Genomic DNA, 935,578 nt, shown 5'->3' with positions numbered 1-935,578 from the left:
ACCGTACAGATCTGGGTGCAGATGTAAGGGAGTGGGCTTTATGGGGTGTAAATCTGTGAGGAGGGCCCATGTGGTGTATTCTAGGAACAGGGGCGGACACAGACAGCAGTGGGCCCCTGTGCAAAGAATGTGCCTGGGCCCCCTCCAAGCCAAGTTCTCAACATAACCAATTCCTTCCTAACATTACTTATAAAACATACAGTGTCACTGTGATTAGATCACAGAGAGGCACAGAGTATACTGCTCCGTGTCTCTGCTGTCCGGAGCGGGGCTTGGCTCTCTTTCACGCAGTGGATTACCCGCACAGGATCCGCTCGTGTGAAAGAGCCCTAAGCCCAATGCATGGTTACACTCACCCAGTCCTAATAAAATCTGGTCCTACCTCATCCAGGGTGTCTCTGGCGTCGGCGTGATGTCCGCTGGATCCAGAACAAGGTCCCTGTGGTGATAGAGAAAAAGAATAATCAGATAAGGAAGGGATGGTGACTGCCCCTGTCAAATCGCCAGCAGGGGGTGCTGTGCTAGCCTGTAAGACTGAGCCATGCCAATGTATAGCAGGGTAATCTAGTGCTACCCTACAGTACTAATGCCCACATTGTGGCCCATCACAGTAATTAAGCCGTCAAAATAGTTATGTCCTCCTTGTGGCCCCTCACAGCAGTTATGCCCAGATATGTGCCCCTCACAGTAGTTATGATCAGATATGTGCCAACCTCACAGTCATTATGTCAGATATGTGCCACTCACAGTTGTTATGCCCAGATATGTGCCCCTCACAGTTGTTATGCCCAGATATGTGCCTCCCTCACAGTAGTTATGCCCAGATATGTGCCTCCCTCACAGTAGTTATGCCTAGATATATGCCTCCCTCACAGTAATGCCCAGATATGTGCCTCCCTCACAGTCGTTATGCCCAGAAATGTGCCTCCCTAACAGTCGTTATGCCCAGAAATGTGCCTCCCTCACAGTCGTTATGCCCAGATATGTGCCCCCCTCACAGTCGTTATGCCCAGATATGTGCCCCCCTCACAGTCGTTATGCCCAGATATGTGCCCCTTTCACAGTCGTTATGCCCAGATATGTGCCTCCCTCACAGTCGTTATGCCCAGATATGTGCCCCTCTCACAGTCGTTATGCCCAGATATGTGCCCCTCTCACAGTCGTTATGCCCAGATATGTGCCCCCTTAACAGTAGTTATGGCCAGATATGTGCCTCCCTCACAGCAGTTATGCCAGATATCTGCCTTCCTCACACCAGTTATGCCATATCTGGCTATAACCACTGTGAGGGAGGCACATATCTGGGCATAACTACTGTGAGGGGCACATATCTGGCATAACGACTGTGAGGGCGGGGGGTACATATCTGGGCATAACGACTGTGAGGGAGGCACATATCTGGCTATAACCACTGTGAGGGAGGCACATATCTGGCCATAACTACTGTGAGGGGCACATATCTGGCATAATGACTGTGAGGGGGCACATATCTGGGCATAGCTACTGTGAGGGGCACATATCTGGCATAACGACTGTGAGGGAGGCACATATCTGGGCATGACGACTGTGAGGGAGGCACATATTTGGGCATAACGACTGTGAGGGAGGCACATATCTGGGCATAACGACTGTGAGAGGGGCACATATTTGGGCATAACGACTGTGAGAGGGGCACATATCTGGGCATAACGACTGTGAGGGAGGCACATATCTGGGCTTAACGACTGTGAGGGAGGCACATATCTGGGCATAACGACTGTGAGGGAGGCACATATCTGGGCATAACGACTGTGAGGGAGGCACATATCTGGGCATAACGACTGTGAGGGAGGCACATATCTGGGCATAACGACTGTGAGGGGCACATATCTGGGCATAACAACTGTGAGGGGGCACATATCTGGCATAATGACTGTGAGGTCAGCACATATGTGGCCATAACTACTGTGAGGGGCACATATCTGGGCATAACTGCTGTGAGGGGCCACAAGGAGGACATAACTATTTTGACGGATTGATTATTGTGAGGGGCCACAATGTGGGCATTAGTACTGTATGGTAGCACTAGATTACCCTGCTATACATTGGCATGGCTCAGTCTTACAGGCTAGCACAGCACCCCCTGCTGGCGATTTGACAGGGGCAGTCACCATCCCTTCTGTATCTGATTATTCTTTTTCTCTATCACCACAGGGACCTTGTTCTGGATCCAGCGGACATCACGCCGACGCCAGAGACACCCTGGATGAGGTAGGACCAGATTTTATTAGGACTGGGTGAGTGTAGTCATGCATTGGGCTTAGGGCTCTTTCACACGAGCGGATCCTGTGCGGGTAATCCACTGCGTGAAAGAGAGCCAAGCCCCGCTCCGGACAGCAGAGACACGGAGCAGTATACTCTGTGCCTCTCTGTGATCTTTTCACTACAAAATCACATTGACACTGTATGTTTTGTATTGCTATAAGTAATGTTAGGAAGGAATTGGTTAGGTTGAGAACTTGGCTTGGAGGGGAGGGGGCCCAGGCACATTCTTTGCACAGGGGCCCTCTGCTGTCTGTGTCCGCCCCTGCTAGGACCATAAGGGTGCAGATCTGTGTATGGGGTGTAAACCTGTGAGAAAGGAGAGACATCAGGGTGCATATATTTGGTGGGGGTCTTCATAGGAAGTAAAGTGTGACATCAGTGGTCACATGGCACGGTGGTCACGTGACTTCGTTTTATATTTAGCGGCCTGTGCACTCAGCTGAGAGACCTATGGGAGGCAGGCACAGATGGCAGCTTGTTCAAGGGGGGGGGCGGCAGAGATGGCGAACTGTGTGCTGGGATGGTGCAGAGATGGCAAACCTTGGGGGGTGGCAGAGATAGCAACCTCTATGCCGGGGGACATGGGCAGAGTGAGCCTTGGGTGGGGGGGGGGAGCAGAGATATCGACCTATGTGCTGGGTTGGGGGGCGGGCTTGGCAAAGATATCATCCTGGGGGTAGAGGGTGGTTTTAGGACAGAAACGTCGACCTGTGTGCCAGGGCAGAGATGGCAAGAGTACCTGGAGGAACAGTCTAGCTAGATGCATGGGCAGAGCTGTTCACCTATTTGCCGGGAGGGGGGGTGCTGGGCAGAGATAGCGACCTGGGGGGGCGAGGGTGGGGGTGGTTTTAGGAAAGAAATGTTGACCTGTGTGCCAGGGCAGAGATGACAACCTGGGGGGGTAGGGAGCAGAGATGGCAGCCTGTGTGCTGGGAGGGGGGACACAGAGATGGCAACCTGTGTGCTGGGGGGGGGGGGGGGGAGTACTGTCTGTACCTTCGGAACAGTTCGCTGGAGAGGCATGAGTAGCAGTCGGTGGGTTTGGAGTGCAGACAATGGTGTGCACATCTTTTGTCAGGTCTGTGTGAGAGAAAGGGCACATAGTGAGAACTGTGTGTTTTGTAGGACACCTGACCAGACAAGAGTACCTGGAGGAACAGTCTAGCTAGATGAGGTGACTTGGGGTACAATCCCTGGTCTTGTGGCATATGGGGTCAGCAGGGAGTATTGTGAGGGAGCCATTAAGATCAGACAAGGAGATCATGAGTACTAGAGTGAGGTCGCATGTGGAGGAGTCCAGACTCTGTGGGGGCAGTGTGTTTTTGTGGGAAAAGAGGTCAGTGGGGACTACTGTGTGTGGGACCCATGCAGATCAAACAAGGGGTACTCGTGCTGCTGTCTGTGGGAGAAGGGTGAAATGACGAGTGGCCCTGGCAATGTGGGGTATGTGTGGGTATATGGGACCCATGCAGGGGTACTTGTCCTGCTGTCTGCTAGGGTTGGGCATGAGGAGTGGTCCTAAGACTTTTTAGTATAGTCTGTAAAGTCAGGGGGACTGTAATATGTTTATGGGGTATGGGAACTATGTTGTCTGGAGTAGGGGATGTTGCTGTGAATTAGCTCAAAGCAGTTACAGGGAGTTGTACGGAATGTATATCTGGAATGTGGTGTCAGAATATTTATACTGCTCTGATTAACAGTCTATATTCTTTATGTAAATAAATTAGAATCTGTAAGGGAGGAGATTCTAACTTATCATTACAGGGAGTGCAGAATTATTAGGCAAATGAGTATTTTGACCACATCATCCTCTTTATGCATGTTGTCTTACTCCAAGCTGTATAGGCTCGAAAGCCTACTACCAATTAAGCATATTAGGTGATGTGCATCTCTGTAATGAGAAGGGGTGTGGTCTAATGACATCAACACCCTATATTAGGTGTGCATAATTATTAGGCAACTTCCTTTCCTTTGGCAAAATGGGTCAAAAGAAGGACTTGACAGGCTCAGAAAAGTCAAAAATAGTGAGATATCTTGCAGAGGGATGCAGCACTCTTAAAATTGCAAAGCTTCTGAAGCGTGATCATCGAACAATCAAGCGTTTCATTCAAAATAGTCAACAGGGTCGCAAGAAGCGTGTGGAAAAACCAAGGCGCAAAATAACTGCCCATGAACTGAGAAAAGTCAAGCGTGCAGCTGCCAAGATGCCACTTGCCACCAGTTTGGCCATATTTCAGAGCTGCAACATCACTGGAGTGCCCAAAAGCACAAGGTGTGCAATACTCAGAGACATGGCCAAGGTAAGAAAGGCTGAAAGACGACCACCACTGAACAAGACACACAAGCTGAAACGTCAAGACTGGGCCAAGAAATATCTCAAGACTGATTTTTCTAAGGTTTTATGGACTGATGAAATGAGAGTGAGTCTTGATGGGCCAGATGGATGGGCCCGTGGCTGGATTGGTAAAGGGCAGAGAGCTCCAGTCGACTCAGACGCCAGCAAGGTAGAGGTGGAGTACTGGTTTGGGCTGGTATCATCAAAGATGAGCTTGTGGGGCCTTTTCGGGTTGAGGATGGAGTCAAGCTCAACTCCCAGTCCTACTGCCAGTTTCTGGAAGACACCTTCTTCAAGCAGTGGTACAGGAAGAAGTCTGCATCCTTCAAGAAAAACATGATTTTCATGCAGGACAATGCTCCATCACACGCGTCCAAGTACTCCACAGTGTGGCTGGCAAGAAAGGGTATAAAAGAAGAAAATCTAATGACATGGCCTCCTTGTTCACCTGATCTGAACCCCATTGAGAACCTGTGGTCCATCATCAAATGTGAGATTTACAAGGAGGGAAAACAGTACACCTCTCTGAACAGTGTCTGGGAGGCTGTGGTTGCTGCTGCACGCAATGTTGATGGTGAACAGATCAAAACACTGACAGAATCCATGGATGGCAGGCTTTTGAGTGTCCTTGCAAAGAAAGGTGGCTATATTGGTCACTGATTTGTTTTTGTTTTGTTTTTGAATGTCAGAAATGTATATTTGTGAATGTTGAGATATTATATTGGTTTCACTGGTAAAAATAAATAATTGAAATGGGTATATATTTGTTTTTTGTTAAGATGCCTAATAATTATGCACAGTAATAGTCACCTGCACACACAGATATCCCCCTAAAATAGCTAAAACTAAAAACAAACTAAAAACTACTTCCAAAAATATTCAGCTTTGATATTAATGAGTTTTTTGGGTTCATTGAGAACATGGTTGTTGTTCAATAATAAAATTAATCCTCAAAAATACAACTTGCCTAATAATTCTGCACTCCCTGTAAGACCAAGCCAATAAGAGCTGATCTGCGCTAACTTTGACGACAAAAAGAAGGCAGGTAAATCAAAAGATATATTTATTAAAATAATAATACAGTGCAAATTAATCAAATATAAAATCTGTGACAATAAAATTATGAAATTTAATGATATGCATAGGATCACTTCACCGCATATAGGCAATCCCTCCTCATATTCAACTCCTCACTCGCTGATGCAAAACAGGCCTACTTCTCATCTCTCATATCTTCCCTGGCCCACAGCCTTAAACAACTTTTTAACACTTTTAACTCCCTTCTCCGTCCCCCAGCGCCCCCACCCTCTCCTCTCAGCTGAGGACTTTGCCAAATACTTCAAATAAAAGATAGTCCACATCCAGGGCTGGACTGGGGATAAAAACCAGCCCTGGAAAAAGTTGCATACCAGCCCCACAGCATTGCGTCATTATTTACTTGCTTATAAAAGGGGAAAGCATTCATTTTAAAACACGTGTGTAAACACGAATATGAACTTTGCCCCACAATAGCTCTTTTGTAGAACCCCCATTGTTCATATTATCACCGTAGACCAGCCTTTCCCTACCAGGACGCCACCTGCTGTTGCAAAACTACAACTCTCAGCATGCCCAGACAGCGTTTGACTGTCAGGGCATGTTGGGAAATGTAGTTTTGCAACAGCTGGAGGCATCCTGGTAGGGAAACACTACAGTAGACCATTATCCCATCCAATTGGGTCAGAACTAAGAATAATCAAAGAACTTTACTTTAGAGGTGGGACGAATCAAATTTTTTTCGAATTTGAATCCGAAAAGGTTCTCGAATCCTACGAATTCTGTACACAAGAATTGTGTGAACGGTGTAAGAAACAAAGTGATCCAAACTCAATATTCTTTTAATATGAAAAAATAAGTCCTTTTTTAGTATTCGGATTTGGATAAAAAAAAAAATGGAAATAGAGGGTAATACAGCACACATACCTCTTACATCCAGTGATGTCTCTTTGATGTAGATGTTCTCTGTCCTAATCTTCTCCTTTCAGACCTTCAGATCAGACCACCAGTTTTCAGCCATTTTCGTCTCTGCAGTTTGACAAAAAAAAAATCTTAGTTTACTACTTTTTCATCATCCTCCCATCTTCTGGACAAATCGTCCTACTACCCCCAATACTGTGCCGCTGTGCTGCCCAATATTATACTGCAGAAACAGATAAACCCCCTGATAATACTAGTACCACACAGAGCCCTCCAATATAAAATACCCCTTCTTTGTGGCCTCAGTAGATGCCCCCATAGTGCCCCCCAATAATGTGCCAGTAAAATGGGACCCCCAATAATGTGCCAGTAAGTGTCCCCATAGATGCCCCCATCATGTGCCAGTATCAAGTGCCTCTCTCCCCCCCCCACATGTCCCAGTATCATAGTGCCATCTCTCCCCCCAATGTGCCAGTATCATAGTGCCACCCCCCCAATGTGCCAGTATCAAGTGTCTCTCTCCTTCCCACCCACCCCCCATGTGCCAGTATCATAGTGTCAACCCCCCCATGTGCCAGTATCAATTGCCTCTCTCCTTCCCCCCATGTGCCAGCATCATAGTGCAAACCCCCCCCCCATGTGCCAGTATCAGGTGCCAACCCCCCCCCCCCCCCCCCACCCCCCACGTGCCAGTATCAAGTGCCTCCTGCTCCCTTCATGTGGCAGTAACAGTCGGGTATTTAAAAATAAAACACTTATACTTACCTCCATGTCAGCGATGCGATGCAGGCCTCTTCCGGCCTGTGTCCCGCGCTCTATGTCCATATATGGAGTCAGTGCTTGTGTATTCTAATTTAGCCTGTATTGCTGGGACTCGAACTCATGACCTTCTGTATCAGAGGCAAGGCACTTAACCACACAGCTATAAGATCTGCATAGCCACTGACTGAAAAACTTCTACTGTAGACTCGTTTATAGCTTTGAATAGCTAGTTTACATCTATACACATGACAGCTGCCCCAGCGCACTCTCAGCTCTGCTATATATCTCTATATATAATAGCTGCCCTAGCACACTGGTCCTCTTCTCCCAAAACCTGCTTCTCCACCATTACAGAAGAAAAACTCTCCACTCTACTCTCCAGATCACATCTCACCACCTGTGCACTTTGACCCAATCCATCGCACCTCATCCCTAACCTCACCACAGTGTTTATCCCAGCCCTAACTCATCTCTTCAACCTATCACTAACCTCTGGTGTCTTCCCCTCTGCTTTTAAACATGCTACCATTGCAGCCATCCTCAAAAAGCCTTCACTTGACCCATCTTCTTTGTCCAGTTATCGCCCCATATCACTTCTTCCGTATGCCTCAAAGCTACTTGAACATATCCATTCGGAACTGTCTTTTCACCTCTCCTCCTGCTCCCTCTTTGACCGCCTACAATTTGGCTTCCGACTCCACCACTCAACTGAGACTGCCCTTACCAAAGTCACCAATGACCTACTAACAGTCAAAACCAAAAAACATTACTCTGTCCTCCTTCTCCTTGACCTGTTCTCCTACTTTGACACTGTTGACCACTCTCTTCTGTTGCAAACTCTCTCATCTCTTTTCATCACTGACCTGGCCCTCTCCTGGATCACATCATACCTCACAGACCGGACGTTTAGCGTCTCCCACTCTTGCACCAGCTCCTCGTCTCATTCCCTCTCTGTTGGTGTCCCGCAAGGCTCTATCCTAGGACCCCTGGTCTTCTCTATCTACACTTTTGGCCTGGGACATCTCATAGAGTCCCATGGCTTTCAGTATCACTCTTATGCTAACGACACACAGATCTACCTTTCTGGTCGACATCACCACCTTACTATCCAGAATCCCACAATGTCTATCTTCTATATCATCCTTCTCCTTTCGCTTTCTAAAACTTAACATGGATAAAACAGAATTCATCATCTTGCTCAACCCCCCCAACAGACCACTCTATCACGATCAATGGCTGCACACTCTCCCCGGTCAACCAAGTCTGCTGCCTTGGAGTGACCTTGGATTCTGCCCTCTCCTTCCGACTGCACATCCAAGCACTCAAAAACATCTCCCACATCCGCGCTTTCCTTAACTTTGAATCTGCAAAAATGCTTCTACATGCCCTCATCATCTCCCGCCTAGACTCCTCTGTGGCCTTCCATCTAACACTCTTGCACCCCTCCAATCTATCCTCAACTCTGCTGTCCGACTAATCCACCTCCCACCCTGTTACTCTGCTTCTCCCCTCTGCCAATCCCTTCACTGGCTCCCCATTGCCCAGCAAATTCAGTTCAAAATACTAACAAATACATACAAGGCCGTCCACAACTTGCCCCCTCCCTACATCTCCGAGCTACTTTCCCGATAAATCCCCACACGCACTCTCCAATCCTCACAAGACCTCCTTCTCTCCTCTCCTATCACCTCTTCCCACAATCGCCTCCAAGATTTCTCTCGTGCATCCCCCCACTCTGGAACTCGCTACCCCAACATATCAGACTCTCACCTACAGTGGAATTCTTCAAAAGAAACCTGAAAACCCACCTCTTCAGACAAGCCTACAACCAGTGACCCTGCTGCCTCTATACCGCCATGACCAACTTCACCCGCACCTACTGTGTCCTTCTCCCATACCATGTAGATTGTAAGCCCTCACGGCAGGGCCCTCTCTCCTTCTGTACCAGTTTGTAACTCGTCGTGCTTATGATTAGTGCAATTGTCTGTATTATGTATGTATACCCCTTTTCATATGTACAGCGCTATGGGATAAATGGCGCTTTTATAATAAATAATAATATGCAACCTTTTTAAGAAAGCCCAAATAACCTATAGGATATACATATATTCCTTACAATTCCTTATTGTGATAATACCCTACAATATATTTTTAATTACTTTGATACATGATTTCTCTCAGCCGACAGATGTCTCAGATTAAACTCAAGTCAGATTTACCGTATTTTTCGCCCTATAAGATGCATTCTCCCCCCTCTAAAAGTGGGGGGGAAATGGCAGTGCGTCTTATGGGGTGAATGCTGCAGTTTACACTGATACACCGCCGACCGCATGCTGCACAGGGTGGTCGGCGGGTGTATCAGTGGGTAGGGAGGAGGGGCTGGGGGCCAGCATCTAGTTATGAATGGCAGCTGGGCCTGGTGCAGTCACTGTATTCTATTGCACCGGGCCCTGCTCACTGTAGTAATCCTATCTATAACTATAGGCATTGTTTAACTATAATCTTCAATACAATCCATTAATCTTCACTTACTAACGTCCGTATCAGGCGGGCGGGCTAGCGGTCACTGGCAGCATAACGCACTACGTCACGCGCCTGCTCCGCCCACTTTATGAATGAAGCGGGCACCCGCCCTCCTGCCTGATACGGACGTTAGTAAGTGAAGGTTAATGAATTGTATTGAAGATTATTATAGTTAAACAATGCCTACAGTTATAGATAGGATTACTACAGTGAGCGGAGCCCGGTGCAACAGAATACAGTGACTGCACCGGGCCCCGCTGCCATTTCAAAACTAGATGCCAGCCCCCACCCTCTGTATTGGGGGTCATTCACACTACACAGGGACACTGTTATGGGGGTGATCTGTGGATGACACATAGCATAAGATGCTATATGTGCCATCCACAGATGCCCCCATACCAGTGTAATCCACAGATGCCCCCATAACAGTGCCATCCACAGATGCCCCCATAACAGTGCCGTCCACAGATGACCCCTAATAGTGTCATCCACAGACCACCATTAGTTCAAAACCCACCAAAAGTACACCTTTTGGTCCTAACCCCCCCCCCCCCCTCCCCGTATCGGCGATCGCTGCAAATTCAGACCTGCGGTTTGCAGCGATTTCGGAAGTTTCTGATCCGCGGGGATCAGAAACTTCAAAATGACAGATCTTTTCATTTTTGATCCTGACCCCCCCCTGCAGCCCTCATTGTTATGTGCCGGCGGGCTGTGCGGGGAAGGGGGGTGCGGGCGGGCGGTTAGCAGAGTATCAGCACATTGCTGGCACAGATGTCAGCCGTTTAACCCCTTCCATGCCGCGGTCCGTAGGGACCGCTGTATGGAAGGGGTTAACAGGGAAGGAGCTCCCTCCCTCTCCCATCGGGGGCTGCTGTGCCGTTTCAGCCCCCGATTCTTGACAGGATCACAGAGGGAGGGGGCCCCCTTCCTTCCCCATCACCCGCTGCTCTGTTGTGGCAGCGGGTGATGGTTACCATGGCTTGCCATGGTAAGGCTAAGTCTGATCAGACTAAGTGTAAAGTGAAAATACAGTACCGCCATGCCATGCCAGGGACCGCCATGCCAGGGACCCTGTGACCCACACTAGTACAAGCAGCTCTGGGGCTCGTACTAGTTTTTCGGCCCACCAGATAAGTCCACCTGAGCCCCTTACCGGTGAACTTGTCTGGTGTACCCCAGAGCATTTTGAGCCTGTGAATCCTGATTTTGTTGGCCAAGCAGCAATCCAGGTTCCATAGTGGGCTTCACTGAATATGACTATTTTAGTATTTATTTCAGTAACCACTTTGTGAATCTGATGGTGGAGCAAACAAACCTGTACGCCCAACAGTTCATTGCTCAACAACCAGGCTCCTTTTTGGCTAGGGCCGGTGGCTGGACTCCTGTCAGTGCAGATGGGCCTAGTCAAAAAAAACATTGTCAGGCATTACTGGCGTGGGGACGTCCTCTACCAGACCCCACTTTACAGTACGGCCATGACACAAACCCGGTTTGAGGCCATCCGGAAATGCCTGCATTATGCAGATAATGCAGCATGTCCCCCCCAAGGGGATCCTGCCTATGACCGCCTGTACAAAATCAGGCCGGTCATCGATCACAAATTTTTGGAGGCCTATGTACCTGGAAGGGAGGTCGTGGTTGATGAGTCTCTCATTGCTTTCAAGGGGAGACTCATTTTCCGCCAGTATGTTCCCTCTAAGCAGGCGGGGTATGGCGTGAAGCTGTACAAACTTTGTAAGAGTACCTCAGGGTACACTTACAAGTTTTGTGTGTACGAGGGGCGAGATTCCCATATTCAACCCCCAGAATGTCCCCCCACTCTGGGTGTTAGCGGGAAACTTGTGTGGGACTTTATGCACCCACTGCTAGCTAAAGGTTACCACCTGTACGTGGATAACTTTTATACTAGTTTCCCCTTGTTCCAGTCCCTCGCCGCCAGATCCACGTCCGCTTGTGGGACCATGCGGAAAAATCAACGCGGCCTCCCTACCCACGCCCTCCAGGTACCTATCCCCAGGGGTGAGACCCATGCCCTTACCAGTGGAAACCTGTTGCTGGTCAGATATAAGGACAAGAGGGATGTCCTTGTACTGTCCACAATTCACGGTAACGGCATCACCCCTGTCCCTGTGCGAGGTACCGCGGCAACGGTCCTCAAGCCCGATTGTATCGTCGACTACAATCGGTATATGGGAGGAGTTGATCTCTCTGATCAAGTCCTCAAGCCATATAATGCCATGCGCAAAACCCAGGCATGGTACAAAAAAGTTGTGGTCTACTTGGTACAGGTTGCCTTGTACAACTCTTTTGTGCTGTCCCGGAGCGCTGGCAACACAGGGAAATTCCTGCAGTTCTATGAGGCAGTCCTCAAGGCCCTGATCTTTTCTGACCGGGAAAGAGCAGGCCGGAGTACCTCGGGAACTGGAGGCGCCCGGATCGTCCCTGGCCAACACCTTCCAGGTGTGGTCCCCCCATACTGGAAAGACCGGACGGTCCCAAAAAAAGTGCAGTGTGTGTAACAGGAGGGGGATACAGAAGGACACCACCACTCAGTGTGACATGTGCCCCGATCATCCGGGCCTCTGCATTGACGGTTGCTTCAGGGAGTACAACACTTCCATGGAGTACTAAATGTATAATCCCCTTCCCCAATTTTAATTCCATTTAGCCACTGACCATCGGAAAAAAAATATGGTTGTCTGACTTGAGACACTAAAACAAATGTTTTTTTTTCCCAAAAATATTATTTTGTAAAACTAAAATAAATAAAAAAAAGTAGACATATTAGGTATCGCCGCGTCCGTAAGAATCTGCTCTATAAAAATACCCCATGACCTAACCCCTCAGATGAACACGGTCAAAAAAATTAAATAAAAACGGTGCCAAAACAGCAATTTTTGGGCAAATTTTCCATTTTAAATTGTTTTTTCCAGTAACAAAGCAAGAATTAACAGCCAAACAAAACTCAATATTTATTACCCTGATTCTACAGTTTACAGAAACATCCCATATGTGGTTGTAAACTGCTGTATGACCAAACGGCAGGGCGCAGAAGGAAAGGAACGGCGTATGGTTTCTGGAAGGCAGATTTTGATGGCCTTTCTTTTTGGCACCATGTCCCATTTGAAGAACTTCTGATGCACCCCTAGAGTAGAAACTCCATAAAAGTGACCCCATCTAAGCAACTACACCCCTCAAGGTATTCAAAACTGATTTTACAAACTTTATTAACCCTTTAGGTCAGGGGTGGCCAACCTTACAGACACAAAGAGCCAGAAAAAATAATCGTATGACTGCCAAGAGCCACAAGCTATCCGTTTACACAAATATGCGTGCACACGACAGTATTACTGCAATTGAGTTATCAAACATTTAAAAGTGCATTTAAACCACCTTTCCTACCTGTAGTGTAGACAGCTTTAGTGAGACTTCTGGCAATCTTTGTTTTTCACAATGTGTTTCAAAATTTCTCAGATGACACCCCATGCTCAGATGACCGCCCCATGCTCAGATGACACCCCATGCTCAGATGACCGCCCTATGCTCAGATGACCGCCTTATTATCAGATGACGCCCCATACTCAGATGACCGCCTTATGCTCAGATGACACCCCATGCTCAGATGACACCCCATGCTCAGATGAAACCCCATGCTCAGATGACACCCGATGCTCAGATGACGCCCCATGCTCAGATGACCGCCTTATTATCAGATGACGCCCCATGCTCAGATGACGCCCCATGCTCAGATGACCGCCTTATGCTCAGATGACACCCCATGCTCAGATGACACCCCATGCTCAGATGAAACCCCATGCTCAGATGACACCCCATGCTCAGATGACCGCCTTATTATCAGATGACGCCCCATGCTCTGATGACGCCCCATGCTTAGATGACACCCCATGCTCAGATGACACCCCATGCTCAGATGACCACCTTATTATCAGATGACACCCCATGCTCAGATGAAACCCCATGCTCAGATGACACCCCATGCTCAGATGACGCCCCATGCTTAGATGACCACCTTATTATCAGATGACGCCCCATGCTCAGATGACGCCCCATGCTTAGATGACCACCTTATTATCAGATGACGCCCCATGCTCAGGTGACGCCCCATGCTCAGATGACCGCCTTATGCTCAGATTACACCCCATGCTCAGATGACACCCCATGCTCAGATGAAACCCCATGCTCAGATGAAACCCCATGCTCAGATGAAACCCCATGCTCAGATGACCGCCTTATTATCAGATGACGCCCCATGCTCAGATGACACCCCATGCTCAGATGACCGCCTTATTATCAGATGACACCCCATGCTCAGATGACCGCCTTATTATCAGATGACGCCCCATGCTCAGATGACACCCCATGCTCAGATGACACCCCATGCTCAGATGACCGCCTTATTATCAGATGACACCCCATGCTCAGATGACACCCCATGCTCAGATGACACCCCATGCTCAGATGACCGCCTTATTATCAGATGACCGCCTTATTATCAGATGACGCCCCATGCTCAGATGACACCCCATGCTCAGATGACACCCCATGCTCAGATGACACCCCATGCTCAGATGACGCCCCATGCTCAGATGACCGCCTTATTATCAGATGACACCCCATGCTCAGATGAAACCACATGCTCAGATGAAACCCCATGCTCAGATGACGCCCCATGCTCAGATGACCGCCTTATTATCAGATCACCGCCTTATTATCAGATGACCGCCTTATTATCAGATGACACCCCATGCTCAGATGACGCCCCATGCTTAGATGACCACCTTATTATAAGATGACGCCCCATGCTCAGATGACCGCCTTATGCTCAGATGACACCCCATGCTCAGATGACACCCCATGCTCAGATGAAACCCCATGCTCAGATGACCGCCTTATTATCAGATGACGCCCCATGCTCAGATGACCGCCTTATTATCAGATGACACCCCATGCTCAGATGAAACCCCATGCTCAGATGACACCCCATGCTCAGATGACCGTCTTATTATCAGATGACCGCCTTATTATCAGATGACGCCCCATGCTCAGATGACGCCCCATGCTCAGATGACGCCCCATGCTCAGATGACACCCCATGCTCAGATGACCGCCTTATTATCAGATGACACCCCATGCTCAGATGAAATCCCATGCTCAGATGACACCCCATGCTCAGATGACGCCCCATGCTCAGATGACGCCCCATGCTCAGATGACGCCCCATGCTCAGATGACGCCCCATGCTCAGATGACCGCCTTATTATCAGATGACCGCCTTATTATCAGATGACGCTCCATGCTCAGATAACGCCCCATGCTCAGATGACCACCTTATTATCAGATGACCGCCCAATGCTCAGATGCTCAGGGGTGATTTGACATAGGGGAGATGTGAGCATGGGGTGTCTGATTTTTAGTGTCTTATGTGAGCACTGGGGAGACTTATTTTGTGGGTCTGATGAGGATTTGGGGGTCTTATCTGAGCTCATACTACCCCCATGTCAGATAAGACCCCCAGATCAGTACTTTAATAAAATAAAACTGTGTAGGAGGCTTATCCTACCTCTGCTGCCGCTGCTCTGAAGACTGTGGCGACCTCTACAGGTCAGAGCGTGGGCCTCCATGTATTAAGGGGGGGGTGCACTGCGCCACCAATGACAACCTTTAATACAGATACAGGAGGCGGGTGCTGGCAGAATCACATAGCCGACACCTGGCCTCTATGCTTAGTTCCCCGGCACTTAACCCCTCAGGTGCGGGCTATATGAATCTGCAGCCAGAACCCGCCTCCTGTATTTGAGTAAATGAGTGAGTTAACATCATTGGTGGCAGTGGAAACAGCCCCTCCCCTCCTTCCCCTCGGCACTCTCATTGGTGGCAGCGGCAGCAGCACAGGGGGGAGGAGGGGACTGCTTTCTTCTTCCTTCTCCCCTGTGCTGCTAATATTTTGAAACCTGCGATATCCCTGGCCCGCTCCCCTCTGCGAGCCGCATATGTAGAGGAGACCGCGCTCCTCTGAGAGCCACAAGTGAAGGTCCGAGGAGCCGCATGCGGCTCGCGAGCCACGGGTTGGCCACCCCTGCTTTAGGTGTTCCTCAACAGTTTATGGCAAATGGAGATGAAATTTCAGAATTTCTATTTTTGGTAACCTTGCCTCACAGAAATATAATATAGAGCAACCAAAAATCATCTGTACCCTTAAAATAGTCCCAACAAAACTGCCACCTTATCCTGTAGTTTCCAAAATGGGGTCACTTTTGCCCTACCGTGTGCCCGTACAGTAGTTTACAGCCACATATGGGGTGTTTCTGCTAACTACAGAATCAGGGCAATAAATATTGAGTTTTGTTTGGCTGTTAACCCTTGCTTTGTTGCTGGAAAAAATGGATTAAAATGGAAAATTAGCAAAAAAAATTGAAATTCTGAAATGTAATCTCCATTTGCCAAAAACTCTTGTGGAACACCTAAAGGGTTAACAAAGTTTGTAAAATCAGTTTTGAATACCATGAGGTGTGTAGTTTCTTAGATGGGGTCACTACTACTCTAGATGTTCATCAGGGGGGCTTCAAATGGGACATGGTGTAAATAAACCAGTCCAGCAAAATCTGCCTTCTAAAAACCACACGGCGCACCTTTCCCTCTACGCCCTACGGTGTGCCCGTACAGTAGTTCACTGCAACATATGGGGTGTTTCTGCAAACTACAGAATCAGGGCAATAAATTATGAGTTTTGTTTGGCTGTTAACCCTTGCTTTGTTGCTGGAAAAAATGGATTAAAATGTAAAATTTGCCAAAAAATCTAAATGCTGAAATTTTATCTCCATTTGCCATTAACTCTTTGGAACACCTAAAGCAGGGGTGTCAAACTCAAATTCATCGGGGGCCGCATCAGCAGTTTGGTCATCCTCAAAGGGCCGGAAAACTTACAGTTACTTGGCTTGGCCCTTGGGGATCTCGGACGCCACTTCCACACTTTGGCCGGGGGCTCGGTGGAGCTGATGAGGTGTTTTATCCTAATGAGAAAGATTTCATAATAAGTATTTGGAGAAGGGGCAGAGGGATAGCAGAGCAGGGAGAGGCTGGTGCTGTTACTAGGGGGTCATACCATGGGGGAATAATAAAGCCCACCATAATGCCCCCCCCCCCAGTGCCAGTAATAATAGCCCCCTATGCCAGTAATAGCAGCCCCCAGTAATAACAGCCCCCGGTAATAAGAGCCCCTCTGTGCCAGTAATAACAGCCCCCAGTAATAAGAGCCCCTCTGTGCCAGTAATAACAGCCCCCAGTAATAAGAGCCCCTCTGTGCCAGTAATAACAGCCCCCAGTAATAAGAGCCCCTCTGTGTCAGTAATAACAGCCCCCAGTAATAACAGCCCCTCTGTGCCAGTAATAACAGCCCCTCTGTGCCAGTAATAACAGCCCCCAGTAATAAGAGCCCCTCTGTGCCAGTAATAAGAGCCCCTCTGTGCCAGTAATAACAGCCCCCAGTAATAAGAGCCCCTCTGTGTCAGTAATAACAGCCCCCAGTAATAAGAGCCCCTCTGTGTCAGTAATAACAGCCCCTCTGTGCCAGTAATAACAGCCCCCAGTAATAACAGCCCCTCTGTGCCAGTAATAACAGCCCCCAGTAATAACAGCCCCTCTGTGCCAGTAATAACAGCCCCCAGTAATAAGAGCCCCTCTGTGCCAGTAATAACAGCCCCCAGTAATAAGAGCCCCTCTGTGTCAGTAATAACAGCCCCCAGTAATAAGAGCCCCTCTGTGCCAGTAATAACAGCCCCTCTGTGCCAGTAATAACAGCCCCCAGTAATAAGAGCCCCTCTGTGCCAGTAATAACAGCCCCCAGTAATAAGAGCCCCTCTGTGTCAGTAATAACAGCCCCCAGTAATAACAGCCCCTCTGTGCCAGTAATAACAGCCCCCAGTAATAAGAGCCCCTCTGTGCCAGTAATAACAGCCCCCAGTAATAAGAGCCCCTCTGTGCCAGTAATAAGAGCCCCTCTGTGCCAGTAATAACAGCCCCCAGTAATAAGAGCCCCTCTGTGTCAGTAATAACAGCCCCCAGTAATAAGAGCCCCTCTGTGTCAGTAATAACAGCCCCTCTGTGCCAGTAATAACAGCCCCCAGTAATAACAGCCCCTCTGTGCCAGTAATAACAGCCCCCAGTAATAACAGCCCCTCTGTGCCAGTAATAACAGCCCCCAGTAATAAGAGCCCCTCTGTGCCAGTAATAACAGCCCCCAGTAATAAGAGCCCCTCTGTGTCAGTAATAACAGCCCCCAGTAATAAGAGCCCCTCTGTGCCAGTAATAACAGCCCCCAGTAATAAGAGCCCCTCTGTGTCAGTAATAACAGCCCCCAGTAATAAGAGCCCCTCTGTGCCAGTAATAACAGCCCCCAGTAATAAGAGCCCCTCTGTGCCAGTAATAACAGCCCCCAGTAATAAGAGCCCCTCTGTGTCAGTAATAATAGCCCCTCTGTGCCAGTAATAACAGCCCCCGCCAGTAATAAGAGCCCCTCTGTGCCAGTAATAACAGCCCCCAGTAATAAGAGCCCCTCTGTGCCAGTAATAACAGCCCCCAGTAATAAGAGCCCCTCTGTGTCAGTAATAACAGCCCCTCTGTGCCAGTAATAACAGCCCCCGCCAGTAATAACAGCTCCCGGTAATAAGAGCCCCTCTGTGCCAGTAATAACAGCCCCCAGTAATAAGAGCCCCTCTGTGTCAGTAATAACAGTCCCCAGTAATAAGAGCCCCTCTGTGCCAGTAATAACAGCCCCCAGTAATAAGAGCCCCTCTGTGTCAGTAATAACAGCCCCTCTGTGCCAGTAATAACAGCCCCCGCCAGTAATAACAGCCCCCCCTTTGCCAGTAATAACAGCCCCCGCCAGTATTAACAGCCCCCGCCAGTAATAACAGCCCCCCCTTTGCCAGTAATAACAAACAGCCCCCCCTTTGCCAGTAATAACAGCCCCCGCCAGTAAAAGTATTGTACATAATAAAAATAATTTAAAAAAACACATACTTACCTCCATGTCAGTGATGCGATGCAGGCCTCTTCTGGCCTGTGTCCCACGCTGTATGGCTCAGGCAGCGCGATTACATCATCGCGCCGCCTGCGCCGGCCTCTGATAGGCTGCAGGCACTAGGCCGGCAGCCTATCAGAGGAAGGGAAAGGGACACGCCTCTCCCTCCCCTACCGCAGCACAGGCAGTCATCTGTATCGCTGTCCTGAGGACGGCGATGCAGATGACTGGAGATGAGCGCTTCCACAATGGAAGCGCTCATCTCCCTGTGCCCAGCCGCCGCCGCCAGCTCGCTCGCTGCGCGGGCCACATGACGAGGACACCCGTGACCTAAAGGGTTAGCGACGTTTGTAAAATCAGTTTCCAGGACGTCCCTCCATGACAGCACCAACGGATGTTGTCCTATTGGTCTCTGTAGGGACAGGAAGCGAGAGAGATTAAAAGGCACCCTCCCACCCCACCCCACTCTCCAGTGTTCTTCCTGTCCCTACAGGGATAGGAGCAGAGAGGTTTTGTTCCCTGCTCTAGGGAAAAAGGATATAGGCCGAATCTGGTTGGGGGGTTCTGGTTCTCCTCTTCAGGTTCTAGTGGCTAGCACCTTTCTGGGTAGAGGTCCCTTTAGCTTGCCCCGATACCCCTGTACCTTTCTGCCGCTGTATCGGGGGAGGCCGCTTCTCCGGTTGGGAGCAATGGGCTCGGCTGCGGCTCCTGCGCTCCTCCTGTCGGCGTGCGGGCGGAAGACCATGTGACCGGAAGAAAGGATCACATGGTCGGAAGAAGATGGCGGCGCCCAGGTAACGCTGGAGACCGGGACGGCGGTCGTGTTCAGAGGGGGGTGGCTCTTCTTTGGAATGAGTCCCCCCAGAAAAAGGGGAGGCGGAGCTGCGCGGCGACAGGATGGACCAGGTAGGATATAAATGTGATGTCAGCTGGTGTCAGTCTGAGTCATGGAGGTCCAGATGTCGGCTATGCAGGAGGCTAGTACAGACATCCCTGTCCAGGGTCATGTAAGTTCCCGGGAGGGGGAGCTCGGATATCACCCTTATTCAGTGCAGTTAGAGCTAATGAGGCTCTCTCTCCTCTTCCTTGTAGGGAGAGAGAGACTCGACAGCTAAGTCTCTGGGAGACTCAAAAAGGAAAGCAAGAAGGTGTGCTATCTGTTCAAAGAAGATGCCAGAGTCCTATAAAAAAGCCTTATGTAGTGACTGGCGAAAATTCTCAGAGAAGAGCAATCATCTCTTTTATCAGATTTAAGAGTGATTGTGAAAGAGGAAATCCAGGCGGCAAGTTCCAGTCTGGTTCAGAAACCGTGCATCGGTTCCCCTCCCGCAAAAAGAGTACTGTAAATGAAAATTTAAAAGACTTAGTAATTGACGAGTGGGCGGATGCAGATAGAAAGCTATATGTACCACGTGAATTTAAAAACAGATTGCTATTCAACCCTGCGGATACAGAACTGTGGGATGTGGTCCCTAAAGTGTATATCCAGGTGTATATCCAGGCGAAAGTGGTTAAAAGAACCACAATACCATTTGAGGATTCGGCTCAATTAAAGGATCCGATGGATAGGAAGATTGATGGGTTACTCAAGAAAGCGTGGGAGGTATCCGCAAACACGATCAATACTAACATTGCAGCAACCTCGGTAGCTAGATCTATGTGTTTGTGGGTGAATCAGCTGGAGGATCATCTTAAACAGGACACCTCTAAGGAAGAGATCATGGGTTCTCTGCCTTTATTTAGGTTGGCCGCGTCCTTTATAGCAGACGCTTTAGCTGAATCCATAAGATTTGCAGCAAAGACAGATTCCTTGACCAATACAGCTAGGAGAGCGTTGTGGCTAAAATCCTGGTCAGGGGATATAGCCTCTAAAAATAAACTTTGCGCTATACCTCTTAAAGGGTCCCACCTCTTCGGCCCGGTATTAGATGAAATTCTGGAGAAGACGACAGATAAAAAAAAGGGATTCCCCGAGGAGAAAAGTAAGAAGCCATTGCCCTTTCGTAAACCGGTCAACAGTCTCCAAAACACTTCAAAGAGTAAAGGGAAAACGGAAAGATGGAGCTACCCGAAAGGGGGAAAAGGCAGAGGGTTTCTCTTTAATCCCAATTCCAAAACAGAAAGACAATGACGCCAGGCCAGTAGGGGGCAGACTTCAATTCTTTTGGGAAAAATTGATCCAGATAACCAAGAATCAGTGGATTCTGGAATCCATCTAGAAGGGGTTCAGAATAGAGTTTCGCTTCCCTCCACTGTAGTTGTTTCAGATCACAGATTTACAGTCAGTTTCGCTTCAGAATCAACTTTACGCGGATGTCCAAAAGCTATTGAAATTGGGGGCAATAGTGCAGGTCCCTCCTACACAGGAATTCAAGGGTCATTATTCAAAACTATTTTTCAAACCAAAACCAGATAGATCAATAAGGACCATCATCAACCTAAAATTCCTAAACAGATGGATAACACATTATCATTTCAAGATGGAGTCAATAAGATCTACGATTCCACTGATAAATCCAGGGGCCTTCCTGTGCACCTTGGATCTAAAGGATGCCTATTACCACATCCCCATTCACCATCAGTTTCAGCAGTACTTGAGATTTGCGATCAAGAAAGGAGGGAAGATAATACATTATCAATTTCAGTGCCTACCGTTTTGGGATGTCGTCAGCCCCCCCGTATCTTCACAAAGGTAGTGACAGAGATAGTGGCCTATCTAAGACAGAGGCGGGTGACTATAATACCATATCTAGACGACTTTCTACTTGTAGCAGATTTAGAGCAGGAGTTAGAGAATCACAAGAGAAAGACTCTGTCTTTGCTCACAGAACTGGGATGGAAGATAAACCACGAAAAATCGGATTTACAAACTGCAACAAAGAAAAATGTTCCTGGGAACTGTCTTAGACTCAGTAGTTCAACATTCTTTCCTTCCTCACGACAAACAGATCAATATAAGAGAAAAAATAAACGCCTTCAGATTAAAAGAAAAGCAGACCCTGAGAGAGGCCTTGCAGATTCTGGGCCTAATGATCTCGTGCATCGCGACAGTACCTTGGGCCCAATTCCATTCAAGAATACTCCAGGGAGAGGTCCTCTCTACCTGGGACAAGGATCACCGATCTCTAAACTCCAGGATAGCTCTCTGAGACAGAGCAGTAGACTCCCTCTCCTGGTGGTTGGTAGCAGAAAACCTGTCAAAAGGGGTCTCCTGGAATATGATGCCTCTCAAGATAATAGCCACAGACGCAAGAAGCCGGGGTTGGGGGGCTCATTTAAAGGACCAATTCTTTCAGGGCAGTTGGTCCAGTACAGACGCCCTAAGATCCTCAAACTACAAGGAGCTGAAAGCAGTTTAAGAGTCTTTGAAAGCCGCAGAACATCTCCTCATTAGAACGGTTCCCGGCGAACATAGCTTGTTCGCCGCGGCGGGCGAACATATGCGATGTTCGGTCCGCCCCCTATTCGTCATCATTGAGCAAACTTTGACCCTGTACCTCACAGTCAGCAGACACATTTCAGCCAACTGATTCGGAAGCTGCAGTCTTAGCGAGAGAAGGGACAGTGTAGCTGCTGCTGATTTAATAGGGAAATCGATAGCTAGGCCAGTGTATTCAGTGTCCACTCCAGTCCTGAAAGACTCATCTGATCTCTGCTGTAAGGACAGCGTCCTGACAGCACCCCAATAAGCTCTTTTTAGGGCTAGTACACCAGTCTGCTTTTTTTTTCCTCTGTAATCTAATTGCAGTTGCCTGCCAGCGTGTGTGTCAGGCTCACAGCGTATACTGGGCCCACTTGCCCAGTGCCACCACTCATATCTGGTGTCACAGTAGCTTGCATTTAAAAAATTAAAAATAAATTTGGGCTGTAATATAATTGCAGTTAGTTGCCTGCAAGCATGTGTGTCAGGCCTACAGCGTGTACTGTGCCAACTACTGCCAGTGCACAGTGCCACCAGTGCAACTCATATCTGGTGTCACAGTAGCTTGCATTTAAAAAAAAAAAAAACTTTTTTGACTGTAATATAATTGCAGTTAGTTGCCTGCAAGCGTGGGTGTCAGGCCTACAGCGTGTACTGTGCCAACTACTGCCAGTGCCACTCATATCTGGTGTCACAGTAGCTTGCATTTAAAAAAAAAACTAACTATTTTGACTGTAATATAATAGCAGTTAGTTGTCTGCAAGCGTGTGTCAGGCCTACAGCGTCTACTCTGCCAACTTCTGCCAGTGCCACCAGTGCCACTCATATCTGGAGTCACAGTAGCTTGCATTTAAAAAATATATATATAATTTTGACTGTAATATAATAGCAGTTAGTTGTCTGCAAGCATGTGTGTCAGGCCTACATCGTCTACTCTGCCAACTTCTGCCAGTGCCACCAGTGCCACTCATATCTGGTGTCACAGTAGCTTGCACTGTAAAAAAAATATATAATTTTGACTGTAATATAATAGCAGTTAGTTGTCTGCAAGCGTGTGTGTCAGGCCTACAGCGTCTACTCTGCCAACTTCTGCCAGTGCCACTCATATCTGGTGTCACAGTAGCTTGCATTAAAATAAAACAATTTTGACTGTAATATAATAGCAGTTGTCTGCAAGCGTGTGTGTCAGGCTTACAGCGTGTACTGTGCCAACTACTGTCAGTGCACAGTACCACCAGTGCCACTCATATCTGGTGTCACAGTAGCTTGCATTTTTTTAAAAACGAAACTTTTTTTACTGTAATATAATTGCAGTTAGTTGTCTGCAAGCGTGTGTTAGGCCTACAGCGTCTACTCTGCCAACTTCTGCCAGTGCCACCAGTGCCTCTCATATCTGGTGTCACAGTAGCTTGCATTTTAAAAAAACAACAATTTTGACTGTAATATAATAGCAGTTAGTTGTCTGCAAGCATGTGTGTCAGGCCTACAGCGTCTACTCTGCCAACTTCTGCCAGTGCCACTCATTTCTGGTGTCACAGTAGCTTGCATTGTAAAAAACATAATACATTTGGACTGTAATATAATAGCAGTTGTCTTCAAGCGTGTGTGTCAGGCCTACAGCGTGTACTGTGCCAACTACTGCCAGTGCATTGTACCACCAGTGCCACTCATATCTGGTGTCACAGTAGCTTGCATTTTAAAAAAACCAAAACAATTTTGACTGTAATATAATAGCAGTTAGTTGTCTGCAAGCGTGTGTGCCAGGCCTGCAGCGTCTACTCTGCCAACTTCTGCCAGTGCCACCAGTGCCACTCATATCTGGTGTCACAGTAGCTTGCATTTAAAAAAAAATAATAATAAATTTGACTGTAATATAATTGCAGTTAGCTGCCTGCAAGCGTGTGTGTCAGGCCTACAGCATGTACTGTGCCAACTACTGCCAGTGCACAGTGCCACCAGTGCCACTCATATCTGGTGTCACAGTAGCTTGCATTTTAAAAAAAACAAAACTTTTTTGACTGTAATATAATTGCAGTTAGTTGCCTGCAAGCGTGTGTGTCAGGCCTACAGCGTGTACTGTGCCAACTACTGCCAGTGCACAGTACCACCAGTGCCACTCATATCTGGTGTCACAGTAGCTTGCATTTAAAAAAAAAAAAACTTTTTTGACTGTAATATAATTGCAGTTAGTTGCCTGCAAGCGTGTGTGTCAGGCCTACAGCGTGTACTGTGCCAACTACTGCCAGTGCACAGTACCACCAGTGCCACTCATATCTGGTGTCACAGTAGCTTGCATTTAAAAAAAATAATAATAATTTTGACTGTAATATAATAGCAGTTGTCTGCAAGCGTGTGTGTCAGGCCTACAGTGTCTACTCTGCCAACTTCTACCAGTGCCACTCATATCTGGTGTCACAGTAGCATGCATTTAAAAAAATAAAAATAAAAATTGGACTGTAATATAATTGCAGTTAGCTGCCTGCAAGCGTGTGTGTCAGGCCTACAGCATGTACTGTGCCAACTACTGCCAGTGCACAGTGCCACCAGTGCCACTCATATCTGGTGTCACAGTAGCTTGCATTTTTAAAAAAACTAAACTTTTTTGACTGTAATATAATTGCAGTTAGTTGCCTGCAAGCGTGTGTGTCAGGCCTACAGCGTGTACTGTGCCAACTACTGCCAGTGCACAGTACCACCAGTGCCACTCATATCTGGTGTCACAGTAGCTTGCATTTAAAAAAATATATATAATTTTGACTGTAATATAATTGCAGTGAGTTGTCTGCAAGCGTGTGTGTCAGGCCTACAGCGTCTACTCGGCCAACTACTGCCAGTGCCACTCATATCTGGTGTCACAGTAGCTTGCATTAAAAAAATAAAACAATTTTGACTGTAATATAATAGCAGTTGTCTGCAAGCGTGTGTGTCAGGCCTACAGCGTGTACTGTGCCAACTACTGTCAGTGCACAGTACCACCAGTGCCACTCATATCTGGTGTCACAGTAGCTTGCATTTTTTTTAAAACTAAACTTTTTTTACTGTAATATAATTGCAGTTAGTTGTCTGCAAGCGTGTGTTAGGCCTACAGCGTCTACTCTGCCAACTTCTGCCAGTGCCACCAGTGCCTCTCATATCTGGTGTCACAGTAGCTTGCATTTTAAAAAAACAACAATTTTGACTGTAATATAATAGCAGTTAGTTGTCTGCAAGCATGTGTGTCAGGCCTACAGCGTCTACTCTGCCAACTTCTGCCAGTGCCACTCATATCTGGTGTCACAGTAGCTTGCATTGTAAAAAACATAATACATTTGGACTGTAATATAATAGCAGTTGTCTTCAAGCGTGTGTGTCAGGCCTACAGCGTGTACTGTGCCAACTACTGCCAGTGCATTGTACCACCAGTGCCACTCATATCTGGTGTCACAGTAGCTTGCATTTTAAAAAAACCAAAACAATTTTGACTGTAATATAATAGCAGTTAGTTGTCTGCAAGCGTGTGTGTCAGGCCTACAGCGTCTACTCTGCCAACTTCTGCCAGTGCCACCAGTGCCACTCATATCTGGTGTCACAGTAGCTTGCATTTAAAAAAAAATAATAATAAATTTGACTGTAATATAATTGCAGTTAGCTGCCTGCAAGCGTGTGTGTCAGGCCTACAGCATGTACTGTGCCAACTACTGCCAGTGCACAGTGCCACCAGTGCCACTCATATCTGGTGTCACAGTAGCTTGCATTTTAAAAAAAACAAAACTTTTTTGACTGTAATATAATTGCAGTTAGTTGCCTGCAAGCGTGTGTGTCAGGCCTACAGCGTGTACTGTGCCAACTACTGCCAGTGCACAGTACCACCAGTGCCACTCATATCTGGTGTCACAGTAGCTTGCATTTAAAAAAAAAAAACTTTTTTGACTGTAATATAATTGCAGTTAGTTGCCTGCAAGCGTGTGTGTCAGGCCTACAGCGTGTACTGTGCCAACTACTGCCAGTGCACAGTGCGACCAGTGCCACTCATATCTGGTGTCACAGTAGCTTGCATTTAAAAAAAATAATAATAATTTTGACTGTAATATAATAGCAGTTGTCTGCAAGCGTGTGTGTCAGGCCTACAGTGTCTACTCTGCCAACTTCTACCAGTGCCACTCATATCTGGTGTCACAGTAGCATGCATTTAAAAAAAAAATAAAAAAAATTGGACTGTAATATAATTGCAGTTAGCTGCCTGCAAGCGTGTGTGTAAGGCCTACAGCATGTACTGTGCCAACTACTGTCAGTGCACAGTGCCACCAGTGCCACTCATATCTGGTGTCACAGTAGCTTGCATTTTAAAAAAAACTAAACTTTTTTGACTGTAATATAATTGCAGTTAGTTGCCTGCAAGCGTGTGTGTCAGGCCTACAGCGTGTATTGTGCCAACTACTGCCAGTGCACAGTACCACCAGTGCCACTCATATCTGGTGTCACAGTAGCTTGCATTTAAAAAAATATATATAATTTTGACTGTAATATAATTGCAGTGAGTTGTCTGCAAGCGTGTGTGTCAGGCCTACAGCGTCTACTCTGCCAACTTCTGCCAGTGCCACTCATATCTGGTGTCACAGTAGCTTGCATTAAAAAATAAATAAATTTTTGACTGTAATATAATAGCAGTTGTCTGCAAGCGTGTGTGTCAGGCCTACAGCGTGTATTGTGCCAACTACTGTCAGTGCACAGTACCACCAGTGCCACTCATATCTGGTGTCACAGTAGCTTGCATTTTTTTAAAAACGAAACTTTTTTTACTGTAATATAATTGCAGTTAGTTGTCTGCAAGCGTGTGTTAGGCCTACAGCGTCTACTCTGCCAACTTCTGCCAGTGCCACCAGTGCCTCTCATATCTGGTGTCACAGTAGCTTGCATTTTAAAAAAAACAACAATTTTGACTGTAATATAATAGCAGTTAGTTGTCTGCAAGCATGTGTGTCAGGCCTACAGCGTCTACTCTGCCAACTTCTGCCAGTGCCACTCATATCTGGTGTCACAGTAGCTTGCATTGTAAAAAAAAATATACATTTGGACTGTAATATAATAGCAGTTGTCTTCAAGCGTGTGTGTCAGGCCTACAGCGTGTACTGTGCCAACTACTGCCAGTGCATTGTACCACCAGTGCCACTCATATCTGGTGTCACAGTAGCTTGCATTTTAAAAAAAACCAAAACAATTTTGACTGTAATATAATAGCAGTTAGTTGTCTGCAAGCGTGTGTGTCAGGCCTACAGCGTCTACTCTGCCAACTTCTGCCAGTGCCACCAGTGCCATTCATATCTGGTGTCACAGTAGCTTGCATTTAAAAAAAAATAATAAATTTGACTGTAATATAATTGCAGTTAGCTGCCTGCAAGCGTGTGTGTCAGGCCTACAGCATGTACTGTGCCAACTACTGCCAGTGCACAGTGCCACCAGTGCCACTCATATCTGGTGTCACAGTAGCTTGCATTTAAAAAAAAAAAAAAAACTTTTTTGACTGTAATATAATTGCAGTTAGTTGCCTGCAAGCGTGTGTGTCAGGCCTACAGCGTGTACTGTGCCAACTACTGCCAGTGCACAGTACCACCAGTGCCACTCATATCTGGTGTCACAGTAGCTTGCATTTAAAAAAAATAATAATAATTTTGACTGTAATATAATTGCAGTTAGTTGTCTGCAAGCGTGTGTGTCAGGCCTACAGCGTCTACTCTGCCAACTTCTGCCAGTGCCACTCATATCTGGTGTCACAGTAGCTTGCATTTAAAAAAAAAAATAATAATTTTGACTGTAATATAATAGCAGTTGTCTGCAAGCATGTGTGTCAGGCCTACAGCGTCTACTCTGCCAACTTCTGCCAGTGCCACTCATATCTGGTGTCACAGTAGCTTGCATTTAAAAGAAAAAACAACAATTTTGACTGTAATATAATAGCAGTTAGTTGTCTGCAAGCGTGTGTGTCAGGCCTACAGCGTCTACTCTGCCAACTTCTGCCAGTGCCACTCATATCTGGTGTCACAGTAGCTTGCATTGTAAAAAAACAACAACAATTTTGACTGTAATATAATAGCAGTTAGTTGTCTGCAAGCGTGTGTGTCAGGCCTACAGCGTCTACTCTGCCAACTTCTGCCAGTGCCACTCATATCTGGTGTCACAGTAGCTTGCATTGTAAAAAAACAACAACAATTTTGACTGTAATATAATAGCAGTTAGTTGTCTGCAAGCGTGTGTGTCAGGCCTACAGCGTCTACTCTGCCAACTACTGCCAGTGCACAGTGCCACTCATATCTGGTGTCACAGTAGCTTGCACGCATAGTACAACTAAACTAATCTAAAAAAAATGACAGGCAGAGGCAGGCCCTAGAATAATGCCCAGAGGACACGTACCCTGAACTCGAAACGTTCTGAGGACATAGTTGACTGGCCAATTACACCCATAAGATGGCCGCCTTCGCGGATGATTTGCTACTTTTGATGACTAATCCTGAAAAGGCTCTTCCGGAGGTTATGCAGATTTTTGATTCCTTCGGGGTTATATCAAATTTCAAGATTAACTTTGATAAGTCGGAGGCCCTGGGTATTTCCCTCTCGACCGCTTTGCGTAATAAAGTTAAAGCCCTCACACCATTCAAATGGCCTACTCAAGCAATAAAATATTTAGGTGTAATGATACCAATGGATCCCAAGCTGTTGTTCAGACTTAACTTTCCCCCACTGCTTGCCAAGGTCACCGCTGTTCTCACTAAGAGCAGCTCTCGTTTCCTGACCTGGCTAGGAAGGAAAAATGTCCTCACCACTTATATTCTGCCGTTGATTATGTACACCTTAAGAGCCCTTCCCATCTCAATACCAGCTAGCTTCATTAACAAATTGCAATCTACCATGAGCAAATACTTATGGGATAAGGCCCACCCCAGAATGTCCTTTCGCCTTCTTTCTCGTAGAAATAAAAATGGGGGTATCTCGTTGCCTGATCTACCGACTTATATACAGGCTATCAGTCTAGAGAGGTGGCTTAAATTGACCAGAAAAGAGACGAACTGCATGTATATTGATTTAGAGCTGGCCCTGTTGGGTAGGGAATCTTTTCATAGATTATGGACACCTGGGAGGACAGGAGAGGAGCCCAAGGTAGAGAGTGAGCTAACCAAGGGAATGCTCAATATATGTCATAAGAATATGGCTTTAGCCTCGGCTCAGGGTAAGATATCCCCACTAGCTCCCATCTCAGTTATCCCTACACTTATGTTCCCACAAATTAAGTCCCCATCAGATATATGGCTAGCACTTTCACATCATAGAATAGGAGACATGAAAAAGCTCCAAACCTCACCTAACTTGTACACTGCCCTCTCAGGTGACCCAGCCTCTGACAGGGACTTCATTCAGAGAAATGATTTTGAGAGTATTGGTAGACAGTTTCTGACCTCTAAGTTCATCCCAACCCCTGATCCGACGTGGCTGGAGAATTATGTTTTATTACCTAGCCTACCCCATAAATGTGTCACGCTCATTTATAGACAGATCCTATGTACAAGGGACTCCAATGTCCCACCTTGGGTAGCAGAGTGGGAAAAAGAGCTCCAACTTAAGTTTGATGAAGATGATATTAAGTGGATCCAAAAATCCTCGCATGGCTTCTCCAAGTGCATAAAAATTCAGGAGAACTCAGTTAAGACTGCACTGCGGTGGTATAGAACGCCTGAATACCTCTTTAAAATCAGGATACTTTCCACAGATCTTTGCTGGAGATGTTCTGCTGCCGCCGGTTCCCTGTCGCACATCTGGTGGTCCTGTCCAGCCATCAGACCCTACTGGGAAGGTATTGAGTCTGCTATTAATGAAATTTGCACAATAACCCTGAAACTCTCAGCCCAGCTGATTTTGCTTTGGTTACCTACTCCAGGCTTTCGCCCGGGGAAAAACAACTTAGCCACACAGCTGCTCATGGCCGCAAAACTTTTGATTCCAGTAAAATGGAGATCAACCGACTCACCATCACTGGGGATGTGGCGTGGAGGGGTCCACCAGATGTGCCAAATGGAGGAATTGATGGGTTGGACATATCACAGCAGATATAGATTTTTGCAGCTATGGCAACCTTGGTTAAAATATAGATCAAACCTCCTCAACTCCCAGCAATGGGAATCAGAATGAGATCTGTGATGACACACACCCAATACAGGGAGTGCAGAATTATTAGGCAAATGAGTATTTTGACCACATCATCCTCTTTATGCATGTTGTCTTACTCCAAGCTGTATAGGCTCGAAAGCCTACTACCAATTAAGCATATTAGGTGATGTGCATCTCTGTAATGAGAAGGGGTGTGGTCTAATGACATCAACACCCTATATTAGGTGTGCATAATTATTAGGCAACTTCCTTTCCTTTGGCAAAATGGGTCAAAAGAAGGACTTGACAGGCTCAGAAAAGTCAAAAATAGTGAGATATCTTGCAGAGGGATGCAGCACTCTTAAAATTGCAAAGCTTCTGAAGCGTGATCATCGAACAATCAAGCGTTTCATTCAAAATAGTCAACAGGGTCGCAAGAAGCGTGTGGAAAAACCAAGGCGCAAAATAACTGCCCATGAACTGAGAAAAGTCAAGCGTGCAGCTGCCAAGATGCCACTTGCCACCAGTTTGGCCATATTTCAGAGCTGCAACATCACTGGAGTGCCCAAAAGCACAAGGTGTGCAATACTCAGAGACATGGCCAAGGTAAGAAAGGCTGAAAGACGACCACCACTGAACAAGACACACAAGCTGAAACGTCAAGACTGGGCCAAGAAATATCTCAAGACTGATTTTTCTAAGGTTTTATGGACTGATGAAATGAGAGTGAGTCTTGATGGGCCAGATGGATGGGCCCGTGGCTGGATTGGTAAAGGGCAGAGAGCTCCAATCCGACTCAGACGCCAGCAAGGTGGAGGTGGAGTACTGGTTTGGGCTGGTATCATCAAAGATGAGCTTGTGGGGCCTTTTCGGGTTGAGGATGGAGTCAAGCTCAACTCCCAGTCCTACTGCCAGTTTCTGGAAGACACCTTCTTCAAGCAGTGGTACAGGAAGAAGTCTGCATCCTTCAAGAAAAACATGATTTTCATGCAGGACAATGCTCCATCACACGCGTCCAAGTACTCCACAGCGTGGCTGGCAAGAAAGGGTATAAAAGAAGAAAATCTAATGACATGGCCTCCTTGTTCACCTGATCTGAACCCCATTGAGAACCTGTGGTCCATCATCAAATGTGAGATTTACAAGGATGGAAAACAATACACCTCTCTGAACAGTGTCTGGGAGGGTGTGGTTGCTGCTGCACGCAATGTTGATGGTGAACAGATCAAAACACTGACAGAATCCATGGATGGCAGGCTTTTGAGTGTCCTTGCAAAGAAAGGTGGCTATATTGGTCACTGATTTGTTTTTGTTTTGTTTTTGAATGTCAGAAATGTATATTTGTGAATGTTGAGATGTTATATTGGTTTCACTGGTAAAAAGAAATAATTGAAATGGGTATATATTTGTTTTTTGTTAAGTTGCCTAATAATTATGCACAGTAATAGTCACCTGCACACACAGATATCCCCCTAAAATAGCTAAAACTAAAAACAAACTAAAAACTACTTCCAAAAATATTCAGCTTTGATATTAATGAGTTTTTTGGGTTCATTGAGAACATGGTTGTTGTTCAATAATAAAATTAATCCTCAAAAATACAACTTGCCTAATAATTCTGCACTCCCTGTATATGTTTATACCATAATATTATTTTAGATAATATGAACAGTCTTGCATCCATTACTGAAATGAGCGATATACTTGATACTTAGGAGTGACACAATGTTTGGGCCTTGTTCTTCCCCCTCCCATTATTGACATGTAACTGTTGTTATATTGTGTATATTTGCACTGTAAGATCGATCGCTTTAAGGGCCATTTAGCCCTAGAATAGCGGTGGTCACATCCTAGCTTGTATTGTTAGGCATTGCCTTTGATGCTTTCAAAATGTGAACGTGATGTGATACACGCTATAATATGCTTACATTATGTGACGGTCTTTGCTTGTTGAATCAATAAAAAGAGATTTCAAACAACATGACACCAGAGTGGCCTTTTTAATCAAAAAATGGTAAGGGTCCACAAGAAAATTCATTGGCTTAGTGTCAAAATACATATATGAAAGAATTGAATAAAAAGTTGTCAAATAGAAGGATCGAACAGGAGACAACAAACCTTCCTTAATTATCCAAGGAATGCAGTGAAGGCAAATCCTTCATTGAGCCCTTTGGGGCTAAGACTATCCAACCGATAGATCCATCTAGTTTCCTCTTTCAACAGAATGGCATCCAAGTCTCCCCTCCTAGCTCCCAGGGTTTTCCTACAGATTCCCCAAAATTTGAGTGACTTATAGTCACCACCATGATGGGCTCTAACGTGTCTGGAGAGCGAAGTGTCTGCCTTGGTATTAATACTGCTGATATGCTGACAAATCCTTCTCCTGAATTCTTGAGATGTCTTACCAACATAGATCTTGAAACAGGGACATTGGATGGCATATACAATGTCTTTGGTCTTACAATTAATGTATTGCCTTATCTGGTATTCTTTTTGATCAACAGGATTAACGAAGGATCGGCATTTATTAACAAGAGGGCAGAAGACACAGTTCCCACAGGGGTACTGTACCCACTACATTAGATTTAAGCCAGGTGGTTTTAGGCGGTGCTGGGCAAAAGAAACTATGGACCAACAGATCCTTCAAATTCCTACCTCGACGGTAAGTGATACTGGGGTTCTGCGTGATGACTGTCCTTAAATCGTTATCTGCCCACAGAACATGCCAGTGTTTCTTTAGTATATGGAAAACCTAGTTGTTTTGGGCATCATACGTGCCAATACACCTAACAGTATGTGTTTTAGGGTCCTTAGGTCCAGCCTTTAGCAGTTCCCTCCTATCCGTGTTCTTTGCCCTAGCAAAGGCATGGTGCAATATCTTCTTAGGGTATTCCCTAGCACGGAACCGATCGTATAGGGTATTGCACTCTTGGACGAAACTGGCCTCGTCAGAGCAATTCCTGCGGGCCCTAATGTATTGACCCACAGGAATAACCTTCTTAAGGGGTCTGGGAGGGTAGCTGCCCCACTGCAATAGATTATTCGTTGCAGTGGGTTTACGATGAATTTCAGACTGGATGTGGCCATCAGGGTACAGGGTGAGTTTTAAATCCAGAAAGGTGATGGTGCTGTCGTGTATCTCAGAAGTGAATACCATACCTATGGTGTTGTGATTGAGTGCTAAAACAAATTGATGAAACTTATCAGTGGGGCCTTCCCATAATATTAGTACATCATCAATGTACCTGCCCCAAAAAAGAATGTGCTGTGTAAACTCAAGAAAATCAGGTGTAAAAACAATAGAGTCCTCCCACCACCCTAAAAATAAATTTGCATAATTCGGTGCACACTTACTTCCCATTGCGGTACCAACCGATTTGTAAATAAAATTGGCCGTCAAAAAGAAAGTAATTGTGTGTGAGTAAGAAACTGAGGAGAGTCAAAAGAAACTCATTATGTGCACAAAACTGGATACTCTTAGTGGAAAGAAAGGAAGAAACTGCCTTAATCCGTAAGTCGTGTCTAATATTGGTGTATAGTGCCTCAACATCGAGGCTGGCTAGTTTAGTGTCTAAAGTGACTTGAATCTCCTGGAGCCTGATGACCACATCCTTAGTGTCTTTAATATAAGAGGGTAGGCTGGATACAAAGGGTGCTATAAACACGTCGACATATTGACTGATATTCTCAGTCAGACTGTTATTGCCAGATATTATGGGTCTGCCTGGTACTGGTCGTCTCTGTTTATGCACCTTGGGGATGGCGTAGATAGTGGCAATGGTGGGATGCATCTTAAAGAGGTACTTAAATTCCTCTTTTGAAATTAAATTATCCTCTTTCGCTGTGGAAAGTATTACCTTAAGTTCACCCAAGAACCTCTCTGTCGGATTGTGATCCAGTTTCTGATACGTATCAGTTTGTTTCACAAGATTGTTAACCATTTTCTTGTAATCGAGTTTGTCCATTAGGAGCTAGGAGGGGAGACTTGGATGCCATTCTGTTGAAAGAGGAAACTAGATGGATCTATCGGTTGGATAGTCTTAGCCCCAAAGGGCTCAATGAAGGATTTGCCTTCACTGCATTCCTTGGATAATTAAGGAAGGTTTGTTGTCTCCTGTTCGATCCTTCTATTTGACAACTTTTTATTCAATTCTTTCATATACAGTGGGATGCGAAAGTTTGGGCAACCTTGTTAATCGTCATGATTTTCCTGCATAAATCGTTGGTTGTTACGATAAAAAATGTCATTTAAATATATCATATAGGAGACACACACAGTGATATTTGAGAAGTGAAATGAAGTTTATTGGATTTACAGAAAGTGTGCTATAATTGTTTAAACAAAATTAGGCAGGTGCATAAATTTGGGCACCACAAAAAAGAAATGAAATCAATATTTAGTAGATCCTCCTTTTGCAGAAATGACAGCCTCTAAACGCTTCCTGTACGTTGCAATGAGAGTCTGGATTCTGGTTGAAGGTATTTTGGACCATTCCTCGTTACAAAACATCTTTAGTTCATTCAGGTTTGATGGCTTCCGAGCATGGACAGCTCTCTTTAAGTCACACCTCAGATTTTCAATTATATTCAGGTCTGGGGACTGAGATGGCCATTCCAGAACGTTGTACTTGTTCCTCTGCATAAATGCCTTAGTGGATTTTGAGCAGTGTTTAGGGTCGTTGTCTTGTTGAAAGATCCAGCCCCGGCGCAGCTTCAGCTTTGTCACTGATTCCTGGACATTGGTCTCCAGAATCTGCTGATACTGAGTGGAATCCATGCGTCCCTCAACTTTGACAAGATTCCCAGTCCCTGCACTGGCCACACAGCCCCACAGCATGATGGAACCACCACCATATTTTACTGTAGGTAGCAGGTGTTTTTCTTGGAATGCTGTGTTCTTTTTCCTCCATGCATAACGCCCCTTGTTTTGGCCAAATAACTCAATTTTAGTTTCATCAGTCCACAGCACCTTATTCCAAAATGAAGCTGGCTTGTCCAAATGTGCTTTAGCCCACCTCAAGCGGCACTTTTTGTGCTGTGGGTGGAGAAAAGGCTCCTCTGCATCACTCTCGCATACAGCATCTCCTTGTGTAAAGTGCGCCGAATGGTTGAACGATGCACAGTGACTCCATCTGCAGCAAGATGATGTTGTAGGTCTTTGGTGCTGGTCTGTGGGTTGACTCCGACTGTTCTCACCATTCGTCGTTTCTCTCTATCCGAGATTTTTCTTGGTCTGCCACTTCGAGCCTTAACTTGAACTGAGCCTGTGGTCTTCCATTTCCTCAATATGTTCCTAACTGTGGAAACAGACAGCTGAAATCTCTGAGACAGCTTTCTGTATCCTTCCCCTAAACCATGATGGTGAACAATCTTTGTCTTCAGGTCATTTGAGAGTTGTTTTGAGACCCCCATGTTGCTACTCTTCGGAGAAAATAAAAAGAGGAGGGAAACTTACAATTGACCCCCTTAAATACTGTTTCTCATAATTGGATTCACCTGTGTATGTAGGTCAGGGGTCACTGAGCTTACCAAGCCAATTTGACTTCCAATAATTAGTTCTAAAGGTTTTGGAATCAATAAAATGACAACAGTGCCCAAATTTATGCACCTGCCTAATTTTGTTTAAACAATGATAGCACACTTTCTGTAAATCCAATAAACTTCATTTCACTTCTCAAATATCACTGTGTGTGTCTCCTATATGATATATTTAACTGACATTTTTTATCGTAACAACCAACGATTTATACAGGAAAATCATGACAATTAACAAGGTTGCCCAAACTTTCGCATCCCACTGTATGTATTTTGACACTAAGCCAATGAATTTTCTTGTGGACCCCTACCATTTTTTGATTAAAAAGGCCACTCTGGTGTCATGTTGATAGCAACATATAAACATTGACACCTGCCCTGGACAAAACGTTCATTCACTGTTATCAGTGCACATGTCACTCAACCAATCACTCTCCTTTGACTCATCACAGGATGTTTCATCACATAGCAATACTATTTGCAGTTGGCAGATTTTTTGCTAGTATTATGAATGCGTCACAGCTATATACTGGCCAATTGGCTCTACACCGGCGATGTATGTTTTTTTTCTGCTCCTTAGTATGTACATCACAGCTACCAGCTGAGCAGATGAGCATCTTTGTTTTGCTTCACTTCCTTGTATATTAGTGGGCATATGCGTAGTAGCACCCAGTAAGGTGCTCTTCTATACTTTGCTGTGGTGTGAGGCCTGTGGTGGCTCCTACCTATAACACCCTTTAGTTCTAAGTCCTGGCGCATCATCCTTCTGCGCAGGTTCTTCTTTTCTCTCCCCCACATTCTCCTCTTTTTTGGTCCTAAGTCCGTGCGCATCCATGTATAGCGCAGCCCCACAGAATCAGCAGATGTACTCTAAGTGCACGCACAGGTACCTCTGGTGCAGCGCGTCCCTGGTGACGTGTTTGGTTAGCGACGGACGCATGCGCAGATTGTAGGTTCAGAGGACACAGTCTAAGTGTTCGCGCAGCTACTCTGGGCACAGCGTGTCACTGATGACGTGCATAGCGGGCGACGTAGTTTGATGTTCCAATCGGATTGTTATGTGGGAGTGTTTATTGTTTTGACTGGTTGGTTGCACTTTGTGCGCTGAGGTTGATAGGATGGCTAACCTGTCAATCAGTTTTCACACTATTTAAACTTCCAGGTGGCCGGGGTCACTCATGGCTGCCCATTCACCCCTGAAGAAGCCAGAATACTGGCGAAACATGTCGGGGGGCAGTGTTAGATTCTAATTGCTCTGCTCCACTCCACTGTGTATTAGCATCTAGCAGTCATCAGGCCGATGGTACTTGGCTCAGCCCAATCATCAAGCTACCTTGGGCAACCACTGCTTGGTACTGTGTTCCTTGTGCGGTCCCAATTGTTACAAATTCCAGTCTGAGACTATTTTAAGACGCGTAATGCGTCATATGTACAGTTGGTTGTCACTGACTGTCTTTCACCACTTCATAAGGTTGCCTTGACAACTACTCTCAGCTGGTAGAGGTACCGCGAACGCGGTCACAGCATTGTCTGTCCATCACAGTGACATTAGTAGGCGCAAGCCTATAGGTATATAGGGTGAGAGATAGTGCACATCTCTCTTCCCCTATAACTGTCCAGCTAATATTCCTACCAGTGTAGTGGTGCACTGTGCTTTTAACACATTTTTTGGTTTTGTCTAAAGTTAATTAAAGTGTGCAAGCTGCACCTACGTAGTATATCACATTATATTTTATATCTATCTCAATAAAAGTGAAGTATTAATTATACCTGGGTCAAGATAGGTTCTATTGCCTGGTTAGGCATTTGTAAATAAAGAAGCATGGAATGCGTGGCTCTGCAGAGGAGTTGGTGACACTGCCACGACTTGCAGGCAGGCCTGCTGCCACCTCCTCTACTCCTCCTACTCCGTCCTCTTCGCTAACCTCCTCGGCTGAGTCCTCTTCTGCTACTGCGTCTTGCTCCACATCAACTGCACCCCCCCAGCTCCCCTGGGGCTATTCCACATCCCGGATACAACAGTGTCACGCCTTCTTGGGGTTGACTTGCCTGAAAGCAGAGAGTCACACCGCCACCAACTAGGGTTCAAGCCGCAATGTTTTAGTGCACTTTCTGCTTGGAAAACATCAAGCACTTTCTGCTTGGAAAACAGCGGCTGCAACAATACCTGATTTTTCAGGCATATGTAATTTCTGGCCTCTGGTGCTGCACTGTGGCTGCAAAAAAACAAAACAAAAAAAAGGCACATGCATGTGTCAATTCCCCTTCGTGATCGTTACCTTGTTGTGGTGAAGGGGCTTGCGTATCACAATGAAGCGACCACCTCTATGAGTGTGTTGGCAATGGCAATGTTGGCACACCCCAGATGATAAGGTCGTTGCCTCATTGTGAACAGACCAAAAGCGATCGGCTGGATAATTTTGCATAGAAAAAACATACATTTTCTTTGTGATCATCTAAGGTGATCATTAAAGCCTACTAGGCCAACAATGGTCCCACACTGCAGAATCATTGTTTTCTGGGTCACTTAACTGTCACTGAACTACCTCAGCATGACCATAGGCTTTGAAAAACCCCCATCGCCTGCAATCTCCCAAACGTGCGCACGAGCACAGTCATCACTACACCAAGATTGACGCATAGAGGAGTACAATTTATGTCATGAGTGTGTCAACTATTGACAACTCTTTGCGGTTGTCTAAAATCTATTCCATACACGTCCCCTGATAGGGGATGTAACAGGGATTAAACTGATAGGAATAGTACTATTTAAACACACCACTCATATCTGGTGGCACAGTACATTGCACGGCGCACGCGCAGTGCCCCAAATTGGAAGTAGGAGGACCAACCAAGCATCTTTTTCCATCTCCCGGTTCCTAAAATCTATTCCATAGACCGGCCCCTGATAGGGGACGTAACAGGGATTAATCTGATAGGAATAGTACTACTGAACACACCACTCATATCTGGTGGCACAGTACATTGCAAGGCGTACGCGCAGTGCTCCAAATTGGAAGTAGCAGGACCAACCAAGCATCTTTTTCCATCTCCCGGTTCCTAAAATCTATTCCATACATGTCCCCTGATAGGGGACGTAACAGGGATTAAACTGATAGGAATAGTACTACTTAACATACCACTCATATTGGGATTGCACAGTACATTGCACGGCGCACGCGCAGTGCCCCAAATTGGAAATAAGAGGACCGACTAAGCATCTTTTTCCATCTCCCGGTTCCTAAAATCTATTCCATACATGTCCCCTGATAGCGGACGTAACAGGGATTAAACTGATAGGAATAGTACTACTTAAACACACCACTCATATCTGGTGGCACAGTACATTGCAAGCCGTACGCGCAGTGCCCCAAATTGGAAGTAAGAGGACCGACCAAGCATCTTTTTCCATCTCCCGGTTCCTAAAATCTATTCCATACACCGGCCCCTGATAGGGGACAAAACAGAGATTAAACTGTTAACTGTTTTTAACAGCCTCTGCGGAGCTGGGTATTTTTTGGCCGCGTTACTGAACGCTCATGCACAATGGCTGTAGGCTCATGCGTCCTTTTGTGGAGGTGACAAAACTGGTCAGTCAAACCCAAGGCAACATCATCGACCTCATCCCATATGCGTTTTTTCTGGAGCGTGCCCTGCGAAGAGTGCTGGATCAGGCCGTAGATGAGCATGAAGAGGAAGAGTTGTGGTCACCATCACCACCAGAAGCAGCCTTGTCGTCGTCGATTGCTGGACCTGCGGCAACGCAGAGAGAGAAGTCTGAAGAAGAGGAGTCAGAAAAGGAAGGTGGCTTTAAGGAGGTGGAAGACCAACCACAGCAGGCGTCCCAGGGGGCTTGATGTCACGTGGCTGGGTGGAGGAAGAGACCTTCAATGACGTCAGTGAGGACAAGGAACGGGACATGGCTAGCTTGGTATCCAACCTTGTGCAAATGGGGAGTTTGCGGTTGTGCAAATGGATTGTTTGCGGTTGTTTGCGGTGCGTTAAACGGGGAGTTTGGTCTGTCACTGTGAAGAGGGCGTAACCCTTGCACTACCTGATCGATACAACATCATACCCGATCGTATACACACACTGGATGTTTTAAAGCACGTTATTCCAAACAATTTAGGAATGTTAGGTGATTTATGCCCTTTATGGATTAAAACCCGACTCTGCGTCAACTACGTAATTTTCCATGGGAGTTTTGCCATGGATCCCCCTCCGGCATGCCACAGTCCAGGTGTTAGTCCCCTTGAAACAACTTTTCCATCACTATTGTGGCCAGAAAGAGTCCCTGTGGGTTTTAAAATTCGCCTGCCTATTGAAGTCTATGGTGGTTTGCCCGTTCACGAACACTTGCGAAAATTCGCGTTCGCGAACGGAAAATTTTATGTTCGCGACATTTCTACTCCTCATAGGTCATCATGTCAGAGTCTTGTCGGACAATATGATGACAGCGTGCTACATAAAACGGCAAGGAGGGACAAAGAACCCTCAACTTCAGAGTTTGGCGGATCTGATCTTCGAGTGGGCAGAAGAGAGGGTCTTATCCATCACAGCAACGCACCTGAAAGGGACCTTCAACTCCAGAGCAGACTTCCTCAGCCAGCACAGAGTCGAACCGGGGGAGTGGAAATTAAACAAGGAAGTGTTTCAGAAGATTTGTCAGGAATGGGGAAATCCACAGGTGGATTTATTTGCGTCAAGCCAAAATACTCAGCTGGACTGTTTCTTCTCGCTAGACCCAAGAGAGAGACCGATGGCGGTAGATTCTCTATCCCAAAAATGGGACATGAGTCTAGCTTATGCATTTCCTCCACTTCCCCTCATCCCGATAATTCTGAAGAAGTTGAGATCAAGTACAACTACGCTGATTTTGGTGGCACCAGCCTGGCCCAAAAGAGCCTGGTTTTCGGTTTTGAAGATAATGTCCATCAAGGAACCGATGCCCATTCCAAAAAGACAGGATCTCCTGTCGCAGGGGCCGCTTTTACATCCCAATCTGGACAGACTGAATTTAACATCCTGGATCCTGAGAGGCAGACCTTAAGAAACAGAGGTCTTTCGGATAAGGTAATCTCAACGCTACAAGGGTGCCGCAAACCTGTCACAAAAGCAATATATAATAAAATATGGAAGAAATTTTCTGCCTGGTTATCGCAAAATCAGGCGAATACCAGATCTCCTTCGGTGGGTTGCATATTAGAATTCCTTCAGGAGGGATTTGATGCAGGGCTAAAACCTAGCACGCTTAGAGTCCAGCTCTCGGCACTCAGCTGTATTTTAGATACACCCTTAGCGGGGCATAGGTGGATTAGGAGTTTCCTAAAGGCATCTAGGATGAGACCCACCTTGAGACAATCTAGTCTAAATATAGTCTTGTAAAGTTTATATGATCCCCCATTTGAGCCAATCAAGCATATATCTGAAAAATTTCTCTCTTTCAAGGCAGTATTCCTCTTGACTATAACCACAGCTCGCAGGATAGGATAAATTCAGGCTTTATCTAATAAAGAACCATACTTGAGGATTTTGGATGATCGCATAATCCCTGACCGCGGGGATCAGAAACTTTAATATGCCTAAAATATATATGTTTCACCCCCCCTGCACCCCCGAATGATTTTATGGGGGCGGTTTGAAGGCGGTCCGGGAGGCGGGCGGTGCGGCAGGCGGGATCGCGATCCCCGCCCGCCTCCCCTTGAATAATCGTTGGTGGCAAGTGGGTATACCAGGGTGTCAGCACATTGCTGACACCCTGGTATAAACGGCTGACATCTGTGATGCGATGTCAGCCGTTTAACCCTTTCCATACCGCGGTCCGTACGGACCGCTGTATGGAAAAGGTTAACAGTCAAGGGGGGCTCCCTCCCTCTCCCATCGGGGGGCTGCTGTGCTTTTGCAGCCCCCCGACAGGATGGGGTGACAAAGGGAGGGAGCCCCCACCCTTACCCTTTTTCCATCTGCGCAGTTGTGGCCACAACTGAGCAGACAGGGAAGGTTCCCATGGCAACAGGACGCCTTCTCAGGCATCCTGCTGTCCATGGTGCTGAACAGATCTGTGCTAAAGGCATAGATCTGTTCAGATAAAGTGTAAGTAAAATACAGTACAGTACACTATATATTGTACTGTACTGTATTATACAGACATCAGACCCACTGGATCTTCAAGAACCAAGTGGGTCTGGGTCAAAAAAAAAGTTAAAAAAAAGTGAAAAAAAAGTAAAAATCAAAAAACACATTTATCACTGATTAAAAATTTAAAAATAAAATTCCCTACACATGTTTGGTATCGCCGCGTCCGTAACGACCTGATATATAAAATGGTCATGTTACTTTACCCGAACGGTGAACGCCATAAAAATAAAAAATATAAAAACTATGATGAAATTAAAATTTTGCCCACCTTACTTCCCAAAAAGGTAATAAAAGTGATCAAAAAAGTTGCATGTACACCAAAATTGTAACAATCAAACCATCATCTCATCCTGAAAAAATCATACCCTACCCAAGATAATCGCCCAAAAACTGAAAAAAACTATGGCTCTTAGACTATGGAAACACTAAAACATGATTTTTTTTGTTTCAAAAATGAAATCATTGGGGGGGCGGAGCCGACTGAGCATGGTGGAGGAAGTGTGCATCTGAGCTCCTCGCCATAAGCCCGGTCTTTTAGCCTATTTCACAGCTACCCAACGAGATTATGGGGAAGATTGGCAGAGATAAGAGAGGGGAAGTGGAGAGCACCCCGAAACTGAAAAGCTCGCAAAGCGATGTGAACAAGTACCTCAGCAAAAAGACTTCTTCATCTCAGCCGGAGTGGGGGAAAGCAGCGTATCATACGCCAGCTGTGGAGACGCGGGAAGAAGACTCTGATGCCTGCTCTGAAATACAAGGTGAGCGGGACGCTTTACCAATCACCAGAGCATTCCTACAACAGTCGCTAGCTCAATCGCTAGACAAAGCTTTGTCGCCAGTCCTGAAAGAGCTGTCGGATATTAAGGCAGAGGTCCTGCATATGGGCCACAGAGTGGAGGCCTTGGAGGACTCACATTCCCTCATGACTCAGCACAGTGCAGGGATGCAGTCGCAACTGGCTTCGGTCTGTAAACAGGTGAATACTGCTTTCTTGCACCTGGAAGACCAAGAGAACAGGGGTCGACGCAAGAACATCCGCTTAAGAGGGATCCCTGAGTCGATCACTGCAGAGGAGTTGACACCCACAGTACGCCATTTATTTGAGACGCTTGTGGGCAAAGAGCGCGCAGACGCCATAATTATAGAACGCGCCCATAGAGCCCTGCGTCCGAAACCGCCGGCCACAGAACCTCCCAGGGATGTGGTATGTGCGCTTATGAACTACCTTGATACTGCGGCCTTGCTTAGAGCTGCGAGAGAGGCGGGTGATCTCTTACTGGAAGAGCATAAGATCCTATTGTTTCAGGACTTAGCGGCCAGCACGTTGGCGAAACGAAGAGCCTTTCGTCCACTAACTAATGCCTTAAGGGAGAAGAAGCTCCCGGTGAAGTGGCTCTTCCCTTTTGGTCTGACAACCACCATTGAGGGACGGCAATATACGGTGCGAGCACCAGAAGATTTGCCCAAGATGTGGGATGCATTACAGATGGAACCACTGGAAATCCCATCATGGCTACAGACGTCATTCCCACCAGATCTACCTCAGCTTCCGCAGAACCTGCAGTGGCAGACAGCGAGCAAAGGCCGCTCGCCGAGGAAGAAAGCTGCCTGAGAAACAGGACTTTGATCCCATAAGAGAAGTTTTTTCCTCTAGATTGTTTATTATTTCTGTGTTCATGGAGGTCACCTTATATGTGTTTAGGTTTTCCTCTGAGATAGCAGAGTTGGCTTCCCCAGTCAGGGGTTTAATGCTATCCTACATACTAACCTACAAGTTTTAACCCATTGTACTTACATGTTGTTAATTGATGTAATTACGGGTACTCTTTTTCTAGCTTGATAGGCCGGGTGGATGGAGATGGGTCCTGTGACTTCTCCACACATGTCACCCCCCACTGGCCTTGATTATTTGGCCAGCGTGTGCTTTACAGCGTCGCGAGACGCCATTGGGCTCTATAGTCCACTTTGTTTTGTTCATATTCACTTTTGAATGTTATTGTTTATGTCCTGTCTTGCTTGACATCCACTGTACTGCCGGTCTCTTAGATAGATGCTTATTTGGATATGGCTGAAGTGAAAGTATACTCCCTTAATGTTAATGGCGCTAATATCCCTCAAAAGAGGAGCCAGCTATATCACACCTTAAAGAAAGAGCGTGTTGATATCGCCTTTATACAGGAGACTCACCTCAGATATATGCATATACCTAATGTGATCAGCAAACAATTCCCCCAATGGTATCATGCGTCCCACTCGTCGGCCTCAAGGGGCGTCTCTATAGGTGTGGGGAAGAATGTCCCGTTCCAACTGTTAGCTAAAATGGCAGACCCGGAGGGCAGGTACCTGTTGGTTAAAGGGAAAATTCTTAACTTAACTGTTACTATGGTGAACCTGTATGTTCCCAACTGTAACCAGATTAGGTGAATTTTACGGACACTCGACATCCTGAAGCCTTTTGCGGAAGGTTTATTAATCATGGCAGGAGATTTGAACATGATCTTTGACCCCATGAAGGACACCACGTCTAGAGGTAGGAGCATGGCGGTTAAACAACTCCGCAAACCTCACCTTGCACTGTCGGATTTGGGGGTTTCGGACGTTTGGAGGCTGTTACATCCAGAAGATAAAGATTATACTTTCCACTCTAGCTTACATGATTCGTACCAGAGATTGGATTATATTTTCTTATCTAATCAAGCACTCCCGTTGGTCACGAGAGCCGCGATAGAAAATGCGGTTATTTCTAGTCATGCTCCCATAAGCGTAAGTGTGAAGTTTGCGGACTTGCCGCGTAGATCCTGGACCTGGTGTTTAAACACCACATTAATAGATGATGCAACCCATGCGCAGTCAATCACACAAAAATTGAGGGATTACTTTCTGAATAATGACTTAGATCAGATCTCGAGCCCCGTTCTGTGGGAAGCTCACAAAGAAGTGATCAGAGGAGAACTTATTAGTCTGGGCACTAGGTTAAAGAGATATAGAGTGAAAGAATTGAACTCTTTATTGCTGCAAATATCTACGCTTGAGTGTATACACAAAAAAATCGCAGTCAGGTGAGGTGTATAACTCCCTAGCTTCCCTACGTAGGCAGGTGAGAGATCTCCTCAATGTTAAAACAGCTAAAATACTGCAGGCCCTACGTTTTAAACATTACCTTCATGGTAACAAAAGCTCCAAACTAATGTCCGCTCTTTTAAAGCATCAGAGAGATAAGTCCTTCATTCAGGCGATAAAATCCTCAGACGGGAATAGACTAACAAACACGCCAGCCATAGCAAAGGAGTTCTGTAAGTTTTATGAATCCCTATATAACTTGAAAGATAGTGGTCCTCGTCCTGACTTATCCCTGCAGATTAAGAAATTTTTAAGCTCTATTAAGATTCCATCAGTTTCAGAGGCGAATAGCCTTGAGCTATTGAAGCCTTTCACTGCAGAGGAGGTGACACGAGTTCTAGATACCATCCCGTCCGGGAAATCTTCGGGTCCAGATGGGTTTCCCATTGCTTATTATAAAAAGTTTAGAGACATACTTGTTCCTCACTTTGTCAGCTTATGCAACTCTTTATTTAGAGGGGAGACTCTACCCCCGCAGGCTCAGGCAGCGCATATTACAGTGATTCATAAGGAGGGGAAAGACCAAGAAGTATGTGGAAGCTACAGGCCTATTTCCCTGCTCAACACTGATTTGAAGTGGTGGGCTAAACTGCTTAGTTCCAGGATCTCTAAGCTTCTGCCTGAGCTTGTGGGGGAGGAACAAGTGGGGTTTGTCCCAGGGCGAGAAGGGAGACACAATGTTAGTAGGGTGGTCCATGCTGTTTGTCATGCTAAGAAGAATCGGGTCCCAATGGTCCTACTGGGTACGGATGCGGAGAAGGCGTTTGACAGGGTCAGTTGGCTGTACATGCGCAGTGTATTGGAGGCATTTGGCTTTCCAGTACAGTTTACTAATGCCATATTCTCGCTATACTCGTCACCATCAGCACGCATCATGGTTAATGGGACTCTGTCGGACGCCTTCTTGATACGTAATGGCACGCGGCAGGGATCCCTCACACTCTTTATACTCACCTTAGAGACCTTACTTCTAAAATTTAGACAAAACCCTGCTATCCCGGGGCTGCGCTTAGGTACATACACTCACAAAATGGCAGAGTTCGCCGATGATTTACTCCTGATGTTAACGGACCCTGTAAATGCTATGAGCGAGGTTCTGAATATTTTCCAGCAGTTTGGAACACTGTCCAACTTTAAGATCAACCTGGACAAGTCTGAAGCATTAGGTATATCTTTATCCCCTGCACAACAAATTGAACTTAAGAAGATGACACCCTTCAAGTGGCCGCCTACTTCTATTAAGCACTTAGGAATTAATATTTCTAGTGATCCTGGCCTGCTGTTCAGACTAAACTTCCCTCCTCTGCTGAATAAGATTGAAACCTTCCTCACCAAAAGTTCTCTGCCATTCCTTTCCTGGCTAGGGAGGAAAAATGTGGTTACGGCTTACATACTACCTCAGCTGTTATATACCCTAAGATCTCTCCCATTGTATCTACCGGCCAATTACATATCTAAGATCAGGCGGATAATACGGAGGTACATCTGGGCAAACAAAAAGGCTAGACTCCCCTTTGGGTTGCTTACTAGGAGAAAGAAGCAGGGAGGCATATCACTCCCAGACGTGGAGCAGTATGTACAAGCTATACACCTGGAGAGATGGATTGCCTTAGTGAGGCTCACACCCCCATCATTGCATGTGGAGATGGAGCGTGCCCTAATGGGAAACTCAGCAGACTATATGCTGTGGTTCCCTTTCAAAAAAACAGATAAAGATTCCCTGATCAGTGTCATCACGAAAAGTACTGTTATTGCTTGTAGTAAAGCGGAGGCGCTTAGCATGGGGAAGGGGAAATTGTCGCCTCTAACACCACTTAAAATGCTGCCCAGATACTGAACAAATCATATGTCAAATCAGGCCCCATCTGGAACTCTCTACCGGGGATAGTATTGGGAGATCTTATGAGAATGCCACATCAGAATGACTATTATACCTCTTTCGCAGGGGAAAATGGTGCCAAGTGGGACTTCCTGCAAGTAAGGGATTTTGAGATCACATGTGCTAAGCTCAAAAAGTCCAAGTTTGTTCCTCTTGCAGATCCTACCTGGTTTGAAACATACACTTTGCTTCCCAAAATCCCCCCGAAATGCATCTCACTCATCTATACGCAATTGTTGAGGGATAGGAACAAATGTATACCCTCATACGTTAGCGCCTGGGAGAGAGAGCTGAACTGCACACTGGACGATAGAGAAAGGAGCTATATCCTGACTCATTCACATGGGTTTTCCAAATGTATTCAGACTCAGGAAAACTCCCTAAAAATTCTTACTAGGTGGTATAGAACACCTGAACTGTTATTCAAAATGGGTCTGGTGCCGGTTGATCTTTGTTGGAGATGTGGGAAGGATAAAGGATCTCTGTCACACATATGGTGGTCCTGTCCGAGTCTGAAGGCGTTCTGGGAAGCTATTGAAAAATTGATTAACCTGATTTGCTCTGTTGACCTGAAGCTCACCCCAGAATTAGTCCTGTTATGGTTACCTCTAGCTGGCTTCAGACAGAACAGAATGAACCTGCCTACACATATGATTGCAGCTGCCAAGTTGTTAGTCCCTGTAAAATGGAGAGATAAGGACCCGCCGTCCCTTAAGATGTGGCTTGAGAAAATGAGCAATATGTGCAGAATGGAAGAGTGAGTGGGGTGGACTTATAATACTAGAGATAGATATTTACAGGTCTGGGAACCATGGATAAAGTATGCTAAGAAGATATACACTGCTCAAAAAAATAAAGGGAACACTTAAACAACACAATGTAACTCCAAGTCAATCACACTTCTGTGAAATCAAACTGTCCACTTAGGAAGCAACACTGAGTGACAATCAATTTCACATGCTGTTGTGCAAATGGGATAGACAACAGGTGGAAATTATAGGCAATTAGCAAGACACCCCCAATAAAGGAGTGGTTCTGCAGGTGGTAACCACAGACCACTTCTCAGTTCCTATGCTTCCTGGCTGATGTTTTGGTCACTTTTGAATGCTGGCAGTGCTTTCACTCTAGTGGTAGCATGAGACGGAGTCTACAACCCACACAAGTGGCTCAGGTAGTGCAGCTTATCCAGGATGGCACATCAATGCGAGCTGTGGCAAGAAGGTTTGCTGTGTCTGTCAGCGTAGTGTCCAGAGCATGGAGGCGCTACCAGGAGACAGGCCAGTACATCAGGAGACATGGCGGAGGCCGAAGGAGGGCAACAACCCAGCAGCAGGACCGCTACCTCCGCCTTTGTGCAAGGAGGAACAGGAGGAGCACTGCCAGAGCCCTGCAAAATGACCTCCAGCAGGCCACAAATGTGCATGTGTCTGCTCAAACGGTCAGAAACAGACTCCATGAGGGTGATATGAGGGACCGACGTCCACAGGTGGGGGTTGAGCTTACAGCCCAACACCGTGCAGGACGTTTGGCATTTGCCAGAGAACACCAAGATTGGCAAATTCGCCACTGGCGCCCTGTGCTCTTTACAGATGAAAGCAGGTTCACACTGAGCACATGTGACAGACGTGACAGAGTCTGGAGACGCCGTGGAGAACGTTCTGCTGCCTGCAACATCCTCCAGCATGACCGGTTTGGCATTGGGTCAGTAATGGTGTGGGGTGGCATTTCTTTGGAGGGCCGCACAGCCCTCCATGTGCTCTCCAGAGGTAGCCTGACTGCCATTAGGGACCGAGATGAGATCCTCAGACCCCTTGTGAGACCATATGCTGGTGCGGTTGGCCCTGGGTTCCTCCTAATGCAAGACAATGCTAGACCTCATGTGGCTGGAGTGTGTCAGCAGTTCCTGCAAGACGAAGGCATTGATGCTATGGACTGGCCCGCCCGTTCCCCAGACCTGAATCCACTTGAGCACATCTGGGACATCATGTCTCCACCAACGTCACGTTGCACCACAGACTGTCCAGGAGTTGGCAGATGCTTTAGTCCAGGTCTGGGAGGAGATCCCTCAGGAGACTGTCCGCCACCTCATTAGGAGAATGCACAGGCATTGTAGGGAGGTCATACAGGCACGTGGAGGCCACACACACTACTGAGCCTCATTTTGACTTGTTTTAAGGACATTACATCAAAGTTGGATCAGCCTGTAGTGTGTTTTTCCACTTTAATTTTGAGTGTGACTCCAAATCCAGACCTCCATGGGTTGAAAAATTTGATTTCCATTTTTAAATTTTTGTGTGATTTTGTTGTCAGCACATTCAACTATGTAAAGAACAAAGTATTTCAGAAGAATATTTAATTAACTCAGATCTAGGATGTGTTATTTTTGTGTTCCCTTTATTTTTTTGAGCAGTGTATATGGAGGAGAATAACAAGGGTATGGTACTAGGAGAGTAAGCCTACACTATGATTCCACTACACACACTCCAGGTAGCTTGAACCTGATGAGGGAGAACATTTTGGCCATTGAGTCTGATCTTGACTGAACTTCTCAAATACGCCTTTAGATTTAGCCATTTGACCCAGTAGATGGATTGCCTTAGAGAACATTGGACAAAGTCATAGTTGACAGGACTATTATGTTTTTTGTGTCTTTATGTATGTCTTTTTGTTTCCTTATGTTTTTTCACCAGACATTTTTATACATACATTTAGGGGAATCAGAAATTATTCGGTACGATTGGGTGTCTTCACGTAACTGTATTGTCGGGCTATTGCCCTGGAAGCCTAATTAATACTCAACTGTGTTAACTGTGAAGCTCTACAATCTGCTTTTTGCACTGATGTAATTTGGTGAGACTGTGAGACTGTATGTACTATATGTGCTTTTATTTTTCAATAAAAACAGATTTGACTAAAAATGAAATCATTGTGTAAAACTTACATAAATAAAATATAGTATAAGTATACATATTAGGTATCGCCGCGTCCGTATCGACCGGCTCTATAAAAATATCACATGACCTAACCCCTCAGGTGACCACCGTAAAAAAAATAAAAACGGTGTAAAAAAGTGTAATAGCAAGCGATCTAAAAGTTATATGCACCCCAAAATAGTGCCAATCAAACCGTCATCTCATCCCTCAAAAAATGAGACCCTACTTAAGTTAATCGCCCAAAAACTGAAAAAACTATTGCTCTTAGACTATGGAGACACTAAAACATTTTTTTTGTTTTAAAAATAAAATCATTGTGTAAAACTTACATAAATAAAAAAAATTGGATACATATTAGGTATTGCCGCGTCCGTGACAACCTGCTCTATAAAATTACCACATGATCTAACCTGTCAGATGAATGTTGTAAATAACAAAAAAAAACGGTGCCAAAAAAGCTATTTCTTGTTACCTTGCCGCACAAAAAGTGTAATATAGAGCAACCAAAAATCATATGTACCCTAAACTAGTACCAACAAAACTGCTAACCTATCCCGTAGTTTCTAAAATGGGGTCACTTTTTTGGAGTTTCTACTCTAGGAGTGCATCAGGGGGGCTTCAAATGGGACATGGTGTCAAAAAAACCAGTCCAGCAAAATCTGCCTTCCAAAAACCGTATGGCATTCCTTTCCTTCTGCGCCCTGCCGTGTGCCCGTACAGCAGTTTATGACCACATATGGGGTGTTTCTGTAAACTACAGAATCAGGGCCATAAATAATGAGTTTTGTTTGGCTGTTAACCCTTGCTTTGTAACTGGAAAAAAAATATTAAAATGGAAAATCTGCCAAAAAAGTGAAATTTTGAAATTGTATCTCTATTTTCCATTAAATCTTGTGCAACACCTAAAGGGTTAACAAAGTTTGTAAAATCAGTTTTGAATACCTTGAGGGGTGTAGTTTCTTAGATGGGGTCACTTTTATGGAGTTTATACCATAGGGGTGCATCAGGGAGCCTTCAAATGGGACATGGTGTAAATAAATCAGTCCGGCAAAATCTGCCTTCCAAAAATCGAACGGCGCACCTTTCACTCTACGCCCCGCTGTGTGGCCGTACAGTAGTTTACGGCCACAAATGGGATGTTTCTGTAAACGGCAGAGTCAGGGCAATAAAGATACAGTCTTGTTTGGCTGTTAACCCTTGCTTTGCTAGTGGAAAAAATGGGTTAAAATGGAAAATTAGGCAAAAAAATGAAATTTTCAAATTTCATCCCCATTTGCCAATAACTCTTGTGCAACACCTAAAGGGTTAACGAAGTTTGTAAAATCAGTTTTGAATACCTTGAGGGGTGTAGTTTATAGAATGGGGTCATTTTTGAGTGGTTTCTATTATGTAAGCCTCGCAAAGTGACTTCAGACCTGTAGTGGTCCCTAAAAATTAGTTTTGCTTCAAAGCCTTGTAACATCCCCAAAAAATAAAATATCATTCCCAAAATAATTCAAACATGAAGTAGACATATGGGGAATGTAAAGTTATCACAATTTTTGGGGGTATTACTATGTATTACAGAAGTAGAGAAACTGAAACTTTGAAATTTGCAAATTTTTCAAAATTTTTGGTAAATTAGGTATTTTTTAATGCAAAAAAAAAAATTTTTTTTACTTCATTTTACCAGTGTCATGAAGTACAATATGTGACGAAAAAACATTCTCAGAACGGCCTGGATAAGTCAAAGCGTTTTAAAGTTATCAGCACTTAAAGTGACACTGGTCAGATTTGCAAAAAATGGCCTGGTCCTAAGGTGAAATAAGGCTGTGTCCTGAAGGGGTTAAAAAGTGGGTTTTTGAAAATTTCGGAAAAATTTCAAGATTTGCTTCTAAACTTCTAAGCCTTGTAATGTCCCCAAAAAATAAAATGTAATTCCCAAAATGATCCAAACATGAAGTAGACATATGGGGAATGTAAAGTAATAACTATTTTTGTAGGTAGTACTATGTATTATAGAAGTGGAGAAATTGAAACTTGGAAATTTGTTCATTTTAAAAAAATTTGGGTAAATTTGGTATTTTTTTTATAAATAAAAAATATATATTTTTTTTTTACTCCATTTTACCAGTGTCATGAAGTACAATATGTGATGAAAAAACAATCTCTGAATGGCCTGGATAAGTCAAAGCGTTTTAAAGTTATCACCACATAAAGTGACACTGGTCAGATTTGCAAAAAATGGCCTGGTCCTTAAGGTGAAAATGAGCCCGGTCCTTAAGGAGTTAAATTTTTTTTAAAAAGTATACATATTAGGTATCGCCACGTCCGTAAAAACCTGCTCTATAAAAATAACACATGACCTAACCCCTCAGGTGAACACAGCAAAAAAATAATATAAATACGGTGTCAAAAGCAATTTTTGTCACCTCTGGATCAACTTGCAGGATAACAGGCCGAACTGGATGGACAAATGTCTTTTTTCGGCCTTATGTACTATGTTACTATGTTACTATGTTACATCAAAAAAAGTGTAATAGCAAGCGACCAAAATGTCATATGCACCCCAAGATAGTGCCAATCAAACCGACATCTCATCCCGCAAAAAATGAGCCCCTACATAAGACAGTCGCCCTAAAAAAAAAAATGGCTTTCAGTATGTGGAGACATTAACAAATCATTTTTTTCAAAAATGCTTTATTATTTAAAACTGAAACAAAAACTTCCAAAAAGTTGTCATATTTGGTATTGTCACATCCGTAAAAACATGCTCTATAGAAATAGCACACGATCTAACCTGTCAGATCAACTATGTAAATAACAAAAAATAAAAACGGTCCCATAACAGCAATTGTTTTTTCAAATTTTCCATTTTAATACATTTTTCCAGTAACAAACCAAGGGTTAACAGCCAAACAAAACTCAATATTTATTGCCCTGATTCTTTAGTTTGCAGAAACACCCCATATGTGGTCGTAAACTGCTGTATGGCCAAACGGCAGGGCACAGAAGGAAGGGAACGCCATATGGTTTTTGGAAGGCAGATTTTGCTGGACTGGTTTTTTGACACCATGTCCCATTTGAAGCCCCTCTGATGTACCCCTAGAGTAGAAACTCCAAAAAAGTGACTCCATCTAAGAAACTACACCCCTCAAGGTATTCAAAACTGATTTTACAAACTTTGTTAACCCTTCAGGTGTTTCACGAGAGTTATTGGCAAATAGAGATGAAATTTCTTAATTTTTTTTTGTTACCTTGCCTCAAAAAAAGTGTAATATAGAGCAACCAAAAATCATATTTACCCTAAAATAGTACCAACAAAACTGCCACCTTATCCCGTAATTTCCATAATGGGGTCACTTTTTTGGAGTTTCTACTGTAGCGGTGTATCAGGGGGGCTTTAAATTGGAGATGGTGTAAATAAACCAGTCCAGCAAAATCTGCCTTCCAAAAACCATATGGGGTTCCCTTCCTTCTGTGCCCTGCCGTGTGCCCGTTGTCACAGCCACTATCTCTGGCTGTGACCTTCCGTCATTGCTTGTTCGGCGCTCCTCGCTGAAGTTCTGTTCCTGTGTCATTTGTGGTTCTTTATGGGTTAACTCCCCTGTATTCCTATTAGGAGTTAATTCTCTATCTGCTCCATGGGTGTGGTCTCTCTGCTGCACCCATGGAACCTGTATATAAGACTGAGCTTTCCTCAGTTCTGGGTCAGCTCTCCTGGTGTGTGTTGTCTGTCCTGTTCCTGGTTTGTACTCTCTCCCATGCTGCTGACCCATGGGATCTGTGTCTGTCTGTGCTCTGTGAGTTTCCCTACTTGTTCATTTGCGTCCTTTTTCCTGTCTTTCTGTTCTGCCAGTTATGTTTTAGTTACTTTGTGTTTATTCTGATGTCTGTGTTCAGCAAGCCTTTGCAGCAGAGTGGCATGACAAGGCCATGCAGTTTACTACTGGTGGAGCAAGTCCTTCTCTGCTCATTGCCACTCCTGCTCCCTTGCGTGAACTCCTGTTTGTATTATTAGTTGCCCTGTTTTGTATTCATATGTCTGTGTTCAGCAAGCCTTTGCAGCAGAGTGGCATGACAAGGCCATGCAGTTTACTACTGGTGGAGCAAGTCCTTCTCTGCTCATTGCCACTCCTGCTCCCTTGCATGAACTCCTGCTTGTGTTATTATTTGCCCTGTCTTGTATTTACCTGTCTGTTATGTTTGCCTATGTGCTGTCGGTACCTTCTGGTACCTGTTGTCCATTCGCTCCTGCTGTCACTGTCTAGGTCACGCTCCAGAGTGGACCCTGGCAACTTTCTGCGGCTAAGTCTAACCCTACCATCTAGGGCTCTAGTGAAAACCAGGAGTTGCTTAGTTACAACCCTCTGGAGTATTACTAGACAGTGGCGCAGTGGAGGTTTTCTCCCACTGTGCTGAAGGTACATAGAGCTCATGTTTTGTCTGTGCTGCCTTCCATGTATGTTTGTGCAATAAACTCTTATGTGTCTGTACCTGATTTCCGTTTATTGCTTGACGACGCGGTGGTCTCTCCTGGGACCTCCAACTCGTGACAGAATGAGCAAGTGAACTTTCAGAGTTTTTTTTGTTCTGTTTTCTGCTTATCTGTGGTGTGTGTGCATTCTGTATTTCTCTCTTTATGCTACCTGTAGGTATCGGATTTGGTTGCCTTGGTGTACTGGCTGCGGTGTTCTCCGTGTATGCTTGTTGCCAGGGGTGACGTCCGGTTTAACCTTTTGAGCTTGCAGTTCTGCCTACGGCCGTGTTTTCCTTTATCGGCGCAGGTATCTGCTTCTGGTCCTGGCCTCCGGAAGGGGGTGTCAGCATGTCTGACCAATTAGTTCTTGGCAGACATGCCATTCTCCGGAGGGAGAGTGGAGGGGGAGGTGTTAGCACACTGCAGTTCACCATGACTTTTGTGGCCGTGTAGGCTGGCTGCATTCCTCTTGGCGTACTGGCTGCGTTTACCGTGTAGGCTGGTTGCTAGGGGCTGCGTGCTGGCTGTGGTCGTCTTATGTGTTCTGCTTGTGTACCTCTGTACCCCTTTGATTCTGATTTTCCATTTCCTGTCTGGTTCCTGGTCCCAATCCTCCGGAAGGGGGTGTCTGCATGTCTGGCCAATCAGTTCTTGGCAGACATGTCATTCTCCGGAGGGAGAGTGGAGGGGGAGGTAACTTCTTGGTGCGGTTCATTTGACGTGTATGCCGTGTTGGCTGGCTATCTTCCCCTGGCGTACTGGCTGCGGACCTTCCGTGTAGGCTGGTTTTCAGGGGTTGGGCTGGTTGCGGTCGTCGTGTGTGTTCCTGCCCTTGTACCTCGTCACCCCTTTGATTTCTGTCCCCTTGCCTGGTTCTGTTTGGTTTGTTGCCCCACTTCCTCCCCTTTCTGTTTGGGAGGAGAAGGGGGGGGGGGCTTTGAGGGGTGGGAGTGTCACAGCCACTATCTCTGGCTGTGACCTTCCGTCATTGCTTGTTCGGCGCTCCTCGCTGAAGTTCTGTTCCTGTGTCATTTGTGGTTCTTTATGGGTTAACTCCCCTGTATTCCTATTAGGAGTTAATTCTCTGTCTGCTCCATGGGTGTGGTCTCTCTGCTGCACCCATGGAACCTGTATATAAGGCTGAGCTTTCCTCAGTTCTGGGTCAGCTCTCCTGGTGTGTGTTGTCTGTCCTGTTCCTGGTTTGTACTCTCTCCCATGCTGCTGACCCATGGGATCTGTGTCTGTCTGTGCTCTGAGTTTCCCTACTTGTTCATTTGCGTCCTTTTTCCTGTCTTTCTGTTCTGCCAGTTATGTTTTAGTTACTTTGTGTTTATTCTGATGTCTGTGTTCAGCAAGCCTTTGCAGCAGAGTGGCATGACAAGGCCATGCAGATTACTACTGGTGGAGCAAGTCCTTCTCTGCTCATTGCCACTCCTGCTCCCTTGCGTGAACTCCTGTTTGTATTATTAGTTGCCCTGTTTTGTATTCGTATGTCTGTGTTCAGCAAGCCTTTGCAGCAGAGTGGCATGACAAGGCCATGCAGTTTACTACTGGTGGAGCAAGTCCTTCTCTGCTCATTGCCACTCCTGCTCCCTTGCGTGAACTCCTGTTTGTATTATTAGTTGCCCTGTTTTGTATTCGTATGTCTGTGTTCAGCAAGCCTTTGCAGCAGAGTGGCATGACAAGGCCATGCAGTTTACTACTGGTGGAGCAAGTCCTTCTCTGCTCATTGCCAGTCCTGCTCCCTTGCATGAACTCCTGCTTGTGTTATTATTTGCCCTGTTTTGTATTTTCCTGTCTGTTATGTTTGCCTATGTGCCGTCGGTACCTTCTGGTACCTGTTGTCCATTCGCTCCTGCTGTCACTGTCTAGGTCACGCTCCAGAGTGGACCCTGGCAACTTTCTGCGGCTAAGTCTAACCCTACCATCTAGGGCTCTAGTGAAAACCAGGAGTTGCTTAGTTACGCCCCTCTGGAGTATTATTAGACAGTGGCGCAGTGGGGGTTTTCTCCCACTGTGCTGACGGTACATAGAGCTCATGTTTTGTCTGTGCTGCCTTCCATGTATGTTTGTGCAATAAACTCTTATGTGTCTGTACCTGATTTCCGTTTATTGCTTGACGACGCGGTGGTCTCTCCTGGGACCTCCAACTCGTGACACCCGTATAGCAGTTTACGACCACATATGGGGTGTTTCTGCAAACTACAGAATCAGGGCAATAAATATTGACTTTTGTTTGGCTGTTAACCCTAGCATTGTTACTGGAAAAAATGGTTTAAAAAGGAAAATTTGCCAAAAAATAGAAATTCAGAAATTTTATCTCCATTTGCCATTAACTCTTGTGGAACACCTAAAGGGTTAACAAAGTTTTTAAAATCAGTTTTGAATACCTTGAGGGGTGTAGTTTCTAGAATGGGGTCATTTTTGGGTGGTTTCTATTATGTAAGCCCCACAAAGTGACTTCAGACCTGAACTGGTCCTTAAAAAGTGGGTTTTGAAAAATTTCAAGATTTGCTTCTAAACTTCTAAGCCTTGTAACGTCCCCAAAAAATTTAATGGCATTCCCAAAATGATCCAAACATGAAGTAGACATATGGGGAATGTAAATTAATAACTATTTTTGGAGATATTACTATTTATTATAGAAGTAGAGAAATTGAAACTTGGAAATTTGCTAATTTTTCCAAATTTTTGGTAAATTTGGTATTTTTTTTATAAATAAAAATGATTCTTTTTTTATTCCATTTAACCGGTGTCATGTAGTACAGTATGTGACGAAAAAATAATCTCAGAATGGCCTGGATAAGTAAAAGCGTTTTAAAGTTATTCACACATAAAGTGACACTGGTCAGTTTTGCAAAAAATGGCCTAGTCCTTAAGGTGAAATGAGCCCGGTCCATAAACTCCCTGGCGGTATGATTATGTCAGGAATTTTGTACCAAAAGTGGTACAATGTTTTGCATGAAATTTGGTGTTATGTATTGTAGGCTTTCAATTCTTAGTAATTACTCACTTAAACCTGACCAAACAAGGCTTGGAAGAAAGACGAGACAGAGGGGATATGATAGAAACTTTTAAATACATAAAGGGAATCAACAAGGTAAAAGAGGAGAGAATATTTAAAAGAAGAAAAACTGCTACAAGAGGACATAGTTTTAAATTAGAGGGGCAAAGGTTTAAAAGTAATATCAGGAAGTATTACTTTACTGAGAGAGTAGTGGATGCATGGAATAGCCTTCCTGCAGAAGTGGTAGCTGCAAATACAGTGGAGGAGTTTAAGCATGCATGGGATAGGCATAAGGCCATCCTTCATATAAGATAAGGGCCAGGGGCTATCCATAGTATTTAGTATATTGGGCAGACTGGATGGGCCAAATGGTTCTTATCTGCCGACACATTCTATGTTTCTATGACTTTAGTAGACATCCCAGATGTGATAAAGGTTTCAAACACAAAATCATGAATTATAATCTAATAAATAATATAATTGTATTTAATAATATAATAAAAAATAAAGAAATTTGTCAAACAAAGAAATTCAATAAACATCCTGAGTGTGATAAATTTTGAAACATGGGACTGCACAAAGTCCGACGTCACAATCAGGACATTGGAACCTGGTTTCTTTTCAGACTTTCTTTCCATTGCCATCTCTCTTTGAGCAGCAAACCACGCACATCCTGGTAGGTGCTGCCTTTTTTTGCGGTTGGCGGGATGTAGTCCATAAAGTGACGACCAGTCAGGCATTCTGGGTTGACAACGTCAACAGCACGACGTCCAGGTCTGTTCAGAGCTAACGATGGCGTCTGGTGGTTGCCAAAAATCCGCTCAACCACCTTCCATATAAACTCAGAATGAACAAGAGGCTTGTCACTCTTTGCTCTGTGCAGGATATATGCATTCCAAAGGCATTGTTCCAGAAGATGCCTGAAGATCTTCTTATAATATTTTTTTTTTGCTGTTTGCGCATAGCCGGATAAAATGTCATTGCCTGATCGGTTCTGTCGACACCTCCCATGGTGTTATTATAGTGTATCACGACTTGCGGCTTCAGCACATCTTTCCCACCTTTTGTGTGGACCATTGCAGTAGAGGTATTGTGCACAGTACTCATGAGACACACGTCCTTCTTGTCCCACCATCGCATTGCCATCATCTTACCCTTCTGCCAGGCAACCATTTCTCCGGTTTTGAGTTTTTTCTTGGCAAACATAGATGGCATGTCACGTCGGTTAGGCCTAACGGTACCATATGCATCAGTCTTGTTTTGTAGAAAAACCTCATACAGTTCCGGAGACGTGTATAAATTGTCCGTGGTCACACAATATCCCTGGTTCAGCAATGGCTCCAGCAGTGTAAGGACAGATGATGTGGCCATCCCATAGCCGATGTAACTGGGGTTGAACTTCGTGCCTTTACCGGTGTAAATGACTGAATTCCAGATGTACCCAGTGGATGACTCGCAGAGCATGTAGGATTTGATGCCAAACTGCGCTCTTTTGGATGCAATGTACTGTATCCAGCTTAGGCGTCCCTTGTAGGCCATCAAACTTTCATCTACGCTGATGTCCCTTTCTGGCACGTAGGTCCGTTGGAAATTGGTCTCAATAATTTGCCATACCTCCCAGATTTTTTTTTGTTTGGGCGCAGGATGCGTGGCCTCATCAAATTCTTAATTGTTCGTGAAGTGGAAATACTTCATGATGAGGGAAAACCGGTATTCTGACATCACGGTGCCAAAATAAGGAGTAACTTATTGGTGGTCCAGTACCATTTCTGGAGCGGTTTCCCAGAAACTGCCACATGTCCTCTTTGGTCACCGGTTCCCACTTTCTGCTTCTGGAAAACGTGGCATGCAGCGTAGCGGATTGCTGCTCTTGGAAGCGATTTGTCTCCGTGACAATTTTTTCAATTACCTCCTTAGTGAGGAATAATTGCAGGTATGCCAGAGGGTTGTCACGCTTAACATCTACCTTCATCCCAGGTGATCCAGTGAACAGGAATCTTGGGGGGGCGCTAACTGGTCCGTATCACAGTCGATAGGGCAACAAGTGCGCACATGGCTGAGGTCAGGTGCAGGATCATTGCCGTTGTCACTTGCCAGATCAGTGTCAGTGTCAGACGACAAATCTCCCCACAACTCACTACCGCTCAGTTCTGCGAGCACCTCCGTGTCACTGTCGCTGTCACTCAACTGGTCCAAAAGCGCTTTTGTAGCAAAGTTGCGCTTTTTTGATGCCATGTTATAAATATTTTATGACAGGAAAATGGCAGGCAAGGGGCACTGTACAGTAATCAAATGTCAGATCTGAGGTTATACAGTGTAATCCTCTCAGATTACAATGTATAACCTATTTTATGTGTGTGTGTCACTTTTTATGTTTACATTTATTTGAATTTCCCGCCCAGTTCTGCTCCCATGCGCAGCTGCTGCTCGCAGAGAACGGAACCAGGAAGTCAGATGCGCTCTCGCCTGCGATCATAGCGGAGGACATTGCTGGATCGCCGGCAGAAGGTGAAGGGACTCTGCAATGTTACCCCGAGCGTGACTCGGGGTTACCGCTTCTGGCAGCGAAAATTAACCCCGAGTCACGCTCGGGAATACAGCCAAGGAGGTTAAGGGGTTAATTAAATATGTATATATACAAGACTATTTTATTCATTCACCTATGAAATAGAGGAAAGTTTATACTGTACCAGTGTATTGGCTAGTAGAAATCAGTTTCAAGATTCAGGACTAAATTTCAGTGAAGTCCTATCTCCTCTCTGGGTGTGGCAGTTGGCTAACAGGATTCTCAAAATGGATGTCTTCCTATGGAAGTGGGTACTCCCTCAGATAGGTCTCTCAAATGGATGGATAGGTGATTTTCTCTCTCTCTCCTTCCCTTTTTTTTTCTCCTTCTCCCTCTTCCCAGCTCATGCTACCTTTTTATCCCCTAAAAAAAAAATGGGATTGGTCAAGTTAATCTATAATCAGTGCTACCAACTTATCACTCCACCCACCTTTTTTACAATTCATGTCTTAATTTACTCTACCACTAGATGGCACTGGAAGTCTTTGAGTACATTTTGGAATTAATTGCATGATTTTCCTAACATATGACGTAGTCATGATTTTATTAAAGACACGGAGGCGAGTATTGCTTTCTCTTCCTTTACTGACCAACCAATAGCAGCAAAGAAAACAAAAAACAAGTAACCATGGTAACAAGGCCCTCCCACATAAGACCCATATAATAGTCCTGCTTTGCATAGATTCCTCCTCTTTCTTTGGCGGTGACTCTTCTGTAGACGCTGAAGGTCTATCCACTAAACTCCAACAAAGAACTGAACTCGAACAGCACATGAACTCTCCAACTGAAGAACGGAACTGGAGAATAACCAAAAACGACTGTAGGTGTCAGGCGTAGCTTGCCGGAAATATTCATCCTAAAGAAAAAAAAAAAGAAAAAAACGGTAATCGGAACTGCTCAGAACAATGGATCAAGTACCAAACCTGAAAAAATACACATACAAGCATCCGTAATTTGCAATATACAAATGAAGGCAACAATAGACCCCACACAAAACTAGGGAGGGAAGAAAAAACAAACGGGGAGGGGCAATACTCGCCTTCGCGTCTTTAAATAAAATCATGACTTTATGTCATATGTTAGGAAAATCATGCAATTTTATTACATGACACGGAGGCTCCTATTGCGAGTTTAAAGCTGACTTACCACCGAGGAAAAAACATGAACAGGAGGACGAAAATAAAATTCACGAAACGTAGACACCCGAGACCAATCTGCTAACTTCATGATGTCCTCTAACCTCGCACCCACAACTGCCATGGATGTCGCCGAAGCACCTCTCGTAGAATGTGCAGTAAACACCGGTGTCCACCCCTGCCAAGGACATAATCCACTTAACCCATCGAGCCAGAGTGATGCTAGTGACAGGAAGAAAAGGACGTTGGTATGACAGAAAAAGTTGAGGGTGCGTTGTCTCGCGGTGCGAGGCAGTGCGTGACTCATACTCCCTCAGACAGGCGACTGGACAAAGGGCTGGAGCATCCGGGAAGCTGGGATAGGACACGGATTTAATGTTGGTCTTGGTGCGGCGTGTAATATTGAACACTACCCCGATCGGAGTGAAGGAACGAGCGTCATGGTCCAAAGCTCGGACATCTGAGACTCTCTTACAAGAAATCAAACAGAATAAGGAGTCCAACTTGGCTGAAAGCTGACACAAAGAAAGTTCCCGCATTAGGAGGCCAAGAAGAGATCAAGGATAATACAGAAGCCACATCCCACGTGGCTGAGAAACGGGGTCTAGGAGGACGAGAAAGACTAGCGCCTTTAAGAAGGCGACACACCAAAGGATGTTGACCGGCTGGGCAACCGTTGAACCCCTGATGAGAGGAAGAAATGGCTGAGCGAAAAACATTGATGGTACGATATGCCTTACCATCCTCAAAAAGCGAAGTGAGAAATTGAAGGACACTGGATCAGGCATTCCATCATCTGAGGAAACCAAGACTGGGATGTCCAAAAAGGAACCACCAGGACAAGTTCGGCCTCCTGTTGAAGGACCTGGGCTAGCACTCGGTGAATCAGAGCAAATGGGGGGAAGGCATACATGAGGTTTCCGGACCAGTTCTGTAGAAAAGCGTCGGTGGCTTCCGCGTCCGGATCCGGGCGCCAGCTGAAGAATCTGGGAAGTTGGGTGTTCAAGCGGGATGCGAATAGATCTATACAGCAGGGACCCCATCGGGAGGATATGGATGAGAAGACCGTCTTGTCCAATCACTGGAATCGGAGAGAAAATGAGAGCTCCAGTCCGCGTGCGTATTGTGAAGGCTGGGAAGATACTCTGCAACAACGGTGATCTCCCTGGACAGAGAAAAAGTCCAGAAATCCCGAGCTAGATGGGACAATGCAGTCGAGTGCGTGCCGCCCATGGCGTTGACATATCGCATTGCAGAAATGTTGTCCATCCGTAATCTGATGCAGGCGCTGGTCAGTCCGTTCGCAAAACTGAATAGCGAAGAATCCTGCGAGAAGTTCCAAGGCATTGATATGGAGTCTGGACTCTTCCTCGGACCAGCGTCCCCCGGTGTTCACTCCGTCGCAATAAGCGCCCCATCCCAACAGGCTGGCGTCTGATTCCACTGTGAAGTCCGGACGCAGGCTGAAAATAGCTTTGCCATTCCAAACTTCCAAGTTCCGGATCCACCATGTCAGCTCGTCCCTGGACTCCTCGTCTAACGTGATAAGGTCTGCGTATGATGCACCCGTGCGAAGGTGAGATATCTTGAGGAGTTGCATGGCACAATAATGTAATGGTGCTGGAAAAACTGCCTGGATAGAGGACGAGAGGAGGCCTATGATGCGGGCCAGGTGACGTAAGGATACTTGTGGAAGGGATAACGTCTGGCGGAGTTCCTTGCAGATGGCCCGGACCTTGGATGACGGAAGGCTGAGGGTTTCCGTCGTTGAATTGATTTTGAAGCCTAAAAACTCCATGGATTGGGAAGGAGTAAGGCAGGATTTCTCCAGGTTGAGTATAAAGCCGAGGTGGGACAACAGGTCCATTGTCCAGGATAAGTGTGTGAGCAAGGTAGGACGGTCCTGGGCCATGAGGAGGATATCGTCTAGGTACACAATTAGATGAACTCTGCGACTGCGGAGGCAGGATACGGCCGGGCGCAGTAACTTGGTGAAGCACCAAGGAGCTGAGGAAAGCCCGAAAGGGAGGCAGGTGAACCGCCACATCTTCATGTTCCATTGGAAACAAAGCAGGTTCCTGGACGTCTCGGAAACTGGTACAGTTAAATAGGCATCCTTCAGGTCTAGTTTGACCAACCAATCTCAATGGAGGAGCATGTCTCTGAGGAGGTGGATGCCCTCCATCTTGAAGTGGCGATAACGGACAAATGCGTTCAGTGCCAAAAGGTTTGGCCACCAGAAACATGTTGCTGATAATGCAATTGGAGGGGTCTGGGGCCGGTTCTATCGCACCCTTCAGAAAAAGTCACTTCAACTCCCTGTGCAACAGAAGTTGCTTTTGGGCCGGGAGAAAAATGGGATGAGGGGGTGGAATGAAACTGGGAAGAACCACCAATTCTATGTGAAAACCCTGTACTATAGTGAGGATCCATGGGTCGGCCGTGATGGCTGACCAAGCGTGGGAAAAGAGACGGAGTCTGCCCCCTACCCAAACAGTCGAAGATACAGGGTTTGGTAGACTTACCGAATGGGCGTCTGAACAGCGAGAATCCTCTGGTACCGCGGGACCGCCAAGAAGCACCACGGGTGGGGAAGAAGGCGGAAGGCTGGCGGAATTCCTTGTTGGAGGATCTGAATGACACGGAGCCTCGACCCGAACCACGGGTCTGGAAAGATGACCGGCCGGACAAACGGCCCCTAGCACTGCCGGCCCTGGTGGAGACCCGTCCCTGGAAAACCCGTCTCATTGACGATTGGGCTTTATCCAGCGCCGTAAAAGGCACCAACAAAACGGGACAAATCTTTAATAAAAGAGTCTCCAAAGAGGAGACCCTGGGCATCTTTGCCCGCCTCAGTCAAGGCCAGATTGGAAAGCTTCGGTTCTATCTTGAACAGAATGGCCTTCCTTCTCTCAATGGAGAGAGAGGTATTAGCGTTGCCAGTGAGACACAGAGCACGCTGTGTCCATCCCCGGAGTTCCTCCGTATCTACCTGAGTATTCTGGGTTCTGGCGATTCCGCCAACTCAAAGATCTTAGTAAGGGGGCCTAGGACATCCAGTAATTTATCCTGGCAGGCCTTTAGAGCTGACTCAAGACCCTTACGGGGGTTCCACCCAGACTTGGCCAGAAATTGGATAATTTTTGGATCCACAACAGGTGTGTCACAGACCTTGTTAGGGACAATGGGCCTAGGGCACTTAGCCCTCAATTTGTTCCTAGCCTCCTTGCTAAGGGGCTGACGTACCCGTGACTCCAAATATTTGAAAATGTGGTCCAATGGGAGCCACTCAGAGGACCTCGGGTGATGGAGTGCATCCGGGTCGAATAGCAGCTCTCCAGAAGGGTCCAGAATAACCTCTAATGTATTAGAAGTGACCTTGGGGGGGTTGGAGAGGGGGGATTAGGAACTGACGATGGCCCAGGAGGGTCCACCTCCAATAGTTCCGGGTCCTCCTGCTCTGAACCAATGTCAGGATCTGACTGCGCCTCCTCTTCTGATCCGAGTTCGGACTCGGACTGTGTATCATATTGCGCTCTGGCGCATTTCCATGGCCTCGCCTTTTCTGCCTGGCGGGCATAGGCCCTTTTGCGCGAACTCAGTGCACTCTCTTGGGTGGCAAGCATCACACCAGTCTTAGTGGTTCTGGAGGCTGGAGGATCAGCATTAGCCGTCCCTGAAGTCAAGGGTCTAGGGCGGCTACTTGGACCGGAAGAAGATGAGTGTGCCATAAGGACGTCCGAAATAGACTGCGAAATAGCAGTGGACATTGAACCCATGGCGGCCTGGATAGCCACAGCCACAGAACGTTGGATTGCCATAGCCTGTGCCTGATCAGAATTGGAACCTGCTGCCTGGGCATGGGGGGTGACCTCCATGTCCTCAGGAATGCGGCTACTGGGGAGGCCGTCCTCTGACATGATAACTGTTAATATGGGGGTAAGCAGAAATACCTCTGACTACAATGACTATAATCTACTGTGGTCACAGAAGGGGGGAGGACCGGGTGGTAGAGTAATGTAGGCCAAGAGAGAAAGGGTTAATACCAGCAGGACGGAAGAGCTGACAGGAGCGACGGAGCGTCCGGCGTACACTAAGAGCGCGCACGAAATCCCGCGAGATTTTGCGCCGCTCTGGACAGAGAGAAGGGACTGAGCTGAGAGCTGCGCCCGAAGTCTCATGAGATTTCGGGCGGGACAAGCAGAGCTGAAGGCGATTTCGGCCGCCAATAAGAGCAGCTGGAGAAACGCTGGTGAGCGAGCAGGTAAAAGAACCGGAGGCAGGGGAAATAGATAACAGGTAGATAATAAGAGATAAGAATGATAACCAAATCAGGAAGCGACTCCTGAAAGACAAGTGGGGAAAAAGCAAAAACCGAAGGGCAAAACCAGAAATGAGGGGAGAAAACCCTGTACAGGATATAAATAGATACTAAATATATGACAGCTATATATACCAAATGAAATAGAATAGTATAATACTCTAATCACTACTGAATATCGTATATAGAAGACCACAATGAGTACTTATCTGAGTGGTCAGCAGCAAAGAAAGAGGAGGAATCTATGCAAAGCAGGACTATTATATGGGTCTTATGTGGGAGGGCCTTGTTACCATGGTTACTTGTTTTTTGTTTTCTTTGCTGCTATTGGTTGGTCAGTAAAGGAAGAGAAGGCAATAGGAGCCTCCATGTCATGTAATAAAAATTGTATTTTTACTCCTCAACTGATTTCCCAGACAGGACTTTGAATGATCTAAAGGGAGACCATGGAATGTTGTCTCTTACCAAGCAATTATGTATACACTTCGATTGACTTCCAATCCAGTCACACAATCTAAAATTCCACTCTATTCATGGTATTATTTGTGTCTGCTTTAGAACAAACATAAGTGTCGCTCAGTCATTGTCCCTTAAAGGGCACCTGTCACCATGTTCAGACATATAAAACCAAATGTACCTTAATGCTTGTTTAGTATTAGAGATTTTGTAATGAGATAAATTGTCACCAAAGTTTTTGTAGAAAGAGGCATTAGTGAAAAAAAGGTGACTTGTTAAAAATACCTTTAATAAATAATCAAGAGGGTATAGGTATAAATATACCAACTGTGAAGGGGCTACGTTGGCCGAGAGAACTCAGTAAGGGAGTAGCAATCCCTTGGACAAAAAAAACAAACATAAAGACACCGTAAGCACAGGGGTTATAGGGGTAAACAGAGAAAAAAGGATAAATAATTACTAATAGCCCGGAGATGCAGGGCTAAAAATAGGCACTAACTACCCCTAGAGTCCCTAGAGGTCTGCTGTGCCCAGGGCGACCCCCTAAGGGTGGAGGTTCCCTGTCCCCGTACCTAGTGCTAACAGGTCCCTGGAATTCCCTAGTTACAAAAGGTTCCAGGAAGGACTTTAAATACAAAGACGAATAAATGGTGCTCTATATAGATGGATGTCACCATTATTCTCAGGTGAGCAAAATCCGCTGGTCACTAAATTGTTCCCAACAGGAAGGTGGTCACCAATAAACCCCGACGCGTTTCGCCCAATGCTAATTAGGCTCATCAGGGGGTACGATGAAGTGTGGTACTTAGCTTTTGCAACCAGATGTTAAAGACCATGATACTTTATTCCGCTGCCGGTCCCCAGGAGGAGGAAAGTGACCCTCCTTCCGCTCGAAGGTGCAGGCGGTAGAGATGGGGATTCATCCAGGCAGAGGTCGAGCTATAAGGGTCCAAAGCTTGTTTACCCTGATAGTTCCCAGCGATCGATCCATAATCTTCTCAGGACTAACCTGTCCTATTTTATCGCCCTATAATGTTTTCCCGCCTTTTATGCTAATTAACAGAAGAGTCATATCTTACATGCTTGACCAAAGAAGAGTCATATTTTCTCTGAGTCAAGCTCCTCAGCTCCGCCTAAGAAACGCCCCTACAGATAAAATCTTTGTGTGAGCTTTCTTGCTTCGAGTCAAGGTAAGCACGCGAGACTTGTGCCATCCCGGTCACGCTGCAGGCTGTCAATCTAACAAAAGAGGGGATGGTTAGGGGGCGTGCTTACCTACACTCGAAGCAAGGAAGCCTCATTTGTATACAGCCTGCGGGGGAATAAAAGTTTTACAGCGATCATGCGCCTCAGACATCTTACACAATAACATCATTAGAAGCCGGATGTTAATAGCTTTAAGGTACTGCTGGCGGTTTATGATCCATTTTGGTGCTGACAGGTTCCCTTTAAGACAGGTCTGTTTAATGTGTTAAACCTATGTCTACACCTCAAGAGACGATTTTTTTAGAGCCATCCACTCATCAGTGTTTTACTCAAGACCATAAAAGCCAATAACCCATATTAACCTCACTTTATGCTAAAACCTTGGTAAACTTGATTATACTTTTCCTATAATTATATTTTCATCTTATTTCTAAACACAATCTTCTATAACTCCATATCTAATATTGTATCCCATTTCATTCTTTTTTTCAAAATCATTATTAACCCTTGGACCCCTTCTAGTTAAGTCCATATATACTTTGTACTCTGTGGGGTCTTCAAACACCACTTTATTACCCCTTTGTTTTGACCAAGGCTCGGATAATACCTTTTAAGCTCCCTTCTCTTAAGAGATATGCATCTGCAAACAGTCTTACAGAGATACATAACCAGAATTAAGAATTTAGTTCAAGAGACTTACATTCACCTTCTTCTTTTTCAAACCTGGACAAAATGGCTGACATTCAGCATAGATATCAAAACACAAAATTATATATATATACACTGTATATATATATATATATATATATATATATAAATCCGGAAAAAAGAGCGGCACTCCAAGAAATAAAAGCAAGTGAACCCTTTATTCACCCCAGTGGTGCAACGTTTCGGCTCTGGTCACGAGCCTTCCTCAAGCAAAGATACAACTCCAATGCCAGTGATTATATAGGAAATACAGATCATGTGATCACAACCCAATGGGTGTGTTTAACAATCATAACAATAATATACAGTGAATACATTTAGTATCATATAGTGCAAAAAATGCTGATCTTCATTGAAAAAACATAATAGTGCGTACTAAATACATGACATATATATGGATCAAGTACATAGACTTAATCAGATAATGTGTCCACATTTGTTATACATGAGTGTAAAGAGGGGGAGGAGCAACGAAGTGATATCGCAGAACATACCCATCAGCAAGGAGGCTCATTCAGCGCCATAGAGTCGGCGTTGTGGATGTCTCTCTGCGCAGGCGTGGCACCGCACCAATAGCGAGTATTTAGCAGACAGGAAGCGCTATGCGTCATCACAATGGGCCGACACACCCGCGTCACTTCGGGCGTCATTCCAATAGGACACAATGCGTTATCCCATGCGCATGCTCAGTAGAAAAATTAAGCTAAAGACGCCATCTTTGTGACTGGAGAGCTGCCCTTGAACAATTACTATGCATATCGCATCCAACCAAGGACAAAAAACGGGCATGGGGGGCTTGAGAAGGGCACAAGGCATCCCAATTTGCAGGGTACCTGTATGTCCCACCCCGGCAGAAAATCCACCGCAGCCACGATGACCGCAGTACCTGCAGGGATAACGCCGGGGATTCCAAGCTCCCATACAGCCCGAGAGGGATCTCCTCTAATTGGTACACAGATGCTGCAAGGTATATATAGTTCAGCTCCCAATCTCAAAGGGATAAATATATGATGAAGAAGGTTTTGTACAGTATCAACAAAGGTATAATATCATCACACGGTGCCTGCCATGCCTGGCAACTACAAAATTGAACAAAACATAGAATATAAAATGTAATAGAATGAACTCCTTCCGTGGTATGTTGCGTACACTCCAACCAAATGTTCCATACCCCAAAGTGCTGGGTGTAAGTGATCTAATGAGCCTCCTTGCTGATGGGTATGTTCTGCGATATCACTTCGTTGCTCCTCCCCCTCTTTACACTCATGTATAACAAATGTGGACACATTATCTGATTAAGTCTATGTACTTGATCCATATATATGTCATGTATTTAGTACGCACTATTATGTTTTTTCAATGAAGATCAGCATTTTTTGCACTATATGATACTAAATGTATTCACTGTATATTATTGTTATGATTGTTAAACACACCCATTGGGTTGTGATCACATGATCTGTATTTCCTATATAATCACTGGCATTGGAGTTGTATCTTTGCTTGAGGAAGGCTCGTGACCAGAGCCGAAACGTTGCACCACTGGGGTGAATAAAGGGTTCACTTGCTTTTATTTCTTGGAGTGCCGCTCTTTTTTCCGGATTTATTCATCGGGGATATCAGTCTATTCCCCTTGGGACGTGCACCCGCAATTTTTCTCTGTAGCCAGTGCCGCCATTTTTCTCTTTATATATTTTGGCTTATTGGCTGAGCACGGCGTATTTCATCATTTTTTCTGCATTTATTATTTTATATTGTTTTCCATGATGTCTACATCTGAACCCGCTTCCTCCAGTGGTTGTGTGTATACAACAGAAGATGCTGAACGTATCCTGCGAGGCATAGGGGGAGATACCACCTTCTTCAACACCCCATCTGCTAAAGAATTAAAGCGCAAGTATGAAAATCTCTCTAAACGTATAATTTCTCTGCGTCTTCATATGATGACTCTTGGCGAATATCACAGAACACAGAAGATTCCCAGAGGGATGCGGTCCAACATCCGACCTAACCTTTTTTTTTGATAATCCCTTGTTTTGCAAAAAGTTTGAATCTTTATCAAACCGTTATTCCCTCGATTTTATTTTGCTCAACATTGAATATCTGCAATATGAACTGTCCACTCTGCAGTGTGAAAAAGGTGACATTGAAGCCAGTCTGCAGTCTCTTTTATCTCCTGAAGATCTCATCAAATATATGGAAGATACGTCCTCCTATATGAAACATTTCCAAACAGATTCAGAGGAAAATAAAAGGGTGAAATGGTGTAGGGACGCAGACGACTACAGGAAAGGGAATATCTACAACTGGCAGACCGATAGACAAGTCAACATGCAACAGAGAGACAACAGGAGACGGAGAAAGACAGTCCAGACATCCTCTAATATGGAGCAGTCTTTTTTAGAGAAGGGTCCACAGATACCGGAGAGACACGGCGACGCATCAGGTGAGGTGGTCGTGGACACAGGAGGGCCAGGCGGAGTACGCAGCAGCAAGACCCGGTCAATGGCAACCAAGTCAACCTCAGGGAGGAAGAAGTGACTGTGGTCAATTTATCCTCTAAGGAACTGACTGCAACTCAAGTGAGTGTCCTGTCCAAGGGATTTTCATTTTGTCCCAGTGCACCAGTTAATTGGTTTGAAATAGAATCCAATCTATTTTCTTTTTTTCGACGTATCAAGTTGAAAATTTGGTTCCATAAGAAGAGTACGGTTGCGAGACCTCAGATGAGTGATTTCACCCTGGGCTCTCTCAACCTATTTTCAAAAAGCAATTTTGTACCAGTAATCAATGAGCCATCAGTGGATGCTTACATCAGTGCTATCAGACAGGGGATTTCTGAGCTCAGGTCTTCCTCTCAGGGAAACCGGGATTTCAGATACCCCAATCTGACTACCACTGAGATTGAAGCCTTGGAGTCCCTTAGATCCGACCCCACCCTCACTCTCAAACCGGCTGACAAGGGGGGTGCGGTCGTGGTAATGGACACCACCAAGTATGTACAGGAGATCATGCGACAACTGAGTGACCCACAGGTATATAGGATTTTGGATTCTGACCCCAAATTTATGATAGCGGATATCATCTGCCGATGTCTTAGGGAAGCTATGACCGCAGGCATTATCGATGGGGGTCTTAGTGATTTTCTTGAGGTAGCACATCCGGTGACTCCCGTGATTTATGTGCTGCCCAAGATTCACAAGACCCTCATCGATCCCCCGGGACGACCCATCGTCTCGGGTTCTGATTCTATCTTCAGCGGCATAGCTGTATTCTTGGACAAGGTTCTACGGGAATTTTCCATAGGGGGATCCTCCTACATACAAGATACATCAGATTTTTTGACCAAATTGCAAAGTGTTGATTTAGCACAGGTGTCATCAGTGTTACTTGCATCATTTGATGTGACTTCATTATACACGTCAATTGTACATGAAAGGGGCCTCAGGGCTGTGGAGAAAATGCTGAGGACATCAGCCTACACTCCTCATGCCTATGAATTTATCATTGATTTGCTGAGGATTGTGCTACAGTACAATTACTTTCTCTTCAGGGACGTATTTTATTTGCAAGAACGCGGTGTGGCCATGGGGTCTCACGTGGCCCCCACGTATGCAAATATTTTTATGCGGTGATATGAGGAAGATGTCGTCTATCTGTCCCACCACTTCAGCCATGTGCTGAGGTGGTGGAGATACATCGACGACATCTTCCTCATATGGACAGGCTCAGAGACCGACTTGGCCGATTTCCATGGCTTTTTAAACAGCCATGATCCTGATTTACAGTTTACCCTCGTTTATTCTCGAACTGAGATCCAGTTTTTAAATACACGAGTGATGTTCAATGAGGGTGTGTTGCACACCGAGCTGTACACAAAACCCACGGATACCAACACGTTTTTGTGTTATAACAGCTCGCACCCTTGCAGAATGATCCGGTTGTTGCCCTTCTCCCAATTTCTCCGTGTAAAACGTGTTGTCTCGAATGAGACCAAACTCGATGCGACCCTGAATTCCATGGCTGTTAAGTTTCGGGATAGAGGTTATCCCAAACGATTATTGAAAGAACACATGGACAGAGTGCGCACGTTGGACAGGACTGAGCTACTGACGAAACGGGGAGCTGTCCAGAATAAGGCCAGGGTTCCGTTCGTTTCAGTATACACTGAACTCAGTCCCTCAATAAATAAGATACTTAACAAGCATTGGGGTCTATTGGGTACATGCTTTAAGGATATCCCTGAGTTCTCACGTCCACCTTTGTCATCGTATCGTCGATCCCGGAACCTGCGTGATCAGTTAGTCAGGGCTGACATTGGCCCTAAGGGATCTTTGAAACAGACCAAATTAACTCAGTCTGGCTTAGGTTGTTTTCCTTGCCTGAACTGCGTTAATTGCAGATATATTCGTAAGGGAAGGTTCTTTGTACACCCCAATACCGGTGTGTCTTACAGCATTTCATTTCACTTAACCTGTGACTCTAACCATGTCATCTATGTGTTGTCTTGCCCATGTAATTTGCTTTATGTGGGCGAGACAACAACTGAATTGAAGACTCGCCTCAATAATCACCGCCTCAGCATACGTAAAAAACGGCTGGATTTGCCAGTGTCGAAACATTTTGCTGAGGCCACACACAAAGAAGGTGATTTGAGGTTCTGGATCCTGGACCATATACCCCAGCCTCGGCGAGGTGGGAGTGAGTATCCAGGATACTTAAACGCAGAGAGCTCAGCTGGATCCACAAGTTGGACAGCTTGAAACCAAAGGGTTTAAACGTTGACTATAATTTTGGGGATGTTCTGTGAGGATTGGTTTGCCCTCTGTGTCTTTTTTTTTTGTAAATCTTTATTTATGTCAATTTTTGGCATGAAAACAAACAAAGCTCAGTTGAATACATCAGATATTACAGCATATAAGAGCAAAATAGTTACACAGATCTGACCATCGGACACAGCGAAAATGGAATCAACCGCATGGGCGGCCCGTCTCCTGCCGCAATTGAAATAAGCAATAAGCCCTCTTTTAATGCTAGAGTCAACTAACTCTTCCAAACACGCTGTTATATTTTGAGGCCTAGATGAGGCATTGGCTAAGAGACCAACCTCCCCCAGTCGTCCCCTCCACCATGCTTAATGCAGTATGAAATGACAAACATGAAAGAACCATTAAACAAAAAGGATAAAAGGAGGAAAAATTAAATATGTCAGTCAGGATGTCTAGTGAATGGTTATCTGGTTGTAACCTCGAAACTTGCACCTCTTGAGGAATAGAATGTGAACTAGGAAAAAGTGGAGTATGTACCATCTAACGCAATGATATACAATATGAATGAGCTAACACTACCCCTGAGCATATTTCTCCTCCATATGCGTGAGCCAAGGTTGCCATATTTTAAGGAACAACTTCCTATTGTTGTTTTCCCATCCCGCCAATTCCTCCATTCTACATATTAGGTTCATTTTATCATACCACATAGTCAAAGTTGGGGGATCTACCTCCCTCCATTTAATAGGGATAAGGAGTTTTGCAGCTGTAACCATATGAGTGGCTAGTGAAGTTTTATTAGGTCTAAAGTTTTTCTCTGGACGCCACAGTAAGATCAATGGGCCCGTGAGGACAATTTGAGTGTTGCATACCTTATTGATTACAGTTTCAATTTCATGCCAGAAATGTCTCAGGGTTTGGCAGCCCCACCAAATGTGCGATATGTTACCTATTCCAGTGGAACATCTCCAACACACATTGGAAGGGATTAGGTTAATTTTATGAAGAAATTCCGGAGTTCGGTACCATCTAGTAAGTATCTTGACCGAGTTCTCTTGGACCTTCACGCACCTCGAGAATCCATGTGAGTTAGATAGTATAAATGCCTTATCCCGATCATCTAAAGTGATACTCAGTTCTCTCTCCTATTCCCTCAAATAGGCAGGAGTCTGTTTATCTCTCCCAATCAATAGTTGTCTATATATTAAAGAAAGGCATTTTGGGGGAATGGAGGGGAGAAGGACATAATTTTCCAACCAGGTAGGATCTGGAAGTGGCAAATGTGCAGACCTCGAAAACTTTGCGCATGTATTCTCAAAATCCCATTTCTGGATCATATTTATCACCTCACCTGTATTTTTAGTTAGAGCAGTGTAATAGTCAGAATTCGGGAGGATTCTATTTAGGTCCCCCAATCTAAGACCATGAACAAACCCCCAAACCTCTGGTTGTTTAATAGACGTGGCAGGAAGTACTTGTGGGAGTAGCTGAAGAGGCACCATGGGAGAAAGGCGGTTCCCACTCATGTTGAGGGCTGAGGTGGCATTGCAATGTGTAATAGTACACCTCGTGATATCACTCAAAACTACCCGTCTATTGAGAACCCTGCTACTATGTCTCCACAAAAGGTGCTCTTGATTCACCCCCAAGAGGGCCCTTTCTAAAGAAACATGCAGTGGGAAAGGTTGCGGCCTAGATAGAGCCAACCATCTTTCCAAGTGAATAGCTTGAATATACATTGATAGATCTGGGAGGGAAATGCCCCCTTGTTTTCTTCATCTAGTAAGAAGCTCATATGAAAGCCTAGCTCTCTTGTCCGCCCAGAGGAACCTACCCATGAGTGTTTTCAATTTATTCAGGAATGATTTTGGAACAGTAATTGGAAGAGACCTGAATGTGTACATAACCTGAGGTAGGACATAAGTCGTCAGAACATTTTTTCTCCCTAACCAAGAAAGATTGGGTAATGAAGGTTTAGAGAGGAACATTTTTATTTTATTTAGTAGGGGGATATAATTAAGCCTGAAGAGAAGGGCTGGGTTAGCCGGAACCATGATTCCTAGATATTTTATAGCTGTAGGCGGCCATTTAAAAGGGGTCAGAGCTTCTAACTGCTTCTTTCTGGCAGGGTCCAATGAGAATCCCAGGGCTTCAGATTTTTCCATATTTATTTTAAAATTAGAGACCCTCCCAAACTGCTCAAAGATTCCTAGGACATGTGGCATGGCTTCTACCGGGTTCGTAATCATCAATAGAAGATCGTCAGCAAATGCTGCCATCTTATGATGTACGCCTTCAATTCTCAATCCCATGATGTTAGGTGATTGTCTGAATTTTAGTAAGAGAGTCTCCAAGGTCAAAACAAACAGGGCCGGGGAAAGTGGGCATCCCTGCCTGGTTCCATTTTTAATCTGGAAGGCGTCCGACAGAGTTCCATTGACTAATACCTTGGCCGAGGGAGCAGAATATAGTGAAAAAATTGCATCTATGACCTGCAAGGGGAATCCAAATGCAACCAAGCAGGATTTCATGAAAAGCCAGTTAACTCTGTCGAACGCCTTCTCAGCATCTGTCCCTAAGAGCAGTAGCGGTTTTTTTTTCTTTCCTTAGCTACAAATATGGAATGCATGACCCTACTGATGTTGTGTCTACCCTCCCTCCCCGGCACAAAACCAACCTGTTCTTCTCCTATCAGATTTGGGAGCAATTTGGATATGCGCTGGCTCAAGAGCTTCGCCCACCACTTCAAATCTGTATTGAGCAGTGAAATGGGCCGGTAACTACCGCACTCTTCTGGATCTTTCCCCTCTTTATGTAAAATAGTTATATGCGCCAATTGAGCCTGGGGAGTGAAGGAAGAACCTGACATCAGAGAGTTGCATAAATTAGTGAAATGTGGCAGCAGTACCTCTTTAAATTTTTTATAATATGCAATAGGGAACCTGTCAGGACCCGGGCTTTTGCCAGACGGGATAGTGTGGAGTGTCTTTTCTACTTCCTGAATAGTGAAAGGTGTTAATAAGCTAACTTTCCCATCTTCAGAGAGGGTAGGTATTTTGATGGAATGAAGGAATGAGTCAATGTGGTCTTGCATATTAGGAGAAGTGTTCCTAGAAGCGTCCTCAAGATTGTAAAGTGAAGTGTAGAATTTACAAAATTCTTCAGCTATGGTAGGGGTCGTAATTAATCTATTGCCTGAAGTAGTCTTAACTGCACTAATAAAGGTTTTATTCCTCTGGGCTTTCAAGAGAGCTGACATCAATTTAGAACCCTTTTCTCCATGCGAATAATACTTAAATCTTAGCGTTTGTAGGGCCCTAGCTGATTTAACATTAAGCGTATCTTTTAATTGAGAACGTAGGAGATTTAAAGTATTTTGATCTTCTTCTGACAAACTAGATTTGTGCTTCTTCTCTAGTGCTGAGATATGAAGTAAAAGCTCTTCTACTTTTTTAGCTCTTTGTTTCTTTATCCTGGTACCCAAGCTAATCAATTCCCCCCTGACGACTGTTTTGTGGGCTTCCCATAATATGGTTTTTGAAGTTTCAGGTATATCATTCCCTTTAAAATACTCTTGCATTTTATCATTAATCATGTCCCTATTAGTTAAGTCCTCTATAAGTGTGGTATTAAGCCTCCACGACCAAGCTTTAGGTGGTATATCTTGGAGTCTGAAACCAAAACTAACAGGGGCATGATCTGATATAGTTATAGACCCAATTGAGGAGCTAGTTACAGATGTCAGGGCGTTATTAGACAAAAACAAGTAATCCAACCTTTGGTAAGTTCTATGGACTTGGGAGAAAAAGGTATAGTCCTTATCACTAGGGTGGAGTATCCTCCATACATCCGAGATTCCCAAACCCGCTAAGCTAATCTGAATCCTGCGTATCTGTTTCCTGGAAATTGAGGTATGTTTGGACGTGGAATCCTTTGAAGAATGTAAAGCCAGGTTAAGATCTCCCCCCACAATGAGAGTCCCTTCAGTAAACAACCTAAGCGCTTCCAAAGTCTGAACTACCCATGACACCTGCCTAATATTCGGGGCGTAAAAGGAGGCCAAAGTGACAATAGAGTTTAATATTTTACCCTTAATGAACAGAAATCTTCCTTCAGGATCTACTTTTTTATCTAGCACCACTAAAGGAATGTTGCTGTTCACCCCTATAGAGACACCTCTAGCTGCTGTCGAATAGGTAGCATGGTGCCAGCAGTTAAAATGTTTATTTACTATGTTGGGTACGTGTGAATGCCTAAAATGTGTTTCCTGCAGAAACACGATGTCTGCTTTTTCCTTCCTAAGCATATGGTATACTTGACTGCGTTTTTGAGGTGCATTCATCCCGTTCACATTCAGCGTCACTACCGTGACTTTAGCCATATGAAAAATGGATGAGGTACATGAAGCGCATTATTACCAATCTCTGACTGACAATGGGAGAAATAGAAACAAATAATGAACTAAAACTATAAATCGGCCCCTCATAAAAAACGAGGTAAGCCAAAAACCTACATTCGTAGATAACAAGAATGACATACATGTGGATGTATGTTGGGGGAGATGACTTATTGGTGAGAGCCACGATCTCCATCGGAACGCCACCACCGCGGCTAGGACATCGTGACAAACCTGCCCATTAATAAGGGAACCTATGAAGGGTATAATACCTTATATAGCTGTATTAGTAACCCTGAGTCTGGAATCCCAAACAATAACTAGGTCTACATAATCAGATTCTTGGTCGTCTCCATTAACCCTCTGTGTGAGACACTTAACAATAAACTGTGAGAACAACCATAACTTATAGCATAGTGACCCCTGACTCAGGTTGGCATTATATTAAACATCATCAACAACAAACCAGTATTAGGCACATGTGATGTTAAGTCCCTTCATTCGGTCCTGAAAAAATAAAGGGTTAGGCAGCATTATGAGAGTCTCACGTGAGGAACCTCAATCCGCAGGATCAGCTCTCTTCTTGGGGGATTTAAACTTCCCCGCTCGATTCCATGGAGAGGGAACGGTTAACTTGGGAAGTTCGTCGAAATCTGCCACTGGTAACCAGGGTGTTATTTCCATCGGTGCGATATCTAACGCCTCCCAAATCTTCTGTAGGTCGTTCGGGTGTTTTACCAGGATCTGCCGCCCGTTTATGGTGGTACTGAGACCAAATGGAAACAGCCACCTCAAGGGATGCTTCCTAGCTCTCAATTCCGTCGTCAGCGGTCGCAGGGCCTTGCGTTTAGCAAGAGTGCTCGCGGCTAAGTCCTGGAATAGCAGAACCTTGTTGTTATCAAGTAGGACCTCTTCCTTCTCCCTCGCTGCTTTCAGGACGTCTGCAGTGTCCAGATAATTAAGTAAGGCACAAATTATGTCCCGAGGGGGATCGCCTGCTGGAGGTTTCGGCCGCAAAGCTCTGTGGGCTCTTTCAATTGTAATGGCTGTCGCTCGGTCCGGTCCCAGTAACATAGCAAATACACGGCGGACCGTTTCCAGCAGATCATCCGGAGAGACCGTCTCTGGGATTCCTCTCAGTCTCACATTCTTCCGCCGACCCCGGTTTTCTTGGTCTTCAAGATAGAGGTAAGCATTATTGACCTGCGTGCGGAGCACTTGCATTTGTGATTGCACTCCTTTGCTGTGCTGGATGATCGCAACTTGTGACTCCTCCAAGGCCTCCACTCTGTGTCCCACGTGCGTCACTTCAGCTTTTATATCGGCCAGTTCCTTCATAACTGGTGAGAGGGCTTTTGCCAGCGTATGTTTAAGAAAGGATCTGGTGATAGGTATCGGGTCTTCCCGATCCGGAGGCTCAGAGTGGGCACAGGAGCTTGCCCCATCTGAATCATCTTCTTCATGTGCCGCGTCGCTGTAATCAGCCGGCGCCATTTTGCTGCGCTCGGCCGTTAGAGACAGCTTCTTTTGGAAGAATTTATTCATGTCTCCATGAGACTTCTTGACCCTCGGGGTAGCGTCCGCTTCCTTCCCTCTCTCTTTGCTGGTTTTACCCATGATTTGGCAGAGAATAAAGCTATTGTAGCTGATAAGCCGGGTGGTGTGGTGAGGAGCTCAAGGTTCAAGCGTCCTGCACCATGCTCCGTTGGCTCCGCCCCCCCTGCCCTCTGTGTCTTGCTGGATATTTTCTCGCTAAATTGTGTACATACTTAGAGAGTTATACAACTCAATATATTCCTATTCTAATCTTTTCTTTCTTTTTTTAGATCACTTACACCCAGCACTTTGGGGTATGGAACATTTGGTCGGAGTGTACGCAACATACCACGGAAGGAGTTCATTCTATTACATTTTATATTCTATGTTTTGTTCAATTTTGTAGTTGCCAGGCATGGCAGGCACCGTGTGATGATATTATACCTTTGTTGATACTGTACAAAACCTTCTTCATCATATATTTATCCCTTTGAGACTGGGAGCTGAACTATATATACCTTGCAGCATCTGTGTACCAATTAGAGGAGATCCCTCTCGGGCTGTATGGGAGCTTGGAATCCCCGGCGTTATCCCTGCAGGTACTGCGGTCATCGTGGCTGCGGTGGATTTTCTGCCGGGGTGGGACATACAGGTACCCTGCAAATTGGGATGCCTTGTGCCCTTCTCAAGCCCCCCATGCCCGTTTTTTGTCCTTGGTTGGATGCGATATGCATAGTAATTGTTCAAGGGCAGCTCTCCAGTCACAAAGATGGCGTCTTTAGCTTAATTTTTCTACTGAGCATGCGCATGGGATAACGCATTGTGTCCTATTGGAATGACGCCCGAAGTGACGCGGGTGTGTCGGCCCATTGTGATGACGCATAGCGCTTCCTGTCTGCTAAATACTCGCTATTGGTGCGGTGCCACGCCTGCGCAGAGAGACATCCACAACGCCGACTCTACGGCGCTGAATGAGCCTCCTTGCTGATGGGTATGTTCTGCGATATCACTTCGTTGCTCCTCCCCCTCTTTACACTCATGTATAACAAATGTGGACACATTATCTGATTAAGTCTATGTACTTGATCTATATATCTGTCATGTATTTAGTACGCACTATTATGTTTTTTCAATGAAGATCAGCATTTTTTGCACTATATGATACTAAATGTATTCACTGTATATTATTGTTATGATTGTTAAACACACCCATTGGGTTGTGATCACATGATCTGTATTTCGTATATAATCACTGGCATTGGAGTTGTATCTTTGCTTGAGGAAGGCTCGTGACCAGAGCCGAAACGTTGCACCACTGGGGTGAATAAAGGGTTCACTTGCTTTTATTTCTTGGAGTGCCGCTCTTTTTTCCGGATTTATTCATCGGGGATATCAGTCTATTCCCCTTGGGACGTGCACCCGCAATTTTTCTCTGTAGCCAGTGCCGCCATTTTTATCTTTATATATATATATATATATATATATATATATAATGGATTATTTTATTTTCAAAAGTTTTGACAGTGGGTCCTGGCTTTGGGCTTCATGTGGTGGGTCTGGGGTTTAATGCCTCATCTTAAATGTTCTACTTATGTAGCTGTGTGGTGACGTTTGTGTTTTTGCACCCCATAGATCTTATTCCAGGGAGCTGAATGGCACAAAAGAGCGTTGTCCAGTCACTAAAGCTAGGGGAGAGGAGCACTCCAGTGCTGGATCCTGTACAGATAGAGATGTGCACTCCAGCGCTGGAATCTACCTATACAGACGAAGAGGAGCACTCCAGTGGGTCTAAGGCAGGGGTTCACAACCCGTGAGCTGCATGCGGCCCCCAGAGCCAAGGCTTGTGGCCCCCATCCTACTGGATAGATACACAGCTGATAGTCCGATCAGCTGTGTTTCTGCCCGCAGTGCTGCATGATGGAGCATTATAGTTCCTGCTCCCGCACTGTAGCAGGAGTAGTTCTGTTCACAGCTGTCAGTGACAGCGGGGGAGCCGAGGAGAAGGCAGAAGCGCTTCTGCCTTCCCCTCAGATAGCTGATTGGCGCGCTCTGCAGGGTGGACCCAGCTTGGGGGCAGAGGAGCGCAGAGCTGCAGGGTCAGGAGACCCTGATCAGCTCTGCCTGTGTACAATGCCCTCACAGCAGGCTGGATTCCCCTGTAACTGGGGCTCCTTAGTAAGTAATAAAACAAATTAAAAATAAGTTAGATTCACTGACGGTGGAGGAACGCTATATTTAAAATTAACCTTTATTATTTATTTGTAAAAACTGTGTGTGACACACTAGGGGGAAGGATACACATAAAGCCTGAGTACCTACATACAAGCACCAGGATTGAATGCCTATAACTGAGATATCCAGAGGACTGTAAGCATATAAGTCTTGAATAATCATATCAGGTGCAAATATCCCAACTTGGGCAATTAGTTGGATACTCAAGGGGATATTGCAGCAGTCCAGGAGGCAAAAATCGTGACATCCTGATGTTCCATCCGAACATTCATAACCGGGTGTCACTGCCAGATCGCTGAATATCACCCTAACAGCAAGGTCTACAGGCTCACTGGTTGGGGGGCAACCAAAGCCCCAAGTAGCCTAATGTGAGCCAGTAACCTAGCAGAGCATGTGCGACATACATGCACCTTAAATGCCCAGGTGCAGTGCAGAACACCCTGAGCTGCCTATTAGGAACTAGTAACCTACATCTAAAGCATCATACTCGACGCGTTTCATTGGTGGCAAATCATCAGGAATACATAGAATGCCCTGATAGGTTAGGTAGCTAGTAGGTGCAGCTGCCACACACACTAAAGGTGTGTGACAGCCCTCCGGAGCTGGAATAGCCGTGGCTTAGATATATAGATGATGTGATCATATTCTGGAATGGCACCAAGGACGATTTCAGTAAGTTTGTGAAGGCCCTTAATGTTAACAGTTGTGGCCTGTTCTTTACTTCTGAGATCGATCCGATGCAGATCACATTTCTAGATCTGACCATCACGAAAGCAACTGACGGCAAAATTCACACCAGTCTCTTTTGTAAAAAGACTGCCACTAACAGTTTTTTTACATTGGGAGAGCTGCCATCCTCTTCCCCCTAAAGAGAGGCATCCCCAGGGGGCAATTTCTTCGTGTTCGTCGGAATTGCTCCTGTTTTTCAGATTTCAGGGAGAAAGCTACCGATTTGGAGTTAAAATTTCTCCGGTGTGGGTATCCCCAGTGGGTGGTGTTCCCGGCATACCAGCACTCCGTATCTTGTACGCTGGAATCCTTTCTCAATCCTAGGACGAGAGAGGAAGATGAAGGACAGATTCGCTTAATTGCGACGTTTGTTGCTGCCAGTGGCCCGGTGATGGACATCCTACGTAAACATTGGGACATTCTCCGGATGGACAGGGATGTGGAACACCTTGTCGGAGATGCCCCAGCTGTTACGTTTCGTAGAGGCCGCAATTTAAAGGACCGACTTGTCCATAGCTTTTTTCAAACCCCACGCTCAGGCAGCTGGCTTGAGGGCTCAATAGCAGGCACATTCCGTTGCGGCGGCTGTATTGCGTGTAACTCCATTAAAAAAGGGAAAGCGTTTGTCAGTTACGTCACACACAAGTCCTGCAGTATCAGATCATTTGTGAACTGTAGGTCGTCCGGACTGGTATATCTGGCCACCTGTAAATGTGGGTTGCAATATGTGGGTAAAACTATCCACGAATTCCGCTGCAGGATTGGGGAACACCTTAATGACATTAGAAAGGAGGAGGACACCCCAATCGCACATCATGTTAAGGCACTACATGCAGGTGATGTCCGTGTGGTCACCTTCCAGGGGGTAGAAATGGTCACACCATCCCCCAGAGGAGGTAATCCTGACCAGAGGGTTCTCCAGAAGGAGGCCCAATGGATGTTTAGGCTGGGCACAGTCCGACCAAAGGGTTTGAATGATCACATTTCATTTGCCAGCTTTTTTGAATAGCCATTATGCAACCCTCCCTTTGAATAGAGTTATTCACTTGGCTGAAGGGGTCTGGCTGGTCATTTTCATATAGCTATGTTGGACAGTGTTCTTTCCAATATTTGTCCCATTGGTACACTTTTTGTTAGCTTCTGTTTGCTCTTTACTGTTTGCAGCAGTTGACCCCTGGGATAAATTCCCTTGGGGTTGCTCCTGCTGTACAAGCATACACTCTGTTTGTTATTTCGATTAATTGTGCAGTGGTTTGCACTCTTTATATCATGTATGAGTGTTACTTTCTCTATTCTCATATTGATGTTGTCACATTGTTGCACTTGGCACCTGCAGGTTTTATACCGCTATTTGCCAGCTTTCCTGGTAGGTTCTGTTTTTAGCGCATACACAATGTCACTGTTCATATTTATTAGGGTCTTTGTCAACAGGGCCCCTTTGACTATAACCACAGGTTACCGGGTGGCTTTTTACTTATCCCCCACTTACTGGTCCCTTCTTATCTTGGCAGGTACCTGTATCAAAAAATAGCCATCCCTTTCTACTTCTATTAACATGGAGCTGATGACCGTTCTAGGCCTGGGGGCAGTGCTGCCGGGCGGGCTCTCTGCTGTTATGCTGCCTTCTGAGCAGCGCTGCTGGCTCGTGCGTCCTCGTTAGCCTCTCCCCTTTTTTGGGGTTGAAGCTTAGTCTCCTGAGTAGCGATGCCTGCTTGTGTGTCATTGTTAGCCCCTCCCCCTTTGGGGCAGAGCTTAGCCTTTAAAAACCGGCGCACTGAGTGGCCGCCTTATGGCCATTCCACTGCTGGAGGGCTGTCACACACCTTTAGTGTGGCAGCTGCACCTACTAGCTATCTAACCTACCAGCACATTCTATGTACTCCTGATGATTTGCCACCAATGAAACGCGTCGAGTATGATGCTTTAGATGTAAGTTACTAGTTCCTAATAGGCAGCTCAGGGTGTGTTTACTAGCGTTTGACTGTGCTGCACTGCACCTGGGCATTTAAGGTGCATGTATGCTGCACATGCTCTGCTAGGTTTCTGGCTCACATTAGGGTACTTGGGGCTTTGATTGTCCCCCAACCAGTGAGCTTGTACACCCTGCTCTTAGGGTGATATTCAGCGGTATGGCAGTGACACCAGGTTATGAATGTTCGGATGGAACATCCGGATGTCAAGTTTTTTGCCTTCTGGACTGCTGCAATATCGCCCTTAGTTTCCAACTAATTGCCCAAGTTGGGATATTTGCACCTGATCTGATTACACCACGCAAAAACTTTTCATCTGCTACTGGGCAAAAACCATTTGTCATATACTAAATTGAGTGTGCGGATTACAAATCCGAAGTCAGAATTGTTGAAACACCTCACAACATTTTGCTATGCATAAGTATGCCTTAATGAATTAAGCACTTGGAAAGCATTGAATAATTTTGAACAGAACAAGTTTTACTCCAACAATTACTTGATCTACATCAAAGTTTGCGTAGTAAACAGTGTATGAAAATGTAATGGAATAACAAAATTTTAACCCCTTAACCACCTCCGGACCGCCAAACGCAGCGACGCGAGATTTCCTGTGAACGCGCGCACACAGGCGCGCGCGTTCACAGGATCGGAAGGTAAGCGAGTGGATCTCCAGCCTGCCAGCGGCGATTGTTCGCTGGCAGGCTGAAGATGCAATTTTTTTAACCCCTAACAGGTATATTAGACGCTGTTTTGATAACAGCGTCTAATATACCTGCTACCTGGTCCTCTGGTGGTCCCTTTTGTTTGGATCGACCACCAGAGGACACAGGTAGCTCAGTAATATGTAGCACCAAGCACCACAATACACTACACCCCCCCTGTCACTTATTAACCCCTTATTAACCCCTGATCACCCCATATAGACTCCCTGATCACCCCCCTGTCATTGATCACCCCTTTGTAAGGCTCCATTTAGACATCCGTATGATTTTTACGGATCCACTGATACATGGATCGGATCCGCAAAACACATACGGACATCTGAATGGAGCCTTACAGGGGGGTGATCAATGACAGGGGGGTGATCACCCCATATAGACTCACTGATCACCCCCCTGTCATTGATCACCCCCCTGTAAGGCTCCATTCAGACGTCCGTATGATTTTTACGGATCCACTGATACATGGATCGGATCCGCAAAACACATACGGACATCTGAATGGAGCCTTACAGGGGGGTGATCAATGATGGGGGTGATCACCCCATATAGACTCCCTGATCACCCCCCTGTCATTGATCACCCCCCCTGTAAGGCTCCATTCAGACGTCCGTATGTTTTTTACGGATCCACGGATACATGGATCGGAACCGCAAAACACATACGGACATCTGAATGCAGCCTTACAGGGGGGTGATCAATGACAGGGGGGTGATCACCCCATATAGACTCCCTGATCACCCCCCTGTCATTGATCACCCCCCCTGTCATTGATCACCCCCCTGTCATTGCTCACCCCCCTGTAAGGCTGCATTCAGATGTCCGTATGTTTTTTACGGATCCACGGATACATGGATCGGATCCGCAAAACACATACGGACATCTGAATGCAGCCTTACAGGGGGTGATCAATGACAGGGGGGTGATCACCCCATATTAACTCCCTGATCACCCCCCTGTCATTGATCACCCCCCTGTCATTGATCACCCCCCTGTAAGGCTCCATTCAGACGTCCGTATGTTTTTTACGGATCCACGGATACATGGATCGGAACCGCAAAACACATACGGACATCTGAATGCAGCCTTACAGGGGGGTGATCAATGACAGGGGGGTGATCACCCCATATAGACTCCCTGATCACCCCCCTGTCATTGATCACCCCCCCTGTCATTGATCACCCCCCTGTCATTGCTCACCCCCCTGTAAGGCTGCATTCAGATGTCCGTATGTTTTTTACGGATCCACGGATACATGGATCGGATCCGCAAAACACATACGGACATCTGAATGCAGCCTTACAGGGGGGTGATCAATGACAGGGGGGTGATCACCCCATATTAACTCCCTGATCACCCCCCTGTCATTGATCACCCCCCTGTCATTGCTCACCCCCCTGAAAGGCTGCATTCAGATGTCCGTATGTTTTTTACGGATCCACGGATACATGGATCGGATCCGCAAAACACATACGGACATCTGAATGCAGCCTTACAGGGGGGTGATCAATGACAGGGGGGTGATCACCCCATATAGACTCCCTGATCACCCCCCTGTCATTGATCACCCCCCTGTCATTGATCACCCCCCTGTAAGGCTCCATTCAGACATCTTTTTGGCCCAAGTTAGCGGAAATATATATTTTTTTTCTTACAAAGTCTCATATTCCACTAACTTGTGTCAAAAAATAAAATCTCACTCTATGTTTTTTTTTTTTTTTTTTCTAACTCACCATACCCCTCACGGAATCCAAATGCGTAAAATTTTTTAGACATTTATATTCCAGACTTCTTCTCACGCTTTAGGGCCCCTAGAATGCCAGGGCAGTATAAATACCCCACATGTGACCCCATTTCGGAAAGAAGACACCCCAAGGTATTCCGTGAGGGGCATATTGAGTCCATGAAAGATTGAAATTTTTGTCCCAAGTTAGCGGAAAGGGAGACTTTGTGAGAAAAAAAAAAAATAATCAATTTCCGCTAACTTGTGCCAAAAAAAAAAAAATCTATGAACTCGCCATGCCCCTCATTGAATACCTTGGGGTGTCTTCTTTCCAAAATGGGGTCACATGTGGGGTATTTATACTACCCTGGCATTTTAGGGCCCCTAAAGCGTGAGAAGAAGTCTGGGATCCAAATGTCTAAAAATGCCCTCATAAAAGGAATGTGGGCCCCTTTGCGCATCTAGGCTGCAAAAAAGTGTCACACATCTGGTATCGCCGTACTCAGGAGAAGTTGGGCAATGTGTTTTGGGGTGTCATTTTACATATACCCATGCTGGGTGAGATAAATATCTTGGTCAAATGCCAACTTTGTATAAAAAATGGGAAAAGTTGTCTTTTGCCGAGATATTTCTCTCACCCAGCATGAGTATATGTGAAAAGACACCCCAAAACACATTGCCCAACTTCTCCTGAATACGGCGATACCACATGTGTGACACTTTTTTGCAGCCTAGGTGGGCAAAGGAGCCCACATTCCAAAGAGCACCTTTAGGATTTCACAGGTCATTTACCTACTTACCACACATTAGGGCCCCTAGAATGCCAGGGCAGTATAACTACCCCACAAGTGACCCCATTTTGGAAAGAAGACACCCCAAGGTATTCCATGAGGGGCATGGCGAGTTCCTAGAATTTTTTATTTTTTGTCACAAGTTAGCAGAATATAATGATTTATTTTTTTTTCTTACAAAGTCTCATATTCCACTAACTTGTCACAAAAAATAAAAACTTCCATGAACTCACTATGCCCATCACGAAATACTTTGGGGTGTCTTCTTTCCAAAATGGGGTCACTTGTCGGGTAGTTATACTGCCCTGGCATTTTAGGGGCCCGAATGCGTGAGAAGTGGTTTGAAATCAAAATCTGTAAAAAATGCCCGGTGAAATCCGAAAGGTGCTCTTTGGAATGTGGGCCCCTTTGCCCACCTAGGCTGCAAAAAAGTGTCACACATCTGGTATCACTGTACTCAAGAGAAGTTGGGCAATGTGTTTTGGGGTGTCTTTTTACATATACCCATGCTGGGTGAGAGAAATATCTTGGCAAAAGACAACTTTTCCCATTTTTTTTATACAAAGTTGGCATTTGACTGAGATATTTATCTCACCCAGCATGGGTATATGTAAAATGACACCCCAAAACACATTGACCAACTTCTCCTGAGTACGGTGATACCAGATGTGTGACACTTTTTTGCAGCCTAGGTGGGCAAAGGGGCCCACATTCCAAAGAGCACCTTTCGGATTTCACCGGCCATTTTTTACAGATTTTGATTTCAAACTACTTCTCACGCATTCGGGCCCCTAAAATGCCAGGGCAGTATAACTACCCCACAAGTGACCCCATTTTGGAAAGAAGACACCCCCAGGTATTTCGTGATGGGCATAGTGAGTTCATGGAAGTTTTTATTTTTTGTCACAAGTTAGTGGAATATGAGACTTTGTAAGGAAAAATAAAATAAAAAATAAATCGTCATTTTCCGCTAACTTGTGACAAAAAATAAAAAATTCTAGGAACTCGCCATGCCCCTCACGGAATACCTTGGGGTGTCTTCTTTCCAAAATGGGGTCACTTGTGGGGTAGTTATACTGCCCTGGCATTCTAGGGGCCCGAATGTGTGGTAAGTAGTTTGAAATCAAAATCTGTAAAAAATGACCTGTGAAATCCTAAAGGTGCTCTTTGGAATGTGGGCCCCTTTGCCCACCTAGGCTGCAAAAAAGTGTCACACATTTGGTATCGCCGTACTCAGGAGAAGTTGGGCAATGTGTTTTGGTGTGTCATTTTACATATACCCATGCTGGGTGAGATAAATATCTTGGTCAAATGCCAACTTTGTATAAAAAAATGGGAAAAGTTGTCTTTTGCCAAGACATTTCTCTCACACAGCATGGGTATATGTAAAATGACACCCCAAAACACATTGCCCAACTTCTCCTGAGTATGGCATTACCAGATGTGTGACACTTTTTTGCAGCCTAGGTGGGCAAAGGGGCCCACATTCCAAAGAGCACCTTTCGGATTTCACCGGCCATTTTTTACAGATTTTGATTTCAAACTACTTTGTTCGCATTTGGGCCCCTAAAATGCCAGGGCAGTATAACTACCCCACAAGTGACCCCATTTTGGAAAGAAGACACCCCAAGGTATTTCGTGATGGGCATAGTGAGTTCATGGAAGTTTTTATTTTTTGTCACAAATTAGTGGAATATGAGACTTTGTAAGAAAAATAAAATAAAAAAAATCATCATTTTCCGCTAACTTGTGACAAAAAATAAAAAGTTCTATGAACTCACTATGCCCATCAGCGAATACCTTAGGGTGTCTACTTTCCGAAATGGGGTCATTTGTGGGGTTTTTCTACTGTCTGGGCATTGTAGAACCTCAGGAAACATGACAGGTGCTCAGAAAGTCAGGACTGCTTCAAAAAGCGGAAATTCACATTTTTGTACCATAGTTTGTAAATGCTATAACTTTTACCCAAACCATTTTTTATTTTTACCCAAACATTTTTTTTTTATCAAAGACATGTAGAACAATAAATTTAGAGAAAAATGTATATATGGATGTTGTTTTTTTTGCAAAATTTTACAACTGAAAGTGAAAAATGTCATTTTTTTGCAAAAAAATCGTTAAATTTCGATTAATAACAAAAAAAGTAAAAATGTCAGCAGCAATGAAATACCACCAAATGAAAGCTCTATTAGTGAGAAGAAAAGGAGGTAAAATTAATTTGGGTGGTAAGTTGCATGACCGAGCAATAAATGATGAAAGTAGTGTAGGTCAGAAGTGTAAAAAGTGGCCTGGTCATTAAGGGTGTTTAAGCTAGGGGGGCTGAGGTGGTTAAGGACTGTTTTTTCGTCACATATTGTACTTCATGACACTGCTAAAATTGGGTCCAAAAAGTTAATTTTTTTGCATAAAAAATACCAAATTTACAAAATATGTGGAAAAATTTGCAAATTTCAAAGTTTCAGTTTCTCTACTTCTGTAATACATAGTAATACCCCCCAAAAATTGTGATGACTTTACATTCCCCATATGTCTACTTCATGTTTGTATCATTTTGGGAATGCCATTTTATTTTTGGTGATGTTACATAGCTTAGAAGTTTAGAAACAAATTTTGAAATTTTCCAGAAATTTTCCAAATCCCACTTTTTATGGACCAGTCCAGGTCTGAAGTCACTTTGTGAGGCTTACGTAATAGAAACCACCCAAAAATGACCCCATTTTAGAAACTACACCCCTCAAGGTATTCAAAACTGATTTTTACAAACTTTGTTAACCCTTTAGGTCTTCCACAAGAGTTAATGGCAAATGGAGATAACATTTCAGAATTTTAATTTTTTGGCAAATTTTCCATTTTAAACCATTTTTTCCAGTAACAATGCAAGGGTTAACAGCCAAACAAAACTCAATATTTATTGCCCTGATTCTGTAGTTTGCAGAAACACCCCATATGTGGTCGTAAACTGCTGTACCGGCACACGGCAGGGCACAGAAGGAAGGGAACGCCATATGGTTTTTGGAAGGCAGATTTTGCTGGACTGGTTTATTTACACCATCTCCAATTTAAAGCCCCCCTGATACACCGCTACAGTAGAAACTCCAAAAAAGTGACTCCATCTAAAAAAGTACACCCCTCAAGGTCTTCAAATCTGGGTTTACAAACTTTGTTAACCCTTTAGGTGTTCCACAAGAGTTAATGGCAGATGGAGAAACAATTTAGGAATTTCTATTTTTTGGAAAATTTTCTATTTTAATCCATTTTTTCCAGTAATAAAGTAAGGGTTAACTGCCAAACAAAACTCAATATGGGTTGCCCTGATTCTGTAGTTTGCAGAAACACCCCATACATGGTCCTAAACTACTGTTTGGCCAAACAGGAGGACATAGAAGGTGGGGAACGCCATATGGATTTTGGAAGGCAGATTTTGCAGGACTGGTTTTGTTTATACCATGTCCCATTTCAAGCCCCCCGTTGCACCCCTAAAATAGAAATTCCAAAAAAGTGACTCCATCTAAGAAAGTACACCCCTCAAGGTATTCAAAACTGGGTTTACAAACTTTGTTATCCCTTTAGGTGTTCCACAAGAGATAATGGGAGCTGGAGAAACAATTTTGGAATTTCTATTTTTTGGAAAATTTTCCATTTTAATCAATTTTTTCCAGTAATAAAGTAGGGTTAACTGCCAAACAAAACTCAATATGGGTTGCCCTAATTCTGTAGTTTGCAGAAACACCCCATATGTGGTCGTAAACTACTATTTGGCTAAACGGCAGGACATAGAAGAATGGGAACGCCATATGGTTTTTGGAAGGCAGATTTTGCTGTACTGGTTTATTTACACCATGTACCCTTTAAAGCCCCCTGTTGCACCCCTAGAGTAGAAACTCCATAAAAGTGACCCCATCTAGGAAACTATGGGATAAGGTGGTTGTTGTTTTGGGACTATTTTAGGGTAAATATGATTTTTGGTTGCTCTATATTACACTTTTTTAAAGCAAGGTAACAAAAAATTTAAATTCTAAAGTTGTTTCTACATTCGCCATTAAGTTTTGTGGAACGCCTAAAGGGTTAAAAAAGTTTGTAAAGTAACTTTTGAATACCTTGAGGGGTGTAGTTTCTTAGATGGGGTCACTTTTTTGGAGTTTCTAGTCTAGGCTACATCAGGGGGGCTTCTAATGGGACATGGTTTAAATAAACCAGTCCATCAAAATCTGCCTTCCAGAAACCATATGGCGTTCCTTTCGTTCTATGCCCTGCCTATATATAGCCATTTACGACCACATATGGGGTGTTTCTGCAAACTACAGAATCAGGGCAATAAATATTTAGTTTTGTTTGGCTGTTAACCCTTGCTTTATTACCGGAAAAAAAGGATTCAAATGGAAATTTTGCCCAAAAATGGGTGTTTTGGCACCGTTTTTATTTTAGCTTTTTAACGCTGTTCATCCGAGGGGTTTGGTCAAATGTTATTTTTATAGGGCATATTCTTACGGACGCGGCGATACCTAATATGTGTACATTTTTTGCGGGATGAGATGGCGGTTTTATTGGCACTAATTGGGGGTGCATATGACATTTTGATCGCTCGCTATTACACTTTTTGTGATGTTAGGTAACAAAAAATTGCTTTTTTTTACACTTTTTTATTTTTTTTAATACTGTTCATCCGGGGCGGTTGGGTTAAATGTTATTTTTATAGGGCATATTCTTACGGACGCGGAGATACCTAATATGTCTACTTTTTTAAATTTATTTTGATTTTACACTATATTATCATTTGAGGAACCCAAAAAATTATTTTAGTATCTCCATAGCCTGGGAGCTACAGTTTTTTTTTTTGTTGGGCGACTATCTAATGTAGGGGCTCATTTTTTGCGGGATGAGATGGCGATTTGATTGGCACTATTTGGGGGTGCATATGACTTTTTAATGGCTTGTTATTACACTTTTTGGGATCCAAGGTGACAATAAAAAAATTTATTACATAGTTTTTATTAGATTTTTTGGACGGCGTTTATCGAGGGGCTAGTTTATGGGGTATTTTTATAGAGAAGATTTTTACGGACGCGGCGATGCCCAATATGTATGGCTCTCAGACTTTGGAGACACTAAGCAGGCATCCTCAAACTGCGGCCCTCCAGATGTTGTAAAACTACAATTCCCACCATGCCTTGCTGATAGCTGTAGGTTGTCTGGGCATGCTGGGAGTTGTAGTTTTACAACATCTGGAGGGCCGCAGTTTGAGGATGCCTGCACTAAAACTAATATAATATAATATAATAAAAAATAGGCCTCACATTTATATTCAACCAAATCTGTACTGTTTTAGCTGGTCAAATTATTTGTAGTGACCGTAAAAGCACAGTTTTTGTTCTGGGTTGAAAAACTATTCCCAAATTTGCCATTCTCAAAATTAGTAGTTTCTGCTATATCAGGCCTACTTTAAATCTATCCCAAAAAGGATATCTTAGATTGAAGGTGCTGATAGTGTCATTCTGAAAAACTTAACACACACGCTACCGTGCAGATACAAGTCTAATTCTGTGATTAAAGGTATATTTGTCACACAGCGCGTAAAAAATAGGCCTCACATTACTATTCAACCAAATCTGTACTGTTTTAGCTGGTCAAATTATTTGTAGTGACCGTAAAAGCACAGTTTTTGTTCTGGGTTGAAAAAGTATTCCCAAATTTGCCATTTTCTAAATTGTGGTGAACGGGAACAATGAGGAAAACATCTAATAAGGGACGCAGACGTGGACATGGTCGTGGTGGTGTTAGTGGACCCTCTGGTGCTGGGAGAGGACGTGGCCGTTCTGCCACAGCCACACGTCCTAGTGTACCAACTACCTCAGGTCCCAGTAGCCGCCAGAATTTACAAAGATATTTGGTGGGGCCCAATGCCGTTCTAAGGATGGTAAGGCCTGAGCAGGTACAGGCATTAGTCAATTGGGTGGCCGACAGTGCATCCAGCACGTTCACATTATCTCCCACCCAGTCTTCTGCAGAAAGCGCACAGATGGCGCATGAAAACCAAGCCCATCAGTCTGTCACATCACCCCCATGCATATCAGGGAAACTGTCTGAGCCTCAAGTTATGCAGCAGTCTCTTATGCTGTTTGAAGACTCTGCTGCCAGGGTTTCCCAAGGGCATCCACCTAGCCCTTCCCCAGGGGTGGAAGAGATAGAATGCACTAACGCACAACCACTTATGTTTCCTGATGATGAGGACATGGGAATACCACCTCAGCACGTCTCTGATGATGACGAAACACAGGTGCCAACTGCTGCGTCTTTCTGCAGTGTGCAGACTGAACAGGAGGTCAGGGAGAAAGACTGGGTGGAAGACGATGCAGGGGACGATGAGGTCCTAGACCCCACATGGAATGAAGGTCGTGCCACTGACTTTCAGAATTCGGAGGAAGAGGCAGTGGTGAGACCGAGCCAACAGCGTAGCAAAAGACAAAGAGGGAGCAGTGGGCAAAATCAGAACACCCGCCGCCAAGAGACTCCGCCTGCTACTGACCGCCGCCATCTGGGACCGAGCACCCCAAAGGCAGCTTCAAGGAGTGCCCTGGCATGGCACTTCTTTAAACAATGTGCTGACGACAAGACCCGAGTGGTTTGCACGCTGTGCCATCAGAGCCTGAAGCGAGGCATTAACGTTCTGAACCTTAGCACAACCTGCATGACCAGGCACCTGCATGCAAAGCATGAACTGCAGTGGAGTAAACACCTTAAAAACAAAGAAGTCACTCAGGCTCCCCCTGCTACCTCTTCTGCTGCTGCCGCCTCGGCCTCTTCTGCTGCTGCCGCCGCCTCGGCCTCTTCCTCCGCCTCTGGAGGAACATTGGCACCTGCCGCCCAGCAAACATGGGATGTACCACTAACACCACCACCTGCGTCACCAAGCATCTCAACCATGTCACACGGCAGCGTTCAGCTCTCCATCTCACAAACATTTGAGAGAAAGCGTAAATTCCCACCTAGCCACCCTCGATCCCTGGCCCTGAATGCCAGCATTTCTAAACTACTGGCCTATGAAATGCTGTCATTTAGGCTGGTGGACACAGACAGCTTCAAACAGCTCATGTCGCTTGCTGTCCCACAGTATGTTGTTCCCAGCCGCCACTACTTCTCCAAGAGAGCCGTGCCTTCCCTGCACAACCAAGTGTCCGATAAAATCAAGTGTGCACTGCGCAACGCCATCTGTGGCAAGGTCCACCTAACCACAGATACGTGGACCAGTAAGCATGGCCAGGGACGCTATATCTCCCTAACTGCACACTGGGTAAATGTAGTGGCGGCTGGGCCCCAGGCGGAGAGCTGTTTGGCGCACGTCCTTCCGCCGCCAAGGATCGCAGGGCAACATTCTTTGCCTCCTGTCTCCTCCTCCTCCTACTCAGCTTCCTCCTCCTCTTCTTCCACCTGCTCATCCAGTCAGCCACACACCTTCACCACCAACTTCAGCACAGCCCGGGGTAAACGTCAGCAGGCCGTTCTGAAACTCATATGTTTGGGGGACAGGCCCCACACCGCACAGGAGTTGTGGCGGGGTATAGAACAACAGACCGACGAGTGGTTGCTGCCGGTGAGCCTCAAGCCCGGCCTGGTGGTGTGCGATAATGGGCGAAATCTCGTTGCAGCTCTGGGACTAGCCGGTTTGACGCACATCCCTTGCCTGGCGCATGTGCTGAATTTGGTGGTGCAGAAGTTCATTCACAACTACCCCGACATGTCAGAGCTGCTGCATAAAGTGCGGGCCGTCTGTACGCGCTTCCGGCGTTCACACCCTGCTGCTGCACGCCTGTCTGCGCTACAGCGTAACTTCGGCCTTCCCGCTCACCGCCTCATATGCGATGTGCCCACCAGGTGGAACTCCACCTTGCACATGCTGGACAGACTGTGCGAGCAGCAGCAGGCCATAGTGGAGTTTCAGCTGCAGCACGCACGGGTCAGTCGCACTGCGGAACAGCACCACTTCACCACCAATGACTGGGCCTCCATGCGAGACCTGTGTGCCCTGTTGCGCTGTTTCGAGTACTCCACCAACATGGCCAGTGGCGATGACGCCGTTATCAGCGTTACAATACCACTTCTATGTCTCCTTGAGAAAACACTTAGGGCGATGATGGAAGAGGAGGTGGCCCAGGAGGAAGAGGAGGAAGAGGGGTCATTTTTAGCACTTTCAGGCCAGTCTCTTCGAAGTGACTCAGAGGGAGGTTTTTTGCAACAGCAGAGGCCAGGTACAAATGTGGCCAGACAGGGCCCACTACTGGAGGACGAGGATGAGGAGGAGGTGGAGGAGGATGAGGATGAAGCATGTTCACAGCGGGGTGGCACCCAAAGCAGCTCGGGCCCATCACTGGTGCGTAGCTGGGGGGAAAGACAGGACGATGACGATACGCCTCCCACAGAGGACAGCTTGTCCTTACCTCTGGGCAGCCTGGCACACATGAGCGACTACATGCTGCAGTGCCTGCACAACGACAGCAGAGTTACCCACATTTTAACGTGTGCGGACTACTGGGTTGCCACCCTGCTGGATCCCCGGTACAAAGACAATGTGCCCACCTTACTTCCTACACTGGAGGGTGATAGGAAGATGCGCGAGTACAAGCGCATGTTGGTAGACGCGCTACTGAGAGCATTCCCAAATGTCACAGGGGAACCAGTGGAAGCCCAAGGCGAAGGCAGAGGAGGAGCAAGAGGTCGCCAACGCAGCTGTGTCACGGCCAGCTCCTCTGAGGGCAGGGTTAGCATGGCAGAGATGTGGAAAAGTTTTGTCACCACGCCACAGCTAACTGCACCACCACCTGATACGGAACGTGTTAGCAGGAGGCAACATTTCACTAACATGGTGGAACAGTACCTGTGCACACCCCTCCACGTACTGACTGATGGTTCGGCCCCATTCAAGTTCTGGGTCTCCAAATTGTCCACGTGGCCAGAGCTAGCCTTTTATGCCTTGGAGGTGCTGGCCTGCCCGGCGGCCAGCGTTTTGTCTGAACGTGTATTCAGCACGGCAGGGGGCGTCATTACAGACAAATGCAGCCGCCTGTCTACAGCCAATGTGGACAAGCTGACGTTCATAAAAATTAACCAGGCATGGATCCCACAGGACCTGTCCATCCCTTGTGCAGATTAGACATTAACTACCTCCCCTTAACAATATATTATTGTACTCCAGGGCACTTCCTCATTCAATCCTATTTTTATTTTCATTTTACCATTATATTGCGGGGCAACCCAAAGTTGAATGAACCTCTCCTCTGTCTGGGTGCCGGGGCCTAAATGTGTGACAGTGGCCTGTTCCAGTGGTGGGTGACGTGAAGCCTGATTCTCTGCTATGACATGAAGACTAATTCTGTGCTGACATGAAGCCAGATTCTCTGTTACGTGACCTCTCTCCTCTGCCTGGGTGCCTGGGCCTAAATATGTGACAGTGGCCTGTTCCAGTGGTGGGTGACGTGAAGCCTGATTCTCTGCTATGACATGAAGACTGATTCTGTCACGGCGGGCGTGCACTCAGTGTGACAGATAACGAACCAACCAGGCTCTGGGCGAGAGACAGGGAAGGGTCACCTCCTAGCTAATCCCTGACCTCTTTCTCTGCACTGCTCAGCCCATCTACAGATCTTGAAGGTAGATCTGAGATGTCCCCTTGCCTGGGCTGACAAAACCCTGAATTCCCTGAGATGGTGAAGTGGGAAATAGGAGCAGCCTGCTCGCACAGAACCTGGATGGGAAAGATGACACAAAACAACCAACTAGAAACAACACTTATCTTCCTGAGCTGGAGCAGACAGCCAACCTTCCTTCCTAGCTTCCAAGATCACAATAATGAATATAATCCGCTCAGGGCACTAAGCAGAGGAGCTATTTAAACTAATGACTCCACCCAGTGCACCTGATGAGGGGCGGATCCAGCACGACTCTAAAACAAACACTAAACTCATGCTGCAATCCTGGCCGACCTCCGCACATCGTCAGAGTGGGGCATGACAGTACCCCCCCTTCTACGGGTGACCTCCGGACACCCTGGACCAACCTTATCCGGATGGGACCTATGAAAGGCCCTCACCAGACGGCTGGCGTTGACATCTGACGCCGGAACCCACATCCTCTCCTCAGGACCGTATCCCCTCCAGTGAACCAGGTACTGGAGGGAACCCCGCAAAACTCTCGAGTCGAGAATCCTGGAGATCTCGAACTCCAAGTTTCCCTCGACCAGAACAGGAGGAGGAGGCAATGGCGATGGTACCACCGGTTTAACATATTTTTTTAGTAAAGACTTGTGGAAGACATCGTGGATCCTCCAAGTCTGCGGCAGATCAAGTCGAAATGCCACAGGATTGATCACAGCAGAAATCTTATATGGACCAACAAATCTTGGACCCAGTTTCCAAGATGGCATTCTCAACTTGATATTCCTAGTGGACAACCACACCAAATCACCCACACACAGGTCCGGACCAGTCACACGTCTCCTGTCAGCCATTCGTTTATACCTCTCACCCATCCTCTCCAAATTCCCTTGAATCCCCCGCCAGATAGAGGATAAGGCAGAAGAGAATCTCTCCTCCTCTGGCATCCCGGAGGAACCAGACCCAGAAAAGGTACCAAACTGAGGATGGAAACCGTATGCGCCAAAAAATGGCGACTTACCCGTGGACTCCTGCCTACGGTTATTCAATGCAAATTCTGCTAAGGGCAAGAACGAGGACCAGTCCTCCTGATTCTCAGCCACAAAGCACCTCAAGTAGGTCTCCAGGTTTTGATTGGTACGCTCCGTCTGACCATTCGACTGTGGATGAAAAGCCGACGAGAAAGAAAGTTGAATGCCAAGTCGAGAGCAGAACGCCCTCCAAAACCTGGAGACAAACTGCGTGCCCCTATCAGAGACAATATCCGAAGGAATACCGTGCAATTTAACAATATTATCCACAAAAAGTTAGGCAGACTTGTTAGTGGTATAAAGTGAGCCATTTTACAGAAACGATCGACTACCACCAAAATCACTGTTCTCCCGGAGGAACTCGGTAGGTCCGTAATAAAGTCCATGGACAAATGTGTCCAAGGACGAGATGGAATAGACAATGGAAGAAGTGAACCAGGCGGTCGAGTATGAGCAACCTTAGACCGAGCGCAGGTTTCACAAGCTGCCACGTAATTCTCAATACTCTTACGCAAACCTGGCCACCAGAACCTCCGGGACACCAGATCACAGGTGGACTTACCACCAGGATGTCCAGCGAGAACAGTATCGTGATGTTCCTTAAACACCTTGTATCGTAGGCCCTCAGGAACAAACAACCTTCCTGGGGGACACGAACCAGGAGCCCCCTCCTGAGCTCCCAACACCTCCATCTCCAATTCACGGTACAGAGCGGAGACCACCACTCCATCCACCAAAATCGGCGCTGGATCTTCTGAATCACCTCCCCCAGGGAAGCTGCGAGACAAGGCATCAGCCTTGACGTTCTTGACCCCTGGGCGAAAGGTAACCACGAAATTGAACCTGGTAAAAAAAAAGTGACCATCTGGCCTGCCTAGGGTTCAAACGCTTGGCAGATTGCAGGTAAGCCAAATTCTTATGGTCAGTATACACCGTAACGGGGTGAGACGCCCCCTCCAACCAGTGGCGCCATTCCTCAAAGGCCAACTTGATAGCCAACAACTCTCTATCTCCAACATCATAATTCCTCTCGGCAACCGAGAGCTTCTTGGAGAAGAAGGCACACGGGACCCACTTGCCAGGAGATGAACCCTGTGACAGCACCGCCCCAACCCCCACCTCTGATGCATCAACCTCCACTACGAATGGTTGAGACACATCCGGCTGCACCAGAATGGGAGCGGACGCAAAACGCTCCTTAACAGCCGAAAAGGCCTGCAACGCCTCATCCGACCAGACAGAGACATCGGCACCCTTCTTGGTCATATCAGTAAGAGGTTTTACTAGGGTAGAATAATTCGAAATAAATTTCCTATAGTAATTTGTAAACCCCAAGAACCGCATCAAAGCTTTCTGATTCTCTGGTCGGTCCCACTCCAGAACCGCCCGGACCTTTTCGGGGTCCATACGAAAACCGGAATCAGAAAGCATGTATCCCAAGAACGGAAGCTCTTGCACCGCAAACAAACATTTCTCCAATTTGGCATACAACTTATTCTCCCGAAGGATCATCAAAACCTGTCTCACATGATCCTGATGGGTCTTCAGATCAGGAGAATAAATTAAAATGTCATCCAGGTAAACTACTACGAACCTCCCTACCAAGTGATGAAAAATGTCATTGACGAATCGCTGAAATACTGCTGGCGCGTTCGTCAACCCAAAAGGCATCACCAGGTTTTCAAAATGACCCTCGTGCGTATTGAAGGCCGTTTTCCACTCATCCCCCTCCTTGATCCTGATCAGATTGTAGGCTCCTCTCAAATCCAACTTGGAGAACACCTTGGCTCCAACAATCTGATCAAAAAGATCAGAGATCAAGGGCAGGGGATGTGGATCCCGGACTGTAATACGGTTCAACTCCCGGAAATCCAAACACGGTCTCAGTGATCTATCTTTTTTCTTCACAAAGAACAAACCTACTGCCACTGGAGACTTAGATGGTCTAATATGACCCTTTGCCAAACTCTCGGCGACATACTTTCGCATGACCTCTCTTTCGGGTTGAGAGAGGTTGTAAAGCCGAGACTTTGGCAACTTGGCGCCAGGAATGAGATTAACTGGACAATCATAGTCCCGATGAGGGGGCAATTCCTGAGCCCCACCCTCCGAAAAAACATCCGCAAAATCCGAGAGATATGGAGGTAAAGCCGTAATGGACACTTCAGAAATAGATGTGACAAGACAATTGTCCGAACAAAACTCGCTCCAACCAATGATTTGTTTCGCTTGCCAGTCTATAATTGGGTTATGTCTAATCAACCATGGCAACCCCAAAACTATAGGAGCTGGCAAATCCTTCATGACAAAACAAGAAATAATTTCAGCATGTGAATCCCCCACCCTTAAATGAATACCATGAACAATGTGAGTGAGACTCCTTTGAGAAAGAGGGGAAGAATCAATTGCAAAAACACGAATCTCGTTCTCTAACGTGCAAGTACTTAGTCCCAGGCCTTGAAGAAAAAGAAAGTCAATTAGGTTTACCCCAGCACCACAATCAAGGAATACATCAACAAACACATTTTTTGACTCTAGCGCCACCATAGCTGAAAGGAGAAAACGGGAACTGCAGGGAGCTTGCATACCTGTCTGCTCCACCACACCATTCATACTACCAAGTGTGAGGGAGTTTTTTTTTTCTTTTTTCTTTTTCTCTTCCACCTGTGATTTAACATGAGGACAAGAAAAAATAAAATGACCCCTCTTTCCACAAAAGTAACATAGTTTGTGCAATTTCCTAAAGTCTCTACTATCAGAATGGCAAGAAATCTGACCCAATTGCATGGGTTCCTCCGCTACTCCAGAGTTATAAGCAATATCACCCTGGGCAGAAGAAGAAACAAAACCACACGCAGGAGGGATCCCCTGCACGGAGGGACCCTTACCCCTTTCTCGGATACGTCTATCCAACCGTATAGCCAAAGACATTGCATTCTCTAAAGTATCCGGATACTCATGAAAAGCCAGGGCATCCTTCAACCTTTCAGATAACCCCTGACAAAACTGACTACGTAACGCGGGGTCGTTCCACCCCGACTCAGTAGCCCACCTCCTAAACTCTGTACAGTAACCCTCTGCAGTATGTTCACCCTGCAGTAAGTTACGCAATTTCGATTCTGCCATCGAGACCTGATCTGGGTCATCGTAAATCAATCCCAGGGCTTGGAAAAATTCCTCCACTGACCGGAGAGCCAGAGAACCGGGCGGCAGAGAAAAAGCCCAGGATTGAGCGTCCCCTTTAAGCAGAGACATGATGATACCAACCCTCTGATCCTCATTACCTGACGAAAATGGACGCAGTCGAAAGTACAATTTGCATGACTCTTTAAAGCGGAAAAAATCATCCGTACTCCCTGTAAATCTGTCGGGAAGAGCGACTTTAGGCTCCCCACCAATTTGACCTGTATCTGATGCCAGAAACCTCTGACACTGTGTGACCGTACCAAGCAGATCCGCAACCTCTAGGGATAAACCCTGCATGCGGTCAACCAGTGCATCAATTGACGCCATCACAAAAGCGCTGAGTGATGGCAGTCACAGTATGGCGGATTATAATGTCACGGCGGGCGTGCACTCAGTGTGACAGATAACGAACCAACCAGGCTCTGGGCGAGAGACAGGGAAGGGTCACCGTCACCTCCTAGCTAATCCCTGACCTCTTTCTCTGCACTGCTCAGCCCATCTACAGATCTTGAAGGTAGATCTGAGATGTCCCCGTGCCTGGGCTGACAAAACCCTGAATTCCCTGAGATGGTGAAGTGGGAAATAGGAGCAGCCTGCTCGCACAGAACCTGGATGGGAAAAATGACACAAAACAACCAACTAGAAACAACACTTATCTTCCTGAGCTGGAGCAGACAGCCAACCTTCCTTCCTAGCTTCCAAGATCACAATAATGAATATAATCCGCTCAGGGCACTGGGCAGAGGAGCTATTTAAACTAATGACTCCACCCAGTGCACCTGATGAGGGGCGGATCCAGCACGACTCCAAAACAAACACTAAACTCGTGCTGCAATCCTGGCCGACCTCCGCACATCGTCAGAGTGGGGCATGACAGATTCTCTGCTGACATGAAGCCTGAATCTCTGTTATGGGACCTCTCTCCTCTGCCTGGGTGCCTGGGCCTAAATATGTGACAGTGGCCTGTTCCAGTGGTGGGTGACGTGAAGCCTGATTCTCTGCTATGACATGAAGACTGATTCTCTGCTGACATGAAGCCTGAATCTCTGTTATGGGACCTCTCTCCTCTGCCTGGGTGCCTGGGCCTAAATATGTGACAGTGGCCTGTTACAGTGGTGGGTGACGTGAAGCCAGATTCTCTGCTATGGCATGAAGACTGATTCTCTGCTGACGTGAAGCCAGATTCTCTGCTATGGGACCTCTCTCCAATTGATATTGGTTTATTTTAATATATTTTATTTTAATTTTAATTCATTTCCCTATCCACATTTGTTTGCAGGGGATTTACCTACATGTTGCTGCCTTTTGCAGCCCTCTAGCTCTTTCCTGGGCTGTTTTACAGCCTTTTTAGTGCCGAAAAGTTCGGGTCCCCATTGACTTCAATGGGGTTCGGGTTCGGGATGAAGTTCGGGTCGGGTTCCGATCCCGAACCCGAACATTTCCGGGAAGTTCGGCCGAGCTTCTCGAACCCGAACATCCAGGTGTTCGCTCAACTCTACCGGCCGTATCTTATACAGACGGTCATAGGCAGGATCACCTTGGGGGGGACATGCTGCATTATTTGCATAATGCAGGCATTTCCGGATTGGCCTCAATCCGGTGGTGTGTCATGGCCATACTGTAGAGTAGGGTCTGGTAGAGGACGTCCTCACTCCAGTATTGCCTGACACTTGGTTTTTGCACTAGACCCATGTGCAGCACGAGGCCACAAAACGTCCTCATCTCGGTCCAGCCACCGGGTCTAGCCAAAAAGGAGCCCGGGTGCTGAGCAACGAACTGTTGGGCGTACAGGTTTGTCTGCTCCACCATCAGACATACAAATGGGTCACTGAAAAAAAAAGAAAAAAAAGTCCATTTCAGTGAAGACCACTGTGGTAATCTGGATTCCTGGATTGCCAACAAAATCCGGAATCTCGGGCTCAAAATCCACTGGGGGACACCAGCTAAGTTCACCGGTAGGGGGCTCCGGTGGGCTTATTTGGTGGGTCGGGAAACGAGTACGAGCCCCAGGGCGGCTCGTACTGGTGTGGGCCACAGGGTCCCTAGCATGCGGGGCCCCTGGCTCCGCCTGGCGGCGTCTCCGCCGCCCTGGGGGCTCATCGCCATCAGATGATGATGAGGAGGATGTGGATGACAAGAGGAACGTGGGGTCATCCTCATCCTCACTGGGGCTCTCGGAGTCGGAGAGCATATGGGCATATGCCTCCTCCACCGAGAACATCCGGCGGGCCATGAGTATGTGTGTGTGCGTGTGTATGTGCGTGCGTTTAAAACTTTATTGTATGTGCGTGTGTGTGGGGGCACGGGTGTTCACGTACTAAAAAGCTAAAGTAAAAAAAAAAATGGACAAGTGTTAGAAAAAAAAAGTTCAAACTTGCTGATCAGCGGTGGGGCGGGCGATGCGCTAACAGTGGCCGGACGCTAAGAGTGCCGGCCACAGTCAGCGCACACAAAAAAAGTGGTGGGGGGGGCAAGTGGCAGCACTCCTGGGTGGGGCTAGGGTCTCACAGCTAAGTGCTGTGGACCCCAACCACCAGAAACACTAAATCAGTTAAAGTTCGTTTTTTTGTTTTTTTCCCCCTTAACTCTCCCTTCTATCCCTGCCTAATCGTGCCTCTCCCTCACTGACCCTAACCTACCTGGAGGGTGATGGGTGCTGATGGGGGGGGGGGTCACAGGAGCTGGTGCAGAACGGTCCTCACAGAGCAGGAGCAGCAGCACGAAGAGGAGGGGAGAGAGGAGCGCCAGGAGTTTGAATCTCCCGCCTCTCTTCCCGCACCAATCAGCACCAAGGACAGCACTGCCGCCCCCAAATCTTCGGACTGTGATTGGTGGTGTGTAATCACACCACCGATCACTGTCCTTTTCCGGTTCATTGGGTCACCGAATGGACCAGAAACGCAGCAAACTGCAGGTCTGAATCGCCGACCCCCCCCCCCCCCGACGTTGTGACAGGTAGCCCGCTGAATGATTTCAGCAGACATCCTGTTCCTATTAACCCCCGCCATGCCTCAATCTAGTTTTAAAGTTATGACGTACTGGTACGTCATGGGTCCTTAAGGACTCGGGAAACATGCCGTACAGGTACGTCATAAGTCCTTAAGGGGTTAAAAAGTCTTGTTTTTCAGTTTAAAAGTCTTACTTGAACAAGGCCCAGTACTGTTAAAAGTGCTTCAGGCATCTGCTTTTGCGTTTGTAAACGGTCATATTTTCCCATTGCAAAAAACAGCAGTAGACCCCATCATGTTGGGATTCCAGTGGCCTTGATACCTGTTCTCCATTGTAGAAATATCTTTATGGAACCGCTCTCCATGCTCGTCACTTACGTGTCCCAAATTGGGTGGGAAAAAGTCAATATAGGAATGTAAGAAATGCACTTTCAATGACATTCGGGCAGCCAAGTTGTTCATATGCTGTAAGCATGTTGTCTACTAATTCAGCATAGTTTGCAGCTCGTCTGTTCCCAAGGAAGTTCTGCACTACTAGCACGAATGCATCCCAAGCTGCAAGACGCACTCACTTTGTCAGATTCTTGCGCTGATCATAAGTAGTGTATTTGCCACATATGTAGCAGAAATTGTCTGGAACGTTAACACATTTGTGTTTATCCATCCTATGGGGATTTTGTCACCAGGTTTGGGGCTATAGAGATACGGACATGCACGGCTAGATCGCCGCTAGCATGTCCGCAATATATGTGTCCTATAGGGCTGTGTGGTTTTAATTTCTTTAAAAAGGGATTTTATAGATATGTAAATGTCACGGACCGGCAGGACAGGTAGTGAATCCTCTGGACCAGAGAGGCGATGGCGCGGGTAGTACTAGAGGACCGGTTCTAAGCAGTTACTGGTCTTCACCAGAGCCCGCCGCAAGGCGGGGTGGATTTGCCGCGGCGGTAACTACCAGGTCGTGTCCCCTAGTAACAACTCGACCTCTCTGGCAGCTGATAAGGCGTGGTACACAGGGAGAAGGTAAGAGCGTAGTCGGACGTAGCAGCGGTCAGGGCAGGCGGCAAAGGTTCAAAGGCGAGTGGACGGTAGCAACGGGTACAGCAACAGGTAAGGCAAACTAACATTGTAGGGAACGCTTTCTCTGAGGCACAAGGCACAAAGATCCGGCAGAAAGCTGTGGGAGGAGAAGGTATAAATGGGCAGTGCACAGGTGCAGCCTAATTAAGTCAGCACTGCCTCTCACAACCTTAACCCTTAATAACCCCTTTGGACCAGGCACCAATCACTGGTGCACTGGTCCTTTGAATCTAAGAGTCCTGGCGCGCGCGCGCCCTAGAGAGCGAGGACGCACACGCCGAGACGCTGGAGTGCTGCCTGGGGGCATACGCTGTGAGCGCTCCGAGGCCAGCAGGGGACCCGGAGCGCTCAGCGTAACAGTAAATGAGTGTTGAATGTGTCCAAGGGGCTGTACTAACCTTCCTTGTGCCCAGCCACGCCCGGGTGTGAAGGAGCCCAGCACCGCCTATGTCTCCTCCTTTCATCAACGATAGATAGCCGTAATCTCGCGATGCGCGAGCTCGCGCATGCGCAGTGCCGGTATAGTGTTTCTTCCCTGTGCTGGCATCAGCCTCAGGGAAATAACTGCGCATGCGCGAGCTCGCGCATCGCGAGATTACGGCTATCTATCGTTGATGAAAGGAGGAGACATAGGCGGTGCTGGGCTCCTTCACAGGCGGGCGTGGCTGGGCACGGCTGGGCACAAGGAAGGTTAGTACAGCCCCTTGGACATATTCAACACTCATTTACATATCTATAAAATCCTTTTTTAAAGAAATTAAAACCACACAGCCCTATAGGACACATATATTGCGGACATGCTAGCGGCGATCTAGCCGTGCATGTCCGTATCTCTATAGCCCCAAACCTGGTGACAGAATCCCTTTAAGTTTCAAAACTGATAGCACTATAACAGATCACTTTATCAAAATCTGTCCAGCTTGTCTTATATACTTACTGCTGACATCAGCCTGAGTGCGTTGATAAAGTCATCATGGGTTGTCGGGGCAGAGATATTAAAAAACTATTATTACAAAGGGAAACAAGATGGATCGTAATGTTGAAAACTGAGATCGCCTGGGGTCTAAATAAAGCAGTAAGTTACAGGTGTTTTCTTTAATTGCGCTTGTTCATTGTTGATTTGTGTATGTCTTTGTGTGGGGAGATTGCCTATCTGTTGGTTTTATTTAAATAATTCTTGACTGTAAATTGTCTAATTTTATGTTTATTCTTTTTTTGAATAGCACCTCTGAGGCCAGGATAATCTTCAAAGCCATGTTGTATTATCTTTTTGGAAGAGAGACTTCAAATGGAGAGGATATCCTCTATGTTGAGCATAAGACACCTTAGGTTTTATAACACTTTTTATTGGGTTTCTTTCCATGTAATCAAATAATCACGTATTTATGAATTGATATTTGTAACATCCTTATTTGAAAAGACAGTGTTTTGTGTATGTATTCTTCACATGTCACTTATTAGTATTGAAAAGATAGTGCTTTTTGCCTGTATTTTTCACACGTCACTTTACAGTGGGATGCGAAAGTTTGGGCAACCTTGTTAATCGTCATGATTTTCCTGTATAAATCGTTGGTTGTTACGATAAAAAAATGTCAGTTAAATATATCATATAGGAGACACACACTGATATTTGAGAAGTGAAATGAAGTTTATTGGATTTACAGAAAGTGTGCTATAATTGTTTAAACAAAATTAGGCAGGTGCATAAATTTGGGCACTGTTGTCATTTTATTGATTCCAAAACCTTTAGAACTAATTATTGGAACTCAAATTGGCTTGGTAAGCTCAGTGACCCCTGACCTACATACACAGGTGAATCCAATTATGAGAAAGAGTATTTAAGGGGGTCAATTGTAAGTTTCCCTCCTCTTTTAATTTTCTTTGAAGAGTAGCAACATGGTGGTCTCAAAACAACTCTCAAATGACCTGAAGACAAAGATTGTTCACCATCATGGTTTAGGGGAAGGATACAGAAAGCTGTCTCAGAGATTTCAGCTGTCTGTTTCCACAGTTAGGAACATATTGAGGAAATGGAAGACCACAGGTTCAGCTCAAGTTAAGGCTCGAAGTGGCAGACCAAGAAAAATCTCGGATAGACAGAAGCGACGAATGGTGAGAACAGTCAGAGTCAACCCACAGACCAGCACCAAAGACCTACAACATCATCTTGCTGCAGATGGAGTCACTGTGCATCGTTCAACCATTCGGCGCACTTTACACGAGGAGATGCTGTATGCGAGAGTGATGCAGAGGAAGCCTTTTCTCCGCCCACAGCACAAAAAGTGCCGCTTGAGGTGGGCTAAAGCACATTTGGACAAGCCAGCTTCATTTTGGAATAAGGTGCTGTGGACTGATGAAACTAAAATTGAGTTATTTGGCCATAACAAGGGGCGTTATGCATGGAGGAAAAAGAACACAGCATTCCAAGAAACCTACAGTAAAATATGGTGGTGGTTCCATCATGCTGTGGGGCTGTGTGGCCAGTGCAGGGACTGGGAATCTTGTCAAAGTTGAGGGACGCATGGATTCCACTCAGTATCAGCAGATTCTGGAGACCAATGTCCAGGAATCAGTGACAAAGCTGAAGCTGCGCCGGGGCTGGATCTTTCAACAAGACAACGACCCTAAACACTGCTCAAAATCCACTAAGGCATTTATGCAGAGGAACAAGTACAACGTTCTGGAATGGCCATCTCAGTCCCCAGACCTGAATATAATTGAAAATCTGTGGTGTGACTAAAAGAGAGCTGTCCATGCTCGGAAGCCATCAAACCTGAATGAAGTAAAGATGTTTTGTAAAGAGGAATGGTCCAAAATACCTTCAACCAGAATCCAGACTCTCATTGGAACCTACAGTAAGCGTTTAGAGGCTGTAATTTCTGCAAAATGAGGATCTACTAAATATTGATTTCATTTCTTTTTTGTGGTGCCCAAATTTATGCACCTGCCTAATTGTGTTTAAACAATTATAGCACACTTTCTGTAAATCCAATAAACTTCATTTCACTTCTCAAATATCACTGTGTGTGTCTCCTATATGATATATTTAACTGACATTTTTTATCATAACAACCAACGATTTATACAGGAAAATCATGACGATTAACAAGGTTGCCCAAACTTTCGCATCCCACTGTATCATTATTCATTGCACCTTATATTCTTAATTAATTATATGTTTTTTATGTATTTATTATTATTAATGTCATAGTGCTGGTTTTAATTGTGCTTTATTTATGTATATGACTATAAAATTATGATTCACAGTTTTTAGGGATTTGGTATAATCATGGTTGTTAAATGTACACAGACTATATTATTCTGTACACAATGTGTTTATAGTGCATAATAGGGGGTAAGTTCCATGCTCTAATACTGGTGTAGTCTCCGCAGTATTTCAGGCTTTTTACTTAAGGTTGGACGCTTCCCGCGCATGCGCTGGGCGGTCGCATCATGTGGTGCTCCGTGCGGCTCTTTCACTTGGTGACGGGCGTGGGCGTTTCCCCGCCCCACACCTCATCCACTTGCTGTCTGTACATGTGGTGGTGCGTGGGAGCACTCGTCGTCTGTTGCACAGTAACGAGCAGCGCACTTTCATGATGCGGGCCGTCTAATCATGCCGGTTAAGCGACCTTATTAACCTCAGGTGCGATTTAGATATTTATACCCCAACAAGTACGAGTGTACCGTAGCCTCCTGACGAAGCCAGTGGATTGGCGAAACACGCGTCGAGGTACCAGCAGTGCCGGGTCCTCGGTCTTTGTATCCACCATGGGTAATTGATTATTATTATTATTTGTTTTTTACTACTGCTACCCATTTGTGTGTCACTTGTTATCAGGGCTTAGCCTTGGCATTTGGCTCTATATTGTTTTGCATTGTACTATTTTCCCTTGAAGCTCTCAAGGTCTTTCCATCCTAACAGGATTTGATTTAAGCCTTTGGTGTATACAATTATACTGTGATCTATATCTGGCGGCAGTGGCGTAGCTATAGGGGTCGCAGCGGTCGCAATTGCGACCGGGCCCCTAAGTCAGGGGGGCCCACGGGGCCCCCTCAGCCAGGAGAACGCGGCCCCAAGCTGGTGAAATCAGATTCACATGGGGCGGAGGCGGAGCGGAGGCGAGGCCCTGCATGACGCGCACTGTGCAGGGCAGGGCAGGCTAAGTAGGAGGAGGGAGGGGGAGCGGCTTCAGTTGAGGTCAGAAGACGAAAGAGGAAGCTGTGTGCAGCCGCCGGTACTGACTGACTCCGCCTCCTCTCCTGGCTGAGAGCTCCCCTCCTCGGCTCCTCCTATCCTGAGCCTGCGAGTGCGGCTGCCTGCCAGACTGTCTGCTGTGCTGAGGTGAGCGTGGCTAGCTGGACCATCCGACTGGACCAGGGTCCTGGTGGTCCGGTCCAGACCAGTTAAAGTGTGTGTCTGTGAACTGTGATTGTCCCTGAGTGAGTGAGTCCGGTCCGGGGGCCCTAACCCGCCTGGTGGAAGCGCCGGTAGCGGTGACATAGTCAGTGATAACTAAGCCCAGCAGCCCCAGACCAGACCAGTCAATACCCGCTCCTTTAGGAAAAAACTAATCAGTACTCTCATCACTCAGATGTGACTGCAGGCAGCACAGCAGCAGGCCAGAAGTGATCGATCAGCCAGGATTAATGTGCACAGCCTGGGTGGGAGGCCCCCCTTACCCTGGCCTTAGGCAAGTGACAAACTGCCCCCCCCTCCTCAATCTGAGGCAAATGACAAACCCAGCTCTGCTACATCTACAATGAGCAACTACAACAAATGTAATGCCAAACTGCAGTTCCTCTATGTGATTGTGATGCCTTGGATAGCTTCCACTGGACCCACAGCCTGTGGGTCCAGTGGAAGCTATCCAAGGCATCACATAGAGGAACTGCAGTTTGGCATTACATTTGTTGTAGTTGCTCATTGTAGATGTAGCAGAGCTGAGTTTGTCACTTGCATAAGAATGAGGGGGGCAGTTTGTCACTTGCCTAAGGGAGGCCTCCCACTGTGCACATTAATCCTGGATGATCGATCGCTGCTGCTCTCACATCTGATGAGAGATTTCCTAAGGGGGTATTGACTGGCATTAGAGACGGGCTGGTGGATGAGGGCAGCCACTCAGTCCTGCCTATGGATCACCCAGTTTGCACTTAGCTATGCCCAGGCCCCATGCCAGGGGGTCCCTGATGTATTAACTGACCAATAACATGGAGATCCCAGTGCCAGCTGCCTTGCTGGTGGACGATTGGCATATACTTCTGCTGTGGGTCACAGCAGAAGTATATGCCAATCGTCCACCAGCAAGGCAGCTGGCACTGGGATCTCCATGTTATTGGTCAGTTAATACATCAGGGATGTATTAACTGGCGGCGTGATAAACTGGGTGTGGAGCACAATCCTGTTAGTTTAGCTTGAACATGGTGGGTGTGCAGGGGTCTGGTGGTGTTAGGAAACAGTATTGAGGGTAGGGGGGGCCCAAATTGAACTCTTGCACCAGGGCCCATGAGCCTATAGCTACGCCCCTGTCTGGCGGGTACCTTTTTTCTGGGAGCCTCCGGCCTGTCTTTGTACACAGGGGTTTGGGTGGGTTTGTCATCTTCCCCCATTGTTTGTTTTCACCTTAATATGTATTAATGTATGTTTAATAAACTTTTGTACTATATTTTATATATTATGTCTCATGTGTATTTGTATGGGGCTATTGGTTGGTTCGACTATTGGTGTTCTGGTTTTATTGACTAGACCCTCTGGGATGATATTTTATATGGTCTGAGGTATTGTTTTGTTCTAACTATATATCTCCAATATAATGCATTAATATTATAACTGAATAGGCTTTGCATGTACTTAAAATCTAGACGTGTCAGGCAAATTCCAAGTTCATAGTATAAATCACATGTTTTTCTCTCAGTAGCAAAATCATTGTTGCGCGGTGTTATTCAAGACTTATATGCTTACAGTCGTCTGGATAGCTCAGTTATAGGCATTCAATCCTGGTGCTTGTATGTACAGTGCTGCCCATAATTATTCATACCCCTGGCAAATTTTGACTTAAAGTTACTTTTATTCAACCAGCACGTAATTTTTTGATGGGAAATGACATACCGTAGGTGTCTCCCAAAAGATAATAAGACGATGTACAAGAGGCATTATTGTGGAAAAAAAACATTTCTCAGCTTTTATTTACATTTGAGCAAAAAGTGTCTAGTCCAAAATTATTCATACCCTTCTCAATAATCAATAGAAAATCATTTATTGGCTATTACAGCAATCAAACACTTCCTATAATTGCAGACCAGCTTTTTGCATGTCTCCACAGGTATTTTTACCCATTCATCTTTAGCAATGAGCTCCAAATCTTTCAGGTTGGAGGGTCTTCTTGCCATCACCCTGATCTTTAGCTCCCTCCACAGATTCTCAATTGGATTCAAGTCTGGATTCTGGCTGGGTCACTCCAAAACGTTAATGTTGTTGTCTGCTAACCATTTCTTCACCACTTTTGCTGTGTGTTTTGGGTCATTGTCATGCTGAATTGTCCACTGGTGCCCAAAGCCAAGTTTCTCTGCAGACTGCCTGATGTTGTCGTTGAGAATCCTCATGTATTGCTCTTTTTTCATGGTGCAGTTTACTGTGATTAGGTACCCTGGTCCATTGGCTGAAAAACACTCCCAAAGCATTAGGTTCCCACCACCATGTTTGACAGTGGGGGATGGTGTTCTTTGGGTTGAAGGCTTCTCCTTTTTTACGCCAAATGAAGGAAACATCATTGTGACCAAACAATTAAATTTTAGTTTCATCTGACCATAACACAGAAGACCAGAAGTCCAGATGACCTTTTGCAAAGGCTAAGCGAGCTTTTGTGTGCCTTATCTGGAGAAGTGGCGTCCTCCTTGGTCTGCATCCGTGGAACCCAGCAGTGTGCAGTGTCCGTTGGATTGTCTGCCTTGAGACATTGCCACCAGCAGAGCCCAGATTCACCAGGATGGCCTTGGTGGTGATCCCTGGATTCTTTTTCACCTCTCTAACTATCCTCCTGGCCAGCACACGTGTCACTTTTGGCTTCCGACCCCGTCCTCTGAGATTTTCCACAGTGCGGAACATCTTGTATTTTTTGCTTAAATATAAATAAAGGCTGAGAAATTTTATTTTTCCACAATAATGCCTCTTGTACATCGTCTTATTATCTTTTGGGAGACACCTATGTAATTTCCCGTCAAAAAATTACTTGCTGGTTGAATAAAAGTAACTTTAAGTCAAAATTTGCCAGGGGTATAACTAATTATGGGCAGCACTGTAGGTACTCAGGCGTTATGTGTATCATTCCCCCTAGTGTGTCACACACTGTTTTTACAAATAAATAATAAAGGTTAATTTTAAGTATAGCTTTCCTCCACCTTCAGTGAATCCATTTATGTAGGTACGCAAACACATATATATCTTCTTTAGCCCGTGACTCTTTAAAAAAAAATGACAGTAAAATATTAGTAAAATACAAATAAAAGGAAAAAGTGAAAAATTAACAAAGTGTCAGTGTCCCCCAAAGGTCTTTTTATGACCTTTTGAGGGATATGATTTGTGGCAGCAATATATTAAAAAAGATAAAAAATAATAAAATACATAAAAGAAAAAACACCCACACCAACCAAAACTGTCGTCCTTGTCGCCCCATTCACGTTAAACTATACGTATTATATACAAAACAACGGACACAAAAATTAGGGAACTAATTATAATAATTTATTTTGGTGGCAGTTTGCATATTTTAAGAATAAGCTATAGTTTTTTTTTTAAATATACTTTTTAAAAATGTTTTGTACAGTCTCCCCCATATAAAACGAAAAAATTCATTATAAGGCCCTATGTGTCAAGTGAAAAATTGTTGCAAAAATTAATTTTGGTATTCCCAACGTATAAAAAAACGTTCAAACCATCACGTGCGCTCAATCACAAAAAAAAGGGTCTGTTCGGGCCTGGTTATTAAAGTGTTTACCAATAAGCGCTTTCCCCACTAGTAAGGGAAAATGCTTACTGATTATTGCATAGCGCCTGTAACTGGCAGGAGGTGGTAATAACCAGGGAGCGCCATCCTCTTATTTGCGCCCCCTTGAAATAGAGCTATGTGACAATGTGGCCCTCAGACAAAAAAAAAAGGTTGTGCACCCGTGTTCTAAGGTAACCTTGTGCATTAGTGTTAGGGTCCTATTACGCTTGCAGGTAATTGTGAAAATCATCGCTAACAAGCGTTTGTATGCTCGTTAGCAATAATCTGGCATTAAAATACAGCTGCCGATTACCTGATGAACGAGCTAACGCTCATTCATCGAGTAATCAGAGTCTTTCAACAGGTTTATAAATAATTGTTTGCTGACGGCAGATTGTGCCATGTAATCAGCACTCTGCTGTCGGCAAACAATGATTCAGTAGAGGGACGAGCTATGGCATTAGCGATTACCCTTCCACATACTGAGGAGATCGCTGCATGTAATAGAAGCAGTCTCCTCCCCTAGCGAGCCAGGTGATTGCTGGGAAAGAACACTTCTGTATGGGGATGAGCAATGACATTAGTGATCACTGCTCCCCATACTGTGGAGAATCACTGCATGTAAGTGTCTCCACCACTGTGTAGAAGATCACTGCATGTAAGTGTCTCCTTGTCACGGATGAAGTTGCAAATAGCTGGAACTTATAAATAAACGACCGACTGGCTTGATCCCAGACTAAGGAGAATATAGGTGAGCCTTATAAAACCCTAAGAGCTCTCCCTGACTGCTATGCACATGCAAGGGTCTCAATGGTAGACTATTGCATGCCCACGTACCTAAGACTGTGTGACACCTGAAAACCCTATAATAGTGAGGGGACCCGACCACCGGCTCCCTGCACTTAATACGGACGGAGTCAGGGTCACCTAGAATCAAGCCAGCAAGGAAACACAATAAAGGAAAAGACTTATCTTGAGCAAACAGCAGCAGCAGCCTCCAGCAGTGAACACTTCATCCAGGAAGTAGTAGAAACCGCAAAGTGAGGCAGTATGGGAGGGAATATAAAGGAAGACGATTAGTCTAAATAAGTGACACCTGGCAGAAGGAAAGTAGATGACAAAGTGAAAACAAAACAAAGAACGTCATTCAAGAGGTAGAGAAGAACATCTGCCAGACCTTCTCACAGAACTGGCGGTGACAGTCCTCCACTGACAAGCAGACGATTGTCAGGATAGAACGCTTCTGTATGGAGACGAGTGATGGCGTTAGTGATCACTGCTCCCCATACAGTGGAGATCACTGCATGTAAATGTGTCTCATCCACTGACGAGCAGGCGATTCCTGGGAAGGAATGCTTCTGTATGGGGAAGAGCGATGGCATTAGTGATCACTGCTCCGTACACTGTGGAGGAGATCGCTGCATGGAAATGTGTCTCCTCCACTGACGAGCAGGCAATTGCTGGGAAGGAATGCTTCCCTCCCAACAATCGCCAGCAGAATCTCCAGATGTAATAGGACCTTTTGTGTGAAAATGGGATTTAGAGAGCAGTCTTTGACCAGCATCAGGTAAAGTTTAGTGCCTATGGGGTGCAGTTTATGAAGGGTGGGAGCACCCAGAGCAGCTGTCAGGCTGTGTGTAGTGGGTGCTTAAGGGATGTAGTCTGGTGTGGGGAGGAAAGCAGTTACTATGGTGTGTATTGCGCAGTCTGTGCTGGGGTAGGGAAGGTGCTAGGATGTGTTATAGGTTGGTCTGATGTCAGTTATCACATGGCTTCCTTTGTATAATAAGAGCGTTGTGAAAAATTGTAGGATCTAAACTAATAGCTGAAGGGTGGCTTTCAGGGAGTTGTAGGGGGAACAAAATCATGGTATGTACATGTGGTCTGAGATGTGGCTGTTGTTCATTCTTAAAGGGGTTGTCTCATCTCGCCGTTACAAAGGTGAGATCAGAACACAGTTCCAGAACGGCGTAAATTGCCAGTCTTAGTAAACGTGCCCCATTGGGACTTGTTTATAGAGGCAGTGTAAGGCTGGTTTCACACTTTTGTTGAGCTTCCAGCTCTTCTGAATCAGAAAAAAAACTGAGCCATTTTATTTTGAGCATCAATTTGTCATATTCATCAGGTTTCAGTTATTTTTCATAGGAGAAAAAGTACAGCGGGAAGAAGTTTTTCTTCATAAAAAATAACTGATCTGTAATGGATCTTGTACAAACTGATCACTGTCCATAATTGGAATTAAAATGGATTTGTTTTTTTTACCATTTTTTTGTTCATCTGATCAGCCTAAGGGTCTATTCACACGTCCGCAATTCTGTTCCACATTTTGCAGAACGGAATTGCGGAACCATTCATTTCTTTGGGGCTGCACGATGTGCAGCCCGGATCCGGAATTGCGGATCCGCACTTCCGTGTCCACAATTCCGTTCCCGGAAAAAATAGAACATGTCCTATTCTTGTCCGCAATTGCGTACAAGAATAAGCATTTTCTATTAAGTGCCGGTGTTCTGTGAAAATCTGCTGCCCATAAAAATCTGCTGCCCTCGTCACTTCCGGTAGTGACGTAGCAGCATAGGAAGGCTCAGAATGAGGTGTGTCGCTGACCTCGCCACCTCAGTGGCTGAAAAGAAGGTGTGTTTGCGCCAGCGCAGAACCAACTAGGGTAGCAAAATTTCACGGCCAGTGCATGTGAACGCGCCAAGGAGGAAGGGGGGCGCTAGGTTAGATTTATGGCCCACCCCGCATGCGCCGGGAGCCTCAGCAGCGTTACAGGGAAGGCAAAAATTATGGCGCAGTGCGCACGCGCGGCGGACAGGGAGATCTCTCATACTGAAAATGTTCTATTAAATCTCCCTACCTCTCACAGCGCACACGCGGGGTCTGATCATCTGGAGTATCCTGACTGTTCTATCAGGTCAGTCTCTCCCTGCTCCCAACACTCTCAGACATGTGGGGTCTGCGCAGTATATGGGGGGCTGCCTGCGCACAGTATATTTGGGGGGTCTGTGCATTATATGGGGTGCTGTCAGTGCAGTATATGGGGGGCTGCCTGCGCACAGTATATTGGGGGGTCTGTGCATTATATGGGGTGCTGTCAGCGCAGTATATTGGGGGTGTCTGCGCAGTATATGGGGGGCTGTCTGTGCAGCAAATTGAGGGGGGTCTGCGCAGTATTTTGGAGGGCAAATAACCTGACCCAAGAGGGAGTCAAAAGAGCCACCCCATAAATGCACATCCGACAATGAAAGAATATTAAAAATATATATAAAGTTTATTAGACACAACAACAGACACGCATTAAAAAATTGTATACAATAAAGAACAAAGTGCGGTATGCAATAAAATATATGTAACGACACACACAGGTCAACTGGGTTACCACAAATAGATGTATGCGTTATCAACCAGCATATAAAGAAATCCAATAAATCACATAGAGAAAATGTAAGGTAAGGTAAGACCACTAGAAATGAGGATAAAGACAGACCAACATAAGGTCAAATATCAAGAGCCAAACCTACATAGCCAGCTGGTGCAGTGGACCTGGAAACATGAGAAGCGCCCAACGCGTATCGCCGGAGCAATCCTGCTTCCTCAGGGGTAAAGAACTGTGTGTTGGGGTGTCACATAATATAGGGTACTAATCAAAGTATAATTGCATTCACCTGTACAGCAGAAATGGTATGGGCGGTGTGGAAGCATGTTGAATAGTCCAAACCGGAAACCGGAAGTGTAGGAGTCACATGATCGGCCGGTGGAACGCATATGCGTTCCACCCGTTCCACCAGCCAAATCACAGCCACATAACAGAAAGAAATGGGGGCAACAGTCCAATACATTAAGGTACATGAGTAGGGATTGTTTTAAGTAGTACAACCATATTGTAACGGTCGCGTACACACACTGTTATGCATTTTCATAAGTGTACAATGTATCTGATGATACTATATTCAATATGGATGATCATTGCCTTTAACAGCATGTGATCAGCATGAACCTGGAAAAAACCAAGATGGGTTCATAGCAAGTTCAATGTGTTAAAAGTGAATATATAGAGAAGACTATACTTTTATTATTGTTTAGAGACATGGATTTATCTACACTGGTTTCTCTAAACTTGTCTGTCTGAGGAACAATGGGTGTTTCATGGCTAAACCATGATCTGATAAGAGACGTCCATAAAACACATCTGGTGGAACAGATATCTATTCATATATTCACATATAGATATATATATATTCCTGTGTGCATTCATTTAGCGTTTGAACTTGTTAATGATTCATATATACTATGCAATATTGATGTATTATAACCAAATATTATTAATGTATCTTTATATGTCTGTATCTCACTGAGAGGATATATTCTAGTGGATATAGAGAATGTTTAAGTTGAAATTTTCTTAAATAGGGTCTATTTTAGAGGAGCTGATGTTATTTCAAACATCATTACTCAATCGCTGAGACAGTTAAGATACACAATCCAGGAAAAAACATTATACTCCTATCTGCCCCATAAATTCAGGGATTAGGAAAACTTCTGATACCGCCAGTCAGTCTGAGCAAAGTGTCAGAAAGAGTCCCTCCTAATTGATTTAAGGTGGAAAAGATCAGAGGTTAAGTGGTATAATAAAGCAATATAATATGTTAATTCTTAAAATATTTAAAATTGTTATATGATACAACAGTGCCATCAAGTGGTAGATGGGCAGAAGTTTCTAAGGAATGTCAATTAAATGACATCATTCCCATGTTTAACATACGTCACACCCACTTTATCTAATTGGGAATCCCTAATCCAAGAGGGGATGGGCATAGATAAGGATTGGAATATCTGATCCAGTTTTGGGAGATCAGGACACTTCACAAAAGACAACACTTCACAAACACTTCACAAAAGAAAACTTCACAAGGACTTCACAAAGGAATACTTCTCAGAGATTCATTCATCAGCATCACTTCACACGTCAGGAACGTACCACAGGACGGGACATATCTAAATCTTGGAAAGCTGGGTCCATTCTAAAAGCTCTTTATCCCAAAGCCAGGGGTAATGTATAATCTATTTCATTTGCAGTAATTATAAATCGCTCCAATTGGCATATAGTTGAGACCCCATTATTAGTGGGTCAATAGTGTTAAAACAATAATTTTATGGGAAATTTTAATGAACGTGCACATCATTAGAATTCCTGTAATATTGCTATCAGAGTGGAATCTCTGATCGGATTTTATTATCCGTAGTTAGGCCAACGGGCGTATTTATAAGGTGTCTCTTACTGCCATATTCTTTGATTGAGCATAAGGGATTTTCCACAGATTCATTTCTATTGTTTTTGTTGTTGTTGTTAAATTATGAATAATATTTTGATAATCAGTATACTAATTGGTAATAATTTGATAATAATTTGAATAACATAATATTGTACTTGGTGTACTAAATTAAGTGAGCCCGGCGTAAACGGTGGAGCATCATCTTGTGGTCAATTTTGATATTATCCTTGTATTCATTTGTATGCCATTTTTACTGCATGTATTTATTTGTAATAAATTATATTCTATATAATTAATTGCACCCTGTTTCATTATCCGCACAAATTAACTTTAGATCTCATCAATAAAAGAACTGGCGTTTATATGTCCGCCAATTAAATTTTAAATTTTAAATTTTTCATATTTCATAAAAATATGAAATCATAATTTTTATGATTTCATATCTTATATGAAATAAATACCCAACATATTTTGGAGGTCCCACCGAGATTGATTGAGATATTTCTATAACCAATTTGTGCAATTAGTGAAAATATTCCTTAATCCTTATTGGCAAGTCAAATTGTTGTTGTTATTGATTATTGATCAAAATCATGAGTGTAACAGGCAGCGACCCAGATAATGGCCAGGTTTTAGCAGATAGTTCATTTGACCCAGGAAAGATAATCCCTAAGGTTATCAAATATGTTTATTCCCGTTTGAAGTTAGATAAAAATATAGATGAATGGACTAATGAGCTACTGGAAAGAACCTATGAAGAACGTGGAGATATATGGAAGTTAGGTGGCATGGTTTATAGATACCCGACATATATGGATTTGGCAAATGATAATACCAAGAGGGACCAATACCTCTTAAGTGCATTGCCACCTGTTTTGTATGCATTGTTGGCGGTCAGTACCCTTTCCAAAGATAGGTATGAATCTATAATGGCTACAAAAAAAATGTATTCAAGATAGAATCAGAACTACAATCCGCAGAAGCGAAGATCAAAGACTTAGAGTACAACCTTAGTCACAGCCATGATGCATACCAAAAGGCAAAAAGTGATTTAGAGGATTTATATCTCCAGTATTCCAAAATTAAACAGACAGATGGATCAGCCCATAATATAGTCAATGCTGAAAGGGATCCATCTAACGCTGTGGGATATCCTGACCCTCCATGTCTTACTCCCTACTATCCAGACATGCCATCACATGCTCTTAAAGCAGACCTAATCCAAGATACTCAGCAACCTGAAAGTGTTGGCATGATTACACGGGAGGCATTCACCCAATTGAGTCGGGCATTCCAAACTGCAATCGCCTTACTAGATGCCAATAACATGGAAGCCCCTAGAAGTTCCTCTCCACATGTTCCCCTGAGAAGAGATGTTAGGGTTAAATCACCTGTGCCGTATAAGTCTCATGAAAGTTGTGGAAGTGCATGTGAGTTTGACAGTGGTGTGGGGAAGCATGTGACTTATTCCTTGCCACAGGATCACAGGCGACCAACATATGCTGAAGTGGTTTCTAGGAATAAAAATTCCCAATATTCAGATAAGGATCAGAGCTCCTCCAGCATAATTAAGTTTTTGAATACTACAGTATCCAAATTTTCCAAGAAAGGTTCTACTCAGATAGCCAATCATTTGGAACTGTATGAATCCACTATGGATTCTTTAAAATTATACTCTGATGCTGACAGGATCAGATTCCTTCCATGGGCATTTGATGATAAGTATCGTCATTACTTTACCTCATTTGGGGAGAGAGGCATTCAAGATTGGCCAAGTGTTTTGCATGAGGTTAAATTGGAATTCGGACCGTACCGAACCACCACTGCTGCAAAACGGGACATATATAGCCTTACGTGTAGACCCAATTCCTCTCTGTCCTCAAAAATGCCTATGGGTTGGCATATAGATCCCCAAAATGGGAATCTGAAGAATTCAAACAGTTATTCTATGACGCTATGCCAACCCAGATCAAATTTAACTTAGCCAGAGATCTGGATATTGATGCCCCCTTGGATTGGTTGGTGACGGCTGCCACCACGCTGTATAATATCAGTGAGTGCCATGCAACAGAGGAGAGAAGGTTTAAAAAATCCCCAGAGCAAAAGGTAGCTGAATTTAAGGTAAACCCTAGCTTGGGATTTGAAAGCCAGCCACAAAGGTTCCCTCAGTCTACAGGACCTGCTCAACAAGCCCAGCAACAGCAGGTAGGACCGACCAAACCCCAAAATACTAATGGATCAGAGGGGAATAATTCAGGTAATGGGAGGTCTAATTACCGTCCCTATTACAATAGGTGCCCCCATGGATACGGGCCCTATAACTATAGGAATTACCAGGGTTACAGGCGCTGGGATAATAGACCCAGACAACAGAGGGAAGATAGGCAGGAATCCTCAAATTCACCCAGGAATAGGTCACCTACCGATAACCAGGGTGCCCAGCAAAACCAAAATGTGCCCAGACCAAACAGGTTTGATCAGCTGGCAGAACAAGTGGCCCAGTTGAGTGACATTGTGAGAAAGTTGTCCCAGGTATCTCCAGGAAAACAGCCTGAGCCTTTTTTTAGGGGCAACTCCAGGTCCCAGCTCAACATCATAAAACAAATTGGGCCGGGTCAGAACCCAGGCCACTGTAAGGATATTAAGTTGATTGTGGTAGAATCTGATGTGATTCCTGATTCTATATTTCCTTGCAGTACCTCTGACCCTGAAATTAGGGCCAGGGGGGAAATGTCTAATATGTCATTTGTCTTGCAGTCTAATGATGTCAATTCATATGACCAGATGTCTGTTCCAGTGTGTAATCCCATCGTTCCAGCATCTAGCCGTGAGCCAGCTGTGACTTGTGGTGTCACACAGCTTGTCCCAAAGGGGGGGGGCTGACGCTGCTCCTCCAGCTTGTCCTGGGAGACTCAGGAATGCAGAGGTCACGGAGCTGCAAAGAGGTCAACCTCTCAGACAGCAGATGGGTAAACATCCTAACTTTCTCTGTGATTTGTTGCAGGTGGATGGCCGATACTTTGTGGAGATATATCTCCAAAATGAACTTATCGGACCAATCAAAGGATTAATAGACACTGGATCACAAGCCACCATTTTATCTATCAGTTATTTCCAAAAGATTTTGAATTTAACATCGAAGAAGCCACGATTAAGGTCATTTGATGGATCTTTGATAAGTGTAGGTGGAGATGCCTTACAGGTAAAAGGAACATCCTGGTTGACATTTAAGATTGGCAAGAAAACAATTAGACATCCCACATTGATTGTGGATCTTCCATATGATCGGATGATCATAGGAATCGATTTATTAAAAAGATTGAGTCCCATAATTGATTTCATTAATGAAGCAGTATGGACTCAGGTAAAGGCACCCATTGCCTATGAATACTCTTGCAACACACAAGCACAACGCAGTTGTCATGTGATTGAAGAGAAACCTAGCTCTATTGAAGTGCATTTCAGGAACAATGAAACACCGGAGGTCACAATCCTGAAGAATGGTAAGCCCGAGGAAGATGTTAATGGTGCCGCTCACATCATTACCATCCAGAGGGATAAAATCAAAAAGGTAACTCTGGATGATGATATATTAATCATTTCTCTTGAAAGGGGTAATCACAAAGTCGTGGACCTGACAAGGCACATTCAATCGATGGTACGGATTAAAAAGGTCAATGACAATTTATTGATTCCCGTACAGGTAAACAATATAGCCCGGGTGAAATTTGCCAAGTTGGATTTGAAATCCGAAGCAAGTTACATAAGCCTAGGACTCTTGAAACAGATCACCAATCCTAAAATGATTAAAAGTTTCATGATCTGGATGGAGATTCCCAATGTCATAATGTGGTTGCAAGATGCGTTTTGTCTATCTCCATAGGAAACAAAACTACGGAGCACGTTTTCATCGTGATAAATGAACCACGGTATCAAATGTATATAGGTAATGACCTTCTGCACCGATTTGCCGTACAGATTGACCTGGTGAATAACACCTTATGGTCCAGATTGCCGGGAAACCCAGAGGAATTCCAGGATGTAGAACAAGCCTTACGATGGGGACAACAGATGCCCTATGCCGTAAGTATCATGGTTGCTGAGAAAGTTGAAATTCCTGAAGGATGCAAACCATTTCTTCTACCCATTAAAATAAAGAAGGGACAGAAGCTGAAGAACACAGACGCGTTGATCTGTTTATCCAACAGAATACAGCAACTCGGCCTAAAGGTAAAGCCTACTCCCCTGATCAATATCCATCAGGATCCGTTACATATGGTAATTCATAACATGGTTTCCCATAGCATATCCCTACAAAAGGACACCGTAATTGGTTTCGCTATGGATTCGGAATACTACACATTTGGATTCCAAAATGATGTTATTGGAATAATTCCTGATGAATACCTGACGGAGGAACAAACAGTGGAACAACATTTTTCCTCAACCCCTGAGGGGTTATTTAACATCCACTCTGTTTATCCTTTCAGCTCTGAAGAAGGTACATGCCACATTAAAGAATCATCATTGGTTTTCAACCATGAGATCGATGAAAAAGAGTATGAATCGTACCAACCAGGAAAGGATAAGGTATGCTACACCCAGAACGATTTAACTAGTGAGCTTGAAGAAGCTTACGAGTTAAGTCAGCCTGAGATTTTTCCAGAATTTCAGGAGCGGGTGGAAGAACAAATCTCCATGGCTGACGCATGCTCCGACGAGTCGAAGCGTCAACGGCTAAAGGAGCTCTTCGCAGAGTTCCAGGAGATGTTCGCCAAGGATTCTTATGACTGTGGGGAAACAGACCTACACGTTACAAGAATCCAGACAGATCTCGATGCACCCCCTGTTTTTGTTAAACAATACCGACTTCCGCTGGCGGCTTACGAGTCACTATCGGAAATCGTCAAAAACTTGGAGAAGAAGGGTATCATCCGTCCAGTACACAGTTCATTCAATCATCCGATACTTGGAGTCCTCAAACCTAACGGTCAATTTCGTCTCTGCTCGGACCTAAGACAGTTAAACAAACGTGTTTACATGTCCGGATGGCCCGTGCCATACATTGACCAGTGTTTGGCACAAATACAAGGATGCAAAATCTTCACTGCCCTTGACTGTGCACAAGGATATTGGACAATTAAGGTAGATGAAAGGGATCAGTACAAACTGGCCTTTACCTTTGGCAAACGACAGTATGCGTGGACCCGACTGCCCTTCGGGTACATAAATACAGGCCATGAGTTTGAAGTGTTCATGCATAAGGCAATGCCTGATGCCACTGAACGAGGTACCTTATCCTATGTGGATGACATCCTGATAAAAAGTACAACTTTTGAGGAACATATTCAGGAGTTGAGGCATGTACTAACCAAGCTGAGGAAAGCAGGTGTAAAACTTTCTTTGCAAAAGGCTCAATGGTGCCGGACCAAGGTTAGTTTCCTAGGTCATGAAGTCACTGCGGATGGAATTAACCCACAGAAAAAGAAGGTGGAAGCAGTGACCAAGACAAAATCTCCTACAAATCTCAAAGAGTTGAGATCATTCCTGGGCATGATGAACTACTCACGTAAGTTCATAGATAATTATGCCGAAATTACAAAACCTACTTTTACAGTTGCTAAAGAAAGTAGTAAAATGGGAATGGAGTGAGCGTCATGAGCAAGCTGTAACTGAGCTCAAGGCCAAACTTATCCAGGCTCCATGCCTTGCTTATCCAGAAGGGGGAAAGCCTTTCTTTGTGGAAACAGGTTTCACTGATAAAAGCATAAGTGCAGTTCTTTTCCAAAAACAGGAAAACCGAAACAAGATCATCGCCTATGCCAGCAAGTCCTTGTCACCGGTTGAGGTAAAATTCAATGATTGTGAGAAAGCATTATTGTCAACTGTGTGGGCTTTGCAATATTTTAGGAGTTTTATCCAAGGCGAAAGGATCATTGTGGAGACCGCACATCAGCCACTACAATACTTGCAGAGTGATCGTATAAGAGATGGAAACTTGTCAAACAGCAGGATAACCGCCTGGACAATGTCCTTAATGGGATGGCCATTGGAAATCAGGTACAAACAAAATAATAAAAACCCAGTTGCTCAAGGATTAGCAGAACTCCATGACTGTACCCATACGGAACGTAAAAGTGAGTCAACGGAAAATGATTTCCTGGATGAACAATCATCATCACCATATAAATCTTATGAAGAGGAGTATTGCAAATCGTTACCATGTGTGTACGTAGACGGCTGTTCCTTCCATGCCGATGAAGGATCCGAACGTACATTGGTTGCAGGTATTGGAGTCGTATGGAATAATACATTCATGGATGTATCCGTTGAATACAAGATTGGTTCCAAAAGCAGCCAAGTTGCAGAACTTACTGCTGTGTACAAAGCCATACAAATGGCTATCGAATATGATGTTAAGGAGTTTGTAATCATCACAGATTCTGACTATATTCGTCACAGCTTTGTGGAGTACTTTCCCGGATGGAAAAGATCCGACATGATGAGAAGTAATAACAAGCCAGTAAAGCATGGTAAGATGTTTTGTAAAATTGATGAGATGGTTACCGCCCACAGTCTTACCATTTATTGGAAGAAGGTAAGAGGTCATTCAAAATATCCAGGCATGGATAAAGAGGGGAATGACCTAGCGGATTCCCTTGCCAAGCAAGCAACCATTGATGGAGAAGTCTTTGACGTTGATGACCTCATGGGAACTATCCAAGTGGATGCTATGACAAGGAGTCAGGCCCAAAAGGGAGCTGAAGCCAATGTGGCGCAGTGGAGCCAAAATCCCCCTAGTGAGGATCTCATTGCAAGCCAGAAGGGGGATCCAATTATTGGTCTCTTTTATCAGCACATTGAGGATCCACACAACTATCCCATAACCATGGAAGACTGTGTGGGTAAGGAGGAGTTACGAATTTTGATGAAAGGTAAGTCCCAAATCTCATTACAGGATGAACTGCTGATAAGAACCTCTAAGAATGGTATCACGCAATGGATAGTACCTGCAGCATACCGAGGTCTGATGTTACAACATGCACATGATGCCCCAACAGCCGGTCATCGAGGTGAGAAAATAACGTATGAGTTACTACGGGACTACGCTTACTGGCCACATATGCTGCAAGATGTGCGAACATATTGCCAGGGATGTCTAATCTGCCCTCAATTCCAGCCACAAGGACCCACTCATCGGGCACCATTGATGAAAAGGGGGATGTCCATGCCATGGTCAGACATCCAAATTGACTTCATTGGACCAGTAACAACCTCATCGAGAGGCAACAAGTATATGTTAACCGTAACTTGTCTGTTCACCAAATGGGTGGAATGTTTGCCGTGCAAAACATGCAGTTCAAGCGTATGTGCATCTCTGCTCATTAACCACATATTCTCCAGGTTTGGTCTTCCCCAGCGCATCGAATCCGATCGTGGAAGTCACTTCACCAGCGAGGTGATGACAAAGATGTGGGAAATCCTGGGGGTAAAGAGGAAGCTACATATAGCTTATCGACCAGCCTCTAGTGGTGGAGTAGAACGTTACAACCAGTCCATTGTGAACATCCTGAAAAAGTTTGTCAATGAATCTGGTAAGGACTGGGATGTCAAGTTGCCTTTGGTGCTTATGGCCATCAGAGCCACCCCAAGCGCAGCAACTAAGCTTTCTCCCTTCGAGATGATCACGGGAAGGAAGATGGTGTTACCCCAGCATTTACTTTACAGGACAACAGACCATAACTTGATCAATGCTACAACGTCGCATCAGTATGTGGAAAATTTACGCAAGCACCTTCAGCATGCTTTTGCGTTCGCCCAGAAGTATATAGAGAAAGCCGCAGTGAGTGCTAAGACGTATTATGATCTGAAGACTACACAGAAGGAGTATCAAATTTCCGATCAGGTGTATCTCTATAACTTCGCTCGGGATCAAGTGAAGGAGAGGAAATTCCTACCTTCCTGGAAAGGTCCCTATGTCATCACTGACAAATTATCTCCAGTGGTCTACAAGATCAAAATCCCTAAGGGGGATGAGTTTATTGAAAAATGGGTGCACATTAATCAGCTACGTGTTTGTCATCCTAGTGCACGACTTCGAGAGATTGAAGGAATTGGATGAAAAGAGGTGAAAAGACTTTATGGTTCCAGCTAAAGACGGAAATAAGGATTGGTATCGTATGAACGGAAAAGCATTATCTGTTATTCTACATCTTTAACGCATACTAACCCATCCTGATGTATGTTTCCTCTGTAACAAAATGTCTCCTAACTCACCTCTGAAACCAGAACTTACTCTGTCCAAGAAAAGAACTTATGCCAATCAGAGGTATATGGTATTAGTAACTCTTTTCTTGCAGGATAAAGTTAAAAAAAATTGTATATACTCATATGTGTCATACAATATTTTATAGACGTAAGATGCCATCAAAGATGATTGACATTATCTACGTCGTCCTGATCTTGGGGAAGGAGTTCCATGCTGAGCCGATTGCTGTGCTAGGTCCTTCGTCGGGGATCATGCTACAAGATACAGCGGGATTCATCTTGACGAACAAGAGGATATTATCCCAGAAGATCTACATCAGCCTGGATCCACGCGTTTTCGTCGAAAGGCAATTCAGCGTATCCAAAATCCAGTCATCGGAAATCCAATCCTGGTATCAGATGCATATCGGATATTCCCAAGGACGGGTTACGCAAATCCTGGAGCAAGCAAGGAAAACCTTAACCAGAGAACAGTTTTCTACAGACCAAAGCGATTCATGTTTTTGCAATAATAGCCGCCATAATCTTTGGTGTAGTGGGCACTGTTATTACTACCGGTGTGACAGTTGCCGATTCCATCTCTATCAAGATATTGGAACTTGAAGTTGGTTCATTGAAAAGGAACCTATTAAAAATTCATGTGGAGATGGAGAATCAAAACAAACCTTTATCGAACTTGTATCCTGTTTTGCAGGATCTATGGGATGGTTGAGTTTGTTGACCATCCAAGTCATGCGTTAGATAAGGTTCCCCAGAAGAACTTTAGCCAAGCTTTGATTGGAATATTATAAGCCAAGTCTACGCATCGAAGAAGATATATGAAAAGCCCTTTTAAACATTCCAAATATATTCACACTTTATGGAACATTTTTGGAATGAAGGGGTATTTGTTATGCATTTTCATAAGTGTACAATGTATCTGATGATACTATATTCAATATGGATGATCATTGCCTTTAACAGCATGTGATCAGCATGAACCTGGAAAAAAACCAAGATGGGTTCATAGCAAGTTCAATGTGTTAAAAGTGAATATATAGAGAAGACTATACTTTTATTATTGTTTAGAGACATGGATTTATCTACACTGGTTTCTCTAAACTTGTCTGTCTGAGGAACAATGGGTGTTTCATGGCTAAACCATGATCTGATAAGAGACGTCAATAAAACACATCTGGTGGAACAGATATCTATTCATATATTCACATATAGATATATATATATTCCTGTGTGCATTCATTTAGCGTTTGAACTTGTTAATGATTCATATATACTATGCAATATTGATGTATTATAACCAAATATTATTAATGTATCTTTATATGTCTGTATCTCACTGAGAGGATATATTCTAGTGGATATAGAGAATGTTTAAGTTGAAATTTTCTTAAATAGGGTATATTTTAGAGGAGCTGATGTTATTTCAAACATCATTACTCAATCGCTGAGACAGTTAAGATACACAATCCAGGAAAAAACATTATACTCCTATCTGCCCCATAAATTCAGGGATTAGGAAAACTTCTGATACCGCCAGTCAGTCTGAGCAAAGTGTCAGAAAGAGTCCCTCCTAATTGATTTAAGGTGGAAAAGATCAGAGGTTAAGTGGTATAATAAAGCAATATAATATGTTAATTCTTAAAATATTTAAAATTGTTATATGATACAACAGTGCCATCAAGTGGTAGATGGGCAGAAGTTTCTAAGGAATGTCAATTAAATGACATCATTCCCATGTTTAACATACGTCACACCCACTTTATCTAATTGGGAATCCCTAATCCAAGAGGGGATGGGCATAGATAAGGATTGGAATATCTGATCCAGTTTTTGGAGATCAGGACACTTCACAAAAGACAACACTTCACAAACACTTCACAAAAGAAAACTTCACAAGGACTTCACAAAGGAATACTTCTCAGAGATTCATTCATCAGCATCACTTCACACGTCAGGAACGTACCACAGGACGGGACATATCTAAATCTTGGAAAGCTGGGTCCATTCTAAAAGCTCTTTATCCCAAAGCCAGGGGTAATGTATAATCTATTTCATTTGCAGTAATTATAAATCGCTCCAATTGGCATATAGTTGAGACCCCATTATTAGTGGGTCAATAGTGTTAAAACAATAATTTTATGGGAAATTTTAATGAACGTGCACATCATTAGAATTCCTGTAATATTGCTATCAGAGTGGAATCTCTGATCGGATTTTATTATCCGTAGTTAGGCCAACAGGTGTATTTATAAGGTGTCTCTTACTGCCATATTCTTTGATTGAGCATTAGGGATTTTCCACAGATTCATTTCTATTGTTTTTGTTGTTGTTACATTATAATATTTTGATAATCAGTATACTAATTGGTAATAATTTGATAATAATTTGAATAACATAATATTGTACTTGGTGTACTAAATTAAGTGAGCCCGGCGTAAACGGCGGAGCATCATCTTGTGGTCAATTTTGATATTATCCTTGTATTCATTTGTATGCCATTTTTACTGCATGTATTTATTTGTAATAAATTATATTTTATATAATTAATTGCACCCTGTTTCATTATCTGCACAAATTAACTTTAGATCTCATCAATAAAAGAACTGGCGTTTATATGTCCGCAAATTAAATTTTTAATTTTTCATATTTCATAAAAATATGAAATCATAATTTTTATGATTTCATATCTTATATGAAATAAATACCCGACAACACACACAGGGGGGAGGGAAGTGACCACTGCGCTCCACCCTTACCCCTGGCCCTGCCTACTTGCCTCAAGAGTCCTAATGACAGGGGACAACATGACGGCAATCCCTAACTTGGAATAAGTGCAGGGATGACAGACAGACAAACAACAGGACGTGAACGGACCGAGTCAATACCAGGAAAGCTACAAAGTACAAATGGAGCAAGCAGAGAATTGTCAGGAGAAGCCGGGGTCATAAATACCAGGAGAGACGTGAAGTACCAAAGGAGTCAGCAGAGGATCGTCAGGAGGAGGCCGGGGTCAGAATATCAGGAGAGCAGCAAAGTACACAAGGAGCAGGCAGAGGATCGTCAGGAATTCAGCAGGAGGTAAGTACGCCAGGAAAGACCAAATCACAGGTGGAACCTAAATTAACAGGCAACCTGTGACCAGCAGGCTGCCTGTATTTATAGTGGGGAGTGAGGGTCATGTGACGTGGCCAGCGTCACATGACCGACAGACCAACCAGTCGAGCACCGAGTGATCAGCTCGGCGCTCAAGGCAGACTTAGGAGCAGGGAGCCACCCAGCTAGTAAAGCCGCCCTGGGAACGAGGTCAAACACAGATCCTCGTTCCCGAAGCTAAGCAGCAGGTCTGTGGCTAATGGGGGACGAAGTGCACCTTCGGAACCCCGTTACACATATGAGGCCACAGTGACAATACCAGACAAGCTGGTGAACAGTGGAAGCGATATTCATAAACCGTATGTGAGTAAACACATGACCGGATGTGAGATGCCACAGTGGAACGCATGGTGGAACGCATGGTGCGCTCCACAGTGAATGGTGGAGCGCACCATGCGCTCAGCACACGAGTGGAGGAGCCAGGGGCATAATGGCATGCTAGAGGGGATAAAGGGAAGCATACTTGAATAAGGGGGGACAATGTAATATCCATAGACATAATGTAGCTTAATATATCTGTTGTGCATACAGTTGGGGCAGAAGGTGTTAAACATGCATGGGCACAAATAATATAGTATAGTAGATAAACATCTATATGGGCACAGATGGACAAATAAACATGCGTATGCACAAAAAGTCATGCATTGGACACAAAGTATATGCTGGTTTATGTATACAATACATGAGGATAATCATAAATGGAGAATATATTCAATATGTAAAAATTTAAAAATATATACATATGCAGATAATCATGACATTGCCAATAGTCCTAATATAAATTCCTGCAAGGACATATGAGTCATAGAAAGTGAACAATAATGCGCATTATTGTTATGCAATGCATAATTGTGAGAGACCCTAATCTATGATCCAAAACCTATAATGGACCTAAAGAAAAAGGGAAAGAAAAAAGTGATTAAGTGATTGATGGTTAAAAACGTGGGAAAGACCACGGGTGTGGAAGTATAAAGAATGGTGGATAAGGGTGTGCCAAAACGTGTGTGAAGGAAAGTGAGTAAGAATGAAAAAGGTGAAGAGGACCTATGAGGAAAAAAATTGATAAATAAGTACATATGAAAAGTATAATAATTATAATAAAATACTAATAATGATGATCGACACAAGCCGTGTGGCCTTGCATGATTTTTGTCCAGTCTGCAACCCCTAGCTTGAGCCCCTATATGAACGAAGAATGACCAGTGCCTAATGCATGCCAATGTATGGCAAATGCCAGCCTCAACACTATGCCCAGTCCGCACACTGTGGATATATATATATATATGTGGAACAGAGACCCCCTAATTAGCCCCCAGTATTGGTGCCCTGGCGCCACAAGGCGAAATTGACCAATGTGGTGTAAACCCTGCTGCTCTTGGGGTGGCAGCGTACTTTTAGCGGTGAACCCCAGGTACAGGAATAAATGGATGGCCCCGCCACAGGGTTCAGAAGAGAGCCCCGTGTTCAGGTATTATAGAAGCCGGTGAACATAAGTTCCTCGTTTAGTCCATGAGGGGCCACTGTGTCCAGATTGAAAATCCATTTGGACTCAAGATGCAGCAACTGAGAAGTAGCCGATCCTCCCCTCAAATTCATGCGCGCCAAGTCAAGGCCCGCAATCCTAAGTCCGGAGGTTATGCACTGGTGACAGTCCAGAAAATGCGCGGCGACCGAGGTTAACGGTTTCTTGGCTTGAGTCCGATCCCGACGGGCCAAGGCAATATTTGATAGATGTTGTTGAATACGTTTCCGTACCTCCTGTCCGGTCTGGCCCACATATATTTTTCCACATTCACAAATAAGTGCGTAAACCACATTCCTTGTACGGCAGTTGATGTAGTGATCCAGAGATATTGCGGCCGGAAGCCTACAGGTAGAGAAGGAGTCAGCACAGATCATAAATTGACATATGTTGCAGTTCCCACATGGGTATGTCCCACGCATTCTGACACCCCTCCCCAACCCCTGTGTAGGCCTCTGGAAATGACTACGTACCAGTTTGTCCCGTAGGTTTGGGGCTCTACGTGGGATAATCTTCGGACTTGGATTGACAGGGCCGCTCAGTTTGGGATCCGCCAATAAAAGATGCCAGTGTGCATTTAGTATTGTATATAAATCACGTCATTGGTTGTTGTATTTGGTGATAAGATGGACCTGAGTGCTCCGGGGTTTGGGTTTGGGCTTCAACAATTCCAGGCGATCAGTCGCCTTTGCCATTTCGAATGCCCCTGATATTACTTTCTTAAGGTAGCCACGTGCTCGAAATCTGGTCGTCAAGTCACTGGAGGCCTCACTGAAGTTAGGAGTGGTGGTGCAATTACGACGTAGTCTCAAGAATTTACCCTTAGGGATCCCTCTTCGCAGGTGTGCCGGATGAAAGCTGTCAAAGTGTAACAGGCTGTTAGTTGCCGTTTCCTTGCGAAATAACGACGTGCGAATGCCCTGGTCATCAAATTTTAATCACAGATCAAGAAAGTCAGCAGTGGTATCCGAAATCTTGTAGGTAAGTGAAATGTTGAGTGAATTTTTATTCAACATGCTGACAAACTCAGTGCACTGTTCCACTGTACCCTGCCAAAAGATCAAAAGATCGTCAATATAACGATACCATGCGAGAACATGTTCGCCATACATGGCAGTGGGGTACACGTGTGTCTCCTCCCACCAACCTAAAAATAGGTTGACGTAGAAGGGCGCACATCGTGCCCCCATCGCAGTCCCCGACACTTGTCTATAAAAGACACGGTCAAACACAAAATAATTATGGTGGAGGACGAACTCCAAAAGGCTCACCAGGAATGTGTGATGTGCCTGATCTCCAGAGGGTGATTTTTGAAAGAAGTATTGAGTAGCTTGTAAACCATCGCTGTGCGAGATGTTCGAATAAAGAGACTCAACATCACATGTGAGTATCAGTGTGCCCGGTGGAAGTTGCATCTCCTGTAGATGTTGTACCAACTGCATGGAGTCTCTGAGATACGACTGAAGACCTAATACAAAGGGCTGTAAAAAGAAGTCAAGGTAAATGCAGGCCTGTTCACATAACCCCCCTATCCCCGCCACAATTGGACGGCCCGGAGGTACAGCCAAGTCCTTCTGTACCTTGGGGAGCATGTAGAAGGTGGAGACTGTGGGACATTTGACTTCCAAAAACTCCTTCTCTTTTTTGGTAATGATGTTGAATTGCCATGCAGAGGTAAGAAGTCTATCCAATTTCTTCATAAAAGTTACAGTGGGGTCTGTGGGCAATGGAGTATAGAAATGACGATTATTCAATTGTCTTCTAGCCTCTGCAATATATAGCCCAGTCTCCCACAACACAACATTACCTCCTTTGTCAGCCTCCTTGATGACAAAAGCCGCATTATTCTGTAGATTCCTGATCGCCAATAATTCTGCTTTGGACAGGTTTTTATTGTGGATTTTATTCACTTGTAATTTCCTAATTTCCGCTACCATGACCTGAAAGAACAATCGGATGTTAGGAAAAAGATTGAGTGTGGGAGTGATGATAGACGGTTTACGTGGCGTGAATTGCCGCCTACCTATCTCACACTCACTTTCCTTCAATAGATCCATGAAAACACTCCTTTCGTCCTCAGGTAGCTGTTGTACCAAAGATGGTTGAGCATATACAGGGAGTGCAGAATTATTAGGCAAGTTGTATTTTTGAGGATTAATTTTATTATTGAACAACAACCATGTTCTCAATGAACCCAAAAAACTCATTAATAGCAAAGCTGATTATTTTTGGAAGTAGTTTTTAGTTTGTTTTTAGTTTTAGCTATTTTAGGGGGATAGCTGTGTGTGCAGGTGACTATTACTGTGCATAATTATTAGGCAACTTAACAAAAAACTAATATATACCCATTTCAATTATTTATTTTTACCAGTGAAACCAATATAACATCTCAACATTCACAAATATACATTTCTGACATTCAAAAACAAATCAAAAACAAATCAGTGACCAATATAGCCACCTTTCTTTGCAAGGACACTCAAAAGCCTGCCATCCATGGATTCTGTCAGTGTTTTTATCTGTTCACCATCAACATTGCGTGCAGCAGCAACCACAGCCTCCCAGATACTGTTCAGAGAGGTGTACTGTTTTCCCTCCTTGTAAATCTCACATTTGATGATGGACCACAGGTTCTCAATGGGGTTCAGATCAGGTGAACAAGGAGGCCATGTCATTAGATTTTCTTCTTTTATACCCTTTCTTGCCAGCCACGCTGTGGAGTACTTGGATGCGTGTGATGGAGCATTGTCCTGCATGAAAATCATGTTTTTCTTGAAGGATGCAGACTTCTTCCTGTACCAATGCTTGAAGGTGTCTTCCAGAAACTGTCAGTAGGACTGGGAGTTGAGCTTGACTCCATCCTCAACCCGAAAAGGCCCCACAAGCTCATCTTTGATGATACCAGCCCAAACCAGTACTCCACCTCCACCTTGCTGGCGTCTGAGTCGGACTGGAGCTCTCTGCCCTTTACCAATCCAGCCACGGGCCCATCCATCTGGCCCATCAAGACTCACTCTCATTTCATCAGTCCATAAAACCTTAGAAAAATCAGTCTTGAGATATTTCTTGGCCCAGTCTTGACGTTTCAGCTTGTGTGTCTTGTTCAGTGGTGGTCGTCTTTCAGCCTTTCTTACCTTGGCCATGTCTCTTAGTATTGCACACCTTGTGCTTTTGGGCACTCCAGTGATGTTGCAGCTCTGAAATATGGCCAAACTGGTGGCAAGTGGCATCTTGGCAGCTGCACGCTTGACTTTTCTCAGTTCATGGGCAGTTATTTTGCGCCTTGGTTTTTCCACACGCTTCTTGCGACCCTGTTGACTATTTTGAATGAAACGCTTGATTGTTCGATGATCACGCTTCAGAAGCTTTGCAATTTTAAGAGTGCTGCATCCCTCTGCAAGATATCTCACTATTTTTGACTTTTCTGAGCCTGTCAAGTCCTTCTTTTGACCCATTTTGCCAAAGGAAAGGAAGTTGCCTAATAATTATGCACACCTAATATAGGGTGTTGATGTCATTAGACCACACCCCTTCTCATTACAGAGATGCACATCACCTAATATGCTTAATTGGTAGTAGGCTTTCGAGCATATACAGCTTGGAGTAAGACAACATGCATAAAGAGGATGATGTGGTCAAAATACTAATTTGCCTAATAATTCTGCACGCAGTGTAATGCTCTAAAACACAACTGTCTGCAGAATAAATAAATATCCTTAATGAATTCAAATTTATTCAACATGTTCATGGGGGAAAAAGAAAGGCCTCTTACCAGCACCGATCTCTCCATTTGTGTGAGTGGATGTGTTGAGAGGTTGATAATCCTTAAAGCGTCCTCATCGGTTGGGGTGTTCTGAATAGAAGCACCCATTAATGTTGGGGTCATCGTTTGCGGGTGGCAGGGTGATGATTGCTGCCCCTCTGCTGTGCAAATGTCCTCTTTCTGGGATTTACGTAATCCTCGCCTTGTGCGCCTTCGTCGCTTGTCTCGGATAAAAAAAACGGCACTGGAATTACTGTTAATACCAATGGAACTAGATGCCACATTGTCGCTGCGGTTGTTAGAGGTGTTATAATTCGCACGGCCCCGACCCATATTACGTGGGTTACCGATATGTTTCCATTTATACGCCTGTTTGCATTCAAAGTCAGATTTATCCCTCTTAAATTAATTTTTCTTCCCAGTCATGACTACCTTCTCATAACTCTCTAGATTGGCCAGCAACTTGACCTTAAACGCTGTAACCTTATCCTCATCCATTTTGGACAAACTATCTTCTAAGTTCCTGATTTTGTTTCTGACATCACTCAATAGGGCCTTATCATGGTCAATAAGCATACCCATCAAAATCTTGGAGCATTGTAAAAGGCCCAATTCCCAATTGGACTTAAATTCCGGAGTGACCTCCCAAGCTGGAAATTTCTGTACTCTGAGTCCCCTAGGGGCAATGGAGCATTTTAGATATTCCTCCAAACTACGGATGTTCCACCAAACCCTGGTAAAAAGCCTCTGTGCCTCCGTTAACTCTAGTCAATTGTCTAAAATCACTACTGTTATTACCTGCGTTCACGTCCATATCATGAAATACAGCTGTGACCTGCGAATTCCACATGGCTTCCTTAGCCTCCAATGAGGCCGCCATGACAATATAGCTACACACACACACCAAAAAAACAACACACTGCACAGGGGGGTGCCACTCCCTCAGAAAGGAGAGAATACAATTCTGCCCAAAACAATTAAGATGATTAAAGAGACAGGGGGCACACCAAATAATTCAGGGAGTGCCCTGAATGCTGTGATTTGGCTGGTGGAACGCATATGCGTTCCACCGGCCGATCATGTGACTCTTACACTTCCGGTTTGGAGTATTCAACATGCTTCCACACCGCCCATACCATTTCTGCTGTACAGGTGAATGCAATTATACTTTGATTAGTACCCTATATTATGTGACACCCCAACACACAGTTCTTTACCCCTGAGGAAGCCGGATTGCTCCGGCGATACGCGTTGGGCGCTTCTCATGTTTCTAGGTCCACTGCACCAGCTGGCTATGTAGGTTTGGCTCTTGATATTTGACCTTATGTTGGTCTGTCTTTATCCTCATTTCTAGTGGTCTTACCTTACCTTTGCTCTATATAATTTATTGGATTTCTTTATATGCTGGTTGATAACGCATACATCTATTTGTGGTAACCCAGTGGACCTGTGTGTGTCGGTTACATATATTTTATTGCATACCGCACTTTGTTCTTTATTGTATACAATTTTTTAATGCGTGTCTGTTGTTGTGTCTAATAAACTTTATATATATTTTTAATATTCTTTCATTGTCGGATGTGCATTTATGGGGTGGCTCTTTTGACTCTCTCTTGGGTCAGGTTACTTGTCATATGCAGCTGTACCACCCTTTGCACTCCCTGAATTATTTGGTGTGCCCCCTGTCTCTTTAATCATCTTAATTGTATATTGGAGGGGTCTGCGCAGTATATGGGGGGCTGTCTGCGCAATATATTGGGGGGTGTCTGCGCAATATATTGGGGTGTCTGCGCAATATATGGGGTACTGTCTGCGCAGTATATGGGGGTCTGTCTGCACAGTATATTTTGTGGGGGTCTACACAGTATATTGGGGGTGTCTGCACAGTATATTGGAGGGGTCTGCGCAGTTTATGGGGGGCTGTCTGCGCAATATATTGGGGGGTGTCTGCGCAGTATATTGGGGGGGTCTGCGCAGTATATTGGAGGGGTCTGCGCAGTTTATGGGGGGCTGTCTGCGCAATATATTGGGGGGTGTCTGCGCAGTATATTGGGGGGGTCTGCGCAGTATATGGGGGCTATCTGCGCAGTATATGGGGGGTGTCTGCGCAGTATATTGGAGGGGTCTGTGCAGTATATGGGGGCTGTCTGCGCAGTATATTGGAGGGGTCTGCTCAGTATATAGGGGGCTGTCTGCGCAATATATTGGTCAGTGTCTGCGCAGTATATTGGGGGGTCTGCGCAGTATATGGGGGCTTCTGCGCAGTATATGGGGGCTTCTGCGCAGTATATGGGGGCTATCTGCACAGTATATGGGGGGTGTCTGCGCAGTATATTGGAGGGGTCTGTGCAGTATATTGAGGGGGTGTCTGCGCTGTATATTGGAGGTGTCTATGCAGTATATTGGGGGTGTCTGCGCAGTATATGGGGGCTATCTGCGCAGTATATGGGGGGTTGTCTGTGCAGTATATTGGAGGGGGTCTGCGCAGTATATGGGGTGCTGTCTGCGCAGTATATTTTGGGGGGTCTACGCAGTATATTGGGGGGTGTCTGCATAGTATATGGGGTACTGTCTGTGCAGTATATGGGGGTCTGTCTGCATAGTGTATTTTGTGGGGGTCTACGCAGTATATTGGGGGGTATCTGTGCTATATATTGGGGTGGTCTTTGCAGTAGATTGGGGGGTCTGTGAAGTATATTGGGGTCGCCTGTGCGTTAGATGTTTAGGGGCACTGTATTAGATGGGGGGCTGTGCGTTACATGTGGGGGGGCAGTGTATTATATTTGGGGGAGCTGTGCAGCACGTGTGGCCTGTGTGTAAGCTGTGTACAAACCTAGTTTCACCCAAAAATATTTTTTTCCTAGATCTCATATGCCATGGCATGCTTTTTGCTATGAAACTGCAGCCATCTAGTCAGTCAGAGAAGGATGAGAAGCTGCCCCCCAGCCAGAGGGACTGCCCCACATCTGCCACCAAATCCGTCGCTCACTGGATTCTGTAATCTCCGTCTCCCACAATCTGTGTGTCTGTCTATGCTGTATATATGTGGACCATAAGTCTGCATGCACTGTGTCTGTACTGCCATTTACTCTAACCTGTTTTTATTTTTTCGGGGTTTTTTTTGTGTGTCACAACTCTGACAAGCATGTTCTCCTATGGAACACGAAGTACCTGAAGTGGAATGAAGAAGCCCATGTTTGAGGCCCGCACCCTGGCTGGAGCATGAATTTATAAGTATTGAAGGGGCATCTGACACGTGACAAGCTGCTCCTGTTTGCACAGCTACTTCAGCATTGTGTACTGTGATCACCGCTAGTTCAGAGGTAGGTAACCTTAGGCCGTCCAGATGCTGTGAATTAGATCTGCCATAATGCTTTGCCAGCATTATGGGAGGTGTAGTCCAAAACATCTGGAATACCAAATGCGTATGAATGAAAAGCATGGTGTGTGTGAATGGTCAGTAACAAGGGTTGAAGCCTTGACGTGGCGTTACTGCTCACATGTGTATCCATGTGCCAATTCAACCAATGACTGTAATACTGATGAGGTAACCATAAATACTGTGACGACGGAGAATTAAACAACCGTATCTCCTACACACTGCTTACACCGTGACCGTATCTCCTAAACACTGCTAATACTGTGACCGTATCTCCTACACACTGCTACTCTTTTTATTATAAAAGTACAAAACTTTACAAAATAAAACAATTTCAAATAAAACAATACTCATAAAACAATGTTCTTACTGGCCCAGCCTCATCCACACTCACACTCACATTCATGCCCCAACAACATATCAAACTTAACAACTAACCTTATAACTAGAGTTGAGCGAACACCTGGATGTTCGGGTTCGATGAGTTCGGCCGAACTTTCGAAAAATGTTCGGGTTCGGGATCCGAACTCGACCCGAACTTCATCCCGAACCCGAACCCCATAGAAGTCAATGGGGACCCGAACTTTTGGGCACTAAAAAGGCTGTAAAACACACCCGGAAAGGGCTAGAGGGCTGCAAAAGGCAGCAAAATGTAGTTAAATCCCCTGCAAACAAATGTAGATAGGGAAATGATGAGTTAACATAAAATAAATAAAAATTAAACAATATTAATTGGAGTGAGGTCCCATAGCACAGAATCAGGCTTCAAGTCACCCACCAATGGAGAAGGTCACTTACTATTATTTTGACCACAGCACCCAGACAAAGGAGAGAGGTCCCACAGCAGAGAACCAGGCATCATATCACCCACCACAGGAGTAGGCCACCATTTAGTTACTTTGACCCCTACACCCAGACGGAGGAGAGAGGTTACACAGCAGAGAATCAGGCATTTAGATCACCCACCACAGGAGTAGGCCACCATTGAATCAGACCCCGGCAACCATGTCAGATGGCACAAGCATAAGCTTTATATCAATCAGCACAGGAGAAGGCGACTTTGACAGACTTTGACCCCTACACCCGGACGGAGGAGAGAGGTTTCAAAGCAGAGAATCAGGCATTTAGATCACTAACCACAGGAGTAGGCCCCAATTTAATGGGACCCCGGCAACCATGTCAGATGGCACAACCATCAGCTTCATATCATTCAGCACAGGAGAAGGCGACTTTGAAAGACTTTGACCCCTACACCCAGACGGAGGAGAGAGGTTTCACAGCAGAGAATCAGGCATTTAGATCACCCACCACAGGAGTAGGCCCCCATTGAATCAGACCCTGGCAACCATGTCAGATGGCACAACCATCAGCTTTATATCAATCAGCACAGAAGAAGGCGACTTTGAAAGACTTTGACCCCTACACCCAGATGGAGGAGAGAGGTTTCACAGCAGAGAATCAGGCATCATATCAACCACCACAGGAGAAGCCACCATTTAGTTACTTTGACCCCTGCACCCAGGAAGAGGAGAGAGGCACCACAGCACATATTCTGGCATCATATCAGCCACCACAGGAGAAGCCACCATTGAGTTACTTTGACCCCCGCACCCAGGAAGAGGAGAGAGGCACCACAGCACATATTCTGGCATCATATCAGCCACCACAGGAGAAGCCACCATTGAGTTACTTTGACCCCCGCACCCAGGAAGAGAAGAGAGGCACCACAGCACATATTCTGGCATCATATCAGCCACCACAGGAGAAGCCACCATTTAGTTACTTTGACCCCTTCACCAAAACAGAGGAGAGAGGTTCCACATCAGAGAATCAGGCATCATATCAACCACCACAGGAGTAGGCCACAATTTAGTTTATTTGACCCCTGCACCCAGGAAGAGGAGAGAGGCCCCACAGCACATATTCTGGCATCATATCACACACCACAGGAGAAGGCCTCTTTCAGTGATTTAGGCCTTTGGACCCAGACAGAGGAGAGAGGTCAGAGATTAGCTTCATATCCCCCAGCACAGCAGAAGACCGCTTTATTTGACTTAGGCCTCAGCACCCAGACAGAAGACAGAGGTAGCATGGCAGAGGTTATGGCTTCATGTCACCCGTTAGTTTAACCGGCCACTTTCATCTGGTTAGGCCCCGGCGCCCAGACAGAGAAAAGTTTCATTCAACTGTGGGTTTCATAAAATTTGTATCAAATAAAGAAGTGGCCCGTAGCACAACAAGACATGTTTTAGGCAGTTAATAAGGACTACTCTGCACAAGGGAGGGACAGGTCCTGTGGGATCCATGCCTGGTTCATCTTTATGAAGGTCAGCTTGTCCACGTTGGCTGTGGACAGGCGGCTGCGCTTGTCAGTAATGACGCCCCCTGCCGTGCTGAATACGCGTTCAGATAAAACGCTGGCCGCCGGGCAGGAAAGCACCTCCAAGGCATAACATGCTAACTCTGGCCACGTGGACAATTTCGAAACCCAGTAGTTGAATGGGGCCGAACCATCCGTCAGGATGTGGAGGGGTGTGCAGACATACTGTTCAACCATGTTAGTGAAATGCTGCCTCCTGCTAACACGTTCCGTATCAGGTGTCGGTGCAGATAGCTGTGGCGTGGAGACAAAACTTTTCCACATTTCTGCCATGCTAACCCTGCCCTCAGATGAGCTGGCCGTGACACAGCTGCGTTGGCGACCTCTTGCCACTCCTCTGCCTTCACCTTCCACCTGTTCCCCTGTGACATGTGGGAATGCTCTCAAGAGCGCCTCTATCAGCGTGCGCTTGTACTCGCGCATCTTACGGTCGCGCTCCAGTTCAGGAATTAAAGTGGGCACATTGTCTTTATACCGGGGATCCAGCAGGGTGGCCACCCAGTAGTCTGCACACGTTAAAACGTGGGCAACTCTGCTGTCGTTGCGCAGGCATTGGAGCATATATTCGCTCATGTGGGCCAGGCTACCCATGGGTAAGGACAAGCTGTCCTCTGTGGGAGGCGTATCGTCATCGTCCACCGTATCCCCCTAGCCACGCACCAGTGATGGGCCTGGGCTGCCACCCCGCTGTGAACTTGCGTCATCCTCGTCCCCCTCCACCTCCTCATCCTCCTCGTCCTCCAGTACAGTGCCTTGGCTGGCGACTTGTGAACCTGTCCTCTGCTGCTTAAACAAACCTCCCTCTGAGCCACTTCGAACAGACTGGCCCGAAAGTGTTAGAAACGAGCCCTCATCCTCCTCCTCCTCCTCCACCTGGGCCACCTCCTCTAACATCATTGCCCTAAGTGTTTTCTCAAGGAGACATAGAAGTGGTATTGTAACGCTGATAACAGTGTCATCGCCACTGGCCATGTTGGTGGAGGACTCGAAACAGCGCAGCAGGGCACACAGGTCTCGCATGGAGGCCCAATCATTGGTGGTGAAGTGGTGCTGTTCGGCAGTACGACTGACGCGAGCATGCTGCAGCTGAAACTCCACTATGGCCTGCTGCTGCTCGCACAGTCTCTCCAGCATGTGCAAGGTGGAGTTCCACCGGGTGGGCACGTCGCATATGAGGCGGTGAGCGGGAAGGCCGAAGTTCCGCTGTAGCGCAGACAGGCGAGCAGCGGCAGGATGTGAACGGCGGAAGCGCGCACAGACGGCCCGCACTTTATGCAGCAGCTCTGACATGTTGGGGTAGTGGTGAATGAACCTCTGCACCACCAAGTTCAGCACATGCGCCAGGCAAGGGATGTGCGTCAAACCGGCTAGTCCCAGAGCTGCCACGAGATTTCGCCCATTATCGCATACCACCAGGCCTGGCTTGAGGCCCACCGGCAGAAACCACTCGTCGGTCTGTTGTTCAATACCCCGCCACAACTCCTTTGCGCTGTGGGGCCTGTCCCCCAAACATATGAGTTTCAGAATGGCCTGCTGACGTTTACCCCGGGCTGTGCTGAAGTTGGTGGTGAAGGTGTGTGGCTGACCGGATGAGCTGGTGGAAGCAGTGGAGGAGGAAGCCGAGTAGGAGGAGGAGGCTACAGGAGGCAGAGAATGATGCCCTGCGATCCTAGGGGGCGGAAGGACGTGCGCCAAGGAACTGTCCGCCGGGGGCCCAGCCGCCACTACATTCATCCAGTGTGCAGTTAGTGAGATATAGCGTCCCTGGCCGTGCTTACTGGTCCACGTATCTGTGGTTAGGTGGACCTTGCCACAAATGGCGTTGCGCAGTGCACACTTGATTTTATCGGACACTTGCATGTGCAGGGAAGGCACGGCTGTCTTGGAGAAGTAGTGGCGGCTGGGAACCACATACTGCGGGACAGCCATGGCCATCAGCTGTTTGAAGCTGTCTGTGTCCACCAGCCGGAATGACAGCATTTCAAAGGCCAGCAGTTTAGAAATGCTGGCGTTCAGGCCAAGGGCTCGAGGGTGACTCGGGGGGAATTTGCGCTTCCTCTCTAAGGTTTGAGATATTGAGAGCTGAACGCTGCTGTGTGATATAGTGGAGACGCTAGTTGACGGTGGCGGTGGTGGTGGTGTCGGTGGCACATCCTCTGTTTGCTGCTCGGCAGGTGGCAACATTCCTCTCGAGGCGGAAGCCGAGGCAGCAGCGGTAGAGGGAGCAGGGGGAGCCTCAGCGAGTGCCTGGTTTTTAAGGTGTGTACCCCACTGCAGTTCATGCTTTGCATGTAGATGCCTGGTCATGCAGGTTGTGCTGAGGTTCAGAACGTTAATGCCTCGCCTCAGGCTCTGATGGCAGAGCGTGCAAGTCACTCGGGTCTTGTCGGTAGGACATTGTTTAAAGAAGTGCCATGCCAGGGAACTCTTTGAAGCTGCCTTTGTGGGGCTGGGTCCCTGTTGGCGATGTCCAGTAGCAGGCGAACTCTGGGGGCGGCGGCTCGTCTGCTTTGGCCCCCTGCTCCCTCTTTGGCTTCGCTGTTGTCTCGGTCTCACCACTACCTCTTCCTCTGAACTGTGAAAGTCATCGCCACGACCTTCAGTCCATGTGGGGTCTAAGACCTCATCGTCCTCTGCATCGTCTTCCACCCAGTCTCCCTCCCTGACCTCCTCCTGTTCAGTCTGCACACTGCAAAAAGACGCGGCAGTGGGCACCTGTGTTTCGTCATCATCAGAGAGTCGGTGACTCTGCTGTGGTGGTATTCCCATGTCCTCTTCATCTGGAGACATAAGTGGTTGTGCGTCAGTGCATGGTATGTCTTCCTCCACTGGGGAAGGGCTAGGTGGACGCCCCTGGGAAACCCTGGAAGCAGAGTCTTCAAACAGAAGAAGAGACTGCTGCATAACTTGTGGCTCAGACCGTTTCCCTGATATGCTTGGGGGTGATGTGACAGACTGATGGGCTTGGTTTTCAGGTGCCACCTGTGCGCTTTCCGCAGAAGACTGGGTGGAAGACCATGTGGTGAACGTGCTGGAAGCACTGTCGGCCACCCAATCGATTAATGCCTGTACCTGCTCAGGCCTTACCATCCTAAGAGCGGCATTGGGCCCCACGAGATATTGCGGTACATTCTGCCGGCTAGTTGAGGGAGTTCGTTCCCTACTGTGTGCGCCTGGGGCCGAACGGCCACGTCCTCTACCAGCAACAGAGGCTCCACGGACACCACCACGACCGCGTCCTCGTCCCTTAATAGTATTTTTCTTCATTGTTGCGATTCAACTCGCACCACAATGAAATATATTATTTTTTATAAGCAAAATCCCCTCACTGGAATACTTTCAGTCTTTTGACTGTATGGATTACAGATGGAATGACTGTTATATGTGAGTACCGCTTTCTTTGACAGATTCTAGTATGGGTACATATATGTTTTCCCAACCCCAGCACATTAGTTTGCTAATTCCAGATGTATGAAACGCAGGCCTAACTGTATCTAGTATATTGAACGCCAGATAAACTAACTTGGCCTTTTTTAAATAAAAAAAAAATTCCCTCACTGGAATACTTTCAGTCTTTTGACTGTATGGATTACAGATGGAATGACTGTTATATGTGAGTACCGCTTTCTTTGACAGATTCTAGTATGGGTACATATATGTTTTCCCAACCCCAGCACATTAGTTTGATAATTCCAGATGTATGAAACGCAGGCCTAACTGTATCTAGTATATTGAACGCCAGATAAACTAACTTGGCCTTTTTTAAATAAAAAAAAAATTCCCTCACTGGAATACTTTCAGTCTTTTGACTGTATGGATTACAGATGGAATGACTGTTATATGTGAGTACCGCTTTCTTTGACAGATTCTAGTATGGGTACATATATGTTTTCCCAACCCCAGCACATTAGTTTGCTAATTCCAGATGTATGAAACGCAGGCCTAACTGTATCTAGTATATTGAACGCCAGATAAACTAACTTGGCCTTTTTTAAATAAAATAAAAATTCCCTCACTGGAATACTTTCAGTCTTTTGACTGTATGGATTACAGATGGAATGACTGTTATATGTGAGTACCGCTTTCTTTGACAGATTCTAGTAAGGGTACATATATGTTTTCCCAACCCCAGCACATTAGTTTGCTAATTCCAGATGTATGAAACGCAGGCCTAACTGTATCTAGTATATTGAACGCCAGATAAACTAACTTGGCCTTTTTTAAATAAAATAAAAATTCCCTCACTGGAATACTTTCAGTCTTTTGACTGTATGGATTACAGATGGAATGACTGTTATATGTGAGTACCGCTTTCTTTGACAGATTCTAGTATGGGTACATATATGTTTTCCCAACCCCAGCACATTAGTTTGCTAATTCCAGATGTATGAAACGCAGGCCTAACTGTATCTAGTATATTGAACGCCAGATAAACTAACTTGGCCTTTTTTAAATAAAAAAAATCCCCTCACTGGAATACTTTCAGTCTTTTGACTGTATGGATTACAGATGGAATGACTGTTATATGTGAGTACCGCTTTCTTTGACAGATTCTAGTATGGGTACATATATGTTTTCCCAACCCCAGCACATTAGTTTGCTAATTCCAGATGTATGAAACGCAGGCCTAACTGTATCTAGTATATTGAACGCCAGATAAACTCACTTGGCCTTTTTTAAATAAAAAAAATCCCCTCACTGGAATACTTTCAGTCTTTTGACTGTATGGATTACAGATGGAATGACTGTTATATGTGAGTACCGCTTTCTTTGACAGATTCTAGTATGGGTACATATATGTTTTCCCAACCCCAGCACATTAGTTTGCTAATTCCAGATGTATGAAACGCAGGCCTAACTGTATCTAGTATATTGAACGCCAGATAAACTAACTTGGCCTTTTTTAAATAAAAAAAATCCCCTCACTGGAATACTTTCAGTCTTTTGACTGTATGGATTACAGATGGAATGACTGTTATATGTGAGTACCGCTTTCTTTGACAGATTCTAGTATGGGTACATATATGTTTTCCCAACCCCAGCACATTAGTTTGCTAATTCCAGATGTATGAAACGCAGGCCTAACTGTATCTAGTATATTGAACGCCAGATAAACTAACTTGGCCTTTTTTAAATAAAAAAAATCCCCTCACTGGAATACTTTCAGTCTTTTGACTGTATGGATTACAGATGGAATGACTGTTATATGTGAGTACCGCTTTCTTTGACAGATTCTAGTATGGGTACATATATGTTTTCCCAACCCCAGCACATTAGTTTGCTAATTCCAGATGTATGAAACGCAGGCCTAACTGTATCTAGTATATTGAACGCCAGATAAACTAACTTGGCCTTTTTTAAATAAAAAAAATCCCCTCACTGGAATACTTTCAGTCTTTTGACTGTATGGATTACAGATGGAATGACTGTTATATGTGAGTACCGCTTTCTTTGACAGATTCTAGTATGGGTACATATATGTTTTCCCAACCCCAGCACATTAGTTTGCTAATTCCAGATGTATGAAACGCAGGCCTAACTGTATCTAGTATATTGAACGCCAGATAAACTAACTTGGCCTTTTTTAAATAAAAAAAATCCCCTCACTGGAATACTTTCAGTCTTTTGACTGTATGGATTACAGATGGAATGACTGTTATATGTGAGTACCGCTTTCTTTGACAGATTCTAGTATGGGTACATATATGTTTTCCCAACCCCAGCACATTAGTTTGCTAATTCCAGATGTATGAAACGCAGGCCTAACTGTATCTAGTATATTGAACGCCAGATAAACTAACTTGGCCTTTTTTAAATAAAATAAAAATTCCCTCACTGGAATACTTTCAGTCTTTTGACTGTATGGATTACAGATGGAATGACTGTTATATGTGAGTACCGCTTTCTTTGACAGATTCTAGTATGGGTACATATATGTTTTCCCAACCCCAGCACATTAGTTTGCTAATTCCAGATGTATGAAACGCAGGCCTAACTGTATCTAGTATATTGAACGCCAGATAAACTAACTTGGCCTTTTTTAAATAAAAAAAATCCCCTCACTGGAATACTTTCAGTCTTTTGACTGTATGGATTACAGATGGAATGACTGTTATATGTGAGTACCGCTTTCTTTGACAGATTCTAGTATGGGTACATATATGTTTTCCCAACCCCAGCACATTAGTTTGCTAATTCCAGATGTATGAAACGCAGGCCTAACTGTATCTAGTATATTGAACGCCAGATAAACTAACTTGGCCTTTTTTAAATAAAAAAAATCCCCTCACTGGAATACTTTCAGTCTTTTGACTGTATGGATTACAGATGGAATGACTGTTATATGTGAGTACCGCTTTCTTTGACAGATTCTAGTATGGGTACATATATGTTTTCCCAACCCCAGCACATTAGTTTGCTAATTCCAGATGTATGAAACGCAGGCCTAACTGTATCTAGTATATTGAACGCCAGATAAACTAACTTGGCCTTTTTTAAATAAAAAAAATCCCCTCACTGGAATACTTTCAGTCTTTTGACTGTATGGATTACAGATGGAATGACTGTTATATGTGAGTACCGCTTTCTTTGACAGATTCTAGTATGGGTACATATATGTTTTCCCAACCCCAGCACATTAGTTTGCTAATTCCAGATGTATGAAACGCAGGCCTAACTGTATCTAGTATATTGAACGCCAGATAAACTAACTTGGCCTTTTTTAAATAAAAAAAATTCCCTCACTGGAATACTTTCAGTCTTTTGACTGTATGGATTACAGATGGAATGACTGTTATATGTGAGTACCGCTTTCTTTGACAGATTCTAGTATGGGTACATATATGTTTTCCCAACCCCAGCACATTAGTTTGCTAATTCCAGATGTATGAAACGCAGGCCTAACTGTATCTAGTATATTGAACGCCAGATAAACTAACTTGGCCTTTTTTAAATAAAAAAAATTCTCTCACTGGAATACTTTCAGTCTTTTGACTGTATGGATTACAGATGGAATGACTGTTATATGTGAGTACCGCTTTCTTTGACAGATTCTAGTATGGGTACATATATGTTTTCCCAACCCCAGCACATTAGTTTGCTAATTCCAGATGTATGAAACGCAGGCCTAACTGTATCTAGTATATTGAACGCCAGATAAACTAACTTGGCCTTTTTTAAATAAAAAAAATTCCCTCACTGGAATACTTTCAGTCTTTTGACTGTATGGATTACAGATGGAATGACTGTTATATGTGAGTACCGCTTTCTTTGACAGATTCTAGTATGGGTACATATATGTTTTCCCAACCCCAGCACATTAGTTTGCTAATTCCAGATGTATGAAACGCAGGCCTAACTGTATCTAGTATATTGAACGCCAGATAAACTAACTTGGCCTTTTTTAAATAAAAAAAATTCCCTCACTGGAATACTTTCAGTCTTTTGACTGTATGGATTACAGATGGAATGACTGTTATATGTGAGTACCGCTTTCTTTGACAGATTCTAGTATGGGTACATATATGTTTTCCCAACCCCAGCACATTAGTTTGCTAATTCCAGATGTATGAAACGCAGGCCTAACTGTATCTAGTATATTGAACGCCAGATAAACTAACTTGGCCTTTTTTAAATAAAAAAAATTCTCTCACTGGAATACTTTCAGTCTTTTGACTGTATGGATTACAGATGGAATGACTGTTATATGTGAGTACCGCTTTCTTTGACAGATTCTAGTATGGGTACATATATGTTTTCCCAACCCCAGCACATTAGTTTGCTAATTCCAGATGTATGAAACGCAGGCCTAACTGTATCTAGTATATTGAACGCCAGATAAACTAACTTGGCCTTTTTTAAATAAAAAAAATTCCCTCACTGGAATACTTTCAGTCTTTTGACTGTATGGATTACAGATGGAATGACTGTTATATGTGAGTACCGCTTTCTTTGACAGATTCTAGTATGGGTACATATATGTTTTCCCAACCCCAGCACATTAGTTTGCTAATTCCAGATGTATGAAACGCAGGCCTAACTGTATCTAGTATATTGAACGCCAGATAAACTAACTTGGCCTTTTTTAAATAAAAAAAATTCCCTCACTGGAATACTTTCAGTCTTTTGACTGTATGGATTACAGATGGAATGACTGTTATATGTGAGTACCGCTTTCTTTGACAGATTCTAGTATGGGTACATATATGTTTTCCCAACCCCAGCACATTAGTTTGCTAATTCCAGATGTATGAAACGCAGGCCTAACTGTATCTAGTATATTGAACGCCAGATAAACTAACTTGGCCTTTTTTAAATAAAAAAAATTCCCTCACTGGAATACTTTCAGTCTTTTGACTGTATGGATTACAGATGGAATGACTGTTATATGTGAGTACCGCTTTCTTTGACAGATTCTAGTATGGGTACATATATGTTTTCCCAACCCCAGCACATTAGTTTGCTAATTCCAGATGTATGAAACGCAGGCCTAACTGTATCTAGTATATTGAACGCCAGATAAACTAACTTGGCCTTTTTTAAATAAAAAAAAAATTCCCTCACTGGAATACTTTATGGCTTTTCACTGTATGGATTACAGGTGGACTGGTATTAGTAGGGGTGACACAAGCACACCCAAGTCCCTGATGTAGGATTTCTATGGCACAGACCACTATTACAAGTGATTAATGGACGTTGGGAGAGATTGTGCTGCAGCACTAGTCCCAAGATGGCCGCCGCCTATCAGCCCAGTAACATGTGCCACAAAATGGTCTGCACAACCTTTAAAAAAAATAGCCTTGGACTGTGCTGCTAAATCGCTATTGGTCTGAATCCCAGGTGTAGATGTCTGACTTGTTTGGAGCTTTGGAATGCACACTGTGGCAGCTTCTGCTGCAGCACTACAAGTCGCAAAATGGCGGCCGGCGGTCAGCCCAGGTACATGTGGATGGAAAAATCACTCTGGCCACTCTAAAAATAGCCAATCCCTATCAAAAAAAGCAGCTCAGCTGCAGTTGTTCAGATGAATCACAGGTGGAGGAGAGAAATTTGCTTCCAGTTATTCAATTATCCCTGCCTATTCTCGCCCTAGCATCAGCTGCGTCTATCCCTGTTCTATTCACATCGGGAGTGAGCACGTCCCGACGTGCGCACAAGCTTATAAAGAGGCTGAGTCACATGCTGCACTTGGCCAATCACAGCCTTGCCAATAGTAGGCATGGCTGCGATGGCATCTTAGGGCAAGTAGTATGATGCATGTTGATTGGCTGCTTTGCAGCCTTTCAAAATGCGCCAAAATACATGCCGAACGACGAACCCGAACCCGAACTTTTACGAAAAAGTTCGGGTTCGGGTCCGTGTCACGAACACCCCAAAATTCGGTACGGACCCGAACTATGCTCGAACTGTTCGCTCAACACTACTTATAACCATAAAAACTTACCTGGCCATCCGGCCGTAAAGCCCAAACAAAAATAGGACTAATCGTCATAAACAGAAAAGTATATAATGAACAGAAAATAACAAACATAAACATAAATAAATCAATAAAGTGACTAAATAAAGGCGACCTTTGCAAAAAAAAACAACAACAAGGCGGCTTTGCCAAATATATACATAATTATTTATATATTATTTTATTTTTATTTTTTTCCTCCTGTCACCTGTTTATAGAAAAATCACCAACCTAACCTATTCGATCCCTACTCACACTTTCCTTTTACCCATCACCCGACACCCAGGGCTGACCTTCGCCTCATGTCTCTATCATGTCCGCATAGTCCAAGGCCAGCCCTTCCTTCACCACCCACATCTAGCCCCTCGCCCCATGTCCTCCCATGTCCGCATAGTCCAGGGCTAGATGCAAGCCTCCCCACTCAAAACATAAAAAGGACACATAAAATTATCCCCTCCTTCCTCACCCACCCAACCTAACTAATCCCAACTTTCCCTCCTCTAGCAAACATAACTCACATAACTACATAACAGCTTAACTGTCCAATCTCCTGAAGGCCCAAGTTCGGTCTTTGCAAGCCTTTTTCAAAACCTCAACTTACTACAAAACAAAAATCTAGTGTGGAAGTGTCAGCCCACCACCAGGAAAAGTACGACTAGACTTACGGTACATCAAAAGCAAAGCCTCTCCAGAGGAGAGAGGCCCTAGTGGTACCCAGTCTCTCATACTCAAAAGAACGCACCTTCACCAGGCCACCCAAGATGTTCCTACAAACCTCGTCCACCGGGAGGACTTTCTGCTGCATAGAAACTAAACACTGTGCGTTCCATGTGTAGAACCTAACTACTATGCTAACTAAAAAACTTGTGCATGGGTCCCTCCTTCCCAGGTCTCTGAACACTCCGTAGGCCCACTCCACATAGGAGAGCCTGGCTAGCCTGGGCCAGCCAATGGAAGCTCCCACCCGTTCATACACCTCTGTATTAAAAGGACAATGAAGCAGGAAATGCTCCATGCTTTCAAGTATGGAGCCGCACTCCTCCCGGGGACAACCCCTTTCCTCAGAGTTCCTGTACTTCAGGTTGTCCCTTACATACAGCCTCCCGTGAAAGCAGCACCAAGTCCCAAAACTTCAAGGGAAACCTTGCCGAATTTAGCAACTGTAACCCCTTGTCTAGATCCCGACTTGGGCAATCCTTGAGGGCCAGGGGCTTCTGAAAGTGGGACAACAAGACCCTCTCGTCAAGGGATCTCCTTGACAGAGTCCTGATCTCCCTCACCTCCAAACCCCACCGGCGGATCACCTTCAGAATCGAGGTGACATAAGCCGGAAAATATCCGTGAGGCGTACGCAAGTCCTTCACTCGCCCTCCTGTCTCCCATTCCTGGAAGAAAGGCCGAAACCACCCCCTGCAGGAGACTATCCACGGAGGAGCCCTCTCCATCCAGAGGTTTGCCAAATTGATCTTAACAAAGGTGTTCACGAGAAACACCACGGGGTTGACCATAGATAACCCCCCTAGTCTCCTCGTGCGATAAGTCACCTCTCTCTTGATCAGGTTCAGCCTATTCCCCCATAAAATATGGAAGAACAGGCTATAAACCCGAGTCCAGAGAGGCTCTGTCAAGATACACACGCTACCCAAATAGATAAGCAAAGGGAGAAGGTAAGTCTTGATCAGATTCACCCTTTCCCTGAGGGTCAAAGACCAACCCTTCCACTGGCCGACCTTCTGAGCGGCGATCTTGAGCCTGTCGTCCCAATTTTGGGTGGGATAATCCCCGTGGCTGAAATGGATGCCTAGAACTTTTGCTGACGACTGGGGCCCCGGAAGAGTGTCCGGGAGATCGAAAACTGGATCACCCCCTCCCAGCCAGAGACTCTCGCACTTATCCCGATTGATCATGGACCCGGATGCCTCCGAGTAGCTGTCCACCTTAGACATCACGTTCTCCGCCTCCCCTCTCGAGGACAAGAAAACAGTGACATCATCGGCGTACGCTACTGCCCTTCAGAGTGGCTTCCGGCGCTGCCGGATCCATCCCGACTCTCGCCAACAGACCACGATCGATCCTCTTGAGAAAGGGATCGATTACGAACACGTATAAAAGCGTGCTCAAAGGACAACCCTGACGAAGGCCAGACCCAACCTCGAAAGAGCAGCCAGACCAACCGTTCACAAGCGGGAAACTCTCCGCCCCCGCATACAAGATCTTTAACCAATCAACAAACCCCCCCCAGCAGGCCGTGCTTTAGAAGGACCGATCAAAGGTACTCGTGGTTCACCCGATCAAACGCCTTTGCCTGATCTAAGGACAGCATGTACCCATTCCAGTGACCCGCTCTACTCCGCTCCACTGCCTCTCGGACACCGAGCACAGCACTAAAAGTACTGCGGCCTGGAACCGAGCAATGCTGGGCCACCGAAAGGAGCTGGGGTGCAAATTTCACCAACCTATTGAACAGTATCTTGGCCAGAATCTTTCTGTCTGTATTGAGAAGTGCTATGGGATGCCAGTTCTCAATACGGCTCGGATCTTTACCCTTTGACAGAAGGATCAGGGCTGACCTCCTCATTGACATCGGCAGAGTGCCCGAGGATAGACACTCATTGAATACCTCAGTCAAGAGGGGACATAAAGAGTCCTTAAAGGCCTTATAAAAATCGGATGTTAAGCCATCCGGGCCTGGTGACTTCTTCAGAGCTAACCCTTCCACCGCCAGGATTACTTCCTCCTTCCTGATCTCTTCCACCAAAACGTCAAAAGAGAGGTGAGCTCCCGACTCAGGGGCGATGTTAGCCAGGAAAGCCGACATCTTGTCCCGATCCAGATCCTTTTTTCCCAAGAGGCACGAGTAGAAGGATCTGACGACTTCCAGGACCCCCGATCTGGACCTGTTCAGAGATCCCGTACTATCGACCAGTCCTGTCACCAACTTACTACTCACTGACATCTTGCAGTTTCTGTAAGGGTCAGGCGAGCGGTACTTCCCGAAGTCCCTCTCAAAAACCAAAGACGTGTGCCTATCGTACTGGCACCCCTTGAGCAAAGATTTCGCCCTGGAGATATCCTCGCGGCTACCTCCAGTCGAGACCAGACGCTCGAGTTTCCTCCTCAGACCCTGATACAGGCGGTACCTGTCCAGGGACCTGAGGCTTGAGAGCTGGCGGAAGAACTTTGCCGCCCGATCTTTGAATATCTCCCACCACTCTGACTTAGTATCACAGAGATCCAGCAAAGCTACCTGACTCTGAAGGAAGTCCTCAAAGGATGGTCTCACCTCCGATTCCTCCAGGACTCCCGAATTCAGCTTCCAGTAACCTCTTCCCATTTGGGGGGACTCTGAAATATTCAAAGAAAACATAATCAGACAGTGATCGGAGAATTCTACCTCTACGACCCTTAAGGGCGAGAAAATAGCCTCCTCCTTTAAATAAAACCTGTCTATTCTAGACCTAGTCTGACTTCCTCTATAATAAGTGAAACCCCCGTGGCCTGGGGTATGCCTGATGTGGACATCCACCAGGCGAGCCTCGCTAGCTACACTATTCAAAGAGATGCTATAGTAAGCAAGCCGGTCTCTGGCGCCTCCACTATCCTGGGACCTCGTGATCGTGTTGAAATCCCCTCCAAAGACCACTTGCCGACTCGTAAAAAGAAAAGGCTTGATCCTCATAAAGAGACTTTTCCTGTCCCGTTTGGTCTGGGGCCCATAGATGTTAATTAGGCACAGTTCTTGTCCCTTCATGAGGACATCCAGGATCAAACACCTCCCCATTTCCAATTCGATCGCTCGTCGGCTTTCTACCGGTGCGGTAAAAAGGACCGCCACTCTGCTATACGGCTCAGCCGCAAGAGACCAGTAGGAGGCCCCTGATCTCCACTCCCTCTTGGCTTTGTGAATCGCTGCCAAATCTGGCAGCCTGGTCTCTTGCAAAAACAAAATGTCAGCCCCATTTCGGCTGAGAAAATCAAAGGCCGCGAAACGAGCCGCATCTGACTTAATGCTGGCGACATTAATGGTCGCCAGTGTTAGCAGAGCGGGTGCCGCCATACAGAATAATCGAGTTAGACGGCCTTCTTCCCAACCATCCCTCTCCCGGGGGCTGTCTTCTAAGGCGGCACGACCCCTCTTGAGGGAGACGGTGGTGTCCATCTCATTTGTCACCACCGCCTCACCCTGCGCACCACCACTGGCTTCCTCGGTCTCAGGGCCCGGTTTTCCCACCCCTCCTGAGGACGTTATATCCCCACCAGAGGGGGGCGCGGGGCCTCCTGAAGGCCTTCCCTCCTTCGCCCCCGGTCTCCCACCTTCAACCTCCTCCCCATAAGAAGAGGAGGCAGAGGTCTCATACAAGGTGAGAAACCGGTTGGAGAGCTCCAGAGGGGAGCCGGTTAGGCCTTCCCTGGCTACTTTGGTCGAGCCAGGTCTTTTCTTAGTACGGCGCTTCCGTCTAATTATTTTGGACTCCGTCCCACTATCCTCTGTGGCGCTTTCATAGTGCGAGGACAGAGTCCCCTCGGCAAGCTCCAGTCTTTCGTTCTCCTCATTCAGCTCCCTGTTACCTAGGGTCTCCGATGCAGGAGGGGCAGCCGCTTGGGAAGGAGCAGGCATCACCCCAGGACGGGGTTCCTCCCGCTCCCTCTCCGCCTGGCGCCTCTCCCTCCGCCTCTGCCGGGACAGACCATCTTTGCTCTTCACCGACCCCTGAACTCTGCTGTCTCCGCCAGCACCCACCTCCCGGCCCGCTCCTGCGTGAGCTCGGGCCGCATTGACCTCAGAAAGATGACAACGACTGAAAGGGTGACCGAGTTCACCGCACAGGTTGCATCTAATCTCCCCACAAGATGCGGCTAGATGACCAGTCCCCCCACACAGCGCGCACTTCTGCACTTGGCAGCTGGCGCTGAAGTGTGAGGGGCTGCCGCACTTGTGACAGAGCTTAGGCTGCCCCCTGTAGAAAACCAAAATTCTGTCACGGCCGATAAAGGCAGATGATGGAATGTGGGAAACCGTACTCCCCAAACGCTTGAGTTTGATGTTAAACGTCCAGGCGCCCGACCAAATGCCAAACTCATCCAGGTTCTTGGATGGAACCCCCTGGATCTCTCCATACCTGCCCAGCCATGTCATGATGTCAACACAAGAGAGCGACTCGTTATGGGTCAAAACGGTCACTCTCTTTACCTCACTCTGACGGGTTATTGCTTTTTCAAGGAAACCGCGCCAGTCCGGCGTGTTCTTCGCCAACTCATACCCGGACCAGAAGAGCTCCAGCCCCTCCGGCCGGACAAAGCTGACGTCGAACTCCTTGGAGCCGTACGGATGGATCAAGGCAAAGATGTCGGTCGCCCTGAAACCCATCCCAAGTAGGAGCTCCGCCACCCTCTTTCTTGTAGGGCAAGCTTCATCGCTACTCCACTTGAGACAGACCACATTCCGTCTGACCCCAGGGCCGGTTGTAGGTGACGACAAGGCGGTCTCGCCCCCATTCTGCTCTCGGAAAGCCCTCACGCCATGTCTGTTGAACCAGAATGACAGATCAACCTTCTTTCCCTCTACAGTGATGGAGCTCTCCCCCTTTTTGAGGGCCTCCAGCAGTCGCCGCTGCAAGTCACCATCACCGGACTGTGAGAGCGAGGAAGCCAACGAGGACAGCCCCTCCCCCCCACGGCCGCAGCCACACTGGCATAACTTCTGCCAGGCGCCACGGACGCGGGAGGGGCAGCCGAGCCGCCCCCCCCCCACCATGTCTACCGCAGATACTGCACCCTGTCCCCCCGGAGGGGCCACACGGGGGCCCGCAGCCACTTTCTCAGCGGCCGATCGCCCCCCCCGCATTCACCCCACCACCAGAGACCGGGCCCGCAGCCCTAACACACTCCCCCACACAGGCCAGTTTAACAGGCGCACCAGTAGCTACTCCAGCCACCGGTGTCCCACCGAACCCCACCTCCATAGCCCCCCCAGCTCCAGCGGCCAGAGACACATCTCACGTTTGTCCGTGCGAACAAACCGCTGGGCCAGCAGACACTTCCATTATGGAATTCATTACAGCATTCGTTACAGTTTTCATATTCATATCTTTGTTATCGCTGCCGGCCTCCCTCAATACTTGGGCGCTGGTCACAATTACCTCCCCCTCTCCAGCGCTTGACTCAGCGCCGGAGGAGGAGGCAGAGGCCCCAGAATTAAGCCCGGTCTTTATATATTCGGTTTAGCACTGGGGGATATGAACCCCGCTTTTAATCTCTTAGCCTTTTTGGCCCTCTTAACATTCTTTATCTTTTTTACTGTATTTTTCGCCCCATAAGACACACTTTTCCCCCAAAAAATGGGGGGGAAATGCCCCTGCGTCTTATGGGGCGAATGCTGACAGTTTAACATTGCTGGATGCTATGTACGAGCGGGCGGGGGCGGGACTGGGAGGAGGAGCTGGGGGCCGGCGATTGCGACGGGGCGGTGCAGAAACTGTACTATAGCCCCGCCCCGCCGCTCCGGTATGCTAATATAAAATGTATTATTCAATTACTACGGTAGTTATTAAACATGCCCCCTTACATCCTAATAGCTTCTGTACAATGCTGGCAGGCAGGCCGGGCGGGCGGCAGCGTAACTCCCTGATGTCACATGCCTGCGCCGCCTACTTTATGAATGAAGCAGGCGGCGCAGGCAAGTGACATCAGTAAGTGACGCGCCTGCCTGCCGGCATTGTACAGAAGCTATTAGGATGTAAGGTACTATTAGGAGTGAGGGGGCATGTTTAATAACTACCGTAGTAATTGAATAAGACATGGAGATGGCACAGTTAAGGGGTGGGGGTCTGTGGATGGCACTGTTATGGGCTGGGGGGGGTCTGTGGATGGCACTGTTATGGGCTGGGGGGGAGTCTGTTGATGGCACTGTTATGGGCTGGGGGGGTCTGTGGATAGCACTGTTATGGGCTGGGGGGGTCTGTGAATGGCACTGTTATGGGGTGGGGGGTCTGTGGATGGCACATATATACGGTAACAGTGCCATCCACAGATCCCCCTGTAACAGTGCCAGCCACAGATCCCCCCCTGTAACAGTGCCAGCCACAGATCACCCCTGTAACATTGTCCGTCATCCACAGATCCCCCCTGTAACAGTGTCCGTCATCCACAGATCCCCCCATAACAGTGTCCGTCATCCACAGATCCCCCCCATAACAGTGTCCGTCATCCACAGATCCCCCCATAACAGTGTCCGTCATCCACAGATCCCCCCATAACAGTGTCCGTCATCCACAGATCCCCCCATAACAGTGTCCGTCATCCACAGATCCCCCCATAACAGTGTCCGTCATCCACAGATCCCCCCCATAACAGTGTCCGTCATCCACAGATCCCCAGTAATAGTACCATCCACAGACCACCATTAGTTCCAAACCCACCAAAAGCACACCTTTTGGTTAAAAAATTTTTTTTTCTTATTTTCCTCCCCAAAAACCTAGGTGCGTCTTATGGGCCGGTGCGTCTTATAGGGCGAAAAATACGGTACTTTAATGGGGGACTGGTGCGCTGTAGAATCACTGCTCCCAGCCACACCAGTCCCCGCTTCTCCTGCTGCCGCCACTCCCGCTGCCACTGTGCGCTGCCGCTTGGGCACGTCCCCGGACACACACCTAGCTCCGCTCCCAGACAAGGGAGCATCGCCGGGAGCATCCCCAGGCACGCCCCTAGCCGCGCTCACTACACCGCCTCCCGTCTCCATCTCCAGGACCTTTAGGCTCCGCCCATGTGTGGGAGGAGCAGCATCCCCGCCGTACCGCCTCAGCTCCACGCCACAAGCGCTCACCGAGGCAGCGGACGGGGACACTTTTTTTCATGGGAGCGGACCCCAGCGCCAATCCACTCCCCCCTCCCACAGGAGAGCAGCCAACAGCGCCAGGGGCTCCCAACTGGCCAGCACCGCAGCTAGCCCCGCCTCCTCTATTGCCGGCAAGACCGGCGTCCTGCGCCATCTTTCCTGCACTGACCCCGCCATGACAGCGGGACCCAGAGGACCAACCTGCGGCTCACCCTGCATGGACTATTCAGCCCGCACAGAGGGAGCCACAGGAACATATACATAGCGTATTTCAAATTTTGGGTCTTTGTTCTTTTTGATCTTTTTGTTTTTCTTCTTCCCTTCTCTGTCTTTAAATAATTAATCGCCAAAGGCAAAATCCTTGAACTCCATGGGGGATTCTAGCAGCCGGATCTGTTCCATCAGACCCCCACCGCTCTCGCTCTCTTCCTCGCTGAAGTCACTTGCATAGGAGGCGCTGTCGTCAGATGGAGGTTGTTAGGAAAATTTACTCTCTTTTACCTAACTTGTCCCTGTCTTCAGATTTCGGCGATCAGCTTGAATTAAGTCTAACCGGTACCGGGAGAATGAACATTCTGGTTTATTCACAGCTGGCAAACAGTTTTAATAGAGGGGGTTGAGCTTCCTTTACATCCAATCATATGTTAGCATTAGTATTTGACCAATAGTATGGTCACACATAAGCTCTGCATTAACATAATAGCTGACTCATAGTAACAGCATTTGACCAATGAGCTAGCAGACACTTGAGCCAGATGACCTTATATGGCTTGGACTGTTCATACTTTCAAACTAAGGCATGTATGGATTTCTTGAAACAGTTTAAGGAAGTGTCTCACATTCCATAGGGGGAAGGGAGGTTTTGTAGTGCACTAACCAAATGTAATACACGTGGCTAAATGAGACAAAATGGAGTCACATATATCAAATCCCCTCTTAGAACCTTATATATATATATATATACTATATGGTTCTTTCTCTGCTCTTCCTTGGTTTGCTTATAAGCCTTTAGGTATTCCATGTACCCTTCAGGAGTATAATCCTCAGGCTTTGTTGAGGTTGGGTTTACCTCTTCTACCTCTACCGGAGTATAGAGGGATGTTGAGTGTACCCCTCTTTCGGCCACCTTTTGACATATGGCTAGAAGGGAGGGCACACACTGCAGACAACAGCAGAGACCCACTATTGCAGCGACCACGGCAAATGCCACTCCTAAAACATATCTTATTTGACCAAATTCAGGTATTCATCCAAAAAGCCAGTCCCACCAACCTTGGTCAACATCCTGTTTTATATGTTTTCTCATCTCCTCTAATTGGCCTATTTTATCTTTTATTCCACGGGAGTGATCTAATAAATTGAAACAACACATCCCTGCGAACGCTGAGCATCCTACACCATGTTGGAACAATAAATAGTCAATAGTGGCCCTATTCTGCAAGATAGCCTTTTCATACGATTGTATATCCAGCAGCATATCTTGCAGAACTGCACTAGTGATATTTATCTGTTTTACCATAAAACAGGCAAGTTTTGATATTGTCCTGTGGTTATATATGGCCAACCCTGGTACTCCTATCAAAGATACCCCTAAACTCATATATTCTGATCTAGAGAGGAGATTCACATTATAATCACAATTTTCTGGTAACTGTAGGGAAGTGTCTCTCGTGTGTCGTGTCTGCATTGCTGGGAATAGTGGTATCATTGTTAATGTCAACCTAGCTATTGTACAGGGTCCCTCTGTAATATTGGCCGGTATGTATGTGTAACTAGTATTCCCACAGGCCAATACCCATCCTGTTGGTAGAGGTACATGTTTGTCTAGGGATGGTACTGTTTTTGTAATATTACATTGCATATTCTTTCCTGATATTATCTTTTTACAACTACCTAAATCTCTATCACAAATATTTGGCTTAGTCTTGTTCTGCATTTTTGCTTGTATGCAGGGGGGCAATAGTGTCTCATCACAGGTGAAGTTATAACATATTTCTGCTGCTGTGACAAGACCTGTAATTATTTCTATCATATTACTTTGCAGAGTCTCATATGTAGGACAGTCATAACAAGCATGATAAGGATTTACATATCCATATTTAACATCATGATCCTCCATATCTGCGTCATTCCATTGGGAACGTAGGAGCTCCGTCCATACATCTACTGGGGTGGGGACTGCTACCAGACATGTCTCCAAAATGTTAGATGCCGATAAAGTAGTTTGGAGACAAAAGTCAGTTAAGTTCAGAGTTTTGGCCAGGTACAGCCATAAGTTCTCCTTTGTCTTGCATAGACTGTCTTCCCCTCTGCATTCTGTTTCCAGGTATATCTGTCTGTTCCACAGCCATGGGACAGTAAGTAGGAGACACAAAATTACAATTATTAAGGCACTACATCTCAGCCATCTCGAGGAATTTCCCGACTGCGTCATCTTGTTGGGGGTCAAGGCTGTCTGCCTCCGTTAGTACCCCTTCTGTATCTTCTTCGAGGTCAAGGCTGTCTGCCTCCGTTAGTACCTCTGGGCCTCGTTGGAGGTCAGGGCTATCTGCCCCCGTTAGTACCTCTCTTTTCTTCACCAACTTAATCCTTGTGGCGTGGATCCACGTGGGCGATTGTTCAGTGAGGACTGCTGTTCTGGTGATCACGACTACCTCGGTGGGTTGTCCGTAGGTAAAACTTCCTGGTTCCTTTCCCTTCTTTAAGATCTTGATCATCACCTGGTCGCCTATCCGGAATGGACGGGTTGATTCCTGTGAAAGAGAAGGAGACTTACAAGCCACTTTTTCTTCAGTTTTACTGAGGACTTTGATCAGATTAGTACTTCTCTCTGATCAGGTCCAAGTCCCCTTCCTGCACCACCAGGGGGCGTCTTGCCCATGGTGTGGGGAAAGGCCTACCCATGAGTATCTCAATGCTGTTTATGTCCTACTCTGTGGAAATATGCTACTTAAGATGGAAGCACTGTATTGGGGGAATGCATAACTTCCCCTCTTTGCAGACTAATTCTAATCCTGTCTTAGGATTTTTCTGCAATACTGGATAACACCAGTCTTGCTGTTCCTGTTCAGTGGCATACCACTGAAGATCAGTAAGCATTTGCAACATCTCAGGGGTTGGAGGTGCCAAACATGGCATCTCCCAATGGTTATACAAACCTGTGAGGTTGCTTTTGGCCACTCATTTCGCCATCTTAACTGCCAGCGCATTGCCCTGTGAGACATGATCCTTACCATCTGCTGCCGTAAATCCTCTCCTCTGCCAGATCATACCATGGTCCCACACTACCCCATGTGTGTACCTACTCTAAGTATAAATGGTGACAGGTCTATCAGCATGTAGAATACATGTCCTAGTGAGTGCAATAAGCTCAGCTGCCTGCTGTGTTGAGTGCGGATGTCCTTGAGTAGGCCTACAACATCATGAGTGGTGTGCAAAATGGTGTAATGTTACATTGTGAAAGAATTTGTCAACTCTACCATCATAGCACAGGCTGCAAGAGAACACAGACATGCCGGCATCCCCTGGACAGAGGTGGGCATTACCTTTGAGAAAAACACACAAGGACGCAACTTGCCTCCGTTTTCTTGTGTCAGTACACCCGCCATGGTTTTACAATTTTGGCGTGCAAACATGTGGAAGGGCATATTATAGTCAGGGAGGCCCAGCCATGGGCTCGACATGAGTAAACATTTCAAATAATCAAATGCATTGTACATTTCAGAAAACCATTTAATCAAATCTGGATTTCCATCCAGAGTGGCTTGCCTCAAAACATTGTCAATAGTGGGAGCAATCAGTAATCCATTGTCTACCGTTTATCATACCAAGGAAAGATAACATTTCCTTCTTGGTGTGCGGGGCGACCAAACCCGCAATAGACTGGACTCTTTCTGCGCTGATTCTCCGTTCACCTTTTGTGAGGACAAAGCCCAAGTATTCAACCTGCATTTTACACCATTGCATTTTCTTAAGTGTCACTTAGTGACCACATCCTGACAATCATTATAACAGTGATAAACCATCATGAATGCTGGCCTCCACTGACATGCTACACAGTAATAAATCATCGACATATTGCAGCAGCACAGAACCTTGGGGGGATGTACCATGATTCCAACATCGCTTGGAGGACTATGCTGTACACTACAGGTGAATCAGCATATCCCTGGGGCATTTCTGCACCAGGTCAGTTGGCGTCTGTCAAAGGAAATAGCAAAAAGTAGTCTGGTTATCTTATCAACTGGGATAGAAAAGAATACATTTTTCAGATCTATCACACTGAAACAAACAGTGTCTGCTGGAATGGCAGATAATAATTAAGTGACATCAGGTACAATAGGGGCTATAGGCACAATGATGTTGTTGATGGCCCTTAAATCCTGTACAAAGCGGGTAGTACCATCTGCCTTTGTCACTGGATTCACGGGCGTGCTGTAGGGTGAAATCACCTCTGCCAGGATTCCCTTTTGTAGGAATTCCTTTATCATTGGCCTAAGCCCATCAAGTTTCTCTTTTTACAGCAGGTATTGTTTCTGGAACACTGAGATGACACCTGGTTTCACAGTAGCTGTGTAATGTGTGCAATCTATGAATCCTGTGTCATATTCATTTGAGGACCATAATGCAGGGTTAATGTTATTCTGGGTGGTCCTGTATGTTTGCAAGAATCAGTGGCACTGGTGTAGAGACTGGAATGAGACCTGAGTGTACTCTTATGTCCTGATTCTTTGCTGATACCTGCAAGTCAAGCTTAATGAACAAATCTCTCCCTAATAGGCTGACTGGGCAATCTAGTATAATGCTAAATACATGACATGATGTATTCCCTGTCCATGGTTTCTACTGGTAAGGAATCTGTTCTGTATGTCCTTGTCAGTACCCCATTTATTCCCATAGAGGGCTCACATTTCCTTCCTGACACTCTGAGTCACCTAAGTCCACCCCTTTTGGTGGACGCTTTGGTCTGTCCTCTGTTCTGCCATTAGTATCTTAGCTGTCCATACGAGCAGAGCTCTGATGTTAAGCACAACACTGAACATGTAACTGCAAACATTGAAACAAACAGATCTGACAATACAGACATGAACACACAAAGGGCCCATAAAAACTTTTCATTGAAATAAAAATGTACAGCTTGATCAATGCTGTTGGTACCAATAAAAAACCAAAAAACTTCCAAGAAAATAAAATAAAATTCTTAATGCGCATATTTAAAAACAAATACCGTATTCCATACGCATTCATATACATTTTCATGTACTCATCTTCACAAACCAGCTCATAACCACGCCCTTACACATAAAATATGAATTGCACACACAGCTCTGCTACGTACATACAACTCAGAGCCACACCCATTCACATTCCACTGAATCATGTATCTTTCACCCAATCACACAATCTCTTTGTTACATTCCAAAATTTGCAGCACAGACAAACACAGCTTTCCGGGAAGCAGATATTCATACCACACCCAGAATTGCTGATGGTCTGTCACTGTAAAACAATATACATGTTAATCATACAGTCATTTTGTTAAAATTAACAAATCATCTTATATGCCATGTAGTTTTTTTGTTTAGTGTTATTACACATCGCCCCTTATTCTATATAACTACGCCTTCTACTTCCTCTTGTCTTGCGTCTCTTATTTCAGGAGTGTTCAAACAGGGGAAGTAAAGCAATACATCAAGACGTTCAGCTGTACCACATGTTCCTCAAACTTTTACTCATATCTGAATAAGGACTTAGAATGGGTGCAACCTTAGATTGATACGAGTGGACACTTCCAATTAGCATCATCACTGCAGGCACATTTTAAACCATCGGAACATACAATTGGGAAAGATCTAATCCAATACTGGAGCCCTGTCCTGAATATCTTAGAAATAACACAGGTTAGTATCTTCACATTCTGCTGATGCATTTACCAATTAGCAGCCCCCCTCCCCCCCTCAACCCCCATATGAAATTCCTGAGCAGAGGAGGGGGGGTATGAGATGGGAGGGAGTTCTCTCTGAAAACACATCCCAGACAGAACAAGAAGAAGTTCTTGTAGGACTACAAGTGACATTTTGGAATGTGGTGGGGGGGAGGGATGCCTCATGGCAACCTTTGTTCTCTATAGGATTCAAAATCCTCCATCTTGAAATAAGAAATGCTGCTCATTTCATTTCTCTAACTTCAATTATCAATACACTTATGCATTAACTGTCCATCTTTTAGTGCTGTAATCTCTAATTCCAGGGCTATAAATCGTCACTATTTAAACACACACAGATCATTAGGGCAACAAAACTTAACCAGTTCATTTCTGAACGTTTAACACAAGCCCTTTCTAATTGCAAACACTGAAACACTTTTTCCCTTGCCATGAATTAACTTCCTGACTCTGCTGTGTCTTGTCACTCACCCTAGCCCAATTGTCTACTCATGTGTTAACTAGGAAATAATTTGTGGGACTAGACCGTGCAACAAAGTTTACATGTTGGCAGTGATAGAAACAGAATGATTTCAAAGCGGGATGCGACCGTAAACTTACCACCCGGCCAACATCTCACACAGACAGATAATCTTAATACTTCTAAAATACTTATACTATATATACATAAGAGTTAATTCAAGCTTGTATCCTTCTGTTCCCGGAACAGATATCCTTATATAGTGCACTATCTCTTAACGATATGGACTTACTAAGCCTCTTATAATCAACATTTTTATACCTAACGATATGGACTCAATGATATGAGCCGCTTACAATCAACATTTGCGTGTCCCAGACATCGCAGTCCACTGAAATCATAAATAGATGGTTCGACTTACTTGAATGGGATTTTGGTCATTGCTCCCAGGTCCAGGGGACAAAATTGATGTCTTTCACTGTAGACCTGAAGAGTTGACCCTCCCAATCCCGGAAACCAAGCCCCCAGAACTGTTAGGAAAATTTACTCTCTTTTACCTAACTTGTCCCTATCTTCAGATTTCGGCGATCAGCTTGAATTAAGTCTAACCGGTACCGGGAGAATGAACTAGATTGACCAGATGAACACATGTCTATTTCCAATCCATTCTGGTTTATTCACAGCTGGCAAACAGTTTTAATAGAGGGGGTTGAGCTTCCTTTACATCCAATCATATGTTAGCATTAGTATTTGACCAATAGTATGGTCACACATAAGCTCTGCATTAACATAATAGCTGACTCATAGTAACAGCATTTGACCAATCAGGTATATACACATGAGCTAGCAGACACTTGAGCCAGATGACCTTATATGGCTTGGACTGTTCATACTTTCAAACTAAGGCATGTATGGATTTCTTGAAACAGTTTAAGGAAGTGTCTCACATTCCATAGGGGGAAGGGAGGTTTTGTAGTGCACTAACCAAATGTAATACACGTGGCTAAATGAGACAAAATGGAGTCACATATATCCCATCAGAGGTAATCCAACTTGTTCAGCTGGGATCCCACTTCTGCACTCCAGGCTCTGCAATGGCTCCCGGAATTCAGGGGGTGCAGGGGCAGGCTCAGGCTGGGCTTTTACCCTGGACCCAGTTACTTCACCGGGTTTTGGGCTATCCACCTCACTATCACTGCCTTCACCACACTGCTCCCCTTTCCTCTTCATTTCCATAAAGCGGTCCTCGTTTGCCAGCTTTTCCCTGAAAGGGCCGCTTTTATTCAGCAGCCTCTCTTTTTCCACCTCGGCAGCTTTAATCACCACGTTTAGGTCCCTGATCCTCTCCGCTATAGGGAGTCTCTTTCTGCTAGAAGTATTATTTGCTTTAATCCTTTCTAGCTTTAGCTCATTTCGCAGAGCTTTGAGGTGTCGCCCCAGCTCCTTATACTTCTGTAGGTGGGCTGCTACCCGGGAGCTGTAGGTGGTGGTGGAATCTCCCTCCCACCGGGACCCCCAACCTACCTGGGACGACACCTCCATAGCCTCCGCAGGGACTTCACCTTTCCTTCTTGGGTCTTCAGGGGGGACCTGGTTGTTGTCACCAGTTTTTTTGACCCCAGTTCCACTCAGGGCCGGTTGCCTGGACCCCTGGACCCCCTGCTCCCCCCCGACCCTGACCGGAGAGCAGGGGTCCTCGTCTTGGATACCATGGTCCAAGACCCCACCAACTCCCTAGGGAGAGGCAAGGCCTGGACTGGGAGTAGATGTTAAAACTCCCTGGAAGACAGGTGGCTCTACAGGGGAAAAGTTGTTGAATCACCCTGGAGCACAGGATCGCCTCTGATTGGTAGGTGGGTGGGCGGCGGGAGGTTAAAATCATAGCAGCGCTCCTCTCCTCCTCCTTTTGTGTCTGGGAGCCGAGTACCGCTGCCGCTGCACGTGTCGGATCTCAGCCAGCACCCCCATCTGTCCACAGTGTCCAGGCATCACCCCATCTGTCATCTGTGCCCAGCACCCGATCTGTGCCCAAGCACCCCCTATCTGTTCAATCAGGTACATAGGGAAAGGCTAGGGAAAGGTTGGGTTAGGCAGGGATAATAAAGGGAAAGTTAGTGGAAGTAAAAAAAGAAAAAAAAAGTGTCCCCCCCAAGGTGATCCTGCCTATGACCGCCTGTACAAAATCAGGCCGGTCATCGATCACTTTGGAGCCAAATTTGTACAGGCCTATGTACCGGGAAGGGAGGTCGCGGTTGATGAGTTTCTCATTGCGTTCAAGGAGAGACTCATTTTCCGCCAGTATGTTCCCTCAAAGTGGGCGAGGTATGGTGTGAAGCTGTACAAACTTTGTGAGAGTACCTCAGGGTACACTTACAAGTTTTGTTTGTACGAGGGGCAAGATTCCCGTATTCAACCCCCAGAATGTCCCCCCCCCGCTCTGGGTGTTAGCAGGAAACTTGTGTGGGACCTTATGCACCCACTGCTTAATAAGGGTTACCACCTGTACATGGATAACTTTTATACTAGTATCCCCTTGTTCCAGTCCCTCGCTGCCAGATCCACGTCCACTTGTGGGACCGTGCGGAAAAATCAACGCGGCCTCCCTGCCCACCCCCTCCAGGTACTTATCCCCAGGGGTGAGACCCGTGCCCTTACCAGTGGAAACCTGTTGCTGGTCAGATATAAGGACAAGAGGGTTGTCCTTGTACTGTCCACAATTCATGGTAACGGCATCACCCCTGTCCCTGTGCGAGGTACCGCGGCAACGATCCTCAAGCCCGATTGTATCGTCGACTACAATCGGTATATGGGAGGAGTGGATCTCTCTGATCAAGTCCTCAAACCATATAACGCCATGCGCAAAACCCGGGCATGGTACAAAAAAGTTGCGGTCTACTTGGTGCAGGTGTCACGGATGGTGTACAGGAAACAAGACTATGCAATACAATATATGACTCACTGGATCCACAACTAAGGAACAAAAGGGAGACCCCTACATGAGACCTGCCACTCTCCCTAATTGCTCAGCCTATGCGAACACCCCAAAGGTGGATGGGCGCATATCCACGTACCTCGGCTATCTAATACCTGAAGACCCTACAATAGTGAGGGGACACGACCACCGGCTCCCTACACAAGACACGGAGGGAGTCAGGGTCACCTGAAAATCCAGCAGACAGAAAATCACAAATAAAGGAACAGCACTTATCTTGCAGAGGACTGAGGAATAGAAACAGCATGCACACACACTCCAGGAGGTTGTATAAGCCGCACACTACTGCATTCTGGGGAGGAACTTAAAGGGCAGCAATCAGTCCTACTGCATGACAGCTGAGATAGACTAACGAGATGAGGAACTCAACCAAAACAAAGAAATTCAAGGAGGAGGATCTGAAAGGCTCCTGTCAGAGCTTCTCAACTGTCTGGTTGTGACAGTACCCCTCCCTCTACGAGTGGACTCCGGACACTCAGGGCCCACCTTCTCAGGATGGGACCTATGGAAAGCCCTGATGAGATGAGTGGCCTTAATGTCCGTCACTGGGACCCACATCCTCTCCTCAGGACCATAACCCTCCCAATGAACGAGGTACTGGAGGGAACCGCGGACGAGAATCCACAATCCTAGAGACCTGAAATTCAAGATTTTCATCAACCATAATCAGAGGAGGAGGCAAAGGCGAGGGTACAATAGGTTGAACATAAGGTTTCAATAAGGACTTATGAAAAACATTATGGATCTTCCAAGTCTGAGGAAGATCAAGACGGTAGGCAACAGGATTGATGACAGACAGGATCTTGTAAGGCCCAATAAACCTAGGACCCAACTTCCAGGAGGGAACCTTCAATTTGATATTCTTGGTAGACAACCACACCAGATCACCAACATTCAGGTCCGGACCAGGCACACGTCTCTTATCTGCCACACGCTTATATCTCTCACTCATGCTCTTTAGATTATCCTGAATCTTTTGCCAAATAGATGACAAAGACGAGGAGAGTCTGTCCTCATCAGGTAAACCAGAAGACCCCTCTCCCGAGAAAGTCCCAAACTGCGGATGAAACCCATATGCACCAAAAAATGGTGACTTATCAGAGGACTCCTGACGACGGTTATTTAAAGCAAACTCAGCAAGGGACAAAAAAGAACACCAATCCTCCTGATTCTCCGCCACAAAACAGCGCAGATATGTCTCCAGATTCTGATTGACGCGCTCTGTCTGGCCATTCGACTGCGGGTGGAAAGCAGAAGAGAATGACAACCGAACCCCCAAGCGAAAACAGAAAGCCTTCCAGAATCTGGAAACAAACTGCGTGCCCCTATCAGAGACTATGTCTGAAGGAATACCATGCAATTTGACAATGTGGTCAATAAATGCCTGCGCCAGCGTCTTAGCATTGGGCAAACCAGGAAAAGGGATGAAATGCACCATTTTGCTAAAACGGTCCACCACCACCAGAATCACAGTCTTCCCCGAGGAACGAGGCAAGTCCGTTATGAAATCCATGGACAGATGTGTCCAAGGACAGGAAGGAATGGGTAAGGGAAGGAGAGGACCTGATGGCCGTGAATGAGGGACTTTGGCACGAGCGCAAGTCTCGCAAGCTGCCACAAAACCCTCAACCGACTTACGAAGCGCAGGCCACCAGAATCTCCGAGCGATGAGATCCAGTGTGGCTCTTGCCCCCGGGTGCCCAGCAAGGACCGTATCGTGGTGTTCCTTAAAAATCTTGTGTCTCAAAGCGAGAGGCACAAACAACCTCCCAGGAGGACAAAGATCAGGAGCCTCTGACTGGGCTGCCTGCACCTCTGCCTCCAATTCAGGAAAAAGAGCAGAGACCACCACACCTTCAGCCAAAATGGGACCCGGGTCTTCAAAATTCCCACCTCCCGGAAAACAACGTGACAAGGCATCTGCCTTCACATTCTTAGCCCCAGGGCGGAACGTGACAACAAAATTAAACCTTGAAAAGAACAAAGACCATCTGGCCTGTCTCGGGTTCAGACGCTTGGCTGACTCCAAGTAGGCCAGATTTTTATGGTCAGTAAACACGGTAATAGGGTGTCTGGCTCCCTCTAGCCAATGGCGCCATTCCTCAAAAGCCAACTTGATGGCCAACAATTCCCTATCTCCCACATCATAATTTCTCTCTGCGGAGGAGAGTTTCTTCGAGAAAAAGGCACATGGTTGCCATATGGCAGGAGAGGAACCCTGAGACAAGACCGCACCCACCCCTACCTCAGAAGCATCAACCTCAACTATGAAGGGTAACGAAATATCAGGTTGTACCAGGATGGGAGCGGAAGCAAAACTCTCCTTGATATTAGAAAAGGCCTTACGCGCCTCAACCGACCAGGAAGAAAAATCTACCCCCTTTGTGGTCATATCAGTGAGTGGTTTAACAACAGAGGAATAATTCAAAATAAATTTTCTGTAATAATTGGCAAAGCCCAAAAAACGCATCAGCGCCTTCTGATTCTCAGGAAGCTCCCACTCAAGCACAGCACGGACCTTCTCGGGGTCCATGCGAAAACCAGAAGCGGAGAGAAGAAACCCCAGAAATTGAATTTCTGGAACCGCAAACACACATTTCTCCAGTTTCGCGTATAATTTATTCTCCCGCAGGATGAGCAAGACCTGACGTAAGTGTTCCTTATGAGTCTTGAAATCAGGAGAAAAAATCAAAATGTCATCCAAATACAGGTCCGGGATCAGAGGAAGCGGATAAGGGTCACGAATAGTGATACTGTTCAGCTCCCTGAAATCCAGACAAGGTCTTAAAGAACTATCTTTTTTCTTAACAAAGAAAAAACCAGCGGCAACAGGTGACTTCGAGGGTCGTATGTGTCCTTTTCTCAGACTCTCAGAGATATAAGCACGCATAGCGACCCTTTCAGGTTGGGAAAGATTGTATAAACGAGATTTAGGCAGTTTGGCGCCTGGGATGAGATTAATAGGGCAATCGTACTCCCTGTGCGGGGGCAAATCTTGAACTCCACTCCCAGAGAAGACATCCGAAAATTCAGAGAGGAAAGGTGGTACAGTCTTAGTAGAAACCTCAGAAACAGATGTCATGAGGCAATTCTCTCTGCAAAAGTCACTCCAACCATTTATTTGCCTCGCTTGCCAATCAATGGTGGGGTTATGTTTAGTGAGCCAGGGTAGCCCCAACACTAGAGGAGTAGGCAAACCGCTAAGGACGAAAAATGACACATCCTCAACATGAGCATCACTCACAATTAAACGAATATTGGGAACCATGCCCTTTAATGATTTCTGAGAAAGTGGAGCAGAATCAATAGCAATAACAGGAATATCCTTTCCCAAAGTGCATACCTGGAAACCATGAGTTATTGCAAATTGATTATCAATGAGATTGACAGCTGCTCCACTATCCACAAAAATCTCACAAAAAATGCCCTTGCTCTCTAGCGCCACCCTAGCAGGCAGGACAAAACGGGAACTACAAGCAAACGGAAAACCTTCAATTTCCGCCTCAACCCTGCCAATAGTAACAGACGGAACATTTTTAAAAGATTTTTTCCTTTTTGTTTCTTTATTACTCCCAGAAGACTGCCTGAATCTCCTAGAGGGACAAACATTTGCCAAATGATTTATACCTCCACAACAAAAGCAAACCCTCCCATGCGGGCTGAATCTTCTATTGTCAGAGGCAATCAACCCCAGCTGCATGGGCTCCTGCTCAGAAGGGGCTGACAGCGACTGAGACCCCTGCGCACAGAAAGAGACCGCTGCACTGTCCCGGGACTGAGTATGACAGGAAGGAGAGATCTCTCCTCTCTCTCTAAGACGTCTGTCAATACGAACAGCCTGAGACATAGCAGAATCCAAGGAGGTAGGTCTCTCATGAAAGGCAAATGCATCTTTCAATCCCTCTGAAAGACCATGGCAAAATTGACTTCAGAGTGCAGCATCATTCCAACCAGTATCAACATGGACAACATCATGATGCTATGTACTCCCGTACGCACGATCAATATAGCCCGCTAACAAACACTATACATCTTTTAGTGCATATAGTCATGTACAAGAGTCCAAAAGGTGTGGTCCGTGATCAGAGCTGAAACCGGACCGATTTGGAATTTCTACAAGATAGCCCCCAAGAGATTAGCAATGGAGCATTTAAAAGCTAATGACAACACTGGGGATCTAAATACATGAAGTGGGGGGACACTTTGAGATGCTACTCAATCCAAAATGGATCGGCTAAACGGAGGCAAAAACAGAAAAGAATGTGACAAATGGATCCGCATTACAGACGTGACATTACGGATCCGTCTGAATGGCTTGCGTTCTTCTCCGTTTATTAATTTTATTGACGGATCCGTTTCAAATGTGTTTCAAACGGTACCGTGAAAAGCCAGTGTGAAAGTAGCCTTATGTGGTTACCACAGTCTGGCTTTGCATGCCAGGAATTTAGGTTACACTTTAATTTTTTAAATTGAGATATAAAGATTAACTTTGAAGAAATAAATTATATTGCAGACAACTTGACATGAAATTTGTGTTACTTTGTGTAAAAAATTTATAAAAAATAACAGCACTAGCTGTATCCCAATCTATGACATCACTGCAATTCTATAGTGGGTGTGATGTAATGGCCATATGAGATGGTGGATTTCAGAGTAGAAAAAATAAACCTCAGTTTCTCTTGGTGAGCACAGATCGGAGTGCCTTTTTGGTGTTCTAGATTTTTTGGGACCGTATATAAATATTGAAAGAGGGTAAAAACTACAGTGCTAGAAATATAAAACTGTATTTCTAACACTATAGTTTCCTCTGCACCCTTTTTGTCAGTTACCCGATTGCTGGGTAAGGCTCTGCCAACATCAGGTCCCTCCTGCGCTCACATTTGGGCCTCCCCATCGGAAAGCATTAACTCAATGCTTTTCTGTAAGGTTTTTAAAGAGCCTGGTTGTTGTCATGCAAAGCTTAAGGATGTCCAGTGTTATTTCACGTAGTTAGACTGCGTTAAGGACCCTGAAGCGACTCTAGTGACTGTCTGACAGCCACTAGAGGATGAGATGACCTTGCAAGGTAGCATTTAACATTGCAGTATTAGTGGGACATGGGCACTGCACCCAAACCCATTACACAAGATGAAGTGGTCTTGGTGCCTATAGTGTCCCTTTAAAGAGCAACTTGTTACTCTGCTTATTGCTATCTTTTGAAAGTCATCACAGTTATAAGCAAAACTTGTGCATAGGCGCAGTGACAAGAGGACCTATGTGCACCATAAATTATCACAGTTTGATACAAAGCCATATTTCCTAACAGTCCTGGATTGTTTGATAGAGTCCCAGTTTGGGGTTGCTCTCCATGGTCACACAATAATTAGTAGGTTAAACGTTAATTACAGATACATATTTCACTGGACATTTAAAAATTGTTTAGATTATTTTTATTTATTTTAAAGCACCAGTAAAAATAAAAATCTAACAATATTTGTTAATTTTTCATGTAAGAAAAAACTGAAAAAGTATGTTGTACATTAATTAAATATATAATATTTGCACATGTGGCCTAATATCAGATATTGTTAGCCGCTCTTTACTCTTAAGAGGCCTCATATACTCCTGACTAGGGCTTGAATAATGCTGTGATGAGATCTTCCTTTAGTACAGCCCTTCTGTATCCAATAGTCTATTATGCAGGGACTCCTCAAGGCGGTTTGCTCCTTCCCTCTGGATCTGTAAAAATCTAAAATGAAGTTAAAACTCACCAAAATGTAACCAGAAAGCATATTACAATCTACATATTTTCTATTATTGCAAAATACAATTTCCATGTTGAGGATTAGAGGCATAGAATAGAAAGAATGTCAAGTAAAAAATACCTACACCTGCCCTTCATGGCCACTGGAATACAAGTGGAACAGTGACCATCCGGGGTCTTTGCACAATATTCTGAATACATAAATAAAATATCATAAAAATATTAAGTGATTTAGGGTTTAGACATAATCTCAGAATTGGGTCTAATGCAACAGAGGGTTCCCTTTTATTAACCTGTTTAATTACTGAAGCTGTGTTTAGGAGATACCGTCACAGTATAAGCACTGTTTAGGAGATATGGTCACAGTGTAAGCGGTGTTTAGGAGATACGGTCACAGTGTAAGCGGTGTTTAGGAGATACGGTCACAGTGTAAGCGGTGTTTAGGAGATACAGTCACAGTATAAGCAGTGTTTAGGAGATACGGTCACAGTGTAAGCGATGTTTAGGAGATACGGTCACAGTGTAAGCGGTGTTTAGGAGATACGGTCACAGTGTAAGCGGTGTTAAGGAGATACGGTCACAGTGTAAGCGGTGTTTAGGAGATACGGTCACAGTATAAGCAGTGTTTAGGAGATACGGTCACAGTGTAAGCGATGTTTAGGAGATACGGTCACAGTGTAAGCGGTGTTTAGGAGATACGATCACAGTGTAAGCGATGTTTAGGAGATACGGTCACAGTGTAAGCGGTGTTAAGGAGATACGGTCACAGTGTAAGCGGTGTTTAGGAGATACGGTCACAGTATAAGCAGTGTTTAGGAGATACGGTCACAGTGTAAGCGGTGTTTAGGAGATACGGTCACAGTGTAAGCGGTGTTTAGGAGATACGGTCACAGTATAAGCAGTGTTTAGGAAATACGGTCACAGTGTAAGCGGTGTTTAGGAGATACGGTCACAGTGTAAGCAGTGTTTAGGAGATACGGTCACAGTGTAAGCAGTGTTTAGGAGATACGGTCACAGTGTAAGCAGTGTTTAGGAGATACGGTCACAGTGTAAGCGGTGTTTAGGATATACGGTCACAGTGTAAGCGGTGTTTAGGAGATACGGTCACAGTGTAAGCAGTGTTTAGGTGATATGGTCACAGTGTAAGCGGTGTTTAGGAGATACGGTCACAGTGTAAGCGGTGTTTAGGATATACGGTCACAGTGTAAGCAGTGTTTAGGAGATACGGTCACAGTGTAAGCAGTGTTTAGGAGATACGGTCACAGTGTAAGCAGTGTTTAGGAGATACGGTCACAGTGTAAGCAGTGTTTAGGTAATACGGTCACAATGTAAGCAGTGTTTCGGAGATACGGACACAGTGTAAGCAGTGTTTAGGAGATACGGACACAGTATAAGCAGTGTTTAGGAGTTGGTGGGGTCTTGGACCATGGTTTCCAAGACAAGGACCCCTGCTCTCCGGTCACGGTCGGGGGGGAGCAGGGGGTCCAGGCAACCGGCCCTGAGCGGAAGTGGGGTTAAAAAACCCGGTGACAACAGCCAGGTCCCCCCTGAAGACCCAAGAAGGAAAAGTGAAGTCCCTGCGGAGGCTATGGAGGTGTCGTCCCAGGTAGGTTGGGGGTCCGGTGGGAGGGAGAGTCCACCACCACCTACAGCTCCTGGGTAGCAGCCCACCTACAGAAATATAAGGAGCTGGGGCGACACCTCAAAGCTCTGCAAAATGAACTCAAGCAAGAAAGGATTAAAGCAAACAATACCTCTAGCAGAAAGAGACTCCCTATAGTGGAGAAAAGCTGGCAAACGAGGACCGCTTTATGGAAATGGAAAGGAAAGGGGGGCAGTGTGGTGAAGGCAGTGATAGTGAGGTGGATAACCCAAAACCCGGTGAAGTAACTGGGTCCAGGGTGAAAGCCCAGCCTGAGCCTGCCCCTGCACCCCCTGAATTCCGGGAGCCTGTCACGAGGGTGTCAAGAGCCACGCCTGACTCCGTTATACCCGGGGTCCGGAAGTCGCAGCGGGTGGCTGCGCGCTCTATGTCTAAAAACAGTGCTGTTTATTAATGGTAGCTTTCTGGGTTTGCCTTGCAATCCTTTTTGGCTCACTCAGGGATCCGTAGCTTCTCCTCCTCAGCTGTTTCTTGTCCAGCAATCCCAACCTCCTTATATTCCCATCTCCCACTTCTCTGGTTGCCAGATATAGAGCTTCCTGCCTGGACTTCTATACTGACCCACTGGAGCTGTGTAGCTGTGTTCCCTGGTTGTTGTTCCAGAACGTTACCCTCCAGATCCCTGTTGGGCCTTGGTGGTCTGCTGTTGTCGCCCACCTGGGATTATATGTTTGTCTGTATTGTCTGTCCTCTCCTTGGTGTTTTCCTCTTAGTGTCAGTGGTGCGGACTAGTGATCCCACCGCCCCGTTCACTACATAGGGCTCATCTTAGGGAAAGCCAGGGTTTAGGCATGTGATCGGCGTACGGGTGAGGAACCCGTCTAGGGACGTCAGGGCAGTCAGGTGCCAGCCGCAAGGTGAGTCAGGGGTCACCATCTTTCCCTCTCCCTTGGACAGGGCCTTCCCATTTCCCTCCTTTTGCGTGACGCCGGTCATTACAGAGCCATTGCAGAGCCTGGAGTGCAGAAGTGGGATCCCAGCTGAACAAGTTGGATTACCTCCATCTGACGACAGTGCCTCCTATGCAAGCGACTTCAGCGAGGAAGAGAGCGGTGGAGGTCTGATGGAACAGATCCGGCTGCTAGAATCCCCCATAGAGTTCAAGGATTTTGCCTTTTGCGATGAATTATTGAAAGACAGAGAAGGGAACAAAAAAAAAAAAAGAGCAAAGAGAACAAAGACCCAAAAATTGAAATACGCTATGTATATGTTCCTGTGGCTCCCTCTGTGCGGGCTGAAAAGTCTGTGCAGGGTGAGCCGCAGGTTGGTCCCCTGGGTCCCGCTGTCATGCCGTGGTCAGGTACAGGAAAGATGGCGCAGGACGAAGGTCTTGCCGGCAATAGAGGAGGCGGGGCTAGCTGCGGTGCTGGCCAGTTGGGAGCCCCTGGCGCTGTTGGCTGCTCTCCTGTGGGAGGGGGAAGTGGCTTGGCGCTGGGGTCTGCTCCCAAGGAAAAAGTGTCCCCATCCTCCGCCTCGGTGAGCGCTTGTGGCGTGGAGCTGAGGCGGTACGGCGGGGACGCTGCTCCTCCTACACATGGGCGGAGCCTAAGGGTCCTGGAGACGGAGACGGGAGGCGGTGTAGTGAGCGCGGCTGGGGGTGTGCCTGGGGATGCTCCCGGCGATGCTCCCTTGTCTGGGGGCAGAGCTGGGTGTGTGTCCAGGGACGCTCCCAAGCGGCAGCGCACAGTGGCGGTGGGAGTGGCGGCAGCAGGAGAAGCGGGGACTGGTGTGGCTGGGAGCAGTGGTTCTACAGCGCACCAGTTCCCCATTAAAGTAAAAAAGATAAAGAATGTTAAGAGGGCCAAAAAGGCTAAGATATTAAAAGCGGGGTTCGTATCCCCCAGTGCAGTAGCCGAATATATAAAGACCGGGCTTATTGCTGGGGCCTCTGTCTCCTCCTCCGGCGCTGAGTCAAGCGCTGGAGAGGCTGAGGTAATTGTGACCAGCGCTCAAGTATTGAGGGAAGCCGTCAGCGATAACAAAGATATGAATATGAATGCTGTAATGAGTTCCGTAATGGAAGTGTCTGCTGGCCCAGCGGCTTGTTCGCGGGAGGCGGCTCCTGGAAAAGGGGTTGCTCTTAGCGGACAAACGTGTGATGTGTCTCTGGCCGCTGGAGCTGGGGGGCTATGGAGGTGGGGATCGGTAGGACACCGGTGGCTGGAGTAGCTACTGGTGCGCCTGTTAAACCGGCCGGTGCCTCTGTGGCCTCTCGGGCTTCTGGGGTCAGTGGCCAAAAGAGTGTGGGGGAGTGTGTTAGGGCTGCAGGCCTGGTCTCTGGTAATGGGCTGTCCTCGTTGGCTTCCTCGCTCTCACAGTCTGGTGATGGTGACTTGCAGCGGCGACTGCTGGAGGCCCTCAAAAAGCGGGAAAGCTCCATCACTGTAGAGGGAAAGAAGGTTGATCTGTCATTCTGGTTCAACAGACATGGCGTGAGGGCTTTCCGAGAGCAGAATGGGGGCGAGACCGCCTGGTCGTCACCTACACCCGGCCCTGGGGTCAGACGGAATGTGGTCTGTCTCAAGTGGAGTAGCTATGAAGCTTGCCCTACAAGAAAGAGGGTGGCGGAGCTCCTGCTTGGGATGGGTTTCAGGGCGACATCTTTGCCTTGAACCATCCGTATGGCTCCAAGGAGTTCGACGTCAGCTTTGTCCGGCCGGAGGGGCTGGAGCTCTTCTGGTCCGGATACGAGCTGGCGAAGAACACGCCGGACTGGCGCGGTTTCCTTGCGAAAGCAATAACCCGTCAGAGTGAGGTCAAGAGAGTGACCGTTTTGACCCGTAACGAGCCGCTCTCTTGTGTTGACATCATGACCTGGCTGGGCAGGTATGGAGAGATCCAGAGGGTTCCATCCAAGAACCTGGATGAGTTTGGCATTTGGTCGGGCGCCTGGACGTTTAACATCAAACTCAAGCATCTGGGGAGTACGGTTTCCCACATTCCATCATCTGATGTATAGTCTTGTGTACACGCAGTCTTACCCTTCGGGCCTCGATGCGCTTCGCTGCGCTTCTGCCTTTATGCGCTTCTCGATGCGCTTCTGTCTTTATCGGCCGTGACAGGATTTTGGTTTTCTACAGGGGGCAGCCTAAGCTCTGTCACAAGTGCGGCAGCCCCTCACACTTCAGCGCCAGCTGGCAAGTGCAGAAGTGCGCGCTGTGTGGGGGGACTGGTCATCTAGCTGCATCTTGTGGGAGATTAGATGCAACCTGTGCGGCGAACTCGGTCACCCTTTCAGTCGTTGTCCTCTCTCTGAGGTCAATGCGGCCCGAGCTCACGCAGGAACCGGCCGGGAGGTCCCTTCGGCTGAGGCGGGTGCTGGCAGAGACAGCAGAGTTCAGGGGTCGGTGAAGAACAAAGATGGTCCGTCCCGGCAGAGGCGGAGGGAGAGGCGCCAGGCGGAGAGGGAGTGGGAGGAACCCCGTCCTCGGGTGATGGCTGCCCCTTCCAAGCGGCTGCCCCTCCTGCATCGGAGACCCTAGGGGACAGGGAGCTGAATGAGGAGGACGAAAGACTGGAGCGTGCCGAGGGGACTCTGTCCTCGCACTATGAAAGCGCCACAGAGGATAGTGGGACGGAGTAATAATTGGACGGAAATGCCGTACTAAGAAAAGACCTGGCTCGACCAAAGTAGCCAGGGAAGGCCTAACTGGCTCCCCCTCTGGAGCTCTCCAACCGGTTTCTCACCTTGGATGAGACCTCTGCCTCCTCTTCTGGGGAGGAGGTTGAAGGTGGGGGACCAGAGGCGAAGGAGGGAAGGCCTTCAGGAGGCCCCGCGCCCCCCTCTGGTGAGGATGTAAGGTCCTCAGGAGGGGTAGCAAAACCAGGCCCTGAGACCGAGGAAGCCAGGGGTGGTGCGCGGGGGGGAGGCGGTAGTGACAAATGAGATGGACACCACCGTTTCCCTCAAGAGAGGTCGTGCCGCCTTAGAAGACAGCCCCGGGAGAGGGATGGTTGGGAAGAAGGCCGTCTAACTCGACCACTATGTATGGCGGCACCCGCTCTGCTGTCACTGGCGACCATTAATGTCGCCAGCATTAAGTCAGATGCGGCTCGTTTCGCGGCCTTTGATTTTCTCAGCCGAATTGGTGCTGACATTTTGTTTTTGCAAGAGACCAGGCTGTCAGATTTGGCAGCGATTCATAAAGCCAAGAGGGAGTGGAGATCAGGGCCCTCCTACTGGTCTCTTGCGGCTGAGCCGTATAGCGGAGTGGCGGTCAAGTGGTCTTTGGAGGGGATTTCAATACGATCACGAGGTCCCAGGATAGGGGAGGCGCCAGAGACCGGCTGGCTTACGATAGCATCTCTTTGAATAGTGTAGCTAGCGAGGCTCGCCTGGTGGATGTCCACATCAGGCATACCCCAGGCCACGGGGGTTTCACTTATTAAAGAGGAAGTCAGACTAGGTCTACAATAGACAGGTTTTATTTAAAGGAGGAGGCTATTTTCTCGCCCTTAAGGGTCGTAGAGGTAGAATTCTCCGATCACTGTCTGATTATGTTTTCTTTGAATATTTCAGAGTTCCCCCAAATGGGAAGAGGTTACTGGAAGCTGAATTCGGGAGTCCTTGAGGAAGCGGAGGTGAGACAATCCTTTGAGGACTTCCTTCAGAGTCAGGTAGCTTTGCTGGATCTCTGTGATACTAAGTCAGAGTGGTGGGAGATATTCAAATATCGGGTGGCAAAGTTCTTCCGCCAGCTCTCGAGCCTCAGGTCGGTGGACAGGTATCTCCTGTATCAGGGTCTGCGGAGGAAACTCGAGCATCTGGTCTCGACTGGAGGTAGCCGCGAGGATATCTCCAGGGTGAAATCTTTGCTCAAGGGGTGCCAGTACGATAGGCACATGTCTTTGGTTTTTGAGAGGGACTTCGGGAAGTACCGCTCGCCTGACCCTTGCAGAAACTGCAAGATGTCAGTGAGTAGTAAGTTGGTGACAGGACTGGTCGATAGTACGGGATCTCTAAACAGGTCCAGATCGGGGATCCTGGAAGTCGTCAGATCCTTCTACTCGTGCCTCTTGGGAAAGAAGGATCTGGATCGGGACAAGATGTCGGCTTTCCTGGCTGACATCTCCCCTGAGTCGGGAGCTCACCTCTCTTTTGACGTTTTGGTGGAAGAGATCAGAAAGGAGGAAGTAATCCTGGCGGTGGAAGGGTTAGCTCTGAAGAAGTCGCCAGGCCCGGATGGCTTAACATCCGAGTTTTATAAGGCCTTTAAGGACTCTTTATGTCCCCTCTTGACTGAGGTATTCAATGAGTGTCTATCCTCGGGCACTCTGCCGAAGTCAATTAGGAGGTCAGCCCTGATCCTTCTGTCAAACGATAAAGATCCGAGCCGTATTGAGAACTGGCGGCCCATAGCACTTCTTAATGTGGACAGGAAGATTCTGGCCAAGATACTGTTCAACAGGCTGGTGAAGTTTGCACCACAACTCCTTTCGGCGGCCTAGCATTGCTCGGCTCCAGGCCGCAGTACTTTTAGTGCTGTGCTCAGTGTCCGAGAGGCAGTGGAGCAGAGTAGAGCGGGTCACTGGAAGGGGTACATGCTGTCCTTAGATCAGGCAAAGGCGTTTGATCGGGTGAACCACGAGTACCTCTGGTCGGTCCTTCTGAAGTATGGCCTGCCGGGGGGGTTTGTTGATTGGTTAAAGATCTTGTATGCGGGGGCGGAGAGTTTCCCGCTTGTGAACGGTTGGTCTGGCTGCTCTTTCGAGGTTGGGTCTGGCGTTCTTCAGGGTTGTCCTTTGAGCCCGCTTTTATATGTGTTCGCGATCGATCCCTTTCTTAAGAGGATCGATCGTGGTCCGTTGGCGGGAGTCGGGATGGATCCGGCAGCGCCGGAAGCCACTCTGAGGGCAGTAGCGTATACAGATGATGTCACCGTTTTCGTGTCCTCGAGAGGGGAGGCGGAGTACGTGATGTCTGAGGTGGACCGCTACTCGGAGGCATCCGGGTCCATGATCAATCGGGATAAGTGTGAGAGTCTCTGGCTGGCAGGGGGTGATCCAGTTTTCGATCTCCCGGACACCCTTCCGGGGCCCCAGTCGTCAGCAAAAGTTCTAGGCATCCATTTCGGCCACGGGGATTATCCCACCCAAAATTGGGACGACAGGCTCAAGATCCCAGCTCAGAAGGTCTGCCATTGGAAGGGTTGGTCTTTGACCCTCAGGGAAAGGGTGAATCTGATCAAGACTTACCTTCTCCCTTTGCTTATCTATTTGGGTAGCGTGTGTATCTTGCCAGAGCCTCTCTGGACTCGGGTTTATAGCCTGTTCTTCCAGCTTTTATGGGGGAATAGGCTGAACCTGATCAAGAGAGAGGTGACTTATCGCACGAGGAGACTAGGGGGGTTATCTATGGTCAACCCCGTGGTGTTTCTCGTGAACACCTTTGTTAAGATCAATTTGGCAAACCTCTGGATGGAGAGGACTTCTCCGTGGATAGTCTCCTGCAGGGGGTGGTTTCGGCCTTTCTTCCAGGAATGGGAGACAGGAGGGCGAGTGAAGGACTTGCGTACGCCTCACGGATATCTTCTGGCTTATGTCACCTCGATTCTGAAGGTGATCCGCCGGTGGGGTTTGGAGGTGAGGGAAATCAGGACTCTGTCAAGGAGATCCCTTGACGAGAGGGTCTTGTTGTCCCACTTTCAGAAGCCCCTGGCCCTCAAGGATTGCCCAAGCCGGGATCTAGACAAGGGGTCACAGTTGCTAAATTCGGCAAGGATCCCCTTGAAGTTTTGGGACTTGGCTTGGCGCTGCTTTCACGGGAGGCTGTATGTAAGGGACAACCTGAAGTACAGGAACTCTGAGGAAAGGGGTTGTCCCCCAGAGGAGTGCGGCTCCATACTGGAAAGTATGGAGCATTTCCTGCTTCATTGTCCTTTTAATACAGAGGTGTATGAACGGGTGGGAGCTTCCATTGGCTGGCCCAGGCTAGCCAGTCTCTCCTATGCGGAGTGGGCCTACGGAGTGTCCAGAGACCTGGGAAGTAGGGACCCGTGCACAAGTTTTTTAGTTAGCATAGTGGTTAGGTTCTACACATGGAACACACAGTGTTTAGTTTCTACGCAGCAGAAAGTCCTCCCGGTGGACGAGGTTTGTAGGAACATCTTGGGTGGCCTGGTGAAGGTGCGTTCTCTTGAGTATGAGAGGGCCTCTCTCCTCTGGAGAGGCTTTGCTTTTGATGTACCATAAGTCTAGTCGTACAGTTCCTGGTGGTGGGCTGACGCTTCCACACTAGATTTTTGTTTTGTAGTAAGTTGAGGTTTTGAAAAAGGCTTGCAAAGACCGAACTTGGGCCTTCGGGAGATTAGTACAGTTAAGCTGTTATGTAGTTATGTGAGTTATGTTTGCTAGAGGAGGGAAAGTTGGGATTAGTTAGGTTGGGTGGGTGAGGAAGGGGGGGATAATTTTATGTGTCCTTTTGTGTTTTGAGTGCGGGGGCCTGCATCTAGCCTTGGACTATGCGGACATGATAGTGACATGAGGCGAAGGTCAGCCCTGGGTGTCGGGTGATGGGTTAAAGGATAGTGTGAGTAGGGATAGAATAGGTTAGGTTGGTGATTTTTCTATAAACCGGTGATGGGAGAAAATAAAATAAAATTAAAAAAAATTAAAATAAAATTGGAAAAATAATATATAAATAATTCTGTATATATTTGGCAAAGTCGCCTTGTTGTTGTTTATTTTTTGGGCAAAGGTCGCCTTTATTTATTTAGTTACTTTATTGATTTATTTATGTTTATGTTTGTTATTTTCTGTTAATTATATACTTTTCTGTTTATGACGATTAGTCCTATTTTTGTTTGGGATTTACAGCCGGGTGGCCAGGTAAGTTTTTATAGTTATAAAGTTAGTTGTTAAGTTTGATATGTTGTTGGGGCATGAATGTGAGTGTGAGTGTGGATATATGTGGCTGGGCCAGTAATAACATTGTTTTATGAGTATTGTTTTATTTGAAATTGTTTTATTTTGTAAAGTTTTGTACTTTTATAATAAAAAGAGTAGCAGTGTTTAGGAGACACAGAGGCGGAGATTGCTGAGCTCAGTCTGTTGCTAGCAGCTGCAGTGATCAGACGTGCCTGGGTGGAGCTCCTGCATCCCAGCTTGTGCTCCAGGGAGATTCAACAACTTTTCCCCTGTAGAGCCACCTGTCTTCCAGGGAGTTTTAACATCTACTCCCAGTCCAGGCCCTGCCTCTCCCTAGGGAGTTGGTGGGGTCTTGGACCATGGTGTCCAAGACAAGGACCCCTGCTCTCCGGTCAGGGTCGAGGGGGAGCACGGGGTCCAGGCATCCGGCCCTGAGCGGAAGTGGGGTCAAAAAAACTGGTGACAACAGCCAGGTGCCCCCTGAAGACCCAAGAAGGAAAAGTGAGGTCCCTGCGGAGGCTATGGAGGTGTCGTCCCAGGTAGGTTGGGGGTCCCGGTGGGAGGGAGATTCCACCACCACCTACAGCTCCCGGGTAGCAGCCTACCTACAGAAGTATAAGGAGCTGGGGCGACACCTCAAAGCTCTGCAAAATGAACTCAAGCAAGAAAGGATTAAAGCAAACAATACCTCTAGCAGAAAGAGACTCCCTATAGCGGAGAAAATCAGGGACCTAAAGGTGGTGATTAAAGCTGCCGAGGTGGAAAAAGAGAAGCTGCTGAAGGAAAGCGGCCCTTTCAGAGAAAAGCTGTCAAACGAGGACCGCTTAATGGAAATGGAGAGGAAAGGGGAGCAGTGTGGAGAAGGCAGTGATAGTGAGGTGGATAAGCCAAAACCCGGTGAAGTAACTGGGTCCAGGGTGAAAACCCAGCCTGAGCCTGCCCCTGCACCCCTGAATTCCAGGAGCCATTGCAGAGCCTGTAGTGCAGAAGTGGGATCCCAGCTGAACAAGTTGGATTACCTCCATCTGACGACAGCGCCTCCGATGCAATCGACTTCAGCGAGGAAGAGAGCGGGAGCGGTGGGGGTCTGATGGAAAAGATCCGGCTGCTAGAATCCCCCATGGAGTGTAAGGATTTTGCCTTTGGCGATGAATTACTGAAAGTCCTCTGGGTCCCGCTGTCATGGCGGGGTCAGCTGCAGGAAAGATGGCGCAGGACGCGGGTCTTGCCGGCAATAGAGGAGGCAGGGCCAGCTGCGGTGCTGGCCAGTTGGGAGCCCCTGGCGCTGTTGGCTGCTCTCATGTGGGAGGGGGGAGTGGCTTGGCGCTGGGGTCTGCTCCCATGGAAAAAGTGTCACTGTCCACTGCCTCGGTGAGCGCTTGTGGCGTGGAACTGAGGCGGTACGGTGGGGATGCTGCTCCTCCCACACATGGGCGGAGCCTAAAGGTCCTGGAGATGGAGACGGGAGGCGGCTGGGGGCGTGCCTGGGGATGCTCCCGGCGATGCTCCCTTGTCTGGGGGCGGAGCTGGGTGTGTGTCCGGGGACGCGCACAAGCGGCAGCGCACAGTAGCGGTGGGAGTGGCGGCAGCAGGAGAAGCGGGGACTGGTGTGGCTGGGAGCAGTGGTTTTACAGCACACCAGTCCCCCATTAAAGTATAAAAGATAAAGAATGTTAAGAGGGCCAAAAAGGCTAAGAGATTAAAAGCGGGGTTCGTATCCCCCAGTGCAGTAGCCAAATATATAAAGACCGGGCTTATTGCTGGTGCCTCTGCCTCCTCCTCCGGCGCTGAGTCAAGCGCTGTAGAGGGGGAGGTAATTGTGACCAGCGCCCAAGTATTGAGAGAGGCCGGCAGCGATAACAAAGATATGAATATGAATGCTGTAATGAATTCCGTAATGGAAGTGTCTGCTAGTCCAGCGGTTTGTTCGCGGGAGGCGGCTCCTGGAAAAGGGGTTGCTCTTAGCGGACAAACGTGTGATGTGTCTCTGGCCGCTGGAGCTGGGGGGGCTATGGAGGTGGGGGTCGGTGGGACACCGGTGGCTGGAGTAGCTACTGGTGCGCCTGTTAAACTGTCCGGTGCCTCTGTGGCCTCTCAGGCTTCTGGGGTCAGTGGTCAAAAGAGTGTGGGGGAGTGTGTTAGGGCTGCGGGCCCGGTCTCTGGTGGTGGGGTGAAAGCGGGGGGGGGGGGGGGGCGATCGGCCGCTGAGAAAGTGGCTGCGGGCCCCCGTGTGGCTCCTCCGGGGGGATAGGGTGCAGTATCTGCGGTAAGCATGGTGGGGGGGAAGCTCGGCTGCCACTCCCGCATCCGTGGTGCCTGGCAGAAGTTATGCCAGTGTGGCTGCGGCCGTGGGGGGGCTGTCCTCGTTGGCTTCCTCGCTCTCACAGTCTGGAGATGATGACTTGCAGCGTCAACTGCTGGATGCCCTCAAAAAGGGGGAGAGCTGCATCACTGTATAGGAAAGAAGGTTGATCTGTCATTCTGGTTCAACAGACATGGCGTGAGGGCTTTCCGTGAGCAGAATGGGGGCGAGACCGCCTGGTCGTCACCTACAACCAGCCCTGGGGTCAGACGGAATGTGGTCTGTCTCAAGTGGAGTAGCGATGAAGCTTGCCCTACAAGAAAGATGATGGCGGAGCTCCTGCTTGGGATGGGTTTCAAGGCGACCGACATCTTTGCCTTGATCCATCCGTACGGCTGCAAGGAGTTCGACGTCAGCTTTGTCCGGCCGGAGGGGCTGGAGCTTTTCTGGTCCGGGTATGAGCTGGCGAAGAACACACCGGACTGGCGCGGTTTCCTTACGAAAGCAATAACCCGTCAGAGTGAGGTCAAGAGAGTGACCGTTTTGACCCGTAACGAGTCGCTCTCTTGTGTTGACATCATGACCTGGCTGGGTCAGGTACGGAGAGATCCAGGGGGTTCCATCCAAGAACCTGGATGAGTTTGGCATTTGGTCAGGCGCCTGGACGTTTAACATCAAACTCAAGCGTCTGGGGAGTACGGTTTCCCTTATTCCATCGTCTGCCTTTATCGGCCGTGACAGGATTTCGGTTTTCTACAGGGGGCAGCCTAAGCTCTGTCACAAGTGCGGCAGCCCCTCACACTTCAGCGCCAGCTGCCAAGTGCAGAAGTGCACGCTGTGTGGGGGGACTGGTCATCTAGCCGCATCTTGTGGGGAGATTAGATGAAACCTGTGCGGTGAACTCGGTCACCCTTTCAGTCGTTGTCCTCTCTCTGAGGTCAATGCGGCCCGAGCTCACGCAGGAGCGGGCCGGGAGGTCCCTTCGGCTGAGGCGGGTGCTGGCGGAGACAGCAGAGTTCAGGGGTCGGTGAAGAACAAAGATGGTCCTTCCCAGCAGAGGCGGAGGGAGAGGCGCCAGGCGGAGAAGGAGCGGGAGGAACCCCATCCTGGGGTGATGCCTGCCCCTTCCCAAGCGGCTGCCCCCCCTGCATCGGAGACCCTAGGGGACAGGGAGCTGAATGAGGAGAACGAAAGACTGGAGCGTGCCGAGGGGACTCTGTCCTCGCACTATGAAAGCGCCACAGAGGATAGTGGGACGGAGTCCAAAATAATTAGACGGAAACGCCGTACTAAGAAAAGACTTGGCTCGACCAAAGTAGCCAGAGAAGGCCTAACCGGCTCCCCTCTGGAGCTCTCCAACCGGTTTCTCACCTTGGATGAGACCTCCGCCTACTCTTCTTCTGGGGAGGAGGTTGAAGGTGGGAGACCGGGGGCGATGGAGGGAAGGCCTTCAGGAGGCCCCGCGCCCCCCTCTGTTGGGGATATAAGGTCCTCAGGAGTGGTGGCAAAACCGGGCCCTGAGACCAAGGAAGCCAGGGGTGGTGCGCAGGGTGAGGCGGTGGTGACAAATGAGATGGACACTACCGTCTCCCTCAAGAGGGGTCGTGCCGCCTTAGAAGACAGCCCCGGGAGAGGGAGGGTTGTGAAGAAGGCCGTCTAACTCGATCACTCTGTATGGCGGCACCCGCTCTGCTGACACTGGCGACCATTAATGTCGCCAGCATTAAGTCGGATGCGGCTCGTTTTGCGGCCTTTATTTTCTCAGCCGAATTGGGGCTGACATTTTGTTTTTGCAAGAGACCAGGCTGCCAGATTTGGCAGCGATTCACAAAGCCAAGAGGAAGTGAAGATCAGGGGCCTCCTACTGGTCTCTTGCGGCTTAGCCGTATAGCGGAGTGGCGGTCCTTTTTACCGCACCGGTAGAAAGCAGACGAGTGATCGAGTTGGAAATGGGGAGGTGTTTGATCCTGGATGTCCTCATGAAGGGACAAGAACTGCGCCTAATTAACATCTATGGGCCCCAGACCAAACGGGACAGGAAAAGTCTCTTTATGAGGATCAAGCCTTTTCTTTTTAAAAGTCGGCATGTGGTCTTTGGAGGGAATTTCAACATGATCACGAGGTCCCAGGATAGGAGAGGCGCCAGAGACTGGCTGGCTTACGATAGCATCTCTTTAAATAGTGTAGCTAGCGAGGCTCGCCTGGTGGATGTCCACATCAGGCATACCCCATGCCACGGGGGTTTTACTTATTATAGAGGAAGTCAGACTAGAGGTAGAATTCTCGTCGTAGATGTAGAATTCTCTGATCACTGTCTGATTATGTTTTCTTTGAATATTTCAGAGTCCCCCCAAATGGGAAGAGGTTACTGGAAGCTGAATTCTGGAGTCCTGGAGGAAGCGGAGGTGAGACAATCCTTTGAGGACTTCCTTCAGAGTCCAGGTAGCTTTGCTGGATCTCTGTGATACTAAGTCAGAGTGGTGGGAGATATTCAAAGATCGGGGCGGCAAAGTTCTTCCGCCAGCTCTCGAGCCTCAGGTCCCTGGACAGGTATCGCCTGTATCGGGGTCTGAGGAGGAAACTCGAGCATCTGGTCAAGACTGGGGGCAGGGGCATCGCTAGGTTAAAACATTCGGGGCCTGGGCCCCGGATGTTTTGTCCCATGCCCCGAATGTCCTGCCTGCTAGATACAACTGTATTGCTGTACACAGAACGGCAATACAATTGAATCAAACACACTGGGAAGAGGTGAAGGACCTGTGGTGACATCACAGGTCATGTGATCAGCAAAGCAGGCTGTGATATGATGACCTGGATGATGTCACCATCATGTGACCAGTGCAGGATTGGACCGGAGTGAAGAGGAGAAGGAGCCTAATGGTGATGTCTGTACATGAGGAGAGGTAAGTGAAGGGAGAGGCAGATGCTGGGATTTGTAGTTATTTAACTGGGATGTATGTTAGGGCTGAAGGGAGGGATGTTATTGACATGGAACTGTGTGCTTGAGGTGGATGGGGGAGGGAGTGATGTTATTTACATGGGACTGTATGTTAAAAGTGGATGGTGGGGGGAATGATGATTATGTACATGGGACTTAATGTTTAGGCTACGTTCACACTTGCGTTTGGGGATCTGCTTGTGAGATTCTGAATGGATGCGGATGCGTTTTGGAGGCGGACCCCAAAATGCTGCAAGCAGCGTTTTTGTGTCCGCATGGCCTTGCGGAGCCAAACGGATCCGTGCTGACTTACAATGTAATGGGGACAGATCCCTTTGCATTGACACAAAATGGTGCAATTGTAAACGGATCCGTCCCCCATTAACTTTCAATGTAAGTCAGGACGGATCCGTATTGAGACTTAGAAATTCAAATCTAATACAAACAAATAGGTCCTGAACGGATGCATTTGTTTGTATTATCGGTGCAGATCGTCCTGTACAAGTACAGGACAGATCTGCATGAATGCAAGTGTGAAAGTAGCCTTAGGGGGTGATGTTTACATGGGATTGTGCGTTGGAGGTGGCTGGGGAGGAGGTGATGTTATTTACATGGGACTGTATGGTGGAGGGAGAATTATAACTGCAGGGGGCACTGCAGATCCAGAGGACATTATAGGCAGTCTTATTACTACTGGGGGCTCTATAGCAGGGTCTTATAGATCCACCTTATTTCTACTAAGCGCACTATGGGGGCCTTATTACTAATGAGGGGTCTGTAGGGAGCTTTATTACCACTGGGGGAACAATAGGGGGCCTTATTTCTACTGGGGACTCTGTGAGGGTATTATTAATATGGGAGGGCTCTTCTAATAATGGGGGCATTGTTGAGGAGCATTATCACGGTTGGGGCAGTGTTACTAATGAGGGCATTCTAGAAGGGAATTACTATTGGTGGGACTATGAGGAGCACTATTACTATGGGGGGCAGTAATGTTTCTTCAGGATAGTATTTGGGGGTATTGGGGGGGGCAGGGGCATAACTAAAGGCTCATGGGCCTCGGTGGAAGAGTTCAGCTTGGGCCCCCCTTCCCTCAGTGCTTTGTGTGTCTTCTTATGCGGCACAAGTGTCTTTGGGCCCCTTCAGGCTCCTGGGCCCGGTAACGACTGCTACCTCTGCACCCCCTATAGTTACACCCCTGGGGGGGGGGGGGGGGGCACAGCAAGCAGCAGGATAACACTGTGGGGACTCCAGTTGAGGGATAATGATAGAATGTGAGGAAGCTAAGATGTCTGTGTGTCACACTCTGCAGAGACGAGGCGGCTGAGAGAAGTTGTCCAGACCGAGTGGAGAAGATCTACAAAGAAGATGACAGAGAGGAGACGTCACCTGTAGGCCCTGGATGTGACAGGTAAGTGCTGTTGTATAGCAAGTACAGCAAAGTGCGGGGGGGGGCAACATATTTATTGGGGCTTGTGCCCCGGATCTTTTGAGACCCTAGCAACGCCCCTGACTGGAGGTAGCCAGGAGGATATCTCCAGGGTGAAATCTTTGCTCAAGGGGTGCCAGTACGATAGGCACACGTCTTTGGTTTTTGAGAGGGACTTCGGGAAGTACCGCTCGCCCGGCCCTTACAGAAACTGCAAGATGTCAGTGAGTAGTAAGTTGGTGACAGGACTGGTCGATAGTACGGGATCTCTGAACAGGTCCAGATCGGGAATCCTGGAAGTCGTCAGATCCTTCTACTTGTGCCTCTTGGGAAAGAAGGATCTGGATCGGGACAAGATGTCGGCTTTCCTGGCTGACATCGTCCCTGATCCTTCTGTCAAAGGGTAAAGATCAGAGCCGTATTGAGAACTGGCGTCCCATAGCACTTCTCAATACGAACAGAAAGATTCTGGCCAAGATACTGTTCAATAGGTTGGTGAAATTTGCATCCCAGCTCCTTTCGGTGGCCTAGCATTGCTTGGTTCCGGGCTGCAGTACTTTTAGTGCTGTGCTCGGTGTCCGGGAGGCAGTGGAGCGGAGTAGAGCGGGTCACTGGAAGGGGTACATGCTGTCCTTAGATCAGGCAAAGGCGTTTGATCGGGTGAATACGAGTACCTCTGGTCGGTCCTTCTGAAGTTCGGCCTGCCGGGGGGGGGGGGGGGTTTGTTGATTGGTTAAAGATCTTGTATGCGGGGCGGAGAGTTTCCCGCTTGTGAACGGTTGGTCTGGCTGCTCTTTCGAGGTTGGGTCTGGCGTTCGTCAGGGTTGTCCTTTGAGCCCGCTTTTATACGTGTTCGCGATCGATCCCTTTCTTAAGAGGATCAATCGTGGTCCGTTGGCAGGAGTCGGGATGGATCCGGCAGCACTGGAAGCCACTCTGAGGGCAGTAGCGTACGCCGATGATGTCACCGTTTTTGTGTCCTCGAGAGGCGAGGCGGAGTACGTGATGTCTGAGGTGGGCCGCTACTCGGAGGCATCCGGGTCCATGATCAATCGGGATAAATGCGAGAGTCTCTGGCTGGGAGGGGGTGATCCAGTTTTTGATCTCCCGGACACCCTTCCGGGGCCCCAGTCGTCAGCAAAAGTTCTAGGCATCCATTTCGGCCATGGGGATTATCCCACCCAAAATTGGGATGACAGGCTCAAGATCGCCGCTCAGAAGGTTGGCCAGTGGAAGGGTTGGTCTTTGACCCTCAGGGAAAGGATGAATCTGATCAAGACTTACCTTCTCCCTTTGCTTATCTATTTGGGCAGCGTGTGTATCTTGCCAGAGCCTCTCTGGACTCGGGTTTATAGCCTGTTCTTCCAGCTTTTATGGGGGAATAGGCTGAACCTGATCAAGAGAGAGGTGATTATCGCACGAGGAGACTAGGGGGGTTATCTATGGTCAACCCCGTGGTGTTTCTCGTGAACACCTTTGTTAAGATAAATTTGGCAAACCTCTGGATGGGGAGGGCTCCTCCGTGGATAGTCTCCTGCAGGGGGTGGTTTTGGCCTTTCTTCCAGGAATGGGAGACAGGAGGGCGAGTGAAGGACTTGCGTACGCCTCACGGATATCTTCTGGCTTATGTCACCCTGATTCTGAAAATGATCCGCCGGTGGGGTTTGGAGGTGAGGGAAATCAGGACTCTGTCAAGGAGATCCCTTGACGAGAGGGTCTTGTTGTCCCACTTTCAGAAGCCCTTGGCCCTCAAGGATTGCCCAAGCCGGGATCTAGACAAGGGGTTACAGTTGCTAAATTCGGCAAGGATCCCCTTGAAGTTTTGGGACTTGGCTTGGCACTGCTTTCACGGGAGGCTGTATGTAAGTGACAACCTGAAGTACAGGAACTCTGAGGAAAAGGGTTGTCCCCGGGAGGAGTGCGTCTCTATACTGGAAAGTATGGAGCACTTCCTGCTTCATTGTCCTTTTAATACAGAGGTGTATGAACGGGTGGGAGCTTCCATTGGCTGGCCCAGGCTAGCCAGCCTCTCCTATGCGGAGTGGGCCTATGGAGTGTTCAGAGATCTGGGAAGGAGGGACCCGTGCACAAGTTTTTTAGTTAGCATAGTGGTTAGGTTCTACACATGGTATGAGACCAGTAGGGCCTCTCTCCTCTGGAGAGGCTTTGCTTTTGATGTACCATAAGTCTAGTCATACTGTTCCTGGTGGTGGGCTGACGCTTCCACACTAGATTTTTGTTTTATAGTAAGTTGAGGTTTTCAAAAAGTCTTGCAAAGACCGAACTTGGGCCTTCGGGAGATTGTACAGTTAAAGGGTTTCTACCACTTTGTTTTCACATAATTAGCTTTCAGACACTAGCGATCCGCTAGTGTCTGCTCTACCAAACAATCCTAATAAAATGCCGCCGCCCAGCGCGTCCCTCCAGCCCGCCCATCTCCTCCGGAATGCGATCCTCCCTGTGAGCCAGCGGACGAATTCTCGCGCATGCGTCGTGCGCGTCTGTATTCGGCGCAGGCGCAGTTAATGTCTGACCGCTTTCTGCACAGACATCTCCACTGCGCCTGTTCCTCGGAGCACTATGACGTCATCGGCGCAGGCGCAGTGGAGATGTCTGAGCAGGGAGCAGTCAGACATTCACTGCGCATGCGCCGAATACAAACGCGCATGGCGCATGCGTGAGAATTTGTCCGCTGGCTCACAGGGAGGATCGCATTCCGGAGGAGATGGGCGGGCTGGAGGGACACGCTGGGCGGCGGCATTTTGTGAAGGTAGACCGAGCTCATTAGAGGCTCATTAGCATATCAATATAAGTTAGTTTCTTTGCGAAACCGCTGCACAAAAAGCTATTATACTAGGATTGTTTGGTAGAGCAGACACTAGCGGATCGCTAGTGTCTGAAAGCTAATTATGTAAAAACAAAGTGGTAGAAACCCTTTAAGTCGTTATGTAGTTATGTGAGTTATGTTTGCTAGAGGAGGGAAAGTTGGGATTAGTTAGGTTGGGGGGGTGGGGGAGGGGGGGTATTTTTATGTGTCCTTTTGTGTTTTGAGTGGGGAGGCCTGCATCTAGCCCTGGACTATGCGGACATGGGAGGACATGGGGCGAGGGGCTAGATGTGGGTGGTGAAGGAAGGGCTGGCCTTGGACTATGCGGACATGATAGAGACATGAGGCGAAGGTCAGCCCTGGGTGTCGGCTGATGGGTAAAAGGATAGTGTAAGTAGGGATAGAATAGGTTAGATTGGTGATTTTTCTATAAACAGGTGACGGGAGAAAAAAAATTAATTAATAAATATAAAAAAATAATAATAATTTAAAAATAATATATTCATTATTATGTATATATTTGGCTAAGTCGCCTTGTTGTTTTTTTGGCAAAGGTCGCCTTTATTTATTTATTTATGTTTATGTTTGTTATTTTCTGTTTATTATATACTTTTCTGTTTATAACGATTAGTCCTATTTTTGTTTGGGTTTTACAGCCGGGCGGCCAGGTAAGTTTTATGGTTATAAGGTTAGTTGTTAAGCTTGATATGTTGTTGTGGCATGAATGTGAGTGTGGATGTGGCTGGGCCAGTAATAACACTGTTTTAGGAGTATTGTTTTATTTGAAATTGTTTTATTTTGTAAAGTTTTGTACTTTTATAATAAAAAGAGTAGCAGTGTGTAGGAGATACGGTCACGGTGTAAGCAGTGTGTAGGAGATACGGTTGTTTAATTCTCCATCATTGGTTGAATTGGCACATGGATACACATGTGAGCAGTAACGCCACGTCAAGGCTTCAACCCTTGTTACTGACCATTCACACACACCATGCTTTTCATTCATACGCATTTGATATTCCAGATGTTTTGGACTACACCTCCCATAATGCTGGCAAAGCATTATGGGAGATCTAATTCACAGCTTCTGGACGGCCTAAGGTTACCTACCTCTGAACTAGCGGTGATCACAGTACACAATGTTGAAGTAGCTGTGCAAACAGGAGCAGCTTGTCACGTGTCAGATGCCCCTTCAATACTTATAAATTCAAAGCTCCAGCCAGGGTGCGGGCCTCAAACATGGGCTTCTTCATTCCACTTCAGGTACTTCGTGTTCCATAGGAGAATATGCTTGTCAGAGTTGTGACACACAAAAAAAACCACAAAAAAAACAAAAACAGGTTAGAGTAAATGGCAGAACAGACACAGTGCATGCAGACTTACGGTCCACATATATACAGCATAGACAGACACACAGATTGTGGGAGACGGAGATTACAGAATCCAGTGAGCGACGGATTTGGTGCCAGATGTGGGGCAGTCCCTCTGGCTGGGGGGCAGCTTCTCATCCTTCTCTGACTGACTAGATGGCTGCAGTTTCATAGCAAAAAGCATGCCATGGCATATGAGATCTAGGAAAAAAATATTTTTGGGTGAAACTAAAGTTGTACACAGCTTACACACAGGCCACACGTGCTGCACAGCTCCCCCAAATATAATACACTGCCCCCCCACATGTAACGCACAGCCCCCATGTAATACACTGCCCCTCATCTAACGCACAGCCCCCCCATCTAATACACTGCCCCCAAACATCTAACGCACAGGCGACCCCAATATACTTCACAGACCCCCCAATCTACTGCAAAGACCACCCCAATATACTGCGAAGACCCCCACAAAATATACTGTGCAGACACCCCCCAATATACTGCGTAGACCCCCACAAAATATACTGCGCAGAAAGTACCCCATATATTGCGCAGACGCCCCCCAATATATTGCGCAGACGCCCCCCAATATATTGCGCAGACGCCCCCCAATATATTGCAGAGACAGCCCCCCATATACTGCGCAGACACCCCTAATATACTGCGCAGACACCCCCAATATACTGCTCTGACAGCACCCCATATAATGCACAGACCCCCCCAATATACTGTGCGCAGGCAGCCCCCCATATACTGCGCTGACAGCACCCCATATAATGCACAGACCCCCCAATATACTGTGCGCAGGCAGCCCCCATATACTGCGCAGACCCCACATGTCTGAGAGTGTTGGGAGCAGGGAGAGACTGACCTGATAGTACAGTCAGGATACTCCAGATGATCAGACCCCGCGCGTGCTCTGTGAGAGGTAGGGAGATTTAATAGAACATTTTCGGTATGAGATGTCTCCCTGTCGGCCGCGCGTGCGCACTGCCCCATAATTTTTGCCTTCCCTGTAACGCTGCTGAGGCTCCCGGCGCATGCGCGTGCACAAAGAAGGACATTTCATACCCACTTTCTTTGATTTAATAACAGTAGACTTGAAAAAAATCTCCCAAAAAAATGAAGAACAAAAAAGATCCTCTATTAGCGGAAACCTAACACACGGCGAAGTACGTGCTATGAAAAGTTTAAAAGATAACGAGAGCATAATAATACGTCCGGCAGACAAGGGAGGGGGTATAGTAATCCAAAATATAGAGGATTATGAAACAGAATCCCAAAACATTCTTAGCAACACTGAGTATTACCGTGTGACACCAGAAAACCCCTTCCCAGATATAAACAAGAGGTTAAAAAACCTAGTAAAACATGCATATGAACAACAATATATAAATAAAAAAGAAAAAAATTTACTCATTCCGAAAGCTCCCTCCAATCCATATTTTTACCACTTACCAAAAATACATAAAAACTCTGAAAAACCACCGGGAAGACCCATTGTGTCAAACACAAATTCAACCACAAGCAATATATCACACTATCTCGATCTGTTCCTCCAACCGTACGTCCGCAAGCTTCCAAGCTATTTACAGGATTCTAGACAGTTAATCCAGGAAATTGAGAAAATAACATGGAAAGACACATACGCTTTACTGACTATGGATGTAACGGCATTGTACTCAAATATTCAACATGAGCTGGGTATTAAATGTGTAGAGACCACCCTAAGAAATGACACCTCTTTAAAACCACCACAAATTCAATTCTTAGTAGAGAGTCTACATTTCGTCCTCAAAAATAATTTTTTCATTTACAATGACACCACATACCACCAATGCCGGGGGACCGCGATGGGTACGAAAGTGGCACCGGCCTTCGCGAACATCTTTATGGGCTGCTTTGAGGACACACATATCCACGGTAACGTAGAGACATCCAAACACATTGTGTATTATAAAAGATACATCGATGATCTCTTTATTATCTGGGAAGGGGACGAACAATCTGCATTAGGTTTCTGTGACGAACTAAATAGGACCAGCTGGGGAATCACCTTCACCCCCAATTACAACAGAAACGAAATAGACTTCCTAGACATCTCCATCACCATTAAAAACAATACCCTTATAACCAAAACATATTTTAAAAAAGTAGATACGAATAGTTATATTCATTACAAAAGTTTTCACCACAAAAAATGGCTTCAAAACATTCCCTATAGCACAGAAGACACCGACTTTGTAGAACAAGCAAAAATTATCCAGAAAAGATTTATCGAAAAAGGCTACCCAAAGGGAATAATAAAAAATGCATACCAAAAGAGCAAAAAAACAACGCAAAGGGAGTGCCTAACAAACACAAAAGGAGAAAAAGAGACAGGAACAGAAAAATACCCCAAACACCTAAACCTGATCACACAGTACAATACTTCAAAAAAAGTTATTCAAGACATTCTGACAAAACACTGGCATATTCTAAAAAGTGACCCCTACCTTGAAAAACATCTCCCAGAAAAACCCGCTGTCATCTACAGAAGAGCCCCAACTATAAAAAACACCCTAGCCCCCAGCAAAGGGAAAAGAAATTAAAAAAAACCTAAAGAAAATAAAAAAGAGCTAGCAGGCAGCTTTAGATGTGGCACAAAACGCTGCCTTTGCTGCAACATAATTGTGCACAATAGCAAAAATTTCAGTTCAACAAAAAACGGTGCCACGTTCTCAATAAAATACCACCTAAACTGCAAAAGCAGTTATGTAATATACCTCATAGAGTGTATATGCGGACTCCAATATGTGGGGCGGACCACCCAAGAGCTGCATTGTAGAGTCAATCAACACAGACACAACATACAAAAATTATGCCCAAAACACAGCATTTCACGACACTGCGCCATAACACCAGAAAAAAACAAACATACACTAAAAATCAATCCTATAGATTACATCCCAGACAACCCATACAATAGATTCAGTAGCCTCCAGAGAAGAGAGGTATACTGGATCTATCAACTAGACACCCTTACCCCACATGGGCTCAATGAGATTAGCGAGACTATCCTGTAACCTATAACAGAGGCTGTGAAAAAAGAATGGAGGATCCACACAATTTATTTATTTATTATCTATTTTTTATCTTTTTATCTAATTATTCATCTATTAATTACACATATATATGTTTATTCATCTAATATTTATATATATATACAACACCTTTTTAAACCAAAAGAGTTCTATTAAGATTTTTTAGAGATTTTTTAGCTTTTTATTAATTGTTCCACTGATCTCATCATCTATACCAAGCACCACCTACCATACAATATAACGCGGCAGGTTTTCTGTAGAACTATCGCATTAGTGCGATCCCTTCACTCAGCCCCGCCCCTCCAGTCCCGACCTGATATATGCGACGCAATATCCGAGTATGCCCAATCCAACAATAGTGGACCGGACACATCAGCATATATATAAAAAATGCTGCACGGCAGAAGTCTCTCTCCCACATAGGTGACAGACCGAGGAATACACTCACCGGGCTTGTTTACCTCTGATGACAGTCGGACACATAGGAGGAGGAGTGGACAACAGTCACCTGACAGGGGGGAAAAAGGAGAAATCATGTGACCACACTGCGTCATCACCAAACACACGCCCAGAATAATAAAAACCAATTAGGAGCAAGATCCTATCTCCGCCCCCAAAAAGCGTCATGCGGAAGCCTGCCCATGAAAGATAACACCAGGGACTGTTACGTCACTACAAGACCGGCCCACCGGCATCATTGAAGGGACGGCCCCTCCAGACCCCGCCCCACTGACGTCACCCCGATGCCGGATCAATTAGAAATACCTCCACCCAGGGTACGTCACTGGTAAGAGTAAAAAAACAGAAAGCAAAAGAATAGTACAGCCCATAAGATGAAACGATTGGCCACTTCAATCTAAGGGGAGTGTCAGTATCCTAGCGACCGCGCAAACTTTCACGCCCCCTACCTCCCCTCCACCCATGTGACTCGCACACATTGCGCTCAAACAGAGTGCTTATAACAACTGCAAGTAGCCTGTTTTAAATGTAATAATTTTTTATTGTCCTGAAGAAGGGGGATGTTCTACCCCCGAAACGCGTAGACTTACTTTACTAAAAGATTACCTTTAATGGTACTTCCTAGAGTGATGACCTTCTTTTCTGCATCAGCGCCACCAAGTATGGTCTGAACTTTTTTTTCACTTTCCTGGGCGCATGCGCGGTGGGACATAAATCTAACCTGCAGCCCCCCCCCCCCCCCTCGGCGCGTTCACATGCACTGGCTGTGAAATTTTGCTACCCTAGTTGGTTCTGCGCTGGCACAAACACACCTTCTTTTCAGCCACTGAGGTGGCGAGGTCAGCGACACACCTCCTTCTGAGCCTTCCTATGCTGCTACGTCACTACTGGAAGTGACGAGGGCAGCAGATTTTTATGGGCAGCAGATTTTCACAGAACACCGGCAATGTGTGTCCGTGGATCCGCAAAACACTTACAGACGTGTGAATGTACCCTTATAGCTACACTTATTACATCATCATTCAGAGCCCAGTACTCCAGGGAGCATGCTCAGTTTTCTTCCATGTACTAGACAGTACACTGACTCTAGCTGTGTTTTTCACCTCCTCCAGAGGTGTATTACAGTGATACACAGAGCACTATTCCAATCACAGACATTGTAATCATGTTTATGTTAGCAGATATTTCCTATTTTCACTAGTAAGGCTTTTGATCTCCAGCAATGCATAGTAATATGGAGTTATGAAGTAAACAATATATGCACATGTTATACAGACCATTTATGTGTGTGTATATACATTTTATATACCTTATTTTTGTGCAAATACATATTTAGCAGTGTGTCTGTATAATATGTGTGTCTATGGCTAGGGATTCTGTGTAAGGTATTGTCTGTTAGAACATATAGCTACACACTTCTCTTTGCACACTTTTTTTTGCTACAAATGGTTGCATACACACTCATCTCTGCTATCCCTCAGTGAGTCACAGTAATCAAAGTGGTCTGATGAGACTATGCTATCATATTGTATATCACTTTTTAATTAATATCACAAAAGTCAGATACACACTTGTCTTCGGTATAGCAGTGTTTCCCCGGCTATATGTCAGATACACACTTGTCTTCGGTATAGCAGTGTTTCCCCGGCTATATGTCAGATACACACTTGTCCCCGGTATAGCAGTGTTTCCCCAGCTATATGTCAGATACACACTTGTCTCCGGTATACCGTTGTTTCCCCGGCTATACAGTTGCAAGAAAAAGTATGTGAACCCTTTGGAATTATATGTATTTCTGCACAAATTGGTCATAAAATGTGATCTGATCTTTATCTAAGTCACAACAATAGACAATCACAGTCTGCTTAAACTAATAACACACAAAGAATTAAATGTTACCATGTTTTTATTAAACACACCATGTAAACATTCACAGTGCAGGTGGAAAAAGTATGTGAACACTTGGATTTAATAACTGGTTGAACCTCCTTTGGGAGCAATAACTTCAACCAAACGTTTCCTGTAGTTGCAGATTAGACGTGCACAACGGTCAGGAGTAATTCTTGACCATTCCTCTTTACAGAACTGTTTCAGTTCAGCAATATTCTTGGGATGTCTGGTGTGAATCGCTTTCTTGAGGTCATGCCACAGCATCTCAATCGGGTTGAGGTCAGGAATTTGACTGGGCCACTCCAGAAGGCGTATTTTCTTCTGTTTAAGACATTCTGTTGTTGATTTACTTCTATGCTTTGGGTTGTTGTCCTGTTGCAACACCCATCGTCTGTTGAGCTTCAGCTGGTGGACAGATGGCCTTAAGTTCTCCTGCAAAATGTCTTGATAAACTTGGGAATTCATTTTTCCTTCGTTGATAGCAATCCGACCAGGCCCTGATGCAGCAAAGCAGCCCCAAACCATGATGCCCCCACCACCATACTTCACAGTTGGGATGTTGGTGTGCTGTGTGTCTTTTTCTCCACACACAGTGTTGTGTGTTTCTTCCAAACAACTCAACTTTGGTTTCATCTCTCCACAGAATATTTTGCCAATACTGCTGTGGAACATCCAGCTGCTCTTGTGCAAACTGTAAACGTGCAGCAATGTTTTTTTTGGACAGCAATGGCTTCCTCTGTGGTTACCTCCCATGAAATCCATTCTTGTTTAGTGTTTTACGTATCGTAGACTCGCTAACAGGGATGTTAGCATATGCCAGAGACTTTTGTAAGTCTTTAGCTGACACTCTAGGATTCTTAAAACACCAAAAAATAAATACCGTAAATATCTCGCGTGAAGTTATTCGTATATCACCTATAGTGCTCAGAAAGCTAGCACACAAGTAAATATTGTCAATTAATCCTTTATTAAACATCCATATACAATACATTAATAATATGTTTAAAAATTACATAAAGCAGCAACCATGGAAACACAGAAGTGTATCAGAAAATTTAGTGAGTGAGCTCCAGACCATAAGGGACTAGTATACACACAATTAGCAGCATCAAACAGGTGGGGCTCATATAGCATAGTGCACACAAACTGTAATACACCGCACAGCATTGGTCCGTGCAGGGCGGTGTTATCCTTGTGCACCCCTACGATGTGAGGCTGCTAAAGGGAAAAATACATTAAGTCACATATGTTACTGACCCAGTCTGGAGCAGCCGCCCGTTGATCGTTTCGCTTCACGCTTCCTCTAGGATTCTTCTTCATCTCATTGAGCAGTCTGCGTTGTGCTCTTGCAGTCATCTTTACAGGACGGCCACTCCTAGGGAGAGTAGCTCCATTTCTCCATTTATAGACAATTTGTCTTACCATGGACTGATGAACAGCAAGACTTTTGGAGATACTTTTATAACCCTTTCCAGTTTTATGCAAGTCAACAATTCTTAATCGTAGGTCTTCTGAGAGCTCTTTTGTGCAAGGCATCATTCACATCAGGCAATGCTTCTTGTGAAAAGCAAACCCAGAACTGGCGTGTGTTTTTTATAGGGCAGGACAGCTGTAACCAACACCTCCCATCTCATCTCATTGATTGTAAGGTAACGGCCAAAGGGTGAGAAAGGCGCTCATAGGGTGTCACGGCTGAGGATGGGGGAAATCCTCAGCCGTGCGATGCCAGATGATGTTATGGCTGCTCGGCCAGGACAACAGGATTAGGGAGCAGGTCACCTCCTACAGCGTCCCTAACCTGACCCTAACTCCTATCTGCATGGGCCGACCTTAAAGGTAGGAGGACCCATGCGCAGGAACCTAGGAGCCCTGACTTACCCTCCGTCCGGTCCCTGGGCTAAGGAGCAGGGTAAGACAACCCACTCCTCCTAGGCACGGAGGAGCAGAAGTCTCAATGGCCAAGCTGCTGAAAAAGGGGGAACATAAACAGCTCTATGGATATGGCAGGTGAACAAGGAGTTCCACCTACCTGCCACAGCCTTGCTGACTGGATCCCTGTGCTGGCAGGGTGCAGATCACAACGCATCCCCACACAGGGACCCAGATCCATAGCTGCACAAAATCACAAGGAAACATCAAATAGACATCACACATAACTAGACATAAACTTAAATATGACATTATGGTTATGACCACAGGGGTGGCTCTCACTGGCAGGTAGTAAACACAGGAGGCTGCTTCAGCTAAGCATGGCTGAAGCAACCTGCAGACCTGGGAAAACCGTGAGGCTTTATAGGCCAAGAGGCCACACCCAACAATCAGACACACCCCGTGACTCAGACACACAGAAAGGGAGTTAACCCTTCCAATACCACAGAAGGGAAAACACAACTTAAAGGGGAAGTGTCAAAACGAAGGTCACACTGTGGCTGTTGCTGCAGGCAACGACATGGGTGGCTACCATGTCCTGGGAGTCAGCCCGAAGGCCGGGACACTGCCACCACATGTACACACTATACAAAACGTTGCTGCGAGCAGCCACAGTGAAGGGAAAGGTCCCAGTGCACACGTAACATAAAACCCCGTGCACACCATACATACATACACACACACCTAACAAAGCGGTAGCTAGGTGTAACCGCATGAAGATGCCGCAAGCTGCCTAGCACCAGCTCAGGCTGCTATCTGCGACAATCTCCAACCACATGTTGCCCGCGGCAACCACAAGTGAGGCAACACACAAGTAGCCCTCACCTGTGGTTGAACTACCAAAAACAAACCGCAGGCAACCGCATGCGGTTAAGGAGTCACGGTCATAGCCATGGCCGTGACATAGGGTAAGTAAATCGAGGTACAACAGCTTCTTTCAAAGAGCTGGTGGATGCGATAGACTCACCTGTTATGGTTGCACCGAAGTTAAGTGCAACTGTATTGCAGGTGAGCTGTTAAGTATAAAAGGTGCAGGTCGGTGCTGCCAGATGCATCAAGAAGCCCCTTGGGAGGAAGGCCAAGTCGCCACCCGGGTATATATTGGAAAACGTATCTTAGCTTGTCACTGTGGAGTGATCAAGCTGGTAGACGGTCATAAGGCGCATTACCACGACCCGGTACAGGATGCAATAAAGTTTATTTTGAGACAACGCGTTTCGGGGTCTCGACGGCCCCTTTATCAAGCTGTGTCACCCTAGTTTTTTGTGCAGCTGGGTGTGTACTGCCTGGTTTCTTCTAAAAAAGGCGCATGTCCGTACCTTAATTTTGTTCTTGTTACACTTTGAGTGAGTGTAGCGGTTCACCGCTACAGTCCTATGTGCGGCACGTGTAGAAAGGGCGCGCAGGCCTTTCTACACGTGCCGCACATAGGACTGTAGCGGTGAACCGCTACACTCACTCAAAGTGTAACAAGAACAAAATTAAGGTACGGACATGCGCCTTTTTTAAAAGAAACCAGGCAGTACACACCCAGCTGCACAAAAAACTAGGGTGACACAGACTCGAGACCCCGAAATGCGTTGTCTCAAAATAAACTTTATTGCATCCTGTACCGGGTCGTGGTAATGCGCCTTATGATCGTCTACCAGCTTGATCACTCCACAGTGACAAGCTAAGATACGTTTTCCAATCTCATTGATTGGACTCCAGTTGGCTGACACCTCACTCCAATTAGCTCTTAGAGATGTCATTAGTCTAGGGGTTCACATACTTTTTCCACCTGCACTGTGAATGTTTACATGGTGTGTTCAATAAAAATATGGTAACATTTAATTCTTTGTGTGTTATTAGTTTAAGCAGACTGTGATTGTCTAATGTTGTGACTTAGATGAAGATCAGATCACATTTTATGACCAATTTGTGCAGAAATCCATATCATTCCAAAGGGTTCACATACTTTTAGTTGCAACTGTATGTTGATTTTCATGCTGTCAGATACACCCTTGTCTCCGGTATAGCGGTGTTTCCCCAGCTATATGTCAGATACACCCTTGTTTCCGGTATAGCAGTGTTTCCCCAGCTATATGTTGATTTTCATACTGTCTAATACACACTTGGCGCTAGGCAACCAGACTGAAAGAGCGTGCACTTACTTTACCATAAGTGCTCATTTACACGACCGTATGGTCACCTTGCCCATGTTGCAGACAGCAAATAGTGGTCTTCAAAACATGGGCAGCAGCAATGTGAACTTCATATCGGGGTATGGACCCATTGATTTCATTGGATCCACCCACTATGCACAAAATATGGCAAAAGATAGGACATCATATCTTTTGCAGTGCAGAGATACACTGTGTACAGAATTATTAGGCAAATGAGTATTTTGACCACATCATCCTCTTTATGCATGTTGTCTTACTCCAAGCTGTATAGGCTCGAAAGCCTACTACCTATTAAGCATATTAGGTGATGTGCATCTCTGTAATGAGAAGGGGTGTGGTCTAATGACATCAACACCCTATATTAGGTGTGCATAATTATTAGGCAACTTCCTTTTCTTTGGCAAAATGGGTCAAAAGAAGGACTTGACAGGCTCAGAAAAGTCAAAAATAGTGAGATATCTTGCAGAGGGATGCAGCACTCTTAAAATTGCAAAGCTTCTGAAGCGTGATCATCGAACAATCAAGCGTTTCATTCAAAATAGTCAACAGGGTTGCAAGAAGCGTGTGGAAAAACCAAGGCGCAAAATAACTGCCCATGAACTGAGAAAAGTCAAGCGTGCAGCTGCCAAGATGCCACTTGCCACCAGTTTGGCCATATTTCAGAGCTGCAACATCATTGGAGTGCCCAAAAGCACAAGGTGTGCAATACTCAGAGACATGGCCAAGGTAAGAAAGGCTGAAAGACGACCACCACTGAACAAGACACACAAGCTGAAACGTCAAGACTGGGCCAAGAAATATCTCAAGACTGATTTTTCTAAGGTTTTATGGACTGATGAAATGAGAGTGAGTCTTGATGGGCCAGATGGATGGGCCCGTGGCTGGATTGGTAAAGGGCAGAGAGCTCCAGTCCGACTCAGACGCCAGCAAGGTGGAGGTGGAGTACTGGTTTGGGCTGGTATCATCAAAGATGAGCTTGTGGGGCCTTTTCGGGTTGAGGATGGAGTCAAGCTCAACTCCCAGTCCTACTGCCAGTTTCTGGAAGACACCTTCTTCAAGCAGTGGTACAGGAAGAAGTCTGCATCCTTCAAGAAAAACATGATTTTCATGCAGGACAATGCTCCATCACACGTGTCCAAGTACTCCACAGCGTGGCTGGCAAGAAAGGGTATAAAAGAAGAAAATCTAATGACATGGCCTCCTTGTTCACCTGATCTGAACCCCATTGAGAACCTGTGGTCCATCATCAAATGTGAGATTTACAAGGAGGGAAAACAGTACACCTCTCTGAACAGTGTCTGGGAGGCTGTGGTTGCTGCTGCACGCAATGTTGATGGTGAACAGATCAAAACACTGACAGAATCCATGGATGGCAGGCTTTTGAGTGTCCTTGCAAAGAAAGGTGGCTATATTGGTCACTGATTTGTTTTTGTTTTGTTTTTGAATGTCAGAAATGTATATTTGTGAATGTTGAGATGTTATATTGGTTTCACTGGTAAAAATAAATAATTGAAATGGGTATATATTTGTTTTTTGTTAAGTTGCCTAATAATTATGCACAGTAATAGTCACCTGCACACACAGATATCCCCCTAAAATAGCTAAAACTAAAAACAAACTAAAAACTACTTCCAAAAATATTCAGCTTTGATATTAATGAGTTTTTTGGGTTCATTGAGAACATGGTTGTTGTTCAATAATAAAATTAATCCTCAAAAATACAACTTGCCTAATAATTCTGCACTCCCTGTACAGACCCGAAAGCACACAGAAGTGCTTCTAGGTGTTTCTATGGGCCTGACAAACAACTGTCTCAAGATCTCATGGTGCTCCAGATAGCAGTGCATTCTTTTCACAGCTCACCAAGCACAGCACGGTACCTTGTATAATGGCTATATATGGTATTGCAGCCCCATTTACTTCTATGTGGGGGAGCTGCCCCTAGGTCATGTGACCAATAAACATGCCGTCACTGGCCCAGGCTAAGCTACAATCACACTTCTGAGAGGCGTGGTCTCAGGTGTTGGACCCTCTCCGATCAGATAGTGATGACTTTTAGGGGGCGTTCAAATCGCCGTTTCTGTTTCCATTCTTATGATCCGTCAGAAAAAAGGGTAGCCTGAAAAAAAAATATATATATAAAAAAGGGATCCTGTTGCATATGTTCTGCACATTAGGCATCCGTTTTAGCCATTTGTGTCTGAGATAAGTTTTTACAGACAGAACAAAAGTTCTGAAAAAAACTAATCTCAGACAGAAATGGCTAAAACAAATGCAAAAGGATCCATTTTTTACAGGATACTTTCTGACAAATCAGAAGAACGGAAAAAGAATCGGCGATGTAAACTCCCCCTTAGGCCTCATACACATTGGCGCTGGCTGTCCGTGCCCATATTGTGGGTTGCAAATGGCTGGTCCACATATATGGGGATGCTGATTCAGGGCTCATACACATGGCCGTAGTTGGCTGGGGCCCGTATTGCGGCCTGCAAACAGCAGGTCCGCAATATAGAAGAACCGGACCTTTTTGCACCACATCACAGATGCAGACCCATCCACTTGTTATATACTTTTTGCAGTGGGGACGGATTACAAACCCATTCAAGTTAAATGGGTCTGTGTCCGTTGGCAGCGGCCATACGGATGGTGCCCATGCATAGGCACAGAGTGGGCAGCAAGCTTGTGTGCATGAGCCATCATTTGAATGGGTCTGCATACCGCAGTATACGGAGAGTTGTAAAGTGAAGGCACATAGCAGAAAGCCATGGAAACACTATAAAGTACTTCCATGGCATTTCTGTCCATCCATCCGCAGCGCAAAAGAGTACCACATGCACTTTTTTTGCAGTGCAGATAGATCATGAAACCATACTAGTCATATAGGTCTGCATCTGAAAGTGCAGCCCACACAGACAGTGCATATGCATTGGGGACCGCAAATTCACAGCGGCATACATTTGTTTGCATGAGGCCGTATATGGACACCAGCTGTGTGCACTCCGTGTTACGGATGTGGACCTATTGACTTTAATAGGTCCTCAATCCTCAAGATATGTAGCGGAGTCATGGATCAAAAGCACGACGGAGCACTGGTAGTAAACTGATGTATTTGCGCACCGTAGGAAAGGAGCTCCATATGGTTTTTGGAGGGCAGCTTTTGCTGAGATGGTTTTTGGATGACATGTTACATTTTAAGAAACCCTGAGGTAGCCCTAGAAAGTAAACCCCCAAAAAGTGACTCCTTTTTGGAAACTACACCCCTCAAGGCATTCATTGAGGAGTGTGGGTAGTGTATTGACCTAACAAGTAGAGTTGAGCGAACACCTGGATGTTCGGGTTCGAGAAGTTCGGCCGAACTTCCCGGAAATGTTCGGGTTCGGGATCCGAACTCGACCCGAACTTCACCCTGAACCCGAACCCCATTATAGTCAATGGGGACCCGAACTTTTCGGCACTAAAAAGGCTGTAAAATAGCCCAGGAAAGGGCTAGAGGGCTGCAAAAGGCAGCAAAATGTAGGTAAATCCCCTGCAAACAAATGTGGATAGGGAAATGAATTAAAATAAAAATAAAATAAATTAAAATTAACCAATATCAATTGGAGAGAGGTCTCATGGCAGAGAATAAGGCTTCATGTCATAGCAGAGAATCAGGCTTCACGTCACACACCACTGGAACAGGCCATTGTTAGATATTTAGGCCCCGACACCCAGACAGAGGAGAGAGGTCCCATAGCAGAGAATCAGGCTTCATGTCATAGCAGAGAATCAGGCTTCATGTCACCCACCACTGGAACAGGCCATTGTCAGATATTTTTAGGCCCTGGCACCCAGACAGAGGAGAAAGGTCCCATAGCAGAGAATCAGGCTTCATAGCATAGCAGAGAATCAGGCTTCACGTCACCCACCACTGGAAGAGGCCACTGTCAGATATTTTTAGGCCCCGGCACCCAGACAGAGGAGAGAGGTCCCATAGCAGAGAATCAGGCTTCATGTCATAGCAGAGAATCAGGCTTCAAGTCATAGCAGAGAATCAGGCTTCATGTCATAGCAGAGAATCAGGCTTCACTTCACCCAACACTGGAACAGGCCATTGTCAGATATTTAGGCCCCGGCACCCAGACAGAGGAGAGAGGTCCCATAGCAGAGAATCAGGCTTCATGTCATAGCAGAGAATCAGGCTTCAAGTCATAGCAGAGAATCAGGCTTCATGTCATAGCAGAGAATCAGGCTTCACGTCACCCAACACTGGAACAGGCCATTGTCAGATATTTAGGCCCCGGCACCCAGACAGAGGAGAGAGGTCCCATAGCAGAGAATCAATCTTCATGTCATAGCAGAGAATCAGGCTTCATGTCACCCACCACTGGAACAGGCCATTGTCAGATATTTTTAGGCCCCGGCACCCAGACAGAGGAGAGAGGTCCCATAGCAGAGAATCAGGCTTCGTGTCATAGCAGAGAATCAGGCTTCAAGTCATAGCAGAGAATCAGGCTTCATGTTATAGCAGAGAATCAGGCTTCACATCACCCAACACTGGAACAGGCCATTGTCAGATATTTAGGCCCCGGCACCCAGACAGAGGAGAGAGGTCCCATAGCAGAGAATCAGGCTTCATGTCATAGCAGAGAATCAGGCTTCAAGTCATAGCAGAGAATCAGGCTTCATGTCATAGCAGAGAATCAGGCTTCACTTCACCCAACACTGGAACAGGCCATTGTCAGATATTTAGGCCCCGGCACCCAGACAGAGGAGAGAGGTCCCATAGCAGAGAATCAGGCTTCATGTCATAGCAGAGAATCAGGCTTCATGTCACCCAACACTGGAACAGGCCACTGTCAGATATTTTTAGGCCCCGGCACCCAGACAGAGGAGAGGTTCATTCAACTTTGGGTTGCCCCGCAATATGATGGTAAAATGAAAATAAAAAAAGGATTGAATGAGGAAGTGCCCTGGAGTACAATAATATATGGTTAAGGGGAGGTAGTTATAAATGTCTAATCTGCACAAGGGATGGACAGGTCCTGTGGGATCCATGCTTGGTTCATTTTTACGAACGTCAGCTTGTCCACATTGGCTGTAGACAGGCGGCTGCGTTTGTCTGTAATGACGCCCCCTGCCGTGCTGAATACACGTTCAGACAAAACGCTGGCCGCCGGGCAGGCCAGCACCTCCAAGGCATAAAAGGCTAGCTCTGGCCACGTGGACAATTTGGAGACCCAGAAGTTGAATGGGGCCGAACCATCAGTCAGTACGTGGAGGGGTGTGCACACGTACTGTTCCACCATGTTAGTGAAATGTTGCCTCCTGCTAACACGTTCCGTATCAGGTGGTGGTGCAGTTAGCTGTGGCGTGGTGACAAAACTTTTTCACATCTCTGCCATGCTAGCCCTGCCCTCAGAGGAGCTGGCCGTGACACATCTGCGTTGGCGACCTCTTGCTCCTCCTCTGCCTTCGCCTTGGGCTTCCACTTGTTCCCCTGTGAAATTTGGGAATGCTCTCAGTAGCGCGTCTACCAACGTGCGCTTGTACTCGCGCATCTTCCTATCTCGCTCCAGTGCAGGAAGTAAGGTGGGCACATTGTCTTTGTACGGGGGATCCAGCAGGGTGGCAACCCAGTAGTCCGCACACGTTAAAATGTGGGCACCTCTGCTGTCGTTGCGCAGGCACTGCAGCATGTAGTCGCTCATGTGTGCCAGGCTGCCCAGAGGTAAGGACAAGCTGTCCTCTGTGGGAGGCGTATCGTCATCGTCCTGCGTTTCCCCCCAGCCACGCACCAGTGATGGGCCCGAGCTGCTTTGGGTGCCACCCCGCTGTGAACATGCTTCATCCTCATCCTCCTCCACCTCCTCCTCATCCTCGTCCCCCAGTAGTGGGCCCTGTCTGGCCACATTTGTACCTGGCATCTGCTGTTGCAAAAAAACTCCCTCTGAGTCACTTCTAAGAGACTGGCCTGAAAGTGCTAAAAATGACCCCTCTTCCTCCTCCTCCTCCTCCTCCTCCTCCTGGGCCACCTCCTCTTCCATCATCGCCCTAAGTGTTTTCTCAAGGAGACATAGAAGTGGTATTGTAACGCTGATAACGGCGTCATCGCCACTGGCCATGTTGGTGGAGTACTCGAAACAGCGCAACAGGGCACACAGGTCTCGCATGGAGGCCCAGTCATTGGTGGTAAAGTGGTGCTGTTCCGCAGTGCGACTGACCCTTGCGTGCTGCAGCTGAAACTCCACTATGGCCTGCTGCTGCTCGCACAGTCTGTCCAGCATGTGCTAGGTGGAGTTCCACCTGGTGGGCACGTTGCATATGAGGCGGTGAGCGGGAAGGCCCAAGTTACGCTGTAGCGCAGACAGGCGAGCAGCGGCAGGATGTGAACGCCGGAAGCGCACACAGACGGCCCGCACTTTATGCAGCAGCTCTGACATGTCGGGGTAGTTGTGAATGAACTTCTGCACCACCAAATTCAGCACATGCGCCAGGCAAGGGATGTGCGTCAAACCGGCTAGTCCCAGAGCTGCAACGAGATTTCGCCCATTATCGCACACCACCAGGCCGGGCTTGAGGATCACCGGCAGCAACCACTCGTCGGTCTGTTGTTCTATACCCCGCCACAACTCCTGTGCGGTGTGGGGCCTGTCCCCCAAACATATGAGTTTCAGAATGGCCTGCTGACGTTTACCCCGGTCTGTGCTGAAGTTGGTGGTGAAAGTGTGTGGCTGACTGGATGAGCAGGTGGAAGAAGAGGAGGAGGAAGCCGAGTAGGAGGAGGAGGCAACAGGAGGCAAAGAATGTTGCCCTGCAATCCTTGGCGGCGGAAGGACGTGCGCCAAACAGCTCTTCGCCTGGGGCCCAGCCGCCACTACATTTACCCAGTGTGCAGTTAGGGAGATATAGCGTCCCTGGCCGTGCTTACTGGTCCACGTATCTGTGGTTAGGTGGACCTTGCCACAGATGGCGTTGCGCAGTGCACACTTGATTTTATCGGATACTTGGTTGTGCAGGGAAGGCACGGCTCTCTTGGAGAAGTAGTGGCGGCTGGGAACAACATACTGTGGGACAGCAAGCGACATGAGCTGTTTGAAGCACTCTGTGTCCACCAGCCTGAATGACAGCATTTCATATGCCAGTAGTTTAGAAATGCTGGCATTCAGGGCCAGGGATCGAGGGTGGCTAGGTGGGAATTTACGCTTTCTCTCAAATGTTTGTGAGATGGAGAGCTGAACGCTGCCGTGTGACATGGTTGAGATGCTTGGTGACGGAGGTGGTGGTGTTGGTGGTACATCCTCTGTTTGCTGGGCGGCAGGTGCCAACGTTCCTCCAGAGGCGGAGGAAGAGGCCGAGGCGGCGGCAGCAGCAGAAGAGGTAGCAGGGGAGCCTGAGTGAGTTCCTTGTTTTTAAGGTGTTTACTCCACTGCAGTTCATGCTTTGCATGCAGGTGCCTGGTCATGCAGATTGTGCTAAGGTTCAGAACGTTAATGCCTCGCTTCAGGCTCTGATGGCACAGCGTGCAAACCACTCGGGTCTTGTCGTCAGCACATTGTTTGAAGAACTGCCACGCCAGGGAACTCCTTGAAGCTGCCTTTGGGGTGCTCGGTCCCAGATGGCGGTGGCCAGTAGCAGACGGACTCTCTTGGCGGCGGGTGTTCTGCTTTTGCCCACTGCTCCCTCTTTTGCTATGCTGTTGGCTCGGTCTCACCACTGCCTCTTCCTCTGAAAGTCAGTGGCACGACCTTCATTCCATGTGGGGTCTAGGACCTCATCGTCCCCTGCATCGTCTTCCACCCAGTCTTCCTCCCTGACTTCCTGTTCAGTCTGCACACTGCAGAAAGACGCAGCAGTTGGCACCTGTGTTTCGTCATCATCAGAGACGTGCTGAGGTGGTATTCCCATGTCCTCATCAGGAAACATAAGTGGTTGTGCGTTAGTGCATTCTATCTCTTCCACCCCTGGGGAAGGGCTAGGTGGATGCCCTTGGGAAACCCTGGCAGCAGAGTCTTCAAACAGCATAAGAGACTGCTGCATAACTTGAGGCTCAGACAGTTTCCCTGATATGCATGGGGGTGATATGACAGACTGATGGGCTTGGTTTTCAGGCGCCATCTGTGCGCTTTCTGCAGAAGACTGGGTGGGAGATAATGTGAACTTGCTGGATCCACTGTCGGCCACCCAATTGACTAATGCCTGTACCTGCTCAGGCCTTACCATCCTTAGAACGGCATTGGGCCCCACCAAATATCGCTGTAAATTCTGGTGGCTACTGGGACCTGAGGTAGTTGGTTCACTAGTACGTGTGGCTGTGGCAGAACGGCCACGTCCTCTCCCAGCACCAGAGGGTCCACTAACACCACCACGACCATGTTCGCGTCCGCGTCCCTTACTAGATATTTTCCTCATTGTTACCGTTCACCACAATAAGAAAAAAATTATTTGGCCCAATGTATTGAATTCAAATTCAGGCCTTTTTTTATAGGCACCTAACACTATATGGCTATCTATTTAGGTACCGTATTACACTAATACAGGCACAGCAGTAACAACAGATTTAGCTGAATATAAATTGTAGGCCTAGTAATTAGGCGCTGGATGACAGGTATCCCTTTTACGGACAGAATTAGACTTGGAAATGCACGGTAGCGTGTGAAGTTATTGAGGATGACCCTATCCGCACCTTCAATCTAATATACCCTTTTATGGATAGATTTAACCTTGGCCTGATAGAGCAGAAACCACTAATTTAGGGAATTGCTAAGTTGGGAATTGTATTTCAACCCAGAACAAAAACTGTGCTTTGGCGGACACTAAATAAATTGACCAGTGTAAAGGGGGAATATTAATCACCAATATTTATGCAAATATCAATAATTAACATTCATAAATGGGAGGAGCCGTCTATTGATGACTCCGCCCATTTATACCTTTATATAACAATAATACAATACTTTGCCTTTACCTTTCGCTAATCACTATGCTAGCTGCAAGCGCCTTACTAAACTAACTATCGCTAATAACCACACATTACACAGATAGTTATATATAAAACACAGTATTTATTATTACCAACAATACATTAAGCACGCAATACACTAACAATACAGTACTATAAATACAGCACTAAACTACACTACACAGTTCCCAAGTTCCACCCACAAACTAACTATACAATACACATACACACACGTATTAGCAGCCCACCCCACCTGTCTCTATTTACTATCCCTATGGGGTACGACGAGGGTTAACGGTGGTCTTACAGGGGTGTAAGTAAATCACAAATAATGGGGTAAGGTACCGTGACAATGGAAGGGTAATCGGGGCAAGGGTATATCAGGGGCACAGGATCAGGGAAATCAGGGCAGGGGTTTGGGGGACCAGGGTGCCCAGTACCAGGGACACAAACAAGGCAAGGGTTAATCAGGGCCCAGGGTGCACATCAGAGAATCAGGGCCCAGGGTGCACATCAGGGACACAAACAAGGCAAGGGTTAATCAGGGGCAGAAAAGGGACCAGGGGTGATAGGGTTAATGCCTTGCAAGTATAAGGGGAACTAAAGGGTAGGGATCCAGCAATGCAAGGGTTAACAGGGATGCTCCTGTTAGGTGATTCAGCAATGCAGGGGGTTAATACCCTACAAGTGTACAGTGAGGCCCAGGGGTTATTCAGGGGAGTAGGGGTTTGGATAACCAGGGGGGGAAATAGGGGTTAACCAGGAGGGGGTCACTTACAACAATACAAGTCTAATTATAAGCTATATCTATATATATTTATAGATCAATCGTTATAAATATATATACATATAGACGCACACACCACAATACAAACCTCACTACACTAGACAATTCCCAATTCCACCCCACACTCTAGCCTTTGGCAGGGAAGGGGTGAATCAGGGCAAGTGTATTAGGGGTCTGGAGGGAAAGGGTTACTCAGCCATCCTCAGGGCCATGTGGCCTCTCTTCCTTCAGGGTGCAGCTCTCATGTGTCTCTCATTGCAGTCCAGGTATCCAAGAGACCGCACCTCTGCCCTGCTTGGGGCTTTATAGCCCAAAACCAGCCCCCCTCCTCCTTCCTCAGGGATGTGACATCATAGTGTCACTGTGACATTTGCCTGCCCTCAGAACAGCCAGTTGGCCCCCTGAGGCTAGCAGCACCACACGCCCAGCCATGTCCCAAACACAAGGTGGGGGAGAGCATAGTAACTAGGCTGATAAACTCAACAAAAGGCCTCAGATTTCTTAGCCTTTGAAGTCACCAGCCACCTGGAGACATATTCACCCCACTGCAGGAACTGGTTAAACGCTGTCCCTATGGGGGCATTTAAGTATATATATGTAAATAGATACTTGGGGCGCATCTATATACACATATATACTCATTATAAACCTGGGGCATACATGGGCAGTTATAGGCCTATATATATATATATATACCTGGGGGAGAGCCATGGCAGATACACATATATAGATGTATGCACTGCATACACACATCCCCATATATATATATATATATATATATATATATATATATATACATATATATCTACATGAGAGGGACAGGAAATATATACTAACTATAAGGGGACACATATAAGGGGGGCACAGATCAACCAGGGATCACATATTTCCCACAGGGCCCAACATGAGCCCCTGTGGGCCACTAAGGGCAGATGTGTGCAGATGCTGGGCACATCCGCGCACATCATCCTATGAAGTGACCATTAATGCATGTATATACACTCACCTAAAGAATTATTAGGAACACCTGTTCTATTTCTCATTAATGCAATTATCTAGTCAACCAATCACATGGCAGTTGCTTCAATGCATTTAGGGGGGTGGTCCTGGTCAAGACAATCTCCTGAACTCCAAACTGAATGTCAGAATGGGAAAGAAAGGTGATTTAAGCAATTTTGAGCGTGGCATGGTTGTTGGTGCCAGACGGGCCGGTCTGAGTATTTCACAATCTGCTCAGTTACTGGGATTTTCACGCACAACCATTTCTAGGGTTTACAAAGAATGGTGTGAAAAGGGAAAAACATCCAGTATGCGGCAGTCCTGTGGGCAAAAATGCCTTGTGGATGCTAGAGGTCAGAGGAGAATGGGCAGACTGATTCAAGCTGATAGAAGAGCAACGTTGACTGAAATAACCACTCGTTACAACCGAGGTATGCAGCAAAGCATTTGTGAAGCCACAACACGCACAACCTTGAGGCGGATGAGCTACAACAGCCGGGTACCACTCATCTCCACTACAAATAAGAAAAAGAGGCTACAATTTGCACGAGCTCACCAAAATTGGACTGTTAAAGACTGGAAAAATGTTGCCTGGTCTGATGAGTCTCGATTTCTGTTGAGACATTCAAATGGTAGAGTCCGAATTTGGCGTAAACAGAATGAGAACATGTATCCATCCTCTGATGGCTACTTCCAGCAGGATAATGCACCATGTCACAAAGCTCGAATCATTTCAAATTGGTTTCTTGAACATGACAATGAGTTCACTGTACTAAAATGGCCCCCACAGTCACCAGATCTCAACCCAATAGAGCATCTTTGGGATGTGGTGGAACGGGAGCTTCGTGCCCTGGATGTGCATCCCTCAAATCTCCATCAACTGCAAGATGCTATCCTATCAATATGGGCCAACATTTCTAAAGAATGCTATCAGCACCTTGTTGAATCAATGCCATGTAGAATTAAGGCAGTTCTGAAGGCAAAAGGGGGTCCAACACCGTATTAGTATGGTGTTCCTAATAATTCTTTAGGTGAGTGTATATCATACATGCATGCACGTGTTTGCATGCATATATGTATATATATGCATGCGTCTCAACCCTTCCTCAACAATCCCCCTGTTGTCGGAATTTCGACAATATCTTGGGGAAAAAGGGTTGAGATATATTTCCCCCCCCCCCCTCAACCCCATCCTTGGTGGAAGTTCAGGAAGAACTGTAGTGCTCACTGATCTTTAGGTACCTAGACATCCCTCAACCAGCTTCCTCTGACCTGCCCTTCACCGTAACCTACTCCTCCGTCCGCAGGATACACCGTCTCCTTCTCGCAGGAACTTTCTTGACATCTTTTGTAAGTTAAAGTCTTCCGGTGTCGGCCACCCCTGATTGGAGTGGCCACACCCCCACAATCTCTCGGAAATATTGCCGATCTTCAGGTATGGCCCGCCTCCACGGAATCTGGAGCAGGTTCACCCTCCCAACCTTTAACTGGCCTTTCCTCCAAGTAACAGTCTTTCAGTGTCGGCCACCCCCACTTTGCAGTGACCACACCCCCACAGTCTCTCGGTAGTTCTGCCGATCTTCAGGAATGGCCCGCCTCCACGGAATCTGGAGCAGGTTCACCCTCACAACCTCAGTCCCAACTTTCTTCAAACACGACTTTCTCTTGTTCCATCTTGATGGGTGCGGTTCTCCCGTGGACAGATTAATAGGTCTTTACAAGGCAGGTCAGATTTTTCATTGCGCGAGGTGATGTCATGGTACCTAAATTCTAACTGCGGAGAACACCTCCGCCACACTACACATCCAGCCCTTCCCTTAAGAACTTCACCGTTCCGGGTTTCAAGGTGGCAAATGGCAAAGGCCTGTCCCAATCGTGTCCTAATCTTATCCCCATTCACACAACATACAGGTCACATCCCTCCCATCACCACCAAATTCCATTATATGTGTGTACCCATAGAGACTCATGCAACCTGGCATATCTCTCTACCTCCAAAGACACAGGTAGGTCACAGACCCCCGTGTCAATGGGAAATGATTATAGGATGCAAATGTGTACAGCCAAATTATAACTCACCGCAATGCGTTTCCTTGGGTATAGGCTGTCACACATTTTTACCTAAAGTGTCTATGGGTACACAATCAACCAACAAACATAATCAATATATATACACTGCTCCAAAAAATAAAGGGAACACAAAAATAACACATCCTAGATCTGAATTAATTAAATATTCTTCTGAAATACTTTGTTCTTTACATAGTTGAATGTGCTGACAACAAAATCACACAAAAATAAAAAAATGGAAATCAAATTTTCAACCCATGGAGGTCTGGATTTGGAGTCACCCTCAAAATTAAAATGGAAAAACACACTACAGGCTGATCCAACTTTGATGTAATGTCCTTAAAACAAGTCAAAATGAGGCTCAGTAGTGTGTGTGGCCTCCACGTGCCTGTATGACCTCTCTACAATGCCTGTGCATGCTCATGATGAGGTGGCAGACGGTCTCCTGAGGGATCTCCTCCCAGACCTGGACTAAAGCATCTGCCAACTCCCGGACAGTCTGTGGTGCAACGTGACGTTGGTGGATAGAGCTAGACATGATGTCCCAGATGTGCTCAATTGGATTCAGGTCTGGGGAACGGGCGGGCCAGTCCATAGCATCAATGCCTTCATCTTGCAGGAACTGCTGACACACTCCAGCCACATGAGGTCTAGCATTGTCTTGCATTAGGAGGAACCCAGGGCCAACAGCACCAGCATATGGTCTCACAAGGGGTCTGAGGATCTCATCTCGGTACCTAATGGCAGTCAGGCTACCTCTGGCGAGCACATGGAGGGCTGTGCAGCCCGCCAAAGAAATGCCACCCCACGCCATTACTGACCCAATGCCAAACCGGTCATGCTAGAGGATGTTGCAGGCAGCAGAACGTTCTCCACGGCGTCTCAAGACTCTGTCACGTCTGTCACATGTGCTCAGTGTGAACCTGCTTTCATCTGTGAAGAGCACAGGGCGCCAGTGGCGAATTTGCCAATCTTGGTGTTCTCTGGCAAATGCCAAACGTCCTGCACGGTGTTGGGCTGTAAGCACAACCCCCACCTGTGGATGTCGGGCCCTCATATCACCCTCATGGAGTCTGTTTCTGACCGTTTGAGCAGACACATGCACATTTATGGCCTGCTGGAGGTCATTTTGCAGGGCTCTGGCAGTGCTCCTCCTGTTCCTCCTTGCACAAAGGCGGAGGTAGCGGTCCTGCTGCTGGGTTGTTGCCCTCCTACGGCCTCCTCCACGTCTCCTGATGTACTGGCCTGTCTCCTGGTAGCGCCTCCATGCTCTGGACACTACGCTGACAGACACAGCAAACCTTCTTGCCACAGCTCGCATTGATGTGCCATCCTGGATAAGCTGCACTACCTGAGCCACTTGTGTGGGTTGTAGACTCCGTCTCATGCTACCACTAGAGTGAAAGCACCTCCAGCATTCAAAAGTGACCAAAACATCAGCCAGGAAGCATAGGAAGTGGTCTGTGATCACCACCTGCAGAACCACTCCTTTATTGGGGGTGTCTTGCTAATTGCCTATAATTTCCACCTGTTGTCTATCCCATTTGCACAACAGCATGTGAAATTGATTGTCACTCAGTGTTGCTTCCTAAGTGGACAGTTTGATTTCACAGAAGTGTGATTGACTTGGAGTTACATTGTGTTGTTTAAGTGTTCCCTTTATTTTTTTGAGCAGTGTACAATACAATGTGCTATGGGGTTTCAGGGTAGTACATGTTATACGTCCCGAACCCTCATAGGAAACAAAGTGTCCATAAAATATTTGGCTACAGGACAAAGTTGGAGTTATGTCCTGAGCCTCCTCCTCCGGTTAGTTCGGTAAAGTTCTGTCTGGTTCTGGTGTATTTGGTCAATAAGTCCCTTGACCCTCCGATAATGTGATGACGATGACCAGAACCAGAAGAAGTTTCACTGGGTGAAACAAGTGAAAATAAGCCCTTCCACCCGAACGTCTCCAAGTCTTCCTCCAGAGCCTGAGATAATGCTCCTGCTGGATTGTGGCACAGTCTTCCATCTCTAGAACACCTCTAGACAGAGGTCGCTTGATTGCCAAAATCCAGTGGGATCCTCTAGAGCCTCACAAGAGTGTCAGGGGGAATAGCTGGTCTCTTCTGTGGCGTCATCTGGGTTTTTCCTCTGCTTCATATAAACACACCTATGGCAGAAGAAAATTCCAGGCGCTCCTCACGGTGCAATTAAATGGAAAAAAATCTGAGCACCAATACCTTTGACCCATGAGTAGAGAAAGGTATTGGGCTGCCCATTATCTCACAGGACCCCTTGTTATCCTAACACTGGTGTCTGAACACCCTACCTTCAGAGGATCGCGTCCTCTGCTGCACATCCCTCTGCACCAACAGATAAGGATGGCCGCCCTACTAGGTTAGGATAACTGAAGTGCTGTGGAAAAAGCACCATCTTGTTATTGATGGCACCGTATCCCCGTCCACTCATGTGTACCCAGGCCGATTTCCCCCTGTGATCCCGTCTTGTGGAGGCCCGCAGAATCAATGGCATAGTCATGCCCTGGCTCCCCAGGACCCCACAACACAAGACCACAGTCCACACTCTGCTGCCAAACACTCTGCGTCCAATCTCTATCAGAGCTGTGCTACCTGCTCGGACTAGAATTAAGTGCGCAGCACAACATTACACCAATGTTGTCTGTCCGCCCCAGTCCCCAGCGCAACACAGACCTACCGAAAACCTTGAGCACAACAGTTTTATCTGTATCGATCTGAGACCCTGGCTGCCCAGAATAAAATCACATCATCCTTTGTGCAGGATTTCCCGTGTGAAATTATCTGCTCGCGAACCTATACGTTCTCGATCCACAGTATAACACTGTTCCACTCCAAGGGGACACAGAATGAAACACAAACAGCAGACGGGACTTACAACAAACTACATAAATCAGCATGGTGGAACACATTCGTAGACAAGGACTATCACCATCAACATCAAGAAAAACTTACAAACAGATAACAAAAACACACAACTTGGACATACACAGGGAACAAACGGTGTAACAAATAGTAGAGGGGTGTCAAATGTTGCCTAGCCTAGCTTGGCCATTCTGACCCCTCAACAGCTGGTGATGCTGCCGAGAGGTAACTCCTTTATGGCCAAGCTAACTAGACCCCACTGCATAATTTGTTACCTGGCTGATACTGTTGGACACATTGCAATTACTTGCACAAGGGTAATTCCTTGCAATGTGTCCTTTGTTCCCACACCTGAAACACGTGACTTGGTTTCCTGTCCTGTGTGTTATGTTCCTATCTGTTTTGCAGTGTCTCGCTATGTGACCTAGGCCACCACATGCAAAACATCTGTAGTTTGCTCTGCATGGCCCAGGTCCATCTACACTGCAGCCGTGCTCCCTTCTCCTGAATTGTTCCATCCTCAGGGACGCACTCTTCACAACAGTTCTTTTTCCCAAAGTCAGGGAAAAATCTCTGTTAGTCTGGACCGGCTTGACCTGATGATTAGACCGGTCACAGACTACTCTCCCCCCTTTTTGCCCTGCACAGGGCAAAGTTTTGGGAGATTGCGACCCTGGCTTTACGGAAAAAGAAAGGGCCGGCACCAACTTGGTGATAACCTGTATAACATTAGCTGGGACCTTACAGCAACCTCAGCCTTCAATTTGGCTACCGTCACGTCAGTAGAGGCAGTCCGCTCCTTGAAGGCCTTGACCTCAGTATAAGACTGAGTCAACTTAGCCTCAATTTCCTCCTTCTGCCTCTGCAGCTCTACTAACTGTGACTCTATCCTAGCCACCTGGGCATCTCGGTCAACAGTAGACTGCACATTCTCCGCCAGCTGTGCCCGCAATGCCGAAACCTGGTCCGAATTACTGGTACAGCACTGGCAGTGAATGGCCGGAGGAATTGTCTCCGTTGACTGAGACACCAGCACAACTCCTTTGGCTTACAGATGCTAGCCTCAAACGTATGAACGAGTTTGGCGAGCATCCGAAGCCGTTTGGTGGCCTTATTCAACACCGTCCGTTTGCGAACACAAAGCCTGTCATAACTACCAGCCTGGGCTAACAAATCGGACCACAGCATTTCTGCTGACTTGTATGTGGTGGGGAGGATGGGGTTAAATGTGCTGTGTCTGCTCAAGTGTTGCAGTGTGGGGAGGTCCATACTCACCGTTTGCTGAGCGTCCATCTTCTCATTGGGGCCGTACCTCTTCGTCCTAACAGCTGCTTGGAAGAAGTCCATTTTCTACCGGATCGCTTCTTCCCGACCAGCCGGACTTGTACGCTGCTCCAACGAAGATGGATCTCTTTCAGTGACGTGTCCTCTTCTCCCTCGCAATCACTTGAGCGATGCAGTGACCGTGTAAAGCAAATAGCAAAATATTAGTTCACAGATAGACAATAGATTCTCTGCTAAAGATTTTTGATCCGTGTTTGGTGCTGTGAGGTAGAGCCGCGTTACCTGTCCGAATTATCAGGTCTTAGACGCTCAGACCACTGACCGCGTCTCTCTTGCCTGATAATTGACAGTATAACCGACCTCTAGCCTCGAACACCATCAGGAAGAGTCGCGTTACCTGTCCGAATTATCAGGTCCTAGATGCTCAGACCACTGACCGCGTCTCTCTTGCCTGATAATTCACAGTATAACGGACCTCTAGCCTCAAAACCAAACACAGATTTCCAAATCTGAGCAGTGGGCCTGACTCGCCAATGTAAAGGGGGAATATTAATCACCAATATTTATGCAAATATCAATAATTAACATTCATAAATGGGAGGAGCCGTCTATTGATGACTCCGCCCATTTATACCTTTACAGGGAGTGCAGAATTATTAGGCAAGTTGTATTTTTGAGGATTAATTTTATTATTGAACAACAACCATGTTCTCAATGAACCCAAAAAACTCATTAATATCAAAGCTGAATATTTTTGGAAGTAGTTTTTAGTTTGTTTTTAGTTTTAGCTATTTTAGGGGGATATCTGTGTGTGCAGGTGACTATTACTGTGCATAATTATTAGGCAACTTAACAAAAAACAAATATATACCCATTTCAATTATTTATTTTTACCAGTGAAACCAATATAACATCTCAACATTCACAAATATACATTTCTGACATTCAAAAACAAAACAAAAACAAATCAGTGACCAATATAGCCACCTTTCTTTGCAAGGACACTCAAAAGCCTGCCATCCATGGATTCTGTCAGTGTTTTGATCTGTTCACCATCAACATTGCGTGCAGCAGCAACCACAGCCTCCCAGACACTGTTCAGAGAGGTGTACTGTTTTCCCTCCTTGTAAATCTCACATTTGATGATGGACCACAGGTTCTCAATGGGGTTCAGATCAGGTGAACAAGGAGGCCATGTCATTAGATTTTCTTCTTTTATACCCTTTCTTGCCAGCCACGCTGTGGAGTACTTGTGTGATGGAGCATTGTCCTGAATGAAAATCATGTTTTTCTTGAAGGATGCAGACTTCTTCCTGTATCACTGCTTGAAGAAGGTGTCTTCCAGAAACTGGCAGTAGGACTGGGAGTTGAGCTTGACTCCATCCTCAACCCGAAAAGGCCCCACAAGCTCATCTTTGATGATACCAGCCCAAACCAGTACTCCACCTCCACCTTGCTGGCGTCTGAGTCGGACTGGAGCTCTCTGCCCTTTACCAATCCAGCCACGGGCCCATCCATCTGGCCCATCAAGACTCACTCTCATTTCATCAGTCCATAAAACCTTAGAAAAATCAGTCTTGAGATATTTCTTGGCCCAGTCTTGACGTTTCAGCTTGTGTGTCTTGTTCAGTGGTGGTCGTCTTTCAGCCTTTCTTACCTTGGCCATGTCTCTGAGTATTGCACACCTTGTGCTTTTGGGCACTCCAGTGATGTTGCAGCTCTGAAATATGGCCAAACTGGTGGCAAGTGGCATCTTGGCAGCTGCACGCTTGACTTTTCTCAGTTCATGGGCAGTTATTTTGCGCCTTGTTTTTCCACACGCTTCTTGCGACCCTGTTGACTATTTTTAATGACACGCTTGATTGTTCGGTGATCATGCTTCAGAAGCTTTGCAATTTTAAGAGTGCTGCATCCCTCTGCAAGATATCTCACTATTTTTGACTTTTCTGAGCCTGTCAAGTCCTTCTTTTGACCCATTTTGCCAAAGGAAAGGAAGTTGCCTAATAATTATGCACACCTAATATAGGGTGTTGATGTCATTAGACCACACCCCTTCTCATTACAGAGATGCACATCACCTAATATGCTTAATTGGTAGTAGGCTTTCGAGCCTATACAGCTTGGAGTAAGACAACATGCATAAAGAGGATGATGTGGTCAAAATACTAATTTGCCTAATAATTCTGCACTCCCTGTATATAACAATAATACAATACTTTGCCTTTACCTTACGCTAATCACTATGCTAGCTGCAAGCGCCTTACTAAACTAACTATCGCTAATAACCACACATTACACAGGTAGTTATATATAAAACACAGTATTTATTATTACCAACAATACATTAAGCACGCAATACACTAACAATACAGTACTATAAATACAGCACTAAACTACACTACACAGTTCTCTAGTTCCACCCACAAACTAACCATACAATACACATACACACACGTATTAGCAGCCCACCCCACCTGTCTCTATTTACTATCCCTATGGGGTACGACGAGAGTTAACGGTGGTCTTACAGGGGTGTAAGTAAACCACAAATAATGGGGTAAGGTACCGTGACAATGGAAGGGTAATCGGGGCAAGGGTATATCAGGGAAATCAGGGCAAGGGTTTGGGGGACCAGGGTGCCCAGTACCAGGGACACAAACAAGGCAAGGGTTAATCAGGGCCCAGGGTGCACATCAGAGAATCAGGGCCCAGGGTGCACATCAGGGACACAAACAAGGCAAGGGTTAATCAGGGGCAGAAAAGGGACCAGGGGTGATAGGGTTAATGCCTTGCAAGTATAAGGGGAACTAAAGGGTAGGGATCCAGCAATGCAAGGGTTAACAGGGATGCTCCTGTTAGGTGATTCAGCAATGCAGGGGGTTAATACCCTACAAGTGTACAGTGAGGCCCAGGGGTTATTCAGGGGAGTAGGGGTTTGGATAACCAGGGGGGGAAATAGGGGTTAACCAGGGGGGGGGGGGTCACTTACAACAATACAAGTCTAATTATACGCTATATCTATATATATTTATAGATCAATCGTTATAAATATATATACATATAGACGCACACACCACAATACAAACCTCACTACACTAGACAATTCCCAATTCCACCCCACACTCTAGCTGTTGGCAGGGAAGGGGTGAATCAGGGCAAGTGTATTAGGGGTCTGGAGGGAAAGGGTTACTCAGCCATCCTCAGGGCCATGTGGCCTCTCTTCCGTCAGGGTGCAGCTCTCATGTGTCTCTCATTGCAGTCCAGGTATCCAAGAGAAAGCACCTCTGCCCTGCTTGGGGCTTTATAGCCCAAAACCAGCCCCCCTCCTCCTTCCTCAGGGATGTGACATCATAGTGTCACTGTGACGTATGCCTGCCCTCAGAACAGCCAGTTGGCCCCCTGAGGCTAGCAGCACCACACGCCCAGCCATGTCCCAAACACAAGGTGGGGGAGAGCATAGTAACTAGGCTGATAAACTCAACAAAAGGCCTCAGATTTCTTAGCCTTTGAAGTCACCAGCCACCTGGAGACATATCCACCCCACTGCAGGAACTGGTTAAACGCTGTCCCTATGGGGGGCATTTATGTATATATATGTAAATAGATACTTGGGGCGCATCTATATACACATATATACTCATTATAAACCTGGGGCATACATGGGCAGTTATAGGCCTATATATATATATATATATATATATATATACCTGGGGAGAGCCATGGCAGATACACATATATAGATGTATGCACTGCATACACACATCCCCATATATATATATATATATATATATATATATATATATATATACATATATATCTACATGAGAGGGACAGGAAATATATACTAACTATAAGGGGACACATATAAGGGGGACACAGATCAACCAGGGATCACATATTTCCCACAGGGCCCAACATGAGCCCCTGTGGGCCACTAAGGGCAGATGTGTGCAGATGCTGGGCACATCCGCGCACATCATCCTATGAAGTGACCATTAATGCATGTATATATATCATACATGCATGCACGTGTTTGCATGCATATATGTATATATATGCATGCGTCTCAACCCTTCCTCAACAACCAGCCACAGCAGTAACAACAGATTTAGCTGAATATAAATTGTAGGCCTATTATTTAGGCGCTGGATGACAGGTATACGTTAACGGACAGAATTAGACTTGGAAATGCACGGTAGCATGTGAAGTTATTGAGGATGACCCTATCCGCACCTTCAATCTAATATACCCTTTTATGGATAGATTTAACCTTGGCCTGATAGAGCAGAAACCACTAATTTAGGGAATTGCTAAGTTGGGAATTGTATTCAACCCAGAACAAAAACTGTGCTTCGGCAGACAGCAGACAGTATTACAATTGGCTAGCCACAGCTGAAACACCAGATTTAGGGTACTGCTATTTTGGCAATTATATTTTACCCCTCAATAAAATAGCAAGCACAGCCAAGCCCCTGATGTAGGATATAGCAAAAAAAAAACAACACACTATTGATGGTTAAAAATGGACTTGGTGGCAGCTTGTGCTGGCGCACCACAAGACACAAAATGGCCGCCGATCACCCCAGAAAAAAGTGACTGAAAAACGCTCTGGGCAGCCTTAAAACAGTGAGCAATTGAATAGCAGAGGTTGTATGATACACAGCTGTATATCGATCACTTCAGTAAATAAATCCCTCCCTAATCTCGCCCTAACAGCAGCAGCTGCATCCTATCCCTACACTGATCAGAGCAGAGTGACGTGCGGCGCTACGTGACTCCATCTTAATTAGAGGCTGGGTCACATGCTGCACTGGCCAATCACAGCCATGACAATAGTAGGCATGGCTGTGATGTCCTCTTGGGGCAAGTAGTATGACGCTTGTTGATTGGCTGCTTTGCAGCCTTTCAAAAAGCGCCAAGAAAGCGCCCAACACCGAACCCGAACCCAGACTTTTACGAAAATGTTCGGGTTCGGGTCCGTGTCACAGACACCCCAAAATTCGGTAAAATCCCCCCATAAGTGTCCGTCATCCACAGATCCCCCCATAAGTGTGTGTCCGATCCACATTTCTTTCTTTTTTTATTCTCTTATACGTTAATAAGGATACAGTGTTATGCAGAGGTGTACTTATAACAATTTTATAGACAAATGATACTATTTACAGTCGCGCGGGGGGCGCAAAATGTTTTCTTCTTCCTAGGGGGGGGCATGACAGAAAATAATTGAGAAGCACTGATCTAACTGAAGATTTTTCAAAATGTAAGAAAGAGAAAATAATAGGAACATTTAAAAGAATCCTCTCTTGCAGCGCAATCCTTTCTCCTATCACTTTATCTAACAGACTTTTACCCACATTGTCTTGGGATCTGCAGCGCTTGAGTGGACCTATTTCCTATACAGAGACTTTGTGCTTTTATTCTATTTACACAGTGAAAGCATAAAATCTTGTTTTTGTGTTGCCATGGTGATTATCTTAGGTAGGGTTCATTTTTTGCGGGATGAGATGACAGTTTGATTGGCACCATTTTGGGGGTACATACGACATTTGGATCACTTTTTGGGCCGTTTAGGCCCTCCTCACGGCCGGCCAGTTTTTAGGCATGTATTTTGCGCTGCTGGCAGTATTTTGTGATGGACTGTGGTATTTGGCTCTGTTGGGGTGCTATAATGTGCCACAATATGGTATTGCTGGCCCTGCCTTCCATCAATTTGGACCATACTACAAAACGGGGTCATTTATAGTATTTTTTCCAGGTCCACTTTAATAAGAGGAGAAGACTATAACTTATAAGGTTTCTCAGGCTCAGCAACTCTCCACTGCTGAACTCCGTCCCTGCCTGCACTGATCACATGATGGTGATATCATCACAGGTCCTTCACCACATCTTCCATCTTCACTGCTGAATTCTGTCCCCACCTACACTGATCACATTTGTCACAGTGGGGAGTGGGGGAAACCCCCCACCGTACAATGGTGAATGGTGGAATATGCCACTAGGCCTGGATACCAGGATAAGGGGTTCAGGTCACCTCCTAACGCCACCCTCATCCTATCCCTGACCTCCTAACTGTATGAGCCGGCCTCGATGGTAGGGTGGCTCATACTCCATAACCTCGGGCCCTACTAACCCTGAAGATCCCTGGAAATAATGTCAGTGCTAGGAGACGACCGGTTCATCCATGACACGGATGAATCAGAGTCTCCCACAGGCCTATCAACCAGTAGCAACAGGGAAAACAACAACACTACAATCATGTTCTAGAGCGGGTCCATCTGACCCCTAGAACATCACTACAACTGTAGGAATCCCCATTGAAACACATAAACAGAAAAGACTGTGAGAAACCAAGAGGGTCGGCAGGTAAGAACCTAGAGACAGGAATCCCACCTAGATAACAAGCTCTGGGACACAGAGCACTTACCTGCCGTAGCAACGGGAAGTAAGACGCTCATTGCCAAGACTTGTGGTTCATCCCTCCGGGAAACCATGGAGCCCACTTCCGCAGGCAGGTGGTCAACCGAGGAACACAGAAGCCCCCTCACCGGAGGCACAACACCTAGGGAAACGCCTTGCATACATGCTGGGACATAAAATGCCAACTGACCAGACATGAAACAACAAACAAGACATACACAATACCCTGAACGTTAACCCACACCAAAAAAAGGAACAAGAAAGGTGGGGAACATGGAGCATACAATGGGAAGACAAACATGTTCAACAAGGTGGCCCTCAAGCTGGGCAGATGGAAAGGTCCAGAATGGAAGCATTACTCCAGCTCCACCATAAGCTGAAGTCAACTCTGACCTCGGGCTCCAAACACCAGTACTAAAAGAGCCAAGAGGCCACACCCAGCTCCACTTTGCTCACACCTTAACCCCATACACACCAGAAATGGGAAGGGAACCAGACTTAAAGGGAATGTGTCAAAACATGCTACAAACTACACGTTGCCACCAGCAACAAGCATGCACAGCAAAAGTGTCACGGTCCACTACCACCAGAGCATGACACAACCGTGACAACATAATGGGGATGTCATTACAGGTCCTTCCCATTTCTCCTCTCCACTGCTGAGTTCCAGCCCCTCCTGCACTGATCACATAATGGGGATATCATTACAGGTCCTTCCCACTTCTGCTCTCCTGTGCTGAGCTCCGACCCCTCCTGTACTGATCATATGATAGTGATGTCATCAGAGGTCCTACAGCTCTTGCACTTATAGTGCCCGCCCTGTGGCACTCCCTGTCCCTTCCCCCTTGAATATCCCAGACATTTATAGTCACACTAAAGTTAAAGAATCTCCTGGAGAAGGCTATGGCACTTGTGGGGCACTGTGGCTGTCAATTATTGCACAACTATGAATATAGTGGAAATTTATAGAGAGCTTTTGCTGAGCCTTATAGGACATTTATCTGTTATGGAGTCCAGTTATGGAGGCTAGAGATTAGCGAATAAAAAAAAAATTCAATTCGGACGGTTCGACGAATTTTTCAAAAAGATTTGTTTCTATCCAAATTTATTTGTCATGAATCACGTGAAAAAAATCAGCTATTTTCAAGCTGCAGAGAGCCTGTATATTGGTGTATAACACTGTGCATTGCAGAAACATGCATAGGTAGTCCGCTGTGGTAGTGAAACAGTTACTTTGCATCTGTATGACAGGCAGTTGGGAGGCTGGTCACTCTTAGAATCACTTCACACGTCACTCATTTAGTCAGTTACAGGGCCAAAACTGACCAAATAAGTATGAACTTACCCTTATAGGTCAATTTTAGCATCTTGTATAAAGAACTGTGCAGTGACCGAAGATTCTACTATAGAGTGAAAGAGCGCAGTCCTTTTACACAGTCATCAGCTGATTCCACATAGATTTCTACAGAACCTGTTCTGTTACACGCTGATACAAGTAGTGGCCCCATGGCAGAGTGGAGAGGGTGTCAGCAGTACCTTGGTGTTAATGTCACTGTTTATTTTGCCCTTCTTCTGATCTGTCACAAAAACAACCCCCAAAAACAGATCTTGTTTTTTGAGCATCCACGTTCACATGGTCAGCATTTGGTCAGTAATCCATCAGTATTGCTAAGGCCCAAAAAAACAGAGTTGATCCAAAACAGAGATGACACGTGATTGGAATATTTGCCTATCTTTTGTGTTTTGTACCCACTTCTGTTTTTGGCATCCAAATCATGAGCATATCCTAATGCAAAATAAGGGACCGTGTGATACAGGCCTTACGCATGCTCCAAAGACAGGAACCGTTGTGTTTATAATTTTTCCGTCCTTCTGACAGATCAGAAGGGTAAAATAAATGGTCATGTCAACAAGGCCAAACAGAGACATTAGTGACCCCGTTGCAAAGTGGTGAGGTGGCAACCGCATGAGGATTTAACACAGTGGCAGAGTGTTGAGGTGGCAACCGCATAAGGAGTCAACACAGTGGCCCAGTTACAGTATGGGGAGGGTGGCAACTACATGGGGAGTCAACATAGTAGTCCGTTACAGAGTGGTGAGAGGCAACTGCATGAGTAGTCAACATAGTGGTCAGTCACAGAGTGATAAGGGTGGCAAAAACATGAGGAGTCAGCACAATGGCCCAGTCTCAGAGTGGTGAGTGTGGCAACTGCATGAGGAGTCAACACAGTGGATTCCACTAGCTCCATTAAGAGAACACCCCGAATCTATATGGGAAAAAACGGGTAACCAGGACCCCTAAACCAACGGCTGGACCTGTGGGGACCCCTGCTTAAGCCACCTTGGACAGCTACTTACATCACCACTCGGGGGGCCTTCTGAGCAAAATGGTGCCCGCAAGCTGTGACCACGCCAAAGCTGACACTCTCCCCGCATCCAATCCTGTGGCGGCTCCACCGCAGCTCAGCCTCACGATAGTGGGGACCTCCGGGCCTGTGGAGACAGATCCTCATGCAGACTTGGTAACTGATGACACTGCCCAGTCAGCTGTATACGCCACTAGTTCTCAGGCCTGGGTGACCATGTTCCTCAGTCCCCTCCAGTTGTGAGGATTGATCCCCCCACCTATGTTCAGCAGCCACCTCCACCCTGGGCCCTGTTGATACAGTGGACGTCGCACCCCTCCTCTTGTGCGACCCCTCCTTCATCCGCATCCTTCTTGGCTCCTACTTGGTCCTTATCACTGGACTCTCAGGCACTAGGGCTTCACTACTGCCACCTCAGCAAGTTTCCCACTGACCTACTCTGCCTGGCAGCTGCCTACTCTCCCACAGAGGCAACCTAAATTGCATGGGTATGACCACTACAGATCACAATCAGACCCAGAGGATCCACCCCCAGTATGCTTAGATGTACCTCCTCACCTTCTGCACACTCAATCTCCTTCCAGATGCTGGTCCACATCCTCTTCAGACTCTAATGGCTCTGACCTGCCTGCTGAACTCCCTCCTATTTGGTCACTAATTCATCAGCTACCTACGCAAAGGGATTTTCAAGCCCTCATCTCTGAAGTTAAAGACGGTGTGAAAGAATAAATTGCCACTGTTCGTTAAGAGGTTTAAATCATAGGGGTCCGCCTTAATCAACTAGAAGACCATAATATATTGTGTAAAGTGATCCGTGGCTTACAGACACAGACATCTTCTCACTCACTTCTGCTCCATGATCTGCAATCTCATGTAGAAGACCTGGACAATAGAGGCCGGCGCCTCAACATTATGGTCCGTGGGGTTACTGAAGCCTCAGGAGAGGAAGATATTTGCACAATCCTCCTTGCTATCTTTAAAGGGAACCTGTCACCCTTTTTATACATATCAAAATAAAGGTACCTCCAAACTTGTCATCGAATACTCTTTAAAGGGATGCTTCCATAATTTTATCAGCACCCCCCGTTCCGATTATTTGGCACCCAGAACGCTTTCCCGCCGTAACCCTAATTAGCATAATGCTTTCGATTTCATCCGAACGTCATAGCCTATTCCCCGCCCCCTATTCAGTACATCTCGTTCTTTCTCGCACATGCTCTATCCTCTCTTTTCTTTCCACCAATAAAATTTCTTCTTTTATGTCTCCTCCCCCTTACGCAATAACGTCCTAGAACATTCCGAACAATCTTGTCCCCCTGCCATACTAGATCCAGCGCCAGAGTTCCTACCTCACAGGATCCACTCACTACTATAGTCCACAATTTCACAGGTATTATCTATCTCTATTTAATCATGTCACGCATATTTTCAAACCTTTCCACAGCCGCAGCCTTCCGCCTGGGATATTTGTCACCCCTCTGTAAGCCGTATCGTCAGTCAAGAGCCGGTGGCTGCCGGTGTCTAAAGTTACCTCTGCGGCAGGCCTGGAGTAGACGCGGTACAATGTGTCTCCCTCTGGTATAACTCCTGTGGACTACAGGTCGGAGGAGGCAGCGGGGTTAGCGGAGACCGGAGACCTTTGATCGCTCATGGCAGGACGCAAGATCAGCCTGCAGCAGGAGGCTGTAGTCTGCAGGTCATCCAGGCAAAGCGCGTGGAGCAGCACGTCAGGCAGCAGCTGGCAAGGGCTGGTGGAGGTTCGGCTGTGCTGCCTGGGTCCCCGCAAACGTAACTGGCATGGTTGGCCAGTAGATCCTCACACAAGAGCGGCGGGAGAGGAGCGATGTGGAGCCTGCGGCCAGCCAGGGAGAGAGTGCTGGACGTGTGCCCGCCGGGGATGCACCACCATATACTGAGCACAAAATGATGAAAACACCCCCTCCCCTTCCCCGACAGGACGAAGGTAAGCGCAGGCTGTATTTGGTGGATCATTTTGCTGCAGCTGTACTACAGGACGCACTAGCAGCTGGATCAGTATGATATTTACTGCTCTCCAGGTGGCATGGCAATGTTCAAGTTATGCATGTCAAATGTGCTGCTCACACTGCAGCTAGGGGGGCCTATGTCAGACCATAGAAGTCAATGGGGGCTGTGTAATTGAAGGGGTTATCCTATGAAGTCCTTATCATATGGCCACAGGACATAGCCTCTGCCAGCCCACTAAAATACACCCCCCACCCTAGTATACTGGGCACACACTGCTGACTCCCCACCCAACCTTTATACTATGCACACACTGTAGACCTCCTCCTGTATACTGACAGTGTGCAGGGTATATACTGTACACACCGATGACTCCTTTATACGGACACCGTGCTGGATAGGCCCCATACAGTATAAACTTTCCTTGTGGCTGGCCCCCATACGGTATAACGTCTCCTTGGGGCGGCTGACCCCCATACGGTATAACGTCTCCATCTGTCTGCCCCATACAGTATAATAAATCTCCTGGCTGCCCTATACAGTATATAACATCTACTTACGGCTTCCCCTATACAGTATATAATGTTTCCTTGTGGCCGGCCCCCATACAGTATATAACATCTACTTACGGCTTCGCCCATACAGTATATAACATCTCCGTGTGCCTGACCCCCATACAGTATATTTTTTCTTGTGGCTGGCCCCCATACAGTATATAACGTTTCCTTGTGGCTGGCCCCCATACAGTATATAACGTCTCCTTGTGGCTGGCCCCCATACAGTATATAACGTCTCCTTGGGGCTGGCCCCCATACAGTATATAACGTCTCCTTGTGGCTGGCCCCCATACAGTATATAACGTTTCCTTGTGGCTGGCCCCCATACAGTATATAACGTCTCCTTGTGGCTGGCCCCCATACAGTATATAACGTCTCCTTGTGGCTGGCCCCCATACAGTATATAACGTCTCCTTGTGGCTGGCCCCCATACAGTATATAACGTCTCCTTGTGGCTGGCCCCCATACAGTATATAACGTCTCCTTGTGGCTGGCCCCCATACAGTATATAACGTCTCCTTGTGGCTGGCCCCCATACAGTATATAACGTCTCCTTGTGGCTGGCCCCCATACAGTATATAACGTCTCCTTGGGGCTGGCCCCCATACAGTATATAACGTCTCCTTGTGGCTGGCCCCCATACAGTATATAACGTCTCCTTGTGGCTGGCCCCCATACAGTATATAACGTCTCCTTGCGGATGGCCCCCATACAGTATATAACGTCTCCTTGCGGCTGACACCCGTACGGTATAATGTTTTTTTTTTAAACAATTTTATTAAAAATGGTTATTTATCACGTTAAATTTAGTAATATAGTTATTGGTTGAATATTTTTTCCTATCGTTCAACCATAGCCAGAGGGGGGCTGGTTCTGTCCACAGGCAGCGGGGGTGGAGATGAGCGCCTCCATTGTGGAAGCGCTCATCTCCATATTCATCTTTATCGCCGTCCTCAGGACAGCGATACAGATGAATGGTGCGGAGGAGCAGGAGAGAGGCGTCTGCCTTGCCCGTTCCTCTGTAAGGCTATATACTATGTTAATTGTTTAATATGTTATGTTTAATTATGTTTACAAAATCATAAAATTTATATTTATTTTGAACAGCTCCTAGCGGATTACCCAATAGGTTTGGATAATTTAGACCAATAAATGGTAAGTTTAAAAAATATATTTATATTTATTTTATAATAAAAATGTATATATGTTAATTTTTTACATTTTTAACAGCTCAACTGAGGATTAAAAAATTTGTTTGTATCATTTAGAACAAATACTGGTAAGTTTTAAACAAACTAAATATTTATATTATATTTATAAATATTTATAAAGATATATAAAAATATATATATATGAATTATGTATATAGAATAATTCAAATAATTTTTTTTTCTATTAACAGCTTATAGTGGATTACATAATTGGTTTGTATCATTTATACATAATTTTAGTAAGTATGAAACAAAATTATATATATACAATTTTTATAAAAAATATAACAAAATTTAATATATATATTTTTTTTTTAATAGAGATATATAATTAAATTAAAAAGTTTTTTATTTTTACTTTAACAGCTCCTAGTGGACAAAGTTATTGGTTTGTATCCATTAGACAGATAACTTGTAAGTAATAAAAAATATATATATATATATTTAAGTGTCATACACATCAATTATATAATTTTTCACTATGTGTTTTTTAATAAAATTATGCACATAGTTCCACTCTTGGTTATCTTGTTATTACATAAATTGTAAAAAAAAACATTCATATTTTGAGCATGTTAAATTATCAATATTAGCTAATGACATAACAATAATAATAATAATATTATTATAATATCTAATTTAAAGGGAACCCGTCACCGGGATTTTGTGTATAGAGCTGAGGACATGGTTTGCTAGATGGCCGCTAGCACATCCGCAATACCCAGTCCCCATAGCTCTGTTTGCTTTTATTGTGCACTCGGTCCCCCATTAGCCGCAGACCTGCTGCTTAGCTTCGGGAGCGAGGTTCTGTGTTTGACCTCGTTCCCAGGGCGTCTTTACTAGCTGGGTGGCTCCCTGCTCCTAAGTCTGCCTTGAGCGCCGAGCTGATCACTCGGTGCTCGACTGGCTGGTCTGTCGGTCATGTGACGCTGGCCACGTCATATGACCCTCACTCCCCACTATAAATGCAGGCAGCCTGCTGGCCACAGGTTGCCTGTTAATTTAGGTTCCACCTGTGGTTTTGTCTTTCCTGACGTACTTACCTCCTGCTGAATTCCTGACGAACAGTGTCCTCCGCAGGTCCCCCATAACAGTGTCCTCCGCAGGTCCCCCATAACTGTCCTCCGCAGGTCCCCCATAACTGTGTCCTCCGCAGGTCCCCCATAACAGCGTCCTCCGCAGGTCCCCCATAACAGCGTCCTCCGCAGGTCCCCCATAACAGCGTCCTTCGCAGGTCCCCCATAACAGTGTCCTCCGCAGGTCCCCCATAACTGTCCTCCGCAGGTCCCCCATAACTGTGTCCTCCGCAGGTCCCCCATAACAGCGTCCTCCGCAGGTCCCCCATAACAGCGTCCTTCGCAGGTCCCCCATAACAGCGTCCTTCGCAGGTCCCCCATAACAGCGTCCTTTGCAGGTCCCCCATAACAGCGTCATCCACAGATCTACACCTCCACAGATCCCCCACATAACAGCGTCATCCACAGATCCCACATAACTATGTCATATCCAGCCGCGTCAGCGGCTCATATGGGAAAATCTAAGCAAATAGACCTCTAGCACAATTCCCTTTAAATATTGCATCGCACATCGTTATCGCAATTTTTAGGGCCCTAATCGCAATCGCACAAAATTCCCATATCGTGCAGCCCTAATGCGAATTAACCTGATGAGTCAGAGCTTGAAAATAGGACTCTTCTCTGGTCATACAAGTAAGATATGACTATTTTATGTTAATTTGCATATGTATCAAATCTGTTTTTTTACACAATAAAAGCACACAGAGATACGGGGACTGGATATTGCGGAGTTGCTAGCAGGCATCTAGCAGCCCAGCTCTTTACCCAAAATCTGGAATATTTAATAGTATACTAATTTAAACTGAACCAATTTCATTTATAATAACAATTTACTGTTTTATTTATTTCAGGTCAAAAAAATGCGTTCGTGTGTTATAAAAAATTGTCTAAGCAAGACGGGAAAGAAAGATCAGGCTGAATCAATTCGTCTACATCCCTTTCCAGCAGATCCAAATAAAATAAAATTATGGCTACTACAAACTGGCCAAATATATGTCAACCTAGAACAAATTGTTAAAACCATTTCTGAAGATAATAAGTCTAAAAAATACAGAATGTGCTCATTACATTTCGGTGAGGAAAGTTACAGGGCGACAAAAGTTGGAAAAACTTTGAAAAAGGACGCTATACCTACGTTATTCTCAAGAGCGCAAGAAGGTCAAATTTTAATAGAAGAAGACTTGAAGAAAAAGAAGAGACAAAAAAGAAAAAGAAAAAATCTGACAACTTCAAATGATAAATCCAGCCCGCCAAACACAGAAGAAGTTCAAGATAGTTATATGGATAACTCGGTTGATGGAAAAGTATCTGTTTCTACTCAAACGGATTTCACCTTAGAAAACTCTCTAGTCATTACAAACCAAACTCACGACCACACTTATACAATTCAATTACCTGAAATTGCTTTTCGTTCACCAACAAAAAGTTACAATCTTCATTCCGGTAAGCAAATTACAAGTACACCGATACAGGCAGTTATATCCGATTTTGATTCACCGTTAAAGAAAAAACAAATGTTGGATAAAGACCATGAAGATTTATATTTTCCAGCCGAGGAGAACAATGATCCTTTGTCGCCGTTGACAAATGTGTTGCTTCCTGTAGAAGATTATTCGGAGATTTCATTGGATGAACCAACATTAGATGAAAATGATGAAGATTATCAACCTGAAGAACAAAGTTTTAACAATTCAGATTTTGATGGTTTTTCAGCGATAATGTACACCAAAGAACAACCAAAAAAGCCAATGATAGAATTAACAGAAGCAGAGATTGTGCAAGAAAGGAAATTTATTGTCTTTGAATCCTGCTTGGATAATCTTATTCGTAAAGTTAAATGTCAGGATTCGGAATGTAATTATCTTGTAAGTTCTTTTTCAAAATCTATTGAGGGATCTTCCGTAAGGATCAAAGCTAAGTGTTACCTAGGACATACATTTACAGTATTTGAATCGCAGCCCAGAATTTCTCGATACAGCTCTGGCAACATATTGTTAGCCTCCTCTATTTTATTCAGTGGATTAAATTTCCAAAAAGTAAAAGAATTTCTTGACATTTTTGGTATGGTAAGTATTTCTGAAAAATCTTACTACAGATATCAATCAAAATTTATTTTTCCAGCAATAGATCTGGCCTGGATTGAAGAACAATCACGAAACTTTGAAGATATAAAAAATAATCCCCTTTGCATTTCTGGAGATGGGCAATGTGACAGCCCAGGACACAACGCAAAATATTGTACCTACACTGTCATGGACAATATGACAGAGAAGATTATAGATTTTGAAGTTGCTCAGCGATCACAGTGTTCTTCCTCAGTAGCGATGGAGAAATATGCCTTTGAAATTACCATGGAAAGACTGCTTTCAAGGGGATACAAAATTCGTGTATTTGCCTCGGATAGACATGTCGGAATACGAAAAAAAATGCGACAGGATTACTCCAATATTAATCACCAATTTGACGTATGGCACTATGCCAAATCTCTAAGGAAAAAACTCACTGCAGCCAGCAAACAGAAGTTCTGTAAGGAAATTACACCTTGGATCGATAAGATTGTTTTACATTTCTGGTGGTCAATCCAAACTTGCGGGGACAACGTTGAAAATTTGAAAGAAAGATGGATATCTCTATTACACCATGTAACGGACATACATGAATGGGACAGTGATATATATAATCATTGTAGCCACGGTACATTGTCAACTGATAAAGAAGAAGAAAAAGTTCTCTGGTTAAATACCGAACATCAACCCTTTTTAAGCATTCAAAAAATTGTAAGTAACAAAACCCTTTTGGAAGATTTGAAACATCTTGTAAATAATTGTCATACTGGAAAATTAGAAAACTTTCACAGCTTGGTATTAAAATATAGGACGAAGAGGATTCACTTCATGATAGATACGATGGAGGCAAGAACAAAGTTGGCTGCCCTCACCCACAATTATAACATAGGAAGAGAACTGGCCACTGTGAAATTTCCAAAAAGAAATACAGAACCTAAGGGCACCGTCCGAACAAAGCTATTTCTTCCAAAAACCCAAAGCAGGTGGTCGGTAAAAAATGTTTATGAAAAAATGGATGTAAAGTATCTAGAAGACTTGACAATAAAAGTATTGAATTTAGTGAACCAGAAAATACAATCACTATGGACTTCACGAACACCAACTCTACCACCCAATATAGCAAATCTGGAGTGTCCAAACAAAGATGAAATTAAAAACAAACACATTATGCGATTCAGGAATTTGTCAAGAGCAGTTGACAATTGAGTGTAACTAGTACTAAAAGAAATTTAGATTCTTTTTCCTAGAGTTTCTCGTTCTTAGACTTTTAAAATTAATATTTTAATATGTTGGTCTTATATCATAAATTTGGTTGAACGTTTCTTAGATTTCAACATCTTAATGTTTTATTCCCAAACTGAAATAGGTTAAAAATTTTTTTTTGTATATTTCAGAGTTCAAACTTCCATGATTGTCAAGTATTTTGATTCAAGTTTATGAAAGGTAAGAAAAATTAATTCTAAATTTACAAAATTATTGTCCTCTTCTTCCGACATAGAGTTCCGTAGTCGGGGCTCTATGCCGGAAGAATCCTGATCAGTTTTATCTTAACGCATTTTGAATGGAGAGAAATCCGTTCACGATGTCTTCATTTCCGGAACGGAAAGTTTTTTGCCCGGAGAAAATACTGCAGCATGCTGCGCTTTTTGCTCCGGCCAAAAATCCTGAACTCTTGACGCAAAGCCGGATCCGGAATTAATGCCCATTGAAAGGCATTAATACGGATCCGGCCTTAAGCTAAACGTCGTTTCGGCGCATTGCCAGATCCGACGTTTAGCTTTTTCTGAATGGTTACCATGGCTGCCAAGACGCTAAAGTCCTGGCAGCCATGGTAAAGTGTAGTGGGGAGCGGGGGAGCAGTATACTTACCGTCCGTGCGGCTCCCCGGGCGCTCCAGAATGAGGTCAGGGCGCCCCACGCGTATGGATGACGTGATCACGTCATCCATGCGCATGGTGCGCTCTGACGTCATTCTGGAGCGCCCCGGGAGCCGCACGGACGGTAAGTATACTGCTCCCCCGCTCCCCACTAATACTATGGCAACCAGGACTTTAATAGCGTCCTGGGTGCCATAGTAACACTGAACGCATTTTGAAGACTGATCCATCTTCAAATGCTTTCAGTTCACTTGCGTTGTTCCGGATCCGGCGTGTAATTCCGGCAAATGGAGTGCACGCCGGAACCTGAGAACGCAAGTGTGAAAGAGCCCTTAGTGACTCCTATTTCTATGTTTTAAAAATAAATTAATTATTTAAATGATTATAGTTCTTAATATAAATGAGATCTTTAATGAAATTTTTAATTTATTTTGCAGATTAACAACAGATACCCGAAGAATATTTTTCAAAAAATGTATTCAAATTTATTCAAGTAGAAGACTTAAATACAAACAAGAATTAAATAACATTTAGAAATTTATTTTTATTTTTTTAGAGAAGAAATCTATCATTTATAAGTAAAAAGTAAGTGGTTGTCAAGAACAAAAACAAACATAACGATCATTGCAGACTGGGCCTGGAAAAGAGTCACCTGAGAAGAGTCATGGTTATTAAAAGTATTTCATGCTCTCCTGCCCACCTGCTGATGACTGACAGTCTTCTACCTAGTTTTCTCCCTTTCTCTCTAGGAGAGAAATGTCAATCATCAGCAGATGGGCGAGAGAGCAGGAGATTATGAATAACTATGACTCTTCTCAAGTGGCCCTGAATGTTTACAATGCCTGTGTAACAATGATTGTGAAGTTACAACGCTGAAATAAACATTTCGGTAACTAATTTAAACTGCCCTCAGTACGGTAATATAAACTTGAAGAAAGTTTCCTTTTAAATAAATTAATTCAAATTAGTTGTTGATACATTGTTCCTAGTTACAATAATAAAGTTGTAATTTTTTTTTTTTTGGTTAAATAAATTTGTTAACCAAATTTTACGTGTCTGTGATTATTCATTTGATAACTAATGTATCTAAAGTTGAAAAATTGTGTTCAATTGAAATGACACTATAATTTCACCTATTAGGCTTCTTTAACACCAGTGTTTTTGATTACGTCATTGAGACGTACAGAAATATTTTGTTTCAAGCGTTTAGATGTAGGTCTGACCAAAATGATCAAAACATATCTTTATGTAAATTATATGTCAGTAACTGGTTACGTTTCAATTTTCTCTGACACAATGTGGTGCATTGGGAAAATGATCATTACACATTTACTTACATAGTAATTTTAAACTGAAAAATGTTGAGATTGAAATTTTATTTAAAAGGTAATGCAAACTGATGCATTATGAACTGACAGCAACTATTGCATTATAGTTGCGGATATGTCTATGTAAATAGCTGACGGATAAGCACCGAACACAGTTGTTAAAGTAGCCTTAGACATCTTGAAAGTTACTTACTTGAAAGTTAGTACTGATTTGGGTACTTTGACACTATTTGCAGTGATATCTGAGTTGTGTCGGGATACATGAGTTGTGTCGGTGGAAAGCAACTCAGGGATACATGAGTTGTGTCGGTGGAAAGCAACTCAGGGATACATGAGTTGTGTCGGTGGAAAGCAACTCAGGGTTACATGAGTTGTGTCGGTGGAAAGCAACTCAGGGATACATGAGTTGTGTCGGTGGAAAGCAACTCAGGGATACATGAGTTGTGTCGGTGGAAAGCAACTCAGGGATACATCAGTTGTGTCGGTGGAAAGCAATGGGTATAGTTATATGGCCAAAAATTTGGAAGACAAAGGATAGCCAACTCACAAGAGAAAGCAGAAGGTTAAAATCAACATTCTTTTTAAAGGTGTCGTGCATGTTCATAACAGTACTAACAAAGCTACATTTTCATTCTTGCAAACACTCTAACAAGAGTATCAAAGCAGTTTATGAACGATGCTATGCTTTGCCCTGTGCAAGATCGCGCAGTATAAAGGCTATTTTGGCGTGAGCTTACACACAGCAGTGTGTAATGTGACGTCAACTACTCAGATGTTCGTTATAATGGGCTGCCCTCGCCTTTTTACTGGATCGGGTGCCACTAAAGGCCATGCATCAGTGCAGTTAACAAAAGCAGTGTTTCCGGCAGCTCCATTGAGAGCACTGTACGTGAACCTTACAAAAAAAATTCATTTTCCCTGCACAATGTAGCAACGTCCACAGGAGAGACTCAGAGCATAGACTGTTCCGATACTCTTGTCACGGTGGCTGCTTGTGTGAAAATGGAGGTGGAGTGCCATATTTGGGACCACCGACTATGATATTTATTCACTATCCTGAGTATAGAAAATCAACCAATAAAGTAAAGGATAGACCTTAAAATTACAGAACTTTTTATGCTGCCATCAAATTTTACAACAACAATGCAATACTGAACCAGGAATACAAGATCATTAATATTTAATTATTCAAAGGCCATAAATTCGGCAGGAGAATCTTTAGCTGGTAAATAACCCATGTATTCATGGGATGGGTCTGGGAATGCCGCTCGAACTTTGCGTACAGCACATGACGGAATTGGACGACGATTTCCCATTCCCAGATAGCCATGAACCCATGCTGTAAAAGCACGGTATGCTGTTTTTCTTAAATGCCTATAAAAAATAATAAAAATTAAGTTATTAAACCAAAAAAATTGGTAAAGATCAAAGAAAATTTTTCAAATAATATACACCACAGGACAAAGTCAACATATACATCTGTTCAGTCAACAGAACTATACCAGACTGTGATTGTAATCTATTGGATAACTTATTTAAAAATTATTCTGACAAGATGCACAACGTACAAAAATTAACTGTGTAGACTCTAATCTTGCTATCGGCGGTTGTCAGACTACTTGATCACGACAACATAACTCAACAAAGGTATATACTCAAGAAATGCCCTCAGTGTATATGTGGATTATTGAACATAATTAAGATGTGGACAATGGTATACATTATCCCACAACCATATGTAGTATCCAAGTAATTTACAACTTTGATCATACAAAATTTCCAAGCTTGAGTGGACATCCAGTCCGATAAGCCATTTTGAAAGTACCAATTAACTTACGTGTTGCTGATACATCCACATTGACCACAATGGGTAGAGGTGGTGGATACAAATAGGCACACAGTGGATAAGACAATTTTATGGAAATCTGTGGATGGCACTGTTATAGGCTGGGATCTGTGGCAGACTCACTATTATGGGGTACCTGTGAAGAACACTTATGGGGGGTGAATTTTTTTTTTTAACACTCTTATGGGGGTGGTCTGTGGATAATACACTAGTTTGATGGATGTGAGGATGACACACATATATAGCATATTATGTAATGGTGGTCAATATTCGCACAGGAATAATATACAGTGACATATATGATACAGTGAACATCATAAGATGATCTTAGGGTGGTCACAGTATCAGATGTGTCACAGTAAATTGACCTTTGTGAATAGTGACCCCCATTAAACCATTGTCCACCCACTTATAGCAGTATTTATACTCTATGCAAAATCTTCAACATTCACTCTTCTAAATTCAACTTTACACTCGGCTTTTTGTGTAATGGAGCAGTTTTCATGGGAGTAGGGGATGGAGGAAGGCAATCCTTTTTACAACTTACAATGAAAGTTGTAAAAAGGCAGAGCAGTAGCGCAAAAGAGTGAGCTTAGCGAGGTTACCCTGCCGGCTGCTTTCATAATAAGTTTTACAGAGAATACAAACACTGCTTGGACAGGAATACTGTACCATAACTTTACTTCTAAAAAATACTGTGTGCGTTGACCGATGTATTACAGTACAGTGATTGCATCGGGCACCTCAACTAATGTTGCAAGCCTCCATCCCCCCCCTCCCATCCCACTGATACATTGCATTGCAGCAGCATTATATCAGCGCCATCAGAATTAGAATTAAAAAACGCACATTCATTTTACACCAAAAAAAAAAATGGTCTAATACAAGGAAATCTACAGTGCATACTAAAACTATTTAACAAAAATCTAAAAAAGAAAAAATATATACATTTAAAATATATAAATATATATTATAAATATATATATTTTAATACGTTTGTGCTTTATTTCACCAGTTTTTTTCCTTAGATGAAGGGGGAGTTTTCACATCTCCAACTGTTCGCAGCGTAATAGCAACGGTGTCTTCTCGAGTACAGAATATTTTGAAAAACTCGTGTTGTGAAATACAAATATCATTATTTATGTAGGGTATAGCGTTCTCTATCTCTTTACAACAAATTGATTCTAAATTTGTTGGCATTATGACACACTGTCTACAGCAGCACCATTCCACATTGCCTTTTCTACCCTCATTGACAGGTGTATCAAACTCAATGTATTTGAGATTTTCTGATATGCTAGAATTATTATGAAAAGAATTCAAATTCTTCGAATGTGAGGAATATTTCTTGCGCAGATTTTGCAAAAGCATTTTCATCTAAAATAAAATAAAATTATGGTAAATAAATATTATATAATATTTAGATAGATAAAGATAGAGAGAGCAATAAAAAGAGAAAGAGAGCGAGAAAAAGATTTATAAAAAATATGCTTTTATTTTAATACATTGCAAAACAGAAAAAATAACAAAAATAAAAATATATATACCTCATCATCCTGATTGCTTGGTTCGTTAAAGACTATATCATGGATGTATTTAGATTCAAATAACGGTTTAGCCGCTGTATTAACTGACACAATAATTGGATCCTTGTTAGGCCTCCTGCACACGAACGTATTTTTTTGCGGTCCGCAAAAACGGGTCCCGTTTTTCCGTCATCCGTGACCGTTTTTTCGTCCGTGGGTCTTCCTTGATTTTTGGAGGATCCACAGACATGAAAAAAAAGTCGTTTTGGTGTCCGCCTGGCCGTGCGGAGCCAAACGGATCCGTCCTGAATTACAATGCAAGTCAATGGGGACGGATCCGTTTGACGTTGACACAATATGGTGCCATTTCAAACGGATCCGTCCCTATTGACTTTCAATGTAAAGTCTGGAGTCCCTTTTATACCATCGGATCGGAGTTTTCTCCAATCCGATGGTATATTTTAACTTGAAGCGTCCCCATCACCATGGGAACGCCTCTATGTTAGAATATACTGTCGGATATGAGTTAGATCGTGAAACCTCATTTCCGACAGTATATTCTAACACAGAGGCGTTCCCATGGTGATGGGGACGCTTCTAGTTAGAATATACTACAAACTGTGTACATGACTGCCCCCTGCTGCCTAGCAGCATCCGATCTCTTACAGGGGGCCGTGATCAGCACAATTAACCCCTTAGGTGCCGCACCTGAAGGGGTTAATTGTACTATCATATCCCCCTGTAAGAGATCAGGGCTGCCAGGCAGCAGGGGGCAGACCCCCCCCTCCCCAGTTTGAATATCATTGGTGGCCAGTGCGCCCCCCCCCCGCCCCCTTCCTCCGTCTATTGTAATAATTCGTTGGTGGCACAGTGTGCGCCCCCCCCCTTCCTCCCTCTATTGTAATAATTCGTTGGTGGCACAGTGTGCACCCCCCCCTTCCTCCCTCTATTGTAATAGTTCGTTGGTGGCACAGTGTACGCCCCCCCACCTTCCTCCCTCTATTGTACTAAATTGTTGGTGGCACAGTGTGCGCCCCCCATCGGCCCCCCCTCCCTCTATAGCATTAACAACATTGGTGGCCAGTGTGCGGCCTCCCATCTCCCCCCCCCGATCATTGGTGGCAGCGGGTTACTAGCAATAGTACAATAGTAAAAGATTCATACTTACCTGGGAGCTGCGATGTCTGTGTCCGGCCGGGAGCTCCTCCTACTGGTAAGTGACAGTTCATTTAGCAATGCGCCGCACAGACCTGTCACTTACCAGTAGGTGGAGCTCCCGGCCGGACACGAACATCGCAGCAGCCACCAGCAGGTAAGTATGAATCTTCTACTATTGTACTATTGCTAAGTAACCATGGCAACCAGGACTGTAGTAGCGTCCTGGTTGCCATGGTTACCGATCGGAGCCCCAGCGATTAAACTGGGACTCCGATCGGAACTCTGCTGCCACCAATGATGGGGGGGGGGGAGATGGGAGGCCGCACACTGGCCACCAATGTTGTTAATGCTATAGAGGGAGGGGGGGCCGATGTGGGGCGCACACTGTGCCACCAACTAATTATTACAATAGAGGGAGGGAGGGGGGGGCGCACACTGTGCCACCAATGAATAATTACAATAGAGGGAGGGGGGGGGCCGCACTGGCTACCAACCTATTATTACAATAGAGGGGGGGGGGCCGCAGCAGGGGGCAGTCTTGTACACAGTTTGTAGTGTATTCTAACTAGAAGCGTCCCCATCACCATGGGGACGCCTCTGTGTTAGAATATACTGTCGGTTCTGAGTTTTCACGAAGTGAAAACTCAGCTATGAAAAAGCTTTTATGCAGACGGATCTTCGGATCCGTCTGTATAAAAAGTAACCTACGGCCACGGATCACGGACACGGATGCCAATCTTGTGTGCATCCGTGTTCTTTCACGGACCCATTGACTTGAATGGGTCCGTGAACCGTTGGCCGTGAAAAAAATAGGACAGGTCATATTTTTGTCACGGCCAGGAAACACGGATCTCGGATGCGGCTGCAAAACGGTGCATGAAAGTCAATGGGTCCGCGAAAAAAAACGGAAAACGGCACAACGGCCACGGGTGCACACAACGGTCGTGTGCAGGAGGCCTTATCTGAAGATGTCGCTGCATCCTGTTATAAATTATTTAGATCAAATTAATGAAGATTACTTTGTAGAAGGATCGAAAATCCTATATATATATATATATTTTTTTTTTTTAAAAGGGAACGTATGGCAGCACCAATTCACAGAATCAACAACGGGTGCTATGTCCAGGGAATTCACAGCTTACCCTCAGATACAAACGGAAAAGGACAGCACATCCAGTAGTACAAAAAAATAATAAATTTTATTGGGCCACAGTGGCAGTGAGGCGACGTTTCGGCTCAAAATCCTGGCTCGGGATTTTGAGCTGAAACGTCTTGTACTACTGGATGTGCTGTCCTTTTCCGTATATATTATATATATATATACACTCACCTAAAGAATTATTAGGAACACCTGTTCTATTTCTCATTAATGCAATTATCTAGTCAACCAATCACATGGCAGTTGCTTCAATGCATTTAGGGGTGTGGTCCTGGTCAAGACAATCTCCTGAACTCCAAACTGAATGTCAAAATGTGAAAGAAAGGTGATTTAAGCAATTTTGAGAGTGGCATGGTTGTTGGTGCCAGACGGGCCGGTCTGAGTATTTCACAATCTGCTCAGTTACTGGGATTTTCACGCACAACCATTTCTAGGGTTTACAAAGAATGGTGTGAAAAGGGAAAAACATCCAGTATGCGGCAGTTCTGTGGGCAAAAATGCCTTGTGGATGCTAGAGGTCAGAGGAGAATGGGCCGACTGATTCAAGCTGATAGAAGAGCAACGTTGACTGAAATAACCACTCGTTACAACCGAGGTATGCAGCAAAGCATTTGTGAAGCCACAACACGCACAACCTTGAGGCGGATGGGCTACAATAGCAGAAGACCCCACCGGGTACCACTCATCTCCACTACAAATAGGAAAAAGAGGCTACAATTTGCACAAGATCACCAAAATTGGACTGTTGAAGACTGGAAAAATGTTGCCTGGTCTGATGAGTCTCCATTTCTGTTGAGACATTCAAATGGTAGAATCCGAATTTGGCGTAAACAGAATGAGAACATGTATCCATCCTCTAATGGCTACTTCCAGCAGGATAATGCACCATGTCACAAAGCTCGAATCATTTCGAATTGGTTTCTTGAACATGACAATGAGTTCACTGTACTAAAATGGCCCCCACAGTCACCAGATCTCAACCCAATAGAGCATCTTTGGGATGTGGTGGAACGGGAGCTTCGTGCCCTGGATGTGCATCCCTCAAATCTCCATCAACTGCAAGATGCTATCCTATCAATATGGGCCAACATTTCTAAAGAATGCTATCAGCACCTTGTTGAATCAATGCCACGTAGAATTAAGGCAGTTCTGAAGGCAAAAGGGGGTCCAACACCGTATTAGTATGGTGTTCCTAATAATTCTTTAGGTGAGTGTATATATATATATATATATATATATATTTTATAGATATGATGTGTAACTGTTTTCCTAAAGGATCAAAAACATAAAATATTTGAACATTGAGTTGGAGATTTTTTTTTTTTTTTTTTAGAGAACATCACGCATATTTGGTGAAATGATAAAGAAGAAATTGCATGGGTAATACAGACTCAATGATTTGCATCTTGGCCACTTTTGCTAATAATATAGTGCACATCAATTTCAAAAATATTGCGTATAATACTTTATAGGAATGTCTATTCAGATAAAGAAACAATATAGAGGAAGTACATGGGGTCAACTGTGTGCGTCTGTTACGCAACACATTCAACTACTTTCACACTAGCGTTCGGGTGTCCGCTCGTGAGCTCCGTTTGAAGGGGCTCACAAGCGGACCCGAACGCATCCGTCCAGCCCCAATGCATTCTGAGTGGATGCGGATCCGCTCAGAATGCATCAGTCTGGCAGCGTTCAGCCTCCGCTCCGCTCAGCAGGCGGACACCTGAACGCTGCTTGCAGTGTTCGGGTGTCCGACTGGCCGTGTGGAGGCAAACGGATCCGTCCAGACTTACATTGTAAGTCAATGGGGACGGATCCGTTTGAAGATGACACAATATGGCTCAATCTTCAAACGGATCCGTCCCCCATTGACTTTCAATGTAAAGTCTGGACGGATCCGTTCAGGCTACTTTCACACTTAGAATTTTTTCAAAGCTATAATGCAGACGGATCCGTTCGGAACGGATGCAAACGTCTGCATTATAGGAGCGGATCCTTCTGAGCAGACATCAGACGGACCCGCTCTGAACGGCAGTGTGAAAGTAACATATACCAACTATTGCAATGCGTGTTACAATTTTAATTTTTTTTTTAGACATTTTAATCTAAATGGATAGAATCACCTGGTTGGCTTGTTCAAATACAGACTCCAAACATAAGTCATCCATATTTTCTAATAAACCTGAGCTTGAAATGTCGGCTGTGTTTCTATTAACAGACGTTAATTTCGATATCTGTGAAGAGTTTTCAAAAATAATTTTTTTTGGAAAATTTGGTTAGAAGCTATGAACTTTAATCATGATCAAACAATATAATCATACTTAATCGGAATTCCTAAATTTATGTTGGCCAGTATAGCATTTTTGGACTTACATTGTATGAAATAGAAGTTTCCACTGTCGTATGCAAATTATTTTCAATTTCGCCTTTTTCTGCCATGGTGATCAATCAATGAAAAAAAAAGTAGCTTTAAAAAAAAAAAAAATAAAGAAAAATGTAATTGTGATATATAACTATTTTTAAAATAAAACAAATATGACCACGTTATATACTGTATGGGGGGCAGCCGCAAGGAGACGTTATATACTGTATGGGGGCCAGCCACAAGGAAACATTATATAATGTATGGGGGCCAGCCCCAAGGAGACGTTATATACTGTATGGGGGCCAGCCACAAGGAAACGTTATATACTGTATGGGGGCCAGCCACAAGGAGACGTTATATACTGTATGGGGGCCAGCCATAAGGAAACGTTATATACTGTATGGGGGCCAGCCACAAGGAGACGTTATATACTGTATGGGGGCCAGCCACAAGGAGACGTTATATACTGTATGGGGGCCAGCCCCAAGGAGACGTTATATACTGTATGGGGGCCAGCCACAAGGAGACATTATATACTGTATGGGGGCCATCCGCAAGGAGACTTTATATACTGTATGGGGGCCAGTCCCAAGGAGACGTTATATACTGTATGGGGGCCAGCCACAAGGAGACGTTATATACTGTATGGGGGCCAGCCACAAGGAGACGTTATATACTGTATGGGGGCCAGCCACAAGGAAACGTTATATACTGTATGGGGGCAGCCACAAGGAGACGTTATATACTGTATGGGGGCCAGCCACAAGGAGACGTTATATACTGTATGGGGGCCAGCCACAAGGAAACGTTATATACTGTATGGGGGCCAGCCACAAGGAGACGTTATATACTGTATGGGGGCCAGCCCCAAGGAGACGTTATATACTGTATGGGGGCCAGCCACAAGGAGACGTTATATACTGTATGGGGGCCAGCCACAAGGAAACGTTATATACTGTATGGGGGCCAGCCAGAAGAAAAAATATACTGTATGGGGGTCAGGCACACGGAGATGTTATATACTGTATGGGCGAAGTCGTAAGTAGATGTTATATACTGTATGGGGGCCGGCCACAAGGAAACATTATATACTGTATAGGGGAAGCAGTAAGTAGATGTTATATACTGTATAGGGCAGCCAGGAGATTTATTATACTGTATGGGGCAGACAGATGGAGACGTTATACCGTATGGGGGTCAGCCGCCCCAAGGAGACGTTATACCGTATGGGGGCCAGCCACAAGGAAAGTTTATACTGTATGGGGCCTATCCAGCACGGTGTCCGTATAAAGGAGTCATCGGTGTGTACAGTATATACCCTGCACACTGTCAGTATACAGGAGGAGGTCTACAGTGTGTGCATAGTATAAAGGTTGGGTGGGGAGTCAGCAGTGTGTGCCCAGTATACTAGGGTGGGGGGTGTATTTTAGTGGGCTGGCAGAGGCTATGTCCTGTGGCCATATGATAAGGACTTCATAGGATAACCCCTTCAATTACACAGCCCCCATTGACTTCTATGGTCTGACATAGGCCCCCCTAGCTGCAGTGTGAGCAGCACATTTGACATGCATAACTTGAACATTGCCATGCCACCTGGAGAGCAGTAAATATCATACTGATCCAGCTGCTAGTGCGTCCTGTAGTACAGCTGCAGCAAAATGATCCACCAAATACAGCCTGCGCTTACCTTCGTCCTGTCGGGGAAGGGGAGGGGGTGTTTTCATCATTTTGTGCTCAGTATATGGTGGTGCATCCCCGGCGGGCACACGTCCAGCACTCTCTCCCTGGCTGGCCGCAGGCTCCACATCGCTCCTCTCCCGCCGCTCTTGTGTGAGGATCTACTGGCCAACCATGCCAGTTACGTTTGCGGGGACCCAGGCAGCACAGCCGAACCTCCACCAGCCCTTGCCAGCTGCTGCCTGACGTGCCGCTCCACGCGCTTTGCCTGGATGACCTGCAGACTACAGCCTCCTGCTGCAGGCTGATCTTGCGTCCTGCCATGAGCGATCAAAGGGCTCCGGTCTCCGCTAACCCCGCTGCCTCCTCCGACCTGTAGTCCACAGGAGTTATACCGGAGGGAGACACATTGTACCGCGTCTACTCCAGGCCTGCCGCAGAGGTAACTTTAGACACCGGCAGCCACCGGCTCTTGACTGACGATACGGCTTACAGAGGGGTGACAAATATCCTAGGCGGAAGGCTGCGGCTGTAAAAAATGTTTTAATAACACCAAACAAATATATACTTACAGGCAGGCTTTGTGGCATGGGGAGTCCGGAAGGAATTTCAGACTGTGCCTTGACGTATATGACGTGGTTGCGCTCTAAAACAAGCCTAACCTCGTTTTCAGTATGCAGAGTAATGCGATTGCGCGGGATTACATGGATGTGGGCGTTTCTAAGGCGGAGATGAGGAAGATGACTCTGGAAAGATATGACTCCTTTTGTCCGTGAGAGGTAAAATATGACTCTTTTGGGCACATTAGCATATCTGGCGGGAAATTTAAAAAAGATGATTAGATGGTCAAAAAGGCTGCAGATTTGAGTAGGAGTAAGATATATATGACTGTGGAAACTGATTTATTAATCCTTAGGGCTGAGTTTAACCCCTTAGTGACCACCCATACGTGTTTTTACGGCGGTCACTAAGGGGCCTTAGGCTGGGCTGCCGCGTTTTTACGGCGGCCCAGTTTAAGCGCTGCACGGCTCCTCCATGCAGCGGGGAGCGCGGACCTGGCTCTCACATGAGAGCCGGGTCCCTGCTCTAACAGCCCGGAATCGGCAGGAGTGCCGATCCGGGCTGTTTAACCCTTTACATGCCGGGCGCAATGGCGCCCGCTGCATGTAAAGTGGTGACAGAGGGAGCGGACTCCCTCTGTCTCCCATCAGCACCCCGAAAATGTGATCGCGGGGTGCTGATGTGCTGGGAAGCTTACCTTGCTTCCGATCAGGGCCCCGAGCCTTTCTTCCGTTACTTCCAGCAGGCTGTGCCTCTCTGGCGCAGCCTGCTGGTCAATGTTCGAATAGCATTGCTATTGAAATGCAATGCATTATAGAGATAATGCATTACATTTTAAAAGCAATCAAAATACTGTATATTATATTCCCCGTGTGGGACTATTAAGTAGTAAAAAAAATAGAAAAAAAATACACATTTATTAATCAAAAAAAATTACATAAAATAAAAAAATATGTTTTTTTTCCATTGAAAATACGCTTTTCAATGAAAAAAATTGCAAAAAGAAAATATCCCCCATATGTTTGGTATTGCCGCGTCCGTAACGACCGGGACTACATAAATATTACATAAATTATCCCCTATAGTGAACGCCGTAAAAAATAAAAAATAAAAAAAAAGACAGAATTTCGAATTTATTCTTAGTTTCCACCGAAAAAAAACGTAATAACAAGCGATCAAAAAGCGGCATTTACTCCAAAATCATACCAATGAAAAATACAAGTCGTCTTTCAAAAATCAAGCCCTCACACAATTCCATATAAAAAAATAAAAAAAAGTTCTGGGTCTTGTGAAGTGGCAATGCAAAATTATTTTTTTGGTTAATAAAAGGTGTTTTATTGCAAAAAAAGTAGTAAAACGTAAACAAAATTATAAGTATTTAGTATCACTGTAATCGTACTGACCCAGAGAATAAAGATATTATGTTATTTGTACCGAAAAATGAACGCCAAAAAATGTATAATGTAAAAACGCAGTGGCAATATTGCTATTTTTCCCTATCTCCCTCCCAGAAAGAGTTAATAAAAGTTAATCAGAAAGTTATGTGTACCCCAAAATGGCGCCATTAAAAACTACAACTTGTCCCGTAAAAAACAAGCCCTCATAAAGCTATATAGATGAAAAAATAAAAAAGTTATAGCTCTTGGAACGAGACCATAAAAAAAGAAAGAAAAACGCTTGGTCATAAAGGCCCAAACAGGCTTGGTCACTAAGGGGTTAATAGGTCAATTAGAGGTGACAGGTTCCCTTTAATGCGCATCTTCCTGTCATGCTGAAGGTTATGCACAGGGAAAACTGCAGAGAATGAAACCTCCCGTATATCATTTCCAAGTGTGTGAAAGCACACAGGAAGAAGGATCTTTACCCTCTTTTGCTATAAGAAGCTGTGTACTGAATACATATAGGATAACATATAGCAGTGCAAAGGGACATAAAATGAATAAATAAATAAATAGACTTGTATAATTCATAAAAAAGGCGCGAGGGCGATAGACAAAATAATAATAAAATGAATGTAGAGAACATTGTCGAAATGCACAAGTTGATCTGATGCAACCTAACCGGGTATCCATATAGTAATTAGAATTCACTTTGCAATTATGGAAATAATATTAATGATGGACAGGGTACTAGGATGGGGAAAGCGCTCAATTGGGTATCTGGACGGGAGTCTGATGAGCGATGATAAGAATAGGTTTACTTGATTACATGATTGGAGAAAGAACATAAAATATTTTATTAAAGTGAAATGAAGATGTAAATCTAAAATACATGATTTTGTGGAATGAAGACAACAGAGAGGCGTTATTGTGTTATTGTTATTATTATTATTATTGTTATGATCCTGTTTGATATTGGGTCCTAACCTTGTTTAATCAGTGATACTATCAGTCTCATCATGATTCCCCTGCTACTCAAATTATGTCATCCCCCTTGATGTTTGGGTCTAATCTTGTATCACGGCCACCACTTTTAACATTATTTTAACATTATTATTACCATCATTATTATTATTTCCCTAATTGCGAAGTGAATTCTAATTAATACTGTATTTTTCGCCCCATAAGACGCACTTTCGCCCCTGTCAAAATTGGGGGGAAAATGCCCCTGCGTCTTATGGGGTGAATGCTGCCATTTTACACCACAGTCTGCGATGCTGCAACAATCAGCTGGAGGGGGGAGGGAGGAGGGGCCGGTGGCATGCAAATGCCCGCACCGGCCCTGCCGCATTTGCATGCCACCGGCCCCTCCCACAGGTTTAGCTCCGGTATTTTAGGGCATCTGTGGATGCCACTATTATGGGGTGGGGGATCTGTGGATGGCACTGTTATGGGGTGGGGGATCTGTGGGTGACACATATATAGCAGTGCCATCCACAGATCCACCCCACATAACAGTGCCATCCACAGATCCCCCTCCATAACAGTGCCATCCACAGATCACCTCCCCCATAACAGTGCCCCCCTCAGATCCCCCCATAACAGTGCCATCCATAGATCCGCCCATAACAGTGACATCCACAGATCCCCCCATAACAGTGCCACCCACAGATCCCCCCCCATAACAGTGCCATCCACAGATCCCCCATAGTAGTGTCATGCACAGACCACCATTAGTTCAAAACCCAATTTTCACGCCTTTTGGTTAAATTTTTTTATTTTATTATTATCCTCCTCAAAAACCTAGGTGCGTCTTATGGGCCGGTGCGTCTTATAGGGCAAAAAATACGGTATATGGATACCAGATAAACTTGTGCATTTCGACAATGTTCTCTACATTCATTTTATTATTATAATTGTCTATCATCCTCACACCTTTTTTTATGAATTATACAAGTCTATTTATTTATTTATTCATTTTATGTCCCTTTGCACTGCTATATGTTATACTATATGTATTTTTTTAGACTTGAAAAAGGAGTACTTTCACTCCGAAATGCGTTGTCACCTGATCAAAAATGAAAAACGTTTTATAAGATGTCATTCGCGGTTGTGGTTTTGCGTCAAGAGGTATCACTTTGAGTACGACCTCAGTACGCAGATTCTTATAGCATTCCATATCACTCCTTTCGGGAACTGGCAACTCCAAGGACTGAGAAGATACCGGCAGCACCAACCCCCGCCTTCGCGAGTGTTTTGCCGACGCATGTACAACACCAGAAGGTGAGCATAACAATTGACACAGCGTACACTCAAGATCTGGTACCCAAAACTTACTACCCTATGAACGCCTTGTTTCCCGTTTCTTTTGCCAAATTTGCTTTACACTCTTTTAGTATGATAGTAATTTGAGCTCTCAGCATGTGAGGATGTAGCATTTTCCCCTCCCAGGTAAAATTACATACAAGGAGTCTGGGAAGCAACAGGTCCCGAAAGGTGTCATAATATTTCATAGAGCGGCCGTCTGGGCCCGGGCTTTTATGTAAGGAGGCTTTAAGTGCCCGCTTAAGCTCTGCAAGTGTGAATAGTCCACATAAGGAATCTGTATGTTTTTTGTTAAGCTTAGGGAGATTGAAGGATTTGAGCCAATCTGTCATTCCCTGGATCCTTGTCCTCTTCTCTCGCTCGTCTACATGCGGTCTAATATTATAAAGTTGGGAGTAATATTCTGTGAATCTTTTGGCTATCTGATCTGTCTGTTGGAGTGTCTGAGCTGCAGCCGATTGAATGCTATGTATGTAAGAGTGGACCTTGCTCTTTTTCAGTTGGGAGAGCATGAATTTTGACGCCTTGTCCCCATGTGCGTAATAATGAAATATAGCTGAAAGGTATAGTTTTGCTGTTTTTTCGTTGAGTATAGTTTTAAGTTGAGATCTGAGGAGGTCTAACTAGTGTAATGTGTCAGGCGTGGAGTTCCTTTTATGCAACAACTCTAGTGACTGGATTTGTGTTTGTATACTTTGGACCTCCGCTTCTCTTTTCTTTTTGGTATATGCACCTAATGAAATAATGTGACCCCTCATCACTGCCTTCTAAGCCTCCAAGATCACACTCGGAGAAATGTCTTGGGACTCATTGAATGCGAAATACTCCTCAATTTTCCCCACAATATGTTTCAGATTGTCAGGATTATTTAGCTTCTCGTTCAGTCTCCAAATAATCTCCCTCTTAGGGGAGGTAGCAAGGGTGAACTGTAGGTAAACAGGGGCATGATCAGATAGCACGATTGATCCAATTGAGGCCTGTTTGCAGCATGATTGAAGTGGCGTAGATACCAGAACGTAGTCTAGCCTTTAGTATGTGACATGAGCTGGTGAGTAGTATGTAAAATATTTTTCTCCCGGGTGAAGCGCTCTCCAACTGTCTACTAAGCCTGCTTCAGCTATAGTACTACGAATGCGCTGTAATGCATATTACGGCTGGGAGGATGTACCATTTGATGTGTCTATTTCAGGAAACAGTGCAACATCCAAGTCACCTGCCAGAACTGCCAACCCCTCTGTAAAATTATTCAAAGCTTCCAATGTTTTTTTAAGTCATGGGGCTTGAGCTGTCTGTAAGCATGGAGCGCAGCGACCAAGGGAGTCGTCTGTGGAAATCAATGCTCACACCCTTTGAAGCAGAGTCAGGGGATGTGCTATGGTACCATTGGCTGTATATAGGGTGACCCAATCTTGGGACATGCTTAGTCCGGAATTGTGTTTCCCGTAATAACAGGACGTCCACCTTTTGCTTATTTAACATGTTGCAGATCTGACTCCTCTTAGTCGGTGCATTCATGCCCTGGACGTTGTAAGAGCAAACTTTAATTGGTGCCATACGTAAAGCTTTGTGGAACTAGTAGTAGCTTAAGTAAGTGCATAAAATAGGAGTTATAAAGGTACGTTAGTTTAACTCCCTCCAACTCCAATCAATTTCTCAGGCGCGTCATAAACTAGACTTGAAAGCAACTTCGTGGACAGGTACCACATTTCTGTTGCACTTGAGTAAAGCAAATACTGTTAGGGATCTTGCGGGTACATGTCTTATCACAAGTGTGCCAGTAAACAAAAAACAAACTGAGCACAACTTTAAGTTGGAGCTGTAACCATGTCTCATACATATAACTATGCTACGGGCGTAGACTGCCACCAAGAGGATTATATTGGGATGAACGGGCAGATTCAGTACATGGATAAAGCTTAAACATAAATCCTACAAAAAGGGATGGTTATGAGTAGAAGAGTAATAGAATATCTGACAGAATAAAATAAAGAAATGTTTGTTACTGGTAGTCCAACATATAAAATAGCGCCTTACCCATCCCTTTGGATTCTGAGGTAGGTATGGATTGAAAGTTCAAGGAGAATCTCAGTCCTTTTTCTGTTGCACTTTTCTGGTTGATCGGCGACCCATATTTCCTCTGTTGCCTAAAGCGTCTCCCTGATCCTGCTGGGGTCCAGGTTGAGATCATGGGTAGAACAGGTAACTCTGTTAGCTCTTGTACCTGGTTCCAATCGTGGATTTGCAGGTGTGCCACTTCAAGGAAGTCGTACAGTCTTTTAAGATCAGCATACACTCACACCATTTTCCTCCGTGGAGTGTTGACAAGCAGGCCAAACGGGAATAGCCACCTGTATGTAATTTTACGCCTTTGTAGCACATCTAATAGTGGTTTAAGCACCCTTCTCTTCTTCAGCGTCATCGGCGAGAGGTCTTGATAGATTGAGATAATCTCGTTTGAATACTTTAAAGGTGCCGCTTTCCTAGCAGCTTTAAGTATAATTTCTTTAGTTTGGAAGCTACTGAGCTTACATACAATGTCTCTCGACGGTTCCGTTGGGCTTGGCGGAGGCCTCAGGGCACGGTGCGCCCTTTCCATCTTTATTTCCTCTGCAATGTCTAGCGCCTAGCAGATCAGCAAAGAAGTCCCGCAGCACATGTAAGATGGAGTCCGCTGTTATACAGGGAGTGCAGAATTATTAGGCAAGTTGTATTTTTGAGGATTAATTTTATTATTGAACAACAACCATGTTCTCAATGAACACAAAAAACTCATTAATATCAAAGCTGAATATTTTTGGAAGTAGTTTTTAGTTTGAGCTATTTTAGGGGGATATCTGTGTGTGCAGGTGACTATTACTGTGCATAATTATTAGGCAACTTAACAAAAAACAAATATATACCCATTTCAATTATTTATTTTTACCAGTGAAACCAATATAACATCTCAACATTCACAAATATACATTTCTGACATTCAAAAACAAAACAAAAACAAATCAGTGACCAATATAGCCACCTTTCTTTGCAAGGACACTCAAAAGCCTGCCATCCATGGATTCTGTCAGTGTTTTGATCTGTTCACCATCAACATTGCGTGCAGCAGCAACCACAGCCTCCCAGACACTGTTCAGAGAGGTGTACTGTTTTCCCTCCTTGTAAATCTCACATTTGATGATGGACCACAGGTTCTCAATGGGGTTCAGATCAGGTGAACAAGGAGGCCATGTCATTAGATTTTCTTCTTTTATACCCTTTCTTGCCAGCCATGCTGTAGAGTACTTGGACGCGTGTGATGGAGCATTGTCCTGCATGAAAATCATGTTTTTCTTGAAGGATGCAGACTTCTTCCTGTACCACTGCTTGAAGAAGGTGTCTTCCAGAAACTGGCAGTAGGACTGGGAGTTGAGCTTGACTCCATCCTCAACCCGAAAAGGCCCCACAAGCTCATCTTTGATGATACCAGCCCAAACCAGTACTCCACCTCCACCTTGCTGGCGTCTGAGTCGGACTGGAGCTCTCTGCCCTTTACCAATCCAGCCACGGGCCCATCCATCTGGCCCATCAAGACTCACTCTCATTTCATCAGTCCATAAAACCTTAGAAAAATTAGTCTTGAGATATTTCTTGGCCCAGTCTTGACGTTTCAGCTTGTGTGTCTTGTTCAGTGGTGGTCGTCTTTCAGCCTTTCTTACCTTGGCCATGTCTCTGAGTATTGCACACCTTGTGCTTTTGGGCACTCCAGTGATGTTGCAGCTCTGAAATATGGCCAAACTGGTGGCAAGTGGCATCTTGGCAGCTGCACGCTTGACTTTTCTCAGTTCATGGGCAGTTATTTTGCGCCTTGGTTTTTCCACACGCTTCTTGCGACCCTGTTGACTATTTTGAATGAAACGCTTGATTGTTCGATAATCACGCTTCAGAAGCTTTGCAATTTTAAGAGTGCTGCATCCCTCTGCAAGATATCTCACTATTTTTGACTTTTCTGAGCCTGTCAAGTCCTTCTTTTGACCCATTTTGCCAAAGGAAAGGAAGTTGCCTAATAATTATGCACACCTAATATAGGGTGTTGATGTCATTAGACCACACCCCTTCTCATTACAGAGATGCACATCACCTAATACAGGGAGTGCAGAATTATTAGGCAAGTTGTATTTTTGAGGATTAATTTTATTATTGAACAACAACCATGTTCTCAATAAACCCAAAAAACTCATTAATATCAAAGCTGAATATTTTTGGAAGTAGTTTTTAGTTTTAGCTATTTTAGGGGGATATCTGTGTGTGCAGGTGACTATTACTGTGCATAATTATTAGGCAACTTAACAAAAAACAAATATATACCCATTTCAATTATTTATTTTTACCAGTGAAACCAATATAACATCTCAACATTCACAAATATACATTTCTGACATTCAAAAACAAAACAAAAACAAATCAGTGACCAATATAGCCACCTTTCTTTGCAAGGTAACTCAAAAGCCTGCCATCCATGGATTCTGTCAGTGTTTTGATCTGTTCACCATCAACATTGCGTGCAGCAGCAACCACAGCCTCCCAGACACTGTTCAGAGAGGTGTACTGTTTTCCCTCCTTGTAAATCTCACATTTGATGATGGACCACAGGTTCTCAATGGGGTTCAGATCAGGTGAACAAGGAGGCCATGTCATTAGATTTTCTTCTTTTATACCCTTTCTTGCCAGCCACGCTGTGAAGTACTTGGACGCGTGTGATGGAGCATTGTCCTGCATGAAAATCATGTTTTTCTTGAAGGATGCAGACTTCTTCCTGTACCACTGCTTGAAGAAGGTGTCTTCCAGAAACTGGCAGTAGGACTGGGAGTTGAGCTTGACTCCATCCTCAACCCGAAAAGGCCCCACAAGCTCATCTTTGATGATACCAGCCCAAACCAGTACTCCACCTCCACCTTGCTGGCGTCTGAGTTGGACTGAAGCTCTCTGCCCTTTACCAATCCAGCCACGGGCCCATCCATCTGGCCCATCAAGACTCACTCTCATTTCATCAGTCCATAAAACCTTAGAAAAATCAGTCTTGAGATATTTCTTGGCCCAGTCTTGACGTTTCAGCTTGTGTGTCTTGTTCAGTGGTGGTCGTCTTTCAGCCTTTCTTACCTTGGCCATGTCTCTGAGTATTGCACACCTTGTGCATTTGGGCACTCCAGTGATGTTACAGCTCTGAAATATGGCCAAACTGGTGGCAAGTGGCATCTTGGCAGCTGCACGCTTGACTTTTCTCAGTTCATGGGCAGTTATTTTGCGCCTTGGTTTTTCCACACGCTTCTTGCGACCCTGTTGACTATTTTGAATGAAACGCTTGATTGTTCGATGATCACGCTTCAGAAGCTTTGCAATTATAAGAGTGCTGCATCCCTCTGCAAGATATCTCACTATTTTTGACTTTTCTGAGCCTGTCAAGTCCTTCTTTTGACCCATTTTGCCAAAGGAAAGGAAGTTGCCTAATAATTATGCACACCTAATATAGGGTGTTGATGTCATTAGACCACACCCCTTCTCATTACAGAGATGCACATCACCTAATATGCTTAATTGGTAGTAGGCTTTCGAGCCTATACAGCTTGGAGTAAGACAACATGCATAAAGAGGATGATGTGGTCAAAATACTCATTTGCCTAATAATTCTGCACGCAGTGTATGCTTAATTGGTAGTAGGCTTTCGAGCCTATACAGCTTGGAGTAAGACAACATGCATAAAGAGGAGGATGTGGTCAAAATACTCATTTGCCTAATAATTCTGCACGCAGTGTAGATTCTGGGAACCCCTTCAGCCTTAAATTATTCCGCCTTCCTCGGTTGTCTTGGTCCTCCAACTGATTGTAGAGGTAGTTCAGGTGGGCTGGCATATAGTCCATATTGTGAGAGATCACTGTCTCAAACTCCACCATGGCCGCATGGGAGTTCTCCAGTGCATCCACTCTATCCCCCGGTTGCTTTATGTCCTGCTTGAAATCTTTAATCTCCTGCATGAGAGGGTCTAGTAGTGCATCTGCTAAAAGCTGGCACATAAATGCTCTTGAAATAGGTTGGTGTTCCTGTACAGCCACTGCCGCTACACTTCCCTCCTCATCTTCTGAATCAGTAGCTGCTGGAGGCTGGGTCTGCTCTGTGCGCAGCGCCATCTATGCATGGGTCCTTGCGGTAGGTGTACTTGCTTTTGTGACAAATCTGTCAAGGTCTCCTTGCCCAGATGTCCCTTTAATTGTGCCTGGAGTGTCCCTGGATCGCTCCTTGTTGATTTTACTCATGTTTATTGGGTTTTGAAAGCTTATTTTGCCCATTCCCCTGCGATGCTCACGGGAGCTCACACACAGGTATGGGGCTCGGCTGCTAGGCTCTGCCCCCGTAGAATATAGATATAGATGCCATTATAAGTTTATTTATTAATGTTATTATGTGGGATTGATTTTTACAGGGGTAATCAAATTAATAAAATTTTTATACAAATATCACAAGTAGCTTTTTGCATTCATCCATACAGTACTGGGTAGTGTGTGCCAGCATATTTATTTCCTATTTGATTATTTTGACTCTGGGTGTGTCTAGAGGTGTGCGCACCTGTTCCATGCCGGGGTGTAGTTAAGCCACTGTATACGTATCTTCGTATGTGGTATTTATGCAGCCAGTGCCCCTATATAGTATTTATACAGCCGGTGCCCCCTATAAAGTATATATTCAGCCAGGTGCCCCTATATAGTGTTTATACAGCCAGGTGCCCCCTATATAGTATTTATACAGCCAGTGCCCCTATATAGTATTTATACAGCCAGTGCCCCCTATATAGTATTTATACAGCCAGTGCCCCCTATATAACATGTATGCAGCCAGTGCCCCCCTATATAGTATTTATACAGCCAGTGCCCCCTATATAGTATGTATGCAGCCAGTGCCCCTATATAGTATTTATACAGCCAGTGCCCCTATATAGTATGTATGCAGCAATTGCCCCTATATAGTATGTATTCCGCCATTGCCCCTATATAGTATGTATGCAGCCATTGCCCCCTACATAGTATGTATGCAGCCATTGCCCCCTATATAGTATTTATACAGCCTGTTAAATTAAATATTAATTATTAATACTTTGTATTAAGATCAATAATTAATATTAATAAATAGGCATATCCAGCCATTGCTGACTATTTCCTAACTATTCCCAAGTTCTCTACCTTTCCGGAACTGCATGCACTGGACTATGGCGGCAGCAAAAGACTTTATGTACTATATTTCAACAATAAAATGTATTTATTAAAACAAATACAAGTCTTAGTCTATTCTTTATGACTATATACGAATATATATATATATATATATATATATATATATAAAAACAATAGCAGCACAGTTAGATAAAAGTAAATCGGGTCATCACCTTTCACCCTGATTTGGAGTGCTGCCTTATTTTTTATATTGTGGGGATTCGATCTGGTAGTTGGGATAAGCGGGTGCAGTACAGAGGCAAAGTAAAAGTTTGTAACTCAAATGTCCGTGTTAATTCACACATAAGGTCAAACAAAAACACTCTTTGCAAGGTTGGTGTTTGTTCACATCAAGTAGAAAGTTTGTGCATAACAAAACAACATCACCTTGTCGGGGGTTCTGCCTCCAGCAGTCAAAATGCAGGCTTTAGGTGGCCTGCTCTCCCAACTCACAGGTCTCCGCTTTTTAGCCCAGCACAGGGCTCAGTTCCCACACCAGCGATTGCCAGAACTCCTCCGTCAGAGAGAGGTAATCACTCCCAGCTGACACTGCTGGCTGGGTTTATTATAGGTCAGTCAAGACCTAGCCTGGAACGTGGGGAGTAGTCATCCACCCATCACTTTGACTACTCCCAGTAAGAGCCGTCCTGGATCAACTATAGAGCCATAGTAAAATAGCAAAGTGTCAATCAGCATTAGCTGCAGCTGACACCTGAAAATACCGGCTCTTACTTCACAGAGGCCAAAAACCTCGATGACACATACCTTCCGTCAATGACGGACCCTTGCGCATTCCTACAATACATACATAAGTACATGAGAAAGGTGAGAGTAGTCATGATCTACTGGATGCTGAAGAGGGATCAAAAAGATTTAAACAATCCATAGGCAACTGAATGGATTTATGAGTTGGGATACAGACGCAGCCAAGCTAAACTTGATGGTTACCACGTTAGGTAAAAATGGCACAAACTCTTTTAATGTATTTCAATGGCTTTTGTTACAAGATAGCATGAGATAACACTGTGACATATGGTATCAGAGTTATCAGAGTAAATTTTAGCTCGGCTACATCTGTATGTGTGGCAGGTATACTGCTTGACCTATCCAAAAACCAAATCCTGAATTAAATTTAAGTCACCTCCCAACACAAAATTAGATACATCCCAGCTAGAAAGAACTTCCAAAAGAGAGGAAAAAAGAGGGGTTAGGCATTTTGGGAGCATAAAAATTCACTAAAAAGTAAACCGTCCCCTCAATACACACTTAAGTCATTAGGTACCTGCCCGCAGTGTCTTCAAGGGTATCAATAATCTTGTGTCGAACTTGAGAATAAAAAAGAATGGCCACTGCCCTCTTTTTCTTGGAGGCAGATGCATCAACACATGTGGCAAATCTCCTACTACACAAAAAAGGGGGGTTATTCTTAAGCCAATGAGTCTCCTGTAAAAAGAAAACTATATGCGGGTTCAAGCAGTGTAAGTGGTTCAGAATTTTCCTGCGTTTGACTGGAGAATTCAACCCATTAACATTCCAAATACACCATTTCAAAGTAGAAATCATAGATGTGGTAGATACTGCATGGGTAGGCATTTATCCAATACCCATAGGCGAAGAAAAGCAGGTCCCCAAAAGAAAGGTAATAGCGGCCAGCACGCCTAGCATCAGTGGGACGCCACCTGACACTAGTCTGCTATATATTTCTTTATCCTCTAATTCATACCTACTATACTTCATATACCTCATTCCTATTTGCCAACCTGCACTTCAGTGATAGACTATCACCCAGAACTTGGTATCTATTTATTTATGTCCATCCATTATTGGATTTAATCACTGGCTGAATATATGACGGTATATGATATTGTACATTGAAGCTGAACTACTCAGCCAGAACACTGGTGACCCATTCGAGCCTGAAACTCTCTCAGACCTGAAACGCTCTTGGGTCTAAAACCTGGGATACGCATGTAATGTACTTTGCTGTTTGGTGAAATACCAGACAACTTGCATACTATCGGCACAGCAGTCGTACACGCCAACAATCTATTGGGCTGATTTGCACCATCCATACACTATCTGGATGCTGGAATCTAACTTCATATGTCCAGTTTCCAGCTTATGTATTATCCACCTGATAGCAACCAGGATCTACGATTTTAGACCACATCATCTGGAACCTGGACATCATTTCTGACTGGTGGCATGTACATTCTGGGACACATTTGTACCAATTTATCTTCTGTCTTATATCTTCTTTCATCTTGATATATTGCAACCTTTTATATGCAATACTTTTTATGTGATATTTTTAGAGTGCGCTACTACTTTATTGTGACATTTTCTTTTTACTTACCTACGAATAAATATCTGCTGTTTTTATATATAGAGTACCGGTCTACACCTCCGTTCTTATGATTTTTAATTAGTCTTGATAATTGAGGACTTTAAAGATGACTGCCTGTGGTCGTGCCATTTGGTCTCTACAGCTAGGAGCAATTTGATGAGCCCTTTCCACTGGAATCTTGTTGCCCAACTTTAAACTTGCGGTAACTATTCAGAAGTAAGCCCAGGAAGCATATTTGGTTGTACGGATTTTGGCTCTCCAATGAGGAGCAAATTATGGCATTGAGATCTCCACTATATTCTGTATTGTAACCAGTACAAGGTCATCCTCTAGATCAGAAATGCACTGTTAGCGTCTGTTAGCTTGGTCCAATGAAGATTGGAAGGCAGCGAAACGAGTGTCAATGCTCAGCTTGTGCAATAGCTTTGGGAGTATTAACAGTAGGCTCTACTGCCCCTTGTGGCGAAGATGGCATTATTTGACTGTGTCAAAGAATGAATATAGCAGTAGCTAAATTAAGTACTCCACACGTGTCAGTCTGCTCAATTATAGAAAAGCAAGCTGTAACTCAAAATAGTAGATTAATGTCCTGCTGTGGCGTAGGGGTGCTAATACCCCGCAATAGACAAATGAGCTAGGATGGGAAATGGCGCACTTAATAAACTAGTGCACACTGTCTTTCAATCAGATTGTCACTAAGCTGTAAGTCTTCCAGTGTCCAGGAGTATAATTGCTTTCTGTGGCCACAAAGCACTGAAGAATAGAGCTCTGACCTATGTGCTGCGAAGGAGGACAGCCCCAGGCGCTTGTGCGGCTGCAGCACAATGTTATGGCAGCGTCCTTCCATAGATGAAAGAGCTTGCCATGGGACTGCTGGGGTATCCAGTATAGGTGTAGAGTTGATCCTGATGCGCAGAACTCTTGTCCACCCCTTATCCCATCTTTTATGTCTGCTCACCCACCACAAGAGCAGGTAAGCAGCAAATACAAGCAGCTCACTGGCAGGAGCTCTTCTAAAACGTCGCCATAGCAGAGCACTACCTCCTGGAAGTCCACCCATAAACACTTATTTAAAGGGGTTGTCCAATGAAAAATATTCTACAGTTTTCAAACCAGCACCTAGATCTGAATACTTTTATAATCGCATGTAATTAAAAATTTTGTATAGCTACTGAGTTATTCAATAAAATGTATCTGTATAGTGCCACTTAATTTCTTATTTCTTTGACTGGCTCATTAATAAGGCCGCACATGCTCAATTTCATCTTTCAACTGCCTCCTGACCTGTGATAGGTGGAGCATGGACACACACCTTGAGCTGCAGCAGAAAAGACACTCCCTTGAGCTTTCAGCTTGATATAAATCTAGCAGAGCAATGAATGGGAAGATCTCTGGATCAATGCTTAGTACAGGACTGGTTCTAGCTTTGTTAGAAAGAGATTGTCATGTACTTTATGATATCTGATTTCTATTTTTTACATTATTCATGGGATAACCCCTTTAAGCCACATTCTTATCAGTAAGGTGAGAACAGAGCTATAATGCATATTTATAAGGTCAGAGATCAGCAGCCCAAGAGCTGAGCAGCCTGATGGAATATAGTGGAAATTTAGATCCTGCTACTAGAGAAACTCAAGGCTGCACAGAGACAGGGTTTAAACGATTTTGATAAAGACCAATTGAAAAAATTATATATACAGTTCCCACCTATGGTCAGACAAAGTGCTTTTCTATAATGTCAAAGGCACCAAATGCCATCTGTTAACAGGGTAATAAACAGTGAAATTTCATATAATCATTCAGATTAGAACAATTATTGACAGATGTAATAGTGTGCAAATCAAATCAAAGGACGAGTAAGAAATCATGCGATTGTGGTTGAACTGATCTTTTATACTGACATAAAATTATCATTAGTCGTTGCCATACCATCTTATGCAATCAGATATCTGCCAGTTTTTGGCAGACCAGAGATGAGGTCTGCAATAATGATCAAGCACATCAAACATCAAAAAGTTTAATGACTATTGTGCTGTGCAGTTGCAAGTCTTTAGAATGCAGACTTGCTAAATTGTTACTCCAAAAATATCTGCCATTCTACTTAGACCCAAAGACATGAATATATCTTCTTAAAAAGTGCATCTGCTTGCGAAATGATATAGTAGATAGTTAACAGAGTTTATTATATCAAATTCAAGTACATATACAGACACATAAATGATGGAAGAACAGATAGTAGATCACAAGTATGGTGACAATTTCCATCTTTAGTACCTACATCTTATTTACACAAACAGAAATGCAGTAACAGTTGTGAAATATGTTCATCAAAGCATGTGGAAGAAAAGACTTGTGTGGAAAACACAAATACATTGCTTGAGTTTATTATTGTTAAAAATCAATGAGGTGTTTATATATCTTGGCTTTTTATCATGGTTATCATATGAGGTGTTTATAAATGCGCCATGTGATGTTTTTTCTTTATTAGGACAGATTATTTTTTAAGTAGCTGTGCCTTGGCACGCTCAATCTTCTCAGTTGCAGAAGAATCAGTGACTGAGGAGCATTTTGACAGGACCATGTTCATTTCATTTTCATTTTTATGTTCAATTGCAGCTTCAGCAGCTTGATCTAAATCTCTAGAACAAAAAAATAAAAGTTATTATCCATCCTTTCTCTTTTCAGATGGCATATATAGTCATGTGAAAAAATTAGGACACCCTTTGAAAGCATGTGGTTTTTTGTAACATTTTTAATAAAAGGTTATTTCATCTCCGTTTCAACAATACAGAGAGATTAAAGTAATCCAACTAAACAAAGAAAACTGAAGAAAAGTCTTTTCAAGATCTTCTGTAAATGTCATTCTACAAAAATGCCTATTCTAACTGAGGAAAAAGATAGGACACCCTTGCCCCTAATAGCGAGTGTTACCTCCTTTGGCTGAAATAACTGCAGTGAGACGGTTCTTGTAGCCATCTACCAGTCTTCGACATCGGTCTGAGGAAATTTTACCCCACTCCTCAATGCAGAACTTTTTCAGCTGTGAGATGTTTGAGGGGTTTCTTGCACGTACAGCCCTTTTCAAGTCACCCCACAGCATCTCAATGGGATTCAAATCTGGACTTTGACTTGGCCATTCCAGGACTCTCCATTTCTTCTTTTTCAGCCAATCTTTGGTTGATTTACTAGTATGTTTTGGGTCATTGTCATGTTGCATGGTCCAGTTCCGCTTCAGCTTTAATTTTCTAACTGATGGTCTCACATGTTCTTCAAGCACCTTCTGATACACAGTAGAATTCATCGTGGATTCTATGATGGTGAGCTGACCAGGTCCTGCTGCAGCAAAGCAGCCCCAAACCATGACACTTCCACCTCCATGCTTCACAGTTGGTATGAGGTTCTTTTCTTGGAATGCTGTGTTTGGTTTACGCCAAACATGTCCTCTGCTGTTGTGTCCAAATAATTCAATTTTGGACTCATCTGTCCAAAGAACATTATTCCAGAAGTCCTGGTCTTTGTCAACTTTATCTCTGGCAAATGTCAGTCTGGCCTCGATGTTTCTCTTGGAAAGCAAAGGTTTCCTCCTTGCACACCTCCCATGCAAGTTAAACTTGTACAGTCTCTTTCTGATTGTAGAGGCATGTACTTCTACATCAACAGTAGCCAGAGCCTGCTGTAGTTCTCGAGATGACACTTTAGGGTTTTTGGAGACCTCTTTTAGCATCTTGCGGTCTGCTCTTGGGGTGAACTTGCTGGGGCGACCAGTCCTGGGCATGTTGGCAGTTGTTTTGAAAGCCCTCCACTTGTGGACTATCTTCCGGACAGTGGAATGGCTGATTTCAAAATCTTTTGAGATCTTTTTAAATCCCTTCCCAGACTCATAGGCTGCTACAATCTTTTTTCTGAAGTCCTCTGACAGCTCTTTTGCTCTCACCATGGTGCTCACTCTCACTTCAACAGTCAGGAGCACACCAAACTAAATGTCTGAGGTTTAAATAGGGCAAGCCTCATTCAACATGCAGAGTAACGATCTACTAATTATGTGCACCTGGTGTGATATACCTGTGTGAGATCTGAGCCAATTTAAGAGGGAATACATGTGAGGGTGTCCTATCTTTTTCCTCAGTTAGAATAGGCATTTTTGTAGAATGACATTTACAGAAGATCTTGAAAAGACTTTTCTTCAGTTTTCTTTGTTTAGTTGGATTACTTTAATCTCTCTGTATTGTTGAAACGGAGATGAAATAACCTTTTATTAAAAATGTTACAAAAAACCACATGCTTTCAAAGGGTGTCCTAATTTTTTCACATGACTGTACAGTGCTCCCTTAGGATACAATGGATTAAGGATACAATGTTTTCAACATACAATGGTCTTTTCTGACCCATAGTAAGTTGAAACTAGACTCAACATAAAATGCCTAAAACTCAGATCCAAGCAATGAAGGCAACTTCTCTGGTAAAACAACTGTATTAGTTCCTAATTAGCAGCTATTCATGGCAGTTATATGTAAAAACTTGTTTTATCTGTCTTAGTTATCTACTTATTTTTCTTAAATCTGCATGTTCACTTATTTTGGCTGACATTTGTGGACTTTGGAGCAGATTACTCAAGTTACAATGGTTTCAACATACATTGGTCTTCCTGGAACCAATTAATATTGTAACTTGAGGGACCACTGTGTTATAACTTTCCACTGGGGATAGTGACTTTTCTATACACTATTGCAAGAAATAGTAAACTCTTTCAAATTACCTGGATTTCTGCATTGATTACTAATAAAATGTAAGTCACAATTATATTTAATTGCATTGATTACTAATAAAATGTAAGTACCGAGTTGTACTGTCTGTGTGTTTTATAGAGTACACATCCACAGTGCTTGAGAAAAGGTAAGTGAACCTTTGACTTCGTGATGAGAGAATTGGTTGGAGAACCTTTCATTTTCCAAAGGAGCTGTCCGAAATAAAAGGTGGAATCTGATTGGTTGCTGTGGGCAAGTAAGCCAGTTCTACTTTACACCAGTTTGATAAATGACCCCCAATTATCTTTACTATGGCCAAGGAACTGTCTTTATTGCATTGTTAAAATGTATTCTTTCGAATGAGGCCAGATTAAGATGACCACCGGTCTTGCGAGAAAATCTTAATGTTGCGCATTGTAGCATGTCAGTAGCGGCATATGCACAAATATACTTCCATTACTAATCCGAACTCAGATTCGTTACGATTGTGGTGCACACCACAAAACTTGGCACATGGATAAAATTAAGATGTTCTTGCGAGACCACAGGCCAACTTGATCTGGTCTCATTGGAAAGGATACATTTTAACTGCCCAATAAAGAGAGTCCCTCGGCCACAGTAAAGATAATATTTTTATCTGTAGCGAGACAAACCTATTCGCTCATCAATACTTTGAATTTAATAACTAGTAGATCCCACCTCCATCAAAGTTTCCCATAGGTACAAATAAGATTTTCACAAATAATTTTGGACCATTCTTCCTTGCAAATTTGTTTTAGTTCATCAATATCTCTTGGGTTCCCTGCATTGACAGCCCTCTTTACGTCATACCACAGCATCTCAATAGGGTTAAGTTTAGTACTCTGTGACACAGTGAGAGGTTTTGTCTGTGAAAACAGGTATTTTCCTCCCAGCATATGCTGCTGGACTGATTTACAGCCAGGTGAGGTCAAATACCGGACTGGATTTTAAGTGCCAGTCTGGGTTTTGGCAGCACCTGGCTGTCCTTAAATAGGCAGCTGGGCTCAGAAGCCAGGTCTCTGTGTTGGGATCTGGGAGCCTTGTTTCTGGATGAAGGCTTGCTACCGGTTTGGCGTGAAAACAGGTTGGTGCTCCTATGGTCAAGGACTCTTTGAGGCAGAATTGCCGCATGGTGTGAATTACCACCAACACCGCAAGGTAACTTTTTGTTTGATTATGACTGCTTGTTTTGTCACTTGCCTAAAGTGTGAATAAAATATTGAACTGTTTGATCCAAAGAACTTGTTGTTGCCTCTATACTGCGACCGCTAATCTTGTCTACCAAAGCGAAACCCCTCAACTCCAAAACACAGATCTTTTTCAACCATGTGCTATGTGGCTGCCTCTTGCTAAGTGTCTGCATTAAAAACAGGAGCTAAAAGCAAGAGTTAAAGTCCCTGTAAGTACTCTACTTTAATACTACTGTTCACTGTTGTAACTGAGATGATGGCAGGATTGGAGGTTTTAGGTGCACACTTTTCCAAATGTATACATGACTGAAGCAGGAGTTCCAAGGTGAATACTGCTGTGACAGATGTTAACATGTTGCCCATCTGTAAGCTCTCATTAAACATCTGGAAGAGCAAAATGCAACACTGAGGCCAACTAACAATCTTGAAAGGAGCATGGTGCTCAATGAGCCGGCAGTTAGTGGAGTAGAAATGGAGGTTAGAGATAAGGGTCAGTAGGAACAGGTACATAGCTGGTTAATGTACTCACAGGGAGAAAAAGGGGTCAAAGAAAATGAAGGCCATTACTGTTACTGTGCTCCCAATTTGGGTGATGCAATGGTGTCAAGCTCAGAAATCTCTGCCTTAGCAGATACTCCTGTCTCCCCTAGCATTCAGCATGTGGTAGAATGGGTGGATAAATTATTGGGAGAGGCTAGTGTTGATCAAGTTGTCATGGTCCAACAACAGAATACATGGAAGGTGGAGGGTCCTTTTAAAATAATTTAAAATAACCAGGTTACAAGCTTAAAGGGGTTGTGTCACCAGCAAATAGCATTTAGTATGTAGAGAAAGTAAATACAAGGCATTTAGTAATGTATTGCTAGTATCCATATTGCCTTTGCTGGCTAGATTCTTTTTTCCATTATACACTGCTCGTTTCCACAGTTATGACCATCCTGCAATCCTGCGGATATGAAGGGTTAAAGCAACCCTCCCCCTTCAGCATGCCGTGATCTCAACCAGCCTGGAGGAGAAGGGGAAGGTGCAATGGAGATGCTGGCAGGTTGCAGGGAGGAGAGAAAAGAAAACATCCTCTGTCATGACTTAAGTGCATGTTACCTATCCTCCTCTGCTTCATCAATCAGACAGCATACTCATAGTTGCCAACTGTCCCGAATTTGCATGGACAGACCCTGGTTTTCAGAGACAGACCTGGTAAATTTAGGCCGTCTTGGGCTGAAAATGGGTGAGGCTAACAATAACCCTCGCCCATAAATTGGTGTTTCTGGGCAGAGTTGGGCATTCCCAGGGGTGAGATTTTTAATATCCCAATTTTTACCAACCTAAACATTGGTAAGTATGCATACTCCAGGAAAGGGATGAGAAGCTGAACGGTTGCCCATCTAATCACCCTTCTGTGCTAAATTAGACCATTTATTGAAGCCATGACCCAGATGTTTACCAGCAACCGATCACACAAACATCAATCAAGTCTCCATTTTACAGTGTCCCTCCTTTTCATATCCAATCCAAGATTGTGATACCCATTACAAGCTACAGTAATAGCAATATAAAAATAGCAAAATCACTACAGAGGAATCTAATATATTAACCCTCACATGGTTATGTGAACATGTGCTAATCCCCTATCAAGCCACATGGAAGGGGGGTCTCAGCAGGAATATCAGCATAGTTAGACACTCTCATGCCCATGTTCCATAAATGTGCACTGCAGTCAGTTTATGAAAAGGCAGAAGTTAAATTTCGGTAAGCGTTTGTTTTTCCCCAGAATAGCCTAAAAGTGTATTTTTTTTTAAACTTTCTTTATTTGGTTTTTCAACATACAAAAAAGACAGAGGGTGATCATCTGTTCACACTGTCCACTGAAAGGCTACAGAGCATACAAGTAAACTGCTCCCCCCCCCCGTTCCCACAAAAGCAACTCTTTAGATTCCTATGTCCACCATCATAACAAATCTAGAAAAGTATAACATATTTGACTCTTGATAAAAATTGTGAGGCCAACAGATATGGTAAGATTATCAAATTGGTATGCACAATCTGCCCTCCAGCTGTTCCTTCAGGAGCTATTCTGTATACTGGAAACAGTTGTGAAGTGCCCTTCTTGAGTCCATTGGCAAAGATTCAATCCATTCTATTCTGAATAGAAATTCTATCTTAGTCACTATTAAGGCTAACATTGGTGTATTATGTTGAGCCCAGACATGTAATATGCTCTTTCAAGTTGCAGCAGACCAAATGGCAAGCAGGCACTTCTCTGTATAAGTGAGATGGCGCTTATCCTCTGGGATAATACTGAAAATGGCCCATTCAGTGGTTAGAGATATATCAATTCCAAAGTTGTCTTTAAGATGTTTTTGTATTACTCACCAAACTTCTTTGATTTTGTTACAATCCCATAGGCAGTAGTATAGATCTGCTGCAAGTAGGGAGCACTTGGGGCAGAGATACTGCCCGGAAGGAGACATTTTAGACTTAATCCATGGCAGGATGTATGCTCTATGGAATATCAATAGGTAATATGGCATTTAGTTTGTGAGTGACATCCACATAAGGAAGATATCTACCCTGTCCATTTTCCTGGACCCGGCGAGGCATCAACCCATCCAATCTCAGGTGTAATGAGAGTCTATTTAGATATTTAATTTCCAAGAGGGTACTTCACAATTTCTCCGGGAGGCCTGCTAAAATTTAATCAATATACAAGACTTGTCGGACTTGGAGAAAACTGAATTCCTGTGTCTGTAGTAATGGAAACCTACGGGATGCCTCTTCAAACGTTACAAGTTGAGATTTTCATTAAGATCAGATATTATTTTATATCCTACACATCAATGTAGATCATTGGTGGTCTACCAGCTAAGAAATATGTATTCCCCAAAAATGGAAGAAAGACAGAGGTGTGGAAAGGTAAACCCATTAGTTTTCTGGAAATATTCCAAGCCCTTACTGTGGCCCATAAAAAAAGGATTATCATTGATAGTTTGCCTAAGTTCATGATTCTGAAGATGGAAACAAAGATGTGTAGAGGCACTGAATTCAGAATCAACAGAGGAGTTGGTAAAGTGAGTTCTATCGCCAAGCCAATCCATTACATATTTTAACACTGCAGCTACACTTTAACGCAAAATATAAAGAAGTTTTCGGCTCACCCACAGTTCTCCCTCACCATGCTCGGATCCTGGACCAGGAAATAGTAAAAAATAATCCAGCAACAGGCTCCGGATAAAATTCAACTTCTTTATTACTTTTTCATAAAATCCATGGGCTGACCAGACAAATACAGGTCTACGCGTTACGACTAACAGTCTTAATCATGACCATGACAAAAATACTATTATGGGCTTTGGTTTGATAAATAGCAATTATTCCGCTTAGGGCCATTCGTATATTTTGAGAGATGGATCTGCCATGTACAAAACCTATTTGAGAAGGGATTAAAATTAAAATAGGATAGATTGCAGGCGAGTAGCCAGTACGAACTTGGTGATAGAGGATCTTTCCCTGGCTTTAAAAGTAAAGAAAGACACACTGCATGAACATGGTCTGGGAGTCAACCAGTGTCTAATATGGAATTAAAGAGGTTTAACCAAACTAGAGATATGGAGGACTTTAAGAGCTTGTAAAATTCCCCCAAAGAGCCATCAGGTCCAGGCTCTTTGCCTAGTTTTAGGGTTTTAATAGCTGTTTCTACTTAGGATACAGTCCCTGGTTCTCCTAGAAGAGTTACCCGAGTTAAATTCAATTTCGTTGGTTGGGCTTTGGTTATTCATCCATCAGAACCAGGAATACTTGGTATTTTTTTTTACCATTGAGTAGTAGGGTTTTTGTCAGCCACGCCAATAACTTGCCAGATTTAGGTTGAGGTCTGAAGTCACTACGCGGGGCTTACTGAAACCACCCATAAATGGCCCCATTTTAAAAACTTCACCCCTCAAGGTATTCAAAACTGACTTTACAAACTTTGTTAACCCTTTAGGTGTTCCACAAGAATTAAAGGAAAATGTAGATGAAATTTCAGAATTTCACTTTTTTGGCAGATTTTCTATTTTAATCCTTTTTTTCCAGTAACAAAGCAAGGGTTAACAGCCAAACAAAACTCAATATTTATTACCCTGATTCTGTAGTTTACAGAAACACCCCATATGTGGTTGTAAACTGCTGTACGGGCACACGGCAGGGCGCAGAAGGAAAGGAACGCCATATTGTTTTTGGAAGGCAGATTTCACTGGGATAATTTTAAGTTGCCATGTCACATTTGAAGACCTTCTGATGCACCCCTAGAATAGAAACTCCAAAAAATTTACCCCATTTTGTTAACTACAGGATAAGGTGGCAGTATGTACTATTTTAAGGTACATATGATTTTTAGTTGCTATATATTACACTTTTTGTGAGGCAATGTGACAAAAAATAGCTGTTTTGGCACTTGTATTTTTTGCTTTTTACAATGTTCATCTGACAGGTTAGATCATGTCGTATTTTTATAGAGTAGACGCGACAATATAAAATATGACTATTTTTGGGGTTGTTTGTTTCAGTATTACATAATAAAGCATTTTTGAAAAAAAAAATTTTTTTGTGTCTCCATATTCTGAAAGCCATAGATTTTTTTATTGTTTGGGTGACTGTCTTATGTAGGGACAAACTTTTTTCGTTATGAGATGACGGTTTGATTGGTACTATTTTAGGGTGCATATGACTTTTTGATCACTTGGTATTACACTTTATGTGATGTAAGGTGACAAAAAAATTGCTTTTTTGACACAGTTGTTATTTTTTAATTTTTTTTTTACGAGGTTCACCTGAGGGGTTAGTTCATGTAATATTTTTATACAGCAGGTTCTTACGGACGCGGGGATACCTAATATGTCTACTTTTTTTTAACTTGTTTTCACTTTTAACACAGTAAAAGCATTTTTGAAACAAAAAAAATCATGTTTTAGTGTCTCCATATACGGAGAGCCATATGTTATTTTTATTTTTTTGTCCGATTGTTTTATGTAGGGGATCATTATTTGCGGGATGAGGCGATGGTACTATTTTGGGGGGCATACGCCTTTTTGATCGCTTGGAGTTGCACTTTTTGTGATGTAACATGACTTATTGTTTTAGCACAGTTTTTATTAATTTTTTTCAACGGCGTTCAGGTGAGGGCGTTGATCCTGTGATATTTTTGTAGAGTTGGTCATTACGGACGCAGCAATACCCAATATGTCTGGTTTTCTTTTTTTTTTGGACAATTATGTTTTATTTTGTGTTTTTTTTTTTTTTTACTTAAACTTTATTTTTTTATTATGAAAAACACTTTTTTTTTTATTGTCCCACTCTGGGACTTCAACTTCTGGGATCTAATCACCTTTGCAATGCATTACAATACAACCTGTATTGTAATGCATTGGCTGTCAGCTTTTATGCTGACAGCCTGCCTGTGAGACCCAGCCTAAGGGCTGGATCTCACAGGCTTCCATAGAAGGTAAGCTCCGATGCCTATGGAAGACATCCGGCTTGCCTTCTCTGAAATAGGGTCCCTGCCACTGCAACGCGGGGACCCGATAGGGAAGCTGAGGGCACCCGTACCCTCTGCATTCCACGGTCAGCTTTGACTGCGGCATACAAGAGGTTAACACTCCGGCATCTCTGTTTTCACTGATGCCGGCGTATGCAGCAGGGGCACGGCTGTCAGTGACTGCCGGGTCCGTGCCGTTGATCGGGCGCAGCTCCTGTCCGAACAGCCCATCATACATATACAGCGCTGGTCCTTAAGTCATGTCCACCAGCGCCATACATGTACGTCGAGGGTCCTTAAGGGGCTAATGTAATGGAGCATATTCGAAGAGGAGAGCCAATAGTCTAGTCTAGTATGCACCCCATGTACCTAAGAAAAGAAAGTGAAGGTCCTTAAAAATGATTTTAGGGAACTAGGAGAGAAGCTCAAGTCCAGGACCTCCAAGTTAGTGTCTTCAGAGATACTACCAGTGCCACGAGCATCACCAGAGAGACAACGGGAGCTTAGGGAGTTAAATAAGTGGCTCAGAAGCTGGTGCAGGAAGGAAGGGTTTGGGTTCATGGAGAACTGGGCCGACTTCTCTGTCAGTTACAGGCTCTACAGTAGGGACACCTTAGTGGGGAGGGTGCAACTGCCCTGGGGGGGGGGGGGGGGAATGGTTAGATGGCTGGAGGAGCTTTTAACCTAGGATCTGGGGGTTAGGTGGGGAGGTCATACTAATAAGGGGGTAGATAGTGTAGATAGAGAGTGAGATATAGAAGAAGACAGTGGGGCTGGGGTTAGTGAGGAAAGTAGGGAGAAGACTGGGCAAAACTATACCGAAGAAAAATAGAACTGCTGGTAACAAGAACCTGTTACATACAAACATCAACCAAGGTAACCCAAAAATCCCAGATATTCACTTCACAAGTAATAGTAACTTAAAATGTATTTTCACAAATGCCAGAAGTCTAGCTAGAAAAATGGGGGAGCTGAAGGCTATGGTACTAGAAGAATACATAGATGTAGTTGGTGTGGCTGAGACATGGTTGGATTCTTCGCATGACTGGGCTGTAAATATTGAGGGTTTTAAACTATTTGGGAAAGACAGGGTCAATAGGAAAGGTGGTGGCGTGTGCCTGTATGTGAGGAGTGATCTGAAGACAAGTGTGAAAGAGGCAATTGTGGGTGAGGATGGTGAGGATGTGGAAACCTTATGGGTGGAAAAAATAATACTTTGTGTAATCTATAGACCCCCTAACATCACAGAGGAGATAGAAACACAACTGTATAACCAAATAGAGCGGGCTGCACATGCTGTTACAGTGGTCATAATGGGAGATTTTAACTTCCCAGACATTGATTGGGGTCATGATTCTGCCTCAACCGCAAAGGGGTGAAAATTCTTCAACTTGCTGCAGGACTACTTTATGGGCCAGTTTGTAGAAGCTCCCACTAGGGGCAATGTTATGTTGGATCTGGTAATTTCTAATGATGCAGAGCTTGTTGGAAATGTTACAGTTCGAGAAACACTATAATTATATTCCCGCTAAACTATAAGAAGCAAACTCTGTCAGGCAGAGCAAAGACACTGAATTTTAAATACAGTAGGCTAATTTCCCTGGGTTGAGGGCAGCATTTCAGGGCATAGACTGGGATCAGCTATTGTCACATAATAATACGGAGGATAAATGGGAGAGATTTAAATCCACATTGAGTAACTGCACTAAAAAATGTATTCCTTTAGGTAACAAGTATAAACGGCTAAAATTAAACGCCCCATGGCTTACAGCTACTGTAAAAAGGGAAATAAAAGACAAAAAAAAGGGCATTTAAAAAATATAAATCTGAGGAGCTGTAGTGTTTGAAGATTACAAATAACAAAATCTGTAAAAAGGAGATTAAATTAGCAGAAATACAAAACAAACAGCAGGTGGTAAAAGAGAGCAAAACAAATCCCCCAAAATTTTTTAAATATATAAATGCCAAAAAAAACAAGGTCTGAGCAGTTAGGTCCCTAAATAATGGTAAAGGGGGGTAGTCACTGAAGACAAGGAAAAGGCAGAGTTACTAAATGTTTTTTTTAGCTCTGTATATACAAAAGAAGAGGAAGGAGCTGATATCTGTGGTGCTGGGGCTGTTAGTACATCCAGTAATATACTCAATTGGCTAACTGTAGATATGGTCCAAGATAAGTTAAATAAGGTAAATGTGAACAAGGCCACGGGTCCAGATGGATTACACCCAAGAGTGCTTAAAGAGCTCAGTTCAGTCATTGCTGTGCCCCTATTTATAATTTTTCAAGATTCTCTAGGTACTGGTACAGTGCCAAGGGACTGGCGCAAGGCAAATGTGGTGCCCATATTCAAAAAAGGATCTAGGTCCTTCACAGGTAATTATAGACCAGTTAGTTTAATTTCTGTTGTGGGAAAAATGTTTGAGGGACTATATACAGGAGTATGTGACTGTAAATAATATTATAAGTGATAACCAACATGGGTTTACCAAGGACAGAAGTTTTCAGACTAACCTGATTTGTTTTTATGAGGAGGTGAGTAGTAGCCTGGACAGAGGAGCAGCTGTGGATGTAGTGTTTCTGGCTTTTGCAAAGGCTTTTGGTACTGTCCCTCATATATGTTTAATAGGTAAAGTAAGGTCTATAGGCTTGGAAAGTATAGTTTGTAATTGGATTGAAAACTGGTTGAAGGACCGTGTCCAGAGAGTTGTGGTCAATGATTCCTATTCAGAAGTGTCCCGGGTTATAAGTGGTGTACCCCAAGGTTCAGTGCTGGGCCCTCTGTCCATATATTGTCTCAGTTGCATCCAGTCATGCAACCATGAATGGAGCTTGAAGAATATCAATGCAGATTAGATAGAACCATAATCTATGAGTCCAGTTATAGCCAGTTAGCATTATAAACGACTTAAGGTCTCACATGACGCTGGTAGGTAGAAATCAACTCATCTGCTTTGGTCAGTGTGTTAAAGAACAGAACACTCTCCAGCAGCTGGATGCTATAGAGTATGAAATCTGAAGCTGCCTTAGCTGCCACTTGATGCTGACAAACAATGCTCTTTGCTTCTGTAGATCAGCTGAGAATATGGAAAAATCAAAACAGAGGTATTCTCATAACTGATTTCGCCATGTCTACAGGCAGTTTGTGGGATGATGTTGCAGTCTCAACAATTCAGCAGGCAAGCCAAGAGTGGTTGTGGTGGTGCACTGGATATAGGGGGTTTTGAAGAAACATGATGGGCACACTCTGCTATGAAATTTCTGGAGAATGGCACACCTGGAAAGAGGTCCTATAACCACTTTTCAATAAGGTTCTCTGGTCTTTGACCTTCTGCTTTCTCTCCCATGCCAATGATGTGAAGGTTATTCTACCTGGAACGGTTCACTAAATCATATGCCTTTTGGCACCAAATTCATCTTTACGAGTTAGCTCTTATAACGTTCTAGAGAATTGAGACATGCAGTCATTAAAAGTAGAAATGTGTTCTTCAGTGTGTGCAACACAATCCCTCAAATTCTGGAGGTCTTGTCTCAGCAGGCTCACATCCACTTTAACTTCATCTGTTTTGCCTGTAAGGGAGGCGGTGGAAGATTTAATGGCTGTTAATAGTTGGTCTAAAACCTGCTTAAGAGTTAATTCTATTTCACCTGCATTGTTATTAGACGTATTTTTGCTGTGTGGCTTGCCAGAGACCTTAGTCTTTGATGTCAAAGCTTTGGCGCCATTTTGAGGATCTTCTCTGGTAAATTCCTTCAGGCTGGATTGCCTAGTGGGACTCATTGGTGCCAATAGCTTGCAGTCTTGCAATGTCTGGGTCAAGAGGGAATGTTTAAAAAGTGTGAGAGGTTCTGCAGTGTAAAGTAGCCTAAAAGTCCAGCAGCGTTAACTTGCAAAGTTCTCCCCTCTCCTCCACACGGGGTGTGCTAAAGATGTGCACAGAAAGCAGCTCCAATAATTCAGGAGTCATAAAAAAAGACTAGCAATGCAGATTGTGAGCAGAAAGTCCCTGGGCAGACAAGGGAGCAGTGAAGGGTACCCGCCTGAGATGGCATAATGCTGGAGAGCTAGGCCAAGATGATGGGAGGTTGGGCTGCTTTTATTTGTCTTTTACACATTTTATTTTTCTCCTTATAGTTTTTGAATGCTTCCTCGCTACCCTACTGTTTTAGTGATTTACATGCTTTCTTTTTGTAATTTATTGCTTCCTTTACATTTCTACTGTATTTATCCACATAGTTTTTTTCTTGTTGCTCACACTTTTATAAGAGTTTAGGATGCTTTTAACCCATTTGCTACCAGTGCCGTGCATGTACGGGGCTAGCGGTCTTCAACCATGGTGCAGCGTGTCATAGCAGACAGGTCTCTGCTGTTTCAAACAGCAGGGGCCCACGGCTATAAGGCTGATCACGGACATTACAGTGTGATCACTGCATCTAAAGGTTTAATATCGTGACCCTCGTGCGGGGATCGGGAATGCCGGTAAATAATTCTAATAGGCTGGGTCTCTCTGAAGAGACCCAGCATACTATAGCTGCAATTCCTATGTTGGCCTGCCAATCTATGCTTTTCTATATTCCCTGTGGGAGTATAGAAATATTCTATAAAAAACAAAGTAGGGGACAATAAAAATAAAATGTAAAATAATATAAAAAATATTAAAATTGTAATAGATATTTATATAAAATAATAAAAAATATAAACATCATGGGCATCATCACATCCAAAAATGCCCATACTATTAAAATATAGAAATATTTTTCCAATACAATCAATGGCGTAATGGAAAAAAGACACCTCAAAATGGTATCAAAAACTACAGATCATCAAAAAATGAGCCCCACACAGCTCAGTAAACATAATTATACAAAAGTTAAGGGGGTCAGAATGTGGTTATGTAAAAAAAAAATTGACATTTATTTTTTAAGTATTTAGACATATAAAACCTATACATATGTGGCATAGTTGTAATCGTACTGACCCAGAAAATGAAGGGCACAGGTCAGTTTTGCTGCAAAGGGAACGCTGTAGGGACAAAACCCGTAAAACTGTGGAGAAATTGTGTTTTTTTTCCAATCCCACCTCATTTGGAATTTTTTCCTCCCTTTCCATTACATGGTATGCAATATTAGATGGTGGCATTAGAAAGTACAACTTGCCCCCCACCCCCCAAAAAAAACAAGCCCTCATATGGATATGTGAACAGAAAAATAAAAAAAGTTATGACTCCAGGAAGGCAGGGAAGAAAAAGAGTTAAAAATATCCCATTTTGTGGCTACATTTTTATTTTTGAGGACATTGTCCCAGTTGGTGAAGCCAATGGCCTCTTTTAGCTGGTCAATTTTAGCTTTTTTTAAGTTCGGTATTTTTGTGCCTCCCTGAAGAAACACTCTTTTGAATGGAGGGTTATTATTTTATGGTCACTTTTTCCCAGGTGTCCTCCAACCTGCACCTCTGTTGTTCTATCAAGTCTAATGGTTAGTACTAAGTCCAGTATGGCCTTTCCTCTAGTGAGGTCCTGAACCAGTTGGGAAAGGCAGTTGTCTTTGGTTATTGCCAAGAACCTTTTTCTTTTATGAAATCTACAGCTTTCAGTTTCCCTGTCTATATACACTGCATGCAGAATTATTAGGCAAATGAGTATTTTGACCACATCATCCTCTTTATGCATGTTGTCTTACTCCAAGCTGTATAGGCTCGAAAGCCTACTACCAATTAAGCATATTAGGTGATGTGCATCTCTGTAATGAGAAGGGGTGTGGTCTAATGACATCAACACCCTATATTAGGTGTGCATAATTATTAGGCAACTTCCTTTCCTTTGGCAAAATGGGTCAAAAGAAGGACTTGACAGGCTCAGAAAAGTCAAAAATAGTGAGATATCTTGCAGAGGGATGCAGCACTCTTAAAATTGCAAAGCTTCTGAAGCGTGATCATCGAACAATCAAGCGTTTCATTCAAAATAGTCAACAGGGTCGCAAGAAGCGTGTGGAAAAACCAAGGCGCAAAATAACTGCCCATGAACTGAGAAAAGTCAAGCGTGCAGCTGCCAAGATGCCACTTGCCACCAGTTTGGCCATATTTCAGAGCTGCAACATCACTGGAGTGCCCAAAAGCACAAGGTGTGCAATACTCAGAGACATGACCAAGGTAAGAAAGGCTGAAAGACGACCACCACTGAACAAGACACACAAGCTGAAACGTCAAGACTGGGCCAAGAAATATCTCAAGACTGATTTTTCTAAGGTTTTATGGACTGATGAAATGAGAGTGAGTCTTGATGGGCCAGATGGATGGGCCCGTGGCTGGATTGGTAAAGGGCAGAGAGCTCCAGTCCGACTCAGACGCCAGCAAGGTGGAGGTGGAGTACTGGTTTGGGCTGGTATCATCAAAGATGAGCTTGTGGGGCCTTTTCGGGTTGAGGATGGAGTCAAGCTCAACTCCCAGTCCTACTGCCAGTTTCTGGAAGACACCTTCTTCAAGCAGTGGTACAGGAAGAAGTCTGCATCCTTCAAGAAAAACATGATTTTCATGCAGGACAATGCTCCATCACACCCGTCCAAGTACTCCACAGCGTGGCTGGCAAGAAAGGGTATAAAAGAAGAAAATCTAATGACATGGCCTCCTTGTTCACCTGATCTGAACCCCATTGAGAACCTGTGGTCCATCATCAAATGTGAGATTTACAAGGAGGGAAAACAGTACACCTCTCTGAACAGTGTCTGGGAGGCTGTGGTTGCTGCTGCACGCAATGTTGATGGTGAACAGATCAAAACACTGACAGAATCCATGGATGGCAGGCTTTTGAGTGTCCTTGCAAAGAAAGGTGGCTATATTGGTCACTGATTTGTTTTTGTTTTGTTTTTGAATGTCAGAAATGTATATTTGTGAATGTTGAGATGTTATATTGGTTTCACTGGTAAAAATAAATAATTGAAATGGGTATATATTTGTTTTTTGTTAAGTTGCCTAATAATTATGCACAGTAATAGTCACCTGCACACACAGATATCCCCCTAAAATAGCTAAAACTAAAAACAAACTAAAAACTACTTCCAAAAATATTCAGCTTTGATATTAATGAGTTTTTTGGGTTCATTGAGAACATGGTTGTTGTTCAATAATAAAATTAATCCTCAAAAATACAACTTGCCTAATAATTCTGCTCTCCCTGTATGTGTAGTTGAAGTCCCCCATAATAACGATCTCATTATGATTTCCTGCTTCATCTATCTCCTTAATAGTAGATTTTCTGTGGACTCTGGAATATTAAGTGGCTTATAACAAACTCCTATCAGTATTTCATCATTGTTTTTACCTCTACGTATTTCTACCGACTGTGACTCCTCATGTTCATTCCCCTCACTTAGACAGGACATTACAGAAAGGCAAACCTCTCCACTCTCCAGTTTAATGAACCTTCGTAAACAGACTGTAACCCTGTACGATAACTGCCCAGTCACAGCTATCATCCAGCCATGTTTCAGTTATTCCCACTATGTCATAGTTCTCCTCAAACATTACTACTTCCAGTTCACCAGTTTTATTAGGCTTCTGGCTTTAGTATACATACAATTAAGAGATTTTTGTATATTTTTAATGCTACATCTTTCGTTATGAACTGTTCTACTCCCTCCTTCCACTCATCCCCCACTTTCTTTACCTCGCCTCAGGTCTCTATCTGCACTATCTTCCCCTCCTATAATGTAATTACTCTCCCCTCGGTCCCTAGTTTAAACACTCCTCCAACCTTTTAGCCATCTTCTCTCCCCAAAAAGTTGCACCTTCCCCATTGAGGTGGAGCCCATCCCTACGATAGAGCCTGTAGCCGTCAGAGAAGTCGGACCAGTTCTCCTAGAACCCAAACCCCCTTTTCGTGCACCAGTTCTTGAGCCACTTGTTAACCTTCCTAATCTCCTGCTGCTTTTCTGGTATGGCTTGTGATACAGGTAGTATTTCGGAAAACATTACCTTTGAGGTCCTTGCCCTAAGCTTGTGACCTAAATCCCTAAAATAATTTTTAAGGATGCTCCACCTACCTCTAACTTTGTCAATGTTTCCTATATGGACTATGACCGCTGGATCTTCTCCAGCTCCTCCCAGTTATCTGTCAACCAATCAACGATTTATCGAACTCAATCGCTAGGAAGATAACACACCGTTCGACGATCCTGGTCTTTGTGACAGATCGCCCTATCTGTACCCCTAATAATTGAGTGTCCCACTACCAGCATCTGTCTGGCCTACCCTGCTCTCCTGGCCCCCTGCTGACTGGAGCTGACATTCCTCTGAATGGAAGAGGAAGTGTCTTGCTGCAGCAGTGCTATCTCTGAACTGACATCTCCCTCATTTGCTAACCTTGCAAACTTATTGGGGTATGTCAGATCCGGGCTAACCTCTCTGGCACGCTTTCCTCTACCCAGCTTTCTAACTGTTATCCAGCTACCTACCTCACTTTCCTGAGCCTCCATGCTACCACTCGCATCTACCCCATAGAGTTCCTGCTCAGTGAGCAGCAAACTATTTTCCAAATTGCAAATGCTACTCAGTGTCGAAACCCGCTTGTTTAGAGATACAATGTGCAATTCCAAACTGCAATTTGCTCACATTTTGAACAAAGAAATGCACCCTCAAATGGCTGTTCCAGGACTGCATACATTTGACAAGATGTGCACTGGACTGCGTTGTCAATAATAAAACACATACTAATGAGGAATACACAAGAAAAGAAAGAAAAAATACAATAAAACAGTGCAATGAGAAGCAATTGACTTACTATAGGCTGCTCCTAAAGTCCCTGAATCTCAAGTCACTTAATCTAAAATCACACACTTAATACAAACACACTAGAAATCAAACAAGCAGACACTCACAAACTTGCGTTGTTTTTCTGCTTGTATAGGCTCTGCTCCCAAACAACTTCCAACCAGACTGCAGTTTTTCCACTGGATTCTTAAAGACTGAGCTGGCCTCAAGACTTGCTATTTTGGTTTTCCTAATTAGACAGCCACACACTAATTACTCAACTGTGCAACACACTGGAGAAGGGAAACATTTTTTTAAAAACTAGTGCTCAAATACAGCTCACTTTCCCCACAAAGTTATGAACCTGAAGACAGATTAAGTAGCTACGGTGCGTCGGGAAGGTAACTGGTCAGGAAGACACAGAACATTCTGGTAGTGGGTGCAGGATGAGGCAAGGATAGCTGTATCAGCTCCAGAGTGCTCAGAACATGCAACTGGCCATGTCTAGTGCAGGCCACAGCCCCAGGTTTTTCAATTTTAATGCGACTATTGGGGTGTTAAAGCATAAATAAATGATATCTTGTGATTTATCCTGTGATTCACCTACTCAAGCTCAAGAAACTGGCCCAATACTTAAACACAACAAACTACCGTATTTTTGGACTATATGACGCACCTAGGATTTGAAGGAAAATAAAAATATTTTCCATAAGACTTCAGAGCAGTAACCAAATCACATCCCCATTCTTCATCAGACTTCAGATCAGATCGAACCCCCCAGCCCAATCAGCCTCAGACCCCCAATCAGACCCTATCAGCCTCACATTGCAGCCCCCAGTCCCACTCAGCCTCAGATCGGACCTCCAAGCCCCCATCAGCCTTAGATCGGACCCCGATCAGACCTCAGATCAAACATTACAAAAAAAAATAATAATTACCTCACTGCTACATCGCTTCTTCTGGCTCCTACTGTGACCTGACGGCGCACAGCATCAGGTCATAGGGCACGCCTACGTGCACTATGTTCTGCTGCTGTGCGCAGTCAGGAAACCACAGCAGGACCCAGAAGAATACCAGGGAATGTGAGTTCAGCTACCCCTCACCTTCTCATGCCTCCTGCATGCTAATGACCATTTTCATATAGTACCACTTTTCCCCTACTTTTTTGTGAAGAAAAGTGTGTATTATAATCTGAAAAATATGGTAATAACTGACTAAACAATAACACATTTTTACTCATATGGCTAGTTAAAAAAAAACACAAGAGGGACCTCTACTAATTTCAAGAAAAGACCACTGATTGGGAGTTCTGAAGAGCTATTATGATACATGTATTTTAATATCATACTGCATATAATATTGTAACACAGTTTCTAAAAAAGTACTGAAGGTGGTGTAGATCCAGGAAAGCTGAGTTGTTTCAGCAAAGTGTAGTCTGCTGAGACACTTTTCTTTAAAGCATTTTATGGGCTGGATTTTTAAGGAATGGCAGATAGGTGTTGGTAGTGGGACTTCCCATTCCTTCCCCACTCCAGAGCACCACTTTCCACTAGCCTGAGGCAAAACCAGCTATAGCTGCTGGGCTTATTACTGTTTCTATAAATATAGGGCTGAAATGCTCATTCAGTGTCAGTGTTTACAGGCTGCATGACCTGTGGGCTGGGCAAAGCCTGATCCCACTATTGTATTGAAGTACCTAGGTGAGGTGAACTTCAGTATAGTTAGTGCCCAAATGGGCAGGTGTTTTGTTTGATGTTTATGTTCCTGTGAACTTATTTCAAAGTGACTGCATAACTTTGGCTGCTGGTATACTGTCATGGACAAAATAGACTGTAATTTGGATTTTTTAACCATTGGAGTCTCTGAAGTCTGTCATGGGCGACCCCCAACCCCCATGACAAGATCGCAACAATAGGTCTCTTTTTTTTCAACTTCATACTTTTACGGTGCTTTTTATTTGATTGTAAAAGTGTATTAAAACATATTCTTTCATCAATAAAATATATGCAATATAAATTTAATACGATCTTACCCAACTAAAAGAAAAGCCTTTACTCTTTGCTCAGGGCTCACACGTGCAATGTACTTCTTCGCTTCAACTTTGTTTCGCTGCTTCATACATATTTCAACATATGGCTTTAAAAAAAAAAATATATATATATGAATTTGTTATAAATACACTGTATATTGATCCTGATACATTGAAAGTTAATAAAAGCTATAATTAAACCTCATAGTTTAAGAAATGAAAATCCAGTTAAGTTATTTTGCAGCAATGGGCTTAAACTTTAAGTTTCATCAGTGCAGTGTTAATGTAACACAGCAGAGCAGACCCGCTGACTGTGCCTACTGAACACCCTGGTTTTCACCCCTGTACAGGAATCTTAACCTTAGAGCAGGGGCTGCCAAGCTGCTACCTCTAGGAGTAGTCTCTGTTAAGAGGCTGATGACCCATGTGGGTCAATAGACACCAGTGCATGAATAGGCAAAAGCATGGTTAGTAAACAAGCCAAGATCAAGACAGGCAGAGTTTGTGCAATAAGGTAGTTGTCAATAGATCAGGGTAGGTGGCACATAACAATATGGTGATTTGGCAGTGTTTAGGACAGGAAGCAAAGGGTCAATCCTATAAAAAAAAATGCAGTGGGGGCAAGAGAGGTCAGAACAATGCAATAACATACACCTTTGCAGGATTAGACAAGTTAGGAACCTATAGCTCAGGCACTTTCTAATAGAGGAATGCACCCTATATACACAAAGGAATATTGCCTTTGGATGGACAGATTAGCCCATACACATACTGGCCCTTTAGGAGCAGAGGAGAGCATGCACATCCTAAGGCCTAGTTTACGCCTCAGTGATTTGGTCAGTGTATGGTCAGTGATTTCCATCAGTGACTGTCCGCCAAAACCAGGTGCAGGTAACAAAACACAAAACAGGTGAAAATCTTCTCATTATTATCTCTTATTATTATTATCTGTGTTGGTTTTGGCTCACAATCACTGATGGAAATCACTGACCAAATCAAAGTGTAAGAGTGCACGCATCAGAAAGCTGGCAGTAATTGCCTGCAATAGAGCACAGCATGGAGTTACATGAAGAGGAGTACTCTGGCCGCCGTGTGCCAGGAAAGGTGAGATGCCAGCGGTATCACAGTATCCCCCCTATGCCTTCTCTTTGTTCCAGACAGTAGATGGAATTCTATTATAAGGAATGGAGTGTTTTGTCAGGTTTCCCAAACTTCTTAATATCAAGGATACTCTTTACCTCAAACTCATCTTCAGGACCAAAAGGGAGTGTGAGCAGAGACTGAAGTCCTGGAATTGCTGTTGAGCACCTGTGGTTAAACAAGTGATATGGAAGGAGTTGGGAATATGCAGAGAAGGTGGAAGGTGTAACTTGCAGCAAATAGGGTTGATCTCCTCCACAATATAAAAAGGACCCAAGAATCAAAAAGGGCTCTGGTCCCCCCTTTTAGAAACAACCTTTTGACCACCAGTGGCGATCCCCCAATTTGTCTGCTCATCATTTACCCTCTTCAATTACTGAACACGACCCCCTTTTCTCATCTTCTCACTCCTCGGGACCCCCCCTGGCAGCATCCCGGCACTGGTCCACTGGATCTTCATGGGATAGCTCCCATCCACAGGCGCCCGAAAGGGCACGCCCTGGCCCCAGGAACATAACCGATCTCGCAGCCATACCTCCCCAGGCAGTGGCGTACCGCCAATAGAGGCAGGGTACGCCACTGCTATGGGGCCCGCGGCACCGGGGGGCCCGGAGCGCTCGGAAGGCCCCGCCCCCTGCAACTGCGCTCACTGCAGGGCCGGCTCAGAGGCGGTCTGCACACTTAGAATTGGCTCCGAGTCCCAGCGCCGCCGATAATACACGCCCCCCCCCCCCCCGACTTCTCATTGACTCACTGACACTGTGCGCTCCCTAGGACCCAGCTGCGCTCCCTCGGCTCGTGCGTCTGCTGCGCCTGCACTGCTTCACATACTGGGCCAATCAGCATTAGCAGTGTGTTAAGATCCTGCTGCTGATTGGCCCAGCCAGTGCAGGCAGCAGGCGCGCACCCAGCAGCATGGAATGGAAGAACTTTAGAGTGAGTTGTGCTGCCCGGCCGCGACAGACGCCAGTGCCTTTTCCATCATCTCACAGCCAGTCCGGACCTGTGCCACTGCCAGCCGTCGTCCACACAGTAGGACTATCTTTACAACCGGGATCATTAATGAAAAAAATGTCTGTAGTGTACTAATAACAGTCTCCTAGCACTGGCGTAACTAGAAATGACTGGGCAGTGGGCCCCACAGGAAATTTTTGAAGGGCCCCCCCCAGCTGTTTGGCACCTCTGACCGGCAGAGACACTTGACTTCTTCCCTAATACAGTCCAAATTCTAATTATCGTCCAAAAGACAAGTCATGGAAATATATGTATACTGTAGTGTGATATTTTGACAGTAAAGGTAAGAATAAAGGTCTTCTGGTTAGTACAGTATACTTTCTATATTTCCATGACTTGTCTATTGGACGATAATTGGACTGTATTAGGGAAGTCAAGTGTCTCGGCTGGTCAGAGGTGCCGGACAGCTGGGAGGGGGGCAATTCAAAAATTTCCTGTGGGGCCCGTTCAAAAATTTCCTGTGGGGCCCAGTCATTTCTAATTACGCTAGTGCTAATAGAGACTGTATAAAACGTTCCAGTTCCAGAACTTCATATATAGGACTTTCTGAGGGCAGCAGCAAGCAGAGTTCCTGTGGGGGTGGGCGGTACTGTAGGCTCATAGAGGACTCAGGAATGTGCCCTTCCCCTCGCCCCCCCATGAACTCTGCTTGCTGTTAAAGGGAACCTGTCACCTCAAAAACACAAATAAAACCGCCAGCATTAGTCGTCCCCAGTCTGTTCATAATTAGAGATGAGCAAATTTCATATTTTAAAATTCGTTCACGCTTCGTTTGGTGGTAAATAGTGAATTGCATTATGGATTCCGTTACCATGGACCATAATGCAATTCCATGACGGAATGCATAACGGAATGCCTTTATAGGCAGCTTTATAGGCATTCCATTATTCATTCTGTCATAATAGAAGTCTAGGGCCTGCATAACGGATCCGTCCGGTTTGCGTTATGCTGGAGTCCTCAGTAGGTCATGTATACGTTTCTTTATTGGCAAATGGGGGTGTGGCAGGGGAGGAGCCAGGGCAGGAGGTGGGATGGGCCAAGGTAGTGGGCGGGGTTAAGGGGCCCAATTCAGATTCTTGCTATGGGGCCCAATGATTTCTATGTACGCCCCTGTCCCCAGGGGTCTCCCTCCTTTAACGAGGACTCTAGACTGCCGACCATGGCAGATTTACGTACCCTCATCTGCTCTGTAACCTCTAAGGCAGACCTGTCCAGTTTTGCTACTAACATCATACGAGAACGAGAACAGGAATTCTCCCAGATCCGCTCTGAACTGGCAGCAACTGACACAAGAGTGACCTCTGTCACACAAGACCATACCGCAATGTCAAAGCTCTACAAAATAAAAGCCAAATCCATGACGCCCAACTCTATGTCCTACAACAACACTTGGATGATATACAGAACAGCAGTCGCCGCAGCAATATACGGATTAGCTGTCTCCCAGAGTCAGTAGCCATGGCTGACTTACTGCCCACGATTGTGGGAATATTCAACAACATCTTAGGACGCCCGCAAGGTACTCCCATCGTGCCCTCAGGCCTCCTAATCCAGATGGCGCTAGACCTAGAGATGTCATTTTTAGAATCCATTTCTACGCAATCAAAGAGCAGATGCTGAACAAAGCTCGACAATCATCTCCTTTGTCTCATGAAGGGACCCCCATCACGCTGCTGCAAGACATTTTTTGTCACACTTGGCCGCCCTACGTCCTCTACTAGTTCCTCAGGGACCGTGGAATCACTTATCGCTGGGGCTACCCATTTGCCATGAATACAAATGCGTGGCTTTCGCGGATGATCTCTTGATTCTTATTTAACTAACTCCTGCATTTCTCTACCATCTTTGCTCCGTGAGATCTCCCGTTTTGGTGATGAGAAAGAATGACCCGTCCTAAGGAGGTGGGAGGGGTTGATCTTCCGGACTGTCGCCTATACAATCATTCTACTGCCTACGCTAGGCTTTGAGACATGATGCGCACTGATACCTCCAAATCCTGGGTACACATAGCACGGGACTCCTCCTCTTGTTCTCTGACAGTACTCCCCTGGTTGGTGGGTGCTCCACGCTCTACCTCTCCCACATTGTCCTTCATAACCTACCACATTTTTGTGATACTAGTGTAGTACAGTCGATATGAACCACATGAAGTTTCACCAAATATCCAGTCTGCAGGTTTGCAATAGGGTCATACCAATATACAGGAGCTGCAGCAATGATCACTTGTTAAAGGGGTTATCCGAGTTATGGGAAAAAAAATAAAACCTAACAAAATTAATCAGGATATACATATACATTAGTCAAGCTTGATTTTTTGAAAAAAAAACGATCTTTACACCTTTTCTAGGTTCTGTTATTGCTGTGTTTACATGCAGCAGTAACAACAATGACTCATCTCTCCCTCATGAATATTTGTGGGAGGGGTTGATCATCATGATGGCACTGTTTAGGGGAGGGGGGATCTGTGGATGGCACTGTTTAGGGGGGAGATCTGTGTGGATGGCACTGTTTAGGGGAGGGGGGATCTGTGGATGGCACTGTAGGGGGATCTGTGGATAGCACTGCCTGCCATCCACAGACCACAGATCCACCTACAGTGCCATCCACAGATCCCCCTCCCCGACGCTCACAGCAGCAGTACTAATCATTCACTTCATTTTTCTATGCAGAGCTATTTTATTATTATTTTGAAATCTATGAGTCTCTGACTCTTACTTTGCTGAGCTCCGGTAACAACAGCAGGCAGTGCAGGCAGCGTTCATTCACTGACGTCACGCGCCTGCTCCGCCTAGTGGGAGGAGCAGGCGCGTGACGTCAGTGACAGTGAGTGAGCGCCGCCCCCCGAACTGCCTGCTCTGCTATTACCGAAGTACAGAGGCAAGAATGCAAGTAAAGAGCGCACTACAGCTCCCTGTATATTCTAATCCCCAGGCAAGCGTCCCTGTCACCATGGGAACGCTTGGGGGTTAGAATATACCATCGGATTTGAGTTTTTTACGATCTCACTGAGCTCGAAAAACTCAGATCCGATGGTATATTCTAACCAGGCAAGCGTCCCCGTCACCATGGGAACGCCTGGGGGTTAGAATATTTTATACCATTGGATGGATCTTCTGACTGTCACTATGCTTGGCCAGCTCGGGGCCCCAACCAGTTTGGGGCCCCAAGCTATTGCTGGTTTTGCCTGACCTATTAGCCGAAGGGAGGAACTTTGAGGTAGCCGCGGCACAAGTGAGGATCGCGCATGCGCGATCAACTCACAGCCGCACGGACTGTAATCCAGAGAGGTGGGGGCGTGGCCAAGGCTGATGACGTTCCGTTTACATGGCTTAGTCACTCCGACAAGCAGAGAGCTCCATGTAAACGGAACGTCACAGCTGATGACGTGGGCGGTCACATGACTCTTTAGTGTAGCAGAGAAACGGCACAAGATAGGTACAGCAAGTTATTTAGGAAAACTAATGTATAGGGGAAATAAAGCCATAGAGAGAAATTAAGTTAACTCGGATAACCCCTTTAAATATAGTTCCATATAGTTCCATATATTCATAAGCTGTTAGCAGAGAGTCAGGACATGCTAAATAAACCTCTTCAAATGTGCTATTAGATAACTGAGGAAAGTTTTAACAGACAGAGTCTTTACAGTGGACTCTTCCAGAAAGCCCCCTGTGTATTCTGCTACTTGGTTTGGTCTCCTCAGTGCAGACATTTACTGTGAAGGAGGTAGGATCTCTGTCTAAGTTCTCTAAAGCTAAAGTTCATTTATCTATTGTAAAAAGTTATAATATATACCCATAATAGTTCTGTAGAATGGAAAGAGGTGACTGTATGTTTTTTAGCAGCCTTGAAGCCCCGCAGCACATGCTAGGCTGAGTAGATGATGTACAGTTAGAGAGCCGTGTGCTCTTCCTAAAATGGCTGCAAGACATGCTGTATTCCAGGTCACCAAGCTGCAATATCTTTGTAAATGATTTTCTCTTGTTCATTTTTCTGTATGCTTTGTTATATCCTATAACATGTATGTGGGAATGTAATATAATGACTGCCTGTTATGATATAGGTGGGCTGGTGACCTGGCTGTATACCACATAGTGGCAGTGTTTCCCTGTTGTATTACAGGTATGTTGCTGTTATCTTCATATACTTGTTCAATGTAAAATCCACTATAAGATCACTGTTTTATAATATATTTAGAGTGCAGACATTTACTGTGAAGGAGGTGGGCTGGTGACCTGGCTGTATACCACATAGTGGCAGTGTTTCCCTGTTGTATTACAGGCTCCAGCCAAATGCACTCCACCTCAATAAAGCTTTAAACCACAGAAGAGCTGAGTGTCGGCCCGTAGAGTCCACTTAGAGTTTATGCCTGGAGGAGCTGGTGACCGAGTGAGTGTGAAAGCTGGAGGTGTCGCAGATGGTGCAAGGAAAAGAGGGTTACACTAGCGACCATTAGCCGTTACACCTCCCTCATTTACCCTAAAGGCTCCCTTGTCCAGATTGCTGATCACCCACGTTTCCCCCTAGGGCACTCCCCCTCATCTTTTCTCCATGGCACAAAAATACGCCCACTCAGGTTCTGTCATGTCCTTTCAGGACCCTCCCTGAAACCTTTGCCTCTACTGTTAGACACTAGCAACCAATTGGCATGAAACTCTTTTGAATACCTACAACTCCAGCATTTCTACTCTTCTATATGCATGACCCACACACTGACCCGGAACCTGTCGGCATTCGAACAATTATGCATGACACAGTCAGCGATACTTAGAAATATATCAGTCATATACAAGTTACTCTTACATCAATGCTCTGTCAGGCCTGGGAACGTGACCTGGGTATTCACCTCACCCCTTCTTAGTGGAACAGGAGCTTCCTTCTGTCTCATAAAGCACTGATCTCCACTAAGGCCCTGTAAATGAGTTATAAGATTGTCTCCCGATGGTATAGGGTGCCCTTGCTTCTCCATAAATGGTTCCCCACAGTATCGGACCGCTGTTGGAGATGTCACACATAGGAAGGTACGATGATTCACATCTGGTGGCACTGTGCTGTCCTACACCCCTTTTGGGACTCTGTACACAAGACAAGCCGAGAAGTGACGGGCATTCTTATTCCAAATTCCCCTGAATCTCTCCTATTGTTTGTGCTTGATCTTAACATCCCTGCCTATAAGGACTCACTTCTTAAGTATATGGTTCAGGCAGCAAAAGCAGTCATTCCACGACACTGGAAATCCCCCTCCCCACCCTTACTAGACGAATGGTTTGAGGAAGTCGCCCTATATCAGCAGATGGAAATCTAATTATCCTAACCCCCTCAGACTCGCGATTTTTGAGAACCTGGAGTCAGTGGGACATGTTCTGTTCCTCGGAGACGTTCCGGAACCTACAGCTGTGAGTCAAACACATTCTGCCTCCTACCCCTCTTTCCTTCCTCTCTCCCACTTTCTTTTTGTTTCCTTTCCTTTCTTTTTTCTTTCTAGTCACTCAAGCAGTTGTTATGCTTTATGTATGATTATTCGCCCTCATCCATGCTTGTTGCATGGTTTGGCATGTATGTGAAGCAATAGGACTTACACATTCAGAGATTCCATCCTGGCTCCAGATCACAGACTTGGCGGACCTTACCAAACTCCCAGAAATACTCCATGGAAAAAAGCTAAAGGTCATCAATCCCGAAGACGCACTCCGATTTCTGGGGACTGATGTGCACCCCTTAGAAGGTTATATGTCTGCAGCAGACTGCATAGCTGTTTTGTGTTTTCTTTGATACTTATTCAATGTTCACAAATTCTCTATTATAGTACCCATAGTCGTCCATAGTAGTCAACCAACTGTCACAGCCTTCTCATAAAAGCATAAATATGGGTCCATCTTTGAATGGTTAAATTTGGGAAATTGGCTATTCCACAGCTCCAATTTTAGCTCATGGAGGGCCACAGAAATGTCGGGTCTCTCAATGTAGCCACCCCCAGTTAGAGCTTTGGTGCTCATTGTAGCGATTAAGGGGGGAAAAATGCCTCTTACCCCGGTAGGGTATTAGCTAATAGCAATTTTTGTTGGTGCTACTCTGAATACGTTTATTGTATTTGGTTTACTTGCGTTCTTTTGCCTTTTTAGTTTTATATGGCTAATATCAACGTGGTAACGTGGAATGCGTGAGGAATAAGCTCCCCACAAAAAAGATACTGTATCATCCAACACGTACGCTCATGTCATCCACAACAATAAGGGAGGCACATAAAACAGTAATAAGGGGAGAGCTGATTGCCCTGGGAACATATCTCATTAAAAGGAGACAACAAGAGGTGGAGGAGATCCTGAAAGATATCTCAAAATTGGAACAACAACAGAAAAATATCCTCTAGCGCAGCAGGGGTTTGCCGAACTTACGATTCAGAGAGAAAAACGTAGTCAAATAATGAACCAGAAAGCTGCGAGGGCATATCTTTATGCCCTGCATAAGATATATATATACATGGTAATACATACATCGGCTCTAGATTAATAGCGCTTTTGGCGAAGCATAGACAGGCCCAAATGTTTATTAGAGAGATTAAGAACTCCGCAGGTGAATCAGTTAGTGACACAAAAGATATAGCGGAACAATTTGAAAAGTTTTTTGCGTCCCTGTATAACTTAAGAGCTGACGACACACTTCAATTCACTCTGACCCGTCAGGATAGGATAGAGCAGTTTTTACACTCCCTACAATTACCCTGCTTGACAGAGTCACAGAAACAACAATTGGCGATCCCCTTCTCCCTGCAGTTACTGCAGGTAGCTCTAAAAGAAACCCAAGATTTACAAGATGTTAAAACACCAGCCGGATTGTCAGGAGCCCACATATACACTCACCTAAAGAATTATTGGGAACACCATACTAATACGGTGTTGGACTCCCTTTTGCCTTCAGAACTGCCTTAATTCTACATGGCATTGATTCAACAAGGTGCTGATAGCATTCTTTAGAAATGTTGGCCCATATTGATAGGATAGCATCTTGCAGTTGATGGAGATTTGAGGGATGCACATCCAGGGCACGAAGCTCCCGTTCCACCACATCCCAAAGATGCTCTATTGGGTTGAGATCTGGTGACTGTGGGGGCAATTTTAGTACAGTGAACTCATTGTCATGTTCAAGAAACCAATTTGAAATGATTCGAGCTTTGTGACATGGTGCATTATCCTGCTGGAAGTAGCCATCAGAGGATGGATACATGTTCTCATTCTGTTCACGCCAAATTCGGACTCTACCATTTGAATGTCTCAACAGAAATCGAGACTCATCAGACCAGGCAACATTTTTCCAGTCTTCAACAGTCCAATTTTGGTGAGCTCGTGCAAATTGTAGTCTCTTTTTCCTATTTGTAGTGGAGATGAGTGGTACCCGGTGGGGTCTTCTGCTGTTGTAGCCCATCCGCCTCAAGGTTGTGCGTGTTGTAGCTTCACAAATGCTTTGCTGCATACCTCGGTTGTAACGAGTGGTTATTTCAGTCAACGTTGCTCTTCTATCAGCTTGAATCAGTCGGCCCATTCTCCTCTGACCTCTAGCATCCACAAGGCATTTTCGCCCACAGGACTGCCGCATACTGGATGTTTTTCCCTTTTTACACCATTCTTTGTAAACCCTAGAAATGGTTGTGCGTGAAAATCCCAGTAACTGAGCAGATTGTGAATCACCTTTCTTTCCCATTCTGACATTCAGTTTGGAGTTCAGGAGATTGTCTTGACCAGGACCACACCCCTAAATGCATTGAAGCAACTTCCATGTGATTGGTTGACTAGATAATTGCATTAATGAGAAATAGAACAGGTGTTCCTAATAATTCTTCAGGTGAGTGTATAGCTGCCTGGGAAAAAGAACTAAATGTCAAGCTCTCTACAGAAGAGAAATCTCTTGTATACAGAAACTCATGTGGCCCATGTAGATGTACCATCATGCAGGAATCCTCGTATAAGGTAGTCAGTAGATGGTATAAAGCCCCAGTGGTATTACTTGCGATGCATCCCCTTCTCCCTGCATCCTGTTGAAGGTGTCAATCTGAGATAGGTTCTTACCTACATTTGTGGTGGGACTGCACCTTGTTAACTCTCTTTTGGCGCCAGGTACAGACGGTACTAGAGAAGGTGTGCCCGGGATTCCCAGCTTTAACACCAAAGATAATATTTCTAAACCTAATACCATCCTTTTCAAATACCTCTAACCACAACTTATGGAGGCAGATGGTTCTAACAGCTAAAAGTATGATTCCACTCTACTGGAAACAAACAATAATGCCCTCCCTGTCCCATTGGATACGGAAGGTAAATCAAATAGCCAGATCAGAAGAGTTGGGGGCACAGACGGGGTTTGCGATGGCCAAATACACCAAGATCTCAGATGAGATTCGCCTGAAGTAATGATTCACATAAATTTGTGAATAATATTGGTGAGCTTTTCCCATTTTCTAGTTTGGGGAGGATTCCTCGCGCAGCTCACTCTCTTTATCCATGTCTTCAAGTAAATTCTTCATAAATCGTGCCTTCTGTGTTACTTCTTAAAGTACTATACGGTACGTTCAAGTTTGTAACTTCCCATCTAAAGTGAGAGATCCACGTGGATCTCTCTTTGTGTTGATACTGTACACCGTGTGTCATATTGTTAACTTAGGAAAAAGAAATAATTACAAAACAAAACACTTGAATAAGAAAAAGTGAGCTTATAGGAAGGAAGCCTCAAATTTATGTTTTTAAAGGAGAGCCAGACTCTGTCTACTGAAGAGAAATGCAGTGGTCACATGCATTTCCGGTCAGAAAATCTTTTCATGTGTACAACTGCGTGGACCAAGGAGACTTTAGTCTCCTGCCAGTTCTGGAGAAAGTCCTTGAGATCAGAATCAGCAGGTGGCACGTCAGAGAAAACTGGAAGTGGAATCCGCCAATGCTGCCCATATGCACTGTAGAATGGAGAATTACCAGTAGACTTGCCTGAGTAGTAGTTATAGGAAAATTTGGTGCAGGCAAGCAAAGGCACAAAATCATCCTGAGTTGAAATGTCACAGATAATTCTCCAATACTTGGTTAATGTGTTCAACCTGTCCAGTGGACTTAGGATAAAATGCTGATGAGAAATCCAACTTGACATTCAGCAATCTACATACAGTAATCCTCCAGAACCTGGATGTAAATTGAACTTCCTGATCAAAGATTATATCCTAGGGAAAGCCATGCAGTTGGAAAATGTGTTTGATGGATAGGTTGGCAAGATGAACAATAGGGGGGGAGAGCATTGAGAGAAGCAAAATAAGCAATTTTGGAGAAATGGCTCACAGCTACACAGATCACAGTACAAACAGAGAATGGAGGCACATACGTGAAAAAGTCCATAGCAATATGCTGCATGTTGCCACAGGGAGTCTGACACAGGTAAAAGAAGGAGAGGATCCACTGGTCTTTGATGAAGACTTGTTTTGTTCACATGTGGGACAGGAGAAAACATAATCATGGACTTCCTCTGATAGCATAGGTCACCATTAGTGTCGGGAAATTAAATTCAATGTCTGGGTGGCCCGAAATTTCTTTTTTTATGTCAGATAATTTTTATTAATAGTTTTTTATGAAAAACAAAAACAACCCCCCTCCCCTTTTCTTTGCAGGACTGCAACTTAGAGAAGGTCCATAGGGAAGTAACTGTTAATGGTTCTCTAATAAAATTCGGAATTGTACATTACCACTTGACTGTGATTCTTCTTTTGATACTTCTGTTGTTCTTCTGTGTCACATATATTCATACTCATCTCACATTCTCATGCACACTACTTTAGTAATGCCTCAGCTGATAGGCTAGCCCCCATCTAGCATATCCTCATGCCAGATGATAAACACCCCACATCTCTCCTCTTACAGCTTTATCATTATAATTATACACTCCTACTGTATTTTTAGTCTCCAAGCATCTTCAAATTTCTTGATATTAACTCTTTTCTGATATACAAATCTCTCCAATTGTATCAAGGTGTGAACTTTCTCTACCAATTCTTGTACTTTTGGAGGATTTGAAGCAATCCAATAATATGCAATTAATTTCCCTGTCTGATATAATATACGTAAAATAGCTATTCTCTTTTCTGGAGTTACAGACAATGTCTTAACATATCCCAATATACTGTACATACCAAGGCTGGGAGATGCTGCCGGTGGGTGTCCTAGTATAATAGCGCTTCTGCACGTTCCCACTTCCGTTCCCCTTCCTTTTTTACACCCTGTTTATTCATTCCCCACTTATCCGGGCACTCTTATGGGCCCTAATACAGTTTGTACATTTTGCTCCTCAACCTACTGGTCACTATCATCATCCTCCGCCACCCCCCCTCCCCCAGCTTCGATCCCCATATATACACATGTAATTGTCCCTAATGCTCCCGGGGGCAATCAATTTCCCCTGTATAATCTTCCCGCGTTATCATCACTTACTAATTACATTCATTCATATAACACAACCTATCTCCTAAATGCCGGCTGTAGCCCTGCCTCTCCACTAGTGCGACCCGGTCCTGCCTCCAACCCGCCCTGCTGTCTCTGCTCGTGTACTCTGTGCGCTCCCCACAACCACGCCCCCGTACGGACGCCCCGCCTATGAACCCAGGCAGGCCCTCCCATTCATCTCCTCTCTTGGACTCCGTGCGCTCCCCATAACCCGGCCCCCCACACGGACACTCCTCCTATGGACCCTGCCAGGCCCTCTCATCCACCCCCCCTTATCTGCAGCAGCGCGGGTACTGAAGAGCTTTCTACACGTGCCTCTGAACGAGCCGCGGCACTCATCCTGCTCATCTGGCTCAGGTAATACATACCGGTATCAAAGCGCTCCTTCAATAGTTAAAGGGGTTGGCCACTCTTTAAATACTCTCCACTACAGTGTGGCAGGCAGGGAAAAAATGAAGCTCCTAATATACTTCATTAAACACATCTGCCTGCTTTTCTTTCAGTTATAAGCCACTCCCCCTTAGTCCTGCTCTACCTTGCAGCTGAGTTCGTCCATGGCTGCACGCAACATGGAGGAGCTTGAGAGGAAGCTTGTCCATGCGCATGTGCAGTCTGCTCCTGTCAGTGGTCGGCTCCCTGCTGCCCGCTCCAACTCAGACGGGAATCAGCTGCTTGTTCCCTCTCTACAAACAGCTGATTCCTGTCAGAAGCTGGATGTAATAAAAACCTTCAGAGTCTCTACTGCAGAAGCTACTTAGTCAATCCCCATCCCCCCTGCATTATCACCACACAGCCGACCCTCTAAGCCATGCCCACCGGTTCCATTAGGCCATGCCCCCTGCAACCAACAGGGAAAGCAGGACATCTAACCAGGAATTATGATTTTGTGTGTGTCTGTATAAATATATATTTATATTGGAGTGCTGCCTGCTTTTTGGATTATATATATATTTATATATACAAAAATCGCGTCCACGTGGGTGAATAATCTTTTTTCTATTTTCATCTAATGAGAGTGCTGTTGTTTTGCTATATATATATATATATATATATATATATATATATATATATATATACATACAGTACAGACCAAAAGTTTGGACACACTTTCTCATACAAAGAGTTTTCTTTATTTTCATGACTATGAAAATTGTAGATTCACACTGAAGGCATCAAAACTATGAATTAACACATGTGGAATTATATACATAACAAACAAGTGTGAAACAACTGAAAATGTCATATTCTAGGTTCTTCAAAGTAGCCACCTTTTGCTTTGATTACTGCTTTGCATTCTCTTGATGAGCTTCAAGAGGTAGTCCCCTGAAATGGTTTTCACTTCACAGGTGTGCCCTGTCAGGTTTAATAAGTGGTATTTCTTGCCTTATAAATGGGGTTGGGACCATCAGTTGCGTTGAGGAGAAGTCAGGTGGATACACAGCTGATAGTCCTACTGAATAGACTGTTAGAATTTGTATTATGGCAAGAAAAAAGCAGCCAAGTAAAGAAAAACTAGTGGCCATCATTACTTTAAGAAATGAAGGTCAGTCAGTCAGCCGAAAAATTGGGAAAACTTTGAAAGTAAGGGCTATTTGACCATTAAGGAGAGTGATGGGGTGCTGCGCCAGATGACCTGGCCTCCACAGTCACCGGACCTGAACCCAATCGAGATGATTTGGGGCGAGCTGGACCGCAGAGTGAAGGCAAAAGGGCCAACAAGTGCTAAGCATCTCAGGGAACTCCTTCAAGACTGTTGGAAGACCATTTCAGGGGACTACCTCTTGAAGCTCATCAAGAGAATGCCAAGAGTGTGCAAAGCAGTAATCAAAGCAAAAGGTGGCTACTTTGAAGAACCTAGAATATGACATATTTTCAGTTGTTTCACACTTGTTTGCTATGTATATAATTCCACATGTGTTAATTCATATTTTTGATGCCTTCAGTCATGAAAATAAAGAAAAGTCTTTGAATGAGAAGGTGTGTCCAAACTTTTGGTCTGTACTGTATATATATATATATATATATATATATACACATACACACACGTCCAGTGTGGACCAGCACCTGGGTCCAGTAAAATGGAAAGGAAAAAAAGCCAGCAGCACTCCAGATGATGAAGAAAACGTGTGGTTTATTGACCCAAAAATGAAGCAACGTTTCAACAGCTCATTGCTGTCTTTATCAAGCCTACTGCACATGTGGTACAAGCATGTGATATATAGAGACATTGATCAACCAAAGATTAACATCAATTAGGAATATATAAGTAAAAAACATACATACAGTGATGTCTGTGAATATACAAATCCATGTAGAAAACCGTCATAAAGAGACAAAGATAATGCATATAAAAACGTAAATATAGGATACAACATTCTTGTATTACATAAAAAAGATCCTGATGAGTGCAGGTGAACCCAATACATAAGTGAAATTAAAAGAACTCACTGTCAGCTGTGTGACTGTATGCAATCTACATCGCATGTTCAGCGGCGTTCCCATTAACCCACCGCGCATCCGCGGGAGGAACAAATATCGCGATCCTGCCGGCGTCCAGATACTGAATGGAAACCACAACAAAGATGGCCGGAGTAGCCTCACACACAATGTGCGCATGTCCAGACCGCAATAGAAGCTGCAAATCAGTCGATACATACTCACAGTTATGTACATGGATACCAGATGGGTATACGGAGCGGAATGTTTATAGATACTAGTATCAAGAGGTAAATATATTCATGAATAGGGTCTAGGACACTGCCAAGCCGCAACCAACTTAATTTTACATGAATGGTCGCATAATTCAGCGCCTTATCAACCCAATGAAACAGGCTATAAGGAAGATATGTGAATGGTGAGGAAGGATGACAGCCAACAATGACGGATCATGTTAATGATCAGTCAATGTTAGAGATGGGGGAGAGAATGGCGTCGCCAGGACAACCTCTCAAACCACCTTCAATCCCCCATATTATTACAACACAACCTCACCAAAACAATAAATTCTCCAGGCCAAAACTAAGAAAAATAAATTATCATATTTCCTTACAAAAGTACAAAAAACCATGACTGTAACGACTGTATGGGCAGGCACCTAGTACAGTATAGAGTACACTCCACATTAATATTGCAACGGCGGTCCGGACATCATGTATGCGGGTGACAAATAAAGAATGTGGATAGCCGACTGGAACAGCGATAAACTTCATATCACACAGCAACACAATCATGACGGTGAGACTGTTGCAAATCTAAAAACAAAGAGAGAATTTTTTTTAGAGAAACTCTCATAAGAAATAACGCCTGGTTAAATGCTTAGTAATATACATGTGCATTCACCATACAGTTGGGAATACGGATACAGCAAATAACGGAGTGAGGCAGTACTAATCTACCCTGAAATCCACATTTAACCCATTGGGTCTTAAAGTTTTCAAAGTAAATATCCAATATAATTCACGTTTTTTGAGCAGAGCCTGTCTATCTCCGCCCTTTCTCCCTAGTTCAATCTGTTCCAAGATGCGGAATCTCAGGTCATTCTGTGTGTGTCCAGCCTCTTTAAAATGCTTGGACACAGGCAAATCCATTTTCTCCTTCCTGATGGAATAACGGTGCTGGTTAAGCCGTGTTTTTACATCCCACGTGGTCTCCCCAACGTACCACTTCCCGCATGGGCAGGCAAGCTGGTAGACCACGTAGGATGAGTCACAGGTCAGGAATTGTTTGATTTTGATCACTCCATTAGTGACCGGATTGTGAAACGTGTCCCCCTTGATCATGAGTTTGCAATTTATGCAATGATAACACGGATAGCATCCAGTGCGGGTGGAACCGCACATGGCCCTCACATTGGTTTTGGTACTACCCACATCCGCCCTAACTAATCTGTCTCCCAAATTTCGCCCTCTACGATAGGAAAACAAAGGGGGAGTGTGGAATTCTGAAATATGGGGGAAACTATTCCCTATCAAACTCCAATGTTTCCGAATAACAGTGGCAATGTGCACACTGTTAGTGGAAAAATGGGAGATGAATGGAATGCGAGGATTTTTCGGGGCAACCATCGGTCTAGCAGTGTTAAAAAGATTCTCAGCTTTGCTGATAGATTCCTGGACCAATTTTCTGGGGTACCCTCGAGTGGCAAATTTGTGACCCATTTCAGCGAATCTAATAGATCTCATTTTTTCATCCTTAACTATCCTCTGAACGCGGAGGAACTGGCTAAAAGGCAGGGACCGGATCATGGAACGAGGGTGATGGCTGTCATACCGCAACAGGGTATTCTTGTCAGTCGGTTTTACAAATAGATCTGTACTCAGACCTCGTCCCATGATCCGGACCTCGGTGTCAAGGAACTGTAGCCTCTCCGTGGAATGAACCACGGTGAATTTAACAGTCGGATCGACTTCATTGAGGTATGCGTGGAACGCGAGGAGGCCCAACGTGTCGCCCGTCCACACCAAGAAGATATCGTCGATATTGCGCCACCACCCCAGAACATGTCTGAAGTGGTGGCTGCCATAAATCGACGACTCTTCAAGGTGGGCCATATAGATGTTTGCATAAGTGGGCGCCACGTTGGACCCCATCGCGGTCCCACGCAACTGCACAAAGAAGTCGTCCTGGAACAGAAAGTAATTTTTGGTCAAAACAAATCTCAATAATGAAAGCAAAAATACCTGGCAAGCATGGGAATATTCAGATTTGGAAAGACAAGCCTCAACTGCCCGTAGACCCAGCTCATGGTCGATCGACGTATATAAGCTACATACGTCAAACGAAACAAGAATTGCGCCCACAGGGACCTCAAGATCATTGATCTTAGACAAAAAATCACCAGTATCTCTAATGAAAGATTTAGTAGAAATGGCGAAACAACGTAACATTTTGTCAAGAAAGATAGCAACATTGTAAAAAAGGGACTCTCTACCCGAAACAATCGGACGGCCAGGGGGAGGCATCACCCCCTTGAGGACTTTAGGCAACGTGTACAACATGGGCGTACTGGGTTTATCACGATACAAGTAATTATAAAGTTTTTCATCAATGAGATCAGCCTCTCGGGCTTGATTTAAAATATCTCGCAGTTCCCTTAATAAACCAAATTTAGGATCATGTAATACCCGTTTGTACACTTGTGAGTCCTCAAGTTGGCCATGGATCTCCCGGATGTACTCACTGGTGTCCATGACCACAACCCCACCACCCTTGTCAGCAGACTTGATGGTGAGGCTGTGGTCGGAGGCCAGAGAGCACACCGCGGAGATCTCTTCAGAAGTAATATTACCAAATCTGAGATCATTGTTCTCAGAAACACATTTTAGTACATCAAGGTCCCTCCGTACAGCTAAAGTAAATGCTTCAACTGCAGGATGATCAATTATTGGGTTGAAATTGCTCTTAACATATAGCCCTGTATTACACAATGATAACTCTGTAGGCCTATCAACATCATCTCTCGAGGCCTGACTTTGTGCAGAAAACCAAATCTTAAGCTTAACACTCCGAAAAAATCTATGAAGGTCCAGCTCCAAGTTAAACCAATCCGTTCTTGACACGGGACAAAAAGATAGGCCCTTGTCCAAAACGGATTGCTGTGCATCATTCAGAATAGTGGACGAGATATTTACCACTATGTCCTCTTTCTGTTCACAATTTTCTGACGTTGCGGTCTGAGATTTTTGTTTCTTTCCTTGCCATTTGTGGTGGCGCTTGCCACCCCTCCTGGTTCTATTGGATCCGTATCCAGTCCTAAAAAAGACTTTTGGATTGTTGCTTCTGTATTGGCCTCTCCTCGTTCCTGACTCTTACTATGAGATTGAGATCTAGTATATCTTCTATCGGATGGGTGAGTTTGTCTCCTATCACCCCCTCTGGAATTTTTCGGGTCACGTTGCCATACATAAATAAATCCGCGTGTATAATCCTCCATATCACGTGACCATTTTTGACGTTTCTTATCTTGCAATTCTGATCTTAATTTGTCAAAATGTGGTACACAGGATGCAATATATATATCAAAATCTTCCGCTGACATTAACCCTTTCAGTGACAGCGTCGTTCTCTTTAGAGCGTCCTGTATCAACATTATCTCTTTTTGTAAAAATTCAATGTTGAGCAAAATCATATCAAAAGCAAACTTGTTACAAATTTGTGAAAATCGAGTGCAAAATTCCACATTATTGGGAAACAGGTCAGGTCTCAGCTGTGACCGCATACCGCGTGGAATCCTGTGGTTCTGATGGTATTCACACAGAGTGAACATATGGAGTTCCAAGTTAGTCAAACGTTTAGAGTCATATTCATACTGTTTTTTAGTGTCCAGTAGTGAAGGGGTAAACAAAAAAGTAGTGTCTCTCTCAGTACCTTGTGAGGCTACTCCGGCCATCTTTGTTGTGGTTTCCACTCAGTATCTGGACGCCGGCAGGATCGCGATATTTGTTCCTCCCGCGCATGCGCGGTGGGTTAATGGGAACGCCGCTGAACATGCGATGTAGATTGCATACAGTCACACAGCTGACAGTGAGTTCTTTTAATTTCACTTATGTATTGGGTTCACCTGCACTCATCAGGATCTTTTTTATGTAATACAAGAATGTTGTATCCTATATTTACGTTTTTATATGCATTATCTTTGTCTCTTTATGACGGTTTTCTACATGGATTTGTATATTCATAGACATCACTGTATGTATGTTTTTTACTTATATATTCCTAATTGATGTTAATCTTTGGTTGATCAATGTCTCTATATATCACATGCTTGTACCACATGTGCAGTAGGCTTGATAAAGACAGCAATGAGCTGTTGAAACGTCGCTTCATTTTTGGGTCAATAAACCACACGTTTTCTTCATCATCTGGAGTGCTGCTGGCTTTTTTTCCTTTCCATTTTACTGGACCCAGGTGCTGGTCCACACTGGCCGGTCGTGCACCCTTCTATTTACAGTGTGCTGCTTCCTCATTTTCCAAAGTCTATTTTGGCACCAGAGGACGCCCTGCACCTAACATGGCTACTCCATTTGAAAATCGTGACCCAGATGTCTTCACCTATAGCAGGGAGGATGAACTGAGGATCCTGCAAGGTACTGAGAGAGACACTACTTTTTTGTTTACCCCTTCACTACTGGACACTAAAAAACATTATGCATATGACTCTAAACGTTTGATGAACTTGGAACTCCATATGTTCACTCTGTGTGAATACCATCAGAACCACAGGATTCCACACGGTATGCGGTCACAGCTGAGACCTGACCTGTTTCCCAATAATGTGGAATTTTGCACTCGATTTTCACAAATTTGTAACAAGTTTGCTTTTGATATGATTTTGCTCAACATTGAATTTTTACAAAAAGAGATAATGTTGATACAGGACGCTCTACAGAGAACGACGCTGTCACTGAAAGGGTTAATGTCAGCGGAAGATTTTGATATATATATTGCATCCTGTGTACCACATTTTGACAAATTAAGATCAGAATTGCAAGATAAGAAACGTCAAAAATGGTCACGTGATATGGAGGATTATACACGCAGATTTATTTATGTATGGCAACGTGACCCGAAAAATTCCAGAGGGGGTGATAGGAGACAAACTCACCCATCCGATAGAAGATATACTAGATCTCAATCTCATAGTAAGAGTCAGGAACGAGGAGAGGCCAATACAGAAGCAACAATCCAAAAGTCTTTTTTAGGACTGGATACGGATCCAATAGAACCAGGAGGGGTGGCAAGCGCCACCACAAATGGCGAGGAAAGAAACAAAAATCTCAGACCGCAACGTCAGAAAATTGTGAACAGAAAGAGGACATAGTGGTAAATATCTCGTCCACTATTCTGAATGATGCACAGCAATCCGTTTTGGACAAGGGCCTATCTTTTTGTCCCGTGTCAAGAACGGATTGGTTTAACTTGGAGCTGGACCTTCATAGATTTTTTCGGAGTGTTAAGCTTAAGATTTGGTTTTCTGCACAAAGTCAGGCCTCGAGAGATGATGTTGATAGGCCTACAGAGTTATCATTGTGTAATACAGGGCTATATGTTAAGAGCAATTTCAACCCAATAATTGATCATCCTGCAGTTGAAGCATTTACTTTAGCTGTACGGAGGGACCTTGATGTACTAAAATGTGTTTCTGAGAACAATGATCTCAGATTTGGTAATATTACTTCTGAAGAGATCTCCGCGGTGTGCTCTCTGGCCTCCGACCACAGCCTCACCATCAAGTCTGCTGACAAGGGTGGTGGGGTTGTGGTCATGGACACCAGTGAGTACATCCGGGAGATCCATGGCCAACTTGAGGACTCACAAGTGTACAAACGGGTATTACATGATCCTAAATTTGGTTTATTAAGGGAACTGCGAGATATTTTAAATCAAGCCCGAGAGGCTGATCTCATTGATGAAAAACTTTATAATTACTTGTATCGTGATAAACCCAGTACGCCCATGTTGTACACGTTGCCTAAAGTCCACAAGGGGGTGATGCCCCCCCCTGGCCGTCCGATTGTTTCGGGTAGAGAGTCCCTTTTTTACAATGTTGCTATCTTTCTTGACAAAATGTTACGTTGTTTCGCCATTTCTACTAAATCTTTCATTAGAGATACTGGTGATTTTTTGTCTAAGATCAATGATCTTGAGGTCCCTGTGGGCGCAATTCTTGTTTCGTTTAACGTATGTAGCTTATATACGTCGATCGACCATGAGCTGGGTCTACGGGCAGTTGAGGCTTGTCTTTCCAAATCTGAATATTCCCATGCTTGCCAGGTATTTTTGCTTTCATTATTGAGATTTGTTTTGACCAAAAATTACTTTCTGTTCCAGGACGACTTCTTTGTGCAGTTGCGTGGGACCGCGATAGGGTCCAACGTGGCGCCCACTTATGCAAACATCTATATGGCCCACCTTGAGGAGTCGTCGATTTATGGCAGCCACCACTTCAGACATGTTCTGGGGTGGTGGCGCAATATCGACGATATCTTCTTGGTGTGGACGGGCGACACGTTGGGCCTCCTCGCGTTCCACGCATACCTCAATGAAGTCGATCCGACTGTTAAATTCACCGTGGTTCATTCCACGGAGAGGCTACAGTTCCTTGACACCGAGGTCCGGATCATGGGACGAGGTCTGAGTACAGATCTATTTGTAAAACCGACTGACAAGAATACCCTGTTGCGGTATGACAGCCATCACCCTCGTTCCATGATCCGGTCCCTGCCTTTTAGCCAGTTCCTCCGCGTTCAGAGGATAGTTAAGGATGAAAAAATGAGATCTATTAGATTCGCTGAAATGGGTCACAAATTTGCCACTCGAGGGTACCCCAGAAAATTGGTCCAGGAATCTATCAGCAAAGCTGAGAATCTTTTTAACACTGCTAGACCGATGGTTGCCCCGAAAAATCCTCGCATTCCATTCATCTCCCATTTTTCCACTAACAGTGTGCACATTGCCACTGTTATTCGGAAACATTGGAGTTTGATAGGGAATAGTTTCCCCCATATTTCAGAATTCCACACTCCCCCTTTGTTTTCCTATCGTAGAGGGCGAAATTTGGGAGACAGATTAGTTAGGGCGGATGTGGGTAGTACCAAAACCAATGTGAGGGCCATGTGCGGTTCCACCCGCACTGGATGCTATCCGTGTTATCATTGCATAAATTGCAAACTCATGATCAAGGGGGACACGTTTCACAATCCGGTCACTAATGGAGTGATCAAAATCAAACAATTCCTGACCTGTGACTCATCCTACGTGGTCTACCAGCTTGCCTGCCCATGCGGGAAGTGGTACGTTGGGGAGACCACGTGGGATGTAAAAACACGGCTTAACCAGCACCGTTATTCCATCAGGAAGGAGAAAATGGATTTGCCTGTGTCCAAGCATTTTAAAGAGGCTGGACACACACAGAATGACCTGAGATTCCGCATCTTGGAACAGATTGAACTAGGGAGAAGGGGCGGAGATAGACAGGCTCTGCTCAAAAAACGTGAATTATATTGGATATTTACTTTGAAAACTTTAAGACCCAATGGGTTAAATGTGGATTTCAGGGTAGATTAGTACTGCCTCACTCCGTTATTTGCTGTATCCGTATTCCCAACTGTATGGTGAATGCACATGTATATTACTAAGCATTTAACCAGGCGTTATTTCTTATGAGAGTTTCTCTAAAAAAAATTCTCTCTTTGTTTTTAGATTTGCAACAGTCTCACCGTCATGATTGTGTTGCTGTGTGATATGAAGTTTATCGCTGTTCCAGTCGGCTATCCACATTCTGTATTTGTCACCCGCATACATGATGTCCGGACCGCCGTTGCAATATTAATGTGGAGTGTACTCTATACTGTACTAGGTGCCTGCCCATACAGTCGTTACAGTCATGGTTTTTTGTACTTTTGTAAGGAAATATGATAATTTATTTTTCTTAGTTTTGGCCTGGAGAATTTATTGTTTTGGTGAGGTTGTGTTGTAATAATATGGGGGATTGAAGGTGGTTTGAGAGGTTGTCCTGGCGACGCCATTCTCTCCCCCATCTCTAACATTGACTGATCATTAACATGATCCGTCATTGTTGGCTGTCATCCTTCCTCACCATTCACATATCCTCCTTATAGCCTGTTTCATTGGGTTGATAAGGCGCTGAATTATGCGACCATTCATGTAAAATTAAGTTGGTTGCGGCTTGGCAGTGTCCTAGACCCTATTCATGAATATATTTACCTCTTGATACTAGTTTCTATAAACATTCCGCTCCGTATACCCATCTGGTATCCATGTACATAACTGTGAGTATGTATCGACTGATTTGCAGCTTCTATTGCGGTCTGGACATGCGCACTATTGCGGCCATCTTTGTTGTGGTTTCCATTCAGTATCTGGACGCCGGCAGGATCGCGATATTTGTTCCTCCCGCGCATGCGCGGTGGGTTAATGGGAACGCCGCTGAACATGCGATGTAGATTGCATACAGTCACACAGCTGACAGTGAGTTCTTTTAATTTCACTTATGTATTGGGTTCACCTGCACTCATCAGGATCTTTTTTATGTAATACAAGAATGTTGTATCCTATATTTACGTTTTTATATGCATTATCTTTGTCTCTTTATGACGGTTTTCTACATGGATTTGTATATTCACAGCCATCACTGTATGTATGTTTTTTACTTATATATTCCTAATTGATGTTAATCTTTGGTTGATCAATGTCTCTATATATCACATGCTTGTACCACATGTGCAGTAGGCTTGATAAAGACAGCAATGAGCTGTTGAAACGTCGCTTCATTTTTGGGTCAATAAACCACACGTTTTCTTCATCATCGCGAGTGCTGCTGGCTTTTTTTCATTTCTATATATATATATATATATATATACACACACATACATATTTATTTATACACAAAATATAACACGCGTGTTTAATATATTTATATGTGTATATACATTACGGTCCGCAATGCATGGGCACTGACCGTATGTGTATATATATGTATGTATCTATATGTATGTGTGTGTGTACGTATTTATGTCTAAGGGTCCATTCACACATCCGTGTGTGTTTTGCGGATCCACGGATCCGCAAAACACGGACAGCGGCAATGTGTGTTCCGCATTTTGCGGACCGCACATTGCTGACACTAAGAGAATATGCCTATTCTTGTCCGCTATTGCGGACAAGAATAGGACATGTTCTATTTTTTTCAGGATCGGAATTGCGGACCCGGAAGTGCGGGTCCGCAATTCCGGATCGGGGCCGCACGTCGTGCTTCCAATAGAAATGTATGGGTCCGCAATTCCGTTCCGCAAAATGCGGAATGGAATAGCGGATGTGTGAATGGAGCCTAAGTATGTGTACATATAAATATATACACTCACCTAAAGAATTATTAGGAACACCTGTTCTATTTCTCATTAATGCAATTATCTAGTCAACCAATCACATGGCAGTTGCTTCAATGCATTTAGGGGTGTGGTCCTGGTCAAGACAATCTCCTGAACTCCAAACTGAATGTCAGAATGGGAAAGAAAGGTGATTTAAGCAATTTTGAGCGTGGCATGGTTGTTGGTGCCAGACGGGTCGGTCTGAGTATTTCGCAATCTGCTCAGTTACTGGGATTTTCACGCACAACCTTGTGGATGCCTTGTGGATGCTAGAGGTCAGAGGAGAATAGGCCGACTGACTCAAGCTGATAGAAGAGCAACGTTGACTGAAATAACCACTCGTTACAACCGAGGTATGCAGCAAAGCATTTGTGAAGCCACAACACGCACAACCTTGAGGCGGATGGGCTACAACAGCAGAAGACCCCACCGGGTACCACTCATCTCCACTACAAATAGGAAAAAGAGGCTACAATTTGCACGAGCTCACCAAAATTGGACTATTGAAGACTGGAAAAATGTTGCCTGGTCTGAGTCTCGATTTCTGTTGAGACATTCAAATGGTAGAGTCCGAATTTGGCGTAAACAGAATGAGAACATGTATCCATCCTCTGATGGCTACTTCCAGCAGGATAATGCACCATGTCACATAGCTCGAATCATTTCAAATTGGTTTCTTGAACATGACAATGAGTTCACTGTACTAAAATGGCCCCCACAGTCACCAGATCTCAACCCAATAGAGCATCTTTGGGATGTGGTGGAACGGGAGCTTCGTGCCCTGGATGTGCATCCCTCAAATCTCCATCAACTGCAAGATGCTATCCTATCAATATGGGCCAACATTTCTAAAGAATGCTATCAGCACCTTGTTGAATCAATGCCACGTAGAATTAAGGCAGTTCTGAAGGCAAAAGGGGGTCCAACACCGTATTAGTATGGTGTTCCTAATAATTCTTTAGGTGAGTGTATATATATATATGAATATACATACACATAAGTATATATACATATTTATATACATATATTTACACACATGTGTATGTGTGTGTGTATACATTGCAATGCATGGGCGCCGACAGTGTGTCCACTGTCTGCAGACATGAAACCATTCATTTAAATGGGGTCTGCAATCTGCATCCGACAGTACTTTTTCGCAGTGCGGAGGCATAGACAGAAAACCCATGGATGCACTCCATAGGTTTCCGATCTGTGCTTCCATTCCAGACCACACCGTATCTTTCGGATTTCAGACCCATCACTTGATACGGTGCGCACACGGCTGGTGCCTGTATATTGCAGACCCCCTGTTCGCTGGCCACAATACAGGCACAGGCAGGCTATGGTTATGTGCATGAGGCCTAAAGCCATACCTCCTTCCAGTATCCGGCAGGACAGTCCCGGATTTCAGTGGCCGTCCTGGTACGGGGGAGGTATGTCGAAAATGGATCAGTTTTGCCCTAATGCATTCTGAATGGAAAAGGATCCACTCAGAATGCATCAGTTTGCCTCCGATTAGTTACCATTCCACTTTGGAGGCGGACACCAAAACGCTGTCCGCCTGATGAAACTGAGCCAAAATTCTCTGGCACAATAGAAAACGGATCCGTCCCCCATTCACTTTCAATGGTGTTCAAGATGGATCCGTTATGGTTATAGAAGACCTAATACAAATGGATCCATTCATGACGGATGCATGCGGTTATATTATAGTAACAGAACTGTTTTTGCAGATCCATGACGGATCCGCAAAAAACACAAGTGTGAAAGTAGCCTTGAGCACGTAGTGTCCCTCTTCCTTCTATTCTAAAGTTGGGAGGCATGCTAAAGCACTGATGAAATGACACCTAATGTGCTGTTGTCACTATGGCATCACAAGTAGGCAGAGATGTCATGTGACCGCTCCCCTGGAGACGCTTTGCTGTGATGCATGCTGGGATTTTTACTTTCACTTTGCAGCTGCTCCGCCCACACAGCCTCTCATCAATGGGAGCATGCTATGCCGAATGCAGTAGAAAAATGATATATATACAGTATATCTGTCATGATACAAATTCCTCTTGGCTTTAGTTATTGACTGGGGCACTTTATTGTTTTTTATACTTATGGTGGCCAACCCCTTTAACCACCTCAGGACCGCCGTACGCAGGATTGCGTCCTGGCGGCGGCCCTGTTATTCCTCCTGGACGCGCCGGTGCGCGCACACAGGAGCGCGCGTTCACAGGAACCGGTGGTAAACGAGTACATCTACAGCCTGCCAGCGGCGATCATTCGCTGGCAGGCTGTAGATGCGATTTTTTTAACCCCAAAAAGGTATATTAGACGCTGCTTTGATAACATTGTCTAATATACCTGCTACCTGGTGCTCTGGTGGTCCCTTTTGCTTGGATCGACCACCAGAGGACACAGGCAGCTCTGTAAAGTAGCACCAAACACCACTACACTACACCCCCCATCACTTATTAACCCCTGATCACCCCATATAGACTCCCTGATCATCCCACTGTCATTGATCACCCCCCTGTAAGGCTCCATTCAGACGTCCGTATGTGTTTTGCGGATCCGCGGATCCACAAAACACATACGGATGTCTGAATGGAGCCTTACAGGGGGGTGATCAATGAAGGGGGTGATCAATGACGGGGGTGATCACCCCATATAGACTCCCTGATCACCCCCCTGTCACTGATCACCCCCCCCCCTGTAAGGCTCCATTCAGACGTCCGTATGTGTTTTGTGGATCCGCGGATCCGCAAAACACGGACACCGGCAATGTGCTTTCCGCATTTTGCGGATCCGCACATTGCCAGAACTATATAGAAAATGCCTTTTCATGTTCTATAGGCTCTACAAAAAACGCAGTGTTCGCCCGATCAGGCCTGATCTTGTGCGCACACTTGCGTTCAGTCCACCCCACCGCAGTGACAGAATTTTTTTTTCTGATCACTGCAAAAACACCGTAAAATCGCTGCGGCGCTATAAAGATCACTTTTGAGAAGCATGGCGAGTTCATAGAAGATTTTTTTTTTTGTCACAAGTTAGCGGAAATAGATTTATATATATATATTTTTTTTTTTTTTACAAAAGTCTCATATTCCACTAACTTGTGACAAAAAATAAAATCTCACATGAACTCACCATACCCCTCACGGAATCCAAATGCGTAAAATTTTTTAGACATTTATATTCCAGACTTCTTTTCACGCTTTAGGGCCCCTAAAATGCCAGGGCAGTGTAAATACCCCACATGTGACCCCATTTTGGAAAGAAGACACCCTAAGGTATTTTGTGAGGGGCATGGCGCGTTCATGTAAAAAAAATTTTTTGGTCACAAGTTAGTAGAATATGAGACTTTGTAAGAGAAAAAAAAAAAAAAAAACATTTTCCGCTAACTTGTGCCAAGAATAAAATATCCTAGGAACTCGCCATGCCCCTCACAGAATACCTTGGGGTGTCTTCTTTCCAAAATGGGGTCACTTGTGGAGTATTTATACTGCCCTGGCATTTTAGGGGACCTAAAGCGTGAGAAGTAATTTGGAATCCAAATGCGTAAAAAATGCCCTGTGAAATCGTAAAGATTCTCATTGGAATTTGGGCCCCTTTGCGCACCTAGGCTGCAAAAAAGTGTCACACATGTGGTATCGCCGTACTCAGGAGAAGTAGGGCAATGTGTTTTGAGGTGTATTTTTACATATACCCATACTGTGTGTGAGAAATATCTCTGTAAATGACAACTTTTTAAATTTTTTAATACAAAGTTGTCAATTTACAGAGATATTCCTCTCACGCAGCATGGGTATATGTAAAAATACACCCCAAAACACATTGCCCTACTTCTCCTGAGTACGGCGATACCACATGTGTGACAATTTTTTGCAGCCTAGGTGCGTAAAGGGGCCGAAAGTCCAACGAGTACCTTTAGGCTTTACAGGGTTGCTCACAATTTAGCCCCCCCAAAATGCCAGAACAGTAAACACACCCCACAAATTACCCCATTTCAGAAAGTAGACACCCCAAGGCATTCGCTGAGGGGCATATTGAGTTCATGAAAGATTGAACTTTTTGTCACAAGTTAACGGAAAGGGAGACTTTGTGAGAAAAAAAAAATAATAATAATTTCCGCTAACTTGTGCCCAAAAAAAAAAAAACTTCTATGAACTCGCCATGCCCCTCACGGAATACCTTGGGGTGTCTTCTTTCCAAAATGGGGTCATATGTGGGGTATTTATACTGCCCTGGCATTTTAGGGGCCCTAAAGCGTGAGAAGAAGTCTGGAATCCAAATGCCTAAAAATGCCCTCCTAAAAGGTAACCATTAAAATTTGGGCCCTTTTGCGCACCTAGGCTGCAAAAAAGTGTCACAAATGTGATATCGCCGTACTCAGGAGAAGTAGGGCAATGTGTTTTGTGGTGTATTTTTACATATACCCATGCTGGGTGAGAGAAATATCTCTCTAAAATGACAACTTTGTATAAAAAAATTGGAAAAGTTGACTTTTACAGAGATATTTTTCTCACCCAGCAAGGGTATATGTAAACATACACCCCAAAACACATTGCCCTACTTCTCCTGAGTACGGCGATACCACATGTGTGACACTTTTTTGCAGCCTAGGTGCGCAAAGGGGCCCAAATTCCAAAGAGTATCTTTACAATTTCACAGGGCATTTTTTACGCATTTGGATTCCAGACTTCTTCTCACGCTTTAGGGCCCCTAAAATGCCAGGGCAGTTCAAATACCCCACAAGTGACCCCATTTTGGAAAGAAGACACCCCAAGGTATTCCGTGAGGGGTATGGTGAGTTCATGTAAAATTTTATTTTTTGTCACAAGTTAGTGGAATACGAGACTTTGTAATAAAAAATAAAAATAAAAATAAACATTTTATGCTAACTTGTGCCAAAAAAATTAATTTCTAGGAACTCGCCATGCCCCTCACGGAATACCTTGGGGTGTCTTCTTTCCAAAATGGGGTCACTTGTGGGGTATTTATACTGCCCTGGCATTTTAGGGGACCTAAAGCGTGAGAAGTAATTTGGAATCCAAATGCGTAAAAAATGCCCTGTGAAATCCTAAAGGTGCTCTTTAGAATTTGGGCCCCTTTGCGCACCTAGGCTGCAAAAAAGTGTCACACATGTGGTATCGCCGTACTCAGGAGAAGTAGGGCAATGTGTTTTGGGGTGTCTTTTTACATATACCCATGCTGGGTGAGAGAAAAATCTCTCTAAAATGACAACTTTGTATAAAAAAAATGGGAAAAGTTTAATTTTAGAGAGATATTTCTCTCACCCAGCATGGGTATATGTAAAAATACACCCCAAAACACATTTCCCTACTTCTTCTGAGTACGGCGATACCACATGTGTGACACTTTTTTGCAGCCTAGGTGCCCAAAGGGGCCCAAATTCTAAAGAGCACCTTTAGGATTTCACAGGGCATTTTTTAGGCATTTGGATTCCAGACTTCTTCTCACGCTTTAGGTCCCCTAAAATGCCAGGGCAGTATAAATACCTCACAAGTGACCCCATTTTGGAAAGAAGACACCCCAAGGTATTTCGTGATGGGCATAGTGAGTTCATGGAAGTTTTTATTTTTTGTCACATGTTAGTGGAATATGAGACTTTGTAAGAAAAAAAAAAAGAAAAAGAAAATCATCATTTTCCGCTAACTTGTGACAAAAAATAAAAACTTCTATGAACTCACTATGCCCATCAGCGAATACCTTAGGGTGTCTACTTTACGAAATGGGGTCATTTGTGGGGTGTTTTTACTGTCTGGGCATTGTAGAACCTCAGGAAACATGACAGGTGCTCAGAAAGTCAGAGCTGCTTCAAAATGCGGAAATTCACATTTTTGTACCATAGTTTGTAAACGCTATAACTTTTGCGCAAACCAATAAATATACACTTATTGCATTTTTTTTATCAAAGACATGTAGAACAATAAATTTAGAGAAAAATTTATATAGAAATGTAGTTTTATTTGAAAAATTTTACAACTGAAAGTGAAAAATGTCATTTTTTTGCAAAAATTTTCGTCAATTTCGATTAATAACAAAAAAAGTAAAAATGTCAGCAGCAATGAAATACCACCAAATGAAAGCTCTATTAGTGAGAAGAAAAGGAGGTAAAATTTATTTGGGTGGTAAGTTGTATGACCGAGCAATAAACCGTGAAAGTAGTGTAGTGCAGAATTGTAAAAAGTGGTCTGGTCATTAAGGGTGTTTAAGCTAGGGGAGCTGAGGTGGTTAATGTAATAAATTTTCTTAATCCCACCAAGCATTCGTCTGGTAATGGCAGCTTTTGTTTGAGCTGCCAGGACACTAACACCTTCTGTTTGTTGCACTGAATAATATAATATATATCTATAGGTTTTAACCCCATTATGTATTTATTCAATAATCATAGCTCACTTGGATTCTCCAGGACATCAACACCCCCTGTTTGCTAGTGGACATGTTACATTATATCTGCTACAGCTTCTGTTCATATCCCAGAGTGCCTCTCTTCAACCTATGGAATTTATTAACTTTGCATCTCCCATGCCTTTTTACTATGGATTAGAAGCAATTAGCCCCCCCCCCCCTCTTTTTTTATATCATGAGCACAAGGTACATCAGGATTCTTTTAGCTGATTTTCATGTATACTTATCCGCATTAAAGAGCTACATCTGTATATGGTCCCTTTATCCTAGTGGTTTGCCTTGGTGGTATTATTATATTATTATATAATATACAGCTCAGTCTCACAGTAGAGATACTATTACAAAGTATCAGTATAGTGTATGGACATTTTTTGTTTTACCATCCATTTCATTTTATTTTATATAATGGTCTTTCTTGATATTACATATTTTACATGATATATATTGTGAGAAGGCACAAGGTGCCATAATAGATGATAGATACGTGTCACCGAGGTGCCTGGCCTCAGTGAAATGAACCGGTAATGTTTTGTCAGTAACCCTAGGTTACTGACAGTTGCTAGAGGTAGTTTAGCTGCTAGCTGCAGCTGATCCGGCCGGGTTTCATTGGAGTAGTCAAAGAGCAGGGTGGGATGACTAATCCCACGTATCTAGGCCAGGTGTAGGCTGGCCTATTTAACCCCTTAAGGACTCAGCCCTATTTCACCTTAAAGGGAACCTGTCATGTGGATATTTGATTATAATGTAACTAATTATATACAATCATTAACTACTAAAAAGTACCTTAGATGTATTCACTTACTGGTATGACAGATGGTTATCTCATAATATACACACAAAGATGCCGCATGCTAATGAGCTGATTTGAGTCCGGCGTGATGTCATTGAGTCCAGCGTATATTTAATTAACAGGTATAGCCACTCCCCTGCCCACCTGCTGCTGGTTCATATGGAAACAAACTGTCATTCAGCAGCAGGTGGGCGGGGAGAGTCAGGAGCTCATGAATATTCATGACTCATCATTATCAGCTGGAGCTTTTCAATACAAGATGTTGGCAGATTGACTGGGTCAATTAAAGAAAGTGACCCAGCATTGTACTAAGAGAATCAGTCACTTATTTATGTTGCCCTTAGTTAGGACACCATAAAACTGGTGACAGGTTCCCTTTAAGGATTTGGCCATTTTTTGCAAATCTGACCAGTGTCACTGATGTGCTGATAACTTTAAAACGCTTTGACTTAAAATATGTGCTGATAACTTTAAAACGCTTTGACTTATCCAGGCCATTCTGAGATTGTTTTTTCGTCACATATTGTACTTCATGACACTGGTAAAATGAAGTAAAAAAAAAAATCTTTTTTATTTATTAAAAAATACCAAATTTACCCAAAATTTGTAAAAAAATGCAAATTTCCAAGTTTCAATTTCTCTACTTCTATATTACATAGTAATACCTCAAAAAATAGTTATTACTTTACATTCCCCATATGTCTACTTCATGTTTGGATATTTTATTTTTTGGGGATGTTACAAGGCTTAGAAGTTTAGAAGCAAATCTTGACATTTTTCTGAAATTTTCAAAAACCCAATTTTTAGGGACCAGTTCAGGTCTGAAGTCACTTTGCGAGGCTTACATAATAGAAACCACCCAAAAATGACCCCATTCTAGAAACTACACCCCTCAAGGTATTCAAAACTGTTTTTACAAACTTTGTTAACCCTTTAGGTGTTCCACAAGAGTTAATGGCAAATGGTGTGCAAATTTTTGGCAAATTTTCCATTTTAATCCATTTTTTATTTTTATTTTTTTCAGTAACAAAGCAAGGGTTAACAGCCAAACAAAATGCTATATTTATTTCCCCGATTCTGTAGTTTGCAGAAACACCCCATATGTGGCCGTAAACTACTGTACGGGCACACAGTAGGGCGTAGAGGAAAAGGTGCGCCGTATGGTTTTTAGAAGGCAGATTTTACTGGACTGTTTTTTTTTACACCATGTCCCATTTGAAGCCCCCCTGATGCACCCTTAGAGTAAAAACTCCATAAAAGTGACCCCATCTAAGAAACTACACCCCTCAAGGTATTCAAAACTGATTTTACAAACTTTGTTAACCCTTTAGGTGTTGCACAAGATTTAATGGAAAATAGAGATACAATTTCAAAATTTCACTTTTTTGGCAGATTTTCCATTTTAATAATTTTTTTCCAGTTACAAAGCAAGAGTTAACAGCCAGACAAAACTCATTATTTATGGTCCTGATTCTGTAGTTTACAGAAACACCCCATATGTGGTCGTAAACTGCTGTACGGGCACACGGCAGGGCGCAGAAGGAAAGGAATGCCATACGGTTTTTGGAAGGCAGATTTTGCTGGACTGGTTTTTTTGACACCATGTCCCATTTGAAGCCCCCCTGATGCACCCCTAGAGTAGAAACTCCAAAAAAGTGACCCCATTTTAGAAACTACGGGATAGGGTGGCAGTTTTGTTGGTACTAGTTTAGGGTACATATGATTTTTGGTTGCTCTATATTACACTTTTTGTGAGGCAAGATAACAAGAAATAGCTATTTTGGCATCGTTTTCTTTTTTGTTATTTACAACAGGTTAGATGGTATTTTTATAGAGCAGGTTGTCACGGACGCGGCGATACCTAATATGTATAGAAAAAAATTATTTATTTAAGTTTTACACAATGATTTCATTTTTGAAAAATAACAATCATGTTTTAGTGTCTCCATAGTCTGAGAGCCATAGTTTTTTCAGTTTTTGGGCGATTACCTTAGGTAGGGTCTCATTTTTTATGGGATGAGATGACGGTTTGATTGGCACTATTTTGGGGTGCATATGACTTTTTGATCGTTTGCTATTACACTTTTTGTGACATAAGATGACAAAAAAAGCCTTTTTTTTTACACTGTTTTTATTTTTTTACGGTGGTCATCTGAGGGGTTAGGTCATGTGATATTTTTATAGAGCCGGTCGATACGGACGCGGCGATACCTAATATGTATACTTTATTTTTATTTATGTAAGTTTTACACAATGATTTCATTTTTGAAACAAAAAAAAAATCATGTTTTAGTGTTTCCATAGTCTAAGAGCCATAGTTTTTTTAGTTTTTGGGTGATTATCTTAGGTAGGGTATGATTTTTGCGGAATGAGATGACAGTTTGATTGGTACTATTTTGGTGTACATGTGACTTTTTTGATCACTTTTATTACCTTTTTTGGGAAGTAAGGTGGGCAAAATTTTAATTTTCTCATAGTTTTTTATTTTTATGGCGTTCACCGTGCGGGGAAAGTAACATGACCGTTTTATAGATCAGGTCGTTACGGACGTGGCGATACCTAATATGTGTAGTGTATTTTTATTTTTTTATTCAGTGATAAATGTGTTTTTTTTATCTTTACTTTTTTCACAATTTTTTTTTTTCTTTTTTTTGACCCATACCCACTTAGTTCTTGAAAATCCAGTGGGTCTGATGTCTGTATAATACAGTACAGTACACTATATAGTGTATTGTACTGTATTTTACTTACACTTTGTCTGAATAGATCTATGCCTTTAGCACAGATCTGTTCAGCATGGGAACCTTCACCATCTGCTCAGTTGTGGCCACAACTTCGCAGACGGGGAAGGGTAAGGAGGGGGGCTTCCTACCTCTGTCACCCCATCCTGTCTGAGGGCTGCAAAGGCACAGCAGCCCCCCGATGGGAGAGGGAGGGAGCTCCCTGACCGTTAACCTTTTCCATACAGCGGTCCGAACGGACCGCGGTATGGAAAGGGTTAAACGGCTGACATCTGCACAGATGTCAGCCGTTTATACCAGAGTGTCAACAATGTGCTGACACTCTGGTATAACCACTGAACCACTGAACCACCAACACCAATGATTATTCAAGAGGAGGCGGGCGGGGGATCGCGATCCCGCCTGCCGCACCGCCTGCAACACCCCCCCTGCACCACCCGCCACCATAAAATCATTCAGGGGTGTAGGGGGGGTGAAAAAAACTTTATATGGGGCATCTTGAAGTTTGATCCCCGCGGTCAGGGACCACGAGGATCAGAATCGGCACAAAGCGCAGCAAACCGCAGGTCTGAATTGACCTGCGGTTTGCGGCGATCGCTGATACGGGAGGGTCACATGACCCCCCCCGGCGTTGTGACAGGATGCCGGCTGAATGATTTTAATCTCCTGAACTCCAAACACGGACAGCGGCAATGTGTGTTCCGCATTTTGCGGACCGCACATTGCCGACACTAAGAGAATATGCCTATTCTTGTCCGCTATTGCGGACAAGAATAGGACATGTTCTATTTTTTTCAGGATCGGAATTGCGGACCCGGAAGTGCGGGTCCGCAATTCCGGATCGGGGCCGCACGTCGTGCTTCCAATAGAAATGTATGGGTCCGCAATTCCGTTCCGCAAAATGCGGAATGGAATAGCGGATGTGTGAATGGAGCCTAAGTATGTGTACATATAAATATATACACTCACCTAAAGAATTATTAGGAACACCTGTTCTATTTCTCATTAATGCAATTATCTAGTCAACCAATCACATGGCAGTTGCTTCAATGCATTTAGGGGTGTGGTCCTGGTCAAGACAATCTCCTGAACTCCAAACTGAATGTCAGAATGGGAAAGAAAGGTGATTTAAGCAATTTTGAGCGTGGCATGGTTGTTGGTGCCAGACGGGTCGGTCTGAGTATTTCGCAATCTGCTCAGTTACTGGGATTTTCACGCACAACCATTTCTAGGGTTTACAAAGAATGGTGTGAAAAGGGAAAAACATCCAGTATGCGGCAGTCCTGTGGGCAAAAATGCCTTGTGGATGCTAGAGGTCAGAGGAGAATAGGCCGACTGATTCAAGCTGATAGAAGAGCAACGTTGACTGAAATAACCACTCGTTACAACCGAGGTATGCAGCAAAGCATTTGTGAAGCCACAACACGCACAACCTTGAGGCGGATGGGCTACAACAGCAGAAGACCCCACCGGGTACCACTCATCTCCACTACAAATAGAAAAAAGAGGCTACAATTTGCACGAGCTCACCAAAATTGGACTGTTGAAGACTGGAAAAATGTTGCCTGGTCTGATGAGTCTCGATTTCTGTTGAGACATTCAAATGGTAGAGTCCGAATTTGGCGTAAACAGAATGAGAACATGTATCCATCATGCTTTGTTACCACTGTGCAGGCTGGTGGTGTAATGGTGTGGGGGATGTTTTCTGGGCATCTTAGGCCCCTTTGTGCCAATTGGGCATCGTTTAAATGCCACGGGCTACCTGAGCATTGTTTCTGACCATGTCCATCCCTTCATGACCACCATGTACCCATCCTCTGATGGCTACTTCCAGCAGGATAATGCACCATGTCACAAAGCTCGAATCATTTCAAATTGGTTTCTTGAACATGACAATGAGTTGACTGTACTAAAATGGCCCCCACAGTCACCAGATCTCAACCCAATAGAGCATCTTTGGGATGTGGTGGAACGGGAGCTTCGTGCCCTGGATGTGCATCCCTCAAATCTCCATCAACTGCAAGATGCTATCCTATCAATATGGGCCAACATTTCTAAAGACTGCTATCAGCACCTTGTTGAATCAATGCCACGTAGAATTAAGGCAGTTCTGAAGGCAAAAGGGGGTCCAACACCGTCTTAGTATGGTGTTCCTAATAATTCTTTAGGTGAGTGTATATATATATATATATATATTTTACATATGATATTTATTATTCTATACATAGGTATATATTTATCATTTTATCAATGTATGTTTCCATATACAGTACAGACCAAAAGTTTGGACACACCTTCTAATTCAAAGAGTTTTCTTTATTTTCATGACTATGAAGGCATCAAAACTATGAATTAACACATGTGGAATTATATACATAACAAACAAGTGTGAAACAACTGAAAATATGTCATATTCTAGGTTCTTCAAAGTAGCCACCTTTTGCTTTGATTACTGCTTTGCACACTCTTGGCATTCTCTTGATGAGCTTCAAGAGGTAGTCCCCTGAAATGGTCTTCCAACAGTCTTGAAGGAGTTCCCAGAGATGCTTAGCACTTGTTGGCTCTTTTGCCTTCACTCTGCGGTCCAGCTCACCCCAAACCATCTCGATTGGGTTCAGGTCCGGTGACTGTGGAGGCCAGGTCATCTGGCACAGCACCCCATCACTCTTCTTCATGGTCAAATAGCCCTTACTTTCAAAGTTTTCCAAATTTTTCAGCTGACTGACTGACCTTCATTTCTTAAAGTAATGATGGCCATTCGTTTTTCTTTACTTAGCTGCTTTTTTCTTGCCATAATACAAATTCTAACAGTCTATTCAGTAGGACTATCAGCTGTGTATCCACCTGACTTCTCCTCAACGCAACTGATGGTCCCAACCCCATTTATAAAGGCAAGAAATCCCACTTATTAAACCTGACAGGGCACACCTGTGAAGTGAAAACCATTTCAGGGGACTACCTCTTGAAGCTCATCAAGAGAATGCCAAGAGTGTGCAAAGCAGTAATCAAAGCAAAACGTGGCTACTTTGAAGAACCTAGAATATGACATATTTTCAGTTGTTTCACACTTGTTTGTTATGTATATAATTCCACATGTGTTAATTCATAGTTTTGATGCCTTCAGTGTGAATCTACAATTTTCATAGTCATGAAAATAAAGAAAACTCTTTGAATGAGAAGGTGTGTCTAAACTTTTGGTCTGTACTGTATGTATATATCCATATTTATATTTTCCATATTTATCATTATTTATTTGTTATATATATTTTTATAGATGAGCACATATTTTGTGTTTATCCCATATATGTTTCTTCTTTTTTACTAACCTTCATTTTAGACTTGATAAAGGGGACTCTAGCACCCCGAAACGCGTTGTCTCACGAATAAATGGAATACTGCTGAAACCGAAACATTGCCCATGACCGGTTGTTTTGTGCGCCCTCTGTGGTCCATACGCTCTACGTAAAGTTTAGCCATTTTTTTCTTCATACCGTTACCCGAGTGGCAGGGTGGCCCCTGCCCAAGGTGATCGGACGAATCTAGGCTGCACCAACCGTTACTCATCCATACTTGACCTTCATTGCAGTTGCGTCCAATTGATGCAACCGCAATAGGTGAGCAAACCATTTCTTTCAGTAGAAATTTGATTTGCTGAACTTACTCACCCTATGAGAACCTTTCTCTATCCCATTGGCCACTATTTGCTTAAGGTATTATCTTTGCCCGGTTTGGGGAGAACTTTAATGTATGCCATATTCATGTCCGAGGGTAGTGGTTGGCCTTGCAAGAAACTATTGAATAAGGTTGCCAGTATGGGTGCAATTTTAGGGCTCAATATTTTATAAAATTCGTTTGTATATCCATCTGGACCGGGTGCTTTACCATCTTTGGACTGGCTTATTACCTTTTGAACCTCCTCCTCAGTAATAGGTTTATTTAATGTTGTCAGATTCTCCTGCGATACTTTCGACAATTTCAAGCTATCTAACCATTTTCCCCCTATCTCTGTTTGTTGGAGTTCAGAAGAGTATAATTTATTATAGAAATCCCGCAGTATCTCTACTATTTCTTTTGGATGATGACAAATCTGTCCCTGATTGTTTTTTAAGGCCAATATTAGTGAAGTGGGAGTGCGCCCTTTGGCTAAGGACGCCAACAATTTGCCCGACTTATTTCCGTATTTGAACAGATGTGCCTCTCTCCTATTTCCCTTTAATTCTTCATTTAGTCGTTGTCATGTATCGTACTCAGTTTTCACTGCAATCCACTTCGCTTTGTGCTGTGATGAGGGGTATTGTTGAAATTGGGTGTAGGAGTTTCTCAGGGATTCCGTGAGTTCAATAATTTTTTTGAGAGTTTTGTTTTGTAACCTTTTGAGATATGTCATTATATTACCCCTAAGTACTGCCTTGCCAGCTCGCCACAGCAATAGCGGATTGTCCGAATTTGAATTGGTCTCCCAATATTCCCCCCACCAATGGTGTAGCATTTCTGCGAAGTTTCGTTATGTGCTAAGTCTGATGGAAATCGCCATATGTAGTCGGATCCTCGTGGAATGGAGTTTGTAATGTCTATACTTACTGGGGCATGATCTGATATGACTAAATCACCTATTTCAACTTGTGTAGTTTTTTGTAACAGGTATTCTGAACCAAAAATGTTGTCTAGGCGTGTCCAGGAATTATGTACCATCGAGAAATAAGTGAAATCTCTACCTTCAGGATGCATCTTGCGCCATGCGTCTTTTAAGCCCGTATCTACAACCATTCCCAATAAGTTTTTGTTCCGGGAGCTAGGGGTATTTGAGTCCTTTTTTTCAGACCTACGGTCTTCCTGTGGATTCATTACCGCATTCATGTCTCCAGCTACTATTAGCATGGGTGATGTATCACTTAGTATTGACTTCCTCAAATCTCCATAAAAGTTAGTATTGGTATCGTTTGGAGAATATACATTATAAATGCTCAAGGTTTCTGATGGTGAGTTAAGAACAATGTGTATGAGTCTACCTTCATGGTCGTGTGTGATGGAGGAAACCGTATGAATTAGTTTTTTGTGGAGCAGAATCAATACTCCTCCCTTGGCCCCTCTGGAGGGAGATCCCACCACCTTTCCCACCCACATCTTTTGCATGCGAATATAGTCCCCTTCTGTAAGGTGTGATTCCTGAATTAAAGCTATCTCCGCTTTTAACCTACTCAGATGTCTCAACACCATTGAACGCTTACACAGAGATCTCAGACCCTTTATGTTCCACGTGACTATTCTTGTCATTCTGAAAGACCTGAATGAGTATATGCGGTGTAGACAAATCGGTCATGCATTAAATCAAAATATGACCACTGAGATGAGCTAACTTCCCCCCCATAACCCCTCCAACTAAACTTCTGAACAATGTTGAACTTTATCAACATTATGTAATGGTTCCATCTGGAACAGTGAACTCTGACCTCTCTTCTTCCCAACATAAACATTCCTCCTCTTGCTACAGGTCCGCACCCGGAATTGCCCCCAGCCCTATATCCACAATAAACAATCATTTAGCTGAATGCATAGCCCAGGGCGAACTACATATATCCCAGTTTCCCTTTGTGTTGTAAATGTGTTTTTCCATTTAAAAAAAATAATAATTTGAGATTGAAATTGATTCCCAACCTTACACACATTAACCCCCTAATTTAGAGAGACCAAGCATTGTGCTCTCATATTATATACATTAAACATCACCCCCTTCACATAGAAAACATTCTAGATGAGTCTAAAGCACACTTGCCATAATCCACCAGATGTAGTATTCATCAGTTCAAGTAACCGCTTTAGTCATGGATCTTCCAGACATTAATTCCAGGTCACTTCTTTTTGCTGCGAATGGAGATTCATTTTCAATGTTGGATCTGCATCTTCTGCTATCTCTTGTCGATGGCTCCCTGAAACCCGTGGCTCCATCTTGTAGGAATCTCTTCGCCTCTAGCAAGTCGTGGCAAGTATGAAAAGATCCATCTTTGTTATAAATACATAAGCTAGCCGGGTAAAATAAAGCAAACTTGATCTTCTGTCTGTATAACTCAGAGCATAGATTTGAGAATGCTCTTCTCTTTTTTGTAACTTTGGCGGAATAATCCTCAAAGAGCAGTATTTTATAGCCCCGGATAATCAGGGGTGTTTTTCATCTTTTGTAGGCCCTCAATATGTTGTTTTTGTCCGAGAAGTCAAGGAATCTCGCTATTGTTTGTCTAGGCCTATGAGCTAATGCCGGGCCGGTGGTATCAGTCGGAGAGACCTGGCCTCGTGGTAAAGAAGAAAAAGATGGCGGGCCTACCCTATGTGCTCTCTCGACTTTGCAGATATTGGGTAGGTTGAGCGCTTCTGGTAGCTCCTTTTCACAGAGCCCAATTAGATCTTGTACTTTAATAGATTCAGGAAGTCCCACTAACCAAGTTATTTCGCCTTAAGCGGTTCTCCAGATCGTGTATCTTGTCTCCCAGCCTCTTGGTCATTGGGAGCGCACGGTCGTGAGCAGCCTGTAAGCGAGTATAAACACTTTCCAGTGAAGAGATTCGCTCCTCCGCCGCATTTAGTTGTTTGCTGTGCTCTGTAATGACCTGGTGTAGGTTAGATAGCGATTCTGACACCGTGGATGAGAGCGACTCTTGTAAGTCTGGGAGAATTCTTGCTGCCACTTCAAGTGCTAGCTTTTTGTAGTCAACTTATCTCCTCCTGTGGTGTTGCGCTGTCCATGTAGTCTTCCTCCGGTGGAAGCGGAGGTTTGTCATTCTGCGCATTAGAAGAGGCAGGATCCGCCATGTTGCTTGTGCTCGGGGCTGTTCTGCTTGCCCTGTTCTGGCTCTGTTGTCTCGTCTTGCCTCTCATCGAGATGATATACCGGTCCATATGGTCCGGCGCGGTAGATGTAATTCGATGATCCCAGCCTCAAGATGATTTCAGGGCTGGTAGGACCGGGAGGCAAGGTGATAATCGAGTTGTTCACTGCGGAGCTCTAAGCAGTGCAGCCGTTCATGTTGGCGCCAGAACCGGAATCCGACTTATCTATTTTTATGCAAAACACTGTGTTCAGTAGTTCAGTAACATCTGTCCAGTATCGTTTCAGTCGTGGACAATTCCACATAAGGTGGATTAGGTCTGCATTAGGCATCCCACATTTCGGGCATCGGTCATCCTCTTGATACCCCATTTTTTTCATTACACTCTATGGAGTAGATATAATTGAGAGACTCTATGCGCCTCACTCACTGCCACTTCAAAAAATTCCTGTAACACTTTATCCCACTGTTTCACTGTCAAGTCAGCAACATCCCGATGCCACCTTTTATGTAACTGCAAAGGATGTTTTATTTTTATTGTACTTCCATGAGACTCCTATAGTGGAGTGAAATTACTCCATTAGTATCTCCATGTGAGGTAGTAATATCTATAATGGGGTGTTTCGCAGCAGGCGTTACCACCCCCTGCTGCTCCTGGGACTATATGACATGTCTTATTGTCACGACCATGATCATGGTCGTGACTCCTTGTGCCGCATGCAGTTGCCCGCGGTCTTGTTGTCAACCACAGCTGAGGGCTGTTAGTATGATGCCTCACGTGTGGTTGCCGGTGGTAACATAAGTATGTTTGGCAGTGTAGCAGCCTGAGCTGGTTGCTAGGCGGCTCGCTGTCAAGGCATGCGGTTGCCCTTTGCAACGTATGTATGTATGTGCTCACTTTTTATGTTTGGTGTGCACGGGATTTAGTTGTATGTACACTTCCCCTTTAAGTTGCTACCTTACCTTGTCTGGTATTGGAAGGGTTAACTCCATTCCCAGTGTGTGTCTGTGTGGGTGTGGCTACTTGGGCTATTTAGCCTCTGCTGGATGCCTGTAGCTGAGGGGTACTTCAGCCATGCTTTATGCTGGAGTCATCCTCCTGGTCTTATACCATCTGTCCAGTGAGGGCCACCCTTGTGGTCATAAAAAATATGTGTAGATGTTAAGATTATGTTTGTGTGGTGTCTATCCTTATTGCAGCTATGGATCTGGTTTCCTGTGTGTTTAATGTGTGTGTGCTGTGTCCTTTTATGTTTGGTGTGGACATCAGCATTTGAGCACGGGTTCCAGTCAGTGTGTCTGTGGCAGGTATGTGTGGAAGTGGTTTCACTCACCTGCCATATCCATATGTTGTATATGTTTCCCTTTCTGTGCAGCTTGGCCAGTTTAGACTCCTGTTCGTCCGTGTCTAGGAGGAACAGGTCGTCTTACCCTGCTCCTACTCCAGGGATTCCCTGAGGGCTAGTAGGGACCCGAGGTTACGGTGTATGAGCCCTCCTACCATCTGGGTTGGCTCATACGGATAGGAGTCAGGGTCAGAGTTAAGGACGCTTTAGGAGGTGACCTGCTCCCTGAATCTGTTGTCCTGGCCTAGCAGCTACCCTTATACTTTTAACATCGCACGGTTGAGGGTTTCCCCCACTCTTAACCGTGACACTTATCTGCAGATAGAAATAAGAAAGAGTCTTGGGCAGCTTACATTCTTGTTGTAATATATATATATATATATATATATATATATATATATATATATATATATATATAAAAAATGTATACTCCTTAAGAGTACCAATATCAAATAATTGACAGATACGGCTAAGCCCATGTCTCTCCCAGGCTTGGGCATTTGAACCTTTATTTAATTTTCTATACATGTGATTAGGCCATATTGGTGTAAATTTTGTATACCCAGTGATTCCAGCTAACTTTCTAGCTTTCCACCACACTTCATGTATTGTACGTAGAAGCTGGTATTGATCCCCTTTTTTTTATAGAAGGTCCCATCTTCCAGGGCTGACATTAGGCATTTTTCATTAAGGAGGTACCGTACAATCCGCCCAACTGTGTTAATCCTATCCTCATCTCCCCAATCCCTGATTTGCTGTAATTGGGCTGCAAAATAATATACCCATGGGTCTGGGACATCAAGTCCTCCTTGAGTTTTTGGCCTGCATAATATAGTGAGCTTTATATGTGGGGTTTCCCTCTTCCAGATAAGATCTCTAAAGATCGCATTAACAGTGTAGAAAAACTGGAGTGGTATCCAAATTGGGGCATTATGTAATACATATAAGAGCTGGGGCATGAGAATCATTTTAAGTAAGTTAGTGCAGCCAATTATAGTAAGGGGCAGACGGGTCCAAGCCTGGACCTTCCGTCTGAATTTATCCAGCAACGGTACCAAAATCCTGGTTCCTGGCTGACACCTGAACGCCTAAGTATTTAAAGAATGTGACTACTTGTAATCCTATCATAAGATTGGCATCATTCCTTATGTTTTTAGACAATGGCTTCAACATCGACTTTGTCCAATTAATGACCAAACCGGACAGTTTACCAAAGCCATTTATTATTGACATGGCCTCTGGAAGAGAGGAATCCCATTCGTCTAGGAACAGTAGTAAGTCATCTGCATATAAAGCGACCTTTTCAGATAAAGACCCATACTGAAAGCCTCGTACTGTACCCGCCTTTCTAAGTGCCTCCGCCAGAGGCTCCACCGCGACAGCAAACAATAGAGACGATAAAGGGGCATCCCTGTCTATTCCCTCTGTGTAACATAAAGGAGTCAGAGTCTCCCATTCACCCTTATTTTGGCTGTGGGACAAGCATATAGTAATTGTATCCACTTAATAAACTCAGGCCCAAACCCCAACTTCTTGAGCACTAGCCACAGGTAACGCCATTCAACGCTGTCAAATGCTTTGGCCGCATCAAGAGACGCGACCACCGCATTCAAGGCGTGTACCTGGCTAGCCTGAATATTCAAATATAATCTCCTGATTTTCACCGCTGTTGACATGCTATGCATAAAACCAGCTTGGTCAGTATGAATGAGTGATGTGATCACTGAATTCAAACCGTTTGCCAGTACTTTTGCTAAAATTTTTACATCCACCTGCAGTACGGAGATAGGTCGTTTGGACTCCGCAGCTTCATTCATAGAAGTGGGCAATTTACCCTGTTTTTTGGCTTCTTTATAGACATCTAACAGGTGAGTTATTGTTTTGAGGCATAGCTTTTATGAATTTCCACTGGCAATCCATCTCCCGCCGGACCTTATTATTGGACATATCTCCCACCGCTTCTTCCATTTCTTTTACAGTGCTAGGGGCATATAATATATTTCTCTGTTCCATAGTTAGAGTATGAAGTCCTAGCGGGTCAAGAAACCCCTCAATCTCTGCCGCAGAAACACAGGTTTTAGATTCATACAAAGATGAGTAAAACAAGTGCATGATCTCTAATATCTGTTCCGGTGCTGTGCAGAGTTCCCCACTAGAAAGGCATAGAGTAGCTATATAAGGCTACTTTCACACTAACGTTCGGGTGTCCGCTTGTGAGCTCCGTTTGAAGGGTCTCACAAGCGGCCCTGAACGCATCCGTACTGCCCCAATGCATTCTGAGTGGATGCGGATCCGCTCAGAATGCATCAGTCTGGCAGTGTTCAGCCCCCGCTCCGCTCAGCAGGCGGACACCTGAACGCTGCTTGCAGCGTTCGGGTGTCCGCCTGACCGTGCGGAGGCAAGCGGATCCGTCCAGACTTACAATGTAAGTCAATGGGGACGGATCAGTTTGAATTTGACACTATATGGCTCAATTTTCAAACTGATCCGTCCCCTATTGACTTTCAATGTAAAGTCTGGACGGATCCGTCTGAAGCTACTTTCACACTTAGAATTTTTTCTACAATATAATGCAGACGGATCCGTTCTGAACGGATCCCAAGTCTGCATTATATGAGCGGATCCGTCTGGGCAGACCCCAGACGGATCTGCTCTGAACGCTAGTGTGAAAGTAGCCTAAGCTGATCGTTGTTGAGCCTTAGACACTAATGCCAATAATCTACCTGCTTTCTCCCCTTTCTCATAATACGATTTTGAAAGACATGTTTATTTTTTGCATTCAGTAGCAAGCGTTCATTCAGCTTCTGCTGCGCTCCCTTCCATTTTGTTTCATGATCTACAGATGGATGTGCAACATACCTAGCCTCTGCCACCTCTACATCTAATAGCATCCATTGCACTTTGGCTCTAGTTTAATTTTTTATTTATTTACCTCTGCTATTAGTATCCCCCTTAAAGGGAACCTGTCATGTGGATATTTGATTATAATCTAACTAATTATATCCAATCATTAACTACTAAAAAGTACCTTAGATGTATTCACTTACTGGTGTGACAGATGGTTACCTCATAATATACACAAAGATGCCACATGCCGCATGCTAATGAGCTGATTGGAGTCCAGCGTGATGTCAGTGAGTCCAGCGTATATTTAATTCAGAGCTATAGCCACTCCCCTGCCCACCTGCTGCTGATTCATATGTAAACAATATGAATTGGTCGGCATTTATAAAGGGCAGTCATATAACATATTGTATCCCCGCTGCATTCTATAATAATGCTTACGTCCTGAATATAATCAAGCTATCATATCAAACACTCTGTACGTTATCTAATATCTGCACAGGCAGATACCTTCACATACCTTCCGACTCATTGTGTGTAACCATGTTACTTGCGCTTGAGTGTGAGAGCTAATTATTAATCCTCCTGGTGCTTTTCCTTACGCAGCTGCCGTTCATGTCGATCCAGCCATCTCATTGCCTCTCTTGAATCTTCAAAAAAGCTGGTATCTCCCAAGGCGACCACTCTTAGTTTTGCTGGGTACATCATGGAATAAGTGACACTGAGCGCCCTCAGGCGTCACTTTTTGTGGAGGAATCTTGCTCTTCTTTTTTTTACCTTTAGGGAATAGTCAGGAAAGAACGACAACTTGTGTCCATTGACTGAAAGCTCAGTTAAATCTCTAGCTTTGCTGAGAATAATGTCCCGATCTCTATAATGGAGTATTTTCATGAACACAGGTCTTGGTGGTGCCCTCGGCGGTAATGGGCGAGTTGGGACCCTGTGGGGTCGTTCAATCGCAAATAATGTGATTAAAATCTCCACACCAAACTTTTCGTTCAGCCAAGCCTCAAAAAATTCTGTGGGGTTTGCCCCTTCCACCTTCTCTGGCACCCCTATCAGTTGCAAATTATTCCGGCATAGCCGGTTCTCTAGGTCATCTTGCTTGGCTGCTACTGAATCTAATCTTCGAGCATGTTCTATTACATCAATTTTAAGAGGTTGTATGGCGTCCTCCACATATCCCATGTGGTCTTCCAGAGTAGTTGTACGCTCAACCAGCTTTTTAAAGTCATGTCTGACTATAGTGATGTATTCTTTTATAGCTTCCACTTCCAATGAGAGAGTGTTCAGCAACCTGCCACATTTAGCTATAGCCTGCATAACATCTTTGAGAGTCGGCTCTTCTGAGTCGATTCCTGGACCCCTGACTCCATTTATGTGCCACGTGTCTGCAGAAAATCATATCTGTTAGGGCTAAATATATTTCCTACTTCAGCCCCTGCTCCTTCACCCTCTGAGTCTAGGTCATTATCATCTAGTGGAGGTGACGCTTTTCACGAATCTCTTTTGCATTTAATGTTGTGGCTGAGCAAGCATATTTTTCTAGCCTTGCCACAGCATCACGCTGTATCTCCACTGTGCGACGCCATCTTGATTAGCCTTGTCCGCTCCTCTCACCTCCTTTCTCTTGGTCATGGCTGAGAGATGACGCTTCTGCCAGACACCAGTGTGATTCTCGATGAGCCAGGAACAAGCTAAGTGCTTTTCCGGATAAACTGCCGGGTATGTGCAGGAGCTCAGCAGACACACAGCCGTTCACATGCCTGGCTAGCCACGCCCCAGGCCCGAAATTTCGGATTTATGTTCTCAAGCAAAGTTTTGTCTCCTGTTGGCTGCAGGAACAAATGTTTTTTTTTCTGAGGTTAGGTCTTTAACCATGACATGTACAACAAAAATAAATCAGGTTGGATCAATAATATGCTGATGCTCAACTACTTGGTCTGCTGAGTCATACAGAGTACATTTGCCTTGACATTGTGGTCTGCATATCAAAAGTGAAAACATAAATTACAGTATGCAAAGTATAGAGACCACCTAGCTTGACGAGGAATGAATGACTGAGCAGTGTGAAAAGGGTAATTGTTTTGTGGAATGTTACATAGCACCCTCCAGAAGATGTCTCTACTCCTCCAGAGCTAACTTGACGGACAGAATTTTGTGGTCTCCTTTAAGGTTTGGAATGAGGAGTAGGCTAGTCAAGAAGTGGAGACACCTTTTCGTGTCCATCTGTTGGCTGTGATCTGAGATTACATAACCAAGAAAAGCAAGTGATGATTTCTCAAAGAGGCACTTCTCAAATTGGCATAGAGCCTATTCTCTTTCAGGCGCTGTGAAACAGCATAAAAATGCTTCTGATGCAACATCAAGTCAAGTGAGTAAATCAGGTTGTATAGCAGATCAAGGAAGATGTTGTTGACAAAGTTCTGGAACACAGCCTGGGCCTTAACTGAGGCCAAACAGCAGGACGAGATATTCGTAATGGCCGTCACAGGTGTTAAATGCAGTTTTCCATTCATCACCAAATGTGGATCTGGTTATAGGCACTTCAAAGACACCCTTTTCATATAGATCCTGTCTAAACGTTTAGAAAGTGGCATGGGCTATTTGTTTTTGATAGTAATCTTGTTCAGAAAATAGAAGTCTATACAGGGATGGTGAGAAACATAGTTTTTCTTGACAAAAAGGAAACCAAGTCCAGTAGAGGAAGATATGTGAATTAAAGTGGTTTTCCAGGTGTTCAGGACACGAGGAGGAGAAAAAGCGTGGATTTCTTTTTTCCCCCCGATTAGACCCTCAGAAGTGTAAATCTATGAGAGTAGCAAGAGTGATTCACTTCTCCTTAAAAGCCAGTAACTCTCTACAAGCTTGTGTTTGATTGGGCCTGCCAGGGGATGCAACCAGAGCCTCATTATTCCAGAAAAACTCAGAGGACAGGGTGCAGAACGTAATGCACACTGACCCACAGTCCAATTGTTCTGGTGTAGATGTAAAAGGATGTTGCAGCTGAGGCAGTCCAACCTGGCTCTTCAAATGCCCTATAAATGGTAGTATGGAAATTGTGTAGGTTATCACCACGTTCCCAGAGAGGTGTGGTCCAAGCCACCATTTGATAGGGACAGATTAGGTGGTGAGCAGAAGATGGTAAAGGCCTGCAACAGAACACAGTCTGGAATAGCGGGGAAGATGTGTACTCCAGTGGCATGCCCGCCAGCATCTCCCATCTTCCCTTTGGATGATAGTCAAGAATTTGTGCAGGTTCATAGTCAGAGAAATCTCCATGTTCCCAGAGAGGAGTTGTCCAAGGCATCGTTTGATGGGGAGAGCTGCAGGCAGGGAAAGCCTACAACAGAGCACTGTGTTGATCAGTGGGGAGAGTGAGGTCCCTGGCGGTTGTAGGGCTGTGTTCACATGAGCAAAACCTGCCACTGATTTACCAACTAAAAACAGATGCTTTTCGCTGGGTTAATCCACTTTCAAAGTAACATCACAGCTTCCAATTTAATTCAATGTACAAATTCGGCCATATGTACATACACTGCGTGCAGAATTATTAGGCAAATGAGTATTTTGACCACATCATCCTCTTTATGCATGTTGTCTTACTCCAAGCTGTATAGGCTCGAAAGCCTACTACCAATTAAGCATATTAGGTGATGTGCATCTCTGTAATGAGAAGGGGTGTGGTCTAATGACATCAACACCCTATATTAGGTGTGCATAATTATTAGGCAACTTCCTTTCCTTTGGCAAAATGGGTCAAAAGAAGGACTTGACAGGCTCAGAAAAGTCAAAAATAGTGAGATATCTTGCAGAGGGATGCAGCACTCTTAAAATTGCAAAGCTTCTGAAGCGTGATCATCGAACAATCAAGCGTTTCATTCAAAATAGTCAACAGGTTCGCAAGAAGCGTGTGGAAAAACCAAGGCGCAAAATAACTGTCCATGAACTGAGAAAAGTCAAGCGTGCAGCTGCCAAGATGCCACTTGCCACCAGTTTGGCCATATTTCAGAGCTGCAACATCACTGGAGTGCCCAAAAGCACAAGGTGTGCAATACTCAGAGACATGGCCAAGGTAAGAAAGGCTGAAAGACGACCACCACTGAACAAGACACACAAGCTGAAACGTCAAGATTTTTCTAAGGTTTTATGGACTGATGTAATGAGAGTGAGTCTTGATGGGCCAGATGGATGGGCCCGTGGCTGGATTGGTAAAGGGCAGAGAGCTCCAGTCCGACTCAGACGCCAACAAGGTGGAGGTGGAGTACTGGTTTGGGCTGGTATCATCAAAGATGAGCTTGTGGGGCCTTTTCGGGTTGAGGATGGAGTCAAGCTCAACTCCCAGTCCTACTGCCAGTTTCTGGAAGACACCTTCTTCAAGCAGTGGTACAGGAAGTCTGCATCCTTCAAGAAAAACATGATTTTCATGCAGGACAATGCTCCATCACACGCGTCCAAGTACTCCACAGCGTGGCTGGCAAGAAAGGGTATAAAAGAAGAAAATCTAATGACATGGCCTCCTTGTTCACCTGATCTGAACCCCATTGAGAACCTGTGGTCCATCATCAAATGTGAGATTTACAAGGAGGGAAAACAGTACACCTCTCTGAACAGTGTCTGGGAGGCTGTGGTTGCTGCTGCACGCAATGTTGATGGTAAACAGATCAAAACACTGACAGAATCCATGGATGGCAGGCTTTTGAGTGTCCTTGCAAAGAAAGGTGGCTATATTGGTCACTGATTTGTTTTTGTTTTGTTTTTGAATGTCAGAAATGTATATTTGTGAATGTTGAGATGTTATATTGGTTTCACTGGTAAAAATAAATAATTGAAATGGGTATATATTTGTTTTTTGTTACCTAATAATTATGCACAGTAATAGTCACCTGCACACACAGATATCCCCCTAAAATAGCTAAAACTAAAAACAAACTAAAAACTACTTCCAAAAACATTCAGCTTTGATATTAATGAGTTTTTTGGGTTCATTGAGAACATGGTTGTTGTTCAATAATAAAATTAATCCTCAAAAATACAACTTGCCTAATAATTCTGCACTCCCTGTACAATCCAGGAGCTCATTTAAAAATGCTTGAGAAGTAGCATGTTTTTTCTTTGAAACAGATTTGATGGTGGTTTTCCCACAGATGTCAAAGTAAAATACATTGATGTGTAGGAGGCATGCATGTAGTTTTTTTGGCTGTGTTTCTGCCACCAAAAACGATCTGTTTTCAGCTGATGATTCTGTTAGTGATCTATCATTTATTTATTTGCTGTGGATTATGCCATATGAATGTAGCTTGGCAAAGTCAGTGGCAGAAAAAAAAAAAATCAGTAGTAGATAAGTAGTGGAATAAGCACCTAAAAACAGGTCATTTTTGGTTGTGGTTTTGTAATTTGGTGGCATCATTAGAGGAGTTTTAGTGTCTTAGGCCTCATGCACACAAAACGTATATTCTTTCCGTGATTTTTTTGCAGAATGTATACAGAACCATTCATTTCAATGGGTACACACAAAAAACGGAAGTTACTTAGTGTGCATTCCGTTTCAGTATGTCCGTATTTCCGTTCCGCAAAAAAATAGAACATGTCCTATTATTGTCCGCATTACGGAAAAGGATAGTTCTGTTCTATCAGGGGCCAGCTGTTCCGTTCCGCAAAATACGGAATGCACACAGACGTCATCCAAATTTTTTGCGGATCCGTTTTTGTGCACCGCAAAATACATATGGTCGTGTGCATGAGGCCTTAGAAGAATTTGTGTGAGTGAGGTTTTTCTGCTTTCCTATTCACTTCTATAGAAAACCACCATTAAATCTGCTTCAAAGAAGTATAATTGTAAAAGAAGTAAAATGTGTTTTTTAAATCAGCTGTTAAAAAAAAAACACATGGTCATGTGAAAGGTGTCAGTTTTGTGATCCACAAATCGCAGATCTGCAAAACACAGATCCCGCCTATGTGCATGCTGCCATTTTCTTTATTTCAATAGAAATGGCCTATCCTTGTCCGCAAAATGAACAAAAATAGGAAATGTTCTTTTTTGCAGGGCCGCAGATTGGATGTGCAGATGCAGACAGCACATGGAGTGTTGTCCGCATCTTTTGTGGCCCCACTGAAATGAATGGGTCCACATCTAATCCGCAAAAAATTACAAAACATATGGTTAGTTTTCCGCACTGAATCGGTGGTAGATTTTGCCCAAGTGAACACAGGGGTTAATCTATCATGAGGGGTAATATCTGAAATCAGTGTTCCATGAGTCTGCATTTGCGTACTTTGCAACAAATTTATCAAACTGAGCACATTCGTTGTTAAATTTGGTGCATATTTAACACTTTTGTCTAGAAATCCTACTGCAGTATTTGCGCGCCACACCAGACTACCATGTTGTAATGACTTTGCGACTTGATTTGCCACAAAAGTTGTATTGATAGATTCGTAATGAAACTTACATAACCGACCAATTTTCAAAACTGGAGTGAATGACATAAAAATGCAAGAAGCCATACATTTTTACACTAGTTTTTTAAACCAGAATTCTGGTTGTGATAATTCCCCCATAGAATCAGTTGTCTACTTCTCCAAGATTTCTTACCTCATTTGTTAGGAAGTAATCATGAGGAATTGTATAGCTAGGGCTTGCCCTAGGTTCACAATGGGCCCCTTAACTTCTTTCAACTACCCTTTATACTATTTCTCAATAAGGTTGCATTTGTGTGGCTTTTTTGTGAAAAATTACACATACAGTCCTGATCAAAAGTTTAAGACCACTTCAAAAATGGCAAAAAAATCATATTTTACATTGTTGGATCTTAACAAGGTTCCAAGTAGAGCTTCAACATGCAACAAGAAAAAATGAGAGTGAGACAAAAAATTTTTTGAGCATTCAATTAATTGAAAACAACGATTAAACTGAAACAGGCTGTTTTTCAGTTGATCCAAATTTTAGGACCACATGCCTTTAAAAGGCCAAATCTGTGCAAAGATGTGGATTCCTTGTAATTTTCTGTCAGGTAGTCACACGTTGTGATGGCAAAGGCAAAAAAACTCTCCCTTTTTGAACGTGGTCAGGTTGTTGAACTGCATAAGCAGGGTCTCTCACAGCGCGCCATCGCTGCTGAGGTGGGACGCAGTAAGACAGTCATTTGGAATTTCTTAAATGATCCTGAGGGTTATGGAACAAAAAAGTCAAGTGGAAGACCCAAAAAAAATTCACCAGCACTGAGCCAGAGGATCCAATTGGCTGTCCGTCAAGACACTGGACAATCCTCGACCCAAATTAAGGCCCATACTGGTGCCAACTGCAGCCCCATAACCATCAGACAGCATCTGAGACTGAAGGGCTTCAAAAACAAAAAACGTCTTCAAAGAACTCGTCTCCTTGAACGCACCAAACATGGGACATTCAAAGGTGGAAGAAAGTTTTATTCTTTGATGAGAAAAAATTTAACCTTTATGGTCCTGATGGTTTCCAACGTTACTGGCATGACAAGCAGATCCCACCTGAAATGTTTTCTACGCGCCACAGTGGAGGGGGCGCCATAATGGTCTGGGGTGCTTTTTCCTTCAGTGGAACAATGGAGCTTCAGGAAGTGCAGGGGCGTCAAACGGCCGCTGGCTAGGTCCAGATGTTGCAGAGAGCATTCCTCATGACTGAGGCCCCTCGTCTGTGTGGTAACGACTGGGTTTTTCAACAGGACAACGCTACAGTACACAATGCCCGCAGGACAAGGGACTTCTTCCAGGAGAATAACATCACTCTTTTGGCCCATCCTGCGTGTTCCCCCTGATCTAAATCCAATTAAGAACCTTTGGGGATGGATGGCAAGGGAAGTTTACTAAAATGGACAACAGTTCCAGACAGTAGATGGCCTTCGTGCGGCCGTCTTCACCACTTGGAGAAATGTTCCCACTCACCTCATGGAAACGCTTGCATGAATTTTTGAAGTGATAAACAATAACGGCGGAGCTACTCATTACCGAGTTCATGTTTGGAAGTTGGATTTCTGTTTTGGGGGGGGTTTCGATTTTTTTTTGGAGGTGTGGTCCTAAACTTTTGATCAGCTGAAAAACAGCCTGCTTCAGTTTATTCGTTGTTTTCATTAAATTGAATGCTCAAAAAATGTTTTGTCTCACTCCCATTTCTTCTTGTTGCATGTTGAAGCTCTACTTGGAACTTTGTTAAGATCCAGCCATGCTAAATATGATTTTTTGCCATTTTTCAAGTGGTCTTAAACTTTTGATCAGGACTGTATATTTTTCTGTTGACTTGGCTATTAAAGGGGTTATCCCACAAATTTAAAGGCATATTTTCATATTGTCAAGATATGCCATAAACATCCGAAAGGTGTGAGCCAATGGGACCAAGTTTAGGGATTGTCAGGTGTCTGAAGAAGGCAATATTACTGAATGATGAAAACTGCTTACACTTCTTTATATTTAGGTCTGCAAACAACAAATCCGCAAAATCCGGATCCCTTCCATGTGCATTCCGTGTTTTTTGCACCGAATAGCCCCATAGAAATGACAGGGGCAGTGTACTGTCCACAAAAAAATGCAGACAGGACATTGATGAATAAAAAATTAAATAAAAGATATAAAAACTTTGGATTAAAAAAACTTACTAGGTACCCTATTGGGGATTTTTTAGTTTTTGAAAAATTTTCCAACTCTTCCCAATCTTCCTTCTCTGCCAGTGCAGATATTTTCAGCCACCAGTACCTGTAGATAGAAAGAAATATAACATCAAATACAGTACCTTAGGAGAAAGATGAAAATTTCTCTTATCAGTAATTGGATTTTTGGCACCAGCTGGAGGCTATCCTGCCTTCCGGGGACAGGAAAAAACTTGGGAGACCAATTAAGTTTAAAAAGGCCCCTCCCCTTCTCCGGTCTCCGGTTAGTAGACTAGGATACAGAATTGATGCAGTACAACAAAAACTTATATATAAATATACAACTGAAACCAGAAGTTTACATACACTATATAAAAAGACACATATGCATGTTTTTCTCAATATCTGACATGAAATCAAAATAAACCTTTCCTGTTTTTGGTCAATTAGCATTACCATAATTATTATTATTTGCCAAATGCCAGAATAATGAGAGAGAGAATGTTTTAAGACATTTTTATTACCTTTTGCAAAGTCAAAAGTTTACATACATTTCATTAATATTTGGTACCATTGCCCTTAAACTGTATGACTTGGGTCAAACATTTTGGATATCCTTCCAAAATTTCACAATAGTTGGTCAGAATTTGGGCCCATTCCTCCTGACAAAACTGGTATAACTGAGCCATGTTTGTTGGTCGCCTTGCTCGCACCTGTCTTTTCAGCTTTGCCCATAAATTTTCAATAGGATTGAGACTAGGGCTTTGTGATGGCAACTCCAAAACATTGACTTTGTTATCCTTAAGCCACTTTTTAGCCAGTTTGGCAGTATGCTTGGGGTCATTGTCCATTTGGAAGACCCATTTCCGCCCAAGCTTTAACCTCCTGGCTGATGTCTTGAGATGTTGCTTCAGTATTTCCACATAATCTTCATTCCTCCTGATGCAATCTATTTTTTGTAGTGCACCAAACCCTCCAGCAGCAAAACAACCCCACAACATGATGCTGCCACCCCCGTGTTTCAGTTGGGATGGTGTTCTTAGGCTTCCAAGCTTCTCCCTTTTTCCTCCAAATGTAACGATGGTCATTATGGCCAAAAAGTTCCATTTTAGTTTTGTCAGACCACAGGACATGTCTACAAAAATGTAGGTGTTTGTTCCTGTGTGCATTTGCAAACATTAATCTGGCATTTTTATGTTTCTTTTGGAGTAATGGCTTCTTCCTGGGAGAGTGGCCTTTCAGCCCATGTTGATACAGTACTTGTTTCACTGTGGATATTGACACGATCTTACCAGCTTCCGCCATCATCTTCACGAGGTCTTTTACTTTTGTTCTTGCGTTGATATGCACATGTCGGACCAAAGCACGTTCATCTCTGGGGCACAGAACCCATCTCCTTCCTGAGCGGTAAGATGGCTGGACATTCCCATCTTGTTTGTACTTGAGTATAATTGTTTGTACAGATGAACGAGGCACCTTCAGGTATCTTAAAATTGGACCTAAAGTTGAGCCAGACTTGTGCAAGTCCACAATTCTCTTCCTGATATATTGGCTGATTTCTTTAGACTTTCACATGATGCTACACAAAGAAGCAGTGTGTTTCAGGTGTGCATTTAAATACATCCACAGGTGTGTCTCTAATTCACTCAGATGTTGCCAACAAACCTAACAGAAGTTTCCATAATACGATTATCAAAGACTGATGGGAATGTTAAAATACAAGATAATAAATGTTTATTGTTTATAATTATTTAAAAAATAGGGTGTGCAACCTCAACTCATTTGCACAAACAGGCTTAAAGAGGTGTTTACACTATATGGTTAGTAGTGTTATACCGAACACCATATAGCGAAAACAATGGATCGGTGGTGTGCTAATGTGAGAAATGCCCCCCCACTTATTTGTTCACGATCCAATTATACCTCCACTAACAGTGGTTACTGGTGGTCAGGCTCACTAGAGCCAATTATATACCAGCAGACAGAGCGTCACAGGACTGATTAGCATATATGCTGCCTATGCCTAACAAAACTGTGTCTGGTGGTAGGCTCACAAAGGCCAGTTGTATACCAGCAGACAATGTGTCACAGGACTGGTTAGCGTGTATGCTGCCTATGACTAATAGTGAGTCTCCTAGATACCCTCGCTCACGGCTACTGCCGCCCTTAATTATGTCAGTCTCTAGTATTTGGGAAACATATCATCCGTGTGACTCTGGCTCAACGCAATTCTGTGCCTAGGTATCGTCGGCATTTCATCAGGAGCCTAAAAGATGAGACGCTGCTACATATTGGTCAATGCCTGATGCGATCAGTGACACTTCGGTTAGAGTATCGGCACTAGGACGGCAGCGCGCAGCCAAAGAAACTCTGAGATTTAGAGGTCCAACACCCCACCCCCCCAATCGAATGGCAGACACGCTCCATACTACTCCGCTAGCTGAAACACCCGGAGAACCAGTCCAGGCCACAGGGGAAATGCCAATGGCATGAAGGTATAATGGGGGAACAATTGCGGCGGCTCAAGTAAGGGAACGTTTTAAATAGGTAATAACAGAGTGATATAAGGAAAAGCCCTCTGCAGTAACAGAACTAAATACTACTCTGTAATACAGGTGACATATGATTATCTGCAGGCTGCATGTAAACAGATAAAATGACCTGCCAATCATAACGTAATAGCGGGGACTATAAGGAACATATGTCGCTGACCAAAAACTTGTGATGCCTCTCACTCACACCATTGTTCACAAAACACATTGTTTTCGTTATCAGGGATCAATCAATTCAAAGCCATGGAGATACAGTGCGAGTCTGCATAACAAAAACAAAGCAGTTTGTCCCTTACCATGATCATGGGAAAGGAGATCACATCCATCATATATTGGTACAGGGGACATTCAGATAAAGGATGCAAACAAAATAGCATCATTGAGGCCAGTGGGCTTGGTTGTGTTAAGTCTGAATATCCACTGAGCCTCTTTTTGAAGTAACAGAAGATCCCAGTTACCACCTCTTGGTGATCTTTTAATCTGCTCGATACCCTGAAAGGTCACGGATTCTGCCCTTCCATCACAGCACTCACCCACATGGTGTGCTACAAGTGTGTCATTCAATTTGGCTATATCTGATATATGTTCGCCAATGCGCCGTCTCAGTTCACGCTTGGTTTTGCCGACATACTTTGCACCGCAACGGAAGTGAAAGGTACTTGTCCTTTACTTAGTAGCTTGTCCTTTTGTAGCTTGCCCCAGCAAGCAAAACTGGCCATCTTGACCCTTTTTCCCGTTACTCCATTCGATGTATTGGAAAAATATTTTTATATTTTGATAGTACAGGCGTTTTCAGTGATACCCATCATGTTTATATTTTGCCGGACATTTTGTCGGTGAAACACACTTGGACACCCAAGAGGGACATGGTAGGAAATAGGTTTAGACACCGAGAGGTGGGATCGCCATTTTTGGGCTGGGTGCTCTGCCTGTAAGCAGGGAGAGTATTAGGCATATTGGAGGGTTAGCTAGTGTCCATCACCCAAGGCAACATCATACTCAACGATTACTGCGCTATCTGCACCCGAGGTCAACCCCTTTCCTCTCGTATCATTGGAAGGTCATGAGTAAAAGTGGACCACACATGACACAGTGTGGTGGCCTCAAGTAATTTTAGGGGAATATCACTGATAGTTTCAATGAGATGATCTAATAATCCTGACAGAACCAGATTAAGATCCCAAGGTGGTATCATAGAGTAAAAAGATGGTCTTATTCTAGAAGCGCCTTTAATAAACCTTTTTTAAACCTAGGTCTACTTCTGCTATCTTAAACCCCAAGAAGGCTGTGAGGGCAGCTATCTGGACTTTTAGTCCCATATCCAGGCCTATTTGAAGGAAATCCAAAATAATCCTTAATTACGGGGCAATGGAAGGATCCCAGAAACCATCTGAAAATTAAAAACAGACCTTCCAAGTTCTGTTATAAATTTTAGATGTTAACAGCTTTCTACTCCTTAAAACAGTAGTAATAACTGGATCAGAAAGGCCTCTTTTCAGGATGGCTTGCTCAGAATCCAAGCAGAGAGCTTTAGATGTGGAATATTTGGATGTACTGCAGGACCTTGTAGTAATAGATCTGGTACTTGAGGGAGATGACAATAGTTTCCTTTCGACAATTGGAAAAGGAACTAAAACCAAGCTCTCTTGGGCCAGTAGAATCACATGACTTTTCTCCTCTGCTACTTTTGCTAATGTTCTTGGGATGAGAGATAGTGGAGGGAAAATGTACAAAGGGCCCTTTGGCCAAGGTGCTGAGAAGGCATCCACCATGAAAGGATTGTCCTGATGTGATAGAGAACAAAACAGATCTACTCTTTTGTTAGTTTTTGACGCAAAGAGATCCAACACTGGAATCCCCCATCCTATGCATATCTGATTGAATATACAGGGTGGGCCATTTATATGGATACACCTTAATAAAATGGGAATGGTTGGTGATATTAACTTCCTGTTTGTGGCACATTAGTATATGTGAGGGGGGACACTTTTCAAGATGGGTGGTGACCATGGCGGCCATTTTGAAGTCAGCCATTTTGAATCCAACTTTAGTTTTTTTCAATAGGAAGAGGGCCATGTGACACATCAAACTTATTGGGAATTTCACAAGAAATACAATGGTGTGCTTGGTTTTAACGTAACTTTATTCTTTCAAGTTTCTCTTTGTTTACAGCCATTGACATGTCGCCGAGGTTAACACGTGAGGAGCGGATAGAAATTGTATTGATGTCTGGTGAACGCAGTAACCGGGTCATTGCAGCATATTTCAATGCAAGACACCCTACGAGACCACCCATCTCCCATGCTACAGTTAGCAAACTGCTTGCTAAGTTTCGTGAAACTGGTTCAGTGTTGGATTTGCCAAAATGTGGACGCATGAAATCTGTCTCTAATGAAGAAACATCAGTGGCTGTCCTAGCTTCATTCAAGAGCCCACAGCGTAGCACTCGCCGCATGTCACTGGAGAGTGGCATTAGTCGAACATCCCTTCGGCGGATATTAGCTACTCACAAATGGCACCCTTACAAACTCCAGCTACTGCAGCATCTCAACGGGGATGACCCAGATCGGCGCACTGAATTTGCAGAATGGGCAAAACAAAAATTGGAACAGGACCCTCAGTTTACGCAGAAGATTTTGTTCAGTGATGAAGCAAACTTTTATGTGAATGGTGAAGTTAACAAACAAAACCACCGCTATTGGTCTGACACTAACCCACATTGGATAGATCCCTCCAAGACTGTTGGAACAAAAAAATTGATGGTATGGTGTGGTATATGGGATACAAAGATAGTGGGGCCATTCTTCATCAATTGAAACCTCAAGGCCACTGGATATGCGAAATTGCTACATGATGATGTGTTTCCCTCTTGCACTGAAGCTGGCATGTTCCCCGAGTTTTTCCAGCAAGATGGTGCACCACCACATTATGGGTGTCAGGTCCGAGCATTCCTAGATGAACAGTTTCCTGGAAAGTGGATTGGTCGTCGTGGGCCAGTTGAATGGCCCCCATGGTCTCCCGATCTGACCCCCTTAGACTTTTATCTTTGGGGTCATCTGAAGGCAATTGTCTATGCTGTGAAGATACGAGATGTGCAGCACCTGAAACTACGGATACTGGAAGCCTGTGCTAGCATTTCTCCTGCGGTGTTGCTATCAGTGTGTGAAGAGTGGGAGAAGAGGGTTGCATTGGCAATCCAACACAATGGGCAGCACATTGAACACATTTTATAAGTGGTCAGAAACTTGTAAATAACTCATTAAAGAATAAAGTTACGTTAAAACCAAGCACACCATTGTTTTTCTTGTGTGGCCCACCCTGTAGTTTTGTTTAGTGCCCATTCTCCTTCCTTGTGGATCTGTCTGTTCAAGAAGTCTGCTATTAATTCCTGTTCCCCTTTTAAGTGAACTGCTGAGATTGATAACAGATGAATTTCGGCCAACCTGCAGATCTGGGCTGCCACCAAGGACAGCATTTTGCTCCTTGTTCCTCCCTGCTTGTTGATATACGCAACTGTTGTTACATTGTCTGACAAGATTTTTACGTTTTTATTTCAAATTTTTCGAAGAAAACCTTTTAGAGCTTTCAGGACTGCAGTTAGTTCTTTTACGTTTGATGATTGAGCCATAGCCTGATTCCAGGAGCCCTGAATCATCTGATGTGCGCAATGGGCTCCCCAACCTGACCCGCTTGCATCTGTGGTTATGATCATCTGATTTGTTTGACGCCATAGAACTCACTGGCCTAAGTTCTTCTGTATCAGACAATACCACAGTGAGTATTTTACGGATTGAGGAAGGACCACCTTTTTGTCCAGAGAAAATTGACTCTTGTCCCACGATGACAGCAGAAAAGATTGAAGAGTTCTGACATGTGCCTGTGCCCACTTGACTGCTGGGATGGTCGCAGTTAGTAGACTGAGAACAGTCATTATGTCTCTTATAGAAACCCTTCTTGTCTCTATAAACATTTTTACCTTCTCCACCAGAGGTTGATTCTTTTCCTGAGGTAGATAAGATGTCATAATCTAGTATGATTCCTAAAAAGTTCTTCTGCCTGACTGGGTAGAGATCTGACTTTTCTACATTTATCAACCACCCCAAAGACTCCAAAAACTGTTTCACTCTGATTACCTGGTCACGAAGAATATGTTCTGATTGGACTGCTATTAGGAAATCGTCAAGGTAAGGGATGAATAATATTCGCTGCTGATGGAGATGACTCTGCAATGATCTTCGTAAAAATTCTTGGAGCCGAGGATTGGCTGAAGGAAAGGGCCTGAAACTGCAGATGATAAAGATGACCCTGCATGTAGATGGCTATTCTTAGATACTTCTGATGATCTTTGTGAATCAGAACGTGATAATAAGCATCCGCTAGATCTAATGTTACCATGAGGCAGTACCTTATAAGCAGACTTATCGTTGATCTGATCATTTCCATCTCGAACTTCTTGTAGTGTACAAATTTGTTCAAATGCTTTAAGATGATTATTGCCCTGTAGGCTCCATTCAACTTCTTCACCAGGAATACAAGGAAATAAAATCCCTTTCCCTCTTGTTGTACTGGAACCTGTATTAGAACATTTTTCTGTAAGAGGAGCAAAATCTGTGTTTCTAGAAGTTGCTGTTTTCCTTGTATTAAAGGATAACTGTCACATTTAGACCCTAATTTCAATTTTCATATATGTAGTTACTAATAACATGATATTCCAGAATCAGTTACTATTAGACTGACTTACCCCATATTTAATAAGATTCAGCTCTTAGCAACCAGTCTGCATAAAACTGCAATTTCACTATTCAGTTAAGATGGCTGCCACTGCCCTCACCCTGAGACTAATCCCGCCTGCCCTCACTAGCCAGTAACAATAGCCCCCCAAAAGTGTCAGTAACCAGAGCCCTCCCCCCTAAAGGGTTAATCTCCTGCAGCACAAAGGGGTCCTCTTACCACATGTTGCTTTCATTTATACACTGAGCAGATGGCAGATCTCCCTTCCCTGTTGTGCGCTGGTTCAACTCTGCATTCTCCAAGCCTGCTGAGTGAGGGAGCGTCTGCCAAGCGCAGGGACAGGGAGAAGTGCACACAGCCCAGGCACTGTTATCAGCTGCTGGGGAGGACCTGGCTTTAATAATTTACTTACAGTCCCTGACTGTCAGTAATATGACCTTGCAGGCAGCCTGCTTCTGCGTCCTCCGTCCTTCAACAGATAGACGGACCATGCCTAGCAACCCTATTTTAAAGCACAGGTAAAAATAGGCAATACAGGGAACAAAAATGTGGAATTAAGGGGTAATTAAATACACAGTGAAAAGTTGAAATAGGGCAACCAAGGTGATATTAATCACCACAATCCAATACTCCAAAAAAAAAAAATACGACTTTATACTTTAAGTTTTTGTTTATCATGAATGTCTCTGGTGGAAGGGCGTCAAATTCTATTTTGTATCAGGACCAAATTACTGCCAGAATCCAGGGGAAAGAAGATATTTTTTTCCTAGACAGTGATGTAATTTTTTAATCTTCTTCCCACCTGACATCTGGCATCATGAGTTAGGTTGTATGGCGGACTTGTCCTGGTTAAATAAGAAACCCTTTAGAATGTTGTCAACTCGAAGTGCCTTCTATTTTCTTTAGAATAACTTTGAAATCCCAGTACTTCTTTCAGGATCCTTCCATTAATTAATTATTTTTTTGTATACTCTCATGCACAGGGAAGACTCTTCTTAACCCCAAAACCACTGAATAACTGATCTTGATTTGAATGCGTCTCCTTAACTTCTTCAATGTTAATGGTAATTATGGCAAAAGAGAAAAGGGAGAGGCGCTCATAGGGTGATAAGCTATAATACGCAGATGACGTGATGAATAAAATGTGCTCACCTTTGGGTGTTGTGCAGATGTAAGCGCACAACAGGTTTAGGCACACAATAGGTTGGGAGGGTGAGGGAGGTCCGTGCTGCCGGTACCCGTTCAGTCCCTTTGGATGGAGTTGCCAAAAACCCCTAGGGATTGTTAGGGTTGAGAAGAGTGATTTGTGTCCGAAAACACACAATAGGGTACCTCTTTGGCGCACAGGAACGACCACAGTTTCAGGTTTTTGGGTAAAGATACTATTTATTGTTCAGTTGACAACGCGTTTCGGAGTTTATAACTCCTTTTTCAAGTCTTGGGGGCGCGAACAGCAAGGGGCAACAGGCAGAAGGTGGCCGGGTGGCTGGGAAATCCTTCCTGATGTGTGCTGCTGCTGTATCTGGCGTCGCTCCAGATACAGCAGCAGCACACATCAGGAAGGATTTCCCAGCCACCCGGCGCCCCCAAGACTTGAAAAAGGAGTTATAAACTCCGAAACGCGTTGTCAACTGAACAATAAATAGTATCTTTACCCAAAAACCTGAAACTGTGGTCGTTCCTGTGCGCCAAAGAGGTACCCTATTGTGTGTTTTCGGACACAAATCACTCTTCTCAATGTTAATGGTAGAACATATTGTTTTTAAAAGAGATGCAGTGTCTTCTATAGCACATAGAAGCTGTCCTGAGTCATCTTCAGAGGAAGCAGATTTAGAATCATATGATATTTCACCTAAGTCCTCATCTATTAAGATGTGAGGTTCCGTTTTTGAGGTAGACAGTTTTTATGACAAGCCAGGTAGTTTTGAGTCTATTGCTGAGCTTACTTCTTCCTTAATAAGGGATCTAAGGTTATCAATCATAGAGGGAGCTTCTTCTGAAACCACTTTGTGTACATTTAATGCATAACTGCTTTTTATAGGACGATGCCAATAGTTTTCTACAAAGAACACATTGTAGTGAAGGTTCTCCAGATTTGCAGGCAGCTTTGCCCTGAAAGACAAATACTTCCTAAGCACCTTCAATTTAGAGAAAAGCTGATAGCCTCCACCATGGATAGCAAAATAGAAAAAGAACTCCCACTGGCTGTCACCACTTTCACCCAGTGCTTAGGCCCAAGTAAAAAAGAAGAGGAGGAAAATGCTTAAAGGGGTTATCTGAGTTATGGGAAAAAAAAATTAAAACCTCATAAAATTCACCAGGACATACATATACATTGGTTAAGCATGATTTCTTAAAGGGTTTCTACCACTTCGTTTTCACATAATTAGCTTTCAGACACTAGCGATCCGCTAGTGTCTGCTCTCCCAAACAATCCTAATATAACTGTTTATTGTCCTGCCGTTTCGCTAAAAATCGAACTTCTATAGATATGCTAATGAGCCTCTAGGTGCTATGGGGGCGTCATTAGCACCTAGAGGCTTGGTCTACCTTCACAAAATGTCGCCGCCCAGCGCCTCCCTCCAGTCCGCCCATCTCCTCCGGAATGCGATCAAGCGGACGAATTCTCGCGCATGCGCCGTGGGCGTCTGTATTCGGCGCATGCGCAGTGAATGTCTGACCGCTTCCCTGCTCAGACATCTCCACTGCGCCTGCGCCGATGACGTCATAGTGCTCCGAGGAACAGGCGCAGTGGAGATGTCTGTGCAGGGAAGCGGTCAGACATTCACTGCGCATGCGCCCAATACAGACGCGCACGGCGCATGCGCGAGAATTCGTCCGCTTCATCGCATTCCGGAGGAGATGGGCGGGCTGGAGGGACGCGCTGGGCGGCGGCATTTTGTGAAGGTAGACGGAGCCTCTAGGTGCTAATGACGCCCCCATAGCACCTAGAGGCTCATTAGCATATCTATATAAGTTCGATTTTTAGCGAAACGGCAGGACAATAAACAGTTATATTAGGATTGTTTGGGAGAACAGACACTAGCGGATCGCTAGTGTCTGAAAGCTAATTATGTGAAAATGAAGTGGTAGAAACCCTTTAAGAGAGAAACCCATACGTACACCTTTACATGGTTCTGTTATTGCTGTGTTTACATGCTGTGGGGACGTATAACAACAATGCCTGAGCTCTCCCTCATGAATATTTGTGGGCGTGAACAATCTGACCTTCCCCTCACCCTGCTCTGCACAACCTAAGTTTGCATTTAAAAAAACAGTCACATGATCATCTCCTAGCTCACACAGGCAGATCTTCCTGTCACATTGCTGATACAGCTACGGCTCAGATACAGCTACGGCTCAGATACAGCTACGGCTACGGCTAGGATGCAGCTACGGCTCTATCTATAAGATGGACATATAGCTCTATCTAAGCTATTGCTGTATCTTAGCTATCACTGATTCTAAGCTACGGCTCTATCTAAGCCACCGCTGTATCTAAGCTATCGCTGTATCTAAGCTACCGCTGTATCTAAGCTACAGCTGTATCTAAGCTACCGCTGTATCTAAGCTACAGCTGTATCTAAGCTACCGCTGTATCTAAGCTACAGCTGTATCTAAGCTACCGCTGTATCTAAGCTACAGCTGTCTCTAAGCTACAGCTGTATCTAAGCTATCGCTGTATCTAAGCTACAGCTGTATCTAAGCTATCGCTGTATCTAAGCTATCGCTGTATCTAAGCTACCTCTGTATCTAAGCTACCTCTGTATCTAAGCTACAGCTGTATCTAAGCTATAGATTAGATAAAGATATATCTTGGATGCAGATATAGATATAGCTATAGCTATATCTAAGCTATATGATGGACAATTATTTCCTTTTTTTCACCTCGACTCTGGTAAGTATCGCACATGAGCGATCGCTTACCATCACCGAGGCTGTGTGAGGAGAGGGAGAGAGGGGCGGGCACCAAAGGCTCTGACGTCTCGTTTACAGAGCCGGGCCACTCCCTCAAGCAGGGAGAAGCTTGTAAACGAGACGTCAGTGCCTGAGCAGGGTTGATGACGTCGGGGGTCACATGACCCAAATGTGAACTGGCTAAACAGAGTAAAATAGCTAATGTAAGTGATTTACAAAATAGTTTAATATAATACTATAAGAGTTATTAGCATAAATGTATATTTAACTCGGATAACTCCTTTAACAGACTCTGCATCGGAGGGGAGAGACATGGCGACTGCTGACCCAGAACACAGACTTGCCAGGCCTTCTCATGTTCTCCTGCTATATGCCCGATTTGTACTCCGGGTATGGGGAGTCGCATGATTGCTCCATCGCACATCACACCGCACACCATGTGACGACAGGACGCGGTCAGTGGCGCACCTTAATGCTGCCAAGGAATGGGGAATTTCGGCCCCAGATTTCCCAAACCAAGAGATTTTTCCTGCCGAACTCTTCACCCAAGTGGCGGCTGAACCTGGGGCTGCCCATCTCCACAGGACTTATGCTGAAGCACCAAGTAGGAAACACATTGCTGCTCCTAGGCCTCCTGTACTCTGCAATAGCCCTTCTGAGCTAGGCTCAGGGCATACAAACCACCAGGCTGTGCGACTCTGAAACAAAAAAAACACAGGCGATTCCTCTGCTGCTGTTGGTCTCCAGATGTACAGGGAACAGGAAACAACTGGAGAAGGAAAAGGAGAGGGGACTTTTAAATTAAGTCTTCAAGTTGTTTCCTGTACTTGGAAGGTGGGATAACCTCCAGCTGGTGCCGTGTGGGAGGGGGGGGGGGGGGGGCATATGGAAAAACCCTTTAAAACAAGCATTTATATGTAAACCCAGTAGCATAGTGACAATTATTTTTGACATTACAATTATGCATTGATATCTGTGCACTTTCCAATGTGTAGCTAAAGGAAGTAGAAAAATTATATAATCATTACAATTTGCCTGTGCAGCAGTAAATGAGTATACTTAAAGGGGTTCTGAAGTTCTTTTTAAATGATGATGTAATCTTTTAATAGTTCGTTAGCATCTGATCGGAAGGGGTCCAACAACCGGGACCTCCGCCGATCAGCTGTTTGAGAAAGCAGTGGCACTCCAGGAGCACCACGGCCTTCTCTCGGTTTCCATCAGGCCCAGTGACGTCACAACTAGTATCACTGGCCTGGGCGCGGCTAAGCCAGTGATACTAGTCGTGATGTCACTGGGCCTGCGGTAAACAGAGAGAAGGCCGCGGCGCTCCTATAGCTCCGCTGCCTTCTCAAACAGCTGATCGTGAGGGTCACGAGTCTAGGACCCCTGCCGATGAGATGCTGATGATCTATCCAGAGAACTCCCATAAAAAAAAATATTCTCTGACCTGTTACAAAAGGTACATAATGTAAACTGTAGTGAAGGTATTGTTCTCACTGGTGAGTGTATTTGTGAGTTATAACCTCCCTTCTAATTCTCAGCTGTGTCATGTCACCAACACTTCTTAAGTGTGGGCAGGATGCCTGTTTCTCTCATGTATTCCAATGGGAGCCTCAATGTCAGTCTCATAGGAATAAACAGAGAACTGATTTTTTTGTCCTGTGCCAGTTGGAGAGGCAGAGTGTTAGTCCTATGACACAGCAAAGTATCAGAAGGGAGGTCATAACTGACAAATACAGTTACTGGTAAGAAAATACCTTCATTACAGTTTATGTAGTTTCTAATAAGTCTGAGAATAAAAAGTGTTGGGGGAGTGCTATTTCGAGACCCTGACAATAAAAATGGGGATAGCTAGGCATGATGGATGAATAAAAAAGACCCACTTACCTTGTCTTTTCATTCTGGCTCCTCCAGTGTGGCTCTGAAGTGTGAAGTGTCATCTCCCTGCAAGTTACCACTACTGGCCAATCAATGGCTCCAGTAGTGATGTAGGCAGGCAGGCAAGTGGCCACTAAACCAGGGAGCTGGCATGTTACACTTGCAGCTAAGGCAGGGAGGGAGACCAGACTAGATTAGTGATTTTTTTTTTTCAATTCACACACCAAGCACAACTATCCCCAATTTTTTTCAGGGTTTTAAACCCCTTTGCACACCTGGGCATACAGTGCTGCCCATAATTATTCATACCCCTGGCAAATTTTGACTTAAAGTTACTTTTATTCAACCAGGAAGTAATTTTTTGACGGGAAATGACATAGGTGTCTCCCAAAAGATAATAAGACGATGTACAAGAGGCATTATTGTGGGGAAAAAAAATAATTCTCAGCTTTTATTTACATTTGAGCAAAAAGTGTCCAGTCCAAAATTATTCATACCCTTCTCAATAATCAATAGAAAAGCCTTTATTGGCTATTACAGCAATCAAACGTTTCCTATAATTGCAGACCAGCTTTTTGCATGTCTCCACAGGTATTTTTGCCCATTCATCTTTAGCAATGAGCTCCAAATCTTTCAGGTTGGAGGGTCTTCTTGCCATCACCCTGATCTTTAGCTCCCTCCACAGATTCTCAATTAGATTCAAGTCTGGATTCTGGCTGAGCCACTCCAAAACGTTAATGTTGTTGTCTGCTAACCATTTCTTCACCACTTTTGCTGTGTGTTTTGGATCATTGTCATGCTGAAATGTCCACTGGTGCCCAAGGCCAAGTTTCTCTGCAGACTGCCTGATGTCGTTGAGAATCCTCATTTATTGCTCTTTTTTCATGGTGCCGTTTACTGTGATTAGGTTCCCTGGTCCATTGACTGAAAAACATCCCCAAAGCATTAGGTTCCCACCACCATGTTTGACAGTGGGGATGGTGGCTTCTCCTTTTTTACGCCAAATGAAGGAAACATCATTGTGACCAAACAATTCAATTTTTGTTTCATCTGACCATAACACAGAAGACCAGAAGTCTTCTTCTTTGTCCAGATGAGCTTTTGCAAAGGCCAAGAAAGCTTTTGTGTGCCTTATCTGGAAAAGTGGCGTCCTCCTTGGTCTGCATTGTGCAGTGTCCGTTGGATTGTCTGCCTTGAGACATTGCCACCAGCAGAGCCCAGATTCACCAGGATGGCCTTGGTGGTGATCCCTGGATTCTAATTCATCTCTCTAACTATCCTCCTGGCCAGCACAGGTGTCACTTTTGGCTTCCGACCACGTCCTCTGAGATTTTCCACAGTGCGGAACATCTTGTATTTTTTGCTCAAATGTAAATAAAAGCTGAGAAATGTTTTTTCCCCCCACAATAATGCCTCTTGTACATCGTCTTATTATCTTTTGGGAGACACCTATGTCATTTCCCGTCAAAAAATTACTTGCTGGTTGAATAAAAGTAACTTTAACTCAAAATTTGCCAGGAGTATGAATAATTATGGGCAAGACTGTAACTTTAAGCCTAAGGTACACAAGGTGTGTATAGAGTGTCCATACCATACACAGAAAGTCTCTGTGAATCAATTGGCCGAGAAATGTCACAGACTATTACAGTCTCCAGGAAGTGATGAAGTACAGAGCCCCAACTCAAGAGACCAAGGAGTGATACATGCAAAATATTATTTGTGTATTTAAGATCTAATGATAACTTTGTAAATTGAGATGACTCTTCTCATACAGTCCCTCTTAGGGTATGTTCACATGGAGCTTTTGTCATGCTTTTCCGGTGTCTGAATCAGCATGGAAATTGCCTCAATCTGCCTCCCACTGTTTTGCAACTTTACAGCACAGATTTTTTTTTTATGTGCACAAAAAAAAATTCTTATGTACTCCACTTACTGCACACATAACTTAGGGTGGGTTCACATCCCATTTTTGTCATATGTTTATGTTCTCTAGGAATGATTTTATATGGCCACCAGCTACGAGAGCAGGACTTGCTGCCACCACTTGCTGAGCTACATAGCGGACGGGGCCTCACTATACACTACATTCTGGCACTTGCAAATACTACACATTGGGAAGTGTTCCAGTCAGGCTGCTCTGCCATGTTGACATATAAAAGACAGTATAACATCATCACCATCTATTATAGAGCAGTTTAGTGTTTAGTGAGGCCTGGCCCCAGGCAGCTCTGCAAGAAAGAGCTCACATTCTAGGATAGGTTGCTGGCTTTTTAAATCATTCCCAGAGAACGCTTTGTAATTTACCTCACCAGAAAATCCATTTGAATTACAGTTTATAAAACATACTAAAATCGCAAGAGGAAAAAGCACATCATTATTTTACATTTCTCATTTTAATCAATTACCTTTTATCAGGGATTCTAAATTCTTTATAAAGTTGTTCAGCTTTTTTTTGCATACCATCAAGAATCAGATTATAGATAGTGTCATGTAATGAACAGTCTAGATAAGGTTTATCAATTTTTTCTTGTAGAGAACGCTGAATTCTTAGCAATTTGATTTGATCCTCTGTAACCTATAAACACATTTACAGCGTGGAATACAAATTAGTTTCATTCACATCCTTATAAAAATATCAAAGCACAAAAAGAAAATGTTGTCTGATCACACAGCTTATCAATATTATTGCCATTTTGTCTCTGCTTTGCTTAACAAGTAATTTGGACATGATTTTATAAGATGCTTAAAAGTTGGATCTCGCCCTCGCAAGATATGGTACATCTCACTTATACAGGAAGTCCTGCAGACTTTAAAACTTATGTTTTTACAGCGGTGCTGTTGGGCTGGCAATAAACTAAGTGACTATGGATGAGACCAGAAATACAGAAGTACCTTTATTTTTAGTTTATTGCCAGCCCATCAGCACCCCTTAACCTTTTAGGAGCAGATGTGCTGCAAGCTCTTAGGGTGGCTGTAATATTTAAAAAGGATGGCACAGTCTCTCATGATAGTTAAAGAACACTGTCTTATATCTGTGCTAACCTTATGAATAGAGAAATGGCTCCAGGATGTCCCTAGTAACCTGTGGGCGCGATATAAGACAGACATAGGTGTTCCACATTTGAAACGTATGCAGCCACCCATGATTAAGCAGTACCCACTGGCTCTGGCTCAGGAAGCAACAATTGCTGTCCAGGTGCATGACTGAAACTGCACTGAAACAAATTCCCTCTATCGCAAATACCGCTCTGTATCCAGTTAAGAAAAAGATAGCACCAGGTCAGCCCCCTGCCTACCGAATGGTACTTGACTTATGAGCTGTAAATGCAGTCACTGAATTGCTTACGCCAGTAGTCCCAAACCCTCGTACTCTGCTGATACAGATACCATACACCTCTTCAGTGTTTACTGTCGCTGATCTTGCTAATGTTTTCTTTTCTGTGTCTTTACATCCTGATTGTATCTCTTTGCATTTACTTTTGAAAGAAAGCAATGTTGTTGCCAGGTTCTACCACAAGGGGCACAGAACTCTCCTACCATGTACTCCACCGCTATTGACCCAGTACGGGAGACGTGGACGCCCCCACACTCTGATGTTGTGTTACTTCAGTATGTTCAGGACCTACTTTTGTGTTGTCCTTTCTGTTTGTGAAAGTTCCTCATTGTCTCTTTGTGTTTTCTGGCAGAGCAAGTCTGAAAAGTCTCCAAAGATAAATTGCAATTCGGTCAGCAGAAGGTTGTTTTCCTAGGTCATTGCATCTCCGAGGGTATGTGCCACCTCACGATGGAGAGAGTGTAAGCAGTGGCCACCATGCAGGTCCCACAGGCTGTCACCGCCCTGAGGGCGTTCCTAGGTCTTGTGTTTTACTGCCGCCCCTCAGTGTGGTTTGCTTCACTCCCGATGCAGCCCCTGTACGACTGTGTGTCTTTTAACAAACCTTTTTTTCGGACACGTGAAGTTTTCATCTCAGCCACTGCCCTCGGCACTCCCAATTACAGGAAACCATTTGCATTATATGTCACATAGATGCACGGCCATGCCACTTCAGTACTTACGCAGACTCATGGGCAACAACCCTGCCCTGTGGCTTATTAATCCACCCGTCTTGACTCCGCTGCTTGAGGCAGCCCCTCCTGTGCTAGGGCAGTGTCTCCTGTTCAGGAAACGCTGAACAAAGCATCAACGATTGTGCTCATGTATCCCCTAATCATCTACACTCCTCATGATATCTATGTTATTCTTTCACAGGTGTAAATAAAACATATTTTAATGGCAAGGTGGTTGTGCCTTCAATGTGTACTAATGCTTCCTCCAAACATCACTGTCAAACATTGTACCACTTTGAATCCAGCTACCCTTCTATCCCTGGATTCAAAAGGGGGGAGAGAAGCAGATGATGCACCCTTGAATTCACTTTTCCTTTTATTAAATTCTCAGCAGGAACAGGAACCACATGATTGCATCCAGCTAATGCAACAGGAAAAGGCTGGTTTTGCACATGTCAGTGATGAATCCCAATCCACAATTTGCGTCTAGGTATCAGAAGAATGGGAAGTTTTTCAGTGGGAATGCTGTAGTAACGTAACATGAGGTAATTAGAGCAGAACCACTGCTTCCCCACAAGTCAGCACAAGAGGTGGAGTTGAAGGCTTGGACAGTGGCTTGTACTGTGGCTGAAGGGTTTACTGCTAACATTTACACCGATTCCAGGTATGCAATTCTTAAAATTTTTACGAAAATTTCCCAAACCCACTTTATAAGGACCAGTTCAGTTATGAAGTCTCTTTGTGAGGCTTACATAGTAGAAACCACCCATAAATTACCTCATTTTAGAAACTACACCACTAAAGTTATTCAAAACTGATTTTACAAACTTTGTTAAGGAAAATAGAGATGAAATTTCAAAATTCCCTTTTTTTTGGCAGATTTCACATTTTATTCCATTTTTTATGTGACACATCAAGGGTTAACAGCTAAACAAAACTCATTATCTACAGTGCCTTGCAAAGTATTCACCCCCTTGACTTTTTTTGTGCTTTGGTGCCTCACAACCTGGAATTAACATGGGTTGTTTGAGGATTTGCATCATTTAATTTACAGAACATGGCCACAACTTTGAAGATGTTTTTTTTAATTTATTTTTTATTGTGAAGCAAACAATAAATAGGACAAAATAACAGAAAAAGTCAATGTGCATAACTGTTCACCCCCCTAAAGTCAATACTTTGTAGAGCCACCTTTTGCGGCAGTCACAGCTCCAAGTCGTTTTGGATAAGTCTCTATGAGCTTGCCACATCTTACCACTGGGATTTTTGCCCATTCCTCCTTGCAAAACTGCTCCAGCTCCTTCAAGTTAGTTGGTTTGCACTTGTGATCAGCATTCTTTAAGTCTGACTACAGATTTTCTATTGGATTGGGATCTGGGCTTTGACTAGGCCAGTGATGGAGAACCTTTTACTGACTGAGTGCCCAAACTGCAACCCAAAACCCACTTATTTATCGCAAAGTGCCAACACAGCAATTTAACCTGAATACTACAGTCCGATATATTATATCTTCTATGTACTTTATCATTTAGCTATAATAGTCTGCCTACATTCAATGCGCTGCCTGTGCCGTTCATAGTGCGCCCTGCGCTGATGAATGGCAGGAAACATCTAAGGCATATTGGTACAACATAGACTTTTTCCAGGGTGCGGGTGCCCACAGAAAGGGCTCTGAGTGCAGCCTCTGGCACCCGTGCTATAGGTTCGCCACCACTGGACTAGGCCATTCCAACACATTTACATGTTTCCCCTTAAACCACTCAAGTGTTGCTTTAGCAGTGTGTTTGGGGCCATTGTCCTGCTGGAAGGTGAACCTCCGTCCTAGCCTCAAATCACGCACAGAGTGGTACAGGTTTTTCTCAAGAATATCCCTGTATTTAGCACCATCCATCTTTTCCTCAACTCTGACCAGTTTCCCAGTCCTGGTGCTGAAAAACATCCTCACCATGCTGCCACCACCACCACCATGTTTTACTGTAGGGATGGTGTTCTTTGGGTGATGTGATGTGTTGGGTTTGCTCCAGACATAGCGTTTTCTTTGATGGCAGAAAAGTTCAATTTTAGTCTCATCAGACCAGAGCACCTTCCTCCATACATTTTGGGAGTCTCCCACATGCCTTTTTGCAAACTCACAACATGCCTTTTTGTTTTTTTTACTGAAAGTAATGTCTTTCTTCTGGCCACTCTGCCATAAAGCCCAACTATATGGAGCGTACGGCTTATTGTCGTCCTATGTACAGATACTCCAGTCTCTGCTGTGGAACTCTGCAGCTCCTCCAGGGTAACTTAGGTCTCTGTGCTGCCTCTCTGATTAATGCCCTCCTTGCCCGGTCGGTGAGCTTTGGTGGGCGGCTATCTCTTGGCAGGTTTGCGGTTGTGCCATGTTCTTTCCATTTGGTTATGATATATTTGATGGTGCTCCTGAGGATCATCAAAGATTTGGATATTTTTTAAACGTAATCCTGACTTGTACTTCTCAACAACATTGTCCCTTACTTGTTTGGAGAGTTCCTTGGTCTTCATGGCATTGTTTGGTTAGTGATGCCTCTTGCTTAGGTGTTGCAGCCTCTGGGGCCTTTCAAAAAAGGTGTGCATATGTAATAACAGATCATGTGATACTAAGGCCCCTTTCACACGAGCAAGTTTTCCGCGTGGGTGCAATGCGTGACGTGAACGCATAGCACCCGCACTGAATCCTGACCCATTCATTTCAATGGGTCTGTGTACATGAGCGTTGTTTTTCATGCATCAGTTCTGTGTTGCGTGAAAATTGCAGCATGTTTTATATTCTGCGTTTTTCACGCAGCCCTGGCCCCATAGAAGTGAATGGGGCTGCGTGAAAAACGCATTGCATCCGCAAGCAAGTGCGGGTGCGATGCGTTTTTCACTGATGGTTGCTAAGAGATGTGGTTTGTAAACCTTCAGTTTTTTATCACACGCGTGAAAACGCATCAAAACTCATTGCACCCGCGCGGAAAAAACTGAACAACTGAACGGAATCGCAGACAAAACTGACTGAACTTGCTTGCAAAATAGTGCGAGTTTCACTGAACGCACCCTGAATGCATCCGGACCTAATCCGTCACGCTCGTGTGAAAGGGGCCTTAGATTGCACACAGGACGACATAATTTCACTAATTATGTAACTTCTGAAGGTAATTGGTTGCACCAGAGTTTTTTATGGGCTTCCTAACAAAGGGGGTGAATACATACACACATGCCAATTCTCTGTTTTCTATTTCTAAACAATACTTTTATTTATATATTTTTCTAATTTCTTCACCAACTTAGACTATTGTGTTATGATCCATCACATAAAATTCAGATGAACAAAACATTGAACTTAAGGCTGTAATGTAACAACACACAAAAAAAAGTCAAGGGGGGGGGGTGAATACTTTTTTACAAGGCACTGTATTACCCTGATTCTGCAGTTTACAGAAACACCCCATATGTGGTCATAACCTCCCGTATGGGCAAATGGCACGGCGTAGAAGAAAAGAAAAGGAGCACCATATGGTTTTTGGGAGGCAGATTTTGTTGGACTGGTTTTTAGACACTATGTCTCATTTGAAGCCCCCCTAACGCACCCTACAGTAGAAACTCCCAAAAAGGGACCCCATTTTGGAAACTACGGGACAAGGATATTGAAACTATGTTGGGGTACATATGATTTTTGATAGGTCTATATGTGCTTTTTGCGAGGCAAGGTAACCAAAAAATGGCTGTTCTGGCACTGTTTTTATTTTTTGTTTCTTACAATGTTTATCTGACAGGTTAGCTCATGTGCTATTTTTATCAAGCACGTTACGTTACGAACACGACAATATCAAAGATGTCTACTTTTTTTGTTTCAGTTTTACATAATAAAGTATTTTTGTCTCCATTTTCTGAACACCATATTGTTTTTTATTTTTCTGCAGGGGCTCATTTATTGCAGGAAGAGTTGACATTTTTATTGGTACCATTTTTGGATACATAGGATTTTTTGCTCATTCAATATCACACTATGGGGCAAGGTGAAAAAAAATTGGTAATTTTGGCACAGTTTTTATGTATTTCATGTGGGGTAGATCATGTGATATTTTTTTATTTTTTGCAGGATGAGGTGACAGTTTGATTGGTATTATTTTGGGGTGCATATGACTTTTTGATCGCTTGGTATTACACTTTTCGTGATGAAAGGTGGAAAAAAAATGGCTTTATTGTTTTATTTAGAGGTTAGATCATTTTTATAGAGAAGGTCATTACAGACGTGCAATACCTACTTTAAATTTTAGTTTTACACAATAAAAACATTAACAAAAAAAAAATCATGTTTTAGTGTCTCCATATTCTGACATATTTATTTAATTTTTGGGGGGCAATTTTCTTATGTATGTGCTCATTTTTTGATGGATGAGGTGACGGTTTGATTGTTATTATTATGGGATGCGTAAGGGCTCTTTCACACCTGCGTTCTTGTCTTCCGGCATAGAGTTCCGTCGTCGGGGCTCTATGCCGGAAGAATCCTGATCAGGATTATCCTAATGCATTCTGAATGGAGAGAAATCCGTTCAGGATGCATCAGGATGTCTTCAGTTCCGGAACGGAACGTTTTTTGGCCGGAGAAAATACCGCAGCATGCTGCGCTTTTTGCTCCGGCCAAAAATCCGGAACACTTGCCGCAAGGCCGGATCCGGAATTAATGCCCATTGGAAGGCATTGATCCGGATCCGGCCTTAAGCTAAACGTCGTTTCGGCGCATTGCCGGAGCCGACATTTAGCTTTTTCAGAGTGGTTACCATGGCTGCCGGGATGCTAAAGTCCTGGCAGCCATGGTAAAGTGTAGCGGGGAGCGGGGGAGCAGTGTACTTACCGTCCGTGCGGCTCCCGAGTGACGTCAGGGCGCCCCAAGCGCATGGATCACGTGATCGCATGGATCACGTCATCCATGCGCATGGGGCGCTCTGACGTCATTCTGGAGCGCCCCGGGAGCCGCACGGACGGTAAGTATACTGCTCCCCCGCTCCCCGCTCCTACTATGGCAACCAGGACTTTAATAGCGTCCTGGCTGCCATAGTAACACTGAACGCATTTGGAAGACGGTTCCGTCTTCAAATGCTTTCAGTACACTTGCGTTTTTCCGGATCCGGCGGGCACCTCCGGCAACGGAAGTGCACGCCGGATCGCAACAACGCAAGTGTGAAAGAGGCCTAAGACTTTTTGATCGCTTGGTATTACACTTTTTGTGAAGCAAGTTGACCAAAAAGTGTTTTTTTTAGCAGTTTTTATTTTTTACAGCATTCACCTGAGGGGGTAGATCATGTGATATTTTTATAGAGCTGGTTGTTACTGATGTGCCGATACCTAATACAGATAAAAGCATTTTTTAAACAAAAAAAATAATAATCATGTTTTAGTGTCTATTTTCTGAAAGCCATTTTTTTGGGCTGAATGTCTAATTTTTTGCAGGATGAGCTGACAGTTTGATTGGTACTATTTTGGAGTACATATAACTTTTTGATTGCTTGTTATTGCACTGTATTTGTGATGTAATGTGACAAAAAAAACAACTTTTTGGGCACAGTTTTTAAGGTGTTTATCTGACGGGGTAAATTATGGACGCGGCAATACCTAATGTGTTTTTTTTTCTTTTTTCCCCAATTAATTTTTTTTTAAATCGGGAAGAGGGTTTGTTTTCTTATTCTACTTGAAACTTTTTTTTATTAAAAACACTTTTTTTTTTGGGGGGGGGGGGGGGGTCTGATCTCTAATACATCTGCATTGTAATGCATTGTCTGTAAGTGTAATACACTAACAGTTGCCAAGGAGACAGAGGGGCTGGATCTCCTAGGCTTCCGTAGAAGGCAGTCCCGAAGCCTCTGCAAGGCCTCGAGCTGCCTTCTCCCCCATCGGGTCCTCGAGCTGCCTTCTCCCCCATCGGGTCCTCATCACTGCAGCGCAGGGAACCGATGGGAACCTTCATCGCCGCAAACTCCTTATATGAGGAGGCTATCAGTGACTCTGGCTCTGGTGCCCGCCCGATCAGCATGACGTAGTAGTAAGTCAAATTGCATGAAGTCACTTCCCGTTATTAAGTACTATTAAGTCATTGGTCGGGAAGTGGTTAATACATGACAATTATCCCGCTAGCCTTAGAAGCACCTGATTGACATCGTATGCTGTTATTTAATCTTTGATTTACAAGGACACCCAAATCTTTCTCTACAGATGACTCTCTAAATGTTACTTGCCTTAGGACACATTATTTATTTAGATTACTACCAAGATGCATAACAACATATTATCTACTTAAACCTCATTTGTTAAGTTGACGCCGAAACACTCAGAGTGTCCAAATCAGCTTGTAGTTTATGGGCATCTTCCACAGTACTACATAGTTTAGTGCCATATGCAAAAATAGAGACAGACCTATTAGTCCTTGTCACGGATCAGCGGGTATGAACTAGGTATCGACCGATATTGATTTTTTTAGGACCGATACCGATAATTTGTGAACTTTCAGGCCGATAGCCGATAATTTATACCGATATTCTGGGAATTTTCATTTTTGAGAAAACAAATATGCTGAAAATTAATATCTTTATTGTTAATGTGTATTTTTTTATTTTTTTTATCTTTTTCATTTATACTTAATATTTTTGTGTTGTTTTTTTTTTACTAACTTTTAGCCCCCTTAGGGACTAGAATCCTTGTCCCATTCACCCTGATAGATCTCTATCAGGGTGAATAGGAGCTCACACTATCCCTGCTGCTCTGTGCTTTGTGCACACAGCAGCATGGAGCTTACCATGGCAGCCAGGGCTTCAATAGCGTCCTGGCTGCCATGGTAACCGATCGGAGCCCCAGGCTTACACTGCTAGGGGTCCGATCGGAGGAGCAGGGGAGAGGGGATCCTGTGGCCACTGCCACCAATGATTAATACTGGGGGGGGGGGGGGGGCGCACTGCGCCACCAATGTTTTTACTATTGGGATTGGGGTGGGGGGCGCACTGCGCCACCAATGATTAATACTGGGGGGCTTGGGGGGGGGCGCACTGCGCCACCAATGAAGATAAGTCTCTCAATCATTCATATACAGGAGGCGGGAGCTGGCTGCAGAATCACATAGCCGGCTCCCGACCTCTATGAGCGGTAGCTGCGATCCGCGGCACCTGAGGGGTTAACTACCGCGGACCGCAGCTACAGTTCATAGAGGTCGGGAGCCGGCTATGTGATTCTGCAGCCAGCTCCCGCCTCCTGTATATGAATTAATGAAAGGCTTATCTTCATTGGTGGAGCGGTGGCCACAGCCCCTCCCCTCCTCGTCTTCTCTCCTGTCATTGGCGGCAGCAGCAGCACAGGGGGAGGGAGACACTGCTTCCTTCTCCCCTGTGCTGCGGAGGGAACATAGAGAGCGCTGAGAGCAGCGCGATCTGTGTTCCCAATACGTTATCGGTATATCGGCAAAATAGATGCCGATACCGATAACGTTCAAAATCCTGAATATCGGCCGATAATATCGGCCAAACCGATAATCGGTCGATCCCTAGTATGAACCCACTGTGCCACTGACTGGCTATACTCTGGAGGGGTCTAAGCAACTACCTGGTTATTACTGGAGCCTCAGATGGTAAGGATAGACTTGAGCCGTTAGGGTAGCTGCCAGGAGCTACTCCAGAGCAATCCCGAGTCAGTGGCAGCTGGTCCAGGCAGACCAGGAGATACCTGAGTAGGTACCAGAAGTACACGCGTAGTCAAGCAGGTGGGGTCATTACCAGGAGCAACAGTGCAGTACCGAAGGATGAGGCAGAGGTGTAGTCAGACAGGCAAAAAGTCAGGGCAGGTGGCACATGTACAGGTGAGGAAATCCGGGGTCGGCAACAGGAGAGACAAGGCAAGCAGGCAGGGATCATACGAAAAGGAGAGTCCAGGAACGAAGTATGAATCAGGAACACATGAGAGTAACAGGAACCAGCAAACTCAAGGACCTTGACATTGAGGCATCTTGTAAGAGGACTGAGCCACTTAAATACCTGCAGGAGAGCCAGGGTTGGTCAGCGAGGTCACCTGACCTAATCCACACAGCCCAGGGAGTGACGCGCTCCGCCCTTAGAGCAGTGTAACACAAAACCGGCCAAGCTGTGTCCAGTGCCGAGTGTAAGCTGTGGGGCGGAATCCTCAAAAGCAATACCATCTACAGAAACAGAGCCCAGGACCGCAGCAGTGAAATGGGAAGCACCGACCACAGGTCACCGCTGAGCGTGGCGCCCGGGACCACGGCGATGAGCTGGGGAACAGAGGCGTACAGCAGCCACTGTTACAGTCCTATCCTCAATATCATTAATAAATAAATGAAATAATAGGGAACCCAGCATTGAACCTTGGGGTACACCACTTATAACCTGGGACCATTCAGAATAGGAATCATTGACCACAACTCTCTGGACACTGTCCTTCAACCAGTTTTCAATCTGTGACGGACTGAACAGTCACTGGGGCTGCTGGAGAGGCCTGAGGGCTAGCCTCCTTCCTACGGACTATGGACCCAGAACTATGAAGATCCCCCCCCCCCAGTCTCTTGGGGGTTACAAGGAACTATTAACCCTGATTTATGTGTGGAGTATTATGGGCCATATAATTCCTATTGCCCATTAAAGGTGCAGAGGTGAACCCAGCAACACAAAAAGGGTTAACTCTGCACTGACGCTCCCGAGGAATGTGTTAGTTCCTTTGTTCTATTGTGTTAGTGATGGGATTAAGTAGCCGACTTCGGTGTAGAGGAGAATATCACCCTCTGATACACTCAGGAGATAATCCCATCACATGTGTCTCCTCTCTCCATATTCTTTCATTAAGACACTGGGGAGGGGATGTCTGTTTGCATGCTGTTCATGTTTGATTAAGTTATGTTGTTAGACCTCTTGAACTGTATATGTATACTGAGTTAGTCCATTGTCTTAGTTAACTGCATCACAGGCAAAGGGGGTGTGCCACTGGCCTGTGGAATTGTATAAATTGTGAGTGCTGGCTGGCATTAAAGTGTCCTATTCTACCCTTCTTGAAGTTTGAGTACATGTTTGGGGGATTGGAGAACTACACTCTGGCGATTGCTATAATCACTATACTCTCCAGAAAATAATCCCTAGCTCTTGTAAAAGCTGTTCCTGTTTCACTCTCTAGACTAAGGAGAGGTTCACCCACTGGAAGCTGGAGCCCAGGGTGGGTGGAGAACGGAAAAACCCTAAACCAAGCTGCGGCGGTTCGTGGAGTTTGTGGTGGTTATGGTGTCGAGTGCAGTGCTGATGGTCCTTGGCGAGCACTAGGAGCATCGCTCAACGGAGGTACCCAGTCGGGGTGGCAGGCGATCCGTCACATTTGTGGCAGCAGTGGGATTGCTTCCTAGTGCGTTGAGCAGCACCTTAGAGACACCGGTAAAGTGTGGATTTATACTTAGGGCAACACTAGTACTCGTACAGCGCCCCTGGCTACAGCAGCATGGAATCAGCTAGTTCTTGGACAGCGTTCCATGATGAAGAGGAGGATCACCCGGATTACAGGGATGCAGTCCGGAAAGGTGCATGGCATGAGGCCCTGGAGGACGTGCAGCGTCGCCAGGGCGAGAGTCTCCCCAGTGAGGAGCAGAGGTTACGGATGCGATTGGAGCTGCGAATGCCTCTACTGGGAGAACAGCCCCTGAAGGCGTGGGTGTCGGAGCGCGAGACCCTGGTATGGCAGGAGACTTGGCTGGATGATGCATACCAGACACTATGGGAGGAACCACAGTCGGCAGGTGGACATGGGAACGAGTTCTCTCTAGCGGCCCTGCAGGGATGCTCGGCAGCCAGCTCAGATCCCCGGTGGCAGTGTGTTATAAAGGGAGAAAAGACAACCGGTCTCTCTCCCCAGCGGCAGCTCGTGTGACAGAGAGAGGAGAATGTCGGTCCCTCATCTCAGCAGCAAGCATTACTGGGAGTGGAGATGGTCACTATCACTACCCAGCAGCGTTCCAGGGAGAGGAGACAATCGGTCGATCTCCCAAGAGGCAGAGGGCATTCCAGGGAGAAGAGGTAGCTGACCTCTCTGCCCAGCGGCAGTGTGGTTACCCAGGAGATTATATGGGTGGCATCAGTCTCCTGCAGCAGAGTCAAATGGACCAGTTGGAAGAGGTTCTGGATTCATCTTTTCCGACTAACACAGGACCAGACCAGTTGGGGGTCTGGTACCTGGTTAGTCTACTGTTGGGAGGGGTGAAATGTGACTGACTGACCATCACTGGGGCTGCTGGAGAGGCCTGAGGGATATCCTCCTGCCTACTGGACCCAGAACTAGGGAGATCCCCCCCCCCCAGTCTCTTGGGGTTACAAGGAGCTATTAACCCTGCTTTATGTGTGGAGTATTATATATTATATTATCATTCCTATTGTCTATTAAAGGTGCAGGGGTGAACCCAGCAACACAAAAAGGGTTAACTCTGCACTGAGGTTCCCGAGGAATGTCTTAGTTCATTTGTCCCTTTGTTCTATTGTGTTAGTAATGGGATTAAGTAGCCAACTCCGGTGTAGAGGAGTAGATAACCCTTTGATACACAGGAAATAATCCCATCACATGTGTCTCCTCTCTCCCTATTATTTCATTAAGACACTGGGGAGGGGATGTTTGTTTGCATGCTGTTCATGTTTGATTAAGTTATGTTGTTAGACCTCTTGAACTGTATATGTATACTGAGTTAGTCCATTGTCTTAGTTAATAGTATCACAGGCAGAGGGGGTGTGCCTCTGGCCTGTGGAATTGTATAAATTGTGAGTGCTGGCATTAAAGTGTCCTGTTCTACCCTTTATGAAGTCTGGGCTCATGTTTGGGGGATTGGAGAACTACACTGGGGATTGCTATAATCATTATACTCTCCAGAGTATAATCCCTAGCTTTTGTAAGAGCTGTTTCTGTTTCGCTCTCTGGACTAAGGAGAGGTTCACCCACTGGAATCTGGAGCACTAAGGTCCTTGGGTCCAGGGTGGGTGGAGTACGGAGAAACCCCAAAGCAAGCTGCGGCGGTTCGTGGGGTTTGCGGTGGTTATGGTGTAGAGTGTGGTGCTGATGGTCCTTGGCGAGCACTAGGAGCATCGTTCGACGAGGCACCCAGTCGGGGTGGCAGGCTATCCATCACACAATCCAATTACAAACTATACTTTCTAGGCCTATAGACCTTTTAACCCCTTATGGACCCAGCCATTTTACACCTCAAGGACCAGGCCATTTTTAGCAAATCTGACATGTGTCAATTTATGTGGTAATAACTTTAAAACGCTTTTACTTATCCAGGCCATTCTGAGATAGTTTTCTCGTCAGATATTGTACTTCACGACAGTGGTAAAACTTAGTAAAAAAAAATAAAATCATTTTTATTTATAAAACAATACCAAATTTACCAAAAACTTGGAAAAATTTCCAAATTTCTATTTCTCTACTTTTATAATAGTAATAACTTCAAACATAATTATTACTTTCCATTACTCATATGTCTACTTCATGTTTGGATCATTTTGTGAATGCCATTTAATTTTTTGGGGACGCTAGAAGGCTTAGAAGTTTAGAAGCAAATCTTGAAATTTTTCAGAAAATTTCCAAAACCCACTTTTTAAGGACCAGTTGAGGTCTGAAGTTACTTTGTGAGGCTTACATAATAGAAACCATGCAAAAATGGCCCAATTTTAGAAACTACACCTCTCAAGGTATTCAAAACTGATTTTACAAACTTTGTTAACCCTTTAGCTGTTCCACAAGAATTAATGGAATATGGAGATGAAATTTCAGAATTTCACTTTTTTGGCAGATTTTCCATTTTAATCCATTGTTTTCCACTAACAAAGCAAGGGTTAACAGCCAAACAAAACTCAAAATGTATTACCCTGATACTGTAGTTTATAGAAACACCCCATATGTGGTCGTAAACTGCTGTACGGGCACACGGCATTGCGCAGAAGGAAAAGGAACGCCATATGGTTTTTTGAAAGCAGATTTCACTGGGATAATTTTAAGCTGCTGTGGCATTTTGCTCTGGTAGACAGGCTAGCGGACGCAGAATAGAGGCAATCACAAAGTCCTTAACTTAAACAGTTCAGTGTTTATTCACACATAAGGAAAAACAAACTGACCGTTCACAGTCTTGGTGTTTGTTCACACCATGCAATGTCCATAGAACAAAATCTTCACCTGGTTAGCAGTTTTCTATCCGCAGTCCACAGCAGGCTTTAGGGGCCTGTTTCCCGGCATGCAGCTCTCAGCCCTTTAGCACGGCACAAATTCACAGGTCCCAAAACACACACTCCCCAGCTTCTCTGTCAGATGGAGGAAAAACCACACCCAGCTGAGACTGCTGGGTAGGTTTTATAAAGGCCAAAAAAAAGACCCGACCTGGAGCGTGGGGAGCTGCCACCCACCCAGCACTTTGGCTACACCCAGTAAGAGCCGGCCCGGATGCTTTACAGCCATACTAACAAAACAGTGTCAGTCAGCACTAGCTACCGCTGACACTTAAAACTACCGGCTCTTACCTCACCGAGGCCAGGAATCTCGGTGACACATACCTTCCATCAATGACGGCCCGTTGCGCTTTCCTACACTGCCATGTCACATTTGAAGACTGATGCACCCCTAGAGTAGAAACTCCCCAAAAAAGACCCCATTTTGGAAACTACGGGATAAGGTGGCAGTTTTGTTGGTACTATTTTAGGGTACATATAATTTTTAGTTGTTCTATATCACACTTTTTGTGAGGCAAGGTTACAAAAAATAGCTGTTTTGGCGCCGTTTTTATTTTTTGTTATTTACAATGTTCATCTGACAGGTTAGATCATGTGGTATTTTTATAGAACAGGTTTTTTGGTTGTTTGTGTCAGTTTTACATAATAGAGCATCTTTCAAAAAAATTCTTTTTTAGTGTCTCCATAATCTAAACAACCATAGTTTTTTGTATTTTTGGGGTGACTATCTTATGTAGGGGCTCATTTTTTTCGGTATGAGATAATGTTTTGATTGGTACTAATTTAGGGTGCATATGACTTTTTGAACACTTGCTATTACACTTTTTGTGATGTAAGGTGAGAAAAAAATGGCTTTTTTTACACACTTTATTTTTATTTTTTTACGGTGTTCACCTGATGGGTTAGTTCATGTGATTTTTTTATACAGCAGGTTCTTACGGACGAAGTCTAATATGTATACTTTTATTTATTTAAGTTTTGCACAATAACAGCATTTTTTTTAACAAACAAATCATGTTTTAGTGTCTCCCTATTCTGAGAGCCATATTTTTTTTTTTTGGGGCAATTGTCTTGGTTCTTATTTGTTGTGGGATGAGATGACGGTTTGATTTTATGATTTTGTGGTGCGTATGACTTTTTGATCGCTTGGTATTACACTTTTTGTGATGTAAGGTGACCAAAAAATTGCTTTTTTGACACCTTTTTTTTTTTACGGTGTTCATCTGAGGGGTTAGGTTAATGTGATATTTTTATAGAGCAGGTCCTTACGGACGCGGTAATACCTAATATATATACTTTTTTTTATTTATTTAGGTTTTACACTATCATCTTTTTTAAACAAAAAAAAAATCATGTTTCAGTGTCTCCATAGTATGACAGCCATAGTTTTTTTTTATATTTTGCGCGATTGTCTTAGGTAGGGTATCATTTTTGCAGGATGAGATGACAGTTTGATTGGCACTATGGGGTGCATATGACCTTTTGATCGCTTGCTATTACACTTTTTGTGATGCAAGGTGACAAAAACGGCTTTTTTTTTACACCTTTTTATTTTGTTACAGTGTTGACCAGTCGGGTCAGCTCATGTGATATTTTTATATATCAGGTTGTTATGGACGCAGCGATACCTAATAGGTCTGTTTTTTTAAAATATATTTTGGTTTTAAAGGATAACTGTCACATTTATTTTTTTCAATATTGGATTTTGGTGATTAATATCACCTTGTTTGCCATGTTTTAACTTTTGGCTATGACTCATCATCCGTCTTCCAATTGTGCTCAGATGGAAGACAAAGGACGCACAAGGAGGCCGTCCTCCTGCGTGCGTGCGCGTTCATGTTGCTGGCCGGCCCGGGCTGCCGGCTGAGGATTAAAAAAAATAAAAAAAATTCAAGTGGCGCATAAGCAATGCACCGCACAGACCTGTGAGTTGCAAGAAGGAGCGCCCGGCGCCACAGCGCACGTAAGTATGCTGCAGAGTAACTGGCCATGGCAGACAGGACTCCAATGATTTTAATACGGGGGGGGGGGGGGGGAGAGGGCACACTGCCCACCAATGATTTTAATACTGGGGAAAAGCACACTGCCCACCAATAATTTTAATACCAGGGAAGGGGGGGAGGGTGCACTACCCACCAATGATTTTAATACCGAGGGGGGGGTGCACTGCCCACCAATGATTTTAATACCGGGGAGGGCGCACTGGGGGCTGATGGAGATGGTACTGGGGGCTGGTGAGAGGCACTGGGGGCTGATGGAGAGGGTACTGGGGGCTGGTGAGAGGCACTGGGGGCTGATTGAGAGGCTACTGGGGGCTGCTATGAGGCATGGGGCTCTTATCTGAGGTCTGATTGGTGGTCATTCATATTGGGGTCTGAGCTGAGGTGTGATCTGAGGTTTTATTGGGGTCTTATTAACATTGGGGATCTTATTGGGGCTGTCAGCTGAGGTCTGATTAACATTGGGGGTTTGATTGGTGGTCTGTCCTGAGGTGTAATGATTTTTTTTTTTTTCCGGAGCAGCTTGGAGAAAAAAGGCCCCGCAGTCTCCCACACTCCTTCTGCCCGGCTAAGCCTGTCAGCACCCCTTAGGCCAAGCCAGCCAGCACCCCTGAGGCCAAGCCAGCCAGCACCCCTGAGGCCAAGCCAGCCAGCACCCCTGAGGCCAAGCCTGCCAGCACCCCTGAGGCCAAGCCGGCCAGCACCCCTGAGTCTTCAGAACTGTAAGTAAATTATATATAAGGGGAGCTTATAATATGAAAGAGACGAATTATGTCAGAGCGGCTCTCTTCACCTACACACACGTGTATCAGCACTAGATATATACTCCTTACTCTCCCTAATACCGAAACTACACAAGATACAAATCTCTACTTCCTAAAGTGTATGTGATAGAAGGAGGAGGAGGGCGTGTTTAAGTGTGGAGAGCAACCATTGGTTGAGGTGCAGAAGCTAGTGCACGATGAGATCAATGCATTGTGGGTAGTGAGGGCAGGCGGGATTAGCCTCAGGGCTCTGGGCAGTGGCAGCTATCTTAACAGAATAGTGAAATTGCAGTTTTATGCAGACTGGTTGCTAAGAGCTGAATCTTCTGAAATATGGGGTAAGTCTAATACTTAGTGATTCTGGAATATCATGGTAATAGTAACTACATATATGAAAATTGAAATTAGGGCCCAAATGTGACAGTTATCCTTTAAACAAGAAAAGCATTTTTGAAACAAAAAATTATGTTTTTGTGTCCTTATTTGTTGAAACAAAATAACAATAACTTATACAAAGTCTTACTAAACCCTCATACTGATGTAAAATTGAGAGATTAGCCAACATATCCTACTGTGGAGGACATGTCTGAGCCCGAGCAACGCGCCAAGGTTTCTCAAGTAGCTCAGGACCTAATGCTAAACCTACCTGTGCCGTATGGCTAATCTCTCAATTTTACATCAGTATGAGGGTTTAGTAAGACCGCAGAGTGCACCTGTCTTTGTATAAGTTATTGTTATTTTGTTTGATTCTTTATCATATCCACACATTTGCTATCCTGTGTAGGATGTCTGTTGTGGTACTTGTGGTCTGCTGCGAGCATCCTCCATTGTATGCATTTTTGTTGGGGATTGCCATTAGCAGCGGACCACAAGTACAGGATCTGTCCCCACTCAAACACATATGCACCACTGCATATGTGGTTGAGCACTTCCTGCTTTTCATCACCATAACCAATTTGTAGTTTACTTATTTGTTGAAAGCCATATCTTTTTTATTTTTTGGGCAATTGTCTTAGGGTCTCTTTTTTGGGGGATGAGATGACTGTTTGATATTATTTTTGGGTACATATGACTTTTTGATTACTTGGTATTACACTTTTTATGATGAAAGGTGACAAAAAAAGACTTTTTTTAGCACAGTTTTTATTAATTTTTTTGACAAGATGGGGTGGATCATGTGATATTTTTATAGAGCCGGTTGTTATGCACGTTGTGATGCCTAATATGTCTATTTTTTTATTTAATTTTTTTTCTATTTTTTAAAATTTTATATGTCTCTTTTTATGGGAAGGGGGCTTTTTTTATTGAAACTTAATTTTTTTTTTATTGTTAAAAACACTTTTATTATTTTCTAATTTTGTCCCATTATGGGACTTCAACATTACAGGGTCTGATCCCTGTTTCAATGCAGCACAATACATCAGGCCTTGGAATGGTTTGGGGCTGCCAAGGCAACCATCGGGTCCGTCACAGCAGTGTGGGGACCCGATGGCTAAGGAGAGGGAGCGCAAACCTCCCATATGCCGCGGTCAGCGCTGACCGCGGCATATGAGGGGTTAATCCACTGGCATTGCGTTATCACTTATGGATGTAGCAGGGATCCGGCTGTCAGTAACAGCCGGATCCGTGCTGCAGATTGCAGCACCGCACATGGGGGGGGAAGGACCGCAGGACGAGAATGCTCGTCCTGGTGCACAAAGTACCGGCCTTTTAGGACGAGCATTCCCGTCCAAAGGTCCTGGAGGGGTTAAACATCTATGAGGCTCAGTATCAAAAGCCTTTGCAAAATCCAAGAACACTACATCCAGAGCCACCCCTCTTTCCAAACTACACTGGAGATCACAGCTTGAAATCAGCCATGACCCCATCTGTGCCCCCGATGCCTCCATGGTTTTGTGCCCCCATGTTCCTGATGCCCCATTCTCCTGGTGTCCCCAGTGCGCTCCCCATGTATGTGATGCAGTCACCTGCAGAGTGTCAGCTGTAACTTACCGATCTTGACCGTTTAACCTTATAGATGCCGTGGTCCGTAGACACCCGTGGTATCCATGGGGTTGAGAGCGAGGGAGCTACCTCTCTGCCATGCACCTAAGCCTGATTAGACCCCGATCTGGCCAGATGTCTCTTGGACATCGATCACTGGATGAGTGCCAATTATCTAAAGCTTAATGGCACCAAAACTGAATGTATTACATTCAGTGACCAGAAAATTACACCCTCAGCACCCCAATGGCCATTGTCTTTTGGATTTGTCCCTGAGACAGCCACCCAGGTCAGGGACTTGGGAGTGGTCTTGGACTCCAGATTAACCCTGGCCCCTCAGATAAATCAGGTGGTTAGTACCTGCCACTATCAGCTGAAACTTCTGGGGAGGATTTTAAAATACATTGAATACCCGCTCAGGAAAGCCTTGGTCGGAGCAGCGATCAGCAGTCGGTTGGACTATTGTAATGCCTTGTACATGGTACTCCCTAAGAAGAACTTGCATAGACTTCAACTTGTGTAGAATGCCGCAGCAAGGCTCCTAACGGGTGTTGCCCGCCGAGAGTATATCACTCCCTCTCTTAATGCCTTGCACTAGCTCCCCGTCCAACAACGGGTGATGTTCAAGATTGGATGCTTCATGCATAGGGTATTCCATGGTGTGGGGCCCTTGTACCTGCGACGTAAATTCACCAGGTACGCCCCGTTGAGGACATTGAGGTCTAGTAACTCTGCGAATTTTAACATCCCGCAAGTTAACAAGATCAGACGTGGAGGTAGATCCTTTTCGGCCAGATTTTGGAACCACCTACCTCTGGCCCTGAAAATGATTCCCAGTCTTCTCTCAGACGTGCACTGGAAACCTTACTTTTTAAACAGGCGTTTGATCTTTCTATATAACACTTATTTGGTTTATATAATTTTGGGGGTTTTCTTAAATCTTAGTCTATAAATTCACGGTTGGTAATGTTCTTTTATTTTAAAGATACTTTTCCCCCACGTTTATTAAATGTTTTTTTTCACATTCTCTATATCTCGTCTGAACCCTTTGAACCTTGAGATCCCCCTACCTTCCTCCCCTTTTTCTTGACTCTCCATTTGATAAGTGCTAGGAAATTGGTCTCTGGAATAGGTGCCTTATTCTCTAGGCCTTTGTGGCCCATGGCAAAGTGTCACGCCTTCTTTTTTTTCTCCCTGTTGAATTAGTCAGCTAAGCGCATCGAGGCCCGAAGGGTAAATCTGCGTGTACACAAGACTATACATCATTATCATGACTATTGCAAAGCACTGTATAGCCATCAGGCCCACTGTATCTTAAAGATCCAATTGAGTCTTGACAAAGAAAAAGGGTAAAAAAAGTAAAATAAAAATAAAGTTTAATTAAAATGAAATAAACATTGTATTTTCTCATATCCGTTCATCCATTAATAAATGAGAAAAAATAAAAAAAAGACACATAATTGGTATTGCCACATCCATAACGACCTGATCTATAAAAGTATCATGTTACTAATCCCTTGCGGTGAACGCTGTAAAAAAATAATGCAAAAAACAAATTGCTGTTTTTGTCACCTCCCCTTCACAAAAAATAAATAAGTGGTGGAAATTTATATGTAACCCAAAATGATACAAATAAAAACTACAGTCCTTTGTGCAAAAAACAAGCCCCCACACAGCTAAATTGTTAAAAAAATAAAAATGTTATGGACTTTAGTATATGATGATGCGAAATATAATTTATTTTTAACACAAAGGTGATTTTATGCTGAAAAAGTAGTAATACATTAAAAAAACTATATAAATTTGGTATTGCCATAACTGTATCAACCCACAGAAATGAATTATCATATCATATTTACTTCAAGAGGAACACCATAAAAAATAAAACATTGACAGAATTGCCATTTTTACCCACTTTACCGTCACAAAAAATTGGATAAAAATGTTCAAAAAGACATATGTACCCCAAAAGGATACCAATAAAAACTACAGCCCAGCCTGCAAAAAACAAGCACTCACTCAGCTACATTGGTGAAAGAATAAAAATGTTATGGCCCCTAAAAACTATTTCAGCAAATTTCGAATGCTGCTGTGCCCCCAAACAGCGGTTTACGACCACATATATGGTAAGCCCCACAAAGTGACTTCATAACTGAACTTGTCCTTAAAAGAGTGGGTTTTGCCAATTTTCTTTTGCTTCTAAAATTCTAAGCCTTCTAACTTCCTGAAAAAATAAAATTACATTTACAAAATTATGCAAACATAAAGTAGACATGTGGGGAATGTAAATTAATAACTATTTTATGAAGTATCACTATCCGTCTTAGGGGCCTTGCAAACGACTGTATGCCCTCCGAGACATATGGTCTGTGAGCGGGCCATATGTCCCGGAGCGGCATTGATTGTGCGCATGGGAGCACACAGCATCATAGATTACAATGATGCTGTGCACTTCGGGCCGCCCACGGTGCTATTGTCCCGCTCTCATAAAATCAAAAAACCCAAGCTGGTTATCACTTAGGGTATTATTAACAGTTACATACTCATGTATGTCTCTTAACCTCCCTGGCGGTAGGATTATGCCAGGAATTTTGTACCAAAAGCGGTACAATTTTTTGCATGAAATTTGGTGTTATATATTGTAGGCTTGCAATTCTTAGTAATTACTGACTTAAACTTACCAAACAAGACTTTAGTAGACATTCCAGATGTGATAAAGTTTCAAACACAAAATCATGAATTATAATCTAATAAATAATATAATTTTATTTAATAATGTAATAAAAAAATAATGAAATTTGTCAAACAAAGAAAATTCTATAAACATCCTATAGCTACATGCACATGACAAACTGCGGATCCGCAAAAAAAGCGTAAGCCACCCGTGTGCCTTGTGCAATTTGCGGAACGGAACGGACGGCCCATTGTAGACATGCCTATTCTTGTCAGCAAAACGGACAAGAATAGGATATGCTATATTTTTTTTGGAGGGGCCAGGGAACGGTGCAACGGATGCGGACAGCACACAGAGTCCAGGTCTGTTCACAACGTCAACAGCACGACGTCCAGGTCTGTTCACAGCTACTGATGGCGTCTAGTGGTTGACAAAAATCTGCTCAACCACCTTCCATATAAACTCAGAATGAACAAGAGGCTTGTCACTCTTTGCTCTGTGCAGGATATATGCATTCCATTTTTTTTGCTGTTTGCGCATAGCCGGATAAAATGTAATCGCCTGATAGGCTCTGTCGACACCTCCCATGGTAGTCTATCACGACTTGCGGCTTCAGCACATCTTTCCCACCTTTTGTATGGACTATGGCAGTAGAGGTATTGTGCACAGTACTCATGAGACACACGTCCTTCTTGTCCCGCCATCGCATTGCCATCATCTTACACTTCTGCCAGGTAACCATTTCTCCAGTTTTGAGTTTTTTCTTGGCAAACATAGATGGCATGTCACGTCGGTTAGGCCTAACGGTACCATATGCATCAGTCTTGTTTTGTAGAAAAACCTCATACAGTTCCGGAGACATGTAGAAATTGTCCGTGGTCACACAATATCCCTGGTTCAGCAATGGCTCCAGCAGTGTAAGGACAGATGATGTGGCCATCCCATAGCCGCTGTACCTGGGGTTGAACTTCGTGCCTTTACCGGTGTAAATGACCGAATTCCAGATGTACCCAGTGGATGACTCGCAGAGCATGTAGGATTTGATGCCAAACCGCGCTCTTTTGGATGCAGTGTACTGTATCCAGCTTAGGCGTCCCTTGTAGGCCATCAAACTTTCATCTACGCTGACGTCCCTTTTTGGCACGTAGGTCCGCTGGAAATTGGTCACAATAATTTGCCATACCTCACAGATTTTTTTTAGTTTGGGCGCAGGATGCGTGGCCTCATCAAATTCTTCATTGTTCGTGAAGTGGAAATACTTCATGATGAGGGAAAACCGGTATTCTGACATCACGGTGCCAAAAAATGGAGCGGCCAGTAACTTATTGGTTGTCCAGTACCATTTCTGGAGCGGTTTCCCCATCACCCCCTAAAGAATGATGAGTCCCAGAAACTGCCACATGTCCTCTTTGGTCACCGGTTCCCACTTTCTGCTTCTTGAAAATGTGGCATGCAGCGTAGCAGATTGCTGCTGTTGGTAGCGATTTGTCTCTGTGACAATTTTTTAAATTACCTCCTCAGTGAGAAATAATTGCAGGTATGCCAGAGGGTTGTCACGTTCAACATCTACCTTCATCCCAGGTGATCCAGTGAACAGGAATCTTGGGGGATCTACCTGGTCCGTATTGCAGTCAATAGGACACCAAGTGCGCACATGGCTGAGGTCAGGTGCTGGATCATCGCCGTTGTCACTTGCCAGATCAGTGTCAGACGACAAAGCTCCCCACAACTCACTATCACTCAGTTCTGCGACCACCTCCGTGTCACTGTCGCTGTCACTCAACTGGTCCAAAAGCGCTTTTGTAGTAAAGTTGCGCTTTTTTGATGCCATGTTATAAATATTTTATGGGCACAAATGACAGTAAAATGGCAGGTAAGGGGCACTGTTGTAACGCACCTAGTTGATCAGTTAGGATCTCAACTGCGGAAGCAATGGACATCCACTATTATCCCACCACCCTTGTTTTTGGCTGTGGGATTCGCGGTTACTCAGTATGTACCCCAGGCGTTTCTCTCAGTCTTGGGCGGAGAGTTTGGGGTAACAAAATCATTTACCGCTATCCATCTAATTAGTTACTGCTGGAAAGGAAGGTCCCCCAGTATTACAGGAGTCACAAGTTAGTATAAGCCTGTGCACAGTTCAGAGTTAGTATATAGTATGCCCTCAGTTTAGTATATAGTATGCCATAGGTTCAGGGTTAGTATATAGCATGTCCTCAGTTTAGTATGTAGTATGCAGTAGGTTCAGAGTTAGTATAGCATGTCCTCAGTTTTAGTATATAATATGCAGCAGGTTCAGAGTTAGTATAGCATGTCCTCAGTTTAGTATATAATATGCAGCAGGTTCAGAGTTAGTATAGCATGTTCTCAGTTTAGTATATAACATGCAGCAGGTTCAGAGTTAGTATAGCATGTCCTCAGTTTAGTATATAATATGCAGCAGGTTCAGAGTTAGTATAGCATGTCCTCAGTTTAGTATATAATATGCAGCAGGTTCAGAGTTAGTATAGCATGTCCTCAGTTTAGTATATAATATGCAGTAGGTTCAGAGTTAGTATAGCATGTCCTCAGTTTAGTATATAATATGCAGTAGGTTCAGAGTTTGTATAGCATGTCCTGAGTTCAGAGTTGGTTTGGGAATATCGCCTCACACCAGCAGGAACCACCCCACTCTGAGTTCCAGGACCTTAATCAGAGCAGGTAACAGGCATATACTTGCGGTTAGTTGGTCCTGGCTAGGAAGCCAGCAGTGGGGAAGCCAGTGGCAAGAAGGTAGGCAGTCCTTCACAATGTTGTTAGGGATCCAGGTCTGGATATGTGGACAGAGTCCTCAGATGCAATGGAGCTAGCAGGGTGCGCACTCCATTAGTGGAACACCCTGCTTAGCACCTGTCTTCTATTTAAGGCCCGGAGGTAAGTGGGCGGAGTCACAGGGAGCCGCTGCGATCCAGGCTGTACTGTTACAACTGTACAGTGATCAAATGTCAGATCTGAGGTTATACAGTGTAATCCTCTCAGATTACAATGTATAACCTCTTTTATGTGTGTGTGTCACTTTTTATGTTTATATTTATTTGAATTTCCCGCCCAGTTCCGCTCCCTTGCGCCGCTGCTGCTTGCAGGGAACGGAGCCAGGAAGTCAGATGCCGGCCGGGTGTTATGCATCTGGAGCTAGAGTCTTGTTCAAATTTACCTTAACTTGGCTTGGACCATATCTACAGGGGAGTGGTGAGTACAGAGCCAGCACGCGGAGCACTGTATTAAGCAGTTATTAGTATTTGCCCCATAAGATGCACTGCCATTTTCCCCCAACTTTTGGGGAGAAAAAATTTCTTATAGGATGAAAAATATGTTATACATTCAAAGAATTTTTTGGGGATTTGTTTTACTTTCTTTGGGCACCTGTTGTTCATTTTGTATTTTTGCATATTCTATCTCTTTTTATTACATATTTAATTAAGCCCTTTGTATATTTCAAAGGCTACAGCTGACCTCTCAAATTTGTATTTTTTAAATGCATTTTTGTCCTATATTGCCCTTTTTACAGTAGCTGTAAAGTCATGTGTTGTTTAACTTTAGCGGTTTGTTACCTACAGAAATAAATTTTTTCAGTATAATTACCCAATGTAGATTAAAGCTCTCCCATTCATCCTCTGTACTGTTATGTGACAATAGATACTCCCAGTCTATATCCCCTCATACTGTCCTCAACCCGAAGAAATTGTCCTTTTTAAAATTCGGTGGTTTTGACCTTCCAGACAGAGTCTTCTTTTTATAGTACAATTACACTGTAACATAGTAACATAGTTTGTACGGCTGAAACTCTACAGGTGAAACTCGAAAAATTTGAATATCGTGTAAAGTTCATTTATTTCAGTAATACAACTTAAAGGGTTTCTGTCACCCCACTAAAGTGATTTTTTTTTTTGGGCTAGTTAAATTAGTTATATAGCGATATATGAAAATATAATAGTGTTCCTTACTTTGATCCAGCAGTTTAGTCAAAAAACAAAGTTTTATCATATGCAAATTCCGTCTCTACCAGCAAGTAGGGCGTCTACTTGCTGGTAGCTGCTGCAGAAATCCGCCCCCTCCTCTTGTTAATTGACAGGGCCAGCCGGGATCTCCTCCTCCGGCCAGCCCTGTCGGCGTTTCAAAAATCGCACGCCCGTGTTGAATCTGCGCAGGCGCTCTGAGATGAGGAGGCTCGTCTCCTCAGAACTCCCTCAGTGCGCCTGCGCCTATGACGTCTTCTATTTCGATGATGTCATCGGCGCAGGCGCACTGAGGGAGCTCTGAGGAGACGAGCCTCCTCATCTCAGAGCGCCTGCGCAGATTCAACACGGGCGCGCGATTTTTGAAATGCCGACAGGGCTGGCCGGAGGAGGAGATCCCGGCTGGCCCTGTCAATCAACAAGAGGAGGGGGCGGATTTCTGCAGCAGCTACCAGCAAGTAGACGCCCTACTTGCTGGTAGAGACCGAATTTGCATCTGATAAAACTTCGTTTTTTGACTAAACTGCTGGATCAAAGTAAGGAACACTATTATATTTTAATATATCGCTATATAACTAATTTAACTAGCCCAAAAAAAAAAAATCACTTTAGTGGGGTGACAGAAGCCTTTTAAAAGGTGAAACTAACATATGAGATAGACTCATTACATGCAAAGCGAGATATTTCAAGCCTTCATTTGTTATAATTTGGATGATTATGGCTTATAGCTTATGAAACCCCAAAATCAAAATTTTGAAGTACCCTTTGCTCAGGGGATATGGATTAATTAGCTTACTAGAGTGTGACACTTTGAGCCTAGAATATTGAACCTTTTCACAAAATTCTAATTTTAAGCTGCATTAATGCAATTGTTTTTAATTTGCATTACTGAAATAAATGGACTTTTCACCTGTATTTCAGCCTGTTATCCTGCAAGTTGATCCAGAGGAAGGCAAAAAAAAAAACTAAGGTAGAAGCCATTTTTCCTGATTTTAGGGGGGAAAAATTCCTTCCCGACTTCAATCAGCCAATCAGAATAACTCCCTGGATCAACGACCTCTCCAGAAATCTAATAACTATAACTTGTAATATTATTACACTCCAGAAATATTCCAAACCAAAAACATCCAGGCCCCTCTTGAACTCTTTTAGTGAAGTTACCATCACCACCTCCTCAGGCATAGAGTTCCATAGTCTCACTGTTTTTACTGTAAAGAATCCTCTTCTATGTTTGTGTACAAACCTTCTTTCCTCTAGATGCAGAGGATGTCCCCTCGTTTTTTTTACTTTTTTTTTATTTTTTTAGCCATTGTTTGAGGCTACAACACTCACTACTTTTTCTCTTCTTCAATATTACCATGTTCGATACAGCAGTATCATAATATGTGAATTGCTCATTGCCACCTGAAGGCCAACATAAGAATTACAGTGTATTAAAGTCAATTGCCAGCATCCCCATTGGCCGCAGTGCACACTTCTGGGTTCTTGACTGTTTAGATGCCGTGATCACACTTGATCACGGCATCTAAAAGGCTGTAATGACAGCGATCAGAATTATTGCTGGTTACGGTCATTAGTCACGGGTCACTGCTATATGAAACAGTGGAGACCCGCCGGCCATGGGAGCGCTGCACGTGCAAGCAGGCGCCATGTTTACCCATCACTCTAGCGCCGTACATGTATGGCAATGGTAGAAAAAGGGTTAAACCTCATCTGCCACGTCTCTGCCCAAGCCTCCAACACAGCCAGATCCATCTGTAGCAGTATACTGCCCTCTTCAGTTTAGTGTCATCTGCAAACATTGATATTTTACAGTGCAAGCCTTCTACAAGATCATAAAGGCTCCATTCAGACGTCCGTTCATTTTCAATGCGGCCGGAAAAGATGCGGAAAGCACACAGTGTGCTGTCCGCATCCGCACTTCCGGTCTGCGGCTCTGCAGAAAAATAGAACATGCCATTTTCTATTATAGTGCCGGCTATGTGCACATGGCCGGTGTCAGTGTTTTGCGGATCCACAAAACACTTACGGGTGTGTGAATAGACCCTAATAAATATATTGAATAGAATAGGGCCGAATACGGACCCCTGTGGAACCGCATTAGTGATGGTAACCCAATCTAAGTGTGTACCGTTAATGACCACCCTCTGATAGAGATGAGCAAAAAATCAGCTATTTCCCGGCCTGCAGGGAGAGGGTATCTCAGTGTACATCACTGTGCGGCGCAGAAACATACATAGCCAGTCCATTGTGGTAGTGAAAGTGTTTGTCTGTGTGTCGGTGACAGGCGTCACTCTTAGGCCCCTTTCATACGGGCGAGTTTTCCGCGCGGGTGCAATGCGTGACGTGCACACATTGCACCCACACTGAATCCTGACCCATTCATTTCAATGGGGCTGTGTACATGAGCAATGTTTTTCACACATCACTTGTGCGTTGCTTGAAAATCGCAGCATGTTCTATATTCTGCGTTTTTCAAGCAACGCAGGCCCCATAGAAATGAATAGGGCTGCATGAAAATCGCATTGCATAAGCAAGCAAGTATGGATGCAATGAGATTTTCACGGATGGTTGCTAAGGAGATGATGTGAATAAATAGGGATGAGCCCCGGGACCCCATTAAAGTCCATTTACGTTATTATTTTCCATTATAACATGGTTATAATGGAAAATAATAGCATTCTTTAATACAGAATGCTAAGTAAAATATCCATTAAGGGTTAAAAAATAATAAACAATTACTTACCTCATCCACTTGATCACGCAGCCGTTATAGTCTTCTTTCTTCTTCTTGCCAAACCTGCAAAAGGACCTGCGCTGACGTCATCGCGCTCACCACCATGCTCTGCATAGATAGTATGCTTGAGGACCACTCTGAACTGTGCCTGGAATTGCTTATCTATGAAATCAGGTGCACACCACATAACCGGTTATATGACATTGTTTATTCACCCCAATATAAGAATCAAGGCCTAATGGAATTGCTTATCTATTAAACAAGGTGGGCACCGAAATAATGGTCAGATTAGTCAGCTCATCCACCCCAATTTGAGAATAAAGGCGTAATAGAATTGCTTATCTATTAAACAAGGTGGGCACCCAAATAACGGTTAGATTACACAGTTTATTCATCCCAATTTGAGAATAAAAGTGTAACAGAATTAATTATCCATTAAACAAGGTGAGCACCCAAATGACAGTTAGGATTACACAGCTTGGGCTACTTTCACACTTGTGTTGTTCTCCAGTATTGATATCCGGCAGAGGATCTCAATACCGGGAAAAAACATTTCCGTTTAGTCCCCAGGCATTCTGAATGGAAAGAGATCCATTCAGGATGCGTCAGGATGTCTTCCGTTCCATCAGCATTTTGTTTTATAGCGAAGAAGGACCTTGATGATATGAAGAGACGTTTATTCAAGGCATAATAGCATCATCAGTGACTAGTTTAGGCTCAAGCCTGAGCTTTTTGCAAACTGCATGCTTTTCCCTGTACTCTATCTCTGGAACTCCAATAGAAATGAATAGAGTCTCCATGCACATGTGCGACTGGCCGCTCTGGTCATTTCAGTGGAGCTGCAGCACGGTGACTCAGTGGTGCCTTGCGGCATTGGGGTCCTAGGTTCAAATCTGACCAAAGACAACATCTGCATGGAGCTTGTATGTTATCCGCATGTTTGCATGGGTTTCCTCCCACGCTCCAAAAACATACTGATAGGGAAATTAAATTGTGAGCCCTATTAGGGAAAGCTTGCTGCTAATGTCTGTAAAGTGCTGCAGAATATAGCAGCGCTATATAAGTGCATGAAATAAATAATAAATAGCTGCAGGGGAAAAGGGATCCCCGTTATTGTGATCATTTGGGGTCCCAGTGATCGTAAGGTTATAACCTATCCTGTCGATAGGGGATAACTTGTACCAAGAGGAATACCCTTTTAACTTTATGTAAGAAAAAGCCTATTTAAATACCATGTAATTTAATATTACAAAACAAAATGTCAGAAAGTCAAAAATGAGTACATTTTGTAACTCATAGGTACTGTAGATCATAAATAAATAAAAATACTCAAAATTGAAAATACATTTTTAATATTCTCTCACCTTAGTAGCCAAGTCATTTTTTGCTTTATTGTACTCATCTACTGCATTCTGCAGCTCTGCAACACGGCCTTCAACACTCTATGTAAATGGGTGAATATATAGTTTAAAGAAGGAAAACATACAAACATTATTATGTCAAATGCAGCACACATAAAGGGGTTTAGTCTACGAACAACATTTATCACCTATCCACAGGATAGTTGAAAAGTGTATGATAGCTGGAGGTCCTACAGCTTGGACAAACCAATCATTAGAATGGACAGCCCTCAGTCCCCTTTGGAGTGGCTGTGTATATATATGTATGATCACTGCTCCATTCGCTTAAGTGCTTGGCTATCTCCATCAGTTCCATAGAAGGTGGGTGTCAGTTGAAATATACAACTGACACTCTGTTGAAACAGCCAGGATCAGAGAGAATTTCAATCCTGATCTTCTAACCACTTAGGTGCTGTGGTTAGTAGCTTACACAGGACCTGGTCCTATGGTGCCCCACCTTGCGATTGTGCACCCAGGCAGCCGGGCAAAGGCCTCTAGACTTGCCATGTATGTAATCTTAAGAAGGGCTGGCTACTGGTATAACACTCATAATTATATATTACAGTGTCTAAGGACTGCAAGTTCAAGTCCCCAAACCCCCACATGCTCAATTTCATCCTTCAACTGACTCATGAGCTGTGATAGGGAGAGCATGCACATACCTTTTCTGTGTAATAGCTTGAACGAACATGAACGTTTCCAAGTTCTAGGTGATTGTCATCTTGATTGTATAGGTCTTTTAGAGTCTCAGGCTCCTGATGCTTGCAGAACTGTTAATAATTTTTTGAAGAATAATAGTTACCAGCATAATAAAGAGAACCTCTAAAGGGGCTATTAAGTTTTGGCCTATCCTTTGGGGTTGTCCTCACGATAGGTTATTAATATGAGATTGGCAGGGGTCTGACACTCTGCACCCCTTCCGATCAGCTGTCCCCCAGTAGCTCTGGTACCAAAATTACACAACTCTGTCCATTGTATAGTGGATACAGATGGTAAATAACTTGGAAAAGATTGGTCTTGGATTCAAATAGAGATCCTCTTTAAAAACTTCTTCTTTATTGGAACATGCAGGTTACAGCAGACATCACCACAAGGTACACGGAACAGTTGTTGACGCGTTTCGGGTATAGGACCCTTAGTCGTAACATTGTCACACAGTGAGACACTACAATTTAAATGAAACCAGTGCCCGTCCCTCCAGGTTGAAGGGGGAAGGGCAAAGTCCCCATTGGTTGTCTCACTATGTGTCACACCCATCTTCTGGATTTCTAATTACCAGGTAAATAGGCTTCACACTATGCTGGAACTCTCATTCAGATTAACCCTTTTGGGCACTATGGTCTCCTCATATAGGTTGGAGGAGATGAAAAAGAGAGAGAAACCGCACAGTGTGAATACCACACTTGCATATAAAAACATTTAGTTTAGTCTAGTATGATAATAAATGTTTTTATATGCAAGTGTCGTATTCACACTGTGCGGTTTCTCTCTCTTTTTCATCTCCTCCAACCTATATGAGGAGACCATAGTGCCCAAAAGGGTTAATCTGAATGAGAGTGAGACAACCAATGGGGACTTTGCCCTTCCCCCTTCAACCTGGAGGGACGGGCACTGGTTTCATTTAAATTGTAGTGTCTCACTGTGTGACAATGTTACGACTAAGGGTCCTATAACCGAAACGCGTCAACAACTGTTCCGTGTACCTTGTGGTGATGTCTGCTGTAACCTGCATGTTCCAATAAAGAAGTAGTTTTTAAAAAGGATCTCTATTTGAATCCAAGACCAATCTTTTCCAAGTTATTTGCAGTCTGCAACGGGGACACTCCCCCCAAGGTCTGGAGTCGGGAGTATATATCAACCAGGAAGGTGAGCTGGAATAAGAGTGTTTTGCTAACTGGATACAGATGGTCACTGCAGTGCTGATAACATCCACTACAAGAGGAGCAGGACTGTAGTAACCATATCAATCTTCTACACAATGGATAGAGCTGTGTAGTTCAGGCAACAGAGCTAATCGGGAACAGCTGCTCAGCAAAGGTGTGGGAAGCTGAACCCCTGCCCTTCTGATATTAATGGCCTAGACGTAGAATAGACCATCGATACACAAATACAGGAAAATCCCTTTAAGACAGCAAAAAAGTATATGTTATGAAGTGTACAGACTCCACTATAGATAGAAAAACATTTCTCAGTAACACTATTGACATCTATAGCAGGGCTGAACAAACATAGATTTTCCATTTGTTTTGGTGCCCACAAAGGAGAAGGGTACATTTTTCAGATTTCACAAACTTTTAGCTTTGCACATAAATTAATCACACATTTCTGCAAAGTGTGATTTAGGGGTTGCCTATAGTTTTCCCGTCATACTCCTGGTCAGCGAGTGGTTAAACTGTTAATAGTTAAACGGTTAAGAGCCATCTCTAGGATTCTAATGAAATGAATTGGTTCATTTTAAAGGGCTTCTGTCACCCCACTAAAGTGATATTTTTTTTTTGGGCTAGTTAAATTAGTTATATTGCGATATATGAAAATATAATGGTGTTACTTACTTTGATCCAGCAGTTTCTTCCAAAAACAAAGTTTTATAATATGTAAATTAGGTCTCTACCAGCAAGTAGGGCGGCTACTTGCTGGTAGCTGCTGCAGAAAACTGCCCCCTCGTCGTGTTGATTGACAGGGCCAGCCGGGATCTCCTCCTCCTTTTTGAAATGCCGACAGGGCCAGCCGGAGGAGGAGATCCCGGCTGGCCCTGTCAATCAACACGACGAGGGGGCAGTTTTCTGCAGCAGCTACCAGCAAGTAGCCGCCCTACTTGCTGGTAGAGACCTAATTTACATATTATAAAACTTTGTTTTTGGAAGAAACTGCTGGATCAAAGTAAGTAACACCATTATATTTTCATATATCGCAATATAACTAATTTAACTAGCCCAAAAAAAAAAAAATCACTTTAGTGGGGTGACAGAAGCCCTTTAATATGCATAACACATGAAAACCCTGACCCCACTGACTTAAATGGGGTCCTGCAGATATATGGCTGGAATTCGGTTGGACGAAAACCACTGTGTGCATAAGATCCAGCAATGCCGGATCCAGAGAGCTCCAGTAGGCGGTTCCCTGCCAGAACTAATAATGTAAGTGTAAAGCTAACATAACGCTGCTCATTTGTTTATATCAGTATGTAGTCTAAGCTATGGACATATATCCCTTATAATTTTCATCTTTAATTATTGTTTTCCACTATATCCTTAACAAAATGGTGGTTGACCATGATTTTAGTAAATTGTCCAGTAAAAGGAAAAAAACTGGATGGGAAGGCTGTAGCATAAATAATTTTAGTATTATATAGGTGTACCAGAAAATAAGGAAAAAAAATGGTGGATAACAAGGGGAAGAAACAAAGGAAAGAAAAAATAAAATAAAATAATGGGGGGGAATGCAAACATAAAACAAAAATATTCTGCAGTGCTGTACTTTATTGTGTACTACATAATATAACAAAGTACAAGTTTATAGCATTACCTGTCTATATAAACTGAGCGCAATTGGGTGGTTCTGTAAGGTCATGAAGAAATCTCCACGATTGAACTCGTGTTTCATATATGACACAACTGTGTAAACTAAAACAAATAAAATTGTCATGTTTTGTGCTCTTTAAAACATTGTAAAATTGGCATATGTGACAAAAGTATTTAGCATTCAGTTTTCTCTGTCAAAGAATCAAGACTTCAAGATAAGGGTGAATGAATTTCAACAAAAGCTAGATTATCTTGAATCACTAGGTACACTCAGTTTTTTTCTAAATTAAATTGTAAGGATTTCTAAATTTGTCACCTAGATAATCAATATTAAACCAAAAGTATGTCCTTACAGCACTTCATGCCTTCTTTCCGTATATTTTTCTTTTTCCTTGGAGCTCGCTTTATATCTTAGGCTACTTTCACACTGGCGTTTCTGGGTCCGCTTATGAGATCCGTTTCAAAATGCATCAGTTTGGCTCCGTTGCGCCTCCATTCCGCTCTGGAGGCGGACACCAAAACGCTGCAAGCGTCCTGACTTACAATGGATCAGTTTTCACTGACACAATATGGTGCAATTGAAAACGGATCGGTCCCCCATTGATCCGTTTTGACTTAGACTTTTTTTTAAAAGAATAATGCAAACGGATCCGTTCTGAACGGATACAAGCGTTTGCATTATCGGAACCGCACCGAACGCAGGTGTGAAAGTAGCCTTAATAAAATCCATATCCATATGCTAATGAGGCATTGAGGTGCCGAGTGCCACAGGATGGCATAAACACCGGAGAGAAGCTTTTTTTTTAATACTAACTCTGGCTGTAGCTCCTTTATACAGTAGTAAAGGAGTGAAGAGTGAGAACACCCCCATTTCGTTAGTCTGGAGATCAAGAAATATGCTTCTGATATTATGGGGTGTTGTTCTTCCGGGCATAAAACCTGCCTGATCGTCGTTTACCCACTTCTGAATTATACGTCTTAATCTGGTTGCCAATATCCCAGACAAGATTTATAATCCATGGTCAGAAGAGATATTGAACAGTACAAGACTACCTCCAATTTCTCTTTACCTTCTTTTAGAATTAAAATAATAAGGGCCTTAGTCATTGAATTAGGAAGTGTATCTGAGCACCAGGCATAATGAAATACTTTAGTTAATGTCTGGACTAATAGAGAACTAAATTTCTTATAAACTCCACCAAGAATACTGCTTTCTCTCTTTGCAAGGCTTCAATTGCTCCAATCACTTCACTTTCATGTATCTTACCACCTAACATCTCTCTATCGGATTCTAAAGCTGTGGGTAGTTTTATTTTATTTAAAAAATTTGACATCTTGGACATTTACTGTTCTTATATAATGCTTGATAAAATGCCACAAACTCCTCTTGGATCATACAAGGATCTGTTATAATCAGGGATGAGCGAATCGACTTTGGATGAAACATCCGAAGTCGATTCGCATAAAAATTCGGTCCAATACTGTATGGAGCGAGTGCTCCATACAGTAGTAGAATGTATTGGCTCAGATGAGCCGAAGTTATTACTTTGCGAAGTCTTGTGTGACTTCGCATAATAACTTCATAGATTAATTTTCCGAACTCTGGTTCGTTTCCAAGTGGTACCTTGTGGTACATTGTGGAGAGCTTTGTGGGTGAAAATGAGCAGTTTAAATTGAATACTGTACTGTATGTGCAACCAGTACACTGACTGACACAGGCTGCAGGCATCGGTGTAGCAGTTTGACAGATAGGATAGACTGGAGAGGTGAAGGTTTGGTGAGGGGCAGGCCAATTAATATGGCAAGCTACAAAGACGTTATTGTAGTGCCACACACTGAGATGGAGATATCAGGTTTAAGTACATTAGTAGATGGAGAAGACACAAGTGGGCCAGTTTTTAAAATATTCAGTTTCAGACAGAGAGAGGAAATAATGTTAAAGACAGCGAACAGGCAGTCACTGGTGAGGTCACAAGTTGAAGTGTATAGCTGGGTGTCATCAGCATAGAGATGGTACTGGAAACCAAATCTGCTGATAGTCTGTCCAATCATTGCATTAATCAATAGTACACTGTGTGTATATAACATGCATCTAGCATTTTTAGCAGTTTTCTTATCTAATTCAAAGAGCTTTAGTTTGAAGTTATCTTGTGGGTGGAGATTAACTCTTATCCATTGCACATAGTAAATAAGGGGGAACTTGCTTCCTAACTTTCTCTTACTCACTCAGAAGCAGCCCTAGGATGATGGAGTAAATTACTGAGAGGTATTGACCTGTACTGATGTAAAAAAAGCACTTAGACTGAGACAGAAACTGTGTGCAGTCTCTTTGTTTAAGGCTCTGAGTTCCTGTTCAATCCTACCTCTTCCCCTCTCCAAAGACTTATATTTACATGTGTAATCTGCTCTGTCCTGGACCTTTTCAGGAGACAATTCAAGGAGAAATACATTTAGAAAGTGTAGGGGAGGGGAAGAGGTAAACAGCTGATAAAAATAGATATTTCTCTCTGATAAAATATATTACAAACTTTATTATGGTCCCTTGTACTATTGATTTATTTAATGTGTGAAAAGTTAATGAACATTTAAAGCACATGTATTCTGTTAATATAGGAGACAAATAGGGCAGTCATAAGGGTTGTGAATATATTACAACAGCAGCTTTACTTTCCCTATTCACAGGGAAAGTATAGAGTCGATCACCACATGGGGGAGCCAATCCTTACCTGGAAGCATGTGCCTCCAGGTTTTTCGTCATTTAGATGCTGTGGTCGTGCTTGGTTAAATGCCTGCGATCTGCATTATTGCCAGTCTACTGTTTGAAATAGCTGAGAACTGCTGGCTATGGTGCCCGATGCACGCTCGAGACCATGCCATATACGTAAGGAGTTAGGAGCAAAAAAGGTTAAAGCGTCAATCTCATGATGACAACCCCTGCTCATGTGTCCTGTTAGGACATATAGAAATCATAAAGGTGGGTCTCCTGCTCAGGATCACACATTGTGTGTCAGAATGCAGAGACATTCTGAATAAGCGCCTCCTGTTACCAGACTATGGCTGATGAGACCACTTTAAAACCAGATAAATATCAATAAGATTATGTTTAGGGATGAACGAACCTGTGGATGTTTGGGTTTGATTAACTTAACACCAAATCCAATAGAAGTCAATGGGGACCCGAACTTTGGTGCTGTAAAATGGCTGTAAAATAATTGTAGTAAGGGCTAGAGGGCTCAAATGGGGTCAAGAAAGGGACAATTGCATTGCAAACAAATTCGGATAGAGAAATGACTTAAAAAAACATAGAATATAAAAAATAATGATCTTAAACCAGGAGGAGGAGGTCTAAGTGAAGTAAGAGGTTGAGGAGGCGGTAGACGTGGTGGTGTAGGTGGAAGAGGCAGAGGAGGAGCCAACACAGTTTTTTTTTTTGGGAAGGCCCCAAAACATTGGGAAATGGCAAACAGAACGAACAGACTGCACTGGAGTATAACAACGGCTAATCCGGTTCAGCTGGTATACTTCTTTACTCTGCCAATATAACAAATAATAATCTTGTACCAGGAGGTGGAGATCTGAGTGGAGGAGGAGGTGGAAGAGGTAGACAACAATGTTTTTGTGTTTTTTTCCTTACATTTTTTATTTTATTTGAGGGTAATGGCAAACAGAACAAAACAAACTGCCCTGGAATACACCAATGGATGGATGCAGCCGGTATACTTTGTTATACTTTGTTGCCCAAGGTACAGACAAGTCTTGTGGGATCCATGCCTGGTTCATTTTAATGAATGTGAGATTGTCCACGTTGGATGCGCCCGTCCATGATCACACCCCTTGCCGTACTAAACATACGTTTGGACAATACACTTGCGGCAGGGCAGGCCGGCACCTCGAAGACGTAAAGGGCAAGCTCAGGCCATGTGTCTAATTTAGAAACCCAGAAGTTAAATGGGACAGACCCATCAGTAAGTACTGTGATAATGTTTACAGTATAGTGCTGGAAGGGGTGTATATCCCACCCAGATACCTCAGCTGGTTGAGATAACTGAAATCCAGAAAGCTGCAGTGGTTTCAGCAAAGTGTGGTTTGCCGAGAAAGGTTTGTCTAGATTTTGTTCTGGGCTGGATTTTATTTTGACTGCTGGGTGGGTTTGCTAGTGGGACCTACCAGTCCACGCCCTTCAAATACATGTATTTCCTTTAGTTGTGGCTGAGGCCTGGTGAGATAATCACAGAGGGATAAAACAACCCTCTGTGTATGTCTGGGGGAGAGGAAGTGACCCTAGAGAGAGAGGACTTGGAAACAGAAGCCTGCAGAGACTCTGTGTGGTCTCAGCCAGGAGGACTGAGGGGTCACGTGGCTGTGTGAAAGCCTGAGTTTTGGGGGGTCCAGCGAAAGAGGATTGTATGGTCAGAGTCGAGAGGACTTCAGGACCATATCTCCCCAAAGGTACTGGTGTGGTCACAGCCAGGAAGCTGCTGGACCGTATGGCTGAGAAAAGCCGGATCGTACCCTGTGTGTGAACTGCGCTCTATAGGTGAGGTAGAGACGACCTATGTATTAGGTAGTGCCTAGATAGGCAGGTATTTATTTTGTGATGTTTATGTTTGTGCTGGTGCTGAAGTGCCAAAAAAAAGCACAATTTGGACTTGAAATCCGTTGTCTGAGGAGAAATCTGTCATCGCCGCACTGCTTTAGAGAGCGATCCTGTAACGGTCACGTACACACACACACAGGGGGGAGGATAGTGACCACTGCGTTCCACCCTCACCCCTGGCCCTGCCTACTTGCCTCACGAGTCCTGATGACAGGGGACAACTGGGCGGCAGTCCCTAACGTAGGATAGGACAGACAAGACAAATAACGGATAGTGAACGGACTGGGTCAAAACCAAGAGGACAACGCAGTACAGAGGGATAAGCAAAGAAAGGTCAGGAGAAGCCGGGGTCATAAATACCAGGAGAGTCGAGAAGTACCAAAGGAGTCTGCAAAGAATATTCAGGTGGAAGCCGAGGTCAATATACCAAGAAGGATGCGCAGTACAGGAGGAGCAGGCAAAGGATCGTCAGGGAACAGGATCAGGTAAGTACACAGGTATCCAACAACTGCCAGGAACCTAAATTAACAGGCAACCTGTGGCCAGCAGGCTGCCTGTATTTATAGTGTGGAGTGAGGGTCATGTGACGTGGCCAGCGTCACATGACCGACAGACCGACCAGTCAAGCACCGAGTGATCAGCTCGGCGCTCAAGGCAGACCTAGGAGCAGGGAGCCTCTCAGCTAGCAAAGCCGCCCTGGGAACGAGGTCAAACACAGATCCTCGCTCCCGAAGCTAAGCAGCAGGTCTGCGGCTGATGGGAGACAGAGTGCGCCTTCGGCACCCCGTTACAGTACCCCCCCCCTTTTACAAGGGGCCACCAGACCCAAGACTTCAGGCGATGGCCTTTCAGGGTGTTCTAAATGAAATTTTCGAACAAGTCTAGGAGCATGAACCTCCCTGGCAGGTACCCAAGATTTCTCTTCAGGTCCATACCCCTTCCAGTGAATCAGGTACTGCAAGGAATTACGCACCTTCCTGACATCCACTATTTTAGACACCACATACTCAACAGCATCATTAACAAGAACCGGCAGAGGCGAGGCTTTCGATGGTACTACCGGTTCAAAATATTTTTTAAGTAGAGATTTATGGAACACATTATGAATGTGGAATGACTCGGGCAGCTCCAACCTAAATGATACCGGGTTAATCCCCTCCGTGATCTTAGATGGTCCAATAAAACGAGAAGCAAACTTTTTAGAATCTACCTTAAGAGAGAGATTCTTGGAGGGCAACCATACCTTATCCCCAACCTGAAAATTCACCCCCCTTGAACGTCTCCTATCGGCCTTGAGATTCTGAGAACTTTGAGCCTTTTCTAAGTTTGATTGAACCCGGGCCCAAACTGTGCACAGTTCAGAGGAGAGCCTATCCGCCTCAGGGTTAGAGGAGGAGACGGATGACCCAGAATGAAAACTTGGATGGAAACCATGGTTACAAAAAAAAGGTGAAACCCCAGCAGAAGAATTGACACGGTTATTCAAAGCAAATTCAGCCAATGGAAGAAATTTCACCCATAATTGCTGGTCATCAGCAACATACAACCTCAAGATCTGTTCCACAGACTGATTAAGGCGTTCAGTCTGCCCATTACTCTCAGGGTGGTAGGCGGAGGAAAAAGACAATGAAATTTGACATTTTTGACAGAAGGCCCTCCAGAATTTGGACACAAACTGCACACCCCTGTCAGAAACAATATTTTCCGGGATACCATGCAATCAAACAATTTCTTTCACAAAAATAGACGCCAGGGTTTTGGCATTCGGGAGTTTAGACTTGCTAAACCTATCGACCACTACCCAAACTACAGTCTTGCCCTGGGTCTACTGGGAATGGTTAGGGGTTGTAGGTTACCAGCAGGGCAAGTCCTAGGTGTCTTGGACCTGGCAAAAAACCTCACAGGCTGACTTGACATCCCTAGTTAGAGTGGGCCACCAATAAGATCTAGAAACCAGATCCTTAGTGCCCTCAACACCCGGATGTCCACAAAAGGCAGAATTGTGACACTCACCCAACAGCTGGAGACAAAATTGTACGGGAACAAACAACTTATCTGTTGGGGTGGATACCGATGCCAGATGTTGTTCAGACCTAATGCGAGCCGAGATATCCTGCGTTAGAGCTGCTATAAAGATTTTTGCTGGTAGGATGGATTCAGGTGGTACCTCAGTAAGTTGAAAAGCATGGAAGCTCCGAGATAATGCGTCCGCCTTCACAATTTTACTTCCCGGCCTGAACGTAATGGAAAAATCAAAACGAGTAAAAAACAGAGCCCATCTGGCTTGACGGGGATTCAACCTCTTAGCCGACTTGAGAAACATAAGGTTTTTATGGTCAGTGACAACAGTTACACAATGCCTTGCCCCCTCCAGAAAATGCCTCCACTCCTCAAATGCCCATTTAATGGCCAGCAGCTACCTATTCCCTATGTCGTAGTTTCTTTCCGTGGGAGAGAATTTCCTGGAGAAGAAGGAACATGGTCTCAGGTTAGTGAGACTAGCAGCACCTTGTGAAAGGACTGCTTCTGCGCCGTCCTCGGACGCATCCACCTCCACAATAAAAGGTTTCTCCTGATCAGGCTGGATCAGAATGGGAGCGCTACTGAATGCCTTTTTTAATTTTTCAAATGAAGAAATGGCCTCAGTAGACCAATTCTCCAAATCTGCCCCTTTCTTAGTAAGGTCGGTCAACGGTTTAGCAATTACGGAAAAATTCATAATAAATTTACGATAGTAATTGGCAAAACCTAAGAACCGTTGTAAGGCCTTTAAGGATGAAGGTCTTACCCATTCCTTAATTGCTAGTACCTTACCAGGATCCATCTTGAAGGCGTTAGGAGTCAGAACATGCCCTAGAAACAGAATCTCCTGTACACCAAAGACACATTTCTCTTACTTAGCGGATAGCTGATTCTCCCTCAACACCTCTAATACTTGTTTAACATGAGACACATGGGATTCGAAGTCAGGAGAGAATATCAAAATGTCGTCAAGATAGACAATAACAAATTTACCTAAGAACTCCCTAAGAATGTCATTCATAAAGTTTTGGAACACAGCTGGGGCATTGCTGAGTCCAAAAGGCATCACCTGATATTCAAAGTGTCCTGCCGGAGTATTGAACGCCGTCTTCCATTCGTCTCCTTGATTCGGATTAGATTGTATGCCCCTTTCAGGTCAATCTTGGAAAACCAGGTTGCCCCCAGAACCTGGTTAAATAAATCCGGAATCAATGGGAGGGAGTATCTATTCTGGACAGTGATTTTAATTAATCTCCGGTAATCGATACATGGCTTAAGACCACCATCTTTTTTCTTAACGAAGAAAAACCCCGCCCCCATAGGAGAGACAGAAGGTCTAATATGCCCTTTACCAAGGCTCTCCTTAATATAATCTTCCATGGCCTTGCAATCGGGCTTAGAAAGATTATAAATTCGCCCCTTAGGAAACTTGGCCCCCTCTACTTGCTCTATAGTACAATCATAAGGTCTATGGGGGGGGGTAGAACCTCTGGGGTTGGTGATTAGAATACATCAGAATATTCCCTAACAACAGTGGGTAAAGTATCAGACTTTACCGAGACCCCAGCCTGTACCACGGACAAGCACAAGTCACACTTAGGCCCCCATCTCACCAACTCCCCCTTGGACCAATCTATAGTGGGGTTATGTAGTCGGAGCCAAGGCAACCCTAGTACCACCTCAGCCGGTAGGTTCTCCAGGACTAAAAGGGAACATCTCTCTGAGTGGCACACACCCACGGTTAGAGAAATCTCTGAGGTACATGAGCTCACCGTACCACCAATAAGAGGAGTAGCATCAATAGCCATGACATGGATAGGAGTTGGTAAAGCAAACATTGGAATACCCAATCTTACAGCGTACTCAGAGTCAATAAAGCTGGCCGCTGAGCCAGAATCAATAAAGGCCTTAGCCGGCGATTTATCTACCCCCAGAGAAATCGTAATGGGTACCAAAAGCTTACATTTAAAAAAATCTGGGTGTACCTGGTCTTTAGGTTGCCTTGCCTTAGGAGACTTGACAGAGAGGACCTTCTTAGGACACTGGTTGATCCAATGGTCAGGATCTCCACAGTAAAAGCATTCTCCACGTCTGCGGCGAAGATTCCCTCGGGTCATGCCAACCTGCATGGGTTCCTCGGTGGAGACCTCAGCATTGTCTCTGGGATAGGCCTCTGGCTGGGCCACCATCTGGGAAGAGAACTGTTGTTCCTGTCGTCTCTCTCTAACCCGTCGGTCAAGTCGGACAACAAGGGTCATCATCTCCTCTAAGGTCTCTGGAAGTTGATAATTTAAAGGATCTTCTGGTCAGTTATCAGACAGACCTGACCTGAACTGACTCTTCAGGGCTGGTTCATTCCATCCTGAGGGGACACACCACCTTCTGAATTGGGTGCAATAATCCTCCGCAGGTAGATTGCCCTGAACCAGTGCCTTTAGAGCCATCTCGGCGCCAGCAGGTAAAGGGAACGCCCAGTCCTGGGGATCACCCTGTAGTCGGGAAATGATAATGCCCAGGCGTTGACTCTCAGGGCCAGAGGACACGGGGCGCAAACGGAAGTAAAGTCTGCAACTCTCCTTAAAAGAGAGAAACTTCTTCCGGTCTCCAGAAAAGGGTTCTGGGAGCTTAATCTGGGGCTCAAAATGCAAACTGGAGGCCTGAGGAGTGGAAGAACCTTGCCCTAACTCAAAAGAACAGAGTTTTTCTCCTAGCTCCTGCACCATCTGCGTCAGATTAGAGACATGGTCAGTCAGGGTCACCAGAGGATTCATTATACAGTGGTTATTGGGCCTGTTAATCTGTAACGGTCACTTACACACACACACAGGGGGGAGGATAGTGACCACTGCGCTCCACCCTCACCCCTGGCCCTGCCTACTTGCCTCGCGAGTCCTGATGACAGGAAACAACTGGACGGCAGTCCCTAACTTAGGATACGCGCGGGAAGGACAGACAAGACAAATAACGGATAGTGAACGGACTGGGTCAAAACCAAGAGGACAACGCAGTACAGAGGGATAAGCAAAGAAAGATCAGGAGAAGCCGGGGTCATAAATACCAGGAGAGTCGAGAAGTACCAAAGGAGTCTGCGAAGAATAGTCAGGTGGAAGCCGAGGTCAATATACCAGGAAGGATGCGCAGTACAGGAGGAGCAGGCAAAGGATCGTCAGGGAACAGGATCAGGTAAGTACACAGGTATCCAACAACTGCCAGGAACCTAAATTAACAGGCAACCTGTGGCCAGCAGGCTGCCTGTATTTATAGTGGGGAGTGAGGGTCATGTGACGTGGCCAGCGTCACATGACCGACAGACCGACCAGTTGAGCACCGAGTGATCAGCTCGGCGCTCAAGGCAGACCTAGAAGCAGGGAGCCTCTCAGCTAGCAAAGCCGCCCTGGGAACGAGGTCAAACACAGATCCTCGCTCCCGAAGCTAAGCAGCAGGTATGCGGCTGATGGGAGACCGAGTGCGCCTTCGGCGCCCCGTTACAAATCCCTTACAGTACGTGCAGATGTGTGGACATGTACTCTTCCACCGTGTTGCTAAAATGCTGCCTCCTGCTAAGACGGTCCTTATCAGATGGTGGTGCTGGATGTTGTGGCGTGCTGACGAAGGTTTTGCACTTTTCGGCCATGTTAACCCGCAGGTTTTGCCGGTGCACCAGCTGTGATGGCGACTTCCTCCTCCTTGTGGTTCCACTGAGCCCCCGCTGTCAGATGGGAACGCCGTCAGCAGTGCGTCTAACAGCGCGTGCTTGTATTCTGATCACGCTCCAGTGATGTTAGCAAGGACGACACGTTGTCCTTGTGGCCGTGATCCAGCAGGTTGGCCACCTAGTTAATCAGCACTGGTAACAATCAGGGTAACTCGGCTTTCGTTGTGCAGGCACTGCAGCATGTACTCGCTCATGTGTGCCAGGCTGCCCAGAGGCAACGACAAGCTATCCTCAGTGGGAGGTGTATTGTCTGTGTCCTCTGTATCCCTCCAGCCATGCCTCATTAATTCCTGTGAGTTGCTTTGGGTGCCACCCTGCTGTGAACACGGTTCCTCCTCCTCATCATCATCCTCCAAAACTGTTCCCTGGCTGGACAATTGAGTACCTGGCCACTGTTGGTGCAGGAACCCACCCTCTGAGCCACCTGTGGACGACTGGCCTGATAACCGTGTGACTGATCCCTGTTGCTCCTCCTCTTCCTTCTGTGCCACCACCTTATTCCTCATCGCCTGAAGCGTTTTTTCAAGGAGGCACAGAAGTGGGATAGTAACACTGATGACAGCATCATCAGCCCTGGCCATCTTGGTGGAGTACTAGAAACAGCGCAACACGCCACACAGGTCCCACATACAGGCCCACTCGGTGGTGAAGTGGTGCTGTTCTGCAGAACAACTAACCCGTGTGTGCTGCAGCTGGAACTCCACTATCGCTTGCTGCTGCTCGCACGTCTTTCCAGCATGTGCAAGGTGGAATGCAGAACATTCTATCAAATATATATAAAATCAGTTCTCCATAACATTGCTTGTATGTAGCGCTGCAGGTCTCCAGGTGAAGTGGGTACGTTTCACGCATTAAGGCTCCATTCACACGTCCATAATAATGGGTCCGCATCTGTTCCGCAAATTGCGGAATGGGTGAGGGCCCATTCATTCTCTATGGGGATGGAATGAATGCGGACCGGAGCGCGCCGCCGATCTTCTGGTCCGCGGCTCCGGAAAAAAATCAAACATATCCTATTCTTGTCCGCAATTGCGGACAAGAATAGGCATTTCTATGGGGGTGCCGGCCGGGTGTATTGCGGATCCGCAATGCACTACGGACATGTAAATGGACCCTTAGTCAGCAAATTCAAAGAGGAAAGACCGCGCTGCTCAGGAAATCCACACGGTATCCAAATTATAATGGAGTCATGCACAGCGTTCAGATATAGACGAACATTGAAACGCCCAACAGAGATCCCTTTTGCTTCCAATTCGATCCTTCTATAGGAACCAATACATTGTGAAAATAGTGAAGAACCACCAACAAGGGTAAATTAGACTTTTTTTTTTTATTATATTCATAAATGTGATAAGATAAAAGGCATATCATAAAGCTGCATCAGCCCTCCTGTCTTAGCCCGAACGAGGTTTTGCTTTCACTTCGTCAGGGGCACATACTCCACCCTCATCTGGGCATCTAATTTATACAGATCCAGGGTGGAGGAATCTCCTCCCGATTGTATTCAATCATAGACAACAAAAAATCATTTTTTTCTCAAAATCAAATACTAAAATACTTATTTAAAACAAACATATTATTTCCTCATCACTTTAAACATTCTGCCCATATCATTATTATTCCACATTTTGCGCACCAAATCATTATTTAATGGCTTTTTGTCCTAGTTTTCCTGATCACATGATTGAATCTAGTGCAAACCAAAGAGTATTTTTCTTTCATTCATAGAATCTAATATAAATAAGCCAGTCATTGTCATCTCACATTCCTTCTTTTGGTCGCGTGGTTCTAGCGGACCAATCATCAAGTACTAGTAGTTACTTTCGAGACACAAAGAAGAACGGGAGTGTATCACTAACAAACTATGATGTCCTCCAGACTCAACTCCGCAACTAAAACTTGAAAGTATTTCGACTACATGCTTACATCCAATTAAACCAGAGGATACTCTTCTTTCATTCATAAAGTCTTCACATGATTAAGTCAGCCAGTCATAGTCAAATCCTCCCTCATTCATTCCTTTGGTCATAAGGTTCTATCGGAACAATCAGCGAGTACTAGTACCTACTTCCGTGACACAAAGAAGACCGGGAATATATCAGTGACAAACCATAATCCCGTCCAAACTCAGCTGCGCAACTAGAAAATAGAACTTACTAATTATACTAAACAGGGCTTTAGATCAAATTCAATATTTAATCCTTGCGGTTGTAATATACACAATCCATAGATCCACTCCGCTTCACAGCGACTGATCTTCGCCAGTGGCTCTCCTCCCCGCCACTTCTGGTTACCCCTTTCTATACCTGTAAATATTAACCCACTAGGATTTTTGCCATGTACTTTTTTTAAATGTAGAGGAACACTATTGTCCAGATTTATCATTACTCTGACAGCTCACTCCACTATCACATATGGCTAAAGTCAGTTTTAGCCAAGTCAGATGACGTACCGGTACCGCATGTTGTCCTGGTTCAACAATCACCGTTGAGCAGGCACCTTGGCTAAATGCGCAGGGAGAGGGGGGGTCCCATGATCATCATTAAGCAGGCACCTTGGCTAAATGTGCGCTGCCGTCCGGTGGCCCTGGATCTCACAGGCCGGAAGCTGTATGAGTAATACTCACTGTATTACTCATACAGCAAATGCATTCCAATACAGAAGTATTGGAATGCATTGTAAAGGATTAGACCCCCAAAAGTTCAAGTCCAAAGTGGGACAAAAAATAAAGTGAAAAAATAGTTGGAAAAATAAAGTTTTCCCCCCAAAAAATTAAAAGTTTCAAGTAAAAATAAACAAAAACGTCATTTTCCCCAAATAAAGTAAAAAAAAAAAAGGAAAAAAATTGGGAGAAAAAAAGAGTATACATATTAGGTATCGCCGCGTCCGTATCGACCGGCTGTATAAAAATATCACATGACCTAACCCCTCAGATGAACACCGTAAAAAATAAAAAATAAAAACTGTGCTAAATAAAAAAAAAATTGTCACCTACATCACAAAAAGTGTAATAGCAAGCGATCAAAAAGTCATATGCACTACAAAATACTGCCAAAGTCATCTCAACCCGCAAAAAATTAGACCCTACCTAAGATAATCGCCCAAAAACTGAAAAAACTATGGCTCTCAGAATATGGAGACACTAAAACATGATTTTTTTTTTGTTTCAAAAATGATATTATTCTGTAAAACTTACAAAAATAAAAAAAAGTATAGATATTAGGTATCGCCGCGTCCATATCGACCGGCTCTATAAAAATATCACATGACCTAACCCTTCAGATGAACACCGTAAAAAATTTAAAATAAAAACTGTGCTAAATAAACCATTTTTTGTCACCTTACATCTCAAAAAGCGTAATAGCAAGCGATCAAAAAGTCACATGCACCCCAAAATAGTGCCAATAAAACCATCATCTCATCCCGCAAAAATCATACCCTACCCAAGGTAATCGCGCAAAAACTGAAAACATTATGGCTCTCACACTATGGAAACACTAAAACATGATTTTTTTGTTTCAAAAATGAAATCATTGTGTAAAACTTACATAAATAAAAAATAGTATGCATATTAGGTATCACAGCGTCCGTAATAACTTGCTCTATAAAAATATCACATTACCTAACCCCTAAGGTGAATACCGTAAAAAAATAGGAATAAAAACTGTGTAAAAAAAGCCATTTTTTGTCACCTTACATCACAAAAAGTGTAATAGCAAGCGATCAAAAAGTCACACGCACCCCAAAATAGTGCCAATAAAACCGTCATCTCATCCCGCAAAAATCATACCCTACCCAAGGTACCGTATTTTTCGCCCCATAAGACGCACTTTTTCCTCCCCAAAAATGGGAGGAAAATGCCCCTGCGTCTTATGGGGCGAATGCTGACAGTTTAACATCGCTGAATGCGATGTACGGAGCGGGGGCCGGGGGAGGGACTGGGAGGAGGAGCTGGGGGCCGGCAATAGGGGCGGTGCGGTCACTGTACTATAGCCCCGCCCCACCGCTTCGGTATTCTAATATAAAATGTATTATTGAATTAAAAGTTATTAAACATGCCCCCCTCACTCCTAATAGTACCCTACATCTTAATAGCTTCTGTATAATGCCGGCAGGCAGGCCGGGCGGGCGGCAGCGTAACTCCCTGATGTCACGTGCCTGCGCCGCCTCCTTTATGAATGAAGCAGGCGGCGCAGGCAAGTGACGTCAGTGAGTGACGCGCCGGCCGCCCGGCCTGCCTGCCGGCATTATACAGAAGCAATTAGGATATACGGTACTATTAGGAGTGAGGGGGGCATGTTTAATAACTTTTAATTCAATAATACATTTTATATTTGTATACTGGGGGGGGGCGGCGGCGGGAGGGCACACGTAATCTGTGGATGGCACAGTTAAGGGGTGGGGGTCAGTGGATGGCACTGTTATGGGCTGGGGGGGGTCTGTGGATGGCACTGTTATGGGGTGGGGGTCTGTGGATGGCACATATATAACAGTGACATCCACAGATCCCCCCCCCCCTAACAGTGCCAGCCACAGATCCCCCCCCTGTAACAGTGTCCGTCATCCACAGATCCCCCCATAAGTGTCCGTCATCCACAGATCCCCCCATAAGTGTCCGTCATCCACAGATCCCCCCATAAGTGTCCGTCATCCACAGATCCCCCCATAAGTGTCCGTCATCCACAGATCCGCCCATAAGTGACCGTCATCCACAGATCCCCCCATAACAGTGTCCGTCATCCACAGATCCCCCCATAACAGTGTCCGTCATCCACAGATCCCCCCCATAACAGTGTCCGTGATCCACAGACCACCATTAGTTCCAAACCCACCAAAAGCACACCTTTTGGTTCAAATTTTTTTTAACTTATTTTCCTCCCCAAAAACCTAGGTGCGTCTTATGGGCCGGTGCGTCTTATAGGGTGAAAAATACGGTAATCGCCCAAAAACTGAAAAAATTATGGCTCTCAGACTATGGAAACACTAAAACATGATTTTATTTGTTTCAAAAAAGAAATCATTGTGTAAAACTTACATAAATAAATAAAAAGTATACATATTAGGTATCGCCGCATCCGTGACAACCTGGTCTATAAAAATATCACATGATCTAACCTGTCAGATGAATGTTGTAAATAACAAAAAATAAAAACGGTGCCAAAACAGCTATTTCTTGTTACCTTGCCTCACAAAAAGTGTAATATAGAGCAACCAAAAATCATATGTACCCTAAACTAGTACCAATAATACTGCCACCCTATCCCTTAGTTTCTAAAATGGGGGTTTCGACTCTAAGGGTGCATCAGGGGGGCTTCAAATGGGACATGGTGTCAAAAAAAAAACAGTCCAGCAAAATCTGCCTTCCAAAAACCGTATGGCATTCCTTTCCTTCTGTGCCCTGCCGTGTGCCCGTACAGCAGTTTACGACCACATATGGGGTGTTTCTGTAAACTACAGAATCAAAGTCATAAATATTGAGTTTGGTTTGGCTGTTAACCCTTGCTTTGTAAGTAGAAAAAAAAATATTAAAATGGAAAATCTGCCAAAAAAGTGACATTTTGAAATTATATCTCTATTTCCCATTAATTCTTGTGGAACACCTAAAGGGTTAACAAAGTTTGTAAAATCAGTTTTGAATACCTTGAGGGGTATAGTTTATAGAATGGGGTCATTTTTGGGTGGTTTCTATTATGTAAGCCTCGCAAAGTGACTTCAGACCTGAACTGGTACCTAAAAATTGGGTTTTTGAAAATTTCTGAAAAATTTCAAGATTTGCTTCTAAACTTCTAAGCCTTGTAACATCCCCAAAAAATAAAATATCATTACCAAAATGATCCAAACATATGGGGAATGTAAAGTAATAACTATTTTTGGAGGTATTACTATGTATTATAGAAGTAGAGAAATTTAAACTTGGAAATTTGCAATTTTTTTACAAATTTATGGTAAATTTGGTATTTTTTTTATAAACAAAAATTATTATTTTTTACTTCATTTTACCAGTGTCATGAAGTACAATATGTAAAATAGTAACATAGTACATAAAAAAAAGACATTTGTCCATCCAGTTTGGCCTGTTAACCTGCAAGTTGATCCAGAGGAAGGCAAAAAAAAAAAAACCCTGTGAGGTAGAAGCCAATTGTCCCCACTTTAGGGGAATAGAAAAATTCCTTCCCGACTCCGAACAGGCAATCAGAATAACTCCCTGGATCAGCGACCCCTCTCTAGTAGCTATAGCCTGTAATATTATTACACTCCAGAAATACATCCAGGCCCCTCTTGAATTCCTTTATTGTACTCACCATCACCACCTCCTCAGGCAGAGAGTTCCATAGTCTCACTGCTCTTACTGTAAAGAATCCTTTTCTATGTTTGTGTACAAACCTTCTTTCCTCCAGACGCAGAGGATGTCCCCTCGTCACAGTCACAGTCCTGGGGAAAAATAGATGATGGGATAGATCTCTGTGCTGACCCCTGATATATTTATACATATTAATTAGATCTCCCCTCAGTCGTCTTTTTTCTAAAGTGAATAACCCTAATTTTGATAATCTTTCAGGGTACTGTAGTTGCCCCATTCCAGTTATTACTTTAGTTGCCCTCCTCTGGACCTTCTCCAGCTCTGCTATGTCTGCCTTGTTTACAGGAGCCCAGAACTGTACACAGTACTCCATGTGTGGTCTGACTAGCGATTTGTAAAGTGGTAGGACTATGTTCTTATCACGGGCATCTATGCCCCTTCTGATGCAACCCATTATCTTATTGGCCTTGGCAGCAGCTGCCTGACACTGGTTTTTGCAGCTTAGTTTGCTGTTTATTAAAATTCCTAGATCCTTTTCCATGTCAGTGTTACCGAGTGTTTTATCATTTAGTTTGTACGGGTGACTTGCATTATTCCTTCCCGTTTGTGTGCAATACGCCTAAGTCAGCCAGTCATAGTCAAATCTTCCCTCATTTGGACAAGAGATGACCTGTTCCTTCCCAGCTGAAGGAAAAGGAGACTCTCTCAGGCCTAATACCAAAAGGTAGGGGAAAACCACAAACAAGAAATAGGGAAAAAGACATTTAACTCCGATGAGCAGGAACTCAGAGGAGAACTGTAACTCCGACGAGCAGGAAATCAGAGGAGAACCAGACACCAGCTCTTCACAACCTGAAAGGAGCTATCAACCGCATGATGGGTGAGGCCAGATTAAATAAAGGAGTTAGAATGACTAAGCTACACCTGAGACCAGAGGTGCGGTCATACCCAGCAACAACACAGAAAAGTCAAACCAGAGCGGCTGTCAGATCACATCACGTGCAGCCAGTCTCTTTGATCTTCTGACCCCTGTCACAGGAGGGACCGTGACATATATCCCTATGAAAGTTGGAGATAAAAATATGAGCAAGTTTACTTGGTGCGGGTTTCCCCTTCCGTGCAAAAAACGCAAAAGGGAAAATAGAAAAAAAGAGCACAAAAACTATTCAGATCACTAAAAATGGCTCTAGTTTTAAAATAAAAGGTTATTCACTTGTGATCATGCAGGGGTAATTTATCTACTGGAGTGGCCTTCAGTACGTTGCACGAACTATGAGAAAGCTTAAAACGAGAGTTCAAGAACACATTCGGAACATTAAAAAAGGTTTGGAAACTCATAGGGCCAGATTTATCATTAGCTCAAGTCAGAATAATGCAGATGGCAAGTCTACAGTGATCACATGGGGCACTTGGAGCCTGAAGATAGGGGAGCGCGCGCACGGGAGGGAGAGCAGACAGGAGAGCAGACAGGCAGGCATCGCGTACGGCGCATGAGGAGGACGGCGCATGCGCAGGATTCAGAAGCGCGGTCCCGGCGACTGAGCCGGCTGTCAATTACAGAGCATAGAGGCGGGGTTAGGGCAGGGGAGGTACAGCCAGAGGTGAGGGAAGGGATACCCCCTTGACTTGTTGCGTGACTGTTGGAGCAGGAAATGTGAACTTTATAAGACGATTTTTTCAAGAATAAACAGCGCAGGAAAGCGGCACTAACATGTATAAGAACACACTGAAGATAATCTATAAGGTACTGTTGCTAGTTTATAAAGTGAAAATGAGGTGAAAGGTTCGCTTTAAGGACCAGGCCATTTTTTGCAAATCTGACCAGTGTCACTTTAAGTGGTGATAACTTTAAAACGCTTTGACTTATCCAGGCCATTCTGAGATAGCTTTTTTGTCACATATCAGGGTCAGTATTGGGCCCTATTCTCTTCAATATATTTATTAATGATATTGTAGAAGGCTTGCATAGTAAAGTATCAATTTTCGCAGATGACACTAAACTGTGTAAAGTAATTTACACTGAAGAGGACAGTATACTACTACAGAGGGATCTAGATAGATTGGAGGCTTGGGCAGATAAGTGGCAGATGAGGTTTAACACTGACAAATCTAAAGTTATGCACATGGGAAGGAATAATGCAAGTCACCCGTACAAACTAAATGATAAAACACTCGGTAACACTGACATGGAAAAGGATCTAGGAATTTTAATAAACAGCAAACTAAGCTGCAAAAAACAGTGTCAGGCAACTGCTGCCAAGGCCAATAAGATAATGGGTTGCATCAGAAGGCAAGATAAATCAGTGAAGGGTAGGGAACAGGGGGTAGTCACCCACCCCGAGTATCACACCGGTCACTGTGAAAATATATGCGGTTGAGCGCCAAACTCCCAAAAGACAGAGTAAAAGTAAGTGATGGTGTTAGATAATCGTTGACGGTATCAAAAATCACCAAACTCAGGTGCTATAGACTGATAGGTAGAGCACAGTCGAGGGTAGGTAAAAGGTAACAGGAATAAGATGATACTTGTAATATTATTAGGTCAAATCGTACAGCACTAAAACTGAATAAGATATAGATGCATAAAACGAAGTAAATTCTTCAAGAATGTTAAAAATATAGAGACAATAATAAAAATAAAATCATTGATAAAAAATCCACTCACTTCACAGGGGAGTCGCCACCAGGATAAACTCAAGACACCTGTGGCAAGTCACCCCCCTAAGCCGGGATCGCGTATAAGTTGTTAGAGGTTGACGTCTACGACCTGGGTGTACAGCCTGGTTGGTAAAGCAACAGACAAATCCAAAGGTGCGTAATCAATCCTCTTTATTGGTATAATGTACGGCTCAACGCGTTTCAGGGGTCATAATACCCCATTCATCAGGAGCAGGATCTTGAAGAATTTAATTCGTTTTATGCATCTATATCTTATTCAGTTTTAGTGCTGCACGATTTGACCTAATAATATTACAAGTATCATCTTATTCCTGTTACCTTTTACCTACCCTCGACTGTGCTCTAATTATCAGTCTATAGCACCTGAGTTTGGGAATTTTTGATACCGTCAACGATTATCTAACACCATCACTTACTTTTACTCTGTCTTTTGGGAGTTTGGCGCTCAACCGCATATATTTTCACAGTGACCGGTGTGATACTCGGGGTGGGTGACTACCCCCTGTTCCCTACCCTTCACTGATTTATCTTGACTTCTCTGTGGTGTTTGGTTTTATCCCACACCAGAGCTGCCTCTCCATCCTACTGTTTCCTTTTTTCCAACCCCTCCATCGTACGGTCCTGGTGGCACCGCTTCTCTATCCTTCTCTTCAGGGACAAAGCACAGTCCCTTGTAGCTTTTGGATAACCTCCCTCTTTTTTCTTTTCTCCACTTCTGTTGCATCAGAAGGGGCATAGATGCCCGTGATAAGAACATAGTCCTACCACTTTACAAATCGCTAGTCAGACCACACATGGAGTACTGTGTACAGTTCTGGGCTCCTGTAAATAAGGCAGACATAGCAGAGCTGGAGAAGGTCCATAGGAGGGCAACTAAAGTAATAACTGGAATGGGGCAACTACAGTACCCTGAAAGATTATCAAAATTAGGGTTATTCACTTTAGAAAAAAGACAACTGAGGGGAGATCTAATTAATATGTATAAATATATCAAGGGTCAGTACATGGATCTATCCCATCATCTATTTATCCCCAGGACTGTGACGAGGGGACATCCTCTGCATCTGGAGGAAAGAAGGTTTGTACACAAACATAGAAAAGGATTCTTTTAGACGCGGCTGGAATCCAGTGGCCAGAAGGAACAAGCGAGGCGCAGACTTGAGGAGTAGATCGCAAGGTAGGGAATCCAGTGAAGAATCGGAACGGTCTGGAAAATACGGTTCTGAGGAGCAGAAGACTGGAACAAGTCACAATACTCAAGCAATGTTTGCATTGCCTCATGGGTATAAGTAGGCCCAAACAGGAAACAAGATGGCTCCCAATCAGTATCACAACGGCCATCTTAGTTAAGGGCAAATCCTCAGATAACACAGCAGCCTCCAATGGTGGAGGAGTGAAATTGCAACACAAGTTCAGAGTGGGTGAAACAGCGGCCACTAGTGGTAATTTAGAAGATTACATCAAATTCTGACAGGTTCCGTATACGGAACACAAAAAACGGAACGTAAACAGAAAAAAAAAACCTTAGTGTGCAAGAGGCCTTAATCATGTGAAGACTTTATGAATAAAAGAAAAGTATCCTCTGGTTTAATTAGATGTAAGCATGTGGTCGAAATACTTTTAAGTTTTAGTTGCGGAGTTCAGTCTGGACGACATTATGGTTTGTTAGTGATACACTCCCGTTCTTCTTTGTGTCTCGAAAGTAACTACTAGTACTTGATGATTGGTCCACTAGAACCACGCGACCAAAAGAAGGAATGTGAGAGGACTATAACTGGCTTATTTAATTATATGAAGATTCTATGAATGAAAGAAAAATACTCTTTGGTTTGTACTAGATTCAATCATGTGATCAGTAAAAATAGGACAAAAAGCCATTCGATAATGATTTGGTGCGCAAAATGTGAAATAATAAAAATATGGGCAGAATGTTTAACCCCTTAACGCCCAGCGCCGATGTGACTTAACGCCCAGCGCTGATCGGGCGGGTGCAGGAGCTGCGCCTGCCCGATCCGCGGCAGAGGTCCGGCAGTCACTGATAGCTGGACCCCTACTGTATGCGCCAGCATCGGTGAAATCACATTAACCCCTGCACAGCCGCGGTCAGCGCTGACTGCGGCACGTGCGATGTTCGTGCAGGGAGGAAACAGTCATCGGGTTCCCGCGCTGGTGTGACGGGGACCCGATGGAAAAAAAAAATATATAAAAAGGTCATTTTTAAAGTAAAAAAAAAAAAGATCCCCCCCCAAAATGAAGTAAAAAAAAAAGTAAAACACTAAGCAAACAAAAAGGCATATGCCCCCCAAAATAGTACCAATCTAACAGTCATCTTATCCTGCAAAAAACAAGCCCCTATCTAAGACAATCGCAAAAAAAACTAAAAACAACTATGGCTCTCAGACTATTAAGACACTAAAACATGATTTTTTTTTTGTTTCAAAAATAATAGCATTGTGTAAAACTTAAATAAAAAAAGTATACATATTAGGTATTGCCACGTCCGTAACGATCTGCTCTATAAAAATATCACATGACCTAACCCCTCAGATGAACACCTTAAAAATGTTTAAATAAAAACGGTGTAAAAAAAAGCAATTTTTTGACACCTTACATCACAAAAAGTGTAATACCAAGCGATCAAAAAGTCATACGCACCCCAAAATAGTACCAATCAAACTGTCATCTCATCAAGCAAAAAATGAGACCCTACAATCGCCCAAAAAATAAAAAAACTAGGGCTTTCAGAATATGGAGACACTGAAACATGATTTATTTTTATTCAAAAATTCTGTTATTGTGTAAAACATAAATAAATAAAAAAAGTATACATATTAGCTATCTCCGCGTCCTTAACAACCTGCTCTAAAAAAATTCCTCATGATCTAACCTGTCAGAGCAGGGCGGGCGGGCGGCCGTAACTTACTGTAGTCACGTACCTACGCCGCCTACTTTATGAATGAAGTAGGCGGCGCAGGCAAGTGACGTCAGTGAGTTACGGCCGGCCGCCCGCCCTGCTCTGCCTGCTAAAGGACATTTAGTAAGTAGTACAGATGCGGCTGGGGATCGGAACTTCAATGAAAGCTATTATTATAAAATGTTTAGGCATTAAGGAAGTGAGTGAGCGGCGGGGCCGGAGTACAGTGACCGCACCGCCCCGCCGCATTTGCATGACACCGGCCCCTCCTCCCTCCAGCTGATACATCGCAGACTGCAATGTAAAATGGCAGCATTCGCCCCATAAGACGCAGGGGCATTTCCCCCCCACTTTTGGGGGGGAAAGTGCGTCTTATGGGGCGAAAAATACGGTATGTAAGCCTCACAAAGTGACTTCAGACCTGAAAAAAAAAAATAAGAAAAATTTAAAGATTTGCTTCTAAACTTCTAAGCCTTCTAACGTCCCCAAAAAATAAAATGGCATTCACAAAATTATCCAAACATGAAGTAGACATATGGGAAATGTAAAGTAGTAACTATTTTTGGAGTTATTAGTATCTATTATAAAAGTAGAGAAATTGACATTTTTCTAAATTTTTGGTAAATCTGGTATTTCTTTTATAAATAAAAATGAAATATTTTGACTCAATTTTACCACTGTCATGAAGTACAATATGTGACGAGAAAACTATCTCAGAATGGCCTGGATAAGTAAAAGCGTTTTAAAGTTATTACCACATAAAGTGACACGTCAGATTTGCTAAAAATGGCCTGGGCAGAAAGGTGAAAAATGGCTTGGTCCTGAAAGGGTTAAAGTGATAAGAGGAAATAATATGTTGGTTTTAAATTAGTATTTTATTATCTATGATTGAATACAATCGGGAGGAGTTTCCTCCACCCTGGATCTGTATAAATTAGACGCCCAGATGAGGGTGGAGTATGTGCCCCTGACGAAGCGAAAGCAAAACCTAGGTCGGGCTAAGACACAAGGGCTGATGCAGCTTTATGATATGCCTTTTATCTTAGCACTTTTGTGAGTATAATTAAAAAAAAAAGTATATTTTACCCTTGTTGGTGGTTCTTCACTATTTGCATAATGTCTTGGTTCCTATAGAAGGATCGAATTGGAAGCAAAAGGGATCTCTGTTGGGCGTTTCAATGTTCGTCTATATCTGAACGCTGTGCATGACTCCATTATAATTTGGATACCGTGTGGATTTCCTGAGCAGCGGTCTTTCCTCTTTGAGTTTGCAGAACATCCTATCGCCTGCGTGCACCAGAGGAAAGTGTTTTACTTGGGCACGTAACTGGCACAAATCGACAACGTCCTCTCCCTGTAGCAGGAGCTCCACCACTCCCTACACCAGCAGCACCATGGATACGTGCTTATTTGATGCTCTCCTAATTTTTTTTGGTCAATCACAAAATTGACAGACAGATGAACAATTGCATTTCTATGTCACGGGCACCCAAAAACATGGCCATAGATGACCCACAAAATTAACTGACAGATTAACTATTGTATTTTCGTGTCACGGATGCAAAGGAGCTGTAGCTCACCATAAAAAATGAGTTTATGTCACCGAAAGAATTAACAGACAGATTAACTATTTTTTTTCCATGTCACGGATGCAAAAGAGGTATATTGCTCCCACAAAAAATGGCGTGTCCGGATTAGGTCCGGATGTGTCTCGGTGCATTGCGGCAAACCCGCGCGAGTAGGAACGCAATTGCAGTCAGTTTTGACTGCGATTGCGTTCCGATGTTCAGTTTTTATCGCGCGGGTGCAATGTGTTTTGCACGCGCGTGATAAAAAACGGACTGTGGTACCCAGACCCGAACTTCTTCACAGAAGTTCAGGTTTGGGTTCGGGGTTGTGTAGATGTTATTATTTTCCCTTATAACATGGTTATAAGGGAAAATAATAGCATTCTTAATACAGAATGCATAGTAGGTGGTCAATTGAGGGTTACAAAAAAAAAAAAAAAATTAACTCACCTTCTCCTCTTGATCGCGTAGCTGCCGATCTCTTCTTACTTCTTTAATGATGAGCTGCCGGCTAAAGGACCTGTGGTGACGTCAGATCACATGGTCCAATCACATGATCGATCACCACGGTGATGGACTATGTGATTGGACCATGTGATCTGACGTCACCACAGGTCATTTAGCCGGCAGATCATCATTAAAGAAGTAAGAAGAGACCGGCATCAAGAGGAGAAGGTGAGTTAATTTTTAAAAAAATTTTAACCCTCAATTGACCACTTACTATGCATTGTGTATTAAGAATTCTATTATTTTCCCTTATAACCATGTTATAAGGGAAAATAATACAGTGAATAGACTGTCACCTAGCAACCATGCGTGAAAATCGCACCGCATCCACACTTGCTTGCGGATGCTTGCGATTTTCACGCAGCCCCCTTCACTTCTATGGGGCCTGCGTTGCGTGATAAACGCACAATATAGAGCATGCTGCAATTTTCACGCAACGCTTAAGTGATGCGTGAAAATCACAGCTCATGTGCACAACCCCATAAAAATGAATGGGTCCAGATTCAGTGCGGGTGCAATGCGTTCACCTCCCGCATTAGACCCGCGCGGAAATCTCGCCCGTGTGAACTCAGCCTAACACTGTCCCTCACTGCAGCTACTTCCTGTCCCTACACTAGTTAGAGCAGAATTGCGGCGCCACACGTGATTCCGCATTTATACAGGTCGGGTCACAGCCATGCCAAGTGCCCACAGTTTAAAAGCTTGTTGATTGGCTGCGCTGCTGCCTTTCAACAAGCTTTATTCAGCATCCACAGACCGAACACAGACTTCCGCGGCAAAGTCTGTGCTTGGGTGCCCGAATCCGTGATGTTCAGTACGAACCTGAACTTTGCAGTTCGGGTTCACTGATCCCTAATTATGTTATCTGAGGTAAAGGTTATTGGAATTACAAACTTGAGAGAGAGGATTGAATATTTTTTATTTTCTTTGCCTGCTTTCTACACAATTACTTACCAAGGTCAGTATCTCCACTTTCAATAGCTTTACCAAGAGCGAGGTTGCTCCTCTTCATCTTCAAAAGCAAAGGTACTTGATCTTCAGATTTAGGTTCATATTCTAAGAGCTTAAATAACAAAATTAGGAAGTCAAAATTTTTAAATAACTTGCAATATGGATTATCTCCATCCTGACAGAACCTACATTTGCATGTCAATTTATGTACCTTTATTTATAAAATAAAAAAAATAAAAAATACAACATTTACAGATAGTGCTTTAAAGACGGAGTGACACCCCATAAAATAGTTATTACTTAAAAGTCACCATATGTCTATTTTTGTCCGCATCATTTTGAAAATTTTATTTAATTTTTTAGCATATTAAAAGACTTAAAAATTAGCAATAATACTTTTGAAATTTCACTATTTCTTCAATTTTTCATGTAACACAGCAAAGATTAACAGCAAAAAAAAAACAAACAAAAAAAACCATCAACATTTATTACCCCGATTCTGAAGTTTACAGAAACAAACTATACGTCTATTGTATGGGCTCACAGCAGGACTTAGAAGGGGCCATATGGATATTGGAAGGGAGATTTTGCTGGAATGATTTTTAACATAGTAACACAGTTTGTATGGCTGAAAAAAGACATCTGTTCATCCAGTTCAGCCTGCTATCCTGCAAGTTGACTCAGAGGGTGACAAAAAAAAAACATGAGGTAGAAGCCAATATTCCTCATTTTAGGGGAAAAAATTTCTACCTGATTCCAATCAGCAAGTCAAAATAACATCACCACCTCCTCAGACAGCGTTCCATAGTCTCACTGTCCTTTACAGTAAAGAAGTCCTTTCTATGTTTGTGTAGAAACCTTCTTTCCTCTAGTCGTAGTGGATATCCCTTTGTAATGGTCACAGTTCAGTGTATAAATAGATCATAGGAGAGATCTCTGTTCTAACTCCTGATATATTTATACATGGTTATTAGATCTCTCCACTGTCATCTTTTTTCTAACTAAACCCGAATTTTGACAATCTTTCTGGGGGTACTGTAGCCCACTATTTCCATTTATTACTTTAGTAGCCCTTATCTGAACCCTCTCTAGCTCTGCTATCTCTTTCTTGGTCACAGGACCCCAGAATTGTACACAATATTTTATGTATGGTCCGACTAATGATTGGAAAGTGGCAGGACTATGTTCTCATCACGTGCATCTATGCCTCTATTGATGCAACCCATAATCTTATTGGCCTTGGCGGTGGCTGCCTGACACTGGTTGCTACAGTTAAGTTTATTGTCAACTAAAATTCCTAATTCCTTTTCCATGTCAGAATAAACCAGTATTTTACCATTTAGTATGTGCTGGTGACGTGTATTTTTTCCTTCTCATGTGCTTAACCTTACATTTATCAGTTTTAAACCTCATTTGCCACTTACCAAGCCTGCAGTCTATTAAGATCCATCTTTAGCAGTATCCTGACCTATTTTGTGTTAATTAATTTACACATTTGAATATAGTCTGCAAAAATTTATATTTTACGGTGCAGCCCCTCTACAAGATCATTAATAAATACACTCACCTAAAGAATTATTAGGAACACCATACTAATACGGTGTTGGACACCCTTTTGCCTTCAGAACTGCCTTAATTCTACGTGGCATTGATTCAACAAGGTGCTGATAGCATTCTTTAGAAATGTTGGCCCATATTGATAGGATAGCATCTTGCAGTTGATGGAGATTTGAGGGATGCACATCCAGGGCACGAAGCTCCCGTTCCACCACATCCCAAAGATGCTCTATTGGGTTGAGATCTGGTGACTGTGGGGGCCATTTTAGTACAGTGAACTCATTGTCATGTTCAAGAAACCAATTTGAAATGATTCGAGCTTTGTGACATGGTGCATTATCCTGCTGGAAGTAGCCATCAGAGGATGGATACATGTTCTCATCCTGTTTACGCCAAATTCGGACTCTACCATTTGAATGTCTCAACAGAAATCGAGACTCATCAGACCAGGCAACATTTTTCCAGTCTTCAACAGTCCAATTCTGGTGAGCTCGTGCAAATTGTAGCCTCTTTTTCCTATTTGTATTGGAGATGAGTGGTACCCGGTGGGGTCTTCTGCTGTTGTAGCCCATCCGCCTCAAGGTTGTGCGTGTTGTGGCTTCACAAATGCTTTGCTGCATACCTCGGTTGTAACGAGTGGTTATTTCAGTCAACGTTGCTCTTCTATCAGCTTGAATCAGTCGGCCCATTCTCCTCTGACCTCTAGCATCCACAAGGCATTTTTGCCCACAGGACTGCCGCATACTGGATGTTTTTCCCTTTTCACACCATTCTTTGTAAACCCTAGAAATGGTTGTGCGTGAAAATCCCAGTAACTGAGCAGATTGTGAAATACTCAGACCGGCCCGACTGGCACCAACAACCATGCCACGCTCAAAATTGCTTAAATCACCTTTCTTTCCCATTCTGACATTCAGTTTGGAGTTCAGGAGATTGTCTTGACCAGGACCACACCCCTAAATGCATTGAAGCAACTGCCATGTGATTGGTTGACTATATAATTGCATTAATGAGAAATAGAACAGGTGTTCCTAATAATTCTTTAGGTGAGTGTATATTGAAGAGAACAGGGCACAATATGGACTCCTGAGGTACCCCCCATAGTGACGGTGACCCAATCTGAGTATGTACAGTTAATAACCACTCTCTGTTTTCTATGACTGAGCAAGTTACTTACCGACGTACACACATTTTCCGTCAGTCCAAGCATTCTCATTTTATATCCTAACCAAAAGGTTTGGAGAAGTCAAGATATATCCAATCCGGTCTAGAACTTACCTCCTTATAGAAACGGAATAAATTAAAGACCGATCCCTAATAAACCATTGCAGAAACAGCATCATACGCTTTCTTTCATTGAGATATTGTAGGATAGCATCTCTTAGAAAACTTTCAAACAGTTTACTCATGACAGATATTAAACTTACTGGCCTATAGTTTCCAGGCTCTGTTTTTGACCCATTTTTTTAAAAAATATTGGCACATTTGCTAAGCGCCAATCCTGTGGAATGTTCCTTGTCAATATAGAGTCCATAAATAGCAGAAATAAGTAATGTAATAGACAGACTCTTAATTATCTTAGAATGCGAGGATGTATGCCATCTGGACCCGGTGATTTGTGTATTTTATTCTTTTTAAGATGCCGCTGCACTTCTTCCTGGGTCAGACAGGTCACATTTAATGGGTAGTTTACTTTGACACTCTGCATTTCATCTGACAGCGAATACAGTGGAGAAAAATAATTTAATAAATTTGCTTTCTCCTGACCGCACTCTACAACTCCTCCCTCATTACTTCTTAAAGACTCAAAACTTTATACAAGAACACTTTAGGGTTAATTTAACTCTCTTGGCTACCTTTATCTGGCTTTTACATGTTCTATTTTTCTCGTAGGGTTTTAGCATTTCTTTGCAACATTTCTGTTTTAGTAATTTGTCATTAATTGTGCTATTTACATTTCTATTTATCCACATTGTGTTTTTTTTTTTTATTACTGATCCTTTTATTCCTATAAGGTATGTCTGGTCTGCCGTGCACTCCTGATCCCCTCCCTACTGGAGCTGACATTCCCCTGACTGGCAGAGGAAGTGTCTTGCTGCAGTAGTGCTATCCCTGAACTGATATCCCTCTCTTCTGCCAACTGTGCTGCCTTCCTTTCCTTCTCCACCATACTACCACCACCACCACCACACTCATCTACCCCATTAGGTGTCTACACATTGGAAAGCAAACTACTTTTCATATTGCAATTTGCTTATTTAGATACAGGATCTGGGCTTAAAAATTTGCAAATTGCTCATATTTTGCACAGCAATTTGCACCTTCAAATGGCTATTCCAGAACTGCATACAATGCATAAGATGCACACTGGATTGCATTGTCAATCATGGAGCACATACTTGCTAATGGGGATTACACCAGAAAAAAACAAGGTAAATTATACAATGCAATTCAACTCTTAAATGAATAGATGTAGTTCTCTCTGTTAGCCCAGTGGTCCGTGCCGGTGTTGCTGTCGGGCTCCCTCTTTCCCTGCCGCCATGCTGACAAGTGCGGGCAGCAGATTAACTATGCTTAACTATGGTATCTGTGTTCCATGCTGGAGACTTGTTTGAACTTGCATAGGTGTGTCTCTACCTATGATGCAGCTCATACACGCCCTCTGTCTCACCAGCCAATGGCTGGATTGCAGCAGGTATTTAAAGGCACTACCTACCACAGGAAGATGCCTGAGCAACCTCATGGTTTTATCTTGTCTATCTCCAAGTGCTAAGGTATCTCTCTTGTCTGCTTTGCTGTGTACCGGACCTTGCTTATGGAACTCCTGCACTTTACCTGTTTGCCGCCTGCCTCTGACCTCAGACTTCGTTTATGAACTTTGCCTGTTTGCCGTCTGCCCCTGACCTCGGATCTCGTTTATGGACTTTGTTTACTGCCTGTCTCTGACCTTGGACTTCGCTCACTGACTTTGATTGATTACCGCCTGTCCAGACTCGGAACCTCCTGGCCACGCAAGTCCCCTCAGTGCTTGCACCGAGTACTCTGACCCCCTGGTCAGTTGCCACTGACTCGGGGACTGCTCTGGAGTAGCCCCTGGCAACTACACTAACGGCCCAAGCCTATCCTCACCATCAGAGGCTCTACTGAAGACCAGGTAGTGGCTTAGTTACGCCCCTCCAGAGTATACCCAGTCAGTGGCACAGTGGGTCCACACCCGCTTGAATAACAGTTTGCTCAGGCCATGGATACCGCTGATCAGAACCCACCAAGCCTCACCAAACTTTGCCAGGAGTTGGCTCAGGAGAGAGAATGTCAGGTTCAGATTCTGTCCTATCTGCACAATGTGAACATGCGCCTTAATGACCTGTCGCCCACCAACCCTGCACCTCCAGCTCCCGCTGCAGCAGCTAACCCGGCACAAGCTCCGTCGACACCCTAAGTGCCATGTTCTAGTCCTCGTTTATCAGCTCTGCCACGTTTTGATTGAGACCCTAAACAGTGCAGGGGATTCATTAATCAGTGCACTCTGCACTTTGAGCTGATGCCGCATCAGTTTATTTTTGACCGAGCCAAGGTTGTCTTTTTAATGTCGCACCTTATAGGAGAAGCCCTGGCCTGGATCAACCCACTCTAGGAGAGGAGTGACCCAGTCATTATGAATCTGCAGGCCTTCCTAGAGGCTTTCTGTAGGGTGTTTGATGAGCTAGGAAGCACCACCTCAGCTGCATCTTCTATACTGCAGTTGCGCAAAGGAAGTCAGTCTGTGGGCCAGGATGCAGTCCAGTTCCGGACACTGGGCTCTGAATTGGGCTAGAATAATGAGGCTTTAGTGGCCGCCTTTTGGGAGGGTCTCTCCGGGAAAATTAAGGATGAACTGGCCGGTCGGGATGTTCCCTCTACCCTCGACAACCTTATTACCCTGGCCACCCGGATTGATCTGCGCTTCCAGGAGCATGCTAAAAAGGTAGCACGTGAGAGTAGACCATATCATCCAGCGTCTTCAGTTCCTCAGTCTTCAACATCTGCGGCTGCGCCACAACCCTTGCAGGGTGACCAAGTCAGGCTGACTGAGCAAGAATGTGGCCACCGTCGTACAAGGGGGTTTTGCTTTTATTGTGGCGGTGCTGGTCATCTTTTCTTTTCCTGTCCTCTGAAGCCAGGAAAACTCCCGAGCCTAGGGTCTGTTTGGGAGGCGACCCTAGGTGAAGACAATTCCTCTCCTCTTCTGACAGTAACCTTGTCATTAGACGATGTTCGATTTACAGAGACGGTGCTTCCGGAGCCTAGTGGATCGTCATCAGATACCTGTTCGACGCCTGCAGAGTCCTCCGACGGTATCGTCCGTCGATGGAAAGGCTCCATCTGAGTCCATACAGTTCATCACAGAACCTGTAAAATTACAGGTGGGAGCGCTTCATTCTGAAGAGACTTCTTTCCTTGTCTTCTCAAGTCTGTCTCATCCACTCCTCCTGGGACTTCTGTGGCTTCGTGTTTATGAACCTGTCCTTGACTGGAGGTCCGGAGAGGTGCTTCGTTGGGGACAGTCCTGCCTTGGGAAGTGTCTTTCTTCTGTTCAACCAGCTCAATCACCTCGGGTACCATCCAATCTCCATGGTCTGCCAGCAGCCTATCATGGTTATGTGGAAGTCTTTGACAAGAAGGAAGCTGAGACGCTACCTCCTCACAGGCCGTTTGACTGCCCTATTGACTTGGTTCCAGGCTCCTCTCCTCCTCGGGGACGCATCTATCTCTATCATCTATCCATGTCTGAGTATATCAGGGAGAACCTCGACAGAGGACTTATCCACAAATCTTCCTCTCTGGTTGGTGCAGTTTTCTCCTTTGTGAAGAAGAAAGATGGCTCACTACGTCTATGCATCGACTACAGAGGTCTTAACAAGATAACCATAAAAAATAAGTACCCTCTTCCCCCAATTCCTGAATTGTTTGATCGCCTCAGGGGAGCTAAAGTTTTCTCCAAAATAGACCTACGTGGGGCCTACAACCTGAACAGGATTCCCCAGGGGGATGAGTGGAAGACCGTCTTCAACACCCACGATGGTCACTATGAATACCTGGTATTGCCCCTTGGACTAAGCAATGCCCCTGCAGTGTTCCATGAATTTGTTAACGATATCTTCAGAGACTTGCTATATTCCTGTGTTGTGGTGTACCTAGATGATATCCTTGTTTTTTTCTCCAGATTTGGCTACTCATCGGAAGCAGGTTCGTCTGGTCCTTCAAAGGCTAAAAGAAAATAGTCTATACGCCAAGCTCGAGAAATGTTCCTTTGAGCAGTCCTTTCTGACATTCCTAGGATACATAATATCCGATACTGATCTGCAGATGGATGCTGAGAAGCTGTCAACGATTTTAGTGGTGTCGTCCTTCAGGTTTAAAAGCAATCCAGTGGTTCCTGGGATTCGCCAACTACTATCGCCAGTTCGTGCCTCACTTCTCGTCCTTGACTACTCCCATCTCTGCCTTGATCTTACGAGAAAATCCTAAGAATTGGACAGCTGAGGCTGAATTGGCCTTCCACGCCTTGAAGCAGGACTTTTCTGCAGCTCCGGTTCTCCATCGCCCTGATGCTAACAAGCAATTCTACCTGGAGGTGGATGCATCGTCTCTTGAATCTGGGGCGGTGCTTTCTCCGGTAAGATGGTAACCTGTGGTTTCTTCTCCAGGGCCTTTTCTGCTCCTGAGCACAACTTTTCGATTGGGGGCAGGGAGTTATTGGCCATCAAAATGGCACTGGAGGAATGGCTTTACCTTCTAGAGGGAGCATCTAATCTTGTGGTGATCTACACCGACCACAAAAATCTGACCTATTTACATTCTGCACAAAGACTGAATCCCTGTCAAGCTAGATGGTCCTTATTCTTTGCCCGTTTTGATTTCGTTCTTCACTTTCATGCTGCAGAGAAGAATATCAAAGCAGATGCTCTCTCGAGGTGCTTTGATGCTACTGATCGGGAAAAGGAGCCTCAACACATCATTGATCCTGCAAAAATTGCTGTTTGTCCTGTTAAGTTATGCGTTTTTGAGGGACCGCGCGTTTCCTATCCAGAAGGTTGCACCTCTTCAATCTCGAAGCATCCAATATTTAAGACACAAGCAAGTAAATCAGGTCCCACTGCCTGAACTCGAATTTGAAAAGGTATATGGCTGATCACTGCTAGCCAATCAGGAGAGGGAGGTGTGTGTTGTGGAAAGAAGGAAAGGCAATACTCACCAATTAGAATAGGGAGGTGTGTACTATGGGAGTTAGTAAGATTTTTCCTTTACTAGTTAGAAAAAAGGGTGGGTATTAGGGGAGTGATCACGAGCGTATTTATGAATGAATGAATCTGGAATCGAAAGAAAGTGGAAAGCGAGAAAATATACCCAGGATGTTACTCTAGGTACTGATGGGAAGTGTCATTTAACTGGTCATAAGTGTTTTATGTATTTTTATTGTATTTCTTTTTTGTGAAATTTTTATGGGGGAGAAGGGAGAGTATAAAACATGTGTGAGTAAGAGAATGGTGATGCCCCTGACGAAGCGTGGAGCGAAACCCGGGTCGGACAGAGTTTTAAAGACAGCCTTGACTGCTTGTTTTATCTGTTTTATGTTTGTGAGTATATCAAAAACTTTTATACGCCAATCTTGTTAGCGGTGCTTCACTATTGGAGTGATCCAATGTTCTAGTGGTGGTAAAGACGTTTGAAAAAAAGGAGAGTCGTTGAGCTTTATGATGTGCCTATATTTCAAGCTGTGCTTGTGAGTACTATTACACAAGGAATTTTTGGTGATCTGCAGTGCTTCACTATATGTATATTTTCTGACCAGGAGCCTTTAGTTTGGTGGCAGTGGGACCTGATTTACTTGCTTGTGTCTTAAATATTGGATGCTTCGAGATTGAAGAGGTGCAACCTTCTGGATAGGGAATGCGCGGTCCCTTAAAAACGCATGGTCTGAACTGTGATCTGTACCCACTTCACATTTGGGAATCGCTGCGACACACCATTGTCATACGTATTGGGACTCTTTTTTCTTCATATGTCCTGTCAAGTTGTCTGAGATTCCGCCCGGAAAGACTTTTGTTGCGCAGAACCTCAGGAAGCAAGTTCTAGTCTGGGATCATTCCTCAAAAATTGCAGGTCATGCCAGAAAATGAAAGATTTTCAAATTCATTGCGAAACAGTACTGGTGGCCAACCATGCGGCAAGACATCCAAGAGTTTGTCGCTTCCTGTCCGTCATGTGCGCAGTATAAAACCTCAAAGCAACGTCCAGCGGGTCTCTTACTTTCTCTTCCTGAGGCTTCCTGGCAACAGATAGCCATGGATTTTATTACTGATCTAACCTTATCCTCTGGGTGTTCTGTGATCTGGGTAGTGGTGGATCGTTTTTCCAAAATGGCGCACTTCGTCCCTCTACCTGGTCTTTCTTCTGCTCCTGAGCTGGCGAAAAAATTTATTGAACACATTTTTCGCCTACATGGTTTTCCCCACCGTATTGTGTCAGAGAGAAGTGTGCAGTTCACGTCTAAGTTCTGGAGAGCTCTTTGTAATCTTTTGAATGTGTCTCTGGATTTCTCTTCAGCTTATCATCCGCAATCTAATGGTCAAGTGGAATGTGTCAATCAAATTCTGACCAATTTTTTGCGACATTTCACCAACCTCCATCATGATGACTGGGTCCAGTTTTTACCTTGGGCTGAGATTTCGTATAATAACCATGTCAGTGAGTCTTCCAAGAAAACCGGAATTAGACTTACCGGTAATTCAGTTTCCATGAATCCACCATGATGGCACACATGAGAGAGATTGACCCCTGACCTCTGTAGGGGCAGGAACAGAGAAAGGTTAAATTGACCCCTCCCACCACCATACAGCAGTGAGTTCCAGATTACAGTGCTCCGACCCACTATAAGTGTAACATGCATTTATTTATTTTTTTGGTATTTCCTCATACCAGTATATATTTTCATTTTTAATATATATATATATATATATATATATATATATATATATATATTGGTATTTGATCATACCGATATATTTATTTATATATATATGAAACTGAATTACCGGTAAGTCTAATTCCGGTTTTCCATTTCACCACCATGACGGCAGGTAAAAACCCTGGATCAAGTTTGAGGGTTATCCTGTCTTCTTGTATAGTGAGGTATGGTTCCCGAATTGAAAGGGCCTGGATTTCGCTTAACCTCTTAGCTGATGATATGGCTATCATGAAAGCTGTTTTCTGTGAAAGGTTCATTAAAGACATGTCTTCTAGGTTCAAATGGAGCCCCTGGCAGTCCTTTAAGAACCGTATTTAAGTCCCAGGAAGGCACCCGGGGTCTGATTGAAGGTCTTAGTCTAGATGCGGATCTAATAAATCTCCTGATCCATCTATGACTGGCCAGTTCACTGTCAAAGAAGGCACTTAGGGCTGAGATCTGAACCTTCAGGGTAGAAGGTCTGAGGCCTAGTTCTAGACCCTTTTGAAGAAAGTCTAGGATCTTCTGAATTTTGGGCTCTGAATGGTTAGGTGTGTCCTCTCCACTCCAGATACAGAATTTTTTCCATATTTTGAGATAAATGGAACCAGGAACTTTTTTTCTACTTGCCTTGAGAGTAGATATTACCTTTTCAGAAAGACCTTTACGTCTTAGGCTACTTTCACACTAGCGTTCGGGGCTCCGCTTGTGAGCTCCGTTTGAAGGTTCTCACAAGCGGCCCCGAACGCATCCGTACTGCCCCAATGCATTCTGAGTGGATGCGGATCCGCTCAGAATGCATCAGTCTGGCAGCGTTCAGCCTCCGCTCCGCTCAGCAAGCGGACACCCGAACGCTGCTTGCAGCGTTCGGGTGTCCGCCTGGCCGTGCGGAGGCAAACGGATCCGTCCAGACTTACAATGTAAGTCAATGGGGACGGATCCGTTTGAAGTTGACACAATATGGCTCAATTTTCAAACGGATCCGTCCCCCATTGACTTTCAATGTAAAGTCTGGACGGATCCGTCTGAACAACTTTCACACTTAGAATTTTTTCTAAACTATAATGCAGACGGATCCGTTCTGAACGGATCCAAACGTCTGCATTATAGGAGCGGATCAGTCTGTGCAGACACCAGACGGACCCGCTCTGAACGCAAGTGTGAAAGTAGCCTTAGGATGTCGGATTCAGGATCCATGCTGTTAGTTTGAAGAGTTCCGGATGTGGATGTGAGATCGGGCCCTGGACCAAGGTATCTTTCCTGAGTGGAAGAGTTAAAGGTTCCTGTGGTATGAGAAAGCTCTGGGGATAGATGGTTTGCCGATGGAATTTTTTAAAAAGTATAGTAGTGTCTTAATGCCCCACTTAATGTCAGTCTTTAATGAATCCCTTCAAACAGGAAACCTTCCCGCTTCTATGAAAGAGGCTATTGTAGTGGTACTGCCCAAACCTGGTAAGGATCCCAAATCCCCTGACTCGTACAGACCAATTTCATTGTTAACCTCTGATATTAAGATTCTGGCGAAAGTTTTATCGAATCGTCTGCAGTCTGTCATTTCCACCATTATTCATAGTGATCAGGCGGCTTTCATGCCGGACAAATCTACTTCGGTGAATCTTAGACGCCTTTTTCTTAATACTCAGAGAAGAGGTGAGTCTGTCGGAGGGCGTGCCATCCTCTCACTGGATGCGGCTAAAGCCTTTGATAGTGTTGAATGGTGTTATCTATGGGAGGTGTTGCGAGTCATGGGGTTTGGGAAGACCTTTATCTCCTGGGTTCGATTGTTATATAATGGCCCCACTGCTAGGATACGGGCGAATGGGGGAACGTTGGATTCGTTCAGTCTGGGTAGAGGGACTCGTCAGGGGTGCCCATTGTCCCCCCTTCTGTTCGCTATCGCGATTGAGCCGCTTGCCTGCGTATTGCGCTCATCTGACAAGATTGTGGGATTTCCCTGCGGGACTTGGGAGGAGAGGGTGTCCCTTTACGCTGATGACATGTTAATATATTTGGGCAATGTGGAACAGTCATTAGGTCCTGTCATGGCACTTATACGGGAGTTTGGTGATAGGTCTGGTCTCCGTATCAATTGGGACAAATCTACTCTCCTACCGCTGGATGAATCTGCTGTAACTCTTGTCCCGAATTCTTGTCCATTGCAGATTGCGCATCAGGTCAAATATCTGGGGATAATGGTTACAGCACATCCTAACAGTTATATTAAACTGAATATTGAGCAGTTATTAATCACAATGTTGGATAAAATCAAGGCATGGTGCAAGCTACCGCTATCTGAAATTGGGAGGAGTAACCTTCTTAAAATGATTCTCATGCCCAAACTCATGTATATATTGCATAATTCCCCGGTATGGATTCCTCGCAGAATATTCATAAAGATTGATAGGTTGTTTAGGGATTTGATTTGGCGCCATAAAAAAGTGCGGATTGGACTGGACACTCTGCAGAGGGGAAAAGAGGAGGGAGGGCTAGCAGTACCGAATGCATGGTTGTATTACATCTCGGCCCAGTTGCAACAGTTGAGGGGATGGGGAAGAACTCCTGGAGATGTTGCCTCAGCCAGATTGGTGGCACATATTATTGGGCACAGTTCTCCGGTGGCTCTATTGGAAAATAGCGGAATTGTAGGCAAGCTGTCGGGGCACCCCACACTTTTTATGATGCATAAGGTTTGGCAAAAAAGCCGGGCGCTGTTATCAGTACAGGGGTTTACGCAGTTTTCCCCTATCTGGAGAAATCCGCACCTTCCAGAAATATTCCAGTTAGATGGCTTTTCACCCTGGGAGCGCAAAGGAGTGAGATATTTATGTCAATTTCAGAGTGCTGCTGTTTTCAAGTCCTTTGAACAGTTGAGAAATGAATTTGGTCTCCCGCACACTACCTTCTATCAATTTTTACAACTTCGTCATGCCTTTCAGACACAGGCTAAATCTGTGTCGTTGAAATGCACTGTGGTCCCGTTGTTTCAGCAACTCCTCACAAACAGCTCCTCGAGCGGTCTGATATCCTCTATCTACAGGAACTTGTATGTGAAGTCATTGAAGCAAGGGGTCTTAGCAGTCAAATCTAAATGGGAAAGGGAGGTCGGGCCGATCTCAGAAGAGCAGTGGAAATCGCTTTTGGCGCAGACTCCACAACTGTCAGTTTGCGAGGGGCAGCGTATGTCCCAGCTGTTTTTAATACACTGGGTGTATAGGACGCCAGAGTTTTTATGCCCGGATAGGTGTTCGGGAAGATGCGGATTGTCCTAGATGTGGCAGGAGTCCTGCATCCTTGTTACACATGTTCTGGGATTGTGCGGAGCTCCGGAACTTTTGGTCCGCGGTTTTAGCCCTAATAAAAGACGCATATAATATTGCAGTCCTGCCTGGTCCGAGAGCGTGTGTGGTCGGGATATTAGACATCAAAAATCGTCATCATCATTTGGGAGTACAGCGTCTACTATTTCAAGCTAGGAAACTCATAGCTAGATTTTGGCTTAGACCTCAGTCTCCGACTAGGGGAGAATTCCTCAATAGAATGTCAGATATATTACGCTTAGAGAAAAGTGTGTATGTTAAAAGAAACTGTGCTGGGAAGTATGACAAAATATGGGATAACTGGGAGAAATGCAGGCTACAGTGTCCGGTTTAGCCTTTCCTCGTAGTTGGACTATGGGGTAGGAAGAGGCGCAGTATTGGTTTATGTAGGCTCTCTATCTCCTCTATCCTATTTTACTCTGGATGTATGCTGTATGAAGGTGTGTAGTACTACGCAGGTCGGGTGTGCAGAGGTCTGATACACAGACAGGAGGTGTACACCAATGGATGTGTCTTTGACATGTTAATAAGATGTCCAACCTTGGAGTTTGGATCCGCTCCATCGCTCGGGTAGGGAGGAGGGGGGGGGGTACTGGGCTTTAGTTGGGTAGGGAGGGTTGGTTTCCTGTTGATAAATTATTGGATGGGAAATGTGGTTCTGTACCAGATATACTTTGTAACTAGAATACGTGATTTTATGTGCTTCTTGTACCATGGTTTATGTTACTTGTGATACTTATGTAAGTAACTATATGTCCGATCGTGTAATGCTATGGTATTTTTGTCATCAACTGTTGCATGTATGCTGTACAGACTGTCTTCCTTTGCTTTTTTGTGATTTTTTGAAAAACCAAATAAAAATTATCTGATTTAAAAAAAAGGTTCCTGTGGAGTTAGTTTCATTAGTATGGAGAACCAACTTCTCTTGGGCCAGAATGGAGTTATTAGGATTAGTTTTGCCGACTCCTGCATGGCTTTCTGTAGAACCCTGGGTATTAGCTGAAATGGGGAAAGGCATAAACGCATCTATTGCCCAAGGATTGTCCCTTGGGTTCAGGGAGCAAAACAATGGAACTATTGCGTTTAGTTTGGATGCAAAAAGGTCTATTGATGGGAAACCCCACTTTTCTACCACCAGGTCAAATATTTCGCTGTTTAAGGACCATTCTCCCTGATCTATGGTGGTCCTGCTCAGGAAATCTGCTATTAAGTTCTGTTCTCCTTTTAGGTGAATGGCCGAGATAGATTTTACTTTTCCCTCTGCCCAGGAGAATATTTTTGTGGATAGATTCTGAAGTTTTACTGATCTTGTACCCCCTGATGTTTTAAGTAGGATACTGGGTGACATTGTCTGAGAAGATTTTTATGTGATTGTTTAGTATTTCTGCCGTGGCTGCCTTCAAGGTCTCCCATACTGCTCTGAGTTCCTGATAGTTCGAGGATCGCATTGCTATCTCCGTAGACCAGATTCCCTGTTAGAGGTCTGTGTTGACTGTCGGTCTGGATAATTATTGCTGGTGTTTTCTGCCATTCTACTCCCTTCCTTAGCTTTTTTGAATAGAACCACCAGAGCGTGGATCTTTTTACGTGCCCTGGGATCCGAATCCTTTGGTCTAGTGATGACTGGTGCTTGTCCCACTTCTTCAGGAGCCAAGCCTGGAGGGTTCTGTAGTGGGCCTGACACCATGGAACTGCAACAATACAGGCTGTCATCTGCCCTAAGAGACTTATTGTCTTCCTGATGGAATAAAACTTCCTTTTTTAAAAATCCTCTGACTGTTTTTTGTATATTTCCTATCCTTTCTTCTGGAAGGAAGGAAGTCTGTTTTGTGGAGTCCAAAAGAACTCCCAGAAATTTTACCCTTGTTTTTGGTGATAGCCAGGACTTGTTTAAGTTTATTATCCATCCTAGATTTTTTAAAAGGTTGCAAAACCGGTCTCAATCTATTTTTATTTGTTGTTCTGAGTCTGATATGATTAGGAAGTCGTCTGAGTAGGGGATGATTGTGAGACCCTGAGTTCTCAAAAGGGTGACAATTTCTACGATTAATTTGATGAATATTCTGCGGGTAGATGATATTCCGAAAGGGAGGGCGACGAACTGAAAATGGGCTAGGTTCCCTATGTGATCTTTTATGGCGAACCTCAGGTATTTTTGAGACTCGGTACGTATCGGGACATGGTAGTACGCATCTTTCAGGTCAACTGTACACATCAGGGCGTTTCTTTTTATTAGAAGGATGGTGGAGCTCAGGGATTCCATCTTGAATTTCCTGTAGGTAACATGCTTGTTTAGGTCCCTTAAGTTTATTATCAATCGATAGGTGCCCCTGTTTGTTTTTTTTTACTAGGAATAGGTTTGAGTAATAGCCCTGCCCCTGTTGAGATGAGAGGGACTGGAATTACTACTCCCAATTTTTGGAGATCCTGAATTTTTTCCCAAATCAACGGTAACTGTGCTGGATGATGAGAGATTTTGAATCTTTCTGGGAAGGGGGGGGGGGGGGGGGGGGGAGAAAACTCTATCCTGTAACCGTCCTTTATTATGTTTAAAGCCCAAGGATTTGAAGTTACGGATTTTCACTGCGGGTAGAAGGTTTTTAGTCTTCCCCCTATCCTGGCGTCATTGTTTGTCGCTGGATTTGTTTTGGGGATTAAGAAGATATCCTCTTCTTAATTGTCATGGTCTTACCTTCTTGCTGTTCTCCTTCGTTTGACATGTGCTGGCGGCCATCTTGGTTTCTGGGTTTCTTGTAGCCTTCCACCCTGCGGCTCCTCCTTCCCACTGGGAGGAGCTGGATGCCTAGCTCATATATATAGGAGGTCTGTGGCTTCAGTTCCTTGCTTGGTCCTCCTGTGTTCTCATGCTTCTAAGACTGCTGCTGCTTCTGGTTCCTAATCCTGGCTTCGTCTGACTTCCCTGCTGGTTCCTGATCCTGGCTTCGTCTGACTACCCTGCTGGTTCCTGATCCTGGCTTCGTCTGACTACCCTTCTGGTTTCCTGACCTCTGGCTACGCAAAGACTCTGCTCCGGTTTCACCATCCGTTTGGACTTTTGCTTTATAGCTTGATTTTCAATAAAGCCTTCTTATTTTCACTTATCTCTTGTTGTACGTCTGGTTCATGGTTCCGTGACATTAATCCCCATATATTTTAAGGAAAACCTTTTTTCTTGTCGGTAGCTTTTTCTAGGATCGTGTCCAGGACGGGGCCAAAAACATACTCCCCAGAAAAAGGTATCGAGGATAACTTCATTTTGGATGCTATATCTCCCCCCCCAGGATTTCATCCAAAGAGCTCTTCTGGCGGCATTGGATAAAGACGCGTCTTTAGCTCAAAAACTAATAGTTTCTGCTGAAGAATCAGCTAGGAAGACTGTAGCTGATTTCAATAATGTAATTTAATCTAATATCTGTTCTCGTGATGTTTTATTAATTAGATGTCTCTCTAGTTCATTCAACCAGAGATACATCGACCTAGCCACTGAGGTTGCGGTGATATTCGTTTTGAGGCAATACATTGCCGCTTCCCAAGACTTTCTCAGGAGACTATCCGCTTTTCTTTCCATGGTATCTTTTAATTGGGAAGAATCTTCAAAAGGTAGGGAGTTTTTTTTATTTACCTTTCGTCAAATACCTTAGATTCAGTGGGATCAAGTAATAACCTGTTTTTGAATTCCATAGAAATGCCAAATTTTTTCTCAGGGGATGCCCACTCATCCAAAATCATTTCTTTAATATTTTCGTTTATAGGAAAAAATCTAAAACGTTTAGTTTTTAATCCCCGCAAAAATCTCCTCCTGAACTGAGTGAGGTTTTTGGACATCCTCTACTCCAGTGTTTCCCAACCAGTGTGCCTCCAGCTGCTGCAAAACTACAACTCCCAGCATGCCCTCACAGCCAAATGCAGTCCGAGCATGCTGGGAGTTGTAGTTTTGCAACAGCTGGAGGCACGCTGGTTGGGAAACACTGCTCTACTCCCATAGTGTCTTTAACTGCTTTTAAAAGGTCATTCATCTCCGCTATGGAGAATTTTTTTATTTTATTAATCTGTTATTTCCCCTTCAGATAAGGGATGCTTGTCTTCAGCTCTTTTAGGCTACTTTCACACGAGCGTTCGGGTGTCCGCTCGTGCGCTCCGTTTGAAGGGGCTCACGAGCGGCCCCGAACGCATCCGTCTGGCCCCAATGCATTCTCAGTGGAGGCGGATCCACTGAGAATGCATCCGCCTGCCAGCGCTCAGCCTCCGCTCCGCTCAGTGAGCGGACACCTGAACGCTGCTTGCAGCGTTCGGGTGTCCGCCTGGCCGTGCGGAGGCGAGCGGATCCGTCCAGACTTACAATGTAAGTCAATGGGGACGGATCCGCTTGAAGATGACACCATATGGCTCAATCTTCAAGCGGATCCGTTCCCCATTGACTTACAATGTAAAGTCTGAACGGATCCGCTCAGGCTACTTTCATACTTAGAAAATTTTCTAAGTTTTAATGCAGACGGATCCGTTCTGAACGGATGCGAACGTCTGCATTATCGGAGCGGATCCGTCTGATGAAACATCAGACGGATCCGCTCCGAACGCTAGTGTGAAAGTAGCCTTAGATGAGGAAGCCTCGTCCTCCAACGCGTCAGAGTCTGAGGAGGATATATCTATACATTTTTTGCGTTTTGGCGGAGGCGCTGCAAGGGCTTCTTCGCGAAAGGATGCCAATGAAGATCTAACATCCTCTTGGATCACAGACTTGAATTCCTGCATGATAGACGGCTGTTCACATCTCACAATTTTTGCAATACACTCCTTACAGAGCTTTTTAGTAAATTTATCAGGAAGTTTAGCACAGCATTGGATGCATCTCATAGTCTTCCTGGGTTTCTTCAAGGTTTGTTTAGAGACCTATGAGAGAGCAGCTGTATTAATGCAGGATTCAATGTATAGTACATCAACAGAAAGTGCAGTATACATTGAAATGTGAGGTACCAGCCCAAGTAGTTAAACTAAACCACCTCCTATAGTTGGAGTACCATTCCATAGTAGTTAAACTAAACCACCTCCTATAATCCCCACTATAGACCCTTTTCTTTGGTGGGTCTGCTACACAAAAGTGTACACTCAGTTTGTAGCGTTTGAGCGTCATGCTCTTTGGGCTGCTGTAACTGCTGGTCCGACATGATGCGGCTGTGTCGGCAAGGAACTGAGCTTTTTTTTAATCCCCCGCCTGAGATAAAGTCACTTCCGGGTGTATTCCTTGACCCGGAAGTGACGTCAGACACCCGCACACGTGCGACGTCTCGGCCAGCTGATCTCACTAGGAGATAGGAGGCCCGTGGCAGCCGCAGGGCAGGCTCCTGATTAACAGGGAGCGTGACCCTGCCGTCTCCCTGTCAGCTTCGGCATGCGCCTCTGGAGAGCAGGGGACGTACCCGGAACGAGATGTCCGCAAGGGAAGCGCCGAGCTCCCGATGTAGCTCCCAGGTACACTGAAAAAAAAAAATGAAAAAAAAGGGGTACACAATATGTTTCACCTCCCGGACTGGCAGAGAGGACTTTCTCCGCCCTGGCCACTGTAGGGGCAGGAACACACTGGTGTATGGTGGTGGGAGGGGTCAATTTAACCTTTCTCTGTTCCTGCCCCTACAGAGGTCAGGGGTCAATCTCTCTCATGTGTGCCATCATGGTGGTGAAATGGAAATCACCATTTTTTTTGTTGTTTACGGTCAACAACCTAACATCCCACTCCCGTTGTCTTCTACTTTGGTACCCCTGCAGCAGATGCAACTTTTAGAGAGTTCTCTAAAATCTGGGAGGAGACCAGGGCAGCTCTGAAAGAGGCTTTTGTGTGCATGAAGGAGGCTGCTGATAAAAGACGTAGAGATTCTCATAAGTTCCATCCTGGTGATAAAGTGTGGCTTGCCTCCAAATACATTAGGCTTAAAATGCCCTCTTAGGGTACTTTCACACTAGCATTTTTGTTTTCCGGTATTTAGTTCCGTCACAGGAGCTCAATACCGGGAAAAAACTGATCAGTTTTAGCCTAATGCATTCTGAATGGAGAGCATTCCGTTCAGGATGCATCAGTTCAGTCCCTCTTACGTTTTTTGGACAGAGAAAATACAGCAGAGAAAATACTGAACACTTGCCGGAATGCAGGATCCGGCATTAATTTACATTGAAGTGTATTAGTGCCGGATCCGGCATTAAGTGTTCCGGCAAAACTGATTCGGCACATGCGCACACCTTTAAAAAGGCAAAAAAAATGCATTGAAATACCGGAGAGAGACGGATCCGGTATTTCAATGCATTTGTGAGATGGATACGCATCTGGATCCATCTGACAAATGCCATCAGTTTGCGTCCGGATTGCCAGATCCGGCAGGCAGTTCCGGTGACGGAACTGCCTGCTGGAATCCTCTGCCGCAAGTGTAAAAGTACCCTTACAAATTGGGTCCACGCTTCATTGGTCCATTTGAGATCCTCAAGCAAATTAATGGTGTTTCCTACAAGCTTAAGCTGCCAGCCTCTCTTCGGGTACCGAATTTCTTCTATGTCTCCCTGCTGAAACCTGTCATCCTGAATAGTTTTGTCAAAAAAAACTGTCTCGAGGGGGCGTGGCTGACTGCCGATGTGAGCGCACGCACTTAGGAGCCGCTCCGTTCCCCGTATAATATCCTGACTTATCCTGCCAAGCTGTCTACTCCAAACTCTGAGTTGCAAGTACAAAGGAGAAGGAGGAAGCCCAGGAAGCCCGAGATGGGTCCTAGCAAGGCGCAATCTGCGGCTGATGAACTTAAAGAATATGCTCGGCAGGAGAATCAACATGGCGGCGAATCAACTCCTCGCGAGGCCAGGCCGCACAGCACGTGGAGCCCGAGGATGTCGGAGAGCCTGAACTCACTCTGAAGGCTGTTTCTGACCAGCTCCTGATGGCGATCTCTTCTTGCCAATCTTCTCTCACCTGCAAAATCGAAGAGGTACGGGTGGACCTGGGTCTCTTGAGGCAGGACGTGCAACAGCTCAGAGAGAGGGTGCCCCAGACCGAGGACCGAGTCTCGGCTCTGGAGGATCTTACCAGACCACTTAATATGAGACTGCAAGATGTGGAAAGGTCTGTCAGCTTGTGGCGTCAGAAGTGCGACGATCTTGAGAACCGGGCCCGGCGCAACAATGTGCAGATTCTAGGCATCCCTGAGAGAGCAGAAGGTCGAGACCCAGCTACCTTCTTAGAGCAGTGGTTTAAAGCGCAGTTCCCTGGAGCCACATTTTCTGCTGCTTATGCTGTTGAGCGGGCTCATTGGGCTCCCGCCAGACCACCTCCACCGGGAGCCCCGCCACGGCCTTTACTTGCCCGCTTGCTCAACTGGAAGGATCGCGACCTTATACTAAGCCAAGCAAGAAACAAGGGGGAGATAAAGCATGACAACGCGAATGTATCGCTTTTTCCTGACTTTTCCGCTGACCTTCAGAAGAGGGCTACTTTCACCTCGGTCAAGAGAAGCCTTCGAGAATTTAATCTGCAGTATTCGATGGCCTACCCTGCACGCCTCCGTGTTGTAGACGGCGATCGATCGGTCTTCTTCACTGACCATAAAGAAGCGGAGGACTGGATCTCTAGGCGCCCGAGACCTCGCTGATACTTCTTGCCGGACGGCACTGCAAGTATATTAACAGTCGCCGTGGTGCACCATTGCGGCACCATGTTGCTGATCATACGTATATCCTTTGAATATTTTGGGACACTTTGCTTCCCAGCCCTTGCGGCTCACCTGTTTAACAGTCTTGTTTAAGCCTTGTTACCTGGGGGGGCTTTTCTAAATGTGTTATGTTCATCTCTACTTAACAGCCCCTACAGCTCGATTTTATGTAAGTTTGGGAACGTTCGGCTACCTGCATGGGCTTAACATCTTATACACTATGCAGGTCCCCGAACATCTATCCTTGGTGCAGACTACAGTTGTGCTTGCACTATATGTATATTCCTGGTTGATAGTTGATTGTATGCAAAGTTATATGCTACTTTTTATGTTGAAGGCATGGATCATCAATAGTCACTACTCGGGTGAGAGGGAGTGGAAATTACCAGAGATGAAGGGAGGCATTTGTTCTTCCCGATGGGAGGTGTTGCTGTGTATGGATAGGGATTTCGCGTTTTATCCATGGGGTCCCTGACCGTGATGTCTTGGAACGTGAGAGGCTTGGGTGCACCGAACAAGAGGATTACTGTATTCTCACATATAAGGAGATATAGCCCACATATTTTAGGTCTGCAAGAAACTCATATGACACCGAGACTGGGAGGAGAATTATCATACCGTGGGTTCAGTGGTCATTGCAAGCGTATGGCACTTCACATTCTAGAGGCGTGGCCCTACTAGTCCACAGGAGCCTTAAGTGAGAAGTTCAGCAATCAGTGGTAGACTCAGAGGGACAGTACATATTTGTATATGGGTTTATTAATAATGCTCCCTATGTTGTAGTTAACCTGTACAACCCTCCCCCTGCTAATCTCTGGGTAATGCTGCAGTTTTCACTGATCTTGAAGACATTCAGTATGAACCACGGGGTCCATCGGACCACTCCCCTGTACTGGCGCGATTAAGGCTGTCAGGTGTTATTCCTAGGGGAGGCAAGTTCAGAATTCATCCCTTCTGGCTTTCTCTGATGACCCCAAATGACAGAGTCCCTGATCAGCTTCAAGTATTCTTAGAGGGTGAGGAGACGGATGATTTATTGCTTTGGGATACGCTAAAAGCCTACCTGAGAGGCTGCTTAAAATCCTCTATAACCTACGTTAAAAAGGAGTCTATGAGCAAGGAACTGAAGTTGCACGCAAAATGTAAGGAGGCTGAGGTGTCGTTTCGCTCTGACCCTTCAGAGGCGAACTGAAGCGAGTGGATGGCTAGAGGTAGATCATACTTCATGCATCTAAAAGAAAAAAGTGAGCGCAGGTTGTTCTTTTTGAAACAGCAGTCCTTCGAGTCTGTAGATCGGGCTGGAAGGCTTCTTGCCCACATAGCTAGAACCAACCATATGTCTCCCCCTGTCATACATATACAGAGCCCTGATTGCCCGATTGTAGACTCAGTGGATGGCATCCTGAACAGCTTTAAGGGCTTTTACCAGACTCTTTACAGCTCTGCAGCACAATATAACGCTCAGGAGCTGCGAGAGTACCTATCAGAGGTCCTCCACCCTCGGCCGAGTCCGGAGGACAGGAACCTGCTAGACGAAGATATAACGCTGGAGGAAATTCAGCTGGCTGTGAAGGAGCTGCCCGCTGGGAAAGCACCGGGACCTGACGGGATCCGTGTGGAGGTATACTCCAAATATAATGACATTCTAGGGCCCCAACTCCTTAAATTATACCTAGCGGCCCATCAGCGGCATCAACTCCCCGATTCCTTATATGACGCTACCATTGTTGTTATTCTGCAACCAGATAAAAATCCAATTGAATGCGGCTCCTACAGGCTGATTTAATTATTGAATCTGGATTACAAGATTCTAACTAGGCTTCTTGACACTCGTCTAAACAAGGTAATAACTTCCATTGTACACAAGGACCAGGCAGGCTTCATCCCGGGCAGAACAACCTCTGACAATGTCAGAAGGGCGCAGGTTGTGGCTCAAATAGGAGTGGCGGCGGAGAAGCGTTGGGCCTTGGCATCCCTTGACACGGCCAAGGCCTTCGATTCTGAAGAATGGCCCTTCCTGCTGGAGATTATGGGGTGCTTTGGGTTCAGTCCTAAGTTTAGAAGATGGATAGAAATCTTGTATCAGAAACCTACAGCTAATATCCTAGTTAATGGGACGCAGTCTGAGTCATTTAATCTTCACAGAGGAACCAGGCAGGGTTGCCCCTTGTCTCCACTGCTATTTGCGGTGGCGATAGAACATCTGGCCCTGAGGATAAGATAGGATAGGTCCTTTTTGGGAGTAACTATAGGTAGCAGAGAGGAAAGAATAGGCCTGTATGCTGATGATCTCCTCCTGTTTATGGGTGAGCCTGAAAGTACACTCCCAGGTGCAATAGATGTAATAGAGAAATTCGGCACTTACTCGGGCTTGAACATAAACTGGACGAAATCTGCCATCATGCCCCTATGGTCACATGACTGGCCGCCACGGCTCCATCCTCTGTCCTTACACCAATTACATATGTATTCAGCGTCGGATGACACTTGTTCGTCAGCAGCTCAATGAAACTCGGACTCTTGTGTTCCGAACTCTTTTTCTTTAATTAGCCTTGACATAGGCTCCGTTGTGGAATTTGCTAAAATATATGTACAAAGCAATCACCTTTTACTGTTATGGGATAAAGGTCGAATCTCCCCTGCGCGGGATACATCATTGTCATAATGTAATGTCCATGCCTCTTTATTAAACTTCAATAAAACGAGTAAATTAAAAAAAAAAAACTGTCTCAGCTCCTGTTGCGTTCAGTGACGGATCTGCAAAAAACGCTAGTGTGAAAGTGGCCTAAGACTTCGCTTTTATTTAATTCATATATTAAAACTAAATAGAAGAGCAAAGAAGAGGTTACAACTCTCAGTGGTGACACAGATCGTTGACTATATAGTTATACTGGGAATGCTACTGTTCCCATATTGTCAACTGTGTATACTAGCAGCTCCACTTTTTCAGCGTTGGCGGCGCGCCCTGCCACCAGCACTGCTTCTTTCTCTAATCTAATTGTCCCTTAAATATAAACATACAGCAGTGCCCCTAACTTTATTTTTAGGTTGGTGGGAGGATAGAATAGTATTCACAGAAAATCACAAAGATTTGGGGACGTTATATAGAAGATATATACATTTTTTGGGATGGCACAGAAAGATACTTTTTTGATTTTGATAAAGTTCTTAACAATAACATAATAGGCCTTAAATTCACGGAGATAAAAAAAAAAAGAAAAAAGCATGCATTTTTTAGATCTGACTATATTCCTTGAACCTGATGGCAGTGTACAGACAGAGAGGTATATATAAAACCTAAATCAACTAACAATTTTCTACATTGAAAAAGTTTCCACCCACCAGCCCTAAAGAAAAGGATTCCAGTAGGTCAATATCGAATTGTAAAACAAAACGTGGGGTTAATGCGAGTTACAGAATACAGGCCACTTATTATTAATGTGAGGCACATGGAATGATGGAAGTCAAAATTTATACGACTGTCTGCTGATAACATTAACAGCAAGTAACTTTTCATGTACCTCATGCATTAACCCCATGTTGCCCATTATGCAAGGAGATGGATATTTGATAAGGTTATTAGGAGGCACATGGGGGTTTTATCACTAGGAACGGTTGGACCTGTGCCTCACATTAACCCTATCATGTATCCCCTTGTGTACACCAGTTTAGTACCACAACACTTAGAGTGAGGCCACATGGTGTGGCAATTTGGGGCAGCAAACAAAGAACTGCTCCATCCAGGTTAGGGTACTTTCACACTAGCGGCAGGACGGATCCAACAGGCTGTTCACCCTGTCGGATCCGTCCTGCCGCTATTTCGCCGTGCCGCTGCTCCGTCCCCATTGACTATAATGGGGACGGGGGCGGAGCTCCGGCGCAGCACGGCAGTGCACGGCGAAAGGCCGCCGGACTAACAGTACTGCATGTCCGACTTTTTAGTCCAGCGGCCTCTCACCACGCACTGCCGTTCTGCGCTGGAGCTCCGCCCCCATCCCCATTATAGTCAATGGGGATGGAGCGGCAGTTCGGCGGAACAGCAAAATAGCAGCTGGACGAATTCGACAGGGTGAACAGCCTGTTGCATCCGTCCGGCCGCTAGTGTGAAAGTACCCTTAGTCCGTGTTCACACATCATCGTGTATATTAGACCCTTTTCATCCATCAGAAAAATAAAGGAAAAACGGATCCTGTAAATAGTACATTTTAAACATCAGTAAAGCACATTTGGCATCCATTTCAACCATTTCCATCTGAGATCCTTTTTTTAGACAAAAAAAAATCCCACATGCAGAAGTTTTCCCTCTAAAATAACAGATCACGGACAGAAATGGCTGAAACGGAGGCAAAATGTGCATAACTGATGTTTAAAATGCACTAATACAGGATCCGTTTTTCCCTTATTTTACTGATGGATAAAAAGGGACTAATATACACAGGCATTTTTTGTGTTTTATTTTATTTTTGCATGGTATCGAATGGAATCGAGTATCGCAATACTTTTTTATGGTATCGAAATCTAATCGAAATTTTGGTATCTTCACAACCCTAATGGGAACAGTAGCATTCCCAGTAAAATTAGATAATCAACGATCTGTGTCACCACAGAGTTTTAACCTCTTCTTTGCTTTTCTTTTTCTATATAATTTTAATATATGAATTAAATAAAAGTGAAATCTTAACTGTTTAGTGACACACACTGACTATGTGGATAATATAACACTGGTAAAAAAGCCAGCACTTGTGTCAAGGGTCTATTTAGTGATGAGCGAGCACCAAAGTGTTCGGGTGTTCTGTCCGAACACATCACGATATTCGTGCGCTCGGCCGAGCACCCGAGTATAATGGAAGTCAATAAGGGGCGACCAGGCACCCCCTGCTCGGATGAGGGGAGGGTGCCTGGACCATAGGAAAAGTTCTGAAAGTGATGGAAACACCTCTGAAATCGATCAGCAACAGCAGGGGGACCATGTCTGGGTGCATCTTGGACACCAATGTCGCAGCTGGGAACCATGTTGTCCAAGTTGTACGCCACTTTAACAGACTGAGAAAAAAACGGACATCATACACACCCCTAAAAAATTATCATTGATGGCCTGCTGGTGACCTTCAAAAACATTAGGAGCATTTCGCTCATTTATATGGAGAGGGAAAAAACCAAGATTGTCTTACGAACTCCTGTCTCGTCCTAAAAGTTTCGGAGGTATAGCCCTACCAGACCCAGAGTTATATGGGAAGGCAGTCCTATTGTCTAGAATAATAGAATGGCTTAGACCTAATAGCACAAAACCCTGGATAGCAATGGAGCAGGAATTAGTAAACAAACCATTTAGATCCCTACTATTAGGCAACAAAAGCACATGTAATTTACCCTCCTCACCGTATCCTATCATTCAAGCCACTATGAATGTGTGGAAATGGTTTCAATCTTCTCACTGCTCAATACCCTTCCCCTCTCCTCTTCTTTCCATTAGGGATATACTGGGAACAGCACTGCCCGAAGTAATAGATTGTACCCCAAGGGACTTGAGGGACTCAACACATCCAATTCTATCATTTTTTGATTCCAATGGTTCCTTAGTCCAATTCAAGGAGTTTCAAGCGATCTTAGATACTGATCGCAGACATATCTCCTCCACATCTTATATACATGCATTCATCTCTCAACACGTAACAGTGAGTGACATTTATCGACCTTTACTTTGGTCTGAGGCTTTAATCTCCAGCCCTATCCCCCCAAAGAAACTAATCTCACAACTCTTCAAAAGGCTAAACATTCCAGCGACTTCCACTAAACCAGCGTTTGTTCGCCACTGGGAAAGGGATTTGGGACAGGAAATCTCAAGCTCCATAATATTAGATGTATTGTCTTCACCACACTGCTCTTCCAGATGTGTACGCATACAGGAAATTGGATACAAGATCCTAACCAGGTGGTACAAAACCCCTGATATCACCTCGCTATACTCGGCTACAGCTTCCGACACATGCTGGAGGTGCGGTAATAGTAGAGGAACTTTTTTCCACATTTGGTGGGATTGCCCGATTATTAAGACTTGGTGGGAAGAAATATTCCAAATTAGCAACTCAATATGCAAGACTAAAATTCAAATGTCAGCAAGTAAAGCCCTACTTAACCTTGATTTGGATTTGGACAAGGCAGACCTCCCAATGCCTTTCCTCTTCAAACAGCTTCTGATGGCAGCTCGACTATTAATCCCAAAATGTTGGCTGTCATCTATCCCTCCCTCTATAGAGCAATGGAAACTGAAAGTGGATCAAATCTTTCGCTTTGAAGAACTTTCCTCATGGGAAGCTAGGAATCATCCAAAATTTCAACGCCACTGGCACCTATGGCAAAAATGCATAAAGTACAGCTCTACATTCCGCTAGATTGGAAATTCCTAATGATATGGGTCTAACTTTGGAAAAAAATAAATTACTTATAAACCACTTGTCAATCTCCCTATATTGCCCTCATCTGGTGCACCCCCCTATTGATGTTTTTGATATTATATCACTTGTGGCTAAACATTGAGGTTGTAGTAACTGTAAACTTGTGATAATGAGAATCTCAAACTTGTATTTCTGTGACTTTAACTTTTATTGCTGTATCTGATGTATGCCTTATGTAATATCATATGTAAAATTTTTGCTACACACCTTTGCAAGGTGTAAGGCACACATTGATGTACCTTGTTAATGTTATAAAAAATAAAAAATTTTAATAAAAAAAAAAAAACATTAGGAGCAAGGGCCTGCTGATCTGACCACCTAAGAAGTTAATTGACCCGGTCAGCACAGGCTACCAAGATAGAATGACCAATTTCTAATGTTAATGTTCCTTTGGGTTCCAGAGAACGTCACATAGAGTTAGCGCAGGGAATGGCGGTCAGCACAGGCTACCAAGAATGACCAATTTCTATTTGTAATGTTCCTTTGGGCTCCAGAGAACGTCACATAGCAGAGTTAGGCTGGGTTCACACCTGAGCGTATTCGATAAGCGCTGTTTACAGGCGTTTTTATTGGGCGCTTTTGTATTTTGGAAACGCGCGTCGTACGCGCGTTCTTGCTATTGACCACAGAGGCGTACAATAAAAAACAGAGGTGTTACGCGCGACAATACGCCCCAAAGAAGCTCCTGTACTTCTTGGGGCGTAGGGCGTTTTACAGCGTGTTCGTACACGAGTAAAACGCTCAGGTGGGAACCATGCCCATAGGGAAACATTGGTTTTTGCCTGTTGAGCGTTTTACAGCGCGTAGGAACGCTCTGTAAAACGCTCAGGTGTGAACCTAGCCTTAGCGCAGGGAATGGCGGTCAGCATTTGTTGCCTTTTTACATTATGGAACTGTACCACAATTACAAGCTGCTATCTGACTATCTTGGAATTCTAGTGTCTACCCCAAAGAAAGATCTAGGGAAAGTGTCACATACAATGAAAAAAAGGAATACAATTGTAATTCCTCCAGGCCCCAAATGCGAAAGGGTCTAATATCTCCTGAAAAGGCATCTGCAAAGGAGAAAGGAGAAAATGGAGTCAAGCCTGACATATTTTTTTTAAAAACATTGAAATATTTACCCCTGTCCCACTATATAAAAAACAGAATCCTGTAAAAAAACACATGCGTGAAAGATTCACCACTGAAGGAAACCAAATTATGTTTCCTTCCAAGTCTGAAACATAGAAAATAATATACCATGTCAGCTGACCCCCCACAAAACTGTAGGTGAGGGCCTGCAGGTGAGCTGACCCTCCCTGAAGAGGGACACGAGGATATCTTATTTACTGATCCCCAAACTCTTAAGCCTCCAAAGTCAGAAGAAGGTGACGGGGGGAATGGCAATTAGTGTTTCACTTGGTGGATGATGGGGAATGAGACACAGTGTCAATAAGTAGGGTCTTGTTAGGTCAACACAAATCAGGAGGATGACCAGAGTGAGGAAGTGGATTTGGAGATGGGGACGATGACATCACTGACCCAAGCTCTGATAATGTAACAGACTACCATACACCGTCTGCGGATGAAGTACAGTATATGTTAGTAATATGTATGAAATGCACACACAGTAGATGTGGCACAAATATTTTGCTTCTCACAAAAATAAACTGTTTTCACATGTGGTACTGTATTTGAAACAGAGAGCCATGCGCTATGGACACTAGATTTTGAACAGATTATTTGTTTTGTCGCTAGAAACACAAATTTTAAATTTGACTCAGAATATGCCCCAGTAATGAACAGAATATGGACACTAGATTATGCACAGATTATTTAGATTGGCGCAAAAGACAAATGTATCAAATGTGATAGAGTATTTGTCACATGAATCCACAGTACATGGACAGTATATTTGGCACAAAACAGTTAAATTTGTCCCAAATAGAAATAATTATCTGCGGAATTACTGTATATATGGTTGCGGACTAAATTCACACACACATGAGACCTAAAAAACTGAAATTTGTCCCAAATGGAAATAATTCTGTGCTGAACTACTGTATATATGTTTGTGGCCTAAACGCAGACACGGATGTGCCCAAAAGTATTGAAATTTGTCCCAAATAGAAATAATTCTCTGCTGAACTACTGTATATATGGTTGCGGAATAAATTCACGCACAGATGTGACCCATACTATGGAAATTTGTCCCAAATAGAAAGAATTCTGTGCTGAATTATTGTATATATGGTTGCGGCCTAAATTTACACACAGATGAAACCCACACTAGGGAATTTTGTCCCAAATAGAAAGAATTCTCTGCTTAATTACTGTATATATGGTTGCGGCCTAAATGCAGACACAGATGTGACCCAAACTAGTGAAATTTGTCCCAAATAGAAATGACTCTAGGCTGGAATACTGTATATAACGTTTGTGGATTGAGCACGCAAACAGATTTGGCACAAATTAGCTTAATTTCCCCAGAAAAATAAATTTCTATGATAGTATCTCACTAGCAGGCACACTCTAGTGAATAAGCCCCTTTTTAGAATTTCTGCTAAACATACTGCTTTCTGATGGTGTACTGCAGATCTCACTGATATGTAATATTTCTTTCTTTTGAAAGCTTTTTGGTACTGAACACAGCGATTTTCCAGCCCTGCACTATATGTTCCTTCCTGCAGACGCCAGGCCCTAATACTGCTGAATTTAACCCTTGTTAAAAAAAATAATAAAAAAATGCTGCACTGCTGTCAAACACACAATTTAGTCCTAAAGAGGACTGTTTTGTCTTTCAAGAGCTTTTTGGGAGTTCAATCGTTGTAATTTCAGCAAACCGCTATATGTCCCTGCCTACTGTCGGCTCTCCCTGACGCTGAATGATCCGAGTGCGGGACGTCGGATCCTATATAAACTAGTACCACGTGTACTGGCCAGCCAACCAGTGTAAGGCTTATAGCTAACATGGCTATGGCATTACACTGGAGGGAATTACTTACCTGAAAGCTGATTGGATGCTTCAGGAGGCGCCAAACGTGCGGGGCGGAGACTCGAGCAATGCGACAAGCACACGCGGTATTCGGCCGAGTACCGTCACAAACCGAGCATAGCGATGCTCGAGCAGAATCGGTACTTGGCCGAGCATGCTCGCTCATCACTAGTCTATTGACTTAATCTACACTTAAAGGGAACCTGTCATGTGGATATTTGATTATAATCTAACTAATTATATACAATCATTAACTACTAAAAAGTGCTTTAGATGTATTCACTTACTGGTGTGACAGATGGTTACCTCATAATATATACACAAAGATGCCGCATGCTAATGAGCTGATTTGAGTCCAGCGTGATGTCAGTGAGTCCAGCGTACATTTAATTCAGAGCTATAGCCACTCCCCTGCCCACCTGCTGCTGATTCATATGGAAAATAACTGTCATTCAGCAGCAGGTAGGCTGGGAGAGTGAGTCATGAATATTCATGACTCATCATTATCAGCTGGAGCTTTTCAATACAAGATGTTGGCAGATTGACTGGGCCAATTAAAGAAAGTGACCCAGCATTTTGAAGAGAATCAGTCACTTATTTATGTTGCCCTTAGTTAGGACACCATAAAACTGGTGACAGGTTCCCTTTAAGACAAAACACATACTTGGGACCGAAACACAACTGCACGTTTCGGGGTGCTAAAGTCCCCTTTATCAAGTCTAAAAGAAAGGTTAGGTAAAAAAGGAGAAACATATGTTTGGAAACATAGATTTTGTGCTTCCCTATGGTAATTCTGTATAACAAACGGAATAAATGAATGAATAAATAAATAAATAAATAGGTATGGATAGCTGTAAATATAGATACCAAAGTATATACTGATAAAATGGTAGGTCTCACAAAGTACACAAACGGAGAGGATTAAAAGTATATATAGAGAAATAAGTTAGTGATAATAATCATGAATGATAAGATAAATACAGAATTAAAACCATGTTTTATCTATGCTGCTGTATTTATAATAAAATCTCTGTTATAAAAACGGGCTTTATATTATATTAGCCAAAATACTGCAGGATATTAGTAACTAAAATCAAATCCGGGACCAGACTTTTAAATAAAGTTGCAGGTGACCTAAAAAAGCATATGGTTGAAAAAGCACTAACAGATGTGGTTAGCAGATGTGATGTGTCCACTGGCAGAATGTTGGGGGGTGTATGTATTATCTATTAGCCGACAGAGGATGTTAATACTGTAGCTTGCAAGAAAAGAAGGACATGTAGTCTTTCAGCCTTAGGGCATCTTACCTGAGTCGGGAGACTAGGAGAGTGTCACTGCTCGTCTGGAGAGGCGCGTGTGAGACGCTGACCTCTTCAGTGCCCGCGCTGCTGGAGAAAAAGGGGGAGTGGGTGGGAGGAGATGGCCGGGTCCATAGGGGTGGCCTCCATGGGGGGGTGTGGTTGGGAAATGCGAACGGAGCCTGGGGGGGCGGTGAGAAGGAGGACTTATCCGGGTGCACGGGCGGGGAGCTCGTATGGAGGCGTGGTAGAAGGGAGTGTCTGGAGAGTATCGGGGATAGTGAAAAGAAGTGGGGCGGAGCTGAATCGCATGGTGGAGGGGCGGAGCTGCCATCGGCTTGTGAGGGACGGAGCCAGGGAGAGGCGTGTCGGTCTGAGTTAGTGGGCGGCGAGTATATATGGGGGCGTGGTTAGGTGTAGCGCTTGGGGAAAGGACTGAGAACTATTAGAAGTGATGGAGACAGGATTGCATTGCACGGGGGAATTGAGGGGCTGCAGCCAACTTGTAGGAGAAGGATGGTAGACTAAATGTGTATAAAAGTATATATATGGAGATGTATATGACTCATGATAATGATGATTGGATGGGTGTAAATGGTGAATGAGTATTATTAACCTAAATTAATGTGCAAGGAAAGTGAATTGCCTTTGGGGGTATAGGGGACATCACTGGTGTGTATAAGGATATTGATGTTGGGGGGGGGGGGGAAACGGAAAATACACATAATGGGACCGGAATGTAGCTGTCTTTTGAATGAAGATGCCGAAAAGCGACAATTGGATGTAAAGAGTATACAGATGGATGGGAGCGGGAAAATTGGTTGTAGTGGGGAGGAGGGGGGTCAATACGATGAAGAACCTTGAGAAAAGAATGAAGAGGGTCTCACAAGTGGAGACGAATGTCCTGACTATACTTGCATGCCACAGCTCAATAAAGTGCGACGAGAGAGAAAAACAAAACAAAAAAAAAACAAAAAAAAACACATTTGTTTCTTTTCATTTCTGTTTCTCTGAATCTCCTTCCATCTAAATGCTTGGCAGAGAGCTGTTCAGAAACAATTGCTCTCCAAGGACTCATTGAGTCCATGGGGTTCAAGGGTTTGTAATTTAAAAATCCAAAACATCTCTCTCTTCTGTAAGGTCCTAAATCTATCCGACGTTGTTTCTGCAATGGTTTCGATGGGTGTAATTGTCAATCCGGATGGGTCTTTATTATGAGAGGTGAGGAAATGGCGGGACACACTGTGTTTAAGGTAGCCCCGTGAGATGTTCCAGCGATGTTTATTTAGTCTTTCTCTAAGCGACTGGATGGTGCGGCCTACATATTGTAAACCACACTCGCACTCCATCACATAGATAACATAGGAAGAGGAGCAATTCAGTAGGCTTTTAATTGGGTATTCCTCCCCCATCACATTGCTCTTAAATGACTGTCTCCGATTTGAGATGTTATTACAGCATTTGCATAGTTTATGATTACATTTGTAGGTGCCTGTGATTTTTAAATGGCCTGTTGCACCAGTTGAAATTATGTTAGTGCTCTTCTTCTTTTTCTTCAATTTGCTTGGTGCAAGCGTGTTCTTCAGGGATTTTGCTTTCCTGAAGATGATGCGCGGTTTTTTAGGTATGGTGTCTTTTAGATATGGATCACATTTGTATGTGCCAGTGCTTTGATAAAATCGTTCTTAGGATTTCATGGTTAGGGTTAAAAGTTGTAATAAAAGAGGTCTTGTAGTCCATGTTTTTTTGTGTTTTGGCTATTTCATTCTTCTCCCTTTCATTCAGGCATTCCTCTTGGCTCTGATTCTTTGCCCGCATGAACGCACCATCTACAATTCCCTTTGGGTATCTCTTCTTCATGAATCTGGAGCGCAGTATCTTGCTTTGAATGAGGAAGTCGTCATCTTCAGTACAGTTCCGTCTAATCCGTTTGAATTGACTGTACGGTATATTATCTTTCCACTTTTTGTGGTGAGCACTCCTATAGTCGAGGTAGCTGTTCCCATCGACTGTTTTGAAATGTGTTTTGGACTTAATGTTCTTATTCTCTGAATAGAGGAGTAGGTCTAGGTATTCGATGGTTGAGGTAGTTATATTGGATGTGAACGAGAGATTCCATGTGTTTTTATTGAGGTAGCTAACGAATGATTCGGCCTCCTCCTTGGGGCCATTCGAAATTACTATCAGGTCACCTATATAACGCTTGTAGAATATGATGTTTTTCTTCCAATAGTGGCTTGAATAGATAAAATCATCTTCAAAACAGCCCATATATAAATTGGCAAAACTTGGCGCGAAACGCGTACCCATTGCGGTCCCGTTTCGTTGCTTATAGATCTTGCCCTCAAAGGTAAAAACATTATGCGTTAAAATAAAGTGGATTGCATCCAATATAAAATCCCTATGTTTGACAGAAAGGCGATCGTCTGTTTCTAAAAGACGTTTTGTAGTTTCAATGCCTGCTGTATGTGGGATGTTGGAATAGAGCGCTGCAACATCCAATGTCAGCCAACAAAAATGCGGTTCCCATTCGAGATCTGTTAGTAAACTGATTAGTTGTGTGGAATCTCTCAGATAGGATCGGAGATTTCTGACATGATTTTGAAGGAATATATCAACGTAATGAGAAAGATTACTGGTGAGAGAGTTAATTCCCGAGATAATCGGTCTACCTGGTGGATTCAAAGAGTCTTTATGGATTTTTGGTAGGTGATAAAATAGTGCCATATTCGGGTGTTCGACCACTATGTACTCTCTTTCTTTGTGATGACATCGTCCTCTTCAGCCTGTTTCAACATAATGTTCAGTGTCTTTTGATCCTCTATAAGCGGATTGGATGTAAGTAGTTCATAGTAAAAGGCGTCATCCAGTATCCTGTTGGCTTCCATTATATAATCCTCCTTATTTTGTAAGATTATTCCACATCCCTTGTCCGCACTCCTAATGACAAGAAGGTCATTATTATTTAGTTCTGTTAGAGCAGTGCTTCTCAATTATTTTCCGTCATGCCCCCCCTAGGAAGAAGAAAACATTTCGCGCCCCCCCCGCGCGACTGTAAATAGTATCATTTGTCTATAAAATTGTTATAAGTACACCTCTGCATAACACTGTATCCTTATTAACGTATAAGAGAATAAAAAAAGAAAGAAATGTGGATCGGACACACACTTATGGGGGGATCTGTGGATGACGGACACTTATGGGGGGGATCTGTGGATGACGGACACTTATGGGGAGATCTGTGGATGACGGACACTTATGGGGGGGATCTGTGGCTGGCACTGTTACAGGGGGATCTGTGGCTGTTATATATGTGCCATCCACAGACCCCCCACCCCATAACAGTGCCATCCACAGTGCCCCCCCAGCCCATAACAGTGCCATCCACAGACCCCCACCCCTTAACTGTGCCATCCACAGATTCCGTGTGCCCGCCGCTGCCGTTTAAAGTTATTAAACATGCCCCCCTCACTCCTAATAGTACCGTATATACGAATTTCTTCTGTATAATGCCGGCAGGCGGGCCGGGCGGCCGGCGTGTCCCTCAGTGACGTCACTTGTCTGCGCCGCCTGCTTCGTTCATAAAGCAGGCGGCGCAGGCACGTGACATCACTGAGGGACGCGCCGGCCGCCCGGCCTGCCTGCCGGCATTATACAGAAGAAATTCGCACACCCCAAAGGCCGGCCCTGAACGAGCCCCCCTTTACGGAGCCTGGCGCCCCCCCTGGGGGGCACGCCCCACTATTTGAGAAGCACCGTGTTAGAGCATCTTTTTCTTCTTTTGATAGGTTGTTCTTGACCTTGATGGTTTTATTGATTTCTCTTGCTTCTTTGGATACTAAAGAATAAAAAGTGTTGATATGGTTTCCTCTATGATGTGTAGGATTAAATGTAGATTTTGGTTTCTAGTTAGTGTGGAGGGTACTTGTTTCTTCTTCCTTTTCTTCTTCCTTATTTGCCGTAGTTTCCTCCTCCTTGTTTTTCACAGGCAATTTAGACTTAATGGCAAAATGCCTTTGGAGTGTTATATTCCTGATGAACGTGTTTAGATCCACAAAAAGGTCCAATTCATTATATTTTTCTGCTGGACAGAACGACAAGCCTCTCTGGAGGACTGACGTCTGTGCCGCAGAGAGGTCAAACCTAGATAGATTAAATATTTTTACCATAGTGAGGTTTTGTTCCTCTTTGGGCTGTGGGGGTCCTGCTTTGTTTCTTCCATTTTTGTTGTTTTTTCTGATTCCAGGGTCTCGTATTCCTCCACTTCGTCCTCTCCTGTATTTTTTCTTTTTAGGCCCTTTGGGGGGAGATTAGTTTTGGGCTTGAAGAAATCCAGGATCAACTTCGCTCCGCCTGCTGGTCGTTTTAGGACATACGTTGCTTCCGGGGTCAGCGCCCCGGGTAGCGCTAAAAAAGAGACCGATCGGTTCACAGCATGATTGGGAAAGATCTGTGTGTCGTCTGAAGTGCTTGTATTATGTACAGTAATTAAAGAGTCCTCTAGTACAGAAGGTTCAGTCTCAGTGGGATCCAATGGTGAGGGTAATGAAGAAAAGAAGGTAGGAGGTAGATTGAGGGGGCAACCTTGCGAAGGGTCCAAGGGCAGACTTGAGGGGGGACGAAAGGTCGATAATGGTGGAATAGATGGTGGGGTAAACCATACTTGGAGATCGGACGAAGGCAGGGAGGGGGTGGGCTGAGTGGTCTTGGACGATGTTCCTAAATTTGTGGATGAAGGCGTTTGTGGGTGTCTGTATGTAGTTATGTGTGTCGGGACCCGTGCATGGTCGCTGGGAGGTCTGTGTTTTATTTTGGCGATGGTAGGTTTGAGGGGGTGGGGCCCCAGTTTTCGTTGGCTTATTGGGTGGAGGGTTTGTCGGTCTACTGCGATATCTGGTGTATGTTTGGGTATTGTAAATGGAGGGTTTTGAATGGGGTCTGAGGCTATTACTGTCCCCTAATCTTGATGCTTGTGATGGATTTATTCCATTTGTCTGAATGCTACTCGCACTGGTAATTATATTCCTATTGCTATGGGTATTTTTTGTGTTTACGGGGAGGGGTTTGTTTTTGGACCAGAAATGAATATTGCCGTTTAGAAAATCTGATCTGTCTCTACAGAGTTTGCCAGTTTTTTTGTGGACAGTTTCTCGCTCTAATTGGAGTAGTTGACCTGTGATGAGTCTATCAAATTTCGTGTATTCTGTATGCGTATTGTGGGTGGTTAGGTGACTAGTCTGCTGTTGTATCTGTTCTTTCAGGTGCTGACATAACAATTCACGTTTTTTACAGAGGAGTTCCATTAGGCCCCTGGCGCAGTTCAGCGTGTAATTGTCCCACTCCTGGGTAAAGGCGGAGTCATTTTTGAATGGGCTCTCTAGTTTCCATCGTAAGCCACGAGGGACTAGAGCCTCCTTCAGGTAGGCCCTGAGTAAAATCAAGTCCAAATGATGTTGGATCTCTTCTTGCAGGGATGATTCTAGTTTGAAGAATAAGGTCGCTAGTTCTTTCGTTCCGATGGTTTCTTTCGGCAACTTTTAACCCTAACCATGAAATCCTAAGAACGATTTTATCAAAGCACTGGCACATACTCAAATGTGATCCATATCTAAAAGACACCATACCTAAAAAAAACGCGCATCATCTTCAGGAAAGCAAAATCCCTGAAGAACACGCTTGCACCAAGCAAATTGAAGAAAAAGAGGAAGAGCACTAACATAATTTCAACTGGTGCAACAGGCCATTTAAAAATCACAGGCACCTACAAATGTAATCATAAACTATGCAAATGCTGTAATAACATCTCAAATCGGAGACAGTCATTTAAGAGCAATGTGACGGGGGAGGAATACCCAATTAAAAGCCTTCTGAATTGCTCCTCTTCCTATGTTATCTATGTGATGGAGTGCGAGTGTGGTTTACAATATGTAGGCCGCACCATCCAGTCGCTTAGAGAAAGACTAAATAAACATCGCTGGAACATCTCACGGGGCTACCTTAAACACAGTGTGCCCCGCCATTTCCTCACCTCTCATAATAAAGACCCATCCGGATTGACAATTACACCCATCAAAACCATTGCAGAAACAACGTTGGATAGATTTAGGACCTTACAGAAGAGAGAGATGTTTTGGATTTTTAAATTACAAACCCTTGAACCCCATGGACTCAATGAGTCCTTGGAGAGCAAATGTTTCTGAACAGCTCTCTGCCAAGCATTTAGATGGAAGGAGATTCAGAGAAACAGAAAAGAAAAGAAACAAATGTGTTTTTTTTGTTTTTTTTTTCTCTCTCGTCGCACTTTATTGAGCTGTGGCATGCAAGTATAGTCAGGACATTCGTCTCCACTTGTGAGAACTTCTTCATTCTTTTCTCAAGGTTCTTCATCGTATTGACCCCCCTCCTCCCCACTACAACCAATTTTCCCGCTCCCATCCATCTGTATACTCTTTACATCCAATTGTCGCTTTTCGGCATCTTCATTAAAAAGACAGCTACATTCCATCCCATTATGTGTATTTTCCGTCCCCCCCCCCCCACATCAATATCCTTATACACACCAGTGATGTCCCCTATACCCCCAAAGGCAATTCACTTTCCTTGCACATTAATTTAGGTTAATAATACTCATTCACCATTTACACCCATCCAAACATCATTATCATGAGTCATATACATCTCCATATATATACTTTTATACACATTTAGTCTACCATCCTTCTCCTACAAGTTGGCTGCAGCCCCTCAATTCCCCCGTGCAATGCAATCCTGTCTCCATCACTTCTAATAGTTCTCAGTCCTTTCCCCAAGCGCTACACCTAACCACGCCCCCATATAAACTCGCCGCCCACTAACTCAGACCGACACGCCTCTCCCTGGCTCCGTCCCTCACAAGCCGACGACAGCTCTGCCCCTCCACCATGCGATTCAGCTCCGCCCCACTTCTTTTCACTATCCCCGATACTCTCCAGACACTCCCTTCTACCACGCCTCCATACGAGCTCCCCGCCCGTGCACCCGGATAAGTCCTCCTTCTCACCGCCCCCCCCCCCCCCCAGGCTCCGTTTGCATTTCCCAACCACACACCCCCATGGAGGCCACCCCTATGGACCCGGCCAGCTCCTCCCACCCACTCCCCCTTTTTCTCCAGCAGCGCGGGCACTGAAGAGGTCAGCGTCTCACACGCGCCTCTCCAGACGAGCAGTGACACTCTCCTAGTCTCCCGGCTCAGGTAAGATGCCCTAAGGCTGAAAGACTACATGTCCTTCTTTTCTTGCAAGCTACAGTATTAACATCCTCTGTCGGCTAATAGATAATACACCCCCCAACATTCTGCCAGTGGACACATCACATCTGCTAACCACATCTGTTAGTGCTTTTTCAACCATATGCTTTTTTAGGTCACCTGCAACTTTATTTAAAAGTCTGGTCCCGGATTTGATTTTAGTTACTAATATCCTGCAGTATTGTGGCTAATATAATATAAAGCCCTTTTTTATAACAGAGATTTTATTATAAATACAGCAGCATAGATAAAACATGGTTTTAATTCTGTATTTATCTTATCATTCATGATTATTATCACTAACTTATTTCTCTATATATACTTTTAATCCTCTCCGTTTGTGTACTTTTGTGAGACCTACCATTTTATCAGTATATACTTTGGTATCTATATTTACAGCTATCCATACCTATTTATTTATTTATTTATTCCGTTTGTTATACAGAATTACCATAGGGAAGCACAAAATTTATGTTTCCAAACATATGTTTCTCCTTTTTTTACCTAACCTTTCTTTTAGACTTGATAAAGGGGACTTTAGCACCCCGAAACGCGTTGTCTTACGAATAAATGGAACATTACTGAAACTAAAACACTGTCTTTGATCGGTTGTCTCGTGCGCCCCCAGCAGTCCACACGCTCCACTTAAGGTTCAGCGTACTCTCTTCAATTTGTACAAGTAAGGCTACTTTCACACTTGCGTTCGGGGTTCCGCTTGTGAGTTCCGTTTGAAGGCTCTCACAAGCGGCCCCGAACGGATCCGTACAGCCCCAATGCATTCTGAGTGGATAAGGATCCGCTCAGAATGCATCAGTATGGCTTCGTTTCGCCTCCGTTCCGCTCAGCAGGTGGACACCCGAAAGCTGCTTGCAGCGTTTTCATGTCCGCCTGGCCGTGCAGAGCCAAACGGATCCGTCCAGACTTACAATGTAAGTCAATGGCGACGGATCCGTTTGATGTTGACACAATATGGTGCAATTTCAAACGGATCCGTCCCCCATTGACTTTTAATGCGAAGTCAGGACGGATCCGTCTGACTAACAATTAGACTTAGATTTTTTTCTGAAATATAATGCGACTGATCCGTTCTGAACGGATACCATCATTTGCATTATAGGAGCGGATCCGTCTGTGCAGATACCAGACGGATCCGCTCCGAACGCAAGTGTGAAAGTAGCCTAACCCAGAGAAGTCACAAAACTTAACTTTGCAACTTTAGAAGCCAAAGCATTTCAGAGTAAAACAAAGCTGTCTATAATGAGACAACCAGTCAGTATTTTATGCTGCCTTTGGTTCAAGCAACATGAATCTCCTAACACATTCTCTTTAAGGCCCTATGTATAACAGCATTTGAAGATTTGGTTTGAAAAAAATGAAAAAAATGATCAGCAAAAACAAAAAGGATCAACTAAAAATGTCTATATCATATTCCCATAGGAAAAGTGTATTTATGAGAAAAAGGAGAGCAGGGCATCAAAGCTTCCCGTACCTAATGGATCAATATCGGCAAATGTATAATCTGCAGACTGATCCCTGATGATGGAAATGTAAGGAAAATTGGATCAGGCAAGCTAGATTTCCACACACCCCATCCTTTATTTTGCAAGGAGATATGGTAGGAAGCTGCCCAAAGTGTCTGGAAGTAGCTTGTCTCCTAAAACAAAAATACATGCTTGGCAAAGTAGGGAACTTTATGGGGAGTTGGAGAAACAGATACTGGCTAAAAATGAATGTTGCAGATTATTACCACAAACAATTTTGAGTCTACTGTATAAAACTATAGTAACTATCCTTACTTTAATCGCCAATTCTGTTCTTCCACAGTCACATGCCTTTGAAGCAATCTCTGAATAAGAAATCCCAGCAGTGTCACCAAGTTTCTGATTGATGGCCTGGGCTACTTCTTCATCGGATTTCTCTTTCTGTTGAACCTAAACAAATAAATATGTCAATACAAATAAATACAGAAAAAAGGACAAACAGAAGAAAAATAATAAGGCTCCATTCACACATCCGTATAATGGGTCCGCATCCGTTCCGCAAATTGGCCATTCATTCTCTAAGGGGTTGGAATGGATGCGGAAAGCACACTATGTGCTCTCTGCATCCGCTTTTCCGGCGCGTGCCCCCGATATTCCGGTCCGCGGCTCCGGAAAAAAACAGAAAATGTCCTATTCTTGACCGCAATTGCGGACAAGAATAGGCAGTTCTATGGGGGTGCCGGCCGGGTGTATTGCGGATCCACAATTTGCGGATCCACAATGCACTACGGACATCTGAATGGAGCCTAAGGGTATATTCACAAAACTTTTGAAATGAATTTGAAATCATGCTTTTAAAATCTGTGCAGAATTCACACAGATTTTAAAGGCAAGTTTTTTAAGACCTTTTTTTGCATGGTTTTGTAGTGGGTTTTTCGGGTGTATATTTCAATGAAAATGTATTTCTGCTTGCAGTTTTTGGTGCTCATCCTTGGGTGGCTGATGGGTGGATGTATACGGAGCATACAGTGTGGTTTTTGGCCACCTCTCATTCATTTCAATGGAGGATTCAGTGCAGATTCTGAGATAGGACATGCTTTTTTTTTAGCGTTGGAAAAAAGCAAGCGCTGCTTATCATATAAAGGGAACCTGTCACCTCCAACAAACATCCCAAGCTTGCAGCAGTACCTTTAGAGTAGCCAGCAGCATGTTTGTAACGATCATTTTCTTCCTGCAGGCAGATGAAGCAAAAGCTGTAAAATCGTTCTTTAATCCCCTGCCGGCGCGCTTCTCCTCACATGCTAGAAGTCACGGAGGCAGCGGCCTCCTTGCTTCAAGTCACGGTAACCGCGTCCCCTTCCCTGCCCCTTCGCTGTGACTGAGAGCCGGCAGTTCGGCAAAGCCAGCCGAACTCTCTGCATAAGCGCTGTCATCCACAGCAAAGGGGCAGGGAAGGGGGCGTGGTTACCGTGACTTGAAGCAAGGAGGCCGCTGCCTCCGTGACTTCAAGCCTGACTAGAGAAGTGCGTCGGCAGGGGATTAAAGAACGATTTTACAGCTTTTGCTTCATCTGCCTGCATGAAGAAAATGATCGTTACAAACATGCTGCTGGCTACTCTAAAGGTACTGCTGCAAGCTTGGGATGTTTGTTGGAGGTGACAGGTTCCCTTTAGATGAATGGGATGCTGTTTGAAGGGGTTTTTTGGTGCTCATTTCACACCAAAATCAGCATAAAAACTGTGTGTGAAGAGGCCCTAAATATTAAGTAGTGAAAATGAAATACCTTGTAACATGCCCAATGAGCTAAAATACGACTCACTCCTTGAAACTCTGGAATCTTAAGGTGTTCGCAGATTTTAACAGCAAGAGGATAAAGCCTTCTCAAAACTAATCTGTATGGAAGTAAAAATAAATACGGTATGGATTTGGCAAGGTACAATACTAGAACATTCCAACTATTTTCTTCATTAAAAGAAGCATATACAAATCTTGTTTTTTCATTATGAGTGGCTACAGGTCATAAGCAACATTTCACTGGGAAACACACTAAACATACAAGCTACAGACAAGCCCATAATTGAAATTTTTCATATTATGAATAATTATTGGGTTCATGGGATTATTGGTTATATTGGTTATAGTTAAATGATGCGAACACAACAGTTTATCTCCTCTAAGGACACTTTTAAAACAACAGTATTCTGGTCAGTATTTTGCATCAGTGTTTGTAGGCCAAAGCTAGGAATAGGCCTAAAACAAAATGTTGTTTCCATTCTACTTTTTCTCTTTCACTCCCAGTTTACAAATACTGAGGCAAAATACAAATCAAAATACTATTGTGTGGCGTCTAAATAAAGTAATTGACAGTGAAATTAAATACATACATCTAGGAGCAAGTTGGACCACTTTGTCCTTCATAATGTCCCAGGGCAATGTGGTATGGCAACTAATTCTATTAGAGATCAGAAATGTCCTGGAAAATGCCACACCGTGCTAACTTGAGGGACACTGCACATATCAGTGAGAGAATAGCTTAGACAAGGTACTGGCTTTAAAGAGAGACACTACCTTACCTAAGCTATTCTCTGGCCATTCAGAAATGTACATGATGTAACTTGTAAAAGTAATCTTTTTACTGGTGACTGTAGTTATGAGTTATCTGCTCCCTATTGGAGGACAGGAAGTCAGTTTCCCTCTTCATTTCTACAGTATGAGGCTGACATTGAGGCTACCATAACAAAAGAAAGATGCTGTGTCAGTTGGACGGACAGTCAGAGTGTTGGTCACATAACATAGCTGAGGACCAGAAGGGAGCAAATAACTGACAACTACATTTACCAGTAAGAAGATACTTATTACAATTGACATCATGTACATTTCTAATTGGCCAGATAATAGCTTAGGAAGGGTACAGGCGCTCTTTAAAGAGACCAGCTGTATATGGAGGCTCCCATCAGAATATACAGAAAAACTGGCTTCAGTTGGACAGTCAGAGTGTTGGTCACACAACATAGCTGAGGACCAGAAGAGAGTGGATAAGTCACATATAAAGACACTGGTAAGTAAATTACCTTCACTACACTTTATATCATGTACTGTACATTTCTAATTGACCAGAGAATAAAAAAAAATCAAAAGTACCTCTTTAACCCCTTCCCGACACATGACGTACTATTACATCATGGAAGTCAGTGCGTTTCCGCATCTTGACATAATAGTACGTCATGGTTAACTCCGGTCACCGCGCTGAATCGTGCTCTGACCGGAATAAGATGGCTGCACTAATCAGCAAGAAGCCATCTTAGCTGAGGGCGAGCAGTTTTTACACCCCCCCTGCAGCCCCGATTGCTGTGATTGGCCGGTTAGTGAAGATCGACCCATTGCAGCGCCGGCAATTGTATGGTGCTGCAGGGGGGCTTGGCTAGAGGTGGCAGGGGCTGATTACATAAGTCCATGTCACTTCCTAGGTCAGGGAGGGGACACCAGACACGTGTCCCCTCCCAGCGCTGCGATTGGCTGGAGCAATGCCCCAGCCAATGACAGCGCTATTCTACAATTAGCCAATCTGTAGTGCTGCAGGGGGGGATTGTCTGGAGGTGATTGGGGCTGATTACATCAGCCCATGCCACATCAGACACTGGCTTCCCTTCCCAGCGCTGCTATTGGCTGGAACAACGTTCCAGCCAATGGCAGCGCTACGCAGCTGAAAGAACAGTTGGTGCCTCACTGCAGGCAGCCAATCTAGCTTAGTGACTGCTTGCAGAGAGGACCTGTTCCCCACTGTGTGGCTGGTTGTCGGCTGGGACTTGTGGTACTAACACATAAATCAGTGCTTTTCACTGCTTTCACAGGAAGAACAACAACATCATCTGGAACAGCTGCAGTGATCTTTGGCTCATTTGCAGCCGTTTCAGATCCCCATTCACTGTCCATCCACCCCCTTTCTCCCCGGCGGACTCCAGTCTGTCCTTTTATAAATTTATTTTTTGTCTTTTTCAGCTATGCACCATTTTTTGTCTTTTTCAGCTAGGCAAACCCCGGAAATCTCCACCCCAGGACCGGAGATTTGAGCCGATAAAACCCACCCCGGATGTACTCACAGCGGACCTGGCTCCGATAGTCTGCTGGCGGTGTCAGGAGCCTGGCCATGTAAGGGCAGACTGTCCCCATAGGGTTGAGCCCATGGACACTAACTATGGCTACCATTAGTTGCTATATGCCAGGAGGCTGTGTGCAACAGGTACCCCAGAGTCTCTAGATCACTTGTGCCAGGTGGAAGCGGGAGACACTCCGGTGGAGCCTCTGCTGGACTCAGGGAATCTGGTGACCCTAGTAAGGGCTACCCTGGTGCAGTCCACCGAGTATACTGGCCAGAAAGTTGGAGTGATGTGCATCTACGGAGACTTAAAAGACTACCCCACTGTGCTGGTGTCTCTAACCATAGTGGCTGGTAGATGGACCCACGTGGTGGTAGTCGACACAAATCTACATTATGAACTCATAATAGGGAGAGACTTCCCGGTACTGTAGTCTGCTATGAGAGTGACTGATACCCATGAGACAGGGGTAACCCTAGCATAGTGGCCCGTCTCAGGGGCGAGGCCAGGTGAACACTGGGAACCTGACACTGAAGGGCCAGTGGCAGCGGTGATTGCCACTTCGGTGGAAGAAGGGGAAACAACCCCGCTAAGTGTGATGGTGGGAGACATAGAGGACTTGCCGCTGGGTCCTGCATTGGCAGACCTCAATGTCTCCGGGCATAATTTTGGTACCGCTCAACGTCGGGACCCAACCCTATCCCGCGCCTGGGAAAATGTGTTAATAGTAGATGGTGAACCACCATGGGGCGGTCAGTGTTTCCCCATTTTGTGGTTCATCAGGATATGTTGTATCAGGTAAACCAACTATGGAGTGAGCCTATTGAAAAGTTGGTGGTCCTCAAGGCTTATGGCAAGCTTGTGTTAGATCTAGCCCACCAAAACGTTCTCGTGGGGTCACCTGGAGCTGCAGAAAACTCAGAATCGTATTCTACAGCGGTTTTACTGGCCCAGCATATTCAAAGAAGTGGAAGAGTTTTGTAAGTCTTGCCCGACCTGCCAGATAACTAGCCCCCAGCCACATTTCCGTAGTCCCCTAGTATCTCTCCCGATTATCGAAGTACCGTTTGACCGAATAGCTATGGACCTCATAGACCCAGCACCGAAGTCTGCCAGAGGGCATCAACACATCTTAGTTATTCTAGATTACGCCACTGGGTACCCGGAGGTGGTGCCACTGCAACATACCTCGGCCAAGCTCATAGCTAAGTAGTTAATGGAGATGTTTTCCTAAGTGGGACTACATAAAAAGGTTCTGACTGACCAAGAGACCCCTTTTATGTCCAAGGTGATGAGGGAACTCTGTAAGTTGCTGCAGATAAAACTACGGACGTCCGTTTACCATCCGCAAACGGACGGTTTAACCAAACATAATAAAATATGTTGAAAAGGGTAGTGTCTAAAGATGGAAAGGACTGGGACCTCCTTCTGCCCTATTATGTTCGCAGTGCGTGAGGTACCCCAGGCCTCTACTGGGTTCTCGCCCTTTGAACTGCTATATGGCAGACACCCTCATGGTCTCTTGGACGTGGCCAAAGAGGTATGAGAAAAACAACCCACTCCACATAAAAGTGTCATTGAGTACGTTACCCAGATGCAAGACTGGATAGAGAAAGTGTTGCCTCTTGTTAGGGAGCATATGGAGGCAGCTCAGCGAGCCCAGAATCAGGTCTATAATCGGCAGGTTCGGATCTTTAACCCGGGTGATTAGGTTTTGGTTGTGGTGCCGACCGTGGCCAGTAAGTTCCTGGCTGGGTGGCAGGGGCCCTACGAGTTACTCAAGAAAATTGGAGATGTAAACCACAAGGTAAACCAGCAAGGGCGGCAAAAGTCGGAGCAGGTTTACCATGTGAATTTACTCAACCGTGTAAAGACAGGGAAACCTGTACAGAAGACAGCCCGGCGGCCGGGTTTTCTAGAAGAGGTACCGGCCCCTCTGTGTGATGCAAGAGAGGTGGCTGCCACAGTGAAAAATTGCTGACAGCCTCTCCTCTAAACAGACTCAGGAGGCCAGGGAGTTCGTTAATCGGAACGCACTTCCATAATCCAGCATGACATTGTCATCACTGAGCCTCAGGCAAAAGTCTGATTAAAATCATACTGGTTACCCGAGGATTGGCAACAAGCCATATCGGTGGAGGTGCAGCTAATGTTGCAGTTAGACGTCATTGAGGAGTCAAAAAGTGAGTGGGCCAGTCCTATAGTATTGATACTCAGCTGGACGGGACGTTGTGGTTTTGTAACTACTTTCGAAAACTTAACGAGGTTTACAAGTTCAATGCGTATCCCATGCCCCAGGTGGATGAGCTCATCGAGAGGTTAGGACAAGCCTGGTATTTTTCTGTTTTGGACCTCACAAAAGGGTACTGGCAGGTGCCCTTAACGGAGGCTGCCAAAGAGAAAACTGCCTTCATCACGCCTGAGGGGCTGTATCAATGAGGTCTTACCGTTTGGTCTGCATGGCGTCCCCGCCACGTTTCAGCGACTAATGGACATTGTGCTTCGTCCACATAGTCGATACGCTTCGGCTTACCTGAACGATATTGTCATCCACAGTACCAATTGGGAAAGTAACCTACCCAAAATGTAGGCTGTAGCGGACTCCCTTCTGAAAGCTGGCCTAACCCCTAACCCAAAAAAATGTGCGATAGGGTTAGAAGAGACTAAGTACCTGGGGTATGTCATTGGGCGCGGAGTCATCAAACCCCAAGTGAACAAAATAGAGTCGATACAAGGCACCACAAGGCAAATAAAGTAATTCCTGGGAATGGTAGGCTATTACATGAGGTTTGTTCCCACTTTATCTGCGCCCTTGACAGGACTCTTAAAGGGAAACAAGTCAGCGATGGTTTGCTGGGATGATCGGGTGGAAGAGGCTTTCTCCGATTTGAAGTCGGCCCTGTGCGGGTCCCCGGTTTTGGTGAAGCCCGACTTCAAAAGGGAGTTTATAGTACAGACCAATGCCTCCAAAGTAGGCCTCGGTGCTGTACTGCCTCAGGAAGTCAACGGGAAGGAGCAGCCCGTTATCTTCCTCAGCCATAAGCTCACCCCAGCCGAGACTCAGTATAGTATAGTGGAGAGAGAGTGCCTGGCTATCAAGTGGGCACCAGAATCTCTCCGCTATTATTTATTAGGGAGAAAATTCCACCTAGTGACTGAACACTCCCCTCTCAAGTGGATGAGCCAGGTCAAGGACAGAAATGCCCAGGTCACCTGATGGTTTCTCTCCCTTCAAAACTTACGTTTTCGGTGGAACACAGGGCAGGCCAGTTACAGGGAAACACGGATGCCCTGTCCCGGGTACACTGTCTGGCGTGTGTTCACCCCCTCAGGGTTGAACAAAGGGGGGGGTATGTGACACAGTGAGAGGTTTCGTCTGGGAAAACAGGTATTTTCCTCCCAGCATGTGCTGCTGGGCTGATTTACAGCCAGGTGAGGTCAAATACCGGACCGGATTTTAAATGCTGGTCCGGTGTTTGGCAGCACCTGGCTGTACTTAAATAGGCAGCTGGGCTCAGAAGCGAGGTCTCTGTCTTGGGATCTGAGAGCCTTGTGTCTGGATAAAGGCTTGCTACCTGTTTGGCGTGAAAACAGGTTGGTGCTGCGATGCTCAAGGACTCTTTGAGGCAGAATTGCCGCATGGTGTGAATTACCACCAACACCACAAGTTGACTTTTTGCTTGTTTATCAATGCTTGTTTTGTCACTTGCCTAAAGTGTGAATAAAACACTGAACTGTTTGATCCAAAGAACATGTTGTTGCCTCTATACTGCATCCGCTAATCCTGTCTAACAGTCACAAGCCAATTTTAGTTAGTACTAGTTTAGACTTTTGAACCCACACACGTGCAGTCTGCATGTGTGGGTCCTGCAGTTGCTGAGCGCCGGTCAGTACTGTCAATTACTGACAGCAACTGCTCAGGTTTCAGTGCTCTTTTTATTGTTTTTGGACCTTTTTTCACTTATCTTTTTCTCTTTTCTTTCTTTAGCACAAATTTTATTTTAAATTCAATAAAAGCCCCCTCAAGTGTTAAATCACTACATACACACCCCTGACACTTTTCACTTTACACACACCAATAAAAATGTACTCTGTTGAAGAGGCATATGACATCCTTGCCTCTGAAATGGAGTCTGCAAGTGAGGGAGAAGAGGATGCCACATTCCTCTACTCCATCGTCACACGGTGATGAGGATCCCTCAAGGAGACGCCCCAGTAGAGATGAAGTAGCCCCCCCAGTGTTTCCCTATGGACCACACCGCCTGAGGATTATGAGCCCCAAATTCCAGAGTTTGTGGGAAACTCTGGAATCCAGATTGACTGCACGGACTTCACAGAAATAGATTTTTTCTCTGACGATTTCATAAATTTGATGGTGACCCAAACAAATTTATACGCCCAGCAATTTATTGCTCAAAACCAGACATCCTCATATGCTAGACCCCTAGGTTGGACCCCAGTAAATGCAGCCGACATTAAGACGTTTTGGGGGCTCTTGCTGCATATGGGCCTGGTAAAAAAGAAATGAAATGAGACAATATTGGAATTCAGATGTCTTGTACCATACTCCAATTTACAATATGGCCATGTCTCGTACAAGTTTTGAATCCATTTTGAAATTCCTACATTATAATGATAACGCACACTGCCCCCCTCCCCCAAACTGACCCACAATTTGACCGTCTATTAAAATAAAGACCCCTCCTGGAGCACCTCAACTCCAAATTTACAGGGGTGTTCACCCCAGAAAAAGAAATTAGCATAGACGAGTCCCTTGTACATTTTAAAGGAAGGGTTAAATTCCGCCAGTACCTGCCCAGCAAGCGGGCACGGGACAGAATTAAAATGTACAAGCTGTGTGAGAGTACCTCCGAGTATACCTACAGGTTCTGGGTTTGTGAAGGGAAAGATTCCCGGATACAACCCCCTGAATGCCGCCCCCCCCCCTCCCCGTCGTAGAAGTTACTGGGAAGAGAGTGTGGGATTCACTGCACCCACTGCTGGGTAAGGGTTACCACCTCTATGTGGATAACTAGTACACCAGCATTCATGTCCCTAAAATCCAGAGGTACTGTGGCTTGCGGCACAGTGCGCAAAAATCAGAGAGGCCTCCCTAAATCCCTGGTAGGGCAACTACTCCGATAAGGCAACAGTAAGGCTCTCCGCCATGAGAACATCGTGGTGGTTTAGTACAAGGACAAGAAGGATGTCCTTGTACTGACCATCATTCACACTAACATCAGTTCTCCTGCCCGAGTGTGAGGTACCACTCACTACCACTGTCAACAAGCCAGACTGCTTCCTTGATTACATAGCAAAAAAAACTGTGGGACCAATTATCAAAAAATATACAAACTTTATTTCAATAATATATATATAGAATATGGAGAAAAAAGGCAAGATGGAAAAGGAAATACATAGAAGCGAGGGGTAACACCTCATTGGACAGCCATATACCTCCGCAGAACTGTGATAACAGTCTCCGGATACCAGGCTATACCTGTGCCTCACAATAAATGATCATAAATCTCTAAAAACAGAAAGATATATATATAACAACAGTGGTAATAATATACATCGCCCACCACTATAAGGGAATATGTTGTACAGTTCCTATTGCCAAATAAGCTATAATCACCATTCAATATGAGGCACACAGTATAAGACCCAAATAACTATGTGAAACAATACACACCAAGTGGATGAGAAATACCCGACTTCCAACCTCCGTATGTAACATAGGCCTAATATAGACAATGTGGCATAATGGTGTAACCATGGAAACATTATACGAGGGACGTACCTGAAGACATGGTCTGACTCAGAAGGAGGTAAAGAAGCCCCAAACGCAGGACCTTTTATATTGTTTGATAACTGGTCCCACTGGTTATTTTGCTATGACATTGTGTGTTGTCCCAGGTGAAGTGGAGTGCTGTCGGCGTTAGAGAGGTTTTGTAGGTTTATATGCACCTTTGATTACAGCAGGCACATGGGAGGGGTTGATCTGTCTGATTAAGTTCTGAGCCCTACAGTGCCATGCGTAAAAGGAGAATACTAAAGGACACCATTTATTAGTGCGACACCTGCCCTGATAAACTTGGCCTCTGCAAAGGATTGTTACCGAACCTACCACTCATTCATGGGTTATTAATGGGTTTAACACTGACAAATGTAAGGTTATACACATAGGAAGGAAAAATGCAAGTCACCCGTACATACTAAATGGTAAAACACTGGGTAACACTGACATGGAAAAGGACCTAGGAATTTTTGTGAACAGCAAACTAAGCTGTAGAAAACAGTGTCTGGCAGCTGCTGCCAAGGCCAATAATATAATGGGTTGCATCAAAAGGGGCATAGATGCCCGCGATGAGAACATAGTCCTACCACTTTACAAATCACTAGTCAGACCACACATGGAGTACTGTGTAAAGTTCTGGGCTCCTGTGAACAAGGCAGACATAGCAGAGCTGGAGAGGTTACAGAGGAGGGCAACTAAAGTAATAACTGGAATAGGGGGACTACATTACCCTGAAAGATTATCAAAATTAGGGTTATTCAATTTAGAAAAAAAGACGACTGAGGGGAGATCTAATAACTATGTATAAATATATCAGGGGTCAGTACAGAGATCTCTCCCATCATCTATTTATCCCCAGGACTGTGACTGTGACAAGGGGACATCCTCTGCATCTGGTGGAAAGAAGGTTTGTACACAAACATAGAAGAGGATTCTTTACGGTAAGAGCAGTGAGACTATGGAACGTTCTGCCTAAGGATGTGGTGATGGTGAGTTGACTAAAAGAGTTCAAGAGGGGCCTGGATTTATTTCTGGAGTGTAATAATATTACAGGCTATAGCTACTAGAGAGGGGTCGTTGATCCAGGGAGTTATCCGATTGCCTGATTGGAGTCGGAAAGAAATCTTTTTCCTCTTAAGTGGGGAAAATTGGCTTCTACCTCACAGTTTTTTTTTTTTTGCATTCCTCTGGATCAACTTGCAAAATAACAGGCTGAACTGGATGGACAGATGTCTTTTTCGACCTTATAAACTATGATACATTCCTTTATGCTCCCTGTAATATTTCTGTATCTCTGATTTAATCCACCTCGCTTTCCAACAACCACTACATATTCTTTTCTGTGAGACAACTGTTAGGTCAAAAGTGCCCTTTCCACCACTTAAAATGTTCGTACAGGGGTGCACTTTCCAAAATGGGGTCACTTCTTGGGGTTTTTAATTTCTGGGGACCTCAGGAAATCCACATGTGGCTGTTTGACTGCTGTGCACCCATACAGCAGGCTACAAGTACATATGGGGTGTTTTTTTAATTGGGAGAAAATGGGGAACAAAATGTGGGGTGCATTTTCTCCTTTAATTAACCCCTTGTGAAAGTGAGAAATTGGGGTCTGCTAGTAAATTTTCATTTTCACAAATGTGTGCTTTGAAATCCTTTAACAAGTGTTTCTGACTTCTGTGAGACACCTAATTGCTGAAAAGTACTCTTCCCACCACTTAAAATGTTTGTACGGAATTTCAGAATCGGTAAGATAAGTAAAAGCATTCCAAAGTTATTACCACAAAGTGACACAGGTCAGATTTGCAAAAATAGGCCTGGGCATGAAGGTGAAAACAGGCCTAGGGTAGAAGGGGTTAAACTATCAAACTGATTATTTGTAAAGCCTGGCAAATATTTAAGCGATCTGTGTAGTTAAGAGATGTCCTAATTAGTGACAGGGCATTTGTGATGTTAAAAGGGCAAAAGTATTATAGCAGAGATACCTTTACTGTCTAACCAAAAAATCACGTGTGCAAGCTTTCAGAGCGCAGTGGCAGGTATACAAATGAATTCCAATGTAGAAAAAAGTGATTTATCCAGCACTCCTTAAAAATATAAACCAATCCTTTATTTTAAATGCATGAAAAACATCTTGTACAAAAAAAAAAAAAAAAAGGACACAATAAGACCTGTTTTTACTCCTGGCATAATGGTGTGCTGGCACACAGTGCAGTTCTGGCATGCATTCAGGATGCAGTTTTTTATTGTAGCTAGCTGAAATGAATTAAATCATTTCCACAATGCAGAATACCAGGGATTCACAAGGCTGCTACACTGGCTAAATTAAAACTGCATGCTGAATGCATGTCAGAACAGCACTCTGTGCCAGCACCCTTAGGGTGCTGACACACATTCAAGTTGTATCTGTCCTTAATACTGTACTTTCTCTCCTGCTATGATCCATACCTGATTTATGCATCAAAAACTGCATTAAAAAGCCTGAATGTGAGTCATCTCTCTTAGGCTAGGTTCACACGTGACTGATTAGCTGCAGATTTGGTGTTGCAGATTTTTGTGCAGCAAATCCACAGCATCACGTTTAAACCCAGCCTTAAGCCTTAAGCCTCATGCACACATCCATGGAAAACGGACAATGAGATACCGGCGTGGATTCCTGCTGAGTGCAGGAGCGCACAGCATCATTGGTTGCTATGACGCAGTGCACTTCGTGCCGCCGCTGCTGGATTCCTGCTGAGTGCAGGAGCGCACGGCGTCATTGCAACCAATGATCGCGTGCGCTCCTGCACTCAGCAGGAATCCAGGCCGGTATCTCACGGTCCGTGTTCCACGGACGTGTGCATAAGGCTTTATACCACACACAAAATTTCACAGGTGTCAATCACATTTCATTAACATATTCAACTCTCACTTCAGAGCTGTCCTGGCATTCATAGGGACCTGTTCACATTATATAAGACGAACATATTTAAGGCATCTCTAATAACAAGTCTTCAGATCATCCCTGCAGGGTATCTCAGATCCAAAATATTTCTCTCCTTTTACTTTTCCAGACCTGAAAACTTTACAAAATCCATTTTACATCCATGCTACTGAAAAAAATGTCTTAATATAGCATATAAATTGTGTGTTTCTGGTTTTATAGCATGAGCTATATTCTTTTGCACAATGCTCTCACACTGTACTGCCCACATATTGTATATTGCATTCACTACATGTGATGACATACACTACATGTTTAGTAAAGCAATTAATTTAAGATTTGGTTACTCCAAATGTAACTGCGTTGATGTAACTGTATTTGTACTGCCAATGAATTTATAAGTTCCACAACAGGCATGAACACATTTATATGTCCCTGTGGTTTGTAACCAATTCACACTACCATGCAATGCGTTTTTATATTCATTTGGAGAGAGCACATTGCCCAAAGTTTGCCACATACACATCCTTTTTCCAAGATCCTCTACAATATATTATCACCATACAATATCGGAAGAAATTCCTACTATGTTATCATATTCTGTATTATAGCTGGTACTAAAAACTACTTGGTCTCATTTAGTTCCACTAGTTTTATTATTAGATTTTGTTCACAAGGAAGTCTTCCCTTGATTTTACCGTCGCAATGGTGTATGCCCTATTCCAATGTGCATTTGAATGGCCTCTCTCTTTTAATCTATTCATCATGTGCTCTGACTCCACATTAAGGCTACATGCACACGACTGTTCCGTTTTTTGCGTTCCGCAAAACACGAATGGCGTCTGTGTGCGTTCCACAATTTGTGGAACGGCACGGAAAGCCTTTAATATAACTGCCTATTCTTGTCCGCAAAGCGCGACAGGTTACATTTTGACCTTAAGGACTTGGCCATTTTTTGAAAATCTGACCAGTGTCACTTTATGTGGTGATAACTTTAAATCGCTTTGACTTATCCAGGCCATTCTGAGATCGTTTTTTCGTCACATATTGTACTTCATGACACTGGTAAAATGGAGTAAAAAAAATTCATTTTTATTTATAAAAAAAATACCAAATTTGCCAAAAATTTTGAAAAATTAGCAAATTTCCAAGTTTCAATTTCTCTACTTCTATAATACAAAGTATTACCTACAAAAATAGTTATTACTTTACATCCCCCATATGTCTACTTCATGTTTGGATCATTTTGGGAATGACATTAATTTTTTGGGGGATGTTACAAGGCTTAGAAGTTTAGAAGCAAATCTTGAAATTTTTCAGAAATTTTCAAAAACCCACTTTTCAAGGACCAGTTCAGATTTGAAGTCACTTTGTGTGGCTTACATAATAGAAACCACCCAAAAATGACCCCATTCTAGAAACTACACCCCTCAAAGTATTCAAAACTGATTTTACAAACTTTGTTAACCCTTTAGGTGTTCCACAAGAATTAATGGAAAATAGAGATACAATTTCAGAATTTAACTTTTTTGGCAGATTTTCCATTTTAATAATTTTTTTTCCAGTTACAAAGCAAGGGTTAACAGCCAAACAAAACTCAATATTTATGGCTATGATTCTGTAGTTAACAGAAACACCCTATATGCGGTCGTAAACCGCTGTACGGGCACACGGCAGGGCGCAGAACGAAAGGAATGCCATATGGTTTTTGGAAGGCAGATTTTGCATAGTCTGAGAGCCATCGTTTTTTCAGTTTTTGGGCGATTATCTTGGGTAGGGTATGATTTTTGTGGGATAAGATGATGGTTTGATTGGCACTATTTTGGGGTGCGTATGACTTTTTGATCGCTTGCTATTACACTTTTTGTGATGCAAGGTGACAAAAAATAGCTTTTTTTACACCGTTTTTATTTGTTTACGGTATTCACCTGAGGGGTTAGGTCATGTGATATTTTTATAGAGCAAGTTATTACAGACCCGGCGATACCTAATATGTATACTTTTTTTTATTTATGCAAGTTTTACACAATAATATCTTTGAAACAAAAAAGAAAATCATGTTTTAGTGTCTCCATATTCTGAGAGCCATAGTTTTTACAGTTTTTGGGCGATTATCTTAGGTAGGGTCTCATTTTTTGCAGGATGAGATGATGGTTTGGCACTATTTTGGGGTGCATATGACTTTTTGATCGCTTGCTATTACACTTTTTGTGATGTAAGGTGATAAAAAATTGTTTATTTAGCACAGTTTTTTTTTTTTTTTTTTTACGGTGTTCATCTGAGGGGTTAGTTCATGTGATATTCTTATAGAGAAGGTCGATATGGACGCGGCGATACCTAATATGTATATATTTTTTTTATTTATGTTAGTTTTACACAATAACAGTTTTTTTTAAACAAAAAAAGAGGTGTTTTAGTGTCTCCATATTCTGATCCATAGTTTTTTTTATTTTTTGGGCGATTGTCTCAGGTAGGAGCTCATTTTTTGCGGGATGAGGTGACGGTTAGATTGGTACTATTTTGGTGGGCATACACCTTTTTGATCGCTTGTTGTTGTACTTTTTGTGATGTAAGGTGACAAAAAATTGTTTATTTAGCAAAGTTTTTATTTTTTTATGATGTTCATCTGAGGGGTTAGGTAATGTGATATGTTTATAGAGCCGGTCGATACGGACGCGGCGATACCTAATAGGTCAACTTCCCCCCCCCCCCCCCCCTATTTTTTAAATTTTTTTTTACTTTATTTGGGGAAAATGAAGTTTTTGTTTATTTTTACTGTACACAAGGTATGTTAGTATGAATGCAGATATACCTCCCCATACAAGGGGCACATGATAAAAATGAATGACTCTGAGAAAGTCAAAGCATTTAAAAGATGTTACGGACATATGTACATGGGGTGATACATCTCAGGATTTAAGCAAAGAAAAAGGGGGTCAGTCAGCACATCCCAGAGCGCAGGGGCACGTTGCTATGGCTGAGAACAAGACTGTTAAACAAAACAAGCAATGCAACAGCTCACTGCAAACCAAATAAAGTACAAAATTGCATCATAATAGCAAATGCTGAACTAATAAGTTAGTTGAGCCCGTCTGCCGAACGTCAAGGCAATCTCTAGTTAGACGGGTTCCTAACACTATATATACCTGTTATGTGCCATAGCGGCTATCATAAAATTCAGAAAGTGCAGGTTCCACTTACATGCTGGATCCGCCTGAATTTCTGTCATTTTCGGTGCCAAAATGGCCTCCATTATATCCAGGGAAAGCCGTTACCAGCATGCACGCCGGGCCCACTCCACACCACCCCTGGCGCCACATGGTCACCAAGGACTGCAATGAGAGTCCACACACTATCTCTCTCCTGGTGCCAGATGGCTTCAGTGAGTGTGGGGGAGCGGTCCAAGCTAAATACTAACACTAATTAAAATCAACCTGTGGTACAGACGAGCTGGTCAGGAGTGCACGACTGGGGAGGCAGCCACACCTCCAGTACAAACTGCAAAGAAAAAGGGGGTCAGTCTCAGGATTTAAGCAGCATGCACAGGACTGTATCTCTTTTGCAGTCCACAAATTGCAGATCCGCAAAGCCTGGATCCTGGCTGTGTGCGTGCTGCCATTTTCTTTTTCACTCCAATAGAAATGTTTTATCCTTGTCCACAAAACGGACAAGAATAGGATATGTTCTATCTTTTTTGCGGGGCTGCAGAATGGACGTGCAGCCCCATTGAAATGTATGGGTCCACGTCTGATCCACATAAAATGTGAATTGGATGTAAATAGAACAAGCGGTCGTGTGCATTAGCCCTAAAGGAGCCATGAAGTCATTCTCCTGTAGCAAACTTCCAGTACACAGATGACAATCCCCTGATTATAAAATATACAGAGAAAAACCCTGGTTGCATCTCCCCTGATTATAGATGAACATAACCACAAAGATTCCAAAAACCAGCCTCTTGAATGACACAAAAAAAATATAGAGGGTGCCCTTGTGGTCACCTACAACCCCAAAATGAACAAATTGAGGAGAATAGCTGTCAATCATCAGCCTATATTCCACAAAGATAATGGGCTGAAACATGTTTCCAAGAGCTACCCTTCCTCTTCTACAAAATAACCACCAGACTTCAAGGGGTTCTCTGGGTTCAGAGCTGGAAACTGAATCGCAAAGGGAAAAAAACTAGGCTAGGGCAGCGCTAAAGACTGCTCATTAGTGCCGGTGACATCACCGGGCTCACTGCTAGGCGGAAGCCTGCGCCTAGCTTACACATGGACAGCCCGATATGTCACCGTATCTGAAGAAAATTCCTTGGCCCTGCGCAATTCATCGCAAGGCAAGGGGGCGCATCTGAGTGTAAAAAGCTCCAATGTTTCACTCACTCATAGTGAAAGGGTTTGTCCAAGTTATTTTTATTGATGACCTATCCTCAGGATAGGTCATCAATATCAGAACAGCTGGTTGAAGAGAAGGTGTGTGCCGTGTCGGCGTTTCGTTCTCTTCATTTTTTTTACCTGCTTGCTGTCGCAACCGCAGTGGTGAGCACATGTAATTACACCTAAGCTGTTCCATTCACTTCAATGGGATGGCTCGTTCCTATACACTTGAAAATAAGGACACCCATGAGGAACACTTAAGCCCTTAGATGCCTTGGTTGTGACCATAGCATCTGAGCAGTTTTTTACGTGAGCGCTGTGCTCCTGGTCCTCACCCATGCCGAGATCAATAGAGCCGTTTGGTTTATGTGGCAGCTTCGGGAATTCTGAATTCTCCAAGGCATGTCTCACTAAAGTTCCTATATAGTAACACATTGAATCTCCAATAGACCGGAATGGTAATTCAAATGACCAAATCCTCTGAGGATGGGGAGGGACTTAAAAAAGGTGTACACATTTTTTTAAAACATTTTTTAAAAATATAAAAATTCCAATCACCCCCTTTCCCCATATTAAAAATCAGCAATAAAAAATATAAAATAAACATTAAAACATTTTTTTAAAAATCTAAATTAAAAAATCATGTCCCAAAACACTCAATTTGTTGAAATTTGTTTCGGGTCCCATTTGCTGAATTTTTGGAGGAGGTTGGAATCGGGGACGGATTAATTCTACCTGTATCAAATATACTGAGACAAAGAAAGAGAGCCTAGTATACTACTCAGAGTTTCTGGACTGTATGCATATGTTGTCTGGGGGGACGGTACTCTTTCTGATTACAGAGAGTGCCTAGTAGGCGTAGTACATGTGAATAGTATTATAGGACAGGCAACGCCCCTCTTAGTATGTGACAAAAATTTTCAATTAGATTTCCTCAGCCTATCTCATGCCTGCAAACATAAGATGTGTTCATTTTCATATATTTCCTCAGAAACCCAGAGACGCGTAGACTGGTTTAGAACAATACTGCTCGTGCATACACCATAAGGAGAAATAGTACCCCAATCGTGGCCTCTTAGGCAGCCAAGCAAGTTTTCTTTGCTCAGCCCTGTTAAAGTGTAGTTACCCAGAAAAAAATGGGTTGCTGGTATGATAATTTTATGGAAATTTTTCAAAAGCGTAAAGAACGCTAATCTTATCTGATGCCAGCTGAATTAAGATAAGTGAATTTGCATATATTCTTCCTAGAAACCAAGAGTAGTGTCGCCTGGCATACAACACTCATCATGCATATTTTTTAGGTTTCCCTAATGATAAAATGGACCCCGAAGAGCACCCCCAAGGCGAGTCAGCTAAACAAGGCAATTTTCTCTTGAGACATTATGGTTCTCTTGTCCTTCTGAAAAGAGAAGTAGCTTGCATGTCTCATTGAGTTATCCAGAGTGAGGTATTATAGTTTTCTTCTCTGATTTTCAGTTGGATATAAAATTGGGGGTCTCTCTTGAATTTGTCTGAAACTAATCTCAAAATATTTGGGTTTGCTAGAATCCCAATTTTTCAGGAAACTTTAGTTGAATTGTTACTTAATTCTAACAGATCCAAATATTTTGCGATTCATATCAGGCAAATAAACAGACATTCACATTCATACAGCTTTCTTTAGAAAAGTATTAAAAAACCTGAGTATTTCACAAGTACAGCATATACTTTTAGTCATTACTCAGCCTTTCTAAAATACTTACGTAGCAAAATTATAGAAAAAATTGCTTAGCCAGCCTCACATCTCCAAATGCCTCTTTCAGGACAAAAGTCATTTATCAGACCAAAGCAAATAGAATAAGATTTGTATTTTTTTTAGCTAAGAGGCCTTGATGGTACTTCTGAGTAGGTAGAATTTCTATTATGGAGACCAGTTAATATACATGATGACTACTATAGGCTAGGCAATACTTCTCTTGGTTTCTGGGAAAAATATATGCAAATTAGCATATTACCTTTCTTATGCTTTTTGTCAGAATTATTTAATTCCCAGAAATCCAGAGGGGCATTGCCAAGCCTACAATACTCTGCACATGTACTATGCATACTAAGTGCTCTTTCAGACAACGTATATAAATTGCCTAGAACTCACTCTCTCCTGTACACAGAAATGATTCCAGAACTACAGATAATCTACTCTGCCTTTCTTCACTTTCACAAATCTGTCACAATCTAATCACAGATAGGCAGAAAAACCTGAATTAAAATTACCAGTAATTTTGTTTCCTTGAATCCATCAAGGCGGCATACAAGGAGACTGACCCTTGAGCTCTGTAGAAGCAGGAACAGAGAGAGTTTAAACTGCCCCCTCACACCACTGTTTTTGAAACAATTACATCTACCAGGACGGCATACAACGAGACCTAACAAATTACTTGTTAAGGAAGGGGGGCTATTGCTTGGACAACCTCATGTCCAAATGCTAGAACTGTGGAAGCCAATAAATCTAGTCTATAATGTCTCACAAAAGTATTAATGGTAGACCATGTGGCTGCTTTGCAAATTTAAACCAGCTTTTTCTGCCCAAGAGGAAGTTATTGACCGGGCAGAATGACAGGCAAGGCTCTGAATAGAATAACATTATAGTGGACCTAATCCATGCACCAATAGATGCTTACATTGTTTCTTTCCTCTGTTTTGGCCTGAAAACTATATCAAAATATTACAGTCTTTCCTGAAATCCCTGGTGTGCTTTAAAAACTGTAGAATGGCCATTCTCTCGTCTAGGAAATTGAATTCTTTCTCCTTTGAGTTTTTGGGTTGTTACAAAGAGGGTAATATCTCTTGGTTTCTATGAAAATCAGTGACCATTTTAGTTAAGAAACTTGGGTCTAATCTAAGTACTGCGGTATTCTGTCATCTGAAATGGAAAGATAGGGTTCCCTAGAAGGGAGAGCTTGGATTTCTCCCAACCTTCTGGCTGATGTTATGGCTATGAGAAAAACAGCCTTGTAATATATATGCTTGACTGAAGAATCTATGATAGGTTCAAACGGGACTTAGTCTTTTGAGCAGTGCATTTAAGTCTCAGTGAAGGATACGTGTTTTAATTGACGCCTCAATCTAGATAATGCTTTCATGAATCTTCTTACCCATAGGTGATCTGCCAGATTGGTGTAATAAAAAACACTAAGTGCTCAAATTTGTACTTTTAGAGTGCTGGGTTTAAAAGGGGTTTTCCAAGATATTATAGCGGATGACATATGCTCAAGATAGGTCATCAGAATCTGATCGTCACCTGGGACCCCCGCTGATGATTAGCTGCTTGAGATGGGAGCAGCACTCTTAGTAGCGCTGTGGCCTTCTCGCAGCTTCTCCTAGGCAAGTGACTACGCATTCACTAGTCACGTGGCCTAGGCGCAGCTTAGCCCCATTCAAATGAATTGGCCTAAGCTGCAATACCAAACATAGCCACTCAAAACAATAAAAAAAAAATCCAGCAGCAGGCTCAGGGTTATATTCCAATTTCTTTATTTCTTCATTAAAAAATTCATAGGCTGATCAGACAGGCAAGGTCTACGTGTTTCGACTGTACGTCTTAATCATGACCACATTGTGTTATCACATACTCTGGTTTAAAAATCCTCTCTTGCCATGAGGCACTCCTCCACCCAGGTGCCAAATAATAATCATCTCCAAGCTAGAACTGCCTCCAATGGCTTTCTTAAAATACATGCAAAATGCTACTCAATTATGACACAACAAAAAACAAAACGGGAGTGAGTCAGTGCTCATAAATCAAATCATATCGAATATTCATACCCTTCGGATTTCTCGTGTTCAGTGTAAAAATCCAAAAGGATTCTCTCTTCAGCAGTCACCTATTTGTCTCCTCCTCGTGCAAATTTAAATACCCTTTTTATACCCACGACACTAAGGCTTGTCAGGTCACCCTGATGAACATCTCTAAAATGTCTAGATAGCATAGAGATGTTGAGCAGTTGGAGATTGGGAGACATCCGACAAGTGCTTTCTTAGGCTACTTTCACACTCGCGTTTGGTGCGGATCCGTCATGGACCTGCACAGATAGATCCGTTTAGATAATACAATCGCATGCATCCGTTCAGAATGGATCAGTTTTGTATTATCTTTAACATAGCCAAGACGGATCTGTCTTGAACACCATTGAAAGTCAATGGAGGACGGATCCGTTTTCTATTGTGCCAGATTGTGTCAGTAAAAAAGGATCCATCCTCCATTGACTTACATTGTGTGTCAGAACGGATCAGTTTGGTCAGACGGACACCAAAACGTTGCAAGCAGCGTTTTAGTGTCTGCCTCCAAAGCGGAATGGAGACTGAGCGGAGGCAAACTGATGCATTCTGAGCAGATCCTTATCCATTCAGAATGCATTAGGACAAAACTGATCCGGATCTCACAAACGGAAACCAAAACGCCAGTGTGAAAGTAGCCTTATTCTCACTTTCAGACTGTTTGAGGTGCATCCCACGTATTGAATGCTACAGGCATTGCAGGTCGCCAAATAAATGACATTATTTGTGTTACAGTTGACATACGATCGGATCTTAAAGACCTCCTTGGTTACACTGGATTCAAATATTTTACCCACTGTAATATATTGACAAGTTTTACAAATATTATGGCCACATTTGTAACTGCCCACAACATTCAACCACGTGGGTTTGCCAGTATCCGAGTTTTCTATGAACAAGCTAGGGGACAAAGCGGAGTACAAAGTAGGTGCCCGTCTGCTTAGCACTTTAAAGTTTGGCACAAAAATTTGTTGTAAGCAATCATCTTGAAATAATACCTTGTATCTTCTGAAACTGGCGACTGTAGGAGGTGACAAGTTGTTTTAGTTTATTTTGTTTGTTGTCCTCACCTTAACTACTCACTGTACTATGTGTAATCAATGCCTCTTTATTCACATTTTACTATCTCTCCTGCCTGCTTTAAAATATGATCACTGTACCCTCTCTCAATCTCTCAAACAGAGCTATTCGTTCTGACTCAAATTGAGTCTTCTGAGCAGTTTCGGCGGACTCTAATGGTCTCACCATAGGGTTTATTACGTGTTTCAGATGGCATGATGAAGCTAGAAGCAGGGTGTTACTGCTTGTGTCTGCTCTGTAATTCCTGCTAACCGCCTGCCTTATTTGATAACTTAATGTCCAAAAAAGGAATGACCTCTGAGGACAAATTATATGTAAATCTAAGATTCATATCGCTCTTATTCATGTAGTCGATGCATTAAAAAAAACTCTGGTCTGCGGAGTTCCAGATCATCACAATGTGATCTATGAACCTCCCATAGCACATGATCGAGAACATGAATATGCTATCCTCGGTCATGAGATGACACTCCTCCCAACGGGACATGTACAGGATCTTCTCAAAAAATTAGCATATTGTGATAAAGTTCATTATTTTCTGTAATGTACTGATAAACATTAGACTTTCATATATTTTAGATTCATTACACACAACTGAAGTAGTTCAAGCCTTTTCTTGCTTTAATATTGATGATTTTGGCATACAGCTCATGAAAACCCAAAATTCCTATCTCAAAAAATTAGCATATTTCATCCGACCAATAAAGGAAAAGTGTTTTTAATACAAAAAAAGTCAACCTTCAAATAATTAAGTTCAGTTATGCACTCAATACTTGGTCGGGAATCCTTTTGCAGAAATGACTGCTTCAATGCGGCGTGGCATGGAGGCAATCAGCTTCGATAGCGGCCTTAAGCTCATCCAGAGTGTTGGGTCTTGCGTCTCTCAACTTTCTCTTCCCAATATCCCACAGATTCTCTATGGGGTTCAGGTCAGGAGAGTTGGCAGGCCAATTGAGCACAGTAATACCTCAGTCAGTAAACCATTTACCAGTGGTTTTGGCACTGTGAGCAGGTGCCAGGTCGTGCTGAAAAATGAAATCCTCATCTCCATAAAGCTTTTCAGCAGATGGAAGCATGAAGTGCTCCAAAATCTCCTGATAGCTAGCTGCATTGACCCTGCCCTTGATAAAACACAGTGGACCAACACCAGCAGCTGACATGGCACCCCAGACCATCACTGACTGTGGGTACTTGACACTGGACTTCAGGCATTTTGGCATTTCCCTCTCCCCAGTCTTCCTCCAGACTCTGGCACCTTGATTTCCGAATGACATGCAAAATTTGCTTTCATCCAAAAAAAGTACTTTGGACCACTGAGCAACAGTCCAGTGCTGCTTCTCTGTAGCCCAGGTCAGGCGCTTCTGCCGCTGTTTCTGGTTCAAAAGTGGCTTGACCTGGGGAATGCGGCACCTGTAGCCCATTTCCTGCACACGCCTGTACACGGTGGCTCTGGATGTTTCTACTCCAGACTCAGTCCACTGCTTCCGCAGGTCCCCCAAGGTCTGGAATCGGTCCTTCTCCACAATCTTCCTCAGGGTCCGGTCACCTCTTCTCGTTGTGCAGCGTTTTCTGCCACACTTTTTCCTTCCCACAGACTTCCCACTGAGGTGCCTTGATACAGCACTCTGGGAACAGCCTATTCATTCAGAAATTTCTTTCTGTGTCTTACCCTCTTGCTTGAGGGTGTCAATGATGGCCTTCTGGACAGCAGTCAGGTCGGCAGTCTTACCCATGATTGCGGTTTTGAGTAATGAACCAGGCTGGGAGTTTTTAAAAGCCTCAGGAATCTTTTGCAGGTGTTTAGAGTTAATTAGTTGATTCAGATGATTAGGTTAATAGCTCGTTTAGAGAACCTTTTCATGATATGCTAATTTTTTGAGATAGGAATTTTGGGTTTTCATGAGCTGTATGCCAAAATCATCAATATTAAAACAAGAAAAGGCTTGAACTACTTCAGTTGTGTGTAATGAATCTAAAATATATCAGTACATTACAGAAAATAATGAACTTTATCACAATATGCTAATTTTTTGAGAAGATCCTGTATATATTTGTGTTCACACCCATGGATGCTCCACTCGTCTGCAAATAAAAATTCCCATTGAAGGAGAAGTAATTGTGACTGAGAAGGAACTCCACAGACATACAGCATAAAGAAACTCCTTGAGAGCTGGACTATATTTGATATATACGTCCAGATGTCTTTTCAAGCTAAGCAAGCCGAAGTGGTGTGGAATTGAAGGGTAAAGTGCCACTACATCGCATATGGCCCACCTAAAGCCCTCCCTCCGTTCTATTCTACTTACAATATCCAGAACATGCTTTGTGTCCTGCAAATAACTTGGAATACATGTCATCAATGGTTGCAAGTAGTGATCCACCCATTCTCCCAATCACTCCCCCAAACTCCCTATTCCCAACACTATAGGTCGCATCGGGGAGGAAAGTTTTTTTTAATGTATTTTGGGGAGCGAATGGAACATTGGGACCACAGATCTTTCCACCATGAGGTAATCCCTGTTTTTTACATCAAGTACTCCCATAGAAACTCCTTCATCCAATATTTTATCCAGAGCTAAACCAAACTCCCTAATGGGATCTTCTTTCAACATTCTATATGTAGAGGAATCAGTGAGTAATTCCTGATGAACATCTCTAAAATGTCTAGATAGCATAGAGATGTTCAGCAGATTGAGTTTGGAGACATCCGACAAGTGCTTTCTTATTCTCACTTTCAGACTGAAGTGCATCCCACATATTGAATGCTGCAGGCATTGCAGGTCACCAAAATAACATAGCCACTATACTATGAACAGCGCTGTACTTGGTAAATTGTGAGAAAGCAGCGGCAGTGCAGTGCCCTGGGTGCCCCCACCTCTAGGAGATAGGTCACAAACATTAAAATCCTGGAAAATCCTTTTAATCCCAGTCCATACCCGGTTTAAAAAAAATAAATCTAAGAACTTTTGCATCACTGGTCTGGACTTGTTCGAGAGTCTGTCTCCTGACCAACTACAGAACGTTTTCCAGATGTTTAGGTACATGGCTGAGGTAACCTAATTCTGGTAGCTTTTAGAGTACAAATTACTTTATCAGATACCCCTGTTGTTTTAAAATGTCACCTTCAGGATCCAAGCTGTTAATATGAATACTAGAGGATTCGAGTGATGGAGGGGCCCTAAGATATTATGTCCTCCTGAAGGGGAAGGATCCATGGATCTGTCCTCGCTATCTGCTAAAAGCATACCAGCTCCTTTTTGGCCAGTAAGGAGTGATTAGGATTACCATTACTGGATCCTGGAGAACTTTTTAAATGGTTTGTGAGATTAGCAGAAAAAGAGAAAATGCAAATGCTAGATCCCAGGACCACTTAAGAGAGAACACATCCACTGACCAGGTGTTTTCTCTATCATTTAGGCAACAAAATATCTGAACCTTTGCGTTTGATCTGGATGTGAAACGGTCTATTTATAAAAAGCACCATCTGCAGGGGCGGGATGGGATGGGGGGGCAGGGAGAAAAATTGTCCCCCAGGCCGCCCTAAAGCATGTTAAAAACGGCAGCTGGGCCGTCTTTAACAAATAATTTGTATTTATTTTTAATTCCTCAGGGCTGCACCGCTGATCACCACAGGCGGCGCGGCCCTGGTTCTAATTTTTTTTTATTGGCACATTATGGGGGAACTATAGGGGAGAGCGGCACTATGGTGCATCTGTTGGCACTATAGGGGCATTATTTGGGGGCATTATGGGGAAGTGGGGGCTCAAAAGGGGCCTTTTTTCATTGGCACATTATGGGGGGCACTATGGCATCTGGTGACACTAAGGGGGCATTTTTTACTGGCACATTATGGGAGGCACTATAGGGGAGAGCAGCACTATGAGGCATTATTTGGGGGCACTATGGGGAAGTGGAGAACTATTGGGGCATCTGGTGGCACTAAGAAGGGGCATTTTTACTGGAACATTATGGGGGAGAGAAGCACTATAGGAGCATCTGCTGGGGGCACTAAGAAGGGGCATTTTTTTTACTGGCATATTATGGGGGACACTATGGGGAAGGGGGAGAGGCGCACTATGAGAGCATTTACTGGGACACTATATAGGGGTATTTTATACTGGCATACATTATGGGGACATTAGCTCAACTGCGGGCACTAACCGGAGCTTTACTACTACTGGGGGGCTATGAGGAACATGATCACTAGTATGGGCACTATAGGGGCCTTATTACTACTAAGTGTGCTGTGGCACAGAATTATTTCTATCGGTGGGATTTTGGGGAACACTGTTACTTTGGGGGGCACCCTGGCATAGTATCAGCTTAGCACAATTATTTTTGGAGGGACATTATTTTTATACTATTAGTGTCTGGGCGCTGTTATTTTTTAGAGCACTGTGTGCCAATAATTGTTGAAGGGGGCACTATCTGTGTGGTAGTAGTATTTCCAGGGGGACTGTTTCTGCAGTATAGTATTGGGGGTGGCAGGAAAGGGTGTTCAGAAGATGTGAAGATGATGGAAATGTGGGAAACTAATGTCTGTTTGTCAATCTCTGCAGAGATGGGACATGGCTGAAAAATCATTATGGCGGTCTGGTCTGAATGGAGAAGATGAGGAAAGAGAATGTCTACAACAAAGGTGACATCACTGGATGTAAGAGGTATGTGGCACTATGTAGGAGAGGAGATGCTCTGGCTCCTCCCCCTGCCATTTGCAGAAGGAGGATTCAGAGCTGGGTGAGGACGGCCAAGGTGGGCAGCAGGCCACGGGTGGGTGGCAGATGGTGGGGAGAACCACAAGCCTTGAGCAGGATCTGGGGAGGGAGGAGAGCGGAGGAGCTTCCTGGCTGTAGTCTGCTGTTTATTGTATAATGTGAAGCAGGCAGTGCAGCCAGGACAGGCCTCCCCTCTCCGTATGATGTGTAGAGACAGGCCTCAACAATAGAATTTCAGCTGTACAGTGTTTGTTAGGAGTGGCCTATTATATGTAGGAGGGGCTTTTAATAATGGGTGTGGCTAAAAATGGGCCACTTGACTGGATTTGCCCCCCAGGACTAAGGCTGCCAGCCCTTCCCTGCCCATCTGTCTGTGAACTTCTGGAATATCTTGGGATTTAATGCCCACTCTTCTGGATCCAATGTTCTTTAAGGGAAATTTGATTCTGTGACTACTGATATAGAGAGCACATTTATCTCCGCCCAACAGAATCTTTTTAACGCAAGCCTTTTGAGTGTTTCTGATTTTGTTCCCACTCAGTGCTTGAGATATGCCACTGTTGTTGTGTTGTCCCAGAAGATCGTTAAGTGCTTACCTTTTAAGCAGTGCTCTGCCCTCTTTAGGGTTTCCCAGACCACTCTCAGTTCTCAGTAGTTGGAAGAGCTGTTGCTCACATCCCCGGGCCAGATGCCTTGATAGAATTGGTATTTTACCAAACCTGTCTTGCTTGTATTTGTTTGTATCTTTACTGCCAGATTTTTCTGCCAGCTAACACCCTGAGCCAGGTTCTGACTTTTTTACGCCACTGGTTCAGAGACAGTTTCACTTGTGCTGGTATGAGAATTCTATAAGGATGTCTGTTTTTTGTCCCATTTTCTTAGGATCCATGTCTTTATCGTTCTGGTGTGTAACTGGCTCCATGAGCAAAGAGAAAAGTTGATTCCAGCTTCAGCATATAAAAAGTTTTCTTTATTCGGCTTGTAATAAAATCCAACAAAGATGTCACATGGAGAGACACAAGATTGTGACGCGTTTCGGGCTGTGGTATTAAGCCCTTCTTCAAGACAATACAAAAGTGTACTAAAAACAAATACTTTATATACCACACAAATGGGTTACTCCTCCTTCTTAGTTAATTGGAGACTGTGTCCCAGACCCAGGTGCTCCTAGATTAGGAGATCCTCCCTGGAGCATGTGGGTGGGGACGCAGTACTTCACAGAATAACACACTCAGAAAACACATATAAACATGTTGATGCACTACATATACTGCAGAGTTAAATCATGTTTTCTGTTCAAACCCTTCGGTATGCAAGTGTCCAGAATGAACATCCAATATGTTTCCCTACTTAGAAGCTTCTGTTTGCGATCGCCTCCTCTGACAGGTGTGGATACCACTTCCACTCCCTGTACAGAAAACGCAGAAATATCGCCCTTGTGAACAGTGGCAAAATGTCTGGTAGCCGCTGAGACATTACGGGACATAAAATGAGGGACATCGCTCAGATGTTTTCTTATACGCACCTTCAGTTCATTAGTGGTACAGCCCACGTATTGTAGGTTGCATATTTTACATGTTATGACATAAACTACATGATCTGTTTTACAATTTATATATTGTTTTAGTATGTGTTTTTTGTTATTGGCCATAGATGTGACCTCTTTCGAGATAAGCATGTGTCGACAGCATATGCATTTATTGCTGCCGCATTTATAATTTCCGTTTGTTTTAGGCCAGCTGTTCGCTCTGGGGAAATTCTCCCTATATAGACTGGGGCTGATTCTTTGCCCTACTGTAGGGGCTTTTTTTGCTACACATCTAATCCCTGTTGAAGCTATATTTTTCCATTCTTCATTATAGTTCAAAACATGGAGATGTTTACGTATAATTTTACAAATCTTAACCTCTTAAGGACACATGACGTACCGGTACGTCATGATGTCCTGGTACTTAAGGACACATGACGTACCGGTACGTCATGTGTTGTTCCGATCACTGCCGCCCGGCCGGCAGTGATCGGAACCCGGTGCCTGCTCAAATCATTGAGCAGGCACCTAGGCTAAATGCGCGGGGGGGTCCCGTGACCCCCCCATGTCGGCGATCGCGGCAAACCGCAGGTCAATTCAGACCTGCGGTTTGCTGCGATTTCTGCAGTTTCTGGTCCCCGCGGTCCCTAAAATAGATCTGTATCCCTCCCCCTGCACCCCCGAGCGATTTTAGCCCGGTGGGAGGTGCAGGGGGAGGGTTGCGGGCGGTGCGGGCGGTGCGGGAGGCGGGCGGTGCGGCAGGCGGGATCGCGATCCCCCGCCCGCCTCCCCTTGAAAATTCATTGGTGTTCAGTGGGTATACCAGGGTGCCAGCACATTGCTGGCACCCTGGTATAAACGGCTGACATCTGCGATGCGATGTCAGCCGTTTAACCCTTTCCATACAGCGGTCCGTACGGACCGCTGTATGGAAAAGGTTAACAGCGCAGGGAGCTCCCTCCCTCTCCCATCGGGGGGCTGCTGTGCCTTTGCAGCCCCCCGATGGAGAGGGAGAGAGCCCCCAGACAGCCCCCCGAGAGATCCCCTCCTTACCCTTCCCCGTCTGCGAAGTTCTGAGCAGACGGGGAAGGTTCCCATGGCAACAGGACGCCTCTCAGGCGTCCTGCTGTCCATGGTGCTGAACAGATCTATGCTGAAAGCATAGATCTGTTCAGTGTAAGTAAAATACAGTACAGAACAATATATATTGTTCTGTACTGTATTATACAGACATCAGACCCACTGGATCTTCAAGAACCAAGTGGGTCTGGGTCAAAAAAAAGTGAATAAAAGTGAAAAAAAAAGTAAAAATCAAAAAACACATTTATCACTGATAAAAAAATGAAAAAATAAAATTCCCTACACATGTTTGGTATCGCCGCGTCCGTAACGACCTGATCTATAAAACGGTCATGTTACTTTACCCGAACGGTGAACACCATAAAAATAAAAAATAAAAAACTATGATGAAATTGAAATTTTGCCCACCTTACTTCCCAAAAAAGGTAATAAAAGTGATCAAAAAAGTCGCATGTACGCCAAAATTGTAACAATCAAACCGTCATCTCATCCCGCAAAAATCATACCCTACCCAAGATAATCGCCCAAAAACTGAAAAAACTATGGCTCTTAGACTATGGAGACACTAAAACATCATTTTTTTTGTTTCAAAAATGAAATCATTGTGTAAAACTTACATAAATAAAAAAAAAGTATACATATTAGGTATCGCCGCGTCCGTATCGCCCGGCTCTATAAAAATATCACATGATCTAACCCCTCAGATGACCACCGTAAAAAAATAAAAATAAAAACGTTGTAAAAAAAGCCATTTTTTGTCATCTTACGTCACAAAAAGTGTAATAGCAAGCAATCAAAAAGTCATATGCACCCCAAAATAGATGCCAATCAAACCGTCATCTCATCCCGCAAAAAATGAGACCCTACTTAAGATAATAGCCTAAAAACTGAAAAAACTATGGCTCTTAGACTATGGAGACACTAAAACATTTTTTTGGTTTTAAAAATGAAATCATTGTGTAAAACTTACATAAATAAAAAAAATTGTATACATATTAGGTATCGCCGCGTCCGTGACAACCTGCTCTATAAAATTACCACATGATCTAACCTGTCAGATGAATGTTGTAAATAACAAAAAAAAAACGGTGCCAAAAAAGCTATTTCTTGTTACCTTGCCGCACAAAAAGTGTAATATAGAGCAACCAAAAATCATATGTACCCTAAACTAGTACCAACAAAACTGCCACCCTATCCCGTAGTTTCTAAAATGGGGTCACTTTTTTGGAGTTTCTACTCTAGGGGTGCATCAGGGGGGCTTCAAATGGGACATGGTGTAAAAAAAAACAGTCCAGCAAAACCTGCCTTCCAAAAACCATATGGTGTTCCTTTCCTTCTGCGCCCTGCCGTGTGCCCGTACAGCGGTTTACGACCACATATGGGGTGTTTCTGTAAACTACAGAATTAGGGCCATAAATAATGAGTTTTGTTTGGCTGTTAACCCTTGCTTTGTAACTGGAAAAAAAATATTAAAATGGAAAATCTGCCAAAAAAGTGAAATTTTGAAATTGTATCTCTATTTTCCATTAAATCTTGTGCAACACCTAAAGGGTTAACAAAGTTTGTAAAATCTGTTTTGAATACCTTGAGGGGTGTAGTTTCTTAGATGGGGTCACTTTTATGGAGTTTATAATCTGGGGGTGCATCAGGGGGGCTTCAAATGGGACATGGTGCCAAAAAAAACAGTCCAGCAAAATCAGCCCTCCAAAAACCAAACGGCGCACCTTTCACTCTACGCCCCGCTGTGTGCCCGTACAGTAGTTTACGGCCACATATTGGGTGTTTCTGTAAACAGCAGAGTCAGGGCAATAAAGATACAGTCTTGTTTGGCTGTTAACCCTTGCTTTGTTAGTGGAAAAAATGGGTTAAAATGGAAAATTAGGCAACAAAATGAAATTCTCAAATTTCATCGCCATTTGCCAATAACTCTTGTGCAACACCTAAAGGGTTAACGACGTATGTAAAATCAGTTTTGAATACCTTGAGGGGTGTAGTTTCTTAGATGGGGTCACTTTTAGGGAGTTTCTCCTCTAGGGGTGCATCAGGGGGGCTTCAAATGGGACATGGTGTAAATAAACCAGTCCATAAAAATCAGCCTTCCAAAAACCATACGGCGCACCTTTCCCTCTACGCCCCGCTGTGTGGCCGTACAGTAGTTTACGGCCACATATTGGGTGTTTCTGTAAACGGCAGAGTCAGGGCAATAAAGATACAGTCTTGTTTGGCTGTTAACCCTTGGTTTGTTAGTGGAAAAAATGGGTTAAAATGAAAAATTAGACAAAAAAATGAAATTCTCAAAATTTGCTCCCCATTTGCTAATAACTCTTGTGCAACACCTAAAGGGTTAACAACGTATGCAAAATCAGTTTTGAATACCTTGAGGGGTGTAGTTTCTTAGATGGGGTCATTTTTGGGTGGTTTCTATAATGTAAGCCTCGCAAAGTGACTTGAGACCTGAACTGGTCCCTAAAAATTGAGTTTTTGTAAATTTCTGAAAAATTTCAAGATTTGCTTCTAAACTTCTAAGCCTTATAACATCCCCAAAAAATAAAATATCATTCCCAAAACAATTCACACATGAAGTAGACATATGGGGAATGTAAAGTCATCACAATTTTTGGGGGTATTACTATGTATTACAGAAGTAGAGAAACTGAAACTTTGAAATTTGCTAAATTTTTCCAAATTTTTGTTAAATTAGGTATTTTTTGGTGCAAAAAAAAATAATTTTTTGACTTCATTTTACCAGTGTCATGAAGTACAATATGTGACGAAAAAACAATCTCAGAACGGCCTGGATAAGTCAAAGCGTTTTAAAGTTATCAGCACTTAAAGGGACTCTGGTCAGATTTGCAAAAAATGGCCTGGTCCTAAGGTGTAAAAAGGCTGTGTCCTTAAGGGGTTAAAGTAGTCTCTACTATAATTAGTAATAAAGGTGATGGGTTTTTCTTTATTAAAAGTAGTGTCCTTAGTCATAATATTTTTACTTTTATTTTTATTTTTATTTTCATGTCCCCTGTCATTAATGTCCCCATCAGCATTTTTGTTCTCATTATCTATTTTCTTACTTTTATAATTTTTTGGAAAAATGAGGGTTTCTCTATCTTTTGATCTGGCAAAATTGATTCCTCTCTCGATATTAGTTTGGGTGTAACCCCTCACCTTTAGTCTGGCTGCAATATTTTTAGCTTCTCTTTCAAAGAGCTCTAGGGTAGAGCAATTTCTCTTCGCCCTTATCATTTCTCCCTTGGGGATATTTTTTAGGACGTGTGGTGGATGGCAGGAGGAGGCAGAGAGAATGGTATTACCAGCTGTAGGCTTTCTGTGGGTGTATGTGACCACCCTGCTGGTATCATTATCACCTTCCAGACATAGATCCAGAAAGACAATTCTCTCTGGATCGCTGGAAAAGGTGAGTTTTATTGATGTAGTACAATTATTTAGATATTCTATACAATCAGCTATCCTCTCTGTGTCCCCCTGCCACACCCACAGCATATCGTCGATATAACGACCGTACCATTTGAAATCTTCCCTATAGGGATTGTTGTCAGAAAAGAGAAAATTATTCTCCCACCACGCCATATATATATATTGACGGTGAGTATTTAGCTCCCATAGGGATTCCTGATTGCTGTAGGTAATATTTTTTGTTGAACATAAAATAATTATGTCTCATCAAAAAATCCAAAACCAAACATAAAAATTCCTGCAGTTCTAGAGTATAATTACTGTAATGTTCCAAAAACCATTTTAAAGCAACAATAGCGGATTCGTGGGGGATGTTAGTATATAATGAGGAGATATCTGCTGTCACCCATGTAAAGTTTTTATGCCAGTCAAAGGAGAGAAAATTAACCAAAACTGTGCTGGTGTCTCTTAGATATCCTGGTATTAATGGCACAAGGGGTTGTAGCAGGGAGTCGGCCCACTCCGATAAATTTTCGGAGTATGAGCCTATACCTGCCACAATTGGACGTAATGGGGGAGGGAAACCTGGTTTATGGATTTTGGGGAGCGCATGAAAAATAGGTGTAATTGCATGTTCTACATACATGAACTCAACTTCTCTTTTGGATAGTATGCCCAAAGAGTGACCCTTATCCAAAATAGTTTTAAGAGTTTTCTGACAAGGGAGGAGAGGACTGCAATCCAATGAAAGATAAGTATTGGAGTCTTTCAGCAAGTCCAGAATCTGATTCTTGTAAAGCTCACTATCAAGGATTACGACCGCTCCTCCCTTGTCAGCTTTCCGTATCACAACATCATGCATATTTTGCAATTCTAGAAAGGCTTTATGTTCATTTTTTGTCAGATTATTTTTCATTACTTTGTCATCTGAAATAACTTTTAAAGCACATAAATCCCTCTGGATCAAATCCTGAAATCTGTCAAGGACCTCGGATCGGGACTGTATGGGGTAAAAACTCTTATTTGAGATTTTATATGTGGTGGATCTATTACACATACAGTCCCCCTCCGGACCCCCACACATTTCCTGGAGCGAGGCAATCTGCACCAGATCTGCAAAGGTAAAACATGGACACATGTTCTCAATTGTGACATCACATGGTATATCATTAACATTAGATGCATCTTCTGTTGTAACATTAATATCATCATTAATAACTGAGAAGTGTTTCTTTAGTGTCATTTTTCTAGCAAGTTTGTTGACATCTATAATTGTGTGATATAGATCAAAACTGCGGGATGGGGAGAAAGAGAAACCCTTTCTCAGAACCCTCTCCTGGAAAGGGGAGACGGGCTTTGAGGAAAGGTTAATCACCTGTATGTCATTGGCTGTTTCTTGCGGCTCGGATATCGCCTGCCTTTTTCGGTGTTTTCTCCCCGCCCTGCGTTTTTTGCTTGATTACGGTGACTGGAGCCTCCTGTTGTAGATCCCTCCACGTGGGTATTGGAGCTATCCTCTCTGTGGCAGGGGGACACAGAGAGGATAGCTGATTGTATAGAATATCTAAATAATTGTACTACATCAATAAAACTCACCTTTTCCAGCGATCCAGAGAGAATTGTCTTTCTGGATCTATGTCTGGAAGGTGATAATGATACCAGCAGGGTGGTCACATACACCCACAGAAAGCCTACAGCTGGTAATACCATTCTCTCTGCCTCCTCCTGCCATCCACCACACGTCCTAAAAAATATCCCCAAGGGAGAAATGATAAGGGCGAAGAGAAATTGCTCTACCCTAGAGCTCTTTGAAAGAGAAGCTAAAAATATTGCAGCCAGACTAAAGGTGAGGGGTTACACCCAAACTAATATCGAGAGAGGAATCAATTTTGCCAGATCAAAAGATAGAGAAACCCTCATTTTTCCAAAAAATTATAAAAGTAAGAAAATAGATAATGAGAACAAAAATGCTGATGGGGACATTAATGACAGGGGACATGAAAATAAAAATAAAAATAAAAGTAAAAATATTATGACTAAGGACACTACTTTTAATAAAGAAAAACCCATCACCTTTATTACTAATTATAGTAGAGACTACTTTAAGATTTGTAAAATTATACGTAAACATCTCCATGTTTTGAACTATAATGAAGAATGGAAAAATATAGCTTCAACAGGGATTAGATGTGTAGCAAAAAAAGCCCCTACAGTAGGGCAAAGAATCAGCCCCAGTCTATATAGGGAGAATTTCCCCAGAGCGAACAGCTGGCCTAAAACAAACGGAAATTATAAATGCGGCAGCAATAAATGCATATGCTGTCGACACATGCTTATCTCGAAAGAGGTCACATCTATGGCCAATAACAAAAAACACATACTAAAACAATATATAAATTGTAAAACAGATCATGTAGTTTATGTCATAACATGTAAAATATGCAACCTACAATACGTGGGCTGTACCACTAATGAACTGAAGGTGCGTATAAGAAAACATCTGAGCGATGTCCCTCATTTTATGTCCCGTAATGTCTCAGCGGCTACCAGACATTTTGCCACTGTTCACAAGGGCGATATTTCTGCGTTTTCTGTACAGGGAGTGGAAGTGGTATCCACACCTGTCAGAGGAGGCGATCGCAAACAGAAGCTTCTAAGTAGGGAAACATATTGGATGTTCATTCTGGACACTTGCATACCGAAGGGTTTGAACAGAAAACATGATTTAACTCTGCAGTATATGTAGTGCATCAACATGTTTATATGTGTTTTCTGAGTGTGTTATTCTGTGAAGTACTGCGTCCCCACCCACATGCTCCAGGGAGGATCTCCTAATCTAGGAGCACCTGGGTCTGGGACACAGTCTCCAATTAACTAAGAAGGAGGAGTAACCCATTTGTGTGGTATATAAAGTATTTGTTTTTAGTACACTTTTGTATTGTCTTGAAGAAGGGCTTAATACCACAGCCCGAAACGCGTCACAATCTTGTGTCTCTCCATGTGACATCTTTGTTGGATTTTATTACAAGCCGAATAAAGAAAACTTTTTATATGCTGAAGCTGGAATCAACTTTTCTCTTTGCTCTTGGACTTATCAAGTGTGGCTAGGTTCAAGCCACTTCCTTTTCCGTGCTTCAGGCAGGTGACCAGAGGTGAGAGCTGCTAAAATCCTTTCCTTTATCATAGTAACTGGCTCCATGCCACCGAGGTTATGGATTAAGTCAGAAAGCCCAGAACATTGCCTCTGATTGAACTAGATACCAGAGATTGAAAAATCAATACCTTTTTTTTCAACGCTGCTCTTGTCTCCTGAGCAAGATAAGAAGTTTGAGCCATTGAATCCAATAGGATGGCTAGAAATGTTCTGTGTTGCCGCTTGTAAGCAGAATTTCTTTAGATTTACTATCCACTCAAGGCTTGCTAAAATTCATAGGAAGTAATCCATATCCTTGCAGATTTATATTTCAGTGTTTCCTATAATAAGAAAATCATCCAAGTATGGGATGATTACTACACCCTCTTTCCTCAGGTACGCTACCATTTCTACTGTCAGTTTTGTGAAGACTCTTGGTGCAGATGAGATCCAGAAGTGAAGAGCTATAAACTGGATATGGCAAATCCACCTCTCTGCATTATGGATAGCGAATCTCAGGAACTTTGGGGAATTTATGTGTTTAGACACGTAGTACAATGCCTTGCAAAAGTATTCACCCCTCGACTTTTTTACGTGTTTTGGTGTCTCAAACATGGAATTCAAACAAATCCAGCCGGCACTCACTCTAAAGATTAACGTTGCAGCGAGAAGGAGCGAAGCTCCACGTGGAACAGATAAAGGATCCCAGCAACCGCTATTATGCTTGAAAATAAATTTCTTCTTTATTTCATATTAATTCATATTAATTAACGCGTTTCGGCACACAGCCTTTGTCAATAGATACATAACAATAAATCAAACCAACTTTATATAGAGTATATCCAATCCAACATAAGTGACATCATCCACCCCTCAATGGGTGGAAGCATGTCTAGCACCAATCTGCAACTAAGTTTCACTTCCACATAGGACAAACAGTGAACATAAAAGATATTACATTTCAAGAGTGGAAGATCAGCGTGCCGATTGTGACTATAAAAAGGAGAATAAAGCACATCAGTAAAATGATATATCTGCAGCACTACCAGATCATTATAATCCAATAACCTTGCAACCTCATAGTCACGATTCAGACCTCTGGGATGTAATGTATTAAGAGTATGTATCCAGTATGCTTCCCTCAGGGCCGGCAGGGCACAGCAGGAGATGAGAGCTGCGCTTCCATTGTGGAAGCGCTCACTCATCTCCAAAGTCATCTCATCTGTATCGCCAAATGTCTGTAATGCAGCAGGGCAGGGAGAGGTGTGTCTCCTCCCTGTTCCTCTGATAGGCTGCCGGCACTAGGCCGGCAGCTTATCAGAGGCCGGTGCAGGCGGTGCGATGACGTCATTGCGCCGCCTGAGCCAGCGAGAGACGCAGGCCGGAAGAGGCTTGCATCGCATCCTGGAGGAGGTAAGTATAAGTTTATTTTTATTTTTTTTATATATGTAAAAATGACAATCCTGGCACATAAGGGGGGCTGCTGGGCTGGCACAGACATAAGGGGGGCTGCTGGCACATAAGGGGGGATACTGGCTACTCGCACATAAGGGGGGCTGCTGGCACATAAGGGGGGCTACTGGCACATAAGGGGGGCTACTGGCTACTGGCACATAAGGGGGGCTGCTGGCACATAAGGGGGGCTTCTGGCACATAAGGGGGGCTGCTGGCACAGACATAAGGGGGGTACTGGCACATAAGGGATAAGGGGGGCTACTGGCACATAAGGGGGGGGCTACTGGCACTTGATAGGGGGGCTACTGGCACTTGATAGGGGGGCTACTGGCACATGATAGGGGGGCTACCGGCACATGATAGGGGGGCACTCAGGCTACTGGCACATGATGGTGGGGGGCTCTTATTACTGGCACATGATTGGGGGGCGGCATCTATGGGGGCACATCTTACTGTCATATGATATGGGGGCACATCTTACTGGTACATGATTGATGGGCATCTACTGGGGCACTTATTACTGGCACATTATTGGGTGGCACTATAGGGACATCTACAGAGGCTAAAAAGAAGGGGTATTTTATCTGGGGGCTCTGTATAGGAGCATTTTATACTGGGACACATTATGGTGGGTACTATGGGGAAGGGGGGAGAGGAGCACTATGGGGTCATCTACGGGGGCACTGAGAAGGGATATTTTATATTGGCACATTATGGGAACATTAGCTCAACTGGGGCATTACAAGGGGGTATGTTTTGCACATTATAAGGAGAATTATTACTACTGGGGGGGGCATTATGGTGGGCTTTATTACTCCCCCATGGTATGACCCCCTAGTAGCAGCACCAGCCTCTCTCTGCACTGCTATCCCTCTGCCCCTTAATCCTTATTATGAAATCTTTCTCATTAGGATAAAACACATCAGCTCCGCCGAGTCCCCCAGCCAAGTGTTGAAGTGGTGTCCGAGATCCCCAAGGGCCAAGCCAAGTAATTGTAATTTTTCATGTGAAATATGTTTATGTTATACACACATAGCATACACTGTGCCACACAATATACAGTATACCTCTACACTGTGTAGGGGTTAGGTCCATTCACACGTCCGCAAAATGGGTCCGCATCCGTTCCGCAATTTTGCGGAACGGGTGCAGACCCATTCATTCTCTATGGGGACGAAATGGATGCGGACAGCACACAGTGTGCTGTCTGCATCCACAATTGCGGAGCGCGGCCCCGATCTTCAGGTCCGCAGCTCCGCAAAAGATAGAACATGTCCTATTCTTGTCCGCAGCTGCGGACAAGAATAGGCATTTCTGTAGGGGTGCCGGGCGGGTGTGTTGTGTACCCGCAATTTGCGGGTCCGCAACACACCACGGACATGTGAATGGAACCTTATACTGTTTATTGTACAGCATGGCGCAGAGGTTGTATTGTCCGGCGTCTGGGGGGGGGGAGTTTTTTTGACATTCTCCCTGAGAGAAATTTTACCTAGAAACTGCACTGGCTTCCCTACAGGGCAGGAGTTTTTTTAATATCACCTCCAGGCAATGGTAATAGCAGATTTTTTGTCCTTATTGTGGACTTGTGCTTACATCTCCTGTCCCTCGCTTTCTGCATCGTTTCTCCCACATACACAAAACCACACAGGCATTTAATTAAATAGATCACGTTTTTGGATTTGCATGTAAAGAATCTTTCTATTTAAAAAACTTGCCCTGTGTGGCGATGATAAACCTCCGAACCCCTAATTATGTGAGAACATTGGAGACAATGGAGGCATGGGAACGTACCTTTTTTCCCAATCCTCAATGTGCTCTGTCTCAAGGTCTCTTTTTTGCTCCCTAAATCAGCATGCACCAATTTATCTCTAAGACTAGGATTCTTTTTGTTGCAGATTAATGGTGGATTTTTGAACTCCTCCACACTAGGATAGGCTTTAGTTAAAATATGTCAGTGTTTTCTGACTACATTGTCAAAGTTCACATCATAAGGATGGAATTTGTGTATAAATGCTACTCTTTGCTGTTTGGTCCTAGGGTACCCTCTTTCACTAAATATCTCAGACATTTCATGTAGTCTTTGGTCCTGTATTAGTTGGTCAGAAACAATTTGTCTAATTCTCTGGAACTGCGAATTAGGTATTGCTTTTTTCAATGAGGGTGGATGGGCACTTGTGAAATGCAAAATACTGTTCCTATCAGTCTCTTTCCTGAATAAATCCGTTGAGAGACAACCATGCTCATCTTTCATAATAACCGTGTCCAAAAAACTGACTTTCTGCTTGTCACAGGTAATGGTAAACCTCAAACCTTCACAAACCATATTCAGATATTCAAAGAAACCGGATAGGATCTTACTGGCAGCAGATCAGTTTACCAAATTAAAAGAAACATCGCTACATATAAAAAGGAAACGGAGGAGAAAAAGTGAACCAGATTTCTGCGTGATATTGAGGATTATATCCTTAACAAAGTTTATAGATGGCAAGATACCTCATCTCAGCTGCGACCTGGATACAGGAAATTTGGAAAACCAAGTCTTTATTTCTCCAGCTCTGGGAGTGAGTCAGCTGGCTCACAGGAATCCCATCCTTTTTTCCGGAGAGGCGGGCAGCACCCGCAAGGAGGAGGCGGCAGGACAGTGCCAGCCAGTGCAGACCCGCTCCCAGGTAAGAGAGAATCTCTTGTTATAAACCTGATAAAAGCTATATAAGAGGGGCACGCCTACATAAAAATCCACTTAAGGAGAAACAAACTATATGGCTATAGGAATTTATTACTTATTAAAATTATATAGTAATACTATTAAAAACAATTAAAATATAAAAACATAAATAACCAGTGATAACATGTATGTCAAATGTGCAAATAAGTATATCAATATCACAAAATATTGAGCAGCTTGAAATATATGATTAAATTTGCACTATTGGGGGAGTGTGGCCTGACTATGGCTGTGTGAGGACGCATGATTGTGGAGCTCCTGCCACAGGGCTGAGAATACAGGGGTAATTCCTCTAAAAGTGCCCGAAAAAGCTCCTATGGTGCGCACACGTAAAGGGTCACTAGCAGGTGATCCCTCATCAAGATCCCCGGCGATAGGAGCGGATTACACAAGTATTTTACGGCGGGGGCGGCTGGAGACAAGACAGGCCGCAACCTGAGCGCAGCTCCCTTCACACCGGAGCAACTCCTCGGCGACGGAGATACTGCCGAATACTCAGGGGCCACAATATCAGACCCAGAGAGGCAAAGAGGCAAGGCGCTCACCTGACCCGCTCCCGACCGAGCAGGATCACCTACCATGCGGCACCACGTGGCAGTCGCCATCTTGGGACGCAGCTCAACCTCCCCAGCACTGCTACGCTGCAGCACAAGCCTCAGGTACCATAGAAATGGCAGAAGGAGGGAACTCAGGAGAAAACTGGGACATAAGGGAGTATATTAAACTCCTGCCTACTAAGCAAGAGATGGAAAAGTATGTGGAGAGGCTAGAAAACTCATATAAGCAAGAGTTTTCCATAATCAAATCTAATGTGAAAGCTATCGAGGAGAAATTGGAGGAAGTGGCATCCCTGCATGATCACACAGCAGCTCAAGTGGATGAGCTTATGAATCAAGGGGAAGTAAGAGATCGTCACATTAGCCACCTTTACCGTCTGCACGACGATATTGAGAATCGCAATAGACGGAACAACATCAGAATTAGAGGACTCCCTGAGGCCACCAAGACGGAGGACTTGATATCTACATTACAGGGACTCTTTAGCACTATTCTGGGAGAACCTGTCACAGACCGGCTGGAAATGGACAGAGCACATAGAGCTTTAGCCCCCATTAGCTCGGACCCCTCTAGGCCCAGAGATGTGATCTTCCGCCTCCACTACTATGCGGTAAAGGAAGCAATAATGAAAAAGACACGCAATTTTACCACAATTGATTTTGACGGGGCCACTCTGACGATACTCCAAGATCTATCAAGAACCACCTTAACCCAAAGAAGGGCACTCAAACCCTTACTGGACCTCTTGAGGGATCGAAGGACATCCCGTATTCATGGGGGTTCCCATTTCAACTGATAGTCCGCAGGAATGGTCACCGGGTGGAATTGCGGGATCCCGACGACCTCGATATGTTCCTAACTGCATTGGACTTGCCACCAATCCATCTACCTGACTGGCAGGTCATTCCAGCTCTGCCATCCCGCTCCACAGGTGGTAACTCAAGGAGAGCAATCTCACGGAGAGCGAATCCTCAGCAGTCCACGTGAATTAGTGTTCCATACACACTTTCAGAAGCAAGAGATCAAACGTCATGAATGAAAATGCATGTGTAGCTGCAAGTTTCCATTCACTTATCGTACCTTCTCTTCTCCAATTGAGATACATATACGCCTTATGCTAACTTCCCTTTTTTCTCTTTTGTTTTACAAAGCTTTATTTCTCATCCAGAGATTAAGGTTTAGGCACTGTTCTGCTGAATGTTGATTTTTGTATAAGTACGTTTTTCATGTTCACCTATAAGTCAAAGTTCTCATGGGCTTCTCAGCCTTGTGGCGGCTTCCTTGTTCTGTCACTGGAAGTCCGTCTCCTACTGTAACTCTCGTCCTATCAGGTATAGGACGAGTCAGTCCCTCTACTTGGGACGGTTACTTGATACTTTATCTTACCTCTTCCTTTCTCCTTTTTTTTTTACCCTTCTTTCCCCTTTACTCCAACCCCCTTGCCCTAATAGTAAGGGGACACCAGACCTCCTTAAGATGCTACATAATCTTGGGGCGGTTTGGGCGATTCCTTGACTATCTCCCACTACAGCATTCTTGAGTGCATTTGAGTGAAACACTTGAGGTTTTCAAGATGGTGGGACCGCCTAGAGTGAAACTGGCCTCTTTAAATGTCCGAGGTTTTAACACTCCGGAGAAACGCTTAGGGGTTTTATACGGCATGCACAGAGAGAGGGCGCAAATACTGTTGTTGCAAGAAACGCATTTCAAACGAGACCATGTTCCAAAAATCCTATCGAAACGCTATACTTATTGGGTTCACAGTACTAATCCAGATTCTAAATCTAAAGGAGTTTCAATTGCTTTTCATAAATCACTACCTCACAAACGGATCCTTTGGGTCGATTCCTGTTCCTGAAGCTGCGGATCCATGAGAGAGTGTGCACCATCGGGAATCTCTACCTACCAAATACCAGACAAAGCAAAGCTCTATCAGGTATTCTTTCCAAGTTGGACACCTTTGCTGAGGGATTGGTGCTGCTGGGAGGTGATTTCAATATGATCATGGAGCCCTCGTTGGATTCTTCTACGGGTAGAACGTCAGTTCCATGGTCAACAATTACTAGATCCAAACATCTGCTACATGCCAGACAACTGGTAGATGTCTGGAGGATTCTTCATCCTAAGGATAAAGATTTCACTTACTTTTCCCTGGCGCATCAATCCTACAGCAGACTAGACAGATTGGTAATCTCACACCATGCATTATCCCTCTTTCCTTGCTCACATATAGGCACCCCAATTTGGTCAGATCATCCGCCAATATTCTTATCTCTAGAACTTCCTGGTCTGATAGACAAAGAATGGACATGGAGGTTGAATGAAACCTTGTTGAAGGACAGTGTATGTAGGCCCGACATAGAATCTAACATTAAACAATTTTTTAAGAATCACACATTAGACGAAACAGCCCTTCCTCTCCAATGGGAAGCATTAAAATGCGTGCTGCGGGGTGTCTTAGTATGCCATGGAGCTAGACTCAAGAGGGAGAAGGGAGCAAAGATACGACAACTTTTAACGCAGATAGCTAAACTTGAACAGTCACACAATCAATCACTGGACCCAAACATCCTCTCTGAACTCACATCATCTAGAGATCAGCTTAAAAGATTACACTCAGACTCTATTTTTAGAAACACTGAACGCTTTCGAAGTTATCTCTTCGAGCATTCCAATAAACCCGGGAGAGCTCTGGCACGTTATATATACCCTCGACAACAAGCTAGCTTTATCCCAACCATAATGGATGCTAGAGGTGCTTTGGTACACCATCCGAGACAAATAGCGGAAACCTTCAAAGCATACTACAAGGGTTTATATGACATACAAGGGAAATTCGTGGACATGCAAGAGGAGGTGCTTGATAGGCGAATAAAAACATACATAGAAGACACAGCTCTTCCCATGATACCCACATAAAAGGGAACAGAAATTGAGGGAGATTTTACAGACAATGAGATAGGAGAAGTTCTAAAATCACTAAAAGAGGGGAAAAGCCCAGGTCCAGATGGCTTTACTGCACCCTTCTTCAAAAACTTTAAAGATCTGTTATCACCTTTTCTTTTAAGAGTATTTAATAGCATTTCACCTACGTGTCCCTTTCCTAAGCAGTCACTGGAAGCTCACATAGTCGTAATTCCGAAGCCCAATAAAGACCCAAAAGTCTGCACTAATTATCGTCCCATATCCCTAATCAACTGTGACATCAAACTATACTCCAAACTTATAGCGAATCGCCTTAATAAAGTACTTTCTGGTGTCATCCATGGAGATCAGGTAGGGTTTATCCCCGGTAGGGAAGCTAGGGACAACACTATTTGCACGATTAATCTCATCTCTAGGGCGAAAACCATTGGGGATCCTCTCTGTCTCTTTGCAGTCGACACGGAAAAAGCGTTTGACAGAGTTAACTGGAGATTTATGATTGCAGCGCTGAAACAGATTGTTTTGGGCCCCACAGTAATAGGGAAAATCTGTGCTTTATACACGAATCCCACAGCCAGAGTGAGGACCAATGGTATACTTGCCTCTTCTTTTGACATTAAAAATGGGACCCGTCAAGGGTGCCCACTCTCACCCTTACTGTATGTGATAGCTATGGAACATCTAGCTAATGCCTTACGAGCTAACTCAGATATTACAGGCATAAAATTAGGAAACACACATCATAAACTGGCCCTCTATGCCGACGATCTCCTTATGTACATTTCAAACCCTCATGTTGCTATCCCATCTATTCTACAAGAATTACAAAAATTTTGCCTACTTAGTAACTTTAAAATGAATCCCACTAAAAGTGAGATGCTCAATATTTCACTCCCGTCAGATGTAGCGTCACAGACTCAAAGTAACTTTCCCTTCAAATGGCAGAACATTAGTATAACGTATTTAGGATTAAAAATTCCAAGGCAGCTCCATTTGCTTTACCCTCTTAACTACCTACCCTTGCAAAAAAAAAAAAGTATTGAAAGACTTACAGAAATACTCCTTGAAGTACATCTCATGGTTTGGAAGACTGGGAGTCATTAAGATGTACATCCTTCCGAGATTTCTGTATCTTTTTCAAACAGTCCCAATAAGCGTACCTAGAGGGTATTTTATGGTTCTTCAGAAGGCCATTACACGATTCATTTGGAAATCCAACAGGGCTAGGATTAGCTCTTCAATATTGACCAAACATAGAGATAAGGGAGGATTGGGTCTACCAAATCTTAAGGTTAATCATGCATCAGCGATACTGATGAGAATCATAAAATTGGTCAGATGGGAATTCCCCGAAACTTTGGATTAAGATGGAAAGGGAACTTTCCCCAATAGACTTGTCAGTAGCACCCTGGGTAAACAATAGACCAGCTCAGGAAAATTGGCCTTTTTTGGTGAGACACACCTTGGCCTATTGGGATTATTGGACCTCAAGGTTTCAGATCTCACAAAAAAAGTGTCCTATGACCCCGATCATTGGTAACCCTGATTTTCTGGTTGGTGAAAAGGCATCCAATCTACTGATATGGCACAAATCCCAATGCCCCAGGGTTTGGGATATTATGGTACAAACAAACTTACAAACTTATGAATCCCTTGTCCCTGAGGATAGACGGAACGGTTCCATGTGGTTCGCATACGCCCAGATAAGATCTTTCATACACAGTTTGTTTTACCAATGGTCATGTCCTGACTTAACAGCCTTTGACAGCATCTACATAAAACCTGAGGTTCATTACAAGCTCATATCACAATTATATGGGCTCCTAATGGACTGCAGTAATCCTGATATAGCCCCATTCTTTAAAAAATGGGAGTCTGATCTTCAAGTGACTTTTTCGTCGGAGGATGTCCTTAAGGTGTGTACACTCTCTCATGGATTATCTATAGCAGCTCACGCAAAGGAAAAGAACTTCAAGATCCTAGCCAGGTGGCATTATTGCCCCTCGACTCTCAACAAAATGTTTCCGAATGTTTCTAACCTGTGCTGGAGATGCAAATCTGAAGTAGGCTCAATTTTACACATCTGGTGGGCATGTCCAACAATAAAATAATTTTGGGACCAAGTTTTCCTTATCTACAACAAATTTACAGGTAAAACCATTCCCAACTCCCCTAAAATTTCTCTTTTATCGCTAATCCCAGGTTCGATAGCTAGTCTAAAGACTCGCCGAAGCCGAGTCTGAGCAACATAAACCCAAGTAAGGCAGTGGTACCTGTTAAACCCTTCGATTGAAACAATCGCAACCTTCAGACGCTGTTTTGAAAATCTGCATATTTTCGATTGAAACAACCACAACCCTCGGCCGCTGTTTGAAAAATCGGCATACCATTTTTAAACTCACCGAAGATCCCTAGCGCCATTATAGAACTCAATCACAGAGAGAGCCAGCAAAGAGCCAGGAAAGTACGAAACAAAGTCTCTAATTTCTCAACACGTGGGACGCCACAGTGTATGCAAAGAAGCAGGCGAACTCCTACAAAATAGTGAGTACAATTACGACTATATAGACAGTACGACCGGAGGCTATCCTTTTCTGTGTGCGATTTCTTTATATCGCAAGATCAATCGAGACCAATACGATTATGCATCGATAATTTATTTTCGCATCCATTTTTTTCATGCTCTCTTTCAGATCGAATAAGAGGACTACAACAATAGTGCAAATTTAATCATATATTTCAAGCTGCTCAATATTTTGTGATATTTATATACTTATTTGCACATTTGACATACATGTTATCACTGGTTATTTATGTTTTATATTTTATATTTTAATTGTTTTTAATAGTATTACTATATAGTTTTAATAAGTAATAAATTCCTATAGCCATATAGTTTGTTTCTCCTTAAGTGTTTTTTTATGTAGGTGTGCACCTCTTATATAGCTTTTATCACTTTAACACTTTTTGAAGATTGGGTGAATCTTTTTAGTGGGAGCACCCTTCCCATTCACTGGACAGTAGGTGAGCCATCTCTTACCGATTATTCTTGTTATAAACCTATCATCTAAAAACCTTGACCATGATCAGATTAGGGCATTGCAGAAAGGTTTAACCTTTAGCCCAACTACAGGGTTTGACAGTTTTCAATTGGATATAGATTTTCAACAATTCTTCCGAAAAAAACTGACTTAAAGTCCATTTTTCTGAACCCAAGGAAATGAATATATCAAATGAGATCCAAAGGGACAAGACATAGGGGCAGTTTAGTCTGAAGGATTTTGATCTTAAAATGAAAAGTACATTTATGCCGCCAAAGACATACCATCCTGTAGAAACATACAGTGGGATGCGAAAGTTTGGGCAACCTTGTTAATCGTCATGATTTTCCTGTATAAATCGTTGGTTTTTATGATAAAAAATGTCAGCTAAATATATCATATAGGAGACACACACAGTGATATTTGAGAAGTGAAATGAAGTTTATTGGATTTACAGAAAGTGTGCTATAATTGTTTAAACAAAATTAGGCAGGTGCATACATTTGGGCACTGTTGTCATTTTATTGATTCCAAAACCTTTAGAACTAATTATTGGAACTCAAATTGGCTTGGTAAGCTCAGTGACCCCTGACCTACATACACAGGTGAATCCAATTATGAGAGAGTATTTAAGGGGGTCAATTGTAAGTTTCCCTCCTCTTTTAATTTTCTCTGAAGAGTAGCAACATGGGGGTCTCAAAACAACTCTGAAATGACCTGAAGACAAAGATTGTTCACCATCATGGTTTAGGGGAAGGATACAGAAAGCTGTCTCAGAGATTTCCCCTGTCTGTTTCCACAGTTAGGAACATATTGAGGAAATGGAAGACCACAGGCTCAGTTCACGTTAAGGCTCGAAGTGGCAGACCAAGAAAAATCTCGGATAGACAGAAGCGACGAATGGTGAGAACAGTCAGAGTCAATCCACAGACCAACACCAAAGACCTACAACATCATCTTGCTGCAGATGGAGTCACTGTGCATCATTCAACCATTCGGCGCACTTTACACAAGGAGATACTGTATGCGAAAGTGATGCAGAGGAAGCCTTTTCTCCGCCCACAGCACAAAAAGTGCTGCTTGAGGTGGGCTAAAGCACATTTGGACAAGCCAGCTTCATTTTGGAATAAGGTGCTGTGGACTGATGAAACTAAAATTGAGTTATTTGGCCATAACAAGGGGCGTTATGCATGGAGGAAAAAGAACACAGAATTCCAAGAAAAACACCTGCTACCTACAGTAAAATATGGTGGTGGTTCCATCATGCTGTGGGGCTGTGTGGCCAGTGCAGGGACTGGGAATCTTGTCAAAGGTGAGGGACGCATGGATTCCACTCAGTATCAGCAGATTCTGGAGACCAATGTCCAGGAATCAGTGACAAAGCTGAAGCTGCGCTGGAGCTGGATCTTTCAACAAGACAACGATCCTAAACACTGCTCAAAATCCACTAAGTCATTTATGCAGAGGAACAAGTACAACGTTCTGGAATGGCCATCTCAGTCCCCAGACTTGAATATAATTGAAAATCTGTGGTGGGACTTAAAGAGAGATGTCCATGCTCGGAAGCCATCAAACCTGAATGAACTAAAGATGTTTTGTAAAGAGGAATGGTCCAAAATACCTTCAACCAGAATCCAGACTCTCATTGGAACCTACAGGAAGCGTTTAGAGGCTGTAATTTCTGCAAAAGGAGGATCTACTAAATATTGATTTCATTTCTTTTTTGGGGTGCCCAAATTTATGCACCTGCCTAATTTTGTTTAAACAATTATAGCACACTTTCTGTAAATCCAATAAACTTCATTTCACTTCTCAAATATCACTGTGTGTGTCTCCTATATGATATATTTAACTGACATTTTTTATCGTAACAACCAACGATTTATACAGGAAAATCATGACGATTAACAAGGTTGCCCAAACTTTCGCATCCCACTGTATGTACAATTTGTTTCCAAGGAAGGAGAGACATGTTTGCGGTCCATTAAACAAGGTGATCTACAGATGTGCCACAACGTAATCATTAAATAAAGGGCAGCCTTTAAAACATTAATGGAGGACACATCCCTGATCATAAAGCCTGCTGATAAAGGGGGTTCCATAGTGATCATGGGCAAGAGTAAATATGTTCAAGAAGTGATGCATCTGAGTGACACCAATACCTATGAGAGTTTGCAATATGACCCCGTCTTCTCCACTAAAGAGAAGATAATAAAAATGGCGAATCATTACGGGGCTAAGGGTGTTATTGATGACAAGTTGCAGAACTACTTGATTAAACAGTCACCTATTACTCCGGTGTTTTACGTACTACCGAAAGTGCATAAGACACTATTGGATCCCCCGGGCCGCCCCATTGTGGCCTCAGTGGATTCTACATTGTCTCCTTTATCAATTAACTTGGAGAAGGTGTTTATACTATTGCTAAAAAAAACACTCGCTCATTTCTACTGGATACGGAACAATTTTTTGCTAGCTATTGCGGATCTCCATTTCATTCTTGTGGACAGTTGGCTAGTGACAATAGATGTTGTGAGTTTCTATGCATCGATAGACCATGAGAAAGGGATTCAGGCAGTGGCAGAGATGTTGCTAACAAGTGACTATTCTAACATACAACAAGAATTTTTTCTGCAAATGCTATGTTTCGTTTTGTTTGAAAATTATTTCATGCTTAAAGACGCTTATTATCTACAGCGACGGGGAACCGCAATGTGATCAAATGTGGCCCCGCCCTACGCAAATGCGTTTATGTCGGCATTTGAGGAATAATATGCATTATCAAGAAAATGTTATAATTTGGAAAAGATTTATAAACAATATTTTTTGCATGTGGGCGGTGCTGCATGAGATCCTATCTGGTTTCTTTGAATATCTGAATATGGTTTGTGAAGGTTTGAGGTTTACCATTACCTGTGACAAGCAGAAAGTACATTTATTGGACATGGTTGTTATGAAAGATGAGCATGGTTGTTTCTCAACTGATTTATTCAGGAAAGAGACTGATAGGGACAGTATTTTGCAGTTCACAAGTGCCCATCCACCCTCATTGAAAAAAGCAATACCTAATTCGCAGTTCCAGAGAATTAGAGGGATTGTTTCTGACCCACTAATACAGGACCAAAGACTACATGAAATGTCTGAGAGATTTAGTGAAAAAGGGTACCCTAGGTCCATTTTGGATAAAGCTAGAACTGACCTTTCATCTCAGGACACCATGGGGACCAAACAGCAAAGAGTAGCATTTATACACAAATTCCATCCTTATAATGTGAACTGGAAAAGCCTGAAAACCATCTCAGGTCACAAACCGGGTTAAATAAAGAGTGCAGGTGTCACGGCCACGGTTTTGGCCGTGACTCCTTGGGAGCCACATACTGTTGCCCGCGGTTTGAGTTGTTGTTTCAACCACAGCTTGAGGCTTGATGTTGTTTGCCTCAGGTGCGGTTGCCGCGGACAACAGGTTTGTGTGCGGTCCCTTTGGAGTTTGTGTGCGTGTATGTATGCACTGTTGTTTGTCTGTGTGCACTCTGTGTAGTGTGTGGTGTGCACGGACACCTTTCCTGCACTGTGGTTGCTCGTGGCAACGTTTGTCGTTGTGTACATGTGGTGGCAGTGTCCCGGCCTTGGGGCTGACTCCCAGGACACGGTTGCCACCCATGTCGTTGCCTGCGGCAACAACCACAGTGTGTTTGTTGTGTTGGACACTTTCCCTTTAAGTTGGTGTTTTCCCTTTCCTGTGGTGCTGGAAGGGTTAACTCCCTTCCCAGTGTGTGTGATGTCACTGGGTGTGTCTGACCGTTGGGTGTGGCCTCTTAGGCCTATAAAGCCTCTCACTTTGGCATGGCTCAGTAGGTTGCTTCAGTCATGCTTTGCTGTTGCAGCCTCCTGTGATTTCCATCTTCTTGTAAGGGCCACCCTTCCGGTCATAAGTTCTAATACTGTGATGTGTTTGATGTCTTGTGTCTTTGGTTTTTGTGCAGCTATGGATGTCCTGGTCCCTGTGTGTGCTGTTTACCTTTGTGTGGACAGCCTTTCCTTAGCACGGGTTCCAGTCAGCAAGGCTGAGACAGGTTTGTGTGGAACTGTTTGGTTCACCTGTCTTATCCATAGTCCTGTTTATGTACCCCCCTTCTTCATGCTGCTTGCCCAGTGAGACTCCTGCTCCTCCGTGCCTAGGAGGAGTGGGTTGTCTTACCCTGCTCCTTAGCCTAGGGACCGGTCGGAGGGTAAGTCAGGGCTCCGAGGTTCCTGCGCATGGGTCCTCCTACCATCAAGGTCGGCCCATGCAGGTAGGAGACAGGGTCAGCGTTAGGGATGCAACAGGAGGTGACCTGCTCCCTGATTATGTGTTCCTGGCGAGTAGCGACTGGACATCTTCCCTCACTGCACGGCTGAGGATTTCCCCCATCCTCAGCCGTGACAGCAGGTGACTTGGGGTGGGTTAATGAGTTGAACAAGTTCTTCAATAGGCTTGATCAGATACCCACCCCTCGCCTGACCCAATCCCCCATGCTGCTACAAACACCCCCCCATCTTCTTCCCCCACAACTACCATCACTGCCTATTCACCTCTTAGCAACCTACCACCACTCTCCCCCTCTACACCAGAGGACATCATCGTTCACGCCCCTCCCCACCTTGTCCTTCACCACACTCCAGGTGAGGAAGGAACTACAGAAAATCAAGGTGTGTAAAGCTGCAGGACCAGACGGCATCAGCTCCAGGCTCCTGAAGTGCTGCTCAGACAAACTGTGTGGCATCATGGGTCACATGTTCAACGTGAGCATGAGGCTGGGGAAGGTTCCACAGCTGTGGAAGACCTCCTGTGTGGTACCAGTGCCAAAGACCTCACACCCGAAAAACCTCAGCAGCTACAGGCCGGTAGCACTGACCTCACACTTGATGAAGACCCTCGAGAGGCTGGTTCTCAACCATCTTCGCCCCCTGGTGAGTTCTTCATTGGATCCACTGCAGTTTGCCTACCAGACCGGCATCGGGTGGATGATGCCATCATCTACCTCCTACACCGAGCTCTAACTCACCTGGAGAGGCCTGGAAGCACTGTGAGGATCACATTTTTTCATTTCTCCAGTGCTTTTAACACCATCCAACCTGGAATTCTGAGGGAGAAGATGGAGATGGCAGGAGTGTACCACCACATGTCACATTGGATACTTGACTACCTCACAGAACGCCCACAGTTTGTTGAATCTCAGGGTTGTGTCTCTGACAAGCTTATCTGCTGGCACCGTTCCTCTTAACCCTCTACATTACAGACTTCTCCATCAACTCCCCAGGCTGCCACCTACAGAAGTTCTCTAATGACTCTGCCATAGTCGGCCTTATCACAGGTGAGAACGACTCAGAGTACAGACAGGGGACAAAGGATTTTGTGGACTGGTGTCAGGGGAACCAGCTCCAGATCAACGCAGGCAAAACCAAGGAGCTGGTTGTGGATTTCCGCAGACACAGGCCCTCTGCTTTGGTTCCGGTGAACATACAGGGGAAGGACATTGAGGTGGTGGACTCTTATGATTCATGGGTGTTCACCTGAACAACAAACTGGACTGGAGCCATAACACTGATGCTCTTTTCAAAAAGGCTCAGAGCAGACTATCTGTTGAGGAGACTGGGGTCCTTTGGAGTGCAGGGGACGCTCCTAAAGACCTTCTTTGACTCAGTGGTGGCATCAGCCATATTCTATGGTGTTGTTTGTTGGGGGAGCAGCTTATCTGTGGCCGAGAGACAGAGATTAGAGAAGCTCATTAAGAAGGCCATCTCTGTCCTAGGTTGTCCCCTTGATCCAGTGCAGGAGGTGGGTGACAGAAAAACTGTAACAAAATTAACATAATTGTTAGACAATGTCTCCCACCCCATGCACAAAGCTGTTGTGGAGCTGGAGAGCTCCTTCAGTGACAGACTGCTGCATCCTAGGTGTACGAAGGAACGTTATCGGAGGTCCTTCCTCCCAGCAGCGATTAGGATTTATAACCACCACTGTTCCCAGAAACCCAGTAGTGAATTTTTAAAGTAAATTCTGTGTTATGTTTTTCTTGTATTTTACTCTTTAATTTCTAATTACTCTTATTTTGCTTCTGTATTAATTGTGATTCCTGCTATGCCAAAATTTCCCCACTGAGGGACAATAAAGGGATTTTCTACTTCTTCTTCCTCTGAATAGTAGTCTTCCCCTAGTTCTACCTTGGAAGTAGGCACTAATGTATTGAACTCCCTGTCAGATTTCTGATTATGTACCCACATTGTGGGTGGTAATCTGAAATATTCTTGGAGGGGCTGAAAAAAATTCTATTGTGCATCCCTGACATGACTTTTAAAACTCAAGAACTTGAGCTTAGGTTTCCCACTGTGCTAGAAAGTTCTTTAGCCTTCCTTCTCTGGTGTCACTTCTTGTCTGTTTGTTTATCCTGTATTAGGAAGGAACCCTCTATAAGATCTACTCTGGGTGTTGTAACGGCAAAAGAGCGGTTTCCTAATCTCCCTCTTTTCAGGAAACTTCGTTTTGTCAGCTGGTTTTACTAGAATTTTTTCAAGTACAGGACCAAACATGTATTCTTCAGAAAAAGTGAAATTTTTCCCTGGCCAAGATTTCACCCATAAAGTTCTTCTTGCGGAATTGGATAAGGATTAGTGTTGAGCGCGAATATTCGAATTCCGAATATTTATCTCAAATATTGCAACTTCGAGAATTCGCGAATATTTCAAATATAGTGCTATATATTCGCTATATCGAATATTCGCCATTTTTTTACATTTGAAAACATGATTCCTCCCTGCTTCTTGGCCAATGAGTCATTGGCCCACAAGCAACTTAAGCAGGGAGGAATCATGACTTTACGATGGGAAAAATGACGAATATTCTAAAAAACAAATATATAGCACTATATCGAATATATTTGTTTTTTGAATATTCTTAATATTCTAAAACAAGAATATATAGCCATATAACGAATATTAGGAAAAAAACCGGATATAAAGCAATTTAGCTAATATAGTGCTATAATCTTCTTTGTCTAATAGTTGTAATTTTTTTATCATCTGAAGGTATAAAAAAAAAAAAAAGATTATAGCACTATATAAGCTAAATTGCCCTACATTCGTTTTTTTTTTCCGAATATTCGGTATATATTCTTGTTTTAGAATATTACGAATATTCTAAAAAACAAATATATAGCACTATATCGAATATATTTGTTTTTTAGAATATTCGTCTTTTTTTACCATCTGAAGTCATGATTCCTCTATGCTTAAGTTACTTATTCGAATATGACCCCTGCCGCTCATCACTAATAAGGATCCAACTCTAGCTGCAAATCTCACTGATTCAGCTGAAGTATTTGCCAAGATAGTAGCTGATCATAAGAGAGGGATAGATTCAATTATCTCTTCTCTGGGAGTTTTTTTTTTTTGTAAGGTGGCTATCAAGCTTGTTTAACAGTAGATACATGGCTCTAGCCATGGATGTAGCAGTTATGTTAGTTTTAACACTATACATAACAGCTTCCCATGACTTTCTTGGTAAACAATCTGGCTTTATTTCCATAGGATCGTGTAATTGGGAGGAATCCTCAAACTCAGGCAGGTCAAACAGTAGTCTACTTCTGAACTCCCTAGAAGCCCCTAGACCCTCAGAAATTTAATCATCTTCCATAATTGGTCTGGACGTTAATTATCCAGTAATTTTGTTAATCAAGTTGCACACTTCAGAGATTTGGACTTTGCTCTGGTCTCTTTATCCCGCTATTAAAAAGGAGAGAGCAAACATATCTCAGCCCCAAGATACATATGTCATATGTGTGGATACAAAATGTTTCCCCTATGGGGAACTCATGGAGGATGTAGCAGATGGAGGGTCTGAGCCATTCATGCGGGCCACCAGGGTCTCCAATCCCATGCCAGACATAGTAGAGAGTAGCAGACCTCAGATCTTCCATGGCTTCCTCATTACATATATCCCCAGGAGTGGTGTCTGATGTCACATCCTGAGCGCAGTAGTGAAATTCCAGGTACACACAAAGCGCTCTGACTCTGCCCCCTGTGCTGATGTCACACGCCGGCGACATCCTGCTGGTTTCACATAGTGAGGAAAAGGGAAGTCAGGACACAGTATTTACATCCAGTAATGAAGGCCACAGGCTCCTGATTAACAGGAGCGAGTGCCACATGTTCCAGCAGCTCAGTGTTGGTCCAGACCGCATGGGGGCAGAGGACATCATCAGGTCATGCTCCTGATATCACCGACCTGAGCATCGAAACAAAGAAATAAAGATGCTATGTTCATCGCTTGGATGGTTCAGGCCTCTCCCATACCTGGCCAATGTAGGGCAGGATACATTGGTGGGAGGTGGCAATTTAATCTCTCTTGGTTCCTGCCCCTACAGAGGTCAAGGGTCAATCTCCTTGTATGCTGTCATGGTGGATGAAATGAAAAAATAGCGGAGACTGCTTCCAGCATAAAAAAATGCAAATGATCTATTATACTCACATTTAGGGTCCATTCACACATCCGTAATTTGGGTCCGCATTTGTTCCGAAATGTGCGGACCCATTCACTTTAAATGGGGCTGGAACGGATGCGAATCTGCATTTTCGGGATCCGCATCAGTTTTTTCGGGATCCGCAATTCCGGTCCTGAAAAAAATAGAACATGTGCTATTCTTGTCCGCAATTGCGGACCAGAAAAGGCATTTTCTATTATAGTGTCTGTGATGTGTGGTCCGCAAATTGCGGATCGCACATTGTAGGTATCCGTGTTTTGTGAATCCGCAATTTGCGGAATAGCAAAACCCTTATGGACGTGTGAATGTGGACCCTTAAAAGGATATAGAGGGTTATTTATTAAGATCGGCTTTTAGACACTAGTCTTAATAACCCATGCGCTGGATCCACCTCTACATAACTTGGGCGCATCCATCGCCAGTCTAAATGTATGCCAGATTCCTTGCTGGCGTAGAAAATGATAAATTAGACAGTCCTGCTGGTCCGCCCCTTTACCCACCCACACCACGCCCTTTTTTAAGACCTGGCATGAGCGGGGAAAGTCACAGATTGTTGTGGAGAAATAACCTTTGCAAACAGGAAGTTCAGGAGAGTGGAGGGACTCAAAGGGAACCTGTCATGTTGAACGTGGTTTCTCAGGCTACTTTCACACCTGCGTTCGATGCGGATCCGTCTTGTATCTGCACAGACGGATCCACACCGATAATGCAAACGCTTGTATCCGTTCAGAACGGATCAGTTTGCATTATTCTTTAAAAAAAAAGTCTAAACCAAAACGGGTCCGTCCTAACCTACATTGAAAGTTAATGGGAGACAGATCAGTTTTCAATTGCACCATATTGTGTCAGTGAAAACGGATCCGTCATTGTAAGTCAGGATGGATCCGTTTGGCTCTGTATCGTTAGGCGGACATCAAAACGCTGCAAGCAGCGTTTTGGTGTCCGCCTCCAGGCGCAACGGAGCCAAACTGATGCATTCTGAACGGATCCTTATCCATTTAGAATGCTTTGGGGCTGAACTGATCCATTTTGGGCGCTTGTGAGAGCCCTGAAACGGATTTCACAAGCGGACCCAGAAACGCCAGTGTGAAAGTAGCCTAAGCTGAAGGCAGCATGTTATGGAGCAAGAGGAGATTAATATATATTTTTTTGTTAAAAGGTTCAGTATAACTTGAAATTTATATTTCTGCTCATTCTGAGCTTTGAAATCAATAAGCCTTTCTTCTATGACTGTGCTTACAGAGATAGCTGTCAATTACTGATAAAACTGCCTCCTTGACTTCAAAGCAACTGATGGTCCCAACCCCATTTATAAGGCAAGAAATCCCACTTATTAAACCTGACAGGGCACACCTGTGAAGTGAAAACCATTTCAGGGGACTACCTCTTGAAGCTCATCAAGAGAATGCCAAGAGTGTGCAAAGCAGTAATCAAAGCAAAAGGTGGCTACTTTGAAGAACCTAGAATATGACATATTTTCAGTTGTTTCACACTTGTTTGTTATGTATATAATTCCACATGTGTTAATTCATAGTTTTGATGCCTTCATAGTCATGAAAATAAAGAAAACTCTTTGAATGAGAAGGTGTGTCCAAACTTTTGGTCTGTACTGTATAACTTAACCCCTTTAATCCTTAACCCTCGAACGTGCAGCGGGCGCCATAGCTGCCGGGTTTCTGCTAATGTGACAACGGCATCTGCGCAGTCCAGAAGCGGAAGTCGCGCACTTCTGCTCCAGTAACAGCAGGCTTCTGTGCCTATTAGATGACTATACCAATACAGGCCACTAGGTGGCATCATTGTATTGATATAGTGCAAATGAAGTGTTCAATGGTGTCTATATAGACATCAATAAACACAATAGGCAATCTAATGATTGCCAGTTATTGTCTCACAAGGTGACTTTAACCTCCTCAGGACCGCCGTACGCAGGATTGCGTCTTTGCGGCGGTCCTGTTGTTCTGGGTGGACGCGCCGGTGCGTCCTCTCGCGAGACGCGAGATTTCGTGCATTGCCGGCCCGCGCATGCGCATCGCGGGCCGGCAAAAGTTAAAGAAGTATTTCGTCACCAGCCTGCCAGCCACGATCATTGGCTGGCAGGCTGGCGATTTTCAAAAAATCAAATCAGAAGCCAGATAACAGATCATATTAGTAAATATGATCTGTTATATGGCTTCTCTGCTCCTCTGCTGGTCCTTTTCGTCGGTTGGATCCAGCAGAGGAGCAGACTTCACTGTGAGTACCCACCAACACTACACCTTAGCCCCAGATCACCCTCCATCACCCCCATCATCCTAATTAACCCCTTGATCGCCCCCTGTCAATCACTTAGTGAAAGACAAAAAGTGATCAGTGTAAAGCGTGAGAAGAAGTCTGGTATCCAAATGTCTAAAAATGCCCTCCTAAAAGGAATTTGGGCCCCTTTGCCCACCTAGGCTGCAAAAAAGTGTCACACATGTGGTATCTCCGTATTCAGGAGAAGTTGGGGAATGTGTTTTGGGGTGTCATTTTACATATACCCATGCTGGGTGAGATAAATATCTTAATCAAATGCCTTTGTATAAAAAAATGGGAAAAGTTGTCTTTTGCCAAGATATTTCTCTCACCCAGCATGGGTATATGTAAAATGACACCCCAAAACACATTCCCCAACTTCTCCTGAATACGGAGATACCACATGTGTGACACTTTTTTGCAGCCTAGGTGGGCAAAGGGGCCCACATTCCAAAGAGCACCTTTCGGATTTCACAGGTCATTTACCTACTTACCACACATTTGGGCCCCTAGAATGCCAGGGCAGTATAACTACCCCACAAGTGACCCCATTTTGGAAAGAAGACACCCCAAGGTATTCCGTGAGGGGCATGGCGAGTTCCTAGAATTTTTTATTTTTTGTCACAAGTTAGTGGAAAATGATGATTTTTTATTTATTTTTTTATTTTTTTTTCTTACAAAGTCTCATATTCCACTAACTTGTGACAAAAAATAAAAACTTTCATGAACTCACTATGCCCATCAGCGAATACCTTGGGGTGTCTTCTTTCCAAAATGGGGTCACTTGTAGGGTAGTTATACTGCCCTGGCATTCTAGGGGCCCAAATGTGTGGTAAGGAGTTTGAAATCAAATTCTGTAAAAAATGACCAGTGAAATCCGAAAGGTGCTCTTTGGAATGTGGGCTCCTTTGCCCACCTAGGCTGCAAAAAAGTGTCACACATGTGGTATATCCGTATTCAGGAGAAGTTGGGGAATGTGTTTTGGGGTGTCATTTTACATATACCCATGCTGGGTGAGAGAAATATCTTGGCAAAAGACAACTTTTCCCATTTTTTTATACAAAGTTGGCATTTGACCAAGATATTTATCTCACCCAGCATGGGTATATGTAAAATGACACCACAAAACACATTCCCCAACTTCTCCTGAATACGGAGATACCACATGTGTGACACTTTTTTGCAGCCTAGGTGGGCAAAGGGGCCCACATTCCAACGAGCACCTTTCGGATTTCACTGGCCATTTTTTACAGAATTTGATTTCAAACTCCTTACCACACATTTGGGCCCCTAGAATGCCAGGGCAGTATAACTACCCCACAAGTGACCCCATTTTGGAAAGAAGACACCCCAAGGTATTCCGTGAGGGGCATGGCGAGTTCCTAGAATTTTTCATTTTTTGTCACAAGTTAGTGGAAAATGATGATTTATTTTTTTTTTTTTCTTACAAAGTCTCATATTCCACTAACTTGTGACAAAAAATAAAAACTTCCATGAACTCACTATGCCCATCAGCGAATACCTTGGGGTGTCTTCTTTCCAAAATGGGGTCACTTGTGGGGTAGTTATACTGCCCTGGCATTCTAGGGGCCCAAATGTGTGGTAAGGAGTTTGAAATCAAATTCTGTAATAAATGGCTGGTGAAATCCGAAAGGTGCTCTTTGGAATGTGGGCCCCTTTGCCCAGCTAGGCTGCAAAAAAGTGTCACACATGTGGTATCTCCGTATTCAGGAGAAGTTGGGGAATGTGTTTTGGGGTGTCATTTTACATATACCCATGCTGGGTGAGATAAATATCTTGGTCAAATGCCAACTTCGTATAAAAAAATGGGAAAAGTTGTCTTTTGCCAAGATATTTCTCTCACCCAGCATGGGTATATGTAAAATGACACCCCAAAACACATTCCCCAACTTCTCCTTAATACGGAGATACCAGATGTGTGACACTTTTTTGCAGCCTAGGTGGGCAAAGGGGCCCATATTACAAAGAGCACCTTTCGGATTTCACTGGTCATTTTTTACAGAATTTGATTTCAAACTCCTTACCACACATTTGGGCCCCTAGAATGCCAGGGCAGTATAACTACCCCACAAGTGACCCCATTTTGGAAAGAAGACACCCCAAGGTATTCGCTGATAGGCATAGTGAGTTCATGGAAGTTTTTATTTTTTGTCACAAGTTAGTGGAATATGAGACTTTGTAAGAAAAAAAAATCATCATTTTCCACTAACTTGTGACAAAAAATAAAAATTCTAGGAACTCGCCATGCCCCTCACGGAATACCTTGGGGTGTCTTCTTTCCAAAATGGGGTCACTTGTGGGGTAGTTATACTGCCCTGGCATTCTAGGGGCCCAAATGTGTGGTAAGGAGTTTGAAATCAAATTCTGTAAAAAATGACCAGTGAAATCCGAAAGGTGCTCTTTGGAATATGGGCCCCTTTGCCCACCTAGGCTGCAAAAAAGTGTCACACATCTGGTATCTCCGTATTCAGGAGAAGTTGGGGAATGTGTTTTGGGGTGTCATTTTACATATACCCATGCTGGGTGAGAGAAATATCTTGGCAAAAGACAACTTTTCCCATTTTTTTATACAAAGTTGGCATTTGACCAAGATATTTCTCTCACCCAGCATGGGTATATGTAAAATGACACCCCAAAACACATTCCCCAACTTCTCCTGAATACGGAGATACCACATGTGTGACACTTTTTTGCAGCCTAGGTGGGCAAAGGGGCCCACATTCCAAAGAGCACCTTTCGGATTTCACCGGCCATTTATTACAGAATTTGATTTCAAACTCCTTACCACACATTTGGGCCCCTAGAATGCCAGGGCAGTATAACTACCCCACAAGTGACCCCATTTTGGAAAGAAGACACCCCAAGGTATTCGCTGATGGGCATAGTGAGTTCATGGAAGTTTTTATTTTTTGTCACAAGTTAGTGGAATATGAGACTTTGTAAGAAAAAAAAAAAAAAATCATCACTTTCCGCTAACTTGTGACAAAAAATAAAAAGTTCTATGAACTCACTATGCCCATCAGCGAATACCTTAGGGTGTCTACTTTCCGAAATGGGGTCATTTGTTGGGTGTTTGTACTGTCTGGGCATTGTAGAACCTCAGGAAACATGACAGGTGCTCAGAAAGTCAGAGCTGCTTCAAAAAGCGGAAATTCACATTTTTGTACCATAGTTTGTAAACGCTATAACTTTTACCCAAACCATTTTTTTTTTTACCCAAACATTTTTTTTTTTATCAAAGACATGTAGAACAATAAATTTAGAGCAAAATTTATATATGGATCTCGTTTTTTTTTGCAAAATTTTACAACTGAAAGTGAAAAATGTCATTTTTTTGCAAAAAAATCATTAAATTTCGATTAATAACAAAAAAAGTAAAAATGTCAGCAGCAATGAAATACCACCAAATGAAAGCTCTATTAGTGAGAAGAAAAGGAGGTAAAATTCATTTGGGTGGTAAGTTGCATGACCGAGCAATAAACGGTGAAAGTAGTGTAGGTCAGAAGTGTAAAAAGTGGCCTGGTCTTTCAGGGTGTTTAAGCCATGGGGGCTGAGGTGGTTAAAAAAAAGTTTAAAAAAAAGTAAAAAAAAAAAAATTTGCAAAAAAAAAAAGTTCAAAAACTGGCAGTTCAAATCACCCCCCTTTCATTAAAAAAAAATACTGAAACAATAAAAAAAATAAACATCAAGGGCATTGCCGCGTGCAAAAATGCCCATACTATTAAAATATAACAATATTAAAGGCATACGGCAAATGGATATAAAAACAGCCAATTTGCCATTTTTTGTCACTTCAACTACCCAATAATGTTTTTATAAAAAGTGACCAAAAAGTCGCACACACTTCAAATTGGCATCACTCAAAAGAACAGATCGTCCCGCAAAAAAATGAGCTGTCACAAAAGCCCTGTACACATTACTACAAAAAAGTTATAACCTTCAGGATCACAGGTGCATATCCATGAAGCAAACATAATTACAAAAAACAAAATGGCTGCACACCATTATATATATAAACAATAGAGCTAAGAAATGGGGGTCATTCTAGATAAAAGTGGTACAATACCGACTATAAATGAGTATACATGAATAATGGAACACTTTTATCTAGCATGACCTCCATTTCTTAGCTCTATTGTTTGTATATATAATGGTGTGCAGCCATTTTGTTTTTTGTAATTATGTTTGCTTCATGGATATGCACCTGTGATTCTGAAGGTTTTAGTCTAAATTTTCTTGCAATATATTGGGGGTGGCACCCCTTTTAGACAGGACACGCCCATCTACCTGGGACTTCTGAGCAGAGTACGTTTGTAGCTGGTTCCTACACTGCCCTGAATATTGTAGGCTTAAGTAAGTCCAAAGTGAGGCAGTTTCTTTAGTGATAGGGACCCATCTGCGGAAGCCACCTTGACGCCTGGTAGATGGGCCCGACACGTATGTGCGCTAAGAGCTTCCATTATTCATGTATACTCATTTAGGGGTCATAAAATGGTTATAAAAAAAAAGATTTTTTGCCTCAAAGGTTTTAATATTTTTTTTCAGTATTAAAACACAAGAAAAATTATACAAGTGTGGTATCGTTGTAACCGTACTGACCTGGAGAATTAAGATAACAGGTCAATTTTACCGCATTGTGTACAGTGTTAAAAAAAAAAAAAGTAAAAACCTTTTTTCCCAATTCTACCCCATTTGGAATTTTTTTCCCGCTTCCTACTACATGGTATGCAACCGTAAATGGTGGCATTAAAAATTACAACTTTTCCCGCAAAAAATAAGCCCTCATAAGGCTATGTAAATGGAAAAATAGAAAAGTTAGGACTACGGGAAGACGGGGAGTGAAAAATGAAAACGCAAAAATGGAAAATCCCAGGGTATTTAAGGGGTTAAAATTTAGATGGCAAATTCCGATTTTATATTTGGAATCAGCGCGCTCATTTTAGCATAAATCACATGTTTTTCTCTCAGTAGCAAAATCATTGTTGTGCGGTTTTTATCAAAGTGCTTATAAGTATTCCCCCATAAGACGCACTGCCATTTTCCCCTCACTTTGCAGGGGGAAAAAAAGTGCATCTTATAGGGCAAAAAATAATATCTTTTCCTACAAAACTATATATTAATCTGCTCTGCTCCTCATGCTTTATAACATGCTGCCTGCAAATTACTACACATTTTCATGGTGACAGGATCCCTTTAACACTACATTAACTTTAATGGACACTCAGAGCACTGTGAAAGATGGGGGACTGCAAAACTTCAGCAGCTTCTTACAAAACCTCCCCTGTACAGTATGTGTGCAGGGATACTAAATGGTACCATTGCACTGACACTACAGAAAGTACTACCCAGCCTTCCAAGGTGCCTGAATATCTAGTTTGCCTATAAAGCCAGGACTGTCCATATAATGTACCTCTTACATTGTGCAATCAACTGGGCTTTCTAGCTATGTCACTATTTAGGAGTGAGGAGGGGGATTTATCTTAGTAGATTTAGTATTCTGCAGTATTCTACAGCTCCACATGGTGAGATAGAAAGGCAATCTGCCTAACTTTGGCACTATTTGGGTGTAAGGAGAATGATTTATTTAAGTAGATTTCTTATTTAGTAGTCTTTACTACAGATCCATAACATTTTTATTTTACTCACTTTTATGGTGCCAACATATTTTGCTGGGCTTTTCAGGTATTATCTATGCGTCTTAAAGCACGATTTTTACAGCAGGGCTTCAAGCAGGCTTGGATCTGTGATGCTTCACTGGGAAGGGGAAGGAGAGGCAGACATCTATTGCTACGGACTGCAGGTCATAGATTGCAATTATGCTTAAGGAGTCAACGCACCTAGAGCTTCTTCATCTTACTTACATAATGGAGTACGGTTGAATGTTGGTGTAAATTATTTTTTGTAATTGCAAAACCCCTTAGAGAAATCTCCTAGTTAGAATGTCCTGTTATCACCATCAGAAATTAGCATGTTCCCATATAACAGTAAGAAATGTAAAACCTGTATCCACATATTATCAATAGACACGGTCCACATACCGAACATACAATGGGACTACAAGATTACTGACACTTTCTCATGTGCATCAGCCAATGTGGCGTACACGATACAATACACAAAGTGCCCTAATAATAGCATCTATATTGGTGAAACCATACAGAATCTAGTGACCCCCATTACACCACAGGGCACACAGTAGACTTTATATGTAAAATCTTTTAATGGCTCTGCTTTCTTCTATACCAGTACTCACTATAAAAGCAGCAGTCCGGCCAGCACGTGACGTCACTCACTCAGTCAGTCAAGCTCCTGCCAGCTTCATTAATGAAGTGGGAGGAGCATGACAGAGTGACTGACGTCACGCACCGGCTGGACCGCTGCTTTCATAGTGAGTACTGGTATAGAAGAAAGCAGAGTGTAATGAAGCAGTTTTCATATGTAAAGTCTATAATCTTCAAGCAGTATCTCTGCTTTAAACTAGGGCAATTCTTTGTAGTAGTGCAACTCACTATGAAAGCGGCAGGCAGGGCGGCAGCGTAACCTCGCAATGCTAACTCATTCACGCTCCTGCTCCTCCTTCATGAATGAAGTGGGAGGAGCGTGAATGAGTGAGCATCGCAAGGTTACGCTGCCGCCCTGCCTGCCGCTTTCATAGTGAGTTGTACTACTACAGAGGATTGCCCCAGTTTAAAGCAGAGATACTGCTTGAAGATTATAGACTTTACATATGAAAACTGCCGTGAGCGGGGCCTGATGTATTACAGTACAGTGACTGTATCGGGCCCCACCACGAGTGTTGCCAGCCTCCGTCCCCTCCTCCCACCGCTCTGATACATCGCGGCTTGCGATGTATCAGCGTCACCAAAGTAAACATGGCAGTGTTCGCTTTATAAGATGCACTGCCATTTCCCCCCCACTTTTGGGGGGGAAAAAGTGTATCTTATAAAGCAAAAAATACGGTAAATAATAAAAAGTATATTTTAAAAGGGTCCGGAAATTGACTGTAGAGAGAATAATATTGATAAGAGGACCTATAATATCTCAAAATATAATAATAAAACGTGTTACTACTTTAGTTGCCCTCCTCTGAACCCTTTCCAGCTCTGATATGTCTGCCTTGTTCACAGGAGCCCAGAACTGTACACAGTACTCCATGTGTGGTCTGACTAGTGATTTGTAAAGTGGTAGGACTATGTTCTCATCACGGGCATCTATGCCCCTTTTGATGTAACCCATTATCTTATTGGCCTTGGCAGCAGCTGCCTGACACTAAATTTTACTGCTTAGCGGTTTATTAAAATTCCTAGGTCCTTTTCCATGTCAGTGTTACCCAGTGTTTTACCATTTAGTATGTACGGGTGATTTGCATTATTCCTTCCCATGTGCATAACCTTACATTTGTCAGTGTTAAACCTTATCTGCCACTTCTCTGCCCAAGCCTCTAATCTATCCAGATCCATCTGTAGCTGTATATTGTCCTCTTCAGTGTTAATTACTTTACACAGTTTAGTGTCATCTGCAAAAATTGATATTTTACTGTGCAAGCCTTCTACAAAATCATTAATAAATATATTGAAGAGAATAGGGCCCAATACTGACCCATGAGGTACTCTGCTAGTGACAGTGAACCAATCTGAGTGTGTACCATTAATAACCACCCTCTGTTTTTTATCATTGAGCCAGTTACTTACCCACATACAGACGTTTTCTCCTAATATACAACATCCATTGATTCGCCGCTGTCAAGTCTAGAACTTACCTCCTCATAGAAACTGATTAAATTAGTTAGACATGACCGATCCCTCATGAAGCCATGCTGATATGATGTTATTTGCTTGTTTTCATTTAGATCCTCCAAAATAGCATCTCTTAGAAAACCTTCAAACAGTTTACCCACAACAGATGTTAAACTTACCGGCTTATAGTTTCCGGGGTCTGTTTTTGCACTTTTTTTTTAATATTGGCACCACATAGAGTATAGAGTCTGTAAATATCAGAAATAAGGGTCTGGCTATGACATTACTTAATTATCTTAGGATACGGGGGTGTATGCCATCTGGCCCTGACGATTTGTCTATTTTAATCTTTTTAAGTCGCTGTTGTACTTCTTCCTGGGTCAGACAGGGCACTTTTAATGGGGAATTTACTTATACATTCTGCATTTCATCTGACAGTTTATTTTCCTCAGTGAATACAGTGGAGAAAAAAATAATTAATAGCTTTGCTTTCTCCTCGTCGCTCTCTGCAACTCCCCCCTTATTGCTCTGTAGAGGGCCGACACATACTTTTTACCATTTATATAATTGTAGAACATTTTAGAGTTAGTTTTGCTCTCTTTGGCAATTAATCTCTCGGTCTCTAGTTTGGCGGCTTTTATTTGTTTTTTACATATTCAATTTTTTTCCTTACAGTTTTTCAGTGCTTCCTCGCTACCCTCCTGTTTTAGTGATTTAAATGCTTTCTTTTTGTCATTTATTGCTTTCTTTACAGTTCTATTCATCCACATTGGTTTCTTTTTGTTCCTTAACCTTTTATTCCCATAAGGCAGTGCTTCTCAAATAGTGGAGCGCGCCCCCCAGGGGGGGTCCAGGCTCCGTAAAGGGGGGCTCGTTCAGGGCCGGCCTTTGTGGTGTGCGAATTTCTTCTGTATAATGCCGGCAGGCAGGCTGGGCGGCCCGGCGCGTCCCTCAGTGATGTCACGTGCCTGTGCCGCCTGCTTTATGAATGAAGCAGGCGGCGCAGACAAGTGACGTCACTGAGGGACGCGCCGGCCGCCCGGCCCGCCTGCCGGCATTATAAAGAAGAAATTCGGATATACGGTACTATTAGGAGTGAGAGGGGCATGTTTAATAACTTTAAACGGCGGCGGCGGGCACACGGAATCTGTGGATGGCACAGTTAAGGGGTGGGGGGTCTGTGGATGGCACATATATAACAGTGCCAGCCACAGATCCCCCTGTAACAGTGCCAGCTACAGATCCCCCCCATAAGTGTCCGTCATCCACAGATCCCCCCATAAGTGTCCGTCATCCACAGATCCCCCCATAAGTGTCCGTCATCCACAGATCCCCCCATAAGTGTCCGTCATCCACAGATCCCCCCATAAGTGTCCGTCATCCACAGATCCCCCCATAAGTGTTCGTCATCCACAGATCCCCCCATAAGTGTCCGTCATCCACAGATCCCCCATAAGTGTCCGTCATCCACAGATCCCCCCATAAGTGTCCGTCATCCACAGATCCCAATATAAGTGTCCGTCATCCACAGATCCCCCCCATAAGTGTCCGTCATCCACAGATCCCGCCATAAGTGTCCGTCATCCACAGATCCCCCCATAAGTGTCCGTCATCCACAGATCCCCCCATAAGTGTGTGTCCGATCCACATTTCTTTCTTTTTTTATTCTCTTATACGTTAATAAGGATACAGTGTTATGCAGAGGTGTACTTATAACAATTTTATAGACAAATGATACTATTTACAGTCGCGCGGGGGGCTCGAAATGTTTTCTTCTTCCTAGGGGGGGGGCATGACAGAAAATAATTGAGAAGCACTGCCATAAGGTACGTACCTCTCACAATTAGATTTTAGGATGCTTTTAAAAATATCCCATTTTGTGGCAGTATTTTTATTTTTGAGGACTTTATCCCAGTTAGCCTATGGCCTCTACTATGGCTAAAGTTAGATTTTTTGATGTTTGGTATTTTTGTTCCTCCCTGTAGAAACACTCATTTGAAGGATAATTGGAAGGTTATTACTTTATGGTCACTATTTCCCAGGTGTCCCCCAACTTGCACATCTGTTGTTCTGTCAGGTCTATTAGTTAATACTAAGTCCAGTATGGCCGCCCCTCTAGTCGGGTCCTAAACCAGTTGGGAAAGGTAATTGTCTTTGGTTATTGCCAAGAACCTGTTTCCTTTATGATATGTACAGCTTTCATTTTCCCAGTCTATATCTGGGTAATTGAAGTCCCCCATAATAACCACCTCATTATGATTTGCCACCTTGTCTAACTCGTTTAGTAGTAGATTTTCTGTGGACTCTCGTATATTAGGTGGTTTATAATAAACTCCTATTAGTAATTTATTATAATTTTTGCCTCCATGTATTTCTAGCCATAGTGACTCCACATGTTCATGTCCCTCACTTATATCTTCTCGGACTGTGGGCTTTAGACAGGACTTTACATAAAGGCAGACCCCTACCCATCTCCGGTTTTGGCGATCCTTTCTAAACAGACTGTAACCCTGTACATTAACTGCCCAGTCATAGCTATCATGTAGCCATGTCTCAGTTATTCCCACTATGTCATAGTCCTCCTCACACATCACTAATTCCAGTTCCCCAGTTTTATTAGTCGGGCTTCTGGCATTAGTATACATACATTTAAGAGGTTTACGTATATTTTTTTTACCCTACACCTTTTCTTCTGAACTGTTCTAGTCCCTCCATCCATTCCTCCCCCAGTCCCATTACCTTGCCCCCGGTCTCTATCTGCACTATCTTCCCCTCCTATAATGTAATTACCCTCCCCCAGTCCCTAGTTTAAACACTCCCTCCAACCTTCTAGCCATCTTCTCCCCCAACAAAGCTGCCCCTTCCCCACTGAGGTGCATCACATCCCTACGATAGAGCCTGTAGCCAAGAGAGAAGTCGGCCCAGTTCTCCAGGAACCCAAAGCCCTCCTTTCTTACACCAGTTCTTGAGCCACTTGTTTACCTCCCTAATCTCCCACTGCCTTTCTTGTGTGACTCGTGGTACAGGCAGTATTTCGGAAAACACTACCTTTGAGGTCCTTACCCTAAGCTTTTGACCTAAATCCTTAAAATCATTTTTAAGGACTTTCCACCTTCCTCTAACTTGGTCATTGGTTCCGATATGAACCATGACTGCTGGGTCTTCTCCAGCCCCTCCCAGTAATCTGTCAATCTGATCCGCGATGTGTCGAACTCTAGCGCCAGGGAAACGACACACTGTTCGGCGATCACGGTCTTTGTGACAGATTGCCCTTTCTGTACCCCTAATAATAGAGTCTCCCACTACTAGCACCTGTCTGGCCTGCCCTGCTCTCCTGGTACTCTGCTTACTGGAGCTGACATTCCCATGACTGGCACAGGAAGTGTTCAGCTGCAGCAGTGCTGTCCATGAACTGACATCCCCCTCATCTGCCAACTGTGCAAACTTGTTGGAGTGCGACAGATCATGGCTAGCCTCCCTGGCATTCTTCCCTCTACCCCGCTTTCTAACTGTTACCCAGCTAGCTACCTCACTTTCCACAGCCTCCTCGCTTTCACCCTCCCGACATCTTCCCCATAGAGTGCTTGATCAGTGAGCAGCAAACTCTTTTCCAAATTGTTAACGGCTCTCAGTGTTAAAAACTCGCCCGTTTAGATATTTAATTTGTGATTCCAAACAGGTAAATTGCTCACAATTTGAACAATGATATACACCCTCGAACGGCTGTTCCAGGACTGCATACATCAGACAAGATGTGCACTGGACTGCGCTGTCAATTATGGAACACATACTAATGGGGATTACACAATGAAAGCGAAAAATACAATATAACGCAGTAATAAGAAACTGATTTACTGCAGTCCCCCACTGAACTCCCTGAGACTGAAGTCACTTAATCTAAAGTCGCACACTTATACAAACACACACCTAAATCAAACACGTGACGCGCAAACTTGCGTTAGATGCCCGCTTATATAAATGGAGCTCTCAAAACCAGCCTGTTTTGTTTCCTCTGTAATGTAAGTCTATCTGTAACAATAACTATAGTTTTATTGTTCTGTCTTATGTTGGTGATGTATCACCCCATGTACAAATGTGTAACATCTTTTAAATGTTGTACCTTTCTCCCAGTCATTAATTTGTACTTCTGCCTGATGAAGGAGCCTCTGTGCTCTGAAAGCTTGCACACATAATATTTCTGATTTTCCAATGAAGATAACACTGCTGTAATGGTTTTGTTCTTTTTAACGCAAAGTAATTTAACACAGTTTGCAAGGCTGAAAAAGACATCTCTCCATCCGGTTCAGCCTGTAAGGCCTCATGCACATTTCCCAATGTACGGAATGGCTGGCACATGAGGCCTTATCCTGCAAGTTGATCTAGAGGAACGCAAAAAAAAATATGAGGTAGAAGCCAATTTTCGTCATTTTAGGGAAAACTTTTTTTTCTAAACTGAATAGTCAATTGTAAAGTGACAGGACTATGTTCTTATCACCTCCAACATAGCCAGATCCATCTGTAGCATCTCTTTGATGGCCTAAAAGTTTAATTTTAGTCTCATCAGACCAGAACACCTTCCTCCATACATTTTGGGAGTCTCCCACGTGCCTTTTCGCAAACTCGCAACGTGCCTTTTTGTTTTTTGCTGAAAGTAATGGCTTTCTTCTAGTCACTCTGCCCTAAAGCCCAACTCTATAGAGCGTACGGCTTATTGATCTTCCTATGTACAGATACTCCAGTCTATGCTGTGGAACTCTGCAGCTCCTCCAGGGTTACCGTAGGTCTCTTTGCTGCCTCTCTGATTAATGCCCTCCTTGCCCGGACCGTGAGTTTTGGTGGGAGGCCGTCTCTTGGCAGGTTTACTGTTGTGCCATGTTCTTTCCATTTGGTCATGATAGATTTGATGGTGCTCCTGGGGATCATCATAGATTTGGATATTTTTTGTATAACCTAACCCTGACTTGTACTTAACAACATTGTCCCTTACTTGTTTGGAGAGTTCCTTGGTCTTCATGGCAGTGTTTGGTTTCCTTAGGTATTGCAGCCTCTGGGGCCTTTCAAAAAAAGTGTGTATATGTAGTGACAGATCATGTGACACTTAGATTGCACACAGGTGGACATCGTTTCACTAATTATTTGACTTCTGAAGGTAATTGGTTGCACCAGAGCTTTTTATGGGCTTCCTAACAAAGGGGGTGAATACAAACGCACATGCCAATTTTCTGTTTTCTATTTCTAAACAATAGTTTTATTTACAAACCGGATTGCAAAAAAGTTGGGACACTATACAAATCGTGAATAAAAACTGAATGCAATGATGTGGAGGTGCCAAATTCTAATATTTTATTCAGAATAGAACATAAATCACGGAACAAAAGTTTAAACTGAGAAAATGTACCATTTTAAGGGAAAAATATGTTGAATCAGAATTTCATGGTGTCAACAAATCCCCAAAAAGTTGGGACAAGGCCATTTTCACCACTGTGTGGCATCTCCCCTTCTTCTTACAACACTCAACAGACGTCTGGGGACCGAGGAGACCAGTTTCTCAAGTTTAGAAATAGGAATGCTCTCCCATTCTTGTCTAATACAGGCCTCTAACTGTTCAATCGTCTTGGGCCTTCTTTGTTGTACCTTCCTCTTTATGATGCGCCAAATGTTCTCTATAGGTGAAAGATCTGGACTGCAGACTGGCTATTTCAGTACCCGGATCCTTCTCCTACGCAGCCATGATGTTGTGATTGATGCAGAATGTGGTCTGACATTATCTTGTTGAAAAATGCAGGGTCTTCCCTGAAAGAGATTACGTCTGGATGGGAGCATATGTTGTTCTAGAACCTGAATATATTTTTCTGCATTGATAGTGCCTTTCCAGACATGCAAGCTGCCCATGCCACACGCACTCATGCAACCCCATACCATCAGAGATGCAGGCTTCTGAACTGAGCTTTGATAACAACTTGGGTTGTCCTTGTCCTCTTTGGTCCGGATGACATGGCGTCCCAGATTTCCAAAAAGAACTTTGAATCGTGACTCGTCTGACCACAGAACAGTCTTCCATTTTGCCACACTCCATTTTAAATGATCCCTGGCCCAGTGAAAACGCCTGAGCTTGTGGATCTTGCTTAGAAATGGCTTCTTCTTTGCACTGTAGAGTTTCAGCTGGCAATGGCGGATGGCACGGTGGATTGTGTTCACTGACAATGGTTTCTGGAAGTATTCCTAAGCCCATTCTGTGATTTCCTTTACAGTAGCATTCCTGTTTGTGGTGCAGTGTCGTTTAAGGGCCCGGAGATCACGGGCATCCAGTATGGTTTTACGGCCTTGACCCTTACGCACAGAGATTGTTCCAGATTCTCTGAATCTTCGGATGATGTTATGCACAGTTGATGATGATAGATGCAAAGTCTTTGCAATTTTTCGCTGGGTAACACCTTTCTGATATTGCTCCACTATCTTTCTGCGCAACATTGTGGGAATTGGTGATCCTCTACCCATCTTGGCTTCTGAGAGACACTGCCACTCTGAGAAGCTCTTTTTATACCCAATCATGTTGCCAATTGACCTAATTAGTGTTAATTGGTCTTCCAGCTCTTCGTTATGCTCAAATTTACTTTTTCCAGCCTCTTATTGCTACTTGTCCCAACTTTTTGGGGATTTGTTGACACCGTGAAAATTGGAATCAACGTATTTTTCCTTTAAAACGATACATTTAATCGGATTAAACGTTTGATCTGTCATCTACGTTCTATTACAAATAAAATATTGACATTTGTCATCTCCACATCATTGCATTCAGTTTTTATTCACAATTTGTTTAGTGTCCCAACTTTTTGGGAATCCGGTTTGTATATATTTTTCTCATTTCGATTCACCAACTTAGACTATTGTGTTCTGATCCATCACATAAAATTCATATTAACAAAACATTGAACTTAAAAAAGTCAAGGGGGGTGAATACTTTTGCAAGGCACTATACCAATCATCACGCCATTGCACAACTACCACCTGCTTAACATGTTGATAAAACAGAAAACTTATGCTTTGACCTTTGCTGCTTATACAAAATTAAGCCAACACGTTGTCACACTTAATTACAATTGACCTATAGGAAATAAATTACTAACATCATACATGAATAGCATTGAGAAAAAACAATACCTGTCTAGAAGGACTGGGACAGTGAGTTGTTTGTATCTGCAGAAATGTAAAGGATAATACCAAATTTACCAAGTACCAATATTCAGTCTTCATTCTCAACATTACCTATGGGTAGCTCAAATATCAGCTATTCAATCAAAATTCCCAAAAAGAAAAAACAGGGTAGTAACACATACATACTTCTGACTTTGGCACAAAAAATGCATCAAAAACTTGAAGCTTTATTCAGGTAATTGCAAAAATTCTGCAGTTGCAGACAGCCAAATGACGCATACACATTTCGGACATATAAACTGTCCTTACTCATATACGCATAGCGATGAGTAAAGAAAGTTTAGAAAAGTCTAAAACAGATAAGCATTATTTGGCTATTTGTAATTGCATGTAATAATTTTACAATTATAAAGCTCTATCTTAATGAATGCTGGACCACTCTGCCTTTCTATTATTAGTTTCTGCTGCACACAAGTGTGCCCCGTACATCTTCAATCCTTGGACAAAATACAGGTAAGCTGGCTACATTCCCATATATAAAATAATGTTTTATAGTCCCAAGCCATACAGGGAACATAGTGTAAGCTAAACTGGGGACAGCAAGGGAAGATAATGTCTTTAAAGCCCTGAGGAACATGTCATTCTATATAAGTAAAATAAATTAAAAGTCAGTGATAGGCAGATTCCTTATAAGGATTCAGACTCCCCGCCAAAGTTAACATTTCTTTATTCCAGATTGTGTAGAGGTATCACTAAATGTATTTTGGTAATGTTGCTCTTCCATGCTATATTATGTAAGTTAATGAGGCAGTTGTTAAAGCAACATCTCTGTAAGGGTACTTTCACGCTTGCGTCAAAATGTTCCGGTATTGAGTTCCGTCCTAGGGGCTCAATACCGGAAACAAACTGATCAGTTTTATCCTAATGCATTCTGAATGGAAAGCAATCCGTTCAGGATGCATCAGGATGTCTTCAGTTGAGTCTTTTTACGGTATTTGGACTGCTGCATTTTTCTCTCCAGCCCAAAATCCTGAACATTTGTCGGAATGCCGGATCCAGAGGTGGGACCTGCACCTATCAGACAATGGGGGCATATCCTAGCAATATGCCCCCATTGTCTGAGATGGGAAAACCCCTTTAATCCAATGGAAATGTTGTGGAATGACCTGAAGCCAGTAGTTAATGGGAGGAAACCCAGCAACATAACAGAGATGAAACTTTTATTTTTTTGTATGGAGGAATGGGCTACAATTCCTCCAAACCAATGTGCAGGACAATCAACAATTAATGGAAACATTAAGTTGCAATTATTGCTGCACAAGAGGGTCACACCAGATACTGAACTCAAAGATTCAGATACTTTTGCCGCTCAGACATGTGATATAGGATAATTTTCCTAAACAAATAAATGACCAAGTCTAATATGTTTGACTAATTTGTTATTTAGGTTATCCCTAAAATCTGGTGAAATTTTATTTATGCAGAAAAAGAAAATTCTAAAGGGTTTGAAAACTTTGAACATCTGTAATTTATACTTTTGAAATTGTAGTTCTTATAGTTATAAGAAATGTAGTAGATATGCCATTCTATGCGTTCTTAACAAGAATGAATATCTTGGTGGACAAACAGGATTACAAAGAAAAATTTCTTAGTACATTCAAAACTAAAAAGGATACTGTACAATGGTCAAAGGTATGCCAATCTGGTATTCATTGATTGCGTTGAGTACACGGAGATCATGACACATTGTTACAAAATCGGAAGGTGAATATGATTCTAGAAAACATTTTCCAAAAGATGCAGCCTGCAGTTGGGAAGAAACTTTGTTTTAGAACATGTTGAAATAAATCATAAAGATAAAATAAAAGGTATGTACTTTGTAATGGAAGATAAAGATGTTGGGCAATACTTTTTCTAAAAATAATTTTTAGCAACTTAAGTAGTGTATATGCAAACTCATCCATACATTGTTGCACAGTTCGTAAGTTGAAAAAAAGACCTTAAGGGGTACATTTAAAAAACTTAAATACGCCTGCAACCCGCTAAAAGAGTGGGGGTGGCATGGGCGGGAAAGGGGACAGGCCGGTAGGCCCGTCTCATTCATCATTTTCTATGCATGTTTTAGGCATAGAAAATGGTCTCAATGTAAGTCAGCTGGGAAGCTGTCTTACATTTAGAAGGGGCGCTGGATGCGCTAAAGTTATGTAGAGGCCGGTGTCTCTGTATAACTTCAGCGATCCACCACCAGGGCAGGGGCTTTATTAAGACCAGCATCTAAAACGTCGGTTTTAATAAAATTACCCCCTAAGTCTATAAAGTAGAACTTTTTTTTACATATACAAACCTCAGTTAATACAGACTAAGGCAAAATTCACTCTTTAAATGGCAGAGACCCAATTCTCAAAAAAGATCAACAAATGTCTTCCTGGCCCCTAGCAGTAATCTGACAGATCTCTGGATCAACATTCTGTCTGGCTTAATTTTGTAAGCCAGTGAAGATATTGTTAAGCTCACTATTCCAAATCACCTCCATTTCAGTGCTACCACTCCAATACTTCATGCTGCTGTCACTCATGACATCACAGTTTGAAAATTACCCAATCTTGAAAGGGTGTCACTAAAAAAGTTTATCTGCCAGTTAAAACCAGACAGCAACACATATCCATTTTTCTAGTCTGTTATTATTTTCTGATTACAGATTTTTTTTATTCTATTTCCTGAACATGATTATGGTGTCTGCCATCTTGCCTGAGATGTTCTTAACAGCATTTAGAAAACATTAAGAAAATTGCTTTACGGCAGCCACATGGGCCATAGACACAGTGGTCTGTAGGGGACCTCAATGACTTCTATGGGAGGTTTCATAGCCATGCTCTGTGACCTGCAAAACAAGCCAGCAACAACCCCTTTAAGTCTCATTACGATCTATTAAAATCACCAAAAATGTTATCTGCCAGTTAAAACCAGATAGCAACACATATCCTTTTTATCTCATTTTGTTTTCTGACTAGAGACGTTTTAGTTATATTTCCTGAACATGATTATGGGGGCTTCCATCTTGCCTGAGCTGTTCTTAACAACATTTAGAAAGCATTAAGAAAATTCAGCCACAGGGACCATAGACACAGTGGTCTGGAGGGGACCTAATTGTCTTCTATGGGAGTTTCCTAGGCATGCTCTTTGGCCTGTGCAGGGGTTCTTCTACAAAGAAAGAAAAGATTAGCTTTTGTAAATGCTATTGTAAATGGTAGATCCTGTCTTATCTATACATAGTGGAGATATCATTACAGACAGGATTATAACGACAGATAAGCATGTAACTACAGTACAATGATATGTAAAGACTAGGGTTGAGCGTACCCGAACTGTAAAGTTCGGGTTCGTACCGAACTTTAGGATTTTTGGACCCCGGACCCGAACATTTTAGTAAAAGTTCGGGTTCAGGTTCAGTGTTCGGCGCTTTCTTGGCGCTTTTTGAAAAGCTGCAGAGCAGCCTACTAATGGCATGGCTGTGATTGGCCAGTGTAGCATGTGACCCAGCCTATATATAAGCTGGAGTCACGTAGCGCTGCACGTCACTCTGTTGTGCTTAGTGTAGGGAGAGGATGCTGCTGGTGATTTCAGGGAGAGAATAGGAGTGACTCTTTTCTCAAAATCAGAATCTAACTCAGCTATATACATTGTGTTTTGTGGGTGCAGGGCACAATTTTTTTTATCCTGCCCTGAGCCCAGTGACCATTTTATGCAAGCTCAGTGCACCAACACTGAATCTGAGCTTTTGGGACATTGAAAATCAAAAATTTTTGGGCAATATACAACATCTGGATCAGTCAGTGTGCAATTTAAGCTAGAAATACAGCCATCATTTTCTGGGGTTTTAAAAACACACTTTTTTGCAAAAAAACTGTATTTTCCTGATCTGCAAGTGTTAAATTCAAGTTTAATATATACAGCTTTCATATTCTGTTACCAAAAAAAACCACTTTATTGGCAATATACAACAGCTGGATTAGTCAGTGTGCAATTTAAGCTAGAAATACACCCATCATTTTCTGGGGTTTTAAAAACACACTTTTTTGCCAACAACCACTATTTTCAGGCCTTGCAGCATCAGCACGTGTGAAATTACAGGCTTATATACTGACGTCAAATTCAGTTGTTAAACAAACACTTGTTTGGGCAAAAAAAATAATTGTTGGCAGCCTTTGATGCAGATGTCATTGTGAGATACACCCTTAATACATTTGGGTTAGATTCAGAGATTTGAAATACCGCCATTTGGTGCACCAATATTTAATTCAGGCCTACTGTGGGTCAGGCCGTGTGAGATACACCCTGTATATACAGTGCTTATATTCTTTCATTAATAAAACACCCTTTTTGGGGAAAAATACACAATATTTCAGGCCTTGCAGCATAAGCACGTTTGAAATTCCTGGGTTATATACTGCTGCCATATTGAATTAATAAACAAACACCCGTGTGGGCAAAAAAAGTTTATTTGGCAGCCTTTGCTGCATATGTCATTGTGAGATACACCCTTAATACATTTGTGTTAGATTCAGAGATTTGAAATACCGCCATTTGGTGAACCAATATTCAATTCAGGCCTACAGTGGTTCAGGCCGTGTGAGATACACCCTTTACATACAGGGGTTTGATTCAGGCATTTGAAATACAGCCATTTTGGGCAAAGAAATCTTTAATTCAGGCCTACACTGGTTCAGGCCATGTGAGATACACCCTTTACATACAGGGGTTTGATTCAGGCATTTGAAATACATCCATTTTGGGCAAAGAAATCTTTAACCTCTTGCCGCAACTGTAACGCCGAAAGGCGTCATTGCGGCGGCTCCCCCAGGCTACGCTAACGCCAATAGGCGTCATCTCGCGTGAGCCGAGATTTCCTGTGAACGCGCGCACACAGGCGCGCGCGCTCACAGGAACGGAAGGTAAGAGAGTGGATCTCCAGCCTGCCAGCGGCGATCGTTCGCTGGCAGGCTGGAGATGTGTTTTTTTTAACCCCTGAAAGGTATATCAGACGCTGTTTTGATAACAGCGTCTAATATACCTGCTACCTGGTCCTCTGGTGGTCCCCTTTGTTTGGATCGACCACCAGAGGACACAGGTAGCTCAGCAAAGTAGCACCAAGCACCACTACACTACACTACACCCCCCCCCCGTCACTTATTAACCCCTTATTAGCCCCTGATCACCCCATATAGACTCCCTGATCACCCCCCTGTCATTGATTACCCCCCTGTCATTGATTACCCCCCTGTCATTGATCACACCGCTGTAAAGCTCCATTCAGACGTCCGCATGATTTTTACGGATCCACTGATAGATGGATCGGATCCGCAAAACGCACACGGACGTCTGAATGGAGCCTTACAGGGGCGTGATCAATGACTGTGGTGATCACCCCATATAGACTCCCTGATCACCCCCCTGTCATTGATTACCCCCCTGTCATTGATCACACCCCTGTAAAGCTCCATTCAGACGTCCGCATGATTTTTACGGATCCACTGATAGATGGATCGGATCCGCAAAACGCACACGGATGTCTGAATGGAGCCTTACAGGGGCGTGATCAATGACTGTGGTGATCACCCCATATAGACTCCCTGATCACCCCCCTGTCATTGATTACCCCCCTGTCATTGATCACACCCCTGTAAAGCTCCATTCAGACGTCCGCATGATTTTTACGGATCCACTGATAGATGGATCGGATCCGCAAAACACATACGGACATCTGAATGGAGCCTTATAGGGGGGTGATCAATGACAGGGGGGTGATCACCCCATATAGACTCCCTGATCACCCCCCCTGTCATTGATCACCCCCCCCTGTCATTGATCACCCCCCTGTCAGGCTCCATTCAGACATTTTTTTGGCCCAAGTTAGCGGAAATATTATTTTTTTTTTTCTTACAAAGTCTCATATTCCACTAACTTGTGTCAAAAAATTAAATCTCACATGAACTCACCATACCCCTCACGGTATCCAAATGCGTAAAAATTTTTAGACATTTATATTCCAGACTTCTTCTCACGCTTTAGGGCCCCTAGAATGCCAGGGCAGTATAAATACCCCACATGTGACCCCATTTCGGAAAGAAGACACCCCCAGGTATTCCGTGAGGGGCATATTGAGTCCATGAAAGATTGAAATTTTTGTCCCAAGTTAGCGGAAAGGGAGACTTTGTGAGAAAAAAATAAAAAATATCAATTTCCGCTAACTTGTGCCAAAAAAAATAAATTTCTATGAACTCTCCATGCCCCTCATTGAATACCTTGGGGTGTCTTCTTTCCAAAATGGGGTCACATGTGGGGTATTTATACTGCCCTGGCATTCTAGGGGCCCCAAAGCGTGAGAAGAAGTCTGGTATCCAAATGTCTAAAAATGCCCTCCTAAAAGGAATTTGGGCACCTTTGCGCATCTAGGCTGCAAAAAAAGTGTCACACATCTGGTATCGCCGTACTCAGGAGAAGTTGGGGAATGTGTTTTGGGGTGTCATTTTACATATACCCATGCTGGGTGAGAAATATCTTGGTCAAATGCCAACTTTGTATAAAAAAATGGGAAAAGTTGTCTTTTGCCAAGATATTTCTCTCACCCAGCATGGGTATATGTAAAATGACACCCCAAAACACATTCCCCAACTTCTCCTGAATACGGCGATACCACATGTGTGACACTTTTTTGCAGCCTAGGTGGGCAAAGGGGCCCATATTCCAAAGAGCACCTTTAGGATTTCACATGTCATTTACCTACTTACCACACATTAGGGCCCCTGGAAAATGCCAGGGCAGTATAACTACCCCACAAGTGACCTCATTTTGGAAAGAAGACATCCCAAGGTATTCGCTGATGGGCATAGTGAGTTCATGGAAGTTTTTATTTTTTGTCACAAGTTAGTGGAAAATGATGATTTTTTTTTTATTTATTTATTTTCTTACAAAGTCTCATATTCCACTAACTTGTGACAAAAAATAAAAACTTCCATGAACTCACTATGCCCATCAGCGAATACCTTGGGGTGTCTTCTTTCCAAAATGGGGTCACTTGTGGGGTAGTTATACTGCCCTGGCATTCTAGGGGCCCAAATGTGTGGTAAGGAGTTTGAAATCAAATTCTGTAAAAAATGACCATTGAAATCCGAAAGGTGCTCTTTGGAATGTGGGCCCCTTTGCCCACCTAGGCTGCAAAAAAGTGTCACACATCTGGTATCTCTGTATTCAGGAGAAGTTGAGGAATGTGTTTTGGGGTGTCATTTTACATATTCCCATGCTGGGTGAGAGAAATATCTTGGCAAAAGACAACTTTTCCCATTTTTTTATACAAAGTTGTCTTTTGCCAAGATATTTCTCTCACCCAGCATGGGTATATGTAAAATGACACCCCAAAACACATTCCCCAACTTCTCCTGAATACGGAGATACCACATGTGTGACACTTTTTTGCAGCCTAGGTGGGCAAAGGGGCCCACATTCCAAAGAGCACCTTTCGGATTTCACCAGCCATTTTTTACAGAATTTGATTTCAAACTCCTTACCACACATTTGGGCCCCTAGAATGCCAGGGCAGTATAACTACCCCACAAGTGACCCCATTTTGGAAAGAAGACATCCCAAGGTATTTGATGATGGGCATAGTGAGTTCATGGAAGCTTTTATTTTTTGTCAGAAGTTAGTGGAATATGAGACTTTGTAAGAAAAAAAAAATCAAAAAAAAAAAATCATCATTTTCCGCTAACTTGTGACAAAAAATAAAAAGTTCTATGAACTCACTATGCCCATCAGCGAATACCTTAGGGTGTCTACTTTCCGAAATGGGGTCATTTGTGGGGTGTTTGTACTGTCTGGCCATTGTAGAACCTCAGGAAACATGACAGGTGCTCAGAAAGTCAGAGCTGCTTCAAAAAGCGGAAATTCACATTTTTGTACCATAGTTTGTAAACGCTATAACTTTTACCCAAACAATTTTTTTTTTACCCAAACATTTTTTTTTTTATGAAAGACATGTAGAACAATAAATTTAGAGCAAAATTTATATATGGATCTCGTTTTTTTTGCAAAATTTTACAACTGAAAGTGAAAAATGTCATTTTTTTGCAAAAAAATCGTTAAATTTCGATTAATAACAAAAAAAGTAAAAATGTCACCAGCAATGAAATACCACCAAATGAAAGCTCTATTAGTGAGAAGAAAAGGAGGTAAAATTCATTTGGGTGGTAAGTTGCATGACCGAGCAATAAACCGCTAAAGTTGTGGAGTGCCGATTTGTAAAAAAGGGCCTGGTCTTTAGGGGGGTATAAACCTGTGGTCCTTAAGTGGTTAATTCAGGCCTACAGTTGGTCAGGCCGTGTGAGATACACCTTGTATAAACAGGGCTTACACAGGGAGTGCAGAATTATTAGGCAAGTTGTATTTTTGAGGATTAATTTTATTATTGAACAACAACCATGTTCTCAATGAACCCAAAAAACTCATTAATATCAAAGCTGAATATTTTTGGAAGTAGTTTTTAGTTTGTTTTTAGTTTTAGCTATTTTAGGGGGATATCTGTGTGTGCAGGTGACTATTACTGTGCATAATTATTAGGCAACTTAACAAAAAACAAATATATACCCATTTCAATTATTTATTTTTACCAGTGAAACCAATATAACATCTCAACATTCACAAATATACATTTCTGACATTCAAAAACAAAACAAAAACAAATCCGTGACCAATATAGCCACCTTTCTTTGCAAGGACACTCAAAAGCCTGCCATCCATGGATTCTGTCAGTGTTTTGATCTGTTCACCATCAACATTGTGTGCAGCAGCAACCACAGCCTCCCAGACACTGTTCAGAGAGGTGTACTGTTTTCCCTCCTTGTAAATCTCACATTTGATGATGGACCACAGGTTCTCAATGGGGTTCAGATCAGGTGAACAAGGAGGCCATGTCATTAGATTTTCTTCTTTTATACCCTTTCTTGCCAGCCACGCTGTGGAGTACTTGGACGGGTGTGATGGAGCATTGTCCTGCATGAAAATCATGTTTTTCTTAAAGGATGCAGACTTCTTCCTGTACCACTGCTTGAAGAAGGTGTCTTCCAGAAACTGGCAGTAGGACTGGGAGTTGAGCTTGACTCCATCCTCAACCCGAAAAGGCCCCACAAGCTCATCTTTGATGATACCAGCCCAAACCAGTACTCCACCTCCACCTTGCTGGCGTCTGAGTCGGACTGGAGCTCTCTGCCCTTTACCAATCCAGCCACGGGCCCATCCATCTGGCCCATCAAGACTCACTCTCATTTCATCAGTCCATAAAACCTTAGAAAAATCAGTCTTGAGATATTTCTTGGCCCAGTCTTGACGTTTCAGCTTGTGTGTCTTGTTCAGTGGTGGTCATCTTTCAGCCTTTCTTACCTTGGCCATGTCTCTGAGTATTGCACACCTTGTGCTTTTGGGCACTCCAGTGATGTTGCAGCTCTGAAATATGGCCAAACTGGTGGCAAGTGGCATCTTGGCAGCTGCACGCTTGACTTTTCTCAGTTCATGGGCACTTATTTTGCGCCTTGGTTTTTCCACACGCTCCTTGCGACCCTGTTGACTATTTTGAATGAAACGCTTGATTGTTCGATGATCACGCTTCAGAAGCTTTGCAATTTTAAGAGTGCTGCATCCCTCTGCAAGATATCTCACTATTTTTTACTTTTCTGAGCCTGTCAAGTCCTTCTTTTGACCCATTTTGCCAAAGGAAAGGAAGTTGCCTAATAATTATGCACACCTAATATAGGGTGTTGATGTCATTAGACCACACCCCTTCTCATTACAGAGATGCACATCACCTAATATGCTTAATTGGTAGTAGGCTTTCGAGCCTATACAGCTTGGAGTAAGACAACATGCATAAAGAGGATGATGTGGTCAAAATACTCATTTGCCTAATAATTCTGCACTCCCTGTATTCTTTCATTAACCACCTCAGCTCCCCTAGCTTAAACACCCTTAATGACCAGACAACTTTTTACAATTCTGCACTACACTACTTTCACAGTTTATTGCTCAGTCATACAACTTACCACCCAAATGAATTTTGCCTCCTTTTCTTCTCACTAATAGAGCTTTCATTTGGTGGTATTTCATTGCTGCTGACAATTTTACTTTTTTTGTTATTAATCGAAATTTACCGAAATTTTTGAAAACAAATGACATTTTTCAATTTCAGTTGTAAAATTTTTTAAAAAAAACTACATCTATATATAAATTTTTCTCTACATTTATTGTTCTACATGTCATTGATAAAAAAAAATGTTTGGGTAAAAAAAAAAATAGTTTGGGTAAAAGTTATAGCGTTTACAAACTATAGTACAAAAATGTGAATTTCCGCTTTTTGAAGCAGCTCTGACTTTCTGAGCACCTGTCATGTTTCCTGAGGTTCTACAATGCCCAGACAGTAGAAAAACCCCACAAATGACCCCATTTCAGAAAGTAGACACCCTAAGGTATTCGCTGATGGGCATAGTGAGTTCATAAAACTTTTTATTTTTTGTCACAAGTTAGCGGAAAATGATGATTTTTTTTTTTTCTTACAAAGTCTCATATTCCAATAACTTGTGACAAAAAATAAAAACTTCTATGAACTCATTATGCCCATCACGAAATACCTTGGGGTGTCTTCTTTCCAAAATGGGGTCACTTGTGGGGTAGTTATACTGCCCTGGCATTTTAGGGGCCCTAATGCGTGAGAAGTAGTTTGAAATAAAAATGTGTAAATAATGCCCTGTGAAATCCTAAAGGTGCTCTTTGGAATGTGGGCCCCTTTGCCCACCTAGGCTGCAAAAAAGTGTCACACATGTGGTATTGCCGTACTCAGGAGAAGTTGGGCAATGTGTTTTGGGGTGTATTTTTACATATACCCATGCGGGGTGAGAGAAATATCTCGGCAAAAGACAACTTTTCCCATTTTTTTATACAAAGTTGGCATTTGACCGAGATATTTCTCTCACCCATAATGGGTATATGTAAAATGACACCCCAAAACACATTGCCCAACTTCTCCTGAGTACCGCGATACCACGTGTGACACTTTTTTGCAGCCGAGATGCGCAAAGGGGCCCAAATTCCTTTTAGGAGGGCATTTTTAGACATTTGGATCCCAGACTTCCTCTCACGCTTTAGGGCCCCTAAAATGCCAGGGCAGTATAAATACCCCACATGTGACCCCATTTTGGAAAGAAGACACCCCAAGATATCCATGAGGGGCATGGCGAGTTCATAGAAGATTATTTTTTTTTGCACAAGTTAGCGGTATTTTTTTTAAATATTTTTTTATCACAAAGTCTCCCTCTCCGCTAACTTGGGACAAAAATTTCAATCTTTCATGGACTCAATATGCCCCTCAGCGAATACCTTGGGGTGTTTTCTTTCCAAAATGGGGTCATTCGTGGGGTGTTTGTACTGCCCTGGCATTTGAGGGTCTCCGCAATCATTACATGTATGGCCAGCATTAGGAGTTTCTGCTATTCTCCTTATATTGAGCATACGGATAATGATATATATTTTTTTCGTTCAGCCTCTGGGCTGAAAGAAAAAATGAACGGCAGAGATTTATTCATTCGCATTGATCAATGCGGATGAAAAAATCTCTGCCAAAAAAAAAAAAAAGGAGGGGAAAGGCGTGTGCCAGGACATAGGAGCTCCGCCCAACATCCAAACCCACCCGATTTCTCCATTCACATCAATCGATGTGGATGAATAAATCATTGCCAGGATTTTTATTTATTTTTTTATATACAAAGTGTTTGCCAAAGTATATGAACAGCACCTCCCCCTCAGCTCATATGCCTCGGCAAACGTATCTTTTACTGCAGAGGAGAAATCTCGTCTTGCAGCGCCACATACACCAACTTTTGTGTAATCTGACAGCAGCGCAATGCTTCTGTCAGAATGCACATCAGTGCTGCAGCTGGTTGATCGGTTGGTCCACCTAGAAGGTAAAAAAAAAAAAAACAGGCCGCAACGCAATAAATTTATTAACTTTATAATAACATTTGAACGGAACATATAAACTTTATTTAACTTTTTGACCAGAACATTAACTTTTTTGCTTACCGGTGATTTTTTACATTTTTTTTTTTACCTTTTATAGGACAAACCTCTCCTTCCCCATGGGACAATGTGGAAAGCGCAAATCGCCCAGAGATGTGGCGAAATACATTATGCACTTTGTCCCAGGTGAAAGGAAAGGTTTGCAGCAGCTGTGAGTGAAAGGGCCCTAATAGCCCTGTGTGCCTGTCCTGTGAAACACAATCCCTATGCTAAGTGTACCTGTGTGTGGTACTTCCGGAAACACTCCCCGAAGCATAGGGTAGGGTGGTCAGGGCAGTCAGGACAGAAATAGCGGGTGTCACGCCTTATTCCACTCCTACAGACACAACATTTTTTTGATATACAGACACCTTCTTATACCAGCGTCTGGTGCGGCGGGACACTAAATAAGGAGCCAACATCTGGTCATTAAAGTCCACCCCTCCCATGAGCAAATTATAGTCGTGGACAGAGAGGGGCTTTTCAATGACACTGGTTGCTCGTTCTATTTGTATTGACGTGTCTGCGTGAATGGAGGAGAGCATGTAAATGTCACGCTTGTCTCTCCATTTCACCGCGAGCAGTTCTTCGTTACACAAGGCAGCCCTCTCTCCCCTTGCAAGACGGGTGGTAACGAGCCGTTGGGGGAAGCCCCGGCGACTAGGTCGCGCGGTGCCACAGCAGCCAATCTGTTCTAGGAACAAATGCCTGAAGAGGGGCACACTTGTGTAGAAATTGTCCACATAAAGATGGTACCCCTTGCCAAATAAGGGTGACACCAAGTCCCAGACCGTCTTCCCACTGCTCCCCAGGTAGTCAGCGCAACCGACCGGCTCCAGGGTCTGATCTTTACCCACATAGATCCGAAATTTGTGGGTATAGCCTGTGGCCCTTTCACAGAGCTTATACAATTTGACCCCATACGCGCGCTTGCTTGGGATGTATTGTTTGAAGCCAAGGCGCCCGGTAAATGTATTAGGGACTCGTCTACGCAGATGTTTTGCTCAGGGGTATACAAATCTGCAAATTTGGTGTTGAAGTGGTCTATGAGGAGCCGGTCAAAAGCTGGGTGGCCTCTGGGACGAGAGGTGCTGTTGTCGCTAAAGTGCAGGAAACGCAGGATGGTCTAAAATTGTGTCCTAGACATGGCAGCAGAGAGCATGGGCATGTGATGAATTGGGTTCGTGGACCAATATGACCGCAATTCATGCTTTTTGGTTAAGCCCATGTTGAGGAGAAGGCCCAAAAAAAAATTAATTCGGAAACTTGGACGGGTTTCCACCGGAAAGACTGGGCATAAAAGCTTCCCGGGTTGGTGGCTATAAATTCAGTGGCATATCGGTTTGTGTCTGCCACAACTAAGTCCAAGAGCTCCGCAGTCAAGAACAGCTCAAAAAACTCCAGTGCCGAACCGATCTGAGCTGTCTCAACCCGAACTCCAGACTGGGCGGTGAAAGGGGGAACTACAGGTGCGGCTGAAGTTGGGGGCTGCCAATCAGGGTTTGCCAGCACCTCAGGGACTCTAGGGGCTCTACGGGCCTGTCTGTGCGGTGGCTGCGACGGGGTAACTAATGCACGTGCCACCGTACCAGCTTCAACTGCCCTTCTGGTGCTCGCCACTTCACCATGTTGTACGGCATTGCTGGTACTAGGTCCAGGATGGGCTGCGCTGCTGGTGTATGCCTCACCACGTAATCCGACAGCGCCAGCCCTACTCTGCTGCCCTTGAAGCGGATCCTGCGCAACCTGTGGTGTAGCAAAACAGGGCCTGGTACACCTGGTGGTATCAGGGACCTCAACCTCCTCGTCCGAACTTTGGGTCAGACTGCCACTGCTTTCTACAGGTTCATATTCTGACCCGCTGGATTCGTCAGATGAGGGTTCCTATTCCTCATCCGACTGGGTCAGAATCCTGTAGGCCTCTTCAGAAGAATACCCCTTGTTTGCCATTTGGTCAACTAAATTTAGGGGGTATTCCCTGAGACTACCCAAGAAAAAAAGCAAGCCTGTCTTACAAATGGGAGGCAAGCGAAGCCGCTGTGATTGATAAAAAATATCAAAACAGATTTAAAGTGACTGTACAGTGATCAAAAAAAAAAATTTTTTTTTGTCACTGCGGCGGGGCGGGCGTGGGTGAACGCACGTGTGGGCGACCGATCAGGCCTGATCGGGCAAACACTGCGTTTTGGGTGGAGGGCGAACTAAGGTGACACTAATACTATTATAGATATGACTGTGATCAGTTCTGATCACTTACAGATACTATAACAGTACAAATGCTGATTAGCGATATGCTAATCAGCAAATCAGTGACTGCGGTGTGGTGGGCTGGGCGCTAAATGATCGCTAACTACCTAACCAAGGGGCCTAAACTATCCTAAAACTATCAGTCAATACCAGTGAAAAAAAAAAAAGTGACAGTTTACACTGATCACTTTTTTCCCTTTCACTAGGTGATTGACAGGGGCGATCAAGGGGTTAATTGGGGTGATGGAGGGTGATCTGGGGGCTAAGTTTAGTGTTGGGTGTACTCACTGTGATGTCTGCTCCTCTGCTGGAACCAACCGACGAAAAGGACCAGCAGAGAAGCCATTTAACACATTATATTTATAAATATAATGTGCTAGATGGCTTCTGATTCGATTTTTTGAAAATCATCAACCTGCCAGCGACGATCATTGGCTGGCAGGCTGATGACGAAATTGTCCTTTAACTTTTGCCGGCCCACGATGCGCGGCGCGTCCAGGAGGAATAACAGGGCCGCCGCCAGGACGCAATCCTGCGTACGGCGGTCCTATAGTGGTTAATGAAACACCCTTTTTAGGGCAAAATACACAATATTTCAGGCCTTGAAGCATAAGCAGGTTTGAAATTCCTGGGTTATATACTGCTGCCATATTGAGTTATTAAACAAACACCCGTTTGGGCCAAAAAAGTTTATTTGGCAGACTTTGCTGCATATGTCATTGTGAGATACACTCTTTTTACATACAGGGGTTTGATTCAGGCATTTGAAATACAGCCATTTTGGGAAAAAATATATATCTTTTTTTATAAATAAATCTTTATTACATTTTTCCAACCATTACAAAGTTGTTCAACAATCATCTTATTCTTACATTGCATATAATTCCCCAACCACCCACCCTTAACGTGCCAGTTGTTCGAGAGGAAAATAAAAATAAAAAATTATATAATATTCCCTTCTCTCCCCCCCCATCCCGAGCCCCCCCATCCTGAACCCCCCCTCCACATCCCGAGCCCCCCCCACATACCGAGCCCCCCAGCCCGCATGCCGAGCACCCCCCCTCCCCCCACGCCCCGCTCTCCCTCATCGGACCTCAGTTTTTAATTAGCCATTTCTGCCATAACCTGGCAAATCTGTGTTTTTTCTTAATCCCAACCAAATGGAATTCCTCTCTGGCCAATGACACTCTAGTGAGGTTCTCCCATTCTTTAACCGTGGGAACAGCACTCCTCCCCCCAGTGCCCAACTATACATTTCCTGTCTTGAAATTGCTATCTCTCTATGTTGGGGGGGCCTCCACTCCATCCATCACCCCTAAAATACATTCCTGGAAGTGCCTACGCACTATAAACCGGTGGTATTCCTCTATTTTATCAATAATCTTTATCCAATAATCTTGAATTTTTACACATGTGCATAATATATGTACAGTATATCGTCCACTCCTATCTCTCCACATTTTGACAAGTAAAAACTTTAGATTTATAACACTTCATTAACTTCTTGGGAGAGTAGTAGAGGCGACACAATATATTAAATTGGGTTATTCTATAGGAAAAATTCCTTGAGACCCTGTTCTTTGCCTGTATAGCCGATTCCCAAAAATCTTCCCGTTGGGGATTCAAGGCACCCTGCCATTTATGCTTTAGATTGTCAACTGCTCTTCTGTTGTTCTTTTGGTGCGACAGATATTGGTATATTCTTGAAACCAGTTTCTTACCTGGTATTAATTTAGTAATATTAACCAAAGGCTGCAGTAGAACGATTATTTGTGTGCCTTTCCCTATCTTATACAGTGCATGTTTTAGTTGTAAGTAATAAAACCTCAATTCTATATTTTTCAATTGGTATTTCCTTTTTAGCTCTTCGTAGGGGATTATATCCCCCTCTTCCCATACCTGGCCCAATTTATATATACCATATTTCCAGGTTAATGTTGTCCCATAATATGGTATCCGCATGAAAACCAGTCTGGGACCATAGTTCTTTTACCGTCTTCCAACTTTTCGCCATCAACGCAATTAAAGGTGTATAATTACATCCCTGTTGGGCCAGAATACCTGCTTCCATTATTTGAAAGATATTTAATTTGTCCAGTCTTTTATTAATCCCTACTATTATATTCTTATAGCTTTGCGTGTTACTCCATGTTATCATATTTTTTCTATAATTCAAGAAATGAAATAAAGTTTCAAATCTGCTACAGATAATCCACCCTTCTTCTATTGGATACACAGTATCTGTGCCTTTATCCTCGTTTTTTTCCCTCGCCATATTAAATCCGTTAGTAAACTGGCTATTATTTAAAAGTAGCTTTTAGCGATTGTCACTTGGTGTATTCCACAGAATATAATTCAGGGCAGGTAATAAACACATCTTCACCAAGGAAATGCGACCCACAATCGACACGTACAGTCTTTTCCATACCTCTATTTTCTTCCTGAATTCCTGAATTTTAGGAACCACATTCAGTCGGACATAATCATTAGGATCTGGGGTAATCTGAATTCCCAGATATTTGACAGGTTCATTAGTCATCTTAATTTCCAACATTCCCGGTCTAAAATTGTTCAGAGGGTCAATCGGGATACAAGCTGATTTAGACCAGTTTATGCTGAGTCCAGCATGTCTACCGTATTGATCAAATACTTGAAAGATCCTATTGAGTGATCCATGTGAACCCACAAATAACATAATGTCATCCGCATATAAAGCAATTTTTTCCTCATGAGTACCATACCTAAACCCCACAATTTCTGTATCTTGCCTAATCATATCCGCAAGTGGCTCAACTGCTATAGCAAATAGCAGAGGGGAGAGGGGGCATCCCTGTCTAACCCCTCTGCCAATTTGTATGTTACCCGAGTATTCTCCATTTACTATCACCCTTGCGGAAATATCAGTATACAGTAACTTAACCCATGAGAGAAAACAGTCGCCGAACCCCATTTTCTTCATAGTGTTGATCAAAAAGGGCCATTCTATCGTATCAAAAGCCTTTGAGGAGTCTATAGTTACTATCATCCGGTATCCGCAATTTGTGGGTTCAAGCTGGGTACCCAAAAATATCTCATAATATTCTCAGTCGTGGTTTTCCCTAACATGAACCCCGATTGATCCTCATGAACAAGCAACGGGACCACAGTCCTAAGTCTAGTTGCCAAAATCTTAGCTAATATTTTGTTGTCCGTATTGATTAGTGAGATAGGATGATATGAATCCATTAAGGCTGGGTCCTTGCCAGATTTTAAGATAAGTGTAATTGAGGCTTCTCGCAGGGAGTCTGGCAGTTTACCCATCTGTTTCAAGGTTTCCCACATCTCCAACAGTTTTGGTATTAATATTTCTTTATACTGAGCATACACCTCAAATGGAATACCATCCATTCCTGGGGCCTAGTTCTTTGTTATCCTAATTAGCGTCTCCTTCACTTCTAGAGGGGTTAGAGAATCTTCCAGGGACATACATTGATCTGTTGTTAACCTGGAAGTAGTAATTCCATCCAAAAACTGTTGTATTTGTTCTGGGTTTTTATTTATCTTACTACTATATATATCAGCAAAATATTTTTGAAGCAGTTCTATCTTGGCTGTTTGTTCGGTTACTTTATATCCCGTTTCATTGACAAGGCAGTAAATATAGTTTTTTTTTTGTTTGAGCCGCTACCAAGGCCGCTACAAAATCCGCTACCAATAAAATTTAATAAATTATTAAGTAATTAATACGCGCCACATCCTTTCATTCAATGCTTAAACTTGAAAAGTTGTCACACTTTTATGCTTTAATAATTTCTCCCATATAATTGCTATAATTTAAAATTTGAAAAAAATGTATCCTCCCTTGGATGTGGTCTCTCTTTCTCACGCTCCCTCTCTGGCCTAGAACCCTGATTCCCCGCCACCCGTGATCACCATGGTAGGCGCATAAAAGAACATCGAAAGTTGATAGAGCAGATATCAAATTGGATTGTGAACATCACGGGGACGTGCGACATGGTGGGGCAGTAAGTGTGCACACGCCTACACAAATTGACTGACAAGGGTCAGCCCATGCAACTTCTGGGTCTCCAAATTGGGCACATGGCCTGAGCTTGCCCTTTACCCCTTGGAGGTGCTGGCCTGCCCTGCAGCCAGTGTGTTGTCTGAACGCGTGTTTAGCATGACTAGAGGGGGTTATCTTAGGGTATATTTCCCAATGTTTTGGGGTGTACCCTAATTTTAAAAATAAAAGTTAAAACCAAAAAGCAGTGTAGGCTACCTCCTCCTCCACCGCCGCTTCCACCTACACCGCCACATCCACCGCCTCCTCAACCTCCTACTCCATATGGACCTCGTCCTCCTAGATCAAGATTATAATTTTTTATTTTTACCTATTTATGTTAAAGTCATTTTCCTATCCACATTTGTTTGCAGAGCACTTGCCATGCTCTTAACCACATTTTGATGCCATTTGCAGCCCTCTAGCTCTTTCCATGACATTTTTACAGCCATTTTAGTGGTCAAAAGTTTGGGTCCCCATTGACTTCAATGGGGTTCGGGGGTCAAGTTCGGGTCCCGAACTCAAACTTTTTTCTCAAGTTCGGCCGAACCAGTCGAACCCGAACATCCAGGTGTCCGCTCAACTCTAGTAAAGACCAAGATGTGGAGCCTATTTATAAGGCTTAGTAGCCAGTGGGAAACCTGCAGGATTTTATGGGTTTTGTTTTAATATAGATATTGACATAGAATTTTAAAAATATATTAAACATAAAAACATGATTTAAACAATAGGTCATTTTCTGATAACACATTCCCTTTAATAGATAAACTTGCATTGCTTGTAGTGAAAGCCCAGAGCAAATTTGCACATCAACAGCAAGTTTATGCAAACAATAGTAGGTTTTGGGGTATTTGTGAAAAATCTTTATTTTGAACTATACAATTTGGAAAATAGAAGTAAAATATATTGTTGTTATTTTGTTTTAACCTCTTAACAGTTATGTTAAAATTTGGAAAAACCCTCCCAAAAATGTCACTTTTTCATTGTAGATTTGTAATGTGTGTGCAGTAAATCTTGTTGGCGCACAACTCAGGGGACACTATTGCATTTTTAACCCCTTAGTGACATAATTCATTTTAGCCTTAAGAACCAATAATATTTTCCCCTAGAAGTCATATCTTAACAATTTTTTCTTCTAAATGTTTTTTTTTTTATTTCCGGGATTAGTTTAGTTTTTTTAGGAACCATTTTGGGGTATATATAGTGTATTAAAAACTCTTATTATTTTATTTTTAGGGGGAATTTTTACATTATTTTGTGGAATTTATGGCGTTTACTGTGTGGTAAAAATAATATAATTTTATTATGTGGGTCACTCCAGTGATAACGTCACATTTCTATATAATTTTACGGTTTCTCCTTCTGCAGCCTGTCAGCTCTGCAGCTGCTTCCTCATTCTCTTCCAAACTGAAGGGGAGGGGGGGGGGGGTGACTGCTTTAACTGCTCATATCTCTGGTTTGGTACCAGCTTTAGAAAAATTTAAATAGATTGTGACTTAGTAAATAAAATCTCAAATACCTCAACAATACAATAAACACAAGGATGAAGTACCCAAATGAAAACACACATGTACAATGTTTTCATTGACCACATGATACCCTAAGCACTAAACAATCAGTTAATGAGTGCTGTTTTATCATCAGACCACAGGGCAGTTTATAAAAAATTTGGCCAACAGGGTGAACAACGAAGAAGACAAAAAAAGTGCTTCCAACCTTATAATATACAACTTAGAAATAGAACATCACACTACACAGGTCAGCTGCTGCAGGACTTGATAAACCACACCTCAGCAGCTGTAGACTTTTTTTTTTTATAAACTTGAAGAGAGTTCATCAATTGTCAGCAGGCATTTCCCCCACCCAGTACAGAAATACACAACATGGTTTTTGTTGCAGATTTACTGCTGATTTTACCCCATGCATTGCAAAGGGTGAAATCTATGGGTGACTTTCTGGGCTAAACAGTCTGTATTCTTATGAAGTGCTGCCTCTCTCTATCCCTCTCCAGTTACCGACAAATGCAAACAGGAGAAGAAGGCACTGGCAATTTGATGGGGCAGGGGGGTATACAAACCATGGTACAACATACTTAACTTGATCCCTGCACATCACCAGTGCCCATTTTTGTTATGGCATGCTGCAGGGATCCTTTTTGCTGACTTTTGGGAGACATATCAGTAAATGCCTGGGGAACAAAGATGACAAGATGATGTAATTATTTCTTTTAATACAATAAACCTAGAGATGAATAAATAAACGGGAGGCAATGAGGAACTACAAATATCAACATGACCCAGCAATGGAACACTGGGCAGGCAATAAGGACTTGGCAACTAGTAGCCTGCTAAGTGGACTCTTGAGGACCCCTAGACCCATACCTGATCTATATATTCTCTTATCAGCTAGGTAGTCTCCTGGCTATGTGTACTGGGCCCCAGGCAATCATTTTTGCTTAGGATAGCCGATCCTGCTGCACTCCTCTCTGACCAACACTCTATTATGTTGTCTCAATAGGCAGATACTGCTTAGAGGGTACCAGCACTAGTGGCGTCATCAACTTTTCCACTGGCTCACACTCTCTTTACCAGGAATCCTTCTTCATTCAGCAGCACTGCATGTCTAGCCTCTTGGGCTCTCTCCACATCAGTCCCTTTGATGTTGTCCCAGCATTCTATGGAGATCCATACCTGACACAACGGGCAGAGATTGGTAAGGCGCTGTGAAAGTCATACTAGTCCCAGGCCTAGCGTCTGGGACCTACCCTGGCAGTCATAGGGATACACATCTTATTAAAAAAAAAAAACAGCTGCATAATTAGCCATGGTGCCGCCAATCCCCCATGCTTTACAACTTTTCTGTACCATGGGCAGCTGCACCTTCCCACCCATGTTAGAATGTTTAAATCATGTTTTTCTGTTTAACACTTTTTTTTAAAGAATTTTTGATGATGTTATTTAAAATTTTTCATGTCAATATCTGTATTCAAATAAAAACCATAAAATCCTGCAGTTTTCACACTGGCTACTAAGCCTAATAATAGGCGCCACTTCTTGGTCCGTACAGTATACTTTACTGCAGTTACCTGCTTATCAGTCATTCTAATCCTTCCTATGTATAGATAAGACAGGGTCCACCATTCACAATAGGTGGTTATCAAAGCTTATATATTGTTTCTTGTACAATGACCTCTGCACAGGTCACAGAACATGCCTATTAAACCTCCCATAGAAGAAAATTAGGTCCCCTCCAGATCACGGTGTCTATGGCCCATGTGGCTGCAATAAAGCAATTTCTTAATGCTTTCTAAATGTTGTTAAGAACAGTTCATGCAAGATGGCAGCCGCCATAATCATGTTCAGGAAATATAACCAAAAATTTGCAGATAACATTTTTGCTTTAATAGATTACAATGAGACTTAAATAAGTTGTCTCACTTCAGTAAGTGGCATTTATCATGAAGAGAAAGTTAATAAAATCCACTTACTAATGTATTTTGATTGTCCATATTGCTTCTTTTGCTGGCTCTTTTCCGTGGAAAAATGAATCCAGCCAGCAAAGGAAGCAATATGGATAACAACAATACATTAGGAAGTGCCTTGCATTAACTTCCTCTACATGCTGATGTGAGACAATGCCATACCGCGTTCCGCAAAAAAAAGCGGATCCGCAAAAAACCTAAGCCGCCCATGTGCCTTCCGCAATTTGCGGAACGGAACGGGCGGCCATTGTAGAAATGCTTATTCTTGTCCGCAAAACGGACAAGAATAGGACATGTTCTATTTTTTTGCGGGGCCTCGGAACGGAGCAATGGATGCGGACAGCACACGGAGTACTGTCCGCATCTTTTGCGGCCCCATTGAATTGAATGGGTCCGCACCCGATCAACGGTCGTGTGCATGAGGCCTGAAGGTGATTTTCCAAGTTATTTTTTACTGATGATTATTTTTATCTGATTGGTGGAGGTCCGACACCCGGAAGCCCCACTGATCAGCTGTTCGAGGAAAAGTGTCACTGCCTTCTGCCTGCTTTTCCTAGGTCAAGGATATCACGATATCAGCTCAGCCCTATTCAAGTAAATGGGCCTGAGCTGCTATACCAAGCACTGCTGCTATACAATGTACAGCGCTGTGCTTGGTGAGCTGTAAGAAGGGAGCAGCACTTACAGGAGCATTGCTGCCTTCTCAAAACAGCTGATCGGCAGGGGTCCCAGGTGTCGGACCCCTATGAATCAACCAAAAAATCTCAGAAAACCCTTTCAAATTAAATACAGATGACGTAGACTTGGCGCACATATGGGCTTTGTGCTAACACAATGCATATTCGCGTTAGGGAAGACTCACCGAGTGATATAAATGTTACGTTAAAAAAATAAGGTTGAAATGTGTAACATCAACCACCAGATGGCACATGGAGCTGTTGGTTAACTTGTCGGATACATTTTCTCCTACTGCGAGCAAATCATGACATTGATGGCAGTATAATGATAAATCGGGCTAAAAGGGTGACCAATAAATGAAGGTGAGCAATAAAAATGGAAGCAGAAGGGAAAGTATCTGCAGGAACACATAAAGGGGCCAATATGGAGAGGAATGATGTGCATGAAAAGGGAGGCATCAGGGAGAGGCTAAGCAGAAGCATGAGAAGGGGCAGCGGAGAGGTGGTGAACTGCATGGAATGGGGATAGCAGGGTGAATTTTGGCTATTTGATTAAGTGGTGGCAGAAAGGAGAAGATTAGCAGGAACATATAGTGGGGGCACAATGAAGAGTATTGGCAGTTTCCTGACAAAAAGGGGAAGGAGGGAGGGGGGCTATCATGAACATGAAAAGGGGGCAGAAGGGAGAGGATCAATGGTTAATGTAGTAGGAGCAGATGGAAGAGAATCACTGGTTAATGGAGTAGGAGCAGAAGAGAGAGGATCGCTAGTTAATAGAGTAGGAGCACAAGGGAGAGGATCGCTGGTTTAAGAAGTAGGAGAAGAGAGAGGATCACTGGTTAATGGAGTAGGTGCAGAAAGAAGAGGATCACTGGTTAATGGAGTAGGAGCAGAAGGAAGAAGATCACTGATAAATGGAGTAAGAGCAGAAGGGAGAGGATCACTGGTTAATGGAGTAGGAGCAGAAGGGAGAAGATCACTGATTAATGGAGTAGGAGCAGAAGGGAGAAGATCACTGATTAATGGAGTAGGAGCAGAAGGGAGAGGATCACTGATTAATGGAGTAGGTGCAGAAGGGAGAGGATCACTGGTTAATGGAGTAGGAGCAGAAGGGAGAAGATCACTGATTAATGGAGTAGGAGCAGAAGGGAGATGATCACTGGTTAATGGAGTAGGAGCAGAAGGAAGAAGATCACTGATAAATGGAGTAAGAGCAGAAGGGAGAGGATCACTGGTTAATGGAGTAGGAGCAGAAGGGAGAAGATCACTGATTAATGGAGTAGGTGCAGAAGGGAGAGGATCACTGGTTAATGGAGTAGGAGCAGAAGGGAGAAGATCACTGATTAATGGAGTAGGAGCAGAAGGGAGATGATCACTGGTTAATGGAGTAGGTGCAGAAGGGAGAGGATCACTGGTTAATGGAGTAGATGCAGAAGAGAGAGGATCACTGGTTAATGGAGTAGGTGCAGAAGGGAGAGGATCACTGGTTAATGGAGTAGGTGCAGAAGGGAGATGATCACTGGTTAATGGAGTAGGTGCAGAAGAGAGAGGATCACTGGTTAATGGAGTAGATGCAGAAGAGAGAGGATCACTGGTTAATGGAGTAGGTGCAAAAGTGAGAGGATCGCTGGTTAATGGATTAGGTGCAGAAGGGAGAGGATCGCTGGTTTAAGAAGTAGGAGAAGAAAAAAGATGATCACTGGTTAATGGAGTAGAAGGGAGAAAACATTTTCTCACACTGTGAGAGTGGATTGTGGGTATTATATATCGGGATTTGGTCATCAATGAAATATTTTATTAAACAGTACACCCAAACAGCAATATATTAAAATAATAAATATCTGATAAAATACCCTTAACATAATTAAATGAATAATAACTTAAGTGGGTAAAATGTTACTTTTTGGATGTATCACTCTGAATTAAAAAAATCTCAACAAATGTGTATGTGGGGGAGCAGAAAACAATAGGTTTGTTAGCTCATTAACAGCCCAATACAACTACAATCCTTTCTCACCTTGTAACAGCGGCTGCTGTGAGCCGCTGTTCCCCTGCTTACCACCGCGGTCCCGGGCGTCGTGGTCAGCGGTGATCTGTGGCCAGTGCTTCTCATTCACCGCTGCAGCTCTGGGCTCTGTTTGTGTAGGTGCTGTGATTCTGAGGATCTGCTCTCAGTTTCCTCTCAGCCCTGGCCACAGCATGCTTGCTGCTGTTTTTTTGCAGCACTTCCTTAAAGGGGTTATCCCATCAAAATGAATAGGTTTAAATCAGTCTGCAATGCGATACTGTGAATTTTCCTAAATATAATCATTTACCTAATTTGCACCATATTCAATATAATCCTCCCCCAGTTACCTCACTGTTGTTATGTGTTCTCCCTTGGTTACGGCCACCTTTCACCAGCCCAAAGCAATGGCCGCGCATGCGCGGCGGCCGAAACAACCTCGATATAGACTGTGGATGCCTTTCTTCCATGAACGCGCATGGCGCTCGGCGGCCGCGCATGCGCGTTTTTTCAGTATGTTGTCTTGCTTCTGAATCGTAGCCGCCCATGCTCTGTTTGTTGTGCAGCACTAGAGCGAACCTAGAGTAGAGCCTGCAAGTCCGGGAGCAGTGAGAGAGTGTCAGCACTGCTATGTAAGTGAGAGAGTGCAAGCGATGATGCCTAAAATCGCCTGTTTCAGTGTCAAATGTCACTGCACATGTCCACAGGTAGAAGTGGAGGTCTGGCCATTATGTTACACATGGAAAAAAAATTGAGAATTCATTGTGGAGCACATGGACAGAGAATGGATGTCATCACAGAGGGGAGGACAAAAAGGAGCAGAGGGACATATGTAGAGGGGATGTCATCACAGAGGGGAGGACAATACAGATCACAGGGACATAGAGGGGATGTCATCACAGAGGGGAGGACAATACAGATCACAGGGACATAGAGGGGATGAAGGGAGGAGAGTATGAGGTGCTTGCTGGCAGAAGGTATGGCTGACATGGGAGCGCGCACGCAGGCAGGGTGGGCGGAGTCACAGGAGCTGCAGAGCGCTCATTCCGCTGTCAGTCAATACAGAGGACAACACCCCATGACTGAGCGGGTTGAAGAGCGGGAAAGCGATGCGACTGCCTGAAAATTGAAAGGTGGGATAACCCCTTTAAGGGCCGGCGCACGACACTTCCTGGGTTTTATGGTTAGGTCATGTGACCTCGCTGACCACTTCTATCCCTACTTTACATATATGAGGGGCTCAGCCCCCTTCCCAGATGCCTTGGTGTCAAGATCCTTGTACTATGCTAAGTTTCCTGATATGCAATTGTGTTCTCATGTTCCTGACTTGTACCTGTGTTCCTGGATTCTGTTATCCATTTTATTCCTGCCTTCTTGCCTTCACTCTCCTGTTGCCGATCTGGATTGCCTGACCTGTACCTGTGCCGTCTGCCCTGACCTTTTGCCTGTCTGACTATGCCTCTGCCTCATCCTTCGGTCCTGCTCTGTTGCTCCTGGTAACGACCCAGCCTGCCCGACTACGCCTGTACTTCTGGTACCTTTCTTAGGTACCTCCTAGTCCGCCTGGACCAGCTGCCTTGTGTGCCTATCCTCGACCTGGTATCAACCTGGTGTTCCCCTCGGGAAAGTCTATCCCCACCATCAGGGGTACTGTGAAGAATCGAAGGGTTCACTTAGACAACGCTCTTAGAGGAGGTAGGACACGTGGCACAGTGAGTTCACACCTGCTGGTTCGTGACACACCTCCTACATTATAGAAGACATAGGGACAGCATCAGTAGTAACATACTAAAAAATTATTCGAGCTCTGTTAGGGGCTTTAGAGCAAATTGTTACTTATTTATATTTGTGGGGATATGGTTATCAGGGTGATATATTATTAACCTATAGAGGACCACTGCCATACATGTACGGCGCTGGGAGACGTGACTTAAGGACCAGCGCTGCAGGAGATGCGCCCACCAGATCAGCGGCACAGACCCGGCAGTCACTGAAAGCTGGGCCACTGCTGCATACGCCAGCATCGAGGAAAACACAGATGGCGGCGTATTAACCCCTTGTATGTCACTGTCAAAGTTGACCGCGGCATGCACAGGGTTTGCAGAGGGTACAGGTTCCTTCCTCACCCCCATCGGGTCCCCGAACTGTGCTGAGGTATCACTATCTGTTTTAAAAGCAGAGAAATTGAAATATAGAAAGTTGTGAATTTTTCATATTTTTTTGTAAATTTGGGATAAAAAAAATAAATAATAATATTGACTGAAATTTACCACTATCATGAAGTACAATGTGTCAGAATAGCTTAGATAAATAAAAGCGTTCCAAAGTTATTACCACATAAAGTGACATGTCAAATTTCCAAAATACAGCCTTGCCCTTAAAGGGTTTCTGTCACCCCACAAAACTCTTTTTTTTTTTTTTGGATAGTTATATTCCTTATAGCGAGATATAGGAGAATATAATAGTCATACTTACTTTCATGCGGCCGATTCTTTAGAAAACGAAGTTTTATAATATGCAAATCAGGGCTCTACCAGCAAGTAGGGCGTCTACTTGCTGGTAGCCGCAGCAGAAATCCGCCCCCTCCTCTTGTTGATTGACAGGGCCAGCCGTGATCTCCTCCTCCGGCCGGCCCTGTCAGTATTTCAAAAATCGCGCGCCTCTGGTCATTCGGCGCAGGCGCTCTGAGATGAGGTGGCTCGTCTCCTCAGCACTCCCTCAGTGCGCCTGCGCCGATGACGTCTTCTCTTTCGGTGATGTCATCGGCGCAGGCGCACTGAGGGAGTGCTGAGGAGACGAGCCTCCTCATCTCCGAGCGCCTGCGCCGAATGACCAGAGGCGCGCGATTTTTGAAATACTGACAGGGCCGGCCGGAGGAGGAGATCACGGCTGGCCCTCTCAATCAACAAGAGGAGGGGGCGGATTTCTGCTGCGGCTACCAGCAAGTAGACGCCCTACTTGCTGGTAGAGCCCTGATTTGCATATTATAAAACTTCGTTTTCTAAAGAATCGGCCGCATGAAAGTAAGTAAGACTATTATATTCTCCTATATCGCGCTATAAGGAATATAACTATCCAAAAAAAATGAGTTTTGTGGGGTGACAGAAACCCTTTAAGGTGAAAAATGGCAGGGTCCTGAAAGGGTTAAAAATCCAACACACCTACAATCCTTTCTGACTTCCTACATTCTAGAAGCCATAGGGACAGCATCAGTAGCATCATACTAAATAATAATTTAAGCTCTGGTAGGGGCTTTAGGGTAAAATGTTACAAATATATATGTACAGTGCTGCCCAAATATTCATACCCCTGGCAAATTTTGACTTAAAGTTACTTTTATTCAACCAGCAAGTGATAAGACGATGTACAAGAGGCATTAACCCCTTCCCGACCTTTGACGTACTGCTACGTCATGGGAACCACTGAGTTCCCGCAATTTGACGTAAAAGTACGTCATAGTGATCGCGCGGGCACCAGAGAAGGGGTTAATCCGCCAGCATCGGCTATTACCACGGACTGCCGGGCCCCTGCTGTATCCGCCGGCATCGCTGTAAAAGCCGATGCTGGCGGATTAACCCCTTCTATGCTGTGGTCCACGCTGACCGCGACATAGAAGAGGTTTGTGTCGGGTGAGGGAGAGCATCGAGTTCCCGCGCTGCTGTGGCGGGTACCAGATGCGACACAAGGCAGCCCGATTCCATGCAGAGGCTGCCCAATGCCTTGCACGGCATCGGGAACTGCCTTCTACGGGAGCCGAGGAGATCCAGCCTCAGGCTGGGTCTCCTAGGCAACCTGTTAGTGTATGACTCAGTGTCATACACTAACAGGCAATGCATTACAATACAGATGTATTGTAATGCATTGCAGACGGGATCAGACCCCAAAAGTGAATGTCATAAATAAAGTAAAGTAAAAAAAAAAAAGTGTTTTTAATAAAATTAATAAAAGTAATACAATTAATAAAGTAAAAAAGAAAAGAAACACCCCTTTCCCCTTATTTTATAATAAAAAACAGAAAAAACAAAACAAAAACCCCACACATATTAGGTATCGCCGCGTCCGTAATAACCGGCTCTATAAATATATCACATGATCCACCCTGTCCGATAAACACCATAAAAAAAAAATTAAAAAAAGTGTAAAAAAAAAGCTCATTGGAAGAACGAGTGAAACGTTTTCAAGAAATCTACAGTAAGTCTAGTTGCCTTGATTTATTTTTTACAGATATCGTGTAAAAAAAAAAGCCATTTTTGTCACCTTACATCACAAAGAGTGCAACACCAAGCGATCAAAAAAACGTATGCCCCCCAAAATGGTATCAATAAAACAGTCACCTCATCCCGCAAAAAATGAGCCCCTACCTAAGACAATCGCCCAAAAAATTAAAAAAACTATAGCTCTCAGAACATGGAGATACTAAAACATCATTTTTTTTTGTTTCAAAACTGCTATTATTGTGCTAAAGTGAATCAGACCGTCACCTCATCCCGCAAAAAATGAGCCCCTACCTAAGACAATCGCCCAAAAAATAAAAAAAACTATAGCTCTCAGAACATGGAGATACTAAAACATCATTTTTTTTGGTTTCAAAATTGCTATTATTGTGCTAAAGTGAATCAGACCGTCACCTCATTCCGCAAAAAATGAGACCCTACATAAGAGAATCGGTCAAAAAAATAAAATTATTTTATTTTAAAATTGCTATTATTGTGCTAAAAAAAGTATACATATTAGGTATCGCCACGTCCGTAACAAACGGCTTTATAAAAATATCACAAGACCGAACCACTGAGGTGAACACCGTAAATTTTTTTTTAAAAATTCAATTTTTGTCACATTACATCACAAAATTGCAACAGCAAGTGATCAAAAACGCATATGCCCCCCAAAATAGTACCAATCAGACCGTCACCTCATCCTGCAAAAAATTAGACCCTACCTTAGAGAATCGGTCAAAAAATAAAAAAAAAGCTATGGCTCTCAGACTATGAGACACTAAAATATCATTATTTCGGTTTCAAAAATGCAATTTTTGTGTAAAACTTAAATAAATAAGAAAAAGTAGACATACTAGGTATTGCCACATGCGTAACGATCTGCTCTATAAAAAAGTCACATGACCTAATCCCTCAGGTAAACTCTGTAAAAATAAAAAATAAAAACGGTGCCAAAACATCAATTTTTTTGTTACCTTGCCTCACAAAAAACGTAATATAGAGCCATAAAAAATCATATGTACCCCAAAATAGTACCAATAAAACTGGCACCTTATCCCGTAGTTTCCAAAATGTGGTCACTTTTTTGAGTTTTTACCCAGTTCAGCTAAATTTGCCTTCCAAAAACCATATGGCGTTCCTTTCCTTCTGCGCCCTGCCGTGTGTCCGTACGATCACATGTGGGGTGTTTCTGTAAACCGCAGAATCAGTGTAATAAATATTGAGTTTTATTTGGCTGTTAACCCTTGCTTTGCTACTGACAAAAATGGAATGAAATGTAAAATCTGCCAAAAAAGTGAAATTCTGAAATTTCATCTCCATTTTCAATCAATTCTTGTGGAACACCTAAAGGGTTAACAAAGTTTGTAAAATCTGTTTTGTATACCTTGAGGGGTGTAGTTTCTAAAATGGGGTCATTTTTGGGTGGTTTCTATTATGTAAGCCTCACAAAGTGACTTCAGATCTGAACTGGTCCTTAAAAAGTGGGTTTTGCAAATTTTCCGAAAAATTTCAAGATTTGCTTCCATACTTCTAAGCCTTCTAACATCCCCAAAAAATAAAATGTCATTTTCAAAATGATCCAAACATGAAGTAGACATATGGGGAATGTAAAGTAATTACTATTTTTGAAGGTATTACTATCTAGTAGAGAAATTTAAATTTGGAAATTTTTCAGAATTTTTGGTAAATTTGGTATTTTTTTATGAATAAAAGTTTTTTACTTATTTTTACCACTGTCATAAAGTACAATATGTGACGAGAAAAAAATCTCAGAATGGCCTGTATAAGTAAAAGCGTTTTAAAGTTATCACCACATAAAGTGACACATGTCAGATTTGCAAAAAATGGCCTGGGCAGGAATGTGAAAACAGGCCCGGGGTTAAAGGGGTTAATGTAGGGAGAAAAAAAAAACATTTCTCAGCTTTTATTTACATTTGAGCAAAAAGTGTCCAGTCCAAAATTATTCATACCCTTCACAAACTGTCACAGTCTGTGGAAAAATCAAGAGTTCTATACCATTCCAAATAGTCCAAGCTGTTCTAAAGCATCCTAATTACCCTGATTAATTGGGAACAGATGTTTTAATCAACTCAACAGGTGAAAAACAGCAGCTCTCTGCAGTTGGTTTGTGGACAGTCATGGCTAAGACAAAGGAGCTCAGTGAGGACCTGCGGCTGCGCATTGTGGCTGCTCACAAGTCAGGAAAGGGCTACAAGGCCATTTCGAAATGTTTTCAAGTTCCAGTGGCTACAGTGCAAAGTATTATTAAAAAATACAAGATGTTCCGCACTGTGGAAAATCTCAAAGGACGTGGTTTGAAGCCAAAAGTGACACCTGTGCTGGCCAGGAGGATAGTTAGAGAGGTGAAAAAGAATCCAAGGATCACCACCAAGGCCATCCTGGTGAATCTGGGCTCTGCTGGTGGCAATGTCTCAAGGCAGACAATCCAACGGACACTGCACACTGCTGGGTTCAATGGATGCAGACCAAGGAGGACGCCACTTCTCCAGATAAGGCACACAAAAGCTCACTTGGTGTCACGGATGGTGTACAGGAAACAAGACAATGCAATACAATTAATGACTCACTGGATCCACAACTAAGGAACAAAAGGGAGACCCCTACATGAGTCCTGCCACTCTCCCTAATTGCTCAGCCTATGCGAACACACCAAAGGTGGATGGGCGCATATCCACGTACCTCGGCTATCTAATACCTGAAGACCCTACAATAGTGAGGGGACACTACCACCGGCTCCCTACACAAGACACGGAGGGAGTCAGGGTCACCTGAAAATCCAGCAGACAGAAAATCACAAATAAAGGAACAGCACTTATCTTGCAGAGGACTGAGGAATAGAAACAGCATGCACACACACTCCAGGAAGTTGTATAAGCCGCAACCTAATGCATCCTGGGGAGGAACTTAAAGGGAAGCAATCAGTCCAACTGCATGACAGCTGAGATAGACTAACGAGATGAGGAACTTAACCAAAACAAAGAAACTCAAGGAGGAGGATCTGGAAAGCTCCTGTCAGAGCTTCTCAACTGTCTGGTTGTGACAGTACCCCTCCCTCTACGAGTGGACTCCGGACACTCAGGGCCCACCTTCTCAGGATGGGACCTATGAAAAGCCCTGATGAGACGAGTGGCCTTAATGTCCGTCACTGGGACCCACATCCTCTCCTCAGGACCATAACCCTCCCAATGAAGGAGGTACTGGAGGGAACCGCGGACAAGACGAGAATCCACAATCCTAGAGACCTGAAATTCAAGATTTCCATCAACCATAATCGGAGGAGGCAAAGGCGAGGGTACAATAGGTTGAACATAAGGTTTCAATAAGGACTTATGAAAAACATTATGGATCTTCCAAGTCTGAGGAAGATCAAGACGGTAGGCAACAGGATTGATGACAGACAGGATCTTGTAAGGCCCAATAAACCTAGGACCCAACTTCCAGGAGGGAACCTTCAATTTGATATTCTTGGTAGACAACCACACCAGATCACCAACATTCAGGTCCGGACCAGGCACACGTCTCTTATCTGCCACACGCTTATATCTCTCACTCATGCTCTTTAGATTATCCTGAATCTTTTGCCAAATAGATGACAAAGACGAGGAGAGTCTGTCCTCATCAGGTAAACCAGAAGACTCCTCTCCCGAGAAAGTCCCAAACTGCGGATGAAACCCATATGCACCAAAAAATGGTGACTTATCAGAGGACTCCTGACGACGGTTATTTAAAGCAAACTCAGCAAGGGACAAAAAAGAACACCAATCCTCCTGATTCTCCGCCACAAAACAGCGCAGATATGTCTCCAGATTCTGATTGACGCGCTCTGTCTGGCCATTCGACTGCGGGTGGAAAGCAGAAGAGAATGACAACCGAACCCCCAAGCGAGAACAGAAAGCCTTCCAGAATCTGGAAACAAACTGCGTGCCCCTATCAGAGACTATGTCTGAAGGAATACCATGCAATTTGACAATGTGGTCAATAAATGCCTGCGCCAGCGTCTTAGCATTGGGCAAACCAGGAAAAGGGATGAAATGCACCATTTTGCTAAAACGGTCCACTACCACCAGAATCACAGTCTTCCCCGAGGAACGAGGCAAGTCCGTTATGAAGTCCATGGACAGATGTGTCCAAGGACGGGAAGGAATGGGTAAGGGAAGGAGAGGACCTGATGGCCGTGAATGAGGGACTTTGGCACGAGCGCAAGTCTCGCAAGCTGCCACAAAACTCTCAACCGACTTACGAAGCGTAGGCCACCAGAATCTCCGAGCGATGAGATCCAGTGTGGCTCTTGCCCCCGGGTGCCCAGCAAGGACCGTATCGTGGTGTTCCTTAAAAATCTTGTGTCTCAAAGCGAGAGGCACAAACAACCTCCCAGGAGGACAAAGATCAGGAGCCTCTGACTGGGCTGCCTGCACCTCTGCCTCCAATTCAGGAAAAAGAGCAGAGACCACCACACCTTCAACCAAAATGGGACCCGGGTCTTCAAAATTCCCACCTCCCGGAAAACAACGTGACAGGGCATCTACCTTCACATTCTTAACCCCAGGGCGGAACGTGACAACAAAATTAAACCTTGAAAAGAACAAAGACCATCTGGCCTGTCTCGGGTTTAGACGCTTGGCTGACTCCAAGTAGGCCAGATTTTTATGGTCAGTAAACACGGTAATAGGGTGTCTGGCTCCCTCTAGCCAATGGCGCCATTCCTCAAAAGCCAACTTGATGGCCAACAATTCCCTATCTCCCACATCATAATTTCTCTCTGCGGAGGAGAGTTTCTTCGAGAAAAAGGCACAAGGTTGCCATTTGGCAGGAGAGGAACCCTGAGACAAGACCGCACCCACCCCTACCTCAGAAGCATCAACCTCAACTATGAAGGGTAACGAAATATCAGGTTGTACCAGGATGGGAGCGGAAGCAAAACTCTCCTTGATATTAGAAAAGGCCTTACGCGCTTCTACCGACCAGGAAGAAAAATCGACCCCCTTTCTGGTCATATCAGTGAGTGGTTTAACAACAGAGGAATAATTCAAAATAAATTTCCTGTAATAATTGGCAAAGCCCAAAAAACGCATCAGCGCCTTCTGATTCTCAGGAAGCTCCCACTCAAGCACAGCGCGGACCTTCTCGGGGTCCATGCGAAAACCAGAAGCGGAGAGAAGAAACCCCAGAAATTGAATTTCTGGAACCGCAAACATACATTTTTCCAGTTTCGCGTATAATTTATTCTCCCGCAGGATGAGCAAGACCTGACGTAAATGTTCCTTATGAGTCTTGAAATCAGGAGAAAAAATCAAAATGTCATCGAAATACACTAATACAAATTTTCCCATTAAATGATAAAAAATGCTGTTCACGAAATGCTGAAAAACGGCTGGGGCATTCATCAAACCAAAAGGCATAACCAAATTCTCAAAATGGCCCTCAGGGGTATTGAAAGCCGTCTTCCATTCGTCTCCTTCTCTGACCCTGACCAGGTTGTATGCCCCTCTTAGGTCTAATTTGGAAAAGACTTTAGCCCCAACAACCTGGTTAAACAGGTCCGGGATCAGAGGAAGCGGATAAGGGTCACGAATAGTGATACTGTTCAGCTCCCTGAAATCCAGACAAGGTCTTAAAGAACCATCTTTTTTCTTAACAAAGAAAAAAACAGCGGCAACAGGTGACTTCGAGGGTCGTGTGTGTCCTTTTCTCAGACTCTCAGAGATATAAGCACGCATAGCGACCCTCTCAGGTTGGGAAAGATTGTATAAACGAGATTTAGGCAGCTTGGCGCCTGGGATGAGATTAATAGGGCAATCGTACTCCCTGTGCGGGGGCAAATCCTGAACTCCACTCTCAGAGAAGACATCCGAAAATTCAGAGAGGAAAGGTGGTACAGTCTTAGTAGAAACCTCAGAAACAGATGTCATGAGGCAATTCTCTCTGCAAAAGTCACTCCAACCATTTATTTGCCTCGCTTGCCAATCAATGGTGGGGTTATGTTTAGTGAGCCAGGGTAGCCCCAACACTAGAGGAGTAGGCAAACCGCTAAGGACGAAACATGACACATCCTCAACATGAGCATCACTCACAATTAAACGGATATTGTGAACTATGCCCTTTAATGATTTCTGAGAAAGTGGAGCGGAATCAATAGCAAAAACAGGAATATCCTTTCCCAAAGTGCATACCTGGAAACCATGAGTTATTGCAAATTGATTATCAATGAGATTGACAGCTGCTCCACTATCCACAAAAATCTCACAAAAAATGCTTTTGCTCTCTAGCGCCACCCTAGCAGGCAGGACAAAACGGGAACTACAAGCAAACGGAAAACCTTCAATTTCCGCCTCAACCCTGCCAATAGTAACAGACGGAACATTTTTAAAAGATTTTTTCCTTTTTGTTTCTTTATTACTCCCAGAAAACTGCCTGAATCTCCTAGAGGGACAAACATTTGCCAAATGATTTATACCTCCACAACAAAAACAAACCCTCCCATGCGGGCTGAATCTTCTATTGTCAGAGGCAATCAACCCCAGCTGCATGGGCTCCTGCTCAGAAGGGGCTGACAGCGACTGAGACCCCTGCGCACAGAAAGAGAGCGTTACCCCTGAGCAGCGATATAATGATCCCCACCCTCCGTTCTTCATCACCAGAGGAATGGGGAAGAAGGCGAAAATGGAGTTTGCAAGCCTCTCTAAAACGCACAAAATACTCACTACCCCCGGAGAACGTATCCGGGAGCGAGATCTTAGGCTCAGAACAAACTCCATGAACGCAAGCTGAACCGGTCACTTGAAACTGAGAAAAAGTCTTACGGAGATCAGCTACCTCCAATGAAAGACCCTGGAAGCGCTCAGCCAAAAGTGAAACCGGATCCATGCTTGAGACGGTTTTGGGCGGCTTATAATGTCACGGATGGTGTACAGGAAACAAGACAATACAATATGAACAATGACTCACTGGATCCACAACTAAGGAACAAAAGGGAGACCCCTACATGAGTCCTGCCACTCTCCCTAATTGCTCAGCCTATGCGAACACCCCAAAGGTGGATGGGCGCATATCCACGTACCTCGGCTATCTAATACCTGAAGACCCTACAATAGTGAGGGGACACGACCACCGGCTCCCTACACAAGACACGGAGGGAGTCAGGGTCACCTGAAAATCCAGCAGACAGAAAATCACAAATAAAGGAACAGCACTTATCTTGCAGAGGACTGAGGAATAGAAACAGCATGCACACACACTCCAGGAAGTTGTATAAGCCGCAACCTAATGCATCTTGGGGAGGAACTTAAAGGGAAGCAATCAGTCCAACTGCATGACAGCTGAGATAGACTAACGAGATGAGGAACTTAACCAAAACAAAGAAACTCAAGGAGGAGGATATGGAAAGCTCCTGTCAGAGCTTCTCAACTGTCTGGTTGTGACACTTGGCCTTTGCAAAAGCTCATCTGGACAAAGAAGACGACTTCTGGTCTTCTGTGTTATGGTCAAATGAAACAAAAATTTAATTGTTTGGTCACAATGATGTTTCCTTCATTTGGCGTAAAAAAGGAGAAGCCTTCAACCCAAAGAACACCATCCGAACTGTCAAACATGGTGGTGGGAACCTAATGCTTTGGGGGTGTTTTTGAGCCAATGGATCAGGGAATCTAATCACAGTAAACGGCACCATGAAAAAAGAGCAATACATGAGGATTCTCAACGACAACATCAGGCAGTCTGCAGAGAAACTTGGCCCTGGGCACCAATGGACATTTCAGCATGACAATGACCCAAAAAACACAGCAAAAGTGGTGAAGAAATGGTTAGCAGACCACAACATTAATGTTTTGGAGTGGCCCAGCCAGAGTCCAGACTTGAATCCAATTGAGAATCTGTGGAGGGAGCTAAAGATCAGGGTGATGGCAAGAAGACCCTCCAACCTGAAAGATTTGGAGCTTATTGCTAAAGATGAATGGGCAAAAATACTTGTGGAGACATGCAAAAAGCTGGTCTGCAATTATAGGAAGCGTTTGATTGCTGTAATAGCCAATAAAGGCTTTTCTATTGATTATTGAGAAGGGTATGAATAATTTTGGACTGGACACTTTTTGCTCAAATGTAAATAAAAGCTGAGAAATGTTATTTTTTTTCCTCTTGTACATCGTCTTATTATCTTTTGGGAGACACCTATGTTATGTCCGGTCAAAAAATTACTTGCTAGTTGAATAAAAGTAACTTTAAGTCAAAATTTGCCAGGGGTATGAATAATTATGGGCAGCACTGTATGTAATATTTGTCGGTATACGGTTATCAGGGTAATATATTATTAAACAATAAATTCAAACAGCAACATGTTACCTACATAAGGATCAGCAGTTATATGAGAAAGGGGCAGAAAGGAGAGGGGGTGACATGTACGGAATGGATAAAAGCAGGGTGAGGATTGGCTGGTTGATTAAGTGGGGACAGAAAGAAGAGGGGCGACATGTGCATGGACAAATAAATATAGAAAACAGATTTCAAGTCCATAGGCGGCCTGTTTGCCTTTAGAGGGGCCAGAGTCCTCTAGTCCAGCTCAAACCTCAAATCCCAGCACAGCCCTCAGTTCCACATACCTGGCAGTGCTGGCTGGTTTTTATGCCTGGCAAAACCCAGTCTGGAACATGGGGAGTAGTCACCCACCCAGCACTTTGACTACTCCCAGTAAAAGACCGTCCCGGATCAGCTATGACAGCCATGCTAACTCTCAAGGTGTCAATTAGCAATAGCTGCTGCTGACACATAAAACGGCTCTTACTTCACTGAGGCCAGGAACCTCAGTGACACATACCTTCCATCCTTGATGATTCCAGGTACCTTCTTAGAATATACTGTATATATAACATTTTACCCTAATGTCCCTACCAGAGCTCAAGTTATTTTTTTGGATACTACTGATACTGTCCCTATGGCTTCAATAATGCAGAACATGAGAAAGGATTGTAGCTGTGTTGTTTTTTTTTTTTAAAGAGGACATGTCGCCAAAAAATGCAGCGCAATCTGAAAGTACCATGTTATAGAGCAGGAGTAGCTGAGCAGATTGATATATATCTTTGTGGAAAAAGAATCAGTAAAACTTGTAATTTTGACATTTACATCGCAGCCCTGTGAATACCCATCAGTACAGGAGAGAGGTGTTGTTAGTGACTGACAGCTATCTCTCTATGTACACTTATACACACAATGCTATCAATCACTGGTAAGACCTCCCTCCTGTACCAATGCTGTTGACAGAAGGTAGAAAAAGCAGAGATATAAACGTAAAAATCACAACTTTTACTGAATCTTTTCCTACAAATATATACATGAATCCACTCAGCTTCTCCTGCTCTATAACATGGTGCTTTCAGATTGCATTGTATTTTTTGGTGACAGGTCATCTTTAACCACCTCAGCCCCCAGTGCTTAAACACCCTGAAAGACCAGGCCACTTTTTACACTTCTGACCTACACTATTTTCACCATTTATTGCTCGGTCATGCAACTTACCACCCAAATGAATTTTACCTCCTTTTCTTCTCACTAATAGAGCTTTCATTTGGTGGTATTTCATTGCTGCTGACATTTTTAATTTTTTTGTTATTAATCGAAATTTAACGATTTTTTTGCAAAAAAATGACATTTTTCACTTTCAGTTGTAAAATTTTGCAAAAAAAACAAGATCCATATATAAATTTTGCTCTAAATTTATTGTTCTACATGTCTTTGATAAAAAAAAATGTTTGGGTAAAAAAAAAATGGTTTGGGTAAAAGTTATAGCGTTCACAAACTATGGTACAACAATGTGAATTTCCGCTTTTTGAAGCAGCTGTGACTTTCTGAGCACCTGTCATGTTTCCTGAGGTTCTACAATGGCCAGACAGTACAAACACCCCACAAATGACCCCATTTCGGAAAGTACACACCCTAAGGTATTCGCTGGTGGGCATAGTGAGTTCATAGAACTTTTTATTTTTTGTCACAAGTTAGCGGAAAATGATGATTTTTTTTTTTTTTTTCTTACAAAGTCTCATATTCCACTAACTTGTGACAAAAAATAAAAAGTTCTATGAACTCACTATGCCCATCAGCGAATACCTTGGGGTCTCTTCTTTCCAAAATGGGGTCACTTGTGGGGTAGTTATACTGCCCTGGCATTCTAGGGGCCCAAATGTGTGGTAAGGAGTTTGAAATCAAATTCTGTAAAAAATGACGAGTGAAATCCGAAAGGTGCTCTTTGGAATATGGGCCCCTTTGCCCACCTAGGCTGCAAAAAAGTGTCACACATCTGGTATCTCCGTATTCAGTAGAAGTTGGGGAATGTGTTTTGGGGTGTCTTTTTACATATACCCATGCTGGGTGAGAGAAATATCTTGGTCAAATGCCAACTTTGTATAAAAAAATGGGAAAAGTTGTCTTTTGCCAAGATATTTCTCTCACCCAGCATGGGTATATGTAAAATGACACCCCAAAACACATTCCCCAACTTCTACTGAATACGGAGATACCAGATGTGTGACACTTTTTTGCAGCCTAGGTGGGCAAAGGGGCCCATATTCCAAAGAGCACCTTTCGGATTTTACTCGTCATTTTTTACAGAATTTGATTTCAAACTCCTTACCACACATTTGGGCCCCTAGAATGCCAGGGCAGTATAACTACCCCACAAGTGACCCCATTTTGGAAAGAAGAGACCCCAAGGTATTCACTGATGGGCATGGCGAGTTCATGGAAGTTTTTATTTTTTGTCACAAGTTAGTGGAATATGAGACTTTGTATGAAAAAAAAAATAAAAAAAAAAATCATCATTTTACACTAACTTGTGACAAAAAATAAAAAATTCTAGGAACTCGCCATGCCCCTCACGGAATACCTTGGGGTGTCTTCTTTCCAAAATGGGGTCACTTGTGGGGTAGTTATACTGCCCTGGCATTCTAGGGGCCCAAATGTGTGGTAAGGAGTTTGAAATCAAATTCTGTAAAAAATGACGAGTGAAATCCGAAAGGTGCTCTTTGGAATATGGGCCCCTTTGCCCACCTAGGCTGCAAAAAAGTGTCACACATGTGGTATCTCCGTATTCAGTAGAAGTTGGGGAATGTGTTTTGGGGTGTCTTTTTACATATACCCATGCTGGGTGAGATAAATATCTTGGTCAAATGCCAACTTTGTATAAAAAAATGGGAAAAGTTGTCTTTTGCCAAGATATTTCTCTCACCCAGCATGGGTATATGTAAAATGACACCCCAAAACACATTCACCAACTTCTACTGAATACGGAGATACCAGATGTGTGACACTTTTTTGCAGCCTAGGTGGGCAAAGGGGCCCAAATTCCTTTTAGGAGGGCATTTTTAGACATTTGGATACCAGACTTCTTCTCACGCTTTGGGGCCCCTAAAATGCCAGGGCAGTATAAATACCCCACATGTGACCCCATTTTGGAAAGAAGACACCCCAAGGTATTCAATGAGGGGCATGGCGAGTTCATTGAAAAAAAAATTTTTTGGCACAAGTTAGCGGAAATTGATTTTTTTGATTTTGTTCTCACAAAGTCTCCCTTTCCGCTAACTTGGGACAAAAATTTCAATCTTTCATGGACTCAATATGCCCCTCAGCGAATACCTTGGGGTGTCTTCTTTCCAAAATGGTGTTATTTGTGGGGTGTTTGTACTGCCCTGGCATTTGAGGGTCTCCGCAATCATTACATGTATGCCCAGCATTAGGAGTTTCTGCTATTCTCCTTATATTGAGCATACGGGTAATGAGATTTTTTTTTTCCGTTCAGCCTCTGGGCTGAAAGAAAAAAATGAACGGCACAGATTTCTTCATTCGCATCGATCAATGTGGATGAAAAAATCTCTGCCAAAAAAAGAAAAAGGAGGGGAAAGGCGTCTGCCAGGACATAGGAGCTCCGCCCAACATCCATACCCACTTAGCTCGTATGCCCTGGCAAACCAGATTTCTCCATTCACATCAATCGATGTGGATGAATAAATCATTGCCGGGATTTTTTTTTTTATATATACAAAGTGTTTGCCAAAGTATATGAACACCGCCACCTCCTCAGCTCATATGCCTCGGCAAACGTATCTTTTACTGCAGAGGAGAAATCTCGTCTTGCAGCGCCGCATACACCGACTTGCGTGTAATCTGACAGCAGCGCAATGCTTCTGTCCGAATGCACATCAGTGCTGCAGCTAGTCGATCGGTTGGTCCACCTGAAAGGTAAAAAAAACAAAACAAAAAAGAAAAAACCAGGCCGCAAAGCAATAACTTTATTAACTTTAGAACAGAACATATTAACTTTTTTTAACTTTTTTAACTTTTTTACTTACCGGTAATTTTTTTTTTGTTTAGTTTTTTTTACCTTTATAGAACAAACCTCTCCTTCCCCATGGGACAATGTGCAAAGCGCAAATCGCCCAAAGATGTGGCGAAGTACGTTATGCACTTTATCCCAGGTGAAAGGAGAGGTTTGCAGCAGCTGTGAGTGAATGGGCCCTAATAGCCCTGTGTGCCTGTCCTGGTGAGATGTGATCCCTATGCTAGGTGTACCTGTGTGTGGTACTTCCGGAAACACTCTCCATAGCATAGGGCAGGGTGGTCAGCACAGTCAGGACAGAAATAGCGGGTGTCACGCCTTATTCCACTCCTGCTACAGACACGACATCTTTTTCGGGGTGACGGTTGGGTTGAGGTACCAGGAACGACACTGGGGAAATGTCGCTCGTGTAGACGGCTAACTACACTGGTGGATGGGGCCACGGAACCTTCTGGATACAGGAGGTTCTCGATGATCTCTTCCTGGAATTTGAGGAAGGATCGTGTTCTCCCAGCCTTACTGTAGAGAACAAAACTATTGTACAGCGCCAATTGAATCAAATATACAGACACCTTCTTATACCAGCGTCTGGTTCTGCGGGAAACTAAATACGGAGACAACATCTGGTCATTGAAGTCCACCCCTCCCATGAGCGCATTATAGTCGTGGACACAGAGGGGCTTTTCAATGACACGGGTTGCTCGCTCAATTTGGATTGTCGTGTCTGCGTGAATGGAGGAGAGCATGTAAACGTCACGCTTGTCTCTCCATTTCACCGCGAGCAGTTCTTCGTTACACAAGGCAGCCCTCTGCCCCCTTGCAAGACGGGTGGTTACAAGCCGTTGGGGGAAGCCCACGCGACTAGTTCGCGCGGTGCCACAGGCGCAAATCCGTTCTAGAAACAAATGCCTAAAGAGGGCCACACTTGTGTAGAAATTGTCCACATAAAGATGGTACCCCTTGCCGAATAAGGGTGACACCAAGTCCCAGACTGTCTTCCCACTGCTCCCCAGGTAGTCAGGGCAACCGACCGGCTCCAGGGTCTGATCTTTTCCCTCATAGATCCGAAATTTGTGGGTATAGCCTGTGGCCCTTTCACAGAGCTTATACAATTTGACCCCATACCGGGCACGCTTGCTTGGGATGTATTGTTTGAAGCCAAGGCGCCCGGTAAAATGTATTAGGGACTCGTCTACGCAGATGTTTTGCTCAGGGGTATACAAATCTGCAAATTTCAGGTTGAAATGGTCTATGAGGGGCCGAATTTTGTGGAGCCGGTCAAAAGCAGGGTGGCCTCTGGGACGGGAGGTGGTGTTGTCGCTAAAATGCAGAAAACGGAGGATGGTCTCAAATCGGGTCCTGGACATAGCAGCAGAGAACATGGGCATGTGATGAATTGGGTGCGTTGACCAATATGACCGCAATTCATGCTTTTTTGTCAGGCCCATGTTGAGGAGAAGGCCCAGAAAAATTTTAAGTTCGGAAACTTGGACTGGTTTCCACCGGAAAGGCTGGGCATAATAGCTTCCCGGGTTTGCGGTTATAAATTGGCATACCGGTTTGTCTCTGCCACAACTAAGTCCAAGAGCTCCGCAGTCAAGAACAGCTCAAAAAATCCCAGGGCCGAACCGATTTGAGCCGTCTCAACCCGAACTCCAGACTGGGCGGTGAAAGGGGGAACTACTGGTGCGGCTGAAGTTGGTGACTGCCAATCAGGATTTGCCAGCACCTCAGGGACTCTAGGGGCTCTACGGGCCTGTCTGTGCGGTGGCTGCGACGGGGTAACTATTGCACGTGCCACCGTACCAGCTTCAACTGCCCTTCTGGTGCTCGCTACTTCACCAGGTTGTACGGCAGTGCTGGTACTAGGTCCAGGAAGGGCTGCGCTGCTGGTGTATGCCTCACCACGTGATCCGGCAGCGACAGCCCCACTCTGCTGCTCTTGAAGCGGATCCTGCGTAACCTGTGGTCTAGCGACACGGGGCCTGGTACGCCTGGTGCTATCAGGGACCTCCACCTCCTCGTCCGAACTTTGGGTCAGAGAGCCACTGCTTTCTACAGGTTCATATTCTGACCCGCTAGATTCATCAGATGAGGGTTCCCACTCCTCATCCGACTGGGTCAGAATCCTGTAGGCCTCTTCAGAAGAATACCCCCTGTTTGACATTTTGGACTACTAAATTTAGGGGTATTCCCTGAGACTACCCAAGAAAAAAAGCAAACCTGTCTTACAAAGGGGAGGCTAGCGAAGTACCGGAGGCTGCTGCGGTTGATAAAAAATATCAAAACTGATTTTTTTATCGCCGCAGTGCGTGTAAAATGAATGTGCAGTGATCAAAAAATATATATTTTTTGTCACTGCGGTGGGGCGGGCGTGGGTGAACGCACGTGTGGGCGACCGATCAGGCCTGATCGGGCAAACACTGCGTTTTGGGTGGAGGGCGAGCTAAGGTGACACTAATACTATTATAGATCTGACCGTGATCAGTTTTGATCACTTACAGATACTATAAAAGTACAAATGCTGATTAGCGATACGCTAAACAGCGAATAAAAGTGACTGCGGTGCGGTGGGCTGGGCGCTAACTGACGCTAACTACCTAACCAAGGGGCCTAAATAATCCCTAAAACCTAACAGCCAATACCAGTGAAAAAAAAAAAGTGACAGTTTACACTGATCACTTTTTTTCCTTTCACTAGTGATTGACAGGGGCGATCAAAGGGGTGATCAAAGGGTTAATTGGGGTGCAGGTGGGTGATCTGGGGCTAAGGTGTAGTGTTGGTGCTACTCACAGTTCAGTCTGCTCCTGTGCTGGATCCAACCGACGAAAAGGACCAGCACAGGAGCAGACAAGCCATATAACAGATCATATTTACTAATATGATCTGTTATATGACTTTGGATTGGATTTTTTGAAAATCGCCAGCCTGCCAGCCAATGATCGTTGCTGGCAGGCTGGTGACGAAATACTTCTTTTAATTTTGCTGGCCCGCGATGCGCATGCGCGGGCCGGCTTGGAGCGAAATCTCGCGTCTCGCGAGATGACGCGTATATGCGTGACTCTGCGCAGCGCTGCCACCTCCGGAACGCGATCCTGCGTTAGGCGGTCCGGAGGTGGTTAATGAGCTAATTAACAAGCCTATTGTTTTCTGCCCCTCCCCCCACCCCAACATGGTGATCATATCTTTGGGTTAACAGCTATTCTATGAGTATGACCACCTTTACTTCTGATGAAGGTGGCTCTACAAGATAATTCATTTAGAACTGTACATATTCACACAGATCAGTTTTTCTGTAGTAAAAGTGCAAACTTACCCTTAACAATGATTTTTGCATTTCTGCTGAATGTTCATAACCGGCTGCCTCAATGCAATTTGCTACAGCTACAGGAAGCAGGTTTTGATCCTTTATCTCACGAAGGTAGTCATCAGCCTTCTGGCTTTCTTTCTAAAATAAAATAAGCAATCCTTAAAATGCAATGACTAGATTAATTATTTCTTGGTGAAGTGGTTAACATGGTACACAATACAGTTGCAAAAAAAAGTACATAAACCCTTCGGAATTACCTGGATTTCTGCATTAAAGGAGTTCTCCAGGCTTTTAATATTGATGACCTATCCTCAGGGGTCTGACACCCAAGGGCTTTTTCTTTACTACCAGCACGCAAGGTCTTTTTCTTTACTACCTGTGACGTATCGGGCTTCACATGGGTATGCTTGGTGGAGACTTTCGTCTAGCAGTGAGCCAAGTAATGTCATTGGCACGAATGGGCAGTCTTTAGCGCTGCCCTAGGCTGTTTTACAGGCTTGTGGCAGGGCTCTATAGAAATAATGTAAAATCCTCAGACTCCAATGCTAATGCTTTGGAATCTATGAGAAAAGCAATCCAATGATCTATGGGAATTATATATATGTAAAAAAAAAAAAAAAAGGTTTTTATAGATAAAAAAAAAAAAAAAAAATTCTAATCACCTCTTTTTCCCCAAAATGAAAAATAAAATAAATGTAATAAATAAAAAAAAAATACACATCATATGTATTCCGGCGTGCAAAAATGCCCGTACTATCAAAATATTAAAAAAAATTATCCGATAGGGAAACCGGCGAAACGGAAAAAAAATGGCCAAGTCGTTGTTTTTTTTATCGCTTCTCCTCCCACAAAAAAATTTAAAAAGTGATTAAAAAGTCATAAACGCTCCAAAATAGTATCACTGAACAGTACAGATCGCCCCGCAAAAAATTAGTCTTTACATAGCTCCGCATACATAAATACAAAAAAGTGATAGGGGTCAGAATATGGAGACTAAAAAAAAATTATTTTACTTTTAAGGTATTGTTTTTCAGTATAAAAACAAAAATAACACAATTTCATCTGACTTTACATGCACAAAACTCACTCAATTAGCTTATAAATACCCAACATGTTTAGGTTTTTGGAGTAGACATAATGGTATGTCATTAGTAAGCAGCTGAATAGTGCAGCAGTCTATGCTATTCTTAAAGGGGTTGTCCCACGAAAAATATTCAACAGTTTTCAAACCAGCACTTGGATCTGAATACTTTTGAAATGCATGTAATTAAAAATGTAGCATAGCCACTGAGTTATTCAATAAAATGTATCTGTATAGCACCACCTACTGTTTTTTTTTCTTATTTCTATGACCTGCTCACTGAGAAGCTTGCACATGCTCAGTTTCATTCTTCAACAGCCTCCTGAGCTGTGATAGGGATAGCTGAGACACGCCCCCTGGCCTCCAGCAGAAAAGACACTCCCCTGAGCTGCCAGCTTGATATAAATCTAGCACAGCAATGAATGGGGAGATCTCTGGATCCATGTGTGGTACAGGATCAATGTGGTTCTAGCTTTGTTAGAAAGAGGTTGTCATTTATTATGCGACTTCTAATTTTTACATTAGTCAAGGGATAACCCCTTTAATATCAAAATATTGCCTTAGACCAGGGATGCCCAACCTGCGGCCCTCCCTCTGTTGCAAAACTAACTCCCAGCATGCCCAGACAGCCTACAGATATAAGGGAATGTTGGGAGTTGCAACAGCTGGAGGGCCGCAGGTTGGGCATCCCTGCCTTAGACCATAGTATGTTCACTCTGCCATCAAAGTCTTTGGAGCCGCCACCACAGTATGACAGAGTGTGCAAGTTCAAATTAGCATGATTTCAAGCTGAAATGTACCTCATATTCCTTTTGTGCTTCCATCAAAAGTGCACCTGGGGCCATTGAAGCAATTTTAAAAATGTCTTCAGTTGCTTCTAAAAAAACAAAACCCCATAAAATATTGTTATATTAGCACATTTTTTGTTTACACCTTAATAGCATCAACTCCAATGGAAGTTTATAAGCAGCAGTGCTGATTGAGCAGAACAGATGGGATATACAAAAGGCATCCTTAAATGAAGCAAAATAACTAATACACAATCTAAAAATACCTTCCAGTCAATTTTTCACTGTAAGAAAGAATAACCCTATAATTTAAAAGGGTTTTCTGAGATTTTTTTTGCCTTCCTCTGGATCAACTTGCAGGATAACAGGCTGAACTGGATGGACAGATGTCTTTTTTCAGCCTTAGAAATTATGTTACTATGACCTATACTCTAAATCAGAGGTGCACAACCTGTGGCCCCTAATCATCTGGTAACAGACATGTATGTCTGTCTTGTGGCTGCTCGCATGTATTTTTCATGTATTCTCCCATTAGATGGGAGTCCTAGAACTGTAACTAGACATTAATGGTATATACTGTGTGTTCAATATGCCATAAATACAGTATTTCAGTTCGTAATACCCCTTAAAATTGTATTTTCGGCCCTTGTTATTTGCTCAGTCTGTCAATGTGGCCCCCAACCAGAAAACGTTGTGCAACCCTGTTCTAAATAGATCATCAGTAACTGATGCACCATAAAATGCACAGAAATCTAAAATATCTCACCACTTCCTCCATTACTTTCTTCCTCACCTTCGTTACTTTTTTTTAATATAACAATTAAAGGGGTTTTCAGAGATATTTTAATTGATGAACTATCCTCTGGATAGGTCATCAGTATCTGATCGGTTGGGGTTTAACACCCAGGACCTAGGGTTGGGCGATACCAAAAATATTTAGATGATAACGATATTAAGAAATTTATCGCGATAACGATATATATCGCGATAAATACCCGTTTAAAAGAAAAAAAACACAGGGAGACATTATACTGTATGGGGGCAGCCACAAGGAGACGTTATACTGTATGGGGGCAGCCACAAGGAGACGTTATACTGTATGGGGGCAGCCACAAGGAGACGTTATACTGTATGGGGGCCACAAGTAGACGTTATACTGTATGGGGCAGCCACAAGGAGAAGTTATACTGTATGGGGGCAGCCACAAGGAGACGTTATACTGTATGGGGGCCACAAGTAGACGTTATACTGTATGGGGGCCACAAGGAGACGTTATACTGTATGGGGGCAGCCACAAGGAGACGTTATACTGTATGGGAGCCTCAAGGAGACATTATACTGTATGGGGGCAGCCACAAGGAGAGATTATACTGTATGGGGGCCTCAAGGAGACATTATACTGTATGGGGGCCACAAGGAGACGTTATACTGTATGGGGGGGCTACAAGGAGACGTTATACTGTATGGGGAGCCACAAGGAGAGATTATACTGTATGAGGGGCTACAAGGAGACGTTACACTGTATGGGGGCCACAAGGAGACGTTACACTGTATGGGGGCCACAAGGAGATGTTACACTGTATGGGGGCCACAAGGAGACATTATACTGTATGGGGGCCACAAGGAGACATTATACTGTATGGGGGCAGCCACAAGGAGACGTTATACTGTATGGGGTCCACAAGGAGACGTTATACTGTATGGGGGCAGCCACAAGGAGACGTTATACTGTATGGGGGCCTCAAGGAGACATTATACTGTATGGGGCAGCCACAAGGAGAGATTATACTGTATGGGGGCCTCAAGGAGACATTATACTGTATGGGGGCCACAAGGAGACGTTATACTGTATGGGGGGGCTACAAGGAGACTTTATACTGTATGGGGGGCTACAAGGAGACGTTACACTGTATGGGGGCCACAAGGAGATGTTACACTGTATGGGGGCCACAAGGAGATGTTACACTGTATGGGGGCCACAAGGAGACGTTATACTGTATGGGGGCCTCAAGGAGACGTTCGTTATACTGTATGGGGGCCACAAGGAGACATTATACTGTATGGGGGCAGCCACAAGGAGACGTTATACTGTATGGGGTCAGCCACAAGGAGACGTTATACTGTATGGGGGCAGCCACAAGGAGACGTTATACTGTATGGGGGGCCACAGGGAGACGTTATACTGTATGGGGGGCCACAAGGAGACGTTATACTGTATGAGGGCCACAAGGAGACGTTATACTGTATGGGGGGCCACAAGGAGACGTTATACTGTATGGGGCAGCCACAAGGAGACGTTATACTGTATGGGGGCAGCCACAAGGAGACGTTATACTGTATGGGGGCAGCCACAAGGAGACGTTATACTGTATGGGGGCCACAAGTAGACGTTATACTGTATGGGGGCCACAAGGAGACGTTATACTGTATGGGGGCCACAAGTAGACGTTATACTGTATGGGGGCCACAAGTAGACGTTATACTGTATGGGGGCCACAAGGAGACGTTATACTGTATGGGGGCAGCCACAAGGAGACGTTATACTGTATGGGAGCCTCAAGGAGACATTATACTGTATGGGGGCAGCCACAAGGAGAGATTATACTGTATGGGGGCCTCAAGGAGACATTATACTGTATGGGGGCCACAAGGAGACGTTATACTGTAAGGGGGGGCTACAAGGAGACGTTATACTGTATGGGGGGGCTACAAGGAGACGTTATACTGTATGGGGGGGCTACAAGGAGACGTTACACTGTATGGGGGCCACAAGGAGATGTTACACTGTATGGGGGCCACAAGGAGACGTTACACTGTATGGGGGCCACAAGGAGACGTTATACTGTATGGGGGCCTCAAGGAGACATTATACTGTATGGGGGCCTCAAGGAGACATTATACTGTATGGGGGCCACAAGGAGACATTATACTGTATGGGGGCAGCCACAAGGAGACGTTATACTGTATGGGGGGCCACAGGGAGACGTTATACTGTATGGGGGCCACAAGGAGACGTTATACTGTATGGGGGGCCACAAGGAGATGTTATACTGTATGGAAGGCCACAAGGAGACGTTATACTGTATGGGGGGCCACAAGGAGATGTTATACTGTATGGGGGGCCACAAGGAGATGTTATACTGTATGGGGGGCCACAAGGAGACATTACACTGTATGGGGGCCACAGGGAGACGTTACACTGTAGGGGGCGGGGGCCAGAAGGAGATGTTATAATAAAGTCGTGTGGCCACAGGCCACCATACATAGAATAATACTTTACGATATACTTTTCCCTAGCTTGTGTGCTCTGATTCTGACATGAGATTTCGGTGGGAGGAGATTTGAATATGGGAGCAAGGAGGAGGGAAAGCCGGGGGCGGCCCGCTGCGGGAAGTAGTAAGTTTCTAATTTTGTCACCAGAGCACACGAGCGAGGCAGCCGCAGGAAAAGTCTCTCCAGAGACACCCTACTCACACAGAGTTCGCCACATAGTACCGGCATGGGTGGGTAACGGACGGTGATGTCAGATGGTGGGTGGAGTCTCGAGACTTGAATAAGGGAGGCGGAGCAAGAATGAGCCAGGAGCGAGTGGAAGTAATGTGTTGTACTTCTCAGCGCTATGCAAGGTGCAGGGGCGGGCGGACGCACATTTAGAAGCGGTCAGCGCACATGACCGCTTCGATGACATCACAAAATACCGCGGTAATTAGGAAACAGCGATATCGCTGTTTTTTAATACTGCGGTATATCGTGAACACCGGAATATCGCCCAACCCTAACAGGACCCCCACAGATCAGCTATTTGGAAAGTACCAGTGCTCACAGAAATTCCATGGCCTTCTTGCAGATTTACCTAGGCCATGTGCGGTCACCTTCATTAGTCACATGGCCTAGGCGCAGCTCAGACCTATCATAGTGGATTCGGCTGAGCTGCGATAACAAACAATGCCGCTTTACAAAGTATGGTGCCGTGCTTCGTGAGCTGATAAAATGCCATAGCGCTGCTGCGAGGGCAGATGCCTCTTCAAACAGCTGATCGGCGAGGGTCCAGGGTGTCTGTGCCCCACCTTTCAGATACTGATGACCTATGCAGAAAGTAGGTCATCAGTTAAAATATCTCAAAAAACTCCTTTAATACTTAGAAATGTATAAATAAATCTTCTGAAGTGTCCCAGGATATCATCAATGACCCAATCCTCCGTCTTATACTTCTGTGTCTGGCTACGAAACAAGTGGCTGTGTCCTCTCTCTATCAGGTCGAAAGTATTGTTAAGTCTAGCCCCTGGCTAAGCCTTGCCTCCTCAGTTGGTCTATATTATATCAACATTTTATTTAACAAAAACCTAGACAAATCCTCATTGCTAGAGTGCCATGGTAACTAGAAAATCACAGCAGGTGACCACGAAGTTCTGCAAGCCTTGGAAGGGCAGAAAACTGTTTCAGGAAATGCAGTTGAAAAGCAGGAAATGATAAAAGATGTACTGCATAGCATACTTACCTACATTCTCAAATGGCATGGTCACTTTACTTTTTGTTTTTAAATTTCAGATGAATTGGAAGAAAAAAGTCTACAAAGGTTTACAACTTAACATGTACTGATATCATACATACTTGGAATTTCATGAAGAAATTCATGTGTAGAATGAGAAATAAGTCTGACACCATCAAGTTCAGAGACAATAAAGGTTTCCTCATCCAAAGGAAATATGTAATGGTTGTTAAGGGTTTAACAATATTTACTCGCTTAAAAGGAATCTGTCACCAGTTTAATGCTGTCCTAACTGAGCTTAGTTTCACTCTGCGGCACATTATTCTGGCAGGTTGTTCCATGTCGGATGCTACTAGAATGCCCGTTGGCACCATTAACTATAATGGGGTCTGGTGGAGACCTGCCAGAAGGCTGTAGTGCACATGTAAAAGTAGCCTAAGTGCAAAACAAACAAGTAACAGACGCTCTTGGCAAAATGCTGGGTCACTTTCTTTAATTGACCCAGCCATTTTGTTAAATTGTTCAATATTCATGAGTTTCTGGTTTGCCCTGCCCACCTGGTGCTGATTCAGTTGGAAAAAAATATCAATGCTCATGAATAAGCTCATGAATATCAGGATTCATTGGCATGTGCTGGAGCTGTTAGAACCTTGCAGCATAAGGGTCCATTCAGACGTCCGTAGTGTTTTGCGGTCCGCAAAACACTGACACCACACATCGTCTGCACTATATAGAGGATTCCTATTCTTGTCCACAGCTGCGGACAAGAATAGGACATGCTCTATTTTTTTGCTGAGCCGCGGACAGGAAGTGCAGGGCCGCGGACCGGAAATGTGGATGCGGACAGCACTGGCCCAGCACTGGCCTGCTCCACTGTTTCCAAGCCACCTGGTGGTCAGGGCTTAGTCCCATCACACCTTAGTAATAGTGAGATGAGACAACCCTTTTAAAAAATGAATTTAACATAAAAAATTGAAAGGATACAAAATGTTCTCTTTGGCACGTCCAGCAATAAGAAGCACCTTGTCCCACAGGACAACAACGGCAATTTGTTTACTTCGAGGTCTGATGCACCTACAAATTAAGAAAAAAATTGTTATACTAATGCCACTTTTACATATATAATGATAATAATCTTTATTTATATAGCTCCCACTTTTTCTGCAGCACTATAAAATTCAGAGGGTAGAGATGGAGCAATTTCTATCTTGTCTGTGATATCATGGTACATATACAAAAAAAATCAGTCATTACATAGAAAAGTCCTGTCATGAGCTTACTATATATTAGGGCACTGGGATAACAGAAAAGATAAAACGTTTTTGTTTTGTTCAATGGTCCAGCCATCTTTTATATAAAAAATATAATACAAAAATAGGGTTGAATATATTAAGTATCATGAGGCAGTCACCTGGTCAGTATATGCACAAATATGAAGTGCATTAGGGTGTAGGGAACATGGGGGAGAGTGCTGAATAAAAGGATCAGGTTTGAAGGAACAGTGTAGAAAAGGGAGGAAGGGGTGAATGGAATAGAGTCAGACTAGGAATGTGATAAATCTGCCTTAAAAAAAATGTTTTTACGTTCTGCTTAAAACTGTCGATGTTAGGAATTAGGCCACTCTCACATGGCAGTATTCAAACTACAAGGGCTCATACACATGAACATATTTTTGGTTCGCATCAGATGCACATATTTTTGTGGGTCGGATGTGGACCTATTCACTTTGATAGGGCCAGTGTGCTGTTTACATCCGTATGTCCTTTCCACAGCCCCGCAAAAAAAAAAAAATAAAGACCTGTCCTGTTCTTGTCTGTTTTATGGACAAAGATAGGACAATTTTACAAAGGACCACAGAAAGGCAATGGCCATGTGCATGAGCTCTAACTCAAAGATTTGCATCTAGTCCATGTTTTATGCTCTTGCTGGTCTTGGCTTAAAAATAGTAATGCAAAATACTGATCAAATTATAGCCATGTGAAATTGGTCTTAATTATCTGGGGTAGTGCAGAAAAGTCCAGAAAATTGGTGCAGCACTAGAAAATTCTTAGATACAAGAGTGGCACAGGCAGCAGGAACTGTAGAGACCATGCACAGACTGTGCTGATACAGCGATCCAGAAGACTGCAGAAGCCTGGCACTGACTATAACCGGGCTCCTATTGTAACGCCTGGCATTAGAGTTAACTCTTATGCCGGTCACTTAAATCCCTAGATGGCATCTAGGCAGTTACACATAGGTATGGGCCTTCCCCCCAAATATGTATTGCATTGCCATTGCAACCAGGGGTTTAACAAAGGCACCCAGGCATGCTATAATTGTATGTCTATTAGACTGTGCCACAGACACAGCCTAATAGACTGCCTGCACACAAGGTATGGATTATAAAAGCCATGTCTCCTAGTGGGACCAAAAATAAATTATGGTTAGTAACATTACAAAAAAAAGAAAAGAAAGCTATTCTGCTACCCTAACCCTACGCGTTTCAAAGACCCTGTTGCAGGCTTTTCATCAGGAGTATTAACGGGTGTGCGGTAATAGTAATAACATTGTAGCCAAGCAGTCAGAGAAAGCGTCTGCATGTGAAGCGTGCGGCGGTACCGGTACTGGTATTGTCACGGGTAAGGAAGGTAGGGAGAAAGTGCACCCCCTAAACTGCCACCCTCAACCCTGTCCCTGCCTACTTGCACCACCCGCCCTAGGTGACGAGGCGCAACTGGGCGACGGTCCCTGACCTACGTAAGTGTAGAGCAGAGCGAACAGAGAAAGAGAGGAACAGACAGCCAAGGCAGAAGGCGGTACACAAGACTAAGGCAAACGGATAGACAGGGAGGTAGATAAGACAACAGTACCCAGTGATGGGAAAGGCAATGGCGGGTCAACTAGCCGAGGTCGGTCCGGGAGGTCACATCAATACAAGGGATGAGGCAGGAGACGAAATCCGAGAACGAGCCGAGGTCAAATTCGAGAGATAGCATAGGTACCAAGGGAGCGGGCAAAGCGAGGTCAGGAAACAAACAAGGTCAATACCAGAGGTCAAGTAGGAAGCAATAATAATAGTACACACAGCCCTAGAGACGAAAATCACAGGCAACCTGTAGCCAGCAGGCGCCTGTATTTATAGTGGGGAGTGAGGGTCATGTGACGTGGCCAGCGTCACATGACCGACAGACAGACAAGTTGAGCACCGAGTGATCAGCTCGGCGCTCAAGGCAGACCTAGGAGCAGGGAGCCTCCCAGCTAGCAAAGCCGCCCTGGGAACGAGGCCAAACACAGATCCTCGCTCCCGAAGCTAAGCAGCAGGTCTGCGGCTGATGGGAGACCGAGTGCGCCTTCGGCGCCCCGTTACAGTTCCCCCCCACCCCATTTACGAGGGGCCACCGGACCCAAGCATTGTGGACAAGGTTTCTCAGGGTGTTCCCGGTGAAACTTAGCAATTAAGCTGGAAGCATGCATCCTGGACACAGGTACCCAGGACCTCTCCTCGGGTCCAAAACCTTTCCAGTGGACCAGGTATTGAAAGGAGTTTCTAACCTTTCTAATATCCATGATTCTAGAGATGACAAAATCTTCCTGACCTTCAACCTCCACAGGTGGGGGAGGTTTTTTAGAAGGAACCACTGGCGACACATATTTCTTGAGTAAAGACTTATGAAACACATCATGTATACGAAGGGAGTTGGGTAGTTTTACTCTAAAAGACACTGGGTTAATAACCTCAATAATATTATATGGTCCTATGAAATGCGGAGAGAATTTTCAAGAACAATGTTTCAAAGAAAGATTCTTAGTCGACAACCATACTTTATCGCCGAGTACGAAATTTACTCCCTTGGAACGTTTGTTATTGGCATGTCTGCGCTGAAACTCCTGGGCCTTTTTCAGGTTCGCTTGAAGGCCCAGACTGTGCACAGTCTAGAGGTGAAAGCATCTGCCTGTGGGTTGAGTGAGAACGCAGAGGAATTAGAGCTAAAACGAGGATGAAAACCACTATTACAAAAAAAAGGAGATACTCCCGTAGACGAATTAACCCGATTGTTGATGGCAAACTCTGCCAACGGGAGATACCTCACCCATAAAAGCTGATTGTGTGACACAACACCTCAGGAAAAGTTCCACTGCCTGATTTAACCGTTCCGTCTGCCCATTAGTCTCTGGATGGAAAGCAGACGAAAAGGATAAAGAGATGTCGCATCTTTGACAAAAAGCTCTCCAGAATCCGGAAACAAGCTGAACGCCCCTATCAGAGACAATATTTTCAGGGACACCATGCAGGCGTACCACATGTTCAATAAACAAGGATGCTAAGGTTTTCGCATCAGGGAGCTTACTTAAAGGAACAAAATGTACCATCTTGCTAAAACGGTCAACCTCTACCCAAACCACTGACTTCCCCTCGGAGGGGGGCAGGTCAGAAATAAAATCCATGGAAATGTGTGACCATGGTTTGCAGGGAATGGGTAGTGGTTTTAGTTCACCAGCAGGATGTGTTCTCGGGGTCTTAGATCTGGCACATACCTCACAAGCCAAACATAAGATCGTACATCCTTAGACAAAGTAGGCCACCAGAAGGACCTCAGCAGCAATTCTTTAGTGGCAGCGATGCCTGGATGACCACACAGAACAGAGTAATGACACTCACCCATAAGACGAAAATGCTAGGGAACAAACAACTTATCTGAAGGAGTTTGTGGAGGAGCAAGTTGCTGAGCTCGTTGAATTTCAGAGGAAAGATCCGAGCATATCGCTGCCACAAAGATGCTTGCCGATAAGATGGGTTCAGGAGGAGCGTCAGGAGGTTGGATGGCATTAAAACTCCGGGACAAGGCATCTGCTTTAATATTTTTACTTCCTGGCCTGAAAGTAACAGAGAAGTTAAAACGAGTAAAAAATAGAGCCCACCTAGCCTGCCTAAGATTAAGGCGTTTAGCCGCCTCAAGAAACACTAAATTCTTATGATCAGTGAGGACCGTAATACAGTGTTTAGCCCCTTCTAAAAAATGCCTCCATTCTTCAAATGCCCATTTTATGGCCAGTAACTCGCGGTTTCCAATGTCGTAATTTCTCTCCGAAGGAGAGTACTTGCGAGAGAAGAAGGCACACGGTCTTAAATTTGTGAAGTTGGAAGACCCCTGGGAAATAATGGCCCCCACACCATCCTCCGAGGCATCCACCTCCACCACAAAAGGTTCCTCAGGATTAGGCTGAACCAAGACTGGGGACACTTGAAAAAAAATGTTTAAGTCTCAAAGGCCTTACAGGCCTCCAATGACTAGTTGACAAGATCAGACCCTTTTTTTAGTTAAAGGGAACCTGTCACCAGTGTTATGGTGTCCTAACTAAGGGCAACATAAATAAGTGACTGATTCTCTTAGCAAAATGCTGGGTCACTTTCTTTAATTGACCCAGTCAATCTGCCAACATCTTGTATTGAAAAGCTCCAGCTGATGATGAGTCATGAATATTTATGAGCTCCTGACTCTCCCCGCCTACCTGCTGCTGATTGACAGTTTTTTTCTATATGAATCAGCAGCAGGTGGGCAGGGGCATTGGCTATAGCTCTGAATTAAATAAACAGTGGACTCACTGACATCACGCTGGACTCAAATCAGCTCATTAGCATGTGGCATCTTTGTGTGTACATTATGAGGTAACCATCTGTCACAGCAGTAAGTGAATACATCTAAGGCACTTTTTAGTAGTTAATGATTGTATATAATTAGTTAGATTATAATCAAATATCCACATGACAGGTTCCCTTTAAATCAGTAAGGGGCTTAGCGAGAACAGAAAAATTCTTTATGAATTTACGATAAAAGTTGGCGAATCCTAAAAAGCGTTGAAGTGCCTTTAAGGAGGATGGTCTTACCCAGTCTTGGATAGCCTGAACCTTACTGGGATCCATTTTAAATGAATGTGGAGTAAGAATGTACCCAAGATAGGGAATCTCTTGTACTCCAAACACACATTTCTCCAATTTAACGGACAGATGATTCTCCCTGAGGATTCTAAGAACAGATCTGATGTGAGATACATGGGTATTCCAGTCAGGTGAAAAGACAAGAATATCATCAAGATAAACAATCATAACTTTGCCGATAAGTTCTCTAAAAATGTCGTTCATAAAGTTCTGAAACACAGCTGGGGCATTACATAGACCGAATGGCATAACAAGATACTGAAAGTGTCCTTCTGGGGTATTAAAGGCCATTTTCCATTCATCACCTTCCTTAATACGAATCAAGTTATAAGCCCCCCTCAAATCGAGTTTAGAAAACCAAGAAGCACCCAAGTTCTGGTTAAATAAATCCGGAATATTGATTCCTAATAGTAATTTTATTCAGGTTTCTATAATCAATACAGGGTCTGAGACCACCGACCTTTTTCTTAACAAAAAAGAACCCAGCTCCCAAGGGCGAGGTGGAGGGCCTAATATGTCCCTTCTTAAGACTTTCCTGGATGTAGTCTCTCATGGCAGTGCATTCAGTACCAGAGAGATTGTAAATGCGTCCCTTAGGAAACTTGGACTCGGGAACTAACTCAATAACACAGTCATAAGGCCTATGGGGAGGGAGAGTGTCGGTCTCAGCAGTGAAAAAAACATAATGAAAATCAGCAATAAAGTGGGGAAGGGCATCAAAAGAAACTCCAGCTTGAACTACAGTTAAGCAAGAACTACAGTTGGAACCCCATCTCTCTTACTCGCCCGAACTCCAGTTTATGACCGGATTATGTTGCTGAAGCCAGGGCATGCCAAGAACTACTTGTACCCGAAGATTCTCTAAAATGAAAAAAGAACATTTCTCAGAGTGGCAGACCCCTACAGACAGGGTAATCTCGGGAGTACAGAGTTTTATCGTGCCCCCCAGGAGGGGAGTAGAGTCGATAGCAACCATCTGGACCGGGGTGGACAATTTTAGAATTGGGACCCCTACCCGTTCAACAAATTTGAGATCAACAAAACTAAATGCTGACCCAGAATCCACAAAAGCACTTCATGACCCCTTTAAGACCCCCAAGGAAATTGAGACAGGCAGCAATAGTTTGCTTCTTACCACCTCTGGGAATACCTTGTCCTTGGATCCCTCTGACTTGGACGATCTTCCGGAAGGAGGAGCTTTAGGACATTGACGAACCCAGTGGTCGAAATCGGCACAATAAAAACAAGAGCCGCGACGACGGCGTAGTTCTCTTCGCGTCATCCCAAGCTGCATGGGCTCGTCCAACTAAGCCTCCATCTTGGGTCCGGTAGGAGAAGGTTCTCAGGTTTGAGAAGGCGATGAGAAAACAAATGCTCCCGCTCTCTCTCTCTAATCCGTCTGTCTGTCTAATCTGATGGCTAAGGTCATGGTCTCCTCTAAGGAGTCAGGACTGGGGTAGCAGACCAGCATATCCTTCAACCTCTCTGTCAACCCTGCACTAAATTGGCATTTGAGAGCAGGTTCGTTCCAGCCCGAGGGAACGCACCACTTGCGGAACTGGGTGCAATAATCTTCCACGGGCCGCTCTCCCTGGGTAAGGGTCATTCGATTCAGCCACAGATGCCCGGTCAGGCTCATCGTAAAGGACCCCTAGTGCCTGGAAAAAGAAGTCGACAGAATTGAGACAAGGGGAGTCAGACGGCAAAGAAAAGGCCCACTCCTGGGGGTCCCCTTGAAGCAAAGAGATGATTATCCCAACCCTTTGTGGGGCAGGGCCCGAGGAGTGAGGTCGTAGTCGGAAATAAACTCTGCAGCTCTCCCTGAAAGCTAAAAAATTCCGGGAACCGATCAGGTAATTTAATATGCGGTTCTACCTGAATGGCGGCGGGAGCGAGAATGGGGGGTGTCTGGGTGGTCTCCTGTACCTGTAACCTCTTGTTCTTGCACAATTTGGGCAAGACCCTGCACATGCTCGGTGAGACTCTGTAGAGGGTCCATGTTAATTTGAGGCCTGTGATTCTGGCACGGGTAAGGAAGGTAGAGAGGAAATGCACCCCCTAAACTGCCACCCTCAACCCTGTCCCTGCCTACTTGCACCACTCGCCCTAGGTGACGAGGCGCAACTGGGCGACGGTCCCTGACCTACGTAAGTGTAGAGCAGAGCGAACAGAGAAAGAGAGGAACAGACAGCCAAGGCAGAAGGCGGTACACAAGACTAAGGCAAACGGATAGACAGGGAGGTAGATAAGACAACAGTACCCAGTGATGGGAAAGGCAATGGCGGGTCAACTAGCCGAGGTCGGTCCGGGAGGTCACGTCAATACAAGGGATGAGGCAGGAGACGAAATCCGAGAACGAGCCGAAGTCAAATCCGAGAGGCAGAGTAGGTACCAAGGAAGCGGGCAAAGCGAGGTCAGGAAACAAACAAGGTCAATACCAGAGGTCAAGTAGGAAGCAATAATAGTAGTACACACAGCCCTAGAGACGAAAATCACAGGACACCTGTAGCCAGCAGGCGCCTGTATTTATAGTAGGGAGTGAGGGTCATGTGACGTGGCCAGCATCACATGACCGACAGACAGACAAGTCGAGCACAGAGTGATCAGCTCGGTGCTCAAGGCAGACCTAGGAGCAGGGAGCCTCCCAGCTAGCAAAGCCGCCCTGAGAACGAGGCCAAACACAGATCCTCACTCCCAAAGCTAAGCAGCAGGTCTGCAGCTGATAGGAGACAAAGTGCGCCTTCGGTGCCCCGTTACAGGTATGGCCGTGAATTGAAACAGGGATCAAACCCTGAAAAGGTGAAGCCCCAGAGTGGGACAAATATAAAAATTTAAAAAAAGTGAAAAAATAAAATAAAAAGCAGATTTTTGTCAACTTACATCACAAAAAGTGTAATAGCAAGCAATCAAAAAGTCATATGCACCCAAAAATAGTGCCAAACAAACTAATCTCATCCCGCAAAAATGATATCCTACCTAAGACAATCGCCCAAAAAAATAAAAGAAACTATGGCGACACCAAAATATGATTTTTTTTTGTTTCAAAAATTATATTATTGTGTAAAACTTACATAAAATAAATCATACATATTAGGTACTGCCACATCCGTAACAACCTGCTGTATAAAAATATCACATGACCTACTCCTCAGATGAACACCGTAAAATAAAATAAAAAAACGGTGTCAAAAAATCTATTTTTTTGTCACCTTACATCGCAAAAAGTGTAATACCAAGCGATCAAAAAGTCATACGCACCCCAAAATAGTACTAATCTAACCAGCATCTCATCCTGTAAAAAATGAGACCCTACTTAAGACAATCACCCAAAAAATAAAAAAACTAGGGCTTTCTGAATATGTAGACACTGAAACATGATTTTTTTTAACCACCTCAGCTCCCCTAGCTTAAACCCCCTTAAAGGGTTTCTGTCACCCCGCAAAACTCATTTTTTTTTTTTTGGATAGTTAGATTCCTCATAGTGCGATATAGCAGAATATAATGCTCTTACTTACTTTCATGCGGCCGATTCTTTATAAAACAAACTTTTATAATATGTAAATGAGGGCTCTACCAGCAAGTAGGGCGTCTACTTGCTGGTAGCTGCTGCAGAAATCCGCCCCCTCGCCGTGTTGATTGACAGGGCCAGCCGTGATCTCCTCCTCCGGCCGGCCCTGTCAGTAATTCAAAAATCGCGCGCCTCGCGTCATTCGGCGCAGGCGCTCTGAGATGAGGAGGCTCGGCTCCTCAGCACTCCCTCAGTGCGCCTGCGCCGATGACGTCTTCTCTTTCGGTGATGTCATCGGCGCAGGCGCACTGAGGGAGTGCTGAGGATACGAGCCTCCTCATCTCAGAGCGCCTGCGCCGAATGACGCGAGGCGCGCGATTTTTGAATTACTGACAGGGCCGGCCGGAGGAGGAGATCACGGCTGGCCCTGTCAATCAACACGGCGAGGGGGCGGATTTCTGCAGCAGCTACCAGCAAGTAGACGCCCTACTTGCTGGTAGAGCCCTCATTTACATATTATAAAAGTTCGTTTTATAAAGAATCGGCCGCATGAAAGTAAGTAAGAGCATTATATTCTGCTATATCGCACTATGAGGAATCTAACTATCCAAAAAAAAAAAAAATGAGTTTTGCGGGGTGACAGAAACCCTTTAATGACTAGACCACTTTTTACAATTCTGCACTACACTACTTTCACGGTTTATTGCTCAGTCATACAACTTACCACCCAAATGAATTTTACCTTCTTTTCTTCTCACTAATTGAACTTTTCATTGCTGCTGACATTTTTACTTTTTTTGATATTAATCAAAATTGACCGAAATTTTTGCAAAAAAAAATAACAATTTTCACTTTCTGTTGTAAAATTGTTCAAACATAAAAATTTATATAGAAATGTAGTTATCAAAATTTATTGTTCTACATGTCTTTGATAAAAAAAAAATGCAATAAGTGTATATTTATTGGTTTAGGGGAAAAGTTATAGCGTTTACAAACTATGGTGCAAAAATTTGAATTTACGCACTTTGACTTTCTGAGCACCTGTCATGTTTCCTGAGGTTCTACAATGCCCAGACAGTAGAAACACCCCACAAATGACCCCATTTCGGAAAGTAGACACCTAAGGTATTCGCTGATGGGCATAGTGAGTTCATAGAAGTTTTAATTTTTTGTCACAAGTTAGCGGAAAAAGATTATTTTTTTCTTACAAAGTCTCATATTCCACTAACTTGTGAGAAAAAATTAAATTTACATGAACTCGCCATGCCCCTCACGGAATACCTTGGGGTGTCTTCTTTCTAAAATGGGGTCACTTGTGGGGTATTTATACTGCCCTTGCATTTTAAGGGCATTTTTTACGCATTTGGATTCCAAATTACTTCTCACGCTTTAGGTCCCCTAAAATGCCAGGGCAGTATAAATACCCCACAAGTGACCCCATTTTGGAAAGAAGACACCCCAAGGTTTTCCATGAGGGGCATGTGGCGAGTTCCTAGAATATATTTTTTTTGGCACAAGTTAGCGGAAAAAGAATATATATTATTTTTTTTCTTACAAAGTCTCATATTCCACTAACTTGTGACAAAAAATAACATTTTACATGAACTCGCCATGCCCCTCACGAAATACCTTGGGGTGTCTTCTTTCCAAAATGGGGTCACTTGTGGGGTATTTATACTGCCCTGGCATTTTAGGGGACCTAAAGCGTGAGAAGTAGTTTGGAATCCAAATGCGTAAAAAATGCCCTGTGAAATCGTAAAGATTCTCATTGGAATTTGGGCCCCTTTGCGAACCTAGGCTGCAAAAAAGTGTCACACATGTGGTATCGCCGTACTCAGGAGAAGTAGGGCAATGTGTTTTGGGGTGTATTTTTACATATACCCATACTGTGTGAGATAAATATATCTGTAAAAGACAACTTTTCCCATTTTTTTCTACAAAGTTGTCATTTTACAGAGATATTTCTCACACCCAGCATGGGTATATGTAAAAATACACCCCAAAACACATTGCCCTACTTCTCCTGAGTATGGCGATACCACATCTGTGACACTTTTTTGCAGCCTAGGTGCGAAAAAGGGCCTATCTTTTAGGAGGGCATTTTTAGGCATTTGGATTCCAGACTTCTTCTCACGCTTTAGGGCCCCTAAAATACCAGGGCAGTATAAATACCCCACATGTGACCCCATTTTGGAAAGAAGACACCCCAAGGTATTCCGTGAGGGGCATGACGAGTTCAGTTTTTTTTTTTTTGGCACAAGTTAGCAGAAATAGATTTTTTTTTTTTTCTCACAAAGTCTCCCTTTCCGCTAACTTGTGACAAAAAGTTCAATCTTTCATAGACTCAATATGCCCCTCAGCGAATACCTTGGGGTGTCTACTTTCCGAAATGGGGTCATTTGTGGGGTGTGTTTACTGTTCTGGCATTTTGGGCGGGGCTAAATTGTGAGCAACCCTGTAAAGCCGAAAGGTACTCGTTGGACTTTCGGCCCCTTTACCCACCTAGGCTGCAAAAAAGTGTCACACATGTGGTATCGCCGTACTCAGGAGAAGTAGGGAAATGTGTTGTGGGGTGTATTTTTACATATGCCCATGCTGAGTGAGATATTAAAAAGTTGTCATTTACAGAGATATTAAAAAGTTGTCATTTACAGAGATATTTCTCACACACAGTATGGGTATATGAAAAAATACACCCCAAAACACATTGCCCTACTTCTCCTGAGTACGGTGATACCACATGTGTGACACTTTTTTGCAGCCTAGGTGCGCAAAGGGGCCCAAATTCCAATGAGTACTTTTAGGAATTCACAGGGCATTTTTTACGCATTTGGATTCCAAACTACTTCTCATGCTTTAGGGCCCCTAAAGTACCAGGGCAGTATAAGTACCCCACAAGTGACCCCTCAAGGTATTCCGTGAGGGGCATGGCGAGTTCCTAGAATATTTTTTTTTTGGCACAAGTTAGCGGAAAATGATTATTTTCTTTTTTTTTTTCTCTTACAAAGTCTCATATTCTACTAACTTGTGACAAAAAATAAAATTTTACATAAGCTCGCCATGCCCCTCATGAAATACCTTGGGGTGTCTTCTTTCCAAAATGGGGTCACATGTGGGGTATTTACACAGCTCAAAAAGATAAAGGGAACACAAAAATAACACATCCTAGATCTGAGTTAATTAAATATTCTTCTGAAATACTTTGTTCTTTACATAGTTGAATGTGCTGACAACAAAATCACACAAAAATAAAAAAAATGGAAATCAAATTTTTCAACCCATGGAGGTCTGGATTTGGAGTCACACTCAAAATTAAAGTGGAAAAACACACTACAGGCTGATCCAACTTTGATGTAATGTCCTTAAAACAAGTCAAAATGAGGCTCAGTAGTGTGTGTGGCCTCCACGTGCCTGTATGACCTCCCTACAACGCCTGTGCATGCTCCTGATGAGGTGGCGGACAGTATCCTGAGGGATCTCCTCCCAGACCTGGACTAAAGCATCTGCCAACTCCTGGACAGTCTGTGGTGCAACGTGACGTTGGTGGATAGAGCGAGACATGATGTCCCAGATGTGCTCAATTGGATTCAGGGCTGGGGAACGGGCGGGCCAGTCCATAGCATCAATGCTTTCGTCTTGCAGAAACTGCTGACACACTCCAGCCACATGAGGTCTAGCATTGTCTTGCATTAGGAGGAACCCAGGGCCAACCGCACCAGCATATGGTCTCACAAGCGGTCTGAGGATCTCATCTCGGTACCTAATGGCAGTCAGGCTACCTCTGGCGAGCACATGGAGGGCTGTGCGGCCCTCCAAAGAAATGCCACCCCACACCATTACTGACCCAATGCCAAACCGGTCATGCTGGAGGATGTTGCAGGCAGAACATTCTCCACGGCGTCTCCAGACTGTCACGTCTGTCACATGTGCTCAGAGTGAACCTGCCTTCATCTGTGAAGAGCACAGGGCGCCAGTGGCGAATTTGCCAATCTTGGTGTTCTCTGGCAAATGCCAAACATCCTGCACGGTGTTGGGCTGTAAGCACAACCCCCACCTGTGGACGTCGGGCCCTCATATCACCCTCATGGAGTCTGTTTCTGACTGTTTGAGCAGACACATGCACATTTGTGGCCTGCTGGAGGTCATTTTGCAGGGCTCTGGCAGTGCTCCTCCTGTTCCTCCTTGCACAAAGGCAGAGGTAGCAGTCCTGCTGCTGGGTTGTTGCCCTCCTACGGCCTCCTCCACGTCTCCTGATGTACTGGCCTGTCTCCTGGTAGCGCCTCCATGCTCTGGACACTACGCTGACAGACACAGCAAACCTTCTTGCCACAGCTCGCATTGATGTGCCATCCTGGATAAGCTGCACTACCTGAGCCACTTGTGTGGGTTGTAGACTGTCTCATGCTACCACTAGAGTGAAAGCACCGCCAGCATTCAAAAGTGACCAAAACATCAGCCAGGAAGCATAGGAAATGAAAAGTGGTCTGTGGTCACCACCTGCAGAACCACTCCTTTATTGGGGGTGTCTTGATAATTGCCTATAATTTCCACCTGTTGTCTATCCCATTTGCACAACAGCATGTGAAATTGATTGTCACTCAGTGTTGCTTCCTAAGTGGACAGTTTGATTTCACAGAAGTGTGATTGACTTGGAGTTACATTGTGTTGTTTAAGTGTTCCCTTTATTTTTTTGAGCAGTGTATATTGACCTGGCATTTTAGGGGCCCTAAAGCGTGAGAAGAAGTCTGGAATATAAATGTCTAAAAAATTTTACGCATTTGGATTCCGTGAGGGGTATGGTGAGTTCATGTGAGATTTTATTTTTTGTCACAAGTTAGTGGAATATGAGACTTTGTAAGAAAAAAAATAAAATAAATTTTTTTTTCCGCTAACTTGTGCCCAAAAAAAAAATCTTCTATGAACTCACCATGCCCCTCAAAAGTGATCTTTATAGCGCAGCAGCGATTTTACAGTGTTTTTGCAGTGATCAGAAAGAAAAAAATTCTGTCACTGCGGTGGGGCGGACTGAACGCAAGTGTGCGCACAAGATCAGGCCTGATCGGGCGAACACTGTTTTTTGTAGAGCCTATAGAACATGTCCTATTCTTGTCCGCAATTGCGGACAAGAAAAGGCATTTTCTATATAGTTCTGGCAATGTGCGGATCCGCAAAATGGAGCCTTACAGGGGGGTGATCAATGACAGGGGGGTGATCAGGGAGTCTATATGGGGTGATTAGGGGTTAATAAGGGGTTAATAAGTGACAAGGAAGGGGGTGTAGTGTAGTGTGGTGATTGGTGCTACTTTACAGAGCTGCCTGTGTCCTCTGGTGGTCGATCCAAGCAAAAGGGACCACCAGAGGACCAGGTAGCAGGTGCAGTACAGACCAAAAGTTTGGACACACCTTCTCATTCAAAGAGTTTTCTTTATTTTCATGACTATGAAAATTGTAGATTCACACTGAAGGCATCAAAACTATGAATTAACACATGTGGAATTATATACATACAAACAAGTGTGAAACAACTGAAAATGTCATATTCTAGGTTCTTCAAAGTAGCCACCTTTTGCTTTGATTACTGCTTTGCACACTCTTGGCATTCTCTTGATGAGCTTCAAGAGATAGTCACCTGAAATGGTTTTCACTTCACAGGTGTGCCCTGTCAGGTTTAATAAGTGGGATTTCTTGCCTTATAAATGGGGTTGGGACCATCAGTGGCGTTGAGGAGAAGTCAGGTGGATACACAGCTGATAGTCCTAATGAATAGACTGTTAGAATTTGTATTATGGCAAGAAAAAAGCAGCTAAGTAAAGAAAAACGAGTGGCCATCATTACTTTAAGAAATAAAGGTCAGTCAGTCAGCCGAAAAATTGGGAAAACTTTGAAAGTAAGGGCTATTTGACCATGAAGGAGAGTGATGGGGTGCTGCAACAGATGACCTGGCCTCCACACTCACCGGACCTGAACCCAATCAAGATGGTTTGGGGTGAGCTGGACCGCAGAGTGAAGGCAAAAGGGCCAACAAGTGCTAAGCATCTCTGGGAACTCCTTCAAGACTGTTGGAAGACCATTTCAGGGGACTACCTCTTGAAGCTCATCAAGAGAATGCCAAGAGTGTGCAAAGCAGTAATCAAAGCAAAAGGTGGCTACTTTGAAGAACCTAGAATATGACATATTTTCAGTTGTTTCACACTTGTTTGTTATGTATATAATTCCACATGTGTTAATTCATAGTTTTGATGCCTTCATAGTCATGAAAATAAAGAAAACTCTTTGAATGAGAAGGTGTGTCCAAACTTTTGGTCTGTACTGTATATCAGACGCTGTTAACAAAACAGCGTCTGATATACCTTTCAGGGGTTAAGAAAATCGCATCTACAGCCTGCCAGCGAATGGTTCTGTGCAAAAAAAAAAAAAAAAAGAACGGACACGGAAAGAAAAAGTCCTAAGGCCTCATGCACACTTAAATGGGGCTGCAAAAGATGCGGACAGCACTCATTATGCTGTCCGCATCCGTGGCTCCGTTCCACGGCCCCGCTAAAAATATAACATGTCTTATTCTTGTCCGCGCTTTGCGGACAAAAATATCATTTATTTTTAACACAAAACTTATTTGATGCTGAAAAAGTAGTAAAATATAAAAAAAACTATATAAATTTGGTATCGCCATAACCGTATCAACCCACAGTTTAAAATATTCATATTAAATTTACCACAAGAGGAACCCCATAAAAATTTTTAATAGACACTGACAATTGCCATTTTTACCCAATTCACCTCCACAAAAAATGTTTAAAAAAAAGTGATCAAAAAGACCTATGTACCCCCAAAATGATACCAATAAAAACTACAGACCCTCCAGCAAAAACAAGCCCCCACACAGCTACATTGGTGAAAAAATTAAAATGTTATTAATGTTCGTACCGTACTTTTCGCTTTATAAGACATGGGAGGAAAAAGTCTGCGTCTTATAAAGCGATAGTGTAGAAAATCAAGCTGGCCAGCAGTATTCCAGGATAGTAGGAGCTTTTACTTAGCCTACTCCTGATCCTGCGATTTTAAGTGTGGGGCGGGTGGCGGCAGTTAAACATTCAGTGAAACTGAATGCAGTCAGCCCACACGTCCCTAATTCATAGCTGCCGCCTGAATCCGCTCCAAAGAAGAGGAGGAGGAGAGAGTAGAGCAGTTTTCCTTCTCCTCTGCTGCCCACATAAACTGCTGATTGGTGGTGAGCGCAGGCGGGAACTGCCACCTCCACCAATAAGCCTACTCCCTACCTCCAGCCCGGCTAAGCGGGATGTTGCTACATAGCGCCGCTGATGTGGAGGAAGGAAGACGTTTTAGTGGCCTACGTCATCATGTGCTATGCCCTGCTATCACCTAAAGGCCCTGCAGTACATGGGTGTATTCTTAAGGATGAGGGGGGTATGGTCACATTTAATATAAACACGTCAATTTCAGTGAAGTCTCTGGACAGTTTTAATATTAGATGTGACTACAACCCCCCTCATCCTTAAGAATGCACCCATGTATTTCAGTACATGGGTGCATTCCTATGGATGAGGAGGGTTATAGTCATATTTAATTGAAAAACAGGCCAATTACAGTATAGTCCCTGGACATTGTTAATATTACCGTATTTTTCGCCCCATAAGACGCACCTAGTTTTTGTTTGTTTTTTTAACAATAATTTTTATTGAGTTTTCAGAAAGGTTACAGTATGCATTATTGGTAGCGCAGTACCAGCATATAATTTATACAATACTGAAATAGAGCAAATAAACAAACATATGAGATTACAATGAAGGTACAGTTTCATGTCTTCAATTACTCTATTTGTTTTTTATGCATATTTACATATAGAGTTTATGTAACAGAACAATACTTAGATTTGGACCATTGTTCCCATACATCTAAGGATCTCTCATGATGTTTGCATAAGAATGAGAGGGTATTCTCATATGTATATGTGGAGTGGAGTCTGTGCGTTATGTCAGACAATGAAGGAGTAGTGTCACTCTTTCAGTTTGAAGTAATTGCTAATTTTGTGGCTAACAATAAGTGTGCTAAAATTCCTCTACTTCTGCAAGGGATGTTTCCCAGGTCAAAGTATAATAGGGCTAAAGAAGGGGATAGGGACATTGGGTAACCGGCTAGTTCAGAGGCAACCTCAAATACTTCCTTCCAAAGTGTCTCAAAATTGGGGCAGGACCATAGTATATGCAATAAAGTGCCCCTATTTCGACACCCCCTCCAGCACTGATTAGAGGTACCAGGGAAAATGTGGCATAATCTGTCTGGGGTGTAATACCATCGTAGTGTGGACTTCATTATGGATTCATAATGTGTAGTGCATTTAAGTTGTTTGGTGGAGAATCTCAAGGCTGTCTTCCATTGGGCATTTGAAAAGGATTTATTAAATTCTGTCTCCCAAGAAAGAAAAGGTGTGGATTTAGTGAAGGTCTCTTTGCTACCCAGCTTGACATATATAGGCTTGAGAGCCATATTCTTCATTCTGGGGATTGACCATAGCTCCAGAAGGGATCGATTTAGAACAACAAAAAGGAGGTCTGCATGGACCAGATGTCTTAATCTCAAATAGTTGAAAACCTCTTTAGTCTGAATTTTGTATTTGTCGCATACAGTTTGGAAAGAATATAAGTTATATCCGGAAACTATCTGGTTCATTTTTGTTATGCCCATTTTTACCCAATCACTCAAATCCAAGCTAGGAACAAAAAGACGAGTGGCATCCAGGGGCAGGAGTTCCAGAATAGGCATGGAATCACCTCCTGATGTCATGTGGAATTATTTCCAGTATTTAACAGTTGTGTTTACAAGATAAGGTAATTGATTGTGTGAGAAAGAAGGAAGGAGAGATGCCAATAGTAGGGACTTCAAGGATGACTGAGGGACCACAGCCGCTTCTATATGAACCCATTGCTTACTGAGGTCACCCTGCCACCAATCCTGCATCTGCTGCACCTGAGTTGCCAGGAAGTAATCATGTATATTAGGTAGGCCTACACCCCCGTATGCCCTCTGTTTATATAGTAGGGAGGCGGACACCCTTGGTTTCCTACCTGCCCATGTGTAGTTGTTATTCATTTAAGTTGCTTTTGTGAAGAAGGATTTGGGAACTACAATCGGGAGAATTTTGAAGATATACAAGAGATTCGGTAGTACCATCATCTTAAAGGCAGCTATTCTGCCTAGCCAAGAAATTTATTTCAATGCCATAGATGTCAGGTCAGATCTTAGGATGTCTAGCAATGGTATATAGTTATGCTTATACAGGGTTTTCATGGATTTGGTGAGTTTTAGACCCAAGTAATCAATCTGCTGCGTCTGCCAGTCAAGAGCAAAACTAGCTTTAAGATAGTGTTCCTATGCAGAAGGGACATTAAGGGGTAGAATTTGGGATTTAGTTCCATTTAGTTTATAAAAGGAGAGTTCTCCGAAAACGTTAATTTCTATAGCCGTGCTCAGGGATTTTTTAGGGTGAGTGAAGGATAAGATTACGTCATCCGCGTATAGTGAAATGTGATGTGTACGATTACCTATGGTCACTCCAGATATGTCCGGATGTGTTCTGATAGCTTGAGCCAATGGTTCAATCGATAGGACAAATATGATGGGGGATAGGGGGCACCCCTGTCTTGTTCCATTTGTTATGGTAAGGGGATCTGATAATGTAGAATTAGCTAGTACTCTGGCAGAGGGGGCCGAATAGAGTGCAGAAATGGCCTTAAAACACTCTCCCTCAAACCCACGTGTCTCAGGACAGAGCAAACAAATGACCAATTCACGCGGTCAAACGCCTTTTCCATGTCTAGCGTCACCAATACCGCTGGGGATTTTTGTCTCTCCAAGGTATCTATTATGTTAACGATTCTCCTAGTGTTTTCATAAATCTGTCGGTTAGCAAGGATTTTGGCATATATTTTTACATCTGAATTCAGCAGGAAAATTGGCCTAAAGTTTTGAGGGGCATCAGGGGTTTTGCCTGGTTTGGGTATAGTAACAATGGTGGCTTCTAGCATTTCTTTTGGGAATTTCCCTTCCTTTATAGCTTGTTGGAATGTATGGGTTAAGTAAGGAGTCAAAAAGTATTTGTATGACTTATAATATGCATTTGATATCCCGTCTGGACCTGGAGCCTTGTGTAGGGGTAAGGATCAGATGGTTGCTAGGACTTCTTTTTGGTCTAGCGGTGAGTTTAGAGATTCGATTTGGGATTCGCTCAATTTTGGGAGATGAAGGGACTCTAAATATTCATCAATCGGTGTCTGGTGTAGTTGGATAGAGGGATTGGCTCCCTCTAGATTATATAGTGATGCATAATAAGCTTTGAATTCATTAGCGATTTTATCTGGGTCATATAATTGAGCTCCAGAGGATTGTTTTTTGATGAAGGGAATTTTCGATTTTATTGCTTTCTTTTTAATCTTATGTGCAAGTAACTTGCCTGCTTTGTTGTCTTGCGAGTAATATGTCGCCTTGGTCTTCCTAAGATTTTGTTTGTATTTGTATAATAAGAGTTCTTTAAGTTGAAGTCTCAGGATTTTCATTTGTGAGGTGCGTGTAGGAGAGTGATTTCTTTTATTCAGAGTTTCTAGCGGTTTGATTTTGGACATTATTTCTAAGAACTTCTTCTCCCTTTCTTTTTTTGCTTTGCTCCCAATTTTCATGATAATTCCCCTTATGTAGGATTTGTGAGCATTCCACAGGGTAAAAGGGTTAGAAACTGAACCTTCATTGAATTGAAAGTATTCCCGAATAGCGGCAGCGATTTCTTCTTTCTAGGTGGTATGCTCTAAAAGAAAGGGGTTTAGGCGCCAGGAGGTACTGTGTCCAGGAGGGCACATGTCTTGTAGGGAGAGTATGATGGATGCATGGTCTGACCATGTAATCACTTCTACCAAGGACGCTGTTGCTGCATGGATTAGCGATCTATTTAGAAGGAATAAGTCTATTCTTGAATAAGAATTATGTGCTGTTGAGAAGAAAGAGTAGTCCCTTTCACCATCGTGAAGAATCCTCCAAATGTCATATAGGTCATTTGATAAGAGAAATTCTCTCATCCAGGATGTCTTGTTTGCGGAGGAGGTGGAATCTAAGGAAGGTTTGTCCTTGCCTGACTTTTTCCACCTTCCTGGAGAGTCTGTTGAGGAATGTAGGTTGGAGTCTGTTTGGGGCATATACTGCCACTAAAATGTACGTGACATTGTTCAAAGATCCCACTACAATAATGTATCTACCATTTGGGTCTGAAATCATTTTGGAGAGGTGGAATGCTAAAGTATCCCTAATTCCCAGGATAACCCCTTGTTGCTTTTTATGAAAGTGAGATTGGTAAATGACTGGAAAGGAGCGGTGGTGAATCCGGCTAGCGTCCGCAGACTTAAGGTGCGATTCCTGTACACTAAAAACGCCACACTGGAGACCTATAATTTCTCTCCAAATGTTCGCTCTTTTGTGAGGGCTATTTAGTCCCTTGACATTGAGCGATGCAAATTTAAGCACCATTCATGGGCAAGTGTAGAACGCTCAGCATGCCCAGGAAACCAGCCCTTTTCAGTGGGGGTATGCCAGGGGGGTCTTGATCTTTTCTACTGGGAGTGTGCGTATAGTATGTTGGGATCATAATTCTCCTGGGGGTCCTTACTATATGGGATATAGTGTCTGTATGTATAGGCAATTCAAATAGAAACCTACTGTACCTAGGTAAATGTGCACTCATAAAAACAATTAACAAACTTAAACAGTAATAAAACATAAATGCGCTGTCAGCATATTATAGGCTGACACTTGTGTCTGGGGGGAACCAGAAGACTCACGATTAGGAACCAGGTAGAACAGTTCAGCTTAGAACTCCGTCTTGTACAGCTAGTCAGGATTACGGTTTCTGGACTTGCGCTTGGAGGAGACTAATTGCCATTCTTGGCTTAGATGGGTTGCTGCAGACTTTGAGTTCTGGAAAGATTCTGAAATTGGAATGTTCCATTGTTGCAACAATAACTTTCCTTCTTCAAGAGTAGAGATGGATTGTAGGGCGCCCCCATGGTGGATTAGAATCTTTGTGGGAAAACCCCATCTGTAAGGCATGGTGTGGTCTCGCAAAGCTGCGGTTATGGGAGCGAGTATTCTTCTTTGCTGCAAGGTAGCTGCAGATAGGTCAGCGAATAATTTGATCTCATCATAAGGCGAGGGCAGGGTGTTCCTGTTCCTGCTAGCCTGAAGTAGAGCTTCTTTGATCTGAAAGAAGTGGATCCGGGCTAGAACGTCCCTAGGGACTGTAGGGGGGAGATGTTTGGGACGTGCTACCCTGTGTATTCTGTCGATAAAAAGGTCCCGTTCAGAGATTGAAGGGATCAGAGATTGCATTATTTCCTGTAAATAGGATCGCAGTTCTTGCGGCTGAACTTCTTCAGGAATTCCTCTGATTTTGACATTATTTCGGCGTGACCTGTCCTCAAGGTCCACAAGCTTGTGCTTTATTATCTCAATTTCTTCTGTGAGGTCATTATGGGCATCAATAAATTGGTTATGTGAGGAAGCAAATTCACCCATTTTTGTTTCAGCATGTCACATTCTACCCTCTAAATCTGATATGGAGGTCTGCAAAGGGGTAATGAGTGTGGCAATATTATCCTGCAGAGATCTGCTTAGTGCTAGCAACATGTCCTTTAAGAGTGACTCTGAGACTGGCACATTTGTAGTAGGGAATTCTTGCAGTGTAAGACAATTGTCTCCCAGATGACATGTAGGAGGAGGGGGAGAGCCAGTAGGAGAGTTATGTGGCTCTTGCAGGGGAAGCTGAGAGTTATGCCTGCCAGGTTCAGCGCACAGCCTGTGCACGTGTTCTTTGATGCTGGAGCTTCCCCCAACGCTGTTGTGGGGCGGGGGAGCTGGAGAGGATCGTGAATGAGGGATAGTACCTTCTCTCTGAGCCTCTATGTCGGGTGAGTGCACATCGCGTCTTGTAGGTGAGGAGGGAGTGCTGACTCCGCCATCTTGCGCACGCTCTTTCTCCAGAAAAAAGTTGATCTTGCCCTGGGCTTTAATAGATCTTTTGCCCCTCGTCATCCTGGCTGCATCAGACGTGTTAGTAGCGGGGAAATGGTCGCTCTCTGCTGTCCAGTTGCTATACAGTCGCTGCTGTTGGTGAGGAGCTCTTTCTCTAAGCGGCCGCCACGCCCCCACCTAGGTTTTTAAGCAGGAAAATAAGAAAAAAAATATTTTGAACCAAAAGGTGTGCTTTTGGTGGGTTTTTAACTAATGGTGATCTGTAGATGACACTATTATGGGGGATCTGTGGATGACACCGTTATTGGGGATCTGTGGATAACATTATTATGGGGGATCTGTGGATGACACTATTATGGGGGATGTGTGGATGACACTATTATGGAGGGAATCTGTGGATGATACTGTTATGGGGGATCTGTGGATGGCACTGTTATGGGAGGGGGATCTGTGGATGGCACTGTTATGGGGAAGGGGATCTCTGGATGGCACTGTTATGGGGAGGGGAATCTGTGGATGACACTGTTATGGGGAGGGAAATCTGTGGATGGCACTGTTATGGGGAGGGAAATCTGTGGATGGCACTGTTATGGGGAGGGGGATCTAGGGATGGCACTGTTATGGGGGATCTGTGGATGGTACTGTTATGGGAGGGGGATCTGTGGATGGCACTGTTATGGGGAGGGGGATCTGTGGATGGCACTTTTATGGGGGGGATCTGTGGATGACACGGTTATGGAGAGGGGGATCTGTGGATGGCACTGTTATGGGGACCTGTGGATGGCACTGTTATGGGGGATCTGTGGATGGCACTGTTATGGGGGATCTGTGGATGGCACTGTTATGGGGAGGGGGATCTGTGGATGGCACTGTAATGGGGATGGGGATCTGTGGATGGCACTGTTATGGGGAGAGGGATCTGTTGATGGCACTTTTATGGGGGGGGATCTGTGGATGACACATATATAGCATCTCATGCTATATATGTGTCATCCACAGATCCCCCCATAACAGTGTCCCCCAATACACCAGGCCCCTCCTCTCACAGCAGTATTCATATGTAAACTGTAATCCTTAACATCTTCTTAACTTTAGTTAAAGTAGCGCTATCCCGTGTACTAATACTTACTATAAAGCTCCCATATCGTAGCAGGCAGAGCGGCCGGCAGCACAACGTCACTCACTCACGTCACACGCCTGCTCTGCCTGCTTCATTCATAAAAAGGAAGGAGCATGTGCGGGACGTGAGTGAGTGATGTTACAGCTGCCGGCCGCTCTGCCTGCTACGGGAGCTTGATAGTAAGTAGTAGTTCAGTCGTGGCCAAAAGTTTTGAGAATGACACAAATATTAGTTTTCACAAAGTTTGCTGCTAAACTGCTTTTAGATCTTTGTTTCAGTTGTTTCTGTGATGTAGTGAAATATAATTACACGCACTTCATACGTTTCAAAGGCTTTTATCGACAATTACATGACATTTATGCAAAGAGTCAGTATTTGCAGTGTTGGCCCTTCTTTTTCAGGACCTCTGCAATTCGACTGGGCATGCTCTCAATCAACTTCTGGGCCAATTCCTGACTAATAGCAACCAATTATTTCATAATCACTTCTTGGAGTTTGTCAGAATTAGTGGGTTTTTGTTTGTCCACCCGCCTCTTGAGGATTGACCACAAGTTCTCAATGGGATTAAGATCTGGGGAGTTTCCAGGCCATGGACCCAAAATGTCAACGTTTTGGTCCCCGAGCCACTTATTTATCACTTTTGGCACCTTATGGCACGGTGCTCCATCGTGCTGGAAAATGCATTGTTCTTCACCAAACTGTTGTTGGATTGTTGGAAGAAGTTGCTGTTGGAGGGTGTTTTGGTACCATTCTTTATTCATGGCTGTTTTTGGGCAAAATTGTGAGTGAGCCCACTCCCTTGGATGAGAAGCAACCCCACACATGAATGGTCTCAGGATGCTTTACTGTTTGCATGACACAGGACTAATGGTAGCGCTCACCTTTTCTTCTCCAGACAAGCCTTTTTCCAGATGCCCCAAACAATCGGAAAGAGGCTTCATCTGAGAATATGACTTTGCCCCAGTCCAAAGCAGTCCATTCACCAAACTTTCTGCAGAAGATCAATCTGTCCCTGATGTTTTTTTTGGAGAGAAGTGGCTTCTTTGCTGCCCTTCTTGACACCAGGCCATCTTCCAAAAGTCTTCACCTCACTGTGCGTGCAGATGCGCTCACACCTGCCTGCTGCCATTCCTGAGCAAGCTCTGCACTGGTGGCACTCCGATCCCGCAGCTGAATCCTCTTTAGGAGACGATCCTGGCGCTTGCTGGACTTTCTTGGACGCCCTGAAGCCTTCTTAACAAGAATTGAACCTCTTTCCTTGAAGTTCTTGATGATCCTATAAATTGTTGATTGAGGTGCAATCTTAGTAGCCACAATATCCTTGCCTGTGAAGCCATTTTTATGTAACGCAATGATGGCTGCACGCGTTTCTTTGCAGGTCACCATGGTTAACAATGGAAGAACAACGATTTCAAGCATCACCCTCCTTTTAAGATGTCAAGTCTGCTATTTTAACCCAATCAGCCTGACATAATGATCTCCAGCCTTGTGCTCGTCAACATTCTCACCTGAGTTAACAAGACGATTACTGAAATGATCTCAGCAGGTCCTTTAATGACAGCAATGAAATGCAGTGGAAAGTTTTTTTGGGGATTAAGTTCATTTTCATGGCAAAGAAGGACTATGCAATTCATCTGATCATTCTTCAAACCATTCTGGAGTATATGCAAATTGCTATTATAAAAACTTAAGCAGCAACTTTTCCAAATTCCAAAATTTATGTAATTCTCAAAACTTTTGGCCACAACTGTACACAGGATAGCGCTACTTTAACTAAAGTTAAGAATAGGTTAAGGATTACAGATTAAATATGAATACTGCTGTGAGCGGCTAGGCCCGATGTAATAGTACAGTGACTGCACCGGGCCCCGCCACGATTCCAGCAGTTGCCGGCCTCCAGCCCCTCCTCCCTCCCCCTGATATATCGCTGAGCTGTGCAGTATCGCAGCCAGCGATGTATCAGTGTTAGCGATGTAAAAATGGAAGCATTTGCCCCATAAGATGCACTTTTGGGGGGAAAAAATTCGGTAAATGTGGCTATAACCCCCTCATACTTAAGAATACACCAATGTACTGCAGTACATGGTTGCATTCTTTAGGATGAGGGGGATTATAGTCACACAACAGTGCATCATCCACCGATCTCCCAATTATCCTCATAACAGTGTGTCATCCGATGATCCCCCATAACAGTGTGAAATATTCGGTTCAAAATATTTTTTCCTATTTTCCTCTAAAACCTAGGTGCATCTCATCAACGGGTGCATCTTATAAAGCGAAAAATACGGTATATCATTTAAACACAAAAGTGATTCTATGCTGTAAAAAGTAGTAAAACATAACCGTTATCAACCCACAGAATAAAATTATAATATCATATTTAAGGCAGGAGCAACCCCATAAACAATAAAAATAAAAACACAGTTGCCATTTTTACCCACTTAACCTCCACCAAAAAATGGTATAAAAAGTGATTGAAAAGACATATGTACCCCAAAATGATACCAATAAAAACTAAAGCCCGTCCTGCAAAAAACAAGCTCTCACACAGCTACATTGGTAAAAAGAAATGTTATGGACCCTAAAAACAAGTTCAGCAAATTACATGTTAAAAAATCCTGATGCCACTCCTTCCCTTCTGAATGCTGCCTGGCACCCAAACAGCGGTTTACGACCACATATATGGTGTTTATATGGTGTTGCCGTATTCAGGAAAAAATGCATAACAAATTGTGGGGTGCATTTTCTCCTGTTAGCCCTTGTTAAAATAAAACATTTGGGGCTAAAGCAACATGATATTGGAAATAAAAGTAAATTTTTCATTTTCACAGCCAAGCCATGCGTTTCTAAATTCTATGAAATGCTTGTTGGGTCAAAGCATTCACTTCACCCTAAGATTTATTCCTTGAGGGGTGTAGTTTCCAAAATGGGGTCACTTTTATTTATTTTTTTCTATGGCTTCCACAGGGTCTTTTCAAATGTGACATGGCACCTGAAAACCATTCCAGCAAAATCTGCCCTCCGTTAACAATATGGCGCTCCTTTCCTTCTGTGCTGTGTGCCCATACTGCAGGTTCCGACCAAACTGCAGAATCAGGGCAATAAATATTGAGATTTGTTTGGCTGTTAACCCTTGCTGTTTTACAGGAAAAATTATAAAAATGCACAAAATTTTTTAAAATTACCCCTCCATTTTGCTGTGGAATACCTAATGGGTTAACAAAGTTTGTAAAATCAGTTTTGAATAACTTGAGGAGTGTAGTTTCTAAAATGGGGTGATTTGTGAGTAGTTTCTATTTATGCAAGCCTCACAAAGTGACTTCAGACCTGAACTGGTCCTTAAAAAGTGGGTTTTGGAAAATTTCTGAAAAGTTTCAAGATTTGCTTCTAAACTTCTAAGCCTTGCAACGTCCCCAAAAAATAAAATGGCATTCCCAAAATGATCCAAACATGAAGTAGACATATGGGGAATGTAAAGTAATAAATATTTTTTGAGGTATTACTATCTATTATAAAAGTAGAGAAATTGAAAGTTGGAAATTTGCTAATTTTCCCAATTTTTTGTAAATTTGTTATTTTTTTTCAAATAAAAATTTATTAGTTTTACTCAAATTTACCAATCTCATGAAGTACAATATGTGACAATAAAACAGTCTCATAATGGCCTGGATAAGTAAAAGAGTTTTAATGTTATCACCACATAAAGTGACATGTCAGATTTGCTAAAAATGGCCTGCTCCTTAAAGGGGTTGTCCAAGTTATATTTATGGATGACCTATCCTCAGGATAGGTCATCAATATCAGATTGGCTGGGGTCCGACACCCGGCACCCCCTCCGATCAGCTGTTGGAAGAGAAGGCGCGCGCGCCGTGCCAGCGCTGCCTCCTCTTCATTGTTTATCTGCTCGCCGTTGCATCTGCAGCAGTGAGCAGGTGTTATTACACCCAAGCCGACCGATTTTACGGTGTTTTTGCAGTGATAAGAAAAAAAAAATTCTGTCACTGCGGTGGGGCGGACTGAACGCAAGTGTGCGCACAAGATCAGGCCTGATCGGGCGAACACTGCGTTTTTTGTAGAGCCTATAGAACATGTCCTATTCTTGTCCGTAATTGCGGACAAGAAAAGGCATTTTCTATATAGTTCTGGCAATGTGCGGATTCGCAAAACACATACAGGCGTCTGAATGGAGCCTTACAGGGGGGTGATCAGGAAGTCTATATGGGGTGATCACCCCCCTGTTATTGATCACCCCCCTGTAAGGCTCCATTCAGATGTCCGAATGTGTTTTGCGGATCAGCGGATCCGTGGATCCGCAAAACACATACGGACGTCTGAATGGAGTCTTACAGGGGGGTAATCAATGACAGGGGGGTGATCAGGGAGTCTATATGGGGTGATCAGGGGTTAATAAGGGGTTAATAAGTGATGGGAGGGTGTAGTGTAGTGGTGTTTGGTGCTACTTTACAGAGCTGCCTGTGTCCTCTGGTGGTCGATCCAAGCAAAAGGGACCACCAGAGGACCAGGTAGCAGGTATATTAGACGCTGTTAACAAAACAGCGTCTAATATACCTTTCAGGGGTTAAAAAAAATCGCATCTACAGCCTGCCAGCGAATGATCGCCGCTGGCAGGCTGTAGATGAGCTCGTTTACCTCCGGTTCCTGTGAACGCACGCTCCTGTGTGCACGCGTTCACAGGAAATCTCGCGTCTCGCGAGATGACGTGCCGGCGCGTCAAGGAGGAATGAATCGGCCACCTCCGGAACGCAATCCTGCGTTAGGCCGTCCGGAGGCGGTTAAAATGCTTAGGGGTGCACCTAACCCAAACATATGCATCGTTATATACCTACAACTTTCCTCCCCTTTTTCAACAGCTAAGAACCCTTATGACTAAATGGAAGCCTCTTCCCCTTTCTTTATTTGGCCGAATAGCAGTAATAAAAATGTCCATATTGCCCAAGTTATTATATATGTTAGAGACCCTTCTAGTCCCCATACCAGGTAAGGAACTGAGGGCTCTTCAATCCTCAATCCTTAGATTCATATGGAATGGAAAGAGGCACAGGATTTCCTGTAGCACTCTTACAGCCTTTAAATCACAAGTTGGCCTGGGGGTGCCGGATATTACTAAATACTATTGGGCAACGCATTTAAGGCGTATCCCTGCCTGGTCGAACCTCTTTGCATATTCCAGATGGATGGAATTAGAGAAATTATGGATTGCTCCGATATATCCTAATGCTTTAATTGTCACCGCCAGCTCTGTGAGAAGATCTGGCAGACGTTCTTCTCTACCTGTTGTATGATGTTCTTTGTTTTGGTTTCACTTTCTCATCTCCTTTTCTTCTCCCAGCTGTCACCTATTTGCACTGATTGTCTCCCTTTATATTTCCTCCCATACTGCCTCACTTTGCGGTTTATACTTCTTCCTGGATTGTGTTCACTGCTGGAGCCTGCTTCTCCTGATTCCTCTGATAAAGTCTGTTTCCTTTATTTGTGATTCTTGCTGGCTTGATTGTAGGTGACCCTGACTCCGTCCGTATTAAGTGCAGGGAGCCGGTGGTCGTGTCCCCTCACTATTATAGGACTATTATAGGGGTACGAGGACATGCAATCGTCTATCACAAAGATCTTTGCATGGGCATAGCAGTCAGGGAGAGCTCTAGGGGTTTTATAGGGTTCACCCATATGCTCTTTAGTTTGGGATCAAGCCAGTCGGATGTTTATTTATAAGTTCCAGCTTTCTGCAACACCTTCCGTGACATTAATATGGTTTCAGATACCAACTACCCAAATACCAAAGCAGCTGGGACCTATGTCCATCACATATAATGTTTGGAAAACTTGTAGGCAGAGATTTTCCCTAGCATCTGACAACTCATCTATGATATCCTTCTTATTTAATCCACTGTTTGTCAGTTATGGAGGTCTCTTTTTTTAAGTTTTGGTTTTCCAATAGGATATTCCGCTTCGCAGACATAGTGGATTATAGGACTTTAAAGATTATACCTTTTGACACCCTTGCATCCACATATCACTTACCGGAGACCCCCAGATATCAACATTTACAAATACAGCACTTGCTTAGTAGTTTATTCAATACTACTCAGGTTTCTACACCAGCGATGTTTGAAAAGTTGTGTAAACTTTCAGACTCTACCAAGGGACTTATCTCGGAGATATACATTTTACTCTCCTGTCCGGATCCTTCCACGCCACCTAGACACTGGTCCATGTCTAAATGGAAGGCGCTTGTGGGGCGTAAAATTTCTCCATGTGAATGGAAACTAATATGGAGGAGGGCAGCTCTAACTTATTCTTGTGCCACATTCAAGGAAAACTCTTATAAAATTTTGATGTTCTGGTATTATACCCCCCAACTGTTAAAACATTTTGATCCTAAATTATCAGATAGATGTTGGAGATGCAAAAAAGAGCTGGGATCATTGTTCCACATTTTCTGGGAGTGTCCCCTGATACATCAATTTTGGAAGGAGACACAAGGGATCCTTTTATAATTAATAGATGTTGAGCTTTCCTTGAAGCCTTATCTATATTTGTTGAATATGCCTTCTGCTCCCCTGGGGAAATACACCCTATTACTTGTTTTGCATATATTAACAGCGGCTAGACGTATTGTAGCCAGATTTTGGAAACGACATGACAGGCCTACTCGCTCCGACCTTATAACCAGTGTAGATGTTAGAAGAATGGAATACTTAACTGCCCTCATGACCAATCAAGTCGAACGATTTTACAAAATTTGGAAGCCCTGGGACGACTATACTGATGCGCTTGCTAAATACCATACCGTTGCTTTTTCGGCATACCTTTCTCCCTCCATCCCTCTCGTGTCCTGTCTTGTCTATGTTTGTCTCTTCTCCTTAGGTGACATGACTATGATTGCTGGCAATAATATGCTCAATAATTTGATATTAGTCATCCAATAGACATCAACTACTTACTTAGGTACTGACCTACATTGTAAACTTGCATTGAAATATTGTTTGATACCTTGGAGACCACTTTTGAGCGGTGGCCCAATGTTTTTCTTGTCTTTTTTTTCTCCTCTCGTTTAAGATATATGTGCTTACCATAGATACGTCATTACTCATTGCTGTTTTTCATTTAAAAAGAAAGCTTTAATAAAAAGACAATTATATTAAAAAAAATATCCAAATCTTTGATGATCCCCAGGAGCACCATCAAATCTATCATAACCAAATGGAAAGAACATGGCACAACAGCAAACCTGCCAAGAGACGGCCTCCCACCAAAACTCACGGACCGGGCAAGGAGAGCATTAATCAGAGAGGCAGCACAGAGACCTAAGGTAACCCTGGAGGAGCTGCAGAGTTCCATAGTAGAGACTGGAGTATCTGTACATAGGACGACAATAAGCTGTACGCTCCATAGAGTTGGGCTTTATGGCAGAGTGGCCAGAAGAAAGCCATTACTTTCAGCTAAAAACAATAAGGCACATTGTGAGTTTGCGAAAAAAAGGCATGTGGGAGACTCCCAAAATGTATGTTGGAAGGTGCTCTGGTCTGATGAGACTAAAATTGAACTTTTCGGCCATCAAATAAAACGCTATGTCTGACGCAAACCCAACACATCACATCACCCAAAGAACACCATCCCCACAGTGAAACATGATGGTGGCAGCATCATGCTGTGGGGATGTTTTTCAGCAGCCGGGACGGCGAAACTGGTCAGAGTTGAGGGAAAGATGAATGGTGCTAAATACAGGGATATTCTTGAGCATAATCTGTACCACTGTGCGTGATTTGAGGCTAGGACGGAGGTTCACCTTTCAGCAGGTCAAATGACCCCAAACACACTGCTAAAGCAACACTTGAGTGGTTTAAGGGGAAACATATAAATGTGTTGGAATGGCCTAGTAAAAGCCCAGATCTCAATCCAATAGAAAATCTGTGGTCAGACTTAAAGATTGCTGTTCACAAGCGCAAACCATCGAACTTGAAAGAGCTGGAGCAGTTTTGCAAGGAGGATTGGGCAAAAATCCCAGTGGTAAGATGTGGCAAGCTCATAGAGACTTATCCAAAACGACTTGGAGCTGTGATTGCCACAAAAGGTGGCTCTACAAAGTATTGACTTTAGGGGGGTGAATAGTTATGCACATTGACTTTTTCTGTTCTATTTCTTGTTTGCTTCACAATAAATAAATAAAAAAACATTTTCAAAGTTGCATGTTCTGTAAATTAAATAATGCATATCCTCAAACAATCCATGTTAATTCCAGGTTGTGAGGCACCAAAATACAAAAAAAGTCAAGTGGGGTGAATACTTTTGCAAGGCAATGTATGTGGTCATAAACTGCGGTATGGGCACACAGCAGAACTGAGAAGCTTTGGAGGCCATATTTTGCTGGAATGGTTTCCAGGCACCATGTCGCATTTGTAGAGACTCTGAGGTACCTCTATAGTAGAAACCACCAAAAAGTGACCATTTTGGAAACTACACCCACAATGAATTTTTTAAGGCGAGTAGTGAGAGCCTTTACATACTAGGCATTTTATAGAATTTAAAAACACTTGGTGAAAATGAAATATTAAATTTTTTTTATTTTTTTTTTACAAGAAAATGTTGCATCAGGACCAGATTTTTTTTACGGGTTACAGGAGAAAAAGGACCCCACAATTTGCTACCCATTTCTTCCTGAATATGGCAACCCCATATGTTGTCATAAACTGGTGTATGGGCCAAGTGCATTTGCAACCTAGATTGGTGATTTATACAGCACTGGCTAACAATTCCAGAGGTTCTGAGGTGAAATAAAAAAAATAAACTTCCAATAAGTGACCCCATTTTGGAAACCGTAGCCCTCACAGTATATAACAAAGGCTGTAGTTAACATTTTGACCCCACAGATTCACAACATTTCAGTGCCCAATGCATTGTGCCCAGTGTGTGTCCGTGTGAAATGCACACCCTCTTATTATTATGCCATGCTTCCTGATTTTTATAAAAGATGTCATCATCATTGGTTCTATTTTGGGGCACATACAACTTTTACAAATATTACACAATAAAAGCATTTTTTGAAAAAAACATTATGTTTTTGTGTTGTCCTTTTCTAAGAGCCATATTTTTCTAAATTTTTTATCCGATTGTCTTGTATGGGGCTCTTTTTTGTTGGATGAGTTGACATTTCCGTTGGTACAATTTTGGGGTATATAGTAAGGATCGACCGATTATCGGTTTTACCAATATTATCGTCCGATATTCAGGATTTTCAAAAGTTATCGGTATCAGCATCTAACCTTACCGATATGCCGATAACGAATCGCGAACATGGATCGCTCTGCTGTCAGAGTGATCCATGTTCCCTCAGCAGCTCAGGGGAGAAGTAAGCAGTGTCTCCCTCCCCCCTGTGCCACTGCCACCAATGAGAGGAGAGAGGAGAAGAGGAGGGGCTGAGGCCACTGCGCCACCAATGATGTTAACTCACTCATTCATCCAAATTCAACAGGAGGCGGGAGCTGGCTGCAATCATATCCCGCACCTGACCTCTATGAAAAGCAGCTGCGATCCGCGGCAGTTAACCCCTGCCGCACCTGAGGGGTTAACTGCCGTGGATCCCAGCTACCACTCAGAGGTCGGATGCGGCTATATGATTCTGCAGCCAGCACCCGCCTCCTGTATTTGAATTAATGGGCGAGTTATCTTCATTGGTGGCACAGTCCGCCCCAACCCAAGAATCAAAAACATTGGTGGTGCACTGCGCCCCCCCCCCCACCCAAGCACCCCAGTATTATTTATTGGTGGCAGTGGCCACAGGGTCCCCTCCTCAATGGTGGTGCAGTGGCAGCTTCTGATTGGAGCACCAGCAGTGTAAGCCTGGGGCTCCGATCGGTTACCACGGAGGTCAGGATGCTACTGAAGCCCTGGCTCCAAATAACAAAAATTCGGATACCAATAACTATTGAACAGAGGTATTAATTGCTAAATCACCATAACCGATACCAAGTAAACACAAACCTCCGTATAAAATTTAATATGACAAAAAATACATAGAACTTTGGTCAGTAAAATTAGCAGCAAATAGAACCCCCCCCCCCAAAAAAAAAACTAAAAGGACCCCCACCGAAAAATTCTAATCTACGTTTATCACCACATATAATGTCAACCACAATATCCTGTGGAACATCCTCAATAAACATTGGCCTATTTTACAAGCGGATCCCTTTTTAAAAAAACATATCTCATAAAGACCCCAAATTACTTTTAGAAGTGCCCAAACTCTCAAAAACCTCATTGCCCCCAGTCGGTTACGGACTCAAAAAAAGAACACACCACTTCCCACAACTCTATTTCCCCAGTTCCTTGGGAACTACAGATGCGGACACCATTGGTGCAAATATTGTCTTAACATCTCCTCTCATGTTACCAAATTCTCAAGCAACATCACTGGAGAACAATTTGAAATCAAACATTTTTTAAATTGTTCCTCATCCTACATTATTTACCTATTGGAATGAACTTGTGGACTACAGTATATAGGCCGCACTACCCTAATTCTGAGGGAAAGATTCAATAAACATCGCTGGAACATAACGAATGGCGCCACTAAGCATGGAGTATCCAAACATTTTCTTTAACTTCACAATAAAGACAATACAAACCACTCTATAACACCAATCGAATAAATTCCTACCACTCACGCCAATCGTTATCAGGAATTGAGGCGCAAAGAAATGTTCTGGATTTTCAAGCTACAAACAATAGAACCATACAGCCAAAATAAATCCCCTGAAAGCAAATGTTTCTAATTGGTCCTCCCTCCCTATCCCTCCTTGAATTCCCATCTCAACAGGTTTTCCCATCTCTACACCCCCCCCCCCCCCCCCCATCTCTCCCAACTGCCTGGTCCTAGCAATCCCCATTTATAATTAAAATAGCTAGATTTGATTGACACACATGTGGAATCATACAGACATATTAGGTATATTTATAAATTCCCAAATTTTATTCAAAACTAAAACAAAAACTAAAATGCATATATATATATATATATATATATATATATATATATATATATATACACAAAATAAAAAAAAATAAAAAATAAATAAATGAATGAAGGAAGCAACAAGCTGTAATCACAGTTGACCATATACTGACCTAATTCCAATGTGATTGGATTAAGGTGACTGGGATCTCCAGACCAAAATGCACAATCAGTCCCAGCCCAATCTGATGTTTAGTGTGCAGAGTGTACTAGTAAATCCTCAGAAACCAGTGTGGGGGCATATAAGCGTTTTCTATGGGTTGAGCTATATTATACGTGATGTGTATAACACCATGGGTGGCATGAGTAGGAAATGAGCAGATACAGTAGGAAACAACGGCTATAGGTCAGCCTACAGTACTTCTGATTTGCAGACCACGAGGTATAAGTAATTCACCTGGAGTACATATAATTATTAAAGCAGTAAATTAATATCCGACATTCTTATACACACTGCATGCAAGTCCCATATTGTATAAATAGTAACTAGATGCTGGATGTTCATGCACCGTAAGGTGGATGCATACAAGCTGTTTATGTTTGTAAACCGAAGAATTAACAGTTCTTATATTGCAGGGACCGCAGAAAGGCAAGGTTCCACGAGATCTAAATCACACAACAACCAGCGCACTGGTAATTGAAGTATATGTCCAAATATTTGTTCCTATTTAGATATTGACAATGTACAGTATGCAATTGCACGGGCAGTTTCCTGGTTACTCACGGTTTGTCACGGCTGAGGATGGGGAAAACCCTCAGCCGTGCGGTATCAGCAGATGGAGTGGTCGCTGCTCGACCAGGACAACAGGATTAGGGAGCAGGTGACCTCCTAATCGCATCCCTAACCTGACCCTGACTCCTAGCTACATGAGCCGACCTTGATGGTAGGAGGGCTCATGCTCCGGAACCTTGAAGTCCCTGCTAGCCCTCAAGATGGCCCTAAACTAGGAGCTGGGTAGACAGCCCGTTACTCCTGGACACGGAGGAACAGGAGTCTAAAGTGGCCAAGCAACACAGACAGGGGGAACATAAACAGACATATGGCAGTGACAGGTAAGTGAGCCTAGTACCACACTTACCTGCCACAGACACACAACCTGGAACCCAAGTGCTGCTGTCCACAAACACAAAAGACAGAGCACACCACACACATCACAGGAAACCAGGAAACCATATGCTGCAATAAGAATAGACCAACAACCATCTACCAAACACCATACATGAAGTAAACACACATCTTCATAAACATAGTGAATCACAATTTATGACCACAAGGGTGGCCCTCACTGGCAGATGGAAATGTGACCAGGAGAGTTCCTCCAGCTTACAACAAGGCTGGAGTACCCCTCAGACATCATGTCTTAACTGAGGCTTTATAGCCCATGCAGTCACACCCACAATCGGACACACCCAGTGCACACACACACTAGGAAGGAAGTTAACCCTTCCAACACCAGGGAAGGGAAGACATCAACTAAAAGGGAAAGTGTCCAACACCTAAGTCACACTGTGGCTGTTGCCGCAAGCAACGACATGGGTGGCAACCGTGTCCTGGGAGTCAGCCCGAAGGCCGGGACACTGCCACCACATGTACACACTACAACCAAACGTTGCCACGGGCAACCACAGTGAGGGGAAGATGTCAGTGCACACCAAACATAAGACAGAGTGCACACAGACATACATAAGTGCATACATACAGACACACAAACTCCAAAGGGACCGCACACATACCTGTTGTCCGCCGCAACCGCACTTGAGGCAAACTACATCAAGTCTCAAGCTGCGGTTGAAACAACAACCCAAACCGCGGGCAACTGTATGCGGCTCCCAAGGAGTCACGGCCAGAACCGTGGCCGTGACACGGTTGGATGTAAAGGTAGGAAGTCCCGTGCCTGCCGTGGCGCCCCACGTGGTCTCTGGCACCTACAGGGCTTACCTCCAGTTTGTTTGCTCCCTACTGTGAAGTGTATCGCAGCTTGTCTAACGTGCTGCTCACTTGACACTGTGGGATGTATCGCAGCTCACTAATCACATGTGTGGAATAGTGAGGAAATCAAGGCCAGTTTGTTGCATTCAGTCCGGGCAGGTAACTCAGCAGTGGCTTCTTTCTCGAATAGCAGTTCATTAAATGGCGTGTCTGGAGTGGTCCAAATTCTGTCCCCTTGTAAATCCTAATGGATAATTCCAACCTGGGGGTCTCCTGAAACCAAACGCGTTTCGGAGCTTTAAACGTGCTCATTCTTCAGTGGTTAATGGACCTCCAATGTCGGTAACCTTTAAATACCCACAACTCCCTCCAAAATATTTGGGATCACAGAAAGGTATGGAGTGGATTCTTCCCTTACATTTGCATTGTATATATCTTCATTAAGAGTCCTGTGGTTCCCCTGCATGATTTGTGCGGTTTATGCATACATTCTATGGTTCTTTGTTTCATAGTACCAGCCCCCCTACAGTTCACTTACACTGCCTACATCAACCGTGTGGTACTTACATTCTAAAAAAAAATAATAAATGCCCGCTTCATAATTCGGGTTCCACATGTAATACCTGGTGGCTTTAGTTCAAATGGAGTGAATAGTGGAAGCCATCAACCAAGGACTAATGGTGAATTTATATAAACACACCTTGTTCCCCTGTCGGTCACTCCTTGATTCCAATCTGGACATCCTGCTGATGTGATCTCCTGCCCTGCAATGTTTTTGAACTACTTCAAGTGCTACATATTTTAATTATGTATTTGTTTAAAATGATTTGACAAAAGGATGTTTATCGTTATCCATTTTTGATGTTTGTGATATGTTCGGAAATCCGTTTTTTGAGAGTTCTCTTAGTTCTTCCTACATATTGTTTGTCACAAGGACACTGAATGAGGTATATGACACTAGACGAGCTTTATACATGTTATAAAGTCTTTCATCGTGTGTATGTGTGTATTCTCCGTTAAATAAATTTCTGTTGTCCTTCTTGGAAATGTGGTAATCTTACACTTACCGCATCTATAGAAGCCAGTCATCCCAGCCCATTTTTGGATAGAGTGATCTCCTTCGTGGTGATGTTTAACAGATGAGGCCTCTTTGAGGGCTAAGTTTGGGGCTTTTCTGAAGAGGATTTGAGGAACAGTGGGGACTATATGTCCTAGAGTCTTATCTTTTTGGATGTAGTGCCGATGTTTTCTAACTGTCTGCTGGATCTTTCTATATTGAGTGTTATATGGCAGTATGATGTATGATGTATGATGCTTTGTCTTCTTGTTTTTTGGCCAACTTATCCTCTGTAAAAAAAAAATTGTCTGTCCATGTTACGGTACTTTGGTCAAGGAGGTTTCTAACACTGTCAAAGGGTATTTTTTAGCTAAGAATTGTTGTTTCATTTCTCTTGCTTCCTCCTCAAACTTTAGTGCAGTTGCGTTTGATACGTCAAAACTGACCTAACGGAATATTTAAAAGCAAACTAGGGAGGTGGCAGCTGGTGTATAGAATATAGCTGTTCTTACTGGTCGGTTTATGATAAGTGTTACATACTAGGTTTCCATTGTTAATTGTAATCTGGAGATCTAGAAACTCTATTGTTGGATCACTGATATTAGATGTGAATTGCACATTGAAAGAATTGATATTGATCTCTTCCAAGAACCTTTGGAGTGAAGTTCTGTCGTTTTGCCAAATAAAGAATACATCATCAGTATATCTTTGCCATAGCACAAGATCTGCTTGGGGGTGATGACTTGCTCCTCCCATTCTGCCATGAATAAATTAGCATAGCTGGGGGGCAAATCTTGTGCCCATGGAAGTACCCTGTAATTGTAAATAAAATTTGGACTCAAAATAAAAATTATATTTAATTGGACCGGCACTCGAACATAAGGGTTCACACAGAGGACCAATATAAAGTAAAATAGTGCAATTTATTAAAACATAAAAAACATAAAAACATGCATACACATATTAGTGGGATGGATGAGACAGTAGATAGACTATCTCATGTAATAAGTCCATAAGGTACAGGTATATCTGTTAAGTTGGATAAAGGCTAGCTGGATGGAAAATGGATAAAGTCCCGTTCTTATGCTGATAATTTCTATTGGGCAAAATCCATAGCAAACAGTCTCATAGCATAATAAGTGGAGTACTCACTATTTGATGCGCAACTCTGTGGTGTCCCACATGTAAGAGCGCTTACCTCGGTGTCGATTCAATCAAATGCAAACGGCAGAGTGTAATTGCTTGCTGACGTCATAAAATCCAAACTCCATAAGATCGCTTCAATTATCGCGAGATGAGCTGTTACCTTTTCTTTCGTATGATACAGACTCTTTAATCGGGGCCTAAAAATCGCAGTGAAGCTTCCATCTTTTGATCATAGATTGCTATCAGTAGCCAGCCGTTAGTAAAGTCGACCACCAGTCGGTTTTCTTTCATTTTTTTTAAGAAAGTAGTTTCGTAGATATCTTTCAATGTTGCATGGCCATGCTAAAAATTTTGGACTCTTTATGAATATCCCATCGATTCCAGGCGCGTTTCGAACTAGATCCCTATTTCTTCCTCAGTGGGTTTGTTCATATTCAAGAGTTCAAGACCTTATATACCTGTTTGTTAATTGCTGGGGCGGGTCCCAGCAAATTAGAGAAAGAGCGCAACACATGGGCCAGTAGGTATTCTCCACCTTTTTTCTTCAAAAACCAGCATTGCGGTAATGATGCGTCTTTGATGCGATTTATTCAGCATACATGCGTTTTTTGGTTGATAGTTGCAGAATATAATAGCAATGACAGCCCATGTTTCTAAATTACATTCCCACTTTTAGATTTAAAAATACAATCATATACAATGAAAATTTTATGAAATTTTATGATATTTTATTCTACATAGAAGGATTTATAAACCAGAATAGTATATGTGCATTTATCGATTTTAGTCAGATTACCTAATATTATGTGCAATATATTGTATTAGATTGTATTTTTTAATCTAAAAGTGGGAATGTGATTTAGAAACATGGGCTGTCATTGCTACTATATTCTGAAACTATCAACCAAAAAACACATGTATGCTGAATAAATCGCATCAAAGTTGCATCATTACCGCAATTCTGGTTTTTGAAGAAAAAAGGTGGAGAATACCTACTGGCCCACCCCTGACCCATGCGTTGCGCTTTTTCTCTAATTTGCTGGGACCCGCCCCAGCAATTAACAAACAGGTATATAAGGTCTTGGACTCTTGAATATGAACAAACTCACTGAGGAAGAAATAGGGATCTATTTCGAAACGCGTCTGGGATCGATGGGATATTCATAAAGAGTCCGAAATTTTAAGCATGGCCATGCAACATTGAAAGATATCTACGAAACTACTTTCTGAAAAAATGAAAGAAAACCGACCGGTGGTCGACTTTACTAACGGCTGGCTACTGATCTAGCAATCTATGATCAAAAGATCGAAGCTTAACTGCGATTTTTAATGAGTCTGTATCATACGAAAGAAAAGGTAACAGCTCATCTCGCGATAATTGAAGTGATCTTACGGAGTTACGATTTTATGACGTCAGTAAGCAATTACACTTTGCCGTTTGCATTTGATTGAATCGACACAGAGGTAAGCGCTCTTACATGTGGGACGCCACAGTGTTGCGCATCAAATAGTGAGTACTCCACTTATTATGCTATGAGACTGTTTGCTATGGATTTTGCCCAATAGGAATTATCAGCATAAAAATTGAACTATCCATTTTCCATCCAGCTAGGCTTGATCCAACTTAACAGATATACCTGTACCTTACGGACTTATTACATGCGATAGTCCATCTACTGTCTCATCCATCCCACTAATATGTGTATGCATGTTTTTATGTTTTTTATGTTTTAATAAATTGCACTATTTTACTTTATATCGGTCCTCTGTGTGAACCCTTATGTTTGAGTGCCGGTCCAATTAAATATAATTTTACTGATTTTGAAGGGGTGATTCATTTTGGACATTGGCACCCATCCGTGTTTATAGAGAGTGAGCCGTCCCATTACTATTCATTCAAAATAAAAATTGTTGTGGGTCAATATGAAATTGACCCCATTTACTAAATACTCAATTTGTTCTGAAGGTAATTGTGCTTCATTTTGTAATTGTTTCCTCATGGCTTCTATTCCATGTTTGTAGTTAATTATAGTGTACAGAGAATGTACATCAAGTGTACCCATTATCTAATGTGGTTGAAATGTAAGATTTTCCAATATTTTAATTATTTGTGTGGTGTCCTTGATATAGGAACGTGTTTTCTTCACAGTCGGTTGCAATCATTTGTCTATATATTGGGACAGGTTGGCTGTAAGTGAGCCTATCCCATAAATTATAGGGTGTCCTGGTGGATCTAATGGATTTTTGTGCAGTTTTGGTATGCAGTAGAACACTGCAGTCGTCTATTGAGTATAAACTTATATTCCTGTTCTGAAAGAATATGTCGTTCTCGGCCTTTATTACAATAATCGATCAATTCTGCATCATATTTTTTTGTGGGATCGGCTTTTAATTTGGTGTACGTAATATTATCCTCCAATTGTCTCATGCATTCTTTCTTATATTTATATTTTGCTCTTTCTAGGATAACTATGGCTCTGCCTTTGTCAGCAGGGCGAATGGTTATCCCTTTTTCAGTTTGTAATTGCTTAATAGCTTCCGATTTTTGTTTAGTTAGATTGTAATACTTAATCTTATGTTTATCATTCATTTTAAGTATATCATATTCTACACATTGGCGGAAGGTGGTTAATTCTTGACTTAATTCTTGTCTTGGATATTTTTTTTTATATATTTTTTTTCAATCCTGTATGTTGATATTTCTCTGATTCTAATGAGACTTTTTCTAATCTTACTGGATTTTTCATATAATATTTTTTAAAGCAGTTTTCTAATGAACTTCTCTATGCCAATGTACATATAAAATTTATTCAGTTTATTCGTGGGTGCAAATTTTAATCCCTTGTTAAATAATTTAATTTGTGCATCTGTGAGTGAAATAGTGCTAAGATTTATTATAGAATTCTTTTCACATTCAATAATCATTAATTGATATATCTTCTTCTTGTTTCGCCCTCCCCTTCGTAATTTCTTCTTCCCTTTTGTATTTGTGTATTGTATGTTGATGTCTCTGTGTGCCATTGTCCATTGATTGATAGGGTGTTCTCCGTGGCTGTGGTGTCCTGTGTTGATATTGTATCCTGGTCTTCTGTTCTGGACTGGTGTATCTGTGTCTCAAAATTCTACTGGTGTGATGTTTGTGGTCCCGGATGTCGTGTCCGTGTTGGTGATTGTGGTTGTGAGGAATATGGATTATTATTTACTGGCAGCCCTGATTGTCAGTTGATTCACCTTTTGGCTTGTACGCAGTCAGTGTACATGCAAAATATGTTCCGACCCCCAGCCATCTGATTGTTAGCTAGGAAGGGAGAAAGCCCCAGGGATCCAGGCTTCAAGGAGGCCCCAGGTGGATAATTTCACACCTCAACCAGACAGTTTGGAGGCAACCAAATCTGCAGAAAAAACCCCAGCAGGGAATCTCAGCTGTTGCTCAAGGTCAAATGATACCTCCCAGACATGTTGGCACCTACATTTCATAAGGAATTATGAATCGCCTGGCCATTGCAGGCACAAACCGGATACATATTTGTGTCCCGGTGGCCACGGTGAACATGCCCATAGGCTTTGTTTGATGGTGGCATAACAGGGAAGGGAGATATCCATATCTCCCCACAGAAACCGAATAGCGGCACCATGTTTGGACTCTAGTTGTAGCCGGAACCCAGGCGGATCCGTTGGTCCCAGAACCATCTCCCTGTGACCTTCTGCACTGGAACTATAAACCCTAAAGTGTTTTGTGGGTCATTTGCAGCCAGTCCTGCAGAGGGGGGTGGACACCTCCTAAAGGCCGAGAGGGGAGGGGCGGCTACAGGTTAAAAAGCTTGTGCCAGCAAGGCGTGTCTTTTCTCTGAAGAAGGGTCACATCGTGTAATGTGTTTAGAGGGACCCAGGAACTAGCCGACATCACTGCCCTTCATGTGACTACAGCAAATAACACCTCACAACCTAAAGGAACTTTCATGTTACCCGGTAACTGACTTTTGCTCTGCTTAAGGCCTCTTTCACACTTGCGTTGTCCGGATCCGGCGTGTACTCCACTTGCCGGAATTACACTCCGGATCCGGAAAAACGCAAGTGTACTGAAAGCATTTGAAGACGGAACCGTCTTCCAAATGCGTTCAGTGTTACTATGGCACCCAGGACGCTATTAAAGTCCTGGCAGCCATAGTAGTAGTGGGGAGCGGGGAAGCGGTATACTTACAGTCCGTGCGGCTCCCCGGGCGCTCCAGAATGACGTCAGGGCACCCCATGCGCATGGATGACGTGATCCATGCGATCACATGATCCATGCGCTTGGGGCGCCCTGACGTCACTCTGGTACGCCCGGGGAGCCGCACGGACGGTAAGTATACTGCTCCCCGCTCCCCACTACACTTTACCATGGCTGCCAGGACTTTAGCGTCCCGGCAGCCATGGTAACCACTCTGAAAAAGCTAAATGTCGGATGCGGCAATGCGCCGAAACGACGTTTAGCTTAAGGCCGGATCCGGATCAATGCCTTTCAATGGGCATTAATTCCGGATCCGGCCTTGCGGCAAGTGTTCCGGATTTTTGGCCGGAGCAAAAAGCGCAGCATGCTGCGGTATTTTCTCCGGCCAAAAAACGTTCCGTTCCGGAACTGAAGACATCCTGATGCATCCTGAACGGATTTCTCTCCATTCAGAATGCATTAGGATAATCCTGATCAGGATTCTTCCGGCATAGAGCCCCGACGACGGAACTCTATGCCGGAAGACAAGAACGCAAGTGTGAAAGAGCCCTAACCCTGTTATACCAATATAACCTGTATCTGTAACCTCAGACCACTGTATATATTCTCTGTGTATATTGTGTTATATCTAGTGTGCCCTTACGGCGATTACATATATAATTTAATCTTGTGCTATCTTGTATATCGATCACGAATCCCCACGTCCGTCTTTTGGCCTATTTATAAGCTACCGCGGGTTGGTTTCTCACCCTATATAATCCCGTTAGCGGACCAGGCTTATATCAAACGAGAAGCTAGTGGCAGATACCTGGGCTGAGACCGCGCATTTTTATTTTTTTTATTAGTATCACCGTTGCACAAAGATATAAGACTTTGATTACAAATTCAATGTTCATAGCAAAAGGCAATACATAATTTTATCAATTCTGGAACAAAGAAATCCCAACCCCCCAAGCCCTCCCCCCTCCCACCCAACTGAGTCACATCTGCAAATACTGTCTCTTTTATATTATCCATCAATCTCCTGTCAGCTATTCCAAATTTTGTCCAGAGCTTTCTGTCATATGTTAACCCAGATCATTTTCTGTCTCCCCCACCCATCCTTATGGCAGTACTTAAATGGCTAAATTCCCCAACGTGCCCTTAAGGGCTTCTAAGTTATACCATTCTGTGTACCTGAACGATTGCATAATATTTTTAATATCCTCCTGGGTAAAGCTGTTGGCAATAAAAGTTTTCCATCTTTTGAAAAACCATTTAGTTTTCTTATCTTTGTTCGACTCGGTGTCTAATTTGTCTATATACATAAAATGAACCATCTGTGTCTTCACCTCATGAAGTCTAGGCACCTCCGTTTTCAACCACCACTGTAGAAGACATCGCAATGAAATCACTAATGCTGCATCTATTATCAACGGGGGAGAATGCTGGGACTCTTCAAAATCATGAAAGAGCATAGTTTCGGGTGCTAATCTCATGTCATACTTCCAGATTTCCCTAATCCAACATTTGACCTGATTCCAAAATGTCTGCACCTGTGGACATAACCATATACAGTGCGTCAAATCTGCCTTGTCCAAAGCACACTTCGGGCAGGCAGTAAGGAAATCTGTATTTTCTGGAAAAGGTGAAAGCATAGATGGCCGAATGAATTAAACGCAAGTGCGACTCTCGCCACACTTCACAAGGTATCACTTTGCACACTCTAAGCCATCCCTGCAGGATTTTTTCAGGTATTATTGAAACATTCAGTGTCTTCCCCCATTTTTTGAAGAGAAATTGAGCTGAGGCTTTATTGCCTGATTCCATTAACACTCTGTAGATATGTGATATAGAAAGCCTGGATTTATCAGCTCCTAAGGAGAAAATCAAAGAGCTACCTGTACATTCACCCGCTACATCTCTCAACCTTTCCCTACAGAAAAGGTACACTTGTTGGAAAGGTAGCATATGAGATTTGTCTAGCTTATATTTTTGGCATAATTCCGGAAAGGTAAGATATCTTTTTTCTGTTACATGAAGAAGGTCAAGTAAAGTTTTAATACCCCTTGACCTCCATACCTGAAACATCTTATTCAAAACCCCTTGTGGGAATTCACGGTGTGACCAGATACCCATTACCCTGGAAAAAAAAGGTTTCTTAGCTAGTTTGCGCGCCTCCTTCCACGCTATCACCGTATCGCGTATTACAAGTGAATGTTTCAGGAGTTGAGGTAAGACCTGTCTCCTAGTGTGAAGTAAATTTACTAGTGGCCAGGGATGGGACAACTGTGACTCCAAATCAAAGTTGGAAAAGTAACTAGTCTCATGTATCCAATCTAAACCATGCCTAAGGAGACATGCCAAATTATAAAGTCTGATGTTTGGTACATTAAGACCACTTAGTTCTCTTGGTAACATTAATTTTGCTAAGGCGATGCGAGGCTTCTTACCTGACCACAAGAACTTAGTAAACACTGAGTGGAGGTCACAGACATCAGAGTGTTTTAAAAGTACTGGGATTGTCTGTAGGGGGTACAGTAATTTGGGGAAACATATCATTTTCAGTAGATGACTCCTGCCTGACAGAGATAAAGGGAGACTCTGCCACCTACTGAGGTCGCTTTTAATTTTCCTAAACAATGGGAGGTAGTTTAGATTGTAAAGGGATGAAGGAGACCTTCCTATATTTATTCCTAAATAGGTGATCTGGGAATCACTGACCTTAATACCCTCACACAAATTGGGAAGTCCTTCTCTAGTCTTCAGTGTCTTTAACGGCATCAGAACACATTTATCTCGATTTATTTTGAAACCTGACACTGCCCCAAAAGAGTCTAGAAGGCATTCAACTTTTTCCATGTCCTCCGAAGGGTCGGCCATGAACAATAGAACATCATCTGCAAAAAGTGATGTATATATTTCCCTCTGACCTACTTTAATTCCTCTAAAAACGTCACCCCCTTCCAACATTCGAGCCAGCGGTTCCAATGTGAGGTTGAACAATAACGGGGAAAGCGGGCAACCCTGACGTGTTCCCCTGCACAGTGGGAAGGAAGAAGATAAAAACCCTGGAATTGCTATCCTCGCCTTGGGAGATGTATAAAGTGCTGTAATAAAAATTCGTACTGGGCCACTGAATACCATCCTACCCAATATCTCATCTAGCCAATCCTACCTGACGTTATCAAATGCCTTCTCCGCGTCTATCGCCAAAAGCGACGGACGCGGAGAAGGACAAGTATTCCACTGAACTGCATCTAAAACCGCCAATACTTTTCTGATATTGGTAACAACAGCTCTACCCTTGACAAATCCAGACTGAGAGGGAGACACCAACCTCGACATAAATGAAGAGAGCCTGTCCGCCATAATCCTCGCCACTAATTTAAGGTCCACATTGATTAAAGATATTGGACGATACGATGAAGGATCCGTAACATCTTTCCCTGGCTTAGGGATTAACTTAATATAAGCCAAATTATCAGACGATGACAACGGAGAACCCTTCAGTATGCCATTGTACACCGCCACTAGAGGATTTTTTAGGTCATCTCCTAGCATCTTAAAAAATTCTCCTGTACATCCATCAGGACCCGGGGCCTTATGTAAATGTAGACCTTTACTGGCTGCGCAGACTTCCTCCTCAGATATAGGGGAGTTCAGTGTATCCAGCTGGGTTGCCGAAAGAGTAGGCAGATTTATACATTTGGAGAGAAAGGATGACAACGGGGCCTTGGGACCCGGGTCTCTATACAGATCCCTATAATAATCTCCCAGGATAGAAACTATTTCCTCAGGTTTATTATGCATAACACCCCCAGCATCAGCTATTTTTAGGATGTGATTGACGTCTAGAATTTTTAATAAGGTTGGCCAACATTTTTCCAGACTTATTTCCTCCCCTGAAATACCTGTTCTCTAAATTGGACATGTCACTTTTCATTTTTCTTTCATACCATAACTCCTCACTTATTTTGTGAGGTCATGTTAGCTTGATACGCTGTGTAAGCATTTCGCAGGGAGGAACCAAGTTCCTGCAGTCGGTCCGAATTTTTTTTCTTTAAACCCCTAAAGCTATTATCCTACCCCTATTATCCTACCCCTAAGGACAGCCTTAGCTGTGTCCCAGAATAATGACGGATTCTCAACGCTGGACACATTGTCTCCTCTAAACTCTAAGTACCACCCTCTAAGAACGTCACCAAAGTTTCCATCGTTATATAAGTAGGAGGGAAACCTCCAGATGATGTCCTGGCCCTTTGGCTGAATCTCTGAAATCGTAATAGAAATCGGGCTATGGTCCGAAATCACCATGTCATGAATTTTCGGATCCACTACTCTCGATCTCAGGGAATCCGAGACTAGAAAGTAATCGATCCTAGACCAGGTGTCGTGAGGAGATGAATAGAAAGTAAAGTCCCTGTCATCTGGGTTGGCGAACCTCCAAATATCTGTTAAGGCGGTATCCCTCAAGAAGGGTTCAAGTACTTTGTCATGGATATGAGGAAGATCTGACCCTCTCCCTACAAGTCTCCTATCTTCTATCGTACTGACTACTGTGTTCAGATCACCTCCAACTAGTTGCTTAGACACCGAGTCCCTTTTTAGTCTGGTCGCCAGGTCAGCAAAAAAGGTCTTATTATCACCATTGGGACCATATATATTATGTAATTTAATTTCTCCCGAATTAGTATTTAGGTGCAGTGTACACCAGCGCCCTGAGTCGTCAGAGTCAACCCAAGAATATCATATGTTAAATTCTTGTGCAGTAGGAACAGTACCCCTGCCTTGTGTTGCACTGCTTGAGAGCCCACTACCTTTCCTACCCAGGACTTCTCCATGCGACAAAAATCACTTTCTAGAAGGTGAGTTTCTTGTAACATAGCAATATCAGCTCTTAAATGTTTTAAACGTTTTAGAATCATATTGCGCTTTTGCGGGGAGCGCAACCCTTTAACGTTCCACGACACAATTTTCATAGCCGCAGCAAGGATAAAAAGAATCCTTTGAGAAAGACATTTGCATGTGACTAACATAAAGAACCAAATCACCCTCCCACCAACCCTCCATACTATAAAAGTAAACCATATTGAACATAAACATGCCCAGAGCAAAGCGCACTGTAGATCTGCCTAGTGCTTCCTTCATAACTCTTACAAACTTCACTTTTTTCCACATGTGGCGTCAGGCAAAGAACTGCTGCAAATACTCCCTACCCCCAGAAACAGTTGAGAAAAATATAAAATAGAATAGTAAGGCACAGACAATAGGAAACAAGATGGACTACCCCCTCATATCCTTCTTACTCAGCAGCCTAAACTCTATGTTCCCCTAGTAAAGAGAGTGTCCCCATACTAAAACTGTATGTAATCTTTACTTTACAGTCCGTCAGCACTTCTTGAGAGTCTCTTGTTGAGCCTGTCAAAATCTTCAGCGATTCCTTTTAGGACGTGGGTCATCTTGTTGGTCCGTATCCCGGGACAGATCTTCTTGCGCGCCTTTTAGTAAGTTCCGTTGGCCTCGCGTTACAGGACCCATTTTCCCATCCAAGTCGGCCGCGGCCTTCTCAGGTGAGGTATACGTCTTGCTGGAACCATCCAGTTTAAAGACTCTCAAGGTGGCAGGATAAATTAGGGCGAATTTGACTCCCCCTCGATGAAGCTGGGTGCATAATGGGGAGAAAGCTTTACGTTTCTTCGTGACCTCAGCAGAATAGTCCCCGAACAAGAGAACTTTCATTCACCTTAGTGTAACCGGTTGTTTGCGGGCTTTAAAAGCTTTGAAGATAGCCTCTTTGTCCATGTAGTCCAAATAACACATGACTACTTGTCTTGGACTGTTCGGCTGATTTTCAATAACCGAGCGGGGGGGGACTCTGTGAGCGCGCTCAACTTTGCAGCGCCTCGCTATCCCCAAGGCCTGAGGCAATTCCAGCTCGCATATATTAAGTAAGTCCCCCTGGGGTATAGAGCCCTGAAGACCCACTAACCGTAAATTGTTGTGCCGGGATCTATTCTCCAAGTCCTCCATCCTTTCCCATAGGCGCTTGTTATCAGCTAATGCTATTTGGAGCTTTAAAAGAATCGACTCCATGGTGTCTTCCATCACTTTTATGCGGCCTTCCGCTTCCTCCAGACGGGTCTCGTGCTGCTGGACTGCCTCCTGCAACTGTCGCATGAGATTGGCAACCGACGACGCTAAAGTTTCCCGCAAATCCGGGGCCAATTGTGTGGCTACTTCCACCGCCAGCTCCTTATAATCGATTTGTGGTGAAACATTTACGTTTACCGTCGGTTCAGCTGCTGAACTCGCCTCAGGTACGTTAGGCGCCATTGTTGAAGCAGCCTGATCCTCGGGCCGCGAGGGAGAAACCGCTCTGCCTTTTGTTTTCTTGCCCATGTTGGTCAGAAACCGATCCATACATTGTGGTCGGTATTCAGGGTAGCTAATTCTTCCGGTTTCCAACAGTTTACGGGCAATTTGGATCTGTATGAGTCTCAACTGTTACGGAGCTCCTGTGCCTGGCGTCTTCACATGTCGGCGCCAGAACGACTGCGCTGTTTTTACTGCGGCAGTGAAAAGGCTCTCTCAGCTTGTTGCCTCTCTGTGCCCGCGTGGACAGGTGGTGTGTGTGTAAACTGTACCAAGCTGACCTTACCTGCTCCTCTGGAGGGCGTAACGTCACGTTTTTGGTAACCCGTGACCATACCGCGTCTCGTGAGCTCGACCTAGGCGACATCAAGCGGACACGAGGTGTGGTATTCGTCACATATTGGTGGCAGCAAAGTGGGATCAAGATACTAGTGTGTGTGAGTGTGTGAGTTTTCGCACCTGTGGCAGTTTTCATCGACAAATTGTTGAGTACTTCTGCCACAGAGGCCAAATCGTATGTAAGGGACACGACTGATTTTCTTAAAAAACTCCAACAGATTACATTTAATGCAAATGATAGGTTGGTGTCATTTGATGTCACCAGCCTGTATACGTGTATTGAGCATGAAAGGGGTTTAGAGGCCATTCAGTGGGCCTTGAGGCGCACTGATTACCCTGCTGAACTATGTGAGTTTGTCAGTTCCCTGTTAGAAATTCTGTTGACATGCAATTACTTCTGCTTTGAAGACAGGTTTTACATTCAAAATCGCGGGACCGCCATGGGGTCAAACATGGCCCCAACGTACGCCAACATATACATGGCAAATGTGGAGGAGTCGTTTATATACCCGTCCACCCTCTACCAATACGTGGGGGGGTGGATGAGGTATATAGACGACACCTTCCTCATATGGACGGGGACAGACACGGGTCTACAGGAATTTCATGACTTTAACAGTATACATACGCAACTGAAGTTCACCAGAGTGGACTTGACACACTCTCTACAGTTCTTGGACACATTGATATATGTGACGGAGATGGGTCTGAAAACAGACCTTTTTGTAAAACCAACAGACCGAAACAATATGTTACGTTTTGACAGTGCCCACCCCAAGAATATGCGGACTTCCCTTCCATATAGCCAGCTTCTTAGGGCAAGAAGAAGACGCATTATCTCAGACGAAGGTGTTGTGGACAATAGACTACAGATGATGAGTTCCAAATTTGTAGCCAGGCAATATCCAAGGAAATTGGTCAAGAGACATCTTGATAAAGTCAGACAACAGACACGAACACAGTTACTGACCACGGCTAGCACAAAGTCTGACAGTACGAGGTTACCTTTTGTCTCTACCCACTCAAACATGAGTAAACAGATAGCTGGCACACTTAGACGCAATTGGCAGATCTTAACACGATCTTTTCCAGACATTGTGGAATTCCAGACACCACCGCTTATGTCCTATAGGAGGTCCAAAAACTTGGGGGATAAATTTGTACATTCCTTCTTGCAGATGCCTGACAAGTCACGCATCTCCAAAGGGCTGTTATCCCTGCCTCAATTGTTGCAATTGTAACAACCTGTTGAAGGGCGAAACTTTTTTTCATCCCCATACTGGAAAGAAGTATGAGATTGGGGGCTTCTACACATGTTCCTCCGACTACATAATCTACACACTGCAGTTCCCGTGTGGTCTCATCTATGTGGGTGAGACCACGCAGGCCTGCAAGCTGAGGATTAACTGTCACCGCCACTTCTGTGAGAAGGTCTGACAGACGTCCTTTTCTACCTCTTGCATGATGTTCTTTGTTTTGGTTTCACTTTGTCATCTCATTTCCTTCTCCCAGGTGTCACCTATTTAGACTAATCCTCTTTCCTTTATATTCCCTCCCATACTGCCTCACTTTGCGGTTTATACTACTTCCTGGATTTGAAGTGTTCACTGCCGGAGACTTCTGAACACTGAACTGCTTGTTCAGATAAGTCCTTTCATTTATTGTGTTTCCTTGCTGGCTTGATTCTAGGTGACCCTGACTCCCTCCGTATTAAGTGCAGGGAGCCGATGGTCGGGTCCCCTCACTATTATAGGGTTTTCAGGGGTCACACAGTCTAGGTACGAGGGCATGCAATCGTCTACCTCTGAGACCCTTGTATGTGCTTAGCAGTCAAGGTGAGCTCTTAGGGTTTTATAGGGGTCACCTTTATGCTCCTTAGTTTGGGATCAAGCCAGTCGGATGTTTATCCATAACTTCCAGCTATCTGCAACATCATCCATGACATTAACCAGCACAGGTATTCCATTTGGAAACTGTTCACAAAGATGCAGAGTCAGTCGGGAGACGTGGAAGGTGAACTCCCAGTTCCAGAGCACTTTTATAGGTGTAGACATAATGTTGCGCAGTTGAGGTTCAGGGTCATTGACGGTATTCCCCCACTACAGCGAGGGGGGGACCGGGAACGACTACTGAAACTATTAGAACTCAGATGGATCTTCGAACTGGACACTATTGAACCAAAGGGTCTCAATCGGGAGTTGAAGGTGGGCTCACTTTTCTGAATCGCTGCAGGGGGTGGGGTACTGGGGTGTTTTTATATAGATTAAGTTGTAGTACCCGATGAAATATAATGATAGTTACTTATTTTCTTTTTTTATCACTCATAGATCCGGCTACCATGTGATATTCAAGTGGAGAATCAAATACAGCCCTCAACAACAGCGACTCGGGAGCCGGCCAGCGGGATCATTTTTCCATACTAAATGTATGTTAGGTTTTGATTCCCTGTGCTGGATATATGTTCTAGGCTTGGGCTATATTAAAAGTGGGCATTTTGGCCAATTCTGTACCCTCTCTCCCTGAGGAGATGCACAACCCATACGGATCTAAATTGAGGGGTGTTGACACGGGGGTTATCCACATAGAGAGTGACTGATCCTTTATTCTAGTCACTCACAGGACAAAATGGGGATAAGCAGGGTAGGGGTCCTCTACTATTGTAGTTGGGCTCAGACCAGGCAAGGGCTGGCATCTGTCACCTCCTTTTGACCGGAGTTGGTGATGGCTGTGGCCCTAGTATTCCCAGTCTCATTATATTGTAAAGGGGCGTTCCCTCGGCACATCCCGTTGGTGGAAACCATTGTGGGATTGTGCGGCGGGATGCCCAGTATCTTTGGATATAGGATTCAGTCTACCCCAAGTGCCATTTTGCAGTTTATAACTGTTGAAATCCCTCTGAAATTCTCTATCTGTGTATTTGGTGCAGCCCCTGCAGTGTAGAAAGGGGTCTTGTAATCATTGGCGGTGTGTTACACCTTTAAGCCAGGCCATAAACCAGCTGGGGACATAACCATTGTATCAAGCAGTATTATATTCTATATGGATTTCTGCAATGGACAGGTTACTGCGTCGCTGGTGATGGGTAAACATTTGTTACATGGCTGTATATACATATATTCTATACCGACATTGTGCGTGTGGGGAGTGGCCTCTATTTTTGGTTAAGCTTCCAGCTAGGAGCGCATCGCTAGCTTAACAGGTACGTGCATAGCATAGTATTGTGGATGCAGGATCTGTGGTTGCCAGGATACTAGCTGGACGCCCAATCACATGACGTGTCATGTGGTGGAGGGCGCCGTGCTGGTTCCTGAACTCCCGATCATGTGACCGCAAGGACGGACACGTGACCTACGGGGTTCACGTCCGATCAACTCGCGCATGCGCAGAGACATGCGGAAGACGCCGCTCAACACACGTCCAATGCTGGATGAGATCTCTACATTAACACATGGTATGCTTTGTTTTAATGGATACACACAGTTGTTGTATTGATGTATTAATTGAATATAGTCATTGTATTTCACGATTGGGTGAATCTAGAGGGGGAGGGCTTGACCTTTCTGGAGTACAACCCCCTGATTAATTTGTATTGATGTATACCCCTATATATGTTTTGGGATTCCTTATGTAGCTTGAGAAAGACTTGTATGTTGAAACGTTGCTGTATTTTTTCGGTGTAATTAAACACTAATTTTTGGATTGAAGTTCGAGAGTGCTGTGACTTTTCTAAAGCCTGTCTGTGGGACCCATACTCACAGACACTAAGGGCTACCAGCAGTAGCTTTTGCCACTGGAGTCTTAAGATCAGCTCAACACTAGACAGTCTGAGTGCAAATACAATAAGGTGTGTTTGCATCAGGTTGCAGTCTGTGTAAGTGACCATCCATGGCAATGATGGCCAGTTACACAAGAAGCAAGGCTAAGGAGATGGCCGAGGCTATGAATGATGGCGGGGAGGACGCAGTCCAGATGGTGGGCCGAGAGGAGGTGGAAGGCGACTTTCTTCCAGGCGAGGAGGAGCACAGCCAAAGCTCCCCAAGGAGCCAGTTTCCAGCGGTGAGGACCTCACTCCACCTGCCCATCCCCCAGCCAGACAGGCTCGGCTGCTCTCCTAAAAGCTGTCGTGGACTGTCTCCAGGCCGGAGACCAGGCATCCTACGAGATCCTTATAACAGCTTCAGAGCGTCGCGAGCAAGAACGTTTCAAGCAGGCCGAGCACGAGCACCAGCTACAAATGCTCCAGCTCCAACTCACGCAGCCCTCTCCAGCCCAATGTGAGTCTCCAGAGATCCGGATTCCCAAACTGCGGGCGGAGGACTTTTCCCTGCTGGACAAGGATGGGGATCTGGACACCTTTTTGTTGGCATTTGAGATGGCCTGCCATCAGTACCAGCTGCCAAAGGACCAGTGGGTCAGATTCCTCACGCCACTGTTCAGGGGAAAAGCCCCTGAAATCTTCGGGTACCTGCCAAGCGAGACCATCCTGAGCTATGAGGACTTCAAACAGGCTCTAGTCAGGCAGTATACAGTCAGGTCCATAAATATTGGGACATCGACACAATTCTAACATTTTTGGCTCTATACACCACCACAATGGATTTGTAATGAAACAAACAAGATGTGCTTTAACTTGAAGGTATTTACATCCAAATCAGATGAACGGTGTAGGAATTACAACAGTTTGCACATGTCTCCCACTTGTTAAGGGACCAAAAGTAAAGGGACAAAATAATAATCATAAATCAAACTTTCATTTTTTAAAGAGGACCTTTCACCTTGAAAAACATTGTGAACTAAGTATGCTGCCGTGGAGAGCGGCGCCCGGGGATCTCACTGCACTTACTATTATCCCTGGGCGCCGCTCCGTTCTCCCGTTATCCCCTCCGGTATCTTTACTCACTAAGTTATAGTAGGCGGTGTCTGCCCTTGTCCTGTGGGCGTCTCCTTCTCCTAAGCTGTAGCGCTGGCCAATCGCAGCGCACAGCTCACAGCCTGGGAGAAAAAAAACTCCCAGGCTGCGAGCTGTGCGCTGCGATTGGCCATCGCTGCAGCCTAGGAGGGGGAGACGTCCACAGGACAAGGGCAGACACCGCCTACTATAACTCAGTGAGTAAAGATACCGGAGGGGATAACGGGAGAACGGAGCGGCGCCCAGGAATAATAGTAAGTGCAGTGAGATCCAGGGGCGCCGCTCTCCATGGCAGCATACTTAGTTCACAATGTTTTTCAAGGTGAAAGGTCCTCTTTAATACTTGGTTGCAAATCCTTAGCAGTCAATTACAGCCTGAAGTCTGGAATGCATAGACATCACCAGACGCTGGGTTTCATCCCTGGTGATGCTCTGCCAGGCCTCTACTGCAACTGTCTTCAGTTCCTGCTTGTTCTTGGGGAATTTTCCCTTCAGTTTTGTCTTCAGCAATGCATGCTCAATCGGATTCAGGTCAGGTGATTGACTTGGCCATTGCATAACATTCCACTTCTTTCCCTTAAAAAACTCTTTGGTTGCTTTTGCAGTATGCTTTGGGTCATTGTCCATCTGCACTGTGAAGCGCCTTCCAATGAGTTTTAAAGCATTTGGCTGAATATGAGCAGATAATATTGCGCGAAACACTTTAGAATTCATCCTGCTGCTTTTGTCAGCAGTCACATCATCAATAAATACAAGAGAACCAATTCTATTGGCAGCCATACATGCCCACACCATGACACTACCACCACCATGCTTCACTGATGAGGTGGTATGCTTAGGATCATGAGCAGTTCCTTTCCTTCTCCATGCTCTTCTCTTCCCATCATTCTGGTACAAGTTGATCTTGGTCTCATCTGTCCATAGGATGTTGTTCCAGAACTGTGAAGGCTTTTTTAGGTGGTGTTTGGCAAACTCTAATCTGGCCTTCCTGTTTTTGAAGCTCACCAATGGTTTACATCTTGTGGTGAACCCTCTGTATTCACTCTGGTGAAGTCTTCTCTTGATTGTTGACTTTGACACACATACACCTACCTCCTGGAGAGTGTTATTGATCTGGCCAACTGTTGTGAAGGGTGTTTTCTTCACCAGGGAAAGAATTCTTCGGTCATCCACCACAGTTGTTTTCCGTGGTTTTCCGGGTCTTTTGGTGTTGCTGAGCTCACCGATGCGTTCCTTCTTTTTAAGAATGTTCCAAACAGTTGTTTTGGCCACGCCTAATGTTTTTGCTATCTCTCTGATGGGTTTGTTTTGTTTTTTCAGCCTAATGATGGCTTGCTTCACTGATAGTTACAATTCTTTGGATATCATCTTGAGAGTTGACAGCAACAGATTCCAAATGCAAATAGCACACTTGAAATGAACTCTGGATCTTTTATCTGCTCATTGTAATTGGGATAATGAGGGAATAACAGACACCTGGCCATGGAACAGCTGAGAAGCCAATTGTTCCATTACTTTTGGTCCCTTATCAAGTGGGAGGCACATATGCAAACTGTTGTAATTCCTACACCGTTTTTATGATTTTGATGTAAATACCCTTAAATTAAAGCTGACAGTCTGCAGTTAAAGCACATCTTGTTTGTTTCATTTCAAATCCATTGTGGTGGTGTATAGAGCCAAAAATGTTAGATTTGTGTCGTTGTCCCAATATTTATGGACCTTACTGTAAGTTAACCCGAGTCGTACCGGAAAAAGCTCAGAAATTTGCAGCGGGGTTCTACCCAGAGCTGGGCCGATCACATGCAGGCCTTGCTGAGAGCGGTCGACCAATGGACCACAGGATTGGAGCTTACCACCGTCCAGCAGATGAAGGAGCTCATCGCCACAGAACAGTTCTTGTGGAATTGCCCGGAGGATCTCCAGCAGGACCTTCGTGAACGGAAGCCAAAGGGGGCCTCCGCAACAGCCGCCCTGGCCGATGAAAACACCAACAACAGGTCTTCAGAGGCCCGGAAACCTGCCGGTTGGAGAGGGGGTAAGACACACTCTGCCCCTGCCCCAAGGCCCAGGTAAGCAACAGCCCCAGCTTCACTTTCCACATCGGTGGGGGAACACCGACTTTGCCACCTGTGTAAACAGCCAGGACACTTCAAAGCCATGTGTCCCCAGCGCCCGAGGGATCCGTCCCAGTCATCAACCCAGAAACCGTGCACTGTGTTGTGTGTGGCGGTGGTGGGAGGTCCCTTGACAATTTGCAACCAGTCACCATGGGCCAGGCAGTGGCCATGGGACTTAGAGACATCAGCGCTGAGATGACACTGGTACGGCCTGAACTGGTGGCACCCCATGATTTATTGCCCGGAGATCCCTTACTGTCTCCGGGATTGGAGGAGTAGAATCGGCGCTGCCTGTCACCAAGGTCTATTTGGACTGGGGCGCCGTTCGAGGAGTAAGGGAGGTGGGGGTATATGCAAATATCCCCGCCAGTGTTTTGCTGGGGACGGACCTGGGGCGGCTTGTGTCTAAAGTACATGGCCGCTGACACCCCGAGGTCCGATTCCACAGAATGTGATGTAATGACCCCCCCTGACGATACTGTGAATGTACCTAACATGCCTGTTGATGGGGATGTGGGGGTGGGGGATGTAATGTGTGTCTCTCCCCTCAGTGGGGAGGGGGTCATTCCTGCCATCTGTGCTGAAGCCTCAGGGTGTGGCAAGCAAGCCTGCTGGAACCTATTGTCCTCCATTCTGGTGACTGAAGGGACAAGATGGGGGCAGACAACTGCTGGGGAGGAGGATGCAAATGAGGTCAGGGCTGACCCAGGAGAAGTAGGGCTGCCAGGTGAAGATTCAGTGCAGGGTTCCTCCACCACTGGGATGTCACAGGGCCAGGTTAGACCGTCTGGACTGGTGACTTGGTCGGAAGGCAAGGAAAAGCAGGCACTACCAGCGGGGACCTGACAGGGGACGTGGCAGTCTCTTCTATTCTGGCCACGTCCGGTCAGGAGTTTTCAGGCAGCATTAGTGGCTGACGCCAGCCTGACCTCTCTGAAGGAGCAAGCGGCACAGCCCCCCTCGGACTCAGACCTCGAGCGGATGTTCTGGGACCAAGGACGGCTGTACCAGGTCACAATCCAGCAGGGCTCACCGGAGACATGGCCTATGGAACGACAGCTAGTGGTACTGTAGTGTCCCACTAGGTAAATGTGGGCACTACACAAGGGTTAATATGACTATTGTGTTAATGTGATGTTTTATGTTCATTTTTCCTGTGTTATCTGGGTAGCAGGCCTGTTAGGGTGTAGTTCAGCCTCCTAGACCCTAGAGGGAGCTAAAGGGCCCTTAGTATATATAGTTAGGTCCAGACAGGGAAGGGCAGTGCAGTCCAGGTCGCTAGTAGTGCAGTCTAGCCTGCCTGAAGTTCCTGAGCCTCTGTTAGCTCAGAAGATTCGCCCCAAGAGAAGAGTTTGCCTCCTGGGAGAAACCAAGTTCCTTAAGCAGAGCAGAGCCATCGTTCCCAGCTAGACAAGTAAGCTGAAGGGCAGAAGGATCATTTATCCACAGCAAGTGATATATACCTGAGGAGGATTGCTACCAAGGATTAAGGCCAGCGTTAGCGCATACGGGCCTTGGGAATACAGACAGCCAGGATATCTGAGAGATAGTGCAGCCTGGTCTGTGAGTGTTGATTTTACCCTCTGAGTATCTTGCAAGGAACATTACACCTGTCATTGATGTGTAAAGCCTGCTATTTATTACTGCTGTAAAGTGGAAGTGAAATCAAATTGTATAAAGTTGGACTGTTTCCAGTAAAGAAAAGTTTGGTTCACCACAACCTGTGTTCCTCACTTATTACTGCTAGAAATCGGTGTGCCACCGTTACAGGCACTGGCATCACGAACCTTAAAGGGACCTTGCCCCAGGCACATTAAACATCTGCAACATCCAGGGCACCTCACCCAACATCAGGCCTGGTCCCTATATACAGAGAGTGCCCCAGAGGACTACTGTGCAAGCCTCTCCATCACTGCTGTACGCCTGCCCAGGGTTTTCCTACAAACTGTGAGTAACCCTCGCTTGCCCATTAACCGTGACCTCACATCGCTATACCCTGCAGGTCTGCGTACTGCATATTTTGGCATCACAAACAGGATTTACGGACTATTCCTACGCCATTGTGGAATTTAAAACTGTGTGCCATTATCTGCTCATAAAGTGACTAAGCCCTACTTGTTTATTGGAAAAATTGCTGGGCCAAAGAACTGTAATAATCGCGGTGTGAAGATTTTGTGGCATGGACTGTTTACCGTTTATTTAAGTCACCGCTTGCTGTCAGTGAAAATACAGAGATGTGCTCAAAGATGGCCACTTAACCGGACCGGATTATTAGTGCGCCTCGTTGTGCCCGTTTGGTGCGAAAAAGACAAAGAGAAGGTACCGCCCAGCCTGCAAGGAGGAAAAACGCCGCCCTGTCTGTAAAGAGGATACCGCCTACCTGGAATCCCAGAGCTCCAAGAGGCCGCACTCCCGTCTGATTTGGATTTGGAGCGAGCACCGCCGGAGTAAGTACAAACTTTAGTATTCACCGCCCACTTCATATATCTGTACCGGGGAGGTCCCGATCCTTGCCAGCAGACCGGGGAAGGTCCACCACTAGCAATAAGAGACTTGACCTAAAAAAAAAAAAAACTGTCCATTTTAGCTCCGGTCCGCTCCGCAGTTTCACTTCCTTAGCAACGCTATGTCCGCACCTGAAGAAGCGGGGCAGGCGACCCCAGATGTGCCTTCTGAAGTGCCCGCAGCTGATAATAGGGCGCCTGCCGCTGCGGCAGCATCAAGCCTGATGCCACTGACCATGTCGTATTATTTTGGGGCCCCCTGGTTCCCGCGATATTCCAGGGAAGCCCATAAATTAAAAGGACTTTAGAGACCAGATCCTGGCCTTATTCCGGCTCTACCCTATCTCTGCTGAACAACAAATGGAGATCCTCCTAGCTCAGTTAGAAGGGGCCGCCCGCAGGGAAGTAATGTCATGGCCCCGTTCTGAAAAAGAGTAGCCTGGAACAGATTTTTGATCGCCTCGGCACCACATTTGAGGCCAGAACGGTGTCCGAAGTTAAAATGCGATTTTTCAGCAGGAAGCAACAGCCTGGGGAGTCGCTCCGCGATTTTGCTCTGTCCTTGCAAGAGACCCTGAGGGCTGTGGTCCAGGTGGACCCCAAGGAGGCAGAGGACCAGGACAGGACTCTTAGAGAGCAGTTCATTGCGGGTATAAATACTGAGCATTTAAAGGGCCAACTGAGGATGCTGTCAGCTCAACACCCCAATTGTGCATTTTTGGACTTTAAAGAGCTGGCCATCAGTATCCTAGGCCAAAACCCGGCCGCAGGGCCAGCAGCCTCCCCTGAACCTCAGGCCTGTCAGCCAAAGACTGCCAATGTGAGGCCGGCTGACGTCAGTCAAGCCACGCAGGCTCCAGTAACGGATGTGGTGGCAGCACTAATGGAGCAGGTAAACCATCTCACTAAGAGCCTGGAGAAAGTGTGCAGGAAAATAGAGGAATGGGAGAGACCATTGTTACTGGAAGATGACAGCCCCTTTCCTCCAAGGCTCCCGCCTGCATATAAAGAGGTATACACCAAGGTACCTGATGGACGACCGAGTTACCGGTCTAGAAATCGCAAGCAGCCTGTCTGTCACTATTGTAAAAAATATGGACATACTGAATCCACGTGCTGGCAGTTAAACGGGCCACCCCCGAGGCCGAGGACCGCCCCTCGGGAGGTAGACCAATAGGTCCAAGGGATCCAAGCTGGATGCCCAGATACGTAGGATCTCGTCCGAAAAATTAACATATGTATCAATGGGAAACCTTTTGAAGCCCTGCTGGACACTGGGTCTCAGGTCACCACCATCCAACGACCTGCCTTTGACAAATTCTGGGATTCAAGTCTCCTCACCCAGCCACCAGAGTCCTGGCTAGATATCATCGCCAGCAACGGTAAGCCAGTGAAAGTCCATGGGTACTGGGAACCTACCCTTCAGGTGGGAGAAGCCACCTTACCACAGCAAGGTGTGATCGTGGTACAAGCAGGAGATAAAAGGAGGACACCCTGTGATCCTAGGGACTAATGTCTTTAAAAATTGTTACTCCGAAGTGCTTGAAGCTTTGAACCAAACTATATCTTCCGCCTCACCTGCTTCCAAAAGAGTCATTCAAAAGACTATCAGTGTGCTGTGTGCTCAGCAAAGGTTCGCAAATGGAAAAGGAGAAATCTGTACTGTCCGGATCCAGGATAACCGGCCGGTAATTTTGCCTCCAAATTCCCAGATCATCCTGTGGTGCCGTGCTGTGTTAGGGATCCAGGGCCAGGACTATCAAGCCCTAGTGGAACCTATCCAAATTGAGAATCATCCCTTCGTACGAACAGCCAAGAGTCTGGTGACCGTGTCTCAAGGTAAAGTGCCTGTCCGTTTGATTAATTTTGGTGATCACGTCATTACTCTTTTTAAGCACTGCCCCGTTGCCCAGCTTTTCCAGGTGTCTTTCCAGGATGTGATCCGTCTGCCTGCCACGGAGACATTCCAGACCGCGCAGAGCAGCAGCACCACTGCCAGCGCCTCTACAACATCCTGGTGGGAAGAACTTCATGTGGGGAACGAATCCACCCCGAAGGAGCAAATAGAGGGAGTTCTGAATCTGGTGAAAGAGCACCACAAGGCCTTCAGCAAGCACTCCACGGACTACGGAGAGGTCAGTGTAATCAAACACACCATACCCACTGGCTCTCATCCTCCTATCAAGGAGAGATACAGACCCATACCACCTACTACCTATCAGTCTGTGAAAGAGATGATACAAGAGATGAAAGACTCTAATATAATCCGGGACAGTCATAGTCCCTGGGCTGCGCCCCTAGTTCTTGTCCGAAAAAAAGATGGCAGCATAAGGTTCTGCATGGATTACAGAAAAATCAATCAAATCACCCACAAAGACGCTTATCTGTTACCACGCATTGAGGAGTCCTTGACTGCCCTGGGGTCATCAGCCTACGTCTCCACTCTGGACTTAACTAGCGGGAACTGGCAGGTGCCTATGGCCCCAGAAGATCGTGAGAAGACCGCTTTCACTACACCTATGGGCCTGTTTGAATTTAATTATATGCCGTTCGGACTGTGTAACGCTCCAGGGACGTTCCAGCGGCTGATGGAGCGTTGTTTAGGCCATAGGAACTTTGAGACCGTATTATTTTACCTAGATGACGTCATTATCTACTCCAAGACGTATGAGGACCATTTAAAACACCTGGCCAAAAAGTGTTTCAAGTCCTTGTTAAATATGGCCTTAAAATCAAGCCGTCCAAGTGCCACCTGCTGAAACCAGCAGTAAAGTACCTAGGGCACGTTGTCAGAGCCGAAGGAGTCCAACCTGATCCGGATAAACTTGCTGCTGTCCGTAATTGGCCTACTCCCACCACCGTGAAAGAGGTGAGAAGTTTCCTCAGCTTTGCAGGATATTATAGACGCTTCATCCCGCATTTTGCGCAAATTGCGGATCCAATCCAGGAACTCCTAAGGGGGCATCCCAAGAAGAGTCCAAAGACTCCTATCCCTGTCGAATGGAATGAAGAACGGGAGATTGCCTTCCAGCTACTAAAGAAGAAGCTGACTGAACCCCCTGTCCTGGGTTACCCGGATTATCAGAAGCTGTTTCACCTCTACACGGATTCCAGTAAGAGAGGCCTGGGGGTCGTGTTGTCTCAAGTGCAAGACAACAAAGAGAGGGTGATTGCCTACGCCAGCAGATCCCTGAGGGGAGCTTCGAAGAACGATCAGAATTATAGTTCCTTCAAGCTGGAGTTCCTTGCCTTAGTGTGGGCTGTGACTGAAAAATTCAAAGACTATTTTGCTGCCACACCGTTTGTCGCCTTCACGGACAATAACCCCCTGGCACATCTGAATACAGCCAAGTTAGGGGCCCTGGAGCAAAGATGGGCCTCCCGCCTTGCCAACTATGACTTCACTGTGAAATACCGGGCAGGCCGCTCCAATGACAATGCTGATGCCCTGTCTCGGCTCCCCACCACAGAAGCACCAGATGAACCAAAGGATGCCTGGGAGGAAATTTGCTCAGCAGGATAATATTCGCACTGAACACCACGCAGCTGCTGATCCTTCCTCATCAAATATTCCTGAGTCCAGGGGCGACCAAGAAAGGTGGATAAAGCTCCAGTCAGAAAGTAGAGTCCTCGGTGAACTGCTCGACTTCCTTACCAGTGGGAGAACTCCTGAGAGAGTCCGCAGGAAGAGTGCAGACCCAGAACTAATGAGACTATGGAGACATCGCCACCAACTCTTCCTTCAAAAAGGCCTGTTGCTTAGAAGGAGCCTGGATCCAGTGTCCTGTGATAGGATATATCAGATCCTCATACCACGTCGAGATGCCAGTCTGGTGTTAGAAATGTATCATAACCAGTCCGGACACTTTGGCGTGCAGAAGACCGAGGCCATTCGCAGGAGATTCTATTGGATCGGGATGAGAGAAGACATTGAGAAATGGTGCCGGGAATGCACTGCCTGTGCCGTGGGGCGAAGTGAACGCCATGACCAGAGGGCGCCTCTCCATCCTATCGTGAGTAAAACTCCTTTAGAACTTGTTGCTATTGATCATGTGAAGTTGGAGCCAAGTCGCTCAGGGTATACTTATGCCATGACCATTATTGATCACTTCACTAAGTTTGTCGTAGCAGTGCCTGTGAAAGACCTGTCAGCTAAGACTACAGCGGAGGCGTTCTGGAAGCATTTCCTTCTGCCCTACGGCTACCCAGAGAGGATCCTCATCGACCAAGGGTCTGCGTTTGAATCACAACTGTTCAAAGCGATGTGCCTGATGCATAATTGACAGAAAGTCCGGACCACCGCCTATCATCCGCAAGGTAACGGACTCTGTGAAAAGATGAATCAAACTCTCATTGAAATGCTGAGAGCAGTACCCCCTGAGACAAGGGGTGATTGGCCTACTCTGCTGCCACAACTCATGTATACCTATAACACCACAAATCACTGCTCCACCGGGTACACACCTTTCTATCTGATGTTCGGCCGTCAAGGGAGGTTACCTGCTGACCACTCCATGGATGTACAGGTGCCGGATGTCATCAATCCACTACCAAAGACGGATTGGGTGGTGGAGCATCAAAGACGTCTCCTCAACGCTAAGGAGATTGTTCAGGAGCGCATGGAAAGTGCCCGAGAGCGACAGCAGAGAGACTATGACCTGGCTGCTCATGCGGAACCTCTAGCTCGAGGAGACATGGTGTGGTTGAAAAATAACCACCGAACCAGTAAATTGGACAGTAAATGGGAAAGGATTCCCCATGTCATTTCTGCTATCCCTAATGCTGAGGCTCACATTTATCAAATTTCCAGAGAAGGTAAAGGCTCCCAAGTTGTACATGGAAATCGTTTAAAACCCTGCATAGAAGGAGAACCTGCAGCAGAGGACATTGAGCCGGAGTCTCCTGAGCCTGAGTTGCCTGCTGATCCTATGCAGGCTGTTGAGAACCTGATACACGACAAAGAGCCACTTCATTGGTTTCTCACACCCTGGTTGAACTTGGTGGTACCAGCTCCAGTTCCTACTAGTCCTCAACCCCAGGATGACCTGTCCCAGAGTGTACCTGAAACAGCTCCAGAGCCTGTGGACTCCTCTGACCCTCCTGAACCAATGCAGGAAGAACCTCTCCCAGTAAGGATATCCACGCGGTCTACCAAGGGGCACCCACCTGTGAGATTTGGAGACTACATTATGGGGGCAGGTAGCCCCTCCCGTGAAACCCCTGTTTAGCCATTTGAGCCTCCAGGAACTTATGTTATATTTACCTTTTCTATCATTATGGACTATCCTGGTTGCCCTTGACTCGCTGTACCAGGTCAGCGCCCCTGTTACCTTATACTATCCTGAGAGAAGAGAACGACGCCCCTTTTCACTGCACTTTCCATTGGAACTGCTTGATATATTTATACTGCTAAAGTGGTGATTACTGTATATGCCTGTTTCCAGCTGGGCGGGCCCCTTATGTTGCGCCAAGGATGGGCAACGTCACAGCAACGGGGTATGTAGTGTCCCACTAGGTAAATGTGGGCACTACACAAGGGTTAATATGACTATTGTGTTAATGTGATGTTTTATGTTCATTTTCCCTGTGTTATCTGGGTAGCAGGCCTGTTAGGGTGTAGTTCAGCCTCCTAGACCCTTAGTATATATAGTTAGGCCCAGACAGGGAAGGGCAGTGCAGTCCAGGTGGCTAGTAGTGCAGTCTAGCCTGCCTGAAGTTCCTGAGCCTCTGTTAGCTCAGAAGATTCACCGCAAGAGAAGAGTTTGCCTCCTGGGAGAAACCAAGTTCCTTAAGCAGAGCAGAGCCATCGTTCCCAGCTAGACATGTAAGCTGAAGGGCAGAAGGATCATTTATCCAAAGCAAGTGATATATACCTGAGGAGGATTGCTACCAAGGATTAAGGCCAGCGTTAGGGCATACGGGCCTTGGGAATACAGACAGCCAGGATATCTGAGAGATAGTGCAGCCTGGTCTGTGAGTGTTGATTTTATCCTCTGAGTATCTTGCAAGGAACATTACACCTGCCATTGATGTGTAAAGCCTGCTATTTATTACTGCCGTAAAGTGGAAGTGAAATCAAATTGTATAAAGTTGGACTGTTTCCAGTAAAGAAAAGTTTGGTTCACCACAACCTGTGTTCCTCACTTATTACTGCTAGAAATCGGTGTGCCACCGTTACAGGCACTGACGTCACGAACCTTAAAGGGACCTTGCCCCAGGCACATTAAACATCTGCAACATCCAGGGCACCTCACCCAACATCAGGCCTGGTCCCTATATACAGAGAGTGCCCCAGAGGACTACTGTGCCAGCCTCTCCATCACTGCTGTACGCCTGCCCAGGGGTTTCCTACAAACTGTGAGTAACCCTCGCTTGCCCATTAACAGTGACCTCACATCGCTATACCCTGCAGGTCTGCGTACTGCAGTACCCTATCAGTTCAGGACAGAGTTGTTGCGGGTTGCGCATGAGATTCCGATGGCTGGACACCTAGGGATCGCTAAGACAAGGACCAGATTAGCCCAGCATTTCTACTGGCCAAAGATGGGGGCCGATGTGGTTGCCTACTGCCATTCATGTGACACCTGCCAGCAGGTAGGGAAGGTCGGGGGCACCCCAAAGCCCCACTGGTAACACTTCCCATAATTGAAGAGCCTTTCAGGAGGGTGGCTGTGGAATTGATTGGACCGATGTCCATTCCCAGCAGCTCCGGGAAACACTTTATACTGACGGTAGTAGACTATGCCACCCGGTACCCGGAGGCGGCAGCCTTGTCATCCATTCGGGCCGACAAGGTGGCCACCGCCTTGCTGGAGATTTTCTCCAGAGTGGGCTTTCCCCAGCAAATGCTCACCGACCAGGGGACCCAGTTCATGTCGCAATTGATGGAGTCCCTCTGTAGGCAAACACAGGTGCAACATCTGGTGACCAGCCCGTACCACCCACAGACCAAAGGCCTGTGCGAACGGTTTAATGGCACCTTAAAGCAGATGCTTATGATGTTGGTCGACTCCCACGGGCGTGACTGGGAGCGGTACCTCCCACATCTGCTGTTTGCCTACAGGCCTCCACAGGGTTCCCCCTTCGAGCTCCTGTACGGGCGACGTGGTATTCGATGTGGTATTCGATGTGGTATTCGCCCCTGGCTCTGGTGAAAGAGGCCTGGGAGGGAGATGTAGCCACCCCTGGAGTGTCGGTCGTCGAGAATGTCATGCACTTCCGGAACAAGATGCAGGGCATGTCGTAGCTGGTGCACGATAATATGGAGCGGGCCCAGGCCGACCAGAAGCGATGGTATAACCAGAACGCTTGTGAGAGGACCTACCAGGTGGGTCAAAAGGTATGGGTACTGGTCCCCGTACCTCAGGACAAGCTTCAGGCGGCCTGGGAAGGCCTGTACCTCGTGCATCAGCGCCTCAAGGCCGTGACGTACCTGGTCACCCTGGACCACGCCCAGGGAAGGCGGAAGGCCTTCCACGTGAACATGATGAAGACACATCAGGAGAAGGAATGTGCACTCCCTGTCTGGAACCTTCCAGAAGAGGGGGAGGAGGAAACCCTCCTGGACATGCTCGCCCAGGTGAAGGATGTGGAGCTGGGCCAACAGCTCTTGAAGGACCAACGGTCCCAGCTATGGGCCACCCTTCACCCCTTTCGGGAGTTGTTCAGCAACAAGCCCAGAAGGACGTAGTTGGCCATCCATCACGTGGACACTAGGGAGCACCCCCTAATCCGGCGTTCAGCATATCGGGTTTCCTTGGAGATGCAGCAGCACATGCGCCAGGAGATTGACGAGATGCTGAAGCTGGGGGTCATCCAGGCATCCAACAGCACTTGTGCCTCGCCTGTGGTCCTCGTCCCAAAAAAGGACCGGACCACTCGGTTCTGCGTGGACTACAGGCGTACCCTATGCCACGCATCGATGACCTGCTCGATCAGTTAGCCGGGGCCTGGTAACTGACCATCATGGATCTGAGAACGGGGTACTGGCAGAATCCCCTGACCCAGGAGTCCACTACCTGGGGCGACAGGTAGGCGGGGGGACCCTTAAGCCAGAGCCCGGGAAAGTGGACGCCATGGCATCCTGGCCCACCCCCAGGACCAAGAAACAGGTGATGTCCTTCCTGGGCACCGCCGGGTACTATAGGAGGTTCGTCCCCCACTATAGTAGCCTGGCAAAGACCTTGATGGACCACACCAAGAAGAAGCTGCCCTCCACAGTCAATTGGACAAACGACTGTGAGACGGCCTTCCGGGCACTAAAGGACGCCCTCTCGAGCTTCCCTGTACTACAGGCAGCCGACTTCACGCGGCCGTTTATAGTAAAGACCTGGCCTCGGTGCCGTACTCAGCCAGGTCGACACTATGAGCCAGGAACACCCCATTCTGTACCTGAGTCAGAAGCTCCTGCCAAGGGAGGTGGCATACTCCACAATGGAGAAGGAGTGCCTGGCTCTCCAGCAGTATTACTTGACCATGCGCCACAAGAAGGGCCATGACCATGGGAACGCCGATGGGCTATCCTGGCAAGGAAAGGGTGCGGATGGGCGCACGGGGGAACACAGAAATATGCTGCCCCCTGGCGCCCTCTAAAAGGGGGAGGTGTGAGGAATATGGATTATTATTTACTGGCAGTGCTGATTGTCAGTTGATTCACCTTTTGGCTTGTACACAGTCAGTGTACATGCAAAATATGTTCCTACCCCCCAGGAAAGCCCCAGGGGTCCAGGCTTCAAGGAGGCCCCAGGTGGATAATGTCACACCTCAACCAGACAGTTTGGAGGCAACCAAATCTGCAGGAAAACCCCCAGCAGAGGGTCTCAGCTCTTGCCCAAGATCAAGGATACCTCCCAGACATGTTGGCACCTACATTTCATAAGGAATTATAAATCGCCCGGCCATCGCAAGCGCAAACCGGATACATATTTGTGTCCCGGTGGCCACGGTGAACATGCCCATAGGCTTTGTTTGATGGTGGCATAACAGGGAAGGGAGATATCCATATCTCCCCACAGAAACCCAATAGCGGCACCATGTTTGGACTCTAGTTGTAGCCGGAACTCAGGCGGATCCGTTGGTCCCAGAACCATCTCCCTGTGACCTTCTGCACTGGACCATACCGTGTTTTGTTGGTCATTTGCAGCAGATGTGGACCCCTCCCAAAGGCCGAGAGTGGAGGGGCGGCTACAGGTTAAAAGGCTTGTGCCAGCAAGCGGGCGTATCTTTTCTCTAAAGAAGGGTCACATCGTGTAATGTGTTTAGAGGGACCCAGGAACTAGCTGAGATCACTGCCCTTCATGTGACTACAGCAAATAACACCTCACAACCTAAAGGAACTTTCATCTTACCCAGTAACTGACTTTTGCTCTGCTTAACCCGGTTATACCCATGTAACCTGTATCTGTAACCTCAGACCACTGTATATATTCTCTGTGTATATTGTGTTATATCTAGTGTGCCCTTACGGCGATTACATATATAATTTAATCTTGTGCCATCTTGTATCTCGATCACAAATCCCCACGTCTGTGTTTTGGCCTAGTTATAAGCTACAGCGTGTTGGTTTCTCACCCTATATAATCCCGTTAGCGGACCGGGCTTATATCAAACGAGAAGCTGGTGGCAGATACCCGGGCTGAGACATCGCAGTTTTCACTGCGGCAGTGAAAAGGCTCTCTCAGCTTGTTGCCTCTCTGTGCCCGCGTGGACAGGTGTCTGTGTTTGGAGGGCGTAACGTGACGTTTTTGGTAACCCGTGACCATACCGTGGCTTGTGAGCTTGATGTAGGCGACGTCAAGCGGGTACGAGGTGTGGTATTCGTCACAGTGGTGATGTTTGGCGAATCCGTGGGTTGTGATGTGGTGGGGTTTTGTCAAAAAAAAAAATTCTGTTAGGACTTCAAATCTGTTGGTGACCGGTACCGAGAATTTTGTATGTGTATTCATATAACTTTCTCGTGCTATCTCGTCTTCTTTATGTGAATTAAACTGACCCCCTTCTTTTTAATTTTTTGAATCTTTTATGGGATTGTTTTTATATTTTTTTATTTATAATTTCTAATTCTACCCTATCTAGACTTTTGCATAACCTTTGTTTCCATATATCAAAATGTTCATTCTTTGGCAGTTTATCTATTGTATCTTTCATTTGGTTGATTAGATTAGTAGTGTGATCCAGTATCTGAGTTCTCCTTTTAATTACTAATTCTATTAGTGCTATGGATTGTTCCTGTAGAAGGGTATCCCATTCTTTATTAAATGCACTACTACACAGGTCCTGTGCTGGGGTTTTGGATAATAATAACCCTTTGGGTATCTTCCCACCTTCTATATCTTGTCTCAATGACCTGATCTCCCACCTTTGCCTTTAGTTGTCGCAACATAAGGGATTCTAACTCCTTGAATATATCTGACATTGCAGTCTCATCTGAATGGTGATCCTGCAACATTCCTATATCATCAAACTTAGGCCTCTTTCACACTACCGTATGGCTATTTCAGTGTTTTGCGGTCCGTTTTTCACCGATCCGTTGTTCCGTTTTTTTGTTTCCGTTGTGTTTACGTTCTGTTTTTCTGTATGGCATATACAGTATACAGTAATTACATCGAAAAAATTGGGCTGTGCATAACATTTTCAATAGATGGTTCCGCAAAAACGGAACGGATACGGAAGACATACGGATGCATTTCTGTATGTGTTCCTTTTTTTGGCTGACCCATTGACTTGAATGGAGCCACGAAACATGATTTGCGGGCAATAATAGGACACGTTCTATCTTTCAACGGAACGGAAAAACAGAAATACGGAAACGAAATGCATACGGAGTACATTCCGTTTTTTTTGCGGAACCATTGAAATGAATGGTTCCGTATACGGACCGTATACGGAACGCAAAAAACGGCCCGCAAAATGAAAAAAAAACGTAGTGTGAAAGAGGCCTTAACCTGTTTGGGACATAGGGCGTACAGGTACGCCCTGATGTCCTGATACTCAAGGACACAGGGCGTACCTGTACGTCCTATGTATTTCCGATCACCGCCGCACGGTGATCGGAACAAGGTGCCTGCTCAAATAATTCAAAGGCACCCGGTGAAAATGCGCGGGGGGGTTCGCGTGACCCCCCCCATGTCGGCGATCGCCGCAAACCGCAGGTCAATTCAGACGTGCTGTTTGCGGCTTTTACAGGTTGCGGTGGGCGGCAGTGCCATCGGGTCTCTGTGGGGTTGTGGGGGGGGCCTAATGGCATGGAAGGCAGCGCGATGCCTTCCTGAGGCATCGGCGCTGCCTTCCTGTGACCAGCCTGTGAGATCCAGCCCCCTGGATCTCACAGGACGGAAGCTGTATGAGTAATACACACTGTATTACTCATACAGCCAATGCATTCCAATACAGAAGTATTGGAATGCATTGTAAAGGGGATCAGACCCCAAAAGTTGAAGTCCCAAAGTGGGACAAAAAATAAAGCGAAAAAAAAAGAGTTGAAAAAAGAAAGTTTCCGCCCCCCCAAAATTCTAAATTTCAAGTAAAAAAAAAAAAAAAAAAAAGTCATTTTCCCCAAATAAAGTAAAACAAAAAATTGGTAACAAATGGGGGAATTTTTTTTTTACATATTAGGTATAGCCGCGTCCGTATCGGCCGGCTCTATAAACATATGACATGAACTAAACCCTCAGATGAACACCATTAAAATTTTTAAATAAAAACTGTGCTAAATAAACAATTTTTTGTCACCTTACATCCCAAAAAGTACAACAGTAAGCGATCAAAAAGGCGTATGCCCACCAAAATAGTACCAATCTAACCATCACCTCATCCCGCAAAAAATGAGCCCCTACATAAGACAATCACCCAAAAAATAAAAAACTATGGCTCACAATATGGAGACACTAAAACATAATTTTTTTTGTTTTAAAAAAGCTGTTATTGTGTAAAAAAAAAGTAAATAAAAAAAGTATACATATTCGCTATCGCCGCATCCGTAATAACCTGCTCTATAAAAATATTACATGACCCAACCCCTCAGGTGAACACCATAAAAACTGTGCTAAATAAACCATTTTTTTTGTCACCTTACATCACAAAAAGTGTAATAGCAAGCAATCAAAAAGTCATAAACCCCAAAATAGTGCCAATCAAACAGTCATCTCATCCCCCAAAAATCATACCCTACCCAAAATAATCGCCCAAAAACTGAAAAAACTGGCTCTCAGACTATGGAAACGCTAAAACATGTTTTTTTTTGTTTCAAAAATGAAATCATTGTGTAAAACTTACATAAATAAAAAAAATAGTATACATATAAGGTATCGCCGCGTCCGTGACAACCTGCTCTATAAAAATACCACATGATCTCACCTGTCAGATGAATGTTGTAAATAACAAACAAAACAAAAAAAACGGTGCCAAAACAGCTATTTCTTGTTACCTTGCCTCGCAAAAAGAAAAATATAGAGCAAACAAAAATCATATGTACCCTAAACTAGTACCAACAAAACTGCCACCCTATCCTGTAGTTTCTAAAATGGGGTCACTTTTTGGGATTTTCTACTCTACTGGTGCATCAGGGGGGCTTCAAATGGTACATGGTGTCAAAAAAACAGCAAAATCTGCCTTCCAAAAACCGTATGGTATTCCTTTTCTTCTGCGCCCTGCCGTGTGCCCGTACAGCAGTTTACGACCACATATGGGGTGTTTCTGTAAACTACAGAATCACGGCCATAAATATTGAGTTTTGTTTGGCTGTTAACCCTTCCTTTGTAACTGGAAAAAAAAATATTAAAATGGAAAATCTGCCAAAAAAGTGAAATTTTTTAATTGTATCTCTATTTTCCATTAATTCTTGTGGAACACCTAAAGGGTTAACAACGTTTGTAAAATCAGTTTTGAATACCTTGAGGGGTGTAGTTTTTAGAATGGGGTCATTTTTAGGTGGTTTCTATTATGTAAGCCTAAGGCCTCATGCACACGACCGTTGTGTGCATCCGCGTCCATTCCGTAATTTTTCAGTTTAGCGGAGGTCCCATTCATTTCTAAGGAGCTGTGAAAAAAAACTGATAGTCCTCCGTTTTTTCTCAGCGTCCGTGATCCGTGATCAATGATTCCAGTCCGTCAAAAAAATATAACCTGTCCTATTCTTTTCAGTGGAAAACTGAGGACGGACCCATTCAAGTCAATGGGTCCGTTAAAAAAGACTGATGCACAACTGGTATGTTATCCGTGTCCGCGTCCGTTTTTTTTCTACAAGACCTTGGTGCAATAAAATTACACTTTTCATTAACCTTTTTTTTTCCCCTTTCAGACAAAAGAAAAGGAAGACACAAGGAAACACAACTGAAGCAAAATCGGACACGGACCACTGAAGCCAAATCATTGACAGTGAAAAAACACTGTTGTGTGCATGAGGCCTAACAAAGTGACTTCAGACCTGAACTGGTCCTTAAAAATTGGGTTTTTGAAAGTTTCAGAAAAATTTCAAGATTTGAGTCTAAACTTCTAAGCCTTGTAACATCCCAAAAAAATTAAATATCATTCCCAAAATTATCCAAACATGAAGTAAACATATGGGGAATGTAAAGAAATAACTATTTTTGGAGGTATTACTATGTATTATAGAAGTAGAGAAATTGAAACTTAAAAATTTGCAAATTTTTCCAAATTTTTGGTAAATTTTGTATTTTTATATTTAAAAAAAATGATTTTTTTTGACTCCATTTTACCAGTGTCATGAAGTACAATGTGTGACGAAAAAACTATCTCAGAATGGCCTGGATAACTCAAAGCCTTTTAAAGTTATCACCACATAAATCGACACTGGTCAGATTTGCAAAAAATGGCCTGGTCCTTAAAGGGAATCTGTCACCTATTTTGACCATATAAAACGGTTAACATAGCAATGTGCAATAAAGTACCTTCATTCCTGCATGGGTCTTCTTTCTTTTATTCCACTTTTCATTCTGATTAAAAAGTGATTTTTCTGATATGCAAATTAAGTCTCAAGGTGCCCAGAGGGGCGTTATTACTCTGCTCTAGTGCCCAGCACGCCTCCTAAGAAATAAATGTACTCCCACATACTTGCCGAATGGTGCTGCCCCCTCCCCACTATGTCATTTAATTTATTCACTGCACTGTCCTTGCTTTCTCCTCTCTTTGTCTACGGCTCAGCCCCCTCCACTACGTCATTAAATTTATTCACTGCACCTTCCTTGCTTCCTCCTCTCTTGGCCTCCGAAATCCCGCGCAGGCGCAGTATCACTGAGTGCCTACGCCTGTACGATACTCCTGTTCCAGAGGGCAACAGCGCTCTGATTACATCACTGGGCTCGGCGCAGTGACACTATTGAGGCTGTTGCCCTCTGGAGCAGGAGTATCGTACAGGGGCAGGCACTCAGCGATACTGCGCCTGCGTGGGATTTCGGAGGCCAAGAGAGGAAGAAGCAAGGAAGGTGCAGTGAATAAATTAAATGACGCAGTGCAGGGGGCGGAGCCGTAGACAAAGAGGAGGAAGCAAGGACCGTGCAGTGCATAAATTAAATGACGTAGTGGGGAGGGGGTGGCGCCGTTCGGCAAGTATGTGGGAGTACATTTATTTCTTAGGAGGTGTGCTGGGCTTGGAAGAAAGGTGGGCTGGGCACTGCAGGGGGGCGTTACTGGGCACTAGAGCAGAGTAATAACGCCCCTCTGGGCACCTTGAGACTTCATTTGCATATCAGAAAAATCGCTTTTTTAATCAGAATGAAAAGTGGAATAAAAGAAAGGAATGAAGGTACTTTATTGCACATTGCTATGTTAGCGGTTTTATATGGACAAAATAGGTGACAGATTCCCTTTAAGGTGAAAATGAGCCCGGCCCCTAAGGGGTTAAAGAATTCCACCTTTAATCGTTTACTTTCCATATGATTCCAAATGTCCATTGTCAGTAGGAAGGGAGCTTTACCTTATGTAGGTGATGGATAAAGTGAATAATCAAACAATACTATGGTGACTCTCCTAAATACTGCAAAGGAAAAGGTGCTCTGATCAAAGTGACTCACCTAATCAGAAAAATCATGTAAAATAGCTAGATTTGATAGGCACACAACATGTGGAATCATACAGACATATTATATAATAGCCCAAATTTTATTCAAAAACTAAAACAAAAACTAAAATGCATATACATATATACAAAATATAAAAAATATTAACCCCTTCAACCCCAGGCCTGTTTTCACCTTCCTGCCCAGGCCATTTTTTGCTAATCTGACATGTGTCACTTTATGTGGTAATAGCTTTGGAACACTTTTACTTATCCAAGCCATTCTGTACTTCATAATAGTCATAAACTTGAGTCAATATATTTCACCTTTATTTGTGAAAAAATCCCAAATTTACCCAAAAATTTGAAAAATTCCCAAATTTCTATTTCCCTACTTTTATAATACAGTTGTGTTCAAAATTATTCAACCCCCAATGCTGTAAAGGGTTTTAGGGAATTTAGTGTACATTTGTAATTGTGTTCAGAATGAAATCTTACAAGGACTTTTTAAAGAACCAAATGCAACTAAAATGACATCAATTGTTTTTGTAATACAGTATTAAATGGTTTTTTTGTGATTTCTTCATTGACACAATTATTCAACCCCTTAAAGACTACCACTCTTAAGAACAGAGGTTCATGCAAGTGTTTTCGATCAGGTATTGAAAACACCTGTGGATGTCAAGGAGCAGCAATCAAGCATAATAAGCACCAATTAGGCAGATTTAAAAGGACTGTGATACTCAGCTCGTTTACAAACATGGTGAAGTCAAGAGAATGGTCCAGGAAGACAAGAGAAGAGGTGATTTCTCTTCACAGGAAGGGCAATGGCTATAAGAAGATTGCAAAGATGTTAAACATACCAAGAGACACCATAGGAAGCATCATTCGCAAATTCAAGGCAAAGGGCACTGTTGAAACGCTACCTGGTCGTGGCAGAAAGAAGATGCTGACTTCGACTGCTGTGCCCTACCTGAAGCGCAAAGTGGAGAAAAGTCCCCGAGTGACTGCTGAGGAACTGAAAAAAGATTTGTCAGATGTGGGTACTGAAGTTTCAGCTCAGACAATAAGGCGCACACTGTGTAATGAAGGCCTCCATGCCAGAACTCCCAGGCGCACCCCCTTGCTGTCTCCAAAGAATAAGAAGAGTCGACTGCAGTATGCCAAAAGTCATGTGGACAAACCACAAAAGTGTTCTGTGGACTGATGAAACAAAATTAGAACTGTTTGGGCCCATGGATCAACGCTATGTTTGGAGGAGGAAGAACAAGGCCTATGAAGAAAAGAACACCTTGCCTACTGTGAAGCATGGTGGGGGGTCAATCATGCTTTGGGGCGGTTTTGCTTCAACAGGTACAGGGAAGCTTCAGCGTGTGCAAGGTACCATGAATTCTCTTCAGTACCAGGAGATATTGGATGAAAATGTGATGCAGTCCGTCACAAACCTGAGGCTTGGGAGACGTTGGACCTTTCAACAGGACAATGATCCCAAGCATACCTCCAAGTCCACTAGAGCATGGTTGCACATTAAAGGCTGGAACATTTTGAAGTGGCCATCGCAGTCACCAGACTTAAATCCGATTGAGAACCTCTGGTGGGACTTAAAGAAAGCAGTTGCAGTGCGCAAGCCTAAGAATGTGACTGAACTGGAGGCTTTTGCCCATGAAGAATGGGCAAAGATACCCGTAGATCGCTGCAAGACACTTGTGTCAAGCTATGCTTCACATTTAAAAGCTGTTATAACTGGAAAAGGATGTTGTACTAAGTACTAAGATTGAATGTCACTTGGGGGTTGAATAAAACTGATAATGATGTGAGCACAGAAAAGACATTTGTGGTTATTTCATTATAAATGTTATGTTATATTTGTCTGACTTACAAGTGCCTCTGATTTAATTGTAAACAAGATGACTGAAATGATCAAAATCAATGTCAAACTGGCCAAAACACTCAATTTCAGTGGGGGTTGAATAATTTTGAACACAACTGTAGATAGGGATACCTCATACAATATTACTTTACATTTCCCATATGTCTATTTCATGTTTGTATCATTTTGAAAATTACATTTTATTTTTTGGGGACGTTAGAAGGCTTAGAAGTTTGGAAGCAAATCTTGAAATTTTTCGGAAAATTTCCAAAAACCACTTTTTAAGGACCAGTTCAGGTCTGAAGTCACTTTGTGAGGCCTTACATAATAGAAACTGTGGCGAAACCAACCTCGCCACTGGGTGGTGGAGAAGCCTGGTTGCCAGCCTCTTGCCCCAGGATTACGGCCCCTTTCATCAGCCCATGCTAAACTAAAACCCCATGGCGATTTGACTGTGTTTGTGGCATCTGAGCGCTGTTTGGATATTTTGAGCGCTCAGATCCAAGCCATCTGGGGATATGTTAAATGTCTATGTTACTGTAATGGTTGGGACATTGTATATTTAAATAGTGATGTCTGTCCTATTGTCCCCACGTGTGTATTGGCGATTTCCCTTTGTCCTGAGAGATAATTGAATTACTCCTCGGTTGTCTCCAGGACAGAAGACATTGTGTATTCTCCTGCCTGTGATAATTACATCAACCCATTGCGTAAGGTAACTGTATCACAGGCAGAGGGGAGGATTTTGTGTGGGAGTGTTTTACTGTATTGTACGTGTTTATTGGTTGTTTTTACAAAACCCTGTGGGTGGTACTAGTGTGTAACAATGTTATATAAGAACAATAAACACACAGCTCTGGCTGATCACTGCTTGACCCTCAACACGGAGCTTGGTCTCGTTCTTGGGGGGATGCACTGTATGCTGTTAGAGACTGATTGCTAGGAGTGTAAGCCGCTTGGGTGCGTTTCCGATTCATCTGCTAGCAGCTATTCGTGAGGTTCCGTTCGGAGTTTGGAGCATTCCCTTGTATGCCGTTACAGAAACCACCCAAAAATGACCCCATTTTAGAAACTACACCCCTCAAGGTATACAAAACTGATTTTAAAACTTTGTTAACCCTTTAGGTGTTCCACAAGATATAATGGAAAATGGAGATGAAATTTCAGAATTTCACTTTTTTGGCAGATTTTACATTTTAATCTATTTTTTCCAGTAGCAAAGCAAGGGTTAACAGCCAAATAAAACTCAATTACCCCGATTCTGCGGTTTACAGAAACACCCCATATGTGATCGTAAACTGCTGTACGGGCACACGGCAGGGCGCAGTAGAAAAGTTACGCCATATGGTTTTTGGAAGGTAGATTTAGCTGAACTGGTTTTTAGATGCCATGTCCCACTTGAAGCCCCCGTGATGCACCCAGTACAGATACAGGTACAGATACAGTAGAAACTCAAAAAAGTGACCACATTTTGGAAACTACGGGATAAGGTGCCAGTTTTATTGGTACTATTTTGGGGTACATATGATTTTTCATTGCTCTATATTATGTTTTTTGTGAGGCAAGGTAACCAAAATATGGATGTTTTGGCACCATTTTTATTTTTTATTTTTAACAACATTTATCTGACAGGTTAGATCATGTGCTATATTTATAGAACAGGTTGTTACAGACGCAATGATATCAAATATGTCTACTTTCTATGATGTTTGCTTCAGTTTTACATGATAAAGCATTTTTGAAAACAAAAATTAGGTTTTTGTATCTCCATTTTCTGAACGCCCGATTTTTTCTTTATTTTTCTGCCGATCGTCTTGTGCAGGGGCTCATTTTTTGCAGGAAGAGTTGATGTTTTTATTGGTACCATTTTTGGGTACATATGATTTTTTGATCATTCATTATTACACTTTATGGAGCAAGGGGACAAAAAAAATGGGTTGTTTTGGCACGGTTTTTATTTACTTATTTTTACAGCGTTTACCTGAGGGATTAGGTCACGTGACTTTTTATAGAGCAGATCGATACGGACGTGGCAATACCTAATATGTCTACTTTTTCTAATTTATTTAAGTTTTACACAATAATAGCATTTTTGAAACCGAAATAATGATATTTTAGTGTATCCATAGTCTGAAAGCCAAAGCTTTTTTATTTTTTGACCAATTGTCTTACGTAAGGACTCATTTATTGAGGGATGAGGTGACTGTTTGTTTGGTACTATTTTGGGGGGTATATGCCTTTTTGATCGCTTGGTGTTGCAATTTTTGTTATGTAAGGTGACAAAAATAGCTTTCTTTTATTTCACACAGCTTCTTTTTATTAATTTTTTATCAGTGTTCATCTGAGGGGTTAGGTCATGTGATATTTTTATAGAGCTGGTTGTTACGGACGTGGCGATACCTAATATCTATACTTTTTAAATTTATTTACCTTCAGCACAATAATAGCAGTTTTGAAGCAAAAAATAATCATATTTTAGTGTCTCCATTGTCTGAGAGTGATAGCTTTTTATTTTTTGACCGATTCTCTTAGGTAGGATCAAATTTTTTGTGGGATGAGGTGAAGGTCTGATTGGTACTATTTTGGGGGGGCATACGCCTTTTTGATCACTTGCTGTTGCAATTTTTGTTATGTAATGTGGCAAAAATGCCTTTTTTTTTACACAGTTTATATATTTTGTTTTTGTTTACGGTGTTCACCTGAAGGGTTAGGTCATGTGATATTTTTATAGAGCTGGTTGTTACGGACGTGGCGATACCTAATATGTATATTTATTTTTTATGTATTTCACTATAGCACAATAATAGCAGTTTTGAACCAAAAAAATTATGTGTTAGTATCTCCATGTATATTTTTGGGTGATTTTCTTAGGTAGGAGCTCATTTTTTGCAGGATGAGGTGACTGTTTTATTGATACCATTTTGTGAGACATACACCTTTATGATTGCTTGGTGTTGCACTTTTTGTGATGTAGGGTGACAAAAATAGCATTTTTTTACACCGTTTTTATTTATTTATTTATTTATTTATTTATGGTGTTTAACGGACAGGGTGGATGATGTGATACATTTACAGAGCTGGGTTTTTCTTTTTTCAGTTTTTTACTATAAAATATGGGGAAAGGGGCTTTTTTTTAAAATTAATTTTATTACTTTATTAATTTTATTAAAAACACTTAATTTTGCAGATATAGTAGGAAACAACAGCTATAGCTCAGCCTACAGTAATTTTGATTTGCAGACCACGAGGTATAAGTAATACACCTGGAGTACATATATATGTTAAAGCAGTAAATTAATATCTGACATTCTTATATACTGCATGCAAGTCCCATATCGTACAAATAGTAACTAGATGCTAGATGTTCATGCACCGTAAGGTGGGTAAATACAAGCTGTTTATGTTTGTAAACCGAAAATTAACAGTTCTTATATCGCAGGGACCGCAGAAAGCCAAGGCTCCACTATATCTAAATCACACAACAACCAGCGCACTGGTAAGTAAATTCTATGTCCAAATATTTGTTCCTATTTAGATATTGACAATGTATGCAATCGCACGGGCAGTTTGCTGTTTACTTACGGTTGGATGTAAAGGTAGGAAGTCCCGTGCCTGCCGTGGTGTCCCACGTGGTCTCCGGCACCTACAGGGCTTACCTCCAGTTTATTTGATCCCTACTGTGAAGTGTATAGCAGCCTGTGTAACGTTCTGCTCACTTGACACTGTGGGATGTATCACAGCTCACTAATCACATGTGTGGAATAGTGAGGAAATCAAAGCCTGTTTGTTGTATTCAGTCCGGGCAGGTAACTCAGCAGTGGCTTCTGTCTCCAATAGCAGTTCATTAAATGGCGTGTCTGGAGCGCTCCAAATTCTGCCCCCTTGTAAATCCTAATGGATACTTCCGACCTGGGGGTCTCCTTAAACCAAACGCGTTTCGGAGCTTTTAACGTGCTCCTTCTTCAATGGTTAATGGACCTCCAATGTCAGTACCCTTTAACCACCTCCGGACCGCCTAACGCAGATTCGCGTTCCGGAGGTGGCAGCGCTGCGCACAGTCACGCATATACGCGTCATCTCGCGAGACGCGAGATTTCGCTCAAAGCCGGCTCGCGCATGCGCATCGCGGGCCGGCAAAAGTTAAAGAACAAGTTCGTCACCAGCCTGCCAGCAACGATCATTGGCTGGCAGGCTGGCGATTTTCAAAAAATCCAATCACAAGCCATATAACAGATCATATTAGTAAATATGATCTGTTATATGGCTTCTCTGCTCCTCTGCTGGTCCTTTTCGTCGGTTGGATCCAGCAGAGGAGCAGACTGAACTGTGAGTAGCACCAAACACTTCACTGTAGCCCCAGATCACCCCCCTGCACCCCAATTAACCCTTTGATCACCCCTTTGATCGCCCCTGTCAATCACTAGTGAAAGGAAAAAAAGTGATCAGTGTAAACTGTCACTTTTTTTTTTCACTAGTATTGGCTGTTAGGTTTTAGGATTAGTTTAGGCCCCTTAGTTAGGTAGTTTAGCGTGAGTTAGCGCCCAGCCCACCGCACCGCAGTCACTTATTCGCTGTTTAGCGTATCGCTAATCAGCATTTGTACTTTTATAGTATCTGTAAGTGATCAAAACTGATCACGGTCAGATCTATAATAGTATTAGTGTCACCTTAGCTCGCCCTCCACCCAAAACGCAGTGTTTGCCCGATCAGGCCTGATCGGTCGCCCACACGTGCGTTCACCCACGCCCGCCCCACCGCAGTGACAAAAAATATATATTTTTTTGATCACTGCACATTCATTTTACACGCACTGCGGCGATAAAAAAATAAGTTTTGATATTTTTTATCAACCGCAGCGGCCTCCGGTACTTCGCTAGCCTCCCCTTTGTAAGACAGGCTTGCTTTTTTTCTTGGGTAGTCTCAGGGAATACCCCTAAATTTAGTAGTCCAAAATGTCAAACAGGGGGTATTCTTCTGAAGAGGCCTACAGGATTCTGACCCAGTCGGATGAGGAATGGGAACCCTCATCTGACGAATCTAGCGGGTCAGAATATGAACCTGTAGAAAGCAGTGGCTCTCTGACCCAAAGTTCGGACGAGGAGGTGGAGGTCCCTGATAGCACCAGGCGTACCAGGCCCCGTGTCGCTAGACCACAGGTTGTGCAGGATCCGCTTCAAGAGCAGCAGAGTGGGGCTGTCGCTGCCGGATCACGTGGTGAGGCATACACCAGCAGCGCAGCCCTCCCTGGACCTAGTACCAGCACTGCCGTACAACATGGTAACGTGGCGAGCACCAGAAGGGCAGTTGAAGCTGGTACGGTGGCACGTGCAGTAGTTACCCCGTCGCAGCCACCGCACAGACAGGCCCGTAGAGCCCCTAGAATCCCTGAGGTGCTGGCAAACCCTGATTGGCAGTCACCAACTTCAGCCGCACCATTAGTTCCCCCTTTCACCGCCCAGTCTGGAGTTCGGGTTGAGACGGCTCAAATCGGTTCGGCCCTGGGATTTTTTGAGCTGTTCTTGACTGCGGAGCTCTTGGACTTAGTCGTGGCAGAGACAAACCGGTATGCCACACAATTTATATCCGCCAACCCGGGAAGCTTTTATGCCCAGCCTTTCCGGTGGAAACCAGTCCAAGTTTCTGTACTTAAAATTTTTTTGGGCCTTCTCCTCAACATGGGTCTAACTAAAAAGCATGAATTGCGGTCATATTGGTCCACGAACCCGATTCATCACATGCCCATGTTCTCTGCTGCTATGTCCAGGGCACGATTTGAGGCCATCCTCCGTTTCCTGCATTTTAGCGACAACACTACCTCCCGTTCCAGAGGCCACCCAGCTTTTGACCGGCTCCACAAAATTCGGCCCTTCATAGACCACTTCAACCAGAAATTTGCAGATTTGTATACCCCAGAGCAAAACATCTGCGTAGACGAGTCCCTAATACATTTTACCGGGCGCCTTGGCTTCAAACAATACATACCAAGCAAGCGTGCCCGGTATGGGGTCAAATTGTATAAGCTCTGTGAAAGGGCCACAGGCTATACCCACAAATTTCGGATCTATGAGGGAAAAGATCAGACCCTGGAGCCGGTCGGTTGCCCTGACTACCTGGGGAGCAGGGGGAAGACAGTCTGGGAATTGGTGTCACCCTTATTCGGCAAGAGTACCATCTTTATGTGGACAATTTCTACACAAGTGTGGCCCTCTTTAGGCATTTGTTTCTAGAACGGATTTGCGCCTGTGGCACCGCGCGAACTAGTTGCGTGGGCTTCCCCCAACGGCTTGTAACCACCCGTCTTGCAAGGGGGGAGAGGGCTACCTTGTGTAATGAAGAACTGCTCGCGGTGAAATGGAGAGACAAGCGTGACGTTTACATGCTCTCCTCCATTCACGCAGACACGACAATCCAAATTGAGCGAGCAACCCGTGTCATTGAAAAGCCCCTCTGTGTCCACGACTATAATGCGCTCATGGGAGGGGTGGACTTCAATGACCAGATGTTGTCTCCGTATTTAGTTTCCCGCAGAACCAGACGTTGGTATAAGAAGGTGTCTGTATATTTAATTCAATTGGCGCTGTATAATAGTTTTGTTCTCTACAGTAAGGCTGGGAGAACACGATCCTTCCTCAAATTCCAGGAAGAGATCATCGAGAACATCCTTTATCCAGGAGGTTCCGTGGCCTCAACCACCAGTGTAGTTAGCCGTCTACACGAGCGACATTTCCCCAGTGTCGTTCCTGGTACCTCAACCCAACCGTCACCCCGAAAAAGATGTCGTGTCTGTAGCAGGAGTGGAATAAGGCGTGACACCCGCTATTTCTGTCCTGACTGTCCTGATCACCCTGCCCTATGCTATGGAGAGTGTTTCCGGAAGTACCACACACAGGTACACTTAGCATAGGGATTGCATCTCACAGGACAGGCACACAGGGCTATTAGGGCCCTTTTACTCACAGCTGCTGCAAACCTCTCCTTTCACCTGGGATAAAGTGCATAACGTACTTCGCCACATCTTTGGGCGATTTGCGCTTTGCACATTGTCCCATGGGGAAGGAGAGGTTTGTTCTATAAAGGTAAAAAAAACTAAACAAAAAAAAAAAATACCGGTAAGTAAAAAAGTTAACGTTCAGTTAAAAAGTTAAAAAAAAATTTATAATGTTCTGTTCAACAGTTAATAAATTTATTGCGTTGCGGCCTGGTTTTTTCTTTTGTTTTTTTTACCTTCCAGGTGGACCAACCGATCGACTAGCTGCAGCACTGATGTGCATTCGGACAGAAGCATTGTGCTGCTGTCAGATTACACGCAAGTCGGTGTATGCGGCGCTGCAAGACTAGATTTCTCCTCTGCAGTAAAAGATACGTTTGCCGAGGCATATGAGCTGAGGAGGCGGCGGTGTTCATATACTTTGGCAAACACTTTGTATATATAAAAAAAAAAATCCCGGCAATGATTTATTCATTCACATCGACTGATGTGAATGGAGAAATCTGGTTTGCCAGGGCATACGAGCTAAGTGGGTATGGATGTTGGGCGGAGCTCCTATGTCCTGGCAGACGCCTTTCCCCTCCTTTTTCTTTTTTTGGCAGAGATTTTTTCCTCCACATTGATCGATGCGAATGAAGAAATCTGTGCCGTTCATTTTTTTTCTTTCAGCCCAGAGGCTGAACGGGAAAAAAAAATCTCATTACCTGTATGCTCAATATAAGGAGAATAGCAGAAACTCCTAATGCTGGGCATACATGTAATGATTGCGGAGACCCTCAAATGCCAGGGCAGTACAAACACCCCACAAATAACACCATTTTAGAAAGAAGATACCCCAAGGTATTCGCTGAGGGGCATATTGAGTCCATGAAAGATTGAAATTTTTGTCCCAAGTTAGCGGAAAGGGAGACTTTGTGAGAAAAAAAAATCAAAAAAAATCAATTTCCGCTAACTTGTGCCAAAATTTTTTTTTTTCTATGAACTCGCCATGCCCCTCATTGAATACCTTGGTGTGTCTTCTTTCCAAAATGGGGACACATGTGGGGTATTTATACTGCCCTGGCATTTTAGGGGCCCCAAAGCGAGAGAAGAAGTCTGGTATCCAAATGTCTAAAAATGCCCTCCTAAAAGGAATTTGGGCACCTTTGCCCACCTAGGCTGCAAAAAAGTGTCACACATGTGGTATCTCCGTACTCAGGAGAAGTTGGGGAATGTGTTTTGGGGTGTCATTTTACATATACCCATGTTGGGTGAGATAAATATCTTGGTCAAATGCCAACTTTGTATAAAAAAAAATGGGAAAAGTTGTCTTTTGCCAAGATATATCTCTCACCCAGCATGGGTATATGTAAAATGACACCCCAAAACACATTCCCCAACTTCTCCTGAATACGGAGATACCACATGTGTGACACTTTTTTGCAGCCTAGGTGGGCAAAGGGGCCCACATTCCAAAGAGCACCTTTCGGATTTCACTGGCCATTTTTTACAGAATTTGATTTCAAACTCCTTACCACACATTTGGGCCCCTAGAATGCCAGGGCAGTATAACTACCCCACAAGTGACCCCATTTTGGAAAGAAGACACCCCAAGGTATTCCGTGAGGGGCATGGCGAGTTCCTAGAAGTTTTTATTTTTTGTCACAAGTTAGTGGAAAATGATGATTTTTTTTTTTTGATTTTTTTTTCTTACAAAGTCTCATATTCCACTAACTTGTGACAAAAAATAAAAACTTCCATGAACTCACTATGCCCATCAGCGAATACCTTGGGGTGTCTTCTTTCCAAAATGGGGTCACTTGTGGGGTAGTTATACTGCCCTGGCATTCTAGGGGCCCAAATGTGTGGTAAGGAGTTTGAAATCAAATTCTGTAAAAAATGGCCAGTGAAATCCGAAAGGTGCTCTTTGGAATATGGGCCCCTTTGCCCACCTAGGCTGCAAAAAAGTGTCACACATGTGGTATCTCCGTATTCAGGAGAAGTTGGGGAATGTGTTTTGGGGTGTCATTTTACATATACCCATGCTGGGTGAGAGATATATCTTGGCAAAAGACAACTTTTCCCATTTTTTTATACAAAGTTGGCATTTGACCAAGATATTTATCTCACCCAGCATGGGTATATGTAAAATGACACCCCAAAACACATTCCCCAACTTCTCCTGAATACGGACATACCACATGTGTGACACTTTTTTGCAGCCTAGGTGGGCAAAGGGGCCCACATTCCAAAGAGCACCTTTCGGATTTCACCAGCCATTTTTTACATAATTTGATTTCAAACTCCTTACCACACATTTGGGCCCCTAGAATGCCAGGGCAGTATAACTACCCCACAAGTGACCCCATTTTGGAAAGAAGACACCCCAAGGTATTCGCTGATTGGCATAGTGAGTTCATGGAAGTTTTTATTTTTTGTCACAAGTTAGTGGAATATGAGACTTTGTAAGAAAAAAAAAAAAAAAATCATTATTTTCCACTAACTTGTGACAAAAAATAAAAAGTTCTATGAACTCACTATGCCCATCAGTGAATACCTTAGGGTGTCTACTTTCCGAAATGGGGTCATTTGTGGGGTGTTTGTACTGTCTGGGCATTGTAGAACCTCAGGAAACATGACAGGTGCTCAGAAAGTCAGAGCTGCTTCAAAAAGCGGAAATTCACATTTTTGTACCATAGTTTGTAAACGCTATAACTTTTACCCAAACCATTTTTTTTTTTACCCAAACATTTTTTTTTTTATCAAAGACATGTAGAACAATAAATTTAGAGCAAAATTTATATATGTATCTCGTTTTTTTTGCAAAATTTTACAACTGAAAGTGAAAAATGTCATTTTTTTGCAAAAAAATCGTTAAATTTCGATTAATAACAAAAAAAGTAAAAATGTCAGCAGCAATGAAATACCACCAAATGAAAGCTCTATTAGTGAGAAGAAAAGGAGGTAAAATTCATTTGGGTGGTAAGTTGCATGACCGAGCAATAAACGGTGAAAGTAGTGTAGGTCAGAAGTGTAAAAAGTGGCCTGGTCTTTCAGGGTGTTTAAGCACTGGGGGCTGAGGTGGTTAAATACCCACAAATCCCTTCAAAATATTTGGGATCACAGAAAGGTATGGAGTGGATTCTTCCCTTACATTTGGATTGTCTATATCTTCATTAAGTCCTGTGGTTCCCCTGCATGATTCGAGAGGTTTATACATACATTTTATGGTTCTTTGTTTCATAGTACCAGCCCCCCCTACAGTTCACTTACACGGCCTATATGGACTGTGTGGTACTTACATTCTAAAAAAAAGAAAACATTTTTTTTTTCTTTATTTTTTCCTTTTTATAAAAAATGCCGCTTGGGTTCCACATGTAATACCTGGTGGCTTTAGTTCAAATGGAGTGAATTGTGGAAGCCACCAGGTATCACATGTGGAACCCGAATTATCAAGCAGGCATTTTTTTATAAAAAGAAGAAAAAAAAATTAATTTTTTATATTTTTTTTATTTTTAATTATTATTATTTTTTTTATTTAAGTACCACACGGTCTATATAGGTCATGTAAATGAACCGTAGGGGGGGCTGGTACTATGAAACAAAGAACCATAGAATGTATGTATAAACCTCACGAACCTCACAAATTATGCAGATTCGGTAATGATAACATCCCCCCTTCCTTCCTTCTCTTGTTATCCCCTTTATTTCACGCTCATCTAGGATTCCGGCTTTTTTCACATGTTACACAGTTATTAGTATGCTCCAGCTCTACAGTCGTGGCCAAAAGTTTTGAGAATTACATAAATATTGGAAATTGGAAAAGTTGCTGCTTAAGTTTTTATAATAGCAATTTGCATATACTCCAGAATGTTATGAAGAGTGATCAGATGAATTGCATAGTCCTTCTTTGCCTTTCCACTGCATTTCATTGCTGTCATTAAAGGACCTGCTGAGATCATTTCAGTAATCGTCTTGTTAACTCAGGTGAGAATGTTGACGAGCACAAGGCTGGAGATCATTATGTCAGGCTGATTTGGTTAAAATGGCAGACTTGACATGTTAAAAGGAGGGTGATGCTTGAAATCATTGTTCTTCCATTGTTAACCATGGTGACCTGCAAAGAAACGCGTGCAGTCATCATTGCGTTGCATAAAAATGGCTTCACAGGCAAGGATATTGTGGCTACTAAGATTGCACCTCAATCAACAATTTATAGGATCATCAAGAACTTCAAGGAAAGAGGTTCAATTCTTGTTAAGAAGGCTTCAGGGCGTCCAAGAAAGTCCAGCAAGCGCCGGGATCGTCTCCTAAAGAGGATTCAGCTGCGGGATTGGAGTGCCACCAGTGCAGAGCTTGCTCAGGAATGGCAGCAGGCAGGTGTGAGCGCATCTGCACGCACAGTGAGGTGAAGACTTTTGGAAGATGGCCTGGTGTCAAGAAGGCCAGCAAAGATGCCACTTCTCTCCAAAAAAAAACATCAGGGACAGATTGATCTTCTGCAGAAAGTTTGGTGAATGGACTGCTCATATTCTCCGATGAAGCCTCTTTCCGATTGTTTGGGGCATCTGGAAAAAGGCTTGTCCAGAGAAGAAAAGGTGAGCGCTACCATCAGTCCTGTGTCATGCCAACAGTAAAGCATCCTGAGACCATTCATGTGTGGGGTTGCTTCTCTTCCAAGGGAGTGGGCTCACTCACAATTTTGCCCAAAAACAAAGCCATGAATAAAGAATGGTACCAAAACACCCTCCAACAGCAACTTCTTCCAACAATCCAACAACAGTTTGGTGACGAACAATGCATTTTCCAGCACGATGGAGCACCGTGCCATAAGGCAAAAGTGATAACTAAGTGGCTCGGGCAAAACGTTGACATTTTGGGTCAATGGCCTGGAAACTCCCCAGATCTTAATCCCATTGAGAACTTGTGGTCAATCCTCAAGAGGCGGATGGACAAACAAAAACCCACTAATTCTGACAAACTCCAAGAAGTGATTATGAAATAATGGGTTGCTATCAGTCAGGAATTGGCTCAGAAGTTGATTGAGAGCATGCCCAGTCGAATTGCAGAGGTCCTGAAAAAGAAGGGCCAACACTGCAAATACTGACTCTTTGCATAAATGTCATGTAATTGTCGATAAAAGCCTTTGAAACGTATGAAGTGCGTGTAATTATATTTCACTACATCACAGAAACAACTGAAACAAAGATCTAAAAGCAGTTTAGCAGCAAACTTTGTGAAAACTAATATTTGTGTCATTCTCAAAACTTTTGGCCACGACTGTATGTTATCCCACAAAATCAAAGTTGCTCACCCACCCCCCAGTGTCCAATTAATTCACAGCCCGGACCTGCTCCAATTCCCCATCTACAGTGGTCTCCCCTAGACCATAAACAAGTGGTCTCTTCCCCTCTTCCCCCACTCACCAACGCTGACTACCTCATTTGATCACCTTGACCAACCTTTCCATTTTATATATTCTCGCTATATATTATTATTTTATATATATATATATATATATATATATATATATATATATATATATATATATATATATATCATAAGTCATCCTTAATCCAAATGCTTTCAATCATGTATTTCTATTATTATTACTATTATTTCGTTACTTGAATCATGTCGTTCCTCAATCCAAACACTCAAAATACTTAAGTTATCCCTCTACTCCCACCATTTTTCTGTTATTTTAACCATGTATTATTATTATTATCATTACTATTCTTATCATTTTTATGTTTATTTCGCTACTCGAATCATATCCTTCCTCAATCCAAATACTTAAATGATCCTTTTTTCCCCAAAATTTTTTATGTAATTTTAATCATGTATTATCATCGTTATTTTAATTCGCTATTCGAATTATGTACCATGTACTACAAAAGCATTGTGGTGCCTTAGGGGCTATACCTTTTAACCTAGCACTGTCTATTATATGCCTACTTATGTACTATATTTAATCATGTTATCTTGTATGTATTTAAAATTACCATAAAAATATTCTAACCTTTTTTATTTATTGAACAAATTTTATTCTTTATCATCATTCATTATATTTTCTTTTTATATATATTTTCTTCTTCACCCTCTATTGCTTTAGGTCAATTTTTACCAATATTGTGTGTGTTTTTTTAGACTTGAGAAAGGAGTACATTCACTCCGAAACGCGTTGTCGCTCTGTAACAATCAATAATAATAAAAAAATATTCTATATACTTCCACTGAGGTTGTGTATTTGCGCCAAGAGGTATCATATTTGTGCACTATCCCAGTACACATCCCCCTATTGCATTCCATATCATTCCTCTGGAAAACTGGCAATTCCACTCACGAGGACTGAGAGATAACGGCAGCACCGATCCTTCGCCCTGTACAAGTGTTGTGCCTGTGTATGCACAACACCAAAAGGCAAGCATAATGATTGACACGTTTTATTCCTAAACATCATTATATCTACCTTCTGCCACATAGACTTAAGTAAGGAAATGTCCAAAGGTTATTGTTTTTCCTTTAAATGCATAGAGAAAGAATTATATGTATTACAATGTCAGATGTTATATAGTAGATGCTTAGGTTTTAGAAATAAGATGGAAATGTAATCATATGAAAATTATCATCGAGTTTAACAGTTTCTTAGCATAAAGTAAGGTTAATATGGATTTTGGGTTTTTATATGATATAAAATACCTAATTTTAGAATATATAACTAGAAGGGTGTTAATTACATTATATATAAGGTATATTCATGGGATCTATTATAAGAATTAGGTGAATTTCTTCTAGAATGTCAATGTATGCGTAAAAGTATTACTTCAGTCTCATTGTAGACACAGGTGATAATAAGCAAACAATGTGGGCCTTGGCGTCCCTTGACACGGCCAAGGCCTTCGATTCTATAGAATGGCCCTTCCTGCTGGAGATTTTGGGGAGCTTTGGGTTCGGTCCTAAGTTTATAAGATGGATAGAAATCTTGTACCAGAGACCTACAGCTAATATTCTAGTTAATGGGACACAGTCTGAGTCATTTAATCTTCATAGAGGAACCAGGCAGGGTTGCCCCTTGTCTCCACTGTTATTTGCGGTGGCGATAGAACATCTGGCCCTGAGGATAAGACAGGATGGGTCCTATTTGGGAGTAACTGTAGGGAGCAGGGAGGAAAAAATAGGCCTATATGCTGATGATCTCCTCCTGTTTATGGCTGAGCCTGAACGCACACTCCCAGATGCAATAGCTGTGATAAAGAAATTTGGCACTTACTCGGGCTTGCACATAAACTGGACGAAATCTGCTATTATGCCCCTATGGTCACATGACTGGCCGTCACGGTTCCACAATCTGCCGGTTGTTGACCACTTCAAATACTTGGGTATTGTAATCACCAGAGATCCATTCATGTCACTTGCCAATAATATAGACCCCCTAGAATCTCTATTTATTGATAAGTTCAAAACGTGGAAGTCATTGCCGATATCGGTAATGGGAAGATTACATTTAGTCAAGATGATACTACTTCCCAAGGGCCTGTACCTCCTAGCGCATGCCTGTGTGCCTGTCCCTAGAGCCTTCTTTGACCGTTTGCACTCAATGACTGCTGCTTTTGTCTGGGGCAAGGCTAGGAGAAAGCTTTCCCTCAGTGTGCTGCAGAGGTCTAAATTACAGGGAGGAGCCGCCTAACCTGAATTCTTCTTGTATTATATTGCTAGCCAGCTGAAGTATATATCTTCATGGGTATCACTGGGGGATTTACCTGGTGCGAAGTATTGTTTACGGGAGTATCTCCACTCTATGGCCAGTATTAGAAAACCTGCGCTGCGCGCCTAGGGGATTGCTTCCTATACATGGGATGATCCCATGTTTTCACACTTAGCAACCCTAGAGGGAACTGCTGTCTGGAGACAACATGGGGTTCTCACTCTTGAGGACCTTTATGAAGGGGGTGTCCTGCGCTCCTTCCAGCAGATTCAGGGGAGGTTTGGGGTGCCCCGCACTCTCTTTTTCCGCTATCTCCAGCTACGGCATGCCCTCAGGGCTCAGTTTGGTGGTGGGGGGCGCGGCATCTCCAAATTTCCTTTGATCGGAGTACTAAGATCTCAGGGACCTAGGGGAATCATATCTGTGCTGTATATACATCTCCTCGGCAACCGTATGTTGCTTCAGCCCCTTGTGGTGGAAAATAGATGGAAAGTTTCCATACTGACACTATCTGCGGAGGATTGGGAGGAGGCTTTGCTGACCCCCACTAGGGTCTCCCCTTCGATCAATAATAGACTAATTCAGCTGTATATACTGCACAGAAGCTACCTGTCTCCCACTAGACTGTACAAAATGGGCAGGCTAACCCATAGTAGATGTCATAAATGTCAAATTCCTGCGGCAGACTTCTGGCACCTGATGGGGGAGTGTGAGCACTTACGCTGGGTTCACACCTGAGCATTTTACAGCGCGCTCCTACGCGCTGTAAAACGCTCAACAAGGAGAAACCAATGCTTCCCTATCGGCATGGTTCTCACCTGGGCGTTTTACAGCGCGTACGATCGCGCTGTAAAACGCCCCAAGAAGTTCAGGAGCTTCTTTGGGGCGTCTTGTCGCGCGTTCCCGTACATAGACTTCCGGGAACGCGCGACATTGGGCGTTCGCTTGTTCGGGAGCCGCGATTGTAAACGCTCGTACAATCGCGCATACAGAGCGTACGTTCAGTACGCTCTGGTGTGAACCCAGCCTTACAGGCTTTTTGGAGGGGTGTGGTGGATTGCTCTGTCGACCATGGTTCCCACCCCGATATCGGTGTGTCCCAAAATACATGTCCTGGGAGTATTAGAGGAGGATAAGTGGCCGCACTATCAGAGGATATTCCTGGGGAGGCTCTGTTCTTTGCCAGAAAGGCCATAGCCCTGAGGTGGATGGCAGATAGGTCACCCACAATAAGCCAGTGGAAAGCACTAGTCAACCATGCAGTTTCCATGGAAAATATAGTTTTTAAACATAGGAAATGCCCTCAGAAGTCTTAAAAAGTATGGGGGGAGTGGTGCTCATCCCCTTTGTCCTTGCACCCATTGCATATGTACTCAGTGTCGGATGACACTTGTTCGTCAGCATTTCAATGAAACATGGACCCTTAAGTTCCGGATACTTTTTCTTTAATTGGCCTTGACATAGGCCTCATCGCAGAATTTGCTAAAATGTATGTACTATGCAATCACCTCTCACTGTTATGATATGAAGATCGGATCTCCCCTGCGAGGGATGTGTCTTTATTATAATGTAATGTTCATGCCTCTTTGTAAAACTTCAATAAAACAAATAAAAAAAAGAAATAAGCAAACACTGTGTCTTCACCAAGACAATAGCCAAGAGTGTTATAGTGTGTCTCTTAATACAATAGGGTTAAGTCATGCATTTAGAAACGGATTGAATATCTAGTGAAGTGTATACATATGTCCTTTAGGATTAGGTGTCTATTCTTTGATACACATAGATGTTTGCGTTCCATTGTTAAAGAATGGGTACTCAAGGTTTTGGTTAAAGATTATCTTTTTGTAGAAATAAAAAGAAAAAAAAAAAAACTTTAACATGGACCTCCAGTGCCATCTAGTGGTGAATTGTGAAATAGGTGGAGAGGGGCACAACTGATGTCACAAATTATTGATTAACCTGAACAAGCCCCTTGCTAAGGCCTCATGCACACGACAGTATTTTTTCACGGTCCGTAAAACGGGGTTCCGTTGTTCCGTGATCCGTGTCCGTTTTTTTTCCCGTGTGCCTTCCTTGATTTTTGGAGGATCACCAGACATGAAAAGTGAAAAAAAAATCTAAGTCAAGTTTGCCTCCAAAATGATAGGAAAAAAACGGACACGGATCACGGATGCGGATGACAATCTTGTGTGCCTCCGTGTTTTTTCACGGACCTATTAACTTGAATGGGTCCGCGAACCGTTGTCTGTAAAAAAAATAGGACAGGTCGTATTTTTTTCACGGACTGGAAACACGGATCACGGACACAGATGACAAACGGTGCATTTTGCGAGTTTTCAACGGACCCATTGAAAGTCAATGGGTCCGCAGAAAATCACGGAAAACGTAACAACGGACACGGAACCCAACAACGGTCGTGTGCATGAGGCCTTAGGGGGATAAAAAGGCAGCATAAGCTGATAGAGGGAATCATCACTTCATGAGATCATGCCTTGATCACTCAATCAATCCATCCAAGGAACCACTACCACAGCAAGGAGACTAAAAGAGGAGGGAACAGGACCTGACCATACTACATTCCTGAACCTTGACCCCGATTTCTTCCAGGCCGATTCTTGGAATAGTATAAAATTTCCTTCTGGACATTAGGAAATTAATTAATTATATCTATATATTACATCAATCATATCCTGTGTGTAGGATCTAGATTAATTTGGGATCATTGTACCTGCAGCCTCAATGGTGCCATTTTGATCTAGGGAGATAAATACAGGGTGGGCCATTTATATGGATACACCTTAATAAAATGGGAATGGTTGGTGATATTAACTTCCTGTTTGTGGCACATTAGTATATGTGAGGGGGGAAACTTTTCAAGATGGGTGGTGACCATGGCGGCCATTTTGAAGTCAGCCATTTTTAATCCAACTTTTGTTTTTTCAATAGGAAGAGGGTCATGTGACACATCAAACTTATTGGGAATTTCACAAGAAAAACAATGGTGTGCTTGGTTTTAACGTAACTTTATTCTTTCATGAGTTATTTACAAGTTTCTCTTTGTTTACAGCCATTGACATGTCGCCGAGGTTAACACGTGAGGAGCGGATAGAAATTGTGTTGATGTCTGGTGAACGCAGTAACCGGGTCATTGCAGCAGATTTCAATGCAAGACACCCTACGACACCACCCATCTCCCATGCTACAGTTAGCAAACTGCTTGCTAAGTTTCGTGAAACTGGTTCAGTGTTGGATTTGCCAAAATGTGGACGCATGAAATCTGTCTCTAATGAAGAAACATCAGTGGCTGTCCTAGCTTCATTCAGCAAGAGCCCACAGCGTAGCACTCGCCGCATGTCACTGGAGAGTGGCATTAGTCGAACATCCCTTCGGCGGATATTAGCTACTCACAAATGGCACCCTTACAAACTCCAGCTACTGCAGCATCTCAACAAGAAAGACCCAGATCGGCGCACTGAATTTTCAGAATGGGAAAAACAAAAATTGGAACAGGACCCTCAGTTTACGCAGAAGATTTTGTTCAGTGATGAGGCAAACTTTTATGTGAATGGTGAAGTTAACAAACAAAACCACCGCTATTGGTCTGACACTAACTCACATTGGATAGATCCCTCCAAGACTGTTGGAACCAAAAAATTGATGGTATGGTGTGGTATATGGGGTACAAAGATAGTGGGGCCATTCTTCATCAATGGAAACCTCAAGGCCACTGGATATGCGAAATTGCTACATGATGATGTGTTTCCCTCTTTATGCACTGAAGCTGGCACGTTCCCTGAGTTTTTCCAGCAAGATGGTGCACCACCACATTATGGGTGTCAGGTCCGAGCATTCCTAGATGAACAGTTTCCTGGAAAGTGGATTGGTCGTCGTGGGCCAGTTGAATGGCCTGCAAGGTCTCCCGATCTGACCCCCTTAGACTTTTATCTTTGGGGTCATCTGAAGGCAATTGTCTATGCTGTGAAGATACGAGATGTGCAGCACCTGAAACTACGGATACTGGAAGCCTGTGCTAGCATTTCTCCTGCAGTGTTGCTATCAGTGTGTGAAGAGTGGGAGAAGAGGGTTGCATTGACAATCCAACACAATGGACAGCACATTGAACACATTTTATAAGTGGTCAGAAACTTGTAAATAACTCATGAAAGAATAAAGTTACGTTAAAACCAAGCACACCATTGTTTTTCTTGTGAAATTCCCAATAAGATTGATGTGTCACATGACCCTCTTCCTATTGAAAAAACAAAAGTTGGATTAAAAATGGCTGACTTCAAAATGGCCGCCATGGTCACCACCCATCTTGAAAAGTTTCCCCCCTCACATATACTAATGTGCCACAAACAGGAAGTTAATATCACCAACCATTCCCATTTTATTAAGGTGTATCCATATAAATGGCCCACCCTGTAGATACATTTTACAGATATATCTTTGAATCATCTCCAAAAAAGTGATTTTAGTTCTAGTCATATATGGTGGAATCTATATATTTATGTAAGGATCTGATACATCTGTGGCTGGAAGAAATCAAGTGTACGTTTAAGGAATTGTCTCCTTGGGTCATTAGTAAGATATCTAACTAAATTATTGACTAGAGACATATTCTTTAGGTTATTTGGTGTTTCTTTGTTGCAAATCATAGTTTTTTTTTACTATTATTACCAATTTTATAATTGATTATTATTGGATTGTAACCCATTTTTATATTATATTTATTATTTTGCACTGAATTATTAATAAATATATATTTTGTTTACAACTGGGTTCTTTTGGTCTTCAATTCAACGCAGATCAAGAGCTCTGGTGAGCTTGTTGTTTATGAGAACAAATTGGAATCTGCTCTATTTTAGATTCTAATTTGTTTACATAAATAATATAGACTGATAATCAGAGCAGTATAAATATTCTGACAGGCCTATCAAAGCATATAAAACCTCCAGAATATTTGATAGTTGATTCTGGATCTAGGTTTTCTTTCAGAGGAGTCTATACATAAACAGTCACTTTTCAAAGTAAAAACTGACAGAACATTGGTTAATAATATTTCCAGCACACAAGCATAAGATTTAGAGCAATAAAGCAACTGGACCTAGCCATGTACGGCACTGTACTCGGTAAGCTGCGAGAAGGTAACGATGATGACAGGAGCGCTGATGCCTTCTCAAACAGCTGAAGTGCAAAAATCTCATAAACCCCTTTAAAAATCAGTAGAAGGGAAAATACAGATGAAAATGAATTTACCAGGACATTTGTTTTGGTGGTTGTCTTATATCTGAAGTTAACTCACAAAGTTTTTCCTAAAAAGAAAAGAAAAAAAGTAATTTTAAATAATGACATTATTGTTTCCTCTTTCTTTAATGTTTGGCATCACTTCAAACACATGTTAAAAGGTTTATCTGTGACTTTTTTTTTAAGCGAACAAATATTTCACATACGTAACATATGTGACACTTTTATATTGACTTATAGTTCCAATGTGGCCTCTGAGCCAGGATTCCAGGCGCAGTCATTTGATCCAACTCCCACTTTCTCTTCTTTGTAACTGTGATGCCGTGCACATTGCTCAAATAATCACGCCTAATAGCACTACTCCAATCTAAGCATTGTCATCATTCAAGCAGCATACAGTTAGGTCCATACATATTTGGACACTGACACTAATTTTGTTTTTATTACCTGTTTACTAAAACATATTTAAGTTATAGTTATATAATGGACATGGACATAAAGTCCAGACTTTTAGCTTTCATTTCAGGGTATCCACATTCAAATTGGATGAAGTGTTTAGGAGTTTCAGCTCCTTTACATGTGGCACCGTTTTTAAAGAGACCAAAAGTAATAGGACAATTGACTGAAAGGCTGTTTCATGGGCAGGTATGGTTTATTCCTTCAATATTTCATTCTCAATTAAGCACATAAAAGGCCTGGAGTTGATTTGAGGTGTGGTGCTTGCATTTTGGAGATTTTGCTGAAAAGTAAACATGCAGTCAAAGGAGCTCTCCATGCAGGTGAAACAAGCCATCCTTCATCTGTGAAACCAGAAAAAAAAACATCCGAGAAATTGATACACTACTAGGAGTGGCAAAATCTATAGTTTGGTAAATCCTGAGAAAGAAAGCACTGGTGACCTCAACAATGAAAAAAGACCTGGAAGTCCACAGAAGACAACAGTGGTGGATGATCACCATGGGGAAGAGAAACCTCTTCATAACAGCCAACCAAATGAACAAAACACTGCAGGACATAGGCGTATTAATATCCAAATCTACCATAAAGAGAAGACGGCATGAAAGTAAATACAGAGGGTTCACTGCAAGAATAAAAAGGCTAGATTGGACTTTGATTTTTTTTTTTTTAAAACAGCACACTTCTGGAAGAACATTCTTTGGACAGATGAAACTAAGATCCACCTCTACCAGAATGATGGAAAGAAAAAAAGTATGGCGAAGGCATGGTACAGCTCATGATCCAAAGCAGACCAAATCATCTGTAAAACACAGCGGAGGCAGTGTGATGACTTAGTCCCTAGTGTTTATTGATGATGTGACACAGGACAGAAGCAGCTGGATGAATTCTGGGGTTTTCAGAAACATACTGTGTGCTCAAATCCAGCCAAATGCAGCCAAACTGATTGGTCGGCGTTTCATAATACAGATGGACAATGACCCAAAACATAAAGCCAAAGCAACCCAGGAGTTTATTAAAGCAAAGAAGTGGAATATTCTTGAATGGCCAAGTCAGTTACCTGATCTGAACGCAATAGAGCATGCATTTCACTTGTTAAAGACTAAACTTCAGACAGAAAGGCTCACAAACAGCAACTGAAAACCGCTGCAGTAAAGGCCTGGCAGAGCATTAAAAAGGAGGAAACACAGCACCTGGTGATGTCCATGAGTTCAAGACTTCAGGCAGTCATTGCCAACAAAGGGTTTTCAACCAAGTATTAGAAATTAACATTTTATTTACAATTATTTAATTTGTCCAATTACTTTTGAGCCCCAGAAATGAAGGGATTGAGTTTAAAAAATGCTTTAATTCCTCACATTTTTATGAAATCATTTTGATCAACCCACTGAATTAACACTGAAAGTCTGAATTTCAACTGCATCTGAATTGTTTTGTTGAAAATACATTGCGGTAATTTACAGAACAAAATTTAGAAAAATGTTGTCTGTCCAAATACACTGCTCAAAAAAATAAAGGGAACACTTAAAAAACACAATGTAACTCCAAGTCAATCACACTTCTGTGAAATCAAACTGTCCACTTAGGAAGCAACACTGAGTGACAATCAATTTCACATGCTGTTGTGCAAATGGGATAGACAACAGGTGGAAATTATAGGCAATTAGCAAGACACCCCCAATAAAGGAGTGGTTCTGCAGATGGTAACCACAGACCACTTCTTAGTTCCTATGCTTCCTGGCTGATGTTTTGGTCACTTTTGAATGCTGGCGGTGCTTTCACTCTAGTGGTAGCATGAGACGGAGTCTACAACCCACACAAGTGGCTCAGGTAGTGCAGTTTATCCAGGATGGCACATCAATGCGAGCTGTGGCAAGAAGGTTTGCTGTGTCTGTCAGCGTAGTGTCCAGAGCATGGAGGCGCTACCAGGAGACAGGCCAGTACATCAGGAGACGTGGAGGAGGCCGTAGGAGGGCAACAACCCAGCAGCAGGACCGCTACCTCCGCCTTTGTGCAAGGAGGAACAGGAGGAGCACTGCCAGAGCCCTGCAAAATGACCTCCAGAAGGCCACAAATGTGCATGTGTCTGCTCAAACGGTCAGAAACAGACTCCATGAGGGTGATATGAGGGCCCGACGTCCACAGGTGGGGGTTGTGCTTACAGCCCAACACCGTGCAGGATGTTTGGCATTTGCCAGAGAACAGCAAGATTGGCAAATTCGCCACTGGCGCCCTGTGCTCTTCACAGATGAAAGCAGGTTCACACTGAGCACATGTGACAGATGTGACCGAGTCTGGAGACACCGTGGAGAACGTTCTGCTGCCTGCAACATCCTCCAGCATGACCGGTTTGGCATTGGGTCAGTAATGGTGTGGGGTGGCATTTCTTTGGAGGGCCGCACAGCCCTCCATGTGCTCGCCAGAGGTAGCCTGACTGCCATTAGGTACCAAGATGAGATCCTCAGACCCCTTGTGAGACCATATGCTGGTGCGGTTGGCCCTGGGTTCCTCCTAATGCAAGACAATGCTAGACCTCATGTGGCTGGAGTGTGTCAGCAGTTCCTGCAAGACGAAGGCATTGATGCTATGGACTGGCCCGCCCGTTCCCCAGACCTGAATCCAATTGAGCACATCTGGGACATCATGTCTCGCTCTATACTCCAACGTCACGTTGCACCACAGACTGTCCAGGAGTTGGCAGATGCTTTAGTCCAGGTCTGGGAGGAGATCCCTCAGGAGACCGTCCGCCACCTCATCAGGAGCATGCATAGGCATTGTAGGGAGGTCATACAGGCACGTGGAGGCCACACACACTACTGAGCCTCATTTTGACTTGTTTTAAGGACATTACATCAAAGTTGGATCAGCCTGTAGTGTGTTTTTCCACTTTAATTTTGAGTGTGACTCCAAATCCAGACCTCCATGGGTTAAAAAATTTGATTTCCATTTTTTTTTTGTGTGATTTCGTTGTCAGCACATTCAACTATGTAAAGAACAAAGTATTTCAGAAAAATATTTAATTAATTCAGATCTAGGATGTGTTATTTTTGTGTTCCCTTTATTTTTTTGAGCAGTGTATATATGGACCTAACTGTATATGGGCTGGGATACTGCGCCTGTTCCACAGCAGCTTCGACATATGCTCATTGAACAGGAAATATGGCACAAACCGTACAGCTTATCAGCTATTACGTGCTGTACAAAGAGGAATAGTAAGCAGATAATAATAGAGGTAGGTTAAAAGTAGTATTGGTACAAGTTGGGGAAGCAGGCGACTTGGAATGCTGGGAAATACAAACTACAATGTTACATGGGAATTGTAGTAAGTGGACATTCAGAGACAGTCCTAATACAGAAGTGTTGAAGTGAAGTAAGAGGCATGCACCAGAAATAATGGCCCAAGAGGAAAACAAAAAAGGTTATGGGATTGTCTTTATTCAATCCCAAAAGTTTTTAACCATTTTGGGGGTACACATAACTTACTGATTAAAAGGGTTGTCTTATCACGGACAATGGGGGGTATATCGCTAGGAAATGCCCCATTGTCTTATAGGTGCGGGTCCGACCGCTGGGAACCGCACCTATATCGAGAACGGAGCCCGGCAAGGTGGTGGCTGGTCCGACCACCACTAAGCCGGCTCCCCATAGAAGTGAATGGGAGCGTAGCGCGCATGCTTGGCCCCCACTCCCATTCATGAGGCCGACTGAAAGAGCCGAACCAGCACTCGGCTATTTTTGCCCGTCCCATAGAAAATGAAAGGAGGGTTGCTGCGCATCTGCAGTGCACCCTCCTTCACGTTTCGGGGCTCCGTTCTCGATATAGGTGCTGGTCCCAGCGGTAGGACCTGCACCTATAAGACAATGGGGGGGATATCCTAGCGATTGAGACAACCCGTTTAACTCTTTCTGGGAGGGGGGATGGGAAAAACAGCAATACTGTAACTGAGGTTTCTACACTATAAATTTTGCATACTTTATTTTTCGGCATAAGTAACATGGGTAACATAAGTAAATTTTATTCTCCGGGTCAGTGCGATTACAGCAATACCAAATGCTTTTTTTTTTTTTTTGTCTTACTACTTTTGCACAATAAAAACCTTTTATATAAAAAGTAGAAAATGTTTTTCCATCGTTGCATCCCAAGAACCATAACTTTATTATTTTTCTTTCTACTGAGCTATGTGAGAGTTAGATTTTTTGGGACGCCAACTATTTTCCATTGGTATCATTTTGTGGTATTTAATACTTTTTGATCGTCTTTTTAGACATGAAAAAGTAAAAAGCAGCAATTCCACTTTTTTTTCTTTACAGTGTTCAGTGTAACGGGATAAATTACATGATAATTGTGTAGTGTGGGTCGTTATGGATGTGGTAATACTAAATATGGGGAGGAGATATTAACTTTGCAAATTTTTACATTAAGGGTGAGTTCACATTACAGTTTAGCTTTCCGTTTTCCTGATCCGTCAAAAGAAGAGAGAGAGAAAAAACAAGACAGGATCTAGTAAAAAAAAATTGATCCTGTTGCATCAGTTGTCATCCGTTTTTACTGGATCCTGTTTTTTTTTCTCGTGAAACGGTTATGTGAACTCACCCTAACAAGCATTTTTGAAATGGGAAAAAAAAATGTATTTACTGAATTTTTCGCTTTATAAGACGCACCTGATGATAAGACGCACCTAGATATTTGAGGAGGAAAATAAGAAACAAATATTTTGAACCAAAAGGTGTGCTTTTGGTGGGTTTTGAACTAATGATTGTCTGTGGATGACACTGTTATGAAGGATCTGTGGATGACGCCCTGTTATGGGGGATCTGTGTATGGCACGGTTATGAGGAGTCTGTGGATGGCAGTTTTAAGGGGGATTTGTGGATGGCACTGTTATAGAGGGGATCTGTGGTGGACACACTGTTATGGGGGACCTGTGGAGGACACTGTTATGGGGGGATCTGTGGATGACACTCTTATGGGAGGGGTCTGTGGATCGTACACTAGTGTGGGGGATGTGTGAATGACACACATAGCATCTTATGCAATGGTGGTCACTATTCACATAGGGACAATATACTGTGACACATATGATACTGTGACCAGCATAAGATCATCTTATGCTGGTCACAGTATCATATGTGTCACAGTATATTGTCCTGTGTGAATAGTGACCCCCATTACACCATTGTCCACCCACTTACAGCCTAGTGTAATGGAGCAGTTTTCATGGTAGGAGGGGATGGAGGCTGGCAACACTGGCGGCGGTGCCCGATGCAGTCACTGTACTGTAATACATCGGGCCCCGCACACAGCAGTTTTCATAAGTAAAGTCATGGTACAGTAATCCTCTTCAAGCAGTGTTTGTACTTTAAACTCAAGCAATCCTCTGTACAACTTACTATGAGGGTGGCAGCGTAACCTCGCAATGCTCACTCATTCCCGCTCTGCCTTCATGAATGAAATGGGAGGAGCGTGAATGAGTGAGCATCGCAAGGTTACGCTGCCGCCCTGCCTGCCTCTTTCATAGTAAGTTGTACAGAGGATTGCCTGAGTTTAAAGTACAAACACTGCTTGAAGAGGATTACTGTACCATGACTTTACTTATGAAAACTGTGTGCGGGGCCCAATGTATTACAGTACAGTGACTGCATCGGGCACCGCCGCAAGTGTTGCCAGCCTCCATCCCCTCCATCCCCTCCTCACATCCTGCTGATACATCGCAGTGCGGAAGCGATGTATCAGCACCATCAGAGTTGGCAGCATTTGCGAAAAATACGGTACTTTACTTGTAATTTTTTTTAACCATTTACTAGTCCCAAAAGGGAACTATAATAGGCGATCCTTCAAAAATATAATGCTCTATTCATCTAGTGCAATGTAATTTACTGTCAGTCCTATACAGACATTCACCAGCAGGCTGCGCCAGAGAGAAGGCAGGCCTGGGACCTTTACTAGGCTCAGGCCTGTGTACACTAATGGGAGACAGAGGGAATCTGCTTGCTCAGTAGCCACCTACATGCTGTGGGCGCTATTGCCCGTGGCATCTAAGGGGTAAAAGTGGGAAGGCTTAAAAGCCTAAGGCCCCTTAGTGATCGCCTTAAAAAAGCATATTGATGGCATTAGGGGTTAATTGGGAGCCAACAGAAATCTCATGGACTGCAATAGTAAATTAATCGCTGTCTAGGATATCAGCAATCAAACTATCGCATGGTTGCGTCCACTAAGGGGATGGTTAAACCCCTCCCCCCCACAAAAATACAAAAAAAATAATAATAATAATAAATAAAAAATCACCCACTGTCCAAATTTTACATATAAAAATAAATAAAAAGTACCGTAAACATTATTTGTATCAAAGAGTGAGAAATGCCTTGACTACTTAGGTAGTCAAATATTTATACTGTGAGGCGAATGCTGTAATAGAAAAATAAATAAAGATGCTCAGTTGCCTTTTTTTTTTTTTTTAGAAAGTAGTAAAGCTTAACTAAATCAATTTGGTATCGCCATTATCCTACTGACCAACTCCTAAAAATCCATGGCAGAATTTCAGTTTATTTCAATTTTACCACACAAATTAAATTTTTCAATACTAAATATCACAAATTCAATGGTGTTATTAAAATATACAACTTGTCCCTCAAACAATAAACCTTTATACAGCTATGTGATCAAAAAAAGTTACGGCTTTTAACAGTCAGAAAGTTATAAACGAAAACACTAAAATTGTCCTGATCCTTAAAAGCTATGGACACACCTTTGGGGCCAATTTTATGATAATTTTTTTCAATTGGTCTTTATTAAAAAATATTCAACTCTTTAGGACTGCCAGAGACAGCCCTGTACAAGCACTCAACTATCTCCAGCAATCCCATAGAAATGAATGGTGTAGCAACACAAATGCATAACTGCTGCTCAATTTATATGGTGAAAAATGGGGCCTCATTCTTGTGATCAAACACCTGCCAATCAGACATTTTTCCTCTATCAAAAATATTTTTCTTAAAAGGGTATTCCGGTAAAGTAATTTATGAAAAACTGCATTAAAGGGAGTCTGTCACCACATTTCAGCATATTAGACCGATCAAATAGGGTTATATGATCCACCCAGAACTTAAAAACGGTACCTTTGTTGTAGAAAACGGACTTTTCTTTTAGCCGAAAATGAACTTATAAGGTTATGTTAATGAGCCCTCTCAAGTGCCCAGGGCGGTCTCTCAATCCTCGGAGCCCCAGGCAGCACCTCCTAAACGGCTCATAACCCCGCCCTCCGTGCGCCTCTGCCCGCCCGTTTACTCCCCTCCCCTGTCCTTTTCCACTGCGGCTGTGCGGTCCAAATCGTAGCGGGCGCATGCGCAATGCGATGCCCGCTCCTGGCAGGGCATCGCGATACCTACTGCGCATGCGCCCGCTACGATTTGGACCGCACAGCCGCAGTGGAAAAGGACAGGGGAGGGGAGTAAACGGGCGGGCAGAGGCGCACGGAGGGCGGGGTTATGAGCCGTTTAGGAGGTGCTGCCTGGGGCTCCGAGGATTGAGAGACCGCAATGGGCACTTGAGAGGGCTCATTAACATAACCTTATAAGTTCATTTTCGGCTAAAAGAAAAGTCCGTTATCTACAACAAAGGTACCGTTTTTAAGTTCTGGGTGGATCATATAACCCTATTTGATCGGTCTAATATGCTGAAATGTGGTGACAGACTCCCTTTAAGGCTGCAAGCTGTGACCCAACAAGAACCCATACCTATACATATAACCAGAGTTTCAATTTACTAAATCCATTTGTCTTAGCTCCTGTGTGAGCGTGCAACACACTGAGTATCATGGCGTCTGATCTTCCCTACATTTCTCACAATCCCTAGCTTTCCTGCTGCGAGTTTGTGCTTGTTCATGTTATTGCCAATCTAATGATTTTCATCTTCTTTGTGTGGTGTCAAATCGATTAGGATTATAGGTATGAGCTCATATAGATTTCGCAAGGAGACCAAGACAAGCTAGGATCATGCAAAATATCTGTGTTTTATTAAATTTACATTCACTTATAGAATAGGTATGAGGTAGACAAAAGAGATGTTACCTTGGAAAAGGTAACTGGCTCCTTAACTACCGTATATGGGAGTAGTTCTGCAACTTCAATCCTGAGTTTTATTGGTATACAGTGGATATAAAAAGTCTACACACACCTGTTAAAATGTCAGGTTTCTGTGATGTAAAAATGATAAATCATTTCAGAACTTTTTCCACCTTTAATGTGACCTATAAACTGTACCACTCAATTGAAAAACAAACTGAAATCTTTTAGGTGGAGGGAAGAAAAAATATAAAAAATAAAATAATATGGTTGCATAAGTGTGCACACCCTTAAACTAATACTTTGTTGAAGCACCTTCTGATTTTATTACAGCCCTCAGTCTTTTTGGGTATGAGTCTATCAGCATGGCACATTTTGACTTGGCAAGATTTGCCCACTCTTCTTTGCAAAAATCTGTCAGATTGCGAGGGCATTTCCTGTGCACAGCCCTCTTCAGATCACCCCACAGATTTTCAATCTGATTCAGGTCTTGGCTCTGGCTGGTCCATTCCAAAACTTTAATCTTCTTCTGGTGAAGCCATTCCTTTGCTGATTTGGATGTATGCTTTGGGTCGTTGTCACGCTGAAAGATGAAGTTCCTCTTCATGTTCAGCTTTCTAGCAGAAGCCTGAAGGTTTTGTGCCAATATTGACTGGTATTTGGAACTGTTCATAATTCCCTCTAGCTTAACTAAGGCCCCAGTTCCAGCTGAAGAAAAACAGCCCCAAAGCATGATGCTGCCACCACCATGCTTCACTGTGGGTATGGTGTTCTTTTGGTGATGTGCAGTGTTGTTTTTGCACCAAACATATCTTTTGGAATTATGGCCAAAAAGTTCAACCTTGGTTTCATCAGACCATAACACATTTCCCAACATGGTTCTGGAAGACTTCAGATGTGTGTTTGCAAAATGTAGCCTGGCTTGGATGTTTTTCATTGTAAGAAAAGCCTTTCGTCTTGCCACTCTACCCCATAGCCCAGACATATTAAAAATACGGGAGATTGTTGTCACATGTTCCACACAGCCAGTACTTGCCAGATATTCCTGCAGCTCCTTTAATGTTGCTGTAGGCTTCTTGGTAGCCTCCCAGACCCGTTTTCTTCTCGTCTTTTCATCAATTTTGGAGGGACGTCCAGTTCTTGGTAATGTCACTGTTGTGCCATATTTTCTCCACTTGATGAGGACTTCACTGTGTTCCATGGTATATCTAATGCCTTGGAAATTTATTTTGTACCCTTCTCCTGACTGATACCTTTTAACAATGACATCCCTCTGATGCTTTGGAAGCTCTCTGTGGACCATGGCTTTTGCTGTGGGATGCGACTAAGAAAATTTCAGGAAAGACCAACTAGAGCAGCTGAACTTTATTTGGGGTTAATTGGAGGCACTTTAAATGATGGCAGGTGTATGCTGATTCCTATTTAACTTGATTTTGAATGTGATTGCTTAATTCTGAACACAGCTACATACCCAGTTATAAGAGGGTGTGCACATTTATGCAACCACATTATTTTTAATTTATTTTTTCTTCCCTCCATCTAAAAGATTTCAGTTGGTTTTTCAATTGAGTTGTACAGTTTACAGGTCACATTAAAGGTGGAAAAAGTTCTGAAATGATTTATCGTTGTCTCATTTTTTTTACAGCACAGAAACCTGACATTTTAACAGGGGTGTGTAGACTTTTTATATCCACTGTACTTAAATATTGCAGACTAACTTCCATCCTCCCCCCTACAGTGATTTTAAAACAAAGAAAAAGACCATATGCCTTACATAGTTAATTATCTGCCCTCCAGTGGTCAAGTGCGAATAATACTATTAACAGAAGGACCCGGCTTCGCATGGGTATATTTCATCTATTTTATTTAATGTTTGTGTGTGTGTCGTTAAAAGATATCGACTATAACTATAACAGTGACATTTACAGTACCCCGCCCCATTAACAGTGACCTCCACAGTGACCTGCCCCCTTAACAGTAACATCCACAGCGCCCTCCCCTTTAACAATGACCTCCACAGCGGCCGCCTCTTTATTAGTGACCTCCACAGTACCCATTTTCGTTAACAGTGATTTCCAGAATAACTCACCCCCTTAACAGTGACCTCCACAACACCCCGCCCCCTTAATAGTGACCTCTACAGTACCCTGCCCCTCAACACTGACCTCCATAGCGGACCGTCCCCTTAACTGTGACCTCCACCGTTTCCTGCCCAAATAACCGTGACCTCCACAGCATCCCACCCCCTTAACAGTGACCTCCACAGCAGCCCGGCCCTTTAACAGTGACCTCCACAGCAGCCATCCCTTTATTAGTGACCTCCACAGTACCCATCCCTTTATTAGTGACCTCCACAGTACCCATCCCTTTATTAGTGACCTCCACAGTACCCTATCTCCTTAAGGCCGAGTTCACACGAACGTGTGTGACCCGTGCCTGTGCTGCGGCCCGCAAATAGCGGGCCGCAATGCACGATCGCCGGCCGTAGGTCAGCCGCATCGGATCGCGGACCCATTCACTTTAATGGGTCCGTGATCCGGCCGTTCCGCTAAAAGATAGGACTTGTTCTATCTTTTAGCGGAACGGAAGTACGGGACGTAACCCCACTGAGGCACTCCGTAGTGCTTCCGAGGGGTCCCGTCCCGTGCGGCCGTTCCGCGATTCCGGATTTGCGGACCCATTGAAGTGAATGGGTCCGCATCCGTGATGCGGAATTCACACGGAACTGTGGCCGTGTATTGCGGCCCGCGATTTGCGGGCTGCAATACGGCCACAGATCACACACGTTCGTGTGAACTTAGCCGAACAGTTATTTCCACAACACCCCGTCCCCTTAACAGTGGCCTCTACAGCAATCTGCCCCTCAACACTGACCTCCTCCATAGCGGACCTTCCCCTTAACTGTGACCTCCACTGCAGCCTGCCCCTGTGGTGGCCAGAGGTCCGATTTTAGGCTGGAGAGTCCAGCTTTCAGACTGCCTGTCCTCAGTCCGACGCAGGGCCTGGACGGACACAGGGATGTCTTTTTATTTTTATTTTTATATAATTGTTTATTTTATGAATTTTTATCAAATGAAAAGTAATACAGGTACAATGTCATATTGCATATCAATGAAAAGTAATACAGGTACAATGTCATATTGCATATCATCAATATCAAGATTGTATATTGGTATATAAAACATACATTCTGTATCAGAAGCCAATGGTCACAGTGAAGGGATGTCTTTTTGAACAGCTCATTCTCGGACAGCAGCATTGTGGTGTCTAAGCGTGAGCTGCAGTGAGAAAGTCCCCCTCCATCCAACCCCTGCAGCTGACAGAAGTTGATTTTTACCTTCATTTTTCAATCCCCATCGGCTGCAAAGTGGGAGGGGGCGTGGCTTAGCAGGACCTGGGGGCGTTTTTTTTTAGTACGTCTTTTGAGGGTGGCCTGAATGGTCACCCTACCTGCCCCCGTAACTGTGACCTCCACAGCACTCCGCTCCCTTAACAGTGCAATCCACAGCACCCTGCCCCTTTAAAGCTGACCTGTAGAAGTGAAGAAAAATGTCTGGGTTGTTATTGAAAGCTGAGTGTATGTATGTGTGTACGGCCGCTAAAGGAATCCTCACCATCGCATTTACAATCACGAAATTTGGCACACAGGTACATCAGGCGTCCGGGAATTTTTCTTCACTGCTGTAGGTCAGCTTTAAAGGGGCAGGGCGCTGTGGATGACACTGTTAAGGGAGTCTGATAGCCGGACTGTCCGGCCTAAAACCAGACCTCTGGCCACCCTAGGGGCAGGCTGCTGTGAAAGTCACAGTTAAGGGGACGGTCCACTATGGTGGTCAGTGTTAAGGGGCAGATTGTTGTAGAGGCCACTGTTAAGGGGACGGGGTGTTGTGGAAATCACTCTTAAGGATATGGGGTACTGTGGAGGTCACTAATAAAGGGGCGGGCTGCTGTGGAGGTCATTGTTAAGGGGGCGGGATGCTGTGGAGGTCTCTGTTGATTGGGCAGAAAACGGTGGAGGTCACAGTTAAGAGGACAGTCTGCTTTGGAGGTCAGTGTTAAGGGGCGGGGTGCTGTAGAGGTCACTTAAGGGGGCAGGGTGTTGTGGAGATCACATTTTAAGGGAACGGAGCTCTGTGGACGTCACTGTTAAGGGGGTGGGTTATTGTGGAAATCACTGTTAACGAGACGAGGTACTGTGGAAGTCACTAATAAAGGGGCGGCCGCTGTGGAGGTCACTGTTAAAGGGGAGGGCGCTGTGGATGTTAGTGTTAAGGGGGCAGGCCATTGTGGAGGTCATTGTTAAAGGGGCGGGGTACTGTAAATGTCACTGTTATAGTCGATATCTTTCAACGACACACACAAACATGAAATAGATTAAATATACCCGTGCAAAGCCGGGTCCTTCTACTAATATTTATACACTGCCTGTCCAAAAAAAAAGTCGCCACCTGGATTTAACTAAGCAAATAGTTATGAGCCTCCTATTGGATAATTACTACCTCGGCGATTATCTTTCAGCTGGCAACAAGTTATTTAACCCCAACTGGTGCAATGAGTTGCTTCTTATTTCTTAAACAACCATGTCGAAAGACACATCTCGTGGTCGTGGAAAAGATCCTAGTCTGTTTTAGAAGGGTCAAATCATTGGCATGCATCAAGCAGAGAAAACATCTATGGAGATCGCAGAAACTACCAAAATTGGGTTAAGAACTGTCCAACGCATTATTAAAAACTGGAAGGATAGTGGAGACCCATCGTATTCGAGGAAGAAATGTGGTGGGAAAAAAATCCTGAATGATCGTGATCAGCGATCACTTAAAGGGGTTATCCGAGTTATGGGGAAAAAAATTAAAACCTCATAAAATTCATCAGGACATACATATACATTAAGCTTGATTTCTTAAGAGAGAAACCCATACGTACACCTTTTCATGGTTCTGTTATTGCTGTGTTTACATGCTGTGGGGACGTATAACAACAATGCCTGAGCTCTCCCTCATGAATATTTGTGGGCGTGAACAATCTGACCTTCCCCTCACCCTGCTCTGCACAACCTAAGTTTGCATTTAAAAAAACAGTCACATGATCATCTCCTAGCTCACACAGGCAGATCTTCCTGTCACATTGCTGATACAGCTACGGCTCAGATACAGCTACGGCTCAGATGCAGCTACGGCTCTATCTATAAGATGGACATATAGCTGTATCTAAGCTATTGCTGTATCTAAGCTATCACTGATTCTAAGCTACCGCTGATTCTAAGCTACCGCTGATTCTAAGCTACCGCTGTATCTAAGCTACCGTTGTATCTAAGCTACCGTTGTATCTAAGCTACCGCTGTATCTAAGCTACCGCTGATTCTAAGCTACCGCTGATTCTAAGCTACCGCTGATTCTAAGCTATCGCTGTATCTAAGCTACAGCTGATTCTAAGCTACCGCTGATTCTAAGCTACCGCTGATTCTAAGCTACCGCTGATTCTAAGCTATCGTTGTATCTAAGCTACCACTGTATCTAAGCTATTGCTGTATCTAAGCTACCTCTGTATCTAAGCTATCGCTGTATCTAAGCTATTACTGTATCTAAGCTATAGATTAAATATATATCTTGGATGCAGATATAGATATAGCTATAGCTATATCTAAGCTATATGATGGACAATTATTTCCTTTTTTTCCCGGGGGGGGGGGGGGGGGGGGGGGGAGTATTAACAGTATAATGGGGACTTGTTGAGGGGGCCAGGGCTGTAATAACAATCCCCAGATGCGGGAGGGGAACGTGTAAAGTGGCCCAAGTGAGGGAAGGAGCCAGACACATACCCTGCTGCTTGTGCTGCTGCTGGAGAAAATCTATCACCTCGGCTCTGGTAAGTATCGCACATGAGCGATCGCTTACCATCACCGAGGCTGTGTGAGGAGAGGGAGAGAGGGGCGGGCACCAAAGGCTCTGACGTCTCGTTTACAGAGCCGGGCCACTCCCTCAAGCAGGGAGACGGCTGTAAACGAGACGTCAGTGCCTGAGCAGGGTTGATGACGTCGGGGGTCACATGACCCAAATGTGAACTGGCTAAACAGAGCAAAATAGCTAATGTAAGTGATTTACAAAATAGTTTCATATAATACTATAAGAGTTATTAGCATAAATGTATTTAACTCGGATAACCCCTTTAAACGTTTGGTGAAATCAAATCAAAGAAAAACAACAGTAGAAGTCAGGGCTATGTTTAATAGTGAAGGTAAGAGCATTTCCACACGCACAATGCGAAGGGAACTCAAGGGATTGGGACTCAACAACTGTGTAGCTGTAAGAAAACCACTAATCAGTGAGGCAAACCAGAAAAAAAGGCTTTAATTTGCTAGGGAGCATAAAGATTGGACTCTGGAGCAATGGAAGAAGGTCATGTGGTCTGATGAGTCCAGATTTACCCTGTTCCAGAGTGATGGGCGCATCAGGGTAAGAAGAGAGGCAGATGAAGTGATGCACCCATCATGCCTAGTGCCTACTGTACAAGCATGTGGGGGCAGTGCTATGATCTGGGGTTGCTGCAGTTGGTCAGGTCTAGGTTCAGCAACAGTATGTGCTCCAAGAATAAGGTCAGCTGACTACCTGAACATACTGAATGACCAGGTTATTCCATCAATGGATTTTTCTTCCCTGATGGCACGGGTATATTCCAAGATGACAATGCCAGGATTCATCAGGCTCGAATTGTGAAACAGTGGTTCAGGGAGCATGAGATATCATTTTCACACATGGATTGGCCACCACAGAGTCCAGACCTTAACCCCATTGAGAATCTTTGGGATGTGCTGGAGAAGGCTTTGCGCAGCAGTCAGACTCTACCATCATCAATGCAAGATCTTGGTGAAAAATGTATGCAACACTGGGTGGAAATAAATCTTGTGACATTGCAGAAGCTTATCGAAACAATGCCACAGTGCCGTAATCAAAGCTAAAGGCTTTTTTTTTGGTGGCGACTTTTTTTTTTTTTTTTTGGACAGGCAGTATAAACACCTCTCTCTCACATTCATGAGTGTTGATGTTTATTGATTGGCTGTCCAGTCACGCCCCCTCTACTCAGTAATCACAGCACACTAATACTCCCTTAGTTTCACAAGACATGTAGCTATAGAATTGATAGCAACACACTGAGCATGCTCGACCTAACAAAGGCCCAAAACTACAGGTCGATGCCGAGGAAACACAGTGGGTAGCAGAGGAAGAAAACTACTTTTATAACTACTGAACGGCAAATATGCGAAATTTACATTACGGTATATTAGGTAATTGATGATGAATTAGTCTAAAACGGGCATGCTCAACCTGCAGCCCTCCAGCTGTTGTAAAACTACAACTCCCACAATGCCCTGCAGTAGGCTGATAGCTGTAGGCTGTTCGGGCATGCTGGGAGTTGTAGTTTTGCAAAAGCTGGAGGGCCACAGGTTGAGCATGCCTTGTCTAAAACATAAGTTATATTTATGGTAACTGGAATACCCCTTTAATACTACATGCTGAAATTCACTAAATATAATTTTTCAGGCTTCTCAGTGAATTGTTATTATAGTCCTGTATATTCACATGTGATTAACCCAATAGGGACTTTTATAGTTTTGTTGGTTTTCTCATTATTTTTTTTTTTGTTTGGACATGCAAGGTACTGATCTACAGGGTGGACTTTGAAAAACATAACCCTTTTACCTTGTGTGGTTTGTAAATTCATCTCTGGCAAAAGTGCTCTGGCAAAATTAAAGCTGAACTCTGAGTGCTATGGGCAGCAAACATAGTTTACTGTGAGGACCCATTCACACGTATTTTTGTTCTGCATCTGATCCGTATTTTTTGCAGATAGAATGCATTTTAATGGGTCTGCAAAAAATGCGGACAGCACGCTGTTTGCTGTTCCCACCCGTATGTCTGTTCCGTAGCCCCGCAAAAAAGATAGAACAGTTCCAATTCTTGTCCGTTTCAATGACAAGCATTGAAAAAAACGGATGCAACACGGACGTCATCCATATTTGCTAAATATTCTACAAAATACATATGGGTTGTGTGAATGCACCCTTAGACAGTTTTCATGAATTAAGCCAGATAAGGCATTTTCCTGTACAAACCACACAAGGGAAGCAGGGTTCAGTATTATGTAGATGTGGTTGAGTGTATTCCAAATATCTGTCAGAACTAAAGAGATGTGATCTTTTTCCTACTAGAAAAAAAGACAGTTAAAAAATTTTATAAAAGGAAAAAAAAAAGAGTAGTGCAGACACATTATTAGATTTTTTTTTTTTTATCAGATGTAAATGTAATAGATGTTGTAGTTACCTTAAGGGATGCATTTCCCATCCATATGTAACCACTATCTGTGAATACTGCTAGATACTTATGATGAAATGACACAGACATATGCAGATAAGCACCAGACAAAGGGCTCAATCCAGGCAGTGTCTACAAGAAAGAAAAAAAAAAGTGGACTATTAAGTCATGCACTCATTCAAGTGTCAAGTTTGTACACCTAGATATAGAAGGAAAAAAGAAAGAGAGGAGGCAGCGCCTCGTGTGTGGAACCTTACAGCACAGTATATAGGCACAAAAAAGCTACTGATTATGCTTACCAGAAGGGGTTGTGAAAGGTCACAACGCCTCCGAAATGCTTGTCTGGATTTATCCGTCCAGTTTACGGAGAAGAGAAGACTGCGTCTGCTGCCCCTGGTCTGTATCCCTTGCCGTGGTTGCGGTTGTCAGGATAAGTTGTATGCAGAGAAATGAAGAAAAAGTCGGACCATTCTCGGTGGCGCTGGTGCAGTAAGGACTCGGCGCTCAGAAGGTACCAATGAAGGTAATCTTTTTATTAATAATAAAGTAAGTCTACGCGTTTCGGGGGCAAAACATCCCCCTTCCTCAGGACAATAAAATTATTACATGTAATAAGTTTTATTGTCCTGAGGAAGGGGGATGTTTTGCCCCCGAAACGCGTAGACTTACTTTATTATTAATAAAAAGATTACCTTCATTGGTACCTTCTGAGCACCGAGTCCTTATTGCACCAGCGCCACCGAGAATGGTCCGACTTTTTCTTCATTTCTCTGCAAGTCTGTACACCTATTAACCCTTAAAGTGGTTGTCTGAGTTATTTTTTTGTTCATTGTATGTTTCTAACTAGGCAAATGCAAGGACTTTACCATGCACTTACTGCATCTGTAGTTGCTCCTTTCTCAGATTTCACTGAAGTCACATGACCTGTGATGTCAGCTTCTCTCCCTGCTCTGATGATGTTTTGTGCACAAGCCTGAAAGAGCAGATCACTATTCTGGCCATGCCCCCCTTCGCAGCAGTCTGCTGTTGTCTGCTCTCTCCCTGGATTCTTAACCCCTTCAGCTGCACAGACTCAGGGCTGAAGGCTTTACTGAGTAGCTGCATGCAGTGAGGAGACAAATGCTGAGCACAGGAGCTGACAGAGGAGTTCTGCAGAGCATTGCACAAGAACAGGTATGGGGAAGATCCTGTGTGTATCAGCAGTGTCATTGTACAGCTGGGACTTGTAGTCCTACACATACAACATGCTGCTGAGTATGCCAGAAGGCGGACATGTCACTCAGGGCAGCACTTGTATTCACTTCCTTTGCAGAGCAGGGGGAGGGGCAGAGATTGTTGTTATTGCATGTAAACAAAGGGCCCAGAAGGGAACCAGGGAAGTGAGAAAATAGATATTTTTTTGCCAAAAATTTGCTCAGCTTAGTTATATATTGCTGATCACTAGATTTACAGTGCTATATTTTTTTTTTTTTTTGCAGAACTCTGACAACCCCTTTAAGAATTTATGCCAGGATTGACTTGAGCATACTTACCTGTTCCCTGCCACTCAGTTCCAGCTCCGTAGGTCCCAGGCTATCTGCACTGCACTTCGGACCTTACTGATAAGCTTCCAGCATTGGTTACGTACCGCTTGGGGACATGTCACTGCTGGTGCCAGTCACTGGCTGCAGTGTGGCACATGTGATCCTATCCATGTCGGAAATTTACATGCAGGGACCGAAGTGGAGTGAAAATAATCTGGGAACCACAGAGTCGGACCAGAGTGGCAGGGAATAAATAAGTACGCTTCCCTTCATACACCCAGTGGGGTGGGGGCGGAATTAAAAAAATAACTAAATCCTGAAACAACTCTTCAAAAAGGGAACACATCACCCGGTTCAGCTCCATTAAACCACAAGATGTTATGCAGCTAGGGTTTATGGTCCCAGGTAGGCAGATAGCGAAAATACCAAACCCATCTGTCCCCACAAATGAAAGTAAATGAAATTCAAAATTACCAGTCAGTGAATATGCAATACACCAATGAAGCCAAGGATGGCCTACCTCTCTTCATTGTACATGCGCCCAATGTTGCTGGAGAAGGGTCCTGGACTCTTCTCCCACAAAGCTTGAATTTAATTTATTTTATTTTCATGGTTTAGTTTCCTATAGGCAAGATTGGGAGCCTAAATTCCAGTTGCACCTCGGCATGCTGGTAGTTTAGTGACCCCAAACAAGGTTAGAGGTTCTCTTCAAGGCAAATCAGATAGTTGTCCTCACAGGCCAAAATTTACAGTCTAGATTTGGAAATACCTGCCATTTCCTTGAATTTGGTCTAGCAAATTTGGTCATAGCTATATGAAGAGTTCTATTCCACCAAATAAATCTAACCAAGACTTTGTTGATATCCGTAATATTAGAGTTCTTAAAAGCTATGTACACCTTCAGAGGAAATTTTTGTTTATGATTGCATTTTAAACTTTTTTGGCTAAACATCATATTTTTGATTGGCCTTTATTTAAGCTCCATTCTTATCAGTAAGATAAGGATTGAGCTTTGATGAGTGTTTACAAGGCCAGAGAGCAGAGATAATGAGACAGTCTGCTCCCCAGATGACGTAAAAGACAAAAACATCCACAAGCTGCTGCTAGAGCATCTCAGCTCTGTACAGGAAAAAAAGGATTCCATATTTTTAATAAAGACCAATTGAAGATATTATTTTTAACTCAAAATAAGTACAATGCAGTAATGAAAAAAATTGCCCCCAAGGGTGTGTATATATATATATATAGCCTTTACGTAATATGTGAACTTTCCACAAGGAAGATAAAATATAGTCATTTTGAGTAAACAGGACTGACCAATAATAGATAGGGGTGATCTTTTCACTTAAAGAGGACTGGTAACCACTTCTGACATGCCTGTTTAAATAGCTTCTTGCATTCGCTATGTAATAACAATTCTGGAGCATCTATTCTTATGGCTCTATGTTGTGCCATTCCATTATTATTTCTACTAGAAGTTATGAATGAATTTCTAGCAGTCTGCAGTACAGAGAGGTGGTAACCAGTAGGTGTGGGGGGGGTGTACCTGCACAGACTCGCTCTATCCAATCCGTGCTGCCATTGTCTGACTGTGCAGGGACACACACCTAACTGGTTACCTCCCCTCTGTACCCTTACTGTAAACTGCTACATATGTAATAAACAAATGGCACAACATAGAGCCATAAAAATAGATGTTCCAGAATTGCTATTACACAGGGAATACAAGTAGCTATTAAAACAGTCATGTCAGGAGCAGAGACAGGTCCTCTTTAATCTTAATGTTACTATGTTTTTTTACAAAATGTAAAGCATACATATCTCTACTGATTTGAATATCTATATATGCAATATGTTTGTGTGTTTTTTTTGCTAGCTGTATATCTATAAACTTAACTTTTATTATTATAGTTAAAAACATATATTTGAGAAACAAAGTATACTAAAATTAGGGACCAGTCAACCTCTATATGTTCAGCATCAGGTGACCTATCATCCACAGGGAGAAACAATAGGTGGTCTGAAATATTGTAATAGCACTTGCCGAAGAAGGCCACTAATAACTATATTTTCTATCTGTTGATTTGCTCCCTGAAAAAGACTTGTTAGTTCACATAATATTGCTACCTGCCCCAATCGACAGCACAGGCATTAGAGCCCTGCCAGTAGAGATGCAACCAGAAACTGTGTAGCTGCACAAGACAGGATCCACTGGGCCCACTGTGTTCTGTGAAGTCTATCCCAGCTACTCTCACAACTGCTAATCTATAAAGCTGCCACAGCCCAGATAATAGTTGTGCTCGCCCACATTTATATTAAACTCCTGTGGACAAAGTTAAGTCATTCCTACACTCTACTCTTCTACTCCTAGACACATTTCTGCCCCTGGTATTACTACGGGCACCTCATTAGGCTGCATAGGATACGTGTACTATACAATAATATAGTCAAGCGGTGTACCACCACTGATGCTGTGTGATGCTCGAGAATGCAGAGTATAGGTAGGGCAAGTTCCTCCCCTCAGCTGGACAAATAGGGAGCAGGTATGCTTCACTGACACGACCCCTACATTTTCAATGCACCACTAAACCAATAAAATGACAGCTGAGGCAGCGCTAAGAGATTTTGATCTCAGGGGAAACTGAAGAGGCTAAAAAACACCAGCAGTTATACTATAAGCTTGTCTGAGTGAATAACTCTGTGCTGACAGATTAATACATAGAGAATTCGGCAGGCTGGAAAGGCCCCTAGCATACAATGGTGAGAAGAAGGTTAGAGGTCATTGACGGCATATTTTTTTTCTATAAAACAACCTAAATAACTATGGTAATATGATATAACCATAGTCTGGTCATTATGGTGGTCGTATATATTTTGCATTGGGGTCAGGAAACATATAAGTTTCCCCACCCACCCCAGTATGAAGAAAACTTACAGCTAAAAAAAAACATTAACCTCTTAAAGGGGTTGGGTCATTTCAGCAAATGGCATTTTAGCATGTAGATAAAGTCAATATAATTCACTTACTAATGTATTATGATTACCCATATTGCTTCCTTTGCCGTCTGGATTCATTTATCTGTCACATTATACACTGCTTGTTTCCATGGTTATGAACACCCTGCAATCCACCAGCAGTGGTCATGCTTGCAGACAATACAAAAAAGCAGTGCTCTTTCTAGTGGATGGGAGCTCACATAAGCCAGTGTTTTGTCCTATATTGTGCAAGCACGGCCACCACTGTTGGATAGCAGGGTGGTCATAACCATGGAAACCAGCAGTGTAAAATATGAATCAAGCCAGCAAAGGAAGCAAAATAGACAATCACAATACATTAGTATGTGCCTTTTATTAACTTTCTCTACATGATAAAAGCCATTTGCTGAAGTGAGACAACTCCTTTAATGACCGGGCCATTTTGCAACTTCGTGACTAGGCTGATTTTTGCAAATCTGACATGTCACTTTATGTGGTAATAACTTTTGATATGCTTTTACTTATCCAAGCCATTCTAAGACTGTTTTTTTGTGACACACTGTACTTCATTTTAGTGGTAAAATTGAGTCAATTTAAACCACCTTTACTTATAAAAAAACATCCTAAATTTACTGAAAATTTGAAAAAATTTGTAATTTTAAAAATGTGAACTCTGCTTTTAAGGCAGACAGGGATAGCCGCAAAATAGTTATTAACATTCCCCATATGTCTACTTTATGCTGGCATCATTTTGTAATTTTTAAGAAAATTCCCCAAACCGATGTTTTTGTATCTCCATTTTCTGAAAGACAAATTTTTTGGGGCAATTGTCTCATGTAGGGGCTTATTTTTTGTGGGATGAGGTGACAATTAGATTAGTACTATTTTGGTCTACATTGGACTTTTTGATCGCTTGGTATTACACTTTTTGTGATGTAAGATGACAATAAATGGCTTTTTTAGCACAGTTTTTATATTTATTTTTATGGAATTTACCTTAGGTGGTAGATCATGTGATATTTTTATAGAGCAGGTAATTATGGATGCAGCGATACCAAATATGTCTATATTTTTAAATGTATTTTGGTTTTACACAATAAAAGCATTTTTGAAAACACAAAATCATGTTTTTGAGTCTACATTTTCTGAAAGCCACATTTTTTAAAATTTTTGGGCAATTGTCTCATGTACTCATTTTTTGTGGTGGTGATGGTTTGATTGGTACTATTCTGGGGTACATAGAACTTTTTTTTATCACTTTTTATACCATTTTTTGGGAAGTGAGGTGGGCAAAATTGCAATTCCATTTGAATTTTTTTTTGGGCATTCACCGTGCAGAAAAAGTAGCGTGATCCTTATAGATCAGGCCATTACGGACGCGGCGATACCAAACATCTGTAGTGTTTTGTTTTTTTCATTTTTAACCAATTATAAATGTGCGGATATGGGAAAAAGATAGATTTATTAATTTTTTAACACTTTTTGTACCCAGAGCCACTTGGTTCTTGAAGATTCAATGGGTCTGATGACTGTACAGTGCACTGCAGTATACTGTATAGTTAAGTGTATTGCATTGGATTGTGACTTACACTAAGCCTGGTTAGGCTCCTGCCTCTGGCAGGACCCTGTCAGACTTGGATACCATGACAAACCTGGATGCCTGTGAAGGTGTCGGGTTACCATGGTAACCCTCAGAACACTGCCACAGTGCAGCAGTCCGATGGAGAGAGAGGGAGCAACTTCCCCATTAACCATTCCCATACAGCGTTCTGTACGGACGTCGGCATGAAAGGGGTTAAACGGCCAACATCGGTGCCAGCACGGATGTCGGTTAGAGCAGCAAAGTGTCAGCTATTTGTTACAGCTGACATTCTGCTGTTATTGCTTGACCATCCTGAACTAGGGGGGGGGAGGGCCCTTTCTCCTCCTCAATCACTGACAGGTTAAAGGGAACCGGTCACCTGGATTTTGGGTATAGAGCTGAGGACATGGACTGCTAGATCGCCGCTAGCACATCCGCAATATCCAGTCCCCATAGCTCTCTGTGCTTTTATGGTGTAAAAAAAAAAACGACTTTATAGATATGTAAATTAACCTTAGATGCGTCCTGTCTCCTCCATGTTTGAGAGATGAGTCCAGCGTTTTCTGACTCTGAGCCCAGCCATGCCCACTGTGAAGGAGCCCAGCACCGCCCTGCATCCTCCGAATCTCCTCCTTGCTCCCCGACGTCACAAAGCTAGAGCGCCATAATCTCGCGATGCGCGAGCTAGCGCATGCGCAGTTCGTTCCCTGAGGCTGATGCCAGCACAGGGAAGGAACACTATGTCGACACTACGCATGCGCTAGCTCGCGCATCGCGAGATTACGGCGCTCTAGCTTTGTGACATCGGGGAGCAAGGAGGAGATTCGGAGTATGCGGGCGGTGCTGGGCTCCTTCACAGTGGGCATGGCGGGGCTCCGGATACATTAGTAACAGCTCCTTGGGCTTCTTACTTGCCTCATTTACATATATATAAAATCCTTTTTTTGACACAATAAAAGCACAGAGAGCTATGGGGAATGGATATTGCAGATGTGATAACGGCGATCTAGCAGCCCATGTCCTCAGCTCTAAACCCAAAATCCAGGTGACAGGTTGCCTTTAAGAGATCGCCGCTGCGCTGTAGGATCAAATCTGACTGACCTATCACAGCGTTCAAAAGTAGGGACCGCTCTGACACCCATTTGCACGCCAGTGTCACTGCATGTATACTTGCAGTGACACTGATTTCATGACGTACTGTGTGTCATGGGCTCTATTTCTACAAAAGAATGAGAGCAGTGGAAGTAGTTCACTCTAAAAATAGAAATCGATCATTTAAAATCAAAGGAAATCTATCATGCAATAATACAGGGGTAATATACATTCTGGAGTGCCCTTGTAGCCTCCAGTATATAGGTAGAACAACCCGCAGTTTAAAAACTAGAATACAAGAGCATATACGTAACATATAAAAAAATGTTGAAACGCATAGTGTGTCTTTACACTTTAAGCAGGCTCACCAGAAGAACCCAAGAGGGCTGGGGTTTGTGGGAGTGGAGATTGTGAAGGCACCTATACGAGGGGGCGATCCCATTGTGAAGATCAATAAACGTGAAGTTGAATGGATGTATAAATTGGGTACCCTTCATCCCCATGGATTGAATATAGAATGCGATATCAAACAATGTATAGTGTAAGGTTTTACATAAAAATAATGCTACTTTTTGCCGCTCCCATAGTTGAATAGGTTTGAGGGCCTTTGGGTAGGTGGAGTCATAATAGGGATTGGCTATGATTCCCCATCTGTTTGGAAACAAGCGACGTGACGTTGGAAATAGGTTTTATGAATGAAGGGAAGAGTAAATCGTATGAATGTATTCCTGGAGGTTCGGGGAAGATAAGGGAAATAGTGCAATAAAGGAACGTAGAGGCTGAATATAATTATGTGATCCCGTAAAGATATAGGTATGTATTTTATTATCTGTTTTGTATTACTGCTGTATGTTTTTATACTGATATGTGGGAGGTATCTAGTGGGAGTGGGATTGTTTTTAGGGATTTAAAACAGCTGTGTTTTGAGGCATGCTAGACGCCCCTAACAAAGCATAATTGCTAAACTCGGGTCGGGCAGCATGGTGATTTTATCTTTGTGATATCTTTGGATGCTTGTGAGTATAATAAATACATTTTATTTGAAACAGATGAGGAAGTGCTTCACTATCTTGCAACCCCTTGGTATTCTACAGGTTGTGTGGATTAGGGGAGAACTTTCTGTGGAATCCATCTTTTTTCCATGTCCGGGTTAACAATGGCCTTATGCCTATCCCATGTCTGGGATAGGCATAAGGCCATCCTTCATATAAGATAGGGCCAGGGGCTATCCATAGTACTCAGTATATTGGGCAGACTAGATGGGCCAAATGGTTCTTATCTGCCGACACATTCTATGTTTATATGTTTCTAAGTAACAAGAAGGAGACTTATGGTGTAAAGAGGGATCCCAGAAAATCTGCAGCGCGGTCCTATACAAGAAATACAGTGAATTACATGGTGTCTTTGACCCACATCACTCTCTATGATCAGCAGCTGCAAGAGTCCAGGCAACGTATCAGAGACTTTTTTTCTCTTTGGTTAATAAAACATGTAAGACATGGTCATTTATACCATAAGGTTACTCAGTACAAAAGGGGTTGTCTGCTTTTTACTGTTGATGATCTATCCTCAGCATATCAGATCGGCGAGGGTCCGACTCCCTGCACCCAAACAGCTGTTCAAAGAGAAGGCAGCGCTTATACGAACACTGCCCTCCCTGCTTTGATCGGCAGGGGTGCTGGGAGTCAGAGCTCCGCCAATCTGATATTGAGGACCTATCCTGAGGATAGGTCATCAATAGTAAAAAGCGGACAACCCTTTTAAGTCTCAAAATCCACTACTCCTCTTTACGGAAAAGATCCAAATCACCCCCTCTGGGAAATGGGTGTACGTGATCAATACTCTTAAATGTAATGCATTTACTACTGCAGTCATGTGTTGTCTGTATGGCAAGATGCAGGGGGTTTCATCTCCCCTCCTGACACAAACTAGGTGTTCACCAATGCTTCTTCTAAATTCTCGAATTGTCTTGCTGACATATTGGATGCCCCATTTACACGTGAGGAGATACATATCACCTGTTGTCTTATAATTAATGTAAGATAGAATAGGTTACGCCTGTTGACAAGCACATGAATTTCCTCCCAGTCTGAATAGAGTCGCAGGCCACATACTGGCCACATCTATAGGTCCCGGGGACATCTCTTTTAAGCCAAGTGTATTCTACCTGTGGTTGTATCTCAGATATTCCATCCCCTATGGTAAGTGATCAGGGGAGTGGTCATCCACTAGTTAGCCATTGTCTAGATCTGTCTTTAAACTATGCTCCAATTTTTGGTACGGATGTCACTGACCTCCCTATGGGCTGAATTGAAGTTATCCATAATCCGTATCTCCTCATTTTTCAGTTTTCTTTTTGGGGGTCAGTAATTCCTCCCTTTTACAACTTAGGGAATGATGATAAGCATTAAGAAGTTGCTGTATAAAACGGTCGATTAAATTATCCACTGCCCATTTGAAGTCAAGTAAGTCTGGCTCACAAAAATTGGCCCTTTCGGGATGCCTCTTTTTAAGGCCATTGGGTGGCAGCTCTCCCAACCAACAAATTGTTGGTTGCAGTGTTTTTTCTGTGCATAAATGTGAAAATGCAGCCATCCAATTCCTTAGTAATAAATCAAGAAAGGTGAGGGCTAGGGCTGAAATGCAATGTAAAGAAAAGCTCAATGTCAATCAAATTAACTCACATTTGCTTCCCCTCCAGAGGATAAGCCAATCATCAATGTACATAATCCATAGGGTGATCGATGATGACCACCTTGATCTCGTTTTGAGAAGTGGAGTTAGAAGTGTGGGCATAACTTAGCTTAGTCCACAGGACTGTAGTGTAAATATGGACTAGCAAGTCCAGCAGAGCACGTCTATTATCTGGGCTGTGGCAACTTTATATAGTGTACCAGTTGTGAGGGTAGCTGGGGTAGACCTGAAGGGACCCAGTGGATCCTGTCCTGTGCAGCTACCCAGTTTCTGGTTGCATCTCTACCAGAAGGGCTCTAATGCCTGTGCTGTTGATTGGGGCTGATAGCTAATATGTGAAGTAACACTAGCATGTGGCAGGGTTTTATCTTTTTCAGGGAGCAAATCATAAACAGAAGACAAATATACTGTAGTTATTAGTGACCCGCTTTGACACGTGCAACCACAATATTACAAACCTTTGCCCTATAGTTTCTCCCTGTGGATAACCTGTCTCCTGATGCTGAACATACAGATGGTGAATGGTCCCTAATTTTAGCATATTTTGTTTCTCAATTCTATCTTTTTAGCTATAATAATACACGTCAAGTTTTAATATTGCTAATTACAGTGACTCCTTCCAAGTCTCTGCAGTATTTACTGTTTACATTATTTTCATTGAGCCCTTATTTGTATAGCTAAGCCACTTAGAACCTCTATATGTGCACTTAGGGTTTTAAAAAAATAAATTAAGGAAAATAAGTAAATCCCATCTGCAATGTTCAGCGGGTTCTGTACACTGACGAGGGATCACCGTTTCATTTAGAGATCGGCTTATGAGTCTGCCTCTACTCTCTATGCTACATACATCAATAAACTGTAAATGTCCCTGTATACTGTAAAACTATTTCTCCTTGCCTAGTATGCTGTGAGTGCTAGTCCCTGCTTACTAACTAACAAGCTGCTGAGGAGATTGAGGACAACTGTAAGTGATAAATACAGACAGTCAGTGTACTAGTCAGTGAGACAGAGACAAACATGTTTACAGTACATAGGGGCGGTTATATACACATATATATGTATTGTATATAATTGTCCCTATGTCAGTAAAACGTTTTCTACCTGCCTATTAAACGGCCAGCCTTGATCATTTACAGTTCATCTCACAGGTGCATCCACTAAGTAGCTTCCGGATGTGCTAGGGAGATGCACTGTCAGTATCCAGCACTGACTGTGAGCATAATAGGCAGGGAGACAAGGAGAAATAGTTTTTCAGTACACAGAGACATTTATATCAGCGAATTTCGCAAGGAGCTTGCCTCTGCATGTGACAAAGAGCCATCTTCAGTGTGCAGTACACGCTGAACACTGAAGACTTTCCTTAGCAAAGTTCATTTACAGCATTGCTAAGGGACAACTTTAGAGCATGTTTTTTATAAAATGGAAAAAAAATCACTTAATTAAGTATACTACAAAAAGTACTCCCTACACATAAAAAATACTTTAAGTGACAGTTACACTTTAAGCGCTGCCCCATAACTAAGCCCCATCCCTTAGCTGCGCCCCAGCGGAAAATGGGAAACATCAGCAGGAAAATTAACCCCTGCATTCTATTTATTTATTTATTTTCAGAAATATATACAAAGTCCAACAGAGTGACAACAGGTTTCACTTCTAACAATACAAAATTACAATTGTTTTACTTACTATAACAGAACAAGCTGTGTTGTCCAGGAGGTACAAATCTTTGCCTATGGCTACTAAAATCAATGCCATTCTATCCTGTAGTAGAACTGCCCAGCAAGAAGGTGGCACTTTAGGACCTGGGGGGAAAAAAGCCCAAAATTTAAAAATGTACAGTATTTGGACCATAAGTCGCACCTAGGATTTGGAGGAGGAAAATATTTTTAATCGAATCTCAGATCAGATCCCCATTCTTCATCAGACCTCAGATCAGACCCCCTTCATACCTCAGATCAGACCCCCTTCATAACTCAGATCAGACCCCCTTCATACCTCAGATCAGACATTTAAAAAAATAAACTTACCTTGTGTGCATTGGACTGCCCTGCCGCTCACCCCTCCCTGGTCTTCTTATGGCCTACATTGTGACCTGGCATCGCACAGCGTCAGGTCATATTGTTCACCTATGTGAACTACGTCCTGAGCTTCCCTCACCATTCCCCTCGCCTCTTAGATGCTGACTAGCATTTTGACTATAAGATGCACTGCCATTTTCTCCTCACTTTTGGGGGGGAAAGATTATAGTCTTATAGTCTGAAAACTACGGCATATTTATTTCATGGTGGTTATATTAGATTACAGATAATCCCAATTCACATCTGGCCTTGTTCTCCAAGAAACATACACTCTATGCAGATATTACCCCCAGTTCTGCAAGACATAACAATCCAAAAATGTATATTACCTGGAACATCTGGCATCCTGCATAATTTTACTTCTTCAATATTTGATACAATTGTGAACTTCAGTGCTCCAGTTAAAACTGCAATGCCAGTTCTGTATTCAGAATGAAATACCTTAGTTTCCTGAAGCAGGTTCTGCTTAACTTCCTGAGATAAAAACGGACATTGTTACAAAATAGTAGGTTAAAATTACATTAATATATTGCAATGCACATATTATAGAAATAAAATATACTACATTCAAGCAAGCAATGAGTGTGACAATTTGGATGCTGAAGGTTCAGATTTACACTCAAAATTTGAATAACACCTTTAGGCTGGGTTCACACTTGAGCGTTTTACAGCGCGTTCAAACGCGCTGTAAAACGCTCAACACATGAAAACCAATGCTTCCCTATGGTCCTGGTTCTCACTTGAGCGTTTTACAGCGCGTTTGAACGCGCTGAAAAACGCCCTACGCTCAAACAAGTACTTGAGCTTCTTTGGGGCGTTTTGACGCGCGTTTGTGGCCATAGGACACTGCAGTCAATCACACAAACGCGCGTCAAACGCGCGTTTACTATTGCAGAAAACGCGCATAAAAACGCGCGACAAAAACGCGCGTTAAACGCGCATATCAAATACGCTCAGGTCTGAACCCAGCCTTAGGAAATGCTGCTTTATTGTTTTTATTTCTCCAATCATATTTTTTATCAATGGTGCTTGGATTTCTGTCTGGTCAGAATGGCTCATCAAACAAATCAAAATTAAACCTGAAATCTGCTGTAAAATTACATTGAACCATATTATTAAAGAATTTGCCATGAATTTCATAGGAATGGGTGAAATCTGGAAATCTGTGACGGACAGGACACGCTACAAATTCTATAGCATGTGTATGGTGATATACCCCCTATTTTAACCTCTTCCTGACATCTGCCGTACATGTACAGCACAGCGGAAAGTGACTTCCTGCAAAGTGCCGTAGATGTACAGCGGGCTGATCAGGCAGGCAAAGGAGCTGTGCACGCCTCATCAGCACAGAGGCTGTTCCTGACACCCGGGCCCCTGCTGTATCTGCCGGCATCTCTCAAAACGCTGATGCCGGCAGATTAAGCCCTCAGATGCCGCAGTCAATGCTGACCACCGTATCTATGGGGTTTGCAAAGGGAGGGGGCTACCTCTGTCTCTCCATTGGCCCCTCATGCTGTGATAACAGGGGGTGATAGTTGCCATGGAAGCCTCAAGGCATTTGCAACAATACAAAATCACTCCTCAAAATAAAAGGCTTTGAAAACGACAGTGGTCGATGCCTGCATAGGCTATGGGAAGTGTTACCCTAAGCCTCCATCTCACCGCTCCCCTCCTTGATTTATGGCGGTGAGACGGAGGCTTAGCGTGACACTTCCCCTAGCCTATGCAGGCAGTGACCACTGACGTTTTCAAAGCCTTTTATTTTGAGGAGTGATCTATACAGTTGGATGCTTCCTATCCTTATATCGTTTACCATCCTGTGTATACTAATCCCCTGATGAGTCCTGGGATGGGACGAAACATGTCATGTTAAGACATGAGAGACAGGGATAAGTTTAGGGAATAGGCCCCTTTAAGGTAAAGGTTCCTGACTGGATCGTCCCTATCGGGGCGGGTGCTCCGATTATGGCTAGGTAGGGACGACATAGCCCCTATCCCAACCAATGTTAGGGCATTTATGTAGGGCTATTTAGTTTTTTTGCCCCCAGAAGAGTTTCAGCATTTATATGGACCCCGCCACCTGTCTATTTAGGACGGTCTAAAAGTAGCCACTTACCCGAGTATATCTTCATAGAACTGGTAAGACTATTCCAATTCACACTGTCTACTGGTATATTTATTTTTATCTCCTAATAATATATTTTTTTATTTTCCATTTTTTCACCGTTATTTTAATTATTATCAGTAAAAGTTATGTTTTAAATGTATTCAGCCAAGGTCCTTTTTCAAAGGAATTGTTGTCCCATCATGTAAACACCATAAAAAAAAAAAATACAGACCATGCTAGAATAGCTATTTCTTGATCACCTCGTCCCACAAACTGGGCAATACCAAGCGATCAAAAAATAGTACCAATGAAAAATAGTACCAAAGAAAAGGAAAACTCATCCCTTAAAAGACGATCAGCAGAAAAATAAAAAAAATATGGCTGTCAGAAAATGGCAACACAAAAATATGATTTTTTATTTTTAAAAATACTTTTATTGTGTAAAACTGAACAAAAATTAAAAAAAATAGACAATTATAAAAAAGTCATATATACCCACAATAGTACCAATAATAAAGGAAACTTATCCCACAACAAATTCAGCCCTCACATCTCCATAAAGAGAAAAAAATGGTTCTCAGAAAATGTTTGTACTACTACCCCAGAGGCTGAGTGGGGTAGTACCAGAGGCAGTTGAAAAGCAACATGGTGTGTGTAAACCAATCCATCAAAAACTGTGATGCAAAAGCCAAATGGTGGTCTTTCCCAAACCCTGGAGCGTACCCACACAGCAGTTTGTGTGCACATTTATGGCATTTCAGCACCTGCTAGAACTGGCCTAAAAAATTAAGGGGTGTGGTGTGTCTCAGATGGCACCATCTGGGCTATAGATTGGATAGAACCGGCACTCAAACAATCGGAATATACGTGGAAATGGATTAAAAATTGTTTATTAAACAGTAAACGCTAATTTAAGCTATATCCTGTGTACATCAGGGTAAAATTCATAAAAATGACATAAAAAGCATATAAAACATGTGTAGACCAATTGAATATATATCTCTGTTATAGAGAGATCTCAATGCTGAGCACAGCAGGCTGCATCCGTGTCCCCCCCTGTTTGGGTGAGGCTATTGGATCGCAGGCGTCTGTGACAAAGCAGAGTTGATGTGTTTGAAATATTTTCAGTGGTATATTTGCATACAATAGTGGTATGTTTGGGTGGATTCAATACCATATATCCCACATAATCTTAATTGCATCTCAGCATTGAGATCTCTCTATAACAGAGATATATATTCAATTGGTCTACACATGTTTTATATGCTTTTTATGTCATTTTTATGAATTTTACCCTGATGTACACAGGATATAGCTTAAATTAGCGTTTACTGTTTAATAAACAATTTTTAATCCATTTCCACGTATATTCCGATTGTTTGAGTGCCGGTTCTATCCAATCTATATTTACTTACTAGAACCAAGGGGTGTTTTTTGAACTTGTGCACCTATCGTGGCAAATCATAGTGAGCCACCTGCTTAGTATTTTTTGCGTACCATCTTGGCTATATTGGACAGTGAAATGCCATATCTGTGGAAAATGTGCAATTTTCACTTTGCACGGTCCACTGCACATTAAAGGGAATCTGTCACCTGGTTTGACCATATTAAGCTCTCACCATTGCAATGTTTAATAAAATACCTTATCTCCTGCAGTGGTTTTCTTTCTTATATTCATGCTTTCATTTTGCTAAAAAAGCGATCTTTGTGTAATGCAAATGAACCCTGAAGGTGCCCAGAGGGGCGTTATTCTTCACCCTCTGAGCCCAGTAACGCCCCCATGCAGTGCCTAGCCCACCTTAGTTTATAGCCCAAGCACACCTCCTCGCTATGTAGTCTCGTCCCACAGTCTAGTTTAACGGCGCCGCCCCCTCTGCTATGTCAGTTAATTCATTCAAGCTAGGCACCTGGAATTTTCAGTTAGTCCTGGCAGAAATCTCGCGCAGGCGCAGTACCGCCTACTGCCTGTGCCTGTGCGATCCGACCGCTCCTGAGGGCAACAGTGATAAGAAGACGTCACTGGGCTCTGCGCATGCCCAGTGACACTTTTGAGGCTGTTGCCCTCAGGAGCGGTTGGATCGTAAAGGCCCCCACCCCCAATATATCATAGAACTTTTAAAAAATTTGATGTGAAAATGAAAAACATTATTTTTACCCCACAATCTCTAACCCATTTTCTCCTGAATAAAGCCCATAAAAGCCAATTTGTCGTTGTAAATCGCTGGGCTTTCTTCTAAGTTCTCCAACTGAAACTGAGCCACTTGAAAGATCTGCTGGTGAGGTAATTTGATATTCAAATGTTATCGTTTCTTTGCTATAGTCAAAAGTAGCCAGAAATCATAGTGTGCCATGCTCCACTGTCTAACCCAGGCATCCTCAAACTCCGGCCCTCCAGCTGTTGCAAAACTACAACTCCCAGCATGCCCGAACAGCCTACAGGTATCAGCCTACAGCAGGGCATTGTGGGAGTTGTAGTTTTACAACAGCTGGAGGGCCATAGTTTGAGCGTGCCTGAACCTAACCTCAAAATCAAAACCAGATTGCTCCTACTCCTTCACTGCCTTGGCTGACTTCACTAGTCCCAATGCTGACACTGCCCTCAATGAAAAAGTACCATATGCACATGGAGCTGCAAAAGGAGCTTGATATGCAACAGTCTCCTTCCTCCAACTCACATCTGTTAGCCTGGTCACTGACAAGCAGAATGCACAGTAATGGCAACATTTGCCAGAAAAGATTCCACTCTCTTCTTCCAGGAGGGATTGAGAGGAATTTAGGACACACAGCAGACAGAAAATGGAGTTTATTCCCATAGCATGTCCCAGCTAAGTTCAGAAAATGAGAGTGATGAGTAGCTGAATTTCTGGCCTGAGGTCAGTATAGGTGGTAGTCTGGTATCTATTCTGGAGTCTGAAAACAGAGGGGTCAGATCTGGGGCTTATATACAAGGTTGGGATCTGCATAAAGAGATGGTGTCTAAATCATTAGTAAGAGGGTCTGAGTATGGTCTGTATTCATTATGGTATGTACTGAAGAGGGCCATAAGTACCATGTACTTTTTGTTTCCATGTCTGGTATTGCTCTCTCTTCAAAGGTTGGCAAGTATGACTATAGTGCACAAATTAAAAGGAAGAAAAATAAATGGAGTCTAGGGGTCCGTTTACATGGACACTTTATTAAGGCAATTAAAGAGAACAAACATTCACAAATCATTGTCCTGATATATGTCCAATGTAAACCGTAACAATGATCACCCAACAAATGAACTACACGTTAATTTAGCAGGTGGTTCATCAGTTATGCAGCATCTAAAGGCAGTGCTTGTCTGCAGCACTTCAACGTGTGTAAAAAGGCATGTGCTGCCAACCAACAATGAATTGTATAGGGATGAACGATCACAATAGCGATCTTTAATCCCCATACAAGAAACAAATGGTCCATTCATGATCATTTGCCTGTGTATCAGTCCATGTAAATCGACTATCACCTATAGAAATAATTTAGAAGCATAAAGCTGGGTTTACACATACTTTCTGACTAGTGCGGAGCGAACCCAGACCACCACGTCCAGGTCGGTACCGAACATTATGGTGCCGTTGTCACACAGAAATACAATAGTTGAAACATCAGTTAATTGTGTCGCTGAGACGTGGCTATTTTTGGGTCCGTAAAACCCTTTCCTTGCCATTGTCACACGCAAATACAACAGTTAAAATGTCAGTTAATTGTGTCGCTGACAAATAGGTGCTTTTGGGGGTGCAAAACCCGTTCCTTGCTGTTGTCGCGCGGAAATACAATTGTTCGTCTGTCAGACTATTTGCTGGGTGACCGTAAAAAAATGAGGAGAGCATCAAATAAGGGACGTGGCCGGGGGCGGAGCCTGACTGCTAACGGAGGAAGAAGTGTGAGAGCACAGCTCATCCACAACAGTCCCTGCAAGCAGCCTGAAAATCACCTTATCCAGCTTCAACATGGTTAAGTACGGCAAGGATAGGAGGTCTGACCAGCCAGGTGCACAACCGCATAAAAAAAACAAAAAAAAAGTCAGACCTTCATAGATTCCTGCAACAGAAGACCTAGAGCTCCCAGCCCAAGCCTGCAAAGATGGCGCCTGAGTTGGCGGCAGCTGAGAGCGCGGATGACAGACCAACACAGCGCTGCAACAAGCGAACAAAGGGACTCTGACTTAGATGCTACCTCCAAAGCTTTCTTAAAGACAACCATCACCCAGGCACTACACCCTGTTCTATCTGGGCTTTCGGAGATTAAAACATAAAATCAAACACATTGGGGCGAGAATGGAGGGCCTAGAAGCCACGTGCTCTGCCATCATGGCGCATTCCACAGCCCTCGAGTCACGATCCACTGAGCACTGTTAAGGGACTGCCCGAATCCTGGTCTTCTGACTCACTACAGAAAGTGGCACTCGAGGTCTTCACAGAGCTTATTGGGGAACCAGCCGCACAGGGAGTTATCATCGATAGGATTCACGGGTCTCTTAGGCCCAAGCCACCTCCGTCCGACCCTCCCCAAGATGTGATATGTGGCCTGCTTTCCTTTGTGGACACAGCCAAGATCTTAAAAGCGGCGAGAGAAAAGGCCCCTGTGTTGTATGCCGGATCAGAGCTTGCCCTTTACCAAAATGTAGCTCCATCCATACTTGCAAAACAGATAATCCTCCGACCTCTTTTAGAGCAACTACGCATAAAAATGTAGCCTACTCCTGGCTATACCAGTTTTGTCTCTCTATCACACATAAAGGTCAACGCCTGAGAGTTCACACCCGAGATGACCTTGTTACCGGGTGGAAAGCCCTGGATATAGTCATGATCAAGATACCTTCCCAGATGCCGGTGGACACCAATATCTCCTTGCGCTCGATACCTCGACTGAAACCATGGCAATCAGTATCAAAGGGCAAGCGCCAGCGACCCGGACCCCGCACGCCTCAAGTCCTCTTTGACCCGACCTGAATGGGACGGTGGCTACATCCTTAAATGTTTCTTTGAGGTTTGAGCCCAGTCGGGGCATCGGAGTTAATGTCGCTCCCCCTAGCTGCAAACCATCAAGCTAAAGGTTTGTGCTTGGATTGTTGTCACATCACTATATATATATAGCTCTGGACATAGACACAGACTCTAGATGCCTAGGTCTTATTTTTTCACATTTTTACTTTTTTCTCTTTTACCTTTTTATGTATGTTTCTTTTTTGCATGGAGTCTAATACATCTACTTATCAAGTCACTTTTGCACAGGCCTTGACAGAGTGCTTGGCATGGTTGCCCCATCCCACCAGGACCTTAAGAGTCCTTCCATGCATTATGCCAAATTAGAGAGACCATAAGTGACCACCTTCTGTTTATTTAGATATGGCACACTAACCTGCTCTAGGATGTTATGTTATATGTTGATATGTAGACCCCTTTTTTACAGGTTCTGCTTGTATACTGTTGGTCAGGACAGGTTTTTTGTCTTTGCTCACTCGTCCAGCCCCAATCACCCCCCCCCCCCACCCCACACACACAGCCTTGTCATGACTTAGTTGACACCCAATTCTACTCCCCTCTTTCTCTTTTGTTGACCCTCCTCTTTCTTTCCTTCCCCCCTGAAATATCCAGCCTCCATCTAGAGATTCACCATGCATCTACTTCCTGCCACTCTGCTTCATCTCCCAACATAGATGGACTGCACATTTACTACCTTTTAATGTGAAAGGTCTTAACTCCCCAACAGGAGGAGCCATATCTTCCTTCCGCTTCATAATTAAAGACTCACATTCTCTTTCTCCCCAAACTTCCAAAATCCCCTTTCTCGCAATGGTTTCACAGAAGTAATGCTTCTTCAGCCTTCAAGGGAGTGTCGATAGCTATCCATAACTCTATCACTTTTATATTAAAACAACAATACACTGATTTAGAAGGAAGAGTACTAATAATCAAGGGAGAGATTGCATCACAAATGTACACCTTAGCTAACATCAATACCGCCAACTCAGGCCAAGTACCATGGTTGCTAAAAACTCTTGACACACTACAGCTATTTGCAGAGGGCACTACAATTCTAAGAGCGGACTTAAATATAACAATTTAAACACCAATATAGATAATTTATTAGAGACCACCTGAATCAATTGAAAGTAAAGGATAAGTGATCAAATTTAAAACTTAACGTTTAATACACAATATAGAAAATTTGGTCCCATGATAATAAGATACAATTATAGAAACTTAAAAGGAGCAGCACGGTGGTACACCAACGGAGAGCAGGTGCAAACAGCCAGAACCCATATACAAAGAACGGTGCTCGGCGGCACTCAAAATAAACCCGGTGGTCCTACCGCTTAGATGAGAAGCTCCTTGGAATCGCGACTGCACGTCCAGTGCTGATAGATGTGCACACCAGTTGATGACGGCAGACGTGTGGAACAGGGTATAGGGATGCTAGGATTGCTGACCCTAATGATACCCTAGGGCCCTACAATGGCCTAGATGGCACGACCACGGATCCCCGCGATCAGCCAATGCAGGAACCTACCCCTGGAATTTGTGCGCCCTAATTAGCCCTCAGCTGCCTAGTCCCTACACGCATGTTTCGCAAACATAGATGAGTGAATGGCTCATCAGGGGAAACACGGAGCCTGGGCTGAGACTGTGCAGTGAACGCTGACAATGTGTCAGAAACGGACACTGCACAGAGGCAAAGTTCGACCACAATCCAAATATAGAAAGAGTGTGGCCAAACGATTCACAGGGTGGAGAGGGCAAACTGATACTTGTCCTAACCACTGCTATATATTTCTGGCGCATGGGCTGATGTAGCCTGAGGAAGTGTTTAAATCCACCACCTTTTAAACCAAGACCGGGCCTCAGAACGAGGCTTGGTCCGGACACTCCCACCCGTCATAGACAGTGCGATGCGCCCGCGCATGCGCGAACGGGCGGATCGCATAAGGGAGGGAGGTCACTCAGCAGACGCCTGTGAACGTGATGACGTCACCGCGCCCGATCCCGTTTGTTCACACGAGACCAAACGGCAGTTGCCAGGCGACCGGGACGCTACTCCCTGACACCGCCGGATGACGCCGCTTCAAGTTGAGAAGCTGCGCAAACATAAGTGAGGCATTCAGGCAAACATATTAATTAAGGGAATCCTGGCTAAACAGACAATCCACGGACACATGTAGACAAAGGGAGGGGTAATGAGGGAGAAACATACAGATAGGGCAGGAGGGCTGAACGAAGGGGAGAGGGGGCAAATGGCATAACTAGGGGGACTGGTGGGTAATGGTACCATCCCAGTCTCGCCTGTTCTTGGATGAACCCTTTTTAGCGCCAATAGTGGTAGGTCAGTGTCAAGCTACTCAGGTATATGGTGGGTCTTACATCAACATAACATTTGTAAAACAGTATAATAAAAGATGTGTCGATATATATAAAAATAAAAATGATGGTAATAGTATATAGCAGGCATGGCCAACCTGAGGCTCTCCAGCTGTTGTAAAACTACAACTCCCACCATGCCCTGCTGTAGGCTGATAGCTATAGGCAGTCTGGGCATGCTGGGAGTTGTAGTTTTGCAACAGCTGGAGAGCCTCAGGTTGGCCATCCCTGGTATATAGGATAAAAAATATATATACATATATATAAAAGATTTTATAAAAGATTATACACACAGATAGGAACACTACATAACGTCTCAAGTGCCTAAGAGACCGTCTCAAGTCCCCTTCCGGCCGGCCATACAGATCGGCTCCAGACAGTTATTTCTAGTTGTGGGCGGTCCCCTGACAGTGTTTTGGCGCCAGACCACAGACAGAGATAATATTGCTCCTGATGAAGAAACGTGCCTGTCCCAAAACGCGTTGAGCCGGATTTTTCACATGTATTGCAATAAAGACCTTTGAAGAGAAGCACCCGTGTGATTGGCTGCCTTCATCCATTAAAACTCTAGAAGCGATCCAGGCTGGGGGGGTGTTTGGTTTACAGGTGTATTATGCTTATCCTGGTAAACCGCCCCCCTCGTGAAGTGAGTAAATGAACCTACTATACTACAGTATTTTATTATATGTACTCGTATCCTTTTAAACAGATTTTAAATTGATATAACCAATTCACCCTACCACACCACACTATACCATGTGTGACACTGCAAAATACGGTCTCTTAGGCACTTGAGACGTTATGTAGTGTTCCTATCTGTGTGTATAATCTTTTATAAAAATCTTTTATATATATATATATGTACAGTACAGACCAAGTTTGGACACACCTCATTCAAAGAGTTTTCTTCTTTTTCATGACTATGAAGGCATCAAAATTATGAATTAACACATGTGGAATTATATACATAACAAACAAGTGTGAAACAACTGAAAATATGTCATATTCTAGGTTCTTCAAAGTAGCCACCTTTTGCTTGGATTACTGCTTTGCACACTCTTAGCATTCTCTTGATGAGCTTCAAGAGGTAGTCTCTGAAATGGTCTTCCAACAGTCTTAAAGGAGTTCCCAGAGATGCTTAGCACTTGTTGGCCCTTTTGCCTTCACTCTGCGGTCCAGCTCACCCCAAACCATCTCGATGGGGTTCAGGTCCGGTGACTGTGGAGGCCAGGTCATCTGGCGCAGCACCCCATCACTCTCCTTCATGGTCAAATAGCCCTTACTTTCAAAGTTTTCCGAATTTTTCGGCTGACTGACTGACCTTCATTTCTTAAAGTAATGATGGCCACTCATTTTTCTTTACTTAGCTGCTTTTTTCTTGCCATAATCCAAATTCTAACAGTCTATTCAGAAGGACTATCAGCTGTGTATCCACCTGACTTCTCCTCAACGCAACTGATGGTCCCAACCCCATTTATAAGGCAAGAAATCCCACTTATTAAACCTGACAGGGCACACCTGTGAAGTGAAAACCATTTCAGGGGACTACCTCTTGAAGCTCATCAAGAGAATGCCAAGAGTGTGCAAAGCAGTAATCAAAGCAAAAGGTGGCTACTTTGAAGAACCTAGAATATGACATATTTTCAGTTGTTTCACACTTGTTTGTTATGTACACTGCTCAAAAAAATAAAGGGAACACAAAAATAACACATCCTAGATCTGAGTTAATTAAATATTCTTCTGAAATACTTTGTTCTTTACATAGTTGAATGTGCTGACAACAAAATCACACAAAAATAAACAAATGGAAACCAAATTTTTCAACCCATGGAGGTCTGGATTTGGAGTCACACTCAAAATTAAAGTGGAAAAACACACTACAGGCTGATCCAACTTTGATGTAATGTCCTTAAAACAAGTCAAAATGAGGCTCAGTAGTGTGTGTGGCCTCCACGTGCCTGTATGACCTCCCTACAACGCTTGTGCATGCTCCTGATGAGGTGGCGGACGGTCTCCTGAGGGATCTCCTCCCAGACCTGGACTAAAGCATCTGCCAACTCCTGGACAGTCTCTGGTGCAACGTGACGTTGGTGGATAGAGCGAGACATGATGTCCCAGATGTGCTCAATTGGATTCAGGTCTGGGGAACGGGCGGGCCAGTCCATAGCATCAATGCCTTCGTCTTGCAGGAACTGCTGACACACTCTAGCCACATGAGGTCTAGCATTGTCTTGCATTAGGAGGAACCCAGGGCCAACCGCACCAGCATATGGTCTCACAAGGGGTCTGAGGATCTCATCTCGGGACCTAATTGCAGTCAGGCTACCTCTGGCGAGCACATGGAGGGCTGTGCGGCCCTCCAAAGAAATGCCACCCCACACCATTACTGACCTAATGCCAAACCGGTCATGCTGGAGGATGTTGCAGGCAGCAGAACGTTCTCCACGGCGTCTCAAGACTCTGTCACGTCTGTCACATGTGCTCAGTGTGAACCTGCTTTCATCTGTGAAGAGCACAGGGCGCCAGTGGCGAATTTGCCAATCTTGGTGTTCTCTGGCAAATGCCAAACGTCCTGCACGGTGTTGGGCTGTAAGCACAACCCCCACCTGTGGACGTCGGGCCCTCAAATCACCCTCATGGAGTCTGTTTCTGACCGTTTGAGCAGACACAAGCACATTTGTGGCCTGCTGGAGGTCATTTTGCAGGGCTCTGGCAGTGCTCCTCCTGTTCCTCCTTGCACAAAGGCGGAGGTAGCGGTCCTGCTGCTGGGTTGTTGCCCTCCTACGGCCTCCTCCACATCTCCTGATGTACTGGCCTGTCTCCTGGTAGCGCCTCCATGCTCTGGACACTACGCTGACAGACACAGCAAACCTTCTTGCCACAGCTCGCATTGATGTGCCATCCTGGATAAGCTGCACTACCTGAGCCACTTGTGTGGGTTGTAGACTCCGTCTCATGCTACCACTAGAGTGAAAGCACCGCCAGCATTCAAAAGTGACCAAAACATCAGCCAGGAAGCATAGGAACTGAGAAGTGGTCTGTGATCACCACCTGCAGAACCACTCCTTTATTGGGGGTGTCTTGCTAATTGCCTATAATTTCCACCTGTTGTCTATCCCAGTTGCACAACAGCATGTGAAATTGATTGTCACTCAGTGTTGCTTCCTAAGTGGACAGTTTGATTTCACAGAAGTGTGATTGACTTGGAGTTACATTGTGTTGTTTAAGTGTTCCCTTTATTTTTTTGAGCAGTGTATATAATTCCACATGTGTTAATTCATAGTTTTGATGCCTTCAGTGTGAATCTACAATTTTCATAGTCATGAAAATAAAGAAAACTCTTTGAATGAGAAGGTGTGTCCAAACTTTTGGTTTGTACTGTATATATATTTTTTATCCTATATACCATTACAATCATTTTTATTTTTATATATATCGACACATCTTTTATTATACTCTTTTACAAATGTTATGTTGATGTAAGACCCACCATATACCTGAGTAGCTTGACACTGACCTACCACTATTGGCGCTAAAAAGGGTTCATCCAAGAACAGGCGAGACTGGGATGGTACCATTACCCACCAGTCCCCCTAGTTTGGCACACTTCCACAATCCCAGCACGAGAGATCTCCAGTGCAGGGGCGTAGCTAAAGGCTCATGGGCCCTGGTGCAAGATTTCAGCTTGAGCCCCCCTTTCCACAGTGCTTTGTGGCCAGGGGCAGGGAAGCACATAGACTTCATGCTGCCCGAGGCAGAAATTGAAACTGCACCCCCCTCATGCCAAAGTCTTGACTCTTCCCTCCAGCCAGAGCTGTAACTTGACCAGCATGTACTTTCTATAATACCAGTGTACAAGGGTCTTTGGGCCCCATCAAGCTCCTGGGCCTGGTAGCGACTGCTACCTCTGCACCCCCTATAGCTACGCACCCTGCTCCAGTGCCAAACAACACTCCTCGTATCCATGGGTCACCATATCCCTAAAGTATTTGGGCATCCAACTCCCAAGCCATCTCACCGACCTGTACAAGCTTAACTTTCTATTCCTGTTAACAGAGCTTAAACAACTTCTGCAAGATTATTATTTCCCTTATATCTCGTTGATGGGTCGCAGGAACCTACTCAAGATATATATTATGCCTAAAATACTGTATACCCTATCAATGCTTCTTATTTAGCTACCTGCCTCCTTTTTTTTTAGCTCCGTTAGATCTATGTTCAGTACATTTCTGTGGCAAGGACGGAAACACAGATTGCCATATTCACTACTGACAAAGAGACTTGAGCATGGAGGAATGGGGTTTGTTCTGCCTAGCAGGGTTAGGGAAAATTCTATTTCATGTCTGCTTTAGTTTTGCCATTTCTGTGGTGATTAGTGTGGTTGTAGCACCATGTAGCGGTGTTAAATTGCATTGCACCTTGTTTTTCGTGTTTCAAAGACTGCTGTATTGTGGGTGGTGCAAAGCATTGTAGGAGTGCAAAGCATCCTGGTAAAGAAAAGTCTCCAGGACACAGTACAGAGCTGTCCTCCTGCATACCTCATATCTTCCTAAACTCCACCATCCTGGTAAAAGCATATCTGGTGAGATATGTGAACGTATATGAAGACAGAACAGTATAACAGTGGATCTGACTATACAGAGCCGCCATTACACACGCGATCCTGCGTACAAGATTGCAGCCGCTGACATACAGTCACAAGAAGTGAGAGTGCAGCCCCCAGCAAGTGCAGCACGATCCAGACCATGCTGAAGTCCGTTTCTACCTAGACTGAGTCCACACTGAGACATTAAGCAGCCAGCAAAAGGCACACAATGTCCGCTAGCCAGGCATCATCATACAAGACCAGGTCACGAGCAAGCTGCTCTAGCAAGTCCTCAATAAAAGAAAAGGCTGCTCTCGCCCGTGCAGAAGCTAAGGCTGCAAAAGTAAGGTCTTCCTTTGCCGCACAAGAGATGCAACTAAAGCTAAGGCAAGCAGATCAAGAAACAGAAAGAGCATGCGTGCAAGAGTCATTGGAAGAAGAGAGAGTACACGGTCAAGCGTCAATGGAAAAGGAAAGAGTACGCCTGCAAGCATCATTGGAAGAGGAGAGAGTATGCCTGGAAGAAGAGAGAGTACGCCGTCAAGCGTCAATGGAAAAAGAGAGCGTACTCCTGCAAGCGTCACTAAAAAAACTTGCCGCAGAGAAAGAAGTGGCAGCCGCAATAGCCAAAGCAGAGTACCTGAAAGCCTTGTAGTTCCCCGAATCCGAGAAACACAGCCAAGTACTTGGGCCAGACCTAGATGAACAAGATCCAACACAGCATGTCTCAGAATACATCCATCAGCATCCCAAGACAGATGACAACTATGATCCAGTATATCAGCCAGCTTATACAGTGTCAAAGAACCTACCTTGAACCACAGTACCTCAAGCAGGACGGTATGCGTCAATACAATGCTGACCACAACTACTGCACTACAGAACGAAAGCTACAACCTTCCCTTCGACTTAAAGGGACAATCTACTTTCACACTTACGGCAGAGGATTCCGGCAGACAGTTCCGTCAATCCGGACGCAAACGGATGGCATTTGTCGGACGGATCCGGATTTTGTCGCATTTGTCGGACAAATCCATTGAAATACCAGATCCGTCTCTCCGGTGTTATCCGGAAAAACTGATCCGGTATTTTATTATTTTTTTTCACAGATTTAAAAGGTCTGCGCATGTGCGAACCGGAATAACGGATCTTTCTGGAACAGTTGGGGCCGAATCCGGCATTAATGCATTTCAATGGAAATTAATGCCGGATCCGGCATTCCGGCAAGTAAGAGCGACTGAACTGATGCATTTTGATGCATACTGAACGGAATGCTCTCCATTCAGAATGCATTAGGATAAAACTGATCATTTTTTCCCGGTATTGAGCCCCTGTGATGGAACTCAATGCCGGAAAAGAAAAACGCTAGTGTGAAAGTACCCTAAGATCTTTCCTGTAGTGAGGAGTTAGATCTCTTGGTAAAGTGGCTTGGAAGTAAATCTGCTGAACACGGCAAAAGAATCAGAGACATTAACATAAACTACCCGGGCAAAGGCCTAAAGATGGTGTGGGAAAGACTTGCTATGGGTCAATAGAAGCTATAGAAAATGCTTTATTTAAGAGAATTGATAATTTTCCAAGAATAGTGTGTAGGGGTTACCAGAAGCTCAGGGAACTCAGTGAATTGTTATTGGAGGTACAGGTTGCTCAGGCAGAAGATGATCTGCCAGGGCTAGCATTCCTGGACACCGGCAGAGGTGTCAAACCCATTGTCCAAAAACTCCCTTATAACCTACAGGAGTAGTGGATCACGCATGGTTCTCATTATAAACAGGTACATAATGTACCATTTCCCCCCTTCATGGTGTTTGTAGACTTTGTTACTCAACAGGCGAGGATTAGAAATGATCCCAGTTTGATTTTACATTGTCATGTCCCACTACCCCTGGTGTCAAACCTCATAAAACACCAGTGGCAGTCCACAAAACTAATGTTGCCTCCACAGGTTCTCCTTACAGGCCCTTTAAGTCTTCTCAAGAAGAGAACAAACACAAAGATCTTACCAAATAATGCCCCCTGCACAATAAACCACATTCTCTACTAAAATGCAGAGCCTTCAGTGAGAAGTATTTAGAGGACCACAAAGAATTCCTCAAAGAAAACAACATCTGCTTCAGGTGCTGCGCTACAACATCGCACTTCGCCAGGAACTGTAAGGTCAGTGTGACATGCACAGAATGCGGTAGCACAGGACACAACACAGCTTTACACACTGGACCACCCTCTCAGGTATCATCCCAAGCAGAGGAGCATGACAGGAAGCAGATAGACAATGACAAACACTGCAGTAGTCACTTCTCACTGTACAGAGATCTGTAAAGGACTTGCAGGGGGGAAATCCTGCTAAAAAATCTGCCTTGTCAGAGTTTATCCGGTCAGCCACCGAGATAAGGCGATCAAGGTATATGCAATTTTAGATGATCAAAGCAACCGGTGTTTAGCTAAATCCACCTTCTTCGACACCTTCAACATCGTAGGGCCCGGTTCTCCCTACTCCTTAAGGACATGTGCAGGTACCATTGAGACGGTGGGGAGGAAAGCAACTGGGTACAAGGTAGAGTCCATGGATGGTCAGACCTACTCGTCACTACCAACCATACTGAAGTGCAATCACATTCCTGACAACCGGTCTGAGATACCTACACCAGAGGTAGTGACATACCACCCTCACCTGAAGCGTATAGCTCACCTGATACCAGAACTGAACCCAGAAGCCCCGATAGTCTTACTCCTTGGAAGAGACATACTACGAGTTCATAAGCCTAGAGGACAGATTAACATTTCCCAAAACGCTCCATAGGCCCAGAGACTTGACCAAGGATGGGTCACCATAGGAGACGTCTGTCTAGGAGGAGCACACAAGCCAACCTCAGTCAACAGTATGCTCACCAGCACACTTGAAAATGGACGTCCTTCCTTATTCCAGCCATGTCACAGCAGTTTCCTGATAAAAGAATTGCCACACAGCGCACCTGTGCCTTGTCCTTTTGCAGACACCTCCTGTGAAGACCACGCCTGTGATGGTGAGCAAGGTCAATTAGAGTGCACAGTTTTCCACAGGACAAGAGAAGACAACAGGGTCGCAATGTCCATAGAAGACAGGCTGTTCTTGGAGATCATGGATCAAGGAATAGTAAAAGACAAGTTAAAAAGCTGGGTCTCACCTTTACCGTTTAAAACCTTGAGACAACGCTTACCTAACAACAAAGAACTTGTCTACAGTCGATTTATCTCCCTCAAGCACAAACTTCAGAGGACACCAGAGACGAAAGAACATTCCTTTACCCTCATGGAGAGAATATTCCAGAACAACCATGCAGAAATGGCACCCACGCTCCAAGACTCCGAAGAGTGTTGGTACTTAACCATATTCGGCATGTATCATCCTAAAAAAACAGGGCAGATACGAGTAGTATTCGACTCGAGCACCAAGTGTGAAGGCGTCTTGCTAAATGATGTCTTACTGTGTGGTCCAGAACTCAACAACAGACTTCTGGAGGAACTTCTACGCTTGCGCAGAGATTCCGTACCATTTATGGCCGACATACAACAGATGTTCTACTGCTTACTCGTCAAGGAAGAACATAGAAACTACTTGAGGTTCTTCTCGTACAGCAACAACAACCCCAATGAAGACATTGTAGAGCACCGAGTGAGAGTGCCAATCTTCGGAAACAGTCCTTTCCCTGCAGTCGCCATCTACGGTCTCAGACATTCAGCCCGAGAGGGTGAAGCAAAGTATGGTTCAGATGTGAGATCCTTTATGGAAAAGGATTTCTATGTGGACACCCACGAACGAGACCGCAATCAGTCTCTTAAAAAGGGCTCAAGAAATACTCGCTCTATCTAATGTGAGGTTGCACAAAATCGCCTCCAACAGTCGTGAGTTAATGTCACCCCAAGACCATTCAAGAGATCTAAAAGGACTTGGATCTTAGCACCGACTCCCTTCCCATGCAGCGGAGACTCAGTTTGCTCTGGAATTTAAAGGCAGACACATTCACCTTCGAAGTCAGCAAGGGAGAAAAGACCTTCATACGGAGAGGAGTTCTGTCCACCATAAACAACTTATATGATCTTCTGGGATTCATAGTGCCTGTTACCATCCAAGGTAAAATGACGTTAAGAGACTTCACCACAGAGACATCCGATTGGGATGATTCGCTTCCCGCAGAGAAAAAGGACCTGTGGACAGGTTGGAAGAAGTCTCTCGAAGCTTTGTCCAGCCTTCATGTGGCACGACCGTATGCTTCCGTGCCATCAACTGAAGTCAAGATGCAAAGACTATATATATTCTGCGACGCTTCAGTCAAGGCAATCGCAGCCATACCATACTTAAAGACCATTTATGTCAAAGAACAATATCATATAGGATTTGTCATGAGCCGGACCAAACTAGCGCCACTCCGCGAACACACGATTCCCAGACTGGAGCTCTGCGCCGCTGTGCTTGCAGTGGAGTTGGCCGAACTCATAACATCAGGAATGAACCTGGAAATCGAGGAAGTCGACTTCTACATGGACAGCAAGGTAGTCCTAGGATATATTTGCAACAAACCTAGATGCTTTTATGTCTACGACTGTATCGGGTGCTAAGGATCAGGAGATCCACTTGTCCTAAACAGTGGCACTACGTGTCTACACAGCATAATCCTGCGGACGACGCAACTAGATCCATCGCACCAAGCCACCTTAAGGACACAACATGGTTTACGGGTCCTGCATTCTTGTATCGTTCAACGTCTTGCAGTAACAGAGCCGACACGTTTCAATTGGTAGACCCAGATGAAGAAATCCAACCTGAAGTATCTGTTCTACATACGGTGACTTTGGACCACCAACTCAAATCTCATCTTTCGACAGGTTCTCCACCTGGATATCACTTGTTCGTGCTATAGCCTGTCTAGTTCATATAGCTCAGTCTTACAAATCGACATTACCTGTAAGCCAGAAGCCCTGCAATGGTTGGCATCACTGAAAACACGCCTTTACCGATGCTAATTTAGAAAAGGCCAAAAACATAATAATTCGCACTATACAATAAGAATGTTATGCTAAGGAAATAGACTACCTCAGCAAAGGTCAAACAGTCTCCAAGAATAGCGCTTTGAAGAAGCTTGATCCCATCATTGACCAAAATGGGTTGCTAAGAAAGAAGGATTCAGTGGTGGCGTCTGTTGACGCCAGACGGTGAGTGCTGCTCATCAGGGTTAGGGAAAATTCTATTTGACGTCTGCTTTAGTTTTGCTATTTCTGTGGTGATTACTGTGGTTGTAGCACCATCTAGCGGTGTTAAATTGTATTGCACCTTGTTTTTCTTGTTTCAAAGACTGCTGTATTGGTGGGGGGGTGCAAAGCATTGTGGGAGTGCAAAGCATCCTGGGAAAGAGAAGTCTCCAGAACACAGTACAGAGCTGTCCTCCTGCATATCTCCTTCTTAAACTTCACCATCCTGGTGAGAGATCTATCTTTGTTTCAGGGACATTATGTTATGCAGAGCTGTTCAGCGAGTTATCATTGTCTCAGGGAAGTTGTTATACTGTTAGATGTTAGACATGTAGTCTTATGTTAGGCAGCCATTTTGCCATGTGCTTTAGTGTTAATGTAATGTTATAGTACATGCAATTCTATGCTTAAAGGGAATCTGTCACTAGCATATTAGCAAAAAAAATTTTTTTATGAATCCATGTGTAATAAAGTACCTTATTTCCATATGTCTTGTTCTTTTTATTCTGTGTCTTGTCATTTCTTCAAAAAAACGCTTTTTATGATATTCAAATGAAGCTGTAAGGCGTTATTCTTTGTCCACGGTGCCCAGGAACGCCCCTCTGAAGTGCCGTGCCCGCCTAAATTTGAAAACTAAGAACTCCTCCAAGATAGCCTAAATCACCTCCCAGAGGCGAGGCTAAGTGCAAACACCCCCGATCCTCCTCTCGCCCGCATCCGAAATCCCACGCAGGCGCAGTGCCGGCGATTGCCTGCGCGATGATAAGACGACTGAGGGTAACCGCTTCAACAGCGTCACTGGGCATGCGCCGATCCCAGCTGGCTGAGGAAACAGCGAACACATCACTGGGATCGGCGCATGCCCAGTGACGCTGTTGAAGTGGTTGCCCTCAGTCGTCTTATCATCACGCAGGCGCTCGCCGGCACTGCGCCTGCGTGGGATTTTCGGATGCGGGCGAGAGGAGGTTCGGGGGTGTTTGCCGCAGAGCGCGGCGCTGGGGGGAAGGAGCACTTAGCCTCGCCTCTGGGAGGTGATTTAGGCGATCTTGGAGGAGTTCTTAGTTTTCAAATTTAGGCGGGCACGGCACTTCAGAGGGGCGTTCCTGGGCACCGTGGACAAAGAATAACGCCCCTCTGGGCTCCTTACAGCTTCATTTGAATATCATAAAAAGCGTTTTTTTGAAGAAATGACAAGACAGAATAAAAAGAACAAGACATATGGAAATAAGGTACTTTATTACACATGGATTCCTAAAAAAAATTTTTTGCTAATATGCTAGTGACAGATTCCCTTTAATACTTCATACAATCATCAAATACTCCTGTTTTGCCAATAAACAAGTTAGACTACAAACAACCGTCCTCTTATTTGGAAGACAGGAATAGTTTATGCTGAATGTCAGACTGCACACTATGTGAACGTGTATGATGACAGAACAGGGGTACCAGACGTTGCTTCATGTTAGAAGGCTATACACCTCAACAGGTGGTTAGAATTGCTAAAACCTAGCAAACAACTAGATCTCAAAGCCTGGGCGCAACAGTCCCTGGGCTATCCGCTGCCCAAAGCCCTGTGGTTGCCTGTGGCAGGTATTCTTAGACACCCAGATTATGACCCACTACTCAGAGGCACTTGTCCTGTGTGGCTCTCTCTAAGAGATACTCTAGTTCGTTGCCGGAACTGCCTGCCGGATCCGGAAATCCGTGTGCAAAGGGATACCATTTGTTTCTGGATCCAGATGCGGATCCGTTTGACAAATGCATTGAAATACCGGATCCGTCTCTCTGGTGTCATCCGGAAAAACGGATCCGGTATATATATTTTTTTTCAATAACCGGATCCGCTTTGCAGCCAAATACCGTAAAAGTGACTTAACTGAAGACATCCTGATGCATACTGTACAGAATGCTTTCCAATGCATTCGGACAAAACGGAAACTTTTTTTTTTCCGGTATTGAGCCCCTAGGACAGAACTCAATACTGGAAAACTTTAACGCTAGTGTAAAAGTACCCTAAGATTGACTCCCCCTACTGTGATGTTTGGGAAAAGTGTAACTATCTCCACCTCAGATCTGTTTCCTCTAGGTAAGGTACCCTCACAAAAGGCCCTACAAGATCGATTGCAACCAACTCAATTGACCCCACTACATTTAGCACATTTTCAGAAGCTAGCGATGAGATTCTTACAGGTCTTCCCATCTAAAATACAACTCACTCCCTTGGAGGTTGCTTTGTCAACTGACTTGCCATTGCCCAGGAAGATAGGACGGATTTAATCTTTGCTCCTAACCCCCAAATCTCCATCTAAACCTGTTTTTGTCTCTTCATGGGAGAGAAAGCTGAACATAGCTCTTACCGATGCAGACGTCCAGACAGTTCTTCGTTCTTCTCTTGTGTGAGACTGCAGGAGAACCATTACAAGCTTCTTACACGGTGGTATAAAGCACCAGAATTTCTATTCGCACACAATCTCTCTCAGTCTAGCAAGTGCTGGAGATGTGGGTACCATGTCGGCTCTCATTCACATATATGGTGGGCCATTCAGAAGATTTGCTCTCCCTCTTTTACACTCAGATTTGAATATGTGGCGTTGGCCAGACCTAGCGCTGCCTACCACCCATCCAAAAAGAATCTCATTACTCATTTATTAGCAACTGCTAAGTTCTTAATTCCTCTGCACTGGCTTAGCCAATCACTCCCCTCACCCCAAGAATGGGAAGGGAAAGTGAACCAACTATGTCAATTCGAAGAACTCACTAGCCTAGCCAATAGGAGACAGCTAGAGACAGAGACAGCTATCTTAAAACATGGTCTCCATGGCGACACTCTCAAGCTCATTAAATACAGGCTACCCCAATACCTACACCTACATAAAGACCATCAAAAAGATTTGAAGATTACCTGACGTGGGAGGACCACCGCAGCACGTCTCTAATGACGATTATGAAAGACAGGTGTCAACTGCTGCGGCTTTCTGCAGTGTGCAGACTAGCCAGGAGTGTAGGGGTGAGGAGAGGGTGGAAGATGATGTGGAGGATGATGAGGTCCTAGACCTCACATGGCATCCAGGTCATGAGAGTGACATGTGCAGTTCGGAGGAAGAGGTGGGGGTCACGCAACGCCAGCCGTACAGCACAAGAGGGAACAGGGTGCAAAACCACAGCGGCCGGCCCCCAGCCAGTACATCTGCTATTGCCCACTGCTCTGAGGGACAGAGCACACCAAAGCCAGTGCAATGGCAGTTCTTCAGAAAATGTGCTGACGGCAGTCAGAGCCTGAAAAGAGGCATATATAAAAATACAAAAAATACCCATCATGGGCATAAACACCCATACTATTAAAATATAATAATATTTATCCCATATGGCAAATTCATCATTTTTGTCTCTTCACCTCCCCCCAAAAAAAAATCATAAAAAGTGATCAAAAAGTCACACACACTTCAAAATAGTATTAGTGAAAAGTACAGATCGCCCTGCAAAAAATGATCATCATACAACTACATAAACATAAATCGAAAAAAGTTGTTAAAGTCAGAATTTTTTCAGTATTAAAACTAAGAAACTATCATTGTGGTATCATTGTAATCATACTGATCTGGAGAAGAGGTCAATTTTACCGCATAGGGAATGTTGAGTTTTCTTTCCCCAATTCTACCCCATTTGAATTTTTTTTACAGCTCCCCACTACATCATATGCACGGTAGGTAAAAAAAATAGTGGTGTGGAACAGACACATTCAAATCAATGGGTAAGTGTGCTGTCAGCATAAAATGGATTTTCTGAAGATAGAAAACATCTATTGCTGAAACAAAGGCACATCTGGAAATAAAGTACAAAGTGCTATTAGGCCATGGATTAACTTTAATAGCGATTATCCTGGTGACAGATTTCCTTTAAAGGTAAACAGAAAGGTGAAAAGGTCCTCTTAAAGGAGTATTCCCATCTTATACAATCGGGGCATATCGCTAGCATATGCCCCCATTGTCTGATAGGTGCGGGTCCCACCGCAGAGACCAGCACCTATATCGAGAACGGAGCGGGGAGTGCTGTGGTTGGAGGACCCCACCAAGCGCTAATTCCCGCCTCTCCAATAGAAGTGAATGGGAGCGTGCGCGGCCCATGCTCCCATTCATTTCTATAGGGCAGACGGCAATAGCCGAGCCAGCGCTTGCGCAGTGCGCTCTCCTTCACTTTCGGGGCTCCGTTCTCGATAGAGCTGCGGGTCCCAGCGGGGGACCCGCACCTATAAGACAATGGGGGCCTATCCTAGCGATATGCCCCCATTGTCTGAGATGAGAAAACCCCTTTAAAGCAAGAATGTTACTCTTAAATAAATTGACATTGAATACACCTCAAATAATTACAAAAAAATAAAAACTAATGCATGCTTACTTACATTTCCCATTGTGAAGCTACGCTTGAATACACAAAATATGTCATATATTAACACAGTTCCATCTTCCTGAATGCAGATAAGGTCTTCTGAAACAGTCCATCCCAGCTGTAAAACTTGACCACTATTCCACTTCTAAACAAACAAAATATGTATAAAAGTGTTTCAGTAAGGTATAGACCATGCTTTAACTCTTTTGTTGCCCAAAAAATCCTACTAACCCCCACATAAAGTAGACACCAGGCACATTGTCAAAATGCCGCTCAACACTTTATGAACACAGACCCCTTAATGCAACCTTGTATCAAAGTGTAATTTTTTTAATTTATAAAAATTGCATTTTTTAATGTTGATACTTGTGGGTAAATTGGTACTCAAGCTTAAAGTTATATGCACTACACCTCCTAAAAATAAAAATATTTCAACATAAGCAGATTTCATAAATACCACTTAGATCTAAACTTAAATAAATGTATCTTCATAAAATCACCAGAACTGGAAAGACTAAAAATAGTTTTCATCTGGACAGTAACAACTTATAAAATATAGGAATTAAGGCCATTGAAAAGTGAACCCACAAAACCTCTTTATATTTACTAAAAGCAAACAGCTGTCTTGATGGACTGTTGACAGCTAGGGATGAGCGATACTGTTTGATTACTGATGTTCTCTAACAAACCTCTGAGACCTTCACAGAACAGCTTTAGTTATTCTGCGAATAAATTACACACAGGTGGACTCTATTTACTAATTAGGTGACCTCTGAAGACAATGGGTCACACTGGATTTTATTTAGGGGTATCAGAGTATGGGGGACTGAATACAAATACACATCAAGGGGTGGGAATACTTTTTCAAGGCACTGTATAATTTACCACCTCTAGTCTGGATTAGGGTTTAAGCGATTGAATCGAGTAACTCAACACAAAAAAAATCCTCGATGCAAATTTTTTGCATCAATGATTCGTTTATGTCATGTGACCACGGAGCAGGAGTGAAGCACTTGCCACCACTCCGTGGTCACCCGCCGGCCTGCACCGCACTTTCCTCCTGACACATCATCAGGACATAGTGCACGTAAAAGTGGAGAGGTGCCCCTACAGGAGAGGTAAGTATTTTATTTTACTGGCGCTGGGGACATGGCTAGGAGGGGGAGATAGTGGCACTCGGGGGCAAGCTGGTGGCACTGGGGGACAGCTGATGGCAAGGGGGGGAAGCTGGTGGCACTGGTGGGGAAGCTGATGGCACTGAGGGGGCAGCTGATGGCACTAATGGGGCAGCTGGTGGCACTAAGGGGGGAGCCTGGTGGCACTAAGGGGGGAGCCTGGTGGCACTAAGGGGGAAGCCTGGTGGCACTAAGGGGGAAGCCTGGTGGCACTAAGGGGGAAGCCTGGTGGCACTAAGGGGGAAGCCTGGTGGCACTAAGGGGGAAGCCTGGTGGAACTAAGGGGGAAGCCTGGTGGCACTGAGGGGGGCTGATGAAAAAAGAAAAACGTTCTTTAATTAGTTTTTTGTTATTAGAGTACTCAATTAATCGTTGGATTAATCGATAGAATACTCGATTACAAAAACAGTCGATAGCTGCAGCCCTAGTCTGGATACAAGATAAGAGCTGGTTGGGCATGAAGGCTTTCAAGTTCCGTAAGGTATTCTGGGGCACATCTTCTGACAGATGTTGCAGCTGGGTCTGTAGATCTTGCATCCTCATAGTTTTACAAAGCTGGTGCCCCAGATGGTTCCATAAATGCTTGATTGTTGTAAGAGATATTCTTAGGAAACCCTTGCTGTGTGTATGGATTTTATTTAGGGGTATCAGAGTATGGGGGACTGAATACAAATACACATCAAGGGGTGGGAATACTTTTTCAAGGCACTGTATAATTTACCACCTCTAGTCTGGATTAGGGTTTAAGCGATTGAATCGAGTAACTCAACACAAAAAAAATCCTTGTTGCAAATTTTTTGCATCAATGATTCGTTTATGTCATGTGACCACGGAGCAGGAGTGAAGCACTTGCCACCACTCCGTGGTCACCCGTCGGCCCGCACCGCACTTTCCTCCTGACACATCATCAGGACATAGTGCACGTAAAAGTGGAGAGGTGCCCCTACAGGAGAGGTAAGTATTTTATTTTACTGGCGCTGGGGACATGGCTAGGAGGGGGAGATAGTGGCACTCGGGGGCAAGCTGGTGGCACTGGGGGACAGCTGATGGCAAGGGGGGGAAGCTGGTGGCACTGGTGGGGAAGCTGATGGCACTGAGGGGGCAGCTGATGGCACTGGGTGGAAGCTAATGGCACTTTTTTTGCTAAAAAATGGCAGTAGGAAGCCCTGCCACGAGAGGCAACACATGTGGCTGCAGGACTTCCTACAAAGATCGCCGAGTTGTTAGAGTCTTTCGTATGACTAATACCATAGGGGTGACAACTGTTGTATGCGATTGCTCCCCAGATCATCATCATCTCGCTCCCTGGCACCCGCGTCGCTTCTGAAGCCAGCACGACCGCCACTGCACCTACCCATCGTGCGGATCAAACCAACCTCTTACATATCAAACATAGTAAACAGTGAAACACAGGGTATACAAATAACAAAACAGGCTGCAGTATATACCACAGGCTTGTCTAATCCTGCATGCTGAGTTTTTCAGAAATCTGACTTTTGCATCTAGGTGTTATTTTTTTGTCATTGAGTGTATAATCATACACATTTATCACATGTGGTGAAAGCCATTACAGAAAATATACAAATGGCAAATTTGACATTTTATGGTCACCTTGCGCTGCCCAGAAAAAAAAAATAATCTGAATGAAAGGTGATCAAAAAGTGATACATTCCCAAATGGTAGCAAAAGAATCTACAGCTGTCCCTACAAGCCCTCACACAGCTGTGAAGATGGAAATAAAAAAAGTTAAGGGTGTAAAAGTTTGGCAATGCAAAGAAAAACTTTTTTCAAAAGGTTTTTATTTTTTTTCAGTAGTAAAACATCATAAAAACTAAATAAGGTCATGTATTTTTCAGTGAACAGTGTACATTATAAAAAAAAAATATAAAAAATAAAAAAGTACAATGGCAGAATCATGACTTTTTCCCCCAGATATGGTAAATGAAATAGCATCAAGACAAAATACAACCTTTCCCTTAAAAAAAAAAAAAAGCTCAATGGATAAGTGAATGACTGAGTGACAAAGTGAAAAAAAAAATGAAAAAAAAGTTATGACCATTTGGAGAAAATATAAAAATTCAAAAATGAAAAAAAAACGATTACGGTGGACCACATGCATATTTTGATGAGCTTTTTTGCTTTCACTTTTGATGTGTTTATTAAAAAGCAAAACATAAAAAGTAACGTTTAAACCTGGCCTCGGGTCTAAATAAGCACATCTTAGGGTACTTTAACACTAGCGGCAAGGAACTCCGGCAGGCTGTTCTGGCGGGTGAACAGCCTGTCGGATCTGTGCTGCCACTAGTATTGTAGTTTTATTCCGGCCGACTCTCTGCATGTTTGCTGTTCTGTCGCCGGAACTCCGGCCCGCCCCCATTATAGTCAATGGGGCCAGAGAGGTAGTTCGGGGGCACACGTGCACTAGCGGCAGCACGGATCTGACAGGCTGTTCACCTGCCGGAGTTCCTTGCCGCTAGTGTGAAACTAGCCTTATATTTTGTTTTTGAATACAAATTACCTCCATTAGAACCGTTTTTTTTATTATAGCTGTGAATTAGGAGGATGTCATAATATATCCAATGATCAGCCATAATTCCATATTTGGGATCCAGGACTGTTTTGGTCTGTATTCATCTTTATTGTATTCATCTTCCCTTTGTCATTTTGTGAGCTGAGGCACTATGCACTTTATATACACTGCTCAAAAAAATAAAGGGAACACTTAAACAACACAATGTAACTCCAAGTCAATCACACTTCTGTGAAATCAAACTGTCCACTTAGGAAGCAACACTGAGTGACAATCAATTTCACATGCTGTTGTGAAAATGGGATAGACAACAGGTGGAAATTATAGGCAATTAGCAAGACACCCCCAATAAAGGAATGGTTCTGCAGGTGGTGATCACAGGCCACTTCTCAGTTCCTATGCTTCCTGGCTGATGTTTTGGTCACTTTTGAATGCTGGAGGTGCTTTCACTCTAGTGATAGCATGAGACGGAGTCTACAACCCACACAAGTGGCTCAGGTAGTGCAGCTTATCCAGGATGGCACATCAATGCGAGCTGTGGCAAGAAGGTTTGCTGTGTCTGTCAGTGTAGTGTCCAGAGCATGGAGGCGCTACTAGGAGACAGGCCAGTACATCAGGAGACGTGGAGGAGGCCGTAGGAGGGCAACAACCCAGCAGCAGGACCACTACCTCCGCCTTTGTGCAAGGAGGAACAGGAGGAGCACTGCCAGAGCCCTGCAAAATGACCTCCAGCAGGCCACAAATGTGCATGTGTCTGCTCAAACGGTCAGAAACAGACTCCATGAGGGTGATATGAGGGCCCGACGTCCACAGGTGGGGGTTGTGCTTACAGCCCAACACCGTGCAGGACGTTTGGCATTTGCCAGAGAACACCAAGATTGGCAAATTCGCCACTGGCGCCCTGTGCTCTTCACAGATGAAAGCAGGTTCACACTGAGCACATGTGACAGACGTGACAGAGTCTTGAGACGCCGTGGAGAACGTTCTGCTGCCTGCAACATCCTCCAGCATGACCGGTTTGGCATTGGGTCAGTAATGGTGTGGGGTGGCATTTCTTTGGAGGGCCGCACAGCCCTCCATGTGCTTGCCAGAGGTAGCCTGACTGCCATTAGGTACCGAGATGAGATCCTCAGACCCCTTGTGAGACCATATGCTGGTGAGGTTGGCCCTGGGTTCCTCCTAATGCAAGACAATGCTAGACCTCATGTGGCTGGAGTGTATCATCAGTTCCTGCAAGATGAAGGCATTGATGCTATGGACTGGCCCGCCCGTTCCCCAAACCTGAATCCAATTCAGCACATCTGGGACATCATGTCTCGCTCTATCCACCAACGTCACGTTACACCACAGACTGTCCAGGAGTTGAAAGATGCTTTAGTCCAGGTCTGGCAGGAGATCCCTCAGGAGACCGTCCGCCACCTCATCAGGAGCATGCACAGGCGTTGTAGGGAGGTCATACAGGCACGTGGAGGCCACACACACTACTGATCCTCATTTTGACTTGTTTTAAGGACATTACATCAAAGTTGGATCAGCCTGTAGTGTGTTTTTCCACTTTAATTTTGAGTGTGACTCCAAATCCAGACCTCCATGGGTTGAAAAATTTGATTTCCATTTTTTTTATTTTTGTGTGATTTTGTTGTCAGCACATTCAACTATGTAAAGAACAAAGGATTTCAGAAGAATATTTAATTAATTCAGATCTAGGATGTGTTATTTTTGTGTTCCCTTTATTTTTTTTGAGCAGTGTATATTGACTGTGGGCTGTGATTGATTACCTTTCTTCACAGCTTGGGAGTTTTGATTGCAAGTTATATGTATTATAATGTGACAGACCTGTGGATATCATCCTGTGTGATTTAATGCTGCTTATGTATATGGATTTCTATGTTTTATACAAGTGTATGTCCAATAAAAGATTTTGTATTTCTATATTACATGCTGTTCTGAGTCTAGTTTTGGGGTAATAAAAAGAATGTTGTTTTGTAAAGGTTTAACAAAAGCATCTATAGCCTGATGCATGACCTTCCAATAGAGTTCTGGCCAACTTTCCAATTGTATTTCTTATCTATTGTTAAGCTCTCAATGTTCTCTCATGAATCTCTTCTGCCTCCTTCTCTGACCCTAGCATTTTCTTTCATTTTGAACCAGTTCTTTCTTTTTGATGTACCCCTGTGTTTTGCGTACTAGGGTGCAGTCATGCTGGAACAGAAAAAGGACTTCCCCAAACTTTTCCCACAAGGTTTGAAACATACAATTGTGCAAAATGTCTTGGTATGCTGAAAGATTAAGATTTCCCTTCACTGGAACTAAGGGGTATCTGTTCCAGTGTTTTAAGAGCACAAGCTCTTGTTAATGTACAGTCGTGGCCAAAAGTTTTGAGAATTACATAAATATTGGAAATTGGAAAAGTTGCTGCTTAAGTTTTTATAATAGCAATTTGCATATACTCCAGAATGTTATGAAGAGTGATCAGATGAATTGCATAGTCCTTCTTTGCCATGAAAATTAACTTAATCCCAAAAAAAACTTTCCACTGCATTTCATTGCTGTCATTAAACGACCTGCTGAGATCATTTCAGTAATCGTCTTGTTAACTCAGGTGAGAATGTTGACGAGCACAAGGCTGGAGATCATTATGTCAGGCTGATTGGGTTAATATGGCAGACTTGACATGTTAAAAGGAGGGTGATGCTTGAAATCATTGTTCTTCCATTGTTAACCATGGTGACCTGCAAAGAAACGCATGCAGCCATCATTGCGTTGCATAAAAATGGCTTCACAGGCAAGGATATTGTGGCTACTAAGATTGCACCTCAATCAACAATTTATAGGATCATCAAGAACTTCAAGGAAAGAGGTTCAATTCTTGTTAAGAAGGCTTCAGGGCATCCAAGAAAGTCCAGCAAGCGCCAGGATCGTCTCCTAAAGAGGATTCAGCTGCGGGATCGGAGTGCCACCAGTGCAGAGCTTTCTCAGGAATGGCAGCAGGCAGGTGTGAGCGCATCTGCACGCACAGAGAGGCGAAGACTTTTGGAAGATGGCCTGGTGTCAAGAAGGGCAGCAAAGAAGCCACTTCTCTCCAAAAAAAACCATCAGGGACAGATTGATCTTCTGCAGAAAGTATGGTGAATGGACTGCTGAGGACTGGGGCAAAGTCATATTCTCAGATGAAGCCTCTTTCCGATTGTTTGGGGCATCTGGAAAAAGGCTTGTCCGGAGAAGAAAAGGTGAGCGCTACCATCAGTCCTGTGTCATGCCAACAGTAAAGCATCCTGAGACCATTCATGTGTGGGGTTGCTTCTCATCCAAGGGAGTGGGCTCACTCACCATTTTGCCCAAAAACACAGCCATAAATAAAGAATGGTACCAAAACACCCTTTTTACTTAAATTTAAATTTATTTTTGGCACATATGTCGACCAGGAGGTCATTAAAATACCTCTGGAGGGCACTGCCATTTTTTTTTTTCACTGTTTCCACTATAACTGGGGCATCCATAGGATCCTGAGTTACAGAGGAAAATAGCCCCCTGTGGGGGAATTACACACAGGCAGAGCTGATCAGGGTCTCCTTAGACCCTGCAGCTCTGCTCCTGCCCCTGACACCCGTGGCAATCACGTGACCGCCAAGACTAACAGAGGAAGAGGCTCGGCCGCTTCCTGTTTCCCCTCCGTGCTCCTGCATCGATCTTCTGCTGGCACAGGAGAAGGCAGAAGCAGTAATAAACCGCTCCTGTGTTTTCCTCAGGGTCCCCGCTGTGTCTGTCAGCCTGGACACAACCTGCTCCTGCTAGATAGCAGGAGCTTTAATTGCAGCGCTGTGATTAAGGCGCTGCCTTCTTGTGTATATACATGCTATCTGCACAGGGCATGTGCAGATAGGACGTATATACCCAGTGTGCAGTCGGGAAGGGTTTAAAATCTAATTTTAAGTCTTTCCAGTTTTGGTGATTTTATGAAGATATGTGCATGTAAATTTAGGCCTAACTTGTATTTATGAACATCTATTTTTTAAGAGATGTGTTCAATATAATTTGCTGTTTGGAATACACTTACATCCACTAATAGAAACTTTTTTTTTTTGCAATTTTAATAAATAAATGTCAAAACTGTGAAAATTGTCCTGTCTACCAAAGGTGCAAAATGTCCAAACAAACCAGACAGCGAAGGGGTAAAAGGGGTTGTCCCATCTTGCTGTCTGCCTAGTTCCAATTTACTACTATAGGAGTTACTAATCACTGTGTAAATGGCAAGATGAGACAACCCTTCAGTTTGATAAGAATTTAGCTATAATGGGTGTTTATGAGCTGACAGGAGTTCAGAGATAGGTGCTACAGATCCTGATATCAGAACAGTTCCATAAGGGATTTACTGAAAAGCAGTAAGAAATGGTCTGCAAAGACACTAAAAATAAAGGCTATTGAAAATTGTTAATAACAACCAAATAAAAAAAATTATATCAGCCCAAAATGAGTAAAATGCAATGATAAAAAAAAAAAACACTGCCTTCGAAGGTGTTCATAGCCATTAACCGTAAAAAATTTGTAATGATGATAAGATCAGGGCCAAATCACTATGGATAGGTCATAAATTGTAAAAATGGGGCAACCATTTAATCATAGTCAGATTCAGAATAAAGGGGTTGGCTACTTTGTTAATGTTTAGCAATAGCCCATAAACTGTTGATGATGTGACATATAGTATCAGTATAGTATCAGCATCAGCAGCATGAGTTTCATTATGTGGACTTTCAAGTATAAAGTTCAATTATTTGCCACTGACTTAGGGTCCATTCAAACATCCGCAGTGCTTTGCGGATCCGCAAAACACCGGGCTGGCACCCCAATAGAAATGCCTATTCTTGTCCACAGATGCGGACAAGAATAGGACATGTTCTATTTTTTTGCGGAGCCGTGGACCGGAAGTTCGGGGCAGCGGACAGGAAAGGCGGATGCAGACAGCACACTGTGTGCTGTCTGCATCTTTTCCGTCCCCATTGAAAATAAATGGGTCTGCAACTGTTCTGCATAATTGCAGGATCCGGACCCAAAGTGCGGACGTGTGAATGGACCCTGAAGGGGGTTTTCTGGTACTTAGACACTGATTACACCATCAGAATAGGTCATACATATCAGATTGTTGGGGAACTCACACCTGGCAACCCCACATATAAGCTGCCAGCCCCAGAAACTATATAGTGGACGGAGTGGAAGAAGGTTCCATCCACTGTGTGGTGGCTGTGCCAGGGTACGGCAGCTCAGCTTCCTTTCAAATAAACGGGAGATGAGCTGCAGTACTTAGGTGCGGGAAACCACAAAGTGGATGGAGCCTTCTGCTTCTCTCTCAGTCCACTGTATAGTTTCTGGGAGCTGCCCAAAATAGCTGATCATTATCCCTCACCTATCTGATATTGATGACCTACTGACAGGACAGTTCATCAATATCTAGGTACCAAAAAACCCTTCTAAGTGCTGGACTTGAGTTATTTCCTAACTAATGTTTAGTTACATCTGCTTTGTTAGACATACTTACCGGCAAAGAGGATAAAAGGATACCAGATGCTGTATAAATCTCCAACACAGGCCTTGAACTGCTGGCTCTTTCTTTTGTCAAATAATTTTTCATAAAGGCTGGGAAGAAAATAGCATAATATCAAGTTTACTGTTACAATCTTAACAGACCCGTGAACAATTTTGGATTGGATACCTTCACAGAATCACAATTTAGTGTGGTGTTTCACAGGCTTAGAAAAATAGAAAACACGTCTACGAAATTATTTGAGAATTTTTCACTATGAATTGTACTATATTGAATGGTAATATCCTCCCAATAGAAGTTACTGAATCCTAAAAAGTCTGTATTACAGATTGGTATTTTATTTTCCTATAACATCCATTTTAGAGATGCAAATGTGGGAAGTGACTTCGGCATGGCAGTGTGAAACAGCAGAAGTGCAGAGCTCCGGCCACTGTAACAGTTACCAGAACACACTGACTGGCCCTGGCATTGCTCAGGAAGAATACTGGCAGCATATCCTCAGCACCTCGGACACCCATCAGGCACTTTTACCCGGCGCCTCCCCAACGGCACTGACAAGAGGGTATCCCCGTCCCCTGGACAGGAAACAACACTGGAGCTCCAGATTAAAAATGCCTCCTCTCCATACCTAAGCCAGTGTTGTTTCCTGTCCCCGGACGGCGTGTATGCTCCAGCGGTTCTACAAGACAGCGCATGGCCTTACTTTTATCCCAAGCTCGGGAGGGCCGTTGCAGAGTTCGCAGGTTCCGGGGATGCTCCGGCTCCCTTCTCCGACCTTAGGCATAAGTCCTTCTGTTGAAGGCAGCCCCTGGCTTCTTACCCTGTTTAGGGTTATGGATCCAACGCGGTAAGCGTCTAAGCAGGCGGGGCCTTCTCTGGGGCAGGAGGAGGTCCAGGAGTGGATTGCGTCATGATGCGATGATACGTTGAGCGTCATGACGTAATGCATATACGGCCGCATCGGGGAAGCGCTTCATGGCGGGTAATTTTAAAAGAGGATTGTGCCAGCTGCATTCTGTGGCTCTCTCTCTCTCCTCCTGCATGATGTCAGCTCCCCAGGATGATGAGGCCCGCAAGCCTGTGGATCCTTGAAGCACCCTCAGCCCAGTAAGCCTCCTCTCCTGCTTAACTCTTCATCCTATTTCTATAACACTGAATAGGTGTTGGTGGTGGAGGTTAAAAAACGTACGTGTATTCTAGCCCCATGTTTTAATATTGATTTTTAGGGCAGAAAAACCTCCACTACCAAGACGCAGGGAGATTCGGTACGAAAGAAGTGTGCTATATGCAGAAAATCTTTCTACAGTGGTCCCTCCCTAATGTATAACTATTCTCTGTTATTCCTCCTGTCAGTGCCGTTGGGAAGGAGTCGGGGAAAAGGGTTAATTACTCTTACTGGTAATTGGATTTTCTATTAGCCTCCCCAATGGCACTGGGAGTTCCGTCCCTTAGTTGATTTACTTCTGGTAAGAATGTGTGATTACCTTGATGTATTGTACTGAAAATTCGGTTAATAATAATAATAATTTGTTCTGCATCATTTCCGTGTCCTTGGTTATTAACTGGCTTAGGTATGGAGAGAAGGCCTTTTTAATCTAAAGCTCCAGTGTTGTTTCCTGTCCAGGGGGTCGGGATACCCTCCTGTCAGAGCCTTTGGGGAGGCTAATGGAAAATCCAATTACCGGTAAGAGTAATTAACCCTTTCTGTGCTCGCAGGGGCGCAGGGTGCGTCTACTCCGTCCACAAACTGGGCAGACAGCATAATGTATTGCTGCACTACCCTCTGTGCCACTGGCGGAGACTCTAGCCAAAACATTACTTTGCAGTAAACGTGAATGACCTATTGTTTAAATCACGTTTTTTATATTAAACATATTTGAAATAATTTTCAGTAATGATATTTTTAATTTTCCATGTCAATATTTATAAAAAAAATTTAAAAAAAAGTTTTACCACTCGCCACTAAGTCTAATAATAGGCTCCATTCCTTGTTCTGTATAGATCACTTTACTGCAGTTATCGGTTTATGATCACAACTAGGATTAGAATTACAGATATCACTTATATGCATAACACATAGGTTATTGTCAAGATTTATCTACTCCCTCCTGACCTCTGCACAGGTCACGGAGCATGCCTACAAAACTCTCCCACAGAAGTCAATGAGGTAAAGTAAGTATGGTAAATATTTGCTTGTACCTGTTGATGAAGTAATTATATAGGTCTTAAAATGCATATAGCAAAGCATTAATATAATATACTAAATGCATGACTGAAAAATGTCTACATTATCTCTGAACCTGGCTGCAGCCCCTGAGCCTGCTCCATTCTCACATCAATCATATAAAAAAAATACATCCCTTCACACAAAGCAGCAGATTGTCGGGAAGGAGGTGGTTCTTCCCGACAATCTGCTGCTCGCTGGTGGAGGAGATCGCTGCATTTACATACAGTGATCTCCTTCACGGTATGGGGAGGAGAGATCGTTGATGACATCGCTCTTCCCCATACTGACTCATTTGCCGGCAGCAGATCACATTTACACAGCAGGATCTGCTACCAATAAATGATCATTTTTGTGTGTGCACAAGGGATTCAATTACCCAATGAACAAACGTTTCACTCATTCATCGGGTAATTAGTGGCACATTTAAACCGCCAGATAATCACTCATGAGCATTCCATTGAACTCTTGTTCGCTATTATCTTTTGGATTCTCGACCAGTGTAAAGGGGCTTTAAGGGGCACTGCAGTTACTAAGACCTGCCAGTGTTGTACATGTATGTTTGGCATTTAGGAATTAATGACTAGAATAAATTTATCCTAAATTTGTCTACCTGCACTACACCAGCTATAACTTTTATTTTTTATGTTAACGCTTAAAGGGGTTTTGTGGAATGATTTAAAATGGTCACAAGCAACCTGTTGTACAACATGAGCAGGACTGGTTACCTCCACTAGCAGAGCTGCCTAGGGAGTGAGGGGGTGGGGCCTCACTACATATTACAATGTGGCACTTGCATATACTACTTATTGATGAGTTTTTCTGTCAGGTTGCTCAGCCATGATTGTATATCATAGGCAGAATCACATTATTACCATTTATTGTAGAGCAGTGCAGTGTGTAGACAGGGCCCACTCCCTCACCCCCACCACCACATTGGTGGTGGGGGGTTGGCCATTTTAACTAATTCTGGGAGAACCCCTTCAACCCTCCTACCTTGAGTATGCTTTAAAATAAAATTATAAGGGATAGCCCTTAGGCTTCGTTCACATCACCGTTTGGCTTTCCGTTATATTTGTAATCCGTTCTAAATAACGGAAATCATTACAATAACGGAAAGACAACTGACAGTAACTGACAACATATATTCCGTTAATTTAACTATTAAAAATACTTCTCTGTAATTTTGATGGCGATTGCGGATGCGCAGTACAAATTTGTGGCTGTGGATATTGGGTCCTTCGGCCGGACCAATGACTCTAAAGTCTTCAAAAACTCTAATATGGCACATAGAGAATACTCTGGTAACTTTAGTTTCCCCAATCCTCGTCCTTTACCTGGAACTACTGAACCTAACATGCCACTTGTCTTGATTGGCGATGAGGCCTTCCAAATGTCATTTAATCTGTTGAAGCCGTATGCAAGCCGTGGACTAAATGATTGTAAAAGAATCTTTAATTACAGACTCACAAGGGCAAGACGTATGGTCGAATGTGCATTTGGGATACTGACCAACCGATGGAGAATATTCACCAGACCTATTCAATTGAAAACAGACTGTATTGACGATGTTATAAAAGCCTGTGTGATTCTGCATAACTATTGCCAAACACATGAACCATTGAGTTTTGAATCTGGGCCCTCAGTCTCAGACAATGCACAAGAAAATGCTACTGGTCTACGTTCAACCACGGCAGTTAACCGTTTGCGGGACAGCTGGTTCAGTTCCTTGGCAGGAACAAATGATCTAAACTACTCGTCCATGCTACAAGTTTATGATGCTATGTGTGTATGCATCACTTGACTATAACATTTTTTACCCCATTATGTCTTTACAGTGTTTTGTTGTCACGTGTAGACCTATCTATTAATGTCAAAGAATTTTAAAATGTATTTCTCAAATGTGAAAACACATAGTACCATTTTGTTTTGTTAGTTTAAAAAAAAAAAACAACTTCAAGTATTTTTAACGTTAAACGTTTTTACTCTTTGCATATAATAAAATTTGTTTTAAAACTTTGTTTTCAGTAATAAAATATTTAAATATATAAAATAACAGTCCACAAATGGGGAAAACAATGTAGAAACTGACTAACATGGGCAAACATGAATTATTTTTTTGGTGGGAGCCACTTTATTGACCTTGTGGACTGCTGGACCCTCTGTCAGTGTCGTGATACTCCATCAAGGCACTCATAAAAGTATCAGATGTTGAATGTTGTGCAGGAGTCGGGGGCCGTGGAGTGCGTAGCGAATGAGAGTCAGACACCTGAGATGGGGTGAATGTGAAGTAGATGGAGTGGTAAAAGTGTGAGGAGCTGGAAAGAAAGAGGGAGAAACACTCCCCGCAGTAAAGGTTGGGGTACTGGACCGAGAGGGAAGATTGGATTGGCAAGTGGAGAAAGAAGTGGAAGGAGGATAAGGCATTGGTTGGTTTGAATACGATGGGCCATATGACTGTGGTTTGTGAAAGGAAGAATTTGAAGGTTGGTAGTATTGGGATGGGGCATAGGAATGTGGTGTGGGAAAAGAGGGTGGTGGGGGATATGTCTGGGATGGGGGGCGGTGCACAAAATTGAACATGGTTTGCGTCAATGCCATCCGACATTGAAAATTCTGTTCCAGAGACAGACGATCCATCCACGGAGCGAGAGTTAAAAGAAAACTCTGATTAGGAGTAAGGGGATCCGGCCGCCCCGCCCCCTCCAGCGTCCGGATGTGGTTCAGAAGCTCCTCCTTATACCTAAACAGGTTTTCCTCTACTCTCTTCAAATTGTCCCTTACAATTTTTGCTAGGTCTTCTATCTCCGCAAAAATTCTCCTACCTGTTCCACGCCGCCTACGTACTCCTGCAAAAGTACTGTCTACTTGATGTTCTGCAGTTTCTATAGGGGCAGATGGAACAGGTAGGGGATCGTCTGTTTCTGGAACAGGATTGTCACTGACAGAAGCTCCAGCAGCCTGTACTGTTTCCTCTTCCGGGGGCTGAAGAGTGCTTGAGTGAGTCCTACAAAGAGAAAAAACAAAAATAAATTTTTGGCCCATTGCAAAATGTAATCACAAAATATTAAACTACAAGTGGAATACTTACTGCCTCATTTCTGCAGACCTTCTCAGGAACTGCAGCAGGGGAGGGTATCTGTAGGTCCGAACGTTCCTCGCCCCGGAACCGATCGGAAGGTTTCTTTCTGTGTGGAGGTCACGGATAAAGCGATCCCTCATTGACCTCCACCGAATCACTATGATCTCCCCTATTGAATTAAAACGCTTATTTATTATACATTTAAATAACATCAGAGGTTCTGTTGGCACTGTAGTCAACTCACCACAAGCCTGTTGTTGACGGTGATTCATATTCTCCCAGTTATCCACTAGGGCTCTAAAAACTCCAGACCAGATACGCCGGGGCGCTATGTGGTCCGCATGAAGCCGCTGGGACTGGTCCCATAGTGCCGGTCTCTCCTCCACGAGATGGATGAGGAGTTCCTGGTCAAAATGGATGTTTGTTGGAACATCTTCATCCGAGTGACTTCTGGAACCCTATAGACAGTGATAATTAATTAAGAAGTTTGATGTGAAACCGCCAACACTCCAGCTGTGGAGAAACTCTTCCAGGATGCACACTTCAAAGGTGTTCTTGGAACATCATATGGAAGAATGCAACATGGTGTGAGTTGTAGTTTCACAGCTACTGGAGTAGCAGAGATTGAGCATCTATAACGGAAGAAAATATATACTCACAGTCCCACGGCCATGACCTCCACGAAGTGATCTCCTTCCACAACCCCTAGGAACTGGGCCACGTGGTCTTGTTGCTGGAGGAGAAATGACTGCCTCCTCCTAAAGTTAATAGAAATGGTTAGAAATTATTATGCTGTAAACTTTATTAGCGTCTCTTTCCATTGCTATTCAAGTATACCTGTCTTGGCTCGTAAGTACGTGTCCTGCCCACATCTGTTGCAGGTTGTCTTTGGCTGAATTCCTATAAAACAATATAATTTATTTTTTTATCTAGTGTTGAAGTAGTATTTAGTATTAGGGTATACTATGCCCCATTTTCTAAATACATACAGTCTCCATTTGGAAGTGTGTCCTCTCCGTTTCATCCTCTGACCCGCTAGATGATGATTGCTCCTGAAATATTGTTTGACAAAAATTAATTATATATATACATACATATACACACACACACACTGCTCAAAAAAATTAAGGAAACACAAAAATAACACATCCTAGATCTAAATTAATTAAATATTCTTCTGAAATACTTTGTTCTTTACATAGTTGAATGTGCTGACAACAAAATCACACAAAAATAAAAAAATGGAAATCAAATTTTTAAACCCATGGAGGTCTGGATTTGGAGTCACACTCAAAATTAAAGTGGAAAAACACACTACAGGCTGATCCAACTATGATGTAATTTCCTTAAAACAAGTCAAAATGAGGCTCAGTAGTGTGTGTGGCCTCCACATGCCTGTATGACCTCCATACAACGCCTGTGCATGCTCCTGATGAGGTGGTGGACGGTCTCCTGAGGGATCTCCTCCCAGACCTGGACTAAAGCATCTGCCAACTCCTAGACAGTCTGTGGTGCAACGTGACGTTGGTGGATAGAGCGAGACATGATGTCCCAGATGTGCTGAATTGGATTCAGGTCTGGGGAACGGGCGGGCCAGTCCATAGCATCAATGCCTTCGTCTTGCAGGAACTGCTGACACACTCCAGCCACATGAGGTCTAGCATTGTCTTGCATTAGGAGGAACCCAGGGCCAACCGCACCAGCATATGGTCTCACAAGGGGTCTGAGGATCTCATCTCGGTACCTAATGGCAGTCAGGCTACCTCTGCCGAGCACATGGAGGTCTGTGCGGCCCTCCAAAGAAATGCCACCCCACACCATTACTGACCCAATGCCAAACCGGTCATGCTGGAGGATGTTGCAGGCAGCAGAACGTTCTCCACGGCGTCTCAAGACTCTGTCACGTCTGTCACATGTGCTCAATGTGAACCTGCTTTCATCTGTGAAGAGCACAGGGCGCCAGTGGCAAATTTGCCAAACTTGGTGTTCTCTGGCAAATGCCAAATGTCCTGCACGGTGTTGGGCTGTAAGCACAACCCCCACCTGTGGACGTCGGGCCCTCATATCACCCTCATGGTGCATGCACATTTGTGGCGTGCTGGAGGTCATTTTGCAGGGCTCTGGCAGTGCTCCTCCTTTTCCTCCTTGCACAAAGGCGGAGGTAGCTGTCCTGCTGCTGGGTTGTTGCCCTCCTACGGCCTCCTCCACGTCTCTTGATGGACTGGCCTGTCTCCTGGTAGCGCCTCCATGCTGTGGACACTACGCTGACAGACACAGCAAACCTTCTTGCCACAGCTCGCATTGATGTGCCATCCTGGATAAGCTGCACTACCTGAGCCACTTGTGTGGGTTGTAGACTCTGTCTCATGCTACCACTAGAGTGAAAGCACCGCCAGCATTCAAAAGTGACCAAAACATCAGCCAGGAAGCATAGGAACTGAGAAGTGGTCTGTGGTGACCATCTGCAGAACCACTCCTTTATTGGGGGTGTCTTGCTAATTGCCTATAATTTCCACCTGTTGTCTATCCCATTTGCACAACAGCATGTAAAATTGATTGTCACTCAGTGTTGCTTCCTAAGTTTGATTTCACAGAAGTGTGATTGACTTGGAGTTACATTGTGTTGTTTAAGTGTTCCCTTTATTTTTTTCAGCAGTGTATATATATATATATATATATATATATATATATATATATATATATATATATATATATATACACACACACATATATATATATATACATATACACACACATAGAGATAGATAGACAGAGTGCGAGACACAGAGAGAGACAGACAGAGACATACAGACAGAGAGACAGAGAAAAGACTGAGAGACAGAGAAAGAATCTGTCTACTTACCACAATCTCCAATGGAGGGGTACTGTGGTCACTGCTGTTTTGTGACATTTCTGAAAAAAATCGTCATACTTGATTTTAGTAATTAAATAAAAAAAATACATTGAAATCAATTATTCAACACGTGTCATGATGGAAGAGAAGGAACACAGACCTGTTCCCATACTGTGAACATTGCACTTGCTGGATAGCAAGCTATATTTTAGGCATTAAAAAAAAAATTCAGGACAACTTTTGTCACATTGGGCAATTGATTCCAATAAGCGTGCCTGTATATCTGACTGAAAACTATAGGTGTGTAGATTCAGCAGACAAGCAAACATCTGGCTGCATACAGATTGGCTTGAATGTGTATGCTATATGCCCAATACGACCATTTTTAAAATGGAGGCACTGATCTGAAATTGCACGGAAACATGCGCAAAATGGAGTGCACAGGGTCTGTTCTTATGCATTGTGAAGCCATCGTGTGCAGTTCACAGTATGGTCACAGAGCCATAACATAGTACTTTACATTAATAAGCACAGGGGCTAAAAAAACAGCACACACATGGTGGCTATGTCCATGGTATTCAATGGATTGCTGTGGATGTGGAGCGATGTGGCTGACATTACTGTAAGCAAATATTTCATGCTATCCTGCAACAATACATTTGGTAGGAACATGATTTTCCACTTTTTAAACTTGCATTAAACTTTTACTTACTTTTTTTGACTAGACAAGCTTTCTGCAGTGTGATCTCATATAGTAAAGCTTTAAAGATGGTCGCTGGGAGGGTCAGGTGACGGTCACATGTTCTTTTTTCAGTCACTAGAGAACTTTTGCAGACAGAACTAAAAAGCATGCTCAGAACTAAAAACGGAACAGAATAACGGAGTGCATACAGGATCACATACAATGTACTCCGTTTCAATCCGTTACATATTGACTACAATGCAAAAAGTAACGGATACGTTGTGAATCCATTATTTGAGACGGGAGAAAAAGTCCTGCATGTAGGATTATTTTCTCCGTCTAAATTAACGTAAAGATGACGAAATGGTGCCAAACGGAGTGTAACTGACAATTTATGAAATCAATAGAAGTGAATGGGATTTTAAACGGAGTCGCTATTTTCCGTTTTATTTATCCTTTGAACGGAAGAATATACCGTATTTTTCGCCCTATAAGACGCACCGGCCCATAAGACGCACCTAGGTTTTTGGGGAGGAAAATAAGAAAAAATAATTTTTAACCAAAAAGGTGTGCTGTGTGTTTGGTGGGTTTGGAACTAATGGTGGTCTGTGGATGGCACTATTACTGGAGATCTGTGGATGACGGACACTGTTATGGGGGGATCTGTGGATGACTGACACTGTTATGGGGGGATCTGTGGATGACTGACACTGTTATGGGGGGGTTCTGTGGATGACTGACACTGTTATGGGGGGGTTCTGTGGATGACTGACACTGTTATGGGGGGGTTCTGTGGATGACTGACACTGTTATGGGGGGGTTCTGTGGATGACTGACACTGTTACAGGGGGGATCTGTGGATGGCACTGTTACAGGGGGGATCTGTGGATGGCACTGTTACAGGGGGGATCTGTGGATGGCACTGTTACAGGGGGGATCTGTGGATGGCACTGTTACAGGGGGGATCTGTGGATGGCACTGTTACAGGGGGGATCTGTGGATGGCACTGTTACAGGGGGGATCTGTGGATGGCACTGTTACAGGGGGGATCTGTGGATGGCACTGTTACAGGGGGGATCTGTGGATGGCACTGTTACAGGGGGGATCTGTGGATGGCACTGTTACAGGGGGGATCTGTGGATGGCACTGTTACAGGGGGGGATCTGTGGATGGCACTGTTACAGGGGGGGATCTGTGGATGGCACTGTTACAGGGGGGGATCTGTGGATGGCACTGTTACAGGGGGGGATCTGTGGATGGCACTGTTACAGGGGGGGATCTGTGGATGGCACTGTTACAGGGGGGGATCTGTGGATGGCACTGTTACAGGGGGGATCTGTGGATGGCACTGTTACAGGGGGGGATCTGTGGATGCCACTGTTACAGGGGGGGATCTGTGGATGCCACTGTTACAGGGGGGGATCTGTGGATGCCACTGTTACAGGGGGGGATCTGTGGATGCCACTGTTACAGGGGGGGATCTGTGGATGCCACTGTTACAGGGGGGGGATCTGTGGATGCCACTGTTACAGGGGGGGATCTGTGGATGCCACTGTTACAGGGGGGGATCTGTGGATGCCACTGTTACAGGGGGGATCTGTGGATGACATTTTTATGGGGGACATCTGTGGATGGCACAGTTATGGGCTGGGGGGGTCTGTGGATGGCACTGTTATGGGGTGGGGGAGTCTGTGGGTGGCACTGTTATATATGTGCCATCCACAGAGCCCCCCACTCCATAACAGTGCCATCCACAGACCCCCCCAGCTCATAACTGTGCCATCCACAGATGTCCCCCATAAAAATGTCATCCACAGATCTCCCCCGCCGCTCCGGTATACTAATATAAGATGTCTTATTCAATTAATAGTTATTAAACATGCCCCCCAACTCCTAATAGTACCTTACATCCTAACAGCTTCTGCACAATGCGGGCAGGCAGGCCGGGCGGCCGGCGCGTCCCTCACTGACGTCACTTGCCTGCCTAGGCGGCGCAGGCACGTGACATCAGGGAGTTACGCTGCCGCCTGCCCGGCCTGCCTGCCTGCATTCTACAGAAGCTGTTAGGATGTAAGGTACTATTAGGAGTGAGGGGGCATATTTAATAACTATTAATTGAATAAGACATCTTATATTAGTATACCGGAGCGGCGGGGCTATAGTACACTGACTGCACCGCCCCGCCGCGATTGCCGGCCCCCAGCTCCTCCTCCCAGTCCCTCCCCGAGTCCCCGCTCGCTCGTACATCGCAGCTTGCGATGTAAAACTGCAAGCATTCGCCCCATAAGACGCAGGGGCATTTTCCCCCCACTTTGGGGGGAGAAAAAGTGCGTCTTATGGGGCGAAAAATACGGTAACGGAAAACCAAACGGTGATGTGAACGAAGCCTTAGTCAGGCCCATTTGTCATATGGTAAACAAAAAAAATAAAAAAGTTCACAAAACAATGATGCAAATGGAGCAAAATAAACCATGAAAACAAATGCAAAAAGATAGTGGGATTGCTGTTTATTTAACCCTTTCCCTTTTTCAATCTTTAAACATGGCGCCCACTCGCCAGTGCAGCAGGCACCATAGCCGGCAGGTCTCTGCTGTTTCAAACAGCAAAGGACCGCGGCTAATGTCCGAGGCGGTCAATAATGCCAATCACGGACATTACAGCCTTTGGATGCCGTGATCAAGTGTGATCACGGCATCTAAAGGGTGAAAAACCTGGAAGCCCACTCTTCCGGCTTAAGATCGGCATCCACCTACGGAGATCAGGGATGCTGGTCATTAATTCTAATAGGATGGGTCTTTCTGAAGAAACCCAGCGTATTAGAGCTGCAGTTCCTATGATGGGCAACAGATGGCAGGCCAACATAGGAGATCAGCCATCCATGTATTACTATACTCCCTATGGGAGTATAAATATTAGTTTTTTTAATTATGTAGAATAAGGCTGTATATGTTTAATTTTTTTGGTAAATAAATTCTAGAGGTTTTTGTAAGATTATTGGGCAGTTTCTCTGCCTACAAGATATTATCACAGATGCTTGGTTTACTTTTGCAGTTCTCAAAACTGAATTTGACTCAGCAGAGATCACATGCCTCTTCTTCACAGCAAAAATGTTATAACATGAACAGAGTTGAGAAAAAGACCTTAATCCTAACTTCTACAAACCTATGAATACAGAATCAACCTAAATCAAACTAATCTGAAAAGTTGTTATTCTAAAAATCTTCATCTACTTGCATATTATAAGGCTACTTACACACCTGCGTTTAGGTGCGGATCAGTCTGGTATCTGCACAGACTGATCCGCACCTAAAATGCAAACGATGGTATCCGTTCAGAACAGATCCGTCTGCATTACTATGTCAAAAAAAAGTCTAAGTGTAAGTCAAACGGATCCGTCCTGACTTACATTGAAAGTCAATGGGGGACGGATCCGTTTACAATTGCACCATATTGTGTCAATGTAAACGGATCCGTCCCCATTAACTTACATGGTAAGTCAGGACGGATCCGTTTGGCTCCGCATCGCCAGGCTGACACCAAAACGCTGCAAGCAGCATTTTGGTGTCAGCCTCCAGAGAGGAATGGAGGCGGAACGGAGCCAAACTGATGCATTCTGAACGGATCCTTATCCATTCAGAATGCATTGGGGCTAAACTGATCCGTTTTGGGCCGCTTGTGAGAGCCTTGAAACGGATCTCACAGGCGGACCCAGAAATGGCAGTGTGAAAGTAGCCTTAGTTATACCAGCAAGAATTAGTCTTTATGTAGAAAACTATTATTTAAATCAAGCCTTACTGACTAGTGATTTAAATCGTGATTTAAATCAAATCCACCCTGCTTTCACACAAGTCTGATCTTCACAATATGTTTGTGTAAGTACATCATAGCACAAACAAAGGAGATTTCTGAGGACCTCAGAAAAGTTGTTGATGCTGATCAGGCTGTTTGGACTCCACCAATCCAGTCAGTATGATTGTGCAGAAATCAATTTCAAGGCCACTAGTACCCTTACCAGGAGTGGTCCACGAACAAAGATCATGCCAAGATCAAGCCATGTAATAGTCTGAGAGGCCACAAAGAAATCCAAGGTAACCTCTAAGTAAATAAAGGCCTTTCTCACATTAGCTAGTGTTAATGTCCATGACTAATGTCAGGACACTTAACAGGGAGCTACAACACTGCAAGGAGAAAGCCTCTGCTCTCCAAAAAGAGCCTTGTTGCCAGTCTGCAGTTCACTAAAGAACACCTGGACAAGCCAGAAAGTTATTGGAACAATGCTTTGCGGACAGATGACACCAAAATAGAATATCAGGACTCCCATGATAGCTCACAGTAGATTCCGATACTGCGATATCGCTAGGATATGCCCCCATTGTTGTATAAGACAACCGCTTTAACCACCTAACTGTTTTGCCCGAGTCCAGCTCGGGTTGTGGGAAAAGCAGTTAATTATTCTGCCCGACCCCAGACCAAAAAGGAGTACAATGCATAGCCTTTAACAACTTAACTGTTTTGCTGTAGTACAGCTTCAGGAGTCGGAAAAGGACTTACAGTTGTGTTCAAAATAATAGCAGTGTGTTTAAAAAAGTGAATAAAAGCTCAAAATCCTTATAATAGCTTTTATTTCCATACACACAAATGCATAGGGAACACTGCACATTCTATTCCAAATCAAAACATGAAGAAAAATACACTGCTCAAAAAAATGAAGGGAACACAAAAATAACACATCCTAGATCTGAATTAATTAAAGGGGTTATCCGACTTAAATAAATCTATTCTAATTGCTTTTATTGTAGTCCAGTGAAAGTTTATTAAAATCACTTTCATCACCTATCTATCACTATTTGGCCAGTTCAGTTCTGGGTCATGTGACCCCTGACGTCAGTAAGCCTGCTCTGCTGATGACGTTTCGTTTACAAGCTTCTCCCTGCTTGAGGGAGTGTCCAGGCTCTGTAAACAAAACGTCAGAGCCTCTGGTGCCCTCCCCCCTCCAGCTCTCCTCACACTGCCTCGGCTCTGCTCTGCTGATGACGTTTCGTTTACAAGCTTCTCCCTGCTTGAGGGAGTGTCCAGGCTGTGTAAACGAGACGTCAGAGCCTCTGGTGCCCTCCCCCCTCCAGCTCTCCTCACACTGCCTCGGCTCTGCTCTGCTGATGATGTTTCGTTTACAGCCGTCTCCCTGCTTGAGGGAGCGGCCAGGCTCTGTAAACTAAACGTCAGAGCCTCTGGTGCCCTCCCCCCTCCAGCTCTTCTCACTGCCTCGGCTCTGGTATGCGATCGCTCATGCGCAGTACATACTAGAGCAGAGGTGATCTCTTCTCCGGCAGCAGGGTATGTTTGTCCCTCCTGCATTCACTGGGGCTAGAGGTGGCAGTTTGTAAACGTTCCCCTCTGCATCTGGGGATCGTTATTACAGCCCTGGTCCCCCCCACACTAGTACACATTGAACACCCCCTGGGAAATATAAATAAATTATTGGCCATCATTATTATCATCATCATTATTCAGCTATATAAAATCCTTATCTGCCACCAATATATGTATTTATCCAAGCAATATCCATATTGAATATAAATTTGAATAATATAGATATCGCTTAGATACAGATACTGATAATGATATTTTCACACTAGCGGCAGGACGTATCCGACAGGCTGTTCACCCTGTCGGATCTGCCCTGCCGCTATTTGGCCGTGCCGCTGGACGGATCCGTTATTGCAATGCATTTCTAGACGGATCCGCACCTGGATCCGTGTACAAATGCTGTCAGTTGTCATACTGATCGGCGGATCCAGCAGGCACGCAGCTGCGACGACGGAGCTGCCTTGCGGATACGGCGTTGCAAAACAACTGAAGGACGAATCCGTCCTTCCGGTCTGCGCATGCACAAACCGGGAATACTGTGAAAAAGACTGCCAGAGGGATCCGTCCATCCGCATGACAAGCAGATAGACAGATCCGTTATTACAATGCATTTCTAGACTGATCCGCACCTGGATCTGTCTACAAATGCTGTCAGTTGTCACACTGATCGGCGGATCCAGCAGGCAGCTCCGACGATGGAACTGCCTGCCGGATCACACTAATGCTGTGTGAAAGTACCCTAAAAAGTCAGAAATCCAGTACTTTTAGTCAAGCGGCAGCTCGCTGTGCACTGCCGTGCTGCGCCATAGCTCCACCACCGTCCCCTTTATAGTCAATGGGGACAGAGCGGCAGTCCAGCGGCACGGCCAAATAGCGGCAGGGCGGATCTGACAGGGTGAACAGCCTGTTGGATCGATCCTGCCTCTAGTGTGAAAGGACCCTTAGGCTCCATTCACACATCCGCAAATGGGTCCGCATTCGTTCCGCAATTTTGCGGAACGGGTGCGGACCCATTCATTTTCTATGGTGACGGAATGGATGCGGACAGCACACAGTGTGCTGTCCGCATCCGCATTTGCGGAGCGCGGCCCCGATCTTCAGGTGCGCAACTCCGCAAAAGATAGAACATGTCCTATTCTTGTTCGCAGCTTGCGGACAAGAATAGGCATTTCTATAGGGGTGCCGGGCGGGTGTGTTGCGGATCCGCAATTTGCGGGTCCGCAACACACAACGTACGTGCGAATGGAGCCTTAGTGTGATCCAGCAGGCAGTTACGTAGTCGGAGCTGCCTGCCGGATCTGCCGAACGGTTTGTCAACTGACAACATTTGTAGACTATTCCGTGTGCGGATCCGTCTAGAAATGCATTGCAAGACGGATCCATCTACGAATGCACCGAAAGGATGGATCCGTCGATCCACTTGCCATGTGGATGGACGGATCCCTGTGGCAGTCTTTTTCTCAGTTTTCCCGGTCTGCGCATGCGCAGACCGGAAGGACGAATCCGTCCTTTAGTTATTTTACACTGCCGGTGTTCGGAAAATTTCTATACCTTGCCAGAGCTCTATACCGGAAGTGAAGAGGCTGCACCGCAAGTGATGCGGCCACACAGAAATCAGCTGGATGAGGGTTTGTGCGGCATTTTGCAAGCGCACATCCACTTGATTATCAAAAATCCATGGAAGCGCTGGGGTCATTAGTATAGCATGTAGCAGAGCTGTGTGTGTACAGGGTGTGTAGTATAGCATGTAGCAGAGCTGTGTGTACAGGGTGTGTAGTATAGCATGTAGCAGAGCTGTGTGTGTACAGGGTGTGTAGTATAGCATGTAGCAGAGCTGTGTGTGTACAGGGTGTGTAGTATAGCATGTAGCAGAGCTGTGTGTGTACAGGGTGTGTAGTATAGCATGTAGCAGAGCTGTGTGTGTACAGGGTGTGTAGTATAGCATGTAGCAGAGCTGTGTGTGTACAGGGTGTGTAGTATAGCATGTAGCAGAGCTGTGTGTGTACAGGGTGTGTAGTATAGCATGTAGCAGAGCTGTGTGTACAGGGGGTGTAGTATAGCATGTAGCAGAGCTGTGTGTGTACAGGGTGTGTAGTATAGCATGTAGCAGTGCTGTGTGTACATGGTGTGTAGTATAGCATGTAGCAGAGCTGTGTGTACAGGGTGTGTAGTATAGCATGTAGCAGTGCTGTGTGTACAGGGTGTGTAGTATAGCATGTAGCAGTGCTGTGTGTACATGGTGTGTAGTATAGCATGTAGCAGAGCTGTGTGTGTACAGGGTGTGTAGTATAGCATGTAGCAGAGCTGTGTGTACAGGGTGTGTAGTATAGCATGTAGCAGAGCTGTGTGTGTACAGGGTGTGTAGTATAGCATGTAGCAGAGCTGTGTGTGTACAGGGTGTGTAGTATAGCATGTAGCAGAGCTGTGTGTGTACAGGGTGTGTAGTATAGCATGTAGCAGAGCTGTGTGTGTACAGGGTGTGTATTATAGCATGTAGCAGAGCTGTGTGTGTACAGGGTGTGTAGTATAGCATGTAGCAGAGCTGTGTGTACAGAGTGTGTAGTATAGCATGTAGCAGAACTGTGTGTACAGGGTGTGTAGTATAGCATGTAGCAGGGCTGTGTGTGTACAGGGTCTGTAGTATAGCATGTAGCAGAGCTGTGTGTGTACAGGATGCATGTAGCATGTAGCAGAGCAGGAAGTCTGGTAGGGACTCGGTGACACGATTCTTTTGACTAATTATCTGAGTCCCTGCAATAACTATAGCCACTACATCACAGTCTGCCCCACTGCATTCACTGCAGCAGAGCTGTGTTTGCCAGGAGCAAGTCCCTCCTGACCTTCGGTTCACTTGAGAGCCGACTCAGCAAGTGAACCGAAGATTCAATGAGCTGAACATGCGCATTGATCTTCAGTTCACTTGCTTCTGCCAGCTCAGGAAGTGAACCGAAGATCCGATTCATGAAAAAGATCCGAACTTCCCATCTCTACTGTACAGCTGCAATGTGACAGGAAGATCTTCTGCCCTGTGTGCGTATTTTTTGTTTTTTTGCAAAGTGCAGAGCAAGGTGAGGGAAAGGTCAGGTTGTTCACGCCCAGAAATATTCATGAGGCAGAGCTCAGGCTTTGTTGTTACACGCCCCCTCACCTTGTACTTCAGCATGTAAACACAGCAATGACAGAACCATGAAAAGGTGTACATATGGGTTTTAACTTGATGAAATCTAGCTTAACCAAATTATATGTATATCCTGATGGATTTTAAGTGTTTTTTTTTTTGTTTTTTTTATTAACTCGGATAACCCCTTTAAATATTCTTCTGAAATACTTTGTTCTTTACATAGTTGAATGTGCTGACAACAAAATCACACAAAAATAAAAAAATGGAAATCAAATTTTTCAACCCATGGAGGTCTGGATTTGGAGTCACACTCAAAATTAAAGTGGAAAAACACACTACAGGCTGATCCAATTTTGATGTAATGTCCTTAAAACAAGTCAAAATGAGGCTCAGTAGTGTGTGTGGCCTCCACGTGCCTGTATGACCTCCCTACAACGCCTGTGCATGCTCCTGATGAGGTAGCGGACGGTCTCCTGAGGGATCTCCTCCCAGACCTGGACTAAAGCATCTGCTAACTCCTAGACAGTCTGTGGTGCAACATGACGGTGGATAGAGCGAGACATGATGTCCCAGATGTGCTGAATTGGATTCAGGTCTGGGGAACGGGCGGGCCAGTCCATAGCATCAATGCCTTCGTCTTGCAGGAACTGCTGACACACTCCAGCCACATGAGGTCTAGCATTGTCTTGCATTAGGAGGAACCCAGGGCCAACCGCACCAGCATATGGTCTCACAAGGGGTCTGAGGATCTCATCTCGGTACCTAATGGCAGTCAGGCTACCTCTGGTGAGCACATGGAGGGCTGTGCGGCCCTTCAAAGAAATGCCACCCCACACCATTACTGACCCAATGCCAAACCGGTCACGCTGGAGGATGTTGCAGGCAGAAGAACGTTCTCCACGGCGTCTCAAGACTCTGTCACGTCTGTCACGTGCTCAGTGTGAACCTGCTTTCATCTGTGAAGAGCACAGGGCGCCAGTGGCGAATTTGCCAATCTTGGTGTTCTCTGACAAATGCCAAATGTCCTGCACGGTGTTGGGCTGTAAGCACAACCCCCACCTGTGGACGTCGGGCCCTCATATCACCCTCATGGAGTCTGTTTCTGACCGTTTGAGCAGACACATGCACATTTGTGGCCTGCTGGAGGTCATTTTGCAGGGCTCTGGCAGTGCTCCTCCTGTTCCTCCTTGCACAAAGGCGGAGGTAGCGGTCCTGCTGCTGGGTTGTTGCCCTCCTACGGCCTCCTCCACGTCTCCTGATGTACTGGCCTGTCTCCTGGTAGCGCCTCCATGCTCTGGACACTACGCTGACAGACACAGCAAACCTTCTTGCCACAGCTCGCATTGATGTGCCATCCTGGATAAGCTGCACTACCTGAGCCACTTGTGTGGGTTGTAGACTCCGTCTCATGCTACCACTAGAGTGAAAGCACCGCCAGCATTCAAAAGTGAACAAAACATCAGCCAGGAAGCATAGGAACTGAGAAGTAGTCTGGGGTCACCACCTGCAGAACCACTCCTTTATTGGGGGTGTCTTGCTAATTGCCTATAATTTCCACCTGTTGTCTATCCCATTTTCACAACAGCATGTGAAATTGATTGTCACTCAGTGTTGCTTCCTAAGTGAACAGTTTGATTTCACAGAAGTGTGATTGACTTGGAGTTACATTGTGTTGTTTAAGTGTTCCCTTTATTTTTTTGAGCAGTGTATATCAAATTTGTGTTGTTCCTCTAAAATAATTGAAGAAAAGTGAATATTAGACTATTCAAAAAAGTAGCAGTGTTTGTATTCTTCTTTACAAACTCAAACATTCACTATATGAACTGAAAAATGTTTGAAGATTTTGCTTTCCTTTGAATCACTTAGCTAATATTTAAATTGTACAACCAATGTTTTTGAGAACTGCTGTACATCTGTGTTGCATGGAGTCAACCAACTTCTGGCACCTGTGAACAGGTATTCCAGCCCAGGATGATTGGACTACAATCCACAGTTCTTCTATATTTCTTGGTTTTGCCTCAGAAACTCAATTTATGATGTAACCTCACATGTTTTCTATTGGATTAAGATCCGGGTATTGGGCTGAGCACTCCATAACATCAATCTTGTTCGTCTGGAACCAAGATGCTGCACATTTACTGGTGTATTTGGGGTCGTTGTCTTGTTCGAACACCCATTTCAAGGGCATTTCCTCTTCAGCATAAGGCAGCATGACCTGTTAAAGTATTCAAACTGATCCATGAACCTTGGTATGAGACAAATAGGCCCAACACCATAGTATAAGAAACATCCACATATCATGATGCTTGTGCCACCATGCTACACTGTCTTCACAGTGTACTGTGGCTTGAATTCAGTGTTTGGGGGTCGTCTGACAAACTGTCTCCGGCCATTAGGCCCAAAAAGAACTAATCTCTCTTTCATCAGTCCACAAAATGTTGCGCCATTTCTCTTTAGGCCAGTCAATGTGCTCTTTGGCAAATTGTAACCTCTTCAGTACATGTCTTTTTTTCAACAGTGGGACTTTGCAGGGGCTTCCCATAGGCCTCTTCTAATTGTAACAGTACTCACAGGTAACTTTAGACCTTCTTTGATCTTCCTGGAGCTGACTGTTGTCTGAGTCTTTGCCATTTTGGCTATTCTTCTATCCATTCGAATGGTTGTCGCTTTCTTCCACATCTTTCAGGTTTTGGTTACCATTTTAAAGCATTTGAGATCATTTTAGCTGATATCAGCACCAAGAGGAGAAAAAAGGCATAACACAGCTAGCAATGTATATAAACTTTATTAGTGTACCAAAAAGAAAAAAAGAAAATACAATGACAAACAATACAATGGTGGATGAAAGACACACAGGATGGATACAGGGATCACAATCTGGACCATGTATTAGAACAATTAATGAATAGGTCAAAGGAATACTAAATAATTAATCAATGCCCTAGCTGGGAATGTAATACAAAGACCTGATCAAAAGCCGTAGACAAGATATTGGAGCCAGATACAATACATATAAAGTGCAAAGTGCAAAATACAGTCGTGGCCAAAAGTTTTGAGAATGACACAAATATTAGTTTTCACAAAGTTTGCTGCTAAACTGCTTTTAGATCTTAGTTTCAGTTGTTTCTGTGATGTAGTGAAATATAATTACATGCACTTCATACGTTTCAAAGGCTTTTATCGACAATTACATGACATTTATGCAAAGAGTTAGTATTTGCAGTGTTGGCCCTTCTTTTTCAGGACCTCTGCAATTCGACTGGGCATGCTCTCAATCAACTTCTGGGCCAATTCCTGACTGATAGCAACCCATTATTTCATAATCACTTCTTGGAGTTGGTCAGAATTAGTGGGTTTTTGTTTGTCCACCCGCCTCTTGAGGATTGACCACAAGTTCTCAATGGGATTAAGATCTGGGGAGTTTCCAGGACATGGACCAAAAATGTCAACGTTTTGGTCCCCGAGCCACTTATTTATCACTTTTGGCACCTTATGGCATGGTGCTCCATCGTGCTGGAAAATGCATTGTTCTTCACCAAACTGTTGTTGGATTGTTGGAAGAAGTTGCTGTTGGAGGGTGTTTTGGTACCATTCTTTATTCATGGCTGTGTTTTTGGGCAAAATTGTGAGTGAGCCCACTCCCTTGGATGAGAAGCAACCCCACACATGAATGGTCTCAGGATGCTTTACTGTTGGCATGACACAGGACTGATGGTAGCGCTCACCTTTTCTTCTCCGGACAAGCCTTTTTCCAGATACCCCAAACAATCGGAAAGAGGCTTCATCGGAGAATATGATTTTGCCCCAGTCCTCAGCAGTCCATTCACCAAACTTTCTGCAGAAGATCAATCTGTCCCTGATGGTTTTTTTGGAGAGAAGTGGCTTCTTTGCTGCCCTTCTTGACACCAGGCCATCTTCCAAAAGTCTTCGCCTCACTGTGCGTGCAGATGCACTCACACCTGCCTGCTGCCATTTCTAAGAAAGCTCTGCACTGGTGGCACTCCGATCCCGCAGCCGAATCCTCTTTAGTAGACGATCCTGGCGCTTGCTGGACTTTCTTGGACGCCCTGAAGCCTTCTTAACAAGAATTGAACCTCTTTCCTTGAAGTTCTTCCTGATCCTATAAATTGTTGATTGAGGTGCAATCTTAGTAGCCACAATATCCTTGCCTGTGAAGCCATTTTTATGTAACGCAATGATGGCTGCACGCGTTTCTTTGCAGGTCACCATGGTTAACAATGGAAGAACAATAATTTCAAGCATCACCCTCCTTTTAACATGTCAAGTCTGCCATTTTATCCCAATCAGTCTGACATAATGATCTCCAGCCTTGTGCTCGTCAAAATTCTCACCTGAGTTAACAAGACGATTACTAAAATGATCTCAGCAGGTCCTTTAATGACAGCAATGAAATGCAGTGGAAAGGTTTTTTTGGGATTAAGTTAATTTTCATGGCAAAGAAGGACTATGCAATTCATCTGATCACTCTTCATAACATTCTGGAGTATATGCAAATTGCTATTATAAAAACTTATGCAACAACTTTTCCAATTTCCAATATTTATATAATTCTCAAAACTTTTGGCCACGACTGTACAATGTAAATGGACAATATAATGGACGGTATAATAAATAAGCAATCACATAAATACCAGAATAGTGATCCACAGCCCTGACGCGCGTTTCGCGTAAGCTTCCTCAAGAGGTTTATATGCATGTAATGCCAATAGGGTACCTTTTATACAAGTGTAGCTTGATTAAACGATAAACAGCTAGAGAGGGAGGGGAGATACACGTGTGTGGCCACATACGGAGGTGAAGCGCATGCGTTCCACAGTGGAACGTACTAAGTCACTTCCGGTTCGGAAGAGAGGCAGGCAAAAGGCAAGTATATAACAAGAAACAAATCATATTATTAATATAGGACAAGAGAAGAAAGTGAGATGAATATGTCTATATAGTGAAACGAGTGACGGGTGACGATAGGAGAAAGAATAACGCCGGAAGAGCCTGATGCGAGCGTGGAACGCATGAAGCCGATCACATGACCATTTGGAACGCATAAACAGGCAGACCGGAAGTGTCGGTCCCGCAAACAGCTTGAACAAAACATATTATACAGTGTTATATTGAATCAATATAAAAATTAAACAAGTATATATATTAGTCATTAGTGGACAACTATAAACACAAAAAGGAGTGAAAAGGGACCAAAAAACGTGAACAGTGTATGTGTGTATATATATATATATATATATATATATATATATATACATACATATATATATATACATATATACACATATATACACACACACACACACACACACACACACATTGCTCAAAAAAATAAAGGGAACACAAAAATAACATCCTAGATCTGAGTTAATTAAATATTCTTCTGAAATACTTTGTTCTTTACATAGTTGAATGTGCTGACAACAAAATCACACAAAAATAAAAAAATGGAAATCAAATTTTTCGACCCATGGAGGTCTGGATTTGGAGTCACACTCAAAATTAAAGTGGAAAAACACACTACAGGCTGATCCAACTTTGATGTAATTTCCTTAAAACAAGTCAAAATGAGGCTCAGTAGTGTGTGTGGCCTCCACGTGCCTGTATGACCTCCCTACAACGCCTGTGCATGCTCCTGATGACGTGGCGGACGATCTCCTGAGGGATCTCCTCGCAGACCTGGACTAAAGCATCTGCCAACTCCTGGACAGTCTGTGGTGCAACGTGACGGTGGATAGAGCGAGACATGATGTCCCAGATGTGCTCAATTGGATTCAGGTCTGGGGAACGGGCGGGCCAGTCCATAGCATCAATGCCTTCATCTTGCAGGAACTGCTGACACACTCCAGCCACATGAGGTCTAGCATTGTCTTGCATTAGGAGGAACCCAGGGCCAACCGCACCAGCATATGGTCTCACAAGGGGTCTCAGGATCTCATCTCGGTCCCTAATGGCAGTCAGGCTACCTCTGGGGAGCACATGGAGGGCTGTGCGGCCCTCCAAAGAAATGCCACCCCACACCATTACTGACCCAATGCCAAACCGGTCATGCTGGAGGATGTTGCAGGCAGCAGAACGTTCTCCACGGCGTCTCCAGACTCTGTCACGTCTGTCACATGTGCTCAGTGTGAACCTGCTTTCATCTGTGAAGAGCACAGGGTGCCAGTGGCGAATTTGCCAATCTTGGTGCTCTCTGGCAAATGCCAAACGTCCTGCACGGTGTTGGGCTGCAAGCACAACCCCCACCTGTGGACGTCGGGCCCTCATATCACCCTCATGGAGTCTGTTTCTGACCGTTTGAGCAGACACATGCACATTTGTGGCCTGCTGGAGGTCATTTTGCAGGGCTCTGGCAGTGCTCCTCCTGTTCCTCCTTGCACAAAGGCGGAGGTAGCGGTCCTGCTGCTTGGTTGTTGCCCTCCTACGGCCTCCTCCACGTCTCCTGATGTACTGGCCTGTCTCCTAGTAGCGCCTCCATGCTCTGGACACTACGCTGACAGACACAGCAAACCTTCTTGCCACAGCTCGCATTGATGTGCCATCCTGGATAAGCTGCACTACCTGAGCCACTTGTGTGGGTTGTAGACTCCATCTCATGCTACCACTAGAGTGAAAGCACCGCCAGCATTCAAAAGTGACCAAAACATCAGCCAGGAAGCATAGGAACTGAGAAGTGGTCTGTGATCACCACCTGCAGCACCAGTCCTTTATTGGGGGTGTCTTGCTAATTGCCTATAATTTCCACCTGTTGTCTATCCCATTTGCACAACAGCATGTGAAATTGATTGTCACTCAGTGTTGCTTCCTAAGTGGACAATTTGATTTCACAGAAGTGTGATTGACTTGGAGTTACATTGTGTTGTTTAAGTGTTCCCTTTATTTTTTTGAGCAGTGTATATACACAGTACAAACCAAAAGTTTGGACACACCTTCTCATTCAAAGAGTTTTCTTTATTTTCATGACTATGAAGGCATCAAAACTATGAATTAACACATGTGGAATTATATACAGTGTGAAACAACTGAAAATATGTCATATTCTAGGTTCTTCAAAGTAGCCACCTTTTGCTTTGATTACTGCTTTGCACACTCTTGGCATTCTCTTGATGAGCTTCAAGAGGTAGTCTCTGAAATGGTCTTCCAACAAACAGTCTTGAAGGAGTTCCCAGAGATGCTTAGCACTTGTTGGCCCTTTTGTCTTCACTCTGCGCTCCAGCTCACCCCAAACCATCTCGATTGGGTTCAGGTCCGGTGACTGGAGGCCAGGTCATCTGGCGCAGCACCCCATCATGGTCAAATAGCCCTTACTTTCAAAGTTTTCCCAATTTTTCGGCTGACTGACTGACCTTCATTTCTTAAAGTAATGATGGCCACTCGTTTTTCTTTACTTAGCTGTTTTTTTCTTGCCATAATACAAATTCTAACAGTCTATTCAGTAGGACTATCAGCTGTGTATCCACCTGACTTCTCCTCAACGCAACTGATGGTCCCAACCCCATTTATAAGGCAAGAAATCCCACTTATTAAACCTGACATGGCACACCTGTGAATGGAAAACCATTTCAGGTGACTACCTCTTAAAGCTCATCAAGAGAATGCCAAGAGTGTGCAAAGCAGTAATCAAAGCAAAAGGTGGCTACTTTGAAGAACCTAGAATATGACATATTTTCAGTTGTTTCACACTTTTTTGTTATGTATATAATTCCAGATGTGTTAATTCATAGTTTTGATGCCTTCAGTGTGAATCTACAATTTTCATAGTCATGAAAATAAAGAAAACTCTTTGAATGAGAAGGTGTGTCCAAACTTTTGGTCTGTACTGTGTATATATATATATATATATATATATATATATTTTTTTTTTTTTTTTTTTTTTTTTTTTATTTATTTATTATGTGTATATGCCTTTGTGTATGTATATACATATATATTCTTGCTTTTAGGTTTAACCATACCGGGGGTATAATTATTTGGCAGTTTTTTTTATCTGTTTTTATTTATATGTCTATTTTTACCTTTGTGGTTTCAATTTTAATTACGTTTTTGTTTTCGGTCATTTGCTAGGTGTGGCTGCTTTTACATGTGATCGATTTTCGACCTTGAGACATCCTTTCGGATTAATTTTTATACAGAGACATTGATGACAGTTTCAAACATATTTTATTATTTATATATTCTTACATCTATTGCCATTTTACTTTGTGTATTTTTATTCTTTTTATGCGTTAATTTACGCATTTTTTTAATCACTTATTTTATTTTAGTTTTTTAATGATTGTATACACTCCATTTATCCTGCTATGTGGAGTTGTGTGTCTGTATACATGTGCTCATTGTGTGTGTATATATATTATATATATATATATATATATATATATATACACACACACACATATATATACACACACACACACACACACATATACATATATCTCTTATTTCACACTGTTCTCACATTACACTTTTTACTACTGTTCACCATTCTACATACACATGCACCGTTCACGTTTTTTGGTCCCCTTCATTTTCACTCCTTTTTGTGTTTATAGTTGTCCACTAACGACTAATATATATATACTTACTTGTTTAATTTTTATATTGATTCAATATAACACTGTATAATATATGTTTTGTTCAAGCTGTTTGCGGGACCGACACTTCCGGTCTGCCTGTTTATGCGTTCCAAATGGTCATGTGCTCGGCTTCATACGTTCCACGCTCGCATCAGGCTCTTCCGGCATTATTCTTTCTCCTATCGTTACCCGTCACTCGTTTCACTATATAGACATATTCACCTCACTTTCTTCTCTTGTCCTATATTAATAATATGATTAGTTTCTTCTTATATACTTGCCTTTTGCCTGCCTCTCTTCCGAACCGGAAGTCACATAGTGCGTTCCACTGTGGAACGCACGCGCTTCACCTCCGTGTGTGGCCAGACACGTGTCTATCCCTTCCCCTCCAACTGTTTATCGTTTAATAGAGCTACACTTGTATAAAAGGTACCCTATTGGCATTACATGCATATACACCCCTTGAGGAAGCTTATGCGAAACGCGCGTCGGGGCTGTGGATCACTATTCTGGTATTTATGTGATTGCTTATTTATTATACCGTCCATTATATTGTCCATTTACATTGCATTTTGCACTTTATATATATATGTATTGTATCTGTCTCCAATATCTTGTCTACGGCTTTTGATCAGGTCTTTGTATTACATTCCCAGCTAGGGCATTGATTAATTATTTAGTATTCCTTTGACCTATTCATTAATTGTTCTAATACATTGTCCAGATTGTGATCCCTGTATCCATCCTGTGTGTCTTTCATCCACCATTGTATTGTTTGTCATTGTATTTTTATTTTTTTATTTTTGGTACATTAATAAAGTTTATATACATTGCTAGCTGTGCGATGCCTTTTTCTCCTCTTGGTGATGATATTTGGTATGTAGGCCTAGCACTTACACTCACTTTGTGAACTGTTCTCTATTGGTGTTTATCATTTTAGATGAGCAGCCTATAAATTTTCTGCATTTCTTTATATACAGTCCTGATGAAAAGTTTAAGACCACTTGAAAAATGGCAAAAAATCATATTTAGCATGGCTGAATCTTAACAAGGTTCCAAGTAGAGCTTCAACATGCAACAAGAAGAAATGGGAGTGAGACCAAACATTTTTTGAGCATTCAATTTTATGAAAACAGCGAATAAACTGAAACAGGCTGTTTTTCAGCTGATCAAAAGTTTAGGACCACACCTCCCAAAAAAAACGAAACCCCCCCCCAAAACAGAAATCCAACTTCCAAACATGAACTCAGTAATGAGTAGCTCCGCCGTTCTTGTTTATCACTTCAAAAATTCGTTTCGGCATGCTTGATAAAAGCATTTCCATGAGGTGAGTGGGAACATTTCTCCAAGTTGTGAAGACGGCTGCACGAAGGCCATCTACTGTCTGGAACTGTTGTCCATTTTTGTAAACTTCCCTTGCCATCCATCCCCAAAGGGTCTCAATTGGATTTAGATCAGGGGAACACGCAGGATGGGCCAAAAGAGTGATGTTATTCTCCTGGAAGAAGTCCCTTGTCCTGCGGGCATTGTGTACTGTAGCGTTGTCCTGTTGAAAAACCCAGTCGTTACCACACAGACGAGGGCCCTCAGTCATGAGGAATGCTCTCTGCAAAATCTGGACATAGCCAGCGGCCGTTTTTGATGCCCCCTGCACTTCCTGAAGCTCCATTGTTCCACTGAAGGAAAAAGCACCCCAGACCATTATGGCGCCCCCTCCACTGTGACGCGTAGAAAACATCTCAGGTGGGATCTGCTTGTCATGCCAGTAACGTTGGAAACCATCAGGACCATCAAGGTTACATTTTTTCTCATCAGAGAATAAAACTTTCTTCCACCTTTGAATGTACCATGTTTGGTGCTCTTTTGCAAAGTCCAAACGAGCAGTTCTGTGGCGTTCAAGGAGACGAGGTCTTTGAAGATGTTTTTTGTTTTTGAAGCCCTTCAGTCTTAGACGCCGTCTGATGGTTATGGGGTTGCAGTCAGCACCAGTAAGGGCCTTAATTTGGGTCGACAATCGTCCAGTGTCTTGACGGACAGCCAATTGGATCCTCCGGCTCAGTGCTGATGAAATTTTTTGGGGTCTTCCACTTGACTTTTTTGTTCCATAACCCTCAGGATCATTTAAGAAATTCCAAATGACTGTCTTACTGCGTCCCACCTCAGCAGCGATGGCTTATGCAGTTCAACAACCTGACCACGTTCAAAAAGGGAGAGTTTTTTTGCCTTTGCCATCACAACGTGTGACTACCTGACAGAAGATGGCAATGAATCTTTGCACAGATTTGGCCTTTTAAAAGGCATGTGGTTCTAAAATTTGGATCAGCTGAAAAACAGCCTGTTTCAGTTTAATTGTTATTTTCAATTAATTGAATGCTCAAAAAATGTTTTGTCTCACTTTCATTTCTTCTTGTTGCATGTTGAAGCTCTACTTGGAACCTTGTTAAGATCCAACAATGTAAAATATGATTTTTTGCCATTTTTCAAATGGTCTTAAACTTTTGATCAGGACTGTATGTTTTCCCCTCTCCAATCAACTTTTTAATCAATCAAGGTACACTGTTCTTCTGAACAATGTCTGGAACGACCCATATTCCTTAGAATTTCAGAGAGAAATGCACTGTTACCAGCATGTACAACATTTGCTGCCTTCCTTCCTTAAAGAAGGGCAATAATTGCCACCTGTTTTTCACATAATGAATGACCTCACTAATTGAACTCCACACTGCTATTATTTTTAACATGCCCCTTTCAATAAATGATTGAATTACAGAGAATCAGCAGCATGCATGTTATTACTGTTGGGTTTCTATTCTACTACACCTGCTAGTAAATTATTTGCTATGTAGAAATATCATTTCTATCAAAAACAGTGATTGATCAGGTTAGTGGTGTCTGACTGCTATTATTTTGAACACAACTGTAACTGTTCTGATTCTGAAGCTGGGCTCGGGCAGAAAGTGGAGGGGGAAGGGCTGATTTAGATGCTGCCATCTCCTGAATGGTAGCAGCTAGAAACATGCAACTGGTTTTGTTTGAAAGCTAGTATTTCAGACCAAAATGGCAGCATTAGTCGAAGCAACAGAGGAGAAATCACTGTTACAAATTGAGTCAGGAATAATCGTGGTTAAAACCTGCTTTTACTTTCACTTTTAGCTGCATTCACTGCATCTCAATTTCTATCAATGATATATTCCCCTGTACTGAACATATTGCTGTAATTCGGGTATCGTCTGGAATGTCAACTTTCAAACAATACCAATCCCATATCTCTAGCTGGTACCAAACCAGAGATATGAGCCGCTAAAACAGCCCCTCTTCCTCCATATTAGTCAAGAGAAAAATGAGGGAACAGCTGCAGAGCTGACAGCTGCAGGAGGAGAGAGAAAAAAAAAAAATAGTAAAAATATATAGAAATGTGGTATTATAATCAGTGTACGGACCCACATAATAAAATTATGTTATTTTTACCACACAGTGAACACTGTAAATCGATTCCACAAAATAATGTAAAAATTGCTGTTTTTTAATCTTTCCCCCTAAAAATAAAATAAAAAACTTATTTATGTTTCAAAAGGTGTTTATTGAGTTTAAGCATAGGTAGATATGCATGTACATAAGTAAATAATAGAATAAAAACAAAATATAAACATTAACAATTCTTGGAGTAATGTATATTACATTGTACGTAATTTTATCATACTATGGAATACAATAGGAGTCTTGACATAAGGAGAATGTATCAAAGTTCAGAGGCGTAACTCTGGCAAGCATAGACAATAATATCAAAGAGAAATACTATACTGTAAGTCTGGAGCATGGGAGGAAGCTAGCCATGGTTCCCAAACCTTCTCGAAAGTGGTAAATGTGTCAGCTCGGATAGCTGAGAGTTTCTCAAAAACCATTATTCTATTGATCCTTTCAACAACACACTGGTAGGAGAGTGAGTCAGTTCGCCATTTGAAAGCTATATGGATTCTCGCCGCCAGTAATATACAGGGAGTGCAGAATTATTAGGCAAGTTGTATTTTTGAGGATTAATTTTATTATTGAACAACAACCATGTTCTCAATGAACCCAAAAAACTCATTAATATCAAAGCTGAATATTTTTGGAAGTAGTTTTTAGTTTGTTTTTAGTTTTAGCTATTTTAGGGGGATATCTGTGTGTGCAGGTGACTATTACTGTGCATAATTATTAGGCAACTTAACAAAAAACAAATATATACCCATTTCAATTATTTATTTTTACCAGTGAAACCAATATAACATCTCAACATTCACAAATATACATTTCTGACATTCAAAAACAAAACAAAAACAAATCAGTGACCAATATAGCCACCTTTCTTTGCAAGGACACTCAAAAGCCTGCCATCCATGGATTCTGTCAGTGTTTTGATCTGTTCACCATCAACATTGCGTGCAGCAGCAACCACAGCCTCCCAGACACTGTTCAGAGAGGTGTACTGTTTTCCCTCCTTGTAAATCTCACATTTGATGATGGACCACAGGTTCTCAATGGGGTTCAGATCAGGTGAACAAGGAGGCCATGTCATTAGATTTTCTTCTTTTATACCCTTTCTTGCCAGCCACGCTGTGGAGTACTTGGACGCGTGTGATGGAGCATTGTCCTGCATGAAAATCATGTTTTTCTTGAAGGATGCAGACTTCTTCCTGTACCACTGCTTGAAGAAGGTGTCTTCCAGAAACTGGCAGTAGGACTGGGAGTTGAGCTTGACTCCATCCTCAACCCGAAAAGGCCCCACAAGCTCATCTTTGATGATACCAGCCCAAACCAGTACTCCACCTCCACCTTGCTGGCGTCTGAGTCGGACTGGAGCTCTCTGCCCTTTACCAATCCAGCCACGGGCCCATCCATCTGGCCCATCAAGACTCACTCTCATTTCATCAGTCCATAAAACCTTAGAAAAATCAGTCTTGAGATATTTCTTGGCCCAGTCTTGACGTTTCAGCTTGTGTGTCTTGTTCAGTGGTGGTCGTCTTTAAGCCTTTCTTACCTTGGCCATGTCTCTGAGTATTGCACACCTTGTGCTTTTGGGCACTCCAGTGATGTTGCAGCTCTGAAATATGGCCAAACTGGTGGCAAGTGGCATCTTGGCAGCTGCACGCTTGACTTTTTTCAGTTCATGGGCAGTTATTTTGCGCCTTGGTCTTTCCACACGCTTCTTGCGACCCTGTTGACTATTTTGAATGAAACGCTTGATTGTTCGATGATCACGCTTCAGAAGCTTTGCAATTTTAAGAGTGCTGCATCCCTCTGCAAGATATCTCACTATTTTTGACTTTTCTGAGCCTGTCAAGTCCTTCTTTTGACCCATTTTGCCAAAGGAAAGGAAGTTGCCTAATAATTATGCACACCTAATATAGGGTGTTGATGTCATTAGACCACACCCCTTCTCATTACAGAGATGCACATCACCTAATATGCTTAATTGGTAGTAGGCTTTCGAGCCTATACAGCTTGGAGTAAGACAACATGCATAAAGAGGATGATGTGGTAAAAATACTCATTTGCCTAATAATTCTGCACGCAGTGTATATTGGGAGAGTTTAAATCTTGCATAGGTCAGCCAATGAGGTCTATCTCCCAGGATACATAGAGGCAATGCTAGTGGATAGTTACAATCTAGTACAGAAGATATCAAACTTGTTATTTTGACCCAGAAGCTTTTAACCACAGGACAGGACCACCATGTATGAAGCATGGATCCTTCCTCATTACATCCTCTAAAAAAACATAAGGGGGAAACCTCAGGGTATATAGCATGAAGTCTCGTTGGTACCATATAAGTTCTATGTAGAACATTTATGGAAGTCTCCGCCAGGGTAACCTGCCATGAACCTTTCGTGAGAGTTAGTGATCGTTGCGACCATTTAGTAGTAGAGAATTCCTGTTGCAAGTCACTCTCCCAGGCTCTCATATAAGCTAGTTTGTGACCTTCGGGAATAGAGTTCAGGGCTTCATACATTCTAGAGAGTAGACCCTGTCTATATAGTGAAAAGTTGATAGAACGCTCAAAGGGGGAAAATTCCACATTACGATTAGGTATCAGATTAGACCTAAAGTAAGAGAAGACCTGATTCATGAGGAGATATTCTCCTACGGGAGGTGAGTATTTCTCTTTAAAATCCGAAATGGATATTAATTTACCTCTAACTAGAAGTTTGTGAAGGGTGCATAGTTGATTGGATGACCACCAATTAAGGTTATTACCTTGGAGGCTTGGGAGGAAAGCAGGGTTTCCTACAATACTCAGTAAAGGAGAGGGCATCGATTGCAGGTTAAATTTAAACCTAACTGACCTCCAAAGAATCATAAAAAACTTATTTAATAGACAATATATACCCCAAAATGGTTCTTAAAAAAAACCTAACTAATCCTGCAAAATAAAAATGTAGAAGAAAAATGAAAAAATTATGACTAGGGTGGAGCGAACCCAAACTGTAAAGTTCGGGTTCGTACCGAACTTTAGGATTTTTGGACCCTGGACCCGAACCCGAACATTTCTGTTAAAGTTCGGGTTTGGTGTTCGGCGATTTCTTAGTGCTTTTTGAAAGGCTGCAGAGCAGCCAATCAACAAGTGTTTAACTGTGTGCCCTTAGAAGCCATCACAGCCATGCCTACTAGAGGCATGGCTGTGATTGGCCAGTGCAGCATGTGACCCAGCCTCTATATAAGCTGGAGTTACGTAGCACTGCACGTCACTCTGCTGTGCTTAGTGTAGGGAGAGGATGCTGCTGCTGTAAGGGAGAGAATAGGACAGAATCTTTAATCAGAACTTCAATTTAACTCGGCGCTCTACATAGATTTAGGTGTGTGGGTGCAGTGCACAATCTTTTTACCCTGCCCTGAGCCCAGTGACAGAGAAAATAAAACTTTTATCCGTCTGTTAGTTAGGTGGGCAGCGGCGGCCATTTTATGCAAGCTCAGTGCACCAGCACTGCATATGTGCTTTTGTGACATTCAAATCCAAGTTTGAAATACTGCAATAATAATCTTTTTTTTTTTTTTTTAAACACCCTTTTTGGCAATATCCTACATCTGGTGACTTTGCAGCCTTAGTCAGTGTGCAATTTAAGCCAACACCCTTTTTAGGAAAATACTTAATATTGCTGCATCCGTGATTGTTAAAAACAAGTTTGAAATACTTCAATAATTTTCTGGCTTTGAAAAAAACACCTATTTTTGGCAATAACCTTCATCTTGGGCCTCTGCCGCATTGGTCAGTGTGCAATTTTAGCTAGAAATACAGCTATAATTTTCTGGGTTTTAAAAAACACCCTTTTTGGGCAAAAATACACAATTTTACAGTCCTTGCAGCATCTGCATTTGAGAAATTCAAGCGTTATATATAGCTGTCATATTCTAGTAGTAAAAAACAACAACACCCTTTTGGGCAAAAAACGTAATATGGCAGCCTTTACTGCATCTGTTATTTTGATATACACCCTTTACATACTGTTGTTCTATTCTGCTATTAATAAAAACACCCATTTTGGGCAAAAATCTTTAATTGCGGCCTAGTCTGCATCTGTACATGTGAGATACACCCTTTACATACTGTGGTTCTATTCTGCTATAAAAAAAAAAAAAACACCCAATTTGGGCAAGATCCTAAATTTGAGAAATATGAGGAGAGCGTCAAATAAGGGACGTGGCCCCGTCCATGGTGCTGCTGGTGGAGCTCCTGTTGCAGGGAGAGGACGTGGTCGATCTGTGCCAGCTACACGCACAAGTAAAACACCTTCCTAAGGTGCAAGTAGGCGACAGATCCTGCAGCGGTATTTGGTCGGGCCTAATGCGGCTCTACGAATGGTGAGGTACAGGCGATAGAAGATTGGGTTGCTGACAGTGCCTCCAGTTCCTTCACATTGTCTCCCACCCAGTCTCCGGTTGAAAAATCAGTGTTGGCACATGCAGCCGATGTCCATCAGTCTTTCACCTTACCCCCCTGTAAATCAGCCAAGCAGTCTGAGCCCCAAGTCATGCAGCAGTCTCTTCTGCCTTTTGATGACTCTGTTAGCAGGGTATCCCAGGGCCATCCACCTAGCCCTGCCCCAGAAGTGGAAGAGATTGAGTGCACCGATGCCCAACCACTTATGTTTCAAGATGAGTACATGGGAGGACCATCGCAGCACGTCTCGGATGATGACGAAACACAGGTGCCAACTGCTGGGCTTTCGAAAGTGTGCAGACCGACAAGGAGGGCAGGGGAGAAGACTGGGTGGAAGATGATGTGGAGGACGATGAGGTCCTCGACCCCACATGGAATCAAAGTCATGCGAGTGACCTGTGTAGTTGGAGGAAGAGGCGGTGGTCGCACAGAGCCACCAGCACAGCAGAAGAGGGAGCAGGGTGCAAAAGCAGAGCAGCCATCCCCTAGACAGTACGCCCACCGCAGCAAGGAACCGAGCACACCAAAGCCAGCTCCAAGGAGTTCCCTGGCGTGGCGGTTATTCAGATAATGTGTTGACGACAAGACACAAGTGGTTTGCATGCTGTGCAATCAGAGCCTGAAGTAAGGCATAAAACGTTCTCAACCTGAGCACAAACTGCATGACCAGGCATCTAAGTGCAAAGCATGAGTGGAGTAGACACACCAAAAACCAAGAAAGGTCTCTGGCTCCTCCTGCTTCCTCTTCTGCTGCAGTCTCTGCCTCTTCATCCACCTCTGGAGTGACACTGCCACCTGCTACCCCGCAAACAGAGGATCTGCCAGCAACACCACCATCTGGGTCACCAAGCATCTCCACAATGTTCCACGGAAGCGCTCAGCTCTCCATCTCCCAAACACTGGAGCGAAAGAGGAAGTACCCCCCTATCCACCCGCGATCCCTGGCCCTGAATGCCAGCATTTCAAAATTACTGGCCTTTGAAATGCTGTCATTCCGTCTGGTGGAGACAGAGTTTTAAAAGCCTTATGGCGACGGCTGTCCCACAGTACGTCATGCCCAGCCGCCACTATCCCTTCCCTGCACAAACAAGTGGGGGGAAGGGGGGGGGGGGAATCAGGTGTGCACTGCGCAACGCCACCTGTAGCAAGGTGCACCTCACTATGGATACGTGGACTAGTAAGCACGGTCAGGGACGTTATATCTCCATAACAGCATACTGGATAAATGCAGTGGTGGCTGGGCCTGAGGCGGATAGCAGTTTGCTACATGTCCTTCCACCACCGAGGATTGCAGGGCGCTTCAGTTTGCCTCCTGTTGCTTCCTCCTCCTACTCCGCTTCCTCATCCTCTACCGACTCCTCATATGGTCAGCGTAACACCTTCACCACCAAGTTCAGCACAGCCAGGGGTAAACGACAGCAGGCAGTTTTAAAACTTATCTGTTTGGTGGACAAACCCCACACCGCGCCTGAGCTGTGGACGGGCCTTGAACAACAGACCGATGAGTGGTTGGTGCCAGTGAGCCTCAAGGCCGGCCTGGTGGTGTACGATAATGGGAGAAATCTCGTAGCAGCTCTGGGACTAGTCGGTTTGACGCACATCCCTTGCCTGGCGCATGTGCTGAATTTGGTGGTGCAGAGATTCCTTAAAAATTACCCCGATATGTCAGAGCTGCTGCAAAAAGTGCGGGCCGTCTGTGCGTGCTTTCGGCATTCTCACCCTGCTGCTGCTCGCCTGTCAGCGCTGCAGCGTAACTTCGGCCTTCCCGCTCACAGCATCATATGCGACGTGCCAACAAGGTGGAACTCCCCCTTGCACATGCTGGCCAGACTGTGTGATCAGCAGCAGGCGATAGTGGAGTTTCAGCTGTAGCACGTACGGGTGAGTCGCCCTGCAGAACAGCACCACTTCACCACCAATGACTGGGCCTCCATGCGAGACCGGTGTTCCTTGTTGCGCTGTTTCGAGTACTCCACCAACATGGCCAGTGCCGATAACGCCGTTGTCTTCGTTACTATCCTACTTCTATGCCTCCTTGAAAAAACGCTGTTGGCGATGATGGAAGAGGATGTGGCACAGGAGGAAAAAGAGGGATCATTTCATAGGGTTTCCGACCAGTCATTCACATGTGGCTCCGAGGGTGGGTTTCTACACCCACAAATGCCAGGTACACAATTGTCCAGCCAGGGCACAGTTCTGGAGGATGATGAGGTGGAGGATGAGGAGGAGGAGAAGGAGGAACCATGTTCACAGCAGGGTGGCACCCAGACCAGCTCATGGCCATCACTGGTGCGTGGTTGGGGGAATACAGAGGAAACAAACGATACACCTCCCACAGAGGACAGCTTTTCGTTGCCTCTGGGCAGCCTGGCACACATGAGCGATTACATGTCTCTGCAACGACCGCCAAGTTGCCCACATTCTAACCAGCACCACCAGCTGATATGGAACGCCTTAGGCTACTTTCACACTAGCGTTCAGAGCAGATCCGTCTGGTGTCTGCACAGACGGATCCGCTCCTATAATGCAGACGTTTGGATCCGTTCAGAACGGATCCGTCTGCATTATAGCTTAGAAAACATTCTAAGTGTGAAAGTAGTTCAGACGGATCCGTCCAGACTTTACATTGAAAGTCAATGGGGGACGGATCCGTTTGAAGATTGAGCATATTGTGTCATCTTCAAACGGATCCGTCCCCATTGACTTACATTGTAAGTCTGGACGGATCCGATCGCCTCCGCACGGCCAGGCGGACACCCGAACGCTGCAAGCAGCGTTCAGGTGTCCGCTTGCTGAGCGGAGGCTGAACGCTGCCAGACTGATGCATTCTGAGCGGATCCGCGTCCACTAAGAATGCATTAGGGCAGTACGGATGCGTTCGGGGCCGCTTGTGAGAGCCTTCAAACGGAGCTCAAATGCGGAGCCCCAAACGCTAGTGTGAAAGTAGCCTTAGGAGGCAGCATTTCACCATGGTGGAGCAGTATGTGTGCACACGGCTACACGTACTGAATGACGGGTTTGCCCCCTTCAACTTCTGGGTCTCCAAATTGGGCACATGGCCTGAGCTTGCCCTTTACGCCTTGAAAGTGCTGGCCTGCCCTGCAGCCAGTGTATTATCTGAACGTGTGTTTAGCATGGCAGGGGGCGTTATCACAGACAAGTGCAGCTGCCTGTCCACAGCCAATATGGACAATCTCACGTTCATTAAAATAAACCAGGCATGGATCCCACAGGACTTGTCCGTACCTTGTGCAGAATAGACATACATACCGGCCTTAACCAGCCATTGTTATACTACAGCGCAATTGCTCATTCTTGTATTTTGGATATTTTACACTCTTTTGGAGCGTACCCTAAAAAAAAAATAATAATAAATAATAATAAATAATAATAATAATAATAATAATAAAAAACCAGTGTTGGCTACCTCGTCGTCCTCCTCCACGGCCGCTTCCACCTACACCGCTACGTCCACCGACTCCTTAAACTCCTACTCCATATGAACCTCCACCTCATAAATCAAGTTTTTTTTTGTTGTACGTATTTTATTTTATGTCATTTCACTACTTTGTCATTTACATTTTTGGGTGAAATTCACAAATTTTTGGGTGTGATATACCAGTGCTATACCTAGTAGACAGGTTAAAAAAAAACAAAAAACACAAATTTGCCTGTTACATTCTTGGGTGACATTTGACCATTTTTGCCGTGATTAAACCCCTGCTCTGCATAGGTGATAAGGACATAAATTTCAAAAAATTGTCTGTTACAAGGTGACATTTTAAATTTTGCTGTATACAAAACCCCTGCTCTGCATAGGTGACAGTGAATTAAATTTAAAAAATTCTTCTTTAATTGATGCGCACCCCTTCCATTCATTCAATGCTTAAACTTTAATAACTTGTCCCACATTTGCGCTTCAATAATTTTGTCCCACTTTTCTGCTCGATCATATTTCATTTTTAAAAAATTAACTTCCCTTGGATGTGGTCTCTCTTTCTCACGCTCACTTTCCGGAGTGGAACCCTGATTCGCCGATAACCATGATCAACATGGTAGGCTCAGAAAAGAACATCGAAAGTTGATAGAGAAGATATTCAAATGGATCGTGGACGTCATGGTGACGTGCGACATGGTGGGGCAGTATGTGTGCACGCCTCTACACGAACTGACTGATGGGTCTCTAAATTGGGCACAATGTCTGATCTTGCCCTTTTACGCCTTGGAGGTGCTGGCCTGTCCTGCAGCTAGTGTATTTTCTGAACGTGTGTTTAGCACGACTGGAGGGGGGTTATCACAGGTTATATTTCCCAATGTTTTGGGGTGTACCCTAATTTAAAAAAATATAAATAAATATTTTATGTTATTTAACCGGATTGCGTTCCGGAGGCGGTCGTTTGGTTCCTCCTTGACGCGCCGGCGCGTCATCTCGTGCCGGCAAAAGTTAGAGTATTTTGTCACCAGCCTGCCAGCCAATGATCATCGCTGGCAGGCTGGTGATTTTCAAAAAATCTAATCACAAGCCAGTTAACACATTATATTTATAAATATAATGTGTTAAATGGCTTCTGTGCTCCTCTGCTGGTCCTTTTCGTCGGTTGGTCCCAGCAGAGGAGCACACATCACTGAGTACACACCAACACTACACTTAGCCCCAGATCACCCCAATTAACCCCTTGATCACCCCTGTCAATCACCTAGTGAAAGGGAAAAAAAGTGATCAGTGTAAACTGTCACTTTTTTTTCACTAGTATTGACGGTTAGGTTTAGGATAGTTTAGGCCCCTTTGTTAGGTAATTAGCGTCGGTTAGCGCCCAGCCCACCGCACCGCAGTCACTGATTCGCTGATTAGCGTATCGTTAATCAGCATTGGTACTTTTATAGCATCTGTAAGTGATCAGAACTGATCACAGTCAGATCTATAATAGTATTAGTGTCACCTTAGTTCGCCCTCCACCCAAAACGCAGTGTTTGCCCGTTCAGGCCTGATCGGTCGCCCACATATGCGTTCACCCACGCCCACCCCGCCACAGTGACCAAAAAAATTTATTTTTTTTGATCACTGAACAATCACTTTACAAGCGCTGCGGCGTTAAAAAAATCATTTTTGATATTTTTTATCAATCGCAGCGGCTTCCGGTACTTCGCTAGCCTCCCATTTGTAAGACAGGCTTACTTTTTTTTTTGGGTAGTCTCAGGGAATACCATCTAAATTTAGTTGACCAAATGGCAAGTAAGGGGTATTCTTCTGAAGAGGCCTACAGGATTCTGACCCAGTCGGATGAGAAATGGGAACCGTCATCTGACGAATCCAGCGGGTCAGAATACGAACCTGTAGAAAGCAGTGGCAGTCTGACCCAAAGTTCGGACAAGGAGGTTGAGGTCCCTGATACCACCAGGCGTACCCGGCCCCGTGTTGCTAGACCACAGGTTGCACAGGATCCGCTTCAAGGGCAGCAGAGTGGGGCTGGCGCTGTCGGATTACGTGGTGAGGCATACACCAGCAGCGCAGCCCATCCTGGACCTAGTACTAGCACTGCCGTAGAACATGGTGAAGTGGTGAGCACCAGAAGGGCAGTTGAAGCTGGTACGGTGGCACGTGCATTAGTTCCCCCGTCGCAGCCACCGCACAGACAGGCCCGTAGAGCCCCTAGAGTCCCTGCGGTGCTGACAAACCCTGATTGGCAGCCCCCAACTTCAGCCGCACCAGTAGTTCCCCCTTTCACCGCCCAGTCTGGAGTTCGGGTTGAGACAGCTCATATCGGTTCGGCACTGGGGTTTTTTGAGCTGTTCTTGACTGCGGAGCTCTTGGACTTAGTCGTGGCAGAAACAAATCGGTATGCCACTGAATTTATAGCCGCCAACCCGGGAAACTTTTATGCCCAGTCTTTCCTGTGGAAACCCGTCCAAGTTTCCGAATTAAAAAATTTTTTGGGCCTTCTCCTCAACATGGGCCTAACAAAAAAGCAGGAATTGCGGTCATATTGGTCCACGAATCCAATTCATCACATGCCCATGTTCTCTGCTGCCATGTCCAGGACACGATTTGAGACCATCCTGCGTTTCCTGCACTTTAGTGACAACAGCACCTCTCGTCCCAGAGGCCACCCAGCTTTTGACCGGATCCACAAAATCCGGCCCCTCATAGACCACCTTAATACCAAATTTGCAGATTTGTATACCCCTGAGCAAAACATTTGCATAGACGAGTCCCTTATACATTTTACCGGGCGCCTTGGCTTCAAACAATACATCCCAAGCAAGCGCACCCGGTATGGGGTCAAATTGTATAAGCTCTGTGAAAGGGCCACAGGCTATACGCACAAATTTCGAGTCTATGAGGGTAAAGATCAGACCCTGGAGCCGGTCGGTTGCCCTGACTACCTGGGGAGCAGTGGGAAGACAGTCTGGGACTTGGTGTCACCCTTATTTGGCAAGGGGTACCATCTTTATGTGGACAATTTTTACACAAGTGTGCCCCTCTTCAGGCATTTGTTCCTAGAACAGATTGGCTGCTGTGGCACCGCGCGACCTAGTCGCCGGGGCTTCCCCCAACGGCTCATTACCACCCGTCTTGCAAGGGGGGAGAGGGCTGCCTTGTGTAACGAAGAACTGCTCGCGGTGAAATGGAGAGACAAGCATGACGTTTACATGCTCTCCTCCATTCACGCAGACACGACAATACAAATAGAACGAGCAACCAGTGTCATTGAAAAGCCCCTCTCGGTCCATGACTATAATTTGCTCATGGGAGGGGTGGACTTCAATGACCAGATGTTGGCTCCTTATTTAGTATCCCGCCGCACCAGACGCTGGTATAAGAAGGTGTCTGTATATTTAATTCAATTGGCTGTATATAATAGTTTTGTGCTCTACAGTAAGGCTTATTGCACACGACAGTATATTTTCACGGTCCGCAAAACGGGGTCCCGTTTTTCCGTGATCCGTGACCGTTTTTTCGTCCGTGGGTCTTCCTTGATTTTTGGAGGATCCTCGGACATGAAAAAAAAGTCGTTTTGGTGTCCGCCTGGCCGTGCGGAGCCAAACGGATCCGTCCTGAATTACAATGCAAGTCAATGGGGACGGATCCGTTTGACGTTGACACAATATGGTGCCATTTCAAACGGATCCGTCCCCATTGACTTTCAATGTAAAGTCTGGAGTCCCTTTTATACCATCGGATCGGAGTTTTCTCCAATCCGATGGTATATTTTAACTTGAAGCGTCCCCATCACCATGGGAACGCCTCTATGTTAGAATATACTGTCGGATATGAGTTAGATCGTGAAACCTCATTTCCGACAGTATATTCTAACACAGAGGCGTTCCCATGGTGATGGGGACTCTTCTAGTTAGAATATACTACAAACTGTGTACATGACTGCCCCCTGCTGCCTAGCAGCATCCGATCTCTTACAGGGGGCCGTGATCAGCACAATTAACCCCTCAGGTGCCGCACCTGAAGGGGTTAATTGTACGATCATATCCCCCTGTAAGAGATCAGGGCTGCCAGGCAGCAGACCCCCCCCCCCCTCCCCAGTTTGAATATCATTGGTGGCCAGTGCGGCCCCCCCCTTCCTCCCTCTATTGTAATAATTCGTTGGTGGCACAGTGTGCGCCCCCCCCCTTCCTCCCTCTATTGTAATAAATCGTTGGTGGCACAGTGTGCGCCCCCCATCGGCCCCCCCTCCCTCTATAGCATTAACAACATTGGTGGCACAGTGTGCGCCCCCCATCGGCCCCCCCTCCCTCTATAGCATTAAGAACATTGGTGGCCAGTGTGCGGCCTCCCATCTCCCCCCCCCCCCCCCCCGATCATTGGTGGCAGCGGGTTACTAGCAATAGTACAATAGTTAAAGATTCATACTTACCTGGGAGCTGCGATGTTTGTGTCCGGCCGGGAGCTCCTCCTACTAGTAAGTGACAGTTCATTTAGCAATGCGCCGCACAGACCCTGTCACTTACCAGTAGGTGGAGCTCCCGGCCGGACACGAACATCGCAGCAGCAGCCAGCAGCAGGTAAGTATGAATCTTCTACTATTGTACTATTGCTAAGTAACCATGGCAACAAGGACTGTAGTAGCGTCCTGGTTGCCATGGTTACCGATCGGAGCCCCAGCGATTAAACTGGGACTCCGATCGGAACTCCGCTGCCACCAATGATGGGGGGGGGGGGGGGGGGGAGATGGGAGGCCGCACACTGGCCACCAATGTTGTTAATGCTATAGAGGGAGGGGGGGCCGATGGGGGGGCGCACACTGTGCCACCAACGATTTATTACAATAGATGGAGGAAGGGGGGGGGGGCGCACACTGTGCCACCAACGATTTATTACAATAGAGGGAGGGAGGGGGGGGGGCGCACACTGTGCCACCAACGAATAATTACAATAGAGGGAGGGGGGGGCCGCACTGGCCACCAACCTATTATTACAATAGAGGGGGGGGGGGGGCCGCACTGGCCACCAATGATATTCAAACTGGGGAAGGGGGAGGGTCTGCCCCCTGCTGCCTGGCAGCCCTGATCTCTTACAGGGGGATATGATAGTACAATTAACCCATTCAGGTGCCGCACCTGAAGGGGTTAATTGTGCTGATCACGGCCCCCTGTAAGAGATCGGGTGCTGCCAGGCAGCAGGGGGCAGTCTTGTAGACAGTTTGTAGTGTATTCTAACTAGAAGCGTCCCCATCACCATGGGAACGCTTCTGTGTTAGAATATACTGTCGGTTCTGAGTTTTCACGAAGTGAAAACTCAGCTATGAAAAAGCTTTTATGCAGACGGATCTTCGGATCCGTCTGTATAAAAAGTAACCTACGGCCACGGATCACGGACAGGGATGCAATCTTGTGTGCATCCGTGTTCTTTCACGGACCCATTGACTTGAATGGGTCCGTGAACCGTTGGCCGTGAAAAAAATAGGACAGGTCATATTTTTTTCACGGCCAGGAAACACGGATCTCGGATGCGGCTGCAAAACGGTGCATTTTCCGTTTTTTCCACGGACCCATTGAAAGTCATGGGGTCCGCGAAAAAAAACGGAAAACGGCACAACGGCCACGGGTGCACACAACGGTCGTGTGAAAGAGGCCTAAGGCTGGGAGAACAGGATCCTTCCTCAAATTTCAGGAAGAGATCATCGAGAACCTCCTGTATCCAGGAGGTTCCGTGGCCCCATCCACCAGTGTAGTGAGCCGTCTACACGAGCGACATTTCCCCAATGTCGTTGCTGGTACCTCAACCCAAGCGCCACCCCGAAAAAGATGTTGTGTCTATAGCAGGAGTGGAATAAGGCGTGACACCCGCTATTTCTGTCCTGACTGCCCTGACCACCATGCCCTATGCTTAGGGGAGTGTTTCCGGAAGTACCACACACAGGTACACTATTAGCATAGGGATTACGTTACACAGGACAGGCACACAGGGCTGTTAGGGCCCTTTCACTCACAGCTGCTGCAAACCTCTCCTTTCACCTGGGACAAAGTGCATAATGTACTTCGCCACATCTCTGGGCGATTTGCGCTTTGCACATTGTCCCATGCGGAAGGAGAGGTTTGTCCTATCAAGGTAAAAAAAAAAATCACCGGTAAGCAAAAAAGTTAATGTTCTGTTCAAATGTTATATAAAGTTAATGTTAATAAATTTATTGCGTTGCGGCCTGGTTTTGTTTTTTGTTTTTTTGTTTTGTTTTTTGTTTTTTACCTTCTAGGTGGACCAACCGATGAACCAGCTGCAGCACTGATGTGCATTCTGACAGAAGCACTGCGCTGCTGTCAGATTACACAAAAGTCGGTGGATGCGGCGCTGCAAGACGAGATTTCTCCTCTGCAGTAAAAAAAATACGTTTGCCGAGGCTTATGAGCTGAGGGGCGGTGTTCATATGCTTTGGCAAACACTTTGTATATAAAAAATAAATTTTAAAAAAATCCCGGCAATGATTTATTCATCCACATCGATTGATGTGAATGGAGAAATCGGGTTTGCCAGGGCATACGGGCTGAGTGGGTTTGGATGTTGGGCGGAGCTCCTGACGCCTTTCCCCTCCTTTTTTTTTTTAACAGAGATTTTTTCATCCACATTGATCGATGCGAATGAAGAAATCTGTGCCGTCCATTTTTATTTTCAGCCCAGAGGCTGAACAGAAAAAAAAAATCTCATTACCCGTATGCTCAATATAAGGAGAAAGCAGAAACTCCTAATGCTGGCCATGTAATGATTGCGGAGACCCTCAAATGCCAGGGCAGTACAAATACCCCACAAATGACCCCATTTTGGAAAGAAGACACCCCAAGGTATTCGCTGAGAGGCATATTGAGTCCATGAAAGATTGAAATTTTTGTCCCAAGAAAGGGAGACTTTGTGAGAAAAAAAACCCCAAAAAAATCAATTTCCGCTAACTTGTACCAAAAAAATAAATAAATCTATGAACTCGCCATGCCCCTCATGGAATACCTTGGGGTGTCTTCTTTCCAAAATGGGGTCACATGTGGGGTATATATACTGCCCTGGCATTTTAGGGGCCCTAAAGCGTGAGAAGAAGTCTAGAATCCAAATGTCTAAAAATGCCCTCCTAAAAGAAATTTGGGCCCCTTTGCCCACCTAGGCTGCAAGAAAGTGTCACACATGTGGTATCGCCATACTCAGGAGAAGTAGGGCAATGTGTTTTGGGGAGTCTTTTTACATATACCCATGCTGGGTGAGAGATATATTTCTCTAAATTGACAACTTTGTATAAATAAAATGGGAAAAGTTGTCTTTTAGAGAGATATTTCTCTCACCCAGCATGGGTATATGTAAAAATACACCCCAAAACACATTGCCCTACTTCTTCTGAGTACGCAATACCACGTGTGACACTTTTTTGCAGCCTAGGTGGGCAAAGGGGCCCAAATTCTAAAGAGCACCTTTAGGATTTCACAGGGCATTTTTAACACATTTGGATTTCAAACTACTTCTCACGCATTAGGGCCCCTAAAATGCCAGGGCAGTATAAATACCTTGGGGTGTCTTCTTTCCAAAATGTGGGGTATTTATACTGCCCTGGCATTTTAGGGGCCCTAATGCGTGAGAAGTAGTTTGAAATCCAAAATGTGTTAAAAATGCCCTGTGAAATCCTAAAGGTGCTCTTTAGAATTTGGGCCCCTTTGCCCACCTAGGCTGCAAAAAAGTGTCACATGTGGTATTGCCGTACTCAGGAGAAGTAGGGCAATGTGTTTTGGGGAGTCTTTTTACATATACCCATGCTGGGTAAGAGAAATATCTCTTTAAAAGACAACTTTTCCCATTTTTTTAATACAAAGTTGTCATTTGACAGAGATATTTATCTCACCCAGCATGGGTATATGTAAAAAGACACCCCAAAACACATTGCCCTACTTCTCCTGAGTACGGCAATACCATATGTGTGACACTTTATTGCAGCCTAGGTGGGCAAAGGGGCCCAAATTCTAAAGAGCACCTTTAGAATATCACAGGGCATTTTTTACACATTTGGATCTCAAACTACTTCTCACGCATTAGTGCCCCTAAAATGCCAGGGCAGTATAACTACCCCACAAGTGACCCCATTTTGGAAAGAAGACACCCCAAGGTATTCCGTGATGGGCATAGGGAGTTCATGGAAGTTTTTATTTTTTGTCACAAGTTAGTGGAATATGAGACTTTGTAAGAAAAAAAAAAAAATCAGCATTTTCCGCTAACTTATGACAAAAAATAAAAACTTCTATGAACTCACTATGCCCATCGGCGAATACCTTAGGGTGTCTACTTTCCGCAATGGGGTCATTTGTGTGGTGTTTTTATTGTCTGGGCATTGTAGAACCTCAGGAAACATGACAGGTGCTCAGAAAGTCAAAGCTGCTTCAAAATGCGGAAATTCAGATTTTTGTACCATAGTTTGTAAACGCTATAACTTTTGCGCAAACCAATAAATATACACTTATTGCATTTTTTTTTATCAACGACATGTAGAACAATAAATTTAGAGAAAAATTTGAATATAAATGTAGTTTTATTTGAAAAATTTTACAACTAAAATGTAAAGAAATTCGGTAAATTTAGAATAATAACAAAAAAAGTCAAAATGTCAGCAGCAATGAAATACCACCAAATGAAAACTCTATTAGTGAGAAGAAAATGAGGTAAAATTCATTTGGGTGGTAAGTAGTATGACCGAGCAATAAACCGTGAAAGTACTGTAGTGCAGAATTGTAAAAAGTGGTCTGGTCATTAAGGGTGTTTAAGCTAGGGGAGCTGAGGTGGCTAAAGTCATTTCCCTATCCACATTTGTTTGCAGAGCACTTGCCATGCTCTTAACCACATTTTTATCCCATTTGCAGCCCTTTAGCCCTTTCCATGACATTTTTACAGGCATTTTAGTGCTCAAAAGTTCGGGTTCGAGGTCAAGTTCGGGTCCCGAACTCGAACTTTTTTGTGAAGTACGGCCGAACCCGAACATCCAGGTGTCCGCTCAACTCTAGTTATGACTGCTAGAACACAAAGGGGGAAAATATAATTGGACCTTAAGGCTAAAATTAATAATGTCACTAAGGGGTTAAAAATGCAATAGTGTCCCCAGAGTGGTGCGCCAACAATATTTACTGCAGACACAAATTAAAAATCTACAATAAAAAAGGTAATATTTTTGGGAGGGTTTTTCAAATTTTAACGTGACTCTTAGGAGGTTATGACGCCGCTGTACTTCTTCCTTTACATTCTGCATTTCATTTGACAGCTTATTTTCCTCAGTGAATACAATGGAGAAAAAAAAGCTTTGCTTTCTCCTCATCCCTGTCTGTAACTTTCCCCTCATCGCTGTAAAGGGCCGACACTGTAAGATTTATACTTACCATTTACAGTATATAACTGAAGAACATTTTGGGGTTAGTTTTACCCCCTGAATCTCTCTGTCTCTAGTATGGCTGCTTTTTTTGTCTTTTACATATTCTGTGTGTTTCCTTATAGTTTTTTAATGCTTCCTCGCTTATCATCCTGTTTTAGTAATTTAAATGCTTTCTTTTTGTCATGTATTGCTTTCTTTACAATTCTATTTATCCACATTGTTTTTTTCTTGTTCCTTACCTTTTTTTCTCATAAGGTATGTAACTTTCACAATTAGAGTTTAGGATGCTTTTAAAAATATCCAATTTTGCTGTATTTTTTGCTGTATTTTTATTTTTGAGGACTTCGTCCCAGTTAGTTGGCTAAATTTTGCTTTAAGGAATTTTGGTATTTTTGTTCCTCCCTGAAGAAACAAACACTCTTTTGAATGACAATTGGAAGGTTATCTTATGGTTATCTATTTCCCAGGTGTCCCTCAACCTGCATATCTTTAGTTCTGTCAGGTTTATTGGTTACTACTAAGTCCAGTATGGCCATCCCTAGAGTGGGATGAGATCTACAGGTTTCAGTCCCCCATAATAATGACCTCATGATTTGCCGCCTCATCTATCTCATTTAATAGTAGATTTTCTGTGGACTCTGGTATATTAGATGGCTTATAATAAACTTCTATTAGCATTTAATTATTGTTTTTGCCTCCATGTATTTCTACCCACAGTGACTCCACATGTTCATGTCTCTCACCTATATCTTCTCGGACTGTGGGCTTTAGACAGGTCTTTACATAAAGGCAAACCCCTTCCCCTCAGTGGTCCTCCTCACACATCACTAATTCCAGTTCACCAGTTTTATTAGTCAGGCTTCTGGCTTTAATGTACATACAACTGAGAGGTTTTTGTATATTTTTATCTTACACCTTTCCTTATGAACTGTTCTAGCCCCTCTTTCTATTCATCCTCTAGTTTCATTACCAGGCCCCAGATCTTTATCTGCAATACCTTCCCCTCCAATAATGTAATTACTCTCCTCCCCAGTCGCTAGTTTAAACACTCCTCCAACCTTATAGCCATCTTCTCCCCAAAAACAGTTGCACCTTCCCCATTGAGGTGCAGCCCATCCCTACAACAGAGCCTGTAGCCGACAGAGAAGTTAGCACAACCCAAACCCCTCTTTCCTACACCAATTCTTGAGCCATTTGTTAACCTCCCCAATCTCCCGCTGCCTTTCTTGTGTGGCCCGTGGTACAGGTAGTATTTCGGAAAACACTACCTTTGAGGTCCTTGCCCTTAGCTTTTGACCAAAATCCCTAAAACATTTTAAAAGGACGCTCCACCTACCTCTAACTTTGTCAATGGTTCCAATATGGACCATGACTGCTGGATCTTCACCAGCCCCTTCCAGTTATCTGTCAACCCGATCCTATCTGTACCACTAATAATTGAGTCTCCCATTACCAGCACCTGTCTGACTTGCCTTGCTCTCCTGGTCCCCTGCGTACTGGAGCTGACATTCCCCTGAATGGCAGAGGAAGTGTCCTGCTGCAGCAGTGCTCTCCCTGAACTAACATCCCACTCATCTGCCAACCTTACAAACTTGTTGGGGTGTGTCAGATCAGGGCTAGCCTCCCTGGCACTCTTCCCTTTAACCTGCTTTCTAAATGTTATCCAACTACCTACCTCACTTTCCTGAGTCTCCATGCTACCACCGTTCCCCACATCTACCCCATAGAGAGCCTGTTTGGTGAGCAGCATACTCTTTTCCAAATAGCCAACGCTTCTCAGTGTCGAAACTCGCTCGCTTAGATACACAATGTGCGATTCCAAACGGGCAATTTACTCATATTTTCAACAAAGATATGCACCCTCAAATGGCTGCATCAATCTGGAGTTGTTGCTGATTTTTTTTTTCATTTGCAGTAGTTCCAGATACCTAAAACAACCCCCCGTCCCTTCCTTCCTAAAGTGCCTCCGATTAACCCCAAATAAAGTTCAGCTGCTCTAGTTGGTCTATCCTGAAATTTTCTTAGTCGCATCCCACAGCAAAAGCCATGGTCCACAGAGAGCTTCCAAAGCATCAGAGGGATCTCATTGTTAAAAAGCATCAGTCAGGAGAAGGGTACAAAAGAAATTTCCAAGGCATTAGATATACCATGTAACACACTGAAGACCGTCATCATCAAGTGGAGAAAATATGGCACAACAGTGACATTACCAAGAACTAGACGTCCCTCCAAAATTGATGAAAAGACGAGAACTGGTCTGGGAGGCTACCAAGAGGCCTACAGCAACATTAACCACCTCAGCTCCCCTAGCTTAAACCCCCTTAATGACCAGACCACTTTTTACAATTCTGCACTACACTACTTTCACGGTTTATTGCTCGGTCATGCAACTTACCACCCAAATGAATTTCACCTCCTTTTCTTCTCACTAATAGAGCTTTTATTTGGTGGTATTTCATTGCTGCTGACATTTTAACTTTTTTTGTTATTAATCGAAATTGACCGAAATGTTTGCATAAAAATGACATTTTTCACTTTCTGTTGTAAAATTTTTCAAATAAAACTACATTTCTATATAAATTTTCCTCTAAATTTATTGTTCTACATGTCTTTGATAAAAAAAAAATGCAATAAGTGTATATTTATTGGTTTGCGCAAAAGTTATAGCGTTTACAAACTATGGTACAAAAATGTGAATTTCCGCATTTTGAAGCAGCTCTGACTTTCTGAGCACCTGTCATGTTTCCTGAGGTTCTACAATGCCCAGACAGTAGAAAATCCCCACAAATGACCCCATTTTGGAAAGTAGACACCCTAAGGTATTCGCTGATGGGCATAGTGAGTTCATGGAAGTTTTTATTTTTTGTCACAAGTTAGCGGAAAATGATTATTTTATTTTATTTTTTTCTTACAAAGTCTCCCTTTCCGCTAACTTGTGACAAAAAGTTCAATCTTTCATGGACTCAATATGCCCCTCAGCGAATACCTTGGGGTGTCTACTTTCTGAAATGGGGTCATTTGTGGGGTGTGTTAACTGTTCTGGCATTTTGGGCGGGACTAAATTGTAAGCAACCCTGTAAAGCCTAAAGTACTCGTTGGACTTTCGGCCCCTTTACCCACCTAGGCTGCAAAAAAGTGTCACACATGTGGTATCGCCGTACTCAGAAGAAGTAGGGCAATGTGTTTTGGGGTGTCTTTTTACATATACCCATGCTGGGTGAGAGAAATATCTCAGTAAATTGACAACTTTCTATAAAAAATTTTAAAAAGTTGTCATTTACAGAGATATTTCTCACACACAGTATGGGTATATGTAAAAATACACCCCAAAACACATTGCCCTACTTCTCCCGAGTATGGCGATACCACATGTGTGACACTTTTTTGCAGCCTAGGTGCGCAAAGGGTCCCAAATTCAAATGAGTACTTTAGGATTTCACAGGGCATTTTTTACGCATTTGGATTCCAAACTACTTCTCACGCTTTAGGGCCCCTAAAATACCAGGGAAGTATAAATACCCCACAAGTGACCCCATTTTGGAAAGAAGACACCCCAAGGTATTCCGTGAGGGGCATGGCGAGTTCCTAGAATATTTTTTATATTTTTTTCTCTTACAAAGTCTCATATTCCACTAACTTGTGACAAAAAATAAAATTTTACATGAACTCGCCATGCCCCTCACGAAATACCTTGGGGTGTCTTCTTTCCAAAATGGGGTCACATGTGAGGTATTTATACTGCTCTGGCATTTTAGGGGCCCTAAAGCGTGAGAAGAAGTCTGGAATATAAATGTCAAAAAAAATTTACGCAAAAAATTTTACGCATTTGGATTCCATGAGGGGTATGGCGAGTTCATGTGAGATTTTATTTTTGTCACAAATTAGTGGAATATGAGACTTTGTAATAAAAAAAAAATATAATAATAATTTCCGCTTCTTCTATGAACTCGCCATGCCCCTCAAAAGTGATCTTTATAGCGCCACAGCGATTTTACGGTGTTTTTGCAGTGATCAGAAAAAAATATAATTCTGTCACTGCGGTGGGGCAAACTGAACGCAAGTGTGCGCACAAGATCAGGCCTGATCGGGCGAACACTGCGTTTTTTGTAGAGCCTATAGAACATGTCCTATTCTTGTCCGCAATTGCGGACAAGAAAAGGCATTTTCTATATAGTTCTGCCAATGTGCGGATCTGCAAAATGCGGAAAGCACATTGCCGGTGTCCGTGTTTTGCGGATCCGCAAAACACATACGGACGTCTGAATGGAGCCTTACAGGGGGGTGATCAATGACAGGGGGGTGATCCGGGATCAGGGACTTCCATTTGGAAGTTTTTTTCCATTTTGCTGTTTGCCGTATGGGAAATACATTTTTAAACTATGGGCGTTTTTGCACATCACGACACCCATGATGTGTATTTTAAAAAAAATTTTAGTTCTTTTATTTTGAGAAAAGGTCGGGAGATTAGAATTTTTATGTTTTTTAATTTCAAAAATACTAATTTTTTTTTTTTACACTTTTTTTCCCCATAGGGAACTATAACATGCAATCATTAGATTGCTATTATCATAGACTCCAATGCACTTGCATTGGAATCTATGATGCTTTTAATACTTTCCTATAGAGCCCTATTACAGGCAAGGGTTCCACAGAAAATACTATGCAGCAGCCTCCTGTCATTTACAAAGACAGGGGCTGCTGCACACATACTCCGGCTTCTCTGATCTCCGCACGGGGAGACGGAACATAACCTGAATCGTACGCTTTCGGTTTTCAGTGTGCTCAGATGCCGTGGTCAGGATTGACCACGGCATCGGAGGGATTAAATGTCTGCGATCTGCATTACTGCCGAATGCGGACACGAGCCGTGGGTGTCTGCTATAAGAAGCAGGGGCCACCCGTGGCTATGGTGCCCGCAGCGCTCCGAAACAGGCGCCATCTTTAAAGACCCAGCCAGCGCCGTGGTCGGGAATGGGGTAAAGGAATTTATTTATAATAACATGTATGGCCATACACATTAGATATAAGTTTATTGATGGCTGAACAGCAGTTGAATAAACAAACATCTGATGAAGGTTCATTTCACAGACAAAGCCATACACATTTAAGTTCATATTAGTCAAACTGCCCATACACATTCAATGAAACCAGGGGGATGGACGAAAGACAAAGTACAGAGAGAACGGACAGGACAGACTGTGGTAATGGAGACAGCATACAGGTGCTGCTACACATCAGCCACATCCCCACCTCCCCTCTGTACTTCATGTCTCCTCATGAACTCCATTCCTAAAAGGGATTCAGCTGAAAAGCTTATCATTTGTATTCAGGATCATGATCCCTTTCAAGCAGAGCAGATAGGAGGATGAAGCAGCTCTTTAACTCAGTGTTGTGAAGTAACTTTACAGGTTTTGTATGCACTAATGAGGGCGGCGGCCATTTTTATTTCCACTGACAAAACAAGCCATAATAAATAATGAAAGGTATTTGGGAATATATTTATATATTTTTTTTATTATTGCATTGTATTCATTTTGAGCTAAAAATACATTTTTAAATTGGTCTTTATTAAAAATATGAAGTCCTTTTTTCTGTACAGTGCTGACATGCTGTAGTGGCAGCCTGTGGATTTTCTGTGTTTTCTGTCATCTGGGGAGCAACTTCTTATCTCTGCTCTCTGACATTATAAGCACTCACTATAGCTCAGTTGTATCTTACTGATAAGAATGTGTCTTAAATACCTGTTTATGACCTCTTAATAGCTTAGAGATTAGGTTTATTAGATGACCTACACAAAGTTAAAGTACCAGTCATAGTAGAAAAACAGTTAACCCTTTGTGACAGAACAGCTCAATATTATTAATAAAAGCCAATTTAAAAAAAATTATTTTTAGACAAAAATGAGTAACATGCAATCATAAAAAAATTGCCTCTGAAGTTGTACATAGGCTTTAATGCAAACTACTTACTAATGTATTACGATTATCCATATTGTCTCCTTTGCTGGCTAGACTCATCCTTCCATCACACTTCTTTCCATGGTTACAACCACCCTGTAATCCAGCATCGGTGGATTGCAGGGTGGTTGTATCGGTGGCACACTATAGAAAATAAATAAATAAATAAATAAAATTAAAATAAAACGCCGGCCTCTCTAGTGGCTGGGACCATGCATAGGTTGGCGATTTTATTCCTATAGTGTGCAAGCACGGCCACTGCCGCGGGATTGCAGGGTGGTCATAACCATGGAAACGAGTAGTGTACAGTCGTGGCCAAAAGTTTTGAGAATTACATAAATATTGCAAATTGGAAAAGTTGCTGCTTAAATTTTTATAATAGCAATTTGCATATACTCCAGAATGTTATGAAGAGTGATCCGATGAATTGCATAGTCCTTCTTTGCCATGAAAATGAACTTAACCTCTTCACGACCGCAATCTGTATATATACGTGATAGCTGCACATACCCCGTGCAGCTATCACGTGTATAGACGTCAAGACAGTTCTTTAATCCAAGCGCTGCAAAGCGCTTGGATTAAAGCTTCTGCCCCTGCCCTGCTGCTGTCACGGACAGCATACAGTCTAGTAATGCCAGCAAGGGGCCAATCAGAGTGGCCCCTTGCCGGCAATCGATCCGATTGGTTAGTCTGTGCAGACTAACCAATCGGATCGCGGCAGTGTTAAAATGCCGGTTTCATGCTCTGATCTGCGCTCTGCAGATCAGAGCCTGAAAGCCGATAGTGTTCCTCATGCCCCCCGATCTGTGCCCCTCCAAGCCCTTAGTGCCCCTCTGTGCCCCGACGATCTGTGCCCCGACGATCTGTGCCCCTCTCCTGCGTTGATGGCATGCGGTCCGCCCCCTGCATTAATTTTCTAGCCGCCCCTCCTGCCCCAGCCTTCCTCGATATTGTGGGCAGCCTCCCGAACCCCCCCTTTCCAGCGCTGCCCCCCCCCCCCCCCCGATCCCCCTGCTGTGTGCGATGGCGGCGGCTCTATTACTGAGCCGCCGCCATCAGCAGAGAGTGTCAGCTCTATGCTGACACTCTCCTGTAACCCCTATAGATGCCGCGGCATCCATGGGGTTAACAGAGGGAGGGAGCTCCCTCTCTCCACCATCGGGGCTGCAGCGCTGTGATTGCAGCACCCGATAGTTGCCATGGCAAAGGCGTCCAGTGCTGCCACCTACAGGCAATCTGGAAGTACTATACTTTGGAATGCAAGAGCATTGCAAAGTATAGTACAACTATCAGCCCCACTGGATCTTCAAGATCCAAGAGGGAACTGATAAAAAAAAGTGAAAATAATAAAAGTAAAAATAAATAAATAAATAAAAAATGTAAAATTAGAAAAAAGAAAATTGCCTTTTCCTATAAAAAAAAAAAAAAAAAAAAAATACACATATCAGGTGTCACCGCGTCCGTAACGACCATCTCTATAAATATATCACATGATAGACCCCGTCCGATAAACACCATCAAAATAAAATTAAAAAAACAGTGCCCAAAAAGCTATTTTCTGTCACCTTACATCACAAAAAGTGCAACAGCAAGCGATCAAAAAGGCTTATGACCCCCAAAATAGTACCAATCAAACCGTCACCTCGTCCCGCAAAAAATTATACCCTATTTAAGACAATCGCCCAAAAAATAAAAAAGCTATGGCTCTCAGACTATAAAGACACTAAAACATCATTTTTTGGGTTTCAAAAATGCTATTATTGTGTAAAACTTAAATAAATAAGAAAAAGTATACATATTAGGTATTGCCACGTCCGTAACGATCTTCTCTATAAAACTATCACATGACCTAACTCCTCAGATGAAGTACAATGTGTCACGAGAAAACAATCTCAGAATGGCTTGGATAAGTAAAAGTGTTCCAAAGCTATTACCACATAAAGTGACGCATGTCAGATTTGTAAATTTTGACCTGGACACTGGGGCATCAATGACCCTTGGTCATGAAAGGGTTAATCCCCAAAAAAACTTTCCACTGCATTTCATTGCTGTCATTAAAGGACCTGCTGAGATCATTTCAGTAATCGTCTTGTTAACTCAGGTGAGAATGTTGACGAGCACAAGGCTGGAGATCATTATGTCAGGCTGATTGGGTTAAAATGGCAGACTTGACATGTTAAAAGGAGGGTGATGCTTTAAATCATTGTTCTTCCATTGTTAACCATGGTGACCTGCAAAGAAACGCGTGCAGCCATCATTGCGTTGCATAAAAATGGCTTCACAGGCAAGGATATTGTGGCTACTAAGATTGCACCTCAATCAACAATTTATAGGATCATCAAGAACTTCAAGGAAAGAGGTTCAATTCTTGTTAAGAAGGCTTCAGGGCGTCCAAGAAAGTCCAGCAAACACCAGGATCGTCTCCTAAAGAGGATTCAGCTGCGGGATCGGAGTGCCACCAGTGCAGAGCTTGCTCAGGAATGGCAGCAGGCAGGTGTGAGCGCATCTGCACGCACAGTGAGGTGAAGACTTTTGGAAGATGGCCTGGTGTCAAGAAAGGCAGCAAAGAAGCTACTTCTCTCCAAAAAAAACATCAGGGACAGATTGATCTTCTGCAGAAAGTATGGTGAATGGACTGCTGAGAACTGGGGCAAAGTCATATTCTCCGATGAAGCCTCTTTCCGATTGTTTGGGGCATCTGGAAAAAGGCTTGTCCGGAGAAGAAAAGGTGAGCGCTACCATCAGTCCTGTGTCATGCCAACAGTAAAGCATCCTGAGACCATTCATGTGTGGGGTTGCTTCTCATCCAAGGGAGTGGGCTCACTCACAATTTTGCCCAAAAACACAGCCATGAATAAAGAATGGTACCAAAACACCCTCCAACAGCAACTTCTTCCAACAATCCAACAACAGTTTGGTGAAGAACAATGCATTTTCCAGCACGATGGAGCACCGTGCCATAAGGCAAAAGTGATAACTAAGTGGCTCGGGGACCAAAACGTTGACATTTTGGGTCCATGGCCTGGAAACTCCCCAGATCTTAATCCCATTGAGAACTTGTGGTCAATCCTCAAGAGGCGGGTGGACGAACAAAAACCCACTAATTCTAACAAACTCCAAGAAGTGATTATGAAAGAATGGGTTGCTATCAGTCAGGAATTGGCCCAGAAGTTGATTGAGAGCATGCCCAGTCGAATTGCAGAGGTCCTGAAAAAGAAGGGCCAACACTGCAAATACTGACTCTTTGCATAAATGTCATGTAATTGTCGATAAAAGCCTTTGAAACGTATGAAGTGATTGTAATTATATTATTTCACTACATCACAGAAACAACTGAAACAAAGATCTAAAAGCAGTTTAGCAGCAAACTTTGTGAAAACTAATATTTATGTCATTCTCAAAACTTTTGGCCACGACTGTATAATGGAAAAATAAATCTATCCACCAAAGGAGGCAATATGGATAATAACAATACATTAGTAAATGCCTTGTACTAACTTTCTCTACATGAAGTGAGACAACCCCTAAGGCCACTTTCACACGGGCGTTGCGGGAAAATGTGCGGGTGCGTTGCGGGAACACCCGCGATTTTTCCACGCGAGTGCAAAACATTGTAATGCGTTTTGCACTCGTGTGAGAAAAATCGCACATGTTATAGGTCAAGGACCTTTGATGACGTCACTCCGGTCATCACATGGTACGTCACGTGATCTTTTATCATGGTGATTCACCATGGTAAAAGATCACGTGACGTACCATGTGATGACCGGAGTGACGTCATCAAAGGTCCTTGACCTATAATTAATGCTCACCACAGGTCCTATTCAGTAAAGGGGACAGAAGGAGATGTCGGCATCGCGAACAAGTGGACTAAGGTGAGTTAAATGATTTTTTATTTTTTTTTAACCCCTCCAGCGCTGTTTTACTATGCATTCTGTATTCAGAATGCTATTATTTTCCCTTATAACCATGTTATAAGGGAAAATAATAATGATCTGGGTCTCCATCCCGATCGTCTCCTAGCAACCATGCGTGAAAATCGCACCGCATCCGCACTTGCTTGCGGATGCTTGCGATTTTCACGCAACCCTATTAATTTCTATGGGGCTTGCGTTACGTGAAAAACGCACAAAGAGGAGCATGCTGCGATTTTCACGCAACGCACAAGTGATGTGTGAAAATCACCGCTCATGTGAACAGCCCCATAGAAATGAATGGGTCAGGATTCCGTGCGGATGCTGTGCGTTCACCTCCCGAAACGCATCAGCGCGGAAAACTCGCTCGTGTGAAAGGGGCCTAAGTATTTTCATTTTCTTAATTCCCAGAGAATGCCTCTAGCTTGTGCTAAAGTTTGAGAATAAGCGAGTATTAATTTAATGGCACAGTGGCGGAATAATAATAAACTTAAAACATTTAAAGAATTAAAGCAGAAATATGAGGCGGAGTATAAATTTATTTTTTATTACATACAAGTTCAACATGGTTTCTGTGCACAACTGAATAAGGCTACTTTCACACTCGCATTTGGTGAGGATCTGTCATGGATCTGCACAGACAGATCCGCACCGATAATACAACCGCATACATCCATTCAGAACGGATCCGTTTGTATTATCTTTAACATGGCCAAAACGGATCCGTCTTGAACACCATTGAAAGTCAATGTGGGGCGGATCAGTTTTCTATTGTGTCAGTGAAAACGGATCAGTACTAATTAACTTACATTGTGTGTCAGGACGGATCTGTTTGCCTCTGCATCATCAGGCGGATACCAAAACGCTGCAAGCAGCTTTTTGGTGTCCGCCTCCAGAGCGGAATGGAGGCGGAACGGAGGCAAACTGATGCATTGTGAGCAGATCCTTATCCATTCAGAATGCATTAGGGCAAAACTGATCCGTTTTGGACAACTTGTGAGAGCCCTGAAACGGATCTCACAAAACGGAAACCAAAACGCCAGTGTGAAAGTAGCGTAAGAAAAGCACCAGTTATACAGTCAGGTCCATACATATTGGGACATCGACACAATTCTAAAATTTTTTGCTCTATACACCACCACAATGGATTTGAAATGAAACTAACAAGATGTGCTTTAACTGCAGACTGTCAGATTTAATTTGAAGGTATTTACATCCAAATCAGGTGAACGGTGTAGGAATTACAACAGTCTGCATATGTGCCTCGTACTTGTTAAGGGACCAAAATTAATGGGACAATTGGCTTCTCAGCTGTTCCATGGCCAGGTGTGGGTTATTCCCTCATTATCACAATTACAATGAGTTGGCCAGATTAAGAACACTCTCCAGGAGGTAGGTGTATGTGTGTCAAAGTCAATAATCAAGAGAAGACTTCACCAGAGTGAATACAGAGGGTTCACCACAAGATGTAAACCATATGTGAGCCTCAAAAACAGGAAGGCCAGATTAGAGTTTGCCAAACGACATCTAAAAAAGCCTTCACAATTCTGGAACAACATCCTATGAACAGATGAGACCAAGATCAACTTGTACCAGAGTGATGGGAAGGGAAAAGTATGGAGAAGGAAAGGAACTGCTCATGATCGTAAGCATACCACCTCATCAGTGAAGCATGGTGGTGGTAGTGTCATGTCGTGGGCATGTGTGGCTGCCAATGGAACTGGTTCTCTTGTATTTATTGATGATGTGACTGCTGACAAAAGCAGCAGGATGAATTCTGAAGTGTTTTGGGCAATATTATCTGCTCATATTCAGCCAAATGCTTCAGAGCTCATTGGACGGCGCTTCACAGTGCAGATGGACAATGACCCAAAGCATACTGCAAAAGCAACCAAAGAGTTTTTTAACGGAAAGAAGTGGAATGTTATGCAATGGCCAAGTCAATCACCTGACCTGAATCCAACTGAGCATGCATTTCACTTGCTGAAGACAAAACTGAAGGGAAAATGCCCCAAGAACAAGCAGGAACTGAAGACAGTTGCATTAGAGGCCTAGCGGAGCATCACCAGGGATGAAACCCAGCATCAGGTGAGGTCTATGCGCTCCAGACTTCAGTCTGTAATTGACTGCAAAGGATTTGCAACTGTCACGAGACGCCGGGGCGCTCGCTCTCCTCAGTGCCGCCGGCGTCCCATTTCTGTGCAGGAGCGAGGACGCGCACAGCGTCCTCGTCTCCTTGGTGATAGGGGGCGGGACGGACCGGCCGCACATGTCTCCTCCGCGCAGCCGGCGTCCCCAGTTCCCCCAGCAACCAGGCAAGGTCTGAGCACCGAGCTGGGCACTCGATGCTCAGCTGTTCTTCCTGGTGCGGGTCATGTGCCCATGTCACATGACCCCAGCTAGCTAGTATTTAACAGGCAGCCTGCTGGCCACAGGTTGCCTGTTAATTTAGGTTCCTGGTGATTTGTTTGATTCCTGTATGCTTACCTGATCCTGTTCCCTGACGAACCTTTGCCTGCTCCTCCTGTACTGCGCATCCCTCCTGGTATTTTGACCTCGGCTTCCACCTGACTATTCTTTGTGGACTCCTGTTGTACTTCTCTACTCTCCTGGTATTTGACCCCGGCTTCTCCTGACATTCTTTGCTTATCCCCCTGTACTGCGTTGCTCTCTTGGTTTTTACCCGGTCCGTTCACGATCCGTTATTTGTCTCGTCTGTACTCCCTGCACATATTCTAAGTTAGGGACTGCCGTCCAGTTGTTCCCTGTCATCAGGACTCGTGAGGCAAGTAGGCAGGGCCCACTGTGTGTGTGTGGACGTGACCGTTACAGCAACCAAGTATTAAAAAGTGAAAGTTTGATTTATGATTATTATTATGTCCCATTACTTTTGGTCCCTTATCAAGTGGGGGGCACATATGCAAACTGTTGTAATTCCTACACCGTTCACCTGATTTGGATGTAAATACCCTCAAATAAAGCTGACAGTCTGCAGTTAAAGCACATCTTGTTTGTTTCATTTCAAATCTACTGTGGTGGTGTATAGAGCAAAAAATGTTAGAATTGTGTTGATGTCCCAATATTTAAGGACCTGATTGTATGTTATTTTTCAGTAAGAGTAGGAGAAAGATGTTATCCCACATATATTCTGTTTGGGGAATTATGTAAAATCTGGTTATGTAAAGAAAATGTTCTTTAAATGGGAAGGGATGCATTGGATTGGATTGCAAATGGTTACAATAACTTCTAGAAACAATGGTCCAGATTTACTGATTCTATAGATGACGTATGATCTCTGGCACAGATACAATAGTAAATCTAGGCAAATGTATTTACGTTGTCTCAATTATGTATAGTCCATGATGCTTACTATAATCCTAAAAGGCTGAGTACATTTACTCTATAGTTGGTTATTTCTGTCCCAGATGTAGCTATATTACTGCACACATATTATTGATATGTTGTGTTGCTGTCCCAAGCTTCACATCTACTGGGCTACAATTTTAGCAGAAAGAGAAAGTAACCACCCCTCCGAGATTTGAAGCTTGGGTCAGTGCAGTTAATATATTTGCAATCTCTGAGAAAATGCGTTATGAGGGTACAGCACAATTAACAAGACATCAGTCTTGGGTCAGTGTTTAGGTACTTAGGGTTTTTTAGTCAATATTATGGAATATTTACTTTGCAGATGTAAATTATTAATTATTTTACAAATAAAAAGTAAAAAATATATATGTATTTTCACTAGAGGGACCACTGTATGTCTACACACACACACACACACACACACGAAACATACCGATTGGTCCTCCATATGGGCCAACAGCTATAAGGCAATCTTTAAATTCTTCTTTGACATTCCATTCCATTTGATACAGATCAAATTTTCTGCAAGCAGAAGGAAATTCATTATGAACATATAATAAAGCATTTCTGTGAAAACAATTAAAGGCTTTTTCCCATTATAAACATTTATAGCACATCCACAGGCAACCGTCCCCTCAACTAATCAAAATATGAGCCATGCACGATACTTGCTGGGCATCAGTTGGGCACCTTGAAAACTGTCCCGTACAGAGAACAGTTGCATCGCTCAACACTTAATGTGAGACTGAGTACACCTGGACAAACCCATTAAATGCGCTGATAAGCTTATACCCAAAGGTTTGGGAGTGCCAGAAACCTCAAAAAAGACTGTAATAATGCAAAAAGTTTTGAACTTAAAGAGGCTATGTCAGCATGATCAACTCTATCACACCAGGCTCATCATGCAGATTTAAATAATACCTTTATTTTGTCTGTATGCTAAAAAGCTGCAAAAAACAAGCAATGCAGCAGCACTCTGCAAACACAAATAACAACGTAAATACAACAGTGCCATACTCAGATCAGAGAAAAAAATAAATGAACCAACTCACCTCTCCTGCTCCGGACGTCACCGCTGCTCCCGAGACCCAGCTCTCTTCCTGATCTTCCTGCTGTGACCTGATGTCACATAGCGTGAAGTAACAGAGCACCAACGCCTCACACTGTGCGCTGGACACAGCACAGCGTGTGGCAAAGGAAGACCAGGAAGCAGTGAGTACAGAGCCCGGGCTGTGCTGCATTCACCGTTTCCCAGTCCTCCTGTACTAATGAAAAATACGGGGTATATATACATATTACTGTGCAAAAAAAGTGTTAATTATTTTTATGAATTAACAAAAAGCAGAGTGAATGGACAAAAGAGAAATCTAAATTAAATCAATATTTGGTGTGACTGCTCTTTGCCTTTAAAACGGCATCAGTTGTTCTTGGTACACCCGCACACAGGTTTTGAGGGATCTCAGAAGGAAGGGTGTTCCAAGATGTAAGAGAACTTCAAGTGGTTGTCTTACTTTAGCAAATGACATTTATCATGTAAAGAAAGTTAATACAAGCCACTTACTAATGTATTGTTATAATCCATATTGCCTCCTTTGCTGGCTTGAGTCATTTTTCCATCACATTATACAGTTCTCATTTCCATGGTTATGACCACCTTGCAATCCAGCAGTGGTGCTCGTGCTTGCAAACTATAGGAAAAATCACCAGCCTATGTGTATTCCCACGGTCCTGGCCGATGCTTTTTCCTATAATGTGCAAGCTCGACCACCAGGGCTGTCATGGGTTCAAAAGAACCAATTGCCAGTATGTTAATCTAATATTTTTCTTTATGCCCATTACAGTACCTGAGAGGACAAATAAAATATGAAAATTAGAGGGAGAACATGGCCTGGAGGCCAATTGTTCCCTGTTGCATTATTCTAACCCATAATGTCTCAAAAGGGTATTAGTAGAGCTCCACGTGGCAGCATTATAGATAGGCTCTATAGCAGAATCAGCACTCTCCTCCCAAGATATGGAAACTGCACTAGTAGAGTGAGCCCTAAAGTGGGTGGGTTATATGTGCAGAAGATTAGGCAAGACAGATAGCTCTCACAAGAGACCTTAACTTCCTTATTTCTACCCTGAAACTGCACAATAAGGCCTCTTGCACATGGACGTTGTGCATCCATTACGTGCATTGGGGACCACAATTTGCAGTCCCCAATGCACGGGCAACGTCCGTGTGGCGTCTGGGACAGATAGAGACCCATTCAACTGGAATGGGTCCGTGATCCGTCTGCACCGCAAAAACAAGTTCTATTATTTTTTTTTGCGGTGTGGAGGCATGGACAGAAAAACTACACTACAGAGTGCTTCCGTGGGGTTCCGATCCGTGCTTCCATTCCGCATCTCCGTGATTGCGGACACATTCAAGTGAATGCATCCGTGAGGTGGAGTGCACATGGGCCGGTGCAATATGGCCACGGGCACACAACGTTCGTGTGCAAGAGGCCTGAGGCAGGAATATTTCCTCCACTCCGAAGTATCTACTCAGACATCGACCTAGATCTAAGGAGAGCTCTCTACTTCAGTGGTCATGGGATTCCCACAAAGGGAAGGAAGAACAATTTTCTTAAACTGATAGAAAGAAGACTGGGTCAGGCACCATATCCTCAAGGAATTTTGTGAAAGACGGAAAGGCAGACAAGGCAATAAACTCTCCCACTCTTCATTGCATATAGGATGATCATGGATGGCACTTCTATGTATGGAGAAGTCAGAGGCCTGAAGAAGCGTACCTACACGAAACGGCCATCGCCGCTTGCCGCGATTGTGTGGCTTCTTGCACCCTTGCTGCCGCCTACCTCTTACATAGTAACATAGTTTATAAGGCTGAAAAAAGACATCTGTCCATCTAGTTCAGCCGGTTATCCTGCAAGTTGATCCAGAAGAAGGCTTAAAAAAAAAAAAAATAAAGAACTGAGTTAGAAGCCAATTTTCCTCACTTTAGGGGGAAAAATCTCCTTCCCGACTCCAATCGGGCAATCAGAATAACTCCCTGGATCAATGACCCCTCTCTAGTAGCTATAGCCTGTAATATTATTACACTCCAGAAATACATACAGGCCCCTCTTGAACTCTTTTAGTGAGCTCACCATCACCACCTCCTCAGGCAGAGAGTTCCATAGTCTCACTGCTCTTACAGTAAAGAATCCTTTTCTATGTTTGTGTGCAAACCTTCTTTCCACCAGATGCAGAGGATATCCCCTCGTCACAGTCACAGTCCTGGGGATAAATAGATGATGGGATAGATCTCTGTACTGACCCCTGTTATATTTATACATAGTTATTAGATCTCCCCTCGGTTGTCTTTTTATCCAAACTGAAAAACCCTGAATTTGATAATCTTTCTGGGTACTGTAGTCCATCCATTCCAGTAATTACTTTAGTTGCCCTTCTCTGAACCATCTCCAGCTCTACTATGTCTGTACTCAATGTATGGTCTGACTAGTGATTTGTGAGGAATAAAGAAAGAATTTGACCATATCGGTGAGTGCCATTCTTTGCTCTTATTGACAAACTCTACTGGCTGTGACAGCGACCCATAAGCTATCTTGAAAATCAGAATATTAACTAGCAGCTCCTGAAGGGGCTGAAAGGCAGGTTCGGTTAACCGGGAAAGGACAGTTTAACCACCTCAGCTCCCCTAGCTTAAACACCCTTAATGACCAGACCACTTTTTACACGTCTGCACTACACTACTTTCACCATTTATTGCTCGGTCATGCAACTTACCACCAAAATGAATTTTACCTCCTTTTCTTCTCACTAATAGAGCTTTCATTTGGTGGTATTTCATTGCTGCTGACATTTTTACTTTTTTTGTTATTAATCGAAATTTAACGATTTTTTTTTCAGTTGTAAAATTTTGCAAAAAAAACGACATCCATATAAAAAATTTTCTCAAAATGTATTGGTCTACATGTCTTTGATAAAAAAAAAATGGTTTGGGTAAAAGTTATAGCGTTTACAAACTATGGTACAAAAATGTGAATTTCCGCTTTTTGAAGCAGCTCTGACTTTCTGAGCACCTGTCATGTTTCCTGAGGTTCTACAACGGCCAGACAGTACAAACACCCCACAAATGACCCCATTTCGGAAAGTAGACACCCTAAGGTATTCGCTGATGGGCATAGTGAGTTCATAGAACTTTTAATTTTTTGTCACAAGTTAGCGGAAAATGATGATTTTTTTTTAATTTATTTTTTTTCTTACAAAGTCTCATATTCCACTAACTTGTGACAAAAAATAAAAACTTCCATGAACTCACTATGCCCATCACGAAATACCTGGGGGTGTCTTCTTTCCGAAATGGGGTCACATGTGGGGTATTTATACTGCCCTGGCATTTTAGGGGCCCTAAAGCGTGAGAAGAAGTCTGGAATATAAATGTCTAAAAAAATTTGAATTTCAATACCGTGAGGGGTATGGTGAGTTCATGTGAGATTTTATTTTTTGACACAAGTTAGTGGAATATGAGACTTTGTAAGAAAAAGAAAAATAAAAATTTCCGCTAACTTGGGCCAAAAAAATGTCTGAATGGAGCCTTACAGGGGGGTGATCAATGACAGGGGGGTGATCAGGGAGTGTATATGGGGTTATCACCCCCCTGTCATTGATCACCCCCCTGTAAGGCTCCATTCAGACGTCCGTATGTGTTTTGCGGATCCGCGGTGTCCGTGTTTTGCGGATCCACGGATCCGCAAAACACATACGGACGTCTGAATGGAGCCTTACAGGGGGGTGATCAATGACAGGGGGGTGATCAGGGAGTTTATATGGGGTGATCACCCCCCTGTCATTGATCACCCCCCTGTAAGGCTCCATTCAGATGTCCGTATGTGTTTTGCAGATCCGATCCATGTATCCGTGGATCCGTAAAAAACATACGGACGTCTGAATGGAGCCTTACAGGGGGGTGATCAATGAAAGGGGGGTGATCAGGGAGTCTATATGGGGTGATCACCCCCCTGTCATTGATCACCCCCCTGTAAGGCTCCATTCAGATGTCCGTATGCGTTTTGCGGATCCGATCCATGTATCCGTGGATCCGTAAAAAACATACGGACGTCTGAATGGAGCCTTACAGGGGGGGTGATCAATGACAGGGGGGTGATCAGGGAGTCTATACGGGGTGATCACCCCCGTCATTGATCACCCCCCTGTAAGGCTCCATTCAGATGTCCGTATGCGTTTTGCGGATCCGATCCATGTATCAGTGGATCCGTAAAAATCATACGGACGTCTGAATGGAGCCTTACAAGGGGGTGATCAATGACAGGGGGGTGATCAGGGAGTCTATATGGGGTGATCAGGGGTTAATAAGTGACAGGGGGGGGGTGTAGTGTAGTGGTGTTTGGTGCTACTTATTACTGAGCTGCCTGTGTCCTACTTATTACTGAGCTGCCAGAGGACCAGGTAGCAGGTATATTAAACGCTGTTATCAAAACAGCGTCTAATATACCTGTTAGGGGTTAAAAAAAAAAAAACGCATCTCCAGGGTGCCAGCGAACAATCGCCGCTGGCACGCTGGAGATCCACTCGCTTACCTTCCGATCCTGTGAACGCGCGCGCCTGTGTGCGCGCGTTCACAGGAAATTTCGCGTCTCGTGAGATGACGCACGGATGCGTCCAGGAGGAATGAATCGACCGCCTCCAGGACGCATCCGTGCGTTAGGCGGTCGGGAGGTGGTTAAAGGGAACTTGTCATCAACTTTATGCTGACCTCACTGAGGGCAGCATAAAATAGTGACAGAAATGCTGATGTCATCGGTGTGTCACTCATGAGCTAAAAGTCAGTGGTTGCTGAGAACCAGCATCATAATTATTGCAGCACAGGCCTTGAAAAGAGTCAAATCTACCTGAAAAGAGTCATGGTTATTCATAATCTCCTGCTCTTCCCGCCCATCTGCTGATGATTGGCAGTTCTCTCCTAAAGAGAAAGGGAGAGAACTAGGTAGAAGCCTGTCAGTCATCAGCAGGTGGGCAGGGAGAGCAGGAATTCATGAATAACCATGACTTTTCTGAGGTGGCCGTGACTCTTTTCCCAGCCCAGTCTGCAATGATTGGGATGATGGTTCTCAGCAACCACTTACTTTTAAATGACAGCCCGCTGAAATCAACTCGCCTGTCTCTACTTTATGCTGCCGTTAGTACGGGCTGCATAAAGTTGATGACAGTTTCCCTTTAAGCCACATGGAGGACAGCAAAGTCTATTTGGAGGCCTTACCCTGTTAGCTGCTGTTAAAAAACACTTAATCCAAGGGTGGTTAGATAATGTAACATCAAAGAAGGTGTCCCACTACAATTGATGGGAGAATCGGAGCAGCTGTCAGGTAAGCTACCAGTTCTTTACTGCAGTCGGATCCCGAGGGTTGTCTTTTTTAATAGAATTTGAAACTTAATCCTTGATACTCTGGGTCAAGGACTGAGATTCCTCCTCCATAACTTTTTCAATACAATGTTGACATAACTGCTTAGCATAGGATGGAACAAGTTTCTTTTTATACACAGCACAATCTTTCGTCTTAGTTTCAGCAGTAGCCTTCATATCCTACAACGTAATACAAAGAACAGTAAGTGACCGATGTGGCTATCCAAACAGAGTATAAACCCCTCTTACCCTCTCCAGGGAGAACAGATTTAGGATAATGGCCCTCAGGGACTTAAGCACGCCAAAAGCCCTCCTCCTCAAAAAGCATGGTGCCAAGAGGGAGCAAGTGATTGTACAGTTTAGTTGGGCTTCCCTCGGCTATCACATGCTCAGTATTAAGTCTGGAGAAAAATGCCTCTTTCTGGCATAAGCATGCAGTGTAAACCAGAAGTCACATGAAAACGTCACTTCTGGTGCGCATAGCCTCCAATAGTTCCAATTCCAGTAACACCACTCCACGAGGGGGAAACGTCCAGCTTCACCTCTACTCCTCTCCCCAACACAACTGCGCTGTGCACCAGGAAGAAGGTCGCACATCAGGCACAGGAGGACTCTGGCATCTACCGCAAAGCAGGGACCACCAACACACTGTCGGAAGACCTGGAGGGAGCATGCAGCACCTGCAGGACGCTTTGTCCAGAGTCCGAGGTCATTTAATAAGCATTGAGGCGCTACGGCCCTGAGAAGCTCTTCAGTTTCATGCTTCCCACACCATTCAACAGGATAGGAAACAGGAATTGAGGTGGTAGGAGGTGTTCATCCTTTTAAGGCCTCATGCACACAAATGTATTTTGTTTCGTTCTGGATTTTTTGCGGATAGGATGCAGACTCATTCTTTTTAATGGGTCCACAAAAAATGCAGACAGCACACCGTGTGCTATCCGCATCCGTATGTCCGTTCCGTTGCCCCGCAAAAAAAATATAACATGTCCTATTCTTGTCCGTTTTAGGCATTGTTACAATGGATCCGCAAAAAAAATAAAAATAATGGATGCCATATGGATGTCCGTTTTTTTTTGCGGATCCGCAATTTGCGGACTGCAAAATACAAATGGTCGTGTGCATGTAGCCTAAAGCTCACCACAGACACTCCAGTTTTCTGTCCTGGGCTAGAGATGATCTCTTTTACTGTGCTGTCATGAGCAAAAAGTAAATATGACCCAATCAGAAAGTTAAACTTAAATGCACATATATTCATAAAATCACCAAAAACTGGATAGGAGAAAAATCTGGTTTCAAACTGGAAATAAAAAAATAAAAAAAACACAACCTATAAAATACAGTGGTTGCACACCTTGAAAAAAATACTGCATGCCAAAAATCTAAATATTTCCTGAAAGAAGACATGATGATTACAGTTGCCTTCAGAGATTGCGCAACATTTTTTCTGGAAGAGTAAAAATACTCCTCTTACCATTTTTGAGGAGTATTTTTAGCCGATGGAGTACGAAAGTTACAGTAATTCAAATAGTTAATACGAAGGCCTACATAACATTAAGGGCTTTCTATTTATGCAGGGAAACCATTACTAGTACTCTAGAACTGTCTTCCATGCATAAATAGCAAATTTCGACTATTTTAAATTTAGCTGAGGTCACTGTTGCTCTGAGGGGGTCGGTGCCACTGAGGTCACTGTTGCGCTGAGGGGGTCGGTACCACTGAGGTCACTGTTGCTCTGAGGGGGTTGGTACCACTGAGGTCACTGTTGCTCTGAGGGGGTCGGTGCCACTGAGGTCACTGTTGCGCTGAGGGGGTCGGTACCACTGAGGTCATTGTTGCTCTGAGGGGGTCGGTACCACTGAGGTCACTGTTGCGCTGAGGGGGTCGGTGCCACTGAGGTCACTGTTGCTCTGAGGGGGTCGGTGCCACTGAGGTCACTGTTGCGCTGAAGGGTCGGCGCCATTGAGGTCACTGTTGCATTGATTTTATGAGGTTTAAAGGGTTTGTCCTAAGATAGATATTTATCACCTGTCGTTAAAGAGGACCACTCACCTCTCCGGATTTGTCTGTTTTGGTAACTACTTGCACCCCCCATGTAATAACAATCCTGGAGCATCTATTCTTATGACTTTATGTTGCACCATTCCTCTGTTATTTCTGCTATTAGTTATGAATGACTTGCTAGCAGTTTGCAGTGAAGGTCCAGATGCTGTCAACTGGTAACACCCAGCTGGACCTTTATTGCAGACTACTAGCAATTTGTTCATAAGTTCCAGTAGGAATAATAGTATAATGGTAGAATATAGAGTCACAAGAATTGATTCCCCAGAATTGTTATTGCATGGGAAATGCAAGTCATTACTAAAACAGACATATCCCCTTCAAGTAAATGATCGCTGGGGGTCCCACCTTGGTTACCATGTTCTAGTGTACTCTGGGTTAAGTACGGATATCTAAATTAGTGTTGATCTTGGGACAATCCCTTTAATTTTTGCTGCTGTTGCCAATGATCACTCGGGTTTGCCATCCATAATGTGGCCATTGCTGCCCACCAAAGTTACGTCCTTGTAGATGAGCTCTCAGGTGGGTATTTCGGTGCCACCGGGGCTGTTGGTAGACTCTGAAGAGACCTGAGGCACTGGCGGAGCAGGACACAGGCACAATGGATGGTGGTGCATGCTGGTGCCAAGGGCACAAGTGAAAGACCCGGGCACATACCTATGGTGAGAGGTACTCGCACCGCCACAGTCACATGTTGCGGATCTGGAAGACGTCATCAAGCAGTGATAACCACCAGGCCCGCCTGTAGATCTAGGGTGCAGCAACCTTTGGCACTCCAGCTGCTGTGAAACTACAACACCCAGCATGCAAACTTGCTCAGCTGTTCTTGTAACTCCCAAAGAAGTGAAAGGAGGATACTGGGAGTTGTAGTTTTCAGAGCAGCTGGAGTGCCGGTGGTTGCTGATCCCTGATCTAGAAGCTGTTTTTATATATATATATATATATATATATATATATATATACACATACATACATACATACACTTCTCAGCTGTTCTATGGCCAGGTGTGTACTATTCCCTCATTATCCCAATTACAATGAGCAGATAAAAAGGTCCAGAGTTCATTTCAAGTGTGCCATTTGCATTTGGAATCTGTTGCTGTCAACTCTCAAGATGAGATCCAAAGAGCTGTCACTATCAGTGAAACAAGCCACCATTAGGCTGAAAAAACACCCATGATAGAAATAGCAAAAACATTAGGCCTGGCCAAAACAACTTTTTGGAACATTCTTAAAAAGAAGGAACGCACCTGTGAGCTCAGCAACACCAAAAGACACGGAAGACCATGGAAAACAACTGTGGTGGATGACCAAAGAATTCTTTCCCTGGTGAAGAAAACACCATTCACAACAGTTGGCCAGATCAAGAACACACTCCAGGAGGTAGGTGTATGTGTGTCAAAGTCAACAATCAAGAGAAGACTTCACCAGAGTGAATACAGAGGGTTCACCACAAGACGTAAACCATTGGTGAGCCTCAAAAACAGGAAGGCCAGATTAGAGTTTGCCAAACGACATCTAAAAAACCCTTCACAGTTCTGGAACAACATCCTATGGACAGATGAGACCAAGATCAACTTGTACCAGAGTGATGGGAAGAGAAGAGTATGGAGAAGGAAAGGAACTGCTCATGATCCTAAGCATACCACCTCATCAGTGAAGCATGGTGGTGGTAGTGTCATGTCGTGGGCATGTGTGGCGCCAATGGAACTGGTTCTCTTGTATTTATTGATGATGTGACTGTTGACAAAAGCAGCAGGATGAATTCTGAAGTGTTTCGGGCAATATTATCTGCTCATATTCAGCCAAATGCTTCAGAACCCATTGGACGGCGCTTCACAGTGCAGATGGACAATGACCCAAAGCATACTGCAAAAGCAACCAAAGAGTTTAAGGGAAAGAAGTGGAATGTTATACAATGGCCAAGTCAATCTCCTGACCTGAATCCAATTGAGCATGAATTTCATGCATTGCTGAAGACAAAACTGAAGGGAAAATGCCCCAAGAACAAGCAGGAACTGAAGACAGTTGCAGTAGAGGCCTGGCAGAGCATCACCAGGGATGAAACCCAGCGTCTGGTGAGGTCTATGCGTTCCAGACTTCAGGCTGTAATTGAGTGCAAAGGATTTGCAACCAAGTATTAAAAAGTGAAAGTTTGATTTATGATTATTATTATGTCCCATTACTTTTGGTTCCTTAACAAGTGGGAGGCACATATGCAAACTGTTGTGATTCCCACACCGGTCACCTGATTTGGATGTAAATGCCCTCAAATTAAAGCTGACAGTCTGCAGTTAAAGCACATCTTGTTCGTTTCATTTCAAATCCATTGTGGTGGTGTATAGAGCCAAAAATTTTAGAATTGTGTCGATGTCCCAATATTTATGGACCTGACTGTATGTGTGTGAGATCTAGAGATTATATATATATATATATATATATATATATATATATATATATATAAAAAAGAAAAAAGATGGCAGCACCGTCACAGAAAAAAAGGGAATGGAGGGTGCAAAGGCCCAATGTGGATAAAAGCCAATCCAATGATGCAGACGTAGAAAAAGGGCAGCACTCCAATAGATAAAATATCAAAAAACTTTATTTACCCATAAGGCTGTAGCGACGTTTCGGCTCTAACACAGGAGCCTTCCTCAAGCAGTGTGTACACATCAAAATCCAAGCATATATAGTGTTACAAATAGCCATAACCAATTACATGGTAATAGACATAATTAATAAAAAACAAAATAGAAAATACATCATGCATGTGAATACAGATAAAATCAGCAATACACCATGATTCAACATGATGCACCTGATTACATAAAAATGATTATCATAAATGTGAAACATAGTGAAATATTTCTATAAATACATAGTTAATAGTATAATCAGTGTCAACTGTAGATAATTACATAAAGTGTCATGTGCTTACTAGTACAGGTGATGCATATTGAGGATGGAGGACGAGGGTCAGTTGTAGTCCCCGCTGCCATGTGCGGTCCGGCGTGCCCAGATCCCCACTGCGCATGCCAATACGACGTGTAATACATGCTTCCGGCCAGTATCAATCTCGTCACATGACGCATACGCTCTTACGTCACCGCACAAAGACGGCCATTATGGTTAAGGGCAAACAGCCCATTCTGTCGCCCTGACGATCATGATAACAACTTGGTCTGATGCAGTGTGAAATCGGGGTGGTACTGGCATGGGACCATGCCAGAGAGTCACCAGTGGCTAGGTGGGCTCGGCTAAGGGATACCACACCAATGAAGAGTGGATCCACCAGCCGTGACCGTAAAGAGGCCGCGCATCTGCACGCAAATACAAAGTCGCGGCCACGCCGATCAAACCCACCCATCACCACAACCTGTCACCACAACCATCAGAGGGCTCTCCTCTGAACCCCTATCACACATGCAGCGGACAATAACACACAAAAAATTCTCTGGAGGAAACATGGAAGTCGTTTTTCGCATAGACAATGGTATCCAGACAACACGTAAAAGGAAGGGGGGAAGAGAGAGGCAGCGCCAAATGTGTAGTAAAGTATGAGACGATTACAATGATGAAAAAAGTAATGCGCTTACCAGAGTCTAGTTGTGACGAGCCTTGCTGGAAAATAGACCAGCGGCCAGGGATGCCTTGCTGCAGCCTAGGTTCCAGGGCGCATTTAAAAATTAAATGCGACAGCGAAGTGAGATAAACAAAAAGGAAGAAAAAACTGGAACTGCAAATAGTATTTGCTCCTTGGGCGCTGCTCGGCTGGATATATAACGCAGAAGGTGAATAAAAAAGTATTTATTGGTCTACGCGTTTCGAGGGAATTGGACCCTCTTCCTCAGGACAATCATACCATACAGGACAGTAAACATTTATTTATACACTTGTTTTTGGCGCCTAAACTCGATTTCGGGGGCGGGGCTATGGGCGGAGTTAAGGTGCATATAAACAAACATGAGTTAAAATAATCGTTACTATATAAATAAATAAAAGCAAACTTAGGGACACTTCACAAGGACGTCCGGTAATCGCTGGAGTGGAAAATATGTACCAGTGATGGATGTAAACAGAGAGCAGCAGGGGGAGGTGATGTGTCAGGACGGGTCGCTAGGCCACGCCCACATTTGTGATGCAACACTGAGGGGGAAGTTGGGTTTTACTCAGTAATAAAAACGCTGGGGGGGGCGGGGCTATGGGCGGAGTTAATATACATGTAAACGAGCATGAGTTTAAGATAATCCCTACTATATTGGTGAAAACAAACATAGTCACTGGAGTGTGAATTATGCCCCAGTGATGGATATAAATAGAGAGCAGCAGGGGGAGGTGATACGTTAGGACGGGTCACTAGGCCACGCCCACATTTGTGACATGCACTGACGGGGAAGTTGGGTGTTGCTGTTCTACTAAGTAATGGGAGCGCTGGGGGGGCGGGACAGTAGGCGGAGTTAATATACATGTAAACATGAAATAAGACAATCCCTCCTTTATGGGTAAAAACAAACTTAGGGACACTTAATATGGATGTCCAGTGGTAAATAGGGTAAAAAATGTATGCACAAGTGATATATATGAAACAGAGAGCGGCAGGGGGAGGTAATACTTAGGGACGGGTCGCTAGGCCACGCCCACATTGATGACGTAACATTATAGGGGAGGTTGGGTTTTGCTGAGTGATAGAAGTGCTGGGAAGCGCTATAAAATAATATACTACGCAGAGTGGTAGGATACGCCCCCACTACCTTGGCACGTAAGCTGACGGGGCGGGCCCTCGGAGATGTCCTGTATAATAGTGAATAGACGTTATGGGAGCAGAATAACGACTGAATGGTGAAAGAATATAGAGTGCACACAGTAAAAGGAAATTAACATAGCAGGTAAATATAGATAAAAATATTATCATAAAAAGGATATATCATGTATAAAATTCTATAAAACATAGGTAGTAGCATATGTTATTTGATTACAGTACTGTTTCACTCAGTTCATTGAGACCATGGGGTGTTAGCGTATCAAGTTGATATATCCAGAAGACTTCACGTTTTTGTAGGATATCAAACCGATTAAATGGGTTTTCTGGTATGTGTTCTATAGGAGTGATTTTTATTGGGTGTTTTTGTTTTTCTGTAGTTGTCGCACAGTGTCTTGACAAGCTGTGTTTTTGATATAAGCGTCGTATATTGTATGTATGTTGATTAAATCGACAGTGTAACTCCTGTGTTGTGCGCCCCACATACTGCAGGCCGCAACTGCACTCGATTAGGTATATGACGTAAGAGGACTGACACGTCATGTATTGTTTTATGGGGAAGGACGTTTTATTGCGGTTTGATATGAATGTGGTTTGATTATGGGTAATTGTTTTACAGCATAGGCATCGCCTAGACCGGCATTTGTAGCTGCCCGCATTCTGTGCCGTAATTATACTGGATTTCTTTTGTGGTGCATTGTGTTGTCTGGGTTTGCTGGGGGCCAAAATGCTTTTTATCGTAGGGGCTCGTCTATATGTAATGGCTGGTTTATGCGCTAGGTGTTTTGAGAGGTATGGATCTTGGAGTAATATATGCCAGTGTTTGGCTAGAACGTTCTTAATATGCCCATTTGACGTGCTGTACTGGGTGATAAAATTAAGACGATCTTGTGTTTCTTCTTTTTTGGAGGTCTTTGTAAGACATTCCTCCTGGGACACAATGGAACTTTTTTTCAAGGCGTTTTTTATCAGTTTAGGTGGATATTTTTTTGCCGAAAAACGTTTACGGATGGTGTCTGTCTGTTGTATGAAATCTTCTTTATATGTACAGTTACGTCTTATTCGTTTAAATTGGCTATAAGGTATGTTTTGTAGCCATTTTTTGTGATGAAAACTGGAATAATGAATATAACTGTTACTATCTACCGGTTTGAAGTATGTTTTGGTCGATATGGTGCTATTGTGACTCTGAATGATAATATCTAAAAATTCGATTTCCGTTTTATTAAAGTTGAGAGTGAAGGTGATACCCCAATCTGTTTCGTTAAGGGATTGGCAAAAGGTTTTGGCGGAGAGCTCGTCCCCATCCCATATAATGAATATATCATCGATATACCTCCTGAAAAAAATGATTTTGTTTTTATAGGTTGAGTGATTGGTTATGTGTAGTTCTTCGAACTCCCCCATAAATAAATTAGCGAAGGACGGTGCTACACGCGTCCCCATAGCGGTCCCCTTACACTGGTGGTAGATGTTACCATTGTATAAAAAATAATTGTTTTCTAAAATAAACTGTAAGCTTTGTAATAGGAAAGAAATTTGGGAAGATTTTAGGCTAATGTCCCTTTCCAGCACTGATTGGACGCACCGGAGGCCTAGTTCGTGTTTAATGTTGGTATATAGGGATGTGACATCTAAAGTGAGAAACGAATATGATTTTTCCCAATTTATAGTTTTTAATTCACGGATGAGCTGGCTGGAGTCATGTAGATACGTGGGCAGGTTTTTGACATATGGCTGTAAGTGAAGATCCATATATTGAGATAAATTGCTTGTCGCACATTTGGTATTGGAGACGATGGGCCTACCTGGGGGGTTATCTTTATTCTTATGAATTTTTGGAAGGTGATAAAAATAGGGGTTGCACGGGATTTTTGGTAGAAGGAAATTTTTTTCTTTTTTATTTATGTAACCCTTACTGTGGGCCTCTTTCACTAGGTTGGTTAGACTGATATTTACATTTGTGAAGGGGTTATGGTGTATTTTTGAATAATATTCGGTATCGTTTAGAATCCTTTGAGCCTCGTTTTCGTATTCCGTGTAATTCTGAATGACAATTGCCCCCCCTTTGTCGGCAGGGCGGATAACTATATCACGGTTGTTTTTGAGCGTGTTCAAAGCTACTTTTTCAGATTTTGTCAAATTACCATTATGATTGTGAATAACTGGTTTTTTGGTTAAGATCTTAAGGTCAGCAGAAATCAGGTCAAAAAATGTTGGTATGCAGTGCCCTTGACTATATGACGGAAAAAAATTTGATTTTGGACGTACATCAATGTGTCTGTACTCCTGGTCTGGTGAATTGGTGTCATGCTTCTGTGGTATGGGATTTTCCCTTGAGAAGTGTCTTTTTATTGTTAGGATCCTTCTGAATTTTTGAATGTCGATGAAAAGCTCAAAGGGGTTAACCTTATTGTGTGGACAAAAGGAAAGTCCTTTTTGCAATAAGCCAGTCTCTTGCTCATTTAGTTGGTATGTGGATAAATTGAAAATTTTGATGGTTGTGTTTGAAAGCGGTGTAGGGTTCTTCTTTTTGGTTACTTTAATTTTCCTTTTTTGGACTCCTCCTCTCTTACCTCTCCGTCTAATTTTCTTTTTGTTGGTGTTGGTCTGAAATATTTGGTTATTTGTTGGTGGTTTTTTGGAATGGCACCTGTGTTCCTTACTACCCCTAAAAAAGAAGCAGAGTGGGAAACAGAGGAGTGGGAAAGTGGGGGGTTTTTAACTACTGTACTCGGTGATGTGGCAGGGTTTAAAAAAGGTACGAGGCCCCCTTTCTTGGGATCTGTATTGTCAATTATGACATGATTAGTGGGGGTCTCGGTAGTGGGTTCGGGTGATAGATGTAAGGAAAAATTGAGATCGGTCTGTGAAAGGCTAAGCTGTGGATCCTGATCCATATTGAGGTCGATTAGATTGGTGTGGTTATCACTGTGGGTGTGAAATGCTTCCCGTCGGGCCTTAAAATCATGGTATTTTGAACGGAGTGTCCGAAAATTATCCAGGAAATCATCAGTGGAAAAATCTTGCTTCTTGGGGGTGGGCTGAGGGAAATTTGTCGTGAGAGACTCTGTATCTGACTTATGTGTTCTAATTGTGTTAGGTGGGTTGGCATAGGAATCATGAGTGTTACTAACCTGTTGTCTCATCGCAGTTGGCGAGTGATTGTGTGTGGTTTTGGCACTTAGATACCTGGAGTCTTGAGTTAGAGGGTGAGTGTTGCTCGGGGGTAGGGATGGAGGGGCTGGTTTAGATGGGAGACCAATATCAGTGGTATCTTTATTGGGTTTGGGTATCGGAAAGTGGTTAATAATTTGATTAGGGTGCTTTGGTAAATGGTTGGTTGAGGAACGATTTCTGTTTTGGACTACATATGTGGAATATTTTTGTTTTGTGGGAAACCTATTGCTAAATTTGGCATCTCCTATATTTTGGGCGGGGTTATTGTGGTTAGGTACATGGTGAGCTGATTCCATCTCAATTAGCGGTTGAAACTGTTTTTTAGGTATACGGTAGGGGCCCTTTTCTCTATCTCTCCTGTCCCGTTGTAATTTTTGTGATTTTTTGGCTATGAGATCTTGTTCATTTTGATAAATTCTGTTGGTGAGATTGTGATTGATATTTGTGAAATCTCTATGTGAGGAGAAAAATCTAAGGGTTTCTATGTCTTTCTCTATAGCATTTGTGTAAGATTCAATGAGAGTCTGTCTTTTATTGATCGCCATTCTAATAAGACCTGCTGAGCATTGGTCCAAATGGTCATTCCATTCAGAAACAAATGCTTGGTCGTCAGGAAAAGTGGGCGCTATAGGGATCCTCAGTCCTCTTGGCGCTAGGTTTTCTTTCTGATAGATTTTGAGGAACATTATATCAAGATGGTGGAAAAGTTCGGTCTTTAAATTTTTCTCCAACAAGTTGAAGAGTTTGAGCATAGTCTCAGATTCCTCTGTCGTGTAGTCGGTTGTATTATCAGTTGTACCTGCACCTATAATCTTAGAAGTTCCATCCTTTGAGGTGTATCGGGATACCAAGTTTTCACGTTGCTGTAGCCGACGAGAGAAGTATTCCATCTTTCAAGTATTTAGTTTTCCTTGGAAGTTCTATCTTAGGTCGGTGGGTTTCGTTGTGCCAATGGAATCAGATCAGATATATATTTAGAGAGGAAACAAAACAGGAAAGAGGCACCGCCTCATGTGTGGTATTGAAAGTGATCGTGAGTAAAAAGAGGTAAGTGATGTGCTTACCAGAGGTTGTTGTGAGAAGTCACAACTGCTGTAAGGGCTTTGCTGGTATATATACCAGCAAAGCCCTTACAGCAGTTGTGACTTCTCACAACAACCTCTGGTAAGCACATCACTTACCTCTTTTTACTCACGATCACTTTCAATACCACACATGAGGCGGTGCCTCTTTCCTGTTTTGTTTCCTCTCTAAATATATATCTGATCTGATTCCATTGGCACAACGAAACCCACCGACCTAAGATAGAACTTCCAAGGAAAACTAAATACTTGAAAGATGGAATACTTCTCTCGTCGGCTACAGCAACGTGAAAACTTGGTATCCCGATACACCTCAAAGGATGGAACTTCTAAGATTATAGGTGCAGGTACAACTGATAATACAACCGACTACACGACAGAGGAATCTGAGACTATGCTCAAACTCTTCAACTTGTTGGAGAAAAATTTAAAGACCGAACTTTTCCACCATCTTGATATAATGTTCCTCAAAATCTATCAGAAAGAAAACCTAGCGCCAAGAGGACTGAGGATCCCTATAGCGCCCACTTTTCCTGACGACCAAGCATTTGTTTCTGAATGGAATGACCATTTGGACCAATGCTCAGCAGGTCTTATTAGAATGGCGATCAATAAAAGACAGACTCTCATTGAATCTTACACAAATGCTATAGAGAAAGACATAGAAACCCTTAGATTTTTCTCCTCACATAGAGATTTCACAAATATCAATCACAATCTCACCAACAGAATTTATCAAAATGAACAAGATCTCATAGCCAAAAAATCACAAAAATTACAACGGGACAGGAGAGATAGAGAAAAGGGCCCCTACCGTATACCTAAAAAACAGTTTCAACCGCTAATTGAGATGGAATCAGCTCACCATGTACCTAACCACAATAACCCCGCCCAAAATATAGGAGATGCCAAATTTAGCAATAGGTTTCCCACAAAACAAAAATATTCCACATATGTAGTCCAAAACAGAAATCGTTCCTCAACCAACCATTTACCAAAGCACCCTAATCAAATTATTAACCACTTTCCGATACCCAAACCCAATAAAGATACCACTGATATTGGTCTCCCATCTAAACCAGCCCCTCCATCCCTACCCCCGAGCAACACTCACCCTCTAACTCAAGACTCCAGGTATCTAAGTGCCAAAACCACACACAATCACTCGCCAACTGCGATGAGACAACAGGTTAGTAACACTCATGATTCCTATGCCAACCCACCTAACACAATTAGAACACATAAGTCAGATACAGAGTCTCTCACGACAAATTTCCCTCAGCCCACCCCCAAGAAGCAAGATTTTTCCACTGATGATTTCCTGGATAATTTTCGGACACTCCGTTCAAAATACCATGATTTTAAGGCCCGACGGGAAGCATTTCACACCCACAGTGATAACCACACCAATCTAATCGACCTCAATATGGATCAGGATCCACAGCTTAGCCTTTCACAGACCGATCTCAATTTTTCCTTACATCTATCACCCGAACCCACTACCGAGACCCCCACTAATCATGTCATAATTGACAATACAGATCCCAAGAAAGGGGGCCTCGTACCTTTTTTAAACCCTGCCACATCACCGAGTACAGTAGTTAAAAACCCCCCACTTTCCCACTCCTCTGTTTCCCACTCTGCTTCTTTTTTAGGGGTAGTAAGGAACACAGGTGCCATTCCAAAAAACCACCAACAAATAACCAAATATTTCAGACCAACACCAACAAAAAGAAAATTAGACGGAGAGGTAAGAGAGGAGGAGTCCAAAAAAGGAAAATTAAAGTAACCAAAAAGAAGAACCCTACACCGCTTTCAAACACAACCATCAAAATTTTCAATTTATCCACATACCAACTAAATGAGCAAGAGACTGGCTTATTGCAAAAAGGACTTTCCTTTTGTCCACACAATAAGGTTAACCCCTTTGAGCTTTTCATCGACATTCAAAAATTCAGAAGGATCCTAACAATAAAAAGACACTTCTCAAGGGAAAATCCCATACCACAGAAGCATGACACCAATTCACCAGACCAGGAGTACAGACACATTGATGTACGTCCAAAATCAAATTTTTTTCCGTCATATAGTCAAGGGCACTGCATACCAACATTTTTTGACCTGATTTCTGCTGACCTTAAGATCTTAACCAAAAAACCAGTTATTCACAATCATAATGGTAATTTGACAAAATCTGAAAAAGTAGCTTTGAACACGCTCAAAAACAACCGTGATATAGTTATCCGCCCTGCCGACAAAGGGGGGGCAATTGTCATTCAGAATTACACGGAATACGAAAACGAGGCTCAAAGGATTCTAAACGATACCGAATATTATTCAAAAATACACCATAACCCCTTCACAAATGTAAATATCAGTCTAACCAACCTAGTGAAAGAGGCCCACAGTAAGGGTTACATAAATAAAAAAGAAAAAAATTTCCTTCTACCAAAAATCCCGTGCAACCCCTATTTTTATCACCTTCCAAAAATTCATAAGAATAAAGATAACCCCCCAGGTAGGCCCATCGTCTCCAATACCAAATGTGCGACAAGCAATTTATCTCAATATATGGATCTTCACTTACAGCCATATGTCAAAAACCTGCCCACGTATCTACATGACTCCAGCCAGCTCATCCGTGAATTAAAAACTATAAATTGGGAAAAATCATATTCGTTTCTCACTTTAGATGTCACATCCCTATATACCAACATTAAACACGAACTAGGCCTCCGGTGCGTCCAATCAGTGCTGGAAAGGGACATTAGCCTAAAATCTTCCCAAATTTCTTTCCTATTACAAAGCTTACAGTTTATTTTAGAAAACAATTATTTTTTATACAATGGTAACATCTACCACCAGTGTAAGGGGACCGCTATGGGGACGCGTGTAGCACCGTCCTTCGCTAATTTATTTATGGGGGAGTTCGAAGAACTACACATAACCAATCACTCAACCTATAAAAACAAAATCATTTTTTTCAGGAGGTATATCGATGATATATTCATTATATGGGATGGGGACGAGCTCTCCGCCAAAACCTTTTGCCAATCCCTTAACGAAACAGATTGGGGTATCACCTTCACTCTCAACTTTAATAAAACGGAAATCGAATTTTTAGATATTATCATTCAGAGTCACAATAGCACCATATCGACCAAAACATACTTCAAACCGGTAGATAGTAACAGTTATATTCATTATTCCAGTTTTCATCACAAAAAATGGCTACAAAACATACCTTATAGCCAATTTAAACGAATAAGACGTAACTGTACATATAAAGAAGATTTCATACAACAGACAGACACCATCCGTAAACGTTTTTCGGCAAAAAAATATCCACCTAAACTGATAAAAAACGCCTTGAAAAAAAGTTCCATTGTGTCCCAGGAGGAATGTCTTACAAAGACCTCCAAAAAAGAAGAAACACAAGATCGTCTTAATTTTATCACCCAGTACAGCACGTCAAATGGGCATATTAAGAACGTTCTAGCCAAACACTGGCATATATTACTCCAAGATCCATACCTCTCAAAACACCTAGCGCATAAACCAGCCATTACATATAGACGAGCCCCTACGATAAAAAGCATTTTGGCCCCCAGCAAACCCAGACAACACAATGCACCACAAAAGAAATCCAGTATAATTACGGCACAGAATGCGGGCAGCTACAAATGCCGGTCTAGGCGATGCCTATGCTGTAAAACAATTACCCATAATCAAACCACATTCATATCAAACCGCAATAAAACGTCCTTCCCCATAAAACAATACATGACGTGTCAGTCCTCTTACGTCATATACCTAATCGAGTGCAGTTGCGGCCTGCAGTATGTGGGGCGCACAACACAGGAGTTACACTGTCGATTTAATCAACATACATACAATATACGACGCTTATATCAAAAACACAGCTTGTCAAGACACTGTGCGACAACTACAGAAAAACAAAAACACCCAATAAAAATCACTCCTATAGAACACATACCAGAAAACCCATTTAATCGGTTTGATATCCTACAAAAACGTGAAGTCTTCTGGATATATCAACTTGATACGCTAACACCCCATGGTCTCAATGAACTGAGTGAAACAGTACTGTAATCAAATAACATATGCTACTACCTATGTTTTATAGAATTTTATACATGATATATCCTTTTTATGATAATATTTTTATCTATATTTACCTGCTATGTTAATTTCCTTTTACTGTGTGCACTCTATATTCTTTCACCATTCAGTCGTTATTCTGCTCCCATAACGTCTATTCACTATTATACAGGACATCTCCGAGGGCCCGCCCCGTCAGCTTACGTGCCAAGGTAGTGGGGGCGTATCCTACCACTCTGCGTAGTATATTATTTTATAGCGCTTCCCAGCACTTCTATCACTCAGCAAAACCCAACCTCCCCTATAATGTTACGTCATCAATGTGGGCGTGGCCTAGCGACCCGTCCCTAAGTATTACCTCCCCCTGCCGCTCTCTGTTTCATATATATCACTTGTGCATACATTTTTTACCCTATTTACCACTGGACATCCATATTAAGTGTCCCTAAGTTTGTTTTTACCCATAAAGGAGGGATTGTCTTATTTCATGTTTACATGTATATTAACTCCGCCTACTGTCCCGCCCCCCCAGCGCTCCCATTACTTAGTAGAACAGCAACACCCAACTTCCCCGTCAGTGCATGTCACAAATGTGGGCGTGGCCTAGTGACCCGTCCTAACGTATCACCTCCCCCTGCTGCTCTCTATTTATATCCATCACTGGGGCATAATTCACACTCCAGTGACTATGTTTGTTTTCACCAATATAGTAGGGATTATCTTAAACTCATGCTCGTTTACATGTATATTAACTCCGCCCATAGCCCCGCCCCCCCCCCGCGTTTTTATTACTGAGTAAAACCCAACTTCCCCCTCAGTGTTGCATCACAAATGTGGGCGTGGCCTAGCGACCCGTCCTGACACATCACCTCCCCCTGCTGCTCTCTGTTTACATCCATCACTGGTACATATTTTCCACTCCAGCGATTACCGGACGTCCTTGTGAAGTGTCCCTAAGTTTGCTTTTATTTATTTATATAGTAACGATTATTTTAACTCATGTTTGTTTATATGCACCTTAACTCCGCCCATAGCCCCGCCCCCGAAATCGAGTTTAGGCGCCAAAAACAAGTGTATAAATAAATGTTTACTGTCCTGTATGGTATGATTGTCCTGAGGAAGAGGGTCCAATTCCCTCGAAACGCGTAGACCAATAAATACTTTTTTATTCACCTTCTGCGTTATATATCCAGCCGAGCAGCGCCCAAGGAGCAAATACTATTTGCAGTTCCAGTTTTTTCTTCCTTTTTGTTTATCCAGACAACACGACCGCATTGTCAGTACGGGCGCCAAACCGCCCATCATCTCCCCAGGCTCGGCAGCACAACACCTGTAAAAATAAAAAGTGAACATAAGTGCACAGAAGTGAATACATAACTTACAATGTTAAAAGACTATTGGAATAAACGATTTATGTATAGTACACACAAGTCACATAATCAACACTGGAACAATCGACATTAAAAAATACAAAAATAGAGGGCAAGACACGCAGCTAACCAACCCCAACCTTGTAGTCCACATTGAGACCATGCGGATGGAGGGAGTCCAACGTATAAATCCATTTTAGTTCTCTCTTTTTTAAAAGGCTAATCCTGTTGCCACCTCTCCTAGGCATTGGTACATGATCAATAATGCAAAATCTCAGATCTTTCTCGGCATGTTTCTGATTGACAAAGTGTTTGGATACTGGTAAATCCAGTCTTTTTTTCCGGACACTAAGTCGGTGATTGTTAAATCGTGTCTTAAAATCGGTTGTCGTTTCACCGACATACAACAGATTACAAGGACAAACAATGACATACACAACAAAACTGGAGTCACAGGTCAGAAAGTGCCTTATCTGATGTGAAACCCCAGTCTGCGGATGCATGAAAGCTCTACCCTTAAGAATGAATTTACAGTTTACGCAAGATAGACAGGGAAAACAGCCGACACTGGCACCTGTCAGGGTCAGCTGTCTCGCTGTCTTCAAAGTTCCCACGTCTGCCCTTACCAATTGGTCCTTGAGACTCTTGGACCTGCGATAGGACATAATCGGGGGAGAATGGAATTCTTTGACTGTATTCAGACAACCGCCCAATATCCCCCAATGGCGCCGAATAATATTACTTATATCGACGCTCTGTTCACAATGGGTAGAAATGAATGGAATCCTGGTCATCTGTTTTTGTTTTGCCTTCCTTTTTAGAGTGTCATCCCTATTCAGTTGACTAACCAATTTCTTTTGTTCATGTAATAACTTAATTGGATACCCTCGTTTCTCAAATTTATGTAACAATGTATCTAGGGTATTACTGGATGCCACAGGGTCTGAGACAATGCGTTTGATCCTCAAGAATTGGGAATACGGGAGGGATTTTACCATAGACCTAGGGTGATTGCTACTATAAGTCAGTAGCGTATTCCTGTCGGTTGGCTTGGTAAACAATTCTGTCTGCAATTTACCATCCGACAGGATCACGCGGGTGTCCAAAAACTGCATTTCAACATAGGAATGCACCAAAGTGAACTGTAGTGCCCTATCAATTCCATTCAGGAAATTGTGAAAATCACAGAGTTGTTGGGCATCTCCTGTCCAGATGAGGAAGACGTCGTCTATGTACCGCCACCACGCCCTAACATAATTAATTATGTCTATTACCATGTAATTGGTTATGGCTATTTGTAACACTATATATGCTTGGATTTTGATGTGTACACACTGCTTGAGGAAGGCTCCTGTGTTAGAGCCGAAACGTCGCTACAGCCTTATGGGTAAATAAAGTTTTTTGATATTTTATCTATTGGAGTGCTGCCCTTTTTCTACGTCTGCATCATTGGATTGGCTTTTATCCACATTGGGCCTTTGCACCCTCCATTCCCTTTTTTTCTGTGACGGTGCTGCCATCTTTTTTCTTTTTTACATACAGCTGGTTTTTGGCATTTGCACGTCAGTTTATTACGGACTTATTTTTTCAACATGTCTATCAATGATCAAATCTCACCCGGAGGCTTCACATACACACAGGAAGCAGTCGACAGGATTCTGTGCATGATTGAGGGAGATGCCGCGTTCCTCACCACCCCAACGGCCAAGGAGCTAAAAAGGAAATTTGAATTCCTATCAAAGAGATCCATCTCTTTGCGTCTCCACATGACCACTCTTGGAGAATATTTTAAGGTACAACGTGTCCCTAGAGGGATGAGATCCAATTTACGCCCCAATTTGTTCTCTGGCTGTCCTTTATTTTGCAAGAAATTTGAAAATCTTTCAAACCGGTATGCACTGGACTTTATACTGCTCAACATTGAATTTTTACAGGGCGAATTGTCCAATGTCATGCTTGAACTGGCAAATGTGGAACAACAGCTTATTAATTTATCCTCAGTTGAGGAATTTGGGACATACAATGATGCATTTTCTACCCAGCTACAGAGTTTTCGTGTGGAGATGGAGGAAGGCAAACGCTTTAAATGGAATCGAGACTCTGATGACTACAAGAAGGGTAACATATACTCCTGGCAATCCAGCGACAAGACGGTCTACACGAATAAGGAGGGATGGAAAAAGAAACAGAAATCTACTCAAGATGCTCTTTCTGCTGACCAGGCTTTTTTAGGGTTGAGGGAGACAGAATTGTCCGGAGACAGCGCATCCGGCGTGGAGGCCGTAGACATAGGCGACAACAAAAAGCAGCGCAACAACAGACCCCGTCCTCCTGGCAGGAACAACCCGTCGAGGAAGAAGTAACCGTGGTGAATCTTTCTTCAAAAAATTTGACTGATGCCCAAGTGAGTGTATTAAGTAAGGGGCTTTCTTTTTGCCCTCGAACCAATGTGGACTGGTTCGAACTTGATTTTGATCTGCATAATTTCTTTCGTGCTATTAAGTTGAGAATTTGGTTCCAGAATAGGGGGAAGATCGAGCATGCCCAGATGAGTGATTTCTCTCTTGGCATGTTCGATCTTTCAACTAGAAGCACCTTCAACCCAGTTATCAATGAGCCTGCAATGGAGGCGTACATGGTTGCTGTTAAATCTGACCTACAGAGATTGAAGGCGATAAATTCTGTACAACCTTTTGGTCATCCCAATGTGACAACTGAAGAGATGGTTGCTCTTAAAGAATTAAAACTCGATCACGAAATTACTATTAAGGCCGCCGATAAAGGTGGTGCGGTGGTCGTGCTTGACACCCAGAAATACATTGCTGAAATCAAGCGGCAATTGGGTGACAGAACCGTCTATAGTCACATTGATTTTGACCCAAGGTTCAAGGTCGCTGAATTGATTGAAAGTGTATTGACAGAGGCTTTACACGCGGGGGTTGTTGACGAGGGACTTGTGGATTTCCTTACTGTAACACATCCTGTCACTCCGGTGCTCTATGTGTTGCCCAAGATCCACAAGTCCCTCGTCGATCCACCCGGTCGCCCCATTGTTTCGGGCTCCGATTCAATCTTCAGCCATGTGGCTATCTTCCTTGATAAGGTTTTACGTAGTTTCGCTTGTGGGGGCAGCTCATATATCCGTGATACTAGCGATTTTTTGCTTAAATTGCAGGAGGTTGAACTTTTTGATGTATCTGATGTGATACTTGCATCATTTGATGTAACTTCACTTTATACATCAATAGATCATCAAAAGGGATTGGCTGCGGTTAGCTCAATGTTGGAGAATTCTACACTCACCGATGGCTCCCAACACTTTATACTATCTTTGTTGGAGATTGTGCTTAGGCACAATTATTTTTTATTTCAAGATTCTTACTACGTGCAGGAACAGGGTGTGGCGATGGGGTCCAATGTGGCCCCAACTTATGCCAATATTTTTATGCGCCGGTTTGAGGAGGACGTCGTCTATGGAAGCCACCACTTCCAACATGTTAGGGCGTGGTGGCGGTACATAGACGACGTCTTCCTCATCTGGACAGGAGATGCCCAACAACTCTGTGATTTTCACAATTTCCTGAATGGAATTGATAGGGCACTACAGTTCACTTTGGTGCATTCCTATGTTGAAATGCAGTTTTTGGACACCCGCGTGATCCTGTCGGATGGTAAATTGCAGACAGAATTGTTTACCAAGCCAACCGACAGGAATACGCTACTGACTTATAGTAGCAATCACCCTAGGTCTATGGTAAAATCCCTCCCGTATTCCCAATTCTTGAGGATCAAACGCATTGTCTCAGACCCTGTGGCATCCAGTAATACCCTAGATACATTGTTACATAAATTTGAGAAACGAGGGTATCCAATTAAGTTATTACATGAACAAAAGAAATTGGTTAGTCAACTGAATAGGGATGACACTCTAAAAAGGAAGGCAAAACAAAAACAGATGACCAGGATTCCATTCATTTCTACCCATTGTGAACAGAGCGTCGATATAAGTAATATTATTCGGCGCCATTGGGGGATATTGGGCGGTTGTCTGAATACAGTCAAAGAATTCCATTCTCCCCCGATTATGTCCTATCGCAGGTCCAAGAGTCTCAAGGACCAATTGGTAAGGGCAGACGTGGGAACTTTGAAGACAGCGAGACAGCTGACCCTGACAGGTGCCAGTGTCGGCTGTTTTCCCTGTCTATCTTGCGTAAACTGTAAATTCATTCTTAAGGGTAGAGCTTTCATGCATCCGCAGACTGGGGTTTCACATCAGATAAGGCACTTTCTGACCTGTGACTCCAGTTTTGTTGTGTATGTCATTGTTTGTCCTTGTAATCTGTTGTATGTCGGTGAAACGACAACCGATTTTAAGACACGATTTAACAATCACCGACTTAGTGTCCGGAAAAAAAGACTGGATTTACCAGTATCCAAACACTTTGTCAATCAGAAACATGCCGAGAAAGATCTGAGATTTTGCATTATTGATCATGTACCAATGCCTAGGAGAGGTGGCAACAGGATTAGCCTTTTAAAAAAGAGAGAACTAAAATGGATTTATACGTTGGACTCCCTCCATCCGCATGGTCTCAATGTGGACTACAAGGTTGGGGTTGGTTAGCTGCGTGTCTTGCCCTCTATTTTTGTATTTTTTAATGTCGATTGTTCCAGTGTTGATTATGTGACTTGTGTGTACTATACATAAATCGTTTATTCCAATAGTCTTTTAACATTGTAAGTTATGTATTCACTTCTGTGCACTTATGTTCACTTTTTATTTTTACAGGTGTTGTGCTGCCGAGCCTGGGGAGATGATGGGCGGTTTGGCGCCCGTACTGACAATGCGGTCGTGTTGTCTGGATACCATTGTCTATGCGAAAAACGACTTCCATGTTTCCTCCAGAGAATTTTTTGTGTGTTATTGTCCGCTGCATGTGTGATAGGGGTTCAGAGGAGAGCCCTCTGATGGTTGTGGTGACAGGTTGTGGTGATGGGTGGGTTTGATCGGCGTGGCCGCGACTTTGTATTTGCGTGCAGATGCGCGGCCTCTTTACGGTCACGGCTGGTGGATCCACTCTTCATTGGTGTGGTATCCCTTAGCCGAGCCCACCTAGCCACTGGTGACTCTCTGGCATGGTCCCATGCCAGTACCACCCCGATTTCACACTGCATCAGACCAAGTTGTTATCATGATCGTCAGGGCGACAGAATGGGCTGTTTGCCCTTAACCATAATGGCCGTCTTTGTGCGGTGACGTAAGAGCGTATGCGTCATGTGACGAGATTGATACTGGCCGGAAGCATGTATTACACGTCGTATTGGCATGCGCAGTGGGGATCTGGGCACGCCGGACCGCACATGGCAGCGGGGACTACAACTGACCCTCGTCCTCCATCCTCAATATGCATCACCTGTACTAGTAAGCACATGACACTTTATGTAATTATCTACAGTTGACACTGATTATACTATTAACTATGTATTTATAGAAATATTTCACTATGTTTCACATTTATGATAATCATTTTTATGTAATCAGGTGCATCATGTTGAATCATGGTGTATTGCTGATTTTATCTGTATTCACATGCATGATGTATTTTCTATTTTGTTTTTTATTAATTATGTCTATTACCATGTAATTGGTTATGGCTATTTGTAACACTATATATGCTTGGATTTTGATGTGTACACACTGCTTGAGGAAGGCTCCTGTGTTAGAGCCGAAACGTCGCTACAGCCTTATGGGTAAATAAAGTTTTTTGATATTTTATCTATTGGAGTGCTGCCCTTTTTCTACGTCTATATATATATATATATATATACATATATACATATACATACAACGAAGATTCAGGGCAGCACACCTGGTGGTGGATGAATGGGTGCCAGCGATGAAAAACACCTTACCAAGGTGTATAATACACAAGAAATAAAGACACCGCAGCACATCCGTAGGTGAAAAATAGTGGATCTTTATTCACCCTTGCGACATTTCAGTCCACTTGCTGGGACTATTATCAAGCCTTGATAATAGTCCCAGCAAGTGGACTGAAACGTCGCAAGGGTGAATAAAGATCCACATTTTTTTCACCTACGGATGTGCTGCGGTGTCTTTACTTCTTGTGTATTATACTGGCACCCATTCATCCACCACCAGGTGTGCTGCCCTGAATCTTCGTGTGTGTGTGTGTGTGTGTGTGTGTGTGTGTGTGTGTGTGTGTGTGTGTGTGTGTGTGTGTGTGTATATGTATATATATGTATATATATATATACACACACATACATATATATATATATATATATATAATATACACACATTTATAGATCACTCACACTGATTTCAAAGTAGCTGTTTCTCAGAGAAGGTGCGCTTACAATATACACAGGGGTATGTGCTTCCTTGGGTATATTTGCCGGTTTCCCATAGAACAGCCATGTAAAGCCATAATGCGCAGTGAAAAGACCCGCTCTAGACATGACGCTATAATGCACAGCATTGCCCTCAGCAGTCCTGTACTCACCGATAGTAAACATCGCCCATAGGATACCAATTAGCTGTGCAGAAGTCCATTCTAAAAGGGTAATGGCCAAATACTCTAAGACGTTATCTGTGACAGTGAAGACTAGAAGAAAGGAACCCAAAAGTCATATGACTCAGGCAGACGACCAATAAGATTCTGCGCAGATGACAGTCACGTGCTTCGCTGGCAGCGTGCACTTCCGCTGGTGACCGTGCTTTGTGTAGGACTTCCGTGTTTACACTTTGAGCGCTGGTCTTTCTGAGACGGGGACTCTGTAACGTGGCACTGATAGCAATGATGTATGATACAACTAGGAAAGGAGCTTTCTGACAAGCAGGGGTCCTGACCCTTGAGAACTGGAAGATGTGTCATAAAGTGTTGGTTGTGACTAAATCCGATACTCGCGAAGGACCTGGTCCTTAGGGAAAACCCAACTCAGTGTGAGCTAGTTCCCTTCACTGGTAAGGACCTTTTTGCCCCCCAGTGGTCAGGTTCTGAACTGAAATAGTATATAGCTGGATCACAGGGAGTTGGCTAAATCCGATACTCTGTAAGGACCTGGTCCTTATCAGTGATAGGAAATAGCCGACTCTACAGGAGCTGGCTATTTCCCATCATTTGTAGGGACCTCTCCTATCACTGATAAGGACCAGGTCCTTACGGAGTATCGGATTTAGCCAACTCCCTGTGATCCAGCTATATACTATTTCAGTTCAGAACCTGACCACTGGGGGGCAAAAAGGTCCTTACCAGTGAAGGGAACTAGCTCACACTGAGTTGGGTTTTCCCTAAGGACCAGGTCCTTCGCAAGTATATTTAGTCACAACCCTACAGGAGCTGGCTATTTACCATCATTTGTAGGGATCTCTTCTGCCTCATTGATCTGGTTACTGAACGGTGGTAGGATTTAGTTGCTTCTCAATGACTTGGCTAAATCCCCTTGTCTATTAGGACCTGCCGCTGCTGCTCCTCTCTAGTCGGGGGGAAGGCAGCCAATGGCAGATGGGGCAAGCCTCCCTAGCGTCACCCGCGATGCTAGGGAGGTCCGCCCCCACCTGCCATTGGCTGCTCCCCCACGACACCGGATGTTTTCATCCATGTACAGGGAGAAGCGGCGGTGCGGGGACCAAGAGCGCCACAGGGAGCGGGGTAAGTATATTCCTTCTGAGGGGTTCGGTACATGGGGGGTTGTTTCTGATATTGGATAACCCCTTTAACTATGTCCAGTAACATATTCTACATGGATGCAGTGTTATAGTATACAATAACGTTAGATAGGTGACTATTGTAGAATAAGCCTCTTTTATGTTTAATTTTATTTCTGGAAAATCTTTATAATAAACAATAAAAAAAATATCATGTGACTTCTGAGCACTTGTCTCTGCAGAAATGTACGGTCTTGTGATATTCATGGTAAAGCGCTCCGCAGAAACATCTGGTCATGTGGTCTCTGTACTTTCCTAGAAGTTAAAGGGGTTATCCGATATAGAAAATATGCCCGGCCTCTAGTATGGATTATACTTACCTGCTCCTTGGCACCCACGTCGTTCTGGATCCCTGCATGGCCGCCACTGCATCTCCCTGTCGCTTAGATCAAAACATCTAGTGAGGAGGAAGCAGCCAATAGCAGCCCGCAACGGTGACCAGTCCCAAGGGATCGTGGCCTGCTTTTCGCTACTCTCCCCGTGACCGGATATTTTGATCTGAGCGACGGGGAGATGCAGCTGCGGCCATGCAGAGATCCTGAGGGCCCAGACATTGGGGGGGGGGGGGGGGGATATTTCAGATATTGGATAACCCCTTTAACATTATTATATATAACATTATTAACACCTTTTCCATCTATTATATACTAGGAAGAATTCATACTGCTGAGGTCCTTTTCAGGGATGGGATTTAGCCGACTCACACTGAAGTGGCTATTTCCCGTATCCCAAAAGGACCTTTTCTGTCTATTATGTACTAGTGAGGATTCATAATGCTGAGGTCCTTTTCAGGGATAGGATTTAGCCAACTCACACTGAAGTGGCTATTTCCCGTACCTCAAAAGGATTTTTTCTATGTCTATTATGTACTAGGAAGGATTCATACTGCTGAGGTCCTTTTCAGGGATGGGATTTAGCAGACTCACACTGAAGTGGCTATTTCCCGTACCTCAAAAGGACCTTTTCTGTCTATTATGTTCTAGGGAGGATTCATACTGCTGAGGTCCTTTTCAGGGATGGGATTTAGCCAACTCAAAAAAGGACCTTTTCTATCTATTATGTACTAGGTCCTTTTCCTGCTGAGGTCCTTTTCAGGGATTTAGCTTACTTAGGCTACTTTCACACTAGCGTTCGGGGTTCCGCTTGTGAGTTCCGTTTGAAGGCTCTCACAAGCGGCCCTGAATGGATCCGTAGAGACCCAATGCAATTCTGAGTGGATGCGGATCCGCTCAGAATGCATCAGGATGGCTCCGCTTGGCCTCCGTTCCGCTCAGCAGGCAGACATCCGAACGCAGCTTGCAGCGTTCGGGTGTCCGCCTGGCCGTGCGGAGCCAAACGGATCCGTCCAGACTTACATTGTAAGTCAATGGGGACGGATCCGTTTGAAGTTGACACAATATGGTGCAATTTCAAACGGATCCGTCCCCCATTGACTTTCAATGTAAAGTCTGGACGGATCCGTCTGACTAACTTTCACACTTAGAATTTTTTCTAAACTATAATGCAGACGGATCCGTTCTGAACGGATCCCAACATCTGCATTATAGGAGCGGATCTGTCTGTGCAGACACCAGACGGATCCGCTCTGAACGCAAGTGTGAAAGTAGCCTTACATAGCAGTGACTATGTTCCTTACCTCAAAACGACCTTTTCCATCTATTAACTAGGAAGTTGTTACACAAACTTTATAAAAATATTGTGGCAGCGATCATGATTGTGGTTCAGAAATGACACGGCGCCATTTAAAAAAAAATTGCCTATCAAAATGCATCCCTTTAGGAGGGGCAGATTCTGGATGGCAGCTGACACATTACTAGTGGACGGGGGCAGTGAAATGAGATTTCAGTGAAGTCAGAATAGTAGGAAGAGGCAAAAAATGAGGATGACGTCACTGTCAAATGTAACATCATCCTGTTGTCAGATGATGTTGATAGCTCAGTCGTCCTTTCCACATTTTCATCTCCTTCATCTATAATAATAAGTCGCCCAATAGCTAGTGAAGTCACTGGTCAATACTGACTTGGTGGCTGGTCCCGAGTCTGACAGTGCCGCCAACGCCTCTGCAGCCACTGAAATTACTGGTGGATGATGTGGTTTTTCCTCCATTATCCTGTCCTCTTTCATTTTTTGTTGCCAAACATATCCTAATCAAATATGCCTCTGTTTTCAACTACGCACCAAATTGCAGTTTGTGATGCAAGAAATTATTTTCCTGTACTACATGCAATATTCCAGTGTACGTTTTTATTTTAAATGCACACATAAATGGTTGTACACAGAGTGATGCAAGAAATTGAATTGCCTTAGAAAATGCAATATTGAAATTTTCTCAAATACACACCAAAATGCAGTGTGATTATTGTCTGCTGTATAAAATGCAGGTTTTGCTCAAATTAATAGAAAAAGCCAATTTTGTCTGCCACTGCACTAAATAAAGAATGCGTAGTCACTTAACCCCTTCCTGACCAGCGGCGTAATAGTACGGCGCAGCGGGACGTGACTTGCCGCCCAGCGCCGTACTATTATGGCGCACTGATAGGGCGGGTGCAGGAGCTGCGCCCGCCCAATTAGCGGCGGGGTCCACAAGACCCCTGCTGTATGCGCCGCCATCGGTGAAAACACCAATGCTGGCGCATTAACGCTTTATGTGCCCCGGTCATCGCTGACCGCGGCACGTGCGATGTGTGGAGAGGGAGAGAGCTTCCATCGGGTCCCTGCGCTGCGGTGACGGGGACCCAATGGCAGGGAAGGCAGCCCAATGCTTTCTTTAGGCATCGTGGCTGCCTTCCATGACAGCTTGTGAGATCCAGCCCCCTGTAATACACTTACGGCCAATGCATCACAATACAGAAGTATTGTGATGCGTTTTAAAAGGGATCAGACCCCCAAAAGTTGAAAAAAATAAAGTGAAAAAAATAAAGTTTAACAAAAAAAGTCCTTTTCCCAAAATAAAGTGAGCCCCTACCTAAGACAATCACCCAAAAAAATAAAAAAAACTATGGCTGTTAGCCCTTGCTTTGTTAGCAGAAAAAAATGGATTAAAATGGAAAATCTGCTAAAAAGTGAAATTCTGAAATTTCATCTCTATTTACCGTTAAATCTTGTGGAACACCTAAGTTTGTAAAATCAGTTTTGAATACCTTGAGGGTGTAGTTTCTAAAATGGGGTCATTTTTGGGTGATTTCTATTATGTAAGCCTCATAAAGTGACTTCAGATCTGGTCCTTAAAAAGTGGGTTTTGGAAATTTTCTGAAAAAAGGTTTGCTTCTAAACTTCTAAGCCTTCTCAGGGCTCCAGATGGCGACCAAAACGGTCGCCAATGCGCCTCAAAATTTGCAGATGGCGACAAGACTTTTTAGTCTTGTCGCCATTTGCGACTGTACCGCCGCGATCCTGCGCAGCCTAAGTTCTCTTCACTAGCACACCGCACAGTGGAGAAGAAAGGAGTCCCTCCCTCTCCACTGTGACGCAGCCGCCACTACCACCAATGGGGATATAGCAGGGAGGAGGAGGGAAGGAGCTGTCGCCACTGCGCCACCAATGGGGATATAGCAGGGGAGGAGCTGTCGCCACTGCGCCACCAATGAATGTAAAACATAAGTATAGGCAGCGGTATCACAGACCCGGCACCCGGCCTCAATAACAGGGCAGGCGATCCGCAGCCATTAACCCCTCAGGTGCCCCAGATCGCATGCCCTGTTATTGAGGCCGGGTGCCCGGTCTGTGATACCGCTGCCGACACTTGTATAAATGAGTCAAAGAGGACCTTTCATGGGTCCAAAGAATATGAACTTATCAGCAGGCTGCATAGAGCGGTGCCCAGGGATCTAAGTGCACTTACTACTATCCTGGGCGCCGCTCCGTTCGTCCGCTGTGGCCCCCGGTATTTTCAGCATTCAGAGGAAGGAGGAGGAGACGCCAGTGTGTCTCCGTCTCCATAACAGCAGCGCTGTCCAATCACAGCGCAGAGCTCAGAGCCAGGGAGAAAAAAAACCTCCCTGGCTCTGAGCTCTGCGCTGTGATTGGACAGCGCTGCTGTTATGGAGACGGAGACACACTGGCGTCTCCTCCTCCTTCCTCTGAATGCTGAAAATACCGGGGGCCACAGCGGACGAACGGAGCGGCGCCCAGGAATAATAGTAAGTGCACTTAGATCCCTGGGCGCCGCTCTATGCAGCCTGCTGATAAGTTCATATTCTTTGGACCCACGAAAGGTCCTCTTTAAACATTCATTGGTGGTGCAGTGCGCTCTCCCAAAGCCTCTCTCCCCCCCCCCCCCCCATTATCACTAGCCACAAGTCGTCCCCGTCTCCCCCCCATTGTTATATGGTGGCCACAGGGTCCCCATCCCCTCCAGTGGTGGCAGTGGCAGATTACACTGCTGGGGCTCAGATCGTTACCATGGCAGCCAGGACGCTACTGAAGCCCTGGCTGCCATGTTCAGCTCCCTGCTGCTGTGTGCACTATGCCCAGGGCAGCAGGGAGATGTGTGAGGTCCTATTCACCCTGATAGATCTCTATCAGGGTGAATAGGACAAGGGAAGAAAAGATCCAGGTTCTAGTCCCTAAGGGAAGAAATGGTTATTAAATAAAAAGTAAAAAAAAACACCAAAATACTAAAAGTTTAAATGGCCCCCTTCCCAGTTTTACATATAAAATTTACAAACAATAAAGAACATATTACATATCGCCACGTCCCAAAAAGTGTGAGCTATTAAAATATTAAAAAATATTTCCGCTCGGTGAAGGCAGTAACAGAAAAAACAAACTCTAAACCACGCAATTCGCCATTTTTAGTCACCTTGTTCCCCAGAAAATGTCCCTGGATGTGAGAGGTATGTGGTGCTGTTTTCTCCTATATGTAGTGCTGGCTCACTACTGTCACCTGCATCTCATCTTCTCAAAGTCCTTTTTTTTTTAATTATATGCATTTTAAATTTGGCGACTAAAAAATTTAATTTGGCTCCTAAATTTTTTAGTTTAGGAGCCAATGGCTCCTGGTCATTTTTTTTTGTCTGGAGCACTGCTTCTAATGTCAAACAAAAAATAAAATGGCATTCACAAAATGATCCAAACATGAAGTGGACATATGGGGAATGTAATAACTATTTTTGGAGTTATTATTATCTATTATAAAAGTAGAGAAATTGAAATTTGGAAATATTTCAATTTCTTTGGTAAATTTGGTATTTTTTTATAAATAAAAATGAAATTTTTTGACTCAATTTTACCACTGTTATGAAGTACAATATGTGACAAAAAAAACAATATCAGAATGGCCTGGATAAGTCAAAGCGTTTTAAAGTTATTACCATATAAAGTGACACATATCGGATTTGCAAAAAATGGCCTGGGCAGGAAGGTGAAAACTGGCCCAGGGTAGAAAGGGTTAATTAAGTTTTATTTTGCACAGATACTGTAGATTGTGTGTGTGACAGTGTAAATGACTCCCTCCCTGAATACACTATATTTTCACCATCCCTAAGTCTATCCAGCTATTTTTTTATAATAAATATTCGCTTGTATTCACACACTAAATTGCTCATGCTATCAACAACACTCACTTGGCTTGTGGGTGAAAACACTCACTTGGCTTGTGGGTGAAATTTCAGGATGAATCTAAAATGCACATGTACAACTGTTCAGTGTTTCAGGACTTTTTGCACAACTTGCTGTTCTCTAACAAGGAGCTTAACGTCAAAATTCACAACAGGTGTTTGATCCATGAATCACGCAATAAATTTACTGGTTCAATAAGAATTGGTATTTAAACAGTCCTCCTTATTGTGCTGTTCACATTTTATCATCATGAGACCAAGACAACACCTAACAATTAATCAGCAGTTCCTCGCCATTGCGAGGCTTCAAGCAGGATGTTCTCAGATGGAAGTGGCCACTGAGCTTAGAGTGTCACGGAGAGTCATCAGCAGATTGTATCAGAGAGACTGGAAGAGTCACAGAAAGGCATAGAAGTGGACGTCCTTTGGCCACATCCCACACTGATGACCACTTTATTGTGAGCAATGCCCTGCGGAACCGGATGATGAATGCCACACAACTCCAGGCACAAGGGAGGTGAGAGGCACCCAAGTGTCACATCAGACCATTGGAAACCGTTTACATCATCCTGGTCTGCTTGCTAGATGACCTGCAAGGGTATCTGACCACACCACCAGGCACAGGCGTCATCGTCTTGCATGGGCCAGGGAGCATCTACGCTGGATGAGGGACCAGTGGGCCTCAGCGCTGTTCACTGATGAAAGTTGATTCACGCTGAGCAGAAATTATGGCCACCAACAATGTTGGAGATGTCTGGAGCGCTATGCATCAGCCACTGTTGTCACCAGAAAAGCCTTTGGTGGTGGTGGTGTTACAGTGTGGGCAGATGTCTAGTCAATACAGAACCGCCCTACACTTTATGAATGGCCCATACTACTTGAAGAACATTGTTAACCCCGTCAACCGTGGGCCTGTTTTCACCTTCCTGCCCAGGCCATTTTTTGCAATTCTGACATGTGTCCCTTTATGTGGTAATAACTTTAAAACACTTTTACTTATCCAGGCCATTCTGAGACTGTTTTCTCGTCACATATCGTACTTCCTGACAGTGGTAAAAGTGAGTAAAAAAAATCATTTTTATTCATAAAAAAATACCAAATTTACCAAAAATTTGGAAAAATTAGCAAATTTTAATTTCTCAACTTTTATAATAGATAGTAATACCTCCAAAAATAGTACTTACTTTACATTCCCCATATGTCTACCTTAATGTTTGGATCATTTTGAAAATTACATTTTATTTTTTGGGGACGTTAGAAGGCTTAGAAGTTTAGAAGCAAATCTTAAAATTTTTAACAATTTTTCCAAAACCAAAATTCAGGACCAGTTCAGATATGAAGTCACTTTCTAGGGCTTACATATTAGAAACCACCCATAAATCACCCCATTTTAGAAACTACACCCCTCAAGGTATTCAAAACTGATTTTACAAACTTTGGTAACCCTTTAGGTGCCCCACGAGAATTAAAGGAAAATGGGAATTCAATTTCAAAATTTCACTTTTTTTTTGCAGATTCAAAATTTTAATCTATTTCTTCTTCAACACATTAAGGGTTAACAGCCAAACAAAACTCAAAATCTATTACCCTGAATCTGGGGTTTACAGAAACACCCAATGTGTGCTCAATAATTGAAGTATGGGTGCACAGCAGGCTTCAGAGTGGAAGGAACACCATATGGCTTTAGGAGAGCGGATTTAGCTGCAGTGGTAATTGGGAGCTATGTCGCATATGAAGACACCCTAAGGTGGCTCTACAATGGAAACCCAAAAAAGTCACCCCATTCTGGAAACTACACCCCTCAAGGAATATCTCAAGGTTTGTAGTGAGCACTTTGACCCATGGGGCGTTTCACAGAATAAGGAAACGCTTGGCTGTGAAAATGAAAAATTAAATTTTTTCCCCACAAAAGTTGCTTTACACCCACATTTCTCACTTTCACAAGTGGTAATAGGACAAAATGCATCCCACATTTTGTTTCCCATTTCCCCCCGAATACGCCAACACCCCATATGTGCTCAAAAAATGATGTATGGCCGCACGGCAGGCTTTAGAGTGGAAGAAGCACCATATGGCTTTAGGACAGCGGATTTAGCTGCAGTGGTAATTGGGAGCTATGTCGCATGTGAAGACACCCTGAGGTGGACCTACAGTGGAAACCCCAAAAAAGTTACCCCATTCTGGAAACTACACCTCTCAAGGAATATTTTAAGATGTGTAGTGAGAACTTTGACCCATCGGGTGGTTCACAAAATTAGGAAACGCTTGGGTGTGAAAATATTTTTTTTTATTTTTTTCCATAAAAAGTTGCTTTACACCAACATTTTTCACTTTTAAAAGGGGTAACAGGACAAAATGCACCCCACATTTTGTTCCCCATTTCCCCCCCGAATACACCAACACCCCATATGTCCTCCAAAAAATTATGTATGGGTGCATGGTAGGGCTCTAGATACAAACAGCTAAATATGGATTTTGCTGAACTGAATTGGCAGACATGGATTTTAGGGGCCATATTGCATTAAATAAATTCCTGAGGTTCCCAGAAATGAAAAACCCCAAGAAGTGACCCCATTTTGGGAAAACCACCCCCATACGAACATTTTAAGTGGTGGAAAGGGTACTTTTTAGCAAACAGGTGTCTCACAGAAGGCAGAATTACTTGAGAGACGCATTTCAAAGCACACATTTGTAACAATTACTAGCAGACCCCAATTTTTCACTTTCACAAGGGGTTAAAGGAGAAAATGCACCCCTGTATATGTTCCCCATTTTCTCCCCATTTTGCGAACACCCCATATGTGCTCGTAGCCTGCTGTATTGGCGCACAGCAGGCCTCTAGAGGCAAAGTGCAAAATATGTTTTTTGCAGGCTTAAATAAACAGACATGGATTTGAGCTGCCATGTCACATTTAAAAACAATTCTGAGGTCCCCAGAAATGAAAAACCCCAAGAAGTGACCCCTTTCCAGAAAGAGCACCCCCGTACGAACATTTTAAAGTGGTAGACAGGGTACCTTTTAGCAAACAGGCGTCTCTCAGAAGGCAGGATTACTTGAGAGAAGCTTTTCAAAGCACACATTTGTAAAAATGAAAAATTACTAGCAGACCCCAATTTTTCAGTTTTCCCAAGGAGTTAAAGGAGAAAATGCACCCCAGTAAATGTTCCCCATTTTCTCCCCATTTTGCAAACATCCCATATGTGCTCGTAGCCTGCTGTTTTGGCGCACAGCAGGCCTTTAGAGGCAAAGTGCAAAATATGTTTTTTGCAGGCCTGAATTGGCAAACATGGATTTTAGCTGCCAGGTCGCATTTAAAAAATTTCTTGAGGTCCCCAGAAATTAAAAACCCCAAGAAGTGACCCGATTTCGGAAAGAGCACCCCTGTACGAACATTTTAAGTGGTGGAAAGGTTACTTTTGACCTAACAGTTTTCTTACAGAAAAGATTATGTAGTGGTTGTTGGAAAGTGAGGTGGACTAAATCAGAGATATGAAAATATGACAGGGCGCATAAAGGATGAAATTAAAAATCCATGGATGAGTGGTAGGTTCGGAAGCATTCCTTCATGCAGAAGCCTGGTTTATCAGGGCAGGTGTTGCACTGATAAATTGTGTCCTTTCATATTCCCCTTTTGTAACAAACCCAACATTTTTTTCTGGTCTTTCCCCTTTTTGCTGTTTGTGGCACTTCACCAGGAAAATATTGTCCTGGTACAAAACGGGCACCATGACCTCCTGAAGTACTCGGGCCCTTCTCTTCCTGACTTTGGAAAATTAGAGCCTTGATTACCACCTCTTGGAATTGAAGGAAAGTTCCCGTGTGGCCTGCAGTTCGATGTAAAATGTACGCATTGTACATTGCCATCTGTACAATGTATACGGCAAGTTTTTTGTACCACACCTTAGTTTTACGCATGGCACTGTAGGGCTTCAGAACTTGATCGGACAGATCAACCCCTCCCATGTGCCTGTTGTAATCAAGGATGCAGTTTGGCTTGTTGACAGGGGTAGGGGTACCTCGCACTTGGGCAGGAGAACTGTTGTTGTGTGAATGGTGGTCAGTACAAGGACATCCCTCTTGTCCTTGTACTTAACCGCCAGCATGTTCTCATGGCAGAGAGCCTTAGGCCTCTTTCACACGGGCATCGCATGCGAGGGCCGGATAGGATGCGGGTGTGTCGAGGGAAAATTACAGAATGCTAAATAAATTAGGGATGGAGGGGTTAAAAAAAAATAATGAAACTCACCTCATCCACTTGTTTGCGAAGCCCGGCTCGTCTTCATTCTTCTTCTTTGAGGACCTGGGAGGAAAAGGACCTTTGGTGACGTGACTGCGCTCATCACATGGTTCATCACCATGGTGATGGGCCATGTGATGGCTTTGCGCTCATCACTTGGTCCATCACACTGTCCATCACCATGGTGATGGACCATGTGATTAACACAGTGATATCACCAAAGGTCCTTTTCCTCCCAGGTCCTCAAAGAAGAAGAATGAAGAAGAGCCAGGCTTCGCGAACAAGTGGATGATGTAACAAGGTTCCGAAGGTGCACTCGGTCCCCCATTACCCGCAGACCTGTTGCTTAGCTTTGGGAATGAGTATCTGTGTTTGACCTCATTCCCAGGGCGGCGTTACTAGCTGGGTGGCTCCCTGCTCTTAAGTCTGCCTTGAGCGCCGAGCTGATCACTCGGTGCTCGACTGGTTGGTCTGTCGGTCATGTGATGCTGGCCACGTCACATGACCCTCACTCCCCACTATAAATACAGGCAGCCTGCTGTGAATTTAGGTTCCACCTGTGATTTGGTCTTTCCTGGCGTACTTACCTCCTGCTGAATTCCTGACGATCCTCTGCCTGCTCCTTGTGTACTTTGCTGCTCTCCTGGTATTTATGACCCCGGCTTCTCCTGACAATTCTCTGCTTGCTCCCTTTGTACTTTGTAGCTTTCCTGGTATTGACTCGGTCCGTTCACGTCCTGTTGTTTGTCTGTCTGTCATCCCTGCACTTATTCCAAGTTAGGGATTGCCGTCCAGTTGTCCCCTGTCATTAGGACTCGCGAGGCAAGTAGGCAGGGCCAGGGGTAAGGGTGGAGCGCAGTGGTCACTTCCCTTCCCCCTGTGTGTGTGTGTATGCGACCGTTACAGATTAACAGGCACAATAACCACTGTATTATGAATCCTCTGGTGACCCTGACTGACCATGTCTCTAATCTGACGCAGAGGGTGCAGGAGTTAGGGGAAAAACTCAGTTCTTTTGAGTTAGGGCAAGGTTCTTCCACTCCTCAGGCCTCCAGTCCACATTTTGAGCCCCAGATTAAGCTCCCAGAACCCTTTTCTGGAGACCGGAAGAAGTTTCTCTCTTTTAAGGAGAATTGTAAAATTTACTTCCGTTTGCGCCCCGTGTCCTCTGGCCCCGAGAGTCAATGCGTGGGCATTATCATTTCCCGATTACAGGGTGATCCCCAGGACTGGGCGTTCTCTTTACCTGCTGGCGCCAGTTGTTTATATTCTGTGGAGGGGTTCTTTCAGGCCCTGGGTACCCTCTATGATGAACCAGACAGGGCTCTAGTAGCCGAGACGGCTCTAAAGGCACTGGTTCAGGGCAATCTACCAGCGGAGGATTATTGCACCCAATTTAGAAGGTGGTGTGTCCCCTCAGGATGGAACGAACCAGCCCTGAAGAGTCAGTTCAGGTCAGGTCTGTCTGATAAATTAAAGGATCTTCTGGTCAGTTATCAACTTCCAGAGACCTTAGAGGAGATGATGACCCTTGTTGTCCGACTCAACCGACGGGTTAGAGAGAGACGACAGGAACAACAGTTCTCTTCCCAGATGGTGGTCCAGCCAGAGGCCTATCCCAGAGACAATGCTGAGGTCTCCACCGAGGAACCCATGCAGGTTGGCATGACCCGAGGGAATCTTCGCCGCAGACGTGGAGAATGCTTTTACTGTGGAGATCCTGACCATTGGATCAACCAGTGTCCTAAGAAGGTCCTCTCTGTCAAGTCTCCTAAGGCAAGACAACCTAAAGACCAGGTACACCCTGAATTTTCTAAATGTAAGCTTTCGGTACCCATTACGATTTCTCTGGGAGTAGATAAATGGCCGGGTAAGGCCTTTATTGATTCTGGCTCAGCGGCTAGCTTTATTGACTCTGAGTATGCTGTAAGATTGGGTATTCCTATGTTTGCCTTACCAACTCCTATCCATGTCATGGCTATTGATGCTACTCCTCTTATTGGTGGTACGGTGAGCTTATGTACCTCAGAGATTTCTCTAACCGTGGGTGTGTGCCACTCAGAGAGATGTTCCCTTTTAGTCCTGGAGAACCTACCGGCTGAAGTGGTACTAGGGTTGCCTTGGCTCCGACTACATAACCCCACTATAGATTGGTCCAATGGGGAGTTGGTGAGATGGGGGCCTAAGTGTGACTCGTGCTTGTCCGTGGTACAGGCTGGGGTCTCAGTAAAGTTTGATACTTTACCCACTGTTGTTATGGAATATTCTGATGTATTCTCATCACCAACCCCGGAGGTTCTACCCCCCCATAGACCTTATGATTGTACCATAGAGCTAGTAGAGGGGGCCAAGTTTCCTAAAGGACAAATTTATAATCTTTCTATGCCCGAACGCAAGGCCATGGAAGATTATATTAAGGAGAGCCTTGGTAAAGGGCATATTAGACCTTCTGTCTCTCCTATGGGGGCGGGGTTTTTCTTCGTTAATAAAAAAGATGGTGGTCTTAGGCCATGTATCGATTACAGTAAATAAAATCACTGTCCAGAATAGATACTCCCTCCCATTGATTCCGGATTTATTTAACCAGGTTCTGGGGGCAACCTGGTTTTCCAAAATTGACCTGAAAGGGGCATACAATCTAATCCGAATCAAGGAGGGAGACGAATGGAAGACGGCGTTCAATACTCCGGTAGGACACTTTGAATATCAGGTGATGCCTTTTGGACTCAGCAATGCCCCAGCTGTGTTCCAAAACTTCATGAATGACATTCTTAGGGAGTTCTTAGGTAAATTTGTTATTGTCTATCTTGATTACATTTTGATATTCTCTCCTGACTTCGAATCCCATGTGTCTCATGTTAAACAAGTATTGGAGGTGTTGAGGGAGAATCAGCTATCCGCTAAACAAGAGAAATGTGTCTTTGGTGTACAGGAGATTCTGTTTCTAGGGCATGTTCTGACTCCTCACGCCTTCAAGATGGATCCTGGTAAGGTACTAGCAATTAAGGAATGGGTAAGACCTTCATCCTTAACCACTTCCCGCCACGCTAACGCCGAAAGGCGTCATCGCTGCGGCGCTCCCAGGTCACACTAACGCCGATTGGCGTCATCTCGCGTGAGCCGAGATTTCCTGTGAACGCGCGCACACAGGATCGGAAGGTAAGCGAGTGGATCTCCAGTCTGCCAGCGGCGATCGTTCGCTGGCAGGCTGGAGATGCGATTTTTTTAACCCCTAACAGGTATATTAGACGCTGGTTTGATAACAGCGTCTAATATACCTGCTACCTGGTCCTCTGGTGGTCCCTTTTGTTTGGATCGACCACCAGAGGACACAGGTAGCTCAGTAATAAGTAGCACCAAACACCACTACACTACACCCCCCCTGTCACTTATTAACCCCTTATTAACCCCTGATCACCCCATATAGACTCCCTGATCACCCCCCTGTCATTGATCACCCCTTTGTAAGGCTCCATTCAGACGTCCGTATGATTTTTACGGATCCACTGATACATGGATCGGATTCGCAAAACACATACGGACGTCTGAATGGAGCCTTACAGGGGGGTGATCAATGACGGGGGTGATCACCCCATATAGACTCCCTGATCACCCCCCTGTCATTGATCACCCCCCCTGTCATTGATCACCCCCTTGTAAGGCTCCATTCAGATGTCCGTATGTTTTTTACGGATCCACGGATACATGGATCGGGTCCGCAAAACACATACGGACATCTGAATGGAGCCTTATAGGGGGGTGATCAATGACAGGGGGGTGATCACCCCATATAGACTCCCTGATCACCCCCCTGTCATTGATCACCCCCCTGTCATTGATCACCCCCCTGTAAGGCTGCATTCAGATGTCCGTATGTTTTTTACGGATCCACGGATACATGGATCGGATCCGCAAAACACATACGGACATCTGAATGGAGCCTTATAGGGGGGTTATCAATGACAGGGGGGTGATCACCCCATATAGACTCCCTGATCACCCCCCTGTCATTGATCACCCCCCTGTAAGGCTGCATTCAGATGTCCGTATGATTTTTACGGATCCACGGATACATGGATCGGATCCGCAAAACACATACGGACATCTGAATGGAGCCTTATAGGGGGGTGATCAATGACAGGGAGGTGATCACCCCATATAGACTCTCTGATCACACCCCTGTCATTGATCACCCCCCTGTCATTGATCACCCCCCTGTAAGGCTCCATTCACACATTTTTTTGGCCCAAGTTAGCGGAAATTATATATTTTTTTCTTACAAAGTCTCATATTCCACTAACTTGTGTCAAAAAATAAAATCTCACATGAACTCACCATACCCCTCACGGAATCCAAATGCGTAAAAAATTTTAGACATTTATATTCCAGACTTCTTCTCACGCTTTAGGGCCCCTAGAATGCCAGGGCAGTATAAATACCCCACATGTCACCCCATTTCGGAAAGAAGACACCCCAAGGTATTCCGTGAGGGGCATAGTGAGTTCATGTGAGATTTTATTTTTTGTCACAAGTTAGTGGAATATGAGACTTTGTAAGAAAAAATAAATAAAATTGTTCGATTGCATGGTATCCCGGAAAATATTGTTTCTGACAGGGGTGTGCAGTTTGTGTCCAAATTCTGGAGGGCCTTCTGTCAAAAATGTAAAATTTCATTGTCTTTTTCCTCTGCCTACCACCCTGAGAGTAATGAGCAGACTGAACGCCTTAATCAGTCTGTCGAACAATTCTTGAGGTCGTATGTTGCTGATGACCAGCAATTATGGGTGAAATTTCTTCCATTGGCTGAATTTGCTTTGAATAACCGTGTCAATTCTTCTGCTGGGGTTTCACCTTTCTTTTGTAACCATGGTTTCCATCCCCGTTTTCATTCTGGGTCATCCGTCTCCTCCTCTAACCCTGAGGCGGATAGGCTCTCCTCTGAACTGTGCACAGTTTGGGCCCGGGTTCAATCGAACTTAGAAAAGGCTCAAAGTTCTCAGAAACTCAAGGCCGATAGGAGACGTTCAAGGGGGGTGAATTTTCAGGTTGGGGATAAGGTATGGTTGTCCTCCAAGAATCTCTCTCTTAAGGCAGATTCTAAAAAGTTTGCTCCTCGTTTTATTGGACCATATAAGATCACGGAAGTGATTAACCCGGTATCTTTTAGGTTGGAGCTGCCCGAGTCATTCCACATTCATAATGTATTCCATAAGTCTCTACTTAAAAAATATTTTGAACCGGTAGTACCATCGAAAGCCTCGCCTCCGCCGGTTCTTGTTAATGATGCTGTCGAGTATGTGGTGTCTAAAATAGTGGATGTCAGGAAGGTGCGTAATTCCTTGCAGTACATGATTCACTGGAAGGGGTATGGACCTGAAGAGAGATCTTGGGTACCTGCCAGGGAGGTTCATGCTCCTAGACTTGTTTGAAAATTTCATTTAGAACACCTTGAAAAGCCATCGCCTGAAGTCTTGGGTCCGGTGGCCCCTCGTAAAAGGGGGGTTACTGTAACAAGGTTCCGAAGGTGCACTCGGTCCCCCATTACCCGCAGACCTGTTGCTTAGCTTTGGGAATGAGTATCTGTGTTTGACCTCATTCCCAGGGCGGCGTTATTAGCTGGGTGGCTCCCTGCTCCTAAGTCTGCCTTGAGCGCCGAGCTGATCACTCGGTGCTCGACTGGTTGGTCTGTCGGTCATGTAACGCTGGCCACGTCACATGACCCTCACTCCCCACTATAAATACAGGCAGCCTGCTGGACACAGGTTGCCTGTTAATTTAGGTTCCACCTGTGATTTGGTCTTTCCTGGCGTACTTACCTCCTGCTGAATTCCTGACGATCCTCTGCCTGCTCCTTGTGTACTTTGCTGCTCTCCTGGTATTTATGACCCCGGCTTCTCCTGACAACTCTCTGCTTGCTCCCTTTGTACTTTGTAGCTTTCCTGGTATTGACTCGGTCCGTTCACGTCCTGTTGTTTGTCTGTCTGTTATCCCTGCACTTATTCCAAGTTAGGGATTGCCGTCCAGTTGTCCCCTGTCATTAGGACTCGCGAGGCAAGTAGGCAGGGCCAGGGGTAAGGGTGGAGCGCAGGGGTCACTTCCCTTCCCCGTGTGTGTGTGTACGCGACCGTTACAGATGAGGTGATTTAAATTTTTTTTTTTAACCCCTTCAACCCTAATTTACTTAGCATTCTGTATTAAGAATGCTTTTATTTTCCCTTATACCCATGTTATAAGGGAAAATAATAAAGATCGGGTCCCCATCCCGATCGTCACCTAGCAACCATGCGTAAAAATGGCACCGCATCCGCACTTGCTTGCGATTTTCACGCAGCCCCATTCACTTCTATGGGGCCTGCATTGCGTGAAAAACGCACAATATTGAGCATGAATGGATCCGGATTCAGTGCGGGTGCAATGCGTTCACCTCACGCATTGCACCCGCGCGGAAAACTCGCCCCTGTGAAAGAGGCCTTACTGTCGCATTTTTGGAGTAGTTGCCCTACCAGGGATCTATGGAGCCCTCTTTGATTTTTTCGCACTGTGCCGCAAGCCACAGTATGTCTGGCTTTTAGGGACATAAATAGGGGGATGCTGGTGTAATAGTTATATAGAGATGTCCCGAACTAGTCGCCGGCGAACATCGCTTGTTCACGTTCGCCGCGGCGGGCGAACATATGCGATGTTCGGTCCGCCCCCTATACGTCATCATTGAGCAAACTATGACCCTGTACCTCACAGTCAGCAGACACATTCCAGCCAATCTCAGCATACCCTCCCTCCCAGACCCTCCCACCTCATGGACAGCATCCGTTTTAGATTCATTCGGAAGCTACAGTCTTAAGCCTCATGCACACGACCGTTGTGTGCATCCGTGGCCGTTGTGCCGTTTTCAGTTTTTTTTTTCGCTGACCCATTGACTTTCAATAGGTCCGTGGAAAAATCGGAAAATGCACCGTTTTGCAGCCGCATCCGTGATCCGTGTTTCTTGTCCGTCAAAAAAATATGACCTGTCCTATTTTTTTGACGGACAATGGTTCACGGACCCATTCAAGTCAATGGGTCCGTGAAAGAACACGGATGCACACAAGATTGGCATCCGTGATCCGTGGCCGTAGGTTACTTTAATACAGACGGATCCGAAGATCCGTCTGCATAAAAGCTTTTTCAGAGATGAATTTTCACTTCGTGAAAACTCATATCCAACAGTATATTCTAACACAGAGGCGTTCCCATAGTGATGGGGACGCTTCTAGTTAGAATATACTACGAACTGTGTACATGACTGCCCCCTGCTGCCTGGCAGCGCCCGATCTCTTACAGGGGGCTGTGATCCGCACAATTAACCCCTCAGGTGCTGCACCTGAGGGGTTAATTGTGCATATCATAGCCCCCTATAAGAGATCAGGGGCTGCCAGGCAGCAGGGGGCAGACCCCCCTCCCTCCCCAGTTTTAATTTCATTGGTGGCCAGTGCGGTCCCCCCGGCCCCCCCTCCCTCTATTGTAATATCATTGGTGGCCAGTGTGCGGCCTCCCCCGGCCCCCCCTCCCTCCCTTTATTGTATTATCATTGGTGGCCAGTGTGCGGCCCCCCCTCCCTCCCTCTATTGTATTATCATTGGTGGCCAGTGTGCGGCCTCCCCCGGCCCCCCCCTCCCTCCCTCTATTGTATTATCATTGGTGGCCAGTGTGCGGCCTCCCCTTCCCCCCACCACCCCGATCATTGGTGGCAGCGGAGAGTTCCGATCGGAGTCCCAGTTTAATCACTCTGGGTCTCCGAACGGTAAACATGGCAACCAGGACGCTACTGCAGGCCTGGTTGCCATGGTTACTTAGCAATATTACAATATTAGTAGCATCATACTTACCCGCTGCGCTGTCTGTGACCGGCCGGGAGCTCCTCCTACTGGTAAGTGACAGATCATTAAGCAATGCGCCGCACAGACCTGTCACTTACGAGTAGGAGGAGCTCCCGGCCGGTCACAGACAGCGTAGCAGGTAAGTATGATGCTTCTAATATTGTAATATTGCTAAGTAACCATGGCAACCAGGCCTGCAGTAGTGTCCTGGTTGCCATGGTTACCGATCGGAGCCCCAGCGATTAAACTGGGACTCCAATCGGAACTCTCCGCTGCCACCAATGATCGGAAGGGGGGGGTGGGGAGAGGGGAGGCCGCACACTGGCCACCAATGATATTACAATAGAGGGAGGGAGGGGGGCCGCACACTGGCCACCAATGATAATACAATGGAGGGAGGGGGGCCGGGGGAGGCCGCACACTGGCCACCAATGATATTACAATACAGGGAGGGAGGGGGGCCGGGGGAGGCCGCACACTGGCCACCAATGATAATACAATAGAGGGAGGGAGGGGGGGCCGGGGGTGGGGGCCGCACACTGGCCACCAATGATATTTAAACTGGGGAGGGAGGGGGGTCTGCCCCCTGCTGCCTGGCAGCCCCTGATCTCTTACAGGGGGCTATGATATGCACAATTAACCCCTGAGGTGCAGCACCTGAGGAGTTAATTGTGCGGATCACAGCCCCCTGTAAGAGATCGGGTGCTGCCAGGCAGCAGGGGGCAGTCATGTACACAGTTCGTAGTATATTCTAACTAGAAGCGTCCCCATCACTATGGGAACGCCTCTGTGTTAGAATATACTGTCGGATATGAGTTTCACGATCTAACTCATATCCGACAGTATATTCTAAAATAGAGGCGTTCCCATGGTGATGGGGACGCTTCAAGTTAAAATATACCATCGGATTGGAGAAAACTACGATCCGATGGTATAATAGGGACTCCTGACTTTACATTGAAAGTCAATGGGGGACGAATCAGTTTGAAATTGCACCATATTGTGTCAACGTCAAACGGATCCGTCCCCATTGACTTGCATTGTAATTTAGGACGGATCCGTTTGGCTCCGCACGGCCAGGCGGACACCAAAACGACTTTTTTTTCATGTCCGTGGATCCTCCAAAAATCGAGGAAGACCTACGGACGAAAAAACGGTCACGGATCACGGACCAACGGAACCCCGTTTTGCGGACCGTGAAGAAATACGGTCGTGTGCATGAGGCCTTAGTGAGAGGAGGGACAGTGCAGCTGCTGCTGATTTATTAGGGAAATCGATAGTTAGGCCAGTGTATTCAGTGTCCACTCCAGTCCTGAAAGACTCATCTGATCTGCTCAGTTGCCTGCCAGCGTGTGTGTCGGGCACACAGCGTATACTGTGCCCACATGCCCAGAGCCACCACTCATATCTGGTGTCACAGTAGCTTGCATTTAAAAAAAATATTACTTTTTTGACTGTAATATAATTGCAGTTAGTTGCCTGCAAGCGTGTGTGTTAGGCCTACAGTGTGTACTATGCCAACTACTGCCAGTGCACAGTGCCACTCATATCTGGTGTCACAGTAGATCACATTTAAAAACAAACACTTATTTGACTGTAATATAATTGCAGTTACTTACCTGCAAGCGTGCGTGTTAGGCCTACAGTGTGTACTGTGCCAACTACTGCCAGTGCACAGTGGCATTCATATCTGGTGTCACAGTAGATTACATAAAAATAAAAAAAAAATTTGACTATAATATAATTGCAGTTATTTGCCTGCAAACGTGTGTGTTAGGCCTACAGAGTGTACTGTGCCAACTACTGCCAGTGCACAGTGCCACTCATATCTGGTGTCACAGTAGATTACATAAAAAAATAAAAAAAACTTTTTTGACTGTAATATAATTTCAGTTAGTTGCCTGCAAGCGTGTGTGTTAGACCTACAGTGTGTACTGTGCCAACTACTGCCAGTGCACAGTGCCACTCATATCTGGTGTCACAGTAGACTACATAAAATTAAAATAAAAACTTTTTTGACTGTAATATAATTGCAGTTAGTTGCCTGCAAGCGTGTGTGTTAGGCCTACAGTGTGTACTGTGCCAACTACTGCCAGTGCACAGTTTCACTCATATCTGGTGTCACAGTAGATTACATAAAATTAAATAAAAACTTTTTTGACTGTAATATAATTTCAGTTAGTTGCCTGCAAGCGTGTGTGTTAGGCCTACAGTGTGTACTGTGCCAACTGCCAGTGCACAGTGCCACCAGTGCCACTCATATCTGGTGTCGCAGTAGATTACATAAAAAAAAAAAAAAAACTTTTTTGACTGTAATATAATTGCAGTTACTTGACTGAAAGCGTGTGTGTTAGGCCTACAGTGTGTACGGTGCCAACTACTGGCAGTGCACAGTGGCACTCATATCTGGTGTCACAGTAGATTACATTTAAAAACAAACACTTTTTTGACTGTAATATAATTTCAGATACTTACCCGCAAGCGTGCGTGTTAGGCCTACAGTGTGTACTGTGCCAACTACTGCCAGTGCACATTGCCACTCATATCTGGTGTCACAGTAGATTACATTAAAAAACAACAACACTTTTTTGACTATAATATAAATTCAGTTACTTACCTGCAAGTGTGCGTGTTAGGCCTACAGTGTGTACTGTGCCAACTACTGCCAGTGCACAGTGCCACTCATATCTGGTGTCACAGTAGATTACATAAAAAAAAAAAAACTTTTTTGACTGTAATATAATTGCAGTTACCTGACTGCAAGCGTGTGTGTTAGGCCTACAGTGTGTACTGTGCCAACTACTGCCAGTGCGCAGTGGCACTCATATCTGGTGTCACAGTAGATTACATTAAAAAAATAATAATACTTTTTTGACTGTAATATAATTTCAGTTACTTGCCTGCAAGCGTGTGTGTTAGGCCTATAGTGTGTACTGTGCCAACTACTGCCAGTGCACAGTTTCACTCATATCTGGTGTCACAGTAGATTACATCAAATTAAATAAAAACTTTTTTGACTGTAATATAATTGCAGTTAGTTGCCTGCAAGCTTGTGTGTTAGGCCTACAGTGTGCACTGTGCCAACTACTGCCAGTTCTCAGTGCCACTCATATCTGGAGTCACAGTAAATTACATTTAAAAAAAAACAACACTTTTTTGACTGTAATATAATTTCAGTTAGTTGCTTGCAAGCGTGTGTGTTAGGCCTACAGTGTGTACTGTGCCAACTACTGCCAGTGCTCAGTGCCACTCATATCTAGTGTCACAGTAGATTACATAAAAAAAAAAAAAAACTTTTATGACTGTAATATAATTGCAGTTACTTGCCTACAAGCGTGTGTGTTAGACCTACAGTGTGTACTGTGCCAACTACTACCAGTGCACAGTGCCACTCATATCTTGTGTCACATTAGATTACATTTAAAAAAAACAAAAAACTTTTTGGACTGTAATATAATTTCAGTTACTTGCCTGCAAGCGTGTGTGTTAGGCCTACAGTGTGTACTGTGCCAACTGCCAGTGCACAGTGCCACTCATATCTGGTGTCGCAGTAGATTACATTTAAAAAAAAAAAAACTTTTTTGACTGTAATATAATTGCAGTTACTTGACTGAAAGCGTGTGTGTTAGGCCTACAGTGTGTACTGTGCCAACTACTGCCAGTGCACATTGCCACTCATATCTGGTGTCACAGTAGATTACATTAAAAAAAACAAAAAACATTTTTGACTGTAATATAATTTCAGATACTTACCCGCAAGCGTGCGTGTTAGGCCTACAGTGTGTACTGTGCCAACTACTGCCAGTGCACAGTGCCACTCATATCTGGTGTCACAGTAGATTACATTAAAAAAAACAAAAAACATTTTTGACTGTAATATAATTTCAGTTAGTTGCCTGCAAGCGTGTGTGTTAGGCCTACAGTGTGTACTGTGCCAACTACTGCCAGTGCACATTGCCACTCATATCTGGTGTCACAGTAGATTACATTAAAAAACAACAACACTTTTTTGACTATAATATAAATTCAGTTACTTACCTGCAAGTGTGCGTGTTAGGCCTACAGTGTGTACTGTGCCAACTACTGCCAGTGCACAGTGCCACTCATATCTGGTGTCACAGTAGATTACATTAAAAAAAAAAAACTTTTTGGACTGTAATATAATTGCAGTTACCTGACTGCAAGCGTGTGTGTTAGGCCTACAGTGTGTACTGTGCCAACTACTGCCAGTGCACAGTGGCAATCATATCTGGTGTCACAGTAGATTACATTTAAAAAAAAATAATACTTTTTTGACTGTAATATAATTTCAGTTACTTGCCTACAAGCGTGTGTGTAAGGCCTACAGTGTGTACTGTGCCAACTACTGCAAGTGTACAGTGCCACTCATATCTGGTGTCACAGTAGATTAGATAAAAAATAACTTTTTGGACTGTAATATAATTTCAGTTACTTGCCTGCAAGCGTGTGTGTTAGGCCTACTGTGTGTACTGTGCCAACTACTGCCAGTGCACAGTGCCACTCATATCTGGTGTCACAGTAGATTACATTTAAAAAAAACAACACTTTTTTGACTGTAATATAATTTCAGTTACTTGCCTGCAAGCGTGTGTGTTAGGCCTACTGTGTGTACTGTGCCAACTTCTGCCAGTGCACAGTGCCACTCATATCTTTTGTCACAGTAGATTACATTTAAAAAAAAACTTTTTTGACGCTAATATAATTGCAGTTAGTTGCCTGCAAGCGTGTGTGTTAGGCCTACAGTGTGTACTGTGCCAACTACTGCCAGTGCACAGTGCCACCAGTGCCACTCATATCTGGTGTCACAGTAGATTACATTCTTTTTTTAAATAAACACTTTTTTAACTGTAATATAATTGCAGTTACTTACCTGCAAGCGTGTATGTTAGGCCTACAGTGTGTACTGTGCCAACTACTGCCAGTGCACAGTGCCACTCATATCTGGTTTCACAGTAGATGACATTAAAAACAACAACACTTTTTTGACTGTAATATATTTTCAGTTTGTTGCCTGCAAGCGTGTGTGTTAGGCCTACAGTGTGTATTGTGCCAAAAACTGCCAGTGCACAGTACCACTCATATCTAATGTCACAGTAGATTACATAAAATAAAAATAAAACACTTTTTTGACTGTAATATAATTTCAGTTACTTGCCTCCAAGCGTGTGTGTTAGGCCTACAGTGTGTACTGTGCCAACTACTGCCAGTGCACAGTGCCACTCATATCTGGTGTCACAGTAGATTACATAAAATAAAATAAAAAACTTTTATGACTGTAATATAACTGCAGTTAGTTGCCTGCAAGCGTGTGTGTTAGGCCTACAGTGTGCACTGTGCCAACTACTGCCAGTTCTCAGTGCCACTCATATCTGGAGTCACAGTAAATTACATTTAAAAAAAAACAACACTTTTTTGACTGTAATATAATTTCAGTTAGTTGCTTGCAAGCGTGTGTGTTAGGCCTACAGTGTGTACTGTGCCAACTACTGCCAGTGCTCAGTGCCACTCATATCTAGTGTCACAGTAGATTACATAAAAAAAAAAAATAACTTTTATGACTGTAATATAATTGCAGTTACTTGCCTACAAGCGTGTGTGTTAGACCTACAGTGTGTACTGTGCCAACTACTACCAGTGCACAGTGCCACTCATATCTTGTGTCACAGTAGATTACATTTAAAAAAAACAAAAAACTTTTTGGACTGTAATATAATTTCAGTTACTTGCCTGCAAGCGTGTGTGTTAGGCCTACAGTGTGTACTGTGCCAACTGCCAGTGCACAGTGCCACTCATATCTGGTGTCGCAGTAGATTACATTTAAAAAAAAAAAAACTTTTTTGACTGTAATATAATTGCAGTTACTTGACTGAAAGCGTGTGTGTTAGGCCTACAGTGTGTACTGTGCCAACTACTGCCAGTGCACAGTGCCACTCATATCTGGTGTCACAGTAGATTACATTAAAAAAAACAAAAAACATTTTTGACTGTAATATAATTTCAGTTAGTTGCCTGCAAGCGTGTGTGTTAGGCCTACAGTGTGTACTGTGCCAACTACTGCCAGTGCACATTGCCACTCATATCTGGTGTCACAGTAGATTACATAAAAAAACAACAACACTTTTTTGACTATAATATAAATTCAGTTACTTACCTGCAAGTGTGCGTGTTAGGCCTACAGTGTGTACTGTGCCAACTACTGCCAGTGCACAGTGCCACTCATATCTGGTGTCACAGTAGATTACATAAAAAAAAAAAAACTTTTTGGACTGTAATATAATTGCAGTTACCTGACTGCAAGCGTGTGTGTTAGGCCTACAGTGTGTACTGTGCCAACTACTGCCAGTGCACAGTGGCACTCATATCTGGTGTCACAGTAGATTACATTTAAAAAAAAATAATACTTTTTTGACTGTAATATAATTTCAGTTACTTGCCTACAAGCGTGTGTGTAAGGCCTACAGTGTGTACTGTGCCAACTACTGCAAGTGTACAGTGCCACTCATATCTGGTGTCACAGTAGATTAGATAAAAAATAACTTTTTGGACTGTAATATAATTTCAGTTACTTGCCTGCAAGCGTGTGTGTTAGGCCTACTGTGTGTACTGTGCCAACTACTGCCAGTGCACAGTGCCACTCATATCTGGTGTCACAGTAGATTACATTTTAAAAAAAAAACACTTTTTTGACTGTAATATAATTTCAGTTACTTGCCTACAAGCGTGTGTGTAAGGCCTACAGTGTGTACTGTGCCAACTTCTGCCAGTGCACAGTGCCACTCATATCTTTTGTCACAGTAGATTACATTTAAAAAAAAACTTTTTTGACGCTAATATAATTGCAGTTAGTTGCCTGCAAGCGTGTGTGTTAGGCCTACAGTGTGTACTGTGCCAACTACTGCCAGTGCACAGTGCCACCAGTGCCACTCATATCTGGTGTCACAGTAGATTACATTCTTTTTTTAGATAAACACTTTTTTAACTGTAATATAATTGCAGTTACTTACCTGCAAGCGTGTATGTTAGGCCTACAGTGTGTACTGTGCCAACTACTGCCAGTGCACAGTGCCACTCATATCTGGTTTCACAGTAGATGACATTAAAAACAACAACACTTTTTTGACTGTAATATATTTTCAGTTTGTTGCCTGCAAGCGTGTGTGTTAGGCCTACAGTGTGTATTGTGCCAAAAACTGCCAGTGCACAGTACCACTCATATCTAATGTCACAGTAGATTACATAAAATAAAAATAAAACACTTTTTTGACTGTAATATAATTTCAGTTACTTGCCTCCAAGCGTGTGTGTTAGGCCTACAGTGTGTACTGTGCCAACTACTGCCAGTGCACAGTGCCACTCATATCTGGTGTCACAGTAGATTACATAAAATAAAATAAAAAACTTTTATGACTGTAATATAACTGCAGTTAGTTGCCTGCAAGTGTGTGTGTTAGGCCTACAGTGTGTACTGTGCCAACTACGACCGGTGCACAGTGCCACTCATATCTGGTGTCACAGTAGATTACATAAAATAAAATAAAAAATTTTATGACTAATATAATTTCAGTTAGTTGCCTACAAGCGTGTGTGTTAGGCCTACAGTGTGTACTGTGCCAACTACTGCCAGTGCACAGTGCCACTCATATCTGGTGTCACAGTAGATTACATTTAAAAAAACAAAAACTTTTTTGACTGTAATATAATTACAGTTACTTGAAGGCAAGCGTGTGTGTTAGGCCTACAGTGTGTACTGTGCCAACTACTGCCAGTGTACAGTGACACTCATATCTGGTGTCACAGTAGATTACATAAAAATAAAAATAAAACTTTTTGGACTGTAATATAATTTTAGTTAGTTGCCTGCAAGCGTGTGTGTTAGGCCTACAGTGTGTACTATGCCAACTACTGCCAGTGTACAGTGACACTCATATCTGGTGTCACAGTAGATTACATAAAAAAAATAAAAAACTTTTTTGACTGTAATATACAGGGAGTGCAGAATTATTAGGCAAGTTGTATTTTTGAGGATTAATTTTATTATTGAACAAAAAACCATGTTCTCAATGAACCCAAAAAAACTCATTAATATCAAAGCTGAATATTTTTGGAAGTAGTTTTTAGTTTGTTTTTAGTTTTAGCTATTTTAGGGGGATATCTGTGTGTGCAGGTGACTATTACTGTGCATAATTATTAGGCAACTTAACAAAAAACAAATATATACCCATTTCAATTATTTATTTTTACCAGTTAAACCAATATAACATCTCAACATTCACAAATATACATTTCTGACATTCAAAAACAAAACAAAAACAAATCAGTGACCAATATAGCCACCTTTCTTTGCAAGGACACTCAAAAGCCTGCCATCCATGGATTCTGTCAGTGTTTTGATCTGTTCACCATCAACATTGCGTGCAGCAGCAACCATAGCCTCCCAGACACTGTTCAGAGAGGTGTACTGTTTTCCCTCCTTGTAAATCTCACATTTGATGATGGACCACAGGTTCTCAATGGGGTTCAGATCAGGTGAACAAGGAGGCCATGTCATTAGATTTTCTTCTTTTATACCCTTTCTTGCCAGCCACGCTGTGGAGTACTTGGACGCGTGTGATGGAGCATTGTCCTGCATGAAAATCATGTTTTTCTTGAAGGATGCAGACTTCTTCCTGTACCACTGCTTGAAGAAGGTGTCTTCCAGAAACTGGCAGTAGGACTGGGAGTTGAGCTTGACTCCATCCTCAACCCGAAAAGGCCCCACAAGCTCATCTTTGATGATACCATCCCAAACCAGTACTCCACCTCCACCTTGCTGGCGTCTGAGTCGGACTGGAGCTCTCTGCCCTTTACCAATCCAGCCACGGGCCCATCCATCTGGCCCATCAAGACTCACTCTCATTTCATCAGTCCATAAAACCTTAGAAAAATCAGTCTTGAGATATTTCTTGGCCCAGTCTTGACGTTTCAGCTTGTGTGTCTTGTTCAGTTGTGGTCGTCTTTCAGCCTTTCTTACCTTGGCCATGTCTCTGAGTATTGCACACCTTGTGCTTTTGGGCACTCCAGTGATGTTGCAGCTCTGAAATATGGCCAAACTGGTGGCAAGTGGCATCTTGGCAGCTGCACGCTTGACTTTTCTCAGTTCATGGGCAGTTATTTTGCGCCTTGGTTTTTCCACACGCTTCTTGCGACCCTGTTGACTATTTTGAATGAAACGCTTGATTGTTCGATGATCACGCTTCAGAAGCTTTGCAATTTTAAGAGTGCTGCATCCCTCTGCAAGATATCTCACTATTTTTGACTTTTCTGAGCCTGTCAAGTCCTTCTTTTGACCCATTTTGCCAAAGGAAAGGAAGTTGCCTAATAATTATGCACACCTAATATAGGGTGTTGATGTCATTAGACCACACCCCTTCTCATTACAGAGATGCACATCACCTAATATGCTTAATTGGTAGTAGGCTTTTGAGCCTATACAGCTTGGAGTAAGACAAAATGCATAAAGAGGATGATGTGGTCAAAATACTCATTTGCCTAATAATTCTGCACGCAGTGTAATTTCAGTTAGTTGCCTGCAAGCGTGTGTGTTAGGCCTACAGTGTGTACTGTGCCAACTACTGCCAGTGCACAGTGCCACTCATATCTGGTGTCACAGTAGATTACATAAAAAAAAAAAAAACTTTTTTGACTGTAATATAATTTCAGTTACTTAAAATTATATAGTGTAGTAGGTGGCTCACCAATAGAACACAATAAAATGGGTGCACACTTCAATTAGACTCGCCCGTCCTATGGAATAAATAGAAAAATGGATAGGAGAAGGGCACTCGCTATATGGGAATATATGGAATTTATTACACGGATGTCCACTTAAATACAGGAATGTCACACAATAATACAGTTAAAATATAAAAAAAAATATATAAATATAAAATCACATAAAATGAGATAAAAATGCCAAGATAGGCAACCATATATCCACTCTGATATATAGCCCGTATGTTAACACTTGTGGATGTCCTTGCTAGATTGCACAAGCCTGTTACGTCGAAAAAAGCTCCAAGTTGTAGATAGATTGACGATAAACAGGATAATTGTAATATAGGTGAGGTTCAATGCACAATATCACTGGTATGGAGCTAGTAAATCCACATTTGTTACAATGTCTCTCCTATTGTTGGTAGCTTATAAATCCACAATTATTGCAGTGTCCCAAACACTCCGGATATGAGGGCAAACAACGCTGCTGGTAGGTAGCAGGGTATGTCTAATTAGGAGCAAATAGACTATCCTGCACTGCACAGTGTTACTTGTACTTATGTGTACGTTACCGCTTCTGAAGTCTCCGACTTTCTCCTATGCCAGCCGACACAGCCTTGTGATGTTGCTGTTAGCTATCGCGGCATCCCGCGAAATGTCCGAGTCAAACGTAGCGTCCCACGTGACTCTGCAGCTACTTCCTGGAAGCCGTCCTCAGTCTCCTGGGTCCTACTTTCCCTCCGTCTCTGCTCTCATTTAGTTACAGAGATACAGGTGTCTTTTAGGGTTGTAGTATCGGCATTCCATACAAGCGTTAATATTTCCTTAATGAAAGTCCAGAACGGCACCAAACTCGTTTCAGGGTCTACACCCCTTCATCAGTGTATCTCTGTAACTAAATGAGAGCAGAGACGGAGGGAAAGTAGGACCCAGGAGACTGAGGACGGCTTCCAGGAAGTAGCTGCAGAGTCACGTGGGACGCTACGTTTGACTCGGACATTTCGCGGGACGCCGCGATAGCTAACAGCAACATCACAAGGCTGTGTCGGCTGGCATAGGAGAAAGTCGGAGACTTCAGAAGCGGTAACGTACACATAAGTACAAGTAACACTGTGCAGTGCAGGATAGTCTATTTGCTCCTAATTAGACATACCCTGCTACCTACCAGCAGCGTTGTTTGCCCTCATATCCGGAGTGTTTGGGACACTGCAATAATTGTGGATTTATGAGCTACCAACAATAGGAGAGACATTGTAACAAATGTGGATTTACTAGCTCCATACCAGTGATTTTTGTGCATTGAACCTCACCTATATTACAATTATCCTGTTTATCGTCAATCTATCTACAACTTGGAGCTTTTTTCGACGTAACAGGCTTGTGCAATCTAGCAAGGACATCCACAAGTGTTAACATACGGGCTATATATCAGAGTGGATATATGGTTGCCTATCTTGGCATTTTTATCTCATTTTATGTGATTTTATATTTATATATTTTTTGGGATATTTTAACTGTATTATTGTGTGACATTCCTGTATTTAAGTGGACATCCGTGTAATAAATTCCATATATTCCCATATAGCGAGTGCCCTTCTCCTATCCATTTTTCAATTTCAGTTACTTGCCTGCAAGCGTGTGTGTTAGGCCTACAGTGTGTACTGTGCCAACTACTGCCAGTGCACCGTGCCACTCATATCTGGTGTCACAGTAGATTACATAAAAAAAATTAAAAAAAACTTTTTTGACTAATATAATTTCTTTTTTTTTAATAGCCTTTATTTAATTCTTTTAAGGTTAATACAACAATCCCAAGGGGGAAAAAACAATCAGCATGACAATCATACACATAAGCAAGTCCAGATAAGTCCATCATTATCATATTGCGCAACAGTAAAAAACATAGATGTATCTTTATTACAGAGCATTACTGTCGTCACAAAGAGAGATCTGCACTCACTCACACCACATCCACACACACAAACACACACTTGGGTAATGCAAGCCCAATCATCAATGAACCTCAAACTGTGCCCTCCGCTTGTACCCATATTCCCCAGATTTTGTCAAATCGATCAGGCACTCCTCTTGCTTCGTATGTCAATTTATACATCTGAAGATCTTTGTTAACCGCTTCACGTCCGCCCATAGGATATAAACGTCCTATGGGTGGACGTTTATTTCTGAAAGCAAGTTTTAGAACGTCCTTTCAGAAATAGCAGCTGCACGCTAATCGTGCAGCTGCTGATCGGGTTGCCCGCTGTCAGTGACAGCAGGGCAACCCTGAGAGGAGGCAGGGACAGTGCCCAGGTGTCCCTGCCTTCTAGATCGCTGCAGACACAGCGCTCACCGAGCGCTGTGTCTGCAGAGAAGGAAGCGCTATGCGCTTCCTGTTCCGGCCCGGCGGTCATGTGACCGCCGTGACCGGAGTGTGCAGGAGCTGTGTGGTCAGAGACCTCGATCAGCCCTGCTCTGAGGCTGTACAGCGCTGGATTGCTGCTGTACAGCCTCTCTAGGGGTGCATTTGTCCTGTAACTGGGGCTACTATGTCAGCCCCAGTTACAGGAGAAATCAACAGTGAAAAAAAAATGAAAAAGTGAAGCAAATGTCCCCCAGAGGTCTTGTATGACCTTATGGGGGACGAAAAGTGTAAAATAAAATAAAAAAATCAAAGGGTTGAAAAAATAAAATAAAATAAAGTTTCACATGTAAAAAAAAAAAAAGTTCCCAAGTAAGGAATAAAAAAAATAATTTTGAAATAGAAAAAATAAAATAAAATAGACATATTTGGTATTGCCGCGTCCGTAAAAACCATCTCTATAAAAATATCACATGACCTAACCCCTCGGGTGAACACCGTAAAAAAAAAAAAAAAAAAAATGTGTCAAAACAAGCTATTTTTGTCACCTTGCATCAAAAAAGGTGCAACACCAAGTGATCAAAAATGCGTATGTCCCACAAAATAGTACCAATAAAACCGTCACCTCATCCCGCAAAAAATGAGCCCCTACATAAGAAAATCTCTCAAAAAATAAAAAAAACTATAGCTCTCAGAACATGGACACATTAAAACATAATTTTTTTGTTTCAAAAATGCTATTATTGTGTAAAACTTTAATAAATGAGAAAAAGTATACATATTAGGTATCGCCACGTCCGTAACGATCTGCTCTATAAAAATGTCACTTGACTGAACCCCTCAGGTGAACGCTGTAAAAATAAATAAATAGAAACTGTGCTAAAACAACCAATTTTTTGGTCACCTTGCCCCATAAAGTGTTATAATGAATGATCAAAAAATCATATGTACCCAAAAATAGTACTAATAAAACTGGCACCTTATCCCCTAGTTTCCAAAATGGGGTCACTTCTTGGGAGTTTCTACTGTAAGGGTGCATCAGGTGGCTTCAAATGGGACATGGCATCTAAAAACCATGTGGAGTTCCTTTTCTTCTGCGCCCTGCCGTGTGCCCATACAGCAGTTTATGACCACATGTGGGGTGTTTCTGTAAACCGCAGAATCTGGGTAATAAATATTGAGTTTTGTTTGGCTGTTAACCATCGATGTGTTAAAGAAAAAAATTGATTAAAATGGAAAATCTGCCAAAAAAGTGAAATTTAAAAATTTGATCTCCATTTTTCTTTAATTCTTGTGGAACGCCTAAAGGGTTAACAAAGTTTGTAAAATCGGTTTTGAATACCTTGAGGGGTGTAGTTTCTACAATGGGGTCACGAGAAAACAATCTCTGAATGACTTGGATAAATAAAGGCGTTCCAAAGTTATTACCACATAAAGTGAGATATGTCAGTTTTGCAAAATTTGGCCTGGTCAGGAAGGGGGAAAATGGCCCAGATGGCAAGTGGTTAATAAGTTGCACCCACTGATCCACCGTGGGGCACTTGGGTGGTTTCCAGTTCAACAATATGTTCTTTCTACCATAAAACATTAGTAGCCGTAGCAAAATTCTACTATACTTGGATGGGGTCACATCAGAAACCAGCCCCATAACGCATATTATTGGATCACAGATCCCTGGAAGCCCCAACTTAACACTAATAAAATTGCACTCTCCCTTCCAGTATATCTGCATTGTCGGACACCTCCAAACCATGTGAAAGAAGGATCCTCTGTCCCCCCCACATCTGTCACACCCAGGACTCGGTATCTGCCGCATCTGACACAAACGCATCGGGGTCAGATATACCCTATGTATCCATTTGACCTGAATGAGTTGATCCCGCGCGCTTATAACAGACTTCCTCCACCCTAGACGCCATTCCTCCAAGTGAGAGTCTTCCAGTTCTGGGATATCCGCCGACCATCTAACAAATGATCGCTGGATAGGGGATTCTTGCATCTTAATAATTTCAACATAAAAGGAAGAAATTGGTTTGTGTGATTGTTCTCTTCTAGCTACAGATTCTAGAGGACCACACTTTAAGCTTAGGGTCAAGGATTGGAACTGCTTGTCACAAGCGTGTCTCAATTGGAGGAACCGGTAAAAACTCGTCCGAGGTAACAGGAATTCCGACTGCAGACTCTCAAAGGAGCGAAAGATCCCATCTTGGAACAACTGTGTCAAATACTTAAGCCCTTTCCTAGGCCAAAATTCAATATCTGACAGGTGTAAAAGCTCAGGGAGGTGCTTATTACGCCATAGCGGGATATACGGAGACCAGTTTTCTCCTGCTTGGGTATCCATATGTGTATTCACAAATCTCGCCCATGCCTCTATAACCGTCACCATGGCCTCCGTATATCTCCCACGAATCAGAGTCCTGCCTCCCCTATAAACCAAGTTCGTTAGAGCTTCATACGACCCAACTAGCGCCGCCTCCAACACCACCGCTGGATTATTGGCATCCGCTCTAATCCACCAGAAAGCATACATCAGGCGTGTCGCTATGTAGTAAATATACATGTCTGGAAGCTGCAAACCCCCTTGTAGGTAGGAAGCTTTTAATGTCTTTCTTGCTAATCTTGGGGTCTGGTGACACCATAAGGCTGGGGTTAGACCTGACCGTTTTACAGCGCGTTTCTACGCGCTGTAAAACGCTCAACAGGCAAGAACCAATGCTTCCCTATGGGCCTGGTTCTCACCTGAGCGTTTTACAGCGCGTACGATCGCGCTGTAAAACGCCCGACGCCCCAAGAAGTACAGGAGCTTCTTTGGGGCGTCTTGTCGCCCGTTCCCGTACATAGACTTCAGCGGGAACGCGCGACAATGGGCGTTCGTTTGTTCCGGAGCCGCGTCTGTACACGCGCGTACAATCGCGCATACAGAGCGCTCCATCCCGTACGCTAAGGTCTGAACCCAGCCTAAGAATCGAGACATGACTTTATCTAAAACATCAAAATGGGATTTAGGAATCTTTACTGGAGCTGCTCTATACACATATAATAGCTTAGGTAACAGCACCATTTTAATAATGTTGATTCTGCCTATTAAGGTCAAGGGTAAATTTTCCCAGGCCTCCAGCTTACGTGTAACGTATTCCATAGTGGGTCTCAGATTCAAACGGCAGAATTGCCGAGGGTCTCTGTGAATATGAATCCCTAAATAAATAAAGCTGTCCACTACTCTCAGGGGGGACACCGGAGAAATATCTACCCCTTCATCTACATCTACTATGCATAGACTGGATTTAGCCCAGTTCACTCGCAATCCTGAATATCTCCCATATCCATTCACCACATCTAGCAGGGTTTCTAAGGAAGGGCCAGGGTCAGCTAAGTACACCAACAGGTCATCCGCGTACAGCGACACTTTCTCTTGTATCCCAGCTATCGACCACCCCTCTATCAAGGAGCTATTATTGATTAATTGTGTAAGGGGTTTCATTATCAGGACAAACAGCAGAGGTGACAGGGGACAACCCTGCCTTGTGCCCCTATACAGTCTAAATGTCACTACCAGAGCTTTGAGACGTTCTCACAGCTCTGTTTCTCCACCCCTGTGATGATGTCACTACTAGAGCTTGGAGGAGTTCTCTCTGCTCTGTTTCTCCGCCCCTGTGTTGAGGTCTTTACTTTCGGTTTCCTTCCTCCCAGCTGTCCCTCCTGTGTTTGATTTCTCTGCCTTTAAATCATCCCTCCTCCTTTGTAGGGTGCGGATTATACTTTTCATTTGAGCTGTATCTCTCGCTTGAGTATCTTCACTTGTGTGATATCTTTCTATGGACCTGAGTTCTGCTGAAGCAAGTACTTCGGATATTGTCTGCTGACTTTGGATCTGTTTTCACTGCTGCTGCAGCTCCTTCAGTTAAGTGTGCAGACATTGTGTGTTTCTGTTTGTTTGCTGACTGGATCCGAGGCGACCCCGGTTCCGTCCATATTCTGAGCAGGGCACCGGTGGCCGTGCCCCTTCCACTATTGTAGGGGTTACAGTGGTCATCAGCCTTAGGTACGCGGGCATGTCTCGATCCACCATCTGGATCTGGACATGTGCTTAGCAGCATAGGGAGAGCTTTTAGGGTTTGACAGGGGTCACCCTTTATCCTCCCTAGTTTGGGTCCGATCAGTAGATAATTCACTGTGTATGCTCTTGTTGCTCACACATAGCCGTGACACTAAAAGATCGGGAAGTAAAGCCATTTACTCTGATGCGTGCTGTGGGCGCCTGATACAACAGTTGGACCCATTTAATAAAAGAGGGAGGGAAATGAAGGCGGGACATTGTCTCCCAAATAAAATGCCATTCCACTGAGTCAAAGGTTTTCTCATTATCGAGAGACGCCAGGACCCTACATCCCGCATTATCATGCCTGACCTGCAAGTTTGTAAATAGCCTCCTAAGGTTGATATCCGTTGTCTTTCCAGGCATAAAACCAGATTGGTCGGGGTCAATGATAGATAGTACTACTCCACTAAGTCGCTTGGCCAAAACTTTGGCTAAACTTTTAGCGTCAGTATTCAGTAGGGAAATAGGTCTATATGACGCACAGTGGTCCGGAGACTTCCCAGCTTTATGAATAACCACAATGGTAGCCTCTCCAAAGGATAAAGGCAACCCACCGGATTCATAGGCGTAGTTAAACAATTTTAGCAACCGTGCAGACTGTAAGTCAGCATCTAATCTGTACCATTCCACTGGGAAGCCATCCGGACCAGGTGATTTATCCACTGCCATATCTCTAATCGCAGCTTTAATCTCCCCTGCATCAATAGATCCCTCTAAGTACTTACAGTCCGTCCTCGCTAATGGTGTAAGGGGAATGGCTTGAAGGAAAGATCGGATCTCTTCCGGGGTCAAGCTAATTTTAGAGCTATACAGGTCTGCGTAAAAATGGGCAAACTGCTCACAGATATCCTCCGGCCGATATACCCTCGAGCTATCCTCACATGTAATGTGCGGGACCACCGTCTGTGGCGCCTCAGTCCTAGCCAGGAAGGCCAAAGCACTCCCGTTTTTATCTCCATCAGCAAAAACTAAGCGCCTTTGATACAATAGCTTTTTCTGGGTATACTCGGTTAGGTGTAAACTAAGTTTCCTTTGTGCCTCATCCCATATCCTGCGAGTCTCTGCATTCGGGTTTACAATAAAAGCCTGTTCTTTCTCTACTACTTCTCCTTCTAACTTAGTCCTAGTAGCACTCAACTCCTTCCTGTGCGTAGCTATCGCCTGAATCAGAGTACCACGTAATACCACTTTAAAGGCCTCCCACTCTACTGACGGGTTAGTTGAGCCCTCATTAAATTCCCAATAGTCATTCATACCTTGCTGTGCAGACCAAACTACAGGTAGGACCTCCAGCCATTTACTATTGAGTCTCCATATTCTTTCAGCCGGAGCAAGAGGTTGTTTCAGGATTACCAACAGGGGAGCATGGACAGAAATACCTCTAGGCAAATAATCAGCTACCACCAGAGAGGACAACAGATCTCTACTAAGGAACACTAAGTCTATCCGGGAGAGTGCTGCGTGAGAGGCAGAATAACAGGAATATTGACGTATCCCCGGATGCAAATACCTACATCCCTCCGTTAAATCAAACACTTCAGCCCAGGAGCTTAAGGTCTCATTGTGGGTGTCACTGGGGCGAAGCCGATCCAAGCACAACCAGAGGCATCGGGGCCAAGGATACTACACGTCTCAATCTCATCTAATATTTCCCTCCGAAAGGAAGGGGGGAACATAAACACCTACCACAAGGTAGTCAATGCCTCTGATTGCAGCGTGAAGAATCAAAAAACGTCCCAACATATCATTATTCACATAATGTAACCGGAAGGGAAGGGATTTCGCCACCAAAATTGATACACCTCTAGCTCTAGAATTATATGTAGCGTGGTAGGCTGCGCCCACCCATGGCCTCCTCAGTGCCAAGAGTTTGCGTCCCTGCAGATGTGTCTCCTGTAATACCAGTACGTCTGGGTTGTGATTACGTAAAAAATTAAAGACCAGAGATCGTTTAATTTTGTCATTGAGACCTCTGACATTCCAGGAGACGAACCGACAGACCGTCATCATGGCGGTTTGAAAAAACAATGATCCCAAAAGAACCTGCACCACCCAAGCCATCCACTAACACACTCATGCCCAGACGTCTCGTTATACTCAGTCCCTGCGGTCAAGCCAGTCCGAGGCCTCCTCAGGGTTGGTAAAGAATTTCACCAGATCACCGTCCTGGATTCTGAGCCGCGCTGGATACATCATGGCGTAGACAAGTCCCTTCTCCTGTAGCCGGGTCCTCACTGCTGTAAATTGTTTACGTTGCTTCTGCACCTCTGCAGAGAAGTCCGGGTAGAAAGAGATCCGGGTGTTGTCAAAACGTATGTCTTTTAGACGGCGGGCAGCCGCCAGTACAGCATCTCGGTCCCTATAGTTCAGGACCTTAAAAATGAAAGGACGGGGTGGGGCCCCCGGAGGTAGAGGACGAATAGGAATCCTGTGGGCCCGCTCAATTGCAAAAGTCTCTGAGAGATTTATCGGATTCAGGACTTGTTTAATGAGGTTCTCCGCAAACTCCTCAGGTGCGGTACCTTCCGCCTTTTCGGGTAGACCCATAATGCGGACATTGTTCCGTCTGTTACGGTTCTCCGCGTCCTCAACTTTCGCCATCAGGGTCTTGACTTGATTCTGGAGGGTGTGAATTTCAGAATCTTCACGCTGAGCTCTGTCTTCCACGTCACTTAGTCTCCTTTCCACCTCGGTCGTTCTCTCTCTTATCTTGTCAATATCGTGCCTGAGGAGAGTTAGATCAGCTTGTACATGATCAATTTTAACTGTGAGTGCTGTCTGACAACCAGTGATAGCCGCCATAACTTTCGCCAGATCTCCCTCCGGCTGTGTAGAAGGGGCCCCAACCATTCTATCTTCCGTTTGACTCATATTGTCCAGCATTAATTTAGGCGGGATAGCCAGCTCTGAGGTGCCTGTTTTCCGGCCCATAAGGCAGCCACTCGTTTGCTAGTGACAGTATAAGCAGGCCACCAGCCTTCACTTTCCCCAGGAATAAACGTACTTCAGCTGCGTCACTGAGTTAAATGAGCCTTTACTGTAGAATAAGGGACAACCTCACCAACCTCCAACACAGCGATCTTCTCCTCCAGGTATGTACCTCTTATATTGCAGGCACAGAAAAGCAGAGGGACAGGAGGGTCCACGGCACCGTAAGGCCAGCACCAGTAGTGGAGAGAGAAGGCCCCGAACCTCTGACTTGCGGTTAAGATGGCGCCCGTCACATCAGACACGTGGGGGAAACTTTTACTTCAGACGGCCAGCCAGCAGAGAGCCTGGGGGTCACTCCGACCTGCAGCACCAGGATCCGCTTGCTCACCGGCACCGGCAGGTACAATATCCGCACGTCTCACCCCTCACGCTCTCACCGGGAGGTCCGCAGTTCGGGGTGTCTTGCTGTGTGTAGGCCGCGCACAAGGGGGACCAGTCAGGCAGCGACGGTGACAGCCGCAGGGTAGATGGTCGGGTCACCGGTAAGCAGACCGGTTGTTGGTTCCCGCCGAGGGTCTTTGGTGAAAAAAAGAGGATCTGTGCAGTCAGATAGACAGGATAATGTAAGGATGATAGCGGAGCTAGCGACCTCACACCAAAGCAGTCAGGCCACGCCCCCCCGACTAATATAATTTCAGTTACTTGCCTGCAAGCGTGTGTGTTAGGCCTACAGTGTGTACTGTGCCAACTACTGCCAGCGCACAGTTTCACTCATATCTGGTGTCACAGTAGATTACATAAAATAAAATAAAAACTTTATTGACTGTAATATAATTTCAGTTAGTTGCCTGCAAGGGTGTGTGTTAGGCCTACAGTGTGTACTGTGCCAACTACTGCCAGTGCACAGTGCCACTCATATCTGGTTTCACAGTAGATTACATTTAAAAACAAACACTTTTTTGACTGTAATATAATTTCAGTTACTTGCATGCAAGCGTGTGTGTTAGGCCTACAGTGTGTACTGTGCCAACTACTGCCAGTGCACAGTGCCACTCATATCTGGTGTCACAGTAGATTACATTTAAAAAAAACAAAAAACTTTTTTGACTGTAATATAATTTCAGTTAGTTGCCTGCAAGCGTGTGTGTTAGGCCTACAGTGTGTACTGTGCCAACTACTGCCAGTGCACAGTGCCACTTATATCTGGTGTCATAGTAGATTACATTTAAAAAAAAACAACACTTTTTGACCGTAATATAATTTCAGTTAGTTGCCTGCAAGCGTGTGTGTTAGGCCTACAGTGTGTACTGTACCAATTACTGCCAGTGCACAGTGCCACTCATATCTGGTGTCACAGTAGATTACATTAGAAAAACAACAACACTTTTTTGACTGTAATATAATTTCAGTTAGTTGCCTGCAAGCGTGTGTGTTAGGCCTACAGTGTGTACTGTGCCAACTACTGCCAGTGCACAGTGCCACTCATATCTGGTTTCACAGTAGATTACATTTAAAAACAAACAAACACTTTTTTGACTGTAATATAATTTCAGTTACTTGCATGCAAGCGTGTGTGTTAGGCCTACAGTGTGTACTGTGCCAACTACTGCCAGTGCACAGTGCCACTCATATCTGGTGTCACAGTAGATTACATTTAAAAAAAAAAAAAAAAACTTTTTTGACTGTAATATAATTTCAGTTAGTTGCCTGCAAGCGTGTGTGTTAGGCCTACAGTGTGTACTGTGCCAACTACTGCCAATGCACAGTGCCACTTATATCTGGTGTCATAGTAGATTACATAAAAAAACTAAAACTTTTTTGACTGTAATATAATTGCAGTTAGTTGCCTGCAAACGTGTGTGTTAGGCCTACAGTGTGTACTGTGCCAATTACTGCCAGTGCACAGTGCCACTCATATCTGGTGTCACAGTAGAATACATAAAAAAAAACTAAACTTTTTTGACTGTAATATAATTTCAGTTAGTTGCCTGCCAGCGTGTGTGTTAGGCCTACAGTGTGTACTGTGCCAACTACTGCCAGTGCACAGTTTCACTCATATCTGGTGTCACAGTAGATTACATAAAATAAAATAAAAACTTTATTGACTGTAATATAATTTCAGTTAGTTGCCTGCAAGGGTGTGTGTTAGGCCTACAGTGTGTACTGTGCCAAATACTGCCAGAGCACAGTGCCACTCATATCTGCTGTCACAGTAGATTACATTAAAAAACAACAACACTTTTTTGACTGTAATATAATTTCAGTTAGTTGCCTGCAAGCATGTGTGTTAGGCCTACAGTGTGTACTGTGCCAACTACTGCCAGTGCACAATGGCACTCATATCTCGTATCACAGTAGACTACATTAAAAAAAACTAAACTTTTTTGACTGTAATATAATTTCAGTTAGTTGCCTGCAAGCGTGTGTGTTAGGCCTACAGTGTGTACTGTGCCAACTACTGCCAGTGCACAGTGCCACTCATATCTGGTGTCACAGTAGATTACATTTTTTTTAAAACAACACTTTTTTGACTGGAATTTAATTTCAGTTTGGTGAGTGCAAGCGTGTGTGTTAGGCCTACAGTGTGTACTGTTCAACTACTGCCAGTGCACAGTGCCACTCATATCTGGTGTCACAGTAGATTACATAAAATAAAATTAAAACTTTTTTGACTCTAATATAATTTCAGTTAGTTGCCTACAAGCGTGTGTGTTAGGCCTACAGTGTGTACTGTGCCAACTACTGCCAGTGCACAATGCCACTCATATCTGGTGTCACAGTAGATTACATAAAATAAAATAAAAACTTTTTTGACTGTAATATAATTTCAGTTAGTTGCCTACAAGCGTGTGTGTTAGGCCTACAGTGTGTACTGTGCCAACTTTTGCCAGTGCACAGTGCCACTCATATCTGGTGTCACAGTAGATTACATAAAAAAACAAAGCACTTTTTTGACTGTAATATAATTGCAGTTAGTTGCCTGCAAGTGTGTGTGTTAGGCCTACAGTGTGTACTGTGCCAACTACTACCAGTGCACAGTGCCACTCATATCTGGTGTCACAGTAGATTACATAAAATAAAATAAAAACACTTTTATGACTAATATAATTTCAGTTAGTTGCCTACAAGCATGTGTATTAGGCCTACAGTGTGTACTGTGCCAACTACTGCCAGTGCACAGTGCCACCAGTTGCCTGCAAGCGTGTGTGTTAGGCCTACAGTGTGTACTGTGCCAACTACTGCCAGTGCACAGTGCCACTCATATCTGGTGTCACAGTAGATTACATAAAAAAAACTAAAAACTTTTTTGACTGTAATATAATTTCAGTTAGTTACTTGCAAGCGTGTGTGTTAGGCCTACAGTGTGTACTGTGCCAACTACTGCCAGTGCTCAGTGCCACTCATATCTGGTGTCACAGTAGATTACAAAAAATAAACTAATTTTTTTTTTTGACTGGAATTTAATTTCAGTTTGTTGAGTGCAAGCGTGTGTATTAGGCCTACAGTGTGTACTGTGCCAACTACTGCCAGTGCACAGTGCCACTCATATCTGGTGTCACAGTAGATTACATAAAAAAAAAAAACTTTTTTGACTGTAATATAATTTCAGTTAGTTGCCTGCAAGCGTGTGTCTTAGGCCTACAGTGTGAACTGTGCGAACTACTGCCAGTGCACATTGCCACTCATATCTGGTGTCACAGTAGATTACATAAAATAAAATTAAAACTTTTTTGACTCTAATATAATTTCAGTTAGTTGCCTACAAGCGTGTGTGTTAGGCCTACAGTGTGTACTGTGCCAACTACTGCCAGTGCACAATGCCACTCATATCTGGTGTCACAGTAGATTACATAAAATAAAATAAAAACTTTTTTGACTGTAATATAATTTCAGTTAGTTGCCTACAAGCGTGTGTGTTAGGCCTACAGTGTGTACTGTGCCAACTTTTGCCAGTGCACAGTGCCACTCATATCTGGTGTCACAGTAGATTACATAAAAAAACAAAGCACTTTTTTGACTGTAATATAATTGCAGTTAGTTGCCTGCAAGTGTGTGTGTTAGGCCTACAGTGTGTACTGTGCCAACTACTACCAGTGCACAGTGCCACTCATATCTGGTGTCACAGTAGATTACATAAAATAAAATAAAAACACTTTTATGACTAATATAATTTCAGTTAGTTGCCTACAAGCATGTGTATTAGGCCTACAGTGTGTACTGTGCCAACTACTGCCAGTGCACAGTGCCACCAGTTGCCTGCAAGCGTGTGTGTTAGGCCTACAGTGTGTACTGTGCCAACTACTGCCAGTGCACAGTGCCACTCATATCTGGTGTCACAGTAGATTACATAAAAAAAACTAAAAACTTTTTTGACTGTAATATAATTTCAGTTAGTTACTTGCAAGCGTGTGTGTTAGGCCTACAGTGTGTACTGTGCCAACTACTGCCAGTGCTCAGTGCCACTCATATCTGGTGTCACAGTAGATTACAAAAAATAAAATAATTTTTTTTTTGACTGGAATTTAATTTCAGTTTGTTGAGTGCAAGCGTGTGTATTAGGCCTACAGTGTGTACTGTGCCAACTACTGCCAGTGCACAGTGCCACTCATATCTGGTGTCACAGTAGATTACATAAAAAAAAAAAACTTTTTTGACTGTAATATAATTTCAGTTAGTTGCCTGCAAGCGTGTGTCTTAGGCCTACAGTGTGAACTGTGCGAACTACTGCCAGTGCACATTGCCACTCATATCTGGTGTCACAGTAGATTACATTAAAAAAACAACAACACTTTTTTGACTGTAATATAATTTCAGTTAGTTGCCTGCAAGCGTGTGTGTTAGGCCTACAGTGTGTACTGTGCCATCTACTGCCAGTGCACAGTGTCACTCATATCTGGTGTCACAGTAGATTACATTAAAAAAACAACAACACTTTTTTGACTGTAATATAATTTCAGTTTGTTGAGTGCAAGCGTGTGTGTTAGGCCTACAGTGTGTACTGTGCCAACTACTGCCAGTGCACAGTGCCACAAAGCTAGCATTTTGTAATTATAAAAAAAACCAGAGCAATGAAGATAAGGAAATCTACAAGATTAGGCAGAGAGAGGCCAAGCAAGTTATAAGAACTTCTAAAGCGCAGGCAGAAGAAAAACTAGCTCAGTCTATGAAAAAAGGGGATAAGACATTCTTCAGATATATAAATGAAAAAAGGAAATTAAAACAAGGAATAACTAAATTAAAAACAAAGGACGGAAGGTATGTAGAAGAGAATAAAGGGCTAGCCGACTGCCTTAATGAATACTTCTGTTCAGTTTTTACAAAAGAAAAAGGAGAAGAGAAGGACCTCCACTAGAAAGAATGACTAATAAATCGTTTGATGCATGTATCTTTACAGAGGAAGATGTTCTAAGTTTGCTGTCTAAGGTGAAGACAAATAAGTCACAGGGGCCTGATGAGATACACCCAAAATTATTAAAAGAGCTTAGTGGTGAGCTGGCAAAACCGTTAACAGATTTATTTAACCAATCATTAGTAACAGGAGTCGTCCCGGAAGATTGGAAATTGGCAAATGTCGTGCCCATTCACAAGAAAGGTAGTAGGGAGGAATCGAGCAACTATAGACCAGTGAGTCTGACATCAATAGTAGGCAAATTAATGGAAACCCTATTAAAGGATAGGATTGTGGAACATCTAAAATCCCATGGATTGCAAGATGAAAAACAACATGGGTTTACTTCAGGGAGATCATGTCAAACAAATCTTATAGATTTTTTTGACTGGGTGAATAAAATAATAGACGGTGGAGGTGCAGTAGACATCGCATATCTAGATTTTAGTAAGGCTTTTGACACTGTCCCACATAGAAGACTTATCAATAAACTGCAGTCATTGAGCATGGACTCCCATATTGTTGAGTGGATTAGGCAGTGGCTGAGTGACAGACAACAGAGGGTTGTAGTCAATGGAGAACATTCAAAACAAGGTCATGTTAATAGTGGGGTTCCACAGGGATCTGTACTGGGACCGATTTTGTTTAATATCTTCATAAGTGATATTGCAAAAGGCCTCGCTGGTAAGGTTTGTCTTTTTGCTGATGACACAAAGATATGTAACAGGGTTGATGTTCCTGGAGGGAAACGCCAAATGGAAAAGGATTTAGGAAAACTAGAAGAATGGTCAGAACTCTGGAAACTGAAATTTAATGTGGATAAGTGCAAGATAATGCACCTGGGGCGTAAAAACCCAAGGGCAGAATATAGAATATTTGACACAGTCCTGACCTCAGTATCTGAGGAAAGGGATTTAGGAGTAATTATTTCAGAAGACTTAAAGGTGGGAAGACAATGTAATAGAGCAGCACGAAATGCCAGCAGAATGCTTGGATGTATAGGGAGAGGTATAAGCAGTAGAAAGAGTGAAGTGCTTATGCCGCTGTACAGAACACTGGTGAGACCTCACTTGGAGTATTGTGCGCAGTACTGGAGGCCATATCTCCAGAAGGATATAAATACTCTAGAGAGAGTTCAGAGAAGAGCTACTAAACTAGTACATGGATTGAAGGATAAAACTTACCAGGAAAGGTTAAAGGACCTTAATATGTATAGCTTGGAAGAAAGAAGAGACAGAGGGGATATGATAGAAACTTTTAAATACATAAAGGGAATCAACTCGGTAAAGGAAGAGAGCATATTTAAAAGAAGAAAAACTACCACAAGAGGACACAGTTTTAAATTAGAGGGGCAAAGGTTTAAAAGTAATATAAGGAAGTATTACTTTACTGAGAGAGTAGTGGATGCATGGAATAGCCTTCCTGCAGAAGTGGTAGCTGCAAATACAGTGAAGGGGTTTAAGCATGCATGGGATAGGCATAAGGCCATCCTTCATATAAGATAGGGCCGGGGGCTATCCATAGTATTCAGTATATTGGGCAGACTAGATGGGCCAAATGGTTCTTATCTGCCGACACATTCTATGTTTCTATGTTTCTATATCTGGTGTCACAGTAGATTACATTAAAAAAAAACTAAAAACTTTTTTGACTGTAATATAATTTCCTTTAGTTGCCTGCAAGCGTGTGTGTTAGGGTTGCCACCCGTCCGGGATTGACCCGGACAGTCCGGGTTTGCAATCCTGTGCCCGGGTACAAGCCTTTCTTAGACCCGGACACAGGATTATTCTATTCTATTCATTGAAACTGCAGACAGTCAGTGTGGAGTCCGTCCGATCGCATATTTAAGCTGCTGCTGCCTGAGTGCACTGCACTGTCACTGATGATCAGCTGAGCGGAGCGCTCCCTCCCCCAGTCCCCCTCCTCCTCCAGTCTACAATCACTACAGTGATGCGGCTGCCAGGCAGGCAGCGCAGCCGCAGCAGCTCACTCACTGTTTAGTAGTCTCCAGTCTCCTCGCTCCTCCTCTGCCTCTCAGTCCCTCCCTCCTTCTCTCTGATAAGGAACTAAATCAAGTCCACAGGAAGTGACATCAGAGAGAGAGGCAGGGAGGGAGATTTGAAATCATTCTTCCAGCAGCTCCAGGCTCCAGCAGCCTGCCCAACTAGTGCCCAGCCCAGACTGTGCCCTGCTAGTTTTTCAACCTGACCAAGACCGAGTCTGACTGTGACACCAGGTAATCACTTACTTTACTTCTAAAAAGGTATAAATATAAAACATTTGAAGCATGTTTGTAACAGTGTTTAAACAGCCTCAGGTTTCTGAATCTGTCAATCAGAAAAAACATTATGTTATGTAGCTGACTGACATGAGCGATGGGCTGATGTCAGCAGTGCATAACAGTGTGTTTTCTAACTCCCTGCCTGCCGCCGTTCACTTAAAGGGCTTCTGTCACCCCACTAAAGTGATTTTTTTTTTTGGGGCTAGTTAAATTAGTTATATTGCGATATATGAAAATATAATTGTGTTACTTACTTTGATCCAGCAGTTTATTCAAAAAATGAAGTTTTATCATATGTAAATTCGATCTCTACCAGCAAGTAGGGCGGCTACTTGCTGGTAGCTGCTGCAGAAATCCGCCCCCTCGTCGTGTTGATTGACAGGGCCAGCCGGGATCTCCTCCTCCGGCTGGCCCTGTCGGCATTTCAAAAATCGCGCGCCTGTGTTGATTCGGCGCAGGCGCTCTGAGATGAGGAGGCTCGTCTCCTCAGAACTCCCTCAGTGCGCCTGCGCCGATGACATCACCGAAATAGAAGACGTCATCGAGGGAGTTCTGAGGAGACGAGCCTCCTCATCTCAGAGCGCCTGCGCCGAATGAACACAGGCGCGCGATTTTTGAAATGCCGGCTGGCCCTGTCAATCAACACGACGAGGGGGCGGATTTCTGCAGCAGCTACCAGCAAGTAGCCGCCCTACTTGCTGGTAGAAACCGAATTTACATATTATAAAACTTCATTTTTTGAATAAACTGCTGGATCAAAGTAAGTAACACAATTATATTTTCATATATCGCAATATAACTAATTTTAACTAGCCCCAAAAAAAAAAATCACTTTAGTGGGGTGACAGAAGCCCTTTAATATAAAGACATAATATGCTAATGAGCCTCTAGGTGCTATGAGGGCGTTGCTGCAGCACCTAGAGGCTCCGTCCATTCACCTTTTGGCAGTGGCACGCCCATGTTTAGTTGATTGACGTCCGAGTTCTCCTCTTCGTCCCGTAAATCCTGCGTCTGCGTCGAATACTAAACAGTACGGCGCAGGCGTGGGATCAGGGGCGTAACGATTGCGGTGCGACAGCAATCAGGGGTGGAGGTGGGACATGGGCGTGGTTGGAGGTGGGGCATGGGCGTGGCTGGAGGTGGGACATGGGTGGGGCCTGGAAAGGGCCCTCCCTCCCTTCTGTTCGGGTTTGGCTTGAAGAAAAGGTGGCAACCCTCGTGTGTGTTAGGCCTACAGTATGTACTGTGCTAACTACTGCCAGTGCACAGTGCCATTCATTTCTTGTGTCACAGTAGATTACATTAAGAAAACAACAACACTTTTTTGACTGTAATATAATTTCAGTTAGTTGCCTGCAAGCGTGTGTGTTAGGCCTACAGTGTGTACAGTGCCAACTACTGCCAGTGCACAGTGCCACTCATATCTGGTGTCACAGTAGATTACATTTAAAAAAAAACAAAAAACTTTTTTGACTGTAATATAATTTCAGCTAGTTGCCTGCAAGCGTGTGTGTTAGGCCTACAGTGTGTACTGTGCCAACTACTGCCAGTGCACAGTGCCACTCATATCTGGTGTCACAATAGATTACATAAAAAAAATAGTTAATTTTTTTTTTACTGTAATATAATTCCCTTTAGTTGCCTGCAAGCGTGTGTGTTAGGCCTACAGTGTGTACTGTGCCAACTACTGCCAGTGTACCGTGCCACTCATATCTGGTGTCACAGTAGATTACATAAAAAAAAAAAACTTTTTTGACTGTAATATAATTTTAGTTAGTTGCCTGCAATCGTGTGTGTTAGGCCTACAGTGTGTACTGTGCCAACTACTGCCAGTGCACAGTGCCACTCATATCTGGTGTCACAGTAGATTACATTTAAAACAAACAAACACTTTTTTGACTGTAATATAATTTCAGTTAGTTGCCTGCAATCGTGTGTGTTAGGCCTACAGTGTGTACTGTGCCAACTACTGCCAGTGCACAATGCCACTCATATCTGGTGACACAGTAGATTACATAAAATAAAATAAAAACTATTTTGACCGTAATATAATTGCAGTTAGTTGCCTGCAAGCGTGTGTATTAGGCCTACAGTGTGTACTGTGCCAACTACTGCCAGTGCACAGTGCCACTCATATCTGGTGTCACAGTAGATTACATAAAAAAAAACTTTTTTGACTAAAATAATTTCAATTACTTGCCTGCAAGCTTGTGTGTTAGGCCTACAGTGTGTACTGTGCCAACTACTGCCAGTGCACAGTGCCACTCATATCTGGTGTCCCAGTAGATTACATTTAAAAAAAAAAAAAACTTTTTTGACTGTAATATAATTTCAGTTAGTTGCCTACAAGGGTGTGTGTTAGGCCTACAGTGTGTACTGTGCCAACTACTGCCAGTGCACTGTGCCACTCATATCTGGTGTCACAGATTACATAAAAAAAAAACCACTTTTTTGACTGTAATATAATTTCAGTTACTTGCCTGCAAGCGTGTGTGTTAGGCCTACAGTGTGTACTGTGCCAACTACTGCCAGTGCACAGTGCCACTCATATCTGGTGTCACAGTAGATTACATAAAAAAAACTAAAAACTTTTTTGACTGTAATATAATTTCAGTTAGTTGCTTGCAAGCGTGTGTGTTAGGCCTACAGTATGTACTGTGCCAACTACTGCCAGTGCTCAGTGCCACTCATATCTGGTGTCACAGTAGATTACAAAAAATAAAATAAAAAACCTTTTTGACTGGAATTTAATTTCAGTTTGTTGAGTGCAAGCGTGTGTATTAGGCCTACAGTGTGTACTGTGCCAACTACTGCCAGTGCACAGTGCCACTCATATCTGGTGTCGCAGTAGATTACATAAAAAAAACAGCACTTTTTTGACTGTAATATAATTGCAGTTAGTTGCCTGCAAGCGTGTGTGTTAGGCCTACAAATGTGTACTGTGCCAACTACTGCCAGTGCACAGTGCCACTCATATCTGGTGTCACAGTAGATTACATAAAAAAAAAACTTTTTTGACTGTAATATAATTTCAGTTAGTTGCCTGCAAGCGTGTGTGTTAGGCCTACAGTGTGAACTGTGCCAACTACTGCCAGTGCACAGTGCTACTCATATCTGGTGTCACAGTAGATTACATTTAAAAAAAACAAAAAACTTTTTTGACTGTAATATAATTTCAGTTAGTTGCCTGCAAGCGTGTGTGTTAGGCCTACAGTGTGTACTGTGCCAACTACTGCCAGTGCACAGTGCCACTCATATCTGGTGTCACAGTAGATTACATTTTTTTAAAAACAACACTTTTTTGACTAGAATTTAATTTTAGTTTGTTGAGTGCAAGCGTGTGTTTTAGGCCTACAGTGTGTACTGTGCCAACTACTGCCAGTGCACTGTGCCACTTATATCTGGTGTCACAGTAGATTACATAAAAAAAAACTAAACTTTTTTGACTGTAATATAATTTCCTTTAGTTGCCTGCAAGCGTGTGTGTTAGGCCTACAGTGTGTACTGTGCCAACTACTGCCAGTGTACCGTTCCACTCATATCTGGTGTCACAGTAGATTACATTAAAAAAATGTTAAAAAAAATTGACTGTAATATAATTGAAGTTAGTTGCCTGCAAGCGTGTGTGTTAGGCCTACAGTGTGTACCGTGCCAACTACTGCCAGTGCACAGTGCCACTCACATCTGGTGTCACAGTAGATTACATTAAAAAAAAACAGCACTTTTTTGACTGTAATATAATTTCAGTTACTTGCCTACAAGCGTGTGTGTTAGGCCTACAGTGTGTACTATGCCAACTACTGCCAGTGTACAGTACCACTCATATCTGGTGTCACAGTAGATTACATAAAAAAAACTAAAAACTTTTTTGACCGTAATATAATTGCAGTTAGTTGCCTGCAAGCGTGTGTGTTAGGTCTACAGTGTGTACTGTGCCAACTACTGCCAGTGCACAGTGCCACTCATATCTGGTGTCACAGTAGATTGCATAAAAAAAACTAAAAACTTTTTTGACTGTAATATAATTTCAGTTAGTTGCCTGCAAGAGTGTGTATTAGGCCTACAGTGTGTACTGTGCAAACTACTGCCAGTGCACAGTACCACTCATATCTGGTGTCACAGTAGATTACATAAAAAAAAACTTTTTTGACTGTAATATAATTTCCTTTAGTTGCCTGCAAGCGTGTGTGTTAGGCCTACAGTGTGTACTGTGCCAACTACTGCCAGTGTACCGTTCCACTCATATCTGGTGTCACAGTAGATTACAAAAAATAAAATAAAAAACCTTTTTGACTGAAATTAAATTCCAGTTTGTTGAGTGCAAGCGTGTGTGTTAGGCCTACAGTGTGTACTGTGCCAACTACTGCCAGTGCACAGTGCCACTCATATCTGGTGTCGCAGTAGATTACATATAAAAAACAGCACTTTTTTGACTGTAATATAATTGCAGTTAGTTGCCTGCAAGCGTGTGTGTTAGGCCTACAATGTGTACTGTGCCAACTACTGCCAGTGCACAGTGCCACTCATATCTGGTGTCACAGTAGATTACAAAAAATAAAATAATTTTTTTTTTTGACTGGAATTTAATTTCAGTTTGTTGAGTGCAAGCGTGTGTATTAGGCCTACAGTGTGTACTGTGCCAACTACTGCAAGTGTACAGTGCCACTCATATCTGGTGTCACAGTTGATTACATAAAAAAAAAATACTTTTTTGACTGTAATATAATTTCAGTTAGTTGCCTGCAAGCGTGTGTCTTAGGCCTACAGTGTGAACTGTGCCAACTACTGCCAGTGCACATTGCCACTCATATCTGGTGTCACAGTAGATTACATTAAAAAAACAACAACACTTTTTTGACTGTAATATAATTTCAGTTAGTTGCCTGCAAGCGTGTGTGTTAGGCCTACAGTGTGTACTGTGCCATCTACTGCCAGTGCACAGTGCCACTCATATCTGGTGTCACAGTAGATTACATTTTTTTAAAAACAACACTTTTTTGACTGGAATTTAATTTCAGTTTGTTGAGTGCAAGCGTGTGTGTTAGGCCTACAGTTTGTACTGTGCCAACTACTGCCAGTGCACAGTGCCACTCATATCTGGTGTCACAGTAGATTACATTAAAAAAAAACTAAAAACTTTTTTGACTGTAATATAATTTTCTTTAGTTGCCTGCAAGCGTGTGTGTTAGGCCTACAGTATGTACTGTGCCAACTACTGCCAGTGCACAGTGCCATTCATTTCTTGTGTCACAGTAGATTACATTAAAAAAACAACAACACTTTTTTGACTGTAATATAATTTCAGTTAGTTGCCTGCAAGCGTGTGTGTTAGACCTACAGTGTGTACAGTGCCAACTACTGCCAGTGCACAGTGCCACTCATATCTGGTGTCACAATAGATTACATTTAAAAAAAAACAAAAAACTTTTTGGACTGTAATATAATTTCAGTTAGTTGCCTACAAGCGTGTGTGTTAGGCCTACAGTGTGTACTGTGCCAACTACTGCCAGTGCACAGTGCCACTCATATCTGGTGTCACAGTAGATTACATTTAAAACAAACAAACACTTTTTTGACTGTAATATAATTTCAGTTAGTTGCCTGCAATCGTGTGTGTTAGGCCTACAGTGTGTACTGTGCCAACTACTGCCAGTGCACAATGCCACTCATATCTGGTGACACAGTAGTTTACATAAAATAAAATAAAAACTATTTTGACCGTAATATAATTGCAGTTAGTTGCCTGCAAGCGTGTGTATTAGGCCTACAGTGTGTACTGTGCCAACTACTGCCAGTGCACAGGTCCACTCATATCTGGTGTCGCAGTAGATTACATAAAAAAACAGCACTTTTTTGACTGTAATATAATTGCAGTTAGTTGCCTGCAAGCGTGTGTGTTAGGCCTACAAATGTGTACTGTGCCAACTACTGCCAGTGCACAGTGCCACTCATATCTGGTGTCACAGTAGATTACATAAAAAAAAAACTTTATTGACTGTAATATAATTTCAGTTAGTTGCCTGCAAGCGTGTGTGTTAGGCCTACAGTGTGAACTGTGCCAACTACTGCCAGTGCACAGTGCCACTCATATCTGGTGTCACAGTAGATTACATTTTTAAAAAAACAACACTTTTTTGACTAGAATTTAATTTTAGTTTGTTGAGTGCAAGCGTGTGTTTTAGGCCTACAGTGTGTACTGTGCCAACTACTGCCAGTGCACTGTGCCACTTATATCTGGTGTCACAGTAGATTACATTAAAAAAACAGCACTTTTTTGACTGTAATATAATTTCAGTTACTTGCCTACAAGCGTGTGTGTGTTAGGCCTACAGTGTGTACTATGCCAACTACTGCCAGTGTACAGTACCACTCATATCTGGTGTCACAGTAGATTACATAAAAAAAACTAAAAACTTTTTTGACCGTAATATAATTGCAGTTAGTTGCCTGCAAGCGTGTGTGTTAGGCCTACAGTGTGTACTGTGCCAACTACTGCCAGTGCACAGTGCCACTCATATCTGGTGTCACAGTAGATTACATAAAAAAAACAAAAAACTTTTTTGACTGTAATATAATTTCAGTTAGTTGCCTGCAAGCGTGTGTGTTAGGCCTACAGTGTGTACTGTGCCAACTACTGCCAGTGCACAGTGCCACTCATATCTTGTGTCACAGTAGATTACATAAAATAAAATAAACTTTTTTGACTGTAATATAATTTCAGTTAGTTGCCTGCAAGAGTGTGTATTAGGCCTACAGTGTGTACTGTGCAAACTACTGCCAGTGCACAGTACCACTCATATCTGGTGTCACAGTAGATTACATTAAAAAAAAACTTTTTTGACTGTAATATAATTTCAGTTAGTTGCCTGCAATCATGTGTGTTAGGCCTACAGTGTGTACTGTGCCAACTACTGCCAGTGCACAGTGCCACTCATATCTGGTGTCACAGTAGATTACATTAAAAAAACTAAAAACTTTTTTGACTGTAATATAATTGCAGTTAGTTGCTTGCAAGCGTGTGTGTTAGGCCTACAGTGTGTACTGTGCCAACTACTGCCAGTGCTCAGTGCCACTCATATCTGGTGTCACAGTAGATTACAAAAAATAAAATAAAAAACCTTTTTGACTGAAATTAAATTCCAGTTTGTTGAGTGCAAGCGTGTGTGTTAGGCCTACAGTGTGTACTGTGCCAACTACTGCCAGTGCACAGTGCCACTCATATCTGGTGTCGCAGTAGATTACATATAAAAAACAGCACTTTTTTGACTGTAATATAATTGCAGTTAGTTGCCTGCAAGCGTGTGTGTTATGCCTACAATGTGTACTGTGCCAACTACTGCCAGTGCACAGTGCCACTCATATCTGGTGTCACAGTAGATTACATAAAAAAAAACTTTTTTGACTGTAATATAATTTCCTTTAGTTGCCTGCAAGCGTGTGTGTTAGGCCTACAGTGTGTACTGTGCCAACTACTGCCAGTGTACCGTTCCACTCATATCTGGTGTCACAGTAGATTACATTAAAAAAATGTTTAAAAAAATTGACTGTAATATAATTGAAGTTAGTTGCCTGCAAGCGTGTGTGTTAGGCCTACAGTGTGTACTGTGCCAACTACTGCCAGTGCACAGTGCCACTCACATCTGGTGTCACAGTAGATTACATTAAAAAAACAGCACTTTTTTGACTGTAATATATTTTCAGTTACTTGCCTACAAGCGTGTGTGTTAGGCCTACAGTGTGTACTATGCCAACTACTGCCAGTGTACAGTACCACTCATATCTGGTGTCACAGTAGATTACATAAAAAAAACTAAAAACTTTTTTGACCGTAATATAATTGCAGTTAGTTGCCTGCAAGCGTGTGTGTTAGGCCTACAGTGTGTACGGTGCCAACTACTGCCAGTGCACAGTGCCACTCATATCTGGTGTCACAGTAGATTACATAAAAAAAAATAAACTTTTTTGACTGTAATATAATTTCAGTTAGTTGCCTGCAAGAGTGTGTATTAGGCCTACAGTGTGTACTGTGCAAACTACTGCCAGTGCACAGTACCACTCATATCTGGTGTCACAGTAGATTACATAAAAACAAAACTTTTTTGACTGTAATATAATTTCAGTTAGTTGCCTGCAATCGTGTGTGTTAGGCCTACAGTGTGTACTGTGCCAACTACTGCCAGAGCACAGTGCCACTCATATCTGGTGTCACAGTAGATTACATAAAAAAAACTAAAAACTTTTTTGACTGTAAAATAATTTCCTTTAGTTGCCTGCAAGCGTGTGTGTTAGGCCTACAGTGTGTACTGTGCGAACTACTGCCAGTGCACAGTGCCACTCATATCTGGTGTCACAGTAGATTACATAAAATAAAATAAAACACTTTTATGACTAGTATTAAGGCTGATATCAGCCTGTATTTGTGGGCAGGGCGTAAGTTCCCTATATATATCCGTAACTCCTACCCACCAGGGGTGTGTCTCACTTACGTTCGTAGGAGGAGCCACATCTAGCCGTCTAAGCGAGCTTCACGTTTTCTCTCTCTCGTCCAGGGTGATTTGCTGCACGGTGCTACATTCCGGTGAGAAGTCTTTCTCCTCAAAGTAAGTTTATGGAGCACGATACTCCCGTACGTCCACCAGCAGTGCTCCTCTAAAATCGCCTTGCGGTCCAAGGCGGAACGCATGTACTTCCGCCCGCCTCCTGTACGCGCACAACCGGCAGCAGCGCTCCACTCGAGGCGTCTTGCGTTCCAAGGTGGAACGCACCTACTTCCGCCTGCCTCATTCAGCCTCCCAAACAGAGCACAGACCGTTCCCACACACTCACCCGCCGGAGCCGCACCGGAGTCCTCCTTCCCCAGCATGAGGTACCGCTGTATGACTGCAGTGGGTGGCACTGGACTCATGGCGTTCCATCAGGGTCTTGTCTGTGGCCCACATGGCGACACGGCCGGGCACACTGAAGATGGGTCACATCCACATGCGGCGAGGTTCTGGCATGTTGCCGTTCCAAACTGGTCACTCACTCAGATATTCTCAGTCATGTCAGTTCGTCTGTTCAGATGAATGAGGTCTGAGAAGAGTTTGTCCCCAGCAGGTCCAGCCCCGTGCCCCCACTCCCTGCAGTTGCCCAGCACACCCTGCATGTCACTCTGGTTCCATCTTCATGTCGTATGTCTCCTGGATCGTCCAGGTTCAGTGCCAACGTTGTATGTCACCTGGATCGCCCAGGCCATGTTCCATGCTGTATGTCACCTAGATCGTCCAGGCCTAGTCCAATGTTGTATGTTACCTGGATCGTCCAGGCCAGTCTAATGTTGTATGTTACCTGGATCGTCCAGGCCAGTCCATTGTGGTATGTTACCTGGATCGTCCAGGCCTAGTCCAATGTTGTATGTTACCTGGATCGTCCAGGCCAGTCTAATGTTGTATGTTACCTGGATCGTCCAGGCCCTGGCCTCATGTTGTATGTTACCTGGATCGTCCAGGCCTAGTCCAATGTTGTATGTTACCTGGATCGTCCAGGCCAGTCTAATGTTGTATGTTACCTGGATCGTCCAGGCCTAGTCCAATGTTGTATGTTACCTGGATCGTCCAGGCCAGTCTAATGTTGTATGTTACCTGGATCGTCCAAGCCCTGGTCAAAAAAGAAAAAAAGGCAGTGTCAACAGGTTCAGGGCTCCACTTGCGCGCGGCCTTAACATGAGTCAACAGGGAAGAGTGAAGGCGGTTAAATTGCCACATGCCAGTAGTATTGTCACCTGGATTGCCAGGCCGAGTTAAGTATTGTATGTCACCTGGATCGCCCAGGTTCAGCTCGCTCTTGTGGCTACACCATGTCACTGTCTTGTCACCTGGCTCGCCCAGGCCTAATTGAATTTTGTGTGTCACCTGGATCGTCCAGGCCAAGTTTCATGTTTGTGTGTTACCTGGATCGCCCAGGACGAGTTAAATGTTGCACGTCACCTGGATCGACCAGGTTCAGCCATTTCAGTCAACATGCAAAAATGTCATTTGTCTCGTTACCTGGATCGTCCAAGTCGATTTGAAGGTTATGTGTCACCTGGGTCGCCCAGGTTCGGCTGCTGCTCATTCCACGCTGTATGTCATGGTTTGTTATCAGGTTTATCCAGGCTAAGTCTTTCACATGTCCCTTCAGGTTATTCAGGCTCAGTCTCTAGTTAGGAGTCCCCTGGATCGTCAGGAGATCTTGCGGTCCTCTGCCTACCTCCACGGTTACAATATTGAGTCAATCAAACAAAAAAAAACAAAAAAAAAAACAGAGATGCACAATGTAGCAGAGGCGGCACAGGTAAGAAGCAGTGGGCACATTGGGTGCCGGCGGCAAGTAGGGCAGTGGCAGCCCGGCACCCAGCCTGTGTCTGGGGCAATATTGCAAAATATATACTTATTAACTTGACAAACACAACGGGTCGGTTAAGGTTCATTTGGAACGTGCGGGCATGGGTTGCTTCATAATATGGAGGCGGGGCCTCACAATGCCAGCAGGTTCCAGGGGTCCACGATTGCACGTAATAGGCTCATCGCTTCCAACACATGTCCTAGCCGGGAGGATTTGCCAGTGACGAGTGAACAGTCTCAAACAGGCCCGCACGTTATCCGGTCCGTCCGAAGTTCAGCCGCTGCAAATACCGGCTCTGTCATTTGTTTTTCGCCTGGACCGTCCGGGCCGAGTTCAATGTTGTATGTCACCTGGATCGTCCAGGCCGAGTTCAATGTTGTATGTCACCTGGATCGTCCAGGCCGAGTTCAATGTTGTATGTTACCTGGATCGTCCAGGCCATGATAAATGTTGCATGTCACCTGGATCGCCCAAGTTCAGCCGCTGCCGTTACCAGCCATGTATTTGTATGTCACCTGGATCGTCCAGGCCGAGTTAAATGTCACATGTCACCTGGATCGTCCAGGCCGAGTTTAATGTTGTATGTTACCTGGATCGTCCAGGCCGAATTCAATGTTGTATGTTACCTGGATCGTCCAGGCCATGATTAAATGTCATATGTCACCTGGATCGTCCAGGCCGAGTTCAATGTTGTATGTTACCTGGATCGTCCAGGCCGAGTTCAATGTTGTATGTTACCTGGATCGTCCAGGCCGAGTCCAATGTGGTATGTTACCTGGATCGTCCAGGCCATGATAAATGTTGCATGTCACCTGGATCGCCCAGGTTCAGCCGCTGCCGTTACCAGCTATGTCTTTGTATGTCACCTGGATCGTCCAGGCCGAGTTCAATGTTGTACGTCACCTGGATCGTCCAGGCCGAGTTCAATGTTGTATGTTTCCTGGATCGTCCAGGCCAAGTTCAATGTTGTATGTTACCTGGATCGTCCAGGCCATGATAAATGTTGCATGTCACCTGGATCGCCCAGGTTCAGCCGCTGCCGTTACCAGCTATGTCTTTGTATGTCACCTGGATCGTCCAGGCCGAGTTCAATGTTGTACGTCACCTGGATCGTCCAGGCCGAGTTCAATGTTGTACGTCACCTGGATCGTCCAGGCCGAGTTCAATGTTGTATGTTTCCTGGATCGTCCAGGCCGAGTTCAATGTTGTATGTTACCTGGATCGTCCAGGCCATGATAAAATGTTGCATGTCACCTGCATCGCCCAGGTTCAGCCGCTGCAGTTGCCAGCTATGTCTTTCTCTGTCACCTGGATCGTCCAGGCCATGTTAAATGACGTATGTCACCGGGACCGCCCAGGTTCAGCTACTGCCGATAGCATGCCATGCCATTAATCTTGTCTCTTAGATCACCCAGGACAAGCTAAATGTCTGGGTGACAACTGGACCGTCAGGCCCAACTGCTGCCGTTACCACGCTATATGTCATGTTAAAGCTGCCACACCCCACTTCAGTCTATCCAGGCTCGGCCTTTAGTTAGGGGGCTCCTGGACGGTCAAGGGGTCTCGTGGTCCTCATCCGATTTCCACGGCTACGTTATTCAGTCTCCTTAATGTTCCCCTCAGATTCCGAGAAGTATCTTCCGGCCACTATCGTTCTCAAATCAGACAAAGCCTCCACAAGGTAAGAAACGCGTAACAAGGGTAAAGGCGGTTTCAGCAGCGAAACATCTCATAAGACAGTCGTTAGCTCCAAACACGACCAGGAATTACAGAGCTGGGTTGAAAGCGTTCGATAGTTTAGACTTCTCTATACTCAGGGCAGTTGGGATGAAATATTTTACATATTGGCGTTCATAGCTTTCTGTTTCTCCCAACAGAAGCTTTCGTCCAATGCCATCAGGATTGAGCCAGCAGGCCTCTAACACCACGTCATACGTACTAACCCAGGTCGCTCTTCCAAAGATATATTAAATATAAAAATAAATTAAATACAAAGCAGGCTTCCGCCCGCAGACGGCCAGTGTCCAGCGAGTTGTTCAGGGAATTGTCTTCTGCACTGGACGGCAACCCTTTTGGGCCTTTTTCCAGCGGTAATTCAAGCGGCCATGTTTCCATGGCTTCCCCCGGCTAGGGGAGTTCACTAGCAGCTCTCTGGGACACGGCTGTCTCCGCGTAGAACAGCTGTCTTGGCATAATAACCACTATATACTCCGTATCCCATTGACCAAGACAAATCAGACGGGGCCGCCCACGGAAGTTAAATATTTCGCACCCAGAATAAATGGTGCCCAGTCCAGATCCTCAATAAATCAATGTCCCTGTTGCAAACAGCACCTCCTGACAGTCCTCTCCTGCCCTCCAAGAACAAGCCCCTCTCTTAAACCAATTCACGTCCCTCATCCGCTCCCTGACAGCAGGTCTTGGGTTCGACTCAAGAGTCATTTCGGGCCATTCATTCCACATCGGGGCAGCATCGTCAGCTCAAAACACCAGGTCCCCGCTCATGTTACCCGATCAACGGGGCGCTGGAAATCGTCTTGTTTCAGCAGGTACGTTCCCAGTCCACACAGGGAGATCTCTCAGGATTTTCAGTCATTAGCGTTATAGTTCATGCGTGTTGGGAAAAATATGAATAAATTGGTCTAGTCAACATAGTGTCCTTGACTTTTTGCCCTCTCCAGGCCTACCCACGCCCGTGGCTCCAGGCACAACTCAGCCATATAGTTCAGGTTTGGCATGTCTTACCCACGACCAATACGTTTTCAGCCCTGCCCATAAGTATTAAGGCTGATATCAGCCTGTATTTGTGGGCAGGGCGTAAGTTCCCTATATATATCCGTAACTCCTACCCACCAGGGGTGTGTCTCACTTACCCCTCCCTCCCATCCCCTTTTTTTCACACACTCCAATAGGGTACGCCCTCTCCAGGCCTACCCACGCCCGTGGCTCCAGGCACAACTCAGCCATATAGTTCAGGTTTGGCATGTCTTACCCACGACCAATACGTTTTCAGCCCTGCCCATAAATATAATTTCAGTTAGTTGCCTACAAGCGTGTGTATTAGGCCTACAGTGTGTACTGTGACAACTACTGCCAGTGCACAGTGCCACCAGTTGCCTGCAAGTGTGTGTGTTAGGCCTACAGTGGGTACTGTGCCAACTACTGCCAGTGCACAGTGCCACTCATATCTGGTGTCACAGTAGATTACATAAAAAAAACTAAAAACTTTTTTGACTGTAATATAATTTCAGTTAGTTGCTTGCAAGCGTGTGTGTTAGGCCTACAGTGTGTACTGTGCCAACTACTGCCAGTGCTCAGTGCCACTCATATCTGGTGTCACAGTAGATTACAAAAAATAAAATAAAAAACCTTTTTGACTGAAATTAAATTCCAGTTTGTTGAGTGCAAGCGTGTGTGTTAGGCCTACAGTGTGTACTGTGCCAACTACTGCCAGTGCACAGTGCCACTCATATCTAGTGTCACAGTAGATTACATTAAAAAAACAACATTTTTTTTTACTGTAATATAATTTCAGTTAGTTGCCTGCAAGCGTGTGTGTTAGGCCTACAGTGTGTACTGTGCCATCTACTGCCAGTGCACAGTGCCACTCATATCTGGTGTCACAGTAGATTACATTTTTTTAAAAACAACACTTTTTTGATTGGAATTTAATTTCAGTTTATTGAGTGCAAGCGTGTGTGTTAGGCCTACAGTGTGTACTGTGCCAACTACTGCCAGTGCACAGTGCCACTCATATCTGGTGTCACAGTAGATTACATAAAAAAAAAACGAAAAACATTTTTTAACTGTAATATAATTTCCTTTAGTTGCCTGCAAGCGTGTGTGTTAGGCCTACAGTGTGTACTGTGCCAACTACTGCCAGTGTACCGTGCCACTCATATGCGGTGTCACAGTAGATGACATTAAAAAAATGTTTAAAAAAATTGATTGTAATATGAATGAAGTTAGTTGCCTGCAAGCGTGTGTGTTAGGCTAACATGTGTACCGTGCCAACTACTGCCAGTGCACAGTGCCACTCATATCTGGTGTCACAGTAGATTACATAAAAAAAACAGCACTTTTTTGACTGTAATATAATTTTAGTTACTTGCCTACAAGCGTGTGTGTTAGGCCTACAGTGTGTACTATGCCAACTACTGCCAGTGTACAGTGCCACTCATATCTGGTGTCACAGTAGATTACATTAAAAAAACAAAAAACTTTTTTGACCGTAATATAATTGCAGTTAGTTGCCTGCAAGCGTGTGTGTTAGGCCTACAGTGTGTACTGTGCCAACTACTGCCAGTGCACAGTGCCACTCATATCTGGTGTCACAGTAGATTACATTAAAAAAAAAATATATATCTTTTTTGACTGTAATATAATTTCAGTTAGTTGCCTGCAAGCGTGTGTGTTAGGCCTACAGTGTGTACTGTGCCAACTACTGCCAGTGCACAGTGCCACTCATATCTGGTGTCACAGTAGATTACATTAAAAAAAAAAACATTTTTGACTGAAATATAATTTCAGTAAGTTGCCTGCAATCGTGTGTGTTAGGCCTACAGTGTGTACTGTGCCAACTACTGCCAGTGCACAGTGCCACTCATATCTGGTGTCACAGTAGATTACATTTAAAACAAACAAACACTTTTTTGACTGTAATATAATTTCAGTTAGTTGCCTGCAATCGTGTGTGTCAGGCCTACAGTGTGTACTGTGCCAACTACTGCCAGTGCACAATGCCACTCATATCTGGTGTCACAGTAGATTACATAAAATAAAATAAAAACTATTTTGACCATAATATAATTGCAGTTAGTTGCCTGCAATCGTGTGTGTCAGGCCTACAGTGTGTACTGTGCCAACTACTGCCAGTGCACAGTGCCACTCATATCTGGTGTCACAGTAGATTACATAAAAAAACTAAAAACTTTTTTGACTGTAATATAATTTCAGTTAGTTGCCTGCAAGCGTGTGTGTTAGGCCTACAGTGTGTACTGTGCCAACTACTGCCAGTGCACAGTGCCACTCATATCTTGTGTCACAGTAGATTACATAAAATAAAATAAACTTTTTTGACTGTAATATAATTTCAGTTAGTTGCCTGCAAGAGTGTGTATTAGGCCTACAGTGTGTTCTGTGCAAACTACTGCCAGTGCACAGTACCACTCATATCTGGTGTCACAGTAGATTACATAAAAAAAAAACTTTTTTGACTGTAATATAATTTCAGTTAGTTGCCTGCAATCGTGTGTGTTAGGCCTACAGTGTGTACTGTGCCAACTACTGCCAGAGCACAGTGCCACTCATATCTGGTGTCACAGTAGATTACATAAAAAAAACTAAAAACTTTTTTGACTGTAAAATAATTTAATTTAGTTGCCTGCAAGCGTGTGTGTTAGGCCTACAGTGTGTACTGTGCGAACTACTGCCAGTGCACAGTGCCACTCATATCTGGTGTCACAGTAGATTACATAAAAAAACAAAGCACTTTTTTGACTGTAATTCAATTGCAGTTAGTTGCCTGCAAGTGTGTGTGTTAGGCCTACAGTGTGTACTGTGCCAACTACTACCAGTGCACAGTGCCACTCATATCTGGTGTCACAGTAGATTACATAAAATAAAATAAAACACTTTTATGACTAATATAATTTCAGTTAGTTGCCTACAAGCGTGTGTATTAGGCCTACAGTGTGTACTGTGCCAACTACTGCCAGTGCACAGTGCCACCAGTTGCCTGCAAGTGTGTGTGTTAGGCCTACAGTGTGTACTGTGCCAACTACTGCCAGTGCACAGTGCCACTCATATCTGGTGTCACAGTAGATTACATAAAAAAAACTAAAAACTTTTTTGACTGTAATATAATTTCAGTTAGTTGATTGCAAGCGTGTGTGTTAGGCCTACAGTGTGTACTGTGCCAACTACTGCCAGTGCTCAGTGCCACTCATATCTGGTGTCACAGTAGATTACAAAAAATAAAATAAAAAACCTTTTGACTGAAATTAAATTCCAGTTTGTTGAGTGCAAGCGTGTGTGTTAGGCCTACAGTGTGTACTGTGCCAACTACTGCCAGTGCACAGTGCCACTCATATCTGGTGTCGCAGTAGATTACATATAAAAAACAGCACTTTTTTGACTGCAATATAATTGCAGTTAGTTGCCTGCAAGCGTGTGTGTTAGGCCTACAATGTGTACTGTGCCAACTACTGCCAGTGCAGAGTGCCACTCATATCTGGTGTCACAGTAGATTACATATAAAAAAAACTTTTTTGACTGTAATATAATTTCCTTTAGTTGCCTGCAAGCGTGTGTTTTAGGCCTACAGTGTGTACTGTGCCAACTACTGCCAGTGTACCGTTCCACTCATATCTGGTGTCACAGTAGATGACATAAAAAAAATGTTTAAAAAAATTGACTGTAATATAATTGAAGTTAGTTGCCTGCAAGCGTGTGTGTTAGGCCTACAGTGTGTACCGTGCCAACTACTGCCAGTGCACAGTGCCACTCACATCTGGTGTCACAGTAGATTACATTAAAAAACAGCACTTTTTTGACTGTAATATAATTTCAGTTACTTGCCTACAAGCGTGTGTGTTAGGCCTACAGTGTGTACTATGCCAACTACTGCCAGTGTACAGTACCACTCATATCTGGTGTCACAGTAGATTACATAAAAAAAACTAAAAACATTTTTGACCGTAATATAATTGCAGTTAGTTGCCTGCAAGCGTGTGTGTTAGGCCTACAGTGTGTACTGTGCCAACTACTGCCAGTGCACAGTGCCACTCATATCTGGTGTCACAGTAGATTACATAAAAAAAACAAAAAACTTTTTTGACTGTAATATAATTTCAGTTAGTTGCCTGCAAGCGTGTGTGTTAGGCCTACAGTGTGTACTGTGCCAACTACTGCCAGTGCACAGTGCCACTCATATCTTGTGTCACAGTAGATTACATAAAATAAAATAAACTTTTTTGACTGTAATATAATTTCAGTTAGTTGCTTGCAAGCGTGTGTGTTAGGCCTACAGTGTGTACTGTGCCAACTACTGCCAGTGCTCAGTGCCACTCATATCTGGTGTCACAGTAGATTACAAAAAATAAAATAAAAAACCTTTTTGACTGAAATTAAATTCCAGTTTGTTGAGTGCAAGCGTGTGTGTTAGGCCTACAGTGTGTACTGTGCCAACTACTGCCAGTGCACAGTGCCACTCATATCTGGTGTCGCAGTAGATTACATATAAAAAACAGCACTTTTTTACTTTAATATAATTGCAGTTAGTTGATTGCAAGCGTGTGTGTTAGGCCTACAATGTGTACTGTGCCAACTACTGCCAGTGCACAGTGCCACTCATATCTGGTGTCACAGTAGATTACATAAAAAAAAACTTTTTTGACTGTAATATAATTTCAGTTAGTTGCCTGCAAGCGTGTGTGTTAGGCCTACAGTGTGTACTGTGCCAACTACTGCCAGTGCACAGTGCCACTCATATCTAGTGTCACAGTAGATTACATAAAAAAAAAAAACATTTTTTTTTACTGTAATATAATTTCAGTTAGTTGCCTGCAAGCGTGTGTGTTAGGCCTACAGTGTGTACTGTGCCATCTACTGCCAGTGCACAGTGCCACTCATATCTGGTGTCACAGTAGATTACATTTTTTTTTTAAAACAACACTTTTTTGATTGGAATTTAATTTTAGTTTATTGAGTGCAAGCGTGTGTGTTAGGCCTACAGTGTGTACTGTGCCAACTACTGCCAGTGCACAGTGCCACTCATATCTGGTGTCACAGTAGATTACATTTAAAAAAAACTTTTTTGACTGTAATATAATTTCCTTTAGTTGCCTGCAAGCGTGTGTTTTAGGCCTACAGTGTGTACTGTGCCAACTACTGCCAGTGTACCGTTCCACTCATATCTGGTGTCACAGTAGATTACATTAAAAAAATGTTTAAAAAAATTTGACTGTAATATAATTGAAGTTAGTTGCCTGCAAGCGTGTGTGTTAGGCCTACAGTGTGTACCGTGCCAACTACTGCCAGTGCACAGTGCCACTCACATCTGGTGTCACACTAGATTACATTAAAAAAACAGCACTTTTTTGACTGTAATATAATTTCAGTTACTTGCCTACAAGCGTGTGTGTTAGGCCTACAGTGTGTACTATGCCAACTACTGCCAGTGTACAGTACCACTCATATCTGGTGTCACAGTAGATTACATAAAAAAAACTAAAAACTTTTTTGACCGTAATATAATTGCAGTTAGTTGCCTGCAAGCGTGTGTGTTAGGCCTACAGTGTGTACTGTGCCAACTACTGCCAGTGCACAGTGCCACTCATATCTGGTGTCACAGTAGATTACATAAAAAAAACAAAAAACTTTTTTGACTGTAATATAATTTCAGTTAGTTGCCTGCAAGCGTGTGTGTTAGGCCTACAGTGTGTACTGTGCCAACTACTGCCAGTGCACAGTGCCACTCATATCTTGTGTCACAGTAGATTACAAAAAATAAAATAAACTTTTTTGACTGTAATATAATTTCAGTTAGTTGCTTGCAAGAGTGTGTATTAGACCTACAGTGTGTACTGTGCCAACTACTGCCAGTGCACAGTACCACTCATATCTGGTGTCACAGTAGATTACATTAAAAAAAAACTTTTTTGACTGTAATATAATTTCAGTTAGTTGCCTGCAATCGTGTGTGTTAGGCCTACAGTGTGTACTGTGCCAACTAATGCCAGAGCACAGTGCCACTCATATCTGGTGTCACAGTAGATTACATAAAAAAAACGAAAAACTTTTTTGACTGTAAAATAATTTCCTTTAGTTGCCTGCAAGCGTGTGTGTTAGGCCTACAGTGTGTACTGTGCGAACTACTGCCAGTGCACAGTGCCACTCATATCTGGTGTCACAGTAGATTACATAAAAAAACAAAGCACTTTTTTGACTGTAATTCAATTGCAGTTAGTTGCCTGCAAGTGTGTGTGTTAGGCCTACAGAGTGTACTGTGCCAACTACTACCAGTGCACAGTGCCACTCATATCTGGTGTCACAGTAGATTACATAAAAAAAAACTAAAAACATTTTTTAACTGTAATATAATTTCCTTTAGTTGCCTGCAAGCGTGTGTGTTAGGCCTACAGTGTGTACTGTGCCAACTACTGCCAGTGTACCGTGCCACTCATATCCGGTGTCACAGTAGATGACATTAAAAAAATGTTTAAAAAAATTGATTGTAATATAATTGAAGTTAGTTGCCTGCAAACGTGTGTGTTAGGCCTACAGTGTGTACCGTGCCAACTACTGCCAGTGCACAGTGCCACTCATATCTGGTGTCACAGTAGATTACATAAAAAAAACAGCACCTTTTTGACTGTAATATAATTTTAGTTACTTGCCTACAGGCGTGTGTGTTAGGCCTACAGTGTGTACTATGCCAACTACTGCCAGTGCACAGTGCCACTCATATCTTGTGTCACAGTAGATTACATAAAAAAAACAAAAAACTTTTTTGACCGTAATATAATTGCAGTTAGTTGCCTGCAAGCGTGTGTGTTAGGCCTACAGTGTGTACTGTGCCAACTACTGCCAGTGCACAGTGCCACTCATATCTGGTGTCACAGTAGATTACATAAAAAACAAAAAACTTTTTTGACTGTAATATAATTTCAGTAAGTTGCCTGCAATCGTGTGTGTTAGGCCTACAGTGTGTACTGTGCCAACTAGTGCCAGTGCTCAGTGCCACTCATATCTGGTGTCACAGTAGATTACAAAAAATAAAATAAAAAACTTTTTGGACTGGAATTTAATTTCAGTTTGAGTGCAAGCGTGTGTGTTAGGCCTACAGTGTGTACTGTGCCAACTACTGCCAGTGCACAGTGCCACTCATATCTGGTGTCGCAGTAGATTACATAAAAAAACAGCACTTTTTTGACTGTAATATAATTGCAGTTAGTTGCCTGCAAGCGTGTGTGTTAGGCCTACAATGTGTACTGTGCCAACTACTGCCAGTGCACAGTGCCACTCATATCTGGTGTCACAGTAGATTACATTTAAAAAAAAAAAAAACTTTTTTGACTGTAATATAATTTCAGTTACTTGCCTGCAAGCGTGTGTGTTAGGCCTACAGTGTGTACTGTGCGAACTACTGCCAGTGCACAGTGCCACTCATATCTTGTGTCACAGTAGATTACATAAAATAAAAAAAACACTTTTATGACTAATATAATTTCAGTTAGTTGCCTACAAGCGTGTGTATTAGGCCTACAGTGTGTACTGTGCCAACTACTGCCACTGCACAGTGCCACTAGTTGCCTGCAAGCGTGTGTGTTAGGCCTACAGTGTGTACTGTGCCAACTACTGCCAGTGCACAGTGTCACTCATATCTGGTGTCACAGTAGATTACATGAAAAAAACTAAAAACTTTTTTGACTGTAATATAATTTCAGTTAGTTCCTTGCAAGCGTGTGTGTTAGGCCTACAGTGTGTACTGTGCCAACTAGTGCCAGTGCTCAGTGCCACTCATATCTGGTGTCACAGTAGATTACAAAAAATAAAATAAAAAACTTTTTGGACTGGAATTTAATTTCAGTTTGAGTGCAAGCGTGTGTGTTAGGCCTACAGTGTGTACTGTGCCAACTACTGCCAGTGCACAGTGCCACTCATATCTGGTGTCGCAGTAGATTACATAAAAAAACAGCACTTTTTTTACTGTAATATAATTGCAGTTAGTTGCCTGCAAGCGTGTGTGTTTGGCCTACAATGTGTACTGTGCCAACTACTGCCAGTGCACAGTGGCACTCATATCTGGTGTCACAGTAGATTAAATAAAAAAAAAAAAAACTTTTTTGACTGTAATATAATTTCAGTTAGTTGCCTGCAAGCGTGTGTGTTAGGCCTACAGTGTGTACTGTGCCAACTACTGCCAGTGAACAGTGCCAATCATATCTGGTGTCACAGTAGATTACATTTTTTTAAAAACAACACTTTTTTGACTGGAATTTAATTTCAGTTTGTTGAGTGCAAGCGTGTGTGTTATGCCTACAGTGTGTACAGTGCCAACTACTGCCAGTGTACCGTGCCACTCATATCTGGTGTCACAGTAGATTACATTAAATAAATGTTTAAAAAAATTTACTGTAATATAATTGAAGTTAGGTGCCTGCAAGCGTGTGTGTTAGGCCTACAGTGTGTACCGTGCCAACTTCTGCCAGTGCACAGTGCCACTCATATCTGGTGTCACAGTAGATTACATTTAAAAAAAAACAACAACACTATTTTGACTGTAATATAATTTCAGTTACTTGCCTACAAGCGTGTGTGTTAGGCCTACAGTGTGTACTATGCCAACTACTGCCAGTGTACAGTGCCACTCATATCTGGTGTCACAGTAGATTACATTAAAAAAAACTAAAAACTTTTTTGACCGTAATATAATTGCAGTTAGTTGCCTGCAAGCGTGTGTGTTAGGCCTACAGTGTGTACTGTGCCAACTACTGCCAGTGCACAGTGCCACTCATATCTGGTATCACAGTAGATTACATAAAAAAAAAAAACTTTTTTGACTGTAATATAATTTCAGTTAGTTGCCTGCAATCGTGTGTGTCAGGCCTACAGTGTGTACTGTGCCAACTACTGCCAGTGCACAATGCCACTCATATCTGGTGTCACAGTAGATTACATAAAATAAAATAAAAACTATTTTGACCGTAATATAATTGCAGTTAGTTGCCTGCAAGCGTGTGTGTTAGGCCTACAGTGTGTACTGTGCCAACTACTGCCAGTGCACAGTGCCACTCATATCTGGTGTCACAGTAGATTACATAAAAAAAACTTTTTTCATTAAAATTATTTGAGTTACTTGCCTGCAAGCGTGTGTGTTAGGCCTACAGTGTGTACTGTGCCAACTACTGCCAGTGCACAGTGCCACTCATATCTGGTGTCACAGTAGATTACATAAAAAAACAGCACTTTTTTGACTGTAATATAATTGCAGTTAGTTGCCTGCAAGCGTGTGTGTTAGTCCTACAGTGTGTACTGTGCCAACTACAACCAGTGCACAGTGCCACTCATATCTGGTGTCACAGTAGATTACATAAAATAAAATAAAACACTTTTATGACTAATATAATTTCAGTTAGTTGCCTACAAGCGTGTGTATTAGACCTACAGTGTGTACTGTGCCAACTACTGCCAGTGCACAGTGCCACCAGTTGCCTGCAAGCGTGTGTTAGGCCTACAGTGTGTACTGTGCCAACTACTGCCAGTGCACAGTGCCACTCATATCTGGTGTCGCAGTAGATTACATAAAAAAACAGCAATTTTTTGATTGTAATATAATTGCAGTTAGTTGCCTGCAAGTGTGTGTGTGTTAGGCCTACAGTGTGTACTGTGCCAACTACTACCAGTGCACAGTGCCACTCATATCTGGTGTCACAGTAGATTACATTTAAAAAAAACAAAAACTTTTTTGACTGTAATATAATTTCAGTTAGTTGCCTGCAAGCGTGTGTGTTAGGCCTACAGTGTGTACTGTGCCAACTACTGCCAGTACACAGTGCCACTCATATCTGGTGTCATAGTATATTACATAAAATAAAATAAAAACTTTTTAAACTGTAATATAATTGCAGTTAGTTGCCTGCAAGCATGTGTATTAGGGCTCATTCAGACGGCCGTATGCTGTCCGCAAAAATACTGAATGCTATCCGTTTTTTTGCGGATCCGCAAAAAAACGGATCTGCAAAAAAACGGATAGCATTCAGTATTTTTGCGGACCCATAGACTTCAATGGGGCCATGTCCTGATTTTCACGGACAAGTATAGGACATGTTTCATTTTTTTTGCGGATCCGCAAAAAAACGGATAGCATTCAGTATTTTTGCGGACAGCATACGGCCGTCTGAATGAGCCCTTAGGGCTCATTCAGACGGCCGTATGCTGTCCGCAAAAATACTGAATGCTATCCGTTTTTTTGCGGATCCGCAAAAAAAATGAAACATGTCCTATACTTGTCCGTGAAAATCAGGACATGGCCCCATTGAAGTCTATGGGTCCGCAAAAATACTGAATGCTATCCGTTTTTTTGCAGATCCGTTTTTTTGCGGATCCGCAAAAAAACGGATAGCATTCAGTATTTTTGCGGACAGCATACGGCCGTCTGAATGAGCCCTTAGGCCTACAGTGTGTACTGTGCCAACTACTGCCAGTGCACAGTGCCACTCATATCTGGTGTCACAGTAGATTGCATTTAAAAACAAACAAACACTTTTTTGACTGTAATTTAATTTCAGTTACTTGTCTGCAAGCGTGTGTGTTAGGCCTATAGTGTGTACTGTGCCAACTACTGCCAGTGCACAGTGCCACTCATATCTGGTGTCACAGTAGATTACATAAAAAAACAAAGCACTTTTTTGACTGTAATATAATTGCAGTTAGTTGCCTGCAAGTGTGTGTGTTAGGCCTACAGTGTGTACTGTGCCAACTACTACCAGTGCACAGTGCCACTCATATCTGGTGTCACAGTAGATTACATAAAATAAAAAAAAACACTTTTATAAATAATATAATTTCAGTTAGTTGCCTACAAACGTGTGTATTAGGCCTACAGTGTGTACTGTGCCAACTACTGCCACTGCACAGTGCCACTCATATCTGGTGTCACAGTAGATTACATAAAATAAAATAAAAACTATTTTGACCGTAATATAATTGCAGTTAGTTGCCTGCAAGCGTGTGTGTTAGGCCTACAGTGTGTACTGTGCCAACTACTGCCAGTGCACAGTGCCACTCATATCTGGTGTCACAGTAGATTACATAAAAAAACTAAAAACTTTTTTGACTGTAATATAATTTCAGTTAGTTGCTTGCAAGCGTGTGTGTTAGGCCTACAGTGTGTACTGTGCCAACTACTGCCAGTGCTCAGTGCCACTCATATCTGGTGTCACAGTAGATTACAAAAAATAAAATAAAAAACTTTTTTGACTGGAATTTAATTTTAGTTTGTTGAGTGCAAGCGTGTGTGTTAGGCCTACAGTGTGTACTGTGCCAACTACTGCCAGTGCACAGTGCCACTCATATCTGGTGTTGCAGTAGATTACATAAAAAAAACAGCACTTTTTTGACTGTAATATAATTGCAGTTAGTTGCCTGCAAGCGTGTGTGTTAGGCCTACAATGTGTACTGTGCCAACTACTGCCAGTGCACAATGCCACTCATATCTGGTGTCACAGTAGATTACATAAAAATAAAATAATTTTTGACTGTAATATAATTTCAGTTAGTTGCCTGCAAGCGTGTGTGTTAGGCCTACAGTGTGAACTGTGCCAACTACTGCCAGTGCACAGTGCCACTCATATCTGGTGTCACAGTAGATTACATAAAATAAAATAAACTTTTTGGACTGTAATATAATTTCAGTTAGTTGCCTGCAAGCGTGTTTGTTAGGCCTACAGTGTGTACTGTGCGAACTACTGCCAGTGCACAGTGCCACTCATATCTGGTGTCACAGTAGATGACATAAAATAAAATAAACTTTTTTGACTGTAAAATAATTTCTTTTAGTTGCCTGCAAGCGTGTATGTTAGGCCTACAGTGTGTACTGTGCCAACTACTGCCAGTGCACAGTGCCACTCATATCTGGTGTCACAGTAGATTACATAAAAAAACAAAGCACTTTTTTGACTGTAATATAATTTCCTTTAGTTGCCTGCAAGCGTGTGTGTTAGACCTACAGTGTGTACTGTGCCAACTACTGCCAATGTACGGTGCCACTCATATCTGGTGTCACAGTAGATTACATTAAAAAAATGTTTAAAAAAATTGATTGTTATATAATTGAAGTTAGTTGCCTGCAAGCGTGTGTGTTAGGCCTACAGTGTGTACCGTGCCAACTACTGCCAGTGCACAGTGCCACTCATATCTGGTGTCACAGTAGATTACATATTTTTTTTTAAAACAACACTTTTTTGACTGTAATATAATTTCAGTTACTTGCCTACAAGCGTGTGTGTAAGGCCTACAGTGTGTACTGTGCCAACTACTGCCAGTGCACAGTGCCACTCATATCTGGTGTCACAGTAGATTACATACAATAAAATAAAATACCTTTTTTGACTGTAATATAATTTCAGTTTGTTGCCTGCAAGCGTGTGTGTTAGGCCTACAGTGTGTACTGTGCCAACTACTTCCAGTGCACAGTGCCACTCATATCTGGTGTCACAGTAGATTAAATAAAAAAAAAAAAAACTTTTTGGACTGTAATATAATTTCAGTTAGTTGCCTGCAAGCGTGTTTGTTAGGCCCACAGTGTGTACTGTGCGAACTACTGCCAGTGCACAGTGCCACTCATATCTGGTGTCACAGTAGATTAAATAAAAAAAACAAAAACTTTTTGGACTGTAATATAATTTCAGTTAGTTGCCTGCAAGCGTGTTTGTTAGGCCCACAGTGTGTACTGTGCGAACTACTGCCAGTGCACAGTGCCACTCATATCTGGTGTCACAGTAGATTACATAAAAAAAAAACATTTTTGACTGTAATATAATTTCAGTTAGTTGCCTGCAAGCGTGTGTGTTAGGCCTACAGTGTGTACTATGCCAACTACTGCCAGTGCACAGTGCCACTCATATCTGGTGTCACAGTAGATTACATTAAAAAAACAACATTTTTTTTGACTGTAATATAATTTCAGTTAGTTGCCTGCAAGCGTGTGTGTTAGGCCTACAGTGTGTACTGTGCCATCTACTGCCAGTGCACAGTGCCACTCATATCTGGTGTCACAGTAGATTACATTTTTTTAAAAACAACACTTTTTTGACTGGAATTTAATTTCAGTTTATTGAGTGCAAGCGTGTGTGTTAGGCCTACAGTGTGTACTGTGCCAACTACTGCCAGTGCACAGTGCCACTCATATCTGGTGTCACAGTAGATTACATTAAAAAAAAAAAAAAACATTTTTAACTGTAATATAATTTCCTTTAGTTGCCTGCAAGCGTGTGTGTTAGGCCTACAGTGTGTACTGTGCCAACTACTGCCAGTGTACCGTGCCACTCATATCCGGTGTCACAGTAGATTACATTAAAAAAATGTTTAAAAAAATTGATTGTAATATAATTGAAGTTAGTTGCCTGCAAGCGTGTGTGTTAGGCCTACAGTGTGTACCGTGCCAACTACTGCCAGTGCACAGTGCCACTCATATCTGGTGTCACAGTAGATTACATAAAAAAAACAGCACTTTTTTTACTGTAATATAATTTCAGTTACTTGCCTACAAGCGTGTGTGTTAGGCCTACAGTGTGTACCATGCCAACTACTTCCAGTGTACAGTGCCACTCATATCTGGTGTCACAGTAGATTACATAAAAAAAACAAAAAACTTTTTTGACCGTAATATAATTGCAGTTAGTTGCCTGCAATCGTGTGTGTCAGGCCTACAGTGTGTACTGTGCCAACTACTGCCAGTGCACAATGCCACTCATATCTGGTGTCACAGTAGATTACATAAAATAAAATAAAAACTATTTTGACCGTAATATAATTGCAGTTAGTTGCCTGCAAGCGTGTGTGTAAGGCCTACAGTGTGTACTGTGCCAACTACTGCCAGTGCACAGTGCCACTCATATCTGGTGTCACAGTAGATTTCATTTAAAAAAAAACAACAACACTTTTTTGACTGTAATATAATTTCAGTTACTTGCCTACAAGCGTGTGTGTTAGGCCTACAGTGTGTACTATGCCAACTCCTGCCAGTGTACAGTGCCACTCATATCTGGTGTCACAGTAGATTACATTAAAAAAAACTAAAAACTTTTTTGACCGTAATATCATTGCAGTTAGTTGCCTGCAAGCGTGTGTGTTAGGCCTACAGTGTGTACTGTGCCAACTACTTCCAGTGCACAGTGCCACTCATATCTGGTGTCACAGTAGATTAAATAAAAAAAACAAAAACTTTTTGGACTGTAATATAATTTCAGTTAGTTGCCTGCAATCGTGTGTGTTAGGCCTCCAGTGTGTACTGTGCCAACTACTGCCAGTGCACAGTGCCACTCATATCTGGTGTCACAGTAGATTACATTTAAAAAAAACTAAAAACTTTTTTGACTGTAATATAATTTCAGTTAGTTGCCTGCAAGCGTGTGTGTTAGGCCTATAGTGTGTACTGTGCCAACTACTGCCAGTGCACAGTGCCACTCATATCTGGTGTCACAGTAGATTACATTTAAAACAAACAAACACTTTTTTGACTGTAATATAATTTCAGTTAGTTGCCTGCAATCGTGTGTGTTAGGCCTACAGTGTGTACTGTGCCAACTACTTTCAGTGCACAATGCCACTCATATCTGGTGTCACAGTAGATCACATAAAATAAAATTAAAAACTATTTTGACCGTAATATAATTGCAGTTAGTTGCCTGCAAGCGTGTGTGTTAGGCCTACAGTGTGTACTGTGCCAACTACTGCCAGTGCACAGTGCCACTTATATCTGGTGTCACAGTAGATTTACATTTAAAAAAAAACAACACTTTTTTGACTGTAATATAATTGCAGTTAGTTGCCTGCAAGCGTGTGTGTTAGGCCTACAGTGTGTACTGTGCCAACTACTGCCAGTGCACAGTGCCACTCATATCTGGTGTCACAGTAGATTACATAAAAATAACTAAAAACTTTTTTGACTGTAAAATAATTTCAGTTAGTTGCCTGCAAGCGTGTATGTTAGGCCTACAGTGTGTACTGTGACAACTACTGCCAGTGCACAGTGCCACTCATATCTGGTGTCACAGTAGATTACATAAAATAAAAAAAACACTTTTATGACTAATATAATTTCAGTTAGTTGCCTACAAGCGTGTGTATTAGGCCTACAGTGTGTACTGTGCCAACTACTGCCAGTGCACAGTGCCACCAGTTGCCTGCAAGCGTGTGTGTTAGGCCTACAGTGTGTACTGTGCCAACTACTGCCAGTGCACAGTGCCACTCATATCTGGTGTCACATTAGATTACATTAAAAAAACTAAAAACTTTTTGACTGTAATATAATTTCAGTTAGTTCCTTGCAAGCGTGTGTGTTAGGCCTACAGTGTGTACTGTGCCAACTACTGCCAGTGCTCAGTGCCACTCATATCTGGTGTCACAGTAGATTACAAAAAATAAAATAAAAAACTTTTTGGACTGGAATTTAATTTCAGTTTGTTGAGTGCAAGCGTGTGTGTTAGGCCTACAGTGTGTACTGTGCCAACTACTGCCAGTGCACAGTGCCACTCATATCTGGTGTCGCAGTAGATTACATAAAAAAACAGCACTTTTTTGACTGTAATATAATTGCAGTTAGTTGCCTGCAAGCGTGTGTGTTAGGCCTACAATGTGTACTGTGCCAACTACTGCCAGTGCACAGTGCCACTCATATCTGGTGTCACAGTAGATTACATAAAAAAAAACTAAAAACTTTTTTGACCGTAATATCATTGCAGTTAGTTGCCTGCAAGCGTGTGTGTTAGGCCTACAGTGTGTACTGTGCCAACTACTGCCAGTGCACAGTTCCACTCATATCTGGTGTCACAGTAGATTACATTTAAAAACAAACAAACACTTTTTTGACTGTAATATAATTTCAGTTACTTGCCTACAAGCGTGTGTGTTAGGCCTACAGTGTGTACTGTGCCAACTACTGCCAGTGAACAGCGCCACTCATATCTGGTGTCACAGTAGATTACATTAAAAAAAACTAAAAACTTTTTTGACCGTAATATAATTGCAGTTAGTTGCCTGCAAGCGTGTCACTTCGAAAAAAGGAAAAAAATAACATAATTAATTCTCAGTGCACCATGCTTTACAGTGCCACATTTTGCTAAACCTTATATAATGATGTAAAATACTGAATGCAGAGGTGCTACAATTTCGCGTGGTAAACCTACGCCCTGATCAAGCACTAAATGACACGGATTGGAGTCAAGTTCTCTGTGAAAGAAAGAAAGAAAGAAAGAGGGAACATGTTGAGAGGGTCACTGCACACTGTAGCTTACAGAAAACTATTTACATCATAATCACGATTTAATCCCTTTGGTTCTAGGGTTTGGAGGCGATGAATCAAAAAGGCTTCTCTTTTTTGGAGCATTTTACACCTATCTCCTCCTCTCCGGGGCAGTGATACGCGCTCTATTATCTGGAGGCGCAGCCGGGAGATGGCATGTCGGTGTTTCTCAAAATGATACGGAATGGGAAGTAATAGATTTTTCTTTCTAATGGTAGATTTTATGTTTGCAGAAACGGTCTTTCATCCTCATGGAGGTCTCACCGACATACACAAGACCACAGGGACACTTCAAGAGATAGACCACGAAATTGCTATTACAGGTAAAGAAGCCATTTATTTTACATGTTTCCCCTGTGTACGGGTGGGTGAAGTGTTCTCCTTTAATGGCACTAGTTCAGTGTATGCATTGAAGGCATGGGTATGTCCCATTCTTGGGTGTTGATAGCGTGGCCTGGCGTAGAGGGTGTCTGTCGCTACCTACATCAGCCCTGACTAGGATGTCTCAAATATTTTTGCACCTTTTGTAGCATATCATAGGTGGGATTGAAATTCCGTAACATTGGGGTAAGCTCTGCTGAGAATACTCCAATGTTTGTTGAGGTCAGTCCTGCATTTATTGATCCAAGGGTCGGTATTTCACCACAAAGGGAACTCGTGGCTGTTTATCACTAGTAGTGGTACTGTCTTTAGGTGGTTTCGCCTGTTGTGTATTTAATAGGTCTTGCGGATAACCTCTGTTACAAAATTTATCTAGCATTTCTTCCTGACGTGCTGTTTTCATATTGGTGTCAGACACTATCCTATTTGCGTGTGGCGGGGCGACATTCGAACCCTCGAACAATTCATGCAGTACATCAACTCTGTGTGGAAGGAGCTGCAGTTTCACCGTGCACTCAGATGTGTCTAAAATCAATTTCCTCGACACATGGGTTATAAAGGATGAGAAGGGGCAGATACACACAGACCTATATACCAAGAATACTGACCGCACCAGTCTGCTGCACTTCACCAGTAACCATCCGCCTGCAGTCAACAAATCACTCCCCTATTCACAACTCCAGAGAGTGAACAGGATAGTGTCCGACACCGACATGAGAACGGCGCATCAGGAAGAAATGCTAGATAAATTTTGTAACAGAGGTTATCCGCAAGACCTATTAAATACACAACAGGCGAAACCACCTAAAGACAGTACCACTACTAGTGATAAACAGCCACGAGTTCCCTTTGTGGTGAAATACCGACCCTTGGATCAATAAATGCAGGACTATCCTCAATAAACATTGGAGTATTCTCAGCAGAGCTTACCCCAATGTCACGGAATCTCAATCCCCACCTATGATATGCTACCAAAGGTGTAAAAATATTCGAGACATCTTAGTCAGGGCTGATGTAGGTAGCGACAGACATACCCTGCGCCAGGCCACCCTCTCAACACCCAAGAATGGGACATATCCATGCCTTCAATGTATACACTGCTCGAGTGCCATTAAAGGAGAACACTTCACCCACCCATACACAGGGGAAAAATTTAAAATAAATGGCTTCTTTACCTGTAATAGCAATTTCGTGGTCTATCTCTTGAAGTGTCCCTGTGGACTTGTGTATGTCGGTGAAACCTCCATGAGGATGAAAGACCGTTTCTGCAAACATAAATCTACCATTAGAAAGAAAAATCTACTACTCCCCATCCCATATCATTTTGAGAAACACCGACATGCCATCTCCCGGCTGCACCTCCAGATAATAGAGCGCGTATCACTGCCCCGGAGAGGAGGAGACAGGTGTAAAATGCTAAAAAAAAGAGAAGCCTTTTGGATTCATCGCCTCCAAACCCTAGAACCTAAGGGGTTAAATCGTGATTATGATTTAAATAGTTTTCTGTAAGCTACAATGTGCAGTAACCCTTTCAACATGTTCCCTCTTTCTTTCTTTCACAGAGAACTTGGCTCCAATCCATGTCATTTAGTGCTTGATCAGGGCGTAAGTTTACCACACAAAATTGTAGCACCTCTGCATTCAGTATTTTACATCATTATATAAGGTTTAGCAAAATGTGGCACTGTAAAGCATGGTGCACTGAGAATTAATTATGTTCTTTTTTTCCTTTTTTCTTCTGTATAAGTTTGGTACAGTTTCTAGCATCCAGTATGGAACATTATACTATAATAATATTATGATGATCAATAGAATGTAGCACTGCAAAGCATGGTGCCCTGTTAAGCAATGATAGTTATCTGTTCATCCACTTGTTTAATCATTATCTCTGCATTGTTGTGTCCTCTGTTTACAACGTTGTCATGGTAACCTGATGTCATTTCCGTCTCCACCGAGGGCTATTTAAATTGTTTGCAACTTGTATCCATTAAGTTTGACAAAGGCTCACAGTAGCCGAAACGCGTCACTTATCACTTGTATGTGACCATTAAATCTACTTGAAATTACTATTAGAGCGAGTGCTGGTCCTTACTATACAACTATCTGTGGATCTTCTCCGGGACACGCGCACCGCATCACTGAGAGCAGAAGTGCCGCTTGTATCTTCACACACACACACTTAAAATTTAACGATATAAACAACCCGCAGTTTACTGAATAAGAATATACCCGGCGAGCAAAAATGCTGTCCCCCCCCAGATTAATTGGGGTTCCTACACCCATGGTGCACAGTGCCACTCATATCTGGTGTCACAGTAGATTACATAAAAAAACTTTTTTGACTAAAATTATTTCAGTTACTTGCCTGCAAGCGTGTGTGTTAGGCTTACAGTGTATACTGTGCCAACTACTGCAAGTGCACAGTGCCACTCATATCTGGTGTCACAGTAGATTACATAAAATAAAATAAAAACTTTTTTGACCGTAATAAAATTGCAGTTAGTTGCCTGCAAGCGTGTGTGTTAGGCCTACAGTGTGTACTGTGCCAACTACTGCCAGTGCACAGTGCCACTCATATCTGGTGTCACAGTAGATTACATAAAAAAAACAAAAAAAAACTTTTTTGACTATAATATAATTTCAGTTAGTTGCCTGCAAGGGTGTTTGTTAGGCCTACAGTGTGTACTGTGCGAACTACTGCCAGTGCACAGTGCTACTCATATCTGGTGTCACAGTAGATTACATAAAAAAAATACAAAACACTTTTTTGACTGTAATATAATTTCAGTTAGTTGCCTGCAAGTGTGTGTGTGTTAGGCCTACAGTGTGTACTGTGCCAACTACTGCCAGTGCACAGTGCCACTTATATCTGGTGTCACAGTAGATTACATAAAAAAAATAAAAAAAATTTGGACCGTAATATAATTGCAGTTAGTTGCCTGCAAGCGTGTGTGTTAGGCCTACAGTGTGTACTGTGCCAACTACTGCCAGTGCACAGTGCCACTCATATCTGGTGTCACAGTAGATTACATTAAAAAAAAAAAAAAACTTTTTTGACTGTAATATAATTTCAGTTAGTTGCCTGCAAGCGTGTGTGTTAGGCCTACAGTGTGTACTGTGCCAACTACTGCCAGTGCACAGTTTCACTCATATCTGGTGTCACAGTAGATTACATAAAATAAAATAAAACCTTTTTTGACTGTAATATAATTGCAGTTAGTTGCCTGCAAGCGTGTGTGTTAGGCCTACAGTGTGTACTGTGCCAACTACTGCCAGTGCACAGTGCCACTCATATCTGGTGTCTCAGTAGATTACATTAAAAAACAAACAAACACTTTTTTGACTGTAATATAATTTCAGTTAGTTGCCTGCAAGCGTGTTTGTTAGGCCTACAGTGTGTACTGTGCCAACTACTGCCAGTGCACAGTGCTACTCATATCTGGTGTCACAGTAGATTACATAAAATAAAATAAACTTTTTTGACTGTAATATAATTTCAGTTAGTTGCCTGCAGGCGTGTGTGTTAGGCCTACAATGTGTATTGTGCCAACTACTGCCAGTGCACAGTGCAACTCATATCTGGTGTCACAGTAGATTACATTAAAAAATACAAAACACTTTTTTGACTGTAATATAATTTCAATTAGTTGCCTGCTAGCGTGTGTGTTAGGACTACAGTGTGTATTGTGCCAACTACTGCCATTGCACAGTGCCACTCATATCTGGTGTCACAGTAGATTAAATTTTTTTAAAAACAACACTTTTTTGACTGGAATATAATTTTAGTTTGTTGACTGCAAGTGTGTGTGTTAGGCCTACAGTGTGTACTGTGCCAACTACTGCCAGTGCACAGTGCCACTCATATCTGGTGTCACAGTAGATTACATTTAAAAAAGAAAAAAAAAACTTTTTTGACTGTAATATAATTTTAGGTTGTTGCCTGCAAGCATGTGTGTTAGGCCTACAGTGTGTACTGTGCCAACTACTGCCAGTGCACAGTGCCACTCATATCTGGTGTCACAGTAGATTACATTAAAAAAAACAAAAAACTTTTTTGACTGTAATATAATTTCAGTTACTTGCCTGCAAGCGTGTGTGTTAGGCCTACAGTGTGTACTGTGCCAACTACTGCCAGTGCACAGTTTCACTCATATCTGGTGTCACAGTAGATTACATAAAATAAAATAAAACCTTTTTTGACTGTAATATAATTTCAGTTAGTTGCCTGCAAGGGTGTTTGTTAGGCCTACAGTGTGTACTGTGCGAACTACTGCCAGTGCACAGTGCTACTCATATCTGGTGTCACAGTAGATTACATAAAAAAATACAAAACACTTTTTTGACTGTAATATAATTTCAGTTAGTTGCCTGCAAGTGTGTGTGTGTTAGGCCTACAGTGTGTACTGTGCCAACTACTGCCAGTGCACAGTGCCACTCATATCTGGTGTCACAGTAGATTACATTTAAAAAACAACACTTTTTTGACTGTAATATAATTTCAGTTACTTGCCTGCAAGCGTGTGTGTTAGGCCTGCAGTGTGTACTATGCCAACTACTGCCAGTGTACAGTGCCACTCATATCTGGTGTCACAGTAGATTTCATAAAAAAAAAAAAAAACAACTTTTTGGACCGTAATATAATTGCAGTTAGTTGCCTGCAAGCGTGTGTGTTAGGCCTACAGTGTGTACTGTGCCAACTACTGCCAGTGCACAGTGCCACTCATATCTGGTGTCACAGTAGATTACATTAAAAAAAACAAAAAACTTTTTTGACTGTAATATAATTTCAGTTAGTTGCCTGCAAGCGTGTGTGTTAGGCCTACAGTGTGTACTGTGCCAACTACTGCCAGTGCACAGTTTCACTCATATCTGGTGTCACAGTAGATTACATAAAATAAAATAAAACCTTTTTTGACTGTAATATAATTGCAGTTAGTTGCCTGCAAGCGTGTGTGTTAGGCCTACAGTGTGTACTGTGCCAACTACTGCCAGTGCACAGTGCAACTCATATCTGGTGTCACAGTAGATTACATTAAAAAATACAAAACACTTTTTTGACTGTAATATAATTTCAATTAGTTGCCTGCTAGCGTGTGTGTTAGGACTACAGTGTGTATTGTGCCAACTACTGCCATTGCACAGTGCCACTCATATCTGGTGTCACAGTAGATTAAAATTTTTTAAAAACAACACTTTTTTGACTGGAATATAATTTTAGTTTGTTGACTGCAAGTGTGTGTGTTAGGCCTACAGTGTGTACTGTGCCAACTACTGCCAGTGCACAGTGCCACTCATATCTGGTGTCACAGTAGATTACATTTAAAAAAGAAAAAAAAAAACTTTTTTGACTGTAATATAATTTTAGGTTGTTGCCTGCAAGCATGTGTGTTAGGCCTACAGTGTGTACTGTGCCAACTACTGCCAGTGCACAGTGCCACTCATATCTGGTGTCACAGTAGATTACATAAAAAAATAAAAAAACACTTTTTTGACTGTAATATAATTTTAGTTAGTTGCCTGCAAGCTTGTTTGTTAGGCCTACAGTGTGTACTGTGCGAACTACTGCCAGTGCACAGTGCCACTCATATCTGGTGTCACAGTAGATTACATTAAAAAATACAAAACACTTTTTTGACTGTAATATAATTTCAGTTAGTTGCCTGCAAGCGTGTGTGTTAGGACTACAGTGTGTACTGTGCCAACTACTGCCAGTGCACAGTGCCACTCATATCTTGTGTCAGAGTAGATTACATTTAAAAAAAACTAAAAACTTTTTTGACTAATATAATTTCAGTTACTTGCCTGCAAGCGTGTGTGTTAGGCCTACAGTGTGTACTGTGCCAACTACTGCCAGTGCACAGTGCCACTCATATCTGGTGTCACAGTAGATTACATAAAATAAAATAAACTTTTTTGACTGTAATATAATTGCAGTTAGTTGCCTGCAAGCGTGTGTGTTAGGCCTACAGTGTGTACTGTGCCAACTACTGCCAGTGCACAGTGCCACTCATATCTGGTGTCACAGTAGATTACATAAAAAATACACAAAAAACTTTTTTGACTGTAATATAATTTCAGTTTGTTGCCTGCAAGCGTGTGTGTTAGGCCTACTGTGTGTACTGTGCCATCTACTGCCAGTGCACAGTGCCACTCATATCTGGTGTCACAGTAGATTACATAAAATAAAATAAAAACTTTTTTGACCGTAATATAATTGCAGTTAGTTGCCTATAAGCGTGTGTGTTAGGCCTACAGTGTGTACTGTGCCAACTACTGCCAGTACACAGTGCCACTCATATCTGGTGTCACAGTAGATTACATTTAAAAAAATAAAAAAACTTTTTTGACTAATATAATTTTAGTTACTTGCCTGCAAGCGTGTGTGTTAGGCCTACAGTGTGTACTGTGCCAACTACTGCCAGTGTACAGTGCCACTCATATCTGGTGTCACAGTAGATTACATAAAAAAAGAATAACAAACACTTTTTTTTACTGTCATATAATTTCAGTTACTTGCCTGCAAGCGTGTGTGTTAGGCCTACAGTGTGTACTGTGCCAACTTCTGCCAGTGCACAGTGCCACTCATATCTGGTGTCAGTAGATTACATAAAAAAAACAAAAAAAAACTTTTTTGACTGTAATATAATTTCAGTTACTTGCCTGTAAGCGTGTGTGTTAGGCCTACAGTGTGTACTGTGCTAACTACTGCCAGTGCACAGTGCCACTCATATCTGGTGTCACAGTAGATTACATTTAAAAAAAAACAAAAAACTTTTTTGACTGTAATATAATTTCAGTTAGTTGCCTGCAAGCGTGTGTGTTAGGCCTACAGTGTGTACTGTGCCAACTACTGCCAGTGCACAGTGCAACTCATATCTGGTGTCACAGTAGATTACATTAAAAAATACAAAACACTTTTTTGACTGTAATATAATTTCATTTTGTTGCCTGCAAGCGTGTGTTTTAGGCCTACAGTGTGTACTGTGCCAACTACTGCCAGGTCACGGTGTCACAGTAATTACATTTAAAAAAAAACTACTTTTTTGACTGTAATATAATTTCAGTTAGTTGCCTGCAAGCGTGTGTGTTAGGCCTACAGTGTGTACTGTGCAACTACTGCCAGTGCACAGTGCCACTCATATCTGGTGTCAGAGTAGATTACATTTAAAAAAAAACTAAAAACTTTTTTGACTGTAATATCATTTCAGTTAGTTGCCTGCAAGCGTGTGTGTTAGGCCTACAGTGTGTACTGTGCCAACTACTGCCAGTGCACAGTGCCACTAATATCTGGTGTCACAGTAGATTACATTTAAAAAAACCAAAAATATTTTTTGACTAATATAATTTCAGTTACTTGCCTGCAAGCGTGTGTGTTAGGCCTACAGTGTGTACTGTGCCAACTACTGCCAGTGCACAGTGCCACTCATATATGGTGTCACAGTAGATTACATAAAAAAAACTTTTTTGACTAGTTGGTAAGGCTGAGATTCAGCCTGCATTTGTGGGAGGGGCTTGAGCCTATTTAAACCCCCACTTACCGCATCACAGTGGGCGTTCCGGTTCTTTGTTATTCACTGGCTAGTGTTCGTGTGTTTCCTGGTACCTACGGTCGCCTCTTGCAGAGTTCGTGTCTCCTGGTGGTAAGTAGGGGGGGGGGGGGGGCTCTTTCGCAGGGCAAGGACTGCGGCGGTCTGGCACCTTCCCTCCGCCTCATGCTGCCGGTGCGTTCCAGCGTGGAGCGCACGGGCTTCCGGGTCCCCTCCTCCTCCGCTCGTCTCCCTGTGTTCCTGGCGGTATGGCGTCAGGTAGCGCACCCGGCAGCCGGTCGGCTCGTCATGCTGGAGACGGGGGGGGGGTGTTTTTCCCTGGTCTGGCCGGCTCACCTTGTTCCCGGCACGGCGCAGGAAGGCGTGCGTTCCAGGGTGGAACGCACGCACTTCCTGGTTCCGGTCCCCTCCCGCTCTACTTGCTTTCCGGCGGCAGCAGGGACAAATCAGCGCCTGCCGGCGGATACCCGTTCATCGGGGAGGGGGGGGGGGTTGGGTTCCTGGGCAAGGCTGCACCCCGGGTGCGGCATGGAAGCCGGTGCACATAGGCGTGCGTTCCAGCCTGGAACGCACTCCTCTTCCGGCGCTTCTGTGACGTCACCCGCCCCCTGCCGGTCTCCCTGGCTGCAATGTCAGCTTGCGTTCCACGCTGGGCGCGGGCTCACGGGCAGCCAGGCCAGACGGGGAGGGGGGGAAGAAAGGAAGGGATAGTAAAGGAATAATTCACATAAATGAAATAAGCAATTGGTATCAGTGTGTGCAGTAAACCCGCCACATGGTCTATTAAAAAAAAATAAAAAAATAAAAATGGATAAGTGCGTTGGTAAACCCGCCATATAGTCCGCAAAAAAAAATAAAAAATTTTTGTAATAAATAATTGAATAAAAAAAAAAATTAAAAAAAAAAGGTATATGTGAGTATTTACAGCACAAACCCGCCATATAGTCGGATCATCAACCCGAAAAAAAAAAAAAAAAAAAATTATAATATAAATATATATGTATTTGCGGCACAAACCCGCCATATAGTCGACACCGACTAACCCCCTTTTAATAAAAAAATAAAATAAAAAAAAGAATTATTTAATTTTCTCGGTTGGACAAGGATAGGTGTCCCACGTAGGACCGATCTGGCCCCACCTCGGGCACCTGGTTACGGCCAGGGTGTCTGGTCTTCCTGGTTTCGCCCAGGCCACCGGGTTTTGTCTTGTTGCCAAGTCGTTGTCGGCCGGTCACAGTCAGGTGTCCTGTCGCGGTTGGTGGCACCTCCTCCTTCCCTGGTACGCCCGGGGCTCGGTTCACTCCTGGTACGCCCAGGTCTTCATGTTTTTTCTTGTCTATCACACGGGTTCACGCACCTGTCCTTCGGCTTTCAAGTCTTCCAAAGGGGCCGTCCTCGGCTTCTCCCCGGGTCATTCTTGCTTTCCGTAACTCCTAGGTTATGGCTTACCACTGCCCTTCGCGGGCCGCTGCTACGCGCAGCCTCTATTTCATGGCTGCGCGCCTTCTCTCCTGTCAAACCGCCTGGTACGCTCAGGCGGCTCTCTTTTCGGTCAGGTGTTCGATCCGATGCGCTCGGATGGTCACTTGGCCTTAGGGTGAGCCCCAGCCTGGCCAGTTCGCCTGGTTCCGCAGGTTGGTGGGCACCCGTGTCCTCTGCACTTTCAAATGTTTTTTTGCCTGTGCTTTATTAACAGAAGTTTGTTCCCAGTTCTCCGTTCCTTTCGGTCCTGTTCAGGTAAGTTCGCACTGGCACCACCTCGGTCCCAGTCAAGTCATAACCACGCGTTAATTGTCTTCGTCTGTTCGGTTAGTCCAGGTTCGACTGAGCCGTCTCGTGAATTCCGTTACCGGTACGTGTCTCTCTGTCGTGCACCAGTCCAAATTCCAGTACATCGTCACCCTCGTTTTTTTTTTTTTTCCTTTTATTTTGTTATGCCTTGTATTTTTGTTTAGCTGCTCTGCCATGTCTCGAGCCTCGGACATGGAGGACGGCCTTTCCATCTCCGGCTCAATCGTGTCAAGCCAAGCGGGTCCCTCATCCCTTCGGAGTTGGACCATCCCAAAACTGTTGGCCGAGTTGAACCTAAGAGGCATTCCACATCCGGCCACCGCAAGAAAGGCAGAGCTATACAAACTGCTCATGACCAGCCCCAGCACCACAACAGTGCAACCAGAGGCGTCGGCCATCCATTTGTCCCTGGTGCAGCTACAGGCGACCCTGAATTCCTTGGTGGACTCGGTGGCGGATGTGCGGGCAAGGGTTTCGGAGCTCGAATCCCGGCCACCCGTTGTACCCCCGGCTCCCGTTCCGCTGATGACTCCCTCTACATCAGGCTGGCTGGCTACAGGTACGCCAAGACCCATTCCACATGTGTCCCCCTCTCACTTCATTCCTGATAACCTTAAGAGAGACATCCTGGCAGGGAAAGATGTCAATCTGGCATCAATCCTCATTGCCGCTCAAGATGTTCCCGAGAACCGGGTCATCAACTGTGGCGATGTGTCGGTGGTCCTTCGGGCCAAGGATTCGCGGCTCAACCGCAAGTTGTCCATTCCGGAATTTGTCCTGGCCTTCAGCCTCTTCAGGGACATCGTCTGCACCGCACAGCCGGAGAGAAGAGAGGAGCTTGACAGCTATTTGTACCTGGTCACTGACCTAGGGCACAAGTATGGTGGGTCGGCCTTCTATGACTACCACCGTTCCTTTGCAGCTAAGGCGGCGGCAGCTCTGGCCCAGTTCCAGTATGTCACCAGCTGGTCCTTGATTGACACCGAGCTCTTCTGCCGTCACTTCGCTGGCCTCAGGGCTCCCAACTGTGCGACGTGTCAGTCGATTTTCCACTCCTCAGAGTGGTGCCCCAATACCGCGCACCCGCCTCAGGACAGGGCCATCCCGGGGACCTCCGGGTCATTTCCATCCAACCCCTCCACAGATAAGCTCGGCAGACCTATTGTCTACCTGGGGAAGAGCCAGGTCTGTAATAACTTTAATTCAGGGGGGTGCTCATATGCCAGCTGCAGGTCACTCCACGTCTGCTCCCTGTGCTTCAGGGCCCACCCACGGTCCGCCTGCCCAAAGAAATCTTCCAAAGGTTCCTGACTAGCGGACATCAACGTGGACCTCTTGGCGGCACTCCTTCACGATCACCACGATCAAGACTTCGTGGCGTTCCTGTTGGCAGGCTTCCGCCAGGGGTTCCACACAGGGCTCATCACCCTGCCGCAAGTGCCCTGGCAGGGCAGGAATCTGCTGTCCGCCACCCTGGACCCTCCAGCAACTAGCGAGTTGCTCCAGTCGGAAGTTTCCAAGGGGTTCCTCATAGGCCCGTTCCCACGCATCCCGTTTTCCTCATGGCGCATTAACCCCATCGGCTTATTGGCAAAAAAGAACACTAATAATAAAAGATTAATTTATGATCTGTCCGCCCCTCATGTGTCCGGTATTCCAAGCCTTAATTCTCTGATTCCCTCAGAGGAATTTTCCATGCGTTATTCCTCGGTGGACGACGCCATCCAGGCCATCCTGTCACATGGTAGGGGCGCTTGGCTGGCAAAGGTTGACATTGCGGATGAATTTAAACTCCTGCCCATCCTGCCGCAGTTATGGCAATTCTACGGCATTGAGTGGGCCGGCCAGTATTTTTTCGCCAACAGGCTCACGTTTGGATCCAAGAGTAGCCCGTGGTTATTCGACCAGCTGGCCAAGGCGCTGCATTGGATCCTGATCCATCACGGGGGCCTCCGGTCGGTCATCCACTACCTCGACGATTTTCTGGTTGTCGAGGATCCGCAGGGCGGGTCCAGCATACTCACCATCCTCCTCGGATTGTTCGCCAGTCTGGCTATTCCGATCGCGGAGTCAAAGACTGAGGGTCCTGCCACGAGGGTCTCATTCTTGGGCATCGTCCTGGATTCGGTTCTGTTGCAAGCCAGCCTACCGGAGGAGAAACTCACTCAGTGTCGGGAGGTCATTTCCCATGCGGCAGCCACGGGATGCCTCACTAGAGTCGAGTTGCAGTCTCTTCTGGGGCGGCTCAACTTTGCCTCCAGGATTATGCCCCAGGGAAGAACCTTTGTGTCAGGGCTGCTCCAGCTTCTTCCCTCAGCACCCGAACAGGACAGCATCATCCGTTTGGACGGCCAGGCCATGGCAGACCTGGCCATGTGGGAGTTGTTCCTGTCCCGATGGAACGGCGTCTCCTTTTTCGTGTCACCTTGGTCTTCCTCCTGCCCGACCATTTTTTCAGACGCAGCTGCATCTTGCGGCTACGCTGCCATTTGGGGTTCCCAGTGGCTAGCGGATCGTTGGCCCAGTACCATCTTACAGGAGGCTGAATCCATCCGCACCTCCTCTCTGTTGGAATTATACCCCATCGTGGCAGCTGCTCAGGCATGGGGCCACCTCTGGGCTAACTTGCCGGTGATGTTTGTGACAGATAACCAGGCCTTGGTCGACATCTTGGCCACGGGCAGGGCCAAGTCCCCCAAGATCATGGCGCTGTTGCGCCAGCTGGTTTGGCTGGCCCTGTCACATAACTTCCATGTGCATTGTAGCCACATCCCGGGGGAGAGGAATGTAGCAGCCGACGCACTGTCTAGGTTTAATTTTGAACTCTTCTTCCAGGTCATGCCGGAGGCCGAGCCACGCAGATATCCCACCCCGCCTTTCAGTTCCCTGTCAATGGACTAGGCTTGCTCGTCTCGTCAGCAAGGGACCTGGCGCAGCAGTCCCTTGCCCCAAACACGGCCAGGAACTACCTTTCAGGCCTGAAAACCTTCCAGGAGTTTTCACGTCTGCACCCGCAGGCGGGCCTGGCGGACATTCCTTACATCATGGCCTTCATCGCCCATTGCCACCACCAGTTACACCTCTCCTACAACACCATTAAGTTGTACCTAGCAGGCGTCCAACACCACACCATGCTCCGCAACCCAGGGGGCGGATCCATTTTTTCTGCGCATGCAGTCAAGGCCACCTTACGAGGGGTCCAGAAGGGTGGGTCCAATCCCTCGTCCCGCAGGCAGGGCGTCACAGGAGAGATGTTCCGGAAATTATCTTCAGCCCTGGATGGTGCTCCTTTTGGGCCCTTTTCCAGCTTAATCATCAAAGCTGCCATGTACTTAGCTTTTTACGGCTTCCTTAGGCCAGGCGAGTTCACGTGCAGCACGGCGGGACGGTGCAGCCTGCACCGAGAGCAGCTGGTGAGGGTGGTTGACCATTACGCGCTGAAGATAATTATCTCCAAAACCAATCAAACAGGCCCCCCGGTGGAGGTCCAGTTTTTTCCCACTAGTAATGAATGGTGCCCGTTACAGGTATTTGACCAGCTCATCCTCGCCCTCCGGGATGCGCCACCTCACAGCCCTCTGCTACCCCATCTGAAGGGAGCTCTCACCACGGCGCAATTCATCAGCCACATCCGCACGGTGGCTGCTGGCTTAGGGTTGGACTCAGGAGCAATATCCGGTCATTCCTTCCGCATTGGGGCAGCCTCCGCGGCTTCCCGGCAGGGGGTCCCCGCTCACGTCATCCGAAAGATGGGGAGATGGCGTTCGTCTTGCTTCACCAGATACATACCTAACCCGCAGGTGGAGATTTCGCAGGCATTTCGGTCTTTGGTGTTATAAGGTAATAAAGTCTTACACTTTAACTATTTTGTTGTCATTTTGCCCCCTTTTAGGCTACTCTCATACCCGGCTCCAGGCACACCTCAGCCGGTTAGGTTCCAGGCAGGCACGCTGCCCAAGTTTCGTATTTAGCCTTGACCACAAGTTGGTAAGGCTGAGATTCAGCCTGCATTTGTGGGAGGGGCTTGAGCCTATTTAAACCCCCACTTACCTCATCACAGTGGGCGTTCCGGTTCTTGTTCCCACCCACCCATTCCCTTCATTTCAAGGGTCCTCCTTAGGGTAGCCCCCTTTTAGGCTACTCTCATACCCGGCTCCAGGCACACCTCAGCCGGTTAGGTTCCAGGCAGGCACGCTGCCCAAGTTTCGTATTTAGCCTTGACCACAAATATAATTTCAGTTACTTGCCTGCAAGCGTGTGTGTTAGGCCTACAGTGTGTACTGTGCCAACTACTGCCAGTGCACAGTGCCACTCATATCTGGTGTCACAGTAGATTACATAAAATAAAATAAAAACTTTTTTGACTGCAATATAATTGCAGTTAGTTGCCTGCAAGCGTGTGTGTTAGGCCTACAGTGTGTACTGTGCCAACTACTGCCAGTGCACAGTGCCACTCATATCTGGTGTCACAGTAGATTACATTAAAAAAAAAACTTTTTGGACTGTAATATAATTACAGTTACTTGCCTGCAAGCGTGTGTGTTAGGCCTACAGTGTGTACTGTGCCAACTACTGCCAGTGCACAGTGCCACTCATATCTGGTGTCACAGTAGATTACATAAAAAAAACTTTTTTGACTAATATAATTTCAGTTACTTGCCTGCAAGCGTGTGTGTTAGGCCTACAGTGTGTACTGTGCTAACTACTGCCAGTGCACAGTGCCACTCATATCTGGTCTCACAGTAGATTACATAAAATAAAATAAAAACTTTTTTGACCGTAATATAATTGCAGTTAGTTGCCTATAAGCGTGTGTGTTAGGCCTTCAGTGTGTACTGTGCCAACTACTGCCAGTACACAGTGCCACTCATATCTGGTGTCACAGTAGATTACATTTAAAAAAATAAAAAAAACTTTTTTGACTGTAATATAATTTTAGTTACTTGCCTGCAAGCGTGTGTGTTAGGCCTACAGTGTGTACTGTGCCAACTACTGCCAGTGTACAGTGCCACTTATATCTGGTGTCACAGTAGATTACATAAAAAAAGAATAACAAACACTTTTTTTTACTGTCATATAATTTCAGTTACTTGCCTGCAAGCGTGTGTGTTAGGCCTACAGTGTGTACTGTGCCAACTTCTGCCAGTGCACAGTGCCACTCATATCTGGTGTCATTAGATTACATAAAATAAAAAATAAAATAAACTTTTTTGACTGTAATATAATTTCAGTTACTTGCCTGTAAGCGTGTGTGTTAGGCCTACAGTGTGTACTGTGCTAACTACTGCCAGTGCACAGTGCCACTCATATCTGGTGTCACAGTAGATTACATTTAAAAAAAATAAATAAACTTTTTGGACTGTAATATAATTTCAGTTAGTTGCCTGCAAGCGTGTTTGTTAGGCCTACAGTATGTACTGTGCGAACTACTGCCAGTGCACAGTGCCACTCATATCTGGTGTCACAGTAGATTACATAAAAAAAATAACAACTTTTTTGACTGTAATATAATTTCAGTTAGTTGCCTGCAAGCGTGTGTGTTAGGCCTACAGTGTGTACTGTGCCAACTACTGCCAGTGCACAGTGCAACTCATATCTGGTGTCACAGTAGATTACATTAAAAAATACAAAACACTTTTTTGACTGTAATATAATTTCATTTTGTTGCCTGCAAGCGTGTGTGTTAGGCCTACAGTGTGTACTGTGCCAACTACTGCCAGGTCACGGTGTCACAGTAATTACATTTAAAAAAAAACAACTTTTTTGACTGTAATATAATTTCAGTTAGTTGCCTGCAAGCGTGTGTGTTAGGCCTACAGTGTGTACTGTGCAACTACTGCCAGTGCACAGTGCCACTCATATCTGGTGTCACAGTAGATTACATTTAAAAAAACCAAAAATATTTTTTGACTAATATAATTTCAGTTACTTGCCTGCAATCGTGTGTGTTAGGCCTACAGTGTGTACTGTGCCAACTACTGCCAGTGCACAGTGCCACTCATATCTGGTGTCACAGTAGATTACATAAAAAAAACTTTTTTGACTAATATAATTTCAGTTACTTGCCTGCAAGCGTGTGTGTTAGGCCTACAGTGTGTACTGTGCCAACTACTGCCAGTGCACAGTGCCACTCATATCTGGTGTCACAGTAGATTACATAAAATAAAATAAAAACTTTTTTGACTGCAATATAATTGCAGTTAGTTGCCTGCAAGCGTGTGTGTTAGGCCTACAGTGTGTACTGTGCCAACTACTGCCAGTGCACAGTGCCACTCATATCTGGTGTCACAGTAGATTACATAAAAAAAACAACTTTTTTGACTGTAATATAATTACAGTTACTTGCCTGCAAGCGTGTGTGTTAGGCCTACAGTGTGTACTGTGCCAACTACTGCCAGTGCACAGTTCCACCAGTGCCACTCATATCTGGTGTCACAGTAGATTACATTTAAAAACAAACAAACACTTTTTTGACTGTAATATAATTTCAGTTAGTTGCCTGCAAGCGTGTGTGTTAGGCCTACAGTGTGTACTGTGCCAACTATTGCCAGTGCACAGTGCCATTACTTATATCTGGTGTCACAGTAGCTTGCACGCATAGTACAACTAATCTAAAAAAAAATGACAGGCAGAGGCAGGCCACCCCGCAGGGGCCGTCGTGGTCGTGGTGCTGTGATTCCCTTTGGCCCTAGAATAATGCCCAGTGTTCAGAGGCCACGTACCCTGATCTCGAAAAGTTTTGAGGACATAGTTGACTGGCTAACACAGGACACCCAATGTTCTACAGCTTCCGCTCGGAACCTTGACTCACCATCCTCCTCCAGCTCAGCTTCGGGCACATCTCAAGTTACCACTCCTGCGCCACCACCAACACTAGCACCACAGCTGCTTCACTTGATCTGTCAGAGGAGTTATTTACACATCAGTTGGAAGAAATGAGTGATGCGCAACCATTATTGCCAAAGGATGTAGATAACATGGATATGTCTCAGTCAGTCAGCATTACACACATGGACGTACAGTGTGATGATGATGATGTTGTACCCGCTGCTGCTTCCTTTGCTGAGTTGTTAGATACAAGTGAAGCGGTTGATGATGACGAAGTGTCCGTGGATGTCACGTGGGTGCCCGCTCGAAGAGAAGAAGAACAGGGGGATAGTTCAGATGTGGAGACAGAGAGGAGGAGGAGACGAGTTGGAAGCAGGGGGAGGTCGTCGCAAGAAGCTAGTGGCACAGTCAGACAGCATGCATCGGCACCCGCGGTCAGCCAGACAGCACGCCAATCAACGCATGCTGTTGCCACCACCAGAATGCCGTCATTGCAAAGCTCAGCAGTGTGGCATTTTTTTGGTGTGTCTGCCTCTGACAACAGCGATGCCATTTGCAACCTGAGCCAAAAGAAACTGAGTCGTGGGAAGTCCAACACCCACCTAGGTACAACTGCTTTGCAAAGGCACATGATCTCGAATCACAAACGCCTATGGGATCAACACATGAGTACAAGCAGCACACAAACTCAAAGCCACCATCCTCCTCCTGGTCCAGGATCTTCAGCCATGTCAACCACTGCTGTCCTCCTTGCCCCCTCTCAACCATCCTCCACTCCGCCTCTCGCCTTCAGCAGTTCCTGCTCATCTGCCCACAGTCAGGTGTCTGTCAAGGAAATGTTTGAGCATAAGAAGCCAATGTCACAGAGTCACCCCCTTGCCCGGCGTCTGACAGCTGGCTTGTCGGAACTCTTAGCCCGCCAGCTTTTACCATACAAGCTGGTGGAGTCTGAGGCCTTCAAAAAATTTGTAGCTATTGGGACACCGCAGTGGAAGGTACCCGGCCGAAATTTCTTTTCACAAAAGGCAATCCCCAACCTGTACTCTATTGTGGAAAAGGAAGTCATGGCATATTTGGCACACAGTGTTGGGGCAAGGGTCCATCTGACCACTGATGCCTGGTCTGCAAAGCACGGTCATGGCAGGTATATCACGTACACTACGCATTGGGTAAACCTGCTGACGGGTGCCAAGCATGGAATGCGTGGCTCTGCAAAGGAGTTGGTGACACCACCACGACTTGCAGGCAGGCCTGCTGCCACCTCCTCTACTCCTCCTACTCCATCCTCTTCGCTAACCTCCTTGGCTGAGTCCTCTTCTGCTGCTGCGTCTTGCTCCACATCAACTGCACCCACCCAGCTCCCCAGTGGCTATTCCACATCCCGGATATGACAGTGTCACGCCGTCTTGGGGTTGACTTGCCTGAAAGCAGAGAGTCACACCGGACCAGCACTCCTGTCCGCCCTGAACGCACAGGTGGATCAGTGGCTGACTCCGCACCAACTGGAGATCGACAAAGTGGTGTGTGACAAAGGAAGCAATTTGTTGGCGGCATTGAATTTGGGCAAGTTGACACATGTGCCGTGCATGGCACATGTGTTGAATCTGATCGCACAACGCTTTGTGCATAAGTACCCAGGCTTACGGGACGTCCTCAAGCAGGCCAGGAAGGTGTGTGGCCATTTCAGGTGTTCCTACACGGCCATGGCGCACTTTTCCGATACTCAGCGGCGAAACAACATGCCAGTGAGGCGCTTGATTTGCGACACCCCGACACGTTGGAATTCAACACTCTTAATATTCGACCGCCTGCTCCAACAAGAAAAAGCCGTCAAAGAGTATTTGTATGACCGGGGTGCTAGGACAGCATCTGCGGAGCTGGGTATTTTTTTGCCACGTTACGGGACGCTCATGCGTAATGCCTGTAGGCTCATGCGTCCTTTTTAGGAGGTGACAAACCTAGTCAGTCGCACCGAAGGCACCATCAGCGACATCATCCATAGTAACATAGTAACATAGTACATAAGGCCGAAAAAAGACATTTGTCCATCCAGTTCGGCCTGTTATCCTGCAAGTTTCCCATTTTGTTTTCTTCCTGGAGCGTGCCCTGCGAAGAGTGCTGGATCAGGCCGTAGATGAGCGTGAAGAGGAAGAGTTGTGGTCACCATCACCACCAGAAACAGCCTTATCAGCATCGCTTGCTGGACCTGCGGCAACGCTGGAAGAGGAGTCTGAGGAAGAGGAGTCAGAGGAGTAATGTGGCTTTGAGGAGGAGGAAGACCAACCACAGCAGGAATCCCAGGGTGCTCGTTGTCACCTATCTGGTACCTGTGGTGTTGTACGTGGCTGGGGGGAAGAACATACCTTCAGTGAGATCAGTGAGGACGAGGAACGGGACATGAGTAGCTCGACATCCAACCTTGTGCAAATGGGGTCTTTCATGCTGTCGTGCCTGTTGAGGGACCCTCATATAAAAAGGTTGAAGGAGAATGACCTGTACTGGGTGGCCACGCTACTAGACCCCCGGTATAAGCAGAAAGTGCCTGAAATGTTACCGAATTACCGCAAGTTGGAAAGGATGCAGCAGTTCCAAACCAAGTTAAAAAGTATGCTTTACACAGCATATAAGGGTGATGTCACAGCACAACGGGAATCTAACAGGGGAAGAGGTGAAAGTAATCCTCCTCCTACCACGACCACGCCGGCAAGGACAGGACGCTTTACAGACGTGTTGTTGATGGAGGACATGCAGAGCTTTTTAAGTCCTACGCATCGCCACAGCCCTTCGGGGTCCACCCTCAGAGAACGACTCGACCGACAGGTAGCAGACTACCTCGCCTTAGCTGCAGATATCGACTCTCTGAGGAGCGATGAAACCCTTGACTACTGGGTGTGCAGGCTTGACCTGTGGCCTGAGCTATCCCAATTTGCGATAGAACTTCTGGCCTGCCCCGCTTCAAGTGTCCTGTCAGAAAGGACCTTCAGTGCAACAGGAGGTATTGTCACTGAGAAGAGAATTCGCCTAGGTCAAAAAAGTCTAGATTACCTCACCTTTATTAAGATGATTTTGAAAAAACAAAAATAGGGGTGGGGAGGAGGTATAGGAAAGGCGCCAAACCGAGCAAAAATGCACAAATTTTTTTTTATCATGGTGCTAGAGTGCTAGCATAATATACATATAGGTCAAAAGCTTCTATATATAAAACCTTTCATATAGAAAACAACAAAATAATATAATAATAATTATTAATAATTAATAAAATAAAAAAAAATTATAAAAAAAAAATATTAATAAAAAAAAAAATTATTATTGAAATAAAATAGTTGAAATAAATGCGGTCCCTGCTGTGGTGAACACAGAGGGTTAAAGGTGGAGGTTAAAAACCAAGGTTAAAAGAAAGGAATAAAATGGATGAATAAACATCCAGTGAGGCACTTACTTCACTGGGGGGTCGTCAGCAGGATAAGCATAAAACACCTGTGACGATTCCCCCCTGGCCAGGATCGTGTGTAGAGTCTTAGTGAATGATGGCAGCAAGGCAGTGTGCTTCTGATAAAATCACCTTTATTAGCAGATAAATGGCTCAACGCGTTTCGGGGATCAATGTTTCCCCTTCATCAGGAGCAAGTGGCTATATGTATATTATGCTAGCACTCTAGCACCATGATAAAAAAAAATTGTGCATTTTTGCTCGGTTTGGCGCCTTTCCTATACCTCCTCCCCACCCCTATTACATTGAGTGCCCTGCTTGGACATTTTTTTGGCTGCCACCCTTGCGCTACTTAGACTTCAGTCACCACCACTGTCGGCGCCTACTGTCAGACACAAGGGGATTTTTCTCTCTAGATCCTTTAGTGTCTGAATAAACTTCCTCCTTTTTTCCTTCTTCTTTTCATTTATTAAGATGAATGAGGCATGGATCCCGAAGGGACTGACAGTGGGCGATACATTTGACTAAAAGAGGCCTGGTGATGAGATGAGCTGCCTTGGGCTAAAAATGGTCCACACGCTGCTGTATTTTATCTCTGCATGCCGGATGACTTGCGTGACTTCTCCGCCACCAACTAGGGTTCAAGCCAAAATGTTTTAGTGCACTTCCTGCCTGGAAAACATCAATTTTTCTGGCCGCTGCTACAGCAGCGGCTGCAACAATATCTAATTTTTCAGACATGTGTATATGCCTAATTTTTCTGGCCTCTGGTGCTGCACTGTGGCTGTAAAAACAAAACAAAAAAAAAGGCACATACATTGTCAATTCCCCTTCGTGATCGTTACCTTGTTGTGGTGAAGGGGCTTGCGTATCACAATGAAGCAATCACCTCTATGAGTGTGTTGGCAATGGCAATGTTGGCACACCCCAGATGACATAAGGTCGTTGCTTCATTGTGAACAGACCAAAAGCAATCGGCTGGATAATTTTGCATAGAAAAAACATGAATTTTCTTTGTGATCATCTAAGGTGATCATTAAAGCCTACTAGGCCAACAATGGGCCCACACTTCAGAACCATTGTTTTCTGGGTCACTTAACTGTCACTGAACTACCTCAGCACGACCATAGGCTTTGAAAAACCACCATCGCCTGCAATCTGCCAAACAAGCGTACAAGCACAGTCATCACTACACCAAGATTGACGCATAGAGGAATAAAATTTATGTCATGAGTGTGTCGACAATTGACAACTCTTTGCGGTTGTCTAAACTCTATTCTATACATGTCCCCTGATAGGGGACGTAACAGAGATTAAACTGATAGGAATAGTACTACTTAACAAACCACTCATATCTGGTAGCACAGTAAATTGCATGGCGCACGCGCAGTGCCCCAAATTGGAAGTAAGAGGACCGACCAAGCATCTTTTTCCATCTCCCGGTTCCTAAAATCTATTCCATACACGTCCCCTGATAGGGGACGTAACGGGGATTAAACTGATAAGAATAGTACTACTTAACATACCACTCATATCTGGTAGCACAGTAAATTGCATGGCGCACACGCAGTGCCCCAAATTGGAAGTAAGATGACTGACCAAGCATCTTTTTCCATCTCCTGGTTCCTAAAACCTATTCCATACACCGGCCCCTGATAGGGGACGTAACAGGAATTAAACTGATAGGAATAGTACTACTTAACATACCACTCATATTGGGATTGCATAGTACATTGCACGGCGCATGCGCAATGCCCCAAATTGGAAGTAAGAGGACCGACCAAGCATCTTTTTCCATCTCCCGGTTCCTAAAATCTATTCCATACACCACACCGGCCCCTGATAGGGGACAAAACAGAGATTAAATGTCACGGATGGTGTTGCAGAAAACAAGAAGTAACAAATCAAGATCCGACTGACTTGATCCCAAACTAAGGAACAAATGGGTGAGCCCTATAAAATCCCTAGAGCTCTCCCTGACTGCTCAGCCCATGCAAAGATCTTTATGATAGAAATTTGCATGTCCACGTACCTTGACTGAGTGACACTTGCAAACCCTATAATAGTGAGGGGACACGACCACCGGCTCCCTGCACTTAATACAGAGGGAGTCAGGGTCACCTAGAATCAAGCCAAAAGGAAAACACAAATACAGAAATAGACTTATCTGAGGCACCAGCAGTAGCAACTTCAAGCAGTGAACACAATCCAGGAAGTAGTATAAACCGCAAAGTGAGGCAGTATGGGAGGGGATATAAAGGGAGGCAATCACTGCTAATAGATGACAGCTGAGATAGGGAGAAGAGATGTCAAAGCGAAACCAAAACAAAGAACATCATGCAGGAGGTACTGAAGAACGTCTGTCAGAACTTCTCAGAGATCTGGCGGTGAAAGTACCCCTCCCTCTACGAGTGGACTCCGGACACTCAGAGCCCACCTTCTCAGGATGGGACCTATGGAACGCCCTGATAAGACGAGTAGCCTTAATGTCCGCCACTGGGACCCACATCCTCTCCTCAGGACCATAACCCTCCCAATGAATAAGATACTGGAGAGAACCGCGGATAATACGAGAATCCATAATCCTAGAGACCTGAAATTCAAGATTACCATCAACCACAATCGGAGGAGGAGGCAAAGAGGAGGGTACAGTGGGTTCGACATAAGGTTTTAATAGGGACTTGTGAAAAACATTATGGATATTCCAATTCTGAGGAAGATCAAGATGGAAGGCAATGGGATTGATGACAGTCAAGATTTTGTAAGGCCCAATAAACTTAGGACCCAACTTCCAGGAGGGAACCTTCAACTTGATATTCTTAGTAGACAACCACACCAGATCACCAACATTCAGGTCCGGATCAGGCACACGTCTCTTATCCGCCACACTCTTATATCTCTCGCTCATGCTCTTTAGATTATCCTGAATCTTTTGCCAAATAGATGACAAAGACGAGGAGAATCTCTCCTCATCAGGTAAACCAGAAGACCCCTCTCCAGAGAATGTCCCAAACTGCAGATGAAACCCATATGCACCAAAAAATGGTGACTTATCAGAGGACTCCTGACGACGGTTATTTAAAGCAAACTCAGCAAGGGACAAAAAAGAACACCAATCCTCCTGATTCCCCGCCACAAAACAGCGCAGATATGTCTCCAGATTCTGATTGAAGCGCTCTGTCTGGCCATTCGACTGCGGGTTGAAAGCAGAAGAGAATGACAACCGAACCCCCAAGCGAGAACAGAAAGCCTTCCAGAATCTGGAAACAAACTGCGTGCCCCTATCAGAGACTATATCTGAAGGAATGCCATGCAATTTGACAATGTGATCAACAAATGCTTGCGCCAGCGTTTTAGCATTGGGCAACCCAGGAAAAGGAATAAAATGCGCCATTTTGCTAAAACGGTCCACCACCACCAGAATCACAGTCTTCCCCAAGGAACGAGGCAGGTCCGTAATGAAGTCTATGGAGAGATGTGTCCAAGGACGGGAAGGAATGGGTAACGGGAGGAGAGGACCTGATGGCCGTAAATGAGGGACTTTAGCACAAGCGCAGGTTTTGCAGGCTGCCCCAAAACCCTCAACCGACATACGAAGAGCCGGCCACCAGAATCTCCGAGCAATGAGATCCACTGTGGCTCTACCCCCCGGGTGCCCAGCAAGGACAGTATCGTGGTGCTCCTTAAAATCCTTATGTCGTAAAGCGAGAGGCACAAACAACCTCCCAGGAGGACAAAGATCAGGAGCCTCTGCCTGGGCTGCCAATTCAGGATAAAGAGCAGAGACAACCACCCCTTCAGCCAAAATGGGACCCGGGTCTTCAAAGTTCCCCCCTCCCGGAAAACAACGTGACAGGGCATCCGCCTTCACATTCTTAACCCTAGGGCGGAACGTGACAACAAAATTAAACCTTGAAAAGAACAAAGACCATCTGGCCTGTCTCGGGTTCAGACGCTTGGCTGACTCCAAGTAGGCCAGATTCTTATGGTCGGTAAACACGGTAATAGGGTGTCTGGCCCCCTCTAGCCACTGGCGCCATTCCTCAAAAGCTATCTTGATGGCCAACAACTCCCTATCTCCCACATCGTAATTTCTCTCTGCGGAGGAGAGTTTCTTCGAGAAAAAGGCACACGGTCGCCATTTGGCAGGAGAGGGACTCTGAGACAAGACTGCACCCACACCCACCTCAGAAGCATCAACAATGAAGGGCAGAGAGACATCCGGTTGTACCAAGATGGGAGCGGGAGCAAAACTCTCTTTGATACTAGAAAAGGCCTTATGCGCATCTACTGACCAGGAGGAAAAATCTACCCCCTTTTTAGTCATATCAGTGAGTGGCTTAACAACAGAGGAATAATTCAAAATGAACTTCCTGTAATAATTGGCAAAACCCAAAAAACGCATCAGCACCTTCTGATTCTCAGGAAGCTCCCAATCAAGCACAGCGCGGACCTTCTCAGGGTCCATGCGAAAACCAGAAGCGGAGAGAAGAAAACCCAGAAATTGAATTTCTGGAACCGCAAACACACATTTTTCCAGTTTAGCGTACAATTTATTCTCCCGCAGAATGAGCAAAACCTGATGTAGGTGGTCCCTATGAGTCTTGAAATCAGGAGAAAAAATCTAAATGTCATCTAGATACACTAGTACAAATTTCCCCATTAAATGATAAAAAATGCTGTTCACAAAATGTTGGAAGACGTCTGAAGCATTCATCAAACCAAAAGGCATAACCAAATTCTCAAAATGGCCCTCAGGGGTATTGAAGGCCGTCTTCCATTCGTCCCCTTCTCTGACCCTGACCAGGTTGTATGCCCCTCTCAAATCCAACTTGGAAAAAGCTTTAGCCCCAACAATCTGATTAAAGAGGTCCGGGATCAGAGGAAGCAGATAAGGGTCACGAATTGTGATACTGTTCAGCTCCCTGAAATCCAGACATGGTCTTAAAGAACCATCTTTTTTCTTAACAAAAAAAAAAACCTGCGGCAACAGGTGACTTCGAGGGTCGGATGTGTCCCTTTCTCAGGCTCTCAGAGATATAAGTACACATAGCGACCCTTTCAGGTTGGGAGAGATTGTATAAACGAGATTTAGGCAGCTTGGCGCCTGGGATGAGATTAATAGGGCAATCGTACTCCCGGTGAGGGGGCAGTTCCTGAACACCACTCTCAGAAAACACATCCGAAAATTCAGAGAGAAAAGATGGTACAGTCTTAGTAGAAACCTCTGAAAGAGACGTCGAGAGGCAATTCTCTCTGCAAGTCACTCCAACCATTTATTTGCCTCGCTTGCCAATCAATGGTGGGGTTATGTTTAGTGAGCCAGGGTAGCCGCAACACTAGAGGAGTAGGTAATCCGCTTAGGATGAAACATGACACATCCTCAACATGAGCATCACCCACAATCAAACGGATATTGTGAACTATGCCCTTTAACGATTTTTGAGAAAGTGGAGCGGAATCAATAGCAAAAACAGGTATGTCCTTTCCCAAAGTGCATACCTGGAAACCATGTGTTACAGCAAATTGATTATCAATGAGATTGACAGCTGCTCCACTATCTACAAAAATCTCACAAACAATATTCTTGCTTTCTAGCGCCACCCTGGCAGGTAGGACAAAACGGGAACTACAAGCAAACGGAAAACCTTCAATTTCCGCATCAACCTTGCCAATAGTAACAGATGGAACGTTTTTAGAGGACTTTTTTCTTTTTGTTTCTTTATTACCCTCAAAAAACTGCCTGAATCTCCTAGAGGGACAAACATTTGCCAAATGATTTATACCTCCACAACAGAAACAAACCCTCCTCTGAGAGCTGAATCCTCTATTGTTAGAGGCAAGCAAACCCAGCTGCATGGGCTCCTGCTCAGAGAGGATTGAGAGAGACTGAGGCTCCTGCGCACTGAATGAGACCACCCCACTCTCCTTGGACTGAGTATGACAGGAAGGAGTGATCTCTCCTCTCTCTCTAAGACGCCTGTCAATACGAACAGCCCGAGACATGGCAGACTCCAAGGAGGTAGGTCTCTCATGAAAGGCAAATGCATCTTTCAATCCCTCTGAAAGACCAAAATTGGCAAAATTGACTTCGGAGTGCAACATCATACCAACCAGTATCCGCTGCCCATCTCCGAAATTCTGAACAGTATATCTCTGCGGACTGTTTACCCTGGCATAAAAGATGCAGTTTAGATTCAGCCAGAGCAATACGATCCGGATCATCATATATCTGACCCAGGGCTACAAAAAATTCATCCACTGAACGGAGGGGCCGTGCCCCCACCGGCAGCGAAAAGGCCCAGGACTGAGCGTTATCCCTGAGCAGCGAGATGATGATCCCCACCCTCCGCTCCTCATCACCAGAGGAATGGGGAAGTAGGCGAAAATGGAGTTTGCATGCCTCTCTAAAACGAACAAAATTCTCACTACCCCCGGAGAACGTATCCGGATGCAAGATTTTAGGCTCAGAACAAATTCCATGAACGCAAGCAGAAACGGTCACCTGAAACTGAGAGACAGTTTTACGGAGATCTGCTACCTCCAGTGAAAGACCCTGCATGTGGTCAATCAAGGCTGAAACCGGATTCATGCTTAAGACGGTTTTGGAGGTTTATAATGTCACGGATGGTGTTGCAGAAAACAAGAAGTAACAAATCAAGATCCAACTGACTTGATCCCAAACTAAGGAACAAATGGGTGAGCCCTATAAAAGCCCTAGAGCTCTCCCTGACTGCTCAGCCCATGCAAAGATCTTTATGATAGAAATTTGCATGTCCATGTACCTTGACTGAGTGACACCTGCAAACCCTATAATAGTGAGGGGACACGACCACCGACACCCTGCACTTAATACGGAGGGAGTCAGGGTCACCTAGAATCAAGCCAACAGGAAAACACAAATACAGAAATAGACTTATCTGAGGCACCAGCAGTAGCAACTTCAAGCAGTGAACACAATCCAGGAAGTAGTATAAACCGCAAAGTGAGGCAGTATGGGAGGGGATATAAAGGGAGGCAATCACTGCTAATAGATGACAGCTGAGAGAGGGAGAAGAGATGTCAAAGCGAAACAAAGAACATCATGCAGGAGGTACTGAAGAACGTCTGTCAGAACTTCTCAGAGATCTGGCGGTGACATTAAACTGGTAAGAACAGATTTTTTTAATAAAAAGAAAAGAGGACAGCCTCTGCAGAGCTGGGTATTTTTTGGCCGCATTACTGAACGCTCATGCACAATGGCTGTAGGCTCATGCGTCCTTTTGCGGAGGTGACAAACCTGGTCAGTCAAACATCATCGACCTCAACCCATATGCGTTTTTTCTGGAGCGTGCCCTGCGAAGAGTGCTGGATCAGGCCGTAGATGAGCATGAAGAGGAAAAGTTGTGGTCACCATCACCACCAGAAGCAGCCTTGTCGTCGTCGATTGCTGGACCTGCGGCAACGCAGAGAGAGGAGTCTGAAGAAGAGGAGTGAGAGGAGGAAGGTGGCTTTTAGGAGGTGGAAGACCAACGACAGCAGGCGTCCCAGGGGGCTTGTTGTCACCTTTCGGGGACCCTTGGTGTTGTACATGACTGGGTGGAGGAAGAGACCTTCAATGACGTCAGTGAGGACAAGGAACGGGACATGGCTAGATTGGTATCCAACCTTGTGCAAATGGGGAGTTTGCGGTTGTGCAAATGGACTGTTTGCGGTTGTTTGCGGTGTGTTAAACGGGGAGTTTGGTCTGTCACTGTCAAGCAGGCGTAACCCTTACACTACCTGATCGATACAACATCATACCTGATGTTTTAAAGCACGTTATTCCAAACAATTTAGGAATGTTAGGTGATTTATTCCCTTTATGGATTAAAACCCGACTGTGCATCAACTGCGTAATTTTCCATGGGAGTTTTGCCATGGATCCCCCTCCGGCATGCCACAGTCCAGGTGTTAGTCCCCTTGAAACAACTTTTCCATCACTATTGTGGCCAGAAAGAGTCCCTGTGGGTTTTAAAATTCGCCTGCCTATTGAAGTCTATGGCGGATCGCCCGGTTCGCCCGTTCGCAAACATTAGCGAAAATTCGCGTTCGCCGTTCGCGAACGGAAAATTTTATGTTCGCGACATCTCTATAGTTATATACATAGAGGTGATGACCATTATCAAGCAGTGGGTGCAGTAAGTCCCACACAATCTTGCCAGTAACTCCTAGGACGGGGGGGGGGGGGGCATTCAGTACCTGGAGGTACTTTCGCACAGCTTGTACATTTTTATTCCATACCGTGGCCGCTTGCTGGGTAGGTACTGGCGAAATTTAACCCTTCCTTTAAAATGTACAAGGGACTCGTCTATGCTAATTTCTTTTTCTGGGGTGAACACCTCTGTAAATTTTGAAGAAAATGTTTAGTGAGTCTTCCCATAGTGGTCCCTTACCTTTGCCTGGGGAGGTCCCTGCATCCATGACATGTGCGGACTTCCATCTTAAACAGCAGTTTAGCCAGGAGGAGCTTGAATGTGTCACTTTTCTGGCCGATGTTGGGATTGCAGAGGATGTTGCCCACGTCGATTGTAGTGGGTTTTTGGGTGGCATCAGGTCCACTTTTCTCCCTCCCATGCCGGCCGGCTCTGCCATTGACCTGTTCCATAAAAGAATTCTTAGGGATGTACAATACAGACCAAAAGTTTGGACACACCTTCTCATTCAAAGAGTTTTCTTTATTTTCATGACTATGAAAATTGTAGATTCACACTGAAGGCATCAAAACTATGAATTAACACATGTGGAATTATATACATAACAAACAAGTGTGAAACAACTGAAAATATGTCATATTCTAGGTTCTTCAAAGTAGCCACCTTTTGCTTTGATTACTGCTTTGCACACTCTTGGCGTTCTCTTGATGAGCTTCAAGAGGTAGTCCCCTGAAATGGTTTTCACTTCACAGGTGTGCCCTGTCAGGTTTAATAAGTGGGATTTCTTGCCTTATAAATGGGGTTGGGACCATCAGTGGCGTTGAGGAGAAGTCAGGTGGATACACAGCTGATAGTCCTACTGAATAGACTGTTAGAATTTGTATTATGGCAAGAAAAAAGCAGCTAAGTAAAGAAAAACGAGTGGCCATCATTACTTTAAGAAATGAAGGTAGGTCAGTCAGCCGAAAAATTGGGAAAACTTTGAAAGTAAGGGCTATTTGACCATGAAGGAGAGTGATGGGGTGCTGCGCCAGATGACCTGGCCTCCACAGTCACCGGACCTGAACCCAATCGAGATGGTTTGGGGTGAGCTGGACCGCAGAGTGAAGGCAAAAGGGCCAACAAGTGCTAAGCATCTCTGGGAACTCCTTCAAGACTGTTGGAAGACCATTTCAGGGGACTACCTCTTGAAGCTCATCAAGAGAATGCCAAGAGTGTGCAAAGCAGTAATCAAAGCAAAAGGTGGCTACTTTGAAGAACCTAGAATATGACATATTTTCAGTTGTTTCACACTTGTTTGTTATGTATATAATTTCACATGTGTTAATTCATAGTTTTGATGCCTTCATAGTCCTGAAAATAAAGAAAACTCTTTGAATGAGAAGGTGTGTTCAAACTTTTGGTCTGTACTGTACGTGCATTGGTGTATCCGGTAGCACCCCCTAACACAACTCGGGAGGAATGGTCTGCCCTTAAGTGGCTCATGGGACTTGATGACATGGTCATCAAGCCGGCCGACAAGGGAGGGAATGTGGTCCTGATTACCAAGGAGTATTACATGGAAGAAGCAGCTAGGCAGCTCAATGATAGGAGTGTTTATGAAAAACTGCGAGAGAGCCCCGTTTCATCTATACTTGTTAAGTTGGCAGGTCTACTCTACAGGTATATTGATGTGCAGTTCTTACCTAGAAGTATTCTAGACAAACTTATTCCTAAATTTTCCAAGAATCCTGTTTTGTATTTTGTCCCCAAAATTCACAAGTCACTGACCCGGCCCCCTGGTCGACCCATTGTTGCGGTTGTCGGGTCAGTGACTGAACCCATTTCCAGATATGTCGATTGGCTGCTATGGCCATTGCTTTATGGCACTCCAACATACCTGAAGGACACTGGGGACTTCCTCCGTGCCCTCAACCATTTTGAGTGGCGGGAGGAATTCCGCCTTGTGTCCTTGGATGTTGAAAGCCTCTATACCAGGATTCCCCATAACTTGGGGCTACGCGCCATTGAGGTAGTTCTGAATCGGTCTGATAAAGGCAGCGTCTTTTGTAAATTCATCCAGGAAGCTCTGGACTTGATACTTACCAACAATGTTTTCCAGTTTGATAGACAGTGGTACTGCCAGGTATTGGGTACAGCGATGGGCACTCCTGTGTCGTGTACGTTCGCTAACCTATACCTGGCGGTATTTGAGGAGACCTACATCTTCTCTGTGGATAACCCCTTCCTGAGACATATCCACTTGTTTCTACGCTATGTCGATGACGTGTTTCTGGTCTGGTCGGGCAGCGAGCAGGTTTGCCAGCAATTTGTACAATATCTTAAAGGCACTAACCAGATGAATTAGAAGTTCACTTTGAACTTTGGCGGTGACTCGCTTGATTTTTTAGATGTGCGAGTCACCGCTGTGGATGGTGTCTTGTCCACTACTGGTTATCGGAAGCCCACTGCCACCAACTCGCTGCTCCACAAGACCAGCTTCCACCCTGCTGCGGTTAAGGACTCTGTCCCCTTTGGACAGTTTGTCAGGCTTCGCAGAATCAATAGCACTGACATTGGTTATTTTCGTCAAGCTCATCAGTTGAAGGAGCGTCTTGTAGAGGGGTTATCCCCGGAGGGATATTCTTGCAGCAATGCATCGGGCTGATAATTACACCCATCACGATCTCTTGGCTGAACGAGTCAGGGAACGTGAGGGTGATAGGTTTGCCTTTGCATTTAAGTTTAGCCCGGCCGCTGACATAGTGAAACAGGCAGTTTTGAATAATTGGGACCTACTAAAGGGCGATTCTAGTCTAGGGGATTTGACGTCGAGGAGGCCGCTAGTAACCTTTAAGAGATGCCATACTCTCAAAGACAAACTTGTTCATAGTGTGGTCATACAATCTAAACGTTTGGATTGGCAACAAAGTAACAAGCCAGTGGGAGATGCTCCTTCTGTCCCCGTAACTCACAAAGTAAGATTCTACATTTGGGAGGTGTTATATATAAGGTGAAGGATTTCATCACTTGTCGTACACCTTTTGTAGTGTACGCCTTAGTCTGTGAATGTCCAAAGTTCTATATTGGGAAAACCATCAGACCACTTTTTGAGCGGGTACGTGAGCACCTCGGCTCGGTTAAAATGGGTCGAGGTTCTCCCCGCCTTGTGGACCATGTCTGTGCCGTACATGGTGGGGATCCGCGGTGCCTCTCCTTTGCGGGCATAGAGGCAGTGGGACCCATCCCTTGGGGTGGTGATCGCCACCATCTCTTATTGCAGCGGGAGGCACGGTGGATCATAAAAACCAATGCTATTGGGCCACATGGTTTGAATGATAAAAATGACATGGCGGTATTCCTGTAGTTCGCCCCCCCTGGGGCAGCTGTTTTAGTCCATTTTGCCCTTCAACTCCCACCATTTCTCTGTGCTCGCTTTCTCACCAGTTTATTTATTTATTTGTTATTATTTTTTGGCTACAGTCGGTGCCTGCTTGTATTGATACGCTCTTATACACTTGTGTCCTTTTTGTATCGTGGTCTTACTTTGTTTCTGTTTGTATATGGAGCGTCTTTGCCGTCACTATGGGAATGGTTTAGGTGACTCCTATTTGTAGCACGCTTGGTACGCAGAGATGTCATAGCGGTCCGACAAAGCGCTAGTTCAGCACGAAACGGCACCGCCGATCCTTAGTGAAGGGCTCTTTCCGCTTCCCTGCCTGTTTGTTTGATTCCATACAGTAAAGGGGGCATATAAAGTGGCATAATCCTTTGAAGGACGACATCTAAGTGGCAAAACTGTAAGGAGAAAAAAAGACAATGCAACAGCACTCTGCAAAACAGATAAAGTACAATAATGCCACAGTCGCAAAAAATATTATAGTGCTAATGCTAAGCTTATTTATAAAGTGAGATGCTTGGCAAATGCATTTTGTACAAAACCATTTGAGCCCGTCTGCCGAACGTCAAAGCGATCTCTGCAAGATGGGAACCTAACACTAAATACTACCTGTTATGCACCATAATGGCCGCCATAAAGTTCAGGAAGTGTTGGTTCCACATGAATGCTGGGTCCACTCTGCCTTTTACCATTTTTGGTGCCATAATAGCTTCCATTACTTCCAAGGGATGCAGGTACCAACATGCATGCCGAGCCCACTCCATACCTTTCCTTATGCCAGACAGCTTCCAATGAATGTAGTGAGAGTAGGCCAGAGTGGACCCAGCATGTATGTAGAACCAACACTTCCTGAACTTTATGTTTTTACCCATGGCAGCATGCACCTGCGCATTAGGATGTTCTGTCTAACCTCATTTTCTTAGCAAAACTGTAAGGAGGCCACTAAAAGGGACATAACTGTGTGTGTGAGGGGGGGACATATAACCAGGCATAACTGGGGGGGGGGGCACCTAAGGTACATAACTGTGATGGGGCACTAAAAGGGGCATAACTTTGTTTGGGCGCCATCTAAGGGGTCATAATTTATGAGGGGGGCATCACTGTGTTTGGGGGGCCACCTAAAGGGATATCACTATGTGTGGAAGCACTGAGGGGGCATAACTTTGTGAGAAGGCGTTTAAAGGTGTATAACTCCGTGGGGGTCCACTAAAGGGGGAATAACTGTGTGTGGGGGGGGGGCATCTGGGGAGCATAACTGGGTGGGGAGCTGGGCATAGCTCTGTGAGGAGGACCACCAAAGGGTGCATAATTATTAGGTGGGCATCAATGGTGGGGCCATCTAAAGGGGTATAATCTATGAGGGGGGCTTTATGTCATATATCTTCTATATAAAAAGAATCTTCATATAAAAGAGAGGATAAAAAAAAAACCATTAAATTATATTATCCTTCAGGCGGACATAATCGCCTTTAAGTTCTTTTTATCAAGTATCTTAGTTTGATTTGTGCAAGCAGTGAAACAAAGGGACAATTGTATATGCAAAAATATACAATCGTTTATTATAAAACAAAGAATATAAAATCAATACAATTGCAAAACAAATTATGAAGTTACAAAATAATACCCGAAATGTACCACACGGTGGTGTTAACACACCCCTATCTGATCAGCACAGTATGATTTAGTGATTTATGACAACTACTGTGATACTTTTAACAAACTGACTCATATACCAAGAGAAACTTAGGATCTTCTGTTTATCAAACAGGCTACAGTATAACAACAAAAACACGGATTTACAGGAAAATAACTGTTATCCCTTGACTCTGTTTTCCTATGACCAATCAAAAATATATGATATTAATATGACAAAATATTCAGCTCGGTAATCAGACTATGGAAAATAACTTTCCAAGGGTTTTAGTCCTCTTTTCAAATAATGTCAGATCTTCCATTAACAATATGCATCTTTGCTAAGAGAATATTCAGCATTATGGAGGCGCCTAACACTATATATTCCCACAGTATGGGAACTCTTGGCAATATACCGAGAGAAATATCTTATTAATATCACGAGTAGTAAACAAAATATACATTACCGGGTCAAAGGTAGACAGAGTTCAGATGGGACCAGTGCTGAAGAACTTTCCTAGTAATCCCCAAAAAGATAATCCAAGTTTCTTCTGGTAATGTTTTTCTTTTTGATTGAATGGATGAATGGATCTTTTTGCTTAATATGGATCAATATGGATTTTTGGATCTATGGATCTCCCTTGCTACTCCGCACACGAGTAATTATTCCCCCCCCCTTATCTAAGAATCATCCCCTTTAGATTAGGGATTCCCACTCAGGTAAGGTGGGTGTATTCGCATGCTAATAACACCATGATATAATATTAACTCCTAATATGGTATAGAACAAATAATGAAATAATATAATATTGTCCATCTGCCTCCAGATGGCACTGCGGTACTGCAGATGAACAGTACAACTTTTAAGCATTAAAATTAAATATCTTATAATACGTTCTCATGACCTGCTTGACCTTCTTAAACACCTCAGCCCCCCTAGCTTAAACACCCTTAATGACCAGGCCACTTTTTACACTTCTGACCTACACTACTTTAACCGTTTATTGCTCGGTCATGCAACTTACCACCCAAATGAATTTTACCTCCTTTTCTTCTCACTAATAGAGCTTTCATTTGGTGGTATTTCATTGCTGCTGACATTTTTACTTTTTTTGTTATTAATCGAAATTTAACGATTTTTTTGCAAAAAAATGACATTTTTCACTTTCAGTTGTAAAATTTTGCAAAAAAAAACGACATCCATATATAAATTTTTCTCTAAATTTATTGTTCTACATGTCTTTCATAAAAAAAAATGTTTGGGTAAAAAAAAATGGTTTGGGTAAAAGTTATAGCGTTTACAAACTATGGTACAAAAATGTGAATTTCCGCTTTTTGAAGCAGCTCTGACTTTCTGAGCACCTGTCATATTTCCTGAGGTTCTACAATGGCCAGACAGTACAAACACCCCACAAATGACCCCATTTCGGAAAGTAGACACCCTAAGGTATTCGCTGATGGGCATAGTGAGTTCATAGAACTTTTTATTTTTTGGATTTCACCGGCCATTTTTTACAGATTTTGATTTCAAACTACTTACCACACATTTGGGCCCCTAGAATGCCAGGGCAGTATAACTACCCCACAAGTGACCCCATTTTGGAAAGAAGACACCCCAAGGTATTCCGTGAGGGGCATGGCGAGTTCCTAGAATTTTTTATTTTTTGTCACAAGTTAGCGGAAAATGATGATTTTTTTATATTTTTTTTTCTTACAAAGTCTCATATTCCACTAACTTGTGACAAAAAATAAAAACTTCCATGAACTCACTATGCCCATCAGCGAATACCTTGGGGTGTCTTCTTTCCAAAATGGGGTCACTTGTGGGGTAGTTATACTGCCCTGGGATTCTAGGGGCCCTAATGTGTGGTAAGTAGTTTGAAATCAAAATCTGTAAAAAATGGCCTGTGAAATCCGAAAAGGTGCTCTTTGGAATGTGGGCCCCTTTGCCCACCTAGGCTGCAAAAAGGTGTCACACATCTGGTATCTCCGTACTCAGGAGAAGTTGGGCAATGTGTTTTGGGGTGTCATTTTACATATACCCATGCTGGGTGAGATAAATATCTCGGTCAAATGCCAACTTTGTATAAAAAAAATGGGAAAAGTTGTCTTTTGCCAAGATATTTCTCTCACCCAGCATGGGTATATGTACCTACTTACCACACATTAGGGCCCCTAGAATGCCAGGGCAGTATAACTACCCCACAAGTGACCCCATTTTGGAAAGAAGACACCCCAAGGTATTTCGTGATGGGCATAGTGAGTTCATGGAAGTTTTTATTTTTTGTCACAAGTTAGTGGAATATGAGACTTTGTAAGAAAAATAATAATAAAAAAATTATAATAATTTTCCGCTAACTTGTGACATAAAATAAAAAATTCTAGGAACTCGCCATGCCCCTCACGGAATACCTTGGGGTGTCTTCTTTCCAAAATGGGGTCACATGTGGGGTAGTTATACTGCCCTGGCATTCTAGGGGCCCTAATGTGTGGTAAGTAGGTAAATGACCTGTGAAATCCGAAAGGTGCTCTTTGGAATGTGGGCCCCTTTGCCCACCTAGGCTGCAAAAAAGTGTCACACATGTGGTATCGCCGTATTCAGGAGAAGTTGGGCAATGTGTTTTGGGGTGTCTTTTTACATATACTCATGCTGGGTGAGAGAAATATCTCGGCAAATGCCAACTTTGTATAAAAAAATGGGAAAAGTTGTCTTTTGCCAAGATATTTCTCTCACCCAGCATGGGTATATGTAAAATGACACCCCAAAACAAATTGCCCAACTTCTCCTGAGTACGGAGATACCACATGTGTGACACTTTTTTGCAGCCTAGGTGGGCAAAGGGGCCCACATTCCAAAGAGCACCTTTCGGATTTCACCGGCCATTTTTTACAGATTTTGATTTCAAACTACTTACCACACATTAGGGCCCCTAGAATGCCAGGGCAGTATAACTACCCCACAAGTGACCCCATTTTGGAAAGAAGACACCCCAAGGTATTCGCTGATGGGCATAGTGAGTTCATAGAAGTTTTTATTTTTTGTCACAAGTTAGTGGAATATGAGACTTTGTAAGGGGGGTGATCAATGACAGGGGGGTGATCAGGGAGTCTATATGGGGTGATCACCCCCCTGTCATTGATCACCCCCCTATAAGGCTCCATTCAGATGTCCTTATGTGTTTTGCGGATCCGATCCATGTATCAGTGGATCCGTAAAAATCATACGGACATCTGAATGCAGCCTTACAGGGGGGTGATCAATGACAGGGGGGTGATCAATGACAGGGGGGTGATCAGGGAGTCTATATGGGGTGATCACCCCCCTGTCATTGATCACCCCCCTATAAGGCTCCATTCAGATGTCCGTATGTGTTTTGCGGATCCGATCCATGTATCAGTGGATCCGTAAAAATCATACGGACATCTGAATGCAGCCTTACAGGGGGGTGATCAATGACAGGGGGGTGATCAATGACAGGGGGGTGATCAGGGAGTCTATGTCACGGCTGTATTTGAGCAACAATAGTATACACAGTAAAAGAGCTACTGACCGGACCCAAACTAGGGAGGATAAAGGGTGACCCCTGTCAGACCCTCAAAGCTCTCCCTATGCTGCTAAAGCACATGCCCGGATCCAAATGGCGGAACGAGGCATGCCCACGTGCCTAAGACTGATGACCACTGTAACCCCTACAATAGTGGAAGGGGCACGGCCACCGGTGCCCTACTCAGTATATGGAGGGAACCGTGGCCACCTCAGATCCAGTCAGAAAATAATCAGGTACACAACAATGTCTGTACACTTAGCTGAAGGTGTTGCAGCCGCAGAGAAGACGGATCCAAGGACAGCTGGCAATATCCGGAGTGCTTGCTGCAGCAGAGCACAGGTCCAGTGAACTGATAGCTACAAGTGAAGATACTAAAGCAAGAGCTACAACTGAAATGAGAACTATAATCCACACCCTACAATAGGAGGAGGGGTGATATAAAGAGAGGGAAATCAAACGCATGAGGAACAGCTGGGAGGAAGGAAACCAAAAGTAAACAGAGCAGTGAGAACTCCTCCCAGCTCTAGTAGTGACATCATCACAGGGGTGGAGAAACAGAGCTGTGAGAACGTCCCAAAGCTCTGGTAGTGACAGTACCCCCCCCCTCTACGGGTGGACTCCGGACACCCAGGACCCACCTTCTCAGGATGAGCCCTATGAAATGCCCTGATGAGGCGAGTGGCTTTAATGTCCGACACCGGAACCCACATCCTCTCCTCAGGACCATAACCCTTCCAATGAACGAGGTACTGAAGAGAACCGCAGACAATGCGAGAGTCCACAATTCTGGAAACCTCAAACTCCAGATTGCCATCAACCAAAATCGCAGGAGGAGGCAAAGAGGAGGGTACCGTGGGCTGGACATATGGTTTTAAGAGAGATCTGTGAAATACATTATGTATCTTCCAAACCCGTGGAAGATCAAGACGGAAGGCAACAGGATTGATGACTGACAAGATTTTATAAGGCCCAATAAACTTGGGACCCAATTTCCAGGAGGGAACCTTCAGTTTAATATTTCTTGTAGACAACCACACCAGATCACCCACATTCAGGTCCGGACCAGGCACACGTCTCTTATCAGCCACACGCCTATACCTCTCACTCATCTTTGTAAGATTACTCTGAATCTTTTGCCAAATGGTAGACAAAGACGAGGAAAATCTCTCCTCCTCAGGTAAACCAGAAAGAGCCCCTCCCGAGAATGTCCCAAACTGCGGTTGGAACCCATATGCACCAAAGAATGGTGACTTATCAGAAGATTCCTGACGACGGTTGTTCAGAGCAAACTCAGCAAGAGGGAGAAATGAACACCAATCCTCCTGGTTC

General features: G+C 44.0%; 1 protein-coding gene and 1 long non-coding RNA gene across 4 annotated transcripts; both read right to left on the bottom strand.

The window, feature by feature from the left end:
• Positions 1 to 264,321: 264,321 nt before the first annotated feature.
• VPS16 (VPS16 core subunit of CORVET and HOPS complexes) lies at positions 264,322 to 822,590 on the bottom strand. 3 transcript variants are annotated; one of them, XM_040439647.1, is made up of 24 exons: positions 822,458 to 822,590; positions 793,375 to 793,463; positions 733,024 to 733,121; positions 723,799 to 723,930; positions 700,432 to 700,576; positions 699,711 to 699,826; positions 688,167 to 688,289; positions 671,344 to 671,399; positions 576,339 to 576,428; positions 575,477 to 575,571; positions 570,878 to 570,954; positions 569,003 to 569,134; positions 526,264 to 526,391; positions 524,594 to 524,629; positions 454,012 to 454,120; positions 452,544 to 452,678; positions 412,190 to 412,298; positions 386,937 to 387,034; positions 384,074 to 384,181; positions 383,376 to 383,453; positions 353,972 to 354,141; positions 338,497 to 338,593; positions 284,403 to 284,506; positions 264,322 to 264,803 (listed from the first exon to the last, which is right to left on the bottom strand). In XM_040439647.1, the coding sequence occupies exons 1-24, from the start codon at positions 822,505 to 822,507 to the stop codon at positions 264,659 to 264,661; spliced, it is 2,520 nt and encodes an 839-aa protein (XP_040295581.1). In that variant the 5' UTR covers positions 822,508 to 822,590; the 3' UTR covers positions 264,322 to 264,658. The 3 variants fall into 3 exon arrangements, with proteins under 3 accessions (XP_040295581.1, XP_040295583.1, XP_040295582.1); XM_040439649.1 differs by having other exon boundaries at positions 284,426 to 284,506; XM_040439648.1 differs by lacking the exon at positions 383,376 to 383,453.
• On the bottom strand, positions 739,339 to 742,029 carry LOC121007606. Its single transcript, XR_005780445.1, has 3 exons — positions 741,902 to 742,029; positions 741,199 to 741,248; positions 739,339 to 739,387 (listed from the first exon to the last, which is right to left on the bottom strand). It is a non-coding gene; the product is annotated as an uncharacterized LOC121007606 (long non-coding RNA).
• Positions 822,591 to 935,578: the final 112,988 nt, after the last annotated feature.

This window comes from Bufo bufo, chromosome 7, assembly GCF_905171765.1.
Source record: "Bufo bufo chromosome 7, aBufBuf1.1, whole genome shotgun sequence".
Lineage (NCBI taxonomy): Eukaryota > Metazoa > Chordata > Amphibia > Anura > Bufonidae > Bufo > Bufo bufo.
The sequence above is the reverse complement of the archived record's forward strand: the minus strand, read 5'-3'. Positions and strand labels throughout refer to the sequence as shown.

What these genes read in the sequence shown, in the direction of transcription:
- VPS16 (XM_040439647.1), bottom strand. Translation starts at nt 822,507, where the DNA reads ATGGACTTCTGCACAGCTAATTGGTATCCTATGGGCGATGTTTACTAT. An exon ending in CTCATTGGGCATGTTACAAG is followed by an intron (nt 452,679 to 454,011) that starts GTATTTCATTTT and finishes TTATTTGTTTAG; the next exon opens with GTTCAACAGAAAGAGAAATC. An exon ending in AATCCCCAATAGGGTACCTA is followed by an intron (nt 284,507 to 338,496) that starts GTAAGTTTTTTT and finishes TTTTTTTTAAAG; the next exon opens with CCATATGTTGAAATATGTAT.